At 46.4% G+C, this 1,077,260-nt stretch overlaps 318 protein-coding genes and 5 non-coding genes across 323 annotated transcripts; 176 read left to right on the top strand and 147 right to left on the bottom strand.

Moving 5' to 3' along the window:
- Positions 1-1,653: 1,653 nt before the first annotated feature.
- Positions 1,654-2,309, bottom strand: JR316_0013299 (uncharacterized protein; the record flags this gene model as incomplete). The annotated part of the gene is made up of 3 exons (XM_047898910.1): positions 1,654-1,700; positions 1,906-1,972; positions 2,220-2,309. The coding sequence occupies 3 exons, from the start codon at positions 2,307-2,309 to the stop codon at positions 1,654-1,656; spliced, it is 204 nt and encodes a 67-aa protein (XP_047742458.1).
- Positions 2,310-11,394: 9,085 nt separating this feature from the next.
- JR316_0013298 (uncharacterized protein) lies at positions 11,395-11,885 on the top strand (the record flags this gene model as incomplete). Its single annotated transcript, XM_047898909.1, has 2 exons — positions 11,395-11,539; positions 11,602-11,885. 2 exons carry the CDS (start codon positions 11,395-11,397, stop codon positions 11,883-11,885), a joined length of 429 nt encoding a protein of 142 aa, XP_047742457.1.
- Positions 11,886-12,873: 988 nt separating this feature from the next.
- JR316_0013297 (uncharacterized protein) lies at positions 12,874-13,086 on the bottom strand (the record flags this gene model as incomplete). The annotated part of the gene is made up of 1 exon (XM_047898908.1): positions 12,874-13,086. The coding sequence occupies one exon, from the start codon at positions 13,084-13,086 to the stop codon at positions 12,874-12,876; it is 213 nt and encodes a 70-aa protein (XP_047742456.1).
- Positions 13,087-17,663: 4,577 nt separating this feature from the next.
- Positions 17,664-18,345, top strand: JR316_0013296 (uncharacterized protein; the record flags this gene model as incomplete). The annotated part of the gene is made up of 2 exons (XM_047898907.1): positions 17,664-17,709; positions 17,975-18,345. The coding sequence occupies 2 exons, from the start codon at positions 17,664-17,666 to the stop codon at positions 18,343-18,345; spliced, it is 417 nt and encodes a 138-aa protein (XP_047742455.1).
- Positions 18,346-24,754: 6,409 nt separating this feature from the next.
- JR316_0013295 (uncharacterized protein) lies at positions 24,755-25,570 on the top strand (the record flags this gene model as incomplete). The annotated part of the gene is made up of 4 exons (XM_047898906.1): positions 24,755-24,856; positions 24,909-25,158; positions 25,221-25,310; positions 25,356-25,570. 4 exons carry the CDS (start codon positions 24,755-24,757, stop codon positions 25,568-25,570), a joined length of 657 nt encoding a protein of 218 aa, XP_047742454.1.
- Positions 25,571-45,291: 19,721 nt separating this feature from the next.
- Positions 45,292-50,338, top strand: JR316_0013294 (SWI/SNF chromatin-remodeling complex subunit SNF5; the record flags this gene model as incomplete). Its single annotated transcript, XM_047898905.1, has 9 exons — positions 45,292-45,789; positions 45,845-47,289; positions 47,354-47,469; positions 47,530-48,197; positions 48,263-48,390; positions 48,449-49,356; positions 49,410-49,936; positions 49,995-50,132; positions 50,198-50,338. 9 exons carry the CDS (start codon positions 45,292-45,294, stop codon positions 50,336-50,338), a joined length of 4,569 nt encoding a protein of 1,522 aa, XP_047742453.1.
- A 407-nt stretch (positions 50,339-50,745) lies between these two features.
- Positions 50,746-51,704, top strand: JR316_0013293 (putative hydrolase; the record flags this gene model as incomplete). Its single annotated transcript, XM_047898904.1, has 3 exons — positions 50,746-50,905; positions 50,963-51,047; positions 51,113-51,704. The coding sequence occupies 3 exons, from the start codon at positions 50,746-50,748 to the stop codon at positions 51,702-51,704; spliced, it is 837 nt and encodes a 278-aa protein (XP_047742452.1).
- A 265-nt stretch (positions 51,705-51,969) lies between these two features.
- Positions 51,970-65,126, bottom strand: JR316_0013292 (uncharacterized protein; the record flags this gene model as incomplete). The annotated part of the gene is made up of 20 exons (XM_047898903.1): positions 51,970-52,094; positions 52,148-52,371; positions 52,426-52,491; positions 52,543-52,637; positions 52,692-52,783; positions 52,835-52,909; positions 52,968-53,946; positions 53,995-54,221; positions 54,278-54,378; positions 54,408-55,082; positions 55,153-57,325; positions 57,377-57,551; positions 57,607-57,651; positions 57,698-57,829; positions 57,883-57,999; positions 58,055-59,686; positions 59,744-62,963; positions 63,030-63,394; positions 63,450-64,984; positions 65,033-65,126. The coding sequence occupies 20 exons, from the start codon at positions 65,124-65,126 to the stop codon at positions 51,970-51,972; spliced, it is 12,147 nt and encodes a 4,048-aa protein (XP_047742451.1).
- A 2,019-nt stretch (positions 65,127-67,145) lies between these two features.
- Positions 67,146-67,712, bottom strand: JR316_0013291 (Delta(14)-sterol reductase; the record flags this gene model as incomplete). The annotated part of the gene is made up of 1 exon (XM_047898902.1): positions 67,146-67,712. One exon carries the CDS (start codon positions 67,710-67,712, stop codon positions 67,146-67,148), a length of 567 nt encoding a protein of 188 aa, XP_047742450.1.
- A 2,173-nt stretch (positions 67,713-69,885) lies between these two features.
- Positions 69,886-70,652, bottom strand: JR316_0013290 (putative protein-S-isoprenylcysteine O-methyltransferase; the record flags this gene model as incomplete). The annotated part of the gene is made up of 2 exons (XM_047898901.1): positions 69,886-70,449; positions 70,506-70,652. The coding sequence occupies 2 exons, from the start codon at positions 70,650-70,652 to the stop codon at positions 69,886-69,888; spliced, it is 711 nt and encodes a 236-aa protein (XP_047742449.1).
- Positions 70,653-72,030: 1,378 nt separating this feature from the next.
- On the bottom strand, positions 72,031-75,348 carry JR316_0013289 (uncharacterized protein; the record flags this gene model as incomplete). Its single annotated transcript, XM_047898900.1, has 24 exons — positions 72,031-72,078; positions 72,143-72,444; positions 72,503-72,562; positions 72,615-72,857; positions 72,914-73,044; positions 73,099-73,137; positions 73,276-73,336; positions 73,390-73,435; positions 73,488-73,536; positions 73,595-73,608; positions 73,662-73,683; positions 73,745-73,853; positions 73,908-73,980; positions 74,044-74,067; positions 74,119-74,132; positions 74,195-74,213; positions 74,267-74,369; positions 74,424-74,600; positions 74,650-74,813; positions 74,859-74,875; positions 74,938-74,993; positions 75,052-75,104; positions 75,158-75,225; positions 75,288-75,348. 24 exons carry the CDS (start codon positions 75,346-75,348, stop codon positions 72,031-72,033), a joined length of 1,953 nt encoding a protein of 650 aa, XP_047742448.1.
- A 1,567-nt stretch (positions 75,349-76,915) lies between these two features.
- On the bottom strand, positions 76,916-80,999 carry JR316_0013288 (Sensor for unfolded proteins in the ER ire1; the record flags this gene model as incomplete). Its single annotated transcript, XM_047898899.1, has 6 exons — positions 76,916-77,101; positions 77,168-77,435; positions 77,497-78,400; positions 78,453-79,915; positions 79,969-80,242; positions 80,294-80,999. 6 exons carry the CDS (start codon positions 80,997-80,999, stop codon positions 76,916-76,918), a joined length of 3,801 nt encoding a protein of 1,266 aa, XP_047742447.1.
- Positions 81,000-82,308: 1,309 nt separating this feature from the next.
- On the bottom strand, positions 82,309-85,869 carry JR316_0013287 (uncharacterized protein; the record flags this gene model as incomplete). Its single annotated transcript, XM_047898898.1, has 3 exons — positions 82,309-84,411; positions 84,470-85,300; positions 85,357-85,869. 3 exons carry the CDS (start codon positions 85,867-85,869, stop codon positions 82,309-82,311), a joined length of 3,447 nt encoding a protein of 1,148 aa, XP_047742446.1.
- A 2,062-nt stretch (positions 85,870-87,931) lies between these two features.
- JR316_0013286 (uncharacterized protein) lies at positions 87,932-91,759 on the bottom strand (the record flags this gene model as incomplete). Its single annotated transcript, XM_047898897.1, has 7 exons — positions 87,932-88,509; positions 88,658-88,848; positions 89,301-89,588; positions 89,642-89,749; positions 89,806-90,998; positions 91,056-91,312; positions 91,378-91,759. 7 exons carry the CDS (start codon positions 91,757-91,759, stop codon positions 87,932-87,934), a joined length of 2,997 nt encoding a protein of 998 aa, XP_047742445.1.
- Positions 91,760-91,878: 119 nt separating this feature from the next.
- JR316_0013285 (Serine--tRNA ligase, cytoplasmic) lies at positions 91,879-93,646 on the bottom strand (the record flags this gene model as incomplete). The annotated part of the gene is made up of 8 exons (XM_047898896.1): positions 91,879-91,980; positions 92,031-92,170; positions 92,232-92,661; positions 92,711-92,904; positions 92,967-93,090; positions 93,146-93,307; positions 93,379-93,449; positions 93,511-93,646. The coding sequence occupies 8 exons, from the start codon at positions 93,644-93,646 to the stop codon at positions 91,879-91,881; spliced, it is 1,359 nt and encodes a 452-aa protein (XP_047742444.1).
- A 627-nt stretch (positions 93,647-94,273) lies between these two features.
- Positions 94,274-96,249, top strand: JR316_0013284 (uncharacterized protein; the record flags this gene model as incomplete). The annotated part of the gene is made up of 2 exons (XM_047898895.1): positions 94,274-94,384; positions 94,444-96,249. 2 exons carry the CDS (start codon positions 94,274-94,276, stop codon positions 96,247-96,249), a joined length of 1,917 nt encoding a protein of 638 aa, XP_047742443.1.
- Positions 96,250-98,780: 2,531 nt separating this feature from the next.
- On the top strand, positions 98,781-99,908 carry JR316_0013283 (WD repeat-containing protein JIP5; the record flags this gene model as incomplete). The annotated part of the gene is made up of 3 exons (XM_047898894.1): positions 98,781-98,866; positions 99,071-99,163; positions 99,221-99,908. The coding sequence occupies 3 exons, from the start codon at positions 98,781-98,783 to the stop codon at positions 99,906-99,908; spliced, it is 867 nt and encodes a 288-aa protein (XP_047742442.1).
- Positions 99,909-104,096: 4,188 nt separating this feature from the next.
- JR316_0013282 (uncharacterized protein) lies at positions 104,097-105,759 on the top strand (the record flags this gene model as incomplete). The annotated part of the gene is made up of 8 exons (XM_047898893.1): positions 104,097-104,679; positions 104,739-104,834; positions 104,885-105,031; positions 105,084-105,119; positions 105,174-105,241; positions 105,285-105,404; positions 105,460-105,517; positions 105,596-105,759. The coding sequence occupies 8 exons, from the start codon at positions 104,097-104,099 to the stop codon at positions 105,757-105,759; spliced, it is 1,272 nt and encodes a 423-aa protein (XP_047742441.1).
- Positions 105,760-109,168: 3,409 nt separating this feature from the next.
- On the top strand, positions 109,169-109,251 carry JR316_0013281. The gene has a single exon. It is a non-coding gene; the product is annotated as a tRNA-Asn (tRNA).
- A 1,034-nt stretch (positions 109,252-110,285) lies between these two features.
- JR316_0013280 (Histone-lysine N-methyltransferase, H3 lysine-4 specific) lies at positions 110,286-114,001 on the bottom strand (the record flags this gene model as incomplete). Its single annotated transcript, XM_047898892.1, has 5 exons — positions 110,286-110,362; positions 110,438-110,502; positions 110,661-112,315; positions 112,391-113,677; positions 113,936-114,001. The coding sequence occupies 5 exons, from the start codon at positions 113,999-114,001 to the stop codon at positions 110,286-110,288; spliced, it is 3,150 nt and encodes a 1,049-aa protein (XP_047742440.1).
- Positions 114,002-115,494: 1,493 nt separating this feature from the next.
- On the bottom strand, positions 115,495-118,105 carry JR316_0013279 (uncharacterized protein; the record flags this gene model as incomplete). The annotated part of the gene is made up of 2 exons (XM_047898891.1): positions 115,495-117,702; positions 117,770-118,105. 2 exons carry the CDS (start codon positions 118,103-118,105, stop codon positions 115,495-115,497), a joined length of 2,544 nt encoding a protein of 847 aa, XP_047742439.1.
- A 146-nt stretch (positions 118,106-118,251) lies between these two features.
- Positions 118,252-118,872, bottom strand: JR316_0013278 (uncharacterized protein; the record flags this gene model as incomplete). Its single annotated transcript, XM_047898890.1, has 1 exon — positions 118,252-118,872. One exon carries the CDS (start codon positions 118,870-118,872, stop codon positions 118,252-118,254), a length of 621 nt encoding a protein of 206 aa, XP_047742438.1.
- Positions 118,873-125,837: 6,965 nt separating this feature from the next.
- JR316_0013277 (Peptidase S41 family protein ustP) lies at positions 125,838-129,298 on the bottom strand (the record flags this gene model as incomplete). Its single annotated transcript, XM_047898889.1, has 18 exons — positions 125,838-125,859; positions 126,071-126,128; positions 126,211-126,234; positions 126,298-126,330; positions 126,403-126,419; positions 126,499-126,519; positions 126,632-126,654; positions 126,770-126,957; positions 127,030-127,070; positions 127,121-127,179; positions 127,239-127,345; positions 127,412-127,521; positions 127,665-127,728; positions 127,794-127,917; positions 127,971-128,205; positions 128,259-128,739; positions 128,792-128,855; positions 128,915-129,298. 18 exons carry the CDS (start codon positions 129,296-129,298, stop codon positions 125,838-125,840), a joined length of 2,055 nt encoding a protein of 684 aa, XP_047742437.1.
- An 889-nt stretch (positions 129,299-130,187) lies between these two features.
- On the top strand, positions 130,188-131,507 carry JR316_0013276 (uncharacterized protein; the record flags this gene model as incomplete). The annotated part of the gene is made up of 1 exon (XM_047898888.1): positions 130,188-131,507. The coding sequence occupies one exon, from the start codon at positions 130,188-130,190 to the stop codon at positions 131,505-131,507; it is 1,320 nt and encodes a 439-aa protein (XP_047742436.1).
- Positions 131,508-135,475: 3,968 nt separating this feature from the next.
- On the top strand, positions 135,476-136,239 carry JR316_0013275 (uncharacterized protein; the record flags this gene model as incomplete). Its single annotated transcript, XM_047898887.1, is given in 2 exon segments — positions 135,476-135,484; positions 135,502-136,239. 2 exon segments carry the CDS (start codon positions 135,476-135,478, stop codon positions 136,237-136,239), a joined length of 747 nt encoding a protein of 248 aa, XP_047742435.1.
- A 707-nt stretch (positions 136,240-136,946) lies between these two features.
- JR316_0013274 (Interferon-induced GTP-binding protein Mx) lies at positions 136,947-139,935 on the top strand (the record flags this gene model as incomplete). The annotated part of the gene is made up of 10 exons (XM_047898886.1): positions 136,947-137,098; positions 137,152-137,274; positions 137,332-137,666; positions 137,728-137,847; positions 137,897-137,965; positions 138,020-138,311; positions 138,362-138,775; positions 138,841-139,038; positions 139,095-139,630; positions 139,691-139,935. The coding sequence occupies 10 exons, from the start codon at positions 136,947-136,949 to the stop codon at positions 139,933-139,935; spliced, it is 2,484 nt and encodes an 827-aa protein (XP_047742434.1).
- A 333-nt stretch (positions 139,936-140,268) lies between these two features.
- JR316_0013273 (Interferon-induced GTP-binding protein Mx2) lies at positions 140,269-143,202 on the top strand (the record flags this gene model as incomplete). Its single annotated transcript, XM_047898885.1, has 10 exons — positions 140,269-140,426; positions 140,482-140,604; positions 140,673-141,013; positions 141,067-141,186; positions 141,236-141,304; positions 141,366-141,657; positions 141,716-142,129; positions 142,183-142,380; positions 142,449-142,894; positions 142,958-143,202. The coding sequence occupies 10 exons, from the start codon at positions 140,269-140,271 to the stop codon at positions 143,200-143,202; spliced, it is 2,406 nt and encodes an 801-aa protein (XP_047742433.1).
- Positions 143,203-144,441: 1,239 nt separating this feature from the next.
- Positions 144,442-146,808, top strand: JR316_0013272 (uncharacterized protein; the record flags this gene model as incomplete). The annotated part of the gene is made up of 3 exons (XM_047898884.1): positions 144,442-144,672; positions 144,725-145,062; positions 145,113-146,808. 3 exons carry the CDS (start codon positions 144,442-144,444, stop codon positions 146,806-146,808), a joined length of 2,265 nt encoding a protein of 754 aa, XP_047742432.1.
- Positions 146,809-147,940: 1,132 nt separating this feature from the next.
- JR316_0013271 (uncharacterized protein) lies at positions 147,941-150,095 on the bottom strand (the record flags this gene model as incomplete). Its single annotated transcript, XM_047898883.1, has 3 exons — positions 147,941-149,468; positions 149,530-149,777; positions 149,865-150,095. The coding sequence occupies 3 exons, from the start codon at positions 150,093-150,095 to the stop codon at positions 147,941-147,943; spliced, it is 2,007 nt and encodes a 668-aa protein (XP_047742431.1).
- A 381-nt stretch (positions 150,096-150,476) lies between these two features.
- Positions 150,477-152,051, bottom strand: JR316_0013270 (putative 2-oxoglutarate-dependent dioxygenase JRG21; the record flags this gene model as incomplete). Its single annotated transcript, XM_047898882.1, has 9 exons — positions 150,477-150,494; positions 150,548-150,635; positions 150,686-150,842; positions 150,902-151,154; positions 151,209-151,325; positions 151,376-151,445; positions 151,500-151,570; positions 151,619-151,729; positions 151,788-152,051. 9 exons carry the CDS (start codon positions 152,049-152,051, stop codon positions 150,477-150,479), a joined length of 1,149 nt encoding a protein of 382 aa, XP_047742430.1.
- Positions 152,052-153,803: 1,752 nt separating this feature from the next.
- Positions 153,804-159,621, top strand: JR316_0013269 (Phosphoinositide 3-kinase regulatory subunit 4; the record flags this gene model as incomplete). The annotated part of the gene is made up of 16 exons (XM_047898881.1): positions 153,804-153,901; positions 153,958-154,082; positions 154,135-154,255; positions 154,309-154,813; positions 154,863-155,309; positions 155,359-155,446; positions 155,500-155,717; positions 155,770-156,009; positions 156,062-156,365; positions 156,419-156,562; positions 156,613-156,758; positions 156,809-156,978; positions 157,034-157,824; positions 157,879-158,415; positions 158,467-159,271; positions 159,357-159,621. 16 exons carry the CDS (start codon positions 153,804-153,806, stop codon positions 159,619-159,621), a joined length of 5,004 nt encoding a protein of 1,667 aa, XP_047742429.1.
- A 223-nt stretch (positions 159,622-159,844) lies between these two features.
- On the bottom strand, positions 159,845-163,136 carry JR316_0013268 (threonyl-tRNA synthetase; the record flags this gene model as incomplete). The annotated part of the gene is made up of 14 exons (XM_047898880.1): positions 159,845-160,002; positions 160,183-160,312; positions 160,396-160,450; positions 160,566-160,852; positions 160,959-161,096; positions 161,205-161,534; positions 161,603-161,848; positions 161,907-162,053; positions 162,108-162,225; positions 162,285-162,414; positions 162,476-162,557; positions 162,622-162,755; positions 162,818-162,899; positions 162,972-163,136. 14 exons carry the CDS (start codon positions 163,134-163,136, stop codon positions 159,845-159,847), a joined length of 2,202 nt encoding a protein of 733 aa, XP_047742428.1.
- Positions 163,137-163,612: 476 nt separating this feature from the next.
- On the bottom strand, positions 163,613-166,099 carry JR316_0013267 (Cleavage stimulation factor subunit 2; the record flags this gene model as incomplete). The annotated part of the gene is made up of 7 exons (XM_047898879.1): positions 163,613-163,636; positions 163,735-163,815; positions 163,918-164,478; positions 164,565-164,914; positions 165,669-165,727; positions 165,804-165,882; positions 165,946-166,099. The coding sequence occupies 7 exons, from the start codon at positions 166,097-166,099 to the stop codon at positions 163,613-163,615; spliced, it is 1,308 nt and encodes a 435-aa protein (XP_047742427.1).
- A 607-nt stretch (positions 166,100-166,706) lies between these two features.
- Positions 166,707-167,548, top strand: JR316_0013266 (uncharacterized protein; the record flags this gene model as incomplete). The annotated part of the gene is made up of 3 exons (XM_047898878.1): positions 166,707-166,909; positions 166,977-167,277; positions 167,378-167,548. The coding sequence occupies 3 exons, from the start codon at positions 166,707-166,709 to the stop codon at positions 167,546-167,548; spliced, it is 675 nt and encodes a 224-aa protein (XP_047742426.1).
- A 4,744-nt stretch (positions 167,549-172,292) lies between these two features.
- Positions 172,293-173,410, bottom strand: JR316_0013265 (uncharacterized protein; the record flags this gene model as incomplete). The annotated part of the gene is made up of 3 exons (XM_047898877.1): positions 172,293-172,477; positions 172,537-173,071; positions 173,126-173,410. 3 exons carry the CDS (start codon positions 173,408-173,410, stop codon positions 172,293-172,295), a joined length of 1,005 nt encoding a protein of 334 aa, XP_047742425.1.
- Positions 173,411-175,062: 1,652 nt separating this feature from the next.
- Positions 175,063-175,510, bottom strand: JR316_0013264 (uncharacterized protein; the record flags this gene model as incomplete). Its single annotated transcript, XM_047898876.1, is given in 3 exon segments — positions 175,063-175,068; positions 175,083-175,351; positions 175,408-175,510. 3 exon segments carry the CDS (start codon positions 175,508-175,510, stop codon positions 175,063-175,065), a joined length of 378 nt encoding a protein of 125 aa, XP_047742424.1.
- Positions 175,511-177,423: 1,913 nt separating this feature from the next.
- On the top strand, positions 177,424-180,926 carry JR316_0013263 (uncharacterized protein; the record flags this gene model as incomplete). Its single annotated transcript, XM_047898875.1, has 14 exons — positions 177,424-177,612; positions 177,698-177,725; positions 177,778-177,805; positions 177,859-178,144; positions 178,201-178,212; positions 178,263-178,733; positions 178,790-178,891; positions 178,962-179,129; positions 179,251-179,359; positions 179,421-179,633; positions 179,717-179,922; positions 179,982-180,113; positions 180,168-180,684; positions 180,751-180,926. 14 exons carry the CDS (start codon positions 177,424-177,426, stop codon positions 180,924-180,926), a joined length of 2,637 nt encoding a protein of 878 aa, XP_047742423.1.
- A 1,776-nt stretch (positions 180,927-182,702) lies between these two features.
- JR316_0013262 (RING-box protein 1) lies at positions 182,703-183,348 on the top strand (the record flags this gene model as incomplete). Its single annotated transcript, XM_047898874.1, has 6 exons — positions 182,703-182,804; positions 182,882-182,909; positions 182,967-183,017; positions 183,077-183,147; positions 183,198-183,283; positions 183,336-183,348. 6 exons carry the CDS (start codon positions 182,703-182,705, stop codon positions 183,346-183,348), a joined length of 351 nt encoding a protein of 116 aa, XP_047742422.1.
- Positions 183,349-184,710: 1,362 nt separating this feature from the next.
- On the top strand, positions 184,711-185,965 carry JR316_0013261 (Phosphatidate phosphatase APP1; the record flags this gene model as incomplete). Its single annotated transcript, XM_047898873.1, has 3 exons — positions 184,711-185,263; positions 185,322-185,727; positions 185,785-185,965. The coding sequence occupies 3 exons, from the start codon at positions 184,711-184,713 to the stop codon at positions 185,963-185,965; spliced, it is 1,140 nt and encodes a 379-aa protein (XP_047742421.1).
- Positions 185,966-187,322: 1,357 nt separating this feature from the next.
- Positions 187,323-189,240, bottom strand: JR316_0013260 (Threonine synthase; the record flags this gene model as incomplete). Its single annotated transcript, XM_047898872.1, has 6 exons — positions 187,323-187,578; positions 187,635-187,738; positions 187,795-188,439; positions 188,528-188,657; positions 188,716-189,131; positions 189,190-189,240. 6 exons carry the CDS (start codon positions 189,238-189,240, stop codon positions 187,323-187,325), a joined length of 1,602 nt encoding a protein of 533 aa, XP_047742420.1.
- A 2,493-nt stretch (positions 189,241-191,733) lies between these two features.
- On the bottom strand, positions 191,734-194,326 carry JR316_0013259 (uncharacterized protein; the record flags this gene model as incomplete). The annotated part of the gene is made up of 2 exons (XM_047898871.1): positions 191,734-193,819; positions 194,010-194,326. The coding sequence occupies 2 exons, from the start codon at positions 194,324-194,326 to the stop codon at positions 191,734-191,736; spliced, it is 2,403 nt and encodes an 800-aa protein (XP_047742419.1).
- Positions 194,327-201,096: 6,770 nt separating this feature from the next.
- Positions 201,097-206,023, top strand: JR316_0013258 (uncharacterized protein; the record flags this gene model as incomplete). Its single annotated transcript, XM_047898870.1, has 7 exons — positions 201,097-201,660; positions 201,713-202,769; positions 202,821-202,918; positions 202,969-205,572; positions 205,629-205,767; positions 205,798-205,919; positions 205,976-206,023. 7 exons carry the CDS (start codon positions 201,097-201,099, stop codon positions 206,021-206,023), a joined length of 4,632 nt encoding a protein of 1,543 aa, XP_047742418.1.
- A 286-nt stretch (positions 206,024-206,309) lies between these two features.
- JR316_0013257 (Cohesin subunit psc3) lies at positions 206,310-211,153 on the bottom strand (the record flags this gene model as incomplete). The annotated part of the gene is made up of 13 exons (XM_047898869.1): positions 206,310-206,779; positions 206,830-206,951; positions 207,002-207,291; positions 207,344-207,594; positions 207,659-207,959; positions 208,011-208,208; positions 208,258-208,650; positions 208,701-208,862; positions 208,909-209,875; positions 209,929-210,344; positions 210,401-210,609; positions 210,676-211,020; positions 211,075-211,153. The coding sequence occupies 13 exons, from the start codon at positions 211,151-211,153 to the stop codon at positions 206,310-206,312; spliced, it is 4,203 nt and encodes a 1,400-aa protein (XP_047742417.1).
- A 453-nt stretch (positions 211,154-211,606) lies between these two features.
- JR316_0013256 (Protein phosphatase 2C-like protein C10F6.17c) lies at positions 211,607-212,704 on the top strand (the record flags this gene model as incomplete). Its single annotated transcript, XM_047898868.1, has 3 exons — positions 211,607-211,763; positions 211,824-212,258; positions 212,322-212,704. The coding sequence occupies 3 exons, from the start codon at positions 211,607-211,609 to the stop codon at positions 212,702-212,704; spliced, it is 975 nt and encodes a 324-aa protein (XP_047742416.1).
- A 2,147-nt stretch (positions 212,705-214,851) lies between these two features.
- JR316_0013255 (uncharacterized protein) lies at positions 214,852-216,387 on the top strand (the record flags this gene model as incomplete). Its single annotated transcript, XM_047898867.1, has 9 exons — positions 214,852-215,073; positions 215,138-215,201; positions 215,253-215,359; positions 215,411-215,592; positions 215,651-215,663; positions 215,725-215,835; positions 215,884-215,935; positions 215,985-216,199; positions 216,256-216,387. The coding sequence occupies 9 exons, from the start codon at positions 214,852-214,854 to the stop codon at positions 216,385-216,387; spliced, it is 1,098 nt and encodes a 365-aa protein (XP_047742415.1).
- A 2,285-nt stretch (positions 216,388-218,672) lies between these two features.
- JR316_0013254 (F-box/WD repeat-containing protein pof11) lies at positions 218,673-221,852 on the bottom strand (the record flags this gene model as incomplete). Its single annotated transcript, XM_047898866.1, has 8 exons — positions 218,673-218,742; positions 218,807-218,885; positions 218,949-219,135; positions 219,210-219,317; positions 219,369-219,480; positions 219,537-220,037; positions 220,088-220,778; positions 220,850-221,852. 8 exons carry the CDS (start codon positions 221,850-221,852, stop codon positions 218,673-218,675), a joined length of 2,751 nt encoding a protein of 916 aa, XP_047742414.1.
- A 1,454-nt stretch (positions 221,853-223,306) lies between these two features.
- JR316_0013253 (uncharacterized protein) lies at positions 223,307-224,196 on the bottom strand (the record flags this gene model as incomplete). Its single annotated transcript, XM_047898865.1, has 3 exons — positions 223,307-223,665; positions 223,718-224,135; positions 224,188-224,196. The coding sequence occupies 3 exons, from the start codon at positions 224,194-224,196 to the stop codon at positions 223,307-223,309; spliced, it is 786 nt and encodes a 261-aa protein (XP_047742413.1).
- A 438-nt stretch (positions 224,197-224,634) lies between these two features.
- Positions 224,635-227,987, top strand: JR316_0013252 (DNA replication licensing factor mcm4; the record flags this gene model as incomplete). The annotated part of the gene is made up of 8 exons (XM_047898864.1): positions 224,635-224,902; positions 224,961-225,078; positions 225,140-225,819; positions 225,869-226,686; positions 226,746-226,861; positions 226,914-227,007; positions 227,075-227,350; positions 227,412-227,987. 8 exons carry the CDS (start codon positions 224,635-224,637, stop codon positions 227,985-227,987), a joined length of 2,946 nt encoding a protein of 981 aa, XP_047742412.1.
- Positions 227,988-228,189: 202 nt separating this feature from the next.
- On the bottom strand, positions 228,190-232,186 carry JR316_0013251 (2-hydroxyacid dehydrogenase-like protein; the record flags this gene model as incomplete). The annotated part of the gene is made up of 12 exons (XM_047898863.1): positions 228,190-228,304; positions 228,359-228,502; positions 228,558-229,090; positions 229,149-229,331; positions 229,401-229,454; positions 229,933-229,983; positions 230,034-230,138; positions 230,195-230,287; positions 230,463-230,516; positions 230,572-230,649; positions 230,697-232,107; positions 232,170-232,186. The coding sequence occupies 12 exons, from the start codon at positions 232,184-232,186 to the stop codon at positions 228,190-228,192; spliced, it is 2,838 nt and encodes a 945-aa protein (XP_047742411.1).
- A 421-nt stretch (positions 232,187-232,607) lies between these two features.
- Positions 232,608-234,363, bottom strand: JR316_0013250 (Arsenical pump membrane protein; the record flags this gene model as incomplete). Its single annotated transcript, XM_047898862.1, has 2 exons — positions 232,608-234,088; positions 234,144-234,363. 2 exons carry the CDS (start codon positions 234,361-234,363, stop codon positions 232,608-232,610), a joined length of 1,701 nt encoding a protein of 566 aa, XP_047742410.1.
- A 684-nt stretch (positions 234,364-235,047) lies between these two features.
- JR316_0013249 (uncharacterized protein) lies at positions 235,048-237,424 on the top strand (the record flags this gene model as incomplete). The annotated part of the gene is made up of 12 exons (XM_047898861.1): positions 235,048-235,171; positions 235,250-235,548; positions 235,678-235,754; positions 235,924-236,012; positions 236,068-236,214; positions 236,284-236,328; positions 236,388-236,567; positions 236,627-236,718; positions 236,791-237,072; positions 237,126-237,203; positions 237,258-237,311; positions 237,362-237,424. The coding sequence occupies 12 exons, from the start codon at positions 235,048-235,050 to the stop codon at positions 237,422-237,424; spliced, it is 1,530 nt and encodes a 509-aa protein (XP_047742409.1).
- A 2,107-nt stretch (positions 237,425-239,531) lies between these two features.
- JR316_0013248 (uncharacterized protein) lies at positions 239,532-242,037 on the top strand (the record flags this gene model as incomplete). The annotated part of the gene is made up of 12 exons (XM_047898860.1): positions 239,532-239,730; positions 239,788-240,080; positions 240,136-240,212; positions 240,270-240,358; positions 240,411-240,530; positions 240,584-240,628; positions 240,700-240,840; positions 240,896-241,029; positions 241,088-241,369; positions 241,433-241,576; positions 241,633-241,686; positions 241,747-242,037. The coding sequence occupies 12 exons, from the start codon at positions 239,532-239,534 to the stop codon at positions 242,035-242,037; spliced, it is 1,869 nt and encodes a 622-aa protein (XP_047742408.1).
- A 325-nt stretch (positions 242,038-242,362) lies between these two features.
- Positions 242,363-244,806, top strand: JR316_0013247 (uncharacterized protein; the record flags this gene model as incomplete). Its single annotated transcript, XM_047898859.1, has 11 exons — positions 242,363-242,555; positions 242,636-242,928; positions 242,998-243,074; positions 243,145-243,233; positions 243,316-243,417; positions 243,475-243,519; positions 243,579-243,719; positions 243,784-243,917; positions 243,962-244,301; positions 244,457-244,470; positions 244,495-244,806. 11 exons carry the CDS (start codon positions 242,363-242,365, stop codon positions 244,804-244,806), a joined length of 1,740 nt encoding a protein of 579 aa, XP_047742407.1.
- Positions 244,807-245,275: 469 nt separating this feature from the next.
- On the bottom strand, positions 245,276-246,221 carry JR316_0013246 (uncharacterized protein; the record flags this gene model as incomplete). Its single annotated transcript, XM_047898858.1, has 4 exons — positions 245,276-245,389; positions 245,471-245,683; positions 245,737-245,904; positions 245,973-246,221. 4 exons carry the CDS (start codon positions 246,219-246,221, stop codon positions 245,276-245,278), a joined length of 744 nt encoding a protein of 247 aa, XP_047742406.1.
- Positions 246,222-247,709: 1,488 nt separating this feature from the next.
- JR316_0013245 (uncharacterized protein) lies at positions 247,710-249,115 on the bottom strand (the record flags this gene model as incomplete). The annotated part of the gene is made up of 3 exons (XM_047898857.1): positions 247,710-247,811; positions 247,867-248,403; positions 248,471-249,115. 3 exons carry the CDS (start codon positions 249,113-249,115, stop codon positions 247,710-247,712), a joined length of 1,284 nt encoding a protein of 427 aa, XP_047742405.1.
- A 2,180-nt stretch (positions 249,116-251,295) lies between these two features.
- Positions 251,296-252,195, bottom strand: JR316_0013244 (uncharacterized protein; the record flags this gene model as incomplete). The annotated part of the gene is made up of 3 exons (XM_047898856.1): positions 251,296-251,832; positions 251,885-252,085; positions 252,139-252,195. Coding segments are annotated over 3 exons (795 nt in total), but the record flags the coding sequence as incomplete, so codon positions are not given.
- A 1,954-nt stretch (positions 252,196-254,149) lies between these two features.
- JR316_0013243 (uncharacterized protein) lies at positions 254,150-255,355 on the top strand (the record flags this gene model as incomplete). Its single annotated transcript, XM_047898855.1, has 7 exons — positions 254,150-254,227; positions 254,280-254,411; positions 254,467-254,526; positions 254,585-254,619; positions 254,672-254,746; positions 254,798-255,212; positions 255,260-255,355. The coding sequence occupies 7 exons, from the start codon at positions 254,150-254,152 to the stop codon at positions 255,353-255,355; spliced, it is 891 nt and encodes a 296-aa protein (XP_047742403.1).
- Positions 255,356-256,608: 1,253 nt separating this feature from the next.
- On the top strand, positions 256,609-258,404 carry JR316_0013242 (Salicylate hydroxylase; the record flags this gene model as incomplete). The annotated part of the gene is made up of 8 exons (XM_047898854.1): positions 256,609-256,640; positions 256,711-256,937; positions 256,995-257,063; positions 257,121-257,482; positions 257,620-257,793; positions 257,855-257,950; positions 258,002-258,052; positions 258,105-258,404. The coding sequence occupies 8 exons, from the start codon at positions 256,609-256,611 to the stop codon at positions 258,402-258,404; spliced, it is 1,311 nt and encodes a 436-aa protein (XP_047742402.1).
- A 1,276-nt stretch (positions 258,405-259,680) lies between these two features.
- JR316_0013241 (uncharacterized protein) lies at positions 259,681-260,428 on the top strand (the record flags this gene model as incomplete). Its single annotated transcript, XM_047898853.1, has 4 exons — positions 259,681-259,743; positions 259,799-260,065; positions 260,143-260,283; positions 260,345-260,428. The coding sequence occupies 4 exons, from the start codon at positions 259,681-259,683 to the stop codon at positions 260,426-260,428; spliced, it is 555 nt and encodes a 184-aa protein (XP_047742401.1).
- A 347-nt stretch (positions 260,429-260,775) lies between these two features.
- On the bottom strand, positions 260,776-261,663 carry JR316_0013240 (uncharacterized protein; the record flags this gene model as incomplete). The annotated part of the gene is made up of 5 exons (XM_047898852.1): positions 260,776-261,046; positions 261,105-261,185; positions 261,248-261,345; positions 261,398-261,538; positions 261,604-261,663. The coding sequence occupies 5 exons, from the start codon at positions 261,661-261,663 to the stop codon at positions 260,776-260,778; spliced, it is 651 nt and encodes a 216-aa protein (XP_047742400.1).
- Positions 261,664-262,212: 549 nt separating this feature from the next.
- Positions 262,213-263,100, bottom strand: JR316_0013239 (uncharacterized protein; the record flags this gene model as incomplete). The annotated part of the gene is made up of 5 exons (XM_047898851.1): positions 262,213-262,498; positions 262,553-262,636; positions 262,694-262,791; positions 262,845-262,985; positions 263,041-263,100. 5 exons carry the CDS (start codon positions 263,098-263,100, stop codon positions 262,213-262,215), a joined length of 669 nt encoding a protein of 222 aa, XP_047742399.1.
- Positions 263,101-264,335: 1,235 nt separating this feature from the next.
- Positions 264,336-266,514, top strand: JR316_0013238 (uncharacterized protein; the record flags this gene model as incomplete). Its single annotated transcript, XM_047898850.1, has 8 exons — positions 264,336-264,380; positions 264,495-264,522; positions 264,941-265,071; positions 265,235-265,337; positions 265,402-265,643; positions 265,698-266,147; positions 266,201-266,323; positions 266,392-266,514. 8 exons carry the CDS (start codon positions 264,336-264,338, stop codon positions 266,512-266,514), a joined length of 1,245 nt encoding a protein of 414 aa, XP_047742398.1.
- A 501-nt stretch (positions 266,515-267,015) lies between these two features.
- JR316_0013237 (uncharacterized protein) lies at positions 267,016-267,855 on the bottom strand (the record flags this gene model as incomplete). Its single annotated transcript, XM_047898849.1, has 5 exons — positions 267,016-267,262; positions 267,314-267,394; positions 267,445-267,542; positions 267,598-267,738; positions 267,796-267,855. The coding sequence occupies 5 exons, from the start codon at positions 267,853-267,855 to the stop codon at positions 267,016-267,018; spliced, it is 627 nt and encodes a 208-aa protein (XP_047742397.1).
- An 805-nt stretch (positions 267,856-268,660) lies between these two features.
- On the bottom strand, positions 268,661-270,347 carry JR316_0013236 (Acyltransferase calJ; the record flags this gene model as incomplete). The annotated part of the gene is made up of 9 exons (XM_047898848.1): positions 268,661-268,821; positions 268,871-269,056; positions 269,110-269,193; positions 269,249-269,406; positions 269,469-269,544; positions 269,601-269,646; positions 269,708-269,995; positions 270,048-270,221; positions 270,300-270,347. 9 exons carry the CDS (start codon positions 270,345-270,347, stop codon positions 268,661-268,663), a joined length of 1,221 nt encoding a protein of 406 aa, XP_047742396.1.
- A 262-nt stretch (positions 270,348-270,609) lies between these two features.
- JR316_0013235 (MFS transporter prlL) lies at positions 270,610-272,727 on the bottom strand (the record flags this gene model as incomplete). Its single annotated transcript, XM_047898847.1, has 16 exons — positions 270,610-270,784; positions 270,835-270,900; positions 270,961-271,047; positions 271,110-271,372; positions 271,428-271,468; positions 271,524-271,749; positions 271,799-271,817; positions 271,880-271,929; positions 271,982-272,018; positions 272,067-272,090; positions 272,147-272,218; positions 272,269-272,352; positions 272,408-272,438; positions 272,497-272,520; positions 272,571-272,628; positions 272,677-272,727. 16 exons carry the CDS (start codon positions 272,725-272,727, stop codon positions 270,610-270,612), a joined length of 1,308 nt encoding a protein of 435 aa, XP_047742395.1.
- Positions 272,728-272,943: 216 nt separating this feature from the next.
- JR316_0013234 (uncharacterized protein) lies at positions 272,944-273,312 on the bottom strand (the record flags this gene model as incomplete). Its single annotated transcript, XM_047898846.1, has 3 exons — positions 272,944-272,997; positions 273,045-273,050; positions 273,112-273,312. 3 exons carry the CDS (start codon positions 273,310-273,312, stop codon positions 272,944-272,946), a joined length of 261 nt encoding a protein of 86 aa, XP_047742394.1.
- Positions 273,313-273,684: 372 nt separating this feature from the next.
- On the bottom strand, positions 273,685-274,906 carry JR316_0013233 (uncharacterized protein; the record flags this gene model as incomplete). The annotated part of the gene is made up of 3 exons (XM_047898845.1): positions 273,685-274,308; positions 274,360-274,646; positions 274,702-274,906. The coding sequence occupies 3 exons, from the start codon at positions 274,904-274,906 to the stop codon at positions 273,685-273,687; spliced, it is 1,116 nt and encodes a 371-aa protein (XP_047742393.1).
- Positions 274,907-277,061: 2,155 nt separating this feature from the next.
- Positions 277,062-277,466, top strand: JR316_0013232 (uncharacterized protein; the record flags this gene model as incomplete). The annotated part of the gene is made up of 2 exons (XM_047898844.1): positions 277,062-277,232; positions 277,293-277,466. The coding sequence occupies 2 exons, from the start codon at positions 277,062-277,064 to the stop codon at positions 277,464-277,466; spliced, it is 345 nt and encodes a 114-aa protein (XP_047742392.1).
- Positions 277,467-277,655: 189 nt separating this feature from the next.
- JR316_0013231 (uncharacterized protein) lies at positions 277,656-279,712 on the bottom strand (the record flags this gene model as incomplete). The annotated part of the gene is made up of 3 exons (XM_047898843.1): positions 277,656-277,850; positions 277,900-277,968; positions 278,027-279,712. 3 exons carry the CDS (start codon positions 279,710-279,712, stop codon positions 277,656-277,658), a joined length of 1,950 nt encoding a protein of 649 aa, XP_047742391.1.
- Positions 279,713-280,335: 623 nt separating this feature from the next.
- On the bottom strand, positions 280,336-282,583 carry JR316_0013230 (Small glutamine-rich tetratricopeptide repeat-containing protein 2; the record flags this gene model as incomplete). Its single annotated transcript, XM_047898842.1, has 9 exons — positions 280,336-280,735; positions 280,805-280,980; positions 281,070-281,268; positions 281,340-281,469; positions 281,557-281,626; positions 281,674-281,760; positions 281,819-281,845; positions 281,916-282,239; positions 282,395-282,583. The coding sequence occupies 9 exons, from the start codon at positions 282,581-282,583 to the stop codon at positions 280,336-280,338; spliced, it is 1,602 nt and encodes a 533-aa protein (XP_047742390.1).
- Positions 282,584-283,554: 971 nt separating this feature from the next.
- Positions 283,555-285,427, bottom strand: JR316_0013229 (Abhydrolase domain-containing protein mpaH; the record flags this gene model as incomplete). Its single annotated transcript, XM_047898841.1, has 7 exons — positions 283,555-283,667; positions 283,720-283,747; positions 283,799-284,252; positions 284,305-284,466; positions 284,558-284,747; positions 284,803-284,932; positions 284,990-285,427. The coding sequence occupies 7 exons, from the start codon at positions 285,425-285,427 to the stop codon at positions 283,555-283,557; spliced, it is 1,515 nt and encodes a 504-aa protein (XP_047742389.1).
- Positions 285,428-286,134: 707 nt separating this feature from the next.
- On the top strand, positions 286,135-287,616 carry JR316_0013228 (uncharacterized protein; the record flags this gene model as incomplete). Its single annotated transcript, XM_047898840.1, has 1 exon — positions 286,135-287,616. The coding sequence occupies one exon, from the start codon at positions 286,135-286,137 to the stop codon at positions 287,614-287,616; it is 1,482 nt and encodes a 493-aa protein (XP_047742388.1).
- A 51-nt stretch (positions 287,617-287,667) lies between these two features.
- JR316_0013227 (putative GTP-binding protein P8A3.11c, mitochondrial) lies at positions 287,668-290,117 on the top strand (the record flags this gene model as incomplete). The annotated part of the gene is made up of 6 exons (XM_047898839.1): positions 287,668-287,712; positions 287,771-287,839; positions 287,889-287,907; positions 288,209-288,441; positions 288,501-288,543; positions 288,604-290,117. The coding sequence occupies 6 exons, from the start codon at positions 287,668-287,670 to the stop codon at positions 290,115-290,117; spliced, it is 1,923 nt and encodes a 640-aa protein (XP_047742387.1).
- Positions 290,118-299,016: 8,899 nt separating this feature from the next.
- On the top strand, positions 299,017-305,016 carry JR316_0013226 (uncharacterized protein; the record flags this gene model as incomplete). The annotated part of the gene is made up of 7 exons (XM_047898838.1): positions 299,017-299,102; positions 299,154-299,190; positions 299,257-299,363; positions 299,423-301,694; positions 301,786-302,075; positions 302,160-302,426; positions 302,487-305,016. 7 exons carry the CDS (start codon positions 299,017-299,019, stop codon positions 305,014-305,016), a joined length of 5,589 nt encoding a protein of 1,862 aa, XP_047742386.1.
- A 404-nt stretch (positions 305,017-305,420) lies between these two features.
- On the top strand, positions 305,421-306,374 carry JR316_0013225 (uncharacterized protein; the record flags this gene model as incomplete). Its single annotated transcript, XM_047898837.1, has 2 exons — positions 305,421-305,679; positions 305,950-306,374. 2 exons carry the CDS (start codon positions 305,421-305,423, stop codon positions 306,372-306,374), a joined length of 684 nt encoding a protein of 227 aa, XP_047742385.1.
- Positions 306,375-306,944: 570 nt separating this feature from the next.
- Positions 306,945-307,788, bottom strand: JR316_0013224 (Signal peptidase complex catalytic subunit; the record flags this gene model as incomplete). The annotated part of the gene is made up of 5 exons (XM_047898836.1): positions 306,945-307,016; positions 307,070-307,106; positions 307,163-307,486; positions 307,563-307,672; positions 307,741-307,788. 5 exons carry the CDS (start codon positions 307,786-307,788, stop codon positions 306,945-306,947), a joined length of 591 nt encoding a protein of 196 aa, XP_047742384.1.
- A 699-nt stretch (positions 307,789-308,487) lies between these two features.
- Positions 308,488-308,916, top strand: JR316_0013223 (uncharacterized protein; the record flags this gene model as incomplete). The annotated part of the gene is made up of 2 exons (XM_047898835.1): positions 308,488-308,662; positions 308,714-308,916. The coding sequence occupies 2 exons, from the start codon at positions 308,488-308,490 to the stop codon at positions 308,914-308,916; spliced, it is 378 nt and encodes a 125-aa protein (XP_047742383.1).
- Positions 308,917-309,852: 936 nt separating this feature from the next.
- On the top strand, positions 309,853-312,455 carry JR316_0013222 (putative serine/threonine-protein kinase; the record flags this gene model as incomplete). The annotated part of the gene is made up of 7 exons (XM_047898834.1): positions 309,853-311,337; positions 311,398-311,487; positions 311,559-311,846; positions 311,910-312,038; positions 312,094-312,167; positions 312,226-312,260; positions 312,313-312,455. The coding sequence occupies 7 exons, from the start codon at positions 309,853-309,855 to the stop codon at positions 312,453-312,455; spliced, it is 2,244 nt and encodes a 747-aa protein (XP_047742382.1).
- Positions 312,456-314,087: 1,632 nt separating this feature from the next.
- Positions 314,088-314,740, top strand: JR316_0013221 (uncharacterized protein; the record flags this gene model as incomplete). The annotated part of the gene is made up of 3 exons (XM_047898833.1): positions 314,088-314,259; positions 314,317-314,526; positions 314,694-314,740. The coding sequence occupies 3 exons, from the start codon at positions 314,088-314,090 to the stop codon at positions 314,738-314,740; spliced, it is 429 nt and encodes a 142-aa protein (XP_047742381.1).
- A 764-nt stretch (positions 314,741-315,504) lies between these two features.
- JR316_0013220 (Serine/threonine-protein kinase SSN3) lies at positions 315,505-318,321 on the top strand (the record flags this gene model as incomplete). The annotated part of the gene is made up of 7 exons (XM_047898832.1): positions 315,505-317,172; positions 317,251-317,340; positions 317,407-317,694; positions 317,762-317,890; positions 317,948-318,021; positions 318,085-318,119; positions 318,176-318,321. 7 exons carry the CDS (start codon positions 315,505-315,507, stop codon positions 318,319-318,321), a joined length of 2,430 nt encoding a protein of 809 aa, XP_047742380.1.
- A 4,198-nt stretch (positions 318,322-322,519) lies between these two features.
- JR316_0013219 (putative serine/threonine-protein kinase) lies at positions 322,520-325,261 on the top strand (the record flags this gene model as incomplete). Its single annotated transcript, XM_047898831.1, is given in 9 exon segments — positions 322,520-323,044; positions 323,058-323,284; positions 323,344-324,115; positions 324,188-324,277; positions 324,360-324,647; positions 324,713-324,841; positions 324,896-324,966; positions 325,024-325,058; positions 325,116-325,261. The coding sequence occupies 9 exon segments, from the start codon at positions 322,520-322,522 to the stop codon at positions 325,259-325,261; spliced, it is 2,283 nt and encodes a 760-aa protein (XP_047742379.1).
- A 2,286-nt stretch (positions 325,262-327,547) lies between these two features.
- Positions 327,548-330,328, top strand: JR316_0013218 (putative serine/threonine-protein kinase; the record flags this gene model as incomplete). Its single annotated transcript, XM_047898830.1, is given in 9 exon segments — positions 327,548-328,087; positions 328,101-328,222; positions 328,255-329,194; positions 329,264-329,353; positions 329,428-329,715; positions 329,777-329,905; positions 329,964-330,037; positions 330,095-330,129; positions 330,186-330,328. 9 exon segments carry the CDS (start codon positions 327,548-327,550, stop codon positions 330,326-330,328), a joined length of 2,361 nt encoding a protein of 786 aa, XP_047742378.1.
- A 1,770-nt stretch (positions 330,329-332,098) lies between these two features.
- On the top strand, positions 332,099-335,005 carry JR316_0013217 (putative serine/threonine-protein kinase; the record flags this gene model as incomplete). Its single annotated transcript, XM_047898829.1, has 8 exons — positions 332,099-333,772; positions 333,833-333,922; positions 333,990-334,277; positions 334,345-334,464; positions 334,529-334,602; positions 334,667-334,701; positions 334,759-334,897; positions 334,993-335,005. The coding sequence occupies 8 exons, from the start codon at positions 332,099-332,101 to the stop codon at positions 335,003-335,005; spliced, it is 2,433 nt and encodes an 810-aa protein (XP_047742377.1).
- A 1,555-nt stretch (positions 335,006-336,560) lies between these two features.
- Positions 336,561-336,865, top strand: JR316_0013216 (uncharacterized protein; the record flags this gene model as incomplete). The annotated part of the gene is made up of 2 exons (XM_047898828.1): positions 336,561-336,712; positions 336,772-336,865. The coding sequence occupies 2 exons, from the start codon at positions 336,561-336,563 to the stop codon at positions 336,863-336,865; spliced, it is 246 nt and encodes an 81-aa protein (XP_047742376.1).
- Positions 336,866-338,592: 1,727 nt separating this feature from the next.
- Positions 338,593-339,314, top strand: JR316_0013215 (Ubiquitin-related modifier 1; the record flags this gene model as incomplete). The annotated part of the gene is made up of 2 exons (XM_047898827.1): positions 338,593-338,942; positions 339,197-339,314. The coding sequence occupies 2 exons, from the start codon at positions 338,593-338,595 to the stop codon at positions 339,312-339,314; spliced, it is 468 nt and encodes a 155-aa protein (XP_047742375.1).
- A 1,491-nt stretch (positions 339,315-340,805) lies between these two features.
- JR316_0013214 (Respiratory supercomplex factor 1, mitochondrial) lies at positions 340,806-341,612 on the top strand (the record flags this gene model as incomplete). The annotated part of the gene is made up of 2 exons (XM_047898826.1): positions 340,806-340,941; positions 341,053-341,612. The coding sequence occupies 2 exons, from the start codon at positions 340,806-340,808 to the stop codon at positions 341,610-341,612; spliced, it is 696 nt and encodes a 231-aa protein (XP_047742374.1).
- A 299-nt stretch (positions 341,613-341,911) lies between these two features.
- JR316_0013213 (LYR motif-containing protein 4) lies at positions 341,912-342,298 on the bottom strand (the record flags this gene model as incomplete). The annotated part of the gene is made up of 2 exons (XM_047898825.1): positions 341,912-342,085; positions 342,161-342,298. 2 exons carry the CDS (start codon positions 342,296-342,298, stop codon positions 341,912-341,914), a joined length of 312 nt encoding a protein of 103 aa, XP_047742373.1.
- A 6,230-nt stretch (positions 342,299-348,528) lies between these two features.
- On the top strand, positions 348,529-351,025 carry JR316_0013212 (Aquaglycerol porin AQY3; the record flags this gene model as incomplete). The annotated part of the gene is made up of 10 exons (XM_047898824.1): positions 348,529-348,695; positions 348,815-348,938; positions 349,010-349,043; positions 349,200-349,258; positions 349,428-349,479; positions 349,620-349,759; positions 349,867-350,047; positions 350,559-350,705; positions 350,834-350,937; positions 350,975-351,025. The coding sequence occupies 10 exons, from the start codon at positions 348,529-348,531 to the stop codon at positions 351,023-351,025; spliced, it is 1,059 nt and encodes a 352-aa protein (XP_047742372.1).
- A 1,906-nt stretch (positions 351,026-352,931) lies between these two features.
- JR316_0013211 (Protein-S-isoprenylcysteine O-methyltransferase B) lies at positions 352,932-353,701 on the top strand (the record flags this gene model as incomplete). Its single annotated transcript, XM_047898823.1, has 2 exons — positions 352,932-353,087; positions 353,144-353,701. 2 exons carry the CDS (start codon positions 352,932-352,934, stop codon positions 353,699-353,701), a joined length of 714 nt encoding a protein of 237 aa, XP_047742371.1.
- Positions 353,702-356,357: 2,656 nt separating this feature from the next.
- On the top strand, positions 356,358-358,265 carry JR316_0013210 (Guanine nucleotide-binding protein alpha-4 subunit; the record flags this gene model as incomplete). The annotated part of the gene is made up of 8 exons (XM_047898822.1): positions 356,358-356,571; positions 356,709-357,279; positions 357,334-357,473; positions 357,529-357,587; positions 357,642-357,690; positions 357,747-357,986; positions 358,039-358,121; positions 358,182-358,265. 8 exons carry the CDS (start codon positions 356,358-356,360, stop codon positions 358,263-358,265), a joined length of 1,440 nt encoding a protein of 479 aa, XP_047742370.1.
- Positions 358,266-361,289: 3,024 nt separating this feature from the next.
- JR316_0013209 (uncharacterized protein) lies at positions 361,290-362,066 on the top strand (the record flags this gene model as incomplete). The annotated part of the gene is made up of 1 exon (XM_047898821.1): positions 361,290-362,066. One exon carries the CDS (start codon positions 361,290-361,292, stop codon positions 362,064-362,066), a length of 777 nt encoding a protein of 258 aa, XP_047742369.1.
- Positions 362,067-362,585: 519 nt separating this feature from the next.
- JR316_0013208 (Putative exopolyphosphatase) lies at positions 362,586-364,084 on the bottom strand (the record flags this gene model as incomplete). The annotated part of the gene is made up of 2 exons (XM_047898820.1): positions 362,586-363,829; positions 363,877-364,084. The coding sequence occupies 2 exons, from the start codon at positions 364,082-364,084 to the stop codon at positions 362,586-362,588; spliced, it is 1,452 nt and encodes a 483-aa protein (XP_047742368.1).
- A 633-nt stretch (positions 364,085-364,717) lies between these two features.
- On the bottom strand, positions 364,718-366,212 carry JR316_0013207 (Aquaglycerol porin AQY3; the record flags this gene model as incomplete). Its single annotated transcript, XM_047898819.1, has 10 exons — positions 364,718-364,784; positions 364,844-364,957; positions 365,017-365,104; positions 365,153-365,330; positions 365,384-365,523; positions 365,580-365,631; positions 365,695-365,753; positions 365,808-365,841; positions 365,897-366,020; positions 366,079-366,212. The coding sequence occupies 10 exons, from the start codon at positions 366,210-366,212 to the stop codon at positions 364,718-364,720; spliced, it is 990 nt and encodes a 329-aa protein (XP_047742367.1).
- Positions 366,213-368,642: 2,430 nt separating this feature from the next.
- On the top strand, positions 368,643-370,241 carry JR316_0013206 (uncharacterized protein; the record flags this gene model as incomplete). The annotated part of the gene is made up of 1 exon (XM_047898818.1): positions 368,643-370,241. The coding sequence occupies one exon, from the start codon at positions 368,643-368,645 to the stop codon at positions 370,239-370,241; it is 1,599 nt and encodes a 532-aa protein (XP_047742366.1).
- A 113-nt stretch (positions 370,242-370,354) lies between these two features.
- On the bottom strand, positions 370,355-373,270 carry JR316_0013205 (Folic acid synthesis protein fol1; the record flags this gene model as incomplete). The annotated part of the gene is made up of 6 exons (XM_047898817.1): positions 370,355-370,623; positions 370,686-371,701; positions 371,759-372,000; positions 372,052-372,534; positions 372,590-373,187; positions 373,230-373,270. The coding sequence occupies 6 exons, from the start codon at positions 373,268-373,270 to the stop codon at positions 370,355-370,357; spliced, it is 2,649 nt and encodes an 882-aa protein (XP_047742365.1).
- A 125-nt stretch (positions 373,271-373,395) lies between these two features.
- Positions 373,396-374,539, top strand: JR316_0013204 (ER membrane protein complex subunit 2-A; the record flags this gene model as incomplete). The annotated part of the gene is made up of 6 exons (XM_047898816.1): positions 373,396-373,525; positions 373,583-373,647; positions 373,710-373,853; positions 373,904-374,049; positions 374,099-374,312; positions 374,363-374,539. The coding sequence occupies 6 exons, from the start codon at positions 373,396-373,398 to the stop codon at positions 374,537-374,539; spliced, it is 876 nt and encodes a 291-aa protein (XP_047742364.1).
- A 352-nt stretch (positions 374,540-374,891) lies between these two features.
- On the top strand, positions 374,892-376,299 carry JR316_0013203 (uncharacterized protein; the record flags this gene model as incomplete). The annotated part of the gene is made up of 2 exons (XM_047898815.1): positions 374,892-375,780; positions 375,839-376,299. 2 exons carry the CDS (start codon positions 374,892-374,894, stop codon positions 376,297-376,299), a joined length of 1,350 nt encoding a protein of 449 aa, XP_047742363.1.
- Positions 376,300-378,250: 1,951 nt separating this feature from the next.
- Positions 378,251-380,314, top strand: JR316_0013202 (WSC domain-containing protein; the record flags this gene model as incomplete). The annotated part of the gene is made up of 8 exons (XM_047898814.1): positions 378,251-378,472; positions 378,529-378,615; positions 378,676-378,745; positions 378,804-379,104; positions 379,157-379,270; positions 379,330-379,504; positions 379,568-379,951; positions 380,009-380,314. The coding sequence occupies 8 exons, from the start codon at positions 378,251-378,253 to the stop codon at positions 380,312-380,314; spliced, it is 1,659 nt and encodes a 552-aa protein (XP_047742362.1).
- Positions 380,315-380,518: 204 nt separating this feature from the next.
- Positions 380,519-381,291, bottom strand: JR316_0013201 (putative 7-dehydrocholesterol reductase; the record flags this gene model as incomplete). Its single annotated transcript, XM_047898813.1, has 2 exons — positions 380,519-381,076; positions 381,136-381,291. 2 exons carry the CDS (start codon positions 381,289-381,291, stop codon positions 380,519-380,521), a joined length of 714 nt encoding a protein of 237 aa, XP_047742361.1.
- An 835-nt stretch (positions 381,292-382,126) lies between these two features.
- JR316_0013200 (uncharacterized protein) lies at positions 382,127-382,560 on the bottom strand (the record flags this gene model as incomplete). Its single annotated transcript, XM_047898812.1, has 2 exons — positions 382,127-382,300; positions 382,360-382,560. 2 exons carry the CDS (start codon positions 382,558-382,560, stop codon positions 382,127-382,129), a joined length of 375 nt encoding a protein of 124 aa, XP_047742360.1.
- Positions 382,561-385,540: 2,980 nt separating this feature from the next.
- Positions 385,541-386,702, bottom strand: JR316_0013199 (Calcium uniporter protein 5, mitochondrial; the record flags this gene model as incomplete). Its single annotated transcript, XM_047898811.1, has 3 exons — positions 385,541-385,970; positions 386,026-386,088; positions 386,143-386,702. The coding sequence occupies 3 exons, from the start codon at positions 386,700-386,702 to the stop codon at positions 385,541-385,543; spliced, it is 1,053 nt and encodes a 350-aa protein (XP_047742359.1).
- Positions 386,703-387,112: 410 nt separating this feature from the next.
- Positions 387,113-387,631, top strand: JR316_0013198 (40S ribosomal protein S30-A; the record flags this gene model as incomplete). The annotated part of the gene is made up of 4 exons (XM_047898810.1): positions 387,113-387,122; positions 387,183-387,300; positions 387,361-387,402; positions 387,610-387,631. 4 exons carry the CDS (start codon positions 387,113-387,115, stop codon positions 387,629-387,631), a joined length of 192 nt encoding a protein of 63 aa, XP_047742358.1.
- A 1,576-nt stretch (positions 387,632-389,207) lies between these two features.
- On the bottom strand, positions 389,208-390,363 carry JR316_0013197 (uncharacterized protein; the record flags this gene model as incomplete). Its single annotated transcript, XM_047898809.1, has 4 exons — positions 389,208-389,435; positions 389,498-389,711; positions 389,767-389,957; positions 390,010-390,363. The coding sequence occupies 4 exons, from the start codon at positions 390,361-390,363 to the stop codon at positions 389,208-389,210; spliced, it is 987 nt and encodes a 328-aa protein (XP_047742357.1).
- Positions 390,364-392,325: 1,962 nt separating this feature from the next.
- JR316_0013196 (uncharacterized protein) lies at positions 392,326-393,641 on the top strand (the record flags this gene model as incomplete). The annotated part of the gene is given in 6 exon segments (XM_047898808.1): positions 392,326-392,517; positions 392,671-393,015; positions 393,073-393,200; positions 393,254-393,386; positions 393,441-393,599; positions 393,618-393,641. 6 exon segments carry the CDS (start codon positions 392,326-392,328, stop codon positions 393,639-393,641), a joined length of 981 nt encoding a protein of 326 aa, XP_047742356.1.
- Positions 393,642-394,066: 425 nt separating this feature from the next.
- Positions 394,067-395,379, bottom strand: JR316_0013195 (Protein farnesyltransferase/geranylgeranyltransferase type-1 subunit alpha; the record flags this gene model as incomplete). The annotated part of the gene is made up of 4 exons (XM_047898807.1): positions 394,067-394,139; positions 394,210-394,539; positions 394,598-395,177; positions 395,256-395,379. 4 exons carry the CDS (start codon positions 395,377-395,379, stop codon positions 394,067-394,069), a joined length of 1,107 nt encoding a protein of 368 aa, XP_047742355.1.
- A 147-nt stretch (positions 395,380-395,526) lies between these two features.
- Positions 395,527-397,042, top strand: JR316_0013194 (E3 ubiquitin-protein ligase CSU1; the record flags this gene model as incomplete). The annotated part of the gene is made up of 6 exons (XM_047898806.1): positions 395,527-395,848; positions 395,956-396,156; positions 396,208-396,487; positions 396,543-396,691; positions 396,759-396,884; positions 396,978-397,042. The coding sequence occupies 6 exons, from the start codon at positions 395,527-395,529 to the stop codon at positions 397,040-397,042; spliced, it is 1,143 nt and encodes a 380-aa protein (XP_047742354.1).
- A 1,212-nt stretch (positions 397,043-398,254) lies between these two features.
- Positions 398,255-399,019, top strand: JR316_0013193 (Protein-S-isoprenylcysteine O-methyltransferase; the record flags this gene model as incomplete). Its single annotated transcript, XM_047898805.1, has 2 exons — positions 398,255-398,410; positions 398,462-399,019. 2 exons carry the CDS (start codon positions 398,255-398,257, stop codon positions 399,017-399,019), a joined length of 714 nt encoding a protein of 237 aa, XP_047742353.1.
- A 1,236-nt stretch (positions 399,020-400,255) lies between these two features.
- JR316_0013192 (Protein-S-isoprenylcysteine O-methyltransferase) lies at positions 400,256-401,025 on the top strand (the record flags this gene model as incomplete). Its single annotated transcript, XM_047898804.1, has 2 exons — positions 400,256-400,411; positions 400,468-401,025. 2 exons carry the CDS (start codon positions 400,256-400,258, stop codon positions 401,023-401,025), a joined length of 714 nt encoding a protein of 237 aa, XP_047742352.1.
- A 391-nt stretch (positions 401,026-401,416) lies between these two features.
- Positions 401,417-402,192, top strand: JR316_0013191 (uncharacterized protein; the record flags this gene model as incomplete). The annotated part of the gene is made up of 2 exons (XM_047898803.1): positions 401,417-401,572; positions 401,635-402,192. The coding sequence occupies 2 exons, from the start codon at positions 401,417-401,419 to the stop codon at positions 402,190-402,192; spliced, it is 714 nt and encodes a 237-aa protein (XP_047742351.1).
- Positions 402,193-407,053: 4,861 nt separating this feature from the next.
- On the bottom strand, positions 407,054-408,785 carry JR316_0013190 (uncharacterized protein; the record flags this gene model as incomplete). The annotated part of the gene is made up of 8 exons (XM_047898802.1): positions 407,054-407,736; positions 407,857-407,866; positions 407,927-408,036; positions 408,088-408,164; positions 408,230-408,291; positions 408,353-408,467; positions 408,516-408,564; positions 408,671-408,785. 8 exons carry the CDS (start codon positions 408,783-408,785, stop codon positions 407,054-407,056), a joined length of 1,221 nt encoding a protein of 406 aa, XP_047742350.1.
- Positions 408,786-409,466: 681 nt separating this feature from the next.
- Positions 409,467-410,042, bottom strand: JR316_0013189 (Aspyridones efflux protein apdF; the record flags this gene model as incomplete). The annotated part of the gene is made up of 5 exons (XM_047898801.1): positions 409,467-409,547; positions 409,600-409,720; positions 409,772-409,829; positions 409,890-409,948; positions 410,002-410,042. The coding sequence occupies 5 exons, from the start codon at positions 410,040-410,042 to the stop codon at positions 409,467-409,469; spliced, it is 360 nt and encodes a 119-aa protein (XP_047742349.1).
- Positions 410,043-411,170: 1,128 nt separating this feature from the next.
- Positions 411,171-413,554, top strand: JR316_0013188 (Protein BTN1; the record flags this gene model as incomplete). Its single annotated transcript, XM_047898800.1, has 11 exons — positions 411,171-411,279; positions 411,332-411,397; positions 411,445-411,635; positions 411,690-411,756; positions 412,060-412,132; positions 412,191-412,290; positions 412,342-412,615; positions 412,680-412,747; positions 412,835-412,936; positions 413,025-413,251; positions 413,338-413,554. 11 exons carry the CDS (start codon positions 411,171-411,173, stop codon positions 413,552-413,554), a joined length of 1,494 nt encoding a protein of 497 aa, XP_047742348.1.
- Positions 413,555-413,844: 290 nt separating this feature from the next.
- On the bottom strand, positions 413,845-418,708 carry JR316_0013187 (putative transcriptional regulatory protein C1F7.11c; the record flags this gene model as incomplete). The annotated part of the gene is made up of 14 exons (XM_047898799.1): positions 413,845-413,877; positions 413,935-415,527; positions 415,597-415,728; positions 415,782-415,987; positions 416,060-416,275; positions 416,332-416,440; positions 416,497-416,588; positions 416,709-416,828; positions 416,945-417,695; positions 417,844-418,174; positions 418,224-418,289; positions 418,349-418,387; positions 418,559-418,586; positions 418,639-418,708. 14 exons carry the CDS (start codon positions 418,706-418,708, stop codon positions 413,845-413,847), a joined length of 3,786 nt encoding a protein of 1,261 aa, XP_047742347.1.
- A 2,030-nt stretch (positions 418,709-420,738) lies between these two features.
- Positions 420,739-424,264, bottom strand: JR316_0013186 (uncharacterized protein; the record flags this gene model as incomplete). Its single annotated transcript, XM_047898798.1, has 2 exons — positions 420,739-422,049; positions 422,120-424,264. 2 exons carry the CDS (start codon positions 424,262-424,264, stop codon positions 420,739-420,741), a joined length of 3,456 nt encoding a protein of 1,151 aa, XP_047742346.1.
- Positions 424,265-429,295: 5,031 nt separating this feature from the next.
- JR316_0013185 (uncharacterized protein) lies at positions 429,296-430,856 on the bottom strand (the record flags this gene model as incomplete). The annotated part of the gene is made up of 4 exons (XM_047898797.1): positions 429,296-429,520; positions 429,576-430,523; positions 430,546-430,770; positions 430,821-430,856. 4 exons carry the CDS (start codon positions 430,854-430,856, stop codon positions 429,296-429,298), a joined length of 1,434 nt encoding a protein of 477 aa, XP_047742345.1.
- A 177-nt stretch (positions 430,857-431,033) lies between these two features.
- JR316_0013184 (uncharacterized protein) lies at positions 431,034-432,734 on the top strand (the record flags this gene model as incomplete). The annotated part of the gene is made up of 6 exons (XM_047898796.1): positions 431,034-431,201; positions 431,255-431,515; positions 431,556-431,841; positions 431,903-432,043; positions 432,095-432,659; positions 432,707-432,734. The coding sequence occupies 6 exons, from the start codon at positions 431,034-431,036 to the stop codon at positions 432,732-432,734; spliced, it is 1,449 nt and encodes a 482-aa protein (XP_047742344.1).
- A 657-nt stretch (positions 432,735-433,391) lies between these two features.
- Positions 433,392-436,127, bottom strand: JR316_0013183 (uncharacterized protein; the record flags this gene model as incomplete). Its single annotated transcript, XM_047898795.1, has 6 exons — positions 433,392-433,448; positions 433,499-433,865; positions 433,917-434,226; positions 434,279-434,822; positions 435,195-435,357; positions 435,415-436,127. The coding sequence occupies 6 exons, from the start codon at positions 436,125-436,127 to the stop codon at positions 433,392-433,394; spliced, it is 2,154 nt and encodes a 717-aa protein (XP_047742343.1).
- Positions 436,128-439,745: 3,618 nt separating this feature from the next.
- Positions 439,746-440,613, top strand: JR316_0013182 (uncharacterized protein; the record flags this gene model as incomplete). Its single annotated transcript, XM_047898794.1, has 5 exons — positions 439,746-439,810; positions 439,864-439,920; positions 439,973-440,005; positions 440,069-440,326; positions 440,379-440,613. The coding sequence occupies 5 exons, from the start codon at positions 439,746-439,748 to the stop codon at positions 440,611-440,613; spliced, it is 648 nt and encodes a 215-aa protein (XP_047742342.1).
- A 902-nt stretch (positions 440,614-441,515) lies between these two features.
- On the top strand, positions 441,516-443,761 carry JR316_0013181 (uncharacterized protein; the record flags this gene model as incomplete). The annotated part of the gene is made up of 4 exons (XM_047898793.1): positions 441,516-441,585; positions 441,637-441,688; positions 441,721-441,947; positions 442,008-443,761. The coding sequence occupies 4 exons, from the start codon at positions 441,516-441,518 to the stop codon at positions 443,759-443,761; spliced, it is 2,103 nt and encodes a 700-aa protein (XP_047742341.1).
- A 61-nt stretch (positions 443,762-443,822) lies between these two features.
- JR316_0013180 (uncharacterized protein) lies at positions 443,823-446,670 on the bottom strand (the record flags this gene model as incomplete). The annotated part of the gene is made up of 3 exons (XM_047898792.1): positions 443,823-445,732; positions 445,782-446,325; positions 446,371-446,670. 3 exons carry the CDS (start codon positions 446,668-446,670, stop codon positions 443,823-443,825), a joined length of 2,754 nt encoding a protein of 917 aa, XP_047742340.1.
- Positions 446,671-447,352: 682 nt separating this feature from the next.
- On the bottom strand, positions 447,353-448,652 carry JR316_0013179 (uncharacterized protein; the record flags this gene model as incomplete). The annotated part of the gene is made up of 4 exons (XM_047898791.1): positions 447,353-447,904; positions 447,955-448,122; positions 448,178-448,398; positions 448,457-448,652. 4 exons carry the CDS (start codon positions 448,650-448,652, stop codon positions 447,353-447,355), a joined length of 1,137 nt encoding a protein of 378 aa, XP_047742339.1.
- Positions 448,653-449,030: 378 nt separating this feature from the next.
- On the bottom strand, positions 449,031-449,441 carry JR316_0013178 (uncharacterized protein; the record flags this gene model as incomplete). The annotated part of the gene is made up of 2 exons (XM_047898790.1): positions 449,031-449,182; positions 449,372-449,441. The coding sequence occupies 2 exons, from the start codon at positions 449,439-449,441 to the stop codon at positions 449,031-449,033; spliced, it is 222 nt and encodes a 73-aa protein (XP_047742338.1).
- Positions 449,442-450,546: 1,105 nt separating this feature from the next.
- Positions 450,547-450,951, top strand: JR316_0013177 (uncharacterized protein; the record flags this gene model as incomplete). Its single annotated transcript, XM_047898789.1, has 2 exons — positions 450,547-450,586; positions 450,635-450,951. 2 exons carry the CDS (start codon positions 450,547-450,549, stop codon positions 450,949-450,951), a joined length of 357 nt encoding a protein of 118 aa, XP_047742337.1.
- Positions 450,952-453,516: 2,565 nt separating this feature from the next.
- JR316_0013176 (HVA22-like protein i) lies at positions 453,517-454,573 on the bottom strand (the record flags this gene model as incomplete). The annotated part of the gene is made up of 3 exons (XM_047898788.1): positions 453,517-454,285; positions 454,339-454,494; positions 454,542-454,573. The coding sequence occupies 3 exons, from the start codon at positions 454,571-454,573 to the stop codon at positions 453,517-453,519; spliced, it is 957 nt and encodes a 318-aa protein (XP_047742336.1).
- Positions 454,574-455,478: 905 nt separating this feature from the next.
- Positions 455,479-458,808, top strand: JR316_0013175 (ATP-dependent RNA helicase dbp4; the record flags this gene model as incomplete). Its single annotated transcript, XM_047898787.1, has 7 exons — positions 455,479-455,634; positions 455,683-455,743; positions 455,996-456,207; positions 456,254-456,452; positions 456,498-457,315; positions 457,375-458,169; positions 458,443-458,808. The coding sequence occupies 7 exons, from the start codon at positions 455,479-455,481 to the stop codon at positions 458,806-458,808; spliced, it is 2,607 nt and encodes an 868-aa protein (XP_047742335.1).
- Positions 458,809-462,835: 4,027 nt separating this feature from the next.
- On the top strand, positions 462,836-463,225 carry JR316_0013174 (uncharacterized protein; the record flags this gene model as incomplete). The annotated part of the gene is made up of 3 exons (XM_047898786.1): positions 462,836-462,907; positions 462,965-463,084; positions 463,169-463,225. 3 exons carry the CDS (start codon positions 462,836-462,838, stop codon positions 463,223-463,225), a joined length of 249 nt encoding a protein of 82 aa, XP_047742334.1.
- A 1,281-nt stretch (positions 463,226-464,506) lies between these two features.
- JR316_0013173 (uncharacterized protein) lies at positions 464,507-467,414 on the bottom strand (the record flags this gene model as incomplete). Its single annotated transcript, XM_047898785.1, has 6 exons — positions 464,507-466,339; positions 466,434-466,612; positions 466,683-466,793; positions 466,862-466,949; positions 467,019-467,051; positions 467,121-467,414. 6 exons carry the CDS (start codon positions 467,412-467,414, stop codon positions 464,507-464,509), a joined length of 2,538 nt encoding a protein of 845 aa, XP_047742333.1.
- Positions 467,415-469,577: 2,163 nt separating this feature from the next.
- Positions 469,578-471,353, top strand: JR316_0013172 (Putative oxidoreductase TDA3; the record flags this gene model as incomplete). Its single annotated transcript, XM_047898784.1, has 2 exons — positions 469,578-470,696; positions 471,303-471,353. The coding sequence occupies 2 exons, from the start codon at positions 469,578-469,580 to the stop codon at positions 471,351-471,353; spliced, it is 1,170 nt and encodes a 389-aa protein (XP_047742332.1).
- Positions 471,354-473,542: 2,189 nt separating this feature from the next.
- JR316_0013171 (uncharacterized protein) lies at positions 473,543-474,286 on the top strand (the record flags this gene model as incomplete). The annotated part of the gene is made up of 2 exons (XM_047898783.1): positions 473,543-473,586; positions 473,650-474,286. The coding sequence occupies 2 exons, from the start codon at positions 473,543-473,545 to the stop codon at positions 474,284-474,286; spliced, it is 681 nt and encodes a 226-aa protein (XP_047742331.1).
- A 4,262-nt stretch (positions 474,287-478,548) lies between these two features.
- On the bottom strand, positions 478,549-479,864 carry JR316_0013170 (uncharacterized protein; the record flags this gene model as incomplete). The annotated part of the gene is made up of 2 exons (XM_047898782.1): positions 478,549-479,344; positions 479,404-479,864. The coding sequence occupies 2 exons, from the start codon at positions 479,862-479,864 to the stop codon at positions 478,549-478,551; spliced, it is 1,257 nt and encodes a 418-aa protein (XP_047742330.1).
- A 1,444-nt stretch (positions 479,865-481,308) lies between these two features.
- Positions 481,309-481,792, bottom strand: JR316_0013169 (uncharacterized protein; the record flags this gene model as incomplete). Its single annotated transcript, XM_047898781.1, has 4 exons — positions 481,309-481,330; positions 481,366-481,403; positions 481,431-481,475; positions 481,496-481,792. The coding sequence occupies 4 exons, from the start codon at positions 481,790-481,792 to the stop codon at positions 481,309-481,311; spliced, it is 402 nt and encodes a 133-aa protein (XP_047742329.1).
- A 1,015-nt stretch (positions 481,793-482,807) lies between these two features.
- JR316_0013168 (Pyrimidodiazepine synthase) lies at positions 482,808-483,751 on the top strand (the record flags this gene model as incomplete). The annotated part of the gene is made up of 5 exons (XM_047898780.1): positions 482,808-482,840; positions 482,905-482,925; positions 482,979-483,083; positions 483,148-483,648; positions 483,704-483,751. 5 exons carry the CDS (start codon positions 482,808-482,810, stop codon positions 483,749-483,751), a joined length of 708 nt encoding a protein of 235 aa, XP_047742328.1.
- Positions 483,752-484,353: 602 nt separating this feature from the next.
- On the bottom strand, positions 484,354-487,700 carry JR316_0013167 (uncharacterized protein; the record flags this gene model as incomplete). The annotated part of the gene is made up of 3 exons (XM_047898779.1): positions 484,354-485,702; positions 485,752-487,203; positions 487,268-487,700. The coding sequence occupies 3 exons, from the start codon at positions 487,698-487,700 to the stop codon at positions 484,354-484,356; spliced, it is 3,234 nt and encodes a 1,077-aa protein (XP_047742327.1).
- A 1,069-nt stretch (positions 487,701-488,769) lies between these two features.
- Positions 488,770-489,403, bottom strand: JR316_0013166 (uncharacterized protein; the record flags this gene model as incomplete). Its single annotated transcript, XM_047898778.1, has 2 exons — positions 488,770-489,255; positions 489,314-489,403. The coding sequence occupies 2 exons, from the start codon at positions 489,401-489,403 to the stop codon at positions 488,770-488,772; spliced, it is 576 nt and encodes a 191-aa protein (XP_047742326.1).
- A 1,836-nt stretch (positions 489,404-491,239) lies between these two features.
- Positions 491,240-492,740, top strand: JR316_0013165 (uncharacterized protein; the record flags this gene model as incomplete). Its single annotated transcript, XM_047898777.1, has 9 exons — positions 491,240-491,252; positions 491,315-491,449; positions 491,511-491,690; positions 491,747-491,816; positions 491,948-491,978; positions 492,127-492,166; positions 492,225-492,326; positions 492,393-492,519; positions 492,620-492,740. 9 exons carry the CDS (start codon positions 491,240-491,242, stop codon positions 492,738-492,740), a joined length of 819 nt encoding a protein of 272 aa, XP_047742325.1.
- A 110-nt stretch (positions 492,741-492,850) lies between these two features.
- JR316_0013164 (Conidiation-specific protein 6) lies at positions 492,851-493,390 on the top strand (the record flags this gene model as incomplete). The annotated part of the gene is made up of 4 exons (XM_047898776.1): positions 492,851-493,076; positions 493,130-493,160; positions 493,217-493,266; positions 493,323-493,390. The coding sequence occupies 4 exons, from the start codon at positions 492,851-492,853 to the stop codon at positions 493,388-493,390; spliced, it is 375 nt and encodes a 124-aa protein (XP_047742324.1).
- A 484-nt stretch (positions 493,391-493,874) lies between these two features.
- On the bottom strand, positions 493,875-495,374 carry JR316_0013163 (uncharacterized protein; the record flags this gene model as incomplete). The annotated part of the gene is made up of 5 exons (XM_047898775.1): positions 493,875-493,988; positions 494,050-494,439; positions 494,504-494,663; positions 494,715-495,031; positions 495,096-495,374. The coding sequence occupies 5 exons, from the start codon at positions 495,372-495,374 to the stop codon at positions 493,875-493,877; spliced, it is 1,260 nt and encodes a 419-aa protein (XP_047742323.1).
- Positions 495,375-495,997: 623 nt separating this feature from the next.
- On the bottom strand, positions 495,998-498,000 carry JR316_0013162 (Monoterpene epsilon-lactone hydrolase; the record flags this gene model as incomplete). The annotated part of the gene is made up of 4 exons (XM_047898774.1): positions 495,998-496,747; positions 496,799-497,044; positions 497,100-497,741; positions 497,911-498,000. 4 exons carry the CDS (start codon positions 497,998-498,000, stop codon positions 495,998-496,000), a joined length of 1,728 nt encoding a protein of 575 aa, XP_047742322.1.
- Positions 498,001-499,858: 1,858 nt separating this feature from the next.
- JR316_0013161 (putative NADH dehydrogenase) lies at positions 499,859-502,158 on the top strand (the record flags this gene model as incomplete). The annotated part of the gene is made up of 15 exons (XM_047898773.1): positions 499,859-500,036; positions 500,089-500,186; positions 500,234-500,257; positions 500,311-500,341; positions 500,395-500,420; positions 500,477-500,603; positions 500,655-500,813; positions 500,862-501,018; positions 501,069-501,145; positions 501,278-501,371; positions 501,431-501,549; positions 501,605-501,722; positions 501,793-501,921; positions 501,971-502,005; positions 502,127-502,158. 15 exons carry the CDS (start codon positions 499,859-499,861, stop codon positions 502,156-502,158), a joined length of 1,404 nt encoding a protein of 467 aa, XP_047742321.1.
- A 118-nt stretch (positions 502,159-502,276) lies between these two features.
- Positions 502,277-503,267, bottom strand: JR316_0013160 (uncharacterized protein; the record flags this gene model as incomplete). Its single annotated transcript, XM_047898772.1, has 3 exons — positions 502,277-502,320; positions 502,383-502,854; positions 502,914-503,267. The coding sequence occupies 3 exons, from the start codon at positions 503,265-503,267 to the stop codon at positions 502,277-502,279; spliced, it is 870 nt and encodes a 289-aa protein (XP_047742320.1).
- Positions 503,268-506,615: 3,348 nt separating this feature from the next.
- On the bottom strand, positions 506,616-508,543 carry JR316_0013159 (Adenylate-forming reductase Nps10; the record flags this gene model as incomplete). The annotated part of the gene is made up of 11 exons (XM_047898771.1): positions 506,616-506,651; positions 506,710-506,871; positions 506,921-507,021; positions 507,072-507,109; positions 507,173-507,255; positions 507,304-507,357; positions 507,408-507,539; positions 507,597-507,688; positions 507,752-507,820; positions 507,933-508,184; positions 508,234-508,543. The coding sequence occupies 11 exons, from the start codon at positions 508,541-508,543 to the stop codon at positions 506,616-506,618; spliced, it is 1,329 nt and encodes a 442-aa protein (XP_047742319.1).
- Positions 508,544-512,858: 4,315 nt separating this feature from the next.
- JR316_0013158 (carboxylate methylbutanoyltransferase mlcH) lies at positions 512,859-514,578 on the top strand (the record flags this gene model as incomplete). Its single annotated transcript, XM_047898770.1, has 9 exons — positions 512,859-512,906; positions 512,959-513,054; positions 513,200-513,397; positions 513,545-513,590; positions 513,654-513,729; positions 513,795-513,949; positions 514,007-514,090; positions 514,156-514,362; positions 514,427-514,578. The coding sequence occupies 9 exons, from the start codon at positions 512,859-512,861 to the stop codon at positions 514,576-514,578; spliced, it is 1,062 nt and encodes a 353-aa protein (XP_047742318.1).
- A 193-nt stretch (positions 514,579-514,771) lies between these two features.
- On the bottom strand, positions 514,772-516,148 carry JR316_0013157 (Pre-mRNA-splicing factor syf2; the record flags this gene model as incomplete). The annotated part of the gene is made up of 5 exons (XM_047898769.1): positions 514,772-514,840; positions 514,897-514,993; positions 515,054-515,333; positions 515,404-515,653; positions 515,726-516,148. 5 exons carry the CDS (start codon positions 516,146-516,148, stop codon positions 514,772-514,774), a joined length of 1,119 nt encoding a protein of 372 aa, XP_047742317.1.
- An 875-nt stretch (positions 516,149-517,023) lies between these two features.
- JR316_0013156 (Regulator of nonsense transcripts 3A) lies at positions 517,024-518,824 on the top strand (the record flags this gene model as incomplete). Its single annotated transcript, XM_047898768.1, has 5 exons — positions 517,024-517,244; positions 517,301-517,410; positions 517,467-517,562; positions 517,613-517,687; positions 517,734-518,824. The coding sequence occupies 5 exons, from the start codon at positions 517,024-517,026 to the stop codon at positions 518,822-518,824; spliced, it is 1,593 nt and encodes a 530-aa protein (XP_047742316.1).
- A 454-nt stretch (positions 518,825-519,278) lies between these two features.
- Positions 519,279-520,904, bottom strand: JR316_0013155 (uncharacterized protein; the record flags this gene model as incomplete). Its single annotated transcript, XM_047898767.1, has 1 exon — positions 519,279-520,904. The coding sequence occupies one exon, from the start codon at positions 520,902-520,904 to the stop codon at positions 519,279-519,281; it is 1,626 nt and encodes a 541-aa protein (XP_047742315.1).
- Positions 520,905-521,285: 381 nt separating this feature from the next.
- Positions 521,286-522,980, bottom strand: JR316_0013154 (uncharacterized protein; the record flags this gene model as incomplete). The annotated part of the gene is made up of 1 exon (XM_047898766.1): positions 521,286-522,980. One exon carries the CDS (start codon positions 522,978-522,980, stop codon positions 521,286-521,288), a length of 1,695 nt encoding a protein of 564 aa, XP_047742314.1.
- A 1,397-nt stretch (positions 522,981-524,377) lies between these two features.
- Positions 524,378-530,821, top strand: JR316_0013153 (1,3-beta-D-glucan synthase; the record flags this gene model as incomplete). Its single annotated transcript, XM_047898765.1, has 13 exons — positions 524,378-524,597; positions 524,660-524,931; positions 525,070-525,687; positions 525,742-526,731; positions 526,784-527,098; positions 527,388-528,768; positions 528,840-529,019; positions 529,083-529,464; positions 529,542-530,007; positions 530,094-530,424; positions 530,477-530,550; positions 530,625-530,688; positions 530,766-530,821. 13 exons carry the CDS (start codon positions 524,378-524,380, stop codon positions 530,819-530,821), a joined length of 5,349 nt encoding a protein of 1,782 aa, XP_047742313.1.
- Positions 530,822-531,804: 983 nt separating this feature from the next.
- JR316_0013152 (Pathogenesis-related thaumatin-like protein 3.5) lies at positions 531,805-533,607 on the top strand (the record flags this gene model as incomplete). The annotated part of the gene is made up of 12 exons (XM_047898764.1): positions 531,805-531,831; positions 532,250-532,336; positions 532,396-532,424; positions 532,486-532,492; positions 532,550-532,599; positions 532,655-532,724; positions 532,785-532,883; positions 532,938-533,004; positions 533,060-533,152; positions 533,209-533,298; positions 533,353-533,412; positions 533,471-533,607. The coding sequence occupies 12 exons, from the start codon at positions 531,805-531,807 to the stop codon at positions 533,605-533,607; spliced, it is 816 nt and encodes a 271-aa protein (XP_047742312.1).
- A 1,832-nt stretch (positions 533,608-535,439) lies between these two features.
- JR316_0013151 (Thaumatin-like protein 1) lies at positions 535,440-536,882 on the top strand (the record flags this gene model as incomplete). Its single annotated transcript, XM_047898763.1, has 13 exons — positions 535,440-535,505; positions 535,561-535,589; positions 535,645-535,651; positions 535,708-535,757; positions 535,812-535,881; positions 535,934-536,032; positions 536,085-536,151; positions 536,202-536,235; positions 536,294-536,352; positions 536,425-536,514; positions 536,574-536,633; positions 536,695-536,718; positions 536,770-536,882. 13 exons carry the CDS (start codon positions 535,440-535,442, stop codon positions 536,880-536,882), a joined length of 768 nt encoding a protein of 255 aa, XP_047742311.1.
- A 524-nt stretch (positions 536,883-537,406) lies between these two features.
- Positions 537,407-539,801, top strand: JR316_0013150 (uncharacterized protein; the record flags this gene model as incomplete). The annotated part of the gene is made up of 11 exons (XM_047898762.1): positions 537,407-537,616; positions 537,668-537,862; positions 537,914-537,993; positions 538,043-538,119; positions 538,177-538,292; positions 538,346-538,413; positions 538,466-538,590; positions 538,644-539,011; positions 539,066-539,338; positions 539,399-539,601; positions 539,663-539,801. The coding sequence occupies 11 exons, from the start codon at positions 537,407-537,409 to the stop codon at positions 539,799-539,801; spliced, it is 1,854 nt and encodes a 617-aa protein (XP_047742310.1).
- Positions 539,802-542,419: 2,618 nt separating this feature from the next.
- JR316_0013149 (uncharacterized protein) lies at positions 542,420-545,214 on the top strand (the record flags this gene model as incomplete). The annotated part of the gene is made up of 6 exons (XM_047898761.1): positions 542,420-542,626; positions 542,683-542,984; positions 543,041-543,104; positions 543,168-543,237; positions 543,293-543,975; positions 544,036-545,214. The coding sequence occupies 6 exons, from the start codon at positions 542,420-542,422 to the stop codon at positions 545,212-545,214; spliced, it is 2,505 nt and encodes an 834-aa protein (XP_047742309.1).
- Positions 545,215-546,037: 823 nt separating this feature from the next.
- On the top strand, positions 546,038-547,210 carry JR316_0013148 (Superoxide dismutase [Mn], mitochondrial; the record flags this gene model as incomplete). Its single annotated transcript, XM_047898760.1, has 7 exons — positions 546,038-546,142; positions 546,290-546,452; positions 546,521-546,702; positions 546,776-546,839; positions 546,893-546,930; positions 546,992-547,006; positions 547,136-547,210. The coding sequence occupies 7 exons, from the start codon at positions 546,038-546,040 to the stop codon at positions 547,208-547,210; spliced, it is 642 nt and encodes a 213-aa protein (XP_047742308.1).
- Positions 547,211-549,993: 2,783 nt separating this feature from the next.
- JR316_0013147 (putative velvet family sexual development regulator) lies at positions 549,994-551,479 on the top strand (the record flags this gene model as incomplete). Its single annotated transcript, XM_047898759.1, has 6 exons — positions 549,994-550,262; positions 550,335-550,448; positions 550,559-551,003; positions 551,057-551,236; positions 551,301-551,398; positions 551,446-551,479. 6 exons carry the CDS (start codon positions 549,994-549,996, stop codon positions 551,477-551,479), a joined length of 1,140 nt encoding a protein of 379 aa, XP_047742307.1.
- A 1,046-nt stretch (positions 551,480-552,525) lies between these two features.
- On the top strand, positions 552,526-552,597 carry JR316_0013146. The gene has a single exon. It is a non-coding gene; the product is annotated as a tRNA-Met (tRNA).
- A 1,370-nt stretch (positions 552,598-553,967) lies between these two features.
- On the top strand, positions 553,968-554,497 carry JR316_0013145 (uncharacterized protein; the record flags this gene model as incomplete). Its single annotated transcript, XM_047898758.1, has 5 exons — positions 553,968-554,172; positions 554,228-554,264; positions 554,318-554,354; positions 554,405-554,430; positions 554,482-554,497. 5 exons carry the CDS (start codon positions 553,968-553,970, stop codon positions 554,495-554,497), a joined length of 321 nt encoding a protein of 106 aa, XP_047742306.1.
- A 1,764-nt stretch (positions 554,498-556,261) lies between these two features.
- JR316_0013144 (uncharacterized protein) lies at positions 556,262-557,007 on the top strand (the record flags this gene model as incomplete). The annotated part of the gene is made up of 2 exons (XM_047898757.1): positions 556,262-556,569; positions 556,623-557,007. 2 exons carry the CDS (start codon positions 556,262-556,264, stop codon positions 557,005-557,007), a joined length of 693 nt encoding a protein of 230 aa, XP_047742305.1.
- A 1,429-nt stretch (positions 557,008-558,436) lies between these two features.
- Positions 558,437-560,582, bottom strand: JR316_0013143 (Isocitrate dehydrogenase [NADP], mitochondrial; the record flags this gene model as incomplete). Its single annotated transcript, XM_047898756.1, has 10 exons — positions 558,437-558,481; positions 558,552-559,059; positions 559,114-559,190; positions 559,251-559,310; positions 559,367-559,510; positions 559,562-559,681; positions 559,740-559,880; positions 559,933-559,998; positions 560,053-560,156; positions 560,465-560,582. 10 exons carry the CDS (start codon positions 560,580-560,582, stop codon positions 558,437-558,439), a joined length of 1,383 nt encoding a protein of 460 aa, XP_047742304.1.
- A 1,773-nt stretch (positions 560,583-562,355) lies between these two features.
- Positions 562,356-565,072, top strand: JR316_0013142 (uncharacterized protein; the record flags this gene model as incomplete). Its single annotated transcript, XM_047898755.1, has 13 exons — positions 562,356-562,541; positions 562,603-562,728; positions 562,795-562,989; positions 563,052-563,131; positions 563,184-563,287; positions 563,348-563,496; positions 563,555-563,622; positions 563,678-563,802; positions 563,856-564,106; positions 564,149-564,363; positions 564,409-564,625; positions 564,688-564,902; positions 564,976-565,072. 13 exons carry the CDS (start codon positions 562,356-562,358, stop codon positions 565,070-565,072), a joined length of 2,028 nt encoding a protein of 675 aa, XP_047742303.1.
- Positions 565,073-566,021: 949 nt separating this feature from the next.
- Positions 566,022-566,435, top strand: JR316_0013141 (UPF0523 protein B; the record flags this gene model as incomplete). The annotated part of the gene is made up of 1 exon (XM_047898754.1): positions 566,022-566,435. The coding sequence occupies one exon, from the start codon at positions 566,022-566,024 to the stop codon at positions 566,433-566,435; it is 414 nt and encodes a 137-aa protein (XP_047742302.1).
- Positions 566,436-567,379: 944 nt separating this feature from the next.
- On the top strand, positions 567,380-567,793 carry JR316_0013140 (UPF0523 protein B; the record flags this gene model as incomplete). The annotated part of the gene is made up of 1 exon (XM_047898753.1): positions 567,380-567,793. The coding sequence occupies one exon, from the start codon at positions 567,380-567,382 to the stop codon at positions 567,791-567,793; it is 414 nt and encodes a 137-aa protein (XP_047742301.1).
- Positions 567,794-569,464: 1,671 nt separating this feature from the next.
- Positions 569,465-572,484, top strand: JR316_0013139 (uncharacterized protein; the record flags this gene model as incomplete). The annotated part of the gene is made up of 2 exons (XM_047898752.1): positions 569,465-570,021; positions 570,081-572,484. 2 exons carry the CDS (start codon positions 569,465-569,467, stop codon positions 572,482-572,484), a joined length of 2,961 nt encoding a protein of 986 aa, XP_047742300.1.
- A 1,899-nt stretch (positions 572,485-574,383) lies between these two features.
- On the top strand, positions 574,384-575,942 carry JR316_0013138 (uncharacterized protein; the record flags this gene model as incomplete). Its single annotated transcript, XM_047898751.1, has 11 exons — positions 574,384-574,423; positions 574,482-574,501; positions 574,557-574,571; positions 574,629-574,667; positions 574,726-574,811; positions 574,869-574,977; positions 575,029-575,197; positions 575,258-575,393; positions 575,444-575,483; positions 575,535-575,566; positions 575,624-575,942. The coding sequence occupies 11 exons, from the start codon at positions 574,384-574,386 to the stop codon at positions 575,940-575,942; spliced, it is 1,005 nt and encodes a 334-aa protein (XP_047742299.1).
- A 644-nt stretch (positions 575,943-576,586) lies between these two features.
- On the bottom strand, positions 576,587-577,626 carry JR316_0013137 (Acetyltransferase adrJ; the record flags this gene model as incomplete). Its single annotated transcript, XM_047898750.1, has 3 exons — positions 576,587-576,646; positions 576,700-577,383; positions 577,435-577,626. 3 exons carry the CDS (start codon positions 577,624-577,626, stop codon positions 576,587-576,589), a joined length of 936 nt encoding a protein of 311 aa, XP_047742298.1.
- Positions 577,627-578,262: 636 nt separating this feature from the next.
- Positions 578,263-580,130, bottom strand: JR316_0013136 (uncharacterized protein; the record flags this gene model as incomplete). Its single annotated transcript, XM_047898749.1, has 4 exons — positions 578,263-578,397; positions 579,014-579,706; positions 579,760-579,939; positions 579,993-580,130. 4 exons carry the CDS (start codon positions 580,128-580,130, stop codon positions 578,263-578,265), a joined length of 1,146 nt encoding a protein of 381 aa, XP_047742297.1.
- Positions 580,131-580,209: 79 nt separating this feature from the next.
- Positions 580,210-581,677, bottom strand: JR316_0013135 (uncharacterized protein; the record flags this gene model as incomplete). Its single annotated transcript, XM_047898748.1, has 5 exons — positions 580,210-580,371; positions 580,491-580,655; positions 580,750-580,926; positions 580,976-581,193; positions 581,248-581,677. The coding sequence occupies 5 exons, from the start codon at positions 581,675-581,677 to the stop codon at positions 580,210-580,212; spliced, it is 1,152 nt and encodes a 383-aa protein (XP_047742296.1).
- Positions 581,678-581,801: 124 nt separating this feature from the next.
- Positions 581,802-582,405, top strand: JR316_0013134 (uncharacterized protein; the record flags this gene model as incomplete). Its single annotated transcript, XM_047898747.1, has 3 exons — positions 581,802-581,947; positions 582,057-582,309; positions 582,361-582,405. The coding sequence occupies 3 exons, from the start codon at positions 581,802-581,804 to the stop codon at positions 582,403-582,405; spliced, it is 444 nt and encodes a 147-aa protein (XP_047742295.1).
- Positions 582,406-583,698: 1,293 nt separating this feature from the next.
- JR316_0013133 (uncharacterized protein) lies at positions 583,699-584,573 on the bottom strand (the record flags this gene model as incomplete). Its single annotated transcript, XM_047898746.1, has 2 exons — positions 583,699-584,151; positions 584,196-584,573. The coding sequence occupies 2 exons, from the start codon at positions 584,571-584,573 to the stop codon at positions 583,699-583,701; spliced, it is 831 nt and encodes a 276-aa protein (XP_047742294.1).
- A 619-nt stretch (positions 584,574-585,192) lies between these two features.
- Positions 585,193-587,877, top strand: JR316_0013132 (uncharacterized protein; the record flags this gene model as incomplete). Its single annotated transcript, XM_047898745.1, has 1 exon — positions 585,193-587,877. The coding sequence occupies one exon, from the start codon at positions 585,193-585,195 to the stop codon at positions 587,875-587,877; it is 2,685 nt and encodes an 894-aa protein (XP_047742293.1).
- A 422-nt stretch (positions 587,878-588,299) lies between these two features.
- Positions 588,300-589,235, bottom strand: JR316_0013131 (uncharacterized protein; the record flags this gene model as incomplete). The annotated part of the gene is made up of 3 exons (XM_047898744.1): positions 588,300-588,344; positions 588,402-588,782; positions 588,831-589,235. 3 exons carry the CDS (start codon positions 589,233-589,235, stop codon positions 588,300-588,302), a joined length of 831 nt encoding a protein of 276 aa, XP_047742292.1.
- Positions 589,236-589,298: 63 nt separating this feature from the next.
- JR316_0013130 (uncharacterized protein) lies at positions 589,299-590,364 on the top strand (the record flags this gene model as incomplete). Its single annotated transcript, XM_047898743.1, has 3 exons — positions 589,299-589,661; positions 589,707-590,078; positions 590,122-590,364. 3 exons carry the CDS (start codon positions 589,299-589,301, stop codon positions 590,362-590,364), a joined length of 978 nt encoding a protein of 325 aa, XP_047742291.1.
- Positions 590,365-591,334: 970 nt separating this feature from the next.
- On the top strand, positions 591,335-594,952 carry JR316_0013129 (uncharacterized protein; the record flags this gene model as incomplete). Its single annotated transcript, XM_047898742.1, has 11 exons — positions 591,335-591,556; positions 591,605-591,706; positions 591,779-592,159; positions 592,221-592,439; positions 592,508-592,693; positions 592,779-592,975; positions 593,036-593,240; positions 593,315-593,755; positions 593,818-594,006; positions 594,085-594,393; positions 594,476-594,952. 11 exons carry the CDS (start codon positions 591,335-591,337, stop codon positions 594,950-594,952), a joined length of 2,928 nt encoding a protein of 975 aa, XP_047742290.1.
- Positions 594,953-595,644: 692 nt separating this feature from the next.
- On the top strand, positions 595,645-597,938 carry JR316_0013128 (uncharacterized protein; the record flags this gene model as incomplete). The annotated part of the gene is made up of 6 exons (XM_047898741.1): positions 595,645-595,902; positions 595,965-596,378; positions 596,461-596,751; positions 596,820-596,957; positions 597,014-597,416; positions 597,484-597,938. The coding sequence occupies 6 exons, from the start codon at positions 595,645-595,647 to the stop codon at positions 597,936-597,938; spliced, it is 1,959 nt and encodes a 652-aa protein (XP_047742289.1).
- Positions 597,939-599,486: 1,548 nt separating this feature from the next.
- JR316_0013127 (DDB1- and CUL4-associated factor 13) lies at positions 599,487-601,240 on the bottom strand (the record flags this gene model as incomplete). Its single annotated transcript, XM_047898740.1, has 8 exons — positions 599,487-599,649; positions 599,705-599,899; positions 599,953-600,218; positions 600,275-600,440; positions 600,506-600,580; positions 600,656-600,690; positions 600,776-600,951; positions 601,018-601,240. 8 exons carry the CDS (start codon positions 601,238-601,240, stop codon positions 599,487-599,489), a joined length of 1,299 nt encoding a protein of 432 aa, XP_047742288.1.
- A 683-nt stretch (positions 601,241-601,923) lies between these two features.
- JR316_0013126 (uncharacterized protein) lies at positions 601,924-605,571 on the top strand (the record flags this gene model as incomplete). Its single annotated transcript, XM_047898739.1, has 7 exons — positions 601,924-601,971; positions 602,146-602,203; positions 602,297-602,417; positions 602,479-602,603; positions 602,687-602,866; positions 602,947-603,310; positions 603,366-605,571. The coding sequence occupies 7 exons, from the start codon at positions 601,924-601,926 to the stop codon at positions 605,569-605,571; spliced, it is 3,102 nt and encodes a 1,033-aa protein (XP_047742287.1).
- A 263-nt stretch (positions 605,572-605,834) lies between these two features.
- On the bottom strand, positions 605,835-607,108 carry JR316_0013125 (Vacuolar protein sorting-associated protein 26B; the record flags this gene model as incomplete). The annotated part of the gene is made up of 8 exons (XM_047898738.1): positions 605,835-605,840; positions 605,899-605,925; positions 605,982-606,124; positions 606,176-606,351; positions 606,405-606,569; positions 606,626-606,782; positions 606,836-606,908; positions 606,965-607,108. The coding sequence occupies 8 exons, from the start codon at positions 607,106-607,108 to the stop codon at positions 605,835-605,837; spliced, it is 891 nt and encodes a 296-aa protein (XP_047742286.1).
- Positions 607,109-607,576: 468 nt separating this feature from the next.
- Positions 607,577-613,031, bottom strand: JR316_0013124 (von Willebrand factor A domain-containing protein 8; the record flags this gene model as incomplete). The annotated part of the gene is made up of 22 exons (XM_047898737.1): positions 607,577-607,676; positions 607,743-607,858; positions 607,928-607,953; positions 608,010-608,057; positions 608,117-608,243; positions 608,298-608,309; positions 608,363-608,421; positions 608,478-608,566; positions 608,625-608,778; positions 608,831-609,014; positions 609,074-609,151; positions 609,207-609,366; positions 609,419-609,554; positions 609,604-609,813; positions 609,866-610,190; positions 610,400-610,642; positions 610,695-611,122; positions 611,183-611,343; positions 611,410-612,416; positions 612,463-612,585; positions 612,636-612,702; positions 612,757-613,031. 22 exons carry the CDS (start codon positions 613,029-613,031, stop codon positions 607,577-607,579), a joined length of 4,128 nt encoding a protein of 1,375 aa, XP_047742285.1.
- A 943-nt stretch (positions 613,032-613,974) lies between these two features.
- On the bottom strand, positions 613,975-615,719 carry JR316_0013123 (Lysine-specific permease; the record flags this gene model as incomplete). The annotated part of the gene is made up of 9 exons (XM_047898736.1): positions 613,975-614,202; positions 614,256-614,282; positions 614,343-614,756; positions 614,816-614,900; positions 614,960-615,067; positions 615,123-615,222; positions 615,283-615,307; positions 615,374-615,428; positions 615,541-615,719. 9 exons carry the CDS (start codon positions 615,717-615,719, stop codon positions 613,975-613,977), a joined length of 1,221 nt encoding a protein of 406 aa, XP_047742284.1.
- A 612-nt stretch (positions 615,720-616,331) lies between these two features.
- Positions 616,332-617,849, top strand: JR316_0013122 (uncharacterized protein; the record flags this gene model as incomplete). Its single annotated transcript, XM_047898735.1, has 1 exon — positions 616,332-617,849. One exon carries the CDS (start codon positions 616,332-616,334, stop codon positions 617,847-617,849), a length of 1,518 nt encoding a protein of 505 aa, XP_047742283.1.
- A 581-nt stretch (positions 617,850-618,430) lies between these two features.
- Positions 618,431-619,852, top strand: JR316_0013121 (uncharacterized protein; the record flags this gene model as incomplete). The annotated part of the gene is made up of 1 exon (XM_047898734.1): positions 618,431-619,852. One exon carries the CDS (start codon positions 618,431-618,433, stop codon positions 619,850-619,852), a length of 1,422 nt encoding a protein of 473 aa, XP_047742282.1.
- Positions 619,853-620,672: 820 nt separating this feature from the next.
- On the top strand, positions 620,673-623,076 carry JR316_0013120 (RNA polymerase-associated protein; the record flags this gene model as incomplete). Its single annotated transcript, XM_047898733.1, has 10 exons — positions 620,673-620,818; positions 620,914-621,015; positions 621,242-621,393; positions 621,492-621,583; positions 621,640-621,919; positions 621,982-622,050; positions 622,119-622,249; positions 622,302-622,421; positions 622,471-622,877; positions 622,923-623,076. 10 exons carry the CDS (start codon positions 620,673-620,675, stop codon positions 623,074-623,076), a joined length of 1,653 nt encoding a protein of 550 aa, XP_047742281.1.
- Positions 623,077-623,227: 151 nt separating this feature from the next.
- JR316_0013119 (uncharacterized protein) lies at positions 623,228-628,845 on the top strand (the record flags this gene model as incomplete). The annotated part of the gene is made up of 6 exons (XM_047898732.1): positions 623,228-625,568; positions 625,629-625,780; positions 625,848-625,947; positions 626,003-627,319; positions 627,365-628,334; positions 628,395-628,845. The coding sequence occupies 6 exons, from the start codon at positions 623,228-623,230 to the stop codon at positions 628,843-628,845; spliced, it is 5,331 nt and encodes a 1,776-aa protein (XP_047742280.1).
- A 5,422-nt stretch (positions 628,846-634,267) lies between these two features.
- JR316_0013118 (Nitrogen assimilation transcription factor nit-4) lies at positions 634,268-639,030 on the top strand (the record flags this gene model as incomplete). The annotated part of the gene is made up of 14 exons (XM_047898731.1): positions 634,268-634,727; positions 634,786-634,872; positions 635,051-635,205; positions 635,409-635,590; positions 635,659-636,210; positions 636,302-636,493; positions 636,570-637,048; positions 637,127-637,288; positions 637,356-637,548; positions 637,702-637,734; positions 637,812-637,903; positions 637,981-638,073; positions 638,136-638,933; positions 639,005-639,030. The coding sequence occupies 14 exons, from the start codon at positions 634,268-634,270 to the stop codon at positions 639,028-639,030; spliced, it is 3,504 nt and encodes a 1,167-aa protein (XP_047742279.1).
- A 4,145-nt stretch (positions 639,031-643,175) lies between these two features.
- JR316_0013117 (Chitin deacetylase) lies at positions 643,176-644,912 on the top strand (the record flags this gene model as incomplete). Its single annotated transcript, XM_047898730.1, has 7 exons — positions 643,176-643,192; positions 643,307-643,554; positions 643,613-643,747; positions 643,810-644,245; positions 644,292-644,380; positions 644,439-644,729; positions 644,788-644,912. 7 exons carry the CDS (start codon positions 643,176-643,178, stop codon positions 644,910-644,912), a joined length of 1,341 nt encoding a protein of 446 aa, XP_047742278.1.
- Positions 644,913-645,990: 1,078 nt separating this feature from the next.
- On the top strand, positions 645,991-647,910 carry JR316_0013116 (Chitin deacetylase; the record flags this gene model as incomplete). Its single annotated transcript, XM_047898729.1, has 6 exons — positions 645,991-646,453; positions 646,524-646,664; positions 646,726-647,146; positions 647,210-647,298; positions 647,356-647,646; positions 647,714-647,910. The coding sequence occupies 6 exons, from the start codon at positions 645,991-645,993 to the stop codon at positions 647,908-647,910; spliced, it is 1,602 nt and encodes a 533-aa protein (XP_047742277.1).
- Positions 647,911-649,195: 1,285 nt separating this feature from the next.
- Positions 649,196-650,371, top strand: JR316_0013115 (Putative purine nucleoside phosphorylase; the record flags this gene model as incomplete). Its single annotated transcript, XM_047898728.1, has 6 exons — positions 649,196-649,379; positions 649,431-649,507; positions 649,558-649,642; positions 649,691-649,738; positions 649,792-650,192; positions 650,246-650,371. 6 exons carry the CDS (start codon positions 649,196-649,198, stop codon positions 650,369-650,371), a joined length of 921 nt encoding a protein of 306 aa, XP_047742276.1.
- Positions 650,372-650,784: 413 nt separating this feature from the next.
- JR316_0013114 (Protein dip1) lies at positions 650,785-653,104 on the top strand (the record flags this gene model as incomplete). The annotated part of the gene is made up of 8 exons (XM_047898727.1): positions 650,785-650,890; positions 650,942-651,043; positions 651,101-651,219; positions 651,279-651,573; positions 651,627-651,727; positions 651,779-651,950; positions 652,006-652,169; positions 652,226-653,104. 8 exons carry the CDS (start codon positions 650,785-650,787, stop codon positions 653,102-653,104), a joined length of 1,938 nt encoding a protein of 645 aa, XP_047742275.1.
- An 872-nt stretch (positions 653,105-653,976) lies between these two features.
- Positions 653,977-655,924, top strand: JR316_0013113 (uncharacterized protein; the record flags this gene model as incomplete). Its single annotated transcript, XM_047898726.1, has 4 exons — positions 653,977-653,995; positions 654,039-654,223; positions 654,396-655,100; positions 655,157-655,924. 4 exons carry the CDS (start codon positions 653,977-653,979, stop codon positions 655,922-655,924), a joined length of 1,677 nt encoding a protein of 558 aa, XP_047742274.1.
- Positions 655,925-656,249: 325 nt separating this feature from the next.
- JR316_0013112 (Putative galacturan 1,4-alpha-galacturonidase A) lies at positions 656,250-658,369 on the top strand (the record flags this gene model as incomplete). The annotated part of the gene is made up of 16 exons (XM_047898725.1): positions 656,250-656,390; positions 656,444-656,517; positions 656,574-656,628; positions 656,683-656,745; positions 656,795-656,878; positions 656,934-657,148; positions 657,225-657,244; positions 657,294-657,376; positions 657,431-657,517; positions 657,570-657,608; positions 657,665-657,709; positions 657,758-657,824; positions 657,875-657,962; positions 658,016-658,092; positions 658,157-658,288; positions 658,341-658,369. The coding sequence occupies 16 exons, from the start codon at positions 656,250-656,252 to the stop codon at positions 658,367-658,369; spliced, it is 1,299 nt and encodes a 432-aa protein (XP_047742273.1).
- A 631-nt stretch (positions 658,370-659,000) lies between these two features.
- On the top strand, positions 659,001-659,888 carry JR316_0013111 (Endo-1,4-beta-xylanase C; the record flags this gene model as incomplete). The annotated part of the gene is made up of 4 exons (XM_047898724.1): positions 659,001-659,078; positions 659,130-659,354; positions 659,413-659,700; positions 659,754-659,888. The coding sequence occupies 4 exons, from the start codon at positions 659,001-659,003 to the stop codon at positions 659,886-659,888; spliced, it is 726 nt and encodes a 241-aa protein (XP_047742272.1).
- Positions 659,889-660,713: 825 nt separating this feature from the next.
- Positions 660,714-661,618, top strand: JR316_0013110 (Endo-1,4-beta-xylanase C; the record flags this gene model as incomplete). The annotated part of the gene is made up of 4 exons (XM_047898723.1): positions 660,714-660,794; positions 660,858-661,082; positions 661,137-661,424; positions 661,484-661,618. The coding sequence occupies 4 exons, from the start codon at positions 660,714-660,716 to the stop codon at positions 661,616-661,618; spliced, it is 729 nt and encodes a 242-aa protein (XP_047742271.1).
- Positions 661,619-662,232: 614 nt separating this feature from the next.
- On the top strand, positions 662,233-663,145 carry JR316_0013109 (4-O-methyl-glucuronoyl methylesterase; the record flags this gene model as incomplete). Its single annotated transcript, XM_047898722.1, has 4 exons — positions 662,233-662,313; positions 662,372-662,602; positions 662,659-662,943; positions 663,014-663,145. 4 exons carry the CDS (start codon positions 662,233-662,235, stop codon positions 663,143-663,145), a joined length of 729 nt encoding a protein of 242 aa, XP_047742270.1.
- A 1,339-nt stretch (positions 663,146-664,484) lies between these two features.
- JR316_0013108 (Cytochrome P450 monooxygenase COX2) lies at positions 664,485-668,416 on the bottom strand (the record flags this gene model as incomplete). The annotated part of the gene is made up of 12 exons (XM_047898721.1): positions 664,485-664,628; positions 664,686-664,950; positions 666,344-666,456; positions 666,521-666,552; positions 666,595-666,761; positions 666,881-667,131; positions 667,183-667,196; positions 667,256-667,373; positions 667,448-667,712; positions 667,784-667,975; positions 668,028-668,163; positions 668,218-668,416. 12 exons carry the CDS (start codon positions 668,414-668,416, stop codon positions 664,485-664,487), a joined length of 1,896 nt encoding a protein of 631 aa, XP_047742269.1.
- A 2,877-nt stretch (positions 668,417-671,293) lies between these two features.
- On the top strand, positions 671,294-673,452 carry JR316_0013107 (Cytochrome b-245 heavy chain; the record flags this gene model as incomplete). Its single annotated transcript, XM_047898720.1, has 7 exons — positions 671,294-671,651; positions 671,709-672,205; positions 672,261-672,481; positions 672,533-672,820; positions 672,877-673,096; positions 673,150-673,278; positions 673,336-673,452. The coding sequence occupies 7 exons, from the start codon at positions 671,294-671,296 to the stop codon at positions 673,450-673,452; spliced, it is 1,830 nt and encodes a 609-aa protein (XP_047742268.1).
- A 940-nt stretch (positions 673,453-674,392) lies between these two features.
- JR316_0013106 (Esterase LipU) lies at positions 674,393-675,734 on the bottom strand (the record flags this gene model as incomplete). Its single annotated transcript, XM_047898719.1, has 3 exons — positions 674,393-675,154; positions 675,216-675,226; positions 675,287-675,734. The coding sequence occupies 3 exons, from the start codon at positions 675,732-675,734 to the stop codon at positions 674,393-674,395; spliced, it is 1,221 nt and encodes a 406-aa protein (XP_047742267.1).
- Positions 675,735-677,048: 1,314 nt separating this feature from the next.
- Positions 677,049-677,882, top strand: JR316_0013105 (uncharacterized protein; the record flags this gene model as incomplete). Its single annotated transcript, XM_047898718.1, has 3 exons — positions 677,049-677,126; positions 677,178-677,537; positions 677,589-677,882. The coding sequence occupies 3 exons, from the start codon at positions 677,049-677,051 to the stop codon at positions 677,880-677,882; spliced, it is 732 nt and encodes a 243-aa protein (XP_047742266.1).
- Positions 677,883-678,861: 979 nt separating this feature from the next.
- Positions 678,862-680,543, top strand: JR316_0013104 (Exoglucanase; the record flags this gene model as incomplete). Its single annotated transcript, XM_047898717.1, has 3 exons — positions 678,862-679,479; positions 679,532-680,391; positions 680,456-680,543. 3 exons carry the CDS (start codon positions 678,862-678,864, stop codon positions 680,541-680,543), a joined length of 1,566 nt encoding a protein of 521 aa, XP_047742265.1.
- A 312-nt stretch (positions 680,544-680,855) lies between these two features.
- On the bottom strand, positions 680,856-684,123 carry JR316_0013103 (uncharacterized protein; the record flags this gene model as incomplete). The annotated part of the gene is made up of 2 exons (XM_047898716.1): positions 680,856-683,846; positions 683,896-684,123. The coding sequence occupies 2 exons, from the start codon at positions 684,121-684,123 to the stop codon at positions 680,856-680,858; spliced, it is 3,219 nt and encodes a 1,072-aa protein (XP_047742264.1).
- A 911-nt stretch (positions 684,124-685,034) lies between these two features.
- Positions 685,035-685,756, top strand: JR316_0013102 (Protein OPI10-like protein; the record flags this gene model as incomplete). The annotated part of the gene is made up of 3 exons (XM_047898715.1): positions 685,035-685,164; positions 685,223-685,295; positions 685,345-685,756. The coding sequence occupies 3 exons, from the start codon at positions 685,035-685,037 to the stop codon at positions 685,754-685,756; spliced, it is 615 nt and encodes a 204-aa protein (XP_047742263.1).
- A 596-nt stretch (positions 685,757-686,352) lies between these two features.
- JR316_0013101 (Cytochrome P450 monooxygenase 58) lies at positions 686,353-688,821 on the bottom strand (the record flags this gene model as incomplete). The annotated part of the gene is made up of 15 exons (XM_047898714.1): positions 686,353-686,495; positions 686,578-686,793; positions 686,850-686,869; positions 686,928-686,966; positions 687,031-687,099; positions 687,161-687,299; positions 687,364-687,391; positions 687,447-687,665; positions 687,720-687,790; positions 687,941-688,035; positions 688,089-688,213; positions 688,264-688,336; positions 688,394-688,475; positions 688,539-688,580; positions 688,632-688,821. 15 exons carry the CDS (start codon positions 688,819-688,821, stop codon positions 686,353-686,355), a joined length of 1,551 nt encoding a protein of 516 aa, XP_047742262.1.
- Positions 688,822-689,245: 424 nt separating this feature from the next.
- Positions 689,246-691,387, top strand: JR316_0013100 (Biotin--protein ligase; the record flags this gene model as incomplete). Its single annotated transcript, XM_047898713.1, has 4 exons — positions 689,246-690,435; positions 690,493-690,866; positions 690,929-691,127; positions 691,183-691,387. 4 exons carry the CDS (start codon positions 689,246-689,248, stop codon positions 691,385-691,387), a joined length of 1,968 nt encoding a protein of 655 aa, XP_047742261.1.
- Positions 691,388-691,671: 284 nt separating this feature from the next.
- On the bottom strand, positions 691,672-695,146 carry JR316_0013099 (Protein argonaute PNH1; the record flags this gene model as incomplete). Its single annotated transcript, XM_047898712.1, has 12 exons — positions 691,672-692,009; positions 692,068-692,197; positions 692,252-692,362; positions 692,418-692,525; positions 692,581-692,770; positions 692,819-692,879; positions 692,933-692,974; positions 693,031-693,765; positions 693,821-694,054; positions 694,110-694,351; positions 694,411-694,887; positions 694,941-695,146. 12 exons carry the CDS (start codon positions 695,144-695,146, stop codon positions 691,672-691,674), a joined length of 2,874 nt encoding a protein of 957 aa, XP_047742260.1.
- A 694-nt stretch (positions 695,147-695,840) lies between these two features.
- JR316_0013098 (uncharacterized protein) lies at positions 695,841-696,682 on the top strand (the record flags this gene model as incomplete). The annotated part of the gene is made up of 3 exons (XM_047898711.1): positions 695,841-696,074; positions 696,137-696,417; positions 696,478-696,682. 3 exons carry the CDS (start codon positions 695,841-695,843, stop codon positions 696,680-696,682), a joined length of 720 nt encoding a protein of 239 aa, XP_047742259.1.
- A 302-nt stretch (positions 696,683-696,984) lies between these two features.
- JR316_0013097 (uncharacterized protein) lies at positions 696,985-698,574 on the bottom strand (the record flags this gene model as incomplete). The annotated part of the gene is made up of 8 exons (XM_047898710.1): positions 696,985-697,062; positions 697,134-697,345; positions 697,398-697,543; positions 697,607-697,809; positions 697,859-698,157; positions 698,218-698,280; positions 698,340-698,414; positions 698,517-698,574. 8 exons carry the CDS (start codon positions 698,572-698,574, stop codon positions 696,985-696,987), a joined length of 1,134 nt encoding a protein of 377 aa, XP_047742258.1.
- Positions 698,575-698,862: 288 nt separating this feature from the next.
- Positions 698,863-700,462, bottom strand: JR316_0013096 (uncharacterized protein; the record flags this gene model as incomplete). The annotated part of the gene is made up of 8 exons (XM_047898709.1): positions 698,863-698,949; positions 699,007-699,218; positions 699,287-699,432; positions 699,494-699,696; positions 699,756-700,054; positions 700,108-700,170; positions 700,238-700,312; positions 700,402-700,462. The coding sequence occupies 8 exons, from the start codon at positions 700,460-700,462 to the stop codon at positions 698,863-698,865; spliced, it is 1,146 nt and encodes a 381-aa protein (XP_047742257.1).
- A 737-nt stretch (positions 700,463-701,199) lies between these two features.
- On the top strand, positions 701,200-706,320 carry JR316_0013095 (uncharacterized protein; the record flags this gene model as incomplete). Its single annotated transcript, XM_047898708.1, has 14 exons — positions 701,200-701,539; positions 701,598-701,712; positions 701,769-701,914; positions 701,970-702,595; positions 702,647-702,673; positions 702,721-703,064; positions 703,116-703,147; positions 703,200-703,522; positions 703,580-703,736; positions 703,790-703,851; positions 703,909-705,143; positions 705,198-705,216; positions 705,444-705,663; positions 705,734-706,320. 14 exons carry the CDS (start codon positions 701,200-701,202, stop codon positions 706,318-706,320), a joined length of 4,233 nt encoding a protein of 1,410 aa, XP_047742256.1.
- A 115-nt stretch (positions 706,321-706,435) lies between these two features.
- Positions 706,436-710,562, bottom strand: JR316_0013094 (putative transporter; the record flags this gene model as incomplete). The annotated part of the gene is made up of 20 exons (XM_047898707.1): positions 706,436-706,486; positions 706,577-706,788; positions 706,847-706,992; positions 707,016-707,242; positions 707,295-707,590; positions 707,655-707,746; positions 707,782-707,856; positions 707,912-708,019; positions 708,076-708,156; positions 708,414-708,584; positions 708,649-708,728; positions 708,789-708,946; positions 709,000-709,101; positions 709,155-709,399; positions 709,452-709,546; positions 709,600-709,661; positions 709,918-710,075; positions 710,138-710,219; positions 710,274-710,289; positions 710,344-710,562. 20 exons carry the CDS (start codon positions 710,560-710,562, stop codon positions 706,436-706,438), a joined length of 2,676 nt encoding a protein of 891 aa, XP_047742255.1.
- Positions 710,563-712,130: 1,568 nt separating this feature from the next.
- JR316_0013093 (uncharacterized protein) lies at positions 712,131-713,626 on the bottom strand (the record flags this gene model as incomplete). The annotated part of the gene is made up of 11 exons (XM_047898706.1): positions 712,131-712,190; positions 712,242-712,279; positions 712,337-712,410; positions 712,470-712,614; positions 712,681-712,739; positions 712,799-712,872; positions 712,932-712,985; positions 713,036-713,101; positions 713,158-713,191; positions 713,248-713,401; positions 713,596-713,626. The coding sequence occupies 11 exons, from the start codon at positions 713,624-713,626 to the stop codon at positions 712,131-712,133; spliced, it is 789 nt and encodes a 262-aa protein (XP_047742254.1).
- Positions 713,627-715,309: 1,683 nt separating this feature from the next.
- JR316_0013092 (uncharacterized protein) lies at positions 715,310-715,574 on the top strand (the record flags this gene model as incomplete). The annotated part of the gene is made up of 2 exons (XM_047898705.1): positions 715,310-715,421; positions 715,486-715,574. The coding sequence occupies 2 exons, from the start codon at positions 715,310-715,312 to the stop codon at positions 715,572-715,574; spliced, it is 201 nt and encodes a 66-aa protein (XP_047742253.1).
- A 2,075-nt stretch (positions 715,575-717,649) lies between these two features.
- On the top strand, positions 717,650-719,837 carry JR316_0013091 (putative sugar phosphate/phosphate translocator At1g12500; the record flags this gene model as incomplete). The annotated part of the gene is made up of 4 exons (XM_047898704.1): positions 717,650-718,585; positions 718,658-718,785; positions 718,850-719,598; positions 719,668-719,837. The coding sequence occupies 4 exons, from the start codon at positions 717,650-717,652 to the stop codon at positions 719,835-719,837; spliced, it is 1,983 nt and encodes a 660-aa protein (XP_047742252.1).
- A 1,954-nt stretch (positions 719,838-721,791) lies between these two features.
- On the top strand, positions 721,792-725,198 carry JR316_0013090 (uncharacterized protein; the record flags this gene model as incomplete). Its single annotated transcript, XM_047898703.1, has 3 exons — positions 721,792-722,820; positions 723,063-723,368; positions 723,441-725,198. 3 exons carry the CDS (start codon positions 721,792-721,794, stop codon positions 725,196-725,198), a joined length of 3,093 nt encoding a protein of 1,030 aa, XP_047742251.1.
- Positions 725,199-725,847: 649 nt separating this feature from the next.
- On the top strand, positions 725,848-730,460 carry JR316_0013089 (uncharacterized protein; the record flags this gene model as incomplete). The annotated part of the gene is made up of 10 exons (XM_047898702.1): positions 725,848-726,108; positions 726,315-726,701; positions 726,879-727,250; positions 727,374-727,559; positions 727,794-728,378; positions 728,441-728,469; positions 728,633-728,789; positions 728,955-729,156; positions 729,211-729,234; positions 729,301-730,460. 10 exons carry the CDS (start codon positions 725,848-725,850, stop codon positions 730,458-730,460), a joined length of 3,363 nt encoding a protein of 1,120 aa, XP_047742250.1.
- A 1,860-nt stretch (positions 730,461-732,320) lies between these two features.
- On the bottom strand, positions 732,321-735,661 carry JR316_0013088 (DNA polymerase alpha-associated DNA helicase A; the record flags this gene model as incomplete). The annotated part of the gene is made up of 16 exons (XM_047898701.1): positions 732,321-732,437; positions 732,495-732,523; positions 732,587-732,626; positions 732,704-732,842; positions 732,916-732,959; positions 733,015-733,285; positions 733,339-733,745; positions 733,805-733,903; positions 733,969-734,020; positions 734,077-734,219; positions 734,280-734,542; positions 734,602-734,785; positions 734,830-734,884; positions 734,946-735,061; positions 735,121-735,235; positions 735,471-735,661. 16 exons carry the CDS (start codon positions 735,659-735,661, stop codon positions 732,321-732,323), a joined length of 2,265 nt encoding a protein of 754 aa, XP_047742249.1.
- A 306-nt stretch (positions 735,662-735,967) lies between these two features.
- On the top strand, positions 735,968-738,152 carry JR316_0013087 (Peptidase M20 domain-containing protein 2; the record flags this gene model as incomplete). Its single annotated transcript, XM_047898700.1, has 15 exons — positions 735,968-736,166; positions 736,231-736,258; positions 736,319-736,454; positions 736,521-736,578; positions 736,637-736,717; positions 736,771-736,843; positions 736,899-736,988; positions 737,040-737,188; positions 737,248-737,272; positions 737,324-737,392; positions 737,445-737,530; positions 737,583-737,665; positions 737,727-737,772; positions 737,883-738,034; positions 738,105-738,152. The coding sequence occupies 15 exons, from the start codon at positions 735,968-735,970 to the stop codon at positions 738,150-738,152; spliced, it is 1,323 nt and encodes a 440-aa protein (XP_047742248.1).
- Positions 738,153-740,561: 2,409 nt separating this feature from the next.
- On the top strand, positions 740,562-743,042 carry JR316_0013086 (putative transporter; the record flags this gene model as incomplete). The annotated part of the gene is made up of 15 exons (XM_047898699.1): positions 740,562-740,732; positions 740,799-740,814; positions 740,879-740,960; positions 741,019-741,255; positions 741,315-741,342; positions 741,400-741,492; positions 741,546-741,640; positions 741,696-741,940; positions 742,003-742,104; positions 742,159-742,316; positions 742,372-742,451; positions 742,515-742,652; positions 742,794-742,815; positions 742,891-742,950; positions 743,037-743,042. The coding sequence occupies 15 exons, from the start codon at positions 740,562-740,564 to the stop codon at positions 743,040-743,042; spliced, it is 1,533 nt and encodes a 510-aa protein (XP_047742247.1).
- A 553-nt stretch (positions 743,043-743,595) lies between these two features.
- Positions 743,596-745,717, top strand: JR316_0013085 (putative transporter; the record flags this gene model as incomplete). Its single annotated transcript, XM_047898698.1, has 10 exons — positions 743,596-743,981; positions 744,042-744,278; positions 744,337-744,364; positions 744,430-744,522; positions 744,576-744,670; positions 744,724-744,968; positions 745,032-745,133; positions 745,189-745,346; positions 745,394-745,473; positions 745,534-745,717. 10 exons carry the CDS (start codon positions 743,596-743,598, stop codon positions 745,715-745,717), a joined length of 1,608 nt encoding a protein of 535 aa, XP_047742246.1.
- Positions 745,718-746,190: 473 nt separating this feature from the next.
- Positions 746,191-747,644, bottom strand: JR316_0013084 (uncharacterized protein; the record flags this gene model as incomplete). The annotated part of the gene is made up of 2 exons (XM_047898697.1): positions 746,191-747,500; positions 747,569-747,644. The coding sequence occupies 2 exons, from the start codon at positions 747,642-747,644 to the stop codon at positions 746,191-746,193; spliced, it is 1,386 nt and encodes a 461-aa protein (XP_047742245.1).
- Positions 747,645-748,679: 1,035 nt separating this feature from the next.
- Positions 748,680-749,831, top strand: JR316_0013083 (uncharacterized protein; the record flags this gene model as incomplete). The annotated part of the gene is made up of 4 exons (XM_047898696.1): positions 748,680-748,816; positions 749,114-749,196; positions 749,251-749,324; positions 749,373-749,831. 4 exons carry the CDS (start codon positions 748,680-748,682, stop codon positions 749,829-749,831), a joined length of 753 nt encoding a protein of 250 aa, XP_047742244.1.
- Positions 749,832-750,103: 272 nt separating this feature from the next.
- JR316_0013082 (Highly reducing polyketide synthase stpks1) lies at positions 750,104-751,143 on the bottom strand (the record flags this gene model as incomplete). The annotated part of the gene is made up of 3 exons (XM_047898695.1): positions 750,104-750,793; positions 750,861-751,027; positions 751,062-751,143. The coding sequence occupies 3 exons, from the start codon at positions 751,141-751,143 to the stop codon at positions 750,104-750,106; spliced, it is 939 nt and encodes a 312-aa protein (XP_047742243.1).
- Positions 751,144-752,861: 1,718 nt separating this feature from the next.
- Positions 752,862-754,845, top strand: JR316_0013081 (Aspyridones efflux protein apdF; the record flags this gene model as incomplete). Its single annotated transcript, XM_047898694.1, has 10 exons — positions 752,862-753,006; positions 753,087-753,209; positions 753,273-753,324; positions 753,380-753,439; positions 753,497-753,647; positions 753,695-754,175; positions 754,251-754,314; positions 754,388-754,410; positions 754,505-754,677; positions 754,783-754,845. 10 exons carry the CDS (start codon positions 752,862-752,864, stop codon positions 754,843-754,845), a joined length of 1,335 nt encoding a protein of 444 aa, XP_047742242.1.
- Positions 754,846-755,725: 880 nt separating this feature from the next.
- JR316_0013080 (GDP-mannose 4,6 dehydratase) lies at positions 755,726-757,234 on the bottom strand (the record flags this gene model as incomplete). The annotated part of the gene is made up of 7 exons (XM_047898693.1): positions 755,726-755,861; positions 755,928-756,026; positions 756,085-756,220; positions 756,287-756,814; positions 756,870-756,976; positions 757,063-757,090; positions 757,144-757,234. The coding sequence occupies 7 exons, from the start codon at positions 757,232-757,234 to the stop codon at positions 755,726-755,728; spliced, it is 1,125 nt and encodes a 374-aa protein (XP_047742241.1).
- Positions 757,235-757,630: 396 nt separating this feature from the next.
- Positions 757,631-759,142, bottom strand: JR316_0013079 (GDP-L-fucose synthase; the record flags this gene model as incomplete). Its single annotated transcript, XM_047898692.1, has 10 exons — positions 757,631-757,710; positions 757,764-757,863; positions 757,933-758,012; positions 758,063-758,194; positions 758,242-758,300; positions 758,358-758,432; positions 758,489-758,703; positions 758,766-758,797; positions 758,864-758,934; positions 758,994-759,142. The coding sequence occupies 10 exons, from the start codon at positions 759,140-759,142 to the stop codon at positions 757,631-757,633; spliced, it is 993 nt and encodes a 330-aa protein (XP_047742240.1).
- A 322-nt stretch (positions 759,143-759,464) lies between these two features.
- JR316_0013078 (FAD synthase) lies at positions 759,465-760,813 on the top strand (the record flags this gene model as incomplete). The annotated part of the gene is made up of 5 exons (XM_047898691.1): positions 759,465-759,586; positions 759,643-759,683; positions 759,754-760,122; positions 760,179-760,320; positions 760,378-760,813. 5 exons carry the CDS (start codon positions 759,465-759,467, stop codon positions 760,811-760,813), a joined length of 1,110 nt encoding a protein of 369 aa, XP_047742239.1.
- A 507-nt stretch (positions 760,814-761,320) lies between these two features.
- Positions 761,321-762,755, bottom strand: JR316_0013077 (GDP-fucose transporter 1; the record flags this gene model as incomplete). The annotated part of the gene is made up of 6 exons (XM_047898690.1): positions 761,321-761,492; positions 761,575-761,717; positions 761,783-762,245; positions 762,304-762,497; positions 762,610-762,648; positions 762,708-762,755. The coding sequence occupies 6 exons, from the start codon at positions 762,753-762,755 to the stop codon at positions 761,321-761,323; spliced, it is 1,059 nt and encodes a 352-aa protein (XP_047742238.1).
- A 220-nt stretch (positions 762,756-762,975) lies between these two features.
- JR316_0013076 (meiotic recombination) lies at positions 762,976-765,975 on the top strand (the record flags this gene model as incomplete). The annotated part of the gene is made up of 14 exons (XM_047898689.1): positions 762,976-763,033; positions 763,091-763,221; positions 763,280-763,443; positions 763,494-763,590; positions 763,649-763,926; positions 763,977-764,162; positions 764,211-764,379; positions 764,432-764,542; positions 764,602-764,936; positions 765,013-765,100; positions 765,159-765,230; positions 765,293-765,550; positions 765,613-765,861; positions 765,946-765,975. 14 exons carry the CDS (start codon positions 762,976-762,978, stop codon positions 765,973-765,975), a joined length of 2,226 nt encoding a protein of 741 aa, XP_047742237.1.
- Positions 765,976-766,765: 790 nt separating this feature from the next.
- On the top strand, positions 766,766-768,067 carry JR316_0013075 (uncharacterized protein; the record flags this gene model as incomplete). The annotated part of the gene is made up of 1 exon (XM_047898688.1): positions 766,766-768,067. The coding sequence occupies one exon, from the start codon at positions 766,766-766,768 to the stop codon at positions 768,065-768,067; it is 1,302 nt and encodes a 433-aa protein (XP_047742236.1).
- Positions 768,068-768,550: 483 nt separating this feature from the next.
- Positions 768,551-768,622, top strand: JR316_0013074. Its single transcript has one exon. It is a non-coding gene; the product is annotated as a tRNA-Met (tRNA).
- A 940-nt stretch (positions 768,623-769,562) lies between these two features.
- JR316_0013073 (uncharacterized protein) lies at positions 769,563-771,625 on the bottom strand (the record flags this gene model as incomplete). The annotated part of the gene is made up of 7 exons (XM_047898687.1): positions 769,563-769,975; positions 770,045-770,118; positions 770,189-770,653; positions 770,703-770,795; positions 770,864-770,882; positions 771,093-771,460; positions 771,534-771,625. The coding sequence occupies 7 exons, from the start codon at positions 771,623-771,625 to the stop codon at positions 769,563-769,565; spliced, it is 1,524 nt and encodes a 507-aa protein (XP_047742235.1).
- A 487-nt stretch (positions 771,626-772,112) lies between these two features.
- JR316_0013072 (UBA domain-containing protein 3) lies at positions 772,113-774,050 on the bottom strand (the record flags this gene model as incomplete). The annotated part of the gene is made up of 6 exons (XM_047898686.1): positions 772,113-773,386; positions 773,440-773,563; positions 773,620-773,662; positions 773,728-773,778; positions 773,835-773,901; positions 773,966-774,050. The coding sequence occupies 6 exons, from the start codon at positions 774,048-774,050 to the stop codon at positions 772,113-772,115; spliced, it is 1,644 nt and encodes a 547-aa protein (XP_047742234.1).
- A 242-nt stretch (positions 774,051-774,292) lies between these two features.
- On the top strand, positions 774,293-774,934 carry JR316_0013071 (uncharacterized protein; the record flags this gene model as incomplete). Its single annotated transcript, XM_047898685.1, has 4 exons — positions 774,293-774,382; positions 774,452-774,555; positions 774,624-774,801; positions 774,857-774,934. The coding sequence occupies 4 exons, from the start codon at positions 774,293-774,295 to the stop codon at positions 774,932-774,934; spliced, it is 450 nt and encodes a 149-aa protein (XP_047742233.1).
- An 800-nt stretch (positions 774,935-775,734) lies between these two features.
- JR316_0013070 (Protein SMG7) lies at positions 775,735-779,242 on the bottom strand (the record flags this gene model as incomplete). Its single annotated transcript, XM_047898684.1, has 6 exons — positions 775,735-776,653; positions 776,706-777,025; positions 777,088-777,868; positions 777,921-778,958; positions 779,015-779,101; positions 779,208-779,242. 6 exons carry the CDS (start codon positions 779,240-779,242, stop codon positions 775,735-775,737), a joined length of 3,180 nt encoding a protein of 1,059 aa, XP_047742232.1.
- A 343-nt stretch (positions 779,243-779,585) lies between these two features.
- On the bottom strand, positions 779,586-782,956 carry JR316_0013069 (putative ATP-dependent helicase; the record flags this gene model as incomplete). The annotated part of the gene is made up of 14 exons (XM_047898683.1): positions 779,586-779,723; positions 779,786-779,884; positions 779,950-780,014; positions 780,070-780,174; positions 780,226-780,479; positions 780,545-780,716; positions 780,771-781,017; positions 781,071-781,357; positions 781,411-781,680; positions 781,733-781,833; positions 781,884-781,988; positions 782,030-782,512; positions 782,569-782,730; positions 782,940-782,956. The coding sequence occupies 14 exons, from the start codon at positions 782,954-782,956 to the stop codon at positions 779,586-779,588; spliced, it is 2,505 nt and encodes an 834-aa protein (XP_047742231.1).
- Positions 782,957-783,443: 487 nt separating this feature from the next.
- JR316_0013068 (NADH-cytochrome b5 reductase 2) lies at positions 783,444-784,507 on the top strand (the record flags this gene model as incomplete). The annotated part of the gene is made up of 5 exons (XM_047898682.1): positions 783,444-783,538; positions 783,599-783,827; positions 783,884-783,935; positions 783,996-784,041; positions 784,099-784,507. 5 exons carry the CDS (start codon positions 783,444-783,446, stop codon positions 784,505-784,507), a joined length of 831 nt encoding a protein of 276 aa, XP_047742230.1.
- Positions 784,508-784,907: 400 nt separating this feature from the next.
- Positions 784,908-786,267, top strand: JR316_0013067 (putative dehydratase NIT22; the record flags this gene model as incomplete). Its single annotated transcript, XM_047898681.1, has 7 exons — positions 784,908-784,958; positions 785,021-785,099; positions 785,254-785,390; positions 785,441-785,540; positions 785,595-785,665; positions 785,717-785,900; positions 785,957-786,267. 7 exons carry the CDS (start codon positions 784,908-784,910, stop codon positions 786,265-786,267), a joined length of 933 nt encoding a protein of 310 aa, XP_047742229.1.
- A 342-nt stretch (positions 786,268-786,609) lies between these two features.
- JR316_0013066 (putative transporter C11D3.18C) lies at positions 786,610-788,736 on the bottom strand (the record flags this gene model as incomplete). The annotated part of the gene is made up of 12 exons (XM_047898680.1): positions 786,610-786,793; positions 786,850-786,929; positions 786,983-787,140; positions 787,194-787,295; positions 787,350-787,594; positions 787,647-787,741; positions 787,799-787,891; positions 787,960-787,987; positions 788,044-788,280; positions 788,343-788,424; positions 788,478-788,493; positions 788,548-788,736. 12 exons carry the CDS (start codon positions 788,734-788,736, stop codon positions 786,610-786,612), a joined length of 1,509 nt encoding a protein of 502 aa, XP_047742228.1.
- Positions 788,737-790,403: 1,667 nt separating this feature from the next.
- JR316_0013065 (uncharacterized protein) lies at positions 790,404-791,628 on the top strand (the record flags this gene model as incomplete). Its single annotated transcript, XM_047898679.1, has 6 exons — positions 790,404-790,546; positions 790,608-790,680; positions 790,738-790,790; positions 790,854-790,942; positions 791,001-791,098; positions 791,152-791,628. The coding sequence occupies 6 exons, from the start codon at positions 790,404-790,406 to the stop codon at positions 791,626-791,628; spliced, it is 933 nt and encodes a 310-aa protein (XP_047742227.1).
- Positions 791,629-791,825: 197 nt separating this feature from the next.
- JR316_0013064 lies at positions 791,826-791,897 on the top strand. The gene has a single exon. It is a non-coding gene; the product is annotated as a tRNA-Met (tRNA).
- A 961-nt stretch (positions 791,898-792,858) lies between these two features.
- On the top strand, positions 792,859-793,539 carry JR316_0013063 (uncharacterized protein; the record flags this gene model as incomplete). Its single annotated transcript, XM_047898678.1, has 1 exon — positions 792,859-793,539. The coding sequence occupies one exon, from the start codon at positions 792,859-792,861 to the stop codon at positions 793,537-793,539; it is 681 nt and encodes a 226-aa protein (XP_047742226.1).
- Positions 793,540-794,520: 981 nt separating this feature from the next.
- On the top strand, positions 794,521-796,525 carry JR316_0013062 (UDP-glucose 6-dehydrogenase 3; the record flags this gene model as incomplete). Its single annotated transcript, XM_047898677.1, has 8 exons — positions 794,521-794,554; positions 794,640-794,657; positions 794,780-795,059; positions 795,174-795,464; positions 795,526-795,901; positions 795,959-796,145; positions 796,206-796,402; positions 796,490-796,525. The coding sequence occupies 8 exons, from the start codon at positions 794,521-794,523 to the stop codon at positions 796,523-796,525; spliced, it is 1,419 nt and encodes a 472-aa protein (XP_047742225.1).
- A 585-nt stretch (positions 796,526-797,110) lies between these two features.
- On the top strand, positions 797,111-798,547 carry JR316_0013061 (Dioxygenase str8; the record flags this gene model as incomplete). The annotated part of the gene is made up of 3 exons (XM_047898676.1): positions 797,111-797,841; positions 797,918-798,484; positions 798,541-798,547. 3 exons carry the CDS (start codon positions 797,111-797,113, stop codon positions 798,545-798,547), a joined length of 1,305 nt encoding a protein of 434 aa, XP_047742224.1.
- A 96-nt stretch (positions 798,548-798,643) lies between these two features.
- Positions 798,644-800,161, bottom strand: JR316_0013060 (uncharacterized protein; the record flags this gene model as incomplete). The annotated part of the gene is made up of 1 exon (XM_047898675.1): positions 798,644-800,161. One exon carries the CDS (start codon positions 800,159-800,161, stop codon positions 798,644-798,646), a length of 1,518 nt encoding a protein of 505 aa, XP_047742223.1.
- A 982-nt stretch (positions 800,162-801,143) lies between these two features.
- Positions 801,144-802,697, top strand: JR316_0013059 (uncharacterized protein; the record flags this gene model as incomplete). The annotated part of the gene is made up of 1 exon (XM_047898674.1): positions 801,144-802,697. One exon carries the CDS (start codon positions 801,144-801,146, stop codon positions 802,695-802,697), a length of 1,554 nt encoding a protein of 517 aa, XP_047742222.1.
- A 236-nt stretch (positions 802,698-802,933) lies between these two features.
- On the top strand, positions 802,934-804,439 carry JR316_0013058 (uncharacterized protein; the record flags this gene model as incomplete). The annotated part of the gene is made up of 1 exon (XM_047898673.1): positions 802,934-804,439. The coding sequence occupies one exon, from the start codon at positions 802,934-802,936 to the stop codon at positions 804,437-804,439; it is 1,506 nt and encodes a 501-aa protein (XP_047742221.1).
- Positions 804,440-804,643: 204 nt separating this feature from the next.
- JR316_0013057 (uncharacterized protein) lies at positions 804,644-805,132 on the bottom strand (the record flags this gene model as incomplete). The annotated part of the gene is made up of 1 exon (XM_047898672.1): positions 804,644-805,132. The coding sequence occupies one exon, from the start codon at positions 805,130-805,132 to the stop codon at positions 804,644-804,646; it is 489 nt and encodes a 162-aa protein (XP_047742220.1).
- Positions 805,133-805,720: 588 nt separating this feature from the next.
- JR316_0013056 (Cys-Gly metallodipeptidase dug1) lies at positions 805,721-807,599 on the top strand (the record flags this gene model as incomplete). The annotated part of the gene is made up of 9 exons (XM_047898671.1): positions 805,721-805,809; positions 805,865-806,084; positions 806,139-806,417; positions 806,472-806,713; positions 806,775-806,981; positions 807,039-807,216; positions 807,271-807,398; positions 807,454-807,496; positions 807,549-807,599. The coding sequence occupies 9 exons, from the start codon at positions 805,721-805,723 to the stop codon at positions 807,597-807,599; spliced, it is 1,437 nt and encodes a 478-aa protein (XP_047742219.1).
- Positions 807,600-810,390: 2,791 nt separating this feature from the next.
- On the bottom strand, positions 810,391-811,508 carry JR316_0013055 (uncharacterized protein; the record flags this gene model as incomplete). Its single annotated transcript, XM_047898670.1, has 2 exons — positions 810,391-810,893; positions 810,947-811,508. 2 exons carry the CDS (start codon positions 811,506-811,508, stop codon positions 810,391-810,393), a joined length of 1,065 nt encoding a protein of 354 aa, XP_047742218.1.
- A 745-nt stretch (positions 811,509-812,253) lies between these two features.
- Positions 812,254-814,020, bottom strand: JR316_0013054 (uncharacterized protein; the record flags this gene model as incomplete). The annotated part of the gene is made up of 1 exon (XM_047898669.1): positions 812,254-814,020. One exon carries the CDS (start codon positions 814,018-814,020, stop codon positions 812,254-812,256), a length of 1,767 nt encoding a protein of 588 aa, XP_047742217.1.
- Positions 814,021-815,368: 1,348 nt separating this feature from the next.
- JR316_0013053 (uncharacterized protein) lies at positions 815,369-815,950 on the bottom strand (the record flags this gene model as incomplete). Its single annotated transcript, XM_047898668.1, has 3 exons — positions 815,369-815,534; positions 815,590-815,805; positions 815,877-815,950. 3 exons carry the CDS (start codon positions 815,948-815,950, stop codon positions 815,369-815,371), a joined length of 456 nt encoding a protein of 151 aa, XP_047742216.1.
- Positions 815,951-819,623: 3,673 nt separating this feature from the next.
- JR316_0013052 (Serine palmitoyltransferase 2) lies at positions 819,624-822,527 on the bottom strand (the record flags this gene model as incomplete). Its single annotated transcript, XM_047898667.1, has 3 exons — positions 819,624-820,436; positions 820,490-821,173; positions 821,994-822,527. The coding sequence occupies 3 exons, from the start codon at positions 822,525-822,527 to the stop codon at positions 819,624-819,626; spliced, it is 2,031 nt and encodes a 676-aa protein (XP_047742215.1).
- Positions 822,528-828,672: 6,145 nt separating this feature from the next.
- On the bottom strand, positions 828,673-830,394 carry JR316_0013051 (uncharacterized protein; the record flags this gene model as incomplete). The annotated part of the gene is made up of 1 exon (XM_047898666.1): positions 828,673-830,394. One exon carries the CDS (start codon positions 830,392-830,394, stop codon positions 828,673-828,675), a length of 1,722 nt encoding a protein of 573 aa, XP_047742214.1.
- A 417-nt stretch (positions 830,395-830,811) lies between these two features.
- Positions 830,812-832,383, bottom strand: JR316_0013050 (uncharacterized protein; the record flags this gene model as incomplete). The annotated part of the gene is made up of 1 exon (XM_047898665.1): positions 830,812-832,383. One exon carries the CDS (start codon positions 832,381-832,383, stop codon positions 830,812-830,814), a length of 1,572 nt encoding a protein of 523 aa, XP_047742213.1.
- Positions 832,384-833,410: 1,027 nt separating this feature from the next.
- Positions 833,411-834,613, bottom strand: JR316_0013049 (uncharacterized protein; the record flags this gene model as incomplete). Its single annotated transcript, XM_047898664.1, has 2 exons — positions 833,411-833,865; positions 833,914-834,613. The coding sequence occupies 2 exons, from the start codon at positions 834,611-834,613 to the stop codon at positions 833,411-833,413; spliced, it is 1,155 nt and encodes a 384-aa protein (XP_047742212.1).
- Positions 834,614-834,863: 250 nt separating this feature from the next.
- On the bottom strand, positions 834,864-835,148 carry JR316_0013048 (uncharacterized protein; the record flags this gene model as incomplete). The annotated part of the gene is made up of 1 exon (XM_047898663.1): positions 834,864-835,148. The coding sequence occupies one exon, from the start codon at positions 835,146-835,148 to the stop codon at positions 834,864-834,866; it is 285 nt and encodes a 94-aa protein (XP_047742211.1).
- Positions 835,149-835,675: 527 nt separating this feature from the next.
- Positions 835,676-837,482, top strand: JR316_0013047 ((S)-coclaurine N-methyltransferase; the record flags this gene model as incomplete). The annotated part of the gene is made up of 13 exons (XM_047898662.1): positions 835,676-835,717; positions 835,780-835,962; positions 836,033-836,201; positions 836,265-836,296; positions 836,358-836,456; positions 836,513-836,559; positions 836,617-836,641; positions 836,695-836,887; positions 836,942-836,970; positions 837,025-837,133; positions 837,196-837,271; positions 837,334-837,390; positions 837,446-837,482. 13 exons carry the CDS (start codon positions 835,676-835,678, stop codon positions 837,480-837,482), a joined length of 1,098 nt encoding a protein of 365 aa, XP_047742210.1.
- Positions 837,483-838,173: 691 nt separating this feature from the next.
- Positions 838,174-839,985, top strand: JR316_0013046 ((S)-coclaurine N-methyltransferase; the record flags this gene model as incomplete). The annotated part of the gene is made up of 13 exons (XM_047898661.1): positions 838,174-838,215; positions 838,280-838,462; positions 838,539-838,707; positions 838,767-838,798; positions 838,866-838,964; positions 839,026-839,072; positions 839,125-839,149; positions 839,211-839,394; positions 839,452-839,480; positions 839,536-839,644; positions 839,708-839,783; positions 839,840-839,896; positions 839,949-839,985. The coding sequence occupies 13 exons, from the start codon at positions 838,174-838,176 to the stop codon at positions 839,983-839,985; spliced, it is 1,089 nt and encodes a 362-aa protein (XP_047742209.1).
- Positions 839,986-840,856: 871 nt separating this feature from the next.
- JR316_0013045 (tRNA threonylcarbamoyladenosine dehydratase) lies at positions 840,857-843,865 on the top strand (the record flags this gene model as incomplete). Its single annotated transcript, XM_047898660.1, has 11 exons — positions 840,857-841,257; positions 841,315-841,535; positions 841,585-841,649; positions 841,705-842,144; positions 842,197-842,505; positions 842,563-842,608; positions 842,876-842,895; positions 842,964-843,200; positions 843,272-843,353; positions 843,416-843,607; positions 843,686-843,865. The coding sequence occupies 11 exons, from the start codon at positions 840,857-840,859 to the stop codon at positions 843,863-843,865; spliced, it is 2,193 nt and encodes a 730-aa protein (XP_047742208.1).
- Positions 843,866-844,193: 328 nt separating this feature from the next.
- On the bottom strand, positions 844,194-846,761 carry JR316_0013044 (uncharacterized protein; the record flags this gene model as incomplete). The annotated part of the gene is made up of 2 exons (XM_047898659.1): positions 844,194-846,243; positions 846,295-846,761. The coding sequence occupies 2 exons, from the start codon at positions 846,759-846,761 to the stop codon at positions 844,194-844,196; spliced, it is 2,517 nt and encodes an 838-aa protein (XP_047742207.1).
- A 2,050-nt stretch (positions 846,762-848,811) lies between these two features.
- On the top strand, positions 848,812-849,493 carry JR316_0013043 (uncharacterized protein; the record flags this gene model as incomplete). Its single annotated transcript, XM_047898658.1, has 2 exons — positions 848,812-849,330; positions 849,389-849,493. The coding sequence occupies 2 exons, from the start codon at positions 848,812-848,814 to the stop codon at positions 849,491-849,493; spliced, it is 624 nt and encodes a 207-aa protein (XP_047742206.1).
- Positions 849,494-849,635: 142 nt separating this feature from the next.
- Positions 849,636-851,338, bottom strand: JR316_0013042 (uncharacterized protein; the record flags this gene model as incomplete). The annotated part of the gene is made up of 7 exons (XM_047898657.1): positions 849,636-849,728; positions 849,795-849,965; positions 850,029-850,376; positions 850,432-850,593; positions 850,644-850,972; positions 851,034-851,103; positions 851,165-851,338. 7 exons carry the CDS (start codon positions 851,336-851,338, stop codon positions 849,636-849,638), a joined length of 1,347 nt encoding a protein of 448 aa, XP_047742205.1.
- Positions 851,339-851,605: 267 nt separating this feature from the next.
- JR316_0013041 (putative ubiquitin carboxyl-terminal hydrolase K02C4.3) lies at positions 851,606-854,184 on the bottom strand (the record flags this gene model as incomplete). Its single annotated transcript, XM_047898656.1, has 12 exons — positions 851,606-851,812; positions 851,870-852,001; positions 852,053-852,169; positions 852,230-852,306; positions 852,366-852,516; positions 852,574-852,991; positions 853,042-853,117; positions 853,165-853,305; positions 853,354-853,450; positions 853,506-853,554; positions 853,613-853,740; positions 853,795-854,184. The coding sequence occupies 12 exons, from the start codon at positions 854,182-854,184 to the stop codon at positions 851,606-851,608; spliced, it is 1,983 nt and encodes a 660-aa protein (XP_047742204.1).
- Positions 854,185-854,758: 574 nt separating this feature from the next.
- On the bottom strand, positions 854,759-855,806 carry JR316_0013040 (Putative sterigmatocystin biosynthesis peroxidase stcC; the record flags this gene model as incomplete). The annotated part of the gene is made up of 4 exons (XM_047898655.1): positions 854,759-854,987; positions 855,044-855,257; positions 855,310-855,519; positions 855,584-855,806. The coding sequence occupies 4 exons, from the start codon at positions 855,804-855,806 to the stop codon at positions 854,759-854,761; spliced, it is 876 nt and encodes a 291-aa protein (XP_047742203.1).
- A 295-nt stretch (positions 855,807-856,101) lies between these two features.
- JR316_0013039 (uncharacterized protein) lies at positions 856,102-857,489 on the bottom strand (the record flags this gene model as incomplete). Its single annotated transcript, XM_047898654.1, has 6 exons — positions 856,102-856,211; positions 856,274-856,340; positions 856,400-856,487; positions 856,538-856,570; positions 856,626-856,784; positions 856,837-857,489. 6 exons carry the CDS (start codon positions 857,487-857,489, stop codon positions 856,102-856,104), a joined length of 1,110 nt encoding a protein of 369 aa, XP_047742202.1.
- A 235-nt stretch (positions 857,490-857,724) lies between these two features.
- JR316_0013038 (uncharacterized protein) lies at positions 857,725-859,159 on the bottom strand (the record flags this gene model as incomplete). Its single annotated transcript, XM_047898653.1, has 7 exons — positions 857,725-857,776; positions 857,870-858,106; positions 858,160-858,272; positions 858,322-858,518; positions 858,586-858,710; positions 858,763-859,102; positions 859,153-859,159. 7 exons carry the CDS (start codon positions 859,157-859,159, stop codon positions 857,725-857,727), a joined length of 1,071 nt encoding a protein of 356 aa, XP_047742201.1.
- A 409-nt stretch (positions 859,160-859,568) lies between these two features.
- On the bottom strand, positions 859,569-860,448 carry JR316_0013037 (uncharacterized protein; the record flags this gene model as incomplete). The annotated part of the gene is made up of 3 exons (XM_047898652.1): positions 859,569-859,857; positions 859,999-860,358; positions 860,420-860,448. 3 exons carry the CDS (start codon positions 860,446-860,448, stop codon positions 859,569-859,571), a joined length of 678 nt encoding a protein of 225 aa, XP_047742200.1.
- Positions 860,449-864,385: 3,937 nt separating this feature from the next.
- On the top strand, positions 864,386-864,671 carry JR316_0013036 (uncharacterized protein; the record flags this gene model as incomplete). Its single annotated transcript, XM_047898651.1, has 2 exons — positions 864,386-864,404; positions 864,460-864,671. The coding sequence occupies 2 exons, from the start codon at positions 864,386-864,388 to the stop codon at positions 864,669-864,671; spliced, it is 231 nt and encodes a 76-aa protein (XP_047742199.1).
- A 2,042-nt stretch (positions 864,672-866,713) lies between these two features.
- On the top strand, positions 866,714-867,670 carry JR316_0013035 (uncharacterized protein; the record flags this gene model as incomplete). The annotated part of the gene is made up of 4 exons (XM_047898650.1): positions 866,714-866,745; positions 866,997-867,230; positions 867,294-867,327; positions 867,380-867,670. 4 exons carry the CDS (start codon positions 866,714-866,716, stop codon positions 867,668-867,670), a joined length of 591 nt encoding a protein of 196 aa, XP_047742198.1.
- Positions 867,671-869,180: 1,510 nt separating this feature from the next.
- JR316_0013034 (uncharacterized protein) lies at positions 869,181-870,539 on the bottom strand (the record flags this gene model as incomplete). The annotated part of the gene is made up of 5 exons (XM_047898649.1): positions 869,181-869,363; positions 869,397-869,672; positions 869,726-869,764; positions 869,822-870,346; positions 870,405-870,539. 5 exons carry the CDS (start codon positions 870,537-870,539, stop codon positions 869,181-869,183), a joined length of 1,158 nt encoding a protein of 385 aa, XP_047742197.1.
- Positions 870,540-870,862: 323 nt separating this feature from the next.
- On the bottom strand, positions 870,863-874,097 carry JR316_0013033 (uncharacterized protein; the record flags this gene model as incomplete). The annotated part of the gene is made up of 12 exons (XM_047898648.1): positions 870,863-871,012; positions 871,087-871,124; positions 871,188-871,311; positions 871,383-871,590; positions 871,769-872,366; positions 872,426-872,498; positions 872,574-872,746; positions 872,799-872,982; positions 873,031-873,155; positions 873,203-873,327; positions 873,374-873,481; positions 873,532-874,097. The coding sequence occupies 12 exons, from the start codon at positions 874,095-874,097 to the stop codon at positions 870,863-870,865; spliced, it is 2,472 nt and encodes an 823-aa protein (XP_047742196.1).
- Positions 874,098-875,403: 1,306 nt separating this feature from the next.
- JR316_0013032 (Protein YIPF1) lies at positions 875,404-876,630 on the top strand (the record flags this gene model as incomplete). Its single annotated transcript, XM_047898647.1, has 6 exons — positions 875,404-875,433; positions 875,483-875,519; positions 875,584-875,661; positions 875,719-876,179; positions 876,244-876,351; positions 876,445-876,630. The coding sequence occupies 6 exons, from the start codon at positions 875,404-875,406 to the stop codon at positions 876,628-876,630; spliced, it is 900 nt and encodes a 299-aa protein (XP_047742195.1).
- Positions 876,631-877,224: 594 nt separating this feature from the next.
- Positions 877,225-878,564, top strand: JR316_0013031 (uncharacterized protein; the record flags this gene model as incomplete). Its single annotated transcript, XM_047898646.1, has 5 exons — positions 877,225-877,335; positions 877,395-877,919; positions 877,977-878,015; positions 878,069-878,344; positions 878,400-878,564. 5 exons carry the CDS (start codon positions 877,225-877,227, stop codon positions 878,562-878,564), a joined length of 1,116 nt encoding a protein of 371 aa, XP_047742194.1.
- A 2,974-nt stretch (positions 878,565-881,538) lies between these two features.
- Positions 881,539-882,904, top strand: JR316_0013030 (uncharacterized protein; the record flags this gene model as incomplete). The annotated part of the gene is made up of 4 exons (XM_047898645.1): positions 881,539-881,673; positions 881,732-882,256; positions 882,319-882,684; positions 882,740-882,904. The coding sequence occupies 4 exons, from the start codon at positions 881,539-881,541 to the stop codon at positions 882,902-882,904; spliced, it is 1,191 nt and encodes a 396-aa protein (XP_047742193.1).
- Positions 882,905-885,422: 2,518 nt separating this feature from the next.
- Positions 885,423-886,836, top strand: JR316_0013029 (uncharacterized protein; the record flags this gene model as incomplete). The annotated part of the gene is made up of 6 exons (XM_047898644.1): positions 885,423-885,438; positions 885,497-885,845; positions 885,908-886,041; positions 886,117-886,277; positions 886,336-886,436; positions 886,515-886,836. The coding sequence occupies 6 exons, from the start codon at positions 885,423-885,425 to the stop codon at positions 886,834-886,836; spliced, it is 1,083 nt and encodes a 360-aa protein (XP_047742192.1).
- Positions 886,837-887,548: 712 nt separating this feature from the next.
- JR316_0013028 (uncharacterized protein) lies at positions 887,549-888,540 on the bottom strand (the record flags this gene model as incomplete). Its single annotated transcript, XM_047898643.1, has 4 exons — positions 887,549-887,839; positions 887,892-887,925; positions 887,989-888,222; positions 888,374-888,540. 4 exons carry the CDS (start codon positions 888,538-888,540, stop codon positions 887,549-887,551), a joined length of 726 nt encoding a protein of 241 aa, XP_047742191.1.
- A 5,888-nt stretch (positions 888,541-894,428) lies between these two features.
- JR316_0013027 (uncharacterized protein) lies at positions 894,429-895,672 on the top strand (the record flags this gene model as incomplete). Its single annotated transcript, XM_047898642.1, has 5 exons — positions 894,429-894,498; positions 894,565-894,709; positions 894,768-894,982; positions 895,047-895,094; positions 895,155-895,672. The coding sequence occupies 5 exons, from the start codon at positions 894,429-894,431 to the stop codon at positions 895,670-895,672; spliced, it is 996 nt and encodes a 331-aa protein (XP_047742190.1).
- Positions 895,673-896,070: 398 nt separating this feature from the next.
- On the top strand, positions 896,071-896,666 carry JR316_0013026 (uncharacterized protein; the record flags this gene model as incomplete). Its single annotated transcript, XM_047898641.1, has 4 exons — positions 896,071-896,118; positions 896,188-896,222; positions 896,294-896,314; positions 896,384-896,666. The coding sequence occupies 4 exons, from the start codon at positions 896,071-896,073 to the stop codon at positions 896,664-896,666; spliced, it is 387 nt and encodes a 128-aa protein (XP_047742189.1).
- A 452-nt stretch (positions 896,667-897,118) lies between these two features.
- On the bottom strand, positions 897,119-900,478 carry JR316_0013025 (Vacuolar protein-sorting protein BRO1; the record flags this gene model as incomplete). The annotated part of the gene is made up of 5 exons (XM_047898640.1): positions 897,119-898,085; positions 898,153-898,454; positions 898,512-899,657; positions 899,709-900,220; positions 900,295-900,478. 5 exons carry the CDS (start codon positions 900,476-900,478, stop codon positions 897,119-897,121), a joined length of 3,111 nt encoding a protein of 1,036 aa, XP_047742188.1.
- Positions 900,479-900,776: 298 nt separating this feature from the next.
- On the top strand, positions 900,777-901,308 carry JR316_0013024 (uncharacterized protein; the record flags this gene model as incomplete). Its single annotated transcript, XM_047898639.1, has 2 exons — positions 900,777-900,827; positions 901,150-901,308. 2 exons carry the CDS (start codon positions 900,777-900,779, stop codon positions 901,306-901,308), a joined length of 210 nt encoding a protein of 69 aa, XP_047742187.1.
- A 175-nt stretch (positions 901,309-901,483) lies between these two features.
- JR316_0013023 (uncharacterized protein) lies at positions 901,484-901,754 on the bottom strand (the record flags this gene model as incomplete). Its single annotated transcript, XM_047898638.1, has 2 exons — positions 901,484-901,611; positions 901,673-901,754. 2 exons carry the CDS (start codon positions 901,752-901,754, stop codon positions 901,484-901,486), a joined length of 210 nt encoding a protein of 69 aa, XP_047742186.1.
- A 395-nt stretch (positions 901,755-902,149) lies between these two features.
- On the bottom strand, positions 902,150-906,079 carry JR316_0013022 (Transcription elongation factor SPT5; the record flags this gene model as incomplete). Its single annotated transcript, XM_047898637.1, has 10 exons — positions 902,150-902,577; positions 902,650-902,830; positions 902,893-903,412; positions 903,481-903,869; positions 903,920-904,109; positions 904,164-904,261; positions 904,311-905,318; positions 905,375-905,616; positions 905,670-905,769; positions 905,825-906,079. The coding sequence occupies 10 exons, from the start codon at positions 906,077-906,079 to the stop codon at positions 902,150-902,152; spliced, it is 3,411 nt and encodes a 1,136-aa protein (XP_047742185.1).
- A 1,854-nt stretch (positions 906,080-907,933) lies between these two features.
- Positions 907,934-909,936, top strand: JR316_0013021 (uncharacterized protein; the record flags this gene model as incomplete). The annotated part of the gene is made up of 10 exons (XM_047898636.1): positions 907,934-908,023; positions 908,085-908,139; positions 908,200-908,248; positions 908,313-908,354; positions 908,407-908,455; positions 908,508-908,540; positions 908,668-908,826; positions 908,887-908,940; positions 908,996-909,192; positions 909,240-909,936. The coding sequence occupies 10 exons, from the start codon at positions 907,934-907,936 to the stop codon at positions 909,934-909,936; spliced, it is 1,425 nt and encodes a 474-aa protein (XP_047742184.1).
- Positions 909,937-912,579: 2,643 nt separating this feature from the next.
- On the top strand, positions 912,580-912,963 carry JR316_0013020 (uncharacterized protein; the record flags this gene model as incomplete). The annotated part of the gene is made up of 1 exon (XM_047898635.1): positions 912,580-912,963. One exon carries the CDS (start codon positions 912,580-912,582, stop codon positions 912,961-912,963), a length of 384 nt encoding a protein of 127 aa, XP_047742183.1.
- A 169-nt stretch (positions 912,964-913,132) lies between these two features.
- JR316_0013019 (uncharacterized protein) lies at positions 913,133-914,298 on the top strand (the record flags this gene model as incomplete). Its single annotated transcript, XM_047898634.1, has 2 exons — positions 913,133-914,048; positions 914,099-914,298. 2 exons carry the CDS (start codon positions 913,133-913,135, stop codon positions 914,296-914,298), a joined length of 1,116 nt encoding a protein of 371 aa, XP_047742182.1.
- A 537-nt stretch (positions 914,299-914,835) lies between these two features.
- JR316_0013018 (uncharacterized protein) lies at positions 914,836-916,441 on the bottom strand (the record flags this gene model as incomplete). Its single annotated transcript, XM_047898633.1, has 10 exons — positions 914,836-915,221; positions 915,275-915,337; positions 915,393-915,450; positions 915,501-915,554; positions 915,605-915,709; positions 915,757-915,783; positions 915,834-915,904; positions 915,965-916,001; positions 916,212-916,240; positions 916,417-916,441. 10 exons carry the CDS (start codon positions 916,439-916,441, stop codon positions 914,836-914,838), a joined length of 855 nt encoding a protein of 284 aa, XP_047742181.1.
- Positions 916,442-917,655: 1,214 nt separating this feature from the next.
- JR316_0013017 (uncharacterized protein) lies at positions 917,656-919,422 on the top strand (the record flags this gene model as incomplete). The annotated part of the gene is made up of 11 exons (XM_047898632.1): positions 917,656-917,686; positions 917,759-917,776; positions 917,863-917,949; positions 918,017-918,050; positions 918,108-918,115; positions 918,188-918,208; positions 918,268-918,365; positions 918,432-918,536; positions 918,596-918,661; positions 918,717-918,774; positions 918,830-919,422. The coding sequence occupies 11 exons, from the start codon at positions 917,656-917,658 to the stop codon at positions 919,420-919,422; spliced, it is 1,119 nt and encodes a 372-aa protein (XP_047742180.1).
- A 381-nt stretch (positions 919,423-919,803) lies between these two features.
- Positions 919,804-922,444, top strand: JR316_0013016 (Rho guanine nucleotide exchange factor scd1; the record flags this gene model as incomplete). The annotated part of the gene is made up of 7 exons (XM_047898631.1): positions 919,804-920,172; positions 920,237-920,425; positions 920,486-920,659; positions 920,711-920,797; positions 920,848-920,940; positions 920,999-921,437; positions 921,492-922,444. The coding sequence occupies 7 exons, from the start codon at positions 919,804-919,806 to the stop codon at positions 922,442-922,444; spliced, it is 2,304 nt and encodes a 767-aa protein (XP_047742179.1).
- A 131-nt stretch (positions 922,445-922,575) lies between these two features.
- Positions 922,576-924,548, bottom strand: JR316_0013015 (uncharacterized protein; the record flags this gene model as incomplete). Its single annotated transcript, XM_047898630.1, has 2 exons — positions 922,576-922,619; positions 922,679-924,548. The coding sequence occupies 2 exons, from the start codon at positions 924,546-924,548 to the stop codon at positions 922,576-922,578; spliced, it is 1,914 nt and encodes a 637-aa protein (XP_047742178.1).
- Positions 924,549-925,013: 465 nt separating this feature from the next.
- Positions 925,014-926,582, bottom strand: JR316_0013014 (uncharacterized protein; the record flags this gene model as incomplete). The annotated part of the gene is made up of 1 exon (XM_047898629.1): positions 925,014-926,582. The coding sequence occupies one exon, from the start codon at positions 926,580-926,582 to the stop codon at positions 925,014-925,016; it is 1,569 nt and encodes a 522-aa protein (XP_047742177.1).
- Positions 926,583-926,943: 361 nt separating this feature from the next.
- Positions 926,944-928,677, bottom strand: JR316_0013013 (uncharacterized protein; the record flags this gene model as incomplete). The annotated part of the gene is made up of 1 exon (XM_047898628.1): positions 926,944-928,677. One exon carries the CDS (start codon positions 928,675-928,677, stop codon positions 926,944-926,946), a length of 1,734 nt encoding a protein of 577 aa, XP_047742176.1.
- A 756-nt stretch (positions 928,678-929,433) lies between these two features.
- JR316_0013012 (60S ribosomal protein L34A) lies at positions 929,434-929,889 on the bottom strand (the record flags this gene model as incomplete). The annotated part of the gene is made up of 3 exons (XM_047898627.1): positions 929,434-929,515; positions 929,572-929,675; positions 929,731-929,889. The coding sequence occupies 3 exons, from the start codon at positions 929,887-929,889 to the stop codon at positions 929,434-929,436; spliced, it is 345 nt and encodes a 114-aa protein (XP_047742175.1).
- A 3,476-nt stretch (positions 929,890-933,365) lies between these two features.
- On the top strand, positions 933,366-934,519 carry JR316_0013011 (Phosphatidylinositol-glycan biosynthesis class F protein; the record flags this gene model as incomplete). Its single annotated transcript, XM_047898626.1, has 5 exons — positions 933,366-933,806; positions 933,867-933,952; positions 934,014-934,163; positions 934,214-934,322; positions 934,382-934,519. 5 exons carry the CDS (start codon positions 933,366-933,368, stop codon positions 934,517-934,519), a joined length of 924 nt encoding a protein of 307 aa, XP_047742174.1.
- Positions 934,520-934,865: 346 nt separating this feature from the next.
- Positions 934,866-935,787, bottom strand: JR316_0013010 (4-nitrophenylphosphatase; the record flags this gene model as incomplete). Its single annotated transcript, XM_047898625.1, has 4 exons — positions 934,866-935,228; positions 935,283-935,429; positions 935,491-935,582; positions 935,640-935,787. The coding sequence occupies 4 exons, from the start codon at positions 935,785-935,787 to the stop codon at positions 934,866-934,868; spliced, it is 750 nt and encodes a 249-aa protein (XP_047742173.1).
- Positions 935,788-937,051: 1,264 nt separating this feature from the next.
- On the bottom strand, positions 937,052-938,314 carry JR316_0013009 (putative transaldolase; the record flags this gene model as incomplete). Its single annotated transcript, XM_047898624.1, has 4 exons — positions 937,052-937,636; positions 937,706-937,849; positions 937,922-938,074; positions 938,144-938,314. 4 exons carry the CDS (start codon positions 938,312-938,314, stop codon positions 937,052-937,054), a joined length of 1,053 nt encoding a protein of 350 aa, XP_047742172.1.
- A 1,648-nt stretch (positions 938,315-939,962) lies between these two features.
- On the bottom strand, positions 939,963-940,712 carry JR316_0013008 (uncharacterized protein; the record flags this gene model as incomplete). Its single annotated transcript, XM_047898623.1, has 3 exons — positions 939,963-940,205; positions 940,273-940,551; positions 940,605-940,712. 3 exons carry the CDS (start codon positions 940,710-940,712, stop codon positions 939,963-939,965), a joined length of 630 nt encoding a protein of 209 aa, XP_047742171.1.
- A 3,037-nt stretch (positions 940,713-943,749) lies between these two features.
- JR316_0013007 (Topoisomerase 1-associated factor 1) lies at positions 943,750-947,755 on the bottom strand (the record flags this gene model as incomplete). The annotated part of the gene is made up of 11 exons (XM_047898622.1): positions 943,750-944,525; positions 944,584-944,682; positions 944,747-944,903; positions 944,958-945,170; positions 945,238-945,387; positions 945,461-945,607; positions 945,661-945,761; positions 945,811-946,141; positions 946,196-946,437; positions 946,488-946,866; positions 946,919-947,755. 11 exons carry the CDS (start codon positions 947,753-947,755, stop codon positions 943,750-943,752), a joined length of 3,432 nt encoding a protein of 1,143 aa, XP_047742170.1.
- Positions 947,756-953,808: 6,053 nt separating this feature from the next.
- JR316_0013006 (ZZ-type zinc finger-containing protein 3) lies at positions 953,809-955,314 on the top strand (the record flags this gene model as incomplete). The annotated part of the gene is made up of 4 exons (XM_047898621.1): positions 953,809-953,834; positions 953,890-954,028; positions 954,085-955,133; positions 955,197-955,314. 4 exons carry the CDS (start codon positions 953,809-953,811, stop codon positions 955,312-955,314), a joined length of 1,332 nt encoding a protein of 443 aa, XP_047742169.1.
- Positions 955,315-955,587: 273 nt separating this feature from the next.
- JR316_0013005 (uncharacterized protein) lies at positions 955,588-958,067 on the top strand (the record flags this gene model as incomplete). Its single annotated transcript, XM_047898620.1, has 3 exons — positions 955,588-955,665; positions 955,750-955,929; positions 955,989-958,067. The coding sequence occupies 3 exons, from the start codon at positions 955,588-955,590 to the stop codon at positions 958,065-958,067; spliced, it is 2,337 nt and encodes a 778-aa protein (XP_047742168.1).
- Positions 958,068-958,598: 531 nt separating this feature from the next.
- JR316_0013004 (uncharacterized protein) lies at positions 958,599-961,104 on the top strand (the record flags this gene model as incomplete). Its single annotated transcript, XM_047898619.1, has 3 exons — positions 958,599-958,676; positions 958,727-958,906; positions 958,963-961,104. 3 exons carry the CDS (start codon positions 958,599-958,601, stop codon positions 961,102-961,104), a joined length of 2,400 nt encoding a protein of 799 aa, XP_047742167.1.
- A 355-nt stretch (positions 961,105-961,459) lies between these two features.
- On the top strand, positions 961,460-963,965 carry JR316_0013003 (uncharacterized protein; the record flags this gene model as incomplete). Its single annotated transcript, XM_047898618.1, has 4 exons — positions 961,460-961,537; positions 961,588-961,767; positions 961,824-963,123; positions 963,238-963,965. The coding sequence occupies 4 exons, from the start codon at positions 961,460-961,462 to the stop codon at positions 963,963-963,965; spliced, it is 2,286 nt and encodes a 761-aa protein (XP_047742166.1).
- A 358-nt stretch (positions 963,966-964,323) lies between these two features.
- JR316_0013002 (uncharacterized protein) lies at positions 964,324-966,772 on the top strand (the record flags this gene model as incomplete). Its single annotated transcript, XM_047898617.1, has 4 exons — positions 964,324-964,383; positions 964,454-964,633; positions 964,692-966,586; positions 966,643-966,772. 4 exons carry the CDS (start codon positions 964,324-964,326, stop codon positions 966,770-966,772), a joined length of 2,265 nt encoding a protein of 754 aa, XP_047742165.1.
- A 5,366-nt stretch (positions 966,773-972,138) lies between these two features.
- Positions 972,139-973,712, top strand: JR316_0013001 (Protein PBDC1-like protein; the record flags this gene model as incomplete). The annotated part of the gene is made up of 9 exons (XM_047898616.1): positions 972,139-972,183; positions 972,297-972,307; positions 972,426-972,456; positions 972,548-972,600; positions 972,671-972,811; positions 973,048-973,136; positions 973,280-973,293; positions 973,368-973,382; positions 973,584-973,712. 9 exons carry the CDS (start codon positions 972,139-972,141, stop codon positions 973,710-973,712), a joined length of 528 nt encoding a protein of 175 aa, XP_047742164.1.
- Positions 973,713-985,364: 11,652 nt separating this feature from the next.
- JR316_0013000 (uncharacterized protein) lies at positions 985,365-985,738 on the bottom strand (the record flags this gene model as incomplete). Its single annotated transcript, XM_047898615.1, has 2 exons — positions 985,365-985,457; positions 985,520-985,738. 2 exons carry the CDS (start codon positions 985,736-985,738, stop codon positions 985,365-985,367), a joined length of 312 nt encoding a protein of 103 aa, XP_047742163.1.
- A 3,613-nt stretch (positions 985,739-989,351) lies between these two features.
- JR316_0012999 (uncharacterized protein) lies at positions 989,352-989,814 on the bottom strand (the record flags this gene model as incomplete). The annotated part of the gene is made up of 3 exons (XM_047898614.1): positions 989,352-989,399; positions 989,472-989,542; positions 989,664-989,814. The coding sequence occupies 3 exons, from the start codon at positions 989,812-989,814 to the stop codon at positions 989,352-989,354; spliced, it is 270 nt and encodes an 89-aa protein (XP_047742162.1).
- Positions 989,815-993,016: 3,202 nt separating this feature from the next.
- On the top strand, positions 993,017-993,929 carry JR316_0012998 (uncharacterized protein; the record flags this gene model as incomplete). The annotated part of the gene is made up of 3 exons (XM_047898613.1): positions 993,017-993,484; positions 993,553-993,645; positions 993,708-993,929. The coding sequence occupies 3 exons, from the start codon at positions 993,017-993,019 to the stop codon at positions 993,927-993,929; spliced, it is 783 nt and encodes a 260-aa protein (XP_047742161.1).
- Positions 993,930-994,351: 422 nt separating this feature from the next.
- Positions 994,352-995,731, bottom strand: JR316_0012997 (Metallophosphoesterase domain-containing protein 1; the record flags this gene model as incomplete). Its single annotated transcript, XM_047898612.1, has 7 exons — positions 994,352-994,512; positions 994,572-994,819; positions 994,877-994,910; positions 994,960-995,014; positions 995,068-995,199; positions 995,315-995,348; positions 995,421-995,731. The coding sequence occupies 7 exons, from the start codon at positions 995,729-995,731 to the stop codon at positions 994,352-994,354; spliced, it is 975 nt and encodes a 324-aa protein (XP_047742160.1).
- A 1,846-nt stretch (positions 995,732-997,577) lies between these two features.
- On the bottom strand, positions 997,578-1,001,541 carry JR316_0012996 (1-phosphatidylinositol 4,5-bisphosphate phosphodiesterase 1; the record flags this gene model as incomplete). The annotated part of the gene is made up of 9 exons (XM_047898611.1): positions 997,578-997,612; positions 997,800-998,444; positions 998,519-999,187; positions 999,247-999,430; positions 999,505-999,812; positions 999,873-1,000,209; positions 1,000,265-1,000,435; positions 1,000,484-1,000,869; positions 1,000,947-1,001,541. 9 exons carry the CDS (start codon positions 1,001,539-1,001,541, stop codon positions 997,578-997,580), a joined length of 3,330 nt encoding a protein of 1,109 aa, XP_047742159.1.
- A 1,170-nt stretch (positions 1,001,542-1,002,711) lies between these two features.
- On the top strand, positions 1,002,712-1,006,454 carry JR316_0012995 (putative secreted glycosidase; the record flags this gene model as incomplete). Its single annotated transcript, XM_047898610.1, has 22 exons — positions 1,002,712-1,002,785; positions 1,002,848-1,002,978; positions 1,003,032-1,003,090; positions 1,003,154-1,003,228; positions 1,003,283-1,003,394; positions 1,003,444-1,003,490; positions 1,003,546-1,003,750; positions 1,003,810-1,003,941; positions 1,003,996-1,004,252; positions 1,004,314-1,004,344; positions 1,004,407-1,004,468; positions 1,004,531-1,004,687; positions 1,004,753-1,004,917; positions 1,004,976-1,005,043; positions 1,005,094-1,005,162; positions 1,005,221-1,005,307; positions 1,005,367-1,005,481; positions 1,005,541-1,005,554; positions 1,005,616-1,005,624; positions 1,005,681-1,005,915; positions 1,006,025-1,006,221; positions 1,006,287-1,006,454. The coding sequence occupies 22 exons, from the start codon at positions 1,002,712-1,002,714 to the stop codon at positions 1,006,452-1,006,454; spliced, it is 2,469 nt and encodes an 822-aa protein (XP_047742158.1).
- Positions 1,006,455-1,006,785: 331 nt separating this feature from the next.
- Positions 1,006,786-1,006,857, bottom strand: JR316_0012994. The gene has a single exon. It is a non-coding gene; the product is annotated as a tRNA-Thr (tRNA).
- A 326-nt stretch (positions 1,006,858-1,007,183) lies between these two features.
- Positions 1,007,184-1,009,028, bottom strand: JR316_0012993 (Serine palmitoyltransferase 1; the record flags this gene model as incomplete). Its single annotated transcript, XM_047898609.1, has 5 exons — positions 1,007,184-1,007,834; positions 1,007,887-1,007,994; positions 1,008,047-1,008,393; positions 1,008,450-1,008,723; positions 1,008,777-1,009,028. The coding sequence occupies 5 exons, from the start codon at positions 1,009,026-1,009,028 to the stop codon at positions 1,007,184-1,007,186; spliced, it is 1,632 nt and encodes a 543-aa protein (XP_047742157.1).
- A 6,410-nt stretch (positions 1,009,029-1,015,438) lies between these two features.
- JR316_0012992 (uncharacterized protein) lies at positions 1,015,439-1,016,191 on the top strand (the record flags this gene model as incomplete). The annotated part of the gene is made up of 4 exons (XM_047898608.1): positions 1,015,439-1,015,469; positions 1,015,532-1,015,612; positions 1,015,671-1,015,731; positions 1,015,795-1,016,191. 4 exons carry the CDS (start codon positions 1,015,439-1,015,441, stop codon positions 1,016,189-1,016,191), a joined length of 570 nt encoding a protein of 189 aa, XP_047742156.1.
- A 4,045-nt stretch (positions 1,016,192-1,020,236) lies between these two features.
- Positions 1,020,237-1,021,224, top strand: JR316_0012991 (uncharacterized protein; the record flags this gene model as incomplete). Its single annotated transcript, XM_047898607.1, has 2 exons — positions 1,020,237-1,020,424; positions 1,020,888-1,021,224. 2 exons carry the CDS (start codon positions 1,020,237-1,020,239, stop codon positions 1,021,222-1,021,224), a joined length of 525 nt encoding a protein of 174 aa, XP_047742155.1.
- Positions 1,021,225-1,021,973: 749 nt separating this feature from the next.
- Positions 1,021,974-1,023,216, top strand: JR316_0012990 (D-alanine--D-alanine ligase; the record flags this gene model as incomplete). The annotated part of the gene is made up of 3 exons (XM_047898606.1): positions 1,021,974-1,022,327; positions 1,022,384-1,023,025; positions 1,023,079-1,023,216. The coding sequence occupies 3 exons, from the start codon at positions 1,021,974-1,021,976 to the stop codon at positions 1,023,214-1,023,216; spliced, it is 1,134 nt and encodes a 377-aa protein (XP_047742154.1).
- A 1,075-nt stretch (positions 1,023,217-1,024,291) lies between these two features.
- JR316_0012989 (uncharacterized protein) lies at positions 1,024,292-1,025,822 on the bottom strand (the record flags this gene model as incomplete). Its single annotated transcript, XM_047898605.1, has 5 exons — positions 1,024,292-1,024,469; positions 1,024,548-1,024,987; positions 1,025,044-1,025,175; positions 1,025,241-1,025,381; positions 1,025,445-1,025,822. The coding sequence occupies 5 exons, from the start codon at positions 1,025,820-1,025,822 to the stop codon at positions 1,024,292-1,024,294; spliced, it is 1,269 nt and encodes a 422-aa protein (XP_047742153.1).
- Positions 1,025,823-1,028,148: 2,326 nt separating this feature from the next.
- Positions 1,028,149-1,034,232, bottom strand: JR316_0012988 (1-phosphatidylinositol 4,5-bisphosphate phosphodiesterase 1; the record flags this gene model as incomplete). Its single annotated transcript, XM_047898604.1, has 20 exons — positions 1,028,149-1,028,240; positions 1,028,302-1,028,707; positions 1,028,808-1,028,941; positions 1,029,031-1,029,568; positions 1,029,625-1,029,920; positions 1,029,990-1,030,293; positions 1,030,360-1,030,530; positions 1,030,590-1,030,975; positions 1,031,076-1,031,334; positions 1,031,690-1,031,697; positions 1,031,955-1,032,074; positions 1,032,166-1,032,289; positions 1,032,351-1,032,407; positions 1,032,605-1,032,772; positions 1,032,849-1,032,875; positions 1,032,950-1,033,055; positions 1,033,144-1,033,575; positions 1,033,644-1,033,752; positions 1,033,818-1,033,933; positions 1,034,048-1,034,232. 20 exons carry the CDS (start codon positions 1,034,230-1,034,232, stop codon positions 1,028,149-1,028,151), a joined length of 4,038 nt encoding a protein of 1,345 aa, XP_047742152.1.
- Positions 1,034,233-1,036,549: 2,317 nt separating this feature from the next.
- JR316_0012987 (uncharacterized protein) lies at positions 1,036,550-1,038,171 on the top strand (the record flags this gene model as incomplete). The annotated part of the gene is made up of 5 exons (XM_047898603.1): positions 1,036,550-1,036,728; positions 1,036,836-1,037,121; positions 1,037,192-1,037,252; positions 1,037,312-1,037,565; positions 1,037,635-1,038,171. 5 exons carry the CDS (start codon positions 1,036,550-1,036,552, stop codon positions 1,038,169-1,038,171), a joined length of 1,317 nt encoding a protein of 438 aa, XP_047742151.1.
- Positions 1,038,172-1,038,867: 696 nt separating this feature from the next.
- On the top strand, positions 1,038,868-1,040,639 carry JR316_0012986 (putative serine/threonine-protein kinase pXi; the record flags this gene model as incomplete). Its single annotated transcript, XM_047898602.1, has 8 exons — positions 1,038,868-1,039,087; positions 1,039,349-1,039,417; positions 1,039,473-1,039,534; positions 1,039,593-1,039,637; positions 1,039,696-1,039,785; positions 1,039,846-1,039,936; positions 1,040,225-1,040,502; positions 1,040,541-1,040,639. The coding sequence occupies 8 exons, from the start codon at positions 1,038,868-1,038,870 to the stop codon at positions 1,040,637-1,040,639; spliced, it is 954 nt and encodes a 317-aa protein (XP_047742150.1).
- Positions 1,040,640-1,040,802: 163 nt separating this feature from the next.
- Positions 1,040,803-1,042,549, bottom strand: JR316_0012985 (Delta(12) fatty acid desaturase; the record flags this gene model as incomplete). The annotated part of the gene is made up of 8 exons (XM_047898601.1): positions 1,040,803-1,041,079; positions 1,041,135-1,041,365; positions 1,041,420-1,041,576; positions 1,041,639-1,041,708; positions 1,041,762-1,042,002; positions 1,042,056-1,042,310; positions 1,042,360-1,042,404; positions 1,042,452-1,042,549. 8 exons carry the CDS (start codon positions 1,042,547-1,042,549, stop codon positions 1,040,803-1,040,805), a joined length of 1,374 nt encoding a protein of 457 aa, XP_047742149.1.
- An 872-nt stretch (positions 1,042,550-1,043,421) lies between these two features.
- JR316_0012984 (uncharacterized protein) lies at positions 1,043,422-1,045,119 on the bottom strand (the record flags this gene model as incomplete). The annotated part of the gene is made up of 6 exons (XM_047898600.1): positions 1,043,422-1,043,677; positions 1,043,750-1,044,142; positions 1,044,198-1,044,210; positions 1,044,263-1,044,330; positions 1,044,386-1,044,562; positions 1,044,614-1,045,119. 6 exons carry the CDS (start codon positions 1,045,117-1,045,119, stop codon positions 1,043,422-1,043,424), a joined length of 1,413 nt encoding a protein of 470 aa, XP_047742148.1.
- Positions 1,045,120-1,049,632: 4,513 nt separating this feature from the next.
- Positions 1,049,633-1,052,394, top strand: JR316_0012983 (uncharacterized protein; the record flags this gene model as incomplete). Its single annotated transcript, XM_047898599.1, has 8 exons — positions 1,049,633-1,049,709; positions 1,049,767-1,049,791; positions 1,049,842-1,050,396; positions 1,050,458-1,050,529; positions 1,050,579-1,050,662; positions 1,050,720-1,051,470; positions 1,051,535-1,051,716; positions 1,051,774-1,052,394. 8 exons carry the CDS (start codon positions 1,049,633-1,049,635, stop codon positions 1,052,392-1,052,394), a joined length of 2,367 nt encoding a protein of 788 aa, XP_047742147.1.
- A 533-nt stretch (positions 1,052,395-1,052,927) lies between these two features.
- Positions 1,052,928-1,054,777, bottom strand: JR316_0012982 (uncharacterized protein; the record flags this gene model as incomplete). The annotated part of the gene is made up of 5 exons (XM_047898598.1): positions 1,052,928-1,053,177; positions 1,053,239-1,053,628; positions 1,053,880-1,054,053; positions 1,054,114-1,054,632; positions 1,054,692-1,054,777. The coding sequence occupies 5 exons, from the start codon at positions 1,054,775-1,054,777 to the stop codon at positions 1,052,928-1,052,930; spliced, it is 1,419 nt and encodes a 472-aa protein (XP_047742146.1).
- Positions 1,054,778-1,056,449: 1,672 nt separating this feature from the next.
- JR316_0012981 (uncharacterized protein) lies at positions 1,056,450-1,058,225 on the top strand (the record flags this gene model as incomplete). Its single annotated transcript, XM_047898597.1, has 11 exons — positions 1,056,450-1,056,597; positions 1,056,668-1,056,687; positions 1,056,777-1,056,791; positions 1,056,850-1,056,894; positions 1,057,071-1,057,230; positions 1,057,369-1,057,437; positions 1,057,493-1,057,500; positions 1,057,600-1,057,624; positions 1,057,677-1,057,905; positions 1,057,957-1,058,005; positions 1,058,067-1,058,225. The coding sequence occupies 11 exons, from the start codon at positions 1,056,450-1,056,452 to the stop codon at positions 1,058,223-1,058,225; spliced, it is 927 nt and encodes a 308-aa protein (XP_047742145.1).
- Positions 1,058,226-1,059,434: 1,209 nt separating this feature from the next.
- On the top strand, positions 1,059,435-1,060,117 carry JR316_0012980 (uncharacterized protein; the record flags this gene model as incomplete). The annotated part of the gene is made up of 3 exons (XM_047898596.1): positions 1,059,435-1,059,528; positions 1,059,635-1,059,816; positions 1,059,890-1,060,117. The coding sequence occupies 3 exons, from the start codon at positions 1,059,435-1,059,437 to the stop codon at positions 1,060,115-1,060,117; spliced, it is 504 nt and encodes a 167-aa protein (XP_047742144.1).
- A 1,993-nt stretch (positions 1,060,118-1,062,110) lies between these two features.
- On the top strand, positions 1,062,111-1,064,733 carry JR316_0012979 (uncharacterized protein; the record flags this gene model as incomplete). Its single annotated transcript, XM_047898595.1, has 6 exons — positions 1,062,111-1,062,596; positions 1,062,659-1,062,730; positions 1,062,781-1,062,864; positions 1,062,923-1,063,631; positions 1,063,696-1,063,877; positions 1,063,936-1,064,733. The coding sequence occupies 6 exons, from the start codon at positions 1,062,111-1,062,113 to the stop codon at positions 1,064,731-1,064,733; spliced, it is 2,331 nt and encodes a 776-aa protein (XP_047742143.1).
- Positions 1,064,734-1,065,783: 1,050 nt separating this feature from the next.
- On the bottom strand, positions 1,065,784-1,070,725 carry JR316_0012978 (Peroxisomal biogenesis factor 3; the record flags this gene model as incomplete). The annotated part of the gene is made up of 8 exons (XM_047898594.1): positions 1,065,784-1,065,864; positions 1,066,305-1,067,364; positions 1,067,468-1,067,578; positions 1,067,747-1,068,386; positions 1,068,499-1,068,691; positions 1,068,947-1,069,647; positions 1,070,025-1,070,308; positions 1,070,457-1,070,725. The coding sequence occupies 8 exons, from the start codon at positions 1,070,723-1,070,725 to the stop codon at positions 1,065,784-1,065,786; spliced, it is 3,339 nt and encodes a 1,112-aa protein (XP_047742142.1).
- A 2,529-nt stretch (positions 1,070,726-1,073,254) lies between these two features.
- On the bottom strand, positions 1,073,255-1,075,357 carry JR316_0012977 (Ribosome biogenesis protein YTM1; the record flags this gene model as incomplete). The annotated part of the gene is made up of 4 exons (XM_047898593.1): positions 1,073,255-1,073,716; positions 1,073,790-1,074,558; positions 1,074,701-1,074,807; positions 1,075,043-1,075,357. The coding sequence occupies 4 exons, from the start codon at positions 1,075,355-1,075,357 to the stop codon at positions 1,073,255-1,073,257; spliced, it is 1,653 nt and encodes a 550-aa protein (XP_047742141.1).
- Between the last annotated feature and the right edge of the window lie 1,903 nt (positions 1,075,358-1,077,260).

Here is a 1,077,260-nt window from a genome sequence, read left to right as displayed (position 1 = left end):
TCTTTAGTGTCCCATATAGGAGTGTTTGAACCTTTTAAAATTACAAAAAATTGCATTGTGTATTGCAAGTCTCTATGGTTGATAACTAATGCAACAGCATATTGAGGTATATTGTATGCAATTGAGGAGGTGTCTCCCACACAAGGCTAGTTTGAAAAGGTGAGATGTTTGTATGGGTGTAGTTTTGAAATGTGGACCTAAAACATCATGAATAAGCCACTCCGGAGGTAGAACAAGTTTGTACAAATGGATTTCAATATGTTGAGTAATTTTAAAAGAGCCATAGTGTTTGTCATCCAGTTTTTTGCAAGGTTTTGTGGTCTTGATATCACAGATATCAAGGAATATCAGGTTGTTAACATCTAGTAAAGGTGGTTTGGCATGTAACTTGTTAAAAGACTATGCCATAGCTTGAGCAGCAAATAGCAAATTTGTTGGGTTGTTTAACATGCAAAGAAAATTGATAAATTGGCTGCAGTAGGCAGTGGAGGTTACAACCAAAGTTGAGAAAGAATGGGGAGTAACTGGTAGAAGCTTATTGTTAATGGAAAACTTGGCACATGCCAGCCATTTAGTCCAGTTGGATTGGTGTTGATGACAGAACATGCGCAAGAACTGCTCAACTTTTTGGTTAATGCATTTGGTTTGGCTGTCAGTCTGCAGTTGGAACACAGTAGACACATTATCAGAAATCCTGAGGAGGTTGTGGAGTGCAAGGGTAAACTTGTTGTTAAAGCAGGCAAGCTTGGGGCAGTGTGAGTTACTTGGCAACCTAGTTATAGAACGTAGAGCACGGGTGTAAACGAGCACAAAGCATCTAAAGTCCAAAGTAAGTAACTGGGGGAATTGAGCAGAGTGCTAACAAACTAGGATGTAAACTATATAAGATATAGAAATGTGAGGGAGACACAGAAAGCAGTTTTAATACTCCCCCCTGTTCTGACAAGTCTCCAGAACAAAGAAAATAAAGCAAAACAGAGAAAGAAAAATTAAAGTTTGAGACCCATTTTATCTCTATAAAAGTGCACTTTGGGAGGTAAGAGGGGTTTGGTAAGAATATCAGCAGCTTGCTGATCAGTAGGAATATAAGAAGGAGAAATCTTTCCAACACCAATAGCATCCCTAAGCCAATAATGGCGCAAGTCAAGGTGCTTCATCCGTCTATAGTGCTCTGGATTTTTGGAACCACTGATAGATGACTGGTTGTCCATATGTAGTACAGAGGGCTCAGTGATTGTATACACAGCCAGACGGTTGGCAAGGTCAGACCCTAGTCACGGGGACTGTAGTCAAATCCTAGTCAAACACCGGAATCACTGCAGAATGTTAGACGTCGGAAATTCCAAATCTTGATGCCTTGGTATTGACCCATGACCTCATAGGTCAACCGCATGTGCTCATGCATATTAGACTTTGGTCTGAAGCCGTCTGAAATTCCTGAGGTCAAGTATTTCTTTTTATAGAATGGGTTTTTTTGAGGCTGTGGGCATCGTTTATGCTATAGAAAACCGTCATTTTGTGGTTATATGCTTAGGTATGGGACTATATGCAAGTAAGAAACAATTTATTGTATTCTACAGGGTACAGAGTAGTATAAAAGTTTCTGAAACCTCCTGTAAACACCTATCTTATACGCTATGCAGCACCCAGCATCTACACCATCCTCCTGCCACCCAGACCAGCCCATCTAGCATATCCTCCTGGAAAGCATGATTGAACTGGATGAGAGCAAAACACTGCATAGGAAACCATATGAGATAAGGTTGATGGATAAAGAGTTAATTGTCGTACCTTTCAGTCCTGAGCCTTCTAACCATCCTAACTTCTAAGCCGCACCTGAGCAAGACTGCAATGAAGATGCGGTTAAGCAAAATGCAAACCCACAAACTAAAATAAGCTACTCACTTTGCAAGAAATAGTCCCAAACAGAGCTAAGCAAGCATGGGAGGGACGAAAGCAGCCACATTCCGGCCTGCAATGAATGATAAAAAAACTATACTGCTCAGCACACTCCCACAAGTCGGGAGGTTGGATCTTTCCAACATACAGGTGTTTATGGTGACCAAAACATAGAATAGAGCGGGGCAAAGAAAAAAAATATGAAAGAACATTGCACTGTTCAGCACACTCTCACAGATTGAGAGGTTGGATCTTTCCAACGTGCAGATGTTTGTGCTTCAGCAGCACAACGGATAAAAATTCAGTCTAATGACACTGACAATGTGCCAATCAGCCTGCAAAGGGGAAGGGGGGGCAGAGAACATGGTCATCGGGTGATAAGAGTAACCACGCGAAAATGCCCGAGCCATGGTACCTTGTACCAAATAGATATCAACAGTGGCTCAGGGGCTCAATACTGGGAGTCGAATGGGCAGACATAAAAATTGCATAGAATTGAGCTTTCGATACAATATTTACTACATTTTTAACTCTACTCATTCATTGCCTGAGAGCTAAGCATCACTGAAATCCAGTTGCTGCTGGCAGAATCTGTGCTGGGTGCTTGAATGAAAGGATTTGATGGTGTGCTAACCAGGGTTGAGCGGCTTGATGTTGCGGTGGGAGCAGTTGACGGCAAAGGATGTGCAGAAGAATCTCTCGATGATAATCCAAGGACGCCGGTGGTTGTAGAATACCTGTTGAACTTTTTGTTGTCCTATAAAAAAGACTCCTCAATGTAGCTGTTAAATCAAAAATATGTGTCATGAGCAGTTGTTGGCAAGAAATAGTTTGCCATTGCTGCATATTCGACAGATATAGTGGAGAGTGTGGCCAGCGGCGTCAACGCACCGGAAGACTAAAGTGGAGGTTGGGATATAGGTAATTGAATAAGCAATTTGAATGATGTCACTCATACCTGCAGGGTCTGGGATATCGTGTCTGGAGGCCATTGTGCCGGCAGCAGCAATTAGTTGGGTTAGACCAAGGTCAAAAACTCAGATTGAACATAGTTTCAGCAAGACTTTGGAAATTTCATATATTATTCTGAGTATCATGGAGGTTTTCAAATTTAGTAAATATGCCGATAAACTCCGGTCAACCGCAAGACTTTAACCTCGACCAGCAGCTGTTTGTTGCACCCCGATTTGACGCAGTCTTAGGTTCGGCCATGTAGCCAAACTCCTCAAGAATATTGCGCATCCACACAATCTCCTTGGCTGCCTCCACCGCAGCAATATATTCTGCCTCAATAGTAGACAGAGTTACAACAGTTTGGAGTTTGCTTGCCCAGCCAATAGCACCTCCAGCTAGAATGGTCAAATAACCACTCGTAGAGCGTCTAGTATCTACACAATCACCATGTGCAGCATCAGTGTAAATGACAAAGTTATCATGGCCCACAGCGCCAGAATAAGTCAACTTGTAATCCAGAGTGCCTCTGAGGTAGCGGAATAAATGTTTAATCGCAGCCCAATGCTTAGGCCCAGGATTGGAGTTGAAGTGTGCCAGATAGGACACAGTAAAAGCAATGTCAGGACGGGTCATGGTGGCTAGATACTGCAAGGAGCCAACTGCATTGAAGTAGGGAACATTTCGCATAAATTCCACCTCATCTCCATTCTAAGGTCCATCTGCCTTGGATAGAACAGTGCCCACAACCATAGGTGTTTTGACCGGATTAGAATCAGTCATGCCATATGTATCAAGCATATCGAGGATATACTGACGCTGATGCAAGGAAAAGGTTTTAGCAGCCATATCTCGCTCAATGGCAACACCAAGTAAATACTGTGTAGGACCCAGATCACGGAGTTCAAAATGCGCAGCTTGCTGCTTAACAGCTCTATCTATGGTGGCGTTCGATTTGGAGGCAAAGGTAATGTCATCAATGTAAATGGGAACAATAATCTTCACATCTCCATCTGAATAGATATAGACAGAGCGATCTGATTCTATAAGCTTGAACCCCATATCTGACAATGCCTCATGCAACTTGAGGTTCCATTGACGTGCAGACTGCTTAAGACCATAGAGCGACTTTTTGAGCTTTAAAACCATGTTAGGACCACCTTGGTAAAATCCTTCAGGTTATAACATGTAAATCTCCTCGTCTAGGTCACCTTTAGTGAAAGCAGCTGTAATATCAACAGAGCGCAACTTCAAGTCTCCAATGGCGGCCAGAGCCACAATCAAGCGGAAAGTAGCAGGGCGGAAAGTAGGAGCAAAGACCTCATGGTAATCAATGCCAGGGCGCTGACTGTAGCCCTTGGCAACAATACGAGCCTTGTAGCGCTCTATACTGCCATCTGCATTTTGCTTGATTTTAAAGACCCAACCACAGCCAATTGCCTTTTGACCCGGAGGGAGCTCAACTCACTCCCAAGTTTGGTTGTGCTGCAATAGATTGAATTCTGTGATAGCAGCCTCTTCCCACGTGTGCACATCAGGTGCTTTCATTGCCTGTTTGAATGTGCGCAGATCTGTGCTTGAAACAAGCCCAGCAAACTCCACCTCTTCAAATCCAGGATCATTGGCTTCAGGTGGTTCAGGATCATGTGAGACCTTCCACCATTCACCAGGCTGCTTAGGAACGCAAATAGTGCGTCTCAACGTTGCAGGATCAACTGGAGCATGCTGGCAACATGCAGGCTTAGGAGGAGGTTCAGAAATGGCCTGAGGCTATGGTAGTTCAGCTAGCTATTCAGGAGGTGCAATAGGCATCTCTGGCTCAATGACAGGAATTAGAGTAGAGTCATCCTCATCATCATCAAAATTGAAGCCATTAGAGTCCCCCCCTGAATTAGGAGGTGGTGCACTTGCAGAAGAAGTAGGAAGAAGGTCAAACTTTGGCATAGGGCCAGTGGACACCCCAGGATACACTTTTCCATATGAGGCTGCAACGATTTGCACTTATCTCCCTGCATAAATATATGCAAGGCAACCCAAAACCTGAAATAACTAACATCAGGTTTGCGCTTGTTCCAGCTCTCATACGGAGTCTTGTCTGGTAAAGAGGCTGTAGGAACACGATTCCATACATGCATGTATGCTGCACCACAGCGACCCCAAAATGAAGGTGGAACACAAGCCTCATTGAGCATGGAAGTAACATGTTTTGCTATGGTGCGATTTGCACACTCTGCAACTCCGTTCTATTGTGGGCGATTTTGCATTGTATGACGACGCTCAATGCCACACTGGTCAGTGAATTTGATGAAAGTATTTGACATGTATTCACCAGCTTTGTTATCCTGCAGCACTTTGATCTTAAAGCCTAATTTGTTCTCAGCCCATGCTTTGTACGTTTGGAACGCACTGAATGCATCGCTTTTGCACTTAAGAAGCACAGCAGCTTTACTCTTCATCTACTAATCGGCTTAGAATGTGAAGGGGGGTGTAATTTTTAACCCAATTGCGATGGGGTTTGAGAAGTTGCCCCTGTGTCTGCAATCCAATTGTCATTAGTTTGGGGTGAAATGGAAGAGGGAACATTGGTATTAAGAGCACTTGCATTTCCAGCAAATTTCATTTCCTTGGACTCTTTTTCCTCACTAAATGCCTCTGAGGCCTTGTTTGCTCTGTTGCCTTTGCGAGCCGCTTTGACACACTCCCTTGCTTCCTTTTGCGCAGCAATGAACTTGTGACACTTGTCCATTGCATGGTTGGTCATATCACAAAATGCGCACTTGGGCTTGGATGCAGAAAGGGCTGGAGCGGTCTGGAATGCAGTGGCGAGTGCAGGCAACTCCGAAGCGTGGCGACGTCGCTGTATGTCCTCTGTGACAAAGGCTTGATGAATTGTAGCCTTGTCCAACTTGTCCAAAAGGAGAAGTGAGGATGCAAATGAACTGTACTCTTCTGGGAGTGCCCTGACCAAAGCAAGCGAAGCAAGCTCTTTATCAAGCTTAGCCAGATCAAACCCTTTAAGGCAAAGCTGCTGAATTAGCAAGATGGCTTGCTCAACTCTATTGATTAGGGTTTGAAGGTTTTCACCTTCCTCCTTTCGGATGGAGAACAGATCATTATATGCATTAAAGCGGTTGCCAGGGCGCTTTTGCTGATGTACAGCAGCGAGGGAATCCTACATCTTGATAGGATCATCCTTGATGGCTTCCACATGAACCCTCTGATCATTCTCCAAACTGAGATAGATCAAACCACATGCTTTGTCTCTCTGCTCAAAGTAGGTTTCAAGCAAAGCTTCCTCCTGAGCAGTGGGCTTGTCTGAGAGCGTTGGCTGTGCTCTAGCACCGCTGACAATGCGTCATATCCCTTTAGACTAGAGATAGGCGGTCATCTGGCCTGCCCAGGTGTTGTAGTTGGTTGAGTTTAATAGAGTGATTTGGGGATCAGAAGTCATTATTGCAAATTGCGAAGGAACACATAAGCGGATGGATACGAGTGTTGGTAGTGATGTGTACGGATGTGTAATAATGTGTGGAAACGAGCTAGGCGGTACCCGGAGCTTGGGGTGCGATGCGAACGCAAGTTGAAAAGATGAAGTTAAACTAGCCTAATTTAAAAGGGTTACTTTTAACTAGAAATAACTCGGGGATTAGGCGACGGGGGCCCGCTCAACCGAGGATAACAAGTCGCGTAAGGCATGCTCGTTCAACCCTACTAGCAGCGGCAATGTATGGCCGGGCCTGGTAAAGGATAAAAAACAAAAATGACTAAAATGACCGTTTTATAAAAACTATGCAGAAAGCAACTTGGTTCGCAAAACACGGAATTGGAGTGCTTAGAGCGCGGGGCCCATAACCTGTTGAAGCAGGCGAGCTCGGAGCAGTGTGAGCTACTCGGCGACCTAATTATACAACGTAGGGCGCAGGGATAAGCAAGCACAAAGCGTCTGAGTGAGTGACTGGGTGAATTGAGCAAAGTGCTAACAAACTAACCTGAAGTCCGAAGTGAGTAACTGGGGACTTCAGGATGTAAACTAGAGTAACTATATACTGTGCAGACTCAAGTACTCTGGTCTATCTAGGTCTACTCTGGTCCGGTCCAGACCAGTCTATGGACTGATAAATATCATGTGTCTAGAATGGTCTGGAGAGCAAATGAAGATAAGAAGAAAGTAATCTAATCTGATAAGATAGCAAAGTGAGGGAGATATAAAGAGCAGTTTTAACAAGTCAAAAGAGTGCATACCAACAACTCCTAAAGAGTACTATTTAAGGTGCGCTTTTTGAGCAAAATATTATATATTTAATTGCACAATAATAAGTAAAGAAATTGTAATTATGATTTTAAATTTGGATTGAATACTTTAAAAATAGCAAAAAGCTTTGTTTAAAGCCCAACTTGAGCAGAAAGACAAAGCATATAGTTTAATTTACCCTAATTTTTCATTTTTATTTTTCAAAGTACTAATTATAGTATCTACCTCATATATCTGTTCATATCCAATCCTTGACATTGTTTACTGCATACAGCTACTACTGGCAATTTAAAATTATTAATCTGTAAATATAACTCACATATAAATATATACTATATCTTGTTGACTTGAAAATATACCTAATCTTTTATCAGAGCAAAAAGTAGTGTCACTATAAGAGCAATGGCTTTTTTACTTACCAATAAAAAAAGCAAGAAATATAAAGATTTCTCATATCTAGTACCAACATTAAAAATGACATCCTTGCCAAATAAAATTATACCTGCAGCTTTGAGTTGTCATTGAAAAGGGCGCATATCCAAGACTTTGATAGACCTTTTAGTAAGAATATTGCAAATCTGCTCAGTCTTAAACTTGCTATTCTGCTTAATTTTAGTTTTAGTAATTATTTGGTAGTAAATATGATAAATAAAATTTAAAGTAGGTTTTTATTTTTAAAGATGAGCAAAAATCTATTTTTATCAAAGTAATTCCACTGCACCATATTATTTATCAGATATTTAGTCTATTTTATTGCTAGTTTTATTCCTTAAAATAATATTCTATATAGCTTGTTATATTTTATTTTCTTATTAGACTATAGAATAGTAATTATATATTTCTTATTCTATAGACAAACTACAAAAAAATAATATAAATGAAAAATGTTATTGAGAAGGCAAGGTAGAAATACTTCTGTATTACTAATTTGAGCCATTAGCAGAGTTTCAAATTCTAATTCCTTGGATTATGGTTAAATTGTATTAGATCTTTTGGTTATGATTTCTCTTGAGGACTTTAGTTCCAAATAGGTTGGCATAGCCACAATCATTCCAAGAGGCTAGATTGAGACTAGTATACCACAAGTAGAAATTGAATTTGATTACTAAATATAGAAGATTTTGCCAAAATGGAAAGCACATTTCTAAATTGCTTGTATTGATTATCCACTTGGTTTTAACCAATTTATTCATTAAGTATTATACATAAGCATGTTTTTTATATGTTTATATAAATTTAAGCATTAATATAAGCAAATATAAATAGTATATTATATTAAATATTATATGGATAAAAGAATAGAAATAATTTAAGCAAAATTATTTAAAAATAAAACCAATAATCTAAGATAATACATAACTTTTAGTAGCAAAATTAAATAAATAGGACTTGTGATATACTATACTCTCTTGACTTTATTATACAACATTGTCAGTTGAATTCCACATCTGACTTCTATCTCCCAGCTTCTGGATTCCAACTTTAGTCTAACTTTGTATGTAAACTTATTTCAGACATCTGTCTTACCTTCTCTTAAACCTTATTTCTTTTATTCATTATTCTTACTCTTTATTTTTATTTTTTATGACTTATTTTTGGTGGTTTATTTTTATTCCAATAGTAGTATATAAACCCCTCTTGTTTCAGACTAGAATTCCCAAGTTGATTATCAACTTAGATTACTTAGCTACCTTATACTCAATTTAATTAGTTTGTTTGCTATTTTGCTTTCAACTTTATTCCAAATTCTAAATCTGAATTTGATTGGATTTAGGCTTTAAAGAACTTAAGTCTACCTCAAGTCAACTTTAATCTAACTTTGACTAATACTTGACCAATTACAAAGTCTGACTAAAGAGAAGGATTTGTTTATATACAGTATACAACAACCAGCAGATTACTAGTTGTTGTCACTGCTCTTGCTACTTACTCCTGAATGGTCAGCAGCTTACATTGCTGGTCCATTCTTCCCCCCTCCTATGCTGCCCTCTTCAATAACCAGCAGCAGCATGCTGCTGCTGGTTTGTCTCTGCTGCCCCTGCCTCTGCTGCTTGCCATGCAACAACAGCAACTTACTAGTCGTTGTTGCCACCCTCGCTATTGCTCTCTCCACCACTCTTGCCACCACCCTTGCCACCTTCCCACTCTCTGCCACTAAATTCCTCCCCTCTTACATGCACTCTTTCAACAACTAGTAGTAGTACTGCATGCTGCTGGTTTGTCACCATAGCCCCACCCTTACCGCTCTCCATACAACAATCAGCAGGTTGCTACTACCCTTGCCACCCATCCATCAAACATCAACAGCTTACACTGCTGGTATCCCACACTACCTCTTTTGACAACCAGCAGCGTACTGCTGCTGGTTTGTCTTTGCTACCGCTACTCCCACCCTTGCCACTTACAATGCGACAACCAGTGGTTGACTGGTTGTCGTCACCGCCCTTGCCGCCCACTCCCTTGAACAAACCAGCAGTTTATGCTGCTAGTTCATTCTTCTTCCTTTTGCACCCCCTTTTGACAACCAGCAGCACCTTTTTGCTGGTTTATCTCTAATTCCACCGCCCTTGCCATTTACATCTCGATGACCAGCCATGCCACTGCCATTCCCAACAACCAGCAGCCTAAAATTGCTAGTCTTCTCCCCTTCCGTAGGCTCCCTTTGACAACCAACAGCACCATGCTACTGGTTTGTCTCTACTACTTCCAACCTTGCCACTTATCTCACAACAATTAGTGTTGTTGCCGACACACTGTGCAAACCAGCAAATGCTGCTGGTTTATTCTCCTCACCGCCTGCTCACCTCCTTTTGACAAACCATCAGAAAATTCTGATGATTCGTTTCTAGCACCACTCTTGTGGCACATGCACTTTACTGGTTGTCGCCGCTACCATTGCCATTCCCTAACAACCAGTAGCATTATGCTCTAGTTGTTTCTCTTTGCCGCTGCCTCCACTCTCATTTGATAATGAGGAACTCAATGGTTTCTTTCTCTTGCCATCACTCTTATCCTTTGCCTTCACTGCCTCCTTCTTTTCTGCCTCTTCCTTCTGCCTTGCTACCTTGTCCTAATAAGGACAATGGTATTTTTTTTCTTTTTCATAATATATCATTAAATGCTATAGATTCTTATTAAATAATGGTTGATATGGTGCTTTAGCTAAGTTAATAAGCAATGTGTTTTACTGATTTTAATCTCTAACTCATTAATTTGATTTCTGGGAGCAGTTATTGTTGATCAATTTTCTTTTGACTGCCATTGAAAGTCCTATTGTCTCTGCTACAACTAATTTAAATGGTCTGTTGTAGTAGTCTATTTTTATGGTAAATTATAAATGGAAAATGATTTTACTACTTTTGGTATAAAGTAGTGTGCAGTATAATTAAGTTCTAGCAAAATAAAATAAAAAGCTTTGTAAATGCCATGCTATAAGCAATGATCTACACTGGACAAGTTTCATTTTTGACTTAGTTTCTTGCCTAGTACTGTTCTCCTCTTAGATCTCTGTCTCCAAATTAGAGCACAAAATATAAGAAAAGCACAGTATATAAGCTAAAGCTAAGTCCTTTGACTACCAAATTCAACAATGACTTTGTTTTCTAACTTTAGCCTCTGGTTTCCATCTACAAACTTGTCCTCAACTTTAGTCTGCTTGATATAATTCTAACAGGATTTATATTTGCTATATATAGCAATAGCCTATGTATATAAAACAAGTTTATCTATCTATTTATTAGTTTTATCTATCTATTTATTCCATTCATCTATTTATTTTCTATCTATCTATTTAGTTTATTAAATTTTATTCATCTATTTGTCTATTAGTTTTATTTGTCCATTTGCTTGTCAAATTATTATAAAAACAAAATTTTAGATGTATAATTAAACCATGTAAATTACTAACAAATATTTTTTTAGGTTAATATCTTTAATATATATCCCTATTTTCTACACATATACCTACCTCTTCTTGTATTTGAGGAAACTTGTGAAAAACACCTCAAATTGATTAAATTCTTAAATCCATCAAACAACTAAAATAACCCAATATTTAACTATTTAATAAAACCTAGGTAAACTTAAAATTCATGTTGATAATACTACCCAACCCTTATTATTTAATTGGTTATCTTCATAACAAGTTAAATTGGTTATCTTCATAACAAGTTATAATGGCCTATAAATTTTTTAAAAAAACCTTAAATGTACACGTCGATGGAGTTCCATTGCACATAGCATGTCCCGAAGAATCATGTTTTGCGGTATTCGACCGCAGCACCACAAAATCCATGTATCTGATGGAGTCTTTCTCTAAAAGGAACGTTGTCCTTATGTCTCCTTCTCAAGAGGAGTCTATTTCAACTTGCTCCGACGAGTTCTACAGCCAGGTACGTCGCTATATGGGTGATATGATGAGCACCAGGTCAATCCAAGGTGTGTTTCCTCTTCGATGTTTTGATTTTTCTTTCTGCGTCTCATGCTAATGGCCGTAACAGATATGTCGACCATGTCGTCTAACCCCATTGAGAAGATTAAGTGTGGGTCCCTCTCTCAGGTCATGGAAGCAGCGAGGATGAAAGGCAAAAGAAGAAAGATCCTCAATGCCCTTGACATCCCTTTACCTCATGCAGGCGCTCACTCTTTTGACTTGAGTACTGAGGCGGCTGCTCTTCGGGCTACATCTGGTAGCTGGAAGTATAGTACCCCCGTCCCATTTGGTGATACAGTGGGCAAAAAAACCGTTCAAGTGTTGGTCATGTATGAAAAGATTAATTTATAACTTTGAAATTAAAAATGTTAAAAATATGAGATTATTCACAGGTATACTAGAGGGTATTAGCTAAAGGATGGCACACTGATCATGTGATTTTTCCAAGAATTGACCAAACAGGAGTATATACAGTTTGCTAAGTCATTCAAACAGTTTTTTTGCTAAACACTTGAGTATCAATAAATCATATCTACTAGTACTTTGTATGTCCACCCTTGGCCTTAATCACTGCTGCACACCTTCTAGGCATGCTAGCAATCAAATTCTGCACCACTTCCTTGGGTATTCCATTCCATTCCTTCTCAACCCTCTCCCAAAGTTCATGGATACCCTTTGGTGGGACTTCATATTCATTAAGTCTTCTTTTGAGGTATTCCCATAGATGTTCAATGGGGTTGAGATCTGGAGATTGTGCAGGCCATATGAGGACCCTAAAATTCTGCTCTTCAAACCATTTCTTGGCCAATTTTGAGGTGTGCTTGGGGTCATTGTCTTGCTGAAAGTGGATATCTTCTACCTGTTGACCATACCACTCCAAGGATTTTAGGAGCTCATCACCTAGGATCTCAGTGTATAACTGAGCATCTATCTTCCCATCAATTCTAGTGGCAAATCCAATTCCTTCCCATCTCATACAACCCCATATCATTAAGTTTCCTCCTCCAAACTTCACAGTTTGCTTGATCCTCCTGGGATTCTGTCTGTTTTCCTTGTCTATCCACACCTGATCTCTGCCATCTGAACCCAATCTGTTAATTTTGGTCTCATCTGACCACCAGACCCTTGCCCAGTCATCCACAGTCCACTCCAAGTGCCTTTCTGCAAACTCCAATCTAGCCCTCCTATGCTTTTTTGATAACAAAGGCTTCTTTTGTTTTGCCACTGAGACCATGCCAGTTGATTTGAGTGCATTCCTAACTGTTTGAGGACTGATATTCTGGCCATTAATAGTAGCCAGAGACTTGGCAGCTTGCACAGCATTCTTGATTTGTCTAGTTCAAATTCCACGCTTGGTATAGGTGATATTGGCACCAGTCAGCTTCTTTGGGCATCCTCCATGGGAAACCACTGCTCCAGGACAGTAGTCTTGGCAAATCTTGGTGATAGAACCAGCACTAGCTCCAGTCTGGGCCTTGATAGAGGCATAGGAGTGACCAGAAGTAAGAAGAGAGACAATAGTAGCAATGGTTGCTTTAGAGAGGGGTTTCATGCTTGATTGGGGGATAAAGAGGTTGGTTGTAGCTATTATATACCTATTCAACATGTAGTCACATGATTTTATTGATAGTTGTTTGGTATATCAACAAAGTCATGTGATAATACATAGTTTATAGCATTTAAATTACTAGCAAAAAAACTGTTTGAATGACTTAGCAAATTGTGTATGCTGCTGTTTGGTCAATTCTTGGACAAATCACATGATCAGTATGTCATCCTTTAGCTAACACCATATAGTATATCTGTGAATAATTTCATATTTTTAACATTTTTAATTTCAAAGTTATAAATTAATCTTTTTATATGTGACCAACACTCGAACGGTTTTTTTGCCCACTGTAGCAAGCTAGAAATAGTGCTCATGCTATACTTATAAGCTAAATAAACAAGAGTAATAAATACCCTATAAAACATCTGACCATTACTAGTTGCAACACAGAGTATTGTCACCCTACTAAGGCTTTACACACATAGACATCAAGCCCATAGGCCAATAAAAGTACCAGAAAAGGCTATCAAACCTAATCAAACATATTACAGTCTACTGATATAGCCATATGAGCCATTAAAGTGTTTTATTCCTGGCTCAGCACTCTAGTTAAAAAGAACAACTATCAACCATTATAAAACTAATAATCCAGAACCATGCATTTTGAGACTAGTGCTAATCCTGTGCTCACAATATTCTCAGCCAACCACTCCTACAGGGCAATTCCAACCTCTCTAGGGACTTTTTTTTATTTTGCAAATCTCCCTCTTTCACTCCTCAAAAAAAGGCCAACCTCACTAAAATCCACCATAATTGAAATAATATTAACCAATAAAAAAACAAAAATAACAATACAAAAGGTAAATAATAGACCCACAGTTGTTAAGCATTGAAGTGGGATGAGAGTGGGTTGATCCAAATCTATACTATTGATTACATTTGAACTATCTTAAGGAAATATTGTATTTGAATAAGCAGCATAAAAGCCCAACTGCAAATTATTAAAAAGGGTATCTATTCTTAATACTTTTAAGCATTGGTAGTAGAATAGTCATTGGTAAAATATAAAAATGGCAAATATCAAAAGCAGTATGACAAAGTAGGCTTGAGTAAACATAATTTTTTTCCACAATTATCAACTATTAATTAGCATTGTTTTTATAGTCAAGGTTGGGTCAAGACAAAACATTAATGTACAATCTATATAAAAATATGTCAGCAAATCTGAGTAGAAAAGAGTTTTAAATGTCATATTAATAGGCAAACCTTTACTAAAAATGTGTTATGATATTAGTAAAGCAGTCTACACCATTATGCTCATATCAATATCTAACCCTTAGTGCATTTTCTCAAAATAATCCAGATAGATACTCTGCATATTGCCACCTTATCAAATTATGCTTGATAGAAGCAGCCATATGCTTGTTGTGGTCAGTAAAAGCACCAAAGATGACAATAGTATGGACAAAGTAGAGGTAAATGTTAATGTCAACATTGATTTGAGGTAGAGGACAATAAAAACAGAGTTTTTGTGCAGATGTATGTACTTGTTCTAATATAGATATCAAGGCTAATGGTGGTGGTAGTGACAATAAGCTAAAAATGCCCATTGCCCCAAATTTGCTATTTTTACATATGGGCCTATTAGTATGCTTAACTAAGCAATATCCAGATTGTGTACCTCAAAATGTGCTCATAGCTTTTCAAAAAAGTTGAAGTATGCAATAGAAACTGCATTTAAGCCAGGTCTGCTTATTATAGAAATCAAAATATTTGTGATGACAGTAATGGTAATAGTAGCAGTGGTAGTGGTAGTTATAATAGATGTGGCAGTAGAAGTGGCAAAAAATAAGCCATCAACTCTGTTTGAAGAAGATATTAACTCTATAGTAGGGTGCTGGATTTTTATTTGTATCTTCAGCTTGTTTATAAGCCTTGTTAAAATTGTATGAAGATTTTATAGCCATAAATTATTTCAAAAATCATAAACAATAATCAAACATTTCTAATATATAATTTGATAATCATAATACATCACAAATGAATTATTATATTATATAATTTATCATTAATATTCAACTAAACAACTATATCAGAATATATATGAAGCAAAAAGCAATACAACTCACAGGATTATAAATGCAGTACACAAATTAATCCTTGATAATTTGAAGTTTTTGGCATCATACAAACTTACAGTGTATATTTAGTAACAAAATAGTCCAATGCTGCTTTTTAGTAAAGTTTGGCTGAAATATTATTCTAAATGAGCTTGTAGGCAGCCTCAAAGCCAGATATATAGTTGTTTGGTTTTGCTTGCCATTTTCCTTACTTATAGCCATTTTTTCTTTTAGGAATAAGGCCTAACACTTTAAAAGCAGAAATAGGCCCTTTGTTAAGCTATTGAATTATACATCCCATTACTTCAAATGTGGGATAATTGACAAGCCTTGCATAGATATAGTTGACTATTATAAGATACATATTAAAAGTGCTTTAAAAGGACCAGACCCAGATAGAGGCTTGAAAAAGTGGAAAATATCTTTAAAATCATGTACACTGCTTGTATACAGGCCTAGCCATTTAATGGTTTGAAGCTTAGCCTAGTAGATATCAACAAGCTTTGGACTTTGACTAGTGATTGTATAACTATATGCAGTTTTATTATAATAATCTTTAATATTGTTTTGTTAGAATTGCATAACTGTGTGATAAAAGTCTGCTAAAGATGTGAGCTAAAAATGTGAAAACAGATTGCCCAATACAAGAAAAGAATGTTGCAAATGTAATTCCATAGCAAATAAGGGCATTAAAAATACCAATTTGTATTTAGACAATGTCTAGAAAAAATGTCCCATTGCTGCTTGTCATATTTTTTTGGGTTTGTGCATATTCACAAAACAAAAAAAAGCGGTCTGGATTGCTCTGAAGTATGTTGTAAAACTTTGGATTATTGAGCTATGCATTACAAAAGTGGAAATTAAATTGGTTACAAAGCACTTGAATAGAAGCCAACATTAATCTGTAATAAAACTAATTATTTCTAACATATAATAAAGGGCTGGAAGCAGCAATTGAGTAGGCATATTCTTCTGCTGCTTTAAGTTACTAGTAAGAAGATTTCCAAACTAGTAAACAATACTGATTTCTCAAAGCTCAATCTAGAGTTAAGAGTCTAGGTCCAAAAAGATGACAATTTGTATTGTCAATACTTGGAAGATATTTTTAAGCCATCCACTGGAAACTTGCTAATACATATTCCAAATATAGTCTAGCACCAAAGCTTTTCAACCAATATGGCTAGTAATTTCATGAACAAATATGGCCTGAAAAAGTAAAAAATATTAGCCTTGGTGATTAACCTATGGATAGTAGAGCTAGACTAGCAATATTTTGTGGATGACAGCAATAATAGAGTTGAGGTTGTCTTTTGCTAGCCCAGAAGTAAATGAATAGATAGTAAAAAAAGTAGAAAATTTATATCTATAACTATTATAAAAATAAATATAGCAGTTGGATTATATGATACTAGACTTATATATATCTCTTCAGTAAATATCAATATTACTGACAATATCCAAAAAAATTGTGGATTCTGCTGGAATTCCGCCAAGCACATGTGTCACAGTAATGCATTACTATCACAGATATCACGTCATACTGGAGTGGTACAATGTTTAGCACACTGGAGTGCCTCCCCTATTATGTCATACATGAGTCCAATGGAACGTTACATCACACTGGAGTGGTATAAAGTGCGGCCAACTGTAGTGCTGCACTCCGCTACACTGGAATAGGCCATTCCTGGCGCATTACTCCAGTACGCCTTCCCTATCAAACTATACATCACTCCAGTAGGCCATCCCTATCAATCTGTGCATCACTCCAGTAGGCCTTCACTATCAATCTGTGCATCACTCTACTGCGCCCTCCCTATCAAACTGCGCATTACTATGGTGCGCCTTTCCTATCAAACCACGTATTACTGCAGTTTAATATCAATGAACATATGTATGTTTTCTATATATATCAAGACATGTCACAGGAAGGTGATGCCAAGAAACAGATATATTGACTTAGGTACTCAAGGATCACACTATCAAGGATGTTCAGGATGCCAAAAAATGATACACATTATATTACAAAATTTGAATCAACATTTCAATTTATATATATAAAGTAGAAAATGATATTGTTTAATTTTTCTTGTCTAAATGAAGATTGTAAGTTTATGAATTGAAAGAAAAATAGAAAAAAATACTTTAGATCTGCAAGACTCATCAATGTAAACCTGCAAACAGGTACTAAGCCCATTTTGAAAAACAATCCTGGTTGGGATAGTAGAACCAAGGGTCTTTGTGGAATCAGGTGGATATGTATGAATGCATCCTAGATATTGACCTTTTCCTGCTGCATTGAATATCCTGGCTGTGAAATGAGGTGTGTCATTGGTGCGGAATGGAGACTCGCCAATAAATAAAGACCTAACATTTCCATTCAAGTTGCTAGTACAGTCTTCTCAACCAAGACTGCTGATAACTATGCCACCTAGACAGGAAGAAACTATGACAACTAAAAACATGAGTGGTAGTGAGGATATGGACGTGGACCTGGCTGGTGCAAGGAGTGACAACATGCAAGATGAAGTCTAAGAAGATGTTGCAGGTGAAGAGAATGAGATGTACAAGACCATTGGAGAGAAGAACAATACAGACAAAGTCACACCTAGGCTGAAGAAAGACAAGAAGAACATGGGGGAAGATATTGATATGACAGTAGATACAATAGATAAATGACACAGTTCAACTTGCAGGAATATCTCCTCACCCTGAGCAGCAGTTAGTGTCTTAGGGTAGCACCAAGACTAAAGCTGCATAACCAAACAAAATAGGAAAGCTGATTGATATAATGGAGACCAACCAGGAGGGTGCAGATGAAACTGGAAGGAGTCAAGACCAGGAAAAGGGTAAGGAGAGTGAACTGAGTGAACTGGAGACCGACCAGAAGGATACAAATGGAACTGAAAGGGGTCAAGACCAGGAGAAGGGTGAGAAGAGTGGATTTAATGATGATGTACCAGACAATCAGAATAAAGAGGACAACACCGTGGACAACAATTGTGATGTGATAATGGACATACCAGATGGGGCTATAAACAATACAGTTTCAGTTGCAAATATTGAGGATGACACTGTGGACAAGAATCATGATGTGATAATGGACACGCCAGATGGGGTTATAAACAATATGGTTCCGGTGTAAGGCATGCAAAATGTTTTGAATAAAAACATAATATTCTTTGCACCAACCAACGATAACAAACCAGGCAAAACTCATAGAACACCTTAAGTCAACATCGTTAGGAGAGATATGTTTTCTGCAAAAGATAAAATTATGTATAGTCACATGATAATTGCACTCAAATCAGATAAGATTAATGGTTTACAAGTATAATCAGTACCCAACATAGCTATGGGAGCAGCAATCAGATAGTATATAGCCTCAAATCTAAAAATAGATAATCAGCACAGCCTATTTGATGTGTTGTCAAGGCAACATCCTTGAACATTTTATTGACTAATAACAATGACACATATTAGTAATCTCTTACTTGGCGCTTAGTGAACACAATAGAAATGCTTATAAATTACTATCCAGCACTTACTCGCTCTGCCAAAAGTAGCCAGAACAATAGAAATGGATTGGTAATGAGGTTTAGAGTTTAGTCAGCCTATCCCTATATAGAAATTGATATTGTGATTATGTAAGCATAGGAAAAGGTATATAAAGGCTTAGAAATTTTTGGGCAGTAGCTAAGTTCCCTTTTTCAATAGTATCCCTAAACTTGCTCAAACCCTGTAGTTGCTAGTTATTTTTTGCAATATACTTATACTACCTAAACTCTGCTTGTCTGTTATAAAGAGTATTGAATCACTTTAAAGTTAGTATCTCTTTCTAAAGCAATTAGCTTGTTTTAAACCTTTAGTCAGGTCAGTCTAATCACCCATCTGTCTATCCAAATCCGTCTGTCAGTTCCGTCTGTCAGCTCTATCCGTCAGTTCCGTCTGTCAGCTCTATCCATCAGTTCTATCTGTCAGTTCCATCCAACAGTCTAACCGCCCATTACATTGCCACTCTAAATACCAAGCTTTAGGTGCGTAACTCAAACATATAAATTACTAACAAATATTCTTTTCAGATTAACTTCTTTAAAATACATTTCTAATATCCCTACACATACCTATCTCTATTTGCACTTGGGAAAACTTGTGGAAAACACACCAAATTGATTAAAACCTTGAATCCATCAAACAACTGGAATAATCCAATATTTGACTATCTAGTGAAACCCAGGTGAACTTAAAATTCATGTTGACACCGGTTGCTGGAATACCAAAGTAGCAGTTCGCACTTCAGGGTAGGCCTGAAGATGAACTTGCATCAGAAAAAATATTGGAAAGAACATTACTGCCTCCACTGCAAATAGACATCAAATGCCTCTATGTGGAGCCCAAAACAAGATAAAGATGCCTTTCTAACTGGACCTATGGTCTGTTCCAAAGCGCAAAGGTCACACACAAAGCAAATCCAGTACACCAATAGTGAAGGATTCTGAATTTGATGACAATGATATCATTTACATGGCTATGGAAAGACACTTTTATTTTATGCTAAGAGAAATCATGCTGAATCTGAAGCAGCAAGTTAAAATTTATTGGTCAACAAAGAGGCCTGTGGCCTTTTTGGCAACTAGCAAAGGCTATAGTATTAACATCATTGCCCATGTACATATTTTCTATAACAAAATTTTAATATGACACTGACATGTTGTAATTAGAATGAAAAAACCCTGGCAACACTAGACCAGGACGCCAACATGATCAAAGGAAAGCCAAAGTTTTTGACAGACCCAAAAAACTCCATGATTTGTATATTGGATCAAGAAGTTTACAATAGTTTGGGGGTCAATAAATTGTTGACAATTCTTCAAAACCAACACATTGTAATAAAAGAAACAGATGTAACATGCCCTTTAAGGAATGGAGGCCCCAAAAGGTTTCATGCTGCACTATAAGGTTTGGAATGCCTAACGATTCCCTGAGCAGTACATAGTGAGTTTTTGTAAGAATATGGCAGATTGTCTTGGGGCTGAGTACACATTGCAAATCTGTCTATAGTTCCCAAGAACAGAAATCTAAATCTCTGCTTATGCACTGAAATATTGGACCAGCTTCACCAGGCATTGTTCAAGGGTATTAACAAGATATTGAATGTTTTAGACATACCCATAGAGATGAAGGAGATGAGGTACCTGGAAGTCAGTATTGATTACATAGCGCTGTTCAATACAATGGGTGACTGGAAGTTGTTGAGGGCTTTTGCGGCGGAATACAGTCACTGGGCTTTAGCTACAACAAAGAGTACTTTCCATGAATGGCATATGGACAGTAATGGGTTGGGAACGTACATCAAAACCAAATGTGAAGCCAAGCTGTGGTTGCTGGTGTGTCCTAAGGATTCAAAAAATTGCTCTATGCATAATACATCCTTTTTCTTATCCAATTGCTATCAATTTGATGACACATATAGCTTTGTACTGGACGTAGAGGCCATTGTACTTGTATCAGCAACAGAGCTGTAAGAGTTTTATTAAGCTGAAATACAAAACCACAAAAACTGACATGTATATGCTTTAGCATAATGAGACCAAATATCTTGCACATGGTGTATACACTGTTTGACACGGTTTGCCATGGCGGGCATTTTTACTCTATTGGAAACATAATTGACAGCCTGTCTGCAATAATTCATACCTTTGTAGCAGGAAAAACATTGACAAATGCAAATCATGCACACACCCGATTACATTTGCAACAGATGATCTCCATGTACCATAAAATGTATATGGAGAATGCTTTTATTTGTACTAGTAAGTGATAGAGTTGTTTCTAGTATGCTGAAAGGCAAATATCTGATATTATTTAGACTTTTGCATGGATCATTTTCCGGATTTCAACGACTGGTTTGGGATCATGAATGTTTTTGTGCTATGTGTCTATGCTTTCTTGATGAATGTATTGGACCATAACACATATTTTCCCACTTTTGAAGCTGCTACAGAGCAAATACATATAACACCTATGTAGAAGACATTTTGGCAGAAAGACAACATATATGCAATGTTGTATAACTAGCGCAAGGCTTGCATGCATGCCCGTAGTTAAGCCTTAGAGATTATGGCTTGGTTTCAGGATCACTTCAACTAGGCCACAGGGATACCATTGAGAAAATGGAAATCTTCTTCAGAAAGTTGCTTGGACACTATTGCCTTGAAATTCTATCCTACAAAACAGCAGCAGTGGTCCTTGAGCACAAGGAAGTGCCAAAGTGCACTGTTAATGATGTCTGTGTTCAACTTATGGGCATAGGCTCAGGCCCAATGAACAGTTATATATGAGGCATGCTACAAGGCAAACAAGAGGCATGTGAGAATCTAACACTCTTTCTTGAATTGGATACGCATTTGGTTGCCAAGTCACAAGAGAAGAATAGGGGAGATGCTCATGATAAGCTGTAGAGCTTAGAGAAAAGCAAAAGGGATAAGATATATCTGGCAGTCATAAAAAAAATGAAGCAGAAACCCGGTACATTTCACGGTAAATGATTGAAATGTTGGCTAAATATAATAATATAGATAATATAGGTCCTGTACACAAAAAGTGTAAAACAACTGCTATGTAAATAGGTCCGCTTTTTATAGCTTAACACTGTACATATGTATGACTATTTGCTATAAAGATTATTATGAGGCTATTTGAGGTATTCTTCAGGTAGGAGCTGAGGCAATTTATTTTGCTTTAAAAGTCTCTTATGCATATGACAATTGTATATAGTAATCATATTGTTTAGGAAAAAATTGTACCTGGAGCCTTGGTAATAACACATCCTGTTGACACATCTTTGTTACATACCAGACAGCAGAGATCCAAACATTGTAGCGTAGCCAATGATTGACTAGCAAGAGCGTACCATCAGCTGTTCATTATGAGTCCATCAATGTATTTTCTGGCTAATTATTTTGGGAGTTGACGTGTCAGGATCCACAGAGTCTGAAGGAAGAACACCTGCACACCATTAATGTTTGGTTGCCTCTTGTCTTTTCTTAGTATTGTTGTTGTCTTTAAGCTCCCATTCTTGATGGGATGTAATAGAATATGTGATGTAACCAGGCTCCTTTGGCATCAAGCAGCCATTTACAAAACATTGAGCATCCAAATGCTAATAACTGGGGCAGTATCTGTCCTTGATCCAAGCCAGCAGCTCATGGCAATCAATGACACTGCAATAAGAATGATCCAAGGTGACGCCATCAGTGATATAGCTAGTGATTAGATCTAATACAAATAGATTGGCTAGTTGATACAAAAAGAAACTTGGATAAGAATATACAATCTTGGCCGTCTTTGTGATATATATAGCCACATTCTGCGCAGATGTGTGGCCACATCTTCTAGCCAGTACCTATCATCCATTGGTTTCGAATCACCATAGCCTTGTCATACCGCGTATGCTAATCACCATTATGATGAATATCAAAGATTAGGTCACGCTTCTCCCACTCATGAAGAAGGGTCAACAAGATACAGGACTCCTGAATGAGGTCTAAAGGCAGTTCATGTTGTAAATGGCCTTGTCAAGGAAGGTTGTGTTCTTCTGGTAAGGTTTCATTATATATGTTTGCAATGGTGTTGCCAGCATTACTGTTGGAATGATGTTATTAAACAATGCATTGACAGTATAGGGAATAGACTTGCTGGTATGAATAATATATTTGAAAATATTCAATTAACCGTACATTAACAAAGAAACTTTCCTAAATGTGCAGCTGGGTTAAAATATGGGAAAAGTAATATTGTCTTCTAGCTTCAGGAGTGTTAGCGTTGACAATAAAGTAGTCTAGATAATAGTGTGTGAGGTATCCTGAAAAAAGGTGAGTGTCTGTTGCAAATGAGGTCAGAATGAACTCAGGGTTGCAATACAGTGATATGGATGTAACAGGCAAAACACCATCACAAGTATACAGCCAGGATTCAATGGTACTAGTCTTCTTTATTGGCTTTCCTTTACAGGATAGTGTAATGCAGCAAGAAACTGGTGGTAATATAGAATAGGTGCCTCAAATATGGTTTGGAAGAGTATATGTATGAAAGAAGTACAACTTACCAATTTCATGCTTGGAATATTTTCTGAACACATCATCAATAGAGTTCTAAGGTCTAGCAGCCGCCATTTGGCACACTGTAGGCTTGAGTATGTTCCATATTGCTTCCACCAATTCAAGCAATAATTATAGTGATTTTAATAGAAGATCAAATAGCTTGTCTGGCAGCTTGCCCAGTAATTGTACATAATTCCAATGTCTTGCTGTGATTTGTATAAACTTAATGAGAGTATTAACATTCAGAGGTGAGCCAACAAGCCCTGCAAGCATATTAATGCTTGGGGGTTTGCCAACTGGAATTGACATGCAAGTGGTTCAGAAAAAGAAGGCAAGGTATGGGTTCTTGTAAAATTTGCAGGATTAATATTGTTGGATTAATATTAGGGCGATTGGGTCATAGTTATGCCTAATAACCCACAGCACTGCAGTATCCTGGCAGTATTCTGGTACACATAATCCTAGTGACCTATGAGTGTGGAAACCAGGTACCACCCCAGTGAACCTTCAAGGGCAATTGACTGTCACTAGAGTGGTATTTATGAGTGAAGTGGTTGTGCACTGGAGTGATGCGTACCAAAAATCACTGGAGTGGTGTGTAGCAAATTACACTCCAATGCACTTGAGATACGGACCACTCCAGTGACTCATTCAATATTGGGTACACATTACTCCAGTAAAGCGGTTATGAGGCCTTTGTAAAAAGGGCCTTGTCTATTATATACCGCAAGTCCTGCAGTCAAAATGTACACCATTTTGATGCCGGAAAAAGTTTGCAATCGGCATGAACAATATAGAAGGTAGTGCGGGTTCTGCTGCATGGGTATACCGGCATGGGCAACTGGTACTGCAATGGTACTCAACACTCACGTGATTATTTTGCTGATGTGTCCTGCCCTTTTCATCTCAACTCACAACCCAGCAAGTTACAATGGCAACAAGAATCTGGTAACCTAAATGACGGACAACAGGGAAGGGAATATTCAATAGTGCAAGGGTGAACCCATGCAGGGAAGGCCCTAATGGTGTGTTGCAGATATTTTTTTTTGAAATTTTTAAACTCAATGAAATCCAACTAATCTAGTTGATAAGTACAACGAGCAACTCGTCGTGGAACCGCCTCCCCTACGCACCCACCCTCAACAACTAGAAGCACTAAGCTTGCTGGTTGTATTCTCCTTCCCTGCGTCTCCCTCGATCTTGACAACCCTGCTTCTTCATTTGACGGCTGCTGGTTTGGGTTGCCATTACCCTACCTCTGTCAACAACCAGCAGCGCAAAGGCTGCTGATTTGTGTCCTAGCACCTCTCCCTCTGCCTCCTCTGACCAACATTCCCAGCACCACCGCCTTCCTCAATAACCAGCAGCTCTATACTGCTATTTTATATTGTTACAACCCCCACCTCTGCCTTATTGCTAACTTAGCAATTCCCTGCTGGCTGCTGACTCTGCATGCCTGCTGTCTTTGCTTTAATCAACGACCAGCAGTGCAATGCTAGTTCTGCATTGCCGCTGCCATTGCCTCTATCGACGACTAGCAGCTTAGAGCTGCAGGTTTGCATCACCGCCTCTGCTGTTTAGTTTGACAGAATCAACAGCTATATAGCTATTAGTTCATTTCTCCGCCCCTACCACCTTCCTCAATGAACAGCAGTCGCATTGCTGCTCATTTTGCCCCCCACCACCATCTCCCTCGACATTCGTATCGCTGCCGCCATTGCTCCCTGCCGCCGCAGCCTCCATTGATGATGGCATCATCATCTCTCTTGCCCCTGCCTCCATCTTCCTCAACAACCAGCAGTTAGGCTGCTGTTTCTGCTTTCCCGCCATCCGTCAACAAACCAAGCATGCGCACTGTTGGTTTGTGTCCCGCCGCTGCCACTCTTACTCCCTACCTCTGTCTCCCATGACAAACTAGCAGCCAAAGCTGCTGGTTTCTCTCTCCATTGCCCTCTGTCCCCTTCTTCTTTAACAAACCAGCAGCTCAAACCAGCAGCTCGCTATGCTGGTTTGTGTTGCCACCATCCCCATCCCAATCTCTACTGACAATTAGCGGCTTTGGGCTGCTGGTCTGTCCACTCTGCCCCTGCCTCCATTGACAACCAGCAGTGCAAACTGCTAGTCTGTGTTTTTACCGGCCCCGCCTTCTCGACAAACCTGCAGCTCACTCTGCTGGTTCTGCGTCGCCTTCATCCTTGCATCCTTTTGCTCTGCTGGTCCCCTGCTGCACCCACCTCCTTGACAAAACCAGCAACGCAAAGTTGCTAGTTTGTGTTACCCTTGTCTCTGTCACTTGTCCTTGCTCCTGTTCCTTTCCCTTGCATTCTCCTTGTAGCCTCGCTGCCACCTTCTAATAGGCGGTCTATTCTTGTTTTTTTCTTTTGACAATAATTAACATGCACAAATAATTAAGAGATATCACATTTTTCAACAGGTGTTATAATGCAGTTGGTATATTGCTTGTTTGTTTGCTCTTGCTCTGAAGCCAAGAGTTTGAATCTCTTGGAAATTCAATTTGGCGAGACATTTGCATTCTGGTTTTATTACTTTTTTAAATAACATTTGAATTCATTTTTGCATATTGTTTAATGTTTGTACTTTACTAGCATTTAGAATACTGCCTATAGCAATTTTACTCTACTTTAAAACAAAGATGTCAAGATTTTAACAAATTAGAAATATACTACTTATAACTTGTAATAAAGAGGTTTTTATCTAATAAGGCCTTGTATATGCTATGCAACAGCAATGGCCCATCTTACAAGTTGTTCACTGGAGTGATGTGTACCAAAGGTCACCAGAGTGGTCTATATCTATCCAGTGACCCATGACACTCCAGTGACCTATTCAATATATTTGGTATGTAGCACTCCAGTGACCCATGCAATATTTGGTATATGGCACTCTAGTGAAGCTTCAGTGGAGTGGTATGCACTTAAGGAATTACTGGAATGGCACTTTTTTTTGGTTAAATTGGTATTCATGTTGTAAATATAGATTCTTGTAGCAGCGTTAGGCTACTGAAATATCAATAAGGGTGCAGGTATGTGCAAGGGTTGTGAATAATTACTCAACTGGTATCAATTACCTTCATCTTTACATGCAAAAGCCAATTTTGTTTGAAATTATTACTGATGTTATATTAAATTTTTGCAAGTGTGCACTTAAGTGGTACAATTTACACTAATTACAGTCACTTTTGCAAAGCCAACTCACGTTATATTCAAGATTATATCTTGATACACAGGTAATTCATCTTACAACACTTGTGTTCTACTTCAGATTTAGTCTATGTCAGGGTTTTTCTAGTTTTTCCTCTTTATCTTCACAGATTTATCTTATTCTTTCATTATCTTATCAATTATCTGATTAGATAGTTTATTTCTTTCATTATAGTCTTCTTGCTCCACTTTCTTCTAGTAAATTCTATATGATTCCTAGTCTTACTCATCCTTTTTCCATATGATATCACTTTTATTCTTTAACCTTCCTTTATAATGTAATATAGGGAATATTCTAGAATAGCTCTAGAGTATAAATACTGGACTTGTAGGTAGCTGTAGTCTCAGCTTCAATCTCTTAGAATATCCACTATCATTAGTGTAATTTTTTAGAATCATTGAGTCTCTCTTATCCTCTTATTCTCATTCTGCTCTCTTACTCTTCCTCTGCTCTCTCTCTTGCTTGATCTTTGTTGGTGCCCTTGTTATACTGATTATAATGTTGCCCTGACAAGGATTTTTGGTGTGTTTCCTAGTTCTTTCTTTGTTAGCCATTCATCTTCTTCCTTTGGAAAACCTTTCTACCTTGCCCAAAACTTCCGTACCTTTCTATTCTTATCTTGTGCTTTGAAAAGTCTTTCATTGACTGTTTTTTCCATTTGGACTTTGGGTAATTTGTCAAAAGACTCTTTTATGGGTTTTATTTTCTCTTTTTCCCCAAATTCTAGTGGCAACTCCTTATAGCAAACCAAATCAGCAATATTTAATATTGGATGATTACCATAGGATATAGATAGTCGTAATTGATAAGTAACAGGACTTAATTTTCTGATTATCTCATATGGGCCATTGAACTAGAATGTGCATACTACCCCTCTTTCTACCCCTTGTATGAATGCCTTCCTAATCAGATAAATTTAGACCCAGCTAGGATTAGTTAGGCATTTATTTTACTAATTTTAAAGCTCTTATTCTTGATTAAATTCCAAGATTGGATGGTACTATTACTCATCCTTTCTAGATTTTGTGTATTTTATTATAGCATAGAATGGGCCTTCAGACCATTAAAAAACATGTAGATCCAATGCTAAGAGTATTTAGAACTCAAAACTTACCCTTATAAACCCTCTGTAGCAAAAAAATATACTGATTAAAGGGGGTATGAGAAAAAATATGCTAGGTCATTAATTAGTCCATATCTCTACAAATATTTTGTTATAAATTAAATTCTTGACATCTATAGATATCTATAAGTGTCTTCAAAATATTTTTCTCAAGCTGCAAAATAATCTATCTATTAGATGAGATGCTGCAGAGAGAATTTCATTTTTTATCAAAATGCACAGTATTTTTGCATTTATTATATATAAATGATCATAATCAAAATATATAAAAATAGAATAATATAGCCCTATTGAACAAAATTTAAGGCTCAGTCAATGTAGAATAGACTTCTATTCATGTATAGTACCTATTGAACAAAATGTAAGGCTACACAAAGTCAATATGTGAAGGGAACTGGTAAAAATAATAGTCAACCCAGCTCAGTCAATGTAGAATAGACTAAGGGGCGTTAATACAAAATGGAATAGTATATGTGATACAAAAAATGGCTGGGAAAATGCCCAAGCCATGCAAACCTACTCAATATACATATTGTCCATATATGCATCCATCTACATATGGTTTAGACAATATTGAGGTCATCACGGAGAAATAAAAAAACCAGGAAATAAAATCTAATCAAACAAAAGACGTGCATTACAAAGGCACAGTTAGAAATAATATTCAATACTCTTTTTAAACTATGCTGAGTCTGAAGGTGGTAGCAAAATGTTTAGCCTTCATGCTAGAAAGTACCTTGGTAAGAATGTCAGCTGTCATGTTATTTGTGGATTAGTAGATCAACTTGATCATGCCCTTTTTGATGATATAGTAGATAAAATGATAGCAAATATCAATGTGTTTTATGCATGCATGATAATATCTGTCTTGCACAAGTGCAATAGTCAATTTGCTATTAAAAAATAAAATAGTTCAGCCGTCAAGTGGCCTAAAAAGCTGAGTAATAAGTTCACAAAGCCAAATGGATTCCTTTTCAGTGTAAGTTTGGGTAACATATTTTGCCTTGGTAGTTGACAGTGTAACTCTTCTTTCTTCAATGACCAGCTAACAGTTCCTCCATCAATCATAAAAATATACTTGGAAATTGCACACTTGTGCTCTTGAAATGCTCTCTTAGTATCAATAAACCCTTCCACCCCTTGTTTCTTGCTACCATACATTAATTGTAACAAGCAAGTGCCTAATAAATAACAAAAGATTTGCTTTATGGCCTCTCAATAAGCCCAATCTGGATTTTTGGAAAATTATGCCACTGTAGATACTACAAATGCAATATCAGGACAAGTTTCCATTGCTGCATATATCAAGGATCCAACCGCTTCACAGTATGGAATTTACTGCATCTTAATGATGTCTGTAATTTTTGTGGAGAACTACAATTTTGAGAGCGTAGCTGTGTAATTCATAGGGATAGATGACAACTTCAGATTGTTAAAATTGAATTGTGCAAGAAGAAAATTAATGTACGCATCCTGGAATAGGGAAATAATATGGTTGACAAAATCTTGAGTAATCTTGATCCCCAAGAGCTAATTCATGGCACCTAAGTTGGTAAGCTTGTAGATATGATTCATTTGCTTTTTAAATTTGTTAATTTGCTTTCTAGAGCTCCCAACAAGTAGGCAGTTGTCAATGTGTACTGCAAGAATAATGATATTAGAGCTCATCTTCTTTACAAAGACTCCATAGTCTGTATCCATCTTTACAAACTCCAAATCAGCAAGAGCTTTACAAAGTGTATTGTACTAGTTTTTAGCAACCTGTTTCAAACTGTATAATGTTTTGTTTAACCGCCAAACCCAGTCACAACTGCTGCAAGTAGCAAACTTGGATGGCTGTTTGAGAAAATCCTTCTGGTTTGGCCCTAATTTACTATTAAGATATGCTGAATCAAAGTTGATAATGTCTGCAATCCAGTCATTCTGCACAACAAAAGCAAAAAAGAGTTAAAAAGATGCAAAACAAGCAATAGATGCATACGTCTCATAATAGTCTATGCTGTCAATTTGAGTGAAGCCTTTAATGACTAGATGTGCCTTATATTTTTTGATTTTCCCGGCTGCATTCTTCTTGATACACAAAATCCATTGATATGACTTGTAGCTTCTAACCAAATCAAATGGTCAAGGTAACTGGTTACAAGGCAATTTGTTATTTTACCTATAATCTTTGAAATGATTCATTTGAGTTATATGGCCATTTCATTAAGTCTGCCTACCAGAATACTGATTCATTTCATAATTCTACTACTTGCTTATATATATTATTTCATTTTATTTTAGCGTACTTTTATTAACATTAATTCATTTTATTCTAGTGCAATTTCATAAATATTAATGCATTTCATTTAGCTGGTATAACTAATCTTATCTGTGATTATACAAGAATCTAGCACTATTTTTGGTTCAAAAACTTGGACTAAATATATTAGAATAAAAGAGATAGAATTGAGTAAATTCTAGTGGTAAGATAATTAGATTTTATATCTTTTGCACAATTTAAAAAATATTACATAGGTTTTATTGTTATCTGGTGTAACCCTTGAGGAAACTCAATATACAAAAGTATAATAGACTTATTGTGATAATTAATAGATGGTCTAAAAGTGTATTTTTTTCTTTGTATGGTAGCATGTGTATATATATTTTTATACAAGACTTAGAGTAAAAAATAGATGTCTGGTGTCTAGTCTGTCTTTTTTAATCAATTATTCTTACTATAGACAATAAGAACAATAACATTATAATTAGAGATTTGTAGAGATACTTTTTTTACAAGATGCACTGCCTTCATCCTCCACTACATATTCTTGTTAATTATATCAAGAACAAGATACTCATCTATTTGTTTGCCTTCTTCAAATGTCTGACAAAAAGTCCTTCTTAGACAATTGATTCCACATTAATAAAAGCTGATTTTTATCTTTGACAGGCATATATACAGGTTAATCGGAGTTTTCTATCCTGAATACAGTAGATTCCCATGGTTGCTGATGGTATAGTTTCATTCATGGGAAGCACAAGGGCTAGAAAGAAGTTCCAATCTTTAATGCACACTCCAACTACTTGCAAAAGCTGTGCAAATATATAGGTTCCTAACTTGGCAATCTACCTGTATTAGCACAAAGTCATATCTTTTGTGGCCATGAAAGTTAGGATTTATTTGCAGAATATCAGTTTCTTGTTTCCATGTAATTGTTGACTTGTAGTTGACCTTTAGATATTTATAAGATGTAATCTAGAAATGTAAATATTGAGTGGTTTCTCCATAACATATTAATCAAAGTGACAAAGTACTGTACCAGATTGTATTAATCAAGCCGGGTCAATAGTCCAAGATGATTGGTCAGTGTTTTTGCAAGCTTTTTTCAAAAGTTGGTGAATGCATTATTGGAACTATATTGCCTTTCAAGATCTATGAAACTGATTGTTTGAAAGGCTGATCCCAATGATACATGTGCTATACCTATAATAGTGTATTCTTTTTTGTCTGGTTTTTTGATGATATTAAACTCGTCTAGTGTATCAATTACAGTATGGATAACCAGAAAAGCAATGTCTGATTCATTTAGCTTTAATAACTTTGAAATCTATTCAGAAATATTATTAAATAATATGATACTCAAAATTGCACCTAATAAATGACATTTTTAAAGTTTGTATGCAGCTGGTAAAATAATTTTAAGGTTGTATGTGCCTTTTCATTTGGCTTTGTGTTATAATTTTGAGTAATACCTTTGTTGCAGATATCATCAAATATATGACAAAATGTATAAGCCTTAGGAAAGTTCCATGATTTAGACAGATACTTTTCTGCATAAGCCTAGTTGTGCATATTCAACAATGAGGACGCAGTTGAACTCATCTACGGATAAAATAAGAGAGAGAAAAGGATTTCCCCAAAGATCTTTACTCACCTTCTATCAAATTCTTGACAGTTAATGATTGTCTTCTCTTGACATGAAAGCTCCTTAACCTTCAGATTCTTCTCTAATTTATGACCCATAATATACCAACTTGAGGTCTACTCAAATTTCTTCCATCTCTTGTCTCCCTCTTGTTTACAGAAGATTTCGTGTTTTCTCCGTTTCTTGACATCCAAAATCTTGCTTGAATTTTTTCGCTTTTTATCTCTCAAATGGCTGACGAGGGATCTCGTGAATCTTCCCCTAATGCTCCTAATCCTAATCCTCCCAATCCTAATCCTCCTAATCCTCCTCAACCGCCTCAACCTCCAGCTTGTCGTCTTCACACCTCTCCTCAAGTTGTGGAGGCTCTCTACAGCCTCTCTTTTGAAGGGAAACTTACCCGTAATAAAAAAATTGAACAAGAAAATGCTGCCTGTCTAGATAAAACGGCGTGTCATCGCATAGATCCGAACAACAATCCTGTGCCCAGATCCCCCGCCTCTTCTCTCATTTTGCTGTCCCTGGAAGACGAGGCCAAACTGATGATCCCATCTATTGCTCAGAGGCTCGTTAATATCATGCCTGACTACATCATTCAATGGCTGGATTCGGTTGACAAACAAAGCAAAGACCTTAAGCGTTCCGCGGACGAGGCTTCCAGGGATCCTGTCCTGCAAAACGAAGAAAGAATTGCTAAACGAAGGTGTGTGCAGGGCGCTTCGCTCACTGTGTGCAATCCAATGGCTCCTGCTTCTTTTAACCTTCCCGAAATTATGTTCACAACCAAAAACTTGGTTCCTCTTCCTCTCAACTATTTCACTCATGCTAACCTCTGTTACATCATTGACAACCTTGCTAATATTCCCACTAAAAAAACTAACTCATTCAATGCCGATTCGAAGGCCACCCATATCATAGATATCAAGAAGCTCTCAGAGAAACTCGGGACTAAGGATCAATCTCTTGATTTTGGTAATTATTCTCAAGCCTCTGAACAATACATAAAATTTCAATTTCAGCAAGCCGCCGATAAGGAATGGGGCGAACTTTGGGTCACTCATTTTTCTTTCTGGAGTACCCGACCCGATTTGGTTGCTCTTTTCCCTGCATGGCAAACTGCCGAAATCCAACTCCACCGCAATATTCATTTGCAAAACTATTGCTACACAGTCAATGACTACGAGAGCGCTTTCCTTCATGCCGTTTCTAATTATAAACAGGCTCAAGCGGCCAAGGCTGAAATTGCGGCGCTTACTAGCAAACTGGCTCTTTTGGAAGATTCGGTCTCACGATTCTCAAAGTCTAATCCTAACAGTTGTCGTACTGGTTCTTCTAGTTTCATTCCAGGCAACAATCCCTTTCCGTCGGGCAGTAGGAGTGCCTCCTCTCCTCCTATCTGCCTCCTCTGTGCAAAGGTCGGACACACCCTTGCTTTCCATCCCAAAGACCGAGTTCCAGCAAATTTTGCAGACGGTAAGAACGCCTGGGCCAAGTTCCAGGACGGCCGACTTTTCTCCCACGACAACAGAGAACTTTGTCTGTCCTTCAATATCTGAGGTGCTGGCAACACCTACCCATACTCCCACGGTTCAACACGCAGCCATCTCTGTTCCTTCTGCGGTTCCAAATCCCACCACGCCTTCTCTTTTGTCTGCCGTCCCAGACCCTCCTAAGCCTTTTACTTTTGACAGACCCATTCGCCTTCTCTATCCTGACTTTACTGCTTTTATTGCTCACCGTCCATCTTTTTCCCCTTTGCTTCATGTCTTTCCTAATATTTTTTTTCGTGTTATTACTCCCTATGTGGCTTCCGCTTTTGAGACATTACTTCAAAAGTTTGATCTTTCTTCTGCCTATCCGCTTCTTGTTCACAATCTTTGCCATGGCTTTCCTCTTGGGCCCATGCCCTCTCTCATTCAATCCACAATTTTCAATAACCATCCCTCCTGCTATGACCATCCTGATGCCGTTAATGAATATATTCAAGATGAAGTCAAGGCTGGCTGCATGTCAGGACTCTTGAAGAATGCAAGAAGATATGCAGAGGTGAAATCCATGCATCACCTCTTCTAGTTGTTGTCCAGCCGCAAGCTCCAGGCGAACCTAACAAGATCCGAGTTTGCCGCCACCTCTCCAAAGCATCCAAGTCCGCCCCATCGGTCAATCAGTTCATTCGGAAGTCAGACTTTCCCACTCGCTTTGACTATGCCAATCGTGTGGCTTCCATGGTGAGTCTTCAATACGGCCTTCCTTTCTTTCCAGCTTTTTTTGAGCCCACTCTGGCTGGTGGTTGTGTACATCACAATGGGTCATTCTCCTTGAACTTTGGTTCCGGACTTTTGTCCACCCTCTTCATTCGCCCAGGGGCGGCCGTCCCCCGTCTATCCTATGACACTCCTCCGCTTGGGTGCGCGTCCCCTTCTTCAAAGGCTTTTGCCTCATTCTTCACTCCCATTCTCATTTATTTCAATCATTCTCATTCCCTACCTCAGGTTGCTTCACTTCCCGATGGTGCTCAGGCCGTTACTGCCAACATCAAAGGTTTTCATCGTACTTGCCCTGTTCTCCCTGACCACAAACCGTGGTTGGTAGTTCAAGGCCTGACAGAGGATGAATTCTTCATCAATCATGTTCACCCTTTTGGCGCTGCGTCTGCTAGCAGCAATGCTGGCATGATCGCAAATGCGCTTGTCGACATTTGGATTGCCTCTGGCATCCTTCCTATTCCCAAGTACGAAGATGACATTAGTATCTTTCGCATCCCTTCCTCAAATAGTCCTTTCTTTGATGGGAAATACCGATACGACTATGATTGGGACACCATGATGGGTCATATCAGTAGCTTGCATGTACCCTGGCACCCCACTAAGGGCACTCGAGTCTTTTCTTCATCCACAATCTTCATTGGCTTACTCTGGAATCTAGCAAATTGGACTGTCTCTCTTCCCGAGGCCAAGCGCCTTAAATTTCTTTCTCGAGTCGACACCTTTTTGATTAATTTTACCAATTCCCAATGCAGCCTCAAAGACATCGAAAAATTGCATGGATCCTTATGCTACATTTCTTTTGTTCACCCTCTGGGACGTTCTCATCTTCCGTTGCTATCCAATTTTGCCTCTTTGTTCAACAATGATCCTTTTGCTTGCCGCTATCCACCCCATTCTATAATAACAGATCTAAAGTGGTGGCTCTCCACACTCGCCGTCCCAGACGTGACACGCAAGCTCATGCATCAAGGTTCTCCTATAGATATGGGAATCTATGTAGATGCAAGCACTTCCTGGGGTATTGGTATAGTAATCGATGGCAGATGGGCTGCTTTTCAGCTTGCCAGTACTTGGAAAAAGAAGAAAAGGGACATTTGCTGGCTTGAAACAGTCGCCATCGAGCTCGCGGTTTATTTTATCGAAGCCATGGGCATTACTAATTCCCGCCTTACCTTTTACTCTCATAACCAAGGCACGATTGGCGCGCTTGGCAAAGGACGCAGTGCAAACTACCACCTTAACTACTCCATACGTCGCTCCTGCACAGTCCTCTTATCCATCTTTGTTACACCCGAACTCATCTACGTACCCTTGGAGCAAAACCCAGCTGACCCTCTATCGCGCGGTGTGAGCAGTCCTCTGGGTTCCAAAATCACCACAAAGTTTGTATTGTCATGCAAACTTTACGATGTTTTTGAACCAAATGATTTGTTTGCATGATCAGCCTTGGGTCGAAGGCAGATGCTTCATGTGTGGGGAGCGGGTTGACCTGCCTTCCCTTCTGCGCCACACGTTGCCATCACACATCCCCCCTCAAAAAACCTCCTCATCTTCTGAATCTTCTTCTTCCAATTTTTCCGCTTTGCATTCAAAAAATTTCCTTTCTTCCAAATCATTTCAGCCGTCTAAAGATTCACGTTTAGCTCCTTTTATAGATAAGTCTCTCAAGTCGTCTACTGTTCCTTATGCAATTTCTTTTTCTTCTTCTTATTCTTGCAGTCATTCTTCAAACATTTCTCTTCCTAGAATACAGAATCATTCACGACCCCTGCTCCCTCTTCCTTGCCCCCATTCTCTGCTTCCCAAGCGTCATTCCATTTTGTCTGCCCCCCTAAATCTGCATGCCATTATTGTCCTAATGTCCCAGCAGCAGATTGTCTGTCTGCATGGTCCACCCCATTCGACACTAATCTCAAAGCGGCCTTGTCTATCTCCCATCCAAACAAAGTCATCGATCTCGCTTATCACCTGCTCGCCAATGCACTTTCCGAGAATACCAAAAAAACTTACGGTGCCGGAATCAAGCGTTTCAATGAATTCTGCAATGAGATGGGAATAGATAAAGTCTCTCGCATGCCTGCCTCTGTTGTCACTCTCACCGCCTTTGTCTAATGGCGCTTGGGGCAAGTTTCTGGTAACACTATGAAATCTTGGTTGTCCAGTGTACGTGCTTGGCATATTAACAAAGGCGCTCGATGGAATAGCGATCACGAGTGGCTCAACCTACGTAGCTCAAAAATCGGCAAGTAGGGCGGGAGCCCACCTCAAGCGTTCTTCCAGGGCCCCAGTTTCAATTGAGCACCTTTTTGAACTACACCGTCATCTAGACATTACTAAGTCCTTTGACGCTGCAGTTTGGGCATGTGCTCTTACTACATTCTTTGGCTGTCGTCACCTTGGGGAGACTACAGTGAAGTCTCAAGCTTCTTTTTCTCTCTCCTCCAATGCTACAGCCGCTCCGGATTGCATCCATTTTCATCGAACTTCAGATGGCACACTGAGATCGGCCAGTTTTCACATACCCTGGACAAAGACTACATTAGAGGATGGTGCCGATGTCATTCTTACTGCTCGTTGTGATGCCCTCTGTCCCGTTGCCGCCCTTCTTAACCATATCCAAGTTAATAATAATCCGCCTCCAAACTCTGTCTCCATCTTTGGCTATCTTTCAGCAGATGGACGCTGGACCAGCATATTCCAACATGTCTTTCTTGACTTTATCAGGGCTATCTGGGACAAAACTGATCTAGCCTATATTTCTGGACACTCTTTTCGCATTGGTGGAGCTGTGGCTCTTTTGCTTGCTGGTGTTCCGCCCGAGGTTTCTTCCTTTTTTATCCGCTATATCTTTTCGCTAACTACTCTATCAGATTGTTGCCGCTACTGGCGGTTGGACTTCATTAGCTTTTTTTTTATATTGGCGCCGTTTTGCAGAAATTATTCCCCTTGCTACAGCCTCAGCTTATTCCGCCTCTGACCTCAATAATATTTCCTCTGCTATGGACCAGTTTTGTATCCGTTGCAATATCTCTAAGTCTACTCTCGCCAATGCTGCTTCATTAGATCTCTGATTATTTGCTCATTCTTTTCTCATGCACTTTCATGCTCATTATTTGCCTTGTACCCATTACTCACTCACAATGCACTTGTAAAGTTAACTGTCAAGGACTCTTACATACACAATATACTTTTGCTACACGTTTATTGTTGGAATGCTCGTCTCTCAAGCTCTATCTGGGTCTCACGTTGTGATTCCGTTTCAGATCCCTTTGTGTCGGTTGTGAGCTCTCGCTCCTAGTGGTACAGCCACTTTGGGACTCTTGTTTTGGCTTCCCGCGTGTTTTAGACCCAAACGCTCAGGCCTTTGGTGGCCCAATTCCTATCCAAACTAGTCCAATCTTGTCGTGTTTGCATCGCGTCTCTTCCCTCAGTCAATCACGTGACTTTCCTGTTTTTTGTCACTCTTTGACTCGCCGCCAAAGCCCTACGCACCCACGGAAATCGTGTCACCACGTATTTCTAACTCTTACAACCTCAGATCAAAACTTCCAATCTTCCTCGCTCTCATATTTCACACATACTCATTTATCATTCTATCTTTCAGAAATCCGTTCGAACGCTATTAGCTTATCATAAGATTCTGTACCCAACAAATACTTTAAATACATACCAAAAGTAGCTTTGAAAATATTTGTAACTCTAATTCTCCTGCATCTAATGTATTATCCGTATAAACGGTCAAAGAAGCATATATATTGAGCTCAAGGTAGCTTTGCATTAGCTCAAGAAGATCATATCTCTGTTGTAATACATCCAAAATTAAAATGCTATGAGCAGCAAAGATTGTAATCTGTTGAAAAAATAGACAAGGTTGTATATTATTTGGTGGTATAATAAAAAACAGAAGTAGAAGACAAACCTTTGATATATTTTCATATTTTGTTCTATCTGTAAATTTTCCAGCTGCCTTCAAAAGTCCGTTAAAATAATTGAAACCCCGCCATTGAGGTATTTGATTAATTCTAGATGTACTAGTAGCTTTAATACTACTGTAAACAGCTGCAAAGTTTGCTTTTACTTAGTATTAAATAATCCTGCTGTTTTCTTTCCAAGATTATTAATTATCTCCTTAAATTCCTCCTACAAATGATCAGAGAAAAATCTGCCATGGTTATTATAAAATATAATCCATGTATACTCCAGAACACATTCTGCAAACTTTGATTAAATATTAGAAAACATTAGAAGGGTAGTGTATATGCTAACCTCAACTTTGCATAATCTATAACTTTTCAGAAGGCCTTTACAATCCGTGGCATTCATATCCAGTGTATTACTGTATATCTCTTCCATTTCTTCAGTTGAGTGCAAAGAATAATGCTTTGTCAAATTGGCCAACTCTTCATTTGGTAAAAGACATTTTGGGCATGGATAAAGGCTATTAGTTCCATGGATTAAAGACATAGCAAATCTGTTATTATTTCACAATTAGATAGACTTTTAACAAAATATTGCAAATTTTAGCTTATTGTTCCTCATAATCAGCTGAAGGAATCAATATAAATGGATATATCTACTGATAAATTCCATTCTTTGCAAAGAAAAAACCAGTCTTTGCATGATCTTCAAGGCTTGCTATAATTTTGTAAAATGATTGGTACCAAACAACACACTTGAAATTAATAAATCTCATCTTTTCTATTTCTTTCACATCTTCATCAACCTAAATATTACAAGGCATAATTAGAAAATAATATATAAACACACAAATTTACTCTTACAATAGGCAAAAACCCTACTATTTGACCACCACCCACACCTTCACCATTGTGTAGATCAATCTGCAAATTTCTGCATTATGCCATCACTGAATAGCCTTTTTGGATGCCAAAAGATAATAATTGAGTTTTATTGGCATATAGAATAATGCACAATAGTCCCGCCCCTTCAGGAAGACTAGATTAGTAGTATATAAATGCTAGAACAAATTTATAGTATAATTACAACACACTTGAGCCTCCCATCATGCATTACTGGTCCATAGTTCATCAATAAATCTCTTCCATTTTGTAGCATTCAAGTCATACTTAAAGTAATGTTTAGCATCCCATTTAAATAAATTCACAAGTGCAAGGTTATTTAGCAAATCTAAGCACTACTTCCATATTGGTCAGAATATTACATCAAACTCAATGTTCTCTTTTTTTTTATGGAATCTTTATGGTTTTGGTAGAAAATTGTTTCTCCATTTGAGTTGTTAGCTATCTGCATAATGATCAATTTAAAATAAGTTACATACTCCCAATGCCTTCAGAGATCTTGCATGATCCCAACATGCCTTCAAATCTGTTTTGTTTTTCAGTGTAAATGTTTGAAGATTATTAATTGACTGGTAAATTAGCAATATCAACCATTCTAATTGAGGTTCATTAAGATGAGCATTTAGCATAAACTCTGCAAACTCAAAGTCTAATTGGATATGGAATGGCTTTCAAGGTGCTAGATCCGGTAGATTGTCTGGTCTAGCAGCCAATGATGGACTGTAATTTTCAAAATGAAAGGTCTCTTGCAGACAATGTGATTTTGAATGATACTCAATCTTAATATCATTGTTTTATGCACCAATATCTTGATTGTCATTATAGTTATCTAATACAAATATTTTGTCAAGAATGACAGATATGCTATAATATAATTTGAATTAGTATTACCATTTACCATGCTTGCAAATGTATCAGCTGCTGCCTTCTCAATATTGTGTTCTCTACTAATGTTGCTACTGTATCTGGGCAAGTCAACTAATAAAATTTGAATCATAAGTGGAACAAAAGTGCATAAATATATTAAAAGAAACTAACTGTTATCCATTGATAATTCCTGTAAGAATTTGACTGTGGTTGACTTAAAACAGAAGACATTCTCTTTAGATAAATCATAACAGATCATTGAGATGTGAGCCTTTACTTCAAAAATAAAGACTATATGACTAACCAGATCCACTATATGACCTTAATAGTTGCTTATATGCTCTATTTTCTGCAGTTTCTTTGTCTCTACTATCAGAATCTCTTCTACATCCACAACAAGCAGCAATGCATGCTGTAGAACGTTGATGCTCTGTAACCCCATGTCAACTAATTTCCTTGCTATAGTACAAGCAACAAGTGATCTCTAATGCTTTCCAAGTGCTTTTTTTTGTTCTAGTTGGTGCTATTGATGTGCTAACGTATGCGTAAGATAGTGGGAAGGGAAGAAAACACAGGAATGGTTGATTCAGTTGATAGCTTGTAATCTATAAGTGACATCATGAGATTGTAATGGCCTTACAAGGCCATCACAATCTCACAATTGGTTTGCATAATATTGCAAGTGCCAACATTAATCACAGTTTTGCCATTGAGATCAACATGTCAGGACTACCAATCATAAGATGCCTTGCAATGGCACTAAGGACAGATCACAATGTCATTTCCTTACAAGACATCTTGCCTTTTTGTGACATGGTATGTATATGTACATACATTTAATTTTACTTAACCGTGACTCATCAACTAGTGTAAATCTTTTTTGCGCATCAATTCAATCATATGATTCCGTAACATTTTTCTAGTTCCCAAATTGTAACTAATAAATTTAAATCTGTTTTTTCTTAGTCATTTCTATGTAGCCTCTATTGTTTTAAATTATTTCAATAATATTTTTCATTGAATTTCTACATCTTATTGTGTAAATATCTAAAGTGGCTGCCAGGAGTAGAAATATATAAAATATATCATTGTGTCAATATTGGGTGAATTTTAAATGTTTTTGAGGCTCTCAAATGCAACATAAATGTTATTCAAATGTTTTTGGATCTCCTAAATTTTACCCAAATAATTTGATTAAATTTAAATCTAGCTCATACTTTGGGTTTATGAAATAATTTATAGCATTTCAAAATTCCAAGTTTCTAATTAGTCAATTTAAAAGGCCATTTGGGTCTTAAGGCATTTGATTGTCTCCAAATGCCTTTGATAAGGCATTTGGAGACTTGGTCTTTTTTGCTGATGCAAAATTCAAATATTGTCTATGTGAAAATTCAACTCAAAGATATGATGATGCATTCAATTGGGCGCCACCCACCAAAGATAGACAATGATCTATTTATTTGACATCAATTACAAGATATCTAAAGTTAATTTGGATACTTTGGATGTACAGTCAAACCTACTATGTATAAGTGCTTCTAAATTTGTGCTTGTATCATTGCTTAGTTTTCTTGTATTAAATATTTTCTCAATTGGCTATACCTTTGCTGAAAATAAGCCCTTCCAAAGTATCAGATATAATATTTCTCAACAATAAACTATTGAACATTCTATGCATTGGAAATGCTGGCAATTTTGCTTTCACTGCCAATCAATTAAATTTTGTCTTTGCTAATGCTCACATCTCTAGTACATATAACAGCAAGATTTTCTACTGAAATCTGACATGTATTTTGTGTAGATGAGTCTCTTAGAAATAAGATGAGAACAAAGTTTGGCAATCCATATTTTGATGCCCTCAATATCTTGGAAACCTACACAAATATGACAGTGTTGTTAAATCTTCCCCCTGAATGTTTTTTTATTGTTTATCCAGAAGTTTATATGACTCTTTATAACTGTCAGGGTTTCCCCAGTTTTCCTTCTTTATCTTCACAGATTTATTGTATCCTTTCATTATCTTATCAATTATCTGATTAGATAGTTTATTTCTTTTATCATAGCCTTCTTGCTCCACTTCTTTCTAGTAAATTCTATATGATTTCTAGTCTTACTCATCCTTTTTCTATATGATGTCACCTTTATTCTTTAACCTTCCTTTATAATATGTAGAAATCCAGACCTAAGATAAAGTAGCAATGCCACGACTCAGTCACAAATAATTGGACTTTATTAGATGATCTGTACCTAAGGTAAAGTGGCAATGCCACGACTAGGTACAGTAAGTAAAATAGTTAACTAAGTCAATAGAAAAAGGGCTTACCTCAGTCACGAATAATTGGACTGAGGTGTTGGGTAGCTTCCGTACCCTGTATATATGATGTAATGTAATAAAGGTGCTTTGTATCTACAGTGGAAAAGGGTGTGTTTGTTACATGACGTCAAACATTGAGGGGAGTCACGTTAGGTGGAAATCAACACTCCTCCTCACCATAAGATGTGTACTCCATCTTGAACGGAATCGTGGTGTAAAATAATTGAAGAAGAATAAGAAAGAAGAGAAAGAAAGGGGTAATTTTAAGAGAGACCTATCATGTTGTGAAGCCGAAGGAATTGCTGTGGATGGAGTGCCTTGGTGAAAATATTTGCTGCGTTGTCTTTTGTGTTGATATATGCTGTGCGTATTTCTCCGCTCTGTACGCGTTCTCGAAGAAAATGGTGTTTAATGTTGAAGTATTTGGATCGGTTATGGTGTGAGGGATCATCGGAAAGTATAATCGCGGAGTTGTTATCGCACAGTAGTGGGGTAGCTTTAGATGGAGAGAATTTTATCTCTGTCAGCAGGGTACACATCCAAATTGCTTCCTTAGATGCTTTAAAGGCAGCGCCATACTCAGCCTCTGTGGAGGATGTTGCTACTGTTGCTTGTTTGCGTGCTGACCAAGATACAAGACCAGATTCCAGTGAGAATCCATATCCGCCAACGCTTCAACGAGTGTCAAGGCAATTGGCCCAATCTGAGTCGGTGAATCCAATAAGGTCGATTTTGTTGCCTCTGAGCTTAAGTTTCAAATTTTGTGTTCCCTTGAGGGAACGGACTACGCGTATTGCAGCATTCCAGTGAGCATATGAGAATGCGTCAAGGAACTGTGACAATTGCTGTACGGCATATAAGATATCTGGGCGGGTTCTAACGGTTAGGTAGATAAGGCATCCGACTAGGGATCGATATGGGAATTTTGCGAGGCGATCTTTATCTTTCCAGGACATTTTGGATCGATCTGGTTGTCTAAGTTTCAGTCCTGGGTCCATGGGGACAGAGACGGGATGAGAATCGGCCTGTCCAAAGGATGCAATGATTTTGTCAATAAGAGCAGTTTGAGAAAGATAGAAGGCTTTTTTGTCTTGCCGTTATCATACCCCAATCCTGATTGGAGATGAGATTTTCATTTTGGATCTACACACGATGCCCTCAACCCAAGCAGTCATTCTTTCCATAAGTCATCCACTCATCTTATCTTATCAATACTCGTCACATGGGAGCCACGTTATTCCGGATCATGTCATTCTGTCGGATCATCAAGGCTATGCGACGGATCAGTCAACCATCAAACTGCACAGCTTTCTACACTGCCTTGCACAGCCGGACTGTCAACTCTATTTTTATCAACTCAATGGTCTTACTCAGCGTCAGACTGCAGATTACTCATCTTATCTTATTTTTGGTTTGTCTTACTCATCCTTTTGTGTTTATTTATATCTTTTCTATTGTCTATTGCGCTTTTATTGTCTTTGTCTTGCCAATCTTCTATGCTTTCTGACTCATCCTTGCTTCTTTTATCTAATCTGTATTACCATTCACCTTTGTCATGCACTTCTTTCTTACTCATCCTATTCATTTCTTATCTGTCGTCGTGTTGATATTGACATGTCTTATTGTTCTTGCTTATTGTTACACTTGCGTAGCCTCATTCTTGACACTTTGTACAGTATATGACTCGGTTTTCAGTAGCTCAGATTGGTATTTTGTTCACGTAGCTTTTTAGTATAAAAGCTGTAGTAGAATTACACAAAATGACAGGAAAGTTACACCCAGTCCCCACTTTCTTCAAAGCAAGTCAATTTTCATCCAAGTCAAGTCAATTTCAAGTCAATCCACATCAATTCATTTCAATTCCAAGCTCAAGTTCAAGCCAAGCCCAAACCCAAGTCCAATCCAGTCATCAGTTCCACCCTCCATTGAGACCAAGTTTACTTCCATTCATCCGAAGTCATCTTGCTTTCCATTGAGAGAGGATTTCATCCGAGACCAGTCCTTCTTTTCCTCCAATGCCTCTTCTTCCTAGCATTGAATCATCCAACTTCTATCCAGACATCCAGTACTCCCTACTTCCTCTCCCCCATCCAATCCATCACCGCTCCTACTCCTTCTACTCCTTCCAACCATCGCCGTTAGGAGTGGATCCAAGACATCCTTTCCCTCCGTCAACTCATCTGGAGTGATTTCATTCGAGACAGACTTAGTCTTTCATTCTCGATTTAGTCAATACTCCCGCAACGTATAGCTTTATTCCAAGCATCAGAAAGATTGTCAATTTAAGGACACTTTCACCATCTCCAAGATTCAGCCCTTCAACAATATTCCAACTCCCAGTCATCTCCTCATTTCCCCTTGAAACGTTCCCCACTCACTTCCGACCACCCCTCTAAGATTCACATTTATTGATTTCTCATACGCATTCTACGCATCTTCTTTACGCTTTCCATATACACCCGCCATCTAATTTTATGGTTCTATCCTATTTTCGGAAGGCTTATTTACCATCGTACCCAGACGACCCGGTTATCCTCTTCTTACCATTTTGCTTCCGTTACCCTTCACAATCCACACCATCCTAATCTACTTAAATCCTAGGCAGCGTCCTCCCTTAAGAAACTTAGGAGAAGGTTTTGTCCTATCCAGTCTGGACCACTCTTTTCCTGGGGTTTGTGTTTGTTGGATTACATATAGTTTATAACCAATCACAAACTTTGATCTTCAGCGCTCAGGCCTTTGGTGGCCAGATTTACTCCAAATCAGCCACATCTTGTTGCGTCTACTTTGCGTCAGATTTTTCAGTCAATCACGTGACTTCCGTCTCCTCAGTCACTTTTTGACTAGCCGCCAAAGCCCTACACACATACGAAAATTCGTGTCGCCACAAATATCTCATTCTTTACTTGGACTTATTTCATTTCTCTGCCAATATTTCCTTTTCTCCCACTCACACACTTCATTCATCTCGCAGGATTCCATTCGAACGATTTTAGCTTATCTTTGTTCTATTCCTTGTCTGTTTTCCTAATGAATGGTACATTATCTAGCCCATTACTTCCATATCTACCATCTATTTTACTTCTTGCCTATTTTCCTGATGAGTACCCCCTTGATTAGATTACTTATTGGTTAGATACATATATGTTCTTCATTCTATTCCATTCTAGATCCTACCGTTACCTCAGAGTCACGATAGTCACGTTTGAAGTCAACGGAGAGAGCACGTGACTTGAGAGAGAAAGACCTGCCCTGAAGGGACGGTGAGAGGGATTGGGGGACGAGGAGGAGAGTATTGAACGGCATTGTTTCGTTGATTGTCGATTTTCATTCGCAGTTTCCCTTGGATCGCGGGAGTCATAAAAGAGGAAATAGCAGCTTATCGGTGGCATCTGTCTGGGTCAGTTGTGCTGAGTCACCTGGAGCCCAACAGCGACACCACGACGCGTCAAGACACGCGACAAGGCCATGAATCCCAACTCCTTCCAAAAGCCCTCTGGCTTCAACCCAAACACAGGTCCCTTCCCCAACAATGCTCCCCAACAGCCCCCCCAGGCACAGGTCAACATCCCCGCCCTCCTCTCCGCCGCTGGCATTACCCAGGAGTACTTCGCCGGTCTCCCCCAGCAAGAGCGCCAGATCCTCGTTCAAAAGTACATTCACCATCTTCGCCAGCAACAGCAGCAGCAGCAGCAGAACATGGATCGTGAGCGCCTCATGATGAACATGAACCCGTCCCAGAACTTCGACCGCCCCTCCAGCTCGGCTTCGTCACATCAAATGATGCCTCCGCCTCCGCCACGACCACCCACAGCTCAAGGCCATGGTCCTGGTATACCCCAGCAGCAGCAGCAGCAGCTCCAGCATTCCAGGCCCAGTACAGCCATGGCGCACCGCTCTCCGACCATTCCCACCTCTATGCACGATATGATGGGGCAGGGTGGTCAACGCCCTTTGAGTCGAATGGTATATCGTTTTCTTCAATTATTCAAACTCTAAAAAACTTATCTGTCCATACTAGTCTCAGAGAGGCGACAATCCTAACGGTTTCAAACCCCCACAGGCCCAACAGCAGCCACAGCAAATGTTTAACACTCCCAACCCACAGCAGCAGCAACAACAACAGCAACAACCCAGCATGCACATTGGGCAGCAAGCACCCCCGTATTCAGCCAGCAGCACCCCAATCCCGCCCAATCCATCAGGTTCCCCCACCATCGGGTCGCCTTACCGCGGCGCAAAGCGCAAACTCACCGGCGAGATGGTTCCTCCCAATATGGGAATCGGCCCTGGTCCCATCCCAGGCAGCCCGCGTATCGGTGGCGGCGGTGGCGGATTGGGGCTTTCCGGTATGGGTCCAACAGGCGGCATGATGGGACCCCCAGGGCTTCCCAGGAGCGTCTCCAACGACAGCCTTGGCATGGGTGGTATGAACACAGGCGCCATGAACCCGATGAACATGAGCATGAACATGAACGGCATGAACATGCCTGGAAACATGGGCATGGGCAGCGTCAGCAACGCCAGCATGGGCGGCGCAATGAACGGTCAGCGAAATTCGCCCCGCCCTCAGTCCTCCATGGGCATGGCGAGCAACATCGGGGGAATGGGTGGGATGAACATGGGTGGGATGAACGTCGATCGTCCACATATCCCGTCTGGCCCACAAACACCCATTCGGCAAGGTTCATTACCCCCTCAACAGTCCACCCCAACCCCTCAAATGGGCCCACAAGCGCAAGCCATGATGCGCCAGGGCTCGTTGCCGCCGACACCGCAAGGTCCAATGGGTATGCGACCGGGAATGGGCATGGGGATGAACATGGGAATAGGAGGCATGCCCTCCAGTCCACACGGTGGTGCTCCTCAACCCATGGCGCCATCCATTTCAACCTCTTCCATGGCATCTAACTCGCTACCCCAAGTCGGCGGGATGGGCATACCCAACGGCGGCATCCAGCCCTCCGCGTCCTCATCGTCCTTGCTTCCAGGGGTTGCTCCAGCCATCAACGCAAACACCCCGGCAGTACCCAATAACACCAGCACCTCCAATACAACCTCCAACCTTGCCCCTCTGCCTCCACTCCCAGCATCCACCAATTTGAATCCCAAAACAACCGCTGTGACTCTCGTTCCTTTACTAACATCAACAACAACGATTCCACCACTATCGCCCACCACGATCTCTCAAATTAAGTCATGGATGGAGACTGACAATGAGTATGAGGAGCGAGTGCGCCAGATGCAGAGAACCATGCTCACTGAAGCGCGGGAGGTTTTCGCCCCTGGCGGTCTTTCGGGCCCCAACTGGTGGGAGCGCGGCGCAGTCGGAAACGGCACTGGCAATTTCAACAAGTACAGAGAGAGGCATCCACCAAGGTTCGACGTCAGGTATCCAAGACCGAAAGGTGCGACTAGCAGCAGTAGAAGTAACAGAAGGGGCACAAGAAGAGAGGGCTTCAAGTTGTACGTAGTCTCCGTTTTCTTCCATGTTTTGAGTGCTTAGCTTAGCGTGTTCCAAATTTTACAGGCCTAGGAAGATCAGCCCCGAAGACGCTAACCGCCCAGAAAGGCTAGTTCCTATCCGTATAGAATTTGACGTCGAGCACCACAAAATGCGCGACACGTTCATCTGGAACCTCAACGGTAAGTACCCTTTCTGTCTGCCTTTCTCCCCACCCCCCTCACACCATAAAACAACACCAGACCCGATCATCACGCCTGAGGTTTTTGCGCAATCCCTTGTCGAAGACTATTCCCTCGCGCCGTCCTACCACGCCATCATCGTCAAGTCAATCCAAGACCAACTCACCGACTTCCGTGCACACTCGCTCGTTGACGACGACGAGGACCACGATGGCGACGATGACGGGTCTGACGCCGACGCCGACGCCAACCACACCGCCGGCGAGAAAAGTGGGTCGGCGGGTTTGATTCGGGGGTCGCTGGGTGCGGATGATGCGAAGTGGTGGGATGTGTGGAGGCGACGTGTCAGTGCGCTTGCGCATGACGACGATGACGATGAGGCACAGGACAGTGAGAGGAAGGAGGTGACGGGGAAGAAACGGGGGAAGAAGCGCAAGGCCACTACCTCTCAGAGCTCCGTGCTCCAGAATCCGCACTTGCAGCATCTGAAGGTGGAAGACGACGATACGGACGCCGACGCGAGTATGCTAGCCGACAACGAGTTTGAGGGTGCGGATGATATAAAAAAAGTGACGTTTGGATTTGGAGACGACGACGATGAGGATAAGGGCGAGGAAGGAGATGAAAAAATCTTGGGCGAGGCAGCGTTCAAGCCGATGACGGTAGACGAGCTGCAGCAGAATCTTGACGAGAAGCTGATGCATGAGGATATGCGGATATTGATCAAGGTACGTCAAGTTTTCTGTTTCATCCAGGAATCAAAGTTGAAGTATCCTTTCTTTTTTAACTACAGCTTGATATCATCGTTGCCTCCATCAAACTCGACGATCAGTTCGAATGGGATTTAGACAACCCCAATGCATCTCCTGAAGAATTCGCCGAAGTCTACACCCAGGAACTTGGCCTCGGCGGCGAATTCAAGTGCGTTTCCATCTATACTATCTTTTCAGGACCGTCATCATTGAATTGCTACTTTCAGAACTGCCATTGCCCATTCAATTCGAGAACAGGTTCAAACCTACCAAAAATCACTGTTCCTTGTGGGTCACCCATCCGACGGCACAGCAGTGCAAGACGACGACATCAAGCAATCCTTCTTGCCCAGTCTTACATCCGGTGCCCGCCCCGTTTCCGAAGTTCAACAATTCACACCATTGCTCAATTACCTCTCCGACGGCGAGCTCGAACGCACTGAAAAAGAACGCGACAAGGACCTCAACAAGCGCCGAAAACGCAACACCCGAGGACGCAGAGGCATCGCCCTCCCCGACCGCGAGCCTATCCGAACGTACCGTACGCCCGCTATCGGGTTTCCAGAGCTTGATGCTGCGACTCTCGCGTTGGCTGCAGCTGCCAACGCGCCCATGTCACGGCGTGCCGCGGCTGCTGCTGCGTCGGTCACCATCGCGAACATGGTTGCGAGCGAAAATGGTACGACGTACATGCCGCAGACTACCCCGTCGGTGGTGTCCCAGCCCGCGCCGTCTGCTGCAGCTGTTGCGAAGGAGAAGAAGCCCAAAGGCTTGTTCAAGGCTCCTACGTACCCTTCGTCGGTGTTGCGACCCCGGGCCCACGTTGTTGCGCCGACGCCATCAACGGCAGCAGATGTGTCTTCCATGCCACCACAGCCAACAGAGCACGAAGCACCCGTTTCGTCAAGCAGCGTTGCTCCATACAGTTTGCAGGATAGCAGAGCGAACAAAATTATCACTGCCAAACGGGCAAAGGAGCTTGAGCGGGAAGCGAAGGAGAAGGAGTTCGTGGACGGACAGCATCCAAACTACATCAATGGTGTTTGGCACTGTTCCAACTGTGGATGTCCCGAGAGCATTGCCGTTGGACGTAGGAAAGGTCCGTTGGGAGATAAATCACAGTGTGGCACATGTGGTACGTGGTTCTGTTGGTATTTCCTTTATTTGGCGTTTCTCAGACTTGTGCAGGCAAATTCTGGCATCGACACAGGCGACCAAGACCTGTGGAATACAATTCCGACCCGGATTTCCATTCAGGTCTCAAGCAAAAGGAGATCGAAGCCGCCAAAACTCCGGCTTCGAAGAAGAAAGGCGCCGCTGCGGCCCTTCGTGCGCAGAGTGCCGCACACAGCGCCACGCCTGCAGCAGACGCATCGGAGCCCCAAACACCTACTCGGTCCAACGGCGATCTTGAAAGTTCTCGTCGCTCGCCATCACCTTCCGGTCATCAAGGTGCCAACCAAGACGATGATCGGGCGATGTCGCCTGTGTCGACGGCTTCCAGTGCTTCTGAGCCGCCGTTGGCGCAGAAGGTGAAGATGAACGGGTCAAGTCATACCAAGGGCGCTTCGTCAAGTGGTACACCTATGCCTGCACCTGCCACTCCAGCCAGGCAACCCGCAGCCGAGTCATCAGCACCTCCGCCTGTTTCCCAGTCTCACACTTCTTCATCTACTGCCACAGGGGCCGTCCAAGCCAGCCCTTCAAGGACATGGGTACGTTTTATTGATGATTGGAAATGATCGCTGTTAATTCTCCTGTTGATTTTTTCAGCCTCCGCCATGGCTATCTGGCGCGATAAAAGCCATGCAAGCAAGATACCCTCACGACAGGTTTGAAGTTACTCTCCGTAAAGTCAACGCGTCTACCACGCCTGAATGGCGCATCAAATGTTTGGATTGTCCTGGCAAAGTGAGTTTACATTCTTGCCGCGCTTTTAATTGAAGGTGTGTGCTAACAAACATCTTTAACCATAGTTATATACCCCTGGTCCTGGCGAGACGTTATCGAATTACGAAGTTCATCTAAAAAATCGTCAGCATCGTCAGCGTGTCAACGACCGACTTTCGGCAACAGCAGCAGCAGCTGACGGCTCTGCCGGTGCTTCAAATTCATAGTTTTTTTTCTACTCGTCTCTATCTCATCTCTTCCGTCTCTTGTTTCTTTATCTCCTCTTTTTCTCTCCATATCTATCTCGCTTCTCTACTACTTTTCTTGTTGCATCCCTATATGCTATTGTCCTCGGTCAAGCCTTCTTCAAGCTCTGCCTTGTCTCCGTGCGCGGGTAGACTCTTGAGAGAAATGTGCCTTGTTATGCTGCTGTTGTTTTCCTCTACACGTTAAAGCTCTCTGTATCGTTATACATTTTGATCTGTAATTCCAAACTACGTGGATAATATCATTTCTTTTTTCTGTTGGATAAATTATTGATAGATGGCATTAACTTTGGTTGTAAACATGATGATTACATCACTATTTATTCTACCGTCACTCTATCTTATAAACCTACATCATCAACGTTCGTATGTCCGAATTTCACGTCCGAGAAGCGCCTAGCTCTGAGCAAGACTTCCTACCGAGAGTAAAACCAAGTCCAAAGAAATCCAAGATACCAGGATCTTTCTCGTACACGGCTAGTGATGATGGGACTGACGAGAATTTGCTCATTCTTCTGCACGGTCTTGGTGCGTCGCATAGCATTGTTCAGTCCGTCGACTATACTGAACCCAACCACCATTTAGGTGACACAGAACTCCCATTCTCAAAAATGGGGAAATCCTTAAAATTGCCTCAGACTGCGGTACTTGCACTGCGTGCCCCGGAACAGTGAGTGCCGTCAACGTTCCAACTTCTTCGACAGTACGATCACCAGCGATATACTCCGCGTACAGAGTCCCGTTCCTTTACGAGGAAGCGTACCAGTGGTACACGTCCTTTGACGACCTGGGAGAAACAATTACACGTCCAAACCCAACTCCAGCTCTTCAATTTCTGTCCAAGGTCATCGACCATTTGATGAAAGACTGCGCCTGGCCTATCTCGCGCATTCATTTCTTTGGGTTTGCACAAGGGGGGTCTGTGGCCGCCGAGTTTGGGATATACTGGTGGAAACTGCAATCGAAAAGCATCACCTCAGGAAATACGACAGACGGGACACAAACGCCTGCAGTACCATCATTTGGTTCCATTGTTTCTGTCTCGGGCCCTCTTCTGTCGTACCCCACCCTGCCTTTGCTCTGTCCAACGCCCGTTCTAATAGTCCACCGATCTCCACCTGCCGACACAGCGCTACCCTCTGACGCTATCCCCGCATTCAAAAAGGGATATCAAAATGTCACCGAATCAAAGCTGGGGCCCAAACCCGCTGGGATGCCCGCATCAAGGCAAGAATGGGAACCTATCATGCGCTTCTGGAGTCAACATCTCTCCAAACGCCAGATCAGCGGTCTATACGAAGTTCTGTCTGGTTCCGGTGTACCTTGAGTTGTTTCCTGATCCTAGGATACCATTACAACACAAATGTGATAGTAGCAAGAGATATAGGGGAACAAGAAATTATCATTCAATAGCATAAGTATATACAATCACAAGAAAGAATAATTGTTGATACATAGCGCAAGATAGATGAAGAAAAGAGTGGATTGTCGTTAGCTGCATGAAGTATCGTAGGAATCAAGTAGGAATGTCGTTTCGTTTCGTGAATAAGAGAATAAATAAATAAAAAGAGATATATGTACTCTAAGATAAATCACCGGCGTTGGTCATACATCGACCCATTCGATGGGGTACGTGGTCCGAATAATCCAGGGCTTTCTCGTCCTGGTACCATCAGTGTAGGTTCGATGGACGGAGGAGTAAGGGCATTACGGTCAGCTGTAAAGAAAAAGTTGAATATCACTGTTTCTCAACGTAAGACGTAGACTCACGATGCCACGTTGCCCAAGATCCAGTAACCAGCTGCCTCCTTGGGTCTGCCGACATGGAAGGTACGGGTGGTGGAGCGGGTGGGGCAGGCTCTGCTTTCTTCTTTTTCTTGGGCCGGGGGTGCACCGTGCGCCAGGCAGGTTTGACCGGTGGTGGCATTTCAAGAATCTCAGGCATCGGTGGTGGTATATCGGCAGGTGGTGGAGGAGGAGGACCAGGTGGTTTCCTATGCCATGAAGTCGATAAGGAAAAGGTAAAGAATATTAAAAAAAATAATCACCAATCAGGTTCGTATTCACCCCCTGGGCCATACTTAGATTTCATACACAGGAGGTCACCGATTTCGCTAAAATCGCAAATTAGCACACATCGATGGGGCAAGGAGGGAAGCGCTAACTGTTGAAGGGCCCGTCTCTCCTCTCGGATTTTCCCAACTTCTCCAAGTAGCATGCGAACTTCAGTAGCTAGGGCTCTGCTAAATTCATCGAGATACTATACCAATGTCAGATGTTAGATGCCTAGGATAAGAGTTAACGAAAAACCTACGCCTTGGACATTGAAAGGAATTTGTTCGTTGGCTGTCGACCTAACAGCATCAATAGTCTCTTCATGATGCCTCTCGCAATCTGCTCGCCAGCCTAAGGTAACAAGTTAATTATGTTCAGTGATAACCCGGTAAAAGCACTAACTCTCAGACAAAGACGTTAATAATTCCCGTTGCTCAGCATTCTGCCTTTGCAGATCTGCAATCATTTGTTCCATAGCTGAGTAGATTCAGGGTTAATGAAAGTTTGAATGGATATACTTGATCGCTAGACATACCTGCATCAGATTTGGCCTTATCATCCTCATAACGAGCCTTGTCTTTCTGCATCTCTACGATGATTGTCTGGAGCATATCACGCAGTTCGATGTTGTTCGCTTCTTTCTCTGCCCGTCGTTGCTCCTTTTCTCTTTGGCGCTCTTCAGCCATCTGCTTCTTAGATTCTAACAGGTCTCGTTGCTCCTGTACCAGATTAGTAATATCGCCCAATTGGGCTCTCACGAATTCATCCCGTTCCGCGAATTGGCGGTCTCGAGCTCCGGCTTCCTCTTCCTCTGTTATCCTCTGCTGCTGCTTTTCGCTTTCAAAGTCGGTTCGCATTTGCCTAAGCTCTTCTTCAAGGGCGCGAATACGTGCATCCTTCTCTTCGATAACTCGGTCTTTTTCCGCCCGAAGTTCAGAGAGTAACAGTTCGCGCTCTCGTGCAGCCTCTTCACGTTCTTTGGCAGCCTCTTCTCGCTCTAGTCGTACTGTTTCCAAGACATCAGCAGCATGTTGGCTTGCAGCCTGTGTTGCAATGGCACTGATAGTACGAATTGATTCTCGATCACTAGCAGGAAGTTCTCCAGGTTCTCCAGGTTCGCCTACGAAAGGCTCGTCTCCTGCCTTGGGTGGTGCAGGAAGAGCTGCTACTCGAGACTCCAAATCGTGTAATATATCTGCCGCCCTTTCTCTCGCCTCCTGTGCCCTTCTTTCCTCATTCTCTCTGAAAATCCTTTCGCGCTGCTCCTCTTGATTGAGGAATTCAAGCTCTCTCTGGTCTTCAGCTTCCTGAGCAGCAGCGGCAGTCAAATGCAGCCTATTGGCAGCGTCATTAAGCTCTTGAAGTTGACCTCTACTTTCTTCCGCGACTTGGAAATTAAATGGCGTAGCAGTTGCTTGGCGTGGAGGAGGTTGAACAATGGCGGGACGCTCGCCTGCTCCGATAGGAACATGCTGGGAAGGAGGAGGCAGAGGTTGTGCTATACTGGAAGGTGTCTGTGTAATATGAGACGGAGCTCGAATAGAGTCACTGACCCTGTGCACTTGCGCAGGGCCAGTACCGACATGAGAAGTTCCTGGCGCCCCAGTTGAAGGGCGGACACTCGAGGGGATATCATGTTCGGATACGCCATGGATAGGGCTGACCGGTCTATCTGCAAGATTAGTCGGTTCTGCGTGGGAGGTTGCAGGCGGAACTCTGGGGTCTTCACTTGGAACACGAGGGGGAACCGGGTCTCCGTAGATAGAAGGTTGCAAACCAGCATAGGATTCTAAGCATGCGTAGAATTTAATTAAAATAAATGTGAAAAATATTAAATAAACTTACCACCAGATGGTCGTCGTTGACTTGGTGTGCGACGAGGCGCATCATCGATACTGAAAATAGTGGGCGTCCTATGAACAGGCCTTGACGATCCAATACCAGGCCTGGAGGGAGATGGAACAGTGACCCTTACAGTCCCTTGGCTTTCGGGCGATCCACGCCTTGGTGGAACACTTGTGACATATATGCGTGGTGTACTGCTCCGACGGGTGTATTCACTGGGAGAACGAGTTCGTGGAGGGCTCCTTCGACGTCCTGTGACAGCATGGCGAATGCTACGAGATGGCGAACGCCTTGATGTATCACGGTCACGACGGGACGCCGATGGACCCACTGGGTGGCGACGGATGGAAGAACCAGCGCTAAAGCTGCGTTGAATGGGAATTGGAGTTCGGGAACGAGTTCGACTGATGGGAGATCGACCCCGAGAACCTGTTCTGTGAGTTCGATGCACTGGCGAAGGGCTTCGTATTGATGGAGGCGATAGGCTTCTAGTAGACCTTGGGTGTCTTGATGCTTGGTGACCCCCACGGCGACTGGCTGGGGAAAATGAGCGACGTCGATCATGCTCAGAAGAATATCGAGGCCTTGTGCGATGATATCCACCGCGTTCTGAGTAAGAGGGAGACCTAGAATACCGACGATAACCATGAGACGGGGATCGACGACGATCAGGTGGCGAGTAGGCAGGACGCCTGATAGGAGAGTATCGGCGGCGGTGCCAGTCATCTGGTGAGCGACTGCGATAATGACGGTGCGTTGGACTATAACGACGAGGAGGCGAACGCGAAGGAACTCGTGATCGTGTCTGCGCGCGAGGATCTCCGACCACTGCTACCCGGGGAGGAGAGCGAGAATGAGAGCGAGAACGGGCGTACGTTGGATATCGGCTTGGCGGCAGCATGACGGGAGGAGCAGTAGGCATCCCTGGAATGGCAGTTGGAACATACTGAGTGCGAGGAGGAGAACGCGAGCGATGGCGACGGGGAGAAGGAGATCTACTATGATGGCGGCGACGAGGAGAAGGAGATCGACTGTGCCTGCGGCGAGAACGAGAACGAGAGCGAGAGCGATATCGTTGGGAAGGTTGACCTGGAATAATTATTGGTGCTTGTTGCCTTGTTGGTGAGCGGGAGCGGGACCGAGAAGACCCTCTTGTAGGCATAATGACTGGTGGACCCATCGGCATTCCCATAGAGCCAGGCATTATGACTTGAGGCATTGGTTGCTGAGTTGGCGCTGTGGGAGGAGGGGGGTACATTGTTGGAGCAGCTGGTGGTTGTGCTACTACGACTTGAGGAGGAGTGTGTCGACCATGACTGCGATGACGGCTGCTGCTTCGACTTCTGCTAGGCATCATGACGACCCCACCACCACCAGGCATACCAGGAACGATACCTTGCGGAACAACACCAAAAGGTGGGGCCTGAGATGGTAAAATGGTAACACCTGCTGGAGGCATTTGAACAGGGGCCTGAGGGGGTGTATGTCGACGACTACGAGACCTGGATCTAGAACGAGAGCGATGTGAACCTGTGATAATCACTGGTGCTGCTGCTGGTGCTGGAGCGACAGGCGCTACCGCTGGGACTGGGGATCGGCGATGGCGACGACGACTGCTGCTTCTACTCCTAGATCTCGAGGACGAACGACTGGGTTGCTGCATGATCACAGTCGGTTGACCCGCCATTGGCATTCCCATCATGGGTGCACCAGGCATTCCCGTCATGGGTACACCAGGCATTCCCGTCATGGGTACACCAGGCATCCCTGTCATGGGCACACCAGGCATTGGCATACCGGGCATACTACCAGTCATTGGAATACCAGTCATTGGCATACCAGGCATCCCAGAACCTATAGGTGTCACAGGACGAAGGTCATCTGGATGTGATCCATGACTCGGAGAAGTTTGTATGATAATGGGCTGAGCAGGCTGTTGAAGCTGCTGAGGGGATGGACCAGGTTGTTGAACGATGATAGTGGGCTGCTGCTGTTGTTGTGGAGGAGTGCGCCGGTGATCATCATACCTCTCGCGGGAATGGGGTCTGCGACTTTCTGATGACCGTCTCCTAGATGGACTTCTAGAGGAATGCCTTCTAGATCGTGACCTTGAGCGGCCGCGAGATGACGGTGATATAATATTGAAGGTAGGCGCCTGAGGGTACGCGGTTCCTTGCTGAGAGGGTTGCATTTGTATGGGCGGCATACCCTGCTGCGATGGCTCCATCTGTATGGGCGGCGCACCCTGCTGCGATGGAGAGACACCTTGAAACCCATGTCTTGGGTCTTGTACAACAGCTGGTACTCCTTCCGTCGAGGGATTCGTGATGATTAATGGTATTGACTGTCTGTGACCACTACTTGACCGATGGGATCGACCTCGACCAGTTGGAGTTCTGGATCGCCTAGGTGGACTATCATCGTATCGCGTTCTTCTTGTATCGCGACTGTCGTGTCTTCGCCCCCGTGATGACCTCCTCGGGCTTCGCGAGGACCACCGTCTCCTTGATCTACCCGAACGTTCTGTGCTATCAGTTCTTGAGCTCGAAGGACTAGGAGGGACATGAATGACATTCGAGCCTAAGCCTGAAGGGAATGGTTGTACTTGAACTGGAAGTGGAGGTTCATGGGTTCGAGGAGAACCAGTACTTTGACTGGTGAATGGGGGAGGGATGAATTCAATGTCTTCTTGGGGAGGAGGTGGAGGCATGGGCATTGGGCCAGGTGTACGAGCATAGCCATCAGTAGGAATACGAGGCGGGGCCCCTCCGCCCATAGCGCCTGGATTAATGATTACCGTAGGTTGAGGTTGGGGGAATGACCCATGTGGATGCATGTCTGGCATAACAGGTCTGAAAGGTGGCACAGGCGTGGTAGGAACAACATTTGGGATTACAGGGCCGGTGTGGGCAGTATAGGGTACAAACCCATATGGTCGCTGATGTTCCGGTTCAGGCATTGGGATACGAGATCCAGGTCCAGGAGGATACCCATAACGCCCAGGTCCTTCATCTGATGAGCTACTTGAACTGCTCGGCGTTCTTTGCCCTGATTGTATTATAAGATGTCATATCATAATTGCGCATATAGTCTGCTTACCCTGCATTTGTAGTCCACGAAGATCATGACTGAGCTGTTCAACTCGAGCAAGAACTCCGCGAATTTCAGACTGGCGATCATACACGTCCTTTTCAAGCCATTCATTTAGACCCCTCATATATCTCATCAGTTCACGCTGTTGGTCAACAGTCGCAAGCTGGGCCAATCGATTTTCCTTGATTGTGGGTGAGTAAAATCCTGAAAAGTTGAATGTAACTGACTAAACTTACTCTTAGAATTTCCATCAATGAATCAAAGATTGGTGGTAATTGAACCTGAAAAATGTCAGATAAATGAAAAAGTGACAAATCTTGGACTCACGGGGACAGGTCCACTTGGAGCTTGTGGCACCGGTATGTAGATCGGCTGCGGGGCAGGTTGAGGCGCTGAAGGAGCTGCTGTAGGCTGTTGCGGTTGCTGAGACTGAGAAGAACTCGGGACATTTCCTTCGGTCTGCCGGAGGCAACAGTTTAACGGTTGAAATTAAAACCAAATATTTTACTCACCCTTCTTTTGTCGTCTGGCTTTTGACGATACCAGCTAGTACCCGGGGGTCGTGGAGGGCCACCTCCCAAAGCACTTGGTGCAGAGGGAGACCGATCATTATACATATTGTTCTCCGGCTAATTAAGAAATTAATATTTAGCATGTGCAAGAAATTCGATCTGAAAGACATACGAAAACCGGTCGAGGAGGGGGTAGTTTGCTAATTGGCCTTGTCGTTGTTGGAACAGTCTCTGTTTGAGTGTTCGTCTGAGGCTGTGATGGTGGCATTGGCGCAGGTGTAGTTGTCGGAGCAGTTGAGAGCGGGTGATGGCGAGGAGGAGGCGAAGTAAGATGACTCGACGACTCGGTTTCAGATGGAGGCCCCCGGCTTCTATCGAATCGAGGTATCCATGGAGGTGGTCGTAATGGTGGCCAAGCATTATACCGACCACCAACAGGAACAGAAGGCGCGCGTGGCTGTAATGTCTCTATTGACACGGGACTTATGCTCCTGGGCCGAACACGCTCTGCAGGTTGATAATGGATGCCATCAAATCTTGGGGGTTCAGGAGGAGCTGTGGGGGTCAAATTTCGAGCGGACAAAATCCTTTCAATCTCTTCAGCGATTGATGGTCCTGGAGGAGGCTGCGGTACAGGCATATGCGTATGCTCTTCGGGGTGATCAGCCAATCCATTCAGAATGTCGCGAAGACGATCTATCGAATCCGACGAGTCTGAGATAGTTGAATCCCTATTGGTGGTGGTGGGAGCAGACGGAACTGTAGGAGCAGGAAGGTAAATGGTCTGAATTTCGGGGCCCTTGGGGTGACCCTGCTCTGCAAGGCTACGAACAAGATCCTCAATTCTGTTGAGACGATTTGCCAGCTCTGCTGTGTGATCTTCAGGCGCAGGTGGCAGCTCACGCTGTCGCAATTCATCGAGGATATCTTTGGTGGACACTTGACCATTTTCAAGAGCCCGAAGCTGGTCTTGAATGGCTCGAAGTGATTGTTCAAGAAGGTTAGGCTGTTCGGGCTGCGGGGGAAGTTCTGGAGGTATCTCCGTATCGTCATCAGAAATGCTCAACGGGCTGGAAGAAACCAAAGAATCAGTCTCTTCCTCGCCTGGACTGGACGACGAAGTTTCATCAGTGGTGGACATTTGCCTCCAGGCATCAGCGGGAGAGGCAATGGATGTCATTTCAGGCTCCTCCTCAAAGATATAATCATCAGAATGGTGAGAGGACAAATATGACACCATGCTGCTTGCATTGCTGGCTGAACGACTGAGAAGACCCTGATCTCGAGGAATAGCATCAGTTATCTCGACAATTCGTGGACCACTCAGATGCAGCGAGGATATAACGCTGCTACCACCCACAGGCCGATCCATAAGCTGGACACCTCGACGAGGGGTCTCCTGTGCGGGAGGCTCCAAGTAAGTTGGCGTCGCAGGTACAGGGGGAGGGGGGCCCACAACAACATATGGTGCCGGTGCTTGCACGATAACTGGAGCAGGAGGTGTTCGAGGGGTTTGTGGCCTCTGAAGAAAGTCGGCTAAATCGCGCAATTCATCCCTTAGTGCCCTAACATTATCTGCGATGTCTTGGTTCTCCAAGCCTCTTGCATGATCATAAGTACGAAGCTCGTCAGCAAGTCGGTCAATGTCACGAGAAAGGTCGCGTTCCGTCGCAGTCGATATGGTGGGTACGGTTCGAAGACTCGACTGTTCTGTATCTCCACTACCATGAGGTGTTGTAAAGCTGACAATCAAAGAGCCTTCCGGAGTAGGCATGGAACTGATATGCGAAGAAGGCAACGAAGGCTGCATTTAAATGATATTAATTGAAGATAAAAAAGATAAAAGAAAGAAAAAACTCACCGAAGATGGCCTAGGTGTGCTGAGCAGAGAAGGAACTGTCGATGGTTCCGAAGCTGGCGCTGGCACCTGTTCAGGTATCGGCTCTGGCACAGGTTCAGATTCCGGTTCAGAGTCTGACTCGATCTCTGGCACTGGCTCAGGCGCAGGCTCAATCTCAGGTTCTGGTTGCTCAAACTCGGGCTCCTCAATTTCAGAACGAGAATCGAATATCGAGGAGCTCAGAGAAGACTGAGAGTCGTACGAAATCGACGACAAAATCGACGAAGTACGCCCTAAGCTACTCGACGATTCGGAGCTGAACATGAGGCTCGATGGCGTGAGCGCATCAGTCCCAGACGAAATTGAGGGTGGTAGAGCCGGAACCGGAGTCAAAGGAGGCAAAGGCGAATGAGGAGCCGTCGTTGGCGCAAACACAGAAGGTGGAATAGTACTCATACGATCACTCGACGAAGAATACCCACTTGGCCTGAAAATAGACGTCTCAAACGACAAATCAGGTTCATCGTTCAATGCCAAAGAGCGGATGGATGGCGATGGGGCCAGAATTGATGACTCGTACGAGACGTCCGTCGCAGTTGCCCAAGGTAGAGGGCTAGGAGGCATTAACGACGATGACGTTTGAGTAAATGATGACAACCCTCCTGAGCTCGATATCGTCGACTGGGTTATTGACGGACTCCTGGCAGGGGTTGGCGGTATAACGAGCGGTGTTGATGGCGGGATAGGTGAGGCGGTGGATGGTGAGACCAGCGCAATCGAAGTCGGAGTCATGACAGATGTCGAGCCCAAAGTCGACGGAGGAAGCGACGACAACAAGCTCAAGCTAACAGACTCTTCCTCCAAGGCATCTTCCTCACTTTGTTCCTCAGGCCTTGTGGATTCACTCAGTGGTGGCAACTGGAATGACGTCGGAGTAGGTATGTCAGGCTGAGACACAGAGCTATCAATAAGTGGTGTCGGCGACGCTGAGAGTGAAACTGTGGTCGGGGTTAATGATGTAGGAAGAGGCGGAAGAGGAGGTGATGGAGTACGTTCAACCTCAACAGGGAGCGGCGGCAGATCGCGGGGCGTAGGTGGATAAACCGTAGAGGGTACGGACTGGGGCAAAGGAATTTCCTCAGGAGTCAACTCTGAGAGCACCGATGGCGAAAAAACCGAAGGTGCATCCGGTGGGAGAGGAATTTCTTCAGGGGTCAGCTCTGAAAGTACTGATGGCGACGAGATTGACAGCGTGTCCGGAGGGAGAGGTATCTCTTCGGGGTGCAACTCAGACAGGAGCGAAGGCGTAACAGTTGCAGGAGATTCCGTGGGCGGTCCATCGGGCGGCAGAGGGATCTCTTCAGGCAGAAGTTCAGACAACGAAGATTGTGTCTGAACTGAAGGGGACCTTGCGAGTGGTGTGGGTGTAGGCGACCTAGTCGAAGGTGTAGGCGATCTGATCGACGGCAAGTCGGACGAAATGTCTACCACACTGCGATCCTCTCTTGGCTCAGATGAAAGCAGGCGAAGTGACGAAAGTGGAGAACTGGTCGTCGATGGAATGATCTCCGCTATACTTTCTACGTCACTTTCGTAAGGATACGCAGTAACATAAACTGATTCGACAGAACGCTCTGACACCTCTGGTTCAGAGGCTGTCGCGTACTCTGTTTCGATGCCTGGCTCAGAAGCCGTCTTATATTCTGTCGACTCCGAGTCAGCGCTAAGATATTCTGTCTCCGACCCAGGAATAGTGAGCAACGACTCGAAAGAAGTAATAGAGGCTCTGGATGACTGAGGAGGTACAAGAGCAGTACCATATTCTGTGCTCCCTTGCGACGCTGTGACAAACTTCTCTGAGGCGACTTCCGAGAGTGTGTCCGATCCATACGACAGAGGTGTCTCAGTGATAGTCTCCGTGATAGTCCTCCTCGTCAAATCAGACAGGTCAGAAGAAGGACAAACATCGTAGCCAGTCTCGCTCGACGAGATTGGCGTGTGATGTCCAAACTCCGGCACCCCATAATCACCGCTCGAAGGACTGTCCATACTAAGCCCATCTTGGAGAGTATACGTCCCACTGCCACTTCCAGGAGTATATCCACCACTTCCAGGAGTGTAACTTCCACTTCCCGAATAACTGCCGCTGCCAGAATAAATTTCGCTCCTCGAGCGCTCGCTGCCTGTGTAGCTGCCCGTCGGCGTGCGGCTGCGGCTGTCCAGGTAGCTTCCGGCACTGTAACTTCCGCTAAGCGACGATCCGACACTCCGAGGGGTGTAAGTCCCACTCGGCGTCCTAGATCGAGAACCGCTGCCGCTTACACTTCCACTCACAACACTCGCACTCTCCAAGCCGCTGTCATTTTCCTTATCTGACTGCGACTGCGACGCGTCTGTCTGGTATCCAGACGTGTATGACCTGGATGTTGCTGTGCCCGCGGCTCTCCTCCTAATGCCTCTCGCGCGCGACAAAGTCGATGGGGAGTCCGCAAAAGAAATATCATCAGAGTCGCCGCTCCTGTACGAACCTGAATCGCTCAATCGGAAAGAGGACGTCATCGTCGAGGACATAAGCTGGCTGGGCGAAACTGCGCTCATGCCTGTTACCGTAGTCGTTTGCGGTGTGCGTGTCAACGACGTGTGGGAGTAGTAAGTGGACGAAATACCAGATCGTCCTCCATCAGACGATCCAGCACTGAAGAAGTTTTCGTCCGTGTCGGAGCGCGAACGATCGCTGGTCCTGGTGACAGTAGGAGGTGGTGTCACGAAAACATTTTTGCCCAGCGATGAGCCGCTGGAGATTGTAACAGGAGAGCCTCCAAAGCCAAACAGCCCACCGGGTCCTCGTGCGCGATCGAGGGCTGACTTGAACTCTTCATCCAAATCAGCTAATGAACTGCTTCGCCTCAACGAATTTCCTCTTGTTGGAGTGATAACTCGAGGGTCGCCGGGGTAAACATACTCTTGATTACGTATGACAGTGTCATCGACGGTGCGAGTATGATGAGACGAAACGATGGACGAGTGCCTTGACAATCCAGACGTTTGGGATTGGAAATCTGAAATGTCTGGAAGAGAGCTCAAAGGAGGAACAAAGAACGTCGATCGCGAGCCATTGCTCGTGGCACTGGCGCTGCTGCTGCTGCTGTTCACTGACATAATGGTGCGGATGGAGCCTGTCGGAGAGCGGGTCACAGACACTGAATCTGGGACAGCTGCAATTGGCCTGTTGACAGTTTCCCTACAGCACGGAAAGAAAAGATATTAGAAAATGTTGAAGAATGAAAATAGATAGAAAAAAGCTTACCAGAGCCTATTAACCCATTTTTGCCTTTCAAGGAGGCTCTCAGCAGCTAACCTCTCAACTCCGTCGGCATACATCATATGGAAAGGCACAAGCATATCCATTAGAGGCAACGACGCAGGTTCTCCACTCTGTTGCCTTGCGGCCATCGTGCCAACGTCGTCGCGAGCGCTAGGATGAGTAGGTGACGGAGCCGATTGCACACTGGTGCAGTTCAAAAGATCAAGAGCGACTATACCGCGACCTCCACCTGGCGCGAGCCAAGAAAGGAGAAGCATGTGAGGGTACAAAAGAGCCTGGCATCTCTGCCAGCGATATGGAGGCGACGCATGTACATTGAGGTACCAAAGGAGACCGATATGAATTGGCTATTCGAGGCATCATTCAGTTGATAAGATTGCTGAGCACAAATGTGAAACTTACCGGTTCCTTGCTTTGTGCATAGTTACTAAGTTCAGTCATATCAAATCCAGGAGGGAATACTCCACTTCGTCCACTGCGAACACTCATGTTATCACCCGCATCTTCCGATGCAGGTCTTGCTGGAGTGACAGGAGGGTTGCTGGTCGCCCTCGACTCTCTTAACAAGGCGCTCGCCTTACCCAGGCGCCGACGAACACCATCATTATCACCTGCCCCAGTAGGCGAGACCGAGGACACAGACCCAGGAGCCGACTTTTCATCAGCACGACCCGCAGCAGGCGTGCGCTCCTTCCATAGCGCTACAATATTGCGAACCGATGCGAGAGGAGATCGAGGGGAGGTATGAGGCCGGCGCAAACCAGATGTCGGCGTCACAGATGTACGAGTAGCGGTTTCGGTGTCAGTATATGTCCTTCCAGTTTCGGTATATGTCCTTCCAGTATCCGTATATGTCCTTCCAGTACCGGTGTAGGTCCCTCCAGTGTCGGTATACGTTCTGCCGGTATCGGTATAAGTTCTTCCAGTGTCGGTATACGTCCTGGTGGTATCAGTATAACTTCTTGTCTCGGAAGTAGGGGTGGTATAGGTAGCATTCGGCGTGACTGCGCTGGTATTGTTATTCCAAGTGTTGGTATTCGAAAAAATGCTCGGGGATGTAGATTGCGTTGGACCAGTGAAAGTGCCTGTTCCTGTTCGGGTGGTCGCACCAGGGGTCATAGATCTGAATCCGCTGGAAGTCAACGGCCTGTTGGGAGGGGATAAGAGGCTCGAGCGGACATCGCTCCCAGTGTAAGATCCCGAAGATGCCGCTGATTTGGATGGAGAAGAAGGACGCGAGCTATACGTTTGTCCCGTAGTGAGAGAAGGGCCGGTTCCTGTACCAAACATGGGACTAGCAGGACGGTACCCTGGAGTAGATGTCGCACGCGTATGACTCGTGGAGGGACTTTGAGATTCAAAAACGGCTCTGAGCTCATTGAGACGTCCTGGGGGAGGCAGGGTCCGATCAGAGCTCGGGTCGGTGGATGAACGTGAATGTGAAGGAGCGCTGCTCCCGAGATGCAGAGACCTTCTTATATTGTCTGGGGTCGGAACAGCAGTACGGTTTGCGGTCGAAAATGCCGCGGAGGTGGGACGGGAATTTTCTGTCCTTTCTGTGATTCTGCTGAGACGAACTCTAGGGTCAAGAGCATGCTGCGGAGGTGTGCGAGGGGAAAAGGTTGGGAGAGAAACAAAGGAAGGGGATCCCGTGTAGCTTCCTGTATATGTGAATGTCCCTGTGGCAGAGGAGAAAGTAGGAGATGTGTAGCCATGGGACCATTCGGTCAGTGCTTGCTCGGTATCATCAAGTTCTTCATCAAGATTGCTGAGAGTGGCGTCGACTTCGTCTAAAGAGTTGTCATCGCTGTACGCGTCGTCGTCGTCGTCGTCGTCCACATCGTCGTCATCATTTTGTTGAGAAGGAGAAGGAGAAACTGCTACACGGCGCATGTGCCGGGTAGAATCCTCGCCGTCGGAGGAAAAACGCTGTGTGTCTACCAAAGTATCAGCATGAGCGGCTAACGTACGGTGGAGACGCATACCTGAGCGAGAAGTATAGGAATTTCTGGAATATGTATCTGTGTAAGTTTGGGTCCCCTCTGGAGGAGACCAGAGGTCTGACGGATCGCTGGACATTGCTAGTCGCAACGAAGAGCTTGCATTAGACAAGAACTTAACCCCACAAACGATTACTGTTCTTCCGTTCCCGATTTGGACAGTCAACAAAACGCGTTAGGGCAGGTCATTTCGCGACCTAACAGCACGTGATCACTAATACAACCCAGGCACCAGTTTGTACCTAACCCTGCCTGCCCACGCCTCCCATTCTTTCCCAAACTCTTTCTTCAACACCTTGTCCTCTGCCTCTAATCTATTTAACATTACTCCCAACAATATTATCCACGCCGTGAGCACTGGAAAAATGAATAACCATGCTTCTTTTCGTGTATATATCCCACTTTCGCCCAACCACGATCCCGGGGCCGTGTAGTGCATCGCCATCGCGGGATACAGCAAGATCCAGCCAAGGTATGCAGGGTGGCGAACCATTCCATACGGTCCTGTCGTGATGAGCTTGTGTTCTTTGAGGATCGTGACATGAAATGTAAAACATCTCCCTAATTCCCGGTAGGAAACATATCGAATCACGCCGGCCATCGCCCCAAACCCAGTCGCTATAACAGTGGCTGGTGATAGAAAAATTTGCCCATGAGGAAGCAAGTACGCCACAATCTGCTTGTATGCACTCGACTCCGAACACCAGTGGGCTCCGAGAATGATCACTACCTCGATGAATACGTGAGCCCAATATGCAAGCTATCTACCATCAATCATCGATTACAGTCCGCTTTACACCCAACATACCTTCACAATTAGAAGCCACATAAAGATATTAACTCCACCGTCTCTTAATCTTCTCTCCGCCTTTGCTATTATTGCTGGATTCGGGGAACTTGCGCTGACATGAAGCCCTATCCCAAGGATCAGAATTACAGGAATCTTTGCGATTGACATTGCGGTGATGCCAAATGTGCTGCTCTTGTCGCTCTTATATGCCTCGATATCTAGCAGGAACTACTAATAACTGGCTTGTGTGAGTAATAATGACTTGATTATCAGACTTATACCCTCTTTTGAAAGTCATTTGATCAGATGCTGCAAACATGAATGATCTATTCAAGTGAAACTACGAAGAAAGCTGCTAACTGATGCTCCATTTACCCTGTAGTGTAACTCGGAGACATACCAGCCCCGACACTACTCCAGTATGTACCCTTTGTTAGATGTGTCTATCCCTCTTTTCACAAACTCATTACTTGTTTAATCCTAGCATCATTTCCAGAAAAGTATTTATCAAGTCAAAGTTCTGTCAACCATTTTCTGACACATATCTCTGTTCATATCCAACACTCGCCCCCTCGACCGATAAGACTTTGCTCACAAACAAGAAAACAACATTCAGTTTTCAGTTTTACTCGTTGTGACTCCTGTTTTTTAAACTGATAACCACAAAGGACTTGTCTGCTTGTCCACAGTTGAAATCTTCCGGCGACTTGACCGCGCGAAACCCTTGTCTGATTTTTATCTGGCAAACTTATTTTATGCTCCCCAGGTATCATTCTATATCGTAACTGACTTTCCCACTGCTTCTATATTATCCCAACGCTTCCTTAAGGTTTGATCGATGATCCTCTGAACCTGCCGCATACGCAACATCGCCGTTGCCCGAAAATAGCACTCACCATAGCGTCATTGAACTTCTCCCACTCCAGTGTCATTATTACCGCCAGTGCTTGGGTGCGGCTGCAGCCATTGTCGCGATCAGGAATATCCAACTACTTTCATCGACAGTGGTTTTCAAGGGGTGCCTTGAGAAGTATGGGGTTACTGGCGACTTGAGAAGCAGATGCAATCCCAGTCCCAGCCAACTCTCAGATTCAGCTGAAGATGCGTAGCCTGACGAATCAGCTCTTCTGTGAATTTCGTCGCTTTTCTAGATAGGTACCGCGTTATGTGTTTACACAATGTGTCAAAAACGCTGGTGTATACTTACTTACGAGCCTAGAAGATGCGAACTAAATTTTGCTAAGTTGCCGTGAGCTGAGCAGCTTGCCGCGACCTAAACGCGACTGTCTACACGCGCGCACGTGATGTCTAATACAATCCAGGCACAAATTTGTAGCGAACCCTGTCAGCCCACCTCTCCCATTCTTTCCCAAACTCTTTCTTTAGCAACTCGTCCTCTGCGTTTGATCTACGTACTGCCAGCTCCATCAACGCCACCGACGCGATGAACATGGGAAGGATAAGCAACCATCCTTCCTTGCGCGCATACATTCCAGTTTCCCTAAACCACGATCCCGGGGCCATGTAATATATCGCCATTGCAGGATACAGAAAGGTCCACCCCATGTACCCTGGGTGGCGGACCAGTGCATACGGACCTGTCGTGATGAGCTTGTGGTCTTTCATGATCGTGATGTGATATGTAAAATGTCTTCCTAATTCCCGGAAGGATTGGTATCGGATAGCGCCTGCTGTTGCCCCAAGCACGGCCGCTACCACTGTTGCTGGTGACAGAAAAACTTGTCCATGAGGAAGTAAGTACTCCACAATTTGTTTGCATCGGCCCCACTCGGGGCACCAGTGTGCCCCTAGAATGATCGCTACCTCGATGAGTGCGTGTGTCCAATACCCAACCTCCACGCCCGGGTCAATCATCGATTACAGTTTATGTCACGGCCAACGTACCTCAAAGATCAGAATCCACAAACGGACGTCAATTGGACCATCTTTGAACCTTCTCTCCCCTGTAGCTATTGTTGGATTGGGGGGCCTTGAGCTAACATGAACCCCTAGTCCAAGGAGCAAAATTGCAGGAAGCTTTGCAAAAGACATTGAAATTCCCAACGTGTTATTCTCGTCCTTTTTATACATATGTACTCATTTATTTCTGTCAGACCATGTGGGCTAGCCTCCGCGCCAGACTGCCAGTCAACTGAAACGTCCGTCGGTCAATTGCCGTCTTACGGCAAATATCTGCCCCTGTGTCTTTTTGAAGACGTTGGTTGACCCGATGCGTAATACTGCATGGCCAGATAATGGCAGTAAGGTCGCCCTAGTGGTGCGGGGAGTCTCAATTGTCGCACTTGGACAACGTTCTTGTTGTTCCAATTTTGCGCACTTCATAAAATCTTGCTATATGGAGCACCGTCGTCCGTAGTACATGGTACGACGGTACCCTATATAGTAACTTTCATGAAGTTGGGATAACTTTGGAATTTCGGAAGTATATTGAATGGCTAAAGCTCTTGTTTTCTACTTGATGTCTCGGCCCGCGCTGCAGCTTGGTGACACTAGCACGACGCCAATGCTACGTGCACGTTCGCTCAACCAAATCCTGATCTTTTCTTAGAAGATACTACGTCACCATTGATCTATCACCGTCGTCTGTTCCAAGCATTGTTATAAACGCACCCATTTGTCCGACTAATAAGACCCTTCAAGCGCGACTTGTCAAGAGTGGAGAACCGATATACCATATTCATGGTTTGCAACGCTATTCTAATGAACAGTCAAACTCCTCGCCAATGGGCATTGCCACCCAATGTTTCCTAGCCTTGGAAAGCACGGTCTCTGCTTCTTTCTAGGTGCCTATCTAATACACTCCAGGGATCAATCGATATCGTACTTTACTCGCCCACTGCTCCCATTCCTTCCCAAAATGCTCCTTCAAGATTTTATCCTCCGCTGGAACCCTGCACATTATCGTCGTCGCCCAAAAGCAACTGAAAACGAAAGCGATCACAGCAAATGTGGAAGAAGCGCCCGTTGAGGATCCCTCTGCAAATCGCAGAAACCTCTCCTTCAACCACGACCCTTCCGAAAAGTAATACATGAAAAGGCTAGCAAAGTTCATCATGATGCCAGTGTATCCGGGATGCCGCACGATGGAGTAAAGCCCTGTGGTAATGAGCTTGTGGTCTTTCAACACCGTGACGTGAAAGGTGAAATGTCGCCCCATTTCTTTGTAACACTCTTGCCGGATTAAACTCCCCCCAATCATCAACACTGCTGCAAGAGCCGTCGTCGGCGTCAGAAAGATTCTGCTACTTGCGTCCACGCAACCAGGCAAAAGGTAGCCGAAGACCTCCCTGACTAGTCGGGATCTTGGAAACAGATGTGATCCCAATATAATGGCCAACTCTATTGCAGCATGTACCCATGACGCGACCTGAATTCAAAGGGGTCGGACTAAACTAAGTGTTCCGCAGTGATAATTAAATCAAGACTCACCTTGAAGATACGGCCAGCAGCAAAAATATCAAGTGGGCCGTCTTTCGTTTTCCTTTCGTGTTGGGGGATTGCTGGAGTTGGAGGACTAGTAGTGATATTGATCCCCCATACAATCAAAAAAATGGCAGGAATTTTGGCAAAAGACATACTGAAGGCTGTCTCTCCCATTTACAATATCGCCTTCTTTATATACATACACTACCGTCGCGCCGCCTCAAAATTCCGACAATTGACTTAGTTTCTTTAGTTGCATTCTTTCGTAAATATCTGGAGCGTGTCATCGGCGCCTTCATCCCGTAGGTCTTCTCTAAGTTCTCTTCGGCACAGCCCTGCGCGCTGGCAGGACTATTTGAAATGATTTTACTTTCTTAAGGCTGCAACATCTAGCGCTCAGAGTGTTCTAGTTCCGCAACTCATTCAAATCGACTGGTACTGCTTGGCTCAAAAGGAGCATTTTAAGCGAGATATTCATAGGAAAACACCGACGAAAGCTATTATTACTTAAATTACATGTACATACATAGGCGTTGACCTATTATTATCAGGGTATTATAGGATCCAAACGCACAAGGTAGGGCAGAACCTCATCTTGCGAATTTTAATATACAAAAGGAATCATGCGGTACGGCACAGCACTTGCCCAAACCTCCCATTCCTCTCCGAATTGCTCTCTCAGTAGTCTGTCCTCGGTCGGAATCCTCCGCAACACGTTGATCACGAAAGCAAGCGTAAATGCAACTGCAACAGCGGGAATGAGGATGACCGTCCAATCACCTCCTGCCTGCACGTAGCTCTCCCTCAGCCACGACCCCTGTGCCAGACACCACATTACGATGCCTGCGATAGCCATGGCGGACCCAGTATACGCAGGATGGCGTGCGTAAGAGTATGGTCCCGTCGTCACTAGTTTATGTCCTTTCAGCACAGTCACTTGGAATGTGAAGTGTCTTCCTAGCTCCTGATAGCAAAGGTATCTGATTGTAGCTCCAACTACAATGAGAAGTGCGGCGATGGCGGTGAAAGGGGATAGGTAAATTCGATCCGATCCATGACCGACGGGTAGAAGATATTGCAGGGCTTGCTGGTACGATGTTGATTCTGGGCAAATTGCAGCCCCTCCGATGATGAATAGCTCTACAGCAGAGTGTATCCAGAATGCACTCTAGAAGAAGGAGAATTAGAATATATGTTTTGATAACTCATTTGCAAATAACATACCTTGACAATGAGTGAACCAATCTGAATGTCCAACACACCGTCTTTCATCTTCCTCTCGTTTTCAGGTATCACAGGTGTGGGCGATTGTGCACAAATATGCACGCCAAAGGCAGTGAGCAGGATAGCAGGTATTTTCTCGAGAGACATGACGATGGTAGTCGTAGAATGGGTCGTGTTTTTAATGTTGACTCCATCCTGTCTCCTCACCTACCTTTATATATTCCAAGAAACGCGCGCCAAAATGTCCCGATGCGGAAAATTCAAGTTATTGAATGTCCTGGCGCCGCCTATCAGTAGCGGATACCTTGCACAGCGGAAATTACGATCTCTGACTCACCGATCTAATGGCCAAATCCCGCCTCATGTCCGTTCTCGGCAGTGTCGCAATCCCGCATCAGTCGTCCCATGCTTCAATCCCTTGTCAACCTGAACTAGGTAGTGGTATGAGGATGCATAGCCCGAAATATCGCAGCGACATCACGCGTCCTCCAATCAATTATCACGAACATTGAAATGAAGGGAAAACAATAAAACATTGATATAGCCATCGAAACACAATTTCACAGAATGTGAACACAGATCCGACGAGGACGCTCTCACTTCAAGAGGGGGCGGATTCTAGCGTAGAACGCGCTCAGAACCGAAGATTAAACAACCATGAGTTTATTCCACCATCGCTGATAGATGGTTTTCGCAGCACAACCGGCTCCATTCCTGAGAGCGATCAAAACTCCTATCAGAGCGCTCAAGCCACCCAGATGCACCGAGATACGACCTCGTCCTAGCAGACGACGGGGGTCCACAGCCTTACCCCACCCATGAGCGCGTGTTTTCGTCATCAGGGTCGCTAGTCTGACTCGGTTGATGTTTTCAAGTTAGTGATGACGAGAGCGCTGTGCAGAGTCGCATCAGAGGCGGTGCCACAAATTCACACCGCGCCGTGCACGGCCCTCTTCTTCCCAAAAAGGAAATGACAACACCCTTACGGCCCTTGGACGTCGGGTTGCACGGTGCCTATGAGTCGGGCTACAGTTCATGTCGTGAGATGCCATCCGATAGTCTGCTGTCTGCTGCGTATAACATGTACAGCAGTGCTGACAGGGATGACCAGTGTATGTGTAGTTTGAGGGCAGCGTCTTCCAACCACCGCTGGAAGCATACTACGGTACACTGAGCATCATCATGAAAGATGAGCAAAAGAAAAAGAAAACATGTATAATATTTTGATTAGAGTCAGCCGCGGATCCAAAACAAGTAAGACTGATGACGCCTTGCACGACGGAACCCATTTCCGAGGATATATGTCAGTATGGCCGTGGTACTCGCACTTGTTTCAATGCGACCCACAAAGAGGATCAATTCGAGTACTTTGTATTATATGCATTGTAGGCGCCCGGTTGGAACTTGAGCGTTCCTTCAATAGAGATTTGCATTCCTTTGCATTAAGGTCCACGTATTGCACAACACACTAGTACAGATAAAGGAAAAGAAACAGAAAAGGAATTCCAGTAGAACCCTACTCCATTCACTTGGACTGGAAAACTGGGAATTCACCTATCCTCAACTTGGTAGCCTAAGGAAAGAGGTACGATATGTTAGATCTGAAGTTGAAAAACGAATCTAGTGGCGCAACGTACCCCATACGGGCTCAGTGTGATAGTGGTTTGAGCACCCGTGCAATTTGGATTTGTTGGGGGGGACGAAGCGAATGTGTCTCCGGCTACTGCCCATGCGATCGGGCAAGCGGTTGCAGAGATTGTCAGAGGCGGCTTCCCTGAGTCGAAAATTGGGGATGGAAGAGCAGGAGTAGTGATTCCAGAATTGAATTTCAATGTTGATGGATCTATCGCGTACTCCCAGTTAACTGTAGCATCAAATTCCAGGTCCACTGCAAGTGGCTGCTGGCTATTTTGAGCCAGAACCTTCTGGCTCCTGGCAACTGGGATTTCACGGCGCTTCATTGTAGTGCTAGATGTGCGTGCAAAAATAAAACTTACTGTCGAATGCATAGTGAAGTGGTCCACGGTGTACGGCAATAGATCCATGAGGTCTGCTCTCTATAAAGATGGTATTAGCCTACAATACATTGACTCAAGCCTAAAAACAAACCAGTTGTGATCGGGGCAGGCAGATTAAGGACAAATTTAGTTGTCCCTGCAGCAGCCGAGACAGCTTGGAGGCCATTTACTGGGCTGACTGGCTGAGCAGAGCCACCGTTGATACTGATAGTTCCACCAACAACCCAGCTTGGAATGCGCACATAGTAGGTAAATGCCTTGCTAGCTGTTAATGTTGTGGTCAGTGTATCACTGAAGGGGTATTGTGTATCAACAACGGCTTTGACCCGGTTCCCTGATAGATAGGTTTTAATCGAGATAGCCGAAAAGCACTAAAAAAAGAATTTTAACCTGAACTCAATGTTGTCGATGTCTCGAATGGACCCAGGTAAATGTTAACGAGCGAGGCTTGGTCAGGAGTGGTAAGGAATGCATTTGAGACAAACTTCGGCCACCCCTGTGGGTGGTTGACCGTACAACAGCTACAAAAGATTATTCAGAGAGATCGCACACATGCTAAAGCTGTTGAAACTGACGGGTAATTGGGGTCGAGTCCGAAGACATTGGAATATGATCTGATTAAGTAGTGTTGGGATCAATGATTTAAATGTGATAAAAAAAGAGGATAGATATATCTTACCCATCGGTTGGGAATGGGTCGCTAACCGCAGAGGTCAATTTCTTGAAAAGGATTTGGGCGCTTAAGTACTCACGGATTCATGTTCTTGGCGGCTATTTGATTCTGTTGTTGAAGGTATTGTCTAGACCACATGTCTTGATACGTTGTCATATAAACATTCTGAAATCGATATATTAATATATCATACCTCCGGTCAATGTAGCAGGGAGGGCATTATATGTGATCCGTTCAATCTGCCATACGGTTCAATGACGAAGGGGCATGTAGTGGGACTATGACACTCACCCTATCTGCGAACTTTGGATCGCCGATCACTTGGTAAAGATAGGAGCCACTTTCATATAATAAAATTAGCCTGAAATGAGAAAAGGGCAAGTAGATTGAAAACTGACGAAAACATAGTTTCCTAAAGTTGATGAGCGAGCAATAAAATGATTGCATAGAGATTTATCTGCGTACCACGACCAGGCATAATTCTGTTCTGTGAGTGTATTAATAATGGTATAAAAAGAAAGGATAGATAGAAGTTGAGATATATTTACCCTCGAGCAGCTTCCAAGCCTGCGAGATATTCATCAGCAGCGAAGATACCGGAAGGTCGACCATGGTACTGGAAGAGTAAGTCCCAGCCCTGACTTGCGGCGTCGAGATCTATAAAAATTTAAATTCATTATCAAGCATGTAGCACATAGAGCATCAAGTTACCTGACTGATTATGACTAAAACGGAAGGCTGCTGGCAAAGCTTTAAGCGCCTCTGCCACATTCACACCATGCCACTAGTAGAAACAATATATTAGGTGAGTTGCAGAATGTATAAGAATGTATAAACACAGTATTACCGCGATGGGTAGGTTGAGCGGGTTCTGCCCAAAAAATTCAGAACCGATCACGTAGACACATGAATTATCACTTACTGGAATATTTTCGACTAAATTATGCATAAGCGTGTTCTAAGCTACTTCACGATTGAAAAAAATATGAAATTTGTACCTGGGGTTGTAGGGAAGTACTTGACGTAGCAATAAGTTTATGAAACAATATAGTAACTAATAACACAAATACCTGTGGACTGAAAACCTTTTCCCAGGGAATCCCGGTGGCTCTCAATTGTTGCATAGTGTCAATGAGCAGATCTTCCTGTCCATTGGGATGGTTATCATAGAGCCTTGAGCCAAGGTGTATTCAGCGTCACACTTATTGCATCTATTGACCGGCTTACCACTGTAGGACAATGACGAAATCTTCCCATCGTGATTCTGTCCATTGCTCTAAACCTTGACCGGCATGCAGCATAGTGTTTGCCAGAGTCACAAATTTATATAAAGCATTAACAACAGGAGTGGTTAATGTAGAATCATACTCGGCCATTTGAATAGCACCAAGCATGAAGGGATACCTATAAAACATGATCAGGATATATAATTTCGAGAGAAGATGCCAACTACCTTCCCCATAGAAAGCGAGGTTTAGTGGTATTAACTTCTGGTCCAAGCCACCCAGTAGAATCTTGGTGGGAGAGTACATATGACAGGAATGCAGAGGTCTTCGCATTGATTTCAGAACTGTTGGCCAAAATACCGCTAGGTACCATGGCATTCTGCGAAGTCGACTTGAATATACATCATAATTGTTCTCAGAAGCTATTTGGACTTACAAACCAATAGCTTCCGGCTATACAGATTTGAGTTTCATTAGCATTTCATGAAATGGTTAAATGCTACTGCTGACACTACCTTCTTCCAAGTTCGAGTAAAAAGAGTCTCCACCCATCCAATCAGTCTGTGAGACACTGTAAGTCGTTCATCAAAATTTAATCGGACTATGTTGGTGTAAGAAGCAGTGCCCACTAGCTGTAGAACTCGTGTTCATGACCTGCCAGACCATTAGCCTGGACTTTGAGCTATCAAAGCAGGTGTCATCATTGCAGTGTGAAACATATCAATTGCAACGTACTTGATCCAATAGCCATCCTGATGGTTTGACGGCGCCTAGTGGTAAACTGAGGTACTTCTTAGGCGCAACTGAAAGAGAATACCAATCAGCAAGAAAAGCTTGATCGACACGAGTCAGAAAGAAGACATACGTCCAGTAGCAGCGAATGCTGGCTTCAAGGCAATTAGCAATATAAACAGCGACGATTTCATGATGCAAAAAACCTGCCCATGCAAAACAACTCCACAATAGTATTTATACCTTGACTCAGTCATGTCTGCCGGTCCGCAAGAAGAAGTTGATATCAAGCCTTGTGATGTTTTGATTTGGGCGCATCTATGTCATCGGAAAATTATACAGATGTTGGAGAATTTGATAGAAAAAAAGAACAGAAGAGCTCCAGTAAACAGTAGCCTCATGCTAAGTCGAACACCTGACGGAGGATGACTTTGCTTCGCGTCAGCAAGGGAACCTCACGTCAAGTTTAATTCTACCAATAGGAATATAAACGTCAGTCAACACAGCTTCCTTGCAAAATAAAGGTGGTTACAATGCACCTGAGCAAAAATAGGTTCGCAGAACCATGCTTCGGTAGTCTGTCATCATGAGCCTAAAACGTCACTTTCGGGAGTCTCCTACCTTGAACTGAGGCAACTTCCAAACAGCCGATGATCGTAAGACAAAGCATCAGAATAGGCGCATGTGTCGGGAGCTATGAAAAAGGTTTTTTGAGGGTTTTGTCAATTGAACAAGTTCAGATAATCAAGTTGGTTGCACATGTCCTAATGATTCGCGAGTGGATGCCAAATTATAACGAAGCCACGAACAAGCATTCATATTGAGATGAAACCAACTACTAACGAAAAGCAAATCGCTTTGTTGTCAGTTGGTGGGAGCGAGAAGCAAATCACTGGTTCAAGGATTCGGAGGTTAGAACTTGGAACGAAAATCACATGATCATGGAGTAGTCGTTTGACTTCGACCCCACCTTCAGTTGGCAACCGAACTGAAATACCTGGAGACTGAATAAAAGAGCAAAGAAATTATTCCTACTAGTACATAACACAATTCCTTCTTTTCATCTACAATAAATTTCGACCAAGGACTGTTCTGTACCGTTTCATACCCCAAGCAAGAATCGGACCGAAGGCAACAAGGGATTGAAGTTGCGTGCAAAAGTTGCGGGAGAAAGGTAAAAAAAACAACATCCAACAAAGCAACATGAACAGAATTTTGAAAGCCGGTATCAAAAAAGACATAATATAAACAACACACTATATAAAAGAAAAAAATAGAAAGAAAAAGAAAAAAAATTGACAGATTGGATGAAGGTATCAATATGGAATATGAAAATAACTGTGCCGAAACGAATCCATGTGCACCGTCGGTATGTGGCCACAGAGGAAGAACAGGAGGGCACTCTTGCGTGTATATATGTCGTAAAGCTGAAAGTGAAAGATCCGAGGTCGATTGTGATACACAGATAGTGATATTACAGTTGTGTGTGTGGAGTGGCGTTAGGGGAGAGAATAAGAATATGCGGTTGTAGGCACTTTTGAAGAGTTGAAAATTGATGAAGATGAAGATTGAATGGAAATGACGATGGAGATGAATGAGGATTATTTGATGTTGAATGTGATGGCAGAGGTGACTGGTATGCGATATAGAAAGAGCATGCAAGCAGAACAATATAAGGCAACAAGAGAGCCGACAATGAATACTTTTGGATGACCAGAACCATAAAAGCAATGGCAAGGACACAGGAAAGAGACAGAGTGTTCATGAATCAGGTAGTTCAAAGTACGTCCTGAACATCGATTCACTGTGGAGGCCTGTATCCTGTATGACACCATGCACATGCAAGAATAGCTGAGGGTACCGCCTGGTAAAGTACCCCAAGAAACCCTCAGGCATGGGGCCCAGATGTCGCTTAACATTATCCGGTAAATCCTGATAGTGATGTTTCTATACCATTTAACAACCACATGCATCAGCTTCCTGAAATACCTCAATAGATTAAACCGAACGAACCTTGTTTCTCAATGCCCGCAGGAGATCCTGAACGCTCCGCCCATCATACTTTCTGTACTTGCCAAGGTTGTCGATGAAAATTTTGTCTAGCCTTGAATGCCAGTCATTGCCAACGACACTCTGAGCACCGGTCTCCAGCGTAAGTAGGTGCTGGTCTTTAGGGTCTCTGCACATGATCTCGAACCGATCAGAAGCATCTTGCAAGAAGTTGAGGCGGCGACCGGGGTCCCAGAAGAAAGGATGCAGCAAACATGTCGTGGTATCAGGTCTTCAACAGCAAGACATATTTGTTAGAAAAAAGAAAACAGTATGATCACGAGGAAACGTACCTCTTCCTTGCCTCAAAGCTCAGCATCGCTTCAATCAAATTCTTCGCCTCCGTGCCCTCTTCCCCATATCTTTCCAACCCACTTAGATCCTTCTCATCCCGCATGATATTGACCTCCCTCTCAAACCGATCCCCATATGGATGACCGCCATTCGTCAGCGTGTAATAGAACAAACAGCCCAACGCAAAAATATCCACACTCTTCGTCAACCTCGTCATATTACTAGACGGCACACCTCCACCGGAAGACGTCGACGAATTGCCATTGATCGTCGCCACCGAGCCCCTAGACGAAAGCGATGCATCATCACCCGTACTCATCTCATCCAGCTTCACCTCCCCTCTCAAAATCTCCGGTGCGCGCCATCCTACCGTTCCAGCACCCATCGCGCCATGCGCTGTGGGCAAAAAGCTCGTCTGATCCGTATCCAGCTTCTTACACAACCCGAAATCTGAGATGAGCATCCGATAAGCAGCGCCTGCACCACCAGCCCTGCCTCCAAACCCACCACCCGCACCCGACTTGGCGAATGACACTAGTATGTTCTGAGGCTTGATGTCCCGATGTACTAGCTTCAACGCGTGCAAATGCCGCAACCCGCTTGTTATCTGCTTCAACGCACGTTTTGGGTCAAAATTGATTGCGATATCCCGCCATTGTTCGCGATCCGGACACTCGATGATGTCTGCCAGAGACGCTGGACACAATTCGAGTGCGATGTATAAGAAGTTCCCCTGTGATTCTTGATAATAGTATCGGATAACATTTGGATGGTCGTCAGATTCTTGAAGAATAGAAACTTCGCGTGCGGCAAGAGTGACAAAGTCCTGTAGAAGACGCTTGACCGCAACAGCTCGTCCCTGCAGTGAACCTTGAAACACGACAGTACCATGCGACCCAAAGCCTATCCAAGACATTAATTAGACTACAAATGAAAGAATGCAATGAAAGCATACCAAGGATGGTATCTGAAACCACCAATGACGGTGGTTGAATAACAGGGGGCTTGGGTGAAGAAGACGTTAAAATGATCGACGGCTTCTTCTCTTCCTCTTCTTTTGGTGGGGACGGTTGATCCTTTGCTATATCCACCCACTCCCCACTTCCAGGCGCAGGTGCGAGTCCCTGTTTCTTCTTCTTTCCCCTCTGTCCTCTCGGTCGTCTCCGTTTTCCAGGTGTAGCAGAAGCACCACCGTCAGCCTCACCTTCATTATCCTCTCCATCCTCGGCACCAAGAGGTGCGCCAGAACCAGGAGTAGGAGTGCCAGGTATAGGCGTCGCAAGGCCCTCAGATGGCGCTAAAGGTGTAGGAATTGGCGGAAGGTCGAGAGTGGGCGTCTCTTTTTTGCTTGTTCCCACACCCCCGGGCACAGATGTCGGCGATTCATCGACATTCGCAGCAGCAGCAGGCCGCGAAGCAATAGAGTCCAAATCCTTATTCTGTATCGTGGGATCCGATTCGGCAGCAATGACTTGCAGCTTGGTATCTCCCTCCGCCTTGGAAATCCCAACAGCTTCCTCCAACTTCGTGGTTTTTGGAGAAGCGTCCACAACCTCGGAGGAATTCTGCTTGCCTAGCCCAACCCTGATCTTGACCTTGGCCCACATTACCCACACCGTTAAGAGACCAAACAGCGTCGACAAAATAACAGCCTCCCAAGCACCTCCAAACGGCGGCCTCCCAAATTGTCCACCATTTGAGTCAATGCTCCCGACCAGTTGATACCTCGACGAAACGCTCCCAGTCGGTGGGCCATCAATTTCCAAAAGCTTCCTGCCCTGCGGCGACCCGCCTCCACTGCTATTTTCACTATCCTCCACAACCACATCCCTCAACGGGCTAATCTGCACCACCGGCCGATGCTGTGGATTGCCTCCCATAGGCTGTTGCTCCGCTGGCGCCTGTGTCTTCGGCCCGTCGATCAACCTCTTCATCCGATCCTCGACACCATCGCCCAGCTCCATCCCCCGCACGCCGACAAGACACCGAGGATCGTACGGGTTCTCTGCGCAATACTCTCGATCCGCCGCTTCAACGTCCTCTAGCACGCCAACATGCGCCTCGTCCGAGTTCGTGTGCGCATTCGGCGGGTCGATTGCGCGATATTTGGTTCTCCTCCCGTAAGTGCTCTCCACGCCATTCTCACCACCGGACAGTCCGGGCCTGTCGCCTCCTGAAAATACGACGAGAGGATATCGGTCCGCACTCATGACAAAGAGACTACCAGTTTCTTCCACCAGTCCAACATACGCCGATGCCAACTTTCCCAAAAGAGGATCTGCAAGGCCAGGGCCTGAAGAAAGTTTTGGAAACAAATCTTGCAAGCGTGGTCGGGGTTGCAGCAACACTATTGGGTGTGCAGAATGTCCATGGTGAGGGGTCGCGGGGACAGGTTGCAGGACATCGAATATGGCGACTCTATAGAATTACGATCAAGCCAGGTTCCTGAACGTAAAGATAGAGTTACGTACATAGGTGTTTTGAATGGATGCCCCCACAGCGCTTTCCCAGATTCGGGGTCAGTTGGCTTGGCCTTTCTCCCCTTCTCATGACCACTTGTGGCGTGGAAAGCGATAATTTCTCCGTTGGTGAGGGATTGGACGTACATATCGTCGTTTGTTCGATGGTAGATAGCTTGCAAGTGGTTGTCCTTGTTATTTGGCCCATATGTTGAAAACGACAGTTCTTGAGCAGGTATAAGCGGCATACCAGGCTTGGGTTTCTGGTGTATGGTTATAATATAATCTTTGTAGAGAGATGAATACTAGTTGCATCCAAAGTGGACAAAAAACACACCGGTACGACCAATGTAAACCTCCGTTGGGGCAGACATGGGTGGTTTGCTCCCCTCCAACTCGTCCAAGTCGATTGGCGTGTCCTCGAACTCATCAGGGATAAACGGACACTCTGCATTAAGGGTCGCCTTGATCTTTCCCGTTTCCAGTTCGATCAACAAGAGAGATGTCTCTTTCCTTCCTACAAATACTCGCGTATCGTTCGGATTGCCAGATGTAAACGGTGACAGTTCGACGAGCTCGGCCATGGTGAACGGAAAGCGTTGGAGCGGTGCATCGGGAGTAGGCAGGACGTAAATGAAACCCGACTGCGGTTCGATTATATATGTCTCTTGCTGTGGTTCATCGAAGGCCTCAAAGTCTGGTGTTGGATGTGAAGAGCGCACGAGCGGCGCCAATGAAGAGGGTGCTGAAACGCTGGTGGTTGTAGCGAAGGAGGACATGGACCATAGTATATGGCCTGTCGACCGCTTGAGTGCATGGAATTTCCCATCGACGGAGGCAACAAGCACGATATCGAGGAGATCATATTCCTTGTTGATATTCGGTGTAGCTTCTTCTACGGGTGGCAGGCCGTATCGTTGGCTGGTATAGTCGCTGGGGACCGCTGCTCGGCGAGCGAGTTCTTGTGAGTCCGCAGACCTAGTTGAGAGTGCTTGAGACCATGCAAGGAGGGCGGCGAATGCACAGAGCAGAAGCAGAGCCATGAGCGGTCATCCGCAGCGTGGCCGGCTCTATTCTGTGTATAGAGCTGAGAGGTTAGAGTTTGGTAGTTGTCGTGTACAGAGTCGTGGCAGAGCAGAACCAAGCTCTCTTTCGCTGTGGCTGTGAATTCTCCCCGGAATAGAAATTGCTTCCGTCTCTCTGACATATCCTTCCTCTCGACTACAACAGACATGATTATTCTAAACCTTCTGTCTCGCTGGCACGAGGCCTACACGACAAATCTAGTAGCGCTGGCTGTACACCAAAACAACTCGACGTCTGAATCAACCATTGACTTGAAAGTTGACGTTTTCGTAGCGTCTTGGGCTCCGCGCTGATGGGCAAACAACGGCCGATCCAGTCTTTTGCTACAACATCTGGACCTGTAGCGAGGGCAAATAAATATTTGTCCTTTATCCAATTCCTCATGCAAAAGATGGCTAGCAAGTAGCAAGTGCAGTCTGATATGCTTCCAGGTCCATTCTCCACTTGAGAATTGACTTTTTCAATCCTATCAATCCAACTCGGGCGGAGTACGTTAACTGTCATTGATGTCTACTCGGGGGCGTGGTCATGGATTGGATTCTTGAAGAAGGACCGGTAATCCTTGCCCGCTCAACCCTTCGTCGCCATCGCCCGCTTTTATTTGATAAATCGATTTGGCAGATATTATGTTCCCGATACTCTGGCCGTGGTATTCGGTGTTAATGGGGTATTGTATCGTTTTACGAAAGGCGAGATCCATTGGGGGGCCATTAAAAAGTATTCAGCTGCATTAACACGTCCTACGAAGACCGGATGAATCGGAATAATTCTATGCAATCACAACGCCAATAACTTAATTAAATTGGTCGGGAGGGTCAGAGTGGTTTGGGAACCTCCCGAATGTCTTTCAACAGTCATCATCGGTACTAACGCTTCACTTGTAAATAATTCCAGGCAAACCAGAAGAATTCTCTTTCAGATGTGGTGCGCCACTTTCATTGCGTCGAGGACTACTGCTGCTTCCATTTTTTTCGACAAATGCAGCCAGCGCCCAGGTGAAGGCGCGACAGCTGTCCACTCTCACTTTAGGCTCGTAACAGCTGTCTGCAATACACAGGTTGTCGACGAACGTCATTCTACCAAAGGTCAGTTTGAAAAGACTTGATATTGCATAGGAATCGACTATAATACAAGATGCCGTACTCGAAAAGCAAAAAAAAGTGAAAAAAGACAAATAATAAAAGAAGAACAAAGAACCAAATGCGACGAAAAATATTTCATAGTCCCGATATCCCATACCCAGCCTAATCATCATGGTCATACCGCCTACTGTTCCAGCTTCTTAGTGTTAATCGCAATCAAATACACTGATGCCGTACAAAGTCCTGCCGCAAGGAGCAGCATCGCATAGCAAAACGCATACCTGCACCTCTGAATCCACGGATCGAACATCCTCCTCCCACTTTCCGGGCGGCCCCTCACCTCCTTCAACTGCACACCGTACAACAAATCGAGCGCCCTATTCGGCTTCGACACAACATCCACAACATGTTTTTTGAGCTTCGACACACTCGAAGACGTCGACGTCGACGCACCAGCAGCGACCGCTGGCGGAGCCGGCACTGTTATGTCACCAGGGGTACCACACGAGTCCTGGGATCCCATCGGCGGACGCGAGATGAACGGGTAACCAAAAGAAATACCCCGCAAAGAGCGCTTCGGGTCATTCAGCCTCATCCGCCCATCATCCGTGCTCTGCTTCTCTGCGACCCACTGGGGCAGCGATGGGAACACCTTGCCCGCCCTCGCCTTCTTTGATTGCTGTGAACTACTGCTCCTTCTCTTCCCTTTCCTTCTCTGTGCCATGGTACCATCTCCAATATCACTCTGCCCACTCTGATGACTGCCCCTCTTCCTCTCCTTCTCCGCATTTGCCGCCGCGCGCCTCACCCACGGTAACCACCTCCACGCAAACATTCTCGTCAGCCCTGCCTTGAACCCCTCAATGCTCCACCTGGAGCTCCAGAAATACCATTCCCACATTGTATACTTCGGCGGCAGCTCCCCCGCATTCGTAAAGTGCCACCCGCCCACCAACCAGAGCACAGGACAAATGAAACCCAGCCAGAATGCCCAGAACGCCGGCGTGAATGTAGCGGTAGGTGACGAGGATGATGAGAAGAACGTCGTGGAAAACAGGCGCGTTGGCCAGCGCGAGTCCTGTCCTTTCGCACGGAATGTAGTGGGCGAGGAGGAGATGCTTCCGAAGCCTAGGGCGGCGTCTCGGTCCCATCGACGGTGTATGAACGATTCGCCAGTAGCTGATTTTGGTGCCGAAGAAGTTCCTGCTACTGGCTCCAACGTCGTCGCCGGAAGGCATCTTGAAGAACTGGACAGCGGAGCAGACGCACTGGGTGCGCGCGAATGAAGAGATCCTGATGTAGACTGCGAACCACTTCGACTTTGCTTTCCAAGGTCCGAGAGCTCGACGCCAAGCTCTGGATCATGAACATTGCTTTCCCCTCCCACATTCGCATCTTCATTTGTGCCTGCAGTCACAAAGCTTTCGGCATGCAGCGATTCTCGATCGTATTCTTCTGAATCATCTTCTTCCGCTTCACCTCCTTCCTCCTCCTCTTCATCGTCTTCTTCCTCTAGATAATCATCTTCGCTCTCTTCTTCGTAATGACCCTCCACACTTCCTGGGATAACTGGCATCTTTTCCACATCTCCTCCCAGACTTCTCCTGTGCGCCGCACTGGCAGCAGCGGCAGAGGCCGCCACCCTCTCCATCCTCATCTCTCGACTAGCCCTAGGCCCAACCGAACCAAGCAACGAAAATCTCAAATCCAACGGCGGGATATTTGGTATCGATGGGATCTTGGGCAACCTCGGCGTCGGCGTCGTTGTCGGGTAAGCTGCACTTTCAACGCTTCCAACAGGATATGTCGGATATAAAGTGTTCGTCGTTACAGCTGCAGGCGGCGGTGCCAACGTGACCGCTGGGCCGCTACTAACACCAGCACCAACACCGATACCGCCAGCAGTGAACGGTGAGGTAGGCGTGGGAGCTTGCGCAACAGTAGGCGTCTGCAACGTTGACGTTGGGGTGTAATAAGGCCCTGTGGGTGTCGAAGATGTCGTACCAGCCGAAATGGGGGTTTGTATGGTTTCTCGTCCATAGGCAATGCCATTGGGGGTGTTGATAGCAGTGGCCGACCTTTGGATCGAACCAGTGGAAAGCTGGGCGACAGCCCGTGGTGGCGCTGGAGTCTGGCCTTGGAAATTGACGGCAGTCGGGGTTACCTGACCTTGCATATGCGAGTCAGACTTGGACGATGTCTGCGAGACTGTCCGATTCAGGTGACGTGTGATAAACGGCGACGCATGTATAGGTGATGGACCTGGAATAAAAACCTCTGGCATCAGCTAGGAAAACATGGAATAGTTGTTAAAAGCGTTACTGACGCGTAATTTCCGAACCCACACTTCCAATTGGACTACCATTGGTAGAACCAGGAAGTACAACAATACTCCTCGATATCGAACCGGCTCTGCTTAGATTATGCCCGTTACCCATTGATCCCACCGACCCTGACCTATTCCTCGTTGGCTCTCTTTCCATAACATCACTCACACCACCCTGCTCCTTCTTCGTAGCGCCCGCCAACGCGACGCTAATCGGGCTCTCCGTACCAAGGCTAGCCTTGGACAAATTGCCGTCACCACCTTTGCCAAACCTCAAAGAAATCGACCTCGACTCCGTATCGCCAGTAGCCGTAGTGGGCGAGGTATAGTCCTGTTCTGCGATTGGAGAAAGCTGCTTCGCAAGTGGATAGTTATATGCATTGTTGTATACATCCGTGTCAACGTCGACAGGCAAAATTTGACCATCTTCATTCAGTGTAACCTTGTGACCGTAAGGAATTCCCTTCTTCAATGGGTTCTGAGACGCAAAGTGGGGTAGTGCATGCAGCCGATTCGCTTGAGATGTTCCAGAGCCTACTAAGAGCGAAGGTGTGCTTTGCGCACCGCTGCTATGGAGTTGGAGCTTCAAGTTCCACCGTGATTTGGTCATACTTGACTTTCCAGTGGTGCTTGGTGGTAAGGCACCCAAAGGGTCTGTGTCGTCGAAGGGCGAAGTGTAAAACTCGTGTTCGCTTTCATTGTCGTGCTCGTCCCGGTCGACCGTGGAATGCATCTGGCCCGACTTTGCAGAGGCAATACCGCTGCTTCCTCCAGAGGTGGGGTACGGTTGCGCATACGCCGATGGGTTTGGGTAAGAAGTATACTTGTATACAGGCCTTGAAGGAGGAGGCTGCATCATCCAATAAGTCTCCACCCATCGATATCCATAAAATAAACAAGACATACATTGACACTCCCCCCTTCTGCCTGCTTGTTTGCATTGATAGACTGACTTTCGATGGTGCTGTTGATGCGGACAATATGAGGGGGCGATACCGACGCCTGCGGACTAGATTTGTCCTGCTCATACCACGCTGGGCCTTGCACAGCGCCAGAGAACGGCGGAGTCGCTCGAATAGGTCGCACTTGGCCAAACACATGCACCTGCTCTCCAAGGCCTGTCGGAGGTGCCGGAAATTCTGTGTCGAACGCCGTCAACGCATTCGCAGTCCGTGGGATGGGTTTGCTGATGTTGAACCCATTAGCACCGGCAGTGGAAGGGGCGATTGGATGGCTGGCCATCCATTCTCGTTTGGCTGCCGTTGAAGCCGCGGTTTTCTTTGTGGATGATTCGGTAACTGGAAAAGGAAGGGTGAGGCTTCTCCCAGAAGAAGAGACATCATCATCCTCTTCCTGTAGTTGGGTTTGAGCTCCGATGCCTATGGAAGGCAGCCGTAGCTGAGAGAGAAACGAAAACATGTTAGATGTTGCAGAGCTTGTCAGCTTAGAGCTGGTCTAAGGGCGGGAAGTGCAAAGACCGATGTATGAGGAATCGAAGGAAAGAATCAGAAGTAAAATTGCAAGAAATGCAAGTAAAGGTTGAAAGAGAAAGGAGGATCGAATCGACTACGCGAAACAGAGCGTCCAACTTGTGGAACTACAGTTCGTGCCTGCGCGTAGACGAACGCTTATCGCCCGGTAAATGACCCAACACACGCGCACTATGCACAACCGGTTGCGAGAGGCAGCTTAATCGCTGTGTGTTCCTCAACGGCAGCAGGCAGCGAGGGGGAAAGAAATGAGCCTCTAATGTGCACGCATGCGTTATATAGCCGGTTTTCTTTCATTCATCGTTGTCGTGTCGGAGCTCCTACGCAGCAGCAGCAGGCTATCGATTTCCCACTAAGAATAGGTATCGTCATGCCTCGAGGCTGTATGGGGACGGCAGGTTGTGTCAACTTTCATGATCAGCAAGCTTAGCGCGAGGCAGGATATCGGATGATAGGTGTTTTCAGGTGGAGGCAAAGAACCCATTGACTGTGCATTATAGATACGGGGGTCCATTTCAATGTATATTAATCGTGAAGACTGGAAGAAAAGAAACACAGTCAGACTCAGGCTCCACAAATTGGACAAATAGTGGACTCTAGACCTTTTATTCGAAGATCGAATTTCGAGGATAGCCTCGTTTCAAAGTAACCGCAGAGATGTTTACCCAGTATCCTCGAGTATACGAGATGGAGGGGCGAGTTTGTGATGCCGTCATCCGCTATGAATGCGTTTTGCACGTTTCATTGAAAACGGTCAACAAATTGACGGACCTTGTAACGAGTAAAATTAGAATACGATACCATAGAAGAGAAGAATGCTATTGCTGAACAATGTCGAGTCGGATTCTCTCAGCATAGCCGATATCATGATAGTGGTAAAGATAGATTGCGGGGTATATGCTCCGACAGTAACTCTCGTAAACACATCTGGACCCATATTGGATTTGAAGTGAAATGGAACCGCGAACTTTTCCCGCAACGTAACTCCGGCTCCTAGGAGTAGTTTCATTGCAGATATCAAACTTACACCGCAAGGTCTACTAAGGCAAAGTCTAAACTGAAAGCCAGACTGTGCAGAACGCGTCAGCTTTCAACCGCAATGAGGTTGACAAGTAAACACCAAATGGGCTCACGGGCTCTTCGTATGCACCTATATATGTGGGAAGAGTGTCCTAAAAGACACGTTTGGAAGCCCTATTCGAGGTGGCTTTGCGAGCTTGTGCAGGAATAGGCACATCGCAATGTTCACAGTAATAGTTTAGGGAAGAAGAACAGCCGGCTTCCACGCAGATATGGAGAAAAACTCATGGACACAGTCAGGTGATGCTGAAGGGATGCAGGAAGCCAGACGGCAAGATAACTGATGAAATGATGGACTGGTCATCTGCGACAGCAGTTATCGCCCCGTGTAAGTCGTATCAAGATGTCACTGAGAAAGAGTGTGGTGAATAAGAAGAGAAACGATAAACATTATGGAGGACTAACGATGAAGGTTTCGCATATAATTCGCGCTAGGTGCAAAATCCCAGTGTAGTACAAGGTTGCCAAAGTTCGATACAAAGAACCGGAGCCAAAGATAGCAAGATAGCAAGGCAAGAGGAAGTAGCAAAACAGCAAGCAGATCATATACAAGAAATGTGTCAAGAAATGGTTTGGATTTTGCGAGCGTAGGGTTGGTACACTATATAAGTAGAAGATAAAACAGAAAACACCAAGGGAGTGGAATAGATAGAGCTATATACGAAGAGATTCCGATTGACCAACCAAAAGAAAATGAGCGTAGATGCAATGTCTCGGTTAGGGTATGCGCTGGGGGAATAGGGATGGAAATAGGAGAGTACGACGTCAACTAGCAAACAAGAAAAAAACACAAAGACAATAAAAAGACAAGAAAAGAGAGGGAAAGGAAAAATACACATCCGAAAACGATACCATTTCATGTTGGCCAAACAACGGGAATCTTCGTTGAAACGAGGGGTATGGTGGCTGGCTTAGTCCTTTGTCGTCGTGGCAGTCGCGTCTGCATCTCCAGTATATTGTTTAGATGGCGACTCGGTCGTTAATTCGTTAGTAGGTGCATCCGCAGCTGGCTTAGTTTCCTGTGCCACTTTCTCGTCCTCAGGGAGTGCAGCTTCGCCCGCTGACGAAGACTGTACGCTGTCTGCTGCATCATCGTCATCATCGGCCGTCTCCTTGACAGTCTCGCCTTCACCCTCCTTCTCCAAAGCCACCTCAGCAGGCGCATCACCCGAATCCGAGGCCAGCTCATCGAGTTCTCCCGACTTTGCATCAGGAAGGGGCACATTCTCAGGCGCAGAAGCCGCCTCCTCTGCTGACGGTGCAGATGCCTTGCCGTCCAAATCGACCTCCTTGACGCCCTGAGTGACATCCTTCACTTCTTGTGTATCGACCTGGGGCGCAGCAATCAAAGACCCCTCTGCGTCTGCCACTGAAGGTGTCGCACTCTCCCCACGCGCTTTCTTGTTTGCCTGGTCCGCGTCGTCTCGCGAGTGCCGCTCTGTGGAGCTTAACCGACGCTTCCGCCCCGTCTGGGGTGCATTGGAAGTCGCTGATATGACCAAGAAGAGTCAGTCTGTGTACACCATGCAAATATATACGCGCCGAAAAGAGGCGGAAATGAAGTGAACGAAATGAAACGAAAACCAGGCGCGTCCTCAAGGAATCAAAAATGAAAAAAGACGAAAAAGAACACTCACGATCTTCCTCCCAAGGCCTATCAGGCCGAGGAATGACGCCGTAAGAAATACGCCTGATGAGATTGAACATTTGTTGAATATGGCCTGGATCAGTGTGTGGGGATGAAGAGAGGGGGACGCGACGTAGATCGTGATCCGCTGGAACACGTTGGCCTTGTTTGTTTTGTTTAATAAATTTGCTCATTCGGATCCTAATGCCCCAAAAACATGTTATACCCATTAAGAATGAAAGAAAAATCTACAGCAAGAAAAAAAAAGTAAAAGGACAGACAGACAGGGTATCTCCACCCAGGCAACAACAACAAAGTATGTAGAACCTAGTAAGTGGTGGCATGTACAATAAATTTTATGTTATATAGTATGTACTTCGAGTTCTCTCCCCCCATGGTCCCGTTGCCCTGGCCAGTCGCCGTTGCCGTCAGCTGTTGTCGGCAGCAGATGCGGCAGCGACAAGAAGCAAGGGCGTGAATAACCGGAAAGAAAGAGCAATTAATATCAAGGCATGATATCCAACATATGTGTAACCCAGATTTTGCGTTAGCAAAGCATCGTCAATCATCGTCCCAACCCATCCCATCCATCTAAGCACCCCCAATCCATCATATAAAATATCAACATAATCCCTCTATCGTGAAGCCCTTACCACTGAATCCACTCTCCATACATATTCGGCGCCTCTCCACGTAAATACGCCTCAAAAGTCCGTTTGATCACCGTTGACCAGCTCAGATCCCGTGGTTCAGGCTCCTCTTCGTTAAGGTCAGTCTCCTTTGGCAATGGCTCCAAAGTAGCTGTATCTACAGCCTGGAGACGTTCTTTGACTAGTGCTTTGTATTTTTCTTTGCGTAGCGCAGCGCGGGCAGCCTCTTCACCGTCCTTGAATCTGGGTCCAAGGTCTGGGAAGTTGCGGGAAGGATCAAAGGGTTTCCACCTACGACGAATGCAATGAGTTTTGACGACAAGAATCTTCGACTTGCGACTCACCAGAAGTTGTGGAAGTGGTATGAATAGGATCCTCGGAAGAATCCACGGAGACCCAATGCATGAGGCATAGCGCCTTTCTCTGCAGAAGGTTCAAAGAATTCACTAAACCTGAAAAGAAACGCTTAATGGAAACCCGAAAGTTCAAAAGAACATAAAATACATACTCTGTGAAATATGGCTGAGGTGGTCGATCCCGTTGGTAATTTTCAGTGTTTAGCCATGCCGCGTCGAAGAGCGCGTCCGGTAAGCGCAGCAACAATGGTTCTAAGTGCGCATCTATCGTATATCTCGACACCGCCATTGGATGGAAATGCAACCCCCCTCTCAACGCCGAGCGGAACAAGAACGTCCCCATAGCAGATCCCTTATTCATGCGCAGGACAGCCGTGTTATAACTGTTCAGCCTCGACCAACGATATGCGAATCCACCTGTCCAGCCCCACAATTCTTCCCAGTCACGAAGAAGGATGGTGTCTGCATCAAGATAGATCCCTCCAAAACGGTGACACAGGACAAATCGCGCCATGTCCGAGAGAATGACAGATAACCTGTCATACGATTCCTCGGATTTCGTGCCAGCACGGTTAGCAAGATCATCATCCTTTTTCTCTTCATCCTCTTCACCCTCGGTGCTATTTGAGGCACCGACATCTTCCTTAAGCCCGACAACGGTGCCTCCAGAGTTGAACATATTGCTCTTGAACATCTTCCACTCGTCTCTGATTTCTGGGATAGAATCAAGTTGCTCCGTTGTGTTCCACATCTTGAACTGAATAACATCCTTGAAGCGGGGATGGAGGAAAGGCGATGCCCAGGGGTTTGCCTTGAGTTGATTATACATTTGCCGGACGGCGTTGGGATTGGGAACTGATGCGGCTGGGCCGGGATTGATCCACAACCAAAACTGAGGACGACAGACTTTAGCATCCGCCGGCCAATTCTTGAGGTGTATGCCCGTGTTTTGGGAATAGAGGAAGGACAAGAGCGCCAGATATGGTTTGTCGGTGAAAGGCCCCGTCCAGAACATATGGAAGATGCGCGGGTTTTCCGGATCACAGGGCGAAGGAAGAGACTTGGTAGGGCGGTATACAGCAGGTTGGGGTAAATCAATGCCGGCCTCCCAATTAACGCCTTCTTTCCTGACCAAACCTTCGTTGATATCGCTGTCGGGACTTGGAGGAGGCGCCAATTTGCGGAAAAGGGGAGCTTGGTCTCGTTCCTCCGACAATCCAACCGTAGTGTTATCAGGCTGCTCAATGTAAATGTACCTGAAATCATCCAAAGTCTCGCGTCTGAACCTGTTCCCATTGTCCAGTCCACCACCGATACGTAGCATTTCCAAACAGTCGCGCACATACTGTATATAATAGTTTATGGACAAATGAACTCGCGCCCAGGAACAAAAAACACGCACCTTTCCTTTACTAAAATCACAATGTTTCATGATTATATCCATATCGGCTACACTGCCAGGTACCGGACGTGGAGGGTAGGCGACATTGGGCGGCTGGCTTTGAATATCCAGATAGACTCGTTTCGCGCCTGTTCCAATAGCCTCTGTAACATATCCGTCTTCACTGGTCGCGACATACGGTTTCTGCCTGCCGCTGACAGTCCGACGGGGTATAGCAGGATTGGTGAGGGCTTCTCTGAGACGAATTTCTGCTGGTACTGGAAGAATTTGATTGAGCTGTCAGCCTCTAACAACGAACAGACAGAGTAAGGAGTTCACATACTTGGTTCACGACTAGGATAGTGGCCGCTGGCGACCTCCCACTTCCATATGCGCTGCAGATGGGGTCTCTGGAAAATGAGGGTAGGAGGGTCGTATGGTTCTGACTGTATCCAGGGTGATTCTGTCCACGTCGGCCGTTGAAAGGACTTTTTTGTGAATGTAAAAGTACATAGAATAGCAAGACAGACGAGAAGAATGAGCAGAGGGCCGCGTTTCCGACGAACTCTGGTGAGTCTGACGGGGATTAGAGGCGCAGCATTGGGGAGATATATCCTGAGACGACGTGTACGGACGCCTGGGATAGGTATTAAGAAGGGACCGGTCCAAGAGGCATGCGACCTGGCCTTTTTCTCTAGTGAGTGACTTGGTAGGTCCGAGTTCATATCATACGTGGTCAACACACAAGAGAGATGGGATATGTTGCTCAGCACAGCCACCCGCACAAAATGTTGGCACGTTATACTTAGAACCAGTGGCTGTGTAATTTCTATCTACGACTATTCTACGCCTGTTTCTTCTGCAGTCCCTTGGGCAGTTCCTTCACGAATGGCAGGAAGTCGCGACCTTGCATGTATGGCCGCAGAGCCTCGGGGATCACAAGGCCCTACAGTCTCATCAGTTTATTAGCCCCTTTATAACCAAGAGATAACGTACTTCGGGTGTTTGGTAGTTCTCGACCAGACAGCAGAGTGCCCGCTCAGTTGCGCAAAGCGTTCCGTTCAGCATATGCACATACACCTTTCTTGTCTGCTCTTTCGTTTTCAATCCACAGCGGATCTCAAGTCTTCTGCTCTCTGCCCCAAATGACGTGTCAGTCACCAAAAAATTTCCTCGATCACTCCTAACGGCACTTACGATAATCCGTGCAATTCGAAACCGACACCAGCTCCTTGTACGCCCGTTGGAATGGGAACCATGCCTCGAGGTCGTACTTCTGCGCCGCCGCCAGATTCAGCGCGCCCGAAACAATGCCCACTACGCGATAGCGCAGTCCCAGGCTCTTGTAGAATCCCTCACTGTTCTCGATCATCGTGTTGAACATCTCCCAGCTCTTTTCCGGGTCAGTGATCACGAATTGCTCAACTTTCTCGAACTGGTGAACTCGGAAGATGCCCCACATATCACGCCCAGCCGATCCAGCCTCTTTGCGGAAGCACGTCGAGTATCCAGCGTACTTGACAGGCAGCTGGGTTTCCGGGCTCTCGAACCACTCGTCCGAGTGGAAGGCCGAGATAGGCTGCTCCGATGTGGCGATTAGGTACTTCTCGTCATCCGAGCCAATGACCTGCACCACAATTTAATTACCAAAGATAACTAAAGAATGATTGTCATACCTTGTAGAGTTCTTCGTCAAATTGATCGAGCTGAGCTGTCTTTGCCATTTGTTCCTTGGCCATGAAAAAGGGAGGCTGGATTTTCTTAAAGCCTTTGGTTTTCAGGTAGTCAAGACCATACGAAATGAGGGCCTGGTTAAGGTCAACACCATCACCAGTCAGATAGTATCCACGATGACCAGCAATTTTAGCGCCTAAATGACGTGCGGGCCTGTATTAGTGAAATATTGAAATCTTCTAAAGAATCAGACCATACCCCGATCCAAGTCCATAGCGTCGAGGCGGAGAAGGACTTCATGATGAGGCATGATACCTTCTCGTACAGCAGGATCGGCGACCTCGCCTGTAGGATCCCAAATACGAATTATAGTATTATCATCCTATGAACCGTCCATATTAATAAATTGTATTCACAAAAAGAACACGTTATCGCACCTCAGTCAAGCTCACAGGCGCGTCCTTTCCAACAATGTTGCCAACCGTGCTGGCTTTCTGGCGCATCAGCGCCTCGAATTCCTTGGCCTCTTTCTTCTTAGCCTCAACTTGGGCATCAATCTCTTTCTTTTCAGCGACTAAGTCGTCTGCAGGTTCCTTTGCCTAGTCAAACAAGCCAAATCAACCGTTTCGTTAGTATTGGCAGGCGATATGGCTTCAATCTTAGCGTGTACCTTCTTCTTTGCCGATATTTGTTTCTGAATCTCGTTCACTTTTTTCCTCAATACATTGGTATCGAAATCCACTATCGCACAATACACGCTCAACAATTTCCATACACGATAAATTAGGACCAAGATACGCACTCTTCACCCAGTCAGCGTACATCTGGATTATCTCATCTACCAACTCGACCGAGTGCCCACGTTTCCGCTGCGACTCGCGGATCTCCTCCGAGTTCCCCCCCTTGCTGTCGATAAAGCTTAAAATGTCTAATGTCATTGTTCGTAGTGGTGATAGGTTTTGGATATAAGTGAAGTATAAGTGAAGATCGCAATTGGCTCTTATGAATTTTGTAGACGATCTTGCCGATGACTCGATCAGGACAATCGATTTGGGAAATTATGTAATGGACGGATCAACGGCACGACATTCCTGCCAGCACTGCATTGCTGACTTTGAACTCAGACTCTGACCACACACATGTGTCCAGAGGCGCTCGTCTGACCTGTGGTGGCTTTTCTTGTTATTTCTGTCCTATGTCACCGATATATCCTATAAGCTACATACGAGGATGTGTGTAAAGGACAATTGTGTCTCTTATTGTCTCGTGGCCCTCTGCGCCACCTCTTTTTGGTCACCGACACCTACTTCTATTGTTATCGTGGGCACGCATTCATCTCTGCTATTATGCTCCCCCTTCTCGTAGACGTCGCATAAACGGGCGCATGGTAGCCTCGCACAATAACAAACCGCCTTATAAGGCCCGCGTCCATGTTCTTTTCCACCTTTCGATCTTCGTCCGTCTTCTACGACCCCGTTCGTTCTTTTTCTTTCTTCTTCGTTCATTTACGACCTTGCTTGAGTTCGAAAATCATTCGCATATCCTGGTGATTACATCAACGCAACATGCCTGTGCAGACTATATCATTGACGGATCCCAACACTTCATTCGGGTCCCACGGTGCTGGTGTACTATCAATACGTCCATTTAACACGTCCCGCATCAAAATTGCTGCAGTATGTTTTTAGATCCTCGAATTTCAATTAACCGGCACTAACCTCGCTCCATTGCCCAGACGGCTTTTCTTCGACATGGATATCTAACACCTTCACACCAACATATCAACGAGCTGAGGCGGCACAATCAATCTGTTCTGGCATGCACACTTCCTGAACAAGTCCTGCAGAACATATTTATAACCTGCGCCCAGCTCACCGCTCAAGATTTTGAGAACAGTGATTGGAGCTGGGTCAATATTTCATATGTTTGCTCGACATGGCGACGCATACTTCTTGATTGTCCTGACTTTTGGAGATACGTCGACTTTTCAGATCCGCGGTGGCATGCAGTTACATTAAGTCGCGCAAAGATGTCCTCTATCCACGTCATCACCACTGTTACGGAGAATAATATTCGCCTATTGCATCGTAGCCTGCAGCTAGCGCACAGAATTCAAGACATACACCTTAAATCCTCCATTGAGAATATATACCCTCTTCTAGATATTTTGGCGCATCCAAATCCTGCGCTAGAGTCTCTTATAATCGACATTCATATACCACAGAACAATGGACCCATAAGCGGGTTCGGTCCTCCTTCTTTTCCTACGACAGGGCCTCCGTTAACGAACTTGAAATATCTCGAATTGCACCACGCCCCATTCTATCTTTTGACCTCTCGCTGTACATCTCTGACCCATTTCCACCTCCATGACCTTCCACACTCTGAGAGACCAACCCTCCGCTATTTCCTCTTCATGCTTGAACAGCTCAAGCAGCTGCGATACCTAACCTTGGATCGGGCATTCCCCATAAATATGGATATGGATGACATCAAAGCCTTGGAACGTCCTATTCGCTTGCCCCGATTAGAGAGCATCTCTTTAGTTGGCTCTGTTCCCGACATCGCCAACATCCTTGCATGTATCACCATTCCTGCATCTACTCATCTGGTCTGCAAGATCTACACCCTATCGGATATCAAAGGCAACATATGGAAGCTCACAGAAGCGCTAAGCTCGCACTCATGGGGCGAGCAGGACGTCGACTCGCCGCTAGAAACGCTCGTTATCTCAGGCAGCCAGAGCGACTGTCCACGGTACAAAGACAGCGCCGTACCCTTTCCTAACCCTGATTTCCGGCAGTCTCTACGCATCCGCGCTTTCCGCGCAGAGCTAAGCAGAGGTGGTGCCGCCATTGATATCACCATCTCCCCTGACCAAGGTGATGCGTCTAACGACCATGGAATCATCACCGCACTCTCGGCGATCTGGCGCGCGCTCCCACTCACCCACATCCACACGCTGGCGCTGCAAGACGTCGACATCATCACGCAAAAGACGTGGTCACCCTTCCTGCGCACGCTGCCGTCTCTGCGTGTGCTGGACATCACAGGCCGAGCCCCATCCGGGTTGGTGTGGGCTCTGCTACTCAACGCCCGCTCTCACGGGCAAGGGCTCAAGGGAGACGGTGATGCCCAGCGCCTTCTCGTCCCGCGGCTAGCCGATCTGTATCTCCAAAACGTCGATTGTTCAAGTGGCGGGTACATGGTTGCGGCGCGGGCACCTGTGAACTCGCATTTCGATCTTGACGACTCTCGTTTCCTCGACGTGCTCGTCGCATGTCTGAACAAGCGCCGCAAGTTCGGGCTATGCCTTCGCAGTCTATCCATCGGCCGTTGCAGCCATGTGCTTCGCAGCACAGTCATTGCCGCCCGCAAGACGGTCGCGTATCTTACTTTCGACTGCCTAAATGTAGAGAAAGATGAAGACGTTGATCCATCTTATCCCGCTCGATATTCAAGTGGTTGTGACTTTCGAAATTCCAAGACCCGTCATTATTACCGCCTTCGCACGCTGATACAGCTCGACGCCGAAGGCTAGCGAGGTGGCATTATCTAATTTTTCATGTACTTTGATTTCTACCACATGTACTTTTCTTACTGTTTTAAGAGTATAATCTACAGATTCCCAAAAACTATATAAACAGTGTGACTGCATGGTTCTATCCCAAAATCTCATGACTACCACTGAAGGTGCCATGTCGACGGCGGGGTTGGTATGGAGTTCGTATTATCGGCGGAGAACCACCTCTGTTTCCTCTCGTATCAAGGAGTGTATTGAAACAACTGAAGTACAATGTGATTTTTATTTACGGAAAGGTAAAGTGTGGTCAGCAGCTTTTCCTGCTCAGTGTCTTGATATATTTCTCTTAGAATCAAGGAGAAGAAATGATAATCAACACACAGAAATATCAAGAATCTTAATTACACAGTTGCTTTTGAAGATTTACAATGCGCTTTTACCAAAAAAACAAGGGATCGGCCTACTGTTGTTGAAATTCTAATAGATCCCGGACAAATTATACTGAGTTAGGAATTCAGTCCCCGTCTATGAATACAACGGGTCAACTTCGCCCACTAGAAGTCTCCTCTGGCAAATACGTGGGAGGATTAATACTTGAATCGTCCTGAATCCAAGAGTTGGGTTGAGATTCCCCTGCATGTTCAAAGAGAAGACATGTTTTTGTGGTCATCAAATCTGGGGAATGTCGGCGGATGGTCGTACTGCGAAACCTCCCGAAGGGATTTGATATGCCACCCCGACGCCTTTGAACTTGTTCCGTTTCGTCAATGGAAAATAGAAAGCACCAAGGTATCTTTTCAAGGTCATTGCTTCGACACATGAATCTGGATTCGCTACGAGGTCATCACCGTCGAGAGGTTCCACAAAATCCAAGATTGTTCGATTGGTATGTACAGCACAAAACATAAAGCTTTGGCCTCAAGTGTTGTCTACGCTCCCTTGTCATTGATTCATTGTGTCATGTCCGAAAAATAACCCGTTGGAGAGCAGGCTTGTGTATAGTTATGACGACCAGCCTGAGGTAATATATAGCCTAAAAACGTTGACCAAAATTTAGCCCCGTTGACACAATTTAAGCTATAAAAAGCTAAAAAGGTTACTGATTACAGCTGACAACGGAAAGGTTACGCCACGATTAAAAGTTCGCGCCTCTGCAGAGATGGTCAAAACGCATGTCACTGTAGAGATAGCGAACTTCGAAGTACAGAGGGTCGTCCTATGATTGCATTCAGCGCCGTATAATTTTAGAGCACAGTTAAGATTCAGACAGAGCCACGCGGATCGTGAGGTAATAGTTGGTGTGCACTTGGTACGATCACATCTCCATGGAGGCGGCTGTCGAAAATAGAGCGACGAAGCTTAGGCTACATTGAAGTCTGCAACTCCATGAGTGAACACACTTCCGTGCTATCCACTGCCAACATAGCGCATAACACGAATCAATGATATGTCGAAAGTCAGCTTTTACTTTTTTCCTACATGCACATTACAAATGTATTGAAGGATTGAAAGGCGAGGAGGATTATTTTATCCATTATTTCCCGACGACATGACAGATGATGGCCATCATCAGGGGGAACTGGAATAGATAAAACATGGCTGTTCAGAAAGATTAAGGTTTGTGGAAACAAGAGGAGAAAGAACATCAAGATAAGTAGCCTGGCGGAACACTGCAGGAGCTGATAGAGAAAACTTGCAGTGATGATGGATGATCGCAGGTACAGACAGTCCGCGACTAAAAATAATCAGCAGTCCATGGAACAAAACAGCAGTAAATATCCGGATATATCCGAACCACTCATCCTATAGAACTTGTGTTTTTCCTCAATGCCGGAAATTCCAGTGGGCGCGCAGATCTTTGATGTCGTCTTTCATCCTACATTCTCGACCGTCTACACTGGCCTCTTAACAGGCTATATCAAAGCGTGGGCATATGACGAACAAGGCAATCACAAACCCACATTTTCAGTTCGGCCGACAAAGCATTCCTGTCGAGGGTTGTCATTAAATCAGGATGGGTCGCATTTGTATGCAGTGGGGAAAGCCAAGTCGTTATTGTGAGTGCTATTGCATAAGCTTATCCTACATATCCTTTGATCTTTGTCTTCTGTCTGAAGCACGATCGATACTCTTACGCAATCGGTCGACACCCGTCCAGGAGCACATGAGTGAGGTCTCTTACTCGGGTCTCTGGAGACTTGTTCTGACACCTTGGATAACTCAGTTCAACTATAAATCGCGTCAAGCATCTCATGCCATGGCTTTTATCAACAGGCGATGATGATGGCACTGTAAAGGTGGATGCTCCCGGTTGAATGGTTGAAAATTTCATCCAACTCATACGCCTGTCTCACTTCAGCTCTGGGATCCACGACAGAGGGACTCTGTCCGAACATACACACAACATTTTGACTATATCACCGACTTCCTATGGATACATGACAAGAAGCAGCTAGTCGCAACAAGGTCGGCGTTTTACCAGATGTGTGCTTGTTTTAAGTACTCAATGTCCTTGCCGGACTTTCAGTGGAGATGGTACCTTGTCTGTCATGGATATCAGGTCTAAGAAGCCAGAACCTATTGCCCAATCAGAAGATCAGGAGGATGAGCTTTTGTCGATAGTCTCGATAAGAGGGTGCGTGTTCCCTGTTGTCTATTTTTAATCACAAAATTTGGGGGGAGTGATATCGTCAGACCATGAAAAAATGGTCCTCTGTGGGCTTTAAGGCGAATTTGTTACTACTAATGTAGCCTAGCGGATTTTACAACGACTGTTCACGAGCTATCTTCAACTGAGATTTCATTTCTGTCACAGCACTGACTGACTTCGAATTCACAGAGGATCAAAATTCGTAGTGGGAACTCAGCTTGGAATATTGTCTATCTTTAATCGCAGCAGTGGTTGGGGCGACTGTGTCGACAGAATACCAGGGTGAGTCACCTCTCAGACGAGAGTGTTGCACGAATCAAGACTTACATCTGACATCAGGCATCCAATGTCGGTCGATGCATTGTGTGCTCTCCCCCCAGATATCCCCGGGGTTGATACCACCAGCACCATCCTGACAGGCTCATCCGATGGGATGGTACGAGCTGTCCAAATTTTACCCACAAAACTGCTCGGTGTCGTAGCCGATCACGGCGAATGGCCCATTGAACGCATTTCAGTAGGTGGAGGTCTGGGACAGCTGACGATTGAGTCTGAGGAAAGTTCTTCGCACGGTGAGACGCGAATAAAGTCCAACAATGTTGAAGGGGAAAACGAAGGCACAGAAGCACATCATTCTAGGTGGTGGGTGGGAAGCGTTGGCCATGAAGAGGTGTTGAGGATGACAGACCTTGTTGGATTTTTCCGCGATAATGAGGGCGACGAAACTAATCAGGGAGCCTTGGGAGTCGAAGTTTCAGAGGATGACAGCGATGAAGGTAGTGACAGCGGCAGTGAGGAAGACAATGCAGAGGGAACACAGAAACAGCCGGATGTATTGGCGCCCGCGTCGGGTGAGGTGGACGAAGACGAAGGTGATAACTCTGCAGACAGTTCAGAGTCAGAACCCGAAGCACCTCTGCCTGCAAAACGGAAACGGAAACAACAGCAGAATGAACCTGTGATGGCCAAAAAGAAAAAGGGCAAAAATACCGTCGAGATTGAGCCCTCGTTTTTTGATGAGTTATAAAATCATTTTTCACATAAAAGTTCGACCAGAAACGACGCAACTCAATATATCAGTGCTACATATATCTAGCTTGTAGGATCTATCAATATATTTCTCGGGGACGACATACCAGGGGTATAGGCGACGATCTGCACAGGTCCTGCATTCGACGGAAGGCCATTTAATTATGCCTGTGCTGGAACTGTGCAACCGACCTTCTCCCTTGCTGTACGTGTATCTCATCACAGTTCATTCTAGCTCTCAACTCTGCTCTTTCTCTCATCAACGCCCAACCTTACTACGTATATGGTAATCCTCCAGAATAGGTCCCAACTCTCCCATAATTTGGTGCAATCTATGATGGTGGTGTACTGTGAATAACACAGATAGGAAGTTATAACAGTCTATATGCCGGACCCACTCACCAGGTGACTCACCACCCAAGTCGTTCTTTCTCCTTTCGTTGTCCTTAGCGGTTAAACTAGATTTCATCCTGCTGAACTCGCCCTAACACGATCATTTCTCGATGCGCCGTTTGTACCGGAATGTTCTACTAACCTGTATCTTTTCCAATATCACCCACATCATGTTTCTATTACTGCAATGCTTCAGATGGATTAACTGGCGAGCTCGGACAGTCTCTCCATTTTGTTGGAGATCCTCTTACTCAGGTGCTCAACAATCCAAGGGATCCCATGATGGATTTGGATTTGCAAATGAAGGTGCAGTTCTTGGTTCTATACTTTAACTATGTGCTTGGTGAGGAAGGTCCTTGTATATTGACTATGTGCGCATATTTTCCAGCTCTTGGAGCTGATACTGGGGCCTCTAATGATAGCTCTTTCTCAGGTACTAGAGACTATCTGCTGCATCTCCAACAGACCTTATAACATCCAAAATACACTGCAATACAACGCAAATTCGCTGAGCCTAACAATGCACTGCATTGTTGCTTTCGCGTAGTCCTGATCCCACTCGGAGTGGGGCGCCTTCCAATTAACTTTGTTACAAATTAATTACGAGCAAGCCGAGCGAATCTATAGTTATCGCTTATCTTCCCAATCACTTGCTGTTGCAGCTGCTCTAGCTGCTCCTGCCTCCCGCAAACTACTGCCCGAACTTCGTATCAATCTTGAATTTGAGTACTTGGACGCGGCGGGGCGGACCATGCGACGCGCCATGAACACGTGATGTTATTTCCACCTGATAGAGCGGATCATAGCTCCTCTTTAACGTTACAGACTCATGCTTGTTGCTGCTCATATCTTTGTTCCCTTTCTCCACCATCTCTACGTGTCTTTAGCGTATAAGCGGCCTGGGGGATAGAACAAGATGTTGTTAAAGCGAAATCCGATGCTTACAAGGCGTCTGACACGCCTTTTGTCGACAAGAGCTTCAAATATCTTGTCGTCGCTCGGCATCCCCACTACAGGCGAGATATCCGGTGTCTACGACGGTCAATGGCGAGGCTCTGGAGATATTATGAACTCTGTGTGCCCTACAACTGGAGAAGTGCTTGCTAGGGTCAAATCTGGCAGCCCTGCCGAGCTTCATGACGCCATTGCGCGAACACGCGAAGCGTATACTTACTTTCGAAGTACCTGTCTTTTACTTCGCTTGAGCGCATGATGGGCTGTCAATTTACGCTTTTATACCTACTAGACATTCCTGCACCACGTCGTGGAGAGATATTAAGACAAATTAGAGAGGCGCTCGCGGCGAAGGCAAGCGTCTATTTATTATGACGGTCACGTCCAGTTCATTAAAAGATGCGCTTCAGCGGGAAGACCTCGGCGCATTAGTCTCTCTTGAAATGGGCAAAATCCGGACTGAAGGTGTGGGAGAGGTGCAAGAATTTGTGGATATTGTGAGTCCTAATTCTTCCTTCTACTGAGTTAAGCAGGGTTCAACCCGAGTTATTTTCGACATTAGTGCGATTATGCCGTAGGCCTGTCGAGAATGATGAATGGTCGAGTTGTGGCATCAGAGCGCCCAGGACACAGTATACTAGAAGGTCTGAGGTAACTCCCTTTTCATTGACCAATATTTTACTCACAATGTCATCGTAGTCCCGAACCCTCTAGGCGTAGTGGCGGTATTATCAGCATTCAATTTTCCCGTGGCTGTCTATGGGTGGTATGAAGAATGAATATGTTTCTTTTCCCTTGCTTACTCTGCTTTCAGGAACCTTGCTTTATCGCTGGCGGCCGGGAATGCTACCATATGGAAGCCGTCTCCGACAACGCCTTTGTGTGCGATAGCAGTCACGAAAATAGTTTCACAAGTTCTTGAAGCAAATGGAATTCCTGGGGCAGTAGCGAGCTTGGTCACAGGTGGAAAGGATGCCGGCAAGGCTATCGTTGAAAGCCATGACGTGGAACTCGGTAAAACAGACCGCAGGCCTGTATTTCGTACACAGACTAATCAAGATTCGTTGCAGTTTCATTCACGGGCAGTGAACAGGTTGGCCGAAGTGTTGGAAAGGTCGTTGCCTCACGATTTGGTAAAGTGATCTTAGAGTTAGGCGGAAATAACGGTTTGTCAAATAACGTTTTCCCTGGATCTGAATAGTAATATTGACGTATATGTTTTACTTTAGCATCAATTATTATGCCTGATGCAGACCTTTCTCTCGCCGTCCCAGCTGTGTTCTTTGGCGCCGTGGGTACAGCGGGACAACGGTGCACATCAACACGGCGACTCTATCTCCACAAAGATATTGCGTCTGAATTTCTGGGACGTTTGCAAAAGTTGTACAAATCTATTATACCAGGAGACCCACTCGCTGACGGCACACTCGTCGGTCCGCTTCATACTCAAGCCGCGTGCGATTTGTACGACAACACTGTTCGATACCTCCGCAGCTCTGGGGCAGAAATTTTGATTGGCGGCAATAAGCTGAAAGACGTACCTTACACCTCTGGAAATTTCGTCGAACCTACAATTGCAATCCCAAGATCTTCAGAACCTGACGATCACATTTGGAAAACGGAAACCTTTGCTCCGATTCTTAACGTCGCGATATTTGATGAATTGGAGCAAGCCATTACCTGGAATAACGCCGTCCCTCAAGTGAGCCACTCACTTTTAATGTTCCAATATCTCTGTCTTCTATTTGATTTTAATGTATATAATGTGCTAGGGCCTTTCGAGCAGTCTGTGGACACGCGATGTGCGAAATTTAGGCAAGTGGATAGGCCCTGCGGGTTCAGACACCGGGATCGTAAACGTGAGGCATACACATTTCACACCTCGTTTTTGTTTCTTATAATTTGTCGATTGACGCAAGGTAAATGTCGGTACGAGTGGCGCAGAGATCGGGGCAGCTTTCGGTGGAAATAAGGTAGACTTTCTCATCAGCGATCTCCACCTGTAGTTGACCCATCTAATTTCGTATCTTTGTTGCAACAGAGCACAGGATGGTGAGTCAAACATCCCGCCGCCCCCGTACTTTGCTAAAGAAACTCAAAATGCAGGGGAAGAGAATCTGGTGGAGATGCGTGGAAGCAATACGTACGCTGGAGCGCCTGCACTAGTAGGTTTTGTTCTTTCCTTGTTCGGGGACAGATAGCTGAGCGACCCGGCGTAGTAAATTTCTCAGACGAAGCACCTCTAGCACAAGGCGTCAATTTCAAGACGAATTCAGACTGAAAATGGGGCGCCTTCCAACTCCGGATTAATTGGGATCCCGGTATACATACTGTTTTGAGACTTGTAACCTCCTTCCGCGTGCGTGTAGTCACAAACATAGCATATATCTGTCGTAGGAGTAGCAATCTCGGTCCGCTAAGATGATCCGAGAGATCTATAAACGTATGTCATTCCATATTAATAACACACCTGCGTCCTTAGAATCCAAACTCGGGATTCAGGGATCAGAGATTCAGTTTGCATGTGAAGGGAGTTGACCTGAGAACTTTTTTTGTGTTTATGTTCTTTTTGGGGATGTCGATACATTCGAGGTTACTAGGGTGTTTCAGACATGGGTCATCTACGTAGAATTTCGGGGCGACCTAGATCTGATGGTTGTAGGATTCAGAGTAAAGGTTCCGCGAAACCCAGTAGACACTGCAGACTTAAAATGCCGAATACAAGCTGGAGATGGGGTGGGTCCTTTTAATGACCGTCTTGATTTTTGTTCTTTTTCTTTGACCTTACCCATCTGTTTCTCTGGCGTCTCTCTTTTCTCTCCCTGTCTCTCATTTCGACATGTCTACACCAGACGACTTACCATGGCCTGAATTAGGCAATGTTTCTCGGGGCGCTACTCGAGGAAACCAGGGTCAGAAAGGTGTATTAGGGCCTGCCGATCGCGAAGGGAGATGTGTATTGCAGTTACGGGTTCAGCCTGGCGTGCTGGCCGTGCGCCTCAACCGCCAGGCCAGCGATTGGTATCGGACGCTGGACAACGAAGTCAATCGCGCTCTCAAAATGACGAAAACGTACTGGCGCAAAGCCCGCAGACGCCAGGACTACGACGCACGAGCTGATCAAGATCATATGGAACTACATGAGTGGCTGCAACAGTTGAAGGACAAAACCATGTCGCATTTAGAGCTCCTCATGCAGAAGGGGGACATTCAGGGACCGCCTTACACGATGCCCGACGACATTGAATTGACATTCCTTCGAAAATTTATCGAGCGACAGGCGGCAGGTATTCCGCACAATCCCCGCCTTCGAAATTCGGCCGGCGGAGAGCCATCATACGTCCATCGAGACCATTCCGTAGATTCTTTTACACCTGAGCCATCGGAGCAGAGCTTCATGGATCAGAGCAGGCAGCCTAACGGTACAGTTGCTACGGCCCTGACCACGAGTGAAGCCACTAATTTCATATTCCCCTTCCAGATCATGATTCAGCCGCACACATGACACACTCAAGAAACTCGGGCTCTCCCTCTTTTCGCACTCCAGAAGGTCTTGCTGCAGAGGCCAGTTCATCAAGTAAGGATCATCTTCCCCCCCATGCCTTGCCCTTGATTTACGTGACTCAGAACAAGCCCTTCAAGCAGCGCGTGCGTCTCTGATGAGAGCACAGAAAGACACTCAAGAAGCATTTATGCGATACACATCATGCCTCGATATTGAACGACAAGCGCGACAAGCTGTAAGCAATGCTGAAAAGCGTCGCGATGACATAAGTTAGTACCTACTTTTCGACACCTGTACTCGCCGCTGATGAAACCTGTTCAGTGGCCATTCTTCTTTCTCAAAATCAAGTTCCGCTCGGTGCGCCAAAATCACTGTACTCTGGCCCGGCATCCGCTCATTTTCTGTCTCCAGATGCGAGATCGAGGAAATCATCAGTAGACGGGGATGATAGACGCAGTCCGCCCCGATATCAAATGGAGGTATGTCGCTGTAAATTTTCATTGGGCTGTCGTTTATTTTCAGTATCAGGAGGTCCGCAATCCGGTAGATCCTTTCATGAACGCTCGAGTGCCACAGAAAGCCATGGAATGGCCGATAGATGGGCAGGGCATGTATAGTAATGAATCTGTGGCACACATGGAGGTATGTTTTTTGCTCTGCTAATGTTGACAATAAATTGAAATGGCTTCGTTCCAAGGACCAAGTTCGGTCGAGAAAGCATTCACGAACTTGGGAACACGCTCCTCAGATGCATGGTATATATATCTTCAATAAGAGTTCGTCACAAGAGTTAACGTCTGTAACAGAGAATGCTTATCCTTGCGATGTACCAGTTGGTGCCCAGGATTACTCTGACTATCGAACCGACCGGCCGTACGGCCCTCAGGACGTGGCTGGGCTTCCTCCTCGGAAACGAATTCACCATGCGATGATACCTGGTTTCGATGTAATGAACGGCGCTCCATTGCAGACGCAAAATATGACACTGCAATCATGACCTTTCGCATTTCCATACTCACACTCTTTCTATAATAACCAACAACTGTTCTCTACCACACATATACCAACGTTCGTTATCATAGACCCGTCCTATCTGCTCTGCTCTCATCTCATTGTATTGTACAAATACCAAATCTCTAATTTAATCAATTAATATGGGTTAACGCTACCACAGCCGTCGGGTCAATGTGCTCCAAGATAGTTCCTGTATTAACGTCAGAGGTTCGTATGTTGTCGTAGCCTCTGCGTCATTTTGTCCGGCGCCAAAACTTAGATTCGTACTGATTGCTGTGCAATTGACAACTGTTGATCAGATGCGAGAGGTTTGATACACATCGCGATTGTGGCCTCCGCAATGAGTTTAGTGCTGCCCTGTTTCGTTGAGAACTTGCATCAATCGCCGGGTTAGTCAGTAAGTACGTACCAAGCCATCAGAAATGTGAATTCGACATCATTCCATCTATCCAGTTTATATTTCGGATTAGAAGGATGGGTTCATTCAGGGATGCGCTGAACGTGATACGCTTCCGCCAAGATTGGAGATTTACCACGACGTATATATAGTCCCCTCATGGCTATTCAAGAAGTAGAGTGATCTTCATGTGAATTATACAACATTCAAATACGGGTCCATAACCGCTTGTTATTAGTAAATCCAGGTGAACGGGGGGAAAGACTGCTCCCCGACTTGACAATCGTGCTCCATTCACAAAGGCCTGTTTATGGACTTCATTCGGTGTTAAATTTCCGAGGGCAACAAATTCAAACAAAGGCCCTGAATTCCGCCCTTATGTCGGGATATACAATCCTAAAAAGGTAAAAGGCACGGGGCCGGATTGATTCTTCCTGACGGCAGCGTGGTCTATATGGGTCCTGGGAGTGATAGCAGACCTCATAAGATCAACTTCTTATGATGGTTGATTGTCAAGACTATATATAGAAGTCATTATAAAGAGCTACGTGCCTAGAATTCTTTCGCAACTTACAGGGTCAAGGGGACAATGACATCTTGTCGAGCAAAAGAATAGTGTCAGTAGCAGTTTATCTGCTGCCTAGCTTAATGCCAAGTGCCCGCACCTAGTTTCTTTAACATCCACTCTATGCATAGCCGCTGTGTGCGTGCTGTAACCAAGTAGCGCCATGTGCCATGGCGTATCAATATTATTCGCGCAGCCAGCGTGCCCTCGCCGTTCTGTCTACCGATTCAGGGTAGCAATCCACAGAGTACAGCCCCTTATAGTCTCACCCTGTTCCCAGGAAATTTATCTCTTCACTCACTTGGTCAGCCCAGAATCGCACACAAAGACTCTGGATTAGCGTTTCAATGTCCAAATAGGCTGAAAACAGATTAAAAATATCGACTGCGCTTCCCTGGTTGGAGCATGTTCCAGCTCCATGCACGAGTCCCTGCGCGTAGCGATAACAAAAGTGAAGAAATGATCGGGAGGGAGACTCGACTACTCCATCAAGATTTAAAAATTCACCTGCGCCCACTAGATCACAGACAGTGCGGTTGTTACCCGATCGCGACCTTGTGGTTGATACTGTAGTGTGGCGTCGCTGTAGTGTCGCTGTACGGGGGTGATTTGCCACCAGTAGTATTGATACATTCATCTGGCAGTTGAAGTGTGAAGCCCAGGTGACCTATGTCGACGTTAGCTGACCATAAAAAATGAATGAAATTCTTAAAATACAAAGCGCAACATATGGGACCTCCACTGTATACCACTACCTGGGGAAGCCTCAAGTTGATCGGGTATAAACGAATGGCGTCGTTGCGTTTCCTTAACAGTGGCTTTTGTCGCATTGAATTTAGAGAAGTGACACGAAGCCCACACATCAAAAACAGAAATAGTAGCAAAGTCAATGTCAAAGAGCACCTGTGAGTTAAATTTGACAATGCGACGCTTCAATTTGGGGTTCAGCTAAGCCGACAAACATGAGAGCGCCGCACGAATGAGCCAACTTGGCTGGAGAAAACATGAAAGGGTGTAGTTATAATTCGTCCTATGAGCGAAATATATTGTAGGCAGACATACGGTACATGTAAACAAAAACTTCTGACGTTGCAATTCTTGAATTCGGGTTAGATTCCAAATTATGAGACTCTTTCATGTCGTCTCTTGAGTTTAAAATAGCTTTGGACACATCGGTACATACCCAAATGCGGAAATGCGCAGAAATGATCTAAATCAGTGTTCGTTCTCTTCTGCCTTGTCTAGTGAAAGGGCATCGAAAATACTACCCAACCCGATTTGCATTCTGTCCGACCAGAGCGAGGTTGGACATGAAACTTCAGTCGTACAGAGCGACAGCGCTTATAGTCGTGGAAGAAAGAAGATTGAACTGAGAAGAACGCGCTAAATTTAGCTCCTCTGCGGGACAGCCTGAGGCCTTTGCTGAGTGAAAAGTCCAACAAACTCAAAAACTCCTGCGGTCTTCGGATCCTAAAAGTCAATAGGTATGACTTCACTCCTTCGGCCAACGTTGACGGACTTTGGTGTGGATGCCGCTTTCTCATGTTAAAGCGAACTAGTACGAGATGAGGAGGAAGTAGGTCGAAAGCCGCCTGCTCCATGGATAGGCCTTCTATGTCGTGGACATCGGATGTATACACGGTCAGAATTCACACTGCAATTATCTCAACGGAAAATTATATTATCCAAGAGTTAACAGATAACCCACACCTTCATCCAGCCATTCTTCAATGTTCTGTGGGTAAAAAGAACGCACTGCAGATCATGAAGTCGACGGAGGTGAGTGTGCGGTAGCATTATGCGATGGGGGATTCACATAGAGACGGCGGTGTTGCCAACAGCACAGGTAGTTGTCTCTGAGGTGATGATAATAATTCCTCTCACAATGCTTGGAACTCTATGTGGGCTGCGCGTGGTCCGAAAACAAGATCATCTATCTGACACGTCTGAAAATTGCCAGGAAAGTCGTATTTGCATCGGGATTCAGCGAGCGAAAGCCTTGGAATTTGGAGCAATCCTATCACATAACTGCTGTCAATGCACAAATACCTTGAATCAGAAAAAACACATTGTAAAAGACGGCTCAAGGAGATAGGTAATTATAGAATTGGCCAGAATAATGAAAACGAGCACACGCAGAAGCAGCTGACCAGAAGTATCAATGATTTTTGTTGACAATAGTTACAAGAGGCGGTTCTTCGCAGCCGGGATTCGGAAAGAAATCGTTCAATTGTTTCATTCGGGCATTTCTACGTCCGAACACAGCGCCCAGCGCTAATCCACTGTCGCTAAGAATACATGAAAACTTTCTACGGATAAGCTTAACCAGTTACTACGTTGGGGGGAAGGATACGGTTCCGTTGACATACTGCGGTGTGGGTCATGATGGCTTCCCCCCATCCTGATGCCCCGTTTCCACTCACGAACATGTGCCCCATGGCCAAGTTGGTTAAGGCGTCCGACTGTTAAGCATCGGCATCGGGAGATCGAGAGTTCGACCCTCTCTGGGGCAGAATTTTTTGTTCCTAGATAGATGGCAGAATGGAAAAAAAAAATAAAGCTTCTTTTTAGTGAATTTAGCCGAAATTACGACCTGACGAATCACGTACGAGAGCGATTGGCCTTGCTGATTCAGAGTTCAGGGCATACCAAGGCCATCCATTATTAATTCATGGTAAATTCCTGATGATTGATAGGAAAATCAATTACTTTGTCGAGAAAATAGAGGATTTTGTAGGAACCTTCGAGGAATTGGCCTGAAGCCATATTGTGATCGCCAAGGACCGTGTGGGATGGTTGGAGCACGAAACCAAATGGCGGACGTCAGCGATGTCCATAAGGATTTCAGCCAACGCCACCACGAATTGTGATTCTCAGTTTCGGGCTTTTTATCAGAAGAAGTGCGATGAGATTTGCGAGTGGTGGGCATGTGCAGTGTTTGTGAAACTCTGGAACCTCCTCCCATTTTGTCTCACACGTCTGAATATGTACTCTCCACTGCTTGTTTACTTTGGCAGACGAAGATAAGCACCGATGGCGTCACACACTCACTTTTCACGGGTTTGTGCCAGTCCGAGTCGCGGCTCTAGAAGGCTTGAGGCCTGCATCTCTTCCAGAACCATGTTATTCTTTTTCTGCACGCGACCTAGAAAAACGTGTTGAATCTGGATATGTCAACGAACCAGAGCAGCGGGACAGGATCCGAATGGATTCATTTAAACTCGGGATGACTCTCAAATCCAAGGGTTTCCAACTACACAAAACGTCAAAGAATGACCAAAGCCCTGGAAAAGCAAAGAAGAAAAAAAAATATGATTGAAAACAAATAGTATAAAAAAACAACAACATCAACAATCAACAATAGCGCAATTTTTGGAACACAAAATGTGATGGGAGGCCAGAGTGGGATGGAAACAAAGATGCGGGGAAAATGCAATAACAGTATGTAATGAATGCAGGGCGGGCGGCAAAGCGGGTGTGAATGGGGGCCATTGAAATGCAGATCAGGGTATAAAAAAAACGAGTAAATAAACATGTAGGTGCACTTCTAGTTCAAAAATCCGCGACACTTGGCAGAGCCACACAGGCATGGAATCTTGTCCTGCTCGAAGGGGAAGTGGTAATCTGTAAAAATGTCGGGGGTCGGTCAATTTTAATGAACAAAAGAAGAAAGTCGGGATGGAAATATTGAATACGCACCGTAGGTGATCTCATCACCGAGTTCAATATCTTGCTTCGCGTAAATGACGATCTTTTTCTCCCCGCTGATTGTAATGATTTTTGCAGTGCAGTTAGGATCACAAGAATGATTAATCAGACGCCTATCGGAAGAAAAAAGCACAAAGCGCAAACAAAACACAAAATGTCAGAATTTTGGAGCCAAACGAAATTTACACGCTGACAAAAGCAGCAAAAAACGCACCCAAGATTTCCCTTCTTCGTCGCGTCCACAACAAGATCTTCGTCTATACGGAACAGGTAACTGCTGCCAATACCCTGCCGTTCGTACGCCTTTTCTCGCTTATCCGCGACCTGGGCCCGAATAACCTCGCCCACATACTCGATCACCATCTCGCCCCGCGAAATCTTCTCCAGCGCGTACAAACCCCAGTCATGGATCGGCGACCGGGCAAAGCGCAGATGCTTCTTGCGCGTCTGCAGCTGGTTAAACTTGAACGTGAGCTCGTTCGCGGCGTTCTCGCCCTTGGAGAGCGCGACTGCGCGCTGGACCTGGTTGATCTCCTCTAGACCCTGGGCACGGCGTCGGGCATTCGCACGATTCGCACGCGAAGTCTCGACGTGCTGAGGCTTGGGCTCGTCCACCACGGGAGGCGCCGTGCCCGCGTTCGCAGCACGTGCCTGGTACTGCGCGACATACGCTGCCTTTTCCGCGTGGGTGATCTTATAATAGCCCTCCGTTCTCGCGCTGCCAGTGAGGTGCTTGCGAAAGGTAGGCACGTCGGACGACGAGGGTGGCGGCTGTGGCGTTTCCTCGCTCGGAGACTCGCCAGACAAGACGAGTTTGGCAAAGAACATGTCCTCGTCGTCTTCGCATAGACCAAGTGCGATAGGATCTGGCGGTGGCGAAGGCGGTGGCGGAGACAAAGGGCGTTTTCGTCGTTTGGGCTGTCGCGCGGCAGGCGTAGGAGAGCGCGACGGCGTCACAGACGAGTCCTCCAGACGAAGTTGGGTGACCGTCGGCGACTCGAAAGCTTCCGCGTCGCCCAGGATGACCTCGCTGACTGCATCGACTGCTGCAGCAGCCGCAGCCGCAGCGGCGGCAGCCTGCTTCTGTTGCGCCTTTTTGGATTTTTTCGTCTGCTTTTTCGCCGGCTTGACAGTCTCGACGCGGGGCTTTTTCTTGATAGGCTCCTCCTCTTCGTCGCGGTCCTCTGATACCAGCCGCTTGCGCGCCTGCTCAGCCGTAAACGCAGCGATACGCGCCAGATCGTCCTCGTCCTCTTCTTCAGACTCGACCTCGTCGTCCTCGATGATCCTGCGGCTCGGCTTTTTCACCACCTCTGACTTTTTCTTCTTCTTTTTCGTGGGCTTCTCAACCTCTTCCTCTTCATCAACATCCATCTCCTCATCATCCTTGGTCTCCACCTGCTCCTCCTCAATTTCAGGTTCAGGTTCATGAACAGGCTCCGGCTCCGGCTCAGGTTCAGGTTCAGGCTCCGGCGTCTTCTTCTTCACCTCCTTCTTAAACGACAGCCCCTTCAACCCCCCCTTCCTATCCGCAGACTTTGCAACCTCAGGTTTAACCGCCATGGCACTCATAAACCTTGCACGCTCCTCAAACCACACCTTCTTCAGATCGCGCGTGACGAGCTGGTCCGCGATGTCCTTTTCGAGCAGCGCCTTGAGCTCTTTCACGATGATCTTTTGCGCCTCGTCGACGAGCTCCGTAGGGGACCAGTGCGTTTTGCCGACGACGCGCTCGTAGACGGGCGGTGCGTGCACGGTCAGCGTAGTCGTTTGGAACGCGAGGCTTTTGCCATGCAATAGCGCCCGAGCGCTATGTGCCGAAGACGCCTTTGTGAAAGTGACATAGAGACCCGTGTGGTCGCGCAGAATCTACACCAAAGAAGAAAAAAAGAAAGAGCGTTTGTTTAGTATGACATAAATAACTCGACAGCGCAAAACACTCACCTTGTCGACTGGAAACCCCGCAAAGAACTCAAAGACGACCTGGTCCGGAACCGACCCAACAAACTGCGCGCTGCCCTCCATATGCACATGGTCAAACCCATTACTCGCAAGCTGCCTCACGATCTCCTGCCTCTGCTTCTCCTTGGCATCTGCCGACATCGTGTCCTGCCCGTACGACGCACCGCCCATCCCCATGCTCAAGCCAGACTCGGCGCCGCCCCGCGACGGCGACGGCGAGCGCGACGTGTCGTCCATCGGCGACGCCTTGTACAGTGTCCGACGCAGCGGCATCATGGGCATCTTGCCGCGCGACGCGTTGTACCGCGAGTACGGGCCTTGTCCGCGGCGCTCTTCTGGTCGTTCGCGGTCCCTGTCGCGTCCTCGTTCCCTATCCCTGTCTCTATCTCTATCTCTATCCCTGTCTCTGTCTCGATCCCGGTCTCGATCCCTATCCCTATCTCTATCACGATCTCTCTCCCTCTCCCTCTCCCCGCGCGCCGCTTCCGCACGCGCCTTCATCAACGCCGCAGGCGGCGCAACAGGCTTCGGCTGCTCATCCACACCAACAGGTTTCGGCGGCAACGAGTTGCTCAAATGCGAGGGGCCATGTCCATGCCCATGCGAATGCAACCTCTTCCCTGGCACCGGACTCTGCGCCACCGAATGCGAATGCGAATGCGGGGTACCACTGCTGCTTAACGGCGTCGCCGCGCCCCTCGACGCCGAATGCGAATGTGAATGCGGCGTGGCCATCGGGCCAGGCGGCAAAGGGAGCGCAGTAACACTATGCGTATGCATCGGTGCATCACGCCCGTTCGTCTGATGCTGATGAGACTGGGACTGGGACTGGGACTGATTCTGGCTCGCAAGCCTGCGCTTCTCCTCCCTCTCCCGCTTCTTCCGCTCCTCGAGCTCTTTCACGACCGCTTTGAGCTTGAGACCTTCACCATCAAACACAACTCTCCACTCTTCCACCTCTCCCTGTCCTCCCAATCCCATCCCCATCCCCTGGCCCACACCACCCATCCCGACACCACCAACACCCGCCACGCCACCCCTCCTCCCATTCTCCTTCTCCACACACCGCCTCGCCTCTTCATGGCTCTGAAACCTGACAAACACCACACCAAGCGCACTCCCATTCTCTTTGTCGATCTGCGGCTCGAAGGAGACGAGCGTGCCGTGTTGCGCGAGTGTGCGCCGGAGCGCGGGGTTGGGGGTTAGTGGTGCGATGCCGGTGATGAGCACGCTTGTTGGTGGGGGTGGGCCTGTGGAGTTGGCGTCGTACTACGGATTCGGTGGGTGGATGGAAGTTGAGGTTGAGGTTGAGGTTGAGTTAGAGTGGGATTTTAAGTGTAGAGCGTTCGTAGTAGCCGGATGGATGTGTCGAATGAAGAAATAGAATATGAAAAGCAAGACGTCAGTTATATGTCATGTCAACGTTTCTCAAACAGAATAAACAGAAAGTAAAATAAAAATAAGAAAACAAGAAAAACGAAAAAGGCACAAAAGAAAGAAAGAAATGAAAGTGTGAAAGGAAAAGACATGTTGAGTGGGCGTGTTCCATTCTGTCCATCCGTCTATCCACGAAGACCGATCCAGATGCCGCATAATATAAAAACAGCTCGTTAAACGCGTCAAAATCACGAATGAGCCACCATCCATCCTCTCTCCAAATTAATCCCTACAGAAACGCACAGAACCACCACAAAAACACTGCGTCCTCAAACCGCGTCCTCCAACCTCCTCCAGAATACCACCACAACATCACCACCACCCCAAAAAGAACCTCGATACCCCGTCCAATACAGATCCAAATCCAAACCCAAACTCCAAACCCTCCAACCGAAAAACGCGTACAAACCCTCAAACTCCCAAATGAAATCATCCAACATCCAAATGTTCTCCCAACCATCTCTCTCTCTGTCTTTTCTATTCTCAAAAGTCCCCTCCCTAAATAGAGCAACGACCTCTAATTCCTTGCAACCACAAGATCCAACACTTCCAACGCCCCTAACGCTCCTAAACCACCCAACCCAACCCAACCCAACCCTTCTTCCAAACGCAATCCGTCTCCAAAGAAACGCTGCTTCCAACCCCCGCAAAAAAGTCGATAGTTCCGACAAATCAACATCTTCCAACCTCTACAACGCTCTGAACGCTTCCAATTTGTTCCAACCACCAAACCTTCTGAATCTTCCAAATCCTCGAACCTTCCAAATCCTCCAACCTCTCCAAATCCTCCAACCTTCCAAATACTCAAACCTTTCGAATCCTCGAACCTTCCAAATCCTCAAACATCCTCCAAATATCCAACCATTGAACCCTCTCCAAATCTGTTCAGCCTTCTAAACCCCTTCAAATCCAAAAAACACACCGCCTCCAAAGCCCACAAACTTCCAACCCCTTCCAAAATCCACACCCACACCCACACCCAAACCCACAAAAATACAACCCACAAAAAACAAGTCCCTCTCCGAGCTCTCCTCCCAAAAACCAAAACCGAGACCGAAAACCCCCCTTCGAACAACCCAAAAACCTGCAAAAACCACAACATTCCAAAAACCTCCAAAAAAAAAAAAAAAAAGCCCTTCAAACCCTCCCAAACCTCCACAAAACCTCCAAAAACCGCCCCAACCTCCAACACCTCCAAACCTTCAAAACCTCCAACCTCCAAACCCCTAATTTCCAAACCTCCAAAAACCGCCCCAACCTCCAACTCCTCCAAACCTTCAAAACCTTGAGCCCCAAACCTCCAAACCTCCAATTTCCAACCCACTCAACTCCTCCTCCAACAAATCTCCAAACCTTCAAACCATTAAACCCCCCACCCACTCAACTCCTCCAACTCCAACCCTCCAAACCCACCACAAACACGCAAAAAAGTCCCTCCAAACCCCCCAAAAAAAAACACCACAAACCCTCAAACCCACAAAACACCACAAACTTCCAAAACTTCCAAAACACCACAAGATTCAAAACACCACAAACCCACAAGACAACAAAAATTTTTTTTTAAAAAAAAGCAAAAACAAAAACCCCTCCAAACTCCCAAAACCCTCCCAAAAAAAAAAACCCTCCTCCAAAAAAACCCAATAAAACCTCTAAACTCTAAAACTCACCTCATACCGCACCTCCAAAAACTCCGTCCTCACATGCCTCCACCCCCCCTGCCCTTGTCCCTGTCCCCCCTGCCCTTGTCCCTGCCTCCTACCAGCCCCCTCCAAACCCAACCCAAACCCAAATCGGATATCAAGCCGCGGATCGCGCAGCGGGAGTACAATCTCTTCTTCCCTTATCCCCCCATCTCCAATGTCTTCGCCTACATTCGGATTCGCAGCGGAGGAAGAGGAACCAGGAAAGGAAGAAGAAGCAAAGGAAGAGGAACCAGAGGCACTAGAAAAAACCCGATCTCCAACTACACACCCCTCATATCGCACAAGCACCTCTTTCCCTTTTCCTTTCCCGCGTATTCTTGGTTCGCCTTGTACCTGCGCCTGTCCTTCTCCTCCTCCGCCTTCTTTGCCTCCCTGTCCCTCATCAACACCAGCCCCAGAGGCTGAAGACCGCGCAGACAACGGCACATGAAAAGGCATATACCTCCTCACATGCTCAATCAGCGCGCGGTAATACGCTGCGGTTTTGTAAGGTCCTGGTCCTGGTCCTGGTCCTCCTCCTCCTCCTCCTCCTCCTCCTGTTCCTGCTCCTGTGCCATTTACCCCACTTCCACTTCCACTTACCCCACCAGCACCGCTACCGCTACTACTACTACCCTGCAAAAACGTCGACGTCGAGGCATACGACGACCCATACGATCCATACGAAGTCGACCCATACGACCCATACGTCGAATACGACCCATACGACGAATATGAGGAAGACGACGAACCAACCCCAGAATCAACCGCAGGATCATACAACACCTTCCACGAGCGCACACCGGGCGGATATGCAGATGCGGGCGGGGGCCACGGGGGCGTAGGGTCGTATTTGAATTTTGGCGTTTCTGTTTCTGTTTCTGTTTCTGTCTGTGGTTCCGTCCTTTCCGTTTCTGTCGTTTCTGAATGAAGTTTTGACGATGTTGGTGGTTTTGACGACGTTGATATTGAATGCGATTCAGTCTGTGCCTCCAGAGGTAGTTCTGAAGAAGAAGAAGAAGAAGGAGGAGGAGGTGGTGGTGGTGGTGGTTGTGGCGATTGAGATTGAGATTGCGACTGCGCTGGTAGAGCTAACCGCGAAGTAGACGCAACAGGCCCACTCGCAGATTCATACCCCTCCACACGCTCCACACGCTCGCGTTCACGTTCTCCACGCGTCGGTCTGTATCTCTCCCTCTCCCTCTCCCTGTCTCTTACATCTCTGTCTCTTTCTCTTTCTCTTACATCCCTCTCTCTTACATCCCTCTCCCTCTCCCAATCACGCTCTCTTTCTCTTTCTCTCCCATCCCTCCCATCTCTATTTTTCCCATCCCTCCCATCCCTCCCATCCCGATCGCGTTCTCTAGGATACGACCCCTCCCTCTCCCTCCCATCACGTCCATCCCGTCCATTAACAGGTCTAGCAGGCAAAGAGCTCACAACAGGTTTATGCGGTAGTGCATGTCTCTGCGGTAGCGGCTGCTGCTGCTGCGTCGACGTCGACGTCGAAGCGGATGCGGATGGGGGTAACGACGAAGAAGAAGAAGAAGACGACGCAGCAAACGACGACGACGACGAAGAAGGATTCGAACGAGTCAAAGCAGGTTGAGAATGTGACGAAGCATTCACACTCCCATTCACTTTTACCCCCGAAGACGAAGAAGGAAGCGGAGGAGGAGGCGGGATCGGCGGCGGCTCAGATGTAGGCGGCAGTGGTGGAGGCGGGGGAGGGGGCGAGGGCGCTGGTGGTGGTGTTGACGATGGAGGTGGTGGTGGAGATGGTTCAGCTGGTGGTCCCCGCGCAGCACTTCCACTGGCGGCGTCTGGAGGAGGGGGACATGGTGGTGGAGGCTGTGATGGCGGCGGCGGAGGAGGCGGGTCGTACGTCGGTGGTGGTGGTGGTGGAGGTGGTGGTTGTGTATGTATTGAACTTGAATTTGAACTTGTACTTGAATTTGGATGTGTATTGGAATTGGTATTTAGATTGAGAGGTGTGTCGTGGCCTAGGTGCAGCCGCTCGCGGGCGGGGTGTTTCGGTTGCATCGAGATATGCAGCGCAGGACGGTCAGGTTTTAGCTCGCCTGTTGGACCGAGCGGTGGTGGAGGCGGAGGGGACGGCAGGCGTGTCGTCTCCTGCCTGCTAGTGCTCCCATTAACACCGCCCTCATACCCTCCCTAGACATAAACATCGCAAAAACCCAATATCAAGAAGAAGAAAACATCAAAAAAGAGAAGCACGTACCCTTGCATCGAGTCTTTTCGCCGGGCGCATCGATACAGGCTGGCGATCAGGCCTGAGAGCGCCATTCACATTCGTTCCATTTGGCGTTGGATGCTTTGAGGACACAGACCTAGAATGGGCAGCCTGCATCTGCAAACTGCGCGGGCCCGTAGGAGGAACAGCGCCGATCCTGCTTCCCGTCGCAGCATTGATGGGGAGCGGGGGTCGTGCGTTTGTGGTTGTGGTTGACGTTGCTGTCGATGATGTTGTAGGGTTTGAGGTTGATGAGGAAGTGGACTGGCCTGGGGTACCGCCGAGCAGAGCCCTAGGCCCCTTTGGCGGGGGCTTGCCAGACATGAAAAGGTCGAGCTTGCACGGGGGGAGAATGGAGACAAGAGTCTACTTTCCCACTTTGGCGCGCGTGCCACACATGAGCCAAACAAATGCATCTTATCAAAAAAAATGTAAAAATCGAATAAAAAATGTGAAATAAAAGAGTAAAACTACAGAGACCTAAGCGCCTGGATAATATTCTCATAATCTCTCTCTGTATACCGCTTTCCTTTACGCTCGAGCATCCACTTGCTGACTACACCCTGTCCCATCATCCGATCCGCCAACACCCACCCATAATCCACATACTCATCCTTCTCCTCCTCCTTCTCCTCCTCGCCTTCCACCGACGATGAAATCCTCCCCAAGACAATCCTATTCCCAAGCTGCACAACTCCCTCTTCCAAATCCTCCAACTCTTCCTCATCCTCCTCATCCTCCTCTAGTTCCGGCGTCCAACTATCCCTCTCTTCCTGTTTAATCACAACAACCTCCTGCGCTTCCTCTTCCTCCTCTTTCGGTCTCACCACCGGCACCGGCACGGGCAACGGCTTCCTCACAGACTGACTCCGCACATGTCCAGACTCCTTCACTGACACCAACGTCCCCGGCACACTCGGCAAAGGCCGCACCCTCCTCCCCGCACCCGCACCCGCATTAGGTAACGGCGCCGTAGGCAACGGCGGTCCACTCGGCAAAGCAGGCAACCTCCTCACACTCCTCGCCGGTGCACTCCTCAACCCACTCCCACTCCCACTCCCCCCTTCCTCCTTATTCGTTGCACTCGCCATCGCAAGCGCACTATCAATCCTAAGCGTCAAATTATGCCCAGCACGCCCGTGTCCTCTCTTTTCACCCGCACTCCCACTCGCACTCCCAATTATCGGTAATGGCGGTACAGGCGGCACCAACTCTTCACCGTCGCCCGTATACCTATTCAACGGCGGCGCAGGCAACGTCAACCGCTGTCTCCCACCCCCCGCCTTATCTTTCACCTGCGTCGCAGATCTACTTAGCCCCGCGCTGCTGCTGCCGCTGTTACTTAGACCCGCGCTGGTACCACTCCTGTTTAGTTTGGTGCTACCACTGCTGCTGTTGGCGCTGGCGCTGACGCTACCCCCAAGCTTAGGCCGCGCACCAGTAGGACTAGCAATACTATCCCTACTAAGATTCCGCGCGCTATGTTTTTTCACTAGCGGGCGTGTGCTCGCTTTTGCTGTTGTTGTCGCAGTTGCTGCTGATGATGCTGCTGTTGCTGCCGTTGCCGCTGCCGCTGCCGCTGTTGATGTTGATGGTGTAGGTGTATGCGTAGGCGTATGTGTTGGAGTACGCGTTAGAGTATGTGTATGTGTAGGGGTGTGAGTAGGCGTATATGTAGGCGTATATGTCGGTGGATGTGTCGGTCTAGTAATGGATGGTGGTACAGACGCGCTTGGAGTCGTCGTCGTCGTCGTCGTTGTTTTCGGTGGTGGTGGTGGTGGTGTTATCGTGCTTTTCGACGTCGATGTCGATGTCGATGTCAATGTTAGAGTTGTTGCCGCTGCCGCTGCCGCTGCTGTTGGTAATGGTAATGATGGTATTGGAATTGGAGTTGCAATGGACAATGTCGACGATATCGTTTTCGGCGGCAGCGGTGGTGGCACACCTTCACTCAAAGTTGGAGTGGGAACACCCCCAGCCCCAACCCGAACAATGCCTCGAGCGCTCGTCGATATTCTTATCTCCTCTTCCCCTTCTCTTCCTCTTCCTTTTTCTGTTCCTTTTTCCCTTTCTGTATATTTTTCCCGTTTCGTCAAATCTAACGCTGATCCCAACTCCAAATCCCCCAAAACAGACCCAGACCCAGACCCAAAAACAGACCCAGGCACGGGCGCTCTATCCACGGGCGCCCTATCCGACTCTCCCCCCGACCTAGTCCTAGTCCTCGTCCTCGTCCGCGCAGATACCGTCCGCGCGCGCACAACACTCGGCCCTTCAAATCGATAACTGCTCTCTTTACTCCTCCCAATGCCAGTCCCGGTCCCAGTCCCTCTCTCTCGCGCGTCCTTGTTATTGTTCTCTTCCGACGCCGATGCAAATCCCGATGAAGCCGCCGACGCCGACGCAAACCCAGATGAAGCCGCAAACCCAGACGCAGACGCAAACCCAGATGAAGCCGCAAACTCAAAACCAGACCCAACACTAACACTTGCAACCCCGCGCGCGCGCACATCTATATCTACAACTCCAGGCATCGTAATGGGTATGATGGGCTTCTCCTTGCCTCCTAGCTTCTTGTTTCTTTCTTTGTGTCCTAAGCCAAAACGGGAAAGGGAAAGGGAAAAGGTGGATTCAATAGGTGGATTTAATGGGTGGATTGAACGGGTGGGGTGGGGTTGGAATGGAGTAGCGAGTGGGTGTTGAATCTGAAGCGAGTGGGTGGATGAAGCGGATGAAGCGGGTGGGTGGGTGAAGTGGATGAAGCGGGTGGATGTGTCCGCTCCACTGCTAGGCGTAAGAGTAGGAGGTAGTAGCCCGTAGGTGTAAGCGGTACCGGTAAGGAGGTAGGAGGTAGTAGCCCGTATGCGTATGCGTAGGAGGCGTAGGCGCAGGCGCAGGAGGTGTAGCAGGCGTAAGCGGTGGTAGGAGTACAAGAACAAGAACAAAAGCTCGATAAAGCACGTTAAAGCTCGATAAAGAAAGAGAAATGGAGTAAGCTTAAGATCAAGCTTAAGCTTAAGCTTTGCCCCTGGAGTGTGCCGTGCCGTGTATAAGCGCAAAGTGCAACCGCGAGTGTAACGGCAAGAGCAACCTCAGGGATAACACAGTAACTGCAACTGCAACTGCAACTGCAACTGCAACTGCAACTGCAACCGCACCGGTAAAGAGTAAAGAATAAGCGCGTTTCCACAGGCAGGGACCCCACTCGAGAACCGTCAGGCGAGAAGGTCAGTAAGCAGAATCAAGCCAACGGCAACAGTCGATGTAAACGGGAAACGGTAAACAAAGAACGTTCAACGTGAACACGAACACGAACACGAACACGAGGATGAGGGGAGGATGCCTAAGATGCCTGACAAGACGGTGTCAAGCCTGACAAGCCAAAATCCGAATTAAAAAATGTAAAATCCAATTGGTTCACTTCCAAATCCGAATTCGAACCGCTTTGTTTTTGGTTTTGGTTTGTGCGTTGGTTTGTGCGTTGTTTGTCTCCGGCTTTTCGTATCGTCGTCGGTGTACGTGCGTGCGTGCGTGGTTTTATTCCTTGCTCCTCGGGGTATCCAACTCCTGAAATAACGTCTCGTTTTCAAGTGCTCGGCTTGAATATGAAATGTGAAATGTGAAATGTGAAATGTGACAGGTCAGACCAGCTGACCGCGACCGCGACTGACAATTACCCTCGCGTGTGCGTGTGCGTGTGCGTGGGTATGTCGGAGAAGAAAACTTGGTAAGTGAGTGAGAGAGGGAAAGAGAATGTGTGGGTACGTGGATGGATGTGGATGTGGATGTGGGTCAGGTCCGAGACTCCGACTCCGATTCCGAATCCGAGCTCCTAGGTCCTAGGTCCGAGGGTGGTTTAATTTGAAGAGCTGGGTACTGAGTGAGAGTGTTGAGTGGGGGTGAGAGTACTGAGGTCGAAAGCGAAGGCGAAAGTTGTAAAGTTCCAACAAAGAGTCGAAAAAAGGTATGGGAAGAAAAGCAAAGCACTGAAAAGCGATGAAATGAAATGAAAAAGGTAACGAAATGCAAAGGGAAACGCGTAAAAACCAACACGAACGAAACGAACGGAACAAGCTCGAGAGAAAACAAACCACTACCGTTGGAACGTTGGAACATGTCCAGCCGAGAAAAGCAAACGAACCGAACTTACTTGCCGCGCTCACCTCAAGGCTCACCTCACGCTCAGGGTCAGGGTCAACCAGGGTCGCCCATTCTGCGGCATTCGCTAACGCATTCCCTAACGCAAACTTTCGCTTTCGCACCGCGTCATCTCACGTCCTCTCATCCCATGTCGTGTCGTACATGTCGTACGTCGCGTCGTGTCCTAGCATGTCGGCACAGTGCACACTCTCCCGGAGCCAAGCACAACCCAAACTCCAACCTCTCACCAAAAACATCCAAAACATCCAAAAAATTAATTCAACCAAGCCACTGCCCCAAAGACATGGAAGAAAAACGAACCTCGCACTTGAACTTGTGTATGTGTATGTAAACATCCGCCACGATCGCGTATCGGATCAAACGCGTACATTACCCCATTACCGCATTACCCATATGCCCACATGCCCATTACCGACATGTCGCGATACCGCGATCACACTTGGATATAATGCACCGGAATAACGCCAAGACTGTATGTGTAGCTCGAGTCGCTATGCCGACGATGTCGAGTGGATGTCGAGTGGGATAGAGTGGAATGCGATGTCCTAAATATACTTCTTCCCTCGCTTCTTCGAACTTTGAACCTTTGAACTTGCAACAGCAGTCCGCGTTTTTGTCATTTCTCGTCATTTCTCGTCAGCTCTCGTTTTGTCAGTTCGTGTTGTAGTAGTACCTGGTAGTACGTACATACGGTTGCCATAACATAACACCACTACACATACATACATACAATCATTATCAACCCTACTTATCTTGAACTAAAGTTTTAATATGAATAGGAATAGTATAACAACACGACACGACATGATCATAAGAACGGTTATCCTCTCCTCCAACCGCCTCGCCTGTTGCCTGTTGCCTGCAGTGTTTTATCCATAATCCCACCCCCGCCTCCACCTCCAACTCATCCCACATTCCAAAACTCCCAATTCCAATTCCAACTCAAAGTCAAACCCTCCTCCCTCCTCCCTTCCCTCCCTCCCCACCCAAAAAAAAGCAAAATTCAAGAAAAGAAAAGAAAAAAAGCAAAATTCAAGAAAGGAAAAGAAAAGAAAACTCCCACAACCCCAAATCCCAATTCCCACGCTCTCAAAAAAGAGCGCCCATGCCCAAATCGAGTAACCTCAATTCCATTCAAATTTCATTCCATAGCCATGTGACATCCCTGCAGCCTGCCGTGTTGCCGAGGGTGAGATGCCGCCGGCTTGTACTTAGTTGTAGTGCCAAGACAGACTTCACTTTACGTTGTGTACTTCAAGAACTCGACTTGAACCAGACTGTTTGAGTTTTGGATGGGTACGAGTATGAGAGTACGAGTATGAGATGATAGTGGCCCAAAGGCGACGCGACCGCGACCGCGTTTGCAATGCTGTATTCATACCCCACACACACACACGCACACCCGCACTGGCATCCAAGTCCGAGTCCGCTTAACGTGTTCCGCACCTCGGTGTCCCGTATCCAAGGCTCGGCTCCGTGCACAGGTTTACTCGTTTACTCGTTACATCTCCAACTTCATCTTCCATTTTCATCTTCCTTCACCTCAAGGCTTGACCAGCTGAGCTCGCATTAGCGAGCCATCATCAATAACCGATAAATAAGCGAAATACTACAACGACGACGACGACGAAGTACTGAAATCAAGCCAGAGCCCAGAGTTGAGCCGAGCTCAGTTTGGCTGGGTTTAGAAATTAACACGTAGAGTTTAGCGTTTAGCGAGCTGCGAGCATCAGAATCGGGATACACAGCATGGGCTTCGACACTGGGCACTGGGGAAACTTGTTCAAATTCAATATTGGCGTTTTCGGCTCTGGAATCTGAGACTTCGAGTCGAGTCGAGTTGAGTTGAGGTGGATGTGAGTTTGAGTTTGAGAGCGAGTCTTGTGTCTTGAGTCTTGTGGATACATACACATACGCGTCAAAGGATCAAAAATAAGGATCAAAGAATCGAAGGATCAAAAAATAAAGATCAAACACTATCAACAATCAAAGTAAACGAGCGCCTACAGGCTCCAACATCAAGCTCAAGTTCGACCAAATCCGGCATACACGCATACTAACAAACGTTACACCAGAGCCGTTACACCAGAGCAGACATAACAGTTGAACAAGCCTCAAGGCCCAAGTTATAATCCATTCATATTCTACTCCGACTCCGACTCAGATTCCCGAAGACCCTCCTTCGCCTCTCAAATCCCATCTACTGACGTTGCTGATTCAAAATCCAACATCTCATTTTTTACACATCCGCCACATTCGGAGACCATAGCATCATGATATTCGTCTACCCGCATGATCATCTCCGAGTCCCAGTACTCACGATAGTCTGTCCGAGTCCATCTCAGGCTGGCATCAACAAAAAAGCCTGTAATAAAGTATGCCTGCGTATTCTGACTTGGAATCGTGAACACCGACTATTCTGTTTAACCGCTCGTTAACTAACCGTGACCTTTAACCTTTGATAAATGCCAGTACCAGTGCTCATTAACCGTTGACCGTTGACTGATGACCGTTTACTCGTTGACCATTTGCTCGACGACTGCTCCTTGAGCATGACCATTTGCTCGTTGACTGCCAGTTGACATTTGACAATGAATGAATGACAAGAACAGTGAACCGGGACTCGGGACTCGGGACCGGAAGAATATTTATTACAGTATCTGTATCCTGTATTCTGTATTTTAAGACTCGTACGAGCTCCGGAGTCGGATTGGAATCCGACTTTGACTTTGATATCGACATAGACTTTGATTTCGATTTCGATTTCGACGACTAGCAACCGCCGATAATCGATAATCATCTAAAATCTCTCATCAACACCTCGATTCGACTCGACTCGACGTCGCATCAAACATCGACATCGACATCGACATCGGACGACGTCGGCTGCCCGGCCCCAAGCGCCAAATGGACTCTTCCTCCCACTCCCACTCCAAGTCCAAGTCCAAGTCAATCCCCTGCGTATGTATAATTATTAATTTCTCGAGAGTCGACGTAGGTTAAGCTGGACTTCAAGTTCAAATTATATCCTATTTCCTATTTCCTATCCTGTCCTCAGGCTACTCTGTTCTGTTCTATCCTATGCCATAGATAAATATAACACCTACTGACTTGCTCCAGACATCCATCGCTATTACTCAGGCTCAGGTTCAGGCTCATCTTGTCTCGTCTCGACGACCTCACGAATGGCATGCCTGAGGCCCGGGCACAATAAACGCTTACAGTACGTAAGTATACGCATCACACAAACGGTGGAAAGCCAGAAAAAAGCACATCAATGAAAATTAAATAAGATGTTTTCCTGGAATGACGGGATTTCCTCCTGGGGATCCGACGCGTAAAGGTAAAGCTAAAGGTAAAGTAAAGTGAGCTTATAGATAGCGTACCACCAAAAAAAATCAATAATCAAATAAAACCGCCTACGACGCGTCGGGACTCGAGCTGGTACCCTACCTTTCAAGCCTTACCGCGCCCAATCAAACACCAGATCCAAGAGCTTAAACGTTAAAACACAAAATACAAAACACAAAACACAAGACGACGCCATGTCCATTGCAAAAGAAAGATCAAAGATAAATATCCAATACGTATATCAAATTATCAATACATACAACCCACATTTCATTTTTTTGTCCCCGCCCTCCCCGCCCCCACACCGCATCAGAACTCTCCAACAGTCTCCAACACACAAGTACGAGCTGCCGAGAACCAAGACGCGCTTAGGGGCGTCGCATAATTTACACATCGCGGTCACGCGCCGTTCTCCTTCCCTGGCACACCCACCCCCTATTCCAAAAATACACAATTCCGACCCAAATTCCAAAATTCCATGGTTTACTAACCACATCCACGAACCAGCTCGAATTGGGTACCAGTGATTGAGCTTACGCAGCTCCTACGTGAAGAGCTTGGTTGCCCTGTAAGAAAATAACGCGATAAAAGGAATATTAGTAAAATGAATGGTATCCCGCCAACGCTTGGTGTAAGGGTGCCGCATGAAACTCCGATTCCAATATCGGAATATTGTAATCAGAAGGAACTGAAACAAACGAGGAAAAGAACAAAAAAGAGAAAAACAAGAGAGAGAGAAAAGAAGGAGGAGGAGGAAGAGGAAGAGGAGGAACTTACGCAAATGTCCAGAGATTCTGCGGGTTATTGTACGTGTCCTTCGTGTACGGGAAGCGCACTGCATAGAGACCACCATACATAGTCAGCAAGCCAATACAGACCGGAAAAAAGACGCAAAAACGTAAAGTCAAGGTACGTACACAACGGGAGCTCCGATACATAAGCTACATTTCATCGCGTCAGCCCTGGCCAACCCAAGCACACACGATGTAAAAATTTGCACATACCAATCGGCCTGGTCTCATCAAGGAAACTCCAAGCTAAAACATTCCACAAGATCCAAGATCAACAAATTTCATCCGACAAGAACGAACAAAGGCGGCGCAGCTTACCCGTGCGCCAGTTATGACTACCCAAAACAAAACCAAAAAAATATTTCAGCATTCAATAAATCCCGAAAAAAGCGTATTTTAACGGGCACGACGTACCGGAAGTTGGAGTTGACAAGCCTGTAGTGCAAGCGGCACGATTGAAAAGAGTCATTTTTAGTCAGTAAGTCCCTCATTCACTCCGAGCCAGCCCAGCTCTCCTGAAACGGGGAACAGAAAAACCAAAACTCACAGGTCAGGCGGAGCCAACGGATCCTAAAAACGAAACGAAACGAAACGCGACCCAACAAGCGAAGCGGGAAAAAGAAAAAAGAAAAATAAACCGTCAGAAACTCTAGTCATCCGCCGAAATAGAAAAATAGCCACTCACATCCTTCAAACCGACAGACTTGATCTCAGTGTCCAAATCCGCCCACTCGAGGACCTGGTTCCCAGCCATACCCTTGAACTCGACATTCTCGCCCGGCTTACCGCCAAACACGGCGATCTTGGTGTTGTGCCGCTCGAACATGAGCGTGCTGAACATCGCACACGTCGAAGCGCAGTTCCCGTTGCTCACTGTGTATGTCACGGTAAATGCGTTAAAAAATTAAGATGTGTATGTAAAAGAGAATGTGAACCGAAACGAACCAATGGCGACTTTGCTGTATGTGGCACAATGTATCAACAAACTGGATTAGACAAAGTATACGATCGAGTCGAATAAAATACGAGCACGAACCTGAGATCGAACGGCGGAGTCTCCGGAATAGCCTGCGAGAACGATTCGGTGCAAGTATCCTATATTCAAACGCATTTCAGCTCCATTGTCTACGCGCTTATCTTGGGCAGGGACTCACGTGGAACCGCTGAGACGTAGGGTCGCTCTTTCCATTCACCACAAACGGAGCCGAAGGGTTGTTGTAGTCAAACGTAACAGGCATAATGGTGTCGTTCAAGAAAGCCCCTTTGCAAGCCACACAACGTCAGCCCTCCAACCAAAAAAACCGCCGGATACGAAAATAATGCATACATTGAGTAGGATTATAGAAGAGTTCTTGGATACTGTTATTTCCAAGGGCCACATGCGCAGCGACGATCTTCTGCGCGAGCGGATTAGCGCGTTGCGTCGATTCGAAGCCCCTATATATTTGTCATTTTGATTGACAGGAAATGCCAGAACATGCCGCGGACATGCAAAAAAGAAGGATACAACATTTACCGTCAGTCAATCAGGAAAAAGCCTAATACTCATGGATATGGGTTTCATGGCGAAGCGGACTTACGGGTAGCCAATTTGGGAACCTGCCAAAAACTGGTGCAGGAACTGACCGAGACACACGAAGCCGCCTGTCCACGTTTGGGTATGTGGTGAGCATACTAGAACATGTTGCTGTCGACTGAGGAAGACGTACCTCCATTGCCCGTCAAATCGATGATGAGCTGCGTGACACCTGCTTTTTTCAACGCATTGACGCTGGAGACCGTGTCGAGTTGGAATTGGTCAAAGTCGTTGGGAGAGAACGTCCCGACGAACATCTAGATATACTCTGTCTGTACCTAGCGTTACAACAAAAAGATATATAACTTACAACACCAGTTTTGCCATCTGGAAGAACAAACGTCTTGATGGCATCATCGGATCCGTCGAGAGGAGGCGCGGTAGGCAAAAATGGGTCAGGCAGGTTGATAGCACGACTTTGGCGCCCGTCAATGATATCTGCTTTTGGCTGCTTGCGAAGGGACTTTTTGATAGGCCCATTAGAAACTTGCCCACGGACATCGACACCATTAGTAGAATCGTCAGCAGCGCAGTTGTTTGCCCAGCTATACAATCATAGTATGAGCATCACAGAGACAGCATCATAAGAATCACTTACAATGATTCTTTGTCGGTAAAGTCGACACCGATAAAGTCAGCGAGGTAAGGGATTTCCACCGACTCTACTTTCGTCGAATTGACCGTAATAAGTTTCATGTTCAGTGAAGTACGGGTGACATCAAGAGGCCCAGCAAGATCTCCAATTCGTTGCCCGAAGACACCACCAGAAATACGGTAGCTGGTGAATACCGAGTTTACACGCACACCATGGTCGAGATAATTTCCAGAAACAGTACGAGCGATGAGATCAACATAGTCATAGGGGTTCTGGCCCTCAATCTCGACAATCTTCGCCCCTGCAAGACGCTTCCAGTCAAAGTTGATCTTGTCAAAGAAGCCAGTGTAGTTTGTGCCGAGGAGAGATATGAACTCGACCGAGTCTGGGGCAACAAAAAGATTCTGCACGCCATCCTCTTCCAGACTAACGACGGGTGCGGGGAGGATATTTTGGAACGCATTGTAGCATGCCGGGAAATAGCCTAAATGGTATATGAGATGAGATGCCACGGACATGATCAGAGCACCACATACGCGTGTGTCCATCATTCAACTGGGTAGTGAAATCATAGAGTGCCTTGTTGAAGTCATAGTCGGTCTGAGCGCTCCAAAGTCAGAATAAATTTCTCTACAACAAGGGAACCGAGGGATGCATACCGCAAACTTGGTAGAACCAATCTTGGCTAGCGTCGCGCGAATATTGTTGGTCGACTCCTGGAAGGGTGGAGGAGAGTTGAGGTAGAAATCTTCAAAGGTGAAAAAGTCAAACACCCGTTCCATGTTAGTCATGACATTGTCGCGTAGGGTTTCGTTGAAGGGGAAAGCCTTGTAGCATGCCAATGCATCAGCAGGAGGAACAAAAGTCAGACCAGCAATTTTAGCACATGGGTCAGCAGCAGCAGGGGGATGAGGAGGAGCTGGGGGAGATGGGGGAGATGGAGGAGACGGAGGGGGAGGGGGAGGAGGGGGAGCGGCCGATGTGAGCAGCGGGTAAGCTACAACGAGGAGGCCCACTAGTCGACGCAGCTCGAAGGACACCATAGTTCCCAGCCAAGAACACACAGAAAGACCTCACACGATCTATCAGGTCGTACCACACCATTCGACGTTCCTTTTATCCTTGATGAAACGTTAGCCCCACACCGTAAAAATACAAGACGAGCAATTTCGTGGCAAGTTCATTAATAGTCAGGCTGTGTGCCATGTGAACAACAGCGAGCGATAGCATTTCTAGCCTGAAAAGTCATGTTGTCGATGTATACCTTCACCCACGGACGTCGTGATAACACGTCTTTCCCTCCTTTAAGACGATCCGTGACGGAATGAAGCCACATGGAACGATGAGGGCGTGGGTTATGGAACAGTGTCGGCAACTCATCATATTGAGCGGGCCCTTGAAAGCCAAAATAAAAATATGATTTCTGACTGATTAAGTCGAGGGACACTTTTAGACTGTGATCATGGGTGCTCGACGATGTGTTGTTCAAGTCCGCAAACATACGCGTGTGACGGCGGCATCCTAATAGGGAATGCCGAGCATATCCGGCATGGACGTGCCGGAGCGACACAGTTTTCTATCGCTTTCCACAAGTTTCGTATTTGATATTTCTCTCATTATTCTATCTATGACGTATGTACTACAGTAAGGTATATAAGCAGTAGGTAGAGTAGGTAGAAGGACGGAGCTTGAATAGACCACTTTATCCAGTCATTTGAGCTTCGACAGTGTGCCGGGACCCGTGTGAATAACGCGCCCCGTCACATATTTTTGACTCTCGTCTATTCTCATCGCACTACTCTACTCTCTCTAACTCGCGTTCGCCGTCGCCGACATCTACCATTGCGTTCCCCCTCGGCTTGATCACCCGAGGATACCAGGTACGTCGTGACGGACTTTCTTTGTGTATTAACTTTGCTATTAGTTCAGACCATGGCTACTAGAGGAGCCACGTTGAGGAGTGGTCGAGCACCGAGGGGTCATACGGCCGCCAGGGACGTGCCAACCACGGGGTCTGACCGGGATCCCCCTGCTTCGAGAGGTGACGACCCCAAGCAGGAAGCCTTGCCTACCGGAATGGAGGAAGGCGGCGCGCGTGGTCGGGATGACCACCGCGGGAATAATCCAAACAACACCGGGAGCGCAGCCGCTGCAGCCAGGCGCGCTCGTAGAAGCTTAAGCTTGAATAGTTTTAATAGGTATATGGTAGACACTGAGATTAATAGTGTCTATAGAAGCTCTGTGAATGATGCACAGACTGTTGTTACTGAAACTAAGGAACTCATTACATCCTTGATGGATAGGTTAAGTAGAATTGAGAATGCCATTAATATGAATGGTAGCATTTTTGAGGTTTCCCGTGCACCAGAGGACTCCGATAACAGTCACGGTCGCGAAGAATCGCAGGAAATTACAATTGATAATGATTACTTACAAATTCAGGAAATGGAAAGGAAACTCACTGAAATGAAGAAGGTATACACGAGACGATATCAATCCATTGAAGTTCAACCGAAAACTGAGAGACGCGGTATATCCACCACTCCCATGTCTCATGATGTCGAAGATCTTATCACACAAGCGGCGCGTCAACAAACGCAGGCTAGACGGACAGAGGCTATTAAGCCTAGCAACCAGTTACCCGCGGAAAGTTTACTCGGACAGCTTCTGGCCAACCCGAAAGGTAATAGCGGCAAGGAGCACGCCGAGTTAAGCGCCCGAGCACTGGGACCGTTGGACACCGAGGGACACATAATAAATCCCGCGAGATTCAAACCGTTACCGCCTACAGCCCCGGATAAGTATCATGGCGACGCAGACTTTATGAAATTTTACAAATACATTACTCAGTGTGACAGATTTTGTAAAGAGGCTGCATTACCTCCCCAGGATCAAGTAGTGAAATGTGCTGATTACCTCGCCGGAAAAGCATACAAATTCTACTCTACAATGGTGTCCATAAGTGTAGACTCCTGGGACAGGCAACGATTCTTTACTGAACTTTATAATTATTGCTTCCCACCCGATTACAGACTGAAACAAAGAAAGAAACTCGAGAAGTTTTCTCAAGGATCAATGACTGTGGCTGAGTATGCTGCCGAATTATTGATTTTATTCCGCATTGTGGGAAAGTCTACTCCTTCGCAACGCGTAGATCGTTTGTGGAACGGATTGAAACCTGAATTACAATCCGCCCTTTGGAAGGAAGGACTCGACTACGAGCAAAACACGTGGGATTGTTCGAGTCTATAGAGGACGTATCTCAGTGTTCGAGTGAGTGAACAACTATATTCAGAACACTACCTATAGAGGACGTATCTATAGAAGTGCGAATGGTGTGAATCAGTGCTAGGCTATGTATACGAGAACAGAAACCGACATACCTCAGTGTTCGAGTGAGTGAACAACTGAGGAATGCGAGAATTAAGAAACGACAAGTCTATACTGGCGAGGAAACAAATAGTGGCAAATATGGACAGAGGTTGACGCGTGGAGAAAGAGGAAGACATGTGACACAAGTGAGAAGAGAAACTCCAACAGCCCCCCTCAGCGAGCTGCGAGCCCGAGTCTGTCGACATGACCTTGAAAGACGACACGGGCGAGGGGCTTGGTGAAAATGTCTGCAGTATTAAGAATACCTGGAATATGTAAAATAGAAAAAGAATTGGATTCTACGTGAGAATGAATGAAATGGTAGCGTATGTCAATGTGTTTGGCTTTTCCGTGATTTGAGTCGTTTTCAGCAAGGGATTTTGCGCCGTTATTGTCGGTTGATAGGATGAGTAGGGAAGGACATGGAATGAAGATTTGCTTGAAGGCCTGTTGGAGCCAGATCCCTTCTTGTACAGAGCGAGTGAGAGCGACATACTCGGCTTCGGTGGATGATAAAGCAATGCAGGTTTGCTTTTTTGAGGACCAAGAGATGGGACCGCCTGCCATCGACCAAACAAAACCGCCATAGTGAAGACGAAGGGACTTTGTGCCTTTGAGATAACGAAGCACGCGTTTTGCAGCAATGAAGTGATGAGGCAAAGGGTTGGAACAGTGTTGTGACAGCAGTTGTACGGCGTAAGCTATATCGGGTCGTGTGTTCATCTGGAGAAACAATAGAGAGCCGATTAGGTGTTGAGATGATACGTTGTCGTGAACATCTTGTGGGAAAGGGAAAGAAGAGTAGTCCATTTCTTCTTCTGAAATTTGCAGGCGCGCTTTATAAGGAATGTTCTCATTGAAGTACACCGATCCCGAGTCAAAGAAGTGGTTTGTTGACAGACAACGAACTCTGTATCCTCTTCCTGAAGGTGGATAGCCCATGAAAAGACATTCCACAGATTTCGCACCGAGTTTGGATTGAAGATCAAGCGGCACATGCGCAAAACACCTGCACCCCCACACACGAAGGTACGAAATGTTTGGTTTGCGCTCTTGAAATATTTCAAACGGGGTGACATCTTTGGGCAGAGAAGAGATAACAGTGAGGTTCCACAGATACGCAGCGCATAGAGCGGCTTTGCCCCAATACCAAAGCGGAAGTAACGTTCGCAAACAACGTTCGATTTTGCCGTTTTTCCAGTGCTCGGCACGAGGAATCACATCTGCAATGACGCCGTCAAGTTCCAGTTGCCCGAGGAAGGTTTTGGAGGTGAATTTTCCAGCTGGATCAAAGCGAAGTAACTTAAGAGATTTACCAGTCTTACGCTCCCAAGCGCGTTTTGTGATCAGGTATGCATCCAGGGCCTGTGATTTATCAGCGAGCAGGTGGCATTTGATGGCGTTGGAACAGTCATCCATGAAAATGATCATGTACAGCTTTCCGTGTGGAGTCAGCACAGGAAAGGAACCACAGCCGTCGACGTAGACAATTGCCAGAAGATGGTCAGATTTTGGAGTCGTTGAAGAGGGAGCAGGACTCCTGGCATGTTTTCCGATGATACAAGGTTCGCACCGTTCCATTTTATCTCCTGCGGGAAAGGAGACACCGAGCACGGAGTGCACTAGACGACCTGTTGCAGCTTCCCCGATGTGACCCATACGATGATGCCATAGGTCAAGGGTTTCAGGGACCTTAGCATATAGTGCAACTTCTGGCATGACGGGATGTGGCGCGAGAGTCCGAGGAAGCGGTGGTGAAGGGGGTAAGAACTCCACATTGAGAAAGAACAAGTTGTTGATGATATTGTTCTTGAAGATAACGGCATGTGGGTTTTTGCGGATTAGCGTGAAGACGCCATCGTCAGATGCAAAACCAATTTTGCTGTTTCTTGCAACGATGCGACCGAGCGACAACAGATTGAGTGTTGCGTCGGGTGAGTGCAAGCATTCATTTAGCTTAACAACAGTGGATTGACCGTTAAGGGAGACGCGCATATAGCAGGTCCCTCTTGCTCTAGTGCGAAGAATACCAGCATTGGCAGTCACCATGTCTCGTGCAGCAGCTGGCTCGTAAGTCCAGAAGTAAGCACGGTCTTTGATGAGATGCGAAGTTGTACCTGAATCAATGATTGTATTTGCAAGAGCTGATGCCATGGCAGTGAGATCGTGAAGTGGTGGCGTGTCTGGGGAAACTTCTTCAATGGTGGTGCATGATAAGTCGCCGAGGAAGTCGTTTGGGTAGAACGAAGGTTCAACATATGTCGACGTCGAAGTGGAAGGCACAACTGCAGCAACAACTTCGGTTTTCAGTGTGCCGACATCTTTCATTTTCGCTTTTTCCTTCCCTTTTCCCCTTGGACCTTGGCCCTCCATGCCGCCGCCTTTTGCAAAACAGTGCACGGCGTCGTGAGAGCGTAGTTTACAAACAGTGCAGACAACACCATCCGGGTTCTTGTCATGGATGCGGACGCCAGTTGCTTCATTTACAAGATTCACGTACTCGGATCCTGGACCGTTAGAGCGATTGGACGGAGTCTTATACGCCAAACGTGCGCATTCAACAGTGAGACGCGAGATTGTCCTTGTCAGCAGGGTATCAGGAGGATCCGGGTTCGCTGCACTTTGCCGAGCGATATGGTCTTCCATGTTCTGCGTAAGAAGCATTTGGAAGTGCTGCCAAGAGCCGTGATTTGGTAAACCGCGTATAATTCCGTGAACCATCTCGAATTCGGTGTATGGTACACCCATCTCGATGAGTTTTGTTCGCCCACGCTGGAATTCACTGATATAGTTGTCGAGATCATTGTGATCCTTCAACTTCAGCGAATGTAAGCGATCCTTGATGAGGAATTGGCTGGCTGTGTCCTGACGCGCATACAGCAGCTTGATCGCAGCCCAGACTTCTCGTGCAGTTTTGTACTTTTCATATGGAATAAGTGACAGCGACACAGGTGAGATGCGATGCTCTATGAGAGAGCGAGCCTTCATGTCGTTAAAACTCCACGTATTATAAGCGTTTTCCTGCGCTTCGGTTGCACCAACGAGCGGAACATGGGGAGCAAGTTGCTGAGCATCGTGATGCCTTGCGTTTGGAGCTCTAGGGTTGCCTTCGACGTATCCCCATAGGTTGTTTGTTCGTAGAAACGTGGTCATTCCACGACGCCAGGCGTCATAGTTTGAGGCGCCGACGAGAAGCTCAATATCGCCAATTTTTATGGCACTGCTTCCACCAGTAAGAGCAGCGGCCATATTTTAACAGTGACTAAGAGATATCCCAGAGTGTGAGATACAGTGCAGTGGATATATGCGTGTTAACCCAGATACAAACCGAGTAGAACACGTTCAGTGAAAGATTGACAGTGTGTATGATGTGAGTTATTGGAACAGCGAAGAAGACCAGAATTTCTTCGAAACAGATATATCCGCCTTTACATGAAGGCGGGGCCCATAACCTGTTCGAGTCTATAGAGGACGTATCTCAGTGTTCGAGTGAGTGAACAACTATATTCAGAACACTACCTATAGAGGACGTATCTATAGAAGTGCGAATGGTGTGAATCAGTGCTAGGCTATGTATACGAGAACAGAAACCGACATACCTCAGTGTTCGAGTGAGTGAACAACTGAGGAATGCGAGAATTAAGAAACGACAAGTCTATACTGGCGAGGAAACAAATAGTGGCAAATATGGACAGAGGTTGACGCGTGGAGAAAGAGGAAGACATGTGACACAAGTGAGAAGAGAAACTCCAACAGGGATGAAGTCATTAGAATTGCTACTCGCTATGAAGTTGCGCATGAAATTGAAAGAAATCAACGACAATATATAAAATACAATAAGCAATACTATGTTTCTGGTAAATATGACTACAAGACACATGATAACAACTATGGTGTAAATAATGACGACGAGCCGAGTGACAGTGATCATGGTCAACTTTCATCGGGGGGAACAGATGATGACTCAGATCAAGACAAGGAAGACAAGGTGTTAGCTTTACCTCAGGATTCAAATGTGAAAGCTAGCGGATATGTCCGAAATGCCCAAATTAAATGCTACAGATGCGGGAAAACTGGGCATATCGGACGTCACTGCAGGAATGTTCGCCAAAACATCTCGTCTACATATAACGAGTCACCGAGTGTAAGCAACCGTGACCGTGAGCTCGATAGTAATAGCGAGAATGAGCACCACGGAGCAACAGACCAGACTGCCAGTGGTTTGGGATCATATTTCATGGAAGTTGAAGTGGCTATGTGTGACATTGCAGACACAGGGTTGAACACAGATATTTACAGTTACAGTGACCACTCTGCTATTGATACTACGGCCTCACAAGGAACTAATGTCGAACTGAGCGAATTACACGTTAATCAAATCCTCGTATCCGAAGATTTGGAGGGCGGGTGGACACAACTTGCACAAACCGTGACAGCCCAACTTCAGGATGAAGATGTTGACCTCGAGCCGGAGAAAATTGCTACATCCCTTTTTGATGCAGATTCTTTGGTTAAACAAGGTATCGAGTGTCAGAAATCTTGCCCTATCGAGTTCACCCATGAAAGCGGCGACATAAGTCATTCCTTTGGAATGCCTGGAGGGCGTATGTGACGGCGGCATCCTAATAGGGAATGCCGAGCATATCCGGCATGGACGTGCCGGAGCGACACAGTTTTCTATCGCTTTCCACAAGTTTCGTATTTGATATTTCTCTCATTATTCTATCTATGACGTATGTACTACAGTAAGGTATATAAGCAGTAGGTAGAGTAGGTAGAAGGACGGAGCTTGAATAGACCACTTTATCCAGTCATTTGAGCTTCGACAGTGTGCCGGGACCCGTGTGAATAACGCGCCCCGTCACAACGCGGGCCTCGTTTGACAGACACCGTGGGAATTCGGGCCGCCCTTAAACAGACCGCGGCAAAGGTTTATTCTTGTCATGTTCTCTTCGGTGAAAACAACCAGAGTACTTTGACTAGCCTGACTCCATACGTTTCTTTGTGTTTATCAATTCCCAGCTCTCTATACTCCCATTTAATAAACGCTCTATTGAACTATCGACTTTTGTTATGGAATCCCCATCCCCAATTGAACTCGAAGTGCCAAGCAGAGCCACAATTCCTTTTCGCTGCCCTTATTCTATCTTTTAGTCGGATTGTTCGTCGTTTGACACTGAAAGAAACCAGGCCAACGCGCCCCAATGAATACCTTTGTCCACATATGTAACCTGCTTGACCTGTACCACTATTTAATAGTGGGCTTCAATTTTGTATTCCAACAACCAATTCTTCGCCCCAACGCCCAAACCCATTCCAATGCAACCCATCATCCCCCAATCACCCTCGTTTCACTCTGTCTCTGAAGAGATGGAAGAAGATGAATCAACTGGTATTGGTTTATCGGACTCAAGTCTCAACTACGCGGTGCGCAGGATGTTTGAGGTTATGAAAAAGCTACACAACACAGGGTGAGTTCTTCAGTAAACCTGACTTGTTATTTTCTAACTTTTTCGCGTTTTAGTGTGCAGATAGATATCGATCTCCCACAAATTGCAGTCATCGGAAATCAAAGTGCCGGAAAATCGTCTCTCATCGAAGCTGTCTCTGGAATAACCCTTCCACGCGCGTCGGGTACATGCACGCGGTATATTTTTTTTTACATTTCGTACAGACCCAATTTTTGATGTTAATTGTCGCCCAGCTGCCCTACCGAGTGCCACCTCACTCGAACAGACGAGAAGTGGCAATGTGTCGTATCTTTAAGACTAACTACAGACGTCAACGGCAATCCATTGGGCCAAGCAAAGAACGTCCGGTTTGGTGATGTTATTTACGACAAATCCGAGGTTGAGGATCGTATTCGCCGCGCGCAGCGCGCCATCTTGAACCCAAACATAAACAGTGAAAAATTCCTCCTTGATGACGATCCCACAGTAAAAGGGTTGCTTCATAATCAACTGTCTTTCTCTCTTAATTGTATCACGCTCTCAATCAGTGGACCTGATGTTGCGGACCTTTCATTTTGCGATCTGCCAGGTGCTGCACCTTTCTTTCGTTATTATTTCATCAGCTCACTCAGTGCTATCATCTTTACCAGGTTTAATCGCAAGTGTTGGCAATGGCGGCAATGTCGCCTCGATTGCTCTCGTCAACAAGATGGTGGAGACTTACATCGAGAAACCAAGCTGTATCATTCTTTTAACTGTAGCATGCGAAAGTACGTCCAACCTTTGTAACTCTTCTCAGTCAAGCTAATCATCATGCAGCCGACTTCGAAAACCAAGGAGCCCATAGTTTGGCCAAAAAACATGACCCAGAAGGAAAACGCACTATTGGTGGGTTTATTGCTGTACAAATGATTGAACAAACCTGAATATTGTTTCATATAGGTGTTCTTACCAAGCCGGATCGCATACCCCAGGGAGAAGAATCCTCATGGATCCCATTTATTCGCGATGAGAAGGAGCCACTGGAGAACAACTGGTTCTGCGTCAAACTTCCTTCTTCTCATGAGCTCCGCATGGAACTATCGTGGGCGGAGACCAGGCGTTTGGAGGAAGATTTTTTCGTCAAGAAATCTTCTCCTTGGGCTGAGGTCGAAGAACCATATCGCAAATATCTCGGAACCACCAATTTGGTGGAGAGGTTGAGCACTGTGCTTTCGGATCTCATTTCAACGCGGTGTGTACCCTTTTTGACTGATATATGAGCTAGTCTCATAATTACTTCAGAGTTCCTCAAATTCAAGATGAACTCGAACGATCTATCGCGAACACCCGCGAACAGATCTCTCGTCTCCCACCTCCACCCTCCGCTGATCCTCGTTCGGAGATTCTAAATCTCCTTCACACATTTGTGCAGAATGTAACCCAGCATGTCAAAGGTGTCCCCGAATTGGCTGGCTCGAATTCGTTGACTGGCCTTATTCAGTCAATCCGACCAGAACAACACAAGTTCAAAAGAAGCATCCGGGGGACCGCTCCTGAATTCTGGCCTTTTGAGAAAGGCACCACCAACCCTGGCAGACTGCTCCATGCACATTTCCTTCTTTCCGAAGAAGGGGATGAGTTTATGGAACCATCTTTCGCGAGAAACAGTTTGCCTACGAAAATATACATTGATGAGGTGTCTGCTCAGATACCAAAGTAAGTTTCACTAGCACTGTTGCACATATTCTCCAACTTGCATTAAACTGTAATTGTTGCTGTAGGGCAATCACCAGAGAGTTACCTGGTCATGTTCCTTACAACATCATTGAAGAATACATTCGCACTTTTATCAAGCAGTGGGATGTACCATCGGAAGCTCTGATCAAGGCCGTTCATGATATCATCGTGAAACACCTGAAGCAGATGGTCCATGATCATTTCTGGCAGTTTGGCCATGGGAAACTGGAGCAGCAAGTGCGGTATGTGGTTCCTTTACCCTGTAGTATGCTTTTTCTTATCTAACAATGCTATCCAGGGCTATTGTTCAGGGGCATATAAGTGCTTGCCTTGCAAGGGCTGAGGCTGGTGTCAAATACCAGTGGAGGCTTGAGCAAAATTGCCCCTTTACCCTGAGTCCCCACCACCTGACTGATTATAAGAAGAAATTTCTTGCACTTTACCAATCTGCCCATGAAGAACAACGCAAGGCAAAGAAAGACGGTCCTTCGGTGACATCACCTCCGCACCCCTTCACAACCCCTAATTCCTTTGCCTTCAATAATACAAATGTCAAACAAGATACTTGGACAAAGTCGGCGACCGGGACTACCTCGGCGGCCCCAGGATTCACTCCTGCCACACCTACATTTTCTTCTGCTCCAACCTCCGGCAACTTCAAACCTACTGGCGAAAAACTTGCTTTCAACTTTCCACCTAATGCGTCTGGTTTCTCTACCTCGTCGTCGTCGTCTACTCCTGTTCAGGATAATTCAACAACAGGAAATGACCCTTCTTCTGATCCTATGGAACCTGCTCTTGTCATTATGGCCAACGTTCGGGCCTATTTCCAAGGTTAGTCACTGCGCCTCCGTTGACTATTCAATTACGTGCCTTTAACTCTTCAAACTATAGTTGCATACAAACGCTTTATCGACAACGTTTCTTCTGCCATAGACTTGGAGCTCGTAACTGGTCTCGCGGAAGACCTTTGGCCTACTCTCGTCTCGCAACTTTGCATCAATGGTCCCAATGGCGATAAAATTTGTAAAGAATTTGCACAAGAAAGCCCGAAGATCGCCAATCGTCGACTCGAACTCACGAAGAAACTAGAGCGGCTTGAGGCGGGCCACAACGAGTTATTCGCTGCATTTGTGTGACCTTTTTTCTTTCCTTCTTTCTTACCACATGGTTGATAGTCGAGTTTGGATCCGCTGGCGTGTATTTGCTTTTCACTTGTAATCTCTCACTCACTACTCCATCTCCATTGTAATCTACCATTCCCTTGTGTTATAATATGATCATTTGCTCGTTAATTTAATATCATCGTGTAGTTGTGGTGAAGTCTTGAAGAGGTGGTCAAGGTCCCTGACTTGATCGCCTCGATGCAGACGGTAACGTAACACATAGTAAAAACACTTATTTTTCAACCCTGAACAAGCCACCACTGAGCAACTTGTTCTCGAACCACTTTTCCCCTCCATATTCCATCTATGTCCAGGAGCTCGTCCGTCCAGTCCATGTCGATGTCCGAAGAGTCAAGCAACGACGTCGGGGACAATGAGTCCAGCGGCGTTGGGTTGTCTGCCTCGAGCCTCAACTACGAAATGCGCCGCAAGCTCGACATTATGAAGAAGCTTCACAACACAGGGTTAGTGTGCTCTCCTGAAAGTAAATTTTCAATGACCTGACATTTTTATTTGCAGTGTTCAGGTAGACATCGACCTCCCACAAATCGCCGTCATAGGCAACCAAAGCGCCGGCAAGTCGTCGCTCATCGAGGCCGTCTCGGGCATCACACTGCCACGGGCGTCTGGAACGTGCACACGGTGCGTGTTGTCGCTTGTTGGTCCTCCTTCTAAAAATTCTCAAGTGGCGCACACCCAACGCCAAACAGCTGTCCCACAGAATGTCATCTTACGCGAACAGACGCGCCGTGGCAGTGCATTGTGTCTTTAAGAATCACCACGGACTCTAACGGCAAACCGTTGGGTCAAGTGAGGAACGAGCAGTTCGGCGACATCATCTATGACAAGTCCCAAGTTGAAGACCGCATCCGTCGTGCGCAGCGGGCCATTCTTAATCCACAGCAATCACTCGACCTTCAATTCTTTTTGAACGAAAGGGAGGACGACATCAACACAAAACTTACGAAACAATTGGCATTCTCGCTGAACTGTATCACGCTCTCGATAAGTGGCCCAGATGTCGCCGACCTTTCATTCTGCGACCTCCCAGGTGTGTGCATACCTTTCATTTGATGCTGTTGTTTTCCTGACCATTGTCCTCAGGTCTTATCGCCAGCGTTGCTCGTGGTGGTGAAGACTCTTCTATTGCCCTTGTGGAGAAAATGGTCGTGTCCTATATAAAGAAACCTAGTTGTATCATTCTTCTGACCGTCGCCTGTGAAAGTAAGCTCAATCCGGCGTCAAATTGAGACCTAATTTGACCTGTTTACAGCCGACTTCGAAAACCAAGGTGCCCACCGCCTAGCTAAACAATATGACCCTGAAGGCAAACGTACAGTCGGTATGTCTACTAATAGCATTTTCCCCTTCTCTTTCTGAATATTTATATGGCATTTTCGTAGGCGTCTTAACGAAACCTGACCGTATACCTCAAGGCGAGGAATCGTCGTGGATTCCATTCATCCGTGACGAAAGGGAGCCTCTTGAAAATAATTGGTTCTGCGTGAAGCTTCTTTCTTCGTTCCAGCTGAACATGAAACTATCGTGGGCACAGAGTCGGCAGTTGGAAGAAGATTTCTTCTCCAAAAAGCCTGGTCCATGGTCTGAAATTGAAGAACCATACAGGAAGTACCTTGGGACCGAAAACTTGGTGGAGAGGCTTAGTACCGTCTTATCTGACTTGATCTCCAGCAGGCAAGTTTCATTAATCATAGCGTTTATCTTGTTCGATTAATTAACGTGCGACCTTCAGAATGCCCGAAATCCAAGATGAGCTAGAAAAGTCGATCGCAAGTACTCGCGAACTACTTTCACGTCTCGCACCCCCACCCTCAACCGACCCACGGAGCGAGATTCTGACACTCCTCCACATGTTTGTACAGGACGTGTCGCAGAGCGTAAAAGGAGTTTCCGAAGGCTTTGGACTCGGAGCACCCTCCGGATTAATCCAATCTATCACCCCAGAGCAAGAAAACTTCAAACGGGCGATACGCGCAACCGCGCCGGAGTTCTGGCCGTTTGAAACGCGCGTGCTCAATGGAAAACTCCCGCCTGCAGATTTTCTGCACGGTGAAGAGCAAGAGGACACTCGAGAGGGTTTCGCCTCTTCAAAAGCCGTGGCGTCCCCTAAAATCTGCCTTGACGAAGTGAATGAACGAATTAAAAAGTACGTCATATATGCACAGGGAAAGTCTACTTTGGACTGAATGATATCTATAGGGCGCGCACGCGCGAACTTCCAGACCATATGCCGCCTATCGTTGTGCGGACATATATCCAGAATATTGTCAAACAGTGGGATGCGCCTTCGGATGCTTTGGTCAAATCGACCTATAACATTGTCAGCGCTCATTTAAAGCAAATGGTTCGTGACCATTTCCACCAGTTCGGACAGGGAAAATTAGAGCAACAAATTCGGTGCGTATTTCATACTGCACTCAAGAGGTTGAAAGTGTGCTATTTCTCATTCAATTATTTAACATTAGGGGCATCGTCCAAGCGCATATAAACGCTTGCCACGCAAAGGCCGAGCAACACGTCAAATATCAGCGAAAGCTGGAACAGAAGTGGCCCTTTACAATGAACACACATTACTATAGGGATTACAAGGCGAAGTTCCTGGCACAGTATAAATCTGCTCGCGAAGAACACGCCAAAAATGCAAAGGCGCCCTTGAAAATCACATTCCCTCAACCTCCCAGCACAAATACAACGGCCTTCGGTACTACAATTCCGAGGCCGAATGTATTTGGTGATGGCACCAGTAACACGATTTCATTCAAACCAATCGAACCAGCCGAATCATCAAAAAGTACACCTGTCGCTGAGGCCAACCATGAAGCACAGACAAAGACGACGTCGTCTTCAGAGGCGGATGATCGCAATGCAGCCGCTCTTGAAATCATGGCCGCTGTGCGAGCTTACTTCCAAGGTAGACTTTATCTTTGTCAAAGTGATATGCTACCTTGTATTTAATTTTTATACCCCACTCCAGTCGCGTATAAGCGTTTCATCGACTACGTCCCACTCACCATCGACGCGGAGCTTGTTGACGGCCTCGCACAAGATCTACTCCCTACCCTCTACTCACAATTGGGTATCAATGGGCCAAAAGGTGACGCTATATGTAAAGACTTTGCTCAGGAAAACCGCAAAACCGCGACTCGTCGCGTCGAGCTCACCAAGAAACTTGAGCGTCTGATGGCGGGACACAACGAGCTATTCGCTGCGTTTGTTTGATTTTTACGCTTTTCTTTCTAGCCTGTCTTGTGTTAACCATGCTCTCGGTTATGCAGTCATTCTGCTTTCGCGCTGTTCATTCTATCCTACACCTCAACCTTGTCAATATCCTGGCGGTACCATAGCGGAACATACTCAATGTATCATACACTTTATTATACCTCAAGTTCCCAATCTAATGCCCCTGTTTTAAAAAAACTTTTGATGTGAATGTGGATCATCCCCGCGTCAGTGATGAAGATGGTAGATCAACAGCGCGCTTCTTTGGTGCCTCGGACTCGGGGCCGAGAACACCGCAAAACTAAACAAAGTCCTTGCACAGATTTCTTCTCTCTGCATGTCTTTCTTACTTCTCGACTGGATGGTTACCCCACTAGCTTCATCTATGGCTTCTGCATGCTACTCTCACCGAACGGAGCCACTAGCACCGCAGTTTTGCATAGTACATGGCGACTTGCAGCAGTACTATTGGCGAACGCTAGCTGACGGCAGCTCACTTGATTAGACGCGTATCTTCCCATGAAAAAAGGAGATATTTTGAGTCTATACAGCCCGAGGTGGTTCTTTATTTAATTGGCCCGACACAAATCGCTGAGCAGCGGCCAGGACTTGCCGGGATAGTCTAGAGTCTGATTGACGATAGGCAAAAGAGCAGTAGTTGCCTACTCAAGGATGCTCGAAATCGTTACGTTGTTCGTAGGCCATGGTTCCAGGGACCAGTCGGGACGGCTACCCCAGGGCTCTTTTCTTTCCTGATGGCTTGATCTTGTCAGTGTCAACAGCAAGCAGAAATGATTAGACACGGAACAAGGGCGGGGTAAACGGCGTTGGAAATATCGTGATATCCAGTCTAGCGCCTCTTCCGACCATTCCATGCATATTCCTCCCTGCGAACCAGTCATCCAGAGCTAGAGATTCTGTCTTGCCAACATGCCAAAACGTAGGAATAGGGAACATTGTGGGGAATTAGGGGCGTTACTGTCTTTGGCAGGCGTAGACAGCTGTGGAAGCCTGGTTGGCGTACCACATGTACTTGTCTTCTGAAAGTACTGATGGAGTTGAATTGAAAGCTTTAGAGTAGTCGACATAAGCAAGAAAGATAACATTTATGCTGAAGAGAGCACCACGTGGCTGAAATGGAATGTCAGCGACGCTTACATTAATTGATTCTCTGTTCGGAGGTAAATGTAACTCAACCACAGCCCTCCTCTCGGGCCCTCCGTCCTCTTCTCTTCCTTCATGTTTTCTCCACGACCGCGTCACGAACGATATGACCTGTATACTACTGCCATGATTCAGTTTTCTACTCTCTTGAACCCTCTTGCCAGGCACAGTGCAACCGCACCGTTGCTCGGCCTATTCTTGGTCTGTAACGCCGTTGCCGTCGCTGGCACTCCAATTCAGTCTGGAGAGTCAATATCGAAAAGAGCTGACCAGCAAATCAGCCAGGGGATGACTCCCAAGATATGGGTGAGGCAAGAACCAAACTCGCTGCTCTAGCAAACACTTATATCATGCAAAGGTTCCCGTCGTCGTTGCTGCCATCATTATTTTCGTTCTTACGCTATTGGTATGGAGCAAAACATCCTGGCGAAGGTCCTTGCGATTGTTCTCGTTCTCCGGTGCAGCCGCCGTCGGAGGTCCTGTAGGCGGTGCAGCCAACACGGGTCCCAGAGAGCTTACTGCCGAGCAACTAGCAGGAACGATTAACGGCGACATACCAGCTGCTGGTGGTGCTGCTGCTGCTGCAAGGACCACTCGCAGGCCCCGCAGACCTCGGAGAACGCCTTCACAAATGTCGGTTACCTCACTTCCCGCGTACAATAAAGAGCCTGGCGAAGAGGAGCTGGTCATATTCAGGTATTAATTAACAATGTCTTTACATTTAGTAATACTGAATGACAATGCAGAGGCCGGGATGCAGAGGATGCGACGATGCCAACGGCAGTTGCAATGACCTCCCTGGATGAAGAACGGGATGAATCTGCCTTCTCGCACGATAATGCAGAACGATATTCGCCCATGCCTGCTTCACCGCATGATATGCCATTACTTCAAGATGATACATTACATGGCGATCTCTCCCTCCAGAGTCTCCCAAATGTTACTCCAGGGGAAGATGGCGCCAGACCTAGCGCTGACGCAGGTTCTCAAAGTTCACATGAGACTAGTTCCCTTATGCGCACGACCAGTAACCTTCCAGACGGACTTCCTGATCCCAGAGGCAACGCTCCAGCTTATTATGAAGTTGTGGATCCAAATGAGATCCAAAATAACATCACGGATACAAGAGTCGCAAGGCAACCCTCTACTGCATCACGGGCATCACGACGCGCAGCGTCGCCTCCAGACGTGAACCATACACCTGGTAGGCGGTCTGGCTTCCGTACACTGCTAAATCGAATGTCAATGTCAAGTCATCATCATGCTCACAACCGTAACGAGTCTGTTAATTCGACCTTCTCATCAAATATATCTCATGGAGCAGACCCGTCAAATGGAAACGCTGGCACGTCGACTTCAAACCATCGTACAACGCCTTCAGGATCGGGTTCCCTCCTCAGCGTCAACATGTTCCGCACAATATCGCGCCAGAGGTCCAACCATACCCTCAACTCTAACCGGCTCAACTCGCCCTCTCTAATTTCCCTAAACTCCATATCGGCACCCTTAACACATACTGTAACGCGCTCGGAGTTCACGTATCCGAAGTCGGGTCCTACCGCGGAGCAATTGAAGGTTATATCGTCTAGGGAGTCATTTGCGCGTTTCGGAGTCCCTTACGGCGCTGATGCGATTGCTTACGCCTCTTCTTCCCGCTTGGACCTAGTCCCTCCCCCGGACTTTGAGTCTTCAGTAGAAGCTCTAGTGTCGCCTCGTTCAGCAGGGCCTTCCAGGCTACGCGCTGCGAGCAACGCACGCCGTATACCAGATGCTGCTGCTGCTTCCACGAGTCCTTCAGGTGATAACGGTGAATCAGGAATATCCACAAACAGCACCGCCAATAATGATCCGACATCCCCGTCAATACCTTCTGCATCAGCGCCTCCTCCTCCCTCCTCTGATCCTGTCGCTGCCTCAGTCCCTTCCGCCCCACAAAATGCCCCATCGTCCTCCATCTCTAAAAATCACAACTCACTCTCGGGGCAAGCACGGGCCATCCCCGACGCCGAAGCAGCTGTGCATGATGTAAACACGGCCAAATCGGGTACTGCATCCTCATCAAAATCGACAGCAGCGTCAGCGACACAACCCGTCTCGGAATTTGGCAAACTCTCCGCACCACCGCCCTCGTCGTACCATGAGCTTACTGCGTCGTCTGTCCGATCTGAGTCGCGCGCTAGCGTGTTCACGTTTGCAACCGCCCAGGAGTCACTGACCGGGAGGGCACGAGCTGGGAGCGTCACAGATGCTGAAGAATACTTCACTGATGCAGATGCAGGTGCTGGGGAGAGTGAGTTTGGAAGTGCACCATCAACTCCGAGATTGGGCGGACAGCATACACTTGAGTTAACTGATGCTACTATTGTTCCTGATAGCAATAAAAGGGATACAATCGTCGTTTCTTCCGCCCCTGGTCCTTCTGGATCTTCCACCGCCCAGTGATCTGCATAAAATATGGTTCTCCGTTCGTACTCGCTATGGGACCGACTTTCGATCTGGCATTTTCGCTTTACACTGCTTTTTTGATTTGCATTTTTTTTATCTTTTCGTTCTGGCACTTGGAGGAAACAAATACCTTTCATGGATATCTATTCCCATCTACACCATTACCCTTTATCGCAGCTCATGCCTTTCCTCGTCCTCCCTCCCCTTCCTCCAGTCATACTGCACCTATCTCAGTCTCCGCCAATTTTTGGCCACGAGAGCGTGGAGGCTGCTGCACATCGCTGATACAGCATGTTCGATCGATCCCTTTAGACGTACACATTCCTCCGCTTACTCATTCCCACTGACCAACCGAATACAAACCCCCCGTACACTTGAACCGTCTTTTGTACATTACTCCTTAGTCTATCAGTATCTTCCCATTTTATGCCCACCCTTCCGTACATGTCACAAACACCTTAATTCTCTAGTACGGGTTACTCCGTATCCCGCTTTCTGCCTTTAGGGGGTTACATTTGGAATACGATAAACATGTTAAAATGATCAAACTACGAGTACATTACACAATGTCTTTTTATGCTTGACGTACAAAGGTAGTAAGCAACTTTCCACTGCATTTAGGAATAGGCTTTGCCATTGAAGACGCGTCGCGTCGCGTCGGACTAATATGTCACATGATCAAGGGTGCGCGCGTGGGCGTTTGGCAGTGCAGGGGGGGCCAGCTGTAGTTCAATGCTAACCTTCTACCGACAGGTATGGGCTATGTTGAAAATTACTCAAAAAGTGTATCACGGGGTATACTATCTGAGGTGACCATGGCCGGCGTGAATTTTGGAAAGCATGCACCGAGTTCAAGGCATACTTAGCTCTACATATGATACGATTGCGACAGATCACACATATTTCAAACTACGAGCCCATCTTTGTGTTCTTTGTGTGTTCTTTGTTAAGTATGAACCAAAGTCAACTCGATCTCGGTAGACAGAGTTATTTGTATTCTGTCCTAGCAAACGTTAAACATAGAATTTTATGGCTAACCAACCTAACATGTGGTTACGCTTTTGAGTTTTAAATACTCAAATCTAATCAAGTAAAAACAAGGTAAACACACCTTGTATCACCATTTCTGTCACTGGCCGCTGCGCACAGGTGGCACGCTCGACATACCCTCCGCAAGACTACGCGGGTCAATAATCCAAATCGCGGCGGTAGCCTGCCCATCCGCATCGCTGTCCCCCTTACCCACACCCGCCAGCCTTCCCGCAACCTTGGCGCTTTTGAGCTCCCGCAAGATTGCCTTGACGCTTGTCCGATTGGCGGTAAGCGTCGTCCAGCCAAGCTCTGCACCCCATTGCATGCTCTGCACTGTATGCGCGGTCAGCCGAGGGTTCGCCTTAGTCACTGTAGCGCGCTGGATCTCGGAGTTAGCGCCGTTGATTATGTCGTCAGTGGGCAGCGCGCGTCGGCGCGGGATACTCTCCTGGGAGAGAATGTCGGCGCACACTTTCCCCAGAGCCTTTGCAAAACCTGACCTGGGACGTACGGGGACGTTTGGTCCGACCGACGAGGCGTCAGGGGCGTCAGATGGAAATATATGAATGGGGAGAAGTGGGATAAACTGAGGTGTAAAGCGCGAGCCTTGCCAGTACAAGCGCTCAGCCTCTTCAAGAGAAATTTCTGAGCCGTCAGTTGGAGACAAACAAAAGAGTGCATATGCCCTTCTCTTTTCATGTACACCGCCAATTTTGGATACGATGCGGAGGCAACGTTCACGCGCTTCTGAGGTTGTCCAAAATACCACTTTCAAAGATGATGAGGGGTTAATTATTTCGTTGGGACATGCGGTGGACATTTCGAGTTTATCGCGGATTTCTTGAAGAAGACCTTGCCCCATTTCCTGGAGTAACTGGTTAGTCAACGCACGCGCATGTTGTATTAAGTCGCGAGGGAGATCATTGATATCGTTTTCTAGTTCAGGAGTCTCAGAACCTTCCCTCTGGACTTGCGTACCGCCTCCTGCATTCTTGTTGGATTTCTTCGACTTGCCGCGGTCTTCAAGATCAGACTGAGAGAATTTCCCCCCATTTTTGAGTTTCATATCTTGGCGCTTCTGTTTCCATTCACGATATTCCTGAGGGGGAACGAAGCGCCTGTTGAGTTCTTCAGGCGTCTCAGGAACTGAGGCATGAGTAAGATCTGAAATTAGGGCTATCAATCCCGAAAGGTCGAGGTTGATGTTGGAAGTAGGGGCAAAAGAGATGTCATCAGGTATCGGGGCATCCTCAGTAGATGGTGGAGGCACGGCAGACAGTTCGGCGTCGGTGCGCTCCCCAAGTTCAACGTTCACTCCGAGCTCGAGAAGTCTGTCGATTGTCTCGCCAATACGACTGTCGGGCAATGTACCATCCTCGTTTGCGTGTGGGTCCAGACGTGTGAGCCGGAGAGTAACTTTGGGTATTTCAGCAGTGCCTTCGATTGGGTTGGCTTTCGCTGCTTGTAATAGTGTGCGTCCCATACGCAGGACCGAGTTATCGAATTCTTTTTGGGCTAGAGTAGGCCGTGAGACGTCATCCCATTCTTCATCAGAGTCATCACTGCTGTCTGTAAGATACGAATCGATTTCGCGAAATTCAGACATCATGCGCGAATTTTTGACACTAGAAACGGTGAACGGAATGATGAAGATGGAGACAAATGACCATGAAATAATACACTCACGTATTGACTCGGATCCACTGGCGTCCATTATCTGCAACAACATCCACCTTTGCCCCAGTCTTAGGTTCCTGGCGAGTGCCAACTTTTTCAGCATGAGTCAATGTAGAGGATGACACTTGGAGGGGGAATGTCTTGTAAACCGATACGATTGGCGGTGCTGCGCATATCACCTCGTTCCACACAGCGATGAGGTACGGTGCATTCGTCGACAGCGCAGGTAGATTGACACAATTTGGATCGTCGAGAAACTACTAGAATCGAAGAAAATCAGGTAAACCAAAGTCCTTTTCTGGCACAATCCAGGCAATGGCAAGAAAATTTTGAAGACTAAGTACCTTCTCCAATACGCCTAGATCAAGCTTGATATTCTCCTTTAACTTCTTCAGTCCGGGAACAATTTCTTGCTGAAGCCATTGATTGTCTTCGTTATTTTCGTTGCCAGCGTCGTAGGAAGAATCGAGGATGGGTGGTCTGGCTGTAAGCGGTGTAAACGTTGAAATTCCATCGTGAATCTGAAGGAGGCGGGTTTTAATTGCCTGGAGTTCTGGGTGAGGTAAGTTCTCCATTTATTTCTGACCAAATTTCTCTAAGAAGTGTGTCAAGAAATTGAGTGATAGTGAGATGAACAATTATAACCAAAAAATATATGTGATGGTTAATGAAGAAGACGAGTCATGAAAACGCCGAATGACATGGATCAAAATGCCTCACAACCTGGATGGTACACTCAAAAATTCGTGCAGCTTTTTCACGCCTCATATGCATCCAAGGGAATACTCAAGAGATTCTCAGGTATTTTGTACACGAAACATAATGAAAGGAGCAAATATGGCGTGCAATTTTGTAATACACATTGTGGAAGATTGTACAAGTTGATTCATGATTACACAACTGAAAATACAACCAAGATTGATCCAGCATGAGGTAAGGCGGGCAATTTGAAGATATCAATGATAATGGCGAAGCTGTAAAATTTCATGTCAATATACAAGTTTAATTCTGCGAAAGTTTATGTTACCTGAATTCCATTAAGAATTTCGATGTCGTATTCTTCCCCCTTAATAAATTTATCCACCCCAAAGCTCTTGACACGACTGCGTTCCCACCTTTTCATAGCGGTCGGCTTGATAATCAATACAGTAAAAGAAGGGCGTACTCGTCGGTGGTTGGGATCTTTCCTTCAAAAAGAACACGTCCCTTTTCTTTCACTTTCTTCGAATCGACAAGATCCAAAGGCACTCCATCGATAAAATGAGCAAAATGGTAGAGACCAAGACGACGAAGGGAGACTTGGTCTGCTGGAGGGCGTACAACTGCAGATGTAAGTTGGATGGTCAGTAAAATTTTTACTCTCTGGCAACGGTATACTCACCTCTGTGCATAGTGCCCTTGAGAATACCCCCGCTCATGAACGAAAGCTGATCGCCGATGTTGATAACGTAGGCATTTTCCTGGTGTTTTACATATCGCCATACATTGTCGGGCATGAGTACCTGAAGAGCAGTAATGGGTTGAGAGATCAAACAACTGATACTGTTGAAGTCGGTATGTCCGCTAAGCATGACACCATTCGTCTTTTCAGACTCAGCAGAGGTGAGAGGATCAAAAATCATGTATCTAAATAGCTGCAAAAGCTTTAGAAAAAAACCCACCGAAAATTATTTGCTGCCAGAACTCACATCATGTCCTTTTACACCTTCCTCCGTTTCATGTAACCGCCACAAATAACCTTCCTCAAGGCCCAAAACAGCGTCAATCAAGTATGTGACGCGCTTGAGTACTTTCTGTCTGCTTGTCTTTTGTACTGATCAGCAGCCGCACGAGGGAAGATATCCATCAAACTCACTTCAAGGAATTCTTTAACTTCTTCGACGTGGGGCTGGAGGGCCTTCGGGTGCGATGTTACAGGATCAATACTGAACAAGAAACATAAATTGGAGAAATTACAGGAAAGATTAAATTGAACTGACCAGTTTTGATAAAAGTTGTACTGCTCGATTCTGTCGCGAACACCGTCTTTGATCTCCCAATAGTTTTGGAGCTAAAAGCGTGTCATTCAACAAGGCAAACACGACAACTTAAAACATACCTTGTACCCCATAAAGGTCCCTTTCTCCTTGATAGGCGCTACATGCTTCTCCTTCTCCTCTTGTGGGACTTGGTCGAAAGCAATCTCGCCAATGGCAAACTGGCGGTTGATCTGGGTTTGAAAGGCGGGGTCAGTGTTCGCGTCGGAGATGAAAGAAGGGGCAAATTACCTTTTCGGGGGAAATACCATGGCCGACAACATAAAAGAAACCATCGCGCTCCAGAGCCGTCTGAACAGTGTCCACGAGCTCTTGTCGATGAGTGTCGAACTTGGTCAAGTCCACAGTTAGGATATCCGCCCACTCGATGTTCTCTTTCGTTGTTGGAGGCGGCACCCAGACTGGGAGGTCGATAGGCTTGTCCTTGACATTCAAATTAAGCTTGCCAACAGCGTTTTCAAGCGTCGTGGAAGTGCTGGTAGAGGCGTTAGACATGGCGATAGTGTCAAGGAGAGTTCAACTTGAATCCTCCTCATACTGGATGACATCTTTTAAAGGTGACTTGCGAATGGGATCGTCTTATCAGAATGTTTTACGCAAGAAATAGGATCGAGCACGTCATTACGCTCTACGATTGTTGTTTTCCTTCGAAAAGGAGCCTCTGGACCTTCTCGCCGACCCGCTACATACAACTGCCGGTGTATTGAAATACTGTTGAAATACTTTGAAGGGAATTATGGATTGTCATCTGTTGTCATTGGTCCAAGCCCATCTTCAAGGAGACATCAAGCATTCCCAAATTTCATGTCTTTAGTGATCAATTGCCCTTGTCTTCCGTCAATACGTGATTATTGACAACCTTGCTCCGTTCATTTTATTCCGCTCCGCCATTCTGTTCCGTCTGACGATCTTTCTCGTCTTCATCTTCGTACCTATTCGACCATCTTGGCAAGGCGCGTAGCAAATACACCAAATGAAACCGCTGGCGAAGAGGATAGCAGGCTACTACTTGGCTGGTTTTTATTACCTGGTCGAACAAAAGATGAAGTCAAAGGCAACCCTGTGGTGCTCTTCGCCATGTTTATGCCTCTCCGGACTCTTTTTCCCTTTTGATTTGTTCATGAACGTCATCACCTGGATTCAAGCTAGGTTCTCCAAGTTTAATCCAAATCTGCTTCGGAGTGGTCGCATATATCCGCTTTGGAACCCCAAGTCATCTTTCGTTCCTGTAGCACGGTAACGTCTTCAATGCGATTGTATCCTCGTACATTTTAGTCGGTGCAGGGTCTGTCGTCACTATACTGACTGGAATGAATCTGTATGCTCGTTACTCTTGATTTCTCTTGGTGTTGCCCTTTGACGTCGCGACTGGGTATGAGTATGCTTTCAATTAAATACCACTCGCCTGATCTACTCAATGTCAATATGGAGGACCTCGGTCGACCTTCAAAAAACCAATACTACACATACTTCCCTGCTGGTCCTGAAACGGACGCTTAATTTTTATCTGACCTTCCTATAAAACGACTTTACTGGTTCTCAGTGGAACCATTTTGGTGTACAAGTCATTATCACAAGTTTTGACGTAGTAACCTTTGATCACTGAAGGTGTGCAAATTTTGATAGTACAGCTCTAAATATCTGCTTATGTACCTGCTGCACAAGGTTATTGCTCTAGCGCAATCGCTTCTAACCTATCCACCACCGCATGGTGTTACTTTCTAGTAAGGGTTCCCCCTTTTTTCGATCACTTTTTACACTGGCACCGCTCTTAGATGGGCGCTAGACAAGTTCGCCTCAGGGTGTTTAGGAGCGTTATTTCAAGCCGCAACAAAAATCGCGATCCTTTTGATGTTCTCCATATAGACCAATCTTACGGTACTCTGTAAATTAGCTTTTCGATGCTTACCTCTTTTACATCCATCAACATAGATTATTTCTCGTCCCTGCCTCGCCTTCTTATAATAGTCTGAGAGGCTGTGCTGTTGAGCTTGTGTTTGCTTGGTCAAACGCGTCATACTAAATGAATCATAACAATCGCGCTCGAGGACCTGAACATCCCTGAACGTGCCTCCTCACTGTCCGCAGGCGCGGCATCACTTTACACCATCGGTAATACATCGTCTGAAAATCTATCTTGAAGCAACATTCTCTACTATTACGCCGATAAGGCCCACAAATATCTGGAGCATTCCAGCTGGAGACTCCCCCTGAGACTGCTTTGCCACAAGCATCCATCTAGCCACCATGGGGAACGCACAATCAGGATCTGCCCTCACGCGCACCACTGTGGCATTAGATTCATTTGTAGCTGAGCTTGGAGGGGACATTATATTTGAGAAGAAGTGTGTCTGTGGTCTCACCAAGGTTTCCGTGATTTCTTAACTCACTAATGCTCAAGTTTGCGGTCAGCACGGTTCTTGAAGACAGTCAAATGCCGGCACAGGAATGGATACTTGGTGGTCAAGATCTTCATCAAACCAGACCCCGGAGTCTCGTTGCGGACACACCATCGACGGCTTAAATGTAAGCGTCAAGTTTTTTTAGGGATATGCGCACTTCTCATGGCTCTCTTCAGTGGACAAGGAGGCCTTAGCTGATATCGTCAACGTCTATAGCTATCAAGCATTTGTGGAGACTGAGAAAGCTGGTTATATTATCAGACAGTGGCTGGCGAGCAGTTTGTATGATCGAATAAGGTCAGCCTTTTTGCAGGATGATCGTGTGCACTCGCAATCTGAATCCTCCACAGCACACGACCTTTTCTCAGCGTAGTCGAGAAGAAATGGATTTCCTTTCAGCTCCTGAACGCACTACGCGATGCAAGGAATCGCAAGATATCCCATGGCGACATCAAGTCGGAGAATATCATGGTCACGTCCTGGAATTGGATCTACCTCACCGACTTTGCTTCATACAAGCCTACTTATCTTCCGCTAGATGACCCTGCCGACTTCTCTTTCTTCTTTGACATGTCTGGACGTCGGACATGTTATCTCGCACCTGAAAGATTCTATACTCAGGCCACCAATCCGGAGATTAGCGCCAAAAAGTCAAGAATCGCAATGGAAGAAGTTGAAGGCAAAAGGGACGGGAAGGTCACAGAAGCCATGGACTGTTTTAGTGCTGGTTGTGTTATTGCCGAACTATTTCTTGAAGGAGCGCCGTTGTTCACTTTAAGCCAGCTCTTCAAATACCGAGAAGGAGATTACAAAGTAGATGGACAACTCGCTGCAATTAACGACGAAGGCGTTCAAGTGAGTACATTGTATTCTCAATTGTTTCCTGACTTATCCTCGGCAGTAGAATCTCATAAAGCTTATGATCAATCTTGACCCATCTGAACGTCCTACATTCGACACTTTACTGCATACATCGCGAGGAACAGTCTTCCCCGAATCATTCTATTCATTTCTACACAACTATGTTTCTTCCATCAATGAGCTATCAAGCGATACTTTGGCTGTTAACAATCCACCCACCTCTGCATCGTCATTGAGCCACTCCCCTATCCAGCCTCCTCTGTCGGCTACAATGAGAACAAGTTCTTCTGGTCAACTCAATTCTTCTGGAGCGGGGAATGAAGGAAAGAACGATACGTTACCCAGCGACTCTGATCACCGCATAGAAAGGATATGGGAAGATTATGAGAGTATTGAGCCCTATATTATTCCTGAAGTCGATCCGAATCTCGATTCAGACCCGCTTCCTGAATTTTTGACTAGCGTAACTGCGCCAGTGAGGCCCTTCCAGGTTAGTTATTTTATTTCGTTCCTTCATCTCAAAATTAATTTTGGGTTAGGACGTACTTCCAGTGGAGCTTCACATTCCTAATCGTGATTCCAGTCTTAGGAATCCAGTCAACAGACGCAGTAGTGCTGCGAATGAAGGTTAGCCTTGTTATGATTACTGCCCAACCTTTTCCGGCTGACCTCATCTATAGATGGCCCTCCGCTGATCATACTCGCTCTCGTCACTGCCAACATTCGTAACTGTAGCCTTCCAAGCAATAAAATACGAGCTCTCGATGTTTTCCTTGCATTGGCTTGCCACTTAACAGACGAAGCGAAATTGGACCGCATGGTTCCATATATTGTGGAACTACTCCACGACGATGCCGCTCTCGTCCGTTCTGCGGCTCTGCGCACGTTGATGCAAACAGTAGGTTTCATCCTCTTGTTATAAATTGCACAATTTCTGATGTTAACTCCAGCTTATGCTCGTTACTGTCATTACGCCGTCAAATGTTTCTATCTTCCCAGAATATATTATACCCCACATTAAGCATTTGGTCCAAGATCCCGAGGTTTCAGTGCGAAGCACATATGCTCAGTGTATAGTCCAGTTGGCAGATACAGCAGTCCGGTACCTAGAGATGGGACAAGCTCTCAAGGCGCACGGGGCCTTCCAATCTACTGCTGAAGGACATGAATACGAGAATGCGAATTTCGAGGTTTGTATGATCATATATAGCCAGACTGATGTACTGATCAACACGTTTTCAGGTTTCTTATGACGCCAACATGCAGGAATTACAAGGTCACATTCAAGAACATCTTTCCGCTCTTCTCATGGATCCCTCTAGCATTGTCAAGCGTGCAGTTCTCCACGACATTTCATCTCTGTGCATTTTCCTTGGAAGGCAAAAGACTAACGATGTCCTGCTAAGCCACATGATTACGTATCTGAACGACAAGGATTGGCTGCTACGGTACGCATTCTTTGAAAGCATCGTGGACGTCGCCGCCTGTGCAGGCGGTCGGAGCTTGGAAGAATACATCTTGCCGCTAATGGTGCAAGCACTATCCGGTAATTCTACTGTCATTTCCTTCCTTGGGTTGCTTTGCTTATACTTGTTGCAGACGTTGAAGAGTCTGTGGTAGCGAAAGTTTTGGCGGCTCTTACGAGTTTGTGCGAATTGGGACTGTTCCAGAAAATGCGCATATGGGAATTGATGAGTGCGACATTGGGCTTTCTTTACCATCCAAATATTTGGATACGACAAGGTGTGTTCCTGTAATATAATGTCGATACTTATTGTTGACGAAATACAAAGGAGCGGCGGCTTTCATCACCTCAGCAGCACAACATCTTCCACCCAGCGACATTTGGTGTATTCTGTACCCTTCTTTGAGACATTTTTTGAAGTCGGACATAGAGCATATTAATGAACAAAGCCTTCTGGTTGCCATGAAGCCACCGGTAGGTATTCCATTCGTCAATACATGTTGGGGCGACTAATGCGTGTACAGTTGCCAAGGCAAATCCTAGACGCTGCAGTTCAGTGGGCGATGAAAGCAGACAAATCGGCATTCTGGCGCGGGCCTCGAAGATCTACGAAGCAGGTTGAATCACCTCGAGAAAGCGTGATATCTATGCGCAAAACTGGGAACGCAGGCATTGCAAGAAATAGATCAGAAGAGTTCGTAATCCCATTTTGTTTTATTTTCTTTTTAATTTCGACTAAATGTTATTAGGGATGAAGCACAACTTACAAAACTTCAACAACTTGGAATGACACCAAGCGATGAAAACAAATTACTTGCACTGAGGGATTATACTCTCAAGCTTGCAAATGCAACATCGAGTTTCGCTTCTCGTTTGAACTACGAGCCTGACACCGGTAAAAGCCTGAAGGTGGTTGGCAACATAGAACTACAGAAGCTAGGTGTAGTACCGCAGACAGTCTTCTTGAGGGCTCGAAACAGCGATATAGCTCCTCGATCGTCTCGTTTGTCCATCTCTTCAAGAAAGGCCAATACCGCATCAACATCACGAACTCCATTGCTTAGTCCTAACCGACAACACCGATTTTCCAATGACGCTGGCGCACCCTTTGAAGACCTCCGAAGGCGGTTAGCCACAATCAATGCATCGGCTTCCTCGTTAAGTGTTACAAACACTCCTCGCGATACTCGTAGCACGCTATCTCCCGCAGCTAATTCATCTTCGACATCTCTTTCTGGTGGCCCTCAAACATTACCCGATCGTCCACCAAGTCCCACGGAATCTATCGTATCAACTTCAAATTCAGTATCCTTGAGGCCAGCCAGCAGACTCCAAGTTGGAAGTACAGATGGCCAGAAGGCCGCTCCTGCCGTCGGTTCCTCGAAAACAAATGCCACCGGATTGTTGGAGGCACATTTCAAGATTCGGCCAGAAGGATCTCCTGACGAATCGGGACGGTCATCACCTATGTCCATGTCTGCGACTTTACGCGCTCCGCGGCAGATGCGCAATCCTTCGTCACTAGCAATTTCAACATATGGTAAAAAATATTCTTTATTACAATCAGTTCATTTCTGACTTGATCATGCTACAGATGGCCAAGAACCAGGCATTAGCAACATGCTTGAAAACCTCTACCTGGATAACAATCGCGAATTGCAGCAAGACTTTGGACCGAGAGTTCACGAAGGCCCCATTCGCCGACGAAATGTAAACCGTCCATCCTATGCACGTGACGGTAACAAACGTGTAGAAGCCAATCTCATCGCCAATATCTCGTCCCATTCTGAAGCCATTACTGGGTTCGCAGTTTCTCCCGACCACACATTCTTTGTGTCCTCTTCGGATGATAAGACTGTGAAAGTATGGGATACAGCCAGATTGGAAAGGAATGTGACCAGCAAGCCCCGGCATACTTATGGTCAACATCATGCTCGAGTTAAATGCGTATGCATTATTGATGGTTTTCATTGCTTCGCAAGTGCTGCTGATGATGGAAGTCTTCATGTTGTACGAGTACACATAACGCAGAGTGGTGCTCTACCTAAATACAGTAAGCTGCAAGTAATCCGAGAACACCGAGTCGAGAACGTCGGCGAATATATCACTTGTATGACGCATTATAGCACTGGTAATTTCATGGCTCTTTTACGCAATATTTTAGCTAACTTTTCCAACTTAGATTCGGCATCGATTCTTGTATATGCAACCACTCATTCGGTGATCGCTATTCTTGACCTTCGGACCATGCGTATATTGCAGACCATGGAGAATCCCAGGCATTATGGTCCAATAACATCCATGTGCATAGATAGAAAGCGAGCTTGGATTGTCGTTGGCACCTCGACTGGCGTTCTAACTCTCTGGGACAAACGGTTTGGCCTTCTGATTCGGAGTTGGCATGTTGGGGCAGCAGCAGCGGGAAGGTCCAATAGGATCCACCAATGCGCAATACATCCCTCCAAAGGGCGAGGCAAATGGGTAATCGTCGCCCTGGAGTCGTCCAAGAAAAGCGCAGATCGTACCTCCACACAGCTGGTGGAAGTTTGGGATATAGAGAACGCTGTCTTGATGGAAACATTCATGACGCGGGTGGGCTCTCCAACAGACCCTGTGCCAGAGCCACCGCAGGTCACAGGTACAGACGCGGAGACCACACCTGCAGCCGCCATCGCAGCCCTTGTGCGTTCTCGCCAGAACAGTGGAAACCAACACGACCCGTCACGGTCATCTCCACGAGAAGAACTTCCTCAACCCCCTGCGCCAGATGTCCGAGCCCTAGTGGTCGGCTCGGATTTCGGTGGGTATTCTACGATTCCCAGGTCTGAATTTGCCGAATTGGATTCGACTTCTGCGCGACCGACAAGTCGCGGATTCGTGATCACAGGTTCAGACGACTGGAAAATCCGTCTCTGGGATTTAGGCAAACTTGATCGGACAGCCGTACTTAGTGGAATCGAAAATGAGAGTGAAACGCCCTCTTACAGGTACTTGCTTACTCTTCTTTTATTCCACTTTACCGATATGCGGTGCACATAATCTCATACACATGCTAATGCGAACCTATTATAGCACTTCTACTTCGACTGCGACTACTGGCGGTGCCACTTGTTTTGTTGAAACGTGGCCACGATCGCCCGCCAGCAGCTCTTCAAATCGACCCCCTCAGAGGATATCTCTCATAACGCACAGCCAACAAAATTTGTTGAAGAACCACCAGGATGTGATAACCGCTTTGGCTTGTATAGATTCACCGTTCCGAGGCGGAATTATTAGCGGCGATCGCGCAGGCGTGATAAAAGTCTGGAGGGTCGACCTGGTTGACCAATCACCTTGAAGCAGCAACCGATAACCGACATTACATGTACATTTATACCCATCTTTTCCTTTGCTTGATATACTGTACAATTACCGGGGTGATAGTAGTAGATTTAATTATAATTCATTCAATCTTTACACGGGTTTTTTTGTACCCTTGGCATCCCAAACCTCTCTCCTCTAAGTAAGCACAAACTACGACGGATAAATAAGACAAAATGTGCTGCGAAACGCGAACGTTTTTACAGAAGTTTGTTCTCGAGGCTGCGTGATTTCTTTAACGCAACAAATTGCTCGATGACAGTCTCAAGGGAGACCATCTCACCCTTCGCCTTGGTACCGACGTCGTCGCGATTTCGCACGTTTACTGAGCGGGCATCGAGCTCCTCTTGGCCAACGACTGCGGGGAAGTCACGTAAGAAATTAATAAAAACAGGACACATAGCCACACAACGTCCAAAAAAAAAATCAACGGTTAACGCGCAAAAGATGTTATGCGTGTGTTAACCGACACGGATCGCTCGGACGCGACGAGAGGAAACCAAGGAAATAAATGAAAGGGGTGTATTTTTTTACGTACCCAGGATGAAGTTGTACTGCGCGATCTCGCCGTTTCGAATCTTCTTGGGCAGTGTGTTTTCGCCGTTATCTACATCAGCATACAGGCCCAGCGACGTAAGACGGTTTGTGATTTCCGCTGCGTAGTCTTTCTGTTACCAGTCAATACCCAACAAAAAAGGGCGCATCAGTCAGACGTTGTGCTTTTCTTAGGAGAAATATAGAAGCTACGAACATAGGGGGCAGCAACAGGGATCACCAAGATCTGTCTAGGCGATAGCCAGAAAGGCCTGCAAATTAGAATCAACGTCAGCTCATCATATCATCACCACCTCACCACCTCTATACTATGAAACCAAATACACATAACAAAAACAAAAAACAAAGAAACCCAGGAATACGTACCATTTGCCCGCAAAGTGTTCTGTAATGATAGCAATAAACCTTTCCAGACTGCCGAGAATCGCGCGGTGGATGATGACGGGGCGGGGCATGACCGACTCGTCGGCGGAGCGGTAGCGCAGGTTGAAGCGCTCAGGCAGCTGGAAGTCGAGCTGGATCGTCGCGCACTGGAAGGAGCGGCGGAGCGCGTCGCGGATCGTGATATCGATCTTGGGGCCGTAGAACGCGCCATCGCCTGGGTTGATCTCCCATTTTCCGGGATAGTGCTTGTTGAGCGCTTGCGTCAATTGCTGAAAAAGAAGTGCAAGAGAGGATCAGTTGGTCAATTTCCATCCCGATTGTTAAAAGATGATAGATGCATGACGGTGTATATGGGAATTAGGGGGGTCAACTTACTTCCTCGGCAACGTTCCAGGTCTCAATCTCGCCTAGATAGTTATCGGGACGCGTAGACAGTTCGAGATGGAACTCGAATCCGAAAAGACCATAGATGTGCTGCATGAAATCGAACAACGCGCTAATCTCATCTTCAAGCTATAATTAGCAACCACGGCACGGCGGAGTCGGGCAAAGCAGGAGTACAAAAAAAGAGTCAGCAAACAAAAAACACGTCTCCAATGCACCAGCGGATGAAAGGTGTACCTGCGAGGGCATGCAGAATACATGCGTGTCGTCCTGCACGAACCTCCGAACGCGCGTCAAGCCGGTCAACGCGCCGCTCGCTTCGTTCCTGTGGATGATTCCGAACTCTGCCATCCGGATCGGCAGTTCTTTGTAGCTTCGGTCTCGGGAGTCGAAGATCAGACAATGCCCGGGGCAGTTCATAGGCTTGAGAGCCCATTTCTCCTTCTCGACGTCCAGCACGAACATGTCGTCCTTATAGTTCTGCCAGTGTCCCGAGGTCTCCCACAGCTTGCTGTTGTACATGTTCGGAGAGATGACCTCCTGGTATCCGCGTTTGAAATATTCTTGCTATAACACGAAATACAAATCAGGACTCCTGGATTTTGACAAATTGAGGCTAGCAAAAGCATACTTACTCGCATGAGCTCGACCAAGGAGTTATATATGCGCGTTCCATGTGGCAGGAAGAAACAACTTCCAGGGCTCAAGTCATTGAAGAAGAACAGTTCCTGGTCCTTTCCAATCTTGCGATGGTCGCGCTTAGCAGCCTCAGCGAGGAAAGCCTTGTAGTCCGCAAGCTGCTTCTTGTCAGGGAAAGAGATTCCGTAAATTCGTTGCAGAGAATCGTTGGTGTTGTCTCCCAAGAAATACGAGGCCGAGTTCTGGAAACATGTAGTATCAATTGGACCGTTTGAATTTTAATGCTCATGAAAAGTTTACCTTGGTGACCATGAATGCCTTGATCTTGCCAGTGTGAGGAATATGAGGTCCAACGCAAAGATCAATCATAGGGCCGCATCGGTATACAGTCGTCGAGGTGCCGTCAGGGACTTTAGTCTCGATAAGATACTTTTTGTATTTGTTGTACTAGAGATCACGTCGTCAATAAACACGTTTAGGCGATAATAACTTGCTACTCACGTGGAACATCTCCAAAAGCTTTTCCTTTGACACGACAAGTCTCTCGAATTTCTGCTTATCCTTGATCGCGCTCTCAGAAACCTTCTCAAGAGCGGGATAGTCGGCATTGCTGACAGGTCTATTCGTAATAATTTAGAAATGTGCACCGATACAGTCGGAAAATCTAGTAAAGCGTACCGGTCGTTGATGGCCATCTCATAGAAGAAACCATCGTCCGTAGGGGGCCCTAGGCAAAGGTGGCAGCCGTAGTGACGCTCAGCAGCTTCACCAAGGACATGTGCAGACGAGTGCCAGAAGACCTTCTTTCCTACAACCCAAAATTTTATTGAGCACAATATCCACATCGAGGATATATCCATCATGCGCACCTTCAGGATGCTCAAAGTCCAACAACTCGAGTTTACACGACTTTTCAAGGGGTCGTTCCAAGTCCCAGAGCGTGCCATCAACCTATTCGAGTCATAAATGAGGACACATGCAAAATATTATGATTTAGGATCGACCTGGTACGCACTTTGGCAATGACAATGCGCTCTGACAAGCTCTTCGAGACCTCTTTCGCGACGTCCATTGGGCTTGTCTCCCAGCTCGTCGCCTTTCTCTCCGATCCATCCGGCATAGTGACGGTGATCTCTTCTCTAGGCTGCGCTAATCCATACATTCAATCCTATAATTTTCCAGCCAAATGAGTCATAAAAAAAAACACATACCAGCGACAAACGCATCGTATTCAGCCTTGAGCTCTTCGAACATCTTGATACGATGATCGAAGAACTCTGGACGGGGTTGAAGCTACACATTCGAACAGACGACGATTAATCAAAGTTGTTTTTTTTTCATCGTTATAGCAGATCGGCGACGTACCTCTAGGGGGTATCCAGTTGCAGCATTCGCAACCTTTGGTTTTTTCTCCTTTGGTTTCTTTTCAGCATTGGGTGCAGCAGCAGCAGCCGGCGTATCAGCCGCATGCGGGCTCTCCAACGCAGGGATCTGGACGGGGTGGGACGACGATCCTACAGGGTGTGCCATATTGCTACAGAATCGCGGGGAAGGTAGTAGTCGTATGTGCGGAGGAGGATGTACGTGGCAGGACGATAACAAAGCGACGCGGTATAATCTCGAAGGAACACGGTACGGCTGAATGCGAAGTCTGCTCAGAGCGAGCATCCAATCCAATCCCAATCCTTAAAATCGATCAGAGTCACGTTCAACGGGGCCACAAGCACAAACTCGCAACGCGGAATTTTATTTTTGTGCATAAAAACAAATCCCAAGATCATCCGCGTTTTCGCATAGATAAGATAAGATTTTTTCGCTTTGGCTATGTACATGATGAAAAGAGAAAAGCTTGCATAAAATAACACAATGAAAACAATGTAGGATCTATGACTCGGAAGTAAGAAAATGCAGTGGTATGAAGCAGATTCAATGTGTGCAAAGTCAGACTGAATGAGAAAAGAAAAAGGCAACGATCCAAGCCCAGCCAGCCACGTGGTGCTTGTAGCCTACTCACGCTCACGTCGCTCTTCCTGCCAGTGGTAAGTAACGATTGCGCTAAAATTAAAAAGAAAAGAAGGGTCCATTCAGCATTCGAGTCATAAAAAAGCTGACTTGGGAGGCCACGTACCACCTCCATGATCTGTGACTTTGCAGGTTCGGGTGTGTTGTCGATCTGCTCCTGAGTCATACCCAACACTGTCCACATAGCCTAAAATATTTGCCATTCCACAACCACAAAAAGCAAGTTGGCAAAAAAAGAAACAACCTGATGAGAAGATAGAAGAAGACATAACAGTAAACAAACACCCACCCGCTGTTGTTCCGGGTCCATCTCCGCAAAGGCTGCTGCCATTTGCGCAGAATACACAGGTTGCTGTGATGTTTGCGGCGCGACAGGCGCGGGAGGCGGAGCCTGCACCTGTGCCGCAGGCGGCATTGGCGGGCGGTAGAACGCCTGTGGTTGAGGCGGGACCTGCGCCGGCGGGATATGTTGCCCATACATCGCCGACGCAGGGGGCGTCGCCATCATCGGCGGCTGCGCCTGCATCGCTGGCATCGGCTGTGGATGCTGCAGGCCCTGCGGCGGGAAGGGCGGCATCGACGGTGGGTACTGCCCGGGTACTGGCGGCATATGCTGCTGCTGCATGTGTGGCGGCGGCATGCCGCCCGGTCCCAATGGACCCCGGTTGGGTGGAGGTTGAGCTGGGGCGCCACTCGGCCCAGCTGATCCTCGTGAGGAGGCAAGCATGCGTTCTAGGATGTTCGGGTCAACAATTTTGTTCAGCAAAAGAGACTGGAAAAGCGCGTAGGCCAGCTGCGGGTGCTTGATGAGCAGCGTTCGAGCTTGGTCGGGGTGTGTGATCACAAAAGCCTAACAACAAAAATACAAGAAAACACTCTCGTCAACACAAAATATCACAAATGACAGTAATTATAACTTCGAAAGTTGTTATTCACCTTCATCTGAGCTAAGACTTCGATAACTTGGCTCTCTGGCAGCGTCGCCAGGGTGCGACTAATATGGTCAAGTGCCGAAGCACCCTTCGGGATGGTTATCCCAGGTGGAATATTAGCCAAAAACGCGTCTGGGTCATTCGATCGCCCACCACCACCACCACCGCCTGCTCCCGAACGCCATTGGCCACGCGACTCTGATGGCCCAGGGTACCCCCCATCCAAAATCTCTCCTCTCACAGTCGTCTTTCCTTCCAGAAAAGGATCAGAGTCGGCCAAGTCAATACGCAGCGGCCGGCCCCCACAGTCTGTATTATTGAGGTTGCGGACTGCCGAGAGTGCAGTCTCATGGTCTTTTTGCGGGGAAGCGGTAGGTTCAGACGGCACAGGCATTGATAGACGACAGAAGACAGATTTCGCATGTGTGGGACAGGTTTTGAAGTAGAGAGAATACAATACATTTTTTTGGGTTCGGTCACGGTATGAAAGAACAATGGGATGATGGTGTTTTATCATTGGGTAGAAGTGCAGTGTGACCGCGCGGAATCGCGATTCAAAGGTTTGATAGGCCCATGTTGATGAGATTTCAATTGATTCCACAGATTGAAGGGTTTTCAAGTTGAGGAGGTTTTGAAAAGTTGAGGATGCGCATAGTGGTTGCAGATTTTATGAAGAGAGTTTGAATATGCGCAGGTTTGAGGGTTTGAGGAGATTTTTGAGTCAAGAATGAACCATAATTTGAAGTTTGTTGAGGTTCACGCGTTGTAACACCGTTGAAGAGATGCATGGTTTGCGGAGGATATAATGGTTGGCGGAGCACAAAGTCCAGTTTGAAAATTTGCAGTTTTGAGGGATTTGAGTCAGAATTGCATTTGACAATGTTTTTGATATTTGGGATTCACGCGTTTGGGTACGTTTGAAGAGGTTGATTGATTTGGGGCATTTAGGACAAATGAGGACAAAGGATATGGTCAGGACATATGTTTTGCAACATGGTTTGACGATATGATCACATCCAGATAAGGGAGAATTGAATTGATGAAGAGAACGGCTTGGAGGTCAGACACAAGCGGCGCCAATAACCAGAGAGAAATAAGATAGCGGTACCTGCGAATTCACAGAAACCATAGCCTTTTGGTTTTGCTGTATCTCTATCGAAGACGAGCCTGCACAGGAGAACGCAGTATGTTTAATTGCGGCCGCTCTCGAGCCAAAGTGTCGGCGGAGCATGAAATACGATACCTAAATCCAATGACCTGACCGACGGACTTGAAAATGCCCACGAGTTGCTCTTCCGTCATGTTATAGGGCACATTGCCGACTAGTAATAATGAAACGAAAATGAGATTGAGAGGATTTTCAGGCACACTGATAGATGACGCACCGAACACCACCCTACTATTGCTGTTCGACATGGCAGTGCCGCTGCGCGATTGTTTTGCTGGAGCTGATATGTCAAATGCGGAGTAAGTAGCAAGGTTGGAATACCAGTGTGTGCTACGCAGTTCTACGTCGTTGCAGAACTTATCGGGTGTCATGTGACCCTGGGATCAACCGACGTAGCCGGTGGCGATGCTATTGAATTTGCCAAGTTGGGCGGAGACAAACACATGCCTGTGGAAACGATCCCACTCCAACTTGTTCTCCAACTCGTCCACCGAACTATCTGTGAGGCTTCTCACTGCGCGTTCACCGCCTTTCATGGACGATATGTACCCCCGATGTCCTTAGTACGTCCCCATCGTACATTGTTTGTCAAGAGACACTTTTAGTAATCCATTTTGTCATATTCGCTCGCCTCACAACACAGCCCTCGGCGTCACTTTCCAACCATTCACTTTGTACACAATGTCCAACAAGCACTATATTCATACAAGCTATGCGTCGGAATGACTCCGGATGCCCTCTCCATGTCCTGCCGATGATGTGTCTAGACGCTCGCCGATTTCATCCGATCTCAGATTCTGGGATGAGTCACGTCACTTCGAGATTCACTCTTCGGTCTCTCTAGGCTAATCGGGGCTTATCCGAATGAAGTCAGGATTTCGCAAGACTCCCCCTATAAATTAAGGACTATGGCTTTCGGATTGCTCATCTAACCACCCTCCCAAGCACTTCTTGCTTAAAATCTCCCCAGTCCACCCAATGACTACTTCAAAGCCACGATCGAGCATGACAATATCCAGGACTGATTCCCAGACCTTCGAGCAGTGTCGAAACCCAGCCTTCGTACAGGCAGTAAATCGCGCTGCCAATCTTAAAATATTGGTCGCTATCAAGTCGGGCAAGCTACGTGTAGTAGAACCTCCAAAGCAAACATCACCGCTTGTAGCGCGGTACACACCACGGTACGCACAATCTGTAATCACAATATATCTTTCTTTCACTCGATCACTGACCAAGTTCTATTTATAGTATGGATATCATTGACGACCCCTCGTCCTCAAACCTCGCTGCTATCTTCGAAGTCCCAGGAATAACGACAGAAAACATTAAGCTGACGATTCACGAAGGACAACTTCATCTGTATGGCGAGAGACGAGCACCCTACCCTACCCGCGTGGAGTCCTTCCCAAATAATTCCTCTCTACCCTTCAACGTCCTTACTTTGGGAGACAAGTTGGACACAGGCAGTCCGAGTCAAGTCAAGGTCCACGTCCAAGAAATCTGTTTCGGTACCTTCCAGCGGAGTATACCCCTTCCCAAGGGCATCAAGGTAACTATCTTTCACTCATTATTCAACCCCCTATACCCGTCTCCATTCTCCTTCAAACTTAAATGAACTCATTCTGACTCGTTTTTTCTTTCTTTTTTAGATGCAAGACATCCATGCCAATCTTTCAGATGGACTGTTGACGGTGACGTGGCCTCGGTCACCCGCCCAAACCTGTATGGAAAATCACAGAGCAGCTGCTGGCAAATCGGTCAAGTCTTTCAATTCAAGTCCCCCCATGCACACAATGGCTGCGGGCACTGCCTCTCAGTAAATGCAAGACACTTGCAAGATTTAGAAGATCCGTGGTTTCACAATCCCACCTCAGCACTCGCGATGATCAGCCCTTCAGCTTGGCTCCCAAGCTTTCCGTATGCAGTGCCATCGACGCTTCCCATCCTATCACATTACCACCTACGTAAAAAAAAACTTTTCCACAGGAAGAACAGCCATGCAACGGAGCCTTTTCGTTCACACAAGAACCCCCACCAGTTTTTATTCGACTTATTTACTGCTTGCAAACGACACATAGATTTTACGTGTATTCACCAAGGGACTTTATGGGAATCATTTTGGTTGTACTTTTTTTTCGCATTTTCTTTCTTTTCATGTACTTTTTCTAACTCTTTCTGTAAAATCCCTTGTACCTATACATAGCTGTCTCCAGTAGCTAGCATACAGTCACATTAACCCCCACTCCAACTTGCTATGATATTCACTATACGCGGTCACATTTTTTCCGTTGCCTTCTTTCTTTCGCTCTGCATCATGATCATCACTTTTGCATGTACACAGACACCACACACACGGACTTTCCATTCTTGCTTTCTATACATATGCATACACCATTACTGTACGAAATCTCGATTTAGCTACCATAAATACATATGCTTAATACCTCCCAAGTATCGCAAACAAAACCTCATCAAATGTTTAATCCAAGCGCCCGCCAGACCTGACTACTATCACATCAAGTACACATCTTTTTCAGGGATCAAATTACAAAATATGACTCATAAAGTCGTATATATCTAACATTTACACTCACATTAGCGCGCGCGAGCTTCTCGTCACCTTCCCCCTGACATCGTTACCATATTTGACCACGCGAGAGGCGTGTTGTGGATCCCACGCGACTTGCTCCAATCACATTCACTATTTTGGAGTCTTTTCGCCGGTGAGTCAGGACCGTTGCAATCCAAGATCCTTCCATGATCCATATCCCACCAACCAGAAATAACTCATCTTGTTTTTTTTTGCTCCAAATGTGACTTGTCCACACTTCGATCATCGATACGGGACGGGACACGCAATCGCAAACTATCCGGTAAATAAGCAACTCTGACTAGATCATGATATTTTTTTCCCAGTCAAAATGAATTCAATTCAACTCGTTTACATCCAACGCGTGAATGTGGGATGGACTCCAGCGGCTCCGAATCGGATGCACCACCGGGAATACGCCACACACAAAGCACACGAACATGCCATTCGCGAAGTCGAAATCCATGCGGGCTGCTTGCCATGGTCAATGCAAGCCGAGTCCGACGCCGACGAACTGCGCATGCGCAAGTACAACTTACAGGATAGCGGCATGGCCTGCGCAATCCTTTGAACACTGGCACGCTCTGCGCAGCGGGGGAATAGGTACGCCATTATCGCCAAAAATCTAATCGCAAGCGTACACCGGGCGCCTATAAATCACCAATACCAATAGATAACACAACTCCAAAGCGCCGCAGACACGAGGCGCAATCCACCTATCTACGGTACGCGCTAATCAGTATCCAACCCCAGGGGTTCTATGAACTGAATCCGAGTGCGCTGGACGCGCGTTTATTTAGAAATTTCAAGGGGGCAACACAATCTCAAGGGTGGGATCGTAGACACCCAACACAGGTTTTGTGCGACTTCTCCGGATGGCGGGCCTTCGTACTCTCTCAAACCCCTCCATCCCGGAATCGATGGCATGCACCGCTCCACACCGCGCGTGGGAGCCAGAGGTATACAGTTTGTCATTCGGAGTCCGCATTGAACGGCATAACGCAAACCTAGATGCCGAGTATTACTCTATCAGGTTCTGTAAGGTACAAAATCTACAGGTTAAGGGGCAAAAATGCACATAGGCGCTCGCCGTTTCCGCCAGGAAGAAAACGTATGTGTTTTACAAAACTGATAACAAAACTTACCGCAGCAATAAATTCATACGAAATGCTTACACTTCATTTCATTATTCGTCCCCGATCCTACTCAAACTCTTACCTAGCAATGCGGCAGTAAGTATTCGTAATATCCACGCAAGCTGGATGCAAGGGTTCCAGCCGTGACTTATCCGGATCCGCCTCGAAATGAAGCAAACGTACAAAATGCCAACAACTTCCTGTCAAAACGGCACTTCATCCTCGATTCCGACGCGCTCACTGATTAATGCTTTATAATGGCCTACCACCCCTGCTTTCCAATTGATTCACCTGAAAATATACTGACTCGTCACTCCGACTTTTATGTCACAGCCGCCAACCTCCGTCAATGACTGTAGGATGATGAATCCCTGACAAAGCCGGGATCACATCACCAGTTGCGTCGAATTGCTAGGATGGGAAGATTTTACCATGTTTGGATGATGACTAATGTGGATGTGTCACCCTAACGGACTTAAAGAAATCAATCAGACTCAATCCCGGCCAAAATGTTTGTGTCTTCTGACCTTAACCTTTAAGAAAGTGTCTCTCTGACTCGACACAATGGCTATTAAATATACACTATATGACAGTAATCGTGGCGTTAAGAGACCCTGTGATTACTAATAGTAATACAGCTCCTAGATTGCACTTTTAGAGTATCATCAGTGCGATACTAGTAGGATAGGATGGGAAAGCCATAAGAGATCGCTCGATTTGGGAACCTTGCACTATCACCGACCCATATACTCCCCATTGTTCTTTCAACGAGTCATAGCCATAATCCTGTTGGTGCTGATAGGGGCTTTTAACTTAATTTAAACTTGCCACGCGAATGGGTCCACAATGATGGAGTGCAGTGCTTTGTTCGACTTCAATGGATGCCCTAGCTCCAATTCAAAGAAACTCACAGAAATATGTAACAAGATTCAAGATAAATCTCGCTATCAATGAGGATTACAGAATTTGATACTAAACTCCTTATCTACAATCATAAAAATATCAATATTTGCGACCCTGTACTTGAGTATTTCATTTAGAACACACTAGACAGATCGTTGCTTCACCAATTACTCGGACCCAAAAATTACTTTATCAAAACACCGTTTAATGACTTGACTCATAGAGATACATCTACGGTTCCGCATACCAAGCATCTTGGCCAAGGTGCAAGCCTTTGGATCTTAGGCCTGAATATCAACGCATCCAAAAATTCTTCGCCATACAAACCTGAGGCAAATAGTGTGAAATTGAAACACCCTAGGAGAGCCAAGATTGCCTAATCTTTCCATATATCCATGCCAATGTCAAACACAACGCCAGTTTAGACATCCAATGGATAGCAGATACGACACAGTGTGCACTAAAATAGTAGGGCAGGAAGCGGCAAAAGAAAACCAGACAGAGCTATATGAGCTAGTTGCCCAGTCTAGGTTGCCCCGAGTCCTGCTTCCATGCCACTATCATAGATCACACAGTGTACACCGATCCAAAATGCAGTGCGAATGACATCCCTGTGGAGCAGTCCTGAGAAGCTTTCCATGGGTGTGGTCCACGGAAAAGAGGCATACAATCCCGCACATCAAGTTAAAGCTAGAAATCCCAAGGAATCTCACCGATCTGTTAGCCTAGTGTGATCGTTTCTTCTTCTCAAGGCGATGATTGTTATTTGATTTGCGGCTGTTATTGCATCTATACTCCTCCAGCGTCTGTATATTAGGGGTCGCCTCGAGGATGCCTTGCCAATCGGGCCGCTTGCCTAACGCCCGTGCGTCTGTCCGTGAGGCGGTATGCTTCAGCTAGAGTAATTATGATTGCTGGTTAAGGGTGTAATTTGCGCAGCCTAATACCGAGTCATTAACCATTCAGGGTTCGGGAGAAATGAGATCGCATGACCATCTGTCGGACACCAAAACGAGATAAAATAGGAAACAAAGAAATGACAAATGAGAGGAAGACATCACCTTTACTTCCACGATAATTTTAACCGCATATCCAATCGAGAAAAACACATACGGTGTAGATGGGTCCCACGTTTATGTGTGGAAGGGTTTGATGTACATAACATACAGTGTTACGCTTTCATCAAATTAAGGTCATGATCGATGGACAAAGATGGGTGGATTGAATGATTAGAGAATGACTCGGAGACTTCTCTGCGCAGTATCATTACATGGTGCTACCATGGGCGTGGCCTGCATACAGTAGGAAGGAACCGACTTGAAGGCACGAAGAGACGCGCGTACAGCGCAGACATTCCGTCCGTAGAATCAAATTCGATATGTCATCGGCCGACAATTCTTCTCCGAAATATCCTAAAAAGAAGGAATCAAGTGGAAAGTACACGTAGCGTTCGGCCTGCTTTCTTCCAATTCCAGCTTTAAAGACAATGGGATAATTTTGGACATGGTCATCGCTCCTAGTAGATAAGGCGCTATACTCGTAGAAAGAAGGTGATTCCTGTGAATTGTCAGAGAAAACTTCCTCACCGTGCACTTCTTTCAAAACAGTGTGCTCAAGACGATGTGAAAGGAAACAAAGAACAATCGATCGTGTTTCTCGACATGCGGTTCAGGTGAGTCATAATTCACGCAGCCGGCTAGACCCTATGCCGTCGGTGATTGCCGAGGCTACGTAACGCGATAACACGGATGTGTTTTTAAGCGCCGGACAACAATGGAACCGCTACTCATGCTCAAGAGGCAAATCAATGACAGTATCATTTCTTAGGAATACCGTGGAAAATATAAAATATCTTTGAAAAAATGCAGACCCAGATAGTGTAACAGTATCCAAAAGCTAATGACATTTGCAATCACATTACATTGAAGCGAGCTGTCATGGGCATATAACAGGATACGAATTGGTGGATGACCAATTAAAGTAGTAGGCAAACGCTTGATAACGAACCCCATCAAGTCCGCAGAATCCTGTCCAATTTCGAACGCGCCTGAAGTATTCAACAACAATATCCGCGCTTGTAGGAAATGGGCCACCAGCACCAGAAAGCAGCTCGTAGTACCCTAATGCAAGTCACTATATTAGCTCTGTATCATGACCGTATTCACGAGAGGGTAAATACCATCGATCCAGTTTTGAGTTGTGACTGTATTTCCGTTTGTTGAGATTGACGCAAACTGTGCTTGGGACAGGGAAGGTTGATCGGAGCTCTTCGGTGCCGTGGAAGGGTCATTTCCAGTTCGGTAGACATACACAGCAGTCAACATTTTGTCGACGTTTATGTCACCAGGAAAACAAACGGCAGCGAAAACACAAGGTTTGACGGTCCAAATATTGTAGAGGTTAAAATTGACCGTACGTAAACATTCTTCGAAGATCTTCTGACACGATGGTTCATTCGTTACAACTGGATAGGCAGGAGATGTGCATCCGGGAGAATCGACAGTGGCAGAGTATTTGAAGTAGTCGGCAAAATTCTTCCATGGAATCCCCCGATTGCTGCAAAACTGAGTCCATACGCTGATACTTTGGAACGAGGAGATGACAGATGACACGTCTGGGTACGGTCCATTGCTCGCATCCAACGCGGAGTATACACCATCAATAAAGTTTTGCTGCGTAATTACAACTCGGTCGGTGCTTATATTGTTAAATGTCTAATTGAAATTGAGCAACTACATCGTTCAAAGTGTGAAAGAAAGATTAATTACCTCGACGGTGAGTACAGGAAGACTGAGTGACGCATGTGCAGAGCTAGGATCACCCCTCTCAGTTGCAACAGCGATAAGAAAAGCGTCAACCGGGCTACTTCCGCCAAAACATGTTGCTCCAAATATACAAGCTGGAATGGTCCAAGGATTGGTAATGGATTGAGGCCCGGCGGCTGCACAAGATACCACCAACTGTTCACAGAAAGTTGTAGTTCGTCGAGCAGGTGATGCTGAGGCCGAGAGCGCTAATGACAGGAATGTGATAGTGAAAAATGGAACCAGCATGGTGGGGAAACAGGACTCGATTCGTGATCCAAGATATTGTAGATACCCTTGCTGTAAATTCGTCTATCTGTACTTTATATGAATCCAGACAGGATTTCATAAATATCAATTCACATAAAACTTGGACTTCAAAACGAACGGGAAACAGGTGCATGGAGCTAGCAAGTCCCGGCGCTGCTGCCAAGGACAATAAGATCCCGCTTAACATCAGAGACGTTAGCGTATTGGCCTGTAATGACACGCTTTGGATATTGCGAGCCAACGGCGCCCCTTCTGTGCTCCGTATTGTAGTTTTATCATTGAATGCAGCAGTCAGAACCAACCTTGAAATGCATACTAAGGCCACTCACCTCAAAAATTGCACACGTCTTCTGACTGCACAAGCAAATTTGAGATCAGGTGAAGGAGTACGATTACAAAAACGTCGTCCCTAACGCGATCCGATTCTTTCATGTGAGTATCTGGCTCAAGCGATTCAAGAAACCTGAAAGCGTCGGTGTATTCCAGATTTGCACAGCGCGTAGATTAATGCGTTGGAGCTTTGCCAAGTCCACGGAGCAGATCAGTTCGTTGTTTGAGGACGAGCGCTGGAAGGCGCTGAGCCAAAATCGTGTATTAGAAACACAGCGAATTGATGAGCAGGTGACAAAAGCGCCGAGTAACCGTTCTTTAATATTTGTCCAGATTGCACCGGCCATTATTCACTGTGGTAAGCTTAACAAATTTGAATGAGAAATGCGCAGCAACAACCGTTGCATTTGATTATATCTGTAGCATTCCCGCTTGGACGTTTGGCGTCATGGAGATAATGTTCCCAGTAAAGTTGATAAAGGCAACTGCGGCCACCAGAAAGGGCATACTCAGAGACGCATTGCAGTCAAATGAATCTCTATACAACGGTCCTGTCCGCTGTCACTCAATCAGGCGAGAGTTTCGCTTCAGTGGAAGTCGGCGCAATTGGGGGCAAGGCCTGGCTTGAAGCTGTTATTACACGGTTGCATCGATGCGCCGGTGGAAAGTCATAAACAAAGCCGATTGACGGACAAGTTAGCTGAACGACAAGCGACAGGTGACATCAATATACCAGTTGAACCTTGTTTGAGGCTTACCGGTGATTTCCAAAGCAATTTGTTTGTAGACTCTCAGAGAGAAATTGGGTGCGTATTTTGGAAAAAGAGGGTGAGGATTTTGTAAAGCAAAAAACCTGCAAAAAACCATGATTCGATTCTCCCCGCGGCCTCGACCTGCGATGACGTATGCAATCAAACTGTTCTAATAATAGAATGTATGTATATTGACTGGTCGAATCTTTCTGTTGAAGCTTGAAGCTCGATTCTTTCAAAATGCCTTTAGATAACACCAAGTTGACTTTCTCACTTATTTTCTGAATGCTATACATGCCATAAATTGTGTGTTATTTGCCTATAAATCTGGAAGCTGTGTACTAGTAGTAAACAGACGCGTAATAAGTACAATCAACCCTGAATATAATATACGAAGTAACTGTACATCCTCTAATCAAAAGCAATGTATGCTTGGGTATAATCCTCTGAAAAATGGGCAGAAATATATGATGGTATAATGGGCTGCTCAGTATTTAACCAGAGAAGCAACCGCAATACTTCGCCCACATGTTCTAGAGTAATAAATGTTCATTCCTACGTTCACAGACAGTTAAAATAAGAATACATGCCTGAGCTTGAGCCTTTGCATCGTCAAATTCCCTCTGCATTTCTTCTTTTGCCTCGTCAACTTCCTCTTGAACATTCTCCCGAACTTCATCAATTTGTTCATTCACTTCTTCCATCTTTTCTGGAAGATCCTTTAGCTGTTCCTCGGCTTGATCTTTCATGTATTCCTTCGCCTTTTTTATATGTTCCTTTCCTTCCTTAGAGTTAACTTCTTGCATTAACCTCTTCTTCATCATTTCAGGGCTTAGATCTGCATGAGAAATCCCATGTCATTGATAGAATCCTTGCAAGGTTAAGAGGACATACCCAACATATCCGGCTTTGCCTGAGGCTGAGTGGTTTTCCGTGCAGTGGTAGCCGTAGGTTTAGAAGCAGTGTTTGTAGTGCTTTTTTGAGGGTTTGTGGACATTTTCACGTTCTAGTTTTTTGGTATTGAGAAAGCTCGAGGTTTGTGGCGTCTTACAGTTACTCCGAGTCTGAGTTGCTTTTCTTTTATGCTTTTCCAAAGGAATGCCGTACCTGATGGATTAACGGTGCGTGAGAGACTATACGGCAGCCACATCGAGTACATCAATATATTCGAACGCCCGCTGTACGCTGTTGACGATATGGAATCAAAATTGCTTCGCACATCCGCCGAACAATCATGGTGCCGGTCAGCTGTCGGCGCGCAGAGCGGGATTGACATTGGTCTAGATCATGTACACCATCAAACAAAGATCCTTCGAGACATTCATAGCATATAATCTCCATGTTTCCCAGTTTTGTCAGCTTAGTTTGTGTTGTGTTTAGAACATCAGCAAAAGTGACCAGACCCCCAAATGCCTTGGGAGCCTTATAAGGCATGCCAATGTTTTACGTGACACAGTAATGTCACGCAAAACATTTGGGCAACATTTGGGAACACTCAAATCATTTGGTGGTCATTTGGAGGCCCCACAAACATTTTTGAAGCACAAAACAAGCACCAAATAATTTCTAGTAACTACAATTTACAAAAAAAAATTCGTAGACTGTGCAACCTTGAAGGAATCATTTAACAAAATTAAAAGAGGTCACAAAACATTTGGTTTTACACTTCGGTTATGAGAAATGTTTACAGGACTTTCAAATGCTGATGAAATAATTCATCCACACCAAAATTTACTGGCTATACAGCCACATTAGTTCTAATTAGAATTCTGTACAGTTGGTCACCCGGTCTGTACAATTTCTCGACTGTCAACGAAGTCACAATGCGATCAGCATGAATCGGAGTGAATCGGAGATCAAATATTTGTTTGTTTGTGCATAATAATCTCTTTCAACCCCCGTTTCTTTCTTTCCACATACTCTCATGTTCACTACTCCGGCGACGCTTGGTGGGACTTGGGCTTGGACTTTTCAACTCTAAGTCTTCGTATATCATAGCTGAATCTAACTCACAGGTAATTCTGCCACTTCCTTTCTGATTAGATCATCCTCAACTGACCATGTATCTGCCTTTCCGTAGACCGTTCTCCTTCTGCCTTAGATCTACTGGATATCCGGCTTGGTATATAATTATTCACTAGTTCCCAAACTTTTAGGTGAGTATATGCGCACTTCTGCACACACACCTTGCTTACATCATGCAACCAAAGTAGCTCCTATAATTCATGGGTAACATCTATTGATGACATCATCTCAGCATCATTTTGTTATTTACCCACTTTCTCGCTTCTCTGTACCTTTTGGAGTCATGTTGTAGTATAAGTTTTCTTAATGCAACAAGTTCTTTTTACTTGCTATGATAATCTGAGGGATCCACTAAATAAGGAACCATGTGAACAGTGTAAAACATTTAAACACTGGCAAATGTTTGCCAAATGTTTTTGGGACTCCCAAATGTTGCCTAAATGTTACGGACACTCTCAAATTTTAACCAAATGATTTGGCTATATTTAGTACTACCTAAATCATTTCCTTGGAATAAATAATTCGAAGCCTTTCAGTCTTCGGAGTCTCTCGTTACGAACCGCACAATGCCTTTCGGGCATTGGGGCCTTTGGACGCCTCCAAATGCCTTGACAAGGCATTTGGGGATCCGAGCACTTTTGCTGATGTGATCGGCACGTGGGTGCAAGTTCAAGTGGGTGAAAGATCTTTGAGACAGAATCCGCAACAACTTGCGTTCGCTCCGATTATGCCTATATGTCGTTGATGCCATATGTCGCCGCTTCCCCAACTTAACAATAGCACGCGAATCTGTTTAAATATCTTTAAACTCTCTTTCCCCATTTCCTACCCCAAGTTTCGATATATGAATCTTTCTTCTCTCCTGTTCACATAGAAAACGCTCCGATGGACCCCAAACCCGTACACTACCCCTTGCAACCAAAAGTCGAAGTTACTTTCCAGACAAATATGACAGAAAATTCAGGGCCTTCTCTCGATTCTCTATCTGCAAAGATAAGGGTACCCACAAAAGCCGCGAGGAGAAGCAGGTGTGTAATATGCGGCGGCTTGTTACGAAAGACCAATAACAAAAAAGTCCAGAGGCGAGATAGCCTGCGCAGAATGCCGCCGACTGAAGATACGTTGCGATAGAATGATTCCCTGTTCTACCTGTGTCAAGAGAGGATGTGCGGCACTGTGTCCAAATGGTAAGTCTTGTCGAAAGGTTTTGGGCATTTGCTAGATGCTCTTTTTGCTCAGGAACGATACCTCCGGGAGAGGGAAGTCGGTGAGATTGGTTGCTAGTTTGTGGAACCATTTACTCAACATGAATCACTTTAGATTTGTGCTAGCCGCTACGGAGCACCTCAGACATAAATTGCGACGGATGGAGGCTCGTATGCGTTCATTGGAAGACGCGCTCGCTATTGCCCATAGTTCGGCAACAGATCGACCACATCCTCTGCTCGGTGTCCGACTAGAGCTCGAGGCCGATGACAGTCCGAAACTCAAGCCTGTAGCTGAGGACTCTTCGACGGCGTCCCTCTCCGCGTCTCAATCCCCAGGAACCCTTTGGTTAGATGGGCACGGTGGCACCCGTTTTTTTGGACCATCAGGGGGATCGGAAGTAGGTGTTTCTCTGTGTTTTTTTTATTCTGCATTTAATCTAAATCTTTTCTCCAGAGTCTTCTAATCGTTCGTGAACTAACATCACATATTTTCAAAAATTCTCATTTAAAATGCAGTCCTCGGACGAAAGCCTTGAATCCCCCCTCGTCCACAAGATTGAACCACTTCTCCAAGACCTGGACCCAAGTTATCTATCACCTGAAATCAATCACTGTTACCAATCCTTTCCTTTCACCCCTCCCAACGTGATGGTCTCGTCAGTTCAGAATATGATAGAATCATTTCTTCCGCCAATGGATGTAGCCATTACATTATGTGACACATTTCTCGAACATCTATCATGGATGTTTCACATCGTATCCCGTCATAAATTGGTAAACGAGCTTATTCCTATCATTTACAAGCAAAACCCCGTCCCATATGGTCCCCACGACCTCGCTTTGCTTCTGATCGTTCTAGGCATTGGTTCCTTGGTCGACCTTACATTAATACCCTATAATCTCGAAGCACAGCATTATTACCGGCTATGCAGAGCAACTTTGGCACTCCAGTCTGTTTTGGGTGCGCCATCTGTCGTTACAATCAAGGTAAGTGGAAATGCATCTCTATCACCGCCCTATTCCTTGGCTGATTCGTCGAGAAGGTTCTCCATCTCATGAGCGTGTACAATGGCATGAGTGGGAAGGAAAGTAATCTCGAACAGTCGTATGTTCTTCTGGATTTGGCCGGACAGGTGGCCCTCAGGGTAAGCTTTGTCGCGCACCACCGTTCGCCCATTTGAACAAATTACCTATCGATTACCTGTTGTATCCTAGATTGGATTCCGTGAGCTCGAATTTCTCAGGCTAGATACAAATACGTATATGGCTAACACAAAAAATTCTCACCCAGATATTGACCCATCGTTGTGGGGATTTGAAGGCAGGGAAGCATATGACCGGCGCGTCTATTTCTGGAACTTGATGGCAGGAGTGCTTTGGCAGGTCAGTCTCCAGTGTGGTTCGCATTTTGCCTGCGGTCGCCTATTAGATGCATAGTTACTCCCGTTCATTTATGTCCTCTTGTGTTGTCGCAAAGTCGTTACTGATTGGTGATGATCATTAGAGCCTCGTCACCGGAAGACCGCCCAGTTTATTGATGTCGTACATCGATTGTCGCATACCAACAGTAGAAGACGAAAATTTATTTCAAGAAGGCGAAGTTCCTCTGGGGTGTGAGTCTGTTGTATTCCGGAGACTTCCTTCCTGACATTGACCGTCCAATCTTCGATCTAGTCGGAGTGTGGGGTTTCAGAGCATCGTCCGAGTTAATGGTGCCACTTGTGCGACTCGCCTTGGCGGTTAAACCGCCAGCGTACGATTCTGTGATGGAACTTGATCGTAAAATACGGGAATTCTCGCTTCCCAGGACCGACTCCCACCAAACCCACGATGATCGAACTGCGATTTCTATGCAAATATTTGTGAGATCCCATTATCAGGAACTTAGTATGTGGGCAATCATGCTCTAATTTACCTTTTCCCACTAATGATTATTTTTGTTTCACCTTTCGACGGGGATTTTCCATTAGTGCTCTTGTTTCTGCATCGTTCCTATTTCGCCCAGGCTATGACTGAACATCCCGATAACCCGTTGAACAGCAAGTACAGCCAGTCGGTGCACGCCGCATATTCAAGTGCTTGTATTGTGCTACAAGACACCCGCGCCCAATTCATGAAGAAGCCGTTACTATGTTCTCGTATCTGGCGGATATGGTCTTTCACTTTTTCTGCTGCTGTGAGTGTGTGGTTGAATGTGTGTATGGTCGAGAACTCAAATCTAAAAAAATCATTTAGGTCATCGTGGGAACGTTAGCAATTAGGGGCTCGCATCTTAACCTCAAACCTCCTCCTCTTGAACAATTTGAATCCATATTCAAGATTTTTGTGAGTGCAGCGGAAACCAGCAGTCGTGCAGCTAGATCTCTGGTATGCTTCAAGATTGTTAGCGTTTAAATTGCATCTTGATAGTCGTCACTGTAGCCCATTCTTCAAGTCATGCTTCAGAAAGCTCGTCAAGCCCACAAATTTTACTGTGAGAAAGGCAGGCCCGCTCCATCATGCGATCAGGACACCGATGAACTGCTGTATTTTGGTGGGCAGGCGAGTATTATCCAGCAACGCGAACAGGACATCTTCTCTGGCTCAAGATCTTCAGGGTCGAACGAAAGTACGCCAGAGCGCGTTACGCAATTCAGTAGTCAACACCCTACAGAACCGGGGTCTCCAGATACACCCATTTACAAGCAGCACCCAGCGAAGGAGCCGTCAATGTCGCCTCCAATGCCAGTAGCACAGCCATTGGCGTCTAAACCTATCTCCATTTCAATCACGCCATTGACATATTCGGCAAGTCCGCCGCTTTCCAATTCATCGCTTCCGCCAGAGTGTTCACGGCATGCTTCGTCGTCGTCTCGACAAGTACCCATGCAAAGAATGGTACCCTCGATGGGGAGTCCTCAATACCAAACGTTCGCAGATTTGTCGGGTGGATGGAACGGTATGTTTCACGAGGTACCTTCCTATGAGCTGCAGAGAACGTATGCCAATACTGCTTCTCCTTCAGGCGGGCATGATCGTCATCTGGAGGCACCGCAGCAAAGCAGCGGTTCAACTAGCAACTCCTATCAAGCGCGGGGGCATAACCCGCGTGATGAAGTGATGTTGGACGATCGTTGGGCGTCCTTCATGGATTACGATGTTTTACGAGAACCACCTTACTACCACGAGCCATCACAGTGACCTTGTTGCTGGGCCGAGAGACTATTCGCCACGACGTGACAAAACTTTGGTCAAACTACTTGATATGCTTATCACCGCGATGCATTTCCTTTATCCCACCAGTTTCAAATTCATACGATACAAAGGATGGTGGGGGGATATATCCGCGCTCGACCCGGGATGAAGCATGTAGTGCGGTCTTCCGATATCTTGCAGTCTGGCTACTGCCTGGTGATAACCAATAATCACGAAGAACCACATATACACGACAGCACCGTGGTCTAAGGTGTTGGGAGGGGATATTGGGGATGAATGACAGGAATCAAGGACGGTAGTTACATTCAGCGTTCAGCCGCCCCCGGAAGTTTGCATATGCGACATAATAGGTATAGTCGTAGCATAATTTCCCAGATACCAGTAAAAAATGGAGCATATGATACTATCTCCCATACTCTTTAGTTCACGGAAAATTATCGTGGAATGTTTGCTCACGAAAGTGAAAGCCCAAAAGAAAAATAGATTTCTGTGCGTCAGTGCCCTTATTGTTTTGCCTGCGTACTCTGCGCGGTTGTCATGCCCTCTGTGGCCTGTGGTTGTTCAGTATTTGCTGCAGGCGCGTTAGGGTCTCGTGTCTTCTCTAGGTCCCGCTGAACCTGTGCTTCAAATCTGTCCTCGTCGAAAGAGTCGTTGCAACATGATCCGCAACAACCAGCGTTACTGTTTCTGCCACATCCTCGCGAACCAAAGGCCTCTATGAGAAATCAGGGAAGGGTTTTCAGGAATGAATGGGTGGAAGCCCCACGTGTGTTACACCAATTGGCCAGGCCAGAGAAACAAACGAGGCCTGTGGTGTCATTGTGGAGAGGAGGAAAGAAAAAGATTTGGTTAGTTCACTGTCGACTAATTTGGACGTTTGCGCCACGACTTCATGACGTACAGCAGCCCCCGCAAATCATCGCGCATATATCTCCTCCTGAGTCTCCCATGTCTGGTCAAAGAAAGTTAAGGCTGAGGGTGAAAGGTGTGGAGACGACTGTAAAGAGGGTGTATATGAGTAAAGGGCTAGAGTGGAGCTAGGCTTGATTAGTTTTATGGAGCATGAGAACAACAAGGACATTCCAGGCATAGCCTTGTTTGCCTGATGTGATGTACATGAAGGCTGCAAGGCAGAGAACGTCTATTCAAACGGCAACGTTTCGCCGTAGGCCCATTAATCAACTACGCGCAGCAGGTTCTTTTTATACTTCAAAAGTAATAGGTCCATGATGAAAACTGGTTGTAGCTCAATCATCTGAATAGTGGGTCCACACGGTTCAACTGAACAACAATGTTGAATTCGCTGTCAGACTCAAAGGCGCAACATTAGATTTGCATTCAAGAGGCAGATAGATGTGTATATGCGGTTTTAGGACGTTAACTGACCGTCTGACGCGACCTGAAGCATTGCTCGTAACCAGGTGTAATTTTCCAGTGATGTATTTGTCCACACAGCGGTTGGGAAGGTAAGAACGTCAAATTGCGATATGGTCCGTCTAACTGGGATCCATGCTGCCAAAGGCAAGGCTTGAAAAGCAAACGATGTTGATGAGGCACTGTGATGAGGAGTAAAAGAACGCTGCCTGAGTCCTGGGACCGCCCCGGCATTGCCCCGGCAAGCCAGTTGCAATGTGTTTGTCAACAGCATTCAATTATAATTACGCCTCGCCGTCAGTAGCGTTGAGCACGGGGTTTAGGTTTCTTCCACAACCACCATCGTCGGTTTCCCTAATACAAACTCTTTCATACCTTTCCCTCAACATGGCCGATAATATGGATGTCGACGCTGAAGACACCAAGACTGTCACCAAATCCAAGAAGGAAGGAAAGGACAGTGGCAAAGCGCGTTTTGAAGTGAAGAAGGTAAGCATATCTGTGCACTGTACAGTGGCGCTATTTGGCATACTTTCCAATTGAATGCTAACTTAATCTCCTTGAAGTGGAATGCTGTTGCTTTGTGGGCATGGGGTACCTTCCGCCATTATATCGTCTGAGCCTCGGGCGCTAATGTTTGTTTGATCGTAGACATCGTCGTCGATAATTGTGCGATCTGCAGGAACCATATCATGGATCTTTGTGCGTATCGCGTTTTGATTATGCGTATACCTTCATCTAATACAACTGCATCCTCACAGGCATCGACTGTCAAGCCAATCAAGTTTCGGCCACCAGCGAGGAGTGCAACGCAGCTTGGGGAATCTGCAATGTGTGTACTGATCCAAATCCATTCTCTCTCATCTAAGTGTTTTGTTTCAGCATGCTTTCCACTTTCACTGTATCTCTCGCTGGCTTAAGACGAGGAACGTTTGTCCTTTAGACAATCGCGAATGGGAATTACAGAAGTACGCCTATCTCTGGATTCTATGTTTCTGCTAACTAACATTCGCGCAAAAGATACGGCCGATAGAATGTTTTCTCGCTTTGCTTTGCTCTTACATCGTTTGTGTATTACTATTCTAAATCACCCTGACACCAATTGTAAGCTTTCACGCACTGTACTCGACATTCCTACCTGGGGGAACAATTTCATTTTCTCTATCATCATCACTTCGAAGAATCGACTTGAATCGCCCTTTTCCTTGCAACAAACTTTTTTTGAAGAATGGCCAGAATCATCGGAATTAAACCCTTTTGCTCCCGTGAACGTTCTGTCAAACATTTTCTGCCTACATAGGTGAGTCGGAACTAAACTTAGCAAGATCATCAAAAGAAGGCTGGCGAAGCCGGATGTCAATGTGTGATTTCAAGCAATCGCACGTAACCTTCAACAAGGCGAACATGGAGCAGGATTTTGTATCCAGGAAATAACTCTTCAATCCATCGTTCAATATGATCTTGGACTTAGTCAGGTATCGGCCTTTAGGAGATGACCAGGCGTGGTGATACGCCGTTTCTCAGAGCATCAAAGATGGTTACAACTTGTAACTACTCTTCCTTACACACCGAACACAACAAGTTTTAAGTCTATTGCGATGTCCAGTTTTTCTATAGTGTGGCTCTCCCGAAATTTACTAGGGCTCATTCCTTCTTACAATTCTGCTTGTGTTACCACCTACCGTCTTGTGATTAGACGACCACGGGACATGGCCTTTTTTGCATTTCCTCATGATTCTCTAGTCTTCCTTCTTTTATCCTTCACTCATGTCTTGGCGGCAGCTACTGCTCGGGGCCACAATTCTACAGGCTTAAATCGTCATTCATACAGTCTCCGAATTCGCCAAATCCCAATGCAATTCAATATGTGACGGGGCGCCGCGCTTTCGACCAGGTCACAAAACAAGGACGTGCACACCATTGTTATTTTCTTCGAACTTTGGCGGCCTCTGTCCAGTCAAAGACCCAGTTCAATTGGGATGTTATGACCTTGACCTCTACGGAGTTTGCAATTCTTGTGACTTTTGAAATGCCGACAAAACCAGCAGCTGTGCTGATGCATGCCTCTTGCGAGCAACCATCACACATGCATCACAGATCATCTTGCCGAGTTGGTTTTGTCCATATGTTCTTCAGAAGACCGTTCAGAACCGTGCTCGATATGATTGGCCCTACTATAAGGTAAAGCTCGAAGATTCTTCGGTCCATCGCTGCTTTCCTTGTTACTTTCGCATTCGGTCCTTCTGTGAAGGACGAAGGTGCGTGTCTCAGTTTCATGTGTTTCATCCGCCCGCAGAAAACTACTACTAATATACGGCTTCCTCGCTAGTTTCGCTACCCTTTGCTTTTCTTCCACACTTTCGTTAGGTTCAACCTTTTCCCCACATTCGTTACGATGCATCTGGCCAAGATCTGCTTTAGCGCTGCTCTGCTCTCCACTACGGTCCATGGCCTTCCAACCGCACCTCAGGGTCGTGGCATACTCGATGAAGTTGGCATCCTCGACGATATTCTCGTTTTTGATTCGCCCGCATACCCAGACCCAGCGAATGCAGGAAACACGTTGATAGATCTGCAAACCTTCGTCTCCCTTCGCCAAATCGACTTGGGCGGACTGGCTGCAGCACTTTCGGCCGCCCTGACTACATTGGGCGTGAATGTGGGGGATAAATTGGGCAACTTGCAAGAGCGCGTCAAGCTGATAGGTGCAATTGGACTTCCTGGCAAGTCGACCACCGTGAGTATTGCCGGATGTTCTGCGAAAGCGAAGACGGGAGAAACATCTGGATCCGACTTGGGAATGTCCTTGAAGACCGGTGTGTCGTTGGGCGCTTGTAATGCTGGAAGGGAATTCGAAGCGACTGCGACCCTGGGCGGCCTGTTTAACTCGAGAACTGTCAAAGCTTCGGTGTTTTCTTCTCCTGATTCGGGATTCGGTGTCATATCTGGTATAGTTTTAATCCTATAAATATTTATTTTGTAGCTAACACAATCATCTCTTACAAGATATCGATGACACAGTCAAGATATCTAACACGCTTGACAAGCTTGCTCTCCTCAGGTCGACTCTGCTAGATGACCCCAAACCAGTACCCGGCATGCCAGAGCTTTATAGTTCACTTTCACAATCCCTCGACGACCCTCAATTTGTGTATATCACTGCTTCCCCTTTCCAATTATACCCATTCCTGAACGACTTTTTGGATACCACTTATTCGTCTGCGAAAGGCCCTATTTTCACTTCGAACCTGACCATCGCAGACCCCAGTGAAATCATCCAGTTTGTTACCAGCAGTAACACCGAAGCGTTCAAGTTGGCGTCCATTGACCGCCTCAACGGTATGTATCCCAACAAGAAGTGGCTGGCAATCGGCGATTCGACCCAGAAGGACCCAGAAGTGTACGCTCAATCGTACGTCATTCCACATCTCAAAAAAGTTTTTCTACCTTACTTAGTTTATTTGTTTAGCATCAGGAAACACGGAGATTGGATCGCGTGCGCATGGATTCGCCGTGTCGAGGGCGCAAACAACACAGATGCAAGATTCGCGGCTGCTTTTGCAGACATTCCAGCCTCTAGATTCAGGATATACACGGATGCTGATATACCAGGCCTCGCTGACATCGACGTAGCTGGAGGAGAGTGCTAGACTATGACCCATGGCCGCATAATTTTAATCTATGAAGCTTTATTGCTCAAATTTGATTTCATGTGCTGAGCGTCATTACTCCAGCGATTCTGTAAGTCTCGTACTCTCCGGCAACTTGGTCAACATCGCGTTCGGGAACTTGTCATTTTACAAGCTCTGTATCGCTTTGTATCCCATAAGAACTGCTCAAGACAACCGATGAGTTTACTTACTATTTTATTACTCCCACTGCTTCTCCCGCCTGGTCTTCCAATAATTTTATTACTGTTTCATTCAAGTTTCATTGAAGTTCAATGAAGCTTTCCGGGTAGCCTGAACGTGTCCCGCAAGTCGCGTTATGATCTTGTCATTCGTGGTACTTTATCGTTTTGCAGATATTATTCAGAACTTTATCGTTAAAGAAGGCAGAGGTCATAGGGTACCCATGTTGAGTCTATTGCGATAGCAAAAGGTGTTAGCGGCAAGAGCAAGAGATGCATCTACTGAACACCATGCGGAATGTCGGGCCGGTCAGAAGTTTGACTGTGTTTGCCAATGCCTTCTCATTTTGGTGGTACAGTAATTCTACTCCTGACAACTCCATAACCGGTCCTGTCTTTGAAGCCATTTCTATCCCTCACCAAACTATCCTGTATTGTAATGTCTACCATTAAAGACGACCCCCGTGATGCATCTTTAGAGGTTCCTTATACCACCCCTAAAACCTGGTTCCGGGAGTCATCAGGTTCGTTCAGAACAAGAACTTCGCTGTGCCCCAATATTCACCTTGGGTCGACGCTTTCGAATTCCGGGTGACTAACGTAGATTTTTACGTGTTTTAGATGGTCTATCGACCTCCGGAATGTTCTTGTCTGGCCTCATTATGGTAACTCGTAACCGGTGCGTCTATTAACATGATACGTATCGGTATACGTCGACTGACAACCCCCTGCCGTTTGGGATTGGATACGTCTTTTCAGATATTTGGCCTGGCCTTCAGTGTTGTTTGGTATCAGCACGACGCTGAATGCGCACCCTATGCGTTCCAAGGACGGAAACTCAGGATGGTCTAACCTGGCGTATGTTATTGCAACCTTGTTGGTTCTTTGCTCCAACTGACTTGCGGACTCCTTTTTCGATCATGTAGATTGTGCTTCTCTGCTCTACTTGCATCGTATATACCAGTCTTCATCATCACGAAGACTTAAACGTTTTTGCACATGTACCTGTGGGAGTTTGTAACTTATTGTTTGTATTTCTCCTCAAGTAAGACTATCGTTCACACTACACACTCGGTTGGCTAGATTTTGTTGCTATTAAGATGTTGATACATTTACTTTCGCGTTCCTTCGACTTGTGGACTTGTCTCTAATATCCACTACACACTCCCAGCAATTTCCTTGCTGGCTCCTTCCTTCTCTGCAACCTTTTCAATGACGGCTTTGACGAGCTCGATGTCTGCGCGTTCGACATCAATGACCCGCTTCTCTTTGTCCAATAGACCATGGAATTCCTTTGGCAGGACGTCGCGATCGAAGTTGAAGCTTGGGGATCCTTCCAGGGCGCGTGAGACGGCCTCAGAGAATTTAGCTGGATGAGCGGTTGATAGAACGATTTGGTACACGTTCGGTGAGCTTGGTAAAGATGAGTTATTAGTGATGGGGGCAGTAAACAAGAACAAAAAGCTTACTTTGCAGGGGCAATGCGACGAGCAGTGGCCAAGCCTACGGCGGTATGAGGGTCCGCAACATATGATGTTTCGCCTTCGAAGAATGATTTGATGGTTTGAAGAGTCTGGAAAGAATGCATCAGAATGGCGTGGAAGAAGGAACTGAAATTAATATCAATACCAAGTCATCGGATATTCTTTCAGCGATGAAATCTTTACGAGCGGTCTCCAACACCGGAATTGGAACCTCGACGCGTCCATTGCTCTTCATGTGGCTCATCCATCCATCCAAAGTTTTCGAAGCGGCGGCTTTCTTCTCTGCATCCGTCGAGCCTTCGGCGTGTTCGAAGGCGAGATACCAAAGAAGACGCTCGAAGTTGCTCGATACAAGGATATCCATCGCGGGACTCAGAGTTTCCTTAACGCCGCTGGCATCAGTCGCCTGCTTGCCATCAGATGAACCTTCCACAGGCGCAGTTGCGCCCTCGCCGTGTGATACCGACGAATCGACCTTTTCGTATTTACCGCTCTTCCAGAAACGGGCTAGGATGTCGTTGGCATTGGTAGCGACAACGAGCTTCCCTATGGGCAGACCCATCCTCTTGGCATAATATCCAGCGAGTATGTCGCCAAAGTTGCCTGTGGGGACCACATATTGCAGTTCTACATCAGTCGTTCCACTGGGCAATTGGGCTTGGAAGTTAAAATAGGAAAGGAAGTAATAGACGGTTTGGGCAAGAATACGGGCCCAGTTAATGGAGTTGACAGCGCCCAGTCGGTGTTTGGCATTAAATTCTTTGTTGGCAAAGAGAGCTTTAACGATATCCTAATTTTGGTGTGTTGGTGTCAGTTGGCTGGAAATATATCGGGATGAAGTGCAAACTGGCCTGGCAATCATCGAAGGTGCCTTTTACAGCGACATTATGCACGTTGTCATCTGTAACTGTGGTCATTTGGGCCTCTTGGATGGGAGAAACTCGGCCTTTGGGATGGAGGATGAATATGGATACATTTGCCTTGTTTCGGAGACCATAGATCGCGGCACTAAGATGTAAAAACGATAATTGAGCGTAGATCAATGGTAAAAGGTATTTGTACACACCTTCCGGTGTCCCCGCTCGTCGCACCGACAACAGTTAGTTTCTCCTGCTTTTCTCCAGGAGCCTTGCGCGCATTCCGTCGGAGCAGGAAGAACTCGAACAGATTGCCAAGGAGTTGCAGCGCGACATCTTTGAATGCGAATGTAGGACCATGGAAAAGCTCCAAAACAAACGTTTTGTCGTCTAACTTTTTCAGAGGCGTAACGTCGGGATGACGGAACGTGGCGTATGATTTCTCGACGAGCGACCGGAGTTCAGCCGTCGAGATCTCGTCTTGGGAAATGTACAGCGATAGCACTGCTACAGAGAGATCAACGAAGGAGTACGAACTCCATTTTGTTTTCCAGTCTGCAGGCAACGACGGAATGGATTCTGGAATATATAAACCACCGTTAGGGGCGAGACCGGTGAGGACAGTCTGTGGCAAAGTATCGTTACAGATGTGCGCATTATGAATACGTTCGTGCAGGATTGACCTCTTCGAAAGACAGCCTCTCGTCTCCTCCGCGCGTTGAGAAGTATTTCATCGTTTGGGGGAAAGTAGTTGGTAGAGATTAACAGAGAGATCAATTTTTGAATCTTTGACTCGACAAAGTTATCTCTTTCGGGTAAATATCTCCGGGTCTGCATAATCCCGATACCGCCGAATCTCCTCTTTGCTCTTGACCGTCATCCGTGCTGGCTGGGTGCTCCGTTTGAAAGCCCAAATACAAAGTCTTGAGCTTGATTCTTCTTCAAAATGCACTGGTCAGAATGTCTTACACACTCATTCGTGGCATCTCAATGGACAACTGTTACCTTGAGAGTGAAATTGCTGGCAGGTCACTGGTTCGTCACCATCAAAGGCTCGGGTCTAACAGTCGACTGCCAGCACTCACATGCATAAAAAGTCTCAATCTTGGTCATTTGCGCGTTTGGTGTGTTGTAAGTGTAGTAGGTCCCTCAGCCTGAGTTCGACATGCTCTTAATCGCTACCTATGACCTGCGGGGCAAGTCGGCCTTGATGCATGATGTGGAGATGGATTCCGTATACAAGGGGATTTAGCAAATGAATCTTCCCTCGAAAGCTCAAGCTTCAAGTTCAAATGTCGCTGACGCCTACCAATAAATCAGGGCGACCCCGGAAATCGAGGAACATAACGGTGTCTTGATCGCTCTCGACAATCTAGTTGTCGGGCCTGGATCCGATGGGAATTGACAAGGTCTTTCAAGCTTGTCCAAATCCGACGACAGTGCTTTACTGGGCGCTGGACAACGACGTGGAGACCGTCAATCTCCACGCCCAGTGGGGACCATGTTCAAATCATGTCGTGGGTTTCGTACACCCTGACTGGGACTGGGGGGGTTTATAAGTCTACAATCAGGTATGAAGCCTTCTTTTTCTGTCTTCAAGTAAAATTCATCCTACAAAACCTCCGAGAGAAGCACCGTAAAAACTTACACATCTTTTGATTGATGAAACACTGGCCCTACTTCGCCTCCTCACAGAAATGATTGCTAGAAAAGTCAAGGTTGCTACTGTGGATCTTTCTGTTTTTCTGATTGTTCTGCGTCATCCTAACACTAAGTCCTCATGATTCGAAGGGATGATGAGAAAACGATCGCCACTAGAATAGCGACCACGTTCCAGCAAGAGGCTCACTGGATACCTAGAGGGCTGCCGCTCCCTTCTGTTTGACCTCACCAGGCAAATTGATAGAACAAATGAACACAATTTCTCTCAGGCTGGTGCCACCGAGTTAGGCCATTCCTGATTATCGATATCGATGGCCGAGGGAGGGGTACTTGTCTACTACACATGGGATATGATATGTACGATAAGACGCTGACACAAGGTGCCTTAATTGTCAACCTTTCCATGAAAGGGTCCCTTTGTCCTCATCGGAGAAGAAACGGTGGGGTGGCCGTTATTTCATTTTAAAAAAGGACTTAGATTGGAACCAATTCAGCGCCGGGCACAAGAGAGACAAAAAGATTTTTAATTTTCAATTGTACGTACCTCGAGGCGCCGGCGAAGTGTTGTCCTGTGCGACTCTCGAGATGCTCCAGAAAATCACCAGACATGGTCAGCGGTTGCCAACTCAGTGTTGCTCCACCTTGTCTTTTTTTCACCTGATACCCAGAATGTACCAACACGTTGTCGAAGAGGCAAAAACACCGCGGCATAATATCCCTGCATGGACCCCAAAATTTTTTAAGTCTTCCCGGAACATAGGCAACTATAACCTGTCGAAATGATGGGATACCAATTACCCATGACCAAAAACATCAAGAAGCACTTATGTTATTTTGAACCGCTGGCTTCTCCTTCAAAAAATATTAAATGATGAGAAATAACACCTGTAAGTAGAGCACCTTCTCAGTGTCAATGTGCTAAAATAAAATCCCCTTCGGCAATAGTCTAAATGTCTGTGGCGAATTCGTTAAGTTTTGACGAATATTAATGCAATTGAATTTAATTTCTACAATGTAATATCCAACGCGGGATGTGAACTATAAAACGAATCCGACCACAAGCTACAGACGGTGTAGTGTAAATGCCGGAATAGATAAGGTAAATGGCCTTCGAGTATACGAAGGAGATGTGGATGATAGAATACAAGATATGCGCGAGAAAAGGAATGCATATAACGAGTCCGATGAATCCAATAGTAATCCGAGGGGACACCTTGACTGGCAGGAGAACTGCAGTCAGCCAAGAGACACGGCCACTAGTGAGAATAGACGATGAATAGAGTGGGGCAATAGAGGGGTTTACGACAGTAGCTAGAAGGTTAGAGAGACAATAAGGAAAGGAGCGTGAGTGCCGATACCATGCGGTCATAAAAATAAGAGACGGCCCTGAATCGAAAGAAAGAGAGAAGGAAAGAGAACAAAAGAAAGGATCAAGGAGCGTGATGCAGTATGTGATGACGATAAAGCAAAAAAAGAATGAGACTGTGAAGTCATGATAGATGCGATGATTAGAGGTGTTGATGGTTGAAACGAGCAATAAGCAAATGGATAATATCAAGAGCACCTCATTTTTTCAGATACAATACCTCGCTCATGTTCGATGGCGATTTTTCCAAGACCTGAGCAATTGAAGGGGGGCGACTACGCTTTATGTTAGCCGAGTAAGAACTGCTTGCCGCGGTGGAGGAAGAAGTCAAGGATGACAGTGATGTCCGATGTGATGCCCGGGCAGCTCGACGTTCGTCTTGTTGTTCGGAAGAGCTGTCATACCTTGTAGTAGTGTGGAGTATTCCCAGAGGCTTTGAGCCTTCAGGAATAGCAGAGAGAGAGGACACAGTGATGCTTGGACTAGGAGGCAAGAGAGAGGAAGTTGACGACGAAGGAGAGACAGTCGTCGAACTGACAGAAGATCGTTTAGTAGCCATGGCCATAGAGGTGGGCATGTATGGCATCTCTGGAAGAGCTTTTTCGCTGTTGGCAGCAGGGGGAAGCTTGGGTGAGCGTAGTGTCCCAGAGCGAGTAATACTTGCCGCCTGAGTGCCGTCGCCGACTGGGTAGGGGCGACGCAACTTGCGGACGCGGAAGGCGGAAGAAATGGATTCTGTAGCGGAACCTCCTTCGGCCCCGGAGGTCGCATGCGAGTCGGCTCCAGAGTCGCTCTGATAGACTAGTCGACGGTGTGTATTAGGATGAATCCTGTGGATCTCATATTCGGAATCGCTGCTGACCACATTAGCAGCGCTTGGTGCAAACCGGGACTGATTTAAGATTCCAGGTGGCAGAGGCTTTGGCTGTTGTTGCGACTCCGCGTCATTCAGCATCCAGGTGAATCCCTTGATTTGAGTGTCCCGTTTACGAGCTTCCTTCTCCAGAGTAGCAATCTTTTTTTCTAGAACAGCAATCTCCGCATGATGTTGCTCAGTAAGCTTTACTACGAGAGCTGTAACTTCGGCATACTGCTCGTTTCGAGTGCGGAGAGCTTGTCGCAGTTGTTCCGCAGAAGCGGTGTCAATGTCGAGCGTTTCCTCTTCAGCAGGGGGGGGCGAGATGGTTACAGTCGAGGGGGGTATGTTATCGTCAGCTTTAGTCGTAGTAGATTGAGAGAGCGGAGATGGAGGGATGGAAGTAGTAGAGGAGCTAATTGTGTGAGCTCTGGGGCGGACATAAACTTTACGCGAAGTGCCGGACTCAGATTGAACTGTGGCACTCTCAGGAATATTGGGCGGAATTGTCGGGCTAGGGGGAAGCGGGCTCGATGGTGGGGGACTTGAAGGGGGAAGAAGAGGAAGGGGTATTGTTGGTGGCTTACTTCGGCTTTGGGTTGCGCCTAATTTCATCCGCGATCGAACTGAACCGTCTGAGTGGTAGGCAATAGATCCTACAGCCATAGTGGATCTGCGACTCAGAGAGGGAGGTAGGATTCTGTCCTTATCAGCGCTAGTAAGCCGAGGAGATTCTTGAGACTCAGGAGGGCGCGGAGTTGAAGTTCTATCAACTTTGTCGAGGCTTTTGTCCGAGTCAGAGTTCTTTCTTGAGTTCTTCGAAGACGTACTGGACGGACGATCGCTTTCAACGCTGGGAACATGCTGATGACGTACTGCTGCAGCGATGGCAGATGCAGGAGTATATCCACGCTTGTAAATCGATGGGGATGATGACATCTCGACTGGCGAGCCTAAAGATGAGCTTGAACGTGCCGACATCTTATGAGAGTCTTCGGATTGCCTCTGCTGCTGCTTAGCGAGCTCGAGGGCTTTATAATACTCCTCTAGTTCCTCAGTAGAGCGAGTAAACAGATCCTTAAACTCTTCGTCGTCATCTTCGGAAAGCGAAACAGTTATTGTGGGCCGTGCGGGTCGGGTTGCGGATGTGGGAACCTTCTTGTCTACTGAAGAACCTGAACCTGATTCACCCTGTGACACGGACCTGACGTTGTTCTCTGGTTGCACACGCCCCGAGGGATAGCTTACAGGAGGCTTCGACCGAAGCTCCGTTTGAGAAGAGACCCCCGCCGCCTTCGATGATCGAGAATGAGAAAAGGTGGCGGCGAATTTGGAACTGAGAGACGTAGGTACCCTGCTGAGCGGCTTACTAGGTACAGGAAGTGGGGGTGGAATCGTTGTGCTGTGTGCAGGAGCCTCGGAAGGGTGTCTAGAATTCTCTACAGTCAATACGTCACATTCTCGGAGGATATCAGGAAGTGATTTTGAGAGAATGTGAATGGTTGAAATTGCATTCGAAATTACATTGCGGTTGCGCCAAGCGCGAACCTCGCCAACTCGAAAATGGAGCAAGTCGACCAAAAAGGAAAGCGATGAATACAGAAAAAACAATCACTCACCTGTCCAATGCGCTTGAGCTTGACGCTCTGCCAAGATGCACCCCCGTGTCGGTAGATTCCCGTACGCCGCTGGTCGACGCAAATGGGCTCGAAGCCGTGGATTGTGTCGATTTTTTGCGCGACCGTCCAAATAATGGAATGCGTGTAGTTTTCTTCTTTGACGCCTCATCTCCAGAGGGGACCTCCAAATGCGTTGAAGACAGATCCTTTTGACTCTGAGAGCTGCGAGGCTGGGCCACAGAGTTGCCAGCACCACGAAAAAAATCCGTGAGGTCGGAAGTTTTGGTGCGAAGACGATTGGGAGACGCGCTAGACATTGAAGGATTATCGAAATTGGGGCGAAGGGGGGAGGTGCGCGTCCGTCAATGAAGAGGACAACGATATGGATTCAGAGGGAATTGGAATCTCCGTCTGTTGGTTTATAAATCTCCGAGTGGTTTTCCAGGCTGCCCTTCGTTGCCGTAAATAAACCGGCGCCTTCAAAATAACTATTTTGAAGAGGGAGAGGGCAAGAGATGGGAATTTTGGAAGCCTCTGGCAAGTGTCTGCTGGGAGAGAAGAGGTTGTGGTTCAACCTTCTGAGGGAAGGGTTTTGTTAAAGACGCGAAACGTGTTGTATCCCACACTCATGAAAAAAGTTGCAGATCTCTTTGGAATCTTTTCCAGATACGCGGCATCGACCCTGCACGCGCTTCTCCAGATGGACCTAAGATGGACGGTTTAGTTTGTTAATTGACGCTTCATTTTTCAATTGATTTTATCAGTCCCCCTCTGACTAAGCGTCCAGAAATCTTGATGATAGTTCCGTTTGGTGTCTTGGACTCCTCCACACGCCGATGTTGTTGCCCATACCCGGACACTGTTGGGGGCAATAGCTCGTTATGCTGAGCACTTGATTGTGGGCCTCTGGTTGGTTGCCGACATGGCTGGCAATGGCGTTGGGTATGTTCACCCGACTGACATTTCCAGGGATATCGTCGCTGAAACAATTAAATACCCACCACCGTGGCCGTAATGCACAAAATGACCAGATATGCCGAGTTACCGAATTAGCATCGAGTGCCGCGTCCTTAACATATCATTTTTCTCCCAGATTCTGTTTGGAGGGTATTCAAACTTGAGTTTTTATGAAGGAGGGGAAGAATCGAGCGTAATGCATTGTTCCGAGGCTCATTTTCGACTTTGCCACCTCGGAATAGGAGCTCTTGGGGCATATTTGTGGCCGCTCACGGCATAATTGCTAGTGTGCTGGTCGCCTTCGTTGCTTGAGTTCGGAGACTGACGAAATCCGGACAGAGATGAATAGTTTGTCTGGCATCACTCAATTACTGAGGCCTGATTGAGATGGACCTCTGAGCCCTCCAGCTCTCAAAACCTGTGATTATATGCGCTTTTAGAAGTCATAGTTGGGCGTATGGTTGGAAAATAACCATGATTCCATACTAAAGTACCCAATTGTCAGCTTTTTTTGGTTGTGACGGTGATCAGTTCATAATCTAATTTAGGAATGATGCTCCAGCAGTTTGGCTCTGTGATTAGTCAGCATTACATAATAGCTTAATCATGCTCAGCAACCTGTTCACCTCCTCAGCGCCCACCAGCGCCAGCACTGGGTGGTTAATCTTCAATGCAACAAGGTATTTAGTCAGCTTTGAAAGGCGCACAGAATATTTCTGACCTAAAATGATTGTGTTTTTTGCACACAACGGCAGTCATTATCGATCCACTGATAGTAATTGCCTTCGCAACTTAAAATTAATCGTGGACGAACTCGGGGCATTTTCTTAGCATAATCAAGGCGTCGAGTCTTGCCCCAGATAACCAAAGAGCAGCCTCTTTGGTCGTATTATTACTACTCGGTAGAATTCGGGCTATCGAGGGAGTTAGCTTGGGCCTCATGTTAAAAGAGCAAACTGCTTCATAATTTTATTGGTATCTATACGTCCTATCTTCTGTACGTATATGCTAATCTTGACCGGACAACACTAGATGTTCATATTGGCTGGCATGACTTACAATCAATATTTTTAAAACCAAGTTGCGATGTGGCCTCAAGGCATAAATCTCCGTCGACGAATACCCCTCAATCCTTTTAAGAAAGTAGATTTTCCTATTTCGACAGGTTCAGTCAAAGATAGATGAATATTCCCATCCAACGCTTACAAAAGTGCATTCGTCATCATCTAGAATACTCAAAACATCTTGATTCTCAACACATGTAACCACTATCACGGACTGGCGGAGCACCAATAGCAAGGATTCACATGTCTTGCTGTCGAAATGAATGACTGTCAAATCAATCGAAGAATCGACTACATATTCTGCAGCCCACCGTAACTCGCGGGCATCGGATTCATAATCCTATTCCACATTCCCCGGGCCCCGTCCAATATTTTATGACGCAGAAAGAAGCGTCACCGGAGACTCGGTCCTATTTTCTAGGCGACATGTAAAAAAAAAAACTTCAAAGAGGAGTGTCCACAAAAATTAAAACACAGCTAAGACTAATTAAGACGGATAGAGTGATATCGTTCAAACGGGTTCACACAGGTTGACACGAAAGATTCACACCACTGCGCTGACCCTCTTCCTGATGCTGATGGTCGGACATGTTCGTTTCTCGAGGACTCGCCAAGCGGCTATTTGATTTGGCCCAGACTCTCCACTCACAGAGCTTAATTTCAAGCGATGAATGCTTGTTTCTCGAGCGTTCCATCTGATTAGTTTTTTGCGGTTGCTGATCACATCTTAAAATCAACATCTCAGCGAAGTTCGCAGCTTCGATATGTGCTGGATTTGCCGTGTGTTGGAAGCATCTGCAAAATTTTCAGAGAGCTCCTTGGCGACCTGTGTTCCAGTGCTTTGGATAAATTCGACATCTTGTCGACGACTCCGCGACGTCGGAATGTTAGCATCTCCCGGTATAACCAAGTGGACACATCTTAATTAGTACAACTGTGGATGGTATACGCAGAAGCAGAGTGTACCGGGGCATGCGTCGATGTGGTGTGGAACAGGCGACCTCCCGAGGTAGGGTACAAATCGTAGCTTGACTCCATCTGAAGTTTTTAATTCGGTGATAGATATCTCAGATCACTTTGGGTGAGATTATGGCTGGCTTACTGGGCCACGGGGTAGTACATATTCAATTTGGTCGAATCCAATCTTGCATATACGCCAATACCTTAGAGGGTTTGTGGGCTGCCCGGCGGCCTATGGAGACCAACGGTCTAATCTGAAAACTACCATTGACCATCATTATTATGTGTGTTCTGACCTACGATTTATTGACTTAAACTGCCATTGACTTCCATTGCTCACGGTGTTGATGTGGTCGGAATTTGACGCCGGAGTCCCCACAATACATTTTTGGGCATCACAACCCACAATCAAAGTAGCGCCCCAGAGTTGTGGGCTTACGGGTGTATTCTGAATCAATGGGCAGAAGACATTGCGAACCTGAGTGTTTTACCCAACTTATGAAATATGTGTATAGTATGTACATTCAGAAGTCAATCGATTCAACAAAATGGCCAATGGGAAAGTTGAACCCTACCGGCAAACGAAGGATCTATCGCAGCTAGCTCATTGATATGAAACTCAAATAGTCATCCTCAATGAATTGATTTCCCCGCTCAATACATTCTCTGCTCGCGATTCTGTTATCATCAGAATTGAAAGAGTAGTAGTTGGAAATGTAACGACAAAGTTGCCTTCCTATACATAGACTCTAAACTCAGTGCGACTGTGGCGCATTGCATCGTGATGGGGCGTATCAGAATGTGGAAGGTTCGATAAGCTTGTATGGTAACAGGTCCACCAACAATTTCAAGGCACATCGAAGTCTATCCACTTTAATCGGAATGCGACATGAGGCTACCAACCCAGATTGGGAACGGTGTGTCATGTCCTTGTAGAAATTTGGGTCGTCGGAAATAAAGGATCAAGCTTCAGGTGACTTCCCGCCTACACCTCACCTTGATCCCTGCACTAAAATGATACAATTGTTAGTATTCCATTATCAATGAAGTATGTACTTCAATTCAATTGACCTACGGTAAACACCCACTTCACATTGAATATACACATAATTACGGGCCAAAACTATGAAACCTAATTCAAGCTGCTGGACACATGAATGGAAGTTATTTTTATCAGTCAATGTTGGAAACGGAATATGTACAGGAAGTTCAAATCACTTTTGGAGTCTGGAAGGATCTGGAGCTTGTAAGTAACTTGGTATGGCCATATATAACTTACCCAGGAAAGCCTACTGCAACGCATCTTCGCTCAGTTCGCATCGATTCTGGATCTTCTGGGTATCATGAGAAACTGATTGAGTTTCAATGTCTTCAGTTGACTATTTTCGACCATCGGAACATGCTTACCCTTTTGATATAGTAACCCTCTATTTATAACGGTCGTATTCTGATTTCCCAACCCAGAAATGATTTAACAGAAAGTCTTCAAAAAGGATTGGACATGCCAGGCGTCGAATTGAACGCAATAACATGTATCCGGAGCAGAGGAGACGGTAATGACTGACCAAATGAGAACCTTGGACGACGGCAGTATGTAGGCAATAGTAAATGCGACAAGTTGTTCGAACTTCGCCCTGCATAAATCTCTGTTTCATCAAGTAGAAGTCGGTCTGAAATAACCGCATGGACAAAGGATGACCTAGCCGTTTGGATACTTAAATCCCAAGGACTTGGGACTCCTTCAGGCTAGTGGCCAACCTCGTCCTATAGCACGGAGGCGTACACCAAAATGTCAGGAAACAGTGATACCAAACGAGCAGGCATAATTACTACCTAAAAGGTGGTGAGAACAGGGGCTCGAAAAGAGGTCAAAGAGCATCCATACATAATATTATTTTCGAAGTTCGATGCACCCTCGTTTCTGGATAACGACATTATAAAGGCCAGAAGAATATGTCATATTGCGAAGTCGAGAAGAATTATGTGAAACTCAGAAGCCGTTAAAGGCCCCAGTGCCGCAGTTTTGAGACCAAAACAGGAACATGAGTGTGTCATAGGGATTTTTCAGCAAGAGGTTTCATCTCGAATGCCGCAATAACGCGTCTAAATATCAGTTTATACACACTGTTGTTGCTAAGAGCGATGTACCGACGGAGTAGGAATAGTTGGGGACGTGGATAGACCAGAAGAAATTATGGCCAGCGCTTAACCCGTGGAATAACAAAGTTTAGTCATGGTTAGGATACTTGATACATACCACTCAACTACGAGGCCGAGCTCTGTGATGGGGAGAAAGCTATTGCTGCGGAATATCTGACCAAAGAGTTTTAATAAAGAACACTTTAAAAAGATCATAATCCTAGAAATAGGCGTACCGCTTCTCACGATGGAGCGGGTTATATGATAAGTTGGTTATTCGTGATCGTCGTCACTCGGGACACAATATTCAACTGCGGTAAATGCCTAGTACTGGAGATAAAAGGTAGAGCGGCGTCGTTGTCCTCACTATACACGCATGGCTGGATCGTGGTGGCTCCTCTGGAAACAGGGCAAGTCTTGAAAACATGTAAACCGATGATGTGAGGCCAGGTATCTTGGCGAGGGTTCATTTGACACCACATTATTTTTGAATCATCATATCAACAACATATGCTGTCCGCTAAATTTCAAAATAATTCTGATAAAGTAGATCATACTGAAGTGTTCCTTGGGTATCGCATCTGTCGTTGGTTGTTTGTCAGTAGAAGCGGTTGAGATAGTTGGAATGTTCCAACATCGACGAGGACGTAACACAGAGTAAAAGAACAGTATATGCGCTCGTACAGCTCAAGAAAAGACTGCCAGCTAAAGCATTCAATTGTCTAAAGGCAAAAAACTGGCGTGAGCCCCCGATCGTTTTTGTTATTATTCCACTACGGAGTCCAATTCCAATGCAATTGGAAGTCTTCGAAATCGACCTCCTTGTCGCAGGTATATCAGTAAAGCAGAATTTTGCATTTTGCAATACTTTGGGCTAGTAGAAAAGAATAAAAGCTGAAGGCTGACCGACGGATGTCTACGTTTCGGGGATGACGGTTGGTCTATCTTAGTATTTGACACACTTGGATCAGAGTTCTGTCAATACAATGAGCAACATGCTATTGGACGGAATGTGGATAAAGAGGCAATTACAACGTTTGACGCACAGTTGAATCCCTCAGATACTAGCAAGAGTATCGCGGGCCAAGTTGAGAACGCGACGAATTAGTGATTGCTTCTACGATTTCTGATAAGCTTGCTTATGCATTGACGCACGGACCATATACAAAGACCTGCAATCAATGGGTTCCTCCACAACTTCCATTCAATTTCATTACTTCCACACGCGATTGGAGTCGCTGAGAATCCAATGACCACCAGCATCGAGATTTCTGTCAACGCCAGCAATCTCTGTGTCAGCATGTTACCCTCGACGGGTATTTTTACAAACTTGCCATACTTTTTTTCATGGTTTTATGGATAATGGCATCGGCAGTTTCTTGTGAGTAAGAGGTGAAAAGCACAATCAAATCGCCCGTCATAACCAGCGTCAATTTGAATCTATTCAGTCCAGGATTGATTGGTGGGCAGGCGTCACCACGCAGGTTTCTAAGACCCATTTGGCCAACTGTGATGCATATGGCAATTTATGAGAATCAGGTACGCTTTAGTAGCCGAAAGTAATTATTGCTATAGTCTCGATGAACTCAAAAAGAGCGTTACATGTTTACAGGGTATTTTACTTTATGCAACACAGTGCGAAGGCTATGAAAGGAGGTGGAGGTGGAGGAGAAACCCAAATTCTGAAACAAGAAAAGGTTCATCAAACACATCATCAAAAATAAATTCCCATGTTGGACCCTGCGAGCATACGGCTGTGTCGGATTAGATGGCAGGAACTGGTGGACCTGATGAACTTTGTCACGCATCACTGCTTGACTGATCCAGGCCAGGTTTCCTTGCCATCCATGTCCTTTTAGCGCTCTCTTCACCTTCCAAATCGTTGGTCGACGGGCTACGACAACGGGACGCTGCCGAACGAGCTCATTGAAAGCAGCTTCAACGCAATCCACTAGGACGCCCACGGCATGGCTCCGTTGTCGTCCTTCATTAATTCACGCAAGGCAAAGTCGGTGATTAAATCCCCCTTCTCATATATCTTACGACCCGAACCTTCGACATCCACTATACCACCCGTACCAGTTTATCTCCCGGGGCCATCCAGCTTGGAACATACAGAAGTAATTGATATCAACGAACAGGCTAGGGATACACGGTATTCATTGGATTTTAACGGAGGGAAACCGACGGACGATTTCGAAAAGAGTCTTGTGGACGAGCAACCACAGCTTCCTCGGACGGATAGTACTGCTTCCCCTCAAGTCCAATTGGACATTGACATATCTCAAGATGCCCTTACCGACTGGTTCCCATCAGGCTTTCTTCGCAGTAGTACCTACTATTCAGCTCCAGCCAAAGAACAGACATTAGTGACCGGAAATGGGCTTCGGAACGAGGTTTCAAACCAGTCATCCGGTTCAGGGAGCTTCAGCGGGACAAATGGGAAGAATGGGACAGATTCAGTTATTGGGGAGGATGAAAGTTATTCAACGTCGTCTGAGGATGTACTCGCAAACCTACAAGCTATGAACGTACGTCCTTTGCTTATAGTATTTCTTCATATTCTCCAATATTCCTCTCCAGCCTTCACATTTCGGAAAGCTGCCAGGATACGATACTTTCAAACGATTAGAACAACCCTCGCCGAAGAAGTCAACACCAAAACCTATCACTATACCTTCCGAATCTACGCAGAGTCAGAATAATACAACAATAAAATCAGGCGAATCTTCAATGGCCTTTTCCCCCAACATGGGTCCTCTTTCAGCATCATTCGATACCCCCGCATCTTCGGCTATATCTGGCACTACTCTAGCGCGTGCTTTAATGTCCAATTCCTTTATACTACCCCACGATAATCGCATGTCGAAATATCGCACTAGCGTAGCCGGGCTTACACGGTCTGATTCGACGACACTACCCCGAGGAGAACACAGTTTCGGAGCTGGTTACAATAATGACAACTTCTCGATAGGGCCTGATGCTCCTCCAATACCTTCAAACGCTGAGAAACTATACGAACCTCCTAAGAAGCCTAGAGGAGTGGGGGCGAAGGAAAAGAAAAGTCAAAATTTGAAAAGGCGTTCAAGTACAGGAAGTATTAATGCAAGAAGTCTGCCCGACACACCGTCAACGAATTCGACGGGACCAAATAGCGCACTCTTCAGCCCTGATGTAGAGTTCGATGTTGGTGCCATCTTGTTACGGAATACAGAAGATAAACTCCCTTCCCTTCCTCGATCTCCTCTTCCTCCAACACCTCGCCTTCCTTATTCTCCAGGTGCAGACAGCAAATCATTGGCGCAAGAGAGCTTGTCGGACAAATCATATCAAGAGGCTCTACAGCAGTTCCCCCTGGATTCGCAACTCATATCACCGGATCTAAACCAGCTTTCACCTGCAACCTCTTCAGAAGGACCTCTTTCTGCGAAGAATTATGAAGATGTGTTGAACTATTATTCTCTCCCTGATTCCCCTGCAATCAATGTCTCTGGAAACAATTATAGGCCTGCTTTTTCACCCATCAGTGAAGAGTCCAGCTCTCAATTATCCCCTCCAGCACCTTATAGAACCGATAAACGCGAGTCAATAAGAAACCAGCCTGTTGGGGCGCGTAGTCCATTAACAAACAGTCTGCGCGGTAATATGTCTGCTCCTCATCCGTACACTTTATACTGAATTTATGACACAGGTCGCGGGGATTCATTACCTTTATCTCGAATACCGTCGGAATTACGTACGCGCCAGCAATTGCACCCAATTGGCGAACGTCCTCGATCTGTAACTCAGGTATAGATTTTATTATGCGGTCCCTGCCACGTTCTCAATTGTTGTTCAAGCTCCCATCACCTGGTAGTGCACACAGTGCATCATCATTCGCTTCTGCAGGTTCAGATCTTCTTGCACCTCCTCCACTTAGTAGAATTTTCAACCGCACGCGTTCCGGAAGCGCTCCAAGTCCAATCAAAGTTGTTCGAGATTCCAAGGACGCAAATGCGTATAAGATCACCATAACACCCCAACTTTCGGAACTGGGTACACCTACTACTGAGGAAGATGAACGGGTGGTGACGCAGGAATTTCCTGAAACGCCGAACGCCTTCAGTCCTCTTCTGACGACCGACGTTGGTTCTACGTCGATGGTACAGACTCTGGATGTTCATGATGTCATACCGATGTCCAATGTCCCCCTCTCTGCAACCTTGCCCAATCGCGGGAGCTTGCAGCCAAATTTAGCTCAGCAACTTTTGTTGTCTAGGTCGGCTACGACAAGTAGACATTCGGGTCAGACAAGCACAAGCAGAATCAAAACCAATGGCATAATAGGACGGTCTGGATCTTTTTCAGGTCGACATATTGGCGATATTGCTGAAAGTCCCAGTGAAGATGTTGCACGCGACCATCCAGAACCGGCTTTGGATACCTCTGCGCCGTCGATGCACCCTGAACCGTCGACAACTACTTTGGTTGATTCTCCAGAAACTAGTCTCAGAGAGCTAGGACCAATCAATTTACCTTTAATACCTGAGAGCACCAGGTCTCCGAGTCGTAGTGCTAGTTTCACGCAGGGATCAGATTCGAGCTCAATGTATACCCCTTCAATACGGTCCGAGTCATCGAGACGAATGAAATCTCTACCGTCTATTCCTGCTTCTCCTCTAGTTCCAGCCCCGTCTTCCGCTGCATCGAATACATCCATGAGGTCAGGATCTCCTTCTCCTGCTGTGCTGCAGCCTTCACCACCTGTAGCGACGGCATCTACGCCATCGATACCTCCTCCCCCATCAATCCCTCCTCCGTCGCCCACACCTTCTCAGAAGCTCAAGTCACAACCTGTCCGAAGTCGCTTACCTCCACCTGCATTGACGATCAAAAGCTCAAACATAACTGCGTCACAACATGCGGTTGCTATCAACGGGACAGAGACAAACAGCGAAACGTCGCCTGCACCATTTGCCCAAGAGCCTGACACGTCTGTAGAAACAATATCTCCACCAGTGCCATCGCTTCCTCAGCACGAGTCACCCATTCCCAACGTCCAGGAATTGACAGTTCCAGGTCCGTTGTACGATCCTGAGGGTACCTTTGGCGATCGTGCATCGGATATATTTAGGGGCACTTCTTTGGGCTCTCCGCCTCCCTACTACACGGTCGTTAGTGACGCTATCAACCAAACGGAGGCAGTCAACTCACCACCGAATCCAATATTCTCAAATTTGCAAACACCTGATTTTGGAGCGCAGAGTACAGAAATATCGACCGCTGCCTTGAGTGCCGGAGTTCTGAGCGCAACAAGTAGTAATGGGGCTGCTGGATCTTCAATGTCTATTTCCGAGTTGGGAATCATTCCGAATGGCAATGTCAGCAATCCACATTTGGCGAGAGAAAACTCGGTCATCAGCCAGCGGGCGCGAAGACGACCCCCTCTTCCTGCAGGCCCTCGTAGACCAAGTCAGATTCAGTTAATAGGTGGACAAACTTCGCAAGGTTACCAACGTGATCGGACAGGGTCTATCTCGTCTGTGGCCAGTACCAGTCATCGTTATTACACTTCTAGAAATCAATCTGAATCTACACCTGCCTTTTCTCCTAAATTTCAAACACCGGCCCCCAAATGGAGAGGCTATACCATGGAGGCTGCGAAATGGACGTTCACTTCTGCACAACTTCAGGCAATTGTCTCGCGCGCCATTCGACAATCAGCAGAGGCTTCATCTATTCGCCTTCTACGCCTTGAGATCATCGACACTGAGATTCCGGAGGAGATACGACGGTTGGATGCCCAGCGTACCGACCTCAAAACTCGTTATAAGGTTTTAGCGAAGAAACGGGCAGCATTGTTCGATGCTCTGACCCTATATCTGAGCGCTGGAGATGAAGATAATACTCCATATGTTCTTCGAGTGTTGGAAGAGCTACGGGATGTCTCTATCAATCTCGACAAGCTGACAGAGGAGTTACATAGTTTGGATTCCCAGTTGGCCCATCTGGATTCACTTACACAAATCCATACAGGAAGTGCTCTATCTATGGCTCTTCGGAAACTGAATGCAAGTTTTTTGAAGCAAGTCGCAGAAAACCAGGCCTTGCGGACTCAGATACAGACATTGGAAGCAGAGAGAGACGAAGCATGGCAGCAAGCGCAATCTGTGGCCGATGAATACGATCGTCTAAACGACAAAATTGATGATATGTCGTCGAAACGGTCGAGTAGGGTGTCTGCATTCAGGAAATCAAGTGTCAGAGTGTCAAAGGCTGGCCTCCGCACTCCCAGCCAACGCCTAAGCCAAATATCGTCCTTTGGAAGTGGGATGCACAATGGTCTCACACCTTCCAGTGCCAAAAGCCCCTTATTGCGTTTGGAACGCCCAATACCCCCAGTGCCGCCAATACCACGACGGAGAACTCTCGATGGTCTGGGTTCACCATCTAAAAGTTCTGCAGTGCGTAGAACTAAAATTTTGTTTATTAAACGCGATCTAACATATTTGATTAACAGGCACTATCGTCTACTGGTTTGACGCCTGGACTTACTCCAACATCTGAGACCCGCGCTTTGGCTCGGGCTCAAGACGAACTGTATGCTATGTTGGGGCTGGCCAACCCAGAGCGTTCACTTCGACGATCACTGTCGTTCAGTATGTTACAAGGTAATTCACCCTCTACAGCCTCTGGCCAACCCCCAACTTTACGACCCAACCCACCTGCTAATGCGACTAACTCGTGGAGACGTTCATCACTGCCCGGCGAGGATGCACTTGCGGAGACCTACAACGCAATGGCTGCCGATGTACGTATTATCCGGAGGTTTGTTGCCATTTCAAGTTGCTAATCTTATCCTTGTAGCGCAACGCAGTTCTCGCCACTATCGATATGCTATCATCTACAGATTAAGGATTAACTTACATCTTAATATACTATTTTATTGCCCATGTACACTCATTGTTTTCAATTTCCCGAATCATACGAGGTTGCTGTAAATACATCAGCGACACTTTATTTTCCTGATGACTAACGACGCAAAGACAAACAGAAAGCATTGAAGAGATTACAAATTCCCCCATTATTACACTGATTGGATACAAGGGCAGATAGCATACACTGTAGAATAAAAAGGCAGGAAAGCATGAAGCAGAAAAAAAGATTAAGAATAAAAATGTCACGAGAAAACATTGGATCATCAGTGTCGGATACGTTTCCGTCGTACTTGAATATCTGTCATCGCTGCAATATCGTCAGCATCGTCAATGGGTTCCCCCCCATTGACACCATTCATCTCATCGTCATCCTCTCTGGGGCGCTTAAGCGATTTGGGTGTCTCCAACTCCTCGGGTTCCACTGGTCCTTCCGAAGGTGTAAGAGATTGGAGAGGCGATTCTTCTCGTTCTTCCGCTTCAACTGCAACAACTTCTGGTGTATCCTTGCGTCGGATCGCTCTACGTGCATTAGGTGTAACCGGCTGATCATCACCTGTAGCATCTCCCGCACTGTCTTCGGTAGCATCAGGGTTTGCTCTTGTGACCCGACGAGGTTTTGGCCGAGGACGTTCTTCCTCGTCATGAGTCCGCTCGCCTTCCGTCTCCTCTTCGCCACTTGAAACTTGGCCTAGATTAGCCTTTTTCTTCGATTTTCTGACCTTCGGGACTTGAGCTGGAGGCCGGAATGAGTTATAAGAACAGATATATCCACGTAAAACGTACGATTATCCTTTGCCATGATGGTCCCTAGGCGTTTCTCATATGCACGCTGGGGTTCCCATGCCTTAGAAGTAGGAGGTACTTCTACTGCCGCCTCTGCGAAAACTTGATCCATGTGCGCTTTACTGTTAATAGCGTAAGTTATACTTGCGATACATGAGCGAATGCAACTCACATCTTTAGCGCATCACGACTTTGGAGTGCGCCCAAAAGAGGAACAAGCACTCTAAAGAAAGCGATAGCAGCTTTCAAAGACCTCTTGTTTTTGTTCTTTTCATAGCCAGCAATGCGCTTCCCAATCCATGACAGTAGATTGGTCTGAACTTGGATGATATGTTGTGCTGGCAATCGACGTAAAATGGAAAGTTGACTTCCACGAACCACGAAGCAGGACGAGACCAGCTTCGCTAACTGCACGGCATTGCTTTCGTCATGAACAATACCATCCAATACAAGAGTGTACGCCTGATTTCAATGAATTAGGGAGCAAGAAAACGCAGTGAACGGTAATGCGCACCTCTTGCAGCGCGTGGGTCAATGTCGCCACAATGATTTCAGGAGATTCCTTCATGGTGATTTCTTCCCGAAGCACATCAACGACAACCCTCGCACATGTATCAAAAGCCATTTCAAGACGGCCGTAATGAGCTAGAATGACGGCTCCGTGTTGTATATGGATGGTCCCTGCTCGAATAGCGCGAAGGAAAGTAGATATAACATCGATGAACAAATACTCTCTTTCCAGCAAATCTCTGGAGTTAAGCTCGGCTATGAACAAGAGAGATAGCATAAGACATGATGAGGCCTGTGGACAAGAGGAAGTGATACTAACCTTCTTTGATAACCTTCTTCTTTGGTCTGACTTTTGCAAGTTTGTCATCATTGCCTTCTTCCTCTGCCTCATCTTTGTCGCTGTCCTCATTGTCGCTCTTCTGGGATTTGTCTTCCTCTGAACTGTCATCCAAGAATTCGGCATAACGCTCTATCTCTGCCTGAATATATCCTGCACAACGATATTGAACCTCGTCATCAAGAGTTAAAGACATTGAAGCCATGGGAAGTGGCGTCCCGTCAGGGGTAAATGCGTTTGTTGAGGAAAACAAAATATGCAAATCGAGTAGGTGCTTAAAAGCCTATAAAAACAATTTAGGGCACTGTGACAAGCTTGGACGAAAAGCACGTACAGCGCGTTTAACACCTTCTGCCGTATTTGATTCGGTACCAACCGCATACTCGAGCAATTTCTCAAGAAGAGATTCCCGTTGTTCAGTAAGAATTTCTTTATACCGAATATCTTCTGGCGAAGGTTCTGCCTCAGCTGGCAACCCCTTCGTTTTCCACAATATGTGGAGCATAAGCACATGTAACGCTTGTTCAATCATCTAAAAATTATGAATGAATGAACAATCGAATGAAATTCATAAATCATACCGTTTCCTCTTCTTTATAACCCAGTCTACCACGTTCAACAAGAGCGTTGATAATATCCCAAGCACTACTCTGTTTTCCGCCCTCGTCTTCTTCGATCCAGGCGGTCATACTCCTGGTACCCGTTAAGACAGCCAATCTTGTGCACCATGCACCAAGGGCAAGAACTTCGTCTTCTGAAAAAGATGCTACTTCCAGTTCGTCTCTGCCAGCAATAGTGTCACGGAGTTGAGTTGAAAGCTCATCTTCAAGTTCTAGAATCTTGGTACTGTTAGAGTTGGACAAGCTTGTTGCATCCATGAAGTAGCGTATCGCGTTTATGGCATGCGAAAGGACCTTTGCTGAAGAATGAGACATGAATTGCTTTATGACGTCGTCCCACAAGCTATTGTAGGCCTGCAGAATGTGTCAAATAGGCTACTTCATCGGCAAAACGAAAACTATACCGTAATCATGCGCATCTCCAGATAGAGATCCAGGTTCATTAAAGTAGGGATAATTAAAATTTCAGCGATTCGATTTTGGTCAGACTGATGTTTGATGAACAGGCGAGGTAGACCCTTTATTAGAGCTTGAGTGATCTCATTGGATACATTTTCTTCTTCTCCCTGATACAAATTAGGCGACATGAAAAACAAAGAATGATTGACATACTTTTTTGCCACTCGCAGATTCCTCTTTCGCACGAGATATCGATGCCACAAGAACTTCAAGAAGAACGCTCTCTTCGATCTCTTCCAATCTCCATGCGTCGTCAACCGTGAACTCGTCATTATGTTTTTTGCCATTAGGACGCGCTCGGGCTCTTGGAGCAGCTCCAGACTGACTATCTTGCTCTGATGCTGAGTGGTCAAGCAGAAGAAGATCAAGTAGACCTTGCCAATCCGACACGGTTTCTACTTCACCCCAGAGAGCATCGATGGCTAGCGCCACACGGCCGCGATCCTCTGTTCCTACCAAAGCAATAACCTCTTTTCGCCTGTGCGCACGACGTGACGCTCTGTTACCACTGTCGTCTGGCTCCCTAGCATCATCACCAATTTCAGATTCTTCAGCGTCTCCTGCTAGGGTATCTAGCGTCTTGCCCCATTTCACCAATAGTGAGGCGAAAACTTTAGCACCTATTCGTTCTTTATCTTTATCGCTCGGCTTTTGGTGTTTGTTGATTTGTTCCTCTGTTTCTTCTTCCCAAACCGCACGCACGAGTGGGCTAACAGCCTTTCGAACCTTGGCCTCTTCATCGAACAACAGAAGACAAAGTTTCTCCTTTTGTTCTTCTTCCAGAGGAAAATGTCCTTCGATATCACTCAGGACATGGATCACCGCTACTCGAATGGAAAGGTCAATATCAGATGTGGCCATTTCGAGGAGGCGAGACTTGAAGCGTTCAGTGAAAAGGGTGAGGGATGGGATATATTCGGATTGGTCGTAAACTCCAGAAAGAGCTTTCACGGCTTCCAGTCGTACATGGTTGTTCGCATCAGACAAAACCCATCCGACATAACGCAGATAATGGGCATCTAGGAAGTGATCTGGGTATTTCCTCAACCACAAGCCAATGGAGCGAACACATTCTGCACGAATGTTGGGGTCAAGGTCACGGAACCGGTGCACGAAGACGCTAGCAAGAGTAAATCAGTAAAATGAAGGCATATATTCTTGTAGACGCCTTACCCATCGACAAATTCCTTGATGAAGGACTTCAATTTATTCTGCCGCCGCTTGACATCTTGCCCCTTTGCTTCCAATTCCTTCACCCTTGGATTAGTGCCCTTGGCACCTTTGCGCTTCTTTTCTCCTTCTCGCTGGCGTGCAACGACCTCGGCTTCTTTATCGACGGCAGCAGCGACGTCACAAAGTGCCGTTTCCGCCTCTAGCGCAATGACAGTAGCAGTATGTCGGAAACTTCGAATTTGTGAAGATGACATTGAGACGACCCATTGTTGCAGAGTTTCCATCATTTGAGTTGAATACAGCGCACCGGTATCCGAGGCAGAGTTAATCAGCCTCTCTATCCATTCCGACAGCGATTTGCGAAATCGTTTAAAAACAGGTAATTTGGAGGTAAGTGGGTATATTGGTGAATTTTCCTACAGGACACAGGCTAAACATATCTGAACATTTATCATTTGTAGATTGCACTCACCAACTTCAAAGCCTCCGTAAAATCGTCAAGCGTACTTACAATACCATCGAAGTCAACAGCTTGGTCGGCATCAACCGAGTCGTTGCAACCACAGGAACGGAGAATCAGGTTGATGAGTTCGGCCAAGGCAGCGCTAGGTGATTGTTGTAGGGATTGAAGAAAGTCCTCTGCACTAGATTGGAGAGGAGAAGCTGGATTCATGATAGCATCTGAGAGTCGTAATCAAGTAGTCAACCTCCGTCACATTCGATTTTTGAACACAAGATGGCACGCACTAAAAAGAGGATTATCGGCTGAAATTTTCGTGTCTTTTGCAACCTGATCTGCATCGTACGCGTTTTCCCCTTCTTTCGGTTTTCTTCCCCTACGCGCTGTTACTTTGGGTGGTTTATGCACGATAGGCTTGTCGATGCGCGGCTTCTTAGTTGATTTTGCTTTTGGAGACGTTTTGCTTTTTGGCTTCTTGTATGTTGATCCCTTCCCTTTGGGCGTTTCGAATTCACCTTCTTCATCGTCTCCATTGTTATCGTCGTCAGTTTCCGGTTGCTCTACCTCATTTGATGCATGCGCGTCGGGCTCCGTGTCGCTATCATTTCGTCTCCGTTTCTTGGTGGCACTGGCTGTAATGAGGGTGAATTTCAGCACAAAAGTCTTTCAAAACTAGATACGCGTACCCGAAACAAATGGCTGGACTGTCTTTCTGTCTCTCTGAGAGCGCCTCGGCGCTGACGAGTTAACTGGAGTATCGGACATGGAGGTAATAATGTGACCAGTCGCGTCGCGTTGTCAGCGACTAGAACGTGCACGAGGTCACCCCGTGACTCTGGAGTCACACAAACAAGAGAGGCCTGCACAGCTTTGTTGGTTACTTCCTATCATCTACCGCTTCAACCATACAAACCAGTTTGTAACTACAGTGTGTTTTACAGCATATTGTTAACGCTCAGATTATTACGATTTCTTGACTGACTGAAGTTTGCAATCGCTACACGGCGTGCCCAGCTATCATTGTACCGATTACTGTAAGTTTCCCACTTCGTCATTCATATATCAAGATTAACTGAGGATCACCTTGCTATCCAGACTTATTTATTTTACTTATCGAGAACGAATGTGTGCTGTGTTAAACGTACACCTGCCTCAATACGCTCCATAAATCAATCTCCGGGCAACCTACTCACAGGTTTTTTGCCCCTCACCGTGGCAATGACTGTCGGGCAAACCATAGTACCGATTTTTGACCTTCCGGAGGACCTGCAAATTCATGTTGTCCAGTACCAACATACGGAGCGTCCAATTGAGGATAGATATTCGGTGAATCTGTCCGACGATGGCCGTCGTCTCCTGATTGGCGTTTACGATGGTCAGTTATGACTATGTCTTTTTGCGGGCATCTTGATCCACCTGAATGCGTATGCTTAAGGTCATGGCGGGCCAGAGACAGCGGATCATATTAGCCAGATTCTTCCGTCCCGATTACTTGCGCACCCATCGAGTCAACACGCCGAGCAATTTGAACTGCTGGACAACTCCATGATATCAAATTTCAAAAAGGACCATTCCATCTTTCGAAGGAGATCCTCTAATTGGGTCCATAATGCTCAGCTTATGAAATCAGGTAGCGCTGCTCTGGTTTTGGATGTCGATCTCTCGAATCTCTCTGCAAGTTATGCCAATCTGGGTGACTGTCGCCTTGTCCTATGTGATTCTAATTCTAGCCAGAAAGCGGTGTCGTTCTGTACGACTGATCTCAATATGAATACTCCATCTGAACGAGAAAGACTTATTCAGGAGCATCCTAAAGAAGATTACTTAAATGTTGGAGGCCGTCTTTTTGGCAGACTTATGTGCACCCGAGGTGATATCTCTGAACTTGACTTACGGAATGCCGCTCAAAAATTGCATACAATGTACCTTGCAGGGTTTGGAGATGGATATTATAAGCTTCCGAAAGGGATTTTCGGCAGCTCTCTGCACAGAAAATATATCGATACCATTTCTTCGATAGAAAGAAAGGGTAAAATTCCTATGAACGCTCAATATGCCTCTCTGTTTTATGCGTATAAGACACCACCATATATAACAGCTTGGCCTGACACCGGAAACTTGCAATTAAAGAAAGGCGATGTTGTTATCTTGGCAACAGATGGCCTTTGGGATTTGGTCTCAACTGAGGATGCGACTCGGATCGTCCTCCAGGGAATGGCGGAACAGGAGAACAACCTTGCTAAATTCCTACTTGAAATGGTCAAAGCTACTATATCAATTGGAGACGACGTCACTATCCTAGTCTACCGGGCATGATAGGAAATCTATGCGTCGGGAAAACCATTGTCTTTTAAATTCACGAGGAATTACAAATCATCGTATATGTGACGGATATTTATCATGTTTCTGCGATGCCAATCACCTTGCCTGAGTTATCTCTCTCCAAAATGTCGATGTAGATCCAAATATATCGCAAGCTCTGCTGCGGCTTTTTCAATATATATGGACGATTTCTAAGAATCGAATGTACCATGAAACAAGTCATGGCGGATGGCTTGCACCTTCTGTAGTAGCGGAACCTCTATGGCGCTCAAATATACGACTTCGCAAAGGTTGCATATGGATACTGATTAACGGCGTACAGAACTGGTACTGAGCTGTGATCTCAGTGTGAAATCAAGCGCACTGAAGATAGAACAGAATACCCGTAGTACTATTTAATCATCCAACTCAGCATCGATGTGTTTGAGATGTATGTGTCCCGTCGCATACCAGACATCGTAGACTTGTAAAGCGTCTGGCATCACGACTTTGTCCCTTTATTGGATTCAATTAGATTCTATTCTCCCGTCAAAGACGATAATCTATCGAATTATCAGCATCAGACTCACCCCAGACCCTACTATATATTAAAACTTTGCACCGACACCGTCTTTGATTTCATGGCACCGCTTATCGCCGTCCAATGTAGACAGTGGAATATACAGATCATTTGCGACATCAGGTACGTTTGTTTGATTTTGTATTATTAACAAAAATGTGTGTTTATACATATAGTCCTACTCAAGGAACATAATGGAATATCTAGGTTGAAGGGCACCGAGAATGAAGTTGGGCGCAAATGGCCTTCCGTCAATTACACCCGACTCCGTAACATGATCCGTCAACTTTGCTACTTTCCGAGAACCCTGAAGGAGCAATCAGCAAGGTCATACCCTGCCATCCTGTAAGACCCTGTTCAGTAGCGACCCATCTGTGTATAAACATCTAAATTTCGGCCTTCAATGCTTTGTAACCCTCGATGAGCCTATAATCTCCCACGAAATGACAAATTTATCGTTGCAAATCTACAACTTCTCTCCATAGTCACCCCAGAAGATATCAGGAGTGTACCATTAACTGAGTTTCGGTACATTGTTGACTTTGCAAATGATTTCAATGTGAGCCGTTGACGGTATTGACGAAGGCCCTGTTGTGTTAATTGATGTCGTGACGTTTCTAAAATACTTTTGTATCCGATGGGGGCGATGCAGGAACACATCCTCCCCTGTCATTCCTCACGCCATGCAGAATTTTCATGAAGCCATTTGAAGCCTCGGGTGATTAAGCGCGCTCCAGTCCGCGCCGGAGTGTTAAAGTCGGGCTACGCCGTGTGCCATACTCATGGCGACTCGCGTGGTTTACCGGTAACTCCTCCCTCGAACCTCTGAGCCCTGGGATTGGCGATGACAGAGTCTAGTGGATCAGACTCGACTCACATGGCCCGTTCCTGCCAGGCGCCTCATGTTTGGAATCCTAACGATTTGCACCGGGACTTCTTATGTCTAATTCCTAAATTCTATGAACCATGAGGCGAGTAGCAGCATCTCTTTTTTGAGGGTCATCTCCTGATTGAACTGGATTTCGTCAAAAATAGGTGACGATCTGGTTGGAACTGCGTCACCGATGACCAGCGATAGAGAAATCTGATATTGAAGGGAATACGAACGACTCCGAGAGGCTGAGTTTGTACGTGTATTTGACCAAAGTTCGCATATCATTCATGCACGACCTGAGAAGATTGTTGTGGAATGCCTCGGATTTGACTGCTCGGCGTAACGGTCACTACCGACGTTGGGATTCTATTTGGCAAGACAAATTTATCTCTCTCAGATCTCTCTCTGCAAAGAAACTTGCACCGCATCAGAGCAACACACCATTTCATCGCTGACTTAGCGCTCACCTTTGGGATCTCCTAACGTGCCACATCACACCCGCGCTCGCACAGGGTTTTGCACCCCCCTTCGGCACTGGGGATTTGATGCCGGAAAGATCACCATCTGTCCCAAAATGGGCGACTCAAGGTGACGCTTGGCTCTGTTTTAAATGCCTATAGGATCGGGAATTGCTACAAACTATAAGTAGCGGGGAAAGATAATTTCTATACTTCGTCAAATCACCTACATCGACACACTCTGTGCACCATGTCCTATCCCTCTAAAATCAAACCGATCACCTACGCCGACGCTGTCAGGGCCTTGAATACTCAAGATGTTGAAGAAAACATAAATGATGCTTGTGGAAAACTTGCTTTTGCCATGAGCGCGATGATAGGCAAATTTGAAGCCATCTCAAAGCAAATGCATACCATCGACCTCCTAAGGCATACAGTACCCCTTAGGCCGAGGTGGGACTCACTCAAGCAGGTGTGCTACGCAATCCCATTATCTGCAGAGCCGATGACTGACTCATTGGTGGGTAAATCTACAGGATCTGGCCGAACTCCTTTGGCAATTTCGCACGAATTCTGGGGTAATTTCCGGACGCTTGAAGCGTGAGTGTTTTCCAGAGAGCATCCTTGGCAGAAGCTCATTATCTTCTCCAGTATTCTGCAGCACGGTTTTACCAATGGCCACCAGGAGCCTTGATACAAAATCCGGGCGATCTCCCTATCAACATGAAAATCTTCAGGTACTGCAATCATATATGTCTGTGAGTATTAGAGACTTGTGATACATATTCACACAATTTATACGATTTCAGGTATCGGCAGAGCACGCAGCGAACTCGCGATCTCTTGCTGAGCGCGTGTTCAGGCTGAGCGCGCGTCTTGTGGTATTTTTAACGGAATACACCAAAATGGCCAACATGCATGCGGTTTCCGGTCAGGAGGAAATGTGGACTCTATCACAGAAGCTGGCAGAACTCGAAACCCAAGTACGGTTGTAAGTGGCAGGCCCCTCTTCTAATTTAAAACAGCAATTAATCATAATTGCTATATAGCTTGTTTGCAACGGTATGTCGAATACTGATATATAAAACATCATTAATCATTGTTTAATTCCGACGGTTTATAGACCAGCGAAATGCCATCAGCAGGCATTCCTCATCTTTTATTTACCTCAGCTAGGCTTGTTTGCTCTGCTGGCGGTGCTCCAGGCCGATCAAGGCTCACCCGCAAACCAATAGTGCGTATTTCATTTCAGTTTTCCGATATTTTTGTTGAAACATCAAAGCTTCTTGATGGAGAGCTCAGTAACATTGGAAAAGCATACGGGGACACAGATCGTCAGTGATTTGACTATTACCTTTTTCATGTGCTCAAACTCCACTACAGGAAAGCGCGATGAGGTGGCACATGCACAGTACTCTTCCCAACTACGTATATGTCGAACAAACCCTCTTTCTATTGGACACACAATGATCTCTGCATTTCTTCTCGATGAGATTTTAACTTCCGAATCGGGGCTGAGCCTATATCTTTCCATTTGGTCAAGACTGCGGACCGACTGCAGCGATATCTTTCACTGGGTAAAGAATCCTGCTCAAGTCGTATGTAGTCTTTTTGATGTGACACCCTGTCATCACTAATGTGTTGCTACATTCAGCCTGTTCCCTCAGTCATTTCATGCTACGCCGAGACACGTTCTACTGTCTACTCTTCCCTAGCCACAGCTCTCGATGTATATATGTTGGGGATTGATCCGTCCTTATACTCTGCAGAACGTCTACAACGTTAGCACATTACATGTCATGATTTTCTTGTTTTGTTCAATGCTTATGCTGTCATTACATTGTCTTGCATCTGTCGATGTATATAAATCGTATTCTTAGATTACATTAATCATATCATTCGATTTCTATTTTTAACATAAACATTCTTCTTAAGCTCGTGGTCAACTCGTGGCTATGAAGACTTGTGGAATACAGTAACCTACCTGCGAGAAGCTCGGAAGTGCGTTCTCAAACAAACAAAAAATGGACTCCAACAACGTCTGCAGCCGAGTTTGACCGCAGACCAAAATCGGGGCTAAGCCCGAAAGTCAAAAAACTTGTGTGTACGTACGTCCTGTTCATGTCAATATGTTTCGACTCATCGTTTCAACCTATCTATCCGTGTACTCCGATCCAATCGAATCCTTCTGCGGGTAGTCTACCGCCGTCTAGCCAAATGGACACGGAATAACTTGTAACTTGACCAATAACAATTTGAACATCTTACACTTTGCAGCTGGAAAACCGGTAAAAGCTCGATCGTGGGTATTTATTTATCATCAAGCCTATGTTTGACTGTTCGAAGGTACCTAACAGTCTTCTAAAGTCTCCTGAGTTTCGGGGTATTCAATGGTTTGTCAGACGTTGTTAAGTCCGAGTACGTGTCGTGTCCAGATTTCCCATAAGGAGAACCGTATTAACCACCTTCGCAATCAATCCTATTTATTACTTCGACTTATCTGCTATTCTTCTATCAACACTGAGTAGCTTACGTTGATCCGGATTCCTTGAGTCTATGGTAGGCAACGGAGAAATTACATTGTCGCGCAACAACATTGCCAGTGGTTTCGAAGCGCGTAGTAAGTAGGAATAAGCTCCTTCAGAATTAAGGACGTCCCTATCTTTAATTCTATTTCCTAGAAGTGAAGGCCAGAGAATTTTATCTAATGGGTGTTTCTCTAACTTGAAAACTTCAAGATCCTCGAGAATGGAAGTCGCGCTGATTGTTGTCTCTAGTGACCATCTTAATACCATGACTAGGTGTTAGTAGGGTACATAATTCTGGACTTCAGAGCGTTTAACTGTATATGTGAATATTTTATGGGCTTCCTCCAAGCAATTCCGAGAGGTTTCTTGTCAGCCGGTAACACAGCCACAGCCAATTCCGCCAAGCACTCTTATGTAGGTTGTGTGTCTAAATAAAGATTTCGAGCAAACCCCACAATCCCTATCTACAGTATTAATGATTCGCACAGTAAAAATTACCAAGCTTGCAATTTATAATATGTCCAATCTTTTGAAAATTTGATATCAACTTGAGGTTGACTTGAATTGTATGGTATCTCTTCTTGAAAAAATAAGCGCCCGTAATATCGGGATATGCCGGCCATATAGACTTGCTAACAAGTGATTGATAGCATCAAAGAATAGTCTTGCTCCTCAGAAAAGCAAGGGGATGTGGCAGTATAGGCTTTTCTATGCTACTGACACTGAATCTAGATTCAGTATTTCATTGATTCCCCTTAAATTTGTTGGACGCTCTTCTATTTTCCAATACACCATCATCGGACATTGCTGTCGTTTATTAAATTGACCGCATTTACCACGGATATAATATCACAACAATCTCCCTCAGAGCATCAAATCTGGGTGCTAAGTAGGAGTATATGACCATGGTAGCGGTTGAAATAAACCTGACCTGACCGACGGGTGTATCGGGAGGCGTTAAGTCGTACGACTTCAAAATGAGGTTCCACTGCCTCGTTGCAGAGCTGGCACCTCACTTGTACCCCTTGAAGTGCTGTTGTTCCACCATTCATCAATAAAATTTGCTCGATGTCTACAATGACAACTCTCAACTGACGAGCATTAATATTGTCACCTGTAGACATTCATGGGACCCGAATGAAATTGATCTCTGTCGCTGGCATCCCAATTTCGCTGTTAATTGAGTTGCAACTTATAAATTATCATGATTGGAAAAGAGAGTTGTGAGTGGTACTGATCTGGCGTCCTATGCAAATCCGACCAAGATATATAGTAATACACAGTTTTGTAGACATGATGATGTACAACAGACAAAAGCGATGATGTTAGTCTACATGAGTTTTGTTCGCAGAAAGACAAGAGAAATGTAATAAAACAAAAAAGCAATAAAAGACAAGAGGTGTCGCATGACATATTACAGTGATAGTCCAAGAAAGTCCGATGTTTGAAAAATTGGAATAAATAGTAAAACAGCATGTGGGTATCAAGAATAATAGAAATCAAGAAAAACAGGTTACGATCAGGCTAGATCGAAGGTTAAATGTTAGGTGAACAACGCAGTGTTCAATTGCTCAGAAAAGTCCAAGACGACAATTTTGCGGTCATGAGATGTGCTGCGAGTAAATATGAAGTAAGACTTGACCTCTGCAGAAGAACCAGATGATTGAAACGCCATACCTAACTATGCGTGAGACATCGAATTTGACGTCGAATATATGGCTGGTGTGGTTTCCCTTGAACTCTCGAATCAATTTCCCTGAGGATAAGCAAACGCTGAATATTATGGCACACGAGGATGCATACGAAAAAAGAAGCGTACCACTTCCTAAATCCCAGAGCTTGACAGTTTTATCGTAGCTGGCGCTGACAAGGCGTCCGGTACGAGGGTTGAAAGATAACGCGCGAACAAGGGCGTCGTGGCCAACCAATGTTCGCAGGCAATCGCCAGTGGAAGCACTCCAAATTTTGATTTTACGGTCATTGGACCCGGACACAATTAAGTCATCCTAAAGTGTATCAAGGGTGAAGTATTAAAAAGTAAGTCATACATAAAAAAATTCTTCCTTTGCACGGTTATCACCTTGAATTCAATGCAAGCCAGTCCACGATCATGGCCTTCAAAAGTTCGTAGTCGCTCGCCGCTCTGTATGTCCCATAATATCATCTTCCCGTCTCCGCTAGCACTGACCTGTGTTGGAGTTGAAGATTCAGCTCTAGAGAACATATATAAAGTACGTACAACTCTGCCACTCTGAAGACCGACAGCATTAACAGGACCTTCATGGCCTCGCAAGGCGCGATGAAGCTTCAGAGTTTTACGGTTCCAAACGCGGATTACTGCATCCTTGGAGCTAGAGGAGAGCAGCAATCAGTGAATATAATACAAAAAATTCTTTGTACAGCGCACCAGCTGACTATCCACTGCTTATCGATGCGGAGATCCAAAACTCCTCCGAGGTGGCCGGTTAGCACGTCCCTGACAGTTGCTATTACCTCCCTTTCGCTCTCATCCTTGAAATGTGAATTCCCATTGCGGAGGCTTGTATCATCATCATTAGATTCCATGATGGCCCCAAGATGAAGGTCCCACACGCAAACAGAACAATCGCTGCTACCACTGACCATGAACCCCGTCCTCTGTCGTTTGGACTCTTTTACATAGACGCCCTCACGGTGAATCGGATTTCGCTGGGATCCAGTGAAATCCCCGTTACCCTCTTCTTCTGATTCATAAGAATCGCACCAATCACGGTCCCAATCCTTTTCAAATTTTAAGCATAAAACGCTACCCCGATGCACACCTGAGAAGCTTCCGAGGAGAGCACCTGTCCGCAAACTCCATACTTTAATGGTGCGATCCCGGGAGCCAGTAATTATGCGACGCGAATCGAACTCCAGGCAATAGACGCTACAAGGTGATAAGCAATTGTTTGGTGTCGATCGAGGCAATCAACATACCTATCGGTATGGCCGGATATCTTCATTGGTGTCGGTTCATAATTCGCTTCTACTTGCAAATCCCCCCTGTCGGCGTCATACCTACAGCCAAATGGGCTCGAGAGATTGATACTGTCATAGATAGCACCTCTCCGTCGCATGAAGTCGCCAAACGAGTTTGATTCTTTCTTGATGGGAATGCGAGATGCACCTGACCATCGACGATCCAATTCTAGCCTCTCACGATACAGTATTCGCCAGTCTAACCTAAGAGGCGCGCAAGTTACCGGAGCATCGACAACAGGAGAAGAAAGTCCAAGAACACGCTTGGCTTTGGGTTCAATGTCGGTTAAGTCAACGTCCCACGTCTTGCCCAGAGTAGCACTTGCATTGCGCGCCAGCCCCTGGGGTAGTACAGTCGCATTCGTCGCTCGCCTTAAGTCTATGTTCCATCTACTAAGAAATAGAGAACGCCATATATGATTGTCGCTTGCAAGACGGCACCAAGTCCGAGATACTAGACGGCAGGATAACAAGGCACGTAACGCATCATCTGGAACGGCGTCAAACTCGTTGCCGTTAATACTGTTTCTACCGGGCGACAATTGGTTTTTCAGGGAACTTTTGGTGTTGCTTGGGGATGGAAGGGGAGGTGGGCAAATTAAAGTAAAGATATGCAACGCAAGCTCGGGAGGAAGGAGAGATATTATATCTGGTTGCCAATAAATAGATACATTACGTATTAGTGTCAGAATAATGATCGGTATACAACATGCGACATACCGATCCCATGAACTGCTCTAACATCAATAAAGCACGCTTCATCATCGATTAGTTCTCCTTCCTCTCCATCTAAGGGAGGTAATTCCGAATAGTCGATGTATTCAGAAAGATCGTTTCTGCTCCCATTCCGGCTGGAAAAGAAGTTGGGTGTCCGGGATTTACCTTTACCTTTGTTGGCAGAACCTGGCGTCCAATACACAGGCGAGTTTCTCCCGCTCGTTGCCGCGTTGGGGGTGTACCACGATTGATTTACATGGCGGCGAGGCATAGCAGACGGCGATGGCGCCCTAGAAGAAGGAGGTGATACAGAGGGTGACGTGGCGTTTGCAGAGGACAAACCAAACATCGTCCTCCCAGGAGTCGATAATGCGTCCCATATGCGTGGAAGAAAGGATTTCAGCGACATGATACCCTGTGATGGTGATTGAGGAGAATCACTGGTACTAGTATTTGAATGGTTATAGCCAACGTATGCAGGTCTGCCTCTCGAGAAAGACATGGAGGAGGAAAGAAATCTTGAGGGATAACTTCCAGGAAGCGATGGGTTTAAGTCCGCCTCATCAATGTCTACATCGATTATTGAAAAATCGACAGTAGGTACAGGGGACGGAGGCCGTTCACTGTGGTTGACCATATTCACTGAGGCACTCCCCAGCTCAAAAGCAGGTAACAGTGACTCCGTGGCCTGGTGAAACGAGGTATCAACGGTACCGCTAGGCAAGATGGAAAGCATGCGAGAGTCGGCTGTCGGGAGGAAATCCGGAGATGTCGTTCTAGAGGCAGGTTGAAAGTTTATGCGATGTCCATCCAGTGCCAAGGTAAACGACGACGAAGACGCCGCACGATTGTGGCGTTGGAGGAGGCCTTCGATAGTGCGACTAGGTGCATCATAGGAGCTCGAATTTGTCCTGCGTGAACTGCCTGGCCTCTGTGGATGTTGTCGGCGATTATAATAGGCAGAAGGAGGAAATGTGGGATGTGTGGATTGGCTTGAAGATGCCATTGACGGCGAGCAAAGGAGTTGCTCGTCGTTCAAGAAGGAGCCGGTTGAATGAGACTTTCAGGGAAGGCCGTTACTTTAGGTCAAGTCCCGTGATCGGAGCAACCTTATTTATATACAACCAAGCACGCGTACACAACGCGTCTCGGGCCACGCCGCGAGTCGACGCGTCTCTGCAAGTTCTCCTGTCCTCAACAAGTCCACGAGTCTACAGCACGACCCAGTTCCGAACGGCAGTGCGGTACTGTGTGTCTACAAGTTGACTACCAGCATCCATTTTATAACAGTCTTCGGACTCTGAAACATGTAACGTAGTACATTCAAGGCCGCGCTTCACCAAGTCCCGAGGGTCGAATAGTATTCCGGTTCTCCATAACATTCGTTTGTCAGCTATTGGCGGTTTACCATTTCTCATTTACCCTTACTAGGATTGGCTTACGCAATTCTGCATAAGGCAATGAATCGGAGACTCCTAAATCCCATCAATTCTGGCCATTGAGCCTAGGAGGCGACATCATATGTTAGAAAAGAGAGAGCACGTTAATTCAACGAGTCATTTGGTACATTTTATCGGTAGTCTCTTGAGATCATGATGTCGATCTGTTAGATAGTTAGTGGCCACCGCAAACCCCAACCAATGATATGCTGCTGGTACCTCCTGATCGATCTTTACAGATTGCATGAGATTGCAAGCCTTCAGATTTAAGCTGGATCCAAGCGCTTAGCCAGACCTCAGGGGCTGTAATGTATTTTTTAAGACCGCGCTCGCCAAAATCTGGCAGCATCTGGGAAAATATATGGTAAAGCTACGCCTCATTTCCTGATCAATGGATACTTAGATGTCAAACCTTAATGCTACCTCTGGCGCCAGTCAATGATCATGAGGTTGAAAGTTCCTCAGCCACATAAGTTAACGTCAAACTCTGGTCAGTCGTATATCGGTCCTGAGGAACGTGTTGTATAGAATTTTCTCACACCTAGAGAGACAAGAGAAAATAGCAACATCAGAATTACACTGCCATCATAATGGACTGTCTTAAGTTGATCTCATGCTTTCTTGGGCACTTCAGCGCCCGTGAAAATTGTTCCGTCGACCGCGGTACTTTCCTAGTGGTAACGATCAGGATTTCCCCTATCAAGCATGCGCAAAAGTTTCACACACAGCTCATTCTATGCAAACCATCAGAATCAACTTTTAACATCAATAAAATACAAATATTATATGATGTAGCCAGAAACCTTTGAGCCCCCATGAACAGAAATAACAAATTTGTTTGCAAAATCGTCTATCTCGGACACCCCTTTTGGGCGCTTTCCGCAATAAAGTTCGTTACTTTGCAAAGTTACCACTGTCAATTTTTTTTGTTATTCTGCACATTTCTGTATTCAGGCGGGCAATCGCTCATGTCAGAGGGTAACATTTGGATATCTACACTGTCAGGCATGTATTGTCAGGATCACAAACTGAACATTGTTAGCCGCTTGGCGATAAAATATGTCCAATAGAAGCCAGAATTATCAGACGAGGGTGTTCCGAGAAGGTTGTCCAGCATGATGCCCAGGCACCAATCGGAGTAAAAAGCGCTCAAGACGATGAACAACGCGATGGTGACAAGAAAGCCGGTTGCGGCGACTTTGCCAGATTCCCCACTACCTAAGTAGCACGTAAGAATCATGGAAATGATTCCAACGACCAGTGATGCCCCAACTACTGAGTAGAATGCAATAGTGAGGCCAAGGACAGTTTCGGATCGATCTGTGACTTTCACGACGAGGCTCATAAGGCCAATCATGCCTGCAACCATACCAGGGATATCTGACTGTAATTTAGCATGTGCTGAACAGTTTTATACAATAAATATGCTCACAAAGGACGAGCCACCAAGCCGAAGTTTTAGATTTTAGCTGAATATCATCATCCGGGTTGTTGATGACTAGAATAGCAACGTGCAGAGCGGTCATGCCACTCAACAACGACATGCTCAGTTTCCACACTGCAATTACAAGGAGTTGCCATGTATTTTTGCATTTTATCATGGTAACAATCGACATGATGATGCAGAGCGACACGCCAAGGGATCCGAGGATGATATCGAATTTGGAGTTGGCTATCTTTGAAAAGGGCCAGAGCGGTTTCCGTCCGAACCACAGACAGGCGATGGTATAGTAAGTAAGGACATGAGAGATGAAGCCAAGAAGTCCAAATGGTAGGCTATAACAGTGAAGCTCCTTGAGGGGTATATCTTGCTGTAGCAGGTCGTCTCGGAGGTGTATCCTTTCTATCGTCTACAATGAATGTCGACATAGTGAATTCACGAAGACAGTATAGCAAACTGACCAGTTGCATTTCTCAAAACTCGCCAAGTATGCCTGCAAGCTTGCCCAAATGCACCCAGCTTCGAAGTTGGTGAACGAAGGTATGCGGCCAAGGGGTGGTCAATGAAGTCACGCTTGCCTCCACTTTCTTCACATGAGGAGTGAGGATGGTGGCGCCACCTGCTTTTAATCGCCATCAATCCGAAAAGCTGTGCAAAATTTCAAGTGAGATGCCCGAAGTCAAGCCCTGACCAAAGAGACATAAGATTTGAAAGATAATATGTGCACCATGGTGCTTCATCCTATTGGTTCTTCAAGGACATGGAGAAGCATAAAGTAAAGGGTCAGAGGAAGGAGACACCGTGGGAATATATGTATATGACCGGCCCTAAGTTCAAAATTGACGCGTCGCGTCGCGTCGAAGCTTGTTCTACCTTGTTACTATTGTGAACTAGACGAGCCTTCCAAAATGTCTTCGCCTCCCGCTCTCGACTTTCCTTCCTCAGATATGGACGACGTAGACATGGCTGACGGTACTGCGAACCAGGGCACCACTCAGCAAACTTTCCCAAATGCACCCCCACCTGCGGAGCCTCTTTTTCTCGCTGGAACGCCGTCTGTAGGCGGAACACCAGCCAGTCAACGGTACGCGAATCCCGCCACCTCTCCTTTACGTGGGGCAACAGCGAGAAGAGCAGTTGGCTTGAGCACTCCGAAACGTACTCCGCTCTTTCTTGGTGAGTACTAGTCCAGTTTGTGGAGTATGAGTATTGGCGGTATTGAACGCGTTTATAGGCGGAGAAAGCTCTTCGCCAATGGCATTTCCTTCATCATCACCAGGAAAGACTCCTACTAGGCGCCGTATGCCATCATCCGAACGCCCGCAGGACTCAGATCCGCTTCATTTTCCATCGTGCGTGATTACAGAAATATACATCGTGCATCGCGATTGAGTCAGATACTAGTACTCCTAGAACTCCTGCTGCTAACAACACGCCCAAAAACCGTAGAGGAGATATCCATTCATCACTTTCTATCACCCCTAGTGCTCCAGCTCGTCGTTCTGCCCCCCGAGATCCCACCAACCTCAATTCAGATAGCACCCATCTTGGCATCCCTGGCTCATCTGCACCCAATCTTTCAGTTCAGGCGCCCATGACCGATGAGCCTGACGAGATTCGTGCCATTTGGGGAACGACCGTTAATTTGGCTGAAACTATGAAGGCCTTCCGCGATTTCTTCAAAGGCTTCAAACCAAAGTACCGCATCTCTCACGACAGAGACCTCGGACTCAAAACTCGCGTCCTCAGTACACCTGCAGAAGGCGAAGTAATCCTCTATGAGACGTATTTCAGACGAATGCGTCAGACGGGGGAAACGAATCTCAATCTCGATGTCAACAATCTTCTCGCGTATCCTCCTTCGAAAAAGCTTCATACACAGCTCTCCAAATACCCTCAAGAAGTTATACCCGCTATGGATCAAGTTTTAAAGGATATGATGATTGAAGTCGCAGAATTAGACCAACAAAACGGTGTGGAAGGCATGCAGAGCTTGGAAGGCGAGCAGGAGATCAGCGATATCATGGGGAGGATCTATAAAGTTCGACCATTTGGGATCCCCTCCGCCAACATGCGCAACTTGAATCCCACTGGTAATTTGCTTTCTTTCATCAATGAACGGAAAGACTTACTCTCTATCAGACACCGACAAACTTGTGTGTATCAAAGGCCTTGTCATTCGCGCTACTCCTGTCATCCCCGATATGAAAGTCGCCTTTTTCCGCTGTTTAACATGCTCGCATACTGTTCAAGTCGAGATTGACCGTGGCAAGATCGAAGAGCCGCGACAATGCCCTCGCGATGTCTGCGCCTCAGTCGGCACAATGTCTCTTCTTCACAACCGATGCGAATTTGCAGACAGACAGGTCATCCGCCTCCAAGAAACCCCCGATGCTGTACCTGACGGCCAGACTCCGCATACAGTTTCCCTTAGCGTGTACGATGAGCTCGTTGATGTTGCCAAACCAGGAGACAGGGTTGTCGTAACTGGCATTTACAGGAGTGTCCCCGTACGCTCTAACCCAAGACAAAGGACCCTCAAGAGTTTATTCAAGACCTATCTTGATGTGGTACATGTCAAACTTGGTTCTGGTGGAACCCTTGGGCTCGACAAAAGCACGCGTCCAGCTGGTGGTGATGGTGTTCCAGGGGTTGGAGGTCTAGGCGACGGCGGCGATGAAGACGAAGAGAGGGAAGGCCGACAGAGCCGGAAGGCTGAGCTTGAGGAAAAAATCAGACAACTCAGCCAGCGGCCAGACATCTATGACTATCTTGCGCGCTCTCTCGCCCCGTCTATCTGGGCTATGGACGACGTCAAGAAGGGTATTCTCCTACAACTTTTCGGTGGAACGAACAAGAGCGTAGCGAAGGGCGGAGGACAAGGTGGTCCGAGATACAGGGGTGATATCAATGTTCTTCTCGTTGGTGATCCTGGTGTTAGTAAATCTCAGATTTTACATGTGAGTGATATTTTCTCGAGCGTAATCATACATTTTGGACTCATGAATCTCTTTGGTAGTACGTGCATAAAATTGCACCCCGAGGTGTTTATGCTTCAGGCAAGGGCTCGTCCGCAGTTGGTCTAACAGCGTACGTTACGCGTGATCCTGAAACGAAACAACTCGTCCTCGAGAGGTAAGAATAATTGATTCTGTGAAACAAAACATCTAATCATGCTCTCTCATAGTGGCGCTCTGGTTCTCAGTGATGGTGGTGTTTGCTGTATCGATGAGTTTGACAAGATGTCGGATGCCACAAGAAGTGTCCTCCACGAAGTCATGGTAAGTTTGGAACCACTGATTCCATACATGTAGTAAAATTTTGTTCATCAATAAAATTGGCATACAGGAACAACAAACTGTGTCCATCGCCAAAGCCGGGATCATAACAACACTCAATGCTCGTACCTCAATCCTGGCAGCAGCTAACCCTGTTGGATCGAAATACGATGTCAATCTGCCTATCACACGAAACATCGATCTACCCCCGACATTGATCTCTCGGTTCGACCTTCTGTATTTGGTCCTAGATCAAGTCGACGACGCCCTTGACCGACGACTTGCCCAACACTTGGTCGGATTGTACCTTGAGGATGCTCCTGCTCAGGAGTCAAACGAAAGTTTGGTTCGTATCTGAATGATCCTTCTTTGTCGGTCGCGTTTGTGCTAATCTATATTCCCGATAGCCTTTACAAGAGCTCTCAGCATACATAGATTATGCCCGCTCAAGAGTCCATCCTGTGATTACAGAAGAGGCGGGAAGCGAACTCGTGCGCTCGTACGTCGACATGCGCAACATGGGCGACGACCCCCGAGCGAGCGAGAAGCGCATCACCGCAACGACCCGTCAGCTGGAGAGTTTGATTCGGCTGTCCGAGGCACACGCCCGTATGCGCCTTTCGGAGTTCGTCGAGCTGTCGGACGTGAAGGAGGCGAGCAGGCTTATGCGCGAGGCTATCAGAACAAGTGCGATGGATCCAAGAACTGGCAAGATCGATATGGGTCTGCTTAACACTGGTACCGGCACCGGTCAGCGGAAGATGCGTGAGGATATGAGGAAGGGCATCTTGAATGTCCTTGAAGGCGCTGCGAAGGGCAGGGGCATTAAGTGGGTGGATGCTGTCAAGCTTTTGGGTGACCAGAGCAGTGTAAAGATCGACCCTGTCGAATTCTCCGAGGTCATCAAGGGACTTGAAAATGAAGGTGTTATCAAAGTTGTCGGAGAAAGAGAGAAGCGGATGATCAGGAAGATCCAGGAATAAGGTGGAAGGAATGGATGGTCGTTTTGTTTTGTTTTATATACCTACTTCATTTTTTCGGCGCTTGCTTGCCTGACCCTTACTCTGTTTTATGTCCAACTGTATTTTATTCTCTGTACAACCTTTGAAGCAACAAAAATAATTCGGAAGACCTTTCAACCTCTGCCCAGGACGCAATAAAATCGGCCAATGGTGTTGGTGACTCCTACTTTTCGACCACAAATTTACATGTTCCTGATGCCTCCAATTCGAGTAGGTTATTGACTGTAGTCTCTGCAATGTTTTGTAAAGCTTCAGACGTTAAGAAAGCTTGGTGGCCTCTGTATAAATGTGAGTACGGACTCTTGAGTGGTGTAGAACAAGGTTCAGCTCACGTCATAAAGACATTGTAGAATGATAACAGGCGAGCAAAACTATCATCTGCGATAACCTTCGCACTCGAATCCGCAAAGAAATAGTTGGATTCACGTTCATAAACGTCTAAGCCGACCGCGGAGACATGATCTGTCTTCAAAGCTCTGATGACAGCATAAGCCTCAAATTTAAAAAAATAGCGGGACATCAGCGGCGCACCGGATTAGAGCGTATGTATCTATTAGTCCCCCACGAGACGTGTTGATCAACACCACGCCCTTCTTGGTCTTTGCAAGGTTGCTGTCGTTGATGATATACTTCGTGCTCTCATTAAGAGGACAATGAAGGCTGATTATATCAGAGCGGGTGAGAAGCTCATCCAAAGCCTCGACGTAGGTTATACCGTATTCCTCAGCCAACTGAGAAGGATAAGGATCGTAGGCGATGACATTTGCGCCGAATCCCTTGGACAGAATCTTTCCTGTTAACAGCCCGATCTTCCCTGTGCCGATCAACCCAACGGTCTTTCCATGAATATTGAATCCTAGGAGACCGTCAAGAAGGAAGTTCCCTTCTCGGACGCGGTTGTAGGCTTTGTGGTATTTGCGGATAACCGTCATGATCATTCCGACTGTAAACTCTGCGACTGCTTCGGGGGAGTATGCTGGCACGCGCGCGACCTTGATACCATGCTTATGAGCGGCTTTTAAATCGACATTGTTGTAACCAGCGCAACGTAGTGCGACAAATTTCTGGGGTATTTGAGTTAGTTGAATGGCCACTAGCAGGAAGCAAAATCATGAAACCTACCACCCCAATGTCAGCGAGTTTCTTGATCACGATTGCATCGCAGATATCGTTGACAAAGATGCAGATAGCATCGTGACCAGCAGCCAAAATAGCAGTTTTTTCATCCAAAAGTGGATCCAGGAAGGTGAAGGAGAACTCCTTTCCTTCAGGTATGCTCACTTCTGTCAAGGAAGCCAAATCATACTAAATGGATGGTTAGATGTGCCTCAATCATTCAGAACCCAGTACACAGGACGCTTCAGTAAAACATACCTTCTGTGTCCCAAAGACCGCGACCTTCATGACGATGGTAGTAAGAAGGATTATCTGGAATCTCCATTTGTGGATGCATTCAAATGTGAACAGCGAGTTATCAAAATCAGGGGCTACTATTTCGAGCTACTCAAGACCGTGATTGTTGAGGTGATTGCCGTTTCCTTCTTGGCGGCTCAAGCAACAGCGTCATCGACTCGTTCACTACTTTTTGGCTCATGCATTTTTTAATACTATATTGTTATGAAGCACTACGATACGAACATAGGATACATATGGATGATAGATTAGCATGAGATAGTATACTGTACAATGATGGTGCACGAAAAGCATTAGAACAGCAATAAATGTATGCGAAAACTACCAGGAGAAGCGATGAAGAATCGCGAAAGCAGTAATATAGTGAGTAGGTTTATCCATGTGTTGAATAGTTTAGATAGAATATAGAGATTTATGGCAAACTCCTAAGCTGACAAATAAACAAACTGAGCAATAATTCCAAAACGAAGAAAAAAACGGTGGAAGAACTCACTTGTTCGATGGACCAATCGAACGTAGAAAAATCACCGTCCATGATAGGCGACTGTGTGAAGTGAGATGAGTTGACAATATACGTCTTTGCAAAATTCTTACATCGGGAGTAGAACAGCGTTGTGGTTTTTCAGGTGGAGGGAGGTCAAAGTCGGCAGGGACCTTAGACCAATCGATCCTGGAGAGATCGTCATCGAGGATGGGAGACTAGTTGTGAACCATTGAGTTAACAGTGCGTAATATTAGCGGACAAAATGTTTTACATCAGGATCAGGGGTTTTTGACCGTGGAGGTGGCGAAGATTCGAGAGTATTGGGCCAATCCAGATAACAAAAATCTCCCTCAATGACGGGAGACTAGGTGTGAGGAGAGTTAGATCATATTATTGCCGATTGCAATTCAGGGAAAGAAGGTAGCCGTGCTTACGTCTGGAACAGAAATTTGTAATTTGGGGGAGGAAGAAGAATGAAGCTCGGGATGCTGTTTGGAGGTTTAACGCGAAGTATATTTTGGGGTAAACAAAAGGCTCACACTTGAGGGGAGAGGTTGCGATGTCGGGGGTGAGGATGAGTGATCGGCAGGAGGCTGAAATGAAATAGCTATTTGAACATCTGGAGCTTAAATAATGAGCATAACCTACATCCAGCGAAGGAGTTTGTGATACGGGGGGCAAAGGTGATGAACTCGGGTCGATATCTCCAGAAGCAGAAGGCTGGAACTTCGAGCAAAATGAGTAGCTTGTAAAACGAGTATGAACATTCCTACCTCCAAGTCATTCAAGTTAGAGATATCCCAGTCAAGAACTGGAGAATCAGAGCGAGGCAGAGATGCATGCCAATAAAAAAAATCCAAATTGTCGCTGAACCACGACAAATCCGAAGGTGTTAAAGGATGACCGCTTCCGGAGATGTAAATTGAGTGCATCGGTAAGGGGATACTCTTCATCGGATGGTCTTCTGTAAAAAATTTGCTGGCTTCTTCTTGCCTCTCAATCACCATCCTCTTTAAACCATCCATAGTGATCAATATTGGACCCGACGTTGTGATTTGCAACTGGCGAAGTGTCTTTGCGTGCATCGACTCCCATGAATGCGTGCTGAGGGCTCGTAAGACGTTATTGTCATTAACCCCAGGACATTCTTTCAAAATTAGACTGAACCCATCCCAACAGCAAAGAAATTTGTAAAGGTCTTCTTCAGGAGCAATATTGCAGAGAGTTAGGCACCAGGCTCGAAATCCGAAGTCCTCTTGGCATTCAAGCCCGCATCGAATCAAGGTAATATTGGGTTCCTCGATTTTATTGTCAATAGCGTCTAGGAACTCGGAAACGTATTCTTTGGAGAGACCTATGAACTCGAAGTTCTGTACAAATATGGTCACAATGAGTCCTTTTATGCGATACCATGGATTAAATTCGACATTCTCCAGGACGAGTGAATGGAAGTGTCCGAGTGTTTCGAGGATGGTGAGGAATTTGTGCAAATCATATGAGTTATTTTCGAGGCATGGTAGGTTCCTAAGCGTCAAATTTTTCCGAGAGACATATTCGAAGCTTTTGTACCACCCTGGTACACTCATCGCGTCCATAAAAATGTTTGCATCCATGTCGAGGTATCGAAGTGGCCTGCTGTAAAATGGACGAAGATTTCGACAATTGGCAGGAAACGATGCTTGAGCCTTGGGTCCAATTCCTGGAAGTCTGCTTCGCAGCCTAAAAGTGAGGAGCTTCGCTGCACTGTCCCCGAAGTCGGAGACGTGCGGAAGAGACGAGTTGTGCAGGACATCAAATACCACAACTCTACAGCGCTTTATGTGCTGCACCAACAATTGCATCACACCTCGAACCCGAGCCTTTTCCTCCAGATCCTCGTCCACATCATATCCTTTCCTAACAACGTAGACGTCGATCGAGTACTTTTTCGATACCGTAAACCGCGTCCGCAGCTCCGTGTACACCACCGGCTTGTCGACAAAGACGAGTATTCGGCTTGAGAAATGACCGATGGATAGGGCCAATTTTTTCCACAAAGGACATACTCCCTCGATACATGCTGGGAAAAGAGTAGGGTCTGCAAAGTGGCTGGGAGAGTCAAAGTCGCTTGAACACGACGCCTGGTATACAAATTCGAAGATGCGTAGTAAGATTTCTTTCGGTAACGATTGTATGGTCTTGGGTCTGTGTAAGATTATGCTCGAATCAGAGTTAAAAGATGGCAATTTTGTGGATCTGACACATACGGTAATAATGCTCCCATTCTAGCTATCCTTTGGACAAAGAAGTCCGGTAAGCTTTTAACGTAAATTCACCTTACTGAACGTTGTATATGGGCCTTACCGGCGACTTTAATAGTTTAATAAGTACTGGTGCAGGATCTGTATACCATGCTGCTGAATCGAATAGGTTTCGCCGTTTGTGTTGTCGGTACAAAAGAAGACACAAGAAAGGTGCAACGCGTCGCGCGCGCCGCGGTGGACCCGCCAGCACTGCCACCGCTTAGGGGCTTGTTTAGGTTACTATTACTATTACTTTTACTATTAGTGAACCACATTCGACTGCTTACCTTGATTCTAGAAGTATTGGTGGTAAACTTTAGAATCGACAGAAGACGGATCAATGTCGTCCAATTGTTATTAAATACCCCTGTGTACATCATATATTTATGGCAAGAAAGGCGTCTAATATAGCACTACCATTTCAGCAGTGACAATTGCCAATCCAACCCCAGTCATTGCCAACAGCGGCAACATATTCCAAAACGCAAACGTTGTCTGCTTAATGGTGATGCCTTTTTGTCCCAAAATAGTCTTCCACAGCAACCCTGCGAGACTGGCAGAGAATGTGAAACTCACAGCACCGATATTACTCGAAACAGCGAGCGCAATGGCTGCTGCTTTTTGGCTGCTCACCGGGAAATCAGGCGCCGCGTGAACAACCTTTGTCAGTAAAATCGTAGCACCGATGTTTGTTCCAGCGACATTGCACAGAATGACACCGAGAACACCTATCAGCCATACTGTGGGTATCATCTGACGGCCAGAAGCTCTCACGAGCCAGATTCCAAAAACCTCTATCCATCCTTGATGCGAAAGCCCTTCAATCAGAATAAACTGCGAGAAGGCGAAGGGTATCAGGCCAAAAGGCAGTCTCGGCAGTGCAGTGAAGAATGTTGGGAAGTGTGCTGCCAATTTTGCGTGGACAATGTCGAGCTTCGTTCTCTGCTTGTCAAATAGACGGGGTCCATCATCCTCTTTTGGAACAGCGGTATCCGAGCTTCCAGCGGTTGGCGCTCTCTCTTTTGTTGGAGCTGGTTCAATTTTCTGTGCGACTGCTGCAACCTCCGTTGCAGTAGCAGTCATAGATGTAAAAGTGGCAGGACGCTCCAAATCGTGAGGCATGGACATCGCTCTCTTCAGCTCGCTGACCATGGGGTCATCACCAGAAGCGTCCTCCGACTCTCCCTTCTCGCCATATCTTGGAATGCGTCCAGTGGTATAACGGTAATGATCCCATGACAAGTCGAAGATGAACTTGGCTCCTGCAAAGGGCAGTGTAACTTTCCACACATCAACATGGAGGAAACTGAGCACGATCACAACGATGAGACATGTTATGAGCAAGGCGCTACCAAAGCAAGCGCTGACTGGATCTTTGAGTACCTGGCGAACATCGAGTTTGGCGGTGAAACTTAATCTCCGTGGAACATGTTTAGAGTCTCTGTATTGGAAGGCGAGTGCAGCATAGCAGGCAACGCTGCACGCCAGGAAGGGGAGAATTGTGTAGGCTGTGAAAGCCGCGTTGTTGATCCGGAAGCCTTCGCAAATGACGACATTGGTAGGGTTTCCAACAAACAGCACCATGCTCGCGGTGTTGGCTGCAGCAAATTCGGATATTAGCCATGCGATAGGTTCAAGGCCTGTAGCTGCGGTGTAGTAAACCAAGAACGCAGTTCCTGACAGAATGATGGGGTCGTTTCCAACCACCATGCTGATGCCTGTCAGAAGGATGTAAAAGTAGAAGTAGAGCTTTCGACCGTTGTCGCCGCCTTTATTGCTGACCCAGAAGGCGGCTGCCTGGAGAATGCCCGTAACGTCCAGAGTAATAGCCATGTATGCCAAAGAAATGAATAGAATTAGAATATTATACGGCTTGATGTCATCTGGATTAAAATGGTCCTTTGAGTAGGTTAAAATATATGTTGAAGAAAACCTTACCCGTTCCGACGATGCCGTTCCGAATTTGTGTGGGTCCAAGGCATTGAGCTGCCCATAAGATAGCTATAGCAATAATCGGCGCTGACATGAGACCGATGGTAAGACGAATCTTCCCAATAACAGGTAGTCGAACATGGAATGATACTGGATGGATCACAAACAGCGTCGAGAGGAAGAATAGGATCAGTGTGACGATAGAAAAGCGGTCAATGTTTGACATGGTGCAGTCAATGGATTTGTTGGAGCGTTAGGTTGGGGTATATGGTTGGTAGGTGCACCTCCGGAAATCTTGATCGACTCGTATGGATTTAGGCAAAGACAAGTCGTCTATCGTTTTTCATGTACATGCGTGAAGTCCTTATAATTCTGGTTCGTTATGGTGGTTAGTCCCGGATACGGTTCAATTAGTATTTCCTAATCCTAGTGTAGATGTCATACAATGGAAGTTATTATGATGGTTATATAGTTGAGCAACAACTCACCTTGTTGTAAGTATATGTGCAAGGACAGTGCCTCTAGCAGGGCCACCCACAGTAGGAAATACTGAAACCGCACACTTGGCACCGGAAAGAATGGGTACCGTGAGAATTCTTGCCCATACGTAGTTCCAGCCAGAATTACACGCTCTTGAGGCTGTGCTTGCTCCTCTCCTTACATTCAGTGTTAATCTTATCGATTTTGGCCACAGTAGTTCTATCTTGGCAGCCAACCTGAAGGAACATAAGAAGGAACTAACTCCGCAATGCCCCAAAATACGTGCCACCTGCCTGAAGCTCACACTCACACTCAGCGCACAACTCTTTCTCGACCACCTACTTCGCTTTAGTACTGACTACATACGGGCTCGATTAGCCAATTCTCCGAAACTAGTTCTCATAGAATCAATCTCGGGGATACCCAATTAATGTCGGTATACAGCCTTCGTTTACGACGCAAAAAGCGAAAGGAAGATTCTAGTAAAATCCATCCCCCGTCCCATCGACATGCAGCGCCATCGGCTCCCTGGCCATGGGTAGATATTCAGGACGGTATGCATATCGCTTTATAATAGCGTTACATATATATCTACCTAGGTATATTTTACGGCATTTTTGTTTATTTTCTAGACGTAGACCCCACACAACTGGAATCACCGCTACCCCCTGTGCCACCGCCATGTAACCACAAGACATGCGAAGGTTGCTGGGATCTCTATCCACAGTCGTTATATCCAAACTGGACACCGTCACAAGTCAGGAAGAGCCAAATTAACAAGGCCATCACTGACTACCGAAATGATGTCCCCTGTATTATCCACCTGGTTGACGTCGACCACAATGGTCTATTCAAAGTTCCAGAGCCTGGAAAGATAATATCCGATGAAGATCGGTTGAGTAAAACTTGGGAGGCGCTGATAACATCGAATGTGAGCATTTTGTGCAATGCATTTTCCTGCCTCATCGGAAACATATGGCCCGGGCATAAGTCATCTATTTTTAACACTTCTGGCAACCTGAATTGGCAAGCTATGCTAAATTTCTCCTTTGTGCGATAGATTCCAGACGATAATCGAGTAAGATGTCTATTTATCGAAAACCTTTCAGGTCCTGTTCTCCAAATGCTAGGCACCAGGTGAGCAAAGTTACCATTCAAATCTACTCGTATTTGGCCGCGCAGTATCCCTGAAATCTGATACCCGTACACTTGGAGTTGCAACTTTGCACAATGTCATCTGTTGTTTCCTGTTATGTGTCCTCCCTCAAATATGGAGAAATTTAACTGACAAAATGGTGTTCTAAAGATACAACATCGAGCCATTCTTTTTTTCGTCTTCATTGAATTGGATACCTTCACGATATCAGGAAGAAGTTCGACCAGGAGAAGGAGATCGTATGGAAAATTTCCTTTTACACCGCCTTTCTCAAGTAACTCATATCAACTAAAGATATCACAATAACTTTGACATTCGTCCGGTCAATAGCCAATGACGAAAATGCCAATTTCCGTATTTCTTCTCAGCATGCAATGGAATCATCTCCTACCCTAACTGATCAAGAAGGAAGATCGAGCAGAAAACCAGGTATACAGCTTGGTGAGATCTTCTCGCTGCATAGCTATACAACCGTATACTAGATCCTGATGTTGTCGTTTCCATGTATAGCTCATCAAATGATCGACACCCATGCGCCATTAGCGCTCGAGTCTAGTATGTCTCTGCCACAATAATCGAAAAATCAATTTATCTTATTTTATTTAAAAAATAAGACGGGCGCCTCCTCCTCCTTGATTTACTCTCCGTCCATCTCATCCGACGGAAACAAGGCAGTACAATTATCTCATACCATGCCAACAAGGATCTACCGACCACCACGGCGCCAGTTCTCCATGAACGTATTCGTTTTGCAGGCATGTATACGTATCTTTTCCACCTTCTAGCTACTAACGGTATACCTGAAACCAAGGTCAAAGTGTATATTGGCAAAGCATCTTTCAGAATTCGCCAGATCCGACGTTCGTGCTGCTTACATTCATTTGGCACGCAATCTATGCTTGGGACGAAGCACTGGAAAACTTGTATTCGCATATCTGCACACTTGTAAGTTTTTTCTGGTACAACATAGCAACCACGTTCTTCGCAATCCTATAATAACTCCAACATTTATGACAGGAGAGCCAAGTTATCGTGACATCTGAGATGACGCTTACCCAGGAGCTACATGTTATCCGGGCGCACCTTCTACATTATTCATCACTCCTTGACGATTTTCGCAAGTCAGTCATCTTCATACGAGATACAGAAAACCCTGCCTTGGAGTCATTATCCGAAGCTGAGCGGCAAGAGAATGCCAGCATCATGAACAGAGAATGCTCAAATCTGCTCACTGAGATCGAGCGTTTGGAAAAGGATAGGCGCATGCAAGACCGAAGGCTGAAAAACGTTATGGGTCTCGTATGTGTTTCCGTTTGGCACTTACGGCAAATATTTTCTGATGGTTTGCTCAGGTATTCAGCAGTGTGAATATTATTGACAGTAAGCGAATGCAAAAGATGACAGAAGCGGCAGTGCGGGACAGTGCAGCTGTAAGTTGATTTTACCTGGATCGCACTGTTGTTGAGATCCCGAATCGTCTATAGATGAAACAAATAGCGTACTTGACTATGGTCTTTCTCCCGGCTTCCTTCGTGGCGGTACATTCACTTTTGTGATCCAACAAGATACTTTACTGATGGCTATTCAGACGGTTTTCGGTATGAACATCGCGGAGATTGCTCCCGGAACTAACGGGACACTTGCGCACTAGGTCGAAACCGCTTTACCCTTCACACTGCTGAGCGTCTGGATTATAATTGCATTCCAGAGCAAGTATATATTTCAGGCTCATGTGCCATTTTGGAAGCGTCTTGGTTGGCCAGTGCTACTGATTTCTCAGTACATGGGGAATGGTCCTGTAGGCCCAAGGTCCCCGATTGAGGTAGAGGAGGAGCAGCTGAAGGATAGACCACCGGAGACATTTAATGACATGACGATAAGAGAAGGCATGCGCTCTGTGGAACGGCTGCCTTAATCAGGTGTGAAATTTAATTCTTCAAATTATGCACTTCACTTTTAGGCTTGTATCTCTATGGCGACTCTCGTGATATCCTTTCAACATTGTATACACATGCATCACATTTTGTAGGATTAGGTTCTCATTTTCAGAGGTTTTTTTCCTTATGTATTACGCTAGCACATGTCGCCACTAATTTATGGTCAACAAGCATGGTGTAGCCTCCTGGTACTGAGCCACTGATTCGCGGCAGCATTTTTGCCTCTGATATCAGACTCGTGTATGCCTCATGTACTAAATTACCTGCACGAGCGTGTCGATTAGGCTACTGTAAAATTTTTCGGACTTGTTGCTGTTCCGTCTAGTTGAGCAACATGCAATCGCGTTTATCTTCGCGAGGAGATTGAAATCGTCAGGGAGAGGTGCATCAATCACGCGTGTGGACGGCGTTTAAATTATGGGCGCTAATTTTTACCTGACTGCTTGAGAACGGCCAGGCTTAAAGTAATTATGCATGGGCACCTGTTAATTCCCTTCACGCAAATTATAGTGATCATCTATTATTGATGAAAAGTTCCGAACAGACCAAAGAATAAAGCCAATGCATAACTAGTGATACATCATAATTATGGCAGCCTTCAAATCTGAACGGGGCCAGCTACAGTTTGTAGCGTTGTGACTATACAACTATACGACACCTAAGTAGTGAATCTACATCATTGGCTCGCTATTCAATCAACAGCGTCTGTGATCCAGCGTCAACTAGTAGAAAAGTAGATCCATAGATCAACTTATATTACTTTGGAGTGAGAAGAGTTGAAACCGACATGCTCGTGCAAGCCTCATGTCTGTGTTCAAAAATAAGAAACGCCATCCGACTTTGATCTTTTCCCTGACACAATTGCTTTCTAAAGTCTCTGTCATAAGAACCCACAAGTTGAGGGTGACAGTACTCATTTGACCAGAGACGACCTCAGACTTGAGTGAGTTTTTAAAAGCCGTGTCACAGAAAATGGCATCAGTCCAACTGGAGCTGATGCAGATCTTATCAAGGATATATATAATATGAAGGATTCCGCAAGTCTGAAGTAGCAGTTAATCAACGCAAAAATGCCTCCCCCAGATCGCAATTACTTGCCCTGTTAGGGGTGGGATGTAGAACATAATGAATTGATGCCCATTTTTTTCAGGTTTTTCAATATTGAAGTTATATTCTCAAGATTTATACTTCTTCCGCGTTATAAGCCAAATTATCTTTCCACCCACGGGCGAGTTTCTGAGAGTCTTTGCCCCAAGGTACAGGGCGGAAGGAAAGTGCCTCCGGTTGGACTCCGGTGGCTATCGCGGTAACACCGGCAAGTTTCCGGCATGAAACTCTATTTTGCCACGCCTCCACAATCGTTTGATGAACCTTTTCTACTAGTGCCACAATGATCTCCAAAGGAGATATATCCAGTCGGCAGCGCGAACCCCACCAATGCCTCATGCAAGCTGTTAGCCTCATAGAAGACTAGACACTGCGAAAGTTTGCAATAACTGCGTGTCATCATGATCCCACCAGTCAGAAAGCGTGGCGATCCTCGACGACGAACCGAGACGGGAAGCGTGAAAACAAACATCAGGCAGTATATTTTTATCACATCATCGCTCAGGGTGGCTCCGGAGAACCTCACATGTCCGGCCAGGGCGCTTGCCAGGATAAATGCAAGTACCCTGTCAAAGAAGCACGTCGTCCTCGTTGGCCATTGACGTCCACCCTCTCCTTACCGCGCAACCTATCCTCAAAACAACATACTACCTTTGTAACGACTTACGACCTCATTAACGAACTACACAAGACTGACGATACGAACGAACTACCATGGAGATGCTAGCAGTTCCTGCTCGAGTCCGACCATCCGACGTGATGTCAGTACGAAGTGGGATCTCGAGAAGAAGTATGCGCTCCGGCGTCTCTTCGTTGAGACTTGATCCCAAGGACGACAAGGGTCGAGTTCCTCACCCTTCTCACCGGCATGCTTCTCCGTCTGCTCCTTGGCCTTGGGTCGACTTGGAAGATGGTATGCTTCCGCTCTTTCCCCGTTTTGGATGCAGATCAACTTACGTGTACGTTGTAGAGGTTGATCGTGAACAACTCGAATGTCCTCTTCCACCTATCCCTGAACTTTGCAACCACGTTGACTGTGGAGGATGTTGGAGGGGGTACCCCCAATCCCGCTTTCCCAACTGGACCGAACGACAAGTGATAAAAAGCAAGATCATGGGTGCCATCAGGGAGTTCTCCAAGGAAAAGCCTTGTATTTGCTACCAGGTTGACGTAGATGAAAATGGATTCTTCACGAATCCTGGTCCGATAGTGGCAAACCATGGAGAGGAGGACGCTACATGGAATCATTTGATCACTGAGAAGGTATGGCTCGTGCATCATGTAATATTATCATACCTTCCTTATGTCCTTATCACAGAGACCCAAAAACCTTAGGGTTCGTGCTCTTTTCATTGAAAACATCTCTGGACCGATGTTGCAGATGCTTGGGGCAAAGTGGGTTGCTGTTGGTCGATAGAATTCATACTCATTGACGAAATCTGCTTCCCACAGGTACAACATTGAACCGTTTTTTTGGTCCTCATCCTTAAACTGGATCCCATCTCGATTTCAGGAAGAAGTAAAACCTGGCATTGGAGACCGTGAGTTAGAAAGGGCTGCTTTGGAGCGGGTTATAAACATTTGACTACCCAGATATCACGATCACACTTACCTTTTTGCGATCCATGTCCAATCATGACGCAGTACAACTCAACCACGCATTCGGGAAGTCGACGGATTCACTCAAGGCGAAAGCACCGGGAACTTTGCTTGGTTTGTTTCCTATGTATTATTTTCATAATTTTTTCCTCACTGTGTTATTTTAGGCAGCCAGAAGATTGATCCGCACTCTCCGCTTATGCTACATTCGAGTGCGTCAAGCGCCCTCCTGGTGCCTCTGTTTTCTTTTGGACTGTGATTCTAAATGATATCCATCATCCAGACAATCGATTGCTTGTATTGGACCTATTAGCAGTCCACCTAATTCGCAATGTTAATGGCAGCACCATCCTCTCATTCCATCCTACACTGAATCTTCCTACGACCACGGCCGCTTTTCTACACGAACGTATCCGCTTTGCCGGTTTGTAGAATTAATTTGGCCTGTGCTGGTACACGAACTTACCACCCATTTTTAGGACAGAGTGTGTATTGGCAAAGCATTTTCCAACAATCATCCGACCCTACCTTTGTTCTCTTGACCTTTGTGTGGCATGCCATGTATGCCTGGGATGAGGCTCTGGAGAATTTATATGACCACATCTGCACGCTGGTATGATTAACTTTATATCGCCTGTACAGGTCTATTGTTTTTCTTACCTGAACATTAGGAATCTCGTGTCATTACGACAGAGGATATGCCACTGACCCAGGAGCTACACGTCATAAGGGCTCATCATCTTCACTACGCATCACTTCTTGATGACTACGCCAAACATGTCGTCTTTATTCGGGACACTCACAACCCTGCCCTGGACAATGTGTCTGAAGAAGATCAACAGTTCAGCAAGACAATTATGGCTAGAGAATGTGCAAATCTCTTGACAGAAATAAAACGCCTCAACTCGGAACTTCACATGCAGGAACGACGACTGAAAAATGTGATGGGTCTTGTGAGTCTCCGTCCCTTCCGTCCCCTAAGCTCGTGACATTCTTATAGGGCATGATACACATAGGTGTTCAGTAGTGTGAACATAAGTGACAGTCGGTACATGAGAGTTATGACGGAAGCTGCGGTTCGAGACAGCGCCGGTAAGCTTCCTTTTCTCGAACGCGTAATTTGCATAAACTTATCATCTTCGTTGCTTTCCCTTTTAGCGGTATGTCATTGGTTATTTGATACATTGTGTATCTTACTTACGTTGTTTTTGCTAAGATGAAGCAAGTCGCTTATCTTACCATGGTCTTCCTGCCTGCTTCTTTTGTGGCGGTAAGATTGCGGCAGATTCACTCTCACCTTGCCGATAGTGTTCACTAATAGTGCCTTTAGGGCGTTTTTGGGATGAACGTGAGCGAGATCAATCCCGGGTCTCTTGGCACTTTGCCCCGCTACATTGAAATTGCGCTTCCTCTTACTTTGGTGACTGCTTGGATAATCATCGCGTTCCAAAGCACGTACATCTTCCCGGAGAACACAGGCTTTATGAAACGATTGGGCTGGCCCGTCTACTTAATCAAGCGGATGATGGAACGGCGGCAAATGCAACAATTGGACACTCAGTCTGAATTCACCGACTTCAGTATAGCTAAGTCAGAAGGAAACCGTGTATCCCCCTTCTGAATGGTTTTATCGATTATGTATGTTTTATATCTACTGTTTTCTTTACGGGGTTTTAGATTTTTGCAAAACGCGTGTGACGTAGCGATTATTTGTGCGAATGCCATCACTTGTCGAGAATTGGTTGCTAATTTTAGAGCAAATGCACGATAACTTCTTCGCTGATGTCTCTAATGGACATCGGTTAACGCGATGGCTCACTCTCCTATCCTTCTTTTCTCACCGAAATTCGACCAGAAGATCCTTCAACGGCTCATAGGTCTCGGGTTCACTTTGTCTCTTGCCCTCTACCACATCAACCTTCCCCCTTCTTAACTAACCCACCAGGATGATGGACCTCGCAGGTGGCAACCACTCTCCCGACCTCATGTCTGTACGGAGTGGGCTCTCGAGGAGAAGTGGGCATACGGGAGTCTCGTCGTTGAGGTTCGACCCAAAGGACGACAAAAGCCGAGTTCCTGCCCCTTCTCATCGGCATGCCTCTCCTTCTGCCCCCTGGCCATGGGTCGACCTCGAAGACGGTGAGTACTGAGTCCTTGCTCACACTTGTTGTCTGTGACCCAGACCCACATTTTCTAATCCAATTGGCGTTTTCTCGCAGAGGTCAATCGGGAGCAACTCGAGTCTCCTCTTCCGCCGATTCCGCCACTGTGCGACCACGTTGACTGTGGCGGATGCTGGAGGGGCTACCCACAGTCCCGATTCCCAAACTGGACCAAACGACAGGTAACAAAAAGCAAGATCATGGGTGCCATAAAGAATTACTCGAGGACTAGCCCGTGCGTCTGCTATCAGGTGGACGTCGACATCGACGGTTTCTTCACAAATCCCGGTCACATTATATCAAGATATGGCGACGAAGATGCTACATGGGCTAGCCTAATCAATGAGAAGGTTGGTATGAATCCCGCTCTGATTATTGTCCGAGCTGGTGTAACTCACGGCCTTTCTTCTATTTACCAGAGACCCGATAAACTCCGCGTCCGCGCACTTTTTATAGAAAACATCTCAGGACCGATGTTGCAAATGCTTGGCGCAAAGTGGGTGGTTCTGCGATCAGATTTACAACTCGGTCATCCAGTACTTACGTGAATACGTTGTGGACACTAGATACAATGTAGGACCCTCCTTCTGGTCATCCGCTATGAACTGGATCCCGTCGAGGTTTCAAGAGGAGATAGAACCCGGAATTGGAGACCGTGAGTCGATCTTCTCCCTTGTGCATTCACCATCCTATCCAGAAAGGAGGAATCTATAGCTTCTCATCCTCTCACGGCCTAGATATCACCATCACCTTGACCTTCTTGCGATCCATGTCGAATCAGGACACAGTGACGTTCGGGAAATCGACCGATACTCTCAGGCCATCGGGGACTTTGCTTGGTATGCCCTGCTCCTGTCTTCTTCTCTCTTCAATTTTTCCTGATTGTGATATCTCAGGTACTCAAAGAATTGATCCTCATTCGCCATTAATGCTTCACTCCAGTAAGAAAGCCAAGAAAAACGTTATATGACAGGCATCTGACAACCGATAAATATGACAGACAACAGGCTGCTAGTGCTAGACCTACTCGCTGTTCACCTTATCCGAAACATCAACGGGAGTACCATCTTATCATTTCATCCTACGTTGAATCTTCCGACGACGTCGGCAGCATTTCTCCACGAGCGAATTCGTTATGCTGGTTGGTGGACCACCTGGACTTCGTTTTTTTTTAATTGGTTCCCTGACTCTGTTCCTCCTTCTAGGTCAGAACGTTTACTGGCAAAGTATATTCCAGAGATCTGCAGATTCTACCTTTGTCCTATTAGCTTTTGTATGGCATGCAATGTATGGTTGGGATGAAGCTCTGGAAAATCTCTACGATCACATCTGCACCTTGGTAAGTCATGCAATGGTGATGTAGCCCTTCTCATTATACCTCAGGAATCTCGTGTCATCACAACCACGGAGGATATGCCTCTCACTCATGAGCTTCACGTGATAAGGGCGCACCACTTGCACTACACATCCCTGCTCGACGACTACGCTAAGCATGTTATCTTCATCCGGGATACGCCCAGTCCTGCCATGGACGGTAAATCTGAAGAGGAACGTGAATTTAGCAAGGCTATCATGGCACGGGAGTGTGCGAATCTCTTGGTAGAGATCAAGCGCCTTGAAGCCGAACTGTATATGCAAGAAAGGCGCCTGCAAAATGTCTTGGAACTTGTTGATAGGCGCTACACCCGCTTAATTACGGAAGCCACCATACGCGACAGTGCCGGTAAGGTTTTATTCCCTCTGTGAATTGAATCATACAATTAATCACTACCGAATCTAGCTGTAAGTTAGACATATAGGCTCCCTTGCAAGTAGTCGATTGCTAATTGGTCAAACAGATGAAGCAAATTGCGTATATGACTATGTTTTTTCTTCCAGCGTCATTCCTCGCAGTAAGCAGCTTGTGATTACTACAGACGTCTCTCGATAACATTTTCAAGCAGGGCATCTTTGGCATGAATGTCCGCGAAATCAACCCAGGAACAACCGCTACCTTTGCCATATACGCCGCCCTCACATTACCTCTTACGGCGTTGACCGTCTGGGTCGTCATCGCATTCCAGAGTACGGACCTATATCCCCCCAACACAAGCTTCCTAAGACGACTAGGTTGGCCTGTGAGACGGTTGCGTCGTCGTAATCCAACCAAATTTTTTTCCTCGTCGTCCAATGCTACTGCCGTTGACGTTGATACCCATTCCACAATCTCAGGAGCATACCCTTGCTAGGTCCGACACTTGATGTCTTCGGCTGGAGTAGCCGCACACGCACGCACGCACTCTCAAAGCGGAACAGTGGACTACTGTACGTGTACGGGTAGAAACGCGTTCATTGCTTCGGCATTGCCCAACAGGTATTTGGGCAGTTGCTGTAGAAAAAATATGAATGCATAGTTTCTCGGTGGATTGATTTGTTGGATAACCACTTGTACACTAAGTCACAGGCGATTTCTTCGGTGTATATGTTTGACATGAAGTTGGAAGAAGCTGTTGCCCAAAAATAACAAAAATACAATGTCGATAATTAAGTACAAATATAGTAAATTGTCCATGTATATATGCCACATAATTCCCCAAAGACAGTGCCCGAAAACGAATACGAAAGATGCCAAAATATATAAGTAGATGTTGACTGACTATGAAAAGTCGATGCGCTAGAAGTGCAAACGTGCTTGTAGCACAGTGCCAAGCAAATTTACTATTTTCTCAAAGCGTTTATGAGGTCTTCGAATAACGAGAACCTGCTACCCTTGTCGAAAGCGTCGCGTGGGTAACAAACATACATAATGTTGTACTTCGGGTCAAATTTACTCTGAAAATAGCGGTGGGTTAGCAAAATAAAAACATGAAAATGGGACGAAAAGCGGAGTTTAGGTGGTAGCAAAATGCTTACTCGAAATTCCTTCCGTCCAAATAGTCCCCCTAGGTATGCCACCTTGTTGTATATTTTAACTAGTGTTTCTAGCTTTGGGGATGGATTGTGCCTAGGCACTACATCCTGAGTAGCGCTGATACCAAAGCTTACCAGCCCTGGTGTCGACGTTGCATCCCCTATCGAAATCTGGTAATTTGGGTAAGGGATGGAGTCGCCAGTACTGTCGGAATGCTTCGAAATATCACGGTTAGCACTAGAACTGATGCACTAGAAATTCGACTAACGAGTGAACTGGTCGATTCGTCTAATGTGTCTTGCTCAGCTTCGATGGCCTTCAATACGGCGTGTATGAGAGCCTCTGAAGTCCCCTTCGGAGAAGAATTAAACGGAACAACGTTGACAATTTGCCAGTGACCATGGTGTATCGGGGTAAGAATAAGAATTCCGACGACCTTGGAGAACGACGTCAGCAGGCGACTCGCAGTAGTTGAATTGACCGAGAAGCAAAGAGGCTACACACCGTGGAGTCCAATCTTGCTAACCAATACCTTCGGTGCTCTATATCTAGCCATGGATTCACAGTCGTCGAAGCGATTTGTATTCCTTTTTTACTCTCTTTCCACTTCGCTATTCCTTCGTCGATGCAGACCCGTTGATTAGACTCGACCAAATACTCTTTTGGGACCTCTTCCACCATTAGACCTGACTTGTACGCCTTGCTTAAGCTGTTCCGAAGATTCTTAATGCGACCGCATTCCTTCTTCGACATCATGTGCAAAACATGAGTCGGATCGATAAGATCTTCTTTTATACACGAAACAGTGCTCCAGCCGAATTTACTCCCAAGGACATCTTGAAACTCCTGATTTACACAAAGCCAGACAAGAATTCTGCTTTGAGAATCGGCGAACGCGGAGAAGTGGTCGATAAAGGAAGGAAAAACAGCTGAGGAAGAGACGATCGGATTTCCCCACGCAAAAATATACGATCCTTGAATCATATACCCTTGGACGGGGGTAAATTTGGATCCAGAAGGTCGGTAAGGAAGATACCAGTGCTGATACCGCGCGTCCAGCCAATCTGTCGAGCTGGAATGCCCGTGTTCCGCGATTAAATCTGAAAGGGACGGCTGCTCAATGTTCCTCATGAATCAGAAGGAGTCTGGAAAGTATATGAGAGTGCTTTGAGGGAATGTGAAATGGCACGATTAGTTGATGCGTTTTTGAGGATTCATACCTTCACCGCTGACTTGTATATAAGCGTTAAAGCTATTTTTGAACATTGGCATATGCGACGCAGTATACTGCGCCTACTACTACATACTACTGCGCCAGCGAACTGAAACACACAAGAAGTGTATGCTCGGCGATATTTTTCGTCCTAGTGAAGAACTTGGATCTTTCCAGCCCGGCGTGTACGCTGTGGTTGTTTACCTATTTTTGGCTATTAAGCATGGAATGAATCGGAAGCGCTGACGGTCTCATGTTGATGGATCCCTTGTGATGAAAAAAGGAGCCACAGAAATCATGCCAAGGGCTCACACACCCATTCTAATCTCTACAATATCAGAGTTCTCGAGGAATCTTAAAACGTCCAAGTTACACAAGCTCACATTGAAGTCGTTGTATATTTTGATAAGCTAGTCAGCTGCATTATACAAAGAAGACAGTTTACCGACTGGTATATTTGTATGGAAAAGATGCGACTATAGCATATATCGTGATATCGTGATTATGTCTTTAAATTCACTCTTGTATGGAGAATGGCCAACGCCTGTCGGGATAACAATGATTATTCATGTCGATTGGGTGCCCCATATACGAAGTTGATCGCCGAGACGGTGTACGGCGTACGCGCATTGGAGCTTTAATTATCCAATAGAAAGCTCTTTAAAAGTATAATATGTACAGAGTCTCAGTTCAGATCATCGTTTAACCGTGCGCATAAGGGTTACACAGTGCCGCCTAGGACTCATTGACTTTGGAGGTGTTCTGAGTTGTTCAATGTTCATTTGTCGGCACTTCGGCTGTTCTCGGTAATCACCCTAATCAATCGGCATCAATGCACGGCCGCAAAAGGCCGAAATTAGTTCGACGCGATCATGAATGGATGCATCTGGGATGTATCATGACCAAAGAGTCTCACACGTTGCAGTTCGTCCAGGAGACCAAGGCAACAAAACGAGTATCTCAATTTAATTGACAAATGAAGGATATGAAGATTACCATGGAGTCTAATAAAAGTCAAATCCCTCAAGTTACTTCTTCAACACCTTCAGCAAGGCGTTTACCCCGTCCAGGCCAAATCCATCCGCCGGATAGCAGACATACATGGGATCCGCCTCAGAGTCGAATTTACTCTGCGGATACGGTAAGTTCAGGTTAATTTACCTCGGAAAAGGTTGCAATACTCACTCGGAACTCGCCTCTTTGAATCAATTTGGCGCCAGAAGCTACTTTATTATATGTCTTTCCTAGCGCCTTCACTTTCCAACCCCCAAGATTCCGAATAGGCTGGAACTCCGGCGATGCGCTGATACCAAATGTTACAGTCACTCTATCTGCATCTCGATGATTCGTCTTCGAGGGCGCGGGTGCTGATCCTTGTCCGACGTTAGTGTTTGAGCCATTCTCCAGGTGAGGAGTGGAAAGACTATTGGTCTCGCTTTCTGAAGGGGCGTCGGCGCTGATGCTGCTAATTTCTGATGCAGAGTCAGCTGCTGGTGCACCGTTCCCAACAGGTTGGATGACTTCTCCGGTGACGTTTCCATTGGCTGGATGGGGTATCTTGTCTCCGGACGCTCGGGCTTTCTCTTCTTCTTCATGCAAATCCTTCAGTGCAGTGAATATGAGTGCTTCTGAAGTGCCTTTGGGCGCGGATGGAAAAGAAACAGCATTCTTGATCTGCCACGACGACGCTTGGATAGGTGTGAGAATGAGGATTCCGACAGGCTATAGCAAGGGCCGTCGGTTAGGTACGATACGAATAGTTTGGGTCCAAAGGGTAAGAGCAACTCACCTCACCGTCCTTCTTTGCTAGCCAATATCTTCGATGTACCGAGTCAAGCCACGGTTGAAGGGTTGTCGACGCTATTTGGACCCCGCTCTTATTTTCCTTCCACTCGGCAATTCCTTTCTCCACTGCAATCTTGTCGGCCTCTGTCCACTCGTTGGATAAAATTTCCTGCACCTTCACGTCATACTTATCTGCCCTATATAAATTCTTCTTCAAATCCTTCACCACTTTTTGGCCTTCTTTTCCTTTCGATTCGGGCGACGTTAGCTCTAGCACGTGGGCAGGGTCGACAACATCCTCGTATATACATGACACCGTGCTCCATTCGAATTCTGGACCGCCTAAAATTTCCTCGAGGTCTCGGTCAACGCACGACCATATTGGGCGCTTCCCTTGAGATTCGCAGAATTCGACGAACTGGCGCGCAACCGAAGGTAAGGCAGCCGGGTCAGACACGAGAGGGTTTCCCCAGGCGAAGATGTATGGATCCTTCTCCATGTATCCTTGTACTGGCGTGAACGATGATTCGAGAACCGGTTCTGTGGGCTGCCATAGTTTGTACCGCTCAAATTCAAGCCAGGCGGTTGCACTAGAGGATCCATACTTGGCGACGAGGTCTGCGACAGTTGTTTTGTCGATCATTGTCATCGTAAGAATGTGGTATGCGTCAAAATTTACGAGGTTTTATAACTCGAGTGACTACGAATAGCAGCTGGCATATTTATGAATGGAGGACAAGGTGACGTCACCCCTCTCAAAGGCCCGGTGCATTGGTGAATCGTCACAGATGACATCCCGATGCAGCTTCGAGGATGCTTGCAAGTACTCTCCACCAGCGTTGGTAGTGACATATCCTCTTTTACTGAAAGTATATGACATAAGCTGCACCACCTATTGTGGCGAACCTTTAAACGCGTATGGCGATGGTGTGAAGGCATTGACAGATTGGCAAAGCCTGTTCAAGTGTAATGAGTGGAGCAATGTTATTTTAACTGACGCCGTTTATGGATTCCAACAAAAGGTGTTCCCGGAACGGACCAAAAAGCGTGCATGTTTAAACCTCGAGCATCGACGCTAATACACCAGGTGAAATGTTGGTGGAAACATTTTGGAAACAATACAGGAGCCAGCTATAATCGGAGATTGAACCATAAATTTCCCATCACGTGAATGATTACGCGTTACGCGTTAATAGGAGGCTTCAATTCATCGGGCCATTCTCTTCTTAATAAATTTTGAAAGTACTATTGATCGCAACAACTAGTATGACAACCCTACATATTCCGAGTATATGTCCCTTTTCGGTTGTCATTACTGGTACCCGCTGATTCTATGGATGCTTCCAGAACTCGACTCATGAAATGGTCCCACCACTCTTTTGAGAAGGTATGTCCAGCCTCAGACCAAAACCAAACTCGACGAACATGTAATGCTGCTTCAATATCCGAATTAACTATACCTTTGTCTATTGTAAGCTTCTTGTATCTACAAACCGCGGAGAGCAGAGACTGAATGTGACGCAGGCGAAAAGAGTCGAGAGAGTCACAATACAGTGCGGCCAAGTAGAGAAGCAAGCTTGGATGGTGTTCGTCCGATAACTGGGAGGTAGATATCGCCAATATTTTACTGGTTAAGTGTTTTTCGAGTAGAGTACGAATTGATTCAAAGACATCGCTTTTTTCTAAGGGCCGATGTATGGATGTCCCATTTTGCGCGATAAGAACAAACGAGCTCCGAGTTTCGAGGAATTCTGCGAGGTTCATATAATCCCCTAACCCATAGCTTCGAACTAATGATGCAGAGTGCACTGAACTTGTGTTGATATTTGATTCTAGCTGGCGTAACATTAGCAGTGTAATATTTCCAAACTGCCGGGAGAGTTCTACAACTGACAAACCATCAACCACGTACTTGTTGGGATACAAATCAATAAGAAACTTACCAGCACTGCTTTTATGGTCCTCTTTAGGATCGAAGAGAGAGGTATAGCCTTCTTGAACCTTAAAACACTCGGGAATTTTTTGTTCACCAAGTTCCGCAATGCGTAGTCCATTTTCCTCACGGAGATAATATCCCATCAACCGAAAATTCAGTTCGAATAGATGTTTGGTAAGCAATGCTGCGCGTCTCCAGCCCCTACAGCCTCTAATAAAGAGAAACAAATTTTGTTGGCGAAGGAGGCTGGTATACGCCGTTCGAAGGGGGTAGAGGGAGCCGGTCATACAAAGAAAATCCGACAAACAAACGTTATTCTCGAGTTGAAAGCCATTCGATACAAGGCGATTAAGATACGCATCTTGACGATACCAGCATTGGTTATCGTACATTAGCGACACCTCATCGAAGCAGTGATAGGCAGGAATTTCTGTCGATTTTTCTTCAACTTGAGAAAGTAACCCCGTTACGATATCATAGATGGGAAAAGTCTGGTCATCATCCCGCCCAAGCGTATCGCCGAAATCAAGTTGTTGACCAAATGAGCGCCGCATATATGCGTCACGAATGTTGAGCCAGGCTAGATCAAACTGGCTCCACCAATGCGATCGGGAGGCCTCCCCAAGGTAGCAAGTAAAAGGGTCGAAGGAATAGTAACCAGGCTGAAAGGGGCCAGGTGGTCCTGAGAAAGGGTTTTTCAAGTAGTGTTTAATTCTGTGAAAGAACCGTGGAAGATGCCACAAAGTAAATTTGCCATATAATTTTATGGTGTTTCTGAAGAACCGTCGTATAGTTTGAGATTGTGGTGATTTGTACGGGCATTGACTGGGTGGGTCAAAGTGTTTTGGGATTTTACCATTCCTGGGTGGAAAATAAAAGTATAGGGATAGTACCTGAAGACATGGCAGAAGTGTAGTAGTAACAAGAAATAGCAAGATGAAAGCAATCACAACAACAACAGGGATTGTGACGGCCCAGTATCCAATGGCATGAAGAAAGTCGATGACTCCTCCTAGAAAGAGGACAAGAGCTGCCTGTAGTAGTAGTGGCAGAGAGTTTAAAAATTTGTCAACGTGCCATCGTTTTAATCCATTGGCTCGCATGTTGAATAATGCATATTTTTCCCGTGGTGAGAGGTCCGACTCGTAAGATTGATGTTCCCTTAGCCACTGTAAAGAGACAATACCTATGATTACTGTACCCATGCTGAGAACAAGACTAATAAACCAAAACACGTTGACCCGGATGGAAGATGGGGTAGGCGCAAAAGAGTTTGCAGGCGACAGGTTGACGGTAGTCACATTGAGAGACCGATCCATCTGTGAAGCTATCTGAGAAAGAAGGCTAACGATGGCGTCATTGGGGTCCGGCTGTAGGTTCTTGTACGACTCGACGATGAAAGCGGTAATTACCGCAGAGAAAAGTCCAGCCTAAGCAAGATGGGGTCAGTGTATCTTTATAAACGTCACACATGACATTTACAAAAATGAGCAAGTATTGTACTTCGTCTTTCCAAGCGTCGCATTGAACTTTATCCTTCATTATCAATGGGTCTAGTAGTAAAGCCCATGAATCTCCGTCAGGTTTAGGTGGGGCAAATCTGAAAGGATCTTGAACGTCCCACAACTTGCCAGTGGGCAGATCAGGATCGGATTTAGGAGACCTGTTGTTCGACTGCTCCTGCTTGATAATCGGTAAAATTAATAAGTCCAACAAGACAGTGGGTCGTGATATACCTGGACTTGCTGTGAAGCCTGGACAAGGTTGTCGCTTTCCTCCTGAATGGACGACATGTACGTTGACGTTCTGAACGTGTTCGACTTTAAACTCCGCACCGTCGCTCAGTATTAATTGGTTGTCCTTGTTTGGCTCTTAGAACTCATGGCAGCGTTGCGGCTAGTTCCCTTGTCCTCTCCCTGACCCGTTTCTCTTGAGTTTGAGTCAGTGGGGCGTCGAAGTATTACTTGTACACATTGTGTTTGCATTCGTGCCAATTAATCGCGGATCATTTGCGAAGGGAGGTTTGTTTATACAGAATGCTCCTACCAGCGCTGGTGAGGTTGTCTGCTATGGAGTTAATTAGTAAGTATGATACACAGGCCCCAGGGAGTGGAGAAAAGCTAATTTTGGCAACCTTTCAAAGATATGGGTGGTTAAGAATATTGCATTAAATATGTCAATGAATGACATAGCACTTACCCACCCGAGAGAAAAATTCCCAGTTAGTTTGGCTGACCCATCGTCCGTCAATTTTTCAGCTTAATGAATCCACCACTCCGGACACATGTACTGTGAAGAGACCCAGTGAGCAAAGAGGCAATACTGTGCGTTGTCATAACTGCGGATGCTTACCATGGTATCAAAGCACAAAGTTGATGCCTTGAGGGTTTGCCAGCTGCGCTCCTTCATCCTGCGCAGACACATTGAGGATTCATCTTGGTATGCATTTGCCATTGGGTCACATACAGCTTTCAAAAAGTTTGTGTTGTGCGTCTCGTAAAATTGCCAGCCTTTAATTTCATCGAAGTTCTGCGGGAAAGGGGAGACGGAGAATTCTTTGTTTTGAAAATTTTCAGCTTGACCAGAAGATTTCATGTCATGGCCCAGCATGTTTACCAGAATATATTTACCGGCACTTTGCGATGCGTCACTCTGGAGCAGACAGTATGTTAATTGAATGAATGTAAGCTTTCTTCGGGGGCAACAAAGTCCGCAGTGTTAACCAGCGCGAAAGGTGCGTACGTGAAAGCGTTACCGATAACTCTGCCCAATGTCGAGATCCAAAGCAGAAGGGTCAAGCTCCATGAAGTTTTCGCGTTAGTCCAGCAGATGAAGCCCTTGCCCCAAATTTTGTGCCACGAAAATAGACAACAGGGATTTCACCACGGGATTTCGGAGTGATGTCGCCTTCTAAGGAATACAGAAGCTTCCATAGGATGTCAGATGGATGTTATGTACCCAGACACGTGTGTGTATACCGTGTTCTTCTTAAGCTTCCAAGCCGGATGTTACAACAGGGAACGTAGACGCGGACAACAGTAGTTGCATTGCTCCAAGCAACAGTCTAGTTCGTTATGCATACTGTAAATTTCGCTCCAAAAAGTGGTGTTCAAAATTCACAACAAGCACGAACAAAATTGGAATGTTTGTCTTGTTGTCTCATCTACCCCGCTCAAGCGTCACCCATTATCAGGACCAGTAAATTATCCGAAGATGCGGACAATTATTGCCGCAGTAAGATAAAACGATTGGTGCAAACGAAGAGAGTTTCATTAAAGTTGTCGACGACGGTAGATTTTAATACGGCACGTTTTCTTGTAGGCAGCAGCGGTGTGCACAAAGCCACTAGTAATGTTTCATGGAGCAGCGTCAGGCGTCAGGCATGGTGGTTGCGGTAGTAAGAGGGAACGCCAAGTGCCAAGTGGGAAAAAAACGAATTCGGAAGTTTCCGGTGCATGCCGCGCAATGCCGAAATCAGAAATCATGGCTGGCCATGTTGAATAACTTGACGACAACCGAGTTGGAACGACATAACGACGATTTTACGATTCTGTTTTCGGCCTGTTTCTCCCTTACTTCTCACCACCGACATCCTCCTCCTCACCGTCTTATATGCCTCCGGCAAAGGTCCACATACAATAATCTCTGAAAACCCAAAATTTCACCAAATCTTCGTCGACCTTTGACGCATAAACCTACATTCTTTTGCATCCACCGCGCATCAATCACGCTCTTTAAATATCGGAAATGTATACTACATTCGTGACTTTGGCTCTGGCAGTCTTCTATCTAGACGCTGCGCTGCTCGTTAATGCTGGTCTTTTCGTGCGTCAAGCTGTCCGTTGAATCTTTTTGCATACTCAACATTCATCCACAGGTTTATCAACCTTTCTCTGGCTCTACGTGTCGAGCAGGTGAACCGTGTCTTATCAGCTGGGTAGATGATGGTTCCCGGCCGCTACTCTCTGCAGTTGGTGTTGCTACAGTTGGATTGTACACGGGCAAGCAGGTGAGCACCTCACGAAGTGTTCGCGAACTCGGGTTAATGCTTTACCGCGATGCAGCAACTTGTCCAAACTATCAGTCCAGTAGACGTTGCAAAGGTCCACTCAGTAACATTTACGGTGCATACTTTCTATATCCAATGAGTGTACCTTCCACTTACTAACCGACCTGTTACAGCCCAATCCAGCAGCTGGTCCCAATTCAGACACTTAGTATGTTAATTCCCTACGTAGCTCAATCACCATATCTAACTGCCTGGTTAAGCTATATTGCCATTACTTCCACTACACTCCAAGGGAATAATAGCGCACTGTATACCGGATGGTCTCCCAGTTTTGTGTAGGTTCTCAAGCATGGTGTTACTGTAATATTATGCTCAAATCGTTCTAGTCTCACTGGGATGACCGGCTCATTTGACACGCCCTTACCATCAGCCGTATCACCAATTTCAGTCCCTGCGTCTCTCACCCAACCATCCGCAACTGAGTCAGGGACCAGAACAGTTACAGTCGGTGTGATACCTACCACGATACCATCAATCCCATCACCTCCACCGTCATCTCCTTCAATATCTACTTCATCTTCGTCAACAGCTATCGTGGCGCCATCTTCTTCGACAACTGTCTCCTCATCATCCAGCTCAACATCTTCCAGATCTCTGTCATCTACGTCTAAGTTGACAACTGTGATATCTCCGCCATCTTCTACATCTCTTACTACATCGTCTTCTGCTTCGCCATCCCCTACCTCTGCGTTGAGTTCGAATACCAGCGGTTCTTGCAGGGGTGCCAGCATCCTTTCACCTGTTTTTACATTACTTGTTGTGTCCATTTCTTCGTTAGTACTTTGTAGTTAACATATCTTTCTCGAACATTCGACGCCATCCTTCCTTGGACACCTTGTCGCTTGCCAAGAGAGCATGCGAACCCCGCCCATCTACAGGCGTAGCTGTTCTGCGACACCAACTTTGATTTTTGTCTGACATCGCGCCCGTCCACCTCGCCTCCCTTCCAAGTCGCCTAGCTATTCATAAACCAACCCGCCATTTTTTATTTACCTTCTGCGGACCCGGTTTCAATCCATATTTTTTGGACCTTTGACCCTGTTCATTTATGTTTTATTATTTTTATTTCTTTTTCTTTCTTCCATTTCGCGATGGCATGATATGACATGCCGATTTTTTTTTTTTGCTGCGATACCCAACCCAGTAGAGTTTAAGTCGTCAAACGTTTATTTTCCTGACGCCTGCCAATATCACTGCATACTTCACGATATGCGCTTTGTTACATCACAGCCGCGTCCTAGATGACGTCCTTTCATGTCAACTGCCACACTATCTCGACAACGTCATCGACATACTGAACATTGGACATCAATCGAGCTCGGACATCCGGTATGAAGCCTGATGCATGCCGGTGGACGAGGCCAGTTGGGTTTGTGAGTTGATTGAAGAGTCCTGACCTCCATTGATGATCCTCCATGGTTAATTGAAACGGGTGCGTATTATAGATACACACGGAAATTATCTGTAATCTCAGCTGAGCTTTGAGCTAGTGGGTATGGACATATCCTGAACATAAGTATCTGGATTGAAGTCTTGAGGCGATCACTCGCTCGACTCGGAATTCCTAGCATGGTTTGTGATTCTTCTCTTCTCTCGTCTATACTACTCAAAGAAATGTCATAGGAGAGCATACTAGGTCTTTAAGTTATACATCCCGAAACAGATCTGTTTGCAATGAAGTCCTGCAAAGATGCATCTTTGCCGATGATGATTGATCTTCATCCACGTGATCGCTATGGGGGTCACTCACGGCCTCGGCTAATCGCGCCATGGGTTTCTCCCTTCCGCTTCAACCGTGTCTTTTGGTAGGTTTGGGTTTCCCAACCTCCATCTATTTCACCATCTGTCTGAACTATCTTCCGTTTTAGTCAGTCATATCTGCGAAAGCTCTGTTAGAATTCCCATCCTGCTATTCATGCCGTGCATTTCATCAGTCCAAACCCGTTATGTTGCGAAATATAATGACAAACCACGCTCAGCTGGATTGCCTCCTGTGCTCTAATCGACTTTTGACTTTATGCTTCTTGATGACGTTTCCCGGATAGATTGCTTCCATCCAGGACTAGCATGGCTCAGACTAGATATATAGTGGTCCTTGAAACCTGAAGATACCGTTTATTACTCAGAAGGATTGCTGATGTCTGAAATCAGGAAACGCGTTGCTATTGTGTAAGTACAACATTGCTGCTCACAGATCCAATGCAACTAACATTTTCTTTACCGATTCTTCTGACTATAGTGGTGGTGGTATCGGAGGGTTGGCTATGGCAGTCGCTTTAAGTCACCTCAAAGTCGACGAGCATCTTCAAATCGACATTTATGAGTCCACAGGGAAGTTGACCCAAATTGGCGCTGGGATCATGATTTGGCCACGAGGATGGGAAATTATTCAGAGTCTGGGATTGGAAGCTTCCTTGGCTCAGAAAATGTCTCCTGATCAAGAGCTTCCTTCACCCGAGCAACTCAGTGGGCTTCACTCTGTGCCACTCTCCTGTTCGCGCCGTTCGCTAATGAATTCTTCAGAGCCCACATTTAAGATTAGAAAAGGTGACACAAAGGAAGATAGGCATATTATTGATGTCATGATGCCAGGTAATTTAGTTTTTTCTGATACGAAGTCAACGAATCTTATACGCGTCTCGTCTGTAGGTGGCTCAGTTGCGTTCCATAGGGCAGACGTGCAAGAAGTTCTTCTCAAGCACATATCTCCTTCCATTAAAGTTCATCTCTCGCATCGACTCATCAGTTATCGTGAACTTGAAGAAGGCCTCGTTGAATTGGAGTTCAAGAACGGCAATAAAGTCACTTGCGACCTACTGATCGGTGCTGATGGTATAAATTCTGCCATTCGCAAGACATTCCTTCGAAACAAAAACGGGTGGTCTGAGGAAGAAGCTGCCCAAAAAGCACAACCTCTTTGGACAGGTTCCACCGTCTATAGAAACACCATCGATGCCGAGCTTATTAGAAAGGACTCTCCGAATCATCGTGCGTTAACTGAGGCAGTGATGGTCAGTAAATTCACATATTAATATAATATCCCACGCGCTTACACTGGCGCTTGTACTCCCAGTACCTTGGAAAGGATAAGGTTGGTTTGTTACAACCAATGACCGACCAACAGATTAATTTGATATCGAGTTTATAGCATCTTGTAGCTTACCCGATCCTTCAAGGCAAATTAGTAAACGCTGTCCCATTTCTTACAAACTACGCTAGGGAAGGGACATATGTCGACGGTCCAGTCCTGGTTGAAGGATCTAAAGATAACTTTGCTCCCAATTTTGCGGGCTGGGCTGACGATGTGGAAGTGCTTATCAAGGTACGAGTCAATTACATCATTTCCCTAGATTTTGAGTTTAATTTCTTGAATAATTGTATAGCATATGTCAAACCCATCTCGCTGGGAAATTCAGCACCATTCGCCGCTCGATACATACGTCTCTGAATCTGGATCCGTTGTCCTTCTAGGCGATGCTGTAAGTATTTCTTTCAGAGAAAATATTCTCATGGTTGACACTACACATTAGGCGCATGCTGCACCCCCACATCTTGGCAACGGCGCTAGTCAAGCCATTGAAGTAAGCAAGCTCCCTATCCGCAATTTCTTAACTTTACCGAGATATTGGTCAGGATGTTTATGTTCTCGCAAACGTCCTAGCCAAAGGAATTACGTCTGGCAACTTTGATATACCTAGACTCACCAAGATATACGATACAGTCCGTCAACCATTTGCGGTATTTGCCGCAGACGCTTCGGTTCGATTGGGATACTTATTGGACCTTCATTCACCCGGATTTGAAAACATTAAGGATGGCGATGAAGTAAGCCAGGAAAGTGTAGACACACTTGCCAAAGCCATCCAGGATGTGTGGGCGTGGACATGGCAATCGGCCAAGCCAGATATGGAAAGGGCACTTGCGATGGTTTGAATGTTGTCAAATGACCTGTGGGCCTTGATCATTACCATTTTTATCAACTTATCTGCATTGCTCTCTGGCCTCCTGTGTTGTCTGTATACAGTTTCTATACATCCAATTTAGACAGTCACTGATTTGTTTACGTTCTGTTTGGTAGCCGGAATCTTGTAGATCGCCTGAACAAAACAAGTTTGGATTAGCTTCCACCAAGTTCTAGGCCATACATTCGTGTCCACCACGACGATATAATTAATAGTGTTCGATAGTGCCAGAGTACCTTTACAGGTGAGATCGTGATTTCAATGATGCATATAAACGTTCGCTTTGATGTTATCATTCACTTTGCGCAATAGATAAGATTGGGCTCATCAGGAACCAGCACCCCCTTAGGTAAGCAAAAGTTGGCTTACCTCCGAACCTTTTCAACCCTTCTGCACTCACACTATTCTACATTTTTGAACCACAGATATGTAGGTTATGCTTCTTTGAACACATCTGTGGTTTTTTTTTTCAAAAAAATTTTGATCTCAAGAAGTTATAAAGATTTTAATTTTTTTCCTTTTTTTTTAGTCTAACACGTCAGAAATGGTGTTTTCTCGAGTTTGGGAGATTTTCGAAAATTTGACAATGTTCTTTTGGCCGCTTATATAATGGTACACGTGACCACACGTGACAATAAGTCACGCCTAAGTAATACCTCTCAGACTCATTATGGACTTCCAGAGACTACAATTTGACCTCTGAGGTGTAATTCTATTATTGTGGGCATAAAGGCTAGTAGTAAGGATTGTATATGCACATTTATGAATTTTTTTTTTTTAAACTTTTTGTCTGAAACCATTTTCCGTCAACATAACTTTTGATTTTTTTTTCGAGCTGGATTTTGGCCGCTCTTGGCGCCAAGCCCATTGATTACGTAAGGGTGCTGGTTTCTGATGAGCCCAATCTTACAAGCTGCCTCTGGGGCTGGCTATTTATATGTCTGACGCGAATATCTGACCTGTTACACCGTGCTGAGTGTTGCGAGATACATGCTCGTTCTTGGTACTTAGGACATCTCTTAGATGCTCCAAAAATAAGGGTATCTACTTATTTATCAGGTATGCCTAGGTAAACTGGCCGAAGCGTCAGCACAGACCGTATTAAGTTCGTCAACATTTTCCCTCGTACGATCGGTGTTCGTACAAAGGATACCATTACGACATGAGACATCACTTCAGGGTCCTCCCGTACATCATTCACTTAAAGGCCACGGTCTTATCAACGACGCTGCTGTTGTTTGTCTCCCATGTCTGTCGCTGACTATGATGCGCTTTCCCCAGTCTTGGACCTTGGGCACCAGTCCACCATGGTGAGCGCTTATCCAGAGTCGTGATATTCAAGGGAGTTCAACATAAAAGGTATAGACCTTTCTACGGAACGAGCCTTATCTCGCACGAGTCCACGTTGCTGCCATAACTGACGCAGAGACACTGAACGTCCTACCACATTGGCACGACAAATACGACGAGCTCTTCCGCGTCATCAAAGGGCGCTTACGCGTGAGGATCGGGGACGTCACTCGTGATTATACTGCAGAGGACGGAGAGATTCTCATTCCCAGAGGCACGATCCACAGCCTCCATGGATTTAAGGGAGAGGAGACTATTTTTGAGGAACGGACTGACCCTATGGTACGTTGATTATCAATATTCTGTACCTATAGGCCGTTCATACGCGTCCAACTATGTAACGTTGTACATTGCTATAGGACGGGGAAAAAGAGCTCTTCTTTCGAAATCTGTTGGAGGATGGAAAGACTCCTACAAGTCTCCTTCAAGTCCTGGTAGTTGGGTATCAAGGCGATATGTATATTCCGCTCCCTGGCCATATTAAATGGTTGGAGAAGGCTGTAAGTCCCTCCCCTCATCACTGTTCCCAAGCAAACGGAAGCCTGACCGTTACAACTCCAGTTTGTTATAATTTTTGGAGGATACATTGCACCTTTGTTTGGATATAAAAACAGGTATAGCAGCTATAAAGTCAAGGGGGTTTGATAGTCCAGCTCTTGAGTGTACTTATCTTGGTGTTCGTATGGCGGAAGGTTGAGTCACACATACGGACTCGAATAACTGTAATACTAGTTCGTCTCAAGCACAACATTTGCAACAAACTTGTGACAAACGGGCAATAAATTGATGAAATACATGTAAGAAACTATCATCGGTACAGATTACAACTTACATACATCTTCCAATGATGGCATGTAAATCGCATCTTGGGTATAGAACAGGAGAGCATTGAAAACAAGGATGAGAAAAGTCGAAGAGTTCCTTCTGCCTCGGGTCGACCAGCACACATCACAGAGGAAGAGGACTAGGAAAAGCCAAGCGATCCGATGAGTCTAGAACAACGTGATACCGACAAGGGCGCTCAAGAGGGCTCCAGCCAGTCCGGCGTGTGGGTTGACGATACCCATGGCGCTGCCAGTGGACGGAGAAGCACTGGCGTTAGACGCAGTGCCAGTGCTGCTCCTGCTAGAAGAGCTGGAGGTGGATGTGGCTGAGGTAGTGGTAGAAGTGGTCGTGGATGTTACAGACGGAAGGGGAGCCGTGGACTGTCCTGCAATTTGAGATTGAACAGCCGCGCTGAACGTTCCAGTCATGCCTGTAAGACTAATTCCGGTGTTAAATTGAGTTAATCTTCTCGAAAATGAAAGAAGGCTGGGCGTACGTGAATCTTGCCGAAAATGCAAGCGCGGGAATTGTAGGCTGAGATGGATCCTTGAGCGACAGAGATTCGACGCGAATGAAGCTGCACATATTAGCAAAAAAGTTACAAATGCACGTCTTCATGTGGTGTGCAACGCGACGTACTATTCGCTGCTGTTTGGTCCAATTGTCGCATTGGGAGTGAAAGCAAGGGAAGAATTTTTGGAAACGTCGATATCATCCGCAAGGAGTTGCAGGGAAGTCTGACAGGTTTTGTCGGTACACACCGATAGCGCAATAAAGGCCAAGACATACCTGCTGCCTGGAGTTCCCGACGTAGATGGAGATCTTGGCAGGCCCGAACTCAGCTAGAGAGGGCGCATTGCCATCGTCCTTCCATCGAATAGTGGCCTCTTTGCCAGCTGCGTAGGTCGTAACACCAAAGGGCTCAGTGATCTAAAGTTAGGAATGCGTCAATTTTTAGGTTGCCAACGTTAAAATAGAATGGGCAACGGTCGTACAAATACTGTCGCGAACGCCGTGGATGCCAATGTGAGAGCGACAACGAATTTAGAGAACATTTTGACGAAATTCAGCAATAGCACAAAAACGAAGGTGGGGTAAGGGAGTGTAGGGTGCTATAAAGCGGGCACGAACAGAGCGTACAGGTGGGGCAGAAAACAACAAATGTTGAAAAGGATATCTGTGTGAGAATGCGAAATTTATATGGTTTGACCCTGAGTGTTTCGCCGTATGCGGTGATGGGATATTTGATCGGCCGCGTTGAACGGTGACTCAGAAAACCTTAGGGCGAAGGGTGATCAACATGCTTGGTCTCCGGAAGACCAATTGTAGCACAAGGGGCCTAGATGCCAAGAGGAGGGACTTCACCCATAGAATTAAAACTCGTCGTTTTGCGGTGTGCTGAAAACTCTAGCATCCAGATAAAAAAGGGCCTGTAACATGACAGGTGAAGATATGATTTTGCTTGAGTATGGCGTGTACAAAGCCTTTGGCTACTCCTCAACATAAATCAATATTACGCCGGACCTACTTGGTTTAATTAATCGGCTTCCTAATGTCCATGGAAGAAAGGAATATGAAAGCAACGAATTTACGAGTACGCAGGTTTAAAGCACGGTCATGCCAACCAGAGCGCTGAGGAATGCTCCAGCCCATCCAACGTGAATGCTCATGGCGCTGCTTGAGTGGGAAGAGGTAGGTGCGCTGGACGAGGTGCTGGTGGCCTTCTTCGATGTGGAATTCGCAGAGGTAGGGTTAGCGGGAGCAGACGGGGAGCCTCCAGTGGATGCGGGGCCGGCTGAGGTGGCGACAGCGCCTCCGATAGGTGCCGTTGACTGACCAGCGATTTGAGCGCTGACAGCAGGGCTGAACGTTCCAGTCATCCCGGCCAAACTGAAAGCGACTGGGTAAGTAAAAACTAATACACGAGTCCAAGCTTGAACTTACGTGAACTGGTGGGAGAAGGAAAGGGCCGGGATGGGAGGCTGCACACTGTTATCAATCAGGCTCAGGGATTCGAACCTAATGAAACTTGGGTAAACAAGGTGAGCATGCAAGAGACGGTGAACCGGCACAATTAGGATTTACTATTGGTTGCTGTTGGGGCCGATAGATGGGTCAGGAGTAAAAGTGATGGACGAAGATTGAGAAACATCAACATTGCCGTTGATGAGTTGGAGCGAAGTCTGTCAACATTCGTTAAGAGAGTTTTCACAATCATAGTAAAACCAAAACTCACTTGTTGCAGAGAGTTCCCTACGTAAATAGAAATCTTGGATGGTCCAAATGACGATAAAGAGGGAGCCTTTCCGTCATCTTGCCACGAGATAGTGGCTTGTTGGCCAGCTTGGAAAGTGGTCGTTTGAGTGGGTGAGGTCACCTAGCACAAGGCTTGTAATCAGCTTTGTCTCTCAAAACCAAAGTCCTATACGCACAAAAACGCCTGCAAACGCTGTAGAAGCGAAGGCAAGAGCAAGGAAGGCCTTAGAGAACATGTTTATTAAACGAGCAAACGAAAGTGCGGTAAGGGAGAGTGGGTATTGCTGAAAAGCAAAAAATAGCAGAGAGAGATGGGCGTCGTGAACAAGGGAATTTTGACGCTGGCAAGCAGACTTTATGTGACAACGTGTTGCGGAATGCGGCTATAAAGGGTGGTAAAATTTTCCATTCCGTAATGATGGTTGGAAGAGACCTGATTGTCAGATGGACCGAGTTATTGAGTTATTTTAGATTCAGAAGACTTGACTCCTAAGTATCAACTTTTAAGGGGCTTTTGCGTTTAAATGAACTTAAAGTCTCATACGAGGCCATCGATTCAATCTTCCTTCAGTAAGAATTTCTTTTATTCAAATAAATTGATTAACCTCTCTAAAGCTCACATTTTTTTACAGGTTCCTACGCATCGTCCGGAGTCAACATGTCAAACGTCGTGTCTATTTATATCTGATACCCATGCTACACCCGACTACATAATCACAGCACCACGCCGTCTACAACCTCACATTGGGTCCCGAGAAGTTATGTTTAGCTTCATCAGACGATTTTATCCACAACAAATCACCAAAAATCGTGAAGATGATCATGGTATAAATGCGGACGCGCGGAGTATTTGCGACTATTAAACATCGGCAAAAGTGACCAGACCCCCAAATGCCTTTTGTGCCTTTTTAAGCAGGTCAATGTTTTGCGTGACATGTTAAGTCACACAAAAACATTTCACTGAAATTTGGAGGTGCACAAAACATTTGGAGAGCATTTGAATGCTCCACAAACATTTATACACCTCAAAGTTCAGTACAAAATATTCCATGTATTTACATTTATCTCTTAATGATTTGTTTGCCATAAAACTTGCAGAGAACAATTGATTAAAAATAAAAACAAAGAATAAAACATTGAGTTTAACTTTTTGCTGACACAGATGATTAAAGGGCTTCAAATATGTTCAAAATGATTTAGGTACAAGAAATTTTACTGACCACACGTAATACCTATGACACTGGCAGGTTGTTTCCAATACGACACCATTGTCATAAGAATTACATGTACGTGGGAAATTTAACTTCAAGAAATATAAATTAGAGAGGCCCGTCTCCGATGACAAATTAAATCGGAGACTGAACATCCGTTTTGAGCATAAGAATCTGAGACACGCCCAAGTCGCTTTCTTTCTACCCTCTCATGTCCACCACTCTGACGACAGCGCTCTCTGGTTTCAATCAATACTGCTATGCCTCTTTCTCTGCATTTCAAAACTGTTGATAGAGCTGAAAAGGTGAAAGACATGCTCTCATTTTCATCACACAACCCTAACTGACTGTTTTATACCTTTTCATGGCATGTTCTTTCTCTGCCTTGATTATTCCTTTCTCTCAAGTGTATCATATAGCCAGATACACATTTTGGTCACCTTATTGGTACGTATATGCGCATATATTTTAGATCTGCTTGACCGTGACTCATCACAAAGTAGATCTCGTTGGACGGTTGACACATCAATTCGATCACGTGACTTCGTAACGCCGCCCAGGTTGTAACTTGAATCCATTTTCTCTTAGTCATTTCTATGTAGCCTTTGTTGTTCTGAATCTTTTCCAATAATATTTTTCATTGAACTACTACATTCTACTGTGTGAATACCTAAAGTGGCTAATAGAAGTAGAAATATACAAAATATATCATTGTGTCAATATTGGGTGAACTCTAAATGTTTTTGGGGCTCTCAAAGGCAACTTGAATGTTATCCAAATGTTTTTGGGTCTCCCAAATTTTACCGAAATGATTTGATTAAATTTAAATCTAGCTAAAACATTGGTTTTTGTAAATAATTTATAGCCTTTCAAAATTCCGAGTCTCTCGTTAGTCAATCTAAAAGGCCATTTGGGCCTTGGGGCATTTGGACGCCTCCAAATGCCTTGGCAAGGCATTTGGGGACTTGGTCACTTTTGCCGATGAAAGACCAGAAGGTGATCCGCGAAATCGTGGGAATAATGAGTGTGGCTCGGTCATGTGACTAGATATTTGTCACGCGACTCAACCTTCTTTTCATCGCGGCTGGCCCGGTTTTCACTTTCTCAGTCTTGACTCCACAAACTACCTCGACATTTATAACTATCAAACTCTACTCAGGCTCACGCAACCTCTACCTATCCAAATCTCTATAGCGCTGTTTGGTTTGAGTGTTCACCGGATATTGAACAAATTCAAGTTGACACGACCGCCTGTAAAAGAAGTGAGTCCAGAATGCACATTGACGCGCCGATACGCGTCATTTCTGTTCTTACATCAACCTATAGTGAAGCCTACCGATAAGCATAACACAAATCCCTCAACCCGAGGTCCACTCGACAACAAAACTATTGTGGCATTTCTTGCAGAACTGCGAAGTGCGGACCGTCTGCCGACACAGTTATGGCGCGTTGTATCTCGCGTCAAGAAAGAGCATCCGCAGTGGATTGTGACTGAAGACATGATACGCACAGCGTATGAGAGCATGCGGTGGGATATCAAAGAACTTTGCACTCTTACTAAAGATGAGGTACGAAATTGGTGGCTTTTGCTTCAATCAGATATTTACTGGACTCGCATACAGAGAGCTGAAGCAAGGGAAAGGGCAAAAGAGATGGCCCCACGAACCAGAGAACAAAGGGTACATTCGGGTCACTGTCTGCCTTCCGAGGTCGCTAACCGTGTCGACACCTCTTCTTATCCAAACACACAGAAAACAGCCGAGAAAGCCCTCGCAGGACAGAGGAAGAATATACGCGAAGAAAACATTCGGAACACCCTATCTACGCTATCTCCTGATCCAAACCCTTCGCCCAAGTTGCTGAATGACGAGCTGGATATTAAGCTTGCTGTCGAGTTTCTGAGAAACTTGCGGGAAACAGAAGAGACACCGTCCTCGTCAACCAAAGCCTACAAGCGCTTACGAGAGGCCTTTACCGAATACGAAATTCCCTACCCTTTCTTTGCTGAGGCCTTCGCCAAAGCAGGTTATCGCAAACGAAGGGAGGCAAAACAGCCTGATGGGAAGGTGGAGGTGTGCTTCGTCAGTAACACAGCATTCACGTACCACGACTCATATTTCTGCAGAGATCTCAAGCATCTGCTGCGGCACCTTCGGTCAAGCCTGTGGAGCGTATCAAGGCACCACAGGCACCATCTATCAGCAACGTGACTGCAAAGGGCAAGGTGGCATCAGTCAAAGTAGATGAAGTACGTATACGTCTTTGCTTCAGATTATGTCAATCTACGTGATGCACTGTCTTAACTTTCGAACAAAGAACATAGATCCTAATGGCAAGAGAAAAGGGGCAGACAACTGCGACAGAAAGCCCAAGAAGCAGCACCTAATTGGCGTAATCGAGGAAGATCATCCCCTTACCCCCAGGCACCGAAAGACATGAAAATCTCTAACTAATGTTCCATGTAACCATGTAAGTATAATTAACCACTGTGTACATTAGTCGGCCACTGGCGCCTATTCGATATGTATCACCTAAGCGACTTATCAATTGAATGGAGGTGGGATGCCCACCTATTTATAACGTTTGATCTGGGAAGTTCAAAAAGCATTAGCGCCTTACGTTAACAACTCCTGAAGCAGGTTGAAAGTAGGCGCAGGCGTTCGAATAAGGGTAGCAGACATTGATATTAAGAAAAAAATGTAGGATCTAAAGCATTCTAATTCTAACAACAGCTAGTGTCGACTCACGTCCATATCGTGCTGAATCATCCGGTTCCATAATCGTGAAGTTAAATGACTATCATAGACCACAGTGGCTTTAGGTTGACGGGGTATATACACTAGTTTGGATGTGCGGGACAAACATATCCAATATTACTCACTCAAAGGCGATCCATTGATGAAGCAACAGAGAAACAAAAAGTGACAAGATAGCATGTGTTTAGAACATTGTAGCACCAATGAGAGCGCTAAGGAGAGCTCCGGCAAAGCCAGCATTGATAGCCATAGCACCGCTTGAAGGGGTAGAGGTAGCGGAAGTGGAGGCGGAAGTGGATGCTTTGGAGGTGGCGGAAGAGGTGGCGGAAGCAGTGGTCGAAGCAGGGCGGACCGAAGCGAGAGGGGCAGTGGCCTGGCCAGCGATCTGAGAAGCAACGGTGGCGTTGAAGACACCAGTCATGCCCTCGAGACTGTGGGCAATGTCAGTAGAAATTTATAAAAACAGATTCGGAACGACATACGTGAACTTGGCAGAGAAAGCAAGAGCAGGGAACTGGGGTTGCTTATCATCCTTCAAGGAAAGAGACTCGAAGCGAATGAAGCTACAACATTGGTAAGATACTTTCCGTAGAAACTCTAGAGGAACACGTACTATTCGCTTCCGTTGGGGCCAATGCTTGCATCAGGGGTAAAGGTGACAGAAGACTCCTTGGAAACATCGATGTTGGTCTCGATGGCTTGGAGGAGAGTCTTAGGGCGTTATATAAGTCGCAGTCACGAAAAAAAGCGTAGTAGAAATCAATACCTGCTGTTGCGAATTTCCGGCATAAATGGAGATTCTCGCAGGTCCGAATTCAGCAAGAGTGGGAGCTTCACCGCTCTCCTGCCATCTAATGGTGTTTTCCTTGCCGGCGGAGAAGGTGCTTGAGGCAACAGGGGCGGTAACCTACAGAAATGCAACTTTAGCAACCGTGCCACGAATCTTCGGAAGAGGGCATCGTACGAAAACGGTCGCGAAAGCGGTAGACGCGAGAGTGAGGGCGACGAAGACTTTAGAGAACATTTTAACTGTTATTATCAACGTAAAGGAAAGTGTGATTAAGGGAAAGTGGGGTTGCTGAAAAGCAAGTACAGTGTACTAGTAGGAGGATGGTGGACGTTAGAAACAAGAACCGCTGTTACCTCGCGATGCAGAGAATTTATAACCCTCATTTTGGTCCTTTTTTGCTTGTGTATTTATCAGGCACATCACTCGACTGTTGCCCCAACGCACATGCCCAGCCTCTATAACATACAGGTCCCCACTTTCCAAGAACTTGCATATTTGATTCATTACGATTTCTGAAAACGCGTAAGGCTATACTAATCGTATTCTCTCTTCTTCTAACAGTTCTAAAAACTTCATGTCCAGAGCACCTCGACGCGTGTCCAGCTTTGGGACAGTGAGCTTGGATGGTAACCGCAGATGCCAAGACGAAATTTGTCCGTTTCTCTGTGTTTTCACCTGTTTCGGTTTAAACTTTGCTCTTGGCTTATCGGTATGGCTCCTGAATAAACATAAAAGGCGTCCAGTTTCTTGGCAGAAGAGCGCATGAATTCTACGCTAAATGGTTATCTGTTGAGTAGATCACCAACACCGACATGCTCCAACATATCCTACACCTTGATGATATAAAAAGACGTTACCTAGTATGCATTATCAATATCATCAACATCACATCCAGTATCTTCAAGCCACCAGATTAAAAATAACCAATCGACCATGTCAGTACAATTGGCGTATTCTGTCAACATACTCTGAGATAAAAATACATTAAATCGACGATCACAAACTTGGTCTGACTCGGTAGTATCTCTGCCGAGTCGAGTCAGTCATCGGTTTCCTCTGCGTTGGCATACAAAGCCTTTTCCAGCTGATCCCACAACTTTACGACTTCAGGATCGCGGGTGGGGAGAACCTGACTCCCGTAGACCACTGCAATACCCGTTTCTGGATCCAAGAAATAGTACGTTCCCGCCCACCCATACCCTGTTTGCAATGAGAAAATGTTCAGTCTTTCAAGTCACTCATAACTCACAGAAACCAGAGCCTTTCCTTCTGCCACCAGGCCAATCCTCTGTGGCAAGGCAGAGACCGATGCCAAAACCTACATTTTTCCAAGTAGAGAATAATTCAACACTTTTATGCAAATACTGGGGGATTGACAGTGCAAAGAGACTGTTAACTGTCTCCACACTTAGAATAGGATTTTGTGCGCGTCCCTCTACCCAATAGCTAATGGTTAGTACATGACCAGGCTAGATAACAAGCATTTACCCTTGACGAGAAGAAGATGACGAAGCATTGCGAGATAGTCTTTCAAAGTCGTGTAGAGTCCGATACCTCCTTGAAGGAAATGCGCTGCAAAAGTTAATATAAGTCTCAACAAAAATTATCAAGTTTTCGCTATACTCACCTTTCGTGGGGTCCGGCTCTATGGTGCCCAGTTGATTTGCCCATCGCTCCAACTTTCCTTCTTTATTTCGGTAGGTAAGATGGACGCGTTTCTCTCGCATCTCCGGTGTAACGTAAAAGCCGGACTTCATTCCTAAAGGTTCGAAGATATGTTCCTTACTGTCGTGGGGTAAATTGATGTCACAATCTGAGAGACAACGCAAAAGGGCATGGACGCGCACCAATATTCGTGAAGTGATTTACCCGTAGTCCTCTCAATGACGAAGCCAAGTATGTCGCAACCCCAGCCATAGTTCCCTAAATGTTATTGAGCACTGTAGAAGAGAGTAAAAAAATTTTCAAGTAATGTTTACAGCCAGTGCCAGGTTCAAAAGCCAAAGGTACGGATGGGAATCGTTCCTAACGAAAGGAACATAAGTCACGGTGGAAAAACAGTTCGCAAAAATTGAAAAGAACAGACTCTGATGATCTTAAAAAATTGCTCGACGGAGAAATTGCCATTGTATGGAGCGGATGTATATCCCAGGGTAAGGTCATCTGCGCTAGCCTTCGCAAGTTGAGAGTAGTAGAGACCACTCGTATGATTGAGAAGATGCTTGATGAGAATTTTGTTCTCTGCAGGTCTGAATGCCGATGTTTCCGACGAAATGTCATCAACCACGACGGGGTCTTTCAGCTCTGGGATTATATCTTCGACCGGGGTTTCGTAGGCTAGCTTTCCTGATTCAATAAGTTGTAGGCCGGCAATCTAGGCGAGAAAGATTTATCAGTGTATCGTCGAGCAACGAGATTATTCGTACTGTGGTCAGAAGTTTGGTGTGGCTGCAGACCCAGAAAACGGTGTCCTCGTCAATCTCTCCGGACGAGGGTTCATTCAATACTTTATGCCCAGCAGCACCAAAGTAGATGTCCTCGTCTGGTGTTCCCACCACGATCGAAGCGCCTGGAACCTTGCCATCAGCCACTGCTTGCGCCTACACGACGTTACAGTATTCAAAGATGATATATTTAGTTTCAACTCTGAAGCCTGAATACCATAGTATCAAACATACAAGGATCGCGTCCAGAGTCTCTTTGGTCTTTGTAGTCAATGTGAACATGATTGAAGCCGAGAATAACGAGTAAGGAGGGAGGAACTGACTTCTCCCCACGACGAGAAAGCCGGTTATATACCGCAATCCCTCTGATTATAAATATAGAAGTTGATAAGATGTAAGTCACACAACACGGTGAACTTTAAGTTTCCGGATACGGTGGGTCATTACAATTGTCCTAGCATGTACAAGAGGGTGGCATATGATCAGCGAGCGCAGCCAAACACCTACGACGTTCGCGGAGAAGAATGTATACGCATTTGACATATCAAGTCATGAACACATAGCGAGGATCGTTATCCCATATTTCTTCATCGCTTAACTGAGGAACTTTGTCCTTTTCTTGCTTTGACAACGAGGACAACCGTTGAGCATTACGTTTGTTGAGAAGGCTGAGCCGTATTTTCAAAGTGGCCGTCGCAAGGAACGCCAGTAGCAAACATCTTCAACGCATTGTTAGTTATGCATGAAGAAGATCCAATAAAACTCTTACGCAGCGGAGATTGCGTGCCCTTTCCTGAAAGAGTCTTCCGGATCGAAGTATATTTGAGGCGAAGCACTGCGCACAGTGAGTCAGTTATATATGCGCAGAATAGTCAAATGTCACTCTAAAACGCACATCGAGACGCAGTTAGATATGGAGACTATGAAAGCAGTTCCTACACCTCTTTTGGAAGTAGGTGAAAATGCGTTGGCTGCCCAGCTCCTAATTAACGAAGTTAGTGAATGAAAACCGATCCATGGCAGATAAGATATAGTTAATCTTACATAACAAGCGGAAATAGACTATAATTCCCTCCGACCACAAGAAATAGGGCAAAGTAGGCAGCACCAACACTTTTCTGGACAGAAGTGGCCAAGATGATGTAGCCAATGAAAGAGACTGCACAAGACGCCATGATATGATATCCTCTCTCTCGCGTACGATCGCTATGTAGTGCTTGTAAGAAGACCATGAACCACCCTACGACATAAGGGGCAACAGTGAGGCCTTGAGCGTTGATGGATGAAAAGCCAAGGTTCTTGATCAACTAGAAACAGGTTCTGTTTACAGCTTCAGTCATAAGATGAGGTTAGAAAACTTACTGTAGGCAAGAAGTAGGATACGGTGGCAACACCAACGTTAACTATTTTTATCATTCATTGAACTTGAAGAGTCTGGACCAAGACGACGACACTCACAGCTGGCATAAATGAGCATAAAAAGCCACGCATTGATATCCGAAATTATGGCTTTAAAGCCCTTCCAACCATTCATTCCTCCATGGGACTGGGGCTTATGGTCCCTGTTCAGCCTTGCCTGCGCAATAGCTCTTTCCCTGGGACTAAGGAAACCCGCGGAAAAGGGAAAAGATGGCAAGAAGAAAAGAATCATCACAGCCATGATCAATGTGGGAATAGCTTCTACCTGACCAATTGTCAATATTGTAGTTATATAGTGGATAGACGACGCCTACGAGGAACAAGAACTGCCATCTTCGACAGTTTACACGTCAGATCCATATACTATCAGTTGTGGGTAATGGATTATAACTTACCCAGTGAGCACAGAAGTGTGGGCGCGGACTAATCCAAATGCAAGTAGGCCCTTTACCAGCAAATTAAAAATCGGAGAGAGAAGGAAAAAAACTGCAACGAACCCCAATAGCACCAGGAAGCGTTCCAGTCATACACAAGCTACGGATGTGTAAGAAAGTCCATTAAAACGTTAGTAAGTTAACGAACCTGATGCGTAGCGCCAGTTCGTTCCTTATCAAGGGTGTGTTTAATACCAGCATACCATTTGGTTAGAAAAGACAGCACACCGTTTGTACCAAAATGACAGGTAGTAAATCATTCCAGCATAGTACCCAGCTTCTCCAATACCCATCAATACCCTGTGAGAATACAGTCGGTACAAGCAAACAAAGAATCAGAAGACCCGCACCTCAAGACCAAGATGCCACCATATCCTTTCGCATAAACGACCGAAAGAGACGAGAGGCCCCAGAAGGTCAACGAAAGGAAGAAGCTACAAATCTTTCATTTAGAGGCAATTACAGTGACAAAGCGACGGCATCCCTCACAAACGATTGGCTCCAATGTGTCGTTGCAATACTATGTTGCATCAGCATCGAGGTAATAATCAACAATGAACTTGTGGATAATTCCATACCGTTAGCAGGCATTTCCAACAGACCTAGACATGTTCAATACCAAACAAAGCCGACGACCATCTTCCACACTCACAATATCCTACGTAAAAGATGCTCAGAACAAGAGTCCATTTGTTGTTATCCGTAATTCCCTGACACGATTTAAACAAACAAGAGAAACCAATAAGAGTCCAGCTTACGAAGTTGCGGTTGAAAGCGTCGATGACGTGCGCATTTCCGCTTTTTGGCATTGACGTGGGTGAGAATTGGGACAAACAACACTTTTGATTCCACTAACATATTTGTCCTATCTAGGATGATCGCAAGTTTATCGCTGTGCGCTAAATTGGAGAGGGTAAATATCTCACCGAATTGATTGACTACAGTCCAGTTGAATTTCAGCTTAGTTTTCTCATTTCCCACTTCATAATGTGTGCGGTGACGTACAAACATAACTGACAGATATATCAGATGAGCAACTTGACGACGCAGGAATCGTGCACGAATCTGATTTTACGGACCTACATATGACCAAGGGTAACACAGTGTTATCAATTTTCCTTCTTACAGCACGCTAAATTGACGTAGAATTATCAGCGATGGGCATCGTGGCGCCAATATGGAAGTGTTTTCACCTCTTCATCTTCAGAGAATTCAACTGATTCCGCATCCAGATTCACGGCTTCGGCGTATGCAGGATCAAGCGGAGAAAAGAAATGCTTGCGATGCGCCTTGGGCCCAAGTTCAGACTGGTGTAAGGTACCTTCCCTATTCGTGTGCTGCGAGCTGATCTTCTCTACTTCGTCAGGAGAGTGAGAATGCTGTGATGAAGACATTGGAAGAACGAAAGGGGGAATTCAATCTTCGGTTTCGTCACTGACAGCCTTCTTATACGTAGCGCATTGATTGTAGAGTTAAACTGAGGTTGGAGTCGGCCAAATGACCGGCGACCTATTTTTAGGTACCCTAGCATTGGGTGTAGTGTTGATGTGGGGTATAGGTAATGGAGCGTCTTGTGACCGGGAAAGAAGGACATAACAGTGAGAAGAACGCTGTCGGCGCATAGAAGCGACACATTCGGAGGCACAGACAGTGAAGACCCGATTATTTGGAAGCGACAGATGTCCTGACGATCATATGTGGGACAGGATAGACATCAACGGCAGTAGCATGAACAACGTCGATTTCCAGTGAAATGACACACGACGTCAAAGAACCAGTATTCCTTGAGAAAGTTCGTCCACAAGAGCAAGTCTGGAGCCTTTTAACAACCGAATATGTTGCATTGTTCCATTTTCCTGAGTGTACTGATAACGAAAGACGTCAATGGCACGCCGAACATAAGGGGCATCTAACGCATCCTGGAAAACTTTGATGTAATCAACTACACATTGCCCGCGGCATGGTTGGCGACTGATTGAAGTTGCTGTTATTTTTGACGAGTTAAGGACTGGGTTGGAGGTTTTAGAAATCTGTGACGTATGCTTATGTTTCTTCGAAGGCTGGAAAGAGACACCCAGACGACCCAAAGAGCCCTTTTGGCGCAACATGAGGAGATAATCCCAAAATTTGACGATGGCATCTGTAGTCCACGAGATCTGATTCTTGCTTCCGAGTTGAGCAGGAGATGGCACTGCTACATTATCCAAGACTTCCCCAGAAGTGCAGTTCTCCCAACGAAGTGATCCACGCAAAGGGATTACCCATGCAACACGGGATTCCTTTGGGTATGTTTCCGGTACGTATGGTGGGAGATAGATTGGTTTGCATTTCGTGTATGCAGTATTTACTGTTCGTATCTTCGAGTCCGAAGGCGTTGGATACAGGTGAGGCTGGTGACAATGTCAAGTCAAAAACAAACAACAAGACTTAACGAAACCCACCTGTGGAATGACACGAAATAGTGACCCGGACTTGAATTGTTTATCTTTACCATCCAGTTCTGCCGAAAACGTGTCGGTGGCCCTTTGATTGATCTTCTTTTCTAAGGTGGAAGTTGACGTCGGTGAGTTTCCGGCTTGTCCAAAATCTGAACTTCGGAATTCGTCCAGTGCTTCGAGAGTGAAGATCTCTTCATCTGTAACCTCAGATCCCCATTCCTTCAATTCTTTCAGCGATCGATTCTGAACTGACGACATTGGCGGTGCCATGTTGAACACGTAGCTATTGCCTTGAATGTCCGCTTGTGAGATAGAGGCAGGACAACGAGCAATAGAGCGACTGACTTGTCTTCACTTCGTATTGCTGGGCATGGAGGTTAACAGATTTCCATATAGATTTATCATAAAGCGCGAGTATACTATCGTAACCTTGCTTCAAGACCGATTGTTGGGACTGGCGGGGGCACACCGAGTCCACGTATTCGTGTACCGTAAAATTGATTGGAGGACATGATTTGGGTTGAGCAACTTGTGTGCTAGACGCAGACATAGGCAAGAGAAGATATGGATTTCGAGGCGATTATCCTCAAAGCTCAAAGCCTTGACCCGACGACTAAGAAAAGATCGTTCGGGATAACGCGTCGAGCAGTCGAGACAAAGAGAAAAGCGCGTGTTGTTTGAGCCTGCTTGGTCTCGCTTACCCCGGGAATTGCCGGTGCGTGACTCTTTGATCGAATTGGCACGGCGGGACCACCCGCGATTTTCTCAACGACGGTAGGTCTAGTTCTTTGATATACGAAACACATACTCATAAAACATCCTCATGTGGATTCTGGTATGTAGGTGATAGCAATCTGCGGATGCTCTGGGCTCCCAGAAATTATCCATGTGTGCCACAGTAGGTCACAGTCATTATGATTTGCAATATCAAATTGGAAGATCGCGTTCTAATATCTGTTCACTGTGCTTGTTCTCGGGTCTTAGACGCCGTAGCTTTCTAGGCACTTGACCAACTTCAGGCTTCATATGTCATTCTTGTTTATGTCGCCTTGCTCCACCCAGGTCCTGTGCGCATTCACATCAGCTCAACATCAGCTCTCAGTCAGGATGACTCGGGCATCAAGTTATTCGGGAGGTGGCACGTGCAGGGATGGATTAATTGATGTTGAGGGCTTTGTTTTCCGTCATTATTTATGAGAAGGACTACTCACCAGTGAGCAAAACATCATATCTCTCGGTCCCCATGTGGAAGTGACAAAGATGACCGATAGGCACAAGAAAGTGAGGGGCGCCTGGAGGCCCATCATATTGCAGCGAAACAAAAAACCGGTTCAGATCGTGCATCAGAGAGAACTCCAACTCTTAAAGTTGTTATTGTTATAGCTGAGCGGGGAAGATTCGACCTCCAACCCTGTCAACTTCCGACTCCATGTTTACGGCACCTGCCCCTGCTTGTGATCAGATATGAAGAGGTTTTGGTCTTGGCAGTCATTTGAAAGATGCTGTACCGGCAAAGAACAGCAATATTGTCATCAAGTATGATGGTACACTGATTTCTCTGGATCTCGTGTTGATCTCATTCAGGTGTTGTAACCCTGTGGTAAGTCTCATCTAAAATGCTTTTAACAGTTTAACGAAGCCAATCTATTGTGGCAAGATCTACTGTATGAAGACAGACAACACCTTAAAAAACCCTGATGTCTAGGAGTCTTCTTCACTCTTTCCCACTAACTTACTGCGAATTTTGCATTACGGACAGTTGAAGTTGAAACGGAACCGACTGCATCGGTAGCATAGCTAACATTGCTTTCACGCGACAAATTCTACGGAAGTTACCTTCCTTTCTCCAGTGCTCGCTAAAGTCTGGCCGAAGCAATATATGTACGTCAATCATCAATATGCACGAATGTTAATATGTTATATTGCCTGGTAGATTATCGACACAACAAGTACCAACTGCATCACCTACTATAACAAAATCGACCATATGCGGCCTCTATGAGATACGAGAAGAGCAGTTGGTTTCACAGCATACTAGATATCAAACCAATTCTTGCTGCTCGCCCTCATATTCTAGGGTATGGCTTTCTGTTATTCTGTACCTTTTACTATTGGAATACGACAGTTAGGCGCTTACCGTGTAGGCACAAATCACGAGAACGTACTTTCCGCGCAAATCGAAGATACTGGGAAAGCGATACCATTTGATCATATCGAATGATGGAGCACCGTGATATATATTAGGAAACGCACGGCCTCTATGTACGTATACATAAGCTTTAGACGTCATACGAAATGGATGGCTTGTGGAACCATAGAACTTGATAAACATGTCTGCCAGTGTTAATGCGCTGAGCTCGGGAAGATTAAGTGATCAAATCTGCGTCGAAGGACTTTTTTCTTCTATAACCCCTTGAAAACCCAATAAATTGACGCCTTTAAAGCATATAAATTCTGTTACCAGATGTTAAAGTGTAATTTGACTGCCGTAAAAGGAAGGTGGTCAATCTTCATCTGCGATCAACTTGTATATTTGCTTTATGACATGCGTATGCAGCCGGGTTTCAAGGATCTAACATCGAGCGAGCTTCGGAGGAAATTTGTAAAGCCCAAGCAAATGTCCAGAAGAAGGTAAGTGCCACTTGAAATGGTATAAATAGACTATTAACTTCGTATTACTTTCAATATTCATCCTCACACCAGAGATGTTTTTCAACAAGTCCTTCTCCGCTCTCGCCGTTGCCCTTCTCTTCTCTGTTTCTGCTCAGGCGGCCACCATCGTCGCCTACAGCGGAAACACTTGCAATGGCAACGTTGGCAACACCGTGCCTTGCGATGGAAGCTGCCGTTCATTCTCTGGAAGGCATTCTCTGAAGGTCAATAGCTCATTCTCATTTAAATCGTCGCATATGCTGACCCGAAACCCTCTCTATTAGATCAGCGGTGGTGGACCTGGAAACTGTGTCACCGTTTACAACAAAGCTGGATGCCAACACGAGAGGTTCGACCAATGGACTTCCTTCAGGCTCGATTCTGGTGTTTGCCGCAATATCAATACCGGATACGGAGTGGAATCCTTCAGATGCTCAACCGATGTCTGCCTTTCTTAGTACGACTTTCTTGTTTACGATATACAACAACATGAGCTAACCGAAGATTATCAGATGAAATACTTATGACGAGTACTGTTACTGAGTCTTTGTCGTTTTCCAACCATGCCAAGGTTCTGGATATGATGGAAGTCTCTTCAGCGTTATCAATAATCTATAATGTAAAACGAAATACATACACGAACTTTATTATTCTGGGAATCTCATCCTCCGTGGGGCTTCTAAAGGGGGTTCGTACACTAAGTCGGTGGTCTCTCCCGTGACCCGGACAGGCAGGTCATACTCGGGATCATATGATAACTCAGAGAGATTCGACGCAACGTCGTCCTCGTCACTGTCTTCAGTCGACAGTGTTTCATAAGAACCTGCATCTTCATCTGTCTCCTAATGACATATCAATATTAATTCGAAGCGCATGTAGTGAAAAACTTACGACTGCAGAACCCTCCGACGCCGCAGAATCTGTTTCATAATCTACATCATGTTCTGTACGGACTCGCTCCTGTCGTATAAATTATATGAATGACAAACTGAAAAGACAGGAGAACCTATATGCCGACCTTGCTATTATACCAACTCGGTACGTCTATGGCATATCGTTCCATGGAAATCAGAAGAAGGTCGAGGTCGTAGTACACATCGCGGAAGTCGAGCGTTACTCCAGCCGCCGCGATCTGAAGCAGTTGTATTGTAATGCTTTTGTCGATATCGTTACTCACGGTTTCCTTTATTCTAGATTTTGCAGGGATCTGTCTAGCCCAATGGTTTCCTAAAGACCACTTATGGATGATATGTAGTGATTTAAGCGGGCGCCTACGCGGGTGAATCATATCAGACGTTGTGCCAAATATCACTGGTATATGGGTCCAAGGAAAGCCGGTATCGGCATAGAATTCAATAGTAAGGTCTTGTAGATCTGGAAGAAAGGGCTCTTGGTCATCTTGTGGAACAGTCGTTGCGCCCAAGTAAATGAACAAGACTTCTGGTTCGTAATCTGTAAAATCGCTTCCCAAGAGTTCCAATTTACGGATTGAGGGCATAGCTTTCAGCGCAGCTATGATATCTTCCCCGTCGCTTTGAATGTTTTTTAAGGTCAAAGATGTGAGATTGCACGTGGATGTTTTCAAAAGTAAGTGAATTTGTGCATGAGGTAGAATGGTACGCCTGGTATCCAGTTCCAAATGAGATAAAACTGGAAGTGCCAATGACGAAAATATTTTTTCCATCTCATGGGTGCTGCACTTCAATTTGAATGATTTTATCGTTTGGTGTGCTTTTACAACGGATGTGTGAGCACGAGAAGGTTCGATCAGATTCCACGAGCATTCGACCAGTTGTGGGGCGGCATCCAATATCTCCAAAAACTCCTGTATAGATGTAAAAGCCCCTTCGAAGTGAGTGATAGCTTCCGAATTAACCGAAAGGGCTTTTAAAGGACATCTATGAAGAGAAACGCGAATATTTTGAAGATCCGTGTTGTCGAAGTGAATGAGGTCAGCATACCGACTGGCATCACTAATCTGGTGCTGACTCCAGTGAACGTCGGATATGATTCTCAGATTCTGAAGGATGGGGGCATTTCCGCGCAGGTGAGGTAACACTGTCCCCGAACAATCGATTTCCAACTCGCGACATTGGTAAAGGTGTTTATTAATGAGAGTCGCAAGGGGTTTGAGGTCATGAGAGGTGGCATGAGCATGGTAAGACAGGAAGCGAGTTTGGTCAGAAACTTGTCGCTTTGAGTACACGTAGATTGTCAGAGGCAGTCCTCCCGTCCTGTCGAACCAACCTTTAACGACATCGAAATAGGAGGTGTTATTTTCGATAATTGGGCCTATGTTGATTGGAATTTGACTCCATAAATAGGGAGAGCTCCAGGCGACATTTCTCCAGGTTTTGCACACAGCGCCAAAAGTGAATGGGGTTGTGACTGGTCTTGTCACTTGCAAACCCGGACGACTACCTTTGCGCGGGTTTGGGAGTGCTAACTGGAATATCATGGCTGAAACCTCAGGAGGAAGTTGGTGTATTATCGGCTCGTGCACCATGTTTTTACTCTCACGCAATGCTCGATGTCGATTTAGCAATTCGTGAAGGTCCTTCTGTGCCTTGCCAATAAGTGCCTCTAAAAGGGCCATTTCCCGGCATGGAGAGCACGGTTGTCCGTCAAGCAGCGAGCAAGATCCGGGGTCATTATCAGAACATTCCTTCGGTACCGCACAGCTGGAGCATCCTGTATAGAGCATTTAGGCAGGCTGGACGGAGAAGGTCTATGCAGTGTTTATATTGACAGCACAATGCCGATGGTTCATCAGTTTATATCATCTCATTAAGACTGCAGATTGAACGTGCCTGAGAACACACTGAATACTTCTAACGTAGGATGTACGCTTTCGCCGATCGAAGAAGAAACAATGTTTAAATGTAGATTGAAATTGATTGAAGAGGTGCAATGCTGACTCGATTTATTAAGGTTCATAAATTATAACTGAGCTTAAATCTAATCGATGATCACTGGACACGCCGCACTTGGGGTGAAGTGACCTTCAACGTAACGCAGTGTGTACCCACTCTTTTCTTTTCTTTTCTAGTACATTGTCTGGGTTAAGTTCCAACTTCTTGATGTTTACCAGATATCTTTGCTACTGATACTTAACACCCATCCGCACCAAGAAGTAAAATAGGATTTGTAGTCGAGAATATCATTCAACGAGGAGTTACAAAAATCAACAGTGACTTCGGTTCGTCTCAGGCTTATCATCATATATAAACATATTTCTCTGCTTTCCATTTAAACTGCTTCTCCTGCAAAACGTCAGGGGGGTCAGAAAATCAGACAAACAATGGCATTGTGCCATGAAGAGTGACTTTAAACCGCACTCACCATATCCTTTGGCCTGACAAAGCTTTTCTTAGTAATCTTTCCACTCTCTAGTGCCTCCCCGCAGCGCGTCATAAAATCAAGAGCATAAACAACTTGTGAATCTCGACTGCTCGCCAGCGCCGAGTGTTCCCATATCCTGACGACGTGCGGCAGTCGCTCGTAAATCGTCATTAAGGTAGGAAGAACCTCTTCGAGCGTCTTTCCTTCGGGCGAGAACCAGTACGCCTCCACCGCGACTTTATAGTAGATAAGCATTTGCTCCTCGTCAGGTGGGTAGATTTGGGCAGCTTGCATGTAGTAATCTGCTGATTGAGAATACGCAGCTTGAGCGTCGTCGGCTGTAGTCGCTTTATGCCCAAGCTGCATGTAGTGCCAGGCAAGGGTTCTATAAAAATACGACGAGAGTGAGATTTTCAAATTTCTAGCCAAATTGCAAACCGAATAAATGACGTACGAGAGAGCTGCAGCTTTGGGGTAAATGTAATATCCGAATGTGAAGGTTAGATCGAGAGGTTCGCCCGGATACTCCGGCAGGGGTGGATTAGCCTCAACGTCGGTGATAATGTCGCGCGCCAAATCCGCCATATCTTCAACCGTAAAGTCGACACCTTCCACATTGTTGACAATGCACTAGCAAATGCACAATCACCCAAAAGCGGATCAGCATTTCTTCTAAGTTGGGGGAAAATTTTTGAAAACAAGGTAATTTAGGAGCTTACATTGTGCATAGAAGACAGCTTCATACGCTTCACCGCCCGAATGAAAGTTTTACGGAACATGACGCCTCTCTCGGTGAAAGGTACATTTTGCCATGTACGTTCACCCCATTCAAGAACTTCCAGTGCACGAGAGTGATATTCCATTGCAGCGGCGTACTTTCCAATGGATCCGCCCACAAACCCGGCAATAATCCAAGCCCTGTAGCAGCAAAGATTAGCGCCAATCACAGTAAAAAAAGTCGACATGAGTTACTCGGAGACGAGACATACCGAACAGTGACGGATAATGCAGGACGAAGTTTGCTCCATCCTTCTCGTTTGAGTCGTTTCGGAGCTTCAGCCTTGACTACTTTAGCGCCCCCGTCTTGCCAGGCGTTGAATGCAGACGCTTCGAAAATCACTGAAAAAATAACAATAAAACCATCAGCCAACCTGTAATTTATTCAGAATAGAAACTAATGCTTGCCTTGCTGGTTATACTTGTCACTCCAGTCTGTACAGTCAAGATGGAATACTCGAGGGTCAGACATAATCCCGTTGCAAATGCCTTCCAGAGTCTGATTTAAGTCAGTGACATATCGCAGTGTCCAAACGTGAAGCTTACTCCTGATTTTCCGTAAAGCCTGGGCCTCCCGTTTACCTCGCCTATTTTTTTAATTTTCTTCATATCTTCAACTGCAGTTTTGAATTCCTGACAAAAAGAACATAATTCAGAGGTTGATCATGGACGTTACAGCGGTCAAACATACTCGATAAGCTTGAAGAATCACAATAGCCTGAATGTCGCAAGCATCCAAAACACGATAAAAATTTCATCAAAAAGAAACGGATAAAAAATCGACATACACAAGATATCTTCATCTGCGAAACAATCTCACTCTCCATAGCCGCAGCACGATGCCACGGCAGCTCCTTAGCCGCATCCTCTGAATACACACGCGTATGCTCCTCTTTCACGAACGGTTTCTCGCCAGCTTTCTTCGCTTGCGCCAAGCCCGCCTTGAACTGCGCACGAAGCTTCTTGTCCGTCTCACTTGATTGCTCTACCGGGGGAAGACACTTGAGCGCTGTCTCCCATGCGTTGATACTTTTTGGATAGGATGACATGTGGAAGGCGGCAGTTGCGAGTCGCGACCATGCTTTGGCGTAGTTTGGGTCCAACTCTGTAGCCTAAACGAATATGAATGCAAGGTATTAGTAATGGAACCAAAAATCCAGCGAGAAGGTAGTTTAATACGCGCCTTTGACGCGTCTGACGACGCATCCAAATAACTACCAAAAAAGCATTCAACGATCATATCAAAACCAAAAAAAAGCATGCAAACCCACTCTTTCATAGCCAAATTGCAGGCAGCGCGATTCGCATAATAAATAGCATTGCCCGGATCAGCTTTGATCGCTTCAGTATACTTGCGATGCGCAGGCTTGTACTGGCCCTGTTGGAACAGCTCGTTTCCCTGCGTTTTGAGATGCTCTGCGTGTTGGTTGCAGTGTAATGATGTTTTCGGTGGCATTGTGTGCACTTTTGGCTTTTGGGCCCTGTGATTTGATTTGAAAGTGGAGTATCGTTAGAGCAGTCGAAAAAAGGTGACAGATAGAGAAAAAGCCAATCAAGTCATGATCGTACTCACAGATGGTTTGATTACGAGAAATGAAGGGAAAGGGACGAGATATAGTAGAGCAGTAAAGCTTCAAGCTTCAAGTCGAAAAGCGCCAAGATAGGGTTTGATTTCGAGTTGTAACCTTTCGTAAATTCACGCGTCGAGCGCGCGGGGATGAAAAACCTGAAAAAGAACGAACAAAAACACAGCGCTTTTTATACAGGTGTGCACGAGGCTGTTTCTATTATGTAAAATCAGTGCCCCAAGGTCCCCAAGCTCACTGGGGTCCCAAAAACAGGGTCAAAGTGCAAGGGGTCAGAGTCAGATTCAACTATGTTCAGTTCGATTGAGCTGAGAGGAAACACTCCTCACAATTCAATTCAGCACTACAGCCCCGGATGAGACTATATACGCGTTGCCAAGTGATGAGAGCAGGAAGATGACTGTGGCAAGGTAAGAATTAACTGGCAAGATTTATGCCTTCGAAATTTTCGATTTATACGCGTCCACGTGGGGAATGAAATAGGGGCTAGGGGCTATCCCGAAGAGCAACATTGGGGAATAGACTTCTGAATCTTGCAAGATTTTTCAGTCCATCTCACATATTATACCACGCTATTGCCTTAACTAGATAAGCGCCACGCGCGCTACACCCCCCACCACAGCCATTTGTAGTACAGGCTTCTAAAATAGATTGTCTGAACAATTACTTTTACATTCTACAATCGACTGCAGTTAAACACGCTACAATTTCATCCTGGTCAGCCGTACGCTATATCCGACCAGAAAGAAACTCACCATGAGCTCCATCATCACCACAACGCGTAAGCCCCAGCGATTACAACTTACATACACCAGACTACCATAACAGCTTCTCCGCACACCTAAAGACTCGCCTTGACATTGAACTGACGTGTCCGTGGCGTATCCGAAGGAGAGATAGACGAAGGATATTCAGAAGAGCTGAGTTCAAGGATGTACTCTCCCAAATCATCCGCTAGAGTAACCACTTAACACCTAACAATGGGAAAGGTCATAGAGGGACATACCAAGTTCCTTTGGCGCTTCCTGCGGGATCTACAAGATATCAACAAATCAATTACAACCCGCCCCAAAATGCAAACTCACCAAATGCCCCCCACCCAAAATCCTCACATTCGTATCCCGTACACCCCGCCCTCTGCCCGTCCAGTGCGAGCGCATCGACCGCAGCCACACACGCTGCTGCGTACCCCCAACCTCATCGCGCAGCTCCCGCGCCCCGGGTTTACCAGGCACGCACCACCGAATCGGGATGTCGTCTATCGTTTTCTTTTTCTTCTGGCTACTGTCTGGTGCCTCTTTCTCTGACGACGACAGCCCCTCGAACCCACCACTCCCAAGCAAATGAAACACCTCTTTCTCCGTATGCACCTCCACGAACACGACCGCCTCTTGCACACCCGGCATCTTGAGCCTGAGTGTACGTTTTCCAGACTCCTGCTCAACAAAATGTGTCCCGCACTCGATGTATATCTTGAGTACTTCGGGATCCCATGCCTTGAAGAATGGGTTCTGCGAAAAGGACGCGAGGGCTTCTTCCCTGTGGACAGTTGTGTATGGAAGGGTAGGTATGATTGAAGAATGCGACTTACCGACTTTCCCAACCGTCTCTTCGACTCAAAGCACCGAGCGCCAGGTCTCCTGAAGGAGTCGTGCCCGCAGGAAGAGGGGGAGGAGGTGTCGGGCTGAGAATTACTGGGTCGATGAGATACAGTGCCTTGAAGAGACTTGGATAAAGTATGGCCGCCAATGCACTGTGGAGTTCAGTACAGTAAGGCCACACGAATCGAACGCACGAGAAAGTTAGTTGGATGAACACGAGAAAAAAGGGCAGTTAGCACTGACGAGGTGCACCCGCCATATGAGTGGCCAATTGCGATAAGATTACGCGACGCGAACCCGGACCGTGCGCGTGTCGCAGTGCACTCAGTCGAGACGCGTGGGAGATGTGTGGGCAGGGTCGACGCGGTAGAAGAAGAAGGCATGAAATACAGCAGAAAGTTGGAAATGTCACGTCCGTTGTCTTGCCAGTCGACTTGTAGATAACATATGGTTAGAGAAAGGACGTATGGTGGGGTAGGAATACGTACATAAACCAGAAGCAGAGGGAGCGTTAATGAGTGCTGCGTCGCCGTGCTGGATAGACTCCCATACCCATACCTCGTCAATCACAGCCGCAGCTGGAGAAGAAAGGAGATGAGCCAACGTGGGCTCGAATATCTGACAGACCTCGTATTAACGAACGGGTTTCACAGCATCTCCAACGTTAAAGCACACCTCTTTCGGGAACCCATTGGCATGAGCGAAGAAAAGTGTAACCCCTGCATTTGCCTGCTTTTCATTCAACCCATTTTTAACGTATCGATTGACACAGTTCCACAGGACTCTGGGATAGCCGTCCGTTTCTTTGAAAGTTCTAAGCCGATCCAACTCTTTCCTGGTCTCCTTCAGAAACTGTTTCCTCTCATCCTTCGACAGGCTGGGTGATGGAGGCGTTGGAACTGGTGCAGGGCGCGTACTGCGCAGATAGCATGCCGGAAAAAGATGGGTAGTTAACGTGTAGGGAGCGGAGAAATTTGGTTGGCGAGGTGGTGAAGGCAAAGAAGGCAGTGGATGCGGTAGAGGCTCTGTAGGGGGATAGACCGGGAGTGGAACGCGCACAGGATATGGGTCCCATTGGAACGGTGGGGGTTCTGGGTACGAGTTGGGCTTCATTCTACGAAGATGATAGAAAAAGAGGAGAACTCTGGGGACAACAGTGAGGCATTTAAGCAATATCGACGATAGATGACACCCGGAACCCGGTGTTAATTCACGTGGGAGGAAGAGAAAAGGCACAACCTCCCAAAGTCATTGGTTTCAGTCAATCCCACGACCTGTATACCTGTAAAATAATGCAATCTATGAGCCCAATTTACAATCAGTAACAAAAATATTTGGCAAACAAGAAGTGAAAACATACCGCCAGAAATGTGCTAGAAAAGAAAAGAAAGTAGTGGTTACACTGCGTTACGTTAAAGGTCACTCAAGTGCGGCATGTCCAGTGATCATCGATTAGATTTAAGCTCAGTTATAATTTATGAACCTTAATAAATCCGAGTCAGCATTGCACCTCTTCAATCAATTTCAATCTACATTTAAACATTGTTTCTTCTTCGATCGGCGAAAGCGTACATCCTACGTTAGAAGTATTCAGTGTGTTCTCAGGCACGTTCAATCTGCAGTCTTAATGAGATGATATAAACTGATGAACCATCGGCATTGTGCTGTCAATATATACACTGCATTGACCATTCTCCGTCCAGCCTGCCTAAATGCTCTATACAGGATGCTCCAGCTGTGCGGTACCGAAGGAATGTTCTGATAATGACCCCGGATCTTGCTTGCTGCTTGACGGACAACCGTGCACTCCATGCCGGGAAATGGCCCTTTTAGAGGCACTTATTGGCAAGGCACAGAAGGACCTTCACGAATTGCTAAATCGACATCGAGCATTGCGTGAGAGTAAAAACATGGTGCACGAGCCCATAGTACGCCGATTTCCTCCTGAGGTTTCAGCCATGATATTCCAGTTAGCTCTGCCGAATGCGCGCATAGGTAGTCGTCTGGGTTTGCAAGAATCAAAACCAGTCACAACCCCATTCACCTTTGGCGCTGTGTGCAGAACTTGGAGAAATGTCGCCTGGAGTTCTCCCTATTTATGGAGTCAAATTTCAATCAACATAGGCCCGATTCTGCGAAATAATATATCCTATTTTGATGTCGTCAAAGGCTGGTTCGACAGGACAGGCGAACTGCCACTGACAATCTTCCTATATTCGAAGCGCGAAGTCTTTGACCGAACTCTCTCTCTAACTGACCGTACTCACTCCACCTCTGATGAACTCAAATCTCTTGCGACTCTCATTAATGGACATCTTTTCCAATGTCGCGAGTTGGAAATCAATTGTTCACGCACGGTATTACCTTACTTGCGCGGAAATACCCCGATCCTTCAGAGACTGAGAGTGACATCTGACTTTCCTTGGTCTTCGTACCATAATTGTGAGTATAGTGGCGTATTCCACTTGGACAACACGCAACTTCACAATATTCGCGTTTACCTGAATAGATGTGCTCTTGAAGCCATATCGATTGACTGGAAAAATGTTACTCACTTCGAAGGGGCTGTTATATCGATGCAACAAATTTTCGACATATTGGCTGCATGCCCACTGCTGATCGAATGCTCACTAAACCTGATCAACTCTTTCGGTGAACTCATCCCCTCCAATTTAAAAGCAAATCAAACGATGAAATCCTTCAAATTGGAAAGTGAAACTGGCTACATGTCAAACATACTCGTGTCAATGGAATTCCCAGTCTTATCTCATTTGGAACTGAATACGAGGGGTACCATTCTACCTCATGCACAAATTCACTCATTTTTGAAAAAATCCACGTGCAATCTCACATCTTTGACCTTAAAAAACATTCAAAGCGACGGGGAAGATATCATAGTTGCGCTGAAAGCTATGCCCTCAATCCGTAAATTGGAACTCTTGGGAAGCGATTTTACAGAATATGAACCAGAAATCTTGTTCACTTATTTCGGCAACACGACCGTTCCCCAGGATGACCAAGAGCCCTTCCTTCCAGATCTACTAGACCTTACTATTGAATTCTCCGCCGATATCGGCTTTCTTTGGACCCATATACCAGTGATATTCGGCTCGACATCTGATATGATTCACCCGCGTAGGCGCCCGCTTAAATCACTACACGTCATCCATAAGTGGTCTTTAGGAAACCATTGGGCTAGACAGATCCCAGCAACAACCAGAGTATCGGAAAAATTGAGTAACGATATCGACAAGAGCGTTACAATACAACTTCTTCAGATCGCGGCGGCTGGAGTAACTTGAACGCTCGACATCCGCGATGTGTACTACGACGTCGACCTTCTTCTGATTTCCATGGAACGACATGCTATAGACGTACCTATTTGGTATAGCAGCAAGGTTAGAATATAGGTTCTCCTGTCTTTTCAGTTTGTCATTCATATAATTTATACGACAGGAGCGAGTCCGCACAGAACATGATGTAGATTATGAAACAGATTCTACGACGTCGGAGGGCTCTGCAGTCGTAAGTTTTTCATTATATGCGCTTCAAATTAATACTGATATGTCATTAGGAGACAGATGAAGATGCAGGTTCTTATGAAACACTGACGACGGAAGATAGTGACGAGGACGACGTTGCGTCGAATCTCTCTGAGTTATCATATGATCCCGAGTATGACCTGCCTGCCCGGGTCACGGGAGAGACCACCGACTTAGTAGTGCACGAATCCCTCATTAGCTAGACTGCGAATTCCGAAAGCTTGACTGAACTTAGACACACCATCCTGTATATCGGAATTCTTCATATGGCTGTCAGCGACGCGACGCGCGTCCCCACCACGCGTTCACCTGGAGCCTTGATCACATGACTGGTTTATTTCTGAATTTCAAGTCACTTTTCGACCCGCCGCGAAAGCCAACGTACACCAAATTTCGTATCTTCTCTTCATGTCCCGTCTCCCTCCTCTTCTACGGTCTATTTGTATCCATCAGAAGCAAAATCCATTTTCATACTGTCATCGACACGTATCAAGTCAAGAAAAACCTGAAACACCCGCGTACACAAGTGATGACCTCGAGACCTTTCGAAGACGACGCAAAACAGACTGGAAACGGAGACAAGGAGTCAGAGAATGCCATATCCCATTCTCTATGGACACATCATTGACAATTGACTACAATAGGGGCAATCATTTCTCGATAATGTCATAGTGACAGTTAGAGGAGGTGCGCCGTCCCGAGTACATTGTGTACAAGCCGGGATCCACAATTGATATCCCAGGTTAGGAACGGGAGGTTCTGGCTGCGCCGCGTTCCACAGAGAAAAGTTCAAACCTTTCGGTCCACCTTCCGGAGGGGACGGCGGGCGCGGAGGAGACGTGTACATACTCCCAACTTCGACTCTCACAACGCTAAGCACCGTGCCCAAGAAGGTCAGAGGTGAAAACGGCGCTCACGGGCAGGGGACGTGGCAGAATGGCAAAGCCGGGGCACCGTACGTGATAAAAGTGCCTGTTGGGACAGTCGTTAGACAGCTTCCTTGGGACGACCCGCGACGGGCGAAGGACGCTTGGGAGTCAGAGGAAGAGTCGTTGCAGGGCCTGTCTCCCTCTGAGAAACGCGAAAAAATGCGGGATAAACGATGGGTGCATTATCCTGAACACCACGATGTGAATATCGAACGAGACTCGTTCTTAGAGGCGGAGGAGGCATATTACAATTCTGAGAGGGTACGGAGGTACGAAAGCAGAAGAAAAGCTATGGAAGAACCGATCTACCTCGACCTCGACAAAGAGGAAATTTTTGAAAAACCTGTCAATGCACCACTTGGCACGCGACATCGAGAAAACCTAGGTCATCTCGTTGCTTCGGGCGGCCTTGGGGGGCTAGGAAACCCTCACTTCGTATCTGCCGAGAACCGTTCACCCAAATTCGCAACGCGAGGAATCGAAGGCGAGCGAGTGACACTCTCCCTGGAGCTAAAACTGCTAGCCGACATCGGCCTCGTTGGGATGCCAAACGCCGGCAAAAGCACATTACTTCGAGCCCTCACAGGCGGACGGGCGAAGAGCGAAGTCGCGTCATACGCCTTCACGACACTGAACCCCGTCGTTGGAATCGTGCGCGTAGCAGAAGACGGCACATTCGAAGGCTCCATCTCCGGGCAAACAGTGCACGAGGAAACATGGAAAGAGGAACTCGAAGAACAAGAAAAGATCGAGCGAGGCGACTACGCCATGTCTCCTACGCGAAACCAGATCACAGAGGAGCTCCCCGCCAACTTAACATCTCCGCTGAAACCAGGCCACCACTTTGACGTCTTCGAGACGTTCCGGTTCACCATTGCGGATAACCCTGGACTCATTTCTCGCGCGTCAGAAAATGTCGGTTTGGGTCATGCGTTCTTGCGTTCTATGGAGCGATCACTGGCGCTTGTATACGTCGTAGATTTCTCCATGGAAAAGCCCTGGGACGAGCTTTCCGTACTTCGAGACGAGCTGGAAAAGTATCAGCCCGGAATGAGCGAGAAGGCTAGGCTTGTGCTTGCCAATAAAGCAGACCTCCTGGCTAGTGACGGGGACCCAGCCGCTGTTGAACAGGCTAAAGAGAAACTCAGGGTTCTTGAAGAGTATGTTACGACGTCTATGACGCTGCCTGACGGGCGACTATTGGATGTAGTTCCGATATCGGCCAAATTTAGTCAAAATCTGCGCAAGGTAGTCGGCTTGATGCAGAAGTATGTTGAAGAAGAAAGGGATCGTATGGAAGAAGAATCGGAGGCGGACCCATATTCAGAGTGATTCCCGTTATCTGGCGCGTTCTTCATTTCATTACGTATCATCCATTAAAATACTAATGCTCATACTATCCGATGTATCGATATATTCAAATTAAAAAGTCAAAAGATGTACTTGTGTTTGTGGGTCTCTATACTCCTTGATTCAAGGAGACATCTGCGGCTTTCATTCTTTGCCATGTATGTCTAACTCTGTCTTTTCACTCTTCAACAGGATCTTTTTCAGATGTGTTTCGAAACAACCAACAAATCTAACATGAACGGGTGTTCAAATCTTCAAAATATCTCGCTAAAGGGCAAAACCCATCTTCTGCAATCCGTATACTCCAACATAAATCACAGAGCTTGAACCTGAGCAGCCATGGATCCACTTCATTTCGCTCTCAGATTCATGATCCGTTCACATTTACGAACGGCCACGATGCAAAACCGCATGTTAAATATGTTACAACCCCGGATGTTACTTTACAGGACATCTGTCGAACATCACCAGATAAGTAGGTACGATGTGTCAACATTCCCCAGCGTGTACAATATGGCTTCTATCGAACAGCAGCGACGGTGTGCCTTCTTCGACATATCAGCTGACAGGTCGTCCGATATCGAGTGACGGCTGGTTTGCCTCAAGGCTTGAAAAGGCTTTAAACCTTTAAGAGCTTTAATTTGCCCCCGTTACGGAATGGCACGGTATCGAATATCGATATCACCTGATGCATTTTTCTTCATTCCTTCTGCCGTCCTTCTGCTACCTGACTATTGGCACGCGTAGAAAACCGCGATGTTACTCTCCTGTTTAAAGTGGAGCCATCTTTTGGGTTTAAGTTTCATTTTTTCCACACAGGCAAACCATCGCTGTGAATATTAATATTCTCAACCCTAAAATGCTATTCTTCACGTATCGGGCTTCAAGCTTGCACATTCATATCTCCTGGCCCTGGCTTGCTGCGCTGCGCTATGCTAGCCGTTACGCCCCACTTGCAACTCGCTCCTCGGACCGATCTTGTGAGTCGTGAAATGTGATGTAAAATATCATCGTGCACTGGCACTCGAAGCCCTCACCAAAGACAAAGCAGGGCTAGCTTGACGGAAACCAAAAACTGCAGTGAAACGCATGTATGTAAACGTCAAGTTTCTCAAGAATATGCTCATCTCAAACTTTCGGCCGCATTCTTGTCGCTGGACCGGGTACACACCTATAAAGTGAACGGCACTGTAATCTGTGCGAAATCTTTCTTTTCCTTCACATCTGAATCTTGTACACCACATCTCGACAGTTCGAATCGAAACTTCGTGGTACAGTATTTACCGGCGGCATGTCCAAAAATAATGGACGGGAAAAAAGATTGGCTTACAGTGAATTGATCGAGTTGCTTTGAACAATGTTAATTCATTAATTGCGTGGGTGGGTAGGTGTGGTTGCAATTTGTGCGGCTTGTTGTGTGGATACAATCATTTCCTGAAACTTCTTTTGTTTTCTTTTAACCCCTCCCCGTGCTTGTCCCCGAAGCCTAGGCGTTGGAAATCTCATCTATTCTTGAAGCAGTTGTGAAATGTTTGTGAAAGTGAAAAGGGGGTCTTGCATTCATCTGGTACTTTATATTTTCAGCCGTTGACCTATTGATCTTACAGATATCATAAGGGCAAGTCGATTACGATTTGAAGACAAACCGCTACACTTCATAGTATTCTTATATCGCAATGAGGGCATCATGTTCAACGTTGAACGAACGTGACCATATAATCTATCCAGCTTCCACAATTGTACAATAAAACTGGATCCCTACACTAAGCTGATGGTAACCCTGTAAATCTACAGGAGCACCGAGGTCGTCGGAGACTCTGCAGCATTGCATATGCATCCTCGGACAAAGCACCACTGACACCTTCTGTGAACTTGAACCGTGAAACTTCATATTCCCAGACACGTCGCAAAATGTCGGAAGAACATTACAACCCCTCTATTACATGATATGATTATGATATGATAATATGATGGTACAGTTGTAGCTTTGAAGCCTTGAAGCTTGAACGGTCAGTATTTTCTGATCGTAATTAAAGGCTACTGCTCAAAGTCTAACCGCATTTTTGTTTGCATGTTGTCATTGATTATACACTTTTATTCTTATACTCCTTTCCTCTAGTATGCCATCTGCTCTAATTTGTGGGCCAGTAGGGAATAGACGCTGCGTACCCGCTATCTGTCGATCAAATTTGATTATACCCTCTTCAGGCAATGATCTATTCATATATGGAAATCCTACCATTTTGGGCATTCGAAACGCCGCCAGCATCGCTAATCAGAGTGGATTTGGTGTAAAAGAATGTTGCAATAGTGTTTTTTCCTTTATATTATGGCTTATCCTATGGCTTATGAACAGTTTCTGATTTTTTCCCAGAGGTTCGCACTGACCTTTTCAACCTAGAACTGAGCGATGCTGCGTCACACGTTTCTGCTTTCCAGGACCGCCTCACCCTGACTTGATCTACCACGAGTAGTCGACAGTGACACTGCGTATTCTTTCATGACCGCATCGTCATCAATCATATCTCGAGTACCATGCCAAACAGTGTCTAGGGTGGCTTTACTGGAAAAGCTATAATCCATTTGTCACTGATCAGTGCTCGAGAAGAGATTGGACATTGTCCAAAGATCCGAGGGGATTAGAGGGAAAGAAAAATGTGGAAGCTGAACCACATTGACGACTGTGAGCAATGATGTCAGAGTCCGATGTACAGGCTTGACATTGTTTCTCGCCAAACGTATGACGAGCGCATTAAATACATTGATTGGCATCAGTGAACATGCACAGTAAATATTAGTCTCTCTGCTCTTCTACATTGTATACATTGAATCATTTAGGTAAGGTTTGAGATAATCAAACCGTGAAGACTTTCATGTATATTTGAGAGATTTCAAGCATCGTACACGTGTCAATGAGCGCTTGTCCAAAGCCCAGACGCACTTGGTCATACCTAATGGCGCATAGGAAGTTGCTGATAGGCTCGATAAAAGCTCCTTTGGGACGCAGGTATCTCATCCAACGTTATAGACCACAGAGTTGCAAGCTAGTGTTGTCTAAATGTGTGATTGTGCCCAGGGTGCTAATTCACGAGTTCCCACTCTGTTTCTTGTCGTTCTAGAAGTGAGAAATTATTTACTTTTACTGCAGGTGTTGTATTTAAACCCGCCTAGTTTTTGAAGTAGTGTGTGCCAGAAGCATAGAATGCAAGGCGTCGTGCTTGTCGACCAGTAGGGTTCGGGCTATTCTGACTTTACCAACCAGCTAAAGAGAGCTTGATATTACCTCATGAAGTTCCTTGCTTATTGCACGTCGTATATACGCACAATCTCCCACCCAACATAGAAAAATACAAGTTTTAAAACAGTAAAAACTACAGGTGGTTGCCACTGGTTGGTATGAAATATAGGTTATTCATGAACACCGCACGATGCCTTTTCATACTGCTGAGAAGATGCAAAAAAAGGGTACGAGATTCTTTTGGTAGTACTGTCTAATAGTAATATATATGCACATGTCCCTAGTTACTGACCACTGGATTAAGCTTACCACTCAACCCGTGCCTTGCTCAGGCTTACTGTAACTAAATGCACCTCTGGCTCCCTTATCTTTGATAGATAAGTCATTGGCCGCACATCGTACCGTCTATCCCCTTCGCGGCTCACGAGATTGCTTAGAACAGTAGCTCCGGAGAGTATCATGCGCATTTAGACTGCTTGCAAGATATGTCATGAGCCAGACGTCAAAGTCACGTCCTTGATAAAGAAGCCTGTCATGAGAGAGTGGCGTCGTTTAGAAGTCACCGATTCTCTATTCAGTTCTCATGTGCACTGACACTAGTAGCCCGTTACTTCAAGCATGTCTTTGGTCGTGCCCACGTCGTCTAGTAGGTCTGTGACCCAAGGCGTCCAGTTGGTACACACCTGTTTGTAAAATCCTCAGAAGGGCTTCTTTAAGCTAGATCAGACCTTTCTGGTGGCAATCCCTATCGCTGTCTTCTCAGGCACATACCTCGGTGACAAAGACGCCGAGGGTCAATATCATAATTTCCATAAACATTACTCTATTATATGGTTTTGAAATGTCAATACTCATGGTTCCGTCACTCTATTTGACAGCTTGTAGTAGCTTAAGGAACGCGTCGTCTACTCGATGAAGAGGCTTAAAACTGTTTGAGATTTTGGAACTGTAAGTCTGTAAAGCACTGCTTGGGTAAAGGACATACAGTACACCCATTATCTACATTAATAGCAGACTTGAGGAACGTACGTGTATGCATATCCTTGGATCTGTTCAATATCGATTCGTGGAACAACTTCCTGACTTCGACGGCAGAGCCTGTCCCCGCTTTTATAGGATCTGATCTGTTATAAGCTTGTACAAATACTTGGTCTACAGCCAGCGAGTCTTAAGTGCCGTGATACAGCATGGAATAAACTCTGCGGTTACCTTACTGACGAGGATGATCCGGGTATAGAGGACAATTAACCCCCCCAGATTTCTCCTGCTTAATACCGGGACCGGTCGGTCCAAGAGTTTCAAGAAGCTTCCAACCGATAGGTGGAGCTCTGATAATTTGAGATGGTGTTGCACTCGCTGAATTGTGTTTTCCAGAGTTGAAAATTTGTATTAGGCCAATCGAATATTAACAAGGTGGATATATGCCGATTTGGGGCTTCGGGCGAAAGAACAAGAGAAATGTGATATGGCAATTTAATCAAGAAGGTCGCTAAGATTCGATAGCAGCTACGGGTATGAAAGTACAAGAGCTCGATTGATCCATTAATTATCCGCAGAAGTACTAAATACTTCAAAACGCACAGCTGAGTACTGCCATCGAGACCATCATTCCACCATCGTATGGTCAGGTCAACTTCAGTAAGTTCCGATTGGCGAGTATACCTTGCACGGAATCACGCGGTATCGGTCCGAATAAGATCAATGCGACATTGACAATGATAGTCATTTTAGACCCCCCTCCACCGTTATGCAGCCGGAACTACTGCCCTGAGTTCAGATAAACTGGAGCTTTGTGCTTTGAGGGAAAAGGCAGGCTGCTATCGAGCGCCCTAGCATGTGCCGGATCCGAGATGAAATACGTATTTTATTGATATCCATTTCTTTCGGTAGGTTCTATATATAACGGGATTTCAAGTATAAACCACGCTGGAATCAATCCAGCGTTGTCAGTCCTTCAGGCATTTTGCGGTCGCTTATTTTGTCTCTCTATTGTGAGCCGACCCTGCGACGGCATCTTAACGGCATTGCAATGCCGAGGAGGCCGAGGAGATTGCCGACTATCTGGGGAACCTTCGGAACCTTCACATTGATTCATTGAAATCGGAAGCTTGAATGTGGAGAATGAAAAAGAATCAACCTTGAGGGGGGAAATCGAAGACGGTTCAGAACCATTTGTAGGTTGACGGAATGTGCAGAAAACCTGTCCGTCTCTGCATTCAAGCCTCGTGCATGTGAGAAAGGCTTAAAACCTTCAATTGAATTGCAATTAGTATTTCAGTTGGAAAAATGATTGATGGATGTCACTCAAACCTTTGGAGATTAGTGAATGCCTATGAGCACCATGGTGGTTATTTATAAGTTTTGGTCGTATGTAAATGAAATGCCGCCGCTATATTTATCTCTACTGCGTAAAGTGACCCCGAAAAATGGTATCTTACTTTGACGCTTGCCGCATGCGAGGGAGGGAGGTGGGAGTTGAGGTGACGGCTCACCGTTAGACTGAAATCTCCTGTGTAAGTAAGGGGTCAATCTATCGTAGAAATCCTCATGAATGTGGAAAACTAATCCCTGCTTATCTTCACGAAATACTACCTTACTGGTTTGTCGCCAAAGTCTTAGAAGCCCATTGATTGAAACTTCGGACGTATGATGGCTCAAATGAATACACGTGTCGTACGGAGGACCCATCGTAAACAGGGTCCTCTCTAGAGAACTTCGTTTGCAATCTAATCTGCAGGAGATACTGCGTATCTGGCTCCGGCGCTTGCGCAAGGGGACCATTGAAGCTTGTGTCTCGGGACCGTCAATGTTACGGCGCTAGTCAGCAATAATCGCGCTGTGGCTCTGGTATGCGACGGCAAACCGATCATTGCAGTCAAATAATAGGCTATCCGGAATATAAGCTCTACGCCTCGATCGAAAGGTTCATGTAGTAATGGAGGGAACACGAGTCGATACCACGTTGCCTTCTTCTTCTCGTCAAGTTTCACCGTGTGATTTTTTTATCGCAGAGTCCAATGAAATGAGAGCGATTAATTTCTAGATGAAAGGCTCGCGAGAGATGAAGAGGAAATGAAATGCTATCAAAAGAACACAGGTCATACTTCTGCATGTTTACGAGTATTACATCCGTGTTCATTAGTTCATTTGAGGTCCACATTCCACAGGATCACGATGATTTACGCACAAGAAACTGAGGCCGACTAAACCCATTACAACTGATTTTACCTGAGCAATTATTTGTTAGTGCTAGGGTACTTATATTCATCCGTACCCATCAATATTGTTGGAGCGCTTTGAAGAATCCGAGACCGGTCCCGACTTGTTGATATAAAGGCTAGCCACCATCTATCACGCTCTCTTCCCCCAACTATAGACCATGGCGCTATATATGTAAGCACCAGAAAGTTTACCCGTGAACACGTACAAGCACGAAACTGACTTTTTTAAGGCAATCAATTCCACAGCACAATTCAACCTATTTTTGGATTTTGAGTTATGTGGTGAAAAAGTAAGAAACAACGCGCATGTCCTACCCAAGAAAAGCGGTGGATATTTTTATTCTTTACGTTCGGTGATTTGGGGAGATGGGGAAGGTCTTAAATAAGTGCTTTAAGTCTTTTTTAGACTGAGTAATCGTCGAAGGCATTTTATAGACTTCTGAACTTAATGCCACTTTGAACAAAACAGGGAGACAGTGTGAGATATACTCAAGACGTTGTCGTAATGTACTCGGGCGAGCGTCCCGGGTAATATGGAGGGGGTCTGGAGGGGGTCGTAACTCGGAAACGAGATATGTTTCTGGGTGAGTGAGATATGTTATGTACTGTATTTGTAGATTGAGGTTCGTCATCCGTATACAACTTTCCGGCGCTCGACAGTATACAAAACGGCATGACAAATCCGTAACGCTGAATCCGAAAATCTATGGAGGAACTGTTACGGAAATCGTGGCGGGAGTGGCCAAGAATAACCGTGCGCTGTGCATACGTCGATTTATCACTTGTCACTTCGCAGTGGTCTTCCTGGATCCTGGCATGCCTGCTCCCGGAAACTTGCGAGCGTGGTGAAAGCGCTGTCGTCACCGCTTCTATCAGAGGAGACGGGTGCGGAAGCGGGGAGCGTCAATGGGTTGTATATTTACTTATGCGTGAATAAACGCTTGCGATTAAATTATGTTGACGTTAACTTATAATGTGGCAAGTACACGAACGAGAATTTGAGATATGTACGGTATCCATCATCAGGATGTCACTACGTGTGGCCGCCGTGGCTGCGTCAGGTACTCGGTTGGTTTCAGGGACTGCGGGTTTGTGCATTGTAGGGAGGTGGCGAGGGTAGCTATGTCGCTGTCAGATGAGGACGAATCTTTGCGACATTGTTGAGTATTCGTAATCGAAGATATTTTCTCAAAACGATGTGAAAGACAGAAACCTGGAATAATGCGAATTTATTTTCTAAAGGATAGAATGTGAGCCTGTATGTCGATTAGTGTCAGTGGCGCTTGTTGGATAACACCACCCAAACTCATGATTGGGTGCGTATCATGACATGGTGATAGGTTTATATCGTCCGCTATGCCATTTATTCGAAATTTGATTGCCTAACTAGCTTGCCGCATTCACAGTGAAAATTGAACGTGAAGAAACTTTCAGAAGATATGGGAAGTACCTGGGGAGGAATTTTGCACCGAGACAGTACCATTCGTCGATGTTATCGCCTCTTTTTTTAAAAAAAAATGAAGACTCAGATTTGAACTGAGTATGACATGTCAATTAAATTGATATGACTTCAAGATATAATAAGGGCCTTAATTTTCGGCTGTGGATTGTTATGGCAGTTGGTTCTACAGTTCTGAAGGCCATGGTAATGTAGTGCCACGTCCCTGGGGAGAAACCTAAGCCTCGAGGCTCACAGATATACGGGACGGCATGATGCCCTACCGCCACTTGACTACGGGGGTTCATGTTCCTATTTCGAGAGAGTTCCGTTTCAGGTTGTCAAGTGAATGTATGCAAAGATGCAATTGTATCGTCGAATGGGGCGGAAGTCCAGGAGGAGGTTGAACCCTTTCGGTGTCAGACGAGTATTAGGATGATATCGGCGTGGCCCGTCATTGGCGTGTGTTGAAATGAATTAAGCTTGATAAAAGGATCTTGGTGATGGATTAACCTCGACCTACATACTTTCTGCGGATACAAATTGATTGGGTGCGCAAGCCGTAGTTGTTGATATGGATGGCGATGATGTTGGTGTGGGAGCTACTTGACAGGTCTAACGTTGCTCAGACCAAACGCGTATATCATAGGTTGGGCGGCCGAAACGAGAAGGAGAGATCCATGGACAACGGGTGGATGAAAGGGGGCGGAAGTGATCACATTTCTGGACTTGCAAGCGATTGGCGAGCGAACTGTGAGAGAAAACATGACGGGCCGAGCGTATGTGACGTTATTGTGCCTAAGAAAGGGGGGTGACATGGATCTCCCAAATCGGGATACGGAAGCTAATAGCAACACGGCACGAGCCGCGGCAAGGGCGAGATCTTGATCTTTGTGACAGAGTCACACTGACCCTGAGGTGTTGGGCTGTTAGAATAGATATCAAGCACTCACGCCCACAATACAATCCCTCCTCCCCCAACCCATGGAGTCTCCAGTACCTCCAGCCCAGCCCATCAATCCTTCGTCCTCTACAGTCTCCCAGAATGCACCCACATCATCAACGGGCCCGTGAGTTGTCTTCTATGCCTCCGATGCATCATAATGTCAATCTTCGTCCAGTCAAATCAGATCCAGAATCACTGTAGTATGCGCTGAGGTACGTCGGTCCTTATTTGAAACGAACTATGAACACCGCTGACTTTCTCCATTTTCAAATGTGTAGTGCAAGCGTTTAAAGCTCAAATGCGATAGAAGGGCTCCCTGTGGTAGTTGTACGAAGCGCGACACGGTTGTGAGGTGTATTTATTCGCCTGCCGCAGCGGAGAAAGTGTGAGCATTGGTTTTTTTTACATCATTCGAAGAGGCAGTGCGAATCTCTTTCAATTTAGGGACTTGCATTCTTTGAATAATCGACTTATTCAAGTTGAAGCCATTCTACAAATGATTACCAACGGGCAGCAACCGCCTGCTTTTCAATCCGCATATCCAATTGCTGGTTCATATACGCCGGGCCCAAGTCTCAGCAGTACAACTGCTTCTAATGCAGCAAGCAATGTCACGCCTGCATTTAGTGCAAATTCAACGTCTGTATCTCAACAACCGTCGTCGCAGCACCAACATCACCACCACTACGCTGCGCCACCATCTACGACTCACGACTCACGACTCATGCTTTCCCCACAGGATGTATCTAGTATCTGGCTAGAAGACCTTGATCTAGGTATTCCACGAATTTCTTCCACCGCCACTACGAACACCTCATCGGCTTCGGATTCGCGGACGAATCCTAGTCCACCATTACATACGCATCATACAAACAACACGCTAACGGGCTCAAATGTGGGCAACTTGGGCTATATCAAATTGGAACCCTCGACCGTCGATGTCGACTTTTCTTATCCGCAGTCTAGCGACAGTAACCCCAACATCAATAATAATAGTGGTTTTGGGCGCTCGATTGTCATAGACATTGATTCGAATGCTACCTCCCACATTCAATCTCGGTCCTCTACTCCTCCACTTGCCCAAAGGGCAAATGTCGCCCACTTTCCGCAATACCACCAGCCGCAGAACCATGCCCGTGCCGGACCGTCCGGTTCAAATACTACTTCTTCCTCATTGTGCTCGTCGTCAGCTGCTGTTGCTGCACATGCACAGCTACTCTTACCAGCACTGAGCATCTACTACCCGGTACCATCTATACCACCTCCAGGCTCTTCTCCCTCTTCATCCGCCGCGTTCCCGTTCCAACAGCCCGCGCATACGTCACCGACAAACCATTTCACATCCTCCACCCCAAGCGCCGTCTCAATTTCAAATCATACGGCTAGTTCCGCAACGACCGCGAACGCGTCAAATTCATCCGCAACCGCGTCGGTCAATGGTTATATCTTCCCACCCACCCACAACACCCAACCTCAAAATTCACACAGCATTGCGCTTACGAACCCGCACTCGAATCCCTCTCCCGTGCCCTCGTCACAAGCCCCAAGTACCAAGCCCCAAGTAACTCCGGCCCTACTCGCTCTTCTGCCGCCTCTAGAACAATGCAAATCTCTTCTCGACCGCGCAGGCGAAGTTTTCAAAGTGCGGCCTCTGCCGCTGCCGCTTCCACTTAGCTCCGATTTAGATCTGGACGGTGTTGACGATGGACCGGATATAAACATGGATGCATCGCGAATCGGGATGGATGAGGCTGGAGCCTGGGACTGGGGTGGGAGGGGTGGAGAGAACCAGTGGACCGGCGACGAAGACGGGGACGATGGTGGTGGTGGCGGTGCTATGGCTGGAAGGCGCAAGGTTAAACAGCGAGAAAACAGCCGGCAAATTCGAAGAGGTGGAACTGCAACTCATGGCCTGCACTCTCCAGCAAAGGCCATTGTGACCAGCTGGAAGGCGTTCGAAAATCGATGTATCACTCTCCTCAGCGGACCCAGCTCTGGGCCGGCCTACCAAGCGCGAGTGAAACGTCGGCAGGAGAGGGAGCGTGAAAGAGAACGAGAGCGCGAGAGAGAAAGGAAGGAGCGCGAAAAGAAGGAGAAGGCAAAAGAGGCGCGGCGGGCGCGGCAAATATATTTCGGGGGAATTGTCGGACTGCAAGCTGGAGCCAACTCAACGTCGTCCTCGCATGTGCAGGATGCTGAGATGGAAGAACTGAGCTCCAGTGGTACGAATCGGGATAAGGACGCCCCGTTGCATCCCTCATCGTCATCGATGGCCGCAGCAGAGGAATCGGGTGACGAGGAGTCGTTGACCTTCTTTTCGACCATGTGTGCTGTGCTCGCCATTGGGGCATTAGCGTCCACTTCATCCTCATCTTCCTCTATATCGTCGAGCTCCAGCTCGAACTTCGGAAGAAACTCCAGTCCAACGACATCTGTCGCAACAGACAGCGCAGCATTCTTCTACGCTCTCTCTCAGCAGGCCTTGACCGTCTGGGAAACTCATCTTTCTTCCCCTTTGCCTTCGGACACCAATAGGGAAGCATTGGATGCTTCTACGGAAAAGTCGGACGAGGTAGAGAAGGAACGAATGCAATCCGTTCTGGCCTGCATTGTAGGCGTTGAATACTTGCAGCTGCTATCGTCCGCTTCCGTCTCCGGCAGGGGTATTGGTAAAGAGGATACGAGAGCGGATGATGGCGGGGCTGTTCATGGTTTGGTATGTATATCTTTTGCAGTTCTTCCATTTTTCCCGAAGAGGCGGGGTATTTCTTATTTGTTTTATACTGACATGGATTGTTTTTCGGTAGGTCGGTAAAGCGATCAAGGCAGCCCGTGCTATTGGACTCGAAACGGAAAAATTTTCCACCTCCAGCCTCATTCGTAGGGTCGGGAATTCTACGAGCAACACTCTGGGAACTATCAGCTTGGGGCATAACGTTTCAGGGCCAGGTATTGGAAAGCGAAGAAAAGAAAAGGACGTCGTTGGGGCTGAGAGAGAGAAGACAAAAGATTTCGAAGAGCGAGAACGGTCTGAAAGGAAAACTACCAGGGAGGAATGGAGGAGGATGTTACTCTGCCACGTTACCTTATTGGACCTGTATGTGTTCCCCAATTTTGACGCTTCTGACGTGAATTGTTTCTAATAACTTGTACTAACGAATCGTCTTATTTGTGCTTTTAGGTTTACATCAGACGCTTCGGGTATGCAACCACATACGACATCTTCCAAGGGTGCTTCTGCAAAGCTTCCTTTTTCTGGATCTTTATCTCTAGATTCGAGTTCCGTTCTCCCGAACGTCCTCCACATACACCACAATGACGGCGAACATGAGGATATCGATGAATTCACCAGTAGCAACCCGACTCAGCGGCCTCATTGTCATTCAACACAATTCAGTGATTCCGATACTTCAGGTACAGAACAATCTTACCTTGATGCTCGCTACAGGTATGCTATCTATTCGCTTCACCGAATGCTTTGAACTCAGCCTATCTTTTCCTTTTCAAGGCTGGCCCACATCGCTCAGTCAATCAAGGCACGAATTATGAGCCCTGATTGCTGTTGTGGATATACGCTCGACCAAGCAACGTCGCTTCAGGACGACATCAGGAGATGGCAATCGGGGTTGCCCCTAACTTTCAGACTTTCTTTTTCTTCTGCCTCGGAGGTTCCTGGATCTCAGTCGAATATCCCGGCTCTTGGGGACGAAGAAAGACACAAACTCGTTCTCAAAATGCAGAGTTGCGAACTGTCCATAATGGCCAACATGCTTCTCATAAAAGTTTTCACGCCCTTTCTCCGGAACGCGTCAACGTCAGCTGTCGCTGCCCAGTCTCCTCCACCATCAACAACGACCACAACTACATCACCTAGCGGGATCTCAGTGGCGTATCAAACCACAATGCACGCGGGACAGTGCATCGTACGCGCTGCAAACATACTTCAAGATCTTCGGACAAAGCTTCCAGGAATCACGGAGGGGCACTCGATCGCCATCCCGAATGCAAACACTATCGCAAACTCGGGCACCAGCTCTCACTCCTCGACTGCATTAGAAATCTTGCCTGCCATGTTCGACTTTTACCCTTTGGAAAAAGTTGTGTTTGATGCTGTCGTCATTTGCGCACACGCCGCTCTCGTTGCGGGTCAGGGCAATTCGAAACGTTCGTCATTGTCAGCTTTGGCTTTCTCTGTCGATGGCGCACAAGGGGTGATGGAGGACGTGAGTGTGGGGCTCAATATGTTATCTGACATGTGCGCTGGACCTGGACGCGGAGTTGGAGAGGCCCAGAAAAAGGTTATCGGGGCCCTATACCGGCGTCTTTCGTTGCACAGTGATGGGACGGGGGGTCTGAACTTGCTCAAAAGGAAACACGGTGAAATGGAATTGGGAAACGCTTTTGCAGGTAAGTTTGCACCGGTGATCAACTGTATGCTGCATACCAAAAATCGACGAGTAGATGCACCGCATAATTATTCGACAATGGCAAACGGAGTTGGCGGTGGCAACACCTCCCTATCTGATTTGGACTTCGGCCACAATCAAAACGGTCGTCAAACTAGCATGCATTTCCAGCAACCTCTTGCCAATAGTATTGTGCTCGATTCCCCTGGAGGATCCTCGTCTACAACACACGTGACCTCTGTCCCGTTAAGCTCTGGACAGGCAAATGCGCTCGCAAGCTTCCCACAAGACCATCCGCTTCATAACGAGCAGTCAAAGACTGATCTTGCTTTGTCCGTGACGGCGGCCAGGCTGTCTGCAGCGGCAGCAAGGAGTGCAGAAAAAGAATCTGGGCAGGACAAGGAAAGGGACAGGAAACAGTCAAAGAAAACACATCCAACGGTAGGCATCCGCGTCAGGGCTGGCAAAGATATACAAGCCCCTTCCCCGTCTCGATCAAGAGGCCAGTCTGTCTCGGGTCCTCTCATGACATCGATACCTCGCCCTCTGCCTTCTTCAAACGGCCCTACTGCGGAGGCGGTCTTAGCGTTCCAACAGAAGCAAAAGATGCAGGTCATCGAAAATGTAGACGATATGCAGAGATCCAGACCAGAATCCTTTGGTGATCAAATACCACGGCCCAATGACCAACCGCATAGACGACGACTTGGATCTGACCCAGACTATCCCTTGCCATTCGGTCAACCCTCAAACGACTCAATACAGAGGAAGCTTTTCGGGGTTCACGAACACGACCCAGTTCAGCAACAGCAACTTTCGCCGACTCAAGTTCCCTTCACTCCTCGAATTGTTGATCAGGCTCACACAATGTATGACCAGACGCATAACCAGGCCCCCTTCGATGCCGGTCCTTCTTCGTCTGACGCTATGGCATACAACAACTCGGTTTCAAGTCCGTTTTCGAACTCTGCTGGGCCACCATCGTCTTCTGGATCTCCATTCGCCACAGCCAGCGCCGCTAGCTCTGGACACCCTCCGACTCCCACGTTCAATGGGCACCATCCAACTCCTCCTGTTTTCGGACCCCAACCATCAGTTCCTCAGGGTGTGAACAGCAGTCCAACAGCTTACTTCCATTCCACGAATACCTTTGGCAACGAGTCGTATAGTAGTCCATCTTCGTCATCGCAACATCATCAGCCCACGCAGACGATGTCTCTCATGGATATGGGCATGGACCAAAATATGGTTCCTGTATCTGATAACGCCGTGTACGACAAACCCCAGCATCAGCAGCAGCAGCAAGAAAGTTTGTACGATGTGAAGCCCATCGCAATGGGAGGAAATCACGCACTGCAACATATGCATGTACAACAACAGCAACAACAGACCCAGCAACAACATCGACCACAGCATCACCAGCCACATATGTCTATGGAACCTACGCCCCACCCGTATGGTGAGGATATGGACACCGCTAGACCTGGTCAGCAGCTTTCTATCGACATGGCTCTCTCCGCTGCATGGCATCCTCAGCAGCAGCAGCAACAACAACAACAATCACGACCTCAGACCGTTCAAGGTCCTCCGACGTACTGGAGTAATGAATCCGAATACAGATTCTATACATGACATTTATACCCATGTGCATGAGTAATCATCCTTTCCGCTTCTTCATCGTGTTTCCCTAAACTTCGCCTACATGCCATTTATCCTCTTATGCTATCTCTCTCGGTTTTTCTAGGTTACCTTTGACACCCTTGTTATCTATTCCTCCTACTGCTGTTATTGTAACCACACCCTGCTAAAATTCTCTGTATTACCATCGTCCTTCGTTTCACCGTATCGTTAACCCCTCCTGCTATCTCGCTTTCTACCATTGTTTCGTTACACTGTTCCTTGACCTTAATACTGATACTGTAACTCAATCTTATTTATTCATGTCCAAACCTCCCAAAATTATGATGTGCTTTTTTGCAAGGCACAACTACATAGACTTTAAATTGCTAGATACAGCGCCTTTATGACGAGCCCATATGCTATTAGTTTCGTTATTTATCAATAACCATTATGAACTGGCTACAGCACGCCGCGGAGGAATAAAAAGCTGGCAACTCAAAACGATTGAATTTGGAATGGATCACCGTTTTAACCTCAGCGCCAGTTTCTGGAATCTTTATGCTGCCCTTTTTGAAAATGAACTGTTTCGAGACCGTCCTAAAGACGTGGCAGGGAACCTCAAAGATGAGGAATACCTGCACGAGGATTGGACTAGAATGAAGGGGGTTGTAGTGGGTACAGGCATAATGACGCGTCTTCGCGGACGCGGACAAAACCTATGTCAAAGTCCCACACTGCCTTTAATACGATGTGCCTAAAGCATTCCTCCGGGTCGGCATTCTCTTCAATCTCTCAATCACTACTGTTAGTGAGGGTTTATAACCCTCGCACCCTTTGGCCAGTACTCGAAACTAACTCTTGTAAGCTGTCGTTTACTACGTGGCTCCACCAAAAAAAAAAAAGTATGACACGGCAGCGACTTCACACTCATTGCCGTTACAAAAGGCGTGCTCATGAAGACACCATCTCCAGAAGATTTCAAAGTAGGCATTACCGACTGTTTCACGCCCTACTTCAAAGACTTGGCTCCATGCATGGAGGAGCTACGTCAGTTGATCTTTCTTCAGTCAATCCATGGATCCAAACCCACGCATAAAGCTGTCATTGCGATTCTGCGTAAACACATGCTTAACCTTCCGGACGACGATAAATGGTCTTGGAAAAACGATTCTGCATGTTATGGCCGAGTCGGTGGAAAGCGAAACCTGGAGATATTCCAAGAAGAAGAGAAAGAATCAGAGGAAGAGCCCCTCGAAACGTCGCCTTCTGCAGGACGAATGAAACGTGTAAAAACTGCACCATCGAGGTTATCTACAACTAGTACAATGCGGTCAATCAGCAGCCAAACAGTGAAGACCCAGCTTGCTTAGGTTATTTACAGTATGTTGTCCGAATGATGAATCCTAGCAACTTGTGTAAGCTGTACATCATGTATCATTATTAGCGTTCAATAATATACAATCAGAAGGCATCAAATTGACAGGAATACCCGATGCTGAATGCTTTGGCAAACCAAATGTTGAACGTCGATTACTTGACAATTGAAGTCGATTAGAGCCAGGAAAAAGATTCGACGCCGGATCTTGGACTGCAGTTGATTTATAGCAGTTTTTCAGATAACATCGACAACTGAGACTGTCCTCAGACAAACTTGAAGTGATGCCACACTTCGTTTTTGTCCTCTGCAAGAATGTGGACCATGATAACGTCAGACGCGCAATTGACGGCATTTCGAGATCCCCGGCTTTACGAGTTCCACGGTTGTCGAAAAATAATGGATCAAAAACCTGAAAACGTGCTTGAGAGGCCATCGAACAGAAATTAATTGAATCCGGCAGCACAAATATCTGTTAAATTATGAGTAATAGTACAGGCGGGTATGTATTGCATTAATGTGATCCTTTCGGGGCCAGTGGGATAATGCTTTTAACAGAATGCGTCTATTCCCGTTGTATTAGTGCTAAAAGACCCAGACCGCCGAGCAACGCGTATTTCAGCTGCGGGAAATCGTTCTATGATGAAAGTTAAAATCACAGCATGGAAGAACAATTGTCAACAGACGAACCATAGCGATTGTAACGTAACCAACATATGGGAGGAACCTTCAGAAGTAATGCAGTCAAAAGATGCACAGATACACGCAATGAATATAACTCACCCTCGAACCTTGCCCACAATGTGCTTTCGTTCCAGCCATTCCAATCCCTGGTACAACTCAATATCGTCGACATAATTGTTGTCACCCTTGGTTAGTAGTCGTTGGTGAGGGAGGGTTGGGACAGATATCGTCGTTTCTGCAGCAGCTTTCTTCGACTTCTTGGTCTTCGGTGAGACATCGTGCGTCTCTAGCACACGATGGACAATTGGGATATCGGCGCCAGGGATCTTGTACACTGTGATGTCACCGGTTTGATAGCGCTCATTTGGAGGATTCGTGAGGAAAAGCAAATCTCCGCGATAGAAGGCTGGTTCCATTGATCCACTAAAGTCAGTCGATTACGGTTAGCGATGTGTTCCTTGCTCCGGCTCGAGGCGAAATATATGTTTTGCAGACGTACCTCAAGACAACTACGATCGGTGATTCAGAATTGGTGATAATCCCAAGTCCTTTCCATATCATGAGTCCCGAGGCAATAACAGACGCAAAGTTAAGAATTTGTAGAAGAACCTATACCGAAAACAAGAAGATTATGAATAAAACTAGATGTGTGAGATAGACACTTGACAACGACATACATGTCGGAAACCCAGTCGTTTGAACGCTTTGAGTTCTTCGGTGAACATAGTGAGCAGATGTACCCTTGACCCTCAAGTTTTCTCTCTGTTCGTTCAAGTTGTTGAGAGGAGGATATGGGTGTAAGCTGGTAAATTGTAGGGTTGGGGAAACGTAGCGACAAAGGCTTGGGGTGACACGTTACACGAATAAGTGGTCACGTTACTCTTGACGCGCCGACACATGTAAAAGGGGCTTGCCGCTGTCCCACGGTCAAACTTCAAAGACAGGTCGCACGGGATGATGCTCAGAACTCAGCCTTGAAACCTGGAAAATACTCAAGACTAGAGAACTGGAGAAAAGTAATTTTTCTTCAGAATCCTGAAGCCTATAAAACCGAACTTTTTGATTGGCCTCTTTTTACAAGGTGCCTTACTCCAATGGAAGGTCGAAGCTGGTTGAACGACAGATCCATACCTTAGTAAATAGTAGGTATATAGCATTGTTGGCCCAAATATCGCGCAAAAGTAGTCGTTAGTATTTCAACTAACAGCCATTTCATTATTGTGTGCCTTGATTCGAAGATTGAGTCGGGATGACAAAGATACCACCCTAGCCACCAATGACAATGAACGGGCCTCCATATCCAGGCACTTCAACCTACTTTCAAATAAACGGGCCACTGTTCTAGCTGTACATATAAGAACGCCCCTCAACTGTTTAATTCTGCAATCATCTTATCCCCTCGAAAGCCTAAAACTCGCCTTCAGATGAAACACTCTCAGAAGAAAGCAGCTGCCCGCAAAGGCGCACAGTCTAAAAACTCTGCAGGTAGTCCACCAGTTGGCGAAAATGATAAACAACCAGCTACCAACACCTCGAATGGCCAAAGTAATCCCGGAACCGTCATTGACTCCAAATACAAGGAATCTACCCAAAACCATCGTACGCCCTACCCAAGTTTGATTAAATCAAAAGATTCACAAGACTATTTAGCTTCATACTCGTTGGATGAAGAAGCTGAACGTATTCTTTTGCTAGATGAACAGATCCATGATTCGGGGGATATGGATCACAACACCAAGGTCGCTTTAATGAACGAATTTTTCCAGCAAAGCAAGTGGCAAAGTCGGTACGAAATCTTCATGAAAAGCGGTTGTGAGGAAGTAGCAGACAACTCCGAATGTCCAGCCAAATAGCATGCTGGTGGACGCAGTGATCTACTTAGCCTCTTTGCATCCCTTTTGAATCAATAGCAATGTCCTGCCATAAAAACAGCAACGGTGAAGCGATTATGTTACAAACCATCTAGATAAGTGATAAACTCAAACAGAATATTCGACAATGTAACCAGGGTAAGAAGCTCCAGAAATCCCATGAAACAGTAAGCATTGAACATTGAAAGTCAAGCTAATCAAGTAAGAATAGCTGGTTTTACAACGAACAAACTGGCCAATTCTGACAGCTCATTCACATTGGATGTCAAAGGTACATACTGCCATTAATTAACCGATCTTGCCCATCGAAGTTCCAGGGGATTGGACCACCAAACAGCGCAGAGAATGGTGTCTTTACCATAAGCTTCAGTGATTTTTACAGCTTTCGAAATCAAACGAAGCCAAAGGTAAAGACCTTACCTGCCTAATAGAGACATCTGTGGATGATTGGACGAACGGATGCAATAAAATATTATTTCAAGTGACCCAACATCTCCATAATCATTACCATCCACTTGTATAGCGCAGAAAAAGCATCCCCCTTTGAGATAAAAGACAATCCATACCCCGAACACCGTGCTGTGGCACAGCGTCGACACCAGCACCAAGAGGTAGACTGATAAGATCAGAGATAGCTTTCTCCTTCCCAAAAACAGCGGCTTACACACGGTACTGCCATACCAAAGGCCCAAGCGCTGTGGCATATACCTACACCAGCGATCGATAAACCTTTTCGCGATCACCACCCACCGCGCAGCGACAAACGCGCTAATTCACCCTTCCTCTTCCTCTTTCTCTACTGACCCCCTCCCTACCGCATTGTCATAACCATCTTGCCGAGTGGCGCTTACACGCTCACGAGACAGAAAACACCCGACCAGACGCGTTTTTATTACCTACATATCCACCCTCATCGCAATGCCACAGCAGACCGATCAATGCCACAGGCCTCCTCGCGCCATGCCACAGCCAGGGCCACTCGCACGAAAGACCCGGGCCTCGTTGCACCACAGGTACCCAGGGAAGCAGACGCTAGCGCAGGTATTGTCGACGTCCGCGACACCGTCCTTTTTCGCATCCTCGTTCGCGTCCGCGATCGCGTCGTTATCGTCATCTTCATCGTTGGCGGTGGCATCAACCTCGTCGTCGTCAAAAACATACTCTCTATTGACAATCAACAGCCCCACATCCCCTAATTTCGGACTAGATCTTAACCAGACAAACACCTTTGGCTCGGGATCAGGCTCCAGCAGTGCATTAGGCTCGGGCTCAGGACCCAGCTCAAGTGCTCCAGCGTGCTCCACCTCTTCCTCTTCTTCACACACCAGCAGCATCTGGGGTGTGTGCTCCCGCCAGCGCGCACTCGACACACAGCTCCGTGGACGCACGCTATATACCGACGAGCCTGAGGAGACACTGACACCGAAGCAGCCCACCTTCCCTTCCAGTGTCGGTGGCGTGTCCTCCAAGGTTGTTTCCATAGACCAGAGCCACAGCAAAAGAAGCAGCAGCAGTAACAGAAAAAGCCACAGCAAGTGCACCAGACAGCCACGACTCAGCAGGTCTGAGTCATCGAGCGCCGACAAGACCAAGCCAACACGCGACGCAAGCCAAAACGTTAACAGCAGCATCCGCCAGCACGCATCATCGCGTACCAGCACCCGCGCCTTTCCACAAGCTTTACACCTAGATTTAACTTTGGACTTTGAAATAGATTCCTCCAGAAATGGAGATAGCAGCAACAGCAACAGCAATGTACGGGCATACTCCGCCGCAGACGAGGCGCTGGATGGTAAAAATTTCTACGGTAGCAAGGAGTTGCTACCGACTTTCCCCAACGACAGCGCCTGCGGCTCGGGTACCAGCTCTGAGTCTCGTCCGGACCAGACCATCCACACTCAAGGCGCAAAGAGAAGCTCCTCTGAGACGAAGAGGTTTCATCGCAGGTGTGAGGAGAAGAGGGACGAATTGATAAGCCTGCTCGACGCCCATCTCGCTGGGTATGGGAGTGTCCTGCCCCCGCATGTTGTGTCGCATGCAGCGGAGTCGCCAAAGCCGCTGAATGGCTTCACCATGCTCAAAGGACAAAGCATCGCCGTGCGCAAGGTGCGCGACATCGGGTCTGGAAACGGTACTGCGCGCATTGAGACCGTGCGCTCTGTATCCATTTCCGCGTCCAGATCTGCAATAGGTCTGGAAAACGACACCATTTGGGCGCTGAAGCGCTTCAAAACCCGTGACGTGCCCTTTGCGGACGGCCTACGAGCGCGCTCGCAACTAAAGAACGAATGCGAGGTGTATAGGCGCATCGCGGAGGCGCCGAGGGAGGGAAAGGTCGGGTTTGAATTCGTTATGGAATTGGTGGCAACGATGACCTTCCGCGGGGAGCACTGTCTCCTATTGGTAAGCACAATCGATGATCAAGACGCGGGTAGCTCACTTACTATTTTTCTTTGTATCTAGCCTCTGATGGCCACAGATCTGGCGGACGTTCTCTATAGCAGACAGACGATATTGGCTCGTCGCGATACCCGTCGCATAATTGCACAAATTGTACGTTTTCACCTCCTCTTTTCCATCATTTCCAAGATCAATCCTTTACTCACCACACATTTAACCCACAGGCAACAGGGCTGGCCACCCTGCATAGCATCGGCGTCATCCACAGTGATTTGAAGCCCGCAAACATTCTCTTCACCCCCTCCGGCACCGTCAAGCTCGGCGACTTCGGGCTGAGCCACCGAACACCTACAATGGCGCCGCTGCACCGAGACACGGTGTACGCCTCACGCGCAGTGGGCACGCGCGGGTACATGGCGCCCGAGAAGGTCCGCGTGGGTGGGTACAGTTACCCTGTGGATTACTGGGCGCTAGGGTGTGTATTCGCGGAGATGGTGGGCATGGAGGATCGAGTGAGTGTGGTTTTGTTGGGATTTGGCTTTGTTTTGATGTGGCTGACCCCCCTGTCTGTGTAGGTGTTGAGGAGTTTTGAGGAGTTCAGGGACATTTTGACGTGGGAGGAGGATTATGGCGACGTTGAGGAGAGGAGAAACTTTTTCGAGGAACAGGAGCTCGATGAAGACTCTCTTGATCTTGTTTGTGGGGTAATATTTTGTTTTTTGCGAAACCGCGCGCCTATGTGCTGATCACTGTCTTCAGCTGCTAGACCCAAATCCCCAGACACGTTTTGGGATATTGGAGCTTATTGCTCATCCATACTTTAAGATCGACGAGTAAGTTTCAATCCTTTGTCACCAGTTTACATTCAACCTGACATTCTTCCCTCCTCAGGGAATTCTCCGAGTTCGACAAGATCGGCCAAACAGGTACGTTCCACGTATAATATTGACAACATTTTTATACTAAACTATTACACAGAGCCAGAAAGGTTCCTTGTCGTCGACACCTCAAATCCCGACGACAAGTCGACGCCGACATATCCGATCGAAACATCGGATCCAACCAACGATACAATGTATCGTTGGATCAATCCCTACGGTCCATATGTGTCTCATTGCTAATTTTTATGTCTGCATTAGACGCGTAACGACTCGGAATTTCTATTGTATTATTTTCTTGTATGATAAACCAAAATTTATGTACATTAAACGCCATCACAATGTGTTTATAGGGACCATGGACAAGCGATAACATTTAGTGCTCAGCTTTCAAATTGAAAGAAGGATTTTAAAATGCATAAGAAGGGTTAGATCCAAGGGCAAACCAATTTTTTTTAGGGTTTTCGAAGCTGAAGCGTTTACGAAATTGAATCTACTATTTCGACTTCAAGTTGATTTTCCAAGCAGGCTTATTCCGACCAAAGGTCGAATTTACAATTCAATCTTTGCTCTTACGTATGTACATTGGCCAAACCTGTATCCAAGAGTCTGATGGCTCATTCCAGATTTTTTAATTCAGTTCAAAGATTGAGGATGGCCTTGATGAGACATAACGAGTCCACCAAGGCCACCAATGGGACGGGAAATTTTATTTTTGGGCAACAAGAAATGTCAGTGCATGTCAGTGCACATCAGTGTAGCTCATTACCTGCAACGCACAGACATATAATGTATATGCACTGACTGCACTGACATCACTGTGCGCTGAAATACATTGTGGATACACGAAAATGTGTTTGGACAAAATTTTACATTGCAACAAAATTGTGACGAAGTCATTAAGGTTGTCGCACATCGTAACAGGGTGTGTTTTTGTATCATTGTGCGGTTGTGCGATTAGTAGAATAAAAAGAAAGCTTTGGGCATTTACGCCTAAGGTATCTGTTGTGTAATGTCAAAAGATACTGTAAATAGTATGGACAAATGGTATAGATTTCTCATGTCTCTGATTGTTTCCGTGGAAAAACTCCGTGAAAAAACTGGAAGAACTGTCTCTTATTTCGCGTGTAGTTAGTAAAAACCTCGCGCTCGGTGGCATATAAAGGATGTCTTTGCACTGAATACAAAAAGTAAGTGCACTGACACTAGTAAACCTGCACTGAGTTCTGACCATCATATCTTTCTTATTCACGCTACTGGGAGCTAAATAAAATGCAATGGGGACTTGAGGTGCCGGGTTCTAAACCTTAAACCCTCAATCAACTTTAGCTGTGCTCAAATGTACTATTATTTGACAATTTACATTACAATTTTGATCGGAAACTACTTTTTAAACCTTAGTGGTGCAAGTCTCGTCCAATATAGAGCGAAGAGTCCAAGAGAGATGACAAAATTTGTTGAAGTTAATTATTCACACGCTCCATCACGGCGACTTCCCTCTAGAACACGGTTCGAACCCTCACCACGCACGCCCATGAAGCCACTGGCGCACGTCTTCAGCGCTTCAGCGCTCAGCGCTCAGCATTCACGCACGTCCCATTACAGTGCACGTCCCTTGCACTTCTCTCGAAGTTTCTGTGCCCCCTCCTGGGCCAACGGCAATAGACTGACACATTCTGCTCGCGCACTGACACGTACTGATCAATTCATTAATTATTGGTAACATGCACTGAAATTTCACTGACACCACCACGGTATGCACTGACATGCACTGACCGCACTGCCGCATTGCCATACGGGCTACAGCTATAAAACTCTCCACGTCTTTTTATTTTGTACAATCTCTTTATCTTCTCAAATTAAAAATTGGGTTACATGAAGAATTCTCAGAAGAAAACGGCAGCGCACAAAGGGTCCCAGCCTAAAACCACTAGCAGCAGCCAACTACTTCACCCTAATCAGCAATTACCTGCCTACACCACAGATGGGCAAAGTAATCTCGTCTTCGCTATCGGCCCCGAAGACAAGGATTCCGTTCAAACCCATCGTAAGCCTCCTCTAATTTTTTTGATCTGCAAACTTAAAAGACTAAGAAATAATCCAGCCAATTATACTTTGGAAGAAGAAGCCGAACGGATTCTTATGATAGATGAACTGGTACACGATTCGCGGGGTATGCACCACGACTCGAAGGTGGCTTTCATGAACGCATACTTCCAGCGTTGCAACTGGCAGAGCCGATACGAGACTTTTATGAAAACCGGTCGTGATGAGGTAGCAGACAAACCCGATGGTCAATCTAAACAACAGAATGGTGGGTGTAACATAGTAGTTACCTTTATCAAAACAACGAGGGCCCATCTTACAGGCCACCTAGGCAATTGATGAGCCCCAACAGAATATAGATCCTATAATTTCTTACCTTCAATTCATCGTTGTTTTTATTGTGCATGCTTCCTACCGCTTAAACAGAGTAACCAGGATTCAGCTTCGCAAGAACTTGCACCGGAACTCCCATGAAACAGTAAAGGCTGAAGGTCAAAATATAAAGCATGCAAAGCGCCTTTACTACCTGGTGAGCTCAAAAGTTTAACGGCTCATTAACACTGCCAAAGGTACACGCGGCATCCATTTCGGAATCATCAATCTTATCCATCGTTGCTGCTCTCGCGCATCAACCCACCCACCTGCGCACCGAATAACGTCTTTGCGATAAAACCATGAGTTCCAGTCCGCATAATTCGATCTTCCAATGTCACACGAAACCCAATCGTGCTGTGACCTGAACTGACCTGACCTGCCTAATAAAGACGACACTGATTTGCCATACCATCAGACGGATGGGCGAGCGGGTGCTATAAACCAATATTTCAAGCAATTCAACACCGTTATAAAAATAACCATTCACCTCTCTTCCACAAACTTCCAATCTCGAAACCGATCACCGCTTGAAAACATAAAACCAAACCAAAACCAACCACGCACTGCACGCTGTGGCATTTGCTTCAACCTCATTGACATCGGCAAGGTGAGTTGAATAGATTGTACTATCCTCTCACAAACACAAACAACTGTTTACACGTTACCGTTACACAGGCAAGGGCCCAAACTGTAACGCCGAGTCATACACCATAAACACAACCCTTACGCCAGCGACACCGCTTTATAACCCAAATCCCCCCAGGCCACCCCCTGATCCTCCCTACCCCACATTGTCAGAATCCCTTGCCGAGTGGCACATACACATAGACAAAGCAAACGCGTTTCTTACCTACATTCCACCTTCATCGTAATGCCACAACAGACGACTCAAAGCAACTGGCCCCACCGTGCCATTCCCAAGCCGGGGCCACTTGCACGCGAGGGAAAGACCCCGTCCTTGCACTACAGACATGCCGCGGTGAAGACGTTGACACATTTATCGTCCTCCTCGTTCGTGTCATTCGCGTCTTTCGCGTCGTTCGCGTCATCCTCGTCATCCTCGTCCGCGTCGGCGTCGTCGTCAGCCCAGTCGTACCCTCTGTTCACGGTCAACAGCCCCACCTCTCCGAATTTCAAAGTAGACCTAAACCATACAGGTACTTCGAGCTCAAGATCAAACTCGCGATCAAGATCAAAATCAAGCTCCAGCGCACGATCGGGCTCAGGATCAGTCCCCAGCCCAAGCGCCCCAGCGTGCACCTCTTCCTCTTCCTCCTCCTCCTCCTCCAACGCGAGCAGCATATGGGGCGTCTGCTCCCGCCAGCACGCGCTCGACACACAGCTCCGCGGCCGCACGCTGTATTCCGCCCACCCAGACGAGACGCCGACACCAAAACAGCACGCCTTCCCTTCCAGTGCCGGTGCCGGTGCCAAAACCTCCAAGTGCGATTCCAAAGGCCGCAGCAAAAGCGAAAACACTAGCGCAATCAAACGCAAAGCCACAAGCAAAAGCACCAGACAGCCACGACTCAGCAGGCCCGAGTCTCCACGCGCCGACAAGACAAAGTCTTCAAGCGACACAAGTCAAAAAGACAGCAGCGGCAGCTTCGACTACAAACGCAGTACACGCCCGAGCGACATCCACCAGCGCGCGTCATCGCGCGCAAGCCCACACATAGCTCCCAAGTATTTAGCTGGGGAAATCGATGTCGACTCAAATCTCGATGTCGATTTATCCAGCAACTGGGAGAACAATGGCATGGGCAACGCGCGGGTACGCACCACTGCAGACGAGGCGCTGGACGGCGCAACTTTACACGGCGGCGACTCACTTCCACAATCTTGCACCAGTGGGTCCGAATCTGTGTCACCGCCTGATCATATCATCAACACGGACGACGAGAAAGGCAGCTACTGCCCCAGCAGGGCAGATACCGCCAAGTCTCTCAGGAATTCCTCACCGTCGGAGAAACCTGCTGTGTTATCAGTAGAATACACACACCGGCGGCGGGTATCCGAGGTGAGAGAATGCGGGTGCGCGGAGACGGAGGATCTGGTGCGCATCCTAAACGCACATCTCGTTGGATACAAGAACATTCTCCCCCCGCACATTGTATCAAACGCACCGCAGACCCCGCTGCCGCTACACGGCTTCACGCAGCTGCAAGGACGCTGCATAGCCGTGCGCCAGGTGCGCAAAATCGGCGCAGGCAACGGCACCGCACGTATCGAGACCGTGCGCGTCGTCTCCCTCTCCGACCCCGAATCCGACGCCACACCGCCAGCAACGAGCAAGGCGACGGATGTCGATATGGAGTCGGAGATAGGGCTGAGGCAGGATAGCATCTGGGTCCTCAAGCGTTTCAAGACGCGCGATGTACCGCTCGCGGATGGTTTACGGGCGCGCGCGCAGCTGAAGAGCGAATGCGAGGTATACAAGCGCATCGCGGAGGCACCAAAGGAGGGTAAAATCGGCTTCGAGTTCATTATGTCGTTGGTTGCGACGACGACATTCCACGGGGAGCATTGCTTGCTGTTGGTAAGTGCAAGTGCTTTCAGACTGTACATATCCGTGTAAATCGATACTTACCGTTCTTCTTCCTTTTCGCCATTTCAGCCATTGATGGCCACCGACCTAGCCGATGTACTGGACAACCTGCGTACGCTGCTGCCGCGTCACGACGTCCGACGCATCATCGCCCAAATCGTACGTTTTTCTCCTCCTTTTGCCATCATCCCCATCACCAACCCCTGACACACACCTCACCCACAGGCTACCGGGCTCGCCACACTCCACAGTATAGGGGTAATCCACAACGATATCAAGCCCGCTAATATCCTCTTCTCGCCCAACGGCATCGTCAAGCTGGGCGACTTCGGGCTGAGCCACCGCACGCCCGCGCTGGCGCCGCTGCACAGAGACTCTGTATACACCACGCGCGCGGTAGGCACGCGCGGGTACATGGCGCCTGAGAAGATATGCGCGGGTGGGTACAGCTACCCCGTAGACTACTGGGCGCTGGGGTGTGTGTTTGCGGAGATAGTCGGGGTGCAGGAGCGGGTGAGTGGTTTTCTGGTTTGGGTTTGGCTTTGTTTTGATGTGTGATGGCTGACTTCCCTGAATGTAGGTTCTGCGGAGTTTTGAGGAGAGCAGTGATGTTTTGACGTGGAATGAAGATTACGTCGAGCATGAGGAGAGGAAAAAATTCTTCAAGGACCAGGGACTTGACGAAGATTCTCTTAGTCTGCTTTGCGGGGCAAGTCTCATTTTCTTTTCTGAAACCATGCACACACATTCTAATCGTTGTCTTCAGCTTCTGGACCCCAGCCCACAGACACGCTTTGGGATACTAGAGCTCCTCGTGCATCCGTACTTCAAGATAGACGAGTGAGCATCGAATTTTTTCCAGTGCTCTATAATTCGTTATTAATCCAATCATGAAATTTCCAGTGATATCTCGGAGTTTGACAAAATCCGTGAAATGGGTACGTTCCACAAGCACCAAAGTTTTACTATGTTTGTACTGAACAACGAATCACAGAGTCGGATCGATGGATGGTTGTAGACCCTCCCAAATCGTCGAAGGACAAACAATCAACGCATCCGATCGACATCTCGGATCCATCAAACGATACTATGTATCGGTGGATCAACCCTTATGGATTATATGTAGAATCTAATGTTTAAGATTTGCATTAGACGGACTCAGATTCTCTCTGGCATTTGTATTATTAATCATGGAAGATCTAGCAACAATGTATACACACCACTCATTTCCTCTGCACAGACATTTAAATTTTGTTCTCATTTTTGGTGTGTTGCGCCTAGTATTTTTAGATAGGCAGGTAGCACGTTCTGTGTGATGAAGAGGGCGACGGCTAGGAGTCCGCTTTCTCTCCAGGGCATAGGCGACCGATGGAAGTGCGGAGGATGATCCCCCCCTCCCCCCGGATGCACTTCAGCCACAATTCTCGTGTCTGAATGCAGACTCGGTGGAGTAGATCGATTGTATGCTAAAGTTTGTACAGGTTCAACAGGTTCTAGCTATCGTACAGTGGGCATGAAATTAGCTGTTGACAGAATGCTGTTAAGTAGTGAAATTAGGTCCACGCTCCATAGGAATTCACGCAGCAGACATTTTACGCCGAAGCCCCATCAAACAGCTCAGTCATGAGTAGATTCAGTGGCTTGGAGGGTGGGATTGAACCAAATATCCCGGTGAGGTTTCTCGGGCGGATGTACGCGCAGACGAAATCCCAACAAAGGGTCTTGGGAATAAGTGATCAATTGTATGTGTCCCACGAGGCGTGTATGTGTAAATTTCCATGGGAGTACATTCTGTGGTGGAGGTGGTAATATACAATAGTCCATTGGTTCACCAACCGAACTGAGCGGGACACTGGCATACAGAATGTCCAATAGCATAACACTATCAATCATGCTTAGGGAATATTTCAATGTATTATCCCTGTGGTTTGAAGAAATTCCAGTGAGTTTTTCTTGAGACTCTCCACTAAGGTTTTTTTTTCTCAAATACTGTCAGGGAAAATTGAACACGTACATCATTCAAACATACCACAATGGTATACTAGCCGGCTTATCCGAGCCTCGTATTGTAACTCTCACCACGAAGTCAAAAATGCCACTTCCGGATAGCAGATACCTCAATCTCCACCAATGCATGTGCCGCGTTGCGCACCTATCAGGTGTCTACCTGTATTTTGTCTCCATGTCTTGGAGTCAAAATAAGGACATTATGGACACACAGGGAAGTTCAGGAGATTTTTTGATGGCTCGTATTTCTCGTGGCTTAGTACGGATGGATGGACAAAATGGTCCAGAAGGCAGTCGTGCTGACGAAAACTAGAGCTGAATAACTCTAATGCCCAGCTGAACGGCCACAAAATCCCATTTACTATTTTGACTTAATTTTACGAGCAGCCTCACTCTGACCAAAGGTCGAGTTACAATTTCATTTTTGTGACTCTTTTATACTTTTATGTACCATTGAACTACCATTGGTAATAGTATAGGAGCCTCGTCCAAATGCTGTACTTCGATAAGATACGAAGTTTGAGCACGGTGGCCGTCAAACCAGGTCAAACCATACAAAGACTACCAAGGCCACCAATGACAACGGGCCTTCATTTTCTCATCCTTCCTTTCGCAGAAACTGAACACATTACGGGCCACAGCTATAAAATGCTCGACCATGTCTTTTTTATTTCAGGAATCTCTATAAATACTGAGCCCAGCCTAAAGACTCAAACACAAATCCACTACTTGACCCTAATCAATGACCGGGAAAAGCATCGGCAAAAGTGACCAAGTCCCCAAATGCCTTACTAAGGCATTTGGGGACGCCCAAAGGCCCCAAGGCGCAAATGGCCTTTTATATCGACTAAGTAGAGACTCGCAATTTTGAAAGGCTACAAATCCTTCACTAGAATGAATGTTTTATCAAAATCTAAATTTAATGAAATCATTTCGGTAAAATTTGGGAGACCCAAAAACATTTGGACAACATTTGAGTTGCATTTGAGAGACCCAAAAAAGATTTGAGGTTCACACAATGCTACAGCTTGTTTATTCTTATTTATAGCAGCCATTTCCCAATAATCACACACTTTGGAAATACTAACACAATAAAATTTGATTGACTACAATGGAGGGTACATAGAAACGAGTACAGATGACGATAATGGTCAACCAGACCCTGGGAGACTCCGTGTGACCAGGTCACAATAACTCGTGTGATTTGAGATCTGGATCTGGATGTGTCACAGTGAGTCATGGTAAGCAAAATGCAAAATGTATGCGCATTTGATGCGCATATACTCACAATTAATTCAACATGCATGTCCGTAAGACTGTAATCTATACTTGATGGAAAGATGTATCAAAGTCGAAGGAGGAGCAAAGACATAAAAGAAATTGTCAGTTGGGTTGCACTGGCAGTTGGGGATAATTGATTTACCTTGTGAGTTTAACTTTCAGGCCTATGTCATGTGCATGGGACACCAGAAGATTGTGTTGTCAGAACCAGGAGACATGAGAGTGAGGAAAGAAAGGAATTCGGGGCATGTCTCGAGTTATTATACACATAACATTGATTCAATCTCCGACTTAATTTGTAATCAGACCTGGGAGGCTCTTTGTCGATGGCTAGACAGAAACGGTGGACTTTGCCTTAAATTGACATTGTGCGATGATACTGTGAATAAATTTTTACATTGAAAAATCATTTTTTGCGCACTCTAAGGCCGGTAATCATTTGAGTGCATGTCAAGTTGAACTCAAGCTTTTCTTTTTCTTTTTATTTATGATCAATCATTCACTCTAAGTTCTATAGCAAACCAATAATTGAGAAATAAGTGTAAGTATGTGAAATATTTAGTAATAACTTTTGGGCTCTACAAATGTTTTTGGAGCCTCCAAATGCCTTCTAAATGTTTTGGGTGCCTCCAAATTTTACCCAAATGTTTTGTGTGACATAATTATGTCACATGAATCATTGGCCTTCCTTAAAAGGCAGCAAAGGCATTTTGGGACTTGGTCACTTTTGCCGATGAGCAACACTGCCTTCATCATCGGCCCAGACAACAATGGACCTATTCAAAATCATCGTAAGCCTCGTCTAATTTCTTTTATACAAACATAAAAAAAACTAACAAATCATTCAGCCAATTATACTTTGGATGAAGAAGCAGAACGAATTGTTGTATTAGATGAAGTGATATACGAGTTGCGGGGCCCGGATATGGACCACAACTCCAAGGTGGCTTACATGAAGGAATACTTTCAGCGTTGCAACTGGCAGAGCCGCTACGAGAAATTTATGAAAACCAGACGCGATGAGGTGGCAGACAATTCCGATGGTCAAACTTAATAACGTGCTGGTGGGTGTAACATGCGAGTTAACTTTATCTAAATGGCGAGGGGATCATTTTACAAACCAGCTGGACATCCAAATAAAATATAATATATATATCCTATGGATCCAACACGTAGTACCACTCTCTACCATATGATTCTCCAGCGGCCACATCATGAGAATAAAATAGGATTACAAAAAAATCATCTTTGTTTTCATTGGTGTTTGAACAAGGTAACAAAAACCCAGCGTTGTAACAAGTTCCAGAACTCTCATGAAACAGCAAACTCGGAAGCTGAAGGTCAAATAACAACACAAGAAAGCTCCTTTTACCACCCTGGCAGAGTCTATGGCTCAATATAATTGCCAAAGGCTGACACATTCAATGATTACCTACCGTTGCTGCTCCCGCGCATCGACCCACCCAACAGCACATAGAATAATGTCTTTACTAAAATACTATCAGCTCCAGTCCAAAAACACCAAATGATCCACATTCACACGAAGCCCAAAGGTGCTGACCTGCCTAATAGAGACGACTCTGGAGTCTGAATTTGCGGGTGCTATAAGATTTCAAGCACCTCGCTAATTATAACCATCCACTGTCCAGCACATCCAACCCATCTCCCCTTGAGATAAACCAAACCTCGCACATCGTGCTGTGACAGCCCTTCAACTTGAACACAAAGGGCGGACTGATAAGATCAAAGGCAGGCTCTCCCTTTCACAAACATCTCTTTAAACATTACCGTCACACTCCCAAAGGGCTCAAGCGCCGTAAACACACCCTAACCAACGATCGATACATCTCTTTGTGACCTTTCATCAATCGCCCCGCCCGTGGCCCGGACAAGGCCCCCACCCCACCCTTTCTCTGCCTCCTGCTCTTTCTCTTCCCCAATTTTCCCTAACCTATTGTCCCAATCCCCTTGCCGAGTGGCACATACACGCAGACGCGACGCGAAAGACAAAAAAGACGCGTTTTCTTACCTAGATTCCACCGTTATCGCAATGCCACAGCAGATCGATCAAAGCCACAGGACCCCCTGCACCGTACCACAATCGAGGCCACTTGCACGCGAGGCCCGGGCCTCAATGCGGTACACTGCACTGGAGACGTTGGCGCAGTTACTGTCCCCTTTGTCATCCGCGACTCCGTTCTCGATCGCGTCCTCGATCGCGTCCCCGATCGCGTCGTCGGCATCGCCCAATCCATACCCACCGTTCACAATCAACAGCCCCATCTCCCCCAATTTCGGACTAGATCTCAACCAGACAATCGCCCTAAGCTCACAATCAGACTTCAGCATAACATCAGGGTCAGAGTCAGGCCCCAGCTCAAGTTCCCCAGCGTACTCTTCAAGCTCAGCTTCTTCCTCTTATTCAGACGCAACTAGTATATGGGGTGTCTGCTCTAGCCAACGCGCACAGGACATACAGCTCCGCGGACGCACGCTATACACCGACGAGCCTGAGGCGACGCCGACGCCGAAACAGCTTACCTTCCCCTCCGGTGCCGGTGACATATCCTCCAAAGTTGTTTCCACAGACCGATGCTACAGCAGAAGAAGCAGGAGCAGTAACACCAAAAGCCGCAGCAAAAGCACCAGAGAGCAGCGACTCAGCAGGTCCGAGTCACCGCGCGCCGAAAAGACCAAGTCGACAAGTGTCGCAAGCCAAAGGGTTAGCAGCAGCAGCAGCAGCTTTGACGACTGCCACAAGACACACAGCATCATCAGCAGCAGCAGCAGAAACCACCAGCGCGCAAGCCCCCGCGTTTTTCCAAAAGCTTTACACCTAGATCTAGATTTCGATTTCGAATTGGATTTTTCCAGATACGCAAACAGCAGCAGCAGCAGCAGCAGCAGCAATGCACGGCTACACTCTGCCACCAACGAGGCGCTTAGTGGTATACTTTTTTACGGTAGCAACTCTTTGCTACCGACTTCCCCCAGCGCCAGCGCCAGTGGCTCGGGCACCGGCTCTGTGTCTTGCCCAGACCAGACCATCAACGCGGACGGCGCGAAGCGCAGCTCGTCTGTCCATTGTCTTTGGAGCAAATCATGCTCGTCATTCGAAGAGCGTGCTGCTCGATTACCATCAGCACACGCAAAGCGTCAACCATCATCCGAGGCGGGACGAAGGTACGAGGAGAAGAGGGACGAGCTTCTGAATCTCCTCGACGCGCACCTTGCAGGATACGAGAGTATCCTCCCACCCCACCTCGTGTCGAGCGCAGCGGAGACCCCTCTGCCTCTGCACGGTTTTTCAAAGCTGCAAGGGCAAAGCATTGCCGTGCGCAAGGTGCGCACCATCGGCTCGGGAAATGGCACCGCGCGCATCGAGAGCGTGCGCGCCGCCTGTCTCTTGGACTCTCACTCAGCCTCGGGGATGGGGCTGCAGCGCGACAGCATCTGGGTGCTGAAGCGCTTCCAAACCCGCAATGTTCCATTCGCAGACGGCGTGCGCGCGCGCGCACAGCTGAAAAGTGAGTGCGAAATCTACAGGCGCATCGCGGAGGCGCCGAGGGAGGGCAAAATCGGCCTTGAGTTTATTATGGAGTTGGTGGCAACGGTCTCGTTCCGCGGGGAACACTGTTTGCTTTTGGTAAGCGCTATCTGGTGGTCATTGACAAGACAGAGTTACTTACCATTCTTCTTCTTCGCCGTGTCATCGCAGCCGCTGATGGCGACCGATCTAGCAGATGTGCTAGATAGCAGGCGCACAGTAATGCCTCGTCGCGATACCTGCAGAATAATCGCACAAATCGTACGTTTTCTCCTCCTCTTTTCCATCATCGTCATCAATCCCTTACTTGCCGCACGCACTCGTTCAACCCATTCTCCCACAGGCCACTGGACTCGCCACATTACACAGCATAGGCATCATCCACAGCGACCTCAAGCCCGCAAACATCCTCTTCACGCCCAGCGGCACCGTGAAGCTCGCCGACTTCGGGCTGAGCTACCGCACCCCAACCCTGGCGCCGCTACACCGAGACACGGTGTACACCGCGCGCGCTGTCGGCACGCGCGGGTACATGGCGCCAGAGAAGATCCGCGCGGTGGGGTACAGCTACCCCGTCGACTACTGGGCGCTAGGGTGCGTATTCGCGGAGATGGTGGGCGTCGAGGATCGGGTGAGTGGTGGTCTCGTTAGATTTGGCTTTGTTTTGCTTGTGGCTGACGGCCCCTGTTTGTGTAGATGCTGAGGAGCTTTGAGGAGTGTCGCGATCTGTTGACGTGGGACGAAGATTACGGTGAGGTTGAGGAGCGCAGGAGCTTCTTCAAGGATCAAGAACTCGATGAGGACGCGCTCAGTCTGGTTTGTGGGGTAAGAACATGTTTTTTTGTGCAATCGCGCATATATGCTAATCGCTGTCTGCAGCTTCTGGACCCAAATCCCCAGACGCGCTTTGGAATACTGGAGCTCGTCGCTCATCCGTATTTCAAAAACAAGTAATCATCTATTCTTTTCCAGAGCTCCTCATTCAATCTGACATTCATCTTCCCCAGTGATCTCTCCGAGTTCGAAAAAATCGGCGAAATGGGTACGTACCACATACCAAAAACTTGACGACATATTTATACTAAGCCATCACACACAGAGCCAGAAAATTTATTAGTCGTGGACTCTCCTAGTCCCAAGGACATACACTCGATGCCGATATATCCGATCGAGACATCGGATCCATCCAATGATACCATGTATCGTTGGATCAATCCCTACGGGCCTTACGTATCAAACTGCTAATTTCAGATATACATTGTAAAAGTAAGGACCCGGACTGTCCATTATATTCACTCATTAAGTAATCACCAAACCAATGTACATTATACGCAGCTATCACAATGCTTTCATAGGACTCCTAACTGTTATCTTGCTGCTATCGCATTATTTAATGATAAAATACCACACTAGCATATACTCAGATTGTCTTACCAGTTCTCTGAAATATAACTACACTTAACTCTCATCCAAAATTTTAAGCACAACCACCCAATCCAACCCAGTGACGCATCCGCGCTTTAGATCGACTCAAAATATGCATCCTTGGTCCCAATGTCACTCAAGATTAAACAGCCCGCTAAAGATTGTGTACCTCGATTTGAAGATTGAGTTGCGAGTAGATGGTCTTGATTATTTCTACAGATGGCAGGGAGGCCAGCAATGACGGGTACTGAGAAATGTAGTGCAAGTTCAGTGCGGTCAGTATAGTATACAGATGTGATATCGGTGTCATCTCATTACATCTTTCTAATCATCTGTGAAGGTCAGTGCATTGCGTGATGGCTGGGTGGGATTGAAGCACTCGGTACAGGTTTCCTGGGTCAGGCATGGCTAATTAACAAAGGATAGTAATCGAATGTAAAGTAGCAATCTCTTGTACTAAATTGAGCATAGATATCAGGAAAACGAACGGTTGTGTAGGAGTAACTGCACAGGCGCCTCAATTCACAATCTCTCCATCATGGTAAACCAAATTTAATTTTATGTCCAAATGCAATTTCATATGTCCTAACGCCATATGTCAGTGCACTTCAGGTTATGAGATTCACCAACATGGACTAAATGCACTGACGTTTCCTGTTGCAAACCAATGACAATAGACGGGCCTGAATGTTCCCGTTCAACCCCTTTCGCAGACACGGGTCACAGTAATACCTACACAAATAAAACTACCTACCACCTTTTAATTCTTTTCCACTTCCTCAAAGCTGCCTTCTCATGAAATACTCTCTTAACACTAATAAATGGCTGCTTGCCCACACCTTGAATGGGGAAAATCAGTCTCGTCACAGAGGAAAAGGGGTCTAATCAGGCATCGTAAGTCCTACCTAATTTTTAAAAGGTTTAAAATAGACATCAGACTATTTAGCTGCATATGTATTGAATGAAGATGCCCACGAATTCTTTTATTGGACAAACAGGTCTACGATTCGGAGGAAATGAAGTACTTCTCCAAGGTGGCTTGGTTGAACGAATACTTGAAAATTGGTCGTGATGAGGTAGCAGGCAACTCAGATTCTCCAACTGAATAACACGACGGTGGACGTAGCATGCTAGGTATTCTGTTTAAATTTTGTTTGCCTTGAGACCAATCCCCTTTCATAAGAACAGAAACGGCGAAGCAAACATGTTAGAAACCACCTAAAGAAAAGTGATATATTAAAAGAACATGCACGCCTGTCGATCCTTACTACTCTAATTCATCCTTATTTTCATCTCCAAGAAGTACAGGTTCCTCTTACAATCAGCACAAGGTAACTAGAATCCAGCCTCGTAAGAACTCTCATGAAATAGTAGGCACTGAAGCAAAGCAGGCAAAGTTTGTTTTTACAACGAACAAACCGACAAAATCTAACAGCTCGTTCCCATCGAGTACCAAAGGTGCAAATTGCCATTAATTAAACATTCTTTACCATAGTCGCTCCCGCACATCGACCCATCGAAACGCACAGAGAATAGCGTCTTTACCAAGAATTTCAGCACAATTTTTCGAAGACTTCGCAATCAGACGAAGCCAAACGTAAAGACCCTACCTGCCTAATAGAGACATCTGTGGATGATTGGTCGGTCGGATACTATAAAATATTATTTCAAGCAGCCCAACACCTCCGTAATCATAACCATTCACTTGTCCAGCAAATCCAATCCTTCTCCGCGTAAGAATATACCCAATTCATACCCCACACACAATACTGTGGTATACCGTCGACACCAGCGCAAAAGGGTACACTGATAAGATTAAAGTCAGCTTGCTCCTTCCCAAAAACAGCGGTTTACACACGGTACCGCCACACCCAAAGGCCCAAGCGCTGTGACATATACCTACACCACCGATCGATAAACGTTTTCACGATCACCACCCACCGTGGAGTGACAAACGCGCTAACTCTTCCTTCCTTTTCCTCTTTCTCTACTAACCCCCTCCCTACCGCATTGTCATAACCATCTTGCCGAGTGGCGCAGACACGCTCACGCGACACAAAACACCCCCACCAGACGCGTCTTTACTATATCTCCACTTTCATCGCAATGCCACAGCAGATCGATCAAGGCCACAAGTCTCCTCGCGCCATGCCACACCCAGGGCCACTTGCACTCGAGGCCCGGGACTCGTTGTACCACAAGTACGCTGGGCTGCAGACGCTGGCGCAGGTATTGTCTACAGTGTCGTCCGCGACCCCGTCCTCGTTCGCGTGCCTAATCGCGTCGTCGTCGTCGTCATCTTCATCTTCAGCGGTGGCATCCACCTCGTCTTCAAAATCATACCCTTTGTTGACAATCAACAGCCCGACCTCCCCTAATTTCGGAATAGATCTTAGCCAGACAAACGCCTTTGACTCAGGCTCAGGCTCAGGCTCAGGACCCAGTTCAAGTGCTCCAGCGTGTTCCACCTCTTCCTCTTCTTCTTCCTCTTCTTCTCACACAAGCAGCATCTGGGGTGTGTGCTCCCGCCAGCGAGCACTAGACACACAGCTTCGTGGCCACACGCTATACACCGACGAGCCTGAGGAGACACTGACTCCGAAGCAGCTCACCTTCCCTTCCAGTGCTGGTGGCATAACCTCCAACGTGATTTCCACAGACCAGTGCCACAGCAGAAGAAGCAGTAGCAGTAACAGCAAAAGCCACAACAGAAGCACTAAACAGTCACGACTCAGCAAGACTGAATCACCACGCGCCAACGAGACCAAGTCAACACGCCGCGTAAGCCAAAAAGATTGCAGCAGTAATTTTAGTTGGAGTCGCCACCCACAGAGCAGCAGTAGCAACATTGGACAGGGCGCATCATCACGTACCAGCACCCGCACCTTTCCACGAGATTCATCTAGAAACAGAACCAGAAGCGACAACAACAGCAACAATGCACGGCTATACTCCACCGCAGACGAGGCGTTGGAAAGGATTAATTTTTACGGTAGCAACTCTTTGCTACCGACATACTCCAGTGCCAGCGCGTCCGCCTGCAGCTCCAGCACCGGCTATGTGTCTCGCGTTGGCCAAACCATCAATGCGGAATGCGCGAAAGGCAGGTCCTCCGCAAGCGGTGCGAGACCCGTTCAATTTGTGGGGAGAACATTATCTTCTTCAATTGAAGGGCGCGCTGCTCAGTTGTCCCCAGTACAAACACAACGGCAACGCCAGCCGACGTCCCAGACAGGAGGGTTCAAACGCAGGTTCGCGGAGAAGAGGGAGGCGTTTATCAATGTCCTCGACGCGCACCTGGTTGGGTACCAGAATATCCTCCCACCACATATCGTATCAAACGCAGAGCAGACACCGAAGCCTCTGCATGGCTTCGCGATGCTGAAAGGGCACAGCATCGCCGTGCGCAAGGTGCGCGATATCGGCTCCGGTAATGGGACCGCACGTATTGAGACCGTGCGTTCGGTACCCTTACCTGCGTCCATCTCTCCATCGGCCAGGCAAACAAAAACTGTCGAGAAGGAGATGGAGAGTGAGTTCGGTCTCAAGGAGGATAGCATCTGGGCGCTAAAGCGCTTCAGAACGCGTGATGTACCATTCGCGGACGGCCTTCGCGCACGCTCACAACTGAAAAGCGAGTGCGAGGTCTACAGGCGCATCGCAGAGGCGCCAAAAGTAGGCAAAGTTGGATTTGAATTTGTCATGGAGTTGGTGGCAGCAATGACGTTCCGCGGGGAGCATTGTTTGTTGATGGTAAGGGCGAGCGATATCTGGCGGTCAAGACACGAGTAACTTACTGATTGTTCTTCTTTGCCATTGTAGCCATTGATGGCAACTGATCTGGCAGACGTGCTAGACAGTAGGCGGACCATTCTGCCTCGTAGCGATACCCGCCGAATTGTCGCACAGATCGTACGTTTTCTCTCCCTTGTCTTTTCCATCTTTTCCATCATCAACCTTGTCCACATACTCAACCACTTCCACAGGCCATAGGGCTGGCCACCCTACATAGCATTGGCGTCATACATAGCGACCTGAAGCCTGCCAACGTCCTGTTCACCCCAAGCGGCACCGTGAAGCTCGGCGACTTCGGGCTCAGCTACCGCACGCCCACTATGGAACCGCTGCACCGTGATACGGTGTACTCCTCGCGCGCGGTCGGGACGCGCGGATACATGGCACCGGAGAAAGTTCTTGCAAGGGGGTATAGCTACCCAGTAGACTACTGGGCGCTGGGGTGTATTTTCGCGGAGATGGTGGGCGTGGAGGATCGGGTATGTGGTCTTTGTTAGGATTTGGCTTTGTTTTGCCATTGTGGCTGACACCCCTATGTAGATGCTGCGAAGTTTTGATGAGTGCAGCGATGTCATGACATGGGAGGAAGATTACGGTGGTGTTGAGGATCGCAGAGCATTCTTTGAGGACCAAGAGCTCGACGAGGACTCCCTCAGTCTGGTCTGTGGGGTAATTATGTGTTGTTTTATGAAACCACGAGCAAATGTGCTGATCGCTCGATCTCCAGCTTCTGGACCCAAATCCCCAGACGCGCTTCGGAATACTGGAGCTCATCGCTCATCCGTTTTTCATGATAAAAGAGTAAGCATCGATCCTTTTCCTGTGCTCTACGTTCAATCTGACATTCACCTTTCACAGTGATGTCTCCGAATTTGGCAAAATTGGCAAAACGGGTACGTTGCACATACCAAAAACTCGATGACCCTGATTATACTAAACTATCACATAGATCCAGAAAGATTTATCGTCGTGGACTCTCCAAGTCCCAGCGAGAAGTTGACACCAGCACATCCGATCGAAACATCGGATCCGACCAACGATACAATGTACCATTGGATCAATCCCTACGGGCCTTACGTATTACACTCCTAGTTTTACACATGCATTGTAAGAGTAACTACCCGGACTTTCTACTATATACCCTCATCAATTAATGTACATTATACACAACTATTGCAATGCTTTCGTAGGGACGGACTCTTAGATCTTAACTGTTATCTTGCTATTATCGCATTATTTAATTGTAAAACAACACACTGGCATACTTATACCCCAATTGTCTTGCAAATTCCTGAAATGTACCTACATTTAGCGCTAACCCCAAGATTTAAGTAAGAGCACACAACCCAACCCGGTGACGCGTCCGCGCTGCAGATCGAATCGAAATATACATCTTTAGCTCCAATGTCACTCAGGATTAAACTGTCCGCTTAATATTGTGTACCTAGATTTGAAGTTTGAGCTGCGAGTAGATGGTCTTGATAATTTCCAACGATGACACCCAGGCCACCAATGACGGGCGTTGTAAAATATAGTGTAACGTCAGTGCGGCCAGTACATGCGGATGTGATATCGGTATCCTGTCTACACATATAAAGCGCCCTACAACTTTGTGATTTTTCCCCCAAACCTTAAGTATGCCCTTAAATGAAACACTCTCACAAGGAACCAGCTGCGCGCAAAGGTTCACAGTCTAAAGGATCTGTAGTCAACGCACAACTCGAAGCCAGAATACAGTCGCCTGCCCACACCTCGAATGAGATTGAAAGCAGTCTTACCACCGAAGACAAGGGTCCCCTAATCAGGTCCATCGTATGTCCTGCCTAATTGTTAAAGGATCAAAAAGACTCATTAGACTATTTAGCTAAAAATTTGTTGTATGGAATTCTGTCGTTAGAGGAACAGATCGACAAATCTGGGGATATGGATTACTCTTCCACATTGGATTTAATGAAGTCTATACGAGACCTTCATGAAAACCGGTCGTGATAAGGTAGCAGACAACTCAAGATGTCCAGCTCAATAGCATGCTGGTGGATATAGTCTGTTAGTTAGCCTCTTTGCTTTTCGTTCGCCTCAAGAACAATCTCCGTTCATAAAACAAAAACGGCGAAGAGAGCATGTTACAAACCACCTAGACAGTAGATACTTACGTCTAAATTCAGTAGTATTTGGTTTCATCTCTAAGCAGTGTGGATTCTTCCCACAATGAGCAAAAGGTAACCAGAATCCAGCGTCGTAAGCAGCTCCAGTACTGTCATGAAACAGAGTTAGCACTGAAGATAAAGTTAATAAAGCAAGTAATGCTCTGCTTCTACAACAAACACATCAACTTAGTCGTTCATTCACATTAAATGAATGTAGAAACTACACACGTCCATTAATTAATCAACCTTTCCCATTATCACTCCTGCGCATCGGCCTACGAACCGGCACAGAGCATAGCGTCTGGACCATGTGCTCCACCGTAAACTTTCAAAGCTTTCGAAATCAGACGAAGCCAAAAGTAAAGACCTTACCTGCCTAATAGAGACGAATGTGGGTGGTGGGTCAGACGGATGCAATAAAATATTATTTCTAGCTACTCAACACCTCCATAGTCATAACCATCCACTTGTCCAGCGCATCCGACCTATCTTCCCTTGAGAGAGAACACAATTAAGTTCGCGATCACCACCCACCGTGCACCGACAAACGCGCCGCCTCACCCTTTCCCTTTCCTTGTCCCTTTCTCTTTCTTTATTGACCCCCTCCTTACCGCATTGGGATATTCCTCTTGCCAAGTGGCGCAGACACGCTCACGCGACACAAAACACCCCCACCAGACGCGTCTTTATTACCTATATCTCCACTTTCGTCGCAATGCCACAGCAGATCGATCAAGGCCACAAGTCTCCTCGCGCCATACCACAGCCAGGGCCACTTGCACGCAAGGCCCGGGCCACGTTGTACCACAAGTACGCTGGGCTGCAGACGCTGGCGCAGGTATTGTCCACAGTGTCGTACGCGACTCCGTCCTCATTCGTGTGCCCATTCGCGTCGTCCCCGTCCTCGTCATCTTCATCGTCGGCGGTGGCATCATCATCCACCTCGTCTTCAAAATCATACCCTTTGTTGACAATCAACAGCCCTACCTCTCCTAATTTCGGAATAGATCTTAGCCAGACAAACACCTTTGACTCAGGATCAGGCTCCGGCTCAGGCTCAGGACCCAGTTCAAATGCTCCAGCGTGTTCCACCTCTTCCACTCCTTCCTCCACTTCTTCACACACAAGTAGCATCTGGGGCGTGTGTTCCCGCCAGCGCGCACTCGACACACAGCTCTGTGGACGCACGCTCTACACCGACGAGCCTGAGGAGACACTGACACCAAAGCAGCTCACCTTCCCTTCCAGTGTCGGTGGCGTATCCTCCAAGGTTGTTTCCATAGACCAGTGCCACAGCAAAAGAAGCAGCAGCAGTAACAGCAAAAGCCACAGCAAGAGCGCCAGACAGCCACGACTCAGCAAGCTCGAGTCACCACATCTCGACAAAACCAAGTCAGGACGCGACGCAAGTCAAAAAGTTAGCGGTAACAGCAGCAGTTGCAACACACACAGCAGCATCCGCCAGCGCGCGTCGCCGCGTACCAGCTTCCGCGCCTTTCCACGAGCTTTACACCTAGATTCAGCTTCAGATTTCGAATTAGATTCATCCAGAGATGGAGACAACAGCAGCAGCAACGGCAGCAACAATGCACGGGTATACTCCGCCGCAGACGAGGCGCTGGTTGGCAAACATTCTTACGGTAGCGACTCCTTGCTACCGAATTCCCCCAGCGACAGCGTCTGCGGCTTCGGCACCGGCTCTGTGTCTCATCCAGACCAGACCGCCAATACTGAAGGCGCAAACCAAACCTCTTCCCCAAGTAGGGCGAGTTCTATCCACTCTCCGAGAAGGGAATCGTCCAGCTCAACCGAAAAACATGCTGCTGGAGTACCATCAGCACAAGCACACCGTCAGCCGACATCCGAGGCGAGTGGATCTTGGCGGAGGTACGAGGAGAAGAGGGATGAGCTTATCAACCTCCTCGACGCGCATCTCGCCGGATACGAGAGCGTTCTCCCTCCGCATGTCGTATCCAACCCAGTGGAGACGCCGAAGCCTCTAAACGGCTTCGCGATGCTGAAAGGGCGCAGCATCGCAGTGCGCAAGGTGTGTGCTATCGGGTCCGGCAATGGGACGGCGCGTATCGAGACCGTGCGTTCGGTCCCCCTCCCTACCTCTCCCTCTCCCCAGGCCAGGCAAACGAGCAGCGTTGGGACGGAGAGTCGGGGCGAAGTCGGCCTCAAAACCGACAGCATATGGGCGCTGAAGCGCTTCAAAACCCGCGATGTGGCCTTCGCCGACGGCCTTCGCGCACGCTCGCAGCTAAAACGCGAGTGTGAAGTCTACAGGCGCATCGCGGAAGCGCCGAGGGAGGGTAAAGTTGGGTTCGAGTTCATAATGAATTTGGTCGCAACGCTGACCATCCGCGGGGAGCACTGTCTCCTGTTGGTAAGCGCGATCGATAGTCAAAACACGAGTAACTGCCTTACTATTTTTCTTCGTTTCTAGCCACTGATGGCCACCGATCTCGCGGATGTGCTCGATAGCAGACGCACGATCGTGGCTCGTCGCGATACACGCCGAATTATCGCGCAAATTGTACGTTTCCCCCCCTAGTCGTAATTTCCTTCATTTCCTCACCACACCTCGACCCACTTTCCCGCAGGCTACAGGGCTAGCCACCCTACACAGCATTGGGGTCATCCACAACGACCTCAAACCGGCCAACATCCTCTTCACTCCCACCGGCACCATCAAGCTCACCGACTTCGGGCTGAGCCATTGCACGGCCACCATGGCGCCGTTACACCGCGACACGGTGTACGCTTCGCGCGCAGTCGGGACGCGCGGGTACATGGCGCCAGAAAAAGTGCGTACAAGGGGCTACAGTTACCCAGTAGATTACTGGGCGCTGGGTTGCATTTTCGCTGAGATGGCCGGAGTCGAGGATCGGGTATGTGGTCTTTATTTGGATTTGGCTTTGTTTTGCCAGTGTGGCTGACACCCCCTGTGTTGTGTAGACATTGCGAAGTTTCGAGGAGTGTGGCGATATTCTGACGTGGGAGGAAGATTACGGCGACGTCGAGGAGCGCAGGACTTTCTTCGAGGACCAAGAGCTCGACGAAGATTCGCTCAGTCTCGTTTGTGGGGTAACACTATTTTTTTTGTGAAACCGCGAACTTGCATGTTGATCGCTGTCTCCAGCTCCTGGATCCCAACCCACAGACACGCTTCGGGTTTTGGGAACTCATCTCCCACCCCTACTTTAAAATCACTGAGTAAGAATTGATCATTTTTTGGCATCACTTTACTTTCAACCTGACATTGTGACACCCTCCACAGTGATTTCTCCGAGTTCGACAAAATTGCCGAAACGGGTACGTTTCTCATACACCATAACCTTGACAACATTTTTATATTTTACTATTACACAGAGCCAGAAAACTTCCTTATCGTTGACTCGCCAAATCCGGGCGACAAGTCAACACCAACACACCCAATCGAGACATCGGATCCAACGAACGATACCATGTATCGTTGGATCAACCCATACGGACCATATATGTCACACTGGTAAATTATAAACTCGTGGATGGGACATTTCACATAGCCTTGTACGATAGCAACATAAACAATGTACACTACATGCTATTGTAATACTTTAATAGTCGGACGGACTAACCTATCATCCCATTAAAATCCTACATATATCCACAAATATGTCGTACAAATATAGTTTTACATTGACTGAACAATTTTAGCACAAGCATCTAACCCAAAGGTGATGCGCCTCCACATCTCAAGGCTTGATGCGCGGATGCGCGTCACTGTTCTAATAATTCTCTATCATCCATACGATTCACCTCTCCCACTTCACCCTCCACTCTCGCCGAAAGCTATGACAGAAGGGAACAACAAAACATCAAACAACCACACAAAACAGAAATCAAAGCATTGAAGATAAAGCAAAGAAAATAAGCAATGCTCCCGTTTACAACGAACACATTGGTCAATTCCAGAAGCTCATTCACATTGAGTAGCAAAGATATACATGCATTAATAAATCAACCAGGTAGACACACTAGAATGTAAAGTATCACATGAATCAATGACAGTTATTATGTAGAATCTGTTGTGAGTTCAAAGACTTTGCCATCATTGCTCGCGTGCATCAATCTACGGAACCGTGCAAAAAATAGCGTCTTTACAATGAACTCCAAGCGCAGTGGCATATACCTACAACAGCAATCGATAAACCTCTTTGTAACTTTTTCGCGATCACCACCCACCGTGCACCGACAAATGCGCCACCGCACCCTTTCTTTTCCCTTTCCCTTTCCCTTTCTTTATTGCCCCCTTGCTTACTGCATTGTTATAACCCTCTTTCCGAGTGGCGCAGACACGCTCGCGCCATGCCGCAGCCAGGCGGTAACTTAATGTACCACAGGTACGCGGGGCGGCAGACCCTGGCGCAAGTACTATCCAGTGTCGTCCGGACTCCGTCGTCGTTCGCGTGCCAAATCGCGTCGTCAGTATCATCATCTTCATTGTCGGCGGCGGAATCAACCTCGTCTTCACAACCCCACCCTTTGTTAACACTAAAGAGCCCGACATCCTCTAATTTCGGAATAGATCTTAACCAAACAAACGCCTTTGACTCAGGATCAGACTCAGGACCCAGTTCAAATACCCCAGCATGTTCCACCGCTTCCTATTCTTATTCCTCTCCTTCTTCTTCTTCCTCTTCTTCACACACAAGCAGCATCTGGGGCGTGTGTTCCCACCAGCGCGCACTCGACACACAGCTCCGCTGACGCACGTTATAAACCGACGAGGCTGAGGAGACGTTGACACCAAAGCTGTTCGCTTTCCCCTCCAGCACCCGTGGCATCTCCTCCAAGGTCATTTCCTTCCCTTAGACCAGTGCCACAGCAGAAGCAGAAGCAGCAGCAGGATACACCAACGCGCATCATCGCACACCCACACCCACACCCACACCCACATCTTTCCAACACCTTCACACCTAGATCTACATTTATATCCCACCTCAGATCCATTCAAAAAACAGAGTCAGCAACCACAGCGATACCACGACTACACAGCTATACTCCGCCGCAGACGAAGCGGATACATAAAACATTACATACGGTAGCAAAGCATTGCTACCGAAAATGCATCACCGCCAGCATCTGCGGCTCGAGCACCGGCTCTATGTCTTTCGCAGCCCAGACGATCGATGTGGAACGCGCGAGATGCAGAGACGATCAGGGCCCGGCTGACCGAGGAAGAAGAACTCAGGCGTGCAGCGGCCGATTACGAAGGTCTGGCTTGCGCCCGATGCTTCAAGCCAGGCAATACTGTCACCCTCAGAAGGCATCTTATCAAAGAGTGCGTAATCTGCTCGTATGTGCACACTATGGATCACTTGATGAATTATTTTTGTGTAGGCATGGTGTTGCTAAGCCGGATGTCAAAGATGGTATTGTGATGAAGATTGACTTTTCCGCGTTTCGCGTGCAGAGAAAAGGACGAACTCCTTAACCTCCTCAACGCGCATCGAGCGGGGTGTGAGAGTATCTTGCCCCCCCCCCCCCACACGCGGCGTCGAACACGGGAGGGACACCCCCCACCAATCCAGGGATTCAAGGACGTCCGAGAGTTCTGAAGAAAAGGACTCATCGTGCGCAAGGTGCGCGATACCGGGTCGGACATCGGGACCGCGCGCATGGAGCAAGTGTGATCCATCGCCATCTCGGACACCGCACGCTCAATGAGCGCGGGTAGGCTGAGGCGTTTCCGCCATATCATCGTAGCCGTTGATATAGACGGATCAGGTCGATGTGCTAGATAGCCTCCCACTGCACACGATACAGCCGAGTCGCGATATCGGAGACCCATCGCATCATACCATGATCGCCAAAATCGTACGTTCGTTCTGAATCTCCTCCTTTCCCCGTTTCCCGCCATCCGCTCCTTGTTATACTCACCATACACCCAACCCACAGGCTTCAAGACTCTCCAAGTAATCCACAGCGACCTGAAGCCCGCACACGTCCTGCGCACGCTGCGGCACAATCACGGCCACGTCCACAATCAAGCTCCCTCGAGTCGAGCTAGCTCAAGTGCCGTACATCCACGACGCACCGTGACACGGTGTACGCCTCGCGCGCAGGCGGCAGTGGGCACGCGCGGATACAGATACATGGCGCCTGAGAAGATCCGCATGAGGGGGTACGAGGTACACCTACCCCGTAGATTACTGCGCGCTGGGGTGCATCTTCGCAGAGATGGGTGGGTGTCGAGAATCAGTAAGTCACAAGTGCTGCTTTCGTTGGCTTTGGCTTTGTTTTGCCGGTGTGGCTGTGGCTGACACCCCCCTGTATTGTGCAGACGCTACGAGGTTTCGAGGAATGCAGCGATATCCTGACGTGAGAGGAAGATTACGGCGAGGTTGAAGAGAATAGAGATTTCTTCGAAGACTCGACAAGGAATCGCTCAGTCTTTGTTTGTTGGGTACGAATACGTTTTTTACTTTACAAGCGCACACATGGTTGCTGATTGCTGATCGCTGTCTCACTGGCAGTCGGCTTCTGACTGAAAATGCGCAAACACGCTTTGGAATCTTGATGCTTATGCCCTTGTACGATATACCCATAATAAATGTAATAGTAATAGTACATTACACGCTATCACAAGTGCTTTCATAGTAGTCGGGCGGACTCTTAGCTATACCCACAAATATTTTTCATGCTTTCTAGAATACACCTAATTTCTACTCTAATCTCCACAAAATACCCAACCCAACCCAACGCGTCTTCTGCGCACTCGGCCCCTCGACCAACTCCCGACGCGCGTCGCGATTGGCCAATTGCGGCTTTACTGTAGCGTATCACGTAATCACCGGCATATCCCGTCCTTCAGCTCAGATCTAAAATCGAAATCGAATCAGACGTCAAATGATCTAATCACAACCTATCCTTCATCCTCTACCATCCATCCATCCATCCGTCCATCCGTCTTCGCCTTCATCTTCACCTCCGCCCTCGGCTCTCGGCCGTCTACTGTGCTCTAACTCCAACCAAAACACAAAACAAAACAAAAGAAATACAAAACACGAAAAAAGGAACACACAAAGCAGAAAACAAATCAGAAAGCAGAAAGCGCAAAACCAAAAACAAAAACCAGAACCCGAACCACCACCACCACCATACCCCCCAAAAACCAAAACCCCCCCTCCCCCCCAAAAAAAACCAGAGCCTCAACATCCAATGTCAACAATCTCCATAAAACTCGAATTCGGCGGCGGCCTCGAGCTCCTCTTCGCCAACAAGCGGTCGTACCGCGTTGATATACCCGCTGTTGTCCCTGTTGATAATTCTACTTCTCTTTCCCTGTCTCCTTCTCCTTACCCCGCTTCCGCTTCCGCATCTACTTCTTCCTCGACGACGACGACGACGGGAACAGGAACGACGTCGGGGACGGGAACAGAGACGGACACGGACACGGTGACGGTGATAGAGAAAGAAACGAAAAACGTAGACGTGGCCTATCTGATCCATTACATGCGCGACCACATGCTTACCGAGCGCGTTGAGCTGTTCATGGAGAAGGGTACTGTGTGAGTGATCTGTGCTTTGTTTCTTTTTGCTTCTCGACACCGGATTCAAATAACTGACGACCTTGTTCTTATTCTTACTCTTACTCTTACTCTTACTCTTACTCTTACTCTTACTCTTACTCTTACTCTTACTCTTACTCTTACTCTTACTCTTACTCTTACTCTTACACTTACACTTATACTTACACTTACACATCGAATCAATATCAATATCAATATCGCATCGATATCGATATCGACATGGCCAACACCAGCCGTCCAGGCATCCTCGTCCTGATCAACGACACCGACTGGGAACTCGAGGGAGAGGGCGAGTACGAGCTGAAGAATGGAGATGAGGTCGTGTTTATTTCTACGCTTCATGGCGGGTGATTGGTGGTTGGTGGTTGGTGGGCGTGCTTTGCGTTTGCCTTTTGCGTTTGTGTGTGCGGGTGCGGGTGCGGGTGCGGGTGCGGGTGGAGTGCGAGTGCGAGTGCGAGTGCGAGTGCGAGTGTGCGATCGCTGGTGTTTTTTGATGATGATGATGGTGGTGGTGAGTTTAATAACGTTTCTGTATGTATGCGTTATGCGTCCAGTTGATTGTATAGCTGATTTCTCTAGTATAATAGGAAGATGGGACAGTTACAGTTGTCGATGCTGCATGATACCCTACCCTACTCTACCCCCCTACTCTACCCTACCCTACTCTACCCCGCCATTCCTTATCCCATCCTACCCTACCCTCCCTAATCCAACCTAACCGTCTACCCATTCAAGTACCTTATCTACCCGTAACCCTTGACCGTCGCGACACGCTAGATTGGATCATTGGATGATTGGATGGAATCAGATATTTCGGATATGGATTACGATTACGATTAGGATTGTCGATTGTCGATTGCCTCGAAAGTTTTCTTCGTTGTTTTCTGAATCACTCACGCACCAGTGCACCCGTTTACTGTCCATCCATCCATTTATCCATCCATCCTTTTATCCATTTATTCATTGTTATTGATCCTTTCAAGGTGCAACCACCCACCGCCCCCCTTGGATTAGATTGGTTATGTATACTTACATACTGACTGACTGCCCGCTGTAATATAATAAACACAAGTAGAAAAAAGGAAGCTCGAATCTCGAATCTCGAATAATTCTATCTTGGATCAATCTACTTCAAGTTACATATGCGATTATTCAAGTTAGTTGACACGATAGATCCAGACACGCCGCTTTTTATCTGTGATGTAAATATATACTGTATATTGTATGCGATGGATATCCAGATATCGAGCGTTGAAAATAAAGCGCTGAGTGCGAACGCGAACGCGAACGCGGAGGAGAGCTCCGAGTCGGTTTTACGAAAATAACCACTGCCTGCCTGCCGTCAGAAAAAATAAAATTTAAGAAAATCTCGCGGTTTCCTAAAAGGGAACCCGAAGCAGGAACGGGTGCGGGAACGGGAGCGGGTGCGAGCGCAACACGGCTTGCCTTCCGTCCTCACACTACCACCATCTGGAACCACCACTACCACAACGACATTGTATAACTTGCGCAGCTTTTTCGCGAGCTTGGGACGTGTATAAGGGATCTAGGACCCTTAGAGCTTAGAGCTTTGCTAGTCATTGGTGATAATACCGAGACAATACGATACTGTGAGCTTGTTTTTTATTTACTAAAACATGGACCGCGCATATTGAGCTCACATTGTATCTTTTGTCAATGTCACCTTTTATAGGGTCGTTTTTGCGCTTTCGCTTTGAGTAGGAAGGACGCTACGATACGATCCAAGTACGACTCGCCTCCCCTCTCTGAATCGACACAACTCGAGTAAAACTGCGACTACAACTCGACTTGGACATACTATATAACTAAAAGGCCACAAAAATGTCTACACCCCCACCCCCACCTCCAACAACAACTTCCGCTCCCGCTTCCGTTTCGGGAGGGTACCAGGACCCGCTGGAGACGTGGAGCGACAAGTTTGCGCGCAAGTTCAATGAGAACCCGTGGGTCCCTCTCGGTACGTCTTTCTTTCACCTTCCTGCCTTGCGTGCACACGCTTTTTTTTGCTTGACTCACACTCTCCCCCTCTCCCCCCTCCCCTCCCCACCCACACCCCCCTCCCACACAGGATGCCTAGCAACATGCGGCGCCCTAATCATGTCCGCCGCAAAGCTCCGCGCAGGCAAGCCCAAAGACATGAACTACTGGCTGCGCGCGCGGGTCGGCCTGCAGGGGCTCACTGTCGGCGCGCTCCTTCTCGGCTCGACGTGGGGCCGTGAGTGGATGAAGGAGAAGTTTGGGATCGAGTCGGCGCGGTCGCAGTCTGCTTCTTCCTCTTCCTCTTCCTCTTCTGCGGGTGAGACGGGGAAGGAGACGGAGACGGAGGCGCAGAAGCACAAGAAGGCGCAGGAGAAGCGGGAGTTTGAGGAGCGCTTGAGGAATGCGGAGGAGGTGACGAGGATGGAGAAGGCGGTTGGTGTTGAGGGTGGGAAGATGACTGTTAAGGGGCCGGTGGTGAATAAGCCCAAGGAGGATAAGGAGCCGACGACGGCGACGAGCACGAGCACGACGGAGGCGGTTAAGCAGAGCGGTGGGTGGCGTTTTTGGGGGGGTAAGAGTTCGAGTCCGAGTCCGAGTGCGGAGGGTAAAGATGGTGCTGATTCGACTTCATCGACTAAGACATCGTAAGAAAAAGAGGGGAGATGTTGAATACATTAAAAGGCGCATCGCATGTAATTTGCCAGTTTGATACTTAGGAGGGGAGGAAGAGCAAGTGAAATTGCAAGGCGCTGCTAGTTATCATACACCACTTGTCTATACAGATTTTTTGTGCAAAGAGTCGACGACTTGTATTCGAGGCTTTGCGTCTCGTTCCATCCGGCATGGAACTTGCTGCGTATCTCTCCTCTCTGCCCTTCCCTTCCCTTCCCTTCCCTGCGTGCTCCGGTCCCAGCCATATTGTCAAGCTTCCACCAAAGAAAAAGTGTTTACGAGTCCGCCCGCTCAAGCGTCGAATCCGATTGCTTCTGCTTATCCTGGACCTCGACAGCGAGCTTCCAACCACCATATAGCTGGTTGACGATGGCACTGCGGCGGAGCACAGTGCTTTCTCTGACGGCGTCAGAGTAGAGCGAGCGTACGCGCTCAGGGTCCGATTCGTTCTGCAAGCAAAATCAAATACCAGCTCAGCTCAGCACCACGCTGTGCGGGATGTGTAGAGAGAGAGCGACGCTCACCTGGATAGCGCGGAACGTGTCCTTTGTGCGCCGCACAAAGTACTCGCGGAAGTTGTACGAGCTGAACGACTGCGACGTGCGCAGCATGTTATGGTACAGGCTCAGAATCGCCTGGCGGCTTGGTGTACCGACAGACATTTTGTAGGTGTAGATTGGCTTCTTCTGGCTTCTGGGTTCTGAGTTCTGGATTATGGATTCTGGGGATTGGACCCCTTGGAGACGAGAAACAAGAACGAGGGCCGATGACCAAGAAAGAAACAAAGTAGCGTTTGGACTCGGAGACAAACTCGGAGACAAACCCTCTTCGCTTTTCGGCACGCGGGTCGTCATTTGTCATTTGTATTTGGCTCTGTTGCTATTTAAAGCTGTTGGCTTGCTGCCGGATCTTTATCTTCCCATCCTTTGCCCATCCTACATCCTACATCCTACCTCCATCCTTCCCAATTTCTGGACAAGGACAAGGATGCAATTTACTCCATATCCCACGATTTACGATGCACGTCACACGATCTTTTCTGGTCAGCAGTTTTCGAGTTCTGGACAGCACACTACACGACGTATCCTCGACTCCATGCCTGATACATCGATCCTTCGATATATCGACGATGATACTCCGATACTTCGAGATGTCGACGATGATGCTGATACCTCGATATGTCCATGTTGGTACTTCTTCGAGATGTCGATGTCGATATTTCGATACGGGACGATGCATTTTCTTCGATATGTCGATGTGGAGATGTGTCCGAGATGTCCGAGATGTGATTCAAGTTTTCAAGTTTTCAAGTTTTCGATTTCTGGTGTTCTGGACAGCACACGACACTGGCAGCTCGCGCTCGACGAGACTCGTGAGTTGTCACATTCTCCGTGCTCAGAGATATCAGATTTAATCCATAATCCATAATCCATAATCCAGGCCTGATACATCGATCCTTCGATACTTCGATACATCGATACTTCGATATCTCGATGCTTCGATATCTCGATATGTCGATGCTTCGATATGTCGATATGTCGATGCTGATACTCTCGAGTCGATACTTCGATATGGCGATGCTGATACTCAGACATGTCGACGTGTCGATGTGTCCGAGATGTGATTTGATTTGATTTGATTTGATTTTCTGTGATTCTGGTTCTGACTCTGTGAAGCCACGCTGCACGGAAAACAGGTAAATTATCTGTGGAGGCTGGTGCCCCGAATTATCAGGATTATGTTTTCAGGTCTTCAGGTCTTCAGGCTTCAGGAATGTCTTCAGGCCTCAGGCCTCCGAACTTCAAATTTCAGGTCTCAGGCTTCCGGACTTTAGGACGTCGCTTCAGGACTTCAACCTGACCGAACCATCGATCCCAATTTCCGACTCCCAGTTCCGAGTCCTGATTCATCATTTTGCGATTGTGATCACTTTATACACTTCTAACCACGCACCATGCACTGTGCACTGTGCACTGTGTAGTGTGCAGAGTGTGGTGTGAACTGTGAACACTAATACTGAAAAAATGTTGAAATTCGGACTCGGACTCAGCCTCGGGAGATTTGATCGATCCAAACAAATTATCTGTGGAGGCTGGTGTCCCGAATTTTCAGGACTTCAGGACTTCAAGCTTCAGGCCTCAGGCATCCGGATTTCAAGCTTCAGGCCTCAGGATTTCAAGCTTCAGGCCTCAGGCTTCCGGACTTCAAGCTTCAGGCCTCAGGACTTCAAACTTCAAACTTCAGGACTTCGCTTCAGGACTTCGCTTCAGGACTTCAACCTGACCGAATCATCGATCCCAATTTCCGATCCGCGTCCCGAGTCCCGAGTCCTGATTCATCATTTTGCGATCGTGATCACTTTATACACCGCTAACCACGCACCATGCACCATGACCATGCACTGTGCACTGTATAGTGTGCAGTGTAGTGTGTAGTGTGTAGTGTGCACTTTGTAGTGTGGTGTGAACACTAATAATGAAAAAATGTTGAAATTCGGACTCGGACTCAGCCTCGGGAGATTTGATCGATCGGTTTATCGATTTGATGACTTCTGGATTGTGCACAGTGTACAGTGTACAGGTCTGGAGATCGAGCTCGCTGGTTCTCGTGTGGTTATCGTACCATCGTCCCATTGTACTCGATCGATGATCAAGCGCTAAAAAAAAGCAGGACAAAACGGCGCTAGAGCCTAGCGGTATGTATGCATGTGTACGGGCGCACGCGGCACGCCAGGCTCCTCAGCCTCAGCCTCAGCCTCGTACTCGAACTCGACATTTTGCGATTATAATATCGCAATATCGCGTGGTACGATCCACTTTCCACTTTCCACTTTCCACTTTCCACTTTCCACTTTCCACTTTCCACTCTCCACTTCAAAAATTCAGCGCATATATGTAAATGTAAATGCAAACTAACTTTTTGACTGGATTAATTTTAAGTTTTAAGTTTTAAGTTTTAGCTTCTAGTTTTTAGCGCGCGAAAGGTTGTCCCAACAAAGCTTGCAATTGATGGTTGGAGCTTGAACGTTGAACAGCCATCTACGGTCTGCTTATTCGACGCTCATCGCATCAACGTGCATCGTGGTTCATCGATTAAATCAACATCCAACATCCTATTTTCAGAGTCGTCGATCCTCGATCCTCTTTTTTTGTATCTGTCACTGAGCACGTCTGTGCTATGCTGTGGGCATCTTTCGCGTCACGGACTCACGCTCGTGTGCGTTTTTGTCCGTGTCTTTTCCGCGTCTTTTTTTGGGCTGCAGGCTACAAGCTACAAACTAAAAACTATCGCCAGTCCACCGCACGTACTACCCTCGATTACCAACTTACCATTGCCACACACCCGACCGTCTTACCTAGCGAAGAGAACAGAACAGAACAGTGTCGACAGGCTGAATACACAATCCAGATGATAGATAATATTCGGACAGAAGGACTGTGGGCAGCGTTGGTGTTTGTCCTTCGATGTACCAGACGCAGGACGGAAGACGCAAGGCGCAAGACACGAGTGTGAGTGTGAGTGTGTCGTGTGTCGTGTGTGGCATTCTGGCTTTGGTGCTGGATTTTTCGGACTAGACTCCGGCTGCCCTGTTCGATGCATTTGCTTTCTTGTCGGATTCACGTTTGAATACGTTTCCGAGTGTATTTAAGAGCTTGAGGATTATCGGCGTCTGATGAGTGGGTACTAGAACAGACACACAGGCAGCCAGATATACGCAGAGACGCACTTTTCGTCCTTTCTCCGTTTACGCCTGCGAATCATGCTTTCCTCTGAAATTGATATCTCCAAGTCTGAATTTGAATCGAAGACTTTCAAGTACGAACCCGAAAATTCGATGCCTGCTGTCAGTGTCACTGGTATCCGCACGAGTAAACCTACCACCACCAGCCGTAGCCGGGGCGCGTTGTCAATGCTTTCGAGGATACGGTACGCACCCTTCACTGCACCCTTCACCTTTCACCTTTACTGCACCTTTACTGCACCTTTCACCTTTCACCTCTCAACTTGCTCTCAACTTCAACGTCCAATTCACATCTTACTTAACTTAACTGAATTGGCGTAGATTGGTTCTGGCTTCTGGAGAGATTGGACCCCCTTGGAGACGAGGACTAGGAGCAAGAAGCTGATGACCAAGAAAGAAAGCAGCGTTTGGACTCGGAGACAAACTCGGAGACAAACCCTCTTCGCCTTTCGGCACGCGGGTCGTCATTTGTAATTTGTATTTGGCTCTGTTGATATTTGAGGTTATTGGCTTGCTACTGTGCCCCTCTCTCTAGGCTTGAGTCTTTGCTTTCAACTTGAACCTCACTTGCACGGCGATCAACATCATCCACGATTTACGATTCGAGTTTTCGATTTCTGGATTTCTGGACAGCATACGACACGACTCGACACGACCTAGTAGCCTCAATTCGACTGGTCGTTACACTCGCCATGGCGCCATGGTCAGAGATATCCGATATAATCCACGCCTGATACATCGATCCTTCGATATATCGACGATGATACTCTTCGAGATGTCGACGATGATACCTCGATATGTCCATGTTGGTACTTCTTCGAGATGTCGATGTCGATACTTTGATATGGGACGAGGCAATTTCTTCGATATGTCGATGTGTCCGAGATGTGACTCAATTTTCGAGTTTGCGAGTTTTGGATTTCTGGACGGCACACGACACTGGCAGCTCGACTAGTGAGTCGTCACATTCTCCGTGCTCAGAGATATCAGATTTAATCCATAATCCATAATCCACGCCTGATACATCGATCCTTCGATATCTCGATGCTTCGATATGTCGATGATGATACTCTTCGATATGTTGATGTTGATATTCAGACATGTCGATGTGTCGATGTGTCCGAGATGTGTGATCCTGGTTCTGTGACTCTTACTCTGACTCTGTGATTTAATTTCAGTGATTCTGTGAAGCCACGCGCCACCCTGCACGAAAACAAACAAAATATCTGTTGAGGCTTGTGCCCCGAATTTTCAGGATTTCAAGCTTCAGGACTTCCGAACTTCTTCAAGCTTCCGGACTTCCGGACTTCAGGACTTCAGGATTTCAGGCCTCAGGCATCCGGACTTCAAGTTTCAAGCTTCAGGCCTCAGGACTTCAAACTTCAAACTTCAGGACTTCGCTTCAGGACTTCAACCTGACCGAACCATCGATCCCAATTTCCGACTGCCAGTTCCGAGTCCTGATTCATCATTTTGCGATTGTGATCACTTTATACACTTCTAACCACGCACCATGCACTGTGCACTGTGCACTGTGTAGTGTGCAGAGTGTGGTGTGAACTGTGAACACTAATACTGAAAAAATGTTGAAATTCGGACTCGGACTCAGCCTCGGGAGATTTGATCGATCCAAACAAATTATCTGTGGAGGCTGGTGTCCCGAATTTTCAGGACTTCAGGACTTCAAGCTTCAGGCCTCAGGCATCCGGACTTCAAGCTTCAGGCCTCAGGATTTCAAGCTTCAGGCCTCAGGCTTCCGGACTTCAAGCTTCAGGCCTCAAGACTTCAAACTTCAAACTTCAGGACTTCGCTTCAGGACTTCGCTTCAGGACTTCAACCTGACCGAACCATCGATCCCAATTTCCGACTCCCAGTTCCGAGTCCTGATTCATCATTTTGCGATCGTGATCACTTTATACACCGCTGACCATGCACACTGCTGACCATGCACAATGCACAATACACTATGTAGTGTAGTGTGTAGTGTGTAGTGTGCACTTTGTAGTGTGGTGTGAACACTATGATTATCGCGGGGTAGGAATCGTAATCCACTTTCCACTTTCCACTCCAAAAATTCCGCGCACATATGTGAATGTAAAATGTAAATGTAAATGTCAAATTAATTTTTTAGACTGTTTTACCTTTAATCTTTATTAACTTTTAACTTTTAGCGCGAGAGGGTGTTCGAGAGAGTTTGTAATTGATGTTGGAGCTTGAAGTTTAACTTGAAGTTTAGGTGTGAGAGGTTAGAGCCATCTGCTTATCCGACGCTCAGAGCTCATCGTTTATCGCATATAGTATCACATCGTGCACATCACATCACATCGTCGTGCATCTGCATCGTGGTTCATCGATTAAATGAACATTCTATTTTCAGAGTCGTCGATCCTTTTCTTTCCTTTCTTTCACTTTTTGAATCTGACAATTTGCACATGGCACATGGCACACTGCACATGGCACGCGGGAGCAAGAGCAAGAACAAGAAAAAGAGCCGGGATGCTCTAGGTTCTGGAATTTGTGCACCTTTTGCGTCGTTGTCGTTGTCGTGCTGTGTCGTGGTCGTGCGCGGTTTTACAGGTGTATTTGGGCTGCAATCTACTACAAGCTGCTGCAAACTAAACTAAAAGCTATCGCCAGTCCACCGCACGTACTACCCTCGATTACCAATTTATCATTGCCACACACCCGACCGTCTTACCTAGCGAAGAGAACAGAAGAGAACAGTGTCGACAGGCTGAATACACAATCCAGATGATAGATAATATTCGGGCGGAAGGAATGTGGGCAGCGTTGGTGTTTGTCCTTCGATGTACCAGACGCAGGACGCAAGACGCAAGACGCAAGATGTCAGACGCAGGGCACAAGACAGTGTGGTGTTGTGCTGTGTCGTGTGTGGCATTCTGGCTTTGGTGCTGGATTTTTCGGACTAGACTCAGGCTGCCCTGTTCGATGCACGATGCACGATGCATTTGCTGCCTTTGCTTTCTTGTCAGATTCAAGTTCGAATCCGAGTCCGAGTCCGAGTGTATTTAAGAGCTTGAGAATTATCGGCGTCTGATGAGTGGATACTAAAACTTACATACAGGCATACGCAGAGTCGCAGAGACGCACTTTGGTTCTCTCTCCTTTCTCCGTTTACACCTGCTAATCATGCTCTCCTCTGACATTGATATCTCCAAGTCTGAATTTGAATCGAAGACTTTCAAGTACGAACCCGAAAATTCGATGCCTGCTGTCAGTGTCACTGGTATCCGCACGAGTAAACCTACCACCACCAGCCGTAGCCGGGGCGCGTTGTCAATGCTTTCGAGGATACGGTACGCACCCTTCATTGCACCTTTCACCTCTCACCCTTCACCTTTCACCTTTCACCTCTCAACTTCAACTTCCAATTCACACCTTACTCAACTGAAACTGAGTTTAATCTACTGTATAGAAACGCACTCCGTGAGCCGATGGCAGAGTTCCTTGCAGTCGCCATATTCGTAATTTTCGGAGCGGGCGCGGACGCGCAGGTCGGGGTGTCGGCTGATACCAGGGTCGTAGCTTCTAGGAAAGGGGTATGTAGGCATTTTACAAGTTTACTTGAGTACCTTACTACTTATAGTTGTACTTTTTTTTGTACGTGTAGGAATATATATCGACGAATTTTGGATGGGGGATCGGTGAGTTTTATTCTTACTTTTTACTCTTTGTTTGTTTCGATTCTTTTGGGATTCTCGAATGCGCGTTGGTTGGACTGCTACTACGTATATGTGTATACTCGTTCTCGTATGCTTACTGTTTACTGTTATATCATGGTATGGATATTTATATTATAGGGCTGGCGATGGCTGTTTGGATCAGCGGCGGGATCTCAGGCGGGCATGTTAACCCATCGGTGAGTCAGTCCAACCTCCCACCGTTTGCTATTGCTAGTAATAGTACTAGTAGTACTATACGCTGTAAACGCAATACTGATACAGAGGTTGTTTTCATTTACATCGCGATGATCGTATACCGTCTTGGTCTTGCATTCCTGCTCTTTTTGGTTGGTCGGTCGGTCGTAGATTACTCTAGCTCTAGCAGCCAGACGCAGATTCCCATGGCGTAAAGTTCCAAGTACGTACCCACACCTATACATGCATTCAAAACATATCCAGTACTCGAGTACTTGGATAACGCATCGAGCATTAACCCCGATTTATTCATTTTATTCATTTCATACATTTTATTCACTTTGTTCATTCAATTGTCGGCAGTGTACATCCTCGCGCAGACTATGGGCGCGCTCGTGGGCGCAGCACTGGTGTACGCGCAGTACGCGCGCGCGATTGATATTGTTGAGGGCGGGCGCGGTGTGAGAACGTTAGCGACCGCTGGATTTTTCTCGAGTTTCGCGGTAAGCACCCCGACCACCCCATTCTCGATCTCAATCCAAAATCCAAAATCCCAAATCCTAATCCCTTTTCTTTTTCCTCCTCCTCCGTATTTTTTGACCGAGCCCAGCTAGACTACATGTCATCCGCATCATGCTTCTTCTCCGAGTTTCTCGGTACAGCCGTGTTAGCGTTCACAATCATAGCTACGACAGACAAAAAGAACAGCGCCGCGCCCCCGCGCGGTCTTCTCCCCCTCGTGCTCTTTCTCACGCTACTTGGGCTTGGGGCGGCGTTGGGTATGCAGACAGGTGCGTTCGTCGACTTTGCGAACGGGGCATTGACAATGATAAAAAATGACTGGTAATAACATGACAATGACTGATAGCGTTCTCGTTCAACCCCGCGCGAGATTTTGGGCCTAGGTTGTTGTTGTCCATGGTTGGATATGGACGGAAGGTATACACGTATAGAAAGTGAGTTGTTTTCGTTTTTTTTTTTTCAATTTGTTGCATTTGGGTTGCTGGGGTTGATAGAACTCTCCGTTGATCCTTTGATCATGAGGCTGGCAGGCAAATTGTCTCTGCAGGGCTGTAAGGCTCTTTCAAGGTGTCAATATTCAATATTCAATGTTTGCACATCTACGTTACCCAATTTCATTTGTGGTGACAGTGCAGATCAAACGGAGTTTCCCGTTTACATTCACATTGCCTTGACACACATGCATACAAAATTGCATATAGGCACTTACAGCATGATGCTAATCATCCACTATAATACACTTATATAACAGTCAATATTGGTTGTGGTGTCCTATTCTAGGGTCCATCCTTGGCGCACAGGCCGCAGCCGCTTTGTACGACATCACTTTGCAGGAGTGGGAGTACGACTTGAGCGGCGGAGATGGGGTAGGGAGGTATGCATCTGGACCGGGGGCGTCGTTGCCAGCGCCAGTGTCAGCTGCTGTGAGTGTGTTCCATGACCATTCTTTCATTCCCATTTGCACGTTGAAGTCCATCGGCGTTAGGCGATAAGGAATTTTTGGATGTGTGTATACTGACATATACACTTTTTTTCTGTGGATATCATATGCTTAGTAGTAGCAAGAGGATTGCGACGGACTGTCACCAATAAGAGTCATCCGGCGACCAAGTTCATTTCTGTCGTTCGCGGGACAGCAGATTCGATTCGAGGTGGACTGGTACTTCTGGAACCTATACATTCGTACTTATCTCTAGGAAGTTATGACACTGGAAGCGGTGGTGGAGCAATTGAAGAGGAGGACATAGAAAGCGAAGAGGGTTCCATCAGGTGTACACTGTCCACCCCCTATTAATCTTTATGGTTTATTGTTGGACTGTACCTTGTTGCTTGAGGGATTGTCGTAGTTGGGTTTAACTGTTATTTGACTCTGTCAACAAACATAATAATGATGAGAAACTTGGAAGCCGTAAGTCAGATTCCAGCTGTATACTGCGCGAATTTGACATGGAGTCTATTTCTTATAGGAATCACACAGCACAGCGGTACTCAACAAGGGTTTTGCCTTTATTTAGTGGTGGAAAACATTAGATTGATGTGTTCCGGATACTGAAAACTAGGTAGACCGTCTACCTAGTTGTAGTATTCGCGATTCAATATCAGACCGCAAAGATTGATGTGTAGATGTGAAATATGCTTCCACAAAATGATGTAGGACACGGCCCATTGTACGCCCGATAGGGCTTTTAACCATGCCGATACGTGGCTAAGCAAGATTTTACGAAAATAAACAAAAACGGCTGATGACAGAGACCACTTGAGAGCTGATTTTGAACGATATTAAAAGAGCATAATCAGCAATCCGTTCTTTTTAAAAATACTTTTTTACCATAATATAATTAGATACAGGATTCTGCTTGTAGTACATGATTACAAATTTAAATTTGAGAAAAAGTGTCCTGTGTTGGGAAATAAAGTTTCAAGGCTCCAAGGAGGACCGTGAAGAAATGTGCTGTTGGCCCTTGCTTTTAAGTTGGGAGAGCAAGGTCGAGACACGCTGCCGCCATCATACGCGTGGGAGAATGTGCCAACCGTGCCGAAAATAATTGCACAGAGTCTGTGATTTGGTCTGGGATGATGCAAGGGGGGAAATTCTACCGAGTGCATCAGTCGGAATGGGGTCTCTGATACGCAAATATTTGATATAACCTCAAGTTTGGTTGAAGATAGTATGGGTGATATGAACTCGGTGGCTCTTTTTCGGCACGTCGGAGAATGTTAGTGTGTGACCCGGCATGGCGTGGGGGAATGAACTTCGTACATGCTAGATTGCACATTTCTGCCGCGCGAAAATAGCAAACCTTATCATAGCGAAACATAAGCCTTGATAAAACTGTTATCTGTAAGGGTATGGCGGCGGGGATTGATGGTTATCACAACACTCGAAAGCGCCTTTGCCGGCTTTGACAGTAAAAATGGATCTCTCTGAATGGTTCTTTTAGGCGGCGATGTAAGTCAATACATACATCTCCGATAGACTGCAAGACAGTATTCAAACACTGGCCTAGCATATACACAGAATGTTATTTGTACCTTTTCCCTGGAATTCTAGTGATATGGCAGTGAGCAAAACAAGTGTACGCGATACCAACCAACCGTAGGGTACTGGTTAATTATGTTTTTCCAAGATCCGATTGGACCAGTTCAGGCAGTCGTAATGCTCGTAGAAGAATTTTCTAATCTTTGCTGATGTATCCGTGCCCAAATTGCGAAACTATTTCAAGATACAAGTGAATAACTGTACCTGATTCAAGAGCCTGTCCGCCGGACTGAACTAAAATAATCTAAGGCCAAGAGATTTTGTTCAAGGATCATACCTGTACCCTTCGGCACAAGCTTACATTGGTCGGATACACAATGTACGATTTTAGAATAAGACACAACTCTAACTTTTGGCACCTATTCACGAGTTGCCTGGGAGTCTAGCTTTGAGAAATCTCACACCAATGTCGGAAGTGCTCGATTCTTTTACTATCATTATTGGGTCTTGAAAGCCGAAATTTTTACCTTCAAGGAAGAAGCAGCAAAATATTTTAACCCACCCGGGAATCGGCTGTAAGTCCATGAGAAGATGTTGTAGTGAGGTCACACAGTCCAGTACTTCAATCATATATAAAATGTTACATTTACATCGTATTCCTCACTTGGCCCACAATGTCGATTGCCAAGATCCCTCTCATCTGCATCTTAACATTTACTTTCAATGCTATGTTTACCGCTCCAAACCCTGCACCTGCAAAGGAAGATTTGGTAGCTAGCTCCAAAATTGATTGGATAGCCGGCAGGAATTTCATAGTTGAGATGTCAAGGGTAAACTTGTTCTCTTGGGTGACAATGTTAGAGTGCTCACAGCCATTCTGTTCCAGCTTGCACAGACAGTTCTCGGTGCTGTTGAGATTATCTCAATAATCGCCAATGCATATCCCTCGTCGCCTTTGTCACAGCAGATACTATACCTCTGCTATTTCCACAAAAGAAACCCCAGCAACCTCAAGCTCTACCCGTTGAGCTACCTCGCGGCGTTCCTTTGGATATGCGGATATTTAATGAGGATGCACACCTACCAGGATCTAGGCCGTTTCTTCCGCTATGACATCAGTATTCAAAAAGACCATGAACTCGTAACAACAGGTCTTTACGCTTATGTCCGACATCCCAGCTACAGCGGTATCGTGCTAGCCGACCTTGGATGGGGCTTGTGGTATGGGACGAAAGGATCCTGGATCAGGGAGTCTGCGCTTCTGGACTCCGCGGGAGGACGCATTGCCCTCGCCACATTTGTCATATTTTTTGTTATCCCAATTCCCGCCATGACGCTTTCAAGGATGCCAAATGAAGATAGGGCGTTGAAGAAGAGATTTGGAAAGAAATGGGATGAATGGGCAAGCAAAGTGCCTTATCGGCTGATACCAGGAATATACTAAACTTTGTTGTGGTCTTCTGTACGTAGCTAAAATTGCGGTATCTTTGGGGGTGGATTTTCGGTTTATTTTTGTTTCAGTAAATCTATCATAAATATGTTGTTTCTCTTTTGCCTCAGGATGAGACTTCGTTTAGGGACGGCTTCTTGTAAATAATAAACTTTCGGGATGCTTTGCCATTCATGTTCAATTTATATTTACAGTATGACACTGACCATACTCAAATTCGAATATAGCCAGTACTAGCTTTGGGATTCTATGATGTGGTATATCCTGGGAACACCTGCACAAGCCACAGCTGGGCTTTCTTATGACATTTGTTCTGTGCGAACGCGACTGCACCCTCGTCGCGGAGGTCCGCATCGGAATTGTAGTCGTCGGCAGTTGTGAGTATTCATTCCCAATTGTAAATTCCGTGATCCGATTGCGCGAGCTCTACTATTTCATTGTGAACTCCATTCTGCAACCTCGCTAAAAATTTCGAGGGATATTCTTAAATCCTACTGGTGTTATTACAAATTATCATGACTATCATGTTGTGGCATTTAGCGGCCATGAATCCTGAAAAGAATATATGGTGTACGAAAGGTCGCCTCGGAGCAAAAGTAAGGCAATGTCGAAAATCATGGATACACCGATGACACTTTCATCGCAGATTGGATGTCAACTTCGAGTGTGCGAACGCCGAACGCTTCTTCCCGCCGGATGTCGTATTAAATTCCCACGACGCGGGTTTCTTAAGCGGTCGCTACTTGCGTGGGTCCTACGCCTCCTAAGTTTGCAGCATTTTCATCCAGTACCACGCGTGCGCCGTGAATTTGGCTTGCGTCTGATTCTATCCTGGTGGAATATGGGCGCCAAGTTCATACCCGTACAATGTGAGTCATTTTTTGATAATTCGCAGTCTCCAGGGGTTGGGTATGTATCTCACTATATAGAGGATAGACCTGGATAAACACGGGTGCTCTTCGCAGTCTCGCGCTCCCTTGATCCTTCGTAAAGGAGGGGAATTTTCTGTGTCCCGTAAGCGTGTTACAAATTTTCATTTGTAGTATACTAGCCGGCTTTTCCCGTTTGCCATTATAATCATTGCAGTACAGCCAGTAATCAGTACTGGCTGTGTTCTCCTACTCTAGGGTCCATTTTCAGCGCATAGGCCGCAGCAGCGCAGTACGATATCATGCCTGCGCCTTGACCGGCGGAGGTGAGATTTCCTGTCGTCATCAGCAGCTGTGAATGTGTTTTCCGTTCCCTTTCATTTTGACAGGAATCATGTTGTTCTGATTCCTTCGGCGTTAAGCGTTAAGCGAGCTTTTGGAATGTGTATCTAGATACCTCGAGATACTCACGTTTACTCTAATTTTTTCTTTTATGTGCAGGGAATATAGTGACATCATTCCGAGGACCAATAAGAGTTGACCGGCTAACAATCTGATGTGGAGGCCGGGGATTCGACTCAAGCTGAATTATTGCCCCTATCTATCGAGGCGCGGAATTCATGATCCTAGAGGGGTGGTATGTACCATAGTCGAGGAGGACACAAGGTAAAATCTTTCTATCAGATTTTCAGCGCATACTTTCCGTTTTAATGCCGAGTTGTAACTCGTCGTTTGAGGGATTGTTGTAGTTGCACTTCATTCTCATTCTGGCAACGAACATAATGATGAAAAGCCGCGATTGAGATTCCACGATGGTGATGCATCGCGGTACACACCCATCCAACTTGCCGTTGGGATGTTAATGATGGTGTTCTATAACCTTTTAAACTGTTACTTCAGGGACTTCGCGCGTCGGACGCCGGAGTTGAATCGTGACAGGAGCTGGTCGACCGATTTCGATCGGGTGGGATGAATAGTTTAATCCCTGTTCCATCGGATTCTATTGTGCTATTCCCAGTCGTTGCGTATCATTCACGAGCCAATTTACGGTATCATGGATCGACAAGTTGCTTAACGTGAAGGCAGCAAAGACTTGTCGAACAATTGGGCGAAAGTACTGTACTGGTGGAAGGTTACGAGTAAATAAATAAGTTGTGGAGTCTTAGACTCTAGATCACCGCCTTTCAGACTTGTTGCCATCCATTAATCATTTCCAGGCATCTATGATTCCAAGAACGCTCTGAGCGATATGGGGAAGGATGATATACTATATTACGTCAAAGGAAAAAATAGAATTGGTTTGCGAGTGTTTGAGGGTAGGAGGCATGCATGGCATCCTTCCTGGTGGTAACCTTTCTCATGGGTCAAATCAATTGCAATTTTGAGTGACAGAGAATGACATCCAGGTATCCACCTCGGTGCTTCCAGCCTGCATGTGTAGACTCAGGCAGCGGTGTGGGCATCTGGTAAGGTGAAATGCAAGTACTAGTGGAACATGATCACAATTAAAAAGCAGCCTAACTGGCTTATTAGCAAACCTATTCTTGCATTTGAAACACATCTGAAAGTGTTCCATCCATTTGCGACCGCGATAATTGACCGAGTATTTGTATTGGGGGAAGTCGGAAAGTGGTGCCTGACCCTGGGTGGACGGTGCGTGGCTTGGGATCAGCCGCTGACTCAGCAAACTGCATCAAATCTCTCAAATATCCTGATCATTCTCATCGGTTTCAATCCCCTGCCACACCTCCCCCTCCCCGCTCCTCCTCCCCTTCGCCGCCATGGGCTTCCAACCTGGACCCGCGGACCCGTTCTACGAGCTTATGCAGCCACCGCCTGACGAGACTCCCGCCCAAATGACTGCTCGTCTAAAGCGAGAGGCCGACGCGCAACGAATTAATGATATTATTGACGAGGATATTAAACAGGAGCGGGCCAAGGCCAGGAAGAGCAAAAAGATCATAAAAGTGTTGTTGCTGGGTCAATCAGAAAGTGGTGAGTCGGGGACAATATTACATTACCGTGCAACAACCTCACCGAGCCGCTCTATAGGCAAGTCGACTACCCTCAAAAGTAGGTCTGAACATGTTGTCACGTTTTCCGCCATTTTTCTCAACAAGCCTGCGGACCAGACTTTCGCATGCGCTTTGCCCATGAAGAATGGGAGAGGGAGCGCAATGGTTGGCGTTCGGTTGTCCAGCTGAACATTGTCCGCTCCATCATCACCATTCTCAAAGTCATCGAGGCGGAAATGAACGGGGACGTACCCTTAGACTCAGACGAAGACGATTTGACGGTCCCGGATGACGCGAATGGGGTCGAACCAGTCAAGTTCTCCGACCGTCATCAGTTGCTGATGATACGGCTGGCACCCCTTCACGGTGTAGAGGCCGAGCTGAAGCGACGTCTTGGAGCTGGCACTGAGCCCCTTACTCCGTCATTCGCGTCGTTGTCTGCCACTCCATTCGAGTCGTTGGAAACCAACAGTAATGTTCGAAGGAAACCCGAGTTTTCCGTGCGGTCATGGAAGGATGTATTGGATCGTGAAACAGGGGAGAGCGCGGAAAGCTCGAACCGGGCTATGGAGGCTGCTACACTAACTATCGCCGGATGCAAGGACGATATGAAGGCTCTATGGGAGGACAAGACTGTTCGTTTGACGCTAAAGCGGAGGAAACTAGTGTTGAACGATACCGCCGGCTTGTATGTCCCTTCATCTCACCTCCTAATTCTTGTTTTACTTAATCTATGATACAGCTTCTTGAACGACCTTGACCGGGTCGCTTCTCGAGACTACACTGTTACAGATGACGATATCATGCGCGCCCGGCTTAGGACTGTTGGGATCCAGGAACATCAGCTTATTTTCAAGCAAGGGCCATGGGACAATTCAAAATGTAAGCATACATTCTAGTCTACTCACACTCTGTATCTCAAAGTACTATCAAATAGCCGGTCGAGAATCAGGATGGGAATGGCGTATCTTTGATGTTGGTGGATGCAGAACCAGTGTATGTGTATCATATCGTTCAAGGTTGCCGTCTGAAGCTGATTGATTGTTGTAGCGCACTGCGTGGCTCCCATATTTTGACAATGTTAACGTTATTATCTTCCGTATGTGTCGCATGTACAAACTGCTTGATGAATATCATCTGACTCATGACATACAGTTTCTCCTGTGTCTGTTTTCGATCAGCGCCTGGAAGAGGACCCCTCTGTGAATAGATTGGAGGACTCAATCATTCTTTGGACCTCAATCTGTTCTTCTAAACTTCTATCTAAAACTCAACTGATCCTCTTCCTCAACAAATGTGATCTGTTGCGTCGAAAACTGAAGCGAGGTGTGAAAGTCAACCATTATCTTCCCAGCTTTGGAGATCGACCAAACGAAGTTATACCCGTTGTAAAATGTACGTGTTTTCTTCATTTTTTCCTGACATTGGCGCTGAAATTGTCTCCAAGATTTCCGCGAAAAGTTTAAAGACATTCAAAAACAAAACTCCCCTGAGCAACGTGCTGTGTACATATATCCGACAACTGTCACTGTACGTTCAATTCCTGATCGTTATGTACGATCTTTGATTTGATAAAAATTGCATTTTTAGGATACCAACGCTACAGCAATAACCCTTGAGACCGTGCGAGACGGAGTCTTACGAGAAAATCTTGCTGCATCGCAGCTCATTTGAACACAAGCCTCTACCCTACACACCCGCGGTTAACTCTCCCTCTTGCAATTCAACACACGTGATCCTCCATGACAACAATACATACTTACACTTTGTTTGCCGACTATTCCCTGCAATCCCTTCCTCCCCAGTGACCCCATGAAGGGTCGATGATACGCAACATTCTCGACTATATTTGATTGCATGCGCGGTAATTTTCTTGATGCGGGGTCGACCGCCCCTGCAGGTCCGGTCCCCCGACTCTCCCTTCACAATACATATACTTGCATGCGGGTGTGGGCGAATCCCTCGCTTGGACATATGATTGACGTGGATGCTTTGCCATGGTGGCGGATATCACGCTCTTGGATGGACGGTGGGAAGCACTTGGGTGTGGAAGGGAGGAAGAGTGTTCTAGGAGGTTCGAGGGCAGATTTGGGGATCTATTGGTGGCGAACGCGGGTGATTTCTTGGTTCTGTTCTGATGTTTCCTTCGACGTATGAGGCGGTGGGGAGGTTATTGTTGGTGGGATTGGAACAAACTCTTTTTTGGTATGCTTCATTGTATTTTTACTACGAAACTGTGTGCTACGGTATGGATATCAGTTATCATGCCTCTGATCTTTGTCTAGTCGGTTCTCTCTGTGTGTGCGGATTCGGACCTTCCTGTGATGATATTGCTTACGATCTAGAGAATACCCCTGGTCATCCTTTTGGATGCCCCTTTTCGTCTTCAATACTTGTATCTATATATACGTACATATGCATCGTTTTCAATTTTGTATTCTATGCACTTTGCCTCTACCTATTGGCTGCCGGTTTGCTGAAGCTTAATTTTCATCTTGAAGAGCCCTCAAATCCCATTCAATCAACGTGACGTTTCGTTCAATTGGTTCCAGCGGATCAATATTTTATTGAGAGATGCACAAGCCATTTGACAGACAACCCTTTTTTGCACCCCTTTGACAACCATCGACATCGACATCGACATCGACACTCAATACTCAGTACTCACCCTCAATAAATCAATGCGGCAGCATATTGTCCAACACTTACATTCATGATTCCCCCATTTTTACGCGGATACGACCCTGGTTGGTTAAATGGCTACGCGTGACCAGAGGAAGTTGGAACACCGCGAGGACGCGTCGTGGACTGTTGACACGCGTTTTGTACTTTGGCGAATCCCTCCTTCTTCTCATACGTTATCGATGCCTTCAATTTCCAGCTCACTTTTCTTGTAAACTTGCTCGTTGAGTAAATCGAACGAGCGGTATGCACACTCGACGGTCTGGTCCCCGAAGGATCTAGTACCTTGTACAAGACCATCAAAGATCTGAATTCAACAGGTTCAGGCCGGGACTGTCTTCAGGACACTAAAACCTCTCAAATGTAAAACACAGATATTTTGAATGTGCGTAGTCATCCATCATTCCGGAACACCTATGGCACATCTATCGAATAGGACAAGGTCCCTGCTATCGTCGAAACCGCTCCAGTATCCTTACCCTAGTCCCACCACGGCTCCACCTTTCATATTGTCTCATGCCGCTATCACTGTTGGCGCCTGCTCTCCCACCCAGCTCCCCGGCCAACTCAAGACCGGGAAACGAGTACTTTTTGGCCTGCTATGTGAACGTTTTCCGAGCCTTGAAACCCTCTTGCGGAATGTCAGAAGTGGTGCTTCTAGCGTTGTCTGTCGACGTTGTTGTTGGGCGTGTGCTGTTGTTAGATCAGAGGCTGTGTGACGGGAATCGAATCGATTGAATGTGCATGGGTATCTGTGCAGGCACGGCGCACGCGGGTTTGTTGGGTTCCCAGTGGTGGGTGTTTCTCGGACTTGGGTGCCTCGTTCGCGGTCCTTTGGTGCTATTGCAGACTTCTAGAGCTGGGTACCTGTATTGATTTTCATCAGTCAAGGCGACATTGGATGGCGTTCCTTGACAAGGCGTAAACGGCATCCTTCTGCAGTGTAACGGGAATCGGTGAAACCTTTGCTCGTGTGGGCTTTACGGAGATCATATCACCACTATCAGCATATACCTTCAAATTTTGTTCATCGCAGTAAGCCATCCTTTTTTCTCTCTCTTTTGATCTGGATTTACTGATAGTGATACATCATATGCCCAGTGATTTGAGTCTTTCCACGACCGTGGACATCAATGTTACTTTAATCAACTCTTGCGAAGCGCAGCATTCGATTTTACCACGAAGCTTTTATTGACAGAATACAACAGAAGCAAAAACCGCTCCAAAGTTGCCTCAATAAGACGTTTTCTTCCTCGCCTTTAATTACCCGGAAAGTAGCCATAATCATCCGGGAACGCTCCGAGACCGAGCAGGAATTGTCAAGCCACTAATCCCTTTGGAGCGTGCTCTCGTGGAATCACAGCAAATTTAGAGCTACCGTGGCAAAAATAAACCAAGATACTTTGGTCGTCTTCTTTTTTTTTCCCATTCCAATGTTGGATTGGGTTTTCTGACCAAAGTCTCCTCAGTGGATGTAAGTATCACATGACGTCGATTCTGGAAGGTCCCGTCCTAGTCTTTTCTGTAGTCCGCCTATCCACATGATCATCACTTCAGTCTTCCAGCTGATAAGATTTGAAAGCATGGACGGTGCAAATGGCCAGCATGATCGCCGTCAGCTGCCTACATACCGCTATCGCAATGAATGCTCAATGCTTGATTGATTTTACAGAAGTCTTCTATTGCGGTGTTACTGTATAGGTGTGCGCATTTTCGCTTTGGTTTCGGGATATATATCTCTGATTTTCGTCATAGACGACTTATTCTTATCTCCTATACTAGACTCCAATCCTGGTTTTCGGATATCAAATTCCCAATGCATTCTTCCTTCGGCCTGAGACATAGCGGTAGTACCGCTATACTCAAATGGCCACGCCATACATGCTTGGATACCGTCAATTTAACCACCCGCTCCCGCATACGATTACCGTCCTTCATATCTAAACTATCTCCCACACCTGTCATACCTGCGAGCCTATATCCAATCCTCTAATCACTTCTTACCCTCATACCATCATGCTCTCGAAAGTCGCGAAACGAGTACGCCGACAGTCACTTCCACAACCAACGTCAGAGGCATGGACGGAAGTGCTGGCAGAATGTGTACAGGACGCCCCCGATCTGCTTCGCTGGAGTGCAATTCCAGATACACCGTTCCCTCGAGTAGTGATGGGAGGATATACGAGATTCTACGCGAACTCAAAGCTACTATTCCCGCCGTCACCATCCTTTTGCCCACTCCTCTCCCAGTTCCCTGAAGGATCGCCGTCGAAGCAGGTGCCTTCCACAGCGCCCCTATTCTCCTCGCCTATTGCACAGCAGCAGCGCTTAATTGTGATACACGAAGCGTCACGGGAGACCATGGCTTCCACATCCCACAGTCGTGACGTGTCCAGCTCTACCAGTATGAGCCCCAAATCGCTCAGGCGACGGCGACGGCAGTTACTCCGAACTCCGAGTATTGAACGGGACTTTGCCGTTCATGCTCAACAGTTGTTCGCTTCGAACGCGTCTGACAATGAAACGACGTCATTTGACTCGCCAGCATCCCCGGGTTCTGCCCATTCGCATTCGTCTTCGGATTTGCAGTCTAGTCGATCTGAAGGCCATCATTTCGAGGAACCGACTACGCCTACGACAAGTGTGGAGGGTGGAGACGAAGATGAGCTGAATACCGTAGAAAATGGCGATAAAGAAAAATGGGTTCAACCAAGACCGAAGTCATCTCCATCAAAAAGACCAGACAGCGAAACTTCATATAGCACAGCCAAAAGCGACTTTGACGACATCTAACGCCCCTCCATCGTCTGCACCTAATATCATCACTCTTCTGGACTATCCATTATCCTCATCGTACGACACCTAGGCCCGAATGCTTTCAAAGTGTCCATCTTTTTACGACAACCACCACCTCATCAATATCACCTATTGTGATTTGTACCCCATCTGTACGAATATGGAATGCCGTTCTATCCCTGCTATTTGTTTCAATATTAACCTACCCATATTCATTTGTTCGTTCGCCGTTATCGCACACGAGGATTCAATATAGTCTATAGAACCATAGAACCTGTCCATGACCTGATCAAATTGCCCTGAAGAAAGCGAAAAACATAAAAGAGTGCAAAGCCATTGGTATCGAAAAAGGCATATCTATCGTCAGAATTGTCACTATGGGTTAACAAATGGGTATCGAGATGGGAAGGGGGAATAGCAAGCATCAGCGTAGGTTGTCCGTTCGGCGTGTATCTGTGAGTCTCAAAGATGGTGATTCGTAAATAGCAGTAGAGAGTTGTCCGTCTCCGTGATCATTTATGTCGTAGCGATTGTCGTCGGTGTCGGCTTCGGTTCGTCTTGCTTCTTGGGTTCCTCGGCAGGCTTCATGATGTTGCCTTCCAGAATTTCCTTGACAAGAGGAGCAACGGCCTTACGCGTTACACTGGCGTTGCCCTGCTTATAAACACGGGCATGTGAACTTTTTGGAAGACCCTCTGATTTCTCCAAGTCGAATTTCTTGTGTGGGCTGACATCAATCCCCGCGTTGGCCTCCAACCCTTTCCATAACCTACGCGCGAGCGACGATGCAGTCAGACCTTCATTAGATGTCTTGGCCAAATCAGAAGTTTCCAAGATGATCCACGCCATCTCTCGTTTATGCTTTCCCTTCTTGTTCTTCCCAACCAACGACTTTTTGCCATCGCGAAACGAAGTGAGGACGCCGAGGATCGTCAACCCGCGAGTCTTCATCCACTCAACAGCTGCCTTCTCCAGCCTTCCATCGGTCGCCCACGATTTTAGCCCAGTAGGAACGGTAGACAATCCGACTTTGATCGTAGGTTGCCCAGTGGCCCAGAGAAGTTTGTGGCTATACTCCTTGTAATCTCGGCGGAGCAAGTCCAGGCCTCCAAGATGTGACACATCTGCCTTCTTCTCTATAAGGATAGCTGTCAGGTCCTTGATGCTCTGGACTTCAGAGAGGGCGTCGGGATTAGCGTGGTCAATGGGCGAAAGAGCGGAAGGAGGTGGTATGGTGTATCCGATGGTCGATTTCGGTGCGACGCTTAGAGCCGCTTCGCGGTCAACTGACGTTGCCTTCCCCCCGGGGACAAGACCATCTGTGTCGATGAGGATGGCTGATAAAAGGAGCGTCGCGAGTTCTGCAGGCATTTCCGCAGGACAGAAGGGCACAACGTGTGAGGCACAGCTGCCACACGCGGTAACCACGCGCGGGTTGGCGTCTAGGTGGCCTCCTTCGTCTTGGTGGTGATCAAGGATGGAGACAACCTGAGCTTCAGGATTGTTGCGTGAAAAGGCGTCTGCGAGGCGGTTGTGGTCCACGAGAGCAAATTTGTGGGCAGGAAACGGTCGATCTTGAGAAATATCATCCAGGGTGAGTAGCTCTTCCCCACTAAGACCTGCAAGTTTTAGAACATGCAAATTTTCTGCGCGAAGTACCAGGTCGTTTCGGTGCATTTGCAGTAAGGGAACGGCTGGTTTCTTGTGAACTTCAGATTCAATCCAAGCATACGCGATCGAGCTCGCGAGGGTGTCCAAATCTGATCCCCTCAATGTCAGCTCAGCCAAAACAAGCAGAAAAACATACCTCCAGCTTCATTTCCCATAACCACAATCCAGTCTGCTGCCTTTTCCTGATCTCCTTCTGCGTCTTTGAGAAAATTTGTTTTCGCATGGGTCAAGAATAGACTGAGAGAAGTCGAAGTCGTAAGTGCTGCTGCTGCTTCAGGAGGCTTATATGCTTCTGCTAGTCGAAGAGCGACAGAGAGACGGCGAAGAGGGCTCCTCGAAGGCATCTCTCGCAAGGAAAGTAGTCGGTAAGCGAGACACGATGCTGCTGCTGCCGCAAAAGAACTGTATACGGTCCTTACGACCTTCCTAGATGCAATACGTATGGTGAATGTGGCCAGCAAGCTCTGGCTGGTTTGTTGACTTTCGACTTTAAATCGTGCAAGTCACTGCGCACGGCGGTGAAGCTCAAGCAAGAACAAAGTCGTCTGTAAAGCTTTAAGCTCAGAGATCAATTTCGTTGTAATCATAGGTCACGTGAACGCCCCTATTTCTTTACGTACACACCTTTTTTCTGGACTTTTCCAGGACTAGGATGACTGGTAATCAATCGCGGGTTGAGCGGGTTAAATGTCACATAGTATGAGAGATTGAGGAAGAGAAACTACCTAATCTCATTTTTTTTCTGATTCTTTCGTCGATACGCCAAAGAAGTCTAGTGGAAATCTTCGTAAATTACGATAGCAAATGTGAATGTACATACATATGCCATACAACAACACAACAGTAAACTATTACACCATCAAACCGTAGAACCCATAGTAGTAGTGAGGAAATGATTAGAAATGGACATCAGACTCGTCTGACCAGTACTAGTGCCGTTGTGATAGACTGAAGATTGCCAAGACATGAAAATAAATCTATACCGGGCTGCTCCCATTTGCAGCTGGAGTTTGAGTACCGCTTTCATCATTTGTGATAGATTTACTGAGAAAAAAATAACGTAAGTATCTTGTCGATAGATGCTAAACGGATGGAAATCTCACGGAGACTCGAATCGGTTGAATGGGTCTTCTTCCCGCAGGAAAAGATCGTAGAATCCGACAGCAGCTTGAGCACCTACGAATGGAGCGATGATGGGACACCAAAGCCAATATTGGCTACATGATCAGGGGAGCACATCAGTTTGTATCAAGCACGAGTGGTGATCACGGCTTACTGTCTGTAGGAGTATAATTGTTTCCCATACCCAGCGAAGGTTAGAAGGAGACGAGGTCCGAAGTCTCGCGCAGGGTTGAATGCATAAGCTATATTTTATCAGTAAAATAGTGTTATACATATCTCATAAAACCCACATGTCTGCATTCCGAGAGAAGCCCCGAGCCCCAGAAGCACGAGGAACAGAGAAACAGGTAGCAAGCCACTCGGTGGCGCGTTGTTGTTTTTATCTGTGACTGCAACAACCACAAAGACGAGAATGGCTGTACCCAGGAACTCAACAAAGAAGCAAGATCCAGCGGTCATATAATCTTGCTGTAATGAAAATAAACAATTTAGACAAATTTTAAATGAATGAATGAACTTACAGCATATGTGGCAAACAAACCGGCAGTAGCTTGTGTGCGGATGCTTCGACCGCCTTCAAAGATGTCGATGGCGTTAATATAGTTCCTGTAAACGATGGCAGCGCCTACAAGTCCTCCCATGACCTGAGCAAAAATGAACGCTAACACGATCGTTAACACGGATGCTGATGCCGAAGAAGACCTCAAAATGACATACCAGGAACCTTCCTCCACGGGAAACCTCGCCAAGTAGCTAATGCCAGGGTAACCTAAACGATACATCGCGTAAACTTGACTTCTTTCATAGTGTGGGATAGCAAAAAATTGCTCACAGCTGGGTTCAAATGACCACCAGAAATTCCTCCACTAACCCAAGCGCCCATGGCCAGACCTACGCAACACCGAGTTAAGACTTACTAAGAACTGATAGATGCTTCATGCGCACCAATAGCCCATCCAAAGTTGACTGAGAGAAAATCCTGGGAGATATACCATCAGATGTAAACATGATACACGTTTGAGATGGTGACGCACTCCTTTGGGGGATGCAGCCACACCCTTGTTGGTGGACAAAACGACTTGACAATCGACACCGGTACCGAAGATAACGAAAAGGGCGACACCAAAGAACTCAGCCATAGGTTCACGAATGAATTGTCTAGAGGTTGGTGTTAATACATCAATAGCTTCGATGTATTCTTGGCATTGAAGCTCACCGAAGGCGGCTCATGGTGCTCTGCGACTTCTGAGGCGGAAAGTACGAAGCTAATGTTGGAAGTTCGACGTTAGCGGGCGGGGTATCGTCGCCTGATGGCTTAGTGGGCGTGATCGAAGATGTTGGCGACTGCATGGTATAGACTTTTTTTCTGGTTTTTTTGCTTGTTTCCTGCCAAACGGCGGAGGGGAGGGAAAGAGTGTACTGGGGTCGGGATAAAGAAGGAAGCGACCAGCGCTACCTGTATTTATTATACGTTCGGTTTACTCGTCAACAAGTAAGGGGAAACAGCTTGCATGCAAATTAAAGTTTGTACACGTTCATTCAGGAGGACAGGAAGACGTACCTTGTAGAGACCAGCCCTGTGAACTTTCCGGGTTCAAGATGCGCTATAAGCCCTTCCCGCAATGGTAAGTCTTTCCCGGGAAAGTCCGGACACATCAACAGAGTGATGCGTATAGCTCGCATTCGTCCAAATTCAACCATAGATGAAACCTGCAGGCAACCGCAGCTGCCAACGCGCATGCATTGCCGAGACCGACTTACTCACATTTGGTAGGGGGTAGCGGTGTTTATGGCATTCTGAACGTCGCTTGAATGCATGTGTTCGGATTTCCGACGCTTCCGTTCACGATGAACAGCGATGGACAAAGTCCAGAAGCGCCAATTTCGACAAACTTAAAAACATCGATCCGAAAAGCTTCAGTCTCACCGACGTGCATATGCATATTACTGCTAAACAAGCCATATAGTGGCGTCTTTGAGATTCGACAAGGGGAAAATAGCTGTACTTTAGGGTAGACCCCGTTATCGAAGACCCTGGGCCATGCGTTGATGTGCGCGATTTTTGTCGGCCTGAGCGGATCTAAAATTTCAAAATAGAAACGTGTTACGCAGACCGAGTCATCCTCGCCCCTCACCGCTTTCTAAAATTTCCTAAACAACTTTGAACCAGATACGCAAGAGGACAAGTCTCCAGGGGTAGGGTACTTCGGAGAAGCAGATTCTGTAAAAAAACAAACCACGATAGAGCAAAACACGATGTCACGCCAAGTTTGTTGAAGTGACATCGACTGTAAACGGTGGAATGCTGAATTCAAAGTTGCGTAAGCGTTGTACTTCTCGGTGGGCGAAGTTGGTGATTGTTGATTCATTGAAGAAACATCTCTTCGGGCGAGTAGATTTCGCGTTCAATGAGATTCCAGTAGAATTTCCTTAGTTTGATCATCGTCTTCACGTTGAAGAACCTTTTCTGGCTCCGAGGTTGATTGGACTCTGCAGGCGCGCCAAACTTCAAAGATCCAAGTTGACACAACTTGAGATCGGATAGAATGCAGTGTATCAATGTGCTTCACAGCAAGCGGAGTAAAAGGAAAATCCATACAAATGAGGAAAGGTAAAAGTTTGGTAAAAGAGGAAAATAATCGATGTATGTTTTGTATTATTTATAATAATTTGTTCGTGGTGGCGTACGACGTTCGTTGGTTCAACAACCCCTATTTTCATTGCTGAGGCCCGATGTCTCTCTGTCGAGCTCCTTTGTCATATCCTCTCTATGAAATACTGTACTTTCCACCTTTACTCTTTATATTCAACCCTATGGACCCAAGGTAGCCAAATGAAGTCCACTCGGTGACACATCGTTTAACGCGGTGACTCCTGAGCACATCAGCAATATATCGGTACGCCTCCAGAGAGCACGATGTTGAGTTATGGCTCCTAATTAACTCTTCGTTCGGCTCATAACTTAAGAAATAGTGATCAGTACCATCATGCAAGACAACCGTTCCAACCACTCGGCTTTTGGTCAAATTTTTTTCATCGTTTCTGACCATGGCTGCTCCCCAAGGAACCTTGATTACACGAAATCCCCCTACTACTGTGGTCACGATCCATGATTCTCATTTGAGCCAACCGCAGAGCACAGTGGAGAATACACACTCCCCAGAAGATTTTATCACCGTTCATTCTACTTTAAATCCTCATTCTTTCATTGCATTTGACTCTGCCAAAGCGAGGGGCCAACGCACGGTGGGGTCTTGAAGTTATTTATCACGGCGGTGAGTGTTTCTGTTGAACAGTTGTAGAACTTGACGGTTTCCAATCTATATTTATGCAAAATGACTGCGGATTGACTTTATTCGGTACACTAGCTATCATGCACGAAGCAACCGATGACATAGTAAAATGATACAAGAGCTACAGTGCTCGGCCTCGCCGCCGTCTCTGTTCACTGGGCCTGTCAAACAATTGAACCTCCGAACTATTTAAGTCGACCATCCAAGTCGGATGCATCAGAGCGCTGAACAACTGTCACTACATGAAAATCTTAACACAGTGACCCTCAAAGCCTCAATCATCTCGTTCGACTTCTCCCAAAAAGTCCCTATATCATCTTCCATCTGATTTCCTTGAAAAGGTGAGTGGTATCGATCCCTTCTGGCGTTATGTCTGTTCGTGTTAAAAAGCATACAGCTTCGACGTGATTCCAACCATCGAAGAAAGCGAAGTCATTCGACACCCCCGCCTCATTAGAGAATTTCATTTCACTTAGATTTGCATCTGATGGCGACAATCGGCAACAATGATCAGGAAAGGTGCCTCATAAATAAGCTACCTGTCGAGGTTATTTCGCGTATATTTGAAGCCTACGTGGGTCAGACTGCGATTTCGACAAGCTTTTGTGACGCTCCTATCGTTCTGGCCATCGGTGCTGTTTGCAGACTATGGAGGAACGTTGCATGGAGCACCCCTTCGCTTTGGACTGTTCTCTATTTCGTTTTGACCTCCGGCACAACGAAGACCAAGGTAGATCTTGCTATCGAATGGATCACACGATCAGGAAACTTGCCTTTGGAGATATACATCATGGCTGTAATATGCTATCCCAAGATAAATACTGAACCGCTCATTTTCCCACTGGTTGATATCATTAATCAACATCTCGGTCGGTGTCGCGTCCTTGACTTGAACCAGCTAACATCGATGACGATGTCACGATTCTCGGCAATTGAAGGACCGTCTTTATTAGAAGATCTATATATTCACCCTGAAGATATGGATGGGCCATTAACTCTTGGGGAAAACGCCTCACCCACGAGGCTTAACATCACCTATGTTCACTTGCATCTCCTCATTATGAATTGGAGAAACCTCACCGAAATCTCTGCTCATGGTCTTCGTATGAGCGAAATCATGGATACACTTCGCCTAGCCCCTCAACTCAGAATATGTTACTACAACTGCATCGAATCAGACTCGACATCTACCACTGCTGGAGAATCTACGTACCAAACACATCTCAAAATAGAAGAATTGACCCTCGTGATAGGGGGTGAACATGGAGGTGATTCTAACGTGGCTGCCTTTTTTCGACAAACGACTTTCCCGAACTTGGATTCATGCCATATCGGCTGGGAGCATGGCACATTTCCCACTCAGACATTCACTTCATTCATTTCTCGTTCTGCCTGCGCGATCACAATGTTGACCATCCAGTACAACCTCATTACAAGCGACGATCTCATCAGAATTGGTAAAGCCTTATTATCCGTGGAATATCTTTCAATCACCCCTTTCCATAACACCCGGTATAATGGCATCATGGCCAACCCACATGTACACCTAGATGGATTTTTCACTGCCCTCTGTCAAGGTTCAAGATCCAAAGACAGCATACTATTTCCGTCGCTTTGCGACTTGGACATAATATCACACAATGCTTTCAACTGGAAATTATTGTTGATACTTTGCGACTCCCGCCGTCATAACCCGCCGCAGTTAACCACAAGCACCACAGAGCACATCTCACAGACAAGAATTGGGACCATTACAATTACGCGTGTTGTGTATGCAACTGATCGCACCGTTATAGATCACAGTTTGCATGCATCCGATGAATCAGATGTCAAATTTCTTCCCGGCGATCTAATCGAAAGTTGGGAAACTTTCAAAGATCTTCTGGAACTCGGAAAGAACGTCCGCTTGAACTTGAGCGTCGACAACGCAGACAATAATCCTGCTGACCTCTTCGACTTGTCATACAGGAAACTTTGTGGAACCTCCGGAGGCCCACCAGATGTCATACGCCAAAACGAGATGTTCGAAATCTGGAGATTGCAGAACGCCGGTGTCGATCAGGATACATGCACACTGTCTGTTTAGTACAAGGTTTGAAATAAAATTTTCTAAACTTTGCATGGGTGGCATAAGCTGTTTAAAATGCAGATATGCCATGCTTTCAGTCTGTTCCTGCACACATACGGCACTCAAATACATCATCTCCATAAAGCCTCAGCGACTTTGACAACATCCATCATTTCGCGCACGTCATGAACGCGTACGATGAGAGCTCCCTGCTGAACTGCACACGATACCGCAGCGGCAGTTGCCCACCCGCGTTCGTGAGGTTGGGTTTCCCTGCTACTGTCTATATCCCCGCGTCTTGATTTCTGGGCCAAGATGATACCCAGGAACGATTTTCGGGACGCCCCGATTAGCAGGGGATATCCTTTCAAAGGATTGAGATAGGCGATATCCCCAAGACCTGTCGTGGCAAAACTAATAGTTAGAGTAGCAATGAAATGGATTAAAAAATTTAAAGCTTACCTCCGACTTTGACATCTGCGACAATATCGGCTGCTCGTTTCAGCACTTCCAAATTGCCATTAACAGACTTGCTAAACCCAATCCCGGGATCCACAACAACAAACCATCGTCGCAGACCACCCTTTCCTTTGATAATTTTCTCGACCTTTCTTCCAAGTTCGACGCGAACGCCTTCGAGAGTAGCAGGGCCATCATGACCGGCGTATTCGTACGGACTATAATCCTTGTTTCTTCCGGCGTCACCCCTGGAATGCATAAGTATAACAGGAACGGCGTATGCCCTGGCTACACGCTTCATGCCTTCCATACATTCTATTTCTGCATGCCCCTTTCCGGGGTCAGAGGCCGAGGAAAGAGGCCAGGAGTCTGGGCCAGTGAAGGCATAGACGTCGTTGATGCAATTCGCGCCAGCATTAAGAGCAGCCTCCGCAACCTCCCATCGGAAGGTGTCAACGCTAATGGGCACGTTCATGACTTTTTCGATGACCTGCTCGAAGCTGGAAGCAGCCGAGAGTGTATGACTTGCAAGATTTGTTAAAATATCAACGTCACGCATGCTTTTGATTGCAGGATGCACTCTGGATATTTCATCTTCGACACTGACGAATGCGGCACCAGGTCGGGTTGAATAACCTCCGACGTCAATAATGGATGCTCCCGCGGCTACTGAGTTTGTCGCGTAACGAATGGCTGCAGGAAGGGCATCGTGCTTGGCGCCATCAGAAAAGGAGTCGGGAGTGACGTTAAGTGTAGCCATGACATGGGTTTTAGAAGGCGAAGCATCTTGCGATGGTGATTGAAAAGCACTCGAAGTACTGGGGTAATTCCAGAAAGTCAATGTTTTGGGAACCGATGAGATAGACGGATAGGCAGTCGATTCGGAAGTGGGAGGCGGAAGAGGGGAACAAGGGAATGGTATTACTTTGTTCATTGGTGGCAATGTGGGATCATATATGGCATGCAAGAGATCCCCTACACGTCGTTTGAGGATGGGGTGGATATATTCTGGAATCATACTTATTATAGTCCATTGTTAGCCTAAATTTTCATACAAGTAATAATGAATCACAAACTCATTCAATGGTCTTAAAACAAATTCCCTTTCTTGAACAAGTGGGTGTGGGACCACCAATTCCCCTTGCAGGTCTTTAGAATCCTTCAAGCCTGACCGGGTGTCAATGATATCGTCGTCGTAGAATATAATATCGAGATCGACGGCACGAGGGCCATTGCGAATTGAAGGAACTCGCCCTACAATTGATTCGATTTCCTTCACCAGGAACAGGAGAGTAACCGGGGCGAGGTTTGTTTCCACCTGTTCATCGATTGAGTCATATGGAGCAAATCAAACATAGAATCTACTTACCATGCAAGCACAGTTAATAAAAGAGGGCTGATCAGTCACATACATAGGCGCAGATTCGTACATGAACGACGTATCTACGACGTTTACGTATGGTTCAGCATCCATGGAGACGTCGCTATGTCTGAGGATCTCTAAAGGGGTTTCAAGTAAACGGAGTGCGTATTCAATATTGCGAACCGAGTCTCCGAGATTAGAACCAAGGGCAATGGCGACTGTATGAGCATCGTTTTCGTGACGTTCAACGGCTACAGCAATTTTTTCGACTTTAGGTGTAGTACAGGCGGCTTCGTCTTCGAATCCAGGATAATCAGCAGCAGTGCGGTAAATTTCTACCTCAGAGGAGCGTGCAAGCGGTAGGGCCGAAGGTTTGGCAATTCTGACCGAAACAGCTGGAGATTGACGAGAGCTGAGGAAAGTCAGTGTTTCTGAGGCAATGTAGGACGTCAAAGCCTCCAAGGTCAGGAAATCGGATGCAGAAACTGCCTGAAAGTAAATGTTAGAGCATGAAAGGTCATAAAGATGATTGAGTAAGACAGACCTCGTACAACATTGAAATAAGGGATCGGAAGTCGATCCAATTATCGTATCCGATGCCATGGTTGGCAGTATAAATGGACAAGTTCAATACGACATCTTGTTTTTGGAGTCGTTCATCAACATTGACCCCAATGATTGCAGGACAAACGAGGTCTTCAATATCATGGACGAACTTTTCGGCAACCCACGACCCATCAACCATGAATTTCGCAAAGCTGTTGGATGATATGCTTTTCGCGTGCAACGGAGCTTTCAACTGTCTGACGACGAGGTGAATCTGCATTCCGTCAAGGTGAGGCGACAACGATGGAAGTGTCGCGAGTGATGTTATGACATGATTTGCTAAATCCTGAAGGCTTTGGAAGGGGCGCGAGATCCCTGCCTCTCGAATTCTCTTCGTCACTTCCACGTAATTTATTGAATGTGAAAGTTTGTCGGTCAAAGCAGCGCTCGAAATGTCGTGGTAAACGGAAAGTGATATTGTAACAGGTTGTTCCACCGGTTCATCTGTCTCCGCCTGCCATTGGGCACCCGTATGAAGCGAGACAAGAAGAATAAGATCGTTGATTCGGATGATATCGTTTTTGCGACCTGCTGGACTAACATTGTGAATAAGACAAGGAGGATTATAGTGCACTTACCGGTTTAGATGCAACTTTTGTGAATATGATGGATCTTCCATCTGCACGGCTAACCACCTCCTGAGAAATGGTGAGATGGCTCCAAGGTTGTTCGGAGCAAAACGTCCACGCCCTCGGGAGTCAAAATCAGTCTCTCATCCTGATTACATAATTCGTTATTCTTTCCATGTCTCTTCAATCCGCACTCCAGGAACTATCCTTATTTCGAAGAAACAACATCAGAAAATCCCAAGAGACTTTCAATAAAGGTCTCGTAGTTCTTAAAGCAGGGGGAACGGCCAAACTTGGAGAGGAAGGTGAGTCGGAACTCTATTTGTTACACGTCACTATTGAGCTCAACATACACATCATAGGATGGGCGTTTTTGGAGCAGCTAGCTCTGGCTTCCCTTGATATAGGAAGAATTGACATCGCCGACGTGAGCTTCTCATAAAGGTCGCTATAGCGCTGATTTGACATTAACGAAAGGTTGTGCGCTAGCAATGCCTTCTTCAACTCGCAGAAAAGTTCCCCGGCTCACCAAGGGTGGACGTCCTCACAGGAATTCGAATGGAAGCCACTGAATCACCTAGCACAGTACTAAGCTACTACGATGAATTGCTGAGAGCTGATTCAACCAATGCAGTAAGGCGTTTCGAACATACAATTCTGAATCATGACCTAATCCCTCCTAGGCTGCCTGGAAACGACGGATATCAGTGCTTAGACGTATGAATAAGGTAGAGAAGGCTGTGGAGGATCTGAACGAGTACCTTGATACGTTCTATACTGATGTTGAAGGCTGGTTGGAGCTTGCAGATATCCACTCGTCTGCTAATCAGTGCGTTACCTCCCTCATCTCAGTTTCCTATATCTTACGGGAACTCTAGATACACGCATGCCTTGGAAGCCCTCTCTCACGCCCTTCTGCTGAACCCCCAGAATCCTTTTACTTTCCTTCAATTTGCTGAGACGGCGTATACCGCCGGTGACCTTCCTTTGGCCCTCAAGATGTTCCTTGTTGTCATCGACATGAACGAAGTAGAGGATGAAGATACCATCCCTCTTGGGATATCTGTCAGAGCGTGGTGGGGGACGAAGTTGGTATGTATGCGCCTTCAATCGATCCACTGTCTGGCTTATGATTTTTATAGTGCTCTCGTCAACTTGTTTCGTCACAAACATCCCATGAATCGAATTCTAACACTCCAGTTCCCAAGAACATCAAATTGATTGACGAACTGGCAACCGAACGTGTCTTGACTGCATATAGCGGTGAGCACGGTATCCAAGCTCGTAGTTTGGTCTCGAACTGGATGTCTGGACGTTGATATTTTCGTATACCCCGTCGTTTGGACTATTAACAATGGATAGACCTCGTCAGTGAGCAGTTCGTGTGTTCAAAATCTCTGCCAAACCCCCGGTACTGTATAAAGCGGAAGGTAGAGCAGTTCTTCCCAGTATCAGAGCAACATTTTAGCACGAGGAAAATATCGCAATATCTTGTATATGTATGTGACAACGCCAAGATGATCGAAGGCCTGCCCTAAGTAAACGATTGTGTGCGCATGGAATATTGGTCTTTCAAATCTTCCCTCTCTTCCCTCCTTCTTCAGTCAGTGACCTATTGCTTTAGTTTGTTTCTTAAGGACGTTTAACCTCACATTTGACGACGATACAATTATGTCACTCACCCCAACCGCCGAAGAAAATTCTCCTTCACTTCCGTTCGATGTACTCTGCAGCGTTGCTGCCGCCCTGGCATCGGAGCCGGCTTGGGAATCCAAATTTACGACTCTTTCAGCTTTGTCGAGGTGCTGTAGCTCTCTCCGCGCAGTTTGCCAGCAACATATTTTCCATACGATAAATCTGTGCCCTCGGATTTGCGATTCTAGCCGAAGACCTTCTAGGCCAGATAACGACTATCATGTTCCTAGCATCCTTTTTCGTGAACTAGAGCGCATACTGGAACACAATCTGGGCATTGCCAGGTATATACGGGCTCTGCACTACAATTCTCATCCCTCCAACTTCACCGGAAATCGCGTATCACGTCTCCTAGATAAGTTGGGTGAACTGGAATCCCTTCGCGTGACCTTTTTCGTGGATATATCGGAATTTGGCGAGGTAGAAGACTACGGTACGGAGGACGAGAACTACGACATCAATCCCATCTCAGTAAATTGGCAGAGCTTCCCCTCAAATCTTCAGAACAGCTTGATAGGTTTAATCAACCTTCAATCATTTAGGCGGCTGGACATGGAGCACGTCATTAATTTCCCCGTGTACTTGTTAAAGTTCTCCCGTCTGCAGATGTTGCATCTCGCACATTGCCGAATCTTGATTCCCAGCGCTCTATCCCATTCGTCGTCAGAAGAAAGGGCTCCAACACAGCTCAGATCTCTCTATCTGGCGCCAGGAGCTCGTGTAAACGCAGATGTGTTACGAACAGCTTTGGATTTTTCGTCTATTCGCGTCCTTGAGTTCGAATTCGTGTACCAAGGTGATGAGGAGCAGGTAGGAGAACTTCTTGATTCGACTCCACAGATTACTTCCTTAGCTCTCCGGATAGGTATCGTGCACTTTTTTCGTCATTACTGCTTCGACGCTAACAATACACGAGTTTTCAGGGCGTCGATGTCCTGATATCAACGTCGTTTCGTCAGTTCTGGCAGCCCACGACCGGGTGTGTAGGGACCTTTTACAGCATCTATGCCTCTCAAGCAAGTTGGAGCCACGGGAACTACCTAAATCAAACAACTTCCTTCTTTTCAATATGCTGAAGGACGTCCCATCTTGGGACGTACTAGAAACTATCTCAATCACTTTGGAGGAGGTGCCCCAGTTCTCAGATTACTACGTCAAGGATCTGGAGAAACTAGACAAACACCTCTCCAACAAATCGATATTCCCCGCATTGCGAAAGGTTTCCATCTCGATCGAGCTGGTTATCAACTATGCCATCGATGATTTTAACCCTGACGATGGCCCGTGGTCGAAGTTGCCTGAAATGCATTTGCTCAATCTTGCTCATAGCTCTATAGACGTCGACTATTCTGTCGGAGATTTTCCTGGATACTCTGATTACTAGGACCAAATGAAACTCGTTAATTCGAAAGTATCATCTTGTACTAGTAGTATTCTTTCATCAATAAGGTGGGCAAGTTCGGTCTTGCTTGAGCTGTCGAGATCGTGCACTGAATATTTCAAGTTTGCCACAGCTGCCAGCTAGCTTCAAAACGAAAGGTTTTACTCTTGAATGCGCAAATATATTATGACCGTCCTTTTAACTTCTGCTTTAGCACATGCTCTTAACCTTGCTTCCTGTTTTACGCTTTAAAGTACTTATGCTTACCATGGGATATCCGCGACTAATATTTGGCACTCTATTATCTTTGAAAGGTCCGAATCTCCGGTAGTACCACATCCGAAATTTGGTAAGCTGGATTTTATTCAATTGTCGATAATTTGTCGCAAAAAACCTATCCGAATCCCAATGGTGGCGAGGCCAAGCTAAGTACAAGCTACTGAACATTGCACGATCTATAGGGCCCACATTTACACCCTCATGCCCGTCGACCAGTCTATATCAACCGAGCTATTCCTGCATCAGATTGAATCAATACAGTTAGCAAGACGGTACTGGAGGTTTTTTGCTTGCCATTTTCCTCTGGAAATCAGCACAAAGTTATCGTTACATTGTATACATTTTTTTCTAATCTAATGGCTAAACTTTTAGAGAACTATACATTATAGGCAGCAGCATGCCTAGAGCCGAAGGCCTGCTGAGCAACAAAGCAACCTTGTGGTAAGGTACCAAAAATGATAGGAATCGCATTACAATACTTCACCACCGGTCTCATCTCACCATAAACTTGTCGCCGGTAACGTGTAGGTCCCCAAACTGGATATGCTGAGTATTTTAAGACCAAAATAAGCATCAGGGTCGTTTGAAACAAGCTCTGATCGTACGGGTCCGGATCCGACCATGGTGCCTTGAACGTCAGCTAATTGGTCCACGACTTGCGTGGTTCAAGTGATAATGATAAAATCCGTAATCTTTAAATCGACAACATTAGCTGGTAGCTACTACTTCATTACGCTTTCTGCCTGGATGTAGATGTTAGCTTAGACAGGCAATGCATTCTGATAGAAAACGTCGGACCCGGCGTCAACGGTGGATTGACAGAAACTCTTACTTATACTGTCAGCAGTACTTGCCGTGATCCGGCCCCGATTGTAATTAAGCCAAGATACACAGGAATGCCAGTCAAAACGATTGGTTTTTCATATAATCCACGATGACCCTGTTTGCTGGTATCTATGGGAGGCAGATTCTCGATTGGTAAAGAGTCTAGCTAAGTAATCGGAAAGAGTGGTGGGTCCATCTCTGCATATTGCGGACCAATTTCCATACAATAAATCTAGCACATAACGTATCGAATCAAAGGACACAGTAAGGAAGGGTTCAAGCTGTTACGACGCGTTATGTTAAAAATTCCGACAATACTCCGACACGGCACTGCAAAAGTGCCTTTCATTCTCAAGGACGATGGAACATAAGAGATATTTATCGCTATGTAATCAACTCGTTAAGGATATCCCCATAGATTTTTAATAATCCCAGCAGTAGCACGTCAGTGAGCATCTTAACGATCTACTTCTGGTGCTTTTGACGCCGGTACTGATTTTGGAGTTATGGTTGTTTGGGTATTTATCATGATATACTACTATCAAACTCATTTAGAAATGCAAATCAGTTTAGGTCGCCTGTGGTGATCTACTGGCAGTGATCAGCTAACTAAGGGTGCAAATTTATCAGCGACTAGTACTACCCCGCTCGACCCCGGCCCTGGACATAATTGCATGGAAAGGCAAATATCAATCTCCTGAACATCTTTTCCGTTATGTAACGTATTCTCCAAGGAGCTGTTGTCAGAAATGGAGAGTGTGTTTTATCCCATTGCTTTTGTCAAGCTTGCAATCGTATAAAAACTGGATGCTTTGAAGCTATTGAGAATTCTGCCCCCTTCTGATAAACAATGATTTCACCACGGACTGTTTTCACCGCCATACTTCTCGCACCAAATTTAATCACATCAAGTCTTGCCTACCAATGGCCATCACCTCAATACGATGCTCTTGAGCAGTTCGTAGTTGAGGGGACTGACCATATTGGGCTTGATATTGGTGGTGTTACCAGACATTGCACACATCGTAATCCACCCACCGCTTCTACAGTTGCCGCCGAATGGGTGCGACTGGTGAGTTTAGTTTCAAAGAATTATTAAACTATCGGCGTCTAAGATCGTATGTACAGGCTTATCACGACATGGCCACACATAATGTGGACGATGGAACCGGAGGGCTTGACGCATCCATATTCTTTGAACTTGATCGCGCTGAGGTATTTGTTAACTTAAAGAACAAGTTTGAAATTGCCTCTAACTATAACATATTGTTACAGAATGTAGGTCAAGGAAACGTTGAAACCGTAACTCTTGACTTCTCTGTGTCTGCAAACAAATATGTTTCTCGTGAGTCCGGCTGCTACATTGCGTTGTAGGATACTTTTTCATGGTTGTTCAATATTAGGCGCCGATTTGATAGCTCTAGGCGTTAGCTGGGCTGTAGCCTCCTGTGGCGGGCCGATAATTCCATTTAAGGGTGGTCGCGTGGACGCATCAGAAGCCGGGCGTCTAGGAGTTCCAGAACCGCAGCAAACTTTGCAATCCCACACCGAAAGCTTCCGACAACAAGGCTTTTCTCCCACAGAGATGATCAGCCTTGTTGCATGTGGACACACCTTGGGCGCCGTTCGTACTGCTGATTTCCCTGATATTGTTCCAAACGGAGATACCACGTTTGACACAACAGACGCCTATGACCACGCTGTGTGAGTGATAAATCCAAGTAATAATGTCTTCAAAGTTAATCCCCCCGAACAGTGTGAGCGAATACATTGCTGGCACAACGGCTAATCCTCTCGTTGTTGTTCAAGATCAAACATTTGCGTCCGACTTAAGGATTTTCAGCAGCGATGGGAATGTTACCATGAATAGGTATGTCAACATGGATAATTAGAGCATACAGTCACTTTGGCGCTAACGATCTCCGGTAGTATGAACTCTGCACAAGCTTTCAAAGATACCTGTACCACTCTCTTGCAGAAAATGGTTAACACAGTCCCAAATGGAGTCGTGCTGACCGATACTATTGAGCCACTGCCAGTCAAAGTATCATCTGCAGAAATTACTCAAGTTGGCTCACAGCTCATTCTCGATGTTCTGTTACGCGTAAGCTTTTCTTCTCCAATTTTGAGCTTTACTGTTCTCAATTAATTGTCCTCGTAAATCCAGCTTACTCAAGCACCAAACGTCCCCATTCCTCCCAACCGATCCGTAAAGCTATTTTGGTGTGACGCACGAGGACAATTTACAAACTGCAATGGGAGGACCAATGTTGCATCGCTTCCGGTAGTTGAAACCGCTGTGGTTTCACCTATTACTGAAGCGCAAGGAATTACACTTCCAACATACCAGTTTGCAGCGCCTATTGACGCCGCGGCGTCGGTATCCAAGTTCTGGTTCCAAGTCGATGAAGGCGACGGCTCTCCTGTTCAGACTTATGATAATGGCGGTCAAGGATATCCCATTCAGCAAGACCAAGTCATCTATTTGCCAAGCATAAGCTCTTTTAGCCTTGGTAGCAGTGGCGGAATCAATTACAACCTCGTCGTTGGGGTGCGAACACTTCATATAGATCATGTAGACGTGTATACTAACAATATCATTTTACAGGTCAGAACAGAAAGCAACCCTACCAGCGCCACTCTGCACGCCTTCGATAAAGGAGGAGTTGGATCAGGTCCATTGACCGATATCACGGTGGACCTTACACCCGTGACCATCTCTGGAGTAGCCTCCGGATACAAGGCCTACACTGCTACAGTTAACAGACCCAATATCTCTACGTCATTGACAGCAGACTTCCATGTGGTTATTGATGGAGTAACATATACAGCTGACTTCAAGCAAACCTTGAATATTGGCGATTCCCCAGCTTTAAGTAGAACTTTGTCTACTGTTACAACGATTCCTTCTTGAACGTAGCACACCTACCGAATCCTCTAGTTTCTCAGAGTAAACATGCTTGTAATTGGACTAGCTAGTAAATCAAATATGTCGTAACTATTACAGATAGATGAAGGTGCTGTCAGGGAAGTTTAGCATACATATCATTTAAATGAAAATTTGTTCAGACCACACTGGCAGGGAAAGTCGCTACAATAACTGCCCATATACCCTAATTTAATAGACTCCAGGTATCAGCCTATAAGGCACTTTGTTTGCCCATGTGTCCCACTTCTTTCCAAACTTTCGTCTTAGCGCCTCGTCCTCTTTCGACATCCTTGAGAGCGTAAGAGCGGGACCAGGAAGCATGAACATTGCAACGAAGATGCTCAATGCCACTATTCCTCCCGCTGAGTCCAATAATTGTGACTCTCTGACCCACGATCCTCTTGTTCCATGCCATAGACAGAACCCGAGATCCGCTAAAATTATTCCACTATAACTAGGATGTCGGACGTATGTATATAGACCCGATGTAATGAGCTGGTGATCCTTTTGAACACTGACGTGGAAGTGGAAAAATTGTCCTAGGTCTCGGAAAGTGCGCATCCTCATTGCGTATCCAGATAGCCATAAAAATGCAGCGAGGTAGCTCAGTGGGTGGAGTTGGAGTTTTCCTGGATCTTTTCCTTCGAAAAAGGTGAGAGAAAGTATCTTCTGCGACGCAGACGATGACGGATTGTTGCTGGCAATTATGGCTACAATTTCAACAGCGCTGAGAAGGGTTTGTCCAAGCTAGAATATAAGGGAGCAATCAGATTAAAATAATGTGAATGAGGTGTGTATTCTCTTACTCGCAACATTGGGAGGGTAAACTTCCTTCCAGATATCCATTCTATTTGTGTTCTTTCCACCAAGTCCTCCTTTGCAGGAAGTGGATTCGGAGGAGTAAACATAGCATTGTATGTGAGCGTTAATATGCAGATGAGAGGTATCTTGACGAGGGACATGGGATACAATAGCTGAATGATGACATGCAGATGGAGGCTAGTTTTATACAAAAGAAACAAACGTGTCTAGCAGAGAGCGCTAAATATAATGCCTAGTCGCTTAGATTCCTGCCGAGGCGAAAAAGTTATGTATGTTTAGAGTGTCGTTTTCTCCGAGGCGGTTTCTCATTAAAACGCCGATCGATGCCATTCCTCATCGGAAATACCTTGCTGAAAGTAGAATTTAAACGTGAGATTGGAATTAAAAACGTCTCTGTGAATGAGTGATGAAACGCGCGTTGTACTACAAAGGTGAAGAAAAATACATCGAAATATATATTTCCTTTACTGATCGGCGCCTTGCTGAAAGTAAGGCGGCTAGTTCGTGTGACGATAAGCTTGTCTATCAATATGTATAGCCTGACATTTGACTTTGCATGTTTAGTACAAGGTACCGATGAAGAGACTCTGGGGATGGATCGACATCAACAACTTGCTTCCAGTACCCAAAAGGGATAGACGTGAGCACATGACCGGCGACGAAGTTACGAACCACTTACGAACCGTTTTATATAAAACCATCCGGAATCTGATGTGAGATTAATCATATCACAAGCAAATTGACCTGATTGAACTTAGTATAAAAAATGAGGTCAGGTTTGAGCTTATCTTCAGCAAGACTACGGATCTCCTCGCCTATAGTCCAGACATTTTGATGTAAATAAGCGACATCAGGCAGAGCAAAACTTGGATTTTTCTATGTATATTGTATTTAACGTCATGCTAGAGCAAATGACAGCAGGTTTCTATATATGTGGTTTCCAGTCAAAGAAGACAGAAGGATTGTGTTGATCCTTCAGATGCAGTGGAATTCGGTGTGAACACCGCAGTCGTCGGGCTCGCTCAAACTACCACAGTTCGCATAGAACTGGCCATTCTTGTTTATCCACAGACCGCCGCCACAACCTTCAAACGTGAATCCGGTCTGGCCGTTAATGGTGAAGGGCCTTCCGCATGGGTTTGCCCCAAGCTAAACGACAAACGATGATTAGCTCGATATCTCGTTGATTATTTTGTGAAAATACGTACGGGTCCAACAACGACGAAGTTGCATTTGGATTGACCATCTACCCAGGCGACGTCGTTGTTCCAGGTTGTTCCGTAGTTGATTCCAAATGGCGCCGCGAGGGGGGACAATGTGCTGTTGGAAACTGGACCGCTGGGCGCAGCATTGGAAAGACCAATGGCAGCGAGGATGGTGCAGAAAACGGTGGCAAAGGAAGCTTGCATGATGTTCAACGGGTTGTTCTGAAATGTCTGTAAGTCAGAGGAGTTTGAAGATTTATGTGCAGCCCATTATTCACCTGGTTGTGTGTGGATAACTGAGAAGTAGAGATGACTGGTTGAGTGAAGTATGTCGACAAACACCAGCTGCTTATATACTTCTCATTCATGCACCTCATCTAGTATCGTATGCCTGTCTCTCAGAGGAAAAATTAATCGAGCGTATGGTACACAGTAGAGTTATGTAAACGCCCGATCTTTTTTAATAATACCTACTTCCAGCAGAAGAACAAGTCTAAATTTGGTGAATGGATATCTATTTGTAGCTACGGGATACAGTGTGCACCGGCCATCTAAGGAGAAGTCAAAGTGAGTTATCGGTTCTTAACGTCCGTAATCATACTCACGTTCCCAATTATCCCATTGACAACTTGAAGGTGCAATGCTGAAATTGAGCAAAGCGCCCACATCGACTTAAATATAATGTTTTTTAACAAGTTACATAGGATGGATGTACTAAAAAGCAAGCACGGTAGACAATACTTAGCAGGAAATAGATTCATTCAACTTTGTTGTGATAGTTCCATAGATAACCCAATACGACATCCGATCTTCTGTGGATCACGAGTTTCTAGGAGTTTCTCCACCGTACATGCCCGTCGTTTAATATCGAATTCATATATTCTGGGGAATGTGAGTCTCCTGTACTTCACACCGGAAAACTTTGTCGTGAGAAGCACTTCCATACACATTCCCTATAACAGAACAAGACGAATACAGACGTGCGGGAGGTATCCAGGAATTCTGATCGAGTTCCGTATCTCTCGCAGGCAGGCGCTTAATATGTCGAACCTCCGTATTCAATACTTGAATTTTGTCCTTCTGCATCTATGTATTTGAACGTAAAATTATCATGAAGCATACAAAACCCGTATGTCAAAAAAGGTGCTGAAAGCAACTCACTCTGAGTAATGCCATAACGCTCAACGTCAAAGTTTGTTCATTGAAATTTACACTGCCTGCACCGTTTTCAGCCGTTTTTCTGGTACAGAAATTTGTCATGACCAAATTCAAGGATGGTAAGCGCATGCTCCCTTTCCGAGTACTACACTCGGGATGACAAGGCTTGACGCCAACTTCAAGCTTTGGATGGCATGTCGGAAGATGGGTGTGCACGGACCAACACTGTACATTATTAGGTCACGCGTCAGCACACACGACGCATGTGTACCGAGGCTATAGACCAAGAGGCTCGGAGAAACGGATCGAAGGTATGTTTAACCCTCAGCCAACAACCAGGATCAACACAGCCTTCAAGTTGCATTTCATGGAAAATTCGTGGCGTGACATGGCTGGGATTAGCAGGTGAAGTATAAAAGGATCACCGGACCCTGGTTAAATTGAATATGACGGTACATTATTATCACTGCAACAGTGCACCTAGCTTCCGGCCAAAGTATTCGTCAAACTTGGAATAGGTGTTAAAATTGAATGGAAGAACAGGTATTCTTGAAGTCTTGCAAAAAAAGTGCAAATCATGTAGTACATCCAAATGGCCGACAGCAATTCATTCGATTTTCTCGTTTGGTAGATATGATTTACCCCGACAGGCAGAAACATTTTGGACAAAAACTGTCATGGAATGATTCAGCATGTCCATGTCAACGTACCTCCCGCCCATCCCCGCCTCAAAGCCTTGAAATGTACCTTGTAAAACAACGGGTTATTAAAAGGCTTAGGAGTACCCTATATTTGGTACAGGGCAACAAGAAATGTCAGTGCATGTCAGTGCATGTAAGTGCACGTCGGCACTGACATGCGCTGACAATATAATGTCTATGCACTGACATGCACTGACATCACTTAGGATTTGTGAAAAATTTGAAGTCTTTACTTATATACAATGAAACTGTGTTCAGTGCAGGATTACTTAGACGGATTTTGCATGTATTATAAGTGTCTAGAGATCTACTATCCTCCTAGAATTATCTTTACACTGACTACCAAGAGTTGATGCACTGACACATGCACTGACCGCCAAGCAATTGCACTGACTTTGCACTGACATGCACTGACGGTGCACTTACATGCACTGACGGTGCACTCACATGCACTGACATACACTGACCTTCATTAATGGTGCACTGACGATGCACTGACATTGTTTTTACCTTATAATCATGTTATCCTTTATTTCAAACAAAGAATACAATGGTAGGTAAGTAGACTGTATGAGTTTTCTCTGGTCCATCAGCTTTTCCCAAGACCCGCTTGACTAGGGTGCTTCAATGAAACTTTGTAATTCCCTTGCCCTTTCAGCTGTGACATGGGGACATCAAAATACCTACGAGAAATCCGCACCCAAATCCAAGGCCAATACCAAAGCATTGTTGCGCCTGCAGCCAAGGATGATCCCAAATCATTGTCAAACGAGCATGTTGGATCAGTTGTACACAGGAATACTCTGAGGCGCCTATTTAATGATTCCAATACAATTCATTCATTTTTCCCACATCTATGCTTGATTTAGTACACCAGATTGTTACTTGAAAATGTAGAGAATATATATTTACTTCTATATCATGTTATTCAGCCATGCCTGACCCAGAAACTCCAAGACCGTATGCTTTATAATCATCCCCAAGTTAACTTTCTCACGGCCCCAATTTAACAAGTTCAAATTTTGCCACCACACCGTCACGATGAACTAACCAATGCACTAATATAACCCTGCACACACATGCATGTACTGACACACATTGACCAACTTATAGATTATTGGAAACATGCACTGACATTGCACTGGCATCACTGCAGTCTGCACTGACATTACTGTGGTATGCACTGACATGCACTGACCGCACTGACATTGCACTGACATTTTCCAGTGCCCATTTGGTACAACGTTTGCACCGAGACAGCTCGTCTTGGGCCACCCGGAAATAAATGAGTCCAGTCACAGAAATAGGTATACATATGATATATTTTAACGGTCTGACTTGCTGGTGGAAGGGCCTTTGTTCTCTGATTCTTCTGAGGGACTGTCAACGGTCCTTTCGTTAGATTTCCTGTCCTGAGAATGATCCAGTTGTGTATCCTCGTGTGCATGCGAGAGAGCATCTTTCGATGACTCGGCAGTTTCTTCAGAAGCTATGAGCGGTTTGTCAATAACTTCTTGAAGTTCGACAGGAATACTTTCTGGAGATTTGTTGGAATCGGACGCGTCCTCTATCTCTCCGCCTTCATAGTCCTGTGCGATTCGATTGATTGTCGCACGGAGCGATTTTCGCTCGTCAACGAGTTCATACCAGCGTTCAATGTCGAGTCCGTGGGATTTATACAGAGTTTCGCGTCGTTTGGATATACTCCGTGCGAGAACGGACGTATATGAAACTTCACGACCTTGATACAGAAACCTGGGTTCACGCGTCATGAGATACTGCGATAAAACGAAGTGTAGGTTAAACGCACCACAGATATCCTAGTATGACGGTAGATAGACCGGAGAGGTATGTGATTGGTTCCATGATATCCCTAGATATTCAGCGTTGGGTGATACTCGACAAACGCAGTGATCAAGATACGCACCATCCATAGTCCCAGAATGTGAGGCGACAAACGCCTGCCCAGTATGCTACCAACGTGCCAAATCCGCCAAGCGCCATCCGCCGTGCACCGCGGTGAGCCTCATGGTCGCATTGAGCCTTGAGGCTTTCCATCTCACCAAGCTGACGTTGAATCTGGTCAAGGCGCGTTCGGAGAAAGCGGGTTCGATCCTTAAATGAGGGTATTGAGATAACCATATTGGATTGTGAAGAGCTTGATTTTGAAGAAGAATGGTTTTCCAATTTGTGACCATTATCATTAGGGGTACGAATAGGGTCACTAGAAAGATGGATATGCGAGTTATCTGTGGGTTCTGTGAAACATATGGTAAATTCCGATGAGCGAGCAGCGTCTCTCAGAAAGTCTCCTAGCTCCGTCGAGTCCGACCACTGGAATGGGCGCCTTCCTGGCATAGATACACCTCTGAATGATATAGTTGTTGTAGGGGATGTCGAGGGTAGAGATGACCGAATGAGCTGGCTAACATGAGAAAGGGGTTGAGAAGGATGCAAAAGCAAAACAGTTGGGTGTGCATTCGACATGGGGAGTATCAGCTTGAATAAGTGCGATGAAGTTGGAGAAAGTTTGCCTGTAGTTACTGTTATATTGAGCTGGATAAAAAGGCGATTGTATGGTACCTCTCGTGTTTGTTACCCCATCCAAGTCGTCTTGCTTCCACTTCTCATTGATTCCTTCGCTTTTAGCACCGAAATGAGCACCTCTTTGTAGCTTTCTCGACACCAGGGATCTCCCAATAGATGGTAGCCTGAACATAGGGGTAACTTTGGCAAGTCATGATCGACGTCATTGCGAAGGAGTGTCCATGCGGGGCAAATTTCACGTGAGCGGTTTCAAAAAGCCGGCTCTTACCGAAACTTTAATTTCTCAAACTGTACAGTTTCCAGTCATTTCTCATCATCGTCCTCATCGCCAACCGCAACCTCAAGACACCATGGGAAAAGGTTGGTGAACCTCTGCTCGGTCACCTTGCAACTTCTTCTAACGATTTGGATGGCGCTCAGTTCACGGATCTCTTGCCCGCGCTGGTAAAGTCAAGTCGCAGACCCCCAAGGTCGATAAGCAGGAGAAGAAAAAGACCCCCAAGGGTCGTGCCAAGAAGCGCATTCTCTATAACAGGCGGTGCGTTTGGTTGGAAAATATGTTTGGAAACTGCCTATTCATTAAATGTTGAAATTTTAGCTTCGTGAACGTCACCACACTGCCTGGCGGCAAGAGAAAGATGTGAGTTGCTAATTCTTGTCGATTTATCGCCAAATCCACACCCCGTACCCGCCCACCTTTGTACATTCAACGATGAAACACCTATTTTGCATAGTTCACTCCGAATCTCCATGTTGACACTAGCATCTTAACGTCTTTCGCTCCTATCTGACCCTTCCTCATTTCCTTACTTGAAATGACTCAATGCTGACCCATCATCTTCCTTAGGAACCCCAACCCCGAGAAGTAAACGCCATTAATCTGCAGAGATTCACGATATGGCCATTCATGAACCCGTTCGCTGGCGCCGCATGTCGGAGGAGGATAGATGTCAGCGGTACATGAGAGCGGTGCGCAGTCACTAGGGAGCGTTGGAGAGCATCATCAGGGTCATCCCATTGTCTACGTCTTTTTTTTATTATGCAAGTTTTTTTTGGCACGCATCCATCCGCTCACTATGGCCAGCATATGCTTCCTATGACATTTTTCCTTTGATATATCCACAATTTAGACATCCGTCTTCCAGGTCTTGTTACGTCGCATCTTTTGCGCGCAGTCTAAGCATCCCGTCGCTATCACTGCACAGTGCTCAAGTCTCTGTGGTCACTCTGATATTATAGCTTCAGTTCTAGTTGGCAACTGGAGGTTATTGACTTCTTCAGTCATTCAGGAAAGTGAATGGTACGTCTGTTTCTGCTCTTTGTCAAACTTGTCACTGTCTTCGGCGGTGCATGTTGAGTTTTACACGATGAAACACCTATTTGCATAGTTCACTCCGAATCTTTCTATGTTGACAACTAGCATCTTAATGTCTTTCGCTCCTATCTGATTCTATCTTTTCTCCAAACAGTTTTCTAAATTACCAGTTAACTGACTCGATTTAATTTACAGGACACATATCATCCTATCCTATTCTCTTCATCTGTCTATCATATACCAAGTTGAGACCAGTTTCGAAGTGATGGATGATTCGTTTGACTTCACTGTCGCTGATTTATCATGTTTGGAATGTGGCGCCCCTACGTCAGCAAGGTAAGCTTTGTACATTGCTGTAGTGTTCAACCTTTCCCTTCTCCCCTTTCCGTTATGATGCGACAACGATATATTTGCTACTTCAGAGAGCTTCAAGTTCAATGAGACTACCTTTCCACCAAGATCTCTGATTCCTTTTCCTATGTTTCTTTACCAGTGTCTACAGTGCTGATTATGCTCTTTCATTCAGGTTGCGAAACGTGCATCCTTTGTCTCATGTCTTAGCATACTTCAGTGCAACGGGAAGATAACTAAGATAACGTCGTCCTCTTTTCTCCTCTTTTGATACTAGGCCTTCATCTTGGCGCCTTTCACTCGTTACTGTCTCTGAGACCACTCACACTTCACGAGTGTTATATCTGTGCCATGGTATCATGCCTCGGTGGTGACAACTTATTGGGAATGACTAAGTGCCAGTGGACACTATTCAGATGTCAAGGGATATATGACCTCGCAGGGTCCCTGCGTTTCCCTTTCTCCTTGGATTTTCTGTAAACCCAAACAACTATTATATAACATGTCCATTACAACCTTCTGATTTCGATTCACTGAATGAAGCTGGATAAGGCAAAGTGTTGCAATATAGCGTTGCGTGACTTTCCACTCATTTCTTGCAACTTGCTGCCTTTGACTGCGAATGCGGAGGCGTTATTAGTATTCAGGGTATTTCGGGTCTTTCAAGCCTCCCTTCAGTCTATTTCTTGCTTTTGGCTGCATTCACCAGCGGAATGATCTGGAGCATAAATGTTTTTCAAACATCGTCAACAATAGGTCCAGTCAACTACAAGTCTTGATTAACCCCATGTTTCTTCGTCAATTTCAGCTGGTCCGTTCGGTATCTCTGCCGTTCGAGTTTGGCCGAAGTTTGCTGGTGTAGGGTCAGGAGTAGGAGTGTTGTATAGCCCACGTTCGTCTCCGACTAGTGCGATTCGATTTGGGCGCTTCCGTGAATAGAAACGTTCATATATGAGGGACAGGAGTAGGATGAGTGGGTGTAGTACGGTGAATGTGATTGCAGTAATCTATATATCCATATATTAGTTGAGCATGTTTAGAAATTTGAGTTTCGGATACCGATACATACAGATACGGCTGCTGGCTTTGGCATTGCACTCCACAGGCTGACGGCTATCCACGTTGAGGCAATACACCATATGATGTCGCGGCGGAGCGCGATGACTATAAGTCCAAATAGATTGGTACCTAGGACAACACCGAAAGCGGCAGTCGCATGGTAAGCTGCCGGGTCTGTTGGTGGACCAGGTGGTGTGGGTGTGTACCAAAGGCCCAGCGTTATGCTATGGTATTGTTAATCAACGTTGTTTAAGTCTTGAACGATTGTGACTCTCTTACAATAGTGATAAAGGGAATAGAATACTGAAAGGAAGAATTAAGTAGAAGCGCATAGGTGCGTGAATGAGTGCTGTGTCAAGGGGTCTGGAAGATACAGGCGGGTGATAGATGAGAAGAGCGGCGTTGGAAAAGCAGAGCAGAAGAAGAAGTATCCCTAGAAGAATAGTAGATAACAAGAACCATTGCATGACCTTGTAAGATTATTATATGTTTATAGTGGTTTTTAAACGTTGTAACACTCACGAATGCAATTGCCCACAACCCCATAACAATATTACCAAACACCAACGCCAATCCTACGGCACTGACCATGGCCCTTTTGGTTTCATCCTTTCTCGCAAGAACCAATAGAACACAGTATCCAATTTGCCCAAGCCATATCGTCCCAATATATATGGCCATCGCATGCGAATTTGGAGTAATCGCCGTCGGATGTAAACGAGAAACCTCTCGTATTGAAGGGTTGGCGACAAGAGTGCATACCAGGATAGACGCTATATTGAGAAGAAGTGAGAGAGGTGTGAGAACCTGTAATCTGACAAGAGCGAGGTAGAATTTAATCGCAGGGCTAGACAAATCAACTGGGAGGGTCTCCATGGTGGTTGAGTGAGAAAGGCGAACAGGGCTGAGTCTATGGATGAGTTATGATGTCATGCACAAGTGTAACGGCGTTTGCCGGACCACTTCATGCATTCTCGATGACTCCGTCTTCCAGACCATGTAGTCAGCTCCTGAACAAACCAAGATCAGATTCCGTTCCGATAATGCAGAACTCGCAAGGTATTAAAGATGATGAATATCAGGAGAAAAAAATATACTCTTGGCTCACGTCCATAAGATTAATAATAAGCATCCATCTTTTTAGACTTGAAAGAGCTAGGAAATGTTCTGCATACGTTGGATCAAGGACTGACTGTGCCACTAGGTCTCTCATATTTGTATGCATATATATAGATAATTATAGTATCACCTCATATATGTCCTTCATTTAGAATTTGATTCACTGCCACCCTTTCCGCGGAAATGAGCATGGGCGGTCTTGGGGGGTCTTCATCCTCTTCCCAGTCGTTTTCGTCATCACATTGCTGGATATTCCTGAAACGCCACTACGTAGGCACGGGATAATGTGCATCGATGGCATTGGCTCCACTGTTTTATATGTACCGTAGCCTCATTGCTTTCTTGCGTAGAGCATCGAGGACGGGAAAAACATTCTCTTGTCAGGCCAGACATGCCAGAATGATGCAATTATCAAGCTACGCAGGCTTCGGGCATTCGCACTCTCCAATGCATGCTGCTTTTAAATCAGATTTCCAGTGCACCTCACGACTCGACCGGAACCTGAACCAGTAGGTAGTTTGTGTAGCGGTTTAGGCTAGACATGAGCAGGTCAATACAACATCCCGATTCATGAAGGAGCAAAATTCATATGAATGGACTATGTTGCAGTGAAGAGTGCCTGGACATACTTTTATTGGTTTTCAGCACCGGGGGTATCAAAATCCCGAATCAGAGCGCTTTAGATTGAGCGCTAATGTGGCAGTGCTTCCACAGCTGTGACAAGAGCCACTGGGGCTGGTCCCCTTCCAGAGTTGGGGAAAGATTTGGGAATGGAGTAGAAAAGCTGACTCATGGGCACAGCTCAGTCACTGAGCTGGATAGCATTGAGGCGTCCAGACGTTTGTACGGAGCAAATGGCGCAGTTAAAGTGGGGCAGTTCATGGGCATCTATCGTTTATTTCAGCCATTGGGTGGATATAGGTCGGCCAAAAGTCACAAAATTGGCACAGAAATTGTTAAGTAAACTTCAAAAAATCAACATCAAAGCACTCAAAACATAAATACTGCCAACTCCGCTCTTCTGCACCTTGGATGCTGTGCCGCTCAACTCTCGACACAGCATCTTTTAACCCCCCGTATATGGGATATTTGTAGCTTCGTGAGCCCTACCCTTCCAAATATTGTACACTGCGTCGACTGTAAATCAATATATTGTGTTCATGCGTTGAGATTTCCGAGTAATTACCACCATTTTCTGTCCTTTTCTTGTTCTGACAAGATTTGGTCTGCCAAAAGTAAAAATCAAAAAAAGATGCCCATTGCCCACGGAGAATGTCTATGTATAGACTCTAGATAGATGTATCATCAGCACGAGGCTACTTGTAGAACATTCTTTCTGACTACAATGTACCTAGACTGAAGGTAAATATACTGATGTTCGGAGGGCATCTCGTTTACTGGGAGAAAAGTGCGCGGACTGTCCGGCGGACAATCTGCCGGACAGTCTGCCAGACTCGGGGGTATTTGGGACTTGTCCGTGACAGAAAAGGTGACACTTGGGTGCCGTCCTCAGCGCCAACACTCACTTTGATTAGATTATGGTCTAAAAATAGATATCGAGATGTCCAATAACTGATTCGGAATGAACTGGGCGCTCGTTTTCCAACAGAACACGCACCTATCATGCACCCAGTATGATACCTGCATGAAGTTTTTCTGTTGATAAAGTTGCAAGTATATTCGTGTTCTTTGGTAGGTTTGTTGCCCGAGTGAGTCATCATGGCGGTGGAAGGCCGGAGTGGTGCCACTGCTACCGTTACGCAGCACTCACTGAAATCTAAATCAAGCTTCGCCGACCTCCAAACACGCCTTGTACGCATGCTGCTCAAGAACATGAAAAAGCATACATACCATCAATTTTACCGCATGCATCCCGCTCGCGCACCTTGCCTTATATTGAGAACGAAGGATGTACGGGCCCACTGGCTGCTCTAAAGCTTCTTTCCCCACAACCGCGCTGTATTTCATTTAAACTATTCCATTTCTCTCTTTTCACACAGTCTTCCCAGCCCTTTATTATTTTAATTTCTTCCCTTCTATATGCCTTTCGTTGCCATGTTCCAGATCTTCTCCCAAATCTTCTTAGGATCCCGGAGGTCCTCCAAACCTATTTTGGGGGCCACTAATACCTTGCCCTGCGACCGCAACAATCACGCTTTCAGGAAATCCACCCTCTGGCGTATGTTTATCCCGTCTGCAGCGGATTCGAATCCCCACGCACAAGCCTTCTTGAATTCAGCCATCCCCGATCATGCACCCTCCCGTATCTGTCCTCCTATAAATAGTCTCATTCAAGGGGCAACTACCTGGCTCAAGGTTATCAAGCCTATTTGCACGACTGTTCCAATCGCTGGGAGCCCGATAAAGGGCATAATTAAATGTCTGCTTGAAATATTAACAATTTATGAAGTGAGTGGCTCAGTTATTCTGTAAGTTTGTTCTCGTTGACTCATGCAAACCGTTTAGCAAAGTAAAGTTAACCAGCACGACATCGCTGGTCTGAAAGAACGTCTCGGACGCCTCGATAGGTGTCTAGAACATATTCAATCATCCCAGCTCCCCTCGCCATACAAACCCGATGATTTCCTGCGCAGGTAAGTCCCAGTTGATATTAACTTTACCATTATATTGATTCATTACCTCGTAGGTCTTTGCGTAAAACGTTGTCTGAGATAACAGCCATTTCTCGCTCTCAATCGTCAATAATCTCAACGCGGTCCGTCGAGAAAACTATCAAAAGGTGTACAGAGGATGTGAATCAAGCGATCTTGGATTGTATGGTGAATCAGAATTGTATTTTCTGTATGAATCATTGCTCAATAATTTCGATAAAGATGATTATGATATCCGACGTATGGGTGGGCAACGTTGGTCACTCCAGAGAGACCAACATATTTCATGGAAGGGTCCCGTATGGCCTCGCTGCTACCCAGGAAACACCGGCGCCATTACAAAATGAAGGAGTTACCGACATGTCACCAATTGTAAATATCGTAAGTACATCCATCCAGAGAATGGAAATTCGTGCGTGTTAACAGGGATTATCGAGTAGGCCTTGAACTAAGACGTATCGCAAACCATTTCTTGAAATCCCAATGCGTAATATGCTGGCTGATTCCACTCCTGTTGATTCGGAAGCGACAGGCTGGCACCGATCGCCTTTCTTACTTTTTAAATTAATTAATATCGCAATCCTTACCGACAAGGACCCTTTGTAGATCAAAGTGGAGGACACGAGGGAAATTTTATTAACTTCGTGGAAGATCGACAAGTAATATTGATTACCGAACAGCCACGCTGCGTGGGGCTTCTCGAATACGAAGCCGTGGTTGGTGTAGTTTTAGTAATTTGTATGTGTGAAATTGTGAAATTGAATACGCAATGAGTCAAACAATCGATATGTGATATGATATGAGGTATTCTTTCGTTTCGTGATGCATTTGATAGGAGAGGGTTGATTTTAGGCTGTCGTTGTCTTCTTCTGCCCTCCTCGTAAACCAAGATGCGCGTCCCGAATACGATGCTCCCAATATCTTGAGTAAGGGGGATACAACGATCAGAAAATGTTGCCACAATAAAAAACATAAGAGGAAACATGCGTACTTCTTTCTCATGACATCTCGTTCGTTAGCCAGGGCCGTCCACATTGTCACAGCTGCATCTATTTTTTCTTGTCCTCCTTCAACTTCCCAAGCATCCGCCAGGAATTCCATAGCTTCTGCGCAAGGTAAGTCTGCACTTTCACTCGGAAGTGGGTTTTCTAGATCAACAATATCCCTTTGCTTAGCATCAACGGATTCGCGTGGATAAGCATAGGCTTCGGCAAACGTGACTAATGAAGAAAAAGGCGTATTGGTGTGCGCAAGTATACCCCGAAGGTAATTCCACGCTGATGGGTTTGATGGAGCAAGGGATATGGCTTGTTTTGCGTAGCTGAGGCCAAAATTTACGTCAGAAACAGATAGAAAAAAAAGACGATGATAAGGTTCACATGAGTTCGCGTTTGAGGACCCGTTCTCGGTCCTCTTCCCCTTCACGTACTCCACAGGCCCAGACAACAAAGAAGCGATGGTGCCAGGCCGAGTTATTTCGAACATCGGTGGCCAGAAGGGTGTCCACAAAGTCCAGTTCACTGGCCCACAGATCCTCGTCAATTTCTTCGTCGCCCTCTTTACTGATTGACCCCTTTCCACCGAAGAATCCTAATATCCATTGTCTGTAGCTCCAGGTGTGATAGTTCTTAGAGTCTACTTGCAGTCCTTTTTTAATAAAATCAAGTTCTCTTTGTGGTTCGCGGGTTATTTGAACTAGCAAACGTCTGTGGTGCCATACTTGATAAGTCTTGAGAAAGAGTACAGCGAGTTCATCCATGAGCTCCACTTCTGCAGTCAAGAGGGGATGTGAAGATGGTGTTGGCGTAGGTAAAAGCGAAACCAAGGTCTCATAACGATATTGCCAGGCAGAATAGTGTGCTGGATTTTGCCTAATGATGTTTTCGGTAAGATCTAGCACCCTTTCACTCTTCTCTCCACTTTGGACGATTGCGCGGAAGTAGTTCGTGGCATCCGTGTCTACATTACAACCAGGTCATTGTATCATGTACCTATGTTAAATACACACAATCAGAGCAGTATGGACACTTGACTCACATTCTGGTGTGTAAAAGATGGGTGCGACGGGGTTCACCCCCTCGTATTGCTCGACAGGCGTCACGTCTGCCCATTCCGGCAAATCTGCAAAAAGACTGTCGTCGAAATCCAATTTCCTAGGCATTGAATGTCGATGGTGGTGGTTAATGGAAGAGAACGAGGGGAAGAAATGGTTCGATAATCTTGTCTTCAAGAACAAAAGGGTAGGGCACTGATCATCAGCCAGACCCGGACCGCTAGGATTCAGATCGAGAGGAAGGTGTTGCCAAGCATGTACAAATACGAGCACGCTGTCACCGATGTTCACCAGCCTTTCTCAAGCAACGATACGGCCCCGGCTCCCCCATTTCAACTACAAGTCTCATCCTTGCCTTACCTGATCATGACTAAACACAGCAAAAACAATACGGCATCATCGATATTCACTTATGCGGAATATAAGAAGCTAGACTATGGTACAAAGAAACAACGTCTGGGAAACGAGTCTATGCGTCGATTTGATGCTTGCGCGCTCTGCTTAAATCGGGCGCGCGAGCCCTTGGTATGCAATGAAGGACATTTATTCTGCAAGGAGTGCGTATACAAAGATCTACGTGAGTCTTGAACCCCGTTTTTTCTCTAGTAGCCATGAAGGCGTACATTCATTGAATTTTTATGGCCCAAAGGTTGTTGCAATCGTTCTGATTTTCGACTGCTCTAGTTACTCAAAAGAACGCCATTAAGCGACAGAAGGCTAAGATCGAAACTCTAAAGCAGGAAGCCGAGGCAGAACGCGCGAGAGCGCGTGAAGCAGCTAGAGAACGCGTGTTGTTGGATTTCGAGAAGGGTCAATTAGGTCTCGGAGGACTCAGTGCAGGGAGCTCAAAAGAGGCCACAAATGAAACCAAAGAAGATGACCAGAGTATGAACTTATATTTCTCGTCAAGAGGTTTCCTGACCTAGTAGCTCACAGAGACGGGAACGAAACGCAAGAACCCATCTACACCATTCTCATTTTCCCAGAGCACCGTGTCTGCCCTGACCCTCCAGGCTGAAGAAGCTGCTTTGAAAAAGATAGAAGCTGAACAGGCCGAGGCACTCAAAAACAAACTTCCAGATTTTTGGCTCCCTTCCTTAACACCAACGCATACAGCTGGACCCCCTCCACAAACTTTGGAGGAGATACAGACGCAGATGGATTCATTCAAACCAGTGTGTCGCGGTGGTGGCCAGGCGGTTTCCCATCCATTGGCGTAAGTTCACTGCCCTTCCACTGGTTTTGAATGTCGTCTGAAAGCTATCTTACAGCATGAAAAACTTGATTCCTGTCAAATTCACGTTTTACAACGCTTCATCTTCAGGTACAACTGAAGACAGCACCAAAGTGAAGAAAGACGATGCTGAACCCATGTGTCCATCATGTAAAAAGCGTCTGTCAAACAGTGTTCTCCTTTTCCGTAAGTGGATCTAGAAACCATTAATTACCCGGTCTTCATCTTCTCTGTCTTCACTCCTGGGTAACAGTAAGCAAGCCATGTGGCCATGTCACTTGTAAGACGTGTACAGACACGCTTGTGCGCCCGGGGAAGCAGTGCATTGTCTGTGATGTCAAGCTAAAGGATAAAGATGTGATAGAGTTGAAAAGAGAAGGTACGCCTCAATTTTGCGTTTTCTTTAGTAATGCATCTTGTCGTGTGAGAAATTACAAACCTCATCATTTCTGATTTTTTTCTTGTGCTCCAGGTACCGGATTTGCTGGTGGTGGTCTGGCTGAGACATCCAAATCTGGAGTTGCTTTCCAAGGATAAATACCGGGTTTGAACTTGTTATCTACGTTCAATGCAGGTTATATATTGGCCACTCTTTTGTCTTGTTGTCTAAAATGCTACGTCAACTTCTGTTAGGTGAGTAGAATCTCTTCCTACCCTCAATGATGGTCAGTTATAATTGCTACCCCACTTGCCCATATATATCTAATGTCTGTTTCTCTTTTCCCGATTTGCGAAGGAAGGTTTGTGAATTTACAGTGGCAGCTTATGCCATGTTGTCAGCGATGGGATAAAATCCGTCAAACATGAATGTCGGGGAAGATTTTGTTCAAATCGACACACCTGCCTGCTGCCAGTGATAATCGTTCCCAGACAGTCGGATATCTCTCTGATATAACTACCTCCCGTGTTCACAAAGATTGAAGCTCACAAGGAAACAGACCGCACCTCTCACCACATACACAGTAATGCCAAAATAGAGCTGGATCAGGGTATTGTTACCATTTTCATCAAAGACCTTTGGATTGGACATGTGTTTTTTCTTCAGATCACGGTTACCGATGGGATGAGAGTTGTTGTCTTTGCAGCACTTTCGATGAACCACATCCAGGTTACATATTCAGTCCAATCTAGCGTCATCGAAACATCAATTGATTCACAAGTTCTCCGTTAAGCTACGTGTTAGCCACTATTCGCCTTCAAGTCCAGTGAATATTCAACCATTTCTCGCCCATTTTTTCTCGATAAAATTGATTGCTCTAATTTGTGCAAGAAATACACTGAAATACGTGAGTTTTAAACAATGAGCTCCCTAATAATTCAGACTGCATGTTGAATAGTTCTATATATATAGCCTAGTAGTACTGAGGACGACGGTTCATCAAAAGTTTGAAGAGACGTATAACCGGGTTCAACTGGCAAATATTTATAACCACCAAATATGGATTTGTGGACGAGTTTGATGTCCATGAGGGTGGCTGAGTTTGTATAATCGGTATGCATGGACAGCAAACAATGCAGCGAACAATAGTAATTCTGCGCGCAGGGATTTGATAATGGTTAGTTGGTACTAGAAGCTAGCGTCGCGGAGAATACCAACACTAACATATCATGACATTCATCAGAACTCGGAACTCGGAGTAGATACATTATTAGACCTACAACGTTTCTATTCGGCGATTTTTCATCCCCTATATAAAGTCTGGTGTGTCGGCGACGAGTGCGAGTCAACCTAGACTCCAATCACCCACAATGTCCTTAGCTAAGGTCCCCATCGTTGCTGTGTTATCCCTTGCTTTCAAGGAAATGTTGACGTCGCCCCATCCAGACCCTCCGAAAGGCGAAGAGGTTCCATCGGCTAGCGTGGATGTTTCCATAGCGCGGGACATCATACTCACATCGTCATATGTATGTGCTGTCGGTATAATTGTTGTTCCAGCATCGCTAATTCTTGTCCAGGTCGGTCAGATCATCCTTGGAACGGCCGAAATTGCCACAATATTAGCATACACTAGTCCTTCATCCCCTCTATCTCAGCACCTTCTGTCGGCCCTGACATTTCCTGGTGGGGATCCCAGCCGACTTCGCCTGAACGCTTTCAGCATATTGGGAGCCATTTTATGGCTTGCTGGCGCTGCGATACGAATGCAGTCGTATCAACATATGGGAAAATTTTTCCGCTTTACCGTCAGCATTCAGAAAGACCATAAATTGATCACCACCGGACCGTATGCATACGTTCGTCACCCAAGCTACAGTGGCCTTATGCTGGCTGATATTGGCTGGTTCTTATGGAACGGGTCGCAAGGATCCTGGATAAGAGAGTCGGGTTTGTGGAGTCATAGTATCGGCAGATCGGTCCTAACCTTGTTCACCGTTTGCTTCATACTGTCTCCTCCGTTCGTCACATTCTTGCGCGTGGAGAAGGAAGACGATGCGCTGAAAAAGCAATTTGGGAAGGAATGGTTAGAATGGCGGGAAAAAGTACCTTACCGTATCATCCCTGGTGTCTATTAGCGCGTCACATTGAGCGGCACAAAAAAGTACTCGATATGCCTCCCCCTTGGCGATTTTTACCTAAAGGTTGCATGAGGGGATATCTAGAAACGCGTAAATGATAGGGTAGTGGGATGAGCAACAGGACGCCGCCCCGGCGCCGTTGTTTACGTTGACGGCTCGTTCCGATGATGACTCAGCGGCAAACGTGCCGTCTAAGCTCCGACATTCCACCTCTCAAAGTTAAAACAATTTGGGCCTCTTCCAGGGCCTCATCCATACCTTGGCAGAAAGTAAAAGTAACCACTGTGACAAAAATGACGGTGATTTTATGTTTATGTCTTTGCAGGAGTACAGGACCATTGCAGTTCTTACCAGGGTCGCTCCTCAGCACACCTTCACAAAATCGGAATTAGCAGGAAAGCTGCAAGGCGCCATTGGGTATTGAAGTTTTGCACTTCCTTACAAACTTAGCACTAGACTCTCCCACTCCACACGTTTTGATACATAGACAGAATAAATGTTTTTCTAATTAGTTGAGTTCCATTTCTATGTGTGAATTAGATGTGAATCCTAGTCCGAAGCTGGTCCACTGCTGAAATTATTTAACACTCTCCTGAATGTAGAGTCTGGGCCGAAATTGCCTCAAGGTCGCCGTTTCCCTGTGACTTCGGCTAATTTGAAAGAACAATGAAAAGCTTTGGCGCAATGCTCTTGTGTCTTGACCTCATGTAAAATTTAAGGTACCTTTTAAGATAGCTACGTTTTTTGTTCTGTTCACTGACGACAATAAGAAGAACGCAAACACTCGTGAAATAACACAAATTATTGAAACTAGCTCAAGATGCCTCTATATGTTGGGATTTGGCATGATACCTCAAAATTCGAGTCGACGGGGTTAGTTTAATTTGATGTTCTTTGCTGGGCCTTCGGCAGAAGCACACATGTAGATTAAGGCACTGCTTCTGAAACTCAAAGTTGCCTGGGAATTATTACTATTAGTTTTGAGGCTTATCTGATCTATGGATCCGAATGGTGCTTGTCAACCTCGTCCATGGCGCGGTCTCAAAAGATGTAACCCCGACTTGAAAGCAGGAAGCAGTATAACTTTATCTCCTATCCCTCAGCTTATCTAAGATCTCATACAGGTTACGGATTCAGCTAAGATGAGAAATAAAAGGTACTAAATTTAGGAGCATTTTCTCCTACGTATAAAATGCCATCCATGTTTGTTTCTTGTTCTTTACTTCCTTCTCAATGTCGCTTGCTAAAATACCTGTCATCTGCATCTTGACATTTACTTACAATGCTATGTTCACGGCTCCAAACCCGGCTCCTGCGAAGGAAGATATGGTGGCCACTGCCAAAGTTGACTGGGTATCAGGCAGAAATTTTATACTCCAGATGTCAAGAGTATGCTTTTTCTCTTGAATCCAAATGCCTGAGTGCTCACAGAAACTCTATTCAAGCTTGGACAGACTCTTCTCGGTGCCGTTGAGATCATCTCCATAATTACCAATGCATATCCCTCGTCGTCTCTGTCGCAGAAGATACTATACCTCTGTTATTTCCAAGAAAAGGATCCCGGACGCCTCCAACTCCACCCATTAAGCTATCTCGCCGCATTTTTCTGGGTATGCGGATATTTGATGAGGATGCGCACCTACCAGGATCTAGGCCGTTTCTTCCGTTTTGACATCAGTATTCAGAAAGACCATGAACTCGTAACAACAGGTCTTTACGCCTATGTTCGACATCCTAGCTACAGTGGTATCATCCTAGCCGACCTCGGTTGGGGCTTATGGTACGGGACAAAAGGATCCTGGATTAGGGAGTCTGCATTTCTGGACTCGGTGGGAGGAACCATTACGTTAGCCACGTTCATCATACTATTTATGCTTCCTGGTCCCGCCTTCACACTCTCAAGAATGTCGAACGAGGATAAGGCATTGAGGAGTAAATTTGGAAAGAAATGGGATGCATGGGCAAGCAAAGTGCCTTATCGGCTGATACCCGGAATTTATTAAATTTTGATATAGTTGCCTTTACCTTGTTTTCTCACTGGTTCACCCGATCTGCCGTTACAATACCACTTTTCTCCTTTTGTGAAACCATAGAATAAAATGTAGCAGGACCGTAACGTCACTTTTTCACAGTACGAAACGAGCCGCAAACGGAAAATCGATGCCCGGCTTAAGGGTTTTAAATTCCAGTTAATGGCGGCACCGCTTCGAAGTCTACCCACACCGATCCCCATATAACGCGGAAATGTCAACGCTTTGTTCGGTTCCTCCAAGTAGACCTATTTGAAACGACAATGATTTCGTCCGGAAGAAGGATGGAATCAGCAACAGAGAGCGGTTAAATAGTCTTTGGGCCACACATGTGAGTTGTTCAGCTCCTTTGAGAACCTGCTAGATGTCTCTGCTGAAAATCCCCATTATCATCATCTTGACCGTCGGGTTCAAGGTTATGCTAACACCACCCCAACCTCCTCCGACAGCAGAGGAGGTTGTTCCCACCTCAAAAACCGATTTCCAGGCTTTGAGACTGTACAGGCTTCAGTTCGCCCGCGTACGTTGGCATAAACTATCCCTAATACCACAATACTTTTAGCTCATGATATATACACCTAGCTTGGACAGATTATACTAGCTGCAGTCGAGATATCAGCTCTATTTGCACATGCCGGTCCTATCATTTCAAACTCGCAGAAAGAGCTGGCAATGTTCCTGATGGGTGGCCGTAATCCAGACAGACTTTACCTAAGTCGATTTGGCGCTTTTGGTGCCATCCTAAGTATAATGGGGGCGGCCATACGCATCCGCGCATTTAGGGACTTGGGTCGCTTCTTCCGTTTCCAAATCAGCATCCAAAAAGACCACCAGCTGATAAAGACTGGGCCATATGCTTATGTCCGTCATCCTAGCTACACTGGATTGACACTCGCCACTGTTGGGTGGTTTATATATCACTGCTCAGAAGGGTCTTGGCTCAGGGAGTCTGGACTGCTCGAAACTCCAATTGGGCTGGCGGCGTTCACGGCATACCTAATCCCAACAATACTTCACATGCAGATAATCACGCTTTCGAGGATGTCGAATGAAGACGCCGCGTTGAGGGAAAAATTTGGCCATGAATGGGACGCGTGGGCTAAAGATGTTCCATACCTTCTGATACCAGGGATTTACTAGTATAAAGCACAGTCTACGGTTCAAGTTGATGCGTTTTAATTAAACGGTGATCATCACCTAGCAGGCCATTCAAAGAGGAACATGTATGACTGTTTTTGGACGTGATTCACATTAGGGCTCAAGTATATTACTACGTATCTCCATCTGGGTATGTAAGAACGTCTCCGATTTGGGAGTCTGCAATAATCGCTGTAAATTCCGGTGGTTCTTGTTTATAAATGAGTAGATTTTGTCCAGACTAAACAGACTCGAGAACATAAACCAGGTTACATTGTGAACCGCTTCCATGTCATGAGGAACGGAGATCTGGGTACCATACGATTGTTATAAATAAAACAAAAATACTCTCACCTGATTCAATTCAACGAATTCGCATGGAATTTGATATGACAATCTCAAAAAACTCCACCTACTATGTTAAAAAGCGGAGACACAGCGCTCGTACATGCGGACTCGGGTATTGTTCCGAAGATATCAGGCCCGCAGAACTGTCTTCCAAATATTAGACATATGGTGGTGACGATTAGATCAGGCCATCCTGCCGTGAACTACCAAATGAGAGAGGGGTCTCGTATACGAGTTTCTGAGGTAGGATGGTTTATAGGAAAGATCTGGGTCATGTCATAGAATCACAATTATGGGCTATATGTAGCCATAAATGTATGGCTGTCCGTTTGCACATTTAATACCAATCAATAAACTTTTTGTCCCATACATAGAAGTCTCAATTCTACACAATTCCATATACACACTCTGATGTCCTGGATATAGAGAGATGGTTTCCGAACATATAAATCCAGTATCCATATATTCATAGGTTGCATCCTCAGATACAACTTTGAGTGCCATACATATAGTTTTGGTGCCCACATATACAAATTACAATCCCTTACATAGAGGAAACACTCCCTTTTATACATATTTTGCTGCCTTACTTATATCTGAAGGTTCCCCGTATGATTGTTCTTACCTTTCTTCATCCCGAAGATATACAGTCATTTTTCGGCATTCTGTCTATGCCGTGCATGCCTAGACATCGTGAGAATCGGCAAATCTCGGCAAATGTGGACACAAATTACAGTTCATTGCCTGTATGCCTATCGACACACGCTGATTGAACATTAAAAAGATGCACATTTATCCAATTAATCAGTAAATATATTCCTGTGTAGGCTGATTACAGAAGTAGCTTGTCTTCATAGTTTGAGACGAGTGCTTTGACCAGCCCAGTCGCCGTGCTAAGGCTTAAAAAGGCCTAAGTTGAGGTTGCAGACAGAAAATTGCATTGGAGTAGTCTATATTCAGTCTTATGTGACTTTAATGTACGAGTGTTTATGCTCATGATTAATTTTATAATCTTGTAATGACTGTCCTACTTTCTTCACAAGTAGCAAGCCACTGCAAGCGGGACGAAAATCGAGTTCCCACGCCTCTACGGCACGGAAGGCACGAATAATATTCATCTGGACAACTCTATATCTTCGGACAAAAGTTGAGGTACATGCGGAGAGGGTCACAGACTATGGTACTGAGTTTTTTATGTATGGATAGCATACCCTTATGTGTGCAGCTCCCATTCAAACTGAAGGGCATGCAAATACAATGATCGGGATAATTTCTTCTATGCTCGGAAATTATCTCTCTATAACCGGGACACCAAGGTATATAGTTGGGTTCAAGAAAAATTGTGATTTATATGTATGGGGAAAGAAGTTTATACTTTGGTATTAAATGTGCAAACGGACAGCCATATAAATGCCCCTTTCATCCATACAAGAGATAGGCCTTCCCACCTCACCACAGCGTGACGAAGGTCATGAGTTTCGTTGGCCAGTATCTTGGCAAACCTTTAGACCCAGGCGATAAGGTGAACAGAGTCCACAACACGAGATTGACATAAATCAGACAGCACGAGTGATCATACGAGGTGCATCAACCCAGACAAAGTAAAAGGCAGATAGTTTCAGCTTGCCCTAATATTCCATTTTCGCCAGACAGACCTACTTCCACAAGTTGTGAATAACAAGAACCCAGTCAGTTGACAGTGAGTGCTCTAGAGTTCCAATAAAGACACAAAAGACGAAGCTGCGCCTCCTCCTATCGAGTATTTTTCCCGATTTGTGCGAAAAAGGGGGGGTCACCAATAATCAGATTTGCATCGGCTCATTGGGGTGAATAAATATCAGAGGATATAGAGCGGAATTATGGATTTACAAGATCTAGACCAGACCTATTATTTGCTTGGATGAATGGTGCGAGCTCCAAGTCGAGGTAGGAAATAAAGAACGTGACAAGCAGTAACTGGACAGTCTGGACTGCATCGTAACAATTCAAGCGGAGATTTTACTGTCTCATGAAACCCCTAATTCGTTCATGTGCGGTTGGTTGCAGCTGATGGTTGGAGGTGGTTGGTTTGTAGGCCAACTCATCAACACGCGGCCTGCGTTGGGTTCTCTTCCAACTACTACCTCCTTTAGCCTTCACTCCTATCTTCACAATCATCAAGTACAGTATGAGCAACCGATTTACCCATCACGACGATGTAAGGTCTCTTTTCTGTTGTTAATGATCGATATACGATTGACAAAAAGGATTAATTTATTTTCTGATATGACCAGGATCTCTCGCGCCTACCGGAGGGCTTCAAGCGTATAAGCTACGATAGTGATACAAGAGTATACACTTTTCAAGATTCCCATGGCAATTTCATCAGCAAAAGTGACCAGACCCCCAAATGCCTTGGGAGCCTTATAAGGCATGCCAATGTTTTACGTGACACAGTAATGTCACGCAAAACATTTGGGCAACATTTGGGAACACTCAAATCATTTGGTGGTCATTTGGAGGCCCCACAAACATTTTTGAAGCACAAAACAAGCACCAAATAATTTCTAGTAACTACAATTTACAAAAAAAAATTCGTAGACTGTGCAACCTTGAAGGAATCATTTAACAAAATTAAAAGAGGTCACAAAACATTTGGTTTTACACTTCGGTTATGAGAAATGTTTACAGGACTTTCAAATGCTGATGAAATAATTCATCCACACCAAAATTTACTGGCTATACAGCCACATTAGTTCTAATTAGAATTCTGTACAGTTGGTCATCCGGTCTGTACAATTTCTCGACTGTCAACGAAGTCACAATGCGATCAGCATAAATCGGAGTGAATCGGAGATCAAATATTTGTTTGTTTGTGCATAATAATCTCTTTCAACCCCCGTTTCTTTCTTTCCACATACTCTCATGTTCACTACTCCGGCGACGCTTGGTGGGACTTGGGCTTGGACTTTTCAACTCTAAGTCTTCGTATATCATAGCTGAATCTAACTCACAGGTAATTCTGCCACTTCCTTTCTGATTAGATCATCCTCAACTGACCATGTATCTGCCTTTTCGTAGACCGTTCTCCTTCTGCCTTAGATCTACTGGATATCCGGCTTGGTATATAATTATTCACTAGTTCCCAAACTTTTAGGTGAGTATATGCGCACTTCTGCACACACACCTTGCTTACATCATGCAACCAAAGTAGCTCCTATAATTCATGGGTAACATCTATTGATGACATCATCTCAGCATCATTTTGTTATTTAACCACTTTCTCGCTTCTCTGTACCTTTTGGAGTCATGTTGTAGTATAAGTTTTCTTAATGCAACAAGTTCTGTTTACTTGCTATGATAATCTGAGGGATCCACTAAATAAGGAACCATGTGAACAGTGTAAAACATTTAAACACTGGCAAATGTTTGCCAAATGTTTTTGGGACTCCCAAATGTTGCCTAAATGTTACGGACACTCTCAAATTTTAACCAAATGATTTGGCTATATTTAGTACCACCTAAATCATTTCCTTGGAATAAATAATTCGAAGCCTTTCAGTCTTCGGAGTCTCTCGTTACGAACCGCACAATGCCTTTCGGGCATTGGGGCCTTTGGACGCCTCCAAATGCCTTGTCAAGGCATTTGGGGATCCGAGCACTTTTGCTGATGTTATACCGAGGAGAACCAGGGTCGGAGTATGGAGTTTTGACACCCGTCGCGTCTGCTTCCTCGCTAGAGCAAACAAGGCCAAGCGCCTTTGCTTCTTGTAAGTACATATCTAAATTTTGTCATGCTCAACTCGAGCCATTTTCCGTAGCAACTGGCAGGAGGTCTACTATACCCACCGGACCTGATAGTAATGTCCCAAAGACGTTTCAAGACATCTTACCTCCGGATCTTATAACGACTTCGACAATGTCGAATACCTCAGGACAAACAGCCTCGCCGTCTGCTGGAGGTAACTTTGTGAACCTTGTGAGAAAATCAACGTTGCGGCCCAAAATGCAAGGAGTCGTTCATAGCCTGCGGAGGTCTGTCACGTCGATGCGAAGACCAAGGCTGCCATCCAGCAACGCACCAAACCCTGAATCGGAGGGCAAATCTGGAAGCATCTTTCGTCGATTGTCAAAGTTGTCGACTTCTAACACTATTCCTTCAAATCCAACTTCCTCTTCTTCTATATGCTCCAAAGATTCGGATTCGTCTCGTCACTCAGTTATGCCTGTGCACCCACTCAGTCATTCGTGATTCTCAGCTACCAACATTCTCAGAACTGTTTGTTTTGGATCATCACATCAAGTAAGAAATTTGAAATATAGTTGTATAGTTTATGTACAAGTGTAAAATATAGCACTATAGGTAATAATTGTGAAAACACGACTCGCTCTCATGCGAGCACTCGGACAATGTTGAGATGGGCATGAATATGATGAATGAAGACTTGGTATCGATGATATGTCAAGACGTTGTCGAAGCAAAAAGAATATCTTGCACAAGGAATGATAATAAAATGGGATGAAATACCACATCTGGTCAGATCGCACTCTTGCAATTCGGACACACAAAAGGAGGGAAAGGTCGTTGTGAAGCCCCAATCTTCACAATTGCATTTGTTAAATCAGCGCCTTCACCCTGGACAAAGATTTCATCTTCCCAACGTTCGGGCATAGGTTCACCTTGCAGCAATTTATACAGAAGTCTACGAGCGCGAGTCACAAATGCGATGTTGCCCGAAATACCACCATTCGCAAACGCTGCGCCACGAACAAGTGGTTGCTCAGCAATGTGTAACAGTTCAAAAGGGACAGATCCGAGGGCTTCAACGATCGTCTGTTTTGGCCGACGGGGAGGTGCCGAGGGGACATGATTCTTGATAACAGAGCGACGACCTTTTCTCTTTTTCATAGCAGGTCGTGAAATGACGATCTCTTCCGCTTCGTTTAACTCGGTGGGGCTCTGAACAGTCAGTGGGATGAGAGATTGAAGATTTATGGTTTCGTCTGTATCGGGAGAGCAGGAGAGCAGGCGGAACGAGCGACTAAATATGGGGTTGCTTGGAGTAAGATTCCCTTCCGAATAATCGGGAGTCGATTTGGTGCTGTCTGAGAGAAGGGAGCCGCGTTCACCACGTTTTCTCTTTTTCGGAATATCGGAAACTGTAGCCTGAGAAGAGTTTCCTGATACGAAGGTGGTTGCGCTTTCCTTAGATTTCGAGGCTAGTAGGCATCTATGGTGGTAGGCTCTACGACATGATGGACGAGGACAAAAGTGCATAAGGCTGGTGCGACTTGTGTCGTTGGGATTGTATGGTTGCTTGCACATACATGAGGACGAACCCGGTTTCGGCTAATAAATCAGGATCAAGTGACTGAAATATCTGATAAGCAAGGAGTATGCCAATAATACCTTGAGCATCCTTGCTTTATATTCAAAAGTATACCGCCGATAGAACTTGTCCCAGGGAATATACGGCGGCTCAGGATCATTTTCGTAAAACTTGGCCATAGGAATGATAGCTGAAGGTGCGCGTTGGCTAGCATACAACTACAAGAGGGAACGAAGCATACCATTGAATGATTCTGGCCCGACATAGTCATAATGGTCCGAGAATATCTTTTCATATTTTCCGATGGTAGATTTGTCACTGGAGGGGCATTGTAATGTTTAGTTAGAACACAAAAAATCGTCAAGACAAGCATTATTGCGCACAATGATTTTATAACACTCGCCACATCGTCGGCAGAGTAAAACCACTGAACTCGTGCCCATACCTATCAGCGATCAAGTAGGGTAAGAAAATCCTCATTGTGTCTAACATAGTCAAGGTCGCACCGTATTTGAACCATCCTCGTGTAATTCCGCGCGTATGTCCTTGATTTTGGCAATCCAGTACTCTTCGTCTTCAATATGGTTACCTGGATCGCGTCCATGTGGTAGAATGGCGACGCTGGAAGGATAATGTAAGGCCAGTTGAGTCTATCGACATTATACTCACTTATCCTCCTTCTTGAATTTGTGGCCTTCATTAGTTTCTGGATCTGACACTGAAAACGTTCGTCCGAATGAAAACAGATGTGCATAGAAAAGAAGTACGTATTAAGATTAATCAGGATACAAATACTAAAACCACATGAATGCAGCGATTCTTACCGACAAATGATCCAAACGGCTTCAAACTGGCGAATTTCTCATCCGTCACGGTTTCGGTCTTCTGATTTTTGGATTTTCTTGCGCTTCCTCCTCGCGTTGGACGACCACGGACCATATTGGAGTAAGGAACTATTCTTGGGAATAGGAGTGTCGTTCGCTAATGAGAGGCGTTTGAAGGAAAGGAACTCTGAATTGGGTTAGTACTTCTTGTTTAGCGTTGGGATATTCTGGGCTTTGAATGAACATTCGAGGGTGATGATAACATGTCACATTTCACACGCTGGTGTGACAGCCCCCTAAAAGTTCAATCGAACGTCACTTAAATTTTGCTTCAAATCTCTTCATATCCTTCAAATGAGCTATTGGTCAAGCAAGCCTATCAGTTCAATGGCGGTCATTCAGTTGGTGATGCGAAACTCTTTGACACGTCTACGAAGGAGACGTATAGTATTCAAAATTTCACCCGTGTCAATTCAGACCAAGATTGATTACTCACCACATGCAGTGTTAAATAATTTATGGCAAAGTATGGAAAACTTATTTGCGTTTTGGCTAAATACGTGAAGGATATTGAATTAATTACTATATTTGGAAGGTAACCGGAAATAAATTTCACATAAATCGCGACAAATTATTTAACCCTTTGCAGTATTAAGCGCACACTCGTGTACTAAGCATGCAAATGAATCATTTTTTCAAGCGATTGCATGGCTTCAATTGAGAAATAATAGCAACAAAGACTCAAAAAAAAAAGGTCGATGGCATTCAGATCCAACACCACTCTTCAAATATTTATTTACACCTTCTGTGTTCCTCGCTCTTTGGCCAGGAGAACCCGTGTCACCAAGTTAAACGCCACTGAAATCAACATGAACACCTGAAGAACCATTATATCTACTATCAGCACCCTTAAGAATATATGAACGTACCCCCGAGAAGATGGCAGGCCTGCTCCAACGGAATTCACTACCCAGTAAGGCACCTTGGATAGGGGTGGATACAAGAGACCCAGCGGCACTACTTAGAGCGAGAGCCAACCCAATACGCGCTCTGGGTTTATTTAGCGTCAGTGTCTTTAATTAGTGAAAGAGGTGCACTCACCCAACCTCCTGAGGGCTTCGAGAAAGCGATGCTAACGCAGCCATAGACACCGAGAGCCCTGGAAGTTCAAAATATAAACAGTTCAACGGACCTCATGAGCTAGAGAAAATATACTGACAGGCGCCTGAGAAAAATCTGTACATAACGCTGACTACTATCAGTGTTGCTGATGACCGACTACACTATTAAGGTCATATACATCCTGACAGTGGTAGAACAAATGTACTTACACTCCAAGCACTGAAAATATTGTTGCCGCAGTGCATACCATGACGGTTATAAACACGTTGAAAGGTCCATAAAGGTCTGCTAGATAGTTTGAGCTCAAACGTCCCAGGCAACTTGCACCGTTTATTATAGCAATCTGTATATTTATGATATTAGGGTGGCCGCATTTGACGTTCAGCAAAGAAAAATAGTTTGACCGAATAAAATGCTAGGACTGGATCAATATTGTGTTGGACGGAGACTTTCATTTCCATTGCGACATCGGCGACGAGTGGCAGACTTTGCCTGGAAAGTGCTGTAGATTACGGAACACGTAGGTATTTACTACTATTGGTGTAAATTTTCTCACTTGAAATGCGTAGATTACCCCCGCACTCTGTGAGACTGGAAGAGGTAGTGTCTTACTAATTCCTGATAAGTACCACAGCCTTGTATGAACTGAAATATATAGGCGCTTACATGCAAAGTGGAATGATGACTTGGTCGACAAGCTCAGAGCAAAGCATCAAGAGCTCAATTTTGATGAAGCTATTGCCGCTTTCAAAAGAAACTGGGAGTACATGTGCATCTATGCCGAAGTTGGTTATGCAAGAGCATATTCATCTCTCCATATAATGTCTTTTGTTCGTCCTGTACGATAAATTCTACCCTATACATTTTTCCTATTGTACTCTAACTTTTAGACCTAGGAATGTGCAAAGTATCTCTGTGACTGACCATTCACACAGTCGTACTTGAGTTGAAGAGTAATTGGTCGGCTCAAATGTATGGAAATTATTTACAAAATTTCCCTCAAGTTACCGAGGTTTGAAACAAGATTTAAACATTTTAAAAACAAAAATATAGTTCTAATAGATATAGCGGAATATATTCAAAATGCAGTAGCAACATATCTATCATCCAGAGAATTTGAGACTTCAGACACCTTCGGGGGTTCCTTTAAAACTGTTAAGTCATACCATCAAAACGGCACGTGTTTGTGATTCCCACGAACCCCATGCATGTTGCTCAACATCTGTGTTCTACATTCTTAAGAGTCAACGACCATTATCACCGTTGCGGAGCTCTCATCTTTTCGGTATTACTCTGATGTGTATTCCATAAAACTTAAATTCAAAATCTGGCTCATTCATATCCCCCTTCAACTGAAACCTCATCAGTAGTCGGAAGCATGCCTCCAAACCATCCGCCATTCGGGTCTGGTTCATTGGCCACCATCATAACGAGGGAAGAGCCTGAGTCCGACGAAGAAGATCGGGGAGAAGAGAATCAAGATAAAGGTGGCTTTTGTCAATCAGTTCTCCAGACCAGTCACTGCTAAACTTCTTGAAGGACGAGAACGAACACTCTTGAGAAAGCTTGGTTTTTCATTTTTCCTATTTGGCCTGATAAACAACGGTTTGTCCTGTACAACTATCCATTTGTTCTTTCTGACGTTTTCACAGTACTCTACGTTATAATACTATCTGCGGCGTTAGACCTTGTCCCTCCTGCGACACCCAAGGGAATAATCGCATTTTGCAATATCGCTCCTTCACTTTTCGCCAAAATCAGCTGGCCATATCTCCTCAAAGGTCGGATCCGCTACACGAAACGCCTGCTTGGATGCTGCTTGTTGAGTACTTTGGGTATGTTGGTGAGTCCTGTGACACATGGGGCCCATATCGTTCCCAATGATGTCACATATCAGGTCGTTGCGCTTTTTGACAGCCTATACATGCGTTTGCTGGGAATTGGATTGGCCTCATTTTCCTCAGGTAGTAAACTTTATCAGAAAGAGGAAGGGGGCGAAGTAGTGACTTCATCAACGATTGGTGGATTTGATGGCCTCTCAGTTGGAAACACTCGTCAACCAAAACCTCCAGGAGGTGGCAATTCGTCCTAGTGGGTTCAACGACTATGATCCCAAGTTCAGGGGCGTCTAGCATCCGAAAGAGTGTTAGGAATAGGCTATTGCTCCTAACGCCCAATCTGTTTTCCAAAGGAGTCAAAACTTCCAGCTCTGACCCCCCTATCCTATTCCTCACCTTCCGAGCTCAACGGCTAATTTTTGACCACAGGTCTGGGAGAATTAACCTTTCTTCAATTATCAACGACATATGCACCTCCACCTGTAGCTGGCCATAGCGTAGGGCAAGTTGCACTCTTTCCTCCTGTCGTCTAATAAATATGTTCTGATCTGGACGTCTAGATACTTCGCATCTGGTACTGGAGCAGCAGGGTTAGTTGGCGCCTTCCTTTGGTGGGAACTAAGAGGTCTAGGGGTGCGGACTGGAGTTGGTCTGTCATCGGTAGGTGTAGCCGCCACTATCTTCGTCACACTCACCTTATGGCCCGTGTAGGTAATGCCATGCATAATACCCATCACCTACTTTTTCCTTCTCCCAAATCCATCAATGTTCCTATATGCTGTCACTCCCGCGTTCGAAGATACGATGGATCCTTCTGCGCCAGCCATTTCCACACTTCCGTACACTCCTCTAGCTACTGCTGAAGACGAAGATGGAGAGGAAGAAGGAACCTTACCTTCAGGCCCCAAGCGAGGCATCGCTCTATCGGCCAGTGACAAATGGCGATTAGCAAAACCCCTTCTGACCAAATACATGCTTCCGCTCTGTACGTTTTTTTTACTATGGACTACGTTCTAATACGTGACGCACTGATTTCTTCCTCGGTTCAGTCTGTGTATACCTCGTGCGTAGCTTCCCTAACAACCGTGTGCTTGAACTCATAGACGATGACCGTAAAGTTTGAGTATACAATCAACCAGGTACGACTTGACTGGCATGTCCAATTGACACAACATCCTTATCTCCTCCTTTTCTCCGTATTCAGGGTATAAGCCCAACCCTGCTTTATCCTGTCCCTACCAGCGAGGGACATTGGCTCCTGAGTAAAATCATTCATTCCGTCCGAGATTACTACCCACTTTGGCAGGTCAGTCACTGTCGTTTATTTTCACCTTGATTCATCGTCCAATTTGTCTCTGCTCCATCTGTGGATCTCTTATCTGTAACCACATTAGCTCGTATACCAAGCAACCGTATTCCTCTCACGATCTTCAATATCGCTCGGACTGCCAGCTCTTCCGACTCAGCTCTTGCCTCTGCCGGCTATCATCCAGTTCATACTTCTACTTCTCTTGGGATATGAATCCGCGGTTGGGTTCTTTGGCGATGAGCGGGAGTCTATGAGTGTGTTCTTGGTGTTCCTCCTCGTTAGTTTAGAAGGTATATGCGGAGGTTTGGCCTAGTACGTACACTTCATTCCCTTCTTTCTTCCAACTCTTACATCATTTGCCAAACTTATTTTGCTAAATTTTTTTCACTTTTTATTAGTGTCAACGTCTTTTACCGTATTAACCACGAACCGCCTGACCCTACGACCAACAACGACATTGAACAAACTCGTCAAGAACGCGAGTTCAAGATTGGGTCCATCGGATTTTCGGATGGCACAGGCATACTCCTCGCCTCTATTCTGGCGGTGCCTACGGAGATTGAACTGTGTAAAGCGCAAGTAGGAAGAGGTAAACTGCTTTGCAAAGGATTGTAGTTAGACATCAGCGCGTTTCTGATCATCCGCGATTGGAATGATTTGTTATACATATCTATTTCTTATACACTGATTAATCGATGGTAGGGTATGTACGAGGAGAACGAAAAGAATAAAAACATGAAAACAAGTCGACAAGATATTTGTTGTTTCAAGAGACAGACGGGGGACAACGCTAATGTGACACATATTATATCAACCTGACAAATGACGACGCACAAAATGCTATTAGATTGGAATAGATGATATATAGATTTAACGCCCGATGATGCAAAAGCGTGTGATGACGACTAATCTTCAAAAAACTGACGAGGCGTTCCAACCTGAAACCCGCGAAAGTGAGTCCATTGATAGCAAAGTCCTAAATAGGGGTCACGTACCTTATTCATGTAGGATTGCCATGTCTCCTGCAGCCCTCGATCATCAGCAGCGATTCCTCGAAGCGCATTTTCTGGCGTATATTGTTGGTGATGCGCATGCGCCGGTCCAACAGTGTACCCAGGACCTGTCGACCGCTGGTCGGGCATAGCGAAGGACGAGGAAGCCGCGGGCCAGTATGTGTACGTTTCCGGGACGTATGCAGGCGATGATTCCTGAGTGTACGATCCGGTAGGCGGGGCCTGCGGTTGCATATGTAGTTGGGCTGGTGCCGGTGCCGGTGCCGAAGAGTATGTTGCTGTTGGCGGGCTGTAGCCTACTGACGACGACGACGACATGCCCTCCGGACTAGGATGATGAGAGGAAGGAGGAGCATTGTACATTGTGTGTTGCTGTTGATGTGGCGGCTCGTGCTGACCAGTATGCTGCGATTGGACAAGATGTTGAGGAGGTTGCTGGTGGTGTTGGGAAGGAACGGTGTGAGGGGGTAAAGGAGGAGGATGATGATTTATGGTTTGGTAGTGTTGTTGTGGCTGCTGCTGCGACCGGTATGGATTATGATCTACAATAGATCGTCTAGGTTGAGAATGAGAGGATGAAGGAGCAGGCGGCATGGCCCCGTATGAACTGTGTGGGGGTGTGGCTTCATACGTTTGTGAGTGATATTGAGGCGCTTGATGCGGTTGATGCTGCTGGACCTCCTCTAATTGGCGAAGTTCTTCCGGTCTTTGCTGGTGTCGCATGTCATATTGTTGACTATGCTGCTGGCGATGAAGGGCTTCCTGCTGAAGTTGTTGTTGTCTTTGAACTTCATAGTGATGACTCTCTCGTCGCTGAAGATCGATTTGTTGCTTCATCTGTTGCTGCCTCTCCATTTCCTGTCGCTCTAGTTCGCGCTGCTCCATCTCGCGCCTCTCCATTTCCCTTCTCTCCATCTCGCGTCTCTCCATCTCCCTTCGCTCCATCTCGCGTCTTTCTTGCTCCATTCTCTCCATGTGTATCCTCTCTTCTTCCTGCCTCTCGAACTGTTCCTGCTTCATTTGCGCATGATACATAGTCTGTTGCTGATGTAGGTATTGAGCCTGTGGTGGGTGCACCTGCGCTGGGTACTGTGGTTGTGGTGGCTGAGGTGATATCTTTGGCTGTGGTGCAGGAACGCGGGGCGGAGCATCGACCACCATCGGAACACTACCACTGAACAGGTCGTTGCCATTCTGATAGGCATTCTGTATCTGCGTCTTGATGTGTCCGTGGAACACACTGAGCTCAGAAACCAAGCTTGGATGGACATTAGCAAACGATGGATACTCCGCGATCGCCTTCGGAGAATCGCTGGATGCACGAGATGACTTGGAGGACGCCCTCGGAGGAGCGCTGTGTCCAGATGCAGTGGATGAGGTTTGCGCAGATGTTCCTCCAGTTGGTGTTGCTTTTGTGCTTAAAGTGTGCGTCTTGCCACTGAATATTGACAATTCATCCTTCGGTTCGTTGGTTTGTGACGGTTTGAATATATCATTAGGAATCGGGGCAGGAACACCGCTATTGGCGTTGCGGCAGGCTGTCTGAGCCTTGCCTTGCAAACGTTTAAGGATAGGCTGGTGTATCAAATCAATTCTTAGTCAGTAAAATACTTAACATAACATTTGTAAAAAAAAAAAACGTACAAGGAATTTCACCGCCCTTCCGCCATAGCTAGCCGCACTTTCGAAGAGCTCACATGCGGTCTTTAACTCCAGCAATGCGGCCAGTGCTATCTTCGATCTTGAGCTATGAGTCGCCACTGAGGCCAACATCACCTAAAGACCGTGTAAGTATGAATACATGAATGGTAAGAATGACATTGCCTTACCGAAGCAGAAAATGCATGAGTCCATAGCACCCAAAATCGTGCAATCTGGGCAGGGAACATCGAAAATTGTAGCTTAACTGAAGCGATGATGGTGCAAGCACTACGATATCCAGCCAAGAACGAAGGAGCATATTGACTCTTGATCGGATCCAAAGGATTACTGGAGATGGCATGGGCGAAGAAGCAGCGATGGATATAAAGCAAAGCTAAACAGTAGAGATAATGATGAGACACTAGAAGCCTTGCTATTCAAATAAAATCCAAATAAAAAAACCTACTCAATTCACGGTAATTCTGGGGCATGAAGTGTGACATTGTCTGAGCCAGCCCAAGACCCTGTGGCGGCGGGCCTTGAGCATAAGCTGGCAGGTCCATATCACGAACTTTGCGATCCAAATCCAGGATAATAGAGTATTTAGGAGCACGAGACGTGAGAGTGCCTTGTACGACAGCGGAAACACATTCGGCGCCGAAACGAGCTTTCCAATAAGGAACTGTCAAATGCAAATCAACGGGTTGACACATAAAATGTAAAATGTCGAGGTCTTACAGCTAGGCTGAACAGAACCATCTTCTGCAATTGTTTGGTCTGGATCAGCAGGAAGTTCGCAATCAACGAATGGGAGAGAAAATGTTGCCAGTCGTCCAGTGGCCAAGCTCTAGAAATTGGAAATGTCAGCTAAATTGGTATGCTCGATTTTGAAACCTGCCATACCTGCCAACAATCTGTGATAAAAAGCTCCCAGAACAAGGCTCTGCGCTTTTGAACTTCTGCTGGAGTCAGCTTCCATCGTGCACAATCACGGTCTGTAATAGTGTTGTTTTAGTTCAGCGTGAACTCGTTTGAAATAAAAACCGATACGAACGCAAGCCGATCTAGTAGAGCGTTCCTTGTCAGTACTAAAAGCACCAAATTGGTTTTAACACATACGCTCTGAGATAATTTGCAAGCCAATCCCATGAGTGCCCATGTAGTCTCGATACTGTTTTCACCGCTACACATTCCCTCGTAAATTGCCATCAAACTGAGGGTTTGCACTGTCGCCACTGATGGTGGGCGTTCCAGTATTCCATTCCGAGTAGATTTAGGATCTGCGCCAAAGAACACCACAAGGAAAAAGTAGTTAGATCGGCGTATTCTGTCCACAAACTAGATGATGTACCAGGAACGCCATTAGGGGCCGCAGGATCTAACGTAAGGGCGACTTTTGTAAGCTGATAATATTTCTCAGCTGGGGCATTATCAGGAGGCGAAGGAAGGTTGATGTCCGTCAATGCACCGAAGCAAAATACGATGAACAAAAGGGCGAGGTCGTGAGATGTTCCCGTCCGTGGCGTAGGAGGCGTGCTTACGCCGCTTCCGGGGCTGGTTTGTACTACCAAACCACCTGCGGGAGGAGTAGAGGTCGATGGGACGGCGGAAGCTGCCTCTTCATACCATAGTGGCATAAGTTCTTGTTCGATTTGCCTCTGCGTGACAGCACCGAAGAACCAAGGTGCTTGCTCTAGATAGAGGTTTACCAGTCTCAAAGCATCGACAAATGGAGGAAGGTATTGAGATGTCAAATCTTGTAACGTGAGGGTGTGCTTTTGGGAATGGGTAAACGGTGTGAGGGAAGAAGGGCCAAATGATGATGGCGATGACATTACCGATGCCGCTGAGGAACTACCAGCGGAAAGAGAGGGGGCGAGGGGAAATCCAGATGCAAATGACGTTATCGCATTCGGAAGGGAGCCGTCAGGATTGTATGGCTGTTGGGGATACCTATTCGCAAAATGTTGATGCGGAGATGAGGAAGCGACAGAAAAGTCCGAGTATGATGGGGCAGCAGATAGATGTCTGAGAGGAGGTGAAAGATCGCGGTCGCTGGGAGAAGTGGGATGTGTTGAAGACGCCTCTGATGAAATCTCGCCCTATAAATCGATGAGCTATGTATCAGGAGATAAAAAGGCGTACTCACAAGCAATAGGGACTGTTTACAGAAGTAAAAGTCAAAACGTTGGTTTGGTTGTAGAAAAACGTCGAGCCAGTGGGACCAATGAAAAAAGAAATGAAACGTACTTCCGAGCCTGCTGACCGGCCATAGAACGTTGCTGCCCCATCATCCCGAATGGCCAAGGTTCCAAATGCATCAATGTATTCGGCATTGCCGTCCTCATCCTCTTCTGCACCGTCCTGCGCTGGCGGATCTTCCCCTGCGGCCCCAGATGCGGAGTGTAACTCAATAGATGACTTGATTTTGAGTAGATCGCGATGTAAAAGTGGATGCGGTTCTCCACCAGGTCCTGCAACCGTGGATTGTAAGATAGCAAGCGCGTCCTCGAGTTGACGGATACGGTCGGACATTTGGGCTATTTTCTGGTGCAAGGTCTCGGTATCGGCCAATACGAACCTGAAAAAACTCGTCAATGCAACCAGAGGGGGGATTGTATGCTACTCACCTGGTTCCTTGACCAGTGATAAGACTGCCATTTGGACAAATCGCTGAGCAGCCCCTTCGTTTACAGCTAACGAGACGAAATGCTGTGAGCCTGGTTCAATCAAGTAGACAAGGATTGCTACACACCTTGAGCATGGAACAGTTTTGTCGCATTTTAACTTCAACCTAGGAATATAGGGGGCCGAGCAGTCAGCTTTTGCTCTTGCACGCAAGCAAACCAATGGGACCCGCGATCGGGAGGCGGCATCATTTATTAGCAGAATTTGAAAATGTATGCGCCCTTGCCAGCAACGAAACCATCGTTGTGGGTTATATAAAGCTTGCACATTGACTTACCGTCTACATTCCGCGCACGACAAGGCTCCTGCAACTCGCGTTCAGCTGAGCCGATTGACTAATCGGTTCAATGCTCGCACCTCTAGCTCTCTTCGACTCCTTATCCTGAGCTCGTTGTGTCTGGTTGTCTTTCTTAGCCGCCTGTGGCATACTCGACCCTCAAACCTGAGGGAAAGAAAAGAAGTACTCTGGTTCGACTAATGGACACGGTTCTTTGAAGGAAATGTAATTGGCTTGGGACGGTGTTCTCGGAGCCAATATCAGACTGTTCTTGCGCCTCCCAAAGTCCGCGTATGGGTTGTCGTCCGTTTTTATCCCAGGCCCCCCTCGCCATAAAAAGCTTGCCTCGTTGCACCCATCACACATATCCGCTTGATCTCGCTATTTTTGCCCGATGAAGCAACAGGATCGAGTGCATACTACAACCTTAAGCAACAGAACACATCACCTATAGTGTTCCCTTCACTGCGTTCTCTCTTCTAGCAGCCCGAATTTTGCGAGCTCAGAGGTCCGATAAAAATATCTTGTCTGTCGCTATGTCACCCGAGTGGCCAATCCGTCCTTCTATTCCCCATGAGGCTCCCCGGAACCAGGTCATCTGGTGCTTCCGGAGACGGTGAGACGCAATTCAACTTGTTGGCGGCATTTTAGTTTCCCACGTAAGTTTTATACAGTCAACAAAGAGCAAAACCCAGACGCCTTTTCCAGGAATGACACATGGTTACGCCATCTGATAAATTACTTCTGACATTTGCTTCAAGCTTTACAAAGCCTGAGGGTTTCTTTTTTAACGTGTGATTCTCTTGGCCCATCTTCAAACACACCACTCATTTTGTATAGACAGGATGTCACTCAAATAACAACAGATGTCCGCAGCAGAACCCTGACATGAATAACGTTCACTGAACCAAAATACCACAGTGAGGTTCACGGGAACGAAAAATAGCTCTGAAATTTTAGAATTATGCCTGGAGAGTGTCATAGATGTTCGAGTTTAAGCTTCTGCCCCAATTATTCATATCTAACCTGCCTCATTGTCTTTCTAGAAGACGTTCATGACGCCCATGACCGCATGTACCAATCAATTAATGGCTGCTGGTCCTAGAATTAAACGTCTTGCCCAAAAGAAGTCTTGGTTCGCGAAGTGACGGTCTTATACCTTAGGTATGTCCAAATCTCTGGGTGTGGCGTTCATAAGCCTACCAACACTAAGCACTAGAATGTACAAGTTTCGTACGCTCATACGAAAGCAATCTACCCCTAGCACCTTGTACATGTACAAGTCTGACTATGATCAACACGCTTTTGTGGTTAACTGTTCTTCTCACAGGAAACACATGGACCCCGATGCCGAGTGCTATTTGACGATCCTACCAGTGAATTTGATCTCGGTTGTTTTCCTTTTTTCTGTGTCAACATCTACCAGCGACACGCTTGTCATCGGCTCAACATCGTAGAAAATCTGCGTTTGGCCTTGATCCCCTTTCTGGCGAGATAACACCTCCTGATCAGCACCACCTTCTCACCTACTTATCTCAAAACTAAAACAGATTTACTATCATCCAAACCTATAAACACGGATTGATGCGTATTTTATTTTCAACAAGGCTAGATAAAAAGGACTAATTAATCCCAGCCGTTTATCCGATCTCATGTCCTTCTGAAGGACAAATCAAAAAGGATGCGATTATTGCTACAAACTGGAGCCACACCGCGTGTAATCTCTTGATATCTATCCTTCAATAAATCGCTGGTCTATGTTTACGTCTAACGGTCCCACAAACATGCTCATGTATCTTTCCATTCGCAGTTTGTCGTTGACAATCTGCAGCGCTAGGTCAACACCCCACGCTGAATCCATTTTATCAACCTCTCCGTCTCATCCTCCCAGTTACTGTAATAGTAATGGCTGTCATTTTCAGTCGCCGATCTCCCAAAGTCAATGAGCCGGAAACTCCAATGCAGTCCATACCCATCACGGCCCTGGCGATAACTTTGGCTTCTCCTGATCACAGGATGCTCGCTTAATGGGCCGGGCTGCCGCACAATATTTCTTCTGTAGAGGGAGTTGTGGATCCATCCTGCTGCATGCATCCGAAGAAATAGCGAGATGCACTCGTTTCTAGAGAAAACAAATTTTGTCTAGCGGTGCTCTCCAATCAAAGTCAAGTTCAATGGGCTCACCGGTCATCTACGGACATCTTGTCTGGATCGATAGCCTGGCCACAATCTTCCATCAATAAAATAGGACTCAGATGCTCCCTCTCGCCCTTTGAGTTTCTGTTGTTTTGGTCCTTCCAATCCGCTTCGTAGTACCCATAAAACTGTGGTACCAGTGCACCTGGCGGCACAGGGGCTTGGGGAAAAACAAAAGGGTGTTCCGACTCAGACAAATTGTACCCTGTTCGATGCTCAAAAAAGTGTTTCGGGAATGCTTGGTAGTTCAACGCCTCTTTCGGAAGATGGTCTTCACTGTCGTCCCTGCTAGCTAATTTTGCGGCAACATAGACTCTGGCGGTTAGTGGGTGGATGTTCTCGCTCCGCATTCGCAAGTGCTCGCAATACGGCGCCCGCTCAAGATTTTGATAGCCTACCTTCGTCTGCACTGCGCGATAGGGGCCTTCGTATTCGATATGAACATCCGGGAGCTGGGATTGTTCTTTCGTTACACGATCGTGTTTATCATCCCATTCACACATGGCTTCCTCGGATCCGAACATGACCTTCCGCCTCTTCCCATCTCTCAACTTCCTCAGCTTCAATACATACCTCCCAGCAGTCTGATCATCCCACTTCGGATCTCTTTTTTCCCCGTCTATCCCATCCTCCTCCTCTAAAATGCGTTTCACGTCTGCACGCACACAGTCCTCGCAGATAACGTCTTCAACTAACATCGAGCGCGGGACCTCAAGCTCGGCGCGGTACACATACGAATGGTGGCCCGAACCCATCTTCTCAGAAGGCGCGAGATACAAATGCGCCTCTTTTGGGGCGACTTTCCGTGGCCGCGCAGGGAACACAACGTACACCGGCGGCTTCGCAGGCCCAGTCCCATCACCCTCATCCTCCACGCACCGCCGGGGCTCATAGAACATCCCCGCAGGCATCGGCACCCCCGACTTCGGACACGCGAGGAACTCGGTGCGGCGCGCTTCCTCCCTGTCCAGCTCCTTCTGCTCCTCTTCCCTATCGCTGTCGTACCGCGGGCGGCGGTCGAGGCTGAGCTTGAACACGCGCACGATGTCCTTCTTCTGCGTGAACGGCGCGGTGTACTGGTCTTCTGCGGTGCAGCGCAGGCCGGAGAGCACCTCCCAGGGATCGTGCACGATGAGCTTTGCGGGGAGCAGGTGCTGCGGGATGTAGCTCTGGAGCGTCGGCACGTTCACCCAGCTTGTGAGGTCGTATTCGGCGTGCCAGTGGTGCTGCTTGAAAGGCTCGAGTGTCCATGGACGCGGGTACGCGCGTGGACTGAAGATGGACTCTGGAGGCCACTATGTAAACAGTCAGCATTGCATTTTTATTATCGCACATGCACCAAATCGAATAAGAAACAGAATTTACCGGCTCATCAACCTCCCAGCGCTCTCTCGGCCTCTTCTTCGCCCGCTCGCCTTCTTCGCATCCAATATCATTGTTATTGTTAAGATCATCCAAGGTCATCTTTGCCCACGACGCCCCGCCCGGCGCACTCTGCGCCTTCCACGCTTCGGCGCCCCGCACGAGTTTCGCAATGCTATACACCGGGAGAATCTGCGGGCCCTCCTCCGTCTCTGCAATGCGCAGAACCTGCCTCAGACGGTCGTGTCGCACGTCACCAGTCACCACCGAAGCGTACCTCGCGAGCAGCATGCTGGACGTGACCACCTTCATTGGCGCAACCACCGTGCACCTCCTCGGACCTTGACACCTCTCATACTCCAACGCGCTAGAGGAGGAGTCCGGCCTTGATTTATCATCGGGCGCTTTGGGCACCGTAGGCGGGTCGTGCCATGACGCGACGCGGTGGAAGTCCGCGAGCGTCGCTGCCCACATTCCGTTGGTGCTGACCCGCTTTCCATCGGGGTACCGCACGCGCCTTGTCATCCAAGAGTAAGCTGGTATCTCTTTCACCTCGTCCTCGACCTCGTAGTGCGTGTTGAACACGAAGCGCCAAGGCGTGGTTAACGCGTTGATGTTGGCCGTGGTGTTGGTTTGGGTATCGACCCTGGTGTTAGTATCTGCATTTGTCTGATCAGTATCACAATCCGAACAGGCATACTGTACATCGAACGCGCCTTGTGGATTGACTTTGCGCAAGATGAGCGCGCGCATGTGGTCCGCGTGCGTCTTTGGTTTGGGCTTTGGCTTTGTCTGGGGTTGTAACTGTGGCTCTGGCGGTTGTGCGCACGAGGAATTCGCGGTCGGCGTGTGTTGACTGACCTGCGCTTCAATCTGACGCCGGGCGTCAGCGTCACCCTGGACGCGCCCAAGATCGCCACTGTCGCCGTTGCCGTTCCAAATATTATTATTATCTTTATTATTATTATTACCATCCCCATCGGTGTGGGTATGATCGAGAACAGGGGACACGCCATCTGAACGACAATCCATATCGTCACCCATTTTTGCATCCCCGTTTGCCTCCTGGTCCTGACTCTGGTTCTGGTTCTGATTGTGTTCCCCGCTGTCTACGCCTGCATGCACATGAGCATCAGCGTGACGATCGGCGTCATCAGGCTTATCGATGGAGACATTCATCGTGTCCGCACGCGAAGAATTCGGGAGAGTCGTCGAGACAGTAGCAGTAACAGCACGAGCGGCGACACCATTGGCAGCGGAAGTAACAGTAGCAGTAGCATTGGTACAAGAAGCATTATCGGCGATTATAGTGCCATCTTGATGTTGGTGCGCGGTGGAACACTCCGAGTCTGGTGGAAACGTCTTTGCGTCCGGCTCAGCAGCAGAAGTAGAGGCAGTATCAGTAGCAGCGGTACCAGTACCAGTCGCAGTGGTATCAGTATCAGTCGCGGTGGTAGAAATATCAGTAGCAACAGAAGTAGCAATGTCAAAAGCAGCAGCAGCAGAAGTAACAACGTCAGTAGCAGCAGCAACAGCAGTGGCAGTGGCAGTGGTATGAGCAATAGCCTTCCGTCCCAAGTCAAGACGCATCTGAGTCGCGTCGCCGGACTCAGCACCGTGTTCAACAGAAGCAGGGTCCTTGTACACCGTGTCTAATTCCAAGTCTAAGTGCATGTCGATTTCAATTTCAATTTCTGTGATTTGTGTCGCGTTTGGCACGAGCGTCTGTGTTGGCGTCGGAGTGGAAGTGGAAGTGGAAGTCAAAGTGGAAGTTGAAGTCAGAGACGGAGTCGGAGTCAACGCCGGAGCTGGAATCGGAGTTGGAGTCGGACGCGACTCTTGAGTGGCGGGTTGATTTTGAGTGGCAGGCTGATTGTGAGTGGGAGTGGCCGGTTTATCGTCGGTGGTGGGTTGAGTGGCATCAGCAGCAGCAGCGGTTACAGTTACAGACACAGCATTCCTGTCCTCGTCCAATATCGTCCTACCATCTACGGGTACATCCAGGTCCGTTGCAGAAGAGGCGCCGGTGTTAGCGTTGATATGAACAGTGATAATGGCACCCGGCGGCGGGCTAAAACATTCATCGACTGTGACTGTGCCAGTTCCAGTGCCAGTGTGAGATTCGGAGATACAATCGATGGGGCGCATCGATATCGGATGTGGTTTGTTTCGGTTTCGGTTTCGTTTCGACTTTGACTGAGGTTTCAGTTCTCAATCGCTCAGAGAGAGAGAGAGGAGAGAAGTGGAAAGCAAGAAAACCAAGCACGCAAGAAAGAAAAAGAGGTTCAGACAATGGAACTCCGAATCAGACCTTGAAGAGAAACCGAGGTGCTTTTATAGCCATAGCCATCCATACGAACACACGTCTTTCGAACTTGGATAAATGACTCGACAATGGTATTACCCCTACCCCTAACCATAACCATAACATCCGTGTGTTGTGTGCACTGCAGCGTGTTGGGGCACGATGTCGTGTCGAAGACTCGAGGTGATATATATATAGACTCTTACAGACTACGAGGGCCCTGATCAGCACGATGTACGTACATGAGTCCTCCCACGGTGATATGATGTGATGAAAATGCTTAGTTTAGTTAGTTAGTTAGTACACTTGTATCCATCGACCACCACGGACCACGATACGATCAATCGAATGTCGAATTTCGAATCCAAAAAATGATAATCGAAATCAGAGGCACACAGTATGCACGGACACGATGTGTTTTCAAAGTTGTTATATACATATTTAGATTACTAACAGGGAAACCATGATGCATGGTTCCAACAGTGGCGAATTCAATAACGCCCGAGTAGCACCTCTGAGGATGTCTTTCTTATCCCTGCCAAAAACCTTTTATTCCTAAAAAACAAAAAGAGGAAAAAGGGGAAAGATGATGATGGTCATAATGACAGCAAAAAGATCTTACTTACATGTGCTCATTCTAATTTTTCTCATTCCAAAGGCTCGTGACAGTAAACTTGAAACGGTCTGTTCGACATATATGTCGACGGTCGCCGATGGACTTGTTTGCAGCAAGCAAGAAGCATAAGAACAATTAAAAGAAGATTAAAACCTACAACTTCGAACTTTTTATTGGTCAGTCAGGTCAGTCAGTCCTTCACAAACTCAACCTAAATAATCCGCCTTGAGGCAATATCCCTCAGCTATCTACCCCATTCTCACCATCACCACATATAAATCCTTAAGCAAAATATTGACAGACCTTGGCGGATTGTCTTGTTGCACGAAGCCTGAACCTTTCAAAACACGCAAAGCTTCAAGCTTCAAGCTTCAAACATCGACGTAAACCCTGAGGCATGAGGCCTGAGTATGAATCCAAACCGCAAAAAGTGTAGATGAGAAGAAACTAAAACGACAAGAACAATAAGAGTGCCGTGATCATGCATAGTAGAGGTTAAAAGGCAAAGGGGGAAAAAGGAATAAAAGATTGGTGTCAGGATCATCATGATTGGGATTGTTGGAGATGCACAAAAAGATGAGAAGAAATAAGAAAAATATAAATGAGAAAGGAATGAGACGAAGAGAAAAATATAAGGTGTCGGGAGACGACGGTTAAAGTGGAATTTTGTCAAGAAGTCGATTGTCGGTTTAAATGAGTGATCCAGAGTAGCAAGGGGGAACCTCCAACATCTCAAGAGCCAAGGCAGACAGCACCACCTGTGATGAAGACACCCGAAGTAAAACCACCCCATTCGCATGAAGGCAGTCACACAGAGGAGCCAGAGGCACAGGCAGTCGTCTACCAAAAGCTCAAGAGGCGTCGAAGCAGACAAGCCAATGATGCCAGAGTGACAATCCGAGTTACTGCTCAAGCGTACGCAAGAGACAGTTACCACGACTGAGACCGAGGCGTCAAGCGAGTCCGCCAAAGCGAGAAGCACGGGAGACAGACTCCGCCGTCGACGCGCGGGGAGTCAATAGCAGTGTCCGTCAGTGCGACAAGCCTCGAGGTCTTGGAAGTGGAACCGATGTCGGGTGTGAAAAAAATAAGTGAAAAATGAAAAGATAATGAGATGTTGTTGGATGATAGGAGATGGTGAATGTTGGTTTAAATGAATGTAGCAAGGGGGGACCTCCAACATCTCAAGAACCAAGATGGACAGCACCACCTGTGATGAAGACACCCGAAGCATGACCGCCCCATTTGCATGAAGGCAGTCACACAGAGGAGCCAGAGGCACAGGCAGTCGTCCACCAAAAGCTCAGGAGGCGTCGAAGCAGACAAGCCAATGATACCAGGGAGTCAACACGCAACACCGCCCAAGCGTACGCAAGAGACAGGTACCAAGAGTGAGTCCGAGGTGTCGAGCGAGTCCGCCAAAGCGAGAAGCACAGGAGACAGACTCCGCCGTCGACGCGCGGGGCGTCGATAGCAGTGTCCGTCAGTGCGACAAGCCTCAAGGTCTTGGAAGTGGATAGCTTTATGCGGTTGTTGAGTGGGATTGGGTAGAGAAGAAATAGAAATTAAAAAAAGCGAGGGCAGTTTGTGTTGATGTTACTTAAGTGTTGAAGCAAAAAGAAAGAAAGAAGCAAGGCGCGATTGAAAAAGGCAAATTCGAGAAAAAGCGATGTTGAGCAAAGGCGATATTGAGAAAAGACCACGTTGAGTAAAGGCGATATTGAGAAAAGACCATGTTGAGTAAAGGCGATATCGAGAAAGGCGACATCGAGCAAAGGCGATGTCAAGAAATCCCATCGAGGCCAAGGAATACCAGACGAAAACCCAGGCAAAGCAAAGCAGACCTCAAACACGCTCAGAACTACAAAAAGCCATTTAATCAATGGATAAAATACCCAACAGCGAACAGGGGCACTTACTCTCGGCGTTTAAGACTAAGCGATATAGCGATAACGATGTGTTCATTATGATCAGGTCCAGTATCGGTGTGAGTGTGGTCAGCCTCAGATGCAACCGCTCCGATGTAATGTAGCCTGCCCGCCTTGTGGAATATCGTTGGGCGATGTCGCGAGTACCGATTGGTTATGATTACACCCAAAGGCCAGACCAAACGAGCGTGGGCGATGTGAAGCCTGAAGGCTGAAGCTCGTCGACAGATACAGTACGCCAACCCGCCCGTGGAACAAGTACAGGATAATATAATAAAGCACAGAGATATCGATGAACCAAACAGCTATCCTCTAAAAAGAGTAAGCCGGGTGTAGTAGACGAGAGTTGAGTGTAAAGTTCAAGGACAAGTTGATGGGGGGCACCAGACGAACAACGCAGGTTTATATATGCACACCGTCGATCATTGGCGGCATGCAGTGCCGGGACTTTCGGTAGCTATAAAACAAACAACTGTGATGTCATTGTCAGCCGCTTTAGGTGTGCTGTGTACTACAGTGTAGCCTAATCTCGGCTCCAGATGTTCGGGAGAGCTCCGGCGGAGAATGAAAGCGGAGTCAAAAATTCTGACGAAAACCGTTGCAAATCGCTCTCCATAACATCTGGTGCAATTGCATCAGTAAAGATGCGGACAGCCCCTGTTGTCACATCAGTCACATCTCGCCTCCCGCTTTCATCGCTCAATCAATGCTCCTCATACTCCCCGTTCTCCTTGTTAATGGACAATTTACTCACCAATACTCCCTCTTAGGATTACTGGATGACAATAAATACAATATTATTTGATTTCAGAGCAATCTAATTATACTAGCCTTATCTTGCATCCACCCCTAACTGACAATTATTCAAGGAGTGTGCATTGTGAACTCGCAGAGTGAATACCCGCCCTGATAATGCTGTAACATCATACCTCAGATAGTAAGATACATACGTAGGTACAACAATGGGCCACCTGGCATTGAATTAAGTTGTTAACATAACGGCTCAGCTGACCGAGCCAAGCCTTGATATTCACCGACCATATATGGGCTAAGCTGAGTCGTGATTTACCGCCTATAGTGATGGCTCAGCTGAGCGCTGAGGGGTGTCAACATCACCCACTGAGATTAGCGATGGGGTCACATGGTGTTACTCGGACAGCGTTTAGGAAATGGAAAATGGTTGGACATTGAGGTATTGGAAAGGTGTAATTGAAACCTTGTTGGGAGACTTGATATATATATTTGTTCGCCGTAGCTATAGATCTCTTGATAGAAAACTTCAGCGCTTGATTGTATAGTGATGGAGAAAGGACTGGTAGAGACAGAAGCGTCACGCCCGCCCACAGACACATCACACAAACCGCTGCCTCGGAACACCAATGGACGCACGAGCCGCCGCCGGGGAACACCATATACTTCATATCTGCGAAGCCGTTTCTGGGTCAGTAACATTCTCCCAAACATTACTCCAATGTTGATGCTTTCTTAACTCAGCCCATAATTTTGGGACGAGAATTGATATTGAGGTAATAAAAGCATTTAACGTTCCGGAAACCTGGGAGAAATAAAGATTACAAAGGGAAATACGAGTATTCTTCATTAATAACCTTCCTGCAGAACCGTTCAATGATCTGTCTCCAAACCCTCCTCTGAACTTGCTTGAGACATTGTCCATGTCAGGCGGACTCGGTACAAAGCTTGGAAATGGTTCCGAGGTTAGATGAAAGCAATCAATTCGGAAGGAATAAAAATAGAAGTGCAATTGAGCCCGTTCCGACCGGGGATTGTTGCCAACGGAGGAGGAAAGTTAGATTTGAAAAGGAATCAGGGGAACGAAAATAGAACGGGAAACACACCGGTGGGCATTCCATGAGCACATACAGCACAATAGAGAGGTGAATCTGCTCAATCATGTCAGCGGTGTCAGGGAAAGCTTTTGGAGGATCTTCAAGACTCAAGAGTGGGTGGATAGTGCCCACCAAACACATACAAAGGCCCCCACCTTGTCGTGTGGTACAGTAAGTGATCCAAAGCAATTCGGAAGGAATGAGCAACTAGAAGCGGGATTGGGTTTGTTCCAAAAGGGGATTCTTGCCAACGGAGGAGGAGAATTAGATTTGAAAAGGAATCAGGGGAACGAAAATACAATGGGAAACAGAAGGAAAATGGGATTGTTGCAGGAAAGTTAAAGCTTAAAGTGTGAAAAGGAGTTAGGGCAACGAAAATAGAACAAGAAACAGAAGGAAATTTAAACCCTTGGAGTTGATGTAGATCACAGACTTGGAGCAGAGAAAAAAGAAATATCATTGGAGGTAAAGTATTTGAGCTGTTTATTCCGAAGCGGAAGCCAGAAGTTCCTTAATGTGCTCCTTAGCAGACCCCAAACCCTTCTTGATCTTCGCCAATTCTTGATACATATCCGCCTCAAGAAGAAGTTGTCCATACCTTCCTGATCTCAGAGACTCTACAGTAACACAATAATCCGAATGATCAGAAATGTGAAACCTCCTGAGCATGTTTTCCTCTATGCCCTGGAGTTCGGAGGTAGCATAGTTCTGGGGTAACAAGGGTTAGGACACTGGGAAACCAAAGATGGTGGGAGGGACGTACATATTCCATTTTCGCCAAGTCTGGATACATTTTGCTGAATTTCGCCTCGCTAATTTCCCAATCTACATGTAATTCAGACATATTCTCACCCCTTACTTCGTGTAACCAGTCTTCCCTGTTCTGAGGCCACTGAAGATCGTAGGATATGAAGCTCCTGCGAGGGCATCGGGGAATGACTAGCATACTGCCTGTAAGCGGAAGGCAAGGTATCCCAGCAAGTTCAAGAACGCTGGCATTTCCTGATTTTTCTCCACTGTTCGGAGCAGTAGCATCAGGGGCGGATTTTTCTCTGCTGCTCAGAGCAGGATCATCAGGGACGGTACTCGGTTTTGTCAGTGAAGCCGGATCATTAGGAGTAGTCCTGGAAAGCGGAATGGGCGTAGGGTTGTTGAGTTGAGGGGTGGGTTTGGTACTGGAAGGTGGAATAGGTTTCCTGCCTCTTGATGTGATGGGCGTGGGTGCTTCGATGGCGGAAGCGGGGGCAAGTTTGATGGCAGAAGCGGGTGCAGATTCGATTGTGGCAGCGGGTGTGGCTTTGATGGAGGCGGCAGGTGCACCTTCGATGGTAGAAACGGGGGTGGGCTTCTTGGCCTTGACATTTGGAGCCCTGGGGTGATCCTTCTTGCTCGAAGACATCATTTTTGCAGTAACAGGGCCGGGAGTTGCAGAATCTGGATGAATGCTGGGTTCATTGTCTTTGGAAACTCCCCCTTGTCCAGCAGCCGTGGAAGATGTTGAAATGGAGGTAGAAAGGGATGGGGAAGGCTCTATCGCCTCGAGTTTGATCTTGACGTCTTGTGGCTCGACCTTAACCCTTTTCAACAATAATCCTTGCTTAATATCCCTGAGCGACCTTTTAGCTGCAGGAGCAGTGGAGCCTCCAGCAGCTTGTTTTGCCATATCTTCCACCTGTGGTATAGGGGTTTCTGGTTCAGCGGATGAAATGACCTACTTAGAAAAGCTTACTCACCTCGCCTGAGGATGTGCCGGTTACTTCGATACCGCTGATTTCTGATAAACTCCGTTTAAGCCCTGTCTTCGAAGGGGGAAGTGGACCGATCATTCCATCGGATCGAGTATTCTGTCCAGTCCCAACTACTCGATTGACAATGTGACGCGACTCAACGTCGTATATGTTCCAAAACGGCACATTTTTGAGATGTGACTGAAGGGCACCATGATTGGGTTGAACGTTCTGCAAATACATTAGTCAATTATATATTATTTACAAGATATTACACATACTTTCTGTGGGGTCTGTTTACCGTGTTCACTTGCCATCAGTAATTGCGCTCCGGGGACTGTGATGAGAAGACTAAAGATAGTGGTTTAATTAATTTCGGCGTTGTGTTTTGCTCAGTGATTGATCCGGCATCACGTGCAATCGCACTGACACATAAGATAAGATTATGTGCCAACTCGCACTCAGTCTATCTGCTCCACTCATTGACATCAAACATGATATTCTCCCCTCTCATTTCTACATCCTGGAAGCGTGAAGAAGATTTTATGCATATGAAGATGACTTATCTGCTTGCCCGCATTCGCATTGGTATTTTGGAAGTTACAAGGCCTGGCCCCGGAGTGGCTGATGAATCCACCCTGAATGCTATCCAACGAGAATTGGTACGTATTATTCATTCGCTCAGAATCATGAAAAATATTTCAACATTTTTCAGGAATTCATAACCATGAATCATGGTATCGCCTCAATTCTCGGCTTAGCGGTTCCAACCCCCTTTTTCCTTCAGGAACTCCTGTGGACTCATGGTCTGGCAATAAACGCAATAAATTGTCTTTTCGACGATTTCTCGGAAGAAGAATCTCGCACCATGATCAAGCAGTTTGATCCAGAGGGTATTTTTTCTTGGTGGACCGAAGGTGGACAGATCCCGAGTTTCACAGACCTTGACGGTTTGATTAGCAGTACAATGACCAAGGTGAGTATACACCTTTTTCTACATAATACCATCCTGATAGTTTCAACTCGCCCAGCTTGTTCAATCCGGTCTCCTCCCACATCAAGGGCCTTTTCGTCATTCCAAATATGCCAAAGTCTATCTTCCGCCAGGTCTCCCTATCCATCGATTTTTGTTTGAAAAGGGGTTAGCGAATGAGAGCACCACGGGTTCCGATGCGGCCGATGCAGAGGCAAAAGTGGCGAATTCGAATTCTTCCCCCACCAAAAGTGGTGAAATTTTGGGGGTAGCTTCTAAAACCATTTTAAAATCCTGCTTTGCAAATCGTCGGGATATTACCTCGAACAGTGAGTCCCTAGACACTATCCCAAATGTTCTCTCTTCAGTGAATGTCACCTCCTGTGCTAGGTGCCATAGCAGATAGTGCCGATTGTACCCCGGGTGCTATAGAACCTGGCATTGGAGACACCGACATAGATATGGGCGATTTATCTGTTGCTGAACGAAGTCCGGAAATGTCTGCTACCTATCCTGCAGGGTCTGCACCTGGTGTGTTTTCTTTGCCTTAAATTGGTTACTGTACTAAAATCATCATCATAGGCAACCTCGGACAAAACAGTACCGACAATGACAAACAAACTTCGAAAACATCTGTCCCCGCTCAAGAAGGAACCTGTCAAATTTCCAAGACAATGTTGTTTCAACTACTAGCAGACATCACAAGGGTTGAAAGTCTTACTGAAGCTGCAATGTCCAGGAAACTGGAGGCTCTGAGACGTTCCATTTGGTATTTAGGCGCTTACAAGCGTTTGAATCAGCATGCCGTCGTTTCCGGGAAGTCACCTTACTTCAAGGCGATGAATAACAGCAACCCATTCGATACCCAAATAGAACCGGAGGGAAAGGACAATGAGGAGGCTTCTTCGGATATTGACGACGGAATTGGGAGAATCATCACTGGTCAAAGCTCGGATTCTGATTCCGAAATTGAAGATACTGCAGAGTCATCTCAAAGTGAGTCTGATTTGACTCAGTCTGACAGTGCAGGAAGTCAGTGGTCTTCTGACCACTCTGCTTCTCCTTCGTCACAGGAAATGGAGATGACGGGAGATTATGAGCCACCAATGGAGGAAGATCTCGGTTTACCATTTTCTATGCATTATAGGTGTGTGAAGGCACATCATTTTGTTCCATTTCTCACCAATTATCTAGCACATTGCGTGGAACAAGACGTTTATAAATCCTTCATCTCCTCCTTGTCCTTATATACAATAATGAAAATACGATACCATTCTCTCCTCCAAAATAATAGACTCATTTCGGTGTCCAAATCCCTACGTAGTCCTTATTGACCGCCAAAAATTGAGCCTCAGCAACTCGTCCAAACTCATTCCACATGTTGATTTGTTGCTCGGAAAACGCTGTCATACCTGAATCACCACACTCTGTAGCCCGGTGTCTCTTTCCCTCCCACTCTGCTGCCTTGAACATAAAAAATCTTGTAGTCCACCCCATCTCTGCTTTTGTCAAAGCAAGTTCTTCCTTCCACCTGTTGTTTTGGGCTCGGGCACGAAGCCAGTGGATACGAAGAACTTATACAGGTAGGTGAGGACAAGGACTATAGTCTGGCTGTAAAATAGCACACTCACATTCCAACATTCGGTTAGGGTCCCTGGCACAAATCTCTGCATTCTCTCCCGAATATCCATCCAGGGCTCCCCAAATCCAAGACAGTGTTGCCTGGCTTTGTCCGGGCGTGTTCATGTCGGATATTGCAGTGCTTACCTGGCACTCCGAAACCAACAAGATTGGGTATCTATCTTTGGATTCCGGTTTGATTTTCACCATAGCTCTTTGGCAGCGATTGTAGACCCGCCGGTGGAGACTTAGGGTTCGATTAAGCAAGCGAACCCCATCCCAAGACTTTAAGTGCTGAGATGATGTTGTCGCCGTCCTGACCTTATCAATAAACTGAAAAGAGAGGTATCCCAGAGTCTCCCTGACTTTTTGAAGTGAATCATTTGCCTGTCCTTGTCGAAGTTCAAATTCACGGGATTTTAGATTAGAAAGGACCACTGAATCGGAGGATTCCACCACCGAGGGGAAAACAAGCTTGTTGTTTTCAATGTCGACAGAGCGAGGAGGTGGAGCATCCGGAAAATCAGAATCACTGATATTTCCGTCTGGAAATATGATAATGTCACTTTTCTGACTGTGCTGCAACACTGTAGCTTCTCCAAGATATCTTCCGGATAGATTATGGAACGCTCTGATCCGGGAGGCCAGGCGCTGTCTTTTCTTTGCAAGGTCCAACTCTTGTGCGGAAGTTGGAGATTTTCCCAGACGTCTGACATGTTGCTGAAGATCAATTCTAGCAAGATGATAAGAAGGCTAATTAAAAAATGACTTTTTGAAGGCGTACTGGGCTTCCTCTATTTTGAGTCCAGACACTAGCCAGGCTGTTGTTCCATCAGCTCCTGGAGTGAGTGTTTCTATGTCTTCCTTGATCAGCTTTGTTTCTATTTCCTGAAGTGTTGCTCCTGTTTGAACCGTTGACCGCATATAATCCATTTCGGCTATGTTTTGCTGTCTTCTTTCTTCACAGGCAGTAATAGTGTGCAACCACTCTTCTCGGGCGTCTACTGGTGTGATTTTTGTAATTTCAGAGAAGTACTTGGAGCTTTCAGCAGCATATTTGACCGCCCGACGATATTTAGATACGATACTTGAAACTAGGAATGCTCTGGGTCAGCTTAATTCTGCACGGATGTCATTCCCGCTCACCAATGTTGACCATCTTTTTGAAATTAGAGTCACCCATGTGGTCGTTGAGCACTTCCGTCCTATGAGCAAGAGAGGCGGTTCTTGTACTTCTGGAAACCAAGTTTAGAACTGCCCACAAAGTCTCTAAAATTTCACCGTCAACTACACCACTACCGGGTACATAGTTAGTGGCATATCGGTAGAGGCATTGGTCCTGGTGGCCGTGTACGTGAAATAAGCCTATGGCTCTAATGATTTCCAACTTATCTGGCTTGGTCAGAAAGGGATTGGCTGCAATTCTTTTCTCCAGATTCTGGAGATAAGTGCAACCCAGGTCGTAGATATGGAGGAGTTTCTGGGTCTCGTCAATGTTTGTAGTCTGTAACATTTCGCACAGTGACCAATCGATATTCATTTGGCGCTCCCCTTTCTGAAAGTCCACCATACTTCCGGGTGCGAAGCATCCATGCCTAGCACAGGCATGGCCTCCAACCCCTGTAACGTCACATCCATTGTGAGCTCTTTCAGCATTATTTTCAGCACGGAACTTGTTGCAGGTTGGTGGCTGTGAAGGGGTAAAAATTAGCATCTCAAGATAATTATCATTTCAAGAGAATGCGACAGGAATTGACCTGGTTTCCCTGTCACCGGGATCAGGAAGGACGCGCCAGGAGTCGTGTTAGCAGACACGTGATCAGGAAAACACTCCAGCAAAGGAGGTTTCCTGTCAGGAATCAGGAGAACGCGCCAGGAGTTGTGTTATCAGACACGTGAGCGCAAATACACCTGATTCCCAGTCAGTGATCAGGAGAACGCGCCAGGAGTCGTGTTATCAAACACGTGAACAGGAAAACGCTCCAGGAAAATGGAGTTCCACATCATTGGATCGGAGAACGCGCCAGGAGTTGTGTTATCAGACACGTGAGCGCAAACTTACCTCCTTAATTTCAATCGCGGTGTCCAGATGTCTTTTATATCTTTGGTTATTGGTCATGAACGACTCTCCATCGGTAAGCCACACATCGTCTGCGCTATTCCTTTGTTGAAGATGGTCTGCTTTGAAATTTCCATCCGCTGTAACACTCCGGGTGAATAAATATCTATGGGGGTAATTCAATTACTGTTACACAATTGAAATCAGTCAGTGATGGACTTACGGATTTTTGGTTGCCTCTTCTCTCCAATTTTCGGGTAGGTTTATACCTGGTTGAGGACAAGTTGGGCAGAATAAAGCCAAGGATCCGCGTTCAGGTTTACTGTCATCGATGTGTCCAAACCACTTCCTAGTCTTGATATTCCTCCATTGTCTTGAGACTCTACACAACTCCGCATAACGGTTAGGGACATAATCTGTAAATGCAAATGATGTCTTTCTTCTAAGCTTTTGATGATATTGATAGGACGAGGATTTGCACTCCAGGTTGTCAAGTCGGTGGTCGTTGAGTACTTCAAAAGTAAAAACTGTGTTGATGTCGGTATAGGAGGCTGGATATAGCTTCAGATCCAGAAGCTGCATTTCATGTGTTTCGGAGTGGGGTCTCTCCTCACAAGAACACCAGACAACTGGGATATGATGAAAACCTGAAACGTCAACTACTGTTAAAAATTTGTTACCAGCCGAATCATATTTAGGATGTCTGGGAAGAAGACGGGGAACTGGTCCCTTTGTTTCAGACGAATCTTCATTTTCCCATATTCCTTCCTGCAGATCGTCAACGAGAGGAGTATCAGATGTAATGTGAACAGGTTCCTCCTTCTGTGGGAATACGCTTTCGTCTTGGGCCAGGACTTGATTTGTGGTTGCGGATTCCTTTTCTGCCTCAATTTCGGCATGTCTGACCAATAATATCAGATCCTTCAATACCTTCATCTGGAAGGGGGGTAACAAGCAGGACACCCTATACAACATTTCGGTTGGTGGTCCGCCATGTTCAGGCGAATTTAACGCAGAAGTAAGAAGTTGAAGAATATGTTCTGCTGCAATACCTATGTGAGGAGAAACTTCGTTCAGGATGTGCCTGCATTGTTCCACCAGAAATGGAAGTCCGGTGGATGTTGAATTGGTAGGATTGGTGATTCGAGGGCAAGGCTTTCCCATATGACCGGTATATAACTTTAGACCCACTTGCCAAAGACCACCGGTAGCAAAAAACCTCCCATTCCACCTTTCAACGCGATGGAAGGGGAGTCTATTGTGTTGATTCCGGAAGCATAGTACACATGAAAGATCGGATCCCAGACAATCGCGGCACCGCCAGATAGCTTTCCCAATACCACAGTGCGAGCACTTCGCGTTGATAGCTGGACCAGCCTTCTGTGACAACAGACGTTTCAGGTAGGGTATTCTCTTTTCATTCTCCCAGACCCTCAGATAATCGTTTTGAGACTAAATATATCAAGTTTTAGATTCTGAGAATGTTTTGTTCATAAGTGATATTACCAACCTTGCTAGCTGGGTGGTCGAACTGATCGTCCAATGCCTTGAAATTGACCTCGCCATCACTTTGAATCAATACATGAAACGAGCCTTTCAAGTCGCTGATGTTGGTAGGAGGTAAAATCACTGGATGCTTCACTATTCTGACCCTTCTTGATGGTGATAAAGACCTCGACTTTCGAGAAATCAAGTCTGAAATTTTGACAGATACATCTCGAGAGCCCCTCTCAGTTTGTCGAGTTTCAATTGTGAATAGATCTAACCCTGGCTTTTCCAAGACCTTGAATCTTCGAGACATTTAAGCAGAAATAAAAAATGAATGAGAATGTAAAGGTTGTGCGGTGTGATAAGAGAGACAGAGACAGAAGATAGGTAGAAAGACTGAAGAGATGTACGCTGGCTGGACCTATTTTTAGAATAACAGCATGACTTCCAAATATATCAGTTATTATAAAGGACCCAAAAAATTTACACACATGGGGACTCGAACCGGACTCTCTAGACCCCCAACAAAGAAACATTACATCAGAATCAACAGGTACACCAAAGACTATGCATAGTTGTACAAAACAAACGCCTAGGAGCCCTGAATGTACAAACTCCAAGCTTTCGAGAAGTTAAGACGTCAGAATTGAAAACAGTTACCAATATACAACTTGTTGCTACCCAGAAAAGACAGACTAACAAATGTTCCTAATGCCAGGTACTCGAACATGCAGTGCTGCACACTTTGCGATCCAAAACGTTGTTCTCCAGCACTTGTCAATAAGACATGTTTGCAATCTAACACACCCTTAAATTGGTATGTTCGCGATTTCAAGACCAGCCTAGGGCAGCTCAATTCGTTTCCCACTAAAATGAAACATGCCTTTGAACTAGACGAGTTGACTGGTTCACAATCCAACACTGTGTTCACGATCCAGCATGTGTCTATATGACATGTTCGCGATCCAGCGCACCCTTAAATTGGTATGTTCGCGATCTCATTACTAGCCTAGAGCACTCAATTTGTTTCCCACTAAAATGACATATGCCTTTGAGGCTAGACGAGCTGACTGGTTCACAGTCCAGTATCTTGTTCGCGATCCAGCACTCGTCAAGATGACATGTTCGCGATCCAGCACACTATCAATTTGGTATGTTCTCGATCTCAAGACCATTCCAGGTGACTCAATTTGTTTTCCACTAAGGTACCATGCGGCATTTGCCATTTTGAAGCTAGGCAAGCTGACTGGTTCACAGTCCAGTATCTTGTTTGCGATCCAGCACTTGTCAAGATGACATGTTCGCGTTTTGGCACAAACATGGTATGTTTGCGATCTCGAGGCCCGTCAAGTTGACTCTCTTTACACAGTATTCACAAACAACGTAAACCTCTGCCCGCCCCACAACCACGCACCTACTTAACGATGTTCTACACCTTTGATATGTCAATGGTGGGCACACCCTATAGCGCTATAATTCTGGGAGCGTAGCAGAACGTCCATTTGAGTGAAAGCGGCCATGCCTGTCCGCCTTACGCAGGTAAATTACACACACCTCTGCCCACCCCACAACCACGCACCTACTTAACGATGTTCTACACCTTTGATATGTCAATGGTGGGCACACCCTATAGCGCTATAATTCTGGGAGCGTAGCAGAACGTCCATTTGAGTGAAAGCGGCTATGCCTGTCCGCCTTACGCAGGTAAATTACACACACCTAAGGGAGCATACAACGTTTATTTGACTAGCAAACATTGGTAGATACTTCTTTGACGGACTGGTCAGACCAAACACTGTGCTTACTGTTCCCACCCTAGGTTTAAATTTCAAGTTAACTGTCTTTACAGTGTTTGCAATGAGCACAAACCTCTGCCCATCCCACAACCACACACCTACCTTGCAAGTGTTTACAGCCCCACAACCACGCACATACCTTGCATTATTTTGCCTTCTTGCTCATCAAATACCTTGTTTTTAAATCCACCATAGTTCAAGTAACGTGCTTGAAAGCAATTAGATTGAGTTAGTTGACTGTGCAGAACACCTGTAAGGGTCTTTAAAATTAGGCACATATTGAACAAACAAATCATATCAGCCGCTTGAGGGTCAAAACGTGGCTCTTGTTAGAACTAGAAACTAGATTCATACTACCTTAAAATTGTTTTGGACATAGTTGACTGTGGTCCTAATATCTCGGGCGCTTAACCTTGTCATAACCTGGAGCAGCGAGCCATCATCGAATGTCAGTTAAAGAAGTAACCCGTTTTAATTTGAAAGTCAAGGTTTTGTCCAAACTAATGCTTACACTACTCTTGACAGACTCGTACAACAATAAATATTTGAACACTTTGAATAAACAACGCACCATAGCCTTTGTCGAGTCGGATTCATCCCATAGATGACTTAGACGCCTTATCCCCACAGTGATAGCCAGTACTTTGGGCGCTTAACCTTGCACCTGACGCACCGAACTGTCATAAAGTTTGAGTTAAAGGAGTCACACTGAAGACACTTGCTTGAAGGTCTGAATAGACAACGCACCATAGCCGTCAGATTGACCACATGGGTGACTAAGACACCCTATCTCAATAATTACATTGGGTTAATCCACAAGTTAAATAAACCTCATTGAGAACCTCGTCGAGTGTGATAGTGGGTACCATTACGCGGCTTCGTGCACAGGCGTTGATTTGAGACTAGAGTGGGACTGGTCATACACAGACCACAGCTGTCATTTAGGACACTGCAAGATATATAAAATTTATGGTATGCCGCTTCTACTTACTAGTCATCACGGCTAGTTAATTCATTCAAGTCATTCAAGAACACAATTTTGTGTTGTCTAACATGTTCGTGAGCCTTACTGTGTTTTCAAGGCCACTATTCTTGATTTTGAATTGTGAACAACCTATGTGATCGCGAACATCATGTGTGATCGCGAACAATCATGTGTGATTGCGAACCCACTTTCGCGAATATTTTGATAGTGACCAAACAACAAACACGAGCATACTGGTGTTCATAACTTTTGATTTTGATTTGACCCTTCTTCTCATTGTTTAGCATGGCACTCTCACCTGAGGAAAGAGCTAGCTCCAGGCGTAGAGCATGTGCTCGGTATTATTCAAAGTACGTCTATTTTAATCACTTCTGATTGAAAGTGTTCATGTCCCTTTGTATAGAAACCAAAGCGCCTTGCAGGAAAGTGCTAGGCTACGTATGCAAGTTCTTAGAGCACGGTTAGTTGAGGTTTGCCTGGGCATGAGACTTTTGCTGACTCTATATGTACAGGCGAAAGATTACTCTAATAAATACACAAAATCTGTTAGATCAATTCTTACAGGAGGTTGTTTTGGAATAGAGTTCGCATTTAAATACAGACGTTAGGAAGAAACAGGTTGTGGATGTGCCTACTCTGGATAAGTCGACAATTAATGAGATCCGGCTACCCGAGTTATCTCAGCAAATTCCGATTAAGAAGCTCAAAGTCAATATGAAGCCGAAGTCGAAGCCAAAGTCCAAAGATGTCGATACTCAGCGGTCTATCGAGGAGGTCAAAGGGATGTACATAGACAACGGACGGATTCCCGAATCGCATGAGGAAGATGAAGAGGAGGATGCTGACAATGTTGCGAACCTCCTAAGGTATGATTCACCAATATTCACTTACGTATGGCAATAATCTGTAAAATCAAAGGCCGTCTACTCCCATAGTATCTGAAGACAAGACTCACAAATCGCTCCCAATGTTTTCAGCAGTTGAACATGAATTGCCTATCGCGTCATACGATGATGAGGATGTTGAGGAAGAAGAGGTTGGTATTGAGGAATATGTCTGGATAGATAGGCATGATTTGAAGGATGGAGACTGTATTCCAACGTGCAGGGAGTGCTTGTTTATTAAAGAACTTCTTGCAGAACTAGATACATAATTGCCTCCATTAGTTAATTGTGGGTTCCGAATTCCCATGACGTATTGTCGATTTCCTTGACCCGGTTTCCGTCATTCCTGATAAATTAAAGATCCTCGATCACTGTGAGTCTAAAATTAGAATATTTCGGTCACGTTAGATCATGATCAATTTAAGCGTAAGCAACAGACTGAAGCCTCACCCATCTTCTACCCCTAAACAATCATGGCTAAATCTAAACGACAGCGGACTCACAAGAAAGGATTCGAAAAAATTGTTTGGAGTAAAGACGAAGAAGAGATTCTCAGATGACACCGCGAAGAGTGGCTCGAGCAGAATAATAAAGACGACCGCACAGAGTTCTGCGTACGTGTTGGCGAGAAAATTAGAGATCTTTGCCCTGAGAGATATGGGCTATTGGTTATTGAAAGAAATAAGGACCTCAAAGAGGAATGGGAGAGACGTTTCAAGGTATAACTTACTTTTTGCTCTTGATAGACACGTCGTAAACTGAGGTTGTTTGGGATTTCTAGGGTATTAAAACTTGGTTTAACAATCATCGTGGACTCACAAAGAATCGCCGTGTTTTTAAATTTGAGAGGAAGATACAATTAAGGAATGTGATTGCCCATTTCAAGCACGACGAAATAGAAGAAGAGGTTTTGAGGCTTTGTCCCGGAGAAAAGCCGGGATCCCGAGTTTACTTTAGATATTATCAAAAGGCTTTGGCCCACATCAAGGACTCACTAGGCAAACAGGAGATAAATTTCTATTTGGAAAAACAGAAGGAATGGCAAGCCAAATCCCCCCCCGAAGCAGTCCAACAGAGGTCAAATTCAAATATTTTCTAACGTCTCATGTGGATATTAAATGATAGATTGAACAGAGCAGCAAAGAAGTACGGCAAGCGTATAATATTAAACATGCATGAGGTCGCTTTAAAACAAATGGGCATGCACGCAGTCACTATTGAGGCTCATAGAAATGAAGACGGTGCACTAGGCTTAACATTGTAACCAATTTTATTTTATGTTTTGGAACTAGTCTCACCTGTTCCTCTAGCCATGACTACAGCCGGGATTTGGCTGGACCTGGTGTACATTTTCAGTCTTTTTTAGAATTTAACAGAAAGGCCTGTGCAACATTCAGTAAAGCTTTTGGTGAATGGATCATGAAGGTCCTGGAGGTCACTGAAGGCAATTCACCTTCTATGGACGATGGAAAACCGGTCATTGCTTTAACGAAAGGGCCTGGTGGCATACCCATTCTCCCTCCTCCAATCATAAGCCATGGTCGTAGCGAGCATCTAAAGACACAACGAGAAATTATCAGAGAATTTTTTAGGATCCATTATCGTAGGTCTCTGAGTCCTACAGTTTGACATCGACTTTATCCTTGACATTGTCTGTTGACAGGTGTTGCATGTAACAATGAGAGGGCAGCACCACCCTGGGAAGCAATGGGTAAAAACCCTGAAAAATTCTTTTGGCCAGAAGATATTCCTGAGAGTTTTGTTTTTCGGGATCCAACAAGAATGAGTGGCAAGGAGGTCCAGTCGCTGTTGGCATATCTTCGAAATCGTCAGGAAAACGAAACGGTGACATCCTTCTCATTCCGTCAAGTTTTGCAAGATGGAAAGGATGGAAGATTTATAAAGGCAAAATATCCTTTGGAAGCAGCACTTTTAAGAACAACGGTGGCCCCTCCGAGTCTCTCTCACAGTGGTGAATCAGAGTCAGATATGGACGAGGCTGAGGAGCTCAGTCCCAGTAATCCCACACTAACTTTGCAACAGGATGCGCGTCTTGGAGGAAACACACATCCTGTCGGAGGAAACACACCTCCCGTTGGCGGAAACACATCTGTGGTGGGTGGAAACACACCTCCCGTTGGTGGAAACACATTCACGATGGAAGGAAACGCATCTGAGGTTGGAGGAAACCCTGCGGTTGGAGGAAACACGCATCCTGTCAGAGGAAACACACCTCCTGTTGGCGGAAACACATCTATAGTGGGTGGAAACACACCTCCCGTCGGTGGAAACACATCCGCGATGGAAGGAAACGCATCTGAGGTTGGAGGAAACCCTGCGGTTGGAGGAAACACGCATCCTGTCAGAGGAAACACACCTCCTGTTGGCGGAAACACATCTATAGTGGGTGGAAACACACCTCCCGTCGGTGGAAACACATCCGCGATGGAAGGAAACGCATCTGAGGTTGGAGGAAACCCTGCGGTTGGAGGAAACACGCATCCTGTCAGAGGAAACACACCTCCTGTTGGCGGAAACACATCTATAGTGGGTGGAAACACACCTCCCGTCGGTGGAAACACATCCGCGGTGGAAGGAAACACCCGACCCGTTGGGAATCCGCTTTCTGGTCCTCATTCCAACTTGGACACACAATCCTATGACCAAGGTATTGTTAATAGAGGACTTGACTCCACCTACCATAACGAAGTCCCATTGCAAAATTTTGTTCCTGTGGATGACTTCATTACCCCGACACCATCTGTGGACGATCAGGCTCCAAACCTATCATCACACCGTTTGTTACAGGACTCACAGTCTATGGATATCTTGTCGGCGTCGTCACCACTTTTAGGAAACACACATAGTAATACCCTACCCCCAGTCGCCGGTATTTCTATGAGGGACGATGCAATGGGCAGGCAGACATCAAACATACCTATTGGACACCCCACTGGACATCAGCAATACTTTCCCCATCCAACTTCCTATCATATTGGGTATCCTCCTGCTATGGGATATCCCGGATATTATCCACCTGCACCTCGGTATTATGTTCCCCACACATATCAACATCCAGCCTATGGATGGCTTCCAAACAGTCATTATGGAATCCCGGTATCCCGTCAGGGGACAGATATAGCAGCTGGCCAGCCAAGTCGGGGTGATGACAGTAACCAGTTGGAAGGCGGTACATTGTCTGGTGGTGACATGACTAGTCAGCGGGGTGGCGAAACATTTCAAGCTGAAAATGTTACTGTTGGTGATACCGAGACTCCGGTGTCAGAATCAGGACCGGGATCAGAGTCCGGTTCTGTTAACAGTGGGAGGAGACGTCGCAAAAAAAATGATGTTGTCAAATCTAGCAGAACCCTTAGAAGCAGCGGAAACACTGAAACACCGAAAGAACATAAATAAGTAGTCAGATAGTTGATGTAGATTTATTCAAAGTAGATTCATATCTAAACATTGAAATCCTTTACATTAGTTTTCCTGCACCCCTGCCAGCCCGAATCGGCATTTGACGGGTTGGGCCTGTGCTTCGTGCTCTGGATCTTGACCTCTTCGGTTTGTCGGGCTCGAGAGTTTCAGTGTGGTCAAGTTGGGTGGGAGTGGGGCTGGGAACAGCAGGAGACCTTGGACTGTCCATCTGAGTGGAGGCTCCAGGGCTCCATATATCCATATATTCGGGCAGCAGGTTTGTGTGCTTCAAGGAAGTTAGGTTCGACACTGGGGTCTGTTCCCTTGAAGGGTGGGCTGTCGAATCATGGTCCCCATCCTCTTCATCCTCATCTTCTTCCACAACCGGGTCTAAGTGATTTACCCCACCCTGAAGATTGCTGGCCTCGTCCGCAACCGTCTCCGAGCCCGTTGGTAATCCCTTTACCCCACCCTCGACCTTGTTGGTGTTATCCAAAACCACCTCCGGACACGTTCCCCGCTCCGTCCCAATGTCTAACGACCCCATTCCCCGCTCTGTGTCAATGTCTTGATGCTCCTGATCATTTCCTGTACCCCCAACCTTATCCGAACCTGTTCCTCTCTCCGGCTCAACGTCTTGACGCTCCGCATCGTGAGTTGTACCCCCAACCATCTCCGAACCTGTTCCCTGCTCTGTCCCAACTTCTTGACGCTCCTTATCAGGTGCTGTGCCTCCATTGACAACTGTGTCATTATCTCCATCGGCCCCAAAATCCTTATCAAGTGCTGTATCTGTAACGTTACCCTCAACCGCGGCAACCACCCCAGCAACCAGGCGATGCTCTGTAACCTTCACTGCGTCCCCTGACGGCTCTTTCAGCATGAACTGATCTTCATGTCCACCAGCGGCCTTGATTGCAGTTACATCGGACGCCATATCTGTGAAACCTTTGACAGGCCCTAGCTCCACATCAGTGCGATTCTCTGTATTCTTCACCTCCGTGCTAGTATGGTCCACTGCGTCCTGGGTATGTGTGGATGCGTCTGCTGACTCTTGGGTATGTGTGGAAGCGTCCGCTGACTCCTGGGTATGTGTGGAAGCGTCCGCTGACTCCTGGGTATGTGTGGAAGCGTCCGCTCCATCCTGGGTATATGGGGTGACCTCGTCCTGCTTCTTGTTGGTATTCGCTCGCACTGCTTCCTGATCCTTCTCCTTTTCAACCCCTACTTTCCCTCTGCCATCTACACCTGGAGTGACGTCTTGATCCTCTAATTGTTCGACGTCAATTACCTCCTCGAAGAAATCGTTACGTTCTTTGATTACCGACCAGATTACCTGCGCCGTTTGGACATCTTGTGGGGCTATTGGGGAAGAACTGAGAATGAGCGATGCTGGTGCGATGGAAGTGGCAGCGGAGGAACCAGTATTGTTACTGCTGGTGGTTAGAGGGGATGTTGAAGCAATGTCGTGTATAACACGTCGAACTCTGGATTCCAATGTGTTGTTGCCAAAGGTGTTCGTAAATACCTCTTTGAATGTCGTAGTCATCGTTTTCTCCAGATTAGCCATGACGTCACGGGTGCTCCTCGCCATATCGGATGTTGCTGCTGCCATGACTCTAAGCTCCTCACGAACTCCAACAAGCTGCTGGGAGTGGTTCTCTATCCTAGCCTCGTGAACATCCAGCTGGTCCCGAACGGCAGCCAGTTGCTCGTGGTGACTGTCGAGCCTTTTGTCAATCCTATACTCGATGTTGTGTATGGTCCCAAGTTGTTCCTTGATCTCGGTGTGCATAGAGCTGATGTTCGTCTCAATGTATGCATTGGATGTTTCAAGGTCGACTTCAAAGCCCTTGATAGACGACTGCAGGGTTGAAATTTGTGATTTGAAGGTCTTCTGAGAGTTTTCCACAGCGATGAGACGGGCACAAAGGTTGTCCATCTGAGGGATGTTTGATGGAAGGTTGGCTGAATGACACTTGAATACAATGGTTAAGCAAGTGAGTTCGGCACTTACCTCGAGATGCAGTCTTCCCTGCGGTGCTGTTACCCGAGGACCTTTTCTTCTTTGCGGCATTTCGGGGCTTCCTGGAAGTGACTTGAACCTTGGACAAAGATACAACTCTGGCTTTTTTGAATCGTCGACCTTTTGTCCTCCTCCAGGACGTGGAACAACCGACCCTCAAACGTACACATCGCCGGCAAGCGCGCTTTGTTGTAGGTTGTGCATATTCGTAACATCGAAAACCGGATTTGAGGCATTTCGCGCACTGGTCTTCAGATGGAAACACTGGGTCGATGTGGGAGATGTGATCTTGGTAGATATCTATGTTGTCTGAATCGTACTCGAATTTCTGAGCTTTGGGCTTCGGCTCTAGTTCGTTGAGGTCTTCATTATCTTGGACATTGAGGTCCTCGCTGTGGTGGCTCATCTGAGTCATCTGAGTCGGCTCTAAATCACTGTCCCCATCCTCATTGCTTCTCTCACTCATCCGCGTCCTCTGTGTTGGCTCGTAGTCACTGTCCTCATCGTCATTGATACCGCCACCCATCTGAGTCCTCTGCGTGAGCTCATCATAGTCTCAGAATGTTTTTTGGCGACCCACTTTTCCGGTTTCCTGAAAATCCTGACGGTCTTCCTCTCCGAACCCGTCTTCATCATCGCTATACTGTGTAGGTGCTTTCCTCTTCCTCAGGGGTCTAGCAGGGTCATTGAGAAGGGGATGAGTGAATTCCTCTCCAACCGAGGATTTGTAGGCCTGAACAGCGAGTACAACTTCCTCTTGAGTCGGCATACGATTCTCGTCGTCCGCATTGATGAAGAGGTCTGCCATCGCAATAGAAAAGTCGCAGGAATCAGGGTATTTGTTCATAATGTCGTCAGTATCAGCTTCCAACGCGGCCATGGTTTCATGCTAAAACTTTATTAGATGGACTATCATTTGATATAAGTAGAAACGCACATATTTAGCCGTAATAGAGTCTATTTTCTCAATGAAATTTGCTGGCGTATCTGTAGTTGCCGACAAGATTGACTTCTCGAAAGCGAGTAATAGGGAAAGGAGCCTCTGCAAGGATGGGGTCGTGACCAGCGTAGCCATCCCTGTTTGTGTCTGAAATATTCAAAGTGCTGTACTGTATTTATGAGGAATAGTAGAATAGAATTAAAGGGAAGTAATAATGGATATATAGCAAGCCTCGACAAGCGCGTACAGTACAAAATTAGTGACAAATTGATCAGGTGATCGTGTCACATTGCGGATCTGTCACTGAAGAGCCGGATTAGTAGGAATGCGGAACTGGCTGACTGGGAGCCGGGGCCAGGATAAGGAATCACATATCATGTATCAAGGGGGACATGTTCATTGGTTACTGGATAAGGAAGTTTTCCACCTTCCATTCATAAATGTTTTCCATAGATAGCGAAGCACTGGTTTCCTGTTGGGTTAACCATATATTGTCATCATTTCCCAATATCGGGTAGTCTTGATGAATGTCCTTATTAGGCAGTTTCTAATCAATATACGGAGAGCTGAATATGACTCGGAATTAAGATCTATTGACCAACAAAGTGTGGAAAGTACTAGTCTACATCTCCATACGCCCTATGTAAGATGCATTAGCCCAGCGACGGTGATTGGAAGTTACAAGAGCTGTGACTACGTTATCTTTCATGTACTGTGCAATGCATGCTCGTTCACCAACAGACGAAGCATTATGAGTTAATATCTTCCCGGCTATACCCACCAAAGTTCCCGGACCGTAAGCAACCTCCACCCCAGCTCCTGGCAATCTCATGTATCCGTTTTGATACTTTCCTATCGAGGACAAGATGTCGAACCACTCGTATGCACTTCCACGGTCTCGATGGGTTGGAGTCTCGAGGCGGTTATTTATCACAGAAATACCAGTGAGAGGTGAAGTCCAAGCATTGAGGACACGGGGAAGAGTTTCGTTTTTGGCGACTAGGTCGGGATCTCGATACAAATTATCCATGGCCTGGATTGCGAGTTGCCACTGCCAGGTATGCATAATTGAAAGCGCAGCTCCAATAAGGGCAGCGCTATCTGAGAAGTTTTCAATCCAACGAAGTCCTCGAGCTTTACGAAGCTCGGCCGAGACTTCCAATGGATTACTTTTCTAAAATAATTCATCAATGTACTGAAAGTAATTATCTAAAGGTGACGCACCGCGTGTCCTTGCTGAAACCATGCTGGTGCCATACTAACAGTCCCAGGAGCTAAGGTCTTGCAGTCTTCTCGCTTCATATAGTTGCTGGTGTTTTTCCTCCAGCTAGAGGAATACTCGTCGATGGAAAAGGATCCTTGAAGAATTTTCAGCTCTTTCCACATTTTTAGCTTGGCACAAATTAATCAGACTTGTGGGTGGGCATATTGAGATGGAATTTCTCACCTGACGCCGATTTTTCAAAGCTCCGGGAAGATACCACATCAGAATATTTCCTTTGATGTCGCAGAGGATAAATGGCTCGGTCTCAAACACAATGACCCCTGGAACCAGCGGAGGAAATTCCTCTGCAACTCGGCGCTCAAATTCAGCATTAGTCCCTCTGGCGCCTTTTCCGTTCACTTCCAACCAGTCCTTGTAATCATCGGCCTTCCATGACAGCATTTCTGGGATGATATTTAAAGGATAAGCATTATCCCATATCTATAAAATTGTGCTACTTACTTTTATTCTTGAACGCCCGAGCAAGCACATCTGCTAACTGATTGAATTCTTGGGTCTCGGTGAGAGTCCAATCATCAGAGTCAACCTGAGTGGAATTGCCTATTCCTCTAGCAAATCGGACACAGAGGTAATGGGCGATTTGCATTGTTTTGATCATTGCCGGGCTACGACTGAAAGGACCGTAGGTTGGTGGCATAGCTAGTGTTGAACGAGAAGAGGGTGTCATTAATTTGATTTATTGGCAATGATGCTAAATTTAACTGTAAATCGAGGCTATTGTCATTTGTTTGCACAGATGGGTCTGTTCAAAACATACCATATAGGAAAATTGCTCCTATAAGGAATTTTGAATAAAGGTGGACCATATTTATATTCTGATAACCTGTTTACAGAAAGGTGTTGCTACTGTCATAGGTTCCCTGACCTTGAATTTCTTACAAAGCATAGATAGGAGACTTTGTGACCCGGAATTTGATTTCGGATACATGCACAGGAGACCCCGTAAATATTTTCTAATCCTCTAGTACTCTACTGCCAACCAAATCACGTATCCTTGCAGCCAGGGCACCCATATCTACATTACCGCGGCTTCTGCTAGTGTCCAGTAGCCTGTTGTGATTGCGGCTAGTGTTTCCTTGTTGAGGTGAACATTTAATGCGTAGGCGGCGACATCTTCTACAGGGGCGATGATGAGCGCGGTCAGCCCAGTAGCAGCGACATCGGCATCTGAAACAGTTGGCGCATTGGTATTGTGCAATCGAATACGGAATGCCTGTGTTGTGGGTTGGATGATTGGCTAACCTCATGTCGGTTTCGGAGTCGTAGTCGTAGACTTGGGTTGGTGACACAGACATACTTCTGGTAATAAGCATCAGTTATCAGGAATGTATATACAAAATTTTGATATCCACATACCTTGCTTTTCGGAGGTGCTACAAGTCTTCTTGTGGATGGTGGAAACTTCTTGAGCGACTTTTTTGCCCATACTGATTGGATTCTCTCACACTCACGTGCTCTGGGATTCGTGCTCTGGGATTCGTACTCCCAGGCTAGCACGGAGGAATGGACTTCTTGGAGGAAATGGACTCCTTCATTATTTATCGGATGTGGTGCTTTTAGGGTCCTATTCTTGAAGTCATAGTTTTTGGTATAATTTTATCACAAACCTTGAAAGGTTATAGGATCTCCGACTTTACGGATCAAATCCAACTGACATCACAGAAGACGAATCACAGGAGCATGCAGGGGAAGAAACAGTAAAACACAACTTTCAAATGCCTTATAGAACCTATCCCAAAGGAAGTGATGTAGTGCTTTCAGAGTCCTAATTTTTGAAATGGCACAATTTGCTATCTTATTTTTACCTCAAGGCTAAAATTTACAACCTTTCCGGTAATTAAACGGATCAGGTCCAAAATTACTCAATCAGGAAGGAATTCAACTTCACACATCTTTTCCAAATTTCCTTGTGTATATTCAGATTGGGGTATTGGACCCACAAGTATCAGAGGTGATGACATTAGTAGTTTTGGGTATAATGATGGTGAGATAGACTTTTTGTATATTTCCAATATCATGAATTCACACCTTATACCCACAATACATGTTATGTGTCTGCAATACTCAGGTAGTGTGTCTCTGAGCAATATCTCGAGTAACGAATTCCCTGACCTATCTGGACTCAATATAGGTGGCGGAATAATATTCAGATTATATACGAACATGTATTTTGTCCCTTATATACATCCTGAAATAATTGGCATCTTCTATACCATGATTCCGAGTCCCAAGCCGGTCATCGGATTCTTGATTCAATGAGATGGGGAACACTTCCCTGGCCCGAATATTTGTATTCTATTTTAATACACTGCAACGAAGCCGCCATCGATGACCATACGCCGCGCAACAGTCCCGAAAGCTTAAAGGGTGCTTCTTAAATTCTCCCTTATTATTCAACCCCCAACTCCGTTCTTCCTTCCCCCCTCCCAACGACTCAGTGTATTTTCAAAACGCCCGCCCCCAATTGAAGGTGAGTACTAGTTAAATGTCGATGGATAGCACTCACCGCTCGCACAGAGTACATTTCCAAAATGTTCGCCCGTGCAATAGCAGCCATCCTGGCTTTTCTCCGTGAGTCGATTGTAAACATTTTACTTATCTCTGATGAACTCGTTACAGGCGGACGCACCATCGATATACCCAATACCCCACCTGCAGCTATTCCGGATACCTGGGGTGATCAAGCCTTCGATCTGACGTCTGACGATTCCGGATATGAGGGGCATGCTGGGGACGGGGATCAATCCGGGTGGGGCAGTGGTAATTCCTCAGTGGTTGACCAACGAGAACCGGTCCCCAATGTCGTGGTGCACTTCGAATATCAAGATGACAACTCGGGTCAGCATTCGTACGGTATTTCCGATGTCGCACACGATGGTGTTGAGGGTGGACTTAATATCAGTGATGATGGATACGATGCTGATTGTGAGGACTAGGTATTTTTTGACGTGAAATCCATGCTGAATGGTGGTGAGATATATTCCTTGTACGCATCTACTTTACTTATTCCCTAACGCTTTGTCAACGTTCTATTAGATATTTCTTCATTGTCCTTCCCGCTATCCTCATTCCCCTTCCCATTTCTGTTCCTGTCGTCAACCTTCCTATTCTCGTTGTCCCTGTATTTGCTATCCCTTCAGTACACAATTCCTTCATTATGAAGGTATTACAATGGTACCTTATGCAGTCAGCTGAACCATATCGTATGTGTGATTTTCGAGCAAATCAGCTGAATCAATAGTTTAGGTATTTGTATTTGGGCTGGGCTCACTCAGCTGGGCTCATATGCTACGCCGCTAAATCACACTCTTGGCGCTCATTGTATATTGAACATGTAAGTTACTATATGTGCATACCTTTGCTTTCTGTCTCAATGCTACTGTCCCATTCTGCCTAAGTATGTTAGATCTTCACACTTAACACTTCAAGTTGCCTGTACACGGGCTAGAGCCATCAAAGTCTTCCAGCGGGAATTTTCTGACATTTTTGCCGGCAACAGGGCACTTTTACATACTTGAGATTATAAACATGGTAAAATGAAATCTTTAAACGAAGAGACCTGTTGTCTTTTGACCATAAAACTTGACTTAGATGGCGTCGAGTCGATGTGTGAGCACCGCGTGACATGTCCGCATCTTTACTGATGCAATTGCACCAGACGTTATAGGGCACATCTCTACGATCAAATTTTGCAGAATTTTTGACTCCGACTTTGATCTCCGCTTATTAGTCCCGGGTCTCTCGCAGGAGTGGAGATCGTGCCCTATAACGGATGGGAACGAGACTAAGTGTAGCCGTGCTTTGCACGGAAAGTCGTAGCCTTGATTAGGCTCGTACACCAGTCGTTTCTGACTCAGCATATTTCGAGCTCCGCTCGGTTTCGTCAGAAACGGCTGGGCCAAACGGTTCGGTTTTGGCAGAGTCACGCTTTGTCACGTCGGACTTGAGTGAAATTCGAACAACTACGTCGATTGCGACCACTACCCGTCCGCCTCCCCCTCGAATTCTGAATCCTCTGAATCCTCAATAACATCGTACTCCTCCTCTATTTCCTCAAGATCCATGTCAAGGTCAAACCCTGCATGCTAGACTCGCCCATACTGTCTGAAGCTGAAGCATGATTTGAATCTACAGAGGATGTAGAGACTGCATTTGGGACAATCTGGGTATCCAGAGGTTCACTTTTGATGGAGGTGGGATGTGCAGGTATGTCTCTTTCATTGTCTGTTTCATCTGCAGAGACTGGGTTCATTAACCGCCCGGACCTGCCATCTAATCTTAGAAGCAGTTCACCTGCGCCATGATATATGATTTTTCGGCTCAAATTACAAGTCATTTTTTTCTCAAAAAAAATTTTTTTCGTGACCTTGTAAAAATGAATTTTATTATAAAAGAAACCTATCTAAATGATTCTGTAGACAACTTTTTTTTAAGTTGTGGAAGGTTGTTGTTGAGGCAAATCGCGTTTTTTTCACTAAGTCCGAGTCACAAAACGAGGATTCCCTCAAATCCGAACCGTTTGTCCCAGGCCTTCTGTGAATCTCTCTCTTTTCGCACTCCGATCAATGTTTGACGACATAAATAAAGACAACATTTGTACAAACATATCACTCGGTACCTGCCTTATCCAGAAAAGAGACGAGATTCACAGAAGGCCTGGCTCGCGAGGCTAACACGCCGGACAAAAATGCTGACCAGTTAGCCTGGGTGTTGTCCTGACCAGTGACGTGACTAGTACCGTGACCAACTACATAGTGTCACACATACATTGTCACGCTAATTCATTATTAGTAGGCTCAACAGTAAATAACATATTAATTGATTGTTTAGTATTTCTTCTTACTACGCACTGAGTTCCAACGCAAGACAATCAAGTAATTTGCCATTTACTGTCGAGCCTACTAATAATGAACTAGCGTGACAACATATTTGTGACACTATGTAATCGGTCACGGTACTAGTCACGTCACTGGTCAGGACAACACTCAGGCTAACTGGTCAGCATTTTTGTCCGGCGTGTAAGCCTCGATTACAACGTTTTCAGGCATATTTCGAATTTGATGGGTGATCGAAAAGCAATGTTGCTTTGATTATATTGATGATGATGATGATTATTTCGTGTACTTGAACGTATGAACGTCGATTAAGGCACGATAGATAGATACTAGATTATGATAGTGTCAACGTCCAGTTTAGTGCCAATTTCGAAGAGAGGGTACATGTTTGACTACGATCTAAAATGTTGTGATATGTTGTGGTTATGATTTGTTACGGATGCTATGATGATATGATATGACGATATAAATACAATATGCAGTGCAGTGCAGTAATATTGGTTCAGTTTATAATGTGGGATGGTAGAAAATAAAGGCGGGGATTCAGAAGTAAAGGAAAGACAAAAAGAGATGAGAAAGAAAGGTTCAGATAAATAAAAGAGACAGAGAAAAGAGAAAAAGAAAAACGAAGAGCTACCATCACCCTACCCAACGCTCGAACTCAACCTAATCACTCTTCACCCGCTCATAACCCCCCTTCCCAGACGCTGTACCCGCGCCCCAGCCCGAGAACCACCCCCCACCCGCCTTCCGGATCTCCCCATCATCATCTTCGTCATCAACCTCATACCCCTCAACCTCCCCTCCTCGAATCTCTTCAAACCTCCCCGCGCCATGCGCAGAGTTGATAGATGCGGAAGAAGAAGAGGAGGCGAAGGAGGAGGGGCGCTCGGTGGGTGCTGCGGGTAAGGAGGAGAGCGCGGCGAGCTCGGCTTCTAGTTGGCGGCGGCGCTCCGCGGGGTCCGTTGCTACTGCTGTTGTTGTGGGTTTTGAGGTGGTGTGAGAGGCAGGGGAGGAAGAGGAGGGAAGTGTAGCGGTAGCGGTTTGTCGAAGGAGTGCGGCGCCGCCTGCAAGGATCCCGGGACCGTAGGATGTCCAGAGGGAGGAGAGGAGCTGCGTCGGGCCTGCGGGGGCAGGCTGCTGTCCGTGCCCATGCTGCGTAGGCGGGGTCACACCTGCACCTGCGTCAGAGCCAGGGGCACCAGCGGCGCCTCCAGCAAGACTCGCGACGACGGCTGCCCACAGCGCCTGCGCACGCTCCTGCACGAAGCGGTACACCCTCCCGCGCACCTCGGCGATCGCGCTGTCAATCGTGCGCTCGTGTGTAGATAGGAAGGGGCGTAGATGGGTGTGGTAGATGTAAGTCGATCCTTGGGTTTGTGGGAGGGCGAGGTAGAGAAGGAAGAGGGCTTTGAGGGAGGTGTAGAATGGGATCCTGGGGTGGGTGAGATATGGACATAAAAGGGAGAGAATGAACAAAAGACGAACCAGGAGACGAGCCACTCTGCGATGTACTCGACACCGACGATGCAGCCTAGGACGGACCAGTACATGAGCCAGCGCTCAAGCTCAGCTTCAGAGGCGGGGCGCTGGCTGAGTGTCTTGTAGGAAGCATAGCCCGGGTAGATAAAGGCAGCGAGTGCGCTGTGGGGAATGGTTAGAGGATGGTGAAGAGGTGACTATATGCGCACCTAACTATGCGCGCGGTGAAGGAGAATAGCATCGTCGTTGTTGCTGAAAGGGAGAACTGTGCCAAATACGCGTGTCTCTGCTAATACTATTGCTTCCGTGTCCAGTTATTACATAATGATCACGAGCTTTTCCCTACGCGCCGTTCGCGGCCCTCGACCCCGTCGGTGCTTCGCGCCCCCTCATTGTATTTATTTTATACCTTTGAATTCTTTCCCCATAGTACCATACACAGCCAATCAGGTGAGATGAAAAAATAACATGCAATTTTTCTATCCCAATCCCGTTCACGAGCAGCTTGGACAATTACTTGTGGATCCGTAGTAGTTTGTAACCATTGAAATAATTGGAAACCTGCGTAGCACATTGGGAAACCCATCAAGAACCAAGCTGAATGTTTCAAAAGGTATTTTAAGGATTTCGCGGACTTATATTCAACTGTCATTCTTTCATTTTGTACACAAATGTACTTGATAGCAAATTATATCAGCTTGAAAAGGCAAATGAGCCCGTTCACCTCAAATTGTTTGTCAAAAATAATTCTCTTGAACACGTTGAAGTAATTGCCGGCGCCACCCATGCTGTATCATCTGGAAACCCGTCGGGCAGAATCTTTTAGGAGCTCAGAGATGCATTTAGAACACCCAAAAAAAATACTCACCCCTCCATTTTGTACGCAGATATGCATTGCAAATACTTCGCATTTAAAACGAACGAACCCGTTCACCTCAAGTTGTCCGTTAAACGATCATTCACGCCGCGCGCACCTCCTACATGATCTATGATCTGACCACGCGCGGCGTGCGCGTATTTGTTTGGTTCCGGCAACTTCCCGTAAGAGGCGGTCTTGCTTATGTAAATTTTAGGTGAGCAAGGACACCGTGCTCTCATTAATAGATTTTGAATTTGAATCTTTTGCTCTCTACTCTCAACTTTGCGATGATTCCGCTCGCTGGCCCTTCGCGGCAGCATGCCCCCAACAAAAACAAGAATAAGCAGAAACAGAAGCAGAAGCCGGTTGTGCGCACATCGAAGCTGAAGAAAGTAGCGGAGAAGCAAAAGATCGAGGCGCTGGAGCGAGATGCCATGTCCTATGTGCGTCTCTCTCTTTTTTAACTTCTTCTATGTGCTGATACAACGCAGGAGCCACCTGTAGACCTCGAAAAATTCGCTGATCTCCCTCTCTCCGAGCCCACCAAGCGCGGTACCGCATTTTCCCCTCTCTCAATCACAAACACACACGGCAGGCAATTGCCAGTCATGTTGCGGAATGGCATGTGTGCGGGAGGCTAATAGCACGGCAAATATGTCAAAAACAAACCGGAAACATAATTACTGGTCCTTATTTTTCTTGAAAATACATATGAGCGCCAGCGGTGTAACCTCCCGCACACATGCGATTTGACAAACATGACCGCAAATTGCCCTCCGTGATACTAACCCACACATTCACCAGGCCTCAAAAAAGCAGCGTTCGTCACACTCACCCCAATTCAAAAAGCCAGTATACCCATCTCGCTGCAGTGCAAGGATGTGCTGGGAGCAGCGCGCACGGGGAGCGGCAAAACACTCGCGTTCCTTGTTCCCGTCCTCGACATTCTCTACAGGCGGAGGTGGAGCGCTGCAGACGGACTAGGCGCGTTAATCGTATCACCTACACGAGAGCTCGTGCGTCCTCCGACTGATATCTTTGCGGTTACTGATATTTTTGTAGGCCGTGCAAATTTTCGACGTCCTGCGCTCCATTGGGGGCTTTCACTCTTTTTCAGCAGGCCTCGTTATCGGCGGCAAATCCGTCAAAGACGAATCGGATCGTTTATCACGCATGAACATCCTCGTCGCTACACCCGGCCGGTTGCTGCAGCACATGGACCAGACCGTTGGCTTTGACGCAGGGAATTTGCAGATCCTTGGTGTGTTTTTTTATTCATTCAAAAGAAATATCTAATGATGTACAGTACTCGACGAGGCGGACCGTATACTCGACATGGGATTCCAGCGCACGCTGACGGCGCTCTTGGGTCATCTACCCGCCTCGCGCCAGACGCTGCTGTTCTCCGCTACGCAGACAGATAAAGTCTCCGATCTCGCTCGGCTCTCTCTCAAAGCGCCTGTAACCGTCGGCGACCCCTCCTCCTCCTCCCAATCAGAACCCACCCCCAGCACAACCCCCTCCCTCCCGCCAACCCTAACACACACCTACATCCTCACCCCGCTCCCGTCCAAACTCTCCCTCCTCTGGTCGTTCCTGAAAACGCACCTGCACGCCAAAACCATCGTGTTCTTCTCGAGCTGCAAGCAGGTGGCCTTTGCGCATGCTGCGTTCTGCCGCATGCACCCTGGTGTGCCGTTGCTTGCGTTGCATGGGAGGATGAAGATGGGGGTGCGGATGGAGGTGTTTGGGAGGTTTGTTGGGATGGGTGGGGGGAAAGGAGAAGAAGGGCAGGGACATGGTGTTGTGCTTTTTGCGACTGATATTGCAGCGCGTGGGCTTGACTTTCCGTCTGTCGACTGGGTTATCCAGCTTGATGCACCTGAAGACGCAGAGACGTACATCCACCGCGTTGGGCGGACCGCGCGGCTCGGTGCGCCTGGTCGTGCTTTGCTCTTCCTCTTACCATCTGAAGAGGAAGGGATGTTGCGGGCGTTGGAAGAGAGGGGTGTGAGCGGGTTGGTCAAGGGCAAGGTGGGGAAGAAGAGTTTGGAAGTGGATTTGAGGGTACAGTTGCAAGGGATTATGTGGAAGGATGTGGAGATCAAGTATTTGGGGCAAAAGGTGTGTGTTGTGTGTGTGTTGTCTTTTCTCTTCGTTAACTTAATTCAACTTGATTACAGGCGTTTATATCGTACCTTCGCTCTGTACATCTCCAAAAGGATAAATCGATATTCAGCCTCGACAAGTTGCCTGTGAAGGAGTATGCGGAGAGTCTGGGGTTGCCGGGTGTACCGAAGATCAAGTTTGGGAAGGGGAAGAAGGAGGGGGGGAATCGGGGGGCGGGAGATGTGCCGAAAAAAGAGGTGAAGAAGGTTGAGAGTGCGGCAAGTGCGAGTGAGAGTGAAGAGGAGTCCGAGGGTGGGAATGGAGAAGAAAGTAGCGAGGAAAGCGGCGAAGAGGAAGACGAAAAACCGAACGCGAACGCGACACATACGCGCGCTGCACCGGAGAAAGTACGCACGAAATACGACAGGATGTTCGAGCGCAAGAATCAGAGTGTGCTGTCTGCGCATTATGCACGGCTTGTTGCTCATGGTGAAGACGAGGGCGAGGGCGAGGGCGAGGCGGGTGAAAAAGCTCCCGATGACGATGACGATGACTTTATCGTTCTGAAGAGGGCGGATCATGATTTATCAGATGAGGATAAACCGCTCGACGATCCGTCCTCGTTGTCGAAGCGGAAGCAGAAGATGTTGCGTTCGAAAGCGGCGCTTTCGAAGGCTTTGCTCTCGTCCACGTTACCCTCCACCTCCTCAACAAACCCCAGCACTCTTACAGCCCCGCATGCCCTCAACACAAAACTCATATTCGACGCCTCGGGTACCCCACACCAGCTCTACGAGCTCGCGTCCGCTGACCAGTTTTATGAGCAGCAAGGGGGTGTGGATGGTGTGAGGACGTTTGGGGAGGAGTGGGTGAAAGGGGAGGAGGAGAGGATGAGGAGGGAGGCGGATAAGAGGGATTGGGAGGAGGCGAGGGAACGGAGGAGGGAGAAGAGGAGGAAGAGGAAGGAGAGGGAACGGGAGGTGGGTATTTTTTTTTTGCGATTTTTTGCGACCTCTTTTTTTCCTTTTACCTGATGTTTTGCGATCTTTTTTTTATATTTTTTTTTTTGATTGTTCGGTTTTGGTCTTTTCGGGAATGCGAGCTGACTTGTTTCTTTTTTTTTTTGGTTTTGGCGGGTATAGGCGAATGGGATTCCTGCTGGACCCAGTGCGAGAGCTGCCCTCCCCTCCGACTCCGGCTCTGGTTCCGACTACGACTCTGAAGGCGCTGATGGATATGTTTCGCCGGACTTTGACCTCCCACCACTTGACTCGGATGAAGAAGCTGAATTTGACAAGATGGATATGTACGTCCCGCCTTCTTCTTCGACGAAGTCGACGAAGGGGGGTAGTAAGAAGCGGCCGAGGGGTGTTGATGAGGATGAGGATGAGGGCGGTGGTGGGAAGAAGATTGGGAATACGAATGCGAATAAGAAGCGGAAACAGGAGAAGGAGACGGAGTTGGAGGATGAGGAGGCGCTTGCGCTTAAGCTTCTTGGGAGGGCGTGATTGAGATTGGGATTAGGATGATTTTGTGCTTTGTGATGTGGTGTGGTTGGATTGTGGTTGATGCTTTTGGGTTAGGTGGGACTGGATGGTTGGGATATGGATATGGATATATGACGGTTTGGATGTCATGGATTCAGGATTTAATATTTAGGATTCACGTTGATATTTCAATGAAGCTTGGAGCTTGGAGGCTTGGAGGCTTGTGTAGTTCAAAGTTCAAAGTTCAAGGCTTCCTACAACAAGTTAATCTGCTAAGGTATGTCGTTTTGCTCAAGATTGTATATATTTATATGTTGTAATGAATATCCAAGGGGTTGCCACTTGTAACTGCCAGTGACTTGAGGCGGATTTGTTGGGTTGAGTTTGTGAAGGACATTTTTTATTTTTTATTTAATTGACTGACCAACAAAAATGCGGCTTTGAATAGGAAATGGGTTAGATTAATCGATGGAGGTGAAAAAGAGGTTACGGTCAGAGTTGTATGTTTTTCCTCTAATATTCACAACATGACACGACGCGTCGTCTCTTATCGCCACCCCTATATCACCCAATACCGCGTCATTTCCTCGATATTTAGTCAAGTTGAAAACTCTCCCCGAAGATCAGTTCAGTCCAGTCCAGTCCAGTCCCAAACATACACATACGCCTGGCGGCTGGCGCTCAGCGCTTAGTACATGCACCCACTCGTACCCAAAGCGGCTGACAATGACAACAATGACATCACGGGTCCGAATCACAGCTAATTATAGGTACCGTAAGTGCGGCATTGCGTGCCGCCCAATGATCGACCGTGTGCATATATAAACCTGCCAGTGTTCGTCTGGTGCCCCCCCATCAACTTGACTCTCGTCTGCTACAATCACTGCTCAGGGCAGATGGGCTCCCAGTGGTTTTGGTTTTGTTTGGTATGTGGTCGACTTCATCGCTGTGCTTATTCGGTTGTGCTATACATGTTCCTTGAGTAGGTTGGCATACTACCCTGACGGGCGGGGTGGTGGTGGTGGTGATATACCTATCAACGTCGCCCACGTTCGTTAGGTCTGGGTGCAGGTACAACCAAAGGGTACTCGCAACATCGCCCAACGTTATTCGAAAAGGCGGGCAAGATACATTACCTCAGAGCGGTTGCATCTGAGGCTGACCATACTCACACTACAACTGGACCTGATCATAATCGACACATCGTTATCGCTATATCGCCTAGTCTTAAACGTAGTGAGTAAATGCCCCTGTTCGCTGTTGGGTATTTTATCCATTGATTAAACGGCGTTTTGTAGTTCTGAGCGTGTTCGAGGTTTGCTTTGCTTTGCCTGGGTCTTCGTCTGGTATTCCTTGGCCTCGATGGGATTGCTTGACATCGCCTTTTCTCGACGTGGTCTTGTCTCAATATCGCCTTTGCTCTACGTGGTCTTTTCTCAATATCGTCTTTGCTCAACGTCGCCTTGTCTTGAATTTGCCTTTTTCAATCTCGCCTTGCTTCTTTCTTTCCCTTTGCTTCAACACTCAAGTAACATCAACACAAACCGCCCTCGCTTTTTTTATTTCTATTTCTTCTCTACCCAATCCAAACTCAACAACCGCATAAAACTATCCACTTCCAAGACCTCGAGGCTTGTCGCACTGACGGACACTGCTGTTGACGCCCTCGCGCATCAACGGCGGAGTCTGTCTCCTGTGCTTCTTGCTTTGGCGGACTCGCTCGACGCCTCGGTCTCAGTTGTGGTACCTGTCTCTTGCGTACGCTTGAGCAGTATCTCGGCTTGACTCCTTGGTATCACTGGCTCGTCTGCTTCGACGCCTCTTGGGCATTTGGTGGACGACTGCCTGTGCCTCTGGCTCCTTTGCGAGATTGCCTTCATGTGAATGGGGTAGTTTTGCTTTGGTGTCTTCATCACAGGCGGTGCTGTCCATCTTGGCTCTTGAGATGTTGGAGGTTCACCCTTGCTACATTCATTTAAACCGACATTCGACCGCTCTTATGATCCACCCACGTCTCATTATCTTTCTTCATTTATTTTTTTCACACCCGACATTGGCCCCACTTCCAAGACCTCGAAGCTTGTCGCACTGACGGACACTGCTGTTGACGCCTTCGCGCATCGACGGCGGAGTCTGTCTCCCGTGCTTCTCGCTTTGGCGGACTCGCTCGACGCCTCGGTCTCATTCGCGGTGCATGTCTCTTGCGTACGCTTGAGCAGTATCTCGGCTTGACTCCCTGGTATCATTGGCTTGTCTGCTTTGACGCCTCTTGAGCTTTTGGTGGACGACTGCCTGTGCCTCTGGCTCCTTTGCGAGATTGCCTTCATGCGAATGGGGTGGCTTTGCTTTGGTGTCTTCATCACAGGTAGTGCGGTCTGCCTTGGCTCTTGAGATGTTGGAGGTCCCCCCTTGCTACTCTGAATCACTCATTTAAACCGACAATCGACTTCTTCATAAAATTCCACTTTAACCATTATCTCCCGACACCTTATATTTTTTCTCTTCTTCTCATTCCTTTTTTATTTATTATTTTCTCACTTCTTCTCATCTTTTTGTGCATCTCCAACAATCCCAATCATGATCCTGACACCCGTCTTTCGTGCTTTTCCCCCCTTTTCCTTTTCACCTTGACCACTCATGATCACGACACTCTTATCATTTACACTTCTTTCTTGGATTTTAACTTCGCCCCAGCAATACACAAAGTCCAATTTCAATCTTAACAATACCGTTTCCCATTCCCATTCCCAACCTTTTTTCTTTTTTCTTTTTTCTTTTTTCTTTTTTCTTTTTTCTTTTTTCTTTTTTCTTTTTTCTTTTTTCTTTTTTCTTTTTTCTTTTTTCTTTTTTCTTTTTTCTTTTTTCTTTTTTCTTTTTTCTTTTTTCTTTTTTCTTTTTTCTTTTTTCTTTTTTCTTTTTTCTTTTTTCTTTTTTCTTTTTTCTTTTTTCTTTTTTCTTTTTTCTTTTTTCTTTTTTCTTTTTTCTTTTTTCTTTTTTCTTTTTTCTTTTTTCTTTTTTTCCTATTTTTATATAGTCTCTACATCTCACTATCATCACTTCCATATTTTTCGGTAAGTCGCGTTGCGTTGGAACGCGTTTTGGCGTGGCGCGTCGTAAAGCAAGTTAAGTCACATGCTCCGGTGTTAAGCGGGCGTCCACTTCTTGCTCTCTCACGATTCGCAGTTTCCGTTCCACGCCAACGCCATTTCCTCGACATTCATATATAGTCTAACCTCACAGGGATTTTGTTCATATCCAATGGGTTCAAGACGCCAATTGTAATTCAAATTTACATTGTCAATTCTGTTATCGCGGCTTGCCCGGCTCTGCTCACGAGTCCCAAAGACGACCCCTACCACCTTGCTTGGACGCCTGAAATGTACGCTTTTGAGTCTCGGTTCCCGGTCAATTCCCATTCGCGTGTGGTTCGAAGAGTTATTGGGTTGTGATGTGGGGAAGAAGCTAGCAACTACGTCGGAATCGGAGTGGCAAGGCGCTCCAATGTCAAAGCAGTCAATCAGCCATCGAAGCAAATGAACTGGCAATGACAGGCAAGCGCTTCCTTCTTCTGAACGCATTGGTCTTTAATTAAAATTGAGTGGGGCAGTAAGAATGGAATGAAATGGTTTAAGAGTATGCTTTCTCAAGAATTTGCTTTGCCAACTTTTTACCGTTTGCTCTCGGGCATTTTATCGGCTCGCGCTCGCTCTCGCCTTTCATCTATCGGTCTTTCAGTGAACTGGCTTTCAGCTTAACTTTGTCGGTGCTCTTCTTTCTTTCTTTTTCGTAATTCCGAGTCTCACCAAAAAGAGTCTAGAGTGTGGCCGTACTCAAACCCTCGCTTACATCAAACAGCATTCATAACTTTGTCATTCATTCATCCATTCAAGCATCCCTTATCATCCCTTTCTTGTCTCGAATTTGAGCGTAATTCTATATAAAAGCCTGTGTTTTTGGCGGTTTTATGTCTATCCTGCCCCGATTGTCCACCTCGCGTTCTTCCTCCCGCCTCAAGCGATACCTGACCGCCCACTCGAATCAAAGAACCATGTCGCAATATCCCTTCCGCCATTCCACATATTTCACGGGTGGAGACCCCGTGCATACCTCCGAGCTTCCGGTACGTTATCTGTCAAAAATTCTTTGTGCAGACCCAGTCAACTAATAATGTGACCAGCCAATGAACAGCACGGAAGATATCCTGCAGGATATTTTCATGCGCGATCGTAATACTGTGTATGTCGCTCGTCCGCTGGGGAAGAAGAACCCGTTTAGAAAGGTTGTAAGCTACGTTAAGGTGCGTTGGATACCTCCCCCGCCCGCCCCCCGCCCCTCTGGTTTCCATTGAGCTATTGTATTCACCCTGTTTTTTTTACTGTAGAACCTTCGACGCGAATCGCGTATACTCATTCCTCGAAATATGAGTGTTATATTTTGAACCATCCCTGCGGTGTCACCATACGCCTCGTATTTTGTGGTCCGGACGGATATTGGCATTCCAACGCTTGGACGAAGATCTCGAAGGAGGATTCTGCCTGCGTTATGCACATACGCCGCTGACCATCTTTTGCTTTATCGGACACCCCCCGCGTCGACTCGGTACCTCAATCCTCAATCTTCAAGCCACACGCTATACACTCTTTCATCTTCCCTTGGACTTTGCACATTTTTTCGTCGTTCTGTGTCCATTCCAACCAACCACTACCTGGATCGACGACGAACCAAATGAAAAAGTCCGACTCCGAATATCTCGCAACAAATCCAACTTCTTGACCTAAAACCGCAAACGCGCGCCCACCCTCTTCTTCTTCCTCCTCCTCCTCCTCCTCCTCCTTCCCCTCCTCGTCCTTTCCCGCTTCGCCTTTGCAGACCACCGCCTTCTTCTTTCTTCGAGCTACCTTTTTCTTCTTTCGTTTGTTTTGCTATCACCCTCGACTCCCGTCTGTTTTCGTGTTCTTCTTGGGCAAATCTCATTATTTTAGACGCCCTTGTCCAATTTGCTTTCACCATGCTCTTATTGTTAATAATTCTGCTCCTTCGCTCTTCGCTCTTTGTTTTTCGTTTTTCGTTTTCTGTACCTTGCGAAGGTTTCCTGATTGATGATTGATGATTGATGCTCCCCTCATCTTTTTGTTTCGCTTCGCAATTGTACAGTATCATCTGTCCTGTACTCGCCATGTACCATTAATAATTAGGGTAGAAAGTCATAGTAGAAGTACCATCGTCATTTTTTCTTGGGTCATTGTCAATAATGTGTATTCTGTAATTGTAACAACTCGCTTTCGTCCTTGACGGTATATCTTTTTGAGGATTTTCAGTGTAACAATCAATAGAGGATCATGTATTTACTCTTTCAAAGTGTCTACCCCTTTCACGGAATCCTGTGATCAAGGACCCAGGGCGAACTGCCCTGAACCTTTTGAGCTTTTATTATAATGACCAAAAACGAGTCGTACTGAGGGGTGGGTACATGATGTGCTAAGGTCCGAATCCTGATGACGATGCTGAGGCTGATGATGCTGGATGCTATCGGATGCGAATGCGAATGTGATGAAGACAACGAATACAGATTACTATACAGGAAACTTTTGGAAGGGGGTAGTGTAGTACTAAGAGAAGAGAAATAGGAGAATCAAAGGAAAGAAAGAAGCCACCAAGTCACCCGCGGACGGCCACTATGCATCTGCATTCGAAAAAATTCGAATCGACGCAATCGCAATCACATCCTCCCAGGGCCATCGACACCATCAGCAGCAACAACACCAGCAGAAGTCGAAGTCGAACCCAAACCCAAATTCGAAGTCGAAGTCAAAGTCGAAGTCGAAGAAGTCGTACCCCTCGCACCATCACCCGACCCATAACTCGCAAGCGGTGCCAAAGTAGGCCAATGCGACGCTGTCGTATTCCACACACATTCATGCGAACCTCCTCCCCCCGCCCCACTCCCTAAATCTCCACCCGTCGTCCACGAAAACGCACCAGAGTGCATAGGATAATACGTCGGCGTCAGCACCTTCGCTACCGCCGTACCTGTCCGTCCACTTCCATTAGTTCCTTGCATCACCCTCGAGCCCCTATTCCCCAAATACCCTCCTTTAATGTTTTCTGTTGTTGAAGTTCTGCACCCGGACCCGGAAGTGTGAACGGGCGCTGAGTTGATACGACACACCATGTCGACTGTGCGGTCCATGAGCGAGAACGAGCGTAGTGTCGGGCAGTACGCGACAAACGGGAGCGCCATCCAGTGGCTGTCAAGAAAATACGGCACGTCCTCTGTTGCTGCAGCTGACGCGCCGCCAGTGCTATCACTCTCCACACGCCTCATCACACCTCTTCCAGCTCTTCTCCTCCCACTTGCGTTCAACCCAGCAACACCCGTACCCGCCGCTCCGAAATCCGTTTCGAACCCTAGCAGTGCTCTCGGCGTCGCATCCCAATACTCCACTTTGAAATTCCAACAAAATGCTTCCAACCGCCTGAACGCCCGCAACCTTTGTGCATATTCCCACGAACTGCCTGGCCAAAGCGCACGCTTGTTTTGGTGCTGGCTCCCATTCTCCCTGCGCACGAGCGTCAGTGCACGCAGATCGGGGAAGAGGCTCGCGATGCCGTCAAAGAGCGCAAACGATGCCTCCGCCAGGCCCTCGAGCACGAGAATCTCGAGCGGCGCGTGTGCAGTGTGCAGTGCCGAGAGAAGGGCAAGCACGTCTGCGTCGGGCAAGCCCCAGTCCATGTGCAGCTTGAAATGTGTCATGCGGTGGGCGGCGCCTGGCACAGATGCTCCATTGTTGGTGGGAGTGGATAGGAAACGGACGAGTTCTGAGAGGTCGCCTGCGTCGATGTTGTCCAGCGAAAGTCGCTCGAGGTGGTCGAGTCTGCATCGCGTCCAAAATGCTGCATCTGGTGGAGCAGGAAAAGCGCCGATACCGAATTGCACCACGCTCAGCGTGCGCACTGCGGGGCACAGCAGGAGACCTGCCCACTGGCTGTGTGTTTCGGCGAATGAAGAGTCCATGTATATGCGCAGGTTCGATATTTGCGGACACAATATGCTGCTGCTGCTGGCATTGTTTGCGGCATTATCTGACGATGTCGAATTTGCCGACGCAGACGTGGCAGCGACAAGCAATTTACGCAGCGCACTCCGTGGCACCGCGCACAGATGCATCTCGAGCGTATGCAACGTGCGGATCTCTGAGATGCGCCGCAGGAGCTCGGTGCCCAGCTCGAGATTGCACAGCACGAGCGTGCTCAGCCGCGGTGCGATTTGAAGTGCGGATCCCCAGATCTGCGTCACGCCCTTGTAGAAATCGGGCGGCAGCGCGAACGGGTTCGTGTGCTGGTCGTGCTGGGCCCGGCGCGCGACGCACCATTCGTCCGTCAGCACGAGCCGTTGCACGCGCTGGCTGATATGCGGTGTGTCGATGAGAAAACGCGCGCTGCGCTCGAGATCCTGACGCGCGTAATACGCGAGCGTTGGCAGGTCAATCGAAGAGTATTCGACGTTGAAAGGGCTGATGTGTGCCGGTACGTGCAGTCGCATAGGCCATGTCTAAGTAAAAATCGGACAGGCATAATGGAAAACAACGGACAAATTATGAGTCCGAAGGTCGCTAAAAGTAGAACAGATATAGGGGTTCACATACTCGGAAGATGTGTCTCTGCCCAATGTCGTTCAATGTGTGGCATGTACAGGCGAGAGCTTTTGCTTGAGAAGTCGATGCAAGGCTGACGATGTTGTCCAGAACTTCGACAGGAAGATCAATCAATCGTATGATCTGAAAACATGGGGCAGGGTGCTGTTTTAGCTCTTGGAGAACTTTCTCTGTAGAGCCCAAAGTGAGTTAGTATGGGCGCCGTAAAGTAGAGTCTAAAACCAAGCAAAAGATACGTACGTGTACACTTCAAGAGCTGGCTGTATGAGGCGGATTCTGGTAGACGCCATTTTAGCTGGAATCGGTGCCAACGCTCCGCGTTAAAGGCGATCTGGTATTGGCTTATCCCACCTGACGAAAATAACGTCAGTTGAGATATGAACGGGCAGAATAGTTGGCGCCTCCTCGTGGCTACATACCATGATCACCACATGGTCGAATTTCTGTCTCCAGACTAAGAAAGCTGCATAGGTATCGGTTCCATTGACTTTGCAAATTGTAGTATCTCTGTGAATGATGATGATAAGATCAATGAATGAATAGAATCGTGATATTAATGAACACAATTTGACAAACCTCTGGGTGACGACCAGATAGATCAAGAGAACCCTGTCATGAAGAAAATTACACGGTAAGTAAAGGAAAAACGGCACATACGGCAGCAAGAACGTAACGCACCTTGTGGAATCCTCGAATCGAATCGAACAGACGAAGAAGATAGTAAATGGTGGGGCGATTCGCACCTTCGGACATCTCCTTATTCGTCAACCCTGAGCAAGGATCCACCGCCGCATACGGTTCGCCCCATACCGGCTGCTCGCGAGACTCTTCCTCCTCATACAGCGAAAGATAAACGCTGTTCGTAAATGTTGCGTGTCCGCCAGGGTAGCAATAGTCCGAGTGTGGGTTCACATGGTGAGGCTGGTCTATAGGCTCCTTCCACGAACGAAGCTCGGCCATGGGGAAATCCATGGCGATGAGTTTCTTTCCTGTGAATATGGGTAATGATTGTCTTTTGTCCAAGGGCGAGACGAAAGAAAGAATATGAAGGAGTGAAAGCGAAAGAGAGGACAAATGCTATCAAAAAAATTCCAAGCCGACTGTTCAGGTCCCCAGCGATGAGTAGAGAAGATAGAACTCTTTGCGTACCCCTTATAAATGTATATATCTCGTTGCTAAGTCCAATCCAAAGGGGTTGGTCTGGAAATGCGTGTCCACGACTTGAAGGAAGAAAAACTGCGAGGGTATACCAATTCAAGGGGGAAAGAGAAGGTCGGTACAACCGTGAGCCCCTCGATTATATAGGCACAAAGAACCAGCAGTGCCTAAACCGGATCCGATGGTTTAATCTTGAAGAAGGTGTGATGCCTGACCTCTCGTTCTGTCCGGGTTAGACGCATTTCGAGATCATACGAAGCCCAAATAAAGTAAATCCACGCGCGAAAGGGAACCTGGATCGTGTTTGCACGCGCACACGGAAGGGAAACGTCCACTCCGACTCGCTTCTTTGTCCGATATTCAGCTGGCTGCTAAACTGCTATCCGTGGCGCTCCCATATCACCAATTACACACCCCATAATGTGCTATTCCCAAACCCAAGCGGCAGCCATTCAATAGGAATAAAAGCCAAGTCAGGTAGTTCATTCAGTTTGAAGGTTTTGATATGTATCACAAGGTATTCTTGCGAAAATTGAGTCGGCATGAAAATTAACGAGGGAGAGAAACAAAGTTGACCACTAAAAGACAGGCTTCGGCATACACTCGGCGGAAAACAAAAATGCATTCCCACGCCTCACTAACCACGGTCCGGATGCAAATGTCGTCCGCGACCATCGTTCCGCTTCCTTGTTATCCGCTCATTTTCACTTGTTTTGATCCATTGCATCTTCTCAGACTGGTAGTCAAAGGATCGGAGTAACTAGAGTATAACCACCAGAGGTCTACATTTGAATCTCCCATTTGCAGCAGCGTGCAAACGCCGATCAAATCCCTTGTTCATTTGCTGAAGGTGGATGAATTGAAACCTCTGTGAAGAGACTAAATTACTTATTGAGTACATTTTCTCAATGCCATCCTTCATTCAACGCAAGTAAATTCCGGGTACTGCAGTGTCGTATTTAACTTTTGACGTGTGAATAGAAATTTGATACAAAATCCTTATTGAACTCCCGGAGAAATTGTTGGCAAATAAATTGGTGCTTTTCTTCAGCTGTACTTGTGAATTGCTATTGAATTCACACCTTCAGGAGGACGTTGAAAGAAGAGGATATAGAACATGCATTTGACAGGGATCTAGAAAAAGTATTCCATCTCGCACACTAGTGAACTTCGAAGATCATCAAACAACTTACTCATTGGCGGGACTCGTCGGAGTGAGAGGATATCCGGAGGGTGTGTGTCAAAGAACTAATATCGCTATTGTTGTCCACAACATCTTGTGCAATTTGGTGTATTTGATGGTCCTTGTTATAAAGTTATGTCAACTTCAACAAACTTGGGACCAACCGCACGTCTATCTATATATTGTGGCAGCCGCATTGCATTTTCCGAATAGCATGTCTTGATTGTAGATAATTTGTCCTTTGCAGCTTGTGAGAGCCTGGTGTATTGAGAGGGGGAGGTCTGAGTACCAAGGTGGGAAAGAAAGGACGCTTTGGATACAGGCTTTCTGCCCTAAAAGAATCGCCAAACAAGTGAGGACAAGTTCGAGTAGAGATCGATATCGTCGCAAAAATATATGGCAAATCAAGTGTAAGGGAAGACCCAAGGCTGGTGTGAAGGTTTGTAAGGTGGAATTCGAACTCGCGACGAATTTTGAAGCTGCCAATGACGTTCAAGTAACGGCTATCGCTTGGGCACCATAATCCATTGACAACGTTAAATAGTTTGAACAGAATACCTATAAACAAATGTTCTAGCGTTTAGTCGCGTCGATGGTGGAAGATGGCAGACCTGTGCAAATAAACCAACTCCACCCCACGTTAACGGACCGGCACGGGATCCCACACCCGCTGTATCCGGCGGCGGTGGCATACACCAAGATCATGATGCAATTCTCGACGGTGAATAGGAGCCTTGCCAGGAGCCCCCAAAGTACACATTTTTCACCACCAACGCACATCTATACCACCCACAATGTCAACGCGTGAAATTGTAATCATCGGCGGCGGAATTATTGGCTGTACAACGGCGTACTATCTTTCCCGCCACCCCTCATCATCGAGCGCCAAAATTACGCTGATCGAGGCATCTGAACACGGTCCTGCCCAGGGTGCGTCCGGGAAGGCTGGCGGTCTTGTCGCACGGTGGGCATACCCCAAGGAAATCGTTGATGTCTCGTTTGAGGAGCATGTCAAGCTTGCTGAAGAGCACAATGGCAAAGATCGGTGGGGATGGAGATATGTAGGTTGTGGGAGTTGGGAGGGACGTGGAGAGACAGCCGTTAATCTCTCGAAGGAAGAAGAAAGGACAAGCAACGCCAACAAAAGCTTGGAGAAAGAACTTGGTTTGCCGGGCGGTCAGAAGCCTTTGCGAGGTGGCAAATCGCGCAAAAAGAATTCTCTTCCCGAGGACCTCGATTGGGTGCATGAGGAGCTCACGGACTCCTATTCTCCAATGGCCAGAGACGGGCACACCGCCCAGGTACACCCATATTTATTCACCACCAGCATGTACGAATTGGCCAAACAGAACGGCGTCACTTGCATTCGTGGAAAGGTCACTTCCATCCTGCAAGACAATGGCTCAGTCACCGGAGTCGAATATATATGCCCGACTACTCACAATACAGAGCGTATATCCGCAACACAGGTCCTCTTAGCCGCTGGAGCATGGTCTCCCTCAATTGTATCTGAACTGCCCATCCAAGCCACTCGTGCGCACAGTATAACCATCCGTCCCAAGGAAGGCGTTACCATTTCACCCTACGTCCTATTCACGGAGATCACAGAACCTCCCACAAGAGCCCACTCCTCCCCTGAAATATACGCGCGGCCGGATAACGAAGTTTACGCCTGTGGCCCGGGCGACGATTGTCCTCTGCCGGACACTGTGGACGAAGTTGTCGTCGACCAGACATCATGCGATTTGATCTACAGACACGTTTCCAGTATTTCGAAACAGCTACGCGAGGGTGTCGTAGAGAAAAAGCAGGCGTGTTATTTGCCTTCTGTGAGTACTGGAGGAGGCCCAATGATTGGGGAGGCGAAACAGATTGCGAAAGGCCTCTTCATAGGAACTGGCCATACCTGTTGGGTGAGTTGTTATTCAAGTCAATTGAACAAGTGTAATCAACGCTCACCGACGGTGGATATATCCAGGGTATCTCTAATGCTCCGGGAACGGCTAGAGCTCTCACAGAGCTCATGATGGATGGAAAAATAAAGTGTGCAAATCTTCGTAAACTCGACCCTTCTATTTTTCTTTAACAACCTCCTCAAAATACTATTGATGGCGGCGAGTGCTGCTGGTTTTTTACCAGCCAAAATTGCAGGGGTAATTTTCAGCTACTGAGTAAGAAAGAGGACCAGTCAAGGAGGGGGGAAAGCGAGGTATAACCTCATGTTGAGTATTGAACCAATATGTCAGTCGGTCAATCCGAACATCGTTTGCCCTCAAACCCCGACATTGACTGATCATGGTCAAAATAACTAACGGCGTAAACCGGAAATTAAATAGGCGTGGTCCTACTTTAATCCTTTTGACGCCTTGCCGCATGCTAATTTGAATACAATCCGTCTAAACGTTGGGTAACTAACATACGATCTGACAGGGCTGACAGAGTCCGGACATAACACCATGTTTTTCTAACCCTTTGTTAGCATTCTTTGCAGGCTTCTTTCATGCCTCAGTGTACTTTAGTGGGCGGGGTTTGTGGACCCTGCTGCGCAGCAAGCTATCCTATGTCAATAGATGTTTGGTAGTGCCTTATGTGGACGGAGCGTACCATTTAATTGCGACTTAAAAACATCTTGACCTGTGCTGGCGTTGTTCCATTGGATTGGTGTACTCAATTAGTGTGGGTTATTGCAAGTGGTATAATTAGCTTGTCCATTAACAAAGTTGATTTAAACTCAAAGCAACTTCTGAAGAATTTTGATTGATTGTCGACAAACATATGCAACAGCTATCCATTGATGGGTTGAAGTTGTACACGCTAATAATCTGCTTTATTCTTTAACGCGGTAGGAATATCCATCCGCGGATAACACATTGAATCTTGAGTCATCCTCGTATGATCATAAATCAAAACGGTCTCCTAAAATACTTTAGCCTCGCACAAAAAGTGGTTTGACAAATTTCAAAAGTCTAATAAAGGCACGCACCTGAACTTAACAGCTATGAAAAGGCAGGTCTCCTCCAGAGAAAAGTAAGGTTAACGGGTCGAAGGAAGTCATTTACAGAAAATCAGATCCAACAGATTGGATTTCGGAAGGCAAAAAATTGAAATGATGCTTGAATGATGAACACGGTGGGGCCCACTACGAAAGGATTAATGATGGAAGTACATTAGAATAGAATCGAGGGGTTTCGGCAAATAAAGAAGACAAAAATTTTGCCCAGTCCTGAAATCGAGGTGATAAGTCTTGGAGTCAAGCGAGAGTGTGCGAGTCCTGGAGACCTCGAGGCGGAATGATCGTTCGAAATATAGGCTCCGGATCAGCCACAAGCGCCCCACAGGAAGCAGGAAGCGGGCCAAGGAAGCAGGTATTGCCCAGCAAGGTGGATGGACTCGAGTTCCTAAAACATTTTTGATGAATTGAATCGAAAGGAATAAGGATAAATGAGCGCGAACGGCTGATCTTAGTATCCTTATCATCATATACAGGTTCATGAATAGAATGATTGGATGCAATAGTTTTCAGTGTCGTACTGTTGTAAAGCAGACCCGCCACAGAAAAGCTCAAACCGAAGGGATCCAACTGATTTTCGCCGTGGAATTGATACGTCAGTTCTAGAGATGCCAGGTAGACGGGGAGCAGAGCAAGAACTTGGCGTTGGGAAATATTCTCGCACAGCCATGTCAGCTTGAAAATGTTGGAAAACTGGATTTGCAACTTGGAGGGAACTGGCGAACTTTGTGTACGTGTCCGGAAGAAGTTTTTTTGGCTGGAGGTGGCGTTTCATACTAGTTGACCTGTCCCGACTCCCGTCACCTGTTTAAATTAAAAAGAGCGTGAAAGCCACTCAATCTACAAATGTGATGTGGACTCAACCCTTGTTTCATCACCCCGCCCCCCGAGCCGCTAAGTTCCAATTCTACTTTCGACCAAACGCGTCCAGTGAGTTGGGACGTAGTATGAGCGCTCTAGTCGTGAAATGCCGCTAAACGAATTTAGAACGCAAAATTGCAGCGTGTTCAGGTTCAAAAGGACATATTTGGGAGTATTTCTGAAAGCTGCATGCATACGTCGTCAACGAGTTGGGAATCCTGAATCGGTCGTTATGCACAGTTTCACGGACGTGAAGACTCTGACGGTGCCTGGTAAGATAACCGACGGTCCGTTGCATCTCAGCACAATCCATTTCCTCTGTCTTCTCACTCCGACTCTCAGTGCATTTGCCACAGAAGCAGGCGATTCCGCGCATAATTTGTTGGGTTGTCACCTTGTTGTTTGTCAGGACCTGGGAAGAAAGATTGACAGTGAGCCATATTCAAAAAAAAAAAACCTCGTGGCTGATTTTATTCCATATGCAAAAAGGAAAAAAAATTAGCGGTGAAATATTAGGCATTAACCTCGGAGGAAGTGCGTTGGATTGATGTCTAAAAGGACCAACTGACGGACATCGAGGATCTCGGAGGCGAGTCAAGCCAGAGGTCTCGGATAGAAATAGGCATTTGACTCCCGATTATCTTGCCGAGAAGCGGACTTGCAAGTGTACGTACACGTCCTAACACATTTTGTTCCTTTTTCTATTTCATTTCATTCCTACTACGACCCATTTATTATTCCCTATCCCTTTCTCTCTTTTATACCACATACACGCGTCTAGACGCCCGCTATTTACGACACACACGTAGAACGACGCGACTCTGTCCATTTTCACGCCATTATCATACGAAATCAACCCAACTACTCTCAAAATCGATTGCCATGTCAATGAAACAACCTTCATACCTTGAATCTGCTCCAAATGCTGTCCAGTACGTAGCGTCTCTCGGGTCTCATTGAGAGGCTTCATATCCTGATATATTCTCATGTTCTAGGGCACTTTATTCCTACTTCAATGTCCGGGACACGCCAACGCCTACTGGTTCAGCCCTTGGGCCCACATTTGATATGTACGTCGTCCGCGACGCTCGTATGCCAACGCACCTGCTCGCCGCGACCCAGTCCGACCAGGATCCAGACAATACCACGCCTTTGATGCTCCCAATTGATCTCACCCTCTTCGAACGCGGTTTCCGCACCGATCTCAACGTACCACCTGCTGCACCCGGCTCGATTGCTCCCATACCACGCTCTTTGACTGTTGGAGACTCCCAAGTCCTCTATGTCAACCTTCCTGTGGTTCCTATCAGAGTACCGCACGTCCCATCCCTTGCCCTTCTTCTTCTCTTCGCCATGGGCCTTGAGACCAACCATAACCTCCTCGCTTGGAAGCTACTTCCTGTAGATGTCGTGGGGGAATTCCCAAACGCGGCCGCAATGTCCACAATCCTTTCAAGACGATCACACGCCGAGGTGGATACCTTCCACAGGCATAACCATGGCTTGTGGAAGAACATTCTCGCACTGGCACTAAGTAACTCCCGGATGATACAAGCTGTACAAACGGCGTTGCATGTAACGAATGAAGCTCGTCGCCTCCAGCTTCGCACCAAGCTGGCTCAACAATCCTAAACGCGGTTTCCGCCTACGTGCTGTCGCTCCTTTCCTCTCAAACAACCCTTTTTTCCACTTCCCTTCCTGGACACTCTGCACGACCCAACTCCGATTCTTACGACCAAACCATAACGTTTAAAGGATTTGCTATTGAATTTCCCATCGTTTGGCAACCGCTAAACCGCCTTTCAGTCCTTTCAATCTCTTGTTTTGTCTTCTTTCCTTCTGTAGTCCAGGCTCCTCAATCCAGACTCACCGCTATCCAACTCGTATGATTTTCTCCTCCAGATGCACATCCTATCGTTTATGCTTTTGTTTCAGGCCATGTTATTCTGCTCTTATTTTGTTTTCGCAGACTTCCTTGCTCTATTGCGCGTTTCTTTGCCATTCCACATTGATACCCCTATACTATCAGATGATACTATTATTCTACGGCCAATCTTCCTCTAACTATCTTCATTTCTAATCTTGGATCGCATGATCTAGTATAACCCGCTTTTAAAGCTTCTTCCTTTCAATTTTTATTTTATCTATAACTATATCCTTGTCTAATCCTTACTTACTTGTTTATTTTATTTACTTAACTCCTCGCATTATGCGGTACACTATGTACGCCTTGGACACCGCCTTGGGCACCCGCAACCTATATCACACAATCTACCCTAATATTTTTTTCTCTTCAATTTTGGACACGATTCTGAACATTTTCAGACGTTTTGCCCGATTCATCTGATTGATACAACCGGCGTTGTGGACCCATCCGACAAACTTGTGCACCGGACTCGGTACACCCCTAGTTTCTCCCATCTTGTGCAACAGAAGCTTTCTCTCCGCCTGTTTCCGCCCTTTCTCCCACTCTGGTCTCTGTGATGTTCTTGTCCTCTTTGGTACGTCCTCTGTGATAAACCCCACACAACTTTTTTTTTCGCGTTTCATCTATACTTTGTTGGACCTCGATCAGACTTCAGTTGTGTGTGTTCCTGTGCCCCTCATCACATACCCACCGCTGAAGAAGCTTCTTGATGTTCGGTGGTTCTTCTGACCCTCTATTCTGATGATTCTTTGACACTTGTCTGATAATGTAAACCTCTCTGGTTTTCACGATGCAGGTCGTTAATCAGAACACACTCAAGCGTTAGACTCGCGCCCATGTATGAGCATCGTATTTCCACCAGAGAACAATAATTGTCGTGATGAATGGTTAGTAAGGGCGGGCCGCTGCTGTCCGACTTCGCGTCCCAAGGTCGTCCTTGATGTGGCACTAATTTCATTGTATCTCGTTTACAACTTGCAGTAGCCGGAGCTGTTGTCGATCCGTTTTTCCAGGTCAACGCGAAGTCTCACAACGCCGGTCAGAAACGGCGAAATATCCAATTCCAAATCACCTTCACAGCCCTCGCCACTCATTGCAATATTAACGTAATACGCACGTTAAATACATCATTTCACAGTTCTTTACGGTCGCGCTGCGCCGCTGCCTCTGTTTCCAATTTACACGGTACAATTAGATTGAATAATGGCGCTAATGCCATGCTGATGCCTAGCGGTAAGTCTGGAGCTTCATCAACATAGTTCATCTCCAAGAGAGCAATAATTGCTGTCGCGCCGAATCAGTCGCGCCAAAGCCCGAGCTGATAGCATCGACAATCATAAATTATAAATCATGACGTCCTCCCATACCTTGAAGTGCAATTTCCGACTTCCGAACGGTTAACGGGCGTCGGGAACAACTCCATCAAAGTCCAGCATATGGCGTATAATTTGGGGATATCACTGATGATGTCTTTCGTGGGTTTATCATCAAGCCGCACACAAGTGATGAGTATCTTACTTACGTTACTTGGGACATGAGTCACATGATATCCTTCCTATACTTGTTAAAATTGTCTCCAAACACTTGCAGGGCAGAGCTCGCCAAATACGAAACCCTGTGAACGAGTAAAAACACCGTTCCCAGACTGGCTGCCAGACCCAAGGCTTCCAAATGCGGTTTGTGTCATTGACAGCATGTTTACTCCCACCGCGAATAGGTCGTGGGAATCGACGGTTCATCATGAGATCCACATTCTATTTTAGACAATGGTCTTGTATATAAGTGCAACGTTTTTCAATTACAAGCGATGGTCTTCAACGATAAACCCTTCTAATGCCGCCGACGCAGTACACACGCAGTAATTGATAATCCAAGTTGGACCTAGGGATACTGGTACTACTAGAACTAGTATTGGTATGTGGTTCACCCGGAGCCAGCAAGGTCCCAGAAAATCGTGCTTGGTCGCCTAGAATTCTCAAGACTTGTCCAAAGAACAAACAAGATCATGAGCCACCGCAATGAGTATGTTGTTTGTGTTTTATTCTGGGAAACTTCTACAAAAAATTAAAATAGAGAAAATTTGAAATAAAAAATCCTTTGAAGAATACTATCTTTTATGTATTTTGCTTCAAGCAACGACGTTTTCGATGGCCGATGGACTACCTACCCTGTGCCTTGATTCCTAAATCCATAGTCACACCAAAACCCAAAAATGGAAATGACCACAAAGAACCTAGAAAAATCCTGAACTACCATCCCCGTCAACAATCAAATGCACAAGATATACCGGCTCAGAATTTTGAATAAAACTGCTAATGCCAAAAGGAAATTCACCGTATAAATCCTTTGGACGGATATAGTCTAATGCAACAATTATGAGTATGGTCCTGCACAAAGAACAAACTGCAAGGGTTTATTTATCGAAAGGGTGTAGAAGTCCGTAGAAATGCCTTGAAACGTGGGCCGAAAGTTTCCGTGTTAACGCCGTGGGCTGGCGATGCCAAAACACAGTCGACTGCGGGCGTCAATTAGCAGTAGTAGGCATGGGCGGGGTGTAGTCGATAGCAGAGGATGACTAGAAATGTATGATATCCAATAGAAACAGCCTGGTGGATAGGTAGATAGGCGGGTACACAGACGACTTGAAGTTGAGCAGCACGGTCGCACGAGTGTGATCAGGCCCGACCAGTGGCGACGAGCGCGTCGACTGCTCGTACTTAAGATTGGGCTCATCAGAAACCAGCACCCTTACGTAATCAATGGGCTTGGCGCCAAGAGCGGCCAAAATCCAGCTCGAAAAAAAAATCAAAAGTTATGTTGACGGAAAATGGTTTCAGACAAAAAGTTTAAAAAAAAAAAATTCATAAATGTGCATATACAATCCTTACTACTAGCCTTTATGCCCACAATAATAGAATTACACCTCAGAGGTCAAATTGTAGTCTCTGGAAGTCCATAATGAGTCTGAGAGGTATTACTTAGGCGTGACTTATTGTCACGTGTGGTCACGTGTACCATTATATAAGCGGCCAAAAGAACATTGTCAAATTTTCGAAAATCTCCCAAACTCGAGAAAACACCATTTCTGACGTGTTAGACTAAAAAAAAAGGAAAAAAATTAAAATCTTTATAACTTCTTGAGATCAAAATTTTTTTGAAAAAAAAAACCACAGATGTGTTCAAAGAAGCATAACCTACATATCTGTGGTTCAAAAATGTAGAATAGTGTGAGTGCAGAAGGGTTGAAAAGGTTCGGAGGTAAGCCAACTTTTGCTTACCTAAGGGGGTGCTGGTTCCTGATGAGCCCAATCTTACGTGGTGCTGTCGCGACGGCGAATATGATCGCGTCGCCAACACGAGCCTGATGAAATGAATTGCCGGCCTCAGGAAAATTTTTGCCACATTTCAACACGGCGATAATTTTGTATTATCGGTGAACTATTTTGTCGTCCATTTTTGCGCTCCAAAGATACGACGGATAAGAGATATGTAGAAATTCATATTGTTTACAGAAAATTTGGCTTTATAACATTGTACAACACATTCATAGGGTTACAATTACCAAAAGCAGGGGATGTGATCTGCTTTCGTGGACGTATGTATCATAAAGGGCATAGAATCGTGTGTGACGTGCCGATGCGGTCTATGTACAATTTGATTGCGACGGTAAAAGGAAGAGAAGAAGAGCCGAAAACATGGTGCAGTCACGCAGTGAAAGGCTGCTGAGTCACAGGCCAAAGAACAAAAAATAGGAGAACAAAGCTGATGCAAAAAAGAGACAGAAATGGGCGATCCCTTGCTAAGGGACAAAGGGGGATTCACAAAGGACTAACGAAAATGACTCCCCACCGTTAGGGCGGTTCGTCTGAGGGGCTCATTACGAGCTTAACGGCGCTGGTGATAGCAACGAAGGTGTGTTTGTACGGCAGGGATAGCAAATTTGGTTCCGGCACGGGTGGCATGAGTCCTAATGATGGGGCCCACTGCCCTCGGGTCCCTGGCTTCCCGCACCAGCAGAATCCTTTGTCGACGGTGAAAGGTCGTCGGATGGCGGCGACACATCTCCTGACGGTCCAGCTTCGCACTCGCCCTCAGGCGCAGGCTCCGCTTCCCCGTAGCCCTCGTCGACGGGCTGATAAGGAGGGATAGGCATCGTCGGATTACCCGTGGCAACAGACATGGCGAAGAGGATGGAATTCCACACAGCGTCGATAGTGTCCCACAGCTGCTTGTCGAAGATGCCCAAGGCGCACATGTTCTGCCACACCCCGTAGACGAGGAAGGTGGCGCGGACGATGATAGCGATGGAGAACCTGTGGCCCATCTGTTGGCCGAACTCTTTCGTCCGTCCTGGAGTAACACGGAGGTCCTCGGGAGCAGGCATTGGGACAAGATTGCGCAGCAGCCGTTGGATGTCTTTGGTGTAGAGGTACACAGAAAGGGCGGGATAGGCCTCAGGAGACGGGAGGCAGATCGACCACACTGGTAGCTTGACCGTTTGCTCCCCACTGACGTGGTTGGGAACCTCAAGGGTAGGCGGTGGGAGCGGAAGGTGTGCGCAGTGGGCCTTAAGCACGAGGCTGTGAACTGGGTAGAGGGTAACCTGCCGTGGGGCGGAAGATCCAGGAGGAGGTGCCTTCCCAAACACCGCTAGAACGTGCGAGGGAAGGATGATGGTAGCGTCGTTCACCACGACGTCGAGCTCGCTGGGCAGTTTGGTCCTTTGATTTTGGATTTTCACGCTGGCCAACGACTGCATGAGTCTATAGACGTGTCTGTTAGTCAACGACCCGTGAGCGAATAATTCAATTTTTTTACTCACTCTTTTTCGAGAATTTCAAGACCGTCGCGGAAGTACTGGACGCCCATGTCGTCGTCGTAGGTTTGGTCCACAGCTTTGAGCATATCGGGAGTGACGGCCTTATATTCTCGAGGACGCACAAGCTCCTGAGGAAGCTGGATTGGAACGGTGTTGCTGGATGGATGAACCGTCCCATCGGCCATCTCTACGTCGTTGATCTTTCCACGGATCGCCGACTTCAGAGTAAATCGGATTTTGTTCTTAGCTTGCCGCTGTTTTGCATGCCCAACGATCCGCTTGGTCGTCTGAACGCCAGTGGAAGATTCGCTGCGCTTGCGAAATTGAACGTCCCGCAAAGTGCGTGAAGTCCTGCGGGGACTCTGAGAGGCGACAAATTTGGCGTTGAGTACGCTGCGAGTCGCCGCCGAGGGTGGCATGTTCTCATTCTGAACGCGTTTATTGGAGTTGGGGCGAATACCCATAGTTTGAGAAGAGTAGAACTGTGTGTTGGGACTTGTTGGTGAAGCTTACGATGTAGTAGTAGTATTACTTATATAACAGGCAAACAATGAATAGAAAACGGGCACAACCAATCCAAGTTCCTCTGAAAACGGCCACCAAAAATCATGCCTTTACAAGTAACTGTTCCTAAATTAGGGGTGGGTTTCTGCCTATTAAAGACTTTGCACTGCTTCTCAGTTGCTTGAAAAGGCTAATAATTAGGCGGATTGGTTGTCACCTACTTTTTTCTAGGTGGATTGGTATGCCGGATGCTATAATGTCAACACTTTAGGGGCGGCGCTAAGAATTCAAACTCCGAACGGGCAGAAGTCTAAATGCAGCAGGTAGAGATCCAAAGTTGGGGTGTGTCAGTGGAACATCATAAACCCGATAAGCAGAAAATCCCCATGAAGTATCGCCACCTGCCGGAGTATCAGCGAGAGACGTCTCATGGACTTCCAATACTTGAAATGAGGACAGAAGACCAGGCTTTGCATGCATCGTGTCGTCAAATAGATTGGAGCCACTGAGCCAGAACACGATACTGACAGGTTCTGGAGAGCAGTTTTCACTAGACAATCCCAAAACAGAGAGAAGCCCTCCTAAGTCAGACTTGGCTTTTCCACAGTTGCAATAGATGATGGGTAGGTGATAAAAGTGACCCCAGGTAAGATCCAAATCGACGTTGAACAAAAATACCCAGGTGCAGCATAGAAAGACATACCTATCTACCTGTATGCAGGCCAAAAGCATGCCATTGCCCCCAAGTCATGTGGTTCGATGGATTCTTGATATATCATTATAACAAGATCTCCAGTCGATCTGCTTATAGCAGGCATCACATGTCCATTTCATGGGTTGGTGCAAAGAAGTTGTTCTAGAGGAGCTATTTTTCGAGAATTCGACAGGTGGCGGTAAAACATGCCGAGAGCAATGATAGACGCTCGAAGTCAAACCATAATTACCGCATTGAACTTGATCCACCTCCAAGCACGGAGCAGTCCAAATTGTGGCCGCGTCGAGAATGACCAGTGAACAGTGAAGAACAAGGCACATGACAAAGTCACCCGAGAGGCATTAGAGCGAGATTCGACGAATTCAAGCGCAAGAGGATGGATTCCCAGGTAGCCAAAAGCTACATACAATGGTCACTTGAGTGGAGTACCGGTGAGGTTGGAAAGGACACGCGAGAACAGAACCGTGTACCATGAATGTCGTATAGATGCGGTGACCGTGCCATTCAGTGGCCAGGATGCTTGTTGAGAGATTGTGTAGATGAATGGAATCAATTTCGTTGGGTACTGGAGGCGTTTCATAGAAAGAGAAGACCAATTATCCAGAGAAAAGGTGTATAGTTGAAGTAATCGAATGTATCCTGAGAAAAGGCGTAGAAGGCTTTGGGGGAGCGTAGCGCACCAGAGGCACTCAATCGGCACGAAACGGAAGACTTCAAGAGACTGTAGAATAAGCCATGTAACTCACCTGACATTCGCACCGCTGAGCAGAGATAATAGCGGGCTCTGGCAAAAGAAATAGGTGATACGCACCTGGGTCAAGCGACTAGCGCCACTGGCCGCCCATCGGTCAGCGCCCTATACCAAATGTCGCATACCGTGCCATACAGGTAGAATACAAGGATGTTTGCGCGCGCTCTGCTTTCGGGGAGGTTTTCGCGTACATCTGTGTCAGTTTCAAGCAGCGCAAGACGAATTTCGCAGAATGCGCTCACATTTTGCCCAAGCATCCCAGTCAACCGAACCACCACTCGAATCCAGGGAGTAAGCGACGCTATTGTGACGACTTCTTTAGTGCGTTGGGTCTTCAACGTTGAGAGGCGAGCAGCGCAACATATGTAGGTGAGCGACGGGAAGGAAGAGAGATGGGAGCGTTCATCGTTCGCCCTCTGCATTGAACGCTGGGCGCAAGCTTATCCGCATTGGTCGCACAATGCAAATCACATTCAATCTCAATTCAATGTCCCCTTTGTTTTCTGTGATAGCCGCTTCGGCATGTGGGCACAATATTCCCACGATAATATCGAGGGATTCGCCCCTAAATTCATCGTCGCGACTTTTGCGACCTGTTAAGAAACCATCTAGATCGTCGACAATTCGCATGTTTCTGAGGATATATGTAGCACCGTTTCAGGGCTATGGTGGGTATATGCTCTTATGAGCACACAGTGAAGGGCTCCTAATTGGGTGATTTAAGTGATGGCGACCCCAAGGTGACCCCTGGGTGATATGGCTAAAAGTAATCCTTCAGTCGATGAACTAGCAATAACAGGCGTTAAACCCTTCAGGCTAAGAGAAAAGCAACTGTATCTACTGTCTTCAAGCTTTAATCGATAAAAAGTTCAATTCAGCAAACCCTGCAAGAGCCCCAAGATCACCGAGCTCAGACGCCCGCCGTCAAACCCATGTTACAACATGTCGCTCATACAATGTCTCATCACATTCAAATAAGGATTAACACCTGCAGGCTGCCGCAATAGCATATCCTAGTAAGCGGAAGCTATCATTGTCAGCATTTATCCGGCAGCGCTCAGTCAGCATATTCAAGACAATTCACACACTCGAGGGATCTCTGTGGGCATTCAAACTGGCAACTGGGCTCTGTACGGCACAGTTTATGCCCAAATTTCTTCGAATGACAGCGTCACGTAAATTCTTCAGATCTAATGTTTGAGAAGGACTGCGGCGACATGGAAAACCTAATGTTGTGACCAAATGTCAATTTGTCAACACAGATAGGCTGATTAATCAGAAGGAAAGGTATGTGGGTTCTTGAGAGGAAGTCGATTATATTGATCAGGGTGAGCATTATAAGTATGGCTATTGGAGAGTAAGTGATTTTCAGCCCTCCATCATTTCTTCTCGAAGTCTAATTCTCCCCTGCGTAAATAATTCAAAATACTATCGCAAATGGCAAAGCGAATCACCCTCTACAGTGCCAAGGTGGATAAAATTACCTTTCGTCTGGTACTTAAACTTGAACTCAGTTGAATTGAACACGCTTTAGGTCTGCCCATGGGCTCATAGAGTATGTGATGTCTAAATTTCCTATAACGCGTGTTTAACCATATCACTTACCAGACGGAACTTGCACTCAAAGAGTCGAAACTTCCTTACACTCGCTACGAGATTGACTTAGCGAACAAGCCAGAATGGTACGCGCCCAAGATCAACAAAGCTAGCAAGGTATACATATCTAAATTTACCACTGCCATCTCGACTCACTCACTGAACTAATCAAACGCGACAGGTTCCAGCCATTGCATACGGTGGCCCAGATGTTCCTCCAGACGAGCCATCCCCGGACTCTACCAAAATCGCCGAATCCGGCGTCCTACTCGAGTTCTTCGCAGACCTCGACACCCCACAGCCCTTGCTCCCCAAAGACCCCATCGACCGCGCCAAAGCGCGTTTCTTCATCGAAACAGTCACACCCGCCTACACCAGCGGCTTCTTCGCTGCAATCTCAGGCTCCAAGGATCCCGAAGCCATCTTCGACGGAATCGAAGTCATTCAAAACCTCCTTCCCGAGAAAGGGTTCGCTGTTGGTGAATGGAGTATCGCAGATGCTGCTGTTACGCCCTTCTTTGCTCGTACTGAAGTTACGCTGAAGAATGACATCGGGAAATATGAAGCAGGCAAGGGGAAGGCTGCTTGGGAGAAGCTGCAGACCGACCCTCGATACGCTAGGTTCCGACAATATTTCTCTGACCTCAAAAACAGGGACAGCTACAAGGAGACATTTGATGAGGTATGACTTAGATTCCTTCCAAGTTTTATCATGATATCTCAAAATTTCAATTCAGGAGCATGTTAGGGAATTCTTTTCGAAACGCTTCGTGAGAGATGCATAGAAATCAAGGTCGAGCCATTAGTATGACAAATATAATAAAAAACCAGGAATTGATTTACCATGAATCTCATCCTAAGGTCCAGGTTTAACCAAGAGGATCAACAAAAATATAGGTTGAATTGGGCGCGTGCGATTCTAAACATCTAAGGCAATCTTCGAAACTTATTGCTGCATGACTATCATAAATAGAGATTTACAAATCGAGAGGCACTATGTGGCGTTTAAAAGGCTGTAAAAGTACATACATAAACGATGACACAGCATAAATATGAGAGAGAGAGAAGATCAATGCTTGCTTTGAAAAATTGAACGAAAAAAAGCCAGAGTGGCCATGGTCAGTTTGCTGGAGGTTTGAAGAATACAAACAGAATCAATCTGAGATGGAAGAGATAGAAGAAACAAGAAAAAATAAAAAAGAAATAAAAAGGTCAGAGGCTAATACCGACCCAGTCAAAAAAACAGATTTTTACAAAGATCATTCAGTCCAAACAAAACGAATAAGGAATCAAAGATGACGTTCTCTTTCTGACCTGCAAAGAGTTGGAGTGGAAAATGATAATAGGTGATAAAAGATAAACGTCATGAAAATTCGTCAATGTGTCGTTAGTTCATATCAACATCCACTCCTTTCGGAGCAATACCATCAAAGTTTAAAGGTCCAACTTTACTTTTCCTCCTCGCATACTCACTCTGCCTTGCCCGCTTCTTTGCGCTCATCATGACGCCATCACTTGACCCGACGCTGGGACGCGACCTCGTCCCACCACCATAGCTTGCCCGAGACACTTTTGCACCTAGACTCGAACGGGTCTTTCCACTGACAACCCGCCCACCGGCAGCGTTGGATGGCCTAGGCGCTATTGCAGATGCTGATGCAACACGTCCGCCACTACTAGTACCGGCCGCCCTTTGCGAAGCAAGGCGCGCAATCACTTTCGATCTGGAGATGCGTGGCTTTCTGCCATTGAGTGAACGTGTGCGAGAGAGCGCAGAAGTCGTGTCCGTTGTCTTTTCCTGCTTGGATGAGCCTCCCCCGACCGTGGCACCCTCGTCATTGGGGAGTTGGCTCTTGACAGGTGTTGGGATACAAGACTGCGGGGGTAACGCAAGAGGTTTGCTGAATATGCCACCTGGCCTAGGCGAAAAAGTGCTTGATGAAGTTGGGGCAGGAGAAGCGGCGGCGACAGCAGGACTATTGGTGATTGAAGTCAGGGTCTGCTTATTGGAACCAGAAGCATCAGGCAAGGGCGCTTTTGCCATTTTCGCCAATGAGCTCGCAGTGGGCGCGAACAACCTTGAGGATACATTGGAAAACCTCGAAGAGCTTGAACCAGGAACTGATGATTTAGCCGCAACAGATTTTCTACCAGCAATATTTTTGACGCCCATACTTCCAACGTCGCCGATGGATGAGAACCCAGTAGTAGACGAAAGCCGAGTACCGATCGATGATACGTTGGTTGGACTGCGCGCTCTGCTGGCCGCGGTTCCTGCAATTGAAGTCGCCCTTGAGCTCGGTGACACGATAGAGCTAGTCCTACTTGTGCGCGACCCTGCGTTACTTTGTAAGCTATTCCTGCTCGAACCAGCAACTGGAGGGGAACGCGCTCTAGAAGACGTAGAAGTTGCAATAGAACCTTTATTTGATGACAGAGATTTAGCATCGTCGGCTTTTAGTTTTGGGTCGCTGACTCTGGTTGACATGCCACGACTTCCACTCGCCATAGCAGCACTGGCACGGGGAGGCGCCACTGAAGATTTCTTAGTAGGCACGAAAGATGGAGGACCCGTCTTTCCTTTGACGGGTTCTGGTTTAGCAGTGGGCGAGGCTTTCGGTATCTGACTTGGCCCGGCGACGACAGGGGTAGACGCCTTTCCACGATTCCAGACACTTTGTACAAGCGATTTGGCGGAAGAGAGAAACCCGAACTTAGGTTTAGGCTTTGGCTTGACTAAAAGAATGTCAATGCTTAGCATTAGGATAAAGAATGATAACATTACCTAGGATGCTTTGTCTGGGTTTTCCAACACTGAGTCGTCCACTTTTACGACCAGACAAACCACCATGAGCAGCACTGCTTCGTCTGCGTGCTCTGTTGGCCTCGAGCTTCTTAAGAATGGCGTCTTTCTCTTTCGCAAGCTCTAAGCGACGTTGTTCAGCCATCTCTTGCTTCTTGGCCTCTTCATCGGGCGATAATGCGGAATCAGGGTCCATCTTAACACGTTTGCCAGCACGATCGTCTTCCTGTTCCTCCGCATCACCTTCATCATTGCCGAAGTCAAACGCCCCAGGAATTGCTTTGGCTCGCCGGCCGTTACTGATAACGCGAGTATTACTGGCACGGCGGGGAGCAATCACACTCGGCCGACGAGATCCAATTCCTCCCTCATCAGCCAGAACACTGGATTTGCGCTTCTTGCCTAGCACAACTTTCTCGCCATCCCCCGACAGTTTCTTTGGGACAAGCCTCTCTGCACGCCGTTTTACCAACGAGTCAATGCCCTCCATCTTCTGAAACTCTTCCTCGTGAAGTCGATTGAACTTGTTCGTAATCTCACCCCGCTTGGATACAGGTATGGGTTTGATCTCACGAGGGGGCTCTTTCTTGGTTTCCGGATGGAGATTGCCAATAATGTCGGTATTTACTTCTTTAACACCATCTTCACGTAGTTTCCGGTTGACTTCATCTAGAACAGAGGCAGCAGCTGAACGGAATTGGTCGTCAGTGAGCTTGTGCGGTGTACCAAATACAAAGACATCAGGGGATTTGGGAATCGCCAAGGGGGAGTGGACGGTAACGTCCCCTGGTTTCGCAGGTGTCCCAGGAGGTTTCATCTCGAGAGAAGGGGGAAGGTCCTCAAAAGATAAGGCAGGGTAAATGCCTCTCATATGAACGTCTTCTTCAGTCCTTGGAGGCCAAATACTCATACCCCCAAAGTTTAAACCGGAACTGTTAGGGATGGGACTACCAAAGGTAATGTCAAAGCTAGTCTTGAAGGGTTTAAGTTGAGGTGTCCCGTTTTCTCCTGAAGCGTAACTATGGTCTACACCTGCCCCTGGATTCGAGAGTGGGTTCGAGATGAGCCTGATCGTAGTTGTTGGGCGCGAAGGAGTAGCTGGTACCCCTGTGCCCATACTGAGTCGTGCATTCTCTGGGGCTGGAACGCCAGGTCGAAGAACATGCCCGGGCAAAGGAATATCCTCAGTTCCATCTATTGACATACGAGTGTCATTGAGCGTGAAATGATCTGTCTGTGGCAGAGATGTAGCCTCAGGAAGAGATGCATAAGGGGTTGACATCTGGGACAACTCGTCTGTCGGTTCTTGGACGGCGTGCGGGGTGAAGGGGGTGTTCTTCTTTGAAGAAGTCGACGTAGTAGTGGATTTAGGGTTCCCCTTCTTTAGTCCCAGAGAAGTGGCGATGGCTTTGATTGAGGAGCTGACTGTTGTGGCTGGAAGAAAGAGCATTCATAAGATAAAAAAGGCCTTTATGCATGCAATTAACAAAGGCCATACATTTTGATCCACCGGTCCCGAACTCTCCAGTGCCTCCATTATGCCCAAGGGTTCTTTGGGATGTTAGGGTACCCTGGGATGACTCTTCATCGAGCTCCTCGATGCTATCCATGACCATTTCCCATTGCTCGCTTGGCCTCGATCGACTATTCTGATAAGAGACGTCATCTCCCATTTCCTGCTCGTCCTCCAGTCCCTGGGGTAAGGGTTCTTGAACCTGCATAGGAATGGGCCCATGCTCTTCACTTCGGGCAGCGATGCTCAGCGGCGAGTCCTTAGGCAATGTCTGTGCATGTAGTCTAAGCTTCTGGATAAGCTCTACATTCTTTCCTGATGCTTTGATTGAATGAATTTTGCATAATTTGACGAGCTGGTCGCGTTTTAAGGAATGAAGAGCAGGAGAGTTGAAAAGAATTTCTGTTGTCGTGGACATTATGGGTGGCGTAGGGGCATGAAGTGGACTTATTGAAAAGACAAAGAGTGGATCCTAGCAACCCAAGGGCGTAATTCAACCACCCATAAAAGTCATGTGATCGCGTTTGTTTATTGAGAAACAGAGTTGAAGCTCCGAATCAATTTATTTCCATCCTCGTAATCTCATTTTGCCATTTTGCTACTCATTGATACCCTAGTGTCGAAGCTTAAAAAATTCATAATGTTCCTTCCTTTCTTCGGCTATGGAAACGATTTTGGCTCAGGTAAAGAGGAGCAGCCTTCTCGTGCACTTGGATCCTTCCCATTGGTTGATCATGCCAGCGCCCGACACCGATCTTATCGCGTGGAAATGCGAGCACAGCGGCAACTGGCACAATAACGAGGAGCAACTTCAACGTCGATCTCCATCTCGAATAGGCCTGCCGAAAGCCATCGTATTTGATTGTGTTGCCGGTGAGATTTTATATGTAACTTGGCCTCTGTTGTTAAATGAAGGACGGTACGAAGACCTCTTAGAACTCATCAACGGTTCAGTTGAACGTTTTTGAGGTGAGCCAATGTTAATAAAAATATGGTTTCAAAGCTTGGTACCAAGAAGATCCACTGTTGACAAACATAATTTTAGGAAGAAGTTGCTAAAACGAGATGTAAACTACTAGCTAGATGGACGTGACGGTGACACCAATAAAGTAAGTTGGGTGTTGGATACGAATACGACAAGCAAGAACGGCAAGCACTCAACTGCTTGTCATGCTCAGATTGTGCAAAGTCTTTGCTCGAATCTAGTTTTAGATTCCTTGATTGGGGTAGAAAGTGGAGGACTGTGGGGTCATCTGAGATGATTGAGATAACAAAGGTATATCGGCAGGAGTGGCAAGGTATGTGTGTGCGTTTATGGCTCGCTCGGTATACAGTGGAAAGGGTGGGTTCTGTAGCTGGGCCGTATGGTTGGAATTTGGAATCAAAGGCAATCCTCCTGAGACGATGCCGGACCTATACAGACTCGTGCTAACGGTGGGAACTTCATACTATTAATTATGGCCACAGGTGTCAACTTTCAAGAGCAGTTATCGGATAAGCCAAACAAAAATACTCGCCTCGTGCATACCCCAAAATTCTTTCTCAACGTCTGCGGCAAACAAGGAGCTTGCTGATGGTGGGTAGGTCTGTGTAATACAATGATCGGAATGACTTCGACCGGGCCATTCATGGTCCCGCATCGTATATCGACGGAAAACGGCAGAGGATTCGTATCCTTCCTCCGGGAGTACATGACGATTCTCCGGCGTGTCTGATATTGACTGCTGTTGGTATTGTCGGAGAAGTTGCAACTGCTCCGTGTCGGCCGATTGAGTCGTGTCACTAGAGGCGGTAATTTCGTGAAAGCAAACTATGTCATCAAGTTCGCTTGGTGCAGAAACGTAGTTCTTTCGCGTCATTCTAATGATATGGATCTCTTTGCTATCCAAAAGTACGCTGCAGTACTTTGGCTCTGAAGCTTGGCTTTGGGGATCCTCTACCATAATTCTCTCCTTAAAACCGTGCTCTGTCATCTGAAACTATTTAATTAGGTGTCTATTGGACATCATGAATGGAAAGTGCGGTACTTACCCTCTTTTTGAGGTGCTCGAGTTTCTTATGTCTGGCGCGATAGTGGACGTGCTTGCTTTTTCTCTCTTCGCTGTGTAGTTCTCCTTTCATTCGGGGTAAAGTGAGAAGTAAATAAGACGTTGAGTTTGACAGGAGGTAGGGGCCAAGAAACATGGAGCTGCACATCTACAGAACATAGTTTATATACATGCAGTGTTCGTACAGGTGCCTTCTGATACTCGTTCACAGTCCACATGCCATTCCGGATTACAAGGGTAACTCGTTGGAGACTGGTCTGTCATAAAGTTGCTGTGCATAGCCTGTACTAAAAGTAAAATACGCCATACTTCCGCGTCATCGGCATTTTTTTCTATCGCTGAATATAAACAAAAACAATGTAATATAGGAAAATGTAAGAAAGTTATTAGTGTAGAGCTTTGAATACAGTAGCATAGATGAACTGGAGTGGAAACGTTCAAACTTGGAAAATCGGTTATACGGCGTGGAAGCACTTGATCTTCAACTGAAATGACAAAGAAGTAAACAAATTTCTATCCGCATTTCCAGCATAGGGAACGACCCAAGATGCGGCACATAACGATGCAAATTATTTTAGCTGGTCATAATGACAACGGCAGACAGTCCAGTTGACATATGTCTACAATTTCTAGAGTAGCACAGGAGCTTGAATGTGTTGCGACAATAGCGCAATCTGTTGAAGTTTGTTATTTACGGTCTCTCTATATCTGGATCACACATCTATTATACTTTCACACTTCTTGGATGTCATTTCTCGAGCATTCATTATATTTATAACAGTTCTCCTGACAGTAAATGCGCCTGCTGCAAGCAGGATTATATGCATATCAACTTAGGCTATTTAAAGGATGCGTCCAATGTTAAAGTGTTGACAAGATTCTGATCGCCCAGTCCTCTCACATCTTCAGTAAAAATTAGCGCATAGAATATACACTGCTCTTATAGTATTTATTGGATATTATCTTGGACAAGAGGTATCTTTTCTAGGTTCTGGAACAAAAGTTTGCCCAAAGTGCGCCACAGATAAGGCTGTGCGTGGTTGGCTTCTTTCCCGTTTAGGAAGGTTCGTGTTCATCAATCATGATCAATGGCATGTTGAACGCCACAGATAACCTATGCACGCTACCACCATGGGCATCATCAAACTGTTTCCGGAGTTGGGTCGCGAATCTCTTATTTAACGAACTGGATCACATTCGGATGTTTCGAGAGAGCGAACACTGTGTTTTGTTTAGCCTCCTTCTTCAAGTACTGTAATACTAGAACAAGGGCAAAACGCGCTGTACTAATATAGGGTGTATAATGACATGCCAGACGGGCACAAGCAGACCCTTAAGTGTATCAAATGCTTCTTACAACAATTGCGCAGTATCCATCTGTAATTCGTGAATGATGCCTGGGCGGATCAAGTTTTGATTTCAGAAAACGCGAGGTTGGATTATAACATATTGCGCTTTGATAGTAAAAGAGGTATTATCTCCTCTCTATTCCGTGTGTATTTTTCCGGCTGTGTAAGTGCATCTCTTAAAAAATCTCTGTTGTTATATCAAGCTGTCACTGCGCTGAGAGAATCACTATGCCAATATATTGTCCTATGGTTCTGTTATGATGATACTATTGTAATGGCACCTCCGAAATCTGCTCATATAAACTATGGCCATTTCCATGCATCTCTTGAATCTTCGGATACCAGTCAATTATCGTCCAAAATATGCACAAGTGGTTATTTTTGGAGATGAGTTTAAACACGTGCCTGCGGTGGTGTAGTTTGTGGAGGTTCGTCAGACGGTGGGGTTCACATTGTCTAATATATGACATAATGCCAGCCTGTTCAAGCGTTAATAACCCCCAAGATCTCAGCAAGTTAGACCACCATCTTCAACTCCTACAGTCATTCTCAAATTCAATATGTCATCAGAACGTGAGTTTTTTGAATTTTTTTCCACAAACCACCTTTGACTTACAGAAGCGGCGCACGTATAGGTCAAAATACACAGTTCAGTCAAAAAGAAAGGCAAGAAATCGATACTCTCAAGCACACTATGCAAGATCCAGGCTCTTCCAGATTGGAGCAACAGATAGCTGAGGCAAAACTCGATGCCCTCAAACAGTCTAAAGGTCGGTATAAGTTTTCTTTCGGTATTATCAAAGATCTGAGTACTCTATCATGTCTCTTCAGAGCCTGCACCGCATATGCACAAGCACCGCGTACACGGTGCTGAGGGAGAGGGTACTGATGGAAGCAATATCTATCACAATGACGAGGCTTTCGAACGATTCGCTATGGGAGAAAGGGACAGTGCACCGACGGGCCCGAGAGCGAACCAACCTGCGGCAGATCGCCATAGCATCAAAATGAGTGAGTGCATTAAAACTATTGCAGTTAGTTCTTCCTGATATGAATCGTTTGTCAAGATCACAAAGTCAGAGGGACTACCAAAGAGAAAGCAGAAAACAATCTCCCTACTGAAGAACTCCATGGCAAGTTCATGGGATAATTGTAGAAATGTTCATCCTTCGCCCCTTTCTCTCGTAGCTTAAGTCGAACTTGATTGTATGAGATCCATGCCATACAATGTTCATTGGCTTTCCATCCTATAATTGTGCGAATTTCAGTGTACCTGTGGAGAGTGCGGGTGTAGCTTCTGTCATTCAGCTCCTCCATGGCGGAAAATGTTTAACTTGCTCCAAGGGAGAGTAGGAGGAACTTGAGTCACTGTCTGAAACTTCCATTCATCCCAATATCTCCGCTCACAAATCACGCTCCTTATTTTGTTTACCACCTTACTTCGCAGAACGTCCAATTCTTGAAGAATCGCACGATGTCAGGCTACTGTGGGTATTGTAATCATTGATAGCAATCATTCCATTGACCGCTAAATATTTGACGTAGCGAAGCAACAGCAAGTTGATGAACTGGGGAAATTTCTTGACAACTCGAGCTCAAAGTCGAAAGTACAGTTGCAAAAAACAGACAATGCAAGGAATGAGCAAGGTAAGTCTCTATACAACGTCTGCTTATCTCACTAACTTCATCCTAAACTCCCATTCAACATTCAAGTCAAACCTGCGCATATCGGTCACTTGAAACACGTGCAGAACATGGCAGAAAGCATAGAAGATTCCATTTCCAACAAGGTTGATAGAACCAGCAGCCATACCTCCGCTATCGCAGAAAAAATAGAAGGGTCTGCGGAAAATCGTGACTGAAGTACTTGAGGTGGCATCGTCTGTTTTGTGATAAATATTTCAACGTCATGTATATTGAGTGATTGAATGAACTTGTAGCAGAAGATCGCAATTTCTTTCGCTTGGAGACCATCTAGCATATGGAATCAAGATCGAGGGTAAAGATGAATCCATGCTGAACGAGATCGAGAGCACGGTGTCAGGATCCACAGACGTCTGAGAATGAAGTGGCTTATGGGGACGTCATAGGGTTTGGAATACAAATACATTTTCATGCGTTGACCCAATTTCAGAGAACACATTCTTACTATTCAACTCGCCTTACCCTCGATGTCTGGCGAGTATTTTTTCGATTCATATATAGCAGTACCTGATGTAAAAATTCTAGATCATATCAAAAACCCCGAGCGCGTTGCTGCTGGTTTAAAGGCAACTATACGCAACCCATCTGTGTCTGAGGAAGCTAAAAGTCGTGCAATTGAACGTCTTAACGAAATGGGGGTAAATGCTGAAGGCGAACCTCCGTCCAGAGGTGTCAAAGGAAGCTCTTCTACTGGTACGTTTCTGCGCGAGAATATTTCCATTCACGATGTGCTTATGAGATATTAGCTTCCACTCGCAGCCCTGGTAACCCAGAGGAGTACGATCTTGATCTTGAAACAAAATCACCAACCTAATATATTCTAATCATGACAGGGAGAAAACGGAGCATCATCGCCTTGGGGGTTACAAAGCGACTATCAACAGTACGTTTTCCCACAATTTTCTTGCGTTTGCTATTTGGTGACTTATTCCATGCCAGATCCAAGGGTATCTGATGCTGCCAAAGATCATGCAAAGGAGATTTTAAAAAACAACGATGCGCTTTAGATTACTCGAGAAACTGTAAGATAAGATGAAATTTCGAACCAAGTGGCGTCCTAGTGAGAAGAGTGAAAATGTCTAAGTCGGAACACCGAACGGAAACTTCCGAACCCTGCGCGACAGGGGTAATATAATAAATTATTCAGTTCGGCCCCTTATTAAAAGAAAATTAAGGAAAACGATTTACAAAACGTTCTCTGACCCTATTTCTCTACACAACCATAACAGAAGATGGGTAGCATGGGTATCGGAAATCGATTGACCATAAACCCCCATCATTGCCATCAACCTTAGTAAGCAAGCGGCATTCCGGCAAAACGCGTGTCACGAATCGTGAACGCTTCACATCATACCGAAGTCTGTCTAGGAGAGACTAGGACGCGTCTTCAAAGGCCATTTGCACCTTGTAGTTAATTAAGTCGTCGCCTTCTTTCTCAGTTTATCTCCTAGTTACCCTACATCCATGCAACCGTGATAAAGGTTCTGATATTCAAAAGTCTGCACCATCGAAGGAATCTGTGACAAGCCTGATAGGAACCGTACTCCGTACTGTCTGGACAGGACATGAAAAATGGGTAGGAATGATCTTAAGTACAAGAAAGTCCTGGTCCAATCATATTAAACCATTAAGCTTCCATTAGAAATATGTCATGCAGTTTACTTACCTTGACATGTATGTTCCCTGCATCAAATCCTCCTACAGTGATTCCCTCTTGACATCTTAGCTCACCATCCCAGTCTATGCAGCACCTGTCTTCAAATTTGGAGCTTACTTCCGGAAATGTCCACCACATTATGCCTTTACCGATAACGGTATCTTCCCAGGACTTTAATAATTTGTATCGCACAGTAACTTGGCGTAGCAAAACGACTTCAATCCGTGCGTGGTCCAGTATAGGCGCTCTAGAAGAGGATTCTCGAGGATCTAAAGATGACGACATCGAGCCGCGTACACTCGGGAGAAGCTCTTGAAGAGCTTCGGTATCACCTGTCAACTGGACATGAAACGGGATTATATCCCCCAGGCCGTATATACGATGGCCGGGCAAAAAGAGCTACATGATACAGAAATTGATTTATTCTCAAAAAAGCAAGCACGATGCTAGCCGGCGGACTCACCAAGCCATAAAGCTTTTCTCTTCCCTGGTTATCAGGAATTGGGACAACAGTTTGATGCCATTCTTCCGGTGTACTTTTAATAGAAGATGGGAAGGATGAATATGAGGTAATAGGTTGGTGTGCCCTCGTTCTGGGCACGTATTGGAATGGTATTGATATTCTGTTGAAGTATTTATAATTTTTCTCGGTAGTATGATGTATGCACACTTACCGTCGAGTCTTCGTCCAAGCTGCGAGCTTCGGATGGCGACTACATTTTATAATAATTCGTAACTCGTAGGAAACCATTGCCTGAGGCCCGGCCAAATGAAGACGCGGTGAGCTATAGGTAGGAGGCAATGGCAAAGTACGACCGTCCTCTGTATTAAAGGTCGTATGTAAAGTTTTCGAAAACGCGATTTGAGACGGACAACTCTGAGTTTGCCGTTCATCTGGCGACAACGGGGACCACAACGGATAGCTGACCTCAAATATCGTGAGTGACTTGTAGCCAGCCTGCGAAACAAAAATATCCATTGTTCCTTGTATCTACAATGAATCCAATAAGTAGTGAGTTATGTCCGAAAGGGCATGAACGATCTAGAATTTGTACCTCCATGATTACTTCGAGAATATTGTCGCTATTTTCAAAGCAAATTGTGCCATTTATTGTTCCTTGACGGCCGTACTGTGGAACAGCAGTACCTTCTTTCTGATTGTTCAAGACAACGGTAGTTCTTCCCTCCTTTCGAATGTATACTGAAGAAGGGCGTCTATACGATGGTCGATGGGGAGTATATTCAAGCAATTGCTCGCCATCTGAAAGTTTGCTCGAATAACCCGGTAGAGAAGTAGTAGAGTGATATGCGGGTAGGTCAAATGATCCTGCCATATTTATCGAGATCACAGTACGTAAAATAGGTATATGCCCTAGGGCCATAAACCCCTACTGGGCGTCCATTTTATAACCCAACATCTCCGATCGAGTATGAGTCACTGGTAAGAATCGGCCATTCGGACTTTTTGCTTTACATAACTTGCTAAATACTGCGCAAATCCACCTGAGTTTCACAGGCTCAGCTAGGCTCAGCCATAAAAAAGTGGGCGGAGTCTAAGAAGTGTGTATTTTCGTAGCAACAGATTCCAGCACACGCATTAAGTTATCAGATAAGATTCAGAAAGGCATATGTACGACGAAAGTAATCAGCATGAACAGTGCTAGTCAGTAGTTAAGGTAAGATTCAATTATGTTGGGAATACGGCCGCATCATTAGTTGCATGGAAGAAGTGAAAATGGGTGCAATTCCATAATTCCCCCTCTGCACCAACGGACCATTGAAAGGTGGAGTAAGTGAGAAACCAGAGCGTGATAATTTTACAACATACACTGACACAAAAGGTTAACAAATTAGTAACCTCGAATGTATTGCTACAATGTTTGATCGCCGTTTGCGTAAAGTAAGCGAGTTCGGCTTGTCCACAGTCCAGAACATTTGGTAAACCCTGAATAGATGATTAACCCTCCAAAGTACCCGCCTTGATGGCAGCGGCAGCTTCAGGATGAACATTCAAATGGGAGTCAAGGCTGCTGTCGCTAGACTCGCTGCTGATATTATACCCTTCAAAGCCCTTGACCCATGCTTCAACGGACTGCCATATTTCCTCCAGAACTGTTCGATCCCACCAAAATTCGCTCAGCATCAAGGGATCATGGCATGCATCGCGTGCCCAGTGCACTTGCAAATCGACTCCATCCGTAGTCATAGCTGCGACCAAACTTCGCACTTCTCGAACCAGCCTCTCCGCGTCTCCGCAGATAATAAGCGTACGAGGAAAGTCGCCGAAAAGTTTTGGGAAACGACATGATTTGTGGTATGGGTTATCCCCGTCCACTTCTATTTGGGCAGTTACGACGTTTAGATTTTCGGGCGCTCGATTGCTTCGCAGGTACGTGGGCAGACGCTGGAGAATCTGTCGAGTGAAACGGGCTTCATGCTCTCCTTCAGGATCCTGCTTTAGATCGTGGCCCCACCGCTTGAGTACAATGGGGGAACAAGGTGACACATATTCTGAATGAACCACCTGCATCAGACGCCGCTCTTCATCAATACTGGGCGAATCTGGGTGGTATTTGAAACCGAGAAATGTTCGTTGGAGTAGTGCTCGCGGTTCTGGGGTATCCACAAGGTAATCGGTGAATTGATTTGGACGGGGTATATACGAAGAAAGGGTTTCAGGAAGGGCATGCGATGTATCACAAGAGGGCTAATCGTAAAATCAGGACTGTCATATCGTACACACCCTATTACGACTCACAGATAAAAGGAGAAGCCCGTGAGGCAAGGGGAGGTGACCTTCATCTCTAAGCCAACGGGCCAACGAAAGAACAAGATTGCCTCCGGAACTATCGCCAATCAAAATTATCTTGCATTGCGATTTTTTGATCCTGTATTGTTTCACAACATGTGCATAGACTGCGGCCGCGTCTTGAACAACCGCAGGAAATGGTGCGTGCTGGAGTAATCGATATTCGACTGCGTAGACCTTGTGTAAAATCTTTCTCTACACAGAATGTCAATTGAGATTCACTGACGTCACATGTAGAATTTCACCTCACCTTCACTAGATTTCTGGGTATCCTCGAGGTACGACTGCTTTCATGCGCAGACATGTGGCAATATCCACCTCCATGCATAAATATACCAATCAAAGGAACGTCGTCAGAGCCTGCCTCCAAGTCTAAATGGGAAATCAAGTCCCGGGTGTCATCGCTCTTGTTGACTCTCTTGATTTTCGGGTGATCATCTTTGGGCCATATATAACACCCAACACGAGTGAAAGGGACACTGTCAACGACAATGCCTGTCTGAAATTCCTTGGGAAGAGGCTCAACCCATTCGAACCTGGTCTCTTTCAGACTATGTGCGTCTGGAGCAACGGTTGGGTCCCGAGTGCCCCACGTTACACCTGCGACTTCGGTGACCTTGAAGATACGTCGAGTGAAGTTGACGTTCACAATTTGCCGCAGGTTCCATGATGCGCGAGGTCGGTAACGTCTTGGCAGAACGGAATAAGTGACTACCCAAAATGGTACCAAAGCGAGAGTGGTGAATAGGCGATAGAAAACATAGATCGACTTCCAAGGCTCCTTTGCATAGGGAAGATGGTCATAATGTGGGTACGGAGGATTTTTGTCGTATATCATTTTCGTAGCCAGAGATTTCGTGGGGAAAGCAATGATATCGTTCAAGGCCTTGAGCTATAAATTGAGGATGAAGACTCCACCTATCATCATTGACGTCAGTTACTGGGGTAGTCGTATAATTGAAATGTTATAAACGAACCGTAGGTATCCTCACAAACTCTGCACGACCAGGAAAGAGGTTGTAAGTCACTGTTTAGGATTCCATGCAGAAATGGGGGCTCACATGTTTCATGATAAACAAAGGAATCGAATGTTGTGATCGACGAGCAGCTTTGAAAGCGAAAGCAACGTTGGGCCGTACGATTCTGTACATAGAGCACCTGAGAAGTGTGTGCGCCATTGGAGTGAGTGGTCAACACTCCGAGGTCAACATCAGTCCAGCGTCGAAGAGAATGTTGATTGGTCGCCCTTGCCATCGGCGTCAGAGTTGATCGCCAGCCGCGGCAGATGCCGAACAGTCAGTTTGCGGGAATCATCAGTGGTCGATGCTTGCCTAGTGGTTAGTGACAAATTTATTGTGCTTATCACCCGAGTCAAAAAATTAACCTTTCCCGTGTTGAACATTAATTACACGTCCTCAATTTATTAATTGAATCCTGGTGACCCTTACGCACACATCTTGGGCTTTTCTGAGGCTCATTAACAAATGCATTTTGTATCCTCTTTATTGGTACCAAAGATATAACCAATCAGCTCTATAACAATTATTAGCCTCGCTGTTCAAGCGAAAATTGTCGATGCTTCTGTGAAGATGCCCGAGTCTCCTGCATAGAACCTTCTCCTTCGATCGTTCATTCCGGCGGTATAAACTCAGTTTAACGCCTATAGAGACGCTCTCTTCGGTCCCGATTCAGCTTTATCAGTCATAGATAGGCCACTCACTCCGGTTAGAACACCTAATGATTTGACTGGTCAATTAATTACGCATTTTACTCAGTACCACCTATTTTTATTAACCCCACCCGAGTGCTCTTATGTTTATCATACTACAGCATTATGAGCATATTGACGCCTTATACTGGTTCTCGGAGTGTGATTCGGTCAATAGCCAATCAAAGTGGTTTTGAAATCGTGGCCGAGTCGGAAAACCCGGAAAACCAATGAATATCTTTGAACATTGCCGCTGTTCCACCACTTGTAATTGGCCCATAGATTATCGGCTCTAAATTCCGCCACCTTTCAATTTACTTATGAATAACAGTCGGCCGATAATTTTTCAACTCTAGAGAGTGAGTAACAACGCTCAACCGGTGCTGTGCACACTGTTTCAGTGGCGCTTGCGGCAACTGCCGTGATATCTTCTGGTCCAATCAGGGCGGCAGGATGTCGAAATTATCCACTCGCAGTTTGTGTTTACACTTACTCCCACTCTTCACCTAGTTCCAATCGCGAACATTCATTTAAATTCACACAATCGTTCACTGTTTAACGTCAGAGAACACACTCAATACCTTGTTATACTACTAGACATGTAACTAAGCCCTTGGCTGGCAGGTGATAGGAAATCGCATCGGAGAACGACGGAACGGAGGGCAAAATGAAGGCGTCCGCAAATGCCGCAAACCATCTTTTTGCCAGTAAAAAACTGGACATGATGCTATAGTAATCATAGTTTTTGCAGCAGGTATTTTCAGAACTGACACTGAAAGTGGCCTTGAGTTGCATTTCAGAGAATCATGGATGACATCATGGACAGAAACAAAACAACAACGAATTGTGAATCTACGACTATCCTGTTATCCACGGAATCTACCCCGAAAAATCTTCTCATTGGACAGAAAGTATCTGCTCTAGCCTTGCAACCATTGACACTCAGGTGCAGTTCGGAGTAAGTACTCTCTTATTATTGGCTTTACATCTCGGCGTCGGGCACTTCGAGTCTGGAATACGGAGGTCTCGTACGCAATGCAACGCAAATCATGAAAACAATCCTGCATTCTGGTGTCCTTATCACCTTCAGGAGACACCAATATCCTGCGCTCCTCAGGCCCTTTCTCGTCGGAAGTGTTCTGCTCATGGCCGGATTACATGATAACTTGCATTTGTGGCGCACCCGTATCCCCCCGGTGCTGTGATGCTCATACTTCCGTTGGCGCCAATAGGTTATCTAATTTCCGTGTCTTAAAAGGCGGCAACGTAGTGGAGGAATGTCTCCCCTCAGGTATCCGCTTATGTCGCCAATCATCAACACACAGCGTACGCCCTTTCGTCCATCATTCGCTAGCCGCGTTCTCCAGGCTACCGCGCGATGGTACAATCCACCTGCACAGCATAAGAAACGCGTTGTGATTTTGGGTTCGGGATGGGGGGGCTACAACGTCCTTAGAGGTCTTGACAGAGAACACTGGGGTCAGTTCATGATTAACATGTTAACTTTAAATTATTCAACTTGAATTTTCAGATGTGACGATGATATCACCCAACACATACTTCAATTTCACGCCGCTTCTGGCAAGTACTGCTGTTGGGACTTTGGAACTTCGATGCGCAGTCGAGCCAGTGAGCCAGTTTATTATCCAAAAACGTTTCCACCTAATGATCCTCAGGTCAGACGATACACTCCCAAGGCCGTAAGTCCGACTTAGAATGAGAATTACGTGACGATAGGCTTAATAGAAACTAGACTTACTATCAAGCATGGTGTGATGAAATCGGTATGCACACATTTCAATCTCACATATCAAAAATTCATTTTATTCTCTCGCAGACTTCGCTCAGAAACGGCTAAAATGCGTTCGTACAATCAATGGCTTACTAGCAAAGCGATTTATAATGCTTATTTCGTATAGATGCCGGCAACTCGACCGCCGGGAGCTGAACCTACAGAAAGTCAGGATTCTGTCAAGCATAACCCAGGACCCTCATTCTCGCTCGAGTACGACAAACTGATCATAGCGGTGGGAGCTTATTCTCAAAGTAAGGTTTAGTATACGCTATCTTGTTAACATGCTGATCACAAGATTCCAGCATTTAACATTCCTGGGGTTAAAGAACATGCACACTTTTTAAAAGACGTCAAGGATGCCCGCAAGATTCGGAGTCGTATTTTGGAGTGTTTTGAACAGGCTAATCAACCTTTCCTGTCGGAAACTCAGCGACGCAATTTGCTGAATTTCTGCATCGTCGGTAAGTACGACTCCTTAATTACCTGAAAATCTCTGAATGACTTCGTAGGTGGTGGTCCAACTGGCATTGAATTTGCTGCGGAGTTGCGAGATCTTCTCCACACAGACATGAAAGCTAGATATCCCAACCTCGCTAGATTTGCAAAGATTACAGTTTACGATGTCTCCCCCAACATCCTTGGATCGTTTGACCAGTCATTAAGGAAGTAGGTGCAATTAGCCACTTATATGACTATGAATACTCATCTACACCAAGATACACAGAAGAGCACCTATCTCAAGAGGGAATAACTATCTTGACTAAACATCATGTCGACCGAATTGAATCGGTATGTATGATCGTCGATTTTTGATAAGTGTACCTTTCTGAAGTACACTTAGGGAAAGCTGATTGTTAGGGAGACTGGAGAAGGCAAACTCTTCTTACTAGTAGTCTTCAGAGCTAAACGCTGATTTATTTTGCAGTCCCCTTTGGCCTTCTTGTATGGAGTACCGGACTGGCACCAAATCCTGTGGTCAAAGCTGCCTCAGACGCTAAAAAGGATCCAAAAACGCTAAGGTTAGTGGTTTTTCGATGCTTTCGATATAATTTTGAATACATCCTGATTGCATTGGCAGTTTAATCACTGATACTAAACTGAACGTCGTCATGAAGGATGGGACGCCCGACCCAGATGTCTGGGCAATCGGTGACGCTGCACGTATAGAAGATGTCGCATTACCTGCCACCGCCCAAGGTCTGGTTCATGTTGTTTGGTTATTGATAGATGACTCAAGCTTGGATGGATTTAGTTGCTGCACAAAAGGCCAAATATGTCGTCAAAACATTCAAGAGTCTGCAAAAAGATAAAGATTTCTCGAAACCTTTCCAGTTTATCAACCAGGGAAGTTTGGCGTATATTGGAAACTGGTAATCATAATTCCGTGCTAAAAATTGAATAATGACGGAACATCGCTAATGCACTAACACATTGTTGTAGGAAAGCTATATATGATAGGCCAGCGGCAGATGGCACACATGGTGGATTTATGCAAAAGGAGACTGGGCGCTTGGCTTGGCTGCTATGGCGGTCCGCCTATTTCACAATGACATTAAGCTGGAGGAACAAGTACGTCAAAATTTCTGCTCTGTAGAACTTCAAATTAACTCTATTTCAGAATTTTAATTCCCACCTACTGGTATGTTGCAATATGTAATTAACTTCATGGAAACTGACCTTGATTTGGCGCCCATGCTTAGGTTCCTAAACTGTAAGTTCAAAACCACTTGATATGTATACATTATCACTCACTCTCTGCGGAATTCGTTAACAGGGATATTTGGGCGTGACATTACTCGATTCTAAGTTAACATACCATGGCATTCCTATAGACCTGCTACGGGATACCCAGAAGCATCCCACCATTCAAAATAATCGTACACTACATCTTATATAGTACAGCCTTCCCATCCTTCATTCCTCCTCATAATGCCGTAACTGTAGCGATATTTCTGGAAACGTCCTTCACTAATCCATAGACAATAGAATTATTACAATGAACAATTTCAATCATAAATTAAAACACTTACAATCAAATCTTTCTACCGAGGACCCCTCGACCATTCGGATGGCTTCTACCTCCTTCCAAAAGCCATCAACAAAGTTGCTCTGGCGGACAACAATTGCGTCACTGACTCCGTGTCCTTGAAGATCTTCCAGCATGATCTTCCATGCGCTGTCTAGATCCTTTGAGGCCTCAAAAAGGCCGTCCTTATTTACACCAACGTGGGCGATATGCTTGAATGATTGGGGCGCGGGAGAGGAAATAAGCGAACGCGAAATAGACCCTGTGAGAGACTTCGATCTATTCGAGCCACTCAATTTGCCAGGGCTTCGCGACTTTCTAACAGGTTCTACGACGTGCGTTTGAAGAAGATTAGCCCATATGTGTCGAGCTTTGAGTGAGAATGACCCACGACCGCTAGAAAGCCTCCCCATCACTTTTCTTCCGAAGACAGACGCCTCGTCGTCATCGTTGAAGAGAAATCCATATGTTCGGGTCTATAAAACAGTGAGCTTTACGGATGCGTTGTTCAGAGCCTTGCACAGATGTGGCTTACCCTGCCCTGAAATACGTGGAAGAACGGGCGATCCACGGAATATTCAAAGTTTTCCGGAAACTTGAACATCCACACTGTCCTGCCCGTCTCGTCGTCTGCGAGCCTGAACCAGTGTCTCTCCGTCTCACTGATATCTTGGGTGACGGAATTTGGATCATCGACGTCCCTTCCGAATGTTAATGTTCCCTTCCAGCGGGAATATATCCACTGGCTATCCTTGACATTCAGTTTGGTATGGTAAACACGGGCACCAGCAACGGCCAAAACAGCATATGGACTGTGCTCAAGTCCTGTAACCATGCCGTTCCTTTCAACACCCCGTGCACCAGCTGCTGCGATGAAGGTGGAATCCATAGACAAGATGTCAAACGTGCCCTAGTCAGATAGTCGTTTTAGTAGGCGTGTAAGGGGAAATGATATCGCTGCCAGAAAGGTATGCAATACTGCAGGGCAAAGGTGGACGTGGGGATGAGATAAACTCAAGAACAGGAGGGTTGCAATGGGACGAATGTTATCCAAAAGGACCTCGGGTATGACCTCACCATCGTGTTAGAACCATACACGCGGTAGGTGCCCTGTATGCGACTTTTTAGCTCAAGTCAATATACTCAAGGCTGTTTCCAGGCATGCCGACAGATAAAGTCCACCTCGTTAGCTCGTGTCAGAAAGACCATATCTGTCGGTTCGATCACTCCTTTCTAGGAAGCATGCGTGTAGGGCATGACGCGCCTCAAGGCACTGCCGAAGAAGGGGTCCTAGTCACTGATGACCTCTGGCCATATCCCTTTCAGTCCAATTTGTTGAAGATGTTGATCATATTTGCAATGAAGCGACATGTTCGGCTAAAGCATTGTCGAGAAGATGACAATTGGATTTAAAGTTGATACTCAAACCGTACTTTATTATATATCTCAAAGATTCGGTTTGGGAGTTTCGGGAATCAAGGCAGCGTATATCAATGCCTCGAGTTTGGACCAGACCTTAAGTGCTTCCATGTCTGCAGTTGGAACAATTTGTATGCCAAATACCACGGCGATGCCACTTGTTGGGTCAATGAAATGGAATGTTCCCGCCCATCCACCCCCTATCCATGATGAAAGGGCATGTCAGGTATGAGGTACCACGTCTGAGCTCAGTTATGTCCACTTACAGAAAACGGACCCTGCCCTGCGTCGTCCTGGCCAGTCCTCGGTAGTAATTGCCATTGTTGTACCCCATTGCAAACTCGGTACCATGACTAGATCCGATATCGATTTGGAACCTTTATCAGTAAGTGCTGGAATAAACATTTGATGGACTGTCTCTTGTTTAAGAATAGGGCTTTCGACAGGTTGCCCAGCTGAAAGGCACGATTAGCGCCCACGTATCAAGGAGTGGGAAATTTAACCAGCGTACCATGGATTTGCAATAAATGACGGAGAAGTTTGAGATAATCTCTCATGGAGCTGTACATACCCACTCCTCCTAGGTGCAGTCGAACTGGGCGAATAAATAAAATAACAAGAAACACATGAACATCATCCAATACCTTTGGCGGGGTCCTGTTCGATTATGTTGAGTTGACCATTCCATGGGCTAAGTGTCCCGTCACGTTGGCGATAAGTGAGGTCAACCATGCGTTTACGCAATTTGTCTGTTAAATAAAAGGAGGTTTCCATTCCCAGTGGCTTGAATATGTGTTGTTTGCTGCGAAAAAGCGAGAAATTAGGAAAATGAAGATAACAGAGAGATAGTTTTTTCACCAAAACTCTTCCAAAGTACATCCTGAAACCTCTTCGACAATGAAACCCAGTGCATCAGAGCTCCATCCATATACGACTTGCGGAGAGTAAATGTATGATGAACGGAACAAAAAAGGAAATGACTTACAGTCGGTCCCGGGCTCAAACTTTAAAGGTAGAGCCGGAAGGTCTCCCTAGAGAATCAAAGCTAAGTTGTCATGAAGAGCTTCTTAGTAGTAAACGTACAATGAGTATGCTAAAAAAGTGAGAACGTGGATCAGATGCCGCATGCATTTCCTTCGAGAAATAGCCCTCTGACAACCCTGTTAAGTTGTCCCGAACTACAGGATAAAACAATCCACTGGAAAAATTAAGCAGATGTTGGACGGTCACCACTGTCTTCGCCGGCCGGAAAGTTGTATTTCGGGTGGAGGTTTTGTCGACTATAATGGGATTCCGGAATTCAGGGATGAAGTTACCGACAGGTGTATCCAACGAGATTGTCCCATTCTCAATCAACTTCAATACAGCTAGCTGATTCGGATAGTCAGTAATCCTAGTTATGAAGATTATTCGATTGATAACGCACCGCTGTAATCATTTTAGTTTGACTGCATATCCAAAAGATGCTATCAGGGGTGATTTCGCCACTTTCGATATCATCGACAATTCTCGAACCTCCTCCTTCGAAGAATATTTCCTCGTTAATATTGGACACCCCTAGGACAAACCCCGGGATTGTCTTCGATTGAAGCGTCTCTTTCTAGACCGTCGATCAAGCTCATGTTTCTTCAAACTGTACGGAACAGCGTACGATGTAGTTGGTAAGGGCCACCTTCCCCGTTGTAGATAGCGATGTCATGGTATAGAAAGTCGAGAACTTCGAAGTGATACTGAGTGAAGAAGTTTGTAGACCATTCTCCTGTGTGTAAAGCTCGGCTATTGAGTATCCCGGTCGTGGCGTCTGATTGGAGAGGTTTTCTCAGGTTTGTTTAGAGTTTTGTCTAAGAGCCGGAGGAATGCATGAGAGAAACCAATTCCAATTTCAGTATATACAAGGCAGGAAAAGAGAAGTGATGCAATACAGGGTAGTGCTTCATTAACAGGATGTTGGATGAGAAGGAAAGAATATTTGCCACGTCCTATCGGACATTGAATCGGACTCTCAATTTAAAAGCGGATCGTAAATACCGATAAAAATCGAAAACTGAGTTGACTTGAAATCAATTGTGAATTCTTTCAGTGCTATGTTTGTGGCTTGAACAGGAATTGGATAGTCTAAACAATTTTTTATTCCAGCTTTAAACGTACGTTGCCTCAGATTATTATCTTAGCATTCATTAACTGATCATCATGGTCATACGACGCCTCTTTATTCAAATTCTTGTCAATTACACCCGGCGTATATATCACTATTTTGATTTGTACATAAAGTTATGGTATGTAAATACCTCCCAGAAATATCGTTGTATGTGACGTTTAATCACAGCTCTACAAAATCAAAGAAGTAGATCCTCTATCTCAGCACTATAGGCTCTGATCACATCCTTACGTCGAGGCATTCCCTTGTCACCATAGATAAAGGGTCTTTGCGGCGACGCTATGATGATATTCTATAAAGGGAGGGACAATGAATACCACAATATACCGATAAATGCATATTCACTGACTCGTTTGTATATCCTAGCCGGGACGTGGACTACAGTATTGTACTTCTCGATAGTCGGCCTGAAGAAAGGTTACTTAGTAAGGTGAGCTGTGAATTTACAAGAGAAGTTATGACTTTCCATATGTCATTTTTGAATTCTCGGACAGAGTCGAGGGTGACGAGGTTTTCAATTGCAGGCTCGATAATTACTCCGATTACGGTCAAGTCCCCAACGCTGTGACAGAATAACACAGCTCCTGAGATGAGTGGGTCTGTCATCAAAATTCGAGCTATCGATATATGTATCGAGTGAGTTAGTGAGCCTAATAATCCTTAAAAAAACTTCTTACCCATAGCCACGACATTGACCTGAATATCGTTTTAATTTTGGTTGAGTGGATTGAGAATTTTTCAGAGTGCCACATACCTTCGGTCCATTGGCACCTATGGTCTCTTGATCCGATACGCGTGAAACGTATCTCCAAAGGCGTGGAATCGTCGGGTGGGGCTCCAAAATGTCACCTGTAGCATATGCAGGTAGATCATCCACAGTGCAATTCGATCTGGTAGCTCTGTGTGTCGGGCCAAACTATGTACAGTTAGTGATGTTTTGGCTATACTTGATGTATTTAAAGTACCTTTAGTACCAACTCTCCGACGCCGTCTTCGGAAACGTTGCGAAGTGAAGGATTAATAAGAGGATTGAATTCGAACCATTCCCAGTTCATTCCGGCGTGTTCTGAAATAATAATTAGAAGATTAGTACTGATCTGATAGACTGTTTCGTACTGTGTCTAAAGGCCCTGACAATTTGCCCGGCCTCGGAACTTTAAAAATTCATGCTTCAATAAGCATTTGTAAGGCGATAGTCTGTAACAATGTTTACTCACGAGCCGTAGAAAGAGATAAGATTCACTCCTTTCGCGGCCAGTTTGTCTCCAACCTCTTTAGACAGTGGAGCACCAGCAAACAACTAACAATAATGGTCAGTTTAAGTTCAGGAAGTCAACGCCCCACGTACAACGCCTTTGAGTTCGGATAACCTTTGAACCTTGTCGTCTTGCTCTGACCAGACCTGTTGGAAGAGTAAGCTGAGTCATTTATAAAAAGTAAAACTGTTCTGACCGCTAGGTATGGGAGGGGAAGGTATCCGAATGTGGATCCAGTGACTATCAGCGTATTCCAAACATTCTCTAAAGTAGGTTCTGGTTTACGGTTTAATGGTGGAAATCCTGCAGTAATAAGTCCGCTGCATGCCTATTCAATTACACGTCAGTACGTATCATATTACAGAATGAAACTCGAATAACTAACTCCAAGTAATGTTTGCATTAAAACCGATAATCCACCCATAGGAATAGAGCATGTCGACATGATCTCGCCACAGATTTCCCTATCTCCAAACCCTTTGGAAGACACACCACTGAGAAAGGACGCCCAGACACGACAATAGTTAAACGAATACGTACAAGGGCTCCACATGAGATTATAGATCATGCCATGAGTCCATCGATTCAGCTCTGGTAGTGCTGTAGAACCTATTGATTGACCGTAAGTTAGTTGCCAAAATTGTTATGGTGTGGTACAAGCCTGAAGAGTGAACAATCAAATATACGTCATCCAGTCGAGGCTCAACAAATTTAGGTGTACATGTCTCGCCCTCTCCGGAGATTTCAGACCAAGATGGGATGGTGGAAACGGTAACACCGTGCTTGAGTTTTTCCCGGACATTGGATAGTCGAGAAGCCAAAATTTCGTCGTCTGCATTCGTGAGAATGTGAGCTACGCCGCTCTCAACGATGAGGTGCTCGAGTGTAGCAGGGGATGCTTTATCCGAGAGCAGAATTACAGTGTAGCCGGCGCAAATAACGCCCATCGCAGTAAGCATATATGTCAAACTCTCTATTGATCAATCAGTAATATTGAGTAAACGTAGAAACCATGACATTACCAAGTGAGCAGTACATTCCAACAAGTGGCTTAGGGGCATTTTCCTTTTCTGGGCCTACAGCAGTGGACACTATGCCCGCTATACGATAAATGATTTTAACAGCTTCCCCCCATGTAACAGTGGTGATACTGTTATCCTTGGAGTTAGCACCTTTGCTGTAGACATAGAATGGATGTTGAGGACTATTCTGCAAATGCCAGTCAAATATGTTTGGAAGGTTCATGTAAGGGGCCATAGGAGGTGGCTTGAAGGTTTTGCTGGTGAGTCCCTGAGGGCAGGTAGGAATTGGCCAACGAAGGTCGCGAGTCATGCTGAAGAGGAAAGTTTTGCTAATGAGTGACTTGAGAGATTTTCAGCTCGCTTTTATATGCTTTAAAACTGGCAAAGCTACGTATCTTCCAGAAAGAATCCTGAGGCTCACAACCTGGAAACTGCGAACCCGATCATCGGTTCGAACCAAGTTAGGAAGACCCAACAGATATGTGTGGGACTTACACTGAACTATATCGCAGGATATCAATCCTGAGATATTGACGTTCCATGGGGACTATCGTCATAATGTACGTTAAACCGATTTCTGGCTAGTGATTGTTCAGCCTTTACTGTGACTTACTTTTGGGATGCTTTCTTCTTTTCATAGATTCTAGCTTCCTTAAAAGATTTTGAAACACAATTGGATCTTCCTTTTTGCGTGGTATAAAACAGCTTTGATACTTAACTTACTGTAATAAATCTCGTTTGCTCTTCACCGACGGGTTTTATCCCAATCGTTCTAATTCGCGCGTGTTCTATTTATAGATCTGCAATACGGGTACTGTCGGGTACTCAACATAACATCAAGTACCGTGTTAACCAGCTGTAAAATTAGTTGCCGATGAATTCGCATTTGGCAATTGTTGAGTCTACATTCCCTGTTTCAAGCTCTTTTTGCAGTTGAAAGGAGGTCCGGCTAAAATCCACACTACAAAATGTCATAACGTCATTACCATAACGTCGAAAACGTCCAAGTCCAGAACATTTAATCCTTTAGATGTATGAGTTACATTGCGCCTTACATTGGGCTGTACTGAGTATCTTTGTTTCAAGAATTTTTTCTGACCGCAAGGGGATTTTTTGACTGGGTAGCAGTGATAGATATTTTCAGAGTCTTAATTTCTCAGATCGGCGGTTCTTGCTAGTACGGCTCCGAGGGTAATTTCCAGTGTAGTCTACATATTTCCTCTTTCCGGGCACCTTTTCACTCTTTTTTCATAAGTGATAGACATAGCTACTGATATTGAAATGTTTTTCAACAAAACCCCATCATTTGTCTCAATTGGAAGTTGAGACTAGTGGAAATTATCTAAACACAAGTAGCTTATCATAAGGGAACAGTTTTCCTCGGTACTCCCTGAATTCCGCTTCATACTTGGCATTCACATAAAAACCGGACAATTCCACGGGCCTGATAATTTTTTTACCTCTTGCCATGGATTGATTGACGATCTCGCTTGTCCCTCTCCATAGGCAGATATCTCCATCCTGTAAAGAAAAAACACGCGGTACCTATGCATATTGTAGCGCTCTGTCGTCTTCTCGTAAAGACAAGTGAGCAACAATGGTCTTCCCGATTGTGCATACCCCTATTCCCTGAGGCGAATGTCTTTTAGGTGACGCGATGTTTTCGGGGAACACCGGAAAATTGCTCGAAGTTATGCACCATCCTTGTGGGTAAAGTTTAGCTACGTCGTAAACAATTGAATTATAGTGGTTACTAGAGGTACTAGTAAAACGGATTAGGCGCCATATATAGTGAACAAAAAATGGAACCCACCTCAAAATTTGTAGATTTTGAGCCCGTCCAGATATTAGTCGACCTCCTTGAATGCAAGAAAGTTTGGATATGGCTTGAAGAAGCGCCCACGGAACTGCTGGCTAAAGATTAGCGTCCTCACTGTGTTGTACGTAAGTCGTATATATCCAAGTAGAGGTGCACACGATACACTGAGGCATAACATCAACAGGCTAGGTGTTAAATATCATGAGTTTTCTGGTAGTCCGGTGTGTGGAACTAACGTTGGAAGAAAATAAGTATCACCTTAGTATCGTGTCCCGGTGGTAGGAATGTAAACCATACCTTCAATATTAGCTCCGGCGTACCGGGATCTCCGTCATGGGTCTAAACGCAGGATGGACAATTGAAATGAACGAAAACCACTCCCAGTTGCATTTAGCCATTCAATTGCCTTGGAGGCAGTTGAGATCAGATTGCCACACATGTCCCACTCCCTGTACCCTAAAGTCGCTCTCATATATCCCGACAGTGTCGGTACTACGTAGCACCATCAATTCTTAGTACGCCCAAGGCCCTCTGTATTATTCAGAAGGTTCAATAATTGACATCAAGCAGGTGAAACTGTGAGACCTGTGTAATCTTAACGCTATATCAATTCAATGGTCAAACATTGGGCAAGTCACCTGTGCTAGCCTGAAGAATGAACCAAGAGACAGAGGATTGGGGTCTCGATAGACTTTTCTGCGAAAAGCTGGGTCGAGGAAGATGTATATGATATGCCAATCTCGACTTTCAATTTTTTCTGTTTTCATGAGAAATTAAAATACACCGTTCAGAAGTAACCGACTTAAGGATGACCCGATATATCCTCTGGGAAATGAGAAATATTGGCCAGTGGCATCCCCGTCTGCATAATGGCAGCAACGCTTTGGGCACAAGTCAACGTACCTAGTGATGGTAATCCGCTCGTAATGGTTCACAAGCAAGAATTGATGATCAACATACAAAACACCTGCAGAACATATGAATCCGACGACAGCAAAGATATTCATTGTACCTCACAGAGATCTCGTGCTTTCCCAGAAAAAAACGACATGAACCTTGACGGAAGGCGGTGCATAGAACAGACGGGGCGAGCCAATGACCGCTACGACACCGGGCAGTGGGAGTAAAGCACCAGCGTAGAACGTCAACCGTATAGAAGCTGAACACAATGTCGAGTCAAGGTATCTTACGGGTTTAACTGTAGCCATGAGGTGCTGAAAATGCAGGAAGCGGTTGTTATTCTCCATCAATGACGTACAGCCGAGTAATGTAGTTGCCATTGCGCGTTTGGGGTAGTTTGAGGTTTTACCGAGTTTACCAGGACAGGTGGCGCCATGGCGAAACAGTCTTTACGTCATGAAGCGTCTTAGAAAAGAGAAATTCTGTACCGCCTGAATCACGTCAAAATGAGAATTCACCAACATATCCTTCCGGTCAATGGTTGCGCGCTGAGAATGTGACCATATGAGTTCGGTGTTTTTTTAAGGCCTGGCGTCGTGAAGAAAGAAAACATGGAAAAATATATGGCTGCTGAAACACTGGAGATGTCATTTGGGCGGGGAATCAACATGTTTTGGGTATTGAATCCATCCTTCTGATTACTGCATTGATCATATACGATAACCCGAGGAGTTTTAGCTCAAGCAGAAGGGCTTGCCAAAGGATGCTGGAATGAATATCGCAGTGGAGAATGCAGCGTAGCAGGTAGCGGGCAAAATCCCTGCGGATGAATCATCTCGAATGGAAGAGAATAACTATAAGCCGTAGATTTGAATGGGTGGCCGGATGCTTGGGGTAAGCAGCTTGCATAACAAAGGGCATAAAGCCTGCTGGTAGCCTAAACAGCGACGCTGAATAAGCGTGAAGACTGTCTTCCTAAGAGGCTCGGCTGAGCAATTGTAGCCCGAGGAAATGTTTGAGAGATATAGAAAAGAGATCGTAGTGTTCTGAAGGTATGTCCCAGCCAATATAGGGTAAAAGTATACAAGAAAATGCGAACCATGCAACTCACAAATTTGCGGCCCATGGCGCTCCCACTGCTCCAAGATGTCCGAGGAAATATCGCCCACGTATCATTTCAAAATTCTGATTTTAAGGTTCATTTTATCTTGTAAAATTTGCCTTCGAATTATGGTCAGAAGAAGTCAGCAAAGGAAGCAGTTAGCAAGAAGAACAGGAGGCGTTGGGCAACAACGGAATGGAAAGGAGCACCGGAATAGGCCGCCAATGAATTTAGAACTCCACTTCAATATCCCGGCTGTTTCCTCAACGAGCAATCGATTCGGGTTGATTCAGGTCAAGTATTTTGAGTGCTTCGTCCCGGCTCGACTCAGTTTTCAAAAAACCTGAACTGGAATCCAAACTTTACACCTCCTGCGGCTTATTTCTACGGCCAATCAGTAAACTGTTAAGTTCATGGAGCGATCTTCTATGAAAGATTTAAACACACTTTCAGTTATTTAGGTAGTGCTTGCAGTATTTGCTCCAAATTATCTTTCTGATTCAGTATCACAACAGCACTGTCGAACAAATTTCACGTAGCAACTCATTGAATCTGTAGCAAGCGATGAGCCCTGTAACGTTTGCAACAAACCTACGCATTGCATCAACATTGTTCCAACAAGTCAGCTAAAATAGACCGCATAGCTTGAAGTAATTTGGGAACCTTGTCAGTAGTTAGCTTGTTTCTCGTACATAGAAATAGCTAATGTTGGCTTTCTGATGGCAGCTGTGTGAAGTAGCTACCAGTCTATTAAATGGTACTCTATCATTTTAACCTTTTCCCCTCTCGTTTGCATTTGATAAGATGGTTCATTTATCCGTCGAGGGCGAGGAGTCCCTAAACAAACTGGCGGTGTGCTTCGTTAATTAAAATACTGATAGCTCTCTTAACATGTATATCTTAGGATCAAGTTGTACTGGAGAAAAATATCCCTGGATTTCTTTTCGGAGTAACCTCTGTGGATCAAGAGCTGTATTTAAAAACTTGGGGATATAACGTCGTCAACGAAGAAAATAGCGGGAGAATATAAGAGGATAGTGTATTTTGGATGTGTAGTCAAACCAAGTTGATAGTTCACGTATGTCCATCCATATTTATCAGAGTTACTTGCAACCCTCAGTGATCAACTTTCTTTCGCCGTTCAGATTGCCGCCCTCCAACTTCTCGAACAAGAAAAAATAACCCTCGAGACCCCAGTATCTGACTATCTACCCGAATTCTCCGACCTTGTCATCATTGAGAACCAAATGGCTGAAGTTTTGACGTATAAACCAACGAAGACCGTCATGCGTTATAAGCATCTCCTGGATTATACCTGTGGACTCTACTACCCATCCAAAGAAGTCCGACCCGATCTCCTAAACGCGGCTTACATCGCATGATTTAGATGACCCGGTTTCTCGATTCATATCTATTATCAAGGTCAGAGCTTGCTTGAATGTGTACCCAAGTCTTCCGTTTATATCCAAAATGATTTTAATTGTGCGTAGGGAGACCTACCAGGCATTCCTGTTCTATTCGAACCCGGAGAGAATTGTAATTTAATGTCCCAGAAAACTGACGCTATTTCCTGTTTGCTGAGCATCATTGTTCCCGCAGGGGCCAATGGTTGGGGATCTGATATCCTCGGTTTCATGATCGAGAAAATAACTGGGCAAACCTTGGAGAAATACTTGTACGTTATGCCTGAGGTGGCATCATTTACAAGATCACGTTCTGACAGCAATATGTCATGTCCAGACAAGACAACGTATTCAAGCCTCTCGACATAACTGCATCATTCTATCTCACACCTGAAATCAAAGAGAAACTGGTGGATCTTACATACCGACGTGGCGGACAGTTTGAACGGTGGAACAACCAGTCGAGGATAATCGAACAAGATCCATCCAAAGGTATCGCTTCTTCCAGAGAAATGATTCAACACTGACGTTCATGAATCCACGCCACAGTGGCTTGCCATATGGGAGGAGACGGTTTATACGCCTCACTAAAAGGTTACTTGAACCTCCTGCGCCATTTACTCCGGATCAAATGTGCGTGAACAATCCACCCTCCGAATCAATCACCTACAACCTCTGATGTGACTTTTGCTAAAAAGCGGGAAAGATAACAAACGGGATCATAAGCGCCGAGAGTGTACAATCAATCTTCGAACCATCCCTGCACGAAACCGCGTCTAACATGCTCAGCCGCCTCTTGATGTTAGATCCTTCCATGCCCAGGGACGCGGTTGCGCAGTGGGGAACCGCCATCGGTGTGACGGCCACCGATTGGCCTGGCAGAAGAAAGAAAGGTTCAGGGTTTTGTACGTGCTTGTCTTCTTTATGTATCTTTCAAGTCAACTTGATTTCTCATTTTTGGTGGGGTAGGGTGGGGGTGGGCGCATACCTTTTTCCATATTGACCCATCTACGGGTATAGCTACAGTGTTTGGGACACAGGTAATTCCAATGCCAGATAGAGACGTATTTAAGATTTTTGCAAGGTTCGAGGAGACCTTGTATGCGGGTTTGGCGGAGTGATATGGAAGAATGAAGAAATTGGATCCGGATAGTCTTCATCGGGTGCATGTCTTCATGTACAGTATTACAGAACGTTAAATTAGTGATACAATGAGAAAATGTGCGCTGATATGCAGAGTTGTGAAAAAGTAGGCGACTGTAGAACCCCTCGGGAAATTGAGTGAATGCCATCCAGAGGCCGAAGGGGGCGCATTTAAAGGGCAGTTCCACGTTCGAAACTTGCACGAATCTCGGAGGTGTATTTGTCGTAGTAACGAGCAATCTTGAAAAAGATACGTTAGGTATTCGATAAGAGGGTTACGTTTATAAAGTACACACCTTTTTGTTGAATACACGATTGTGCTCGTTGATATATGTGATATCGCCCTCCTCCTCGTTGAGACGCTTGCGGGAAAACTTGCCCTTCTTGTCGATACTTGATGCGAAGAATAAAGTTAAACCCCAAAACAAAAGAAACAGTAACGGCAGTACACACTCTTTGTTGATTTTGCTAACCACTCTGTCAATAGCATCCTCTGAAGGCTTGTTATCGCCATAGATGAGAGTATTGGCATCCCTGTACAAGTTCTCCGCAGCCAGTCTTTGTTCCTGGCTGATAGCCACCTCGGATGATGATCCCGAGCTTGGATCAAAGCCTACGAGAGCACCTGCATTCTGGCCCATAGCAATAGCCTTCTGTTGGTTGTAGGCAACAAGGTCGGGCTTAATATGGTCCAAATCTTTCTTATACCGTCTTCGAGCAGCATGGGCGTCATCTTATAGGAAAAAGACCGCATCACCGCATTAGGGCATGTACTAGAGCACCAGTAAATGTCAAGGACGTACCATGAAACTCGAAGTCTGCTCTCCGCTTTTTGCGGGCTAGCTTCTTTTCCCATTCGTCATTCTCTTCAATAGTGTATTCCCAGTTCTTCTGTCGTTCCACATCCTCGCCTCTTTCCTCCGCATCAGCCTTCAAACGCAATGTTTCTGCTAGCTTCCTCTGCCTTTCTAGTCGTGCGGCTTCACGAGCAGTTACTTTGGCTTTTGCTGATTCTTCTACAAGTGCCGTGCGGTTGGCTTTCGATGAAGCAGCCTACGGTGGGAAGAAACATAATCAACGATTCGTCGCCGCACGAGAAAGTGAGAGAAACGTTATAAGACACACCATCTTTTTCCGCAGTTGATCCAGCTTGGCTTTCCGTTCTTCAAGCGTCATTTTCTTCTTCTCTACCTTTTCCTCTACTTCTGGCTCCGCAGGTGTTACATCCCCGGATTTGCTTGAACCAGCAGCATTGCTCTCCTCCGCATCACCCATTGTCATATCCTCCACAAACTCTTCAGCAGCTTCCGCAACATCCACAACCTTTTCCTTGATAGCTTCTACTGCATGTGCCACAACTTGCTCCGAAGTCTCAACGAGCGAAGCAGCTGTGTCGGCGAGTGATGTTGATGTGGATGGTTCGGGTTCGGGTTGGTCTGTTTGCATCGCATCGTCGTCCACGGGGGTTTCTGTTTCCACAGGGGGTGTGGTATCTTCTACAACCTTCTTTGTGGAGGCCTTTTTGCCCTTCTTTGATTTCGGCGGCATAGTAGTCGGATGAGTGTATCTCGTAGAGAATGACTGACGCTGGCACTCTTTGCTCATTGTTCGTATTAGGTAAGATAACATATTCTCACGATCAATAAATGCAGTTGATTGAAAATATTCAAATGAAATGTTCAATGACTTCACTGAATTCACCGATGAAACTGTTCTGTGCTGTTGTGAAGAACCAAGTTACCAAGTACAAGCAAGGAAGTCCAAACTAGACTTGGAAACATTGGGCAGACAGGATTTGCGCCAATACACAAGTAGGGGGTAATAAATTTGGACGACGTAGGAATATTTGCATTGCAATGTAAAGTGTACACAAGTCTACTCTGTTCGTAATCAGCCATGTAGAGCGGCGGTTGACTCTCTGTGTGCAATGCACGTCGTTTCGCAGAATCGAGGGGAAAGTGACTCTGTGGTCGAGACAGAGACAAGCGGAGTACATCATAACGAAGAAACCATAAACACAATTGCCGTGGTATATCTGTGGCAAAGATGAAGTTAGAACAACGAAAAAGCATATACAAAGATAAAGATAAGTGGTGTCAGCATTGCAGAATGGGATCAGCAGTGGGATAAATCCCTAAGACTGTTGAGCTTGATAATGTGATTTTGTATTCATCGTTCTCATGGAGGTAGAAAAGAAAAGATCATAGGAAAGAAGTAGACACTCACCACGTAAAAAGAAAGCAACGCGTCGATGACAGGACAACGAAGAACAGCCGTGAAAATTGGCTTTTAAATGAGAATGTCATTTCAAACTCAGACTCGGTCACATGTCTCGCCGGAGTGCCGTCTCAGGACCCGCCAGTGAACCAATGAGGGATTGATTACATCCGTTCTCCTCAACGCACTCGACAGCGACCAAGCTCATGTCCGCGGCCCCCACGCCCGCCAAGTCTTCAAAACCGAAGAAGGAAAAGGATAAAGAACGCAAAGGCTCGCTTCCTCTAGCATCTGAGCGTCTCAAGACCGTAGTTCGACGATTGCCGCCCAATCTTCCCGAAGATGTTTTCTGGCAAAGCGTGCAGCCCTGGGTCACTGAGGATACAGCCAGCTGGAAGATATATTATCCAGGGAAACTGCGTAAAAAGTGCGCTGACTCCCTTACTTTGATTGTCGTATCGGCTGGTTTTGATATCTGGACAGATTAAACAAGGAGAACGTGCCATCTCGCGCATATATTGCATTCAGAACGGAGGATCAGCTGGCTCTTTTCAGCAAAGAGTACGACGGTCATGTATTCAGAGATAAAGCCGGTAACAGCATCTACTTATTCATCTCCAGGAGATCTATATACTCAGATAATTTCTAGGGAACGAGTCACAAGCCGTGGTGGAATTTGCGCCATACCCCAAAATACCTTCTGATAAGCGGAAGCCAGACAATCGTAATGCGACTATTGAGAAAGGTATATCTTCAAACCCTCGCTTTATATCACGTTTAACCGTGGTTGCATAGACGAAGATTACATATCATTCCTCGAATCTCTCAAAGCATCTGAGAACCAGGAACCTGTATCGTTGGAATCGCTTAGTAGGCAACTCACCTCCTTTATGCGCATATGCTCATCGCTCTCTAGTTGCTTCCTCTCAGCCACCCCCTCCACCGAAAACAACACCCCTTCTGGAAGCCCTCAAAGCAGAGAAGAGCGCCAACAGGGATAAAGAAGCTATACTACGCAACCACGCCCACTACCAGAATATCCTCTCCAGGAAAGAGGAAAAGAAGAAAACAAATGCGGCACCTCCACCTAGCAAGCCTTCTGAATCTGCGCCAGCAGCTTCAGCTTCAACGAAGAAGGGTTCCAAGAAGGGCGCAGGTCCATCTGGAAACGCAGAGTCCAAAGCGTCCAAAGCGTCTGGTCAAGGGAAGAATGCTCCAAATGCAAACAACGCAAGCAGCAATACCCCTGCTGCAGGGCAGTCCACAGCGAAACCGGCCAAACCACCACGCGCACCGCGGCCCCCTCCTGCCGCCAAGCAGGAAAAGGAGAGCCGTGCTCCACCCACCATCGCTGTCCCGCCCTCTGCCTCTGCTGACACCAACCAGACAGCCTCGCCAGCAACACCTACCACCACCGCCACCACTGCTCCTCCCCGGCGCACACGTCCTGTCCTTGGTCTAGGGTCCCGCCAATTTGAGGCTGCATTGAGCGGAGTGGCCGGGCTCGCTGTGGCCGCTACCGAAAGGAAGAAACGCGAGAAGGAAAGAGAGAAAGATAAAGATAAAGAAACGAAAGAAGGAGGATCAAGCGCCGGTGCTTCAGCGGCGCCTACATTTGCTAGGATAGACGGTTCGGATAATGAAAAACCATCTCCATCACCAACACCAACACCGGCACCTCCGCATTCTCCAAGGAAATCGCGACGTGGTCGTGGTGGCGGAGGAGGGGGAGGTGGTGCTAGTGGAGAAGCACCTCAAGTTAAAGTGCCCAGCATTTTGCAACGTGCAGATGTTCCTCCTGTTGTACGGAAAGAAGGGCCTGCGGGAGTTGTTGTATTGCCAGAAGTTCCAGCTGGACCATCCACTTCCGGTGGAAGTGCATCACGCGGCGGCGGACGTCGTGGTCGTGGAGGCGGAAGAGGTCGCGGCGGCGGCGGTGGCGGAGGTGGTGGGGGTGGTGGTGGTGGTGGTGGTGGTGGTGGCGGTAATGCTCCCAAAGGAGGGTAACACATTACAAACATGAACGTCTCTCAAGATTACTGAACCAGGTATTTCAATACCTGTTTACTGTCGTCGGTCATTTTTGTCTGACCTTCCACCGTGAGGTAGTTTTCAGTAATTCGACATCGATCGACCGTCCCGGCCACGCCTATGCCTTCATCTCAAGAAGCGAGCAAGCAGCTTGCACTCTCTCGTCATATTTTCGAACTGAAGGGCTCGTGCAAGTCAGAAGCACGTCAGCTATAACAACCAAGATTGATGCAGGATTTTTTTTTCTGCATGTTCAATTTATCTCACTGTACCGTTGTCGAATGTATTCGCAGTCATTGTAGTATGCGGTCACAGTGCTTAACCCATTCATGCACTTTGGTGCCCAATCATATTGCGGTCTATTGTGAGTCATAAAAGTGATCGATCAAGCTTCAAGGCCTATTATTTTACATTTACTGTCCCCTTTATATTACTGTTCATTGAGCGGCCATGGTAGCAGGTTCCTGTTTGACCGCCGGTGACGAACTTCGAGGTTTAATTTGGCGTCTTTAAGGGATTTAAGCTGAGGTATTAAGGTCGGGTCAATGCATGACGCTGGTATGGGACCTTCAGGATCCTGATAGCTACCAAAAACAAGAACGACGAAAGATGTCAGAGGGCGTCGTGCAGGGTTAGTGAGTTCTCCAAGAGGACCAAATACGAGTGGTAAGTTGGTCCATGAGGTGTTTCTTGCACGAGCGTGGCATGAAATCATCCGTAAATTTGGAAGAAAATGAGCTGGGTTCGTGGTGGCAGTTTTGCACAGATGCGCGAAAAGTCCATCCTCCTGCCCAAACGATAGGAATGTTCCCTCGATGGTTAGGGACTGTAAAGATGGTACACTGTGTAGAATGTGGATAAGTTTATCCTTTAACGCCATAATATATATGGTTAGATGTGTCAAACAAGGCGAGCGCTCTAATGAAGCTTTGAAGCTATCGATTCCCGCTTGGGTGGTTAGCATGTTTAATTTCATATGCCACATTTGGGCTGCAGGTAAGTCGAATGACATGAGCTTCGGCTCCCCACGACACTGATATGTGAATTCCTTAACGTTCGAATTAGTGATAGAAATTCCTTGCAACACTTCGTCGCCGGCTGGCGTCGTTTGGCTCGGGATTATGATTTCGAGGTATTGCAAGTTCGAAGCTTGCCGTATTCCGTGTTGGAGTACCCTAGGGAAGTCGGTTGACACTAGCCGTGTGACGGCGCTCCAGTCGACGTTGAACATATTGTCTGTGGTGTTCTCTAGTTCATGAGATATTTTCGAAAGGTTTAGGTATAGATTTTGCGGTGTTGCATGGTTCAGCTGCCATTTGCAATCTCGGAACCACTGTTGGGGATATAGGGAAACCGTGCGAAGGAGCGGTGTGCCGTTGGGTGCTCGCAACCTCTTGAGAAACGCAGCGGAAACAGTGAAATATAAATCCTGCCATCGCGAAGAATATTGGTTGATGATGTCTAGGATCGGAGTTTCCGCGAACGCGTCATTCTCATCATGGGGCCCGGGATAGAGAGCGTTCCTGTTGTATTTTGTGCATATTTTAAGAGGAAGGTCGCCTGAGCGACTAAGCCACTCCCTTAGCAGTTGTGCCTGTAGTGGGACATCATTGTTCTGGTCGATTGTAATAAACACCTTATTCCAAAGGTTTGGAGTCGACAAAGCAATGCTACGCCAAGCCTTGCAAACAGCTGCCAAAGTATAAGGCGCGCGTATATCAATTTTGACGCCCGAAGATGACATCCCATCCTCTATATTGTCATCAATACAGCACTGGAAGATTGAAGACAGTAACTCGGGAGCCAAGCGTTGGTTTATAAGGCTGTGTGCTTGGTTCATTTCTTCGCGGAGGTCGCGATGGAGGTTGAGCAGCTGCAAAAGTGCTGCTTGCGCATCGAGAATTTTAGCCTCCAGTGAGATCATCGCTCTACATGCATTACATGTATTTCCATCGTGGGTTCTGCACGGCTGGTTCTGCAGTGCGTGTAAATCCTGCGCATTGGGCGGTAACGGCTCTGTCCCGCGGCCACTGCAGTGTTTGCATGAAGTAAGCATGATTTTGACGAGTGTTTTACAAAGAGGGGCCAAAGATGGTGTCGTGCAAATAAATCTCCTCAAGTACGGGCTGTAAGAATTGTTATGGGCAGATAACGGTCAAAGTCAGAGTAGAAGCAGGAGCGTCGTTATACTATCGTTATCAGTAAGTTTGTGAACTGAAGTCACGGGTGGTACTTGATCGATGTTCTTCGGTATTACTAATCGGCCGAGCATTAACTTGAACTTGTATTTTTAAGTTCCTCGCTCGCCACGTTCTCGAAGCCTATTATGATGGCAAGATGCGTTACAAGGTTGGTACAAATAAATTAGTACAATACGATGCATACATATTTTAATAGCTAGTATCATTATTTTCTTTCATAGATGTTCGCTTTAGGTTCAGGAAGCCATGCTTTCCACCTGTTCAATAAGCGCCCATGGCAGCAAGTTCTTATTAGAGTCGAGACGAGCTTCGAGATGTAGATTGGCCGTTTTTAGGGATCGAAGGTAAGGAGTCATGGTCCTGACTTCATTGGGACTTGGACCTATATCCTCATCGCGGAGGTTACTGCTCCGGTTAGACACAACGTACACGACAGATGTAAGCGGCCGTCGTCCTGGGTCGTTAATCTCTTCAAGGCGGCCAAAAACCATGAGTAGGTCTGTCCAATGGATAGTTTTTAGTCCAAGAGTACATGATATCTCCCGTAATTTTGGAAGAAATTGGTTGGGATTGGCGACAGCGGTATTGCGCAGCTGCTTTGGAAGATTAAATTCTAAATTCGAATGGTGGATGTAGTTGAGAGTCAGAAATTCTAAAGAAGGCGCAGCATGTAATATATGGACAAGGTCGATATCGCCATCGGCGTACATTCCGATATTCAGGGTTAGCCATGTCAGACAGGGTGAGTGGCCCAGTGAGCTTATTAATTTTGCGATCCCGCTTGGCTCGTCGATTGGTGCGTTTGTTATATCAATGTGAACCTTTACCGCAGCAGGAAAGTCGAACGTCATAAAATGATTGGGGTGGTTGGATAGACAACGGTATTTGAATTGCTGGATATTGGAATGACTGAGCAAAGGCTCCTCGAATCGTAATGGGTCATGAGGGTACGGTGCATCGTCTCCTGTAGTATCAGGTTCTATATAACTGGAAGGGTTTGTGATCTCGAGAGATCGCAGGTTTTCAGCGTTCATCGCGAATTCAATCATGATCGGCATATTGGTTTCTATGTGCAGTTCCGTTATCATGTCCCAATCAACGTTGAATGAATAATGACCCAAATGCAAGATCTGTGCATCGTACATATATCGAAGATCCAGGAATAGGTTCCGCGGCGTAGTATGGGGCATCTGCCATTTGACGTTTTTATAATCCACGCAGGGTCTCAGAAGAAGCGTCCGTAGAAGAGGTGTCCCGCTATGTGCATGCAAGCTATCGAGACATTCGGCTGGAAGACAGAGGTATAAATCTTCCCATCGCGAAGAGTACCGACTGATGATATCCATTTGCGGAATCTCCTCCTTCGACGTTCTTTGCCTATACGTTCTTTGCCTACTGTGCTTTACGATACAATCTGCATATATTCTCAGAGGTAGATCGCCTGTCCGACTGAGCCATTTCTCTAAGAGTTCGGATTGCAATGCGTTTTTCTCGGAGTTGAAACGCAAGTAGACCTGGTTCCACAGGCGTGGTGTTGACCAAGCAATGCTGCGCCATGTTCTACAGACAGATCCTAGAATATATGGCATGCACGTTTCAACCCGACGTGGCGTAGATAAATGCTGCAACATGTTGTCCTCCATATTGTTTGGAATACAGAATCGGAAGATCGATGACAATATTTCTGGGGGGATGCGTTGATGTATTGAGCTGTGGGACATGTTCATCTCTTCGCGCGCTGTGCGATGGCGCTCTATGAGACGCAATAGTGCAGCCTGTGCGTCGAGGATCTCCGCTTCGATGGTTATTATCGATCTGCAAGCGTCGCATGAAGTACCGGTCAGTGTGGTGCATGGCTGGTCGGAAAGGGTGTGCAATTCGTGAGGTGGGTCGGTTGCATGGCCATAACAGTTTTTACACCCAGTAAGCATTGGTCGATGTGTTGCTAGCCGAAAGCTGATTTTGTTAAATTGTACTGCAGGCGATGGGATACCATTGCGTAAGTATTTAATTCAATGGAAAATTGGAGGGCAATGTTAACTTGAGAGAAGAATTTTACCTGTATGGACTGTACACGACAAGGTGGAAAATCAAATACCGCAAAGTAAGATGTTGCTGGTACTACGTGGCAAGAGCAAGCAGGTCTGCCGCTTTCCCCTCGATTTCTGTCCCAAATTTCCGTACAGGCGTACATTTCGACTAATTATTGAGGGAAATCCCTTTAATTTCCTGGCCCACTATGCAGATTTGGCCTGATTCTGGATGGAAGCGGTAAAAACGTCTCCCAAAAAGTTAACTCGTCAATCCCATCTACACACTCACAAGTCCAGACATAGAGTAAGAAATTTTTACTGACTGCAAGCATTGCCCCCTAACTTTTATATTATAACTACGTCAATCAATCATTGTTGCAATATCGCATATTCTATAGTTACCAATGTGCTCCCATTGATGACGTCAAAACCATCAGACACTCGTGGTGCTGAACAAATGCTAAAAATTGATTACTTTGTAAGGCTGAAATGCATACAGGCCATGATACTGCTTAGCTGGCCAGCATCGAGTTTCATCATGGTTCTTCCATTGACAAATGGAAGCTCGTTCAATTCCATTGAGAACGAAGAAACCGCCGAAGGCTCCGGAGTGAATCGACAAATGACCGACAAAAGAGTGGGTGTGCAGATATTAAATGTTGAAGGAGGCTTTTGGGTTTAGTTTTTGAAGCTCGATCGCTACTGAACTAGAGAAAGGTCGCATGACCGCCCTAGAACATGGTGTCAGTGATAGCATATCTGCCAAGGCAGACGTATGTCGTGCGCATGTCAGTCTCCCCGCTGGAGAGTATGTAAGTTTGGCTCGCCGAAGGATACGGATGGATGGGTGAAGTGCAGTTTGAGATTGAATGAAGGTGGCATACAATGACCTTGTGTTTCGTTTGAAAGTCATAACATGTTAGGGGCGCGGCGCTGATTATCACCGCCATCTCCGCGCATTTACAGCATTGAGGCGATCTGTACGTACTGAAGAACGAGGATGACTATAGGGCGGGGGGAGGTCGGGGCAGCGCAACTCTGCTGGCAGTGAGGACTATTAATAGGACGCAGTGGGCGGAGAGGCGAGGCCGCAGTGATTGTGAGTGTGATACACCGCGTCTGTTCGAGCCGCTTGGCGATGGGCAAACGAACAGCCGCAGAAAAGGAGAAGAGCCGGGATTTGCCGGTGTCGGGGGTTGAATGTGGTGGGCTGAGGTTTACTCGTGTTTCGTCATTTCGCTGTCTACCACACCCACACCCTCCCAACTCACTGTCCCTCCCGTCCCCCGCAGCAGATGCCTGCTCGTCCAGGGCCTACTAGTCAGGAGGGATATCCCTCCTCCTCGCCCTCTCTAGACGCTCATTCACAGGACCCCTTCAATTCTCAGCGACGCTATTACGATAATGACTCGGACCATGTTGAGTTTGGCGGCAGGCGCGATTATCGGGAGACATACAACTCAGACACCAGCAATCCCGCGGTCAATGACTACGAGCATGGAAACTACGACTATCGTGCGCGGTCCCTCTTTTTCTCTATCTTTTTTATTGCTTATATCCTTTTTCCGCTCCATCAGCCCTCCCCGACACAGATTCAGACCCTGATGTCTATGGTCAGCGGCCGGCCCCTTCCTCAGAGTCCCTCGGCCCCCCTCCAGGCAGTCGCATGGGCTATCCCGATTCTTCAACACCAACCTTCATGGAGTACGGTGGACCGGCCGGCTCGCGGGAGGCTTATCCCGCGTGGAGCGCAGAGCGCCAGATCCCTCTCTCAAAGGAGGAAATAGAGGACATTTTTCTTGATCTCACACAAAAGTTCGGTTTTCAGAGGGATTCGATGAGGAATATGGTACGTCCAATTTACCCCCTCCCTGTGTTGGTTGAACGCTGCCAAGCCTTTTGTGCTTGGCTACTTCCTCTGAGTCTCCCATCATCACTCCTTTTGTCTCGCGACATGGACACAACTCATCTCTTTTCCATGCTCTAGTTCGATTTTTTGATGCAGCTGCTCGATAGCAGAGCATCCAGAATGTCTCCAAATCAGGCCCTGCTCACCCTCCACGCCGACTATATTGGCGGTCACAATGCCAACTATCGGAAGTGGTATTTCGCCGCTCAACTCGACCTCGATGATGCCATTGGCCAAACCCAGAATCCCGGCCTCAATCGCCTCAAGTCAAAGCGGGGCGGCAAGCGTCAGCCTCACGAAAAGTCTCTCAACACGGCATTGGATCGCTGGCGGGAGGCAATGAACAGCATGAGCCAATATGATCGACTGCGGCAGATTGCTCTCTACCTACTTTGTTGGGGTGAAGCCGCCCAAGTCCGGTTCTGTCCCGAAGCCCTGTGTTTCATCTTCAAATGTGCAGACGATTATTACCGATCACCCGAATGCCAGAATCGCGTTGAGCCAGTACCCGAGGGTCTGTATCTCCGAGCGGTCACGAAGCCTTTGTACAGATTCATTCGTGATCAGGGTTATGAGGTCGTAGATGGAAAGTTTGTGCGGAGAGAACGAGACCACCAGGATATCATTGGGTATGACGATGTGAATCAACTGTTTTGGTACCCAGAAGGCATTGCGAGAATAGTCCTCAACGACAAGGTACGTGTCTAACAAGGGCCGCAGGACGATACTACATCTCATCCCTCTTTCTAGACACGACTCGTCGACCTACCTCCTGCCCAACGGTTCATGAAGTTCGACCGGATAGACTGGAACCGCGCCTTCTTCAAGACATACTCAGAAAAACGCTCTATAGGCCATCTCCTTGTCAACTTCAACCGCATCTGGGTCATCCACATAGCTATGTTCTACTTCTACACTTCGTTCAATTCACCGAATGTATATCGCGTAGAGGGGCGCTCGTCGCCTGCCATGACGTGGTCCGCTGTCGCCTTGGGAGGTGCCGTTGCCACCATCATCATGATTCTTGCCACCATCGCCGAATTCTCGTACATCCCCACGACCTGGAACAACACATCACATCTTACTCGACGTCTCATTTTCTTATTCATCACGCTAGGTCTTACTTCCGGTCCCACGGTTTACATTGCCATTGTAGAGCATAACGGCACTGGCGGGCAGCTGGCGCTTATTTTGGGCATCGTTCAGTTCTTCATTTCGGTCATTGCGACGGTGCTGTTTGCGATCATGCCGTCTGGCAGGATGTTCGGCGACAGGGTTGCGGGCAAATCAAGAAAGTACCTTGCGAGCCAGACGTTTACAGCGAGTTACCCGCAATTGGGCAAGCAAAACCGCATCGGCTCGATATTTTTGTGGATATTGGTGTTCGGGTGCAAGTTTGTGGAATCCTACTTTTTCTTGAGCACATCTTTTGGCAAACCGATCCAGGTGATGGTGGGCATGAAGGTTCAAGGGTGCTCGGACAAGTTGTTTGGCAATTCGCTGTGCACTAATCAGGCAGCGTTCACGTTGACGATTATGTATATCATGGATCTGGCTTTGTTCTTCTTGGACACGTTTTTGTGGTATATCATTTGGAATACGGTGTACAGTATCGCGCGCTCGTTTACGCTCGGACTTTCGATCTGGACTCCCTGGAAGGATATCTATACCAGACTACCCAAGCGGATATATGCAAAGCTTTTGGCTACTCAGGATATGGAGGTCAAGTACAAACCCAAGGTGCGTCTTTTTTATGTACCTAATTCTCATTATTGACTCTATGGTTCTGCAGGTTCTCGTCTCGCAAATTTGGAATGCAATCATCATTTCCATGTACCGCGAACATCTGCTCTCTATCGACCATGTGCAAAAGCTGCTTTATCACCAAGTTGACACTGGCGCGGGCGGACGGCGGTCGTTGCGTGCGCCGCCATTCTTCACGGCACAAAACGACAAGGGCTTCAAGGGCGAGTTTTTCCCGGCTGGGAGCGAAGCGGAGAGACGAATCTCGTTCTTTGCGCAGAGTCTGACGACGAACATTCCGCCGCCTCTGCCGGTTGATGCGATGCCTACGTTTACGGTCTTGACGCCCCATTACAGTGAAAAGGTGTGTGTCTGTGAGATTCTTTTGTGCTGCGTCTTCTTTTTTTGCTGTTTTTGGTTGCTTGTTGGTTGGTTGCGTTGTGTGGATTTGTGGTGAAACATGCCTGTGTTTCTCCGAGATGCGTCGGTAATGGGGATGACATACTTGCCCATTAGCAATCGTCGTGTTTGTCGGTGACGACGACGGTTGTTTGATTGTTGAACCTTTTTTTTCGGTGCCTGTATTTGATAATAGCTGTGATGTCATCGGTTGATTGTTGGTACTCACGGTGGTCTCTTTTTTCGTTTTGCAGACTTTGCTCTCGCTGCGTGAGATCATTCGCGAAGAGGATCAGAACACCCGCGTTACGCTTCTCGAGTACCTGAAGCAGTTGCACCCGATCGAATGGGAGAATTTTGTCAAGGATACCAAGATCCTCGCGGAGGAGTCGGCGATGTTCAATGGCGTCAACCCCTTTGCGAACGACGAAAAGGGCCAGTCTAAGGTCGATGATTTGCCGTTCTACTTTATCGGATTCAAGAGCGCCGCCCCTGAATTCACACTGCGCACGCGTATCTGGGCTTCGCTCCGCGCGCAGACTTTGTACAGGACGGTCTCTGGCATGATGAACTACTCCAAGGCGATCAAGCTGCTCTACCGCGTGGAGAACCCCGAGGTCGTACAGCAGTTCGGCGGTAACACGGATAAGCTTGAGCGAGAGCTTGAGAGGATGGCAAGGCGCAAGTTCAAGTTTGTCGTGTCGATGCAGCGGTTCTCCAAGTTCAACAAGGAGGAGCATGAGAATGCCGAGTTTTTGTTGCGCGCGTATCCTGATTTACAGATTGCGTATTTGGAGGAGGAGCCGCCGCGCAGGGAAGGTGGCGACCCGCGGATTTTCTCGTCGTTGATTGATGGACATAGCGAGTTTGTGCCTGAGACGGGGAGGAGGCGGCCTAAATTCCGTATCGAGCTGCCTGGGAACCCTATCCTCGGAGACGGAAAGTCGGACAACCAGAACCACGCGATCATCTTTTATAGGGGCGAATATTTGCAGCTCATCGATGCGAACCAGGATAATTACCTCGAGGAGTGTCTTAAGATCAGGAATGTGTTGGCTGAGTTTGACGAGTATGCGGTGTCGAACCAGAGCCCGTACGGTCAATGGAACCACAAGGACTTCAAGAAGCCTCCCGTTGCAATTGTTGGTGCGCGCGAATACATTTTCTCGGAGAATATTGGTATACTGGGAGATCTGGCTGCTGGTAAAGAGCAGACGTTTGGAACGCTCTCTGCGCGGTCTATGGCGTGGATCGGCGGGAAGTTGCATTACGGTCACCCGGATTTCTTGAACGCGCTGTACATGACGACGCGGGGCGGAGTGTCCAAGGCGCAAAAGGGATTGCATCTCAACGAGGATATCTACGCGGGCATGAACGCGTTCGGGCGTGGTGGTGTGATCAAGCATACGGAGTACTACCAGTGCGGTAAAGGTCGTGATTTGGGCTTTGGTACGATTTTGAACTTCCAGACGAAGATTGGGACGGGTATGGGAGAACAGTTTTTGAGTCGGGAGTACTATTATTTGGGCACACAGTTGCCTATTGATAGGTTCTTGACGTTTTATTATGGCCATCCTGGATTCCAGATCAACAATATGCTGGTTATTCTGTCGTTGCAGCTGTTCATTGTGACGAGTGAGTGGTTTTTTTCTTTTCACTTTTTGAGGTTGTGTAGTTGCTGATCTGTTGTTTGTGTGTGATTTTAGTGGTGTTCATTGGAACGTTGAACTCGAACCTGCAGATTTGCAAGTATACTGCGGCTGGACAGTTCTTGGGTGGACAGGCTGGCTGTTACAACCTTGACCCTGTGTTCTCTTGGATCCACCGATGCATCATCAGTATCTTCTTGGTGTTCATGATTGCCTTCTTGCCACTTTTCCTCCAAGGTTCGTTAATATAGCTTAAAATCTACTCGGGTAATGTTGACTTATGTCCGCTGTCCACCACAGAACTTGTCGAGCGTGGAACGTGGAAAGCCATTTTCCGTTTATGCAAACAATTTTCATCACTCTCACCCGTCTTCGAGGTGTTTGCAACCCAGATCTACACGCATTCCATTCTTAGCAATCTGACATTTGGTGGTGCTCGATACATTGCTACCGGCCGTGGGTTCGCGACGACGAGAATCTACTTCAACATTTTGTTCTCGCGCTTTGCTGGGCCAAGCATATACCTGGGCATGAGGACCTTGATCATGCTGTTGTATGTGACGTTGACGCTGTGGACGCCATACCTCATTTATTTCTGGTTTACGGTCATGTCGCTGTGCATCGCGCCGTTCTGGTTCAACCCTCATCAGTTTGTGTTCTCGGATTTCATCATCGACTACCGGTATGTTGTGTTCTTTTTAAGAGTGTAAATGAACCTCGTGGTTACTGATGACGTATGTTTTTATTATTATTTTACAGTGAATTTTTGAGATGGATGATGCGCGGTAACTCACGCTCACACAACAATTCGTGGATTGGATACTGCCGCCTGTCGCGAACCATGATCACCGGTTACAAGAAAAAGAAGTTGGGCCACCCATCCGAAAAGCTATCAGGCGACGTCCCCCGTGCCAGCTGGCGAGCGGTCATCTTTTCAGAGATCATATTCCCGATCGTCATGGCCGTCCTGTTTGTGATCGCGTACATGTTCGTCAAGTCGTTCCCGGATGCCAATGGCAAGTTCCCCCCAAGCCCGCTGATTCGCATCGCGGTCATCTCGCTCGGTCCCATCGTCTGGAATGCTGCTGTCCTGTTGGTGTTATTCCTGGTCTCGCTCTTCCTAGGCCCCATGCTCGACCCCATGTTCTCAAAATTCGGCTCCGTGATTGCGTTCATTGCCCATGTTTTGGGTGTTGTCGGCATGCTCGGCTTCTTTGAGTTTTTGGTGCGTTGCATTTTCAAATTCGTTTAATGATCTTCTCTGAACAATCTTATTTCTCTCTTTTTTTCTTCTTCTTTTCAATTCAACAGTGGTTCCTCGAGTCGTGGGATGCCAGCCATGCTGTCCTTGGCCTTATCTGTGTGATAGCTATCCAACGAGCTGTGCACAAGATTCTCATCTCAGTCTTCCTGTCCCGTGAATTCAAACACGACGAAACGAATCGTGCGTGGTGGACGGGTAGATGGTACGGCCGTGGATTGGGCTCGCATGTGATGTCCCAGCCCGCCCGAGAGTTTATCGTAAAGATCATTGAACTGTCGTTGTGGAGCTCGGATCTTCTTCTTGGACACATGCTCTTGTTTTTGTTGACGCCTCCCATTCTGATACCCTATTTTGACCGTCTACATGCTACCCTACTTTGTGAGTGTCGTTTTTTTGAAGGGGATGTTGTTGGCTGACTTGCCACGTACAGTCTGGCTACGGCCCTCGAAACAAATCCGTGCTCCTCTGTATTCCATCAAGCAGAAGCGTCAACGACGCTGGATTGTGAGTATATTTTACTCAGCTGATATTACAGCGGAAAACTCGGAAGCTGTTCAGATGTTAACTTTACTGCGCAGATCATAAAATATGGAATTGTCTATGTCCTCGTACTCGCCATCTTTGTTGTTCTCATCGCCTTACGTAAGCATGCGGTGGCTTTTGCATCGTCGTTTTGCAATTTGTTTCGTTGCTGACCCGGTTTACTCTGCACTTTTTAGCCGCGACTCTCCGCAATTCCCTAAAATTCAACTGCAGCCTCTGTAACAGCCTGTAAATGGACTCTTGGACCCTCTAATCTTTTTTACGACCAACCTTCATCAACACACATCAATCCAACTTCATAGATCAATCACTGCACCTGAAGCTCATCAACTCTTTCTATCAATACGCCTTTTAATTATTCTTTGAGGTTGCAGCGATTTCTCATGGACCTTTCTCAATATTTTTCTTCGTGCTCCTCCACCCGCCGTTGCCCCTCTCTCTTACACGTTTATATATATACATCACTCGGTAGCTCCGCTTTTTCTACATCCTCCATTCCCCCCCACGGCGGCTATCGTTGGATTTTTCTCATTTCTTTTTTTGGCCACTTCTTTTCTACTCAGCGCAAGGACAATTTTTTAGTGTAACGCCTACCATACATACAAGACAATATGACCCTCCGAAAAAAATCTTGTCAAGTCTCCTCACGAGCCATCTAATGATCTCTGTTCTTTTTTATACCATGTAATGACCAGATGATTTTTTTTATTTGGAAACGCGTATATTTTGTTATTTTTTAGGCGGTGCAGTGTCGTGGCCATCCGGGTTCGATGTTGCAAAAGTGTGCGCGTGATTAGTTTGGGATTCTTTTTCGTGTGGACCGCGGGGATCACGGCTCTCTTTACTTGGGTTCGTTTTCCGTTTGCTGTTATTTCCGCTGCTGTTTTCGTTCAAATCTTCTTATTTACATTGCAGAGATTTCAAGGGCTATGATATCCGGCAAGAAACTTATCCATTAGCGTGCCAAAAAAACTTCTTTTTTATTTCCATCACGTTTGCAATTTTTTGTTCGGCTTGCTATCCTTGCCTTTCCAGCCGCATTTGTTCCCATGCTACGATCAAGAGAAGGAGATATTTCCTTCAAGACCTTGTGGATGCTGTTGTACGAGCGCAGCAATTCACGGACGTTGCTCGTTTCGGCGTTAACATGTGAGTACCTTTGGTTGAGTTTTAGTCGTAACTAAGGTTTCACTGTGCGAGCTTTCGCCCTTGCCAATGCGGCTTGTGGAGCTCTTTACTCCTGTGAGTTTCTTTATCTTTTAGAGCAGTGTTGACACCTACTACTTTACTAGTGTTACTTTTTTTTGGGTTTTCTGTTCTAGATTGTTGATATCGTGGTCCGAATCATCTTTTATCAGCTGTATGGTCCATTTAGTCACACCCGTCTCATATGATTTTGTGATGAAGGAAGAAGATAGGAATGAATGTCGAGTAGTAAAGTGACAGGTAAGTTTTTCCGTGCGTGAATGACGAAGGAACTTTGAACGCTGACCTCGTTCGCTGCCAGCTCTCGCGCTATTTTCAATGTCAAGATTTCCTTATATCCTCTAGTTCTGTCATCTGAGGTGTATGCAGAATCGTATAAAAAGACGGAGAAATGTAGTTTGTTAGTTGTGTGTCTCCAGCACTTTCAACTCCAGCCCATCTTTTTCTTGCATAGAACGACGCGTCAATTGTTACCATGAAGAGCTTTTACCTTGTCGGAGCTTCGGCCCTTATTTCGTCGGCTGCTGCTCGAACATTCACCGTTCGTAGTCTTTTGGTGTGCTTGAAAGATGCGTCTGACTGTTGCTCGATCGGGTACAGGTCTTCAATGCTTGCCCTTTCACTATCTGGTAGGCTACCAATGTCCTATTGTAGAGGAATACATCTGATAAATTTCTCTGCTATCTACAGGCCTGCGGTAAATTTGTTTTTACTATCATTGCAGTTTAATATCATGTTCTGATGATTGATTAAGATGTTCACCGATTTGAACGTTGCACCGAACGTCCCAAACTTCCAAACTGGGTATGACTTCGAAATGACATAGTAGATGTTTTACTCACATCATAATTCTCTCTAGATGGGAAGCACCCTCTTTCACTAAAGTATCTTTTACTGTTCCGAATAACTGGAAGGCTGGTCGTATCTGGGTAAGTCTATTTGCCTGATGCGAGATCTCAGCCAACACCTAACCATTTGTTCGATGATAGGCCCGCCGCGATTGTAACTTTGCAACCAATCCCGGTCCCAATTCGTGCTTGGATGGCGGCTGCAATGGTGGCTTGCAATGCGATCCTCACACCGGCACCGTAGGCGTATTTCCATCAAATACATATAAGCTGTTTGGCTAATATTTGGTCCAGGGTGTCCCGCCTGCCACTGTAGCAGAGTGGACTCTCGAGGGAGACGGGAACCGTGACTTCTACGATAGTGAGAACCCATTTTATCCATGCTTCAAATCATATACTGAACACGTTTCTTGCAGTCTCTCTCGTTGACGGGTACAATCTCCCCGCAAGGATCACCAACAACGTGGGATGCCCCGTTGCTGACTGCCCAGTTGACCTCGGTCCGAATTGTGCGTTATCGGCCACGGTAATAGCCCCGATTATCTGACACTCATTATGTTTGTAGGTCCTTCCCAGCTTAAGGGACCATTCGACTCTACTGGCTTCCCTGTAGGATGCAAGAGTGCTTGTGTCGCTAACTTGGATGGCAACCCAAGTAAGCATCGTATCATTCAAATACCTAACTCAAAGGCTAATCCATTTCCAATAGCCAACTCAGCCAACTGCTGCTCTGGCTCACATAATACCCCCGCGACTTGTCCTCCCTCAGGTAAGTATTGATCCATTCCTTTTTGGGCAATTGTCTGATGATTTGGATGAAATTTCAGGTGTCCAATTCTACAGCTATTTCAAACAAAACTGCCCCAACTCTTACGCATACGCCTTCGACGAATCAAGCGGTACTGCGCTCTGGACGTGCGACTCCGGTCTGAACGCCGACTATACTCTGACCTTCTGCCCTTGATCATCGTTACTTCCATTTTCGCTCATTCGGGGAAACCTGTCTTTCGTCGTTATTTATCGCCAGCGTAGGCGTTCAAATATAGCTATTCTCGAGATTTATACCACCAGAATAAAAATGAACACGTTGCTTTCGACCATACATTGTATCCAGTACTGTCATGTGGACCGACATATGAGCTAACCATACTATTTATAGCCTGGGTGCAGATTACCAAGCCTGGCGGTCTCCAGCTCGAACATCTAGTTATGCTAATATCCGTTTAACGAGTAAGGCTTAGTGTATAGAAAGAAGCTCCGAACGGAATGGACAATGGATAGTACCCTATGCTCCAAGATCACACTAACGCTTTCCAGTACAATTTCCATCTGTTTGCCGCTTCGTCGCACTCAAATCCTTTGTAGAGTCTTGATAGATATGGATATCGCGTATCGATGCTGTCTCTGCGATAAGAAAATCATATCACTCCCGGTTGATTTAAAACATGTACAAACGTGGTATTGCATCAGTTTTACTCGAAAGGCGTCCAACTCCTGCGTATATGCTGGTGAATTGTAGGTGCGCGACGAGACCAAAAGAACTGATGGATTGCTACATAGTAGTCTAATTTGACTGATATGACAACAAGTGATGAGAATTTTAAGTTTTGACTCGTATCAAGTTCGCGCATTATCGAAGCATAGTGTATAACTAACCTATGGGGATATGATACCCCGACTCAATTATCTATACATCACGAGCTAGAAAGCCCAAGCACGGGGTCAAACTATGGATTTGTATGGCGTATGGTAGTCTCTGAATTTGGGCATTCACGCGCAGTGTACTAGCATAATATCAGCTGCCTTGAAGTGACGATGAAAAGCGAGGGTCCGGTGTGGCTCATAATAATGGAAGTTTCCATCCAAGAAGATCAGCAGAGGGTTTTCTCCACCACGACCGGATGACGGCGGTTGATTGGAAAGCATTGCTTACAAGTTTTGAGACACTATACATTTCTAGGGCAGTTCAATCAATTAATCAGAGGGATTTGAGTTATTCCTGGAGCAAACACGAGACACGAGGCATTGGACCGGCTCTTCATTGCTCTCACCGTGACTGTCCAAAAAGGGGTGTGATGAGTCCAACGGTCAAAATTTAATGTCTCCGTCGTATCAGATATTCTAACAGATCCATAGGATTTTGCATCGTTGAAGAGTTAGAGAAAATTTGTTTATCCCCTGGTTCGAATTTTGTGTCAGCGTAACAAAGTGTCGTCGGCGCTTATTTCATAAGCTAAAAATAAACAGCAATTATGACGACCGGTTTGAAGGGCAGAGTAATGCAGCAAGTGCGCACAGGCTACAGTAATATTTCATTGTATCTTCATGTAATTCGAAAAGACGGGTTTGTTTCGAACGTTTGCAGAATGCGTTAGGTTTGAAAAATGGTAGAACCGCAAAATGACTAGATATCTCCTTTTGATATCTTTGGATCGTCGGTGCTCGGGATGACAGTTGACGTAGATGGGTCCGAGAAAGTAGCAAGTCTACTGATGGCTCCAACTGCTCCTTCGGCGCTATGTAGCGTGCACCATGTGCAGCACTGTCTTTACCGTTACAAGTAATTGACTGACTGACATATGCTCGACTCGACAAGCTTGTCATATCACGAGAACTGCCGCGTGGGTAAAGACAGCGGATGAAGTTGGTCTCATGGTGTCCTAAGATGTGGAACTACCTGTGCAGTAATGTCTTGATTTGTTCTATCGATGTGTCGGCCTTCTATAAAGGAGGCAAGCAAACTGCGAGATTCAGTAAGGAAAACGTACTCTTCTTCCACACACTAATCTCTCAGACATGAAGGCGACATTCATATCCACTGCTTTAACCTTTGCAATTGGGGCATCTGCTCGCACCTTCACTGTTTGTTGTATTTCTGGGATTAAAGAAGCCTAATCTAATTTAAACGATCATGTAGGTCTACAACGCATGCCCGTTCACAATTTGGTAAGATATCAGACACTCTATTTTTGATATATATTGAAATTTCATCTTTATATAGGCCGGCAGTTCGTACTATACCTCGTTCAGAAACATTTCGCCATTTAATCATATTATTTGTTAGATTTTTACCGACCTGAACGTCGCGCCGAATGTTCCTTCGTACACAACAGGGTATGCTTCACATATTTCCTCAAAGAAAATCGCTCACAGAAATACTTACCATAGATGGGAGGCGAAACCTTACACCAAAGTGTCATTCACGGTACCTGACAATTGGAAGGCGGGTCGTATCTGGGTATGTATGCATAGTATTCCTGATTGTCCACAAAGTCTAATTAGTAACCCAGGGAAGACGTAACTGCGATTTCAGCAAAAACCCGGGACCAAACTCGTGCATAACAGGAGGCTGTAATGGAGGTCTCCAATGCAATTCTCGCACCGGAACTGTAAGACGATACCCCGTTTAAGTTATACTTCAATTTGCTAATGCTTGGGTAGGGTGTTCCTCCTGCAACTGTTGCAGAATGGACTTTGGAAGGCGCCGAGAACAAGGACTATTACGACGGTAAGCATTCGAAATGCGAGAAGAGACTAGTCAATAATAAGTTTTTTCAGTCTCTCTGGTTGACGGTTATAATCTTCCAATGAGGTAAGCATGGCGAATCTAGCTTTCTGACTGAAAGTGGCAACTGACTCACTGACTTTAGGATTACTAACAATAAAGGATGCCCAGTGGCTGACTGCCCGGTCGACTTAGGTCCGAACTGTAAGCTCATAGATTTGACCTATTTAAGAATCGAAATGGACGTGCTGAACTGTCGTGGAAATTTTCTCTTAGGCCCCGCTGCATTGAAAGGACCGTACGACGCTTCCGGATTCCCAGTTGGCTGCAAGTCGGCTTGCTTTGCCAACCTTGATGGGAATCAAGGTGAGATTTGTGGATTACTAAACTCGATTTTCCGTTCTTATAATCTGCAATGATATCAGGAAACTCTGGTAATTGCTGTTCTGGAAGTCACAATACCCCTGAGACGTGCCCATCTTCAGGTAACGTTGATTCTTACGAAGCAATGATTTTATTATCTGACTTAGTCTTGGTGGGCAACAGGAGTTGCATACTACAGCTACTTCAGTAAGTTTTCGTCAACTTCCCCAGCTGGAATGGTATTTACCTTTTTGGCAGAGAAAAATTGTCCGAAAGCATATGCCTATGCTTACGATGAAGGTAGCGGCACAGCCCTCTGGACCTGCCCATCAAGCCTCAAGGCTGACTATACCCTCACTTTCTGCCCCTAAACTTATTGGGGATTGGAGATCCGAGTGGTATCGAATATTTTCCCCAAGTCACCATTTTGAATTTAATATCTTTGAACATGACTCAGTCAATATTTCAACGTGCTTATAGTATTGGCGATGTAAAAATTATTCCAATTTTGACTCCCAAGTCACTGTGTAGTCCGTCAGCTATGCGAACGAACCCTTTTTGTGACGCTTTAAAATGAATTTCAACGGGCACTTGATATACCGAGTTTACTATTCATTGAGAATAAATGGTACAATTATTTTTAATCAAGTCAACTCATCTCCTGGATTACCTTCCATCTGCATAGTCTTTAGTTAATTATGATGCCACAGAATGCTTGCCCCTAAACGCGTCAATTTATCTAATTTGTGACACGGTCACGTTTCTTCTTCTTCCATCAAAATACGCGACGTGACCTCTGAGTCAGCTTGAACTTGGTTGCCCCCGGGGTGCCCTACGCGTCTTTTCAACATTTAACACGTCGTACTTCGTCCAACAGGGCATACACCTCCCCACAATGGCTCGAGCCAAACGCAAATCCACAGCAAACACCACAGCTGCGACTGAGTCACCAGCGCCGGCTGAAGTGCCATCCGACAATGACAGCGACGTCCAACCTGTTAAGAAACGGCGAAAGACCACCAAACGCGCTCCTACAAACCGGAACAGGAAGCCAGATGACGGTCCACCCGCCCTGAACAACATGCCGCTTGACATATACTACGAGGTATGTTCTTTCCAAGGCAGCAACAGTATGTCGCCAACGTCATCTCAACAGATTTGCGCAACAATGGAACCTATGGATGTCTTGAATCTTTCCAGGACCTCAAGCTACATATACCACACTTTGATGGCAGACGGGTCTTCCGGAATCTGGAAGAATAGTCTCTCTCTCATGTCTGGCATCCCCGATCGTCCAAGCGATGTGACAGAAGCTGAATACGCTAGACTTTTGTTCGGCGCTGATTGCTATGTAAGCTTGCTTTGAGGCGCATTCTATCTGGTTTAACTCCTGAATCTATAGCATTGTCTCAAGAGACTAGTAAATCTACATACCTCATGGAGCGCGAGAGTTCGATTATGCACAACATGTATACACTCAGTGTATGTTGATCTCATTGTGCAAGGTCGAGTACTAACCCTCCCATTTTAGTTGTGCGCCGAAATGTTCTGCGCCACAACAATTGGAACCTTATGTACCCATATTTCATGTCAGCGAAAAGAAATCTAGTGAGTAACTCCACGCTTCTCGTTTTCTTCTTTCGCCGATTGGTGACATTTTGGTAGTGTCTAGCTATTACCTCAAGAGAACGATGACAACCTGGCAGAAGGAATATGATGCAGCCAATGATAAAAATGAATGGACCCAAAAGAAAATTAGTGAACGAAAGGCTATATCCGTGGTAAGTAACCCCCAAAATTCTGCATGACTGTGTGATTTATGCGTACCGTAAAGCATCAGAATCAATGCAGAGTATGGGCGACGTTGTGGGAAAAGGAACTAGTGGTTCGACGCAAACAAAAGTGGGTTCTCGTTGTAATTGTTTTCTAAGCCAGTTTGCTAATTTGCTTGTAGAATTGTCGCCCGTATTGAAGCCCTTGGATGGGGTACCAAACTTGCCAAAATTCGGAATGAGAGAGATCAACCACAGAATTTGACTAAGGTGGTTAAGATGTGTCAAAAAGAAGTAACTGAAAAAGGTGGGTGCTTAAGAGCCATCGTTATGCTTCTCCACCTCTGAATGGCGTGATAGATCTCTTGATGTTGGAACCGTACATAAACGAGCATATGACCAATGTTCAAAAGGCAAGGGTCGAGAGAGAACGCGAGTATCTTGCGAGGAAGACCGGGGACGTACTTGAGGACGTGATTAAAACGTGCGCCGCTGTCATCCCCCCTAACGCATTCGTCCCTTCGTTGGGTGATCTTGCTGCTCTGCCAATTGTGCAGGACATGTTCAAGGACTCTGCTACACGCACCCCCGACCCTAAATCCGAGCTGGAAGTTTTGCGCGAACAGTTCCCGGAAATTACTGTTCAACTGACACATGAAATGGAAGAGGTGCTTCGTGGGCTCGTTCGGTCTGCCTGTGGCGAAAGCTACGAATTCGACTCCAACACGGTACTTAACTTGGCGACGACCGTTTTCCGTTGCAAACTATGCGCCAATATACAGACTCCCACAAAATTCCTTTGGTATCCAAGGATCGCGGTTCATGAGCATTGCAAGACAAGATGCGACTTTGATGTATGCAATCGTTGGAACCACAATGAAGTGATCAGTTTTCAGAAGGAAGACATGCTCTTTCTATCAAAGATTCTCAGTCAATTTGGTTTCGACCCCGCTGTAACAACCATGGCAGATATGAATGCAGCGGATCCCATCCTCGAATGTGTGTCTTGCAATAACCAACACATTGGGCGCTGTACAATGAGATGGGACATGCTGGTACTTCATCATCCAATCACTAGAAAATTTATGCTCATTACTCACCCCTTTTATCATTAGGCTCAGCACAATGCCGAGAGCCATTCCGGGTCTGGATCTCTAACCCCAAATTTGATCTTACTGGAGGGGGAAGAGGCGGCAAAAGTTGCTCATAGACTCGACGAGAAATTTGCACGGCATCGAGCCTCCTCCTACGCTGTATTCTGTGCCCATTGCAAGCAACGGGGTAATACTGCAATTATTGAAAAACATGTTCGATCAGCGTGAGTGGAATGATCAGTCTCATTCAAAGAAATATATTCACCGTTTTCTTACATCATATAGACACAGTATACAAAACCCGACCGAGGCTGATATGATTGCTGATCTGGATTGGCATGTGCAATCAAGTCTTCACTGGCTGTGGCCCCCACGAGAAGAGGTGGACGAGGAGACGTCTCCATCACTAGTTCCACCTGTGTGAAAGAAGCCATCGCTCGAGTCCAAATGCCAAATGGACCGGCACTCAGATTTTTTTTTCAGCTCTGCAATCAATTTTTGACACTCGGTCTCGACCCAAGTGTCATCAGCATGTTATGTTGGGCAGGAAAGTTATTGTTTAGTTCTCTGTATTCTTGGACTATAACACCTGTCAGGTTTAGTATATATATGTGTGTGTACTTCAAGAAAGACTCTACATTGTTGAGCAGTTAATATTGTATCTACTTCTATATTCAAATTTTTGAAGCCGACTAGTCTCCACCTTTCTCTCGATCTATCACGGATGACACTTTACTATCTATACTTACTTGTAGAGGGAAAATCTAGCTGTCTGACTCCGGCGAAAAGAGTTTCCGGAGATAACGGGAACTCACTTTCGTGCTGCTTCATGAGAAGGCAAAGAAGCTCTTGTGTGATCCATCCTGTATGCACGGCCTTCGCCAATACCGAGGGGTAGTACACCGTTTTATAAAGTACATAGATCCATGGGGAGGCTCAGAAATCCGACCTTCGAATCGAGGAAATTAATTACCTGCTCACTCCGACAGACATCTCAAAGCATCATAAATTGGTATTGTAAGTCAATGGAGGATCGGAGAGTACGGAAATCAGGGTTATATCAGTGAAATAAATAAACATGAGTGTAACGATTCGAATCAAAGTACGATACAAGATTTCAAACCAGTCCTGGGCGCTGCGTCTCGTGGACTAATATCCAGATGCATACGACAGCTAGATGGACCTGAGTCATATGTTACTATCGAAAGTATGACAAAATTAGCGCCCACCTATTTCGGTACATGTGTCATTTTGAGACTTGAGCTTGAGCTTCACTGACCAAATAACGATCTAATCAGTTACCATTGTGCTGTGATCGCTGTAATCTTTTGATACTTTAGATGATAGTCTTCCGGGATCTGGCGAAGTAGAAACGAGGTAATATGGAAATGAGGAGGAATCGGTAAATTAACACAATCGGATTCCGATGGCAATGCACCGGCATTCAGGATATACGGCAATAGAGGCATCAAATCATGCTCAACCAGGCTGCCCGAGATAAAGGCGTAGTATACTCGGCGCATTAAGTACACAAATAGACCCTTCTCGGATGCCATTATATGTTCATATAGCGCATCCCCAGTTAGGGTCAAGAGCGAGTGTAGAACGCGCTAAGTGCGCCATCCTTTTGGCGCTGGCACAGTGAACGTATTAGGAGGTTTGACGAGCACGTAGCCATCTACAGAACTTGGGCTCGTACTGAGCCTCCACATGAATGTGCTACTTCCAGCTCCGACATTAGCGCCGACAACGCCGACCATCCGATCCATTGATTTGCATGGAGCAGATCGCAAAGGATTACCAACCTTGAAATCCCACAAGATTGGACAATAATTTTGATGAATGAAAAATAATAAGTCCCTGAGCATGAGGTACATGCAAACTGTTTTCAACGTGAAAGACACTGTACCTTTTGTTGTGTTCTAATTGAGAGTGTTTTACCCCAGGAGTACCATCAACACTCTACTGTAACTGGATAAGGACGGTCTTATGATTATTTATGCTTTTTTAGATTACCATGACAGGATTCAAGAATCAGCTGATGGAAATGATCCAAAGAAAGACATCGAGTGAACAGACGCAATAATTGGAGCGATAACCTGTAGAACCGCAGGCTATTTTTTGTTACTGAGACCTGCGAAGAACAAATTCCGACTTGGATGTGCCGCTTTCTATGCTTGGAAGCAGCCTCGTTTCATGCCAGGTACGCGCCGGTCTATACATGGGGGATCTTTACTGGCGTACTGAATGTATGGGGTGCTGTTCAGTGTAGATAGAAGGTGTAAGCAGATAAGGACCTTCCACTGAGGTCATAATAGTAGTTAGTTGGATGGCGATCTTGGTGGCGGAATGCTACTAGAATTTTCATTTTGTAGTGAGATGCCTTCGAATCTAAGGATGGTCCGCTCCTTGCCGAATTTGTGTGCCTGAGGCATATTGTATTTGTTTGAGACGGGAATGCACAACAACCGACTGGCTCACTGCCAAGATTGGCTGCGGCCTGCAAGTTGTTGCCAGCGGCCTGCCACTTGTTTTACCAGGACAAAAGTTAACCCAGTGTCTCTCAGACGACCGAACATTTTCAGCATGGCTACCGATTGCGTTACCATTTACCAATGGCCTCGAGAAATTATGTTTTTGGCCCTCGTCCGAGGATTCTAATATAGCATGAATCCGAATTGGAATCGCATTCGATCTGTCACTGGACAGCACGTTTATGTGGTGGCGGGAAACGTGTTTGTGCAGCATCAGACGCTATTCAGCACTGGTAATCCTCAAGGACAAGGTTCCCCATGTATAGGTCTGCGTTGAGATCTGATTCAAGGACTCATAGAGCCAAGGCCGGACCGAGAGCGTGCAACCGACCGCTGTTAAGATTTCGTCATAACTCGATCGGGTACATTAACCTCGTTGCTCTGGCCCCGCCCCTGGCGGAGTAATTCATTTCATGACATATATCTATCCGTCATTTTCAAGAGGTTTCAAAATTCTCTTCCCAGAAGAATCCTAATTTTGGACTACTTATTCCCTGCCCTCACCATCATGGTCTCGTTATCCATGTCTGTCCAGACCTCCTTGTCTCCGGTGTCGAGCCTACACAAGTTGCTCAAGTCAAACTTGTCAATCCCACCCCCACCCGCGTCCTCACTGCCTACACATAGATCACCAGTTGAGCGTTTGCCAGCGTTCATCATCCAGGATATTGCGCGTCAATCTGATCTCAGAGATGTCCTGAGCCTCAGTTCATGTGTGAGTTCTTTCTCGTCTCGCCGGGCGATCATCTAACCCATCCTGCTGCTTGCTAGTCGCGTCGTTTGTCAAAAATCCTCGGCCCTGTCCTATACGCAAATGTCGAACTCAAGACAAACAAGCATTGCAAAACGGCGCTAATCGCTTTGGCCAAACGCCCAGACCTAACACAACATATTCGGCGGCTTGTTGTTCGTCCCAACTGCGTTGAATGGACAGACTCGGGAGATGAGATGGACGAGGATCTTCTGGCTACTCTTATTGCTCGTATGGCACCCCGCCTACAAGCGCTGGAGGCGTTTGAATGGGATGGGTTGGAGATGCCAGGCCCAGAGCTATGGGACAGTTTGAGGACGTCGTATGTGCCCATCGCCATCAATTAATTCATCACTCAATTTCAATCATTGCTAATAGCTGCCACAATCTAAAAAGAATTGGCACAACTATCGGAGAGAATTCCTTGGATAGCTCTAGCCCGGTTAGTTTGTTTCGGTCTGAACGAAATCGACGCTTCTTATGCTGTATTTTCTGAATCTTTCAGCTTTGGGATTTCGATGACCTCCGCCAATTTTCAATCAAAGCAAAATGCCAGTCCTTGGATTGGCTTGTGGGTGTGTTGAGCTTATGACATCGCTTATTCTTGAATTCATTCTAATGAACCATCAGATGGCCCCCCCAAGGTCGAAAAGCTTCCAAGGCGATTCTGGGCAATGATCTTGGAACGGAGTCCCAGACTTGAAGAACTGACCATTGGAGGTCCTGCTCCTTCACCTCGAATGTTCGATATCCGACATGTAACCTTGGGGCGCTGGACGCGTCTGAAGACCCTCGTCCTTGGCGACACATTGATGATCGCCTCTCACGCGGGTGAAGATCAGGCGCGAAAAGATCATGCGGCGTTTATGGCATTCTTCATAGCTCATCCAGGACTACGACATATTAGCTTACAGCACGCCGGTGGGAGCGCGTTTTTTCCTGGAGCCTTTGTACTTCCATCGTCTGCGTTGCCGAATGTGGATACATTCGGCGGACCATTGAAGTTTGTGAAGACTTTACCCTTTCCGCAGCGATTGCGCCATTTGAAACTCACATCATTGCACCATACTGCCTCGAGTTTTCCACCGACATTCGCGTTTCTCCAGGAATTACGATGGCTCGAATCACTCAGCATATGGATTGACTTGTCGTTCGGAAGCCATGGCTCTTTAATGTCTGGTGGGAGAACAAGTGGAGAAAGCCTTCGTGGTCACAAATTCGACGATCTTACCGTCCTGAATAACCTTGTCTACTGTAGGCCTGGATTAAGGCACCTAGAAGTCGCTTGTTTTTCACGACCGACTTTCAATATCGTCAGTTTTACTTTAATTTCGGGATGTGACACACGTTTGCTAATGATCTAACATTTCTAGCGGGACTTTTCGGCGATCGTCCAACGTTCACCGAGCCTTGAATCATTCGTTCTTACCAAAGTTCACAAGTCCAGTGATGAAGATATCACCAGGAGCGCAGCAAGGATTGCTAAAGAGAACCCTCACTTGACTAGCTTTACTCTAAGGACAACATACGATTCATGGCTATCCCCTGGTCTTGGAAGGGTGAAGCAACTAGGGATCTACGAAATCCTCGAATCGTTCGACATGCTTTCCGTTTCATCTGATGGAAGCGAGGATAAATATTACAACAGCGAGACCAAACTGGTATCGACACCGGAATCAGAAGCGCCCTTGGCCACAGCGCTTCTTGTTTGCGAATGGGGACAGAAGAAAAAGGCAGGAAAGGAACAGACTAAATACCTCGTACATCCTCTTTCAAGTCTGCTTCCGCTTAGCGCCAAAGACCGGCGATCATCTTCGTCTTCTCTGACCAGCTCATTCACTTCTCCATTATCTTCCCCGACTGGCAATTCCTTTCCGCCATCGAGTTGGCAAATGCAAGTGCAAAACATCGGACTTTCAATTGGCGGGAAGAGGCATTCGAGGTCACAGTCTGGTTCGATAAATCGTGGATCGGGCTCCGAATTGTCTCCCTCCAATTCGATCAAATCGCACTCTTCGTCGAATAGCCAGACATCGACGAAGGTACAAAATTGGCGACCCCGACGGGCTTCATGCTCTGCTGTGGTGGGAGCCACAGCGGGTGTCTGGGATTATGCCGTTGTTAACGGAGGACCAGCACATAGGATCAGGGGTGGTGGTGAGGCAGCAGGCGTCGCGTCATCACGGTCTTCATTTTGCTCTAGCCGATCTGGCGGCGGTCCCATATCTCTGCACGGACATGTATACACACATGCCTACGAACACGCACAGCCGAAGAGTCAACCTGTCTCACATAACGACATGCAAGTGACGTGGGCACAGTCTGTAAACGACAAGTCCCAGTACAAGCAGAATGAAAATGTCAATCACTCAAGCGGTCCGGGCACTGAGCTTTCAACGAGCAAAGGTCACTGTTCGAAACCCGAATCGGGCGCGAGACGCAATTCGATTTCAAAAGGGATTCTGCAGTGCAGGTGCTCCATTTTACGGAAAGTCAAAGGACTCAAAACTCACGGAAATGAACAGATCGACGAGGGGTATGTTCTAGTTTGATGATTTGACACCTTTGCTGTTTTTGCCGTTGGCATTCCTTCTTTTTCATACCATTTATCTTTCCTTTCGGATACCCCCCCCCTCCCCCTCCCCATGGCACAAACCTATTACCCGATATACATCATTTTCTATTCATCAACGACAAAGACGTATTGTTCTGTACTATTATTGTGGCAGGGCCTTCCTATTTGAATGCAGTACTTGCTGCATCTGTATTTTTATTCCAAATGTACACCAGCATATACCTCCGCATATTCATGTAATAATTAGCAATTAGTTATGCACATATCGTTCCTTTCATGCTAATGTGATATTCAACCTAAATATAACTTATTGTTAGACAGAATCGTAAGTAAACCTCAACGGCTTTGATTACTATAGTACTAGCTCCCTACATCGTCGTACTACTGGCCTGAGTGTCATGACGATCTTCCAAGTCAGGTGGAGTAAAGATTTTAGTACTGAGCTCACTGATGATACTATTGGACAAGTAGTATCTCAAAGATAGAACACAATTCTCAGCATAAACATAGCTCCTTTACTTATCAAGAACGACGGAGCGCCACTGGGAACTGGTGTATTATGCGTATTAGGAGTAACTAGGAGTAAACAAGGAGTAAAGGAAGCCTAACAGCCTGGCGCCGCGACTTGGCCGCGACCTGCGACGCGACGGGATCTATCCATAATCACGTGCTCAGCAGAAAATGACATAAGCTATGACGATGTTGAGGCCGGGTGTGTTCGCTCGGAGCAACCTCCCAACGACCGCGCGTTGGTAGTTTCGTTTCTCAAATTTGAACCACCATCTTTCTACTCCCGCAAAATGTTGTCTATTGCCAGATCTGCTTTAAGGCCATCACTTGCCAGGACTTTTGTCGCTGGAAAGGCATTCAAGCATACTCTTCCACCTTTGCCGTATGCATATGATGTGAGTCATTGTTGTTCGCGTTCTGCATCATTGGACTCCATCGACTTCCTTTACAAAGAGCCTGATAAAGGGGCTGAGATATCTAGGGGGTTAGATTCGCGCTCATTCTATGTGTGCTGACTTCCATCTTTTTGTACATGCTCGCAGGCTCTCGAACCCTATATCGCCGAAGAAATTATGACCTTGCACCATACTAAGCATCATCAGACCTATGTCAACGGTCTGAACGCGGCTGAGGAGGCATATGCTGCTACTGACTCCACCGCAAAACGCATCTCATTGCAGAATGCCTTGAAATTCAACGGTGGAGGTAAGTTGTTTACATCCGACCCGAGGCCGACTGTCCCAGAAATTAAGCTAGTTACCTTTTTGCTATAGGACACATCAACCACTCCCTGTTCTGGAAGAATCTTGCACCTACAAATCAGGGTGGAGGCAAGCTCGTTGCGGGTGGCCAGCTTGAGAAGGCTCTTATTAAGGACTTTGGCTCTGTGGAAGAGTTCAAGAAGGCCATGAACGCGAAAACAGCGGCGATTCAAGGCAGTGGATGGGGTTGGCTCGTGAGTTCTCGTTCTTTTAGGCTTGTGCAAGAATTGTACCGCAACTTCTTCTCTAACGCCGCTATCGTCCCAGGGATACGATTCGGCAACCAAGAAACTCGAGATCGTGACTACGGCTAACCAGGATCCCCTCTTGTGTGCGTATTGATCGAACCACATAAAAAGCAATCACTGATTATAATTCCTGTAGCTCATGTCCCAATTATTGGTATTGATATCTGGGAGCACGTTAGTACCTCTATGTTTATCATTGAATGACTATATTGACTATACTTTCATTTCATTACAGGCTTTCTACCTTCAGGTATCTGAAAATTTTTGTATGTACCTACAATTTTGCACTGACATACTCAATTCGAATAGTACAAAAACGTGAAGCCAGATGTAGGTATTTCTTTAACAATCGGCAATCACTTATTAATCTTCTTGATAGTATCTTAATGCCATCTGGAACGTCATCAACTTCGAAGAAGCCGAGAGACGCTTTGCAGAGGCCGCCTCGAATTAAATGCACGACCAGCTCTCCACCTCGCCTCCTGTCGGCTGGAAATATCACGCCCAAATACGGTTGATGAAAGCATACTCAATTTTTTTGGAACACGCAACTTACCGGTTCTGTATCTTTGAAACCTGTCTTCGCGTTCTGTTTCACATCAACATGCTCAGTGTTCTTCCTTTCTCTTCCCTATGGATCCTAACTCTAAGAAGTCAAAGACAGGCCGGAAAGACGTCATATCTTGCGTAAGACTGACCTATAGACTATCTGTGCTACATTGCGTGCATGGGTTAACCTCTACATTAGTCTCTTGTGCACAACTCCCCATGATCGTGACCGCAAATTCTCTTATTATGAGCTTCCTCTCCCGACGGCATCATATCTTATTCTTGTGAAGTTTAGACTCTTCGATGGGCATGCTTTCTTCTTGTCCGTCTGACTGAGCATGGTTTCTCTGTCATTATGACCGAAGTTTTTGGCTGATAAGCCACTTCTCTTCATCGTATTCAAGTGGCGTCCAAGTCTACTATTGTGATGAACCTATTCGGTTGCGGAACCACTGGCACCATACAGAGGCGTGTAGGATTGAACAGAAGGTGAAGTAATATCATGTAATCGGAACACCGCTTCTTTCGAATAAGGGACGAGTATACTGATACAGGTTTTGATAACATGGAAGGCATTACTCAGGGGGTCTGTCAAGAAACTCGGGCACAGTATTTTTGTTATCGACACACTCGTTACGTCCGCCGACAAAACTTTACGCTTGAAAAGCATCCCTCTTTACTTCACGGGTAAGAATGCCCCAAGCACCTAAAGACAGATTTTCCCTCACCTTAACGGTCTTCAGGTGGATACTCCATCCCTTGGACCCTTACCTATTCATGTTGACACTCTATCCAGTGTGATAGCTCTTTAACAACTGTACGTGAGCAGTGGTAACGACCAGACCGCGACCTTGCCGCGACAAATCTTTAAGCTTGCCGTCTCCAATAAAATCGTGAGTGAGTTCTATATATGTCCTGCGCATTGCCGTTAGGCATGCGAAATATATTAAATTGGGTGGGTCAGACTTTCCAAAAATGCAAACAAACTTGCTTTTTTCATGAACGGGTTCATAATGATCTAGTCCATACTTACGGTTTCTCCCTTGCTTGTGGCTCCGTGGACTTTCTTGGTACAAAAACTGAAGAGTTTTTTCTGATAATGAAATCAACCGGTATAGAACCTTCGTTACCCTTCGTAGCATGCTTGAAGGGCATTAGACTTTGGCGGGAAGATGTGAGAGCGTTTGCTTTATAACTTGTCATTTTTAGATATTGACTGTACAGGACATATAGCAGATCGTTCATGTTGGGTATGCTGGGCATCGCGGGTGCAACTACCACAAAAAATCCATACGGTGATGTTCGGATACCAGTATTTGGCAATGTTCTGTACGTATTTAGTTTCATATAACTTCAGACTATTTTACATGTAGTTTCTTTGACAGAGAACCACTGTAAGAATACACGAAGCCCGTTAAAAAAGGTCAGTGTTCGCTGAAGGGTTCTTATAGTTTCGCTTTATCGATGGATTTCTCTGGACTCATCCGTGTCAGTTGTTGGGTTGTATGATAACTTCCACGATTTCTAGAAGCGGGCTTGTGGTAGATATGCTAATAAAATGGTGCCAAGGTGAGTACAACCTCTCCACGGTTTCTTTCCCATTCTTTCAAGTACACTCCATCAGTTTCGCAGGTTACGCAGGCAGGGTGGGACTATTCGAGCAGTTCTGTACTTAATTTTCGTGTGATTTGGGCAAGACCGAAGTTCTGCACTACGACATGAGGACCCTTGGAGTAGACACTTGGCAGGTCTCCGCTGTTTCATCCGACATCATATCGCCGACCTGCTACTTTTTATATTTAAGACGCACTCGTGATGATATTCTAATCGTGTGCATCAGTTTCTGCGAGGTATATCGTTATGCTCACGAGGTCGAAAGGACTCCGAGATTGAATAGACAACGTTAGTCTGTACGTTACTCCGTGGATAACTCGTATACTGATCAGGGCATTGAACGAAAACTAGCAAGAGAATTTGAAGTCAAAATTGTTTTATCCTTTTTTATTTCGCGGCAGCCACTGGTACATAGCATCCAAAACGTGATAGAACGTTCTTATTATGCCGTGATGTCAAACAAACTCTAAGTGGCAAAGGGGTGACTCTTAATATGCATGATCGAAAGGAAGTGTCCTCAGACTGGCAATGAACTGGATAATCTTTTCCAGGGCTCTAAAAAGGAGAAGTATTGAGGGTATAACACGAGGCTAACAACACCAGTCAAAAAATATATTCATCGTCCCTCATAAAATTTTGTTCATCGACATTGTTTCTGGATAACTCCCTGGAATATCAGATGGCGGAGTATCATCCATAAATAATGTTGTGAATTGTGTGCCGCTGCTCCCGATAATTCGGTTCTTTAGCCACATGGGGAAGTAACTGATCTGACGGAATCCGGCACATGAGGAAAATCGATATCCGATAAATGGGAGTGTGGCGCCTTCTTCCCGGAACCCAGCTCCCCAAGACTACTGCAGATCGTTTATGACGGTTCCAACTAGTTGTTACCTGTAGTCTGTGAGTCTCATTTGTGGATCACACTCCCTGATGACCGACCACAGTTGATAAGGAATGAATTTAGGACGACGTGTTCGACCTATAAATCATACCACTCCCCCACTTCTTTCTCTTTGAACGCGTACCATTCCGTCACTCAGTCGTTGATTCGACCACCTCTAAGTCTTAAGTATGTATTCCCAGTACCAACTCAACACCCAACCACTTGCATCGAGCTCTCAGCCTCAGGCTGCACCGTCGACCTCGTATACTAGTACTAGGCAACATAACTCGGGGCTTCCATCCCCTTTGTTGTCCCCCCCTTCAGGAAGGGCGGTGCTTCATCCAGAGAGAGGGACAGCTCTCATTGGGCGCCCAATATATTTTCAATCGGGCCCCTATGTCGGCCGAACCATACGCACGGAACTTCATGAAATTCAAAAAGCTGATCTTGGTCGAAAGTAAGTTTTCTCTTTTTTGCAATACTCATGTTCCAAGTTAATGGATGAGGTACTCGGCACTGGCATATTCAGATACGCGAGGGTCGATCGACGGCCTCTCGATCCCCCACCCGTAGTTTTGCTCAAGATGTTCGAGGTGCACAACGCTGGTACTGATAGAGAACAAGAAGAAGAAATGGAATACGAGTTGAGTTACACTCCCGTTACGCTGCGGCTTGTTCACCCGAAACCTACCGCTTCAATTATCTGTGCGTCTAAGATATCTAACCTATGTTACACATATTTTTTTTCACTAGTGATGTCCAAGTCCTTGGGTTACTCTGCACAGTAGATTTGTTTCCGGTACCTGGTCCGGATTCATTAGCCGAGCATACGAGCCCCCGTCACAGTGGCAAAACATCCTCGGCTCCCGCGACACATAGCAGATTTGTGTCTTCATCTCCTTCACCATCTTCACCATCAGGTTCGCCTTATGGTCAACAATCTCAACAGACACATGGATACACTCATAGCCCCACTCCTGGCGCCTCTTCTTCGTATAGCCGATTTTCAAAGGGCCTTCCAAGTCACTTTTCTGGATATATGATGCCTTCAGATGCATCCACGGATATAGTTCACTATGTGGATGGTTATCCGATTACTGAAAATTCGAAGCAAACACAAGCGCTTGTGGGTGCGACCTTTGTACAACCAGTGGTAATGGATTACCAGGGCAGCAAGGCGATAATATTTGTCTTCGCTGTTCGTAGTTGTTGTTGCCCCATATTTTGAGCCAACTGACATCAGATTTGAAGGATCTGGCTGTCAAGATTGAAGGTTACTTCATCCTCCGCTATCGCGCCTTCGATATTTTTGCCCGGCCGTACAGTAATACCAACGACCTTGCCATTTCCTCTGAATGCTATGGAGGGATGTTCCGTGTCTATTCGACGAAAGAATTTCCGGGACTATCAGCGTCCACAGAATTAACCAAGGTAATTTCCCTTGGGATCTCCTCTTCATTTTGCAACGCTTTAACAAATTTATGTCTATGTACAGCGTTTGTCGCTTTGGGGTGTCCGACTTAACATTCGTGTATCTGAGAGGAGGAGGCGAAAAAGGCCAGCTTCTGACGGTAGAAGGAGTCCGACGCCAGAGTGAGTTGCTTTTATTATCCAGTTCGTACTGCTCAAGTACTAACAAGGCCTCGCGCTCTTCGAAGTGGCGACGATGATTAGCGACGATTATAGCTATTTGATCTGCGTGTTTCTTCTTTACAGATCTTGATCATTATGGTTCACGCTCATGCTCTGCGCAGATATCATTCTAACAGGAGTACAAATAGTTCAAGAAGCATGTATGTTTACAAACCCCGAAAGGTACACTGCAATCGAAGGATTCCGTAGCAGTTTATGTGCTCTCATGGCATTGAATTGTGTCTGGACACATCTCGGACATTTTCGTACCTCTTGGAGATGGGCATTCAGTTCATCCTCACACGGCGGGATATTCAGAATATAGAATTATCACAAAGTAGGTAATCAAATGATACAACATACTTGAAATATATTGGGCCATCCGTCTTTCACATTTGTTTGAAATATAATGCTGCCAAATATTTTAAGTTTCTTACCACATACAAAGGTGCTTTATATTTTAAATTGAAAGGAACCTCATATCAGTAAAATGGCAGGTATTTACTGATATGAGGTTCCTTTCAATTTAAAATATAAAGCACCTTTGTATGTGATAAGAAACTTGATATATTTGATAGCATTATATTCCAAATGAATGTGAACATGGACGGCTCCAATATATTTCCAGTATGTTGCAACGTTTGATTACCTACTTCGTGGGAACTCTATTTTCTGAATATCCCGACGTGTCAGTACAATTACTTTTCACATCCGAAGAGGAATTTTTTGGACAGAGCCAATCTCTGATTTGATCTGTTCAAGTATTCGCGGAGTTGTGGAGATATCTGCGCCACGGTTGTCGGGAATTTGGGCTTATTTAGGTAGTCCGGACTCGAGATGCGACCCTCGAGCCTGGCTGGTGGGATCAATTATGCATATTAATAGTAGGCCGGCGGACTCTTCAATTCGGAGCCGAATGTCGGAGATTCAGAACAAATTTCTCAGCCCAGAATCTTCATGTGAGGAATACAACAATTGTTGATGATTTATATAGTTTCTCTTAAGGATAGTGTAGTGTCTTTTGCTCTTAATTATGACAACTGACTCAGCCGCGTCCGGATAAACAGGCGGGGATGATGCAGTGCACAAGCAGCATGGCGCAGCGGTAGCGCGCGGGGCTCATAACCCTGAGGTCACTCGATCGAAACGAGTTGCTGCTAAGTCGTCTTTTTGCTCTTGCATTTCCCTTTCTCCCACTGTCTAAGCCTTTCTTATTTGAGCTGAAAATATTTTAGCGCCCAGAAAGTACAATTTGGGGATAAAAGCCTTCTTCGGGGCGAGAACGGTGTATTCGGGAATCGGCTTTAACGATATCGACAATGACCTATATAACGTGAGCAGCTAGTACGACGTCAATTACTAAACGTCGATTGCTACCAAACAGGCTTTATAGCTATTTTCATATCGATAGACCTATTCCCTAAATTTACACATACACGAACAACGAATTTTATTGAGCGGAACATAAAATCTGAAGACGGCAAAATCACGGAAACTCGCAAAATCGTCAATGAGTATTTACAAAAAGTCGAGCTATGAGAACTAAGATCAATACCACCACATTAGCAGCAACCCTAAAGCCATTCCCTTCTCAAACTTGAAAGGTATGTCGATGCTTTGCTGCCAGATTGTACCATAGTTTGATATAAACTCAACATCGGAGCATTCCTTATGTAACTAGGTTACGCAAAAATTCAAGGCCGACTGTATGAATATATTCTAAGGTTGGGCCTATCGATATGAAAATAGCTGTAAAATTAGAAATATGTTAGATTCATTTTCGCTGTCAGTCGATGGTGTCCGGGAACAGCCTGGCGAGCTGAGCCATGGCCTATTGATCTGAGAACCTCTGGCAGGCTATACATGAGCCAGAGGTGTCTGTGGCGGCTGATTTTTACAGTAGATAGTATACCACCATGTAAGATCTGTCATGAACATATGTCATCCATGCCGCAAACCTGGCACTGAAACCTGTTTTGCTAGTAGGCTCATCAGGAAAACAGGCGAGGATTAGAAGAGATATAAGATATAGAAGGGATAGTCCACATAATGTACCATTTTCTATCTAACAATTTTTCTCTAAATGTTATCAACTACATGAAAATTTCCTATCAAATCCTATTCAACGAATTTTTTTCCATGTTTTACAGGGGTGAGTTATACTTCTATCAAGGCCAGAAAAACGTCGCTCGTGCGGGATCGAACGCGTAACCTTACAAAAAAGGTCTTTACAACTGTCAGACATAACCGCCACACCACAAAGGTGACACAAACTATTAAATGTTTAACACCCAAATTATCCCGACAACGCGGTCACGACACAAAATCAAGCCGATAAACGACTCATCACCAACTTGAATGCGAAACAAGATTCAACTATGGATACAGCAAAATGACCCCGACAAAGTGCAGCGGGTATGGATTGCTCCTCCGTTGGAGGAGCACTCGTCGGATTCATCTCTCCGCGGCCTTGGCGCGGCCGAAATATTTATTCACCCGACAAGTGATCCGATTTTAATTTTTCGATCAAATGTTCAAACTCCGACTTGTGAGCCATCCCGCGTTTTTCACGTTCAACACAAGTCCCAACTTACCACCATCTCCTACGTATGCACAACCGTCGCAACGCAATGAAGACACGACTCGGACGACGCCTGATGCAACAACACGATGTGTTCACCGCAGCTGTAAACATGACAAAGGGCGCGTGAGAGTCGTGAGGGGAGGCCAACAAGGTACGTGCATTCCTTCCACCTCCCTCAACTTGCCACCCTACTCCTACAACTACAGATGACACCACCGCCGTCTCTGCTCGGCTGCAAGTGAGGTACGTGCATTCTCCACCTCCCTTAACTTACCACCCTACTCCTACAATTACAGATCGCACCACCGCCATCTCTGCTCGGCTTCGAGTGAGGTACGTGCATTCCTTCCACCTTCCTAACTACCCCACTCCTACAACTACAGACAACACCGCCGCCGTCTGCTAGGCTGTGAGTGTTATTGTTCTTGTTGATCTTGCTCGCTGACATGTGCTATTGTAGCTTCAGCAAAACCTGATTAGCTTTCTAGCTATCCTCGCCCGTTGTCAATTCATGCCACCCTTCCAGGAAACCAGGAATAGTAGCTTTTTCTTAGGATATTCTCATAGTACATGAATGTTTTTGAGTACATATTAACCAAAATATAAATTTTCTATCTCTACTATTTCGGTGAAGCTTAAAAAATGTAAAAATCTATTCAATTCAAGCAATGTTCTATTTGATTATATCTCAAATTCTACTTCCTCTATAAGTGCATGCTAGAAATACCTGTAGTGCCGTTTCTACCAGTTGAAATAGTTTCCGACATGGCATATATTTCTAAACGTCGATTTGCAATCCGATCAGAGGGCTTAGATCTATTTCGACAAATAAACAAATAGAATCAATATATTAAATATAATCAAATATTTTTGCTAGTTCTATTTGTTCTATTCCTCGCCTGTTTTCCTGATGCTGCCAGTGGAGACCACTTTGAAGTACATCTAAAAAAAGGGTCTTTTCGTATTTCTAAAAGCCACTAATGCATCTTTTTCCCTTGGTTCCTAGCTATGTGCATTTTTTTAGCAATCTCTGCCTTTAGCCAGTTTTTGGTGTCAAGCTGTCGGCGCTTAACTTCACTGACAGGTGTGGACAGTGACAAAAGGTCTCGTGACCGTGACAGACGCGTTTCTTATCGATTTTTTGCTGTTAGGTTCACAATCAAATCTTTCAATTGGTCTTATTTTCAACTCTTTAGGTCCAAAGCGAATGTCCACGACTTGGCGAACACCTGGCCAGCATATGACCCTCATAGACTTTGCGCTTAATCGATAGGCTTCTGTCACGCCACGCCTGGAGTGGCTACCTTCCAGTTGACTGTTGTTACGAAAATGAATCTTTTATTCGAAGTCAAAATTCAAAGACTATATCACCGACTTCTACAGGTTAAAATAGGAACATGGAGAAGATACCTGCTTCATACCTGCCTCAGTGCGCCCACGAGTGTCCTCTGTAAACACCGCCAAGTCGAAGTTACTCGATAGATATAGATTTCATAGGTCAAAGCATTGAAGAAGTACTCTGGACGAAAGAAAGCTAGGCGAGTTTGAAAAGCTTTGTAACCTGGTCCCGGGTGACCTGTCCATAACGACAGGATAAACTCAGGTATAGTGGATAACTTTTTTCGGCCTATTGTGAATTCTCACTTTCCTATTGTCGTCGGGGTTTCAACTTGACAATAGGATGAGACCATTGTCACTATGAATATCTCTAAACGAAAATTCCTCGGTAATATTCAGATTCTGGCCGTTAAATCACACTGTGATGGATGTTTATATGCGTCTAATATCAGTCAACACAGTCAATGCATTTATTATTCCTGTGGCGATAGATCCGCATCCCTCTCACAAAATCACAACATACTTGTCTCGTACATATGGTCCTAGACCCCAAGCCTCTTGCGTCTACCGTTTGTGACAAACCGGCGCAAGGTGTTCTCTTTGCGGTGCACATTTTATTATCTTCAATAACGGCCAACCGCGAGATAATAAATCAAGACCAGCCGCATACGTTTTTTGTTGGAACCACTCTCCATTAAGCACATCGCAATAGCACAACAGGACCCGAGATTGGTTACGCAGATGCAGATAATCTACTCCCAACGCGGTCATTCAGAATCAAATTGCCACTCAAGCACCCAAGTGAGATTCTTATAAATTGCAGTTTTTTTTTTTGATGGTCTCGCTGGTTCACCTTGCCATTGATCCCCTTTCCTGCGAAACCCACCTCCCTGTATTCCTGGATGTCCTCTTATACCGATATGCCCGTCAGCACACAATTCCATATTAGTCCGAGAGCCCTTCGTCGATTGTACTTGAGAAGAGTCCTGATATCGCACAACAGCGGGAGATCTGAACCCCCAACGCCGAGACCCTTGCCCCCTCCGCCTCGGGATTCCGATGATATCACAATTTTGAGGATTGAGACAAAACAGGAATCGGGTGAGGTACCTCCAGCAGACGTCGTCGCATATCTCATGCCCGGAGTCAGGATGTGTCTTGGAAGTCGCCGTGTCAGGAGGACCACTCTACCACTTGGTGCCACTGCGATGTGAGTGCTTCTTCCTACTAATATCTTGAAATGAGCGTTTAACATTCCATAAGAAATCAAACAATAGCCCCTCTATATCGCGGCCGAGTTGTACCAGCGAAAGAAGATATCCATTTCCTTGTGTCGGACCAGTATGGCATTCAAGCCTTCTACACGAAGGCTAACTCTGTTGAGGAACCGATGCTGATGGACAATGAAATTCCGACCATCACAACGGTGTATTTCAGGCGTCTAATCATCATTCATAATGATGTTCAGAACCACCTTGAGCAAGAAGGACGGCGTACACAATATTTAAACAGCCGGTCTTCCCTCAAACGCCAGCGGGAGGATGACGAGGAGGATAACAGGGAGCCGAAACGCTTGAAGGTTGATTACAAACTACCGTACTTTGTCATGCTGCTCGCCACTGGTATCGCTGTCAAGTATTTGCTATGACCTCTACAGGGGCTCCAGCAAGGACCGTCGCCGACCGTCGTCATAGACACAATGGACTTCTCTTTTCTATTCTTTTCCAAGTTTCATGTTGTACAATTGGACTGCAGTCTGCCCCATCTAACTACTCCTTGTTTGTTTTTTTGTTTTTTGTTTTTTGTGTTATAGCCTCTGAGGGGTGGGCCCCTCCCTTGGCTTACTACTAATTAACTACCTACTACGCTCCGTTAGCGTTTTGGCTTTCGTCGATCCCCTCTGCACTAAGGGGGGCCCTCACGTCCCCCCTCCTAGCCCAGCCTCTCCCAGGCTGTTTGAGGTGGCATAACTACTCCTTATTTTTATGTATGATGTGATGAGCATCATCGGTATTACACCTCGCTAGTTATTTTCAAATTTATGTCTAAACAATAGCATAGTTTCAAAGCTCCCATTCGTCAGATGGAAAGATACTCAGGTCCAAGTTACTCAAAGTTGTGGTAGTATAACGGCACCCACTTGACCATGCCAATTTTCTCCTCCGCTTTTTGCCTAGTAGTCAGATCCATGGGAACAACCGAAATTTGCGTCAAAAGAATCACAGTAAACCAACCACGCTGCAATAAACACTGGTAGTGAATCCTTGAACCTTAAGTAGCACTGTGAAAGACTAAGACGTTTATTGTAGGTTAGAGAGAAGTAAGCCGAGAAATGGTACATATAGATGTGTGAGTAGTAGCATTATTGCAATAGCAGAAGTATCAGCCAAACCATGACACACCCACTCTACCTCCGCGCCTTCTGTACGTTCACTACCTCCGCATGCGAATGTAGATTACACGTCTAACCTACTCGCCCCTCGTTGCTTGTTCTACATCTACAATGACATCCCTACTTCGAGTGTGTTCAAGAACCAGAGAGAAAGTTACAAACAAGAAAAGCAAAGCACATTTCAGAATATAAAAAAAATAGCAAGCAAAAAAAGACAACACAACAGGAAATAAAAGCATCCGCCCCCTCCGTCGTTTCTCATGATCGTCGATTTGCTGCTCACTAGCCGTGGCAGCTATCACCTGCTTCGCCAGGTTCGCCACCTGAGTCCACGCCGTTCCGCTTCCGTCCTTAAATCTGATATAAATACATGTTTATAGATCACATTGTCCCTTGATTTCTTGGTTTCTGAATGCCTTTGTGTTGTACAACTCCGCGTTCAATTTCGACGCTTGCTGCACCATTTAATCCCTGTAATAACGTCCGCTAGGTCAGATCCGTGTTCAATAGGTCGAGGAGAGAAAATGCTCTGCTGGCGAGAAGCGTTGGAAGAAAGGAGAAGAAAGGAAAGGAAAGGTCCAGGGAACCACGACGTCCATGACGAAGGTGAACCGGAGCAGAGAAGATAAATCGAAATCGTAATGGTGAAGGTGAAATGGAGGGAAACAGAAGGAGGAAAGGTGATTCACAATTTGGACTTGCGGGCGTCAAGCTTCTGCTGCAGCTTAGCCTGGAGGAAAGAGAAAGAACCGCAGGTAAGCAAATGAAACCTCTGTCCGATAAACAAATAGGGGACAAACCTTAACGGCATCCATATAGACGTCAGTGATGACCCAGTGCTCCCTCTGCATGTTCTTTCCATGAATAGCAAGCGCCAAATCCTTGGTCATGATTCCGTCTTGGTCAATAACCTCCACGCAAGCAGCCTCGAGGTCCAACGAGAAGTTCCTCAACGCGTCGTTGCCATCGAGCTTAGCACGGTGAAGCAGACCGCGGGTCCACGCGAAGATGGACGCGACGGGGTTCGTGCTCGTCTCGTTGCCCTTCTGGTACTCGCGGTAGTGGCGGGTGACTGTACCGTGTGCAGCCTCGCTCTCGATGATCTGGCCATCTGGCGTGAGGAGCTCCGAGGTCATCATGCCCAGAGAGCCGAAACCCTGTGCGAGAATGTCGGATTGCACGTCACCGTCATAGTTCTTGCATGCCCACACGAATCCTCCAGAAGACTTGACAGCCTGTGCAACCATATCGTCGATCAGACGGTGCTCATAGTAGATGCCAGCTTCCTCGAATTGGGTCTTGTATTGCCTTTCGTAGGCAGGTCAGTTGGGCTCGTCAGCGTTTCAGTTATAAAAAACTTACGTGTCGTAGATATCCTGGAAAATGTCCTTGAAACGTCCGTCGTATTTCTTCAAGATGGTGTTCTTAGTCGACATGAACTACGCGACCACACCTCGATCAGAAATGTAAACACGGATCAGGACGCGCGAGCGTCTTACCAAAGGCATCTTTTTGGCCAGGGCCATTTTGAAAGAGGAGTGTGCGAAACCGGTAATTGACTGGCGTGTTGATCAGCATGTTGAACACGCATAGAAGTCAGGGACCGAAAACGAACCTCATCAGTGTTGTACATGGACATGGCGACTCCAGGACCCTTGAAGTCATAAACGTCCATTACAGTAGCAGGAGCGCCATCAGCCGGGGTGTAGACAAGTTGAAGTTTTCCAGGTCCAGGAGCGACATAGTCGGTCGAGCGATACTAAAAGAGAATGTTAGCACCAACAAGGCGGAAATGGACGAAAGGCATTACTTGGTCACCGAAGGCGTGTCTGCCAATGACGATGGGTTTAACCCATCCTGGGATGGGCTTAGGGATCTTGGAGAGGATGATGGGTTCACGGAAGACAGTGCCGCCGAGAATGTTACGGATCTGAGAACAAACAACCGGTAAGCACAAGGTACATTTCAACGATGATAAAGGTACTCACGGTGCCGTTGGGACTCCTCCACATTTCTTTAAGGTTGAATTCCTTCACACGAGCTTCGTCAGGTGTGATGGTTGCGCACTTGATACCAACCTGGTGTTCCAAGATGGCATTTGCAGCGTCAACGGTGACTTGGTCATTGGTCTAGATGGGTGCATTAGTGATGATCTAGCCACGATGGATGGAAGTAGTATACCTGGTCCCTGTACTCCAATCCCAGATCGAAGTACTTGATGTCCAATTGGAGGTAAGGAAGAATAAGCTAAGGGAAGAGCGGTCAGTGGTGAACAAGGATCGAGGCAACAAAACAACGCACCTCCTCACGAATCTTCTTCCAGATGATCCTTGTCATCTCATCGCCGTCCAACTCGACGACTGGGTTTTGAACAACAATCTTTTGGATAGCTCCCGACATAGCGTCTGTGAATAAGGCAGAAAGGGCAAGTAGTTAGTCTTCGGAGAGTCTGGAGCGGATCTGAGAGATGATGAGGCAAGTAGAGGATCGGAATGGGGAGATTCGCAAAAGTAGTGGCCCGGGTGGAGAAGGAAATTCCGAAGCGGGGAAGTAAGGCATGGCACAGTCTGATGGGCGGGACTCCTTCATCCCGAACGCATCATAAATATGATTTGCCCGGGCAAGCGATTTAATCCGTTTGAAATCGACCGCAAAAACGAGAAAAAGCGGAACCAGCAAGCGAGAGCTGGCACCAGGTAAACAGAACACGCACATTTAGAGGTAGCAAATCCTCGGTGAGGAGCCGATAACGAGAGCGCAGGAGTCCATGCCCTGTTCAGTGGGACCTTTGCCGACAAAAGACGGGCATTGCGAGCGGTAGAGGCCCACATCGTCGGATACCTGATGGTGGTTGGGAGTAAGTGGCAGGAAGCCTGTTGTTGTTCAACAGGTTTAAGGTCTCAAGGTTGTCGTTGTTTTGTCGCTGCGACTTTTCTGTGTTCCCTATCCGGATTATATTCGCGATAACGCCGAAAGTGTGAGGGCCGATACAACGCGTGCTCGCTGCGGCGACAAGTTGAGCCGGACGTGAATAGGAGCTTCAACACTGTTCAAGGTCGTCCACAACGATTGTCAAGCACAAATGTCTGAAAACACCGCTCTTTTTCTAATCCAGCTCAGCACCGAATCTTTTGTTATTCCCCACACTATATTTACCCCGCAGCGGCCACGTCAACCCGGACCATCGCGATGCATCATCATTCTTCCTTGTCCAATGCCATTTTCATGTGCAAGTCCTTTGGCAGACCCCAGATGACTAATTTTGTCCCATTTGCCACGATACACACACTCGACTTGCTTTGCATTGTCACCATTGCCCGGGTTTAGTTGTCTACCTTTGATGTTCTCGAGGTGCATCTTTGATCAATCGCGAGGATACAAGAACTTCGAAGCATCCTCTATATCCCATAGGGCCTGGACGCTTATCCTCAGGGTGATTTTTGCAGTGGATCGGATGGCTAAAGCTTCTCTTGTGTATGTTTCGACAGGAAGGCTTTGCGTTTTTGTATTCCACCCTCTTCTACCCTTACTTGGATTGAACCCTGATCGACCATCGCTGCGCTGAGGGCAGCTCTTGGGATCGTGTTATTCATTCCTGGACGATTCAAAGGCTTTCCTCCATACGATCATGAAAAGTGTTGCTTGATATCCAAAACAACCCTTCAAAGGGATCTCGAGCAGAACCTCGGGCATTGACTTGGTGACTACAAACCTCACTGGTGGGAAATGATCTAGTTGATGATTCTCCACATATTACTATCAGAGAGAATGTACCGGGAATGACTTCCACACACATCTCGGCCTTCGCGACAACGCCGGTCATTGACCTCATGGCTCATCATACTCATGTCCCTGCACTTGTATCTGCCTCTGGGGAGGCCGACCTTTCGTGACAACCGTTAAGTTCACTGCCGTTATCATCATTGTTGAAGCTTTCTCAGCTCTTCGGTTGATCGTGTCTCTGTGCAAGACAAAAACATACACATCCCGTTACTGTGGCTTCAGCAACGAGCATATTGCACTTCTGGAAAACATTTACCCCTTTTGATGGATTTTGTCATCTTTGGGTTGCTTCCGAAGGTTGTGTAAATTCAAAAGTATACTTCGGTTTAATGCCTGCATATATTCATATCTAGGAGTGCCAGTTTTGTGTCAACGATGTGCACGTAGACGGACCAAAGGATTTCTGTCCCATCTCAGGCGGCCCAATATCCGATTATCCGTTTTTATTGAAGTTCAACGAAATTGAGACCCAATGATTGAGCGTGTTGTCACTCAGGTAGCCACAATAGTCTATGGGTCCTCCAACAACCTCAATCCCGGAGAGAAACTGGAATAATGTTTGCTTTACATAGTGAGTTGGAATGGCTGTCGTGGAATGTTCCGCGTGACACCGCTTGACGCGTTGAACGCGGAAGGTCACATCACGTGATGTTCAATGTTGCGTTTCTGACTTAACGGGAAATGACCCACCGAACTGTTCTTACCCATATTTTAACCTAAAAAAATCGCTAGCCGCCAGCACATCGTTTTTTTTTTTTTTTTCAGTTTTAGAAAACCAAGAGACATTAAAATTTACTCTTGATATCTCTTTCAACACTTCAATGCCCACCAAGTCCGCAAAACGTCAACTGAGTCCTTCGCAACAAGCTGGGGATTCTGCAGGGATTGCAACTTCCGCGACGCAAGAGTCTGCTGACTTACCAGATCACGTTCCAAAGAGAAAGAAGCGAAAGGTAGACCAGAAACGATCTGCAACGCAAGCTTCTGATGCAAAAACGGTAAAAGTGGTGCGTTGCTTTGACTTGGTGCGCAGTTCAGGCTCTAGCAGCTCATATACCATTGTGTTAGCCCCAAAAGAGAGGACGTAGAGCTACTGCAAAAGGTACTCGCACTTCTAAAAGCAAGGCTAGGGTAGTCCCTGTGACGTACGCTCCAGCGAGCTTGCAGGGAATGCCTACAGAACTATTAATTCTAGTACGTTATTGCCATGTTCCAGTAAAACACGATACTCAAACAGGTGTTCTACATCATTATTGATAGATTTTTGGACAAGTGTATCCTAAAGATCTATTACAACTCATGTGGACCTCCAAAGTTTTCCGCACGATTCTTCGCAGTAAAGGAGCTTCGGGGATTTGGAAAAAGTCAAGGTCTCGTATTCGGGGCATGCCTCAATGTCCTAGCGACTTAAGCGAACCTCAATATGCCAGCTTATTGTTCGGCCACCATTGCTATGTAGGTGCAGCATCTTAAACTTTATATTGTTCATTTTCATTTGACTATCTTTACGTTGTTAGATTTGTTTCAACGAGCGTAGTATTGTCTATGAGTCTTACGCTGGTCGTTTTAAGGCCTGCTTTCAATGCCTGAGTAACGAGTACGTGGTGTTTCATAATATTAATATACCTATACTTACCACTAAGTATCAGAAAACTGTTTGTCAGAAGCCATCTACCCGACATTTCGACCTGGTGGGATGGCCCGTATCAGAAAAAACTCGCTTTGCACTTGCCCCAACTCACTATAGCAGACCGTAAGTTTGTTTATTAGTATTATCTAGGGTTAACTAACGTCAATTCATGCTTCTGTAAAGCGCAATTGCTGGATGGTCAAAAGTACACTTACTGGCCCCTTGCAGTTCATCAAACTTGGTCAAAGGAGCATAGCAAAGTTCAACACAACGTAAATGAGCGGGCCAAGTGGGCTAACGCTAAGATAGCAGAGATAGAGCCTATAGAAATGGTAATATTTTCTTCTAACCCTGACAGTGTCGCTAATCAATTCATAATTCATACAATAGCACGCCAGGGAATGCGAAAACTGGATTGCTGCTAAACTACCAAAATTGGGAGCTGACAGGCTCCTGTGGTAAGTTTATGATATCGAACAGCAGTTACTCAATTGTATTGAACGCAATATACAGCATCCTTGACTACTTGGACACCTTGGGTTGGGAGGACGAACTCGAGAAACTTGTCGATCCTTGTGAGACGATCATGGATATTCCTGGTATCTATGATGCTTGTCAGACAAAAATAACCTCTGAAGGTGCGTTTTCAGTTAGCACACCTTCGTCATGTCTAATTAGTACACTGATGCAGTGCTCGCCCGTTTGGAACCCCGGCTTGTCCGACGCATGGTCGAATTGAAGAACAAGAGGCTGAGGAAACAACGGCTCATCCGTCTCAAGCAAGGAATACCGTTATTGCGCCAAGTCATCCAGGATATCAAGCAGGAGCTTCCATTGGATGTGAAAACGCCTGATGTCGCTGATATTTTTCTACACCCCATCGTGCAGAAAATCTGGAAAGACACGATGCCCAAACCATTTGAGATATCCAATTTCGACCCCGTGCGTGATAAAATTCATGACATATCTCTGGACTGGCGACAGGGGGTGGAATCAAAGTTGATAAATGAAATTTTGTCTGCTATTGGGCAGGATTCATTTGATCGTACGAAAGTTCTCCATCTTGCTACCACAATTTTTACCTGTGAACACTGTGTCGGAATCAATTATTATCAAAAAGATCAAGGCCACCACCATTTTCTCCTGCAATACCCTAGAGTCCTTGTCCATGAACACGCAACCAACGAACCCAAGAAACGGTATTGTGATTGGAACTTAAAACCTGATGACTCTGATATTCTCAGGTTGCGCAAGACAACTGCAAAGATTTGCTGGGGGACACTGGACAACATCAAATTCTGGAAAGATGGCTGGGAAGTTCTCTCTGACTTGTTGACAGAATTCGGTTACGACCCACAGACGACCACGGCAGCAGAGATGGATGCTGCTGATCCTATCTTCCACTGTGTTTCTTGCAACTCGCCCCGTCAGGGCCGTGCTACTATGAGATGGAGAATGGTGGTGAGCTCTATATGTGTGATTGTCCTGAATCATTACTCACACATTCATATGAAATGTGGTAGCCACGCCACAAACTATCATATCAACGTCACATAAATCACCCGCCGTGTAAGCTGGAATTACTTGGAGAACGTGAGGCTCAGATCGTACGGGAAAGGCTGGATGAAGCCAATGCCCTTTATCAGGCATCGACTACCCATGGTATGAAGAGCATCACATGTGTTCATTGCCGAACAGTCGCCGACTCTGTAACTGTGAAGCAACATATTAAAGAAAAGTATGTCCGACAGTCGATCTATGATTCTAAAACCTTTTCAGTTGTTCTGTTCTGATTGTCATCGGTTGAATAGGCACGGAATCGACAAACCAACGAAAGGCGATATGTTTCAAAACTTGGACTGTAGTGCCAACATTGCATTCCATTTCTTGTGGCCACCGCTGGATTGAATCAAGTCGGATAAACTTAAACTACACCTATGTATAATTTTAATGCTGTGTAGTGGCTACCAGAATAAGTACGTGTATATCCGCTCTTAATTATCTCTGCTTTCCAATCCCATCGGTATAGCGGGATTACTTGTTTCTAATTTTAACTTTTCGTTAAGCAAGGGTGCCTTGTGATGACGCCAATTACAACGTAAGCGCCGGCCAAATCAGAAGCAATCGGCATAAGTGGTGTGCGGCGTTTGACACTACAGCGGGCATACAAAGAGAGTCTTTCCTACCACTATGGTTTATTATTGTCACACAACACCTTCAAAAACCTCGACAATAAATCTACACCAGTTTCTAGAGATCAGACATAAGCTCCGTGAAACCCAGCGGCGCGCACGGCCATAGTGATGCTCCAAATAATCTCATCGAAGAATCATTACAATCAAGATATCTACCAGCTCCAGGGACCAGGACATATACATCGGCGCACAGCATGTTTGGTTCTAAACAACGCGTACGTATAAACGCTATTTCCTGGATGGTCATTGGGTAATACCATCCTAAAGGGTCGGATGGAGTCCGACTCCTACAAGTTGTATGTTGTGTGGCATGCTAAAGATGTATATTTTGATATTATAATTATATACATTGCCTCAAACCAGAACTCCTTGTTCATCGTACATTCCTATTCCAATGCCGCTTTGGAAGATTACGTTTACCTCCGTGGTACTAATATAACGCAGTTATGATTTTCTCATATATACAGTCTCAAGCACCGTTTCTCCTCAGACATTATCAACTTGTTCACATCATTCACGTCTCGTAGACTGGAACCATAACACAGGTACAGCCAACTTGGCTCTTGCCTTCACATGTCAAATTCGAGGGCTAAATTTCCATTAATTGCCTTAGAACCCAACAAAGGTCGACTATATTTTACCACATATACGCACCATCGAAGATGTCCACCAGCGAAATTACCCGCCAAGTCGCTCAAGAATGGTTTGGATACGTCCAGAACCACCATTATGAGAAACTAGATGCGCTCGCTACGCCCACCGCCAACTGGTGGGTTGGCGGGTCGAAGGACAAGATCCCGGTGGCAGGAGATATGCCTTACCCTCAGCGTCGGCAGAGCACACAACAGCTAAACGAAGGCGCCGACAAAAGTTCCACGGAGCTCGTCGGGCTGACGGTCGACGGGAGCGTCGCTGTGCTCGAAGTTCACCGAACCCTTGACGGACCGGGCGAGAAGCATTACGATACATATGCGATTGTGAAACTGATACTTAACGAGGAGGGCAAGATCCAGGAGGTTAGGGAGTATTTGGATTTCTTTGCGCTTTTCAAATATCTTGGTGTTCCAGGATTCTAGTTGGCAGTATTCTATTTTGGAGCAGGTTTAGACTGTAGTGCAAACATGGCATTCCATTTCTTGTAGCCGCAGCTGGATCGAATCTATTTGAGAAAAAATTACATTTTTAATTCTGCTGTGTAGTCATTACCAGCAATGAGTACGTGTACGGTGTACCCCTTGTAATAGTACATATATTGTATTTTTCTTTTGATCTCTCACCAGGTCTGATTGAATACTTTCAAGGCTCTGTTCAACGGTAGCAAGGTTAAAGACTTTTTTCCTCTCGCGCCATGTAATGACCGCGAGTTGAAATTGACTTCATGTACACGCGTTGCACTCCTAGTGGGCCATAAGCGCTTAAGCGCCCGACTTAAAATCGACCGAAATTTCAGAAGTAATCGATTTGTGGTGTTCAATTTTTTACATTACATTGGATGTATACTGAGAGAGAGCAGTGTGAAATCCAACAGGGCCGGCAGATTGTGCGGCTGTGAAGATGTTTTAAACAATTAGACGTAATGCTAGCCCGGCCTTCTCGTATTAAACAATTCTATGACAACTTTATGCAATCGATACATTTACCATCGCCTTAACGTACACATCGGCGCATAGCATGGTAGGCTTCCGACGAACGCGTATGTTTCAATGTGACTTCCTGAATGCTATCGTACAGTTTCAAACGGTTGGACCAAATTATAACAGACTAGATGACAACATAATAGATATGCTATTTTTTCGTATAAATTGTCTCCCTTTTGAACCCAGTGGCACAAGCGCTCTCCTTTTTCTTGCTGAGGTACAGTAGTGCAATTTCTGCTCAGACATCAGGCTGCTCACATTGTTTGTGGTTGATAGGTTGAATAATCCACTGGTAAGTAGATCAAGCTCATCCCTTTCCCTTGCCAAGTTCGACAGCTAAATTGCTGCTCACAGCGAATTACCGAATATAAACACTATCAAAGATGTCCACCAGTGAAGTTACCCGCAAAGTCGCTCAAGAATGGTTTGGATACGTCGAGGGCCACCAATACGAAAAATTAGACGCGCTTGCTACACCCAGCGCTAACTGGTGGATTGGCGGATCAAAGGAGAAGATCCCGGTGGCGGGCGACATGCCATACGTGCAGCGGCGCCAGGGTACAGAGCAGCTGAATGAAGGTGCCGATAAAAGTACTACCAAGCTCGTCGGGCTGACGGTCGACGGTAACGTCGCCGTGCTCGAGGTATACAGAACACTCGATGGACCTGGCGAGAAGCACTACGAGACGTATGCAATTGTAAAATTGATACTTAACGAAAAGGGCAAGATTCAGGAAGTCAGGGAGTATTTGGATTTCTTTGCGCTTTTCAAATACCTTGGTGTTCCAGGATTTTAGTTGTAGGTAGTTTATTTTGGCGAATGTTTAGAAAAATGGAAAAAAATAACTGAAGAAGTTGATTTGATGGGAGTTGTAGATTGTAGTTGGGAATCATGGGGTAGATTTGAGAAGCATCATGGTAGTCCGGAGATAGCTACGTTCAACAATATCCAAGTATGGCTATTTTCTTCGGAGATGTCGGCATGAGTATGACGTCTGCTTGCATTCATGATGTCAGGACTTGCGCAATAGACATCAAGAAATCCTAGTCAAAGTAGCGTAGACAGAGTTTAGTGACGCAGTTTCATGGCTTGTATTTGATTTGTGGTTTTACTTCGGTCCATTTGGATGATGGGATAGTCATAGGTGGTCGTCATATCATGATCATGTCGTATTATCGACCTATGGCATCAGTGCAAGTGAAAGATTGAGAAAGACTTTTAGGGCAGTTTTTATCTCATAAAGCGAAGAAATAACGGCCTGGACATGGAAGATATTGTCCTAGATAGCTTTGATAGTGCCGAATGGCATGTACTTATCGAGTCATGCGTGGTGTGCCGAGAGACGGATATTCGAGGCGTTTCGTATACATTTCGGCGAGAATGACGATAAGAGCCCAATTTTAGAGTCTGGACAAGTGAATTGAGTCCCAAAGAAGGCGCAATACAGAGCCCACGGATCTTGATACGAGGAGTCTAAATGGGTCGCCAATTCTCCAGACATACATGCAAAGAGAGCGAGGGGAAACGAGCAAAGAATGCTACGAGTTGGTACAGTACAAGAGAGTCCCATCGTTGGGCCTTATCGTGTCCCTGAGCTAAGAAGCCCCCGTGGGAGAAAAGACGGTCAGGTGATCTAGGTCCACTGAATCGTCCCAGAAAGGAAGCGTGAATTTGACTTTCTCCCCATCGCGTGCCACACATGTCTCAAAGCTTCCGCGTTTCCAAGTTATATCGGATATAGGGGACAGTTATGTTCACATTTATGGCGGGGAATCTTTCGAGTCGAATGCTATTCGACTTGCAGTATCCTCTGCAGTCTGAGATTTGAATGCGCACTAAACACCCACAGAAAGTAGTGTCGAAGAAGAATTACGAAAATGGGCACATCAGAAGGATGCGATGTTGCAATTTCGCTTATGACAATGGGCCCGATCCGGTCTAACGCGAACATACGTACTCGGGGGTTGCAATTTTTAGCCCTTACTTCCTGTTCTCATCCCTGGTTTAGTCTGGCAGGCTTGCATCGTGTCTTCCAGGTTATCGTCAATCTCTAGTTACCTATCATTGCCTCTGGACAGGACCATTGTTAGGTTTTTGGAGACTGTCAGCCTCCTTTCCATTTCTCGACCCCTATTGTCAGCCCACGTATAGCACCGTAGTGCCACACATTGTATCACGGCCACTTGAAGCCTTGAACTCCTAGTCAACTCAAGCCGCCGTAATTGTGCCCACCGGTAATTCTTTGGGACTGTCTGGATCAACGTAATCATTTGTTCTGGCAAGTATCCTTCTTCATTACCCACAGTGAAGGTCGTTGACAGTGTTCCTGCTGCTAGCTGTAAATCCATAACAACACCGTCTTTCCTTTCTTATTTTCATCTTTTTTTTTGAACCATCGAATTGGCATGAGTGGTCCGCTGCGCGCACAAACATAGCTTCAGCATCGCAAGCCAGTCTTCCATCAGCAATGCTCCTCAAACTTATTCCTGCGCTTTCTGAACCGACCATCCACTTTTCTCTCTCCTTTTCTGATCTTCCGTACAACCTACCAACACCTGCAGCATGGACATCACAACTGGCACAACTTATGCACGAAGACCTCGAGACTCCGACGACTTTGCACTCCCTAGACCGATCGGCAGGGGTGACAAGTCTTCTGGAGGAAGTTGAGCTTGACGTTGCTTTGGGAGAAGTGAGATGTCGATTCATAGACGGCAAAGTTGAAAGATGGGGATTTTGGGAGGGAATTTCCCGTGCTGGCGCTTTCAGGCATATTGACGGCGAACAATACGGGAAAAGATTGTCAGATGCATTGGAAAAGATTGTCAAGGATGTGCACGAAAGTACGCTCGAGGACGAACGTGTCTTGCGAGAACGGGCATGGGAGAAGCAAAAGGTGGAGAGAAATAGGTCATTCTCTTCGGTAACAGCTGCGTCAGTAGCGAAGGTCAGTAGTGGGTCAAGTAAACCGACGAAGCATAAGAAATCTCGTTCGTTTTTTATGCAAATTGTCTCAGCAGTTGGGTGCGTTTGAGTCCAAATGTCTGATATCATGTTCAGTTTAATTTATTCGCTTTTACTAGTTCAATTATCAACTTGTCATCCCCGGCCTCTCCTTCTAGCAATGCAACTTCATTTTTCTCCTCTCGCCCTAGCACCTCCCAAGCATGGCCAACACCTACGTCTCCACCTTCTACCACTGCGCCAACTGGAACTTCACCTCGTGCTCGTGCACTCCGTCGAAGTGCACGTTCATCACTAGTGGATACATATCGCCTCTATGTGCTCACTGAACTGGTTCGCCGGATTGCCGGCCCTACCATCAGCATAGACACACTTGAAGCGGACTCGTCACAGGAAGATGATTCACAAGAATACCGCAGACAGGATCCAACAAATTTCTGTGTGTGGATTTTGCACAGCATGCGAAGGCGTATGTTAGAAAGGATGGATCAGATTTTGGAAGAGGCGGAGGCGGAGCTAGCCTCAGATCTGTCCACTCTCGATGCAGCGCCAAATTCTGATGTGCAAGAAGATACTGGCCTGGAGACGACAACTATGATTGTGCCAGTGTCATTCTCGGATGACGAAGACGAGCCAACTAAGCCGCCACCTCTATCAGCCACGCCTGATGATTCAGACTCTGACGACGGTAGTTCTGTGCATACTCCTTCCACAACATCTCATTTCCAGTGCTATCCTGGCATTCCCTCCACTAGGACGTCGTCCCGGTCTTCTAATGTCAGCTCCCATTCCTCTCACTCAGACGAACATGAACTGCTCTCTGCGTCACCTACGCCTCCTGTCCCGCCAAAAGATCTTCCTGAAGCTCAACCCTCTGTGCAACCATCGACAAGCCGGCAACGACCAACCATCAGGCTGTTGGTATCTCAACCTGCACAACCAGTGCCCCCTGTGCAACGCCTCTCGACCGCCGCCCTCGAGGAATACCGGTACCTCATGGACAGCCGCAAGCGCCTCGCGCAGCTGCTTCTCTTTGCTGCGAGCCAATCTCGCGTCGCCAATGAGGAGGCGCGAAGCCGGCTCGACGTCCTCGCTGTGCGGAGTCGCAGACGCGCCTGGTCAAACCGCGCGCTGTCGATGGAAGCCAAGTCCCGCACTGGGCTTGGAGGATCTGCGGCATACGGCTTGGCTACGCCGTTCCGCTCCTCGGCGCTCGCGCGGTACATGTGGACCGCGGAAGATCTAGCCTGTGGGTCGGGCTCTGCCGATTCCTCACCTGCTTCGTCACTGTCCCGATGCTCGGGCCTCGGGTTCCCGCCATACCGCCCGAGATTGCGTCCTAAAATTCGCCATGATGTAGAGGCCGTTTTGGGGATTGAAATGCACGGAGACTCCCTTGTGGACGACGAGGAGGGTGGCCCGTTTGAGGAGGAGAGTTTGGCGGACGCACATCCGGCAGCGGCAGAGCGTGACATCGACATGTATGCAGGGATTAAAGGTGCCATGCACGAGAAACGTGTCACCACCAGGAAAGTCAGCATATCGACGCGTGCGCCTGCTCCTGAAAAGAGCAGATCTGTCATTGGCCGGTTGTTTCCGGTGACGGAGGAGAGGGAGGTCGAGGTTCAGGATCATTATCCAAACGACGATCAGGTTTATGAGTTTGCGCTTCATGGTCGTACCACGTATAAAAAGGAGCAGACACATACTTTTATGGGCTGTGACGAGGTTCGCGTTGAGAGTGAGGACGAAGAGGAAATTATGTATGCTTTCAACGGCGACGACGACGAAGATCACCATGAATTCGATGTTGAATCAGGCTTTAGTGAATTCGGCGACCGTGAGGTGCCCCACGACGTTGATTCCAGTATGGCTGGTGTTGAAGTTGTTCAGCGACCAAAGGCTCAGAAGACGCGTTCGACCAGTCGGATGGGCGCTTTCCTGCAGAGGGCCAAGGGCATGCAGAGCTCCTTCCAATCAAATAGCCGGCAGCTGACGAAGGACAGTCTTCTCTGCCAGGGAGTCCCCGCCTCGGTGGTCGTTCCTTCATCCCCAGCGCCTTTGAAGAAGGCTTTCCAGCTGCAAACCCAGTCTCAGGCTCGATTCAAGCGGACAGACCCTCCCGTCCCCGCCTACGCGAATGAAAAGGCGATTAAGATTGCGCGCACGTCCTCCGCTGCTATTTATACCAATATTGAGGTGGACATGCTTGACATCCAGGTCTACGATCCAGATTCGACTGACTATGCACAATACAAGAATGAGCCTTTAAATGGTAGACCTGCCATCTCGCCTAAGTCTCGTTCTCAGACATCTAAAGCTAGCCAGGACGAATTCACTCTTTCCATGGACGTGCAGAAGCGAAGCAGCCGTAAGAGGCGTGAAGGCTCGCGACAATTTGATTACCCAACCAAACCTCTCGGGAGACATGAATTCGATGAACCACGACGGCCGAAGTTGGATGCCATTTTCACCCCATCTGCACGTAGTGGAGCTTCCTCGAAACCCAAACTCTCCTGCTAATTCCCTCGCCTGCCATATCTCCGTACCGCTGACACTACGGCTATTTTTCTGCCTTATTCATTAATCCCGCAACACTCCTCCATTTTTCATCACCGCATACCGTGGGTCCTGTCAAATCATCAGCTCCTACCCACTCATTTCACGCGGGTTAATTTTTAAAATCTTTAGTTCAACGCTAGCATTTACTTCTATTTGCATGGTTTTTTACATTCACGGTTCAACATCATCATCGGTCATCTTAATTCAAAATTGCATCCAACCTACACATTCTCTGTCTTGTCATGCTTTGATTACACTATTCGCTTCACATTTTGCATCGTTCCTTCATTCTTCTTCACGTTTTGCATGACAGGCGCCAGAAATACGCCAAAATATACATCACATCCAATTACCTTATAGTTTCATTATTTTTCTTACATTTATCAGTTAGTCGACACCACAACCTAACCCCTCCCACCTCACGTTCAAGCCCTACAAATCCACAACAGCAGCATCAACAACGATACCCTCTTCCTATCCGGACCGGAACCCCCGAAGTGCAGCCTCCTCTATCCCTAGCTCGATACTTACCAAACCGCTCTTGTGTACTATGCGAGGTCTCGCATACCATACCCATTTTGGATTTTTTTGTCGTCGCCTCTTTCGGACTTTTCACAGGCATTGCGACCTCAAACCCATCAAGATATTACCCAGCCGGTGATTGAAAAGATTTCCTTCAAATAACATCACATTCCTTAATACCCCGTAGCAATAAATACATCAACATCACTCCTTCACAGTGCACTGAACACTTTCTAATATTTCATTGTCATCTTTTCAAACATTGTCTTTTTAACCATGATAGTGTTAGCGTCACCTCTGGACCCCCATCGTTTATACACATGTGTATCAATAGTCCGACTTTACCATCTAGTCCAAACATTCTCAGCTGTTGGATCACGAAACCAGCGCCTCTGAGTCGGGTGTTAAGTTCTAAAGTTGTTAAAAATATCTCACGTCGGTGAGATAAAAATATTAATCTCAAATGATGTCGATCTTGCTTCGAGCCTCAGAATACGTTTCATCTGTAGACAGAAAACGTAACTAGTATTACTTAGCTCAACGATGTATGAACGCCCACCATCGAGTTGAAGTCATCTTTTATCGCACGGGCGCGCTCTTCAAATCTGGTCTATCTGAGCAATAAGCAGTTGACTGCAAATTGTCTTAATTTTCTTGAGGATCATCATGAAACGCAGAGTGATTACTAGGCATTCACTCCGCGAAAGGCGAAGCGGATCGCTTTTAAGGCGCCTCTGTAGTAATCAAGGTACCTGACACTTACGTCAGTAAATAAATTTATGTACCGAGCCGACCTATGCGGTAATTCGTGTAAGGGTACATAGGTAAACTGGTTAAAGTTTTGGACAGTCTATGTGGCCGCACGAATATCTATAGATTCGATTCACATTGTTTTCTCAAAAACTGGAAGCTTGAGCGTAGTTTAAGGGGATAAATTGGGCAAAGCAATTTTTTTATGTGTAAGGGAGATAAGAGAAAATGACTCCCAAGCTTGGTAAAGGTGCCGTTGCTAAACCCTAACGTAAACGTAATTTCGCTCCGGAGAGCGCTGGAGAACGGCTTGTAACGGACCCGGATCATTTCTGCCAATCTCCAAACCATATCTGTCAGTGGAGCCCGTATAAAAGGTAGACTTCTGCGATGCCTGTACAGAGAGCGCTGGCCGCCCATCATAAACCTTCAAGCTTCATAGATCTTCCTCCTCGCTAGGCCATGCCAATTATGAACACTTCAGTCGATGAGAGGATCCGTCTTGTAAGGCTGGGAATGATACCACTCTATACCGTCTGTAAGTTGAAATTTTACCGATATCTTCGTGAACGCGCATTGATCTTCAAAATGGCAGTGACTTCACTTGTATGGGTCCTTCACGATTATTGTGAGTGTTCTGGATTGCTCAAATGAACAATTGGTTGAACCCTATTTATTATTAATAGTCATTACACTGGAGGACGAGGTGCGCATCCACTTTCAATTGCCTCGGTAATCACTTTTCATTGAAGGAATGATAGGTCAAATATATTTGGGTGAGTTTGAGAAATCTCGCTGTAATGAGCTATTTCTGATATTGATCTATTCAACAGTCGCAAAAGCCCTGCTTCAGTAAATTTATGTTCTTCTGGGTATGAATAATGACATAGCTACTTGAGATTATCCATAACACCCGGATTTTTCTCATAGATTCGCTACTATACCATCTTCTTGGTGTCCTTCGATGTTCTCCAGATTCACGGATTTGCCATTCCAGGTGTAGTTACCCGAGAACTGTAGGCTAATCTTTTGATGCACATCTCTTCTTGATTTTGACCATATAATGAATCTAGATGCATTGCGGCTGACCCTACGACCAGAATGGCGGGTGCAATCAGTTTGTGGTCAATAGAAATATTCATGATGATGAGGATTTACGTTCTGTTTAACCGATCTACGAAAGTAAGGAGCTTGCACCTGTTCGAGGCCTATCATCGTTGATTTTAGTTCAAGGTTGCTATTTTCAACGCAATCCTTTTCATCGTTTCCATCGGACTCTTCTTGTGGATCATGATCGCCAATGCTATACAAAGAAAACTCGTGTTAGACGCCCTAGATCACTTGCCGGCGCGCGGCTGTCCTGCTATTAACGGTGGGACCCAATGGGCGTTGTGGATGCCTGGTGCGTATTTTAAATTCTTCTTTTCGCCACAACAGAGATGAACATTCGCCTAATTTTCAGCTATGGCATTTGAATTTGTACTCTTCGGATTCGCTGTACTCAAAGCCATCACATCTTCGTCAACGTTTGTCCAACTTAATGAACGTTCGTCTTTGACTGCAGTTTTATTGAGAGAGAACATTGCGTACTTTGCTATGTGAGTCGTTGGCTTCCATGTCATTTTAATTGTCTCAACGTACGTTTAAGCATCGGCTGTCTTCTTATTTTCAACAACATCATGGTGGTGGTGAGATTTATGTTACTACGGTAGATTACTAGTAAACCTTTTTTTCTCTAGGGTAAATCAGGTATCCCATGGTTTGGATTTGGGTGAGTAAAACATACTTTATCAGCCCCCACGTTTTATTTATCTTTCAACCACGATAGCCCATTCCACGCATCCATGGGGATTGTGACAGGCAGAATGATTATACACCTGCGTAAATTTTCGGTCAAGCATCTCGAGGGCCAAATGTCTACTCCCTCCTCGCCCATTCTGTTTGTTGGATCACCAGTAGCACACAAAGGAAAACAACAAGTGGGCGTCATTACTCCAGGCCGCCATCAGGAATCCGGAGACTCTGAGGAATCAGACGAGGAGGAGGAAAGAGTGGTCAAGGAAATGCGAGTGCTGGTCAACGATATCGAGAACAATATTCCAGGACCCTCAAAACTCCCTGATAGCCTTGACCGCTTAGTGACTTAGCTGAAGTGTGGCTTCAGCGGAGCCGATCAAGTTAGCGAGGGCAGTACTCCGCTCGCAACCGAAAACAGCTTCACCTCCGAAATGCCCTCTACAACGAGTAATACCACCTTATCGCGGCCGGGCTAAGTACCGGGACGCTCTGCTCATTAGCATTTGGAAGTGGTCGTGGGTTCCCGCGCCTTTGAATGGTGCTGAACGTCATGGACCCCTGGAGCATCACAGTGAAGAAGCAGATCTTCAAAGTATTAAGTGAATTTTGTGTCACTGAAGTAGATCTTCATACAATCAAAGCATTCTCGGGTAATTCAACTCTAGCAGGTAATTCTACTCTTAGAACTGAGGTTCTTTGATTACTCAGAAAATTGACTTGGGAAAGCGAGACCACTGAGCGAGCTTGAGCGCTTTGAGTCATGCCTGAGCGCTTAAGTATTTGCAAGCACTCTACACATGTCCCACCGTTGGTTATATTTTATACGATTTTTTACACCTCCCTTCCGCACTGGGTAGACTCATTTTTACTATTAGTAGGTGGTGATTAATCACTATAGTTTTATCAAGATGCACTTGATGTGAAGCGAACTAAAATATTCTATTGAATACATACACACTTTTCCCTTTTCTTTGGGGCTCTGGTGGTTTAATTCTCATCGTTGATTACTTTTTATCCGTTTTTTGTACATATTACTTTTGCATGCGTAAACCGTCTGCACAGAAAAAGATGGATAAATAAACCACAGACAAGGTGATGCGTGCGTACTTTAAATATCCAGGCGACCAAGACGTCACCGGTGGTAACATGCTCAACTGTCTTCTGCCCATTGCGCAGGGAAGACCTGACCTCCTCGACGAGAGTATCTAGAACAACTTTTGGCAATAGGATTATGCGTCGATCCGCGCCAGCCCAGAACCGCTCCTTCACATGCGACGCTGCCAACTTCAAAACACCACCAGGTCCAACGACTGTATAGGCAGGAAAGGCATCAGCTGGAGTGGAATACTGAATAGCCTGTGCCGCTCGCGCAAGGACGTCGTCTAAAGGGTTGACATTCAGTCCTGCCTGAGGTAGAGGTGGCACTTCCCAATCGCGGCCATTCAGTTCTGCGACGAGCGCGTTGATCACCAGCGCAGCTCCTCCTCCGTCAAATATTCCATGGCTTCTCGCGAATCCAATGCATGTGTAGTCTACACCCCCATTGCTGGCGGCGGGAAAATAGGTAATATTCCAGCATGTCAGGGGGTGGTTGCTGGATTCCCAAACCGTGTAACTTTTGGGAGTAGATGGATGGAGGAACACGTCCAAAGGAAGAGATGTAGACACAGAAGGTATTGGGATCTTGACATATTTCGAGAGAGGAGTGGTTGAAGTCGAAGTTGTCAAGCTAAATGTCGCATAATCATGGGGTAGTCGACCAAGGGGAATTTTGAGAAACCACTGTACGCTCTAATGGCAGGGTCGACCTTTATCGGATGCGACAGAAAGCGAAAGACATACATTATTCTGTTCTGTGGATTGCAGTCTACCTGATAACATCCGCCATTTCTCAGTGACCCTCTGTAATGCAGAGACAAGGGCAGCGGTGTCGATGGTTCCTTCTATGAGCCACCCTGTGACGAATGTAGTACGTTCGAACAGTCTATCAAAGACTGTGAGCGGGAATATGGCATATTCCCCAGCCTCGTTCATGTCGCGGTGCAAGCGAGGTGAAGTTGGAAAGACAGATAAAGGACGAGTCAACCTCTCCGTAAGTGCCGGAAGTTCAGACTGCTCGATGATAATATGGCTCTTCTTCTTAAGGCTTGCCGAATGACCTGCTGATTGCTCCAAGCTTGAGCTCGGCGACTGCTGAGAACTGACACATCATGATGCGTAGACAAATCACCACCTGATTCACTGGATAATTGTAAAATGTTTGTCTGGTAAAAGATCACTGTTTTCCAGAAAGCATATAATCAAAAGTTCAGACGATCAGATGAACTTGCTGCCATCTTTCGGCCACCAGAGGAACGACGAAATGCTTACTTTTACGTTTCCAAAACACTTGCAGGGGATTTAGTGGATATTGAAATGCGAGATGATACTGGGCAAAGGCGTGGAATGCAACTATGGGGGTGACGTGCGGAGGGGTCCCACAAATCATTTCCCCACAGTATTTCTTTTTATAATATGGGATAAAGGAATACACGGAATGAAATTACACGTTGTCGATGATACAACATCGAACTTCTACCGAAAACATTCCTAAGCTACAAGAGTGCTACAAGGTTCGACATTAGCGAGGGGGCGCTACAACGGCACTGCCGAGTACCCCCATCAAGATTACTATGCATCAAACTCATTTATCAAATCTTGGTATGTAAAACCTGCCACCTCCTCAATGCTTCGAGCATCCTCTTGCTGTATCGGTTGATAGCTGGCGTACTGTTCAAATACATCACTAACGATCCCATACGTAAGCTTTGATTTTGTCAGTGTGGATGATAAATTTATTACATAAAATCAACTCACAGGGTGACTGGTTGCAAACGGTAAAAACGAGGCGAGAAGAAGATTGGTATTAGGTTCTGATATTTCACCTGTTGTTACGTTTGATACAAGATTATATTGGCCTTTGCTGGACCGGCTATCGAGAGTCATCTCTTGGTGATGTTGCCACATTTGTGTATATTTTTCCACATCAACACATTCCTTGAGACAGTGTGAAATTACTGCCTTCTCAGAGGTTGCCCTGAAAGAGACGTCAACAAGGTCAAGGTCAAGGTGATCATTTGGTAGAAAAGCCTGCCTGAATTTGCACTGCACAGTGGGGCAAATAAATGTGTCGGCATTGGTTGCATCATGCATCAACAAAATGAGCTCCTTCCACGCAGTATGTTGAACATTTCTAAAATAAATGGATTAGGGTAAAATAGCAGGCTCCATAATAATACTTGCATGTGTCGCTCCAAATGTGCAAGTGAGGAAAATTCTTGATTTTTGTTGAAATATTTGGTGCAGCGTGGGCAAACATATTTGCCATTGGCGTTCTGCTCATTGGTCAGCTGTTGTGAATACGTAGGAAACTGATACACACCTTTTCATTGTTTTCCAGGGCTCTTTGGGTGATGATGGGGCGGAGAATTGATTCCATAGTGCACATTCGCAAGTTGGTCATATCAACTATGACTTTGGTGTCGTCTGGGTGCTCATGATCAGCAATGTTGTTTGGAGTATCCTCGACGTCGTCGTCATCATCCTCATACTCGTCATCAGATGCAAATATAGGCGCAGAAGAACGTTTGTGCACTGGGGTAGCATTGGTGATTAATTGATCGAGATTCCGGAGAGCTGGGTCAATTGGAATATCTTCCTCGGGATTGTCATGCTCTCCGTCACCCAGGTTAGCTTCTTGCATCCGAGCTGCGACTAACTTGACCATGGCGTTGAAGGTTGGATCAGCTTGCAAAGGATCCACGCCATCTATGTGAGATTTTGAAATAATATGATCTATTTCTTTCCTTTTAGCTCTTTCAAGAATCGAGGCTGAGCCGACTGCAGTGGTTATGGAGTCTATGATCCGAGTGGAGGTAGAGGCCTGTGGAACCAGAAGATAATCGGATGGTTGTTTGAGCAATGCTATAGCCTTGTTGGCGTCGTCAGTGGATCCTGCTGTGTCCTGACGCCTGGTCGCGACAACTTGCTTTTCCTTGTCACGTTTGGCAGCCTTTGCAACTTTGGATCGCATGGATGTTGCAGCCGCGGCAGCTTTTCGATAATCTGCGGCAACCTGGTAGAGATGGTTAGAAGATAAAGAGATCAATCAAGGACATAAGCAGTTACTTTGTCTATTTTGTCATCAGGAACAAGCCGAATAACTGTCTTGGAATTTAATATTGTTGAAATGCTTCGGCTAGAGTAATGGAAAGGTTGGCCATTGGTGAGAGTGTCGCTAAAGCAATTTCGAAACTCTGTGCGAAGTCTGCTTTCCTCTTTCAATAGGTTTTGCAATTTAGGATTGTTCTAAAGAAGTACCGAATGATTAACTGTTTAATTTGCAAAACCAGATTAAATACCTTATGGGCTTCCATGGTCTCAGCTTCAGTTAGTTTGACGGGGGCCGTCCGCTCATTGGTTGTGGCATGAGCAACTTGAGCAATCAGTTGTTTTGGCAGGTGTGCACGGATAGCACGTTGTATCTGCATCAGACACATAATAGCAGGACGAGTAATCAAATCACGTTCAATGATGTGCTAAAACAATAGGTTAGGTGATAAGACATCAAACCAAGATTCAACTTGCCATTTTGTTTGCATCCAAGGGTATAGGCAGCTCATTGAGCATCATGCCAGTAAGGTCAAAAGCTGCAGTTTCGGAGGAGTAAAATTTGTGTGACCCTGGTTCAATATGGGTGAGGAGAGTTTCTGCCACGTCTTTGCCAAATTTGTTTTTGACCTAATAGTATAGCGGTTATCATAGGAAAAAAAAAAAAAAAAAAAAAAAAAAAAACTTGCGTCTATGGCGCCTTGAGAACGAAAACCATATGCTGTAGCACCTGGTAGGCCTGCATTGACGGCGACAGTCTTCATGCCAGCGGTAATACCAGTGGAGACCATTGGTTCCGGAGGGTCCTTAAAGCCTCTTCCGCCAGGCCCGCTCGCCAAGAATAGGGGTTCTTCCATTCGTGTTGGATCAATTGGCAAATAAAGATCGGTCGAGTTTGCAAGATCTTCAATAGTCTGCAAATAAAGCCGTTGTAGAAAATAAAAACTAGAGGCAGGAAACACGTACATGAATGTTTACAAACAATCCGCGGGCGAGAAAAAAAGAAACCATGTAGATCCCATGTTCCAACATGATATTAAACCAGTTCTTGACCGGCTCTAAAATATATTCGCGTTGCTCGCCAGTGAATGTGGTGTTGTGCCCTTTGAGCTGCATGATTTGCAACTTTACTCGATATTTGAGACGGTCGATACGAATAAACTTGACGTGTTTGACACAGGGGTACTAGGTGGGAATAAGAAAACAAAAGGGAAAGAAAAGGAGGAGTAAATACTTTTTTATCTTGTTTGTAGACCTTTTCCGAAGGTCCCAGAGATCCCGGCCGGCACAGAGTATAGAATAGAGTTAACGCTAGGCAGATGCGTTGAAGCGCAACCAGACGATTGAACTTTTGTGACATGAGCAAGTTTTGTTCAACGATAAGGCGAAGTTCGAATTCAGTCAGCATAATACGAGGTTTTTGGTGGCGTGCCAGTTTGTATTTGGTGATTACTGTAGAAAAATGAGCTCCGTGAACAGGGAAAATATAAGGAGCAAATCACGTACGTGTATAACACTGATCTTTTAAAAACTGATGGTACCCCTCTGCTGAAAGAAGCTTGGAGCCTATAAGCTTCCCTTGTGCATCGACTGCGAATCTGGCAATGTGCCAACAAAAAGTCAGATAAGCCTCTTTCATAGTTCCAGCGGTGCACTTGTAAGTGCCATCTGGTTGTCTGAGTGCTAAAACCAAAAATACAAGAAACTTCTGGTAGTACTTTTCAAGAGTGTCGTGGAACCAGAGACGATGCTCTTCGAGATCGGGTTCGAACGCTTGCACAGTGAAGAGGAACTTCATACGAATTTTTTCTCTGTTGCGCAGAGTTGCAGGCGCAGTCGTCGACATAAGGTTCTCAATGCAATCCTTGAGAGCCTCCTGAGCTTCATCGAGGGAGACCCTGAAATATGCGGCTCGTATGTGGGGGTGAGACGACATTTTGGGGGGGAGGAAGGAATCTTGTTGGTAACAATTTTGCGAATCCTTGATATCTCAACGGTCACGTGGTGCCGTTCGACCTCCTGTCCGACACGGCGTCCTGCTTGCTTTTGCACGTAACACTATGGCCGACGTAAAAATGCTCAATGATTCAACTTCTAGTGTTACAGAACTAGACATAGCGGCACCCAAAAGCAAACGCAGGCCGGCAAACAAAAGACAGAAAATTGGTGACAAAGGCAAACGAAAGGCAATAACGGATTCCGAAGAGTAAGAAGATTTTGAATAACCACTTCCGTATTCTGATAGTTAGCAGAGAAAAAGAAAATGAACAGTGAATATTGGCGTAGTGGCCCTTGCATATGCTAATTGTCTTTAGCTGTTCCACCCCATTGTCATTGTTTGATGCTACCCGGATGGAGAGCTTGCTCAAGAATGCCGCGATTACCGAGAAGATAAAGCTTGAAGAAGCCAAAGTCCAAGAAAGGATCCAAATCTTGAAGACCCAGGAAGCCACAGCAAGGGCAGCGGAGGCAGCGGAGATAACCAAGCGTCAGGCCATCGAAGCACAAAAGACGATCCAGTTGGCCCAGTTGGACCAGAAAAGGTTGCTTTTGGAACAGGCCACCAATGTGAGTATAGTCTGTCCGCGATGATATTGTTTGTTCTAAAGATGTCTATAGTCTGCTATGGTGGGAGTTACAATGTTTGATATGGCATCAGTGTGAATATATGCGCGTCATATGCACACTAATTTCGCCTGAAACTGCTTAATTCAACGAGTTTTTTTTTTTTTTTTAATGAAAAGTGTAATGCATATCACCAATAGTGCTTTGCAGTATCAAAAGTGACGTTTAGAATGAAGTTACAGATTGCACAATTTTCCGCTGCATATGATTGGTGGTGTTTGCTTTAGGATTAATCATAGGCGTCGCACAGCATATTTTTAGGCCTAGGAAAAAAACATGATATTTAGAATTTGAATCACATAACAGTGGTAGAAATCACCAACCTTTACATGACTTTTTGGCCCACAGTGTCTGGCCGTTGCAACACTGATTGAGGGCGATGTTAAACGACTCGACCTCTGTATGGGATTGCCTTTGTGGGGTGGCCATTTTGATCGACATCAATATCTTGGCAGTGAATCGGAGAAGCATAGAGTGCTTGATGCAATCCTTCTTTTGTATGATTTACAGCTGTCATATTCATGTCAGCCTGCAGAACCAAAGCAGAAGGCCACACTAAGACCTGCCGACCAGAGATCTCTGGTGTACAAGGCCTGGGGAGCGATAGGGCAGATTTTTGGATATGCTGCAGACCAGAGATCTCTGGAGTGCAAGTAACATATGAGTAGTAGGGAGAGACCCGCGGACCGGAGGACGGAATAGGCTGTGGCATGTTCTCAATGCCAGATGTGCAGGTACCGCAGACCAGAGATCTGTGGAGTGCCGGAATCGCCAGTCGATAGTGCATGTACCGCAGACCAGAGATCTCTGGAGTGCCGGAATCGCCAGTCGATAGTGCATGTACCGCAGACCAGAGATCTCTGGAGTGCCGGAATCGCCAGTCGATAGTGCATGTACCGCACACCAGAGATCTCTGGAGTGCAGTATTGCAGATCCAGAGTGCATGTACCGCAGACCAGAGATCTCTGGAGTGCAGTATAGCAGATCCAGAGAGAGCTGCTGACGTGTTGGCTATGGAGGTCCATGGAATCACGTGCAGTATATCACGTGCACGATCAATGTACAGAAATAATATATTTGCTGCACAACGTAACAGTCGCGTCTGTGAAAAGACCGCGTACTTGCACAGTCTCGTTATGATAATATTAGTATCTCATAGGTGTAAGGCATGTTGTTCACAGTACATGTATTTCACACAAAACATTATTTTTGTTTTACTATTGGTAGCGATTTTCTTGTATTCCAGAAGCAATTTGCAAAAGTGAAAACATAGTGTAGTACTTTATTGAATGAAAACACGATTTTCGGGCGACAAACGGTATTACGACAAGTTTAATCATCATATTCATCAGCATCATCTGTATCGTCAGTATCATCAGAATCATCAGAATCAAATACATCTATATCGGAATCTTCGATTCGGTCCGCAGAATATCGAAGCAAACGGCGGTGTAATGACATGATTTTCTTTGGTGGGCGAATTATTGTTTGGTGCCACTGGTCATTTTCTGAAGTGCGCCAGAGAAGATTATGGCATCCATATAAGTCAGTGACCCGCGTTGACTTATATGCATGGAACAGATAGAATCGTCGAAGTGTTTTAATGGATTCCAAATTCCATTTTTCTACAGCCTTGCTGATGGTAAAATCGGGGGATAAGCCGTGATCGAATTGAATAAGGACGGGTGTCTTGACGAGAAACAAGACCAAGGAAGTGCATCGGGATAACATTTTCGGCCATAGTGGGGAATCCCAGGGACAATTCACTTGCTCCTCAAATTCATCCTGGCCGGGTGAGCATGATTATATTGAATCTGCAAAATATTCACCTCTGCCGTGGTCAGGTCAAGTTTGTAGCGCAAAACAGTTAATTGTCCTAGAACTATTCTCCACTTCTCGTCTAAAAGCCATGAAACCGCTGCAGGGCACAGTTCTCCGTGAATGTTGAGTTCTGTGACGGCAGACGACGAGAGTGCGGCACCAAGGTCTTGGCACAAAGTCATGGTCGAAGGCAGGGCTATTTCGATTATACTGATCATACGCAATGCAGCATTGGAAACCAGATTATATGCGCCAATTTGTTCCTCACTGTAGAGGGTCAGATGTTGTTCGTGTGATACTGCGTCGTCATATTGTTCGGAGGCTGGAGAATCCATGTTTTGGACGCTGATGACGGTCAGATGTTGTTCGGAGGCTGGGGAATTCATGTTTTGGATATATGCAAAGGGAGTTGCGTGATGGTCTGAAAGAGAAGTGGGGGGGGGGGGGCGGGGGAGGGGACGCGTTCGGACGCGATAGGGTCACACGTGATCGTAGTTTTTTTTGCCAACACCCAGTCTTGCACACTGCATAGGCGAGAGACACGCAATTGCTGCAGTCCAGAGATCTCTGGAGTGCAGGTAGCGTGCACTTTGATAGGCTGCAACCCAGAGATCTCTGGAGTGCAGGTAGCATACACTTTGATAGGCTGCAAACCAGAGATCTCTGGAGTGCGTGGTGAGCAAGCAGGTAACGCGAAGTCCATGGATTAGGTAAGCCTTTATGTAATCGGGTCACGAATGCGAATGACTTGTAAAAATTTTGTTCAATTGGTTCCTTGTACTTGTTTCTCTCAGGAGATCTCCCGAGACGAAAAACTTGTACCCATTTGTTTCAGGAGATCTTCCTGTAACGAACACGTTTCTCTCGGGAGCACTCGTACCCTTGTCTTTCAGGAGATCTTCCTGTAACGAACACGTTTCTCTCGGGAGCACTCGTACCCTTGTCTTTCAGGAGATCTTCCTGTAACGAACACGTTTCTCTCGGAAGATCTTCCTGAGACGAAACATGGAAAACATTGACTGGACCAAGGGCGTTGTTTTTTTGCAAGATGGTGTTATATACTGTTCTCCAAATAGTGAACGAGTTGTTGTTATGCCTGGTGAAGATGAGAGGCCCACGTTGAGGCACTTTGAACCTGTGATGACAGCAGACGTGTCCGATCCAGCGTATATTCCTCCCCGTTACAACCTAGATCTCGCCAACTACAGACAGCCTGTTCGATGGGAGGACAGCTATGGATGGCTATCATTCGTGCCTTTAACCCCAACTTTTCTGGCCACACCGTTTGAACCACTATGCTGGGCACCGAAGCTGATTAAAACTGATAAAACATGGGGAATGAACGAAGCAGACCGAGACAAATGGGACATGTGTGAACGGCGTATAGTGAAACTGTGCGAGAAGCTGCGGTTGTGGTATCGCATACCTGGCACCCCACCACCTTTTCCAGGGGATTTTGGCTACAAGCGGACCCACAAAACATCTGCAGTGGCGAAAAAGATGATTGAAATCAGCCGAAATTGTTTTGTCCTGTGGATGGGCTTCATGTCCTACCTGATTGTGCAATCCCGTCGACCCGAACACGCCGTGCACCTACAAAGTCAACCCAATCTTCCTGTACCTGCATGGCACACGCGAATCCTAGAGGAGCAGGAGAAACTTGCTGACGAAGAAATGGAAAGAGCATTGAAGGAATGTCGTTGGCTGGTTCCTGAGCGCCAGACACCTTTGATCACGGAGGCATGGCTAGACGGGATATACAATTCGAATGTGTGCTCTTTCAATGCACGAACGCCTCGCATTGGAATCGCATATGAATGGACACAAACTCACCGAACTCAGCCACCCATCGAAGTGTTTTTGGAGAACCATGTCCCGGTGTACTATCCGTGGCGGGTTGTGGAAGAGGAGTTTTTGAAAACGTCCCGTGTCAATAGGAAGGGTCTTGAACCACCTTCCAAAATGCTTACAGACGTCATCGATGAGGTTCTAGGGACCGCGGCTGCACAGAATATTCCCATTGGGTGCTTGCTTATTCGCAGATACCACAACATGCACGACAACACAGATTCTCCGAGCCTGAAATTGATGAGCCAAATGACATTTGATTCTGTTGTTTTCCGGCACATAGTCAACCACTACAGGGACCATTTGGATGAGATGAGCGCAGAATGGGACCGATTGGATATTGACGCACTGTTGAAGGAGAGGTCTGAAGAGCTGAAGACGCACGCTGTGCAAGTAGCCAATGAATTGCAAGTATTTGACTTTTCTGAAGACTACGGCGGTCATAAGCACACCCAGGTATTTGCGGATTGGACTCCGTACTGGCAGGACAGGCTGGCCCAGTGGAAAAGGAAACCCCCGCGCCCAATGTCAACACCTGCTCCTCTGCTGAAAACAACAATGTACGCGTGGACGTTTGAGATGAATGCTTACGTGCGTCGCAAACTTTTGAAAAGCGACCATTCAAGTGCTCATAGAGATTGTCCTACCCGGCGTCGAGTGTACAATGCTGCAAAAAATGAATGGGATTTGTGCATTTTTGATCCTCCTAAAGAATTGGTTTACCGCACAAGGGGAAGCGACAGTGACGAGGACAGTGACGACATGTCGTCAGAGCCATACCACGGGCTCTTTTCTCCAAAACAGGGCAGTGAATCCAAACAAACAGAACCCCAGCCCACCCTTGTTTCAGAGAAAGCCCACACCACCATCGTTGCAGATGAAGCCCACACCACCATCGTTGCAGATGAAGCAAACCCCACCATCATTGCAGATGAAGCAAACCCCACCATGGTTGCAGAGGAAGCCCACACCACCCTCGTTGCAGATAAAGCAAACCCCACCATTGTTGCAGAGGAGGCCAGTGAACCAGAACGCCGGTGGCTGATGCCCTCGACAGATTTCGTGGAGACCATTCGGTATAGCTATGGATACACCGGAGTGTCAACGTGCAAAGAATTGAGGCCACCCAACGATTGGCAGGACATTGTGGAATGCTTTGGTTTTAACCAGTCGGATCTGGGCCAAATTAGCATATTGGAGCAGCAGTCGATCCACGACTTTTACCATGACATTGTCAGTGATGGGACATGGAGTTGCGATGTACCACTGCACCATGTTCAACGCCCGCTTCCCAACCTGTTTGTTTTTTCGCTACGTCCGTCTGAGAGCTCGGACTGGATGTTGGGTGTGGAATCGGTTGAAATTGCACTGTATGTGTGCCGACTTGTGAGAGATAACCCTTTGCTAGCAGTAGATGAAATTGCATACAAGATGCTCAGCAAAGGAGTTCCATGTCGGACTCTGGTTGGACTTTCAATGTCCACCAGAAGCAAGACGGTGGCAGATGTATTCCAACCCGTGTCATACCGTCCAGCAGGATATCAATTTGGCGTGGATGACTTTAAGGAATACCAGTACCAGTGCGAAACCTTGCTGCAACACTCGCATGGTCGGGCAGCGGTGTTGAAGGGTGGATTGGTGGGTCGGATCGCGAGCGACTATCTCGATTTGGGTGACTGTTTGGAGGGTCCTTCGCATGAAATCCAGACGAATCGACAAGGGTTTGTAGCTCCGACGGGGGTTTTAAATTTGTTTTATGGAGACGATGAGCTTACGGAACGCGAGCTGGCGATCCTCTGTGGAACATACGGAATGTACACAGGTAAAATAGCAGGAGCGTAATTGATATTTATGCTAATTACTGTATAGGACACAGCAAAAGTCAAACGACCATCAAGTCATGGTTTCCACCTGCCGACATGTGGATATCTGTGCGAAACGGAAGACAGGTGATTGAATGGACGCCGGCAAACGAGCGATGGTACAAAGAACGGGTAGAGATGATCTTGGATGGCAAAGCACAACCGCAAACGCGTGCACAGTGGCGAACATGGTATCGTGGATCTCCTCACACGCGTCGTTTTAAGGAGTGTTTTGCTCGTAGGGTTGCTAATGTATAAAATTTGTGACAAATTCTTCGATGCCGCCACCAAATAAAGACAAAATTTGTTGGAATGCCGGTGTGCTATTGACTGGAATGTGAGGGTGAGCGAGGACGAGTGAGAGAGTGTCTGGAAAGGTAGGTGATCTGCCTGTGGTTCCACTCAAGTAGGATGCTGTTGGGTTCCAGAAGGGATCCATGAGGACAGCTACACCAAACTGGTACAGGGTATGAGAATGTTCAGGAACAAAAATAACAAATTTACTTTTTGAAACAATTTTTTGGTGTCCTGACGACTCTTGACAACCTTGTTGTGCCGGCTTGCAAAAGTGGCCTTGTGCCTTTTCTGAATTGCGGTATCCACTTCATTGTGGAAGGGATAGATTACGTTAAACATTTCCTCTCGGTATTGCTGTTTGCCCCTATTGTCCATTTGATCCCATTCTTCAGCGAATTTGATGGCCTGGATGGTACCGAGCATGGCATGGAGGAATTTGTGGACCCTCGAGTCCGCTTCTAAATCACTAGAAATGTGGAAACGGGCCAGGAGTCGCCTGGGATTGTGGGCATTATTTTCAATGTTTACAATGCGTTGGAACAAGGCATCAAAGGTGCCGGTATAATCGTCGCTGCCAAGAAGCTCGATCTGACAATGTTCAGTGAGGATTCTGGGCAAGAAAATAGGAAAACTGACCAAATCATTAATACTGTTTGCCTTGTTGTATCCCTGGAAAAGATGAAGAAAGGCCACCTGCTCTTGCTGGAGCATGCTGGCCTTGACAGGTGACTGAACAATCCTGGGGATCCAGTATTCGGCATCATTGGGAGAATCAAAGAAATTGTGTTGAATAATCTCTGTCAACCGTTCTTGCGGCGTCGGAGGAACGTTTTGATCAGGAAACTCGAGTGCGGCCCATTCATCGTCATCGGGTTCTATACCCGACGCCGCCAAGAGGCCACTTGTTTGTAAATGAACAAGGCCTGCGATGCGGTAAAGGTACTGTAATTGCTCTATCTCATTTTGGCCTGCGTCTTCTTCAAGAGGGTCAAGCTGCGCAAGGCCGAGGTAGGCTTTTTCGAGAGATTTCAAAGGTCTCATGGTGGTGGTCAATATATGCGCGGTCACGAGATGTCACTCAGACGCGTCTTTCTTGCTTGTACCATGAAGAGCCTGGAAAAGGCATATGCCGAAGTCACAAAACTCGAACCATTGGAAGATGATTCGGACGACAGAAACAATATAGCGAGGCTCCATAGAATGGCAGGGCTGATGTACATGCACCTCACCGGGGTCATGTATGCGTCTGGAATTGAGCCAGACACTGATTGTTGGAGAGAAATAGAGGTGCCAACGGACGGCAAAATGATACCGCAGACTCGTTTCAACAGTCTGCTTGCACAGGACATGGTGCCCGTTACTGCACAGGACTGGGCATATGACCTTGGAGTGTGCTTGGGACAGAAAGCAAGGGAGGAAGGGGCGCTGTTGCGCCTTTACCGGGGATACACAACCGATGGAAATTTGGTAGGTGGCATATTATTGTATACCAACATTGCTGACATTTTAAAGCGAGACTATATAGGTACATACGCATACAATGGGACGTTTATTTCAATCTGTGAGGCGAGCTTCAGCATTGAGCAGATCACAAATGTATGTGATCGTTTGTACAGACGCGAGATGCTCCAGGCCGACATCAAGACGGATGACAAGCTGCAATCATACGTACATGGCTTGCTGGGAATAATCCAAGCTATCCGGTATGCACGAGAGTGGGGAACACTTGACCGTGCCACAAAGGGACGCTACCGCGAAGCAGTGATTGCAGACCTGGTTGCAGGCGAGGAGGAATTGGAACGCAAAAAAATCAGTGTAGTGCTTGGACACCGCCACGAGAAAATAGTCAAGGCTAGAAAAGATTTGGCCAAATTGTATGAACAGGTGAGTACAATGTCATAGGAGAATCACATCTGATGGAACATAGTTTGGGGTATGCATTCTCTTGGATGCTTTTTGGAACCCTAGTATTTGCTACGCAGACGGAAAAACTGGTCGTTCAATTACTTTTACGTCCATGGTGGCAATTGCACTCAAGACCCCGCCTAGGGAAATGCCGCATAAATCAATGGAATTTTTTGTTGAGCTGATGGACATTATTGGGGGTCCCGTGAGGGACTATGTGTTTGATTTCGTAGATAACCGCACGTCTGCGGGTCAGACTGTATAACAATTTATTTTTGCGTGGGAGATTCTCTGTGAAGGATGAGCGAAGAAAGACAAGAAAGAAGAGAAAACCCACTCATTTATGAAAAATGATGTCTGTCCGGGCAAAAAATTATCACATTTCTTTTAAAGATGTGAGTTGAAGAAGTAGAAAAAGACATAAAACATGCCTTTGGTTTGATATCCTGTATCGAGAGTGAGAAAATAGTGGGTCATAGGAAACGGATAGACATACAAGGGAAGACATTTGCCGAAATGCATATGAGGAAGGAGTCTTGCTCTGGCCAGCCACTGGGTTGACCTGAGGGTTAGGTTGGGGCTGTTGGGTAGACATGTTGGAGAGCAAGGAATAGAGGGGCGACTGTTAAGTCTGGCCATGTCGGAAACCTCTAGATCGCCTTTTCAGGCGTTAGTCTGATCATTGCCCCAATTTTACTGATCAGATCATTGTTAATGGGCTAAAATGCACAACGTGGTATGATAAGCGAGACCGCCTCCTGTTAATGCTAAGAGCAGTGTGATGTTATAAATGACCTTAAGATAAGATAACGTACACTAGGGACTTGTCATAGACGACGTGAGGAAACGATTGCTAGAGACTTTGGAGTTGTTTAAGCATACCAAAAACCCTAATAGCACCACACATTATGCTTCTACGGGCAATCTGTGCACTAGGTTGTATGATTAGATTGTATATCACAATACTAAACACAAATAAAATGGACAATAGAACACTTTAAATGCCTTTAATGGCTTCGATTTTTTGTCATCTACAAAGTTTAGCATGCTTAGAACACTTAGTTCCACAAGAAAGTAGACATGTAAACTTCTAGAGAAGGTATAGAACTCTTCTAGCTTAATGTAACTCGATTTCTTAAGACATAGAAAAGTATAAATTACAGTGGAATGTGTGCTTTCTTAAATGAACAAATAGCGCCCTTATCTTCTCTCTTACAAGCCTCTTACCAAATATTATGCCTCCTCGTAAAACATCTCAATCTAAAGGGCACATGATGTCTCATGCAGATCCTGGTCGTGTTGAGTGCACCTGGTGCACAAACATGTACCTTCCTCGCGGAATTGGAGCTCATGAACGACGATGCGCACTCAATCCAGCCAATTCAAACCGTCACGCACCGGAAATCGACACGGAATTTGTTGCTCTTGCTGAGCAAGAGGGCAGAAATGGAAAGATGGTATCTACTTCTGTGCATACATATTTCTAATGCTTGTATTTCTAATAGTTGATGATGCTATCCGAATTGCTCAACAACAACATCCAAACAACTATCACAAGGCCGGTATATTACCAGAAGTACCCAACTTTCCGAATATATTCTCCGAAGGTAAGCACTATTTAATTGAGAGAAAAACAGATAAGAAGCTACTGATGATGTTGTAATTTAGAAATACAAGAGGATTCTGAATTAGACGTCAATTTTGAGCAAGCTCGCAGCACTGACACTCCCCAATTTCAAGACATACACATTAAGTATCACCCAAGCTCCCAAATGCCAGATGCAAATTATACTTTTGACGAATACTGCGAGCTTGAAAGCGAAGGCAACTCACCATTAAACTCGGTCAATGTGGACCAGAGGCCTTGGCGCCCGTTCCGTACACGTCTTGACTTCGAGTTTGCAGAGATATTTCTTAGCGCCCATCTGAGCCATAATCAGTTAGAGGTGCTTATCGCTCTAATTCATCAAGCCATCGCATCACCGAATGAATTCACACTGAAAAATGATGCCGATTTAACTCAAATATGGACTTTTGCACGGGAAACCCGTGCACAGGGAGTACGTGCACACTGCAACTTTATTTAACAATTCATTATTCACCTGTTGAAAACTGGTTTAGTTTATCAAGACTCCCATTTCGGTCGATTACAAGGGTGAAAGCCTTACCTACAATGTGTGGTACCGTCCCCTATGGGAATGGTGCCGTGAACTTCTTTTGGATCCAGCACTTGTCCGAAGGTTTCACTGGAATGCAGAACAGTTGTTCATGTATAAAGGAGAGAGGTTTGAGCGGATAATTGATGAGCCGTGGACTGCGAACACTTGGTGGGACATCCAGGTATCAAAATTCTAATACTTCATTGAGAATCAAGTCTATTTACTCACAAAATGTTTGATATGTCAAAGTCACGGCCAGACATTCCAAATGACGCTAGTGTAATGTTCATCAATCCTTGGGCAGATAAATCCCAATTATCATCCTTTGGAACAGTCAAAGGCTATCCTGTCATGGTACGATGTGCAAACCTTCCTGTTGATATTCGGAATGGAACTGGAGTTGGAGGAGGTCGACTTATTGGCTGGTTACCCATTGTATGTCTCTATTTTGTTACATGATTCAATGTCTCTCAAATAGCCCATATCTTTGCTAATATTATTTGAACTTCTCTCATTATAGCCAGACGAGGATTCTGCCCATACTCACAAAGCCAGCTACGTTGACCTTAAACGGTTAATTTGGCATAAGGCCGTACACAAAATTCTACAGTCAATTGAAGCGCCAGCAACCTTTGGAGCTGCAATCAAGTGTGGTGATGGAAAGACTCGAAATATCTTTCCTCATATTCTCTCAATATCTGCTGACTACGAAGAACAGTAAGCTGTATTATAAAAGTAGAGTTCTGTAGCATAACTAATTTATAATTTTATTGACAGGACAATGATGGCATTGACACGAGGTCGAACAGGACTGTTTCCTTGCCCAATTTGTTTAGTTCCAAATTCCGAGCTTTCCAACCTTTCAACTGTGTATCCTCGACGCACAACCTCTCAAATGCGTCAAATTTACATTCATTCCCAAAGTTTAAATGCAACAGAGAGCGAAGATCTGCTTAAATCATATGGGATTACAGATGTTATGGTATATTTCAAATAAGCGCCCATTAGCAGGGTGATTGTTTACTCTTGTGCTGAAATTATATTTTATGTTTCTAGAATGTATTCTGGGATATAAACCGAACCGATATATACAAAGCACTCTCCTTTGATGTGCTACATGCTTATGATGGGGGACTATTCAAATCACATATGTTGGTGGAGCTAAAAGCAGTGCTTAGAGATCTAGGTAGAGATGCTGAGGTTGGTGTAGATCTTGGTCTGCAAAGTATTCCCCCATGGCCTGCACTCAACCACTTTGATGCACTAAATAAAACCGGAGAAATGTCTGATGGACGAAAGTTTGAACACCTATCCAAGGTTATCATTTTTGCTGCTCAACATGTGCTGACTGCTGAAGCTTCTCCACGTGGATACTTACTACTACGGCTAATTCGGAGCTACCTAAACCTTCGAATGTTTGCTTCACTAACTCTGCAAACGGAAACAACAATCAGTAATGGCCGGAAATATCTTGAAATATTCAACAAAACTCTTCAGGTGTGTTTCTTTTACAAATATTGGTTTGTGGCTTACTTTGTCACAAAATTTTAACAAAATAGTTGTATGCATCTGAAAGTCCAGAGAAGTCTTGGAATTTTCCCAAGACACACACGCACCAGCATATATTTGACGACATTCTTAATAAAGGCGTAACTCGCAACTATAATACAAAGCCATATGAGAAGGCAAACGGACCATTGAAAAAGTTCTATCAGAATCATACCAATTTCAAGAATGTAGCACCACAAGTAAGCCATGAACTGTGTTATTTTATGTGAGCATTACCTGATACATAACTGAATCACTACATCTTTTTAACTCGTTAGATTCTCCAAGTCAATGAAATGGATCTTGTGTCAAATATTGTACGTGATGGAATAGACTTACTCGATGTTTCTGTGGAGAAAAATATAGAAGATGCAGAAGAACGAGACGGCCTAGACCTGCCAGCAAAATCTAAGCCTGGAAATGACCATATACATCTTGGATCAAAGCTTCCTACCATTACATTGTCTGAACTTGAGCTGGAAACTATCCACTCACAAGACACTGCATTTAATTTATTCCGACGAAGGCTGGGTCAATCACTCTCACAAACCGTTGGAAGTAGAGTTTTGTTGAGTACAGATCATCCAGTAAGTGTTTAACCTTTATCAGACTTAGACTTTTGCATGCAGTTTGAAGCATTGAACTAACATCAAATTTCTCAATACTTAGATCACACCCTATCAGTCTATTGAGGTATTCTATGAATCACTCATTGACTGGCGGGTAGAAAGCAATATACTCCGAACAAATCCCAAATTCCATCATAAAGAAAGATATGACTTTGCCCTTATCAAGGTTGATCAAAAGCAATGCATTTTTGTGCAGCTTTTGTATCTATTTGGTATCGAGCTACATAATCAAACATATTATATGGCACTAGCCTTGCCTATGGATGTCCCCCGATCCTTATTGGCTCGCCGACGCGACATAGACTTGGGATTAATCAGGGTTCGGTCTCGGCCAAGATCATCAGCTGTTTTCATACATGCTGATACAATCATTCGGGGTGCACTTTTATCCAAAAATCACAGCACGGATGTCACTGGATCAGAATTTTTGGTCAACGATCTCATTGATCAGGATATGTGGGAACGCTTAAATCCAGATTTAGGTCATGTAGAATTGATTAATCATGCAAATGTGTAATATACTGTCCGCCCTGCTATTAATTGCACTTGCCTTTGTACTTGTCAATGGTCACCCCAAATAAAGGTATTTTCTTTAGACTTGCTGCGCTTTCATATATATTTAGGCATATTAAACTGAAAGACTTAATTTTGGCCCAACGGTAACACATCGGCACATCCTGAAATGCAAGTAAAGAAGAATGCGACATCGTGAGAAAGTTCACAGCCGTGAAAAAGTTGACTTAGAACAAATCAATTGCACATGGTAACAGGCGTTTGGAGAGCGGCATGGCTAAATTCAACAAATTAAACATAGATTCAATTAATTTGTAGTATAGAATAGCATTCTATCATGTTAGAATGCGCTCACATATCAGGTGGAGGTCTCAATAGATAGTTGCTCATGTGGTGTCAATGCAATTTCATGTGCATTAGTGATGAATTAATAAATTGAGAATCCCTTCACTATCAACCGGGTGCATTGATCAAAATGGTGTGTAGCTACAACATGCTTATCTGCTAATCATATTGCATGCGCTTCCAAGCAGCATGTGTCTCAGACTGTTCTAAAATACAATACTTTCACATCTACCTCATTATCAGTAGATAGAAGACATTGTTTATAGTTAATTTGGAAGTGGGTAGAAGGGAAGCTCTTATAAAAAAACAAGCCAAAGGCATATGTAGACATAATCTAACTACATAAAAGTGATGGCCCGTCGTCGTATCCAAGGTCCAAGCTCTGCTAGAAGTACATCTGGCAATCACCCAATGCTATCACATACTAGCACTCCTCCTCTTATTGTGGATTCAATGCCAGGACTTGCTACAGATCCCGGAACATTACTCCCACTAGATACTTCTTCTTCCAACGCTTCCTTGCTATCAAATAATCCTTCAGAATCTTTTGCTGTTCCTCAATTTCTAGACATGACACAGCTCTATAAGGTGCAGTTCATTCACACTTCTGTATAGAATAACAGAAAATGAATCACTTTGACATATCATAGGCCTACTGTACACTGCAAAAGGACTACTCGTCTCTACAGACTGCAAACTCACAGCTTAAAGCTGAGGTTGCAGATTTAAAGCTACAGCTCACACGTCAACCAAAGCGCGTGCAGAATGCTAAAAATGCAAGTATTCCAGGCACTATTGTAGACCCAATTTCATCCGAAGTAGACCCTGCTGTGACAGATATGGCGCTGGATGTGAAAAAATGGGGGCGGTATTTTGGACTGTTTTACAATCTCTTTGTTACACCTGCCATGTTTTCTCCAACATTACCTACTGCATCATTTGCCTTGGACAGCGTTGAGCGCTACAAATCACCAGCTAATGAGGCTATTGGAGCAACTCTAGAGCTTTACGAGCACATTCCCTCCAAGTATCATCCAATCATGCGGTTGGCGTCTAGCTCAAAGGGTAAAACATTTCTCCGATTGGTAAGTCATTAATATTCTAAATTAAACGAGTTGTCGATAGAATGCTAATGTTTTGTTGAATGGGTGCAAATTACATCGACAGTTTAGGGAGGGACTCAGTGCTGGTCGGTCCACATCATTATCAATGCTTCGAACGTCTTGTGCAGCCAGTATTTTTGGCCTTCCGACACATTACTTTGATCCTAAATTTACATCCCAACGAATCAAGATGCCGGAAATTCAGAAGCTTTTGGGATTTAATGTCGCATTTGCTAACTCGGAAGCAGGAAAGGCCTCACCCGAAAAGGCTTATGCTCGCTTTCCACCTATTCTGTGTAAAAATGGTGATACCTCCCGTGTTGAACATAGATTTCGAAACAGGTCTCTATATATGGTATGAACAGTTACTTGCTTATTTTTTTTAATTACAAAGCTCACACTAACTATGGTGGCTTATTGTAGACTGCTCGTGCTACGCTTTTTGGAAAGACATCCGCTATGGACAAGGACAATGCTGTGTCTCGGGCCTCAAGCTTTTATCTAGGGTCGGACAAGCCTGCAAAGACTACATTTGGTCTAATTGCAAATATTTGTGGATTTGTAAGTTGCTGGACCGTCTACCTTATTTGTTATATACAACGTTCATCTATTATCAGTGCAGATATATTTTATCTAGCGACAAATCGTTTGGCGGGTCAGGAATTGGACCCGATACGAAGATTGACTACAATGCCGAGATCAATTATTACAAAATGTACCTCACCCAACTTCATGCAAATCCGGCAACTGCAGGGTATGTTGTTAGACTTCTCAAAGAGTGGGACAGTGAAGTATTTGCTGTCAATATTTCGGCACATGGACAATCTGGACACGATGGTGATGGAGAGGTTATTGAATTAGATCAAGCTGCCGAAATTGAGCGAGACATGGAGCGTCTGCGTCTTGAAGAAGAATCTGAATTTGCTGTGTCTTCATATTCTGATGCATTTGATCGAGAAGATTTCGATGAAACGGAGGATGCAGACAACGATATTGAAGGTCAAGATATGCGCTCAGATTGTAAGTCATAAATTCAACTTTTGTGACTATGTTTGTTAATACTGTACTAATTTATACTGGCTTATAGTACTTGTTCCTATCCATGGTCCGACTACAGATGCAGAGTACTCTGATAATTTTGAAAAAGAACCACATCACGATGGCGCACGTCCACTCAATGAACAGCCCCGCAACGATCCAACTTTAGATTCTGTCAATGATATCAATGTCAACCCGACGACTATCAATCCATTGACACTTGCCGACCCTTTGACAGAATCCCTACCTTCTCAAGCCAATCCATCAGAACCCGTCGCAACATTGACAAAACGGTTAACACGCACCGAGTCCAGAGCTATAGCTTCTCGTCTAGCCGTGGAAGAAAGATTTCCAGCCCATACTTCTTTTCACACAATCAATGCCTCCCATCATTCCGATGACAATGCCAATGATTCCTCTCCCACCAGTCATGACCCAGGCACGCAACGAGGTGGGAAGTCTTCAACGCGGTCCCGGGGTTCTGGAAAAAGAGGACGGAAATAACTTATTATTGTCGATGTCCTATTGATAATATTAGTACATCCAGTGTAGATTTTAAACTGAACTTACTGTCATTATCCGACTGCTATTAGTCCCTTGCAAATTGTGGGTATTACTGTAAGAGCAAAAGTCAATCTCATCCGATTTGTGAGGCATATCCAATTTGCGAGGTGTATCCGATTTGCAAGGCGCATCCGACTTGCGAGGCAAAGAGTGACGCCTTCAAGAGTTAAATGTTTACAAAGGTACGAGTTAACCTTTTTTAACCAGTTAATATCCAGCTAAATGGCTCAGTGGTTTTAAAGGTAAGAAGTCTTTCACGTATATCTAACAACTTTCAAGGTAATGTGTTCGAATCCCGCTAAGTACATCCTCTTAATGAATGCTCTGTAATTACAATATCTGGCTTATAGGTATGTGTTAAAGGCAAGCAACGCTCTTGTATTCTTTTGATCATGTTTGACTCTTCTCATTTTACGGGTCACCTAATCTTGTCAAATGCATCTTATCAGGTATTTGTTGTCTGATCATGGCCTACCTGATCACGTTGGTGCTTAATGATCATGCGACTACAATTCTGATCAGGCATTATCATACAAATTTAGCATTAACGGCATTATCGGCCTGATCATGCACCTGGGAAGTTTCCGACACATTACATGCTAATTGACTTTAGTCTGCACTAATAGGTATGCTAAACCGTTTAGTCTTTGCGCGCGTCAGTTGTTTAAAAATAGACGTGCCAATGAACTTTCTCTGAATCGGAGAAAGTTTGGGCTGTCAGAGGAGTGGGCCAAGAAACTTTCTCCGATTCAGAGAAAGTTTTGTCTTTATCCTTTGCGTGTTAACCGTTAACTAGTTTTAAATTCGGCTCGCTTCGCTCGCAGGTTTGGGCGCTCGCTTCGCTCGCAGGTTTGGGCGCTCGCTTCGCTCGCAGGTTTGGGCGCTCGCTTCGCTCGCATGTTTGTGGGCTCGCTTCGCTCGCAGATTTGTTGTGCAATACTCGGAGAGGGTGTCGCCCTTCGGGCTCCCCCCTCTCCTCGTATCGCTTGCCCCGCCCCGGCTCACCCTTCGGGCACGCCCCCTTTTCTCGGACCAGGTCTTGGGTTCGATCCCCACGTTGGCCAATTGTTTTGATATTGTCGTCAGGTTTTTTTGGGGAAGTGGGTTCAGTATCTCAGATTTTACATTAGTTGAGGGATCTGGAATTATTATGGGTGTATTGCGCTCAAAATAATTTTTTTTTGAACAGATAAGAAGTAATACACCGTTATCTGTCAAATAAAACCAAATGCAAACAATACATCCTCTCCTCAGGCTCAATAGGTTTGAGTTCGATCCCAAGGGGCGAGCGAAGCGAGCCCGCTTTAAAAAAAGCCCTTTGGAAAGGGCTTTTTTTAAACAAGTAGTGTTATTATTTTTTGAACTTTACGTTGGCACTTGCTCACATCAAATTGTCAATCATACTATAGCATTGAACAAACCCTGAAGGTAATCGCGCACAAAGACAAATTACACATTGGGTTCGAAAAACGAAGCATGAATGCAAGGTTACACCTGCTCTGCAATAACCAATTTTTTCCGTTCTGCTTTGGGTTTGCTTTCCCCGGCCCGAGTATGCTTTCTCCGTCTCTCCTCTTTGACTCTCCTTGCCTCCAGCATGGTGTTTTTGAGCTTGTTCGTCTGATGCACTGACTTTGGCAAATGCCGTGTCCTGATTTTCATGAGACGGGTCAATCAAGGTCGATGGTTCAAGCAATTCGACTAACCGAGCAACACGGTCCACTTCTTGGTCGATTCTCCATCTTTCTTTGAGCTTCTCTCTGTATTCAATCGCAGCGCGTTCGCGAGCGGTGACGACGCCGAGCTTGTCAGAAGCTTTCGCCTTCCATATCCTCACGTTACCGTCATCTGAGCCGGATAGAACAAAGCGTGCGTCGCCTGTGAAAACAGTCGACGAAACTCTGGAAAGAAAATTGTCAGTCAATTTAATCACATACTAAGGAACGTAGCGCACCTCTGCATTCGTTTTGTGTGGTACACTTCGGGTGCCCGCCCTTTTCCTTCTTGCCATATCCTGACTGTTCTGTCCCAGCCTCCGCTCACAAACTCCAGACCAGTGGGACTCCAGTCACACGACATAACAGCTGCTACGTGTGCTTTGTATATCTGTGTTGGGGCATCAAGATGACGGATGTCAAATGTGTAAAGGTTATGATCTTCCGAGGCGAGTAGCATAGTTGTCGGGAAAGTTGGCGACCATGACAAGGCATTGCTTTGCATCTGCGTAACGCAGTTAAGAGATCAAAAAAATGTGGTTCGGATGAGATGAGTTTTACCTGCATAACCACTCGTCGCTCAGCCTTTCCAGTCCTGATATCGTACAGCGTGAATGTCCTGTCGGATCCAATACTTGCGAGCACGGATGACTCGCTCATATTAAATCGAACAGATGTGATGGTCTCGGTTGATGTTGGGAAAGTGAGATTTGATATAGCGGCACTCCTACGAATCGTGGACGTTATCAGATATTTTTCTTTTTGGGTCTTTGCATCATCATATTAACGTACTTTGTTTCGTCCCATATCTGCACAGTATTAGAAGCTGTTGCAAAAAGCGGGTCTGTTCTATGGTGATCTATCGAGCTGCGTGGAGGAAGAACGGGTGAGAAAATCACTAGGTAAGTGAATTTATCGAAAGATGGATAGATTGATCCTCACTTAAACGCAGCTTTCCCGGGGAATACATTAAGAGGCTAAAGGATTAGAAATTGAGCACAGTAAATAGAAGAAGCGCTGATGCCGGACATGCAGCGCTGTCGTCCGAGGGTGTTGACTTACCACCTCCGTATTCAGGTTATCGTCTCCAACGGCCCATAGCTTCACGTTACGATCGACACCGCAGCTAAGAAGCCTTTGACCATCCGGAGAGAAGCATAGCCCTGACGCTTTCCCCTTGTGCGCCTGGGGAATTTTGGCGATCGGTTTTCGGGTTGCTAGATTGTGGAGGATTATTCCTGGTTGATTCCAATTCCATCATTTAGTGATTATCGCCTGCGTGATTAGAGAACGCACGCACACACCTCCATCCCAGCTTCCACTGGCCACACCTGTTAGGGAGCCAGGTCGCCTGCACAGAACCTCAACAGCATCGATGTGCCCTTCCAGACTGTCCACAAACGGCTTCGCGAACATCCTTTCCATTTTAACCGCATTCAAAGCACGGGTTCGTTCTCTCGCACGGGCAAAGGGGTGCATAAGAGGGTTTAGATTCCGAGATGTAGGCGTCGGGTCTCCAGGCCGCATTGGCAGATGTGTAGACGGGTCATGTTGGAGCACTGAGATTTTCTAGCCATAGAGGTTAATGTCAATTTTAGCACGCTTAAAAGATTTAAAAACAAGAACATACCACCATCGCGCTTTGTGTGGTGTTGCTGCTCTGCGACAGAGAACAGATTACCGCGCTCTTTTGCACAAGTTTGAAACTTGGGGAATTGTATTGGTTGTAGGAAAGAGAAAATAGTGTACCGGCGCTACTAAGAATAAATGAGTATTATGTAATCATCTGAATTCCTTGTCTGTTGTCCTGTTCACTACGCCAACCCAAACACCGCTCATCCATGGCATTGACAGTCCCCAACTATCATTTGTGCAAATCCTCTAGGAAGAGTTCTCTCATTGGTGTGCAGAGACCTCATACTCCAGCCTATCATCGCCTTGTTCATGGGCGAACAATTTCATCAAACCGGTTTTTGTTTTGATACTAGTACGGCCCTAGTAATGCCATAAGATTCCATCTTCTACAATCGACACATCCGCCCCAGCCACCTCAAATGACAGAATCGTGATATATCATGATCTCGCCGCGCTTTACCTTGGTGTGCCTCATGACATCTGGATACCACAACAGATATCCTTCTATAGCAACCGTCCCGGAATGTTGCTGATTGTGATTGAGCCCACGCAAGAAACACCGTGGTTAAGTCGTCATGTCTGGCAACGAATTCGCCCAAGCCGAGCTGTTGCTTTCCGTTACAGTTCCTTCTTTCCCTTTCACCTCCGCGTTTCATTTCGTTTTTTCTTTTTCTTTTTCTTCTATTCGCACTACGCGCAGGTCGATCCTTTCTAGCAGCCAGCCTGCATTCCATTCTTTTATTCTTCCCCAAGTTGCAGTTTCAGGAATTTCTCCAGGTCCCAGACCGTTAATTCAGGAGCTTACAGCTGATTTCTTTACTCCCTACAAACTGCAATCTGAGGATGCTCTGCTGGGTCGGTTTACATCATTAACGCATTCCCATCGACTTCACCCCATTCCAGCATAGCTAGCGGTGCAGTAAATGGGATCCGTCTGTCTATCATCAGCCTCGATTCTTCGCTGCTCCCCCACACCAGAACCTCGTGATAACTTTCTTTTGGTAATTCCAACGGCACTGGAGGTCATTTTTACATCGTCTTTGATTTTTGCGAAATGGGGTCAAGGAAGGTGAGTACACACTGGTCATTCTATCTCTTGGGTGCGCCCTCGCTCATCCTTGGATGTTCAGACGACATTTGCTCCTCACAGCAGAAGGATGGATATACTTGATCCTCACAGTGATCGAACTCATATCTAACGTACCTACAGTGCGGAGCAACTTCTCTCTATTTCGAGATTTAGATCTAGGGATAGGTGCGTTCAGTGTGCAGTCAACGCGTCCAAAATTAAGGGTCCTCGTTTACGTTAATCTATTCTTCTGCACCCCACACATATAGGTGTCGCTTCCTTCCTCCCCATTTTCTTTTATACTTTTTTTCTTTATATTTTCACAAGTGAGGAGCTCACGGACACGCTCCCGAAACGCCTTCAAAATGTCGCCAAACTCTCACTCATCATCTTCATCCCGGCTATCGTCATCTTTAACGAGGTAGCATCTTTCATCGGCGTTTCAATACGTGAGACCATAGCCTTGTTATTCATATCAGATCAAATGACCATTCTTACTGATCAATTATTTCTGTATCTGGTGTTGCAGGGCCTGATTCCTCTTCGAAACCAAAGCCCAACATCGTGATTGGTTTTGCTAACTCTGGTCAAGAAGGCCTATGGACATTCTTCACCAGTTTAACATTGGCTCTTCTCATCATCTATCAAGCATCTGTTTTTTGTTTTTCTTTCTTTCGTCTCACTCGGGCTCTCCTTAACCAGCGTAATATTGAGAGGAGAGATTCAGATAAGGCCCATCTTGTCAATGGGATTGGGTGGATAGCAGGGTCGGCAAAGCTGGGAGCACTGGAGACAGTAATTGGATTTGCAGGGGGGAGTTTCGGCATGTCGTTGACGCGGCGAATAATGAGGATGCTCTCAAGGGCTTTCATGTGCATTGGCATTGTCAAAGGGTGCGTACATCTGACCTTGCGTCTGTCAACTCAATCTTTTGATGCTGGCAATTAGAGTCGACATGTTGGAAGACTTCCAAGCCGTACAAGATGAGATCATGAGCGCGAGAAGGAGAAAACCCACTAGTTTTCGAAAATCCCGACTACGTAACTTCATCTCCAATCCTCGCTACAGCACTTTCCGTCAACTGTCGCCAACCGCTACTGCGTTTCATGCAACCCCTCGGGCCCCCCAGAACCTCGTGTACATTGACGAGAAAGCTGATTCTTACCGAGGCCCACATTACATCACAACGTCGCAGCGTCAGTCGCAATCAACTCTCCAGTCTGGTCTTCCTGGGATGGAGGAATTCGCGAGCATTAAGGAGAGGATGTCCAAGAACCGTGTTACAATCACCTATAACAGAGGCACCCCAAAACTTACTATGCGATTTTCAAGTCTCAGCATTCCCAGCCCTGCACTCGTAGCCCAAGACATCAAATCCAGGCCCCTTAGTACGTGGTATGCAGCTTCCTCGGAGAAAAGCCGATACACGCACTCGAGCTACTATTTCGATTCCGACAAGAAATCACTCTCCGAGATGGACCTGATCAGACCTCCTGTACCCCGATTCCACACCGAGAAAGAGTTACAGGACCGGTACCGCGACTCGCTCAACTCATTCGCCGGCCCGTACGAGATCATCAATGCTCCTCAGCGGAAATTGTCCCAGAGAGCAGCACAAGCGCGCATATATCAGGCTCCCAGGTCCATTCACAACGCAAGCCCTGAAAACATGGTAGCCATGCCAGTCGCTGAGCCAACGTCCAACCCTGTACCTGAGATCCCTCAGCAGACTTTCCCAACGACGACCGCTCCCGTGTCGTTCCCTGGACCTGAGCAGGAACCCGAACTTAGGGAACACTCCACCGTTGCAGACTCTCGACGGACGACTGAAGATTTCGGAGCTAGAGTCAAGTCAATGGCCAGCATAAAGAGTATGCCGGATTCGATCAAAGCCGTTCGCGAGCTTGCAAGCCAGTTCCCAGGACCGCCAAGCCCATTTGAATACAAACCTGGGGAGACTGTACTCACCCCCAGGTGGGAAGTCGAGAGTGGTCCTGCCTCAAGCGTTTTGTATCCTCCTGGTATTATGGCAAGACCTCGAGTGATAGGTTCGCCTTCTGAATTTACATTCCGACGACCGCTGCCTTCGCCTCTTCTCAAGTCATCTGCCTTTGTGGGTGGCAGCGAGGACGGCAGCAGCCAAATCGCCATTTCGCCAGTCAGATATTCTCTTCCTTCTCCTGTCAAAGCTGGCAAAACACCTGTGATGCAACCAGGAGACTACAGGATGTCAATCACCCCTCGGGGCAAAGGAATGGCACCGTACAACCAGAAACCCATCGATCCGTTTGATGAAAACGACTCTAGGATGAGCTATGCTTCGATGGCAACTGTCAAGCCTTCGAAGGTTCCTCTCAGGCTGAACACTAGGTCGTCAGTTCTTTCAGTTCCACCATCGAAGACCCGCAAAGCGGAGGTGCCCGAAACACCACAAGGGATCACCCCTGGAACTGTTGAGTCAAACATGTCTGGATTCGAACTGATTGCGAAGAGTATAGCGGAGGACCCTTTCATTGATCTTGGTACGGCTTTGGATAGTGGAAGGTCAAAGCAATTCAGACTTCCGGGGCGACCACCATCTGCGACTCTTCCGCCCATGCCTGTACCCCCTGTGCCCAAGGGCCCTAGGTCACCCACGACACCTCGAACCACGACACCTCGAAAAACAGTTTCTGTTCACGAAAAGTTGAGCAGGATTGCCGAATGGGTCGACACATCTGCTTCTGTGGCTGTAGCACCCGACGACGTCCAGCTCTCTCCACCTGCCGCACGCAGAGAGAATAACCTCCAGAACCTGCATGACCGTGGAAAGAGCATTGACAACCTCGAGATCCCGTGGCTCAGAAACCCTCGGATGGCGGAGCAGAATGAGCGCAGGCTCGCGCGTGCTAACGGTTCTAACCAAAAGCCCGAGCTTAGCAGGCTCAAGAGTGTCGGGAGAGTACCTAGTAAGCCCACGCCTACGCCGATGCGCTCTGCCCATTCTAGGGGCAGTTTCCATTTATTACCCATCGTCATCCCGCCGAGAGCTGCTAACATGCAAGCCATCCAAGTAGAGGTTGGAAGTCTTGAGTCGAGACCAGGAGGAACAGGAGTACTTAGAGATTCCGAAGTGTTGGCGATGGAGGATAGTCTGCCTACAACACAGAGATAAACCCAGTACTTCTGAACATTTTATGTTGTCGTTCGTTTTTGTTCTGTTGTATTTGCATGGGTAGTTTACCTTTCACTTCTTTATGTTTATTTGTCTGGTCCATCCTGTTCTTTATGATGTTATATCGCCGAGATTATATGCTCTCTTAATGACTAGAAAGAAGAAAACATTAACTAACCAGATATTGGCAGTCAAAGTGGGGAATAATCCATGTTGCGCAAAGATAAATATAGAAAATACAGTACTAATAAACGGACCAATAATCAATTCTGTCAAACGATATGGTCAGCTGCCTGCAGACATGGCTAATCCTCACTGATAACTCACCTCGGGTATCCTAAAGATCGTAATTTCCTAAATGTAGGGATTAACGTGCGAAATATCCTAAGTATGTTGTGAGGGAAACATACCTGCTGCTTGAAGTACCGTCTGTTCTCCTCGTCTATGAGCACAAGATTCAGGTAGTAACGAGTAGTGAACTTCTTGTTTACGTCCCGGAAAGTCGGTGTGAGATCGAAGCCACCAAGAAAAACTCGAATGGGTATCGTCTCCCCTGAAAATAATGTGTTGGTCACGGAAAGGCTTTGATGAGTGGCATTCTCACCTCTTACGGGAGCACCGTCCATTATTTCAAACTTGGTGATTGTCTCGCTTTCGTTGTACTGGTTTGGAGGTGATCCTGTCGTCTCGCGCCGGATGATGGACAGTTCCATATGTTTGATCTTTATCCGAACTAGGAGGAAGTAAATCTTGCCAACAATCACATCTTTAAGATGATACCTAAGGGAAGTTCAAAATCCGCGGCATAATAGCTAAGCCCGGAAAGAACGTACTTGGACTTGTTATATTCGAACTCAATGTGTAGGCAGTCCTCAATACCAACTTCCATCTTGATTGAATTGTTGCTATCGGGAGGCATACGGAATGAGTGCACCCAGATATCCTTTTCCTTAACAACATCCGCCATCCTCCGTGAAATTGAGACCCTCACGAAATATCTAAAACGTATGCCTCAGGGCTCGTTTCGTTAACGGAAAAGGCAAAATCAACGTACCTCAGCTTAACATTGATGCCCTGGTAACTTTCAAACTGCTTTTCAACGTTCTTGAAGTTGAAGTCAAAAGTCTGTGCCTGTCTCATTTCTCCTGGTGCTGCGAGTTCTTGCGATAGTGAAAGGAATTCATGGTGATGCCCGCGATCGTAGAATAGCTCTGCAGGAAGTCCGGTCAACTGAGATATACCCAACCGAAACGACTCGACTAACCGATGCTTCCGACAAATTCGACTTTAATGCCTTCATGGGTAGTCTTCTTTCCATCACGTACCCGTATTGTAACCTGGAGTTGCCCAACGTATTGAGCTAACGACGAAAGAGGGTGTACTGCGGATGTACCTGGCCTGTGACCGAGTCTCCGTCGAAGTAAACCGGACATGATATGCTCTTATCCTTGTCCGATTTCAGTTCCACCTGCTTTCTCAGTTCTTCTCCTTCTAGTTTGATATCGACGTCTATGGGTGACGCGAAGAAATACGCCATATTGTTTGCTGGTTGTGATAGAGCCTCTGCAAGGTATCGACGACGGTTTCTCAGTGCTCTGCTCAGTAGACGGGAATACTCTTTTTACACAAAGTTTTGAGCAGAGAAACGCGACCAGTGAATAGGTGATGAGTGAGTGTCGCGGATGTTAAGGGCAAGGGACGGTAATGATCATTTCAGCACTTGGATCATGTGGTCACAACGTACGTCGTAGGTTCGTCACGGAGCTTCAGACGGCAAGGTCAGGCAAAGTTCAGGCCTTCGGACTCGAGAGACTCCTAAAACTCGAACGCCAATTGTGCGCTGATTAAAAATGGCTAGAATAACGATCAAACACTCTGGCGTGATATATTACAAGTTCAGAGAATCATAAAGAATCTACATTTAACCGAGGCCATTTCGTTGGTACAGTAGTACAATAGATATATCAATGGTTCAGTAGATATTAGCTGTAAGTCAAACCGAATATTATCGGTCTACCATAGTAGATAAGATGCTGCGTAGCACATTTGGAATATCACCAGTGTTAGCCACCCGGAAACCGCGACCAGGAAGACTTTTCGTGATCCTAATATGCAGATATTGGATCAGAGGTGTTACTTGTGTTCAATCATTGAGCCACTTTAGGACTTACCATGAAGCTTCTGCCCCTTCTCCAATACAAATCAAGGCGGTGTTGACCTTGGGGTTATGCCGCATAGCCCTTGTGAGTTCCTCGGGAGTGATTTGGTATCTACCAAAGTTTGCGTCCTGTGGTACATGTAGAACATCATAATCAGAAATTATGATTACTTGGAACATTCTGCGAGCAACGCTCACCGTGATGGCGATCACAAACCAATCATCTATTCGTGGCGACATAAGTATTGATCTATTATGTATGCAACTGCATCATACTCACCTGCATCATATTTAGCAACTTCAGTGACACCCTTAGTTATAGCCTCGACTATATAAGGAATAAATAGACAATGAGCAGCGATTAATTGTGCAAGACGACAGACGTACCAGTATAATCGCCAGCAAACGCATACTGAGGAATCATATACATTTTCTCTGTAACTTTCCATCGAGCTTTCAAGTCAGCTGGTGGTTTACCAGCCTCCGTCAACGTAATGTCAGGTCCATCTCCCGACTATGCCAGTTATTAGCTGCTGAAAGCCAAGTCAACGACGTTGGATCAACTCACATGGGCGCACATCTAACAGAACAATTGAATACATGGAAAGAACAGAATTAGTAAGTAAAGCTTACATCCCAGACATATTTGTCTTTCCGAGACAGACGTTCAAAGGTCTCCATCAACATTACAGCTAATGTAATGATATAAGCCATGGCGACCTCTGGGCATACTAAAAAAGAAATTTACCTGTCTCCATGCTTCGTTGCAAACGGCCATCATACTGGAAACGGTACATCGACGCGCTCAAATCGAAAATGAATTTGATTCTCTTTGGCCTGAAAGATGGTATTAAATCAAAGACCGGAAGGAGGAGAGAAAATATGCATGACTTACTTGACTTGAGGTCGACCTATTTCAGGCTTCTCCATTCCACGTCGCTTATAGACTGTGGACTCTCCGGTCAATCCCTCAGTCAGACGACTATCGTCCAGTTCACCATCTATCTGTCGTTTGACCCATACTCGTTCTTCCTCCTTTGCAGCAAGGTCTACATCAAGTTTAAGAAAAAAAATATCTCAAAGAAACCTAGATGGACTAACGTTCGAGTAAATCAAGAAGGGATGCCATATGGGCTTCAGTGGCACCAATCAATTGACCGTACCCTTTAGCTTCTGAAGCGGACATATCAAGCTCCTCAAGCCTGCGCTGAAGTTCTTGACGAGCCATTTCTCGAGCCTTCTCTTTGATGTGATCAGGTACATCCTGCTTGAGCTTGTCCGAGACCTGATCACGAAGCACCATATCAGCCAATGTAAAAATGGTGTGGTTCATGGTGATCCTACCTGCTTAATATCGCCGCCCTTATAGAATCGTTTATACCCTCCTCGACCCCCCATTCCAGCCGTATCTCGCCCACCAGTCTATGTCAACTATGAGTGCTCTGTGAGAAATGCACATAGAGCGTTAGCTACTCACGCCGCCAGCCCATCGATTGCCGCCGGAATGTTCTTTATTGTCATGCTCTCCCTCCTTCGGGCCTTTCAAGCTGGTCTCCTTAGGTTCGAATTCTATGTCCTGGACTTTCTTCTTTGCAGCTTCTCGTGCAGCATCCAAGCCAAGGTGAGGGACTTGCAACCTAGAATCATTTGTCTCAGTAAAATTAAATTAGGTTATTAAACAGATCATACCCATGGTGAATCAAGATCTCCGACAACTTGTCAATAGTATCCGGTTTATAGACATCGAAATCGAAGATATTCCGCAAAGCATCGCCCAAAGAATCTGACGGGTATGCTTTCATATGACGCACAAGATTGATCAATTCTGAAGGGGCAATAAAAATTTTGAAATCGATGGTAGTCAAGTATCTGACCTCTCAACGAATATGGGTAGCTCAGAACCCCATTTTCATAACCTTTGCGAAGATCGCTAAACGCCCCAACAAGTCTTAGAACCAGATCTTTATCCATCTCAGGAGCGAGCTGTCCAATAAGATTGCGTTCAGACTCCTGATCAGGATTGGAGACGGAATGTGCGCTGAAGTTCTCTCCCAAAACTTGTAAGAAATGATTTCCGAGGAAAGCTGCAACGAAATCGATAATGACATCAGAAAACGTGAAAAATGCCAAACTCACGATACCCAGGTCGATTGGCCAACAAAATAAGTCGAAAATTGGGATGAACGACAATGTCACCCTCCCTTTCTAACACTGGTCTCACACGCCTGCCGTCGGAGAGAGACATCTCTCCTTGGCCAGCAAGACTTCGGAAAATCGCTACGACGTGTTCAGGTGCTTTGTCGGCCTCGTCAATGATGATAAAACGACCGTATTTGATGGCGCGAAGAAGAGGAGAGTCGGTATAATTGATGATACCGCCTTCTAAAGATGTAGTAAACATGAGCTGGGTAACCGTTGTATCTCTATGCAGTTGAATATATTCTCTTGGGCGGCCCAAAAGCTGATGGAAAGTATTTGAACAATAGTCGGGATCATGCAACTGATTAATTCCTTACCTGGCACAATCTAGAAAGCACGTTGATCAACTATATGCTGCCAAACATCATACGATATACATACCTGTCTATTATTTTATTCTTTCCCACACCCTGATGTTTTGAACGAAGTTTGATTTCTGATGACAAAACATGCGCGAATCTAGAGACACACCTGATTGCCCAACAAAACTATGTGTTCTCCCAGGATTTCGAGATCTATCGCGATATCACGCATGAGGCCTGTCTGCAAGCTGTTGTCGTAAAAGTGGTCCATGTGTGGCACATGAGAAGCAAATCCTTCTGGGTCATGGGCAGAGTTGAACAGCGGAATAGAGGTTGGTAAAGTCTCTCCGCCAGTGCTACTTGGTGCTGGGAAAATTAATGCATTATTGTCTACATAAGGACTAGGATTGAACTAAAAAGAATGTGTAAGAAATAGAATGAAGTAATGAAGGAAGCAAACTTACCGGTGGTGTTAGCTTGAAAATATTGGAGTCTTCCAGCATTGTGTTGAGATTCATTTTCTCGGTAGCTGGCAAGAACTCTGCCAACAAAGATTGTTGGATGATTGAATGAAGATCAGTGTCCTGTGGGTATGAAGCGAGTCTCCGGGCAATTCTAACAAGGGTACGCGTGCCCAATCTACGATTTTTCAACACATTGTCTGCCGACATGCTGTTTCTGTATTTTTCCGCAAAGACAAGAAGAGTATCGATGAGCTCCTGTCGACAACCCGTGGTACATAGAATCGATGATTCCTCTTTCTTGTCCATGGGCTGACTTGGAATAGGGAAAAACATGTTTGCATGCTCGTCAGAGAGCCAATCCTTGAGCAGAAGGGATTTCGATGCTGTGCTTATGACACGGAATGAAGGGTGGGCAACCGACAGCTCTCCTGAAGAAATCTAGTGCATGGATTAGCATTTACGACCCCAAGTGAAACTAAACTATGCACTTGCTTCTTCTGGAGATGCTTCAGCCACAATGCGCTTGTTTTCCCATAACTCTATTTCACGATCCTGGATAATTCGTGACAGTGAACCAGCAGTAGAACCAATGACATCTAGTCCAGCTAGATGCAGTAATCGACCTGCCCAAGCACCTTCGATCAACGTACTAGACGCGAAACAGCATTCGTCAATAACTCAGAAAGTAACCATCACTGACGTCAAACAAAAATACCTTGGTTCCCAAGTTGTAGCACCACCATCTTCAATCCTTCGGCGCATGACAAGCTCTCTACCGCCTAGTTCTTTGTACATGTGAATAACTTCTGCATCATAACCCAGTATCTGGCCGAACACTCTAACTAGAGTGGTAGTCGAAGCTGATGCCGTTGACGGAGAAGCAGGAGGAATTAAAGAAATATCCCAACCAAGGGCATGAGCCTGTACAAAGCAAGTCAAAAGACCCATAAATCTTGGACTTGGGTTGAACTCCAGTTTCCCTGCAAAAGGGAAAGGTCGAAGCTGCCTAGATCCAGCTTGCACAGTAACAGATATTGCGCTCAGACCTGGTGGCGGGTCGAAGGTAACTTCTGCGGTAGCATCCCCTGTTCGGCAAATCTTTGATAATTGGTACCCGAAAAGCCCAATGTTTTCGTCAACCGAAGACATTGATGGGCTTCCCAACTCTCCTAGTCCACTTTCCTCAGTTTGCCTGCTGATAATAGCCCATGCTTGGAAAGGAGCATGGATCAACCCAGGATGTATTGTCAAGAAGAGACGAGCGAGTTGAGGAGGAGAAAGTTCATCTGGAGGGGGGAACTTCTCGATCAAACTTCTCAGTTTAGTCAATGCAGTCTGAGGAAAAGGCGGTAATGATGTCTTCGAAACAATTTCGAGAGCACTTCGTGACTCGCTGGCAAATTGTGTGGATAGGATAAGATCTCGTAGTTTGTCATAGAGAGGCACCGAAGTTGATGAACTATGAGTAATGGACAGCAGGGATCCTACAGGGTCAATGAACCGAGCCTGAAATCGACTACGAAATGGCGGATCAAGAGGGTACCCAGGATAAGGTGGCACTGGTGCAGCAATTGCGATAACGCGGAAATTCTTGTGAGCGGGTATGAACACCTTTCCTTGCTCCGTAACGGAAGATGAGAGTTGGTTATATCGATGAGGGTGTATGATATGCGTTCCATCGTCTAAATTCATTTCTCTATTCTCCAATAGATTGTTGAGTACCTATTTACAGTCAGCACGGGGGAAACTAAGTTGATCGTCGACGTACAGGCATTATACCGCGTTCTGCTTTCTCTATCCCTTCTAAGATAAGCAACCTCCCATGCTTGACTGCATTTACGGCTGGACTATCCACATATACAAGGTTTCCGCCTTTTCTAATTTCTCGACCCTGTTTGCAAGTTTAGATGCTGGTTAATTTAACAACAGAAGAATGCATACCTGTTTCAATTCCGTTTCTCCTACATCTCTGTGCAATGCGATGTATTCATATTCTGTGTTGATAATGCTAAAACACAGCTTTAGTCCTCAGTTTTCCGTCAGCAGAAACGATAAAACTTACCTAGCAAATGTTAAAGCCAATCTTCGAGCGTAAGGTCCAGGTTGTGAGACCAGAAAGACGTCTTGTCCAAGAAGATACTTCTGAAGTATGAAGTGAAGATTATCCAAGTTAACAGGATCGTTGACGTCCAGTATGTTCACAGAACGGGCAAGCCTAGCAGGTGTTAAGGAGGCGGGCACTTCATAAGTGATATCTCCAAGCTTCAAAGTCCCAATTGTCTCTAGAGGTGGCTTGAGTTCGTTTAAAAGTTGATTTAGGCGTCGTTGTGGTGCCATTGTCAGTCTCGGCGAAGCTCTAAACTTCAAGTCGAGTTTCCTTGGGCTCGAAAGGACTATCCTGTAGCCCAGAACAGACGCAATGGTGGGCTGAATAAGGTCGTAAAGAATCTGCTCTTTTCAATGACATCCATTTTCCGGAGAAAGGGCATCGGTTATGTTGGCTTGCCGGTCAACCACTTTCGGAAACTGTCAAGAGGATCACCTTCGACTGGGTCCTGTTGGTCAGCAAGTTGGTAGTTTGACGCGTCGATGCCATGATTTTGTATCGGAGCTCATAAAACAGCGGCCCCTAGCCCCTATCTTTTCCTGTTATTAATCACGTATAGCTACTTGAATATACACGATACACCTCTAGAAGAGGGCATTGAGTACTCTATCATAGAGACTCAGGGAGCCTTTGAATGCCATTTCCTCTGCATGCCCGCCCTCAAAAATCTGTTCCTGCTTGATTATATCAAGCTCTGAACGGATATCAATGTCTCTCAGTGGAACCACAGTGTCCCTGAGCCAGACTTTGCAGAGTATATACAAGATTGGAAATATGATGCTAAAATCAAAAGTCAATGAAACGACTTGTATTTGAAGATAAAAGAACTCTACCAGTTCAAATAGTTTGTTGCAAACGATGTCAGGTTGAAAGTAGGGGAGAAAGAATTCCAACCACTAAATATCAGAACTAAAATATTCATAACTAAAGCATAATACTATGTGCCGGTCAGTACATTTATGATCTCCTGATGTGATAAACTGACCGTAAGATAAGGTTGGAAAGGGCTTTTGTATGGCAACAAGTCTCTCGATATATTTTGCACCTTTAATGCATAGAAAAACCGAAGGTATGTGAAGCATACAACAATCCAAGATATTATCCCAGCAGTAGTTGCCAGTGCCACTAGCCAAATAAATGCCTTGAAGATGAAGGGCGTGTTTCAATCAATTCTCAGTCATTGGCAAAGCCATTAGCACCTACCTGAGAAGCGCCATTGTTCAAACCAGTATATGCAATTGCACCCCAAATGACTGAGACAGCGACAGCCCAGTACGGAGCGCCAAACCGATTTAAAGATAATAAGAAAGACGGCGCGTGACCGTCCAGAGCAAGACCGTGAATAGTGCGTGAAGCTAAGAAAGTACACGCATTCCCCGAGCTGAATGCAGATGTCAAGATCTGTTTCTCATGAGAACATATTGAAGGAAATCTGGAGAGCTTAAATGACATACAATAGCATTCATTACCGATGGTATACCCTACATCAAATAGATAAGCAAGAAGCAGTCAATCGATTAGTCTTGTGATTAGTTATTCACCTTTATCCCCGCACTGCTGAACGCAATGACAAAGGGGCTATGTGTAACATCTCCTGTGGGCAGAGAGAGTCGAGTGTCATTCGCGGGCACAATTAAAGATATCACAAAGATAGAGGCGACGTAAAACACTATCACGCGAGTAAATGTCCGCTTAAGTGCAGTGGGGATGGCCTTTCGAGGGTTCCTAGTTTCTGCGCCAGCTATTGCCACGACTTGCACATTACCATAGGCAAACGCAGCTGATATCATGGCAGACCAAAAGCCAAGAAAACGACCTTCTGCTCCAGAGGTTGTATATTCACGAAACAAGGGGTACGGGCTCTTCCAATATCGAGAGCCGATAAAATTTTGTTGAGGAAATCCACCAAGATCTAAGACGATGCCTGCAATTAAAAATAAAATGATAAGGGAGATCTAGACATGTACCAATGAAATATAATCTTTAGCATATTGAACGTTCTTTCAAGGCCCACCTTCAGGATTGCAAAGTAGAATTCAAATTCTCCATACAGTCGAACGGCGGAGAAATTTATGACTGCAATAGCTAGCCAAAGAATACTGAAATCAAGGACGTCATTGTATGTTCGTGATACACATATCATTGCTTTTGCCCATACCTTATCGGAATAGCTTGATTCAATGTTGGATTCCAGAATCCGACCAAAGCTGTAGCGGCACTGATTTCAGCTGGCATTGTGATTGCCATGGAATACCAGAAGTTCCAGCTATGATAGAGTATATCAATAACAAAAAGCATATCCATAGACTGAGGGTACAAACCCGGTCGCAATCCCAGTACTCCTACCCAACCACATGGTCGCGTGCCTCACGAAGCCAGCTTCTACAGGTTTGAACGCAGACATTTCTGCGGATATGTAAGCTGTTTAAAAATATAAATTATCCCGGAAACCTGTAGAATCCTAACAATCGGACTGCTGACCTATAGATGCGGTTACAGTGCCCATCTTGTGCAGAAGAATTAGTCAGTACGTGATTTGCCAGCAATGCTAAACTGTCCGACAAAAACATACGAGAACAAATGCCAAAAGGCATCCTAGAGGTCCAGCATTAGCAAGTGCCCTTCCGCTAGATAGAAATAGGCCGGTTCCAATCATCCCAGCAAGAGCTATCATCGAAAGACTTGGGGATACGAGATTTTGAGACAACGCGGGAATAGAAAGAGGTAACTCATACATACTGTCTTTGCTGAAGTGTCCGCCTAACTTTGTCATTGTTCGTAGAGCTTGCAATTTCTATGTCCTCATTTTCTCCATGGACGTTGACAAATTGTGCCTTTTCGGCACGCGAATCATGCAGAGGTAGAGGTGTTTGGTTTGGTCGTTCAACCTGCCCAGTTTCCGAACTCTTTTCGGCCATGGAGGAAAGTGGGAAGTACAGCGCATTTGTCGCCCATTAAGGGCTCCTTTTTATAAAGAACCAGACCTTAGCTTCATATGTTATTTTCGTTAGTGCCTGCCATAACTCCCGATGGAAGCGAAGAAGAAAATGGCGAAAACGATTCAAGCTTCAAGTGTGATCTACATTAGTTTCATAAACAACTTGTTCGCCATTGAATACGGATTGTCAGTTACCATTACACGTTATGCCCCTTAGGAAACATTGTACCGGTTTGAAGGAGTGATTGCTTATCTCTTCCTGCTGGGATCCAACATAGGAGTGGAGCAAGTCCCGAGGCCTCTCGGGGGAGATTCCAACCTCCAACCGGCAGCCCCCATGACGTGATGCCTGACTTCCAAATGAGGATTGGATTTTAAGCGGAGATAAACATCCTGCTTTAGTGACTGGTCAATGGACTCGATGGTCAATTGTTTGGGCCACAACTTGAGCCAGGCCAATATCACATATTGGTCACTTAGGCCATGCCACTCAATCAGTACGACTACAAGCTCCCCGAACTCAGAAGAGACAGGCCACAGCTCAAAATATTTAAATGCCGTCGAACTATGTTCCTCCTGTCCAAATTCCTAAATGTCCAGAAAGGATCCTTGGCCCCGTCTGAGGCGAGCACTGTTATACAAGCCCAGCCGACATGTTTACAACTCCAAAAAGCGACTGACTGCAGAAGCCTTGACACGGGTGTTCCAACGCATGAAGGGCCTTGCTTACGATCCTATCGATGCACGACAAGACATGTTTTCTGTTTCTCAGGTCTGCAAAAGTTGGAGGGAAGTGAGCATTAACCATCGTGAAAAAATTTGGGGTTCTCTACCGATCGACCTAGATACAGACTCAGAGGAATTTATACAGGAACTTCTTCGCTGGTCGTCATCTTCGCCACTGTCCATTTACTCTGGAATTCCGATAGACTCGGACGACAGCCCGAGATATAACAGGTGGCTGTTAGTCCTGGAAGAGTTCCACCGCTTTGAGTCGCTCAGCTTCGTGGACGATATCACCAACTACGACTTTCAAACCTATTTGGAAATGGCTGCCCCTCTGCTCCGATCGTTCGAAGCGAAGATCACTGAGCCCCCCATTCCATGTTTCCGTAATATACTTTCGCAAGAGCTGTTCGGTGGAAATGCTCCAAATCTGCGACATGTTAACCTTACTGGCTACACACTGGCGTCAAATAGCTTTCTTGGCTTGAACCTGACCACTTTGTTTGTCAACGTAAAGGCCTGCCCACCGTCTATAGACGAATGGGTGGAAATCCTTTGGAGTCAACAAAATTTGGTATCTCTGACTATCAAGCATGCACTGTGCTTAGAAAACGATAATCCTGCGTCTTCGTTGCCACCGGTAAAGCTCCCACTCCTTCAAGAGCTGTGCATTATGTACTGTCGTTCCATTGACTGCGGTCTCCTCCTTAATCGACTGTCCACCCCTTCTTTATGCAAACTTGAGCTCTGTCTAGCATCACATAACGACGCTGAACGGGAGGAAGAAGAGACTTGCCTTCATGCTAATCTAAAATGGTTTGTTGGGTGTTCGACGAATAAGTTCATATCTTCCTGTAAGTTGGTTGACGTATCAATGGGTTACGATACAGAGACCTCTGGGCCACTCAAGATATTGTCTTTTACAGCATTCCCCGAGGAAAGTCTTTCAGATTCTCAAGACGCTGTTTTCAAGTTGTCATATCTCACTCAATCGACGTCTGAAGACGATTTCGATCTTGAACTATCGCATCTCTTCCAGACGTTAAAAGCCATCGATATCTTGGCTGAAACCACTGCTATAAGGTTGAAACCTTTGCCACAATCGACGCCATTTTCAGATCCTCTTTTGGAACTGCTTCTCATGTTCAAGCCTGGACAACTCAGATCAATCGAATTTTACGATCCCACTCAATTCGCTATGCTAACATATGTGCGACCCTCAAGATATTCTCAAAAGCTGTTACTTGAGTGCGAGAATATACACGTGAATCAGAGTTGTAATGACCTCGATCTGGAAGGGAACTGCATTGAAGAACTTTCAGAAATTCTCCAGTATCGTAAAGATCGTTTTGGAGTAAAAACGTCGAGCATTATATACTATTGACCAAGTTCTTAAACAATGTGAAATGTTTGCACAATTGAGCAGCTGCGATTTAGACTTCGCATTACTAAGTAGCACACTAGTAGCACGTAACTTTTTTAAATGCCAGCTCAGAGTTTTTGCAATTTGTCCCTGAGTAGTGGCACCCGTCGCTTGTTAATAAGAACATACCGCCGCTTTCTTAAAAACATGGGGTAAATCACGCCGTACTTGTCCCTCAAGTTGACAAAGCAGTTTTGAAGGGCCCAAGAAGTAAGCGCGCGTGGAACAACTTGCGACAGTTGTTCTAAACAGTTATTCTATATTTAGAACATCATCCAAGCGGGCACACATCTTGGCCACCTTCAATGGGCCTTGGCACTGATGCCAGTTGGTTTTGTGCCAGTGCCACTGGAGCAAGAGGACCGTCTTGCGCTTACAGTAGTACACGTTCTATGTGCCACACACGGCTCAATTTTACACAATGAAGATGGAGAAAGGGAAGGGTATATAAAGGTGCCATTCAGGTTGCAGTTGTAACTCAACCCCTTTAAAGTCGACAACTCAGACTTAATATTTTGGTGTCAGAATACGAAGAAAAAAGAATGGCAAACCTCAATAACGGATTTCCTTTGAAGTCCGAACCTCGCGATGTTACCAAGTTCGAATTGTTCCCAACCCGAGCCAACAACGATCCTGTACCTGAATGGCCAAAAGCTGACGGGATTTCTAGAACACTTCCTTTGTTCCAAGTTCCGACCAGAACCAACCCTGCAAGTAATTTTGGAACGGCGCTACCTAGACCTCAAGGGCTGACAACCGTTAGCATAAACTACCAACCAGGAGACAATATTTCCCCCATTCTAGAGAGGTTGCAGCGCCCATGTCCAGATTTACAGGAGCTTAAACTGATTGGCCCGGAACCGACAGATGCTCCTTCGAAGTGCGTCGGCGAACTCTTGTCGACCTTGTGGGCCCCACAACTCAAGTGCCTGGTTCTGCGCTACACAGAGGTTACTTGTCTTGAAAAGGGAAATTGGACCAGTTTCCAGCTCACTCACCTGGAGATTGTCAAGAGTGACACGTCAGTTCATGATATATTCACCAGCGACTGGTTGAATATACTTGAAACCCAGCCCACTCTTCAGACCCTCTATCTCTCTGGCTGCAATGGAAGCAGTATCAACACAATGGAAGGATCAGACGCACCCGTCCACAGATCGAGGCGGGTCGTTAATCTCCCATATCTCAAGGAATTCCGATACAATTCAGAAATTGCGAACTGTAACGAGTTGATCGAATTTCTCGAGTTTCCGTCAACTTGTTATGTCCATATCGTTGCGGGCCAGCACACGAAAACGGAAGACAGAGATCTTCAGGGAACTCGGCGAGCATTCGAGCGTATTCTTCGGAAATTGTATCATGAGCTCCAGTCAGCGAGGCTACAGTACCCGGGAAGTCATTTGGACTGGCACTTTAGATTCACCGAACACTGTATCGCATTGGATATTACGATGTGCTTCGACTGGAACCTGCCAATGCAATCTCGTCGCTTTACGTTCGAATACAATGTACTACATACCGTGGAAATGGATGTTGGAATGGGTGGTGTCCTGGCCAATGCGCTTCTATGCGACGTCTTCATAAACGTAAGAGAAAGCTTAAATCACATAGCGGAACCGACTGCTCTCGTTCTGGAGGTATCATGCTCCTTGACACACCGCTGGTATGATGATCACCTCCCTCTGACCGACCTGTTAAAGACATTCCGTCATTGCCACCAACTCACCTTGGCCGGGAAAAGCATTCTCAACCTCGTCGAATTCAACTTATTTCACCGTCAAGTGCTTGAGGCCATGATTCCTTCCCTCATGGTGATACACCTTCGAGTTCCTGTACCGGCGAGAATACTTCATCATCAGCTCTCCCAAAAAATTGGCCATTTTATTCAACAGTGGCATATTGCTGGACGGCAGCCTCCCTTCGTGAATTGGGTTTACCATAATAGTTCCCATGCACCGAACTAATTTTATTGATATTTGATGATGGACCTGTTAGAGAGCTGCGCAACTTAGGATAGATAATAATAAGATATCATGTTAAGAATCACCGTAAGTAATTGGATCATTAGAAGATCTCGCCGACGTTAGTTAGTATCTACAGTAATCCAGTGATCTGCTGGCAGTGTAGTTGCAGAACAATTCATCTGATCTACATTGTTTATAAGTAAACAAGCTGGCCACTTATACTTAATGCATCAAGTTTGAGATCACATACATCATGAAATGACTTGAAGAAGCTTCGTTCGGACAAATGATGGATATTGCCAACTTGGTAGCGGCCTGACTGGGATCGAAGTGGCATATCGATGTTGAGTGAATTACTGCGTTTGAAAAAATCGAGCTTTAAAAGGAGGAACGGATATTCTGCATTACTACATGTACCTCCAATAACTCAAGGATATAAACCAGGAGAAAATGGGCTTTCGAGAACAAAAAACTGTCAATGAGCTAAGCTGCTCGTGGGAAGATCCATTCAAAGTTGTGCGGCTGTGCCTCTCCGCTTCCCAAAAAGGTAACCCCATTTCGGCAACAGCCATCCTTGAGCCAGGTCAACCCACAACTTCCACCCATTTAAACCCTTGTCCCATATCTCATCCTACCCGCCCATCTGCACTCCCGTATCGCGTGCAGAGCACATATACACACCGAGGTAGATATACCCCTGTACTTTTGGAAACTCTTATCTCTTTACTCTTGGAAACTGTTACGACTAACTGGCACTGCACTTCGACAAGTCGAACTCAACTACAAACCTTAACACTACTCTACGAAAGACCTCTATATAATGTCGGATTTTGAAGACGATATTGACGACCAGCTCTTGGAACTTGCTGGCGCCACAGAGAAGAAAAAGAAAAGGAGGCAGCAGCACTCGACCGGTAGTGCGGGAAGTGGGAAGGGTAGTGGCGGAAAGAGTTTGAAACGAAAAGAGTGCGTAAACATGTGTCGAACTTTTGTAGAGCAGAGCTCGCGCACACGATCAAGTAGCCAAGATTGTTCTGACCATCTGCTCTCTTTTTATATAGGCGTATGGATAGTGATTCCGAAAATGACGTTGAGAGCGAGGACGACATGCAGGACCCATACCCCCTAGAAGGCAAATACAAGGACGAGGCAGACAAACGGGAGTGCGTACTTCTTACTGCGGTTTGAGGACGCTGACTGATCTTGGGTTTCATCTATAATGTCTTCTTTATGTCGTTTTCGCGTTTGTCTCTGCGCTGTGCAAATCGTCATTGTGTTCAAACCCCTGCGCTTGTGCCCTCCATTTGGACTTATATATCCCTTATGCCATGATGCTGGATGGTAATATTTTCCAATGTCTCTTTACCTCGACGACGCCGATGTTGACAGATTGCTCGCAATGACCGAGTTCCAGAGGGAACAAGTTCTGGAGGAGCGCGCAGGGGAGAGGCAGCGCATCCAGAACGCGCGTATGCTCGCCGACCTGGTGCGGCAGCAGCGAGGCGGATCAGGCGACGACAGTGTGTCTCGGGCGGCGAAGCGTAAGTTTGCTACGTTAATCTATTGATCACTGTGCTGTTTTGCTTCGCCACGACTTTACTATTTTTGACATTATGCTAATTGATTATGGGACGCTTAGGTCAACACACACAGCGCGGCGCCACAAAGGAGAAATCTAACAAACTGGATGAGTTGAAGGCGAAGAGGAAGGCTAAAGATGATAAGAAACGCGTCAGTATACCGATTTTATCGAGTTTCACATTTTTCTAAATCTACTGGGATATCAGTCAAAGGTCAACGGCTCTCCATCCCAGAGAGAGCGATCATCATCACCGCAGGACATGGAAATATCTGCGTCCGAATCGGAAGATGGGCAGATCACCAAAACAGAGCAGGAGGAGGAACGGCTTATGAACGCGTACGATTCACAGAGAAATCGGCGCACCTCGTCCAAGGAGGACTCCGCAGATACTCCATGCAACATGAGCGATTTGGAAAGTTGCAGGCTTTCGAGAGATGTATTGGCAAAGCATTGTCTTAAGCCATGGTTCCAGGATTACGTGACAGGTTGGCCTCGATCATAGGTGTCGTTAATTTATTTGTTCGTTGACGCTTTTTTTGGGCTACAGGCGCATGGGTCCGTTATCTCATTGGTCAGGAAAATGGACAACCTGTTTATAGGATATGCCAAATCAACAGTACGCCTTCTTTGCATTGAAATTACTCGATATTTTTATATGCCCATGAACCTTCGTTTCTTGTGCAGATTTGGCCTCGGACCTTGTTAAGCCTTACAAGATTAATGAGGTGACGACTAACCAGGCATTTGAACTCAAGCATGGCAAAAGCATTAGATCTTTCAACATGGATAAAGTCTCGAACGGACCGTTCGTAGATGTACGTTGTAACGCCATTGTTACGCGGAAATGATCGTTGATGCTGTCTACAGAAAGAGTATGACAGACTCAAGAAAGTTTGTCAGGCAGAGGATGTCAAGCTACCGACAAAACTAGCTCTCGAGAAGAAAATTGCGCAGATGCAAAGGCTTGTTTCGCAACCGATGACAGAGGTAAGTGATATATGGACGGGTGATCGACTGCATGCCGACGAAGGAATAGGCCGACATTACTGCGATGCTGCAACGCAAAGCACAGTTGCAAGGGAACAAGAATGCGGGACTGTCCACTCTGGAGCGATCCACTCTGCTTCAGAAGCGCACACTGGCTGAACGTCGACACGATTACGCCGAAGTCGCAGAGATTGAGGCGCAACTTGCGCAGCACGCTGCCAACACTCCTGAGCCAGTGAGAAACGACAACACGGCCGATCTGCTGGCAAAGGTGAATGAGCGCAACCGCAAGGCGAATATGGAGTCGGTGCGTAAAGCTGAGCTGCAGGAGGCGGAGCGAAAACGACGAGAACGCAAGCTTGCTCAGAGTGGAGCAATATCGGCACCTATCGATCCCAGTGCACGGCTGAAAATTACCCCGCGAACGTTCAACTCGAACACACCGACTGGCACAAGGTTGGTTATTCTTTGTTGCTTTCTACTGTGGCTGACATTGGGCAGACCTGGGACTCCTGCTGCGCCCGCCGAGAAAAACGGTGCCGGTGCAGCAGCGATACTGAATGCAGCGACTGCTGGAAAGGCGCCTGTGAAGGGAACGAGTTCATTTGAAGCATCTTTGATTGACAGCGTGGAGATCGACTTGGGCGATTTCTAGTCTATGTAATACCAGTATTAGATAAGATAAGATAATGAAAAGATCAAGTGTCCCAAAATGGAAGTCTGAACCTAAAAGTGATTCTCGCGCACGCACCCTTTGTCCTCCAACAACCATTCAACAAATATACCGCTGCTCGTCGTCGCCCCCGATGGCGAGCTCAACTCTCTCCCTCGAGTCTCTCAGCTCTCCCTCTCCCTCTCCGTCACCACCGCCTGGGCAAAAACATCTCCCCCAGCAGCCATCCGCCCCCAATGCCCCCACCTTCAGACCCCTTGACACAGACTCGGAGCTCTCGGAGCTCACTGACGATGACCAGGACGCTGCTGCTGCTCTCGATAAACGAAATGCCTCAGCAAAGCCCTCCCACAGCTCGTCGCTCCCACCTCGCACCGCAGATGGGGCAGACGATGATGATGACGACCCGGCCAATCTCCCTGGCCCGTCATCTTCAAGACCAGCGAAACGCGGAAAACACCAGCGCTCGCTCTCTGCGCGTGGGGGTGGTCCCGGCCGCAAGAAGAGGAGTAGCATAGTGCCAGCTCCCATGTGGGGCTGGGCTGAGTCCAGGGCGCCAGCCAGTACGGCTCCCGCCGAAGAAGAAGAAGAGGAAGACACCGCCGGACCTCCTCGTCCCATGGAAGAGGAAGAGGAGGAAGAGGAAGAGGGACCAGCAGAGATGGATGACGAGAACGGAGACCACGACGGCCCATCCCATCGTAAAGTCAACTCGACCAACCCCAAAAACCGAGTGCCGGATGCACGCGGTTATGGCTCGAAAAAACGCAAATCTGGTTGGTCCTATGCAATGTGGTTGAAAGTTGACGGTGATCATCCTGCATGGAGGCCAATCTACGGAAGTCAGCCTAAGATGGCCAAGTCAGCTGCCCACAAAAGCCAGATTGAACGGACACTCCGCGAGGAGTTCCTGGAGCGCCTCCGTAAGGAAGAAGAGGGCGAAGTCGAGAAAGTCGACCAGGAAGATGGACCTGAAAAGTCAGAAAAGGCATCCCGTCGAATACCTGCTGCTAAAAGCGACACCCTTCAAGATAGCGAAGAATACGAAGATCGCCCGCTCGCCAATGGTGACGATGACGACGATGACGGGTCCGCCTCTGGGTCCGAATACCGTTCCAGCAAAAAGAAGAGGCCTATGAAAGCCCGTGCCCCTACCTCTGCTTCGAAGAAACGGAAGGGTAACGGCGGTGATGAAGACCACCAAACCGTGACCAAGAAGAAGAAGAGTGGCGCCACCACCAAGGTTGACCATGGCGAGGGCAATGATTCGGATGGCTCCAGTCGCGATGGCCATTCAACGCAGTCTGAAGACAACGCCAACGCCCAGCATTCAACCAAACCCGACGCCTCATTGCCCTCTTCCAAGGCCATCCCAACCTCGGGCACTTTACCCTCTTTCACGAGCCCCATCGACACTGGAACCACTGCACTCTCCACATTGGCTGCCATCGCCCACGCTGCCGACCCCACATCCCCTCCCGCTAACGAGGTAGCGTCCATCAACGCCGCCGCCGTTTCGGCTTCTATCATGGCCGGAGCGTCATCATTTGTCGAAAACCCCCCTGTCTCGTCTACTGCATCATCGGACGTCGCTGCTGATCCGTCGCGTTCGAGATCGCATACCCCAGAGGCGGACGGTAACAGCGGCGACGAATCGAAGCCACGCAAGGGCAAGGCCAGAGTTCGAGCGAATGTCAGAGGTGGCAAGGCGAAACCTCGGGGGAAGCCCTCTGCGCCAGCTGCTGCGAACGAGAAGAAAGAGAACGGCGTCAAAGTTAATGGCGCCGCCTCTTCCAATCCTTCGGTCGATTCTGGAGATAATATTCCTTCGCCAACGACGAAGAAAGGCCCGCCTGCACTTCAAATTGATACAATCGTCGATGAGCCTGCAGACGATGCAGCTGCTGCGATTGCCGATGATGAAGATATGGACGTCGACGGCGAAGCAGATAAAACTGCCAATCACTCTAATGAAGAGGCGGGTGATGTTTCCATGGAGCATGAAGACGCCGAACCAGAGGAGGAGGAGGAGGAAGAGGAAGAAGAAGAAGAGGAAGAGGATGGTGAAGAAGAGCGTGAAGAGTCCACCCATGAAGAGGAGGAGGCAGACCCTGTTGATGGAGAAGCAGCCGACGGTGAGCAGGACAACGAAGAGGAGGCGGTCGAAGGAGAAGGTGACGGCGAGGAGAATGAGGGTGAAGGAGACGAAGACCACGAGAACGAGCAGGACCCAGAAGCTGCTGAAGCCGAACAAGACAATGAAGAAGGCGAAGAGGGCGACAATGACGAGGATCCTTCGCCTGGCGATGTAGACGCCGATGTCGAAGATCACGATGGCGATTTGCAACCCGCTCATCGCGCGGAAGCGTTAGACGTTTTGGCCACCATTGAACTCAAATTCGCTCTACTCAGAGAGCGAGTATATGTGGAGAAAATGGAGGGCTTAGCTTGGGAAGAACTCATGGTTCAATCTGGTAAGTTCTGTCGTTTACTGTTCATTTCCGTTAGGTTTATATCATTTTATCTTGTCGTAGCTATACATCCGGAAATGCTACATTTGCAAAAAGAGCTTTCCCAACGAAGAGACAAGCGCCTCGAGCTCGCTTCGAGGAAGCGCTCCTACGAAATCGCCAACGCGGAAGCTCGTCGAAAGGCGGATGAATCAGGAGTTTGGAGTTGGTGGAAGGTAAATATGGCTATCATCTAAATTCTAATATTAAAACATCTAATATGTGATTTTCTAACACCAACAGGTTGCCAGAGATGATCTTCAGACAGAAATGATTGCTGAGATGAGCAGAAAGCGACGCCGAATGGAGAGGGATAGACGAACTGCTGAGAAACATCAACCGCGTACGCACCGATTTACATTTACTTTGAAATCTCGTACTAATTGGAGTCTCATTAGCACGGCGCATTCCAGTGCAGCAATACGTCGCTGTTCCACCTCCATTGCCTAATATGCGCAAAATTGTCAAATCTTATCCGTTCGGAAGTCGCAAACATAATAAAGCTGATGCGCATCACCATCACCACGCACACCACCCTAAAAATCTGGTGTATCCTGAAATATCCACCCTTTCTGCCACAGACATTGCCAACGACCTGGAATTTTTGTTCCAGAATAGCAAAGCATCCGCCGCGTACGACGTTCAGCAATCTCTTCATTCGCATCATCATCATCCCCAACAAACCTATTCATCATCTTTCGGACCTCTCCCACCCCGAAACGGAATCAGTGGCATGGGTGTGGGCATGGGCAGATCGTCCAGTATGGGTATCATGTCCAATGGTCCACCTCTATCTTCTCATATGCCTCCGCCATCATCAATGGGGCCTCCTCACAATTCAATGATGCACCCGCATCAGCACGGTATGGGGTATGATCAGTACGGTGATATCCCACCATCCTTCGGTCCCGGAGGGCCACCACCACCACCAGGCAGAATGCGCGATCAAATGAATAGTAATTCATATCCCCCACAGGGACCTGGAGGCATGATGCCGGTTGGACCTTCGTCGAACAACTCGAGGGACCTCAACTCGTACTCGAATTTCCCAGGCGCAGGTGGACGCTCGCAGTCGCATACTCATGGGCCGCCAATGCCCATGTCGGGTGGAGGACATGGCCACGGTAACGGATACCCTGGAGATCACGAAATGAGCACTATTGGTCCTGGTGGACAAGGCAATTCCGCAGGAGTTGGGCACCAGATACATCCGCACCATCCGTACTTTGGTCAAAATAGCATGGGTCCTGGGCCAGGTAACCAACACTCCCAACAGCAACAGCAACAATCTCACCAACCTCCTCCACCGCATATGTCAAGCCATCACAGTGGGAATGTGAAGAGCGGGATGAACGGCCGTAGATCTGTGTCGCCTGCTCCGATGATGTCGAATGGTGCTGGGAGTGGCCATGGACCTGGTGCCAAGTCGAACGGCAATTGGATGGGAGCAGGCATGGGTATGCCCTCATATAACCTAGGTGGGGGTGGGGGTGGCAAGGGAGATTGGGACCCAAGGCTATTGCAAGAAGAGGAAGAAAGAGAGCGGATGGCTCGAGATAGGGACCTTCGGGAGAGGAAGAGAGAAGAACGCGAACGCGAACGCGACAATATGGAGCGCGAGAGGATTCGAAGAGACCGAGAATTCCAGGAGATGGACCGGGAGCGAGAGAGGCGCGAGCATCACATGCAGCAGCAACATCGTTCTGCCCTGCCAGGTTCGTCGCACCCAAGCCTTTCACATTTGCATGCTGGTTCCACAGGTGGACCACCCCCGCCCCCGCCGCCCCAAGGATCTGGCAGCGTTCATCATCATACCCTTCATCACCACCATCGAAGCCACCATCACCATGTCGTTCATCACCATCACGGACAAGGGTCGCAGCACGCGTCGTCGTCATTGCCGCCTTCTGGGGGTCCACCTGCCATCATACACAGTCCGAGGTCGACTCGAGATTACGAGAGCTCGCGGCCTCCATTGCTGCATGCCAGCTCAGGACCTAGCCATTCTCATCCAACGGAAGTCATCAATTTGTCGTCGGGCAAGGGCTTACCGCCTCCCGTGGGACCACGAGGAGATAGGGAAAGGGAGTCCGGTCATTGGTCATCCAAAAATACAGAAGACCATCATCCCTCTCATCTTGACTTCAGAGACAGAGATCGGGACCCAAGGGATAGAGACAGAGACAGAGAGCGGGAAAGGGATCGAGAAAGAGAGAGGGACAGGGACAGGGATTCCAGGAAAATCCTTTCTTCAAGACATTCCTCTGGCCCTCCTATACACCCTCTCGATGACCGAGGCGATCGACCCATGGCTATGCCCTTTGTCATGGCGTCCAGTCAGGCTATGCAGCAAGCCTCTGCAGGCTCGTCCTCCGGCTCTCACATGAACGGCTTAGGATTGAGTAGTTCTACAGCTTCCCCTCGCGGCCCGCCGTCCTGGAATACACCTGCAGGACCGGAAGAGCCATCGTATCGCATCCCTTCTTCTTCCTCTGCTCCTCCGCCTTCAGGTCCATATCTGGGATCTTCGCCAATCCAAACACACCGTTATGTATCTACCAGCGGCCCACATGGTCCACCTCTATCTCGCATGCCGAGCAACAACCCCTCTTCAAGTCTGAGCAGAATGGCATCTCCTCCAATCCCTCCAACCAGTAGTCGCACCCGACCACCCCCGAGTCCCTCTTACTCTACATCCATGTCAAATTCACATCGCTCCCCAGTGACCAGGTACGCTGCTGACTGTTAGATTAACTTTTTTTAAGGCACTAATTTCAAACGATCGCGCAGTCCCAAATCCCGGCCAATGTCGCCCCCGCCGCCCAGCGGAAGCAAGCAACATCTTTCTGGTCCTTCAGGATCAGGTTACTCATCGTCACCTCGTCTGAGTGGTCCTGGTCGCACCTCCACGCCGATTGGACATCATCCGCCGCCGCCGCCGTCGTCGTCGGGGTCGTCGCTGGCAAACATCCAATCGGACGGGGTGATGAAAAACGGCAGTCACCCATCCTCGTATCCCGTCAGCAGCCGCACGGCATCGCCTCTCATGTCGTCATTACATGCGCCCCTGTCGGGTTCGGGCAGACCGACGTCAAATGGAATGGGCGGAAGCAATGCATTAAGTGGCGGGTCTGATCGTGATCGACTTGAGCGGGATCGGGAGCGACATGCGGTCGCTGCTTCATCGCCAAGGCTGGGATCTACAGTGGTACATCCTCCACCGTCGAAGTTGAGTGCATAGGGCAATGGTACTATTGAATAATGTGGACATACAGTATATCGTTTTCGTATTTTTTCCTATTATTTTTTCTTCGTTTTCTGTTTCTATATTTTATTGTATCATGGTATCTTACCCTTATTTTGTTTCCCTCCCCTTCTTCTCTCTCTCCGTCCTGTTTCATTTTTATTGTCTCTCTGTTGTTTCTGTGCAAAGTAATAGTCTGAGTTACCAAATGGCCTTCTGGAAGTGCGTTGAGCACGAAATTCTATCTCATTTTTTGCTCGCTTGTGGTTGACATGAGAGTGCATCGCTTCAAACATTCAGAAAGTTCTCGTCGATCGTGAGTACTCATCGAAAGAATACATGCATCCAATGGATTATATCAAGTGCTGACCAAACACTTCTAGCACTCCCAAGATCCATTCAATCCAGCATTCAAACTAAAAGCACCATAGGAAGATTGCCAGAAATAGTATCTCGGGCCTGTTTAGGTTAAGTTAGTCTTGACCTCGAATTCATCATCAGCACGCCACGTTTCTGCCACGCTTTGACGTCGGGAAGAAGGGCCTGGAGAAGACGGTCGCGTAAAGGGTGTGTGAGACTCTCTCCCACTGCCAAAAATCAAGAAGACGTTCTTGATAAAATCATCAAGTTGCCATGCTGTTTCATCGGGTCGCACGACGCATTGGTTAGGCACGGACCACGGTCGACTGTCGATGGCCTTTGTTTTTCTGACGGGAAACGTCTGTGGGGTTGGAGAGGCTATTGGATAGAGGCTATTTATGTTTATGTTTCATTAAAGGCACTGCTGCGAGGCTGGCTATCTCCCATTGATTGAATTTACAGATCAGGCACTTTGTCTCCTCGTTTCTTTTTACAAACATATCACTTCTCGCTGACGAGAGAGAGAATTTAATATATGCGTATTTTACGGCAATCGAGTCGTAATAGTAATACTAATAGACTCGATTGGCTAGCTGCTTTTTGTTAAATTTGTTGTCTGTGCCTATGTAACCGCATGGTGAAAATGGCGTGCCTCTGAATGAACGTTCTCGTTACGACAGACGACTTAAACTCAAATTTCTTGAAGGGCACATCACTGTGTATCCCAGATCCTGGGGTCGAGCCACTAGTGCTAAACACTCATGACTCATGACTCATGAATCCATGATGTTAGTGAAAGTTTAAGTGACATATATCGATATATCTTTGTATCAATGTATTTTTCTTCAATGTCGATTTCGTGTGCAGCTGAAAAAAGAATGTATACGATCTGGTTCAACGGTCCGGTTAGTGTTTCGTTTCGGTTTTCTTGCTTCTTGTTTCTTGTTTCTTGTTTCTTGATCCTTGTCTTTTTTTGGGAGGGAACCCTGCTCTGTCAGTGTCCGTGTCAGTGTCCATCATTCCGAGACGCGGGTGTGGAAAGGAAAGAAAAAGAGAAAGGTGTAGAGTAGAGATTGTAATTTACACCGGATGCTGTTTTGTGCATTTTTGTTGATTCACGATTTGGTAGTTGACCTATTTGGATTGTAATGGTGAAGTAGGAGAAGGGACCGTTACCCATACAGACTCGAACTCGGACTCGGATCTCGAAGAAGGGTTTGTGACTGTAAGAGAAAGGCGATGTCGGGCAACAAAGACAACACCAGAGTTAAATGTGGAATCGGGAAATGGGGAAGGGGAAGGGGGATGATATGAGATGATATGATATGATATGTTTAGTATGATATGAACGAAAATGCCAAACCGTCCAACTTCCGGTTAGATATGCATCAGTCAACTAGGAGATAAAAGATAAAAATGAGAGAGATCCGAGTCGTACGAAATGGAATGGGACTCTGAATTCTGCCACGGCCCACTAGGCTCAGCGCTTCACGGGAACGAATGAGAATGGTCGGTCTTTTGAATATGGGTGGTTTGGGTTTGGTGGGTAGGTGTATTCTAGCTGTTTGCATCAGTCAATCTATCTATCTATCGCGCAGTGTCGTATACATATTCATATACATATACATAGCCCACACTGAATGGACAGATATTTTTTCCCAGGTTTCCGCCGGGACATGATTGAGTTGGACGAAGCATGATACGTGATTCTGAATCAGTGAGTTTTTAGAATTTGGATCCATGGGGTGCATCGAGTTGTTTATCAATTTGTTCACCGTGACGGCCCACCCCCCTCCGTTTATCAAACAAGCAACATATTGAACTTAATCACTCCTTCCTTCCTCCCTAGATAGCGTTTTTGTTTTGTTTGGGGTTAAGAAGTTCTATGTAGACGTTATCGAATTTGTACGGAGCTGAGCTGAGTGAGGTACGAGACCTTTCCCCTTCCTCCCCCCAAGATCAACTTGAGACTTGAGATCTTGAGACTTGACTCTTGAGACGCACAAACCAAGGTAAATGAAAAAAAAAGTCTCGCCGCGCAGTAAACTTGATTGATTTATTATTTTTTTCTGTTTTCTGTGCGGAAAATCGTGCCCGATGCAGTTCAGACGATCATGATATGATCATGACATGACATACCTCTAGGCTCTCCCAAGTTTTCGGAGAAGCCGGAAAGCTACGTAGGGGTTTTGAGATGAACGCTCCCAAGAGGACCTGTACGCCAGGCTCTTGGAAAATCTCATGGAAAGCGGCACTAAGACCAAAAAAAAATACAACAGAATACCTTTTAAACATGATAAACAACATAATATGATGTCGACAACACACAGTTGCATTCTCAAATCACCTTCTAAGCCACGCTGCCAGACAAAGCTGTCAAAAACCATGCTTTCGACGACCTTTTAGAGTCTTTTTGCCACCACGGTATTTAAATTTAAATTTAAAAGAAGAGGCAAGAAGGCACGGGGCGAAGGAAAGCCAAGAAGAATTCCAAGAACCCCTGGTGTGTTTGGTCATCATCGATCATCGGCGATCACCCGACCGGTCCGCCAAGCCGCTTTCCTGGCCCGCTCCGGATCCGGATCGTCACTCCGTGACGACAATGTGACATTGTGTACGCATATCGGGGCACCCCGGGCGACGGGCGACGGCAAGGTTCTTTAATTTTAAACCGCTTTCCGGTATGTATGAGTCTATTTTAAGCAAAATGCAAAAATGCAAAAATGCCATGCCTGCGTTTTTTTGCCGTGTCTGGCCGTTGTGCGTTTATGGTCTATGGGCCGATGCCGACGCGGAAGGACTTTGAATTGGTACATACAGCACACAGCACAGGACCACACACTCTTTCATCAAAATCATCAAAATAAAAAGTGTGTACACACCAGACTCACAGACTCAGGCGAGAGTGTCGCGTGGTGCATGCGTGGTGCGCTACGGCCTCAGCCCGCCAGGCGTCAGGCGTATGTGAGCCTGACCCCTTAGCTTCAATCTCAAACCTTGGAGAAGTTCTATGCGCGTTGTAACGCTGATGGCATTGGGACGCCCGTAAATATTGATCATGATATACTTACCACACCCTGAAGCTTTGAAGAGTTGCTGCAAGGTGTGTGAACATCATTATCAATGGAGGGGATTTAAAATTATATATATTATATATATTCGACGCTGTTTTCTCCGTTGCTGTTGCTGTTGCAGGAACGGCCCACGGGAAACGGGAAACGGTAAACATCTATCAGCTATCCGTGATGTCCAACAGTGTTTGGAACGTTTGCGATTGCGATTGCAATTGGATCAAATTAAATCAAATCAGATGCGAGCGAGCTAGAACGAGAAAAAGAAACATAAGTTTTTGGGTTTTGTTTTGTTTTGTCTGTTTAGATAGATCTCCAGACTTCGTGGAATTATACATCGGGATCGTCTTCGTCCTTCCTTTTCTTTCCTTCCTTCCTTCCTTTGGACGTAGAGTTTCATTTGTCTTTTTGCCATGGTGTGGATTGCTCGAAATCGAGAACCCGTCGTGCCTTGAGACAGGCGTGATAAGCTTGCTTCTAGCTTCAATGAGAGACTTATAAACATGAGAGAGTTGGGACCTGTTACGTTGACGGTCGGAGGGAGTACGTACCTACCCGCGAGGATTTCAAGCTTCTTCTTTTTCTTTCAATCATTTCCTTGGAGTCCTAGTCCTAGTCCTGCCCTGGTCCTGTCCTGTCCTGTCCTGTCCTGTCCTGTCATGGGAAGAAGCCTGAAGGGGGAGAATTTTCTATTTTTTGTTGGGGGCCCCTCGTCAAATTTGGGTACGTACTACTTAGCGAAGGGATCATCTTTCTAATTATATATGTATACGGTAACGGTAATACGAGTATATATGGCACCCTCCCCATTCAAGAAGCCTTTTTTGTGTTTGGGGTATTTGTGATTGGAGGATATGGAAAAAAGGCTGTCAATCTGGAGAGAGGTTCGCGCAGATGGGATGGGCTGGAGGGTGATGGATTAAGGGGTTTAAGGCATATGGCATATGGACTCTTGGACATGGGATGGCGGCTGGCCCTTGGAAGTCGATGTTCGTGAGGGCTGCAGGCGGGTCCTGTGGCCACTATCGACTCCGCACTAGAAGCGTGTAAGTCGTGAAAGGGAGGCTCGCTCCGGTAGAGAGTGTGTGTGTGCTAGTCCCCTCGTCAAGTTACGTGCAAGGTGTGGTTTGTGCAATGTGCTTACACTCCGTTTCCCAGCGGCGCCCGAAATTTGTGTGGCGCACACCGATCAAAATGTTGTACTTGTGTTGTGGAGTGTGTAGATGAAAGGTTCAATTAAGGGGACTGCAAATATACCTCTGACGCGTACTCACGCCGGCGTAAAGTAGGTGGATGGATGGATACGCGCGTATCTGGGTGAGGTATTTGAAATACCAAGATAAGATCCACGTACATAATTGAATGGGACTGAGCAATGGACTGGGTTGAGATGGCCGGCTCAGGATCTGGACTGTGCCGACGCTGGCTAGATGGCGGGTATACGAGAAGGTCGGGTGACAAGTTGATGACGAGTAGACGCAAGGGGAAGAGCTGTCGACATCAACAGAGCGGCAGAGCGACATTGTTTGAAAATCTTGCGTTCAGGGCGTTCGGCATCTTACTGGACAGATGATGATAGAAGCCGAGGCTGTCTGTTGTGAGAACTGACGTAGGCGGGACCATGAACTTGGCGGTATTGTTGTGTGCTCAGACTGGAAAGCTGACGGCGTGTACTCGGGGGTGTATTTAACGGTTGCACATGACATGGTGAATCGAATGGGTCCCTGTAGCAAGTTGTGCGTGTAAGCGCTGGTGTGATCTTGAACAGATCTCGGACTGATAGATAAAATTTGCGTTTCCAATCGGACGTGGATCGGGATAGTTTTTCGGTGTGGACGCGGGATTGATGAGCGAATCTGAGCGGATCTCTGTGTTTTTTTATTTTTTTTATTTTCTCGGATTCGGATTCAATTCATTTGAGAGACGATGATGAGGTATAATACAGCGCGTTTGCACTTTCAACTCTTTTCTCCTTCCCTGTCCGCCAGATGCCCGCAATGGGCTCGTCCCAGACGCCCTACTTTGCCCAGTATCCGGTCAAGACAGAAGACTTGTCTTCTCCCGATTTGTCTCCGGAAAACTCTTCCATGCCACACTTTCAATTCAAGTTTCACGCCTCCCACGCTATCCTTTCTCACTCTCGCTCCTCTGCAGACAACAACCTCTCTCACTTTCCGTTATATCGCTTTGGCTCTTCCGCAAATCTCTGGCCCAATCCTGTCTCCCATCTTCCCCCCAGGCTCAATTCAGTCTCTCCTGCCCAGGACAGACCCATCAGTCCCTCCCAGTTCCATCACTCCGCTGCCTCTGTCGAACCACACAGCATGTCCTACAGCGATGACTACGACGATATCACAGAGCTCCCCGCAGATCATCATGGTTTGTCCTACGTCGGGTCCAGTCCTTCCGGGGCAAACGATCGCACAGTGAGGCGCAGGAGCAGCAAAGGTGCGTCGCCTCGCCTCGCGCGTCCTCCCTCACTGCTCAATCTTCTCCATCCATCTAGCCTGCGATCAGTGTCGCAAGTCAAAGTGCAAGTGTGAGCGTTCGGGTCCGAGCGAGCCGTGTAAAAACTGCATCATGTTGGGCACTGGTAAGTCCCGATGTCCTTCCCAGGTTCTTCCCCCCCATCTCGAAATCAAATCAAAAAAACATGTCTTTCCAATGTCATCTTCGGCACTACTATGGCTGATCCTTCATCTTTATGCCAGTCCTCTGAGCACCCCATATGTCTTTTTGCGTCCTTCTGGCATACTCACATACCGCTTTAGCCTGCACTTTTCTTGGTCCATCGCGGAAGCGCGGCCCGCCAAAAGGCTACATTGACGCCATCGAGGCTCGCCTCCATCAGACTGAAGCCCTGTTGGGCATCATGCTCGCCAGCGCTGACCCTAGAGCACAGACCCTGCTCCGCGATATCGGCAAGGTAAATATCGCCACAAAATGTCATCTTGTGCTCCGCACCCCCCCGTCGCCGTCGTCAAGGCATGACCATTGCTTCATTTGTGACATTTGGATATCCTCCATATGCCGAATGTTTTCCCCGCTCCTTTCGTGTGCTGGGTCGTTCTGGGTCGTTTCGCATATTGGCAATTTGTGAAACTAATCCATTTTATTTTATTTTTGTAGGATCCGTTGGCGAAGGAGATCATCACTCGTGTGGACAACTCCCCTTATGGAGTCAAAGGTCGTAAGCGCGAAGACATTGCCCTTAGTATCGGTGGTAAAATACGCTCTGGGCACAGTTCCGAAACGTCTCTCCCTGGTCAAGCAAAGACCGAATCCGCGACTATTGATCTCACGTCCACTCAGTGCGTGTAACGCATACATACTCTCTCTCTCGAACTCGGAATTCTCATCGATTTTTTTTATTGTCCAGCCCTTCCAATGAATGGCAGGACAAGGTATCTAAAATGTTAAACGCCGTCGCGTCCTCCTCCTCCTCGGAGAACAATGCCGACAACCGACCCGCGTCCACTCCAAAATCCCATTCAAGCGATGAACATCCTTCACCGGACGGAAGACGTCAACGGCGTCGCATTGGCGACGATGATTATCCTTACCAACAGAATCCCAATTCTGCATCTGGGTCAGCTGTGTCGCTTCATCAGCCGCAGCAGCAGCAGCAGGCGCATCCTCTCGAGACTTCTTCCCGCCATCGCGGTCCGTATACACCACTAAGTCCCGTGCGAGGGCGCTTCCCGCACTTAAATGGAAGCTCACGCGCAGGGGACGCACAAGGCGGCGATAGGAGAAGCTCGAGCGTCGATGAGAATAGCCTGACCGAGGATAGCGAGGACGAGCTTATGGGCGCTGTGGGTCAGTTAAGCTTGAATGAGGACGAACAGGTCAGGTATCATGGGAAGGCCAGCGGGCTGTATCTTCTGGGAAACAAGGAAAGGGTGGATCAGAGGAACGAGGGTGGTATCTGGTTCGTGACCCAACATCCCTTTAAGGTTTCCACCCGTCGGAATCGTTGGAGATAGTTTTGACGTTTTTTATTTTTGTTGCTTTTTTTGTAGGAGGTTTCCTAAAGCGCGCGTGTGGCCCCCACTGCCCTCCGCATCTGCTATTTTGAGCGGGGAGGACGAGTTCGCATCTCAACTCCCGCCGCTTCAGCTCCAGGAGCATCTTTTGGATCTTTATTTCACTTATGTCCAGCCGCTCTTTCCTATCATACACAAGAAATCTTTTTTGGAGTCTTTCAGAGCCTCGTGCGTGTTTTTTTTTTTTTTGGTTTTTAATGTTTGATCCCCTCCGTTGAACTCATAGAATGCCGGCTTCCTTTAGGACACAAGCTGATTCACCACCGACCTCCGACCCCGATGCATCCAACACATCTCCGTTTAACAAGCAGCACCGTCGTATCCCGACGGTACTGCTCCTGTCGATGTTTGCTCTCGCGTCCCGCTACGATGAGACCGCCTTGCCTCCGTCCGACCCGTCCGTGATGTGGTCCGCTGGGGATGAGTATTTGGATCACGCTAAAATTATGATGGATAGAACATATGCTTCCTCTCGTCCTTCGACGTGTCAGGCTTTGCTATTGATGGGGTATAGAGAGATAGGAATAGGTGCCATGGCGCAAGCGTGGACATATATCGGTATGGCGATACGTATGGCGCAAGATCTGGGTATGCATCGCAGTGCCGACGGATGGGAGAGAGTTGGCTTAGGCGGAAGGTTGTTCAGTGAGTGGGAGCTGAACGAAAGGAAAAGGATCTGGTTCGGGTGTGTCATTATGGACAAATATGTCTCTACGTATATTGGTCAGTGGGATCTTTTTCCTGCACTGTTGTCATGGGTCGATAGCTTACCTTTCTTTGGCGTCCCCCATCCATATGCAGGCCGGCCACTCATGATCTTTGAATGGGATTTTGATACCCCTCTTCCGAACGACGAAGACCCAGAAGAGTTCGAAGAATGGTCTTTGGAGTCTGCTCGCGGCGAGCGGACACCCCCCTTGCCAGCGCGGAGCATATCCTGTTTTAACGCCTCTGCCATGCTCTGTGAGTTCTGCCGTATATGTCTATATCTTCACTCCACTCACTCACTTAATTTTCCCCCCCTTTTTAGCGGGTATCTTGAGTAACATCGTTCAGTCCATTTACGCTGTCCGTCCGTTGTCGAGTCGCCACGCGGAATCGGCTGTTCTGGAGGGGCTGCTGGATAAGTGGTATATCGAACTACCGGACCATCTGCGATACGAACCTAGCTCCTCTAAACCCCCTCCACTCCCTAATGTCTTGACACTCCATATGCAGTACTGGTGTGCGGTGCTTTTGTTGCATCGGCCGTTGTGAGTACCTCGTTCCCCCCTCCCTCCATCCTTATAAGTGTTTTTCTTTTTCCCTTTTCGCGAGACTCTGATGGACACGGACACGGACAACGGACGGACACTGATCGCATTATTCTGTTTTAGCATCCGCAATATGGTTCAGGCAAAACAAAAACAGTGAGATGGTGTTGTTCTATATTTTGATTGGGAGCATAAAAAGACTAATAAGCCGCTTTTCCGCTTTTTTTTTCCAGATCGGAAACGTCTGATGACCCTGACGCTAGAGCGCTTACTGCGAAGAGATACGAGCTTTGCAATGCGGCGGCTAATCATATCACCACTATAGGTACGCGGTCGCCATCTCCAGTTATCGTGGATATATGCGCGCATATATTTACTTTCTCTCTCTTTTTTCTTTTGTAGTTTCGTTGTATCAGGAGAAGTACTTGATTGCTCGATGCCCCGTCTTTTTGTGTTACTATGTCTTCACCGCTACGATCATGCACGATACTAATCGTACGTCTCAAAACTTTAATAAAATGCGCATATATTTGCTAATGTCTTTATTCTTGCCCTAGTCACCGTGCATCCGAATGACCCGCAGGCTCGTATCGGGTTTGCGAAATGCATGAATGCCCTTCGTGCTATGAGGGTAGTCTGGCCCAGTGCCGCTAGAGCCCTCGACCTCTTCGGTGGTACAAAAGCCGAGATGTCCACAGACCCAGCACCACCGATACCTTTAAGGCATATACCTACGGAACGCAACAAGCGCGTCGCCGATAACGTTCTGGATGATAGTACCTTTGGCAGCAGCAGCAGTACACGGGTACTGCAACACTCGTTTTCGAACGAGTATCTTCGGGAACCGCTCCGCCCGCGCGGGTCGATCCACCAGCAAACGTCGTTCCAGCATGATGCGGGGACCACGTCGTTTGACGACGCTCAGTCTGCGTATAATGTGTCGCAGCCTCCTCCTCCTTCTGCTGCCGCTTCCTCGTCTGGTGGTATTTCGCTGACGAGTATGAATGCGAACTCTAGTTATACGACCTGGCATGGGAGCAACATGAACCCACACAGCTATAATAATCCCCTTTCGACGGCGGTGCTCCCTCAGCTTTATAGTACTGGGCTGGTGGATGAAGGGATGCATACCTCACATACTAGACTCCATTCTTCGCATAATTCTGGAGACCAGCAACAATCCCAGTCTCGTCGGTATCCGCCTCAGTACTTTGACTATTCGTCGTATCCTTCGCAGTTGGGAGCTGGATATGATATTCCACAGAGTGTTCAGGTAGCTCAGCAACAACAACAACAACAGCAGCAGCAGTCTCAGCAGCCTTCAATGTTCCTTACAGATCAATATAGTATATATAGTAAGTTTGTTTTTTCTCGCTTTGTTAGTTAGTCGTTGCATTATTCTGACTGTATATTTCTTCAACTCTAGATAACCCTCCATATAACACCCGGTAGCCTTCGGAAGACATAAAAAATCTTAAACATTGTAATCTTTTTTTTTTCGTTGATATTGCCGCTATGGACCCATGGACCACCACACTGTCGCTGTGCCCACAAGGGACTTTTTTGCTCTTTTGCTTCAACTGCTTTCTACCCCACAACATCGTTATTCGCAATCTACACCTTGCTGTCCGCAAATTTATTAATGTATTCCATAGTTTAAGTTATCGCATCACCTCCAATACGCACTCTCACCCGGTAATACTATCAGGTTTCCGAAATAAAAACAATACAAAAACTTGCATTTTTTCTGAACCGGCCATCCCATGTCGTGAGCATGCTTTGGCTCTCTTACCAACGTACCTCCTTAGTAGTTTAGTACCCTTCTTTTTCGCTATTTCACATATACTACCCTGTCTCGGCACAAGAGAATCCTTTGTGTCCCTGTTAAGCTCCGTCTTTTTGAAACTGTATTGGCCTTTACTCCATCGACGAAGTCTTTCTCACAGAGGTATCTCTCCATCTGACAACTCACCATGTCGGCATTGAGGCCATCTTGAGACTTGAGATTCTGGAACCTCTCCGTTCTGCATCCCATTACCTCATGTGTCATGATATGATATGCTATGATATATGTTTCTTTTTTGGGTTCCCTCGTGAGTGAGAGTGGGTTGAGAAAAAAACTATGTTTGGGTATTAGACTGGAAAAAGAAGGTGCTCAGAAAAAGAATGGCTTCATTCTGATCGGGGAGGGGAGGATGAGATAGAAATTCCATTTATGTTGCTTTGGGCAGACAGAAGGCTCCAGGGATTCTAGGGCAAATGCGGAACGAAACGACCCATTAAAATTTAACAGTGTTTCGTCCTCGGATATGCATGGCCCACTCCGGAGAGAATCCAACGCCTGCTATGTAAGAAAGTGATTGTAATCGGAAGCCCAACCTGCGGGTAGTATTTGAAATGACGGAGGGTGGGACGTTTGATTTGTTTGTTATGTATTCCGACAGGCTTTTGAAGGCCTGAACACATGAGCTAATGAAATAAGCGAGTCTGTTTTTTTCTCGCTAACCAGCCACATCATTGAAAGCCTTGAAGGCACACACGGCCGGGAGTGTGGTGGTGGTTGGAATCGATGATCAATGAATCAATGACGTTTAACGCGGGGTCTGTGCAGCGTCTCAAGTGCATGCTCTGGGATATGTTGACGTATTTTTAAATACATCACGTACTCGTTTTTCTCTCCTGGTTATTTTCCTTGTGGGTATTCCCATGTAGGTAGGATACGCAAGAGAAATACATAACCTGTCAAATCATAGATCGATGGCATCCTTTACCTAGTCACAAAGCGTATGATGGGTGATTGCATATACCCCTGAAAATGTGTTCTCAATTTAGCTCCCACACCGAGAAAGGCTATTCAGCGATTGCGATAGGTATGTATGGCAGCCTGAACAGAACATTGTTGATCCCCCAGCTGTTGCTGCAAGATGGCCAAACTTCTGGAACTCTGATGGATTCGAAATGTCACGACGACCTATCAGACAAACAAGGAAAGGTCACCGTCCAATTCGTGGGTTGATAACTAGATCGAGAACATGAGACACTTTGTCCCCGAGGCATGGAATCGGCAAGGTTCCTACTGAGAACGACTGAGAAGCCATGCATCATGGCAAAAATGGAACCAAGAATGCGATGATTTTTATTCCAAACTGAGAGATAACAAGGGAAGTTTACTCACAGATTCGACCAAGGAAGGCTTAGAAATCACTCTGATATCCCTCACACACGTTTTCTATCTGCTATCTGCTTTTTCGGGGCGATCGAAGAGAGCTCAACTTCGTTCTCCAAGTTGACTGTTTTGTACGTACATGAAGTACCTGAGACCTTGCAAAAGATAGACGTGTGTGCAAAGAATAGTCGCGAGGCCTATAATTTTGAAGTCGAAAACAATAGGACAGACGAATTTGGAAAAGGATCAGGAGATCATGAGTTCTGGCAGAGACGACAATAGTTTGGCCCTCAGTTCGTCGGCGGTTATCATACCGCAAATAAGGTGCTGTCAATACAACTCTGAGCAAGGAACTAGCGAAAGAAATGTTGCCATAGAGTGGCTTGACCCTGCTGTGAGGGCTGTCAATTTGCTACTCCACGGTCCAGTAATGCTGAGTAGACGGCATGAACCTTAAGAGTCATGGGGTGACGAATTGAGCCAGACCATGGTTGCCCATCGAAATGTCGGTTAACTTGCTCATGAGGGCTGCCAAGACGACCCTTCCAACTTGTCGGCGATGAGATGTCACAATAACGAAATAGAGAATTTCCTTCCCGACTAGCTCTCGAATCTGCTGCAGAAGCACAATGGTTTCGTTGTAACGATTGTAGTCACAGGGACAGAAAGAAGGTCTACACCTTACAGAACAAGTAAAAGACCGAGCGAGATGAGAATGAAAGAAGGAGAAGCAACACTGGCAGTCTCACCAAACAAGGTTCATTTGGATATGACAACAGGTCAAGGTAGTCCAAAAGGTCGGCTGGTCGGTTGGTTGAAGCGAGATTGCCATACTGAACCAAGATAACCAATAGGAATGCAGCCAGCAGGGGCAAACCTGGAAGTTTCATTGTTTCGCCTGTCTCCCACAAGAATCGCTTCCCATGTTGAAAATCCGAAATGGATGAAGTCCAAGTGGCATTCACAACCATGGTACGTAGGGCCGGAATGTGCAGAGGCAACTAACCCAATTTTGCTTGCTTCTAGTCCACCATGCCTATCGAATTCAGAACGGTGAAGAAAATAAACAAAAACAGTTCTATAACCGTTGGAGGTCGAGGTAAAGTGTTGTGTTCTTCCTACGGCATGATGAGGCGGCAAACAAACACAGTCACATGAACAAGGTTTGCTGACTTTGAAATTCGAAACTTTCAAACCGTTCAACGATTCCAACTTCTAAGGTGGAGGCGTTGATCATGTTTGAAGGACTTATTTATGTTATAAGGCTGGCAAGGGAATATACATAACAGATGTGAGTTTGTTTTATACGCCGGAGTCATTGTCAACTTTCAATAATCAACTTCCAGCCAATTTTCAACATGCCTATCCCGTTGCGCCATGGTGGTTTTCCGTTTGTTGGTGGATAAAGTTCGAAAATGTTAATACTTCTAAGCCGTATGTGAGCTTCCTCTACAGTGGTTTTAAAGTGATGAAGTGGCTATATTTTTTACTTTAAAAGAAACAGCCACAGTTGCTCCATGACCACATGAACGCACGGCCGCACTGAAGATGTCTGTCTCGGACGTCATTCGGTGTTGAGTTTTGCCCTCCGCATTGAATGCATCATCTGGCGTTCTCTGTTGGTGCTCTGGTTAGGTTCTGGTTTCTTTTGTGATCTAAATTCTGCCTTGGCTTGTTATGTTTCACTCCACCGTTGCCTCTCAGCCAGAGAAACTTCAATTTCGACCATTTCGCGTTCGTTCTCCAGCTTGCACAGCTTGGATAAACTTGCCCGTTGAGTGCCAAGCTGGACAAGAGATCATATTACGTTGACGATGTGACTTTTTGATTTTCATTTGATTGTCAGGGACTGTTGAGTCAGGACCCTTCCAAGACAAATTGACGCGGCATTAACGGCATCCTCCGTCGCTGTCGCCGGATCTATTCTTTCGGGCCGCACCGGATCACTACCGGAGAGTATTGAACGTCGAACTTGGTGAAAGTTGGGGATGTATTGATGACTGCATCGACTTTGCGGGACCATGGAAATAGGCTCGAATATCTGTGAAGGTATACAAGTAGCAGGTGAATGGGCTGATAACCACCTGCAGATTACTGAAATAATACACAACCATTATTGCTTATAGGAGGGCCCAAGTTTCAAGCGCTAAATGCCGAGCCATACACACTCGCCGATCATGATCATACTATATCTCTAAACCGAAAATTTGGACATCCGTCGTGAAGCTTTGAACTGGGTAGCACCTACTCAAAACGTTCAAAATCTCCTCAACTATGTACCCCAAATTCTGCTTTGCATTTTTTTTGTTGGTGAAAGAGTGGTGCAGGTGGCCGCCGGGAGACTGGCACAACCGTATATGGATGTATACTTGGTGCCAAGGCCAACCAAAAAGACTTTTTGTGCAATGTGGTTTACTTTGATGGCCCGGCCATGACGGGTCGTAAACGGTTAGTTGTCGGTTGTTTTTTTTTTGGACCCTAGGACTATACGTTACCTTATAACAAGTTTGGCGCCCTTTCATTTCTTCTTTCACCATCTTTTCCAATTATGAGGTTCTCTAGGCAAGCCCTTCTCGCTGCCTTGCCTGCCGCGGTCGTCGCCCATGGTGGTCGCCAGCACCATGCTCGTCAAAATCCCTCAGGCTCGACAACCAGTTACACTTTCAGTCTCGCGGCCACCAACCCCACAGCGGTTCCCCTATCAGCTATCAACTCCCTTCAGCCTAGTTCAGCCACGAAAGCTCTTCACTCCACAGCAGTTGCAGGTTCAGTTCCCACCTTCATTTCAGGGGCTCCACCTCTGCCAGCTAGTACGCATTTTTAAAGTATCAGGCGTTACACGACCTAACTCATCCGCCTTTCCCATAGTAACCGCGCTTAGAGCTGCTGACTATCCAGACCCCGACAAGCCAGCTCCTACGGACTCCCCTGAGGTGAAGAGGTGGATTCAGGAGGTCAAGGACACCGGTGTTGTTATCCCTGACTTGTCTCTCAATGTTGCTGGTTCGTACGATTCGCGTTTTATTTTTGTCAATTCGTCATTTTCACCTGTTATAATAATTTAGCTCCTGCAACGGGCCCGATATGCACTGCTCCGGAGAACGCTGCCGCGGCTGCCAACAGCACTGCGCGCTGCTGGTGGACGTGTGGTGGATGCACACGAGCTAGCGACATTGCTGACTGCCCCACCAAGCTCGACTGGGGTTTGACTTTCGATGATGGACCTGCTCCATATACGCCCAACTTGATGGAATACTTGGACGAGAAGCAGATCAAGGCCACTTTCTTCGTCGTCGGCTCTCGCGTTTTCTACAACTGGCAGACCCTCCAGAGTCAGTACATGGGACAACACCAAATCGCTATTCACACGTGGAGTCACTATGCTTTGACGACTCTCACAAACGAACAAATCATTGCGGAGCTTGGGTGGTCGAAGAAAATCATCAAGGATGTTCTCGGCGTTACTCCTAATATGATGCGTCCCCCATACGGAGACATTGAGTGAGTTTTTGCTACAATTCGCTGAGCTGTTACTTATTATGTTCAGTGATCGTGTCCGTGCGATTTCGTTGGCTATGGGTCTCACTCCTGTGATGTGGACTCGTTTGGGGCCCAACTCGGCTTTCAACACCAACGGTATGCTCAGTAACTTCGGATGCTATACTCGATGCTTATGTTAGCAAAAAAATTGTAGATTTTGATATCCACTCGGGCACTGTGACCGTGGATCAAGCCTTGAGCGGCTGGAAGTCTGTCCTCGACAAAGCCAACACTATTGATACCGGTTTCATCGCTCTTGAGCATGATATCTGGCAGCAAACCGTTGAAGTTGCTACTGGTTACATTCTGCCTGATGCCCTTGCCCATCAACCCGCCTTCAAGATTCAACCTGTTGTCAACTGCTTGGCAAGAACCATGTCAGATGCGTACGTTGAGACAAATAACAACGCTACCAATCCTCCTGTCTTCAAACAAGCCGTTGATGGTTAGTACTTTCTTAAGCTCTGTATGCGCATGTTCTGATTGCGAGTCGGTCATTTTAGCTGGTGTTGTTAAAGTCAGTGGCAAACCTAAGGATACTTCTCCTGCTGTCTCCGCACAGTCTGCTGCAGGCGGTATCCTTTCACTTGCCGGTCTTATGCTTGGTGGTCTCTTGGCCATGCCCTAGGTTACTTGATGGACATTTGATAGCACGGATAATAACTCTTACGATAAACCATGGACAATTTCACCTTCTACATAAGAAACTCTGTATAGAAACAACGGTCGTCGTTCCTTTTTTGGATTTGCTGTCTTTACATGTATACGATGCTGTGCATTTACTTACTCGATTGTTTAATAATGAGTATACGCATATACCATCTTACTACTGTGCTCAGTCACCTAATCATAATACGAATCCATAACAACTTTGGGTCTTTATGACTCTGCACAAATACCTCCTTTCGTACAATCATGTAAAGCGTTCCACGCGTATTTGTCCAGGGATGAAATATAAAGCAAGAGGAAGACTCCAAGGCCCTACAACTCAAAATAGAAGATGCTGTAGGTTGATAAACGCCCAGCCTGAGGGCATGACGTCTAATTATAGGCACGCGCGCTTCCTTTACTCAAATTCGCGACAGCAAGAGCGCTAAACATCTAGACAAGCCGTGAATAGAGAACTGCTGTATTTGGTATGTTCTCAGTTTTACGCAATGTATTAATACATATTAATATACTCAATGGTCAAGCGCCCATGTTCAACACATTTAACCATTCAATATCGCTTTAATCATCTGACGGCACCAGAATCAACCGTGACCACCAGAGCGCTAAAAGCGCCCCTTCTTGCCGAGTGACTCTAGTCAGCTTTTCGTGTTCCGTGCTGATCCAGGGGTGATCGATCTGTCAGTTTGGCGTGTACCGTCCGGAACCACCGTGAACAGCGGGGAAGATTTCATGTGCAACCGTCCTCGCAAGTAAGAAATCGTCCATAATTTTGTCGTCTTTCGTTCATAACTTATCTGTATAGGCAACTGTGACTCCCATTTCTGCAGATTCTGATAAGTCCTGCTTGCAGCTCCGGCCAAGATACCCCTTTGTGAGATGGATTATCTATTAATAGCACACCGGTTGCTGTGAGATTATCGTCGGCCTGAGCGGCCGTTCAACAAAGATATTTTTAACTACCATGTTCCCGATAAAAAGTAGAAAAGAGATGTTGGGAGAAATTCTCCCTTTGATTGTTGCGTCTTTTTCCGGCCATGAGGGTCTCCAGACCGATTTTCTTCACCTTCTTCCCTGTACTTGCCTTTGCTCATATTGATAATCTTAATGCTCGCCATAATGCTATTCTAAACGCCCGTGCTTCCGCATCGTCTGGATCGTCTGTACCACCTGCTGCATCTGGAAGTCCTGTTGCAACTAGTGCGCCGGCATCTCCTCCTCCTCCACCACCACCACCACCTCCTCCTCCACCTCCTCCGCCCCCCACTGGGGCATCAACCTCCCCATCAAGCATCGCCACCGGAGTACCCGCCTCCACTTCCACCTCTGTCTCAGCAACACCCACTCTAAGCTTCACCCTTGCGGCTACAAACCCGACAGCTGTACCCTTGTCTGAGATTAATTCGGCACAATCCAGTGTTGCCCAGATCATCTACACGTCTACTGCAGCTTTCGGATCGACCCCAACGTTTTTGCCAGGCGCACCTCCTCTGCCGAGTCGTACGTATAACTAATCATTCCAGTGTGGATCTGTCATGTCATTCTAACACTTTGATGCTATGTTGTACAGTTACGGCGCTACCCCTTCCTGCTGATAGCTATCCGCCCGTGGACCATGTACCTCCAACAGATTCTCCAGAGGTTCTACAGTGGATTCAAGATGTCAAAAATTCAGGTGTCGTTATTCCAGACTTCGCTCCTACCGATCCAAGTTAGCCCTATCCTTTATCATGATTTAATAAATTTATTGATTTCGGTGTGCCCTGTTACAGGTGCTGGATGCGGAGGTGTGAACGCGGCTGCTGCAGCTGATACTTCTCGGTGCTGGTGGTCGTGTGGTGGATGCAATCGCACGAGCGACATTACCCAATGCCCTACACCTATGGACTGGGGGTTGACGTATGATGATGGACCCGCGCCATACACCCCGAACTTGATCAACTATTTGGACGAACAAAAACTGAAGGCTACATTCTTCGTCGTTGGTTCCCGCGTCTTCCAACACCCGATCATGCTTCAGAGCCAGTACATGGGACAGCATCAAATCTCGGTCCACACCTGGAGTCACGCTGCTCCCCTTACCAGCTTGACAAACGAGCAGGTTATTGCAGAGCTGGGATGGTCCAAGAAGATCATCAAAGATGTTCTGGGTGTCACTCCCAATACGATGCGCCCACCTTATGGTGACATTGAGTGCGTGAATGAACTTTGTTCTAAGAATAGTGCTAATTTGACATGCTTTGATACCCTTTCCAGTGACCGTGTCCGAGCCATTTCGTTGGCAATGGGCCTCACTCCCATCATGTGGACCCGTGTCAGCGCCGTGTCTGCTTTTGACACCGGCGGTAGGTCCACACATTTGTGCTAGTAATGTCTAACGTTCACATCCAACCCGTGTTCAGATTTCTTCATTGCCGGCGGAGGAACTTCCGTTCAACAGGTTCTGCAGAACTGGGAAGATATTGTGGCCAATGCCAATACTATGAACCACGGCTTCATCGTTCTCGAGCATGATCTGTTTGAACAAACTGTGGAGGTTGCCACAGGTTATATCCTTCCGGACGCCCTTAACCGCAAGCCTGCTTTCAGCATCAAGCCTGTCATCTCTTGCCTAGGAAAGACTATGGCTGATGCATACATCGAGACCAACCTTAACAACACCAATCCTCCACCGCTGTCGGCAGCTGTATCAGGTCAGTACTTTTTTAATGATGCATTGTTCTCTCTTTACATAGCGATCTAACGGATACAATGATATAGCTGGAATTTTCACTACCACTCCTGTCGTTAGCTCATCAGCTCCCACAGGCACAGCGAAGGGTGGGTCTGACGCAGGAGGTAAGGATGGGACTAATTCGGATAATTCAGGAAAATCTGCAGCAAATGCACTCAGCGTTCCTTCTGTTCTTGGTGGGGTTTTGTCTCTCGCTGGGCTGGTTATTGGCTTGCTACTATAGAATGGGCGACACCCAGGAGATCGCGGACTTTGTTGGCACTGGATGGACAAAAATTGTATTTGGCGGTTTCATTGGAATATCTTTACAGCATATTACTCATTCTACTATCTGGACTTTTACCCCTCATGGCCTACTTCAAATTTACTGTGACTGGATCCGAGCTAAACTTTTACAATCCTTTGTTGTCGCTTTCCTTTAGGCTACTGAAATAAATGTTATTTTATAGTATAGCACTTGCTCGGTTAGTCACTCCGTGCATTGACCGCTGACAACTCCAACATGTACATCTATCATAGGAGTTTTCGCCATTCCACACGGCAATTCTCCCCTGGAGACTCATCAGATACAGTAATACGAAAATGTCAACCGTGACATTTTTTCAAACAGAAATCGCAAAGTCCATGCAATCTCCGTAGAGGATAGTGCACGCATGAGCCAGGAACTTAGAGTAATACGTGAACCTCGCGCTTTACTATGCCAAGCACAAGGACTGCATCCACGACGTCGACAAGAATCTATTTTTCACAAGACAAGTCGAATGTGTGAATGTTAATCTTACTGCTGACATGTGTCTTGTATCCTGATCATTCCAAAATAAAGCTAGACTTGGCATACCAGCGCTCAGGGAAAACGTTTAAGAAGTGTCGCTTTGAGCCTATACTGGACAGCCAAAGTGCGAACAGGTACAAGGCAGTCACAAGGGTGCTGTTATCCCATTGGTTGTAGATCTGTGAGCAAAGGCATTGAGTAATGATGCAACAGCATGCGTACTCACGCAGAAATTTATGTAAATGGGTATATGAACGCCGGTTTGCGTTATGTTTTGGTGGGGTCAGAAACAAGTTGCTCAACCAAGTTCAAACGGAGATTGGACATCATTCGGAAAGTGCCGTGAAAGCCGGCGGATCACAGACGTCACCAGGTCAACACAAGGCCAGATGGGCCTCTTCGAATTCCTTTTCAATTCCCCAAAACCAAGAAAAAGAAATTTCGCAAGGTAGACACTAATCCTCGCATATCATGTTTTGAATGGGTATTGGAGTCGCTTGTTATCAAGGTCGAGAACATAATACTCTGTAAAATAGTCCTCAGCTAATAATGTCAGGACAGCCGAGATCAAGCCGAGATCATGCTTATCAGATACGGGGGCAATACGGAGGTCATTCGCAACTCTTAATCTAACCAACATGTTGGCTCTTTATCTCTTGCATAAACCACCGCGAGATCCGTCGCTCGTTGTATATCTAAACATATAACATCTCGCTCTTACACACCGCTATTTATCATGGTTCATACATCCGTTTCTTTCCAAGCGTCAATAGACGCTATCAAGGCAGCACTTCCTGAAAACCTACAGAAACCACGTGTTGGAATCGTCTGTGGATCTGGTCTCAGCGGCATCGTCGATATTTTCAGAGATACTAAGCTAGTCCCATATGAAAACATCCCAGGCTTCTCGAAGAGCACTGGTGGGTTGTTTATATATGCGCGTTGTCATAAGCTGACATTTGTTATTGAAGTGCAAGGCCACAAGAGCTTCCTCGCGTTTGGGCTTTTAGGTGAGGGAGGGGTTCCTGTGGTGGCCATGCTGGGAAGGGTAAGTGTTTTCTATCTCCAAGCTTGATCTCAGTTAAGGTTGGTTCATAGTTCCACCCATACGAAGGTCACCACTTGTCCTCCGTCGTGTATCCGATTCGCGTTATGGCCAAAATGGGCGTTAAGGATCTCATCAGTAAGTTTCGTTTTTGGTGTATAAGACTCATTTTGACAAGTTTTGCAGTTACCAATGCTGCAGGATCACTGAACCCAGCCATTCCCGTTGGCACCAGTAAATCATACCCATTCGATTGTCTGCCGTTGATGCTGACAATTTATTCATAGTCGTTGTGGTCCAGGATCACCTAGCACTCCCCAACCTCACCGGAATGAACCCTCTTCTTGGTCCACACACAGACCCAGAGCTTCCTCGCTTCTTACCCCTCTCAGATGCCTATTCCCCGGTTCTTCGAAGGCTCCTATTCCTTGCGGCTCACCGCCTGCAGCTGGAAGATTCCGCTCTTGCGGAAGGTACATATGCCTGGGTGAGTGGACCCACGTACGAATCACCAGCTGAAGGTCGTTTCCTTCGACGCGTGGGTGCGGATGTTGTGGGCATGAGTACTGTCCCTGAAGTCCTCGCTGCGCGAGAAGAGGGCCTCAATGTAATGGTCCTAAGTCTGGTGACCAACTTTGTTGTCATTCCGGAAACCTACAGAAGCATCAAGGAAGAAGTCAAGGCCGAGGTCCGTCTTTCTAACAATAGAGAGAAGGAGGAGGTTGATTAATATCTTTACAGCTTGCAGGTAAGAAGGTTGAGCTCCCTGAGGCGGAGACAGTCTCCCACGAAGAAGTGCTGGCCATTGGAAAAGAGAAAGCGGGCGTTCTTATGAAACTAGTTGAAAGCGTTGTCAATGATCTCTAGTCTTAGAGGACCATCGTCGTTACATGTTGTCAATTGTAGTTTTTGGAAACCCGATCGTCTTTTAATTTTCCACAATTGTGTAATTTGCTTGGTCCTATTTGGCGGTGCCTCTCGGGGTGGCAAGGTAATTTTTGAAATGCGGGTCTTCCTTCAACTCATTGCGATGGAGGAGACACCTCGTTCCTCCTAACTGTAAGCCGAATAATTTCACGACCGTGTATTCATTCGAATAACGAGTTGTCTATCTGCAGAATAAATTACGGAATTTAGTGGGAATTTCATTCTGCGTTTGACAGATTTCCAATTTAAGGCCAGATCACGCAAATCTGCTAAGCCAGCCATCTCTGTCTGTCTCCACATCGACAACGGCGGCGGTCAGCTTCCCGCGCTCAACCACACTCTCTCATGGGACCATGTCGCATATAGCCCACACAGACTCTTACAAGGCTACCATGAGGACAATGGAGGACGATCTGGGCATCGTCTACCTGATAGAGTCTGCTCAACAGTTTTGGTCTGGTGTGTATTCCGGAACTTGTCTAATCTCACCACACTGACGGTGGGTTGCAGAGCTCGATGACACGTTACAACTTGCGGAAGATGAACCCCCGACGCTTTCAATGCTAGATACGACACTACGACGATTCATGGCCCTATGCGCTACCTACCATGGCACGTGTTATCTTTGGTCTGGTTTTAGGGGGCAGTTGTATTGATGTCATTATGCAGAACAATACCTACAGAGTCCTTTGCAGCTCGAGCATGCGTGCGGCATGCTGGCGGGCTCAGAGCTATTCGAATTCCACTCTGAACGGATGTTGGATATCATCGTCGACGACGCACGAACGGTAAGGCTGTGTCCTAATAGGCTTTTAACAGGGGATCAGACTCTTACCATTAATATCAGATCACGGACCCACACTCAGCATTCATCTATTATTCTATCCTATTTTACTATGGCCACCACAGATCGGACTTCTTCCGGTCTCACAAGCGTTGGCAGCCCCTGTTGCCTCTTCTGATGGATCACGTTCTTGTGGAAGTTGACCCCGACATCGACGACACTTATGTGGGCACCGCTGTCGGGAAAAGTTCAAGCTTTTCTGCTGTACCCATCCCTATTGAGGCGAAGCTTAGGAGTCTATGTGTGAAGCTGCTGTACGAGGTATGCAGAGTACAGACTCTGTCAGCCCAAGATTTAAGTGAGTGTTATGCTCCTGGGAAAAGTATATATGAGACCTGACATCCTACTCAGAAATATTCGACGAATTCTTCATTGATCATTTGTTTGACCTCGTCGAACAAACGAAATACATGCACGATGATACTTTCAACTATTCCGTCATTAGGCTAATCGTGAGTATTTTCTGCCTTTTCTACCTGTTCTTGCTGTCTCACGATGAATAGATCGCTTTGAATGAACAGTTCATGGTAGCAGGACTGGGGAACGATGGATCCCCTATAGGAGATAAGCGGGATGCCCAGGAGCCTAAGAATCGCGTTATACGTGTTATGATGCGGAGATTAGGATCCTGCAAAACCTTTGGTGAAAATTTGATCTTCATGTTGAATCGAACGAGTCAGTGGGATTTTCATTTATTCTTTTTGGGATTTTATTGAAGACAATCCCACAGAACACACACCAGAAGACTTCTGCGTCAAGTTGTTGATTTTGAAGATTCTATACGTCTTATTTTCATCCAAGGGAACGGCAGAGTTCTTTTACACTAACGACTTATGTGTTCTGGTCGATGTCTTTCTGAGAGAACTTGCTGATTTGGATGAGGAAGATGAATCGGTGAGTTTTCTCATACTGCAGACCTGAAACGTTAAACTGACTGAAATCGTAACAAGCTTCGGCACACATATCTTCGTGTACTCCATCCCTTGTTGACGAAGACGCAGCTGCGCGAAGTGGAATACAAGCGACCGCAGATTCTTGTAACGCTCGAATCCATGATCGTCAATTCCAGGATGCGTGAAGTTTCGCCGACAACCAAGCGTCTTGTAGAACGATGCCTCTCTGGACCGTGGTGCACATCACTCAGAGAGTCACGAAAAGCTTCTGATAATGACGATCGTGCTGGAAGCCCTCAAAGCGAGGGCTCTACTTTGATGAGTCCCCCTGGCTACATGGGAAATATCTCGATGGCGGTTTCTCAGCGTCATAGTGATTCATCGGGTTCAGCTAAGGTCATGATGTCAATGAAATACAGCAAAAGCGTGGAGAACTTATCTGGGCGTCTCGACCAGCCGAAACAACCTTTACGTTCGCCACTTGACCAAGTACGCCGACCCAGCAATGCCAGTGTGCAGAGTCTTCCCGGTGCCATGGCTTCTGCTAAGGCTACGGCCGCAACACACACCAAGAAAAGAAGCACAAGTACAGCGCCGGATGCTGCTCATCATCCATCTCGACACAATTCCCTGGATCCTGATTATCAGAAGCATCCATACAGTGCTCAGTCGCCGCCTCAATCGCCTTCGCGTTCTCATCACCTTTCTGCCCCGCCTGTGCCAACTGTGCCACTGGTAACGAGTGAAGGTATTCCCGTCTTGGTTCAGCCGCGTCGACGACCTCCACCCCCTGCACCTCCGAAACGTCGCAAACCCCCTGCGATCCCCATCAGTCATATCAACAACGGTGTGACGATCACCGCTATCAGGTCATCTGAACCCAGTCCGCTTTCAAAGGTTCACAAACCTCCTCTAGGCGTACAGCAAGCGTCATAGATGTTTTTGTTCTTTTTTTTTTGCTGCCTCCCTTTGTACTACTCTCTTTTCCTCGGTAGATCAAGTAATTGTAATACAGATCGACCCTTCGTTGATCGAAATTCGCTTCTGAGCACGGATTTTCTTAATCATTTCACGAACATTATTCTATAAAGCTATTTGTACTACTATCATCCCTTTCATTTACTCTTTTGTTTGTTGGTGTGCCCGACTTGAAGGGGAATATTACCCCGAATGGTTGCCTTGTGGCGCGGCAAGCCTTTTCCTTTGATCTGCACAACAGCGGAAAGGGATGTGACATCGTCCATCTCATAGATCACTTTTCAAATGTAGGTCGGTTGACATTTCAATAATCTGCACATTGAATGGGAGAATTACTGTGGATTCTATTATTGATCCCTTTCAAATGCAGCCGGTTGACATTTGTATAGTAATCTGCACAGTGAATGGGCGAATGACTGTGGATTCTACGATTTCTTTCAAAGGCAGCCGGTTGAAATTTCAAAAATCTGCACAGTGAATGGGGGAGTTGATGTGGATTCTTTGATCCCTTTCAGTTGCAGCGTCTTCCTCTACTCAAATGGGAATACACCATGCACTGTGCAGACCTTTTGGCTACTTTCTTCGGGTATAAAATGAGTGCACAGATGCCCGTCAATTCAACCGGCTCCTCAAATTCGACGGCTGCCTGCCAATGGGAAAATCCACGAAATGCGCATTTGTCCATGTGCATGAACATGCAAAAGGACTCACCAAGATCCAGTGTTCGAACTCCGTGGAGGATACAGGCAAATCGTTATGGTGCATAACGCATAACAAAGCAAGTGGTGCCATTCTTTCTCACGCACCCAACTCTCTTGTTAACTGTCATCATGTCATCGGTTGTTATAGGTCCGCAAAAAGGTTTACTTTGGCTACAAAAACCTCCACAAAGCACTTGATGCCTCGCCGAAAATTGATGTTACTGCGTTTGAACTCAAACAATGCAAATCGCGCGGCAAGGTTGTAGAAATTTCAGCGGCGTTGCGACGTAGACTAAGTCTCCTGAGCCGGTACGCATATATAACTTTCCTTGCGTTGATCCCTTGCATGGAAGTATCTGACCGCATTGATCTCAAGGTGTCTAGAAAAACGTATTTATTTTACTGAGAGGTTCTTTGGGTAAGTTCTCACTGGAATATCGTGACATCGTGCATTCACTCATCAACTCTTTATTATCATCAGTAACACTGAGGTTTGTTTGCTATTTCTAGGATCCCTGAAAATACATTTTTTGACACTTTTCTTTTAGGATTATGGTCATGAAAAGTACCGAACAATTCTGGAGGATCAACTTTCCGAAACACAATTTTTATTCAAAGTTGCAGAACAGCGCGCTTACGAGCTTCATCACGCGTCTATGAATGCGACAGGACGCCAGGATGACGAAACATCCGATACAGAATCAGAAAATTGTGACCATCTCGATGACGATCCTGATCCGAGAAAATCTTCTCCTATCTCATCCCTGAGCCAGAATAGTACACTACAAGATGAAATGGATCCAATCAAAGCGATTCTAGCGGAGAAGTGCAACAACATTCGGGAACAGATTTGGATTCAGCTTGCGCGCTCCTGTGCGCCTGTTCAGTCGCGCTTCTACGTTGAGCGTTTGGAGGTCATTTGGGCTTGCGTCCGTCGCGCCGTTTGTTCAGACCCAAAGCTCATGCTCTTATCGCGAAAATATAAATCTGCTATTAATATGTTGAAAGATACCACTTTGGAGCTGTTGACAGTGACGAAAATTTGGACCGCGATAAATAATCTCTGTGCTGAGGACGTTCGAGCTGCCATTGATGATGTCCTCCACCCGGTCCGTACGACGGGAGAATATGTGGTCGTCTTCAAGGCACGAGTGCATAAAGATCTTAGCCACGCCAGCCTTCCTTTCCATGGCTGGGGACATATGGCTGCATTTTTTCCTTGTTATAGCAATATTCGAAGGACTTGCGAATCTGTCAGTGTAGTTTTTTTTTTTGATCAACTTCTTTCACTGATTTCCCTTTTCTGTAGGTCGACGACATTGTTGAATTGACGAGATACGCCCTTCTTTGCAATGTCCCAATTGCTCGAGAGTCTAATCTGTTCAAGTACCCACATGAGGGAATTATGAATCTCCTTCTTTGTGGATTTATCCCCGACAGCTACGCACGATTGGAACCAAACCCATCAAGAGGCGAAGGCAATACTATCGGGTTAAAGGACATGGAATTGCTGAACTACGATTGGAAGCCATTCGTCAGTGTTGAAATGTCGTTAACTGACCCTAAAGTTAACGACTTTGTGAATGCATGTTTTCGTCGGTCAGATCTGGTCGTTTCCTTCCGGAAAGGCTCTGCAAATAAAGAGTTCTGTTCCAAGCCACTGTATGGTCAGACGGCGAACATAGTCAAGGATTCCTTCGAAGTAAAAAGCCTACCGGATCCATGCCAACCAACACATAATTTGGCCTTCCAAAATGCTACACCGTCTGTCACGCCACCAAAACGAATTTTCGATTGTTTTCAATTGACGATAACTCCAGAGAAGAGAGGTGAAATAAAGGATTTCCTTACCGAAATTGTTCATCTATGGCACAAAATCTATGGCGTCGACAATCTCACTGGATTAATTCGCACCGTCGCCTCGCCCTACATCATCAACCAAGAAATGGAATTTAGCGACGACTCGAATCTTATCCCGAGTGTTGAACCGGCGACAGACGTATCCTTTAAGGCTCTTTGGGGACGTCTTCCCACTGTAAAGGAAATCGAGAATTGTGTCAATATTGGCAGAGTGTAGTCTACACTGCAGGATGGCAGGTTATGTCGGCTCTGGATCGGCCCCCTTGATGCAGTCAGATTTTTTTACAATTTCCCTCACTTGTTACCCATTCAACGAAATGCAAACTATTTAAATCGCTTCTAAGCCGTTTGGCTAGTGTCAGAAGGTTTCCGGACCGCCCTCATTTCCTCGTGATGTGTGTTCTTGCTTCTCGCTGTCGTAACTTATCCCGTTCTCCACAGGCATCACAAATGGTCGAACTTCCATGGCGTAGGTCGCACCGGACTCACTATAAAGCTGTTCCTTGCCCTTCCCCAAATCGGCAGGGTTACTTCGACAAAACATGACAGCCTTATCCGCTTACTGGCCAATTTTCTTTCTAATATTCTCTTTATATGCATATTCTCCTGTCTTCGCTAAACCACAGCCTTCCAGAAATTGTGTGCTACGACCTCTAGGACACGGCCGTGATGATACAAACCAGGTGCACATATATTTATATTTCTCGCAATATAGACAATATATTGAAAGGCGCAGGTCGAGGAGGCTATTGCAAGATGTGGTCAATTTGGAACAACAACTTTTGAAGAAGGTTCCTATAACATTACTAGGTCTGTCGCTCTTCAGCTCAATAATGCCATCTACCGACTCAACATTAAACGTTTAGGAAAATGACATGGAATCTGGTTTCTTCGAAGGTCGACTTGAAGGGATTCCTAAGTGTATGCAACCGTCGACTTTAATGAACACGCACTCTTATTGATAATTCAACGAAGTTTCCTCCAGACATACAATTCTGGCTGGACGCGAACAACACCTATCGCGTGGTTTTCATTCAGGTTTGTTTCGCCTCACACTTAAACCAAGATGTATTTACAGTGCCCGTAGAACCAGGCATCTTGGTTCGTCGTCACCGGGTCTGATTTCGAGATCGACGCACACAACACAGGTGGAATACAAGGAAATGGGCAGGTAAACAGAATGTTTAACGCGCCACATATATTCAGTAATTGGACTGTTTTTGTAGCCATGGTGGTCGTTCTTCGCGACTCGTACTCGCGAAGATGGGGATGGTCGGCCCATATCGCTGACAGTGTTTAAGGCTATAAGAGCAACCATCAAAAATTTCCGAATTGAATCGCCTCCTTTCTGGTCCAGTGCGATAGTAGAGTCTACAGATGTGGTTGTGGACGGAATGTTCATAAACGCAACTAACCAAGATTCTATGTTCTTCGGGCAAAAGTATGGCGCGCATATATCCACTTTCTTCGATGATAACTGACAAAATATTTTCGCCTTTGTTGTGGGTGTTGCACAGTATTGTTCCCAACACAGATGGTAGGTTGAATAAATCCCTTGTACGAGAAATAATCTGACAATAAATTAGGTACTGACACCTACAGAAGCGACCGAATCTCATTGCTTAATTGGGACGTAACTTGCGGGGACGATTGTCTGGCTTTGAAGGGGGTAAGGTTTGCTTTTTTACAATATATTTAGTTATTCTCACTAAAGCACTTAAAGAACTCTACCAATATTGTCGCTCGGAACATAACCTGTCGTGGAGGAACCGGCGTGGCCATAGGATCGCTTGGACAATACATCGGACTTGTAAGGCAGAATTTTGAATGTCAATCATATAATTCACCTTCCCTACGAACAGAATGACTTTGTGCTCAATGTTGACATGGAGGATATACGGGTATTATTAACCTAATCGTCAACCTTCGGCAAAATCTCAAGCCCTCCTGATTGTAGATGTTCCGCTTAGATCCCAAAATTCAGCCAATCATGGTGAACGGGGTTAGTGACGTGCACATGAAAGCAAGGCATTTCCACTGATATGTTTAGGTATACTTCAAATCCTGGGATGGATCTGTCAATGGCTCCCCGCCCACAGGAGGTGGTGGTGCAGGCGGTGAGAACTACCCGAAATTTACAACCAAACATGCACATATACTCTCGCAGGACTTGTGAATAACCTGACTGTGCGAAATATGTACATTGACGGGGTCGATACGCCCGTTCACATACTGCAAAACAATCTTGGGATGAGGTAGGTCGTCGTCGCCTTGCAGGTCGCCGTTAACGTGCTTAACGCTCACCTAGTGGAGATGCACCCTCTATCTTGAAGTTTGAAGGTCTTCGCTTTGAAAATTGGAGTGGAACAGCAAATACCAACACAAGTGTGTTACTTCACACATGTTATACTGTTTCATGACTACTTTTATTCACATTTTTTTATTGTAGTTGTTGATTTTGAGTGCAGCCCAGCAGTTGGATGCAATGATATCACCTTCCAGAATTTCGATGTCAAGCCGCCTTTGGGCCAACCCCCGCGACTCATCTGCCAAAATACATCTGGTATCAGGGGACTGTTTGGTTGGTGACATGCCAAATTTCAAAAATTGCAGTTGCTAATGATTGAACATAGCTCCTTGTAACTCGACCGGTCTCCCATGAGATTCCAGGTTTCTCAGGATCATGTTCGAAAACAGAAGCTGAAACAATTTTCAAATATAGGTCTATATTTTTGTACTCTTATGCTTATATTAGAACGCAGCATATTCACTCTGACTCTCATTAAGACCACCTCAGAAGTAGGCATCAAATACCATCCGACGATTTCGCGAAGAAATAACTTTTATATTTATCACAATCCATCTTTATCCTCTTTATCTTGTCAATGACTGATTCATCAACGCCGCACATCTGGACTGACTTTAAGTTTGCGATAGCAATTGCGCTATGGATCAGATTGACAAAAATTGGGATGATGGTGGGTAGGGAAGTTGGTCCTTTCATGTGCTCTTTGATAAAATTGGCTGTTTTTAGGATCGTTGCCAGTGCATATTAATAGCGTTATGAACACTCATGAGGCCGATGAGGAGGGATAAATATTGATGTCATTGGTTATATGCTCACCACGACTTCAAGATTTGCATTGTGAATTCTCGTTCAACCGAAGTAGAGCCTCTTGTTCGGTTTTCGCCTTCGTGCCAGCAGTATGCCGCAAAAACACATAACGAAACAGTATAAAAGTGCATGAAGTGGGCCGGACTCTCAGTATCACATTCCTCGAATCTCAGCCGCAATGACGAGATTGACTTTTATATTGGCAGTATCGTCCGCCATCAGCTATGCCTCTGCTCAATCGCCAGCATATGGCCAAGTCAGTTTTTTCTTCTTCTGTGGTGACTTTGCTCATTCGTTCTTTATCTAGTGCGGAGGTCAAGGCTGGTCGGGCGCCACTACCTGCGTCTCTGGATGGACGTGCACATACTCCAACCCATACTACTCGCAATGCCTTCCAGGAGCTGCATCTAGTGCACCAAGCACGACTGCCCCATCGTCAACTGGAGGCGGAGGTTCACCACCATCCTCGACATCAACTGCCACAGGAGGATCTGCTACACTTCAGGCTGGCTACTCGTTCATCCGAGCTGTTGTAAGTATATGTACTATAATGTGGTATCCAGTAGATTTCTGATGTCAAATTTTTACAGGAAGACCCCAACTTCCACAAATACTTGCAATCTGAGATACTAAACACGGCATCTGATGCCGTTCTCGGAGACCCAAGCACAGCTGCTCAGTTCCAAATTACGAATGGGCAATTAATCCAGAATGCAAACGGAACACCGCTCTACGCTATTGTCGAGCCTCGGGCAAACTCAACGGTCAACAAACTTAAGGTATCGTGGTCAAAAACGCCTGCCACCAGTGGCACCTTTGTCTTCAGTGGAGATACTGTCGAGTGGAGTACCCCTGACATTACCAGGCCACAAGACAACGTGAGTACGGGATAGCACTATACGAAAATTTCTAATGCATTTCGCTATATCAGGCATGGCTGGTATGCCCCGACGCCGCGGGCAACAAACTCCTCTATGTTAACCTCGGCGCTTATGACTACATGACCCCAGCTGGGTGCGCAGATGAAACAATTCATGCATACACCGGAGCTACTGCTACGGCTTAGATAACTTCTGGAGATTAACCAAAAATACGACCCATTTCTCTCCTGTATATATTGATCATCAGTCGCCAGCCGATGCTTCTTGGTCATGGGAAGTATAGACTTGTGGGTCCAACGTGCAACTTAAAACCAATTTATACTTGCAAGATCAGTCGGTATCATTTCATAACTGACCCCTCTCAATGTAACTCCTTAGAGAAACATCAGTGCCATTGAGTCAGGTAGTTAAGTTTTTGTATTTGCTGAACCCCCCGGTAAAATTATGTCACAATTAACCCATCGTTTTTGCACCTGTCGGTGTAGACCTATTGCAAAGTCACTTTCAGCCGAAGATATTACGACTGGGTGCCGTTGTCAGGAAGGTTTCCTGAATGTTTTTTAACTGTGAAAATGTAGATACTATTGTTGTGAGTCCCTGATTTTCAATTGCTAGATTTCAAATGACATATAACAGTCATATTTACTTCGCCTTATGTTTATTCGAATGATAATCAGCGCTACGATATCAAGTTAGCGTCAAGACTAAGCTCGGATTCTTTTTGCGTATTTCTCCGCCTACCCTCTGGATGACCTTGTCTAAAAATAACTTCTGTAAAGTTGAAGTATTCAGTCGACGCGAATCAACAAACAAAACCACCTTATTAGGTCACCGAGGAATTGTTTTCGATTATTAGGCTCTTCATATCACTGAAGCCAAGCCGAAGTAAGGCCTTTGTCGGTTTCCTGCGTGTAGCTGCTCTAAAAATAAAGAAAAATTCAAGAGTATAAAACGATGAGTTTTCAATCCGTCATACTGTGTGCTGGGTATCATCTACACATTCGAAAGACATGGCAAGCTTAGCTCTTTTTCTGACTTTAGCGGGCACCCTAGTTGGCCAGGTCATTGCGCAGGCCCCACAGTATGGACAGGTGTGAAAATACCAACAAGTGACTATGGATGCCATAGATATACTCATCACCATTTCTCTATAGTGTGGAGGCCAGGGATGGTCAGGAGCGACGACCTGCGTCTCTGGATGGACTTGTACATACTCCAACCCATATTATTCCCAATGCCTTCCCGGAGCTGCCTCCAGCAGTGCACCCCACACAACATCAACCGTCCCCGGAGGGTCAACCACGGCGCCATCGTCAACGACAACCGCAGCTGGTGGATCATCCACTCTCCAGGCGGGATACTCATTCATAAGAGCTGTTGTACGTTAAACAAATAATGCCTGTTTGTGTACCTGATTTAATGTTATTCCACAGGAAGATCCAAATTTCCACAAGTACCTGCAGTCTGAGGTGCTCAACACTGCGTCGGATGCCGTACTCGGAGAACCTAGCACGGCCGCTCAGTTCCAGATTACTGGAGGACAACTGATCCAGAACGCTAACGGAAAGAACCTGTATGCTGTGGTCGAGCCTCGTGCAAATTCTACAGTGGTGAAGCTAAAAGTTTCGTGGTCAACTACGCCAGCCACCAGCGGCACGTTTGTTTTCAGTGGCGATACGGTTGAGTGGAGCAACCCCAGCATCACACGACCACAGAACAATGTGAGAATCTTTATCGATCCTCCTTGAGTCCGTGTCAATTGGCTGATTCCTGCATGTAGGCATGGCTGGTTTGCCCAGATGCTGCAGGCAACAAAGACTTGTATGTTAACCTTGGCGCGTACTCCTACCAGACACCAGCTGGATGCGCTGACGAGACTATCCACGCCTACACTGGAGCGACTGCCACAGCGTAAAAGTTGAAATCACAATGTACTTACAACGCCCGAGAAGAAATAATTCCAAAAAGATGATATGCGCCACAATATCCCTTTTTGAGTGTTTGACCAAGACTTCACTACTCAGTAACCAGGCTAAGATGTCATTTGTTGCCAGATCAGACCCATTTTTTTTGGTCGCGAGAATGCCAAGAAATAGAACTAGATAGAATGTTGGACAGGATCGGTAGAAGCAGCGGCTGTGTTGGTGCATCGCAGGACCGCGGAGCTTACATCGCATTAATTCGCCTCTATTTCACTGGCAAAGTTTTACACATGCCCTTCGTTCCAGGTGTCGGTGTCCGTCATGTGGTGGCGGCAGCCAGTGCTAGTCTGACCTCCACCACAGATCCCGGAAAGACTTGCAATCCTTTCCATTTAATAATGGCCCGAATATCATCCGTTTTGGGTTCCGAATCGGCTAGCTCTTCGGACAACAGTCCAGCATGCACGAGCCTTTGGAGAAGTATGACAACGAAGCCGAAAAATTGCCTGATGCTCGGAGCATACGTCGCTCACAGTAGTGTTTGGCGGTATGTGGACGGTTATATTTGAGGTGCCAAAAATATACCAACTGAACCCCATCTCTAAAAATGACCCGAACCATCTTCCTTGCTTTCGGTCTGGCTTTCGCAGGAACTGCATTGTCGCAGACTGCTCCTTCATATGGACAGGTGTATACTCTTGCAACATGGTTCCCTAATTAGAGCCGAGTGCTGATTGTCAGAACAGTGCGGTGGTACTGGATGGTCAGGACCTACTACCTGTCCTTCAGGATGGACTTGCACATTCTCAAATCAATGGTATTCGCAGTGTCTTCCAGGCGCCGCAACGACAACATCGTTCCCTGGAAGCGGAACCACGACTATAGACTCATCACCGGGTGGTGGTATCAGCACAACCAAAGGGCCAGGTGGCCCAGCGCCAACGCTCACCCCAGGATGGAATTTCATTCGCGCCGTCGTGAGTGCTACGCCACAAAAAATCGCGCATATATCTGACTGACAGGTACCTGATAGACTTCGCCCAACTTCCACAAGTATTTGCAGTCTGAAGTTCCCAACACTGTTTCTGATGCCGTTCTCGGAGAGGCGGTAACCGCCGCCCAATTCCAAATTACCGATGGTCAATTGATTCATAAAGGAGATACACCTCTATATGCTGTCGTTGAGCCTCGCGCAAATTCCACAGTTTCGAAGCTTAAAGTGTCCTGGTCCAAGTCCAAAGATACACTTGGCGCATTCAAGTTTAGTGGCGACACTGTAGAATGGACCTCATCAGCAATAACAAGGCCTCAGAGCAATGTACGTTCCCCAACATTTGTGCCTATGCCGGGGGTGATGACAAGACACTGATTCGGATTGATCATCGTAGGCCTGGCTTATTTGTGCTGACAGTAAGGGGAATAGACATGTGTACATCAACCTTGGCCCGTATGGATATCAAACACCAAATGGCTGCAATGACCACACGATTCATGGTTTCACTGGAACTACGCCAGATTAATCGCCAATGTTGATGAAACCGGTACAGAGTCTTGGATGCACGAAAATCCAGCGTTGAAAAAGAGAAAAAAGGTAGAGAGATTGTCGTTTGAGAGCGCGAGGTAGATACGCAGGGCTCTGGGTTGGTTGAGTATTAAGAACTTGAATTGAAATCAAATTGCTTTTTGAAAGTGTTGATGGTTTTTACGGTCACATTCTCACAGTCACATGATCTCTAATAAACAAAAAGAACTTCAATTTTTTTAGCTTGACATCCGCTCTTGCGCCATCTGAGGTCTTTTGTCAATAAAAACCTATGATTTCTGAGTTAAATACCTTGAGCAAGGCTTAATTAACTCTCAGGCTTCCAAAATTACTCGCAGTATCTCGGCGGAACGAGGGTGAAAATCGCACTTAAATTCTTGCTTGCGACTTGGTATGGCACGAGAAATGAAAATCATAATCACGAAAGAGTGATAACTTGAGCAGGATTAAGTTTACTCACCACAGAATTCCTGTAGTCTCAAACTCGTCGTTTACTTTGATATCATTCCCTTCCCTGTCTTTCGCCTTCGTTATGTTGAACGCGTAAAGTATGGAAGCCATCATTAGCCAGGCCTTGTGGCATATAATGTTAAGAAATTGGGATAGGGTCACCACAGTCTAGAGGAGGATTCACCGTATTGCTGGCCATAGGTTTGCCCACACATGATCTGTAATTATAATGTGAGGCGATGTAAACTTAAGCAAAAAAATTTGCTTTCCTGCGTCCAAATCCATACCCCAGTGTCCTTTTTCCATCCAAGTCTCCATTGGCGTTAAAGTGCCGCTCGGGGTTGAATCGATACGGCTCGCTGTAGATCCTTTCGCTGTGCGACATTGCCCTGTGGCTTATGTTATGATTGCATAGCATTAGTAAAATGAGTTCTGCTGACCATATGTTTGTAAGCACGGTCGTTCCTAAAACCCCAATATGAGCTCAAGGCGTTGTGTATCGGAAAGACGGATAATTGCTTGCCTTTGGGGATATAGTATCCATTATAATAATCATCCTCAGCGGTGATTCGAGGTAATCCAATGGGAAGGGGTGGATATAGTCGTAATACCTCTCTATATATGGCTTCGACGTATGGCAAAGACTTACGATCAGCCAAAGTAGGTAGGCGATTTGATCCTATTACTTTGTCAATTTCGTCGTGGGCTCTTTTCTGAACGTCGGGATGTAAAATCATCAAATATACGAATGTGTAGGTGATGGATCCCATCTAGTAAAACTGTGTTAAGTATGCCAAACAAAAATAAAACAAGTACATTCGCTTGCCGTATCGGATCCCGCTATCAGGGAGCAGTGTGAGCACAGGTCAACCGTTGTTCAATAGATGAATACCTCCGTAGGCGGTATAGGCGGTGTTTCTAACTGCGACTTCCTCTTCTTCAGATGCCCCATATGCAAGTTTTTTCTCGTAGAAATTTGCTACTAGAGATGGTGAAAAGGTACCTTCATCCTGGTAAACTGCTATTCAATGTTCCACACATTAGATTGCAGTGTAAATCTTACTCACTAATGTTTTCTTCACATAGTCAATTGGGATTCTCCATATTTCCTCGTTCAGAGCTCTTGATTTAGCGGCAAGTTTTCTGGAATAAGCACCCGGAAACCACTTGGGAATGTGGCGGAGTACTGGAATATCGTTAATCATGCTACCTCCAGGAACGACCAGCTGAGACGTAAGCCTAAGCGCTTCATCCGCCAGAACAATGCATGGATCATCAACGGATTTAGCCTCGTATCCGTACATTGCTGACAGGGTGACAGAAGTTGACAACCTGGAAATAATACTAGGATTGAGCAAGATTAGAAGAAAAGAAATGGAAAGACATTACAATTTATTATGGTCATGAAATCTCTCAGGGCTATTGAGAATGTTATGGAGTAGATCCCGCACTTTCTTTGCTTGAACTGGCTCGTACTGTAGCACAGCGTGGACATTGAAATTTTGGTGGCTGACCCGCCGATGATTTCTCCATTTTTCACCGTACGGCATCAAACCGATGTTTATCTCTGTTCCAATCCTGTAATCCGCACCAAATTTTTAACCTATGACAACCGTAAATCATCTAATAAGAGGCATCTTACAGATCAAGAATAGGTAAGGCTGGTTTGTCAGAGTAAATCCTAGCCCTCTCTGGTCGCTCAAACAGTGCAATTGCATCATCCAGACCATTGACTATGAGGATGTGGTTCCCCAGAACTTCTGCGTGGAGCAAAGGGCCTATAACCAGGTCAGGTTACATATAGTGGAACAGAATTAGACACACTGTTATATCGCTTTTCCCACTTCACATATTCCATTGGGGAATCAACGGACGGTAAATCGAACATATTGCCAATGAGAAACTTTGGCCGAGGTCCAGGAGGGTAGGGTGGTCTGTTTTTTATATTAATAATAAAGGCTTTCAGTAATCTCATGGTGGCCCATGATATCACAATGGCAATGACAAGCGCGAAGGATTGACTGGAGAAACCGGACATGTTCGTAGTAAGAGGTGATTAAAGTTCAAGAACAGCATCATGCATTAAAGCCCACAGCCAGGTATTTATGAAGAGATAAGAGCCATCTGACCACTTCTCACCCTTAACTGGGAGCAGGGAAATCTTACGTTTCGATCCTTTTGGAAGGAAAGAGAAGCACCATCATTTCAACCGATTCGGAGTGACGTGGTGTGAGAGTCTTGTCAAAATTCTAGGTAATTCTTCCATATTCGCTTGAAGCAAAAACTTGAAGTCTAAAGGCGGTTGGCTTTGGCATTGCCCTTGGTTCCCCTTGAATTATCTTTGGATTCTAGCATTCTATTATAAGGCTACCTCCACCATATTGCAAGCTGGCAGGTCTAACAAGGTTTAGACAGCATTCACCTTGTTGTACATCCGGAAATCTATAGGGTGACTTAAGGACGGCACATTTTTTAAAATTCCTATCTTCGGCTAGTATGCCCGGCGTCATCAAAGCGAATGTCGAGCAAAGGCAGTACACGCCATAATATCGTTAGGTATGCTACTCAAATCCCAGAAAGTCTTACTAAAATTCTGCAAGCAATTTGCTAAGTTTCGACTCAGATGAGCGGGGAATAATAGAGCATTTAAAAGGTTTCTTATGACTTTAGCGCCGAAATGAGCAATATGCAAACACTAAGTAAAAATGGAGATAACTTGACGTACAGGAGTAGCCCATCATTCTCAAAATCGTCGTCGATCTCAACCACGTTTCCGTTGTGGTCGGTTGATTTGGCAATGTTGAAAGCCGCAAGTATCGACACCATCATTAGCCAAACCTAATAAACCGATACCAATGATTAGACACAGAAATCAATTACTCGATCTTGACTTAGAGCTCACAGAAGAACTAGCCACTGGCTTTCCAACACACGCTCTAGAAGAAGCAAATAATCATCAGAGAATTCTTAGGTGACATAGGGAAATAGTAAAGTGAGCTTGCCTGCGACCAAATCCGTATGCAAGTACTTTTTCCTTTATCAATCTACCGTCTTCATCAAAATACCTCTCAGGCTTGAATACATCAGGATAGTGATGGGTTTCGTTGTTATAATTCATTGCCCTAAAAAAAGGAGTTTGGATACTGTGATTCATTCAGTTGATTTGCAGCTTACCATATATTAGCAAAGACGGTAGTCCCTAATAATCGAGATCGAGATTTCTAGGTCATCATTGTCCGGCGCATTATAGATGGGTCGTTACTTGCCTTTGGGAATAAAATAGCCTTTATAATAGTCATCCTGTGAGGTAGTATGTGGCATACCAAGAGGCAGTGGGGCCCACATCCGTAGTACCTCTTGGTATATAGCTTCGATGTATGGAAGCACCTCCCGATCTGCAAATTCTGGAAGGCGATGTGAGCCAACCACCTTGTCAATCTCGGCCTGCGCTTTTCTCTGGATGTCGGGATTAATGGCCATGCAATAAATAAATGTTATTGTAATTGAAGTTGTCTAGAATATGGTTGTAAGTAATCAAATCTAAAGGTTCATACAATGGCTTACCGTATCAGAGGCACCTGAAATGCACATCCCAAAGGTTCAGAAAGTTGAAGGTTTCAAACCAAAGCAGACATACCCCCGTATACCGTGTATGCAACATTTTTTATTAAGTCTTCCTCTGCTTGAGTAGCTCCAAATGAATATTTTTTGTCATAAAACCTTGTTACCAGCGAAGGTACAACCGTTCCTGATTTCTGCCATTATTGTAACCAAGTTTCAGCACCGGTAATAAGTGATCTAAGAAGAAGAAAAAGGTGATAACACTCACAAAACTTTCTTTGACATGATCCAGCGTAATTTTTAAGACTTCTTGGGTCATATAGTTCACCTTGGCTGCGACCTTCCTCGAAGGAAGCAGAGGACACCACTCAGGAATGTGTCGAAGGATAGGAACCAGATCGATCAAGCTCCCACCAGGCACTAAGAGCGTCTGCCCAAGCTGGAGCGCATCATCTGCCAATTTCACACACGGATCCTCGATTGACTCAACGTCATGTCCGTACATTGCAGATATCGAGAGAGATACAGAGAAGCTGATAATTATCTATAGTCAATAATACTGATAGAAAGGCCAATGACAAGTAGAGTTAAAATTGACTCTTACAGCTTACTGTGATCTTTGAACTGTTCGGGCTTTTCAAGAAGATTTAGGAGTAGATTGCGAACTTTTTTTGCTTGAACTGGTTGGTATTGCCGTGCTGCCTGAACGTTGAAATTTTGATGGCAAATCTTCCTGTGCTGCCTCCATTCCTCTCCATAAGGCATGATAGAAAGGTTTATAGAATCCCAGCCTATCCTATAAATAAGATTAATAACAACAAAAAAGCATGCAATTAATCAAGAGTTACAGCTTCAAGATAGGTTTTTGAGGCTTGTCAGCGTAGATCTTGGCGCGTTCAGGCCGATCGAAAAGTGCATTGGCGTCATCCAAGCTATTGATTACAAGTACATGGGTCCCTAGAGCCTCTGCATGAAGTAAAGGGCCTGACTGGAGTCAGCAACTATATTCTCGTTCTTGCCAGATACCAAAAGGCCCACTATTATATGTCTTTTCCCACTCCAAATACACCTTCGCGGCATGTTGCGCCGGGAAGTCGAGCATATTACCAATGAGAGGCATTGGCTTGGGTCCAGGTGGGTAAGGGTGTCTTTTCCTGTAGATTGTCTCCAACAGCTTCCTCTTAGCCCATGATATTAAGAGAGTGGCAACAGCAAGAGTCAAGGCGGAGACCGCCATGGAGAGAATGAAAACAAAGTCAACAGTTTTTCATCATTCCAGTACTTATAATCAAATGGCCGCCAGACACAGTAGATTAGAAAGGTTTCTCACCTTTGAAGACATCTAAGTCAAAAAATCCCATCGGCAGGATAGCGAAGCGGGGTACACATGACCTGGAAAATTGAAGACTATAGATAAGCCGGCTCTTGTACGTATTCACCCATTGACAGGAAAAGTGAGAATGAATTAGAGACAATTCGGGTCCCTTGAAGTGAATGGGACGAGCACCCTGAGTATCGACTTGGCAATCCTTGAAGTTCAAAGCTCAAAAGAGATGAGAGTTAAAAACTTTCAAGTGATATTTTCTACGGATCACAAGTCCATATTTCAACAGACGTTCCGAGAACGCTATACTGGAGAGACATGGAGAGGTTCAGGGACTCGGGACCGTTACTGTCGTATCTGAAGACTTCGTGCTCACGAATGTCATACGCCACCCACCGTGACGTGCTGCAATAATGGAAACAATGGATGGTTAGGCAGGGTGGCGCACGCAATGTTCCAAGTTAGGAGATAGGATGACGACGAAGGAGATTCGGAAAAATCACAATCAGCCGCGAGTGTTGCCAAAGATTGGGAACATGATCATACTCGTGAATTGAGACCTAGTGATGCTACGCAATATGAACACGGCGCAGAGTTATTTGATCATCAACCAACGGAATATTCTGGTGATCTGTGAAGTGATCGATGACCTCGAGAATGCTGCAAGAGCTGTGCAGTAGAACTATGTACTATGAAAAAGCAAGGGGAAGTCAGACCGCAAATGTTGGAATGGGGATGGAGGCCAGAGAGGGTTGCCACTTCTTCGAGGTTGCAGCGGGCAAGAGATAGAGCAATATAGGACGAATCGTGGTCACGGACACCATGCTTTCTTCCAAGTAGCACAAACACATCTGATAAAGAAGAGCCTTCTGATCACGGTTTCGGAAAAGCGGTTGTGTGCATAACTCACCCCGAAACTTGGCTTACTTTACTTGATCGATTTACAGAGTGTACTTTTCTCTAATGCAGATACCGTCATTTGCCAGTCCCGTAGCGCCTCTGTCCAAGTCGAATACCTTTTATGCTGCGCTTGGACGTCGCGGCTGGTAACCTGGGTTCGATTTATGTCATAGTCTTGGAGATAGTCCCCTACCAATGTGATGTGGCGGTCGATAGGTAGTCTAGGCCAACGAAGTGTTTTTATGATGAATAACGTGATGTTGAGGCCCGCCATAATTTTAGAGTTTGTACCCCCAAGGCTTTATTGCTGATATTACGGACTAGTAGATCAAGCAGGGAAGACCTGGGGAGTCGCTGAAGAACGCATAAGTTTCGTATCGGCGAGTGGAATTAGGGTTGTAGCTTTTCAGTTAACTGCTGTCCTGGAGACGGATATCAAGTCTCCAATGCCAACTGCAAATTGAGCGTCCGGTGTGTGTATGGTTGGGCTGCCCTGCCGTGCTTTTTTTTGAACGTTTATTGTGAATCGGACTTGTTGCTTTGAGAACCGAGTCTGGACTCGACAAAAGAAATGAAGATATCAAGCCACGTGGGTGTTGGTCAATGCACTGGGCAAAGATGCGCCTCCTATTTAAAACATAAAGAGCCGTTTCGTCAATTACTACGTTCTTAGGAACTCTCATAAGAAAACGTTGCTATCAACACCTACCAGCCGTTCCGAAAACAACCAAACAGTCAAGAAATAGACCGTCATTGCTCCAAATTAAGAACGTGTATTTTGAGCGTCGGCAGGGTTGAATAGACCTGGCTGGAACCAAGTTCAGTGACTGGGAGTGCATCCTATGCGCGCCGTTCTGAATCTTTGATGCTCTAAATATGCCGCTTTGGGGCTCAGGTTTTTTTAAAGTTGCCTTCATAAATTTAACATCGGCTTCGCACATCCAACCCATGCATGGGGCGATTTCGAGTGCTACAGCGATTGTCAAATATTTATAACGCTTGAATGCGGTGAAGATGACGGTGAAACGAAAAGATGGCGAAGAGCCAATCAAGGGATCATTCGGCATATGGGTCGAAAGGCGACACGCCCATCATTGTCATCGTACTGAGCTTTTGAAGCATGCGATGGCCGGCAAGCTATTCTTGATTTCGGCCATCTGCCATTGTAGGTAGCGTTGGACTGGGATTCATGGCGGATGTGCTTTGTAGAAGCAAGTAGCAAGCTTTGGGTAGTTGCTGAACAACGAATATGCATGCGCAGTTATGAACACGCCGGACAAAAATGCTGACCAGTTAGCCTGGGTGTTGTCCTGACCAGTGACGTGACTAGTACCGTGACCGATTACATAGTGTCACAAATATGTTGTCACGCTAGTTCATTATTAGTAGGCTCGACAGTAAATGGCAAATTACTTGATTGTCTTGCGTTGAAACTCAGTGTGTAGTAAGAAGAAATACTAAACAATCAAGTAATATGTTATTTACTGTTGAGCCTACTAATAATGAATTAGCGTGACAATGTATGTGTGACACTATGTAGTTGGTCACGGTACTAGTCACGTCACTGGTCAGGACAACACCCAGGCTAACTGGTCAGCATTTTTGTCCGGCGTGGAAAGATCTGGTAGGAACATAAGCGTGGGTCTAGAATGAGAAGAAACAAGAAAAAGATGAGAGACCCGGTACTATGGTAACGCCCGTGGCCGGGCCCTGTCAAAATAGGACATTCACCATCATGTTGTTATGAAGTGGCAAGGATATACTATCCCTCTCACCAACACTACTCCGCCCCACCCCTGCCTTTTCATTTCTTCCTCTTCTTACCAGCTGGCCGGTACTTTAACACATTCCTTTTATCAAAGCGCAGGACGTCCTAGATCTTAGTAGAGTATGAACCGTTCCTCGGGACTCGACTTCTCCGATGGCAGGGTGCCCAACATGACCATCGAAAATCATCCCGACCTCTCAGATAAATCAGGAGCTGCTCATCTGCAGCGCAACAAGACGGAGAGACGGAGATTGCAGGGGCTTCAGAGGACTTTGACCTCTTCATCCCGTACCCAGGCCCCTGAAAAGCCCAAAAGCTTCTGGACCAAGTTCGATACATGGATGATCAATGAGGGAGGCCGCCAGCTCTTCTTTGGAGTTTGGATATTCCTCCATCTCCTCGTTGCTGTCTTTGGATTCGTCCATTATCAACTCAAAGACAACTTGGTGGGGGCCAGGGCAACTTTTGGGTTGACATTCGGTGCGTCCTCTTGAAGTCTGATCAGGATTGGCACACTTATCTTATCATCTAATGCAGCTACTGCTAGGACTGCTGCGCTCGTCCTTCACGTCGATGTTATCTTCATTCTTCTCCCCGTCTGCCGTAACTTCGTCTCTTTCCTCCGACGCACCCCCCTGAACGACTTCATCCCCTTTGACAAGAACATCACCTTGCACAAGGCAACCGCCTGGTCCATTGTTATTGGAAGTGCCGTCCACATTCTTGCGCACATGGTCAACTTCTACAAGCTGGCCATGATTGCGGGAACGAACACCTCGAGTCGCATTGTCGCCTTCCTCGGCGCCAACTTCCTCACTGGACCTGGTGTGACTGGCTGGATCATGACCGCTGCTCTCGGAATCATGGTCTGGTTTGCTAGAGAAAAAGTTCGCCGGGCCACATTCGAGCGTTTCTGGTACTCTCACCATCTCTTCATTGTGTTCTTCATCAACTGGCAACTCCACGGCATGTTCTGTATGATTCAACCCGACCGACCTCCTTATTGTTCATTCAACACCATTGGTGTCTTCTGGGTGAGCATTTAATCTATCTATTTCCGCATCTACAACTTTACTAACCGGTTCTCAGAGATACTGGCTTGTCGGTGGTGTTATCTGGATCGGAGAGCGCATTCTCCGCGAAATCCGCTCTCGCCATGTTACCTACATCTCCAAGGTTATCCAACACCCTTCCAACGTGATGGAGGTTCAGATCAAGAAGGAAAAGACTACAACCCGAGCTGGCCAGTACATCTTCCTCTCTTGCCCGGAGGTCTCCTACTTCCAGTGGCATCCCTTCACTCTCACCAGGTATTTTTTCCATGACAACCAAATATAAATTCGTTGACTGAGAATTTTCAGCGCACCTGAGGAAGACTACATCTCCGTTCACATCCGTGTCGCGGGAGACTTCACTACCGCTTTTGCCAAGGCTCTTGGTTGCGACTTCCCTCAGAAAGGAGACAAGGGTGGCAAGGGTGATACTCCAGCTGGTGGCAAGGTTGTCGGGACCAATGTCAACCCACCACTGAATCGCACCCTTCCCCGTGTCATGGTTGATGGTCCTTTCGGTAGTGCCAGTGAGGATTTCCTTAAATATGAGACTGTTCTGCTTGTCGGTGCGGGTATCGGTGTTACTCCTTTTGCTTCGTAAGTGTTGTCCATCACTTTTTCCATGTATTGGCTCTCAATTAAATTCGAATTAGCATCCTGAAGTCTATCTGGTACCGCATGAATAACCTGAACAACTCCAAGCCAACAAGATTGTCCAAGGTTTACTTCACTTGGGTTATTCGTGACTATGGCACTGCGGAGTGGTTCCATTCCCTTTTGCACGCCATCGAAGAGCAGGATACTCAAGGTAGAATCGAGATCAACATCTACCTCACTGCCAGGATTAAGGAAGACGAGATGAACAACATCATCGTGTGTTTCTTTTCTTTTCGAACTGATGAACCGTTTATTGACTCGCTATGCAGGTTCAAGATGTTGGCGCTGAAAAGGACGCCATTACCTCTCTCCGTGCGCCCACCCACTTCGGCAGACCCAATTGGGATCGTGTTTTCCCCTCAATTGTTGAGAAACATCCCGAGACCGACGTTGGAGTTGTGCGTATTTATATCTTTAAGCATAATCGTCGTTATTGTTAATTTCTATCTGTTCAGTTCTTCTGCGGTCCTCCTGCGCTCTCCAAGCTCCTTCACCAGAAATCAAACCAGTACTCAGACCCCAAGGGCACCAGGTTCTTCTTCGGAAAGGGTATGTTTCCGTCATCCGAGTAGCTCCACACATCAGTGCTGACTTTTTGTGCAGAGAATTTTTAAATGGAGAGTCATATATCATGCCAGATCTAGGAGTTGCCTCATACTTTGTATCTACCTTTCGTTCTATTATGAAGCTGTCTTTCACATCTTCGCTTCAAAACTCTGTCCCGGTCACAAATCGCGCACCCTGCTCTAACCGTCGAATTCCTCCGCATCCTTCCTCAGCTCTCCGTTCTGTCTTACGATTTCGTTATCATCAACACATGGCATGTACAAAATCTGGCGATTTCTCTCTCCCTCCCCCTCTCCGTCTCTCAAGATTTTTTGTTTGGAAATTGTTGTAAGGTTAATCGGTCATTTACCCTCGTTTATGGGCGCTCTTGCGCTCGTGCTTGGCACTTCCTATCGTAGTCCGTTGTCTACGTGCATGATTCGTTTTCATGTTCATGGAATTAATGTGTGTCGAGATTCATGCCATACTCGGACGCTGTCTTTTCTTTATGACTTGCATGTGGCATGTGCACTAATTATTCGCTCTTCGTTATTTACTTCAATGTCTAGCAGATATCTATTCATAAAGTTTTATTCAATTAGAAGACTTTGATGACGTTGGCAGTAAGATGTACACGGTGTGGTGTGAGGACGGCTGGTGTTATGTGTTGGTGGACTTGGTTTGCTCTGATTCGGACTCCGTCTGCCTTTTTCAGAAGTTGCTAGGAAGATATAGATACGTCAGTGTGCCTTGGTCAATGCTCCAGGCCACGGTAAAATGTTGGGATATTATTCTCTGTTTCTTTTGGTCGCTAACTTCCATCACATCATTTATCTATGTAATAGTCCGCAACATGGAAAAAGAGTGTATATAGATAAGCAAGAAACACAAGAGGCAAATTATTGATAAAAACACGTTGGACGGTATATTGACTCAGATACTGTGTTTTTCTGCGTAAGGCTGAACCTAGACTGTAGGCCAAATCTGCTCCTCCGCCCACTTTTTTATTTTCTTCAAGGTGTCAATTTTTTCAAATTCAAATAACGGAAACAGAAGGAAATCATGTGTGCCCTCTTTTGCCTCCAAAAACGTCACCTTTTCATGGCCCATGTCGTATGCGAGTCGGTTCGCCAGCGTCACCATCGAGTCGAGCGTCTGCTCAGCACCACCTGCTACGATGCAGGTTTTCGGTAGCCTAGCATGTTTTCCCGGTTTGTGACAAAGATGGATAGACCCTGGTGCTATCCACTCGTTTTGGTATACTTCGTCCTCTGAGATCTTGCCGAGGAGGGCTCGACAAGGGTATCCACTTCGAAGTACCTTGTCAACAAAATCGGTATCTTTGTTCTGTACCATTGAAGAGGATGATCCCGTTTGTGTGTTGGCCCAGTCTACAGTTGGAGAAAGCAGGAGAAGCCCCCCGGCATTCGGTAGGTCGGGATACTTGGCTGTTGAAATATACTGAGCAAGCCAGAAGGCTAGCAGGCCGCCTGCAGAATCACCGCTGATGATGATGTTTGATGGAAGAAACCCAATGTCGTGTATGAGATACCTGTACCCAGCGATTGCGTCTAGCAGGGCGGCAGGGAAAGGGTTGGCTTTTGCGAATGGGGTGGTAGATGACAGACGGTATTCTAGAGCAAATACTCTTGGCTCTCCTGGAATGAACTGCATCAAGCCTTCAAACATTGTTTTGCCTGGAATATTGGAAGGGTGACCAGTTCCTGACTGTAAATAAATAGTATAGTCAATAATAATCTCCGTAGGTTGGCCCAGAAGGACTAACAACAAATCCACCACCTTCAGGAAACAAATTTAAGTAACGAATGTCAGCAACTATATCACCATGAGTTTACTCACCGTGGAAGTGATATATAACCTTTTCATTTGGAAGTGCTCTCTGTCCAGCCTTCCCATATGGATCACGCTTTCCATACCAGTATCCAGATATCCTTGCTGGAGATACTTCATTCAGAAGCGCAGCATCCTTGATTTCTCCAGTGACAAACTCGGGCGCCCCGTCAACCCAAACGAAGCCATACTCCACTGCCTCTTCTATTTCTTTCTGCGTCATCTGCTCTACTGGGCGCACACTGCCAATCAGAGTAGGGGATGTGTTGTATAGAACATCGATGAACGCGCGAAAAGCAAATATTACGAGCGAGCGCCCAATTGACCAGGTTCGACGTGGACGGGCGCCGGGATATATATATATAATGGCGTAGAACGGGAGTTGGAATAGAAGAACTGCTGTTCGTGTTGCGAGATATAGGGCTTTCCAAGGCTGGTTTCGATATGCGAATGTCATGATGGGAGTCTGGGGGAAGGTTTGTGTTGCGGCTGTAATATTTAAATAAGGTTGATGCATGATGGGGTCACGAACTAAAATTAGAGGAACTCCGAGGGCAATAGAAACGAGATTTCATTTTTTCTTGAAGAGACCGTATGAATCAGATTTGACGAACCTAGTGATGGATGACATTCTTCGAGGTAGTTTTTTAACGCCCGCTATGTCCCAAGCATCGTGAGTTTATCGATGAAAGAGGGAGTACCCCATTCAATGTAAATGCATATTTCAGTAGATCACATCATCATACAGCAGGTATTGAGTTGCATCATTGCCGGTGTATAATAGATTGACCCCAAAGCTGTAAGAGACCGCCTGGCTTGTAGCTTTGAGCAAACACTAGGCTCAAAGATCCCCAGGGTTCGTCCCGCCATCATTCAGAGTTCCGTTGGTGACAAAGCAGTCCGAAGGTTGAAACTGGGGAGAGCTACTAGTAAATGGCGAGAGAAACTGAACTGCATGCTTGGCGTCGATGACTATGTGTATAATACCAAGCCGGAAAGCCGACACGGCGGTTTCCGATATTCACACGGTGATATTTTTTTCATTCTTTGCGTGTCCCTCCTCAACTTGCTCTTGAACTTCGACATGCAGTTTCCTTTTACCAATTGACTTTAACCTTTTCTTTCTCAAGGACTTCTACAACATCTCTTCCATTCGATGTATTCATCGTGAATTGAAGGGGCTGACGATCTGGCTGGATTGAGAACATATCGGAAGTCATGACTTGGTAAACCCAATTTTTCGAAATGTGTTTTGTTACATCTGAGGTGCGTACAATATATTACTCTCACTCTTTTATTATCTATTCTCATTTATAGTCTTTCTAGCTCGACATTTGTGTCTTTGTGAAGCGTGTATTTTACCTGTATTTTTTTCATTGGACGTTAGTTGGGAACATACCTTCCATGCCTCTATATTCACTACATCATCTTGAAATAGTGGATGATGGTTAGGGGAAAGGGGGCAAAGATCGATCGTTTATGAATGTTGTTCGTCGCAGACCTTGTTGCAGCGAGGGGATACACGCTCAATTTTTGAGATATTCATAACACAATAGTACATCTTTTGGAAAAATATAACCAAGTCGAACATCGTTTTCTGTTCTTAATGCAAAAAAATTGACTTTTGAGTACGCAGTATTTCAGCCATTGTCGACTGCGCATTACTTGTTGAAAGGACGAAAAAACGAGGGTGAAATGACATCCCGCCGAAGTGTATGCTGACTAATCATATATCTTCGCGCTCGTTTCTCCAAAGTCGGTGAAAACCCTCATGGTTGACTCGTCGGCGTCACCACCAGCGCCAGAAAATACGAAAAGTAGGGTTCCTATATGGATTCCAGTATCTGCGGTAATTGTACTCTTATTTAAAATATATGTCATGCTGAATCGTTGATTGAAGTTCATTGGCACGAGTTTGGCTTTGGCCATTCCATTGTTCATGCTACGTAGGCAGCGCACAGGAAAACTCAATCGGTTACCTCTGAAAGGTTCGACGGCACCTCCGCCAAGAAGGGCGACAGGAACTGCTGCTGCTTTACCTGTGACAACAGCTCCCAGTCCGCAAAATACAACGGTTGTTCACGAAAGCATCAAGGAAGCTTTGAACGCCGACGGTCCATCCCTTTCATCAGCGCTTGCCCAGATGAACGCATCATCTGGCCTACTAGCGGCCAAAGCTTTTGCCATTGCCACGGGACTGGTCGCGGTAGGAGGTTTTGGGATGGTTTGGATGGTGAAAACGACACTCGGTGTGTCGGATGTACGTATCTTCTACTCCGTGCACTAATCCATGATGCTAAATGATTTTTAGGCGCGTGAATTCGGTCACAGAGCGAGAACCCTCATACGTTTGATTGCCCCGAGCTTAACCTCAAGGATACACCGAGCATCAGAAGAAGATGCTGCACGCGGAGACCCACCTTTGGAAGGTATGGAAGATTGGAAGTGGTCGGAAGCCGAGGGACGATTAAGCATTGCCTACGAAAAAGGAGGGTTTCCACTTTGGGCACAAATGGTGGTTCACGAACTTGAAGCTGAAGCCCGCGTTGAACGCATCAAGCGAGAGAAGGAGTCAGTAACAAAACAAGGTCGAGAAGTTTCCTAGAGCTGTCGTTCGTACTTCATAATGTTTAACTTCTTCTTTTACTCCTCTCTCACACTTACTTTCGCGGACCAGTGGTATCCATGTGGCATCGTTTTTCTCAGACCGCTAAACTCGATTGGATGGTCCATAAGCGAAATGTGAATTATTCCATGTAAAAATCGCCAACATCACAAGGCTCAACATTGGACTGGTGTAGTGCCAGCCCAGCTAGTAATTCCAACAATTTTCCGTCATTTTGATTATCGGCAACTATTGTGGACCCAATTACTGTGACTTCGCCTCGGGTATATTAAACGTTTATGCCTTACTGTGTTCAGTCAGACAGATACGATGTTGAAGCTGGATAGACCTTCATGCGCTCCCTTCCGTTTCCCAGTCTCAGTCCCAGCAACTATGCATGGCGGGAACTTCTCGCAATTCGAAGAGTTAAATGTTCAACACGACTCATTCTACATGAACCATGGAGTTTTTACCTTTATTTCTTTCAGCGCATATTCTTCGGTTAATGCCTGGGATCTACCACGGGAGAACACTCATGTGCGTTTTTGAAATAACTTAAGGTTCTTGGCTGCTATCACCATTAACTCCGTGACTTCAGAAGATCTCGGTTCACCCCAGTTCACCCCGCAAAGCAGGGCAAAACAACCGCGATCATTGTGGTCAATTGTGGTAGCTACCCTTGCGGATGTTTATGTTTGGCCAGGCGCTTAACGCCAAGGATGGGCGTCCAACCTTGGCAAGGTCATTGTGGTGGTGCAACAACTTTCCGAGAAGTATCCTAGCAGGCTCGGATCCCACTTTCATACGCGTACCAGTGTACTTGGCTTAAGCCACTCGATATTATGCTGCTTTGCAGGCAATTATCTGGAGTCGACACGGGTATTTTCCGCGTCCAGGGCTGTTATAAAAGCTGCAGAATTACAGGGAATTTATCATCCAATCCCTCAGCTACCCAGTTTCTGAGACACCTGCATCGGCAATGTTCCCTAAGGCTACTCTTCTCGCTCTCGCTCTCGGCTCCGTGGCTATTGCCCAGCAAGTCGGTACCTACACGGCCGAAGTCCACCCCAAGCTCCCTTTCCAACGTTGCACCAAGAACGGCGGTTGCGTGACCGAGACCAACGGTCAGGTCGTCCTCGATGCCAACTGGCGCTGGGTCCACGACAAAAACGGCTACACCAACTGCTACACCGGCAACTCCTGGAACGCCACGCTCTGCCCTGATGGCAAGACTTGTGCGGCCAACTGTGCTGTCGACGGTGCTGACTACCAAGGCACTTATGGTATCACTGTCAGCGGCAATGCGCTTACCTTGAAGTTCCTCACCAGCAGCGGCAGCAGCAAGAACATCGGCTCTCGCGTCTACCTCATGGCCAGCGACTCCAAATACGAGCTCTTCAAAGTTCTTAACCAGGAATTCACTTTCGACGTCGACACTTCCCAACTTCCCTGCGGTCTTAACGGCGCTCTTTACTTCTCAGAAATGGACGCCGACGGTGGTTTGGCCAGGCACCCTACCAACAAGGCTGGTGCCAAGTACGGAACCGGATACTGCGATTCACAGTGCCCCAAGGACATGAAATTCATCAACGGAGAGGTGACGTTTTTTTCTTCTATTTCTATTTTCATTTGCTAATTCAACCATTCAGGCTAATTCTGAGGGTTGGACTCCTTCTGAATCCGACCCGAACGCCGGAAACGGCAAGTACGGAACCTGCTGTAACGAGATGGACATCTGGGAGGCAAACTCCATTTCCACCGCCTACACACCCCACCCTTGTACTGTCGAAGGCCCTTATCGATGCTCCGGAGCTGAGTGCAACACTCCCACCGACCGCTATGGTGGTGTCTGCGACCCCGATGGCTGCGACTTCAACCCCTATCGCATGGGTGACAGGACTTTCTACGGCCCCGGCGCCACCATCGACACCAAGAAGAAGATGACCGTCGTCACCCAGTTCATCACCACGGACGGTACCGCCAACGGCAGGCTCAAGGAGATCCGCCGCCTCTACGTCCAGGACGGCAAGGTCTTCCAAAACTCCAAGGTCAACATCCCTGGACTGTCATCCTCCTACGACTCCATCACCGAGGAGTTCTGCACAGAGCAGAAGACCGTCTTCGGCGACTCTGACAGCTTCGAGGCCAAGGGTGGTATGGCCGGTATGGAGGCTGGTCTCCGCAATGGTATGGTCCTCGCCCTCAGTATCTGGGCTGACCACCACGCCAACATGCTCTGGCTCGACTCCACCTACCCCGTCGACTCGACTGCTCCCGGTGCCGCTCGTGGAAGCTGCCCAACCACTGGTGGCAAGCCCGCTGACCTTGAGAAGAACTCCCCTAACGCCCAGGTCATTTACTCCAACATCAAGATTGGCGATATTGGCTCGACCTACCAGGGCTCTGCTGGCACCACCCGTCCACCCGTCAGCACCACCACCACCGGCAACGTACCCATCAGCACCACCACCACCGCCAACCCAGCCCAACAGACCAAGTACGGACAATGGTAAGTGCCACTTTGTTTATGGAGCTCATAGACGAATCCTAACGCGATTTTTTTCTCAACCTAGCGGCGGCCAAGGCTGGAATGGACCCACCACATGTGTTCCTGGATCTACTTGCGTCTACAGCGGCCCATGGTACAGCCAGTGCTTGTAAATATTGATATTGTACGGTTTGCGAGTGATCTCGACAAAAGAAAATTGGCATAGGCCATGTATATCTACCTTTCATAGCGATGTAAAAAATATACATTACCACCAAACATTTCTTCTTCTTTGCCTCCCATTAAAGTTTTAAGTTTGCATCTCGGTCCCGATGAAGGTTATAGGCGCATATATCAGACTCCGTAGTGCCTCGGATGCCCAGGGACAGCCTGGGATTAGACTCTGGATACATACGTCACATGGATCTTCGTGCCAGTTTTGTCTACTCTTCGCCCAACTAAATGCCCGGTTAGTCTCCAGGCACTCATGGTTTGGGCATTGGAAAAGGTTCGGAATGAGCTAGGAAGCAAACAGGCAAACAAGAACAATCCGATGTTATGTCCGAAGTTTTCAACCAAGTAGGCCGACGCATAGGGCGCTCAAACTCGCTATCAATTAGAGCTGCGATGTTGGGAGCAAAGACGGAGAGACGTTTTCTGAGACTACCTAGGTGGATTGTTACAGCAGCACCTTCATCGTGTCGTCCAAATGAGCAATGTAGAAGACACGTTAAACGCAGAACTCGGGTAAGTTCGATATAGTAACCCTTCCTAGAACGGGTCGATTCTTCGAAAAACGATCTAGCATCCATCATAAGTTGAATAGATTTCGTGTAGTCTCCAGCCGTGGCGAGCCGTTCAGCTAGGTTGATTGAAGACATCGTTAATTGGTATCGGAAGTGTGAAAGCCGTACGAATGGGATTACATTGTGGAAGGAGACAAGTTTGTTCATCGACACTTCAGCATGAGAGAGTGACTCGTCATGCTGGCCCAGATCCGCAAAGCTTTCTGACAACCTGTGGTGAGCATATGAGAGATGAATGGCAATAATATCTGGCTCTAGAAAATCGGTATATGAGTGGCACAGTTCAATCGCTTCGTTGGCTACATCGATGCTTTGTCCAATATGGTTATTGAAATTTAGAACTGTTGCATGCATGTTAAGGCAGCCGATAAGGCTATCCACATCTAGTGATGTTGTGCGTCGAGCAAATGCTACGGACTCTTCGCTTACACTAAGGGCTTCGTCATAACGACCACTTTCCCAAAGTAAGTCAACGTGGAAGACTTTTAACGAAATGTAAACGGGGGCCAAAGAGAGGTTGACATGAAGGGCATCATTTGCCAACTGTACGGCTTTCAAGATGGTTTCCAATGCATCACGTCTGAGACCTTGAAAATCGAGGAAGAGTGCGTGTGTGCGCAAGCAGATGATGAGTCGTTCGATTGTACTAGGAGCTGTAATGTTGTATGATTCGATTGAGTTTATCGCCTTTTCCGTCCACTTCCTTGCCTCCTCAGTCCGACCATGCTCATGCAGCAGAAGCGCGTAGTCCCTCCAGCAAACGACCAAGCCCAATGGATCACCGTCTGGGTATATATGTGTCAGCTTTTCAAAAAGCTTCACAAGTGAAAGGCCACGCTTTGTTGCCTTCCATTTGTCATATGACGAGAACGCGGCGGCCATGTTGATATCCAAGCAATATAGATATTTGGATATAGCATCAGTTTCACCATGGATTAGAGACGGCAGGGACAGATATAGCGCAAGAGCGTCTTCCCCTGTATCCAAAGCTTCATCCGCATCGTGTGTACTAAGAAAAATGCTTGCCAACAATGTGGTGGTGTCCGCTAGAGCCTCCTTGTACATCTCGCGATCCTGTAAAACTAGAATCCGATATTGCCTCAGAGCCTCAAGAACCGCATCCTTTGCTTCTTTATGACGATCCGCAAGCTGAAAGTCGACAGCGAGTTCATAGTAAGTATTTGCCAGGACTTCACTTGGGACGTCGATAACAGAGAGATAAATTCGAATAGCTTCGTTGCGAGTTTTTATTGCTTCATCAAGTCGGCCTAATTTACGAAGACTCCAGCAATTCTGATGTAGGGCATTGGCACAAAGTACGTTATCATCGATTGACCTTGCCACGTTGACGGCCTGGCTCCACGTTTTTAATTCTTCGGTATGATTATCAACGGACCTATGTATCACAGCCTGAATATACAGCGAATGGTACAACGGCCTGGAATACACGATAAGGCCCTCATCGGCAAATCGTTGGTATATGGCGACAGCATCCCCAATATACCGAACAATATCGTCAACCTGAATGAATATACGAAGATCTGGGTGACATAGATGAATCAATATCTCGGCAATGTCGGCGTGGATAGAAATCGTGTTCGGTTGGCCACTGAAGTGAATCGACTGCAAGGCCTTCGTGTCTGCTTCAATGGCCTCCAAGAATCTTCCGTGATGGTGAAGGTTATGTGACAATTGGTGAAGGGCTTGTGAATATTCATATAAAATCTGAGTCATCGAACTTTCGTTGGAAACAATTTCCATTCCATTTGGTCGATCCAAAGTTCGCTGCAAATAACAGGATCCAGTACCAAAGAATAAGGAAAAACTAAGATCACGATGCTTTTCGTTGGTCGATTGAAAGAAATCTTCGATGACTCTGACCGCATTTTGACTCTCTAGTAGGGAAAGGGCATATTTTTGATCCACAGTGGCCATCTTCGACGACCTGACCAATGACCGAGAAAGGGAGGCAACGAGTTCGGGAGTAGGAGATTCCTTGACCAGCATTCGGGATATGTCGAGACATTCCACCATAGCAGCGTGTGCTTCTTTTGCATTATTTTGGGCCATATGATAATGCGTTACATTGTGAAGACAAAGAGCAAGATAAGGGCGATACGAGTCTCGGTTACTGTCCGTTAGAACACGAAATAATTTGATTGCCCAGATGCCAATAACTTCGGCTTCCTGGTACAATTCTAGATGGTAAAGTCCAATTGATAAGTTGAGTAAATTTTCCGCCCCTAACTGAAATGACGTTTCGCATGCAGGAAGGTTCTTTAGGAGACGGAATAAATCGATGGTCATGCTGATGATTTCGCGACGATAGGTTGGTTTCTTATTTGAATCCGGCTTAAAATGAAGAACGGGGCTAAATGGGCGTAGGTGGGAGTCTTCAGTGATTGTGAATATGGTGTGAGGTGTTAGAATGAATTTGAGTATCTGATCGATTTCATCCACTTCGTTGCGTAGATAACCATCGGCAACTTGTGTATCCCTTTTTCGTGGATCAAAATATGGGGATTGTCGGTTTGCCTCCATCCCAAAGTTTTGGTGGTGTTGTTGAAATTTTAGTATTCGAGTCTCGATCCTCATAGTTGTAGCATCAATTCTTTTTGCGACAGCTCGTATATTTTGAGTGGATGCCTCTACTCTAGCAGCAGCAAACATCTGGAATCAAGAGTTAGCATTGGTGTTACTGAAAGATATGACTACTTACCGTGAACTGTATATAGCACAGGCTAACCCGGCATTTAAGCTCCTTGATCTCGTTTTCAATGCTGTTCCGCCGTGTCCAATGCTTAAATGCTAGTTTAGCATTTTCCACGACTGTCCGTGAGGCAGTAACAGGTGTGATTGCGCGACATTTCGAATATATCGATTCAACCTCACTATAACAGTTATGAGATAAAACGAATACACCATTGACCAATTGACCAACAAACATGCCTCTTTAATGATAACACTGCTGTCCGGATAGAGGGTGAATTCTCCAACAGGTCGAGATGCTCATCATAAAAGCACTTCAATTGTTGCAGGGTGGAAATTATTTCCGAGGCAAGTATGCGGGCACCCTCTCTGTTCCGGCAGATCTAATGATAGTGAGATTCCAGCATCGTAAGATTAAGTAGTTTTAAAACCTTTTGAAAAGACTCTCGTACACCCAGCGCCAACTCTAATATGCTATTCAGAGTCGTGGCCAGTGATATAGCGGACACAGTGATTGACAATGGATCCATGGGTAATCTTCGTTTTTTGAAAGAGGGCCGCAAATTGCGCGTGGAATCACAATATAAGTTGCCAGAAATGAGCCAGCATTAAAAAAACGCCATAAGCTGTGCTCTGGGGAGAGGTAACTTTTATTTTTGCCAGTTGCTATCATTGGTCAGATAGCAACATTTGACTTGATAACTAGGAAACGTACCATTGACGTTGTACGCTGCACTGCCATAAGAAGACTTCAACACAACTTTTCCGTGCCATTATTGAAGCTTGCGAAGCTGCCAGCCATTTCTGATTGTGTTACGGTGTCATTCTTTGAGTAGAATTGCAAGGACCGCAGTCTATGGATTCAAATGAATTTGAATCTCTATAACCAGCAGAACAAAGTGGTTGAGGTGCAAGAGCATCCGATATTATTGATGGCACCGTTCTATCCATTTCTGGCACGTTCCCATACTTTCCCGAAACCTCTACAAATGGCACGACGCATAGAGAGTATAATACCTACTCGCCAACTACTTTTTGGATAACTTCACGGGTTTCACTACCTCCACAACAAAGTCACCGGTCAGACCGGCATAGTCAACTTCAAGAAGATATTTGGATAGGCGGCAACCGTGTTGATATCTCAGGACTATGTTCGGCTGTTGTGTCGCAGGCCGTCTGCTTCAGACAAATCTCATCCAGGTGGACGAGACCCATGCTTACTTTGAACTGCCAAACGCAAGCACTATCAATCATGTGTGTGTCTTTCTCTTAGGCACAGGTATGTTGCTTCTTTCGCCTCCATGGGACACACACTGATCAGTTTATAACTTCTAAAGTACCTTTCCCTGACGGTTTCGGGGCGGCGGTACATTTTTTCTGGCCAGGAAAGGGGTTCCAATTGCTGGGAGTGTGAGTGTCGATGTTGACGGCCTAATACTTAACATTGACCATCACTCAGGCTATCAAACGAAAAGCCATCTGCTATATTTCGTTTGAAAGGCACCTATTCTGGACCGAGTTCCTCGACCGCGCAAAATAAATTCTCTTCCTACTCCTCTGTAGGACCGGACATGCAGCAGGACGTGACTGCGATTCTGGGGCTGTCGATCGAGCCTATCTCTACCATCCAACAACAGCTGGAACAACTACCATCGGCCCTCGCCTCGACTAATGCCAGTCCCGCAAAAGACCCTACCATGCTGGCGGAACGTATTGTCAAACACCTTTTCAACTATATCTCTGGATTTGTATCTGGCGGACCCATGAGTCCCGATGTCGCCATTCCAATGAGCGTGATACAACGGTGGTACGAAATGTTCATCAGCAAAGTACGCGCAGGTGGTGTGGGCTTCCTTGAAAGAGGAGACTGATAAAGTGATTGTGGAATCAATCATGACGATTCTGCGTCAATACCTTGTTCACGACTTCACGACTTTCTTTCTCCTCATAAGCCTCATCAATTCGAATCCGCATTGTTGTCTTTCACACCACACTACAACAAAATCGCACACGCCCACATCTTACGCATTGCATGCCAGGTTTCAGCTTTCTCATTGTGCCAAATACCTTCTCGCTGTCTAATATTCTACCGCAATGTATGACTTAACTCTCTCCCGTGCGGGTACACCGTATAATATGCCGCAATAGGAGCCTGATGATATTGATGGTCTAATAACTACAAGTCTGGGAGAGGAAATGCCCCCTTTACCAATCGAAACTTTAATTACATTTGTTTACTGGTACTGTCCATGTATTAGGTGATGTTGGCGTCTAGCATCTGCCGTTAGACGCGGAATCAGTCTCTGACAAGTAACTTCACTATGACTCTTTCCTCTTGATTTCAGCTCGTCAGTATGAAAATAAAAGTATACATATACACTATTATCTACTATACACCGCTCGGAGACAATACATTCATTTGACAACTTTTCTCTTTCTTCTTTAGTTCAAATCCGAAAAGCCAAATTCAAGCCTGCCACTGGTCCAAATGTACTTTTGCCCCTTCCCATTCCGCTTCAATCAAAGCCTTAATTTTCGCGTTCCGTGGTATCAGTTGGCACTTAAAGCTAACGGGTCGCGAGTTGAATCCATTGGTATAATTGTTCACGTCTTTTAGCATGATGAAAAGTGTGTCGATTGAGCAGTCAGCACACAACCCATAGCTTTGTCATAGATAGCCCGATGAACATACCTGGAAAAATTTGTTGCCCGTGCTCGTCAACTGCAGGTTTGATATCGAACGCCCAAAGGATCCTCGAGATGTTGATAAACAGAGAGTTGAGTGCGAGGTGTATTCCCGGGCATGCGCGTCGTCCAAAGCCAAATGGAAGGTCAAAGTTTATCAAACGCGGGTTTGTACTTTTTAGAAAACGTTCCGGTTTGAAGGTATCAGGTTCCGGGAACATTTCTATCCAACGCAAGCATTTGAATAATAAAATGGGCAGGGCATAAAATCTCACCTACCGGGGTCTTTCATAATTCCACTGATCGTCAGTGAAAATTAACCGCCATGAACGAACAAAGTAAGGAAATGAGACGTACTACATGTTGGCATAAACGGTTGAACCCTTTGGAATAAACCTTCCACAGTGACGATAAACGTTGTCAAAGAATTATAAATATTAATGATGTGTTGTAAACTTACATTCCGTTATAAACATCGTCAGCAGTCACTGCATGTGGGCTTCCACCAAGGATTGCTACGGGGCGCCACCTGATCCACAGGCCAAGGATATAAGCACCCTAAATTAACACGATTGACAGTCGCTAATTACCTTAGAGTTTCTTTCACAAGGGCTTGGACATATTGTAAACTTCCCCTATCGTCATAATCTGGCATACGATCCTGACCGACTACAGCATCCAGCTCTGCCTGCGCCAATTTCTGAATTTCAGGCCAATGCAGCATTGCCACTAATTGTCTTTAAATTTAGCTATCTGCAGCAGCCAAAGTCGCTTAAATAAGGATTAGACTCACAAATAAATGATGTAGTGCTGCCGGATGTCTTTGACCACGAGAGTTGAGAAGAGCAGTGATGAGAAAAGATGATGTATACTTACCGTCTCGATTCCAGCTCCAAAAGGACTCGAAACTGCATACGCAAGGTCTATCTCTTCCATTCCAATCTGTTTGATGTTTGCTAAAGATTGAGAGGCGAGACAGTCCTGGGAAGTCCCATTTGCCATTCTCGTTTTAACATCATTTAGAAGGTGAGTCAGGAAACGTATATCTTCTTTCTTCCGCATTTCAGGTTCTCGACGAAACCATTGAAGAGATCTCTGTCGTAAGTTGCTTAGGCGTGAACCTGATGAATGCTTCAGCAAATGACTTACCGGAAGTTTTAAAAGCCAAGGCCATGATTCAACGAGGTATTTGCCAGGAATGCTATACCAGCTATAAGTCCCTACTCATGGCAGCAGAAAGATAGCTAACGTACTTGACACTAAGGAATATATCAAGCATATGAGCTATGTCTCAAATGATATACTTTACCTGATGAGATCTACATGGCAGGTTAGCAAGTTCATTGAGGTTAGGCGGATCGTAGTCCTACAGTCCATCGCGTCCATGTTCGCTTTTACAACCCATTCATCCACACTGTTTATTCGTTTTCCATAAGTGACAGAGACGGCAAGGCTAGCTGCAAATCTTTAAAGTGGGTCGAACCAAGAAAATTGTTTAATTTAAAGGTTAGCAAGTACCTTTGTATATGCCTTTCGTATTCTTCTGGAGCATCAAGAATCTGCTTCAGAAGCACTTTGGACTCCAATGATTGAATGTCGTTATACGATTCGGCCTGCCTAGAGTGAAACCCTGAGTGGAGAATCTAATAGAAAACGTATGAAAAAGTCGTCCCGGGATGTGCGCGATCCTGACCTTTCTCCATTTCCTCCAGGCGTCGTTATTTGGAAGCATCAGCCCTCGTCTGTTATCGGACAAAATTTCCCCGCTGAAGAAAAGAATTCATTGATGCCATAAATTAAGTTGTGATCCATTTCATCCTTACGCAACAACAAATCTTGGACGACTTGAGTAGATATCTGACCGTTTCTCAAGGAGATCCCAGGCCGGTTGAGCAGTACCGAGAACTGATATTAGTTCAAAACGGCACCGTCAGTATCATCTACACATACGCAGCGACTGGAGCGTACCGATGACAGGTGTCGATCCCAAAAATATGGAAGTCACAGGGCCTAAAAAGCTTGATTTAAGTAGAACGGTGCACGCAGTTTCCCAGTACGCACCGTACTCTGTATTCCACTCAGCAAACTTCTTCCATGGTTTTATGGCGGGAAGCTGATATTTGTTTCCTATGAAGGGAAGACCCAATGGGCCTGGAGGCATAATTTTGCGAAGTTGATACCATTTCATGATCCAGTAAAGTGCATACGCAGCCAGAAAGGCCGGAATCGGTGTGTTTAGAATTGCAATCATGAGATGATGGTGGTGAAGGAAGTGAGGAGCATTACATGCGTGGTCTTTTATTCAAGAAGCCAGAATTCTTCCTATAGTAACCTGTGAGTAAATTGTCTTATCAATTATGTGAATGAGGTTGAAAGTTGCGAGGCCTGTGAGTGCTGCACGGATATTAAGTATACCCGTCAACTTCTAGAGTATGCCTGCTCAGTATGAGAAATTGTCGTAACGGATAGTATTGTATGGTCAAGTGTTGCCGATACTATGATCTCATATACCGTTTTTCGTGGTGGCTTCTTCGTAACAGATTGGAAGCTACTTGAATTTTCGAGCTCTAAAAGCGACATGGTGGTGTAGTTAAAACAAGGAGTCGATCACATGGGCGTCCTAGACTAACATCGGCTACCGGGCCGAGAACATCAGAGTCCCTTGATCCTTCGCGATGAACGTCCTTGTCTACTCTGGCCCAGAAATCCTTCAGACCTCCTTCAACCACACACTTTCCAGCCTTAGGAGTATACTAGTACCCAACTATACTGTTCAGGCTATTACACAACAAGCGTTGACCTCTCAGCCATGGCAGAAATCTTGCGCATTGCTTGTCTTGCCCCGGACCCGACAGCGCTTCATATCGCCGTCGTCCAAGCACATCAAGGAGTTCGTTGAGGCCGGAGGATCGTATCTCATGCTGGGAACGGGAGCCTCTATCACATCTAGGTCAGGCTTTGATTCGACTGTGTTGAGCTTTAGTTCGGAAATGCCAGAGAAACCACTCAAATTTTACGACAATTTCAACAATTGTTACATCACCATTGAGGAGGTTGCGAGTGGATCCGAAACTAAAGAGCGGGCCATTACCCTGCAATGCTCAGATGGGACCAAGGTGGACGGCATATATGACAGTGGAGAAGCAGATTTTAGTGGGTTCGAAGACCTGAAAGGAGTTTCCGTCCTGGCAAAGTACACCATTGGTCTTTCACCAACAATAGCTGGATTAACGATGGAGGTCAACAAAGGAAAAATATCATTATGGGGCCCCGGAATAGAGTATCCTTTGAAGGAAGAACCGATGTCTTCCATCATTGCAAGCTCGCTTAACTTCTCTTCAGAAGATATTGACAAGTTTGACACGACGAGGAAGACCCTGATTGTCGCAACCTTAACAAAATTAGGACTGGAAGTACCGCAAGCGACGGATAAAAAAGCCACCATCTCTCGACCACTTCCCCAGTTCCTAACCTCAACTCCTGTCAAAAGTACCATTGTCTCTCAAATAACAGATGCAATCGCCGCACCTCAAACAGGATCTCAATTATCATCGCTCAAAGATTCCAACGACGAATTTTATTTCCACTCACTCCAAGAAAGTTCAGATCTCATAAATGAATCAAGAAATAGTTCCAAGAGTCCCAGTGATCCATCGACATGGCAGCCCAAACACATTATTATTTGCAGAGATGGTGCACTACCCAGTCCCTCACTCACGCCTTTATTCAACCTGGATCTGTTTTATAAATCCTTGTCATCCGCCCGGACACAAGAGGGACTTTTGAGCTCCCCTGATTCTTGGGGTATAGGAGAAGCTCTTTTGTACGGCGAAGCAGTCACTAGTACTCAGACCATGCTCGACAAGTGAGAAGTGCATCCTCCTTCTCTTTATATCAACGCACTGAAGCACCGTATTCCAAGGAACCCACATCTTCTTTCCAACCTGCCTGCACCGCTTCTCTCGCTAGCCTCCTACCAACTTGCAGGCCGTGGGCGTGGTAGCAACGTCTGGTTATCTCCTTCAGGATGTCTGCAGTTCTCCATCCTTCTCCGCGTCTCTCTTTCCGACTTCCCAGGAAATAAGCTTGTGTTCCTTCAATATCTCTTTGCGTTGGCCGTAGTAGAAGCATGCCGCGACGAGACCGTCCTAGGACCTAAAGCAGGCGACAAGATCAGGCTGAAATGGCCAAATGATATATACGCATCCGTTGGCATGGGACGCGACGACTACAGAAAGATCGGGGGCGTGTTGGTAAACACCAGCTTTTCAGGAGGCAAGGTGGATATTGTAATAGGTGCGCTGGTTCTTCCATTCAACTCTACATGAAAAACCTATGTCTCAATACGAAAAGCGTAGGTTGCGGACTTAACGTGCTCAACCTGCCTCCGATTACATCTCTTACCCAGCTGCACTCGTCAACGCGTGAATCGTTGAGCATGGAGCGCACAGCGGCAATGATCATGGCCAAATTCGAATCGATGTGGACAATCTTCGTCAAAGAGCGTGGATCCTTCCAGTCCTTCAACGACCTTTACCTGAAACGCTGGCTTCATTCGTGGGTCATCCCTCATTTATATTCCTTACCCTGCTGACATACCATATGGCGGCAGAGACCAACTTGTCACGCTGACCACAACGACGCCGCATACCGCGGTGCGTATCGTTGGCATCACTTCAGACTATGGGCTATTGCGGACCATTCCTGAGCGGTCTGGCATGTCGAGGTTCTCGGGAAGAGACGAAGATTACATCGATCTGCAGCCTGATGGAAATAGTTTCGACTTGATGGCAAATCTCATTAAATCCAAATCCTGAACAATCTGTATACGGAATGTAACAACAACAACAAATGCACATTATAGATTACCATGTTAAACCGGAACCTGAGGAAAACACCCGATTGACTTGATTTGTCGTTTATTCAAGTCAAAAGTAAATACACTGGTACAAGTCACATATACAGACATCATGAAACACCAAAATTTACATATGAAATGACAAGCAAGAGAAAAGATACCGGCCACCAGAGATAGTACAGATAATATACAAGATAAGGGATATAGAGTGTGGGGGGGGGAATAGTGGTGGAAAAAATAATTTCAGAGATAGAACATGGTATCCTTCAACTTTGCGCCAACGCCGCCTCGCCAGAGCTGCTGTGCCTCTCGCATGACGGCTTCTTCGTTCTCGCCGCTGGCTGAGGATCCAGCACTGCTAGTGACACCTTGGAGAAGCTTGTGTAGGTAGCACCTTCCACGTTCGCAGGCAAGGTCAGCGTAATACGCGGGCGAAACGAGGCTGACTGCCTTGGTGGCACGCGCGAACAGGTAGCTGACCGAGTTGGTCAAAATCTGAAGTTGATCGGCATGGAACCCAATGTCGTCGTGGACAACATAGTAGTGAGTGGGGCGGGTTGTGCCCTGCAATCCTCCGTGCGCTATGGTGAGTGATCAGCCAAAAAAGTTATTCACACAAGCAGTTAAAGTATTCTGTACCTTGGAGGAAGAAATCGAAGTTGTAGACAGAGGTGACACCCCGGTCGACGACAGTCCCGGCACGAGGATTTCCATTATGGTCTGCATTCGCCTCTTCGGTGGGGTAGAAACGAGTATGGTGGCGTTTACCCTAATGTTGGATAGTTAGAACATAAGTGAACCGAGTAGAAGTTTGCTGGCTTACACAGATGACAACAGTAATCAAAGGACGATAGGGACCCTGTGTTGTGTCGAACTTGGTACATGCAAACCTTATGGCAGGAAGTTCTTCTTCAACAACGGTGTTGAACTGTCCCTGATTACAGAAAAAAATGTCAGCAAACTGAAATGTGGGATGAAAGTGTCATTACTTCGGAAACACCATCTCGGTAAACTAAGATGCGCTTGGGCAAAATCTTGTTTCTGGTTCTAAACAAGGTAAGCCGCTCGAACACCATTTTGGCTAAATTGGTGACCATCTAAAATAAAACAAATCATGAGAAAATGAGTATAACAGACGTCGAAATAGCGAACCTCTTTCTTCGATTCCTGAATTTCCATGCTGGCAGGATATTGGGCAAACTCAGGCTCGCAGCTCGCAACAACAGCAGCTATAGAGGGGGTCCCTTTGGCACTACCAGGTCCGGGATGCGTTACATCAATGCCGACGAGCATTGTTGGGGCTTCCTTGAGCCAGGACATGCTCTTCGGATCTAGCGCGTGGCTGAAAGAAAATGAGAACAAAATAAGAAGGCAAGATATATCGTCTTACTTGACACCACCCAACTTCATATTGAATTTCAAGGCGACATTGGCGAAGTACTGAAGCTGCCCTACAATAATTTGATTTAATGTCATGGCAATGATTTTCATATATATAGCTTACCCTTTTCTTTACGAATTTTGGCGGAATGAACGCAAACCGTGGCTAGTACAAAACAACGTAAGGAATCAGACGTCGAAGATCGGCAAATTCTGACTTACGGACGTCCAAAGTGCAGTCACATAAATGCTTGATACCAGAATATATGTGTTTATCCGCGCTCGACAACAACACCATAACCATGTTGGGTTTGCCAGGCAGGGTTTTCAACGCATTCTGTATGGCATTGATGGCCGCCGCTCGAGTTGGATCCGCTGGATTCTTAGGCGGAACCGCTGCGATGACGATGAGCGGCATCTTCTGGTCGACACTCATGCCGCTCGTCTTACACATACTCATAAATCCTTGGATCGTGCTTGTGAGCTCTGGGTCATTAGCAGACGCAAACTCGTCACGACGGTTGCCGTCCTGAATGATCAAAACAGCCCATTGCTCCAACCTTGCGCCTTTGGCAAATTTGACGTTCCGGAGGTTCCAGCTAGCTCGATCGTCGACTGCAGGAGTTCCTTGACCATACTTGATGCCAGGAGGGGTGAGAATACGACCAGGAACAACAGCCATCTCATTCCCAATGGAGATTCCAAAGGCATTAAACTCAGGAGAAGAACCTGGCCTGAAACCAAGTTCAGTAAGGCCGGGGCCCACGATGGCTGCAGCATTGATATTAGGGGGTTTAGCCGCTGTGGTGATCATGGCAGCGGTATGCTCGTCGGTCAACTTGCCCTTGAAAGGCTGATTCGGAAGAATCTCGCACAATTCGGCAGGAAGGAAATTGCCTTTTTGACCGCCGACATCAACGAGTGGCATTTCCGGGTACCGTAGCTGAATTTTATACTCTGAAAAAATGGTTAGTTTGCACCAACTCACAGGCCATGACTGGAGTATACTTACTCAGTTTGAAGTATTCTGCGACAGTTACCTCACGACCGAACTCCTCTGCAGGGAATTTATGTTGGTTCGAGTTCATGTTGGACAATCTCTTTACTGTTTTCTTATATCCGAGATGAGTTGTTCTGACTCGAACACCTTTGACGAAGGCAGCTGGCCTTGCGCCAAAGCTTGCATTCCGGAATGCAGTCATGGCATCCGCGAGATTGCCAGGAGTATAAAAGGCAGTAGTGCAGGCTGAAAGATAATTTAGTTGTAAGATGTATTATGTAGAGGAAAGAAAGATACTGACCATTGACGTTAACCATCAACTGGTTGTGGGCGGGGCGCACAGAAGAATAGAAGCCCTTCCAGGCTTCCAAGCCTCCGCCGAGGTTGAATGGTTGTGCAGCTGTTGGGAAAAAGAAACGGTTCCTACCAACCATAACACCAGAACCGCTAGAACGATTTGGAAATGCCGCTAAGATAAGATTCAACGCTGACAGAATAGGCATGATGTCATAGTCTCTGTATTGAGGATCACCCTGAAGATACCTGAACATTGTTTGAACATTGTTCAGACATTATCACCACGTATAACGTTAAATTCTTACTGAACAAGACCGGAAGTATCGATGTTTTGCGTAAAAGTGAACGTAAGGGTGTATTCCTTTCCACCGGGCTTCGCTCCGGATTCATCCTCGTCGTAAAATGGGACCCTAATAGCAAGGGGTTGAGGAAGGGTCTTGGAAGAAATGAGCTTCGCCGAGTGATCATGGGCCACCGACCCCCTGAGGCCTTGGGCTGCCCAGGCGGGTGTTTGCTCTGCCAATTGAAAAATGCGCCTCTTCACGCGTTTGATGGAAGTACTGGGAGAAATGGACACATCATATTCATAGAGAGGCCCTTTAGGCATCTTAACAGGGAAGAAATTAGCGCGAAGCTTAATGGGCTTTCCGGAGGTTCCAAAGCCTGGTCTCAAAGGAAGCTCTTTGGGCTTCAATTGGAGGTTCCGAAATGCGGCAACGAGAGCGTCTTGAGAATTATCAGTTAAACGGGCATCCACATTGGCAGGTCCACCCTGGAAAATCCTACAGCGGGTACTCAGCGCAGTTTTGAAATAATCGAAGTTGTTATTATTTACCCGCCCTGTTCTCGAGGCCCACCTCCTCGACCGCCGCCTTGGAACCCACCTCTGGGAGGTCCACCACCGCCCTGGTAACCACCTCGAGGTGGTCCGCCACGACCTCTACCTGAGTCAGGGCTGCCACGACCACTAGGAGAACCTCCTCCACGACCGCCAGGAGGGCCACCTCGGCCACGGCCTCTGCTGTCACCACGGTAAGACATTTATTGCCTTGATGAGATAAGAGAAGTAAAATCTGGGTTCGATATGAAGCTTGAAAGAAGGATATTGATAACAGCAAAGCTTGCGTACTAGACCGAATGATAATGTTACCAGAGGGAACAAGTTCAAAAACAATTGAAGATGTGCCCTGAGGGAACAAGTCAAACCGCGAACTGAGGCCACCATACGCAGTCGTCGCGGTATTTATATGGAAAACGCCAAATAAAAGCAAATAACGCGTCATGTGGCATTGACCCCGCTTCCCACGGGATGTCCTGTGCCACAGTCAACAAATGGATCAAGGACTCGACTTCAAATCTAGCTTCTTTTGGGATTCATTTCGTTTTGCCGTGTTCTGGTCATGGTCCACGCAAGAATGGGCATGTGCATTGCTATGTCATGGTCACTATCTAGGTTCGTTGCACTTACAGCAATCCGCAGAGCGTCTAATTCAGACATGGTCTATGAATCGAACAACAGTAACGTGAGAGAACCACAAAAGCATCAATACGTATGATGCTGAGCCTGCCCAGGTTGAATACGGCAAACGCAAGAATCCGAGGCACTGCATTGTAATTTGTTCTATATCAAACCGCAGTTGTCATAGTGGTCGTCCGCAGTCCACGCCAGTCATCCATACCTATAAAGCGATTTATTCTGACCAGAATTGCTGAAGATTTTCCACAACATTGGAGAATGGCCGAATCCGCGCCTCTGCTTGATCAGTCTCACGACGAAAATAACAATCATGCTATTGGGAGCTCTCAACCCAGCCGCTCAGTAACGAGGAAGCTGCAAACTACTACGTTGCTTCTTTCGGTTGTTGCACTTGGAGTGGTCATCGCAAACTTCATCGTACTGCGAAATGCCCCACTGGGACAGTACGGTTCCTGGCAGGCTGAAGACTCAACGCGAGGGCTCGCTATATGGGTGTGTCCATTATGCTTTACGGTCTACGTACTTTATTCATCACGAGCCTGTCATGTAAAAAGTTACTCGTCTCAGTCATCAGTTCGATCGTCTGCATTGCCGTCACATTCCCCCTCCTAATCAACGTCATTGCCGATGCCGTGTTGGCATCAGGCGTGTTGGTTTGGGCAATTGCGATTGTGACCAGTCTACCTACAGCGGAGTGGTGCAGGCGCTTCAAGTATCCACACTATCCTAGCCCAGATCCACCTGAGGAGTTACCCCCTCTCCCCAAATGCGAAGAAACGAAGATAATTATCAGATGGCTGATGGTTGCAGGCGGTGTAATTGGAATCATTGTAGGGTACGTGCCGACTTTTTTCTACTTGTTCCACGTTTACTCATATGTGCTGAATTAAATTAGTGTGATCTACATCGCCTTGGCTGTTATTCGTTCCATTGCCATTCTCAGAAGCAAGTTTTGGAGAAGTGGATCATTCACTCTTGGGAACGGGGAGATTACGTTCCAAATTTCTCTGAAGATCCGTCGAGGAGATGGGGCAACATCTGTGGAACAAACCCTCGACGATGCAGGTCCATCCTCCGGACGCGGACCGTTGCATATATAACCAGGCACTTGATTTGTACTATCGAATTCGCCCTTTCTTCTTATTTTTTGAATACCTATTTCATTATTATGATAGGTTACCTGCCACGAGACGCATCTTTACAAGTATTGCTATTTGAAACGTTGAAAACATGACCTTCATTGACCTTCATTGACGTCCACGTTTGTTCAGGAACAAACTTTCTTCAAATTATTCGCGAACACGTCGAACTGGATTACCAATGTTCCAGAAAATACTCGTTACTAAAACACCACCATACTAGCAACATTTTTCCTGTTTCCGCTGTCAAAAGAGCGGTTATTTCAAGGCTTCCTGCTCTCTAACTTCCGCAAGGTCTGGTTCTGGACGACAAGCAGAAGGGCATAGAGGGTTTCCAACCGCTGCGGGTCGAATACTGCGATCAGTAACACAGCGTGATACTTAGGTATCGAAGCATAGCGTACGAACTTACCGGAGTCTCAACCTTGTGTGATTTCGCCATTCTTATGACCTCTCCAACGATGACCTCGACTTCTATTGGTTGCCCCTTCTGAGCATCAAGCAGCATACTCGGAACGTGGGTGCAATCTGCCTTTTCGTGGATCTCCCGAGTACCGTCCAGGGCATTATCAACGATTGAGGAAGGTAGGCCATCCTTGGAGTCAGGGTACCCAAGTGCCCTACCTAAACACCTTGTGTTATCTTTAAACCCGCAGTATCAGGGAATGATGCCTACCTATGGCGATGAGCTCCTCAAGCATCTTTCTGATCACGGGCATTGTGTATGTTGAAATGTGGTCCGCAGTGGTAGGCGATACGTAAGGTTCATACGCAACAGAACCTTCGCCCGGTGCAGGTCGGAAAAGAGCAGGCAGAGGATAGCTACGTTTGGAATCAGCTGTCTTCGACGGCGGTAAAGTGCAGAAGTGCTACTCAAGGACACACTTTGTGAGGGTCGCAATGGAGTTGAAAGTAATGTTCCAGAAGTTTTTGGTAAACTTCATCCTCTGGATTTCAGGTACCGTAATCAGGGTGCTTCCCCCTGTCTCCAGAAGATTTCCGAAGTCCTTCAACAAGTTCGACTCTTCAGGAGAATTTGCGATTACTGAATTATTCTTGTGCCGGTAAACCCCAATGGCAACTCGATCCTTGTTGATGTCAACACCACGGATAACTAGAGAAGGCTCATAATCTCACAAAGTCGCTATGCTCCACGATATCTAGGCCCACGAGGTTGGTGTAAATCCAGAGGGCACAAGATATAATCTGAGGTTTGCCTGAGGGAATAGCCTCTTTCAGTGCATCATACAAGTCAACTTCCACGTTCACTCCGTTCTGTAGGAGTACATAGGTGGGTTGACTAAACTTTTCGATGTACTCTTTAGAAAACAGGGGTGCGAGTATCTGAGATGTCTTGACCAAGTCCGGGACGGCCTTCGTCGTGACTACAACATACGAATATTGTTGATCAGCAGCATCATGTACTGATTTACACACTGACACAACCGCCATTTAATGACTCACAGAAGACATGTAGAGATAGGAATAGCACGCACATCGATGAGGTCTCCACCCATCTATAGACCCATATTTGCGACTGCGAAATTGTACACCACTGTCTGAAATGGCGAGCTATTTGTGAAGAAAAATCTTGGAATGAAGCTGACATGAAGCTGACCGTTGATAGCATTGAAGTTGCTTCTGGCTACACAGGTTACACGAGCCAGGCCACTCCGTTTAAGGATAAGAGAGTCTGTTATTAGCTGAATCAATGACCATGACCAAGGTAATTACTGGAATATATTATATTTGTCTTCCAACAAAGGGGAAGCATCAGAAGGTAAATTTGACTCACATATGGCACCCACTGCGCCAAATCCAACCACTAAAACTTCCTTCAAAGACTCAGACATGATGATTATGGAAAATGTAGCACGATTCCTGAAGAATACCTGGATAATTTCTCTTCAAGCCTTAGATAAAGCTTGGGCCACATGGCCTTGATGACACTTTGTAAGCAAATCAGCGGGAAAGCGTCGGATTCGGGTATCCGTCGATGCTATTAATACGGTCATGTAGAAAGCCCAACGAACTTGTGGTTGATACTAATCGGGCTAGAGTGTATAGGAATAGGCTAGCCAGCCATGGTAGAATTGAACATGTAGATGTATTGTTCAAAATCTCATTAAAACCTACGAAGGCTAGAGACTGCTTGCTTTCTCAGCTTCTATTTTTCGAAGAATCTGGTTTTGAACGACCAGCAGGAGGGCGTACAGGGTTTCGACTCGCTAAAATAGTCTTTAGTTTTACAAGCTTAAGAAGAGAATTTGAAGGATAAATCTTACAGGCATTTGCACGTTTCTTTCCTTTGCCATTCGTACGACTTCGCCAAAAATCACCTCGACTTCAATGGGGAGGCCTTTTTCGGCATCCAACATCATGCTTGGTGCATGATTGCTGTCTGGCCTAGCATGAACCGGCCCTGTAACATCCATCACATGTTTTGGAAGTGTCGATGGTATTCCATCCTCAGAGTCTGGATAACCAAGTGCGCGTGCTATTAATTTAGTGTAAATAACACCATGTTAGAGTCATCTTCAGACGCATAGAATAGGCGATACATACCTAAGACAACGAGCTCGTCTAATGTAGCTTGAATAGAGGGGATGGTGAATTGATGGATGAGTTCCGAGGTTTGAGGCGCCAGAAATGGCTGATAAACCTCTGAGGTATTACTGGGAGGAGGTCGAAAAATTGCAGGCAGGGTGTATCTGTGCCATTCTAGTTCAGATCTCAGTAACAATGAAAATGAAGGGAAACCAGCATATATACCGTGTGAGTGTCGAGAATGACGAGAAGGCAACATTCCAAAAGTTTTTCATAAATTTTACTCTTTGAATCTCAGGATGGATCGTTGCTATACCCCCACCAGCTTCGACCTTGGAAGCCAACCCTGATAGTAATGCCGCCTCTTCGGCTGTGTTGACCATTGTTGTGAAATCGTTTGGCCGATACATTCCTAGAGCAAGACGATTCTAAACATCTCTAATAAGACGAAATGCTCGCTATATAAAAATACGAAAGCAGTACTTACGAAAGCGCCGTTATGTTCAACGACATTTGGAGCTATAAGATTGGAGCTAATCCAGACGCCAGTCGAAATAATACGAGGATCTCCTTTGCCGAGAGCCTTTAGCGACTCGTAAAGTTCGATCTCAACGTTAAGACCATTTTGCAGCAGTACATACGTAGGCTGCGAAAACTGGTCGTTGTACTTGGCAGAAAGAAATGGAGCCAGGACATGAGATGTTTTGACCAACTCGGGGATTGCTTTCGTGGTGATTAATACATATGTGTAGGATCTGTCTGCGGCCTCCTCTACAGATTTGCACACTGTAAAATTCTGCATCAGAAGTAGCGAAAAGAGAATAAAAAATGACACGAACATCGGTCAGGCCTCCATCCTTCAAAAGTGCCATACTTATTGCTTTCAAAGCGAACCCCAGACTCTAGTCATTTTCAAGTATCAGAAACGTCTATTATCGAATCTGGTTGGACCACTGCGGAAGCGCTCACCATTTACAGCATTGTAATTACTACGCGCTACCACAGTGACACGAACAAGACCGCTAGTTTTGAGAATGAGGGAACCTATGGTTCGTTAAACCAAATGTCTTTATCAGTTTTGTATGCGAAAGTACGATTGGACGCTGGTAAATTCGAAACATCTTTGCACTCACAGATCGCTCCAACTGCACCAAAACCGACTACGAGGATGTCTTCCAATTCTGAGTTAGGCATATCACGGAGCTGAGTAAAAAAGATTGAGAGAAAATACTGCGAAATCCCCAAACTCGGACGGGATTCTGCACAGTTCTGGGAACATATCAACGAGATAGTACCTGATCGACAAGGTGTGTGTATGGAGCTCTTGATAGAGTCGCGTTGACACGCGTACTACTAAGGATATGCCGACGATGCCGGACTAAATACGGCATCAGTCTCGCACGCATGGGAAACCATTGGTTGTATTCCTTCTTCCTCCTTCCACTCAAGAAATACCTTCTTTTCGGTTGTCCGGCATAATGATTTGGAGAAACATACATTCTCAGTTGAGAATGCCCTAACGCAAGACAGCTAGATATTTTAGAAGACTTCAACGCAAAAGGCATAGCGCCTAAGATCTTTTTGCACGCACATACAGAGCCGCCGGAGAAATGGCATTAATTGTATTTCAAAGTTATTACAAGCACGGGGCCAGCTGTACCGCTGCGAACGGTGGCTTATGAGTCGCTTGGCTAGTCTTGTAGGTCTGCATCAGCTTTATATCAATACCTGGAACATCTTCGTCTGAGGACCAGTTCACCTAAATCATCTTGCGTTAACAGCAAGGGATTTGATCATTTACCAATTCGTGAGAAGGAGGATAGTTCAAATTGGGCATAAATTCGTACCAGTGAGTAACTGAAGATCTATGTTACCAATCGACATATGAGTACCTACTAACACAATCGTTGTATAGTTGCTTGTTTCCTGCAATGAGTAAACCCATACTTGCAACTGAGATCCCAAGTGTCCACCTCGAGATACCATCGATCACATTTCCTGAGGCCGAGTTACAAACACCCATATGGGATGATTCAAATTCACGCTCACCAGTAGAAGCCTCCCAGGAACGACTCTGGAACGAGTTATCAGGTCTGTATAATTCCAACGAAGCGTTGAAGGGAGATGCTGCAGCGCTCGGAAAGCTTGACAGTGAACGAGGAGCAAAAACCGCAGAAAAATTGGACGAACTTCTGGATACTTTCATGAGCGGTGCAAATAAAGTCCTCGAAGAGTTGTCAATCCTGGGGAATGCACATCCAGTTCTTGCAGGTCAGTTTCATCTCACAGGGAATCTGTTTGAAGCCTAATCCTGACTGACTTGTTGTAGTTGCCATTTTTGCCTTCCATGAGGTTGTCAAGTTGGATATCGCGCGGAGGGATAACAATAAGAAAGTTCTGATAGTGGTGTTGCAGATGCAAAATATGCTGGGTCCTATTTTTCAGTATGTAATCTAAATTTTAGGTATCTGCGCATCATATCTTGATAATTCTTCCTCAGGCTCCGCAATCTCCACCACGAACATATGCCTGCAACCGCAAAGCAATTCCATGAGCAAAGATTAAAAGAATTAGTTGAAATCATCTCCCAAGACATAAAATTGTGCCGAAGTGATATAACCCATTTCATGAACCGGAAGTTTGTCTGTTAGTACAAATCCTTCTAGTTTTGAACGGTGTTACTTGACCATTTTTATTTCAGATAAACTTATTCTCGCGAAAGGTTACGAGAAAAAATTCGCCTCCCATATCGAAACCTTCGCTCAACGTCGAGCCGAGCTTCAAGCTGTGATTTCCGAATATACCGCAATTGGTATCAGCACAGCGAACATCACACTCGATGGCATCTCGAAAAAAGTTCAAGTTGCCGATGATAAACTTGATGTGATTATGTCGCTGCTTTTCCGCAGTGTGGACACCCCACGTGAACGAGAGGTTTTCAAGTTTCTGCAGCAAAACGGGGGCCCCGAAAAATGCGTTAATGATTTGGACCTTCTCCCAAAACTCATCGCCAAAGCTGGAGAATCACCGAAAACGGGTAAAGTGGCTGTCTCAGATCAACAAGAACTGGAGGAGTTGCGCAAAGATCTTAGCAAGGCGTTGAGTGAAGATCTGGATAAGGTTTTGGAAACACATTATGCCAGATTCGAGAAGGTATTACAAGTACAGAATAACAACTTGAAGCGGATGTCTGCACACCTCGAAGATCAGGGGGTCTTGATGCGGACCCAAACGTTGAAGTTAGGAAAGATTTTGGATACGGTCACAACGATTATGGTACTTGAGGAAGGAAAGTACAAAACAAAGGAAATCAAACTCAAGGACCCTGTACGCTTTTTTATCTAGAAAAGTTTTGTTCGATGTTAATGACTTGAACAGGAAATCCAGCGCGTGTGGGCTCGAATGGTATGCGCTATCCGTTTCCTGTCCGAACGTTTCTGAACATCCATAAGAATCTTACAAGCAGCGTCGTCAAAGCCAAAGTTTTCGTTTTGACTTTTCGAGACCATATCCATGTCGATAATTCCGCTTCCGTCACCCCAATCATCCCAACATTCTCTCTACCAGGCTCTGAAGACAATCCCAGCGCTCTTCATGTCGATACCTCTTATGGCTCTAAACAAACCATGTTGAATGTTACTGCAAACGCCGACAAAGAATCAGACGAATGGGTTCTAGAGTTTATTGACGTGGCATATGTTCGCCCAATCGTTGAAGCGATGGATGAAGATGGCTCCGGATTCATCAGCGTGCAGGAAGCCAATAGGTTTGCTTTGGCGCGACCAGCGGGTATGAGGTCTGTAACCTCCTTCGGGCATGGCACAATGCTCATCATGTTTGTGAACAGCCTTCTGCATTGGATTGCGTATTGGGCAGCTGGTATGTTATTCTTGTCGGGTATTGTTTTAACAGATTTCAACATTTCTTCAAGGCTGGCACATAAACCTTTATATGCTTCAACAGGCCATTTACTCAACATTGCTGCAAATGCATCAACTCCTTCCACAAATACACATCGCAAATCGTATATACGTTGACGACTATCTGGACAATCCTGTCATTACACGAATCGAAGCCCTTTTACGTTCTATCAAGCCCTTACCTGAAATCAAAGAACCCAAGTTGCAAGAAATTGCAAATACTGTGTCGTCTCGTCAAATGACACGCTTGAGGGCCAATTTAAGCGACATGGGACACGTCATTGAAACTCGAATGGATGCAACAACCATCGCAGGAGGATTCAGGGTGGAAACTGTCAGTCATTTCCCCTCTTTCTTGATATGGATGGTTGCATCTTGACTTTAATCCCAGTGGATTCTCCCCATGGTTAATATACTTTTGCAACATCATCTCAAGATCATGCATTTAGCAAAGACTGTTGTGCTCGATCCAGCGGAGTTGGATGTGCATACGACATCACTTGATCAAGTTTTTCTAGTCTTTGACGAACGCATGAATAATCTGGAAGGTATGCCGGCCTTTTGAACCGTTGGTAACGAATCGCCCTCAATCAAGTTAAAGCTAGATTCCATCAACTACACAGGGACGTTGATGCACAATTTCAAAGCTACTCTTATGGGATGGTATGTTTTATGTATGTCGGAGGGAATGACAATAGCTCAGACGACTGCATTTTTCAGTTCTATGCAGCATTCAAAAACAGAGAGTACAACATGTCCGACAATATCTTGATGTCCATACAAATGGATGAATATATACACCTGAATCGAATTGATTTACCAACTACAGCAACCCCCGACACCACGATTTTATCTAAACAAGTCGGAAAAACGTTCGAGATCGAGGACGCCGTTGTTCTGTCCACACCACCTCCTGGGCACATTTCGCATCCAATAGAAGGCATGTGGGTTGGTTGGTTTTTCTCCGGTGACGGCGACCCCAGTTACATACGACCTTTTCATTGTGTAATCCCTCCCATTGTCGAAAATATGTTTTCCGCTAAGGCTGAGACATTTTTCGGAGATGTTGACATGGTCTGGACAATTGAAGCCCAACCCACACATGCATCCGCGTCCGACTTCAATATTCGCTTCGACTTCAATCCCAAAGATTCGAAGAATTTCCGCAAGCAATCATGCGTAGGACTCTACAATACAGACAAAGATGCCATCGAAGGCACATTTGTTTGGAATAATGCCGACGAGCCATCCGGGCTCACTGAAGACCCTCAGACAGACCCCTTGGAAGAATCGAACTCAGACAGTATTGACGCAAATCCGACATCAATGCCTATAATCGATCTTTCTGCAGAGATTGAATCAATCGAGGAAGTGCGTGACCATGCGCCTGCTATGGACGACACCTTGCCTACTACAGAGCCTGTCAGTGCATCGGACACTGTCGCTATGATCACAGAAGACACCGTTGTCAGTGTTGGCCATAGAGAAATAGTGCCTGAGGAAATCGTTAACCCAGAAATGGGACCGTCTGCAGAGACGCCAATGAGCATTAGTCATGGTCGATTCTACCTCAAACGGACACCTGTTCATCTGTTCCGATTCCGTTATCTTCTTGATGGTCCTGGCACACCACCGTGCTGGCGCATTTGGCCTCTTGCGCGTAAACGCTGGTTCTTTGCAATTGAAGCTGTACTTTCTGATACTCGAATTCGCATGGGATCTCGCAAGGCATTCAATTTGGCTTTGACTGAGCGACGAGAATGGCTCCAACTTTCAATGCGTTTTGATATGGGAGATGACGACGTGGTACCCAGCTGGCATGATTATGAAACTATTTCGGACAAAGAATGGGAAGCGTACGACACATTGCTGTCTAGTGTGCCTCCGCTATATGCGCGCATGTACGACGATCTGGCTCATTACTTCGCTAGGAGAGAAGTCTTTGCTGCTCCAGTGTACGCCATTTTATTATGTGTAAAATAAGTAGAACACTACTGATATTTTATCAGGGGACGAGCTACCTGTGACGTGTGTCGCCATGGCATTGCTTTTGTCCGGCATCAATGCATTACTTGCAAGGACGATGTTCTGACCCGTTACGACCATATTGATCTTTGCTACAATTGCATTGATAAACCAGGTCCTTTCAATGAGAGTTCGATGTTTGGCGCTGTACACAAGTTGTCACATTCACTCATGCGGTCACCCCGCCGAATTCATAAATATGAATTTAACACCATTTTACCCCAGGCCAGGTTGATATCCGAAAGAACGAAGATGATGTTCCGTCTGCAGGAACAAGCTCAACACAAATCCAAAACGAAACTCGCCGTTCGCAGAGGCAAAGTTGTGAAGAGCAAAAAAGGCCTGAAGAGAAGGCAATTGGAAAGCGTGGATACTCAATCGCCAACAACAGATGGACCACCGCCCATCTGTTGCTCCTGTTGTGGAACGGCTATATCATTGCCTTGCTGGGTATGCATTGTTTGCTGTAGGTGATTTGCTTCCTTCCCTGTTTTCAAAAGTTCATATTCTGGACCAACAGCTCCCTTGACCTTTTTCTGCTATCAATGTGAACGCATTAATGCCCCATTGAGCCAAGGAAGCTTGGGCCATTCACGTCTGGAACATCAAATCCTTCGCATATACGATAGTATTGAAGTCAAGCCAATCCGGTTAGGGAAAGACAATGATGTAGGTCGTCAACTTGAAGATATCAGTTCGAATATCACATTACTCGAGGAAAAAATGAACAAACAATTGGAAGAAGGCGAGAAGGTGAAAGGGGTCGTTGAGAACATGGCGAGGAAGGTTGGCGTGATATCTAATTATGACGGGGTTTCGACACTTTCACAAGAAGATCTACTTGGAGGCGAACATCTCGATGACATTAACACGGATCTCAGCGACATTGGCAACAATGATCTTGTCAGTTCCAGCGATTCTGAAGCGGAGGGCAGTCAAGTAGATGCCAGTGCGGGCCGCTTACCCGCAGAAAATGTTGAGACAGGACAAGTCGAACTTCAGAAGCGCATGGACAAGCTGGAGTTGAAGGTTGAGAATATTGGAGCTAAGATGGATACCCTCTTGAACTTGGTACAAATCCTCGTATCTGCAAAACCCTCCGATTAAAGCGGAAGCGTGTAATTTCTACATTTTTGTTCTAGGTATAGAAGTGGTTGCGTCATGTAGGCATTATCGTCGATTCAGGGTTTTGGTCCAACGGCGAGTTTAGATACCTTCTCCGTCAAACATTGCGCGTTGGTTTTGCTTCTTCCCTCTTGCGCAATATTTGGTTCTGTACTACAAGTAAAAGAGCATATAATGTTTCGATTCGCTAAACTCATTGCATCAGTTAGCTGGAAATTGAGGAAATGAAAATGCCTACAGGAAGATCGACATTTCTTTCCTTTGCCATTCGGACAACCTCACCAACGATCACTTCCACCTCGATTGGGAAACCTTTCTCAGCATCAAGGAGCATGCTGGGAACATGGGTACTATCAGCCCGTGTATGCAATTTCCACGTCCCTTCGAAGGTTGATTCAGCTATAGAGGATGGAAGGCCGTCCTCTGTATCCGGGAACCCGAGAGCACGGCCTATCATAAATGGATTCCGAGTCAGTTTGGAACTTGGTACAAAAACAATTCTACATACCCAGTACAATAAGCTCATTGAGGGTAGCTTTAACTGCAGGGATTGTGTAGGAAGAAATGAGATCCGCTGTGGCAGGCGAAACGTATGGTTCATATGGTTTCGAAGGACTTTCAGGAGGCGCTCGGAACATGGCTGGGAGGGTATATCTAAGTCAATGTTAGTTTCCAACCGCTGCAATACCAAGGAAGCTTGCCGTGTGAGCGTTGCAAATGAAGAGAACGCGACATTCCAGAAATTCTTTTTGAATTTCACGCGTTGGATTTCGGGCACAACTGAAATCGTTGACCCCCCAGCTTCGAGGATGTGCCCGATACCGTCTAGTAGTGCAGCCTCCTCAGCGGTGTTTGTTGTTGTTGTACGATCTTCATGTCTATACACTCCAAGAGACAGTCTGTCCTGGGTTCCATATGTCAGCAACAAAAATGCTCATTGTCAAAGATCGACTTACAAAGTCATTGTGCTCTACTACATTTGGCTTCAACAAATTGGTCCCTATCCATAGAGCGGTGCTTATGATCTTTGGATCGTCATGTAAGGTTGCTTTGAGGGTTTTATACAACTCCACTTCAACGTTGAGGCCGTTCTGAAGCAGGACATATGCCGGTTGAGGAAATTTTGCTCTGTAGTCATTTGAGTACAAAGGAGCCAACATTTCTGATGTTCTGACCAGCTCAGGGATAGCTTTAGTAGTGACCAGCACGTAAGAGTAAGGTCTATCCGCCGCCTCTGCAACAGATTTGCATACTGAAGATGATCGATAAATGTTGTACTTTGTTTAACACACGTAAGTTGAGGAAATGTGACGTACAGCGATCAGGTCTCCATCCCTTGATATTGCCGTACTTGCGACTCTCAAAGTGAATCCCTTCCTCTTTCGCGATAATGTCTCGTTTGAATAGCCTGTTGATTGGGCAAATAATGGCATTTAGACTCACTGTCGACGATTTCGAAATTGCTCCGGGCAACAGCTGTAACTCTTGCCAGACCGCTCCGCTTCAGGATAAGGGAGTCTACCAATTATAATGAACATTAGTATTGTTTTTTCGTTTTGGCAATTGCATGTACTCGCATATCGCTCCCACCGCTCCAAATCCTACTAGAAGAACATCTTTCATGGCTGGCTGGCACCTGGTCAACAATTGATAAGGCACTGCGTGTATCGGGGATATCCACCTGTTATTATTATATGAGCAGGAGAGTGTGCAAACCATCAGTGGAAAGTGACTGACAAGTATAAGTATTTATCAAAGCCTGTTCGCTGGTTGACGCTGACCTCTCGCCAACGACCCGCGACGCGATGAGCATGTGATCTTCATTTAGACGAGATAGGGGCTACGAGCAATACCCCCGTGTCTGGCAAGTTGAATTTTACCCAAAGCAAAGAAACACGAGTCGCATATTCTTACAAAACAAATCTGAAGAAGGAAAAATTTAGTAATAATAGGCCGAGGCTTTTAGGTACTGTAATGCTGTTACTACACAAACACCAGTATTATTATATTACAGTACTAGTACATACACTCTTTCAAAGTTAAATCGGCAAATAATTGACGTTCAGATAACGTACAAAAAATCCGGATGGCGATCACCCAGCTCTACCCATGCACGTATGCCACCATCGGGTTCTTCCTTAGTAGCATAGGGTGCAAGCATGTCGGTTCTTCGCAATCTCTTTTGCCTGTTCAACCAAATCAGATGCAGTGCATTGACAATGGTCAAGGTTATCATCATTAAAGAGCTATGAGGGAAAAATATTGATTAAACAATTTTAGTTTCGCAATGGTTGACTTTTTTCTACGCACAAGGTCAAGTTCATTATGGTAGTCTTTTGATATCTCGGCCCTTCGTGTGATGGGTATCGCCAGGTACTCATAATTCCGCCCTAGTTTAATTCCTCTTTTGAGCGAGGGGGCGTTGTCCACAAACCAAGAAATACACATACACAATTTGCAAACATGAGACCCAATGCAATACTAGTTGCTCGACGATAGTACGGTTCAGTGTTGTTCGAGAACCATGCCGATATCACGGGGATAGTGGCATATACACCTGGGACCATGAGATACAAAGCAGCATATGACATGTGCTTGCTGGTAGATGCTTTTATAAAAAATCAGGTCAGCTACCAAGATACCTCAGGCAATGACACGCACCTAAAGAAAGAGAATATCCAGCAACTGAGAAAAGAAGTACACCAACAATAGGCACGGCTCTTATCATATAACGGTCAGAGAAATAAGAAAGAAGGACTGTAACTAAACCACTGTTATTAAGGCTTTTCTAGTGGAAGGAATGCCCTTGAACTAACCAACAAATCCAACTGCGAATGGGCCAACGCTGAGGAGTTGTGTGCGGTTTGAGCTGTATCCAAGTTGACTGACGATGGATGGCAAAAACAGGGCAAGCCCAAAGAGGTTTGTGCCACCCATAAAATTGATCACGGATGGTAGTAAGACGTGTGGCGTTACCAGGACTGAAAGGATTCGTTTAATGTTAAAGGTATCAACTGGAACTGCGAATGGTCGGTTGCGGTCGAGCCGCTGTATAATTAGGCTAGAATTTGGATGATTTTGGTTGTATGAAGAGTAAAAATAGGTATGCTTACCGCTTCTGCTCGTCTGACAAAAACCTAGAGTCCCTTGGAGACACAGGAACAAGGAAAAACGATAGAATACCGATTAAGGTACTGAAAAGGCCTTCCTAAATCAAGTTTAGACATCATGATCTCGAGATTGTTGCCCAAGGTAACGTACCAGAATGAAGATCCATGACCAGGCAGGCTTGTTTCCGACTCCATGCATGTTGACAATTGCCGCTGCAAGAAGACCAGAAAAGGCACCCGAAAGCTGTAGCAGCCAGTTTTTTTAGACCTGTAATTGAGTGGCATATGGGTAAAAAGCGAGCTCACTGATGCCGCCGAGAAAAATAATGCAATCCTATTGTTCAAACGTAATCAGTACTTCGGAGTTGCAGCAGATGACAAGAGTGCTACCTCAGAGAAAGCTCTTTGCGGGTATAGAATCCAGAAAGGTATAATATAATCCCTGGTAGCATCGGCCCCTCGCACATACCCAGGAACGCGCGAGCGGCAGCTAGACCCTTGAATGAGGTTACGAACCCTTGCGACAAGACGATGATGCCCCAAATAGTGAGTAAAGTTGGCATGAGAATATTTGGACCAACTCTGCGAATTATCAAGTTTGCAGGGATCTCGCTGAGCACATAGGGACTGTTGAATATTTTGGGTTACTCATGCAACTACAACTCCAAGATGAGATATGAATCACGTACACATATGTGATGGTTATCGCAATTTGGTATTGTCTGTCTGTCATGAGGAGGTCCTTTTGGAGACCGGCGACTCTAGCATTGCCTTTAGTTTCCGAGTGTAAGCGTGGAAATGTCCTCGAAAACATGAATAATTTACCAATATTGGCACGATCCTGGCGTACTGAATTGAATAAGCTTCAATGTGAACTTAGAGAAGGTCAACGAACCAGAAAAGATAGCAGGTAGAACATAGTTAGAATAGGTAGGAGAGTAAGATCCATCTTGAGGATAGCTCGTTTCACAGCTGCTGAGTCGACACTGTCATTGACGAAGTCTACATCTCCTTTTTCAGATTTGCCGCTGGACGAGGAATCCAAGGTGGCCATGGTTAGATCAACAGGATCATTGAGAATGGTAACCTTTCTTGTAAGAGCCTGGCCGTCCATTATGATGAGACGATGGGGTGTACGTTGAGTTAAAAACTGTTGCGATCCCTTTTAATAAAGATTGGTATGTCCAGGACCGATAGACCTCAAGAATGAGGTCCCAAAATGTGACATAAAGAATACAGTTGTCGTAGCTTCATCAATCCCTTGATATGCCCGCCACAGAGAGACCGATAGCCAGAAATTAATATCAACATTAGGCTATCACGAAAGGTTTCTGCCATAATCGACATGTTGTCGAAACAAGAGTGAGGGCATACTGTGATGGATTGATACTGTGAAACAGTGAACTTACGTGACTTTAAGTCCTGTGGATAGTTGGATAGTTTTGCAAATGTTTAATTATTGCTTCAGTGACCTTGAGTAGTTCCTAAAACCGCGGAAGGGTCTCTCCATCAGGAGACCCTTGTATCTTAAATCGGTGACCCTGCCCTGGGCAGTGAGGCCTTACCAGGCATGTAATTTCATTGAAGGAGTCGCTGCAGTACTGCATATTGAATGCCACAGTGCGCTGTCAACGCGCCTTTTGCTTTTACAGATCAACCTGAAGTTCCATTGGCTAGCGAGTAGAAGATATAGATGTGTACCACTGCTCGGCCACAACCCCGAGACCCCGTGAGAAGAAGTAATTAGCCTGACTTTGTTACGTCGTCGGATCCGTATATTTGAGGTGCAAATATGATTGGTTAAAAACAAGACTTGAAGCAGGCTGTAAAGGGCTGTAATGACCAAAGTCTGGCGAAGTGTTGCAAAATTCTTCAACATTTGAACATCTTTGTGCATCAACGATCACGATCACGTCGGCCAAATAACACATGTGACTAATTACGCGCGCGTCGCGTCAACTTGGCGCACCTGTGTTGCGATATCCAATAGGTTATTTGACCGTATCTTTGTCGGTAATATGAAAATGGCCTTGCCCAAATTTAGACGATCAGGTGCTCTTAGACACTCGTCCGCAGACACAGCAAGTCTGAAGACGGAAGATAACAACCAGAAGATGTGGAATGAAGTTATGATTGATGATGATTCTACTGGCACGAGCACCCGAGGGTGAGCACGAATGGTGCATACTGACTTACACCTGGATTCCATATGATTGTAAGTGTGGACTTAAGGACAAGTTGGGGAAATGATTTTCACTGCTATTTGTTGGTTTACTGCTACCAGTCTATATATTCGTCATTTATTTTCGCCTTCCTCCTAATCCGTAACATACTACACGCTATCCACGCCAGGCTCCAGTCTATCGATACAGTATGCTCGTATGAAGGCACATGATTGTACCATTTCTTTCATCAAGGCCCGACAATCGATTATTTTTGACACCCTGGATTACTACTCGGTTGCATTTCGTGCTGTTCCTATCAGCGTAGTGTGCCGTGGTGAACGTAACCCTGAAATGGTCTGAAATGCATGCTCAAATAACGGGTGGGTATTGCGCGGGGAATAAATAGTCGCTTTTCAAGTTGATGCAGATGCCAGGATATCGATTCTGTTTGAACTTTGAAACGCGTGAGACTTTGATATTTAGTACATCTATTTTTCATACTGCATCAACTTTGAGTTTACAGCTCAGTTCGGGACTCAAAGAATTTCCTCCGTTTTAGACATGTGTTCATAACGTCCTGCAATCGACGATGGTCAGCGTCCAGTGAAGAAATAGATATAATTGCTACCCTTTGTGTCCCCACTGTCAATGTCGCAATGCAAGGCACTAATAAGACGAAGGTTAGACTACTCTCAAATGGACGAGGCGAAGAAAGAGACGAACGCGTGGCTTGGACGATCTGCACTTTAGCATAGTCGACCGACATGGTGTCAGGTAGATATTGGATACTAGACAGTCTTTAACGTGTGTGGATGGTCAGCTATTCAAGTATTTAAATGCAACGTTTACCACATACCCGACACAAATGAACGCCCATGTACTAAAGACTGCCATTCGAATGAATATTTCACGCGAGAAACTCTCTTGAGCCACACTCATGGAGTTCCGTGAAACTGATCGAACGCCTTGGCTAGTTTGACGTATAAGCCGAAAAATAAGCACTTTTGAGCGAGTTCGAGGCAGCAAATTTTAGCACGGTAACAATACAGTTCAGTGGGTGTACTTACACTCGAAGACCAATACAATTGACATTCCAATTAAGATGACTCCAGCGGTGACATGAGCTCTGTGAATAGTCTTCATTGAACTAGATAGAAGGATAATATGCAAATTGTAAACAATTACGGTGTTGATGTCTGAAGGTGACAATACATTCCATAGGGCTCCCGTTCAATGAGATTTTTCTGCTTCAGACCAACCTATGACCATGATCACTATAAGGGACATTCCTATTGACAATGCATTGAAAGGAGCATACAATAAGGATTTCTAGAACAATGGCGACAAAAACTAAACTGGGGATGATATGCAACTGGATTACGTTAGTGTTGAGGTTCCAAGAGCAAAAAAAATACTGCATACTAAGGCGACGAAGAGTGGACGGTTACTAAGATGTTTGAGCTCAGGTGAAGCTATTGAGCAGTATGTCTGTTTGTTTACCACTTCAATAAATACAAGCAAGGCGCCAGATTTGTCAAACTTACCTGAGTCATGTATGCAGCGAAGGTCATGGCGCTGCTGCACAGCGCTGTTAAGCATTAAACGTTTATCCATGATGAGGAATATCCACCCACTAGGCTGTAGATGAATATACGAGGCTGGCTTGAGCCAAGCAATAATAGACATTTGGCGGTGGTCCGGTTTGTTGTCCCACCAAAAGGATGTTTACGAAAGCAATGAAAACCCAGCCGAACATGCTCATGTACCATAACGATGTCCTGCGAATTGCTGAGGAGAAATAAGTTGTCAAGATGACGATAGTCAACGTAAGAAATCCAGTGATATTTAATACGTCGTAGGCAACGATGAGGGAGACATTTGGCAAGACGGAAGACGGAAGAGTATCCCGGGTATGCATGTGGCCTCAAGAATTGACATTTGAGACTACGTCGCTGTTAACGTTCCACATAACAAAATCTTACCTGATGGAGACAGCGCACGAAAAGACTGCATAGGGTCAATGGAGATAGCTTCGTGAAAGTAAGGATGGTGGTGAATCAAAGGCTTCTAAACCATAGGTTGGAAAACGCCGGAACAGAAGAAAGCCATTCAGCACATCCTCTTATGAGACGGACAAATGATATCCTGCCGTATACCTAACTATGTATGTAGGTGATTCTCCACAACTCTGATGCTGTCGAGCATATGAGTTGCCCATCATAGCTCCGTGATCGTCAACTCGACAATGCCGCGCAAGGAATCAGATATTGATGTTTGAGGTATGAACCGACAAAATCGACTGTATATAATTAAATGAGTATGTGCTCGCACTAGTATATGAGAAGCACTGACAAAATTGAGCTCCATATGCAAAGCGGTACTTAGCTTGCTCGAGGGTGATGCATAAAATGATATGATGAGACTATTCAGTTATTAAGGTCATCGACCAACCGCATAGAAGCTCGTATATACTAGCCCCTTCTGAGAAATTGTGCAGGTGTTTATCGATATCGTTCGGAACCAGAATCACGACGGCCAAAATAAGGTTTTTTCAGGAACAGTAGCTGTCTGCATAGATATATTTACGATCGCAGAGTGCGACGTATCCATCATATGCTGAGAAGAACGTCGCAACCATTGAGATCAAAATCTGCTGGTCAAAGATGATACGAAGCATTCCCCATGGTAGTGTTCAGATTAACTGAAAGTGTTTTCGAGCACAGAAGGGGAGATATGAATCATTGAGTCAGGTGTTATAAACGAGAATAGGCACCCAGAAATACAGCTCCAAGGTTAAGCAGTACTCGGAGAGATGAAATATATGATCCAAGTAGAAACCATTTGCAAGAGTTGAGCGTCCTTCAAAATCAAGCGATAGGGTCAAACTGGTGAGTCTGAAGGGTATTATTGCGTATAAAGAATGTTACAATCCTAAGGCAAGTTCTTAGGGTTAGAAGCTCGTGTCAATTGGCTAGACTCGACAAGGACGCACCAGCTAGTGTCTACAAGTACAACCGCGGTCGGACTACTGCGATTTGTGCTGCTCGAGATATCGAGCGTTCACGGCCACCATGTGGTATCCAACCACAGTAATCATCGCAAGAATGCCGAGCGAGTTGGCGAGTGTCAGAAGAGTCTGATGCGAGATCATGACCAAGGCGGGTCCTAGTAGCAGTATAGTCAATACAAAATATGGCCAGGATAAACGAAGAAGGACAAACAATATTAAGAGTTTTGAGGTGTGTGTGTGAGTTGAACAAGTGTGACGATGACCTGGAGCGGTCGTGGCTTGTTTGTCCTTTGTTTGTTCTCGACGGACCAGAACGGATTGCGAGCCTCAGCACCGAACACATTTCTTTAACTTTCCTCTGTTCTCCTATATACTTGCCCACTATGAGGCCCACTCTTCCGAGACACGATGGTATGCCAGGAGGTGTGTATTTGCAGTCATTGCTCTCCAGAAAACGAGAAACTGACGCGTTGCTGGTTCACTCAGGCAAGGTCTACGTGAGCATTTTCCTTTCACTCTAGTGCTCTTCCGAGGGCGAGAGCTCATGATATCGTTCTTGGAAATGTTAGCTTTTGTGGTGGGGTGACCAGCGCGGTCTCAGGCAGAAGGGCGTCACAACATATGGTGCGTCGCGTCAATATGCTCCTCATGCCTCAACTTACCAAAGCGACCAATCAACTTTAGCCATGTCTCCCTACCAAACCAAGGCCGCCCCCCACTGGCTCAAATCCTATCTTTTCAACGGATACCGCCGCATCTCTGGCGAGCTTTTCTTCTTCGGAATCCCCATCGCCCTAGGTCCGGACATTTCGCCTGCTGATTTTCTTAACGCGAACAAGCTGACGGGTTTTGTTGTTTACAGGGTACGGCGTCTACACCTGGGCCAAGCGCTACGACGAGTGGCAAAACAGCAAGGCCGGACACCTTGCGCTCGGTGGAGACCACGAATAGATGCATCATCTTCAATAGATTCCTTGCCTTTTCAAACTATCATTTAAGGGGAGCGTCACACCCGTAATTCAATTCTTGTTACTACCCGGATGGCGCTCCTGTGCTGCATGAGGAAGTCCACATTTGTGGTTATCTTCGTTTCCGACAGCTACGGTTCCACATTGTTATCCGTCGTGTGTTTATTTGAACAGCGTGGTCGATGCCACTTCCGAAATGAAAGTACTTCACGTCAGCGTAAATCTAAGGTCATGGTTTTTAGGTCCATCTCAAGCCTATTCAACTTGCTTCGAGATTTGCTAGGCATATATTTAGGGTGGAGAATCTGTCAAACTTACCAAGCCATGGCACTATCGCCACACCGTTCTCTTAAGCGGGATCCATGCCAAAGACTTGCATGCTGAGTAGTACATGTGTGTCCGCGTTCCTGCCAATCTTTCAACGAGAAATACTCACTCTCATCCCTGTGCTGTGCACCGGGCTTGAATAAATAGTGTTAATACATAGGGAAATTGAGTAGTTGTGGGTTTATAACCTCCAGGTATAGGTAGTGGGCGAGATAAATACAGATATGTGTAAATCGCGAGTATAAGTGGGCGGTGATGTTGAAAATCGTTTCGAAAGAAAGATTTCACACCCTCGAGCAGTCATGATGTGATAGACAGAGCGCAGGCGGGCGTCCTTGAGTCTGCAAAGTAGTTGTCTCGGTGAGCGAATCGTAAAGGGTGGGCAAAGATATTACGACTAACTCGTCGATGGTAACAGCAAGTCTGGCCAAACCGGCAATCCGTATCAAATTCACAGTGCGGGTACTCCCATGCCATCGCAAAAGTCACAAATACGAGTGCGGAGAGGATGTATTTGGTGGGGTTCATCCTGGAAAGTCTTCGTTCGAATACGCTTCAGGAAGGTTGGCTATTAATTGATGATGATGATGTCTGACTGAACAAGGAGGATCAGTTTTGGCAGAACCTTCAGATTAAATTCAACCTCTTACAATCAAGCAGAAGATTTCGAAATGTAGAAGGAGAGCCGCAGAGCTTTATAAAGGATCTAGTTGGTGGTTGAGACGAGCATAGCTTTTGTGATTTGGAGACCATTGGGCCGCCGTCTCCCCAATTAGGAAGGCGCAGCGTGAGAATTATGGTTAGCAGCCGATGATGCCGGAGAACTGTGTACAAAAATGGGTCCAGAAGGAGCGCTTATTTTGGCATTGGTGACGTGGGTAGACTAGCTTAGTAGCTACAAGATTTCAAGGCAGCTAGAAAGACGGATCCGCTGCTACTGTGCGCCGATGATGGACTAGTTTATACGCCGCCCCGTCTACATCTTGAGCCTTGGCAAGAATTTTCTAAGTGACTATGGCTTGCACGATGAACTGAATTTGAGGTCAGTCCATGCATGTGTAAAAGATATAGTCATCAAAATTTTGAGGGTATGACGTCAGTTAAAATCGACCTCAAAATCTAGAGTTGTGAAATGGTTATAAAGGTTGTGGATTCGTGGATTTGATGGCTTATGCCCGGAGAACATAAATTAAAAAACAGAAGATGGAGAAGGATTGGGAACACAGTTAGAGTTATTTCTATCTGCGTCTTGGAACTGAGAGGCTTGAAAGTTCAACGCCTAATTATTTATCAACAAGTACTCGTAGGGCCTGATGAATGTAATGATGGCACCTTGAAGTGCCCGCAGGTTCGACACCAAGGATATACCCGTTTACTGGAGTGGAATAGATTTTATCAAGTATAGAAACGTATTTGGCTGATATCCTACTATAAGAAATACACTTTTCATTGATTTCGTCGATGAAAATTACGGAAGGCGGGTAGAGTTCGAACGCACTATATATAGCTCAGCACGAAATGCATCCCAACCCACACGATCACTGTGACAAGAATGACAAAACAGGAAGGGGAGATAAATGCATAAATACTGACTTGAATGTTAATGCTGTATTCCCCCGACACACAAATCTCTTTATCGCAAAAAAAAACACAAAGCGGCGCCCAACTCGCCCTATCTTTTTTTGGCTTTCAGTTCAATTCTCCGAGTCTTCCAACAGACTTGAGCTTCCAATGTCGACGCCGTTGGTTACGCCTTCTATTGTTTTGACGTCAGTCGCCAACCCCGCTGTGTCTGCTTCTTCGTCTTCTTCTAGGCACGAGGATTTGGAGAATGTGTATCTTGTAGCATCCACGGATGCGCCAAAGTTCGCAAATCAAGAGCCCTCACTAAATGGTTCGATACGTCCGAGAGCGCACCCAGGCGATGTCGGCCCTTCACCATTTGGCTCAGCAGGGAGCTTCGGGAAGGAGGACGCGCTATCCCAATACGCATCATTCGAAGGCGGACCAGGCCCAACCGCCAAAGTCCGACGAAAATACCATACAGACGAACTATCGCCCTCCGCGTTCCCATCGACCGAGGACCTTCTACTTTCATCCCGCTCACCGGCAGATTCAGAATCGAACATGTACGAGTACGAGTACGACAAAGAGAGTCTGCTCCGTGGCGGCTCCGCCGCGCAGCCGAACGCGCCTTCGAGTTCGAAGATCAGGGTCCAGCTCTCGCGGCACGCATCGCCGATACTCAAAGCCACACGCGCGGTTATACCCACGCGCATCCCCATTCCTATCCCCGCGCGCCTACGCGCTGTATCAGACTCCCCCCTCCTCTGGCTGTTCCTGTACTTCTTCCTCAATCTCTCCCTGACGCTGTATAATAAGACCGTTCTCATACACTTTCCTTTCCCGTACACGCTTACTGCGCTGCACGCGTTTTGTGGGACGATTGGGACGCGGGTGCTTCTGAGGGTGAACTCTGCACCCGCGCAGAGCTCCTACTCCCACTCCCACTTGACAGGCGCCCGCATGACTAGCGCAGCCCAGCCTCAATCAACACCAGTGCCTAATCTAAATGGCAGAGAATATATCGTACTATTGTTATTCAGCACTCTATACACCATCAACATCGTCGTCAGCAACGCGTCGCTCCGCCTTGTGACTGTGCCTGTAAGTCTTTATGCTGGCTATTTTTAACACGCGGCTAATTGGAATAAAAACGTCCGATGGATATTATTATAGTTCCATCAAGTCGTGCGCGCTTCGACGCCATTCTTCACTATCATGTTCGCAGCTGCGTTATTAGGAAAACGCAGTAGCAGGCGAAAACTACTCTCACTTGTACCAGTGGTCATTGGCGTTGGATTCGCGTGCGTCGACTCCCCTGATGACTCTTGGGTTGCTCGTGTTGCTGATTACTTCTCTTCTCTGCAGCACATACGGGGATTACTATTTCACCCCTTTCGGATTCTTCCTTACCCTCCTCGGAACGGTTCTCGCGTCGCTCAAAACGATCCTGACGAACGTTATCCTCGTCAAACCCTCTTCCTCCGGTCTGCCCATCGCCACCTCCACCTCGGCTTCCACATCCCCAGTCGACAGCGCACATGCGGTCCACGACGAAAAACGCGCGCAGGCTCCATCATTAATCTCATCCGTCTCATCCAACCTCGTCAAGCGCGTCTTTCCACAATCCACCACGTCCACATCCACTATTATGAGCAACGGCGACGGCAATAACAATAGTATACACTCAAACACCACACCAACCACACCAGCGCCCCTTACATACGCAGTGAAAATGCACTCTAGCACAACAACAACAACAACATCATCATCCGGCACGGGCATCGCACACGCGCGCGCGCTGCCCAAGCTCTCGCTGAGCCCGATCCACCTACTATACCTCCTCTCCCCGCTCGCGTTCGTGCAGACGACGCTGCTGGCGCATTTTACGGGGGAGCTGGAGAGGGTGAGGTGGCATTTGTTTGACCCGGCTTTGACGGTCGGGTCGGGGATGGGTGGGACGGGGATGCCGGGGGGCATGGGGATGGGGATGGGGGGTAAAGTGCATGTGAATGGACGGGTGTGGTTGATTTTGAATGGGGTTCTGGCGTTTTTGCTCAATGTTGTGAGTTTTAATGCGAATAAAAGGGTCGGGGCGCTGGGTATGAGTGTTGCTGGTGAGTGGTAAATCCATCTCTGTGATTAATTACTGATTTGCTGATTCCTTGCGGTGCGTTATATTTTAGCGAATGTGAAGCAGGTGCTTACTGTCCTCTCGGCGGTTGTTCTCTTTGATTTGACGATCACACCCGCGAATGGACTGGGCATCTTGCTTACGCTCATTGGAGGCGCGCTGTATGCCGCGGTGGAGTTGAAGGAGAAGAGGGAGGGAAGTTTGAAGAGTCGGATTGGGTGATTTTTCGTTTTTTTCTTGTTCTTTCTTTTCTATTCGATTTTTTTTTCTTCCTGTTTCGAGTTTGAGTTATTTTTTCTCTTTCTCTTTTGGAGAGGTCCTTTTTTTTCTCTTTTGGAGAGGCTTTTTTTTTCTCCAAAGGAGAGGTTTGTAACTCTTTGTCGTTGTAAGTGGGCAGGTGCAGGTGAAGGTATTTTTTGTGATGGTCTATTTCATATTTCTTTATTTCATGTATAGATGTACGTATGTATGTACGACGTTCGTTCTTTTAGTTTTGGTATTTAGTATTTCGTATTTTGTATGACATTTTACACTTTATATTTTATACATGTGCATCCCCATGGACGTCTTTACCTTGCCCTTACCTTGCCTCATATTGCCTTGTCTTTTCTAGCAAGTAGTTCAATGAAAGTATACACTGCTGGAGGCCATTGATATATGCCAAATAAAAACGAATCAGATACACGTTTTGTATATTAACATGTTGTTTTTGTTGACTTTTTTTCCAGAAATATGGTTCGGAATGCACTTCCGAAGTATATTTCTCTAAAAAATGTCAATAAAAGGCACTCAATCAAACACATAACGTGTGTCTAATCTGTTTTTATTTGACATATATGAATGGGTGCCAGCAGTGATACACTCGTTTTTTACTAGTAGGTCTAGAAGATTTAGATTTTTGTGATTGAGGATTTTGTCGCGCACTGATGCCGGTGAGAGCAGGCGGTTTGAAGCGATGATAGAGAGAATTTGAAGAAGGAGAAGGAGGAGATGAGACGTTGACTTTGACTTTGACTTTTGAATGAAGCTTGTTCGCCGTCGCTTCGAGATGGTCTCGTATACTATTATTTCCAGCTTGTCATCTCGACTCTCGAGAAGTAGATTTGAAAATGCAAGTCAAGTCGAGGCAACCTCAACCTCAACAAAGCGAAGCAAAGTTGAAACATACCACTTTGAAATACCGAAAAAACAAAAAAATTCAAGTGGCTAGCGGCATTCTTTAGTACACCCCATTCAGAGGACAACGGCTGGAACAGAAAACATAGTAAAACAGAAAACGGAAAACAGAAAGCAGAAAACAATTCCTTATAATATCCACTGCTTACTCTTGCTTATTACACCGCCCCGCGCACGCAAACCACCAAATTGCCAAATTTCCAAATCGCTGCCATTGAACGTTGAACGTTAACGTACGCGTTGAGCATTCAAAGCACAAGTCCAAGTGAAGTCCAAGACGGATCGCTGGATGGACGGCCATCGCCGAACGGATTTATATACACATTTCCTGACATAATAAATCCCAAATCGGGACTTAGACCCACATTATATTATTATTTGTTAATCTTGCAACTAAATACAATTGCGTAATTATTACTATTACTAATACTATCAGATTACGCGACGTGCGTTAATTAAATTTATATTCAAATTTAATGATATTACATCGTGGGAATAACGGATTACGTTTAACGTTTGCCTGCGTTTTGTGCTTTGTGCTTTGTGCCTCTTTGACTCTTTGACTCTGACGATTCTCTTCGCTTCTCTTTCAGTCACTATCACTATCGTTGGTAGTGCCTGTGCCTGTCCAGCGCTTTTGACTGTGTCCTCTCCAGCGAGAGTTCGCTTTTCTCTTGTACTACTGTGCGTGCTTGGACGCAGCGCGACGCGATACGACGTAGACGTAGTATAAACGCTCATTCGGACCACTCGTTCTTCGACTCGACTCAGCGACTTGGGTTTGACTGGGATTTGACTCGACACTCGATACATCGACACACTCGACACTCAACACTTCGACACTCATCTCATAGCATCCACATACGCATCCACATCCACATCCACATCACATCACATCACATCACATCACATCACATTGCCGAATAATCTACACATACACCTCCACATACACATACGTATATACGGACACTGACACGGACGCGGACACGCAGACCAACCAATGCCCGTCGCGACGCGCCATACACCCGGACCCGCTTCCACTTCTGCTGCAGGCACTTCTGCCACAGGACCAGCCGCAGGACCAATGCCAGTACCAGGTTCTTCATCCGCGACTGTGCCCATAAACGCAGTCAACACTGTAAAATCCAATAGAAGGAAACGCGCGGGGTCGGATGGACACGAGGGGGGTGTTAGTGGTGGAAATGGCACGGTGAATGGTGGCACGGTGAATGGAAGTGGCAGTGGGAGGGAGAGGGAGAGGAAGAGGATGCGGTTTGATCTCGATGTTGATGTTGATGTTGGGGGTGATGGGTCGTCGACCGCGGGTGTGGGTGCGGGCGCTAGCTCGAGCTCGAGCTCGAGAAGGATGGATCAAGGGGCGGAGAGAGCTAGGGATAAGGAACGGGAGAAAGATAAAATGAAGAACAAGGAGAAAGAAAAAGAGAGAGCGACGAAGAAAGCGAAGAAAGACAAGGAACGCGAAAAAGCCAACGAACGCGAAAAAGAACGAGACCGAGACCGAGACCGAGAAAAAGAACGAGAAAGAGACAAGAAGAAGAAAAAGAAGAAGAAGAGGAGGAGGGTGTCGGTTGTGCAAGCCTCTGTCCCTGGCTCTGTCCCTGGCTCTGTACCGGTCGAGGGCCAGGGTCAGGCTACAGCTCCAGCTCAAGGTGAAGCTGAAGTTGAAGTACAGCGACAGAACGGTGTCGATTCTGAGGTGGAGGGCGAGGTGGAAGTGGAGATGGAAGTGCGCGGTGCCAGTGCCAGTGGAAGTGGAAGCGGAAGCGGCTCTGCTGCAGGCACCAACACTAACACCAGTACCACCAAGCAAAAGCAAAAGCACCGGCAAAGGGACACCACGAGCACGAGCGCGACGAGGGACAGGGGACCAAGCAGATCGGTCTCGCCTTTGAAAAGGCGGTCGCGGTCGCGGTCGTGGCGCGCGGAGGTGGATTTGGATATGGATGTGGATTTGGAGGAGGAGGGGGAGGGGGATTTAGAGGAAGAGGAGGAGGAGGAGGCTGTGAGCGTACGTCTCTTGTTTCTTTTCTTTTTTTTTGTACTTTGCTTCGTTTTTTTTTCTTTCCATTCACTTTCCCCCTCCTTCCCTTTTCTTCACTTTCCTCTCCTTCCTCTCCTTTCCATTCCTACATTTTCTAACCACAAGTTTTTTTTTGTTTTGTTTTTTTCAAAAATGTTGTTTTTATTTTTATTTTTATTTTGGATGCGATCTGATTCGATATGCTGATTCCTCATCCTTTCATTTTTCAGTCTTCAAATAAAAGTAAAGATAAAGGCAAAGGCAAAAGCAAAGACAAAAGCAAAAGCAAAGACAAAAGCAAAGGCAAAGAAAAAAGCAAAGGCAAAGAAAAAAGCAAAGGGAAAGGCAAGGAAAAAGCCAAACCCCAACCCCGACCCCCGTCGACTCCATCCCCATCCCCATCTCAATCGAAATCCCAACAAAATTCACCCGACTCACAAGTCCACGCTCAAGCCCATGCACAGGCACAAGCAGAGGTAGAAGCGCAAGCTTCGGAAATTGCACAGTTGAAAGCGCAGATTGCTACACAGGCTTCTGTAAGTACCCATCCACCCCTCATCCGTCCACTCTAACCGTAATTTTCCCGCCCCCTCGCCCTCCCCCACCAGCTCCTCGCGCGGCACGAAACGCACCTCGCGCACCAGCACCAATCGCTGACGTGCCAGATATGCCTGGATCTGATGTACAGGCCCTATGCGCTCGCGCCGTGTGGGCATGTTACGTGTTATGGGTGTTTGGTTAGGTGGTTTACGGCGCCTGTGCCGCAGAGTGGGGAGAACGCGAACGCGAATAATAACGCCAACAACGCGGTCCCAGCACCAGTAGCAGCAGCAGCAGCAGCAGGAGGAGGAGTAGCACAAGACGCACAAGACGCACCAGCAGCACCAGGAGGAGCACAAGCACAAAACGCACAAGCACAAGACACAAGCATCGACGCCCTGCTCAACACACCCACAGCACACAGCGGGACGTACATCCGGCGTCGCAAAAAGTGCCCGGTGTGTCGTGCGGTGGTGGTTGAGCGCCCGGTGGAGATGTGGGGTGTGAAGGATATGGTTGGGGCGCTTGTGAGGAGTGGGCTTGTGGATTTGGGTGCGGGGGCGGGGGCTGGTGGGTTGGGGTTGGAGGGGTCGGCGGCGGCGGGGGAAGGAGCGGGGAATGCGGATCCGTGGCGTAATGTGTTCCGCCGCGCAGGCTCCGGGTCAGGATCAGGTGCGAACGCAGGCGGGGCAATAAGCGCGTTCGAGGCGTTTTTCCGTATGGCTGGTGCAGGAGCCGGCGCTGCTGGTCCTGCGGAGCCACGGGTGCAGACGGAGGGGGATCGAGAGGAGATGGGGTGGTTTGATGCGGAGGACGGGGGGATCCACCGGTGTGTGGATTGTTATCATGAGATTTGGGATGGGGTGTGTTCGGCGTGTCGGAGGGTGTATCCGGGGCATCGGCGGGGGCGGGGGCGGGGGCGGGGTGGTGAAGAAGATGATGAGGATGATGATGAGGAGGAGGATGGGGAGGGGGATGAGGATGGGTGGGGTGGGGGAGATTTGTGGGATGAGAGGTATATGCGTAGAGTGAGGAGGGAGATGGGTATTAGTGATGATGATAGTGAAGATGATGAAGAAGATGGGGATGAGGAGGGGATGCATCCGTTTTGGGGGAGGAATATTGAGGCTATTGAAGAGCATTTGAGGAATTTGGGGGCTGTTGACTATGATGAGGATGAAGATGAGATTGGTGTTGACGACGATGAGGATTCCCAAGGTCGGCGGGCTCGTGTCGATTTGGAGCGTCTGAACGAGCTTGTTCACCCTCTTTATTTCCATCCTGCAGGTAATGATGCGTGGGGTGGTGGTGTTGCTCAGATTGAGGAGGTTGACGATGAGGATGATGAGGAGGAAGGGAGTTTTATTGATGATGGTGATGAGGAGGTCGAAGTCGTCGATGAGCGGCGGCGGGGAAATGCGCGACGGCGGTATATCGTTGTTGAAGATTCGGACGACGACGAGGAGGGGGAGGGGGGTGACGGGCCGGTTGATCTTGATGACGATGAGGAGGAGGAGTTGGTGGTTGTGCGGAGGACAAGGCGGGCTGTGATGTCGGATGGCAGTGATACCGAGTCTGTGCACGAAAGTGACGATTCGGATCGGATGCAGCGGTTGGCTGATCTGTTTGCGGATGATTCGGATGAGGAGGGAGGGGATGTCGATGTCGATATGCGCGCTTCGACGCCCGCGCGTCGCCACCCGACCTTGGCTGAGCTCTTCGCGAGCCTGTCGCCCCCTGACCCTCATGATGACGTCAGATCTAGATCCACGCGTCGCACGCATTTCATTGTGTCGGACAGCGACGATGATTCTGATGCCTGGTGATTTGCGTTTTTTTCTCTATTTTTATTTCCCGACTGTACTTTGTTTTGTATTCTTTTTTCTAACAGAATTGGATGACTTGCTCGACTTTACGCTACGCTATGCTTTGATGAAAAAGTGATGAATCCTAGTCTCTTCTCTTCTCTTTGCAATCAAATGCTAGCGGCATCGCTTTAAAGATAGCTCTGGGCACGCGTCTGCTTCAACCCACCCTCCTCGCTCCTCGATGCTGCCTCGCGACTTCCGCCCCTCCCCTGCACCCGGCCTGCCGTCATCCTCCATGCTCCGTGCCCATGCTCCGTGCCCATGGACGTGGACGTGGACAAGGACATAAATACACCACCTACCACGAGCTGTACGACTGTATATCCACGGTGCGCCCGCATGTTCGCTGGCTTCTAGTGTCTTTTGTCTGGTGTCTGGTGTCTAGTGTCTCATAACTCGTAACTGGTATCTTGCACCGCGCTCGTATCTCTCTCTTTCTCTCTCTTGTACCATCTACCATCTGCTTGCAGCTTGTATCTTGAACTCGCACTTGCACTTGGATATCTGTTTTGGCTGAATCAAGTACTGCGTCTGGTTCATAACACCCCTGCACTGCCGCACACTGCACGTAACTGAACCGCCAGCTCGCAGCTCGTCCAACACATTCATGTCCACCGCCAACAGCAATACCAATACCCACAGCAAACTCAGAAAACCACCACCCTCCCCTACCTCTCCCACCTCATCTCCCACCGACTCCAAAAACCCTGTCAAAACTAAACCCAGATCTAAAAACCCACTCGCACAAATCCAGTGGCTCTTCAGAAGCAACATCCCGCACAAACGCGCTTCGTATATATCGCTTGATCCGCAGGGGAGGAATTTTTTCGGGATGGGGATGGGGGATATTCTGGGGGTTGTTGTTCATGTGCGTGTGTGTTTTTTGTTGGTTTTTTTTTGGGTTCTGTGATTTACGCTCTGTGCTCTGTATTCTCTCTCTACTCTCTCTCCCTCTTCTCTGCCCTCTCTCTCTCCCTCCTTTCTCTCCTCTCCTCTCCCCTCTCCCTCCTCCCTCTCCCTCCTCTCTAAAACAAAAAAAACCCCATCTAACAAAAAATCCTTTTTCACCTCCAGCCCTCAGAAACGCTCCGCTCCCTCACGGAATCGAGAAAGCTCCTCGCTGAGACGCAGCACAGGCTCGAGGTCGCCGAGTCGCATTCTCATTCTTGCCCTTGTTCTCCCCCGAACTTGCACTCGCATGCGCACTCTTGTTCTTGTCACGGTTCGCCCTCGCCCTCGTACCCGTGCGCGCATTCGCACGAACGGTCGCACTCTTACCCACCCACCCATTCGCGCGCACCCACCCACTCGCACGCGCACGCGCGCGCCCCCGAACGCCCGTCCAGAAACCCCACCTCCGCCACATTCTTCCCACGCAAACGCGAAACCCGCGCCCTCCAAAAAGTGCTCGACGGCGAGCCAGCGTGGACGGTCGTGTTTGGAGCTTCGGGGGTTGGGAAGGTTTGTGTTGTTTCTTTTTTTTTCTGTGTTTTCTTCGTCTTCGTCTTCGTTAATCTCATCATTTTTTTTAAATTTCACCGCACGCTACACACCACACATCTACCTACCTACCTACCCATCTACCCATCTACCGCGAAATGAAAATAACACGAAAATAACATGGCATAACTGTATCAGACGTCGATCATCCGCGCGCTCCTCTCCAACCCCACCCCCAACTCAAACTCAAACTCCAACCAAAATCATAACCCCCATCAAACCAAATACCACACCCTGCACTTCGACCTCCGCATCGCCGCCTTCTCCGATCTGGGAAGTTTGTATACGAGTCTGAGTGTGCAGATGGAGAGGTTTTTTGAAGGGGTTGGGTGTGCTTGTGCTTGGGGTTGGGGTGGGTGTTGTGCTTGTGTTTCGGGTGCTGGTGCTGGTGGCGAGGGTGGGTGTTGCGAAGGGGACAAAGAGAGAGGCAAGGGGAGAGGGAGAGGGAAGGGCAAGGGCAAGGGCAAGGGGGGGTACGAGGTGTTCGAGAGCGAGGCGTGGGTGTTCAAGGTATGTCTTCTGTCTTTTATTTTTGTTTTTTGTTCCTTTCCTTTAATTTGGGATTGTGATTTGTGCATTGTGCGATTGAGGTTGTGCGATTAAAGTAGAATCTTACGTTTTATATCTTTCTAGCATGACAGGTTAAGCGTCGAGCGCCGGATCCTCGAGCATACCACCTCCACCACCTCCAACTCCACCAGCGCCAACAATCACAGCGGCGCCAACGCCAACAATGGTAACGGTAACGGTAACGGTAACCCGCACCTTAAAGCGGGCGTGACGACGAGCGACGTCGCGAGGCTTATGGAGCTTTTCCGGGTACGTACTAATCCACTAATCCATTAATTCGTGTATTGTTTTTTTTTGGAGTTGAAGATGTGATATCCATGCTCATTCCTTTTTATTTTTTGGGGTGTTTTTGGGGGTTGTTTTGAAAAAAATGACGTTATATCCCTTTGATTTTTTTTCTTTTTTTTTTGATTTGCGCTGCGCTGCGTGTTTTATTGACATCTATACTGATATTTATATTGATATTGATATTGATACTGGTAGAGCGCACTGGTGAGGTACTGGGCGTTCCAACCTGACTCCGACTTTGACACCGACTCCGACTCCGACTCCGACTCCGACTTCGACACCGACTTCGATGACGAGGGCCAGGGCCAGGGCGGTAAAGCGCCGAAACAGGGACAGGGACGGGGTCGTAATAATAACAATAACCACAGCCGCTCTGGTACTGGCACTGGCACTGCAAGCAACCCGCATGCGAATGCGAATACGAACAGAAGACAAGCCTCAGCGTCAGCTTCGGGCGACTCGAACAGGACACATGTCAACGTCAACGCCGATATGGATCGGAACAGCGTGAATTCCGGGAACGAAGATAATGAGAAGGGTAAGGCTAAGACGAAGACGAAATCGAGGTGGGGATTTATGCATTGGGGCGCTCGGAAGAGTTCCAAGAACGATGGGTATAGGGATGGAAATGTGAATGAGAAGGGGAAGGGGAGGGAGAGGGAAAAGGTAAATGAGAGGGGGAAAGAGGAGGGTAGAGGGAAGGCGAATGCGAAGGAGGAGGGCAGGGGGAGAGGGAGAGGGAGGGCGAGGGGCAGGGGCAAGTTTGTTAAAAGGATGCCGGTACGTTTTTCTTTTCATTTTGTTGGTTTTTTTTTTTCTGAATTGATGAATTCGATGAATAGGTCATCTTCTTTGACGAAGCGCATAAACTGTACGTTTTGCCTCTTTTTTTCCTTTTTTTTTTTTCATGACGAAGACGCTAAATGTTAATTTATCCATCGCTGAAACACCAAACACCAAAATCAATGCCAATCACCAAAACACCGCCCCCCCCCAAAAAAAAAAAAAAAAAAAAAACCACAACTCACATCCAGCCCCGCGCTAATCCAATCCCCCGAAACACTGAAATGCCTGCTCGACTCTATGCTCGTGCTGACGAAGCAGGACCGGCTGTGCCACGTTATCCACGCGACGAGCGACCCGTTTTATCAGGCGTGGTTGAGGCAGTTTAATGTGATGCAGCATTGTAAAGTCAGTTTTTTTGTGTCTTTTTCTCTCGTGTGCATGATAATCTCATCTTGAGACGCTGACGCTGACTTTTTTTTTTTGTTTCTTTTTCTTTTTCTTCTTCTTCTTCCTCTTCTTCTTTTTCTTTGACTTTAACTTTGACTTTTATTTTTTTTGATGGACCGGCAGATCATAACGATAGGCGACTGCTCCAAAGCGGAAACGCGCCGGTTCTTCCACGAGCGCGTTATCCCGCGTGTGCCGGAGCGCATGCGCGCGGGCCTGGTGTTTGAGGTGTTGTTTGATGCGTTTGGGGGAAAGTTGGCGCATTGGGATGATTATATTACGGATTATGGTGTGTGTTCCCCTCCTTTTTTTGTTGCTAATTGTTGTTGTTGTTGTTGTTGCTGAGCTGATTTTGGATATTTTTTTTCGATTTGGGTAGTTAATTCGAATGGGACGTTGGATAGTAAGTCGAAAATCACACGTTTCATTTTTATCTAAAAGAACAATATTAACTTTAAAAACAAAACAGTCAAACAGAGCTCACACTTCCTCCAAGCACACGCGCTCCTAAATCTACACATCATCCACTCGTCACAGGCATCCAGATCAGGCGGTGGCCCGCCAACCGAAGCAGGCGACGCATCCTCCAGCGCCGCGCGCGGCGCGGGCGGCGCTGCATCGGTAGGAGCGAACGCCAGCACAATCGACACGCTGCATCCCGCGCTCGGCCCGGCGGGATTCAAGATCTACTCGCCGCTGACACACCACGGTATGGGCGCAGGCGCGGCGTCGATGATGAACGGGCCCTTCTTTCTCGGTGGAGATCTCGCTGCGTTCGGGGCTGGGTACGGGTTATCGGCGTCTGCTTACCCGTTCGCGCTAGGCGGCGGGTTCGGTTTCGGTGGTGGTTATGGTTATGGCGGTGGACTTGGAGGTCTCGGAGGTCTGGGAGCGGGGGTAGGGATAGGCGGGGGCGGGCTGGCACCCGAGTTCACGGCGATGGAGCTGTTGAAAGTGATGAGCCGCCTCGCGCGCGCGGACACGCAGTACCTGCCGTACTTCCATCTATGCAGGGAGCTCGGCGTGCGCGCGGTAGATGGGATGGTTAGAGCCCGCGTGTTGGATTTGCGGTGGACGGAGACGGTCACGAGGGAGGGGACCGCTGCGACAGGCGCGGGGGTGGGCGCCGGTGTGGGTGTAGGGATACACGCGGGTGTAGGTGTGGGCGTGGGCGTGGGTGTGGGAATGACGCCTGCGCAGGCTGTTAGAGATAGCGCGCTGGGCTCACAGCATACAGCAGGTGGCCGAGCTGTCGCCGGAAGCTCCAGCGGGACACCAGTCCCACTCGACCTTCTCGGCCCGCCGCCCCCGATCGACGATATCGAGCCCGCCGAGCATGGCGAGGAGCACGCGGGCGTAGGCGTAGGCGTGGACGTGGAAGAGGACGCCGTGCAGGGTGAGGACCATGGCGAACAGGTGGAAGAAGATGAAGAGGAGGAGGAGGAGGAGGAGGAGGATATGATGCAGCACGATGTGTTTGAAGAGGTGATGGAGGTCGTCGGCCCCAAACTGTTGCCTTTGACCCCGATCATGCGCTATGCGATGCGCGACGTTGTGAGGGAGTATGAGGACGACCAGTCCGTGTCCGAGTACGCCTCGCTTTCCGATGGGGATTTTGAGGAGTATTGATGGCCATGGAATTGTTCGGACTTTTTTTTTTCTTTTTTCTTTTCACTTTCGTTTTCGTTTTCGGTTTATGTTTTCGCTTTCGCTTTCGTCTGTTTGCAAGTTGTACATGACATACCCACCTAGGATGTATTTTTATTTAACGGAGAATCTGTACTGTACTATGACTGTCTCATAACATACTTCTGATTCGCTTTATACTTTTATATTATTGCGCGGTGTAAATACAAACTACAACTTTAAAATTCGACAACCTAACACATTGTGGAATCAACACAGACCACGGAACGGGCGCTAAAAATAACAACGTTGATGCGATCACGCGGGCCAAGCCTCGGCCGACAACGGCCAGCGACCTGGCACGCACGGCACGCCACCAAATAAGGGCCAAATACGGGCGCAACAACACTCGCGCCGCCCCTCAAACGAGACGCAGCGAACAACGCGGGGTGCTACGTACCTCCAAAATGGGGCGTACACACCTCGTAGGTGTCACTGTATCAGTGACACGAGAATAAGACCACTGGCCGTAAGCATAACCGCGTGAAATTCAATATCGAGTTAATTAGGACCCGGGAAGCTCCCCTATAAGCATGTCCGCCTGGGATCCCAATTTTTGCCCTCAAATCCGCGAAACCAGACAATGCCCGATAGGGGCTTTCCCGATTAGGAATTTTTTTCAGCCCTGCGGGACGAGCTTGCAAAACCACTCGACGGTTCAACAAGTCATTAATTGATTGCAAAAGAAACATATGGAGTAGATATTTAGGTGTTACAGGCCTCGAGGGGAAGGATTTTGAGGAGGTGGAACCTCCATTACTAGTTATCAGGATAGTGAAGAAATATGTCAGGGTAGCAGAGAAAAGATGTCTTCAAGTTTCACCAATATGCTGTATATAGGAAATGTAACCTTGCTTTAATTTACTACTGTGCGTTTCCGTTGATTTCCATCATCTATCGCTCTTAGATAATAGACACTGGCCAATCATTGCAATCTAAGCGGGATTCCGGCCCCAAATTTGGCCAACAATTAGCTGCATCTGGGAAAAAATGACTGTGGCATGCTGCCTTTGAACAATTACTACAGAAGTTTTTTTAAAATATGGGCCTCAAATCCGCCAAACCGGACTTTGTCTGGCCAAAATTTTGCCTGCGGCGCCCTCAAATCCGTGAGAACTGGACAAAGAAATTGCCATTTTTTGGCCTCAAATCCGCAAAAATCCAGACATGCCTGTACGGGAGCTTCCCGGGTCCTAGTTAATTAAAACATCCTGGGCTAAACTAAACAGCCAGAACCCACCCCTTTGGATCCCGCCCCCGAGCAGGGAGAATAATAGACAAAATAAACCAGAAGAAAGTAACCGTAGAAGCAAGCAACCCCCATTTTGTGAACAGGAGGAAGTTTCGGGCATAGCCCATTTGTCAAAGTAATAAACCAGTCAAACATAGTTTCCGAGCGCATAAGTCATTTGAATAATAAGTGAAATCACCAATTGAGGTCCCGATAGATTGAGTGTCATTGAAAGTTTGATTGATTGTTGACATTGCATATTTTGTTGTTTTGTTGAGGGATTTGCACTATTGAAGTCCATACAGAACAGAGTAAATATTGTTGACATTTGCATACAGTTTGACCTGAACATATCCTTATACAACTCTACCTACTCTGGAAATAAAGAGAGAAAACCATACCCATTGTGTGACTACCCTAAGATGAACAACCTCACCTACCCTAACTAAAATTTGTTGAAGTTAGCGTGAGAAAGTGAGAAAGACCGTGTGACGCACAGTCTCAAAACACTCACCGTACATCAACATATACACATCTGTATTTGAATTTGATCCTTTGTATCTTGATTATAACTATTCCAGTCCTGCGTATTTCACATCCGCATTAGCTTCTAACCACGCCAACCACTTTTTCAGGTAGCTGCCACCATGTATAACCGTCGACGAATCGCCAACTATGCACTGTGTTATCTATGCGTAAGACTGATATCCCAGATCTAGAGTAGAAGTGTAGGAAGGATGTCTTACAAGGTGACGCTTTGCCCGTGTCATCGCAACTAAGTAAACCAATTTAAATAAAATAATTTTGGTGATATGAGGATATGCAAGCAATATCTTACCATTCAACCTCCGTTTTTCCTTCAAGAATCCAACCTCCCTCTGCGCGAGTCGTCACCGTTAGCATATATCCATGAGCAATAGAGTTGGCTATGAAATGAAAGAAAAAGAATGCCCACCGTATCGTTGCTTCTCACTAGCGAAATGATAACAGCCTCCTTCTCTCGTCCCTGCATGCCGTCAACGCTGCCTATCTCCAGTGTAGGTCCGTATTTGGGTCGCAGAAGGGATGTTAGGAGTGTAACTTGCGCCTGATATCTGGTTTTTTTTATTATAATTTCTGCGGTCAGCGCTGTGCTTCTATTGACCCATTTGTGACTAATCCACGTACGGAGTGATAACAGCAATTTGACTCGGCAGCAGTCCAACGTCCACCTTGAAACAAAAGCATTTAGAAAAAGCCCCAAACGAATAGTATACGGACACGCACAAGGTTCTGTACCCAATTGGCAACGATCGTGCCCTCATTCTCGTTGCACCGGCTTCCCTCATCTCCATCGCCGTCCAACCGCTCAAAGTACTCACACCCAGCCGTGTCAAAGAACACTACAGGGCTCTCAAGAAACTCTTTAGCGTCTTCGTCGGATTTAGCCTCCGTGTTGGGCAAATCGCGCAGCAGGTGGGATGCGACTGATGAATGCGACTTGAGTTTCGCTCCGTATAGGGTTTTAGATGGGAAGTCGCAGATTTGTTCGTGCATGCTAGAAGGAAGAGTACCGCAATTAGCGGAGAGATATTGAACGTTAATAAGAACACTTGCCGATACTGCACCTCCAGCATGCGCTTGATTCCAGCACCGTACATTGCTTCTAGTCGATCAAACAAGGTTGTCTCGAGGCTTTGTGGAGGGACTAGCTTGAAGGACCCTTTATTCTTCAATGAGACAGAAGCCACGGCTTTTGCAATTTGTTCATCTGATTCACTGCTTGTTGAGGAGCCGGCGTCGGAGACGTTATCGTCTGCGGCAGGAGGTCCTTTGGCTACTTTGGTGCCGGTGCCTTTCGCCTTGACATCCTTTTTTGCAGCTTTCGAAGGAAGAACTTTCGCAACCGTTTTCTTCTTCTTTTTCTCATTGTCGAGAGACAGAACAGTAGGCGGTAGCTGCATCGGATCACCCGCCAGAATCAATTTCTTAGCTTTGAAAATTGGAATCCAGCAAACCTAAAAAAAACTTGCAGTTAGGTACCATGTAGTAAATTACTATACGGCTCATGACGTACGGCTTCGATTGCCTGTGTCGCCTCGTCGATGATGACAACGTCAAACTCCTCGTTGTTGAGCTGCCTGCCTCCAGCTGAGTGGCACGTTGCTAGTACCACCTAGAAATTGCAACGCGTATGTAAACAGTCTCGTTGAAGAAGCGGATATTTGATTTGCAATTTACCTGTGACTCTTTGAGAACGGTCTTTACAACCCCTCCTTCGCGTTGTCGATACCTGTTAAAGGAGATGAAAAAAAGGGAGAATAGATCAAATCCACGGAGAGATCTTACTCTTTTCGAAGAGCTTTGACTTCTTCCCATAGCTTTTTGCGCTCTGCGCCTCGGGGACCCTTGCCTTTTACCCCTTTACCTTTCCCGGATAATATCCCTAACGTAGTTTCTAATTCATCTTTGACATCCCTTGCAAGTGCAGCCTGGAGTCAAGGTCAATCTAATGGGATATGTTGAGCTTTCAAACCAGGAAACAGACGTACTTGATCGGTCCGAGTAGCTTTCACTTCCAGAGTGGATTCTAGAACGCCTTCGTGGGCCATTACGCGTGCTGGGTGGCCGATCCTTGTTACTTTGAGTTTTTGAGATTTGTCTGTGATTGGTAGTGCCAACAGTCGTTCTAGGATGTTGTCTACCGAGAGATTGGAGGCGCCGCATACGAGGACACGTTTTGGTTTTGGGTTGACGGGTGTTTGAGCCGTTAGTTGTCGGATTACTTCGATGAGTGTATGTGTCTTCCCTGTGCCTGTATATCGTAAATATGTTAAGCCAACGCTAGTTAGCATAAACGATGAGATAGTGTACCTGGAGGCCCGTGGATACAAGCGACTTCTGGTGATTCCAAGCAGAACCTGACTGCCGTTTTCTGGCTGTCGTTCAAGCTTTCATCGTAAAACTGGATGGGACCCAGAGGCTCCTTGGATGGAGCTTTCATTCCGAGAAGGACTTGTATCATGCTGGTCAATTCCCCGGCAGGTTTGCCCTCTCCCTAGATAGATTAAGTGGGTCGATCATATACCCGTCTGTCGAAACGCAACTGACTGAGGGAAAGAGTATCTTTTCCAGCTGATTGATTGCCTTGTCCATCCTATACGACGCCATTGGTCAGTTTTCCTAGCGTTCGTAATGGTTGGTGCGTGGTGAATCACCTGTCGTAGGTAACACTGTTGGCTAATTTCAAAACTCGGCATCGTTCAGGTAGGTCGAGGTCTTCAGAGCTGCCCTCTGTAGAGTCTACTGCAATCACGATACGGGTATCAGACACCTTACGCGGTATCCATCAGTGTCTGAAAAGGATAACGCGAGAGCGCTGCACCGCCGTACCTTGTAGACCACTCCTTCGGCTTGAGATCCTTTGACGTCTGTGGTAGAGGCCTTTGGTTTCTTGGCCGACGCGTTTGCAGTTACGTTGGCTTCAATACGTGCGAGATCCCCGGGCCTTCTCGTCGAAGAGCATATCAGAAACCATCCTCCGTACTAGTAAAAGAACGTATTGGCTTACCTGAACGTATGTGGAGGGAACAGAGGACTGGTGTGGTACGCGGTCGGTCGTTCAAGTTCCACTAGCCTTCCTTCGAAGAACGTCAACACATCCGAAACACACCAACACAAAAACGACCAGCAAGAACGTCGAACGAGAGAGAACAAGAGAAACGAGAAAATTGTAAACGCACGTTTTGCCTCCCAGCCCGATGTTCATCCCGACTATCCCGAGTCCTCCTAGCGCCAGTCCCTTTTGCTCGAGGAGCTTGGGTCCGCAATTCGATAATAGCAGTGAGCTTCGTTCGATCTCTGCATCGCGTTCTTTGGAGAGCAGGACGCGTTGTTGGGAGATAAAGGCTTTGAGATCGCTTTCGCTGGCCATTATCAGTGCTGGTGATGTCGTTGCAAGTCAAGTGACGCACTGGCATTGCACGGCGATCATCATCTACGCGTCTTTCACACGTCTGGCTACCAAGCTCACTTGACTCTTGAATGACTTATTCTAGTGCAGTTATTGGTCAGAAGACCCGCAGGAGGTCAGATATCGTTGTTATCTATAAAAGTATGTTGTCATATCCCGATTCCCATTGTGAATTCACACTGAGATTCGCTTACAAGTGAACCTATAAACTCTTCTTCTCGCTCGTTATTTGAAATTCTCGTCGACTGTACATACACTGCGTCTGCGATGTGCCAACACCATTCTGACTCGGACTCTGCGCCCCCGAAATCCAGTGGGAGAGTATGGCATCCCGACGATAATACGAAAGGTGCTCCTGTCAGGCCGAATTCGAGTCCCATCTATCGCCCCGACATATTAGAAACGATCGAAGCGAAGATCGCAGAGATGGACAAAGAGCTTCGAGAGCTGAGCCTGGATATTCACGGTATGTCAGCCTCTTCACTCTTCACCTCACACTGTAATACTGATAAAAACTTGATTCATTGAAGCCCACCCCGAGCTTGGATACGAGGAATAGTACGCTATGGGTATCACCTTCACCTTGTGCTCTTCTACTGACGCAACACTTTCAACCAGCCATGCACACGATGTGTACACGGCGTTCATGGAGAAACATGGGTTCGAAGTGACGAAACAGTTCCACCTCCCAACAGCCTGGAAGGCGACATTTTCCCATGGAACAGGGGGCAGAGTCATCGGGGTGAACTCTGAGGTGTGCATGTGTTTAAATCCACCATATAATTTCTCGTCCCCCTTTTTTGACGCGGTGCTACGTTAGATGGACGCTCTCAAAGGCATTGGACATGCTTGTGGACACAATTTGATCGGCATGTCAGGCGAGTTGTGAGAATGCGTTGGGACTGGTTTTTGAAAAATGCTTATCTGGCCCACTAGGAGTCGCTGTGGCATGTGCAATCAAAGCTGCTCTGGAGAAACACGATCTATCTGGTAAAGTGGTTCTATTAGGCACACCAGGTACGTACATCGTAAATCAACTTGGCTGTCTTTATACTGAATCTGTGCTGTAGCGGAAGAGGGTGGATCAGGGAAGGTTGTTCTTTTGGAAAAGGGCGCATATGAAGGCATGGATGCGTGTTTAATGTATGCCGTCAACCTTACGTCTCAACAGGATAGTCTGATATACGACCATTTTCAGGTGTCACCCTGCTCCGGGGCCTGTAGGATCCGTCAGTCTCACAAGTTGTTTGGCTCTGCAAAGGATCACCGTAGAATACAAGGGACACACGTATGCGATATTCCGGTTTCTGAGTGCTTGGAGTTTGACATTTTTATATAGAGCACACGCAGCGTTATCCCCTTGGGAAGGAAAGAATGCTCTGGACGCTGCGGTATTAGGCTACAACAACATCTCTGCCCTCCGCCAGCAACTCAGACCAACACACCGTGTTCATGGTATATTCGAGGGCAAAGATTGGGCGCCTAACAGTGAGTCTCGTTGATCAATCATCTATTCTGGCACTCATTTCCTTACTCTATATATCCAGTCATCCCCGACTATGCCAAATTCATGTATTTACCTATCTTTAGCCTTTTGTAGGTCCATTTTTGACTGAACTACAGCTGCTACGTACGCGCTCCCACTCGCGCCGAAATGCAAGCGACAGTCAAACGAGTCACACCTTGTTTCCAGTACGTTGAAAAAATCGTGCATTTACGCAGAAAGGAGCTTACCTGTGCATAGTGCTGCTGCACTCGCCACTGGGTGCGAAGTTACTGTTACGCTCCAGGAAGGGTCAACGTTCGACCTCCGACAAAATGCTGCCTTGGGTAGGCTATCCTTTCAAGCCTTTAGGCCTTTAACTTGATAACTTGTATCCAGGTGGAGAGGTTGCGAATATTGTTCTGAACAAGTATGGTGCCATTGACTACGAATGGGGTATCAAAAGTGCTTCGACAGACTTTGTGAGTTATAGTTCATCTTTTTTTTTCAAATAAAATTCTCAACATCCTGATCTAATGTTAGGGAAATGTAACCTATGGTTTGTATTCAATGATGCTCAGTTTTCTCAGTATCTCATTAGCTTGACCACAATTTGCAGCACTCCCCGCTCTCCATCCAGGTTTTGGTCAGTCGTTCCGTTACTTAACTAACAGATGCATGTCCTCATGGCTCTCTTAGCAATCCCCACCATCGTAGACGGTGGAAATCACACACCTGGCTTTACCAAATCTGCCGCCACCATCGAAGCTCATAATGCATGTCTTGATGTTTCCAAGGCTCTGGCGGCGACTGGCGTCCGCGTCTTGATCGATGACGACTTCTTTTCCAAGGTATGTGTGATCCTTTGCACTGGGTTGGTCTTGAAATTGCTGGCCACTCACATTCTGTTCTCGTCATCAGGTTCAGGCTACTTTTAAGGAAGATGAAAAGGAACGCGGTCCATTGTAAAAAATATGAACTCAAACTGAAATCTGTATAGTCACGGTAATACTATACCGTTGTAAATGGTTAATCAATGAACCCTGCGAGCAAGAGCAAGATCTGTATGCTGGTTGGCTTCCGCTGATTTGTCTATGAGAAGATTACATTTTTTTCTCTGTCATCCTTTGATTGGTTGTTTCCCTCGATAGTTGGCCGAAATTACTGACAGAAATCTGCTTCTAGGGAGAGCGCCCCGACTACTTTCGTAATAAACTCTCGGATCGGGCTCAAGTCGGGCTTACCTTTGTTCAATGGTTAAAACTGGTTTTCTGGTTTCCTTCATAGTCTTCTTTTTACAGCATTGAACTATTCTTCGCTTCGTATAATGATGTCATTGGTTACTTAGCCCACCAACACAAACTTCGCTATTCGGATCTGAAATAGGGACAGGCTTACGGTTCGCGCTAGAAGAGCGGTACACGATTAGTGGAACGCTAGACCCGCTTTCCGTTACCGAGGCATGAGATACGTATAAAAGACAAAAATTTTCAACTGCTGCAACTCAGCCCTCTGCCAACTACAGTACCTGAGCTCAGCGTCGACCAGCTATCAAGTTTTCTTACAAATTGGGAACCGTTTTCGCTCTCCTTAGCGTCGCTTTTGCGCCATTGGTGTCGGCCTCCAGGATCCCGATGGAGGCTCGTCAAGTGGGCTCATGCTTCAAGTGCTGGAAGACCATGGACAACGCCGAGTTCGGTACATTCGCATTGGCCGAGTCTGATTACACTCCCACTGAGGGAAGCACCATTGACGGAGAGGGCACAATAGGCTGCTAGTGAGTAACCAAAGCCACCAATCCAATCCAGTGGATTGTTCGTTGACCATTGCCTACTTTCATCTCGTAAATAATTAGCTACGTTCTTGCCTCGGATTCGAACAGGCAAACCTTCTGTTCTTACGATTCCTTGGTGAGTGTTCAATAGAGGTGTGGTGTCGAGGTAATATATCAAACTCACTGGCAACGCTTCCAGACCGGAGAACTTGTCACAGACGTTGATAAGGTCTGCTATGAATTCGCTCGTTTCCCTCAGGATCCGGAAAAATGCCACGACGGCCGAATCACCCAAACAGCTGAGCAAGCCTAATATGTGAGTGTGCATGATTAGCCTCGACATGCACGATAGCTAAACAATTTACTGTAGCTTTTTGCTGAGTTTATGGGAAATTTGGAACGGTGTGGATAGTTTAGAAATTCTCATTCAATTAGCTCTCGCTGGAAATGAGAAGGAGTTGTTACTCATTGCATATTTTTATGATAATGTCAACAGAATTTTCATGGAGTGAGTGCGCGTCTGCTCGACTACTGTCGTAATAGACCTGTCAATCGGCCATCTTCAGCTTGGATGTAATATGTGGTTTTCTCGGAAGACAAGGTTGTCTTACCATATTTTGCATCGTATGATACCATAAATTTAAGGTGATGGCACAATACACTGCTAGAAAGTGGACATGATCTATGATAACTGATTTCCATGGGTTGTTTGTTCGGGTAGGCATCACGGTAGAAGTTGGAATTGGCATGATGATAAACTTCTCAGGTAGCCAGTGAAGCTGGTTTCGGACTGCCAATCTCATAGTGGTCATTTTTCTTGCTTGGCCACGAAGGAGCCCTAGGTTCGGGCGTTTGGGCTGATCGAAATTCGGCGTCGAAAACTAAAGATATCTAGATTAGAAGTCATTCCGAGTAGGGCGCCAGCAGAAGTCTGCACAGAATCATGCGAAACGAGAGCACTGAGCAATTGGATGATGCACTGAGGCTCAAAGCGCTCACGCGCCACCATGCCTCACTTTTGCTTTGGCTTTGTTAGTCCGGAAGTTTCCGCTTGTCTTCTGTTGCCACCACCACTACGATTGGACTTCATGTGAAGTCTTGACGGCCAAAAGTAAAGATGCGTCGCTCAATGAAACAATGGTGCCACGAAGATATACTCGTCAGTCTCCGACTTTTATTGCAAGGTCATTAGTACTCACTCTAGCGACGCCTCGATCAGGGAGTCCTGGCAGCTTGAAACCTTGAATGAACCACTGGAGGTGAAGGTGCTCCAAATGCACCACAACTTGAATGCCCCGAGAAATGGCCGACCTCTCTCACTGTTCTAACGCTTCAATTAGTCTCACTATCCAAAGCTTAATTAGTGAACCGGGTGCGAGCCTCAATGCAGAACCTTAGCAAGGATATAGCGTGATTTTCATGAAAGGAAACACCCGCTTTTGCCTTGAAACATTTTTGTGTTTTGCATCACTCTGTCAGGCGGGGGCCAGATCTTCGTTTCTTGATGTTAAGGTATGGTCACTGCCAATGCCCTCAGTTTGTTTAAAAACCCACACAGAACTATCGATATTGTCCCTCTTCAAAGCTGTCTACTATTTTCAACGATGGAAAACGTCAACCGTGAACCGGAGCAGCGAAATTCGCTATCTGGAAGCTCCAAACCTGGAAAGGTGGACTTAGAACATTTCGACGACAAAGAAGTGAAACGGGCAGTCTTTAAGATGGACCTAACAATTCTCCCAGTCATGACTATAATCCAGCTATTTGCGTTATTGGTTTGTTATATCTACTCTTATCTGCTTCTTTTTCTGACATTTCACCCATTTCCGTTCTATTCTAAGGACCGCTTCAATCTTGGTGAGTAGATCTTGGTAAATGGACACGTATGACGCCCAAAGCAAACATGTTATGTCATTTCTAGGAAATGCACGAGTAGCGGGCTTACAGAAAGACCTTGAAATAACAGATCATCAATACCAAATTGCTGTTATGGTTGCATTAGTGTGCGTCCAGGTGACTGTTGATTATGTCATTGTATAGTCCAACCCACTGGCGCTGTAGACCATATATTCTCAGTCAATTGCCTGCAAATCTTCTTCTGCAAAGAGTGGGATCACACATACTCATTCCGATGCTTGTCATGATAAGGGGTGTCATTGTTGTTGCTGAAGCATTTTTGACTTCTTTCCGAGGCCTATTTTCTGCCCAATTTTTTCTGGGGCTGTTCGATGGACCGCTTTTTCCTGGCATTCTTCTCTACTTGTCTGGGTGCTATACTCGGGAAGAACTATCCTTCCGGTAATGACTTATCTCGGATATTATCTGCTTGTCTCGAGGCTAAAGGACGGGAGTTGCAGTATTGCTTTGTTCTTCTCGGGTGCATCGGTAGGCAAACTATAATTTAAAGTGATTATCGCACTAATCCACTTCCCTCTTTCTCAGCTTTCTGGCGCCTTTTCGGGCCTCCTAGCAGGTGCTATTGCAACCATGGATGGAGTAGGAAATAAACCTTCCTGGGCCTGGATCTTTATCTTAGTATGTCATAAATCATAGCCCACACTACGGTCGTAAACATCATGACGGGGCAGGAGGGGCTTGTTACCGTCCTCGTCGGACTGGCAGCGTTTTTCCTTATTCCTGCAACACCTCAAGAATCCAAGTTTCTATCATCTCGACAGAAAAAGTAAGTTGCATTAACGTTCATTTATCCTGGATTATATAACAATTTCGGGGCACAGAATTGTTGTTCAGCGACTACAACGGGATCGACCAGTAGCAAATTTGTTACATGGATTTAACATTAAAGATGTTCTTTCCGTTGTAGTGTCGCCTCATGTTCTTATCTCATGTGCTATAACCTTCTTTTTAGGCGTGAACTCCTCTGGTTTGGCCTATTTTCTGCCCTCTATGGTCAACCAGCTCGGGTTCAGCCCAAATGAAACACAACTTCTCAGCGTTGGGCCATTTGCTGCTGCATTTGCAAGTAAAAATATCCCTTACTTTGTCTGACCGTAAAAGTTTACTCAAGGTTCTCATTTAATCCAGTCACTTTGATCACAGCATATCTATCTGATAGGTTCAATGCTAGGGCAGCAGTTATTGTTGGAATAGAGCTGCTTTCTGTTGTTGGATATTCATTTTTTCTTGGTGCGATATACGGGTCATTTGCTCTCTAATGTTGAAGTTCATTTTTCCAACAAGCATCCTCTGGAATATACGCTTCATATGCTGCGTTATATTTGATAACTCCTGGCGCTTATGCCATGGTACCAATCATATCTGCGTGGTTTGCGAACAACACCGAACCGCACTATCGACGAGCTACTAGTATTGCTTTTGGGATTATATTGAGCAATTCTGTAAGTGTTCATACATGTCGATGATGGTTTAAGCAAAGTTTTAATCAGGTAATAGGGAGCTGTACTTAGCACATGGAATTATCCTACAAAAGATGGCCCCAAATTCCGCAAAACAACAATCATGAATTTGACGTTGTGGGTGTTCCTTTGTTTTTGTCCGAATTTGGATATATTCAGTGTCTGATTATCGTCATCCAGCTCACTCGTAATGATAGTTTTGACGATCCTCAACGCAATACTGCTTAGTCGATCGAATAGGAAAAAGAAGGCAAGGAAATCAAAGATTCTTTCCCCTTATGCTTCACAAGACGAACCCGATGGTGGTCCGCGAGCTTGGTATGCACTCGGTGATCGTCATCCGGATTTTCGCTATGTTATTTGACGAACTCGAGAACCATTTAGTTACGTAAAATCTCTTTCTCGGTATTTCGCTCTATATTGGGTTTTATTATGATGATATTTTATACTATTTAACAGTAGAGATATCTCCAGCCTCTGGGTATGCTAATTTATTGTTTTATTCTAGTGGTTCTATGGATGGTTGAGTGTGAAATAGAGAAGCTGCCCTTTTCAGGCGATGTCCAACTTCCCCAACCACTTGGATGTTCTCATCTTGGCCATCACTTGGTATTTGGTAAGTTGAAGTGAGGTAAGAGTATCGCCACAAATGTTCCTGTCATCCGCTTCTTATTGATATCTATTTAGAATTACTCTGTTCAGGTATAATATTCCACGCTCGTTCTGTGCTCCCAGTTCTTCGAGGCACTTTAAAGGACAGGTGACAAACTGCGCTTCGAATCAACGGTACACCTCGAGGCTAAAGAAATTATTGCCACTCTTTTCGCCACCTGTGCCTGGAAATTGGCAGCTGCCATTCGGAAATCACTTTTTGTGGAGCTCGGGCTGTCGGTTAGACGTCGAATTTGTGTTAAATTCGAGATCGAGGACAAAGTACGACTTCCAACATTGTAATTTTCCCTCCGATCGATCATATCTGAATGAAATACACATATGGGACTCCAGGATCAGCACAAATGGTCAACGATAAGGCAACCGTGTACTTCTCATATTTTTCCGACGCTGAATCAAGACTGAATGGAGGATTCTTGTTCCTTTCTTGTTTCATATATCTTTATGTCACTCGGATAGGAGAGGCCCGTGTTTCTACAGGTCAATGAACCTGACCAACAGGCTCTTGATTTGTATAAATCATCACCCAGAAGTATCTTCAATTCCCCCGTTGAATCGCGTTCTGTCACCACTCTAGACGCACACTGCTATGACAAAACCTGGTCATCAACTGGATGCAAATGATTCTTTATCTAGCAGATCAAGCCCTGAGAAGGCAGAAGTACTGGACCATGTCGACGAGAACGAGGTGAAGAGAGCGGTCCTCAAAATGGATCTAACAATCCTTCCGATTATGACAATGCTTTATCTACTTTCGTTCTTGGTCTGTCCTCATTCTCCTGTGCCAGAATATACTCTAACCCTGCATTTCAGGACCGCTCGAATATCGGTAAATATTGTGTGGTTGAGAATTGACTTCAAAGTTGAATGTTCACACCGCCTCCGACGTGTAGGTAATGCACGAGTAGCCGGCCTGCAAAAGGGTTTGCACATGACAGACCATCAATACCAAATCGCTGTTACCATTACTTATGTGTGCGTACAACCTTTTGACACTGATTCTGAAGGATCAAGCTAATCTACCTACACTTACAGTCCGTATGTACTCAGCGAAATTCCAGCAAATCTCATTTTGCGGAAAGTTGGACCTAATTTGTTGATGCCGACAATTCTCACCTTTTGGGGAATCATTGTTCTTGCTCAAGGTTTTGTCACGTCGTTCCGCGGGCTAATCGCCACGCGGGCCTTCTTGGGTTTGGCAGAGGGGCCAATGCTTCCTGGAATAGTTCTATATCTCTCTGGATTTTACACTCGTGAAGAACTTTCCTTACGGTACCTCCTCATCTACAATCTAGGAATTCCTGTGACTAACAGATGACTCCAACTCTAGCATTGCCCTATTTTTTTCAGCGGCATCGGTACGTCTGGAAAAAGAATACCTGAATTGGATTGATACTCACTCCGTCCTCGCTTCTTTCTTCAGTTGTCCGGAGCTTTCTCTGGTCTACTTGCAGCTGCCATTGTAAACATGCACGGAGTAGGAAATAAACCTGCTTGGGCATGGATATTTATTTTGGTGAGCTTTTTCAAACCACTCAGCCTTTCTATAAGTGTACGACAATTCATCAGGAAGGGATCTTCACAATCATTGTTGGACTTGCGGTGTTTTTCCTTATTCCCGCAACGCCGAAGGATTCGAGGTTTTTGTCAGATCGACAGAAAAAGTAAGGCAATTAAACATTCCAATTGCTGATTCTCATAAAAAAATTGCTCATAGGTTAGTTGCTGAGCGACTAAATCGCGATCGACCAGCCATTCAATCGTTAGATACCTTTAGCATTAAGCAAGTTCTATCCGTCCTTGTCTCTCCGCATGTCTTCATTGCAGCTATTACAAACTTTATGGGAGGTGTAAACCTCTTTGGTCTTGCTCTATTTTTGCCATCTATTGTCAACCAGCTTGGATTCAGCCCAAACCACACACAACTCCTTAGTGTTGGACCATTTGCTGTGGGGTTTGCCGGTGAGTTCCTTAAACTTTTTAATCCTACCTTTCACCACCACTGAATGATGATAATTTCGTCAGTTACTTTGGTTACAGCTTATTTATCCGACAAATACAAGGCTAGAGCAGCAAGCATCATAGGGATACTTCTGCTTTCCGTTGCTGGATACTCGCTTTCTTTAGGTGAGCCCCAATTTTGTAATGCTATCTAGTGCATCTAAGTTGGTAAACCCGAAAGCATCACCTGGAAAGCATGCGTCTTATGCGGCTCTTTACCTGATGGTTCCGGGTGCATATGCAATCGTACCAATCATATCTGCATGGTTTGCAAACAATACGGAACCTCACTATAGACGAGCTACGAGTATAGCTTTGGGCCTAGGACTTGGAAACTGTGTAAGTTGCTACCTGCTGATTGGAAAGGCTTTCTAACAACACACCAGGGAGGTATATTGAGTACTTGGAGTTACCCTTCAAATGAAGGTCCAAAGTACCGCAAAACCACAATTATGAACCTCGTGTTGTGAGTCTTTATGTAAATTTGAAGCTCGGATGTTTTTATATTCATTTTTCTGTGATTTAGCTCGCTCGTGATGATGGTTTTGACAATGATCAACGCATTGCTGCTTATTCGACTAAATAGGCAGAAGAAGGAAAGAAGGTCTGATATACTTGCCCCATATGCTTCACAATGCGAACCGGATGGTGGATTGAGGGCATGGAATGCACTGGGGGATCGTCACCCGGATTTTAAATACGTTATTTGACGACTCAGTTTCAAGATAATTTGAGTATTACGCCTACAAGAAACCTGGTCATTTAGTTACAGAATATATAACCTACATGAGACTACGGCTAGAAAAAATGATATTGAGTGCCGAATCACCTCATCATTGTGGTTAGGTTATTGACCGCATTGCATCACAGGCGCACTTGACGCGATATGCGCCCACTTGATACTCACATGGAGTTCTTTAGTCCGAGTGTCGACAGATGGAAAATATCAGGGCTTTGTTCAAAGACTTGGCTCAATCATATGCCTTCAAATGAGTAGTGTCGATCGACTGGAATTTGACTAGTCCTGGCAAAGGCGGTGTATATATTGTAGATTAGAAGGAACCTGGAAGGAACACAAACACAAATAGTGACTATGTAGACTAATAGCAGTGATCAATGGATAGCAGTAAATCAACAGACACAAAGCAATTTGGAAAAGCATTTTACAAATTCATAAGTCTGCTTATAAGGAAACTCGGTGGAAAACAGTATGTACCATTTGCGCCCACTCTCGGGCGCTTGTGGTAGAATCATCAATCACAACCTTCCACATCTTCTGGCTGTCTTCAGTTGTCAAAGTTGCTGCATCCGCTGACCGGTGAAGAGCGACTGATCGTCTGAATTTGAGCCAGACCATTTTCATATCACCGACAAGGATGCGATCAAATAACATCTTCGATATTGTCCCATCCGGAAGGTCTTTCACTACTGTTTCGTTGACAGAAAACATCTCCAGACGCGGACAAAGGAGGTAGGCGTTTCGCGGGGACCGCGTGAGGTACCACATGATTCTGTGCGTGAAAGGTTGAGGATTCTGCGATGGATCCCCGTGGACTTTTAGAATTCGAAGAGATGGGGACATTGCGAGTATGTCATGTAACTGTGGCCCGTTGATTTTGACATTTTCCAGTTCTAGTGCTTCTAGGGTGCATTTTGAACGCTTGAGAAAAGTCATAAATGAATAGTGATCGCTGTCCCAGTTGCTGTGGTTTGACATCTTCAAATGACGAAGCTTTGGTGCCCTGATAGCCTCAAATAAGGACCCAAATAACACTTCCTTTGACGATTTGTAATCGTCGACGTTCACCATCAGCTCCAGCTTTTCTAGTAGATGACACCGGATTGGGATCAAAACACCTGTGGACGCAGTGACGTTCCCAAAAAGACATTCAGATAGATTGCGACCGCGGTGCAGAATCTCTATGCACTCAAAAATGCTGAGCTTGTTGCGAAGCTGCAGTGCCACGATATTGTCCAGAGGAAGGTAGTGTCGAGGGTTGATAATCATCGAGCCTGCAGACTCTCGACTCTTTGTCAACAGTTCAAATGCTGTCAGCGACGACGAATTCATCCAGCAGCGCGAGATCATGTGGCTTGCAGCAGGTAGATCAAAAGATGGAGGACCCACAAGAACGACGTGTTCCAGCGAGTTGGCTTTCAGGTACATTCGTCCGATGAAACATTCCCGCGGCAGGTAAGGAGCCCAAAATTTAACAGACCTCCACCGCGGTAGCTCTTCCAGGAATATATTAAAATAGCTCCTGAGCTCGCATCTCCAATCTTCAGGTGACATGATCATATCCGTCTGCTCCAGGAGGTTGATATGTATTAAATTTCCAGGATGTTGCCGGAAGAGCTCTTTAATTTGTGTTGGACTAGGAGACGCTGTATGTGTCCAGTTGTTCCATCGAATATCAATCAAAATGGTACCGTCTGCCATTAATTGACCAGATGATGGTATCTTCTGTTCAACCAACCTGCGTGCTATTGGTCCTAGATGAGTAACGATCGTTCAAATCAGCAACTATCATCGTCGTAAAAAAATGCTTAAAATGACATACTATTTGGTAATGTTGTTGAACTTTCAAGGCCAATCGGGATGGTTGAGGGTGATGATGTGCATGAACCAGTTTGCATGATTGGTGGGGGATTAAATTGTACGGAATCTGTCCTTTCGGCCTGTAATATATAGTCGTGCAAAACAAGGACCAGATGATCCAAGCGAAGCTGGACTGCAGCTGTCGCTCAGGCAACCTGACCAAGATTCAGAGTTGGAGCATAGTGTGACTGTGAACATCATTCTAAAACATCACAAGTTGTCTTTGTATTTTGTTGCCGCTGTGATAGATAGAAGTTCATTTCCCTGGTGCCACATAGGCATATCAGCTATCCAGTCACTGTGTGGGTACAATGTGACAACCATTAAAAATCCCATGGATGCATGAATTGCTCGTCGTCCGTATGTTGTCCATATGATTTAGTTCTTCAATTCGTTAAACGTTATTGACAGTTTGGGCAGCAAAGCCTGTGAACGTGGAGAATCGACCTGCCAGGGTTCGAAGAGCGCTCAAAGTCAATTTCACTTCGGCATATTCTTTGCTGGTATGAGTAGAGGGAAACAGTACTATAGCGCAAGTTTAGAAGAGTGAGGTAGGTTAGCGTAGCACAGCAGGATGATCAGTATATTTGGCCGATAAGGCCGACCCGAAGGTTTATGTAATCAAGGTAATGACCGCGGTTCGTTTACGTCACGGTTGACTAGTGACTAGTGACTGCCTGTTATTGCTCTTTTCACTACCTCCTGGTACCCCATAATACTCCAGCACATATCATATCTATGGCTATGGCAGATTAGAATACTAATCAGGTGTCACAATTCTGAATTCCCAGTCACCGAGTAGCCTTCTGCGGCGCTCAGCTGCGAGCCACATACGGTCTACTCTTTTCGAGTCATAGGTTATACCAGCGGGCGCATGTAGTCAAATAGGCGCAGTTGAAGTGGTTTATGGTCCTGCACTCGTGTCACCGCCGGTCCACTGACATAGTCAACGTGTTTGCGGATATGCCAATTCAGGGCTGCGGAGTGGTCAAACTTTCAATAAAAAGGATTTCTTATCGAGCAGTCCCAGAGGCACCTTAATCCGACCATTATCGAGTGATACTCCTAAAACCATGCCTCACAGAATTGTAATTCCCAGGCCCACTGTGAATGTGAAGGCACTTCATCGGCAACGCCGTCGCGCCTTCGTATCGTCCAAGTCGGAGATCGGACATATATGTGAAATATTGCATTCACAACCAGAGCACAAGTACGTTTTAGACATAGGTCTGGTTGTCAGCTGCTAACCTGCAGTCATTAAAAGTCTTTTCGATGAATACGAACGAAGACTGATAAAAGTCACATCTGCATCTGTGCCGCAACCACGGTCTTTTTTTTCGGTGATGACCTTCTTTTCGCGCCTGCACTTATTTATTCATTTTAAAACCTAATCAGAGTTCCCTGGTCGTGATCTCATCAACAATGTTATACATTTGTATCTGGTCTGCGTAAGTGATTAATTATATGTGGTTACCGGACAGTAGATTTACCTATACCTTCTATTCAGGAAATCTTGTAAACATCTTTATGATGGATGTCAGCAGTACCGTTATCCATTGTTGATACTTACTATTTCGTTTATCACAACTGGTATGTATCAAGCAGATCTACTTATTACCACATACTGAATACCCTTATCTGAAGGATTTGCATTTGTGCTATTTCCAGTTGTGATCTTCATCGCTTTTGTGGTTGTTGGCTTTTCTTTGAAATGGAGGGTGGCTATTTCATGTGCTTTTCATCAAAGATGTCAACAACTTGAACAGCATCTGAGCCGTCACAACTCGTCATTGGTTGAAATTGTCCAAAGACATATTGACATGGGCATCCGACTGCTGGAGCAGAGAACGCAAAAGTTTGCCGCACCAATCAACGTCTCTGATAGTTGCCAACTTCTCCAACCCGCTACTGACTGCCCGGAGGCGATTACGATCTCAGATGCTGTGAGCATCAAAGTAAACGAGGATGTCGAACTCGGACATCAGGTTTCAAGAATTTGGGACACCGATAAATCTATTCTACACTCACATGATGATTCGTCACAGAATATCTGGGGAGGCCAAGTTTGGCCAGCCAACGACCCGTACGGAAAAAACGGCGGAAATGTACCTGCAGAGCAACCTTTGGAACTCAAAATTGATTTTACCCGAGTGCACTACGACAGTCGTTCTAGATTTGATACAGAGGGCTGGCTTCTGGTCACCAATCCCGAACCCATTTCCTGATACCTCAACGAATAAAATTTTCAAATTGTAATTACACACTGAAAAGGATTAAATTTAATGGAAAAATGTATCCTGTCCCCTGTATGATATGTACAATGTTACTTCTAATTTACCTCAATGCATGGCCTCTACACCGTGCGCTAGTTTTCTTTAAACAGGCGCTCACAGCGATAGCTTCGGGATTTGCCGTCTTGAACACTAAGGGACATACTAACATAAAAGGTAATCTATGGGTCGAAATGAATATTACTAGTATTAGAGTCATAACATATCTAAAGTCGTGCTACACGGGGTTGGAGATATTTTTCCTGGAGTCCCTTGATCAGCCCTTCGCTCTCCAAAATATCGTAGTGGCCGGCATCCAACACAGTTATCTTCACATCTTTGAAGCACTGATAAACATACCACTCAGCGGGCGGATACTGGTCCGGGGAGTACATGCTAAGCATGCCGTAGGTACCCAAATAGACGCTGACCGGCGCTTTAACCTCTCTCAGCCAGTTTTGCATAAACTCCATCCGGTTTTGATCACCGTGCCCATTGCGAAGGGATTCTTGGTGGATTGACAAAATGAAGTCAAATATGCGGTTTAAAAAGCCGTCCATAATTCCTTTTGACCTTGTCATGAACTCGGATGTAGGAAGTCCATTGTACGCAGCATAAAGATCGTTGGCCATTTGATGTCGCTTTGAGTCCTGTCCTCTTCTATCACCGTGGGTCATACCAACCAGATTGTTGACGCTCGCTTTGAAGAATTCCTGTCGTGCTCGCGGGTCTGTCAAAGGGATCCGCGAAATATCTACTCCCAGTTGTGAGGCAATGAACGTTGTGGGGAAGTGGTCAATAAATGAGAGTTGTTCCACCCTATCTCCGCCTTTCTCGAGAAGTTTGGTAATGGCCACTGCCATTAGACTGCTGGCGGAAAAAGAGCATATGCGATAAGGACCATTTGCTTGTTCCTCCTTTAACAAATTATTTTATGTTTTGTACATCAAGTTCAACACAGTTAGCAAGCAAGTTAGTACACACCTTGATCCTTCTATAATAAAACGCTACTTGGGCCTCTAACGACTGAAGAGGCGTGTCTGGTGTAACTTGAATTGCCCATAGTGTAGTGGAGAAAACGTGTTTGAGAGGCCAAAATGCCTTCACGGTTCCATATCCACCTATCACCACCAGGTCCAGCTGTAATCGCGCTAATATATATATCTGAGAGTTGTAGAAACATACCATGCAAAAGGATCAATGGAGGCTCAAAGCCTTCTCGGATTTTCACTATAGTTTTATGCTGTATGGGCTCGCTGACATACATCGTAAATGACGATCTATTAAACCGTTAGATGTCAAAATGAAGTCGATATTTAATATAACGAGGCCTGACGTACTCGACTTCATGCTGATTCTGTCCTTGAGGTATGCCTTTAGAATGCATCTCTCTCTAACACGAGAATGACAGCTGGAGCAAGTATATTTATAAATTTTGCTGATGAAAACCGTTGCCCGAAGTAAAGTTGGGCTGACTTAATGCCGAGGTATGGGAGTGAGTGTTTTGGAAGTGAACTACGGAGCTGGAGCAAGTTTAGAATTATTTGGGTTTCTAGGTAGAGAACTTCAGGTGGAAGGACGTCGTAAAGCCTAAGAAATGACGCTGGGAAATTTAAACAAGATTGAGACAATAGAAAGTTGATATATATTTTCTTGATGTGTTCCGTCGACGATGCAACCGTGGAAGAACGAAAGGAATCAATACTTTTTATTGCTACCATTGTCTATTAATAGAAGCACACGGTATCCCGAAGCTTTGCTCTGAGCGCTGTACGGGGATTAATGGAGAATACTTGTCAGCTAAGCGATGCTGAGGTTGGGATGCACCCTTTTCCCGGGTCCGCAGCTGATGATTAATTTTGCGCCAGATTTCTGTAAGAAGGATGTGTTGGAAGACTTGTAAATTGGGATACGAGGACTCGGGCGAAGAGGTGAAAATTGAAATTACATGTGTCCACTAGGAGACTGGAGATGCATTGACAAATGAATTCTTGAGCTTACTCCGACTAATCATAGACGTGGGGAAAGTGTGTAAGTTATTTCAGAGCTTTTTCCTGATGGTAGGCATATGATGAATAGAAACATCAAAGAGTTCTGGGTCAGACACGTTTTCCGCATTTAGTATCCGTCCTGGTACATGCATCAAGTCTGGCCCCCGAGTCTGGGTATAACTCCACAAACCATATGATTAAACTCATTAGGAGCTACAGTTGAAAAAGAAGCGGTAAAGAAATAAATTAACGAATTGCATTCATGAAGTATCCAAGTTTATGACCATTGACTACAATTAGTACAATGCAGGTTGAAATTTGGTTAAGTGAGGCCTACTGTCGATTACACCTCAAAAAGAAGCATTTGTTCGAAATTACAAAGAATTCATAGTTACTTAAATATCCCTCGTTGGTTGCGAGTCAAGACAAACAAAGGCGAGAAGGCAAGATAAAAATCAAGTTACACGGCCTAGCTTTACGGTGCCAAGGAAAAGCGTGAGAAAACTAGTTGCACTGCTTAATCACACGCCACAGTAAATCGAACCACGACACCTGTTGACTTCTGCCACTGTCTGCACCTACTGTTGTCTCAATCTACCTATAGATTGTCCTCATGGTGTCTGCATCCATCCAGACTTTCTGGGTCGCACGTCTCGATCTGCATACTTGAAGCTCTTCTATATTGCCCGATGGAACATGTGAAGCAGGATTTAAATTTGTACCATGGCCGTTCCATACTCTTGCACCTTTTCATTTTGATCCCAACAGAACTGATCCCTTCACTCACGCACTGTGTTCTCAGCATGCTATTCTTTATGCTGACTCCTTTTGCCCTCTGGAAGAAGTCTTTGACTCTAATTAAAGGTCGCTCAATCTAGATCCAAGTCCGGTCGCCTTCTCTGGGTACTGTTATTTGTGAAATGTTACTCCTGGAACAGGATTCCTCTTTTCTCTTCTTCCAAGTACATCCAGGGCGGCTACCCTAGTTCTTACAATGTCGGCCTCGAGCCATATCCCCACCAAATCGAGTCAGGATGACATGGCGAGCAAGGAATATGTCCAAACGGAATATCCTTCCATTAGCGCATCAGAGGTCGAGGCCACATCGCCAACAAACCTAAAGTTCGACGAGGGTGCTCGTGCGTGGTGTACAGGCTCGTATCTTACTTGTAAAAGTAAAATCTCCCCCTCCTTCTAATCAAGGTTACAACCACCACAGTTCTAGGAGCTTGGCTAGTACAATTCTGTGTCCTCGGGCTTCCTCTTTCGTTTGGGGTCATGGAAAGCTTCTATGCTGAACATTATCTGTCCAACTTTACACCCTCGACGATCAATTGGATTGGTAAGTGGATACCGCTGGATGATGGCCAGGGCGCCCTTTAAACGTTTCAATTCTATTCCAAAGGATCGATCCAATTATGTTTTGAATTTTTGCTTGGGGTAGTTGTTGCTGGGGTGTATGTTGCCTACCAAGCACCTGTTATGTGATTACCTGACGCTATTTTGGATTAGGTTCGACGCTGGCCACTTCCGCTGGATATCAATACCTGCATCTGTTCTCTTCGTATTCTCGTAAGTGTTTATCCTGGTCTCTCACACAGGCAATGGCTTGCCTCAACATTGCCATAGCATGTTCATGCTCTCGTTGGCAAAGCAAGAACAATATTACCAGATTTTCCTCTCCCAGGGGCTGGGAGCGGGAATCGCTATAGGCATGCTCTACACCCCGACATCATCTGCTGTGTCTCAACACTTCAAAAAGAAGCGTGGATTTGCAATGGTACGCCAGATGCCATGGTGATCCATTCTGTTCTAAGATCTTCACAGGGAATAATCACCACCGGAGGTGCGTTGGGAGGTGCCTTCTTTTCGATTGTTCTCGGTCACTTTCTCAACGGCTCCATTGGGTTCGCCTGGGGCGTCCGAATATGCGCATTTATTTGCCTTGGTTGCCTGATCCTCGCAAACCTGTTGATGAGCACTCAATACCCGCCTCCCACATCTGTTGTCACTAACGAGCAGCCAGTCGGCATTCCATTGGCCCAACTCGTGCGGAGCACATCCTACATATCTTTTATCCTATTTGCGTTTGTTATCTCCATCTCGTTGTACAATCCCATGTTCTCAGTGGAGCTCTTCGCACTCCGGAACGCACATGTTTCCCAGGCGCTGGGTGGTTACCTGCTGGCCATCCTCAACGTGAGCAGCATCTTCGGGCGATTATTTTTCAACCGTCTCGCCGACCGTTACGGAGTATTCGAGGTGTACATTCCTTGTATAACTGCTACAGGCAAGTCCGGCTTTTTACGTTGCTTCTATCTGCTGCAACTCCATTTGCATGATGCGTGGATGATGGAGGTACTGATGTTGTGGTGGTGAGCAGGTGTGATCGCCTCTGTTATGACGAAGTGCACCAGCGTGGCGTCAATTATCGTATTTTGTATCTTGTGCGTCTCTCCATGTTCTGGGTCTCCCTTAATGTTTTCGATGAACTTATGCTAACTCGTCCACGGAATCAAGATATGGGATATTTTCGGGCTCCGGTACGTCTTTATTCCATAACTCCTCTTTATCACCAACTCTTTTCACGAGCTGATAAACCAATAAAAATCGCTGTTTCTTCCATCTTTATGTCAGCCGTATCACTCTATTTTCCCGCAGTGCTCTCTCTCGACCGGGACGTCACCCGTTCGGGCCTGCGCCTCGGTCTTGCTTCAGTCCCAGTGGGGATCGCGAGTCTTGTTGGGACACCCATCGCCGCTGCGGTCGTCGGCCACGACCGTTGGTGGGCAGGGTCCGTGTTCACAGGCGTGAGTACTGTTAATCCATAATTCTCGAGAAATTGAAGTGTTGTTGATCCATTAACGACGGTTCCATTTCCCTCTTGGTTCAAAATTTCTTTGTCTCTCATACAGGTGCTCGAGCTTACAGCCGCCTTGCTTCTGACCATTTCATTCCTGACAAAACCCAAGTACTGACTCCGAGTCTGTACCCGGACTCTGAACCATATATTATATCCCACAATACACATGGATACGTACTATATCACCCACACCCAACCCCTTCCTCATCCTTTGTATTTTATAATGATACCGACTTTAGAGCCTCAGGATCAGCACCCGAGGCCGATACAATGATTACGCTATAGATTTTAACTACCAATCCTTACAGTTACAGGAGATAGAGTCTACCTAGCCAACTACAGACCGTGCACGCACCGGATCAGCATGACTCGTGGTTTTTCTTCTCAGGGCTCTCTCAACATCAAATCACATTACATTGCTGGCACATACAAGTCAAAAAGCGTCCCGAGGAGGCTATTTATCGGATCAAGGTCGTCATGCTACTCATTTTTTTTATTCTACTTCAAGCAAATTTCAAGTGAAGTAGTGAATAGGCATTTTGTGAATCAGCTAGACTCTGCCATGAAGTTAAGATTTGGGTGCAATTGTCGTTATGGGCGACATACGGTCCCAGTCTCAACCAATTCACCGTGATCTCATTGCAACCCTGAACTGTGGAGCATGGGCACGAAAATACCAGGAAGTACCTGCAGGCACCTCCAGGAACGTCATCGTTTAAGCGCACATTGGTACCTTTCTGCCTCCTTGATGCTAATTTTAACAATGCATACTGTGCAGGCACTTTTGTGTTATGGAACGACGATAATTTAATTTTCCCAATAACAACAAAAAATGCTCCGTGTGTACCATACTACAGAGTCCGACTGTCGTCAGACAGTAATAATCAATTATAATAGGATCTAAAATTCCTTCCGTGGATGGCCTGTAGTGAAGTGAAAACAAAAACCACTTGAATAGTGTCCTGCCCAAGCATGTAAAAATTGGAATCCCGTGTTCAATTTTGGTCCTCGACAAGACTTGCAGCAGCCTTGAGATCTGCCTCGACCATTTCCTTGACAAGGGTATCAAAGTCTATGCGTCGTTTCCATCCAAGGATCCGTTCAGCCTTAGCTGGGTTGCCCAGAAGAAGACTAAAATTCGCGCCATATGCGGTCAATGATACGAAACAATCGCATCATACCATACGGGACACTCACTCGACTTCGGCAGGTCTGAAGTATTTTGGATCGACTTTTACAACAGCCTTTCCAGTCTTAACGTCAATTCCTTGTTCATCAACGCCGTGACCTTCCCATCTAGGGATCAATATTAATTAATGATGGCAACTCGTTTGAGGGACGGAATGGTGCAAACTTTAGCGTAATCCCAACGACCTTGAAAGACTTTTCCACAAACTCGCGAACGGGGTGGGTTTCCCCAGTAGCGAGCACAAAGTCTTCTGCAGTGGGTTGTTGGAGCATCATCCACATGCCCTCCACGTAGTCACGAGCTACCCATATAGAAACATGAATGTTAAGACACCGTTAAATCCTATCATGGAGTAAATTAGACTCACCATGGCCCCAATCACGCCGAGCGTCGATGTTTCCAAGGTACAAACATGACTGTTTTCCCAATGAAATCTCCGCGGCGGCCCTCGTAATCTTCCGCGTCACAAACGTCCGTCCCCGACGAGGACTCTCATGGTTGAACAGAATCCCATTGCACGCAAACATCCCGTATGCCTCACGATAGTTGACAACAATCCAATACGCATATAGCTTGGCGCAGCCATACGGCGATCGGGGGTAGAATGGCGTCGTCTCGCTCTGTGGAGTTTCGACGACCTTGCCGTACAGCTCAGACGTCGACGCCTGATAGAACTTGACGTGTTTCTCCAATCCACATGTCCTAATCGCGTCGAGCAGACGGAGTGTACCTAGGCCGTCCACATCGCCAGTGTACTCCGCCATCTCGAACGAGACCTTGACGTGAGACTGGGCTCCCAGGTTGTATACCTCAGTGGGCTGCACCTGCGCGATGATGTACACCAGATTCGTGCTGTCGCTCAGATCTCCGTAATGGAGCTTAAATCGGGTAGGTCCTGTGCATATATGCGCGTCAGTAGAGCATCACACAAGACCAGACGCAAAACGCACGCTCATGCTGATCCTCGTAAAGATGGTGAAGCCGCCCGGTGTTGAAACTCGACGAGCGACGGATAATGCCATGCACTTGATACCCCTTCTCCAGCAACAGCTCTGTTCTGTGATACCGAAAAATGTGAGACACGGCTCTTGTCTGGCCCCATTGGGACGCGACGAGCGCTCCCCCTGTTTGCGTGCAACTCACAAGTAGGACCCGTCCTGGCCGGTGATACCTAGCAGACGAAGAGTGAGGGGACTTCACGAATGACAATACAGAGGAACTGACCAGAAATTAACGCGACTTTGCGCTTCTGGTACTCTTCAACAGGGGGGAGATTGAGCTGGGCAAAGGGGGGAACAAGATCGACGACAGACATGATGGTTGGAGATCAAGAAGCAATGGAGGCAGGACGATTGGAATTTATAGGGCGGTCTAACAGAAATTGGATTAGATAACCTAGCCTTCTAGAGACAGGATGCTAGCGCTTTCAAGGACGGCGTATATGTAGGTGCTGTAGCCAACTCGCTCTTTGAATCAACGATGGATATCCGATTTCTTCTAAACATCATATCTTCTTCATCTCCATTTAGCTGTGATTTATCTAGCCGGTGCCTAACTATTGACCCCGAGGCAATAGAGCAACACTGGACACCACTCTGACATCGGCCATAAGATTGTACAAACGTCCCAAATAGCATGTATGTCACAAATGCCCTAGTCCATTGAAATTACATTGGGTATTCTATCCAGGTATCAAGCTAAGCCTCAAGCTTCAAGCTCGCGATTTCTGCAGCCCAGTGCGCGCGTTGGTGTGGTAGTTGTCCAAGAACCATTTCACAGTCAGGTCCAGAGCTGCTCTCGAGTCAGACTGATATTGCCCCCCGCGGAAAGTATGTTTCACGTACCTTCCTCGAACGGAGTGAACTGGAAACCTCCCATCAAGGTCAAAAGTTTCTTGTTCGAAGCGGGTTTGCGGAATTGACCATCGGCTCGGGAGGGATCAAACTAGTAAAAGAACGACGAAGACAAGAATGAGTGTCTAGCACAGTTGAAGCATGAAGGCCGTTTCATTACCTTGTAGTCACCCTCGAAGCCAACAGCTTTTACAATGGCATCGGCGACTTCTTTAATGCTCACTTCTTCATCTTCGCCAACTAAAATGGAGTCAATGACGAGAAAAAACGCGCATATATGTACAATTTACCTGACAGGATGACGGGTTCAACGTCGTCGTACTCTCGTAGCATCCAAATGAACAATTTTGCGAGATCATAAGAGAAGATAAATTGCCGAAGCGGTTTGCCGGTTCCGGATACGACAAAAGGAGTTTTATTTTCTGGGTTACAGGTCAGCAATGTCCGAACCGCAGCAGAAACGACGAACGTTTGGCTAGGTAGCACTTATGGATGAGGCCTGGGATGACATGCGAGTCTTCCAAATCACTGATAGATAAAAAGATAATGAGAATTAGATTCATTTGGCTGACAATATTAACTCACAAATTATCATGGGGTCCGAAGACATTGGTAGGGATAGCAGAGGTAAAGTTGCAACCGAACTCCTCCTTGTATGCGCTAAGACGGATCGTATCAGGTACATACGTTATTGCAGAGAAATGATAAATGCGCACTGGTTTTGAACATCAACCATACGCTTGGCATGTGCATACCCGAAGTTACTGGAATGAGGAGGCCCGCTGTGGATCTTATTTTCGTCGAGGGGATATTCTACCTTATCAGGGAAGACGCATGTCGACAGGCACGAGATGACCTTTTGCGTCTTGTGCTCGTATGCGGCGTGTAGAACGTTGTCGTTGATGAGAATGTTATCACGGAGGAATGTCAACTGGCAACAACACAACAGATTTAATTAAACAAATCAACCCATGAGGAGTCAACGCGGCTGACCTTGTATTTCATGTTCTTGAATAATCCTCCAACTAGTATGGAATGTAATTAGAGTCATCATTCAGATAGAGAACTGAAAGTGTGTGCTGGGGACATACCGAGCGCAGCGAGGTGAATAACATGGGTAGGCTTGTATTTGTCGTACAGTTGACGCGTCTGGTCGGGGTCCCTGGAATGCTATTGTTATTACAGAAGACACATGGACAGAGAATAGACTCGCGCACGCACCTTAAATCACCTTCTGAAGAACTCGCGAATACCCAAGTCTCTCCAGGCTTCTTTCCAAACCTTGAACCTTCTGGCTCGGTATTTATGACATGTTCAATGGCCTTTCCGACCAAACCGGTTCCGCCAGTGACGAGAATAACGTTCGGCATTCTGTGCTCCAACCTCAGTTTATAGCGCCCAGATAACAGTCGAAAACTCACATATCGCGTTGTTGACCGTCGAGAAAGAAGAGCAAACGACGAGCAAACGACGCCTGCCACAAGGCAGCTACGTTATATCCTGATTCGGGATTATTAATCAGATCTCATTATCTTATCTTTCTGCGTCAACACTACATAATGACACGTGATAAGACACTGATTACTCCTCCCCGGAGTAGTCTCGCGGCTCGGATATGGCATAAGATGCAATCTTTCACTCACTCTCCCACCAGGACCTGTATTTTCACTGTCTTTCTTCCAAACTTGCATCATGGACTTCAGAAAGATAGCCAATGACGTCTACACCTTCGCGCAGCAAGAGGGATCTGATTCGCTGCCATCTTTGGTCAAGGAGGCCCTGGAGGTCATCGACCAATGCCTGGACACCCATGGGTGGGTCCTCAGTCAACCATTCCAAACACACAGAAAAATAACCAGGATCTCCGAAGGCCAGACAAAGTCTCTTTGAGTTTTAATGGTGGCAAGGACTGTGAGCTCCGATCACCGTGTTTTGCTTCATCCAACTACGGCCAACTCATTTTTCCTCATCAACGTAATAGGCACCGTTCTACTGCACCTGTACGCAGGCGCTCTTGCGCGCAGACTCAAAGACAACGAAACACTGAAACCTATACACTCGATATATATTCCCGTGCCATCACCTTTCCAAGTACTGGAAGACTTCATCGAGGAGGCAGCCAAGCTCTACAACCTCGACCTATTCTCCTCGAAACCAGACGCAGGCCAGGTCGAAAGTGTCGTCACACCAGCGCCACAACCCAACGGCACTGGTTACATCGAAACACCCAAACCCGTAGGGAAAGCAAAGGGCGGCGCAGGAATGCGCGAAGCGCTCGAGATGTACAAGGAGATGTTCCCCCACATCACTGCAATCCTCGTCGGCACGCGGAGAACGGATCCACACGGAGGTGAGTCATCTATTACACCTCTCCAAATGTTTAAGCTTTACAATGCCCTTTTCCAGCGAAATTGTCGCATCGAAACATGACCGACCCAGGCTGGCCCGAATTCGAACGTGTAAACCCCATCATCAACTGGTCATACACCAACGTCTGGGAGTTCCTACGGCACTTCAATGTGCCATACTGCTCTTTATACGATGAAGGGTATGTTCCCTTTACCTATCATTTACATCAAAGCTCTATCTCAGCTGTCGAATTCAGGTATACCTCCTTAGGATCTACATTCAACACATTCCCGAATCCCGCACTCTTAGTCTCCCAGTCCCAACCTACGCCACCGACAGATACACCACTAACAGCTTCCTCAATCCTCACTCCACCACCAGCATCTCCTCCCCCACCTGTCACCACATCCGCTCCCTTGGATTACTTACCCACGCCTGCGCAGAATGGCGACGAATCGCAGTCGTCTTCTCTTGTTTCTAGCAGTCCATCGTTCTCCCCTCCCACGGCAACCACACCGGCTCTGTCCAACGGTTCGCTTTCCCCGGTATCGTCATCGTCCTCATTTTTGTCTTTATCAGGCGAGTCGACGCCAAAACCCCCGCCGCGCTATCGTCCGGCGTATGAATTAAAAGACGGCAATCTCGAGAGATCAGGGCGTGGAACTAGTCTGCCGCAGATCAAAGCGCAATAGTGACAACTCTGATACTGATAAGACACATACATGCATACATTGGAATTGAGAGCAACGAAACGGACGACAAGTTCCCTTAGACATCGGCATCCGGACGATAAAGTAATGAGCGGATCTAAATTAAAAACAACTGTATTTTTTGTCGAACTGTCATCAATCTTTTATATCACCTTGCGACCAGCCACCTTAAGCCTGCTCAGACTCGTTCAATTGAAGATACTTAATGCAATCTATCGTTGATGGTCGCGTGGGTGTAAGTTAAATAACATCCATGTTCACGATGTGCTCGAATTATACAAATATGAATACTCTACTAGCGACGCTCTATCTACCTACTCTCTATAATCGCATGCGGGTTATCCTCAAGGTAATCGTACATATCCAAATAATATCTGGCACATGCGGAACGCGGCAACATATGCATATGTATGGGCAGGACAGACAGCGCAGGATCTGTTATCTAATAGTTCCTGTGATGTGGGTAAGAAGATAGTTGGTCTGTTTAATTTACTCCTTGGTTTTGAAGTCTTTCTCTCCGGCCTCGACGTCTTCCATCCTAACACGCTCGTACGAGGGGCGCTTGGAAGGTGTTGAAGAGCCAGGCGATGATTCCTGGTGCTTCACCCAGGTGTACAACCCGGAACCGAGGAGGATGATAGCGATCGAGGATGCGCGACCACTGTTATAATTATACCGCGATAAGAGGATACACATAAACATAAGTACGGTATATAAATCGCGAAAAAACCGGGCGGACGTACGTGGTAATAATATCGTGGAACAGCCACACACCCAACAAGGACGCAGCGACGCCTCGGACGGCAGAAGATACCATATGGGTGATCGGGGAAGTCACTTTGATCGACATCAAGCTCGCAATGCTCATCAGGAAACCAAGGACGCCCTATATGCGAGATTAATGAGTTAGTTAGATGATTAGTGGAGCGTAAAGGAAGCGGTTAGGCTTACGGTGATAGCTGATCCCCACATGAATGTGGCGAGAGGGGACATCGTGCCGGGCTCAGTGACGAGCTCGTTGACACCGAAGAGCAGTTTCATAACGTCCATGCCCTCGCCAGCCAGAATGAGCAGCGGTGCGAGCACAATGGCGCTGAGCAGGTTAGTGTACCATGACAGTGCGAGTGCGCTGCCACCGACGACGTTGAGGCTCTGCTTGATAACGACCGAGTGCACGGCGGTGATGGCGGAACTGGCAACACCGAAACTAACGCCGACCATGGAGAGAGGGGTACCGTCGAGGAAAACCCCAATGAAGAATCCAAGGGTGACTACACCGCAGCAGAGAAGGATATTGAGCGAGGGACGGGAGTGCAAGAAGAAAAAGGACATGAGGACGGTGAAGGGCAAGACCATGCCGCGCGCGACCTGGTAGAATGAGGCGTCGACGTATTTGAGGGTATAATTGCTGAAGCTGGAGGAGGGTCGTCAGAGCTGCGAGCGATTGTTATCTTTATCATGAATGGACATACCTAAGGCCAAATACATTCAAGCCAACCATGGGAATGAGCCCCTTAGAGGTCTCAAGGTCGAGGGTGAGTCTGTCTGGCAGTAAACGCAGGGCATCGGAGACCATGAACAGGCCAGCTGCAATAGCAAGCTGGGCCCATAAGAAGAAAAGAGGGGTCGCTGTGGTATTAAGGACCCATTTGTTGCTGCAAACACGCTATTATTCAACACTTCGCACAGTGGGAATCCACAGGGATACATACGCCATAACCATCTGCACAAAAGAGTGTTGAGTACATAAATATGGATAGCCCGAGGTAGATACTCACCGCCAGTGCAGCGACGAGATAAAAGGCAACAACGCCCATCTGGAAGTCATTCAGATCAGCACAGCGACGATGATGATGGATGAATATTTTGGACGCACGACAAGCGACTTGGACGCGGGCTTCGCTGGCGCATTTTGGTGAGCCATGGTGTGAAAGGAGCGGAGGAGAAGAGTTGGATATCTAGAGAACGGGTATTAAAAACTAAAGAAACACAAAAAAATGCAGCCAGCGAAGTGCTCGACGGGTGGAGAAAAGAAGACAGACAGGCAGGCACGGCCATTGACGCCCGTGAGAATTTCAATCAAGCTCGGACTTTTTAGTCTAAACTGCCGCGGCGCGTCTCTGACTTGACCCGCAACGACCACCATGTCCCTGTCCCCAGACAGCTTCACGCCCCCGCCGCGGAATGGCATCCAGACAGCTTGTTAGTTCCGCGCAAGAGTCATCATGAACGTTTCTTCTGACTAGAATCCTTCGTAAGACCCCGATGACACCATCAAAATCATGCTCGCGACAGACAACCATATTGGTTATATGGAGCGCGATCCAATAAGAGGGCAAGACTCTATCAACACCTTCAAAGAAATTCTAGAACTGGCCGTCAAGCACGAAGTGAGCTACTCCGCAAATTGAACTTTCACAAAGAGTCGCCTTTGAGGCTTGAATCTAGGTCGATTTCATTTTGCTTGCCGGTGATCTGTTCCATGAAAACAAGCCCTCGAGAGATTGCCTTTACAAAGTATCAGCACTGCTGCGCGAGTATACCCTAGGGAGCAAACCAGTAGAAATCGAACTCCTAAGTGATCCACTGGAAGGACAGGCTGATGGTTTTTCGTGCGTCCTACAAGCCTTTCTGTTCTCCTGCAGAGCTCAAGTGTCTGCAGATTCCCCGCGATCAACTACGAAGACCCCAACCTCAACGTTGCCATACCCGTGTTCTCAATACACGGAAACCACGACGATCCACAAGGGGCAGGAGCCGTACGTCCCTTTGTCCATCTCACCCAAGCCCACACCGCACGCTCAACACGCGACGTAGGAAGGTGCACTATGCGCTCTAGATATCTTGTCAGTGTCAGGCCTTGTCAATTATATGGGGAAGATCGACCTCCCGCTCTCTGACGCCGAAGCTCCCACCACAGGGATCGCAGTGAAGCCTGTCCTCCTTCGCAAGGGTAACACCAGGCTGGGCCTGTACGGCATCGGAAATGTTAAGGACCAGAGGATGCACTTTGAGCTCAGAAGTAACCGCGTGCGGATGTTCATGCCCAAAGACAAGGACAAATGGTTCAACATGTTACTACTGCATCAAAACAGGCGCGCCTTCTCAATTGTTGTTTGATTGTCTATTCTGACTATCAGGACAGAGTCAAGCATGGACCGCAGGAGTTTGTTCCGGAGGGAATGTTTGACGAGAATATTGACTTGGTCGTCTGGGGACACGAACATGATTGCCGAATTATCCCAGAACCAGTGGCGGGCAAGAAATACTACATTACCCAACCTGGTTCATCAGTGGCCACATCCCTTGCCGATGGAGAAGCCATTGAGAAGTGAGTTCATTCCATGTCTCCAAGGGAAAAAAGCTTACAGATCTGTAGGCACGTAGCACTGTTGCAGATCCAGGGCAAGGAATTCGGATTGACCCCCATTCCTCTTCGCACAGTACGGCCTTTTGTGATTGAGCAGTTGGTGCTGAATGAGGTGGCCGATGACGAGGGAATTAATCTTAATGACCAGATGTCTATTACTAAATTCTTGAAAGCAAAGGTATGCTGTACTTTCTTGGTGTTTTCTTACATCTGCTAAATCAATTGTACAGGTTAACAACTTGATCGAGCAGGCGGATCAAATATGGGAAGAACGCAACACAAAAGCATTAGCAGAAGGGGAACCGGAAGTCCCACGCATGCTCCCTCTCGTCCGTCTAAAGGTACGAAGCACTCGTATATGCGCCTCTAACCCACATTAAATAACACATTCACGTACCAGGTCGATACAACAGGTGTCACCGAAACCTCCAACCCGATCCGCTTCGGACAGGAATTCCAAGGGCGCGTCGCTAACCCGCGCGACCTGCTCGTCTTCCACCGCAGCAAGAAGCCTGTAGCGCGCGGGGCGGCAGGCCATCGTGTGCATGCGGATGAGCCTGAGCTGAGCATCGACGACCCGGGCCTGACCAACGCGGAGAAGCTCTCCAAAATCCGCGTTGGCACGCTCGTGCGGGAGTATTTGGTTGCGCAGGAGTTGCAGTGCTTGGGTGAAGGCGGCATGTCGGATGCGATCCAGCTGTTTGTGGAGAAGGATGATGCGAATGCTATTCAAATGTAAGTTTTTCTGTGTCCTCCTCTTTTTAAGGGGTTTTGGATGGTGAGTGGGATGAAAGCTGATGCACTGATATAGGCATGTGAACAAGTCGTTGAAAAACCTATTAAGTAAATGTTCGGGCACCGAGGACGTTGAGCTGGGTGAGGAGGAAGTCGATGATCTGGTTCGCATTTCCGGATCATGTTCTTCGGTCCACAAACTAATCATCATTCCCTTCACAGCTAGACAAAGCGAAGGAACAACAAGAAAAGGAGTATCAGGAACAATACCGTGTAGCGCAAGCTAAGGCTGCTGTACGTCGCCCATAGCTCAAACAAACGCCTGACTGATATTTTTCATACCTCAAATGTTTTAGGAGAAGAAAAAGAAAGATAATGAAAAAGATTCGGATAAGGAGTCTGTTGATTCGATGATGATGGACCTCGATATCGACGCGGGCGACTCCGAGTTCGACCAGCTTGACTCGGAGGACGAGCGGCCTCCTCCTAAGAAAAGGGGTGCAGCAGCTACCACTACTACGACGGCTAGGTCCAGGGCAAAGGCTCCTGCCAAAGCACCCGCGAAGGCGCCAGCAAAGAGGGCACCAGCGAAAGGGAAGGGCAAAAAAGTTCAAGTGCGTCAGCATATTCGTGTTTTTCATTGTTCCGCGCGTCTGTTGCTGATGTGTGTTGGTAGAGCGACTCGGATGATGTGATTGATTTGGACAATGATGAGGAAGATGATGATGTTGAGGAGGAAGAAGCCCCCAAGCCTGTGAAACGTACTAACCGATTGGCTGTACTCAGCCAACCCGCCGCGAAGAAAGCGCCTGCGAAGAAAAAGGCAGCCACCCCCGCTCCGAAGCAGAGCCAGCTCACGTTCGCTCCCGCTGCGCGGTCATCCGGCACCCGCACAGCTGCGACAAAGGCGAGAGGGAAGAAGGTTGTAAGTGGCCCCAACTGTTTCCGTTGCGCCTCCTTTTTTATATGGGTTCGCTGACGAGCCTATCAATGTATTTTGTTTGTATAGGTTGACGACGATGATTTCGATGACGATTGATTTCTTTTATACATATATATCTTGCGGCTTCTGTCCCCATCTTGTTGCTACAATGTACTCACTCACTGCTTTATATGTCAAGCTTTGTTTTTTTACTTGTTCCCGAAAAAGGAAGGTAGCAGTCTATTTTTGTGCTTGTGGTTGTTTTCATTTTTCGATCCCCAGGTTCAACTTCCTAAGTATTATACTTCTTCATTAAATCCTTACATTTTCCAAGACCAGTCTATTATCCTTATTTATGTATCTGTCACATCGACTTACTACTTTCCGTCTAACTAATGTACTCCTGTTGGAACAACATGGTGGGTGTTAATTTTATGACCTGAACTAAAAATAAATACTGATGCTGATATTTTTAAGATCACCTTGTATTTGCTTTGCAGGTACACACACGCACACACACACACAACCCGTACAATAGTACCCTTCATATTCCTTGTTTATTTCGACTACCTTATCCACGAAATTGGAAAGGTTTGTCTTTGACGTCAATGCTGTTACCCAAGGCTTCAATGCCTTGTAGGCAAATAGTCACAATGGAACTCTTCAATGTCATTTTAGTGCTGCTCACAGATATTTATAAAATTGATTAGCGCCCACATCTCAACTTCGTTAGCTGCAACGCCTATCGACCTATTCGGGACCTCCTTGTTCTGCTGTGCATAAATTGCAGCAAAATGAAAGAACAATATTAACGCAACTACGCCTAGCCCCCATCCTACCACTATGTATGTGGGAAACATATCTTATTCCTTCAACCTTTACATGCTAACCACTTTGAATGGTAGATATGTCTGTCGTCCCCTATCCAGTTCCTACCACGTCTACGCAATGGCAAAGTTTCTATGGAGGTGCAACGTCCACCGAGAGCTGCCTTTACTATGACAAGTATGGTAACCTGAATGTTGAACTCACGCTAAATGGCAACGCCATTCTTCCTGATTACATGTCGCTCGCTCGTGAAGTCCAAAGACACCCAACCGCGCCGATCAATATCTCACTCTGGCACTGGCCTGCCATCGAGCTGAGCCTATCACTCCAACCTCACATGTCCCTGCTCTGGAGCGTTTTTCATCGTTGGCACACTGCTAGGTTTGACATCCCTCTGCTCAACTATCTTATGAAGAAGACGTCTTGGATGGATGCAGAGCGTCCGCGGCCGCATTACTTCACCAGCCTGATGATACGGAATATAGGCAAAGCAGGAGAACTGGCGCCCTCCCTCACGCGGCTGATTACAGTGTTGTTGTGCAATCGATACGCAAGCCTCCATCGCATTGATATATGTGACTCTGGATACACCATGCCGCCGCTCAAATATCTAGCTAAAATACCGTTCGAGAATTTGACGAGCATCCGGTTTCTCGATACCCGCTGCTCAGCCGCCCAAGCGCACGAGATACTACAGGGGTCACTCAACGTACGGGAGTTTTACGCGACAGCCATCACCGGACCCAACCCGCGCGCTGAGGTCTTCGTAGCGGCGTGTGTGAACCTCCGCGTGCTCAACATCCAACTCGACGAGCTGGACTTTGACCGCGATGACTTTGGCCATGTCTTTGCGCTGCTCGACAGAATCGCCGCGCCGGACCTCGAACAACTCACCCTCGGCTACGAGAGCGATTGGAGCTCTACACACTTTGCAGAATTTTATGTCGCTGTGCAGCCGCGCATCCGGAAGCTTCATCTGCACAAGATGAGGCTGAACGAGGTCCAGCTTATGAACGCGCTTCGGCTGAATGAAGATATTGAGGAGCTGATTTTAGATGGTCAGGAGGATCATTGGCGGGGTGCACCCCCTCCACTGTTGTTCTCTGAGCGGAGTTGTCCGTTTTATATGACCAACCCAAATGGGTACCTTATACCAGACCTGAAAAACTTGACTGTGAGAGATAACTGTATTGACGAGAGTGGGTCCTTTGGCCAGTTGGTCCGGGATAGATTCAAGCATGACAATTTGAAGGAGGTTGTCATCCTAGGGGAGCCAGACGGAAAAGGGCTGTGTCGCGAGGATCGGAAAATATTGCAGTACCTCTCATCAAAAGGGCTTCGCCTTTCCTTTCTAGAATCTCTTCCAGAGGCTTCGTGTTAATATTTTAGTATTTTATTCGAGGTTGGAATATCTATTTTTCAGTATCTTCTATTTCTCTTTTAACTTTATCAAATTTTTATAATACTTTGCCATGCCCTTCTCTGTGGAAATTGAGGCTTTGAGATAATGTGAAGGTACATAAAAGAAAACTACAGGCTGGTTAAAGGCGATACAAGTAATTTATAACTTTCGCACATTCTATGTTTTGCCACAATCAAACAGGCCTCCATTGGCCTTGAAAATACTTCGGAGGGAAGAAAGCAGCGAAGACCATAAATTGATGGATTTGCTTTGGATATCAATTTGCGCAGCAGTAAATGAGACACACGGCAGCAATAAAAACCGATGCGGAATCATCAACACAAATTTCCATATTTGTATGTAGTTATCCCCGATGGACAATCGCCAAAACAATCTGCAACTCCGAAAATTAAAAAACACAAGCCCAGAGCCCAGAACAATTTTAATGCTTTACGTACTCATAGCAGCATGGCGCAGCGGTAGCGCGCGGGGCTCATAACCCTGAGGTCACTCGATCGAAACGAGTTGCTGCTAGGACTAATAGCTTTTTGATTACCACCTGTGTACCCTGTATATCTGGCACTTTTTTTCGTAATGCAACATACAAAGAGTTACATTCCAGTTGGATTAAATACAGAATAGTTATCCAAAATGAAAGGGAATTTGCGGGTTTTATTTACTGGTGGTAGGGCAGGCTTTTGACTGACTCGATGTCGCATTTTGATCTTGTTTGTTGGTCTGAATGGTCTCTGAACTACTATCGCCCTTTTGATTTTGGTTGGTCGTCTGAAAAGAGCCTGTCTTGTTTGTCCTGACATAAATTGGCCTTGAATCCAGGGGCGGAATAGGCAAGCACAAGGAACGGTTTGGGTCGGCGCATATGCAATTGAAGCCTCTGTCACAAGTTGTTGGGCCGTGATGTTCAACTCCGCCACACTATTCCAGCAGCATCCATCATCAGCACAACTAAACGTTAAAGGCTTATTGATTGAGAGTATACCTGTTTGTAAGGTGCAGCATTTTGGGCCACAATGGGCGTCGATGCTGACGCTGCAGCCAGGATTACTGTTGACTTGACCATCGGTAGTCTTGAGTAGAGGTATTTTAGAATGATATTTCTTTTTCCAAGCCTGGCTTTTTAACATGTTTGTATTGCATTGTCCTGCGTTAGTTAGAATTGTTAAGGATCTTCCGCAGCTATGAAAAATAGCTAATAGGAAAATTCGCATCCGATGCAGTCTCAACTTTTTAAAAATGCAGTAATCAGGATAAGGATTTGTTTGGCGTCTAAAGCTAAAATCCTGGCCGATGCACCTAAAATTAGCCTTTTCAGACAGATGGCGGTCAACAAAAGCCGCCATGAAGATTTGCTTACCGTTCCAGCGCGTAGACGAGAAAACCATAGCCTTCTCATCGCGTGCATAAATCATTTGTCCACTGTTTGGCATGTGCCGTATGGGTGAACATAAAACATTCAAAGTTCGTCGTGCTCTACAAGCCTGACGTCGCCGCTGGCTTCACTTCGCTCATTGCTATGCGCCGTACGAATACGAAAGGTAACGAAGATCGCCGACGCCGAAGGTTCGAAACTCAGATGTCCCATAGTATTATTGGATACACCTTCGTTTATTAACCATTTTAATGATTGGCGTTGCTGACGACCAAGGAAGTCATATTCAGCTGCATACTCATCGTCAAGATTAATCGCCACGAAAAGAGTTTCGTGTCCTTTTGTCCATGTGCCGGTATCTATACGCCCATACGTGAAGTGTTTGAATATCACATTCTCGTCGAACAGAAATGTCGCTATTCGAGGCAGTGTTAATGCCAATCGAGAGGCGCAATGTTTGATATCTACAGGAGTGGGGTCGATCCACGGTATGACACCTTTTGAAATTAGTTTGATTTGGTCGCACGAATAGCAACAAAGGCAAAAGACAACTGCTGCGCACTTACCTCGAGCGCCATGGTTTATGCTCAGGAGGGTCTGAGCTAGCCACTCTTTCCCAGTAGGAGGGCGGGCCCAGAACCTATTTCATTTTTCGGTTTCAAGTCAGCGTGGAGTTCAAGCTGAATAGGTAAGCAAACATAGCGACTGACTCTTCACCCCCAAAAGCCTGAGGTACAGCCCAGTTAAATTTAGTTTTCTCCCAGCCCATGACTTTTAGCCTTCTACTGGCGTCGTCGAGCCTTTTGGATGTGTCCTCCAGATTACCTATGCAATTGTCGCATCCACAGCAACCGAAATCTGTGGTGCAAGGTGTGTCATACTTGGACGAGAATGTAACATTATTCCCGAAGGAATAGACATCATGCATAATAATATCTGCCCCAGAGGTATACTCCTCAAAGAAATAGTCGGCACAGTTGAGCGCAATTGATACAGGGTGATATTGGTCGAGATTATTGACGACTTCATAGGCCTTTCGTGCTGCATCGAAAGGGTGTCCATGGCCGTCTGGCTCGTCTGCAGTATACCACAGCAACAGACTTTTTCGGTGTCTGATAGCTTTCACCTCTCGTGCAACTTCTTCAAGGTCCCGGTAAGAGCTGTGGACATGAACACTGTATGACAATGAGACAACCCGAAATAACTCACTGTCGCATATCATACATTAGATACAATCCGATGTCGTCGAGATAGTCTAACATCGCTTCAAACACGGCTTGGTCACCAAAAGGCGGCACGGGATGAACGACATTGAATCTAAGTCGACATAAATGACAAAAAATGAGTCAGAACGTCAGCATGAAAAATAAGCGCATTTTAACTACCCTTGCTCCTTGATCTCGTCTAAAATACTTAAATTAGACGCCAGATATCCTCCAAAATCTGTATAAAACCCTATCGGAAATATTGGCTTGTACTCTCGTCCGGTTGTTTTGACCAACATAGCCCCCGTTTTGCGATCTATCGTCGTTACAGACCCAAAATGATGACGGGGAAGATAAGAGAGAGAAGTCGTAGAAGTATAACTTTTTTCCTGCCCAAGAGATAAGGTACATCTTACTGCATACGGCTCAAGGCGTGGCTGCAAGCTACACAGTGACACAGGAATCTCTATATTCGTGGCGTTGAAGAGGACATTAGAGAAACTAGAGCGTTCTTCTCCAATGTCAACATGCAAACTGAAGTTTGAGGGATCAAGCGTGTCGAAAGAGTCCGGCAAAGGCCATGAATACCGCAAACGGGTGAAAGTGACCAAGGTATCGAGAATGATAGATGCTGCGTCACAGTCATCACTTTCGAGATATATGTGCATCCTAGGCGCGCATTGGAACGCGAGTTGCGGAGCAGAAAGTTCCTCCAGAGTCTCAAAAGCACCCTCAGGAGGAGTTATGGGTTGATCTTTCCTATAGTTTTTGCCACACCTACACAGAAGAGATGGTCAACGGTTCTTGAACGTGTAACGGAATAAACCCGAGTGACGCGTCAATCGCGTACCATGTCTGTGCTGCTACGCGTGTTAAGCAGGGGAGTGTCCAAGCGATTAATAAGAAAAGAATCCTATTCGCCCAGGAAACTTGTGGCGACATAACATAAAGGGACTATAACTTGATAGCCTTAACCAGGAGCCCGAGTGAGTAGTATGAGTGAGAGATGAAATTGGAGATGCTCGGAGTAAAAGACTCCCACGCCTGAGTTCGGTGATATCCTAATCCCTGAAGTCCCGGATCAGCGTGAATATTTAATAGCCAGTCAGGTCAAAGTAGAATAACAAGGTATACTGCATTGAAAGATATAAACAAAGAGAAAGAAAATTAGTAACATAAACGGGCAGCGTGAAATATTCCGGGCATCCAATAATAATACAAGCGCATTAATATCCTGGTGAATCCCATCCATAAAGCAGCCAAATTGAAAATCAAGAAAGAGGGAAGAGGAGATATGTATATCATCAAAAATGAAACCCGAAAATAAAGTAAAAGGAATGAATCACTGCTGTCAGTAGAAAACAAGGCATGAGCTCTGCTGCCGATTAAAAGCATAAAAGGTCAGTGCATTCGAAAGCATGCAGGCTCATCACATGGCTCCCCATTGCTGTTGGGTCCCCGCAGAATAGCTGCCACTTTGAGGAAACATCTGGCCGTACATCATCTGCGGCTGACTGGCCGTAAACATGCCCTGTTGTGCAAGCTGTTGCTGCTGCTGCGTTTGCATCTGCTGCTGCATTTGTTGCTGTTGCATCTGCTGCTGCATTTGTTGTTGTTGCTGCTGCTGCAAGAGAAGCTGCTGCTGCATCTGCATAGTCGTCATTCCCAAAAATTGACTCTGGCCAGAGTCCGACGCGCCCATCGCGCCAAACTGAGCCGACGACGCCGACATGGGGCTCTGATACCCGAACTGCCCTTGAGTCGGTGGCTGCTGCTGCACTTGGGGTTGTGGGCTATGGGAAAGGAATTGCTGACTTGGACTGGGAGACAAAAATGGTTGACTGGGGCTATGTGAGAGAAATTGTGGCTGGCTGACGCTTGGAGTCATGAACCCCTGACTGGGAGACGCAGATAGGTAGCTCTGTCCCACAGGACTTTGTATCTGCAGCGTCGCCTGTGCCTGTGGTTGCATGAAAGTGCCAGACGTCGACTGACTCAACATCGGGTTACTCGAAGCCTGGAATTGAGCGTAGGACGGAGCAGCCGGTGATGTTCCTGTGGTCGTCTGTGAAAAAGGCGACGACATCTGAGCCGGGGCAAACGGAGATTGAGATTGCTGTTGTGAATAAGGGTTCGTGCCGATCTGCTGGCTTTGGAATGGATTCATGCCCATTCCTGCCGACGTGACGCCCACTGGGTATCCTTGTGCACCTATTGCACCATTTACGTGGGGTTTCGGTGCACTGGAGAAACTAGGGCTCGATTGATACTGTAAAGGTAAAGTCGAATTTTGGACCGGACCAGCAATGGAATTGAGATCATCCCATATTGAACTGACTCCACCTATGGTATTCTGTCGTTGCGCCTGTTGTAGATGTTGTGCTTGGGTAACCGGAACAGGATGCGACATGGATCTTTGGTTTTGCGCATAGTACGAGGTAGGGGCAGGGTATTCAGAGGCTTGATTTGAACCGGAAGCGAGACGTGGAGCCAAAGATGTCGCTGCCGCGTCGGTCGCTGTGACAAGCGGTCGCGGAGGCGCGCTCGGAGGTGGCGCTGGCTGTGATGGAGGAGATGCCTGTGTGGAACTTGACAAAGGCGACGAGACAGATCGGGGTGCCACACTGGCAGCAGATCGCGAAGGGCCAAGTTTGGAAGCGACCAAAGCGGACTTGTCAATGAATTTTCTGTACTCATACTTCGCTGAATTGAAATGTCAATCTGAAGTAGACATGACCATGACACAACGCACGCACCTCGGATATACTGCTCAATCTCACTATCCCTCTCAGTCTCTTCGAGATTCGGTGGCGGTGGGTGGCGTAGCTCGTTAGGGTTGTAAATGCTATTCGACTTTACATTTCCCATCGACTTCATGAACTGAACACCGCGAGTTGTTTAGATATTGCGCAGAGTAAAATAAGTGAAAGGCTGACTTCAATTTGATCCTTCGTCCAATCATCCATCGTCAAGCTCTTCCTATCCAAATTGATTTAAGTGTTATTGAGGGTGTCTATGTGCAGTTGTGACCTTAGAATGCATACACTTTGGTAATATGTGTCCCGATCTTTCTGTGAATGCTTGCACAATTCACGCTACGAATAGAAGGGTTGAGTAGATATATGGTTTCACGCAGAAACCCATAACGTACCAAATAAATATTCCTAGACTGTGAGATGCCCATCGTGGCATTCTCGTTTTACAATCAGCGCATATGTCTAATGGGTCGACGGTGGCATGAATGAACTGGCTCTACCCCTAAAGCATGCACAACTGACGCACTATTTCCAGGTAAACTGGCGAGTTCAAGAAGAATCTTTTGATTACGATCTTTCTGCAGCTTATTTTGTGGGTTTGAGTTCATCATCCTTGGATATGCTCGCAAGGAGTTGGAGGTAGAGTTGAGGGCAGAATTGCATCCAGTGCTAACCGCCAAACGAAATCTGACCGGAGATGCCCAAAAGGGACATTTGTTTGCCATCTGGCTTCATGGCAAATACTACTACTTGCTTATGTCATCTACCCCGGCGTTTGACTCCGGCTACTGGAACGGATTTGGACGCAGATAGAGCAGCTCGCGCTCAGCCTTGTACCATCCCTTGTTTCATCATGTCCACAGAATCCCAGTCACTCAATGCTCCTTCAGATGCTCTCAAGGCATATGCTGCCTACCCATTTGACACAGACGAAAACTACCAGGTCAGTGTTCGCCGATGGACATCAACTTGACCACATTTTCAAAGTGACCTCTGTTCTCGTTCTCCCAAGCAAGGTCTAGCTAGTATCCTGTCGGGAGGAACTTACGACACCTCATCGTCTCAGGAGGTCCGAGATGAAATGATAAGACGCACCCGAGTGTTTTATTTCAACAAGTAAGCGAGAGTTCATTTACGATTGCTCTGTGAAAGAGACATGTAATCCGCCACTCCATCTGCTGCAGGATAACCGGAAGTTCAATCACCTTGGAGCAAGTCCGTGAATTTGAACTTGCAACCCCTGCAGATTCTGCCAACGACGATGAGACCCGCGTTTTGACCTTTGCAGAGCTCAAAGAGTTGATAGAATCAGGCAATGTCGACAAGATACCAAATAACAAAATCATCCCGGATCGGCTGAACGTGAGTCATTGCACTACACCCCGTACCCCGTGCAGCCCTAAACAAGGTTATGTAGGATGCTCCTCCTAGTCAGTCCAACGCCCCACTACCCAAGAAGCCTTGGGAAAAGGCGGCAGCAACCAATTCGTCGTGAATCATACCATCATTACGAACGCCATGATGGGGCAAACTCTTAACCCTCTACTGTACATGTATCAATAAACTCAATCGCAACAATGAACATCGAATCGATTCTTCCGGAAAGTCGTTCCTCATTCAACAAAATTTAGGAAACAAACACAGCAAAGGCACTTGTTTTTCAATATAAACAGCAAAGATAACTCTGCCTGTATTGCAAACTCGCAGACATAACTTCTTCCATCGTTAAGTTAGTCCGCAATGAAAGACACCAATCGTCCAGCAAAGTAAAGGAAAAATAAAGACAAAGGAATGGGAAGGGAGGAGGAAGTGATGACAGATAACAAACCCTGATGTACAACAAAGGAGGGAAGCCATGGAGCAACAAATGAGAGAGAGACCGACAGGGAGAAAATAAAAAGGGCAGAAAAATATGCACAGCGGAGTACACTAAAAGCTCATCGCGCATACATTGTGGGAAAAGGCATGAAAAGAATATGAGCCTTGAGCAGTCCTACGATGGCGGAAGAAGATACGAATCTATCCTGACATGGTCTTCTATACGACCACAGATAACCCAGCGAGGTAATAGGACCACAAACTCAAAGTGTGGCCACCCCACCAAACGATATCTTCTTCCGCTCCGCTCTTGTGCATCCCGACAACCCTCAAGTTGCTAGGGAAAGTCCATCCATACAGGCGATTTCAAACACCGGGGAAAGAGGGCGGAGGCAAGTAAAAAATGCTAGATTTTTATGTTCTTCGTGAAAGCCATCCGCAAAGATTTGATTTAACGATTCCTTCTTGGTTCTGCCTTCACCCCGTATGACTCCAGATTTGCGACATGGGGACAGACACGTGTCCTACACGAGGATCATGCATCGAAAGCTGCCTCGAATGATATGCAGGATTAGAACTGGCATAGTACTCTGTCGAACCGCCTCCAAAACTTTGTTGGGAAGCATGAGAATTGATGTATCCAGACTGAGGAGAAAGGATATGTTCTGGCCTATGAATAGGCGGCTGAATGGGTGGCGCATATGCGAAGGGATCGTGTTGGCTTTGGATATGGTTAGGGAAAAGTTGCGCAGCCACAGAAGCGGAAGGCACTCGTTGGTGTTGCCTTTGGGCCATACCTACAGGAGAAAGCATAGGCTGAGGAGGATGCGAGTGCGAGTGCGAATATGCCGGAGGTAACCCACCACCCAAACTTTGCTGGGAATTGTGCGTTAATTGGCTCGGGTAAGGCGAGGACCAAATAGACTGCTGCGAAAGATCCTGTGACGCTGGAGAGATGGCAAATTGCCGAGGAGACGTCTGATAAATATGCCCACCACTTTGTGCGGTAGAATTACTGGTGTTCCCGGAGTACATAAGAGGCTGCTCGTCCTCAGAAGCTGACCATATGGACTGACTTGGGCGATGAGACAACTCGGACCCGAACAAAAATTGAGGTTGCGGGGCGGTCGAAACAGATTCTGTAGAAGGTACATGGGCTGGGTTTATGACTCTGCCTACGGTAGCCAAGCCCATGACGTCGTTCAGAAGATCTTGTGCCGTCGTAACAGCTTGAGGTGCGGGCGCGTGTGTTGCAGGCGTAGTAAAGCTTGGTTGCTTGATAGGTTGATAATGGGTGGGAGATCTGGGGGAGAGACCCTTAGGGCTGATAATGGGTTTGACTGGCGTCAAGGGAGCCACACGGGTGATCGGAGAGAGCGCAGGGGAAATAGGAGCCCTTCAAAAACGTCAGACAGAGGTAAATGCTGCGTTCGATTAATGCAACATACCTAGGATCCCAAACAATTTCATCTTCTTCTTCATCGTCTTCTTCTTCATCCAATACATTTCCGCCTGTTTTTAGATGCTCGAATGCCTCGCCAACCGGGTCATCGTCGGTTGAACTTAAGTGGTCCACATCCTCAATATCCACATCAGGCTCTATTTGTTTCCCAGTGTCATCGTGCACCGGCGGGGCTTGAGCATGGTTGGAAGTGGCGGAATCATTATCTACCACAGGTGAAACCTCTTGTTGTAAACGAGGTCGAACTTCCTCCACCATGAGAGGATCAAACATAATGTGATTGTTAATCATCATCAACGGGGAATTCTACAAGTTGACAAGTCAAAAATTTTCAACATCGACATCGACAACATACTACGAACACTCACCTCCATTTGAACAAGTACTTTTGCGTCCTCTAACAAGTCGGAGATTCTCATCAACTGTTCAACATTAGGATGAACTTGCTCCCTTTGAGCCCCATTTACTTGCGCCTTTTCCTTCCCCTTTTCTTCACCCATCAGCTTTCTAAGCGGCAAAAATCCCTTCATCTCAACGTCCTCCTCCAGGGGAGACAGAAAAGGGTGTAATTTGTTGGCCGGGAACGCTTGCGACAATGCAAGCATAAATTGGGCATAGCCCTTCCAGAATCGCTGGGTCTTTTTGGAATACCCACTGATCTTATTTTCATCTTTTTTGACGATATTAATTCCCTTCGACGATTCGCGCGATTGGTACGCGATGAATTCTTGGTCTTGTACGACATATTTGTAGTTGGCGCGCAACCACTTGCTCGCAATTCTAAGAGCGGGAAGGGTGCGTCTGAAGGTGGCGCTGATGCGTTGCGCGATATCGTCGGCCCCTTCTTCCATTATTTGAGGATCTTTCAGTTCATCCTTTCCTACTTCAAGTAGGACAAGATGCATATCCATGAGGTGGTCGAGCATGCCCCATTCGATCAATGTGGCCGTTCCAGGTTGAACAGGAGCTGCGTCTGTCTTACGATGGGATGTAGAAGGTGTATCACGAATCATGCGGTGCTTCCAGAGTGCACCCTGAGAGAGGACGATAGTATTGGAAATCAAGTCGATGGGTAGATGTCGTTCAGAAACAAGGGCATAAAAGTCATGGAACACTTTTTCGTTGTGCTTGGGAGACATGGACTTCATTCTATTCGCAATGGTGAGATGACCCATTACAGGTTAGAACAAATCATACTCACTTTTCAAGGCCCTTATCCATACCTACTCGCCACAAAGCATGCAAAACCACAACCCTTTCCTTGAACAGCTCGACTCGCACTCGGGGAGGAAGTTGCATGTCATTCGTTCCATTCTTGTCCCTTTCTCTTTTAGTTCGTTGCCGCCACATTTCTAAGGCCTTGGATAGTACAGTTCCCAAATTCTCCGCAGCTGTATCGTACGGCTGGCTGACACATAACGCCCGATAATAGTGTATGAGAGAAGCGAACGAGTCCTTTTGGTATGACGACAGAATTGCCAGCTGGTGGGAAGGATTGCCCTCGTATGGTACAAGCAACCGGGCTTGCTCGTAACACTGTCGTGCCTTGTCATAGTTTCTAGGGCGAGGAGGTAGGTCAGGTCCCCCACCTCGGCGATTACGCCCCCTCCGTCCTGACCCGCCATCTTCGTGGCCAGCTCTCTTGCCATTGCTCTCGTTATACAGTTCCCTGTAACGAGCAATATCACCCAAGCATATTAAAGCCTTGCTCAAGATTGCAAGGCGCCCTTCACGCTCCTCGGCTGTGGTGGGTGCAAATGATACACTGGGGTCCTCCGGCGGAAACTGGAAGTGGTTACGGCCACTAGCGCCGTGCATAACTCCGTCACGGGTCTCGGATACCTCAGGGATACTGGAGGCAGCAACATTGTCAGCTTCAAGAAGGCCAAGCGCAACTAGGGCAGGATGCGCTTCGCGCAAGTCGAACAAACGTCGAAGGCGAAGGACCAATTGGGTCCAGAATTTTTCCTCGTCAGCTAGAAATTGCCGAAATCGTTGCACTAACTTCCGACGCTCGACGTCGTGATTTTGTCTCGGCGGAGGAGGACGTTGGCCTTGTTGTTGCTGCTGTTGCTGGTGGCGTTGGTTGTTTTGTGTGCTACGATCGAGGGCAGCGATGCTCTGCTTGTAGGAGGAGATGAAGGCATAGGAAGTTTGCATCCATAGATGGTTCTCGACATCCTTGGATTCTTTTGCATCGGGATGAACGAGCAGTAGATTAAGATAGCGCCTCCTTAGGCTAACGAACGGCGTGCATGAGAAGATGGGGCCGATAAAGCGACGTAGACAGCTCACTTTTTCCGCTGGAAATCGACCTCTTTATCGAAGGGCTCTTTGGTTTTGAGTAGTTCTTTCAACGATTGGTGTATGCTTTTCGCCTCACTAGCCACCAGGGAAGGAGACATCATAAGAAGGGTGCAGAGCCAGAAGCACAATCATGATCCACCTTAAGTATGGGTCTCCAATATTAAAAAAACACAATACATACCGGGCGACAGATGCAGGTACAGGCTGTTCAGTCATTGATGATCTTGAGGCTTTGTTGTCATATACAGTCCATTGTCTCTGCCGTTTCCTCAATATAAGAGCTTCCTCGGGCCCACAAAAGAAGATAAGACGGTTGTACGCCGACAGCAGAAATGGTTAGGAAATAAAGACCTCCAGCGCACACGGTCACTAGTTCAAGTCATCATGCTAAATAAAATCCGTGGGAATATTCACCCGCAGTACTGTCGGTGCTCTGTACACCGAGCAATTTGTCAAGGTTAAGGTGATCCATATATATATAACAACAATAGGTATAGTAGATGGAAGCTGTATCTAGTTTCAATGTATGTGCTTGGGAAAAATGAAACCGTAAAATGCATCAATCAAAATCTTCCTCTTCATCATCCTTGCCTCCAGGTCGGAACAGGGCAAGCAAATCGTCCATACCCAGACGCATATTCTTGATCTTGTCACCGCTCAAGGCCGCCGACGCAAGTGCTCTCTTCTTTTCTTGAAGCTAAGTTAATGTCATCAAAATTTATATCTTTTAGCGTTTCTATCTGCAATAAAAGAACTCACAAGGAGTATCCTGTCCTCCACAGTGCCATCGATCTTCAATTTGAATATATTAACATCGCGTTTTTGCCCAAACCGGTGAGCACGATCAAAAGCTTGATCCTAGAAAGAGAAAGTATCATGACAATTCATTCGCATCAAGGTAAATTGATGACATAAGCACTGACCTCCAGAGCAGGGTTCCACCACAAGTCCACTAGAATAACGTTATTGCAGGCAGTCAGGTTGAGACCTATAATGATGCAAAATTAGTCTTGTGCTGAACTCCAGCCCAAATCGCGTCGTACCAGTGCTGCCAGCTTTGAAAGAGATCAAAATAACTCGTGTAGTTGAACTTGTTTTGATTTTCTCAAGAGCAGCTTCACGGTCCTTAGGGATCATAGATCCATCATCTGTTATGTAATGAGAATCATCAATATCGTCAACTAGCCAATGCCACTCACAGCGAACATATTTAATCCCTTTCTCGGTCAAGAAGGGCTGAATCAGATCAAGCATACTTGTGAATTGCGAGAAGATTATAGTCTTTTCTTCGCAATTTGAACGCTCATCGACCTCCTTGAGTAATTTCAGGATCATTCTGATCTTGGCGGACGACGGTCTATCTTTCTCTGATTGTTTCGCTTTGATTGCCAGAGGAACACAATCCCGACAATGTGTACTCCATTCACCTTCACCGATATTTCCAGGTCGAAGTCTATGTGGAAAATAAAATTAATCATTTGAAGGCTTCTATGTTGAATGGCAAGAAATGGTACTGACTCAGAGGTGCACATCTGACACTTCTTAGTCACCCCCAGCTGTCCGAATGCTGCAATAAGGTCATCGTCCGCGTCAGGATCAGCCACATCTTTGCCTTTCTCAGCAGGTTTGGGTTCAAGTGCTTGAGAGTCGTTCTTGTAATCTTTGGACACAAGCATCGGATGATTACAGGCTAGCAAAGAAGCTCATTTAGTGAAATCTTTCAGGTAAAAACCTCAACACTTACCTTGTCGAAGCCGAAGCAAGAGCAGCAAAACAGAGATGTAGGTGTTACCTCCTCCACTGTTGCTGCTGGCCATCAAATTCTCAATAACACTTTCCATCTTTGATTCAAGTGAGTCATAAAACTCCTGCTCGGCATCGTCGAAAGGGCATGAGATGATCTCTATATTGCGCTTTGGGAGCTCAATGAGCGCCCTTCCATTCATAGTCTGATCTTTTCGACGACGAAGCATAATCGATTTCAGAACGACCTAACATCGACCAAATATTAGAATGAACATTTTAGTAAATACGAAGACATTACCTGCAGACGTTTCATAGCTCGAGATGCTCCGCGACCACTATTGACAGGCTTGGCAATCTGTTCATTGAAGGTGTCCCAGTTTGATAAGGGTTTAATACGAAGGAATTTGATCAACGAGTAAAGCTCTGTAACATTGTTTTGCCTAGAACAAACATTAGCGAAATTTGGAAGGCCAGAAGGTAAAACTTGCATCGGAGTTCCGGTCAAACACCAACGATATTTGCCCTTGAGTTCACAGCAAGCTATTGCTCCTTTGGTCTTGACATTTTTGATATTATGAGCCTCATCTGAATTGCCAACGTTGTTAGAGAACGCAGTGAGAGACAAATGCAAGACATACCAAGGATAATCCTCCACCACTTAGTTGCAAAGAGCGCACACTTCTTCACCGGAGCTTTGGATTTGCCAGCAGGCACCTTCTTCTTTATAGTTCTTCCAAAGGAGTCTTCGTCAGAATCGTCTTCAGAATTATCTGGCGTTGATTTCTTGGATGCTGATTTGGAGCTAGACTTAGACTCGTCTTTGGCGGGAGGGTTGTAAGACATATACTCGGATTTGACAGTGTCGTATGTCGTTACAACAACATGATATTTGTTGAAAACATTAGGATCTGGGAAGATCGCGTTATAAACCATTAACTCTTTAGACAGATAAATTGATACCTGTTGTGCGAGTGGTTCCCTGATGCTTGAGAACCTTGAAACTGGTCATCCTCTCAATTTCATCTGCCCACTGGCCAACCAGGGCGAGGGGGCAAACGACCCTAGTTCCTATGAGCAAAGACGTAATGCGACAGCCATAAAGGGTGCTTACAAGTTGGCAGCACTCCAGTCTGCTTTATCAGACTTTTTGGCTCGACCTTCAACAATTCGTGTCAAAGTTTGAATGGTCTTTCCCAGACTGTTTTCATGAATATCCCTATTGAAACTTTGAATGAAAGATATAATGATTGAACTCACCCCATATCATCTGCGAGAATACCTCCAGTGCGCTTTTTAGCCGGATCCTCTCGATCCCGCATCCAAGCTCGGCCAATGATTTGATGGGGTAAAAGTTTAAATCCTTCATTGAATCCGGGGACCGTTGCCTGTTCCATGTCGACCTCAATGTCATCATCGAGTTCCTGATTCATGCCACCGCTCATGAGTTCTCGAAGAGCCTTCTCAGCGTCGGCAGGAATCATATAAGGATTGTCGTCGCGGAAATCTGGGATTTTGATTTCTTCACCGTCAGTCATCTTTGGTGGAGGAGGGCCCGGGAAGATAGGTCGTCTTATAAAGTTAGGTTGGGGGAGATCTCTATTGCTGGGGACATGTATTGGAGTGGCTTGAGGTCTAACTGAACCTGTAGGTTGCGAAGGGGGATTTGTCTGGTTGAACATGTCGTCAAGTCGTTGTAAAAGTGGGCCGTGATTTTGTCGAACTGGAGTCTTATACCCGCCACTTAAATGGGGCGGAGCTTTAGTCTCTTACGTTGGGTTTAGTTCAGGGCCGCTTACCCCACATTGCTGGCTAGAACTTGGACCTCATCGTCAGAGTCCTTAAATTGGCCATCCACTCCATCTTCCTCATCCGATGAAATAATGACCGTACGTCTCTTTGCAAAAGGGTTTGCAGGAGGCTTTGCAGTCGCAGTGGTTGACTGGGGTGATGGTATCGTGCTGGAGGACGCGACGGACTGCTTGATCGGTTAGCGATACGCCATTTCAACACGTGTTTCTGTTACTTACAATTGCACTGGTGGCTTGGGATGATTTTCGAGGTCCTCCAAGTTCTGGATATAAATTTACATCCTCTGCAAACCTCTTTCGTCTTGAAAGAACAAAGGGATGAGTATTATAAAGATAAACTTGGTGTCGATAAACCTTACATATGTTCCATGGGCATTGCTTTGTTACTCTTCTTAAGGGGTACTAATACGATATGATCTCCTAGATGGTGAAGCAAAGCAAGGAACTGTTCGAATTTGAACCGCACGGGCCTGATCTTTTGCAATCGCGCTCCAGTTGAACGATCACGTGGACATATTTAATTTAGGCTCTCCTTTTCGGGTAAATTGGTGTCACAACGGTCCATGGTCACACCCAAAAAACGTTTTCGGCTGGGACGCCGAACTTGCGCCGGAAGAGAAGGGGAGTACCTGGGGAGTACCCTTTTGACGCCTTACGTATTAACTTGATTTCGCCATTTCCTACGACAATCGCTTACAAGCACACCACGATATGCTAATACCGATGACAACCAGCCTCACTGATAACTCAGCAATTTTTGAACCGATGGAAGACTATAAATTAAGTGGGTGTAGTTTGACAACCACACATACCCAGAGAGCCTTTTATCCTCAATTCTGAATCGTTACCGCACACTTGCAACCATGTCCACCTCGCAGGCTAAAAGTATCTTCGATCCTCAGGTCTACACGGACCTGAAGTTGAAAAAGATTATCCCATACAATCACAATACCTCTAGGTAAGCAAGACGGTATGACATCTACCTAAATACCCTACGAACTCGAGAACCTACCGGCAGATTTTTTTTCGAGCTCCCTGATGGACAAGCTTCGTTGATTCCTGTGGCGTCTTGTATAGTAGCAAGAGCGTCAAATCCAGAGGACTTGAGGGATGCAAAAGGAGATCCCTTCTTTAGACCCTTCACCCCAATTTCCCCACCTGATGCTGTTGGGGAGCTCGTACTGCTAGTTAAGCGTTACGAAGCAGGCAATGTTTCCAAATACATTCATAGCTTGAAAGTAAGGGCTGTCTCTTTGTAACTCCTCTTCATCAATATGTAGTCATACTAATTTACACGATGCAGGAAGGCGACACACTTGCATTCAAAGGCCCTTACCTCAAGTTTGCGTATGAAGGTAATGGTGATGACTGTCGTAGCTACTCGTCTATTCCTCATGGTGACATATTTATTTTAGCAAATCAATTCAAGGAGGTCGCCTTCATTGGCGGTGGCACAGGAATGTGAGAACTATTTTTAAATGATATTTGTATGCGACTGCTGACGATTAAGCATCACAGTGCTCCTTTCTACCAAGTGCTAACACATGCTTTGAGAGATGACAATAACAAGACAAAGTTCAAGTTGATCTACTCCAATATCTCAGAGAAAGACATCTTGTTGAGAGCGGAACTCGACGCTTTGCAGAAGAAAAATCCACACACCTTCGATATTGTATATCTGGTGGACAACCCTACGGAAGAATGGAAGGGTCCAACAGGCTTTATAACGGTCGAGCATATCAAGAAGCACGTCAGCCCTGCTACCTTGGGAGATCAAATTAAAATCTTCATTTGCGGTGAGAAAAGCATTGACAACGATATCTTGAAGGGCAATGCTAAAGGTACACATCAGGACCTCCCGCTCAAGTTGCCTCACTGGCGGGGAAAAAAGACGGACAGAACCAAGGAGAACTCGGCGGAATTCTGAAAGACTTAGGCTATAGTCAAGAACAGGTGTGATCCCATCCCCTATTGATATAACTGCTCTCAAATCATCTGAACGATTATTCTCTCTTGTACAGGTCTTTAAATTTTAATACGGTTTATAGTGTGGAGTCCGCTATATATTTACGAACTTGTATAAATAAAAAGGGGTTTTGAGTGTGAATGTAAAGATTTGATTATGCCGTCCATTAAATCAGACACTTGGTTCTTTGTACTTACTCAAATTTGAAGTCCAACTCAATCATCAGCTAAGCCGTGTCGGGAAGGAGGTTGCCGGTTTTACCGGGCGAGTTCTTAAATACCCGGCACCGGCGACTGTTGTATTCATCTGTTCGACCTCCTCGCCCATTAACCACATCACCTTCAAAGTATTCATATTCAGAATGCCCGCAGATCTTTCACAAGTTGTTGGATTCACCACTCCCGACAAACCAGTCAGTTCTGACTTCCTGTACCGAACACTTAGCTGTTTCTAAACACATAATACATTTGCTAGGTTGCATGGAACAAGCGCGACCTTCTAACATACGCAGTTGGTGTAGGAGCTAAAAACGACGATTTCCAATTTGTTTATGGTGAGTTTATTGACACATGTTGCTTGACACAAGTCTAACACGTTACGTCTGTAGAACTGGGTAAGCACTTCTCCGTGATGCTCGTAGCGCAGAATGCTCGATGCAGTACAACTACAGACCAGCATTGGATGGATTATTAACTATACGAATTCAGATCCCAATTTTGCTGCTCTTCCCACATATCCCGTTGTACTTCAACTCAAGGGTGCCGACAGCGATGTGAACCTCTTTAGCGACCGTATTAAGGGACGGCCCATACCCGGCATGCCCACTCTCAACCCCAACCGCGTCGTAAGTCAGCCTCTGACATCGGTACCCAATCAATTCTTATACAGCCCTAGGTACACGCCACTCAATCCATTGAAATTGTGAAGCCTCTTCCTTTGGTTAGCGGAGAAGGATGGACTTGGAAGACCCGTTACACTGGCGTAGTCGAAAATAGTGGGTCAGATTCCTTCGTATATCAATTCTTTGCTCACTTCAATTCACGGTTAGAAAGCGGTATTATCCTAACCGCTGAGAATACTCTTGTCAGCCCATCAGGCGAGGTTTACGCCAGACTCTTCGTCAGTATCATTTATTCCTAAGCACATTTTCGTAAGACTCATTTTATACAGTCATCCTCATTCAATCTTGGTGCCAAAGCAACTGGGGAGAAATTTTCCAAATTCATTGCCGGACCTCCTCAAGGCAAGCCCATCCCCAAAGACCGCAAGGCTGACTGGGTTGTCGAGGACCAGACAACCCCAGAGCAGGCTATTATTTTCCGCCTAAGCGGAGACTATAACCCTCTCCACATCGGTTAGTGATAAGATTATCTTCATAGCCGGTGTATCTAACATTCGAGTTATCAATAGACCCCAAGATTGGACAAGGGGCTGGCTTTGGAGGTGTCATTCTTCATGGGCTGTCGACGTTCGGCTTTGCTGGCCGTGCGGTTCTGAAGACCGTTGGTGGAAACGACCCAAATTCACTCAAGTTCTTCGGTGTGCGCTTCACCGCCCCTGTTAAGCCAGGGGATAAGCTCGAGACCAGTATCTGGGAAGTAGGCAAGGGCCCTAAAGGAACGACTGAAGTTGCCTTTGAGACCAAGAACTTGACTACTGGGAAGGTCGTTCTTGGTGGAGGTGTTGCCTACGTAGTTAAAAAGGCTGACGCCAAGTTGTAATCTGTTATGACATTGGATCATTGTATTTTTAATGACCACACCGTGATCACTGCAACATATGGAAGACATCGTTCACTCCGGAGATGTGTTGGACACCCACCTTTGACCGTTTAGTAAGAGTCGCTTGTTGTGCGGTTGTGTTACTGATTTAAGCTTTGCGTCTGTTGACATGACTATTACCCGCCATTAATTGTCCAGACTCTACGGTCTTGTGATATCTTGTGATAGTGTTATTATCGACATTGCGCAGTTGATGTAATACCATTAGGTTGTGAAGTTAAATATTAGTACACGAAGGGAGGGCCCATGAAGTAGGTATTACGAGCCTGAATCATCACACCACTACAAAACATACCGGAAATCAGGATGTTCGTCGCCGAGTTCTACCCACGCACGGAGCCCACCATCCGGTTCTTTCTCTGTAACATATGGCGCAAGGATTTCAGCGCGCCTGAGCTTCTTCTGTTTATTCGACCTGATGAGGATCAGCGCATTAAGGAGCGTTAGCGCCATTATTGAAAGTGCGCTGATTTAAAGATGTTAAAAAGAAAGGAAAATGCTGTCATAAAATTGCCGACGTACAATGTCAAATTCATGATGGTCGTCTTGTGGAACTTTGGGCCTTCTTTTGAGGGGTAACGCCATGTGCTCAGTATACCGCCCTGTGTGTCTGTCAGTGAGATATTACGGAAGGCATAATTATGGAAATCTGTACAGTGTTCGTGGCCACAAACCCGAGGGCTATACTTGTCGCTCGTCGATAGTAAGGCTCCGAATTGTTGGACAACCAAGCTGCCACCATTGGAGTTGGGCCATAGACACCCGGAACCATCAAATAAAGTGCTGCATATGAAAGGTGTTTGTTGGTCGATGCTGCGATGAGAGGTTAATGTGAAACTCGTCGGATGAGATATATCTAGACGTACCCAAAGTAATCGAGTAACCGGCGACTGCCAGAACACATATCCCTGCAAGGGGGATTGATCTCGACTTGAACCGATCTGATAGATAGGCAACGAAAATAGTCACTGCAAATGTGGAAAATGAGTGACTGAATGTAGCGCCCAGATGAGCGAGCGTACCAACGAATCCAACGGCAAAGGGTCCAACACTCAAAAGTTGAGTATGATTGGGACTGAAGCCTAACTGGTTGACAATAGACGGAAGGAACAGTGCAAGGCCATAAAGGTTGGTGCCACCCATAAAATAGATAATGAAAATAATGATAACTTGAGGCGATCTCAGGGAAGAAAGCACTTGGCTGAGGCTGAACTTGTCAAGCGGGTTCACAAAGGGACGGTCTCTCTCCAGGCGTTGAGTGATGATTCTTCCATTTTGGCCTTAGGGTCGGGATTTGAGTAATGGAAAAAGGCACTCACTGTTTTTGGTCTTCTGACAAGAACCGCGAATCCTTTGGAGTAGCGGGTACAAGGTAAAAGGATATTACACCAACAAGAACGCTGAAGATTCCTTCCTAATGGACGCTCTAGGCTCAGGATAGTGACCCTGCTCGAGATGCAAGTTTACTCACTATGATAAATATCCACGACCACCCAGGCTTGTTCCCCACTCCATTCATATTCACAATAGCCGCCGCCAGAAGACCAGAGAAAGCACCTGAGAGCTGGGAAAGTCCAGAACGTTCAATTCACTATTCAATCTCTAGCACCGCCGTGCCAAGAGTTGACTTACCGATGCTGCTGAAAAAAAGTAGGCGATCCTGCAGGGTAATATGAGCACTCGCACCAAAACGGGAAAAATCATAGAAGGCTGTACCTAAGGGAGAGTTCCGCACGGGTGTAGAACCCAGAAAGGTACAAAACGATACCAGGAAACATGGGCCCTTCCATTAGCCCCAAAAATGCGCGAGCTACGACGAGGCCGTGAAAGGAAGTCACAAATCCTTGTAAGATGACAATTATCCCCCACAGGGTGAGAATGGTGGGCATGACATAGTTGGGTCCTATCTTCCGGAGCAAAAGATTTGCAGGAAGTTCTGCGAGAATGTATGGTCTGAGTGGTAAAAGCGCTCAATCAGGATTGTTTCGTCAGCACCACAAAAAATGGCCACGTACACATATGTGGTGGTGACCGCAATCTGATACTGGCGGTCTGTCATATGGAGACTTTTTTGGAGGCCAGCAACTCGAGCATTGCCTACATGAAACCATAAGCCAATGCATCAAAACACAGATATCGACTCTACTCACCAATATTAGCACGGTCCTGATAGCAAAACATCATCAATTAAGAGTTACGCAAATGAAGGGGCGAGCTCACCAGGAAGGATAGGAGGTAGAATATGGTCATCACAGGAAGTAGAGTAAGGTCCATCTTGAGGACCGCTCTCCTCACCGTGGCGTGATCCACTCGATCCAAAATGTACTTCTCTGACTCGGACTTATGCAACGAAGAGGAATCCGTTGTGCTAGTGGCTCGCTCCGGTGATCCATCAATTTTGTTATCCATCGTCAATACAGCAAGACGGTGAGGGGATTTCAACGCAGTGACGGAGAAACAATGGAGGGGTGGCAATCCGAACCGAACGAAGAAACCTGGGGACCTTTTGAATCAATTCGTCAAGTTCCGTTACCCCTCCGAGAAGCCTGTTGAGCTAGATTTCGTTACTGGCGCATAAGGACTCCGAAACTTCCCCTCAATCGGCACCAAAAGAGCACTATAGAGTAACTAAAAATAGCCTTCTCTTTCCAATGAATTGAAGGGGTTATCGATATCTCACCATGTAAGCATTGGCGGGTAAGGAAGGATTGATATCAGTGCGGAGACAAGATCACGATTAGGATGTCTTCTTCCATCCGTGCGAGCCTCGAGAGCATATCGTGACTTTTCAACGTATTTTCAGGCCCAGGGGCAAGTTTAAGGAGTTTTGTGGGAAGAAATTTCAGGTAATAGTCTGAATGACGAGATCGACTCAGAGGACAACTTGAAGATGAAGTGAAGTTCGTTGTAAGTCCCCAGTGCTCGTTTTCTGGCCGCTAAAGCATCACAGGCAAATTCAAAGTCATCGGAAACGATATGTCAAGACTGAGAAATCTGAAAGCTACGAGCAGATAATTTGAAGCCTAGCATCTGTCCGCAGCTGTCCGCCAGTGACCATCCACAGAACAGGCGTCGTGATGATTTTCATGCGATTACTTGGCAGGGGCTTGCAATTGGCGAAATGTTTGCTTATGTAACAGGCTCCTGATAAGCCATCACCGGTCTTCTCCCACTGGCACTTTGTTGACCGGCTTACCTTTCACCTCAACCTTTAAGTTTGGAATTCTGAGGTTTCTACGTTTATGATCGCGGTACAACCTACTCTGTCTCTTATTGGTTCCAAGTATCATATAAAAAACGTTTTGTCGTTGTCGTTGACACTTTCTATGTGCAGTAGATGGCGTCTTTTTCGGATTCGCCACGCCGCCACCGCCATGCTAGCATTAGCAGCTACTTTCCAGTGAACAACCTATTCGCCCAACTAGGGTGTTGGAGGTTTCATCAAACATTTGGGGTCTCGCGCTCGCATTCATCGGTTCCAGCCACGCAATCCTGATCAACAACGCGCACGTTTGACGGCTTGAATCCAGCCTCGTACTTGGTGTTGATTAGTTTGTTGAAATCGAGCAGTACTAGATGCCTTTTTTCACATCCCACTTTGAACTCATGCAAAAGTTGGACTCACCTTCAAATGTTCTCAATCTCTGGTCGAAGACGCTTGCGAGATATTTTACCTTCGCTCATTCTCTTTGATCATTTAAATACATTTTGATCTACTGCCCAAAGACTATGCTCAGGTACCGCTTCATACTGCACCTATTTCGATATGTCTACCAACTCCAATGTTAAATCATAGATGGACGCAGCAATACCTGGGAATGCATGGCCACTCGCCTGTGCTAGCGCCCAGTGCCGCTGATGATACGTATATAACAGAATTGAATTCTGCTGCGCAGCAGGTTCCAGCCCATTTCGAAAGATAATCACAGAGTTCTGTGCTATTGGTTGATGTTCGTGTCGACGCTGCGCCTCCAGAGGGTTGACGTGTTCGTCCGGCATCCCACGTCCTATATATAAGACTTGGATAGTGGATATACAAGAGACACACCAATTACCTATATTCTTCATTCTCTTACATGACCTCGCCTACAGAAACTCCTCTTGTCGTTGAATCTAGTGCTGGCGGTGTACATCCTGCACCCGCTGTTTCTGAATCCAGAAATGGTTCTAACGTGACAATACGAGATGGATTCATTGCGACTATAACATTCGCGAAAAAGTGCGTTCATCATTACATTTTGTATAATATTTGTGTCTTATAAGAGACGTGTATTTGGCAGGCTGTTTGACGAGGTTGTGATGCCCTCAATCTCGTCGTTCATTGAAACATCCAGGACCAATCCTAGGGTAGCAGTATGTCGTTACTATCTCTCAACACCTAATAACCTCTACTGATTCTCCACCTTGAAGGCCATTGCTGGCACACCGGCCCTGTTGGCTTTCCTGTTCACTGCTGCTTTTCTGTAAGCTAATTTCTCAGACGTTCTCCTTCTACACTTTAACATACTGGGGCATTTGTGTTATAGCATATTCTCTACCCTCACACTCATTATATGGACGATCATTACCGTGGTATTTGGCATCGTATTTGTTATCATCGGCGGATTTAAAGCATGTACGTCTCAAAAGAACACTACTAGCAAACCCATATTGTCACTAACTATTACAAACAGTACTCGTCAAGCTTATGTTTGTTATCATTACTGCGATTCCTCTGACTGTCATAGGCACGAGCCTTCTTGTCTGTGGAAACTCGCTGGCGCATATGATTGTGAGTATATAATTTCAATATTCATGGTGGTTATGCTGAAAGGTCACCTTCAGATCAGACAACTGCCCGGACGGTCGAGCTCTGACGGTAGTACTCCAAGCTCTACCGACGAGGTAGATTGGCAAAGAGTGGCCGAGGCTTTGGCAAGAAATACAATACAGGGGGTCAGATCCAGCATTCCGTTAATTCATGCGGTATTCGAGACAATTAGAAATGTTTTCCGAGCATCGTACACTTCTTTTTGGGCTGCCATCATGCTTATGCACGATACAGCAGCTAGAGACGCAGGAGCCTTTACTCGCAGTACTCCTACTCCTCCACAACCTCCCACTGGATCAACAGAAAATTCGACACCTGTTGGCTCAAGGGCTACAGAAGTGGTGTCTCCTCCTCTAAGCGACTCCAGTGACCAGGAGATAGTCGTCATTGAGCCGGTGAACCTCCCCAGTACATCGAATTCCGGCAAACAAATTCCAACTTTACATCAAAGGGCAGCGTTCAAACGCACCGGCGATAACGACGAGAATTAATGAAGTTTCTATGCCTTTGGGTATCTTTATACTACTTAAATTTCTTTGAAACTCAGTGTAGTGCTTGGTACATATGCTCTTTGAATCGATTACCTTGAAGAACGCTGTTGTATTTCGTGAATGAAAAGTCGTTCATTTCTCGAATCTGCATTTCCTGCGGATTAAATGTATTGGTTTAGACTGAAATTGGGCTTTATAGCAGCATGGCGCAGTGGTAGCGCGCAGGGCTCATAACCCTGAGGTCACTCGATCGAAACGAGTTGCTGCTAAAACGACTTTTTTGGTGTGATGGAAAGGCCACTTTACGGCAATTTCCGAAACTATAAGCATGAGAATTTTCCCGAATTTCCCTCTTTCCAAAACCCATTCCGAATCATACAGACGCTCTGTGCAATGGATACTTTACCCCCCGAACTGCTACTGGATATCTTTCACCATGCTTGTGAGATACCCAATGCATTTTTTGACCCGAACTCAACCTCCCATCTGGGAAGATGGACCTCTGGGCACCCCTTGAGTTCGTACCCACACACGCCCGTAATCCGTTCTACAGTACTCCGTTCTACTCCAATTTTGCTCTCTCGTGTATGTACATTGTGGAAAGAGATTTCTAACTCATCCAAATCGCTCTGGTCATCTATACATCTAGTCATCTCTCTCAAGCCGGACAAGCTTAAAGCCCTGATACGACTATCAGAAGGGTATCTCCGTCGTTCTGGTCAATTTCCCCTCACCATATTGGTCCAAAGGGCCGAAAGTTTCCGAATTCCAAGGCGTGGGTTCCCTGCGGAGGAGCTATACATTCTGTACGAAACTTTATCGCGCGAATGTCATCGATGGCACAATATAAATATCCTTCACCTTTTCTCTCCTTCAGACTCGGATCCTCTGATCTCATGTAACCAATTACCTATGCTTCGTAGAGCATCCTTATACTCGACATTATCGGCATGGCACTCATCATCGCCGGGGTCATATGCAACGTTCTTACAGCATGCATCATTTTTGCAGGAGTTGTCGCTTCAAGGAACCAGAATACCTAGCACTACGACTAAGATCTCTTACCTTCATCTTACCCATCTCAGCGTATCTTCGATATCAGACATAGAGAACTGGCTATGGGACATTCTTCGGCATACACCACGTCTTCGATGGCTGTATCTAGACAATGTATCTGGAGATATTTTAACTCAGTTCGGTTCCAATTCAACTACCTGCCAACCGATATACATGAATCATTTGGAGACCCTCATTATACGAGACTGTTTTGCTGCTTCCACTGTTATACTCCCATACTTCACGACCGCCCCTCTCCTTCGCGAATTACGATATACAACTCACTTACAGGAATGTCTCCCTCCTGATTCTCTAAGAACTTTTATCGCACGTTCTTTGTGCTCCCTTCGTCTCCTCGAACTCGAAACAAGAAAATTAACTCCAACATGTGTCAATTTTACCGTTCATCCGCTTTTAACACACACCCCTATGTTGACGACGCTTATCATCCATTACATCGGGGATTACGGCTCATGGTCTGCGGTCGCAGAATACATCGCGATACTTTTAAATCCCTTGGAACAACCGTTGCATAGATTCCTCCATCATTCTCCGCAAGGACCTTTCAAAAACTCGATTCTCTTGCCTCACCTGCAACATCTTGAATTACTGAGCACCGCAAAATATCAATCCATCCCAACGGTTCTTGAGATGCTCAGCCGTCGTTGGACAGTGGGATCTCCAGCAAATATCGAATCGAATTCGTCGTCTCTCTCAGCTGCTACTACGTGCAACTTTACGAAGCTCTTGTCTGCCAAAATCCCTGAACAATACGGTGGGGACGTGATGCAATTTCTAGGCAACGCGATGCGAGAGGGTATGAAGGTTGAGTTCTCCCTCTGGTTCCTCGAATAAGGTTAGTTTGATAAAAGTTGTCCATTAGTTCGCTGGAGTATGGCTTCTGAGGCCATAGTGTGATCCTAATTCCCAAGGTAGACAGCGGTGGAGAATAAGATAGCCGCTGAAGCCACGAAGAAGTATGCGTGTGCAAATTCCTTCTCGAGAACACAAGAAGGGACGGGGACAATGCGTTGATTGTTTCGTATCTACAGCTTGTACATGAGCGTCAGCACGATGTTTAATTCGGGAAACATCGGATAAAAAGATACGAAATTACGCGATGGATGGATGCAGGATTTGTCAATTGAAGCAACGTTTCTGTTGCACGAGATTTGCAGGCGTCTAGCTTTGGTGCAAAGGATACCTTCACAACGGTAACTTGAGGAGAAAATGCGTATTCTCATGTACATCAGCCATCTTTGCTTGACAGGATGGACGTCATAGAGCTTCAACGACAAATTGGATGAGGGTTCCCTTCAAACAATGATGTGACATGACCGGCAACATATCAGTCAAAGATCGATGAAAAGGAAGGTTTCAGCTCAACAACAAGGCGATAGCCGTGCATGCAATGATATCTTCTAGGCTGACTGGCAGCATCAAAGGAACCCTTGCCAAGAGTCTCCGGGGAGGCCGTGTAAGTGTTTGTAAATCCATGCGACTATCGCGAGCGATGGTTGAAGACGGTAAGTTATCACGATAGGGTGAGCGCCGACCTGTACCGACTAGTAGCAGCTAGAAATGAGCTGGGCCATAAAACAAGGCACGACAATGAATGAAATCCAGGTTCAAGGGGCAGTCGTGCGGGAGGTAGTTCATCCGAGGGAGGATAAGCCAACGGAGGAAAAGAGCCAAATAAGGCCTAGATTCCGAAAATGTGACATAAGGAGGAACGCCCTTTAGACAATACATAATCTTTTTATTTATCAACGCGTCTTCTCTTCCAACTTCCATCTTCTTCCCCTTCACCCACCTCCTCTCAATAGACTATTAGAAATGGCCCCCGTTAAGGTCTCCAAGATTTGCTGCAGTGCGTCAATGTCTCCTGAACATCCCCGAACGGCGGTTTACTGATTAGAACCTTCTACCACCCCCTTGCCCTCTCCGCGGTTTAGTCGGTGCTGGCTACGTCGGTGAGCACCCACTCACGCTCTAAAGCCCGCTGGCTCGCTTTTGCACTGGGCGAGCTCACCAGCGGGCACGAAATATCTCGAAATTCGCATCATTTGTATTTACCCCTTGCCCTATTCTACAGGTGGTCCCACTTGCGCCGTTATTGCCCTTAAATGCCCACATATCACCGTCACAATCGTCGATCTCAACAAGGCTCGCGTTGATGCATGGAACAGTCCTGATTTTGCCCTGCCCATTTATGAGCCAGGTCTGGAGGACGTCGTTCGCCAAGCTCGCGGCCGCAACCTCTTCTTCTCGACAGACGTCGACAAGGCCATTGAGGAGGCTGACCTGATCTTTGTCAGTGTCAACACCCCAACGAAGAAGAGCGGCGTAGGAGCTGGGTTCGCCGCTGACCTCAAGTACGTAACCTTCTGCATCTCAATTTTCAATGTTCCAGGGGCTGATTGATCTGACATGATTTTTTTTCATTTATCTTTGGACTATGTTCTGTGCTTCTTCCATTCTATATAAAGCTATGTTGAACTTGCCACGCGCCGCATCGCGACTGTTGCCACTTCATCCAAAATTGTGGTGGAGAAATCGACTGTGCCATGTCGTACCGCCGAGTCCATGCGCACTATTCTCGAGGCCAATTCTAAACCCAACTGCCGATTCGACATCCTCTCCAACCCCGAATTCCTTGCTGAAGGAACCGCCATTTCTGACCTTTTCAGCCCTGATCGCGTCTTGATCGGCTCCCTCCAGACAGAGGAAGGTATCAATGCTTGCGAAAGCTTGAAGCAGGTGTACTCCAACTGGGTTCCGTGAGTCTTTTCAGTTTCAATGTACAACTGGAATCAGTGGCGAATGATGGGTCTAAAATAGTGAAGAGCGGATCCTCACCGTCGGCTTGTGGTCATCAGAACTTTCCAAGCTCGCCGCGAACGCCATGCTCGCCCAGCGTATCTCCTCCATCAATGCCCTGTCCGCTATCTGCGAAGCCACCGGTGCAAACATTGATGAAGTCTCACACGCTATTGGCTATGATTCGCGAATTGGCCCTAAATTCCTCAAGGCCAGTGTTGGTTTCGGAGGATCGTGCTTCCAGAAGGATATCCTCAACTTGGTGTATCTAAGCGAGAGTCTGCACTTGCCCGAGGTCGCTGCGTACTGGCGCCAAGTTGTTGAGATGAATGAGTACCAGAAGCGCCGATTCTCAAAGAGGGTTGTGGACACTCTCTTCAACACTATCACTGGCAAGGTTCGTCATTGCTTTATGGTTTTATCATAATGGCTCGTGCTCATTTGTTGTGCACAGCGAATTGCCGTCCTTGGATTTGCCTTCAAGGCTGACACCGGCGATACTCGCGAGTCCGCTGCGATCACTTTGATTAAGGACTTCCAGTCGGAGAAAGCTCTGGTCAACGTGTACGACCCCCAAGTGTCTGCTGATCAGATCTGGCTTGATCTCCAGGAAGCCAGCCCACTCTCGACTTTGGAGAGCAGTATGTGTTCAATTTATTAGTCACCGAACTTTGCGTGTTGATGTAATATGTCTTTTTTAGTCCAAAAGCAGGTGCATATCTGCAAATCGGCCCTCGAGGCGTGCAAGAACGCCGAGGCTGTCGTCATCGCCACTGAGTGGAAGGAGTTCAAGGACATTGACTGGGAGGCTGTCTATGCCGGCATGAACAAGCCCGCGTTTGTATTTGACGGTCGACTGATCGTGGACGCTGAGAAGCTGAGGAAGATTGGCTTTACGGTATGTTTTCTCCCTTCGTCCACGATGCTTTTTCATTTCCGCGTTTTTGCTGACAATCGTGCGTTTGTGTGTGATCCCTGAATTTAGGTCACTACCATTGGCAGACCTTCGAGCGTTCTCTAATCGGCTGGACTAGCGATGATGATACCTCCTACAAAATCCCATCCAATTTTTCATGGACTTTCCTTTGTAAAGCATCGTAATCACTCCCATCTTCTCCCGCCTATTCGGGCGCCCTTTTCTCCCCACTTTTTGGATGGATGGACACCCCTCTTCTATGTCACCGCCCCTATGGATGAGCGGGTTGGCGATCGAGACCGGAACCTTCGGAATATACACAATACGTACATACATACATTGATACAAGAGAAATTTAGAGCCGTTACGGACTTTTTGTGTTTGGTAGCTTCTTAATGTTCCAGATAGTGAACTTGATATAGATAACACCCGTTAATATGAAAGTATATTGTGGTAGTGATTGTGCTGAGTGCTTTAAAGTTTGCTTTTGCAACGTCTCGGGTGTAATGGCGCACATGGTCGGATCAATAGCGGAGGCGAAGTATGAGTTTGGTTACAAGACCGGCACCAATTATCGGCTTTCATTGCCACCATAGCCGGACTACTTCTAGATCTGGAATACTTGCGCTAATCGCAAACACGTCTTTTAACTTTTTTTCTTCATCTGCTACCTAGCCACGGACTCTCACTATGCTGGGTTCTATCTCCACATCCTGCTTAAAGAAACACGCAGCCAGAAGGAGTCTCAGCGCTCTAGGAGGCAGAAGCAACCCTCGATCAACCCAGAAGAGGACCTGGACGACACTGACAAGGACATCGGATGCGCTTACTATACACGCGCTAAAAGACACCTCGTTCCCGTACGTCTGGCTGCGTGATTCATGTCAATCTACAGCGTGCGTGCACCCTACGAACAGGCAAAAGCTGCATCGCTCCTCGGATGTGCCGCTGGACATCAGCCCAATTGCTGGTGCGCAGGGCGTGCAGGTCACCCCCGGGGGCATCGACATCGCGTGGGCGGATGGACATCGGTCCACATTTGCGCGTGCGTTTTTGGAGCGGCATGCAGACCCAGCTGAGCTTGAGAGGTGGCATTATGATCAACACCTGGCGGAGGAGGCATGGACGAATGAGTCGGTGTCGAAACTTTCTGATCTGTTCCTCCCCTATGCGGCTGTGCGCGATACGGATCAGGGCTTGGTGGATGCGATCACCCAGTTAGCGAAGTATGGGCTGGTATTTCTTACCGGTGTTCCCAATAAGGAGACAGCGAACGAGACATGTGAGCTTAGAAGAGTTGGGGAGAGGTTTGGGGAGATCAGGCCGACATTTTACGGTCTGCTGTGGGATGTGGTCAACTTGAGCAACAGCAAGAATATTGCGTATACGAATCTGGATCTTGGTCTACATATGGACCTTCTGTAAGTCAATATATGCGCTTTTTTAACAGTTCAGGATGGCGAGAATTGATGTTTTTTTTTTTTCAAAACCCGGCAGATATTTCCAACATCCCCCACGATACCAAATCCTTCACTGTCTGAGGAATCAGGTCATCGGAGGAACATCAATATTCGTCGACGCGCTTCATGCCGCTCGCGTTCTCCGTGAAGAATATCCCGCATACTTTGACATCCTAACAAAGACACCGGTCTCCTTCCACTATGTCAACGACGGACACCACTTGCACCGAGAGCACTTCACGATCGAACTCATTCAAAAATCACAATCGGAAAGTGAGATCTCGCATATCAACTATTCTCCTCCATTCCAAGCACCCTTGCCTCTCAACACACCAAAGGAATTTTACCCTGCCCTTGCTAAATTTGCGGAGCTGTTGAACGATCCGAAGAATACGTTTGAGTATACGCTGAGAGAGGGTGATGCGGTGATGTTTGACAATCGAAGAGTGTTGCATGCACGCACCGCGTTCAGAGATAGGGAAGGAGCAGGCGAGGTTAAAGATGGAGAGCCGAATAGGTGGTTGAAGGGATGTTATTTGGAGGCGGATGCTTTGGTGGATCGTGTGCGAGTTCTGAGGAAGAAGTTGCAAACGGGTTCAGTCGAGTAAGTACTTTAAGTGATCCTTTTGAACAGAACTTCTGACTTATTTTTGTTCTTAGTCTATGAAATTCAAGTTTTGGAAGGAAATATACCAATCATGAATTGGAGTGTACTATTTATATTTTATCATCTCCTAACTCTTGCTAACACATACTCTAACACTCATGGATCCTCATCTTCAGAATCTATAAAGGGGAGGTCGAATGTAATTTTTAATCCACCTTCCATTTCTTTCCGAAGAGGATCAAGTATCTGAGAAGTGGATATCGAGGGATCGAAGCGCAGTGCCTCCAGTCGGGCAAAACGCTTCCGTCCGCCTGAAATTGAATGATCAGCTGTGCATCTGCGGGTAGGTGTAGGATCGCCATGCTTCCATCTTTTGGTGATGATTGCGATCAGCTTCTGGAGGTCGGCTTCGTCTGTGTTGAGGGGTAGTTGGTACCCAAGCTTTCGGAGGTTGGGCAAAAATATCGACGCCTCTTTTTGGGACTTGTCTTCCTGGTCGTCTGCTGCTGCTGCATCATCATTCTGCGCATCAATTAAGGGGTGGCCACTATCTGGCTCAAACATCTCCAGAAAGGAACGAAAAAGATGCGTGTCATCGCGAACGAACAGATAATGAAACTCCAAGGATACCAAAGAATCGAGAGCCTGCAGAAGATTTTGCAGCCCTGTCTGATCCATACTGTCTCCAGTAGCGATGGCCAAATTTTGCAGGTGGCACTGTGTGCGACTCAGGAAAGACGACATCGCTTCTAGGTCAAGTTGGTCGTTCCATTCAGATATTTCAAGATCTCGTAGCTGTGGTGCAATACCAAAGTGCGGCCAAAGTGCAGAGGAATGACAGTCCCGGAGCTTTAACGTCTTGAGAGCGGGCAAACAAAACTGAAGTATAGGGAGCGCGGAGTCAGGCGTACCATACGTGTTACTCAGCTCGCAGTACTGCAAATTTGGTGCGGCTTGCAGAGTGAACAGGATGTCGGTGGTGGATACGAAGCTAGCAACAAGTCGAGTGAGATTCTGGCAGTCGACCCCTTTCGGTGAAATTCTCTTTAGCTCGAGAGAACGCAGATTCGGAGAGCACTCTAGAAATTCGAGGGGAACGTCGACGCTATTCAATGCGCGTATGCACGCCGAGCGGAGTAAGGGTACACGCAGGCAGGCACCACTGAGAACTCCTTTCGATGGCTTGGGCAGGAAGATATCGATATGCTCCCATCGGTCGGAATGTTCAACCAGAAGTGCAAAAAGGCTGCGGAGATAGTCGCTTCCGCACCACAATCCCTCGCCGTCGTGCATCTCGAGGTAGATGGAGAGCGCACAGCCAGCTGAGCGCTCGAGCCATTGGGAAAGGAGAAGAATCTGCTGCTGGTATTTGCGCAGGCTCAATGGGATGTGGATGACGTTCCAGAGGAGAGGACATGCCCATGCTATCCTCCGCCACTCTTTGCAAATTTTCCCCAGCATTAACGGATACACAATTGGCAAAGGCACCCTCAGGAGATCAAATTTAGGAGAAGTTTTGGCCAGTGTAGGGGGAATTGTACGGTCGCAGACGTTCAGAAATATTTCTGTGGTAATCTCAGGCGGGACCCGTGAGAGTAGGTCAGAAGATTGAGCTTGGAGATTAACATTTGATGATCCTTTCGCTAGTAGTTTGAAGTCAGTTTTTAGGGACATTGAAGCTTGGTGTATATTACACCTCCAACCCACTGATTTCAGATGTCTCTTTAGGCGCTGTGCCGAATAAAAAATAAAACATGGGGTTTCTCGGCATTGAAACAGCCTACAAATGACGGTGATGATATCTTTCAACATTCAGCTCACAAGTTTTGAATTACCACTTATCACTGATCTGTGAATCTCTCGTTGAATATCTCTCCTCGTATTATCAGGATCCTAAATGCTTATCGATAACTAGAGTATTTTTTGAGCCGGGAAATGTATACATCCTTAGAAATTGACAGTTAAGACCGGACCTTTGTGATGACCCCGACGTCATCAAACTCCAAGACCTACCAGCTGAGACCTGGCTGAACTGTTTGTTAATTGCTCATAACCTTGTTGTCAACCTCAGTGGTTAAAACTTTCCAAACTTTTACCTTCTAATATTTATGTCTGTCTTCTGCTCATAATAATCCCTGTTTTCCATTTGTTTGGTACCACTGCAAGGCGAATCAGTTGCTGAAGAGGGGCCTCACTGCGAAGACATCTGGCCCGGGATTTCTCTAAGTCCCACAAGGCCACGTGACATATTGGACTTAGATTTTTCGCGCGTTGGTGATCCTGACATCAAAAATCATTAAATGTATTTTTTGAGGAAAGTCTGAATGTATGAACCACATTAGTGACTATTAAGCTTATACGAGGAATACTTTTTCTTTTAAATCTAGGATATAGATTAAATAACGGCGGCGTACAGGGGTTCCATTACGCTTACGTAAATATTTTTTAATCTGCAACGTCAACCAAAAATCATCCGATAACATCCTTCATCTGCACTACCACCTGCCACGATAGTTCTCAATTTCTCGTAGGTTTTTTCTCCTATATATCTTGACTGTGAGTAATTCTTCCATTAACCGATATAAACCTGTTCTGATGTTCTCTCGAATACCGCTTAACTTTCACCCTTGTGTCCCTTTCAAACGGTCAGACAGAGATGGTCAAGTTGCAACAGCATGGCGCGATAACCAATGTCGATTCTGGCATTATACCAAAGTTACCGACTAGGGAACAGATTCAAAGAGATGTTTTGGCGCACGAGGTCAAGATAAAAGAAGCGGAACGCCAGCTAGAGGAACTTCGCGAAGAAGGCCGCAAACTCAAGGAGCACTTAAACGATTCATCCCCATTCCTTTCTCTTCCGGTAGACGTCATATCTGAAATATTTTATCATTCCTACGACTGGCGCTACCGGTATGATTACGCACGCCTACCGGTACAATTCGTTATTGGAAGGACGTGTAGAGCTTGGAGAGAAATCGCTTGGTCTCAATCCCGCTTATGGCAAGATGTAACAATTTCATTGGCAGATTCACGGTTCGATGATCAGCTCCGACTCCTTGAAAAATGGCTTGACAGGAGTGCTGGTCGTTTGATATCTCTGACGCTCAATTTGCACCCGGACTCGGTAAAGAAAACATGGACCCCTCCTCCAGCGCTCTATCATACCATTTTACAAACTTGCCATCGATGGAAATCTGTGGGTATCTACGATGGCATGTTCGATGGTTTAATATCGACCATGAATAGCTGTGGGGTGGCCTTTCAATTTCCGGAACTAGAGCGACTTTATACCGGCGAATCTACACAATACTTCGCTGAATGGCCTCTCAATTTCCCCTCTCAGCTTCGAGAACTCCATCTCTCTGTTGCTGAAACACTGGAATTCCCAAATATCTCAGTGGACTGGTCACAACTTACCTCACTGTATGTATCGTGCGCAGTAGAGCCCCTCCTAGACGTTATCCGACAATGTCGCTCTCTCGTTTATTTGAACTTCAACTGCCCCGACAACACAGATGACGACGATATCGATTCACAAATAGTGGAAAACCCTCATAATCTTCCGTCGTTGGATCGAATCTCCTACTTGGGGGAATCTTATTGGCTCAGTCAATTGATGCGCAATATCACTGCACCAAATTTGCAATATTTGTCCTCAATTATGGAACCGGAAGAAGCCATTCCCGGACTTTGGGTGGCCAATGCAATCCGGATGGTGAAACGTTCAAACTGCAAGCTCAAGCACTTCTCCATTATTGTCAATTTCCCGTCATTATCTTTCGTGGAGCAGGATTTTATGGACCTTCTAAACGCGTTGCCTTACCTTGAGGCGATTAATATTGATTTCGGGCCCACCTTGACTAATCGATCCATCGACCTCCTCACACCTGAAACCGATTCGTCATCTGCGGCGGGAGTAAAATCGACTGTCCCCAATCTTAGGAATTTTAGGTTTCATGGAGATGTTTCTTTCGACCCGCAAAACTTTGTGGATATGGTCGAATCCAGGTCACGTCTCATTCAGGCCTCAAGCACCGCTGATGCTAGCTCGAAGGCAGATATCTCCGTCCCCAAACGCCTTGAGCTGGATATACATTGCCACAATCGTCATTGGTTGGATGGGAAGAGTCCCACCGAGGCTGACACCTTTTATGACCATTTGCGTTCATTTTCGTCAAATGTTGTTGTTAATATCGATGGTCCCTAATTCGGATGGTTTTGGCGGCAGTTCGAATATACTTACTTCTATGATGTACAATCATGTGTAATGTTTCTATATATAAAGTGCTTTGATCAGATGTGCACGCAGCCTTAGTTGAGTCATTCGCCAAGTGGTGGTGTCCGTCAGAGGTTTCCACTCCGCAGCCGGCCTTGTGATATTAAGTTGTGCACCGTTACATTACCGTACAAGGTCAGTTTCTAACACTTTCCTGTACATTCACAATGTCCTTTACAGAGAAAACATCATTAACAGCGGAAGCGATTCCTGAAAAGGACCAATCAACCATCTCGGCGCGTCGGAAGGCTCTACCGCCTAATGTCATCCAGCGCATATTCATATTTTTTATCACTCCCTGCCATCGACACCCACACGACAAATGCAAACGCCTGAGTTGTCGCAACTCTTTTCCACTCCTCCTCGGCAAAATATGCAAGGAGTGGAGAAATATCGCATGGAACCTGCCCGTTATTTGGTCCTGGATCAACATACCAGTCACCCCTGATCGTTCTGACGAACAGCTGGAATTGGTGAAGGACTGGCTACAGCGTGCCAAGGACCAACCTTTATCCATTATTGTCCGTCCAGCTCCCAGTCGATCTATGAAAGTGTACGCAAAATTTTCACCACAGACGCCAGAGATCTTCAAGTTGATCGTGGACTATTCAACGCAATGGAGGGCACTCGAGATTGAATCTACGCCGTTGCTCATAGAGTTCCTTGAGCCTGCGTATGGACGAACACCAATTCTGGAGACAGTATTCATCCATTCCGCTGAGACCCAATTTACGAAACCAACACTTCTAGCATTCTTAGGGAATGCGCCAAACTTGCGGAGCTTGTTCTACCTTGGAACGAATCAGATTGGGGGAATCACGTATCCATGGACAAACCTTACATCTTTCAGATGTGAAAGCGCCACTCTTGCAATGTTAAAGTTCCTATGCGAATTTGCACCAAACGTCCAACAACTCAACTTACAGTTCAAAACTCTCTCGAAGAATCAGATTATCGACGGGGCCGATCCGAATTCAGGGACCGGTCAGGATGCACTGAGTGATGATCGTTGGAACCTTCCACGACACTTGATATCTCTGACCATTACAGGGTGGATTACTTCCCAATATGTGAAGCACATGAAAGCTCCCCCTACTCTCGAACGATTAACCATAATTCAGTATGGGAAGGAGGACTTGACTCAGTACTCCTTCAACCCAATCATCGACTTCATCGATCGCGCAAAATGTACTCTACGGGCGTTCGGTATATCCATCGAGGTCCTCCCTATAGACGTTCAGAGCCTCCATGAACTTTTCACCAAGTTGCACTCCGTTAAGCGCCTCTACATCAATTCCAAGGTCACTGCAAACTATAGTGCCATGATGCGCCAAATCCCGCGGATGCTAGATCCCTACCCAAATCCAGCTCTTTCCACGAGTACTGACCTGGATATGAGTCGCCCACTCTTACCATGCCTAGAGGTATTATATTATTGCACAGTCGATACTGGTTTGAAATCTCAGCATTTAATCGATATGATCAAGCATCGATGCAAAGGAACAAGCAATTCTACAGGCACAGATATCGCCTACGGGGGTTTTGTAAAGCTCAAGATAGTGCGATTCAATAAGACGAATCCCAAAATTCTCTTGGAGGCCCTTCAAGAGGAGATAAACCAAGGTTTACAGATGACTTACGACTTGCCGTACGAAGGGGAACCATTTAAATGATTGGCTTTCGTGCGCAGAGAGTGTCCCATGGGAGAAATCGTCCACAGGAAGGAAAGGTGAGGTCGTTGGGTTGAATATAAATACATTTATCGTATCAATCCATGTCAGCTATATTATGAGACAAAAAGTGTGAAGAAAGAACCGTCAAACCTGACGCTTACTGAGAAGCTGAGAGGGAAAGAAACTAAAAACCTTGGTGTGATATCAAATAGGTATATCAGATGAGGAAACGGGAAAGATTGTGGTCGGTACTGCGGTGGAAGGAGGGGGGCGTTGTGTTCTGCGCTCACCAAACCCTTTGTTGTCTGTTCTGTTTTCAGAATTTGGATTTGGGGTCGAGTTCGAAGGTCCGCGAGGGTCACGGACCACAGAATTTTTGGCTTGATTGGAAGGAGGGGTAGGGGATGAAGCCTTCTTTAACGCAGAATTCTTTGCCTTATCCTGCCCGTCTTTGTCCTGCCCGTCTGAAGAGGTTGAAGAAGAAACGCCAAATATTCGCTCACGAGCAGCCTGGTACCTAGCTTCACGCTCTTTGAATGTCTCACCAGCTGGTGTGAGATTGGCAGATGACTGATTTGGAGAAACGGTGGGTGATGGGCGCTTGAGGATACGCATAGCTGGCGGTTGGTTAAGAGGTAAGCTCGCGCTTGCTGAAGCAGCTGAAGAGCCCCTGGATATCACTAGTGCAGGCATAGGATGATGCACCTTAGTATTGCTATCCGATTTGGTAGAGATAATGAGCCCGATGAACCACCTTTTTAACCCAATAAACTTTGAACTCACGCGTCTTCCCAGATTTGTTTATTCCGCGCGTCAGTGGGGCGACTGCTTTCTTCCTCTTCGTCGTCATCCATCTCCCAATCATCGCGCACTACAGTGGTAGCGGGTATCTTGGACCTAACACCACTTGTAGATCCTGAAGCTGAAGCTGTAGCCGCGACGGCCATGCGAACCTAGTGAATATCGCCGGAGCCATTATCAACAAAAAGAGGAAGCATGAATCCCATAACCACCTACAGGTTCATCACCCCAGGTATCGATAATGCTAGACATAGTTTCTATTTTGCCAAGAGAAGGTATCAACAAAAATCTAAACCACACACACACACAAATGCCCACCTGAAATAACACACGCGAAAACAAGGTGGAAGGAAGGAAAGAGCTGCTGTTTGATGACATAATCAACTTTGAACTAATTTAGTCCACCGGGTCTTGAGCGATCATATCTAATCTCACAGACTCCCTTCATCCGAGTCACCAAACCAAGTACCGTCCCTTACGATGCCAGCCCCAGCGGAATTCTTGAAATACATTGATACTCACGCAGATGCTTTCATTATGCGTCTCGGACATGCGGTCGGGATTCCATCGTAATTATAGCAGTTGCATCTGAATTGCCCTGTTTGTTGACGACAATTGCGCTAGAATCTCTGGTGACCCCGCCCATCGCAAAGATGTATTTGCGATGGCTGATTGGCTAAATAGTCAGCTTAAGCAGCTCGGTGTTGACACCAAGCTGGTTGACCTTGGAAGGCATGTTATGGATGGAGAGGATTTGCCCCTCCCACCTGCGATTCTTGGTCGTTTTGGAAACGATAGCAACAAAAAGACGGTGCTCATCTACGGTCATTTCGATGTTCAACCTGTACGTGAGCATATTCGTAACCTTGAACGTAATCTTATGATATGATTTATAAAGGCAAACAAATCAGATGGCTGGGACACCGAACCGTTCACTCTCGTTGTCAACGAGGAGACCGGACAACTCATTGGTCGCGGCAGCTCAGACGATAAGGGTCCTATCCTGGGATGGCTCAACGTTTTGCAATACCACCATGAAAACAAAGTGCCTCTCCCAGTCAACCTAGTATTCTGCTTCGAAGGAATGGAAGAGAGTGGAAGTGAAGGCCTTGATGACCTCGTTCAGCGCGAGTCTCAAAAGGGTGGATACTTCGACGGTGTGGACTGCGTGTGCATCGTACGTGAATAACTTATACTGAAGGCTGGTCGTTGATTGACATTCTTCATGAAGTCTGATAACTATTGGCTCAATACGCGAACACCTGCCTTGACCTATGGTTTGCGTGGGTTGGCATACTACAAAGTTACAGTTTCAGGCCCTGCACGGGACCTCCACTCTGGTGTCTTTGGTCGCACAGTCCACGAACCCATGACTGATCTCATATCCCTTCTGGGAACACTTGTGACCCCCCAAGGCGACATTCTCATCCCAGGAGTCGACGCAATGGTGGCTCCTCCAGATGAAGAAGAAAAGTGAGTTAATTGTACACATTCAACATCATAGACATAAATTAAACCTTATGGTGGCTTTCAGGAAGATCTACGCTAAGCTGGACTATTCTATCAGCGATGTCGAAGAATCTGCGGGAGCCGCTATCGCTCTTTCATCAGATAAAGTTGCGGTTCTTATGGGCCGCATGAGGTCCCCCAGTTTGTCCATCCATGGAATCGAAGGAGCTTTCAGTACTGCCGGTGCAAAGACAGTCATTCCCGCCAAGGTGTCCGGAAAGTTCAGCATTCGGTGAGTATTTCGTAGGTTTAGAGGGCGAAAATAGCAAGTCGACTTAAAACCAATCAGCCTTGTTCCCCCTCAGACACCCGAGAAAATCAACCCATTAGTCTTTGAGCATCTGGAAAAGGCGTTCGCTGCATTGGGGACGAAGAACAAACTAGTTGTCGAAGAATTGCACGGAGGAAAGCCCTGGGTGGCCGATCACCGTCACTGGAACTTCGAGGCGGCTAAGAGGGCCACAAAAGTGTGTCTAATATCCATTGCATTCACTGCTTCTCTGATACATTATTCCCACAAGGCCGTCTACAATCAGGATCCTGACTTGACTCGCGAAGGTGGTTCCATCCCTGTAACCTTGACGTTCGCAGAGTCACTTGGGGTCAACGTTTTGCTTCTCCCCATGGGACGAGGAGATGACGGTGCCCAGTAAGCACTATAAATACAAACTGCTGCCTAATTCAAGCTAACCATTTCCCCACAGCTCGACCAATGAGAAGCTTGACAGGTCGAACTTCATTGAAGGGGTTAGTGTTGGTTTGACCCCAATTTTAGCATAGAAAACTAACATCATTCCAGTCCAAACTTCTTGGTACATATCTTTATGAATTGGCAGATATCCAGAAGTAAACGGTCTCATGACGATGGATAAACTGTCAACCGAGAGCGAATAGGTCGCATGTCAGTACTATGTATTCATATGTATCAAACAAGCTCAGTGTACTTTTATTTGAACGCCTCGTGCAGCCATTGTGCAGTACCGCAGCAGTGGGTATCTTCGACCCAAGGACACTAGGGTGCGGTTAGGAAGGCGATGCGACCTAGATATTCGATCCATTATCGAGGAGGAACTAGCCCACACGCATCCACATATCCACCCACTGTTCATCGTACCAGATATCTTGAACATGATATCGATATCATTCTCGTTCAAGGGGGGAGTTAGTAAACACATATTCTATGGCCAGACACGCGAGTGTACACCTGAAATTACACCATGAAAACAAGGTTTGAAGGAAGGAAAGAGCTGTACAGTTCTAACATAATCATTAATGAACTAAGTTTGTCTTCCACTGTATTTAATGCGATTTCATATCTAGTATCGCAATCCATCCTTTCTTCATCACCACATCCATACAATGCCTGCCCCAGCAGATTTTTTGAAGTACATCGATGCCCATGCAGAGGAATTCATCACGCGCCTCGGGAAGGCAGTCGGGATTCCATCGTAATTATTACATATGCATTTGGATGACTGAAATTTATTTCTAACGACGATTCAATGCACTAGGGTCTCAGGTGATAAAGACCATCGCAACAATGTGTTTGAGATGGCCGATTGGCTAGAGTGTCAGCTCCAGCAGTTTGGTGTTGAAACAAAGAGAGTTGACCTCGGACTGCAAAACTTAGAAGGAGAGGATATAGAGCTCCCGCCTCTGATTTTGGGTCGTATCGGAAATGACAGCAGCAAAAAATCACTCCTCATCTACGGTCATTACGATGTTCAACCTGTAAATGAGCACTTTCCAGAAATTCTGAACGTCAATTTATACCATTAACCTCTCTAGGCAAAAAAATCTGATGGCTGGGACACCGAACCTTTCACTCTTTTTGAGAATAAGGAGAACGGACAGTTGGTTGGCCGCGGCAGCACGGACGACAAGGGACCGATCTTGGGATGGCTCAACGTTCTTCAATATCACCACGAGAACAATTTGCCTCTCCCAGTCAACCTAGTTTTCTGCTTCGAAGGAATGGAGGAGAGCGGAAGTAACGGCCTCGACGACCGCATTAAACAGGAGTCCCAGAAGGGTGGTTACTTCGATGGGGTGGACTGCGTATGCATCGTAAGTATTTGATCGTTGGTCTGATCTGTCGACTGATATCCATCGTGTAGTCCGATAATTACTGGCTCAATACTACGACACCTGTCTTGACCTATGGCTTGCGGGGGATAGCTTACTACAGAGTCACTGTCTCGGGTCCTGCTTGGGATCTTCATTCTGGAGTCTACGGACGCACAGTTCATGAACCGATGACTGACCTTGTCAGCCTTTTGGTAACGCTTGTGGGCACTGGAGGAGAGATTCTCATCCCAGGAATCGACTCGATGGTGGCACCTCCTGATGAAGAAGAAAAGTCAGTGAAATCCTACATTGAGATAATTGGCACAAACTAAACCATATGACGGCTTTAAGAAAGCTCTATGCCAATCTCCACTATTCCATTGAGGACATTGATAAAGCGGTCGGAGCCGACATTGCTCTTTCATCAGATAAAGTTACCGTCCTAATGGGCCGCATGAGGTATCCCAGTCTTTCCATCCACGGAATTGAAGGGGCTTTCAGCGGTCCTGGGCCAAAGACAGTAATCCCCGCCAAGGTATCCGGAAAGTTCAGCATTCGGTGCGCATTTCATTTTCACAGATATTCAGAAAGTCAAGGCTGATTTTCAAGATCAACAGTCTCGTGCCCCCCCAGACACCCGAAATAGTCCGCCCTATGGTCATCAATCATCTTGAAAATGTCTTCAAAAGTTTGGGTACCAAGAACAAATTGGAAGTTGAAGAGTTATCCGGTGGCGACCCATGGGTTACCGACTACAAACACTGGAATTTCGAGGCCGCAAAGAGGGCTACAAGGGTATGTTAGCATTTTCTCTTATATGCACGTCATTTGTGATGTATGCCCCATGTCAGGCCATCTACAATACAGACCCCGATTTAACTCGTGAAGGTGGTTCCATCCCCGTTACCTTGACATTCTCCGAGTCTCTCGGCGTTAACGTGGTGCTGCTGCCCATGGGACGAGGAGACGACGGCGCCCAGTAAGCATCATAGGTATACACTCCTAACTCTTCTGAACTGACCCTTTCTATTAGCTCAACAAATGAGAAGCTCGACAGGTCGAACTTCATCGAAGGAGTGAGTGTTAGCTTGATGGTAACTGCGGTACAAAAGATTAACATCATTCCAGTCCAAACTTCTTGGCACATACCTTTACGAGTTGGCGGATATCCAAAAGTAAATACCAGCGAAAAAGATTCACGGCGATGCGATGGAAGGTGAGAAAAACAAATGCCAAACGGAGAAGAAATAGCAACAAAATGTATTGTAATGAGATTGTCGAGGGTCGTCGCCCGCCCCAAAATTGAAGGCGAATTACATCTCAAACAATGCCGGATGGACTAAATTCGTCGCGGATGAGAGCTTGCCGCGCAGGCACTAAAAGGTAAGGCCTGTGCCTATGGTTTGCTTGAAGCTTGTTGGGTCCAGAAGTAAATGATTGGAGATTCATGTCGATGAAAAAGATGCAAAAACGGTCAATGTAGAACATATCATCCCGAAGGCTACTTTTTTTGAAATAACGCCTCAAATGGGAGAGTCATGTTCCCTTTGAATGACAATGGGAATTAGACAGGTTTACTTTTCGTGGGAGGAGTTGTGTTTCTGACCGACTAAGAGCGACAAGCTAGAGATAAGCTCCTGCTTCCAGACGGCCGGGGTCTTGCCAGCGAGGATTCTGGACGGCAAAGCCTCTGTGGACACGTTGCTCAAACCATGCTGTTCCTCTTTTCGGTCAGATGTTATCAACTCTGGGGCCGAATCGCGCTTCTGAGCACGAGACTTTTGTAGGTTCACCAGACCAACCTTTTCGACTAGATCGGGGTGCATTGAGTCATCTTGGAGAAGGCCGGTCAGATGGACATCAGAAACAGCAGAAGATGACAAACTTTTAGTTCGTTCCCCTGTGCGATTCAGTCTACTGCCCAATTCCTCTGCTACAAGAGAGTCATACAACCACTTTTTTTCCATAGTCATAGCCTGGGAGTTGATGTGGGCAAGTAAAGTTCGAAGGAGGTCGATGAGCTCAGTATATGGCATTTGGTGGATTTTTGTGGAAGGTAGGAACATATATGTCCAGCCTAGATACGCGATTAGGAAGACGTTGCAAAAACGACGAGACAGAAGTACACACCCTGCATGACCCACTTTCTACCACTGTCCTCCATGTTAATACCAATTTTATCCGCTTCGCGGTCGAAATACGCGCCTCGGGTAACTATCAGATTGATGGCCGCTCTCAACCGTTTCTCTATGTGCTTCCTTTGATGACGAAACGACCCCATTCGAGCTTTGGACGTAGAAATGTGGAACGCCATCGGGACCCGTCTCCAGGTCTTTTTCAACAAGACGTCGAGGACCGGACTGCAAGGGGTGATCTTCTGCGTAGGAAGGAGAACATTGTTGTAGTCGTACTTCGGATATAGCTGCTCCCCCGGTTTGAATATCGTGCCCCGCAAGTTGATGTTGTTTTGCAAATGGCGAGCAGTTAGACCCCCTTCTTTCGCCATCTCGACGCGCTCTCTCCAACTCAAGATAGGTATCGCGGGGAACTGCCTTTTCTCGCGAAGTAACAGTCCAGTTGGCATCATCTTTATCCCCAAGTCATCCCTTCTAACGTTCGGGAAAAGTGCTTTTCTGATGGAGGCAGCCGGGTGTCCAGGGTCGACAAGTTGTTCCGCTTTGTACACCTTCATTGTAAAAAATGGGTCCAGGGATCCTGGGGTCTGATTCCTCCACTGAGTAACAGCAGTAAGCACTCATTGCAGACTGAACGAGGGTCAAAACTCACTTGGACTGCAGTGAAATTGGTCGATTTGGGCAAACGTGATATTTCGGGATACCTCAGACGCGGCATAAAGAGATTCAGGCCGTATGTCACTTTCTTCTGGTTATGGGGCCAGTGTTGTGAACATTGGAATTATGGGCAGTGGTCAAGATTGACTGTCAAAAGCAGTTTGCCGCATTTGGCCGAACTGACTTTCAAAATCGGTCTTGTTGAATCATTTGATTAATTTTTTTGCCCTTTCGACTTACTGACTCGTCTATGAGATATAACATGAACGGATACGATAGAAATGGAAGATAGAATAGACTTCTAAAAAAATCTGCACTGGTTAACTATCAATGTATTTTTGTGAGTTTTTAGTTGGATGTTAGTATAAAATGGAGAAAGAAAAGCCATTGGCACGACTCCGACTACGGAATTTCTTGGTACATGCAACGGGTGACGGTGAATCCTGGACCAGATTAAACTTGAAGACTCTGCTCTCCTTTTTGCTAGCAATCTATATCGTTAAAAATACAAGAGAAATGATGGGCCATATAGGGGTATTTACCCTACATAGCATCAAAGTATTGTTATACTGCGTTATACTATTTCAGATGCTGCGAAAATAATGGGTACAAAATCCAACGTTGTAAACCTACTCTACTGCATTATTAGTCCTCGTCCCCTGTCTCATATCGTCGATAGTAGAAGTAATTTTCGTCATCGTCATAATAATTTAAGTACTTGAAGACAAAACGGTTGCCTCGCGTGGAAAATCGTTCCAACTCACTGTAGAAGGATTGTAATGAGTTTGGATGTTGCGCCTGGAACCAATTGCGATTGCGGTAATGTATCTTGAAAGTAAGTGGATTGGAGACTGATGAGTTGTCCAACTGCTCTCCATCGTCTCCTTCATCCTGATCGATTTCGTCTTTATCTCCACATTCATCGACTTCGTCGCCGACTTGATTGTTTCCATTTTCATCTTTGGTACTTTCTCCAAGAACGGAAACGTTCATTCCGTGTTTTCTGCCCATTCTGTGCGCCTTGCGTTTCCGTGCTTCATACGTCAATCTGGAGTTTACCATGCGTGCATATTCCCATGAGGAAAGTGAGACGTCTCCGTTATAGTAAAAGTTCTTCAGCAACGGCAAGTGCTCCTTCCGTTTTTCATCATCGTATTGGCGTTTCATCGTAAGGAGGAAGACCATGGCGTTAGATAGTGTCAAACCACAATCAATCGAAGAGCAAATTTCCAGTGAGTCGATTGGATGATTACGCGAAAGTGTGCGAAGCATTTCTACGATATCAGCATCGCTATCGAGTTCATTTTTCGGGAGTTTGATGGACAGGGAACTAATTTTGCAAGACGACCGTTCGGTCAAATCTATCAGGGACTCCTCCCACTGAATAGTTGTGTCGACACTTTCCAAACAGATTTCGAGCTCATTCAAACTGGGTGTTTTGAGCCATCCTAGAACGCAATCAACAATGACTGCCAATCCGTTTATCTTTAGCACTTTGAGATGAGGAAAGTGACAATGATGAATTTGCTGCGTCGACGAGACCCCAGACCCCATGAGATCAAGTTCGAGTTCGGTCAACTGTTTACACGAACTGAGAACATCAAATGGAATATATTTTCGTTGTGCAGGGTCGTCCGGTTGTTGCAAGATAAAGGCTGCTTTCAAACACGTTAGGGACTCCCAATTTATGGTTAGATTGGCCCCCAATAACGGTGTTTTAATCGAAACATTGCGTAGAGCAGGCGCCGGTAAGAAGTTCCACAGGTATGTCGTGTCCGGAGGATTGTTCACAGGTGGGGCATGGATTGATTCCGATAGGGTTAGAGTCTCCAACATTGGGAAGCGAGTTGCGTTGGTACGCTTCAATGCAACGGCCAACCCCGGAGCAGCACTTCCATCAAAACTTCTCCAACGAGCGCAGACCTCTGTAACTCTGGTGAAAGTTTCCGTGGGTGGTTCCCAGGGCGTGCCTGATTTTGGCATGGAGTGAATGTAGATGTCTAATGGCAGGTTCCCACTTCGTTCGATCCATTCCTCGAGGAGTTCTATTTGGGTTTTCCAAGATTTTTCGCGAAACCAAATGTAAACGATGTTCCAGAGACGCGGCGTGGACCATGCTATTTCTCGCCATTCTTTACACACGCTTCCAATTAAGAATTGATCCGGTTTAAACATCCAAAGGCCAAAAGGACTGTCTGCCAGCGAGCACATAAACAGGAATATCTGGGACATAACTTCCTTGGGTAGAGAGGATAGAACTGATCTTGCGGTATTAAGATCGCGTCTGAGTTGGTATTGCCTCTTCCGACATCGTCTGACAGCTTCCTCTGCGGCAGCCAGCTGCGACTGGTTTTTCACAATATCTTCTTCGATAGTGCCGTGTTCGAAGTCAAGATCGAGGTCGGTATACATTGTACACCTACCATGACGGACAAGTATGCATAGACATTGAGATATATTTGACACTCATATCAAAGAACACACCTTGGAGGAATACGCAAAGTAGATAAACCTTAGTCGCGTTACAGGTGACTCACCTGGAAATCGGGAATTTATTTATTTGCTAATGTTTACTCTGTGGCTGATTGCCAAGCTAATCTAACTACCTCTGAGAATGAGCACCTGTTGCACGGCCTCTGTGCCCTCACATCTCGCGGAGCATCACGCTACTCAGACGACGAAATGTTTAACTAGTAACAATAAGGTTTATCGACAAGCTCAATCAAGGCAATATTTTGGGTGTGTACATCTGTCCCTACCTCCGCACCCGGGCCATAAAATTTTTGGACGCAGACAATGCGCTGTGTCACATTCTGAGCGATAGGCTGGCGTCAAATTCAACGCGTTGGTCTTTAATATTTGTCCGGAATCCGAATGGAACTGTCACTCTGTACGAGGGTGCAATAGCGTATGAAATATATATGTCATTTATGATATTTATATTACATGCTTTACAAGGCGAAGTACATGTAGCAATAGTATAGCTGGCTTACCTTGATACTACCTGATTTCAAGCTCAAGCGAAGGGACGATGAAAGCAATAGAACAGAAAGAGGGGTGCTCTTGGCCAGGTTCAATCACCCAAAGGGAAAATCGAATCTGTGAAGCCCATACGCCACGTCAAGGCGGCACCCCATCGTATGGGAAAAAAATTGTACCCGACGATTGTCGAGTACGTGGAGAAATTCTTTACTACCCGATAGCGGAGTAGTAGGGCCAGCAAGACGCGGTGAAGCGTCTGCTGGCTATTGTGAAGAAATAAAAGAACAGCAAAAAAATGAAAAAAGAATCCCACCGAGAGGTGGGCTTTGTCGCCCCGGCAGACGGTGCGCGGGTACGACAGTGCGCGTCAATTGAACAAGACGCGGTGGTGACTTACCTCGAAATTGTTTGTAGACGAGTCCTCCGCCTACCCTCGGAGACTCGACGGCGGATGGCAGGGTCGAGATTGAAGTTGTTGGAGTGGGTAGGGTAGTGGACTGCGATCGAGACGTTTATCGTTGGCATAGAAGTAGAGCACGCACCCTGAAAAAAGAATCAGCATCAAACTCGATCAAAACAAGATAGGCAAGCACGTACATATGTTTTTTTTTCTTCTTAATTTTTAAACATATTTTATTTCCTACACAAAGCAAGCGATAGTGAGCAGTCGATGGCGCGAATGAGTAAAAAGTCAAAACTTACATTTATTCTACAGGACCGGCAGGGTGTCTTTGGTTTGCCCTGCCGGCCACAACCCCCTTCCCGCCCACCGACGGCATTATATCGTCGGATGAGCTCCGTCGGAATAGGGTTCATCGTTGACCCCCATCCCGACGGTGTCCCCGGGTGATTGACTTTGGGGTACATTACCGCGCGTGTGCAACCATGTTGTGGCTACACTGTGGGCACCGGTAGGGAGCTCGTTTATTAGACCGAGCAACGTCCTGCAAACAATTCAAACATAAGTATGTGAGCGAAAAGTGAGGATAATCGACTCACTTCTGTTTTATAGGACCGGCGGGGGTCTTGCTTCGTGCCCGCCGGCCACTACCCCCTTCCCGCCCACCGACGGCATGATATCGTCGGATGGGCTCCGTCGGGATAGGGTTCATCGTTGTCCCCCATCCCGACGGTGTCCCCGGGTGATTGACTTTGAGGTACGTTACCGCGCATGTGCAACCGGTAGGGAGCTCGTTGGTTAGATCGAGCGACGTCCTATGAAGACAATTAAACCATAAGTATATGTGCGAAAGGTGGGATACTGGATAGAGAAAGACTTACTGTACACGGCCGGCGGGGGTCTTGCTTCGTCCCCGCCGGCTGTGGTCCCCTCATCCCACTCACCCACCGACGGCGCCATATCGTCGTATGGGCTCCATCGGGACAGGGCTCATCGCTGAACCCTATACCGACGGTGGGTCCCCGGGTGTTCGGGGATGTTGCCGCACATGTGTAACCATGTTGTGGTTACACATGTGGGCTCTACTCGTTTATTAGACCGAGCGACATCCTGTAGTAGAGAAGTCAAATGTAAGTATGTGTGTGTGGAAAGTGGGGGAATGCGATACTCACTATTTTTTTTCACTGCATGTGCAGTTATAACCTGCGCGGTGAAGAGCGAGTTAGTCTAGGTAATCGAGAGAGCGGGAAGGTGCTTACCTTTATTCTAATGAAAGCAAGCGGGTGTCCTGAACTATCGTGCAGCAGCTATGCTCGCTGGTGGGTACCTGTACACGATGGTGGTAAGCAAGCAGTCGGACGATAGAACTAACTGGATACTCGCCTGTAAATATCACACAATGCTATAATCTGCATGCCAAAGCCCGCGTAAGTGGCTGCGCATGGAGGAGCAGAGACGACGACGGCCTACCTAGTTTCAATCGACAGCGAGCGGGGTGGTGGTTGAGTAGTAGTCGTCTCGTAACGATTAAATCGACGGACTGGCTGGGGAGCCAGCCCGTGATGCAGTCGCTACCTCATCGTCCTACTGCCCGGGGTTGACCAGGCAGGAGGAGGAAGAGTGGGGGGCATTTCGTTGAGGGAAAAAATCGAGCAAACGGGGGGCCCTTTATACCCCTCGCCTCCTGCCTGCCAGTGCCACCGTGCCACCGTGCCACAGCCCATCAATTCTTTTCCCAAGGCTACACACAATCATCAAGGGTCTCTCCGACGGCACGCGTTCTAATTCTAGATTTCCGACATGACGCCAGCCAATCAGAGTGGCCCAAACAACAGCACTTGCCTTCTTTAGCAATAAAAAAACGGGTCAGACAGCCAATCCAACTATCCAAGGAAATGGTATTACCCTCTTTAGGACGCGAATTTTCCCGCCGGAGACGTGTAGACGGGCCTCCGGGTGGCTTCGATGAGTGCCTATCGATCAGATAACGCGTTTTCTTTGTCTTTTCTCGTTGGCTTTAGAAGAAAGGGGTTAGATGGTGCTCACGGGGTGCTGATAATGACTCACCTTCGATCTTTGGACGTGCAACATCGAGGCAGGTAGGCAGGTTAAAAGCATCCATGAAAACGTGCTGGGAATTTTTTCAGGCAATTACTCCCCCTTAGGCAGGCTTTTACATGACGTCCGACTTCCTGCGGCATTCTTTTTAAATGCCAGGTTGGTGCGTACGATGCGCTGGCCCCCGAATGCCTTTTACAGGACCAATACGCTCCGGCAGCACGTCAACGACTCGGACCAGCGCACCGAGTCAAACCTTCCTGCCAGTGGACGAGCACCACCGTTTCCCTTCGATCCTTATCGCCTGGATATCATCGCATTGATCACTTCTTGATTCCGTCCTAGACCGGAGAAAAATGAAGGGATAAAAAGGACTATGGGTGTTGTAGTTCTTGTCGCGTGAGTCAGATGGCGCCGGGAGCAAAATGATTGCTCACGAAGCTTACGTCATATATTAATAAACCCGGACGCGTCCTGACGCGCCGCGTCGCGTTTTATTTAACTGCACTTGGATGTCACGGTGCACGATGCCCTGGACCGTGAATGCCATATTGAGTACCTATGCTATGCTCCGGAACAATATTACCGACTCTGAGGATGGCACGCCCACGCCAACGATCGTCACCTTGATCACCTCATACAGCCCTTATCGCATAGCTCTAAAGCCTATAGAAAAAGAAGTGAAAAGCAATAAATCGCATGCCCGCAGCTTACTACGTGATATATCATAGCCCATGGATAGCCTGGGCGTGACCGCGCCCTGAGGCCTGAGGCCTCGCGTCGCGTCGCAATTTATCAACTGTATTGAAGCTTCTCTATCCCCGTCCGAGTCATTTGTTCAAAACTACACCGAAGGACAAGGACAAGGACATTTCCAACAGAACAAAAACGAGTATACACACCTACACAATCAAAATCAAAATATCAAAAAATCAAAAAAATCAAAAAAAAATCATTAATCAACCTCCAAAAACCCACGTCAATCACTCCTCTTCGATCTTGCTTCGATCCCAGCCTATACTAGCCAGGCTCTTACAAATCCGACGCAAAATTCGTGTCATTGCCTGCGAGCCACCCACGTCCTGTGGGTACTCCGAGTACACAACGTCGTTGGCTCGGAGCTGCCTCGTGATCATGAGCACATTTTACCGCTCGCAATGCTCCATGCAATCTTCTCTGAATCAACATCAGCTTCATTGACAGCGAGCTGGCCCCTGGGTAGCACTTCACACCACTCAATCAAGGCCTTGTCCTTGTCCTTGTCCTTATCACCAGATCTAGACCCACTAACACGCTCATGAACCCTGATGTGCATCCAGCTAGTACAAACTATAAAGATATCCACACAATCCCAATCACACCGGGACGAATATAAAAATCAAAATGATTTTACCTCTACCTCGAAGTTGTAAGTTTTAAGTTGTAAGTTGTAACACAATTTAAAGTCTAAGCCGGTTTCTAATAAAGCACTGTCGAGTGGCGTAACGAAGACTGCGCGTCAAGTTTTCTTTTCTTTTCTTTTCTTTCCTTTTCTTTTCTTCTTTTTTTCGGCGAGTAGGACTCTATCCATACCATTCACCACCAAAATCCATCTTATCACTGAAATGAACATGAACATGAACGAGTTCCAGAGTCGGTACTCTACCTCCCCGCTCATTTACGCGCAGAGACGGAGACGGAGACTCGAGAGAAGTTCACAAACCCACCAAAAACCTCATAGAACCTCACCTCCACCTTCCACCCTCCTCACTTTCCCCCAAGCTCAAACCAAAGATCAAACAAAAACTCAATCAAAAGCTCAAACAAAAGCTCAAACAACACAAAACAAAATTATATCGGTGTTCTGGTCTGCTCGTAACAACAAAGTAAAATACTATAAAAAAGTAAAGAAAAAAATTTCGGGTGATCGTGATATTGAAAGGCGTTAAGCGTTATGTTAGGCGTTATGTTAAGCGTTTGGTGTTAGATGGAATGGCGTTGGAGTGGGAGAGGAGAGGAGAAGATTGAGGATCGAATCGGAAAGGAGGAGAGGAGGATTGAATCGAATCGGAAAGGATGAAAGGAGTATCGAATCGAATCGGAAAGGAGAAGAGGATCGAACCGGAAAAGAGGAGAGGAGGATTGAATCGGAAAGGAGGAGGAAGGGAATAGGGGTGCGCGTTTAGAGGATACAGGTAGCGGGTAGCGGATAGAGGTAGAGATGAGACAAGACAAGTAAAATGATTACGAGTTACGCGTACGGATAACAACAGCGAGATCATGAAAAGGTTGGGTGCGAGAGTGGGCGAGAGTGGGCGCGAGGAGAGGGCAACGGCGAGGGCAACGGCGAGAGGAAAAGGAAAGGAAAAGGTTAGCACAAGGCATTTATCTAAAACCAAAGAAGAAGAAGAAACAAGTAAAAAAAAATCCAACAAATAAAAAAAAAAACTCCAGAAGAAAGCGCAGCGCGAAGAAGAATGTCAAAAAGAATCCAGAGGTAAAGAGAGATAAAATAAGATTTTAAAAAAATCCCCCTCCACCCCTCTCCCCCCCTCCACCCACCCACCGCCACCCTCTCCTCTCCCCACCCACCCACCTACTCCATAGTCCCCAACTCAACCGCCCTCTCAACCACCTCCTCCAAACTCCACCTCTCCCTAACCGGAATCCCATGCCTCAAATCCAACACATCCCCCACCTCCACACACGCCTTGAGCACACAATCCACATCCTCCTTCGTATGCGCCGCACTCACACAAAACCTCACCCGACTCGTCACAAGCGGCGTAGCAGGGTACGCCACCACAACCACCACAATCGGCGTCTTCCTCTCCTTCATCAGTCGATGAAACATATTCATCTTTCCTGGGTTGAATAAGAGGAGAGGCACGATGGGTGAGGAGGGGTGGCCGTATGTTATGAAGCCCAGTTTGATTAGCCCGTTGTGGAGGTATCGAGCGTTGAATGCGAGACGACGCAGCCGGGATGATCCTTCTTGGCCGGAAGCTAGTGCAGGTGGGAGATGCACCCAGCTCGGGATCGAATTAATCGGTGCAGGTCCGGGATGATGATACACCTGTTCTTCCACAATCCCATTCCCATTCCCCGTCGTCGTCGTATCACCAGCAGCGACCTGCAACCCCATAATACTCGCCATACTCGAAACAACCTGCGTCAACACAGGCGGCGCCATCGCCTCCGCATACGCCCCCGAATGCCCATGCACCCTCAACACATCAATCAACGCCTTACTCCCCGCAATATACCCTCCCGCCGCCCCGAACGATTTCGTGAATGTGCCCATGAGAAGATCGATTTCCCGCGGGTTGACGCCAAAGTAGTCTGCGACGCCGCGTCCGTGTGGTCCGAGTGCTCCGATTGAATGGGCTTCGTCGACGTATAGGTAGAACTTGTGAAAAATTATCAGTCAAAAATGATAAAGGGTAAAACGGGAATACACACCTTGTACTTCTTCTTCAACTCCATAATAGCCGGTAAATTCACCAACGTTCCCTCCATACTATAAAGCCCCTCAACAATAACCAAAATCTTCTTCCACGGGCGATGCGTCTTGGGCTGTCCCTGACTAATAACCTCCTTCAACAGCGCCTCGAGCGCCCTCATATCATTATGCCTAAACATCCGCACATGCGCACCACTAATCCTCACTCCAAACCTAATCGACGCATGATTAAACTCATCCGATATAACCAAACACCCCTTGCCCACCAGCGCCGGTATATACGTCGAGTTCGTCGCGAACCCCATCGAGCTGATCAGCGCATCCTCCATACCCACAAACTTCGCCACAAGCGCCTCACTAACCACATGCAAATCCGTCGTACCCGCATCCAACCGCGCGCCAAGCGACGAGATGCCATAGCGCTTGATGGACTCTTCCACCGCATCGGCACAGGGCCCGCGCGCTTGGGCGAAGCCGAGGTAGTTGTACGATGAGATGTTGAGTGCGCGCGTGCGTGTGCCGGTGAGGATCTGCGTGTGGTTGTAGTCTGGCGAGTAGCGGTCGAGGAGGAGGATGGTGCGGCCTGCGACGCCTGTCACGGGCTGCGAGAAGCACTCGTCCATGCGCGTTTTGAGCCGGCGGGTGTAGAACGAGTCAAAGTCGGAGTTGAGGGGTGCGTAGCCCTAAATGATGAAAATGTGTATGAGCAAATATGAAATTTTGGAATGAAAAGTGTGATTGATGGGTAAGGAGTTGGCGATGCCCCTGTACGTTGCATGTGCGCCAGACGACAAACTGCGGCTGGGGTCTGAACCCGCCATATTGCTGCTGCCGGGCTCAGTGCATACATTGACAACCCTCGACTCCGCATATACCACGAGAAGCACAGACAAACGAAGTACGAAAAAAAAGAAGACGCATAAAAAAGACACGACGCCGGGGGTTTCAGTGGATGCATGCGCATAAACACGTATAAATCCCGACCGACGCGCCCCCTCCCGATATAAAAGACAAAAAATAGAAAGAAGGCGCGCAATGAATGATTGTATCACACGTAAGTTATACGCGAAGCTCGTCCTGCGCCGGCTGGGAGTCGCGAAAAAAGAATCTGGTCCCACCAAGACTCTGGAGATGTATAAAAGCAACGACCCCGCATAGAAAAGAATCATGGCGGGAGCAAGGACAACGGTGAAGTATGAACTTGACCAGACATTGCCTAGGGGTGACCGACGTGCGTACAAATCAACCAGCACAGACAGATGCCCCTGTGCGAATCATCTCCAAAAAAAGAAAAGAAGAAACGCAAAAATAGCAGAAACCTCTTAACCAAAACGCCGTAGTGACCGCGCCTTATGCCTCCGTATACAAGACGTATGCCACAATCATCACGAAAAAAATGAAAAGTGATGGACAAGAGAGCAGACTCCTCAAACGATGAACCAACACCAAGGGCAACGAGCAAGGAAACGAAAAAAAAGAAGAAGCAAAAATAGAGACACTCACACCACCAGGCATCAAATGCTTATACCGTTTAGGGTTCAACCGCTTGCCAATAAAGTCCCTGACGTGACCCAGCACAATGAGGATGAGGTAGCTGATATACGTCGAGAGCAGAATGTAATACGGCGGGTCCTGTTCAACATGCGGCGCAAGGGGCGTGCCGAGCTTGTGCTGGCTTGTCGTGCGGTAACGCTCATCAGCACAGTGGCCGAATTCTGTATGGACGGTGTTGAAGACCTGCTCCGAGGTGGGGGGGCGGGCGGGGAGGAGCAGCCCGTCTTTGTTTGATGCGAGGAGGGGGTCGCGGAGGTATTCGGGTTCGTGGAGGATGGTGTCTTCGGAGGAGGAGGTGATGGAGGAGGAGAGGGACAGTGCGGGGGTGGATGTGGGCGAGACGTTGCGTTTGCGGGCAGAGGCGTCTGCCTCGGAGAGGGCGGAGAGGTAGGAGGCTGCGGAAGCGGGGAGGGCACCGGTTGCGTTGGAAGAGCGTTTCTTGTTGAAGATGGAGGAGGACTTGTTGGACTTTGAGAGCGCCATGGGCGATGGCAGAGGAGAGGGGAACGGCATGACTAATCACTACGGGCTTCGTACAAAGGACGCTGCGTCTCGGGTGAGCTGAAGACGCGTGTCCGTTGGTGTGGTTGGGTTGAGAGAGGGCAGAGGGTGAGGGTCGGTCGCCTTGCTTGCATTTCAAAATTAAGCTTACTAGTCACCGACTTTCACGTAACTCGGCACGCATGGCGTGCGAACTTTCTGTTTAACCCTTCCCTTGTCTCCACCAAATCTATGAAACTTGTCCTCATCCATTCCATCCCGCAAGACATCTCTCTCCCGCCATATCCCTCTTTAGTCCTGCTATTCCATTGCTCTTCTGGATCATAGTTCAACGCCCATCATCTAGCAACCGGCTTTTTCGCACTTACTTTCTACAGCAGAAAATTTTCACTTTTTAGTCTTCTCCGAATTCTGTCCTTATCACAATGATCGTCTCCAAGAAGCCATCCATCTACGCGGAGCTCTGCGGAAACCTTGGGGGTAGACACATCAAAGGGGTTTTACGCGCGTGATGACAAATACATGTCTTGTCTTGTCGAGAAAGCCGGAAGCCGTCAGTCACTGCACTCCTCCTTTCAAATTATCGACTGTACATCCGTCCTGCTGTTCAGCGTCAAGTGACACTACAATCTGCATATCCCGCAGACGTCAAATTGATGCGATCTGCAAAAGCAGCACAGATCCGGACTTTGCGTCCGCCCTGAACCCCCTTGGATTCCTCACTTTCATAGTTTCCGCATGACCACGCGTGCATGGCTCTGGTTCTCCTATAGTTTCTTCATCTCGTGTGTACCACTGTTGTTGTTGTTGAATATTCTGAGTATTGTAGACTCGGATAGCCCTCCACTGCCAACAAACTACATAACTCAACCGCAGCACATCCATGCTTCTAATTCTAACCTTATCACGCGCAGCGAACGTAAACGACCACACGTTACACGTCCAGCCTGCCCACCCCATCCCATCCCTGGTTAAATGTCGACTTTATCGCAGCACCCTGCGCTAATGCACTTGCTGCGTACTTTACTGCGGCATCACCAACTCTCGCTGTGATATCTCTTTCACGGTTTCACCACATTTCCCGATTTTCGACATCTATTCAGTCTGTCCTTTCGGATTCCTGATTCGCCGTAGACGCATAGACGCATATGCATATATCTAAGTGGAAGTGTAAGTGTAAGTGTAGTATATACTGACGAAACATTACCACATCCATCCATCACCGCATCGGGCATTGGGCATTGACAAGACAAGACAAGCTAGATACAATATACATTGCCCCATGCAACTCATCCATCACACTGTTACACACACGTCGCACGTCGCACGCATATACGAGCACTACTTAGCACTCTCAGTACAATCGTACAACCAAATCACTCAACCTAACCCCCTCCTGCTCGAGAGTCTAGAGTCGACAGCACCAAAAACGCTTTAGAACCGGCACTGTCAATGGAATCTGGATTTCTACAGTCCTAACGATTAGCGTACAACATCAGAGTCGCCCCGTGCCGCCAGCCGCCAGCCGCCAGCCGCCAGTGTTAACAATAACAGTGCAACATTTACGCCTTGACTCTTTTCCAGACTTTCCCAGACATAACTCGTTTCCAGACATAACTCGTTTCCTTCCAGCCCTGAATCGACGGCACAAAAACAGAGCTTTCTCATAGCCAAGCCCCAAGCCAGCGGGGTAAATGTAAATCAATTATCCCCGCAAAATTCGACGCGTGCTCGCTCACGTCCATGATTCACCCATTCTCCGAGACTCGTTTTGTTTAATTAGCTGGTAAGTAAAGGATTCCAGATTCTAACAGATCCCCTCCATCAAGTCCCGACTAAATTCTTTGTAGAAACGATAACCCTACGACGACTGTCAACGAGTTATACCTGTAAACTCATCGTAAACAGCCTGCAGCCTGGAACTTGAAAGTCTTACTGAAGACAAAAGGTCAAAATCTAACACTTCAATTGTCCTTATAACCCGTCACGCACGCCGCTGATTGGTGATGCATTTGTTACACACACTGCACACTGCACAGAAGACGCGTTTAAACAAACACGATGAACACATTATTGGGTGACTCTACTCTGGTGGGAATAGGAAGGACAACTTGAATGACACAGCTGAGATCGAGCAGAGCGTTGCCGACGAGGAAAACCGATACAATTTCGACACCTTTATACTAGCCAGACGCACACCATGATTCCTGAGCGCATTAGGCGGGTCTAGATCTGGTGACAAGGACAAGGCCTTGGTCGAGCAGAGCAGAGTGCTACTCAGGGGCCAGCTCGCTGAAGCCGATTCAGAAAGGCTCGTATTGTAGCATCGCGAGCTATAAAATGCGTTCAAGACGCAGCTCCGCGTCAACGACGACGTTGCGTCCTCGGAGTTCCCCACGGCGTGGGCACTGGTGACTGGGTGGCTCGCACTGGCATGAAATGGCACGAATTTCCGTCGGATAAAGAGCGCTCTGGGATGATGGATCGAAGGGAAGAGCTCGCAGTGATTGACATACAGTGGATTTAGGCTATGAGGTTGATTTTTTTTTTTAATCGTGCAGGTGTTACCTACTCGTTCTTGTTCTGTTGAAAATGTCCTTGTCGCGTTTGGTGGAGGTTTGAATAAGCGGTGGGAATAGACAAGCTGCAATACAGTTACGAACTAATTAATTACGACGCGACGCGTCAGGACTCGGACGCGTCGGGGTCTAATTTAAATGACGTAAGCTTTGCGCACAATAATTGCGCTCCCGCCGTCTGCCAACTCACACGACAAACCCATATGCATAATCTTTTTTAATCACTTCACTTTGCTCTACAATTGTTCGATAAGGTCTAGGACGGAATCAAGAAATAATCAATACAATGACGATGATATCCAGGCGATGAGGATCGAAGGAAAACGGTGGTGCTCGTCCACTGGCAGGAAGATTTGACTCGGTGCGCTGGTCCGAGTCGTTAATGTTCTGCCGGGGCGTATTGGTGCTGTAAAAGGCATTCGGGGGCCAGCGCATCGTACGCACCAACCTGGCATTTAGAAAGAATGCCCCAGGAAGTCGGACGTCATGCAAAATCCTGCCTAAGGAAGACTAATTGCCTGGACATTTCCCAGCACGTTTTCATGGAGGCTTTTAACCTGCCTCGATGTTACACGTCCAAAGATCGAAGGTGAGTCATTATCAGCACCCCGTGAGCACCATCTAACCCCTTTCTTCTAAAGCCAACGAGGAAAAGACAACGAAAACGCGTTATCTGATCGATAGGCACTCATCGAAGCCACCCGGAGGCCCGTCTACACGTCTCCGGCGGGAAAATTGGCGTCCTAAAGAGGGTAATACCATTTCCTTGGATAGTTGGATTGGCTGCCTGACCCGTTTTTTTATTGCTAAAGAAGGCAAGTGCTGTTGTTTGGCCCACTCTGATTGGCTGGCGTCATGTCGGAAATCTAGAATTAGAACGCGTGCCGTCGGAGAGACCCTTGATGATTGTGTGTAGCCTTGGGAAAAGAATTGATGGGCTGTGGCACGGTGGCACGGTGGCACTGGCAGGCAGGAGGCGAGGGGTATAAAGGGCCCCTAGTTTGCTCGATTTTTTCCCTCAACGAAATGCCCCCCACTCTTCCTCCTCCTGCCTGGTCAACCCCGGGCAGTAGGACGATGAGGTAGCGACTGCATCACGGGCTGGCTCCATAGCCAGTCCGTCGATTTAATCGTTACAAGACGACTACTACTCAACTACCACGCCGCTCGCTGTCGATTGAAACTAGGTAGGCCGTCGTCGTCTCTGTGTCTCCATGCGCAGCAACTTACGCGGGCACTGGCATGCAGATTACAGCTTTGTGTGATATTTACAGGCGAGTATTCTTTTCATCTTATCGTCCGACCGCTTGCTTACCACTATCGTGTACAGGTACCCACCAGCGAGCACGGCTGTTGCACGATATATCAGGACACCCGCTTGCTTTCATTAGAATAAAGGTAAGCACCTTCCCGCTCTCTCGATTACCTAGACTAACTCGCTCTTCACCGCGCAGGTTATAACTGCACATGCAGTGAAAAAAAATAGTGAGTATCGCATTCCCCCACTTTCCACACACACATACTTACATTTGACTTCTCTACTACAGGATGTCGCTCGGTCTAATAAACGAGTAGAGCCCACATATGTAACCACAACATGGTTACATATGTGCGGCAACATCCCCGAACACCCGGGGACCCACCGTCGGTATAGGGTTCAGCGATGAGCCCTGTCCCGATGGAGCCCATACGACGATATGGCGCCGTCGGTGGGTGAGTGGGATGAGGGGACCACAGCCGGCGGGGACGAAGCAAGACCCCCGCCGGCCGTGTACAGTAAGTCTTCCTCTATCCAGTATCCCACCTTTCGCACATATACTTACGGTTTAATTGTCTTCATAGGACGTCGCTCGATCTAACCAACGAGCTCCCTACCGGTTGCACATGCGCGGTAACGTACCCCAAAGTCAATCACCCGGGGACACCGTCGGGATGGGGGTCAACGATGAACCCTGTCCTGACGGAGCCCATCCGACGATATCATGCCGTCGGTGGGCGGGAAGGGGGTCGTGGCCGGCGGGGACAACCAAAGACACCCCGCCGGTCCTATAAAACAGAAGTAAGTCGATTATCCTCACTCGTCGCGCACATACTTATATTTGAATTGTCTATATAGGACGTTGCTCGGTCTAATAAACGAGCTCCCTACCGGTGCCCACAGTGTAGCCACAACACGGTTGCACACGCGCGGTAATGTACCCCAAAGTCAATCACCCGGGGACACCGTCGGCATGGGGGGTCAACGATGAACCCTATCCCGACGGAGCCCATCCGACGATATCATGCCGTCGGTGGGCGGGAAGGGGGTAGTGGCCGGCGGGCACGAAGCAAGACCCCCGCCGGTCCTATAAAACAGAAGTGAGTCGATTGTCCTCACTCGTCGCGCACATACTTACGTTTGAATTGTTTGCAGGACGTTGCTCGGTCTAATAAACGAGCTCCCTACCGGTGCCCACAGTGTAGCCACAACACGGTTGCACACGCGCGGTAATGTACCCCAAAGTCAATCACCCGGGGACACCGTCGGCATGGGGGTCAACGATGAACCCTATTCCGACGGAGCCCATCCGACGATATAATGCCGTCGGTGGGCGGGAAGGGGGTTGTGGCCGGCAGGGCAAACCAAAGACACCCTGCCGGTCCTGTAAAATAAATGTAAGTTTTGATCGTTTACTCATTCGCGCCATTGATTGCTCACTATCGCTTGCTTTGTGTAGGAAATAAAATATGTTTAAAAACTAAGAAAAAACATAAAACATATGTACGTGCTTTTCTATCTTGTTTCGGTCGAGTTTGATGCTGATTCTTTTTTCAGGGTGCGTGCTCTACTTCTATGCCAACGATAAACGTCTCGATCGCAGTCCACTACCCTACCCACTCCAACAACCTCAATCGCAACCCTGCCATCCGCCGTCGAGTCTCCGAGGGTAGGCGGAGGACTCGTCGACAAACAATTTCGAGGTAAGTCACCACCGCGTCTCGCTCAATTGACGCGCACTGTCGTACCCGCGCACCATCTGCCGGGGCGACAAAGCCCACCTCTCGGTGGGATTCCTTTCTCATTTTTTTCTGCTCTTTCATTTCTTCACGATAGCCAGCAGACGCCTCACAGCGTCCTGCTGGCCCTACTACTCCGCTATCGGGTAGTAAAGTCTTTCACACGTACTCGACAATCGTCGGGTACACTTTTTTTCCCATACGATGGGGTGCCGCCTTGACGTGGCGTATGGGCTTCACAGATTCGATCTTACCTTTGGGTGGATTGAATCTGGCCAAGAGCACCCTCATTCTCTTCATACTGACTTGTTCGTGTCTTCGCATTCTTTCTTCATGCGTTCACACTTGAGGTAAGGTCAGTCGTAGTAGCGTTATTGTAGCTTGTATATTTTGCTGTAAATGAAATTGAATTATATTTTGCTCATATATCACTCGATTCATGGTCGACGACTACAAATCTGTTTATCATAAGCTCGCTGTAGCACTATATGAGGTATTTAACAACGTCCAAATAATTATATGTTCAAGAAATGGCATGGAAGTACACTGCATTAATAGTCCATATGCCATGAACTATATACTTTCTCACTGGAGATATCATCGCAATTCTCTCCCCAACACTGTCCATACTTGAAGTCAAATTTCTTCCCCCTTGTCGAAGCCCGTTCCAGCTCCTTGTAAAAGGATTGTAATATGCATGGGCGTTGTTTCCCGAACCAAGAAAGGTTCTCGTAAGAGACACTGAAATTAAGCGGGTTCAAGTTGGAGGTTGATGCAGACGAGTTGTCCAATTGGTCCGCTCCATCGCTATTTTCATCCTCTTTATCTGGCTCTGCGTATTCGTCACCTGGTTCCTTTTTCGTTCCGCGTCTTCTGTGTATTTTATTCTCCTTGCTTTTCTGTGCCTCGTAAATCAACCTGGAGTTTATCATGTCTGCGTATTTCCTTAGTGAAAATGAGATGTCTCCTGCGTAGGTGAAATTCTTCAGCAATGGAAGGTGGTCCTGTTGTTCTTCACTATCGCGCTGCATCGTGAGGAGCAGGACCATATTGTCTGACATTGTGAAACCATAAGAGCGAATCTCCAGTGAGTCGATTGGATGATCGCGCGAAAGTATGCGAAGCATATCCACAAATTCATCATCGCTTTCAGGATGTTTGTGCGAGTGAATAACGGACAATGACCTGATTTTGCAAGACGACCGGGTGGTTAAGTCTATCAGAGAGGCCTCCCACTCACTAGTTATGTCGATGCTTTCCAAACGAATTTGGAGTTCATTCAAACTAGGTGTTGTGAGCCATTCTAGAACATACTCGACAATATCCGCCGATCCTTCAATCTTTAGTATTTTTAGATGAGGAAAGCGACAAGGATGAGGCTGCTGCGTTGATGAGACCCTGGAGTCCTTGAGATTGAGTTCGAGTTTGGTCAACAATGTACAAGAAGTCAGCACATGGAATGAAACATATCCCTGCTTCTTTGAATTGTGCGGTGACTGTCGCAAGACAAAATCTGCGGTCAGACACGTTAGGGACCCCCAATTGATGGCTATATCAACCCCTTTTAACGGTCCTTCAATTAAAACATTGTGTAGAGCAGGCGCCGATAAGAAGTTCCACTGGTATGTCGTGTCCGGAGGATTGTTTACAGGTGGGGCATGGATTGGTTCCGATAGACTCAAAGTCTCCAACATTGGGAAGCAAGTTGCATTGATACGCTTCAACTCAGCGGCAAGCCCTGGAACAGCGTGTCCGTGATAGCTTCTCCAACGAGCATAGACCTCCGCAATTTTGGTAAACGCCTCTGGCGGTGCTTCCCACGGTGCTTCAAAAAGTCCATGCGAGTATATGTGAATGTCCAATGGCAGGTTCCCACTTCGTTCAATCCATTCCTCGAGGAGTTCTATCTGGGTTTCGCAAGATTTTCGGACTAACTGGATTTCAATATTGTCCCATAGATGCGGCGTGGACCACGCAATTTGTCGCCATTCTTTACAAACACTTCCTATCAAGAACTGAGTTGGTGGAAAACACAAAAATTCCCACACCGAGGTCTCTGGTGCACACATAAACAGGAATATCTGTGATATAACTTCATTGGGGAGAGATGATAGAACTGATCTGGCTTTATTGAGATGGTAACTGAGTCGGTAGTGTTTCTCCCGGCAGAGTCTAGTAGCCTCTTTTGCAGCAGCGAGCTGGCCCTGGTTCCGCATAATGATGTCTTCTATAGTGCTCGCATCTTTGAAGACGAGTTCAAGGTTGTTATCCATTGGATCCCTACTGTAAAGAAAAATATGCCTTAAAATCAAGCCAGTTCTGACCTACATATATCAAAGAGCGCACCTTGCTAAGTGAACGCGTTAGGAATGAGCCAAAAGATGTCCTCGTACTACGACTCAAACAAGAGATGGCAAGAGAGTCGAAGAGACCAAAAAATTGGTTCTTTGGTTTTGTTTATTTGTGGCTGTCCTTGAACTTTGCGTGACTTGAAAAAGATTCCAATTTTCCAAAAATGCGCTTCTCTACCAGACTATGTATGTGCTTTCGCACCTCGCTTTATCTTGAATATCTTGCCTAACATTCCTGGGTTCAAATTAGTAAATTCTACTCTATTAAAATCGAAATACATATTCCCAATGCATAGGATATACAACAGCACAGCAGGAAAATATACACAAACCATTCACTCACGTCCGAGTGCTTTCCACCCACACCATATCAAAGTTCACCCCTTTGGTCTTCAACTCCACCTTCCGCTCGTAAAATGCGCCCACACCATTTGGATTTGAAAACTCGCCCTCCCTAAAATATTCTCTATTTTGATACTCGACCCGCATCTCCTCGATTTTCTGCACCACTGGTGCCTCTTTATTGAACAATGCTTTGTATTTGGCGCGATTGTCCCCCCACGTCAGCCTCTCGCTGAGCATGAAAAGTGCATTGTCTGCGTCAAACTTCACAGGGCCACTGTAATTGAGGCGGCGGAGGAAGGGAAGGATACATACACCCGGGTGGTCATTACTGGGGTTGAGCTGGTCAATCAGATCGTCGGACATGCCGCCGCCTGAGATGGCATGGTGCAAGTCAAGAGATGTGAGTGAGGGTAAGCAGTGCAGAAGCTGAATAACTTCAATCTCTCGTAGTGCGCACTGTTTTAGTGTTAATGTTGTCAACATGGACTCTCCAGTTGTAATGGACCGGCGGTACATATCCACGAGGTCCGCGCACCACTCCGTGCCTCCTGCCTGGTTTTGACCACGGGTGACTATGGTTAGTGTCTGCAGCGCTGGCACCACAATGTCCAGCAGAATCCCGGACAAGGACCTGCCTGCGTCGTCTCTGATCTCAAGTGTCAGGAGATGGGGGAGCCTCTTTTGCGCCCCTGCCGGGTCAAGCACAATGGACGGCGGAAGCGGGCCCTCGCAGTGCACATCAAGCAGCACCTCCCGTGCCTGCACCATCTGCCGTACCACCCACCGCGCCTCACGGACATGCACACTGTGCAGTTTGACGGTTTCTAGTTGGTCCCAGCACAAGCGGAGGCGTTGCGGCTGCGACCCATACACCGTCACGCTGCGCAACTGGGGCGCGAGCAAGTAATTGTAGTCGAACGGCTCATAGCGCAGCGAGAGGGCCTTCAGCCGGGGAAACGACATTGGCCCCGGCGAGTGCCATGCCATCGCAAGGAACTCGGTGCACTCAAACACCTCCCATCGATGCATCAGCTTTAGGACCATGGTCGAGCACTCTAGCGGTGCGGTGTTCCATACGCCCTTTGGTGTTGCAATCGAGAGGTAGAACCGCAGGGGTCCTGCCTGACCCGCACGCTTTAGCCACTCCTCCAACAGCTTTGGCTGCCGAGTCCGTCGGTTGTCAAAGCGGATGACAACTGTGCGCCAGAGCGTAGGGGACGAGCGGGAGATGGTGCGCCACGCGCTACACACTCGGCCTATCACAAATTGTGGAGGAGTGCACGCAAAATCGCGCGGATCACGCGCGTCGACGACGTGTTGGAAAATCTCGCAGATAACCTCGAGCGAGAGCTTGGCGAGAAAGGGTGTAGTCGCATTGAGGGCGGCATTGAGCTCTGTGCGTTTGGCACGGGCTTCTTTGAGCGCAAAGTGTAGATCAGAGATGTGGAGGTTGCATAGGGCAATTTGACGTTTTACGGCGGTGCGTGCGGGGTTGCGCTGTGAGCGGGTTGTAATGCTGAGAGTACTAGAGTCTGAGCCGGAACTGGAATCCGAGGAAGAGGACATTGTGGGTGACTAGGAGGTTTGTTCTAGGATGAGGACGGAATGTGAATCTGAAATAACGCGTACCAAAACTCAAAGTTATGTTTGAGATACAAGAAAAAGTGAACGTACATCTGATTCAGCTTTAACCCCTTCTCCCGCTCCAAATTGACGTGAAACCTCCGTTGGGTGACTGCCTCCCTTTGACGTTTGGCGAGACCTTTACAAATGTCCGTATAAGCTGCCAATGAAGGGATATTAGAGACACAAACACACCTCTGAAGTACGACAGCGTTATCTTACAGTACCAGTCCTGCTTAAGTACGAAGAACGTTAATGAGGTTGAAAATAGACGGTAGGATACAGTGCCCTGGAAATAAGTTGCCAAGACTTATGAGCGTGGGATATTTAATCGCGACGCGTACGTGTGAACGCGTCGCCACAAACCACGTGGTCAGGATGAGCAGTTTGAAAGTCGCGAACAGGGGTAAGAATGGGTAGGAAGAAGGCTGGTATAGGGGGAAACAATAATCATGATTATGTGCCGACAAGGAGTGCTATGTGTTAGAAAATGTGAATGACCTATAATATATGATGTTAAGAACAGTTCCGGAGAGCATGTCGGGTAAAATACAATAGATGTTGGCATTGATTAAATAACCAAAGAGAAAAGAATACCTGGCCACCTCGCCAGATCTCGTTTGCGAGCTTACAGGCTTGCAACCAAGTAAGACCGTTACGGCGCCTTTGCATTTGAATTTTTTTCATCCCATACAACATCAAGATCCACTCCCCGAGCTGCAAGATCAGCAATCCCGCGATGAAATGCCCACACACGATTAGGATTCCCGTTCTCCCCTGTCTGGGCCCATTGCGCGTTGGTGTAGGTGACATTAACCCCACAAAGCGGCTTTCTAGATGCGTTTGTTTTCGACGCCTCGAGGCGTTTCTCCAGTGTCGTTAGCAATTTGGTTGGCTTGAAGTCGATCTTTCCTTTGAAGGTAAAGCTCTCTAGAATAGGGAGGAAACTTGGAAAAGCTTCAGGATCGAATCAGCCGATTGTCAAATCGGAGAGCACGAAGTTGCCATTTTTGCCGAGATCTTCAATGTGTAGAGAAGACAGAGTAGGAAAAGATCCTACAGCATCCACAAGTATTCCCTCTTGCCCAATTCCGGCGCCTTTGAATGATAAATTGGACAAGCTGAAGGCAGACCTTTCGCGCAAATCATTGAGCGAAGTGATCCAGGCGTGGTCCAGGTTCGCGCTACCGGTTGAGTAGATCCAAAGACGTAGGTCCATCAATGCAGGCGTGATGATTCTGTCCAAGATGACAGAGGCGGCAGTGTTTTCCCCGGTGAGACAAAGGGAGTTAAGAGAAGGTAAGATCTTCAAGCCGGTATGTTGGGAGGCAATCTGGTTTGCAGATCCTTTTGTAAGCCATATAACAAGTTTTCTGATGTTTTGTAGCGAGTTGATAAAGCTGAGCGCATATGATGCCGGAAGGCCTTAGATTGTTAGAGCGGTGAGAAAACGATATGAGCATGAGATCTGACACAAGTAAGGGTGTGATAAAAAGATATTCCGCAGTTTAGGTGTGGCATTGAAATTATACTTCATTGATTCATTTTGCGGGAGGCCATTAGTAAACACTTTGATGCTTGATAGAAGCGGAAATGAGGGAGGCGGATCCGCTGCAAGTCCTTCGGAAATTGACGATAATGGCGAGCAACAGGTGAAGGCGGTCCAGCGTTGGCTTGTCCCAAGCAGCAAAGTAGCAAATGATTGAGGAGGCTGCCATCGGTCCTTGCTAGCGATGCTGACAGTTATCGGACGGGTTCCGGAATGATTCAACCATTCTCCAAGCAATTCTTCTTGTTTTGGGTACTTTTCCGCAATGATTTGTATTCGAATATCTTTCCACAGGGACGGATGCTTCCACACAGTGTCTCTCCATGCTTTGCAAACTCTGCCGAGAAGGAACTGGGTAGGGAGTGAGCGAAGGTTGGACTCTTCTTGGCTGTCGACGACAAGTTGGAATATCTCGGTTGTAACTTCGAGTGGGAGTTCCGCCATCAGGTCATGAACAGAATTCAACTTCGTATTAAGAGCCATGCGCTTGTACTTTAAATCAATGAGGACATTTTGAAGAGACGTTATGTCGTTCTCGCATTCGACAGCTTCGTTTACCACCAGTGTTTGATTCAACCTTCGACGCGAACTGAAGTCGGAAGTGGGAGTTTGGGGAGTTTCCATGGTGGACCTAACCAATGTTTCAGGGTCGCAAAAGGTGTGGTATATAGTATAGGGACCTTCGAAGAGATAGGAACGCTTCATTGGTACGTCGTTAGTAAATGGCAATGATGAAAGCAACTTACTTACCCGGGTTTACGTCAGGCGCGCGTCTTAAACTTGAGTGTATATTCCTCTTACGTTTCTCGTACGTATGTCCTTGGGGGGTATATCTCACACCGTTCGAGGAGTAAGAACGAAATTTAGTCCTTGTTTAATCCTTGTCGTCTTTGCTTAAGCGAATGGAAAAGTCGAGCCTATGTGCAAATAGGCGCAAATAGACTTGCAAGCCTTGGCATTTTGCGAACGGGACATCCTGGTCCTCCATCCCTTTCGCACCTCCTTCACCCATCTTGTGCGGAACATCAATAAGACCAAAAGAAATTGCAAGTAAAGTTGCTGACCGCCAACCCTTCGGGACCCGACCGCCCTGAGTGTCAGTAACTTTTTGTGGAGCAAGTTTAGCTGAACCCAACTGAAAAGTTCGAGTTGACTCCATTGTAAATGGGTTTTCCCCATATATACCCAGTCTCACCAACTGTCAACACAACTACGGCCGCGAAATCCAATAAATGGCTAACGCTGCCATACACCCTTACTGCTCCTTAATGTCAGGAAGGTCGCCGCTCCCAAGACACTCCTGCCAAGGTATGTTTCAATTTATTAGGTGAGTGCTACGCCTATGAACTCAGGCTACTCCTTTCGTTGTTTCAGAATGTATTCTTCGCATCCAGTTCCCTGGAAATGGGTCAAATGCAACAGACTGTTGAAGAAGAAGAAGAAGCTGAATATCTTACGATGACCGGAACCTCATTGGTAACACGCAAAAAAGCTATCTATGTAATGTGTATCATCAAATATTGACCACTACACACGATATCGATCGTTAGAGGACTCTCGTTATGACATGGGAATCAACAATCCCAACCCCCGGACAAGGCGCTAATTATATATAACGTCCACTAGTCCAAACCAACCATTCAATTTACCGTCCTAATCTCCTGCCTTCGTCACTACACCGCTACAATGGACTCCGTTCTCCAAGTTGGATACAACCTGCTCGATAGGGTATTTTTTGGAGACGCTCTTCAGCAATGACACGAAAGATACTGACTTTATTCATTCTCCAGGGGCTAGTCCCAGACTTGGCGCTTCGGATTGCGATACGCCTGCTTTTACGCCAACGTCTACGCGAGATCAACACTGGGTCTCTTGAAGCAAACCACACAGAAAAGATGAAATTCATCGAAGGTCTGCGAAACCACTACACCATTGCAGACGTTCCCGAGAAGGCCAACGAACAACTTTACGAAGTAAGGAGTATTTGAAATGTTGCAAGGTTGCGTTAGGTTTTGTACTGACCATTGTTTTCCTCCTCTATAGGTTTCTACGGAATTCATGCTGTCGACCCTCGGGCCATACGGAAAATATTCCGCGGGCTTGTATCCCACTGGAAGAGAGACGCTTGCTGAAGCCGAGAAATTCATGCTGGAGAGTTACTGTACGAAGGCCTATTTGCGCGATGGACAGGACATCCTGGATTTAGGATGTGGTGCGTCGTGTTCCCTCAGACCTCACGGCGTCTTCAGACCGAGTTATGATAACCATTTCTCAGGATGGGGAAGCCTCTCATTATTTTTGGCAGAGGTTAGTACTTTGCTGCATAGGCAAAATTATGCGTGTTAACCGTTGTTGCATCTCTCCCTAGAAATATCCTAACTCACGTATCACGGGCTTGTCAAACTCGGCGACCCAAAAGCAATATATAGACGGCGCAGCTAAAAAACGTGGTTTAACCAACGTTACGGTGCACATTTTGTCCTTCCACAGTATTCCCATTTTGCTCATCATTTCTCTGACTAGATCATCACAGCAGATGTCAACACACATGATTTTGATAGTTCGATAAGGTTTGTTGACTATATGAGCTTCATTGACGATATGACTCGTTGACGCCGTCTGTTTAGATTCGACAGAATTATTAGTGTCGAGGTATGCTTTAGTACGATATGTTTTTCTTCTCCAACCGCTGACTCTGTGTAAAGATGCTTGAACATATGAAAAATTATCAGATGTTGTTTAAGAAAATCTCCTCGTGGCTTCGTCCAAGATCTCAGAAAGCCGAAATCTCCAACGAAGCAGACGAATCCCTGCTTTTTGTTCATATTATTTGCCACAAAACAATGCCGTACCATTTCGTAGAAAATGATGGCTGGATGGCGAAGAACTTCTTTTCAGGTATGCTTGGTGTTATAATCGCCAAAGACCGATAAACTTATGAATTGTTTGAAGGCGGGACTATGCCCTCGCATGACCTATTTGTGAGTCCTTTTCAGCCAATGACTTTCACAGTGGGTCCTCATCGTAACCTACAGGTGTATTTCCAATCGGATTTAACTTTGATCCGAAGCTGGTACATATCCGGAAAACACCACTCAAGAACGCTGGAGCATTGGCTTCAGAACCAGGACAAGAATAGAAAAAGTAGGTTCCCATGTATCTCTGTTTGACTGACGATGTCTTTTTGGCTAACGATATTGAAACAGAGGGATTGAAGGAACTCCAGATGGACGCAATCGAAAAAGGATACAATGCTATTGAAGGGAAAAAGTCATTTTATAGGTAAGGCCTCTTCGTTCCCTGCCTTTTGATGCTACTCCAGCTCACGGTATTCTGCTTATTAGGTTCCGTGTCTTTTTTATGGCATGCTCTGAGTTGTTCAATATGGATGGAGGAGAACAGTGAGCAATCTATTCTTACATTAATCTCGTACCAATTTTCATTGACATGTTAAAGGTGGGGTCTTGGACATTACTTATTCAAAGCGAAATAAGGACAAACACCAAGCAATACCCGTGGTGATCCCATCTACAATCGTATATCACGCTTCTGAATCCCACCACAAGCACAGTTTTTTTATTTGATACCTGTAGAGTTTTATGCTGGAACGAGCTAAGAGAAAATAGGAGCATATGGTGTAAGCACCATATATACAGTAAATACGATCTAATATACTTCAAAGCCTGCTATTACCCCAGGAGATGAGTGTGACTCCACAAGAGGCCAGATTCGCCGTGTTGACCGTCAAAATCAATGTCTACAAGTAATTGTCCCTACGCGAGATGCTTACGAAATTCGATGGGCGTCGGCAAACGAACAAGTGCCAATCTTATCTTGGCGGAGTTTACGGTGCAGTACGCTTTCATTCCTTCAATCACAACCACGATTATGAACTCATAGTCTTTGCTTTATCATCCCATCCAACTCTTGAGCCAGCTGCAATTACTAGGGACAAATTGAAAATGGCGTTGCTATACATCTCACGATGCCAGCCTCATCAGCAACATGGGAACGGGCCGCGATCGACGATCATCATCCCAACTTCTTTCACGAAGGACCCGGATTCACACTGCCCACACATCATTCATCACTGCTTATATATAAAGCCCTCTTAATAGCCAGAACCGAACAGTAGCGTGCCCACAGACTTCCATTTCTTCCTGCCTCATCATTACTCCTTCACAATGGACTCTGTCCTCGAAGTTGGATACAACCTGCTCGATAGGGTATGTACTCAACGCGCTCTTCAGAGACGATGTGCACGGTGCTAATCTCAGTCACTTGCGTCAGGGGTTGGTCCCAGATTTCATTCTTCGTATAGCGATACGTCTTCTTCTACGCCAACGTCTGCGCGAGATCAACGCTGGTTCACTGGAAGCAAACCATGCAGCCAAGATGAAGTTCATCGAAGACGTGCGCAACCGCACCACCATCGCCGAAGTGCCCGAGAAAGCCAACGAACAGCATTATGAAGTATGCCGATGTTGAATTCTGGAAACTTACATCAGTTCTGATGGTTGAACGCGTGTGTGGGTTCGCTGCTCCATAGGTTGCCACGGATTTCATCCTATCTACTCTTGGTCCGTATGGGAAATACTCGTCGTGCTTGTATCCTACTGGACGAGAATCACTGGCCGAAGCCGAGAAGCTTATGCTGGAGAGTTATTGTACCAAAGCCCAATTGCGGGACGGACTAGACATCTTGGATTTAGGCTGCGGTGCGCCCCGCTCTTACCCCTAAGCAATTATCAGGCCAAAACAATATATGTTATCCTAGGTTGGGGAAGCCTATCATTATTTCTGGCAGAGGTCAGTCTTTCGAGTTTTGGCGGATTATATGCGCGTTGAACTATCGCTTACTCGTTCATTTCCCCAGAAATACCCTAATTCACGTATCACGGGCCTGTCAAACTCGGCGACCCAGAAACAGCATATCGATTTTGCTGCTAAGGAACGGGGTTTGACCAACATCACGGTACACTTTCGACGTCAACAGCGGTCCCCCCCCCCATTTCACTGATCATTTCTCTGAGTAGATCATCACAGCAGATGTCAATACACACGATTTTGATAGCTCGATACGGTTTGTTCACAATTTGAGTTTTTAATCATGATAACTCATACTGTCTGCATAGATTTGATAGAATTTTGAGCATCGAGGTGCGCTGAACTTGATACACCAGTCTGAGTCCCGACTCAACAGCTCGCTTTTAATTGAAAGATGCTTGAGCATATGAAGAATTACCAGGTTCTTTTCAAGAAAATCTCTACATGGCTACGTCCTACATCCCAGAAAGGCGATTCTTCTGACGAATCACTTTTTTTCGTTCATATCTTCTGCCATAAAACAACACCATATCATTTTGTAGAAGATGATGGCTGGATGGCGAAGAACTTCTTCTCAGGTACGTTGCTCGTTTGATAGCAAAGGGTCAAAATTTAGTTTTCGGATTTATTGCAAGGTGGAACTATGCCATCGCATGACCTATTTGTGAGTTTCTATAAACTTACACTCACGGTCCATATTCTGATCGCATTATCTATAGTTATACTTCCAGTCGGACTTGACTTTAATTCGAAGCTGGTACCTACCTGGAACACATTACTCGCGTACACTTGAACATTGGCTTCAGCTTCAGGACAGAAACGGAAAGGGTAGGCGCGCGCATTCTGGCTTTTTCGTGTTCCATATGTCTGATAACTGTAACGTATGAGCAGAGGGGCTCAAAGGACTCCAGAAAGATGCCGCGGCAAAAGGCCACGATCCTATTGAAGGGAAGAAGACATTTCACAGGTAAGGTCTTTATCTCTATCGTTGGTTATTCCAGCTCACAATGAGCGGTTCATTAGATTTCGTGTCTTTTATATGGCATGTTCTGAGTTGTTCAATATGGATGGAGGGGAACAGTGAGCTATTTATTCTTCTGTTTTCCATGTATCAATTTTGACATCGTTGAAGGTGGGGTCTTGGACATTACTTATTCAAAGCAAAATAGTAAAAAATACTATGTATTATATCTTGTAAATATGCTACCATGCATCGAAAAGTGTAAGTACTGGATATATAGTAAACATTACTGATTATGAAACAAGTTTTTGTAGAAACCCAGACCTAGATAACGGTGACATTTGAAGGCCACATATCACGCCGTGGTACAGTAAGTAAGGAATAGACACAAATGGCGAAGGATGTGGTTCTGGCTCACCTCAGTCATGCATATTTTGACTGAGACGGCGAGTAGGGCCAGGGCCCTATAAATATTTTTTCTACCGTATGAAAGATTCATCTGTGCTGACTGAGGATGAAGGTGAAGCTGGAATGTATACGTAGCGGGATTTGAGAGAAGAGCGGCGACATGGGGTCACTGTGGTGGATGTCAACTATAGTGCTTCGTCACAGGCGATGTTGTCACAATCTTCAAGTTCTAATGCGACACGCTCGCTCTTAACCCGTTGTATGCGCTTGTAAGTGTCAGTTGGTGTGTCTTGTGCCACTCTACATACGGTGTGGGGTAGTTTGCGGAACCTGACGAGAAAATCAGTATAGGAAAGTATTGAGATCAAACTTTCAGGAGAATGCGTTACGTTTGGAGAAGATACGGATTCCTGAATTGGGCTTTCAGAAATGAGCAAGTCAGAAGTAGAGCGTCGGCCCCTTTTGACTTTTGAAGTATGTACAGTTGAACCCCTCTTAACCCATACCTCTCAAAACCCATAACCCCTGGTAACCCATACCCTGAGCCGTCCACCGAGAGGTATGGGTTAAGAGGGGTTCAACTGTACAAAGTCAAGACCGAGGCTGGGAATTTGAAATTAAGAATTTGATGGCGGAGGTTTATTGCATGAAAAAGTTTAAATACAACTGCCATGACCTTGAACCTCTCTCATAGAACTCAGCTCGTTGCTACTGCCGTCGCCGCCTCTCTGGCGACAGCTGGCCTTGTACATGCTTATAATACCCACATTAGACGGACACGGAGGAAGGAGCTTGACGATGAAGTCCGGCGCTCCATTTCCGCGCTAGATTCTATGCAAATTGACCGCGAAGACGTCGAGTCTCAGGCATTCAGATCGCAACTGAACTTACAATCTACAAGCCGTGCAAATGGGAGCAGTCTGGACTACGACGAAGACCTCATCCGAGAACAACTCGCGCGAAATTACGCGTTCTTCGGCGATGAAGGTATGGCGAAAATCCGAAAGGGCCGCGTGGTTGTCGTTGGGTGCGGAGGAGTAGGAAGCTGGGCAGCTGTGATGCTTGTACGATCGTGGGTCTCAAATATAGACGTTGACTTTTGTCTCTGACCCTCATATTCAAAATGCAGAGGCATCTCGAACATCCGTTTAGTGGACTTTGACTACGTCACTTTGTCCTCGCTCAACCGACACGCTACGGCTACGCTGGTGGACGTGGGCACACCAAAAGTGAAATGCATCGAAAAGACACTTAAGCAGATTGCAAAATGGGTTGAGGTTGACTCGAGAATTGAGATTTGGAGAAAGGAGGAGGGAGGACGTTTGCTGGAGGATGCTGACTGGGTTATTGGTAAGGGATTTTGTACTCCTCCTTTTGCATTGCTAATTTGTCCTTTAAGATGCCATTGACAATATCCAGACCAAGGTCGACCTGCTGAAATACTGCTACGATAACAAAATAAAGGTCAAACCCTTCATGCACTGCGAAGAACTTTGAACTGAGAGTAGCTACGCATTAGGTCTTTTCTTCGATGGGATCCGGTGCCAAATGCGATCCTACCCGAATTCAAATCAGCGACATCTCTCACACAGTATATGACCCTCTGGCACGCTCTGTTCGCCGACGTTTACGACTTCTCGGTGTTGATTCGGGAATCCCTGTCGTTTACTCCACCGAAGTACCGGGTGACGTCAAATTGCTACCGCTACCAGAGGAGGAGTTCCAGAAGGGACCGGTCAAAGAACTGGGAGTGTTCGACGATTTCCGTGTTCGCATCCTACCTGTATTGGGCCCTTTGCCGTCAATTTTTGGACTAAACATCGCCACCTATGTTCTTTGCGAGTTGGCCGAAAAGCCCATTGGAAACCCCTTGCCGATCAAGAATAGGAAGAAACTCTATGAACGAATGTATCGAGATTTGCTGAAGAGAGAATGTAAAATTGCTGGTCATCAAATCAAGTATGTGTTGGACTATTTCTCAATTGGACAACTTTGCCAACGATTTTTGCAGCAAACTACCGATTGACGAAGACGACGTGGCGCTGATTTTTGAAGATTTGCACAGAGGTCGCTCAGTCGTTCCTCCTTATGATATCCCTTCAAGGCCAACGCTTGTTCGCTGGGATCCTACCCGCCCGTTGAGCATCGAGAACTGTGTCGTCTTCGAACTCAACGATGCCGACAAGCATGTGAATGCGCTATGGAATCCTGATGGATCAGCGTCAACGACAACAACACCCGCTGAACTATGGGGCCCGGAAATCCGAGAAGTTGTAGATCGAAGAGCGGCGGAGGCTCGAAGGGTTCGTGATTGGGTTATGTAGGAGAGGCTGGTCACTGCTTTTGCCATAAATTTCTCGCATCCTAACTTTCACAGGCGATTAATCCACCCTCGAGGATCCGTGTTTGGCGGGATTTGTATGGTATGATACATGCACAGTAATAATCAGACAAGTCTTGCAATTGTTCATGACTCAGATTGTATTGATTGGTACTATCGGGTGCTTTTACGCAGTCGTCTGACTGTCAACTTGAATACAGTTAGACGCGAACGGTTTGAGCTTCTGCACGTCCGACCAGGGAATCATTTCAAGCGCAGTCACCTACTTCTTCGTTATCAGATAATCGCAGCAGATTGACTTTCCAAGAAGATTACGCCATATCTTATTATAGCTCCTCATCACCCCTAGATCTATAAATTGCTACCCAAGTTTGTAGCTTTCGCATCGTCAATTTTCTCTCTCCTGCGTTATATTATCTCTTGATTTCTTGCTTCAGAACTATGGCCGGACGACAGACTTATTTTCATACATCTCTTGAAGAGTGGACGCGTTCAGATGAATACCACAATTCGTTTTTGATACCTAAAGACGATATTTTGGACGCGGTGGTGAAGAACAATCATGAGCAAGGGTTGCCTGATATCGCAGTGACCGTTGCTCAGGGCAAATTCTTGAACCTGCTCGTCAAGACCACTGGAGCAAAAAGAGTCTTGGAGATCGGAACGCTCGGCGGGTGGGTAGTTGCACCCTCTGTATGATTAGCTGAAACAGTTGAGCGTCGAATTTGGGTGTTTTGACTGACAGATATTCCACCATTTGGATTGGTCGTGGGGTTCCTTCAGACGGAAGTGTCACCACGCTAGAATTGAACCCACAACATGCCAAGGTAACTTCATTATACCGCTACCCAATGCATTGCTTGATATTAAGCTGAGGTTACTTTGACAGGTGGCTACTGATAACATTAAATTGGCAGGTCTCGCAGATAAAATTTCTGTGGTTGTTGGTCCGGCCGTGGAGTCTTTGGCCAAGCTGGATGCCAAAGAGCCCTTCGACTTTGTATTCATTGACGCAGACAAGCCGTCAAATCTCATATACTTCACTGAAGCAAAACGCCTCGTTCGGCCAGGCGGTGTCATTGTAAGTGTTTCTATAACAGAATGAATCCACTGGCGTCCACTCCTTCATTTGCATCGAAATGAACTCATTCCGTTGTAGATTGTAGACAACGTGGTCCGATATGGTCGCGTCGCCGACCCCGAATACTCGGACAACAACGTTGAGGGCGTGCGGCGGCTCCTCCATGCTCTTAAAGACGATCAGGACGTTGAAGCCACGACCATCGGAACAGTCAGCGAGAAAGGCTACGATGGTTTCATATATGCGATCCGCAAATGAACGACTGTATAATGTGAGAGCATATGTTGCATATATTGGTTGTGGCATAGAGGGTTGTTACATATGTGTTGTTGTACAGCTAATGGTTGGTACACGACAGGGCCCGGTGCGGGTGTTGTACAGAAAGTGATACAAGTGTGGATGTATGCTATATCAAATGTATCCAAATCTAGTTCGAAGAACGAAGAACAAAGGAAAACTTTGAAAGATTGGAGAAAAATACAAACCTCGAATGTCATAAATAAGCTACAAGCTGCTCGAAAGCAGAACAAAGAACTGGCTTCATGTAAACCCATGAACGAAATCAGAAAAAAAAATTATCAGGGCATCAAGTCAGAGCAAGCAACTGCCTGCGTTGCGTCGAAAAGAGAAAAAGCGTGATGAAAGCACCAACTAAAAACCCACCGACGAGGTAGGACGCCGTTTCAACAACTCTGGTCGGGCGGACACCCTTTGACTTGGGATCGTCCTCATCCTCGTCGTCTACGTCGTGGGCTTCTGGAAGCGGTGAAAGCAGACTGATTCGAGCTTTAGGCGGAATCAACAGAGCGGCGGGGATGACGGGTAAATGAAGCTCCAATGGCAAAGGAGTTGTTGCTGAAGAGGGTGACGAATGAGGGGAAGAATGGGTCGACGATTGGACTGAGTGTTGAGCCAACGGAGAGGGGGACGAGGAACGCGACTCCAGGGAAGCACTTTGAGATCTCGGAGAAGCGGGCGTGGATGAGAGGTGCGATGAAGCAGATGATAGCGACGACGTCAAGCATATCGAGTCCAAAGAAGGTATGGGTGACGGTGGCAAAGGAATATCGACAGGGTTCAATATCGGAGTCAAGGGAGCTCTCGAAGGAGGTTCAGAAAATGAAACAGTTTGAGATGGAATGTTGAATGAGCGGAAGGACGAATAAGGTGGCACAAACTCGAACGAATCCGCTGAAGTGATGGAAAGCCGTTTCAAATGGAATGAACCTTCACCTGGATCGATCAAGGTGTCCATGGACGCGATAGAGGAATGAGTGGAAGAGAAAGACGACACTTTGGGACGAACGTGGTGGATCATAGCCCAGGAGTTGGAAGAAGTGGGGGGCAAGTAATGTTCGTGCTCAGTCTCTGGCTCAAGTTCTGTTTCTTCCCCATCGTCCTCATCTTCTGTGTGTGAAAGGTCATCTCCATAATGTAGTGCGTCGACAGACACCTCGCCATGAAGATTTTCCTGCGCAAGTGGGTCACTGGTATCGTGCTTATTGGCACATCCTGCATCATCCTGCAATAGTTCTAGAGTTTGGTCGACAAGATCCTTGCTAGATGAATCTATCCATTCTTGGCCATTGGGAGTCTCTTCTTCTTCACAAAAAGCTTCCTCTTCGATGGGAGATAGGGAAACTGGCGGGAGAATTGTTGAATGAACAGGCGGGGTGGGCGGAGGAGAGGCCGGCTCCTCTGAAACCGCAGATAGCGGCGCTTCTACAGGCACAACTTCATTGCTTGCTTGGCCAACGTCATCCACATATTCCTTCGCAAGAGGACTTGGTATGACATTATTAACAGACCCCGATACCGCTGTCACAAAAAGCGAGTTTCGGGGCGACTCTGGCGGCGTGATAGGTGTTTGGAAGGCAGGTGGGATACGAGGCTGCACCGTAACAATGGGTATGTACAAAGAGGACGGTTTCTCCACGATCGGGAGCACACTTGGGGTTACCAGCGTTGGCTCCTCGGACTCCCCGAAATCAACTGCAAATTCGTCATCTGAGTCATCGTCCACGAGGTTCAGGTGGAGAATGGTTGTATTGGCCTTCTGTGCATCCACCTCCTGCTGAAGCCCGTTGATAACCAATTGCAAACGTGCCATTTCCTCCTGTTTCTCGTCCAGGTATTTCTCTCTGAGTTCCTCTGCCAGAGCGAGGACCATCGAGTCTATGATTCTCCGGATTTCCTTGTGGTCTCTGAGCCATTCGCCGCCGGGCCATTGGGAAATCGTAATGGAAAGGTTGCGGAGATAACTGATGGCGATTTCGAAGTCACTCTGTACCACACGATGAAAGAACGGTCGGAGGAATGATAGCGCCAGTCTGACGCAGCCAGCTGTTGAGTCTCGCAACCTTACTTCAGCAGGTCGTGCGAGGAACAGTTTTGACATGTCTTGGCAAAACTGGCGGTAGTTGTGTTTGCGTAGAGCAAAATTCCACGCAACCAAGTCTAAAGGGTTTCCAGAGATGATTTGGACATCCTGTCGAAGGAAGTACGATGGCATCTTTCGGAGAATCTGGATAAGAGGTACTGAAGCTAGGACTGCTGTCCGGGGAATCATCCCATACACGAGGACTGACTGGGAATCCTGCGAGAAACGGTACCATTTCCAGTATTGTTCCGTTCGCCTGGAACCAAAACGGTCAGAAGATTGCAATATCAAAAGTATAAACACTCACTCTGAAGGAGTACTTTTCTGCATTAGCTGGATTGCCGTAGCTGCTCTACCTCCGAGAGCTGTTGAATCGATGATAGCGATTTCGACATCTTTCTTTACCCCTTGATAATACCGTCTGACGGCTTCCCAGATAGACCAGCTGAAACTGAAGGATGTCGAGATATAGGATGATGTCGATCTTGTTGTCCATTCCATATGTCGGGCAACGTCGGCATACGAGCCGATGAATGGCTCGGAGAACTTGACCTTCGGAAGATCTACTGGAGAGCGAACAAACTGCTCGTCGAATCGTGGAGCAACAAAGAAAGGTTCAGTATCATCATAGAATGGCGACCTTTCTTTCGGTGTGTACACGCGGAAAAGGAAACGATTCGATTGGATTAGGGTATTGAAATCAACGTCCGCACCGAAGCCGCACTGCGGTAAGGGACGGATCTCTGAGTCGGGATCGTCGAAATACGAGGTCATGTTGTAGTGAAGAGATGAGGTAGAATAACAAGGGGTCCGTCAGCAGTTAGTATTTGAAGAGTCAGTTCATCGACCTCATGCGGTGAATGTGAAAGGTGTGATAGAACATGCACTAGCGTGCAGCGATAACGGGGTGACAATTCATGAACCCGTAGTGACTGGCCCGTCCGTCAGACCTGGATCATCTACCACGTGTATGCAGCATGTCTGCAGCAAGGCCAAAAATTGCTTTCGGCACACGGAAAAATACTGAGCGTGAATCACAAGTGAAAACCTGAGGATCGAAACTCTTGAAAACATTGGAATTCATGAATTAAGGGCGTATTAACCAAGCTATCAAAAAGCCTTGAAACTTAGGAATGTAATTGGAAATCAAGTGAAGAGGGAGCTCACCTTGAAACAACAATTTCGAGAAATAGTCTGTTTCCCAAATTGTTTCGCGTGCATGACAGAGAGAAAAAGATGTAAACCTCTGAGACGAGTGGTAGAAGTTCTAGAAAGCACAGCAAGAGAAGACATAAACTCCAAGTGTCGGCTCCAAAATGTGATTCGTTGAAGAGCAGGAGTGAGATTTTACCGGCGGTGAATCGATTGCCAATTACAGACACATCACGGTTTACTTAGTCATTTCCCACGGTAACCTTGTTGTCCACTCCCACCCAGCTCCCACCTTCTCCTGCTTTCTCTTCTCCACATCCCGACTGTCTTGTACATTGTTCCTATTGTGCTTTAGCCCAACTTTGGTCTATATATCTGTTCTGCTACTCGCTTTTGATTAAAGTTACCCCAAGATCACTGTCAACATTTGTTAATCTGGAGTCAGCTGGAGTAAATGCAAATGAACAATATCTTTCTCAGCATGGAATAGCTCTCTAAACTAACGGATACCGGCGACTTCTCTGGAGTTACAAACTGTATAATGTCCCACACCAACGGTCTTTACAAGTTAACTTGTCGACAATCTGTTGGTCCTGATTCGTTGGTTGGACTAAACTTGTCATAAGTTCAGTCGGATCGAATCATCCTCCTTTCCCATATGGACTACAAAGTGAATTTCGAACCATCTATGCGAGCACAGCCCTACGGCGTCCATACTAGTGCACATACGTCTTATGCAGAACCTTTAATTATACTGTCTCGTGAGTTTTTCGCGTTAGAGCCGTTTCTCATGGATGAAAACTGCGCTTCCATCTAACGAGATGATAATGTCGTTTGTGCCAAGAGATCAGTTTCTCCAGCTATCACAGGAGATCGCAGCATATCGCAATCTGCAGTATATCGTCTTTCTTCATCGCAGCTGCGTATTATTTTTAAACGTGTATCTCTGTTAATCCATGGACAATTGTCAGGGCTATCTTTCCTTTGTGGCGTTTGAGCGGATGCCACCGACGACGTATTGACCTGCCCATACATTTCTCTAATTAACGGAAGTCTACAAGGCTGTGCCCCGAGAAGAGGCCCGACTACTGTACCGAAAGGCTTGGTATTACGAGCCTATACCTTGACTCGCAATGGCGGAGCTCTTAAGCGAGGACTATTACTTCTCAGTGACGAACTGCCAAGACCAGTTTATACCATGGAAGTTTAATCCAGCACCTGACAGTACCGGTACTATGCATCTCATCCTCTAACTCCGCTCCATGTCCGCCTTTTTTCTCCCGGAGTGTGAGGAGGTGCATGATTACCCAAGATGTATGATGCGTGTCCACGACAACCCACCACCGTTTTCGCCTAATTGGGCGCTTCAAAGCTATTCTTAACTTTCTGCCTCAAGACACGTCTTCGAAATCAGCTTCAAAAGTCATAAATGGCTGTTGATTAGATAGACATGTCCATCAAGGACACTGATTTGTCTCTCCACGCTTTCCAACTTCGGTTCGGTTTCCCCATGCCTGTATTCAGCGCGCTGCGAGGAATTTCCATAGATTTCCATGGCTCGATCGTGTAACTCAGAGTCAATCGAGTTAATATCCCTAGGGTTGAAAGATTATATAAACTCTAATGAATCTCTGGAGGACCTACTTCCTCTTCACCTATTTTGCCAGTGATAATGTCTGCCATAACTGCCAACCGCCGCGCTCTCTCTGTTGCCTGCCGCCACTCTAGGCAGATCCACTCTTCAATTACAACACACGCAGCGGTCGTCTCCCCATCTGCTCTAGCAGAACAAGAGTTCGAAGAAATCTCACTACAACCCATCTTCGACATCTTCGACGCTCCTACAAGGCTGTCCGAGTCGAGCGAATTTATTCGCGACAAGTACAAGACAGTCACAAAGGCAAAAGCCACCCCCCAAACGCCCACAACCGAATGGTCGGCAGGATCATCACGATCAAGCCCTACCCCACTGCCGTCACCTATTGTCTTCGATGGTCCGGCTCGCCCAAAAAACGAGGCTTTGGCATTTCAGCGACGGATGCGAGATGCAGGGCTTGCCCCACAACCTCATCCTCGAAGAGCCCAAGCATCTTCGGCCCGCACTTTTAGTTCATCAGAGCCCTTGGTGCAAATGTTTGAGGGTCCCGCCCGGATCACTCGTTACCACCATCACTCACAGTCAGACAGCCAGGTAGGACAGCGTCTTGAGTTCATTAAATTTTGAATCTAACTCATTTTTGTATCCATAGCAAAATCGATCAAAACTTGTAGTCGCACTAGGTGTGGCAGGTGCAGTTGGGTGTGCCACCCTTTACAATGAAAACGACGACTCGAGACTCGGATTACGAAAATGATTCTCTTTGTTTCTGATTTGTATCATATTACTAGATTGCAAGAGGAACCGGAAGACTACATGTAGCAATATTAGATTAGACGTACAAAAAAATGTGATAAATCCTTCATCGTTTCACCTGGTGAAATCCATATTCCCGGGGATTAATCTCGGGGCATAAACCAAAGCGAGCCATGTCGGCGCGAAGGGCGCTTTTCAAGCGATACGATTACGTTGTTATTGGCGTCAACTTTGCCCTGAAAAAAATTTGGCAGGATATCAGGACATAAGTAAAACGACAGAATGCATCCGGGAGTTCTCACAGTCCAGATCCTGCGATTTGTGACGATGCGCATAAGGCTACGGCATTGGATCATCATGAGCCTCACGGTGTCATGTGTGAGTGTTGGTTGCATGCTATGATCGACATGATTATCCACGTCTACGATAGTGCGCAATGTCCGGGAATGCGAAATATTCATCGCGAAGGCAGCCTATTTGGAAGACATTAATCAGCCAACCAGCCGGATAAATTTTGAAACCAGGAAGAAACACACAAGTTCTTTCATAGGAATTGCAACGTCTAGTCTTTCCAGGCGAAGACACTTTTTACAAATTTTGATGATCGACTCTCTGCTAACACCGCAATCAAGGAATGCAAGTCTCCGTAAGGTACTTTGGTGGTTGTCTATCAGCAGGTCAATGAATGGCTCTCCCACGACAACCTTGCGTTCTGGCATTTTAATGGCAAACGAAGACAGAGAAGGAGACGATGAATTCAGATACGTCAACACAGAAGCCAAAACCGTGACAGGAGAAGGTTGCATGGTGTATTTTGCATCAAGTGCAAGGTTCCTCAGGTGATGAAGTGCAAGCGGAATTAGTGGAAGTGGTTTGGTGGTCTCCTATGTTCATATCGATAGATTAGGACCGAAAAGCCGACAGAAAGAAATCACTCACTGTCACCGTTATCGAGAGATTTTCGAGAAGCGGCGTCTTTGTTAGATGTTTGAAAATTGCAACATGATCCAACTTTGGGCAGCCAACAACGTGGAGGCCCACTAGATTTGGCAAATTACCCAGAACCGATGCAAAGATGTCTTCATGGAGTACATTGATCATCTACGAATGCTTGAGTTTGAAATGTTGCTGCAGGACAAGGGAATATTCACATAGAGAGACAACGTCGTGAGAGTGCGAGATAAAGATGAACTCCAAGAAGGCAGCAAATCCACAGTATTCCAGGAGGCGAATTCTAGGCTTAAACTCTCCAACCCCGTGATATTTACGAGCATCGTTGCCTGCGTTGTCGTCAGGTTGGCGTATATGCGAAGCGTGTTTAAGCGTCCTTTCTCCTGCAAGGCCGGAAGGAACATGGGTAGAACATTTTGCACGATACATTTGAATGACTTGAGGTTCTTGCATATCCGCAGAGCTTCCCTACATTCTCGCACGAAAACGGGATGCACAACCGATTTCACGGTCGGAACGGTGCTGATCTCTGATTGAATAGGTTTTTTAGTCAAATCCTCAAGCATACAAAAGGAAAGACACGAGCTCACCGATGTTTTGAACGTGAATAGCCAGGTGCGGATGGGCTATTACCGCCGCGAACGGTGATATTGTCTCTCCCTTTGTACGTTACATCATCGACGCTCAGAGATAATATATTCCGCGTAAAACGAATACTCACCGAAGCATAACCTTTCCCCTGACGTATCCGATATGAAATCGTATGGTACAGTCTCGGGATGACCGCTACGAGGAACGACTGACTGACCAGAGCTACTGCAGGGAGGTCATTCCCAGACAGAAATGAGAATATGACTTCTAGCACATCAAGGTTGAGGTTGTCTGCGGAGACCATGCGGTTTGAGCAGACGCGCCGAGGAGTAGGAGGACGAGCCTGATGATAGGTGGTAATTAACCCCGACAGTGAGCTCATCGTTATTGTTTGGCCGTTATTTGCAAACATGTTTGGCGGCTTCTGTCCCAATCAGGAACACACAATAACTGCAGAGTCGGAAAAGGACAAGAGGTTGATCTTTTGGATGATAAAAATATACAAGGAATACAGTAAACGACGGCATTATAATACACTATATACAAGTTCAAAACAACCCAAACCAACAACTTAGTATGGCGGCGGAGGCAGCGAAAATGTAGGCTCATCGACAATCATATTTCTCGAGCTGTCACGAGTATGTTGTCGTTCTTGCGGAATTGGCAGCGCGCGAGGAGTAGGTTGTATTTCAGGTGATTCTAAACTGGCATTTGAGAAAATTTCGAGTTCAGGGTGCATCATGGCCAAAAACTTTTTGTTGTTGTCTGCGACAGCTTCCTATGAACAGGAAAGAAAGGTCATTTTGGAATAGTGAGAGATATGGATGATACTCACGGAGAATACGTTGGGCCATACGAGCGGTTCGTGTAACTGGTCATGTGTAAGATGTCGGCTATAGAACAGCATATAGGGACCGGCCCCAAGATGAAGACCAGTGGGATCAGTAAGGACAGTTTCCTCTGGTACCTGTGGGCAGCGTCATTAAGGAACGTGGGTCAAGATTTCGGAAATATGTACCTCAGTGACTTCATGGTCAACTGTTTTCCACCAAACACCTTCAATATCCTGAACATATGAGTAGATATGTTTGCGCCCCGGAAGACCACTGTGGACCAATACGGCACGGAGGTCATACTAACAGGAATTATAATAAATGAAAATACACCCCGAAAGATGAATTAAGAAATGACGGACCTGATATTGCTGCAATTCAGGACAGTCGTATACAACGGCAACTTCAGCCTGCAGTTTTTCAATTTGCCGATCAATATCTGGACAGTTGGAACAAATGGTTACAACAAGATGGTGACGACACAGCATAAGGTCGTACCTTCCACTTTGGCCTCGAGTCCCGTCAAAATGTCCCTCAAATTTTCCGTTACTCGTTGCAGTCTGGCTTCGCGCGCGCGATCTCCATCCGACTTGGCAATAAATTCATAGTAGTATACCGTGTTTCGAAGAGTTTGCAGCGAATCGCGATTCTAATCGACGAAGCTTAGCTCCCTTGCGTACAGACACTGGAGAAAAGGAGAACCCACATCAGAACGCGTCAACTTTTCCTTCTGAGCCTTGAGGTTTTCGATCTCCTCTAACATCCTCCGCTCCTGTTTCCTTTTATTGTTTGTGAACGCCAAATTGTCGAACATAAATCTATCCAGGTATAAAGATTTAGGGTATACAAATGGGTCTGGCGATGTTTTTGAGGAGCTTGCATTGGGTAGTCGTCTGAGCTGGAAAGTAATAACATCCGAAGGTCTTATGATAACATCGTGTGAGGAGCATGTAGGCTCAATTTTGTTGAGGTTGTCAGATATGCAGGAAATCAGGTCGTTATGGAGTACGCTGTCTCCATATTCAACGGTAACAACTATCCCATCTTCAGAGCTTCGGTTGCTCTTTATAGCAGCATCCTGATTGTTGAGAACAACATTACCATGGGTGAAAGAGAAAAGACGCCTAGGAATTTGTGTAAGACAAAGAACCGTAACAAGAAAAGATGGACGCACTCTTCCATTTCGTCTTCTTCCGTAGCTTGAGCAGCCGCGTGCTGCTCTATCAGGCCAGCAACATGTTTTACGATATCTGTGAAAAGGTCAACACCTGCAAATCAGCGACATCAAAGTGCTTACCAGCCGATGCATCAGGTAGAGATTGACCCGGAGTTAGCCGCTCTGTAAACATCGCGGGAAGTAGTTCATTGTCTATAATGGCAGCAAGTTGAGCGAGGTCCATGTTGGTGAATAGCTCAATCAAGTTCCACATGATTCGACCTATGGTGCTGTTAGGCATTGTTTATGGGACAGCAGGTTTGAATCTACTTGGATGTCCCAGTTGTGCGGACGGTTCTATTCTAGGCAGGCGAAAGTTGGACACAGTTGCCCTGACCTGAGGGATGAAAAAAAGAGCTTGAATGACCTATATGTATAATCAGTGTCGGTTAACTTTTGGGTCAAACAGCTGTGGTATTCACCAAAGCACCGTATGCAAGTTCTTTCGTACGGGTGCGGAGAGCGATAGGGCTGAAGAAAAAGACGTACTTAAAGGCAGGCTACAAAGCATTAATGAAACAATCCGTACCGGCCTCCCTCGCGGAGACTGTCCGAGAAGGGGGATACATCGACATCCTCTTGAAAATCTTGAAGACTTGCTTGGATAGCCTCGTTGAGAGTGTGATCTTCATTAGTTGTACCAGGAACAATTGGATCCTATCGTAGAGTTAGTAAAGAAACCATTTGTAAATTTCAGGGGTATGAGCTCACGTTCGAGCGTACCATCGCCCACTCCGGGTTAGGCGCCCTATCACTGGGGCCAAATTTGCTAACCTGAGAACTTTCATCCATTGACATCTGTAATGCACGCGTCATTTCGTCGTCGTCTGCGGTTAGGTCGATAACAGAGGTGGAAGGGGCAGGCATAACACTTTTCGAACTATCCTTGCCATCCGAATACGTTGGTTCCGGAGTATTTCTGTGCTTCGTTTCCCAGTCCAAAGCTCTATCACCAGCCAGTAGTGCATCTGCGGCTTTCTCCATATCGCCATTAAATTTCCTCAACACACGCCTTGCTACCTGCGTGTCGACGTTGGAGATCTGGGCCAAAAGGTCCCCATTATTCTGTTCAAGCCGTTCCTGTTCTAGAGAAAGCTGCATTATGTTCCCTTGGTTGATGTGCTGGGGAGTGTATATGTAGTTAAAAGAAGACAAGTGTATATCTTGCTGAGAGAGCAAATCATGATCACTGTGGCCCCCGAGTGGTGTTGCGGTAGGGTCACAGCTGCCGCGTTACCTGTCACTCATTTGTCAGCGGATCATTTAAGGTTGTGTGGCTCCGATTGAAGTGAGTTGCTTGCCGATATGATAGAGCCGCGGAAGTACAGCAGAGGAAGAGAATCGAAGGAAAAATTTAGTGAAGGTCGTAAAGCATTTCAAGTTATAAAAACGTCAACATTGCTCAATGTGGATCGATTCAAAACGCGATCAATCGGTACAGCTCAAAAACTTGACAGTCGTAGACTGAGGGGCTTAAACAAACCTACCTTTGATTATTGCCGGGTTCAAGTCCCTCCTAGTCCAGCTTTAGATTATCTTTAGGAAATCCAAGTCGATGAAAAACATGATTTGTCGTAAGAAATTCTATCATTATATACGTTGATACATTGTCGTGCGTCGGTAATAGACTGGATACAATTCCGCCATTAGGACAACTCAAGTTAGTACTCGTTAATCATGCAGGCGATGTTTCTTCCGAAGCAGGCTTAGCAGCAATTGACTCTTTATACTTCTTCTCGTTGATTCCGAGGGCGACCTTCAAGACTGTGCTATTGAATGACGCGAACGTCAAGCCCAGTCGCTTCCTGACCCGCGACTCCCATCCATCAGGTAAACGTTCCTCAGTTAGAAGGGTTTCGAGATCAGAGACGCGGCCTCCAAAAATGGTGAGCATTGTGGATGAGCTAAAAACTCAGAGGCTCAGGAGTCCATTTGTCACTAACACGTAAATACGACTTACTTTGCGCAGCCAAACATGTTGTGGAAGAAACTGGACGTATATTGGGGGTTAGATTCTTTGGAATCAACGCGTCGTTTTGCCGTATATTCAGATAACTCCTTAGTAGTAAGAATGAGATTTCCGTCCTTATCCTTCTTAGTAGCGAGTGCTAGGAGCTCTTTGACGTATTGGAGATGAGGCTTTGATTGATCAGGAACAAGTGCACTATCTTCCCCTGATTTGATGGTTAATAAAAATCCACTTCAAGCACAGAACAAAACACGTACGAGTCAGCGACGCATCATGTTCAATGCCTTTATCGCTATGGAGGTCCAGTTCTGAAAGATCGAAAGTATCTTTGCTGTAACTTTTGTTCAACATATTCGCAGCAAAATTAGGGACGAAGAAACAGAATGTCGAGGCGAAGTTGTACGTTGTCCGGATCTTCGGTCCCAATTCGCTGAACTTGATATTTTTACCATCGTGAGGAAGGATGCCTTGACATGTCCGACATTGACAGGTAGATTAGAAGGGTTCGGTGGAGAGTAGGCAATAGCTCACCATGGTTGGCCATTGCGTTCAAGGCAGGGCAAGAGCATCGACTATCACCCTCCTTGGGAGCAATGTACTCAGGCCATTTACCTCCTGCTCCTGGATGCCCCTCCGGAGTAACATGTCCAACCTTTCGGCTCGGAATGATGAGGTTGGCTGTCGTTAACCCGAAATCATAAGTAAATACGACAATGTTCTGAAGAGTATTGACGATAGGTGTTATGAGAAACATCGTGGGTCGGAAGGGGGAGCAAAATTCAAACCTAGACAGTGAGGCCTTTTATTTATACTTGGAAGCGAACAAGTTAGACTTCAATTTCATTCGTTCTTTGATGCCTCCCGACACTTCCTTTCCACACCTGTCAAAGTCACGAGATATGATGGACATGTAAAATGTTGGAAGAAGTCAGGCGGAAATTAATTTGCAGGGGACACTACACTACAGTGTACTCAAGTAGTATCTTGGTAGGTTGACGGGCACCTTCATCTTGGACTACGTCTATTCCTACGAACACCGGTCTTGGAAATCACCAAATTGCATAATCAAACGTACCGTGCAGTCGGTTGATTATCTTCAAGAAATCAGGTTCATTATCCGGAGTGATATATCCAAGCCGAATGAAGAGGTCGAGTATCACTGCAATCCATTCGTAAAACTCAGCATATCATTGTCCTGGAGGTAGTAAAACGCACGCTCACCAAGACCGCAATTTGGTTTGAACAGCCCCGCTTGCAACTGCTGCAAAAGTTTATCGTGTGATACGAACTGGAACATGCCGGAACGAATTAGCTCAGAGATATGCGGACATCAGCAGCTCTGCAAACCTCAAATGATTCAACCTCTCCATCCAAAGGCCGTGGGGTAAATGGTGCAGGATCAACATTAGGTGGAATTTGGATGTCGTAGACATATCTGGTGTAGGGTTAGCATCAATGGATAGTATTCGACTGGCATTCACATACTCGACTTCTGGTTGTAACCAGCCGGTAGACGCCCTTTTGTAATCAAGTAAGTGTAGGATTTAACTTGGTTTTAGCTACAAAATATCACCTGTAGAAATAGCTGATGGAGCCAACTGCCCTGGTATATTTATTGACAATTTCAGGTTCAATACTAGCCTCTTCCATGCATTCTTTTACCAATGAGTCGAATATTGGCATGCCGCTTGGGATACCCCCAGCAACAGTGTTATCTAGGAGGCCAGGGAAGCTGCGGCGAAACATTCAGTGAAAAGCGCAGTACCCCCAAGTTGAACACTCACGTCGGCTTGGTGAGAGCACGAGTTGGAACCCACATACGCAATTTTCGTTGGCCATCTTCCTGCAAAACCTCATCATAGATGCTCAGATGTACACCGTATGTGACTACCCCAAACAGCGCGCATGCCGAGCGTTCCATTTCGAATGCGAAATTGAGCCCTTCTTCGTGTCCTGCTACTAGAGGGTGATCATGGAACCCGAAGGGATCTGAATACACAGGATACATCTCGTTTCTCCACTTCTTCGGGCCGCACACGTTTGAAAAAAGGCCAGTGTCCCTCCAGCGTTCGCACAATTCCTTCATAGCTGCAGTTCGTTTCGAGGGTGTGTCTAACCAATTGCGGAAGCTGACGCTGGGTCCAGGAACCCCATTTCGTGAAGTGATATGCTCGGAAGGGCTCAACCTGAACGACCACATCTTTTCTGTGCCATTCTGATAACTGTTTTGATTCTCAACTTGTAGTTGTTCAACCATAGTGGGGCGGAGTAGTCCGATTACTGGACTATCGGGCGATTCAGAAAGGTATAGAGGTACCAGAATCTCCGAGTTAAATGAAACATCGCAGAGTCCCGATGGCCCACGATGTAAATGAACATTATCGCATATGTCGACAATGTCAAGAAATGTGAGCTTTTCTTTCCGGATTGTGGCCATCGATAAGGAGATCAGAAAAGAAAGAGTCCGACGCGTTCGGTAAAAAGCTGGGCAACTAGAGACGGCCAGTCGCTACAAGTCGCTGGACTCAGATGATAGCACATAAGATTGATTTTGTCATTGTCGGGTAACAAATGCAGTTGTCGTGTACGGGATTCGATTACGCGGTCACATGATCTAATTAATCTGATTAGACTCGCGATAACGCGTCGCTACTGAATCGGATAGATACATCTCAAGCCATAGCATGACCTGGAAGAGTATGAAGAATTTCAGCAACCTCATTTCTGTAGCACTTTCATCAAAATTCTAAGAAGTTTTCAATAACAAAAGGTATACAAACTTTGGTGAGCTAAATTCTCGTGATATTGTTGATATACCCATCTACGAATTTTTGGGTCAGGCGTATAGCTGCTGCCGTGTTCTCCGAATTTTGTAGCTCTATGCGAAGCTGAAGCTCTTTTATCCGGAGCTCTTCTTCTTGGTGTTGATAAGGTGCGGACTCATAGATCGGTTGTGCTTGTTCTTCATTCCTGGGACCAGGATCGTCGCCAGTCATTGCTTCCATTCTATGCATATTTGTGCGCCTTCTTTTCGTGTTCTTATTGCAACGGACGCTATAAATAAGTCAAGCCAGTGAATATGACTAATGATAAATTCATTTACGTACTCCGTTCTGCAATCTGAGGAAAGGTTCTGGACATTGCGTGTACGCTTCATAATAGTACATGGTGTCTGGTGTTCAGTTTCTTTCTCAGAATCGACTGTTACAGCAGCACTTTCCTGCGTAGCGTTAGATTAATAGTAATTCCACAAAATATAATAACCTTACCTCGTCAGAGTTAATTCTTCGTTTTCGACGTGGCGCAGCATCATGAATACTGTGTACTCCCGGCCCCATTCTCGCTAATGATCCACTGGAAGATGGTCTACAATATAGATTATACTTCGCGTTTTTGCTCCAGTAAATATGCAATCTATCCCAAAGTTGGTAAGGTGATAAAGAACCATCAGTGGCATCTGTGAATACTGCGTATATGCGTCATATGAGTAAGATCAATGAGCATTTGATGAAATTTCCCATGAAGAATCGTACCGTTATTTTGAGCTTGATAATTCAAGTTTAGCCCAGTGTCTTCAAATTTCATAATGCTCTCCAAATGCAGGCCAGGAGATTTTTCCATAATCTCTTGATTCAGCTTTTGGTAGACTATTTTCCACCTACAAATACCAAAAGTCACAGAGAGAACTAAAGGAAACAGATATAACGAACCTCATGATTTCTTTTTTGATTTGAATCACGGAAGGGGCGAAAATTTGCGCGAGCCTCTGAACAGTTCCTGGTTCCCCGTCTTCAATATCTTTTCTAAGCTGCCGCAATCTGTTATCCACACTGATATTCCCTTTGTTTGTGAGCCTTTCTACCACACATCCATTGTCTTCCACCTTTGAGTATATATCCAAAGCTATTAGAGGGTAACAATTGCTTGGAGGTATATTCTGGTCTGAACATCCTGGAGTTTCAAAAATAACATCTCTCTCGCCGGGGTGTTGATCAAACCAGTCGAGTAGACGTACTACACGGTGCGGAAATCTCATGAATATTGATAAATCTGAATCAACCATAAGCCAAGATGAACCGAATTGCAACAATAATACTTACTGGGCATGGTGGAATGGTGAATATACGACTTCAGGATACTCAAAGCAGCATTCAAAGCGTTCATGACTTTAAATATCTTTTCAAATGGATGACGTGGCAAAGAGGCAGTGGCGTAACCATTTTTCACTTCAAAAGAGCTTTGAGTTAATTGGATACATACCTTACGCATTAAGTTAACGTTTCCGCATACACTCAAAAAATTTGGATATGCTTGTGAATTGTCTCCCATTTACCTTATGATTACTGTTAACATCTTCGGCTCGATAGAGTGCGCACAAAATTTGACATTTGGGCCCATACAATGATCGCCACGGATGTTTTCAAATTATATTCAGATTAATGAGTATGTGTGTAACAACGCTGAGACCGAAAGCTACATGCTGAACTTGAGGCCTTTCCCACAATCGTCAAAATCATTAGGTTGCTTTTTGGGCCTCGAGATTGACGTCCAGCAAGCGAAGTGCCTTCATGATAATTTGTTGTTTTCCCATATTGTATTCGTGATTCAGCTTCAGTTCCGTTTCTCTGAGTCTCATGGCTTCCAAGTCTTCTTCAATCCTTCTCTTTTTTAGCTCCATTTCTTCCATGCGCTCCAGGTGTGCTTCGGAAGTAGCTCCAGCCGCGCTTGTGGAGCTTGCTACAGAATTCGATGACTGGGCTAGAAATGAAGATTGATGTCCTCGTTTGCGCTTTAGATTAGTGGTACTGATATGAATTCTTCTAGAAAATTGTCAATGATCAGTCCTTTTAACAATGCAGCGGTCTTAAGCCTGACGTTTGATAGTTGCCAACGCTAGGCCTTTCAGGAACCTTGAATCTACATGAGTCACAAGATACACAGAAAACCTTATAGGAGTACTGACGACTGTTGGATTTGTACTATTACTTGTCTCTCTCGTGACGCTTTTGCTTGTTGTGTTGACCTGTGGCGTAGAACGTCTAGACAAACCAGAGTCTGACAAAGACTCTACATCTATGTCTCCGTGGATAAGCCGCAAAGGCGAGTCTGCGTCGTATATGATATCTTTAAATTCTGGGTCTTCTCTCCACAAAAGATGTAGTCTGCCCCATAGTTCAAAATTCACGATTTTAGAGATCAAGGAAGTATGCATTGTCTCGTCCAATTTGTCCAAGATTTGTTCGACAGTTAGAAGCTGAGACTCCGTCCCGATGCTCGATCGCAACCTAGCGTAGCGATGCCTCAGACTAAGGTTGTAAATAAGTGATCAAAAAGTGGAAAGTGCGGCAAAGAAAACAGAGTGCATACCTGCGAATGCGACTTCTTATCAATTCCATAATACACGAAGATAGTTTGGGATAGGTCTCAATATCGCTATTTTGAACAGAGGCGGATAGAACGCGCAAATCGAGGCTTTCGTCATCGAAAGAAAAAACGCTGCAAAAGGCGTTATTGAACGTCTTCTGATTTTTTTTTCTTGCTGTGTATAATTGGTCTCTGCAATCCTCGTTCTCCTCCAACCATTTGACCAAGCGGTCATCTCTCTCTGGATTTTCCTTCCACAAGACTTTAATTTGTTCTCTAAAAGGCTCAAGATCCTGCGACAATGTAATTTCTGATGTTTCTGCTCGAGCGGAACATTGAAGTGAACTATGCCATGAAAAGAGTGTCCACGCTCACCCAATATCATTGGTTTTACGCGGTACCTGTAGTGAAATAGTAGCAATAGTGTTAAAACTAGGAGCCACAGAATAAAACAATGCTGATAGTCGAGAATATTGACAAGGCCAAATCCCTAAATCTGGTTGATTCGGGCTCCACATGCTGGGTACTGAGTGGGGCGAACTGCCATACAAATTCCTTCCGAAAAGCATAAGCTTACTCGATGGCAAATTGTCTAAACACCAATCTCCGAAGTTGCTGATCTGGTGCTACCCTTCCGGAAAAACCGGACAACGAGTGTATCCTTGCTCAACTTTTTTCTGGATATCATACCTGGATATTAACAAAACACATCCAACGAGTCGCATGAACAGAAATGTGGAATATACGTGTCAGCATATCTATGAGCATTGAAATAACTTTGCTTAGCTTGAAAGCATACATCACATTTTAATCGGCTTCGACGCCGGCTCTTCCAACGCCAATTTATCTCTGAGTAGTTGCATGTATGAACTAGCTTTGCCCAAATGCCGCTGAATTGGATTTCTTATTTGGAAACTCTGTACAAGTCCCACACAAGTCATGTCAAATTTATGACGAGTCTGCAACCATTGATTTTAATTGTGTTACTAAAAAGAAAGATAGTTCAGATTTCCTTCCAGTAAGTGCGATGTAAACCCCCTTTTTCAACGTTCAGCTGATACCTTAATTCCAGATGAAGAGCATAACAAACATTATGGCCGACTGCGAAACCTAAAGCAAGCTTTTAGGTTCAATGACGTCTGACCCTCAAGGTTTACGAAAGTTGAAAACAAGAGTGGGAAATTACAAGTTGGAAGTCAATGTACCAAATCAAGCATAATTGCCGACCTTCCATTGTCACAGGTAGCCTGACATACCTGTCAGCTTACAGGACTCAGCGGGGCACTTACTATCGTCGCTTGAGATAAGATAAAATTTGACTGGATCACAAAGAATCAAACATGACCAACCGACGTGGAGAGGGTTAAAGGTGATGTGGCATTGGACATGTTGCCATCCACATAGCATCCATCTGGTACTGAATGTCGCTTTGAAATTGAAAATACAGAGAATGTAAAAAGAGTTTGAAAAGAGTAGTCGATTGAAATTGAATGTTGCTGGCGGTAAGAGCAAGACATCGGCGAGAGTCGGATTCGGGGACTGCCGTAACCTGATCCGTGAGTGGCGTCAACGGGACAAGGGGCACAGGACTTTACATACGCAACATGCCAAAGTTGTGTCCAGTGTTCAATAGGAGTAGGCACCGGAGCCATATAGTTCTGTGCAAGCTCCTCAAAACAATCAAAAATGTAGATATATTCATTGATATAAATTATGAGTCTGAAATAACCAAATCCGGTGCAGCTGTACTACTAGTAATTCAACGCGCTCCAAACCTGAGGGCATCGGGATGTTAGTCTGCATTTAAAATTTTGACTCTGAGAGACATAATTAAAGAGAAATGTAGGTATAACACACGCGTTTTTTAAAATAGGCAATGCCGTGCCTTGGACGAACAGACATTGACCTTCCCACATTCTGGAAGTTCGTCAGTCAGTCACCTGAAGCTCCAGCACCGGTTGACTCGTTTGTTTTTTTATAGACATTCGCGAACGAATGGTCGCTTTAATGGAAATTTGAGACCCAGTCATAATTTACATCAAAAGGCGTGTAAAAATAATCCCGTAAAGAAACGAAGGGGATCAATTCATGGACTGCTCAGTGTCGAGTGCAATCCAGATATTTTTCAAAGCCGGAACCAAACGGTATCGCTGCAATGCCCAGCGTTCAACTCACAAGGCCTTTAGGGACATCTACGACTCTATACCTTTATTTTTGATGGGACTTCAACAGATGTCATTGGTCAGTTACAATCTTTGTACAAGTTATAAGTTGAATCGACGCATTCACGCCTCAGGATGCTCTTCAATCGAGCATGGTAATGTTGTGCCACTCTCCGCTCTCTTTGCTTGTAATATCCACCGTGACGATCACTACATACGTCGGAATGTGGCATGCAGATCATTATGGATGAGATGATTCTTAGTGCTTAATCGTTCAGAAAAACCGATAACCTGGTAAGAGAAACGAGGTTACTTTCAACATCGTGTTTCCAACCAGGCCTTCTAATTCCACAGCTACGCGTAGCGAAGTGTCAAAAAAAGGTATTAGGACCCTACCGTGAGGACGGTTTAACTCCTTTCCGTGAAGACAATGAGGCATTGGCTAGAAAATGATTCGTTCTGACTTGGGATTTGATGGATAGTATCTCATTAGAAGCTTCGGGAATACCCAGGAGTGGCCATACACAGCAGGGTGGCCCTCGTCCTGCAGTCTCATTCCAGAAATGGAAAATAATTGGATTGTCATATGGTCCGGTGGAGGTCCCAAAATAGAACACGAGTCAAGGTCGGCGGGCCCCCGAGGTGCCCCCGTGTTGTGGCACACAATCCTCAAGGTATAAATCAAGCCGTCTTGAAAATTTCTCGTCCACCGTCCCCACCTCTGCTCCCTCCACACACCGCTCGACGACGCCTCTGCCTTCCTCCTTCCGCCCACGCATACACGACTACCCTAACGCCCCCTTCGGTTGGTGAAAGATTTTATCGCTTCTCGCTTACGAGTCAAGCAGACATAATCTTCACCGTGTGTTTTTATACTTCAGCTTCCAACGCCCCCCTTCGGTTGGTGAAAGATTTTATCGCTTCTCGTTTACGAGTCAAGCAGATATAATCTTCATCGTGTGTTCTTATGCTTCTGCTTCCAACGCCCCCCTACGGTTGGTGAAAGATTTTATCGCTTCTCGTTCACGAGTCAAGCAGATATAATCTTCACCGTGTTTCGCATCACTGAGTTCTATGTAAGGGAAATTCTTTGTGGCATTTATTATACTTCTGCTGCCAGTGTCTCTTTGTGCGAGGTTGTGCTATGCTGGGTTCTAGGTATGTCCCGCATTCGCAATGTTTTGTTACATCCATACTTACCCGGGTTCACAGTTCTGCTGGGATACGATATCTTGCTACGTTCTCTTCCTCTTCAAATCGAAAAGAGCGATATGCCACAATCAAAAGAGCCACAGGACCACATCGAAAAGAGCCACGGAGCCACCAATTGAAAAGAGCCACAGAGCCAAAGTGAAGAGCTCATTGAGCCATCGAAAAGAGCCATAAAGCCACATTGAAGAATCGTAGTGCGTGCTTGTGTTTTCGACCTTTCTGTCTCGGATATGCTTTCAATGTCTGGGTGATCGTCGTCCTTGCTCTGGGTTGTTGGTTCTGTCAACATCTTCCGAAGACATCGTCAATGCCACAGTGAAGGTGCGTATCCCAGGACCGGTGTGGGGCTTTGACGCAGCTCCTGGGCTTACGACGAAACCTGAGGAGTTTACACTCTGATATGGCTTCTGTCAACCAACGCCACACCACTCTGACCTCCCGCATAGTGTGGCCAGACGGCAAAGCCACTCCCCCTAATCAAAAGGGGAGCGGAAGGGATCCTTGTGGTCTAGCAAATGGTGAGTGTTGATATCTTCTCTGTCGTGCAGTGCTGAGCTGGCTTTTCAGGTTCTTAAACTTTCTCTAAGCCTGCCCGATGAATCTGCTGGTATGCGGTACGTTTTTTGTCTTTCATCATATTTTTCCATAATTATAATACTCTGGGTACAGGTCGCTTCTCCACATCCATCGTGTCCTATCCCCCTCGCCCGCGGGAAAGGACAACGACACCTACCACTCTCAGTCATGCCGGAACACGGAGAATTGAAGTGGTAAAGGTCCTGGATGCTTCATGCATTCAGTTGACACTGTCGGTCAGCGATAACCACATCGCTGATTGGCAAAGCTTGCGAGACGGACCTCTGATCCGTCTGCAAGACTGAGTTTTCTGTACTTGGCCGGCGAGGACAATTACCTTAGCCGGCCCATTTGTTAGAATGTAAGTAAGTCAATTATGTACTGCAAACATCAAGTCGATTCCAACTGATTATTCACATTTCTTCAGGCGATTCGTATAAGCGTATGAACCTGGATTTGGCTTTTAAGTACGTACAGCCGCCCTTTCCTCTGAAGATATATATGTCTAACCTTTCTGCCACGCAGGTGTCGAAAGATTGTTCCAAGGCTCCTGCCTAACAAAATCTCCCCAAGAGACTCATGATAGGTGGTTGCAGCATAATCTACCACTCGTTGCCTTTGAACGAGCTGGTAAAGGTTCGCAGGATACCATCGTATCTGCGAACACTGCCGCTCTGATCGAGGCATCGGATCAGTTGCCGACGTCAGAGCAGCAAAGCCTTCCTCGCGGCTGACGGGTTGGAAGGATGGTTTCCATCCACCTATCAATCAGAAATTTCTTGATTGATAAAGACAAGTCGATTGTCCTCAGCGACAAGCGGCTGGTATTTTTTCCGGCAGGATGTGTCCGGTGGGACACTTGTGCTCCCTTGTCGTTGGGCTGCTGGCTTGTAGGTTGGCTTTGTCAATATGGCAAGGTCAATCGACTAAACGCACACTAAAATCACACATCCACATCATCTGTTTCTTTGTCTAGGTATGTGTTCTTACCGTTTACACATGCTCACAAATCTAACTATCTCTCTAGGCCAAGTTATCCTCCGACAGAGGTACGTTGTCTTTGAAACTTGGGCTACGTTGCGAGGAATTACTACTTCTCTTCGCTCCATACAATCGCATTACACTTTGCCGTAACGAATTACAAATTTTGGAACGTCCCTCTGTTCTTCAAAACGTTAATCTGTCCTTTAAGTCCGTCATTAATTGTAAAAGTTATTTTGATTTAAAAGGGAGTGATGTGATGCATCGAAAAGGTGTAGGAGAATGGAATCCGTCAGAGAATAAAAGACCTGCCGCTCTTGATTCGCAGACTCTGTAAACTGTAGAGGAAATCCACAAAGAGGGTTAAATTGCATGCGTTCCCAAGTGCCACGATGCACTTGAGTGCGAAGTAGGGCCAGGTCGGCGATCGCCGAAAAAAGATGCGACAACGGTAATTGCCGTGAGAAAATGACGCCATACACACAAGACGCGCCACTCAAAACGGCACTTGGGAATATTTCGAAAGCTTGACCCAAACTTGATCGACAAAACCGAAACCGACATCCATCTGAAATCGAAACGGTATTGCAACTTCATATCACTCTACGGTTGCATTGCACTAGGTACTAGGGGGAGAACCGTGGTACAACTTGCCAGCAGTGGGTACAACGTGTCGGGCAACTAGCACAGTCCTGTTTGAGTGAGTCATAATTCTGTCAAAGGACGGGTTCCCAGCAGGCGATTGGCTAGTCAGATGTTTTCAGTCGTTGATGGATAGATTGGAACGATCATATATGTTAAAGGCAAGTTGGTTCCAGGTTATTGTATACATCAAAATGGCATGTAAAAAGAATACCGAAGAACTCAGAAGGCCTCGGATTGACAGCTGCCAGAAGTCCGGCCCTGCAGTTTTTTTGTGAAACAATGACAACACGCCTGCAGAAATTCCCACCAAATTTCCATGGAGGCTTTTAACCTGCCTAGATGCGCATGGCCGAGGAGCAGAAGAAAGGCACTATCAGTACCCCGTGAGCGCAATCTAACTCCTTTCTTCTAAGGCCAACAAAAAAAGACAAACAATGTTCCTTTATTATGCGTTATCGGATTGATAGGGCTCCATCGAAGCATACGGAGGCCGCCCGCACGTCTACGGGCTCGCATAGCAAAAATGTATTTTCTAAATCAGGTAATTTCCTGTGGTTGGAAACATGGACTGCCTGCCGTCATAACAAGAACCCTGAAATAGAACGCGTGCCGAGAAAGCCGTCTTACTCATTGTGTGTGGCCTTGGAAGAGTGGCTGACAGCGGCAGGCAGGGGCTAGAAGTATATAACATGCTGCCTTTTTGTCAGTCTCCTTCAGCGAAATGCACCCCCAACTCCTCCGCGACAGAGGAAGGTAAGACGACGACTGCATCACGGACTGGGCCACACGGCCTGGTCCGTCGATTTAATCGTCGTCAGCTATTCTATGCCAGACCCCGCCGCCTGATTAAAAGGTAAGAATTCCTGGTATCATTTCTTCAGATTCACAGACTGACTGACACATTGTGCTATGACAGGCTATGGCTTCTGGTTTGATCCAAAGGCAAGTCCATGGTTTCTTCAAGGCGGTATTGTTCGGAATACTTACAATTCCATCTTGAACAGATACTCGGCTCACATCCACTCGCGAGCCCCGCACTACCGCCCTTGGTGTAGCCAAACGGCTGCACTTTGGGCGGTAAAGGTCCCCAGAATCGCAGACGGGTTCTGGGGATACTGTCGGAAGAAGCGTTCGAAACCGAACGCTTCACCGGCAAAGCTCATTGGGTGGCCAAACGCCGCCCATGAGATCGATGACCGGCTGGGGCCCAACGCCCTAGCCGGTCTTGTGCAATCTATGTAAGTTGCACTTGCTTTACTCATTTTGAGCATCTACTTAATCGCACTCTTCCTTTCTCTTAGGTGTCTGAATATGTCTCACGAGGAAACTGTCTATGTACGTGTGCTCGCATTCTTTTATTCACATCTCTTACTCACTCTATCGACAGGTTATGTGCTCTATGGCTGCAATGAATCGTCTGAAATGCAATACTAACCCTACCCGTCGCGCGACTGCGGTCGCACCCCTACCGTCCCCCGGAGAGACCCCGCGGGTAGGCGGGGTCTCGCTGGCAAGAGAGCTGGACGGTAATGTAGGCGCCTCTCGAAATCGATCGAGGCGCCACTGTCGCATCCGCGCGCCTTCCGGCCGGATCGACAAAGCCCACCATCCGGTGGGAGTTTCTTTTCTAGAAAGCCAGCAGACGCCTCGCGGCGTCGCGCAGGCCCTACTACCCTGAGCCGCCTCTGGGTAGTAAAGGCACACGTACTCGACACTCGTCGAGTACGAATTTTTTTCCCATACACCGGTGTGCCGCCTTGTCGTGGCGTATGGGCTACACGCATTCGGTTCCACTTGTGGGATCAAATGCGGCCAAGAGCACACCATATTCTTCTCCTTTGCCTAGGTGAGCGCTACTTATTGGGATATTGTATCTATCTATCCGTGTACTAGTCTACAGTATTAATACAATGAACTACTTTTTTGACTAATGAGATGTCATACTCCTGCAATTGAATTTGAAGGATTTCAGAGTAAACCATGGCAATTGAACATGAATAATGATGAGGTTCAAGTGCGAAAGGGACGTACCCAGCCGTCTTATGGTTATACGCCACATTCCCCACAAACACGAGCGGCGCAACAATGAGCGCAGCGAGTGCAACAAGGAGCCTCGTCTTCCTCTCCCCTCTGTTCCTCCTAACCCTGACTCCCCTCTTCACTCCCTCCTCCACTTGTTCACCTTCACCTTCACCTCACCTCTCCCTCGTCCGTTCCCCAAACTTGAATTTCCGCACATCACCCATTTCCACTCCAGCGCCAACCCCTCGGACCAGTCTTCCCCGCTCAAATTTTAAAAGCACGCCAGCGACCGGGAACACGCCCATCACGCACACCCACACAAGCGAAAACATCTCCGAGATGACGCTGAGGCTGCCAAGCGCGCTTGCGTAGAGCGCCCCGCTGAAAAGGGAGAAATCCAGAATCGCGATGTGAGGTGTTGGTGATGGGGATGAGCTGGGTGTCGGATTTGAGATTGGGGAGACAGGTGTGGTGATGGGGGAGGCGGACGGAGGAGGGGTGGGAAGCCGGGGGAGAGGGTTGGGCCGTCTGAAAGGGAGGCGCAGAGGGAGAAGAAAGAAAGATGGGAGAACGCGGTGCTGTGCGAGCTGGGTGAGCAGCTCTGACGCAGCTAGAATACCTGTACGTGGAGACGGATGGGTGAATATACACGCGTTCTTCGTGTATAAAAGCGCATACCTGTTAATACGCCTCCGCACAGAACGATAACCGCGTCCACGACGATCCAAATACGCAGCCACCTCCCTCCCAACTATTCACAAGTTCAAGTCAAACTCGCGGGACACTGGCAGATGCAGGTATAGATTATAACCTCGCCCTTAAACAATTTAGTGACAATTGATTGGCCAATATCCTTGGAAGGATTGTGCTCTGGTCGTACCCCTGACAATTGTATTATTGCTAGAAATCATGGACTCATTCGAAAATGTTGCTTATTTATTCTATCAATCGAGTGGATACGATCAAGCATCAAAATTGCGGAACTGCATGGACTTTGCCGCCACTCCCCTAGTTATGAACACGTAGCAAGGACTTTAAATGTTGTGCTATAATCTAAGACGGTAAAGTGGAACAAAGCAACCCATATGTAGGAGGCAGTGCAAAGAGAAAACAAATAAATCCAATCGACAATAGATGAGAGTTGCGAGAATGCAGAATCCCCAGTCTTAATTGGTCGGGTATAATATCTTTCTGTGGAGATCAATGGAAGGAGTTTTACGAAGAAAATCATCAAGAGTCTTCAGGGCAATGTCAGCTGTCATGCGGTCCTGAGGATTATGTACGCAAAGAGCCTGCCAAAGTCTGTCGATCTCGTCCAGTCCGGTCTTGTTGGAGAGAGTCAGTATTATCTATACTGACAAAATATTAGCTTGACTACTCACCAATAGAGTGATACGTAGATCGTTTCCCAACTGCCACATATCCAATTTAAAAGGGCAATATGGCTCCTTCGTTCTAAGTTCCGGCGCGATATGACGACCGAATTGCTCTAGATCCCGATGAAACGATGTGCACACCCTATCCGACTCTAAGGAGTCCGCTGGAAAGTCAACTGCAGTTTCAAAATCGATCATGTATACCCTAGGACGAGCCACAGTTGTGCGTTTAGTCAAAGACTCCGGCATCCATTCAACCATAAAGTTGGGTATATATAAATCCTAGAAATGATATTCATATAAGACGAAACGCCTTCAAGTAATGGGAAACATACACGATGCGCAATAAGATTTCGATGGAGATATGCAGTTGCCTGTAAAGTGATTGGTAAATACGGGTCAAATCTGGGGAAGAAACAACATGAACCCACCTCAAAAGCCTGGAGAACCATATATAAGGCGTCTTCAACGGAGTTTGTCTCTGGATAGAAAAGGACCTCGCGAAGATCGAAAATAAGCTTTGGGACGGCTATAATGACAATATCCTGGAAGTAAATCTCGTGTAAAATAGGCAGAATGTGGTTGCTGCTTAGCAACTGGTCTGGAGGGGATGCAAGTCGCTTTATAATTCGCAGGTGGGTCTGTCCTTCGCCTGATAGGGCAACTACACGAAGAACGACGTCGCGAATTCCATTCATACGAGCAGCGTGGTGAAGGCACACCGTTATAAAACTGAAACTGCGCCATCTTACCCATGACTTATTTGGGGCGTCGTGCGAAGTCAAGTAGAGGAAATTATCTCCCTGTGGAGGCAGATCATAATCCCAGAGCTGTATCCCGGGGGTGGTTGTCCACAGCTGAAAGTTATGCTGTTCGAGAAGAGGTCGGAGTTCTTCCCATACTTCTATATACTTCTCAACGCTGAGAAATTTCCAAGTTTCGAGATCTTTTGGTAGCTAACATTCAAGATGGATTATTCCTGAACCTAGGGTGGTAAGCCGAAGAACAACATACCTTTTCCCGACGGGGTGATTTGGGAACCTTTTTCTTGGACTGCTTGATGGAAAGGAGAGTAATAGCACTAGCTGTCACAGCGAAGGTAAAAGCACCAAGGACCAATAATGAGTTGGATCGAGGGCCGTGAATCATTGAAGTTGAACCAAGCGGTATGGGTTGTGGGACACTTAAACCAAGCAAATACATGAGAAGGTGACATTTCTACATTTGGTATACATGTGATGCTTCCCCGGTTATGCCGCCGGGTTTTCAGTGTTTTCCGATGAGCAAAAATCGGAAGGCTCCTGATGGCCCAGTAGACGACAATCCTGCGGCAGTACAATATCCTTAGGCCTCATATTTGTAGTGGTTTAGATGATGTAGAACTCAATGGTAGCATCCGTGCCTCACCCCATCGTACCCATCATTAATATACGTGAAGTCAATCAATATACACAGTCGACCCAATCTTACATTTAAAGTGAAATAATCCTCGTCCCAAGCTCCGCCACAGAGTACGGGAATGTCGGGCCCGGACAGGTCATAAACATGAGCGACTGCGGGATTTTAAGGCGGTAGGAGAGTGCTGCTATATGCGCAGGGTCAAATTTCCCATCTACCAGAATCTAGAAATACCAGTGACGAGAGGTTAAAAGATGTCCGATGTGTAGACGACGGGAAAGCGAATTAGGAGACGTACCAAGTCGACAGTAATCTCCGGAAATGCTTCGTCTAGAACTATTCAGGTTCGTAAGGCGGTCAAAATCCGAATGTATGTATGGCATTAACAACAAAGCTCACTTTTCGCGTTTGCCTCTAACTCAGATGGGATCTCCTTCTCTTCCTCATAAAAATGTATAATCTTCAAACATGACGTCTCCTCGTTCTTCCTCACATACATAACCATATGAAACAAGCTATTAATCTTTATCAAAAAATTTGTATCAGCAGTCTTCATGCCAACTAACAAAATTTTCACAAAAACGAAAAACGTACCTCATCGCTTTTAACGAGTATACACACTGGCTGTCGCTTCAGTCGCCGCATCAGAGAAATGAGCCCTTCGCCCCACGCAGACGTCACCCGCCACACATGCAGCGAAGGGTACTGGTCGTACACCCAATACAGCCACCGCAACAGGTGAACTTTGTTCTGCGTTGCGGAGAAGAAGAGGAGGATGCCGATGAAGTAGGCGGAGAAGTAGCTACGTGAAAGAAGGTGTAAATATGAGTATTTAGGGCAATAAGAAAATGTGGATGCAATGCTCATGCGAGAGAAGCGAAAAAAATGTGAAAGCGAGGGCAACCAGTAAACAACAAGTTATGTTGTATGATTTCGAAAGCAATCGCAAAATAGTAAAAAAAAGTGCGAAAGGGACTTACCCAGCCGTCTTAGGGTTATACGCTACATTCCCCGCAAAGACCAGCGGCGCGACGATAAGCGCAGCGAGAATAACAAGAAGCCTCGTCTTCCTCTCCCCTCCTTTCCTTCTTCCCCCGACTCCCCTTTTCGCTCCCTGCTCCACCTGTTCATCTTCACCTCCCCTCTCCCTCATCCGTTCCCCAGAGTTCCGCACAGCACACAATTCCACTCCAACACCAACCCCTCGTACCAGTCTTCCCCGCTCAAATTTTAAAAGCATGCCAGCAACCGGGAACACGCCCATCACGCACACCCACACAAGGGAAAACATCTCCGAAATGACGCTGAGACTGCCAAGCGCACTTGCGTAGAGCGCCCCGCTGAAAAGGGAGAAAACCAGGATCGCGATGTGAGGTGTTGGGGATGGGGATGAGCTGGGTGTCGGATTTGAGATTGGGGAGACAGGTGTGGTGATGGGGGAGGCGGACGGAGGAGGGGTGGGAAGCCGAGGGAGAGGGTTGGGCCGTCTGAAAGGCAGGCGCAGAGGGAGAAGAAAGAAAGATGGGAGAACGCGGTGCTGTGCGAGCTGGGTGAGCAGCTCTGACGCAGCTAGAATACCTGTACGTGGAGACGGATGGGTGAATATACACGCGTTTTTCGTGTATAAAAGCGCATACCTGTTAATACGCCTCCGCACAGAACGATAACCGCGTCCACGACGATCCAAAGACGCAGCCACCTCCCTCCCGACTATTCACAAGTTCAATACATTGTCAATTAATCAGTTCCATGCGTCAAGTGAAGTACCACAGAGATATAACTCACCACCTCGGCCAACACACTCAGTACGTTCTCCCCGCGCAATGCCACATCCATTGGCAGTATCGCGAGGACGAGAAGCATCATAGTTGTGCTCAGCACGATCGATGGGAGGTGCAGGTTGCGCAGTACGCGCGGGAATCGTCCAGGCTTGATGCGCGAGACGTACGATGGCGTACCTGTAAAAGAATTAAATGGTCATTGAATCGAACTCAATGAGAGGAAACGTACACTCGAACCCAGTCAAACCCAACATCCCCAGACACACGCCGTAGTACACCTGCTTCGCAATGGCCCCCGCACTCCGTCCTTCTCCCGGGCCACCACCAAGAGCCCAGTTCGCGCGGAGCTGTGCAGTGCCGATAGACGCCCAGTGTACGCACGCTGTGATCGCGAGCACAAGCATCGTTAGCACCTGTGAATTGATCAACACCTGCGATGGGTATGAAGACAGGAAACGCACATGCACACCCAGCACACCAAGTGCAATCCGCGCGCTTTCGCGTACGCCCCACAGACTCACGAGCGTGAAGAGCACGAGTACAAGCACCGCGCCGACCCACGTCGGGAACGGGAGTCCCGAGTCGCCTGAAAAGTCAGATTCGAGGTGAATTAGCGATGAGTGCAACGCGCACCTGACCCGAGCTCCCCAGCGAGATATGCAGCGGCCGTGGCCGCTGACACGATCGCCGTCGACGCGAAATCAAGCAGCAGGAGCGCAGCAGTGACCAGTGCAAGGGATTTTGTGGATATATTCAAGCTACAAAAGTCAATAAACACGGAAAACAGAAGCAAGAAAAGCTCACATGTACGTGTACGGTGCGCCGCTGATGGGCAGCGCCGCCGCAAGCTCTTCCATGATGGGCCGCCACAGGAAGAGAACGAGTGCCGCAATGAAAAGTGAGATGGGGGAGCTGTAAAACTGTAAGTCTATCTTGTCAAAAAGAAGAGCCCAAACACTCACTATACCCCCGCAACACCCACAACAGCTGGCAACGCGTAGAAGACGCTCCCCAGCACCGCGTTCCCCGCCAGAGCACTAGCAGTCCACTGCCCCAGGCCCTTCTCTCTCTCCTCCCGCTCCACCTTCACCCTCTCCTCCCCCACCTCCTTTTCTCGCTGTGTCAACTTGACTCGAATCGACGACCCCCACCCAGCAAACTCGAACGCGTTTGAAAGGTGTACAAAGCGCGAGGGGGTGGCATGTGGTGGCGGCAGCTTGAGGCCCGAATTGTCAGGCGGTCGGAGACGTTGGTGGCGGAGGATGATCCCGAATTGCGAGGCATCAAACGAGGGCGGTGGAATGGGTTGTGAAGGAGGCTGCTCTGGATATGTAACACTGGACGCTGGAGGCTCGATGGCGATGTACACTGACTCTACATCTGCATCCCGCTTTGCCTCGACCTCTGTTCCTTTCTCTTTGTTGTCGTCATGTTGACAGCAGGTATTGTCCGACCCTCCACCTTCGAGTGCGGGTGCGGACAAACGCGAACGTGCGGGAGTAGACATTTGGTACCCTGTGGACGACATCGCCTACAAAGGTGGCCAATGTCTCTGATCTAGAAAAACAAATAAAAAGTCTCCAATAGTCTGTCTGAGCACGACTACCAGTGGAAGGTACAATTTGAAGAGACACGAGAAAAGAGAAGAGAATAAATACCGTGCCCGCAGGAGAGAAGAAAGGAAGAAAGGCTGCTGAAAGAGAGAAGCTTTGGCTTGAAAGCAACAACAACTTTGTCATCGGCTTTCATTCTTCAATCAAAGGCAGTCTGGACAAGCTCAATAGGCAATGGCAACTCTTAATTACCTCACTCTCTCCTTAAATTAAGTCCATTTGATGCAGGGTATTATTCGGTTTCACTTGACAGACCCCTGTCAATTTTAAACGCCGATACCACGATTTTCAATGACTTGGGAGATCAACTCTAATTTCTTGTTCATCTATTCGAATTTTTGGAACTTTGTAGATCTTGGTAGGGTTTATATAACTGGCACATCCGTGATATAGGAACTCTAGATTGAAGGAGAAAGAGAGTGAAAGCGTTTAGATGTATGACTCAATGAAAATACGATTAAGAATATGGAGATAGCCACACTTGAAAACTTGAATGCCTGGATGGATTGCTCCTGATAAGAATATTTATCTGCTGTAACCCATATGACTGCATAATTTACCTTACGATACATCAATGAAGACTGTGTGGGCCTCGGACACACAGGTCTGGCGCGCAGGAAAATTGTAATGCCGACCAAGAAGCAGCTACTCATGCATAGAGCGTAGTGCAGCCTTGAATGGTCAACTCAGGGAAGATTCTGCAAGCTAGCGAGAAGCAGATAGAGATTGATATGACCTAGATGCCATCGTAGAGCCGCAAAAGTGGAACTTGCGGCCTCTGTCGATACATCGAGAGATAGCTAAGAATGTGTATATCCAATACATTTGCAGCGATGATGACCGATACTTGGATGTATAGATGCCCGTTTGTGTATCCTGAAAACAGGAGGCCCATCGAGATACTGGATATATGCGAAAGATTTGGGTTTGGTCAAAGCATCATGGAATCCGCGGTGTAGCTGTCTTATCGCCCTAAATACCAGTTCATGTCCGGTACATCGTCATCTTCGGTTGGCGCAGGGGTTGTAGACTGGGCGGAGCTCGACGCCGGATATCAAACAACAAAGATGAAGTTCAAGATGATAGCCAGACACGGCGTCGGAGACGACGAAGATAGGTGTCTGGGGTCCGACTATGAACCATCATCATTCTAGCCGTGACCACGACCACGACTACGACAACACTACCTCACCACCACCACCCACAGCGGGCATACCACCAATGGCCTACGTCCAAGTAGAAGCCGACGACGTGCGTATCCATTTTATCATTCTCCGTGCTAAATTGACGACGATGATAGCGCTTGGAGGAAGGCCCCGAAGGCCTCCAGTTCAAATGTATGCGCTATTCCGCGTTCATAACCCACCAGTGTCGTTGTCGTCGCTCACATCCATCCAACAGCATTTCTCGGCGCCGACGCCTCCGCTCATGGCGTATCTAGCGCACAACGCAGTCCCGGTGTCGGGAATACCGACCGCCGTACGTCCTGGATACTCTATGCATCTTTATATCCAATCACATTCAACTGACCTACAGGTTACATCTCCGACGAGGCCAACCAACGCAAAGGCAGCGGGAGCTTCTGGAATATTGAGTACTACCAACCGTACTTTGACATAGATACCAAAACTGTCCTCGAGCGGTGCTACACGACACTTATGCCTTGGACCCCTTCCTTCCGCACTTACTTCTCTTCATCGCTCAACCCGCCCGACCTCTATGGCCCCTTCTGGACGCTGACCACCCTCATATTTGCCCTATATTTATCGTCATCCCTCGCCGCGTCCATAACGAGTTATATGTCCCCAGTAGGCGCAGACCCATTCGATTACGACTTTGGCTTGCTCAGTATCGCAGTATCGCTCGTGTACCTGTATGGACTCGCGCTGCCCGTACTACTGTGGCTTGGCCTGCGGTACCTGGGTGTAGGGGAGTGGAGCGTGGTTGAGGCAGTCGCAGTGTGGGGATACAGCCAGTTCGTGTGGATTCCAGTATCGGTGAGTGGCATGCTCTTTGCGCCGTTCTGACCGCTGAATCACAATTTTCCGTTTGCGCGTGCAGTTCCTGTGTGTTATTCCAGTCCGCATTTTGCGCTATGTCCTCGTTGGGATTGCATGGGGACTCTCAGGTTACTTCCTCGGGTTAAATGTATACCCCATTTTGGCATCAGTGCGTCTTTTTCCTCTCGACCTCGACCTTCCACACTTTTGTTTCTATGAATAACACTCACAAATATCCTTTCACCCTTTCTTCACAATATAGGCCGAAGCAAAAGCCACACGACTGCTCATAATCCTCCTCGCAGCGCTCCATACGGGCATCGCCATCGCGTTTAAAGTGCTGTTCTTTAGCTATTATATTAAGGTGTTGGATGGGGCTCCGGGTGGAGATACAAAGACTGGCGGCGGAAGCGGTGCAGGGAATTCGACAAATCCTAGGTGGCTGTGACGGATGTGTATTGAATACGGAGGTGTCATTGGTTTGAGTATGGATATTCACGTTAACTAATTTTTTGCATCGTTTCTGCGGATTGGGCATTCGATTTCAGGCGCTTGATGGGTCGTATTGCAATGGATTTGGTCGCAGTTCTCCATGAGAATGAAGGAGCTGGGTACTTGCACGGAACCTACCGTGCAAAGATGTCGGTCAATTTCTGGTCAATATTAGGCAGGTCTTCCCAGAACTGCTTTCTTTGTTGTCAAAGTCTGTCGTCCAGGGTCAAGTTTGTATAGTCGCCTTGAAACTTTCGTGTGATCCAGTTTTGGTCTTCGCCCTCAGAAGTATATGTATAGCGCAGCCCGGGCGTACCACACAGGAATTCGGGAAGTTATAGTAATAGTTTTGCAGGCCAAGACTCCACCTTGAATTGTCTGCCAAAAAATATTCTGAATCATAGCGCACAGCGCGCGCACCTCCCTTGCGCGTCTTTGTTCGGTTCTAACGATGATTACGGCAACTTCCCGTAAGAGAGGTTGAAGTGTTGCTAGGTACGTACGTTAACACCAATCTTAAATTCTCCCACAACCGCTTGGTTCAACTTCAATGATACTGATCCTTGGTACTTTCACTGTTGCTGTGACAGCGAGTGCTATATCTCTCCTTTCCATTAAACAGTCCAGGAAAAAGGTCCACAAATCACCCCGTCGTGAAAAGGTATGTTGTCCTTCAGTTCACCACGCTAGGCTCAGGAATAATCTACCTCGTATTGTCAGCTACCAAAAGATCTCGAAACTTGGAAGTTTCTCAACTTCGAAAAATACGTAGAAGTATGGGACGAACTCCGACCTCTGCTCGAGCAGCATAATTTTCTGCTGTGGAGAACCACGCTCGGGCAACAGCTCTGGGAATATGATCTTCCTCCACAGGGAGATAATTTCTTCTACTTAACTTCACACAGCACGCCAAATAAGTCATGGGTAAGATGGCGCAGATTCGGTGTTATGACGGCGTGTCTTAACCACGCTGCTCGCATGAATGGAATTCGCGACGTCGTTCTTCGTGTAGTTGCACTATCAGGCGAAGGACAGACCCACCTGCGAATTATAAAGCGACTTGCATCCCCTCCAGACCAGTTGTTAAGCAGCAACCACATTCTGCCTATTTTATACGAAATTTATTTCCAGGATATCGTCATTATAGCCGTCCCAAAGCTTATTTTCGATCTTCGTGAGGTCCTTCGCTATACAGAGTCGAACTCCGTTGAAGACGCCTTATACATGGTGCTCCAGGCTTTTGAGGTGGGTTCATGTTGTTTCTTCCCCGGATTCGACATATATTTACAAAAACCTTTACAGGCAACTGCATATCTCCACCAAAACCTTATTGCGCATCGTGTATGTTTCCGGTTACTTGAATGTGTTTCTTCTTATATGACTATCATATCTAGGATCTATATCTACCTAACTTTATGGTTGAATGGATGCCGGAGTCTTTGACTCAACGCACAACCGTGGCTCGTCCTAGGGTATACATGATCGATTTTGAAACTGCAGTTGAATTTCCAGCAGACTCCTTAGAGTCGGATAGGATGTGCACATCGTTTCATCGGGACCTAGATCAATTTGGTCGCTATATCGCGCCGGAACTTAGAACGAAGGAGCCCTATTGCCCTTTTAAATTGGATATGTGGCAGTTGGGAAATGATCTACGTATCACTCTATTGGTGAGTAATCAAGCTAAAATTTTGTCTGTATAAGTATTAATGACTCTCCAACAAGACCGGACTGGACGAGGTCGACAGACTGTGTCAGGCCCTTTGCGAACCTAATCCTCCGGACCGCATGACAGCTGACACTGCCCTGAAGACTCTTGATGAATTTCTTCGTAAAACTCCTTCCATTGATCTCCACAAAAAGATATTGGACCCCACCAATTATGAGTGAGGATTCTGCCATTTTTCTCGTAACCGAAAGCTGCTGTCATCTATTGTCGATTGAATTTATTTGATTTCTCTTTGTACTGGCTACCTACGTATGGGCGGGTTTACCTAATTTTTTGGCGTTGTCTATGAGAATTTGGATGTTTGATCTGAGATCTCGGATAGGAATACAGTTTCCCAAGGTAGATTGTAATGTCGTTCCTCCAGTTGACAGGCTCAGTTAGTACCAGAGAGCTATTGTCCGTGTTGCAATGAAAACTATGTCCCTCATTCTCATTCAAATTCCAATTGTTTGAGATTATATATGTAGTAACAAGCGTCTTACATTGCTATAGAACATGAAACAGTGGAGGATTTCAAGCGCCCACCGCCCTTCGACATGACTCTCAAGGTCATCAAGCATGTATCTCCCCATGAATCAGGTCATTTACTCGTCGTCCATCCCATTCCATCCTATCAGTCTCATTCATTGTAGACTATCATGAAAAACCTCGTATCTCCTCGTTAATTCCTCGGCAACTCCGTTTCTTAATCAGAATCCTTCTTCTCAGTCACTCGAGTCCATTCCATTTGCGTCGTATGTTTCCCATACTCCTCATCTTCTCGCGTTCGGATTTCGACAAGTTTGATTCAACTGAGGTCGTCTGAAGGTCGTGGCCTATGCCAGATATGTACGACCCTGGGGATAACATGCAACCAAGCACACAAATGCTCCAACAATGGCGTGATAGAAAAGAAAAGAGAAGCAGAAGGTACTTCCTTATCTTACTATACCATTTCTACGTTCAACTTAAAATATTCCAATATGACCCCGATCTTTGTATTGAGCTTCGTGGCCGAGGATCTTATAGAACGGGCACAGCAATTAAGATAGTTGGTGCACCTTTTTTCTCAGGGAACAAAAACTTTTCCAACTGACTTAACGTATGACTCAGAGTCTCAGTGGTCCTTTTTGGTGGCATCACGGAGAATTCGGACATCTATCAGCTGTGACTCACAATGTGTTTGCACACACAACCACGCGCACATGCCTTACACACGCCGCCACTGCATCGAAGAAGAGTTTTCCTCACTAAATACTACTTGTCCATAGAGGCATATTAGGTCTTCAAGAGAATATTGCCCCCAACATGCTGCTCAAAGCTCATTAACACTTAGGCGCCCGAATACCAGGGGTGACGTCATTATACTTTGTCGTCTGTATGGTCAACTTTCAGTGTGTATACACACTCATGTATCTCTTCTTAAACAAGTGCTTCTATTCTGCTCTTATGCGAAGAAGCGCTTCCCGGGGTATAATCAGAAGTAGAATAAGGGCAGAGCGGTGAGAACCTCTCGCTAACAAAGGCAACGTGTCTGCTTCCTGGGAGCTGTATTGATAGTAAAAGTACTACATCAAGAATTACTCACGGCCTTCAGATAATGTTTTATAAAAATTTGACTAAATGTTGCTGCCATGTAAGCAAAACTATATTGCCTTAAAGGATGTGATTAGGTTACTCAGTACTATATACAATGAAATTATTGTGAACATGAAGTCTTCGGTTCTTTGAGACTCGTACAGCGTATAATTGGTCAGTGGCAAGTTATTCAGTGGCGTGGGGAACCTTTCGTTGGTTCAGAAAAGCACCGAAGACGCAGCCCGCTAAAAAATGTCGCACATCGGAGATGTTTAGCTTCAACTGGGTTAGAAATGCCTTGAGGCTTGAACACATATTACTCCCATAGCATGGAAGTCATGGAATGGATCTGTGACTCATCAGATATTTATCGATTGGACCAGTAATGGTGCATTCGACAATCGATATGAAAAACGTAGAACACATAAATAGGTCTACCAAAGGTAGAGGACTTGTGTCATTCGACTCCCCTTTTAGCCCCCATCTTAAGCATACCTTCAACGCTTCTATCTAGCATGTCTAACATCAACCATCCTCCTTGGACCCAATATCCTCCCACTGGTCCCCACTATGACCCGCATCCGAACGCTGATGTTGTATGCTTGATTTCTGCTTTTCCAAGTTTAAACGTGGAGGTAATATCAAACGTCTAGCGGCGAAATGACCACCTCAATTTAAAACCGGGAAACCTACAGGTAAGAAAATTTATTCTTTATACATGCTTGCCTGTCCGCTTAATTTTGCAAAAGGAACATATTCTGTTCTACGTTGGCGACACCGCGTACGTCGGCCTTCTCATCGGCGTACATGAGTCCGCAAGAAATGGTGTAAGTGGATATAGACATCATGGCGGCTTAGATCTATCATCTCATAAATATCCAGGGGTTCTATCGATTGAAATTTGCAGACCGCACTACACTGGATTTAATGAGCCAACAGCACGATTGCTTTGTTACCAGGTAAGCAGTCCGTGAAACTGCGACACTCCTATAATGTGACTTCGTTAACACCTTCCTTAAAACACCAGCCTCCCACTTTCTCCAACCGCCCCCCGACTTTTGAGAACCTAAATACAATTTTCAGGTGCAAGCGGCAGCTTGAAATAATTTTAGCTGCCCTGAGTGTGCTTATATCTTTAGTTTCTGACGAGATGGTTCAATGTATCCTTTAATTGTGATACTCTTTCCGCTTTTTGATTGCAATCAGTTATCCTGGGGACTATCGTGGCCACTGGCCAGTGGCGGCGGCAGTTTTCAAGCTCCTTCTAACGGTCATTGTGCCATAAATATATTGATTGTCTACCGTTTCTTACGGTTTCCCAACCATTGAGTTCTACATCATCTAAACCACTGCATATAGCCTTCCGATTTTTGCTCATCGGAAAACACTGTAAACCCGGCGGCATAACCAGGGAAGCGTCACATGAATACCTAATGTAGGAATGTCGCATTCTCGTTTATTTGTTTGGCTATTGTGATTAGGTTAGGGTTTAAGCTTGGTTTAAGTGTTGCTACTACATGCGTACGTCAACACCAATCTTAAATTCTCCCACAACCCATACCGCTTGGTTCAACTTGAATGATTCGCGGCTCACAATCCACCTCATTACTGGTCCTCGGTGCTTTCACCTTTGTTGTGACAGCCAGTGCTATATCTCTCCTTTCCATCAAACAGTCCAGGAAAAAGGTCCCCAAATCACCTCGTCGTGAAAAGGTATGTTGTCCTTCAGTTCACCACGCTAGGCTCAGGAATAATCTATCTTGAATTTCAGCTACCAAAAGATCTCGAAACTTGGAAATTTCTCAGCTTCGAAAAATACGTAGAAGTATGGGACGAACTCCGACCTCTGCTCGAACAGCATAATTTTCAGCTGTGGACAACCACCCCCGGGCAACAGCTTTGGGATTATGATCTGCCTCCACAGGGAGATAATTTCTTATACTTGACTTCGCACAGCGCCCCAAATATATCATGGGTAAGATGGCGGAGGTTTAGTTTTATAACGGTGTGCCTTCACCACGCTGCTCGTATGAATGGAATTCGCGACGTCGTTCTTCGTGTAGTTGCCCTATCAGGCGAAGGACAGACCCACCTGCGAATTATGAAGCGACTTGCATCCCCTCCAGACCAGTTGCTAAGCAGCAACCACATTCTGCCTATTTTACACGAGGTTTACTTCCAGGATATTGTCATTATAGCTGTCCCAAAGCTTATTTTCGATCTTCATGAGGTCCTTCTCTATCCAGAGTCATGCTCCGTTGAAGACGCCTTATACATGGTGCTCCAGGCTTTTGAGGTGGGTTCATGTTTATTCCCCATATTCGACACATATTTACCAAAATTTCTAAATTTCTACAGGCAACTGCATATCTCCACCAAAACCTTATTGCGCATCGTGTAGGTTTCCTGTTACTTGAAGGCGTTTCGTCTTTTGAATATCATATACAGGATCTATATCTACCTAACTTTATGGTTGAATGGATGCCCGAGTCTTTGACTAAACGCACAACCGTGGCTCGTCCTAGGGTATACATGATCGATTTTGAAACTGCAGTTGACTTTCCAGCGGACTCCTTAGAGTCGGATAGGGTGTGCACATCGTTTCATCGGGATCTAGAACAATTCGGTCGTAGTATTGCGCCGGAACTTAGAACGAAGGAGCCATATTGCCCATTCAAATTGGATATGTGGGAGTTGGGAAACGATCTACGCATTTTTCTGTTGGTGAGTAGTCAAGCTAAAATTTTGTCTGTATAAATCATACTGACACTCCAATAAGACCGGGCTGGATGAGGTCGACAGACTTTGGCAGGCTCTTTGCGTACCTAATCCTCAGGACCGCATGACAGCTGACACTGCCCTGAAGACTCTTGATGAATTTCTTCGTAAAACTCCTTCCATTGATCTCCACCGAGAACTGTTGTACCCGACCAATAATGGCTGAGGATTCTGCCTTCTTTCTCGTAACAAACGCTGCTCTCATCTATTGTCGATTCTATTTATTTGTTTTCTCTTTGCACTGCCTCCTACATATGGGTTGCTTTGTTCCACTTTACCGTCTTGGATTATAGTACAACAATCAAAATCTTTGCTACATGTCCATAACTAGGGGAGTGGCGGCAAAGTCCAAATAGTTCCGCCACTTTGATGCTTGACCCTAGCCACTGCTCGATTGATAGAATAAATAAACAACATTTCCGAATATATCCATGATTTCTAGCAATACTGCAAGTCTCAAGGGTACGACCAGAGCACAATCGTTTCAAGGATATTGGCCAATCGATTGTCACTAAATTCTTTAAGCGCGAGGTTATAATCTATACCTGCATCTGTCAGTGCCCCGCCAATTTTGACTTGATGAGTGGAAACAGTGCGAAGATAAACTGGCGCAGTCAGGAACATATTCAGTGTGTTCTGCTTTGACCCAATCACTGATACGTTTGTACCATGAGACGACCAAGTGGAAGATAACATCACTGTGAGAATACAGAGGCATATATAGAACAATGCGCCGGTACAATTTATCATGCTGTCCATCTTGTGCAAAACTCCCCCGTTGTGCTGGTGCACACATTAACCAAGCCCGCCCATCATTGTTCTGGAGATGTGTGTATAGCTAAATATTAATCAGATCTTCCTTTACGTGCAGTATAACATATTCAATCTCTACCTGTTTAACCATCATGTACGTCTTTAAACGACTGTGCTAATTAAGCGCCCGTTGTGCCGTGATTTCGTCCTGCATTTTCTCTGCAGATCTGAGTCGTTCACCGGGTGGCTGTATCTCCGAATACTTCTCAGTGAACCCCTATTTTCAGAACATGATTCGACCTTGGACGTGTGTCATCAATTTTGAAGTCGTCCTGGGATTTCCACAACAGCCTTCGGGAACATAATGTGTGAGTAGATGTTGTACATGTGCCATGCGGGTTCGAGAGACGCGGTCGTTGTATTCTTGGAATCTTGAAATCAGTTGAGATAGGAACTTGCCGTTGGTGTTTTCAACTAATGGAAATCACATTGACACAGCATCAGTCCGAGGGCCCCAACAAACGTTATCGGACTACGACTTCCGAGACTCGGATAGCTAATACTAAGTGTACAAATGCTTCAGTAACGATAGAAGAGGTAAAAAAATGACATACTGTATCCCAGCAGAGTAGCATTTGTCTAGTAGTGGAATTGCCAATTCAAGCGTAAAGTAATTTAAGGACTTGATTTGAACTCGAAAAACAACACAGTTCATTGTAGGTTCATCGAGCCCCACAGAGACTATGTTAACGCAAGTGGCTGAGTGGTGGCGATCGAGCGAGTCATGACATGCTTGATGAAAGTTTTTCTGATCCGTGTGTCTACAGTAAAAAGAGAAACAACTTTAATTTAATTAACACGAACACGAGTCTCGAGTCTTGATTTGACCCTCGAACATCATCAAGGGTTTCAACTTTACAGCCACGACAATGAAAACGACACCACTCTTACTACAAAGTTTGCCCAGTGTTCCATGTGATTCAGAAGAATGCGTTGGCGGTGCTTTTTCTGTCATGTCTCGATCCTTATGTTTTGGTGTAGAACACTGAGTTGTGGAGGACGTCGTTGTCTATGTGTGGATATATTGACAGGTTAGTAAATGTTCGTCCTTACTCGAAGAAACTCCCGTATACCGACTCATTGCTTTTATCAACAAGCATTCTGCAGCGTCGAAGCTGCTCATCTAGCACTTCTTACTGCCATCTTCCTTCTCCTCCTCTTTTCCTCTCCTTTCAGGGCCCCACAACTTCTCTACGCACGTCTGTAGTTCCCACCACATCCTCTGTGTCCACATTCAACCCCAATTCCAAACCTATCATCCAGCTCAGCCCTCCCTCGTCACGGTCACCTCACGTAGTGATCCTTGTATAAGTGTTCTCCCTCTATAGGTTTACGCAACACGCTTGTGCAGTCTTAGCATCACCTCGAAGATGTTCTCGCTTGTATATGTGTATGCGTGAACGGGGAAAACTTGACGGTGCCGGTGAATGTGATAGAATAGGTTCGCTGTGTGAATCAACTCATGTATCTGAATGTCGGTGAGCTTACTTTCCTCTTCTTCAAACTTACTGGGAGGAGTATGATTCATCCAATTGCACATATAAAGCCTGTTTATCTACATGGTGCACCAGGCGCGAAGTTTCATCCCTGTCTCAGTAACTTTGGTCACTGTCCCTCACTCTGGTCGGTCAACCTACTGCTAGCGGAATTAAAGTTCAATAACGTCACCTTCATTCCAGCTCACTTCAAATTTGCTTTCTTCCCTAATCTTGCCCGACATTGGTCAACTTGTACGTTAACTTCTCTGACAGGATGATGACGTGTAGCATATATTCAATGATGATACGTTACTTGACCTCGTTTCTTTGTAGACTATATAAGCCAGGGGCCGTCTTTGGTTTATCCAACCTAACAAAGAGGGAGTTCTGCACATGCCCGGCATTGGTCGTAAGTGATTTTTTCTGATTCAAGTCTTCTAGCTTCAAACGTGAAATCTTCTACTTAGTGTACTTCAGATTTGAGGACAACCCACGGCGCGCCATTGACTTGCTCGACTGGCTAGATGGACATCCCGAGGAACGAGACGTCATTTTCGACGTCACGGTACCCATCCGGGGCGAAACTCTCACCCTGGGAGCATGCTACGCTCGTGCTGCGCTGCATCTCTATTCAACGGATGACGACGACGGCACCATTCCACAAAGGCTTCAAGCACACGGTATTCATGGCAATCTGGAGGATGCCCTCGCACACCTGAAAAAGCAGCTTGTTCGAAATGTGCCGGATATTGACAAGAGGTTGAACAAGATCTTTATGCCGTTTTCTATGCAGGTAAAGTATCACATCCATGAGAGGTACGTGTTATGACCATCGGTTGATAAACCACATATCCTTCTTTGTAACGACACATTACCAGGTGGAAGAAGACGTACCAAACTGTTAACAAAGAAATTATGGAGTCTAAGCCAGAAATCAAACTCGATAGTATTCTGCGACTGGATGATATTGAATTTAAGCCGAGAGGTACTTGGAAGGTTGGAGAAATACCGGGTAAGATGCAACAAGATAAGCCTTCACTTAGCTCTTTCTAACTTTTTACTAACCCATTTCTCGTCCTCACGTTAGCAGAAACTGAATTTTTGCCTCCCGAATACCTATGGGACAGGTTACACAAGTACTGGAGAAATAACCCAACCTTTAACCAGTATTTAAGGGGTAACCTTAAAAGATCGGGTGGGAGGAGAAGGAGGCGTACTACTTCTGCTCCTTCACACGGGATGTCAACTGTAAGCCTGCCGGTGATACAGTGTATCTCATTCCAAACCGTGTTAATGCGCTCTCCAGAACAGTGACGAGATGTCGCCTTCGAGTTCGGATAGTGAAGCTTCTGGATTTGAAGGGGAAACAGGGGGCCAGCCATCACAGCACCGGCGACGCATCAAAAAGTGCGTATCTCGGAGCCCAAAACCTCTTCGTTGCCTCGTCCCAGGAATTATTTAATGACAACCTGCTTTTATTAATAGGAGCCACACACCGCATGTATCAGTCAAGCGGAGAAACTCCCATTCTGTCTCGGAAATATCAACATCTAGCTCGAGAACTACGCGTAGCAAAACCCGGCACGAGTCTTATAAACACGGACATTGTTCTGCACCCGGAAAACAAAGCGACTATCGCATGCTGGAGCTGAAGATCAAGCTAAAACAACTGGAAAACGAGGGGCAGGAGAAGCAGGCAGCCGCAGAGTTACAACGCTTGAAGTTGCAGGCAGATATGGAGGAACGTAGAAGGAAACATGAGGTGAGAATGCAATTGTTAGGTGCTGAGATGTTCAAGGCAGCGTGAGCGCATCTTTGCTGCCATTTCGGAAGCTTGTGGGAAAGGGTTTATTGCTGAATTTGTCGACTCAAACATGAATATTCATGCCAACTTCACCATTCCGACTGGTTAACTAAGAAGCGCTGCAATTCGATTGATACAGGTTAATCCCTCCTCTTTCTTTGGTTGCATTTCTTTATTCAACGATAAGACACCATCTCCTCCTCTTATTGTTACTTGACAATGTTTCTTAAAATTTAAACATGACTCTCCGTGATGTGAGTCGGGATGTGCTCTTACTTGACAAGTAATTTTCCAACTTGAAAAAGAACATGGTGCATTTGATTCAACAGGTATACTTTCCCTTGTTTGCTTTGTCTTAATTAAACAATGAGCAATAGATATTTCTTATCCTCAGGGTTAATTTATTTTGCATGCAAGATAGTTGATCATTGGATTGTATGTACAACTATCTACCAGTATAATGGAAGATAAAATATACTACATCTGACTCACCTTCAAATGCTGTCAATGGTTAGAGCTGAGCGGAGGAATAAGAGGAAGCACAGGAAAGTAGGAAATCAATGAAGGTGGTGTGCTCTTGGCCGCATTTGATCCCACAAGTGGAACCGAATGCGTTTAGCCCATACGCCACGACAAGGCGGCACACCGGTGTATGGGAAAAAAATTCGTACTCGACGAGTGTCGAGTACGTGTGCCTTTACTACCCAGAGGCGGCTCAGGGTAGTAGGGCCTGCGCGACGCCGTGAGGCGTCTGCTGGCTTTCTAGAAAAGAAACTCCCACCGGATGGTGGGCTTTGTCGATCCGGCCGGAAGGCGCGCGGATGCGACAGTGGCGCCTCGATCGATTTCGAGAGGCGCCTACATTACCGTCCAGCTCTCTTGCCAGCGAGACCCCGCCTACCCGCGGGGTCTCTCCGGGGGACGGTAGGGGTGCGACCGCAGTCGCGCGACGGGTAGGGTTAGTATTGCATTTCAGACGATTCATTGCAGCCATAGAGCACATAACCTGTCGATAGAGTGAGTAAGAGATGTGAATAAAAGAATGCGAGCACACGTACATAGACAGTTTCCTCGTGAGACATATTCAGACACCTAAGAGAAAGGAAGAGTGCGATTAAGTAGATGCTCAAAATGAGTAAAGCAAGTGCAACTTACATAGATTGCACAAGACCGGCTAGGGCGTTGGGCCCCAGCCGGTCATCGATCTCATGGGCGGCGTTTGGCCACCCAATGAGCTTTGCCGGTGAAGCGTTCGGTTTCGAACGCTTCTTCCGACAGTATCCCCAGAACCCGTCTGCGATTCTGGGGACCTTTACCGCCCAAAGTGCAGCCGTTTGGCTACACCAAGGGCGGTAGTGCGGGGCTCGCGAGTGGATGTGAGCCGAGTATCTGTTCAAGATGGAATTGTAAGTATTCCGAACAATACCGCCTTGAAGAAACCATGGACTTGCCTTTGGATCAAACCAGAAGCCATAGCCTGTCATAGCACAATGTGTCAGTCAGTCTGTGAATCTGAAGAAATGATACCAGGAATTCTTACCTTTTAATCAGGCGGCGGGGTCTGGCATAGAATAGCTGACGACGATTAAATCGACGGACCAGGCCGTGTGGCCCAGTCCGTGATGCAGTCGTCGTCTTACCTTCCTCTTTCGCGGAGGAGTTGGGGGTGCATTTCGCTGAGGGATGAGGCTGACGAAAATGCAACATGTTATATACTTCCAGCCCCTGCCTGCCGCTGTCAGCCACTCTCCCAAGGCCACACACAATGAGTAAGACGGCTTTCTCGGCACGCGTTCTATTTCAGGGTTCTTGACATGACGGCAGGCAGTCCATGTTTCCAACCACAGGAAATTACCTGATTTAGAAAATAAATTTTTGCTATGCGAGCCCGTAGACGTGCGGGCGGCCTCCGTATGCTTCGATGGAGTATCAATCAGATAACGCATAATAAAGGAACATCGTTTGTCTTTTTTCGTTGGCCTTAGAAGAAAGGAGTTAGATTGCGCTCACGGGGTACTGATAGTGCCTCTCTTCTGTTCCTCGGCCATGCGCATCTAGGCAGGTTAAAAGCCTCCATGGAAATTTGGTGGGAATTTCTGGAGGCGTTTTGTCATTGTTTCAGAAAAAAATTGCAGGGCCGGACTTCTGGCAGCCGACAATCCGAGGCCTTCTGAGTTCTTCGGTATTCTTTTTACATGCCATTTTGATGTATACAATAACCTGGAACCAACTTGCCTTTAACATATATGATCGTTCCAGTCCATCCATCAACGACTGAAAAAATATGACTAGCCAATCGCCCGCTGGGAACCCGTCCTTTGACAGAATTATGACTCACTCAAACAGGACTGTGCTAGTTGCCCGACACGTTGTACCCACTGCTGGCAAGTTGTACCACGGTTCTCCCCCTAGTACCTAGTGCAATGCAACCGTAGAGTGATATGAAGTTGCAATACCGTTTCGATTTCAGATGGATGTCGGTTTCGGTTTTGTCGATCAAGTTTGGGTCAAGCTTTCGAAATATTCCCAAGTGCCGTTTTGAGTGGCGCGTCTTGTGTGTATGGCGTCATTTTCTCACGGCAATTACCGTTGTCGCGTCTTTTTTCGGCGATCGCCGACCTGGCCCTACTTCGCGCTCAAGTGGATCGTGGCACTCGGGAACGCATGCAATTTAACCCTCTTTGTGGATTTCCTCTACAGTTTACAGAGTCTGCGAATCAAGAGCGGCAGGTCTTTCATTCTCTGACGGATTCCATTCTCCTACACCTTTTCGATGCATCACATCACTCCCTTTTAAATCAAAATAACTTTTACAATTAATGACGGACTTAAAGAACATATTAACGTTTTGAAGAACAGAGGGACGTTCCAAAATTCATTATTCGTTACGGCAAAATGTAGTGTAATTGTATGGAGTGAATAAAAGTAGCAATTCCTCGCAACATAGCCAAGTCGTACCTCTGTCGGAGGATAACTTAGCCTAGAGAGATAGTTAGATTTGTGACCATGTGTTAACGGTAAGAACACATACCTAGACAAAGAAACAGATGATGTAAATGTGTGATTCTATTGTGCGTTTAGTCGATTGACCTTGCCATATTGACAAAGCCAACCTACAAGCCAGCAGCCCAACGACAAGGGAGCACAAGTGTCCCACCGGACACATCCTGCCGGAAAAAATACCAGCCGCTTGTCGCTGAGGACAATCGACTTGTCTTTATCAATCAAGAAATTTCTGATTGATAGGTGGATGGAAACCATCCTTCCAACCCGTCAGCCGCGAGGAAGGCTTTGCTGCTCTGACGTCGGCAACTGATCCGATGCCTCGATCAGAGCGGCAGTGTTCGCAGATACGATGGTATCCTGCGAACCTTTACCAGCTCGTTCAAAGGCAACGAGTGGTAGATTATGCTGCAACCACCTATCATGAGTCTCTTGGGGAGATTTTGTTAGGCAGGAGCCTTGGAACAATCTTTCGACACCTGCGTGGCAGAAAGGTTAGACATATATATCTTCAGAGGAAAGGGCGGCTGTACGTACTTAAAAGCCAAGTCCAGGTTCATACGCTTATACGAATCACCTGAAGAAATGTGAATAATCAGTTGGAAGAATCGACTTGATGTTTGCAGTACATAATTGACTTACTTACATTCTAACAAGTGGGCCGGCTGAGGTAATTGTCCTCACCGGCCAAGTACAGAAAACTCAGTCTTGCAGACGGATCAGAGGTCCGTCTCGCAAGCTTTGCCAATCAGCGATGTGGTTATCGCTGACCGACAGTGTCAACTGAATGCATGAAGCATCCAGGACCTTTACCACTTCAATTCTCCGTGTTCCGGCATGACTGAGAGTGGTAGGTGTCGTTGTCCACGCGAGGGGGATAGGACACGACAGATGAGGAGCAGTGAACTGTACCCAGAGTATTATAAATATGGAAAAATATAATGACACACAAAAAACGTACCGCATACAAGCAGATTCATCGGGCAGGCTTAGAGAAAGTTTAAGAACCTGAAAAGCCAGCTGAGCACTGCACTACAGAGAAGATATCAACACTCACCATTTGCTAGACCACAACGATCCCTTCCGCTCCCCTTTCGATTAGGGGGAATGGCTTTGCCGTTTGGCCACACTATGCGGGAGGTCAGAGTGGTGTGGCGTTGGTTGACAGAAGCCATATCGGAGTGTAAACTCCTCAGGTTTCGTCGTAAGCCCAGGAGCTGCGTCAAAGCCCCACACCGGTCCTGGGATACGCACCTTCACTGTGGCATTGACGATGTCTTCGGAAGATGTTGACAGAACCAACAACCCAGAGCAAGGACGACGATCACCCAGGCATTGAAAGCATATCCAAGACAGAAAGGTCGAAAACACAAGCACGCACTATGAGTCTTCAATGTGACTCTATGGCTCTTTTCGATGGCTCAATGAGCTCTTCACTTTGGCTCTGTGGCTCTTTTCAATGTGGCTCCGTGGCTCTTTTCGATGTGGCCCTGTGGCTCTTTTTGTTGTGGCATATAGCTCTTTTCGATTTGACGAGGAGGTAGACGTAGCAAGATATCGTATCCCAGCAGAACTGTGAACCCGTGTAAGTATGGATGTACCAAATCATTGCGAATGCGAGACATACCTAGAACCCAGCATAGCACAACCTCGCACAAAGAGACACTGGCAGCAGAAGTATAATAGATACCACAAAGAATCTCCCTTACATAGAACTCAGTGATGCGAAACACGGTGAAGATTATATCTGCTTGACTCGTGAGCGAGAAGCGATAAAATCTTTCACCAACCGTAGGGGGGCGTTGGAAGCAGAAGCATAAGAACACACGATGAAGATTATATCTGCTTGACTCGTAAACGAGAAGCGATAAAATCTTTCACCAACCGAAGGGGGGCGTTGGAAGCTGAAGTATAAAAACACACGGTGAAGATTATGTCTGCTTGACTCGCAAGCGAGAAGCGATAAAATCTTTCACCAACCGAAGGGGGCGTTAGGGTAGTCGTGTATGCGTGGGCGGAAGGAGGAAGGCAGAGGCGTCGTCGAGCGGTGTGTGGAGGGAGCAGAGGTGGGGACGGTGGACGAGAAATTTTCAAGACGGCCTGATTTATACCTTGAGGATTGTGTGCCACAACACGGGGGCACCTCGGGGGCCCGCCGACCTTGACTCGTGTTCTATTTTAGGACCTCCACCGGACCATATGACAATCCAATTATTTTCCATTTCTGGAATGAGACTGCAGGACGAGGGCCACCCTGCTGTGTATGGCCACTCCTGGGTATTCCCGAAGCTTCTAATGAGATACTATCCATCAAATCCCAAGTCAGAACGAATCATTTTCTTGCCAATGCCTCATTGTCTTCACGGAAAGGAGTTGAACCGTCCTCACGGTAGGGTCCTAATACCTTTTTTTGACACCTCGCTACGCGTAGCTGTGGAATTAGAAGGCCTGTTTGGAAACACGATGTTGAAAGTAACCTCGTTTCTCTTACCAGGTTATCGGTCTTTCTATGCACGCTTGAAGAATCATCTGTTTAAGGAGGGGTTGAATCCACAATGATCTGTATGCCACATATCGACGTATGTAGTGATCGTCCCGGTACTGATATTACTAGAAAAAAGGAGAGTGGCACAACATTACCATGCTCGATTGAAGAGCATCCTGAGGCGTGAATGCGTCGTTTCAACTTATGAACAAAGATTTTAACTGACCAACGACATCTGTTGAAGTCCCATCAAAAGCAAAGGTATAGAGTCTTAGATGTCCCTAAAAGCCTTGTGCGTTGAACGCAGGGTATTGCAGCGATACCGTTTGGTGCCACTCAAGTGCCACTCCGAATCGATGGTGAAAAAATTGTCAGTGGCACGTTGGTGGCACGGAAGCACCTTGAACGGTCTTCGCCGGCAGACTTTTCACATTCAAACTCCGCATTCACGGATTTTGTGACCCGAATTGTCACACTACGTTCACTCCTCCTTGAACATTGAGCACGAACGTGAACTTTGCATAATGTTCATTCTGATCCCTTTTTCAACGCGAAAGAATGCACCTTTAACAAGTTGTATGCCATTTATATTTCTCTGAGCGACCGGAACAGTGCATCAATGATGAGCTACATCACCTTTTCCTGCCATTCAATCCTACTTGACCGATTTTCAAATTTGGGTCAAGTCGAGTTCAAGTAAGTCTCTAGATCTTTGATGAAAGTAACAAAAGATTGAAAGCTTCTCTTCTTCAGTTATCTCTTATTGTAGGCTTACATTGCTCAAAAGGTTCAAAGTCCTTGCCGCACTTTCTATTCGCCCATCGAGTTGTTGTCTTGTCATCAGCGCTAGACTGGTCATGTAACATCGTGAAAGCCGCTCGTCAGACTTTTAGGGCGCATACATACAGTCATACAGATGGTGCACAACGCCAGTGTCCACTGGTTGGGAGGGAAGTTGCCTAGGCCACCATTCATTCCACCGCATCGCATCGATCGACGTCAACAGCTAAGTTAGGTGAGGTTTCGTTGTTGATCTACTCCAGCTATAGGGGTTTTTATCTATTCTTACAGTATGGGATATTCATAGATTGACTGTGTGATTACAAACGCCTTTTCTTATTATAGACCGTCTACTCGAGCATATATTTTTCTCGACATTCAATTCGATGCATGTGGAAGCGTCAAACTTCGCAGGGGTGGGCAGTGATGAAGCTGTAAATCCATGACAGGTCGTTGCTAACTCGAAATTCGACGTTGGAACCTGTGCGATTCATATGTGCTATTGATGAAGTCTTCTCCACACTGGACTGCACTGGACCTCGAATCTCAGAGCGCAGGCTGGAATTCGCGCGCTACATTCTATTGTCGATCATTTTTGCTTCTGCGCCCACTTTTCATTTGGTTGTCACGCCTACAAAACCACTTATTCAACTAAACTGACGCTGGCTGACGCTACTCTCCTCTAACTCGACATTCCCAAAGAGAAACAATACAGCTTGGTTTTGGGTGATTTTCCCAGAGGTTAAAGTAGTCCATCGAGAACGGTTATGCTCAGGACGCTCCCTGGGAATGCTTGATGCTGTTTATGTTCAGGTTCGTGATACGTTCTCCCTCCTATTGAGTATACTAACAGCTGGATTCTATTTTGATCCAGGAGTTGAGCTATCTTTAATCTGGCACCCTCAATCTCATAATTTAATTGCGGAAATGGCATTGCAATCAGTCAACAGTCGGCACCCTTTTCCCTGGGCTGACGAGCGAACACCTTCTCCGCTTGTTACCAGCGTAGTTTTGGCAGGTTTAAGCATTCCAGCTCCATAATGTGTGATTGTTCATCTGATGCCTATGACATCCTGTCTAGTGCCTGTCGATCGGTGGGTCTTTCGGTACCTCCGTGCTTGTCAAGCAGGGGAGCAGGGGCTGAGGAAAAGCATATAAACGCACAGAATCTCTTGCTTCCCTAATATTCATCTTTCATTTTGGTTCCCCAGAGGAGACCTGGTGTCCTCTTCCCTTCCTTTTTTATTTTCATTGTTTTGGTTTATTCGATTGATTCGTTTGTGCACAACTCTTTTCAAAAGTCGACTTTCTTTATAACAACACTACTATGACTCGGATCCCGAGAACTCTCCTTGCCACTGTGCTCACCGCTTGCTTGTGGCAGTCAACTTTTGCTGGTATGTAGCCTCGCTTGAGCTGGGTTGGAGACCAGATTTGACGCTGATATAATTTTCGTTAACCAGCGCCTATTGCTCAGCCATTCGATGTGCGCACAATTGAACAGCGTGATCTCGCTTCCATCCTCCAGAACATCGAATGTTCCGCATCTGCTAAGGCTGTCGTATCTGGCCTCAGCTCAGCCCTTGGTGTCCTCAACAAGATCAACACGTATGTCCTAATCTTTGATATCACAATGCTGAGCTCCTAAATATTCAAATCTATTTAGCACGGATGCTACTCTGACCAAGGATATCGCTTCTGTCAAGGGCTTCCTCAATAAGGCTAACACTGTCGGGCAGGCGATTGTCGGCGCTTGCAACAAGGCTTCAGCATCGGCTGCCTCGTCAGCTGCTTCCTCTGCCCAGTCAGCGGCTGCTGCTGCTGCGCAAAAGGCGGCCTCCTCCGCTGCCCAGAAAGCCGCCTCTGGTGGGTCCAGTGCTTGTAAGTGATATATTTTTGTTTCTTTTTAATGCTTAATACCGATCTAACTTTGCTTTTTTAATAGCAAAGGGATCGTCAGGATCTAGTGGAAGCAATGCCTCTGCCTCTGCTGGTGGGTCTTTTCATTAAATTTACAATCCAAAACTGTTGTCTGATAAACGCGCCGATAAAGCCTCTGCTGCTCCAACGGACCCCACGTCAACTGATACCTCTGACCAAGCTGCTTCGACCGCACCGACGAGCACCGACACCTCCGACGCGGCTGCTTCTACTGACCCTACATCGACCGATACGTCTGACGCTGCAACTTCTACCGACCCTACGTCGACTGATACCGCCGACGCCGCTGCCTCCAGCGACGGCACCGATGCAACTGACGGTACTGACGGCACGGATGGTACTGATGGTACCGATGGCACGGATGGCACTGACGGTACTGACGGTACTGACGGTACTGACGACACCACCGATACCACCGACGACACTGACGACGGTCTCGGCGCTGACGATCCTGCTCTCGATGTCGGCGACGACTCTGCTGATACCGGTGAAGACGGTGCTGACGATGGCGGTGACGACGGTGGTGATGATGGAGGCGACGACTTTGGCGATGACGGCGGCGACGACGACTTTGGAGATGACGGCGGCGACGACGACTTTGGAGACGATGGTGGTGACGACGATTTCTGATCCTTTTACTTAGCAAACACTTTTTTTTCCAATTTTTTTCAGTTTCGCTTTGGTATTTTTTTGGGTCCTTTTAAGTTTTCGTCGTTTTGCATGTACACTTTATCGCATTTTTTGACTGTTCGACTTTTTCTTCGAATCATTCGAATATCTAGCACACTTAATCCAAAACATTTGATGCAACCTATGTAATCGCTTTCTTGCGACCACATATAAGAAGAACCTTGAAAGAGTGTACGTGTCTACCAGAAATAGCGAAATGTTGAATGTAAGGAATCAAACAAGGTCAGAAAACGAAGTCGTGAGTAGAAGTAACGAGCTCGGCGTTTTCCGGATGGCATGCTCAACGGGAGCACCTCATCCACAGACGTTGGCAGCAAACAGCCAACAGACCTTCCGCCATGTCCGTTCTCCTAGGCCCACTTTCCGGCGCGCTGGTCGCTGGCGGGGTACGTCCACTCCACTCCCTCTACGAAAACGTCTAGCGCAATCCGTTAACTCTAGCAAACCAACGATAGATCTACTACGGCTTTTCTAATCTCATGCAAACGCGGTACGCAGAAAATTCACAGTATCGCAAGAGCGTTCACAGAAGAACTCAATATTAAATAACTCACACATCAGGACACAGCAGCATATCAAAGAGTGCGTTTCCGACGTCCATATATCTAGATAAACACCCATACTCATACTCATACGGCGGAATGTTCACAGCTTGCACACACTGAGCGTCCGGCTCGTGGAAACTCCCAATGTCATCCTTGCGCCGCCCTCAGCAGCGGCTCGTGTCAAGCCGCACAACTTCACGACGGAGCTCAAGGCGCGGTGGAACAACGAGGTAGAGTGCCTCTTCCGGGGGATCCAGAATCTCGATCGCAGCGCGGTAGAATGGGGGCGGACACTGTTGTACAGTTCTTCGGGAAAAGAGGACAAGGGTGCGGGTGAAGCGCCAGCGACAAAGGTTCCAACAGCATCTGCGGAGACGGCTTCATCATGAAAAAGGTGGTTTTGGCGCTAATACTTTGCGTGTTTTATTCCGGAGCAGACTTACTTCCACTTGTAGAGCGTATTGCATTTTTTTGCAATAATAGAATCTAGATACCCCTTATACCAGCACGTACCACCAGCCATCGTTATCATTAGGAGAACAAAGGACATTGCTGAAATCGCCGTTATGATTCGAGATCGGCCATTGGCCATTATCCTTCGAACTCTCAAACCAAACAACGAGATCCAACATACATATTCACGTCCACCATCACTACCACAACTGTTTACACTCACAATAACACTCACAGAGAATACAACAAAAACTGGAAATAAATAAAATACACACAATCCGCATCGACATTCCTGCGTTGAGGTGTTAAGGGCCTTAAGGGGTGACCACATGCATCCCGATGACCAGCTAAAGCTAAGCCAAAGCACAGTTCACATATAACCCATTAATCACCTCCCATACCCCTGTTGCGAATACCCACTACTAGGGGGGTACGACGTAGGTGGGGGTGGCGGCGTCTGATAACTTGAATACTGTGGCTGCTGACCAGGAGGCGGCGGGGGCATCTGGTACCCTCCTTGCTGCTGCTGCTGCTGCTGTGGTTGATACCCCTGATACTGCTGCGACTGGGGTTGTGGGGGAGGCGGGGGGAACTGTGTGCTCCCATAATGATTCTGCTGCTGTGGCGGCTGTTGAGAATAATACCCTCCCGCACCACCACCGTACCCAGAGTTTTGTTGAGCAGGCTGTGACGGCGGAGGCGGTGGCGGCGGCTGACTAGGCGCAGAAGGATTGAACAATCCCAGATTTGCGTATGGGTCTACCGCCGGGGCAGATGGCGACGTCGTTGAATACGACGATGAATGCGCAGGTGGCCGTGGTGGCGGCGGGGGAAGGAACGACGAGGACTGTTGCTGAGGGGGTGGGGGTGGGAGGTTACCATACGGTGACGGATTACCATACTGTTGTGGTTGTTGGTATGAATACTGAGATGGCTGGGATGAAGGTGGCGGAGGGGGAGGTGCACTTGCGTACGGTGACGGCGCATGCTGTTGCTGCTGTTGTCCAGCTCCGTAAGATGAATTGGCACCATTTCCGTAAGGTTGCGTTGGTGGTGGGCTCGTCTGCCAAGAATGTTGAGGTGGTTGCTGGGGCGGCGATGGTGCATTCTGCAGACTAAGCGAAGAAAAGGCACTATCCAAAGTTGCTTGACGAGGAGGAGGCGGTGGAAGAGGAGGTTTAGATGCCAACGGGGGCGGCGGTGGTGGTGAAGTCGCAGACGCCAGTCTCTTCTCCGTTTCCAGTTTCGCAACAAGTGCTTCACGTTCGACACCGCGTTCCGTTATGTACGAACGCACGTGTGTACCAAGTTTAGAGACGAGTTCTGTCAGCTCGGTGTAAAACTGGAGCCCCTTCCTGTAAACACACAACATAAGTTGTCACCAAAGAATTTTTTTGGGATCATTGAATGAACGAGACTCACGCCAATCCGTCCCGGACCTCCATATACCCATCTCTAGCCCGCGAAAACCGCCTCACAGTATCTTTCTTCCTCTTTTCCCTTTCTTCCCACTTCCGCGCGCCCGCACCACGTCCAGCAAGTTCTTTTAGACCCTTCCACAGTGTGGTGACCTCCTGCAGCGCCATTTCCTGATGGTGTACCGTGGATGCCAGCCGTTGCTGATACGGCCGGAATTTCTCGAGCTCAGCAGCGAAGAGGGTTGGTTCGACACCTGCATTGCGTCTGTTGAGAAGTAGGAGATGGGAAACGTCGTCTGTTTGAATCTAAAAACATGGGACAATGAGAATGACGTAAAACGCTGCTAAGTAAAAGGGACATACCTTCTCTTTCAGATCTTTGAGAACCTCCCCTCGTTCCTTAGAGATCAGATTGAGTCTTTTCAACCGCTCTTCAATCTCATCGACGTATCCCTTGATCTTCGTTCTTTCCTTTGATTCGTCGGCATCATTATCCACGTCCAGGTCAAGTAGGTTATCTGGCTTCGAACCGCCCCTCTCCGAAAACAGTTGTTCGACCTGTGGACTCAGCAACAACTGGATATCACTCCTCACCGAGTCCCACAACGCTGTCACCTGCTGGTCTGACGCTGCTGCAGCCTCCAGCGCACCAAAATGCGACTTGAGATCCTGCCTAAAGTTCTTCGTAATCGTCGCGCTCGGCGCCTGCGACCACAGATGCTCATATTTGACTCTCATCACCTCGCACTCCTTTGACTCGGCATCCAGATCGCGCGAAATCGCCTCCAGATCGTGGTGCACGTTGCCCTTGAGGCTGTTGAGCGCACGCATCAGCCCGTCAACGCCGTCCCGATCCTCAACGAGCGCGATGTCCTCCTTCCATCGCCGCACATCTATCGGGACCTCGTCCCCACCCCCTACCTCGCCCTCTGCCATTGCCTTAAAGCGCACAAGCCCCTCTTTGACGCCAAGCCCATCCAGTGCACTCCGTGCCTCTCCTTCCGCCGCATCCGCCTTCTCCACCTCCCCACGCACCAGCTTTGCCTTCTCCTCCGAATACACAGACGCGCTCTCATGCACACTAAGTGGCACGAGCCTGATAAAGAAATCCTGCCCAATCGTCTTCTGCACCTCGGGCGCACCATAGACGTCGTGGATGTGTATCGGGGTTGCCACAACCGTCTTCTCAATCTGCGGCAAAGCCTCGAACGCGGGAAGGATTGCGTTGTAAATGAGGTCGTTCTCACGCGTCGCTTCAGCCTTTTTGTCGGAGCAGATGACGAGGTGCGCCTTGGTGCGCTCGGCGATGGCGGTGCCTGCGTCGGCGGGAAGGTTGGGGGACATGTTGGACACGAACATGGAGCCGAAGCTGCTTGCAGTCCGGCTAGCTTCTTTCGCGAGCGATTCCGCTTGGATGAAGCGGACGAGAGCGTCGCCGTGCTTGTTGGCTGCATTATCTGCGAGGCCACGGTGGTATTGGGCGAGTGAGGAGAAATATTTAGCTTTAATCTGTCATGGGTGAGTATATGCTGCTGGACATAAACCATGTTTGATGCGTACCTGTATAAGAGTAACCCAGTTGCGGTCAAAGATGCCTTTGCCCATGAATTCCTTCACATCCTCCGTCAATGACGTATACATTGACGCGGCTTGCTGCCCAATTTTTGACACCAAAGCATTGCCTTTCTTTTCCTCTGTGCATTTTTCGAAAAATACCTCTGTTGCTTGGGCGAGAATGATGTTGATGAGGAACTTGACAACCTCGCGACTGAGATCTGTTGATGGCGCATGCAGGAAATTCTCATTGATGTACGTGAGCATGCCTGCGCAAGCTCTGAAGTAGTAGAATGCGCGCTTTAGACCCTCGGGATCCGATCTGCTCTGGCTTGCAGCGATAGCAGAATGTGTCCCAGCGATCTGGAACAAGACTGACGCCTTCTCATACGCAATAGACGTCTGCGTGATCAACTTGTTCGTGAACGCGTCATGCCATGGAAAGTTGACTCGAATCTCCGAGAACCGCAGCTCCAGCAGTTCGAGTTGGCCAAAGTACTTGTAGAGGAGGTCTCGCGCTATAGATATGCATCGATATGCGCTGTTAGTATGGTGATACTTGGGCGCGCCAGAGATAGGGATATATGCGCACCTGTGATATCGCTCCCTGCACCCCGTACAGCGTCCTGGCGACAACGCTGCAGGGCTGAGCACTCTGCAGCATAATTATCTGGACTCTCTCCGTAAGATTGTGAAATAAGGTTGCGTATTGGCGTCGTCCAGTCGACCTCCTCTGTGGTCTTCTTAGGAATCGATATCATGGGTGATTGCGCCATTCTGCTGGCTGCAAGGGGTGGAATACAAAGTCAAGATTGGGGGGGCGTATGTGATAAAGATGATTAGCCGAGTCCTGCGCAGCTTTAAGTATGTGTGTATGAGAACGCAGCTGGACACTGGCGCCGATGATGAAGGCCGCAGCCAATGAATGGGTGCAGTGCCCGACACTTGGGATTATCAGTCTTTCCTTTTCTGGCTGATTGGCAGTGCCCCTGAGACCAAACACGGTGCTCACGGTTGCTCCCGTCGTGCTCGTCCATTCGGCCTGCATTACAGTTCCAAGACCCCTCATTAAACATGTCCGCCACACAAAAGCCAGTGTCCAGCGAGGATATTTTAGGCCAGAAAGTGCGTATGTGCATACTCTACGTTATACTTCTCAAGCTGATGTCTCTTGCAGTATGATCGGTGCTGTAAGTCTCGTATTCACATTCGCGGTTTGGTATCATCAGTTAACCGGGTGTAATCACACAAAGTGGCGGACCTCCTTGTGAAGGCGTAAGTCTGCACCTTGACGAACCCAATATTCTCATGCTGACAATACCCACAGAGGTGTCGGCTTTGGCGCAGGCGTTGTCGCCTCCGTTATCCTCTTCCGCCGTTCGTGTCTCCAAATATCCAACGTCACTCTCAATCCGAAACTAAATCCCCATTTCCATTCTTTCTGCAGGACGGACATGGCCCATCGCGCTATCCACTGGCTTTGGAGCGGGAGCGGCCTGGGCTGACTGCGACCGCTCATTCAACCCCGCCAGAATCCCCGGCACACGCATCATCCCCCAATCAGAAGCTCCACCAAGCAAATAAGCGCGTTTCTCGTTCCATGTGAAGTGGAGAGGAGGGCACTTTAGAGCAGAGGGCATAGTATGGGGTTGGTTATTTTATTCATCTCGCTCGGCAGCGTGTACACATCCTGCGATAAGTAGTCGTTTTCCACATTGCCATCGTCCATGACGAAACCGGGCCAGAATTCATAGAGTTTCTTCTATTCATCCTACACCACATCAAATAATCTTTGGCGTTCCATCCTTCTTCTGCGTTTCCAAAATCCTCATGTTCTGATTCTCAGCGTCCAACGCGCTGGGCAACTTGCGCTGATCCTCTCCAAGCACCAGCCGCTTGTACAAAACAACTAAGAAGAAAAGTCGTCTAAGAAATTTCCCATGCGTGAAACTGGAGAAGACGTTACGCACATGAACACGCTGTTATAATAGGCAGCGTAACAATGATGGTTCGTATTCGACGAGCTTCGAGAGGAAGACTCTGTTTGGCCATGACCGTTGTTGGTAAGAAGAACTTTACCAGTTGAGTCTTCGACGCGTCGGCACAAATCAAATTCAAAACACGATCAAACCTCATTCGACCTCTTAACGCTTCTACACTCTATTTGGCCCTTCTATCTAATATTTTAACACATCTACAACGCTACAAAACGCGCTGAAACAACGCTTAACAGTATAATGACAGAATAATCCCAGTTGATAGAATTTGTGCCTACTATACAAATATGGTTGAAATTAAAAAATGGGTGAGACGAACACAACAAAAAAAAAGACGGATGAAGAAATGTGGAAAAGTACACTGCCAAAAGTAGGGAAACATGCCGGCCATGCGAAGATGAAAGTGACAAATAGAACAGGTCAAAGGGGGAGGGAAAACAACAAAAAAAATTAGAAACTGCCCTCCTCATACATCGCCCCTACCAGATTCATGGGCACATTATCAATATTCAACGGTGTCTCCTTGCTCGAAACGACAACCTTCTTATCCCCAGGCTCAGGCTTCTCTCTGATTACCAGCGCATTTCCTATCCTCTTGCCCCCAAGTACTAGCACTTCCTCGTTGCTGTACGACGGTTGCACAGGTACAACGCAACTCGACGGTAAACTGACCTCCTCTGACTGCCCCGGGCGATCCATGAACCTGACGAGCACCGTTTGCTGGAACGCCGTGGGAACCTTCTGTGCAGTGGTGATGCGTCCGCGGCGGCCGTTGTATTCGCTATAGTTGGAGCGGCCTTGTTTGCTGTCGACGATGACTTTAACGCGCCCGATGTAATTCACAAGTTCTGGTTCGAACATCCACTCTCCGTCAAGGTCTGGATTGAAAATGAAATAAAAAGTCAGAATTTGTATGGGGGCGAGTGTGCGAAAATTTCTGTTATGCGTACCTTCATCTGGATTGGTAAGTTCGAAGACATTTGGCATAACACCAGGTGTGGCAACGTTATGTGCGTCGGCACTCCACCCACCAGCAGCTGGCGTTTGGATATGGGGGGCCGGAGTTGCATACGCAGGCGTAGGACCAGCATGCAGGCCAGGTGTAGGGGCAGCACCAGGAGTAGGTGCACTCTGATCACAAAGGAAACATGATCAATCTCTTAACAATCACAAGATAAACAGAAAGGACGTACCCAGCTATCCCATGGCGTCGGTGCGGATGCCACGCCCCTAGAAGGCGACCCCCACCCTTCGTTCTGGGGTGCAGGCGCGTTCCATGCCGGTGCCTGCGTCGCCCGTCCAGGCGTCTGCCATCCACCCACATTCCTGCCAGGCGTCGCACCACCCCAGCCCGCGCCACTCGTCGCACCAGCGTTCGCACCCGTCGCATACGGATTCGGCGTACGCGAGCTCACATTCCACGCCGGCGTCCGTCCGCCATCCGCGTATGGATTGGGTGTACGCGACGAAGCGTTCCACGCCGGCGTACGACTGTCCGAGTATGGATTTGGTGTCCGTGATGACGCATTCCACGCGGGCGTGCGCGAATCGCCGCTGTATGGGTTGGGCGTTTTGCCCGAGTTGTACGGTGTACGACCACCATTGTTCATGGGTTGCCCGCCGTATCCACCCATTCCCGGACCAGGTAAAGCGGGTGTCGCGAAGCCGGTATTTCTTGGGGCCTTATCCAAGGGCTCTAAACGACCATCAGGGCTGGACAAAAAATTGTCAGTAGATCACTCAAAATTAAAATCGATGATAGGAATAGAACAAAAACGCACTAGCGCCTATAGATTTTTGTCTTTTCAATCATGATGATTTTGTTGCCTGTCCTCAACTCTACGCGAGCAATGGGCCCATTGGTGTCTTTGATCGTGCCAACATAGCCCTTATGTGGACCCTTGATGACGGTAACAGTTGCTCCAATATCACGATCCCTAGGACCTCTCCCCATATTGCCAGATCCCACCATTCCGCCAGTTGGGGCAACCATAGCGGGGTTCATTTTTGATAGATCAGCACCAGCCGTCTTCAACACGTTACTCTTGGGCGCCAATGAAGCCAATGAACGAGTCCGCGTTACGAAGACACCGCTATTTTCAGCAATATCCCGGTTGTGCAAGAATGCAAAGAAAGATTGATGCGTATGCAACACACGACCTTTTCGTCCCTGCAAAAAATCAGAACAGGGTGATAATATTGAAATTAATAAAACTTTACCTCTCCATCGACCTCTTTCACGTTGTCGTTGACACGCAGCTCATGGCCTTCTGAATCGGTTGCGATGGCTCTGTGGGAGTCGCGGCGCATGGAAATCTGGTGAGGTTGAACGAGGCGGACTTGACCATGCTGATCGAGCACCCTGAAAGAGTCCCGTTCGGTTTTGAAAATAACACCAACAGTTTGAGCACTAAATCAAGGGGTATAAGCATGGATATCACCATAGTCAAGATATGCAACATACTCAAGTTGAACGAGATCATAAAGTTCATAATTCCCAACCACGTTGGAGCCGGAACCAACTTCCGCAGCTTCACGTAAGTCTTTAGAGAAAACAGATATCTGGAAGGCGACTTAGGGATAGGCATGCTAAAATTAAACAAATTCTCACCTCTTGCATTGACATATCGGACACAAAAGTGACCACATTTTCAGATACAGATACCACAAGACCCGTCTCATCAGCATTCTGACCCGCCATAACCTTAACATGATCTCCAGGTTTGAATCTTTTGCGCACGCTTCGAGCTGCAATCTCCATCTTTTGTCCTTCAAGGTCCAATCCCTGCGCAGTGATAGTCACGATTTCACCATGGATCTCATCTACGACACCATGGACGCCCGATTGTTCCCCTTCAAAGACTTCAACATGATCTCCGGGTTGCAGGACAGAGATAGCTGCTTTTCTTGATGCCTCAGCGATAGCAGACAAGTTGACAGGGTTATCGTCGCCTCCATCCTGTCGTCGGGTAAACTGAGTAATCTCGTCCAAAGTAGGATTCACATCTTCCGTAATCAAAGCATTTGCTTTGAAGTCCTTCTCCAAGAATCCATCCTTGTAGGTATCGTTCTGGAAAACAAACGCCTGATTTCGTTTGGTTACATTCTTGCGGCCGTAAACTTTGAGAATTTCCTCGTAGTTGAACAGTCGCTGTGGCGGTCGCATCGAGCCGGGACCAGTCGCAGTCTTCTTGCGCTTTTTGCCTTGCGGGTCAATTGACATATCATCCCGAGGGTTCATGTCTATTCTCGGGATAAGACGCACGCCAACATCTTCTCCGGTATCCGTCTGGTCCATTACTTGAGCCAGATCACCCGCATATTTTCCGCGTCGTATCCTAACCCAGGCGCCAATGTCAAGCGTAGCCTCCTGCTTTTTGATTTGCAGAAGGCTAGCCATTTCCTCAATAGGGACGAGTTGAATACCACGACTGGGGTATACACCAACAAGACCATTGCATGCTTCTTGAACTTGTTTAGAACTGCGGGCTTCGACGTAGATCATACCGGGTAATGAATCACGTTGGAAAGCTGAGACGATGCTGAGGGGACGTGCGGTATATTCGACGTCGATGGCTTTCCTCATGAGACTGAATACAATGTCGCGTTCGCGACCCGGCTGGTCGTTACGTCAACAAAACAAAGTTATTCCTGTAATACCAACACAAAACATACCTTCACGCGGACTTGCCAAAGACTGGCGTCGTGCACAGACGGCATAAGAAGTCGTTGTGGTATCTCGTTCATATCGCCAGTATATGGAGCAGCTCGATCTCGGTGGCGACGAGCTACTGCTTTAGCAATCTCCTCCGGGCTCCTGCTGTCCTCTTCCTCAAAGTGACGCGAGCTATCGAGAAGCGCGTTGGTTCGTCTTGTTACATCGTCGTCCACGTCATGTTCATTGGTGATAAAAGTGTCTTGATCACAGTCAACACTCCATACAAAATGGATTGCAGGTGGATCTACTAACCTGCACCGTATTCTTCATCCTCCTCTTCCTCTTCCTCCTCTTCGCTGACTTCGGCCTCAATATCAAGGAATCTGCTCAAAGCGGAACGCTTATGACGATGCTATAACAAGGGTCAATTTAAACGAATAAGACGAAAATTCAATCTCCTCACACACCTTAGCACGTTTCTTTCCCTTTCTACCATGCATTTCTTCCTCTTCTTCCTCCTCCTCTTCATCGTCCTCATCTTCTTCCTCTTCGTCATCTTCCTCTTCGTCATCTTCCTCCTGGTGCCTTCTTGAAGACTTGTTTTTCTTGCGAGAGTCGTCCATCACTTCGTCGTCATCTTCAACATTTTCGTCTTCTTCAGCATGCCCATCCTCATCCTCTTCTTCATTTCTAAACATGTGCTGGTCTTCCTCGTCCGACATGGTGGTGGTAATGGTTCAAAAAAGCAAAGTTGGTTGTCGGCAATGCTTTTGGTATATTGTTTGGACGAAAGGCCTCAACCAAGCACTCCCTCGGCATTCCCCGGCCGTATTAATATTTAGTGTTATTAATATTAGTCAGCAGCTTCAGCAACTAAAGCGTGACACTTTTCCACCCCCTTCAACGTGCAACTATCATGTTCCTGTTTCAACCAAAGCTATACTGTCGAAGATCTTTTTCGTATTTGTACTCACGTCGAAGAGAAATCTTCCATCTTTTCTTGGGAATCAGGTACATCGCTTGTTAATGATCAACTTCTTACTGGATCTACAGCCCACTTCAATACGTAGTAGCGGACCCCTATACTACGGTTATATCAAGATTACATCAAACCTCATTGCTTTCCAATGCACATTGTCAGGTCTGGACTGTGTCTGTCTCTTGCTGTGGCATATATGTTCTTGCTTATATCTACGTTCAGTTGAGGCCACATCTTAAATGCGTGGCTGTCTTATATGCTCGACCTCCTTCCGCAAAACAAACGCATCTGAAGGTTTTCTGTCTCAGCAACCTAGCAAGTGCTGACACACAGTCCTAACGACTACCAAACCATGTCTTCATCTTCAGGAAAAATCACTTTGATTGAGGCTCTAGATGCGCAGTCATGCCCGACGTTGCGACTAACAAGTATCAGAGATGCAAAATTCGGCCGCCGATTTCCTGGACTTTCTTCTTCAATGGGCACAGCGATTCTGGGACGTGAGTATCGGATTGTTTTAAACGCAAAAATGCCAGGTGAATTAAGTATCATTGTTGATACGCTTAAGTCTGTAAATTGAGGTATCCCCTCATCTCGGACATTGAGTATGGCCTTGTACCAACGTGGAGATCGATCTAACTAACTCTGGGGAGTCAGTAATAATTTACTCTTTTCCTTCGCAGAATTTGATTTTGCGAACACTGGTATACTCCATGGACAGTTGACTTAGGACGGTATTCGTTTTCGTTGTATGCTAGCAGCCATCCCAAGCGCCCATAAATAGAACACCCGCCTAACCCGCCGTCGATGATATCTACAACCTTTTAAGTATGATTGGGTAACATTGTTTCTGAGACTCTCGCTGCCTAAAAAATCTCGGTGATTTCACAGAGTAAGCTATTGGCTCGAGGGAAATAACGAAGTGAGTCTCTGGGCACCGAGCATGATTATAGAAGTGAACGATTACTCAGATATTCAGATTTTCATTGATAAGATCAAAGGGATATGAATCACATATCACAAGTTTACCCAGTACTCTTATTCCAGAGGATCACTCGAGTTGGTTTGTTGTACTTGGCCATCATAGCAACGTACAAACCGTTGTATCTCTCTGATCAAACCAAACATAGCCTCGATACCTGTCCGCTATTGGGCAGATTCTGGAATAATTACGACTAACAAGCGGGATCCTGTCTACCCAAAGAAACTTAGTAACCAACACATATCGACCTTCATCATCTATTGATCAATATATAAGGAGGTCAATCAAATTTTTCGGATTCTCACAAACGACAAGTGTGTCTATTTGGGATTGCACTTGTGATATAGAGCCAACGTTGGAATGAAACAATGTAAACACCACTTTCCCCACACGCCTCACCTCTTCCGATTCCTTTTCTTCTCATGACTCTGGCGCAGTCGTTGTCCCTCATTCATTGGTATTGCTGAATAGACTTCAGTTTCGTTTGCTTCACAAGGAGATTGATCGCTGGTCGGATTCTCCATTCACGCAGTGAGGTAAGTCGCAGGGCAGAATTTCTGGCCACTTGATTAGCTGACCAGGCTTGCTGTTGCTCAACCTAGAACCCTTGTCACGATGGCAGGCGCTGTGTTTTGGCTTGCTTTGTGGGTGGCCACAGGAGTATCTGTCGTTCAGTCAACATTCGTTACACCTAACTTACCACTGGTAGTGTAACCTTCTCCCTACTTTGGCCTCAGTGGTCCTCCTGGCTGACACGAAATTCTAGTCGTTTCTCTTCTCTTGGGGCGATCCAACCGCGCCATTTCCTGTGACCGTAACAGGTAAATTCTCATTACTCACAAACAAGCGAATAAGCTCATATCTAATGTTACTCTGTCCAGAACAATGCGAGACCCTTCATATCACATGGTCTCGAAGCTCTGCGACTGGGTAATCCTCTTATACAATCAATTTCTGTTAAAACGAACATTTTTTTAACCTTTTGTTTATCAAGGCCTAACCCAAGCGCTCCATATTTTCTTCATGTATACACATCGTAGGTTTTCAAATCATTGTACTAATACTCAACTCGGCTAATGATAATACAGAAACTTTATCCAACCTTTTATCATTCCAGCCGGAAGTCAACTTAGCTTCGTAGGTGCTACACGTTACACTTAGCGAGTTCATTGTTCATATATATCAATAGGACTGGACGGTTCCATTTGCTCCAGGAACTATAGTAAGTAATTAAGACCTGCGCAGTTGATGGTCTCCGGTTCTGATTCATCACCATAGTACCAGATATGCATGGTTGGATTGCCCATATTATCTTCATACTACTTTGTTTTAATATGAACATCTTGTAGTTTGATAATTTCGGAAACACTGGCGGCTGCCAGGACAGGTACACCGTCATCGCCCCGAGTTCACCACCTACATGCACAAACGTGACTTTTTCCCCACAACTAGAGGTCTCTGCGTTAGTGAGCAACGGGAACTTATCCCAATACGGGTTCATAGACCAGGTGAGTGTTATGGTCATTTGACGTTTAAAACTATCTCTGATAGATAGCTCACGTCATTAGTGTACAGATATATCTGTGACCCCGACCTCGGGGAGTCCCCCATTCACCTTAACAGTCAGTTTAACCTCTAATGGTATCTTTTGTGCCATGTTTGACATCATTTTTTTAGGTTGCGCCGGCTCTCCACCCTCCTTATAACATCACGTCACAGAACATGCAGCCCATCAATTGGACTGTCAGCCTTAGCTGGGCATCTCCGTTCTTCATCAGTTTGGCGGATTCAAAGGGAGCGCTATGGTCGAACGGGCCTCTTCATGCAGGGAGCGGCGTGTCTAGTGCATGCCTTGCCGGCAATGTGACTGTTAGGTCAGAACAATCTATTTCAGTTTGGCATATCTCTGATTATGCTTTAGTCATAATGTTAAAGTTCCGGTTGCTGTAGGGGCAAGTTTTGCCACATTGTTCTTGGGGGCTTTTCTAGCGGCAGTCGGATTGTACGTTTTGTCTCGACGGCGTTCCAAGGCCAATGAACAGGTGGCTTCACCTGTCTTATCGCGCTGGGCAGAGGGAAACTCGGAGCTTGGGCAGAGCCCCGCAGATCAACAGGTGTACCCATTTAGGCTCTCTCAAGCTGGATATCAAGGATCCCGAAATGAGGCAACTTTGAGAACGAAAATTCAGATTCCTCAACCGAGTTGGCTCCGCAATCGGAGGACTCTGTTTGAACGGCCCCCTAGCTACCCTCAGGAATACTCCCCATCCGATAGCGATCTTCTCAGCAGGACAGCTGGTGGGGGTACATTCCCTGGAACCCTCACCTCAATCACCTCCCCTGGTACAATCACGTCGCCTGGCACACTCACGTCGCCTGGTACACTCACATCGTCTGGCGTACTGACATCGCTTGGTGCACGCACGTCGCCTGGCACAGTCGAATCACCTGGCGCGAGTACATCACCCAGCCATTTATCAGCTGTGTCGAGAAACGCGAATAGTGAAAAATCATCCTTGTTTTTGGATGGAGAAGACCGACATTATGATCCTCTTGGCCCTTTGAGGATGACCCGATCAAAACGTAGTCCAACCATAAGTCGAGGATTTTCTGAATAATGGACCAACTTCTGCTGTACTGTTTATATTGTTTACTTGTTTACCGTTATCAAACGTCTCCTGTCTCTCTGTAGCCTGTCTCCGTACTGCGATCTGTTATCATGTTGGGTGCATTTGTATTTTTGTTTTCATTAAATACCCGTTCAGAGTCCGAGGTTTTCAATGATCTCTTTTCATGATCTAGTAGCAACTACTGCTATAAACAGTATTCTTAAAAGGGCCCGGTTCCTCTACATCTGACTCTGAAGCTCAACACGATTACTATTGGTTACTCAGGCAAATAAATGCCAATCGAATTGTCAAACCACGATCAAAGATTTGCCAAGTCCAGTGTTTAGTAAGCCGCTCACACGGCTGTCCCTTTGATAAGCGCTCGTTAATTCGATTTGACTTTACTCACATTACCATAGTAGACGCTTTGGATGTTAATGCTATCTGTTAAGTGCAAGTAATTTGTTCTGACATATATCCATCATCTGGTTTATTTAGACCCAGCAAGAAGATTAAAATACTGCTACCATATCGCCCGGTTGGCCTACGGAGCTATGGTTTAGGATGGAAAAAAATTCTGGGGAAATTAAGAGACAATTATCAAGTTCATCTACACATCGATGTTCTACGGATATAAACAAAGTCTGGTAGATCCAGTAATAAGAAGATCCAAATACCAGGTAAGCTATCTTATTCCCATCCAGCGTTTGGATGTAGGGCTCAACCTCGACTTCCGAACGGATTGCCGATCCGGCGACATCTTCCGGGTATCTTTCAATCTACGTTGAAAAAGTCAGAGCGAATATGCATCTAATCTGGGTATCTTCTTAACCACGGAAAGTATATGTCTATCTCATCAATGACAGCTTTCGTTGAAACTCACAATATAATCTTGCAGCAAAGTAGTTTCCAAAGTCATTCATTGCTCTACAAGCTGTATTTAATCATCGAAAAGATAAAATTCTACTTTTAGGTTTCATTCACTCAAAAGTCAAAGGATTTAAGCAGCAGTAGGCATTGGAGAAGTGTTTCACTGGTAGTATAACGTTGTATAAGCTCATTACTATAAGCAACCCCAATCCTTCTCAATGCACCAAGAGACAGAATATCCCGCAATTATGCTCATTAAGGACTGTAACACCACTAGAAGCAAGTGCCTTGGTTAATAGAGCATGCTTCCTTGGCCTCACGAGCAATTCCAGGGGAGGCAATCTCTCGTGGCTGTATGGGCAGTACTTTAATGAGATAAAAACATGTATCAGGATCACTATACTTACAAGAGTCGAGTCAAACTGTGCTAGCTCGGCAATAGGACTGGAAGACACAAAGGCTGACACTAATACGTGAATGGTTACATTAGATGGCCAAGTTTTTTATAAGATGGAGCAAATAACTATACGTACTGCAGCTAACAAGAATGGTGGCGAGCAGATAAAAATGCATCGTTTTCTAGTTTGAACTGAAGCGTTATGGTGATGGAGGTGGGGGATAAGTGCTTAGTTCTTGAATGTACTTCTCCTTTTTATGCACGAGCTTATGGTTCAGTCCCACGATGGGCAAGAGATCGTGAATGTGCGGCACTAATACTAACTGAGAATTGGTTGATGGCAATGAAATTCATGATTTCAACTATAGCCATTTTTCATGTCTATCGCAAATTTATCGACCGAAGACGCTCTCAAACTTGCGATTCCGCGTCTAAGAATAGCGACGACTTGTGCTCTGAAGGTCATGCGATACCTAAGATACCATTTTCAATCAACCATGCGCCACAGGTCTTTCCTCACAGCGGTACAAGCACAATGGAATCAGGCATGTGTCGTCTTTAAAAGTAAACTTCCGCTGAGTTTGTTAGTTAACGGGGAATAGTATCTGCGATAGTGGGCGTTGCATGTGCAGCGGCGGGTCATTGATATTCAGAGCATGGTGCTACGTCAAAATATTAACAAAGAACAAGGCATTGCATCACCCTCTAGGAAAATTATCTAAATTATACTACTCTAACCAAAGGCTGGTGAATTTCAAGGGTAATTGAGTTACTATGAGAGTTTACAACCGCAAGTATTCTTTCGGCCTGCAAAAATGCCGCCCTGCCGGATTCTGTTGAAACCCCGATTGGACTTCAACGAAGGTACGCTTCGAAGCTGATTGCCATGATGATACGCAGATACGCGTAATGCTTTGTCGCTTATTAACGATATCAATCTCTTCCAAAACAACTACACTCGAAACACAACCCCCTACAGTTCTTTGCCCATTTAAATAATAGCTTTGAATCATCACAGAGCTCAGGCGGAGAACATCCCCGCGCTGTAGCATTTTGGAGCCGTTTAATACTGCTTCGCCCATTGGGACCCTCGATAAAACTTTATCAATATCACTGTTGATTCTATCATCACTGAATCACGATCAAAGCCTGGAGAGGTATTAAGGGTAGCTCTCAACAGCAAACAAAGGCAATTTTGCATTCAAAACTACGATGGATGTTTCCCCATTTCCAACGTCATCATGCTCATGCTCTAAATCAGTCACCCCCTGAGGCACAACGTCACCGGCGCGGTGTACTATTTTTGATCGTCCCCCAACTCCGATAAAGTAAATCTAAGGGACTTCAGCGCTCAGCTTTGAATACCGACTTTAGTTTCACGTCGGATGGACGATCAAGCAGAATCGATGGTCGCTAATGGCGATAATTTGAATGCTATATCCGACGGCTTAGAAAGTGATTTCAGCGAGTCGCACTCAACTACCAGCCACACTGCTGTTCAATACGACACAAAACCTATCCTATCAGCCCTTCCTATCGACATCGTGTCCGATATTTTTATTATGGCATGTGAAGACGTCCGCAATCTAGAGACCGACCTTTTCCACCCACTCCCTCCGGTTCAATTCTTAATTGGAAGCGTTTGCAAAGCCTGGAGGGAGCTTGCGTGGTCCACTCCAGTCCACTCCTCGACTTTGGCGCCAAGTCAGGATTTCTCTTTCGCCAAGTCGCTTTCTCACTCAGAAGCAACTGCTTCAAGATTGGATTAAACGAAGCCAAAACTGTCCTTTGGACCTTCGAATCACCACCATACTTTCAAGGTCTGAGGTGGGATGGGAGCCGCCTGTAAACTATTTCCTTATGATTGCTAAAAGCTGCCGCCGATGGGAAAAGCTTTATTGTCAACCATTCACTGGCCTTTCGGTGGCATTATCTCAAATGACGCGTCCACGTTTCCCACTGCTGAAGACTCTCCAGGTTAACCTCAGAAGTTTGAAACCTCCTCCCCCTCACCTTCGGTGGGATTTTGACGACGCGATTAAACTTCAATACCTTCGAGCGGGCCTTGGAACCCCGACGAATCTGTCGGTTAATTGGGCAAACTTGGTGTACTTACAAACTGTCGTTCGGAGCGGCTTGAATCAGCCTATTGGGATATTGGGAACCATATTGGATGAATTTCGGCTTTCTCTCAGCAGTTTATCATTATGCGTTTCGTTGAGAACCCTAGATTGCAATCTCATCGGCTCATTCCCCGTAGAAAATTTGCAACCGACTATCTATCTTCGACATCTGGAGAACTTGAAGATTACCTCAGACAATTTTACTTGCGCTAGGTTCCTGAGCTACCTAAACACCCCATCCTTGAAAAAGGCCGACTTCAACCTCTCTTACTTCAACCTTGTCCTGGACGGAGTTGAAAGCTGGACATCTGCATTCCTCAACTTATCCGAGCGGTCGTCGTTCAACCTTTCGGAAATTTTCATTCAATCAGTGGGTCGCCAAAATAGCTATAATGACGAATTTGTGGATATGCTCCGTCAGTTAGCACATACCAGTTCCATCGAGCTGTTGACATTGTTATCAGCACCCCCTGACAGGTCGCCTCTTCCCGGTCGCATGATGGAACTCCTCACCGTTGATCCAAATCTCAGTCAAGAGGATCAAAAGGAACATCTTCCTTATCTGACCAGCTTTTGGTACAGGGGAGTTGTATCCTTTCCAATCAAACTCATAATCGCAATGGTAGAGTCCAGAATAAAACTTCAAGAAAAAGGAGATTGTAAACGGGCAGGCCATTTTTTGGGGCCACGTGGAGAAGCCTCTTCTTTATTAGCGTCAGCATTATTGAATGGTATGTTTGATATGCTGAATGGGAATAATTACTGATCGTCTTAACCGTAGCTCTCCCTCCTTTACACTTTGATGTCACATACACAAACCCTAATTGGATCGACGAACAGGATCCTCAGGACGTACAGTATTTAGGTGGTCTTTTGGAGAAAATATCTTCGAGCGAAAGGAAGTGCAGACTTGCTCCATTAGAGGAGTCATTGATGCGTGCGTATGGGTTTAGAGATGATTTATTTGACTGGGGCGTGTAAACGGTTTTCACCTCACTGGTTGGGGAAAGAAAGTTAGTAGAAGTTAAATTTCCAGTGTAAAATATTATATAACATGTTTCGATTCCAAATAAATCCGACTCATTTAGACTGTGTGCGCTATACCTAGACGTCTTTATTTAGAGCTATATATTTAGGGGCTTTTCGCGACGCGCAAGGACTGCGCATGTGCCACTAATTAGTAATCCATCAAATCACTGTTCAGCTAATTCGTCCACCGTACAAGTAACGCTGACCTAACGTTTCGATCCTCCAAGCGGCAAATTATTTTGCGATGCTGCAAGGATCGTGACCACATGAATTCGAAGACGAAGGAAGGAACATATCGTTCACCACATCACAATTAAGAACGCATTCCATCACTCGAAATTAGAATAGAAATCGATGGTACCATGAGCATAAGCAAGTCCATTCCAATCTTTTATACGGTACGGTATGATATACTACAATACAAGTCATTAAATCCTCACAAAGTACAACATATGAGCGTGTCGTGTCCATCAATACAAGAACGGTCATTTATCTGAAAGGATTAGGTGTCGGTTGGCTCGTCACGTCTCTCTCGCTGGGTCCCTCCAACGTCCACTGATAACCACCAGTGCCCTTCTGTTGCTCCGCAAGTTCGCCTTTGAAATTCTCTCCGCGGACATAACCAGGCGGCTTATTGTCATTCTCATAAGGAGGTACAAATGCGTCGTTATTGTTGAAGTTCGGTGGCGGGCCGGCGGGAGCTGGGTACGAGGGGTAATATCCAGGTGCATTGGGGTTGTAAGGGGGGTTGTAGTGCGTAGGGTAGTTGCCCGTGCGGTATGTAGCTGGTTCGCGAACGACATTGGCTGGGTGTGCGGGGTCAAGAACTTGGCGCAAGTAGCTGAACACAACGACCGTGAAGAAGCCAGCAATCGCTAGAAATTTGGTCAATATGAGGGCCAAAGTTATGACAAGAAACTCAACGAACCAGATACCAGCAGGAATGAGAGGATGTTGGACCAGGAACCACGGTTCCAGGACCTGTTGCACCCTAGATCGAAACATGAGGATCAATACAGCAAAATTTTACACGTAGATGTACTTACAGTTCTGGGCATCTTCTCTGGTAAGAGTACCACTACGGACAGGTCCGAAGATGCTCCCCTGCAACTGGTGAATACCTTTGCTATTAATGATATCAGAAAATAACTCACGTAGAAGACAGTGTCTCCCTCATTGAAATTGGTACAAACGTTGATGATTTCACTCTTCGAAATTGTCAGAGAAGCGGACTATATATATGACATCGACCGCATACCTTGAGGGTAAAGTGAATGACGATTTGGATCATACCAGCAACCATGACGATCAACGTGACGAGAGCTGATAGGTAGGCATACATGCGAACCATTGGGATTTTTTGCTAAAACAATTCAGGAACACATTCAAGTGAAATAAGTAACGACATACTGAGTATGCAGCAAAAATTCCAAATGCCTAATTGACCAGTGAATACCATGTATGATGTAATTTTGGAGATTGTTTACCTCAATACCAAAGACAGCGAGGTATAATGCTCCAACTATTATCGAGAAAGTTCCAACTTTCGATGCACCATCTGCAGTGATAGGGTGAGAAAAGAGTTATAATGAAGCCTAAGAAAGCCCAAATGACATACTATCGTTGTATATAGGAGCATTGCGGAGAAAGCCAATCTTTAATCACAATTTAGCACAAATGTCCGAACCAGCTAACAATTTAGATCACATACGCCACTAAATGACAGCATTTTAGCATAACAGCACAACGTAGGAGAAGGGAGGTTACTCACGATGCAAGGGCCCAGATGGCACCGATGGCACCGACTGGATAGACAATACCATGAGTCTCATCTGAATACCCAGATAAAGGGGTTTGAAACTTACATGATACCACAATCGGTCGTAGGTTCCGTCTGTAAACTCTATTCACAAAGTTGGAAGAGGGAGGTGCAGCTGGTCATAAGGCCCGATATCAGCATTCAGATCCTTGAATTTGTATAGCAACAACGCAGTGGATACAAACCTGAGTAATTGAAATACGTCAGGTTCCCAAGGTCAAATCACTATGAAAATGCATTGCAAAACGTACCTGGAGGTGGTGGTCTGTAATCCATTGTAATTCAGGTGGGAAGAGCGGTGGGGTGTTAGTCAATGCACCAGTGCAATAAGTAGGTCGTGGTTGTGAAGAGCAAGGCTGTCCACATTGTCAACGCCGAGAGCTCAATGCATAATTTATTTGGCTATATTTGGCTACTACTGCTGCGCAAAAGCCTGTGAAAAAGCTAAAAGCAGTGCACCCGAATGCACCCTCTCTATGGCACAACGCACATATTTTGCCTCCATCTGCCTTCAAAAAATCGCTCATTTGATGCAGATGAATGCAACTCACGTCAAGGAAAGACTCACGGCTTGCCTGCTCTAATCTTGATCTAAAACATGAAGGGCAGCAGCTCACAGAAGTGCTACATAATTACTTTGGTACCATTCCTTGTGTCCATAACAAGTTCTGAACGATTATGCATTCGAGATTCTTCATAAGTCACCTCGGAAATCGCAGTGCTTACAAGCCCATTGGATCAGCCTAATATTGTACGTTGCCGTGTAGCCTGCGGTTAACCATCGGGCTGTGCAATATAAGATTGGGCTCATCAGAAACCAGCACCCTTACGTAATCAATGGGCTTGGCGCCAAGAGCGGCCAAAATCCAGCTCGAAAAAAAAATCAAAAGTTATGTTGACGGAAAATGGTTTCAGACAAAAAGTTTAAAAAAAAAAAATTCATAAATGTGCATATACAATCCTTACTACTAGCCTTTATGCCCACAATAATAGAATTACACCTCAGAGGTCAAATTGTAGTCTCTGGAAGTCCATAATGAGTCTGAGAGGTATTACTTAGGCGTGACTTATTGTCACGTGTGGTCACGTGTACCATTATATAAGCGGCCAAAAGAACATTGTCAAATTTTCGAAAATCTCCCAAACTCGAGAAAACACCATTTCTGACGTGTTAGACTAAAAAAAAAGGAAAAAAATTAAAATCTTTATAACTTCTTGAGATCAAAATTTTTTTGAAAAAAAAAACCACAGATGTGTTCAAAGAAGCATAACCTACATATCTGTGGTTCAAAAATGTAGAATAGTGTGAGTGCAGAAGGGTTGAAAAGGTTCGGAGGTAAGCCAACTTTTGCTTACCTAAGGGGGTGCTGGTTCCTGATGAGCCCAATCTTACCCCGAACACTCCGGCATCAAATTCCAGAACATATGAGGACCCATCACTGGATTTTGTTCCTTTGTCCGGTACCACCACGTTCACACTGCCAGCCAGTATGATTCGCCCTCCTCCTCTTAAGCTTAAGCGTGAGTTACTTGTGTAGACACAGACACTATTGAGCGTATTGACCTATTGTTGACCTATAAATATTCTTGTAGTTGACAACAGGTTTCCACGTAAGTTACTCCTCTTCTGCGGACACCGTTTTCGCCATGCTGATGATTGACGGTCTCCAATGATATCTTTATATCGTGACCTATAGATCCTTTGCGCACTCCGAGCAAGCCGAAGTCCGAGTCGTTTGTCTCTCAGCTGTACAAGGCTAGTTGGAAGAACCCTGTCATCGCCGGTACGCCATTTCTGCGACAGCGTGCCTAGTGAGCTGGCATTAAAACATTCTTTCTGTTGTTATATAGTTGCTGGTCTCAACGGTTTACGATTCGCATTCGCGTGAGTATCTCAGTCTAATGATATTTAACAATTAAAAGTAACTCATACCCTTTGCAGAGCCGTATGTACATTCTGATGATACAGTTGGGTTCATGAATCTCATTTGAATGTGTTGTTGTAGCATAATGCTTTCCAAGATGCAATCGTTGATGATGCAGGTATGATATGTCGATCATTTGAATTCTATTGTATGTACTCATTGCTCATCTCCCTCCAGAGGCGGCAGAGAACCTCGCAAAGGTCTCCATCGCGCTGGGCGTGATGTATACAATCGCTTTCATAATTGAGTTGTACGGAATCATTGGTGTTTCTATGGTGGGTTATCAATGCTCTACAACAAATGCCCGTGCCCCTAATTCAGACACTGATAATGTCCTACAGCAACGTCTGAGCTTGATTCGCGTTTATTTGTATCTCACTTTCCTTGCGTCCTTGCTGATCACAAGCGCTGGTGTTGTAAGTGGTGTCGCTTATTTCCTTCTCGCGGTACGTTCAAATTAAACTCGAGTGGCTCGAGTTGCTTGGGTTACTGACCTATTTTTTAGGAGGAGTTAATGTGGGAGTGTATCGGGCTAGCTACTCAAGGTCGTGGATATGAAAAATCATTATTCGTAAGTGTTCAAGTTTAAAATTCTCTTCCTGAAGACAATGTCTTATTTTTCGCAGCGTGGCCGACCGTGGCCCGGGTCACCATATCCTATCGGACCTCGCGATGCCCGCAAACGTGAGTCTCGACTGGTTATCTCTGTACTTCCACCCCTAACTATTCATCTCATCAGAATGTGTCTATGCATGGGTCAACCACTCATGGTCCCAGATAGCCTCTGTTTTTCTTTTCTCCCTTATACCAGCCATCATTTACTATATCATGGTGTACACATACTACCAACAGACCATCGACCCTAAACACCACGCCAATTTGGAGCGCAACCAGCGACAGCCGGGATCAGCGACGCGCGAGGCTGGCGGCGTCTATCAGCAGGTTGGCTACTCGCGTGTATCCCAAGCTGCACCAGCACGCGACGACGCCTCAGCTAGCGGGATGACGACAAGCCGATCCCGCGCTGCGAATCCACCTTCTGCCCGCCTGCGCGCTGGCCGGGCACAGGTGCACGCCGCACGTTCGGTCCGCGGCGTCGTTAGCACAAGCACAAGCACCTCCTCAAGTGGCAGCAGTAACCCCGCTGGAAAGCGCAAGTTCGTCTCGCGCAGCCTGCAACGGAGCCACCGCCCCCCGCCGTTAATGCAGAGCCCATCTCCATTAGGACTGAGCGTGAATCTGACGCCTGGGCCCCCAACATATGGTCCCTCCCGGGTGTATGCCGCGTTCGCAGCCCCGGTTGCGTCTGCGGAGTACGACAAGTTCGTCTGATGATTGTGTCTCGTTTCTTGTCGTATACACGACACCACGCTCTTTTCTTTTTTTGTTCGATGGGATGGATCTTGGGGTACCGGACATACATTACAAGGACTTCCTCCATTGCGCAATCATGTCGACCTATATAAATTGCATACATCTTTGAAACCGATTTAACTGAAGATGAGCGACTTGCTTATAACTTTTAGAAGCTATCGAGTAGTAAGACTCAATTTGAAGTAAGACCGAGTGACTTCGAAGTCTGTCTTGAAGACGCATGACTGCAGTCACATAACCTGTGCGATGCAACAGTCACGGATGCTTGTATCACTGCCACCATGACTGAGGCAAGCACCGCTATAAAGACAGTGATTCCCCACGTCGTATCTTTAAGATATGGACGCCATAGCCAATACTCTTATACAAAGGCTACACAAGCTCAACGGGTTCACCGACCACTTTCCTAATCTTTCCCTTTTCCCGCCTACGGACTTTACGACGCATCTATGGGACATTCTTTCAACAGGGACCCCACTATGCTATGTTTTCGATCAACTACCGGAGGACGAGGACTTTGTGAAAATCAATCTATCATCACTCACAAAAAGTCCTTTTGAACAGAACTCTGACCGTGCCATGAAGGACGCCATTTCGATTTTTGCACTACAGGTTCGCGCCAAACCAGTTCTCGATAAAATCCCAGGATGCGAGATCTTCAGCGTAGAGGATTTCTGGGAACGCAAGTCAACAGAAAACTTTTTGAAGGTATGTAGTGCAACTGGTGACAGCCGTTAATATTAGTGAGGGCTAGAACAACCTATTGCGACAGGTACTCAATACAGTTAACGCCATTCTCGACTACCTGCCACAAGATGCCTTCAAAGGGGATCCAACCTCACCCTACCCTCCTCTCAGCGGCTTAGATACCATCGAATACAATAATTCCGTAAGGAACGCCATCATTCAGAATATATTGTCGACAGAACAAATGTATGTTCAAGACTTGAAGCTCATGCAAGTAAGTCATGCTAGTAGCCTTTCTGCGATATGCTTGCTTGATGACATTCAAAACACCTAGGAGTATGCTCTTGCCTTATATAACACCAATGTTTTTACCCAAGAATTATCTCGCATACTTTTTCCGAATCTGAAGGATCTACTCGAATTTCAACGAAGATTCCTGATGCGCCTTGAATTTATATCCAAATTACCTTTTCATGTACAACCCTGGGGCCAACAATTTATCAATGAGGTGTGCACATTTCGCTTGGTTCTTCGTCTATCTACTAATTTTGGTTTGAAGGAAGATGGGTTCGAGCTATACGATAAATACTGTATCAACTATGTAAACACACTTGAGCTTGTCACGGCCTACAAAAACGTCCTTTCAGTAAGTCCTGAATATTTTATAACAGCGAAATTTTGACCCATTCAATCTAGACTCTTAACCATATTATCAATGTCCAAACCGAGCTGCAAAGTTTCCTTCTCAAGCCAATTCAACGAATTCGTCAGTATCCTGCTCTCTTAGAGGTTCGTTTGTGATATTTCGCACTGCACAAAAGCGTCGTCGTTCAATACCCTGTATTAGCCGCTTGTCAAGACATTCACCCCCGATACTCATATGCACTACCAGGAACTAATGCGTGGCTTAGACGTCGCCCGCCGTGTTGCTGATAGGACCAATGGCGCCCAATATCGTGCAGAAAAGCCTAAAGTGTTGAATAATCTCTTAAAAAGGGTTCGGAATTGGAAAGGTCATTCTCCATCCAGTTTCGGAGAGCTTCGTGCCTACGATCTCGCCCTCGTAACAAAGAACGGAACTTCTAGGCCGTATGCGATCTTCCTGTTCGAAAAGATCCTTTTACTTTGCAAGGAGATGGGCCGGAAAAGGTATCCTGCACAACGCTATGCTGCACCGTCCGACGCAGACGCAAGTGCGATGTGGCAAAATGACAACCCGCTGGAGCTCAAAGGTCGCATATATCTTGTTCACATTCTTTCGATAACTTCTGATAGTGATACAGATGGTAAGCTATTTTCGTGTTCTCTGTTTGATGTGTGCTTAACTTTCTGTGGCGTAGTGATTGCTACAGCCCACGATTTTTGTTACCCTCTGACCATCATTTGGCTTGAAAACAATTTGCCAGAGTCGTTTACTCTGCAATGTCGACATGAGTATCAACGATCGCATTGGCACGGAACCTTTAAGAGCTTGATGCTAAGAGTTAATCCAGAGACCTTTGAACAACCCAATTCCAATTCTCCTCGACCAACCATTCCACCTGAGCGACGTCACGCTATTAACTACCATGCAAACTTTAGGCGCTCGGCCCTCCATAAAATGTTCGAGCACTCAGAAAGCTCCACTGGATATATTTCAACCAGTAGGGGAGAATACTCGCTTTCGGATTCTGATGGTGATGACCTCGAGGACTATTCTGAGGCGTCTTATCCTCCCTCCGGAAGGCAAACCCCACTAAGTGAGCGCCGATTGCACAGGTCGCGGAGTTGGCAAATTATAACAACAACAACAAAGGTCGATGGCAATGATATCAATGCTCGACGGAAGTTGGGACGAGTGAAAAGCACCAGTTCCCTCCCAAGGCCTATCCCTGAGGCATTCTCATTGTCAGACGTCGTGGCAGGCGAAAATCTCAGGTCACCAGTTGAATATAATCGTTCCCAGGCATCAAATCAGTCTCACTTCAGCGTTCATATCCCATCTCTGCAAATAAATGATGCAACCGAAGGACAAGATAATCCGTTGGATCACCCTTCTTCAACGACCAAAATCAAGATCCATTTCCAGTCACATATTTTTCTCATAAGGATGTCAAAGACAAGCGAATTCAGTGCGTTGCAAGATGAGCTGATGGCCAAAGTCAGGATTTTGGATCCCATACGAGCTCAATCAGGCGTTCAGCTTCGCATCAAGTATCAGGATGAGGACGGAGATATAATTTCACTGATATCAACAGATGATCTGCAGATGGCACTCGAGTGTGGGAGTCAAATTAGCCTATTTGTATCATGACTACGAACGACCTCAACTACGATTTACTGATGAACCTGTCGCAAATCTAACGGTATTTCTACATCGCATCGAGAATTTATGCGTTCAATTGAGTTTCACTTTGATTTTTAAAGGCTTGCTATGTCCTCGTTTTATGCTTCTCGTCGTTCTCTTGGTCTTGTGCGCAACTTCCTTCCTACAGATAGGTCTTTGTGATTAGTAATGTATATTCATACGAATAAAACTGCATCTGACCTAACTTCAAGGCCTCCAGTCGTCTGCACTTGGTCCATATGAGTGTTTCTGTATTTTCCCGGACATCCCATGATTTGACGCCTTTGATGGGTGGGTTTCCGACGGCGAGGACTCCGTCAGCGCTAGAAGAACCGTTCACCCAATTGTTTAACGTTATGACCAGCTCTCTGGATACCCATTTCACGTCGTCCATGTTGAGAATTAAGGTTTTAACGCCGCGTAAGCAATCCGATGCCCCATCTTCCTGCTTAGCACCTGACTCTGGACTGAGAAGCCATTCGAGCAAGCAGCTTGTACCCAGGTCATCAAGAACTAACACTAACTCGCTGAAGTTGTCTGTGGACAACAAATGATAGATCGACCGCATCGAAAGATAGTGGTGCTCATTGCCGTGGCTAAGTATGCATAAGCGCCCGAGTGAAGAGAGGCCACCTGGCTTTTTACCTCGGAGGAACGACACAATATAATCAGGGTTTGCAGTAAGTGACGTTAGATTTGTGAGAAATGACCCATTAATTGAAGGTAAGTTGGCTGCCGTGTCAATGGGTTGATTATCTATCAGAATTAATGTTTCAATTGTGTTATGACGTTGCAGAAAAGTCGTAAGGTCTTCGAAGGCTATGGCAAGGTTGCCAATTGTCAGAGTTTTCAAAGCTGGAAGTGCGATAGTGGGCAAGATGTGAGTCCATCTACTAGGTGGGAAAGACATTCGATGTATGGAGAGATTGGTTATTCCAGAACGCAGTGCATTTTGCGTTACAGCGGAGTAAACCGCATGGTGAAAGGGCGTGTCGCCGTCAATAAATAAAGACGATACAAGGGGCTTTGGGAATGAGTTGTGGTAGAATATGGGGTCTCTTTGCACCCCAGCGTAGAAAACATTAGAGGCATGCCCTTTCATCGCTACACCCGACGTGTTATTCCTAATTTCAATTGGTATCTCTCTGGCGGAAGATGTTGGGTGTGTGGTTGGTGACGGCATGATCCCAGAGGAAATTCCAGCCGCTGCCGAAGGTGGCAAGTCCGAAGCTGATGTGAATAATACATTTGAAGGCGACGCAGCTGTCTGGGACGTAGTGGATGAGTTCTGAGAGCTTGGTGAACGTGTAGTCCTTCTGCGAAAAAATGACGGCAGTGGAAATGACCAAAGTCTGCTATTTCTTCGCGTTCCGATTACAGCACTAGATGCCTCTATGACATTAGATGGTGCCTGTACAGAATCAGACTGAGAAGGCTGTGTAGACTGGTTGTCAATATTGGCGGGTTGCATGATTTGTAGAGGGTTGGTCACTCGAGCGAGTGTCGTGAATGTCACCGAAGATGTGATGTGGATGGTCGTTGTCGGCTCTGTGGACGCCGTGATTTGGCTAGGTACAACATTTGGCTGAAAAATTCGCACTGTAATACCACTTTTTCTGGGAACAGTGGTCACCCTGAGCCGTAGATGACGCCTTCCAATGCATGTACCCATGCCCTCGATGAGGTTCCGGAGGTTAGTTCCCCTCGAGCTTTCGGCGACAAACAATTCCACATCTCGAATCTCCTTGGCTCGACAAATCAAACAACGTACGCTGCGCATTTGCTCCAAAGTCGTCTTATGGACATAAACTTCAATTTTTCCGTATGACCTAATGAAAATATCACGTCTTGGCTCCCTGCTAATTTGGTGGTCAATTGGCGGAGATATCTTGATGCTCTTCTGGAACGTCGCCTCTTCCAGGTGAATGGCCATGGTATCCAACACTTGAGGCATGAGTATGTCGACAAATCTATGACAAGTAAGGGCAAGATGTGCCAGATGTATTCCTGCCTCAAGATGGGAGGCAACCTCCAAGAGCGTTTCCGTTGGAAGGTCTGTAATTTTAGCCATTCGATGATCCTCTATTATCACGGAATCGTAGGCAGCGAGTCTTGGTTAGGGGAAATCTTTTGGGTCCTGACAATAGGATTCTGAAAGAGGAGATTGTCAACCAAATACCGTGTCCTTGTTAAATACTACTGTCCAATCATACCCCGACCAGTAAGGTATGAGTCAAATGATACATATCAGTTAAAGCCTCTAAATCTACGTCAATCATGATGCGTATCAATAAGAGACGGTGACTTGCCAAACATGTAGACCAATGCAAAATTGTCCGTTACATCAGCTTTTTGCAAGGTTGGTTGAGCCATGAGTACAGAGTTGCCGTATAAAGTAAAATATGACCCCATACCTATCTGACACTTTGTTACTTGATTAACTGGGTGTTGTCCTAGCATGCCTTTTCCTTGCCCTAGTTTTTCTCCCTAGGGACATAAATTGATTAGTTTCCGGAACTCCGAATTATAATAACAGCTACACACCTAACTGTAGCGTCTCCAACTGCGCACATTTAACCCATATAAGGTTCTCCATGACAGATATGCTATCCATAGCCTTATTATCCTGGTGAGGTTGACTAATACCTCCTGGATTACCGGCACTATCTTTCCACTCCTCTAACTTCTGAGTAGCTTCTACAGAGATGGACATGTCCTGGCTTTTAACGGTCAAAACTTTGACGCCTGCAAGGTGAACAAAGCTATTTCCATCTCTATTAGCAAATTTCGAGAATAAAATCCAGTCCATGAGCCCACTCGGTCTTAATGCATCAATGGTAACCCATAAGTCGCTGAAATGTGGGTCAGACATCAGTTCATAAACTGGATAAAGATCGTCGCATGGATATGGATATCGCGTCATCGATGGACCGTTGGGGGTTTTAATGCTACTAATGTGTATGTAGCGCAATGCAGGGAGATGACCAAGTCGCTTGTACTGAAGAAATGGTGTAAGGTATTCCGAGTTGGCACCTAGTGTATTGAGGTTCGGTAAGATGGAATGTAGAGGCATTTTTGCCATGCCAATGAGGTTTTTATCCGTCATATATAGGTGCTCGATCGATTGATGACGTTCGAAGAACATTAGTAAATCTGGAAATGCGATAGTTAGATCCCCAATCAGTGTAAAGGTCTTTAACACAGGTAGAGAAATGGAGGGTAAGATTTGATTCCAGTCGAATATACTGAACGAGATTCGCTGGAGTGTAAGACTCGTCATTTGCGAGTTTAAAGCCTTCAGGGTGACCGGATACACAGATTGCAGAAGGGAGAGTGCGCCGTCTAGATGCAGGGACTCTAATTGAGGGGTTGGCAAGGAAGATATGTGAAATTTGGGTTTGCGCTGAGTGACAGTAAAAGTTACAGTTGGAGTCGGTGCAGCTAAAGGGCTCTCTCCTGAAATAGGCGTAGAAGGTAACGCAGCTGGAAATAGTGCCAAAAAGCGGCGAAAGAAGTACCGAAAATTGGGCCATATTCCAGTCCTGGACACTGCATGGATACCTTCTGTTGGATGAGATGCAATTTGGATGGATTGACCATTGGAGTGGAATTGGAAGCTGAATGGACTTTGGTCTCCGCTGAAACTACCAGTTATCCTGAGGTGGAGTCCTGTTTTGCCAAAGCATGTTCCCATCACAGCCGCCAGGTGCCGATGGTCACGAAGCGGCTGAATTATCGCAATCTCCACACTCTGTAGGTGCTTCGACTGGCAAATTATGTACCGCAAGCTTCGAGTGTCTGCAGCGTCTAGGTGAGTGGCATGTACTACAAGGTCGCTAAAGGGCCTCTCGAATAGCTTCAAGTTGGCACTGTCTTTGTCAAGTTGGACAGCACTAAGTGGGGAGGCCTGAAGGGACGGTGTAATCACGGCCCGCTGGAGTAGAACCTCAAACTGACGAGATTGGTACTCTGCTACACCGCGCATAAGAGTCGTATAAAACCACCTGCAAGTGAGAGCCAAACGAGCTTGTTCCGGGCCCTCAGATTGATCGAGGTGCGATGCTACTTCAAAAAGCAGCTCCGCAGGCAAGTCGGCGATCCCCATTTTGTGAGATATCCTGAGGTGATGGCGGGAATGTGTCTGGTCGTGCAGAGGTCTCTACCACGAAGCAAGAAACGGGGGCGGATTGTGAAATCGCAGCGCACAAGTGATAATTAATAACAGGTGAAGGGATGAAACTAGTCCCAGTTGACAACGTTGAATGTTCAATGATCCCGTTGCTTAGCACTTTGCGCTTATTTGTCATCCGATGACTTGACCGCTCAAGCTCAAGGTCAAAAAGAGTCAACAAGGCATCAACATGGGACGTTAATTAGTGCGACGCTTTGGACATGTATTAATGGTCGTGTTGAACTACAAGTATATCAAAACAGGCTTGAGAATAACTATTAGTAAATTTAAACTATTATAACGATTGCAGCTGCCATGCACAAATTAATGTGACAAAATCCCTGGTCAATTCACTGGTCTTTTGAGCGTACAATGCGCTCCCTGTAAACGTAAAAACCTGTAAGCCAACGAAAGAGGGAATAAAACAAGAACTGACGAAGCGTATGAAACTATATGTGATTTCCTGTAAATTGGGACACTTTCTCCACAAATATGTCTTCACAATTTTTTCGTCGTCGACTTCAGGAGGACCTCTGCTGGCGGCATTATTGGAAGCGGCAACTTTCTCTAGTAGCTCTAGGGGTACAGTAAAACCAGATTCTCCGATGATGAGTTTATGAATGGAGGGCAACGAACGTGGGCGGCGTATCCGGAAGCGCGAATGACTTTCATTCCAATCCGCGAGCCAGCCGACAAGGTTGGTCGACTGGAGGCACTCGACGCGCAAAATAAGTTTATGAGGTCCAAAACGCGCTAACGCCTCGAAGAACCGTTGTGTATCCTTTTTGCCGACGTCTATGAATTTCTCTCCCTTGTCCTTTGTCAGGCGAACGTCTACTACCATCAGTTTCGGAAATCGGCCACCGCCGCCACGCATAAATGCTGTTAGGTACTGAGGTTTTCCTTTCAAATAATCCAACTCAGGCAAGAACCTTCTGCCTATACCTTTTATCGGTAGCTCGAACACGATTTCAGAGTTCTGGTATAAACACCCAGACAAGTTGAGGCCTGTGATGCGAGGATGCCTGGCAAGGAACTTCCGTAGGTCAGGGTACGCAATTGTTTCGTCCACAGTGATGAAGTTGGATAGTGCGGGGAGATCTATACGCGCTAGAATGACAGACCACTCATACTCAGACAGATTGACGTTGTAGAAGACCAAGTTGGTTAGATGTGGACTTTTGAGCATAGAAAATGTGGATCGTGCAAATGAAGCTCGGAATGGGATGGTGCTTGAAAAAACTATGCCGGTCGCCCTCGGTTCGCCTACAAGTGGAACTTCGTATTTTGGCTTCCTCATGCTGACCAGCACAGACGGGGGAACAGTCGAGGAGGCTGTTATTTGGCTGGAAAATGACTCTTTCGCCAGTAGAATCACGTCAAGCGTACGCTGTAAGGCCATCAATGGATTTGTTTTCCGGCGACGGTTTGCTGCACTGAGTACGGAAACACTGTAATGTTGACTAGAGCGGCGTCTGGTGTCCAAGTGACGAGAATTGCGACGCCCCCCAGATTCCTCTACGACTATTAGTGAAAATGGTCCTGGTTCATATTCCCAGTCGCGCGGATATCCCTTGATCTCTACATCCGCGTCCTTTTCAACGCAGATGTTGAAAATTGTCGCCAATTTGCGCGCCCGACTTCTGGGTGGCAGCCGGGATCCATAAGATTTTAATTGAAGCTTGATCAAATCCACTTTCTTTGCCCGCACAATGAGTCTGTTAAGGCATCGAAGATCCTTGTCGACGTCCGGGAGCTCGATAAATATGGTTTTGAAGAGGGTGTTGTAAAAATTTTCGGGGTTCTCGGGCGGTATACGGTAAATGCGCCCATTATCGTTGGTCAAGATAAGCTTGCCTGCCTGCATCATCTTTTCCATGTAGCAGACCTCGTCGACGAGAATAACTTGAATCAGAGCGTTGTAGATGCTCTTGCAAGTCATCGCAAGATTTGTGACCGACATATCCTCATGCCCAATATGAGCCGAGAGCATAACCAGCATTTCAGTTGACCATCGTTGGATAGACATATCCCTGAGAACGTGAAGGTGGGAAGAAGTAAGGAAGAAGGCTCAGACAACAATACATTCAAGGGTCGAAGTTTTCACCGACGGACCTCTGTGGAGCTGGTGGTTGGGCAGGATAACTCTCTGGAGGTTATGGTTGATGAAAGGATGCTGATGAAAGGGTCGTCTGTCGAGAAGGATGTGCATCATCTGTTGTTTGTTTATTAGTTGCTTCCATCTACATGCTATTTGTGAATCGCCAACTCAACGACTGTTAGATTGATGAAGACAAAGAACCGTTGATCATTTTGACACCCAGCAGATGCACCATTCACCAAAAAAAGTCATTAGCAGAGAGAAAAGGAACATCGTCGGGACTCGAGGCCTGATTGACAACAGGTGCCGGTCAAAGAAGACGGCACAATAATGAAAGAGGGGACTCAAAGATCCTGCCCACTATACTTTAGTTGCAATTTGAGCGTCTAGAAAACTTTGAGAAGACACAACTTAGATTCAGTATACCATGACTGCATAGCAGTCATCTGATTGGCGAAATTTGAGCTAATCGAAAAAGACACGTCGAGGGATAGCGGAAGTTCTTCACGTTCAATTGCAATTCAAAGGCAATGATACAATGAGGACGAAAAGTCGCCTGGATGTAGTCCAACAAGATTTGGTAATGCATATTAACAGCATACTGCGTCATCGGCGAATGTTTTGGAATCGTGAATACATGGATGCGATAAAATCATAGAAGAAACCTCCGAGTACAACAAGTGTTTACTTGCGGGCAGTCTTCTCCTGCGACTTGATAACCTTCTTCACAATCTTGGCCTCCTCCACCAGGAAAGCACGGAGAATGCTATGTAGCATATTAGATCGGGATCGAGGAGCATTAGGGCAGACACCAAGGCTTACCGGGACTTGACGCAGTCACCGCATCTTGATCCACCATAAGCACGCTGCACAGTCTTCTGGCGCTTGGAGATGGTGGCATATTCACGGGGGCGGAGGGCGGGGACCTATACACTCAATAATGAATATATCGTATGCTCCACCAAAGGTTGTACAACATACACCGGGAAGGGCGATACCGCAGTCACCGCATTTGGGGGCAGAGCCGAGCTTTTTAAGGTGGTGGTAAACGAGTTTGCCTCCGGGAGTCTTAATCACGCGTCTGCGGTTAGAGGTGGTGTTGTACGACTTGCGCTTGCGGAGGGTAACACGTTGAGCCATTGCTGAAGCTACAGACAAAAACAAAGTGCGTCAGTAACTCTAAACTTTGCACTCAACATGCGCCGTGATGAACCGATCCCCCGACCTCCCATCTCCTCTCAAATCCGTCATCTGCAGTTCCATTTCCATCTCCAGACCCTAACCATCCCAAAATTTGACCTTCCAGCCCAAACCGCCATAGAATTCCACCAAGTGCACGGAATGACGCCAAACAAGCGGGATGTTACTCACATAGTGCGGTTACCTGCAAATACAGGGTCAGTGAGCTGCATGGTTCAAAAATGCAATAATTTCCTTACCTTGTCTTGAGGATGGCGATGGCGATGGCGGACCAATAATACACATGCTTGTGTGGCTGTAAAACTGGATAGGACCACGGCAACTTCCGAAGCCTCACAGTGCACGTGCTCTTCTGAGTTGACGCGTCATGATAACAAGAACAAATACCATCATTTTGGTCGCGTCGCTGGCGTTAGTGGTCTTGGCAATGTCGTCTTGGTACCTTTGGCTTGTCTTGAGAGGTTTGGAGCTCTCCTTCTAACGATATTTGCACAGTGATTGAAAACATGAAATAAACATTAAGATTTTGGCATTTTTTCCTGTCAACGGATTTTAATATTTTCCAAGTTTTTGGAGAAATACGGATACTAGTAGTAGTAATAGATTGCTATCATTGCGAGAGTACTAATGCGACAAGGCAGCCAGATAGAAGCCACTTCAAAAGGCAGTACATTCCTTATTGCTATTAATAATATGGAAACGGACAAGATGAATGGCGTTCCCTGGTATCGGTATTGACCAATAGGTTTGAGAAGTTCCGATTTCATCGTCGATTGTTGGAAACACAAGGTCCGGACAACCGACACTCAGGGGTGTACATGGTCTCGTCTTCTATCATGCGAGCTGAATGCAGGCAATGACTCCCAACTATCCTAGGACAGGGAAAGAAGCAAGAGACTTGATAGCCGTTTTTCTAATGGTGTCCTGAGAATGCATTGTTCCTATCATTTTTAGAAACATCAGGCCGGGCGACAAGACTTAGCTTAATATCTATTACTAATAACCAGTCTAAAACATTCGTCTATGGACAAAACGGACCTGGTCAGGACCCGAGGCAAAATGGTGAAAAGTTATTTCGTGTGAGTATCTACTCCTTGTGACTCAGACAGACTGATTACTTTTGCTATGAGAAAATTGTCTCGAAAAGCGTTTCACCGAGTCATCGATTCCATTTTCTAACTTTTGTCCCTGGTCATGTGCGATGCGCGAGCGCTTACTATCACTGACAGTGAGAGTGCTGCAACCACGGCGCTTACTCAGATCTCGATGCGGCGGGGCGCAAGAGGCTGCTTAGTGACTAGTATATCACTACGATATGCTGTACACCGTTTGTTCATGTCTAGGCGCCGGAGCACCAATAACTGCAGCCTGCTTTATTCAACTAGAGAAAATTGATACCACCGCTCATAATTCAACGATCACATTCAGATTATGATGGCTAAAGAAGTTTGGTCGGTGAGAACCTGACTCAGACCGTCTTACTACATACATTCTACTCACTTACATAGTTCGTGCACATTCCCAAATGCAAATAGCCGTATTTAAGTATGTAGAGTCACACAATCAGTTTTTCCGCACTTTCTATACATATTAACCCTGACTTGGAGCACATGTTAAAATACGGACCATGGTTGAGTAGAACAGCCCCTATTTCTTCGTGTATCATATGGACATCTGCATAGTATTCCAAACGGCTAAAATAGAGCCAATTTGCATTAGATTAAACTTGCCGCTACCTCCCAAGAGCCTACCAACTCAGTTCTGAACTCAGTTCTTTGATTGGTAATAACATGGACGAACAAGAGCCATATCAATTGCACATCTGAATACAACGGTATTCTTCAGAAACGGGAAGTACCTTTGACAACTCTTGTTTAAGGAGATACGGTGTTTAGTGCTGTTCCGGTTGAATCAACTTTAAATTTTCTAACCGTCATAGCACGCAAGCCAGGCTGTTTTCGCAACTAAAGAAGTATGACAGGCGATGCAAGAAATTTTAGCTACTTTAATAGACCAAATTTGAAAAGCAATGTCCGCTGTTTCATGTGTCCTTTTCATCTTGCGGCGTGGGGAAATGAGTTGAATTTTTTCAATAGTTGCAGGCGATCTGTTCCCAAACAGGTGTCAAGCTTCAACCAAAAACAAACGACCACTGGAACGTGCCTAGCAAGCTATTTTCTGCCCAAGATCATCACTTTGAACAAACAACCGAAGAAACAGGTATCATCAATGAGGCTGTGAACAACTACCTCATTGGTACAACATATCTCCCCCCTTGCCACTGTTATAGTTATTCTCTGTGATTCCTTCCGTAGTAGTGGGCAGGAGTTCCTTCCAAGTTCTGAAGATATCCTGTTAATTACCGCACCTTGATAACAAGTATCTGGGGCAAAAATAGTTTGAAGCAGGAAAACTGACTACCTACTGTTGGAGTCATTAAATCGTGGGCGATTGATTTTGTTGCGCCACAACTTATACGCCTTGGGTCTAGGATTGAACTTTGACCACCAGTTTGGTAAGCTACATCAGTCGTTTCCGCATTAACATCGACATCAAACAAGAGCTCAAATGAATGATTGATTTTTGCATTGAGGTTCTATGTGGAGTCTCGAGCTTTGCCTCTATTTTGCTGTGGGATTTTGCCAGAGTACTATCTGAGATAATATATGAACAACCAGGCGGAACGTGCGTATCAGTCTAAGTACAACAGAAAAAATGAACATAGGGGGCGGTGCGTATCGAAAGCTTGCGCAGGAAAGACTGCAAAATCGCAATAGTGAACAGTTAGCCAAGTTGGGTTTCGAAGGACTTCACGATTGGCCGTTATTTTAGCAACTAAAAAGCTGATAAGAGAGAAGCATTCCTTCCAGACCGGGATAACACCGAGAACATATCAGACTGCGCATCATACATCCCAGAACAGTGGGCAGTCGAGTGGGAGGACGGAGAAAGATGCAAAGGCTTGCAAAGGCAAAAGGTTACTGGACACTAGACATGAAGGGTTAGAAACACCGACGCCGCATGTCTAGAACACATAGAACGATATGACAGTTCCGATTTAGCTGTCCCCTCTGAGACATTCAATTAAGGAAGAGGCACGGTCATGTCCATGTAAACACCTCGTTGACTTTTGAGCGTACTGGCCGGCGAAGGTGGGTAAACAGGATCAAGGGGAAGGAATGGAAGGGAAGTAATTTCGAAGTAGAGTCAAAGAGGACTCCCTCAGTCATACACATAGGGCAAACGTTCCAAGAAACGGAGAACACAGAGCATTCTCAGTGCGCCATGAGTGGTGAAAAGAACCTTTGCAACTTCCCCGGGTACATTCCAAAACAGATGCCGGGCCGGGCATCAATTCGTTGATTACGTCATCCACGCATTCACCTCCGTCGCAGTCGTCACTGGCTTGTCCTCTCATGACAAACAGCAAACGCAAGGTGAATGCCAAAAAGACACCGCCGAGTGTAACCAAGAATGTCCCAAACTCCAAGGATCTAGGTGTATACGCACCTCTGGCCATGCCGATGACTTCGTATATCTCCAAAGTTGGCGTCCACACTACGCTTTGGATGTTCGTCGCGCTCTATCTCCCACGGACAAAGTTTTTTCTAGGGGAGCTAGTCGACTTGGAATGGGGCGAACAGAACCAAGTTTCTCTTGATCAGCCACAGCATCCTTTCCTCGATGCGTTGACCGTCAATCCTGCGTCGACTTTGATTTACATTTGCCTGGGAGCCGCTATTCTTCAGATGATGTGGGCCGGTACGATGAGAGACTGGTGGCTGAAGCTGGGAGTCCGCGGCTCAGAAGATGAAAGACGGACAGAAATAGCGCTACTCAATCGTCAGAAATTCACGGTGCGTGACCTTACACCTATTATCGTCTAATTTTCGACGAGGTCTGAGTTGGAGCAATAGATAACCCGGAACGCCTGCGCTGCGACCATAGCGGCCTCTTTTTTTATTCACTTTATCCTAATATTATTTGGAGCACCTATCACAAGGTTTGGGCGTTATTTTTGGTCTTGGATAGATGAAAGCTCACCGTGGAATTCTTTTTTGCAGTCTGGTCTTGAAAACATACCTTCTTTCCCTTTTGATATCTATAATAACGGTCTACCCCCCTGCTTACACCATTGGGATTTCAATCACGGGCAATAATTCCGCGTCTATCGTTAATAGGTGGACATGGGTCAGATTGTTCACAGAGTTCCAGTGAGTCGGCCAAGTCGTTGCCCATTCGTGTTCCTGACCGCGTGCTACAGAGTCCGGAATCCTGTTGAACGCAACTTTGTTTACTCTGAGGTTGGGACAGTCGTTGGTTGCTGGCTTGGCATCATTCCTCTCGCTCTTGACTGGATTCGCCCGTGGCAGGTTGGTCTCATGCAAATATGTCTCTTTAAAGTGTCGTAATCCCAACTCTGATTTCATAGGCCTGGCCCTTAACCCCCGCATTCGGTGCCATTGCAGGTTACATCATCGCAACATTATCAGCGCTTACCGTTAGCATCGTTGTACAGCTCGCCGAAGATCACAGACGGGCACAAGACAGCTTAGAAAAATCAGAATAAATGATCGATCTTGGACATCTGTGCCCACTCTATCTAAACGTTCTACAACTAGCCGCTCTAAGTTCGTACAATGCTCTGGTACTCTTTCATAGCACAGCACGCAAGTCGCCTAAGGACTCCGTTACAAAATCTGGAACAATTGGCGAAGCGCTGGGTCCGGAAATTTCATCTTCCCGCGTTATCCCTATATGAATCATCAACAAAAAGTACTAGACTAAGTAAGTGTACGAAGTGTTTCAAACCTGTGAGAACGAGCAGTGTTGCTAACCCGCCGTTTTTCCCGAAGAGAATGTCTGTGTTTAGTCTATCGCCGACCATGATTGTCCTTTCGGGATTAAAGTGCACTCTAACCACGATCGTTAATTGAATCATTCATCGCAGCAGGGAAACTGGTGACCAACTTAGCTTTGACACAATCTAGCATGGTATTTGACGGTTTTCCTGTGCAGACAGGGCTTCTACCAAGAGAAAATCTCAAGGGTGCGCTGATGGAACCTGCTCCTGGAAGTAAGCCGTGTGCGCTAGGATATGTGCTATCCTCATTTGTCGCAATGAAAAGACAGTCTGGGTTCCGAGTTAAATATTGAAAGGCCTTTGAGAGCTTCGTATAATTTATCTGTGTATCCAGGCCACAGACAACGGCGGCCACATCGGGATCAAGAACGAAGTCGCCCAGACTGAATGGTGCGAGCGTATTGTCCGCGGGATCCTAGATAGTCAGAGATGTGAATATGAGCTATGTCGGGAAATTTAATATAATGACCGTGCCGCCAATGAAGTTTACACCCTCGTCCCGAAGTTCTTCTTCTAATCCTCCTTGACCAATAACATAGACCTTTTTGGTCTTCGGGATTTTGACAACTGAAGACAGGTAAACAGCAGCGGCATAAGCCGATCCATAAATTTCGTCCTAAAAAATATACAGATCAATGAATTGAATGGAAAGTTCATAGGACTGCTCTCATACTCACGACATGAGATTCAACCCCTAGTTGGTCAAATTTGGTCTTGTAGCTCTTCCTAGATTTCGTGGCATTGTTCGTGACAAAGACTATCTTCTTATCTCAAATGGACATGTATGTTAATGATTGACCATTAAGATAAGGAGTCCAGTACTCACTTCGACGCCTTAGGATATCTAAAACCTCAACGACTCCTTCTATCAGATGATCTCCGCGCCATAGAACACCGTCGCAGTCAAATAGCCATGTATCATAGCTGTCCAAAAGCTTCTCATAATCCTCCTTGGATGAAAGTCGGTTGCTCATGGTATAAACGTACTTTCCAGTGTCAGGTATTGAAAGGGACCGTGGTATATCGTCGTATCAGTTAGGATCTTGAATTTGCTGGACCAAAAATAAAATTGATTCCAAGTTAAATCCGATCCGAACTCCGATAAGGCGCCAACAAGGAATTGCAGGTTGCTTTAGAGGCTGGTATTTTTTCTGGTAGTGCATATTAGCTCTGTTTAGGTTATATAGTACGTCAGATAGCGCAGGCGCGTTGAGATACGTCGTTATTGTGTTTGTGATGAGGTCTTAGGGGACTGTTCAGTGTTAAAACCGAGGTGGCACTCGTTCTGGCACGGGCCGAAGACGGCCGAATGCCGAGTCTAAAGATCAAAGGGGTTCCGAGGCAGTACCATCACTTTGTTTCTTCCGACACTCGATGCAGTATTTTCTTACGATTTCACCGGCCTACACGCAGCTCAAAAACACTACTCACATCTTTGTTCCGCTTATCTACACTCAGCAGTCAGCCTCGTCCGGTGCCTTTGGAATGGATGATTGAACTTCCGAGATGCAATACTACGTATATCGCCTTTCCAATTCAATGGCTGTCATCTACCCCTGGACTAACAAGATCGGATCTTTATATGCAACACAACGACTCCGAGAAACTCAACTTACTGGGAAACACTGCTTCTACGAAACAGAACTACGGTCTTTGCTCGTCTGAGATATCGCCAACGGATACGTCGTTATGACTCAGACAATTCTCCTGGGCACTTGCTTTTTTCAGCCTTCAGGACTCCTGAGGCTACCGTCTGTCCTTCGATTTTGCGTCACGAGTACAATGTGATCTCCATCATGACAACCTTCAGACATTGCAGCTATTTTCCGGCGGTCGTCGATGTTCCACACGCCAAGACCAGGGAATCTATGCTTCGACGTTATAATTTGACTTTTATGGCAAACGACAATGCTGGCTTTAGACTTCCCACCTTGTCCCCGACAGAGGTAGCCTGTGGCGACGTCAGTTTAATCGCACAAGCCCCGTGCATGACAAGGGAATAGTTGCGGTCGTTTTGTGTTTATCACAAAAATCGAATCGTCACAACGCCATGTGCCAAATGCCGACCAACCGTAGGCGGGACAATCCGATTATATTCAAAAGATAAATCTGTTGCACTTGCATGTGTGTGTGTGAGGGTCATGACCGAATTTCTCACAAAACAAAGTTTCTATGGCTTATTGGATTTTTCCATTTGGTGTGATGGAACAGGATGGAATGTCATTGCAAGCGTGATATTCAGAATACTTCATCCAAGTCATCATCGTCCTCTTCTTCTGCAGGCGCTCTAAAACACCATTCCCTTGAAACCTCTTTCAAATTGCCGGCTTCGCTCCGCCCATTTTTGGACTGAGTATTGGCACTAGGACTCCCTGTGGTAGGACCTTTGGGTGTTCCCTGGAAAGTAATTCGCAACCTGGTACTATTGCTTTTCGTGGTATTCTTTGGCGCTCGCCACAAAAGGATATTTCGTACTTCTTGATGGAGGTTGTAAAACTTGCTTAGGTCTAATGCATGGAACTCAAACTGCCTGACGAACTCCAACTCCACGTATTGTTCTATAATGTCCATCTGGCGCTTCATCGTTTGCAGTCCGTGGAAAAGGACACTATTAATCGCACTTCTTGTTGTCCCAGAGAAGCCTAGTGCACCACCTCGTGTTAGAATATTTACCGGATTCGCGTCTTGGCCACGCTGTTTGTCAATATTATTTGGTCCCTTCACCAAAGCGATGGGAACACGAGCACCGCCTTTTAATCGTTCTACCTGCTCTGGCGAAACGCATACAGCAAAACATTCGCTTAACTGCCCTACCTCTGACATCTGGACGTCAGAAAGCCGAAAAAAACATAGATCAACATTTAATTTGAAAGAGGTTAGAAGCGCCCTGACATTTCGAAACGAGGTGGCGATTGCTCTGGTTCTTATTTCTGTCCTGTTGAGGTATTCGAACATTGACTGGATTTCTTCAATTCCTCCCTGACAACTTGACATATTTCTGATACCTTGTTGTTTATCCTCAAAAGATTTAAGGACCTATTTTTAACACAATTAGTCGGGGCACTCGGCGTGCCCGCGCGCTCAAGGATACAAAGCGATTGCACTCACGGGTCCCACGGGCACTGTTATCATCGTGGAGTTCGCCGCTACACAGGCTTCAGCATGCTTCAAGCTGCTCACTAAGTAGAGATTGATCTTATTCTCGTAGTCCATCGACTGAAGTCTCTTGGTGGCATGCATACCATCTTCAGTCGCGGGTATCTGCCGAATAATTCCGACTCAGACCCCGGACGCAGTTAGGTAGGCTTTAAACACAGAACAGATACTCACGCTGACCATGATGTCTTTCTTCTGCACACCCTTTTCCTTGAACAGGGCATACGTTCGTTGTACACTTGCTACTAATGCTTCTGCATCGTTGTGGATTCGGGGATCGATTAAAGAAATGTGCGGCCCAGGGACGCGGGCACGCATTTCCATTCCAAGTTCGACGAACTGCATGGAATACACGAGGCATTCAGTTGGAAAAAGCCAGAGTAAACTTTAAGATTTCGGTCCGGATTCAGCCTCACCAGTTGTTCAAGGACCCTCAGAACATGTTCTTTTCTGGTACGGGTCGCGTTGGTCGCTGACTTTTCTCTACAGAAGCATTAAGTTTGTCCAACAAACGAAAGACGCCAACACCGACTTGTGCCACCTGTCCAACACAATCTTAGTGGCCGCCCAGACATGATAATCCAGGTTTTTCTCGGCGACCGCCTGAAGTATTGCCTGTAAGCTGAGCATTGTTCCATCAGGATCGTTCATCGAAAGCGCTATAAATACAGAAGAGACGGTAAATTAAGGTCCATAGTTCGTTCATAACTGTCGTCTCTTTAGCTTACTTTCCAGGTGCAGCGTGTCAGCTAGAATTATCGTTTCCCGGGAGGCTAACTTCTGAAGCAATGTCTCGCTGCCAGTACCTTGTTCTAGAAGGTGGCCTGGCATAATAAATCACTGATGAGTGGAGATTTTTGACTGACAGTCTGTAGGAGGAATAATTTATTAATGTGTATAAACACGCCATTATAAGTGACTGCCTTAAGAAATGCCACAGTGGTCCAAGAGACGACTTGCTGAATGCAACCTTTATGTTCAGACAATGGAATCCATGACGGCGTTGGCCCATCATATCTATATGCCTTTTTGGTCGAATAAAGCCGAAGGATATGATTATCGTAGCACTTGACAGCCACCACGCATGCGAATGCCACAAAAAACATGGCCTCTTTATCATAAAATGGTCAGAAGCCACTGACCATGGCTTCCAAAGGGCATCCGATTTTCTTACTGGGCGCGGACGATGTAGGAACAGCACTATGGCGCATTGTGAGCAAATTCTCTCATCGTTGCTTCCACTTATACATAAGAATTTGCGGCCTACAAAAATATCACACTTGATTGTGTATGACTTCTGTACCATGTTGCCGTTATATGCAGATCTGCCCTCTTTAGGGTTTCTGATCTTCTCTGTCTCACGATCACTTAGACTTTTCTCGTTCTTTCGTAAATGAACTTACGAAAGCGATATTTATTACACAAGCTAATCAGAGTCGTTGCGTCGAGTCGTAGCATGCGCCAAGTGCCAAGAGCTGAACAGATAAAAAAGATGATTGTGAATTATTGTACGACGGTAAAAAAACAGTAAAAGCGAAGGGTATATTCTAACGAAAGCATAGACGACACCATAACCTTTTATTACATAGAAATACAAAGACATTACCGGTGTAGGTGTGATCTGTCCGATGAGTATGTACTGTTCCAATCCATTCCGCTGTGACTCTGACTCTGACTCTGACCCTGACTCTGCCCGTGATTGTTGGAGTACGAGTAAGGCATTGACGAGTGGTGACTCGTCTGACTTGCCGTCTGGAAGTATAGGGTTCAGTATAAGGAAGATGAATGGAAATTAGGGACTGACACTGTAATGATCATCCTCCACCTTAACATAATGACCACCATGCGAATAATTTGACATTGAGTGGTGGCTTGATATGTGCGAACGATGGTCCATAGGAAGGTGCGAGGAACTTTGCATTTGAATGGGCTACAGAAAGAAAAACAATGATCACTAGGATCCAAGTCCCCAGTATAAGGCACCCCTAGGGTACTAATTGTAAGGAAAAAGACTCGCCGAAAATGGAGGACTCGAGGTGGCACTCGACCCCGACGGTGTGTTAGGCATCTGGAATGCTGGAGCGTGGAGGTTGAATAATGAGCTTTGGTTGCTGGTACTATGGTTTGAACTTGAACCGATGCTATTTCCGTAGTGGTGGGAGAGTGGTTGAGGGATGGTCAAAGGGGGCGGTGGTCGGGATGTCTCGTTAACGTGCGGTGGTGTGTCGCTAGGGCTCTAATAATATTCGAATCAGTCCGCCTCCACCGTCGTCGGGATCGTCAATGATGACCAAGAAACGTACAATATAAACTCCGTCCTGCTTGCGGCGTTTAATCATATAATCGCGATCGCTACTTCGCGAGTCCTGGTAAGAGCCAATTGATGGACGTCGCCCGGAGTCGGACGAGAGCGACCTCGAATTTGGGTCCGTCAACAATCGGCGAAGCTCATCGTTCTCCTTCTGCAAACGCGCATTCTCCTGCTCCAGTTCCCGAATCTTTAGTAGCGGTGGTGGCAGTGATTGAATTTGCTCCGTGGTATATCCAACAGCAACCTGGAGCTTGGTCACAGTTTGCTCCAGCTAAGAACGCGTGTTAACGACTTTTTCGATGTTGTAGACCGAGAACGACATACTTGATCTATGTAGGCCTTTCGCTTTGCTCGATGCCTAGCTTGAGCTTTAGCATTACGGCTGCGCTCAGGGCGCTCAGAGTGTGCCGTATGGCCAGTAACAGACGACATGATAGTAACGTAAAGGATGGTTTGGGGAATGGGGATCGGGGTTTGGAAAGAGTTATAGAGGACGAGACTCCAACTTATATTCGCGGTCTCTAATTGCAGCGCCCATTCCTGGGTTTTATGAATTCCATTTTGAATAGGTTTCGAGGGTTGACTTCCCGAGTTGTTCGCCCTTCTTCGATTTGGTTGCAAGGCTCTGGATTAGTTTGACCCTGCACACCAAGCTGTACCGTAGTATCGGGTCACTATGGATCGGGTCCTGCCACACTTACAAACCAGCGATCTTCTTGTTCTGTTTATCTCCAAATACACATCAGGATCAATGCTCTTTCTCTGACGTAGCATTTGCATCTAAGCTAATTTGGCCATGATGCTTCGCTGAAAATGGGATATTTGCTGGGACAAAACGGCCCTGCCATCGGCAGCGGCAACTTGCGGCAATGGTGGAACATGAGCGCCGTGCCTGATGCCTGGAGGCTTGAGGGAGTGATACTGTTGATCCCCGATCAAAACTAAAAGCTTCCGTAGGTTTGTCCAAAATGAGTGGCCAACCATGTAGAGATGTCTGCTTTCGCACTCCGCGAGCCCCCATCTTCTCCTGTCTTTGCCCGTCAAAGAATTGCAGTCCAAATGGTTTAGTGGCGCACATCTCTCTACAAATAACTCTGTCCGAGAACGATTATACATGTGAGTATACTGAACATTGTCAACCTTGTAGAGGGCCTCGGAAACCATGGGAAACCCAATCCGCCAATCGTTTTTCTTCGCACATATCCGAGCTCTCTTGTCAGGTGAGCTTGGCAGTCAGATGCCTCACACACTCTCGATGGCCCACAGTGAATATTGAATTCAGCTGCGTTCAGGCATGTAAATCACTTCCGGTCTATAGGTTGTCAAGGCATATTTCGATTCATATCATCTTTGCCTCAGTATCTAGTTTGAAGTAGTCATTGATAGCCCAGAGCTTAGGGTTAGATTTGAGTAAATTAGAAAGAGAGCATTTAGATATCTGAACTATCAATGATCCCGACTTTCGAAAGGCCTGTGCAAAGTTGAAACCCATGGTGTCTGATATCTTTAGCATCTATGTGATCTGATCTTAGTACAAACTGCGTTACAGCCATCCATGGCCAGCCACAGACCGTGGTCTCAAAAATTCAAGCAAAGGTAATCCAAGAAAATGTATTTTAAGCTGCAGGACCTTTTTGTCCTTATTCCGTATAAAACTGAAGCACATAGGCTTGCGTGTATGTCCGGGTATCACGGCACTTCGATAAAGCAGTTGCCTTTGCAGAGCCTGTGCAAGGCTGCTCTGTTATCAGATTGACGTGTACGAAATATGTACAAAAACCTTACATGCAGAAGCGCCCGCCGTAGTACGCCACGGGAATATCCGTTCAACAGCCAGGAGCCCGGTATGTACATCGATTTTGAAGAAAATAGGTAGAATTTATTAACAATCTGCGTCTGACTGGCATATGGAGTCGAAGAATACTATCGTTTACTTAGCACGCCTGCCTACCTCGGGCAAAAAAACTGCAGCCCACATAACGGCAATTAAAACAGCCCTTCTGAGCGTGTTTTATTACGATATCTAATATTAACTTAAAACAAGCAAACCTTAAGACCTGAATGTTCCTCGAGACCGTCGACATGGTGCGAATAACTCGGAGGAACGGGGCGATTGAATGCGAACGCTAGCTTAGTAAGGCTAACTGGGTGATTGTTGCCCAATACCCAATATCAATATTAATCAATGCTCAAGGGATAGATCGGTGAGTGAGAAAGATAGTTGGAAAACAAGGAATGAGAATGATTCTGCTGCTGGGCTCAATCTTTCCATAAGAAGATCGCCCACAGGGCCGACGGGTCAACGGGTTTGTGTTCACCCCTCTTCAATTGAAGTACAAACGCCTTGGCAGACCATTTTGAGAAAAGATCGCAAATTTGCTTCCGCTCACATGTTTTCCGCAAAAGGTAAGTCTAGGTACGTACGGCAGACAACCTGAGCAGGGTTGCGCGTTACCACGATTTCAAGCCCCGCGACGCATCGGCTATCTAGACTGGCGTAACTCGTAAGACAATGGAGCTTGAAGCTGTGAGTACACTGTAGTATCATGAAGAGCGCAGTGAACTTTGTAGAATAATCTGGAACTTTCTTTATCATAGCAAGTTCTCTTCCTTGTGAAACTATCGGCGTCATTCCGAGTCAGTGGAAGAGTTGAAAGACCTTTGAAAAATGAAGATCAACGTGGCACAGTTCCGTGTACCAGACCTATACTTGGTCGATAAAATATGCTTTAGAGTCATACTGACTCCACATCTTGCAAGTCGATAGGTCCAGTAACGACATGCGTGGCTTGACTTGATGTCGAAACGCGATTTCCGATTGACGGACCTGGGACCTGGGTGTTTATCGTGTCAGAAGAATGTTGTCCCCACAGTTCCCTCCCACGTAAATTCTATTCAGAGCACCCTCAGAAGATGAGAAAACTCCTCCAAATCTTCTTTTTTGGGCAGCATGGTAGTGTGAATGATAGGAACGGTGAGCCTGGATTTTTCGGACCGTTAGATGTGAAGAACATGATGATGGCCCACACACTGACCCACAGGTGACTGGGAGCCGGAAGGTTTTCGAATTTGGAGATTAAAAATGTGAAATAAATGAATTCCACTACTAAACCTTGTTTTGTGGCAAATCACCGTGGTCAGCAGGGTTAAGGAGCGATTACTCGAAGTTTCTAACTGGAAGAATGTTTCCCTTTCGCCCGCTTCCATGTTGCTAGTTCCAATTTGGTTCGTGGAAGATAAATTTATTCAGCCCTCATCAATCACCCTAGATGTGTACAATGTCTGGAATTAAGCTAGCAACCGGTTTTTGAAATAATAATACAGATTTAGATGAATACATAGAAGCATGTTGCGTACATTCAGTTCAGATGGGATATTGACGCCCGTTTCAGGCTGGCTCTACAGGGCAAGTATGCGGCACCATACATGAGGGAAGATGGAAGAAATAAAGAAACAGGTCTGAGGGCTCTCAATCTTCGTCGTCCGATAGAATTAGCCGCTTGGTGTAGCGAATGCTCCTTCCCGCCAACGTCTCGGGTTCGACATTCTGTTCGCGCGACGGTGAGCTCGGCAGATTGTCATGGTCAGACATCGCTATAGGTGAAGACCCAGGCAACACAGATTCAAGGCGTTTCGGGCGAGGACGTGGACGAATTCGAGGCGTTTTCTTCGGGGTCTGGTTCCCTACAGAGCTGCTAGGTTGTGTGTGGGTGATCGAGACTACCTCCACCTCACTGTCATCCGAATTGTCGGCGCCCGAGCTGCGGGCAGAGGATACATCCCCTTTCCGTTTCTTGGCCTTTGAGCCCTCCATGTTTTTCCTACGGCGTTTCTTGGTTCCCGAAGCTTTCATTGTCGGTGGCCGATTGAGACCCTCAGCCTCTGCAGCTAAAACCGCCTTCTGACGCTGGAGTTTCTCTTTTTCTAGGAATGCCTCCATATTTCCATACTCCTCGTCACTGTCCTCGATGAACTGCGCCGATTTATATTGCTCCTTTTCCTTCATTTTCTTCTCCTTTCGTTTCTTACTTCGGCGCTCGTCACCTGAAAGCACTGCCGCATTGTCTGAATCGGGTGACGGGGATCGCCGCCTCCTGCGCCGTCGCTTCTTCTGCAGGAGTTCAGAAGCCTTCTTCCCATCAAGATCGAACGGTGTGTCCAGGAATTGATTGATCACGTTGTGGATTCTTTGCAGTTCGTCTGTTTCTATCGTTGAGGGTATATACCACTCCAGTTCATCGGAGTCTATTGTAGGCGGAAATGAGTCGATTGTATTCGACAAGCCTGGAAAAAGTTTCCTTACCTTGGTCGAGAATGTAAAATTTAGACAACCGAAATAACAGCTTCAAATTAGGGTTATTGGTGGCCGCATCGGCTTGTTCGTCGCTGGTATACGGAATTACTGGACAGTAAAATTAAGTCAGTACGACGAGAAACGATGCATCACAACCACTGCATGTTCTCACAATAGTCTGTAAATTTAGCCAACGCCTCGTCCGAAGGTGGCTTATGCCGTTGTGCCGAGGAATCAACGTCGTCATGTTCAACAGTCGCGTTATCGTCACCCTTGTTATCTGTCTCTTCAACGATACGATGTCGTCGAGAAATAACCAGAGATAGTATCTGTATTTGCATTCAGCTTCGAGACGAATTTCTGGTTCGAAAAAAATAGCAAACCTGTGTGGTCCATTTCACCAGGTCAGCCTCGCCCGCTTCAACAAGAACGGAAATGGCGATTCCAAGCTGGTCGCTCCAGGAAAAACCTTTCTTCACTACCACGTCAGGTGGGAAACGTTTATCGTCTACAACGTTCTTTGATTTCTTCGATTTCTCTTCTGGTTCCCAGCTGGAATATTGCTTCCAATTTCCGCGATTCTTCGGGAAGAACGCCTGCAGATAGCAAAACGAGTTAGGTGAGTCTGATGACTTGGAGTGACAGGCGGCTGATAGATCGTACCTCAACAGCTAAAAACGGATCTTTTTCCAATGCTTTGAAGAACTGACGCAAGATGAAATTAACAAGGTTTATGAGGTCTTTGTAGGGCTGCTCTCGTGGCAGGGACTTCTGATCTGCAAGGATTGTCTTGAAGAGGTCCAAAGTTGAGACCTACATACAAACGGTATCCACATTTGATTTTTCAACATTCGTCGAAGGGTCAAAACAAGCGCGCATCACGGACCTTGAAAAAAAGCCCTTCCGCCTTGGCTTTGATGGCTTGTCTGTGGAGCAAGCTGACCACTCGCCTCATGTTTTCTGAAGAAGAAAATTCACGATAACGCTCCAAATACGTCAAAAGTGTATGGGTGATTTCCGATTGCGCAAATTTCTAAGGAATAGATCGTTAGGAAAGAGATGAAGGAGAAAAGAGAGGTTTCATACTGCTTCGAATACTTCAAACGTGAACAATGTTTCTGTGATGACATCGTCCACTACCTCCTCTTCTTCTTCAACATCTGGAATGCCATCTTCCTCCGTGATGCCTGTGAGGATCATCAGCAACGAGAACGCGGATAAAAAGTTGAATATTACCTTTCTTGCGCCTTTTCTTTGTAACTTTCTGTCGTACATACGTCTCATTTCCTTTTTCTTTGCCCCATCTCTCGAGCATCCGGAGCAACGCGTAAGCCAAATAAACACTGGAGTCGAGATAGGCAAGTGATTGCGTCCCTGGTTTGTATGACTTCAGACTTTCTAACGCAATATCTAGTACCTCCCCGTTGTACACGAGCTGCTGTTGTAAAACTTCCGCGGCTTCTTGCAGTGTGGGGTCAGTTATCTCCGAAGAGGACATCTTGTCGATGAGGAGGAGGAGTTGGGTCAAACACTCTATTCCCGCTTGAAGTTCGTTCCATAGCTTGGGCTAAACGTTGTTTGTCAGCTTAACATGACAGAGATCGACAAATTGGCAAAGTACCTTTTCTTCTACTGCCTCTCGCATGCGTTTCAGTACCCATATGATCCATGACCGCTCTGTAACCTCGGCAACGAGGCCAAAGTTCCATTTATCTTCAGCAGCCTTATCGTGCTTTTCTTTGGAGCGCATGAAGAGGAAAAATTCCAGGAACCATTTGGTCACATAGAGTAGTCGGAGATTATCCTTCTCCGTAATCTTCGGCCTTTCAGAGCGAATATCCTTTAAGAGAGTGGAAAGGAAAGCTATAATATTTCAATATGACGGTGTCAATAAGGTGGCAAGCATAACTTACGATTGAAACACGAGCCCAAGAATTCAGTAGCTAATTCCTGCAAAATGACCCTAGCCTCCATGGAAAGAACGGTCTCTACGCCAAGGTCGTCTGCCTTGTTGAGCCTTTTGTTCTTCTGTCGTTTAGCCATATCTAGAACTGTCCCAGAATCGTTGTAGATAGCTTGCTGTCGATGCAAAACCATGGAGCGCGATGTTGAAGCAGTTGGCTGAGCATCAGCCGCATTACCGTCGGCAAGTCTTGCTGTTTGCTTATCAGGATTGAGCTTGACAGAAATGGTTGTTCCAAAACGCGAATGGCGAGACGTAGCTTTACGGCTGAGGTCGCGACGCGTTCGGTCTTCGAGCGCAAGAAGACGCTGAAGGTTGTCCTTTGATTGCTGGAAGGAGATATCAACAAGGTCTGAGGATTGATTTCATAAAAGACGTTACCTTCAAGTGATCGACGGCCAAAGTGTTTGGTTTGACCCCTCGGAAAAGAAGATAAAGTATTTCTAAAACGAGGGTGTTCCAGCTATTGAAAAGAGGATCGTTGTCGGTGTTTGCAGCAATTGTCAGGATCAGATCAATAATGTGAGTTTCAGAGAGAGACCGGATAAGTTTGGACTGAAGGTTGGAGAATTCTGCCTGGTCGGAACTCAAATGCGAGTTAGATGGCAAGTCCTTGATGAAAGCGAGATTTCGAATTAGGTGTAGAGCAACGTTGATGACCTGACCATCTCGCTCCACTCTCTCCCTGATCCCCTTGGCTAAAGGAGGAAGTATGATTCCAAATACCGCTTGTATCACGCCTGGTTGTAGTAGAGCGGCCTTGTAGTGAAGGTGGCTTTGAAGGAGGGCAGTATAATCCGTGCCTTTGTCGAGTTCCTCGTCAAGTTCTTTCAGCTCCTCTGCCATATCGATAGGCCATGTCATCGCGGTAATTAGGTCAATGCATGATATCGCCCTCTTGTCCTCAACCAAGCCTTTCCCTGCCGTTTCAAGTAAGATGGGGACAAGATCATTGGGAAGGACACGCATCTCCCAGAAGAGTCGAGCGACCGTGCGTTCGTCGTCAGTATCGTCCTTTCTCCATAGTTTCTTCAAATCTTTCAAGCACCCGCTCACTTGATCACCCATCACATAGACCCCACCTTCCCGACCTCCCAAAGCATCCACAACGCGTCCAACTACTGGTTCCAAAAGAGCCCTTCTATCCAAGTAAGGATCTTCATCGTCCCGTCGATCTTCGTCGTCCGAAAAGAATAATTCGATTACTTCTTGCTGCATTTACTATGTGTCGAATGGGGACGTGGGCCAAAGCCAGACGGGACGGCGACGAGAGTTCAGGCCGCAAAATTGACCACCAAAGATGCGACCGACACCGAGTCACGTTCAGAGTGACAGCACTGTGTGCCGTGACGACGCGTGGAAGTGACAATCTTATCTTATCAATGATTTGAAATTCCGGTGGTTATATATATAGATTTGGTAATTTTTCGTGTAACATCGATTTCGAAAGAGGGGTTCTATCTCGTAAGTGTTGTGATGCCTATTTTCTGCGGTACCGTAGCTTATTCGCGGTCAATGTTGCTGCGTTACTGATGTTCCGTCATCTTGTACAACTGTATATAAACCTAATGTGCTCCATCTCTATTATTTTTTCTCCACCAGTCGCAAGACAGGCTCCATTGGCCCCAAAAGCCCACGCGCTACTCCGGGTGTGTTTCGCCTTGCTGAACCCAACCTTATAGAGCGCAACATATGTGAGAGAAAAGTAGACCTGGAGCAAGTGTAAATGGGAAAGGAAGGTTGCACCTTGAGGCCTTGAGGATGTTCTTCTTGATGGCAGCGGCTCTGAACTGTGACATTGCGCCACATGATCGAAAAAACGTCCGCAGTTGAGTCCAAATTTATCCAGGTCGGCCATCATGCAGCAAGTTCTTCATCCCATTGGGGTATTGACACCTGTGCCATTGTACGCGGGGGTATCCTACACCAAGTCAACATTATAATTGTTAAGGTCCTAGTACAGCTGCGTAAAATTTTCCCTGCTTCTTTCTTCCAAACCGGAGCTCAGGGCGTTTTGTACTCCGGCGGAAATGTGGCCGTGTGGGCGCAGAAAAGGCCCTTGGCAAAATATCCCGGCTGACACGACGCGTTATCGAGCTTACTATGTAGGGACTTCAAAATTAATAGAAAGTTGTCCTTTTCGCGTGATGTCTATAACAGGTTCCATAGTGCAATGTAAACCCAAGTATGTCCTGTAGTTCTTACCCCTGTAATCATTCAATCAGAAACACGATTTCTGATAGAAATTGTAACCATAAAATGAATCCGGATAAAACGATTCAAGATATGTCTTCTGACTCTTTCTAATCACGGCTCACAACGTCCGATGTGCGGAATAAATAGCACTGAAAACAAGAACAATAAAGAACGTAGGTATTCAGGATCCTTGCACATCATCAATTCAATCGCAAAGGCTAAACAAGGCTATACACTCAGCTGTCCGTCTCCAACCAGCAATTGGGCATGGTATGTGGTGTGAATGTATTCACTGTGGGCTCTGGGAATCTCCGAGATTTATGATGATATGATGAATAAAAACACCGAGAACCTCGCACTGTCAACCACAATTGTGTATGGATTTGTGCCAAGATGGAATGGGGCTCTCAAGACTCAAGGCGTCAAGTTCCAAAGGAAAAAGACGACGGCGTTTTGTCAAAATTTCGGACCGTATACGACTGCAAACAGTCAAGGTTCAAGCTTCAATTTAAATGAAAATTGGAAAATGGAATGCCATTCATACTGTCCATCTGGAAGGTCATTTCCGCCTGAATGCCATGCTGCAAGGGCTCACAGGTCAAAGAAAGCAACGGGGAGTACTGAAAACACGACCGAACATGCCCGAAACCGAGTAACACAGAACACCGTGAAGACAGGAGTCGACGTTCCTGGAGACATAGAGACTCTGATTGGCCCGCCAGATTTCAGGATTCAAGTGGCGTTGGCGTTGGCGTTTTGCAGCCTGTTGTCCTTTTTCCGACAGACTACCATTGCCAATCGCCTGTAGTCAATACCACAGGGGTCCAAACAAACAGATAAAGGAGGTTCTGATAACGGTGAGTCAAACATAGTGCATCACATCCATATATAACATTGCCTATCACTTTGTAATAGTAAGCCTCACATAGATACCGATCTCAAAGCCTCCAATATTAGAATTTGAAGCCATGCCTCCAGAAGTCTCCACACAAGACAGCAGAAATAACCTAAAATACCTGCCATGACAAAAATCGCGACATGCTTCAGCACTATTTCTGTCGACGCACCCATACTGTATCGCATGGTGGATCCGCCAACATTATGCCATAAACTAGCGTGCACGGGAGCGAGAGTGTATGTACTACGAGGTAGGACTCACGTCACGGATATACGAAAGTTAGGCTGCCATATTCTGTCAAAAAGTCTATAAAATATAGTCTTTTGTTGCATAAGACGGTAGGTAATGAACACGTACAAGAGCTGTGACCATTAAATGATGCCTACAGAGCAGTGCGAATACACCAAGTACCCTGTTAGCCTGTACAGAATCATGTTTGTTTTATTCCTCTGCAGGAATAGCAAACAATGCGAGTCAAATCAAAGGGAAATGCCAAACCACCAGATCACGAGACGGAAAGCGCCCGAGCGAGAGTCTCCAAAGGGCGAAAACTTCGCGCACAGATACACCCCAGCACAGAACAAAAAGGGGTCAAAGAAAGCAAAAATAACAGTTAAAAAACTGATGAAATCCGAGGAGTTTCGACTCGTTACTTGGTCAGACGTGCCAGATCTATTATTATTACAAGTGCATTAGTACCTGTGTGTATGCCTTCGCTCCAAAGGAGGCTGAAGCTGTCGAATTGGAATAAATTACTTACCCTAGCCCGTGTAAAACATCCTTATGCCACCCAGCGTGCTCGTGCTTGTGCTCGTGTTCGGGTATAGCGCATTCTGTGCACAATCGGGAACTGTAAAAGTGAAGATAAAGAGCGAAAGGCAAGCCGGATAGGGAAGGGCAAGGGAGATAAAAACGAATCGGTGAGCTTTAGGGCCTATGTATATACGATTCAGAGCACGAAGTGGCTTGGGCCTAGACTCGGATGAACTAGACACTTTTGCTTTCTCAGTACCTATATCAAAAGAGGAGAAGAAGAGACGACATACGTTCGTTGGATAAGCTTAACTAGGCATGTACTTGGGGAGATAAGCACGATATCGATGGCATATGCCGCAGATCCAAACCCCGCGAATGTGGCTCGGCACAGATGACCAAGGTGGGTATATATTCCGGAACGGGAACATGGCGACATTTGGCGCGGATATCGTTGTATCTTCGATAGCTGACAGCAAAATACCCTTTTGTGTATACATCTGCATCGACACTTGCGAAGGAAGCGCATCAGCATCGAGCAATCAGCGCAGCGTGAAGTGATCGTATAGCTTGTGGCTGCTCCGGGTGCCAAAACACAAATCAGTCATACTAAATCCCATCAATGGCTCCGGGCAGTAGCTCTAAGCCTGCAAAAATAGTGTATACTTTCATCGTTTGAAAACCCCGACTGGTAAAATATAATTCGACAGATATACTGCTTCCAAAAAATCTGACTATAATGAGAAATCAATTTTTTGATTATGTATAGGACTTGCCCGAAGTTTGCGCCGCGCTCCTGCGACATCCTGAAATTTTTCGGCAAGATGGAAAAACAAAGGGCACGTTGGACCTTGGCAGCCTTCCGCTTCTTTAAGCCTACCTTCTATGTATGACACCGACTGCGAGTTGCTGTAGCTACAAGGTGCAAGCGAAGCGCCTGATCACCCTTTCCCGATCGGCGCTCAACATTCAACATCAACAGCTTGCAATGACACTAAACAATTAACGTAACTCCGGACAATGGACTCGCACCCTCAATTCCATTGGAGCGTTCAAAACATATCTGCGAAACAATGAGAAAATTAAATCAGCTTGTTGTCATCCGACCAAAAGAGATCGCACTGGCACTGGTAGAACAAACTTTAACTGATTCCCATACTCCTTTTATGCGATAAACATGGGTAATTTCAGGCGTCACATTGCCGTTGACTCATGTCATCGACTTCTTCGGAATATTCGGAATATTGAGAGTCGTGGAAGCCGGACAAAAACCAACATTGTAGTCAGTCTATATAGCGTGATGAGATAGAACACGATTCGGAGAAAACGAAGGCAGCATTACAGTACACTTCAAGGTAGTCCTAGTTGTATCTTAGCAGTTGCAAGAGGTCGAACCTTTCGCCCTATTGATGCACTGTTCAAGTCACTTTCTGTCATGGGTAGCAGATAAATCGGCGGCTAAATAACCTGGCAGAATATATGACTATATCGCGAGTCAAAAAAGGAGATCAAACCCTAGTTTTCAGAGTGAATAGTTGGGCAGGAGAGAACGGAAGTCCGCAGTAACAGCCTCCCCCTGCGCCACTGTGATAGCAGATTATTTCTTCAACATTTCGGTTTTAAGAGCGATCGCATTAAATCGAACGGAGTAGGTTAGCAAGATAGCGGCTCAGCGGTTGTCCAAGGTCTGAGTGCCTTGACGTCGCAGTATCTCGCATTCATATCAGGCACCGTAAAGATCCGTCCAATGTTGCAGGTGACGCTCCATGCTAGACCCCAGCGAGCTTTGGAGATAATGCTGGCCAGGAGGCACAGAACAGAACAGAACAGACATCGATAGCCAGCTGATTGATAGAGTGTTCGGATATTGAGATGTTCCGCATAATATGGACACATTTAGATACGGATGCTTGTAACACAATATTTGCAGATGCACCACCATTAATTGTATGACGCCACCTCCAAAGTGGAGAGCCTAGGGGTTGAAATGGAAGAGCCCTTCAACAAAGATTAATACATCCCACATAGCACCGCCGACAATCAAGAGAATACATACTTCATTGGTCGAAACTGGAATATAGTTATCGATGGAAAAGCAAAACGAGCTCCGAAGAACAGCAATGTATCTCGGAAGGCGCATATGGTACCTGCGGCACTGGCATTTGAATCAGACGCCGCATACTTAAACAGAATGACCACAAGATGGTTGGAAATCAAGCCATGTTAAGAGACCTCGATACCTAAACGATCAGAAAAATTAGCATTGTACCAATCCTTCCAAATTAAATTCAACATACTCTGAATGGAATGGAAAGACACAGATAGGTGAAATGGCCGCAAATCGAGCATGTAACATACTTTGTTAAACGTTTGACGTGAATCGCGACCGGTAGCGTGAGAGGAAACGAGTTTGTCTCGAAAGATGAGTAGCTTCCCTGACAAGATGCCCTTCATTCTAACTGATGCCTACCATTGGTAGCTAGTAGCTGAGCAGATTTGGTGGATATGAGACTATTCATAAGGCTGAGGGCAGGCCTGAAGTGAGGTGTGGAGGGAACGGTTGTGTAACAACGAATGTTCCCCTCAGTACCCAAGGTCCAAGGTGAACAAAAAGTAGAAAGAACAAAGAACAAGCGAAATCATTTGGTCGAGTTTGAGGGACTGAAACTCGAAACCCAAGAAACTAGGGCGCAAAAAAAAATCGCACTAAGTCAAATGCGGTTTCTTGGCGGCACCCTTACAACAAAGTGTCCCTACGCTGCACCAACAACGCATCAGGGATAGGAGAATGAGCCGCCGGCATTGCGAAAGGGTCCCTCGACGCAAGACAGATGGATATGCCCCATGAAAGCATCCGAACTCCCCTTCACACTGTCCCTCGGAGAGTCGGATTTCGACAATGGAATATCAGGGCGCAAAATTCCGTGCTAGTCTAATTTGACGCGGTGCCCTGCGACTGTCGACGGTGGCTCTCCTGTGGTGAAGTTGTATGAGACGCCTGAAATCGTAACCATACAACACTGGTCTGAGTGAACAGGAGAAGTATGAACAAAGTATGACGCTGAGTTGCTGACACAGTTGAAACGCCCAATGCACCTGGAGGAGAAGGTTACCCCGTTGAGCGAGACTATGACTCGAGCCTCAAAGCACTGGGATCTGCACTATTGTAGTCCTGTACTCAGCACTTTGCATAAATTGGCAGTGAGCCAGACAATACAGATGATGGAAGGCAGAGGCAAGGGACAAATATAAACAAGCTCCCCGTGCGTGAGAAAAGTTGGCGGCACTGAAATTGGATATCCGAAAGAGGGTTATTCCTGAACTCAAAAAAATCTTATATACACACCCGTGGTACTCCAACTGCTTCAATGATTCTCATTCCTCCCCTTCCTGTCTCTCATCTGGAAAATACAGATAAGTTACTATGGACGAACAGAATCACGCGCAGACGTGCGTAGCACCCACTGGTCATCGTACATTACCCATGCTTATCGTTTGAATGCAGATTGCAGGCACTAGAAGTGTTTATTAGTACCCAGAGGACGTTGCTTGCTCAACAACGAGCAGATATAGAGAGACTCCAACGGCTCAAAGTCGATATAGTCCAAAGGCCTTCTCACTTCCTTTCTAATCTCAGCAACGAAGTGCGCCCACTACTGTCCGTAGATCGTATCGTTACTTAAAATCATTTTTCTGGTAGCTCGACGACAATGCATTTAGGCTGAGTGAACAGGCCAGCTGCAGGCTCACCCTGCCAAAAGACATCGACTGGGCAGTATTTGAAAAGTCTGGTACGTTTCCATTCCTCGCAATCCTTCAAAATTTCATCGAACGATCAACCGACCGAACTCAACCTACAGACACTGGTCCCCTGCGCACCCTGGCACAGTGCAAGCGCGACGAGATAGCTTCACGTGCCCAGCCCTCGCAGACTCAACGTCCCTCTTCACTTTCAGACCTCCAACGCTTCGTCAAGCGCTCCCGGCGCACCATTCTCGACCCCATCCTAGCTCGCTTCGCCGCTATGTCTCCCGAGCCTGAAAGCAGCAGCGAAGAGGAACTTGATCCCATTGAACGTCAGCGGCGGCTCGAGCAGCAGAAAATTCGCGAGTTGAAACAAAGAAAGATCCGCGGTGGGTGTGCGCTGCGTATGCCACTGTCAAGCAAGGCAGGCTCGATGGGAGTGTTTATTCGAGAGGACGTTGCGGAGGAGGCAATGGCTCTGGACGTGTCCATTGACGACGACGATGGAGAAAAGGGAACCATCACGGCGACGCCGCAATTTGACGTGGAGATGGATGCGAGTGATGGAGAGGTCCCGCTACCGCCGCCGATGGGCAAGCAGCTTCCTATTCCACCCAAGATCAAAAAAGTGTCGTCTTCGTCAGCCAGCACCCGAGTCCACCGTGGTGGAAAGAAGAACCTCCCTCCTCCACCCGTTTTCGACGATGATGATGATGACGATGACATATCTCCTTTCGCGCCCCTACCCGACAACCCTCCTGCCCCTCGGAAAAAGACCAAACCAAAAGCGTTGGCTAAAACCAAAAGGAAGAAGAACGATTTCGAAGATGGAAGTGAGGACGATGATTACTATGGCGCCGATCCTGCAGAGGAAATAAAAACGAAAAGTAAAGCACGAGGAAATGGAAAGCCCAAACCAGAGACGTACAAGCAAGCCTGGTCCGAATCCGAGCAGAATTTACTTGAGCAATTATTGGAGCAAATACCCGAGGGAGAAAAGTTCCGGTGGGCATTGTCCTTTTTCTTCTTCTCGCGAACTTGGCGTTGACTCTTGGTTGATATTCAAAGGTGGCAGAAGATTTCACGCGCAATGGGTGGCAGGAGGACACCGAGACAGGTCGCAAGCCGTGTGCAAAAGTATTTTGAGAAGCTGAAGAAGTTTGGACTGATGATTGACGGCGATTGACTTCGGATTGGACTTATGTTGATTGCATACCTTCGACTACGGAGAGGTGCATATATACATCGATATTGCAACTCCCAACTGCAATTCATGCCCACTTTTTTTTTATTATTGTTCCCTATAATTGCACAAACCTGTTCACTAACATTGTCGTATATTACCTGCACTGTATCAACTAAGAGATATATGTATCTTCCGGGATCATTCCGACCCACAATTAACGCCGAGGCAAGCCGGTTATTGGTGCCCCAGCATGTTTAATTGGAGTGACAATCTATGTCTATGACATCCGTCGATAATACCGCCTGTACACAAGACCACAGTGGTAGTAGTGAACTACCGGATAATCTTGATGTAAGCTACCACTCTTTTCAGTGCCAAATTTCAATCAGGTTATCCACAAACTCACCTACTACATGCGCCTTTTCTTCATTGCAGAAAGTACCGGAAGAAGCGAATCCGGCACTTCCCAAAGTATGGAGCATAGAAGATCCATTTCAATACGCACCTCCAAAACGAGACGGAGAACCATGGTCACTTCTTCTTGAACCTTTGCTAAAGAACGAAAAGCTACGTTGTGATGCATGGAAAGACGAGGTTCAGAATTTGCTCATCTTTGTGAGTTGGCATTGTCTTCCAAGCGTGTATCGATGAAGAAATTTTATTCTCTTCACAAGGCTGGTCTCTTCTCTGCTGTGGTTACCACTTTCCTTGTGGAATCCTATAAAGATCTTCAGCCCGACCCTAACGATACTGTGATCACTTTGCTTGCACACATCGCAGCTCGGCTTGATAATGACACCGTCATCACTAAAACTTCCCTCTCTTCGAACGACCCCTTTGTACCCGCTGCGTCGACAGTTCGGGTCAACGTTTTCTGGTTCATCAGCCTTGTCCTTAGCCTGACGACGGTGCTCGTAGGAATCATCTCTTTACAATGGCTAAGGGAATACCAATCTTACTCGAATCTTTCCAACCCGCGCGAGATGTACGCGATATTCCACATGAGGAAGGATGGGCTAGACAGATGGCGAGTGGATAGGGTGTTTACAGCAATGCCCCTTCTCCTGCAATCCGCTTTGGTTCTTTTTCTTGGGGGTCTCATAGACTTCTTGCACGCTTTCAGCGAACGTTGGTCCGTTGTCATCCCTGTGGCCGCTGTGATTGGAATATCATTGCTATTCCTCGTTGTAACGACAATACTCCCGGCTCTACAGACAATGTCGCTTTTTGTCATCCCGACTTCGTGGCCTGATCCCCCTAGTCAGTGCCCTTATAAATCACCACAATCGCATGCTGTACGGCGCATCTGCGTATACTTATACGACATACACTTCCATCTAAAGCGTTTATGGAGGTTATCCTCTATTCCATCAATGATCTCACGTCTCTGTCGTATATTGTTTGGTTCGGCGGTGAAGCACAGATTTTCATTTCCTTCCAAGTTCCGTTCTCAAGTGACTTATTCCTCATGGAGTCGTAGTTGGTCGGGATTTGACGAGAAATGGGTTCTAATTCGTGATATGTACATGCGGCACTCTTTGGGAAATTGGAACAAAGACTTTGGACATTTCGATATAATCGGCTGGGAACTCGATGAACAATTACCACTTTTCGATATTGTTGTTGGGCTTAACCGTCAGAAGTGGCAAGGAAATGTCTCTGATGTGGTATATCATTGTTTCTCCGACATTTCGCAACGTGTGCTTTCGCTTTTGACGGACACTAGCCGATATTCACCCCGGGAACGCCTTCGTCAGAACGACTACCTATACAACATTTTATCTAGGCGAGGCGGCGTCTCTGTAACAAGGTTCTTTGACACCGATGCGTGCTTCAGCGATGTTGAAAAGGGGGAACTGTCGTCCGCAAAAGCCTTATCTTGTGCACTGCACCAGCAGAACCTGGCAATCTTTACTGATTGGAGCAGTGGTGTGCTCCAGCGCCATCAAAAGGAGCTCGCCTTGCGACTTTTTGGCTATTTCTATCAGAAACCACACAAACTACGACTAACAGACACCAAGCTTAAAGCTCCCAAATGCATCTCCTTCCAACATTTTTCATATTACCATCTGATAGCGGACCGGGATCAGGACATGCGTGATAAAGACACTTTTGAAGCTCTTTCTTGGCAATTTGCCAACCTCACATTCGCCATCTTCAAAGAAGCCTGCAAAGACTTTGACCCTCATTCTTTGGTTCACAACTCGCTTGCACAGGAGCATGGGCTTTGGTTTTTCCTGGACGTAGCTGGATACATGGCGTCTCGAACACTTTCACCATCCATATCTTTCTCCATCAACTGTCAAAATGAACCGTCGGCGGTAGTCCTCGCCATGAAGGAAATGATTCGCAACACATTTTCTTATATTCGGTCTAAATTAGAAATGGAAATGTCTACGTGGAAGGACAACCAGGCGAAGCCCAGCTTGCTTTTCTACGTGACGGTCTGCTATATTCTTCAGCTTATTGACCCCCTGGCCAAAGAGGAAACGTTTGCCTCCCTTCGTGATACCGTCTTGCAATATAAAAAATGCACTATAGACATAGGGATAATCGATGCTGTTCTAGAGAGACGACTGTCCGTAGATCAAGGAGCTACTAGCGACCGTTTCGGGGCGTATTATTCCTGTCCAGGCTTACCATTTTCATCCTTGTGGTGGCGCACCTTTGAAGGAAAGCACTCAGAAGATCTAATTTATAATCCAACGCCCTATGTTGAAGAAGATTCGCAGCCAGCAGATGTTTCCAAATAGCAAATTTGCGGAACTCGTCATTGATTGTACTCCAGTTTGCAAGCCTTTCCATCTGTATTTCTATCGGCTCGGTATGTTGGATGTGGCTTCAAGTAGGCGTCTGTTCAACCTATCTCTACTCTCAGCTCTTTATATTGGTGCTATCTCTGCAGCTATTTTCTTGCTTTTGGGGGGCTTTTGTCTAAATTCTTTGGTTGTTTTATCAGTTGCCCACGTCTCGCTGTGACTCATTATGCTGTTACTTATCTACTTTATACCTTTGCTATTCCTCCGCTCTAAGTTAAGCCCTGTCAATCTTATTGTAAATAATCATCACATCCGACCCTTCCTCTTGCGAACTTGACAATTGGTAGCTACTTTCTCTCAAAATTTGAACATGACCCATAGCAGACTTCTTTGTTAAATCCCCAGCCCAAGTACATGATGGCAGAGGCCAGTGTGCTAATCTTCCGAGGTAACTCCGACCCACAGTTAACGCCGACTGAACTTCCAGTTGGTTCTTTTTTTGTGAACCATTCCTCACGACTCATGATGCCATCCGTTGATGATTCCTCCTTCTCCCAAGACCGCAATAGCACCAATCAACAACCAGAACGTCATGATCTTCATGTGAGATCTCTGTCTTTTCGTTCTCAACGCAGACGTGTACCTTTCTTCAGAACATGCCGGAAGAAACCAACTCGGACCTTCCCAAAATGTGGAACATAGAGGACCCATTCCAATATGCGCCTCCAAAACCAGACGGTGATCCATGGTCAATTCTCCTTGAACCTCTGCTGAAGAGTGACAAGCTCCGTTGTGATGCATGGAAAGACGAGGTTCAGAATTTGCTCATTTTTGTAAGTTAGCATTATATTTCGAGTATGGTATAGATGTCAAGAACTGTTGTTTTAAGGCTGGTCTGTTCTCTGCCGTGGTCACGACTTTTCTTGTGGAATCCTATAAGGACCTTCAGGCAGACCCAAATGATACTATGATTGCTTTGCTTGCACACATCGCTGCCCGGCTTGACAATGACACCAGCATCATCACTAGTACTTCCATCTTTTCGGACAACACCTTTGTGCCTGCTACATCGACAATTCGGGTCAACGTTTTCTGGTTCATCAGCCTCGTGCTTAGCCTCACGACGGTGCTCGTGGGCACCATATCTTTACAATGGCTAAGGGAGCACCGGTCCTACTCAAACGTCTCCGACCCGCGCGAAAAGTATGCGATATTTCACATGAGGAAGGAGGGGCTAGAGAAATGGCGGGTGGACAGGATATTTACAGTGATGCCCCTTCTCCTACAGTCTGCTTTGGTTCTCTTTCTCGGAGGGCTGATAGACTTTCTGCATGCTTTCAGTCAACGCTGGTCGGTGGTCATTCCTGTTGCCGCCGTGATTGGATTATCTTTGCTATTCCTCGTTACAACGACGATCCTCCCGACTCTACAGACAATGGCACTTTTTATCATCCCGTCCACATCGCTCCACCCGCCTAGTCAGTGCCCCTTTAAATCGCCACAATCTCATGCCGTGCGGCGGATCTGCGCGCCTCTACTCAAGATACCGTCCTATTTGAGGCAATCATCTGTACTTGTCCCTATTCGATCACTGATCTCTCGTCTTCATCGTATATCTTTGAGTTCGGAAATGATTTCTAGCTACACAATGGCCTCCAAATTCCAGACTCAAGTGACCTATACCGCATGGTGTCGAACTTGGGTCATGTTCGATAAGGATTGGGTGATAATTCGTGATTTGTACATGCGGCGTTCTTTGGAAAATCGGTTCAAAGAATACTATTGGTTTATGGATACCATGGGTTTTGGCCGCGACGAGCGATTGCCACTTTTTGATATTGTCCACGGTCTTAAATATCAGCACTGGCGTGAAGATGTTGTTGATGCCGCCTATCACTGTATGTCAGAGGTTTCGCAACATGCACTTCTACCACTGACGAACACTCTCCGGTTGTCTTCTCGGGCCCGCCTCTGTGAGAACAACTACCTGTACAACTTGTCATCTATTGGACACGACAGGGTCTCCATAACAAGTTTCTTCGACACCGATTCTGTCTTTGACCATGTTGGAAAGGGGGAATTGTCATCCGCAAAGGCCTTAACTTGTATACTTCATCAACAAAACCTAGCAGCATTCACGGAATGGAGCGGCAGTATTTTCCAACGTCATCAAAAAGAGCTCGCCTTGCGTCTTTTTAGTTATTTTTATCAGAAACCGCACAAACTACAACTATCACATACAAAACGTCAGGTTCCCGTATCCGTCTCCTTCAGAAATTTCTCATTCTACTACGTCTTTCAAGTTCCCTTGAGTGTATCCTTCTTCAATGTCTCATCGTACCATCTCGTGGCAGACCGAGATAACGACTTTTGTGACAAGGACACCTTTGAAGCCTTCGCTTGGCAATTTGCCAACCTCACCTTTTCCATCTTCAGACAGGCTTGCGAAGATTTCCATCCTCATTCTTTGGTCCACAACTCATTTTCACAGGAACTTGGGCTTCCGCTTTATTTTGAAGTAGCTGCATATATCACCGCTCGGACATTTTCGCCATCCATCTCCTTCTCCATCGACAATGAAAGTGAATCCTCGGCAGTTTCTCTCGCCACAAAGCAGACATTTCGTGACCTATTTACCTATATTTCTTCAATTTTAGACATGGAGATCTCGTCCTGGAAGGATTCCCAACCAAAGCCAAGCTTGTTTTTCTACCTGGCTGCCTGCTATACCCAACAGCTAGTTGGCCCTCTCTCCAAAGACGAAAACTTTATCTCCCATCGTGGCACCATCCTCCAGTATAAGGAACACACCATCGATGTAGGTCTTATTGATTCCATTTTGGAGAGACGACTGTCTGGCCGACAGCATGCCAGCGACAACCATATTCCGTACGATGACGAGTATATATGCGTCCCATTTTCATCCAGTTGGTGGGACACTTTTAAAGGAAAAACTCCAGAAGGTTTCAATTATAGTCCAGAACCCCCTGTTTTATTTGATGATTGCCAACAAATAAATGTTGTCGATTAACAGTCAATTAACGAAACTTGGTATCGAATTTTCAGTTTTCAAATGGCAAGTTCCCGTAGGCGCACTGTGACTGGCCCACATTAGAATTTAGATTAGAAGTGCGATCTATGCGACGGACATGAGAGCTGTTCATTTACGACAGCAGGAGACTCAGTTCTTCTTGGTATTTGCAATGTCTGCTATTAAACACGGTTCAAAAGTTGGAGATGCAGGACTTCTCTGTTAAATCCCCAGCCCAAGTACATGATGGCAGGGAGGCAGTGTGCTAATCTTCCGAGGTAACTCCGACCCACAGTTAACGCCGACTGAACTTCCAGTTGGTTCTTTTTTTGTGAACCATTCCTCACGACTCATGATGCCATCCGTTGATGATTCCTCCTTCTCCCAAGACCGCAATAGCACCAATCAACAACCAGAACGTCATGATCTTCATGTGAGATCTCTGTCTTTTCGTTCTCAACGCAGACGTGTACCTTTCTTCAGAACATGCCGGAAGAAACCAACTCGGACCTTCCCAAAATGTGGAACATAGAGGACCCATTCCAATATGCGCCTCCAAAACCAGACGGTGATCCATGGTCAATTCTCCTTGAACCTCTGCTGAAGAGTGACAAGCTCCGTTGTGATGCATGGAAAGACGAGGTTCAGAATTTGCTCATTTTTGTAAGTTAGCATTATATTTCGAGTATGGTATAGATGTCAAGAACTGTTGTTTTAAGGCTGGTCTGTTCTCTGCCGTGGTCACGACTTTTCTTGTGGAATCCTATAAGGACCTTCAGGCAGACCCAAATGATACTATGATTGCTTTGCTTGCACACATCGCTGCCCGGCTTGACAATGACACCAGCATCATCACTAGTACTTCCATCTTTTCGGACAACACCTTTGTGCCTGCTACATCGACAATTCGGGTCAACGTTTTCTGGTTCATCAGCCTCGTGCTTAGCCTCACGACGGTGCTCGTGGGCACCATATCTTTACAATGGCTAAGGGAGCACCGGTCCTACTCAAACGTCTCCGACCCGCGCGAAAAGTATGCGATATTTCACATGAGGAAGGAGGGGCTAGAGAAATGGCGGGTGGACAGGATATTTACAGTGATGCCCCTTCTCCTACAGTCTGCTTTGGTTCTCTTTCTCGGAGGGCTGATAGACTTTCTGCATGCTTTCAGTCAACGCTGGTCGGTGGTCATTCCTGTTGCCGCCGTGATTGGATTATCTTTGCTATTCCTCGTTACAACGACGATCCTCCCGACTCTACAGACAATGGCACTTTTTATCATCCCGTCCACATCGCTCCACCCGCCTAGTCAGTGCCCCTTTAAATCGCCACAATCTCATGCCGTGCGGCGGATCTGCGCGCCTCTACTCAAGATACCGTCCTATTTGAGGCAATCATCTGTACTTGTCCCTATTCGATCACTGATCTCTCGTCTTCATCGTATATCTTTGAGTTCGGAAATGATTTCTAGCTACACAATGGCCTCCAAATTCCAGACTCAAGTGACCTATACCGCATGGTGTCGAACTTGGGTCATGTTCGATAAGGATTGGGTGATAATTCGTGATTTGTACATGCGGCGTTCTTTGGAAAATCGGTTCAAAGAATACTATTGGTTTATGGATACCATGGGTTTTGGCCGCGACGAGCGATTGCCACTTTTTGATATTGTCCACGGTCTTAAATATCAGCACTGGCGTGAAGATGTTGTTGATGCCGCCTATCACTGTATGTCAGAGGTTTCGCAACATGCACTTCTACCACTGACGAACACTCTCCGGTTGTCTTCTCGGGCCCGCCTCTGTGAGAACAACTACCTGTACAACTTGTCATCTATTGGACACGACAGGGTCTCCATAACAAGTTTCTTCGACACCGATTCTGTCTTTGACCATGTTGGAAAGGGGGAATTGTCATCCGCAAAGGCCTTAACTTGTATACTTCATCAACAAAACCTAGCAGCATTCACGGAATGGAGCGGCAGTATTTTCCAACGTCATCAAAAAGAGCTCGCCTTGCGTCTTTTTAGTTATTTTTATCAGAAACCGCACAAACTACAACTATCACATACAAAACGTCAGGTTCCCGTATCCGTCTCCTTCAGAAATTTCTCATTCTACTACGTCTTTCAAGTTCCCTTGAGTGTATCCTTCTTCAATGTCTCATCGTACCATCTCGTGGCAGACCGAGATAACGACTTTTGTGACAAGGACACCTTTGAAGCCTTCGCTTGGCAATTTGCCAACCTCACCTTTTCCATCTTCAGACAGGCTTGCGAAGATTTCCATCCTCATTCTTTGGTCCACAACTCATTTTCACAGGAACTTGGGCTTCCGCTTTATTTTGAAGTAGCTGCATATATCACCGCTCGGACATTTTCGCCATCCATCTCCTTCTCCATCGACAATGAAAGTGAATCCTCGGCAGTTTCTCTCGCCACAAAGCAGACATTTCGTGACCTATTTACCTATATTTCTTCAATTTTAGACATGGAGATCTCGTCCTGGAAGGATTCCCAACCAAAGCCAAGCTTGTTTTTCTACCTGGCTGCCTGCTATACCCAACAGCTAGTTGGCCCTCTCTCCAAAGACGAAAACTTTATCTCCCATCGTGGCACCATCCTCCAGTATAAGGAACACACCATCGATGTAGGTCTTATTGATTCCATTTTGGAGAGACGACTGTCTGGCCGACAGCATGCCAGCGACAACCATATTCCGTACGATGACGAGTATATATGCGTCCCATTTTCATCCAGTTGGTGGGACACTTTTAAAGGAAAAACTCCAGAAGGTTTCAATTATAGTCCAGAACCCCCTGTTTTATTTGATGATTGCCAACAAATAAATGTTGTCGATTAACAGTCAATTAACGAAACTTGGTATCGAATTTTCAGTTTTCAAATGGCAAGTTCCCGTAGGCGCACTGTGACTGGCCCACATTAGAATTTAGATTAGAAGTGCGATCTATGCGACGGACATGAGAGCTGTTCATTTACGACAGCAGGAGACTCAGTTCTTCTTGGTATTTGCAATGTCTGCTATTAAACACGGTTCAAAAGTTGGAGATGCAGGACTTCTCTGTTAAATCCCCAGCCCAAGTACATGATGGCAGGGAGGCAGTGTGCTAATCTTCCGAGGTAACTCCGACCCACAGTTAACGCCGACTGAACTTCCAGTCGGTTTTTCCTTTTTTTTGAACCATTCGTCACGACTCACAATGCCTTCCGATGATGATTCCTCCTGTCCCCAAGACCGCAATGGCACCAATGAACAACCAGTACGTCATGATCTTAATGTGAGATATTTGTCTTTTCGTTCTTGCTACGCAGACGTGTACCTTTCTTCAGAACATGCCGCAAGAAACCAACTCGGACCTTCCCAAAATGTGGAGCATAGAGGACCCATTCCAATATGCGCCTCCAAAACCAGACGGTGATCCATGGACAATTCTCCTTGAACCTCTGCTGAAGGACGACAAGCTGCGTTGTGATGCATGGAAGGATGAGGTTCAGAATTTGCTCATCTTTGTGAGTTGGCATTGTGTATCTTTCGAGTATGGTATAGATGACTATGAATTTTTTTAAGGCTGGTTTGTTCTCGGCTGTGGTCACAACATTCCTTGTGGAATCCTATAAAGATCTTCAGCCCGACCCGAGCGGTGCTATGATTACATTGCTTGCCCATATTGCTGCCCGGCTTGACAATGACACCGGCGTCATCACTAGCACTTCCCTGTCTTCAAATGACCCCTTTGTGCCTTCTGCGTCGACGATCCGGGTCAATGTTTTCTGGTTCATCAGCCTCGTCCTTAGCCTGACAACGGTGCTTGTGGGCACTATCTCTTTACAATGGCTAAGGGAGCACCAGTCCTACTCAGACATCTCCGACCAGCGTGAAAAATACGCAATATTCTACATGAGGAAGCATGGGCTCGAGAAATGGCGGGTGGACAGGATATTTACAGTGATGCCACTTCTCCTACAAACTGCTTTGGTTCTCTTTCTCGGGGGGCTCATTGACTTTCTTCATGCTTTCAGCGAACGCTGGTCAGTGGTCATCCCTGTGGCCGCCGTAATTGGATTATCATTGCTATTCCTCGTTACAACAACGATCCTTCCAACTCTACAAACAATGGCACTTTTTATCACCCCATCCAATTGGCCCCATCCGCCTAGTCAGTGTCCGTTCAAATCACCACAATCACATGCCGTCCGGAGACTTTGTGCACCTCTACTTAGTATACAGTTCTATCTGACCCGATCATCGACACTTTTCACTATCCAATCACTAATCTCACGTCTTCCTCGTGCATATTTTATTTCGGAAATGATTTCTAGATTTACAGTGCCCTCTCGATTCCGTTCTCAGGTGTCTCTTGCCGCATGTTGTGGAAATTGGGACATGTTTGATCAAGATTGGGTGATACTTCGCGATATGTACATGCGACGTTCCTTCGGAGACTGGTCCAAGGACTATGGGAATCCCTATGACTTTGGATTTGGACACGACGAATTATTACCGCTTTTTGACATTGTTTTCGGTCTAAACTCTCAAAAATGGCAGAATAATGTCGCTAATGCGGCGTATCACTGTATATCCGAAGTTTCGCAAGCTGTACTTCTTCATTTGACGGACCCTGACCAGATTTTGCCCCAGGAAGGACTTCGAGAAAACGACTATCTATACAGCTTGCTAGCGGTTGAACCTGACAACGTCTCCGTGACAAGTTTCTTTGACACCACCAGTTGGTTCAGGGACATTGAGATGGGGGAATTGTTGCCTGCAAATGTCTTAACTTGCATACTTCATCAACAAAATTTAGCATCCTTTACACATTGGAACGGCGGCATGCTCGTTCGTCATCAAAAAGAGCTCGCTCTAAGACTCTTTGGTTATTTTTATCAAAAACCGCACAAACTTCATTTATCACACACAAAAATCCGGATTCCCGCATGTGTCTCGTTTCAAAACTTTGTGTTTTACTCTTCCTTGGCTGACAGGGATCGCGACTTTCGTGACAAAGACACATTCGAAGCTCTCTCTTGGCAATTTTCGAACCTCACTTTGTGCATCTTCAAACAGATTTGCGAAGACTTTCACCCTCATTCTTTGGTTCACACCCCGTTTGCACAGGAAGTTGGACTCCCATTTTACCTGGAAGTATCTGGATATATCACCTCACGAACACTTTCACCATCCATCCATAGCTCTGAATCTTCGGCAGTCTTTCTTGCGACAAAGGAAATGATTCACGACACATTTTCTTATATTCGCTTGAAGTTAGACACAGAGGTCACTGCGTGGGGTGATGATCAAGCTAAGCCAAGCTTGCTGTTCTATCTCACCGTCTGCTATACTCAACAGCTCATTGGCCCTCTCTCCAAGGATGAAACATTTAATTCCCTTCGTGAAACTATACTGCAATATAAGAAACGCACCATCGATATAGGGATTATTGATTCTGTTCTGGAGAGACGACTGTGTGCAGACCGACAGCATAGTAGAAATTATATTAAGTACGATGCCTTTTCTGCAGGATTGCCATTCTCGTCCACCTGGTGGGACACCTTCGAAGGAAAACATCTACAAAATTTTACTTAGAGTGGTCCAATATTATTGTCAAAGATGTGCAATCAGTAAATGTTGCTGATTACATCAAGTTATAGAGACTTGTTGAAGTTGTAATTCGTAAATGACGATTCGAAAGCGTATCACAAAGATCGTGTTACCGACAAAACGAGACTGCGAACAAAAATGGATCCCAACACGGGTCTCCGACTCTCGACCGTTACGAGTTGATTATTCATATATCAAAAGTTCACGGTTCAAGTGACAAGAATGGTATTAATTCATTATCATCATCGGTAACACATTTAAGTAACTAAGAGGTACCAAAAAAGTGCTTACCTGTCAAGATTAATAACGAATATCTACAATAGGAGACCACAAAGGAAGGCATTATTAGCAGAGAGTAAAACAAGGTAAATATGAGCCTCACCACGCTGTCAATACCGAGCGACCAACGAAGAACAAATGAATTTGTTTTTGTGCTATTGGTCAATCACATCGACCGAATTCGATTGATGCGACCTAAGCCGAGGAGCCACGACAAGGCTGCACAAGGATGGCTCCCAACTCGGGAGCCACCCTCTCCTCGGAAAAAAAATCCCTCTTGAACCGCGCTCCCAAATGAGCACAGATCGAAGAGGTTGTGATCGCCGTTATCCAGCGATTGGGTGAGTCTCCTTCGGAGACTCCATTGTCGTTCTCTTGCAAGAACAACAGTGCCGGCCTACGATCGCGCTTTGCAACGCGAGAGGCCTGGCCATTACCGCTCGAGCTCCCTTGCCAGCCAAGTCCTGCCCTACCCGGCAGGCTTGACTAGGGAACGGTAGAATGGGTAGGGGCGATTATGGGAATGGGGGGCAATGGATGGGTAGTATATTTTTTGGGGGAGAGGGGGGGGAGGGGACTCGATGTTGTATACCGGCTTCTCGTTAGAGAAGGGTTCAGCAATCGATGTGGGAATATTTTTCATAGTATTTATTCTGTAGACGAAGAGTCAATAGACAAATCATTAAATCACATATCGACACATACATTTGCATATTGCATTGTGTTTCGAGCATAGCACATAAAATTCTGTGTATAAAGACGCTAGTCAGTGTTGCACGTAAAATCATGACCAAACAATGAATGCTCACCAAGGTTGTTGAAGGCCGGCCGAGTCTGTTGCTCTAGCCGGCCAAGAGATTAACTGACCTGTTCATTTTATGTGCTATTGGTCAGTCGCGCCCATCGATTTAGATAGGTGCGGCCTAAGCCGAGGAGCCACGACAAGGCTGCACAAGGATGGCTCCCAACTCGGGAGCCACCCTCTCCTCGGAAAAAAAATCCCTCTTGACCGTGTTCCTTTCGGAGCACGGATCGAAGAGGTTGTGATCGCTGTTGTCCAGCGATAGGTGAGTCTCCATCAGAGACTCCATTGTCGTTCTCTTGCGAGAAAAACAGTGCCGGCCTTCGATCGCGCTTTGCAACGCGAGACGCCTGGCCATTACCGCTCGAGCTCCCTTGCCAGCCAAGTCCTGCCCTACCCGGCAGGCTTAACTGGGGAACGGTAGTATGGGGTAGGGGCGATTTGGGGAATGGGGGAAAATGGATGGGTAGTATATTTTTTGGGGGTGGGGGAAGGAACTCGATGTTGTATACCGGCTTCTCGTTAGAGAAGGGTTCAACTATCGAGTAGAAGGGGGGATATGGGGATATTTTGCATATTATTTTTTTCTGTAAACGAAGAGTCAATAGACGAATCATTGAAACATATGATTGACGCGTACATTTGCATATTGCATTGTGTTTCGAGCATAGCACATAACATTCTGCGTATAAAGATGGCTGGTCAGCACTGCATGTAAAACCATGAACGACAAGTATTACTCACCAAGGTTGTAGTAGGCCGGCTGTGACTATTGGTCTAGCCGGCCAAGAGATTAACTGACCTTATCATTTTATGTGCTATTGGTCAGTCGCACCCATCGATTTCGATGGATGCAACCTAAGCCGAGGAGCCACGACAAGGCTGCACAAGGATGGCTCCCAACTCGGGAGCCACCCTCTCCTCGGAAAAAAAAATCCCACTTGAACCGGGCTCCTTTCGGAGCACGGATCGAAGAGGTTGTGATCGCTGTTATCCAGCGATGTGTGAGTCTCCATCAGAGACTCCATTGTTGTTCTCTTGCGAGAACAACAGTGCCGGCCTACAATCGCGCTTGGCAACGCGAGAGGCCTGGCCATTACCGCTCGAGCTCCCTTGCCAGCCAAGTCCTGCCCTACCCGGCAGGCTTGACTGGGGAACGGTAGAAGGGGGTAGGGGCGATTTGGGGAATGGGGGGGCAATGGATGAGTAGTATATTTTTTGGGGGAGAGGGGGGAGGGGGAGGGAATCGATGTTGTATACCTGCTTCTCGTTAGAGAAGGGTTCAATCATCGATGATGTGGGGATGTGGGGATATTTTGCAGTTCACGTACTGTGGTATTTTAGAGCGTCGTTCGAGCATAGTAGATAATTATCTGAATGGAAGTGTTATCGATTAGCGCTGTCGACGATATCGGAAAGGAGGGATACTCACAAAAACTTAATGGGCCGGCTGTTATTTCTACTACAGCCGGCCAAAGTAGTCGATGGCCCCTTCAACGTGGGGCCATACATATCTCATCGCAGTCGTGTATTTGAGGCACACAGTAAAAGAAATCTATAAAACGAAGGTAGGTCAGATAAAATCTCGGGAACATCGATGAAGACGGAAACATACCTTGACGCACGCATAATGTCTTCATTTGATAGTTGTGGAACCTAGCGATGTGGCGGCATACAGTGAGTATAGTGGTGGTACGATAGAAATCAAGGACTTACATCTTGAGGCACACGGTTAGCCATAGACTTCATCGATGTCTGAACACGACGCGGAAGAAAGTTAGCCACGAAAAGCCATCGATGACAAGAAGTACTCACTTGGTGCTTAGTGGACCAGCGGGCAGTTGTGCCGCGCCGGCCAAAGTGGTCGTAGAGACCACTGACCTCGTCGACGGCTCCATGCCGTCGATCGAGCTTTGCCACCGAGCGTGTATGCTCGATGGCAGTGCCTCACGTCGCCGAAGCGACGGAGACCTTTATCGACACCGCGCTGCCGTTTGGCTGCGCGATGCCGATAGTACGATCGTCGGTGAGCGATCGTAAAGGCCTGTGTATGTGGAGAGCATGTTAGTACGAGTGCCACAACGAGCGGCACAACGACGCACCTTTGTTTGCGGCCTGCTGCCATGTCGATGAGGATTGAATCAGCGTCCTCTAAGGACGCGATGTAGTCTTCATCGCATAGCAGGCTTTGGGGGTTTGTGGAGAATGAACGCCAGCTGGACGGGGCTTTATACCTGGGGCATGTGCTGGTTCTTCCCAAGTTGTCCCAAGGTGCCACTCGACTTGTGTGTTGTAGATGAGTAAGAACGGCACATCCGGCCCCCGAATTATTCGCGACATATCAACATCATGGCACCCATGAACTTGCAACTAATTTCCAGATTTGGATTTCAAGGCAGGACGTGCTCAGGAAAAACTATCAGAGGAGTGGGTGTGACCGAGGCTTCTACGGATCGATAGCAATCAGCGACAGGTTGATAAGAGGAGTGCCCTGTTCTTCGTTGTCGTCATGGATTAAAGGGGGTTAGATGGTACTCACGGGAAGGTGATAGTGCCTCGTTGTCGATGGGCGGCGACACGTATAGGTGGAATTAGAATGCCTTCTTGAAAATTCTGTGATGGCCCGAGACTCTTCCTCCTCCCTTACCATTACCTCGGAAATTTGGAGGCTTTACGGTGTTTTGATTGGATCCCAGTGTGAAAAGGGAGGTCGTCGTCGATGGTCAGGCTGGCGTTGGACTGCTTGCATCTCTCGCTCCGGTATCGTTGAGGAAAACTTCTTGACACGAATAACAGGCTTCTTGCCTAGGCTACCTTACCCTTGGGCGTATCGATGGCCATTTTGGACGAAACCCGTTCGTTTTGTTGTGAGAAAACGCAAGCTCCAGGATCTCTTTCTATGAGTCATTGGGTGCAATCGTCAAGTAGACATCACTCGACTACCCTGATCCAACCTCGAGGCAGCCAAGGGGTGAGTGTTTTCTCTCAATTCAGGGCGGCGTGAGTCATTTCACAGCATCAGAGGTTTGCGAGTGGCGTCTGCGAAGTTCTAGTGAAACATTTCATACGGATATGGCTCGGGTCCAATACCTCCTCATATGGAGGAGTGCACTTTACTTTTTCGACGTAGAAGCGGTTTTTCTGATCACAACGAGGTGGACCTCGACGTATAACCCCTATCTCGTGCGATCGGAAACTAGAGAAATATCTTATCAGCTCCGAACATACACCCGAAGAGTGAAAATCCTTACTTTCTTCTGAGCTATCTTGAACCCATCCATCCGCAACGACGAACTGAGGCTGTCGCTGATGTGCCGCCCTCCGCGATGACGAAAGGCCTGCCCGCTCACCGTGAATCGTTATCTCTCGCGATCTTTTTTGTCATCTTTCCGATATGCACGCCCTGTCTCCATGCATGCGGTATAAAATGGCTGATTCCCAGCAGGGTCGCTGCGCAGGTCGTTCGGTTCTCTTCAAGATGGAATGACTAAGATTGGGCTCATCAGGAACCAGCACCCCCTTAGGTAAGCAAAAGTTGGCTTACCTCCGAACCTTTTCAACCCTTCTGCACTCACACTATTCTACATTTTTGAACCACAGATATGTAGGTTATGCTTCTTTGAACACATCTGTGGTTTTTTTTTTCAAAAAAATTTTGATCTCAAGAAGTTATAAAGATTTTAATTTTTTTCCTTTTTTTTTAGTCTAACACGTCAGAAATGGTGTTTTCTCGAGTTTGGGAGATTTTCGAAAATTTGACAATGTTCTTTTGGCCGCTTATATAATGGTACACGTGACCACACGTGACAATAAGTCACGCCTAAGTAATACCTCTCAGACTCATTATGGACTTCCAGAGACTACAATTTGACCTCTGAGGTGTAATTCTATTATTGTGGGCATAAAGGCTAGTAGTAAGGATTGTATATGCACATTTATGAATTTTTTTTTTTTAAACTTTTTGTCTGAAACCATTTTCCGTCAACATAACTTTTGATTTTTTTTTCGAGCTGGATTTTGGCCGCTCTTGGCGCCAAGCCCATTGATTACGTAAGGGTGCTGGTTTCTGATGAGCCCAATCTTAGGATAACCATAGCGGAACCCTAACCTCGAAAGATGGTCAGGATGAACTCCCACAGTGGGCAAAAAGGTCACATGGCGACAGATTGATGAGTGTGAAATTGTAGTCGACCTTGTTCCAAAGGCGTATCACTAGGCTAAGTATAAGCCCCCGGAGCATCCCCGACAACTCTCAGAAAACTGCCACATCATCATCAATTTGACCCAACGCCTCTCCTCTCACTTGAACCACACCGACAACCAACGACGGGCACCATGGCTGGCAAATTCGACCCTAACAATGCCCAGAATCTCATGGAGGTCCGTCAGCTCTCTCTCCTTTATTTCGCGATTGATTCCGTTTCTTTCTTGGAGTCCAATCGCGCGTGTTTCTGTTTCTGATTGAATACGTGTCCTGATCTGTTCTGTTGCAGATCGAGAAACAGTGAGTTGTGTTCCCCCGAACGCATCGTTTCGTTTTTGTCGTACATATACCCTGCGTGTTCGTTTACGCCGTTTCGTTTTGCGCCCTCGTCGTCGTCGCTGTCGTCGCGCACCTGCAGATTCGCTGTGAAAGCTGTCGAACAGGCTCAGGTACGTGGCGCTCGTCCACTCTCTTACCCCAACCCATCTCATCTCACACGCCGCTCCTCTCTCTATCCCAAACGATACTTATTGATAACAGACGTACTGGAACCTCCTCGAAAAAGTCAACCCTAAGGATCTCAAGCTCACCAAGTCAGTTTCTTCGCATCTCGTGCCACTTTCCCCTCCCGACTCGACAGGCAGACTTATGGTTTGTGTGCAGATACGATGACGAGATCTTCGACCATCTGATGGCTACGTTCCCCGAGCTCAACCAGGAGCCATACGAAAAGCTCGTCAAGATCGACGAAGACTGGATGAAGAGCAAGGACGGGAAGAACCGCTGGCGTACTTTCATCGAGAGGTTCGTCATTCCAGTCTAATTCGCGCTCTGTTCTCCCCCCACCCCCCCTTTGTACACCCGATTTTTTTGGTGGGCGATGGTCGGCCGTTGATCTGTCTGCAATGGCAATATGTATACAAATCGCTCTCGAGGTTTCTTCCTCCGCAATCTTATCAACCCACTCTCTATCATCCCATTGACCAAACCATCTAATCTCAACTCACACTTGCTCGATCCCGCTTCTTCCCTTCCCACAGCTACAAGGACAAAGTCAAAGACTACAACTTCGGCTCGCTCATTCGCACCGACGCGCGCGACGAATACGGCGAGTCCAACACCATCTTCGGTATGTCTTGTCTATCATCTATCATCTATCTTTCCCTCCCTTTTCCTTTCTTTTCCTTTCCATTATCATCAAAGAGTAGTGTGAATCATTCTGCTCACGCGTTTCTCTGTTTTTCTTTTTCTTTTTTTTTTTTGGTATTTCAGTTACCCGGATACAGGTACGCGTTTTATTTGAGTGAATGATTGGGTAGGATATGAATTGGGTTTAACATTCGATTTTTTTTTCGAATAGTTCTACGCGTATGAGGTACGTCGTGTAGGTTATCAGTTTTGTTATACGCGAGGCTAACGAACGCTCTCCTCACCCTCCGTCCCTCCCACCCTCACCCTCTTACACCCTTTCCATATTCTATCTTCTATCCTATTTTGCGTCGCCCACCCACCTTCCACTTCTACTTACCTCCGCACCCCCGTCCATCTACCTCCCATCCCATCCCCACCCACCCAGATCGCACGCAACCGCCTAGGCCTAAACGAAAAGGCGCACCAGATCGCCATCGAAGACGCCGCCAAGGAAAAGGCCAAGAAGGAGAAGGAGGCCAAGGCCGCTGCGAAGAAGAAGGGCGGCAAGTCATAGTTGTTTTGGGGGTGTGGTTTGTGGGTGTGGATGGGGGTGTGCTGTGGGATGGGGATGGGGATTCGGGAAGGGGAGTCGGAATGGGGATTCGGGGTTTTCTATGTTATGTTATGTTATGTCAAAAATGGGAGTGGAGTGGAGTGGAGGGGAGGGGTGTATGTATGTACATGAATCTGTGAGTCTTCGACCAACCCCGGTCTTTTTTTTTCTTATTTGGAGAAAAGCGTAGCTGACTTTCTTTTTTTTTTTTCTATCTTGGTGTTTGTGTTTTGGTGGTTTTGAATGGATTTTTTGGGGAGCAGAAACGTAAATGGACGGGTAAAGGGTAACACATTCAAATTGGAAAAAGATAAAATCAAAATCAAAAGAAATGAAAAGAACGAAAAAATACGCATACGCATACGCATATGCGTATGGATTTGCGTATGGAAAAAAAAAATTCCGCGTTGAAGAGAGTAAGAGTGAGACTTACTGGCGATTCGGCTAGTCTGAATCGTGGTGCTGCCGTCCGCCATCCGCCATCCGCCGTCCGCCGTCCGTATCTGTGCTGTGCTGGCAAGCTAGCAAGCTGAAAGCTACGTGGTACGTGGTACGTGGTACGTGGTGTCAGGCCATGTTACCCATCCGACGTGGCGTGTCGAAGCAGCTAGCACATCCCATCCCGTCCAGTGCAGTCCTGCGCAGCCCAGCGCACCTGTGCTGTACTATAGTCCTGTACAATCTCGTCACTTACTCGTCACTCGTCGTTCGTGCGGTCTCTACTTTAATTATCACTGACCACTGACCACTGAGAACAGACGCAGAAGCAGAAGCAGAGGGAGACACGGAAAGTCGATACATACAAAAAAAAAATGCTGTCGTCGAAGTATAATGAAGGGAAGCCAAGGCTCGAGGTAAGGCGAGCCGTCAGGCGCATAGATACGCAAGTTATACAGTGTGTGCGCTATAGATCTTAGGTGGTGATTTTCCGAGGTGTATGTAGCTCGGGTATCCTCCCGCAACTACTAGCTCAACACACTCCCATGTGGCCAGATGGCATATTTCACTTAATCCCTGGACCGTCTGCCCAGCGAGCGAGGATCCACATGTATTAATACAGTAACAAAACTCACATCGTCTCGACTCCAGATTCAGACCTTTCAAATTTTACCCGGTCAGAATTTCCAACAGCCTGGATGAAAATGAATTAAACATCCATACTGCGTAAGTAACTGATGTATGTAACATGTATGTATGTACTTCAAATGCGTCGATGATGTATATGAATTGTGATGCGTGTAACTTATAAGAAATGTGTGCATGAGACTGGACCGAGGACCAAGGACCAATGTAAAGCAAAGCAAGGCAAAAAGGATGTGTGTATGTCCAAAATGATGATGTTGACGATGATGACGACGAGGAGGGTGAAGATATACTTTTGCGATAACATAAAAAATGATTTCAAAGCGTGCGGAAAGTGGCAAGTGGAAAGTGGTGTACTAGGGGATTCGGTCGTTAGTCACGTGACCATGTAGATAGACTCCCGCACATTGTGTAGCGCAGACTCAAGAAGCTTCCACCACCATCCCTTCGTGCGCAGTCCGATCCGACGCCTCCATATGGTGACAACAGAGCAATTCGACACGACCTTGCCGTATCAGACCAGCCGCACTATCCGTGTACCGCCTTCAGCCTTCCGTCTTCAGTTTCAGTTTTCAGCATTCAGTTTTCAGTCTACAGTTTTCGGCATTCAGTTTCAGTAAACGGGTTAGAGGGTTACAGGTTACTGAGCTGCAGGAATATATGGTTCTGGAATGCTACAGTCTGTCCCTTCATCTTCGTATCCTTACCATCACAAGATCCTGGTCCTAGGACCCCTCAAAAAATTTTCACCCATGGGGCCCGCGTCTCTGACTGGTATATCGGGCCCTTTGGTTTCGCCCACCCTCACTTCCACACTTCCGCCACCTTTCCTACCTGAGACCGCCACCCCTCAGTTTCCATCTGCCAGCAAAAAGCCGAAAAATAGGTGGGCCAGGGAGGCATGCCCTACCACTCACCCCATGTTCATTGGATCCTCCTTTCTTATTACGGGCGGTCAATCCTATCCATATTCACCCCTCCGAATCACTCCCAATCCGTTCAGCTCCATTCATCGCCGATTCCAACGTTGCCACAGTCCATCACCAATTTCCGAGCACTTCTCATCTGGTTTGGTGACAGCCACCCGTATTCCCTATTCTCAGCCACCAAGCAGACCCACCTCGACTACAGTTTTATCTACCACACAAATTCGAGTTCCCGAATCGCATTCAGACAAACCCTTGTTGCACTCGCAAAGCTACAAGCCGGTTCGCTCTTTCTGTCTTCCGTCTTTTGGAAAATCAGCCACACGATTTCGAGGCTTCATACGCCGAGTCAAGGCTCGTTTGAAGGGGATTTCTAGTTAGTATATTTTCATTTTTTTATTTTGGGTTGTGTTTTTGTTGCAACGCGGACGTTGCTTTTGTGGGACGGGGGAACATGTACTAGGGGATTCGGTCGTTAGTCACGTGACCATGTAGATAGACTCCCGCACATTGTGTAGCGCAGACTCAAGAAGCTTCCACCACCATCCCTTCGTGCGCAGTCCGATCCGACGCCTCCAGTGGCAAGATGCAAGACGCAAGACGCAAGACACACGTACTCGTAATAAACGGCAACGTAAACGAGTTACGACACGCAGGACCAAACTGTTACTCAGGCTGGCGGTAGCGTTGTGGTGGTGGTGGTATTTAACCTACTTTTACTTTTCACTTCAAGGACAATTAACTGTACCCGTACTAAGGACCTACTAAGGACCAAGAAAAAAAAAAGAAAAGAGACCAAAAAAGTTTACTAGAAAACAGCCGAATCGAACAGGAAAAAGTAAGATGAAAAGAAAACGGAAAACGCAAAATGGAAACTAGGAACAAAGAAAAGTCTATAATGCAGTGGTGGGTTTATGATGATATACTATATACTATATACAGCGGCGAAGAACACGATGGATGGATGTATGCGTGGAGTTGGGGATTGGGATGTATCAGCAAGGGCGGCTCAGCAAGGCGATGAAGCGAGAACCGAGTTTCAATGCTCGATGCTCGAAGCTCGATATGCCGCTGGAGTTGAGTTGGTCAAATAATAACCGGAACGAACCAACTACCAGCCGCACAAATGAGAGGACTCGGATTCGATCTTGAACCTAAAGGCGGGAATGGATGATGGGGCATCATCAAATACCGATTTGGAAGAGGCGGAGGCGGAGGGCATGTATGAGTAGAATAACATGTGATGCCAGTCACCAGTGCGGCGCGGCGAGACCTTGAATGTGAACGTGAAGGTGAATGTGAAGGGTGACCGGTGAAGCTTGAAGGCTGAAGCTTTGAAGGCGAAGGCGAAGGTGAAGTAGAGGTGAAGTAGAGTAGAGTAGAGGTAAGAACGAAACGAAATAGGGATGAAATAGGGTCGTACAGGGACTGGCTGTCGCGCGATCAGTCGGTCAGTCAGCCGGGTGTGTGATGGGATGATATGGGATGTGAAGTGTTGGGAAGGGGAAGGGATGGGATGCATGATGGGATGGGTGGGATGGAGGGTGGCGGGGTGGTGGAGTGTGGGTATGGATGGATGTGGATGTGGGGGTGGGGGTGGGTATGTGAGAGCGATATGGTATAGCAACAACAAACGACAACAAACAAACAACCGACAAACGGACAGACAACGAACAACAGGCAAACAACAACAAAACACAAGAGAGGGAGAGGGGGACGGAGAATAATAATGACGACATAGAATGAGAAGGGGATGATGGTTGGAGAGCGCTGTATATGAGATGAGATAAAGGGGGAAGTGAAGAAGGATTAAGGAAAGGTCATCGCCGCCGCCGCCGCCGTCGTCGTCGTCTTGCAAGCCATCGTCAATCATCAAAAATCACAAAAAACCAAAAAGGAAAAAAAAGAAACAAAAGCAAAAAGGCATCACTTCATCTACACCGCGGCCCGCCCACCTCCTTCTCCTTTCAAACTCAAACGCTCCGCACTTTAGCAACTCCCATCCGGAACCATCTAGCCTCATCAAGGCGACCCACACCCAAAATCAACATCCTCAACCTCCCGCTCGCGCTTATCAATCTGCGCCACGTTCACAGAGAGCCCCGCGCCCGAGGCGGAGGCGTGTGTGTAGATTATGTATGCGGCTGCTATGGCTGTTTTTTTTTTTTGGTTTTTTCGTTGGTGTTGTTAGAGATAGAGGCAGGAGTCATACAAAGTAAAAAAAAAAGTGATCAGCAACATATCCAAATCCAAACGAACCACAAATATAGAGAAAAATAGAGAAAAAAAAAAGAATAAAAGAGAGACGTTACGCTGCTGTAATCAAGTCCCGGCTTCAAATCCCAGGGATAGAGGACAAATCAGACAGCGATTTCCGTCGCTATCCCAAAGCAACACAACCCAACCCAACGTTACGAGAGCACACAACGAAGCAATCAGCCTGATGTGATACGTGCGTGCGCGTGTCATCGTCAAAAACGACACGGACGTGCCCCTTTACTTCCCAACTTCCAACTTCTGCACTCAAGTTCAGCGCTTGCTCTTCGACTTCTACTTCTGCGCTTCTGCTTCTACACTTCCACTTCGCCTTCGTTGGAGAAGGCAGAAGACACCGAAGCGTGAGGGTGAGCGTGAGCGTGATAAAGTGGCTGGCCAAGTCCCACTCTCGTTCTCGCTCCCGTTCTCGGCCTGGGTCTGGGTCTGGGTCTGGGTCTGAGCGCTGAGCACCAGTTCGCAACCGCTAACCACCAAGCGCTAACCGTTAACCGGGATATCAGACGCGAGGCGCCAGATGACGCGAGAACAACGAAAAAAAAAAAAAAAACCCAAAAAACGCTCCCAAAAACGACCCCCTCCCAAAAAAAAGGAGAAAGAAAAACACACACACAAAGGCACAAAAAAAAATACCAAAAAACCAATTTCTCAAAGAGAGAGAGAGAGAGAGAGAGAGAGAGAGAGAGAGAGAGAGAGAGAGGGAGACAGAAAACAACTCACACAAAACACCCGTACAAAAGCCCAACGCGCTCGAAAAGCTCGCCGCGGCGCACCAGAGCGTTTTGGCGCTGCATTCGTATGGCATTTGGGTTGCTAGCATTATTCCTGTTGCTGGTGTTTTTTGAATTTTTTTTTTTTGATGTGATTTTTTATTTGATTTTTGATGGTGATGGCAATGTGAGAGGAGGAGGGGGTAATGTGGGATGGGTGTGTGGATGTGATGTGAGAGAGAGGGGGAGCGGGGAAGGGAGGCGAGAGAGAGAGAGAAAGACAAGTCAGTTAGATGAAATGAGATCAAATAGAAATAGAGGAATAGAAAAAAAAAACATCAATTGAAATGGGAACGCAGAGAAGGAGGGACAGACACAAGAACACAAGTACACAAGAACAAGGACAAGGAAGGGGTAGGGATATGAGTATGATTATAAGTAGGAGTGGAAAACCGGGGATATGGAGTGGGTATTGGAATAAAACAATAAAACAAAATGGGAATTTGAATAAAAAAAAAAAATCGGGAACAGTGAAACGAAACTCGAGGACAGGGCACAGATAACAGTGCACAGTACACAGTAAAAAGAGATACACTATATCCCAAAACACACAAAACCCAAAGACATAGAACTCACCAACCCAAACAACAGCAAAAACCACAAACGACGTAAAGTGCGCATAGGAGCGACACAGGAAGTGGCTTGATTGCGGGCGTTTGTTGAATCGTAGGCTGTATGATGCGCGTGCGCGTGCGCGCGTGCGTTTGTTCCGTGTAGGCGTGTGTGGGTATGCGTGGGTAGCGTGCGTTTGTTCGCGTGTATGCGTGTGTGTGGGCATGTATTCGTGTATTCGTATATGCGTGAGCGTATGCACGAGCGCGAGTACAAGTACAAGTACACGCGCGAGGCCGAGCGCGAGCATAAGCACAGGCGCGAATGTAAATACATGACGGCGAGGGCGAAGACGAAGGGTGGAGTTGGCAGTTGGTGTGCATAGTCACGGCGTTTCAATGGGCGGGTTTAGATGGGGTTGGACGTGTTTGGACGCGTTCAGTTGAGTTGGGTGTTGAGTCGAGTTGAGTGTTGAGTTGAGTTGAGTCGCGTCGAGACGCAAAGGGGATATAACATCGAGAGAGAGTCGAGAGAAAAAGAGAAAAAAAGAGAGTAAGCGCCAATCCAGTCCAATCCAATCCAGTGCAGTCAAATGGCAACACACTACACACTACACACGGCGCAACAACACCAACTCCACACCAAAAATATACCACCGAAATTACACATTACATCAAACAATATCTGACGGGACTCACAGAATAGCGATCCACACCCACGTCGCGATCGAGAGTGCACCGGCTAGTTTGCCGAATATGTCTGTGTTCGCATTTGCGCGTTGGGTTGGGTGTGTGTGTGTGTGTGGGGGGGGGGGGGGGGGGGGTTTGGGTGTTGGGTGCGTGTTGGGTGTTGGGTGTAGTGAATGCGTGTAGTGCGTGCGTTGTAGTAGGAAAGTCGGTCGAGTCAGTCGAGTCGAGTGTAGTTAGAGTAAAAATAAAGAGTAAAGAGTAAGTCAGCCTCCCGTCAAACCGTCCGCAATAAAATAAAGCCAAAGCCAAATCCAAATCCAAAAAAAAAAAAACGAAGGAAACGAAGGAAACGAGGAAAACGAAGGAAATGGAGGAAATGGAGTGAAAATGAAGGGGAACCGCGAAATAGAGCCAAGGCAATCACAAGATGGAAAGAAAAACCCCAAAACCAAAGCACAAAACTGAAGCTAGAGCCGAAGAAGGTAAAATCAAAGGCACCAGCAAACCTCCAGCGGCAGAAAAAAGAAAGAGAAAAGAGAGAGTGAGGAGGGAAGAGAGAACAGCGAGAAGGCGAACAGAGAATACCGAAACACCAAAAACACAGACAAAACACCGAAAAAACAGAGTACAGCCAAAACAGAAACAGACGCGGAACAGAAAACACAGACAAAACAAAACTCACAAAACAGCAAAAAAAAAAAAAAAAAAACGCCAAAAAAACACCCATAAAACACCCATAAAACACCCATAAAACACAAAAAAACGCCAAAAGCCAGAAACCACAAAACAGAACCACAACCAAAACCAGAACCACAAAACAGAACCAAAAACCACAAAAGAAACAAGAAACAAGACGCACAGAGGTACGGACTCCGCCCATTCACGAATCCCGCGAGGACGCCAAACACGCTTTGGAGGACGGCTGTGAAGAGCGCAAGGCCTTTTCGTTTGGGGTTGGGGTTTTCGTATGCGGTTGGGTTTCGTATGAGTTTGCGTTTCATTTGGGGTTGGGGTTGGGTTTGGCGTTGCAGAGTTTGGGTTTGGCGTTGCAGAGTTTGGTTTGGGTTGGGATTGAGTTTGTGCGTTTGGTGTCGGTGCGGTTAGTGTTGGAGAGTTTACACGGTTGTAGTACGTTCATGCGTTTCGTTTGTGTGTTGGTAGACGTAGTACCGAAGTACATCGAACAGGACGGGCGGGCGTAGCACATCGAACAGGACGGGCGGGCGTAGCATAGCGAATAGGGCGAGTGGGCGGGTGGGCAGGGTTGCAAGTTGCAAGTTGCGAGTTGCGAGTTGCACATTGGAGGAGGCAGATAGGTAGACATAGAGGAAAGAAGCGTCAGCGTCAGCGTTCGAGTGTTCAACTTCAGCATCTCTTGGCGGGGTATCCAACATGCATAGCATAACGAGGAATAGGGGCTATAATTAGCTCCGAGGGAGGGGGGAGAGGGGACTCACTGTAGAAAGGGGTTCGTTTGACGGTCATCGTCGTCGTCGTTGCGTGTAGCGGGGGATAGCAAGGGGAGTAAGGAGAGGTGGGCGTGGTAGTGGTAGTGGAGGGAGGAGTGGAGGGAGGCGAGGTGGTGGTGGTGGTAGTGAAACTGCACAAGGCGGGATTCAGGAGAGGAGAGAATTAGGAAGGAGGGCCGGGAGGTATTGACTGAATCTAAACTAAAACCAAGATCGGCGGAGCGGTGTTGGTGTGATGTTACCGTACGTACGTATTGGATGAGGTGAGGCGATCAAAAAAGCTCGGAGCAAAAAATGAAAATCGACAGACTTCAGAGTTCAGACAGCATTTATGTACACTGTCGTATGACTGTGATTGTGATTGTGATTGTGATTGTGATTTATGACGGAGCGGGTGTGCCTGCGCCTATAACCCGCATCCCTCCCGCCCGCTATTAAAATAATTTCTTTACTCCAACTGCCCAACGCTGAGGCACATTACAACTACAATGACATCGATTAAACCCCACATGGCATGCCGACACACGACACAACACTCCCGCGCGGTTGTTGCGACCCCTCGCGAACGATGATATATGATATATTAAATTAGGTACTAGTATTATGTACACCCTTCACTTCAACCCTTCACCCCTCCTACGGACCTATATACTCCCAGCCTGGCAGCGGCGACTCGCGGTCGCGGTCGCGACAGCTCCAATATCAATATCAATATCAACTCAATCAATCCCGTCGGTCAGACTCGATCGATCGCGAGCAGTGCACACTGCAAGTGCACAACTGCATCCCCCACATCCCGCGTTCCAAACCCAGACCCAGTGCCTCTGACTCTGACTCTGACTCTGAAAACTGAAAGAGTGGAACGACTCTCGAAGGCGATTCTCGAAATCACCCCTTGTATACTACTTGTACCAGTATCACGCCATCCACCCTCCCCCTCCTAGTCCATCGACAATTTAATATCTAATATCTAATATCTAACCTCCATGAACCACTAGCATCTACGGCTACCCACCATGTCCCCTCGAGTCTCAAGGCCTTAACTTTGAGCCTCGACTTATTAACCCATCTCCAAACCACCTTCCTTCCTTCCTAACCTCTTACTCGTCAGGTATCTTATCACCAAGAATCACTACATGACCGTAAGACCGTAAGACCGTAAGACGATGAGATGGTTCTATTACACCCTGCGCTGATAGCGATAGACATGGCGATGAGGATAACCCAGATGCGGGTCAAGAGGACTCGGACTCGGACTAGGCTGGACTGGACTGGACCACACTCTAGATCTAGAACCGGACATGGGTATAGGCATGATCGCGTACTCAGCAGCCTCATCTCATGGGCTATCACATACATACATATATGTAAATAGCACTTTTGTACGCATGTTATGTAGTAGTATGGTAGACAGTTCCCTCTTCACGCTTTACGTTTGCGTTTTTGCTGCACGCACACACAGAGCGCATACACTCCAAACTCCAGATTCCAAACTCCAAGTCCAAGTCCAAGCTCAACTCCGCCAAACTAGCAAGCTATTACAAAGTCCAAGAAGTACTAGTACAAGTAAAGATCCAAAGAGCCATTACACTTACACTTACACGCCCGGGTCCTCCCCGCGTATCCTGTATACCCTCACCTTGATCTGCCTAGGAATTAAACATGCCTAGAAAACACTAGAAGGCACTATTAGGAGACACAAGTTGAAAAGGAAAAGGGGGGCGAACAAGGCACCCGCGTAAAGTTCATCTCCCGCAATCATCACAGACGTCTGACGCACGTATACACGCTAAGCAGACGCATCCGTGAAGTGTTGCTGAGAATACTCTATCTACCCTGCACGCCCCTCCCCTCCCCACCGCCGTCGCACTATAACCTCCCGCCCTCGCCCTCGCGTTGATGTTGATCTCCCCATGATCCAGTATCCAGAAGCCAGGCGCTAATAAGACGAAGAGAAAACTGGAGACTAGAAATACGAGGATGAGGATAAGGATGAGGGGCGGGCAAGGTGACAAAAGTCAAATTTATCTCCAGCAATCATCACAGACTCACGTATTCATATCCGTGAAGTTTTGCTGAGAATCAACTCGGGCGCCCTGCACGCGCCTCCCCTCCCTCGGCGCACTATAACCTCCCGTCCTCGCGTTGATCTCCCCAGGGTCCAAAATCCAGGTACGAGGATGAGGGGCGGGCAAGGAGACAAAGTTAAATTTATCTCCCGCAATCATCACAGACGCACGTATTCGAATCCGTGAGATGTTTGCTGAAGAAGTATCATCTATCTGCCCTGCACGCCCATCCGCTCTGCGCATTATAACCTCCTGTCCTCGCGTTGATATTGATCTCCCCATACTCCATGAGACAGGATCCAGAAGCCAGAAGCCAGAAGCCAGAATATAGAAGACAGAAGACAGAAGCCATAACCTAGGAGGAGAGACTAGAAATATGAGTATGAGGGGGGGAGGGGGGGGGGGGGGGCGAGTACAACCCCGAAGTTAAAAATTCATCTCCCGCAATAATCACTGACACACGTATACCCCCGCGCGCGCATATACGCTGAGCGGACGTGTCTGTGAAGTGTTGCTGACAAAGTATCATCTAGGTGCCCTGCACGCCCCCTCCCTCGTCGCACTATAACCTCCTGTCCTCAAGTTGATGTTGATGATCCCAGGATCCAGAATCCAGAATCCAGAAGCGAGAATCCAGAAACTAGGAGCAGAAACTAGGCATGTTAGGGGCGGGCAAACGATCACCTTTCCCTAATCTCCCGCAATAATATAATCACGCGCACATACACACGCACACACGCGCGCGCGCGCGCGCGCATACACTCCGTCTGCGCGGACGCAAGGTATCGCTGAGAAGTATCTAGGTGCCCTTGCACGCCCCTCTGCTTGCTGCTTGTTGCTTGCGCTCGTCAAGCAATTCAGGCGGTTCGAAATGGACACGCACCCCCCCCCCCCCCCCCCCCCCCCCCCCCCCCCCCCACCGCCTCCATCTCATCTTGCATCTCCATCTGCGCGTGAGTTTAGTTTGATACAGAGCAACAACACCATCACTGTACGTGTGAAACAAGGCGAGGAAGAAGACACCTCAAGCTTCAAGAGTCGCTGGTGCTGCCCAAGAGCCGGATGTATAAACTCGGAGTCTTAGCCTAGTTTCAGACAAGAGCCTGTGGCACCTGGACCGGGAGTAACTGTAACGCATACAAGCATGTCGGGCATGGTCATCAAGTATAAGATATAGAGCGGTTATTTGGTTGGTGTGTACTGTAGATGAAGAGGTCGAAGGCTGAGAGGGTGTTTGTTAGGATGAGAAGAGAGAAGAGAGACAAAGGGAAGGGGTGCATGATAAGAGGAGAACAGAAGGAGAGCTGACTAACGTAGTCGGAGGCATCTGTGCACTGATAATGGGACCCGTGTGAAAATGTGAAATGGTTTGTCGGAGTCGGAGTGACGGCGCTTTATCAACCGGCATAGCGGCTTTGAATCGGCGCTAAGAAACTTAAACCTCCAATAACTGAACTTTGAAATTCAAATAAAAAAAAAGAAGGTCGCTGAGTATACACACGCACCGCGTTTGAAGACGCAAAAAAATCACAATCTCATTGAAAATGTTAATGAACCTTAACCGTATTTCATTTCCATCATCGTTTCAACGGCAATCAACATTTCATTATCTGCGTAATTTTCATTTCCTTTGCTAACGACATATGCATATTTTTCCCGATGCCTCGGCACACATCCATTTAATTGCAGCCAAGACCAGTTCCACTCTTAGCTCCAGGGGTCCCCTAAAATTGCGTGCAAGCAAGCAAAAAAGTAGAGTCAATATTGCATTTCAGGTATCATCAAAGTTCGCGAGTCACGTACAATACGCGCGCAGCATGTGAGGAATTGGCCCGTGAATCCACAGTCTCCAATGCTGTCCGCATGGCAGTTGACTGTTCAAAAGAAATAAAACAGAAAAGCAATCAGCGATCAGTATTCATTTTGTAGCGCATACATTGTTAGAGCCCATTGAATGCAATGCAGCGAGCGGGATGATATAACTTGTCAAGAATAACGACTTACTGCCAACGTTTCCAGAGGGTCTGACGCCGGGAACAATAGCGTCGCAGCAGGCTTGCGTGCACGCGTCGGCGGCATTTGTGGCCGTCGTGGCGGCGGAGACCATGATGGGGAGGGCAGCGAGAACAACAGCGATGGCGGAGGTGAACTTCATGTTTGCTGTTTGTTGGGTGTTTGTGTTCTGAAGCTAAAGCTAAGCTGTTGGTTTGAAAGGCGTTGTCTTTCTGAAGAGTTATGTCGATGCCAGTCTCTTCTTTATACCTCTTTGCAATGCACTTTTTAGATAATCAATAATATTTGTTAGTGATTATTGCTTGGATGGAGTCCCCAGAGATCTGATACGTCTGTGCATAATACTGCTATTCGGACAGTGCTTTCCCAGAAGTTCTTATTTTTGAACATCCCCCACTGTCGTGTCGGCATTTTCGTACTCGTAACTTACATTGGACTTCCATAATTACAAATTCCCAAAATTTTCAGAGCTTTCTTTCGGCTCAGCGCATGCATGCGCCCTTAGGTTTTCCGTGTCATAGCTTCCAGCGTCCAGGACAGTACAAGACTCCTAAATTTTACTAGAAGACACAAAACAAATGAAAGAAGACGTTGTGGGTCCTAGAATAGATGCCTTGCAATGACGCATGCCGCACAGCAGGGTAGGTCAGCCATTCGTCCCACGGCTGGTCATTTTCAAAATTACTGCTGATAAGTGGTTTGTAAATTCTTTGAATAGGAGTTGAGTATTCGTTTGCTTCGAGCCATTTAGGAAAATGACGACGTAAGGAGATCTCGTTAATCTAGAGATATTCACCACCTTCTTAATTTCCAGGCAATCTACTACCAAATTAAAGCTTTGTTAATATTCAAATAAGAAAGACCATTTTCTGCAGGATTCGATGCTTTGAATTTTGATTTTCTAAAATAACTATGTGATTGTATACGTGTATGGACTGGAGCAACAAGGCTGACATCGGAGAATGGATCCAACCTATTGCATGCGTGTCCCCTTTTCCACGGGAAAATGCGACGACCAACAGCCCATTTTAAATTTGAAGAACACGAACCATCTACACCTCTGCCCAAAATTCATGCTGCATCAGAATCCTTGCTTCTCGTCAAGTTCACAGTGGTGGGTCCTCTCGGTACATACCCGTTCTCTGTACTAGCCCCTATCACCTTATACATAATGAGCGCCAAACAAACCACTCTCTAATTCAGTCAGCTGAGCACGATTGATGCATCTTGAACCTATTTCTGCTGAATATGATCAGTATAGGTGATAGGTCCTATGTCACGATTTCATGTCCGACTTCTTCTTTCCGTGCCGTCTCGATCATGTTTGGATGCCGACAGACGCCCTGGGCTTCTTCGAACCCTGGGTTGGCTGGTATGAGAAATAGATGGCCAGCTTCTTGATAATAATAGGCATTGGAAAATACCCCATTCCCAAATCATGCCTGAGCGTGTTCGACTGCAATTTATTTTTACTCTTCGAGGGGTTACTGCTACTTAGTGCTCTCACCACCGTTCATTTTTACTTATTCACAGTATCTAAATAAAAAAATTACGCGGAACTTGACTCCCTATAAACGAGTACTTAGTAAGTGTCATACGTACCAGACGACGTGCGACGCTGGCAAAAAATCAAACTCGAAGTTATACCAACTTGAAAATTATCTTCATTTGTCCATGCAAAAAGGCAGTAGCAGATTAGTATGCCGAACTATTAGGCAGACTCTTCTGGTTGTTCTAATAACTTGTATTGTGGGAGTCTGACGTCTTTCATGACGCTCCTCAGTGCTGCCGTACACCATGTTCTGTTCCCTCAAGACTCGAGTCCACCAACGTGACTCCTATTATCGAAGAAGCATTGTAATAGTGGTGCGTTTTGTGAGCGTAGGTACTCTTCGATTATTGCATGACCACAGTTACAACCGAGGCAGCTGCGATAGATACCCGTAGCATCTCAACAGAGCTCAGTGTATGCGCAGTTCCACTGCGTCTGACAATGTCGACCTTCAAATTTCTTTCTGGCTCATACGATCTACCTGCACGACCACTATCTTGACCTAAAGGTCTTCTTAAGTGTATAAATGTGGGACTCATCAGCAGACACGCTATGCGTGAACGACTAGATTGTTCTTGCGCACTTAGTCTATAGACATGGCGCAAGGATGGCAGGTGCAAATCCCGGCGGCATTTCGAGGACCACTACATGCATGCACATACGGTACTCTGTATACGCTTTACGTTTCCCTTCCTTTCGTCGTATACAATTACCGTCTTTAGCCTCTTCATATCCAAAGAAATATACCATGCTGCGAGGGTATACCCACCCGTAGAATTTGCTGGTTATAGCCAAGTATGGCTGGTGGTTATAAGCAAAGACGAGTTGCTTTGACAAGTGTCAACGTCAACATTTTAATCCAAGCTTCACACCGATCGCCTGCCCCCTCCGCATCCCGCCGTCCTTGTCCTATTCGCGCTCTAGTCACGTCCAGAGTCCTTGTTGATACCGAAGGACGTCCGCGCGTTATACAGCAGTCGAAGCCGTCACAGAAACCTTCACTACCACTCTTGCGACCACTGCGACGACCACGTCAGATTTAGATAGAAGATAGGAGATGTGCAGGGGTGGGCGAAGAACAAAAATAAATAATCATCATCATCTCCATCAATCATCACGCGAGCGTGTACACTGTAGGTCTGAGCAGATATGGACGTGTCAGTGCCCCAAAATACCTGTAAGTTATCATGGAGAAGTATTTGGTGCCCATGCACGCCCACCCTCAGCGATCCTCCCGCCTTCGCTCTCGCACTTGTCCTTGACCTCGCAGCAATAGTGACGGCGAAGGAGCAATATCTAAATCAGAAGCAACCCTCCAGAGCCAGAATCCAGCGTCAGCATCCAGCATTGCAAAGTGCGATTATCGTGGTCGCCAAAGCGTTTCGTCCGGTTCAGAGGTAGGAGCTAGAAACGTGAGACAAAGACATGCTAGAGGACGGGAGACAGCCTGGCCAAGAAGGACTCTTGACTATTAAAAAAGAAACAACACCATCATAAAACGTGTGAAACAGGACACAGGAGAGGACACTCCAGAGTCGCTCTCGCCACCCAAGTGCCAGTTATGTACATTCCCTCTCAGAGTCTCGGCCAAGATGTGGCACGCAATGCATTCAAGCATGCTGGGTATAAAGAGGTGGTTTGGGGACATGTACTGTAGAGGAGGATGTCGAAGACTAAGAGTGTGTTTGCTAGGCTAAGAAGAGGCTCGAACAGGGGAACATGTTGGAAGGATAAGAGGAAACAGAAACGGGTAGCTGACTAATGTTCGTCGGAGGCATCCGTGATTAAAACTTAAAAGTCCCGTGTGAAAACAACCTCCTTGCGGAGAAACCCGGTTTGAAGTACCGCTTTAGAGTCATACATTCGGCATGAAGTCCGGGGAAACAAGTCGCTCATCCGGCACAGCGGCTCCAAGTTGGCGCTAAATAAATTCTAAACTCCGAAATCTGGTTCAACTCGAACTTTGAATTTCAAAAAGAAAAAAAATTCGCTGAGAGCAGACACACCCATCCGGGTTGAAGTTAGATACATAAGAAAATTTACACTTTCATTGAGAATGCACGTTGAATTTTGACCACATTTCATTTTATTTTTATTTCAATGTTGCAACATCATTATCTGCAAAATTTTCATGTCCAACTTCCAACTACGCATATTTTCCCCGATGCCTCGGGACGCCTTCACATCATATCACACTGGCCACTTAATTGCAGCCAAGGCCAGTGCCGACGTTGTTAGATCCAAACCCTCCCTAAAACAATCACAAACAAAGTCAACATGCCAAGCATAAAACGTTAATATACAAACGACTAAAGCAACGTACAATGCGCGTGCAGCATGCGCGGACTTGGCCTGTGAATGGACAATCGCCTGTGTTATCCGCATGGCAGTTGACTATGTTTCAGAAAAAAAAATAATCATTAGCGTTCATTTCATTTTATAGTGTAAGTCGTCAGTAGTTGAATGGAACGCAGTTGGTTAACATAGTTTTTTTTTTTGGAGAATGGTGACTTACTGCCGACATTTCCAGAGGGTCTGACTCCAGGAACAACGGCGTCGCAGCAGGCTTGGATGCACGCGTCGGTTGCATTGGTACCTGTCGCGGCGGAGGAAACCATGACGGGGAGGGCAGCGAGAACAAGAGCGATGGCGGAGGTGAACTTCATGTTTGCTGTTTTTCGGGTGTTTATGTGCTGAAGCTAAAGCTGAGCTTTTGGTTTCAAGTGAACTTTGAAAGTTGTTGTCTTTCTGAAGGTATATGTCGATGCTACTCTCCTCTTTATACCTCTTTGCAATGCACATTTTTTTAGATAATTAATATTTGCTTATGATTATGACATGGATGAAGTCCCCAGAGATCCGATACGTTAGTGCATGATCCTGCTACTCGGACGTTGCTTTCAGAGAAGTTCTTATTTTTGAACCTCCCCTGTTGTTCTTTTGGCACTTTCGTATCCGTAGCTTCCATTGAGCTTCCACAATTGCAAGTTCCCCAAATCTGTGGAGCTTTCTTTCGGCGCAGTGTGTATTTGCACCCCTAGATTTTTTTGTGTCACAGTTTCCAGTACAGTACAAGGCTTGTGGATTATACTAGAACACCAAAAACCGATGAAGGAATACGTTGTGGGTGCTAGAATAGATGCATTAAATGACACATGCTACATGGCAGGTTAGGTCTACCATTTGTCCCACAGCTGGTCATTTCGAAAATCAACGCTGATAAGTAGGTTGTAAGCTCCTTAAATAAGATCGTAGCTATTCTGTGTCAAGTCATTTATGAAAATGACGACACAAGAAGATCCAGCTAGTAATATAGAGATTTTCATCACCTTCTTAATTTCCAGTCAATCTAGTAACAAAGGTTTATTGAATCCAAATGGCAACGAACTCTTTCTGTAGGGTACAGTAATTGAACATAGTTTCATTTTGATTTCTAAAGTAACTATGCATTGTATGCGTGTATGGATTGGAGCAACAAGGCTGACATCGGAGAATGACTCCAACCTACTGCATGCGTGACCCCTCTTTCACAGAAATATGCGACGACCACCAGCCCATTTTAAATTTAAAGAACCACCTACACCTCAGCGTAGATGTCATTCTGCATCGAAACCCTCGCTTCTCGTCGAATTCACAGTGGTGGGTCCGCTCATTACATACTCGTCCTCTATACTAACCCCTATCACCTTGCAGAATCTTATACACAATGAGCGCCAAACAAACCACTCTCTAATCCAGTCAGCTGAGCACGATTGATGCATCTTGAACCTATTTCTGCTGAATATGATCAGTATAGGTGATAGGTCCTATGTCACGATTTCATGTCCGACTTCTTCTTTCCGTGCCGTCTCGATCATGTTTGGATGCCGACAGACGCCCTGGGCTTCTTCGAACCCTGGGTTGGCTGGTATGAGAAATAGATGGCCAGCTTCTTGATAATAATAGGCATTGGAAAATACCCCATTCCCAAATCATGCCTGAGCGTGTTCGACTGCAATTTATTTTTATACTCTTCGAGGGGTTACTGCTAGTGCTCTCACCACCGTTCAGTTTTATATATTCACAGTATCCAAACGAAAAAATTACACGGAACTTGACTCCCTATAAACGAGTACTTAGCAAGTGTCATACGTACAGACGACGTGCGACGCTGCCAAAAACCAAACTCGAAGTTATACCGACTTGAAAATTATCTTCATCTGTCCATGCAAAAAGGCAGTAGCAGATTAGTATGCCGAACTATTAGGCAGACTCTTCTGGCTGTTCTAATAACTTGTATTGTGGGAGTCTGACGTCTTTCATGACGCTCCTCAGTGCTGCCGTACACCATGTTCTGTTCCCTCAAGACTCGAGTCCACCAACGTGACTCCTATTATCGAAGAAGGATTGTAATAGTGGTGCGTTTTGTGAGCGTAGGTACTCTTCGATGCTCTTCGATTCTTGCATAACCACAGTTGCAATCCAGGCAGCTGTGATAGATATCCATAGCATCTCAACAGAGCTGCATGCGCAGTTCCACAGGGTCTTAGGAAGTCGAAAGACACCTTCGAATGGCGACCTTTGAATTTCTTCCTGAATCGTATGATCTACCTGCACGATCTCCATCATGACTTAAAGGTCTTCTTAGGTGGGTATATGTTACACCCTAGGTCTATGGACATGGGAAAAAACTGAAACTAGGGCAGGTGTGACTGGATTTACTATACAATATCTACAGCAGGGTATAAGAAGTTCATTCAGGATTATCCCGTCGAATCCCTCCTTTAGGCCACGACTCTCTGAGCTTTTATCAGTATTCCTCTGAATTCAGCGAATATGCTTTAGATCCTTTCGATACAAAGAGAAACGGACCGGGGTAACTAAGCGCCATGTAGGCTGTGATGTACAGAGGGAATAGAGTCGGAATTAAGCAAAATTTGCTTTGAGAAGCATCGCACTTGAGACGAATATCCACGTCCATGCCACCCGCTTTGAGCCCTAACCGACAACTATGGCGTTGTAGTGACGGTTGCCACGAGCATCTTTGAAAGGTAACCAAGCGTATCTGCATATCATCCACTGCAACAGCTTGGCTCTGAGTGGTAAACGTATCCATGTTGCTCTCTCAACACCCCGCTGACAGGCCTCGTAGAGTAGTGAGGAAGAAAGCCCGATTGATTTTTTTGTGTTCACTCGAACGTGTCAACAAAGATTCGTGAAACAGCCCGTCGTCGTGCGATTGGATTGGTCAAATGAGGGTATGAGAACAATGAAATTTGAGCTCTTGCGCCAAAGGTTCTGTCCACATTACTCGCAATTGTCATTTTCGAATGCCAGGACAAAGGCAACATAATCAACCCAGTACAAGGCCGCTTAGTCCCAGAAGACGAATGAGTGATACTGCGCCTGAGATTCCCGTCCAACTATCCTTTGAGTGGGTTAATTCAAGTGGGGTGATTTGAGCAATCTCTAAGTTAAACAGGGCCCAAAGGCTCGAGAGCATGACAGAACAGAACAGAAAGGCATTCTTGTCGGGCACGACAAAAGAACCGTGAGTACATCAAAACCTCGGCAGAAACGGCGCATCCAAAGTTGTCATCGCCAAGCCAGACGGTCCTTTAAGAACTCTTTCTACAACATTGTCCATTCTTTGTACATTCTCTCCTTTATCTTTTTGTGAACTTATCCCTCAACCCGCTCCGAGTTTTAGAGACAATCTACTTTCTTTGTTATGGATCACGATGAGGGAGAGTGGAGTAGCGGTAACAAAGTTGTATAAGGTGGGTTGCGATCCTGATATTGAGTTCTTCCTACCTTTTCACATCCCTCACACAGCCTTCGACTACACCTAAACCGAGGCGTAAATAATCACTGCAATTATTCAAAATAATGGAAGGCATACTTCGTTTCTTCCAGCGTCCTCCACCAGCAATACCACCTGTGAAAATAGAACTCAATCTCAATAGTACCTCGAACATTAATGCAAGGCTAGAGTATGGGCCACACGACCACAAAATTGAGCCGGAAGAGAACAACAAATCTTCATTTGGAGCTACTTCTCGACACATCGGTCCAGAACCTTGGACGACGCCTCGCCACATCCCCGATAATACCGACAACAACAATCGTAACCCTACTAATGCCAATGCGACGGCCACCGTGAGCTACAATCTGCCGGTATGTAGCACCTCCGGCCAGCCCTCAAGATTCACATTTGATTTCAACCTTAATGCGTCGCCTACTCGTGTTGGGGTTCGTGGACCACGAGGAAACCACCAAATTACTTCAATGTACATGCTTAAGGCAGTGCTAACGGATGCCCACAACTGGTCTGATGACGACGTTGAAGATTTCTTGGTGAGTTTCCCATAATGCCTCTTGACTGTCGTTATCTGAATAATCATTTTTTGACATTCATCGTGTAGGCGTTCATCCGGAAGGAGGCTAGGAGGACGCTCGACATGACCCTGCCCTATCGCTCCCAAGACGAGGAGGCTATTGATCGTGTGTGCGAAACTGTGCGCTCTCTCACCTTATAAGTCTCTTGCGAAGTGTGTTAATTCTCTGGATACTGGCGTAGGCAATTAAGGAGGAGCACTGGCCTACCCTGTCAGAGTACGAAGACTGTTGGCCCGTACGCACCGCTCTTAAGCTGATCCTTAAGTATCGGTCCACCTACTTGGCCCAGCGCCGCAATTTGGCGATGGAGAGACCCTCTGACCCTGCATCATGCGGCTGTTCACGGGATACGGGAGAGAATGCGCCAGAGGCCCTTCCTCAGGAACAGGAGATGGAAACGTGAGACGGAGGCCGATGCTATGGTCATTGGTACCTTGTAATATATAATCAGCGCAATATGAAGAGTGTATATGATTTAATTCATCACGATGACAGCATCTGACAGCACGAATATTCCATACAAAGGCAGATCCCTGGAATGACCAATGCAGTGGCTCGATCGGGCAATCATGTTTTAAGCGCCCGCATCATGCCATATGAAGAATATCATGCTAATTTCTACGGTAGTCTTGGAAAAGTGTTACCAATGTGGATGAAGACATTCTAATGGCAGGAAAGGTGGCATTATGATGTAATAGAACCGATATCGTTGTGACCTGCAGAAGCATTATTGTTTAATGAATGGAAATTGTGTGCTGATTCGTTGAAGTACCTGGAGAGAACGAGAAAGGTCTGAAAAGATGCATTATAAACAATATGTAAAGCTCAATCTTTGAGATCTACGACAACTGCCTGAAATCCAGGGCCTCCAAAAGGAATTTTGCGATTCAAAGTTCCCGTAATGTTGCGCTTCGCCCTATTGCCCATCGGCCAATTGGCTGCATTTATGAACACAGTGCGTTCACGTTCAGGATTACTATGCTTAACTACAGTTTCATACATTACATCAGCGTCTCTAGAGACTCAGCGAGATCAGTCGCCTCACCATCTGGCAGATTGTCCGAAGTTGTCAGGTCACTTAACACCCTGGGGTCATCATTTTGGATAGTGGGGGCCTCATAGTTGTTTTCGGGATCCCATGTATGTATGTAAGCACCATGTGCTTCATGTATATGACCCGCAAGGTGAAGACGGGGCCGCAGCTCAGGCATACGGGCTCTGAGTGCTTCACACCCGACTTGCTCTCCGCCTATAACTTGATCAAAGATTTGATGTACAGGACCATGTGTCAACCTTCGTCAATTTTTATGTGAAACGTCACTGCTGCCATGTTGCGTGGAGAAAACTCACAGAATATCTGTTTTAGGAAACTTTGCAACCAATTCTTGGAAAAAAATATTTAGGAAAGAAAGATATTCATGGTGTCAGAGTACCTTTGGCATGTTCCCGCTCATAGTTAAATGCCCCGTTATGAAACCACGGCGACCACTGTAAGGTTCATCTCTAAAGCCAAAAAGATGAATAGAAAATTTGAAGCGTACCGGTGAGCCATAAACACTCCAAACCCGGCCACTGTCTCTGATTTTGAATTCATAGTATTCATCTTCAAGGTAGACGAGTCCTGCGTCTCTGGCCTTCTTTCCTTTCAGCATGTCCATGATCTTGTCGCGATTCTTGTCAGTATCGCAAAATTAGAAAATCTTCAGCATAAATCAGAAAACAAAGCATCAAAACTTAGTAACCTGTTTTTGTTGTCGCCTATGCCACTTTGGCCATTCCCTCTCGTACCAGTCGGCGTGTAACGTTAGGTCGTGGTTTCCTGCTATAATTCTAACAAAAACGGTCGATGCTTTAGAGGCAAAAGAAATAGGAGAGAGAAGACATTATAGCTCACATTTTCGTCTTATGCGGCAGACAATATAGCCATTCCGCTGTCTTTTGAAAGTCAGCCTCGGTGCCCAGGTTTGTTAGGTCTCCACTATGCAACAGCACATCACCATCTGGGACATCAAACGTCCGAGCATGCGTATCGCTGATACACACAAACCGAGTCCAGTCTGCTTTCTCTTCTGCTGTTCTGGGTGGCTTCGCACGAAGCTGCGATGGAAAGTAATCCAAATATACAATTTCTGTAGGGGATTTGAAAGTGACGCTTGATCCATAGTCCAGAGCTTCAATGGCGGTTTCTTGGTTGACTGGTGCCATGAGAAGAATAGTGATAGGAAGTTTGTATAGGAGTGTTATCTACAGAGTAGAGACAAGTTTTGGAGCTCGACGAATCGTTGCTCACAAAATCTGATGAAAGCACGCAAGGTAGCCTCGTGACCAGGCTGGATAAGAAAATCGTTATCACGGCGGGCAAAAGTGCTGACTAGTCAGCCTGGGACTTGGTCTGACCAGTCACGTGACCATATCGTGACGCGTTCCGTGACGAATCAACTGACCAGTCAGGAGAGGTCACACAAATGTTGTCACGCTGGTTAGTATTGGTAAATGAGTTCAGTAACATAAGATTAAATGGGAATAAACCATTGTCTTCCGAAGCACTGTCACTGAGGAAAAGCAATGAATGACTTGGAATTGGATATTTCTTGTGTTTGGTTGAAATTCGGTCATTATTCAAACAAATGGATAACTAATCACGCTTTCAGAGTACTTGTGCACGGTCACCCGACATTGTTTAGAAGGTACACGACGCCCGCCCTGTGTAAGTCTGGGGCATAGAAAAGAAATCCTCTGTTCTACAATCAATGAGCGGAATTACAGAAACTTAGCAGCGTGACAATAAATGCGTGACAGCTACATGACTAGTCAGGTGACTAGTCAGCATACTGGTCAGGTGACTGGTCAGACCAACTCCCAGGCTGACTAGTCAGCACTTTTGCCCGCCGTGTATCCAGCCTGGTAAATCTGAGTTTGAATCCCTGTAGCGAGCAGTTGGGCCGAAAAAGGATACATGGATTTTGACCTGCCCTAAACAAGCGGCCCGCCCTCTGCCAAATCTACCCGATCCTTTCACACGACCACGCCCACCACCGTTCAATGCAGTGAAATACAGTACTCCATGGCGCAGAAACTAGATTTGACATAGAATACTTTGGGTGAGCTGAATCTTGGTAAATATCTAGTGGTCTATGATAATGTTGATCCCTTCAATCCTGAGCAAATTAAAGCATGTCAAACACAAATCAAACATTGCACTAAAACTAATAAAAAAATTGTTGCAACATTCTGCTTTCCATCCCGCGTTCTTGTTTTATATGATCACTCTTAAGCGCAGCATGAAGCCTATAGTAGAGCTCACAGACTAACCTTGGCTATTCCTTCCATTCTCTTCACCACCAAGGAAAACCAGCTAGTTTCATAAAGAGAATCCTCTGTCACAAAGACCTTGTTTTGTGAAATTTTCAACAAGTTCAATATAAATCTAATTAGACCGTATAAAAAGTAACTTTTCCTGCAAGTATGAGATTGTGCAGAGCACGTCGAGCGCGACGAAAGCAGGGACCGGGTAGATTTGGCAGGGGGCGGGCCGCTTTGTTTAGGGCAGGTCAAAATCCATGTATCCTTTTTCGGCCCAACTGCTCGCTACAGGGATTCAAACTCAGATTTACCAGGCTGGATAACGATTTTCTTATCCAGCCTGGTCACGAGGCTACACGCAAGGAACACGCAGTTCAGTGGACCAAGGAGTCGTCCCGTGACGCAGTCGGCAAATACCGGGGATTGACCAGGACCCCTTGCGTCTAAAGTATAGACTGGAAAAAAGGCATATAAACCAGTATATTTGCTACAGGAAAAATACTATACAATATGGATATCTAAACGACATGACGCGCGCGGAATCAAGTTGTTCTAGTAATTAAATAGGTCTGGTATAGAATAGTCGAATGGATTGAAACATAGGACGGTGTTTCTACAATTGACGATTAAAGGACAAGATTGTTCAAGAAAGGTACACCATTACATTGGAATGAATTCGTGTTGAGTTATAAATCGGTGTTCCGGTTGCGGTACGGTGGTATAAGAAAAGATCAGGATATAGAAAGTATTATGATGTCGGGAATATAGACATTGTTGAAAGTTCTTGCATCGGTGATGTATTATGTTCTCGTGGTTCCTCATATTGGTGCTGTGTTCACGTTAATGCGCACAAAAAGGGTAGAATATAGGTATTGAGATAGTTGCAAGTCATGCAAAGGGAGATGGCGGTACCCTGAATCATACTACAGTCAATATTACCTTCAAGGGATATTTCAAATGAAGCACATACCTTGCTGCAGACTTCCCAAGGAAGCACAATATACAGCAAGCGGCTCATCGGTGTCCTTCTTATCTTCCTGGCGCACAACAAACCTGACAAAAATCAGGTCCATCATGTCCCCAACACAATCAAATGGGATACGTAGCGTCTCTTCCCACACTGGATTGAAACCATTTTTTCTGACAGCAGAGGTCCGTGAAGATGTCGACCGGCCGGGTGTCGAAGCTAGTGGGGTCTGATTTGTAGCGGCTGTGACAGGGAGAGCGACGGGTAGCAATGTGGTAGCTTCTGTGGCCGCCACAATAGCAGGGGCGGCTAGAACGGAATGTGGTTGAGGGCTGGTTGTAGGAATAGACTGTCCTCCTGATCCATCATGTTTCTCTTTCTCCTTGTCCTTCAAGACGACCGGCCAGTCTGGGATATGTATCGTGACCTCCACATAAGGATCCACGATGGCTTTCTCTTCAACCTCGTGGCCAAAGGCATCCTTCGGCCTTGGGAGCTGTTGGGCTGAGATGATGGTGACATCAAAGCTATGCATTGTACGCTTTGCCAAGCGGTCTTTCTGAGCGAGGCGAATGGCATCGGGTTTTAAAACGTAGCCGGAACGCCCATTACGTTGGAACATAGCATGGTTTATCATGTATCCCAGATCTGAAAGGTAAGTATATAAGTGTGTTAAGAAGGAAAGAGGCGGTACTGAAATGATGCAAAGAAAGAAGACACACCAAATGTTTGCCAATTGATGGCTACCAACTGCGCACCCGACGCCCAAAACCGATGTGGTTGGTAATTCGTCGAGCTCAACCTTGTACCCTTAGGGTACGTGCGCACCAAGTGCGTCTTCGTATGCTTAATCAAATCCCACATCCCAAACCTCAATATCTTGTTCGCCATATTTTCTGACAATGAGAACATATGCTCAGGAGCATACTCTTCTTTCTTGTTAATACCTCGCCATTTCACACCGACTGTGTAGACGAGCAAGGCGAGAAGAGCAAAAGACATTTTAGGTTTAGGGCGGTCGCTTGGGCCAACATCGGAGCGGCGTCCAGGTATAGGAATAGGAAGAGAAACAGGGAGAGATGCTTTGGAGCCACGTGGTGATGAAGGGGACGGTATAGGCAAGGAAAGACTTGAAGCAATGGATTGTGGTGGTGGTGGCCCCGATGGTTGCTTACTTTTGAGAAGAGCATTCATAGAGGGTGTAGATGAAGCTATCGGTGGAGGAGACTGAGAAACAAAGGACATTGACGGAGGCGATTGAGAAAAGACTGCTGAAGTGGGCGAAGACTGTGAAATGATTGCCTTTGAAGAGCCAGTAGAATTAGCAGAGCTTCGCCGCCGCACGCTTTTCACGCGCTTCAGAATGTTCGTTCCAGCCTTAGCAAGTTGGTCTACGACGAGGAAATCAGGCAACGATTAAAAGGTGCACATGGAACATTGCGACCCTGACCTTTCATAGAACTATCAGACTGCCTTCCCGACTTTTCCTTCCTTTGTTCCTTGGGTGATGGAAACGGCCTAGGTTCCTTGGAAACGTCATAAAAAGCCTCGGAATCGGAAGCGGAAGATGATGGGTCAGTGTAGTATCCAATGTCACTATCAGAATCCGACTTCAACAGGTTAAAGTTTTTTGCCTGAGGAACAATTGAACGTTAGAAACTGTTATAACCGGTCTGGATTCCCCAATGAAAAAAAAACTGTAGCATACCTTCAGCAAAATCTTTCCCTTCAACTCCTCAGGACTCGGTAGCTGCTCTATCTTTTCCCTCATAATCACGCCTTCAGCGTCAACAGGCACTTTAACCAAACTATCCCCGAACTCCTTCAACATGATCTCTGCAATCATGTCTTGCCCTGACAGTCCGCAATGCACCTCCGCTGAAATAATGATGGGATATGGTGATGCAACAAAGCCGTACTTTGCTATCGCTTGACATACTTCCCTCAATGATACTTTGGAAGTAAACGTCTTTCCGTGGAAGATCATGGGCTCGAGTTCACCGTCGTATATGTCCACTGTCAAAGGGCATGCTTGAGCTATATTTTCAATGCGAAAGTGTACACAGAATAACATACCTTCGACACTCCGACAACTATGCAACAAAGCCCTGATATACCCTTCAATGGTGCTGACCCCCACTAACTGGTGCCCTACAAGATACGTGTTATGTGATGACGAAATAAAGTACTCAGGCAGGGGGCGCGTCATATCCTGCCAAACATCGTTATGCTGATCTGCGAAGATAGAGTTGTCGGGCGAGAGAAGAAAAGCAGTGAAAGCATCGATAGTAATGACAGGAGTAGACGCAGAATCTGGATGTTCGCATGTGTCTCCCCTCCGAGTCACGACAGGTGGCGAAGACGTTGAATATTTATTGAACAAAGCACGAAGTTCTGGTGCCGACAACTGAGACTGTAAGTGCCCATACACTCAGTAAAAAATATCTGAAATCAACTAATGAACATACGTGTTGTTCTTCTTTCAGAAACCTTTCGAATACCCCATAGTCAAAAACCCCGTTGTTCTGTGCCCGAAGCTTCTTATACAGTCTGTCAATTTCTGGACGCGCTTTAAGAAGCTTCACGAAGCGACGGAAGTCATCAAAGTCCAAGAATTCACGGTTTTGGGTGTCGGCTTGCTAACAGCTAATGTTAAAAAAGTGTGCCCGCAAAGCAAAGGAGCACACCTTGAATAGTCTCAACAGATCCTCATTGGTTGAATTGATGTTCAACCGCCGACAAAGTTTCTCCACTTCGTCGAAAGTCAGCTTCTGGTCTTGTTCCTCATCAGCGCCTTTCCAATAATGCTTCTCCCACAACGCCTGACGCATCTCCACATTGCCTAAACCCCTCATAAGCTCCAAACGAATAGCATGTAGATCCCGTAGAGTGCGGTTCCAGAGCTGGAAAACATCCTTAGTGGCCGCGATAAGATGTAAGGTCTTGTAGTTGCCGTCCAGAAGGTAAATGATAGTGAGCCAGCGATCTTCGTACTCTTGAGACAGATGAAACTGCTGGCGATAGTACCTGGCATCATCGCCTGACCTGATCTCCTTGATGTTCTCAATGGGGACTAGAAGGACACGCGAGAGGAACGACGTCAATGAAAAGTCAAAAGGACATGCATGGTAGAAATAGCTCCCTACTAACTTATTTTATGCTTCTTTGACTCCCATACGATCTGCCCTAAGTCGGCGTCGAGGCGAAACACAAACTTTTGGTGCCTTTTGAGTGAAACCTTGGTCATCGGCGTCCCAAGTTGCAGGAGCTGCGGGACCCGAACGTTGCCTATGATGGGCGATGTTGGCTCGACTGCTTCAGCGCTTGCAGGGGACGTGACATGGTCGACAGATGTGCCTTCGGAGAGACTTGGAAGAGTTTGTAGTCGCGGTTGTGCTGAGAACCTCTTGGACTTTGATCTCGGTGTGCTCCGTGCACGCGGCGAGATGGGGCTTTCAACGGTTGTAACATCCGTGAGTGACCTGGAAAGGGGTTTTTTGAACTTCTTCTCCGACTCGCTCACTGTCCGCGTTGTCTCCCCATTAAAGGATTTGGACCTTGCAAGGGCGCCCGCGCGAATCTTGAAGCCATGGAACTTCCGCTTGATAGAGGCGCTGAATCCATTGGAGGTGGGCTGCGGTGGGCCATCGTCAAGTTCTTTAACGACCTGGCCGTTGCTGTTGCGCAATCCCCCAGCTCTTTTCAGAATCCTGGCTGGGTTCAAGGGCGCAGTAAGGTCAGTCATGGAAGTTGTGGAGAAGATTGGCGCTGAATAACCAATGCAGGGCGTTAAGAGGCCATATCTTTAATTAGGTGCGCTGTGTTGCAGACTAAAGGAGGTCGTGGCTGGCAACCACAGCTCTTGGACTGGTCATAGCCACATCTAAGCGAATGCTCTTTATCTGCCTTCATCGCTTCCAACAACTCCACTCTTGGATTCACTTGGTAGGCCTCAATGGTCAACGACCCAATGAACACCAAGCGATAATCAGAAAATGTAAGCATCACGATCATCATCAAAGTTCTTTCCGTTCTTACCATAATGTTACTTTTATCAGCATCAGCACTAAGCACTATTATGACTCTTAAATGACTCCATGCGCCTCCAACATTCCGCACACCGCAGGAAAGTGTTCCTTCGAGACAACCTAACACTGTGTACTATGGATCGTTCGAGAGTTCGTATCTGATGATGATAAGACGGTTATCTCGGTCCTTGTTCAAGACCTCCTCGAACCTCTCCGCGGCCCCCAGTGCCTATTTATGATACCGACGGCTCCTTTCGGCCCCAGCATTATCTTTAGTGAAGTTTTACGCAGCTAGGATCTTGCTTCTGCGGAGATTGGGACTTAATGATGGCAGAACAGCGGGCCGCCTCACCTTGCAAACGAGTGCGAGGTAAGCATAATCATCTCCATCTTACTCTTCTATTAACCTGCAGTTCTTCTTTATGTATAGGTACACTTGGCTCTCTGCTTCCCATACGATTCCGTCTACTCCCTGTTTCCCAACTCGCTCGATATTGGATAGATAACTCACAATTGCAATGCTCTTTTTAACCACCATGCTTCGTCATGAGCTGGGAATCTTGCCCACACGTGAACCTTCTACCTTGCTTCTACCCCACAAATTTAACTTCCACGAACGTCGTCTCCGTGCCTTCTGTCGCGCCCGAATTTAAATATTTTATCCATATAGAACATTCATTACGAGGTACCAGCATGATCGTTCTTCTTCTGCGCGGAAGACGTCTTCCTCAAGCATGATCGTCTTCGGCCAGCTGACCATGTCCCCTAACCACCTCTATCGACAGCCGTCAACCTCAACGTCGGAAAATTCCCAACTTTAAACAAGGCTGCTGTTATCGCTCTTTAAAAGCGAGAGGTGTCCATGAAGGAAAGATGCAAAAGTAACAATGAGAACATTTTTGAGCCTCGCCATCGCCATCGGTGGACTTGGTTTCTTCAACGTCGGAGCACAAAGCGTGCTGTAAGCAACTCTTATTGTTACTTCTCTAACAGATGAATCACTCACAAGGAATGTGGTCGTAGAAGCAGCGCCAGCTCGCCTTCGGTCAGCAATGCAGTGACCAAGCCAACGAAACCCATCCCGAAGATAACAGACCCCGCCAGTCTCGTCATTCCGTTCATCGGAACAACAAATGGGGGCCATGTATTTCCTGGTATGTAGGGCTATGAGGCTTTGTCTAATCGCTATCAACATCTGTGCACACAGGTGCAACCCTCCCCCATGGCATGATCAAGGCAGGGATGGACACTGATTCTCCTGGAAATGTAAGTATCCATCCATCGCTTCGCCAGAATCATGACCATTAATCGACATTTTGTTCACCTTAGCACGCTGGGTACGACGGGGATCCGACTTTCAATGTAACAGGCTTCTCGCAACTGCACGATAGTGGTACCGGTGGCGTAAATTTGCCCCTAAGAACAATTGTTTAGTAACTGACGTGAGACATCCGGTAGGCCGTACCGCTTTCCAATTTCAAGCTGTTTCCATTCCTACAGTGTTCTTCGTTTGAGAAATGCCCTACGACCATGGCCAACAGAAAGATTCTTCGAAAGGTGTTACCTAACGGTAGATAATTCATTACCCGAGTAAGGACTGAATTGACGATATAATGCAGGGCTTCCGGATGATTTTGCGTCACCGGGTTATTTCTCCACCAACCTGGTCAGTTTTATTCCTGAGATATTGAAGCGGTATTGAAATATACTGTGACGTAAAGTCCAACTCAATTCGCGTCGAGTTGACCGCGACGCGACGAACAGCGCTCCATCGTTACACCTTTCCGGCCGGGACTACCAATCCCCGCCTTCTTGTGGATATCACCAACGATGGTCAAAAGAGCAGTACACACCCAGTCATGACTCTGGACCCAGACACCGCCAGAGTTGAAGGAGGAGCAGAGTTCTCTGCGTCATTTGGTCCAGGTGCAATTAATAAAAGCGCACAAAAGTCCGGAATCTGATTTGCGAAAATTCGTTTTCAGGTAGATACAGCGCTTTCACATGCGTGGACTTCAAAGCAGAGGGGTTCACACTGGGTAAACCTACCGAATATGGAGTCTGGCTGTCTAATTTCCCGGTTCGGGGTACAACGAATCTCTTACAAACTTACTACGGTATGAATATATTATTTCTCAATGCATATCCCTGTCCACTAATTGACCTGATAGGATTCGTGTCCGAGATGGGTGCCCTGTTTACCTTCAACCCAGCGCCCTCTGGTGGGCCAACAAGTATTCTCGCTCGTGTCGGCGTGTCGTTCATCTCCAGTGCTCAAGCATGCGCCAATGCTCAAGAGGAGATCCCCGACTTCGACTTCGACAAAGTACATGCCGAAAATCGCGCGCAATGGAATGATCTGCTCTCTAGGGTACAGGTTGATACTACAGGCGTAGATTTGGAGACTACCCAGTTATTCTATTCTTCGGTGAGAAATTTCAATCCCAAAAAACCGCATTAGAATGGTAGACTGAATTAGTTGTGTTAAGTTATACAGAACCCACATCTCTCCTGCAGACTGTAGGCAGTCTTGTTCGTTGTATATTGAACTACCACTCATCGAACTACAATTTCATTTTTAGACACTGGAGAAAATCCCAAATGGAATTCAACAGAGCCGTACTTTGATTCCTTGTACTGCAATGTAAGTTTTCCTACTCGGAAACCAAGTTTCATTTTAGACAAACATGCTCTACTGCGCATTAGTGGGATACCTACCGGACCCTCTATCCACTAATGTCCCTCCATGATCCGGTGACATTCTCGAGAATTGTACGAGGAATGATCGATATTCAAAAACACGAAGGTTGGCTACCTGAGTGTCGTGGTGCAACAGCAATGCATTTCATTCAAGGCGGTACTAGTAAGCCAACAATCCCTGACCCTCAATCCAATTATTAAAGACACGTATTCCTTTGATGTGCTCAGACGCAGACCCCATCCTTGGAGAATTCTTCGTAAAGTTTAGTAAACAGGCAGAAGCTTTGAATGTGTCGCCCACAGATCTTTACAACGCTCTCCTCGCCGATGCCGAGATACAGTCGCCCAATTGGAACTTACAAGGGCGACAAGCTGACCTTTGGAAGCAATTAGGTTAAAAACTGTCGCTGGATACAAAAGTAGATTTCATTAAACAAATTTCATACTACAGGTTACATTCCTCAAGACCAGTTCGACGCAGGAGGTGCGAATACCAAGCAAGTGTCTCGAACTTTGGAGGTATGAAAGAAGCTATTCATATCTCTAGCCAATGCTGACGATGATATTAGCACGCCTTTAACGACTTTGCCATCTCCCAAGTGGCCAAAGCTCTTGGAAAGACGGCTGATGAGCAAAAGGCATGTTCACTTGAGTGGATGCTATCCATTATGTCGCTTATCTAGTCACATGCAATAGTATTTGAAGCGAGCTGGTAACTTCGCCAATGTCTGGAACCCCAATATCACTGTCCCTGACAGCCCTGGCGTGCTTGGTATGATGCAGGTTGGTTCATCTCCCTTGAATTGATTATTTTTAGGTGCCATTTTCATGCTCTGCTTCAGCCAAGGTTCGCAAACGGGACTTTCAACTTCACAGATCCTAGGCATTGTAGTATTCATGATCCTGCGCAAGCAACTTGCTTCTTGAATGCAGCTGACCGTGATGGATTCTACGAAGGTATGAGAGTGTTCTACAGTGTTGCGATATTTCGGCGCTCATAGATATTCATTGAACAGGATCCCCCATTATTGTGAGTCCAAAGCTCATCGACTTCGCCAATTGTTTGACAATCTTCGAAATTCTTCTCACAGTATTCTCAAGTACGTGCATATACACATCAGAAGAATAAAACAATAAATCATTTTCTTCTATCCAGTACGTTCCACAAGATACAGCCAAGTTGATACAACTTCAAGGCGGGGTCGAAAGCTTCATAACTCGATTGGACTTTATTTTTAACCAATCCTACTTCGACTCTACCGATGAGCCATCTCAACAGATGCCGTTCATGTACCACTATGCCAATCGTCCTGGTCTGAGCACTCAGAGGTCTAGACAAGTCATTGCTCAATTCTTTAACACTTCTAGAAATGGATTACCCGGGAATGACGGTACGTTTCCACGTATAGTTGAGTTAACCAACAACTTATATTCTTCTAGATTCTGGTAAAATACTTGTTTGATCAAATCAATATCCACTAGTCTTACGTTTTGTTACAGGTGCTATGGGGAGTTATGCAGCTTTCTATTTGATTGGAATGTACCCTCTACCGGCAACACAACAAATTCTTTTGTCTTCACCATATTTCCCCCAAGTTTCGTTCTTCAACCCGTTGTTTAACACGACAACAACAATTGTGTCTCATGGTTTTACCGGCAATCCTCCCGATGGAACAGGTGGCAACGTTTTCGTGAAGGTAAGCCGATATTGATATATTAGCGTAAACTCATCGCATCTCATTACAACGGTGTATGGTGTTAGAGCGTATCGGTGAACGGGAAGCCGTATAAATCAAATTGCTATCTCGATTGGGATGTGTTTGTTACTGGATCCCTGGTAGAATTGACGCTATCCGACGATATCACCCTAGGATGTGGAAATGGCAAGAACGCTCTTCCACCTTCGATATCAACAGGAGGATATAATTAAATACTCTATTCATTCGCCATTGATTGAATGAATTTGTTACTTTATCTGATTCATCGTCAAATTGAAAATAAAATGTCATTTCTTATACCGTCACCCTCCATTGCCTATAAAAAATTCGACTTTAATGCCACAGGGACTCCGAGTAACAGAGAAAAATCAAAGGGCATCGATGTTTTAACAATGAGATTACCATCTTGACAAGTTCAAAAAGTTGATATCTTGATGGAGGAACTGCATCTTGAGCAATCATCAGACCGGTAAAAATGCCATATTGGTGACATTGTGTTCGTCCAATATGCTAATTTCCAAAAAGCAAATAAACAAAATTTATTGCCTCCTACCCGGATTGAACGAGTGACCTTCGCATTACAAGTGCGACGCGCTACCACTACGCCAAGAAGGCTTGATGTAAGGAAGGTGCAAAGGTAATATATCCGGCCGCACACTGGCGAGCCCTAACCTGTGAATCGATTGGGTTTGGAAAACCTTATTTTGAAGTTGAAACTGCACTTAACTGTCAATCTATCAACGCTAAATTCCTCGTTAGTCATTAGACTCTAAGTCAAAGTCGCCATTCTATCCAGAAGTCAGGGACCATTTACATGGGTATAGCGCATAAAAATACGTCTCGCTAAAGCAAACGGAGAACACATTAAGTTGTCTAGATCGTAGTAGCAATTAGTAATAAAAAGGTAGGAAACCAGACCATGTTGTCTGAAAATGGCCACTTCATCGCCTCTTGCTCAACACCTTTACAAGCACCGTTTTGAGCACATTAACAGCTTTCTCCGTCTCCTTCTTAGTGAGTCCGCTTGTAAGAGTCAATCGTATGCTCGGTCTCGGCTCCACAATTTCCTGCCCCTTGAGCCTCTTTGCCCTTGTCACAATGACGCCATGAGAAAGCGTCTCCTCCACGACCTCTTGTAAAAGACGCTCTTCGACCTCATATTCCGCATCACGAACTGCATCCTTCGCTGAGACATGATGTGAGTGATGGTGCTTCGCCGAGCTGCTGGATGATGATGCCGAAATCGGCGCGGGATACTGGAGATATTGATGGGACTGCGGTTGGCGGACGTAGATGTGGATGATAGGTGAGGCGGGGTGAGAAGGAATAGTAATGCAGTCAACGCGGTCGAGGATTGCCCGGGCAGCGCGAACGTTGTCCTGCAATGTCTCGAAGATCGATGGCGTGTTGCGTAGAATATTGATGCCCTCTGATGCGCTGACAGCGAGAAGGGCAGGCATGGACGCGGAAAAGACGAAAGAAGGGCCATTGATGCGCTGATGGTCGACAACAGTTCGAGACCCAGCGCAAAAACCTCCTGCGGAAGCAAGCCCTATTGCGCAAGATCCAAGAAGCATGTCTACTTTAGAGGCCTGGCGCAATCATGGTTAGGGCAATGTTTAGCTGGTTTTTCAAAATACATACCGGTACATTATACAACTCAGTAAGCCCACGACCGGTTCTGCCAACAGATCCGAAGGAGTAACTTTCGTCTAGGATGAGTCGGTATTTATACTTGTACTTGAGTTCAATCTGCAAGTACTTTAAATTAAAATAACGGATCCCAATAGAAGAATTCACGCACAAGTTTAGGCAAGTCAACCATAGCACCGTCCTTCTGGAATATGCCCTCCGTAACAATAAAACGACGAGTCATAGGACCACGGCGCTTTTTCCTCTCTTTTTCAATACCAATCAGGACTTCCTCAAGGCTGTTTAAGTCATTGTGGTCGAACCATCGAATAGTTGAACGCGAAATTTGAATTCCCTTCTGAATAGCAAAGTTGACGGCGCGATCGGCTACAATTATGTCACCGCGTTTACAAAACGCCGGAATAACAGATGAAATTGTCGAGAACCCCTGTGAATACAGGATGGCGGCTTCTGTCCCCAAAAAGTCTGCGATATCGTTTTCCAGGTCCATATGAACATCTAGAAAGTAATTCGATAAATGGTCGCAACACTCAGTCAGTGAGAGCTAATCATACCGAGGGTGCCGTAAAATCCGGGGGGTCCGCAGCTTCCAAGGCCGTACTTGCGCAGTGTGTCAATAGCGCGTTGCTTGATATGCTCGTTGCCAGCAAGACCAGTGAAATTGTAACTTGCGAGGTTGAGGGCATTTTTTCCAGTTGCCGCCAGTTTCGGTTTCGGTCCATTGGGCCCTGAAATTATGGGTGCTGAAGCCAGGTCAGACTGCTCATTCGCAGTCAAGGCATTACCAAGAGGTTCCGGAATCCATTCGTCAACAAGTTCGTCAATTTCCTGTAAGGAAATTTGGTAACGCGGTTGTGTCTCATGTGGATAACAATACGCACCTTTTCACTAAACTGAATGAAATTCTTCCCATTCCTATCTGCCCTCGTTCTAGATTGTAGCAAAGTGCGAATGGCAAAGATAACGAGAATAAGTTCCAGCAAAGTACGTCCAGGGTCATTCTGATGAGAGCTCTTCACGTATCGCTGGATAACAGCCGACCCAGGGAGCTTGTTAAATGTTGTTTGCGCTGTCGTCAAAGTGTGTTCCAGGAATGTGAACACGGGCGCCAGAGTGGCTGAAGTCGTGTTCATCGCGGAAGTGAGAGAGCTACCCGTTCAAAGGTAGTATATAAAGGATGTATATGTCGCCCACGGCGCCAGAGGTCGTCAGAGTCGTACGGAGGTGGTCGTGAATCAACCGCAAGGACGAAATTGAGAAACAGCATTCTTCGGTTACGTAATTATTTCACACCCCTAACGCCAGGCGAGGTTTCGTGGAATCGACCACCACGATCCATCATCGACTCTTCCGTATACTCATACCATGCCCAGTCTCTGTTGGAGTTCATCTCGTCTCTTCACTCTGCGTCACATGTCATGTTCCTCTTTCACGCGTCAACCCCTGTTTATCCTTATTTACTTTCTCGCCAGTGTAGAACTTAGCGTTTCCTCGTTCTCACATACCTCAGTTGTTCTTCCATCAAGACACTGAGGTATGTTGTTTTATGTTCGTGTTTACTTCACACAGTACTTATTTCCTTCACTCGTATTCTATAGATACATCATCTATAGGTAGTGTCTATAATAACAGTTGTTCTTCCATCAAGACACTGAGATACATCATCTATAGACTCGAACAGGTTATGGGCCCCGCCTTCACGTAAAGGCGGACACATCTGTTTCGAAGACATACTGGTCTTCTCCGTAGCTTGAGCAACCCAAATCACACACACTGTCAATCACTCACTGAGCGTTGTCTCTACTCGGTTCGTATCTGGGTCAACACGCGTAAATTCACTGCACTGCATCTCATACTCTGGGATATTTCTTAGTCACTGCTAAACATGGCCGCTGCTCTTACTGGCGGAAGTAGCGCCATAAAAATTGGCGACATCGAACTTCTTGTTGGAGCTTCATACTACGATGCTTGGCGTCGCGGAATGACGACGTTCCTACGAACAAACAATTTATGGGGATACGTCGAAGGAAATCCCAGAGCGCCAAATCCGAGGCACCACGACGCTCAACAACTTGCCCCTCACGTTCCACTCCAGGGTGCAACCAATGCACAAGAAGACGCCTACAATGCATGGAGTTTTAATGACATGAAGGCACGCTCTCTCATAGAACACCGAATCTCACCTGTGTCCCTGTCACTTCTCCCATACGAGAAGTACAAAACCGCACGCGAAGTCTGGGCTGCAATTAAGTTACTATATGCGCGTCAGGACACGGCCAGTCAATTCCTCATCAAGGATCGCCTGCACTCGTTGAAGCTGAAAGATCATAACGATCTCGACAACTACATCAGTGAATTTCAACGCGGTCGATCCAAACTCATCGAGATGGGAGTACCATACACCGAGTACGAAATGGTTCATGGCATTATTCGCGGCCTGCCAAATCATGGCTCCTGGCAGCATTTTCAAATGCTCCTGACACAGAACATGGAGGATCATATTGCCCGACAGAGCGCTGCAAATCCAGATCCTCCTGACACTTTGTTGACAAGAACCATCTCACGTTTGACAGTTGAATGTGCCCGTTTGGCCTATAGGAATCCTTCCAGTCGCACAAATGGCCCGGGATCCGAGTACGTCAACCTCGTCAATGAAGCAACAGGTGTTCGCATACATGATAAAAATCCGGATGGCGTGGCATGCACAGTCTGCAAATTACGGTCTCACGACGCGGCTCACTGTTTTGCGAAAGGTGGTGGCATGGAGGGCCAAGGCCCAAGGGGAAAAGGGAAGGAAAGAGCGAAAGCAAAAGACGTCGACAAAATATTAAAGGCTGAAGTCGCCGCTGCTGCTGCGACTGAAGTCGCTGCTGTCGTTGTGCCAACTGCTTCGACGTCAACATACGTCTCGCCCTCTTTCTACCCAAACGACTTTCTCGGTGACTTGTCGTGTGCAACCATTGAAGAGGTCTCTTCAAACGCACCTTTAGATCTCACTGCCATGGCGTCAACCCTTGCAAACACAATCATTGATTCAGGCACTACTTCGCACTTAATCAAAGACCGCTCTTATTTCTGGTCCTATGAGCCAGATGCTGCACGCGATATGGTAACTGCAAACGCCGGCGTACTTCGCACCAAAGCACGAGGGACCTGCTATATGCGCGTCTCCCTCAATGCTCACTCCACTGTTGTCAAACTGAACGACTGCTTACATTCACCTGACGCAACGCTCAACTTGCTGTCGCTAGGTCGAATTGTTGCGAAGAACAGCAAAATCGGCTTTGCCTCCGATGATGGTGTCTTCTCACTCATTCGCAAAAATCCGCACAGCGTTATCTACAAGAACGACATCATCAATAATCTTTTCTTCCTCAACGTCGAGTTCTTACCTCCATTGCCTACGCTTCCTCGAACTCTAATGCCAGAATCTGTAATGCCAGAAGTTGCATTATACGCCAAAGTCCCAGAAACCCTTGATCTGTGGCACCATCGCATGGGTCACATCGGGGAAGCTGCAACAAGGCGCCTCGTGCACTCCACAATAGGTGTTACCTTGCCTGCAGGAGATAAAATGGAAAGATGCGAACCTTGCATCATTGGGAAGCATGCCAGGCACCCCGCTCCCTCTTCCAAAACTCCCAAAGCGGACTGCCTTCTAGCGATTGTCTACGTCGACGGTTGTGGTCCTTTCCCTGTGTTGACCCCACACGGAAAGTTATACATGATTGTCTTCATGGATGATTGCTCCGACGCCATAAAGTGCCACTTACTTGCCGACAAATCACAAGCGCTGGATGCATATCTCATCACTAAACGCGCCTGGGAACGCAAGACTGGCAAATTACTCAAAGTCCTTCGTTTTGATCCTGCTGGAGAGTTTACCTCGAAAGCCTTTTTCGGTCAATTAGAAGCTGACGGCGTCATTGCAGACGTGATTCCTCGTGCCGAGCACTGGAAGAACGGCAAAATGGAGCGTTGTTTGAGGACACTGCAAGGACGGATGCTTGCAATGATCACTGCTGCTCAACTTCCACTCTGGTATTGGGGCGAAGCCGCTCTGTGCGCCGCCTACCTATGGAATCTTACTGTGATCTCTTCACTGCCTAAAGATGTCACTCCTTTTGAAATTTTCCAAGAGCGTAAGCCGAACATTTCGTACCTTTGTGTGTGGGGGTGCAGGTGTTTCGCGCATGTACCGCTCGATCTTCAATCCAAACTCGGTGCAAAATCCGTCGAATGCATTTTCATGGGTTATCCACCCTCTGGAAGAGGATACAGAGTACGTTGCCTGTCAACTAATCATTTCTTCGACTCCGGGTCTGTTTATTTTGACGAGAACATACCATACAAAGCTCGACTGCAGATTTCGGAGGAAGAAATGGACTACTCTTCTTTCCCTTTCCCACAGGATGTCCACGATAGCGTGTCATCCCAACGTAATCAACGTGCGAGCCACTCAAAGTCCGTGTCTTCATCATCCGAACCCACAGCATCCCCAGACCCTGCGGTCATTCAGGCCTCACCGCAATCCACTGACTCTCTTCCCTCGTCACCTGAACCTGCTGTCTCCCCAGCTGAACAGGCGAGTCACGCACCTCCACCAGCAGCCAGTCTGCGAGAAACACGGAAACTTACCTCAGGCGGCGTCCGATGGAAAGAAACGGTAGAAGCGGCAAAAGCGCATCTAGAAAAATGCAGGGAAAATCGAGCTCTACGGCAGGCAGCCCGAGAGCGTGCAGCATTGCTAGCGGAGGTGGAGGTGATGTGTGTGGAGGAAGTTCGGGCGGAAGATGAAGAGTTTGTATGCCTCTGCAAAGACGCCATTGGTGCTGAAATTCCAGACATGTTCCCAGCTGTTGAAGGAAACGAACCTGTTGTGAAAACAGATGATCTGGCAGCCATGGTTGCCTCTCTGGACGTCGCCGATTATCTTCAGCGGGACGTCGACAGCTCTTTTGAAACGGCTTTCCTATCTGTTCGAAGCGACACAGCACGTAATCCAAAAGCACCGGGATATAACATGTCTATTCCCCCCGCAAATTTCTATGAGGCGATGAAGAGACCCGATGCGGAGGAGTGGCGGAAGGTGATGCTGAAGGAATTAGAGGATCTAAAGAAAATGGGAGTTTATGAGATTGTTTTCCTTCCGGAAGGCTGTCACTGCATTGGGAATCGTTGGGTACTCGAGTTTAAATTGCCGCCCGATGGAGGCCCTCTCGTTTATCGTGCAAGACTGGTTGCGCAAGGGTTTTCACAGGTGCACATGGTCGATTATGACGCGGTGTTCGCACCTGTCGTCAAATCACCCTCAGTTCGCATGATTGCTGTCTTTGCAGCCGTCAACAACTGGGAACTCGAGTGCTTTGATGCAACTCGTGCTTTCCTGTGGGGCGACCTTGCGCGAGTCATTTATATGCGCTTTCCGAAAGGCTACAGCTCCATCTTGGGCAATTGCTGGAAGCTCTTGAAGTCGTTATACGGTCTCAAACAAGCAAGCCTCATTTGGTATCAACTCCTTCGCAAAACCCTTGAAGCCCTTGGTTTCCTTCGCTCAGAACAAGATCACGCTGTCTTCTTCTTCAATCGCATCTGGAACGGAAAGCGAGTTCACTGCCTTCTCGCAATGCACGTCGATGATGGTCTGGGTGCCTCCAACTGCGGCGAATTCCTCAGTCATCTCAAGATCGAGATAGGGAAAGCTTTTGGCATCAAGGACCTCGGTCCTGTCAGATGTTTTCTCGGTGTCTACTTCGAACGCAATCGCGCTACATGCGAATTGTGGTTGCACCAAGAATCTTTCATAGAATCCCTCCTCACTGAATTCGATCTTACCAACTGTAATCCCGTGAAAACTCCACTCGATCGAGATAATCCTTTAGGTTCTGGGGACGAATCGTCAACACTAGACAACATTCCCGACCTCAAACGAACATACCAACACCTCATCGGCTCCCTACTGTTTCTTCAGATGAACACTCGACCCGATATTGCGTATGCTGTACAACTCCTATCCCAACACTGCTCCAATCCTTCACCTCATCACTTTAACGCTGCAAAACGCGTCCTACGCTACCTGAAAGGGACAAAATCCTTTCGACTCCATTACGGTGGAAAGAATCGCAACATCCCTTTAACGGGCCTCTCTGATGCTGACTGGGCAGGTGAGAAACACGACCGTGCTTCAATCTCCGGGTTCGTGTGGTCGATGGCAGGTGGCCCCATCTCCTGGTCCTCCAAGAAACAAACTTGCATCGCCTTGTCCTCCACCGAAGCCGAATATGTCGCGCTCACTCGCTCCGTACAAGAGGGCATCTGGCTTCAACAAGCCTTTAAACAAATATTCATTCCATGTCCTTCACCACTCGTCCTCTCAACCGACAACAACGGTGCGAAATCACTCGCCGAAAACGACTCCAATCACGGAAAAGCAAAACACATTGACATCCGTTATCATTTCATTCGCTCCCACGTAGAATCAAACTCTTTTTCCATTTTACATATTCCTGGTATTCTTAACACCGCTGATATTTTCACCAAGCCCCTTGCCCGAGTCGTCTTTCAAGGACACGTCGAACGACTCGGGCTCGCAGCTCGCTGAGGGGGGCTGTTGGAGTTCATCTCGTCTCTTCACTCTGCGTCACATGTCATGTTCCTCTTTCACGCGTCAACCCCTGTTTATCCTTATTTACTTTCTCGCCAGTGTAGAACTTAGCGTTTCCTCGTTCTCACATACCTCAGTTGTTCTTCCATCAAGACACTGAGGTATGTTGTTTTATGTTCGTGTTTACTTCACACAGTACTTATTTCCTTCACTCGTATTCTATAGATACATCATCTATAGGTAGTGTCTATAATAACAGTTGTTCTTCCATCAAGACACTGAGATACATCATCTATAGACTCGAACAGTCTCATGAGAGCTTACATTCCTCCTCCAGCTAAGCTGCGCACTCTGTCGGATGGTGAACGATTTCCATCCGTCACGGCCTCATATGCACTTGAGTGCGTTGGCCGCGGGATTTGTGTAACGAAAAGACTACAGCTGACTACAGCAATCACTACAATTTACAATTGCAGAAGAAGACTCGCGTGTTTACGAGTCTAAACGCATCTCTTTACCTTTGTGCTTGGCGAAAACCTATATACATTGTGCACAGCTCTGCACAGGTTGACTCGCGTAAATCTCTGTTTCGGGCGAATACACCACGGCGCCAATCTGATTGAACGTCTTATGGCATTAGCACCAATGAGAGCGTCTATCTCGGCGGACTTCTTCCACTGCCCAAGCCCGTATTGATTCCAAGGATAATATATTTGTCATTTCTTGTGGTTCAAAAACACACTTACATGTGCGCACCAACCGGTGCCTTGCTCGGCTGTGCCCAGTCTCAACGCAAATTGGCTCAGTTAGTGGAGGTATATATGAGCAAGGCGTAAGTACTACATGGTACTACTCCCACTGCCTTCTCGCAACCTTCTCGACGATAATTTTCTTCCCGCGAACTTAATCTTTCCACAGAAACACGACCTTTACTTTGTAATGCCTCTCAAACTTCTAACAACATTGTACGGTCAGTATTTTCCAGCCATATTCCTGGTCAAGTATATCTAATTTTCTATTTCGGATCTTTAGGGCTCGTTATTCTCTTTGCCTTGGGTGAAACTGCTTTGGGCTGGTGGGCAGGGTTCACAAATGGCTGGTCTCACCATCTTCGTAAGTAGCTACTAATGAAACGATAGTACGGAAAAAAATCAAACAATACAACTCACAGGTTTATTTGGGAGGTTCGCGGGTGTAATATCTCTATGTGCTTGGATTTGGGTCGGAATACTGTTCGTATACACTTCTGCAGAATCTTTGTAGCTTGATTTTCTCGTTGCTTACATTATATACAGGTTATCGTATCACAATCGGCCTGGATCAACGCATCCTCTCACGCAGACTTTTGTGCACCTGCATACATTCACGATGCTCACTGGCTTATACTTAGCCTTGGGCATAGCTATCGCTAGCCAGGTTCCCGCGGAGTGTGGTGAGGGATACTCGGACGGATTATCTGGGATGTGGTGTGGCGTGTCAGCTTCCGCGTGTGCAGTTGCTTTTTTGTTAGGCGTCCTATGTCAGTCCGACTCAGTTCTGTTTGCTGATGGTATAAAGGCTAACACGAGCCTCGTAGCCGGGATCACCCTCATTACCATCCGTCTGGCCTCTCCAAGCATGAAGGAGAATGTCTGCTCAGGGGATAGGGGCCGGCCCGTTGGCAACCACAATGATCTGATAACGATTACATGAACTCTACACATCGCAACTACAGGGCATACTACTAGGATCACCTATTTCCGCCCGCTCAACTTAAGGCCGAGCTTTCGGGATAATACGATCTTGAAGCTCCAGAATTAGCGTCTATGGCATTTTCCTTGCGCATGCCATGTTTGACAGGATTACGAAGCTAGTGTGCAATTGTACACGGTTATCGGGCCTCGGGACAACCATATAGTTCACTAAAGAGATCCGCAGTGGCTTCATAGTATGTCTAGTCCCTTTCACATTGAAATATAAGACATATAAGACAGAGGACGGTGACGTTGGCTACTTTACAATCTTTCCAAGCATCAAGCCTCAGAAAAACCTACGATGAATACCCGATCTATCACGGCATCCACCTTCGTTCATTCCAGATCATTTTTCACTGTGTCCGAAGCAGCACCTACTACACTTGACAATCCCCAGTTCTGGGTAGCGATCAGGTACTTTATCGACTATCCTTCAGTTGAAAGAAGTCGACCCGCCTCTAAATATTTTGGTAAATTTGTCGTTATTTGATTACCTTCGAAGTAAATTCACACTTGAAAGATTTGATTGTACATTGAATAGCCAAGCTCATGCATTCCTTTTTTCCGACAATGACCTTCTGCTATTTTTAGACTCCGTTAGGGGTCGATATAGGTATTGATATTGGATGTCAGTGAACGAGGTCAACAAGCTGCACCGGCGCATTCACATATGTACCGTTTAGTCTATTCGTGAGTTCGAACATCGTGTTCGAGAAAATGCTTGTAAATTATCGTACAATGCAGTAAAGTTACGCGTCGACCTAGAGGACCACTGAAGTTTACACGCTGATTATAACGAATCTAATCGCTATAAATTGTGCATAGCGTGATCTATCGTGTATACGTCAAAAGAAGTGTATGATAGGCTGTATCCGAAGTCGAATAAAGAGATTGCGTCAAATGACTCAGCGTACCTCGACCCGACCATGGGTGGGTTATTTGGGAAGCGGCAGTAGCAGATTCGCCTCTAACTGTGGGTCACCATACTGGAATATCAATACACCGTTTAAAAATTTTGGAAGGGGTACCTGTTTCGAATTCTAGGTATGGTTTGCAATTCAACGAAAACAAACGATAAAAGAAACGGTATGGCTTCAATCAGACTGGCATCCATTTTGAAACCCGCACAAAAGGCTCCAAATATCCATAGATGCCCGACTCAGCGGATAGACTCTTTTTTTACAACATATCTTTCAAGAAGGTCTTCTAATCCCATCTACGCGTGTCGACGTGCATCGACAACGAGGCACTATCAACAGCCGTGAGTGCCATCTAAACCCCTTTTATTCCTAATGACAAGCAATAACAAGGGGATCGCCTTTTATCAACCTGTCGCTGATTGCTATCGATCCGCAGAAGCCTCGGGCGCACACGTCCTTTGGAAAATTTTCCTGAATACGTCCAGCTTCAAATCCAGATGTGGAAATTAGTTGAAGTCCACGATGCCATGATGTCACGATTTGTGAATAAACCGGAGCCGGATGTGCCGTTCTTACTCATCTACAACACACAAGTCGAGTGGCACCTTGGGACAACTTGGGAAGAACCAGCACATGCCCCAGGTATAAAGCCCCGTCCAGCTGGCGTTCATTCTCTCCACAAACCCCCAAAGCCTGCTATGCGATGAAGACTGCATCGCGTCCTTAGAGGACGCTGATTCAATCATCATCCAGCAGGCCGCAAACAAAGGTGCGTCGCTGTGCCACTCGTTGTGGCACTCGTACTAACATACTCTCCACTTTACACAGGCCTTTACGATCGCTCACCAACGATCGTACTATCGGCATCGCGCAGCCAAACGGCAGCGCGGTGTCGATAAAGGTCTCCGTCGCTTCGGCGACGTGAGGCGCTGCCATCGAGCATACACGCTCGATGCCAAAGCTCGATCGACGGTTCCATGCCGTCGACGAGGTCAGTGGTCTCTCCGACCACTTTGGCCGGCGCGGTACAACTGCCCGCCGGCCCACTAAGCGTCAAGTAAGTTCTTGTTCTTATCGATGGCTTTTCGTGGCTAATATATTCCGCATCGTGTTCAGACATCAATGAATTATATGGCTAACCGTGTGCCTCAAGATGTAAGTCCTTGATTTCTTTCGTACACACAACTATACTCATTTTATGCCGCCACGTCGCTAGGTTCCAACACTATCAAAAGTAGACATTATGCGTGCGTCAAGGTGTGCTTCCTTCTTCATCGATGTGCCCAAGATTTGATCTGACCTACCATCGTTTTATAGATTTCTTTTGCTGTGTGCCTCAAATACACGACTGCGATGAGATATATATGGCCCCACGTTGAAGGGGCCATCGAATACTTTAGCCGGCTGTAGTAGAAATAACAGCCGGCGCATTAAGTTTTAGTGAGTATCTCTCCTTTCCGATGTCCTCGACAGCGCTAATCGATAGCACTTCCTTTCAGATAACTATTTACTATGATCGAACGACGCTCTAGAATACCAAAGTATGTGAACTTCAGATATCATTCGACGCTTCGCATACTGACTCTCAACTAACAGAAAATAATAATAATATGCAATATATCCCCACATCCCCCACACCATCGATGATTGAACCCTTCTCTAACGAGAAGCAGGTATACAACATCGAGTCGCTTCCCCCCCTCCCCCCAAAAAAATATACTACCCATCCATTTGCCCCCCATTCCCCAAATCGCCCCTACCCCTACTACCGTTCCCCAGTCAAGCCTGCCGGGTAGGGCAGGACTTGGCTGGCAAGGGAGCTCGAGCGGTAATGGCCAGGCCTCTCGCGTTGAAAAACGCGATTGTAGGCCGGCACTGTTGTTCTCGCAAGAGAACGACAATGGAGTCTCTGATGGAGACTCGCCTATCGCTGGACAACAGCGATCACAACCTCTTCGATCCGTGCTCCGAAAGGAACACGGTCAAGAGGGATTTTTTTTCCGAGGAGAGGGTGGCTCCCGAGTTGGGAGCCATCCTTGTGCAGCCTTGTCGTGGCGCCTCGGCTTAGGCCGCACCTATCGAAATCGATGGGCGCGACTGACCAATAGCACATAAAATGAACAGGTCAGTTAATCTCTTGGCCGGCTAGAGCAACAGACTCGGCCGGCCTTCAACAACCTTGGTGAGTATTTAACGTTCATGATTCTACATTCAACGCTGACTAGCCGACTTTATACACAGAATTTTATGTGCTATACTCGAAACACAATACAATATACAAATGTATGCACAAATCATTCGTTTCACTGATTCGTTTATTGACTCCTTGGCTACAGAAAAAATACTATACAAACTACTCCCACATCCTCCTCGTCGTCGATCGTTGAACCCTTCTCTAACGAGAAGCAGGTATACAACATCGAGACCCTTCTCCCCCTCCCCCCCAAAAATATACTACCCATCCATTGCCCCCCATTCCCCAAATCGCCCCTACCCCCATTCTACCGTTCCCCAGTCAAGCCTGCCGGGTAGGGCAGGACTTGGCTGGCAAGGGAGCTCGAGCGGTAATGGTCAGGCCTCTCGTGTTGCAAAGCGCGATCGATGGCCGGCTCTGTTGTTCTCGCAAGAGAGCGACAAAGGGGTCTCCGACGGAGACCCACCCATCGCTGGATAATGGCGATCACAACCTCTTCGATCCGTGCTCCGAAAGGAGCCCGGTTCAAGAGGGATTTTTTTTCCGAGGAGAGGGTGGCTCCCACGTTGGGAGCCATCCTTGTGCAGCCTTGTCGTGGCGCCTCGGCTTAGGCCGCACCTGTCGAAATCGATGGGTGCGACTGACCAATAGCACATAAAATGAAAAGGTCAGTTAATCTATTGGCCGGTTAGACTACTAATAGTCACAGCCGGCCTTCAACAACCTTTGTAAGTCTTCATTGTTCATGATTCTAATTCAGCGCTGACTAGCCGCCTTTATACGCAGAATTTTATGTGCTATGCTCAAAAAACAATGCAATATACAAACGTATGTGTCAATATGTGTTTTGATGATTCGTCTATTGACCCTCCGTCTACAGAAAGCACACTATGAAAAATATCCCCACATCGAATCCCTTCCCCACTCCCATAAAAATATACTACCCATCCATTGCCCCCCCATTCCCTAAATCGCCCCTACCCCCTACTACCGTTCCCCAGTCAAGCCTGCCGGGTAGGGCAGGACTTGGCTGGCAAGGGAGCTCGAGCGGTAATGGCCAGGCCTCTCGCGTTGCAAAGTGCGATTGAAGGCCGGCACTGTTGTTCTCGCAAGAGAACGACAAAGGGGTCTCCGACGGAGACCCACCCACAACCCTCTTCGATCCGCGCTCCGAAAGGAACGCGGTTCAAGAGGGATATTTTTTTCCGAGGAGAGGGTGGCTCCCACGTTGGGAGCCATCCTTGTGCAGCCTTGTCGTGGCTCCTCGGCTTAGGTTGCATCCATCGAAATCGATGGATGCGACTGACCAATAGCACATAAATTAAAAAGGTTAGTCACTACCTCGGCCGGTTTGAGCAACAGACTCAGCCGGCCTTCAAAAACCTTTGTGAGTCTTCTTTGTTTATGATTCTACATTCAGCACTGACTAGCTGTCTTTATACACAGAATTTTATGTGCTATGCTTGAAACACAATGCAATATACCAATGTACGTGTCAATCATATGTTTCAATGATTTGTCTGCTGACTCTTTTTCTAAAGAAAATACAATATATGCAAAACATTCCCACATCCTCCTCCTACTCGATCGTTGAACCCTTCTCCAAGTGAGAAGCAGGTATACAACATCGAGTCCCTCTCCCTTCCCCCCCAAAAATATACTACCCATCCATTGTCCCCCATTCCCCAAATCGCCCCTACCTCTACTACCGTTCCCCAGTCAAGCCTGCCGGGTAGGGCAGGACTTGGCTGGCAAGGGAGCTCGAGCGGTAATGGTCAGGCCTCTCGTGTTGCAAAGCGCGATCGATGGCCGGCTCTGTTGTTCTCGCAAGAGAGCGACAAAGGGGTCTCCGACGGAGACCCACCCATCGCTGGATAATGGCGATCACAACCTCTTCGATTCGCGTTCTATTCGGAACGCGATTCAAGAGGGATTTTTTTTTTCCGAGGAGAGGGTGGCTCCCGAGTTGGGAACCGCCCTTGTGCAGCCTTGTCGTGGCTCCTCGGCTTAGGTCGCACCTTGAATCGAAATTATTTCGATAGGTGTGACTGACCAATAGCACATAAAGTAAATCCATTTGATCTTGCTTGGCTGTTTGCTATCGAGTTGGTGAGTTTTGCATTTTTTACTCTGTTTGAAACTACGTTAACATTGCCTTCATGTGTTCTCATATTGTAGCTATTCGTGTTTAATCCATACAGGTATAATTCTTTTGATGCTCGTAGTTACTTAAATTTGTTATCGATAGTTATAAATAAATCAATGGTATCTTTTTCGCTTCTCCTCTTCATTTTAATCCCTTAGTCTGCATTCTTGCTGCTTGAAACCGGCCTATTACACCATGTTATGTGGTTGTTTATGTACCCTTTTTTCCTTCACTTTGTCAGCCTCTTTAAGAAACCCCTATATTTACAGTATAAATACAGCTATGTACTATTAGAACCAGGTAGTATCGAGTGCAGATTCGCGCGCTTTAACGTGTTTATTCAACCTCTAAGCTCTAAGCTTTATTTTGAACCTTTTTCCGGTTGCCACTACGGAACCGCTGTTATTCTCCGAGTCGCACTGGACCCCAGCATCTTTCGGTATAAACGGCCGCAATATCCAGGCTTGCACAAGGAGCCAAGATGTCTACCCCTGTCCTTAAAATTGCGTTCACATATGACTCCCGAGAAGAATGGCTAGCTCTAGGATATTCTGCTGAACAATGTGCGGAGTTCGATGGCGACGACACGATTCAGGGAATTGCAGCGTCCTTGCGAAAGCTTGGGACAGTTGAGATGGTTGGTGGTCTGAAAGCCCTCACAAAGGTGCTTGTTAAATCGAAGCCAGACTGGGACATTGTGTTCAACATTTGTGAAGGATTTGGAAGCGTGGGGCGAGAGGCTCAGGTACCAGCATTGCTGGAGGCCTGGGACATTCCATTCACGTTTTCGGATTCGGCGACGCTTGGGTTATGCCTTGACAAGGCAAAAACAAAGGTGCGGCTGACATTTATACTTGCACAGCGAGTATATACTGAATTTTATGCATGTAGATGGTCTGGGACTATTATGGTGTACCTTCCGCGCCATATGCGTGTGTGCCGCCCAGGAATACATGGTCCGAAGCCGACGAGATTTCTGTTGAATCCGTGATCCAAAGCTCGCCGCACAGTCAGGCATTAAAAACATTTCCTTTATTTGCTAAACCGAGTGCAGAAGGCAGCGGGGTTGGCATTCAACAGGCGAACAAGGTCACTGATTACGAACAACTTGCAAAAGTAGTCGAGGACCTTTCGCTGCGGTATCCGACACAGACTATTCTCATCGAACGCTTCCTGAGCGGCCGTGAGTTCACGGTAGGCATCCTTGGGACAGGTTCCAGTGCCCGAGCCATTGGCGTACGAGAGATAGTATTCTTGAAAGACAACCCAAATTGTCCCATTGACCCGGCCACTATTGTTGACAACCAAGACCCAGAACTACTTGAATTGGAAGTATACAGTAATAGCGTGAAGCGTTCGGGAGCGGGAACCAATCCACAACATGTTAACATGGACCTTTCAAGCAATCCTGTAGCTCAACGGGCGGCTGAGGTTGCTGTCAAGGCCTGGAAAGTACTTGGATGCAGAGACGGAGGGCGCGTGGATATCCGCTTTGATTCGAAAGATGCCAATGCTGTTCCCAACTGCATTGAGGTAAGCGTCACCATCAATTCTCATACCTTTGATTACTCATTTGGCAACAATAGGTCAACCCCCTCGCAGGATTGCGACCTGGATTATCTGACTTTCCTATGCTTGCCGAAGGCATCGGCATTGATTACGACCAATTGATTTCCACCATCGTTCATAGTGCATTGGAAAGAAGCAGACCAACCACAAATTAAATGCATACCCAGCAGATGATTTGCTAACAATGATATTGAATAGACGTTCTAGTAACAGATTGACATACTATCGAGGTAGATATGCACAAAAAATGTAAGCTTGATACTAAACTCACTATATGGTGAATGCCGCATTATGTCAAGATTATGAAATTGTGGTTTTCCGTTGGTGTCTTAATGTTCAACGTTCAGTCGGGGCGCTATCACTGCTGGCACCCATTCATATATGTCAAATAAAAACAGATTAGATACACGTTATGTGTTTGATTGAGTGCCTTTTATTGACATTTTTAGAGAAATATACTTCGGAAGTGCATTCCGAACCATATTTCTTGAAAAAAAAGTCAACAAAAACAACATGTTAATATACAGAACGTGTATCTGATTCGTTTTTATTTGGCATATATCAATGGCCTCCAGCAGTGTATTGCCTGTACCCGTCAATTCGGCCCGAAGTTGCTCAGTCATGCAACAGAGACAGCCTCCGCGGAACCTGAATTGTACATTCAATGGTCGTTTAACATGGGTTCAAGTTCACATTCGTAATGCTGAAAGATATTGATGGTATTGATGTCCAAAAAGTGATCCCTGAAATGTCGAGGAACCCTAAAGATGTGTATAGTACATTTTAAAGTTAATGAGTACTTAGATATTGGACAAATGTAACAAAATTGTCAAGTGGAGAGCGAGTAAGAGCAAAGAACTAGATTCCTAACCACATGGAAATCAGAGTCGGATACGATGAATATGTACATTATTAAGAGTGATTAAAGGAGAAGGTATAATCAGGGCTTGGATTATAGCAGAGGAATAGAGTAGAAAAGGTGGTGTACACCCATGACAGCAAGATGTCAGCGATAGCAGAAACCACAGCATTTAGAGAGAAATCTCCCGAAAACGAGGAAACGAATGCAGAGAGAGCACCAAGAAAGCGAGAAAGCAGAAAAATTTGATGTCGGCAAGGTTGAATGGACAATTCCAAGTCACGTTCAACAGACGCGAGTCAGTAGAAATATGGTTGATTGGTTGGTTTAGATAGAGAATGGAAGCACACGGTTAGTGGGAGAGGACCGAACTACCTGTCGATGTCCCAGTCGGTGACCTTAATTTGCATGCCTGAAAAGATTGCTTCATTATTTAGAAGGGGAAGCGCCCCCCGCAGATGATCGGCGTCGTCGTCGGGTCGTGCTTTTGGAGATGGGTCCAATCGGTAAGTCAGCGGTGTACTCGCAATTGAACGAGCGACGAGCACACTGACTGATTCATAAAATGCACAGAAGGAAAGTGAGATGAGATGTCAATATAGGAGCAGAGGAGTGTAATAAACTTACTTGCAAGTTTGGTCGGGGCTCCCTGGAGGCGGCCTCCCGCATGAAATCTTACGCTCCCGGCAGAATGTACATGCCAGTGCTCCTTTCCTAGGGTCCAACTTGATGTATTTGATCTCACCGGAGGAATTTGAAATGGGAGATATCTGCCCATTTCCCAAAAGACCACCAAGGTCAGTCGCAGGATTGGAAGATTGATCAACCTCCATTGTATCGTCTAATGGGGAGTCCATTTTACCAGTGGCCTGCTTACTTCGCCTGCGCTTCTTCGGGGGAGGAGCATCCGGAATTAGCAAGTTGGGTAGAGGCGCTGGGGTTGCTGTCAGGTTGGATGTGTGAGAAGTACCATGGGTGCTCTGGGAAACGCTACGTGGATGAGCGATAGCATCTCCGATGTCATTTGGTGACCTAGGAGCATTAGATGGAAGAACTGCTGCTGCTGCCTTTGAGCGCATATCGTTACTAAACTCTGATGACAAAAAAGATTATGAAGGCTTACCGTTGAAGTGCACTGAGCCAAATTTCTGGATTTCTTTTCCATCATTTCTTCGAGTTTAAGCCGTTGCATAAATTCCAAATGTGGGGAGAGCTCGGAGTATTTAGAAAGTTTCTCGGGAGGTACAGGCTGGTGCTGTTAAACCAACACAGCAAAAATCAAAAAAGACGGAATTGTTGCGAATCGGGTAGACAACTCACTGCGCGTTCTGCCAGCTCTTCTTCTGTTGGTTCATAGAGTAATGCTTGTTGTAAATACAGGGGTAGATGTGCATATCGAAGCGGGTTAAGTCTGACATATCCGCTATGCGGTAGCGCGCCATGAGTTGGCAGTCGGGATACCTGTATAAACGACGCCAATTTCGTTAGTCGGTAAATTAGCGAAGTCTACGTAAACAATCGCACATATGACATCGGATGGCGCTCAGTAACGCGGTCGCCACTTGATCGTAATGAAGGCTGGTAAGACTCTGGAAGTACGCTGACTCCATTCTCAGACCGCCGTCCGATGTCACCGAGGGTAGACGTTTCCTGGATAGAGGCTTCATAGAACTCGGGGGGTCGGTGTAGAGGGATTTGATTGAATGGTAACGTTCTTCGGACGGCATCCGCAGACCATTCGATTGCCGATGACGTCCTCGTCGTCGTCGTCGTACACGCGGGAACTTGCACATCAGATTCCATTGCCGGTTCGGATGTACGGTTATCCCAAGAATTACCGTAATAAAAGTGGAGGCCGTATCTTCCGTCTTTGTTGCTGTGGCTCGCGTAGGAATCACTCATAGCTTTTGCGCGGGGGAAAGATGGATCCTGCCATGTAAAAATAACATTAGTGGCCTTGCTGTGTAAAAGTCACCCTTGATGAAAAAATCACATCACTGGGTGGATAATTCCCAAAACTCGATGAAATCATATCCGATGGTGAAGATATCAAACAGGAATCAGATCAGAGAAAGGGAAAGAGGCGAAAGCAATGATAACGATAGACAGAGGCAGATGGTGGTCGTAAAGAGAAAGGAGGGCGAAAAAACGAAGGCGCGCGCCGAAGATGCGGGGTAAAAAAGCAAAAAGAAGAGAAGGGGAATTGAAATCAGAGTGACTAACGAGTTACCTAATCTGTGGACCCTTAAGTATACGTACACCCTTCTTTTCTGGATTAGTTGCTTTGGTGCACACATCTGTCAATATTTGGGGCGCTGAAATTTGCGCATCGAAGGTGGCCCCCGTTAAATTTTAGAATTATCCTACAGATAGGCTTGTCCACAGAAGATTCAAAAAGGCATAAAAACATAAGCGCCTCTCGAGGGCCAACGATATGAACTATAAAATGAAATGTCCACTCACCACACCCTAGATCAGTGGTGGCATAGTCGGCGACTTAGTCGGAATAGTCGCATGACTATGCGGCTTAGTCGGATTTCCGACTAGACTAGACTAAGTTCCCAAATATAGGTCGATATGAAGTCATAGTCGGGACTTTCCCACGTTCAAATGTGCACTTCGTCACAGATTCGTAGTCTGCATACATTTTGTCTTTGGTACAGTAGCAGAGGAATAAATACCTTTGAGTGCACATAAATTGTAAATATACTATCAATGTTATCCTCAACACCATAATCAACATATTCATTTCACCATGTGCATCAAGATCAAATAGGTCATACAATTCTAATTCTTCATGCAAGCTTCCAACTTCACTTTGCTTTGCATGTGGGATCCAAATAGCATCCTGTAAAAAATTAAACCAGCTCATAGTTAACCTACTTTTAGGTGTTCCCAGGTCTTCCGGAATATTTTCTGGGTCTCCTCATTGATTAGGCAAGAGGTTAGTTGAGTAAGATGAGTAAGATTGGATTGTGACTGGCCTGATTGAGTTTGCACCTCCGTAGTTAAATACAGTCCGGATTTCAGATCGATGTTTGGGCTGATATAAAGAAGAAGTAAAAATGTTGGAGGTTGTTTGGGGTGGGACATCACCTCGCCGTGGATGTGATTCACCGTCGGGCCGCTTACTTGATCCACAATCAAACTCCGACACGTCTCAAGATGGCGCACAAACTGCTGTAGTACTTATCACACGCAAAATGTAAGTAAAATAGATTTGAATTGTCTGGCATACACTGTAGGAATTGTTTTTGGAGTGTACACAATTATTAAAATTGTCAACGCAGATTTGCCGTGCCTCTGTCTAGTTGAAACCCAGATTGATCAAAGTTTTATTTTACACGTGATACTTAGTCTGGAAAAATTTCCATTTTTGGTGATAGTCGACGACTTAGTCGGACTTAGTCGACTTAGTCGGGTCCCGACTATCGACTAAAGTCGCCGACTATGCCACCACTGCCCTAGATCTTGAAAAGGAGACTTGAGAATCCCTACGGCTTTCAATGATCTGCCGGCGGTCTCTCTATGCACTTTGCGGCTCTGGTAGGACCAGGGACATCAGGCGGTTAGACCGTAGACGAGCTAGCAAGAGCAGGTGTTTGAGATAAATTCACACACGAGGTCAGGGGGAGCCCCGCCACACTCTCGGAACTGAATGGCATGTCCTTACCAAGCAGATTACTTCCGAGGGTAGAAACAGTGACCACGAGCAGCTGTGCATGTTCGCCATGAGATGGTGTCAGTTCACATAATGAGCTAGATAACCGGTACAGAACCTAAAATCGCCAATTGATCATTACCTGCATAGTAAAATCCAATCAATATCGCGGGGGGGGGTGTCATGACGTCTTTAATCAGCGGTTATAGAGTGGTCGATCTGGATCAGCCGAACACAGGGAACATCTTGCAAGAGCCTGACGCACGAGGATGGAGAATTCGTGAGAACGCAAAGGACAATTCGTGCAGCAAAAAAAAACAGAGGAAAACACACCCATGCAGCCGAACGCATAACATTTGAATTGCCATACAATAGATGTCGGATAGACGATTAACGTTTTAGTACATTTTGGCGTCCATATGGAGCGCGCGTCGTTCTTATAGAGGTACGTGGTGAGAAACAAGATATTAATACATTGAAGATACCAAGCGATGGTAATGAACATTTCACGCATCGAATTTCATATGTTGTTTGGAAGGTGAGTTGAAATAGATGAATGAATCAAGTCTAGTCAATGTCTCGAATATTGACCTGAATGAACAGCGTCGAAAACAAATGTTGCGTAAGCTGTGCGTCGTGCAAGGGAAGATGTCGGAATCCTAGAAGCATGACAATAAAATGAGCAAAGGCACATGAACAACCCATAAAATACAGACTAACCCTGCTCCAAGCACCCCAGTGGCACACAATATAAACCGAGGGGCTCATCGTCATCATTTTGACCTTCCTGCCTCACCGCAAACTCCACAAAAATTAACTCTTTCATGCCGCCCACACAATCGAACGGCAGGCACAGTTCCTCCTGCCATACAGGATTAAATCCATTGTCCTTAATCACCTTCGTTTTAAACGAGACCGTCCTGGCAGATGATACACTGGTTGTTGTGGCGTCTGTCGAAGGTGTGTACTTCGCCCCTGAAGTTGTAGCCGAGTCCGGTAGGAAAGGCGAATGAGACCAATCAGGGATGTGAAGCGACACCTGTATGAACGGGTCAACGATAGATTTTTCGATTATTTCTTCCCCTCTGGAGTTACGCAACCGGGGGACCTGCTGCGCAGATATGATCTGCAAACAATACTGATTAGCTATTATACACGAGGCAGTGTGTAAGTGTAATGGTGCTCCGAGGCGAAAAGGAAGGAAGAGTTTGGCCGACAATACGCACGGTAACATCGAGGAAGTGCTGAGTGCGCTTCGATAGCAAGTCCTTTTCAGGACAGCGGAGGGCTTCTGGTTTTAAAACATAGCCCGACTTTCCGTTACGCTGGAACATGGCCTGATTGATAACATATCCTAAATCTACACCGCGAAAGCGAATAGAACACAAGCGACAAATCAGAAAATTAAAATTCTCAATGGACATTAATAGGGAGGGAAACCGTACTTACCAAACGTCTGCCAGTTGATTGCCACAACTTGGCACCCGGCTGCCCAATACCTATGCGGTTCATAATTCGTAGAGTTTACTCTCGTCCCCTTTGGATATATCCTCACAAGGTGAGTATGGTTATGCTTTACTAAATCCTGCATGCTGGCCTTCATCATCCGATTCGCCGCATTTTCAGAGAGAGAGAATATATGCTCAGGCGCATACTCGATGCTCGGAGCGATACCATGGCACTTGACGCCTACCGTGTACACGAGGAGGGAAGCGAGGCGGAAAGACATCTTCTTCCTGTGCTTTCCCTCTTTGTCGTTTGCATCCGAGGCCTTCGAGGGGTCACCCTTCCCGCGGAGTCGCTTCCACGTTTTCTTGATGTCGGTAATACCCTCCTTGAGTAGCACCTCAGCTTCGTTATCCGTAGAGTCTGAGGAAGTGGAGGAGGATTCTGCTTCAATTGTCGCTTCTTTGTCTTCAGCGACCTTCTTCGCGAGACGTTCGGCTTGTGCCGCAGCCAACTGTGCGACGACGTACAGGTTCTTAGCCTAGATTTTCATTCAATATCAGAATGCAAGAATAAATGAGGAAAATTGAAACACACTTTAAGCAGGAATTTCCCCTTCAGACTTTCAGGGCTAGGAAGCTGTGCAAGTTTCGGACGACCCTCTACAGGAGCCTGAATGATAGAATCGCCGAATACCTCAACCATGATATCCACAATCCTGTCCTGTTGTTGGACGCCACAGTGTACTTCAGCGGATATCAGGATGGGATAGGGCGAGGTTATAAACGCGTATTTTGCTATGGCTTCACAGATATGACGCAGGGAGACCTTGGAAGTGAATGTCTTTCCATGATAAATCATAGGCTCGCCATGGTCGCCATCGTATATATCCACTATAATTTTTTGGTCGTCGCATATATATCAGTAATTAAAAAATCATGACTGCTGTGAGAAACGCGTACACTCAACGCTTCTACAGCTATGAAGCAACGCCCTGATATAACCCTCGATGGTGCTGACGCCAACTAGTTGATGACCCACGAGGTACGTGTTATGGGAAGATGATATGTAGTAGTCCGAAATAGGTGCTGTCATGTCTTGCCAGACACCAAAATTCTGTTCGGTGAACGCAGAGTTATCAGGTGAGGCGAGGAAGTTTGAGAAGCCGTCCAGAGAGAGAAAATCAGCAGGCTCGTTGGGCAAGTTTGATGATGAGCCAGCATATTTAGTAAACAGTTCCTTTAACTGATCGTCATTTAGTTTGGACTATAAGCGAAATGGTCATTTCAGTCAATTATGTATTCGACAGAAGCAATGAATATATACAGTCACCTTTTGAAACTCCTTCATGAATTTAATAAATGCAGCCAAATCGAACTTGCCCCCGCTTCGCGTTGTTATCTTCTCATATATGCTCTCCAGTTCAGGTCGCCTCTTCAAGATCTTTGCAAATTGTTGGAATTGGGCATAATCAAGATACCCGCGTCCTTGAGTGTCCAGTTCCTGCGCATTTAATGAGTAAAGTCTGATTGATAACAAAGTTGTCGAAATAGAGGACCTACCTCGAACAGCTTCCGCAATGCCTCGGGTGTCAGATTTACATTCAACCTCTTACACAACCTCTCGACGTCATCGAAGTCCAGTACTTGATCTCCCTCCTCATCAGCACCTTTCCAGTACTGTCTCTCCCAAACAGTCTGACGAATATCCACATTCCCCAGGCCTGTCATCAACCCCTGTCGGACGGCGTATAGTTTTTGCAGAGCGACGCTCCACTGGTGGAACACGTCCCGTGTCTCCGCAACAATGTGGAGTGTCTTGTATGTGCCGTCTAGGATATAGATGATGGTGATCCATCGTTCTTCTAGGTCGGTGGGGAGCTTGAACTGTTCCCTGTAATATCGTGCGTTGGGTCCAAGACGTAGTTCCTTGATACTTTCGATGGGAACTAGGAAAGACAACACGAAGCCGTTAGAATTAAGCGATATTTCAAGTACATATACATGGGAATCCCACAGATGCAAAATGGTGATGAATGAATGACGCACCTATACCACCTTTGTTCGACTTGTACAATATCCGACCTTCATCAGGATCAATCCTAAACAACACGGACTTTTCGCCCTTATCGGAGATTTTTGTCATCATTGTGCCCTTGAGCAACGCCTGTGATATCTCGACATCGTCCACGAAGGGGTTATCGGCAAGCGGAGGCGATGGAGACGAATGGGCTGGTTTCTGGAGAGCGCTAGGTAAAGAGCCTTTGACGATTCCTACAGACATTCTTGCTGCAGTCTTGGTTTTTCTCTGTACCCAATGTTTAGCTCCGTGCTGAGAAGGCATCCGAGGTGAGAAGTAATGGCTTACAACACTGTGAAGTCAAGGCAGGGGATCACTGCGAGTTATTGATAGTTCGTCTCTGTGACCGTCAAATTGTTCATGCCGTTAGTAACCCCTAATATGAATCTGATTGACAAGGTCATGGAGGCTGTGACACTGGGTGAACACAGAATCCGAATCTGAATCGATAATCAATAGCTTGGTATCAGATGACCGATTACAGACGCGTCGCGTCGCGCCCATCGCAACACTTGCTAATCAAGTTAGGGGCCCAAAGGTTTTTATTCCTTCACCGAAGCATGTCGAGAAACATAACACGTACAATAAATACTGGAGGCAATAGATAGCAAAATCCACATCCCTTCGCAATTAGTAAAAAAAATGTATCTGAATAGTGCGCAATAGCGTCTCATCACTTCACTTCGCCAGCTTTCCTATCGCTCATCTCATCGGTGTTGATACAAACAAATTAACTTCTTTTTGATTTTCTCTTCTTTGTACTCAGGTTTGCTGTGGAAGGCCGATATGTTCTCCGTTTCGCGTCGTTCAACACTGGATGAAGTTGCCGACTATCATGCTCGGAATACCCCACTTATCCCTGCGGATGGTAAACGAGAAACAGCAGTTGATGAACCCTTCCTCCATAGCTTGAGGCTCTTCATCTTCCTTCTTGACCAACGCCGATGTTCCAGAAGCGCTCGGTGTGCCTGGCGGGATTTTTAAGGGTGGTTAACCAATCAGCTCAAAGGGTTCTTGGCGAAACCACCGCGCGAGCGCCACAAGAGAAAAAATACTTACCTGAGGTAGTCGCCTTGCTAATGACCGGACTCGTGGTGCTAGTATTCAGAACTGGCTTGTATCTTAACACGCAGGAGGTCAGTACGGCTTTCTGGCTGGAGTCGAAAGCCACGTGGCCATATTTCTGTTGCACAATAAAGCACATCAGCAAGATTTACATGCACCAAATAAGACCACAAACGTACCTCCCAGTAATTAACAGCAGATTCCTCAGCCATGAGTTCATAGATACATAAGCGGCCCTAGATAAAAAAAGATCAGAATCTAGTCACAGATAAAGTAATGCACGCCCTCATCTGAGAGTATGTTTGCTTCCAGCACTCTATCCACTTATCCGTACGTAACACGACCCACACCGATAGCGGGGATGCAAGTACGAAAAGCGTAGAGAGTACGTGAAGGAAATAAACAATGAACTAAAACGGAGTGGATCACTGACATCGCGCATCATGTATCCATCAACGCCCACGAGTTCCGTGAATTCCCTATTTCCCTTGTAAATCTCGCCCGTTCTTCTCCAGAGGCACGCGGGAACACCCATAGCCGAGAAAACCCGGTCGTAGTCCAGGAGCATTCGCTCAAAGGCCTCCTCTATGAAAACCAAGTCCTGTCATGTAGGGCGGGGTTTAGTGCGGAATTTGAAGGTGGATCAAACACCAATGTCTATGGTATAAACAACATACCAGATCACGAAGCGATTGTGCGACAGCCTGCCGATGAAGAGAAGTAAGTGAATGTCAAGTCGAGAATAGAATAGATAGGGAGCAGAGAAGCATTGTCTTACCCTAAATTTAGGACGAAGGACGGACAACGGTTGAAGAATCTGCTGCTTTGATTCCTGAGAGACACTGCACAGATTCGATGTAAGCAAATGACCGGCGATGACCGTTCTCCAAATAACAAAGATAAACGGAATAGGGTTAGGGCGTGGTGCAACCAGCCAAATGAATGAAAGGTGAAAGGTGAAGAAACACATACTTTCGGTCCATCCATCGCGATAGCCTGGCGTAACCCTTGACGTAGTTATACGGTTTTAATAGACCTGCCTCGTATTTGCTTCTGATGACCCGATTTAACCGCTCGTCCCGGGATCCCGATTCCTGGTCTGCAGCAGTAAGGAGGAATTTTTCCGTCTTTGTCGCCGCAGGCAAAATGTTTTCGGTGGACTGTGTGGCGGATGCAGTTGCTGTCGTAGTTGTCGCTTCCGCCGTCGCAGGGATTGTTACCATTCCAGGGTAGATAGCGGCCTGGAGTTGACCAGTCGCCAGCGTCGTCGTGGGAGTCGCCGCTTGATTTGTGGCTGGGATGTTTGCGGTCGTCGAAGGGAACGAAGCAGAAGATACGAGCGAAGGTGCAATTGTAGCAGGAGGCGAAAAAAATGAGCCATCGTCCAACGTTTCGAGGAAGTCGCTAGTGGGACGTTTTGCTCAGCTTTTAAACCAACGGAAAATATTTGCGGTCCGAAGTGGAGCACGTACGTTAAAACCGAAAACTCATTGCCGAAGGTTTCTGGCGTATACATATATGTCGGTACCGACATAGGCCACGTTGAGGTCGACTGTGCGGGCTGGCCTTGATAAACAGGCACTAAAATGGTTGGTGGATATTAGACGGGAAAGTCGGTCGCAGATTGTGGAATTAGAAGTGCATACCTGGAGCATACGTCCTCGGTATATCTACGACTGGTACTCCAGCAGTTTCGACAGGTTTTTCAGGTACCTTGGGCCGACGCTCGTCGTGGCATAGATGTCCAATTTCACGTTTGATGCTGAAAAAGATGTACAACAGATAAAATGGGTGTGCAATTGAAATTGTGAAAAACAAAGAGATGAACCGAAGTCAGTCCGGGGTTGAACACAAATAACACTGAGATGCCACTAACCATCGCTGACAAGGCCGTCCTTCATCACAAGTCATATGGCTGCGTCGACAGTACAGGCAGGCATGATTGACTTTCCTCCTCTTGGTAGTTTTCTTTTTCTTGCCCGCATCATCATCGCCAGCACTGGTCGAAGATGGCTGCGAATCTGCCGCTAAGAGGTTTACGTTTACAGTGGTTGAAGCCATGACAGATGTTGCTCCCTGTGCTGAATCCGCATACGTTGTGAACGTGGACATATAAGAGGGTGCTCAAACGCAAAGCCAGAACCTTCCGTCGGTCAAGGATTAGAGGAGGGGTTCATAGAGATGAACTCGTCTGTGAGGCGTGCAGAGGGTTGAGGTTACAAAAACGAAAACCTGTGGCGGTGCGAAATCAGCTGTATTTCCTTTTTCGGATGTCGGAATTAAATTTTCCCACAGTCCATAGGGCTCATTGCCGAACGAAATGAACAAGTTGGAAATGGCCTGTTGTCCTACGAGAAGACACGAATAAAAATGATCAATGGAAAACGAGGCTTGGAAAGACGCGCTAGCACATCAGAACAATAGGAATTTCCGAGGCCGTGATACAGAAGCTGGATAGATTTGTGTTCATAATTCACATAGTGTTCTGAATAACTGACAACTGACATTCGAATGCAGAATGCACCCCAATAGTAGGGCTAGAGTAAGATACGAATCCACGGGTGGGTCGTGCGTGTACGAGTTGACGGCTGGCATACATACATGTCAATAATTGCTTCGATGAAACCACTTCATTTTCCACAAATTGTATCCTCCCCAACCGGACACACTTTTATGAGAGCATGGCAAACGGAAAGTTTTTTACCAAGAGATATGGCCGAAGAAATGTCGCAACACCCGTTCGATATATCGACGCGTTCTGTAAACTTGCAGGCGAGAAGGCGAAGGACATTGTGCATGGATAACTTGATAGAGAAGATGGTTCGCAAGTCAGATACATCTTTGAAAATCACATGTACGCTCGTCGTAAACACTTTGAGGCCTGTAGCACACTCGACTTGGGGTAGGGCGATAAGGCATAGTTTTCACGTTGTGGAAATCCTGGAAGTCTTACAACAAAGGGACAAAAGATCAGAAATACAAAGGTAGTTAGAGGTCTGACATACTGAAATAAAATCTCCATGCATCCCGTTTGTTTTAACTAAGTCGAACCCGTTCCGAGGTAGATATCAGCCAATAGAATCAAAATGGACCAGATAAATCCGTCAGGAACATAAACCCAACATTTCGTAGGGCTCAAGGAGGATATTAAAAATCAAAGCGAAGGAACAAGATGGAAGACGAGCACAAGAAGTCGGAAAAGACAGGAATCGTCATGTCTTTCACCCGGCCTCCCCTATATGTAATCAGCGGAGATTCCGGGCCGGCCACAACTCTTCCGCCTGGCCCCGTTCCAGTCCTCTCTTTCGAACCCATCCACATTGTTCTGCGCCTTCTTCGTTTCTTTAGCCAACTACCCTGGATTTTTGCGCTTAAATGCGGCAGAAATTCTAATCCCGTGCACATGGTGATCGATGATCGTCTAAAATTGTGGTATCATTTTCTGCACCGAAATACTCTGAATTACAGGCGCGAGAAGTTGGCAAAATTCAACTAAAGATCGCGTCACTAAACAAGGTGTAAGAATGTAAAGGTGAGTAAACTACTTTACAAGTTTAGAGTCAACGGGTTTAGTGTATCTACTGACCAATTTTTGGGTTCCATCTGGGTCCCATAGAAAAAGTTACTTCGATAGGATTTGTATCTTGGTCACGTCTAGGATTATACTTTGCTACCCGACTCTGATGCCCCAAGAAGTACTGCGAATATTGGCTGATGCACCCTGTTGCTCAAGTCTAGACTATGCATCCACTTCCACTTCCTGGAATCTTGGTCCCCGCTGGTATGTGTCTTAACTATTCCAGACGATGACTCTAAGGCTCGGTAACTAACAGCACCATTTAGTTGGAGGTGGTCCGATGTTCTATTTACAGTACAGTGGACTAGCATAATTCCACGCCTCCCAAACACGAGTTTACAATGAGTCCCCACGAGGCGCGACAAATCTCTGTTTTTTCATTTGTCACACAAACTCAAAACGTAGACAACGACCCAATGTTTTCATCAAACGCAGAATTCAAGTCATGCTATGCTATCCGTTTCTTTCATGAAGATCCACTTTTTCAGCGCCAATGACGCTTTTGCATCGTGTTTGTCAACAATGCTTTGCTTTTTGCATCATTCAACGCAACGCGCTTCCCGCATCCTATCAGCGTGCCTTTAATGTGCTCTAAGGCGGTGTACTATGCGTCAGCGTATGGTGCGCTAAGTGCTACGGGTTCTTAAGAACCAAAATTGTGTCCGTCTCTGCCCACACCAACAGAACCCAGAGGAAAGATTCCACCCTCCATTTTTATACTTCTCAGTATTTCCAGCGATAAATTGGAAGGCGTAAAAACATCAAACTCTTATCTGATTTCCTACCATTGACAGCCTAAGCATGGCATCGACTTCGACTTCACAAGATCCCGGCACTGTACTCACATCTACATCCACACCCACATCCATACCCACGTCTCCTCAGATCATAACCCAGATACCGAATGTAGACCTCACCGCCCTTGCAAAAACGACACGTAAAAGCCTAGATCGTTTGGCTTCCTTTTCTAACATGCAAAGGTACCAGAACCCTATTTTCCAGATTTCATTCAATCTCTCTAATCCCTCTCATAATCACCTGTCCTTCCTTTTTTCATTCCGAACAAACCACATTCTGAATCTGGAAGTGCAACCGACCCCCTTCCCATCCTGACGAAGATCTCGGCAAAGATCCATGCACTCATCCGACTTATCGATGCGAGCATGCTTGCAGCGCAACTCGGGTACCAATTAGCCACGGACGCTATTTCGCTTTGCGAAAGTACCCTCATTGTCGTCGATTCGGAGCTGGGTGAATGGGATGCAGGTGTGAGCATCGACATCGAGGTGCTCCGCGAGACGTGCCGTAGTGGATGCGAAAACGCCGTGAAGGTCATGGAAGGCTTTAGAGATGTCAGACAGGAAGCATATAAGGTGAGGACCCTAGATTTACCAGAGATCGAGTGTGATGCTAAGAATATACTTTGCATGTCTGCGATGGTAGATTGCAGCAGCTACGAAGGACAATATGTTTGTTGTTCTTGTTCCTCCGGACAAAGATCACGGTAGGTATATCACCAGTATGATGGCCTACATTCGTTTTCTGATCTCATTGTTGGGTCAGCTGAAAAGATGAAAATACACCTGAAGGATATCGGCACAGGACTGGTTGCCAACCTCAATCTCCTTTCTGACTTTGCGCGCGCCGTGATGTCTGTATCTGATTGGTGGACATTTATGCAAGCAGATTTGGAATCAACAAAGCCTACAACAATCCCTTCGCCTAACGCCATCTCAGCATATACCCAAGAAGAAGTGCGGACCATGCAAACTAGATGGTTTGCCCTGAAGGAAGGGTTTCAGAAATATTACGATATTGTGCGTCTATTTCTCCTCTCATAGCAAACAATTTTCAACTCAGAATACCCATTAATCTTGTATATTCAGATTAGTGTGGCGCAGGGTCGATACCCTGATTTACTCCCATCGTCCTCAACAGCATGGAAGGAAGTTACGACTGCTCGGCGACATGCTCCTAGCTCTCTCGGCCACGGAGAGGAAGGATCAAAACCCCACCACACCCGATCGCCGACGCGCGTTCCTACTAATGTTATCGCAAAAGGGATGCAAGCAATGTTCAATAAAGTTATCAGACCGAAACTGCGAAAACCTGATGCAGTCTCTAAAAGTATCTCTAAGGGCAAGGAGAAGGATAAAGGGAGTTCTCCAATGTCGCCAATGAGCAGATCGAACTCTGCCCATCCATCCATAAGCTTCTATCACTCCGGTACTCCGAGCACCATCTCACGAAGCTCCAGCCTTTCGATACGAGGGCGAAGACAGAACAATGAGAGAAAATGGACGGAAAGTGGACTTCCGCGAACGAGGAGAACTACTCTTTTATCGTGTTGCTCTGTCAAGCTTTTTGGAGAGGATGAGGTCTCGAGATTGGGAAGTCATGTTGGTGGCTTCATGATACGATAGCATGACTTGTTATTTTGATTTCTATTGTAGTCCGATTGTTATTTGAGTCGTCATTTTATTGTTATATTTATCGATTTAAACGAACAGAAAATATACAGAGAGAACGATGCATGGATCGTTTGTTCTTGCGCGCTATTCACAGGGGCGCAATCCGTGCACGTGCTGGGAATTTAGCTGTAATTTGTCAATTTCAAATCCCGACCGCCACCTTGCCACCTGCCTGCCGATACTAGAGAACTTGAAAATTTCTCCTCACAACCTCTTTAGTGGCTAATCTTGAGTGGCTCCAATCTATGCTGCTTTCATTTGATCTTTCTGTAAAAACTCTTTAGGTCTATTTCCCTGGTGCAAGGCATCCATGGGTGGCCCAGAATGGGCCAATGGTACATCGAATTAGCGTCACTGGGCCTTGAAGCTTGACGTCTTGATCCTGGGGCCACACTGAAGGATTCGCCAAAGCGTCTACCTGGAAGATATTGGCCTAGAAGCTTCCGGTGTCTCATCGCCCAATTAAGCCCAGAAAATCCTGCGGGGAGAGCATCATCACAGCCCATAAGCTCATCTCACCGCTTCTGACCATTGTTTTCATCGAATATATAAACGGAATCTCCCTCTGACTTGGTGGCACCCTCATCATCTCCTTGTATAAAGCCATTATTGCGTTCATCAGTTCGAAGCTCCTCCGACTTTCCCTCAATGGCTGAGCCTGCTGATACTAATGCTTCCCGTCATAGCCTCTACACCGTCATTCGTAAGACCATCGGGAACTACACTACCTTTGATGGATCTGATCAACAGAGACTGCTGGATGCTTTGTTGAATCCGGTTCCGGAATCTGACTTCCCCCCTCGCAGTGTACAGTCTGCAGGCGTTTTCGAAGATGAATACAGGCTTGGGCGTGCCCGGTTAGGCGAAGGTAATTTGTCGATGGTCAACATCTGTTGTCATAGAAAAACCGGAAAGGTTTTCGCGGTCAAGATAACCTACACGAAGCCTCACCTTCTTCTGTCCGAATCCCATCGCAGAATATCGTATGAGGTAAAAATTATGGAACGCTTAGTCAATCACCGCAACATCATTTCGATCAAGAGAGCGTTTTTTGAACCCAACTTCAATTCTATCAGTGTGTTCGCTCTGTTTTATCGTATACTATTGTTTCTCACTAATCTTAAAACAGGTATCGTAATGGAGCTGGCTTCACAAGGATCTTTGCAATTGTACCTTTCGAATAGATTGAAATGGAATCGTGAGTCATCAATTATATGACTTTGCTCGCGCATTGTTAAAAGTTTTTTTCAAAGCCCTCCTTGACGTTGAGCTGGACTCACGGCAAATTATCTTCCAAGTGTGTAATGGGCTGGAGGTAAGTAATGATCCTTGCGCCTCTACTTGTAAACTTTAAATCGACGTTGGTTATTCAGTATATTCATTCTCAAAACATTGTTCACTGCGACATAAAACCTGAGGTATGCCTCCCATCAACTTCACTGGTAGTGATATTCTAAACCTGGGCACTATTTGCAGAACATTCTTCTTACATCGGATACGCCGCCTGTAGCAAAGATTTCTGACTTCGGTTCGGCTTATGGGGTTGGTAGTTCCGGGTTTTTGACGGTGAGTTGGTGAACTTTCTGATCTTGTTTGACACTCATATTAATTTGCTATAACCATTAGAAAGAGGAAAATTTTGGCACTGTGGAATACATGGCTCCGGAACGTGCATGGCCTACGAAAGCCAATGGAGGTTTCGACCATCGCGCCGATTGTTGGAGTGTTGGTGCCATTACCTTTAAAATGTATGTCAGTTCTTTTTTGTCTTGTACTTACTTTGCGTTCTTGCGTTCTAATGAAAGGATTATCTATTAGGCTCACTGGCCATTCCCACCTAATGCCCCTGCCTAAGGGTTTAGACCTGCTAAATGAGGAGGTCATTGCAGCACATGAAATTAACTGGGATGTCTTCAATGCGATGAAGGATCACATTCACCCAAACGGCATGTTATTTATTCCTTGGTGTCGGGTGAAATTGTTATGCTGAATTTTCCTTTTCTAGGTCATGATTTTGTGCGTTCTCTTCTCGAGCGTGCGCCTGCCTCCCGGCTTACCATGGACCGTGCCATGAGACACCCATGGTTCCAAAACCTAGACTGCAGAAAGATTCCGAGGTCTATGGCCGTTGTTGTAAAACCTCCAGTTTCTCGTCAGTCGACAGCAAAGGCAAAGAAGAGAGGACGTAGGATTCTGGAGACACAACTTGGGGGCATTCGTAAATCACCACGTCTTAGAGAGAAGGCGAAAGTTAAGGGTCCTGGCCGCTCGTCTTTCACTCGGGTGAGTGTACAAAATGGAAAATCAGCTCACACTCTTAGAAGAAAGAAGGCGCGGGAAGCCTCCATGATACCTCGTTCAGCGGTGCCTCTGAGAAGATCATCTCGCCTGGTCAAAAAACGAGCGGCGGCGTAGAATGACTATGAGGTGTTTCCAATTATGCTTATCGTAAGAAATAATATGTCGTATGATGCCAATATGTTAAATAAAATCTGCACCTATGATTTTCAAGTTCTATAATAGACACTTCAACAAATCACTCATTTATCCCATCATGGACGTTTGTCGGTCTAACGAGCTGAGCTAAAACGCTCGTGCGTTTGTATTATCACAACAGCATCTACGTAACTTTGAGTCTACCTCGACACCTGAATCGCTAATATCTCTTGAAGGCATCTCCGGTCTCATCTGAGCGAGACCATATGCATTTTTGTAGAAAACGATATCTCCTTCGTCCTCCACGAACTTGCATTCCTTGTATACACGGAAGAGTTCGCTCCATCCACCAGGAGCGCCCTGGATAGGGATACGAACTCCAGCTTCAGAAAGCTTCTTCTTGACCGCAGCACTCGCCTCCCATCTGAGAACCCCTTTAATCAATAATCTATAACTTTCTGGCATTTGCTTCAACTCACGCGTTGTAATGCGGTATTTTGCTGCAAACGTGATGCACTACATGGGTCTCCGAGATGCCATGCGTAGCATGACATCCAATCCAGGATATAACGCTGCCAAAGTCGCCCAACAGGTTACGGTCCAAGGTAGCAAGGACACCACGAGCGAAGGTAAACTCTCGACCACGGTAATGAGGGAGAAGAGGATCAGTGTGCTGTAGAAAGACTATGAGTACAAGCCAGTGGTTCACCCTTCGAGAAATATTAATTAGTAAGTTAAAGTAACGGCCTGCGTTGAAATTATACCAAAGATAAGGGACCAAGTATGTTCTGAACACACTGAGAAATCCGTAATGCTGGATAGCCAGACCGATGCAAGTGATCCATAACAAAATGCCAGCAGTTGATATCATTATTTCATTGTAATGATGAGGCCGAAACATCGGTGAGCTGGGGTTAAAATCTAATATCATGTAAATCAAAATTCTTCCTTGATAAAAAAAGAAAAGATTGGCTAGAACCCACGATTGGTTCCCTTTGGGTAATGAGGCTGACCCGACGCGTTGGTTGTAATATATGCCCACCACCCCACGAGCTTCAAAGCAAGTCAGAATATTACCTCTCAGATGATCATAAGTAAATGTTCACCAGGTAGGTGGCAGGACTAAGAATAGCGCCAATGGGCGAGTCGCCTAGCGCCTCGTACATCTCTCTTTTGACTTCCGCGGTGACGCGGGACCCGAATGCATCTTCTCGAGAAATATCGAGAGGAGGCAAACCAACCTGCGAGCGAGTCTTGGGAACAAAAATTTGATCCTTTGTCATATGTGCGTTTAAAGCATGGTGCTGAGCATGAGAGATACGCCACGAGTAATATGGAACGCCGAGGCTGCGTAGAAATGTTAGCATCTACGTATACTAGTAGAATATATGTGAATTTACGCTGAATGAAGAATCCAACCAACACTGTCGTTGATCGCCTTGGATTCCGAAAACGCTTTATGTCCACATTCATGCCCTATAACCCAGAGACCTGTGCCAAATAAGCCGGCCCAGAAGGCGTAAACTGACCATAGACAGATGTGAACAGCGGTGTAGAGACGAGAACTGGGAAGGGTGATGTACGCTGGATCAATATACGAGTTAAGATAAACGATGGCCCTATGAAGGCAAAATATAACGAGCAAGTCCCAAGCACTATGGGAATTTAGTACACGTTCGTTCTACCAGGTTTTAGACGACCCACATGTATAGCGACGATTTGAGTGCAGATCTCTTGAAGCAATGTGCCCTGCTGAATTGTGAATAGCGGGTGAAAGAGAACACCAGAAAACGCACGGAATAGCTTCCAATAAATCTTTTATGCTGATATCTGGAACACGGTATATACTCTGCTCAGCAGAAGTTGAAACATTGTCGTCGTTCTTGGGCGCCATCGTATCGACCACAATGGGAATTGAAAATTAGGTTGCAAATGTATGCCGGATAATATCCTCCCCACAAGATAGTCAGTGGGGTTTCTATTCGTGGCTTAATAACAGTTCCAATATATGAACCACGGACTCGCGTTGCCGAAAGGGTGTTCGCTAGTCACTACTTGCCCTGCAATCAGTCATCCGCGGCTAAAGTTCTTGATTTGTGATTGACTGCGCGTAAGTAATGCTTGGTGGGAATAGACTTGTGTCGCGTTTGAGTGAGTGAGACATGTAATTCCACATACATAGTTACACCGATGGCCAGTTAGTGTGCTTATAGAAGGGCTTGCTGGAATGCGCCTTGATTTTGAACACAGTCTGAACAATGCATTGCCAATGAACCCCCTAATGTTGGCCGTTTTGTACAAGGGGAGAATCCCACATCAGGATCCCACAGTAAATTACGACGAGTATTTTTAGACGCCCACAAGCTGCCGTGAAGCTCACCAAACACCGGGGATGAATTGATGAAGCTTTGAATTTTGAAGCTGAAGGGGATGTGTTGCCTCGTTGATCTAGCTATAGCTATGGAAAGCCGGAAGAACGAAGACACGCTTCCCGGTGCGCACGGTTCCTTGTTTTGGTCCGTGCACAGTCACGTGACGGGTCACCTGCGAATTCAAACGACGCCAAAACGCCTCCTTTGTGGCTTTCGCAACTTGTTTCTGGGTCTCAACGATATCACATTGGCGCAGATAATTTGGTGCGAGTTATTCCTAATTTATAACGGCCAATTTCTAATAATATTAAACATGCAGATCGCATGAAAGTGGTAAATTGAGTAAATGTGAACTTCTATACTTTGGCATCGATTACAAGATTCATATACCGATTCATACACTGGCCTTTGTCACCGTGAAGAATGAGCCTTGCTCGGTGTATACAGGTCCGACCTGCAATCTATCCAAATCAGTCTCGTCTTTGAACCTTTGTTCGACATTTTTGTTCCATGTGAGTTCTGGATTCGGCTGTCCATATAGCATTTGTACCACAGTTAAAGGGTTACTGAGGAAAAGTGCAGCCAGTTCAACGAATTGAACGTTCCAAGCTGCGATGATGATCCTCAAGGTAATCCAAAGTACTTGAAGACTAGGTTAGATGACGTTCATCACTCATGAGTTAAAGTTTATAAAATCAAAGTGATAGGGGAAACAAACGCACGAGAATAAAACCAGAGCAGCAACAAAGAGTACTAAAGGTGCCACCTGTAAATTAGAGCCGATGATGCTTTTCTCGGACTGAATTCTGATCACGTCGTTTGGTTCATACAGAAAAGCTCCACGGGCCAACATTTGTCGAGAAAGCTCTAAGGCGTAAGCTTGCTCGTAGGTCCCTGTATTTGGGTCTGAGCCGGCCCCATCGACTTGTTGTGAAATTGCCGTTGTTTGTCCTTCAAACCCAGCGGCCATGATGTGTTGAGTATCAGTTACAGACTTTGGGACAGCTTTCTGTACCACAAATTGGGAAGACGTGTATGTGTAGGTGACATCAAGCGCGGTAATGTTGCAAAATACAACATTCCAGGCGCCCTTATTTCCATGTACGAACCATCCACTGAGGAGAAAAAGGTAAGGATTAACAGGAAGATGTCGTTGATAAAGGCGCATACGTATTTCCAATAACTATCGAATGTCAGTACAGCAATTAATGACAAAGAATATATCTGGCGCCTACATTGATCGAGAGGCTGGCCTGGGTTAAGATAGGCGAAGGAAGTTACCACCTCCGCTGCAGTAAAAGGACTTGTGTATAAAGTTGTATCACTGAAATATAACGAGACATATATTTTTCACGTACTTAGAAGGAATGTCTATTCCGATAGTACACACACCCTGGCCATCAAGAGCACATAGCGGAGGAATTTGGGTCTGTGCCGAAGAATTCTGATAATTAATCCCTCCTTTCGAACAGTCAAGATTCAAAAAGGCATTAGGTCCATAGTCGGATGTGATGTATATGCAATACTTTGTGATACTGGAAAATCAATTAAGTATTAGTGTCAGTAAATGGTACAACGGAGCGCACCTTGTGCATTGAGATTTAACGCCCACGGCTTGGGCCTCGTACGTTATATTTGAAGGAAGGTTCTGAGGGACTAGAAGAGCAGTCTGATCGTCGGTAAAGACGACTCTCTGCAGTGTAGAGCTGTTAGATAGTACTCTGATACCCTCGGCAAGCTTATTTCCACTCCCCCCACTTCCGGGGTTCAAAATTCCGCACGACGCTGCTGTAATATGACCAACGGCATCCGTATCAAAGACGCTGGCCTCTTGGCACATTGTCTCATTTATTTCTCGTCCAAATTGTGGTAACGCTGATCCGGTGTATGCAGAAATTGACGGAATGACTATACCAGTGCTGCTGGCATGCAGCCATGCGTCTGCAGCAGCTACAATATAAGATACAGCCAGCAGGGATCCCAGGACAAAAATAGACCGTCGAAGCATAGGCGCCGGTGTAAGTTTATCGCCCTTTGTTGCCATAAATTTCGCAGAAGAGAAAAATGCTGTAAGGTTGGCGGCATTGCACATGGACATTAACAACCCTAGCCTTAAGACCAAGTCAGCTTCTCCTTTAACATATGAAACTTAAAACTTACTGCATTGGAGTGGGCTGATCTGGCCCTCTATTTTGTCCGCTTGACCTTAGCCACTTTGCGGATAAAAGATAAGAAAACAATCCCATGACAATTGGAATAGAGATGGGGGAAATGTGTGATGTAACTTGTGTTATAGTCAACACTTTCCCAAGAGGCGCCGTACTGATAATCGAATGTTTTGATAACTGACATTGATTGACGGCGCAAAGATAGGAAAGAAGAACCCCAATCATAGCGAAGAGGCTTCCAACAATGAGGGTGGTCGTTGCGCATGCTGTTAGCGTCACCCCTCTGCGAGCTGCACGTGCCTGGGCAGCAGTCGCTTGTCCGTGTGGCTCGAGCGCATGAAATGGCTCGTCTGGACTTTGAAAAGATTTGTGTCTCTCTGTAAAAAGCATGGCGGAGTTGGGAAGGGAGTCTTGGCCATTGTACATCTCAACGGGTGGTCTTGAAGGGAGGGATGCTGTACACGGGGCATAACAAGGGGACACTTCGAAAGCGAGGTTTTCATAGTAATTCATACTACGGATCTGTGATCTATTATTAGATTGTCATGAGACAGCTGGCCCCTTGACGGTTGATGAATCTATTGCGAACCTCGCAGGTGCCTTAATACCATTCAATGAGCGTAGGTTTACATGCGATACGTCTATAAAATGGAGTCTAAGGCACTACCCTTGCTCAGTTTGCCTCAGAGTCCTGATCGGCGAAGCCAATGGCCTTGGATTGCCTGAGGGAATATCAAGTAATCTTACATTTGTACAATTCAACCCCATTTCCTTTAGATAATGTTTGTCCATCACTCTTTATTATCACAATCTAAGCACCTGGAGCTGCAGTCTGTACGAAGTAACGCCGAAGTGTGTGGTGGGAATATCCTTATCGGTTTACTTGTACTTATAATAACCCATGGCTTAATTGCACTATCTCCGTCGCAGATATGCAATGCATCTCAATGCTTGAGAAGTGTCCATTCGATGTGGGAGGTGATACAGTAGATGACAAGGAAAATTGAAAAGCGTTGCTGTTAGTATCAATCATGTAATAGTCTACAGGTTTGAAGGTTTGACAATACACTTATGTAAACTAGATAACTATGAAAAGTCCTCCAATGTATACGTTCGAGTGATAATTGTTTGTGTCCGGACAGTTTTCGATTACTATCAACATATTAACTATGTCAGGTGCTCGAAGGCCCTGTAGAAGAATGCTTGATGGGGAAGCTGCTGTCGGGTGGATGTAAAGATTAGTATCAAATAGGGGCTCCACGATGCAATTGCCCAAACCAAGTTGAAGTTGTAGATTCAGTATGGCAGGTTCAGCAGTCAAAATTGTCAGCTCATGTAGTGCACTTGTATACTGCAATGCATCTACCGCTCATGAATCACTTAAATATCTGGTTAGTAAACCATGCCCTTACTCATGGTACTGCAATCTTGTGAGCCCGAAACCTTAAATCCTCATTTTTTCCTTCGCGCCACAGCATCAATTGTTTTATCGAAGCTAGATACATCTGGATTTGCCTGATCACTACGTACACCGGAAATTCTGGTCAAGGCGAGCGTCAATTTCGGTGTGGGAATACTTAATGCAACTAGCTTCTTGGGCTGGCATTTCTTCCGGCGAGACGGACCATCCGGGCGGACAGTGTTGACTCCGCCTCGCCGATGGCAATTCAACGTTTCAACTTCGACTCTTCTTTTTTGCGGCCCAACAAGGTTGGTCGGCTGCATCGAGGCGTTGCTTTTACTTAATAATCTCTCTAGGGACAGGCCAGCGTATCGTCTATGAGGCCTCGTTTCTGATTACTCCACTATGTTTTACTATTCTTTGGAATATGCATATAGGCCGATGCCTAACTGCGCCATCGTTTCTTTCTTTCACTCCAACTTACACCTATTCTGCTAAAAAAACTTGTCTCATTTCCAAGAGAAGAAGCTATTGGTACGTTTTAAACATTGTTTTATCATAAATACTTCAAGGTATTGATGCGTCGAAGCGTATGGACAGTGTGGCAGTACAGTGGCTGAATGCAGATCAGGGAAATGCATATCTAACTGGTGCGTATATATAGCAACAGAGTGGACATTATGGAGGTCAGCGAATTAACTTCCGTGAGGAATAGTCTCGTTGGCGGCGTGTTTGGTATACGATTATTGTGAAGCAAAGTTTTTCGAGGCTCACAATTCTCCCGATACTCATCCTCACCCCCCTTATCTTATCATATGGTAGTTACAACGCTGTGCGACGAGGTGCGTTGCCTCCCTAACTGTGATACAAATTTCTTATTCCAGTTTAGGTAGAACTAGTATGGGTACGTTTCAAATTGCTTGGCCTGTTTGCAACTGCGTATTGACACAAGTGCAGAAGCGTCCAGGATGGAACTTTGCAAAAATTCTGTTTTTAATTGTAAGAAACATTATTCCTCTCATATCATTACTTGTGGTCATTAATTCTATCAGACTCGATATGTGGGCCACGGAACACAGATGTAAGATAACTGTTTCTTTAATTCTTCAACAGTCAATGTACCAGCGAGCTGGACTAGGTACTCAGTACGCGGTACGCCTGCTGTATTTTGGTCAGGTCGAAAGGTTCAATTTACCAAGTGCATCAGTGGTAATCCAACACATTGTATACAGCAGCGTCGCTAAGGTATTGGTGAATCACACCCTCTACTCAATCTGTTCACTGAAAGGACGCTTTGTATATTTAAATTCATTGGTGTATACGGAAAGCACAAGGATAAGTGTGTCATTACTCTTTTTCTTGTATCTGTGCAGGGATGTGTTCACTGTTTGTTTCATTAACAGGTGTACGGTTACCTTTTAACACATGTGTTGGCAAATATTAAACTGCACATAAGGCACCGGGCATCAGGTTTACCTTGTAGAAGGTTATGTTCTCCTTGTTCCTCTATTTGCTATGCAAGGTGCTATATCTTCTTGCCACAGAAAATTTGAGCCTTAAATGACCCGCATTGCTTCTCTAGGGATTATGATGTGCCGGATCCTTAGCATGTATCAGCATAGTCGCAAGATTTTTTTGATACTTTCTATTGGTTGCACCCTCGAGATTCTATCTATGATCTCAATGAAAATTGTTGGAGACAAAACTACGTTTCGTAATTTTATTCTTATCATCATCATCCGTAACAGAAATTGATATCCTTGTTTTTTCTGGCTTATAGCTTTATCAGATCCTTCACCCGATATTCACCTGTGTATCGCGGCCCATCATTCCCGTTGGATTTTTTCCTCTGCAGTTCCTATCGTCTTATTCGAGTTGGTCTTACTGTTCCTCTCTGTGCTGAGAGGGATACAACACTATAGGTCCCAGGCAGATATTGCATGGGCGTTTAACTCAAGCCGCCATTCATTGGCGTACATTTTATTCCGCGACAGCATCACCTTCCCGTTTATGTGAGTCGTCTTACATCCGATTCAAAGGATTTGTATCTGAAATTTAGATTACAGAACGCTGGCTGTCCTACTCGGAGCATTATTTGCTTTGCGTAATTCGCCTGTAAGCCATCCTATCATATGTTGTGCTTGAGCCTTGAGCCCAATCAACTGATGCGCTGGATGATGCACCATTATTAGATTATAGGTGGACAGATTGCGTTTACGATTCTCACATTCTGGCCAGCAATTGCGGGGCCCCGCTTGATTCTCAACTTACGGGAAGCGTACTATAAACCATTCGATGAGGAGGTAAACCGCGTGCCAGATAACTTTCTACTAGATGGACTAGATGATTGAGAAGAATGTAAACATTTCACGCTCTGTATCCCTTTCAATGCAGCCTGGGCCCTTTGCATTCAAAATATAATGAGTTTCTTTACGAATTTTTTTTTTCGATCATAGATCCAGATTCTATCATGGTGCAATGAACTTGATATTGCGAGAACAAATTGTGTCGATGTCGAGACTCGAGAGCCGAGTCGATCTGGGTAGTTTCGAGTCTCCAATTTGATAACGTCCTGATAAACAGAACTCGAGGCTGGGAGCCTGAGTCAGATGCAGGCCGACTTCCCCACCTTCAAGGTCAAGTTGTCCGCTCGTCCAAAAGTGCTTGCAAGCTCAATGCATAGCTGTCATGATCAGAAATAGATACGGCGTACCACACAGCAATCGAGAACCAGATTGGGATTCTACGAACGGACTAAGGGCTCTGTCTGAGACGGACGGTGGAAGCTGAAAGCAAGAAGCATTATTGAAGCGTTTGCACAAAGTGTCCATGTCAATGCCAACAAAATCATGTTGGCCAGATTAGGAGGTTGCCCATGTGGGTTTGAATCGTGGGAACTTTTGAACACCGTCCCGTGAACGCCAACCAACACGACTTGACCTTCGCGTTGTAGGTGCCTCTTCGGTGCCCAGGTTCTGTAAAGGTATATAATGTGAGCTTAGTCCCAAATTCTATGTTCTTACCCATACTCACTGATGAGTTCTTCTCGTCCTTCCACCCCACCCAACCCGGTACCTTCTACTACTAATGCCACTGTTGATGTCGCTTTGCCGTAAGGGTGCTGCACTTTTTTGGATTATCGCTCTACTGACACAGCGCAGACCTTCAGTTGCTCCTACCGATCAGAAACGCAAGTGAGTCTTTTGTGATTACTCATACATATATTTGTCTATCTCTTTCTTAGCCTATTACACCTCGCAAGACCGTAACTGGAGGAGGAACGAGTAAAGTTACACAGCATTGCACTGTCATGGCTTACGAGATGGATGGAGAATTTGTCACCTGCGGAATTGACGACTTTATGTCGCATTATTTCGCTTTTGTGCCCGACACAAACAATGTGATGAGATGCATACAGAGGCATCTGATTCCATCGGGCGTCGCCTACATGGACAAATCTAAGCTTGTACTCTCAAAGTTCCCCGACACCCCTACTATTGACAAGGCCGTACCAGGCAAGAAAAACGAAATGGAAGTTTTTGCACCGCTGGTCAATATTGCCAACAACATTGGCAAGTATGCTTACCAGTACCAGCCTGGCCTCGCAGGGCCGACCCCCATACGCAATAAGTTCAAGTACCGAAACGTCCCATGCTCGTCCATCAGCTTCGACATACTTGGATTGAACCACAAAGTCGGCGCGTGTTTCACATCCGATCAAGCTAATTTCTTGAGTACCTGGGGAACAGCTGTATCTATTGAACAAAAGGTCAAGGTCAACAATGAACAACGACTCGATGTAAGTCTGTTTCTCTAAACTATTAACTGAATACAATGTATTAACTCCCACAACTCTGTAGAATATGGAAAAGGTGCTTTCCGCCAATGTTCAGGTCATGAACGACGATGTCCGGCGCATGTTTACATTTGGAGTACGTCTCAATATATTTTCATGCATTATCTGTTCTCATTCGAATGTAGATGACTTTTGACGCAGACCAGGTAGTTCTCTGGTATCATTGTCGATCCCATTCCGCGGTTTCTCAATCATTCAGCTTCGTCGAGGTATATATTCATACTTTTTCCTACCAAAAGCTGAACGATGAACGAAAAACTCCACAGGAGCCTGAAAAACTTGTTAAAATCTTTATGTTTTTCCTCTTCGCAACTGAAGAGCAGCTGGGATATGATCCAATGGTGGAACGCCAAGGCGATGGCCAATACATCTTCCAGATCTGCCATTCCAACCCAAACTCTAACGCTGCAGATAATTCTCGATTCTATCGCACTGTGAAGATGCTCTCCGGCTATCGCTCCAACAATATTACGGGCCGAATGCCTCGAGTATGGACCGTTGAACGGTACAATCCAACTACTGGAAATGTAATTCCGGGTGACTTGCAGGTTCTGAAGGATGTCTGGATTGACCATACTGCTCAAACGGAACGACAAATTCAAGAGGCGATGTTCGAAGCGATCAATAAATTTGGCGACGACAAACCACCTGAACATCCTGACCTCAAAATGATCTGGGAGATGCGAAGGGAACTTATTCGATCTCGAGACTATCAACGACTTTTCCTCACTATCGAAGATGATTATGACGGTAGACAGTCAAAAGTAATCGCCCCAGGGTCCCGCCGCATATGGGGTCTGTTTGACCCTATAAGGACGTTTTACCAATCGTCAGGAACAAATTCTAGGCATGATACGGGGCAGATTCGCGCAATTCATACATACAATAAGCCCAATATAGAGCGACATTATGTGCCCAAGAAGCAGTATCGGGTTGTATTTAAGGAGATTTGTCTTCCCATAGGATCATTGCCAACGCTTGGAGATGCGATGGATGTAATTCAGGACATTCATATCGGTCAGTATCTATCAATTGCCACGGTCTACAGAACAGTACTTATTTTACTGTCTTTTGACTACAGCGCTGCAACTAATGTACTGTGCTGGTTGGGTTCACCGAGATATCAGCGACGGCAATATCCTAGCCTGCAAAACAGAAGGATCTGATTCGCAACCTTTAAAGATTTGGCAGGCAAAGCTCATCGACCTTGAATATGCGACGCCGTTCCAGCGTCCTGACGAGGCTGCTGCTGATCCGAAGACTGTAAGCGTTTAACCAATACTAAGATTCGGTTTTGCAAATCTGATATCTTGCTACCAGGGAACACCGTATTTTATGCCTGTTGAAATTCTTCGTAAGAGATACCTTTTTAATCAAGGACTTGACTTTCTCCAATTACAAGGTCATTACGAGGTTGTTAGCACCGTCGTTGACAGTGGCCGCCTTGCTGCAGAACATCGCTTCGTCATTCATAACTACCAACACGATTTAGAGTCGGTGTGGTGGCTCATCCTTTATCTCATAGTTTCTCGCGTCTTTATTCAATCCGACGAATACTGGGATGGTCGTATTCTCGACAAAGAAGAAGCCGAGCGGTGGATATCCGGCGTCTTTCAAAACTCCCTTGAGTTGGCGGATGATCGAGAGAGCGCCTTCTCCTTTTATGGGTCCATCGAACGCCAAATTATGCGCTTCACGCCGAATCATCTTAAAGATCTGGTCCAACGTCTCCAACGAAACCAAACAGTTTTACTGTCGTCTTATGTCAACCGCGAGCGGAGGGAACAAATATACGATCACGCCTCATACGCGCAAGCTCATATTGACTTTGGTCTTTTCCTTGAATCCGTTCAGATTTCGGAGCCTAAGACCTGGCGTCAATATGTGCTCCATTTACCAGAACCTTCTCCATCCACTCAAATTGAAGCTCCAGCTATGTAGCTCCAGAAACCCGGCTCCGCAGCCCTCGACACATGCGACAATTCCTCCCAGGGAGTATTTGTTTCGCCCCTCTAAAGTTAAGACTAAACGAGGATCTGAAGAAAATCCCAACCGTGGTGCAGGAGGATCCAATAAAGGTAATAAGAGATCTCGCAATGGTCTCTGAAATTTAATTCAACGACTTTCCTCTCGACTTGGATTTCGAGGTAGATATCGCAGTAGACATTAAGCCACTTATTTGCAACTTGTTTTCTTCACTCGGTCTTTCCTTCCCGGCTTTTTACTGTGTACATATCTAACACATTTTTTTCTGCATCTATATCCACATTATTGTCTTTAGTAGTTTTTCAAGCTCTCGTATCTCAGATACAAATATACTATCATCTCGTTACCAGCATGTGAACAAGCCAACTTAACAAAGCAACACTTGAGCAACACCCAGAGAAAATGTGCGGTGTAAACAACCCAGCGTCAAGCTTCAAGCTTCAAGCTTCATCGGATATATGTACACTAACACTATAGTTTCTGGCGATTTAGTTTCTTGACACAATGAAAACTGAACCAAATTCGTTATACGCCGGCCCTATGTTCAAGCGATCCCTATCTGTCTCGGTTCCAAACCTCTTCGCCACATCCGTATCCCAAGTCAGAGTGGGATCTGGTCGTCCATACAGGCTTTGCACTACCACCAAAGGATTTTGAATATACAATGCCGCCAGTTCTACATAATCCATATTCCACGTAGCGATGATAACTCTCACCGTAATCCACAAGGTTTGGCAGCTTTAAATGATAAAAGGGTCTTCAGTGACTTTACGACACATGTTACAGCCAATGTACGTACGAGAACAAGAGTAAAGCAGCGATGAAGAGTGCGAGAGGTATCACTTGTAAATTCGAACCGACTGCTGTATTTTCAGATTCAATCCTGATAACGTCTTTGGGTTGGTATATGATTGCTCCTCGAGCCAGCATCTGCCGCGAGAGTTCGTTAGAGTACGCTTGCTCATAAGTCGTACTAGCTTCCAAGCCCGCTCCGTTGACGGCTGTTGATATGAGGGTTTCACCGTTATAAAACCCGGCGATCATCATGTACCGTGTGTCCGATACAGAAATAGGGCTGGTACTTTGTTGCAGAAAGCGGGTCGACGTATATGTATAGGTGATATCCAACGCAGTAACATTACAAAATATGACGTTCCATGCTCCGTTATTGCCGTGCGCAAACCAGCCCCTAAATCATAGGGAAGACGTCAGAGAATGGTAGATTGCTGGATGCATGTCTGCACAAACGTATTTCCAACAACTATTTCTGATCAGTATATCGCACGAAGAAATATAGAACGCAATACCTACATATATCCGTTGGTTGATCGAAATTTATATACGCAAATGAAATGGCCACTTCACCCGTCGTAAAAGGACTTGTAAAAATAAAGCTATATGAGTCCCACGACCAAAGAAACGGGTTTCGGATAAACATACTTGGATGGAATTCCGGTAGCAGAGGTGCATAACCCTTGATTATCTATCGGACACAAGCCAGAAACCCCCGTTGAGTTTACATACTTGATTCCAGCATCCGCGCAGTTTAGGTTCAACTTTGCCTGAGGACCGTATCCCAATACCCCGTCTTTGAATATACAGTACTTCGTAATCCTTAGATCCCAAACTGATGAGATCTTGAATCTTACAATTAATCGATCAAAGGAAACGTACGAAGTACATTGAGATTTAACCCCCAGAGTCCGTGAGGTATATGTGATGTTCGGGGGCAAAGTTTGAGGCACTAATATGGCAGTCTGGTCATCAGTGAAAACAACTCGGTGGAGGCTCGAGGTATTAGAGATGACTCTGAGCCCCTCAGAAAGAGTAATTCCAGTGCCAGCGCTCCCGGTGCCGATTATTCCACATGTAGAATCATTGCGGGCGGTAGCTATTTGGCACATTGTTGCGTTGATCTCACGACCGAAGTTAGAAGGTGTCGATGAAGTATATGGAGACATTGATGTGATAAGCACACTTGTGCTGCTGGCATGAAGCCAAGCATCGGCCCCAGAAGCGACGTATGAAATGACCAAGAGCGAACCTAGAGCGAAGATTGACTGTCGAAGAATAGGTGCAGGTGCAACGCGATCAACGGAATTCTTCATCGCAGGTTTGATTACTAGATATTTCATAGAAGAGAATAAAGATCCAATGTTGGCACCACTACAGATAGACATTAAAAGACCTAGCCTGAAAGTAGTCATAAGTCCAGTCGCCGGGTTAGATTGCAAAATCAAGTGCAGACTTACTGCATTGGAGTGGGTCTATTGCGCCCACCATTTTGCCCGCTGGAGCGTAGCCATTTTACAGACAGAAGGTACGACAATAGCCCCATGATGATTGGAGTGGACACCGGAGCTATTTGAGACGTTACCTGTGTTATAGTCAGCACCTTGCCGAGGGGTGCTGTACTAATGACGGATCGACGCGAAATTTGGCACTGGTGTAAAGCGCACAGATAAGATAACAGTATTGCGGTCATGCCGAAGATGCTGGCGATGATGAATGACGCCGCCATACAGGTTCTGAGGGACACTCCTTTGCGAGAAGGACGCGTTTGATGCTGGAATTGCATCTCGTATGCGCTGGAACGATGCTCCGGACCATTCAAGGTCGTCTCCTTGGCAGTAGGAGATACACTTGGATGTAAATAAGAATCCATGGGGTTGTACAGAGTAGGATAATGGATGGGTGTTCCTTGAAAACCATTCTTCAAGCGCTGTGAGCCATTTTATTGTATGGGACCAGCTGCGAGTGTGGCTGAACCGTTTTAAGCATATTAAGGGCATAAAATGACATTGACTGCTGTATGCGTACTGTAAAACCGTTGACAGTGTCAATCCAAGGTCCAGGACTCTCCAGCGGCGAATAGTTTTCGACCTCGATTCGGTTTCAAGCGGACGCGTCAATGTTCGTCGAACATGTCGGAATAGTCATGACAGGTAGAGTATCCCACTCCAAGGTAAGGTACATTGGAAGCTGTGCTATGTTCGTAATTGGTTCGTAATGAGGAAACCCCACGGGCAACGGACTCAGGAGACATCGGTGCGGTGTCAAATTTTTAACAGAGATTATATTGATTAGTAATCGAGTCTAGACATAGCGCAAAATTCTCACGATCAGCCAGCCAGCCACCACCGACTGCCTTGACCTCGCTTCAACTTGTAACTGTAGTACTTGAGTAGTACTTATTGGTAGTTTCGGCTGGTCCTTTTTGGTTTATATTCCAAAATCAAGTATTATCTTTGCCATCACCCATCGAGCTAGTATAGCGCGTGGTTTTACTGGGTAAGTGGCTTGTATAACTATTAGTATAAGTGACAAATATATGGATTGATTTCTTCAGCTCAGAGTTTTGCCCCGCAACAACCGCGAATCATGAACTTGCTATGGTACCAGAGTGTTTCATGTCTCTGACGCACATATATGCGTTATATTCTTTCATAATGGAGCGCTTATATGAGTCTTATCCACTGCGTTGCGATAATGCAATCCCAGAGTACGTTATTCTTCCATTCAACCTGTTAAATTCTATACCGTATCAGTTTTTTCTCCTAGAAGAATTTTGCGATCATGCGACAGCCTATATGCGTGATTTAGGCCCACTTTCGTCGGCGAAATGTACTCAACGTCTGTTGAACTCTCCGAAAGCTTTGTGAGCCCTCTCAGTCGGCTCCCGTACATTGGCACCCTAATCGCGTTCCCACTCCTAAACAGCTCGATACATTTTTTTTTTGCAATTCGGCCTGTTCAATTTAGCGTGCATACACGGACGCCGTTCTTCGATTCTACGTAAAAGCACATCACCGTCGGCTAGTCGCAAACCTCGCCTTCACGTTATCCTCCAGGGTTGAGCACCAGATTGCCGACTCCTATATTAATAGGATACCACAAACGAAATGGTGCCGTCGGTATCCCCCACTCGTACGACGCGCCTGTTGATGCCTTCAGCAGCGCCTGCGGGTTGACTCTTCTCCTTCCATCCCTCGTGACTACAACCTTGGAAGATGGATAGCAAGACGACGACGTTGCTGTTGCGAAGCCAGGCGCACGGGTATGTGGCAGGTACGTCAGTAGTCTCGTATGCCAAGGTCAGCTCTGAGCGCCAGGTGACACATTCAGCGGCAACCTTAACCTGTCATCTTTATGAACAAAGTACGTCTCTTCTGTCCTCGAAGTTGTGCGCTGGAGTTAAGTTTATCATAAACTGTTTTTTCTACACCAGTTGCCACATTTTCGGACGAGGTTCGTTTTTCAACTCCATTGGCCGCGTGAAAAAGCGCTTGACTAGGCGGGCACTTGTGATATTAAAATTCTGGACGTCTCATCAATAGGTAGACCTAATTTGGGTAAGTTTTCAAGCTGTCTCTCAGGTGCTATGCAGCGCTGATATGATGCGGACTTTAGAGACGCAAAGCCGGTTGGAATATCCCTAAAGTTCTTTTTGTGATTGTAAGCAATCGCTCTGTAAGGTTTGGTTTCAATTGGCTGACGTACGGCATCTCCCACTAGACTCGTTATATGGGCCTTTGTAATCAAATGTGAGAGACAGACAGCCTTCTCTGCTATCATCGACTGAAAGAGCCGCTCTTGTTATAAGATATTGCTTCTACGCATTTGGTATGCAGCAAAAGACTGTTCCTCAAAAGAAGTGTCTCATTATTAACGTCGCACAAAGCTATTTCGGGACATTCATTATACTCAGTAAAGGTACAAACTTTTCAATATTTTATGTCTACTTTGATGTACTTATTCAGTTGTTCATTCACTTCCCTCCGGCGGACAGAGGTGAGCTTTGTTCTGCCAAGAACAAAAACTACGCTTCTTTAGCAATTTTGACCTAACATGTACATTCCATTTTGCGCAGCTGTAAGGCCGAGTTTGTACATCTGTTTGACCATTGAACGAATCATCCCCGTTCAACAGGCGGTAAATCGGAACTCTTTTTTGATGCGGAAACATACATTGCAGTCATTCCTTTCGTTTCCATGCACGGTATTTTTAAGACATTTCTTTTGGTTTGGTTCCTGCGCTAATGTTTTGTTTGAAGGTATCATGGTATGCCGCATATTGTGCATGTATCATCATAGTCGGAAAATTGTCGTTTTTCTGGCAACTAGTTGTGTTCTTGAAATGATCATACTCTTCGTGGTAAAGATAATATATGACGTGTCAGCCAATAGTAAGTAAGTCTACATGCTCGCTCTTAAGGAAACTAATAAGACTTTTTTCAGATGTGCCGGATCCCATCCCTGGTATTCACATATGCATCACATCCCCGGGGTATAATTATCTTTACGCCGAAACCATCCCAATAATTGCACTTGAACTAACTCTACTGTGCTTGACCATTTCGCGAGGATTTCACTTTTACCAAGCACAGAGGAGGATATCGTGGTCATTCCGGGGTCGTCGCTCACTCGCTAGTATTCTATTTCGGGACAGTATCATGATCCCGTTCGTGTACGTCTTTTCTCTTGTCTCAACCATTAATTTCTCATTTTATTTTGCTAGAACTCTGGTGATACTATTCGCGTGCCTCGTTCTCCTGCTACGCGCGCCCGTAAGTACGATTTACATTTCAAGTACTCTGCGGAAGACTTAAGGCGCTCTTCCATTGCTAGTTCGGCCCGATCTTTCAAATTGTTTACCTCATCTGCGTATTCTGGCCTGGAATTGCTGGACCACGACTCATCCTCAACCTACGGCAGGCATACTACGCACCATTTAAGGACGAGTGTCACAGAGCTGATTTGGACACCGAAGACTCGGATTGTTTGTAGAAATCGTACTTTTAGTAAGGATCGTAATGTTTTCGTTGCTTTCGGGATACCCACATCATGTTGGTCGGCTTGTTTTCCTTTGCATATACCCCCTACCTCACTACCTACTTCGTTTCAGTGGCATACTTAACAATGTTCTATTTTGACTATATTTGCAATCGTTTTCGCAATGGTAGAGGTTACGGCGCCTACAAGAGCGTTTAGGGGTGCGAATTACATAACTCCGGCTTCATCGAAACCATAGCCGAACCGCCGGGAATTTTCACATCGCCCGAACTTCTTGCGTCGTCCAGCAACGTCCAGCGTTCACCTTGAACTTAGAACCTATTCGAATTTCCGTGCAAGCCAACAACGTTTTACCTTCGGTATGTGCAGATAACGCTTGACATTGCTCTAAGCTTCTATGAGATACACATGTTGATTTTCCCTTCAGCCGTCAGCGATCCAATAAACGCCACCAATGATATCCACTGATACGCATCGCATTTCTCAATCATTTCCCAACTCCTCTAAATTGCATCATGATCACCGTTGATCTTTTCTGTCGAACAGACCTGGAAATTACATACACCCCAATCCTCCCCTTCACTTTTTTACAAGGTTGAAACCCTTGGCGTATCACTGTTTCTACGCCTCCGTTCCCTGTTCCCCTTTCCCCAGAGACGCCTTTCACGAGTTCAACAGCACAATGCTGATACCATATGGAGCACGCTCCTCCGCGAGCGACGCGGCATGAGGCTTCTATGCTGGGTCTGCTATGGTTCTGGACGTTCTTGGCCATGGTCATTCTGCCTGTAAGAGAGGTCTCCCAACTTTGCATCTTACTCCTCGTTTGCGTGAGAGCACTGTCACTCCGCCATCAAACAAGGATTTTTCTGACCAGAACTCGGCACCGTTTGGCTGGAGTGTGGTGTGGACTGTATGGGTGTGTTGGCCATCGGTGAAATCGCAATCTTTCCCATCATCAAGAACCAAGACGGGACTTCTGATCAGGTACCGTATGGATGCTATAAGGGTACACCCACACACACCCTGGGTTTATATAAATCTGTTTATATCTCAGTCCCACCCATCGCGTCCTATCGTGAGCACCCCCGAGGTCGGTCATATAAAGTGCGAGCAGCGTGTTGAATATTTTTTGCGTTGCTTTTATCCTTTTTCCCATCGCCTTCGTCAAACGCTTCGCTGCTATTCCTCGCTGTTGATATCATGCGTTTCTCCACTCTCGTGGCCACTGTTGCTGTTGCAGCGTCCACGACGGGCGTCCACGCCAACCTCCTTGCGCGGCAGAGCAACTATCCAAGTGCGTATTCTTTCTGTCCTTTCCCGTGCGCTCTGTGTCTAACGTCTACCTCCACTCCCACCACCGCCTCTGCACCGACCAATCTATTCCGTGCACCACTACGTAGCCTGCGCCCTGCCATGCGTCGCGAACCCCGACCTGGGCGACTGCGTCACCGTGACAGATACCCACTGCCTCTGCACGAACAAGGCATTTGTGAGCAGCACGACGACGTGCATACAAAATGCGTGCTCCGGCCAGGACCTCGATGATGCGCTAGCGTTCTCGCGGAGCTTGTGCCTTAAAGTTGTGCGTGCTACCCGCTTTGCTTGTTTTTCTTGTTCTTGAATGCTGATGATGCTGGTTTTGGTGTTGATTGCAGGGTGTTACGCTGACTTCGACGTTTGCGTCCGAGACGAGCACCGCGCCTTCTTCGTCGTCCACGTCCGGCAGTTCTTCCTCCTCCTCATCTTCCTCCTCGTCGGCGTCGACCAGCGCATCCGGCGCAAACTCCTCGCCCAGCTCCGCCGCGCTCTCCTCGCACGGCGCAAACGCCAACACCCTGTTCGGCCTGTTCGCTGCAGGTCTCACCGCGCTCCTTGCCCTATGAGCTCGAACTTGAACTTGAATATGGACGTGAAATTAGAGTTGTCGGTGGTGACGGCGTTGCGGTGTTGACGTTAGAGTTGTAGCGCGTTCGGTGTGTTCGCGTCTTATCGGTCGGTCCTGTGATTCAAGCTCCCTCACATTCATTTTCTCGGTCTCGGTCCCGGTATCTATTCGCCAAATAACCCCTTCGTAACTTATCGTATTCGTGCCGTGTCGTGTCGTGTTACATCATGATGTGCCTCGTCTTCCGCCCTCGAGTATCCGGCGTCCGCTTGTCGTGTATCGTGTACCATGCATGATCATGATGGTTACATTCCACTTTTCAAAAAGAATTCACATCGTTTCCGGACACGCCGACTTCACCTTATCCGTATCTCATATCCCGCACCCGTATCCGTATCTTTATACGTATCGTTATCCATATTCGTATTCGTTTCTGTTTCCTTATCCTTACCTACCATCCCGTCGCCCTCCTCACTTCCCTATAGCACCACATCACACCGCCTGAACTCACCACACCATATCATTCTTTCCTCTCCAGATCACAACCTACCCTTGATTGTGATTCTTTGGCTTTTGCTCCTTTGCGATCTCTATTTCTCTTTGTTCCTTTTCGTTTTTTCATTTCGCTCCCGCTGCGTTTGTGTTCGCAATCGCGTTGTACATTCTAGGTCTAGTTCTATTTGGTATACCCAATGCTACATTGCTACTTCCCCCCTCTGTCGTTGAATATACATATATGTTCAGACAGACAACAACCTCTCGTCCGAAGTTCGAACACTCTCCCAATCTAAGTTAACTTGGAGAAAGAAAAGAAGGCAGGAAGCATTTTATAAAAAGTGAAATAAACTTTCTCAGCATACCCACGCACGCCGTGAAAAGCGTGGTTGCATCCCCATTTCCCATATCCATATTGGAAAACCCACGTCTCCAGCTCCAGGTTAAATGAACGATTCTCTGTCCGATTTGGCATAAATATATGTATTATCTGAACGCCTGTCCTGTCAGTCCTGAATCCCACGTTAACGGTCAACGGTCAATGTTAAGTTTTAATATTTAAAGACCAATGCCAATGTTCCAGACATATCAAAACTTCAAGACTACAAGACTTTCCTATGCCAGTATTCACCGTCAATTCAGACTGGATATAGTTCACAGATATATATCATCTTTTCTCGTCGGCAAGAGTGGAGAAACTAAGCACTAAATGACGCCTGGTAAATGGGAAGGGAAACGATACAATTGAAATTGATTGTCCATGGCGCCAATACCCAGCGAGGAGGCAAAGTTAGCCGCCGTTCAGATCACTCCAGGTCAAAACTTGAACGGAGATAGTAAAACAATGGAAATCACAATAAGTAGAAGAAGTAGGTACCCTTCCACAAGCGAAGTTTGGGGATCGAGATAGGTCACAAATATGAGCTCTATAGAGCTTCGTAGGCTCAGATATACACTCTTTGGAGGTTTAAGAGACCAATCGCGGTCGGCGGTGGTGGGGGAAAAAGCTGGTTGAATTTGGAGAGCAAGTCGACAACAATCATGAAAAATGGGAACACGTGAGGTTGAACGACCACGTGCTCACATCCCATCAAATAAGCTATTCTCACGGTGTGAGGCACGTCTCGCTTAACGCAAACCAACTGGGAGCCTTCACGTTGGTGGTAGGTGCACTCCTGGGTGCTCCAGGTCCTGTATATCATTGTGAGCCGAGTTTTACATTTTTTCAACTTGATTCACACTAACCAATGAGTTGTTCTCGTCCTTCTACCACACCCGGTGCCTTCTCCTACTAATACGAAAGTTTATCACGTCGCTTTGCCGTAAGGGCACTCTATTTCTTGATTATTACACGACACATACTTTCAGCTTTCTTTCCGTCGGCGACGCGAGTGAGTTTTTCGTAACTCCCCATGATTTGTATATATTTCTGACTCTTTTCAGTCCCTCATTGGCACCTCGCACGACATAACTGGATACGCAGTTTGTGCCCTGCCATGGCTTACGAAATGGACGGAGAGTTTGCTACTTGCAGCATCGACGACTTTATGTCGCATTACTTTGCTTTTGTGCCAGACAAAAACAACGTTACGAGATGCATACAGAAGCATCTGATTCCATCGGGCGTGGCATCCATGAACAAATCTCAACTTGTACTTTCTGAGTTCACCGACACCCATTTTATTGCCAACGACATCCTAGGCAAGAAAAATGAAATGGAAGTGTATGCACCGCTGGCCAGTATCGCTAAACACATTGGAAACTATGTGTACCAGCGCCAGCCTGGCCTCGCAGGGCCGACCCCCATACGCAATAAATTCAACTACCGAAGTGTCCTACAGTCCTCTATCAGCTCTGGTACAAATGAATCGAATCAAGTGGATGCATGTTTCGCATTCAATCAAGATAATTCCTTCAGTGCCTGGGGAACGGCTGTACCCATTGAACAAAAAGTCAACGTCAACAATGAACAACGACTGGATGTAAGTATATTTTCTCCAAGCTATTAGCTGAACCCACTGACTCAAGCCTCACAATTCTGTAGAATATGGAAAAAGTGCTGTACGCCAATGTTCAGATCATGAACGACGATGTCCGACGCATGTTTGCATATGGAGTGCGTCTCAATATATTTTCGTGCATTATCCAATTCTCACTCGGATGTAGATGACTTTTAACGCAGACCAGGTAGTGCTCTGGTATCATTGTCGGTCCCACTCCGCGGTTTCTCAACCATTCAGCTTCGTCAAGGTAAACATTCACACTTTTTCCCCACCAAAGGCTGAACGCTGAACATCAAACCCCACAGGATCCAGAAAGACTTGTCCAAATCTTTATGTTTTTTCTCTTCGCAACTGAAGAGCAGCTGGGATACGATCCAATGGTGCAACGCCAAGTCGACGGCCAATACATCTTTCGAATTCGCCATTCCAACCCAACCTCGAACGTTGCAGACGATTCTCGTTTCTACCGCACTGTGACGATACTCTCTGGCTATCGCTTCAACAAGATCTCTCGGCGAATGCCTCGAGTATGGACCGTTGAGCGATACAATCCAACAACCGGAAAAGCAATGCCTGGCGCCCTGCAAGTCCTGAAGGATGTCTGGCTCAACCATAATGCCCAATCGGAACGGCAAATTCAAGAGGCAATTTTCGAATCGATCAATAAATTCGGCGACGAGAAGGCGCCTGAGCATCCTGACCTCAAAATCATCTGGGAGGAGCGAAGGGAGCTTATTCGATCCCGAGACTATCAACGACTTTTCCTCACTATCGCAGACGACTATGACGGCGAACGGTCAAAGGTAATCGCACCTGAATCGCGCCGCATACAAGGCCTTTTCGACCCTATAAGAATTTATGACCAAGCAAATCATGCACGGAGAAAATCAGATGTTGAGCAATATTACGTGCCGAGGAAGCAGTATCGCGTTGTGTTTGAGGAGATTTGTCTGCCCATAGGATCATTGCCAACGCTTGGAGATGCGATGGATGTTATTCAGGACATTCATATCGGTCAGTATTTATCAAATGACCACAGTCTACAGGCAAACACTTATTTTTTGGCTTTTGATTACAGCGCTGCAACTTATGTACTGTGCTGGTTGGGTTCACCGAGATATCAGCGACGGCAATATCCTAGCCTGCAAAAAAGAAGGCTCTGATTCGCAACCTTCAAAGATTTGGCAGGCAAAGCTCACGGACCTTGAGTATGCGAGGCCGTTCCAACGTCCTGACGAAGCTGCTGCTGATCCGAAAACTGTGAGCATTTCAAGTAATACTAAGATCCGGCCTTACAAATCTAATATCTTGCTACCAGGGCACGCCCTTTTTCATGCCTATCGAGATTTTCAAGCAAGAATACTTTTATAGGAAAGGACTAGAGCAACCCGAAGATGATGTTGATTATATTGCCTCCAGAGGCAGACGCCGTGCTGTAAAAGCTGCAAAAAATGACATTGTCACTCATAACTTCCAACACGATTTAGAGTCGGTGTGGTGGCTCATTCTCTATCTCATAGTCTCTCGCGTCTTTATTCAACCCCTCGAATACTGGGAAGGTCGTCGCATTCTTGACGTAGGAAAAGCCGAGCGGTGGATATCCAGCGTCTTTCAAAATCTGCTCCTTTTGTCGGCAGAGCGAAAGAGATGCTTCGATCTTGATAGCACCATCGAACAACAAATCATGGGCTTCACGCCCAATCATCTGGAAGGTCTCGTCGAAAGTCTAGAACTGAGCCAAACAGCTTTAATGTCTTTTTATCTTACCCGCGAGCGGAAGGAACAAATATACAATCACGCCTCGTACGCCAGAGCTCATATCAACTTTGGTGAATTTCTTGAATCCGTTCAAACTCTGGAGCCTAAGACATGGCGCCAATATGTACTCCCTCTCCCTGACCCTATCATATCCACTCAAACCGACACCCCAGCCGACGCAGCTCCGGAAACCTCGGCTCCACAGCCCTCGACACATGCGACAATTCCTCCGAGGGAGTATTTGTTCCGCCCCTCTAAAGTTAAGGCTAAACGTAAACGAGGATCTGAAGAAAATCCCAACCGTGGTGCAGGAGGAGCCAATAAAGGTGCTAATAAGAGATCTCGCAATGGTGTCTGAGATTTAATTCAACGACTTTCCTGAGTCTCGACTTGAAGTTCAAGGTAGATTAATATCGCAGTGGCATGTAATGCCTCTGCCCAAGTTGTTCTTCTTCTTCCCCCACGAGTCTGTCCTCCCCAGTCTTGTACATATCTAGCACATTTCTGCGCTGCATGTATCCCCCACGATTGTCTTTAGTGGCTTTTCAAGCTTTCATATTTTTGATACACATATCTGTTAAAATCCACCGCACGTGTCTCCCCCTTTATCATCTCATTTTGTAGTATACACAAACGGCCATTGTAACGCAGCATAGTATATAGGCCGTACAGTAGTTACTCTACACCTCAGTCCAACTATTCGTGACTGAGGTGAGATCCTTTTCTTCTCATATTCACACATTTACTTACTGTACCATAGTGGCATTAACCATATCTACTTAGGTACAGTTATTAATATAGTCCAACTATTCGTGACTGAGTGGCATTAACCATATCTACTTAGGTCTGGATTTCTACAATATCCTGTCATCTCACTACTAGCATGTGAACAAACGAACTTTAAGGCTTAACAAAGCGCGACCCGTGACGGTTCAATGTTTAACGTTCAACGTTCAAGTTTAAATTCTCGAAGAATAAAAGAAATCAAAACCCAACGAAAACCCACCGAATACCCAACGAAAACCCAACGACAACGAAAATGAAAACGAAAGCGAAAACGAAAAGATAAATTATAATTATGATCTCGGATTAACCACCACCCTCTCCTTTCTCTTCTCTTCTCGTCTCCTTTCTTCCCTCCTCAGCTCTCCTCACCTCACTTTTGAACCAAAACTAAACCTAGTCCTAAAACTAAAAGAACCTAAAATTATAACTGAAAAATTGAAAAAACTGAAAAACTGAAAAACTGAAGCAATCAACAAAAACGCCCATTACACACGACGACATTCTTCCGTCTGATATTAACCCTTCCCAGTAACTTTTTTTCACTATTCAATCCCAATCCCAATCACACCACCCCAAACATCCAACATCACAACCTCAAACCCCAAACCTCAACCCTCAACCATCAAATATCCACAAACCGCTCTTCAAACCTCCCAAACACGATCGCAGAAAGACACTCGACTTGGCGCATGTTGAGGATTTTCTGTGTGTCGTATCGGTGTCGTATCGGTGTTGTATCGGTTATTGGTATCGGTATCGTTGTTGTATCGGTTATCGGTAGTGGTATGGTATCGTGTCGCATAGTATCGCGCAGAAGTATCGTATCGCGTCGTATCGCGTCGCGTAGAATGCGAGAGAGGAAAAGACGGAAAGACGGAAAGAAGGAAAGGGAAAGGGGAGGGGAGGAAATCGTTAGTAAATCAATCGGAAAACCATAGAAATTGAAAACAGAGAGAGAGAGAGAAATAAAGAAGAAATATAAACGCGAGAAGAGAAAAAAAAAAGAGAGAGAGAGAATATAAGAGAATAGGAGAGAATATGAAGAACGGGAGAGAGAAAATAGGACAGAATATGAAGAACAAGAGAGAGGAGAGAGAAAGAAAGAAAGAGAGAAAAAAAACAAAAAAGAGAGAAAAAACTCACATCAACCAACTCATTAGGCAACCCCTCCATCGCAACCTGGCTCCATCTCGCAAGGGCAGGTAACATCCCCGCAAGTCTTACCCTCTCCTCTTCCTCTCCCTCTCCTTCCTTATCCCCTCCCTTTCCCTTCCCCTCTCCACCTTTGTCCCCTCCCTTATCCCCACTTCCACCACCACCAACACCACCAGCACCACCACCCGCACCTCCACCACCACCCGCACCACCCCGCCCAAACACCCCCCCACTTCCCATCAACACCCGCACCGCCTCATCCACACACGCCTCAAACACAACCCCGAAATCCGCACTCGCCAATATCCCCCTCGTCTCCTCCACGAGCGCCGCGAACGCGGGTGGGTCCAGCACGGGTGTGTATGTGTGTGGTGGTGGTGGTGGAGGGGGGAGGTATGTGTGTTGGAGGGGTTGGGTTTGGTTGGTTAGGGTTGGGTGCGAGGGGTGGAAGGAAGAGGAAGGGGTAGGGTGCGAGGGGTGCGAGGGGTGGGTAGGGTGGAATGATGAGGATGGGTGGACGGAGGAGGATGGATGAGGCTGATAACTCGACACAGCAACCGCAGGCGAATCCACAAACACGTGCGAAAGCTGCGACGACGAGAGCGACGTCGACACCGTCGTCGCTGCGTCCGAGAGCTTCCTGTCCCTCCCATACCCCTTTTCATCCCCATACCCCTTTTCATCCCCATACCCATCCCTGCCCCTGCCCACCTCACTGCCCACCTCCTCATCCTCCCGCTCGCGCAGTACAACCCGCCTCCCAAACCTCGCCTCGTACTCGCCGTCCACATCAATATGCTTCCCGAGCGGATCTTCAAAGGGCGAGGCGTCGTAGCCTTCTCCTTCTCCGTCTCCTTCTCCTTCTCTTTCTCCGTGCCCGTGCCCTCTGTCGGCGATGTCAAATTCGATTTCAGCGCGGCTTGGGGGATAAGGCGACAATGAGGACGATGTACGCTCCAACGCGGGTGCGGGTGCGGGTGTAAAGCCCCCCTGGAGCAGCACGTGGTGGATCGTCTCGGGCGTAGGCGGGAGGAGCGATGAGACGAAGCTGTATAAGAGAGAGAGAGAGAAGAAAAGAAATGAAAGAAAGATAATGACGTCAGTAACCTCGAAAAAAATAGCAAAACCTAAAAATAGCCAAAAACGCGTACCTCGACTTTTTCTCGTTTCCTTCAAATGTGATCTCATATTCGACGCGTCTACGCACGTCCGCGATAAGGCGGTGCAGGTCCGCTGCTGAGAGCTTCGTTTTAAGCGAGACGCTGTGTGGGTTTAGGTCAGTGTCAGTGATCAGATTTGTCTTGGACATTCAAAGAGAAAAAAAAAGCAAAGAAAAAAAGTAGGCATCCAAAGAAAAAAAGAGGCATCCAAAGAGAAAACAAAGAAAAAAGAAAACAAAGAAAAAAGAGAGTAAAAAAAACACAACATACCCATCAAACACCTCCTCAACACCCCTCCTCACACGCTCAGCCACATCCTTCCAGCCAACATGCAACAACCACCAGCTAAGCGTCAGATACTTGCTCTCTGCCTCTTCTGATATCTCGTCTGTCCAAATTTGCGGGGGTTTGGGGTGATTTTTCGATGTCGATTTAGCTTTGGATTTGGATTTCGCTTTGGATTGGATTCTGTGTTGGGATTTGGCGTTCGCTCGGGACTTGGATACGGGGTTGATTTTAGACTGAAAAGACGACGAAGCGCGCGCGCGCGCGCCCCATCCGAACCCCCATCCATCCTCCTCCTCCTCCTCGCTTCCTTCCCCATCCTCCTCCTCCTCATCCTCATCATCAAAAACACCACTCTCCAACTGCCTCAAAAGCTTCTCAAACCCTTCTTCCCCTCCTCCCCCACCAAAAACACCCCCCAACCCACTCGCCCCCAAAATCCCACCCAGCACCAACCCCACAACTCCCGGAACCATCCCCTCCACCCTCTCCCTCCTCGCCTCCTCCCTCTCCAGCGCGCGAATCGCACATACATACCTCGCGCGTGCGAGGAGTGTCAGTTGGGTTGTGGTGAGTAGGCAGAGGAGCGTGGTTGTGTAGAGCGATGTGAGTGTTCTTGTTAGTGCTGTGTTTGTGTGTTTTGTTTGTTATTTTTTGGTGGAAGGAGAGAGAGAGAGAGGAGAGTTGGTTAGTTTGAGTGCATAGAGGTAGGGGAAGGGATGGTAAATGGGACGTACTCAGCATTTTAACTTCATTCCACAATTCAGCTTTACTCCTCACATCCACCTGCCCTCCTACTCCTTCTCCCGCTCCTACATTCGTTCTCATTCCTCCCGATCCTGATGTTCCCGCTCCCGCTCCCGCTCCAGCAACAGCAACAGCAAAAGCATCCGCATCAGTATTCGTATACACACTAATCACACTCTCCGCCTACAAATGCATACCACCCCCCCACACACAGTTTCTCAATCAGACAAAATTCCAACCAATAATCGGAATCGGAAGCAAAAGTAAAGGACGCACCATCCCGATCCCAGAAACAGAGCTCAAAGCAGGCGATCGCGCTCTTCCACCTGCACCGGCGTGTTCCGAACCCACACCCACACCCTCACCCTCACCCTCACCCTCACCCTCACCCTCACCCTCACCTGAACGCGAACCTTCAACGACCCAACTCCGACTCACAGACCCGCTCTCCGACACAAACGACGACGATATCGATATCTCCGCTGTATCCCTGTCCGTCTCCGTTTCTCTTGTATCCCTCGTATCGTGCGAGACGGAGATAGACTCCGACTCCGTCCCCGAAAGCGAAAGCGAAAGGGACGGCGAGTGCGAGGACACAGGCGACCCGCGGTACGAAGACGACGCCGAATGCACATTCGACTGCGATCGCGACAACGACGACGCGGCGGCGGCGCGCGGCACGAACACAGGCGCGCGCGGCGAGAGTGTGAACTGTCCGGGCGCTTGTGCTTGTGCTGGTGCGGGTGAAGACGTGCGTGAGGCGTTTGACGAGCCTGTTGATGAGGCTGGAGCCGAGCCTGTTGTGGATGTTGTGGTGGATGTGGATGTTGTGGTGGATGGTGCAGAGGTGGAAGTGGAAGGGTATGGTGCAGGACCAGGCGGGTACACATTCCTCTCATTCCTCTCTTTCGCTTGTGCTTGTGCTTGTGCTGTCCCATTCCCATTCTGATTCTGATTCTGATCCACGTTCTGATTCCCCAACACCTGCTGGTGCTCCCTACCTGCCATCCCACCCGCTCCCGCCCCCGCCCGCCCGCGCGACCGCGCCTGCAACTCCCGCGTCACCCCATCCACATCCATCGCACACATAACCTGCTCCGACAGCGTCGGGAGCAGCGCGAGGATGGTGTATGCGGTGTCTTCGTGTGTTTGGGTGAACCGCGTGCGGAGGCTTGTAGGTCGTTGCGAATTTGCGAGTTAATTAGTGTAGGGAAAGGGGGGAAAGGAAAGAGGTGTTAGTTGTGTTTGGAAAATTAGAGATAGAGATAGAGATAGAGATAGAGATAGAGTAGAAAAGGAGATAGAGAAGAATAAAATGGGATGCGATGAAATGAATAAATGGGATGAAGGAGCAAAGTCCATCGAATCCAATCCAATCATGCTTCCTATCCATCTCCTACTCCTACTAGTATATCTCGTGGCTAGTGCTCGTTGTCGTATGGCCAATATGATCCAGCGCAAAGGTGAAGGCGAGGATACACCCCTAACGAACAAGAACCAGAACAAAAACAAAAACCGTTCTCGTTCTCGTGCTCGTGCTCGTGTTCGTATTCGTGCAAAGTACCCTGCAAGATCAATGCATGGAATAGATCCTCCGACACTGGAATCTGTCCACACCAGAGACACGAGATACGAGATACGAAACACGAAACACGCGATACGAAACACGCGATACGCAGCCGTGCAGCCGCCCGCTGCTCCTGAGCTGAACTGCGGTTTCGAGATTTCGAGGTCTGAGGTCTCGAAGCACGCTCGGAAATTTCAGAACTCCAAAACGACTCGGAAAACACTCCGAAAAGACTCCAACCAAAAAGGTACACCTCCAAACCTCCAAAACCTCCAATACCCACAAAAACCAAAAACCAAAAACCAAAAACCCAAAACCGAAAAAAAAAACAAGAGAGCCAAAAAAAACCAAGAACAAAAAAAAAAAAAAAGAAACACTCACACATCTCTCGCCCGTTCCTCGCCCTCCATCTTCTCCCTAACCTCCTCAAGCCGCGCGCGCATGAACCCGCGCGCGGCGTAGAGCCCGCCGAGGATGGTGGTTGTTTTGAGGGCGGAGGTGGTGAATGTGCGGAGGAGGGATTGGGATTGATTTTGGGTTGGTGTTGGTAGTTGGATTTGCGTTGGGGGTTTGATATGTGTTAGTGGTTGTGGGAGAGAGAGAGGGGGGAGGAGGGGGAGGAGGGGTGGATCTGATGGCGGAGAGGGCATTTTTGGTGTGTGCGGTGGTGGTGGTATTCGAGCCTGTGTCGTGTCGATATCTTCTATCTTCTATCTTCTGCGCTCTTCACTTTACTTTACACTTTACACTCTAGTAGAAGAAAGAGACAAGACACGCTCGTGAGTCGTCGCAATCAAACGCTCGTCCAGATATGATGTATGAGAATTAGTCCAGTGTATCTCAACACCCTAACAAACTCGAAAAGTGCTCGAACGTCGTGTCGAATATCGAGGTTGGAGGTTGGAGGTTGGAGAAAAGACACAGCAGTCGAAAAGCCAGAAAGCAAGAAAGCCAGACGGAAGAAAGACACGAGCCCCACCCGGCAAGGGGATTCGGGAATCGGCGATAGAGTGCAAAGGGCAATGTCACATGTTTTTCACTCTACAAACTAATTAATTAATTGGGTAATACTTAAATAAAAAGAAATAAGGTATTACATAATATGGAATATGGGGTTAGCTAACGCGTCGATTCCGCTCGTCACCGTCACCGTCCGTGTTGCACTTGATTCGAATCCTTTCCTCATTCCTCACCACCCGACACGGATAGAATTATATTATAAAATGGTGCGTGTTGGACTTGTGCAGGTTGGGTTGGATTTGCATTTGTAGCTGATGGATTCTACGAACGGAATCTACAAACGAATGTAACGAATTTACAAACGAACGAACGAAACGAAACGAAACGAAATCTGCGAACTCAATCTACGAACGACCGACACTATTCCCATCGACTCACTCACTCACTCAATCACGAAACGAAATCGACTCCCACACCAAACGAAACGGAATCCACCAACTCACGGAAATCCACCAACTCACGGAACGGCAAAAACACAGGGAGGAGGCGCACGATACCCGTACCCGAAATACGTCTGGTCACCCGCTGGTGCGTTTTCTCTATCCTATCATCCCTACCCACAACAAACACTAACCACCACCCCCTTCCACAAACAGGAGGCTGGTGGGTCCGCCCCTCAAACTGGGCGTCCAACACTGTCGTCGCGTCCCTCGGGATCACCGCTGTCGTAGCTGTTGTCTGGAGCGCGAGTGCGAAGCTCGAGGTGCGTTTTATGTTTTGTGTTTTATGGTTTATGTTTTACGTTTTCTGTCGTTTTGCTTTTCTTTTTTTTGTCGTTTGCTTTTCTTTTTTTGTCGCTGTGTTCGGTTTGCTTATATCGCGCCTTTCCTTTCTGTCTTCGCTTCGCCTCGTCTCGTCTCGCACACTCGCTCCAACACCAACACCAACACCAACTTTGATACATCATACACCATACACCATACAAACCATTTTCCCACCTACCATCCACAACACCAACACACAACCCAACCCAACCCAAAACCCAACTCAACACCAACACAACACAAAATACCAACACAACAGAAACGCACCGCCGAACCAACCCGCTGGATCCCCTCCATGCTCGTACGTCCTTCTTCCCATCTTCCCATCTTCTTCTTCTATCTATGTGTTCGCTGGTTCTCGTTGCTGATTTTTTTTTTTTGCATTTGTGTTTTTTGTGTCTGTGTTTCTTTGTGTTTTGTGCTTGGCTTCCTCGTTATTCGTTATTCCACATCCCGCTTTCCTTACTCTTTACTCCGCTCCGAATACCCAACCCCCCCACCCACTTACACATTTACACACTCACACAACCCCCTCGCCTCGCCTCGCCCTCGCCCTCGCCCTCGCCCTAAACTCTCCACATACCGCCCCGTACCCCAACGTAACACAACCGCCCCTCAACCCAACCCCAACCCTACGCTACGCTACCCAACCGCAGTGGGCCAAAGAGTTCACCGACAAAGAAACAGCCGGCTCAAAGTCGACGACGCACTAAACACAACACAGCACAGCACTCCCCTCCCCTCTCTCTGCTCGCCGATCCTCGAATGCGAACGGAATCTGTATCCATTCGCACATATGTACATGTACATGGACTCCGTCGTTATGTCGTTATGTCAATGTGCTGCTCGTGGCCGTCACACCTCCTTTTCACCTCGTACCTTCCGCATCGTAAATCGTACACTTCATCATATAGAGAATAAACGAACGAAAAGCTTCACCAAAAAAAAGAAAAAAAAAAGGTTGAGAGAAAGGAAGCATTACGAAAAAAAAGTTCAAAAGGAACAAAAGGAACAAAAGGAAAAGAGAGGAAGACAGGAAGTAGAAAAAAAGTAGAATTGGGTACATGCGCGGCGCGCCTTTGATTGAATTCTCCGGATCTCGATTTACGCTCAGGTCAGGTCAGGTGTGAAGCTGAAGTGTAAAAGAACGAAAGAAAGAAAGAAAGAAAAGGATCTCTCACCGGTGTAACATTCTATACCTTACAACTTACAACTCACACTGTCACATAAGAAAAGGTCAAGAAAAAGACAAGAAAAAGAAAAAAACGACAAAAACGACCGAAAAATCGCGCATACATCCACCTATCCAACCTATCTACTTAATTATCCACATACGCCTCACAATTAACCACACTAAAATACTTTTTTATTCCCCCTCCCCACACTAACCGCACACTAGACACGTCCACCCACACCCCCATCCTCCCCAACCCTCCACACCTCGACCCCAAACTCACCCGCAACACCCACAAGCCCACGCGCCCAATCCACACTCAACACCTTCCTCCCTTTGCCCTTGCCCTCTTCGCCGACTTTAAACGACGCCACGGCGCCCTTGACACTCCGCACATCCCAAACCCTCACAACCCCATCATACGCGCCCGTTATCGCCTGATACCCACTCCCACTCCCACTCCCACTACCACTTGATGCTACGCACGAGGGCGTTGAAGGGTGAACGAAGGTCGCTGTAGCCGCGGAGGACAGCGCGGATGTGGAGGAGGAGGAGGAGGGCAATCGGAGATCGTACATGCACATCGTTCTATCCGTCGATACGGCAAGGACGGACGAGAGCGGCGAGGAAGGTGCTGCGTGTGAGAGGGGGCTGAGATCGAGGAATGGTTTTTCAGATGCGTTCTAATGTTTTTTTTTAAAGAAAAAAACTATGTTAGATTGATTTCCAGAAAGAAAAAATAAAGACAATACGCACGATAGTCGCAATACAAAGACCATACTCGACATCCCACGTACGCACCGTCGAGTCAAACCCACAGCTCACAGCTTTCTCACTCCCCTCACCTTCCTCAAGACCCAAAAACAGCGCCTTCGAAACTCTCCCAACATGGCTCTTCAAAACATTAGCCGGCGCCTTCCTCTTTCCCCTCCCCCCATCCATCCCCCCATCCCCATCCCCCTCCCCCCTTTCCCCATCCCCATCTCCTGCGCCACCAGCACCAGCACCAACCCTCCGCCTCTTCCGATCCCGACCATCCACCCCACCAAACACCGGCACAGGCACATCCACCTCATCCCTCGCAACCCTCTCCCCATCCCACGCCCACACACCCACAAGCCCGTCCCACCCCGCCGTAATAAGCCGCGTGCCCCGCGCGTTCGCAGAGACGGACGCGATGGGCGCTGTGTGCAGGTACAGCGTTGCTAGTGACTGTGCTTTTCCATTTCCATTTCCTTTTGCTGTGGCTTTCTCTTTCGCGTTGAGGTTGAAAGAGGAGGAGGGAGAAGGTAGTGTAACCCTTAGAATCTGCGCGCTCGCATCATGCGACGCCGTCGCGATCGTATACGTCTCCCCTTCCTCTCCCCCTCCCTCTCCCATGTTAGAGGAGGAGGGAGAGGGAGAGGGGAACGGCACGACGCACAGCGAAGTAACAGGCGCACTATGCACTGCGCGGTCAAACGCCAAATTATGCGCGTAGTCGAACGCGCGGAGGTGGCCGTCGTACGATGTCGTTAGGAATAACCTGCGTTTTGAGAATTGAGGAATGAGGATTTTAGTATGTACAATTTGGAATTTAGAATTTAGGAATTGAGAAGAGTTTGGAAGTTACAGAGCATAGCAAAGAAAACAAAACAAACCAAAGAAAAAAAAAAACACACACACACCCAGGGATATAACACGACACAGCAGACACCCAATCTTCATGTGGGAACTCGAACATTTTCTGCGGAGGCATTACAGACTCGATGTATTCGATCTCGAGCGTTTCTTCCTGTGTTGTTGTTTTTGTTGTTTTTTATGGCGTTTTTCATGGCGGGGCGTTTCGTGGGGTTTTTCGTGGTGTGTTTCGTGGTGTGCATGTGCATTGGGGTTGTAATTGGGATTGGAATTTTGGAGGAAGGAGAGAAGGAAAATAAAAAGGAAAAAGTCCGTTCGTCAGATATCCATTATTTTTTCTCTTAAAAAAAACACAAAAAAAAACAAAAACAAAAAAAAGAGACACCCACCTCACCAACCCCCTTCTCCTTACACCACTCCGCCAAACTGCCTCTCAGAATCTCGCCTCGCACTAAAAAGTCGAATGGGACAGGTCTCGCGCCACCACCAGCATTATCGTAATTACCACCACGGTCGAGCGCGAGCGCCTTGTTAACGAGCTGCGAGAGCTGATACCGTCTCCATCCCAGCGGGATCATGAATTTTTGCGAGGGGAGCGGGTACGGTGTGGATGTGGTGAATGTTACGGGTTGTTGGGCTTGTGTTTGCTGTTGGGATTGGGAGTGGGAGGGGTCATTGTTGTTGGTGGTGGTGGTAGACGCCATTGTGGTGTTAGGTTTTAGGTTTTAGGGCCTAGGTTATTGGTTTTTTGGTACGGGTAGATGGGTAGACGGGTAGAAAAGTAGATGGATAAAAGGGTTGGTAAACGAATCTGTTGTGCTCTATCGTTCTTGTTCTATCGTTCTATCGAGACTCGAGTCCGCGAGTGCCAAGGCCCAATTCTACTCTACTCTCTATATTTTGGAGAGAGAAAGAGTTTTTCTAGATGCGAGTGCGAGTGCGAGTTTGAGTGCGAGTGTGATATAAAAGGCAAAGTTTGCAAATGTGATTCGGATTCGTGAAGTGAAGCAGATTTCAAGGCAGTGCGAACGTCGTGCGTTCGAGTCTATCCTTTATCCTTTAATTCTGTGTATCAAAGCCCCGAATCCGAATACGATGAGTTGGATACGTGAAAACAAGGGAAAAGAGAAACGAAATGAAACGAAACGAAATGAGAACGAAGACGAAGACGAGGACGAAAGAGCGAGTCCAAGGCGTTGCAGCCCACAAAAAAACGGAGGTCCCGTGATCCTGTGTCCGGACTCCGATACGCGGTCCGGTGATCCGGGTTAACCCTTCCTCCTTCACGAATCGCGATCGTCGAGTCCCCTCTTGCTTCCTTCTTCCCTTCTTCCCTTGTTAAGTTGGCCATCACTCCTGCGCTTGGTTTCCATGCTCCATCTTCCGCCTCAGACAGAGCCTTGGTATGCTTGTCGAGTCTCAACCTTGACCAATCTACGTGGTCATGCAGACGAGGAGTCGGAGCGGACGAGGTCATTGGTGGGGTTGACTTGGCTTGCGTGATGCGGCATCCGACTCTGATGCATAGGCTCCTCAGGTTTATCAGGATAGCAGTGTGCACTACTAGCACTAACACTAAGCCGTCAGTTCTTCGGGATATGGCATTAGTATCGAGGTTGAAGAATCGAGACCCGAGACTCGAAACTCGAAACTTCATGTTGTCTCTTTCTTGGTTAACTCTCAGGATACATGAGACACGATACACGATACACGATACCACGATACACGATACCACGATATGCTGATAAAACCACAGTGCTAGTAGTAGTATCTCTAAACTAAACGGTGCTCTTGCTCACTCACTAGCTTGCATTTATCACGTCCCGACTCCCAAACTCCCGACTCCCACTCCCGACTCCCAACTCCCAACTCCCGACTCCCAACTCCCAACTCCCAACTCCCAACTCCGACTCCCAACTCCAAGTCGGTCGCAGCCATATTTTCATCCCAGTCCTTTCTTCACGGCCATACTGTAAAAAGTAAAAAGTAAAAAGAGGGTGGGACTAGACTAAATCTTGCCGCTCGAGTAACACCGTGACGACTCGGATCCTCAGGCTGTCAACTCCCAAAACGTCTCATTTATCAGTTGACAATGCTGAATTAAGGATCGAGATTGAGATTCAAGGCGCTAAATATCACTTGGACTCGTCAGACTAAGGCATAAGGCCTTGCAATTTGCGAATTTGAACTCATCCCTCTCTTCAACCTTGGGTAACAAGCTCTAAATTGGAGATGTGAAAATGTACCAGTACACGCTCTGCTCTAGTAGAGCTCTACTAGTACTAATCAATGACTATAAAACTGTTATAGACTCGATGGACTCTGGCCCCTGGACATCGACATGATTCGTTCAAGTTCAATGGAAAATGATAGAATCTGGATACAGGATGATATGTATAATGTAAGTAAGCACGATTAATACGGAACTCGCATCGACTCTCCATGTTCACTGTCATTGTCAAACAAAGTTCAAAGTTATTCCAATCATCTTCAGGGACAACTTGAATTTATTGTTTTGTTTCGTAAATTGTAGCCAGCCGACGTTCCCTGGTGACAGACTGACCGCCTGGATAAATTTAGAATGCTGTGAATGCCAATGTCCCCGAC

This window comes from Psilocybe cubensis, chromosome 13 (genome assembly GCF_017499595.1).
Source record: "Psilocybe cubensis strain MGC-MH-2018 chromosome 13, whole genome shotgun sequence".
In the NCBI taxonomy this organism is placed as follows: Eukaryota; Fungi; Basidiomycota; class Agaricomycetes; order Agaricales; family Agrocybaceae; genus Psilocybe; species Psilocybe cubensis.
The sequence above is the reverse complement of the archived record's forward strand: the minus strand, read 5'-3'. Positions and strand labels throughout refer to the sequence as shown.